The sequence below is a fragment of the Bufo gargarizans genome, chromosome 5 (genome assembly GCF_014858855.1).
Source record: "Bufo gargarizans isolate SCDJY-AF-19 chromosome 5, ASM1485885v1, whole genome shotgun sequence".
Taxonomy (NCBI): Eukaryota; Metazoa; Chordata; class Amphibia; order Anura; family Bufonidae; genus Bufo; species Bufo gargarizans.
The window spans coordinates 119,863,143-120,838,201 of record NC_058084.1 but is presented as its reverse complement, the minus strand read 5'-3'; the positions used below and the strand labels follow the sequence as shown (position 1 = coordinate 120,838,201).

The window sequence follows — 975,059 nt, the reverse complement described above, 5'->3', positions numbered from 1 at the left end:
GCAATAGAACTCACACCCCAGTCCCAGCAGTAAAGAGAGGTCACTTCACTGGCGGTTGCAATCTTCAAACGGTTGTTGAAGAGCTTTATATTGTGAGAATCACAAGACCCAGACCTACATGATGCATAGTATGTCTCTGAAATATAAAAAATTAAGGCACATTCGCAGTTTAGAAATTGCCCTTCAAATTTGAGGTAGCTAGAGTGGGGTTTCAATGAATGTCAATGGGTGGCGTGAGTTGCAAACAAATAGTCATATTGTGAAAACTATCAGGACTATGGCTTAGCCGTGGACATTTTTAGTGGCAGCAGGGATAGCTGAACGTTTTGATATACGATTTGTGTAGGTGGGCTTGGAAATGAGGGAGTGGTGGCAGTTTAGAAATCATGGCCTGATTTGTCAGCTCCCACTCTAGTTTTGAACATTCTGCCATACTTTCCAATGGGATCAATTTCGCCACAAAAACGCTGATATTTCGTGACCCACAAAGTTTCAGTTTATTACTATCTATGTAGTGTAAAAACTATGGGAGGAGTTAGGGTGGTAAATTTGGCCATGCAAGAACACTTAATTTTAAACCGTCCTAAAAAAATAAAATGACATTTGCTAAATAGTGCCAACATAAAGTAGACATATGGGGAAAGTTAAGTAATAAATATTTTATGAGGTATCACTTTCTGTTTTAAAAGCAGAGAAATTGAAATTGTAAAAATTGCGACTTTTTCTAAATTTTGGGTAAATTTGGGATTTTTTAATAAATAAAGGTGAAATATATTGACTTAAATTTATGACTGTCCTGATGTACAATGTGTCACAAGAAAACAATCTCAGAATGGCTTGGATAAATAAAAGTGTTCCAAAGCTATTACCACATAAAGTGACACATGTCAGATTTGCAAAAAATGGCCTGGGCAGAAGGGCGAAAACAGGCCCAGGGTAAAAGTGGTTAAATCACATTTTAATGTGAAGCATTTTTTTGTAGAATTTTTTTATTTATTTGCACTGGCCACTAGGCCTAAATATGTTAAGACTTCCTGTCTTTTGAGAGTTAGGCTGCATACATACTTCAGTCATTTGGGCAGTTTTTTCCATCAGTTATTGTGAGCCAAAACTAGTAGTTAACCCTACACAGACATAAGTATAAGGCCTCATGCACACGACCGTTGTGTGTTTTGCAGATCCGCAAAACACGGATGCCGTCTGTGTGCGTTCCGCAATTTGCGGAACGGCAGGGATAGCCATTGATATAACTGCCTATTCTTGTCCGAAAAACTGACAAAAATAGGACAGGTTATATTTTTTGCGGGGCCACGGAACGGAGCAACGGATGCAGACAGCACACGGAGTGATGTCCACATCTTTTGCGGCCCCATTGAAGTGAATGGGTCCACATCTGAGCCGCAAAAACAACGGCTCGGATGCGGACCAAAACAACGGTTGTGTACATGAGGCCTAACAGAAAGATCTGCACCTGTTCAATGCGAGTCAAAAGCACAGAAGTGGGAACTTGGCCTTACATGGGCTATAGAAACAATGGACAGGAGTGGACTTCTATGGCAGAGCTTTCTAGGCATGGCCTGTGACCTGTGCACAGGGCAGGAGTAGCATAAGGCGTGACCACCTATTGTAAATAGTGGATCCAGTGTTATCATATATAGAGGTGTTACTTGTCATTGTAATTCTGCCTCTGGTGATAATGGCTACTGAAAAGTTACCTGTACAGAGAAAGAAATCATGGGCTATTATTAGGCCTAATGGCCACTGTGACAATTTCAAGATTATATGCATTTTATTTTTTACAAATATAGATAGTGACAAGAAAAATATTAAAAAAAAAAAAAAAAAAAAATCCAGTAAAAATTTGTTGAACATGGGACTGGCATACTAGCTATGGGAACTGACAATTGATTTACCGCTGCTGCAGCTGCATGATCTCTATACACCTGCTAACTCTGCAAGGATATTCAGAAACATCCTTGCAGAGTTAAATGTGGACTGTCTGGACTTGCCATTGGCAGTGGAGTCTCTAGCCTTCAAATTTTGGGGGGGCATACTGTGGGCCAGAACAAAAGTAGGGGGGGGGGGCAGCTATAACAACGATACATTTACACAAGTACAGGGAGTGCAGAATTATTAGGCAAGTTGTATTTTTGAGGATTAATTTTATTATTGAACAACAACCATGTTCTCAATGAACCCAAAAAACTCATTAATATCAAAGCTGAATATTTTTGGAAGTAGTTTTTAGTTTGTTTTTAGTTGTAGCTATTTTAGGGGGATATCTGTGTGTGCAGGTGACTATTACTGTGCATAATTATTAGGCAACTTAACAAAAAACAAATATATACCCATTTCAATTATTTATTTTTACCAGTGAAACCAATATAACATCTCAACATTCACAAATATACATTTCTGACATTCAAAAACAAATCAGTGACCAATATAGCCACCTTTCTTTGCAAGGACACTCAAAAGCCTGCCATCCATGGATTCTGTCAGTGTTTTGATCTGTTCACCATCAACATTGCGTGCAGCAGCAACCACAGCCTCCCAGACACTGTTCAGAGAGGTGTACTGTTTTCCCTCCTTGTAAATCTCACATTTGATGATGGACCACAGGTTCTCAATGGGGTTCAGATCAGGTGAACCAGGAGGCCATGTCATTAGATTTTCTTCTTTTATACCCTTTCTTGCCAGCCACTCTGTGGAGTACTTGGACGCGTGTGATGGAGCATTGTCCTGCATGAAAATCATGTTTTTCTTGAAGGATGCAGACTTCTTCCTGTACCACTGCTTGAAGAAGGTGTCTTCCAGAAACTGGCAGTAGGACTGGGAGTTGAGCTTGACTCCATCCTCAACCCGAAAAGGCCCCACAAGCTCATCGTTGATGATACCAGCCCAAACCAGTACTCCACCTCCACCTTGCTGGCGTCTGAGTCAGGACTGGAGCTCTCTGCCCTTTACCAATCCAGCCACGGGCCCATCCATCTGGCCCATCAAGAATCACTCTCATTTCATCAGTCCATAAAACCTTAGAAAAATCAGTCTAGAGATATTTCTTGGTCCAGTCTTGACGTTTCAGCTTGTGTGTCTTGTTCAGTGGTGGTCATCTTTCAGCCTTTCTTACCTTGGCCATGTCTCTGAGTATTGCACACCTTGTGGTTTTGGGCACTCCAGTGATGTTGCAGCTCTGAAATATGGCCAAACTGGTGGCAAGTGGCATCTTGGCAGCTGCACGCTTGACTTTTCTCAGTTCATGGGCAGTTATTTTGCGCCTTGATTTTTCCACACGCTTCTTGCGACCCTGTTGACTATTTTGAATGAAACGCTTGATTGTTCGATGATCACGCTTCAGAAGCTTTGCAATTTTAAGAGTGCTGCATCCCTCTGCAAGATATCTCACTATTTTTGACTTTTCTGAGCCTGTCAAGTCCTTCTTTTGACCGATTTTGCCAAAGGAAAGGAAGTTGCCTAATAATTATACACACCTGATATAGGGTGTTGATGTCATTAGACCACACCCCTTCTCATTACAGAGATGCACATTACCTAATATGCTTAATTGGTAGTAGGCTTTCGAGCCTATACAGCTTGGAGTAAGACAACATGCATAAAGAGGATGATGTGGTCAAAATACTAATTTGCCTAATAATTCTGCACTCCCTGTATGCTTAGAAATGCTGCGATACTTTACCCAATACCTAAAACCACATCAGGGAAGAAAAGTCCTGCTGTCTGTGGTTTAAAAAAAAAAAATCACTCAGATTTCAACATGTCCTAGTTGCCTGTGAACGACACTGTTATAGGGAGGGGGATCTGTGGATGACACTGCTATGGAGGGGGATCTGTGGATGACACTGTTATGGAGGGGGATCTGTGGATGACACTGTTATAGGGAGGGGGATCTGTGGATGAATGACACTGTTATAGGGAGGGAATCTGTGGATGACACTGTCATGGGGTGGATCTGTGGATGACACATACCATATATAGCATCTTATTCTATATGTGTCATCCACAGATCCACCCCATGATAGTGTTATCCACAGATCCCTCTCCATAACAGTGTCATCCACAGATCTTCCTCCCTATAACAGTGTCATCCACAGATCTCCCTCCCCGCCCCTCACAGGAGTGTACATTTGACATTTCTAAACTGTAATCCATATCCTGCAGTAACTTTAACTTTAAATCAGGATTAAGCAGACGCTCATCTCTACTAGTACCTTAACCTTACACCACTCAGCTAGCTTCAGAAAATGGGCCAGGCTACAGCCTACAGGCACTGCCTGTTAGTTGTTACCGAGCACGCGCCGATTTCTGCAGGTCAGAGGATACGGATTACAGTTTAGAAGAAATGTACACTCCTGTGAGCGGTCCAGACCAATGGCGGATCCAGAGCCTGGTCTCGGGAGAGGCACTTCCAGATTATTTTCTGTCTGCCGCCACAAAACAATGGTGCTTATAGAACAGACTACACAGTGTAGAGGTATACTGTATATTGTGTGGCACAGTGTATGCTATGTGTGTATAACATAAACCTATTTCACATAAAAACTTACAATTACTTGGCTTGGCCCTTGGGGATCTCAGACACCACTTCAACACTTTGGCTGGTGGGGCTCGGTGGAGTGTTTTATCCTAATGTGAGAAAGATTTCATAATAAGGATTTGGAGAAGGGGCAGAGGGATAGCAGAACAGGGAGTGGCTGGTGCTGCTACTAGGGGGCTCATACCATGGGGGAGTAATAAAGCCCACCATAATGCCCCCCAGTAGAAATAATTCTCCTTATAATGTGACAATACCCTCTTGTAATGCCCCCAGTTGAGCTAATGTCCCCATAGTGCCCCCATAATGTGCCAGTATAAAATGCCCCTATATAGTGCCTCAGTAAATGCCCCATAGTGCTCCTCAACTCCCTTCCTCCTAGTGCCCCCATAATGTAACAGTATAAAATGCCCCATGTATAGTGCCCCAGTAGATGCCCTCAGTGTCCCCCATAATTTGCAAGTATAAAATACCCCTTCTTAGTGCCCCCATAGATGACCCCATAGTACTCATCTCCCCCCTTTCCCATAGTACCCACTATAATGTGTCCCAGTATAAAATGCTACTGTACAGAGCCCCCCATATAAAATGCTCCTTCTTTGTGGCCTCAGTAGATGCCCCTATAGTGCCCACCAATAATGTGCCAGTAATAAGTGCCCCGAATAATGTGCCAGTAACAAGAGCCCCCATCACGTGCCAGTAACAAGAGCCCCCCATCACGTGCCAGTAATAAGTGCCCCCCAATTATGTGCAAGTAATAAGAGCCCCCCAATATTGTACCAGTAATAAGAGCCCCATCACATGCCAGTAATAAGAGCCCCCCAACGTGCCAGTAATAAGAGCCCAGCCCCCCATCATGTGCCAGTAATAAGAGCCCCATCACGTTCCAGTAATATGAGCCCCCTATGTGCCATTAATTAGAGCCCCCCATCACGTGCCAGTAGTAAGAGCCCCCCAATGTGCCAGTAACAAGAGCCCTCCCATCATGTGCCAGTAATAAGCACCCATCACGTGCCAGTAATAAGAGCCCCCATCACATGCCAGTAATGTTATGTTATGTTATGTTACTAAGTCCTTGTATAGCGCTCTAGAGCAGGGATGGCCAACCTGTGGCTCTCCAGCTGTTGTAAAACTACAACTCCCACTATTCCCTGCTGCAGGCTGATAGCTGTAGGCAGACTGGGCATGCTGGGGGTTGTAGTTTTGCAACAGCTGGAGAGCCGCAGGTTGGCCAGCCCTGCTCTAGAGGAACTCAATCCGATCGAAGCGCTTGTCGACGGCTATATATTAAGAGCCTCCCCAATGTGCCAGTAACGAGCCCCCCATGTGCCCGTAATAAGCCCCCATCCTGTGCCAGTAATAAGCCCCCATCATGTGCCAGTAAAATAAGCCCCCCATCATGTGCCAGTAACAAGAGCCCCCCCATGTGCCAGTAATAAGCCCCCCATCATGTGCCAGTAATAAGAGCCCCCCCATGTGCCAGTAACAAGAGCCTCCCATCATGTGCCAGTAATAAGAGCCCCTATCATGTGCCAGTAACAAGAGCCCCTCATCATGTGCCAGTAACAAGAGCCCCCCCAATGTGCCAGTAACACGAGCCCCCCCAATGTGCAAGTAACAAGAGCCCCCCATGTGCCAGTAAGAGGCCTCCCCATCATGTGCCAGCCCAGTAACAAGAGCTTAGAGACCCCCCCAATGTGCCAGTGACAAGAGGTCCCCCCAATGTGCCTGTAAAACGCTTCTCCATAAAAAAACACTAATACTTACCTCCATGTCAGGGATGCGATGCAGGCCTCTTCCGGCCTGTGCCCCACACTGTATGGCTCAAGTGGCGCAATGACGTCATGGCGCCGCCTGCACCAGCTTCTGATAGGCTGCAGGCACTAGGCCGGCAGCCTATCAGAGGAAGGGGAAGGGACACACCTTCTCCCTCCCCGCCGCAGCACAGTCATCTGTATCGCTGTCCTGAGGACACCTCCCTGTGCCCTGCGGCCGCCGCCACCCCTCCGAGCTGTTCAGTTGGGGGGCATTTCAGATGGGGGGGGCACAGCATGATGTAGGGGGGCCGTGGCCCCCTCTGGCTCCCCCTTGGCAGGGCCACTGGTCTTTGGGTAGTCCACAACTAGTTAAGTACAGACCTGAATAATTTATGGACAGTCAGTGGAAAGCAAATAGCAATTGTAAAAATGTTTGTGTTAAAGGAAATGTGTCACCAAAATGTTTATCTTCCAGTTAAAACCAGATAGTAACACATATACTTTTTTTTTCCTAATCTGATTTTATTTTCTGATTGCAGATTTTTTAAATTCTTTTTCCTGAACTTGATTATCGGGCGGCCATCTTGTTTGGACTGTTCTTAACATTATTTACAAAGCATTAAACAAAAATTGCTGTAGGGGAGTGGAGCCTGACCGCTGATCCGGATGGAGGTCTGACACAGAGCTTCACTAACCCATGCCTCTATAAATTACCACGTTGGAACAACTCCAAAATGTTCAAGATTGGAAGGGAAAAATCCAGGGAATCCCCTGCTATTCCGACACAGAAAAGGAATTAAGCAGAGATGGACCGCTTCCTTAAAAAGAAGTTTGCAGTATCCCCTGCATGCATGGACAAGATGGCGCCGCAAGCATGTGCCCGAGGCTCGGATGAGGAAGACGAGGAAGAGACAAGCAGCGCGCCAGCCACAGCTGAATCTGAAGACAGCAGAGCAGTCACCAGAGCCTTCTATAAAGACACGCTGTCACAAACGCTTGCCCCACTGTCAAAAGAAGTCAGAGACCTCAGGCAGGACATGAGGGCATCGGGGCACAGAGTGGAATCGCTAGAGAGCAACCAGTGTATCATGTCCATTCATAGCTCCGCTGTAGTTCAAGCAATGGGGGCACAAATTAACTCCCTCAATACTGCTTACCTTCTCATAAAAGACTAAGAGAATCACAGCAGGAGAAAGAACATTAGAATTAAAGGTCTCCCTGAGTCGATTGCACCGCCAAACCTGCACTCTACCACCATGGAATTGTTCTCAGACCTCCTGGGGGAAGACAGAGCGCGCACTATCATTATTGAGAAAATCCACAGGTCCCTCCGGCCTCCACCCAAGCAAGGCGAACCCCCTAGAGACGTTTGTGGCCTCCTCAGTTAAAGAGACACAATTGCCATCTTGCAGGTGGTAAGAGAAAAAAAAGGTAATTACCATTAGCGGGACCCAAATCCTTTTGTATTAGGACCTTGCCCCATCTACACTATCTAAAAGAAGGGCTCTTAAGCCTCTCACTGATTATCTATGCAGTCAGAAAATACTATATAGGTGGCTGTTCCCCTTTGGGATTACATTCAGCAGGGAAGGAAAGCGTTTACATTCAGCCTGATCCATTCTAGATGTCGCCCCGCTACCCATCGACTCTTTGTTACCAGTGGACATATCCCTTTGCCTTAACATGATCCCTGGACAACATCCACCAAGCATAAGATTTCAAGAAACAAGTGATGCATAGAATGAATTTCTAACTTTCAATTGCACCTATGGCGGACCAGCATGAGACTGAGATTCAAAATCTGCACTTCACCCAGATAAGTACTTTTATTCGCAGTTTCAATACTTATGGGGCGCAGGCCACTGTTGATTACATGTTATGTGACCCTCTTTGACTGTACCACGCACCTACCAGTAGATGGCGACGGAATGTCAACTTTTCATCTTAAATATGGGGTCATAATCCACTTCATAATCCCAGTGCCTCTACATCGATTCCTTCCAGGTCCGCCAGGCCCACCAGGGGCACCCTCATCAGGAGTACTTTTATACCCCACTACAAAGCTGTTATTACACTAAGTTATCTGTGGGGGGTTTCAACATAGTGTTTCTACGTGAAAAATGTGAAAACTCTAAAACATGTGAAGAAAGGAGGAGACTTCACAGACATCTGTATAAGATTATGTGGCTTCTGTTTTATTAATTTTTGTTCTGTATTTTCAGGTTGGGTTTACATTGCTATATGTTATATCTCTTTGGAAGTACATACTCATGTAACAGAGGCATGGGGGTGTGTCGCCAGGTTGGGATGAGATCTTTACTCCACCCCCAACCTTCACATTCCCTCTCATACACGGATGGGATCTTCCTTCTTCTACAGCTGAGGATCTTCCTTCTTCTACAGCTGTACCCCATCTTAACTTCTTTTCTACAGGTTATCGTTTTCTCACCTGCACTTATTTTTCTTTTAGAGCCAGAATTTTCTGTTGTTTTGATCCTTGCCACGTCTGGGTTGACTCTTAAAGCAAGTATATTGATAAGAACACCTTTCTCATTATGGCATCTTTAAATATTACCACATTTAATGTTAGGGGTCTTAATACCCCTCACAAAATGTCACAGGTTCTCACTCTCTTAAAAAAAAAAGCACAAAACTGACATCTGCTTTCTACAGGAAACCCACATAAAGAATGGCAGGATTCCTTCTTTTCCCACCATCTATTTCTCTCACTGGTTCCATTCTACTTTCAGTTCAGCTGCAAGGGGGGTCAGCATAGCCATTTCGAAGAATGTCCCTTTCCTGTTGAATGTGGTACAAAATGATCCTAATGGTTGCTACCTCTTCCTGAAAGGTAAAGTAGGTCCCACAATAGTGTCTATGTCCAACCTATACGCTCCCAACTCCCACCAACACAAATGGCTCAAAACCACACTTACAAAATTCCACAAATTCGCTGAAGGTCTTCAGGGGACTTCAAAGTTGCCCTAAAGGGATTCTGTCACTAGGATTTCACTTACTGAGCTGTTAACATGACCATATCATGGAGACTGATGTGGTCGTGTTAACAGCTCAGTAAGTGCAATCCTGGTGACAGAATCCCTTTAAACCCCTTACTAGAAACATCATCTGGTAATTCGGCCCAATCACAGAAATCATTAGGGGGCATACAAAAGTTACTAAGAGACTTCCACTTAGTCGACTCTTGGCGTTCATTGAATGCTGATGTCAAAGATTACACCTTTTTCTCACCAGTCCACAGGTCCTTTTAAAGACATTTTCATATCTGAGGGACACTTAGACGCTCTCCGTACTTCTTCCATTGGTCAAGTCACCATCTTTGACCATGCACCAGTATGCTCGAAACTGGTCTTAAAAGATCTTTTGGCTGGGGCTTGGCAATGGCACTTGAATGAGACTTTGCTGGACTCTGAGAAAGACCTCGCTGATATAACACAAAAGTTATCCCTATATTTTCAGGATAACCAACCATCAGATACTTCCCACTCAATTGTTTGGGAGCCACATCAAGGCATTCACAAGAGGCGAGTTAATATAGCCTTAGGGTCTAGGTTAAAAAGAAATAGACAAAATTTTTTGAATTCGTTACTATTTCAAATAGCCTCTTTAAAATCACAACAAAAAAGAACTAGAGTGGAAACCGGCTTAAAAGAACTTATTTCCCTTAGAAGGCAATTAAAGGAACACCTGAATGCTAAGTGTGCCAAGGCTTACCAATACACCAAATTCAAATATTATGGAGACAAAGGTAATAAATTAATGATGCATCTCCTGAAGAAGTGTAAAGATTCACAATACATTCGCCAGATCAAAAATTCTGAGGGCAAATTACTCTTTTCCACAGAAAAAATAGCCGAGTTTTGCGAATACTATGCAAATTATATAATCTGGCCCCAGATCATACCTCGCCACAGGGCTCTCTTCCCCCATCTCAAAATCAAACTAAGATAGACAACTTTCTTACTACTTTAAAATTGCCCACCCTGACAAAAGAAGATGCTTCCACCCTTCTTTCCCCAATTACACAAGACGTAGAAAATGTAATCAAATCCATGCCACTGGGTAAGGCCCCAGGACCAGATGGACTCCCAATTGGCTATTAAAAAAAAAATTCTCCCAATACTCTCCCCACATTTGACCAGCTGGTGCCAGGCACTTGCTAGTGGAGAAACAATCCTGCCCAAAAAAGGTAAGGATGAACGGGAGTGCGGAAACTATAGGCCAATGTCACTCCTCAATATAGATATTAAAGTATGGGCCAAATTACTAGCAGGTACAGTTGCAAGAAAAAGTATGTGAACACTTTGAAACAGGGGCGTAACTAGAAGTGACTGGGCCCCACAGCAAGTTTTTGTAAGGGCCCCTCCAGCGCGCTTCGCACCCCCCTCCTCCTGTGTAAACCCCACTCCTTTGGCAGGTCACGATCTAGACCAGACCAGGCTGCCACGCCATCCTTTTCCTACATAATTTGTATATATATATATATAGCCTCACACACACACTGTCTGTCATGTAGTGTCATTGTATAATACTGTTGTGAGGCCCCTGTCAAAGTCTTAACCCTCCTCCCAAGTAGCCCCCCCACTCCTGTGACTAGTCAAGATCACCTCCCATCCCTCCCCCCTCACACATCCCTTATAGCCCCCATACATGTGAAAGGTAAAAAAAGATTCAAAGACTGAAATACTTATAACTAATACTAAAAACTCTTTAGTTTGAAGAGAAAGCAGCGCATACAAGCACTGCCTTCTCCTCATTGTTTGCCTGCTTGCCCTCGTAACTGCATTCACTTCAATGGGGCAGCTCCTTCCTGTCCAAGTGAGTTTTAGGGTAATGTCCCATAGAAGTGAATGGGGATGCCATAGTAGCAATTACACTGCTCTTCACTGCAGTTGGTAAGCAGGTGAACAATGAGGAGAAGGCAGCGCTTGTATGGATAGGTCATGAATAGAAAAAAAACAGACAAAGCCTTTAAGGAGATTCTCTTAGTAGCCTGCTGCTGCCCTCTTCCAACACCCTGCACATTCCAAGTCCAAATCCCATATAGCTTGGCGGCCAGTGCCGGATGCCACGGAAGTCCATCCTTCTCCTCCTCTAATTTTACTAAGATGTAGAGGCTGAGAAGGAGACACTCGGGTCCACAGCTCTGAAGCCAGCCTTACTCACCCTTGTTGGGATCTTTCTCACTGGACTGCAGTCTTCACTGACGTGCTCTTCTCCTCTTCAAATTCTGGCGACGCACTGCTCCAAGCAATGAAATCTAGAAGGTAGAAAAAAATATTTTGTAATATACTATATAGAAGAAAACAAAGAAAAACTATACATATGTGGTATCCGCCAGATTCATACTGACCTGGAGAATCAAGATCACAAGTGAAAAAAAAAAAAATATAGAACTGTGGTAAAATTTTATTTTTTTCCACTTCCCACTACATTTTATGCAATATTAAATGGTTGCGTTGGAAAGTACAACTCGTCCTGCTAAAAACAAGCCCTCATACAGCTATGTTAATGAAAAAAAAAAAAAAAAGTTAAGGCTCTGGGAAGGCAGAGAGCACAAAACGAAAATGGAAAATGAAAAAAAGCCTCTGGGGTAGAAGGGGTTAAAATAAAAACCTTTCAGAAAAATACTTTTTTCTTTGCATCACCATTTTCTGATATCCATAAGTTTTTCATATTTCTGTTTACAGAGCTTTATGAGGGAATTTATGTGGGTGAACTGTAGTTTTTATTGGTACCATTTTTGGGGTGTGTGCAATTTTTTGATCATTGTTAGGGCCCATGCACACAACAGTATGCCCTCCGAGACATACAGTCCATGAGCGAGCATCGAGCCATATGTCCCAGAGCAGCAATGATTGTGTGCACTGGAGCGCACAGCATCATAAGTTAATTGCGCGTTGGGCTGCGCGCGAGACTACTGTCCCATAATCATACGTTTTAGTAATCTACGAAGCTGTGCGCTCCTGTGCACACGATCAATGCATCTCAAGGACCGAATGTTTCAGAGGGCGTATGGTCGTCTGCATGGGCCCTTATAAAAAAATTTTTGCTTGGTGTGTGTGTTGGGGAGGAGGGGGGGGGGGGGGGTTATGGTCACCAAAACCATGTTTTTATTATTTTTTATCTTTTAATAGTGAAGACTTTTTTTTGTTTTGTTTATTTATCTTTATATAAAATGTCTATAGCTTGCAGTACATGGCAGCCTCCCCTTTCTGCCCGCAGTTCTGCCATGTACTAGTGGTTATTATGGCACATATAAGCGCACACCCTCTGCATATATAAGAGCAATAAAATAAGCAGTAGTAGATGGCAGAACAGCAAGCAGGGTGCACAGGTCAGGATGGCACAGACAAGGGCCGGGGGGAATGGGGCACAGACAAGGGCCTGGGGCACAGCCCACAGGCCAGGGCCAAGGAGGCGCAGATAATGGCCAGGGAGGTGCACACAGGGGGCCAGGGGCGCAGACAAAGGCAGGGGGGCACAGATAAGGGCCAGGGCCCAGGGGTTCAGACAGTGGCCAGGGAGGCGCAGACAGTGGCTAGAAATGTATGGGCCCCAGCCAGAGCAAATTTATGAATGCCCAGACGCCTAGTCGCCTACACTCACCACACAACGTCCCACTCACTCAGTAGGCATTCCCCTTAGTACCCCTAAACAGTAGTTATTATGCTCCATTATTTCCCCTTCACAGTAGTTGTGCTCCCAGCCTCCCTTATTGCCCCCACACAGTAAAATGTTTTTATTATTATTCCCCATTCCATTAGTGTCCACAACTCCACAGTCCACACACTATGCCAAGCAATGTCCCTTTATTGCCCCAGGCCCAGCCCCCACAGTAGCCATATTCCATTAGTACCTCTGTCACAATTTCTCACAGTAGTTACAAGTCTACCACACTCACACACTGGCTCTGTGCTGGGCGCTGGACCTGACGTGGTGCTGCTCTCCCTCTCTCAGTGCTCTGCCGTCTTCTTCTCTACTGCTGCCGTCTGCAGCTCCTGTCCTCCTGCTCCCGGCTGTTTTGTCCCGCCTCCTGTGACCTGTCATGTACTGCTGCTGCCTGCCGCTCCCTGCTCTGAATCATTCATCAGTATGTGGGCGTGCTTAATACAGCCTGCGCGCTGCGCAAACTTCAGGACAGGAGACAGTAAGATTAGATAGATCCGATCCGATCATCACATTAGCGGGGAAGGGGGCCCGCCGCTGCGCCGCGCCGCCGCCTGCTGTGAATCCAGGGGCCCTTGATCATTTTAATTAACTATTTAAGTTGAAAATAAACTGTCACACAAGCTGGGCGCCGGGCCCCTTGGCAGCCCGGGCCCCGAAGCAGCCGCTTCCCCTGCTTCCCCAGTAGTTACGCCACTGCTTTGAAATGATATGGATTTCTGCACAAATTGGTCATAAAATGTGATCTGATCTTCATCTAAGTCACAACAATACACAATCACAGTCTGCTTAAACTAATAACAGACAAAGAATTAAATGTTACCATGTTTTTATTGAACACACCATGTAAACATTCACAGCGCAGGTGGAAAAAGTATGTGAACCCCTAGACTAATTACATTTCCAAGAGCTAACTGGAGTGAGGTGCCAACTGGAGTCCAATCAATGTGTCAGGAATCATCCTGCTACGCCTGTTTAGTTCAGATTGTCTTGCCCTCAAGTTCTCCCTCAGTTAAGATGGTAGATTGTGTCTCAGCTGCGTGCCATCTTACTTCCTGTTTCACATTTAAACCTCTCAAGCCTGTTACTAATTGCTTGAGTATTGTGTTTAGCTTCTGCTCGTGCAGTCCTCTTGCTTGGAACTAGCTCTCTGGTTTGTTCCTCCTACTTGCGGTTTACCCTGCTACTTTGTGAAGATCCTGCTACCTCTTGTTGCCGACCCGGATTGTTTGACTACGTTCCTGTGCCACCTGCCCTGACCCATTGCTCGTCTGACCTCGGCTCTGCTACATCCTTTAGTCCTGCACCATTGCTACCGGTTATGGCTACGCCTGTCTGGCTCTGCTGCATCTTTCAGTCCTGCACCATTGCAACCGGTAACGGCTCCACTTGCTTGGCTCTGCTGCATCCTTCAGTCTTGCACCGTTGCTACCAGTTACGGCTCAGCTTGCTTGGCTCTGCTACATCCTTCAGTCCAGCAACCTCCTATTCAAGACTCCTTGTCCCTGCCATTGGATTCCAGCAGTATTCCACTAGTATCGTGACACAATTAGATGAGATTGGAGGTGTTGGTTACAGCTGCCCTGCCCTATAAAAAACGCACACCAGTTCTGGGTTTGCTTTTCACAAGAAGCATAGCCTGATATGAATGATGCCTCGCACAAAAGAGCTCGTAGAAGACCTGCGATTAAGAATTGTTGACTTGCATAAAGCTGGAAAGGGTTATAAAAGTATCTCCAAAAGCCTTGCTGTTCATCAGTCCACAGTAAGACAAATTGTCTATAAATGGAGAAAGTTCAGCACTGCTGCTACTCTTCCTAGGAGTGGCCGTCCTGTAAAGATAACTGCAAGAGCACAGCGCAGACTGCTCAATGAGGTGAAGAAGAATCCTAGAGTGTCAGCTAAAGACTTACAAAAGTCTCTGGCATATGCTGACATCCCTGTTAGCGAATCTACGATACGTAAAGAACTAAGCATGAATGGATTTCATGGGAGGATACCACAGAGGAAGCCACTGCTGTCCAAAAAAAACCATTACTGCACGTTTACAGTTTGCACAAGAGCACCTGGATGTTCCACAGCAGTACTGGCAACAAAATATTTAGTGTACAGATGAAACCAAACTTGAGTTGTTTGGAAGAAATACACAACACTATGGCACAGCACATCAGCATCAAAACTTCATCCCAACTGTGAAGTATGGTGGTGGGGACACCATGGTTTGGGGCTGCTTTGTTGCGTCAGGGCTTGGACAGATTGCTATCATCAAAGGAAAAATGAATTCCTAAGTTTATCAAGACATTTTGCAGGAGAAATTAAGGCCATCTGTCCACCAGCTGAAGCTCAACAGAAGATGGGTGTTGCAACAGGACAATGACCCAAAGCATAGAAGTAAATCAACAACAGAATGGCCTAAACAGAAGAAAATACGCCTTCTGGATTGGCCCAGTCAGAGTCCTGACCTCAACCCGATTGAGATGCTGTGGCATGACCTCAAGAAAGCGATTCACACCAGACATCCCAAGAATATTGCTGAACTGAAACAGTTCTGTAAAGAGGAATGGTTAAGAATTACCCCTGACCGTTGTGCACGTCTGATCTGCAACTACAGGAAACGTTTGGCTGAAGTTATTGCTGCCAAAGGAGCTTCAACTAGTTATTAAATCCAAGGGTTCACATACTTTTTCCACCTGCACTGTGAATGTTTACATGGTGTGTTCAATAAAAACATGGTAACATTTAATTATTTGTGTGTTATTAGTTTAAGCAGACTGTCATTGTTATGACCAATTTGTGCAGAAATCCATATCATTCCAAAGGTTTCAGATACTTTTTCTTGCAACTGTAGGTTAAATTCTCTCAACCCAAAACTTTTGCATTTGGAGCAAGCAGGCTTTGTGAGAGGCAGAGAAGGTAACTTCCATTCATGCAGAATACTGAACGCAATTAAGTATGCTATACAGAAAAATTCGCCCCTGATCCTATTTGGCACGGAGGCACAAAAGATCTTTGATAGGGTCAACTGGTTGTTCATGGAATGCACACTATTTAGATTTGGGACCCCGAACTCTTTTATCAAATCTATCATGTCACTCTACACCCTTCCCAGTGCTAGGGTACGGGTAAACGGTACTGTCTCCAAGCCATTCAATATTAGTAATGGAACCCGTCAGGGTTGTCCCCTATCTCCCACTTTATTTATTCTAGACCCGGAAACATTGTTACAAACCTTTAGAGACACCCATGATATTCAAGGTATTAAAGAGGACCTTTCATCTGTTTAATCCTAGTCTAGTTAGGATCTTACCTTATAGGGCAGCCCCCAGTGATGTCATCACACTTTAAATTTTTTCATCCGCTGTTGTCCCCCATTGATTTCGGTGCCTTATATTCTAATTAGCCGACTTGGTTATACTAGGCGGAGACTGGAGCGGTTCTCTTCTCCCTGGCTGTGAGCGCATCCAATCAGAGCGCACCGCTCATAGCCAGGGAGGCCAAAATAGGTATTTAACCCCAGTCCTGTTTTCACCTTCCCGCCGAGGCCATTTTTTTGCAAATCTGACATGTGTCACTTTATGTGGTAATAGCTTTGGAACACTTTTACTTATCCAAGCCATTCTGAGATTGTTTTCTCGTGACACATTGTACTTCATGAAGTCATAAACTTGAGTCAATATATTTAACTTTTATTTGTGGAAAAATTTAAATTTCTCTACTTTTATAATAGATAGTGATACCTCATATAATAGTTATTACTTTACATTTCCCATATGTCTACTTCATGTTTGGATAATTTTGAAAATTACATTTTATATTTTGGGGACGTTAGAAGGCTTAGAAGTTTGGAAGCAAATCTTGAAATTTTTTGGAAAATTTCCAAAACCCACTTTTTAACCACTTCCCATCTGGGCCATTTGCCCCCTTCCTGACCAGGCCTAATTTTGCAAAACTGACATATCTCACTTTATGTGGTAATAACTTTGGAACGCCTTTATATATCCAAGTCATTCAGAGATAGAATTTTCTAAATTTCAATTTCTCTGCTTTTAAAACAGAAAGTGATACCTCATAAAATATTTATTACTTAATATTCCTCATATGTCTACTTTATGTTGGCATCATTTTGGAAATGTCATTTTATTTTTTTAGGACGTTAGAAGGCTTAGAAGTTTAGAAGCAATTCTTCAAATTTTTAAGAAAATTGCCAAAACCCACTTTATAAGGACCAGTTCAGGTCTGAAGTAACTTTGTGGGGCCTACATAGTGGATACCCCCATAAATGACCCCATTGTAGAAACTACACCCCTCACGGTATTCAAAACCGATTTTACAAACTTTGTTAACCCTTTATGCGTTCCACAAGAATTAAAGGAAAATGGAGATCAAATTTTTAAATTTCACTTTGTTGTCAGATTTTCCATTTTAATCCAATTTTTTCATTAACACATCGATGGTTAACAGCCAAACAAAACTCAATATTTATTACCCAGATTCTGCGGTTTACAGAAACACCCCACATGTGGTCATAAACTGCTGTATGGGCACACGGCAGGGCGCAGAAGAAAAGGAACTCCACATGGTTTTTAGATGCCATGTCCCATTTGAAGCCCCCTGATGCACCCTTACAGTAGAAACTCCCAAGAAGTGACCCCATTTTGGAAACTAGGGGATAAGGTGCCAGTTTTATTAGTACTATTTTTGGGTACATATGATTTTTTGATCATTCATTATAACACTTTATGGGGCAAGGTGACCAAAAAATTGATTGTTTTAGCACAGTTTCTATTTATTTATTATTACAGCGTTCACTTGAGGGGTTCAGTCAAGTGACATTTTTATAGAGCAGATTGTTACGGACGTGGCGATACCTAATATGTATACTTTTTTTATACTAGAATTTTTGAAACAAAAAAATTATGTTTTAATGTGTCCATGTTCTGAGAGCTATAGTTTTTTTATTTTTTGAGAGATTTTCTTATGTAGGGGCTCATTTTTTGCGGGATGAGGTGACGGTTTTATTGGTACCATTTTGTGGGACATACGGGTTTTTGATCACTTGGTGCTGCACCTTTTGTGATGCAAGGTGACAAAAATTGCTTGTTTTGACACAGTTTTTTTTTTTTTTACGGTGTTCATCTGAGGGGTTAGCTCATGTGATATTTTTATAAAGCTGGTTTTTACAGGACGCGGGAATACCTAATATGTATACTTTTTTTATTTGTTTCACTTTAACACAATAATAGCATTTTTGAAACCAAAAAAATGATGTTTTAGTGTCTCCATGTTCTAAGAGCTATAGTGTTTTTATTTTTTGAGAGATTTTCTTATGTAGGGGCTCATTTTTTGCGGGATGAGGTGACGGTTTTATTGGTACCATTTTGTGAGACATACGCATTTTTGATCACTTGGTGTTGCACCTTTTGTGATGCAAGGTGACAAAAATTGCTTGTTTTGACACCGTTTTTTTATTATTTTTTTACGGTGTTCACCCGAGGGGTTAGGTCATGTGATATTTTTATAGAGCTGGTTTTTACGGACGCGCCAATACCAAATATGTCTATTTTATTTTATTTTTTCTATTTAAAAAAAAAAATGTATTCCTTACTTGGGGACTTTTTTTTTTTACATGTGAAACTTTTTATTATTTTATTTTTTCAACCCTTTATTTTTTTTTTACACTTTTCGTCCCCCATAAGGTCATACAAGACCTCTGGGGGACATTTGCTTCACTTTTTCTTTTTTTTTTCACTGTTGATTTCTCCTGTAACTGGGGCTGACATAGTAGCCCCAGTTACAGAAGAAATGCACCCCCCCCCCCCCCCCCCCCCCAGAGAGGCTGTACAGCATGATTCTGCACTGTACAGCCTCAGAGCAGGGCTGATCGAGGTCTCTGTAAGACTTCACACAGCTCCTGCACTCTCCGGTCCCGGCCGTCACATGAACGCCGGGCCGGAACAGGAAGCGCACAGCCTCGGTGAGCGCTGTGTCTGCAGCGATCCGGAAGGCAGGGACACCTGGGAACTGTCCCTGCCTTATCTCTGGGTTGCCCTGCTGTCACTGACAGCGGGCAACCCGATCAGCAGCTGCACGATTAGTGTGCAGCTGCTATTTCTGAAAGGACGTTTTAAAACGTGCTTTCAGAAATAGAGGTCCACCCATAGTTTATATCCTATGGGCGGACGTAAAGTGGTTAAGGACCAGTTCAGGTCTGAAGTCACTTTGTGAGGCTAACATAATAGAAACCACCCAAAAATTACCCCATTTTAGAAACTACACAAAACTGATTATATAAAGTTTATTAACCCTTTAGGTGTTCCACAAGAATTCATGGAAAATAGAGATAACATTTCAGAATTTCACTTTTTGGGCAGATTTTACATTTTAATCCATTTTTTCCAGTAGCAAAGCAAGGGTTAACAGCCAAATAAAACTCAATATTTATTACCCTGATTCTGCGGTTTACAGAAACACCCCACATGTGACCGTAAACTTCTGTAAAGGCACACGGCAGGGCGCAGTAGGAAAGGAACACCATATGTTTTTTGGAAGGCAGATTTAGCTAAACTTGTTTTTAGATGCCATGTCCCATTTGAAGCCCCCGTGATGTACCCCTAGAGTAGAAACTCAAAAAAGTTATCACATTTTGGAAACTACGGGATAAGGTGCCAGTTTTGCTGGTACTATTTTGGGGTACATATGATTTTTGATTATATTATATGATTATATTACGGTTTTTTTTTTTAGGCAAGGTAACCGTTTTTATTTTTTATTTTTAATAACATTCATCTGACAGGTTAGATCATGCACTATTTTAGAGCAGGTTGTTACAGACGCAATGAAATCAAATATGTCTACTTTCTATGATGTTTCTTTCAGTTTTACATAATAAAGCATTTTTTAAAACAAAAATTAGGTTTTTGTATCTCCATTTTCTGAACGCCCTTTTTAATTTTTCTGCCGATCGTCTTGTGCAGGGGCTCGTTTTTTTTCAGGAAGAGTTGAAGTTTTTATTAGTGCCATTTTTGAGTACAAATGATTTTCTGATCATTCATTATTACACTTTATGGGGCAAGGTGACCAAAAAATTGGTTGTTTTGGCGCAGTTTTTTTTTTTTTTTACAGCGTTTACCTGAGGGATTAGGTCATGTGACTTTTTATAGAGCAGATCGTTACGGACGTGGCAATACGTAATATGTCTACCTTTTCTTATTTATTTAAGTTTTACACAATAATAGCATTTTTGAAACCGAAATAATGATATTTTAGTGTATCCATAGTCTGAGAGCCATAGCTTTTTTATTTTTTGACCGATTCTCTTAGGTAGGGTCTAATTATTTTGCATTATGAGGTGACGGTCTGATTGGTACTATTTTGGGGGGCATGTGCCTTTTTGATCACTTGCTGTTGCAATTTTTGTGATGTAATGTGACAAAAACATTTTATTTTATTTTTTTACGGTGTTCACCTGAGGGGTTGTTATGGACGTGGCGATACCTAATATGTATATTTTTTTAAAATGTATTTTACTTTAGCACAATAATAGCAGTTTTGAAACAAAAAAATAATGTTTTAGTGTCTCCATGTTCTGAGAGCTATAATTTTTTTTATTTTTTGGGCGATTGTCTTAGGTAGGGGCTCATTTTTTGCGGGATGAGGTGACGGTTTTATTGATACAATTTTGTGGGACATATGCCTTTTTGATCGCTTGGTGTTGCACCTTTTGTGATGTAAGGGGACAAAAAAGGCTTTTTTTACACCGTTTTTATTTTTATTTTTTTATGCTGTTTAGCGGACAGGGTGGATAATGTGATATATTTTTAGAGCCGTCATTACGGATGCGGCGATACCTAATATGTGTGGTTTTTTTCTTCAGGTTTTTTTTTTTAAAAATAAGGGGAAAGGGGCATTTTTATTTCTTTTTTTACGTTATTTATTAATTTTAACAAAAATACTTTTTTTTTCCTTTTTTTTCTTTACTTTATTTCTGATGTTCACTTTTGGGGGTCTGATCCCCTCTGTTCACTTTTGGGGGTCTGATCCCCTCTGCAATGCATTGCAATACATCTGTATTGTAATGCATTGCCTGTTCGTGTACTACAGTGTGTAGTACACAAACAGGTTGCCTAGGAGACCCAGCCTGAGGCTGGATCTCCTCGGCACCCGCAGAAGGCAGTTCCCAATGCCGTGCAAGGCATTGGGCAGCCTCTGCACGGCATCGGGCTGTCTTGTCACGCATCAAGTCCCCGCCACAGCAGCGCAGGGACTCGATGCGCTCACTCACCCAACACAAACCCCTTCTATGTCGCGGTTAATGCGGACCGCAGCACAAAAGGGGTTAATCCGCCGGCATTGCTGTAACAGCAGGGGCCTGGCTACCAGGGACTGCCGGGCCCCTGCAGTGATTTCGCGCGCACTGCTTCAGTGCCTGCCCGATCACCATGACGTACTATTACATCAAATTGCGGGAACACAGTGGTTTCCATAACGTAATAGTATGTCATGGGTCGGGAAGGGGTTAAAACTGTTATATAATGTTCCTGTTGTTACTATTGTGATTAGAACTGTATACTGAACCAGTTATATGTGTGTTTACTTACAGTTCCACGAATTGCAAAGTACAAATACAAATTGCAAGCTACAGTTGCAAACTGTGAACTACTACAAATACCATACGAACATATTGCAATCCAAATTGCATACAATCATACCAGATCATACTCAATCAATCTGCAAATAGTTACTGCTAACTGCATACTGCCATTTTGTGATATCTTTTCAACACGGGTTTTGTACATGGACTATGTGCTGCAGAGATAGTTATATATGAAGAAAAGTTGCCGTTAATAAAGAAGTGATTTGAAGCTGTTTCCATAGAACGGCTCTAGAGGAATTACAGAGTAAGGCCTCATGCACACGACCGTTGTGTGCATCCGTGGCCGTTGTGCCGTTTTCCGTTTTTTTTCACGGACCCATTGACTTTCAATGGGTCCGTGGAAAAATCGGAAGATGCACCGTTTGGCAGTCGCATCCGTGATCCGTGTTTCCTGGCCGTGAAAAAAATATGACCTGTCCTATTTTTTTCACGGCCAACGGTTCACGGACCCATTCAAGTCAATGGGTCCGTGAAAAATCACGGATGCACACAAGATTGTCATCCATGTCCGTGATTCGTGTCCGTTTTTTCCTATCATTTCAATGGCAAACTTGGCTTAGATTCTTTTTTTCATTTTTCATGTCTGTGGATCCTACAAAAAACAAGGAAGACCCACAGACGAAAAAACGGTCACGGATCACGGACCTACGGACCCCGTTTTTGAGGACCTTAAAAAAAAAACGGTCGTGTGCATGAGGCCTAACAGACAGTCTGGTTAAAAGTCAGAGATATCAAAATTCTTCTAATGCCACAGCGCAAAAGGCACTTCATAGTGCTGCACCTGCCACAGGTGGTCTTTGAAAAAAAAAAAGTGGGAGGACATCAGTGGGGGCCGCCCTATAAGGTAAGACCCTAATTAGACTAGGACTAAACAGATGAAAGGTCTTCTTTAAAGTAGGTGCAGTGGAGCATAAATGTGCTGCATTTGTAGACGACATACTTACCTACCAACCCTCTCCAGGACTTTCCCTCATATCATGTCCCTCTTTGAAAGATTCGGCTCTTTGTCCAACTTTAAAATCAACTATACCAAGTCTGAAGCCCTAAATATTAATCACCCAGACAAAGTGATAAAGCAGCTAAAAATTCCTTTCCCTTCAAATTGCGTGTAAATAACCTACCTTACTTAGGCATACACTTTACTAACGACCCCAATAAATTATACACGGCAACTACTCCCCTCTTATAAAACAAGTAAAACAATTGCTGAATTCATGGTCACTGCCCTACGTATCTTGGATGGGGTGCAAAAATCTCCTGCAAACATACATTTCACCGAAATTCCTATCTATTGCAAATGGTTCCTATCCATTTACCACGTTACTTTTTTAATCAGCCTAGAACACTTTTTACTGCCTTTCTATGGAGGGGTAAAAGACCCAGGATTGCATACACGCGCCTAATTAGAAACTGTTCCAATGGAGGCTTTGGTCTGCCTGATTTGCTCACCTACTATAAGGCTAGTAAACTAAAGAGATGCCTCCTATTATGTATTTCAGCATACAAAACTCTGGAGCCTGAAATCGAGCTGGCTGTGCTGACTGATAAACAAATGGCTAGTTTATGGGGCATTCAAAATTCACTGAACCCACACCATATCCCAGAAGGGTTGACCAAAGGGATCTCTCTCAACATTTGCTCCATTCAAACTAATGTCCACCTTTTTTCTGCACTGCCTCACTCCATGCCTGACTCGATTCCATATTTACTAGACCCTACAATGCACGACACGCCTTCATTTTGGTCTCTTCTCAGAAACACCCCACGCCCAGCTCTTTAAGGATGTATCTGCTGTTTCTAATCTGGGATTAGTCTTTGCTCACCTGATTGAAAGGGGCAATTTCCTAGACGAACGAGAATTCATACATTCTTTCTTTTTGTCTTTGCTTCCTAAACATCAAACAAGAACAGATATCACATGGTTCGAGAAACTCTCTTTGGAGGACAGCCTGCCATGTCATGCAATCTCTCTTCTATATAAGTTCCTTTCCTCCTGCCCATCTACAGAAGTCCCTGCTTATACAGTCCTGATCAAAAGTTTAAGACCACTTGAAAAATGGCAAAAAATCTTATTTAGCATGGCTGGATCTTAACAAGGTTCCAAGTAGAGCTTCAACATGCAACAAGAAGAAATGGGAGTGAGACAAAACATTTTTTGAGCATTCAATTTAATGAAAACAACAAATAAACTAAAACAGGCTGTTTTTCAGCTGATAAAAAGTTTAGGACCACACCTCCCAAAAAAAACTAAACCCCGCCAAAACAGAAATTCCAACTTTCAAACATGAACTCAGTAATGAGTAGCTCTGCCGTTATTGTTTATCACTTAAAAAATTTGTTTCTGTATGCTTGATGCAAGCATTTCCATGAGGTGAGTGGGAACATTTCTCCAAGTGGTGAAGACGGCCGCACGGAGGCCATCTACTGTCTGGAACTGTTGTCCATTTTTGTAAACTTCCCTTGCCATCCATCCCCAAAGGTTCTCAATTGGATTTAGATCAGGGGAACATGCAGGATGGGCCAAAAGAGTGATGTTATTCTCCTGGAAGAAGTCCCTTGTCCTGCGGGCATTGTGTACTGTAGTGTTGTCCTGTTGAAAAACCCAGTCGTTACCACACAGACGAGGGCCCTCAGTCATGAGGAATGCTCTCTGCAACATCTGGACATAGCCAGCGGCCGTTTGACGCCCCTGCACTTCCTTAAGTTCCATTGTTCCACTGAAGGAACAAGCACCCCAGACCATTATGGCACCCCCTCCACTGTGGCGCGTAGAAAACATCTCAGGTGGGATCTGCTTGTCATGCCAGTAACGTTGGAAACCATCAGGACCATCAAGGTTAAATTTTTTCTCATCAGAGAATAAAACTTTCTTCCACCTTTGAATGTCCCATGTTTGGTGCTCTCTTGCAAAGTCCAAACGAGCAATGGCGTTCAAGGAGACGAGGTCTTTGAAGAAGTTTTTTGTTTTTGAAGCCTTTCAGTCTCAGATGCCGCCTGATGGTTATGGGGCTGCAGTCAGCACCAGTAAGGGCCTTAATTTGGGTCGAGGATCGTCCAGTATCTTGACGGACAGCCAATTGGATTCTCCGGCTCAGTGCTGATGAATTTTTTTTGGGTCTTCCACTTGACTTTTTTGTTCCATAACCCTCAGGATCATTTAAGAAATTCCAAATGACTGTCTTACCGCGTCCCACCTCAGCAGCGATGGCGTGCTGTGAGAGACCCTCCTTATGCAGTTCAAAAACAACCCGACCACGTTCAAAAAGGGAGAGTTTTTTTGCCTTTGCCATCACAACGTGTGACTACCTGACAGAAAATGACAATTAATCCACATCTTTGCACAGATTTGGCCTTTTAAAAGCAGATGGACCTAAAATTTGGATCAGCTGAAAAACAGCTTGTTTCAGTTTAATCGTTATTTTCAATTAATTGAATGCTCAAAAAATGTTTTGTCTCGCTCTCATTTCTTCTTGTTGCATGTTGAAGCTCTACTTGGAATTTTGTTAAGATCCAACAATGTAAAATATGATTTTTTGCCATTTTTCAAACTTAAACTTTTGATCAGGACTGTATTACAATTTGGGAAAAAGAATTACAGACAACCTTTTCTGAACCTGATATAGCCCAGATTCACCTTAGATCACACGGATTCTCCAGGTGCATAAAGACTCAAGAGCACTCATACAAAACTATGACCAGATGGTATAATGATCCAAGTAAACTACACCAGATGAGACTGATGGACTCTAATAAATGTTGGAGGTGTTCTCAGCCGGGAGGGAATCTTATTTTGGTTTTGCCCAATAATACAACCTTACTGGTCACAGGTAGAGAGCATTATTAATTAAAGTGTGCAGTTGAAGCTGTCTCTACCCTCAGTTTTGCTTTGGCTTCCAACGGGTCTCTGGCATCCGGCTGCGAATGATCTCCCCACACTGTTGGTCCAGGCTGCCAGACATTTAATTCCAGTAAACGCGTAGCAAAACTGCCCCTAGTGTTGCCCATTGGCAAGAAAAAGTAGACCAAATTTACTTGCTAGAAGAGCTGGCAAGTTGGGCTGCTTGTAAAACTATGGGCTCCTTGGAAGACTTCCTGAAAAATACTCAATTTAAGAGAGAACCTATTCGAAACCTCCACTTATCTTTAGCTTTACACGATTTACTGATTAATAGCTAAGTTTCTACAGGCTTGTATTTTCAAGCTTTCTTGCTTCACTAACTTCTTTAGCATACACTCTAAAAGATGTGGCAGCCAAGACGTGGCGTGGACAGGATCTTATGTTTCATTTTACCTTATTCTCTTGTTTTCTTTTTTATATTATTTGTTCTAGTTACCTTACATGCTTCCGTATTATGGCATTGAACGTCTCTCTTTATGTTTTCAGCCTTTTCCTGGCTCCTTAATCAGAGCTGGAACAGGCCCTCATCAATTTGCTATGTCAGTTTTTGATAATAGGGAATGTAGTAATTTTACATATTTTCTCCCCTTTAACATCCCTCATTTCCCCCCTCCTCCCTTCCTTTCTTCTCTTCCCATCCCATCCTTCTTCCCTTACCTCATGTATTCTCCCCAAATGTCATACCTTTGACTGATATACTGGGGTTTTGTATCATCTAATTATTGCATAATATATGTGGTGAATAACCTATGTGTACAGCTTTATTCCTGTAACAATTGTTAATTTCTTGAAAAATAATAAAAAGAGATTTGTTAAAAAAAAAAAAAAAATTGCTGTACGGCAGCCTTATCATCCAGAGACAAAATGGACAGGATCTGTGACCTGTGTAGAGGTCATTGTACAAGGAAAGAATAGATAAGGTCTTACAATCACCCATTGTGAATGGTGGATACTGACTTATATATGCACAGAGGTGATATTATTACAGGCAGGTTTAGATAATATATAACTGCAGTATAGTGATCTGTAGAGACCAAGAAGTGGCGTCTATAATTAGGCATAGTGGCCACTGCCAGAACTGCAGGGATTAATGTTTTTTGTTTAAAGATAGTTCTTGGCATGGCAAATTAAAAATAGCATCAAAACATCTTTAAAAATATGTTACACAAAAAATGTGATTTAAACAATAGGACACTTTCTGATGACACATTCCCTTTAAGTCTTCTCAACACTTATAATTACTTGAATTGGTGTTTTAATATAGACAGTGGTCCATCCAGGGCAAGCTTAGACTTTATGCTGCCTGAGGTAAGAGACTGAAATGGTGCCTCACTTCTGAAAATTACATATGGGATAGTGCAAAATTGTATATTTTCTAAAACATGCCTACAGCCAAGGATGGGTGCCACCTGAGGCAAAGTCCTTACATTGTCTCATAGATGGTCTCAGAGCAATGAGAGTCACTGAAAAGATAAACAGACCACCATTACACCTCTTATAAAGGCTAGGTCATGGGTTACTGCCAGTAAAACTGTTCTCCAGGGTGTTGGCTGTGTCCTTTTACCAAAAGAACTTGCATCTTGTGTTTAATGCATGATTGTTTTTGATCAGATTCATATGGAATCTGACAGAAAAAAAAAACTTCTGTTTGCCCTTGCTTGAGATCATACAGGTCCTTCTAAAAAAATTAGCATATTGTGATAAAGTTCATTATTTTCTGTAATGTACTGATAAACATAAGACTTTCATATATTTTAGATTCATTACACACAACTGAAGTAGTTCAAGCCTTTTATTGTTTTAATATTGATGATTTTGACATACAGCTCATGAAAACCCAAAATTCCTATCTAAAAAAATTAGCATATCATGAAAAGGTTCTCTAAACGAGCTATTAACCTAATCATCTGAATCAACCAATTAACTCTAAACACCTGCAAAAGATTCCTGAGGCTTTTAAAAACTCCCAGCCTGGTTCATTACTCAAAACCGCAATCATGGGTAAGACTGCCGACCTGACTGCTGTCCAGAAGGCCATCATTGACACCCTCAAGCAAGAGGGTAAGACACAGAAAGAAATTTCTGAACAAATAGGCTGTTCCCAGAGTGCTGTATCAAGGCACCTCAGTGGGAAGTCTGTGGGAAGGAAAAAGTGTGGCAGAAAACGCTGCACAACGAGAAGAGGTGACCGGACCCTGAGGAAGATTGTGGAGAAGGACCAATTCCAGACCTTGGGGGACCTGCGGAAGCAGTGGACTGAGTCTGGAGTAGAAACATCCAGAGCCACCGTGTACAGGCGTGTGCAGGAAATGGGCTACAGGTGCCGCATTCCCCAGGTCAAGCCACTTTTGAACCAGAAACAGCGGCAGAAGCGCCTGACCTGGGCTACAGAGAAGCAGCACTGGACTGTTGCTCAGTGGTCCAAAGTACTTTTTCGGATGAAAGCAAATTTTGCATGTCATTCGGAAATCAAGGTGCCAGAGTCTGGAGGAAGACTGGAGAGAGGGAAATGCCAAAATGCCTGAAGTCCAGTGTCAAGTACCCACAGTCAGTGATGGTCTGGGGTGCCATGTCAGCTGCTGGTGTTGGTCCACTCTGTATTATCAAGGGCAGGGTCAATGCAGCTAGCTATCAGGAGATTTTGGAGCACTTCATGCTTCCATCTGCTGAAAAGCTTTATGGAGATGAAGATTTCATTTTTCAGCACGACCTGGCACCTGCTCACAGTGCCAAAACCACTGGTAAATAGTTTACTGACCATGGTATTACTGTGCTTAATTGGCCTGCCAACTCTCCTGACCTGAACCCCATAGAGAAAGTTGAGAGACGCAAGACCCAACACTCTGGATGAGCTTAAGGCCGCTATCGAAGCATCCTGGGCCTCCATAACACCTCAGCAGTGCCACAGGCTGATTGCCTCCATGCCACGCCGCATTGAAGCAGTCATTTCTGCAAAAGGATTCCCGACCAAGTATTGAGTGCATAACTGAACATAATTATTTGAAGGTTGACTTTTTTTGTATTAAAAACACTTTTCTTTTATTGGTCGGATGAAATATGCAAATTTTTTTAGATAGGAATTTTGGGTTTTCATGAGCTGTATGCCAAAATCATCAATATTAAAACAATAAAAGGTTTGAACTACTTCAGTTGTGTGTAATGAATCTAAAATATATGAAAGTCTAATGTTTATCAGTACATTACAGAAAATAATGAACTTGCATTCATACAATACATGGGTATTACTGCTCTATACTACTCAGAGGTATAAATATATGGTTATGTGCACAACCTCTTATAACAGTGTTGTTTTCAGGGACAGCGTGGATGTGGTATCAGAAGACTAGATCATGAAAACATATTTTCCCAGGATGATTGAGGTAGGAGTTAATATTGGCGGAGACCTTTGCATATCGAAGTATAAAAATAAAGAAGCATATAAATTTCTTATCTGAACATACAAATAAGGAAGCATATAAATTCCTCATCTCTGCCTCACCCTCTGTGGTAAAATGTAAGAAACACCCAGAGATCCCTTTTTCATTGTCCTTGACTCACTCAGGCAGAACTTTCTTAGTGGCAATACTTCTTTCTTTATAAGAGATGGCATCCGCTGAACTGAATGATGTGATCTGCTGCATCTGTCTAAACATTCTTACAGAAGGGGGAAAGAGAGGATTAATATCTCAGGTATATACTCTTTTGCTAGACAAGTGTTTAGCTGGGTTCCTGCTGACGCGGATGATGAAATGGGAAGGCGATTTAGGCACCATTTCCAGAGATCAGTGGGAGGATATATTAGAGGCGGTTCCTAAAGTGTCCCTAAGTGAGCAGGGTAAATTGTCACAACTCTTTATCATCCACAGAGTATACAAAACGTCAGTATTTTTGCGGATGGTTGGTGTTAGGTCTGACGACAACTGTTCGAAATGTTCGGAGGAGGGAGCGGACCTGTTGCATATGCTTTGGTCTTGTCCAGTGATAGGGAGATATTGCGATGAGGTGCTGAACCTGATTAACAACAATTTGGTTGCACAAGGACCCCAAGGTATGCGTGTTGGGCTATGTATCAGAAATTGGTGGGAATGAGTTTGTTAAGGTGGCGGTGGGGAGACTGCTATATGTAGCCAGGAAGTTGGTGGCTCAGCGTTGCATCCAGGGGAGTCCGCCGACGGGGCGAATTTGTGCGGAAAGTGCATGACATGTTGACTATGGAGAGAAGTGTGTTTGTGAAGAGAGGCTGTCCTCAGAAATTTGAGAAATTGTGGAATGGTTGTTGCATACTCATATAGTGATATAAGATAGTTTTGAGGTGTTTGCGCGTCTGTTTATAGTGGGGGGAGGGGTCTGGGAGGGGAGGGGTGGGGTGGGGGGGTTTTCAGACCTATGTTTTCTGTCTGCACCATGTATTGTTTGCTCTTGGTCGTGTACACTGGTATTTTGATGGATCGCTCTGTCATTGGATGATTCTGACTTCTGACAGTTCATTTTACTGTATCAAGTCTGATTACTGAAGAGACAATGTACTTTCAGATATGTTTATTATAATTGTTTAATAAAAAAACGATTTGATAAAAAAAACAAAAAACATTCCTACAGATTCTGTGACCCTAAAATGTGGACACGTCTTCTGCTGGGTCTGTATTAACCATTTGCTGAATTCACAGGAGAAATATGGGTTCTACACCTGTCCTGAGTGCACAGAAGAATTTCAGGAGCGCCCTGTACCGCAAAGGAAACTGCAGATATCTCCTGAAAGCAAGCAGGAGGAGACTGTGATTGGCTGTACGTACTGTATTCACTCTACAGCGAGTGCTGTTAAATATTGTCCATTGTGTGAAGCTTTCCTATGTAATGAACCTCTGACAGTCCACACTAAGTCAGCAGAACATGTTTTATCAGAACCAAGCACTTCCCAGGAAAACAGGAGATGCTCGGTCCACAAAAAGGTTTCGGAATATGACTCTATTGGAGACAATGTCAACATCTGTGAAGTCTGCAAAACTATAGAGCACAGAGGACACCAGCTAGAAGCCTTGTCCAATGCGAAGGAAAAGGAAAAAAATAAAAAGGCTTTGGAGAATCTAATGATCATGAATGCAGAGACTGATGCAAGAATTCAGAGTTTGCAAGAACACGTGAAAAATGTACAAGAGAGAGAAATTAATTTAACAGAAAAGGTAACAAGTATGTTATTATACACTAGAACCCTGCTGGATGACCTAGAGAAGAGGATCCTGGGAGAGATCACCAGCCAGAGAGAGACGGTGTCACACTCCGTCTTTGGCTTAATCCAGAAGCTAGAATTAGAAAAGAAAGAACTATTAAAAAAGATATGTCACATTGAGGAGCGTTATAACATGGATGATCCAGTACCATTTCAAGACAACAGTTGCAAGTCTGTGGAGGTAGATAAACTGCTTAATGGTACAGGGGACCTTGATGAAGTTCTGATCACGCTTATTTTAAATTTGGGGTTACATAATATAATCACAGCAGTGATAACAAGGACTGATATGCAGGAACCAGCAGATCTTTTACTGGATATTAACACAGCAGCTCCTTCTGTGCATGTGTCAGAAGACCGTAAAACTGCATCTCGGTCACAGGTTAGGCTGGAGCGTCCACAAACACCTGAGAGATTTCAGAATTCCCAGGTATTGAGCACCACAAGTTTCTCTTCAGGACGTCATTACTGGGAAATGGAAACAAGCAGATGGACCTGGATGATTGGAGTGTGCTACCCAAGCATGGACAGGAATGGGGCATCTATTGGATATAACAAGAAATCGTGGTCTTTGATTAGGTGGTATAATACCAATAAATACAGAGCAACACATGATAGTAAATACACTGAAATAGCTCTCAGTACATCCTGTCATAGATTTGGAATATATTTAGATTATGATGCTGGAAAGTTGTCCTTTTACGCCTTGTGTGACCCAGTCAGACACTTACACACCTTCAATGTTACCTTCACTGAGCCTCTTCATGCTGTATTCTGGGTGTGGGGATATAGTATGTTATATAAAGATATCTGGGTGAGAATTGCACGGTATCAAAAATTGTGATGCAAAGAATTTATTAAATGGGGAAAGTAAAACAACTAGTTTATTCTGTGTTGGTAATGATGTTAATGTCAGGGAAGTTTAGATCTCTGCAGTTTGCAGGCTGTTGGTGGCTTTTATGCATTGTACGCCTCAGCACTTGGCAAACCCTCTCTGTAACTTTACGTGGTCTCTTTCATCGCTAATCTACAGTGGTTCCTAAATGCTTCCACTTTGCAATAATACCACTCACTGTTGATGGTGGACTACCTAAGAGGTAAAAAAAAAACTCACAAACTTACTGTTACAACAGTGGCATCCTATTACAGTACCACGCTGGAATTCAGTGAGCTCTTTAGAACGATCCATATTTTCCCAAATGTTTAGACAATACAAGAGTGTAGAGTAATTGTGGTGCACAGTTTTTCGATACTTCTTGGCGCAATGACACGACCTCAGATAGTTGTAGATAGTTCCTTTATTGTTTATATATAGAAGTGACAAAGTGTTTCGGAGTTGAAAACACTCCTTTTTCAAGACTAAAAAGTAGTCAAGTTCCATAAAATTAATAACTAAAAAATGGGGATATGTAGTATTAATAACATCAAGGATTGTATATATTAATATATGATATATCATTTAAAAAAAATATTGTTGATGGTATTATAAAATTCATGTTGATATATATATGTATATAGCAGGATTTTTTTGTAAGGTCTTTTAAGAGTAACAATTAAAAATGAATGAATTATAAATAAAAATGTGTCAAAAATAAAATCATGTTTGCGAACATTATCTTTAGTCAATATTGTCATCTTATTGTAATTCATTGTAGTGGATTTATTAATTATATTAAAAATGCATAAAAAAAATTAGGTCAAATACAGGACCAGAATTTAAGTGCCGGTCTGGGTTTTGGCAGCACCTGGCTGTCCTTAAATAGGCAGCTGGGCTCAGAAGCCAGGTCTCTGTGTTGGGATCTGGGAGCCTTGTGTCTGGATGAAGGCTTGCTACCTGTTTGGCGTGAAAACAGGTTGGTGCCGCATGGTGTGAATTACCACCAACACTGCAAGGGGACTTTTTGTTTGATTACGACTGCTTGTTTTGTCATTTGCCTAAAGTGTGAAAAAAACACTGAACTGTTTGATCCAAAGAACTTGTTGTTGCCTCTATACTGCGTCCGCTAATCCTGTCTACCAGAGCGAAACCCCCACAGTATGTATATAGAGGAAGCAACATTTGGGTAAGCAGATGTAGTTATAGGTATAGGAGGGCAAACATTGTTAAATGTACTTGTGAGGTGTATATGTGTATGTAGAATGAACTACATCTGCAAGATTCAGCATAGTAGGCAGACGATATGGAGTGTAATAGGCAGGTGATCATTGCGTCCAAATGCCGGTATCAAAATATGAATAGGAGTGCCTATGCTTGCACAACACAAAAAGGTGAGCACAACTAATCTTTCTTGATAACTATTTACCTAAAAAAAACTATTACCCTATGAGCGCCTCTCCCTTTTCTGCAACAATTGCTTTCCCAAATGTTTGTAAAGGCAGACTGCATGGCTAGGTTCTGGATTTTATACACCTGCGGCAATGAGACTGAACCAAATTAATTGATTTCAATGTTTTTAAGAGGTGTGCGCTAATGCTTTTGTCTATATAGTGTATCTTTGTAACGTGACACATATAATAGCATAGATAAGCACTTACATGAACAAATTCAGTACATTTATATTTTTATTATTTAAAAGAACAAATACAAAAAAGAAATGAAATACATTAATAAAACATTTCAAACTGTATAAAGTGATGTAAACTATAACCGAGTTATATACATAACGTAAGCCCTGTCTCTTCTCATTCACCAATGTTCATTACGATGATGTCTGCACATGGTAGACAGCTGTTATATAAAACTAGGTATTCAGAGACTTTCGATCTTCAGGCTTCATATTTCTTCAAGGTAGGCATTTAAATGGTGAAAGTTTTTGTCAGATGATTTCCCTAAAAGATAGATTCAAATAATGAATGTTCATGATAATGGTAAGCTAGGAGACAGTGTCAATTAGTGATGAGCCAAGCAAGCTTTAGATGCTACATCCGAAGACGCTTTGTTCAAAACTTCGGATTAATACTATACAGAGATCGATCTCTGTACAGTATTAAAATGTAGGGGCTACGATGAGCCAAAGTTAGTTATTTGCAAAGTTGCGTGTGACTACCAGTCGGAACCAGGCGGTATAAGTTGGAACCGAAGCTGAGTTTGGTTCCAAGTTTCGGTTCCACTTTAAAAATCAAGTACCGAAGTTATTCAATGTAGTCACATTATAAACTGCTGGTTGCCATGATTACTACCACCCTGCAATCCAGCAGAGGTGGCCATGCTTGCACATTATGTGAAAAAGCACCAGCTTACGCACGCTCCCGCGGTTTCAGCTACCTTCGAGGCCTGCACTTTTTCCTATAGTGTGTAGGCATGGCCACCGCTGATGGTTTGCAGGGTGGTCGTAACCATTGAAACCTGCAGTGTATAATGTGATGGAAAAATGAATCCAGCCAGCAAAGGAGGCAATATGGACAATAACATTGCATTAGTAAGTGCCTTGTATTAACTTTCTCTACGTAATAAATGCAACTTGCTGAAGTGACACAACCTCTTTAACTGTAGAAACCAGTGTCAGGACCTGCTGCCAAGGCCAATAAGATTATGGGGTGCATCAAAAAGGCCGCACATGACAAAAACATACAGTATCTCACAAAAGTGAGTACACCCCTCACATTTTTGTAAATATTTTATTATATCTTTTCATGGGACAACACTGAACATCTGACACTTTTATATGATGTAAAGTAGTCAGTGTACAGCTTGTATAACCGTGTATATTTGGCGTGCTCTCAAAATAACTCAACACATAGCCATTAATGTCTAAACCGCTGGCAACAAAAGTGAGTACACCCCTAAGTGAAAATGGCCAAATTGTGCCCAAAGTGTCAATATTTTGTTTGGCCACCATTATTTTCCAGCACCACCTTAACTCTTTTGGTCATGGAATCCTCTTCCACTCCTCCATGACGACATCACTGAGCTGGTGGATTTTAGAGACCTTGTGCTCCTCCACTTTCCCTTTGAGGATGCCCCACAGATGCTCAATAGAGTTTACGTCTGGATACATGCTTGGACAGTCCAGCACCTTTACCCTCAGTTTCTTTAGCAAGGCAGTGATCATCTTGGAGGTGTGTTTTGGGTCGGTATCATGTTGGAATACGACCCTGCGGCCACGTTTCCAACGAGAGGGGATCACGCTCTGCTTCAGTATGTCACAGTTCATGTTGGCATTCATGGTTCCCTCAATGAACTGTAGCTTCTCACAGCTAGCAGCACTAAACCATGACACTCCCACCATCACGCTTGACTGTAGGCAAGACACATTTATCTTTGCACTCCTCACCTGGTTGCCTCCACACAGGCTTGACACCATCTGAATCAAATACGTTTATCTTGGTTTCATCAGACCACAGGACATGGTTTCAGTAATCCATGTCCTTGGTCTGCTTGTCTTCAGCAAACTGTTTGTGGGCTTTCTTGTGCATCATCTTTAGAAGAGGCCTCTTTCTGGGACGACAGCCATGTAGACCAATTTGATGCAATTTGATGCTGTGTGATGTCTGAGCCCTGACAGGCTGACCCCACCACTGCTGTAACCGCTGCAGCAATGCTGGCATTACTCAAACATCTTTTAAAAAAAAAAATTAAATATAACCTCTGGATATGACGCTGAGCACGTGCACTCAACTTCTTTGGCCAACCATGTTGAGACCTGTTCTGAGTGGAACCTGTCTTATTAAACCACTGTGTGGTCTTGGCCACCGTGCTGCAGTTCAGCTTCAGGGTGTTCTTATCTTCTTATAGCCTAGGCCATCTTTATGTAGAGCAACAATTATTTTTTTCAGATCCTCAGAGGGTTCTTTGCCATGAGGTGCCATGTTGAACTTCCAGTGACCAGTATAAGAGAGTGTGAGAGCGATAACACCAAACACACCTGTTCCCCATTCACACCTGAGACCTTGTAATTCTAACGAGTCACATGACACCGGGGAGGAAAAATGGCTAATTGGTGTGGGGATTCGCTCTGGCAGTTATGATTAGAGGGTGCAGCACAGAGGCAAAGTTCTTGGTTCAAAACATCTGTGTTTATTCACACATGAAAGCAAAAACAAAAACACAAGTTGCTTGGTGATCGTTCACGCACATGAAAAGTTCATATACAAAACAGTCACCTTTTCTCCTGGGTGTTATTTCACACCCTGTTGGAAGTTCTGCTTTGTCAAGTCCACAGGCAGGCGTTAGGCGGCCTGTTCACCCTCACAGGGGTCTGAGCCCTCCAGCTGGCTTGATCTGCGGATCCCAACACATCATTCAGATCACAGCACACAGACCTCCTGAGCTCCACTGTCAGACAGAGGTAATCCTCTCCATCTGGCAGTGCTGGCTGGTTTTTATGCCTGCCAAAACCCAGCCTGGAACATGGGGAGTAGTCACCCACCCAGCACTTTGAGTACTCCCAGTAGGAGCCGTCCCGGATCAGCTACTACAGCCATACTAGTATTATTACAGCCAAGTATTAAGGTGTCAAACGGCAACTGCTCCTGACCTACTCTTACTCCACCGAGGCCAGGATCCTCGGTGACACATATCTATCATTCACGATGATTCCTTGGGTACAATTTGGACCATTTCACTTAGCGGTGTACTCACTTTTGTTGCCAGAGATTTAGATATTAATGGCTGTGTGTTGAGTTATTTTAAGGGCACACCAAATTTCCACTGTTAGGCCCCTTTCACACGGGCGAGTTTTCCGTGCGGGTGCGATGCGTGCGGTGAACGCATTGCACCCGCACTGAATCCTGACCCATTCATTTCTATGAGACTGTGCACACGAGCGGTGATTTTCACGCATCACTTGTGCGTTGCGTGAAAATCGCAGCATGCTCCTCTTTGTGCGTTTTTCACGTAACGCAGGCCCTATAGAAATGAATGGGGTTGCGTGAAAATCGCATGCATCCGCAAGCAAGTGCGGATGCGGTGCGATTTTCACGCATGGGTTCTAGGTGACAGTCTATTCACTGTATTATTTTCCCTTATAACATGGTTATAAGGGAAAATAATAGCATTCTGAATACAGAATGCTTTGTATAATAGTGCTGGAGGGGTTAAAAATAATAAAAAAGTTAACTCACCTTCTCCTCTTGTTAGCGCAGATGCCGGTCTGTTCTTTATCTGTGGGCTAAAGGACCTTTGATGACGTCAGATCACATGCTCCATCACCATGGTGATGGACCATGTGATTGGAGCATGTGATCTGACGTCACCTCAGGTCATTCAGTCCACAGCTAAAGAACAGAGTGGCATCTGCGCGAACAAGAGGAGAAGGTGAGTTAACTTTTTTATTATTTTTAACCCTTCCAGCACTATTATACAAAGCATTCTGTAGTCAGAATGCTATTATTTTCCCTTATAACCATGTTATAAGGGAAAATAATACAATCTTCAGAACATCAATCCCAAGCCCGAACTTCTGTGAAGAAGTTCAGGTCTGGGTACCAAACATGCGCGATTTTTCTCACGCGAGTGCAAAACGCATGACAATGTTTTGCACTCGCGCAGAAAAATCGCGCATTTTCCCGCAACGCACCCGCCTCTTATCCGGGCAAAAAACATGACGCCCGTGTGAAAGAGGCCTTAGTCCCTTTTCACACAAGCTAGTTTTCCGCACGGGTGCAATGCGTGATGTAAATGCATAGCGCTCGTACTGAATCCTGACCCATTCATTTCAATGGGTCTGTGTACATGAGCGTTTTTTTTCACGCATCAGTTCTGCGTTGTGTGAAAAATGCAGCATGTTCTATATTCAGCGTTTTTCAAGCAGCGCTGGCCCATAGAAGTGAAAAATGCATTGCATCAGGAAGCAAGCCCAGATGCAATGCGTTTTTCACTGATGATTGCTAGGAGATGTTTGTAAACCTTCCGTTTTTTATCACAAGCGTGAAAAAAGCATTAAAACGCATTGTACTCGTGCAGAAAAAAATTGAACTACTGATTGCAATTGCAGACAAAATTGACTGAACTTCCTTGTAAAATGGTGCAAGTTTCACTGAACGCACCCTGAACGCATCATGACCAAATCCGTCACGCTCGTGTGAAAAAGGCCTTATACAAGCTGCACACTGACTACTGTATATTGTATCCAAGTCAGATGTTCAGTCTTGTCCCGTGAAAAGATATAATAAAATATTTCCAAAAATGTGAGGGGTGTACTCACTTTTGTGAGATACTGTAGTCCTGCCACTTAACAAATCAATAGACAGGCCGCACATGGAGTACTGTGGACAGTTCTGGGCTCCTGTGAACAAGGCAGACATAGCAGAGCTGGAGAGAGTTCAGAGGAGGGCAACTAAAGTAATAACTGGAATGGGCGGACTACAGTACCCTGAAAAATTATGAAAATTAGGGTTATTTATTTTAGAAAAAAGACTGATGGGAGATGTAATAACTATGTATAAATATATCAGGGGTCAGTACAGAGGTCTCTCCCATGGTCCATTTATACCCAGGACTGTGACGAGGGGACATCCTATGCGTCTGGAAGAAAGAAGGTTTCTACACATACATAGAAACCGATTCTTTACAGTAAGAGCAGTGAGACTTATAACTTATAGTTAATAGATTTCTGTAAAAGGGTGCATGCACCAAAGTTATGTAGAGGCCGGCGCCTCTTCAGCGGATCCATTGCCAGATATAGGGGTTATTACGACTGTCGTATAAAACGCCGGTCTTAATAAATAACCCTCTATGTCAGGAATGCCCAACCGGCGGTCCCCCAGCTGTTGCAAAACTACAACTCACAGCATGCATGGATAGCCTATAGCTATTAGGGCAAGCTGGGAGTTGTAGTTTTGCAACAGCTAGAGGGCCACAAGTTGAGCATCCCTGTCCTATGTTAATACAGCACCACCTTCTGGTACAGCAAACATACTGCCTGTTAAATAAAAGTATCATATTGGGTGAAAAGATGTGCTGAAAAAAAAGAAATTCTGACATATCTTAATTTAAAAGAAAAAATAGTTTTTTATGGAATATTTGTCAGATAAAATAAGTTTATGGGTGTTGTGTGCTGTTGTCAGACATGAGCAGTAAGTAGTAACGTTTAAGTTAAATGAGAATTATAGAAACACAGAGGAGGGCAACTGCAAACAGTTGAATAGGCCGTTCGCTGGTGACAGATTCCCTTGAAAGAAAGCCTCATTCACACATCAGTGTTTTAGTCACTGATTTCCATCAGTAAGGCCTCTTTCACACGGGTGTTGCAGGAAAATGTGCGGGAGCGTTGCGGGAACACGCACGATTTTTCAGTGCGAGTGCAAAACATTGTAATGCTCTTTGCACTCGCGTGAGAAAAATCGTGCATGTTTGGTACCCAAACCCAAACTTCTTCACAAAAGTTCGGGCTTGGGATCGGTGTTCTGTAGATTGTATTATATTCCCTTATCACATGATCTTTTACCATGGATCATGTGATGACCGGAGTGACGTCACCACAGGTCCTGTTCCTCCACATAGCACAGAAGACAGACAGAAGGAGATGCCGGGCTGCGCAAGCAAGTGGATTAAGGTGAGTTAAATTTTTTTTATTTTTTTTTAACCCCTCCAGCGCTATTTTACTATGCATTCTGTATTAGGAATGCAATTTTTTTCTCTTATAACCATGTTATAAGGGAAAATAAAATGATCGGGTCTCCATCCCGATCGTCTCCTAGCAACCGTGCGTGAAAATCGCACCGCATCCGCACTTGCTTGCGGATGCTTGCGATTTTCACGCAACCCCATTCATTTCTATGGGGCCTGCGTTACGTGAAAAACGCACAAAATAGAGCATGCTGTGATTTTCACGCAACGCATAAGTGATGCGTGAAAATCACTGCTCATGTGAACAGCCCCATAGAAATGAATGGGTCAGGATTCAGTGCGGGTGCAATGCGTTCAACTCACGCATCGCATCCGCGCAGAATACTCGCCCGTGTGAAAGGGGCCTAAGGCCTCTTTCACACGACCGTATGGCTTTTTCAGTGTTTTGCGGGCCTTTTTTCTGGATCCGTTGTTCCGTTTTTCATTTCAGTTGTGTTTCCGTTTCGGTTCCATTTTTCCGTATGGCCTATATACAGTATACAGTAATTACATAGAAAAAATTGGGCTGGGCATAACATTTTCAATAGATGGTTCCACAAAAAACAGAACGGATACGGATGCATTTCCGTATGTGTTCCTTTTTTTTTGCAGACCCATTGACTTGAATGGAGCCACGGACCGTGATTTGCGGACAAGAATAGGACAAGACTCAAAATCTAGCGTAACGGAATTGCGGACATACGGAAACGGAATGCTCACGGAGTACATTCCGTTTTTTTTTTCGGACCCATTGAAATGAATGGTTCCGTATACGGAACGCAATAAACGGCCCGTATACGGAACGCAAAAAACGTTCGTGTGAACGAGCCCTTATGAGCCAAAATCAGGATTGGAGCCTCCACAGACATAAGGGAAAGATCTGCACCTGGTTTTGGCTCACAATTACTGATGGAAATCACTGATCGAACACTGATGTGTGAATGAGGTTTAACTCGCATCACAAAACCATAGCAACTTGTGAAATAACCGTGCACAGTTCTCAGCTGCACTACACAAGCCGATATGTATATGGGAACCCTTTTAACAAATGTGACCAAATTCAGAACCTCCACAACAATTTTTGTTTTTTCCTCTCTGCCTTCCAATAGTCATAACTTTTTTACTTTTCCATTCACATTGACATATGATGGTTTAATTTTGGCAGGGCAAGTTATATTTTGTAAAGGCACTATTTTGTTTATCATATCTCATACTGGAAAATGGGAAAACCATTCATTTTTTATGAATTCTGCATTCAAGTTGAGATTCAGATTATTTTGCATGTGCGCCTGCTGGACTTGGAAATGAATGGGTGCTAGATAAGCGGACTTTAACCCTGGTTTCACACCTAAGCGTTTCGCAAACGCGCGTTTCTATGCGCGTTTTTTGTAATAGTAAACGCGCGTTTGACGCGCGTTTGGGTGATTGACAGCAGTGTTGTCCAAAGAGTCTATGGCCCAAACGCGCGTCAAACGCGCCAAAAAAAGCTCCTGTACTTGTTTGAGCGTCGGGCGTTTTACAGCGCGTTCAAACGCGCTGTAAAACGCGAAAATGTGAACCAGCCCCATAGGGAAGCATTGGTCTTCATGTGTTGCGCGTTTTACAGCGCGTAGGAACGCGCTGTAAAACACGCAAGTGTGAACTTAGGGTTACTGTAAAACCCATGCCCTTCTGTGGAACAGGGGAGAGAGCAATGTAATTTCTTGTTACACAGTTGCATTCATCAGGTTTTCCAGCGAAAAATGAAGTTGGAACAGTCAAATTAATAAAAAGTCGTTTTTTTTTTTCAATATAGTATAAATTATAGATTTTACATTGATACATTCTATCCTTTATACACTACACAAGAAAGAAACATGGCAGGCAGTGTGAGATACAACACCAGCATACACATGACTATTATGCGTCATCATAACTTTTTTAACTGTACTGGAACTGTGCTTTCCAATTCAATTGTGTCCAATAAGAAAAGTTATATAACACAGCATATGTTTTTATAACAATAGGAGTTAACGGCAGAGGTATGCAGCTATATACCATTCAGTTTCATATCTAGTCAGGAGACTTTAAAGAATAACTAAACTGTAGTAATAATTTTTAATATGTTGTCCCTAATCCCCTAAATAAAATTTTTCGAATATTCTTTATTAATTAATTTTCTATACTTTTACATCCCTAAAGCGCACCATTCAGTGTGCGCTTAAAACTCAGATCTCCGTACACCGCTGACAGCTCAGCAGTGTACATAATACAAATTTTATGAATGGGCAGCAGCAGCGCAGGGAGTACGGGCAGGAGCGCACATTGCTGCTCCTGCCCGAACTCCCCGGACAATTACTAACTGCTGGCATAGCACATGGGTACCCTGTACCCATGTACTATGCCAGGATTATCTGAGTGGAGCGGGCTCCTGCTTCTGCCTGCTCCGCTAAGCTAAGAGAACTGCATGACAGCTCAGTTTTAAGCGCACACTGAATGGTGCGCTTTAGGGATGTAAAAGTATAGTAAAAATAGAAAATTTATAAAGTATATTAGAAACATTTTATTTAGGGGATTAGGGACAACAGATTAAAAATTATTATAAAAGTTTAGTTACTCTTTAAAGGTACCTGCACTAGGTGCAAATTTATGTGCAGGAAATCTGCACCCAAAAAAAAAAGCATTTTTGATGCATATTTTTAATGCAAATTTTGGTGCAGATTTGATGCAGATTTGATGCAGATTTCCCCCTTCCATTGATAAGGGTGAAATCTGCACAAGAAAAACGCAAACATTTGACATGCTGCAGATTTAACAATCCACACAACAAGTCAATTTCTGCACCTACGAAAAATAAAAAATTACATAAGATTGGTCTAATCTCATCCACTTTGCTCTTACTGGATTACGCTGCATTATTTGCTTATTTGCACCCAAACTGAACTTAGTGTGAACATAGCCTTATTAGAGCTCATGCACACGACCGTTGTTTGGGTCTGCATCCGAGCCGCATTTCTGTCCATTGCTCTGTTCCACAACCCCACCAAAAAAAATGGAACATGTCTATTTTGCAGACAATAATAGGCATTTGTATTGTGGGCAACCCGTTCTGTTACGCAAATTGTGGAACGCACACGGCCGGCGTCTGTGTTTTGCGGATCTGTAACTTTTGGACTTAAAAACATGGCACGGTAGTGTGCATGAGGCTTTACAGAGACAGCCTGTGAAGGAGGTAAGAAGTTAGGCCTCTTTCACACAAGCGAGTTTTCCGCGCATGAACGCACCCACACTGGATCCTGACCCATTCATTTCAAAGGGTCTGTGTACATGAGTGTTTTTTTCACGCATCAGTTCTGCGTTGCGTGAAGAACACAGCATGTTGTATATTGTGTGTTTTTCACGCAACTCTGGCCCCATAGAAGTGAATGGGGCTTCAGTGAAAAAAGCATTGCATCCAGAAGCAAGTGCGGATGCAATGCGTTTTTCACTGATGGTTGCTAAGAGATGTTGTTCTTAAACCTTCCGTTTTTTATCATACGTGTGAAAAATGCATCAAACCGCATTGCACCTGCGTGGAAAAAACTGAACGACTGAACGCAATCGCAGACAAAACTGACTGAACTTGCTTGCAAAATGGTGCGAGTTTCCCTGAACGCACCCTGAACACATTCGGACCTAATCCGTCACGCTTGTGTGAAAGAGGCCTAAGTATTAGTGTCTTTTCCTATCACATATTATATTGAAGAAGATAAAAAACAAAGAAATAAAGAACACATGAACATGAAAATATATATCACTTGCCTATAGAAACAACTCATAATAGAACTGTTGATTTTTTGTGTACGTTGGAAAATAAAAGAGTGACACATCTGCATTTGTTCTGCACTGGAATGTATAACTATCCCTCAATGTCTTTTCTTTACATCTTGTTCTAGTGTTAAAAGCTGCACAAGAGAAAAAATCTCTGTCCTTTCAACAAGTTTATAAAACAATTTTTGGAGCTCATTCTAGATGTCTCCAGAATAAACTAATATTAATATTTACAGCATGTTGCTTACAGTACTAATAAAAAGGTAAAACCTGTGGATTTACATGTCAGACACTCAATCTGCATACCGCTTCTTTAGAGAGAATACGTAAATATGGAAATGTCTGCTCAGCTGCTTCCCCTAAGAGAAAAAAATAAAAAAAATACAAGATTAGTATTTACACATTCAGTACCATGGTCACATTTACTAATGTCAGTGCACCTAGATTTGTGGCCCAAAGTGAGGCAAAAAGTGGTGCACATCTAGGTTAAGAGAAAATTGGCCTAATAGGCACAATTCTGGTGTAAAATTCTGTCTCAAACTAAGCCAACTAATAGATGGTATAGAGTCAGAGAAAAGCATCTATCCTTGTACCAGATTTGCCATCCAGCCTGAGCCACTGTCATAGACTTGGTGCATGCCCAGAAAGCCAGTCTAAGTTTACACCATCTATAGGCTTATTAAATCTGCCCCTATGTGCTCATGACTATGCTGTAAGAATCCACGATGAAGAACATTTCTCTAACAGAACACTGTATTTGTAGCTCTGTCTACAGGTGGGTGTATCTGATTTGCCTGATAAAACAAATCCAGTTTCAAAGCTCTTTAAAGAGGGCCTGACACCTGAGTAAAGTTTTAAGTCTACATTCCTCCAACAGCTGTTGGCCGTTGCCCCTTCCCCGATTCCTCCATGACTTTTATTTTCTTTGTAACCCCTGAGTTATTGGGTCTATTATGCTAAGGAGTCTGTGGTCAGCCAAGGGTCGGCCACCAGTACTCATTTCCCAAGGGGGAGTGATCTTCACTGATCTGATGCTGTCTAATCAGCATCAGAGCATGCCCCTCAGCTAACCACTGCCTCCTTAGCATATCAGGCACCTGAGCTAACAACTCTGGAACGGGGGGCTACAAGCAATGGGGGACTACCAGTAATAGGGAACAGCACCAATTGATGAAGGTACAAGTATATGGATTTAAAAGTTTACACAGGTGACAGGTCCTTTTTAAAGGGTCAAACATTGACATACATGGGATTCCCCTATAGGTGGCACTAGAGAAACCATTTTCTTCCAGTGAATAGCAGTTTTTATAATAACCTGACATTAAAAAAGCAATCCAATTTACAGGTAGCATATTATAGAGCAGGAGGATCTGAGCAGATCGATATGCAGATTCAGGTAAAAAGATATTTAGGTATTTAAGGTTTCTATAGACAGCCATGTATTACAAATAGCACTTACCACACAAACTCCATAATGAATGTGAGCTGCAGTAGCAAAAGCTGTCATGGCAAAGAAAGTAGGCTCTTCCAGCATCCCAAGATATTCAGACACGGCTAGACCGACCACTAGAGTCAATGGCCAAAGGAGCCAATGGAAGACTTCAGATTTGGTGTTACTCATCTGGCATATAATAACTCTGCACTGTCAAATAAATGTACAGAAGTTGACTGAAATCAAGAAATTTGGTTAAAAAAATTATCATAATGTAAAATATGGTATACTCGTTGAACATAGATGGCAATTGTGGCATGAACTGGGTCCAAGGTCTCCTTCACATGGTCAGTATTTTACATTAATAATTGTAAGGGTACTTTCACACTTGCAACAGAGGATTCCGGCAATCCTGATGCAAACGGATGGCATTTGTCAGATGGATCCAGAAGCGGATCCGTCTGACAAATTCATTGAAATACCGGATCCGTCTCTCCGGTGTCACCCAGAAAAACATATCCGGTATTTATTTTTTGTTTGCATTTTTAAAGGTCTGCGCATGCACAGACCGGAAAACCTGATCCTTTTGGAAATTGATGCCGGATCCGGTTTTCCGGTAAGTGTTCAGGATTTTTGGCTGGAGAGAATACTGCAGAATGCTGCAGTATTTTCTCCGGGCCAAAAATGTAAGAGGGACTGAACTAAAGACATCCTAATGCATCCTGAATGAATGTTCTCCATTCAGAATGCATTAGGATAAAACTGATCAGTTTTTTTTCCGGTATTGAGCTCCTGTGATGGATCTTAACACTGGAAAATAAAAACGCTAGTGTGAAAGTACCCTAAGGCAAAACCAGCAGTAGATCATGCAGACAAAAATTTTAATGGAAAGATTTGTTCTTCTTCTGTGTTTCCAACACACTTTTTGCTTTGGTTCTCAAATACTGATGTAAAATACTGACCATGTGAAAGTGGCCTAAGCCTTACGTTGGCCTTCAGTGCATTAAAAAGACAAGCTCTTTGGTTAATTGGGCCCATAAGACATTCACACCTGTCACATTCCTGGCCTTAGATATAAAAAGGGGTTTGATAGCCTCTCCTAGGATTATCAGTAAATTGGGTATCCACGGGTCCTTTATAATGGCAATTTAAATATGGGGCACATTTATATAATAAAGCCATAAACTGGTGGTGGATCCGACGAAGTTATGAAGAGGTGCCGGCCTCCCCCAATTCCAAATATAAGACAGTTTCCCAGCTGTCTTACATTTTAGAGACTTTTTTCTATGCCTGAAATAGGTGTAGAAAATGGTAAATGAGACAGGCCTGCCGGCCCACACCCACAATTTTAGACCTGGCATGAGCGGGGCGTATTTCAGAATAATAAATGACCCCTGTATTCCCATCCCATCCACTGGCTTATTTAAAACTTCCAGTTGCAGTGCCCCACTCAATATTGAAAAATAGTACCAGGCCGAGCTGTCCTTTGTCCGCTTAGTTTTTTTCACTGGCTAGGGATCGGTCATGTCAAACTAATTTAATAAGTTTCTATGAAGAGGTAAGTTCTAGACTTGACCGCGGCGAATCAATGGATGTCGTGTATCTGGACTTCTCCAAAGCATTTGACACTGTACCACATAAAAGGTTAGTATATAAAATGAGAATGCTTGGACTGGGAGAAAACGTCTGTATGTGGGTAAGTAACTGGCTCAGTGATAGAAAACAGAGGGTGGTTATTAACGGTACACACTCAGATTGGGTCACTGTCACTAGTGGGGTACCTCAGGGGTCAGTATTGGGGCCTATTCTCTTCAATATATTTATTAATGATCTTGTAGAAGGCTTGCACAGTAAAGTATCAATTTTTGCAAATGACACTGAACTGTGTAAGGTAATTAACACGGAAGAGGACAGTATACTACTACAGAGGGATCTGGATTGATTGGAGGTTTGGATATAGAAGTAGCAGATGAGGTTTAACACTGACAAATGTAAGGTTATACACATGGGAAGGAATAATGCAAGTCACCAGTACATACTACAGATGTACCATGGTTAGCACTCCCACTGTTAACTCAAATTTCTTAACTTATTTCATCATCTTGAGACAAAAGCCATTGAAAAGCAATTGAAGGTGTTTGCTTAGATTAGATAACCAAACTCAGAAATCTCAGAAAAAAGAAGTGCTAAATGGTAAAACACTGGGTAAGGCTACATGCACACGACCGTTGTGTGTTTTGCGGTCCGCAAATTGCGGATCAGCAAAACACTGATGGCGTCCGTGTGTGTTCCGCAATTTGCGGAACGGCACGGACAGCCATTGATTCAACTGCCTATTCTTGTCTGTTTTGTGGACAAGAATAGGACAGGTTATATTTTTTTGCGGACCATGGAACAGAGCACTGGATGCGGACAGCACACGGAGTGCTGTCCGCATCTTTTGCAGCCCCATTAAAGTGAATGGGTCCGCATCCAAGCCGCAAAAACTGCGGCTCAGATGCGGACCAAAACAACGGTCATGTGCATGAGGCCTAACACTAATTTGGAAAAGGACCTAGGAATTTTAGTGAATAGCAAACTAAGCTGTAGAAACCAGTGTCAGGCAGCTGCTGCCAAGGCCGATAAGATAATGGGTTGCATCAAAAGGAGCATACCTGCCCGTGATGAGAACATAGTCCTACCACTTTACAAATCCCTAGTCAGACCACACATAGAGTACTGTGTACAGTTCTGGGTTTGTTTGGCTTTTGTTTCTAACCTTGTCAAGTACTACAGGACAGCATGTTCAGCTCAGTAATGGTAATGCATGAAGTTGGGAGTGGGACCTAGAGAGATAATCCCTTTAATTCCTTGCCTTTCTATTGCCACTTTAAGCTGTCATTTGCATGGGCTACATCAGAAAATGCAGTAAAGAAAATGAACACTGCTCAAAGTAACCACCAGAATCCTGTTCTTTTCAAATAGAATTTGTAAAATGGAAGAAAAGATTTGTGCTTTGATTGGTTGCTTTGGCCAGCTATCAGAGTTTTCACATCACATGCAGTAAATTACATAACTTATCACATATATTGAATTTCCTATATATGTCATGGCCCACATTTATTCATGTAAGTGCACCTACATTTTGGTGTAAATTGCCATTGGTGCATCTAGATTTAGAACAGTTATCTGCCCCTGCCCTAAAAGATTCAAGGGCTTTGCAGAAAATGAGTGTGGCTTCTATGGAAAAAGGCTTGGCCTAATATGCAACATCTTGTATATTTGGCATAAAATTAGACAAAGGTGTCTATGCACCAAATTTATCATCAAGCCTGAGACTCTGTTATAAATCTGGTGCAGGTCTAGACTGCCCATCTAGTTTACGCCATCCATAGGACTAGTAAATCTGTCCCAGTGTGCAGGGAACAAATGTTTGCTTTCTTGTTATACAAAGAACTTCTCCAACTCATACTTACAGTCACATTTGAAAAGAGTACACCAACCATCCATAAAAATAGTCTTGGCTGTCTGTCCAGGATTTTACATGGAGAAAAAACTGTCCATATAGTAAGCAAAATAAATAAAATCGAAGGAGAAAATAATGGTAAAAGTCCTTCATAAACAGAGTCCTTCAGCAGGGTTTTCTGGCGATAAGCTCTGCAGGCATAAGAAGAGGTAGAAGATGTTGTTCTCAAATTAATAGGTAGAAGATGTTGTTCTCAAATTAATTCTACTATTGATCCTACTCAAAAGTCATTGGGGAGAATTTATTACGCCCTACATTCTAGAGTTCTGTATTCATAAAGTCGCAAATTAGGGTTTTCGCAACTTCTTTAGGTCACAAGTTTTGGCAACTTTTTGTACTTTTACACTCACTTTAGTTTTGAAAAGCAGGTGGAAAATGGTTACCTATGTTAATTAGTTTCACTCCAGATTTATTACTGAGGCTTTTTTAAAAGTTGCAAAAAAAGGTCCCAAAGCAGAGTAGGATTTCTAGACAAAAGCATTAGGATTAAAGATGGGCCACATTTAACAATGTGTGCCTTTTGATGAATTTCTCCCCCATGTTCCTGACTTAACAGTATATCTCTACAAATTCCATTTCCTTTGAGTATAATATTTTCTTTAATGTATGTTCTTTTTTTAACATCTCTTAAGGACGCACGCTTAGGCTACATTCACACAAAAGTATTTTGTTTCCGTTCCATTATTTTTTTGGCAGATTGGATGAGGACCCATTCATTTCAATGGGTCCGCAAAAAATGCAGACAGCTCATCGTGTGCTGTCCGTATCTGTATGTCCGTTCCGTAGCCCCACAAAAAAATATAGAGCATGTCCTCTTCTTGTCTGTTTTGCAGACAAGGATTGGCATTGTTAAATGGATGCGCAAAAAAAACGGATGCAACACGGATGTCACACGGACGTCATCCATATTTTTTGCAGATCCGCATTTTGCGGACTTCAAAATACATACAGTCATGTGAATGTAGCCTAACCTGAAGCAAAGCAGACATAAGCCAATGGCATTGTTCTAGGCTGAGTTTCACTGGTTACAGGTATGAGCACATAGATCGACATTCAAAACAGAACAAAAACATGAAATACCACCCACAGTTTAGAAAAAATATAATATTAGGAGGCACTTATATGTAAATAGTTGTCCACAAGAATACATAGTAGCTAGTAGCCTTATAGGCAGACCGCACCTAAGATTTTACCAGTTATATCAAGTTTATAGCATGGGTCTCAGGAGGTCCAGCTGAGCTATTTTTGTGCAATAGCAGGATATACTAATTACGTATATGGAGGCAGTATACAGTACATTAAAGTGACCCGCTGATTTTGAGAAAATTTCGACTTGGCAAAGAGATGTGTTTCTGTCTTTAATAGGGGTAGTCTATAACATTGCACATGCACAGATCATAGGAACCAAGAGGCCCCAGTGGTTTTTCAAGTGTCATACCCCTTCATTATTCCACTTGGAGATCTCAGAAGATCTGAGTTAGGGCTCGTTCACACAAACGTATTTTGCGTTCCGTATACGGGCCGTTTTCTGCAATCTGCATACGGTCCGTATACAGAACCATTCATTTCAATGGGTCCGCAAAAGATGCGGACAGCACTCTGTGTGCTGTCCGCATCCGTTGCTCTGTTCCGTGACCCCGCAAAAATTATGAGTCCTGTCCTATTCTTGTCCGTTTTGCGGACAAGAATAGACATTTCTATAATGGGCCTCCTGTTCCGTTCCGCAAATTGTGGAAGGCACACGGGCGGCATCCGTTTTTTGCGGATCCGCAATCTGCGGACCCCAAATAATGGCACGGTCGTGTGAACAAGCCCTTAAATGTTGATGGTTTTCAAATAGACTTGGAGTGCCGACAACATGTATCTAGCAACTGCTATGTGAAAAGTATATATAGAAAAGTAACCATTTAAAGAGCATCTGTCAGCAGATTTGTACCTATGACACTGGCTGACCTGTTACATGTGCACTTGGCAGCTGAAGGCATCTGTGTTGGTACCATGTTCATATGTGTCCGCATTGCTGAGAAAAATGATGCTTTAATATGTCCAAATGAACCTCTAGGAGCAATGGGGTGTTGCTGTTACACCTAGAGGCTTAGCTTTCTATGCAACTAACGCACCCTCTGCACATTAATTAACAGGGCCAGGTGTGATAATGTTTTTGCTGTCTGTTCCTGTCAATCAAAGTGAAGAGGGCGCTGCAGTTGCAGAGAGAGCTGAGCCTCTAGGTGTAACATCAACTCCTCCCGTTGCTCCTAGAGGCTCATTTGCATATATTAAAACTCATTTTTAATTTTACTCATCAATGCGGGCACATCTGAACATGGGACCAATACAGATGACTTCAGCTGCCAAGCGCACATGTAACGGATCAGCCAGTTTCATAGATACAAATCTGCTGACAGATGCCCTTTAAGCTATACATTTAGCATAGAGTGAAGTACAACAATTCTTCAAATTTACCTCTTCAACATACATGTTAAATGCCAACTTACATAACAATATTATACAATGTCTGGGGAAGGGCGATTAGTAAACTGCATCCTAAAAAATAAGGAACAAATATTTGTTAAAAGGTGTTTAGATTTCTAAAATTGATAAGAATAGATTTGAAGTATTCTAGTTAACTATAATTATGATTGGACCTCAAAGTGCCCCTGCACATAGAACTGCTGCAGTGTAGGGATAGTGCAACTGCGGGATATTTTGTAGAGTTACATATGAAATTAATTAGAAAATCTACTTATGTAGGATTGAAGCAATTTAAAGGGGTTGTCCAGTCAGATTGGCGATAATCTGACTCCCAGCACTCTCACCGATCCTGCAAGCGCTGCATTCTCTTCACTGTTAACCTGTTTGCCGTTGACATTGCAGCGGTGAGCAGGTGTCATTACAGCTCCTTTGTCAACGGAGTATAACTACAACTGCTCCTTCCCATTCAAATGACGGAGGATCTGCAATTATAACTGGTTACCACTCTCGATGTCGAGCAAGTAAAGTAAGCAAGAGCGATGCATTCTCTTCAAACAGCTGATCGGCAAGAGTTAGACCATCGTCAATCTGATATTGATGACCTATCCTGAAGATAGGTCATCAATATCTGAAACCGGACCACCCCTTTAAGACATGACAGTACAGAGCTAGTAAACTTGCAGTGATTCATCTTGTGATTCCAAGCAACATTGGTACAGCACTGAGATCATGACTCTACACCCAAATAGGATCCATATCTCTATAGGGATCTATAAGGGCCGCTTCACACACATCAGATTTTGTTGCATAAAATTTCCCTTCATCTAAATATGGTGTTTTGGTGGGATGCACAAGGATCTCGGCAATCCCCATTCAGATGAATGCAACTGACTTTCTGAAATTTTCTGCAACTAAATCTGCCAGGTGTGAAGGCACCCTAAATGGAGCTGATATGTTCTCATTGTAGTTAGATTGGTTTTACCAGTACTTTCTTATATATTTAAAAAAAACTTAAGTTAAAGGGTATGTTTAGTTAAAAAAAAAAAAAAAAAATTATCCCACTAAAAGGATCGAGCAGATATGCCCTGCTGAGTACTGTGTCCTTTCATTTCTGAGCAGGTCTGCTCTCCTTTATTGGCACATAGGGGTAATGCATCACGCCCTGCACTCCAGAATTCTGTCTTCAAAAAGTTGACAATGGGGCTTTTGTGACTTTTGGGGGGATGGAAAGTTGGTATGGTGAGCTACGGTAATAAGCTTTACTCCAGATTTATCACTGTGACTTTTAAAATGTTGCAAAGAAAAAGTCCAAAAGTTACTCCACTGCAAGGAAGTGTAGAAAAGTGGAGTAGCATTTCTAAACAAAGGTTTTAGGTTTAAAGAGGACCTTTTTACTGGTCCTGACATTACCATATAAATACCTGGCTGTGTATGGCATATTGATGACATGTGATATCACACATTTTTTTTTTGTGGGCTTCTCTGTCCCCTCGCTGTTCCCCCCGTTCTGGTTTCTCGCCGTGTATGTTAACCCATACCATCGTTACAGGGAGGAGGAGGAGACAGCCGTGTTTCTCAAGAGGGGTTTCCTTCTCCCTGGCTTTGAGCAGTCTAATCGCCAGCAAAGGGTGTCACAGCCAGGGAGAAAAAAAGCTTGCCCCTTGAGAAACACAGCCGTCTCCTCCTCCATGTAGTAATAGTATGGATTTACATGCAGGGCGGCAAACCAGAAAAAAAAATTGTCATCAATATGCCCTACACAGCCAGGTATTTATATGGTAATGTCGGGACCGGTGAAAGGCAATGTTTGATAAATTTGGCACAAAGTACACCAGCGCAAACTGAAGCAAAACTGTCTGCAAATATTACCCTCATGATAAATTCCCCCTATAGACTTGTTACAAGTTCATACACCGCACACTCCACTCTCCGAGGAGAGCTAGACGAGGCGATCTCAAAGACATGGATGCAGTTGAGCACTTCTTCCCCTTCATTTTAGTGGTCACAGTAACCATCCATTAAATCTTTTGAAATGTCCCTATAATATGTCCATTTTTTTTTTTTTTTTTATGACAGACAGAAAAAAGTTAAACATTTTTGCACGTGCCATTTTTGCACGAAAATTTGCATAGTTTTGTGATTTTACAGTGCTCTCGCCACTTTGGAAAAATGGAGGTGGTTGGTTATGTTAATTAGGTGTTTTTCTTATATTTATCAACTGCCCAACCTTTTATCCACTAGGGGTTGGCGTAAGAAGGCTGAATCCAATTTATCAATGTGGAATATTTGAAAAACTTAGCACAGTATAAAACTGACTTTGAATTCCTAACTATTTTTAAGATAACTGTTTGCTGTAAGTGAAAGAGGATATCGCTGTTTACCTGCAAAAACTGAAAGCTTGATGGTCCCATTCTTATGGAGGGTTAACACTGCCTGATTGTTGGGCAGATTATCAGGAATGAACAGTACTCCTAACACTCGTTCCCGGTAATCTGCCTGTGTAGAGGTGGCGCAGATCAACCAATGAATGATCAAAACGCTTGTTCTTTAGGTGAATTCATCTTTTATGAGGACTCCTCAATCACCGTTTCTGGACAGCAGATCGTGCTGTGTAAACAGGGATTTGCTGCCCAGAAACAGTGACTCTGTGTGAGAACAAGCAATGGCCGTAGTCATCGCTCTTCCCCAAACATTGGAGGTGATCCCTCTGTGTAAATCCAGCTCTTACCTCTGTTGACGATCAGGCAATTATAAGGAAATAAAAGTCGCTTCCTGATAATTTATGACTATCGGGCCCTCTAAATCCACTTTAACCTCCTAACAGGTTAAATTAGAATCCTCCCAAAAATGACAATTTTATTGTAGATTTTTAAATATATATATATATATATATATATATATATATGAAGTAAATATAGTTGGCGCACAACTTGTGGGGGACACAATTGCATTTTTAACCCCTTGGTAACATAACTTATTTTAGCCTTAATGACCAGTAACATTTCCCTCTCTGTGTTCCAGCAGTCATAACTTTTTTTAATTTATTTTTTATTTTGCAGGATGAGTTGTTTTTTTTACTAATCGTTTTGGGCGTACATATAGTGTATTAAATAACTGTTATTCATTTATTATTAGGGAGAAAGATTAAAAATCTTCAATTTTAACATTATTTTGTGGAAGTTATTTACCGTGTTGCTACTAGTGTCTAAATAGTGGGGGAAAACGCTTCCGTTTTGTCCTCATTTATTGTCAATGGAGATAAAACTGAACTGAACGAAACGGAATGCACCAGAATGCATTCTGTTCCGTTTGGTTGCATCCCCATCGTGGACAGAATAACGTTGCAAGCAGCGTTTTTCTGTCCGCGATGTGGTGCGGAGCAAGATGGATCCATCCTGACACACAATGTAAGTCACTGGTGACGGATCAATTTTCTCTGACACAATAGAAAACAGATCTGTCCCCCATTGACTTTCAATAGAGTTCATGACGGATCCATCCTGGTTATGTTACAGATAATACAAACGGATCCGTTCATAACAGATACAGTATTATCAGAACGGAAGCCTGATGGATCCAGCAAAAATGCTGGTGTGAAAGTAGTCTACCATGATACCAGTAACTTTATTCTGTCGGTTAGTGTCATGGAACCATGAACCAGACGTACAACAAGAGATAAGTGGAAAATAAGAAGGTTTTATTGAAGAGCAAGCCGTAAGCAAAGTCCGAACGGATGGCTAAACCGAAGCCGGGTCTTGCGGAGACAGGGGTCAGGAACCAGAAGGGTAGTCAGACGAAGCCAGGAACAGGAACCAACGGGGTAGTCAGACGAAGCCGGAATCAGGAACCAACGGGGTAGTCAGACGAAGCCGGAATCAGGAACCAACGGGGTAGTCAGACGAGGCCAGGATCAGGAACCAGAAGCAGCAGCAGTCTTGGAAGCATGTGAACACAGGCGGACCAAGCAAGGAACTGAAGCCACAGACCTCCTATATATATGAGCTGGGCATCCAGCTCCTCCCAGTGGGAAGGAGGAGCCGCAGGGTGGGAGGCTACAAGAAAACCCAGAAACCAAGATGGCCGCCAGCACATGTCAAACGAAGGGAACAGCAAGGAGGTAAGACCATGACAGTACCTCCCCCTCAAGGGCCCCTCCTCCGCAGAGTAAGGAACGGTTTCTGAGGGAAGCGTGCGTGGAAGGCTCGGAGCAAAGCAGGAGCATGGACATCTGCGGAGGGAACCCAGGAACGCTCCTCTGGACCATAACCACGCCAATGGACCAAAAACTGCACCCGGCCGCGGACCAGGCGTGAGTCCAGGATATTGCTCACCTCATACTCCTCACAATTGCCCACTTGGACCGGACGAGGCCGAGGAATCGAGGAAGTGAAACGATTACACACCAGTGGCTTCAACAGGGAGACATGAAACACGTTGGAGATCCGCATGCCAGGAGGAAGCGCAAGGGCATAGGCTACCGGGTTTACCCTGCGAAGCACTCGGAAGGGACCAACAAAGCGAGGCGCCAGCTTGGGAGTGGGCACTCGAAGGTTGAGGTTGCGGGTGGACAACCATACGCGGTCTCCGACCTGGTAGGAAGGAGCGGGCGCTCGTCTGCGATCAGCCTGGAGTTTCTGGCGCTGCGCAGAGACCTCAAGGGACCTCTGGATCTGTACCCAAGAAGCACGTAGGACGGAAAGGTGATCCTCCACAGCCGGAATATCCTGGGGAGAGAATACCTCTGGTAACACGGCAGGTTGGAACCCATAATTGGCCATGAAGGGAGACGTCCCAGAGGAAGAGTTCACCGCCGTGTTCCTGGCAAACTCAGCCCAAGGCAGGAGGTCAACCCAATTGTCTTGGTGATCGGAGACATAGCAACGAAGGAATTGCTCCAAGGCCTGATTGGATCGTTCTGCGGCCCCATTGGACTGAGGGTGGTAGGCCGAGGAGAAAGAGAGATGAATCCCCAACTGGGAGCAAAAGGCGCGCCAGAACCTGGACACAAACTGACTCCCCCGATCCGACACAATCTCCTTGGGCAAACCGTGCAACCGGAAGACCTCCCTGGCAAAAATCGAGGCCAACTCTTGTGCAGAGGGTAACTTCTTGAGAGGAACACAGTGGCACATTTTGGAAAACCGATCCACAATCATGAGAATGACCGTATGGCCTCGGGATGCAGGGAGGTCCACAATGAAATCCATCCCCAGGTGTGACCATGGACGCTCCCCGGTGGCTATGGGTTGCAAAAGGCCCAACGGAAGGTGCCGAGGGGACTTACTCTGGGCACAAACGGAGCATGCCGCTACATATGCGGCGATGTCGGAACGTAGAGAAGGCCACCAGAACAGACGTGAAACCGCCCAGGACAGCTGATTCTTTCCAGGGTGCCCCGCGGCCTTGGAGTTATGGTAGGTTCGCAACAACCGAGTGCGCAACTCCTCAGGCACAAAACATCTGCCGTTGGGTCTCCCAGAGGGAGCACCAGATTGAGCCGCCAAAATCTGCTCACCCAGAGGAGAAGTCAGGCTGGTGCGAATAGCGGCCAGGATCTGATTCGGGGGTATGACCGTAGTCGGAATCGACTCCTCCCCGGACAGCTCGGAGTACTGCCGTGATAAGGCATCCGCTCTGATGTTCTTGGAGCCGGGTAGGTAGGAGACCACGTAATTAAAACGTGACAAGAACAGAGCCCATCTGGCCTGACGTGGTGTCAATCTCTTGGCCTCAGAGAGGTAGGTCAGATTCTTGTGGTCCGTCAGGATGAGAACCGGAACCACCGAGCCCTCGAGCAAGTGCCTCCATTCTTTAAGGGCCTGCACGATGGCCAATAACTCCCTGTCACCAATCTGATAGTTGCACTCCGCGGAAGACAGTTTCCGGGAGTAAAACCCACAAGGAAGCAGAGGACCCTCTGGTGTTCTACGCTGAGACAGGAGGGCGCCTACTCCCGTCTCAGACGCGTCCACCTCGAGGACAAAAGGCAACCCAGGGTTGGGATGCGACAGAATCGGAGCCGACACAAAGGCGGACTTTAGAGCCTCAAAAGCTCGGATGGCCTCGAGCAGCCAGACCTGAGGATTACTGCCCTTCCTGGTCAGATCCGTGAGAGGCTTGGCTAGCATGGAAAAGTCCCTGATGAACTTCCGATAATAATTGGCGAAGCCCAAAAAGCGCTGCAGGGCACGAAGCCCACTGGGCTGGGGCCACTGTAAGACAGCCGAAACCTTCTCAGGATCCATGGAGAACCCCTCAGCGGAAATGATGTAACCTAAGAAGGTTACCTGGGATCGGTGAAATTCGCATTTCTCAAGCTTACCGAACAGCTTGTTCTCTCGTAAGCGTTGCAACACTCGTCTGACATCCAGAATGTGGGCCTCCATGGATGCAGAATATACCAAGATGTCATCCAAATAGACCACCACACACTGCTGCAACAGGTCACGGAAAACATCGTTGATGAATTCCTGGAAGACTGCGGGCGCATTGCACAACCCAAAGGGCATAACCAAGGATTCATAATGACCGGTCCTGGTGTTAAACGCGGTCTTCCACTCATCGCCCGCCTTGATCCTTACCAGGTTATATGCCGCCCTCAGGTCGAGTTTGGTAAAGACCGTGGCCCCTTTGAGGCGATCGAACAGCTCGGAAATCAAGGGTATCGGGTAAGCGTTCTTGATCGTGATGCGATTGAGACCCCTGTAATCGATGCAAGGCCTCAACTCGCCGCCCTTCTTTTTCACAAAGAAAAATCCAGCCCCTGCCGGGGACGAGGATTTGCGAATGTGTCCGCGTGAAAGCGCCTCCCTCACGTACTCCTCCATGGCCTCATTCTCCGCTACCGACAGTGGATAGACTTTGCCACGAGGAGGAACGGCACCGGATTGTAACTCTATGGCACAATCGTATGGGCGGTGCGGAGGTAGGGCAACCGCGCGCACCTTATCGAATACATCCCGGTACTCTTCGTATTCAGGAGGCAACAGAGAGTCCGAGGAAGTACACAGCAACTTGACAGGCCCATGGATGCAACTAGCCCCACACTGCGGTGACCACGAGAGGATCTCGACCGATCTCCAATCGAAAGTCGGATTATGCTTCTGGAGCCAGGGGTACCCCAAGACCACCGAGTAGTGTGGAGACGAAATAACCTGGAGACAGACCGACTCTCTGTGAACGGCACCAATGGCTATCCCCACTGGAAGGGTCTCATGAGTCACGTGTGGCGGCAGAAGGGGTCTGCCGTCTATCGCCTCAAGAGCCAGTGGGGAACCTCGAGGCTGCAGAGGAATGGAATTGGCGGCAACGAACACTCTATCAATGAACAAACCACCAGCACCAGAGTCCACCAACGCCTGGGTCGTCACCGAGCCCCCGACCCAGGAGAGGACAACAGTGATCAGTGGTTTGTCAACACGGGAAACCGGGGACGAGGAGACTCCACCCAAGATCTGCCCCCGACAGGACCTCAGGTGCGAGCGTTCTCCCATACGGTTCGGACATGCCAACCGAAAATGCCCACCGAGACCACAGTACATGCATCGGCCCTCGCGTCTCCGGAGTACCCTCTCCCCCTCAGACAGGCGAGCAAACCCCCGCTGCATGGGTTCACCCCCAGACAAGTCATCCCCAGGAGGCGTGGGAGGAGAGGGAGGCACGGGTGGGACAGCAAACGTAGGCGCCAATCTGTTAGGAGACCTCCGCAGGCTCTCCTTAAAGGAAGGTCTCTCCCTGAGTCTGGTGTCAATCAAAATCAGGAAAGAAATAAGAGACTCGAGCTCCACTGGTAGGTCCTTAGCTGCAACCTCATCCTTCAAGGCATCCGAGAGACCATGAGAGAAAGCAGCGACCAGAGCCTCATTATTCCAGCCCACCTCTGCTGCCAGGGTACGAAACTCAATGGCGTATTCAGCTACGGATCGTGAACCCTGTCTGATGGACATAAGGAGCTTCGCAGCAGAGGCAGCACGAGCCGGCACATCGAATACCTTCCGAAGAGAAGCAACAAAACCGGAAAACTTGGCAACCACCGGATTGTTGTTCTCCCATAAAGGGCTGGCCCAGGCCAAGGCCTTGTCCGAGAGCAGCGAGATCAAGAAGCCCACCCTTGATCTCTCAGTAGGAAAGGCATGTGGCAGCAACTCGAAGTAAATGCCCACCTGGTTAAGGAAACCTCGGCACTGAGTTGGCTCTCCCCCAAAGCGCTGTGGAAGGGGGGCAGAACCGGTCATACCCTGAAACACCACAGGCGCAGCAACAGGTGTCAGGGTAGACTCTGGCGCAACAACCGGAGCGGCAGTAGGAGCGGGCCCAGGAGCGACAACCGACCCATCGGCAACGGAAGCTAAATGAGCCGTGCGTTCAAGCAGGGTTTGCAACGCCACAGCGAACCGACCCAACAGGTGATCCTGCTGATCAAGTCTGGCAACCAGCGTAGGTAGCGAGGGTGGCCCTGTACCGTCAGAATTCATGGCTTGGTCCTAATGTCATGGAACCATGAACCAGACGTACAACAAGAGATAAGTGGAAAATAAGAAGGTTTTATTGAAGAGCAAGCCGTAAGCAAAGTCCGAACGGATGGCTAAACCGAAGCCGGGTCTTGCGGAGACAGGGGTCAGGAACCAGAAGGGTAGTCAGACGAAGCCAGGAACAGGAACCAACGGGGTAGTCAGACGAAGCCGGAATCAGGAACCAACGGGGTAGTCAGACGAAGCCGGAATCAGGAACCAACGGGGTAGTCAGACGAGGCCAGGATCAGGAACCAGAAGCAGCAGCAGTCTTGGAAGCATGTGAACACAGGCGGACCAAGCAAGGAACTGAAGCCACAGACCTCCTATATATATGAGCTGGGCATCCAGCTCCTCCCAGTGGGAAGGAGGAGCCGCAGGGTGGGAGGCTACAAGAAAACCCAGAAACCAAGATGGCCGCCAGCACATGTCAAACGAAGGGAACAGCAAGGAGGTAAGACCATGACAGTTAGTATAATGATTATGCTATATATATATATATATATTTTTTTATTTTATTTATTTTTTTATTTATTATTATTTTTATTTTGCTCATGCAAGCAGTCAGCTCCCCAACTGCCTCGCCCCAGGGGTTCTGCTTTAGCTCCTCATATATTTAGATTGGTAGCAGCTAGAGAAATGGGTTTGGTTTTGTTTGAAAGCTTTCAAACAAGACCAGAATCACTGCAATAGCTTGACTACATCAGAAGCTGTTAGAAATCTGGATGGCTGTGGATGCAGCCGAAAGTGAAAGTAAAAGCGAGTTTCACATCTTTCACTCCTGACTTGATTTCTAACAGCTATATCTCCCAATGTAGTGGTTCTGATCTTGTTTGAAAGCTTGGAATGACAGATTTTAAACGAGACCAGGCCCACATCTCTAGCTGCTACTATTCCCAAGCTATGAGCAGCTCCTGCTGCCCAAGTTCTGCTAGTGCTGAACTATTAAGTTCATTTCTCAAGGCCCAGCAGAGCTTGGGCAAAATTGTTATGTGGTTAAACTGCAAAGTGGATCCAATTATATCAAGTCTAGATGATACTATGTGAGCTAAATACATTAGCAGCAGCAGAGCAAATCTCTCTTTGCTAGTTTGACTTAATGTCTCTACAGTCTAGGTTGTTTCACTCACATAGCTTTGTTTCGACTTGACACAATTGTATTCCCTTCTCAGATGAGAGCAGCAGTAGATATGTAGGGATTTCCAACCTCTGCTGTAAACAAATATCCACAAACATTCATTTATAGCAAAGACATATCTTAAAAATAGCAAGGAACTGAAACATTAAGAATAGCAAAAATCTTCACCTGTATGGTGATCTAAGGGGTTGTCCCAGCTCAGCCATTGGTGTCATATTGCTAGAATATGCCACCAATGTCAGATAGGTATTGGTCTCAAAGGTGGCATCTGCACCTATCTCTAGAATTGTAGTGGCATAGCATGGGGGGCCATGGGGGCCGTCGCCCCAGGCGCAAAATTTTAGGGAGCGCCAGCAGGGCCGCACCGCCAATTAGGCAAAGTGAGGCGATCGCCCCAGGCGGCGCGGCCCTGCTCACAAGCGCTCATACCCATAGTCATCTGTATCGCCGTCCTCAGGACAGCTCATTATCTGTGTGGTACTAGTATTATCAGGGGGTTTATCTGTTTCTGCAGTATAACATTGGGGAGCACAGCGGCACAGTATTGTGGGTGGTAGGATGATTTGTCCAGAAGTTGTGAGAATGATGGAAAAGTAGTAAACTAAGAAGGCTGAAAAATGGTGGTCTGGTCTGAAGGTCTGAAAGGAGAAGATGAGGAAAGAGAACATCTACATCAAAGAGACGTCACTGGATGTAAGAGGTATGGGGCGCTGTATTACCCTGTCTGTTCTGTAGTGATGGGAGGGTGGATAGAGAATTTAGCCCACACTGCCGCATCCTGGCCCCAGACTTCAGGTCACACTGTGTGTGTTCTGAATTCTGGGGGCTCACACCATCTACTACATTATCTGTACTCAGAGCGTTATCACTGTGTTGTCTGTGGTGTTACATAGGACTGCAGGTGATATCTACTACATTACCTGTACTCAGAGAGTTATCACTGTGTTGTCTGTGGTGTTACATAGGACTGCAGGTGATATCTACTACATTACCTGTACTCAGAGAGTTATCACTGTGTTGTCTGTGGTGTTACATAGGACTGCAGGTGATATCTACTACATTACCTGTACTCAGAGAGTTATCACTGTGTTATCTATGGTGTTATGTATGACTGCAAGTGGTATCTACTACATTATCTGTAAAAAAGGGCGTGTTGACAGGTTGGGGGGGGGGGGCGCAATACTTGGCTTGACCCAGGTGCTGGCAACCCACGCTACGCCACTGCTAGAATGTGACCCCTGTTAATTTCTATGGGAGTTCCAAAAATAGCGTATTTCCAGCAGTCCCATAGAGGTGAATGGGGCGGTGGGCACACTTGTGCGATGCGCTCTACATAAATTTTTATGGGCCTTCCAAAAATAGCTGAACATGCTCATTCAGCTATTTTTGGAACTCCCTTAGAAAGTGAATGGAGAGAATGCGCGGTGTGACCTCATTCACTATGTGGGTCTCATTTTGATATAATTAAGAGTTCCAAAGGTGGGACCCTCACCTATCTGATAGCGATATGCCACCAATGTCTGAGGTGACACTACTCCTTTAAGCTTAGTTAACATAAAACCAGAAAACCTGCCAGTATATGTTCAGGTTTTGTTCAGGTTTTTTGATGCAGCTTTGAAGCCACAACCAGGTATGGATCATAAGGGAAATACATGTAGAAAAAAATCCACTTCTCCTGATCTTTTAATCCATTCATGGTTTTGAATTCCAAAACTACATAAAAAACCTGATCATAAATTTTCAAGTTCAGCCATTGTTACAACAAATCAGCAATGCAAGTTGTTATACATATATTTCCATTAATTAGGCACACATACCTACAAGGAATGTAATTAAAAAATCAGTCATGTATACATGTGGGAGCACTGGTTTATGGAAAGTCTCTACTCCAACTATTGCAGTGAGGATGTAAACCAAAGTCATTGACTGAAAAAAAAACAAGACTGGTGTAAAAGTCAGGGATAACAAAGTGCAAAGAAACTCTACAATCTGTAGTTTATGCAAGAGATGTGGTTGGCTTGTTGATAATTATAGCTAGTATCTATCTGTCTACTGTACTCAGACCATAGAGCTGTGGACCAGGGAATACTCATCCAGCTTCTGCTACCAGCTACACTGTTCCCTCAACACCCATTTACTTCTATGGAAGGAGCAAAAGAGCATGGCTGTTTCTGTAACATCAGCAGCCCCTGTGGCTAAAATGGGAATATCCCATTAAAGGGACACTTCCACCAGAACAGGGTATTTTTTCTAAACTCAATATTCATAGACAACAATTGAAATGACAGCATGAGAGCTCTATTGTTCTCTTGGTAGGCCCTTAATATCTATAATTCATGCAAGTGTCCCCTCCAAGAAAGGGGGAAAGAGGCTTCCAAAAACCTGTGGTACTGATCATCTCCCTCGAAGAACAATTTCACAACTATATAAGCAGCATATACCCTCTGCCACATGGTTCCCATGCAATTGGAAGCCCTATCAGCAGGGCCTCTTTCCTTCTGTACCAGGCTGTTACACAGTAGGCTCATGCTTGTTTTATACATTTTTTTATAGCTTATATATTTAATGATCCTCTCTATGTATGTGGAAGCTAATGGTGCTGTAAAATAAATAAGTGCCTCCAGAGGCTTGTCCCCATGGAAATATTTTTTCAATGCATCCTCATACTGAAAATTTTCTTTTAATCAGACTTTTGTGTAATTCTGGAAAGTCTCAAAAGAAAGTAGAAATAAGACAAAAATAACAGCTCACCAACTGGCTGATATCATATGCCCATGGAAGAAAGAGAATTCCAGTGTTATATTTTTCCCAATGTGACAGCATAAAGGTGAATAGTACAACACTAGTCACTAAATACATCTTCATTGGTGATAATCCAGCTTCTCCTGAATCACATCCAAATATTGAGAACAAAGACAGTGGAAATATAGATGCTGTCCAGCTGTCAAGCCCATGGTCAAATAACTCTCCCAAAGGGCTGCTGGACTGAGTCCTTCTGGCATGTTTCCCATCAATTGAATCTGCAAACAAAAAACAAGTAAACTCTAAATGGTCCATGAAACATGAACATAATTCATACAATGCTTAATATGTAATGCAACTGTAAGCATTTGTATGTCACTGTATTTTGTCCTAGAAGCAAACCAGCATATGGAGGTACAGTCCTGATCAAAAGTTTAAGACCACTTGAAAAATAGCAAAAAATCATATTTAGCATGGCTGGATCTTAACAGGGTTCCAAGTAGAGATTCAACATGCAACAAGAAGAAATGGGAGTGAGACAAAATATTTTTTGAGCATTCAATTTAATGAAAACAACGAATAAACTGAAACAGGCTGTTTTTCAGCTGATCAAAAGTTTAGGACCACACCTCCAAAAAAAAAATAAACCCCGCCAAAACAGAAATCCAACTTCCAAACATGAACTCAGTAATGAGTAGCTCCGCCGTTATTGTTTATCAAATTTGTTTCGGCATGCTTGATGCAAGCGTTTCCATGAGGTGAGTGGGAACATTTCTCCAAGTGGTGAAGACGGCCGCATGAAGGCCATCTACTGTCTGGAACTGTTGACCATTTTTGTAAACTTCCCTTGCCATCCATCCCCAAAGGTTCTCAATTGGATTTAGATCAGGGGAACACGCAGGATGGGCCAAAAGAGTGATGTTATTCTCCTGGAAGAAGTCCCTTGTCCTGTGGGCATTGTGTACTGTAGCCTTTTCCTGTTGAAAAACCCAGTCGTTACCACACAGACAAGGGCCCTCAGTCATGAGGAATGCTCTCTGCAACATCTGGACATAGCCAGCGGCCTTTGACGTCCCTGCACTTCCTGAAGCTCCATTGTTCCACTGAAGGAAAGAGCACATCAGACCATTATGGCGCCCCCTCCACTGTGGCGCGTAGAAAACATCTCAGGTGGGATCTGCTTGTCATGCCAGTAACGGGACCATCAAGGTTACATTTTTTTCTCATCAGAGAATAAAACTTTCTTCCACCTTTGAATGTCCCATGTTTGGTGCTCTCTTGCAAAGTCCAAACGAGCAGTTCTGTGGCGTTCAAGGAGACGAGGTCTTTGAAGACGTTTTTTTGTTTTTGAAGCTCTTCAGTCTCAGATGCCGTCTGATGGTTATGGGGCTGCAGTCAGCACGAGTAAGGGCCTTAATTTGGGTTGAGGATCGTTCAGTGTTTTGGCGGACAGCCAATTGGATCCTCCGGCTTAGTGCTGATGAAATCTTTTTGGGTCTTACACTTGACTTTTTTGTTCCATAACCCTCAGGATCATTTAAGAATTACTGCGTCCCACCTCAGCAACGATGGCGCGCTGTGAGAGACCCTGCTTATGCAGTTCAACAACCCGACCAAGTTCAAAAAGGGAGAGTTTTTTTGCCTTTGCCATCACAACGTGTGACTACCTGACAGAAAATGACACATTTTTGCACAGATTTGGCCTTTTAAAGGCATGTGGTCCTAAACTTTTGATCAGCTGAAAACCAGCCTGTTTCAGTTTATTCGTTGTTTTGATTAAATTGAATGCTCCAAATTTTTTTTGTCTCACTCTCATTTCTTCTTGTTGCATGTTGAAGCTCTACTTGGAACCTTGTTAAGATCCAGCCATGCTAAATATGATTTTTTGCCATTTTTTAAGTGGTCTTAAACTTTTGATGGGGACTGTATTTTCCAGCCTTGAGAAAATATCTTCTGTATAAGGCCTCATTCACATGTTGTTTTGGTCTGCATCCATGCCGCATTTTTTCTGGCATGGATGCGGACCCATTCACTTCAATGGGGCCGCAAAAGATGCATCTGTGTGCTGTCTGTATCCATTTCTCCGTTCCATGTCTCCGCAAAAAATAAATAAATAGAACATGTCCTTTCTTGGCCGTTTTGTGGACAAGAATAGTAGTTTCTATAATGGGTGGCCCATTCTGTAAATTGCGGAACATAGACAGCCTGCATCCGTGTTTAGCAGACGCACATTTTTCAGACTGCAAGACACGACACAGCTGTGTGCATATAGCCTAAAATAGAGGTAAGAAAGGTACAGTATGTTTCATTTACTTAACTGGCTACGCTCCCACTATGAGTCTGGCTGAGCTATTACTGCACTGCCGGTGTTGCCCTACTGTTGTGACAACCAGCCCTGCTGACAGTACAGTCCGTTGGCCTATTAGGAAGCAAGGACACCGGTGACAACACTGATAGGCCATGTGCTTACTAATGGCGGGATATTTAACTGTTGGTCACAGTTGCCTCTGATTTGGTCTTCTTGCCTCACATGCTTAGTGTGTGTTTCCACTATCAAATTTGTAACAAATCTTATTAAACGATCACATCATATTTCATAACTTGACTCTTATTCTTTTATCACAGTTATTCCTCAGAAATACACATCCTTCATTCCACACTATCCCCAATGTTTCTTTCATTCTAATGTACTTCAATTATTTTCATACACAGGTATTCATTAGGTGACTCATTTAGCTTTATGTGTACTACCCCACGTAATATAAAATGGCTGAACCATATAGGATAATGGCTGGACCATTGTAAAAAAACAAGTATTTATTACTCTTATGTCAACCTTATATAGATTGTAAGCTGAAGGGCATGGCGCTCTTCCTTCTTGTTTGAATTATTAATTTTTGCTCTGCAATGTATGACTTTCTTTATACATGTATCCTCTGAAATGTAAAGCGCTGCAGAATATGCTAGCTATATATATATATATATATATATATATATACAGTAAAGTCCAAAAGTTTGGACACACCTTCTCATTCAAAGAGTTTTCTTTATTTTCATGACTATGAAAATTGTAGATTCACACTGAAGGCATCAAAACTATGAATTAACACATGTGGAATTATATACATAACAAAAAAGTGTTAAACAACTGAAAATATGTCATATTCTAGGTTCGTCAAAGTAGCCACCTTTTGCTTTGATTACTGCTTTGCACACTCTTGGAATTCTCTTGATGAGCTTCAAGAGGTAGTCACCTGAAATGGTCTTCCAACAGTCTTGAAGGAGTTCCGAGAGATGCTTAGCACTTGTTGGCCCTTTTGCCTTCACTCTGCGGTCCAGCTCACCCCAAACCATCTCGATTGGGTTCAGGTCCAGTGACTGTGGAGGTCAGGTCATCTGGCGCAGCACCCCATCACTCTCCTTCATGGTCAAATAGCCCTTACACAGCCTGGAGGTGTGTTTGGGGTCATTGTCCTGTTGAAAAATAAATGATGGTCCAACTAAACGCAAACCGGATGGAATAGGATGCCGCTGCAAGATGCTGTGGTAGCCATGCTGGTTCAGTATGCCTTCAATTTTGAATAAATCCCCAACAGTGTCACCAGCAAAGCACCCCCACACCATCACACCTCCTCCTCCATGCTTCACGGTGGGAACCAGGCATGTAGAGTCCATCCGTTCACCTTTTCTGCATCGCACAAAGACACGGTGGTTGGAACCAAAGATCTCAAATTTGGACTCATCAGACCAAAGCACAGATTTCCACTGGTCTAATGTCCATTCCTTGTGTTCTTTAGCCCAAACAAGTCTCTTCTGCTTGTTGCCTGTCCTTAGCAGTGGTTTCCTAGCAGATATTCTACCATGAAGGCCTGATTCACACAGTCTCCTCTTAACAGTTGTTCTAGGGATGTGTCTGCTGCTAGAACTCTGTGTGTCATTGACCTGGTCTCTAATCTGAGCTGCTGTTAACCTGTGATTTCTGAGGCTGGTGACTCGGATGAACTTATCCTCCGCAGCAGAGGTGACTCTTGGTCTTCCTTTCCTGGGGCGGTCTGCATGTGAGCCAGTTTCTTTGTAGCGCTTGATGGTTTTTGTGACTGCACTTGGGGACACTTTCAAAGTTTTCCCAATTTTTCGGACTGATTGACCTTAATTTCTTAAGGTAATGATGGCCACTCGTTTTTCTTTACTTAGCTGCTTTTTTCTTGCCATAATACAAATTCTAACAGTCTATTCAGTAGGACTATCAGCTGTGTATCCACCAGACTTCTCCACAACGCAACTGATGGTCCCAACCCCATTTATAAGGCAAAATATCCCACTTATTAAACCTGACAGGGAACACCTGTGAAGTGAAAACCCTTTCAGGTGACTACCTCTTAAAGCTCATCAAGAGAATGCCAAGAGTGTGCAAAGCAGTAATCAAAGCAAAAGGTGGCTACTTTGAAGAACCTAGAATATGACATATTTTCAGTTGTTTCACACTTTTTGGTTATGTATATAATTCCACATGTGTTAATTCATAGTTTTGATGCCTTCAGTGTGAATCTACAATTTTCATAGTCATGAAAATAAAGGAAACTCTTTGAATGAGAAGGTGTGTCCCAAATTTTGGTCTGTACTGTATATATATATATGTTGTGGGGATTCGCTCTGGTAGACAGGGTATGCGGTACAGAGGCAAATTACCAGTTCTTAAATCAAACTTCCGTGTTTATTCACACATAAGGCAAAAAGAAAACGTCACTTTGCAGTCTTGGTGTTAGTTCACACACAATGGAAAGTCCACATAGCAAAAATCACCTTGTTGGCAGTTCTATCTCCAGCAGTCCATAGCAGGCTTTTAGGGGGCCTGTTTCCCCTAAACACGGGTGTCAGCCCTCCAGCACGGCACAAGCCTCAGATTCCAGCACACACACACTTTGCTGCTGAGCCCAGCTGTCTTTTAAGGACAGCTAGGTGCTGTCAAAACCCGGAGGCATTTAAAATCCAGTCTGGTGTTTGAACCCACCTGGCTGCAAATCTGCAAAAAATACCTGTTTTACCAGACCATACCCTTCACTGTGTCACATACCCCCCTTTGTTCAACCCTGAGGGGGTGAACACTCGCCAGACAATGTAGTTGGGACAGGGCATCTGTGTTTCCAAGTAACCGGCTTGCCCTGTGCTCCACTGTAAATTTAAAGTTCTGTAGGGAAAGGAACTATCGGATGACTTGGGCATTTCTGTCTATGGCCTGGCTCATCCACTTGAGAGGAGAGTGGTCAGTCACCAAGCGGAATTTTCTCCCCAACAAATAATAACGGAGAGACTCGAGTGCCCACTTGATAGCCAGGTACTCTCTCTCCCCTATACTGTACCTGGTCTCAGCGGGTTGAGCTTACAGCTGAGGAAGACAACAGGATTCTCCTCCCCGTTGACTTCCTGGGACAGTACAGCACCGAGGCCTACTTCGGAGGCATCTGTCTGTATTATACATTCCCGCTTGAAATCAGTTGTCACCAAAACCAGGGACCCACACAGGGCCGACTTCAAAGCAGAGAACGTCTCTTCCACCCGATCATACCAGTGAACCATCACAAACGTATGTCCCTTCAAGAGCCCTGTCAATGGCACGGCTATCGTAAGCAAAGTGGGGGGACAAACCTCATGTAATAGCCCACCATCCCCAGGAATTACTTTACTTGCCTAGAGGTGACAGATCGGGGACAATTCCGTATCCCCTGTATTTTGTTTACTTGGGGTTTAATGACTCGGCGCCCAATGACATACCCCAGGTACTTAGTCTCTTCTAACCCCATCGCACATTTCTTTGGGTTAGCTGTTAGTCCAGCCTTCCCTAGGGAGTCCACTACAGCCTGTACTTTAGGCAGGTGACTTTCCCAGTCAGTACTTTGAATGACAATATCATCCAGGTAAGCAGAGGCGTACTGCCGATGTGAATGAAGCACGATGTCCATTAGACATTGAAAAGTGGCGGGGGTGGACAAAGGGTAACACCTTATACTGATACAGTCCCTCAGTGTCATGGTCTTACCTTCTTACTGTTCTCCTTCGTTTGACATGTGCTGGCGGCCATCTTGGTTTCTGGGTTTCTTGTAGCCTCCCACCCTGCGGCTTCTCCTTCCCACTGGGAGGAGCTGGATGCCTAGCTCATATATATAGGAGGTCTGTGGCTTCAGTTCCTTGCTTGGTCCTCCTGTGTTCACATGCTTCTAAGACTGCTGCTGCTTCTGGTTCCTGATCCTGGCCTCGTCTGACTACCCCGTTGGTTCCTGATCCTGGCTTCGTCTGACTACCCCGTTGGTTCCTGATCCTGGCTTCGTCTGACTCCCCTGCTGGTTCCTGATCCAGGCTTCGTCTGACTACCCTTCTGGTTCCTGACCTCTGTCTACGCAAGACCCTGCTTCGGTTTAGCCATCCGTTTGGACTTTTGCTTACGGCTTGCTTTTCAATAAAGCCTTCTTATTTTCCACTTATCTCTTGTTGTACGTCTGGTTCATGGTTCCATGACATTAGGACCAAGCCATGAATTCTGACGGTACAGGGCCATCCTCGCTACCTACGCTGGTTGCCAGACTTGATCAGCAGGATCACCTGTTGGGTCGGTTCGCTGTGGCGTTGCAAACCCTGCTTGAACGCACGGCTCATTTCGCTTCCGTTGCCGATGGGTCGGTTGTCGCTCCTGGGCCCGTTCCTACTGCCGCTCCGGTTGTTGCGCCAGAGTCTACCCCGACACCTGTTGCTGCGCCTGCGGTGTCTCGGGGTATGACCGGTTCTGCTCCCCTTCCACAGCGCTTTGGGGGAGAGCCAACTCAGTGCCGAGGTTTCCTTAACCAGGTGGGCATTTATTTCGAGTTGCTGCCACATGCCTTTCCTACTGAGAGATCAAAGGTGGGCTTCTTGATCTCGCTGCTCTCGGACAAGGCCTTGGCCTGGGCCAGCCCTTTATGGGAGAACAACAATCCGGTGGTTGCCGAGTTTTCCGGTTTTGTTGCTTCTCTTCGGAAGGTATTCGATGTGCCGGCTCGTGCTGCCTCTGCTGCGAAGCTCCTTATGTCCATCAGACAGGGTTCACGATCCGTAGCTGAATACGCCATTGAGTTTCGTACCCTGGCAGCAGAGGTGGGCTGGAATAATGAGGCTCTGGTCGCTGCTTTCTCTCATGGTCTTTCGGATGCCTTGAAGGATGAGGTGGCAGCTAAGGACCTACCAGTGGAGCTCGAGTCTCTTATTTCTTTCCTGATTTTGATTGACACCAGACTCAGGGAGAGACCTTCCTTTAAGGAGAGCCTGCGGAGGTCTTCTAACAGATTGGCGCCTACGTTTGCTGTCCCACCCGTGCCTCCCTCTCCTCCCACGCCTCCTGGGGATGACTTGTCTGGGGGTGAACCCATGCAGCTGGGGTTTGCTCGCCTGTCCGAGGGGGAGAGGGTACTCCGGAGACGCGAGGGCCGATGCATGTACTGTGGTCTCGGTGGGCATTTTCGGTTGGCATGTCCGAACCGTCCGGGAAACGCTCGCACCTGAGATCCTGTCGGGGGCAGATCTTGGGTGGAGTCTCCTCGTCCCCGGTTTCCCGTGTTGACAAACCACTGATCACTGTTGTCCTCTCCTGGGTCGGGGGCTCGGTGACGACCCAGGCGTTGGTGGACTCTGGTGCTGGTGGTTTGTTCATTGATAGTGTGTTCGCTGCCGCCAATTCCATTCCTCTGCAGCCTCGAGGTTCCCCACTGGCTCTTGAGGCGATAGACGGCAGACCCCTTCTGCCGCCACACGTGACTCATGAGACCCTTCCAGTGGGGATAGCCATTGGTGCCGTTCACAGAGAGTCGGTCTGTTTCCAGGTGATTTCGTCTCCACACTACTCGGTGGTCTTGGGGTACCCCTGGCTCCAGAAGCATAATCCGACTTTCGATTGGAGATCGGCCGAGATCCTCTCGTGGTCACCGCAGTGTGGGGCTAGTTGCATCCATGGGCCTGTCAAGTTGCTGTGTACTTCCTCGGACTCTCTGTTGCCTCCTGAATACGAAGAGTACCGGGATGTATTCGATAAGGTGCGCGCGGTTGCCCTACCTCCGCACCGCCCATACGATTGTGCCATAGAGTTACAATCTGGTGCCGTTCCTCCTCGTGGCAAAGTCTATCCACTGTCGGTAGCGGAGAATGAGGCAATGGAGGAGTACGTGAGGGAGGCGCTTTCACGCGGACACATTCGCAAATCCTCGTCCCCGGCAGGGGCTGGATTTTTCTTTGTGAAAAAGAAGGGCGGTGAGTTGAGGCCTTGCATCGATTACAGGGATCTCCAACGTGTTTCATGTCTCCCTGTTGAAGCCATTGGTGTGTAATCGTTTCACTTCCTCAGTTCCTCGGCCCCGTCCGGTCCAAGTGGGCAATCGTGAGGAATATGAGGTGAGCAATATCCTGGACTCACGCCTGGTCCGCGGTCGGTTGCAGTTTTTGGTCCATTGGCGTGGTTATGGTCCAGAGGAGCGTTCCTGGGTTCCCTCCGCAGATGTCCATGCTCCTGCTTTGCTCCGAGCCTTCCACGCACGCTTCCCTCAGAAACCGTTCCTTACTCCGCGGAGGAGGGGCCCTTGAGGGGGAGGTACTGTCATGGTCTTACCTTCTTACTGTTCTCCTTCGTTTGACATGTGCTGGTGGCCATCTTGGTTTCTGGGTTTCTTGTAGCCTCCCACCCTGCGGCTTCTCCTTCCCACTGGGAGGAGCTGGATGCCTAGCTCATATATATAGGAGGTCTGTGGCTTCAGTTCCTTGCTTGGTCCTCCTGTGTTCACATGCTTCTAAGACTGCTGCTGCTTCTGGTTCCTGATCCTGGCCTCGTCTGACTACCCCGTTGGTTCCTGATCCTGGCTTCGTCTGACTACCCCGTTGGTTCCTGATCCTGGCTTCGTCTGACTCCCCTGCTGGTTCCTGATCCAGGCTTCGTCTGACTACCCTTCTGGTTCCTGACCTCTGTCTACGCAAGACCCTGCTTCGGTTTAGCCATCCGTTTGGACTTTTGCTTACGGCTTGCTTTTCAATAAAGCCTTCTTATTTTCCACTTATCTCTTGTTGTACGTCTGGTTCATGGTTCCATGACACTCAGTCCCTCAGGCTTGATGAAGGCAATTTTCTCTTTGGCAGCCTCCCTTAAGGGCACCTGCCAGTACCCTTTTGTGAAGTACAAAACAGAAAAATACTGTGCTTGTCCTAACTTCTCGATTAGCTCACCCACCCGGGGCATGGGATATGCATCAAATTTAGATATCTCGTTCAGCTTACGAAAATCGTTACAAATTCGTAACGTAACGTCCCGTCTGGCTTGGGTATTAAGACTATAGGACTGGCCCACTCACTTTTAGACTCCTTGATGACTTTGAACTGCAGCATTAGCTGCACTTCCTCCAAGATGTCGCCGAGCCTCGTGTACCTCGCATGGCTTTAACCGGACTTTTGCCTGAGGCTCAGTGACAATGTCATGCTGGATTGCGGAAGTGCGTCCAGGGAGGTCCGAGAACACATCCGTGTTCCAACTAACAAACTCCCTGGCCTCCAGAGCCTGTTTAGAGGAGAGGCTGTCAGCAATTTTTACTGTGGCAACCACTTCCCTTGCATCAGACAGAGGGGCCAGAACCTCTTCCACTAGAAAACCATAAGGCAAAAAGAAAATGTCACTTTGCAGTCTTGGTGTTCACACACAATGGAAAGTCCACATAGCAAAAATCACCTTGTTGGCAGTTCTATCTCCAGCGGACCATAGCAGGCTTTTAGGGGGCCTATTTCCCCTAAACACGGGTCTCAGCCCTCCAGCACGGCAGACACCTCAGATTCCAGCACACACACACTTTGCTGCTGAGCCCAGCTGTCTTTTAAGGACAGCTCGGTGCTGTCAAAACCTGGATTGGCACTTAAAATCCAGTCCAGTGTTTGACCCCACCTGGCTGCAAATCAGCCCAGCAGCACACACTGGGAGGATAATACCTGTTTTCCCAAACCATACCCTTCACTGTGTCACAATATATACATGTTTCATCCGAAGTCGATTCGCTCATCTCTAGTTGCAACCAAATTCTGTTCCTTTCTGTGGCCAGCTCCTCCCTTGCCGCATTGATTGAGAGGAAAGGGGCTGGCAACAGATAAGAGTTGAGCTTAGGTGCAACTAGAGCAATGATGATGCCCTCGTTGCACCAAATGCCTAATTTGCATATTTGGAAAAAGTATCATAACTCACGAATGGAGGCTCGGATTAACATAAGAAAAACAGCATTTTAATAAGGTGAACTTCAGCTATGTGTCTATGCAAGCAGATGGATAGGGAAGTCACTGTTGATAGAATCATAAAGTTCAAAATACTTTAATGGCATTATGATTACTGATTTTCATTAATATCTTTTTTATGTGTCCAATAAACCTATAATTAGGATCCTTAGCACAAGTAGATATGAATAGATACATAATCATACCTAATGCATACGCCAAAAAGTTTCCCAAAGCAGCAGAGATCCAAATCCAGTTAGGAATGTGCTGATTGCCAATACCTGAAATTATGAGAAAGTTTAATATTAGCACAATAGACAATTATCAGCATGGGCCAGATTTCACCAACATGGAAGAGTGAATGTATTAGGAAAACCATACCAATGAAAACATTTAAAATCAGAAAAAGGGAGTACAAAGAAAAAAAAGGGTGGCAGCATTCAATCTTCCAAATTTTATTATTCCAATATTGCTTGTGAAACAATGAACTAAGGGCTCATTCAGACGGCCGCATGCTATCCGCAAAAATGCGGATCCGTTTTTTTGCGGATTAAATGCTGACCTATTCACTTCTATGGGGCCCTTTTCTATTCCAAGGATCCGCAAAATAAATGAAACATGTCCTATACTTGTCCGTGAAAATCAGGACATGGCCCTATTGAAGTCTATGGGTCAGCAAAAATACTGAATGCTATCCGTTTTTTTGCGGATCAGTTTTTTTGCGGATCCGCAAAAAAACGGATAGCATTCAGTATTTTTGTTGACCCATAGACTTCAATAGGGCCATGTCCTGATTTTCACGGACAAGTATAGGACATGTTTCATTTATTTTGCGGAACCTTGGAATAGAAAAGGGCCCCATAGAAGTGAATAGGTCAGCATCTAATCCGCAAAAAAACGGATCCGCATTTTTGCGGATAGCATACGGCCGTCTGAATGAGCCCAAGGGAGAATTCACATGTCAAGGAAATGCTACAGATTTTTCATGTGTATTTGTGCTGGAAAATCAACAGCTGAAAACAGTACAAGGCAAGGGGATGAGATTACTCATCCTGTGGAAATTGACCTGTACCGTAGATTTTCAAATCTATTGCATATGAATTACTATTACATATTGCTAAAAAATTGGTTGCAGATTTTACCCAATGACTTTAATAGGGATGTAAAAATCTACAATAAAATTAACAAGCAGTATATTGCTGAAACATTTGCTTTGGCTTACGCATGGACCCACAGTAAAGACCACAAGTGCCCATTTCAAAAACATTGATTTTATTTCTCCAAATTTGTTTTTTCTCAAAAGATTTTTTTTAAGATTTGCTCGCATTTGCTGAGGAAACTGTGTACAGTGGTATTCACATGAGCCCGTTTTGTCACTTTTAAAAAAATGATTGCAAAATATTTTTTTCCCTTTGTTTAAAAAAAAATATACCTCATGAAAAACACAACATAAACTGTGTTAAAACCACAGTCAACACAGCACAAGTGCATACTGCGCAAAACACACTCTGTAAAAGCATGTCACTAATTAATCAAAGGGAACCTGTCACCGTGAAAATGCAAATTAATCTACAGGCAGAATGTTATAGAGCAGGAAATGCTGAGCAGATTGAATTGCCTTCTCAGACGAGGCCCAGAAGCAGCTTTGTCCGTATCCTACAGTGTCACTGTAGATAATGTCATTGTATAATACTGTTGAGGGGGCTCTGACAATAAAATCTTTTAATCATCCTCCCGGGCGGGCCCCTTCTGAGTTCGGGCCAGTAAGCAACCATTTCCCCTATAGTTACGCCCCTGTTTGTAATTAATGACAGCCTTCTCTCTATGACTGTGTATACAGATAGCTGTCAATCACTGATAGTACCACCTCCTTGACTTCAAAAACCAGAATGAGCAGGAAAATAAATGGAAAAATTAAACATTTTACTGAATCTTTTACCATAAAATGATGTATCAATCTGCTCAGCTCATCCTGCTCTATAACATGCTGTCTCATTTGCCCTGAAAGTTCATATAACTCTTACCTTAATAGAAGGTAGTCACTTGAAGTGTTTTTATTTTATAAATGAACAAGAAAAGGGATGGTTATGGTGGCTTTCTCTTGCAGCTTCCTCCCACACTATATACATCTCAGAGCCTTCCCTCAACTTGGCGCACCCACACAGGCTGCACACCCCATTGTAGCTGACCATCAGAAGCCACTTATCCACTGACTTGGCAGGAAATCTGGCTCACTAACTTTTACCTAATTGTGCATAAATCAATAGTACAGGCAAATATAAGAAACGTTGTAATATATCTTATCAGAAAAAAATACATTGTTCTCCATTTATCATCTGTGAGACAATGACAGGCTACCTGCTCACTGAAGAATCAAATTACATCATCCAGAGAGAAACAGGTATAATTCAGCAGCTGATAGTGTTATATTTTGACCCAAGTGTACTCATACATGCCTAATATTTTCACTACTTCACACCTCTGACATCTAGAGGCCTTGTCTCAGGGCTGAGGGACAAACTGTGTTCACCTCTATACTGCTTAGTACTTCTCTGAGTCAGATTTAGGGAGCAGAGTCTCTTGTTTTTATGTTTGGTCTATAGGCAGTTTCCACTTACTAACTGTATACACATGGCCACTTATCTGAAAGTGCAGGTATGTTTAAGTAACCCCCTGGACTCCTCTTAGGTGGGACATGTGACCTCCTCACATGGCCACAGTGGCAAGCCAAAAGGGTGTTCCTCCCCTGCTCTACCATGACATCATGACTTCCTGTAACCCATGATTCTTTGATGAGAAGCATGTGCTCTAGCACCTTACAATCCCCCATGGACACTTCTGCTGCCAACATAAACAGTTCTCCCAACACCACTGCCGGCCACTTACCCAGTACGGACTCCCAAAGGCAGTTTTTGCCCTTCTCGGCATCAAATACAATCAGTTAAATACAATGAATATCACAGTTCAATGGTTACACATCTGTAAGTATGGTTGGTCATGCAATGAAATGGCATGACCTTCTAGACAAACCGGGTAAATAGACCTCCCACTCATTATATGTTCACACGCAACAGATGTGCAGCAAACACATGGATTCCTGCAAGCCCCATTCAGATAAATATGACAGCCACAGTCATTCCTACAACAAGACTGCAGTTAGTAACTATACCCTTATTCTATTAGAGCTGGAACCCTAAAAGATGTCCATTCCTATGATCTCCAGTACTATTATCTCTGCAACAAAACACATATATGACCACCTTATCGCTCACTACCATACATGTGATAGTATATTCCTTCAGATTCGTAACACATTATACATATTATTTCAGAACCTGAAAAATTAACCTGATGTATACAGTTGCAAGAAAAAGTTTGTGAGCCCTTTGGAATTATATGGATTTCTGCACAAATTGGTCATAAAATGTGATCTGATCTTCATCTAAATCACAACAATAGACAATCACAGTCTGCTTAAACTAATAACACACAGATAATTAAATGTTACCATGTTTTTATTGAACACACCATGTAAACATTTACAGTGCTGGTGGAAAAAGTATGTGAACCCCTAGACTAATGACATCTCCAAGAGCTAATTGGAGTGAGGTGTCAGCCAACTGGAGTCCAATCAATGACATGAGATTGGAGGAGTTGGTTACAGCTGCCCTGCCCTATAAAAAACACACACCAGTTCTGGGTTTGCTTTTCACAAGAAGCATTGCCTGATGTGAATTATGCTTCGCACAAAAGAGCTCTCAGAAGACCTACGATTAAGAATTGTTGACTTGCATAAAACTAGAAAGGGTTATAAAAGTATCTCCAAAAACCTTGCTGTTCATCAGTCCATGGTAAGACAAATTGTCTATAAATGGAGAAATTTCAGCACTGCTGCTACTCTCCCTAGGAGTGGTCGTCCTGTGAAGATGACTGCAAGAGCACAGTGCAGACTGCTCAATTAGGTGAAGAAGAATCCTAGAGTGTCAGCTAAAGACTTACAAAAGTATCTGGCATATGCTAACATCCCTGTTAGCGAATCTACGATGCGTAAAACACTAAACAAGAATAGATTTCATGGGAGGATACCACAGAGGAAGCCACTGCTGTCCAAAAAAAACATTGCTGCACATTTACAGTTTGCACAAGAGCATCTGGATGTTCCACAGCAGTACTGGCAAAATATTCTGTGGACAGATGAAACCAAAGTTGAGTTGTTTGGAAGAAACACACAACACTATGTGTGGAGAAAAAGAGGCACAGCACACCAACATCAAAACCTCATCCCAACTGTGAAGTATGGTGGTGGGGGCATCATGGTTTGGGGCTGCTTTGCTGCATCAGGGCCTGGACGGATTGCTATCATTGAAGGAAAAATGAATTCCCAAGTTTATCTAGACATTTTGCAGGAGAACTTGAGGCCATCTGTCCACCAACTGAAGCTCAACAGAAGATGGGTGTTGCAACAGGACAACGACCCAAAGCATAGAAGTAAATCAACAACAGAATGGCTTAAACAGAAGAAAATATGCCTTCTAGAGTGGCCCAGTCAGAGTCCTGACCTCAACCCGATTGAGATGCTGTGGCATGACCTCAAGAAAGCGATTCACACCAGACATCCCAAGAATATTGCTGAACTGAAACAGTTACGTAAAGAGGAATGGTCAAGAATTACTCCTGACCGTTGTGCACGTCTGATCTGAAACTACAGGAAACGCTTGGTTGAAGTTATTGCTGCCAAAGGAGGTTCAACCAGTTATTAAATCCAAGGGTTCACATACTTTTTCTACCTGCACTGTGAATGTTTACAGGGTGTGTTCAATAAAAACATGGTGACATTTAATTCTTTGTGTGTTATTAGTTTAAGCAGACTGTGATTGCCTATTGTTGTGATTTAGATGAAGATCAGATCACATTTTTATGTCCAATTTGTGCAGAAATCCATATCATTCAAAAGGGTTCACATACTTTTTCTTGCAACTGTATATTGTTTGTCTTACCTGATGCTGTGTAGTCCCAATCATAATAGAACAAGAAGATATAATTTGCTAAAATCATCAGAAATCCAGAGAAAGTTAACATGTTAGGAGCAATCCAAAGCGGCACTACCTGACACAAAAACAGAAAACGTAATGAGAATATTAATATAGGAACTGAGAGCAGCCTATTCATGTGCTTGAAATGCTGATTTTGATAGCAGTGGATTACTAAAATCAGATGCCAGCTTCTCAGTAGCAATCTTCTGCCACAGTTTACCATCATTACTACACCTAAGTACAGTACAGACATAAATCCATAAGAGAAAGGCATGACAAATGGTCCCATAACACAATAGGATCCGGTCTCCGCAGTGGCCAGTGATTGGCTGTGGATGTCAAGCCAGATGTTTAAACCAAGCGAGCCAAGTGGAGCATCGCAGGCCTGGAAGAGAAGGAGCGGGGAGTCTGGGCACATGACACACACACAGTCTGGGCCCATGACACACACACAGTCTGGGCACATGACACACACACAGTCTGAGCACATGACACATTAACACATAATCAAAAGCATTAACGAACAGACTAAATAATTCTTACCTGTACAACTTTGTTCCATACATGCTGCATAACATATACAGATAATGGATTTGTGTCCACTGCACTGTACTGAAAGAAAAATGTCAATTTCAATATGTCAGAAAATGCTAAACCTTTTTTTTTTTTTTTTTTAATACTGTACGTAATTGCAAAGTTATTCCATGGAACTGATAGCAGGCACCAGACAATTACAATGAATGGCAAAAACAAACTCACGTATCAATTTTTAAATGATAGTTTATCAAGTGATATGTGTGGATTTGGTACACAAAACAAGAGGATTACAAAACTATTATATTACAAAAACATTATAATATAATAAGTTTGTATGCTTAATATTGACTGCAAGAGACAATAAATGGCATTACGTAGATAGGTTTTGCACCCAATGGTTTTATTTCATTTTCTTTTTTCTTTTGATGCATGGTAGCAATGGAAAAATGTATTAAAAATGTCTACAGACATTTGCATAAACTTCACACATTAAAGAATTTTTAGTATCGATCAACTATGTTTCCATTAACCATGGAACCATTTCTGTACTTACAGCTTTTACAACTTGTTAATATTTTGCTTAAATCAAGGAAATTAAAATCCTCTTAATATTCATAGTGTATTTTTGTATGATAGATGGAAAATATGGACCCTGGACTCATAATCTCTCCATAGGCAGACCACATATACATTTTACAACTTCTCAGACATATTTTTAGAATAAGAAAAAAAAAATATTGAACTTTCAGAGAAAGGGGGAAAAGGTGTGAATTAGTCTACTTAAAGAAGGGGTCTTTTTACCCCGAAACGCGTATGGTATTGACAGTGAGGGACCACCAAGAAAGAAGCGCTTGTTACTGCATGCTCCTATTTTGGACTTAAAGCAACATTGGAGCAAATCACCTGCACCTAAGGTAATTTGAAATCCCTGCCTGGAAGGATAAATCACATGACCGCCTAGTGCACCACGTGGGACGCCACACAGGTCCTGGCAGGTCAGAGCGGTGGGATAAAGCTATACCGCTACAACGCACACTTAAGAGCCTAGGAAATTCTACGTGCAGGTCTTTGCAGCATTGGATTACAGCGTGTACAAGCGATCCCACGATCATAGAAGACGCAGGAGTGGTAAAGTACCCTGATATATGCTTGAGCACCGTTACGTATATTACAAATATTTGACTTTTGCTGTTAGCCCATTGTGTCATACATTTGTAAGAGATTCCACCTCTCTGGGCCACAAATTTGGAAGGAACTTAAGGTCACGGTGATACAGCCTTATAGTGACATACATTGTATGAGACTTTTTTCCTTTGAGTCACAAACTTTGAAATTCATTTGGCATAATTGATTCAGTGTTACTCATCTATTTTTAATCCTGATTTTTTAAAATTGCTGTTTTTAAAGTATATAGTTTTATGCAACATGTTGTTTGTATTATATGTGTGATATATATATATAAAATTATTCTGATACAATCCACCTGGACATATGTTTGCCTGATATTTGAGTGACGCCCAACCCAATCACTTTCTTTTTCACTACATGAGCAATAGGGAGTGCTGCAGGGCAGTGCACCTCTCCAAAAGTGGAACAGTGAGTGAGCCACCATTTTTTCTATAATGCAAAGAAAACATTCCTAACTTTCCCAACGTTTTTATCATTATTTTTTTCAGTCCTAAAATAGAAGAAAAACTACACAAATGTTGTTTTTCTGTAATCGTACTGACCAGGAAAACAAAGGCTTCCCACTACATTGTATAAAATATTACGTGGTGCTATTAGAAAGTTCTACTTGTCCCACAAAAAACATGCCCTCATATGGCTATGTGAATGGGAAAACAAATAAGTTATGGCTCTGGGAACACCGGAAGTGAAAAACAGAAAAGCAAAAATGGAAAATGGACCAGGGCTAAAGGGGTTAATGTATAACTATATGTGGCGAAAATAACCTCGCCACTGGGTTTTGGAGGGGCCTGTTTGCCAGCCTCTTGCCTCAGGATTATGGCCTATACTAACTTTGAAGGAGAAGACAGACTTCCATGGAATTCAGGAACTTCTCCTTGGATCTGGGTGATTTTTGGATATGTTGTTCACCCAGATCAGAGCTATCCATGGATGTATACATTATGGGGATATGTGGGGTTTTGAGGTGTTTTCTGTGTTTTGGGAGAATTTGTGTGGTTTCTGTCTGTGAGTGATTAAGTTAGCCCATTATGTTGGTAATTGTATTTTGTTGATTGCGTCAAAGACAATGCCAGTGTGTTTGTTAATTGTGTCACAGACAATGCCATTGTGTTTGTTGAATAGGGTTAGTTTTGTGTTTAAACTGTACAGGATTGGCTGCTATGTCATGTCCTCAGTATGTCATGTGTATATAAGTCAATGCTGTGTGTTCAATAAAGAGTTCCTGTTTTACATTCAACAAAGAGCCTCGTCTCATGTGTATGGGGATTGCTATACGCTGTATACTCCCCTGGCTAGAACTACTAGCTCTTGTAAGAGCTGTTCCTGCTCTCTGGATTTAGGAGAGGTTCACCCACTGGAGCCTGGAGCATTGTCATAGGTCCAGGGTGGGTAGGATACGTCAACCAAGCTTCAGCGGTTCGTGGGATCTGCAATGCTTACAGTGTCAAGTGAAGTGCTTGGAGTCCTCGGGAAGCACTAGGAGCAACTATCGACGGAGGTACCCGGTCGGGGTGCCAGGAGATCCGTTACACTATAATTTCAGGCAATTTTTCAGCATAGGCTGCCATGTGGGATAACAATATTTCTGCCCATTATATCACCTGTATTAGGCTATCTTAAATCTGTTTATCCCCCTGTAATAGGTCTGTAATTCTTATTTTTTTTCTGAGCAAGTAGGCAGAGATTAGCTGGTTTCATATCTGCCCAGACACAGGACCTGGAAAAACAGAAAAATCTGTGCCGTAACTCTATGCAGAATACCCTCAGCAGCAGCAGAAGTAATGGAGGGTATTACACAGCAGAATTAAGTGTGTCAGATATGTACCCAGCAGTTAAAGGGGTTATCCAGGGTAAGATAATGATAACGTATCCTAAGGATATCAGCTGTTACAGGAGGCCACCGCGCTCACTGGAGCTCTGGTCAGCAGCCAGCTACCGGCAGTTTTACAAGCACAGTACATTGTATAGCAGCTGTGCTTGGTATTGCAGCTCACCCTCATTCACTTTAATGGGGCCGAGTTGCAGCTAGGCCATGTGACTGATTTACGGTGACGTCACATGGCCTAGGAAGAGACCACAGTGCTCACAGAATGCTGGCCTCTTCAAACAGCTGATCAGTGGGCCCCCGATATCATATGATATCGGTGACCTATCCAGAGGATAGGTCATCAATATCAATTACCGGATAAGCCTTTAAATGTCAGTTAATCACTTGTAACCTGGCATCTACTCCTCCTCCCCTCTTTATAGACTTCTATGTAATCTGATATTCAGCCAGCAGGTAGCCCACCTTTACTAAAGTGAGAAAAGCTTGTGACCCAAGGATCATAGGTAGTGCTGAGCGAAGCGAGCTTCAGATGCTTCATCCGAAGTCGCTTCGTTCAAAACTTCGGAATAATACTGTACGGAGATTCATCTCTGTACAGTATTAGAATGTATGGGCTCTGATGGGCTGAAGTAAGTTATTCGCAATGTCGCATGTGACGTCGTTGAATAACTTCAGTTGTTGATTTTTAAAGTGGAAAACCACTTTAAAACTTGAAACCGAACTCGGCTTCGGTTCTAACTTGTAACTCAACATCGCGAATAACTTACTTCAGCACATCAGAGCCCATATATTCTAATACCGTACAGAGACGAATCTCCATACAGTATTATTCCGAAGTTTTGAACAAAGCGACTTCGGATGAACTATCTGAATCTCGCTGCGCTTAACACTGATCACAGGCTGCAGTTTCTGGACCTCGTAGGCGCAGGTATGATGCATGGAATACTCAAAGAATTTTAAGCTATAAAAAGTGTAATGGTTAGGATTTTCGAGTCCTATAGGATCCCTCTCTCAAGTTAGAAAACAGCAAACTTCTTATTATATCCCAGCAAGTTTAGATTTTTCGTGGTATTTTGTTAGAAATTGTTGGACATTTACCACCTTTTTAGTATTAGAGTCCAAATGAAAAATCTAAAAATGATCTATAGTTCCCTTTAATATATTCCTGTTGGTACATAGAACCTTATACTGTACATTTATGCATTACACATTGATATATTCGGGCACTGTGTAAGGCTTCATGTTCTTTCCCTTAAAGGGAATGTTTAAGTAACCCAAGTTTATAGCTACAGGTGGGAACTACAGTGTGTCCATGGGTTGCACCCTAGGTGGTGTATAGCAGTCTTCATGTCATGCCACAGGTTCTCTTAAATTCTCTTAAATTCTAGGATTTAACTAGGCCTGTCCAAGACATTTATGTTTTCCCTTGTGTTTCCATCCTGTATGTAGCACTTCTTGTTTCCAATCAAACCCATGATGCACTTCTCCTTTGTCTGCCATAGCTTCAGCACCGCCCCTAACAACACCCATCTAGTTTATAGCTCCTCCCACCCAGCTAGTTACATGGACACTCCCCTATCACTGCCTTTGTTTCTGCTTTAACATGCTCATGGACAACACTCACCAACGTATATTTGTTACAATTGAGGTTATAAATAAACTACAGATCACGGTGAATGAGAAATAACCCCCCTTTAAAACATAGCCTTTATGAAATATATCCTAAAATAATTTGCAACCAAATCCCCATAGATAATAATCAATGAATACATTTCTATAGCCTTGAAACAGGAGGTATAGGGAACAAAAATATATCCTAAATGTTGGAACCAATTTACATATGGTCCATCTGTACTCATGACAGGTAGTCAATGATCACATCACCACAGGTGGGGTGCCGTCCAGATAGTCCTTCCAATTGGAAAATGTTGATTCTGGTTATTCAAAGATCCACACACGGGACACATAGCTATCCCCATACTGCCCCTCACACTATCTCTACCTACAGGCAAAGCACCCGCCCCGAATGTACCCTAATACCTCCCTGAACGTCTTCTTTCAGTGTCCCAACACGTTTCCCCAACAGTTGAGCCGGTTCTTCAGGGGACCAAAGGCTAAATGGTATAAGATAGTATAAAAATGGTCACTTCAGTGCATAATTGCACCCATGATGTTGATGCTGCAAGTCATGTAGGAGTGCTCATGGACATAACATCACAGGAAATAAAGAGCTCCATGGACATGGTCATGTGTCCACATACCAGGACAGAAGACAGGAGCAATGATGGTACATTACAAAATTACAGCTACCTTCATAAATTATTGTTTTAAAGGATGTTGATGCAAACAGGAAAACTGTTTAAACCACTTAGCAGTATGTTTAGGGTCATCATCCTGCAGATTATAACAGGTTTTCTTCAAGTATTGCCCTGTATTAACTAACGTCCATCTTTCCTTCAATCCTGACCAGTATTACAGTCCCTAATGATAAAAAGCACCCCCCAGTATGAAGCTGCACCCATCATGCTTCACTGTGGAACTGCTGGTCTTGGGTTTGCACCACACATAGCATTTCCAATAATATCGAAAGAGTTTAATTTTAGTCTTATCTGAGCAGAGAAGCATATGTCTGGGGATTCTGCCACTTGATGTTTGGTGAACTCCTAATGTGTTTTCTTATGTTTCTCTTTAAAGGGGGTATTTGGTAATTAATATTGATGACCTATCTTGCTTGTCTCGTTCCTCAGGATAGGTCACCAGTATCAGATTGATGGGGGTCCGATCAGCTGTTAGAAAAGGCTGTTGCTCTGTGAGCACTGTGGCCTCTTCCTAGGCCATTTGTTGCCATCGTAAATCGGTCACATGGCCTAGTTGCAGCTGAGTCCTATTGATATGTATGGGGCTGAGCTGCAGTACCAAGCACAGCCGCTATACAATGTGCGGTACTGTGCTTGGAAAGCTGCGTGGAGTAGGCTGCGCTCACTAGAGCTCCGGTGAACCAGTTGATCAGCAGGGGTGTCGGAACTCAGACCCCTGCCAATGTGATAATGATGACCTATGTCATCATTATCCATTCCTGGATAACCCCTTTAAGTAATGGCGCTTTTTTTCCCACTCTTCCATAAAGCCCCTCTCTCTGGAGTGTATGGCTTCTAGTGGTACGCTGTGAATCTTTGGAGCTTATTCAGTATTATTGTTTTGTTTAATATCTGATTAATGCTATCTTTGACCAGTCTGTGAATTTTGGTGGATGGCCTTCTCTTGTCAGGTTTGTAGTTTAGCCATATTCTTTCCATTTCATTATAATGGATTTAATGGGGCTCCATCAAACAAAACAAAAAACACAGCGCAACATAGCTCAAATATGTTAAGGATAGTGGTCAAGGTATTGAGTAACTCCACAGTGGAGGCTCACCTTCATAGGCACAACTCTATTGTAGACTTTGAGAAAGTATATGTCCAGTCGCCAGGTATGCTGCCGCAGGTAGAGTGCCTTTGGTAGAGAGGCCAAATCTTCCAAAGGATTGTAATAGGTAAGAGAAGGTGACTGCTTGGAGCAGCCCTAACTTGAAGAAGGGGACTAGAGCATCCCCGAAATGCATTGTTTTGGCTATACTGCACTTTTTCCATTAAAGAAGATTTAACCAACATCTGACCCGGTTGATGCCAGTCCTTCTTTGCGCCAAGCAGTTACCTTCTCTTACCTATTACTGGGGCTCCATGGGATGGTAAAAGTTTGAGATGTTTTTTATACCCAATCTTGACCTATACTTCTTTACAACTTTGTCTCTCTTGCTTGCTTAGTATTCCAAATATAAGGTCCTTTCAGAACAGATGTATTTACATGTGACAGATCATGTGACATTCTGAGCGTACACAGGGAGAAACGTATTCAACTAATTATGTGATTTTAGAAAAATTTCACCAAAAGAGGTGACTACACATACACTAACAACTCTTCACTTTTTATTTAATTTTTAACTCTTACACGCACGCCAATGTAACTGTATGTCGCTGGTGCTGTGTATATGTATGGAGCGTACTCATATACTGAGACCGCGCCATACATGTTGAGTGCCAGTTGTGTAACCGGGATCGGATATAACACCCATCCTGGTCATTTAACCCCTCAGATGCCACAGTCAATAGCATTGGTGACATCTGAGGTTAAAGAGCAGAGCCAGTGTGGCAAAAAAGCCGGGTTCTGAGCAGTTGCCATGACAGTCTGGGGCCTTTGAAAACTCCAAGCGCTGTCACAATAAGCTGCCTACAGGGCCATGCCCAAGGCATGAGCTTAAAGGCTGCCTGTAACAATACCATAGACTGCAATATGCTATTACAGTCTATGGTACAAGCAATCAGAATAAAAAATTCTTGAATGCAAAAACCCCACAAAAATATTTATATTTATATCACCCCATTTTCCAATTTTGCATATAAAAATAAATAGTAGAAAAAATAAATATAATAGGTATCGATGCATCTGAAAAAGTCCAAACTATTAAAGTGAACGCCATAGCAGAAATAAATAAAAATGTCCCCATGCCCCCCCCCCCAAAAAAGGTGATCAAAAAGTCATATGCACCCCAAAACGGTACCAATAAAAACTACAGCTCTCCCTGCAAAAACCAAAAACAAGCCCTTACAGACAGAAAGACAAACAAGTTAGAATATTAGACAAACAAGTTAGAATATGGAGATGCAAAGAAAAAAATTATTTTCAAAGATTTTTATTTTTTTTAAAGTGGCAAACTATAGTAAAAACTATTTGGTATAGCTATAATTCTATGGACCTGCAGAATAAGATTGTGGTGTCCTTTTTAGCACACAGTGAACACCTTAAAAACAAAACCCCAAAAAAACTTGGCAGAATTGCCATTTTTTCCCAATTGCACCCCACAAAGATTTGTTTTCCTGTTTTCTACAAGCTATGGTAACATACAACATACAGCTTGTCCCACACAAAAAAATAAGTCCTCATATAACTATGTGAACAGAAAACAAAAAAAAGATTATGGCTCTTGAGGGGCAGGGAAGAAGAATAAAAAACTAAAAACAGGCCATGTCCTGAAAGGGCTAAATAAGGGAGATTTTTAGTTTTTCATCCCACTGTACAATTTAGACTGTGTTGTCAACATTATATAAAATCTAAATTTCAATTTATCTTAATTCCAGGTTGAAATGCAACAAAACAGAAAAAACTAAGAGGTGAATACTTTTGAAAGGAATTATATGCAGTGGCTCTGAGATAAAGTACTAAAACAGTACAATGCATATAAGTAGTAGACTGTATAGAGAGAGTAATAAAAAATAATGTCTACCGTCTAGATTTGATCGTTAAAGGGGTTCTGCAGTTTGTCTAAACTGATGATCTATCCTCTGAATAGATCATCAGCATCTGTTTTAAAACTCTTTTTATTTTTTTTGTCAGCCAATAAAAATATACATATTGACACTTGGATATAAATGATACAAGACTGAGACACAGATACAAGATGTTATAATGCATATCAGAAGTAACTGACATTTTCCATAGTCTGGTAACATATCCAAGTACGTGAAGTAGGTCATCACATATATTCAGAATACTCAGTGAACATCCACATACAAAACGAGTAGTAGTGGACAAACACAGGTAGGCGGGGTAAGGTAAGATAAAGGGAAAAGTAGCAGGGGGGGGGGGTAAAACAAGTAGTTGGTGCATAAGGTATTCCCATTGACCTTGGAACCTCGTCATGTTGAGGACAGTCAGATGCTATACTCCTGTTACTTGTAAGTCTCATCCATATGATCTCAGAATTGCTCACCCTCATGCAAGGGCCGACATTCAAGTATATTTAGTAATATCCTATCCAAAGCAATCAATTTAGAGTAAATCGTCTATAAGATCTCCAGGGGTTCCAAATAGCCTCAAATTTAAGTGGGGATCCAGAGTCCCAATGTACTTTCTGCTCAAGTCTACATATCTGATCACATTTGACAAACCATTTCTGGATTGGAGGTATTTCCTGCTGTTTCCAGCATGTCGCAATGAGAAGTCTAGCAGAGGCCAGCAAAGCCGCACACAAAATTCTTATGTTCTTTGGACCCTTTATATCATTATACAAACCAAACAGGCAAAGTTTTGGGGTCACAGGGACGTGCATCCCACTCACTTTTGATAAAACTCCACATACTGCTTCCCAAAAGGGTGCTACTTGGTCACAAGACCACCAAATGTGTGCATGAGTACCCATTTCTTTGTTACACCTCCAACACAAGGGGCTTGTAGTGGCAGGAAACATACGGTGGAGTCTTTGGGGTGTAAAATACCACCTAGTTAGGACTTTATAACTGTTTTCGTGTACCTTGACACACCTTGACACCCTAGTCGGGGAGAGCAAAGCGAGTTTCTTCTCAACTGGTGAAAATTTGATTTGTAAGTCTAATTCCCATTGTTGAAGAAAGGTTGGACTGTCTATTTTAGATGCGGACATTAAAATCTCATACAGTTTGGAGACTTTCCCTCTGGGGTCTTTAATCTGTGTAACTAACTTTTCAAATGAGGAGTGGACTACCACTGTAGGTAGACGTGTTAGGTACTGCTTTAAATATCTGATGCAATAGTTGATATGGAACGGGGAGCAGTCTTTCATCAGCGGGTGTTTATATAGATCTAATGCTGAAGGGATATCATTATCCGGGCAAATAGCCAATAACGGAGATACACTTTGTTTCACACTGTCCGGAAGAGTTTGTAGAAAATCAGTGGATGCTTGAAAAAAGACATCCCTAATTTGCATTAATATCAGGTAATTAGGTGTCAAAGTAGATCTACAGTTAGACTTCACCCACACATTCAGTACGTATTTAGTAATTGAACTCTGGGTTCTGATATTTTTGGAAGCTTGGGGGCCATCCATAAATAAGAATGCTCTCAATGGGACGATTGACATGGCTTGTTCTACCATCAGATCTAACCGATCTGAATGAGGCCTTAGCCACTCTAAACACCTAAGGCATGATAGTGATGCACATCTGGAATACCCAAACCACCATGGATAGGGTGCCGTGTAATCTGTTTAAAAGGTAAGCGTGCCCTTCTTCCACCCCAGAGGAATCTCAACATAATATCTTGTATTTTTTTTAAAAATGATTTGGGGATAGGTATCGGGAGAGTCTGAATGTAATACAGGATGGTAGGCAAAAGAATAGTTTTGATTAGAGTTCTGCGCCCGAACCAGGAAACATATGGGATATCCCATGAGCTAATAATATCTTCTAGACGTTTCGGGAGGGGTACAAAGTTTTCGTGATATAATCGGGAGAAATCTGGCGTGAGTTTTATCCCTAAAAAAGTAATATGAGTTGTCGTCCATACAAATGGTGTAGTCGACTTAAGAACCTCCAAATCTCTGGGCGCCACAGACATATATAGCACAACTGACTTGGCCAGATTTACTGAAAAGTTTTACAAGTCAGAAAAAATCTTAAGCGTCGACATGATGGCTGGAAAGGCAATTATAGGGTTGGACACCAACAGCAGTACGTCATCAGCAAAGGCCGCAGTCTGATGGACCGATGATCCCACTGATAGCCCAGCTATCTCCTCATGTTGTCGAAAAGATTGCAAAAGAGTTTCAATAACCAGCACAAACAACAATGGAGAGAGAGGGCAACCTTGTCTCGTACCATTGGATATTCTAAACATAGGAGATAGCGTACCATTAACCAGGATCCTCGCGGTGGGCGAGTTATACATTGCCATGACAGCTGCGATAAAGGAATCCGGTATGCCAAATTTCGTCAAGGCTCTAGTCATAAATAACCAGTCCACCCTATCGAATGCCTTTTCCGCGTCCATACTAAGAATCGCTAAGGGGATGTTTTGCGTTTTCGCCCATTGCATAAGGTGAATAATCCGAATAACATTACTCCTCCCTTCTCTAGTGGGTATGAATCCTACCTGTTCGGGGGATATAAGTTCTGGTAAATACTTTTTAAGCCTATTAGCTAGTAGTTTAGCGTACAATTTTAAATCATTATTGAGTAAAGAGATTGGCCTATAACTGGCACATAACGAGTGGTCTTTCTCAGGTTTGGGTATAATAGTCACCTGGGCTGATAACATATCTCTCGTAAAGTCAGCCCCATCTCTCACAGCGTTGCAGACTCTCAATAGATATGGTAGCAGAGTATCCCTAAAATTTACATAATAGCCCACTGGTAAGCCATCCGGTCCGGGGCTTTTATGGAGGGGGGAATCTTTTAGTGCTTTTTGTAATTCTTCCAGAAAAACTAGCATTCAAGCCAGCGGCTTGCTCTACACTGAGGGACGGTAGTTGTATGTTATTTAACCAATCGTCTATCAGACGACTTCTGTCCGAACGTTGTGCAGGGGATTGATCCTCCCGTAGATTGTAAAGTTGACTATAAAACGTACAAAATTGTTCAGCAATCAGGTCAGTTTTACTGACCGTCTGTGCAGTCGTAGTCTTGATATGAGATATGAAAGACTTCACTTTCTTTTTCTTCACTTGGGACAGTAGTAATTTTGACGCTTTGTTGCCATGGGCGTAGTATTTACATTGAGTGGATAGAAATAATTTGGCCGTTTTGGTATTTAGTATATTTTTTAATTCCGAACGCAAGGTGTCCAGGTGTGCCAAGACGTCCTCTTTTAATTGTGATTTATGTTGTTTTTCCAGTTTGGCAATCTCTGCTGTGAGTTCTTCAATCTTAACTTGTTTCTGCTTTTTGACATAAGAGCCCAAGGCTATTAGCTGTCCCCGTATCACTGATTTGTGGGCATCCCAAAGGAGTACTGGGGATATATCCTCCTTGTCATTCAACTGAAAGTATTCTTCCAACTTCTCCACCATTTTGGGAATAGTAGCACTATTCAACAGCGTTTCATTCAATCTCCATCTAAACTCTCCTTTAGGAAGGTTCGTCATTTTGTAAGTAAGGAAAACAGGTGCATGATCAGATAAAAGAATACTTCCAATTGTGGACGCGACACAATACTGCAATGATCTTATATCGAGGAATATATAATCCAAACGCTGGTAAGATTTATGAGCAGCTGAATAATAGGTGTAATCTTTCTCGGCAGCGTGCATCATTCTCCAGGAATCTGCCAATCCTAGTGAGGAAATCGCTGATTTAATCCTGTTCAGAGACGACCTAGTAAGCGCAGACAGACCAGAGGAGGAGTCTAAGGTAGGAGTTAATGCAACATTAAAGTCGCCTCCCAGAAAAACAGTACCATCTGCATATTTGCCAAATTTTGCAATAGTCTCCACCAACCAGTCCGCCTGGGCTGAGTTAGGAGCGTAGACATTCCCAAACGTAAATACTTGGGACCCAATCAAACCCTTTATAAAGATGTATCTACCATCGTCATCTTCTAAAGAATCCTGACAAATAAAAGGTATGCTTTTATGTATTGCTATGCTGACCCCTCTAGACGCCGATGACATAGAGGGACCATGGAACCACTGGTTAAACAGCACATGTGATAATCTCGGCACATGCTGTTTACGAAAATGTGTCTCTTGCAATAGTGCTATATGTACTTTCAACTTGTGCAGATAGATCATCAGCATCTGATCGGTGGGGGTCCGACACCAGGGACCAGCCGATCAGCTGTTTGAGAAGACACTGGCACTCCAGGAGCGCCGCGGCCTTCTAACTGTTTACCGCAGGCCCAGTGACGTCACGACGAGTATCAACTGGCCTGGGGGCGTCTAAGCTCTGCTCATTTGAATGGCCCAGGCCAGTTAATACTAGTCGTGACATCACTGGGCCTGCGGTAAACAGTGAGAAGGCTGCGGCACTACTGGAGTGCCTCTGCCTTCTCAAACAGCTGATTGGCGGGGGTCCCGGGTGCCAGACCCCCGCTGATCAGATGCTGATGATCTATCCAGAGGATAGATCATTAGTTTAAACAAACTGCAGAACCCCTTTAACTCTCAATATGTTCTCCGGATGTAAATACTCTTATGTCTAATGCATTTCTACATTAGTGTGGTTATTAAGGGTTAATACTTAGGTCGCACCATCTGCTATCAATACTAGAGATATGAAACAATAGTGATTTATCTGTTGAAAGGTTATTGAATGTTTGCCATGTGAGGCACTGACTGGGTAGTTTACTATTAACTGACAACGTACCAGGAGGTGCTGTCAGACTTTCTGTGATAAAGAGCAATAAATGCAGGAGTGCTTGTCACTGGCCAAATGTGTCCACCCACGGAATTCCTAAAGATGGATTTTCTATTGATTCATACAGGTAATGAAAAAATAAAAGAAGCTGTGCATAAAATGGATGAAATGTTTTAGAGACAGCATTGAAATCGAGTTAAAGGGGTTTTCGGACTCACTGAACCTGATCAGTGTCTGATCGGTGGGGGTCCAACACGTGGGACCCCCATCAATCAGCTGTTTGACAGGTTATCAGTTAAAAAGTGTCAGAAAACCCCTTTAAACTATCTGCACCTAAGGCCTCATGCACATGGCCGTTACCGGCCGTGGCCCGTATTACAGCCTGCAAACAACGGGTCCGCAATATGCGGGCACCGGCCATGTGCTCACCACATCATGGATGCGGACCCATTCAATTGAATGGGTCCGCAATCCGAAAGGTGCTGTGCGGAAGCACTACGGAGGAACGGAACCCCACTGGAGCACTACGGAGTGCTTCTGTGGGTTTCTCTCCGTGCCTCCGCACCGCAAAAAACTAGAACTTGTTTTATTTTTTTGCGATGTGGCTGGATCACGGACCCATTCAAGTTGCATGGGTCTTGATCCGTCGTGGCAGCCGCACGGAGAGTACCAGTGCATTGGGGACTGCAAACGGCCGTGTGCAAGAGGTCTAAATCTGCATTATGAACCCCATGAAATCTTCTTTTGACATATCTAGATGATCACCCAAGTTTCACCATTACAATGTGCTATGCAGTGCTCCTGCCTGTGCCCTCTCCACTAAGGCACTACTTTTACACTGGCGTTTATTTCTCGCAGCAGGCTGTTCCAGTAGGGGTACAGCCTGCCCGATCCGTACTACAGTGTACGCACGTGCGCTGCCGGAAGTCCGCCCAGCCCCATTTACTATAATAGGGAGCAGCGTAGATCCTGCCACATCACGGCAAATATGCCCGAGAGTCAGCCAGTATTCACATGGGTAAGCAGGCATATCACCACTGCAGCCCAGTAAATAACTGGTGGCACTGGAATGACAATACATGAATTATGGTAGTCTGTATTCTGTACACCTACTGGGCAAAGAAGTTCTATAAGGCGATCAGCGACACAATATCCTGACTGCTGATTCCATTGAGGAAATGCAGGCTGTGTAAAAGGTGAATTTGTGATTTTGTATGAATTAAAGAAATGGACTGAGGCTGGGAAAGCACAAACCTGCTGTCTTAAGCCTCATGGAGACGTCCGTGGAACACGGTCCGTGAGATACCGGACTGGCATTGTCAGAGTGCACGGCATCATTAGTTGCTATGACTCCGTGCGCTCCTGCAATGCCAGTCCAGTATCTCACGGACCGTGTTCCACGGACATCTGCATGAGGCTTAATACAATAAGTAAAGCGTATCAATAGTCACATTATTATATGGGCTGACATATCACTTATGACTTGACACTTCCTGGGAATATGCTGAAGGCAGCTAAAATTTCCATAGATAAAAACTAGATTACTATAGCATATTTATGCAGGAAGACAACTGATAAGACGCATAGAAGCACGGATATTCCGACAAGCAAATGTTAATGCACATGGTGTAATGCAGAAATACCTATGCTGAGCTATTTTATATAGTACCATCTGTCATGTGGCATCTGTCTTTGGTTTTTGCCAATATGAGTTTTGATGTGCATGTAATTAGATTAATTGTAAAAGTATATTCAGATGTGGCAGATTTGTTGCAGAATTTTCTGTGACTATTCCAGTTTGTAAAAATGGGTTCCTTTAATGGTCAGATTATCTGATGGTGAATGAGTGTCGACCGCAGATATAGCATGTTGACTGGCATTTGTTTAAATTTAAATGTACCAATCATCTTTCTGTATGGGGATGGATGATCGTTAGTACAATCATTTGTCCCCCTTCAGTTTGGATTTGTTGGTAGCACATCCAGTTAACATGGAGAGATATATGCTGCAGACAAATGAGCATTTGTTTCATTCTCAGCTGATCAGTAGAGATGTCGCGAACATAAAATTTTCAGTTCGCGAACGGCGAACACAAATTTCCTCAAATGTTCGCGAACGGGCGAACCGCCATAGACTTCAATAGGCAGGCGAATTTTAAAACCCACAGGGACTCTTTCTAGCCACAGTAGTGATGGAAAAGTTGTTTCAAGGGGACTAACACCTGGACTGAGTTGGGTTTTAATCCATAAAGGGCATAAATCACCTAACAATCCTAAATTTTTTTGAACAACGTGGTTTAAAACATCCAGTGTGTGTATACGATCAGGTATCATGTTGTATCGATCAGGTAGTGTAAGGGTTACGCCCGCTTCACAGACATTGACAGACCAAACTCCCCTTTTAATGCACCGCAAATAACCGCAAACAGTCCATTTGCCCAACCGCAAACTCCCCATTTGCACAAGGTTGGATACCAAGCAAGCCATGTCCCGTTGATGTCATTGAAGGTTTCTTCCTCCACCCAGCCACGTACAACACCAAGGGTCCCCAAAAGGTGAATTGAATTGATTTTTCGAACGGGGAGATGGTTTAAAAAACGCTGGCTCCCTTTCCTTGTTTTAATCCACGGTCACTGCGTCTGCGCCGTGCAATTTACTGTCACACCCGATATGAGTGGTATTTTCTGTAGTTCTCTTCTCATCAGTTTAATCCCTGTTACGTCCCCAATCTGGGGTCCATTTATTGAATAGATTTTTCGAACGGGGAGATGGTTAAAAAAACGGCACCAAAAGCAGCACCAGGGGACATAAAAATTAGGCATGTACACATGCCTGAAAAATAGCGGTATTGTTGCAGCCGCTGTTGTAGCAGTGGCCGGAAAAATGGATGTTTTCCAGGCAGAAAGGTGACTAAAACATTGCGGCTTGAACCCTAGTTGGTGGCGGAGAATTCACGAAAGTCATCCGGTATGCAGACATTAAATACAGCAGCATGGGAACCATTTTGAGGCATGTCATCAGGCCTTTTGTTAGTCAAACGTATCCCCCACTGTCAGTCCCTTCGGGATCCATGCCTCATTCATCTTAATGAAGGTGAGGTAATCAACACTTTTTTGACCGAGGCGACTTCTCTTGTCAGTGACAATGCCTCCTGCTGCACTGAAGGTCCTTTCTGACAGGACACTTGAAGCGGGGCAGGCCAGAAGTTCTATCGCAAACTGGGATAGCTCAGGCCACAGGTCAAGCCTGCACACCCAGTAGTCAAGGGGTTCATCGCTCCTCAGAGTGTCGATATCTGCAGTTAAGGCGAGGTAGTCTGCTACCTGTCGGTCGAGTCATTCTCTAAGGCTGGATCCCGAAGGGCTGTGGCGATGTGTAGGACTGAAAAAGCTCTGCATGTCCTCCATCGACAACACATCTGTAAAGCGTCCTGTCCCTGCCACCGTGGTCGTGGTAGGAGGAGGATTACTTTCACTTCTTCCCCAGTTAGATTCCCGTTGTGCTGTGACATCCCCCTTATAAGCTGTGTAAAGCATATTTTTTTGTTTGGTTTTGAACTGCTGCAACCTTTCCGACTTTCGGTAATTTGGTAACATTTCCGCCACTTTCTGCTTATACCGGGGGGTCTAGTAGTGTGGCCACCCAGTACAGGTCGTTCTCCTTCATCCTTTTTATACGAGGGTCCCTCAACAGACATGACAGCATGAAAGACCCCATTTGCAAAAGGTTGGATGCCGAGCTACTCATTTCCCGTTCCTCGTCCTCATTGATGTCATTGACAGTCTGTTCTTCCCCCCAGCCTCGTACAACACCACGGGTCCCAGATAGGTGACAACAACGAGCACCTGGGATGCCTGCTGTGGTTGGTTTTCCTCCTCCTCAAAGCCACATTCTCCTCTGACTCAACTTCCTCATACTCCTCTTCCAGCGTTGCCGCAGGTCCGGCAAGCGATGATGACAAGGCTATTTCTGGTGGTGATGGTGACCACAACTCTTCCTCTTCCTCTTCACACTCATCTACAGCCTGATCCAGCACTCTTCGCAGGGCACGCTCCAGGAAGAAAACAAATGGGATGAGGTCGCTGATGGTGCCTTGGGTGCGACTGACTAGGTTTGTCACGTCCTCAAAAGGACACATGAGCCTACAGGCATTGCGCATGAGCGTCCAGTAACGTGGCAAAAAAATTCCCAGCTCCGCAGAGGCTGTCCTAGCACCCCAGTCATACAAATACTCGTTGACGGCTTTTTCTTGTTGGAGCAGGCGGTCGAACATTAGGAGTGTTGAATTCCAACTTGTCGGGCTGTCGCAAATCAAGCGCCTCACTGGCATGTTGTTTTGCCGCTGAATATCGGAAAAGTGCGCCATGGCCGTGTAGGAACGCCTTAAATGGCCACACACCTTCCTGGCCTGCTTAAGGACGTCCTGTAAGCCTGGGTACTTAGACACAAAGCGCTGTACGATGAGATTCAACACATGTGTCATGCACGGCACATGTGTCAACTTGCCAAAATTCAATGCCGCCAACAAATTGCTTCCATTGTCACGCACCACTTTGCCGATCTCCAGTTGGTGCGGGGTCAGCCACTGATCCACCTGTGCGTTCAGGGCGGACAGGAGTGCTGGTCCGGTGTGGCTCTCTGCTTTCAGGCAAGTCAACCCCAAGACAGTGTGACACTGTCGTATCCGGGATGTGGAATAGCCCCTGGGGAGCTGGGGGATTCAGTTGATGTGCAGCTAGACGCCGCAGCAGAAGAGGACTCAGCCGAGGAGGTTATCAAAGAGGATGGAGTAGGAGGAGTAGAGGAGGTGGCAGTAGGCCTGCCTGCAAGTCGTGGTGGTGTCACCAACTCCGCTGCGGAGCCACGCATTCCATGCTTGGCAGCCGTCAGCAGGTTGACCCAATGCGCAGTGTACGTGATATACCTGCCCTGACCGTGCTTTGCAGACCAGGTATCAGTGGTCAGATGGACCCTTGTCCCAACACTGTATGCCAGAGATGCCATGACTTCCTTTTCAATAACAGAGTAGAGGTTTGGGACTGCCTTTTTGGAAATAAAAATTTGGCCGGGTACCTTCCACTGTGGTGTCCCAATAGCAACAAATTTTTTGAAGGCCTCAGACTCCACCAGCTGGTATGGTAAAAGCTGGTGGGCTAAGAGTTCCGTCAAGCCAGCTGTCAGACGCCGGGCAAGGGGGTGACTTTGTGACATTGGCTTCTTACGCTCAAACATTTCCTTGACAGACACCTGACTGTGGGCAGATGAGATGGAACTGCTGAAGGTGAGAGGCGGAGTGGCGGGTGGTTGAGAGGGGGCATGGAGGACAGCAGTGGTTGACATGGCTGAAGATGCTGGACCAGGAGGAGGATGGTGGCTTTGAGTTTGTGTGCTGCTTGTACTCATGTGTTGATCCCATTGGCGTTTGTGATGTGAGATCATGTGCCTTCGCAAAGCAGTTGTACCGAGGTGGGTGTTGGACTTCCCACGACTCAGTTTCTTTTGGCACAGGATGCAAATGGCATTGCTGTTATTAGAGGCAGACACACAAAAAAATGCCACACTGCTGAGCTTTGCAATGACTGCATTCTGGTGGTGGCAACAGCATGCGTTGATTGGCGTGCGGTCTGGATGACCCCGGGTGCCGATACATGCTGTCTGACTGTGCCACTAGCTCCTTGCGACGACCTCCCCCTGCTTCCAACTCGTCTCCTCCTTCTCTCTGTCTCCCCTTCTGAACTTTCCCCCTCTTCTTCTTCTCTTCGAGCAGGCATCCACGTGGCATCCACGGACACATCGTCATCATCAACCACTTCACTTGTATCTGACACCTCAGCAAAGGAAGCAGCAGCGCGTACAACATCATCATCATCATCACACTGTACATCCATATGTGTAATCCTGTCTGACTGAGACATATCCCTGTTATATACATCCTCTGGCAATAATGGTTGCGCATTACTAATTTCATCCAACTGATGTGTAAATAACTCCTCTGACGGATCAAGTGAAGCTGCTGCGGTGGTAGTGGTGGTGGTGGCGGCAGGCGGGAGAGTGGTAACTTGAGAGCAGGTGACCGAAGCTGAGCTGGAGGAGTATGGTGCGTCAAGGTTCTTAGCGGAAGCTCTTGAAGTTTGGGTGTCCTGTGTAAGCCAGTCAACTATGTCCTCAGGATTTTTTGGGTTCAGGGTACGTGGCCTCTGAACACTGGGCATTATTCCAGGGCCAGTGGAAATCACAGCACCACGACCACGACGGCCCCTGCGGGGTGGCCTGCCTCTGCCTGTCATTTTTTTTTAGATAAGTAGTACTATGCGTGCAAGGTACTGTGCCACCCTATATAAGTGGTGGGCAGTGGGCACAGTACAGTCTGTGTGGGCCTGACACACACTGGCTTGCAACTGCGATTATATCACAGAGAAAAAATAAATGGACTTTTTTTATCTGCAAGGTATTGTGACACCCTGTATGAATGGTGTGCACACAGTACAATCTGTGGGCCAGACACTCACTGGCTTGCAACTGCGATTATATCACAGAGAAAAAATTAATTGACTTTTTTTTATCTGCAAGGTATTGTGACACCCTGTATGAATGGTGTGCACACAATACAGTCTGTGGGCCAGACACTCACTGGCTTGCAACTGTGATTATATCACAGAGAAAAAATAAATTGACTTTTTTTATCTGCAAGGTATTGTGACACCCTGTAACGGTATGAGTGGTGGCCTGGCCAGTGGCCACAGTACAGTCTGTGGGGCAGACACTCACTGGCTTGCAACTGCGATTATATCACAGAGAAAAAAATTAATTGACTTTTTTTTTATCTGCAAGGTATTGTGACACCCTGTATGAATGGTGTGCACACAGTACAGTCTGTGGGCCAGACACTCACTGGCTTGCAACTGCGATTATATCACAGAGAAAAAATTAATTGACTTTTTTTTATCTGCAAGGTATTGTGACACCCTGTATGAATGGTGTGCACACAATACAGTCTGTGGGCCAGACACTCACTGGCTTGCAACTGCGATTATATCACAGAGAAAAAATAAATTGACTTTTTTTATCTGCAAGGTATTGTGACACCCTGTAACGGTATGAGTTGTGGCCTGACCAGTGGCCACAGTACAGTCTGTGGGGCAGACACTCACTGGCTTGCAACTGCGATTATATCACAGAGAAAAAATTAATTGACTTTTTTTTATCTGCAAGGTATTGTGACACCCTGTAACGGTATGAGTGGTGGCCTGGCCAGTGGCCACAGTACAGTCTGTGGGCCAGACACTCACTGGCTTGCAACTGCGATTATATCACAGAGAAAAAATAAATTGACTTTTTTTATCTGCAAGGTATTGTGACACCCTGTATGAATGGTGTGCACACAGTACAGTCTGTGGGCCAAACACTCACTGGCTTGCAACTGCGATTATATCACAGAGAAAAAATAAATTGACATTTTTTTATCTGCAAGGTATTGTGACACCCTGTAACGGTATGAGTGGTGGCCTGGCCAGTGGCCACAGTACAGTCTGTGGACCAGACACTCACTGGCTTGCAACTGCGATTATATCACAGAGAAAAAATAAATTGACTTTTTTTATCTGCAAGGTATTGTGACACCCTTTATGAATGGTGTGCACACAGTACAGTCTGTGGGCCAGACACTTACTGGCTTGCAACTGCGATTATATCACAGAGAAAAAATTAATTGACTTTTATTTTTCTGCAAGGTATTGTAACACCCTGTATGAATGGTGTGCACACAGTACAGTCTGTGGGCCTGCAGCCTCTCACACACAGGGAGGCAACTGCAATATATATATATATATATATAAAAAGCAGACTGATGTACCAGCCCTAAAAAGGGCTTTTTGGGGTGCTGTCAGGACACTGTCCTTACAGCAGATGAGTCTGTGGACACATAACACTGCCCTAGCTATCGATTTCCCTATTAAATCAGCAGCAGCTACACTGTTCTCCTCTCACTAAGAATGCAGCTTCCAAATGAATCTAAAATGGATGCTGTCCAGGAGGTGGGAGTGTCTGGGAGAGAGGGTCTGCTGCTGATTGGCTGGAATGTGTCTGCTGACTGTGAGGTACAGGGTCAAAGTTTGCTCAATGATTGTTCGCCGGCGAATAGTTCGGGACATCACTACTGATCAGCAGCATATGTACAAGAGGCAATGATTAAAAAATCACGGAAAATAAAGCCCTAACACAATAGATGCAAACATTATATATGGACTAAGCCCTCACTCTGATATGATAAAATCTGAGACTCTCAGCCAATAAATTTTGATCAAAAATATCTGTGGCCTCCTACCCGTGTAATGATTGCTAACAAATGTTGGTTTGCTAGGTCATCAGCCTGTATAAAAATGCTTTAAAGAGGTTGTCTCATCTAGCGGTTAGTAAGGCAAGATGAGACCAAGTCCTGACCACCTTGTGGCCGGGAAACAGCAGAGAGCGCTGGCACGCCGCTGTTTCAGTAACTCCTATTAAAGGGGTTCTCCTGGAATTAGGAAAATGAAAATACTTAAATATTACTTTATTATAAATATATTCCCAAATACCTTTCATTAGTTGTAATGGTTTGTTTTGTCTGTGAAGCAATCATTCGGAGAAATAAAATGTCCGCTGTCCTATTAGTGCACACAAAACCTGTCCTAATCACACAGAAGAACAAGTTACTTCACAGCACTGAGCTAAGGAGCTGCCTCATCTTCTTCTGTGATACTGAATACTGTTTAATATGATCTTCAGCTAAATCTCTGTAGAAATGGAGTTCATGGGGAGACATGAAGCTCAGAGAGGAGGGTGGGGGTGACGTGGATAATGTGCAGCAGCATGTGTATGCAATTTCCATTACCACAGTCTGTCCTGTCCGTCCTCTCTGTCCTTCATGTCTCTTCATGAACTCCATTCTCACAGAGATTCAGTTAAAGTTCTTATAGTCTGTAGTCAGGATCATAACCCCTGACAAGTAGGAGAGGAGGATGAGGCAGCTCTTTACCTCAGTGCTCAGAAGTAACTTGTCCTCCTGTATGATTAGGACAGGTTTAATGTGTACTAATGGGATGGCAGCTATTTGTTTCTCCCAATGATTGCTCCCTAAACAAAATGAGCCATTATAAATAATGAAAGGTATATGGGAATACATTTACAATAAAGTAATATTTAAGTATTTTCATTTTCTAAATTCCCAGGGAACCCCTTTAAAGTGCATGGGAGCCATGGAAACAGAGTAGGACAGCAAGGTATGACGTTTCTAAGTTAAGCCTCATTCACACGTCTGTGTTCCACGGACGTGTGCTGTACACATTCTCCATGGACAGCACACGTCCCCATTCATTTTAATGTGTGTATTCACACATCAGTGTTTTAGCATGGTCTGTGGGTCCATGCTCTAATTTGTTCGTGTTCACGGATCCATCACGCCCATTATAGTCTATGGATCCGTGAAAACCACGGATGCAACACGGATCATTAGGAAGAGATGCTTTGAAAATTACTTTTCAGCTGTTCAACAGTTTAGTGTCAGTGAAACACGAATGACACACGGACAGCCAAAAACAGACACATGGACCAGACACGGACATCTTCCCGGAGGCATCACTTACCAACTTTTCATGGATGTAGGCACGGACACTGATGTGTGAATGAGGCTTTAGGGAAACTGTATACCTTGCTGTGCTATGCTGATTTACAGCTCCCATGCACTGCAATCATGCAGCTGCTCTAGCTGAAAGCCCACTTCAGTGACAGCAGGGTGCCCCACAGAGAAGGCAGGGATGGTTTTTTTTCCCCATAGATCTGTACACAGTGCTCAATGAGCGCTGTGTATAGAGATCAGGAAAGAGCAATGCCACCTCGTGCTCCTGTCCAAGCAGTCATGTGATCCCTGGGGGCTGAGAGTCTGTGAGTGCTGCTGGGTTTTATCAGACCCAGATCAGCTCTGCAGTGAAGTTGTACAGTGATGTACAACCTCTCTGGGATCGGTATTCCCCCGTATCTCGGGCTACAATGTTAGCCCTGAATACAAGAGAAATCAGCGATATAAAAAAAAAGTGTAACGTTAAATGTCCTCCAAAGTATAAAATAAAGAAAATAAAGACGGCATAAAAAAAAAATAAAAAAAAATATTATTTTTAAATTCCACTGCACGGCAAACTACAGCTTATAGCCCTGCCCTCAATGAGCAACACCCATGCATACCATATATCAAAAAGACTATTTATACAGTATATACAGTACATGATGGGAAAAAATTGTCCTGTCGACCAGACAATGACGGAATCAAACTGAACCATTATTTGTCCCATAGACATGGATTAGGACGGGGCAAAACGGAATGCCTCTTATAACCGTTTTGCATTCTGTCCTAAAATTCAGTTATATTCTATTGTAACCCTATAACGAAATTCCATGACGCAAATGAAAACCCACTATTATGGAAAAGATGCATGTTGTGCTATTAACAAAAAAAATACATTTACAATTGTGAAAATCAGACTATTTTCCATTTTTTTACACTTGCACATGTCCAACTGTTCAATTTTTCAGTACTTTTTGCACAACTTGCTGTTCTCTAACAAGGAGCTTAATGGCAAAATTCACCACAGGTGTTTGATCCATGAATCGACCAATACATTTCCTGGTTCAATTAGAATTGGTATTTAAACAGTCCTCCTCATCATGCTGTTCACATTTTGACATCATGAGACCAAGACAACACCTAACAATTGATCATCAGTACCTCGCCATTGCGAGACTTCAAGCAGGATGTTCTCAGATGGAAGTGGCCACTGAGCTTAGTGTCACACAGCATAGAAGTGGACGTCCTTTGGCCACATACCACACTGATGCCCTGCAGTACTGGATGATGAATGGCACACAGCTCCAAGCACATTTAAGGAAGGTGAGAGTCATCCAAGTGTCATGTCAGACCTTTCAAAACCGTTTAGATCAGCAAGGTCTGCATACTAGTCGACCTGTAAGGGTACCTGTGGTCATTGTCTTACATGGGCCAGGGAGCATCTATGCTGGACAAGGAACCAGTGGGCCTCAGTGCTGTTCACTGATGAAAGTCAATTCACGCTGAGCAGAAATGATGGCTGCCAACGATGTTTGAGACGTCAAGGAGGACGCTATGCATCAGCCACTGTTGTCACCAATAGAGTGTTTGGCGGTGGTGGTGGTGTTACAGTGTGGGCAGGTGTGCCTAGTCAATACAAAACTACCTTACACTTTGTGAATGGCGCAGTGACAAGACCATACTACTTGAATAACATCATTAATCCTGTCATTGTACCTCTGCATGAACAACACAGGCCTAATTTCATCTTTATGGACAATGCGCCAGCTCATCGAGGTCGCATGATTTGGGAGCGGCTGCTGGAGACTGGGGTACCTCAAAAGGAGTGGCCTGCACTTTCTCCAGACCTGAATCCCATTAAAAATCTATGGGATCAGCTGAGTCGCCGTGTAGAGACTTGTAACTCTGTATCCTAGAACCTCAATGACTTGAGGGCTGCCCTTCAAGAAGAGGTGGATGCCATGCCTCAGCAGACAATAAGTCAACTTGTGAAGAGCATGAGACATTGTTGTCAAGCTGTAATTGATGCTTAAGGCCACATGACAAGATATTGAGACATTGACATTTTTGTGGGTTATACCCACCACTGTTGTTGGCTTTTTTGTCAATAAATTGTTTGAGATGAGGTGCAGCATCCCACTACGTGTGTGTGGGCACTGCTTAAAAGCACTTTTTACTTTATTAAAAGCACTAGGTTATAATGTATGATTTTGTATTTATGTATCTGAAAAATCCCTGCTAACAGGCCTATTAGGTGTAATTTATACATCCCGCCACTCGATGGGGATAAAGTTCAGGTCCTATATATATCCTAGGCCAGGCCTAGTTAGTCAGTTGTGGAGATGAGAGGAGAGTAGGCAGTTGAAAATATAGTCAGAAGAGAGCAGATCTGAGGTAGTCAGATCAAATTAGTGGGAGGAAGGATAGAGTGAAGACTTTGCAACGCAGATTATTGAGTGGAGCCAACTTCGCTAGGAGGTGATACTCAGATGTTAGGCGCAGAAGACCGTTTTCCTTCTGTGGCCGGACTATAGACTTGCATCCCTGACCAGTAAGAGAAGAGTTTGCCTCCCTGGAAAAGAAACAAGCATTCCTAGGAATTCATCGGTGATAAGAGCCATTATTGAGGGCCAGAGACACCTTTGCATGGTGGAGGTTTTATAGCTTCAGGCAGCCACACCAACCTTCTAAGAGACAGTTGAGTTTTCCTGTCTAAAAATATTCAGCTTGTAGGGAAAGTCAAGGAATAGGATCCAACACATCTAAAGGAACCAGGTACACCTAACACACTACTCCAAAACCACAAAACCTAAACAGCCTAAAACAGTGGATTTGCAGAATTAACTCTGTACCATCTAGAGACTGCATGTTTGTATTGCTGCAACCAAAGACATCTAAAGTAAAAGTTGTGAGTTGCATTTCACCACTGTCTACCTCATTATTACTACTTATGGTTGTACCACCATTAACGGTACTGGCGTCACGACAAAAACCATCAAGGGACTCAGCCGCAACAAGCACCCTAAGCACCCCTAACATCAAGGGCACCTCAACCACCATTTTGGCTGATGCTTTCTACCACAGAGCGTGCCCCGGAACTTTTTGTGAGTAGTGTATTTGCTTGTGTATAGGATAACAAAACATTGTAGACTACTGATTAAATGGAAATTCTTAATATTATTTCAATGCAAACTTTCTAATCTGCAAAAATTATTTCAATTTTCCCAAAAAGTAATTTTAAATCATCAATTTTCTTTTTGTGTGGAATTCATTATGACAGACAAATACATAGTTAGCCAGACTGAAATAAACAAAGTTCATTACATATGATTTGGCTTTACCTTTAGGATATGGCTACATGTGTCGAATATTGGCAAGGATGTCATAGGAATTAATAGGGCTGCAGCGTGACACACGAATCGAAAAAAATGCAGCAGTCCGCAACGGCTGCTAAGCCCATGTTGTACCCAAGTGTTCCAGTGATGATGGCTGCCATAGGAATGAATGGGGTCACAGTGCGACTTGCATGTTTGCTGCGACTGCAAAACGAGAATGGCAAAAAATCCAATGCTGGATTTTTTTCCATTCTCGTTTCACAGTCGCAGCAAACATGCAAGTTGCACTGTGACCCCATTCATTCCTATGGCAGCCATCTACACTGGAACACTTGGGTACAACATTGGCTTAGCAGCATGTCGCGCTAACAACCGTCGTGTAGCCTTAGGCTAGGTCTACACGAAGACATTTGTTGCGCAACATTTTGTTGCATCAATGTCGCACGACAATTTTTATAATGGCAGTCTATGGTGTCGCACTGCAACATGCAACATGCTGCGACTGCGACGCAACAATTGCAGTGTAGTTGCAAATGTTGCAGTGTAGTTGTGCCCTATCTGTCGCGCAACTTATTGTCGCGCGACAAATGTCGTCGTGTAGACCTAGCCTAAATGTCAACTTGCAACAGAATCCAGTCTGTAAGGGCAGAAGTAGGCCACAAGAAGAAATAAGATCTAATTTTGGTTAATTAATCATCAGCCCTTTTCACTTAGATGGCTAATACACCAGACAATAGTCAGGTGCTAAACTAAATTCCCTTATGAAAAGCATGGAGAGATGTAGAGCTATACTGATAATACACTATGGGGACATTTATCAAAGACAGTTTTCTTGCTTACAAATGCTGCAATTTTTGGCACAAACAGCATTTTCATAAAAAACAATTCTGACTTTTTATGTTGGACACAAGCTGGCAGAAATCACAGCACAAATCTACACCAGTTCATAGCTGCAGAGGTGCACCTAGCTTTCCTGCTGCCTGAGACAAAAACTGACCCCCCCCCCCTTCCCAATGCCAATTTCCTAACCTAACCCCTTCCCTTCAGCCCATGGCTCTTTGGCTGCCCCCCTCTTGCCCATGACTGGTGCTGTCTGGCCCCCTTGGTGGTGCACCCCTGCAGACTTGCTTTTCAGACAGAAGATGCATCTCCTTAATAAATTTGGCAAATCCTACCCGACTGATCCTTTATATGCCAGTCTTAATTAGAAAAATGCATTCTTAGGGCTCGTTCACACTGCCATTGGTGTCCTGTGCCCGTGCTGTGAGCCGCAAATTGAAGCCCGCAATGCAATGGCACCTTCCGTTGGGCAGGCGCATTGGGATCGCAGACGCGTTCATTAGAAGGGGTCAGCGATCCCTCCGTTCCGCAAAAAGATAGAGCATGTTCTATCTTTTTGCGGTGCGGAGGCACGGAACAGAACCCCAGAAACCACTCCGCAGTGCTTCCGTAGTGTTCCGTTCCGTGCTTCCGTTCCGCATCTCTGGATTTGCGGACCCATTAAAATTAATAAATCCGCAACGGAATCACAACGAAAAGGTGCACGTGTATTCCGGATCTGCAAATGCTGTCCGCAATACGGGAATGGGACACCAACGGTCGCGTGAACGAGCCCTTAGGCAGACTTCACCTCTGCGCTGAGCTTTCCGTTCTTCTGATCTGTCCGAACAGAAAAGTAAAAAAGATAAATAAGAAATCAGTTATTTTATGCATCAGTTGTCCTCAGTTTTCATCAGTTTTTGCCAATTCCGTAACACATCAGTTATTTTTGACAGGAGATAATGTCCTGCACGTAACAGCAAACCTGTAATCACAGTGCCGCCGGATTTGGAAAATAATAAAATAAAAAAGGTCCCTAAACACTACAGAGGACATTTATCAAGACTGGCATTTCCAACGCCAGTCTTGATCTACTTTAAAGGGATTCTGTCATCAGATTTGAGGCCTATAACCTAAACATATGGCCAGGTCCCTACTAATACCCTGAATCCTAAAGTGACCTTATCAAATGCGCCTGTGGCTCTATTATCATATAAAACAGGTTTATATAACTTGCCACTCACGTCCCAAACGTGTCCAAGGGGACGTCTCATCATGCAGGGTGCCCGGCTGCAGCCATCTCCTTTGGTGCACTAATGTCGCGCAACAATTTTTATAATGGCAGTCTATGGTGTCGCACTGCAACATGCGACATGCTGCGACTGCGACGCGACAGTCGCAGAAAATCCATTCGAGATGGATTTTTCTGCGACTGTCGCGTCGCAGTCGCAGCATGTCGCATGTTGCAGTGCGACACCATAGACTGCCATTATAAAAATTGACGCGCGACATTAGTGCAACAAAATGTCGCGCGACAAATGTTGCGCCCTATCTGTCGCGCAACTTTTTGTCGCGCAACAAATGTCGTCGTGTAGACCTAGCCTTAACCCCTTAAGGACTCAGCCCTATTTCACCTTAAGGACTTGGCCATTTTTTGCAAATCTGACCAGTGTCACTTTAAGTGCTGATAACTTTAAAACGCTTTGACTTACCCAGGCCGTTCTGAGATTGTTTTTTTGTCACATATTGTACTTCATGACACTGCTAAAATTGGGTCAAAAAAGTGAATTTTTTTGCATAAAAAAATACCATATTTACCAAAAATTTTGAAAAATTTGCAAATTTCAAAGTTTCAGTTTCTCTACTTCTGTAATACATAGTAATACCCCCAAAAATTGTGATGACTTTACATTCCCCATATGTCTACTTCATGTTTGTAGCATTTTGGGAATGATATTTTATTTTCTGGGGATGTTACAAGGCTTAGAAGTTTAGAAGCAAATCTTGAAATTTTTCTGAAATTTACAAAAACCCAATTTTTAGGGACCACTACAGCTCTGAAGTCACTTTGCGAGGCTTATATAATAGAAACCGCCCAAAAATGACCCCATTCTATAAACTACACCCCTCAAGGTATTCAAAACTGATTTTACAAACTTTGTTAACCCTTTAGGTGTTGCACAAGAGTTATTGGCAAATGGGGATGAAATTTGAGAATTTCATTTTTTTGCCTAATTTTCCATTTTAACCCATTTTTTCCACTAACAAAGCAAGGGTTAACAGCCAAACAAGACTGTATCTTTATTACCCTGACTCTGCCGTTTACAGAAACACCCCATATGTGGCCGTAAACTACTGTACGGCCACACAGCGGGGCGTAGAGTGAAAGGTGCGCCGTATGGTTTTTGGAAGGCAGATTTTGCTGGACTGTTTTTTTGACACCATGTCCCATTTGAAGCCCCCTGATGCACCCCTAGAGTAGAAACTCCATAAAAGTGACCGCATCTAAGAAACTACACCCCTCAAGGTATTCAAAAATGATTTTAGAAACTTTGTTAACCCTTTAGATGTTGCACAAGATTTAATGGAAAATAGAGATACAATTTCAAAATTTCACTTTTTTGGCCGATTTTCCATTTTAATATTTTTTTTACAGTTACAAAGCAAGGGTTAACAGCCAAACAAAACTCATTATTTATGGCCCGGATTCTGTAGTTTACAGAAACACCCCATATGTGGCCGTAAACTGCTGTACGGCCACACAGCGGGGCGTAGAATGAAAGGTGCGCTGTTTGGTTTTTGGAAGTCAGATTTTGCTGGACTGGTTTTTTGACACCATGTCCCATTTGAAGCCCCCCTGATGCACCCCTAGAGTAGAAACTCCATAAAAGTGACCCCATCTAAGAAACTACACCCCTCAAGGTATTCAAAACTGATTTTACAAACTTTGTTAACCCTTTAGGTGTTGCACAAGATTTAATGGAAAATAGAGATACAATTTCAAAATTTCACTTTTTTGGAAGATTTTCCATTTTAATATTTTTTTTTCAATTACAAAGCAAGGGTTAACAGCCAAACAAAACTCATTATTTATGGCGCTGATTCTGTAGTTTACAGAAACACCCCATATGTGTTTGTAAACCGCTGTACGGGCACACAGCAGGGCGCAGAAGGAAAGGAATGCCCTACGGTTTTTGGAAGGCAGATTTTGCTGGACTGTTTTTTTTGACACCATGTCCCATTTGAAGCCCCCCTGATGCACCCCCAGAGTATAAACTCCAAAAAAGTGACCCCATTTTAGAAACTAGGGGATAGGGTGGCAGTTTTGTTGGTACTAGTTTAGGGTACATATGATTTTTGGTTGCTCTATATTACACTTTTTTTGTGTGGCAAGGTAACAAGAAATAGCTTTTTTGGCACGTTTTTTTTTTGTTATTTACAACATTCATCTGACAGGTTAGATCATGTGGTAATTTTATAGAGCAGGTTGTCACGGACGCGGCGATACCTAATATGTATACAATTTTTTTTATTTATGTAAGTTTTACACAATGATTTCATTTTTAAAACAAAAAAAATGTTTTAGTGTCTCCATAGTCTAAGAACCATAGTTTTTTCAGTTTTTGGGCGATTATTTTAAGTAGGGTCTCATTTTTTGCGGGATGAGATGACGGTTTGATTGGCCCTATTTTGGGGTGCACATGACTTTTTAATCGCTTGCTATTACACTTTATTGTGACGTAAGATGACAAAATGGCTTTTTTTACACAGTTTTTATTTTTATTTTTTTACGGTGGTCACCTGAGGGGTTAGGTCATGTCATATTTTTATAGAGCCGGTCGATACGGACGCGGCGATACCTAATATGTATACTTTGTTTTATTTATTTAAGTTTTACACAATGATTTTATTTTTGAAACAAAATAAATCATGTTTTAGTGTTTCCATAGTCTAAGAGCCATAGTTTTTTCAGTTTTTTGGCAATTATTTTGGGTAGGGTATGATTTTTGCGGGATGAGATGACGGTTTGATTGGTACTATTTTGGCGTACATGCGACTTTTTTGATCACTTTTATTACCTTTTTTGGGAACTAAGGTGGGCAAAATTTCAATTTCCTAATAGTTTTTTTTTTTTTTTTTATGGCGTTCACCGTGCGGGGAAAGTAACATGACCGTTTTATAGATCAGGTCATTACGGACGCGGCGATACCAAACATGTGTAGGAAATTTTATTTTTTTCATTTTTATTCAGTGATAAATGTGTTTTATTGATTTTTACTTTTTTTTCCACTTTTTTTTGACCCAGACCCACTTGGTTCTTGAAGATCCAGTGGGTCTGATGTCTGTATAATACAGTACAGTACAATATATATTGTACAGTACTGTATTTTACTTACACTTTGTCTGAACAGATCTCTGCCTTCAGCACAGATCTGTTCAGCACCATGGACAGCAGGATGCCTGAGACGGCGTCCTGTTGCCATGGGAACCTTCCCCGTCTGCTCAGTAGTGGTCAGAACTGCGCAGACGGGGAAGGGTAAGGACGGGGCTCTGGGGGGGCTGTCTGGGAGCTCCCTCCCTCTCCATTCGGGGGGCTGCAAAGGCACTGCAGCCCCCCGATGGGAGAGGGAGGGAGCTACTTCTTGTGTGGCAAGGTAACAAGAAATAGCTTTTTTGGCACGTTTTTTTTTTGTTATTTACAACATTCATCTGACAGGTTAGATCATGTGGTAATTTTATAGAGCAGGTTGTCACGGACGCGGCGATACCTAATATGTATACAATTTTTTTTATTTATGTAAGTTTTACACAATGATTTCATTTTTAAAACAAAAAAAATGTTTTAGTGTCTCCATAGTCTAAGAACCATAGTTTTTTCAGTTTTTGGGCGATTATTTTAAGTAGGGTCTCATTTTTTGCGGGATGAGATGACGGTTTGATTGGCCCTATTTTGGGGTGCACATGACTTTTTAATCGCTTGCTATTACACTTTATTGTGACGTAAGATGACAAAATGGCTTTTTTTTTTTACTTTTTTTTCCACTTTTTTTTGACCCAGACCCACTTGGATCCAGTGGGTCTGATGTCTGTATAATACAGTACAGTACAATATATATTGTACAGTACTGTATTTTACTTACACTTTGTCTGAACAGATCTCTGCCTTCAGCACAGATCTGTTCAGCACCATGGACAGCAGGATGCCTGAGACGGCGTCCTGTTGCCATGGGAACCTTCCCCGTCTGCTCAGTAGTGGTCAGAACTGCGCAGACGGGGAAGGGTAAGGACGGGGCTCTGGGGGGGCTGTCTGGGAGCTCCCTCCCTCTCCATTCGGGGGGCTGCAAAGGCACTGCAGCCCCCCGATGGGAGAGGGAGGGAGCTACTTCTTACTGTTAACTTTTTTCATACAGCGGTCCGTACGGACCGCTGTATGGAAAGGGTTAAACGGCTGACATCGCATCACCGATGTCAGCCGTTTATACCAGGGTGCCAGCAATGTGATGGCACCCTGGTATACCCACTCTACACCAACGAATTTTCAAGGGGAGGCGGGCGGGGGACCGCGGGGATCAGAAACTGCAAAAAGCGCAGCAAACCGCAGGTCTGAATTGACCTGTGGTTTGCGGCGATCGCCGATAGGGGGGGGTCACATGACCCCCCCTGGCATTGTCACAGGATGCCGGCTGAATGATTTCAGCCGGCATCCCGTTTCCATTAACCCCCGCGGCGCCGGAATCTGCATTTAAAGTTAGGACGTACCGGTACGCCCTGAATCCTTAAGGACTCGGGAAATAGGGCGTACCGATACGCCCTGCGTCCTTAAGGGGTTAAGCTATGTGCTTACTTCTCCATACAGATGAGACATAGAAATACTGTCACACAGTCACAACCTAAAGCTTTTATCTGTCCATAGTAAAGCCTCATTCACACGTCAGTGTTTCACAGACGTGTGCTGTACGTGTTTTCCATGGACAGCACACATCCCCATTCATTTTAATATGTAAATTCAGACATCAGTGTTTTAGCACGATCCGTGGGTCAGTATTTTGTCCATGTTCACGGATCCATCACGTCCATTATAGTCTATGGGTCTGTGAAAACCACGGATGCAACATAGATGCCATCCATGTTGCATCCGTGTTTCACGGATCATTAAGAAGAGATGCTTTGAAAATTATTTTTCAGCTGTTCAGTGTCAGTGAAACACAGATGCAACATGGACAACAAAAAAAGGACACACGGACCCAACACGGTTTCTTCAAAGACAGCTTCACGGATACATCACTGACCACCTGCTCACGGATTTGAGCACGGACGTGTGAATATGGCTTAACTTGACGCTCCTACTGGATAAAATATTTTTGTCTTCTATTCTAAGGGCTCATGCACACAAACGCATTTAATTTCCGTGCCCGTTTTTTTGTGTGGCCCATATGCGGAACAATTTACTTCAATGGGGCTGCAAAAAAAAGAAACTAAAATGACTCAGTTCCGCAGAAAAATAGAACATGTCCTATTATTGTCCGCATTACAGACAAGGATAGGACTGTTCTATTAGGGGCCAGCTGTTTAGTTCTGCAAAATACGGAATGCACATGGACGTCATCCATATTTTTTGCGAATCCGTGTTTTGTGGACTGCAAAATACTTATGGTCGTGTGCATGAGCCCTAAGGGTGCGGTCACATGGTCAGTTTTAGAAGCAAAAACTCGGAATGAATTTAAAAAACAGAAGTCATATCTGTCCCTTAGGGCTCATAAACATCAGCGACATCAGTGTTGCATCAGTTTTTTGGTGGATCCATTGTAACAATGCCTGTCCTTGTCCGCAAAACGGACAAGAATAGGACATGTTCTATTTTTTTGTGCAACGGACATGGAATGCATATTGAGTTATTTATGTTTTTTGCGGCCCCAATAAAATGAATGGTTCTGTATGCGTGCCAAAGTAAAAAACGGAACGGACATGGACAAAAATTACGTTTGTGTCCATGAACCCTTATACTTTCTCTTTCTATATGATCCACTCCTGATTTTGGCTTCCAAAACTGCATCAGGAAACCAACGGCATGGAAAAACAGATGTGGAGAGCACACGGTGTGCTTTCCGCATCTTTTGCAGCCCCATTGAAATTGTGGAACGGATGCGGACCCATTCATACGGTCGTGTGAATGACCCCTTAGGGTTACTCTGGCCTCTAAAACAATACAATTGCAGCTGCTTATGGGATAACATAATGCAACAAGACTCACCTGTTCAATCCTGGACTGGTCCAGTGGTCCCCTGCCTGTCTGTGTTACATTGGTGAAGCTGTGACATGCCACACAGCAGCGCGTGACAATCACAATTTAGCACTATCAATTATTTCACGTCAGGCTTATACGCTTGTGTGAATTAAAAGTAGTTTTTTTCTTACCTTGTATTTGTCAAAACCCGTCAGTTGATCGGAGGTGATATACTGGTAACTAAACATGGTTCTAATTTACGGAGCCGCTTTTCTTCCCTACAATATCAGGTCTGTAACCGTTCTCCCCCAGGCAGCAGGATGCAGGTCCTGTAGTTAAGCAGCCGGCTCAGAAAGAACAGTTCGCATACGTGCGCTTGTCAGTCTATGCCCTGCTATCTTATCTGTGGAGAACACAGTTCTTGATGTCACAAACCAGGAAGGCAGGTATTTAAGAAGTAAAGGTATCACCTTGCTTGCAGGGCTGCCAAGTCCTCACTTTTTTTTTTTTAAACAGAAAAGGAGAAACTAACCAAGACAGTCAGCCGACGGCAGAGTACGACTTATATTTGCTGGGGAATGTTTTGTTTGTTATTTTAAGGGAAGATATTATTTAAAGGAGTTGTGCAAGAATGGGGGGGGGGGGGGGATTGGCGCCCCCTTCACACTTTGTCAGACTTGATTTGCTTCCTGTCGCTCACTCCCCGCTCCTGCGATATCCCGCTGGGCTTCCTCTCTGTAAGGCCTCATGCACACGACAGTATTTTTTCACGGTCCGCAAAAACGGGGTCCGTAGGTCCGTGATCCGTGACCATTTTTTTGTCCGTGGGTCTTCCCTGTTTTTTGGAGGATCCACGGACATGAAAAATGAAAAAAAAATCTAAGTCAAGTTTGCCATTGAAATGATAGGAAAAAACGGACACGGATCACGGACGCGGATGATAATTTTGTGTGCATCCGTGATTTTTCACGGACCCATTGACTTGAATGGGTCCGTGAACCGTTGGCCGTGAAAAAAATAGGACAGGTCTTATTTTTTTCACGGCCAGGAATCACGGATGCGGCTGCCAAACGGTGCATTTTCAGATTTTTCCACGGACCCATTGAAAGTCAACAGAAAACGGCACAACGGCCACGGATGCACACAACGGTCGTGTGCATGAGGCCTTAACCTCTGGTTTGACATTGCCTACAGCCAATCACTTGGTCACGTGGAGACTAGATCCCCTTGCGCTTGTTGCTATCAAGGGAACCCAGCAGAGCATCGTAGACCTAGAGATGGAGCGGGGAGCCATCGCTGATAAGCAGGTAAATAATTGTTCCTTTACAGGTAGGGCCAAGTGGGAGGGGGGAAGCGGTGCCAAGAACGCCACCATTCTTGCACACCCCCTTAAGACTTTGTTCACATCTGCGGTGGAGGCTCCATTAGGTACTACTATTGTAATATAGCAAATTCCGTTGGAAATCCTGGACAAAATGCTGTGCTATTCTGGGGTCAATAGGGTCCATTGGGTATTGTTTGTATCCTTTATGCTAGGGATCTGGTGCTTCCAGACTCGGACTGGCCCACAGGGAATCAGATGAATCCTCTGGTGGGCCCCTGAATCAGGTGGGTCAGTAATCCCCCCCAGCCCCTACACAAGTTGCACATGGCACAGTACACAGTACACTGACTGCATTACATAGAGACATTGGGGGACATTTATCAAAAGTGGTGTAAAGTAGAACTGGCTTAGTTGCCGATAGCAACCAATCAGATTCCAACTTTCATTTTTCAGAACTCCTTTGGAAAATGAAAAGTGGAATCTGATTGGTTGCTATGGGCAGCTAAGCCAGTTTTTCTTTACACCATTGAAAGTCAATGGGGACGGATCAGTTTTCTATTGTGTCAGGATGGATCCGTCTTGCTCCGCACCACATCGCGGACAGAAAAACGCTGCTTGCAGTGTTATTCTGTCCGCGAAGGGAGCACAACCAAATGGAATGGAACGCATTCTGGTGCACTCCGTTTAGTTTAGTTCAGTTTTGTACCCATTGACAATGAATGGGAACAAAACGGAAGCGTTTTCCCTCGCTATTGAGATCCTATGACGGATCTCAATAGCGGAAAGGGAAAACGCTAGTGTGAAAGTAGCCTAAGACTGAACTGACAGCAGGCTACTACTGAAAATAAATGTTGGTGCCGTTTTAGGCATTTGTGAAGGGGGTAAGGTAATTGTGACGTGTACTTGTAGAATTCATCTGCTTTCATAAGGGCACAAAACACTAATGTGAGCAAAGCCTATCACATTCATATATACATTCCCATTTGATTATAAATCAATAAATGATCGTACAAAACAAATAAAAAAAATCAACAGCAACTGTGACATCTGAGTTAGGGTCCATACACACGTCCACAAAATGGGTCCACATCCATTCCGCAATTTTGCGGAACAGGCGCGGACCCATTTATTTTTAATGGGGACGGAATGTGCTGTCCGCATCCACATCCATTCTGCAAAAAAATAGAACATGTCCTATTCTTGTCTGCAATTTCGGACAAGAAAAGGCATTTTCTGTGAGAGTGCCGGTGATGTGCAGTCCGCGAAATGCAGAATGCACATTGCCGGTGTCCGTGTTTTGCGGATCCGCAAATTGCAAATAGATGTGTGAATGGACCCTGAGACAGAGGGAGAGCACTTTATCTTTTAATCAGCACCCCCTCAACATAATTTCAGGGTGTTGATAAATTGCTATGGGAGCCAATGGCCTTCTGAAGGCCTCCAGACCTGCCAAGTTACTGCTGCCATTACCTCTGGCAGAGTGCAATAGAAAGCTGATAAAATAGCTATTTAAACCAATATAGAAGTATAGCCCAATAGCACAAGCAATCAAACAACTGCAGGTTCAAGTCCCATAAGGGGACTAAAAGTCAGGTGAACTACTTTTTAAAAAATAAAAATTTTAAATATAAAAAACTTTTCCATACAGAAAAAATTTACACAATTCGTATGCTGGCATCTGAAAACGTCTATAATATCAAATTATTTAACATGTGTGGAGAAGAAAAGAACAAACAAAGCCCTCCAAATGCATGACACCATTTACTTTTTAACTTTTGTATAAATGTCCTATCCGTGTCCGCAAAACAGACAAGAATTGTTCTATTTATTTTGAAGGGCCATGCGGGTCAACCGTGTGCTGTGCGCATCTTCTGCGACCCCACTGAAATAAATGGGTCGGATGCAAACCAAACATACGGTCATGTGCATAAGTCCTAAGGCTGAGTTCACACTTCAGTTATTTTGTCACTTATTTCCATCAGTTATTGTGAGCCAAAGGCCGAATGCACACGGCCGTGTTCCGCGGCCGAGAGCGGTCCGTGGTATGCAAGGCTGGATTCCTGTTCAGAGCAGGAGCGCACGGCGTCATTGGTTGCTATGACGCCGTGCGCTTCCTGCTGCCGCCGCAGTACAGTTCTGCACTGGTATAAACTATACCAGTGTATTAATGTACTGCGGCGGCAGCAGGAAGAGCACGTCGTCATAGCAACCAATGAAGCCGTGCGCTCCTGCTCTGAACAGGAATCCAGCACGGCATACCACGGACCGCTCTCGGCCGCGGAACACGGTCGTGTGCATTCGGCCAAAACCAAGTGCGGGTCTAAACACAGAATAGGTGCAGATCTTTCCATTAGTGTTGAGCAAATCGAGCTTTGGATCACACACCTGAAGTTGATTCATTCAAACACTTCGGTTTTAAAGATGTCTCCACGTACAGGATTAGGCCTCCTGCACACGACCGTATGGCTTTTTCAGTGTTTTGCAGTCCGTTTTTCACGTATCCGTTGTACCATTTTTTGTTTCCGTAGGTGATTCAGTTTTTCCGTTCTGTTTTTCCGTATGGCATATACAGTATACAGTAATTACATCGAAAAAATTGGGCTGGGTATAACATTTTCAATAGATGGTTCCGTAAAAAACGGAATGGAAACGGAAGACATACGGATGCATTTCCGTATGTGTTCAGGTTTTTTGCTGACCCATTGACTTGAATGGAGCCATGGAACGTGATTTACGGGCAATAATAGGACATGTTCTATCTTTAAACAGAATGGAAAAACTGAAATACGGAACATGGTTATAAGGGAAAATAATAGCATTCTGAATACAGAATGCATAGTAAAATAGCGCTGGAGGGGTTAAAAAATAATCATTTAACTCACCTTAATCCACTTGATCGCGCAACCGGCATCTCCTTCTGTCTTCATCTTAGCTGTGTGCAGTAACAGGACCTGTGGTGACGTCACTCCGGTCATCACATGGTCCATCACATGATCCATCACCATTGTAAAAGATCATGTGATGGATCATGTGATGACCGGAGTGACGTTCATCACCACAGGTTCTGTTACTGCACACAGCTAAGATGAAGACAGAAGGAGATGCCGGCTGCACGATCAAGTGGATTAAAGTGAGTTAAAAAGAATATATATTTTTTTAACCCCTCCAGCGCTATTTTACTATGCATTCTGTATTCAGAATGCTATTATTTTCCCTTATAACCATGTTATAAGGGAAAATAATACAATCTACAGAACACCGATCCCAAGCCCGAACTTCTGTGAAGAAGTTCGGGTTTGGGTACCAAACATGCACGATTTTTTCTCACGTGAGTGCAAAACGCATTACAATGTTTTGCACTCGCTCTGAAAAATCGTGAGTGTTCCCGTAACGCACCCGCACATTTTCCTGCAACGCCTGTGTGAAAGAGGCCTAATACCTTATCTCTCTGTAGGTTTCACTACTGGTTTTGGCTCCCAATTACTGGTGGAAATAATGGACCGAATAACTGCAGTGTAAACTCAGCCTTAGGTGGTCACATTAAAAAGCACAACTGGTCCCACAAAAAAAACACAACCACTCACAGGACTATGTGACAGAAAAAATAAATAAAAAGCTATGACTCTTTGAAGGGGGAGGGGGGATGAAAATGTCACTCCCAGTATTTAAATCTCTCTTCTGAATAACACAATGGGCCGATTTATCAGTGACTGACAGCTATCTCTGTATACACACACAGACCGATGCTGTTACTGAGAAGACGGCCCACTTAGCTACTGAACTCAGAAAGAGCAGAGATTTAAAGGAATAATTTAAAAGTTATGATGAATCTTTTCCCCAAAATATATATATCAATCTGCTCAGCTCCTCCTGCTCTATAACATGCTGCCTGCAGACTGCACTGTATACTGTGGTGACAGGTCCTCATTAAGGGGTTAAAAGGACATTTGTGAAAGTGCTATTCATTTAGGTGTCCCTTAGGCCCCTTTCACACAGGCGAGATTTCCGCGCGGGTGCAATGCGTGAGGTGAATCATTGCACCCGCACTGAATCCGGACCCATTCATTTCTATGGGGCTGTGCACATGAGAGGTGATTTTCACGCATCACTTGTGCGTTGCGTGAATATCGCAGCATGCTCCTCTTTGTGCGTTTTTCACGTAACGCAGGCCCCATAGACATGAATGGGGTTGCGTGAAAATCGCAAGCATCCGCAAGCAAGTGCGGATGCAGTGCGATTTTCACGCACGGTTGCTAGGAGACGATCGGGATGGGGACCCGATCATTATTATTTTCCATTATAACATGGTTATAAGGGAAAATAATAGCATTCTTAATACAGAATGCATAGTACAATCGGGCTGGAGGGGTTTAAAAAATATATATTTTTTTAACTCACTTTAATCCACTTGTTTACACAGCCGGCATCTCTTCTGTCTTCTTTTGTGAGGAATAAGACCTTTGATGAGGTCATACGTGATGGATCATGTGACGGACCATGTGATGAGCGTAGTGAAGTAATCAAAGGTTCTATTCCTCACAGAACAAGACAGAAAAGAGATGCCGGCTGCGCGAACAAGTGGATTAAGGCGAGTTAAATTATTTATTTATTTTTTCAACCCCTCCAGCCCTATTGTACTATGCATTCTGTATTCAGAATGCTATTATTTTCCCTTATAACCATGTTATAAGGAGAAATAATACAATCTACACTACAACTAACCCAAACATGAACTTCTGTGAAAAAGTTCGGGTCTGGGTACCACATTCAGATTTTTATCACGCGCGTGCAAAACACATTGCACCCGCGCGATAAAAACTGAATATCGGAACGCAATCGCAGTCAAAACTGACTGCAATTGTGTTCCTACTTGCGCGGGTTTGCCGCAACGCACCGAGACGCATCCGGACACGCTCGTTTGCAAGGGGCCTTAGACTTACTAGTGCAGGGTTGGCAGGCAATACCCAAATTAGTTTACACAGCTGCCTAGAAACAGGAAAATTCAACCACCATATTGGATTTATAAGCATGGTCATCTTCTATTCTGGTAAAAACTGTAGCGTCACAAGCACTTCTGGTTCTGTGCAGCTGCAAACACTGTAGAGGGGATAAAGTGGCAGGGTAGACAGTGAGGGGCATTTACTAAAGTGTTTCCCCACTACTGTGGCGTAAAAAGTCACAAATTATGGTGCATGCCATATTTGAGAGGAGCTTAGTGCAAGGGGGCAGGCGTTCATGTGGCTGTCACCACCAGACATCTGAGAAGCTCTGACAGACGTCCTTCAGAACCTCCTCCTTGAGGTTCCTTTTGTTTTGCTTTCGTTTTCTCATCTCATTAGCCTCTCTCAGCTGTCATGTAGTTGCACTGATTGCATCCCTTTAAATCCCTTCCCATACTGCATCACTTTGCGGTTTATACAACTCCCTGGAGTGTGCATGCTGGATGCTACTACTGAGTCTTCTACAGATAAGTTTTGTTCATTCATTTGTATCTTCCTGTTTGCTGGATCCCAGGTGACCCTGACTCCCTCCGTATCAAGTGTAGGGAGCCGGTGGTCGTGTCCCCTCACTATTATAGGGTGTTCAGGTGTTATACAGTCGAGGTACGAGGATATGCGATCATCTACCATTGAGATTTTTGCATAGGCTGAGCAGTTAGGGAGAGAGCCAGGTCTGTTGCAGGGCTCTCCCTTTGGTTCCTTAGTTTTGGATCCAGTCAGTCGGATCTTCATTTTGTGTCTTCTAGTTTTCTGTACACCTTCCATGACAGTGGCCCGCTGGATTTACTGCAACTAACGCCAGAAAACTGGCATAAGTTATAGCTGATGTCTACGCCAGCTCCTGTCTGGAGTAGACTTGCGTTTCTGGCTCACAGAGTGTCAGAGATGCGACTGCCCCTTAATAAATTAGGCGCGTCTCACTCCGGCACAGGGATCAAAACGAGCAAAAAAAGAAATAACAAATGCTACAAAATTGATTTTATTTTTCAGCATAATGTCCCTTTAAGAATCATTGTTTAAAAGAGCGTAACCTATGGACTTCAGCCCTTGGAAGACAAAACTGTTGAAGCACTGTTATCTCTCAATGCACAGCACATGACTCCACCTTTAACCCTTCCTTGCCAAGAATGTAAGAGTTTTTTTTTTTTACAATATCTGTAAAGCACAATCTGGCCATTGTTGTAACGAGCCGGGTTCACCCATGGATCCATGAAATTTGTGGTGCAGCATAGAAACACGGAACATTGCTACAGACAGAAAACTACCTGTGTGGTTCTACCTCACATACATCTTGTTTTTTTAGCAACCTGGTATTACATTGTGGACAGTTTCAAGCAAGTGTATTACAGGCATATTTTTGCGCCTCTATTACGGACAAGTGTCCGGTCTACTGATCCGAACTTACAACATCATAGGGTTAACAGGCGCATTTTAATGTTCTCATGTGAAACTGTCCTATTGAAATAAGTGGGAAAGAATTATCATAGAACTGTAGAACATGTGTGCTGTCACAAAAAAAAAAAAAGAGCATATTCCTTCCTTCATTTCAATGGGTCCACAAAAAAAAAAAAAAAAAACGGAAGTTACTCTGTGTGCATTCCATTCCGCAATTACTGTCCGCATTACAGACAAGGATACGACTGTTCTATTAGGGGCCAGCTGTTCTGTTCCGCAAAATATGGACAGAGACGTTAGCCGTAATATTTGTGGACCAAAAAATACATACAGTTGTGAGCATTAGCCCTTACTCTTGTTCAACGACGCCCAATGTATCCATAATTATTCTGTATTTACACAGTCATATCTTATGTGTTCTGAAATATTCTGAGGGAAAATCAATAAAAAGGTTTAACCTTTTATTCAGAAACATGCTAACGTCAGTTTTGTTCAGCTGCCACCCTAAGGTCTCACGCACCTGGCGTTTTACTGATCTATGTTGTACCTATTATTTTAAAAAATATTATTTTCTCACAGATTCATATGAAACCACTGAATCTGTGTATAAGGCCTCATGCACACGACAGTGTTTTTTCACTGTCAGTGATTTGGCTTCAGTGGTCCGTGTCCGATTTTGCTTCAGTTGTGTTTCCTTGTGTTTTCCTTTTTTTTTGTCTGACAGGGAAAAAAAAAAGGAAGGTTAATGAAAAGTGTAATTTTATTGCACCAAGGTCTTCTAGAAAAAAAAAACAGACACGGACGCGGATACAGATGACCTACCAGTTGTGCATCCGTTTTTTTGGACTGACCCATTGACTTCAATGGGTCTGTCCTCCGTTTTCCACTGACAAGAATAGGACAGGTTATATTTTTTTGACGGACTGGAATCACGGATCACAGCTCCACGAATCACAGCTCCATAGAAATTAATGGGAACTCCGCTAAACTATGAAAAATGACGGAATCGACGCGGATGCACACAACGGTCATGTGCATGAGGCCTAAGGCCTCATGCACACGACCGTGTTTTGTTTCCATGTCCGTTCCGTTTTTTTTACGGATAGGATGCGGACCCATTCATTTCAATGGGTCCCCAAAAATGCGGACAGCACACCGTGTTTCTAGTTTGCGGACAAGGATAGGCATTATTACAATGGATCCGCAAAAAAAAACGGAACGGCATCCATCAAAAAGGGGTGCGGCTTACTGGGAAAGGACATGACTTCACACGAATGGAACATTGCTTAAGATGAACCGTTTGGGGCCAGTTCTGGTGTCAAATTCTGAGTAAGTCAACCAGTAGTTGTTATAAAGCTAGACAAAAGTGTCTAACCTTGTACCAGATTTATCATCCAGCCTGAGCCAAAGATCTAAATCTGGTGCAGGTCTAGACAGCATAGGTTTATGCCATCTCAGGCTTACTAAATCTGTCACATTGTGCCTGGTTTAAAGGTGGGTTCACATATGGCGGCTATGCTGCGGATTTGTCATTGAGGGTTTTACAGTATCCACAAAGCTAATCTCATCCACACACTGAGAAAAATCTGTAGTGGAGATGAGCAAATTGATTTGTAAGCAGAGGCGGATTGGTTATAGACCTTACAGGACAATTTCCCAGTGGGCCGATGTCCAGGCCCCCATCTCTGCCGCTGGACAGATACATAATGAGCTCTCAGCGGTAATTAAAGCTGTGAGAATCAGGTACTCCTGCACCCAGTGAGCCACCTCACATGCCCTCCTGAATTCACCTGCTGTGGCCTCATGCTCCATATTTTAAACAAAGAAAACTTGTAGGAGGACAGAAAATGGCACCTATTGATGGCCACCACAGCGGGACAACTTCAAGGGCAGTATATTCTGCTTCAGTGTGGTATATCGTTGTTATGGGACACTATTTTGCAGTATGGTATTGCTGACAGGGGTGTTGCTACGTTAAAACATCAGGGCCGCTGGGCCGCTGATGTTTTGTCCCAGGCTCCGAATGTCCTGCCTGCCAGATAGATACAACTGTATTGCCACCCTCAGGATGGCAATACAATTGAATCTAATGCACTGGAAGAGCTGAAGGACCTGTGGTGACATCACAGGTCATGTGACCAACAAAACAGGCAGTGGTTGGGATTTTTAATACACAGTGAGATTCATATGTTAAGATAGGAAAGGAACCTGGCAACTGCCAAAAACAATGGTCACCGGAGACACAATGTAGAGCATGCCCTGAGTTTCTTGGCGGGGTGACTTGGACCACAGTCTTACTTCTATGGGTCAGTGTGCTGTCTGTATGCAGTCCATTTGCACGCAAACGAAAGATACGGCTGCCTGAATTGGGCCTAAGTGTAGTGTCACACGCAACTTATTGTGGCAGTTTTATTAACCAAAGCCAGAAATGAGTTGGAAGGGAATGGGAAATATAAAAAAAAAACTGCTACCTCTCCTTCATGATGAATCCACTTCTGGCTTTGGCTCAGAAAACTGTCACCAAAAGCTGTGTGAGGCCACCCTAAGGCTACTTTCACATTTGCGCTTTCCCTTTCTGTTATTGAGATCCATCATAGGACGTAAATCAATGGGAACAGATCTGTTTTCTCTGACACAATAGAAAATGGATTTGTCCCTCATTGACTTTCAGTGGAGTTCATGACTGATTTGTCTTGGCTATGTTAAAGGTAATACAACCAGATCCATTCATAACAGATGCAGACAGTTGTATTATCATGACGGAAGCCCCTTTTACACAAGCGACTTTTCCGCGCGGGTGCGATGCGTGAGTTGAACGCATTGCACCCGCACTGAATCCGGACCCATTCATTTCTATGGGGCTGTGCACATGAGCGGTGATTTTCACGCATCACTTGTGCGTTGCGTGAAAATCGCAGCATGCTCTATTTTGTGAGTTTTTCACGCAACGCGGGCCCCATAGAAGTGAATAGGGCTGCGTGAAAATCGCAAGCAAGTGTGGATGTGGTGCGATTTTCACGCACGGTTGCTAGGAGACGATCGGGATGGGGACCCGATCTTTATTATTTTCCCTTATAACATGGTTATAAGGGAAAATAATAGCATTCTGAATACAGAATGCATAGTACAATAGGGCTAGAGGGGTTAAAAAAAGAATAATAATAATTTAGCTCACCTTAATCCACTTGTTCGCGCAGCCGGCATCTCTTCTGTCTTGTTCTGTGAGGAATAGGACCTTTGATGACGTCACTACGTTCATCACATGGTCCGTCACATGATCCATCACCATGTGATGAGCGCAGTGACGTAATCAAAGGTCTTATTCCTCACAGAACAAGACGGAAAAGATGCCGGCTGCGCGAAAAAGTGGATTAAGGTGAGTTAAATTTTTTTTTATTTTTTTTTTAACCCCTCCAGCCCTATTGTACTATGCATTCTGCATTCAGAATGCTATTATTTCCCCTTATAACCATGTAATAAGGGAAAATAATACAACCTACACAACCTTGAACCCAAACCTGAACTTCTGTGAAGAAGTTCGGGTCTGGGTACCACATTCAGTTGCACCGTGCAATAAAAACTGAACAACGGAACGCAATCGCAGTCAAAACTGACTGCAATTGGGTACCTACTCGCACGGGTTTGCCGCAATGCATCCGGATCTTATCCGGACACGCTGGTGTGAAAGAGGCCTAAGGCTGGTTTCACACATGCTTTTTTATTTATTTTTTAGTTTTTGAAGCCAATTAATTAAAATATACATAGAAGTAGAATATGTCCTACATAGTTCCCCAACCATTACCATCCACTCCATGTGTTGGCTTAAAAAATGCATCAGAACAATATGTGTGAAACGATCCAAGTGATAGGGCTGGTCAGGGCATGGTGAAGATGCAGCAGTGATGCAGTTGAAAACTGTGCGACCATACAAGCTGTTTGGTATCAGTTAAAAATTGATTGTTGCCTGCTTGTTGTTAATGGCCATGCGGTTTCCACAAATCAGTGCGGCTATTAAAGGGGTTGTCTGCTTCTTTTATATTGATGACCTATCCTCAGGTTAGGTTGTCAATATCAGATCGGCAGGGGTCTGACTCCCAGCAGCCCCGCCAATCAGCTGTTTGAAGAGACTGCAGCACTTGTATAAGCGCTGCCCTCTCTTCACTGTTTAATTACTTGAAAAGGAAGGAGCCATCTTATTGAAGTGAATGGGACGGCTGAGATGTAATTACACTTGCTCACCACTGCAGTTGCGACAAGTTTTTTTCCCACAACTCAATATGCCCAGTCCTACTTCATTTTTTTTTTACTCTGCCCAACGTGTTCTTCAGGATATCTAGAAGATCCCCTGGTCAGCTACATCACAAGATCTCTCCCGCATAAAAAATGGGATTGGACGACAAGATCCCCCATGCGTAGCAGCCAACAACCACCTTGGCTGAACTACGGGTCCAAGTTGAAAGAGTCTGGAATGACCTACCACAGGAGGATATCCAGCATTTGCATGACTGTTACCATGCCAGGGTTGCATCCTGTATCACAGTAAGGGGAAATGTCATCCAATATTAATGTGACCCTGGTTAATATACTGTATACCTGCTGTAGAACAAAAAAACAAAACAAAAAAAGCGTGATCATTGACCAAATTTAAGTAGCAGCTTATACTTTGTCCCCGTGACAAATATAACTCGCTACATTTATATCAGTGAGGTTCTTAGCGCACATTTTAATGAGATTGTGCGAGCCCATCTGCCACGTCACGGCGACCTCATTAACCACCTCAGATCCCTTAGCTTAAACACCCTTAATGACCAGATCACTTTTTACAATTCTGCCCTACACTACTCTTACCGTTTATTGCTCAGTCATGCAACTTACCACCCAAATGAATTTTACCTACTTTTCTTCTCACTAATAGAGCTTTCATTTGGTGGTATTTCATTGCTGCTGACATTTTTACTTTTTTTGTTATTAATCGAAATGTACCGAAATTTAGTTGCAAAATTTTTCAAAAGAAACGATATCTATATATACATTTTTCTCTAAATTTATTGTTCTACATGTCTTTGATTAAAAAAAAATGTTTGGGTAAAAAAAAAAAACGGTTTGGGTAAAAGTTATACCATTTACAAACTATGGTACAAAAATGTGAATTTCCGCTTTTTGAAGCAGTTCTGACTTTCTGAGCACCTGTCATGTTTCCTGAGGTTCTACAATGCCCAGACAGTAGAAAAACTCCACAAATGACCCCATTTCGGAAAGTAGACACCCTAATGTTTTCGCTGATGGCATAGTGAGTTCATAGAACTTTTTATTTTTTGTCACAAGTTAGCGGAAAATGATGATGATTTTATATTTTTTTCCTTACAAAGTCTCATATTCCACTAACTTGTGACAACAAATAAAAACTTCCATGAACTCACTATGCCCATCACGAAATACCTTGGGGTGTCTTCTTTCCAAAATGGGGACACTTGTGTGGTAGTTATACTGCCCTGGCATTTTAGGGGCCCTAATGCATGAGAAGTAGTTTGAAATCAAAATGTGTAAAAAATGCCCTGTGAAGTCCTAAAGGTGCTCTTTGGAATGTGGGCCCCTTTGCCCACCTAGGCTGCAAAAAAGTGTCACACATGTGGTATCGCCGTACTCAGGAGAAGTTGGGCAATGTGTTTTGGGGTGTCATTTTACATATACCCATGCTGGGTGAGATAAATATCTCGGTCAAATGCCAACTTTGTATAAGAAAATGGGAAAAGTTGTCTGTTGCCGAGATATTTCTCTCACCCAGCATGGGTAAATGTAAAATGACACCCCAAAACACATTGCCCAACTTCTCCTGAGCACGGCGATACCACATGTGTGACACTTTTTTGCAGCCTAGGTGGGCAAAGGGGCCCACATTTCAAAGAGCACCTTTAGGATTTCACAGGGCATTTTTTACACATTTTGATTTCAAACTACTTCTCACGCATTAGGGCCCCTAAAATGCCAGGGCAGTATAACTACCCCACAAGTGACCCCATTTTGGAAAGAAGACACCCCAAGGTATTTCGTGATGGGCATAGTGAGTTCATGAAAGGTTTTATTTTTTTGTCACAAGTTAGTGGAATATGAGACTTTGTAAGAAAAAAAAATCATCATTTTCCGCTAACTTGTGACAAAAAATAAAAAATTCTAGGAACTCGTAATGCCCTTCACGGAATACCTTGGGGTGTCTTCTTTCCAAAATGGGGTCACTTGTGGGGTAGTTATACTGCCCTGACATTTTAGGGGCCCATATGCGTGAGAAGTAGTTTGAAATTAAAATGTGCAAAAAATGCCCTGTGAAATCTTAAAGGTGCTCTTTAGAATGTGGGCCCCTTTGCCCACCTAGGCTGCAAAAAAGTGTCACACATGTGGTATTGCCGTACTCAGAAGAAGTAGGGCAATGTGTTTTGGGGTGTCTTTTTACATATACCCATGCTAGGTGAGAGAAATATCTCGGCAAAAGACAACTTTTCCCATTTTTTTATACAAAGTTTGCATTTGACCAAGATATTTTTCTCACCCAGCATGGGTATATGTAAAATGACACCCCAAAACACATTCCCCAACTTCTCCTGAGTACGACGATACCACATATGTGACCCTTTTTTGCAGCCTAGATGCGCAAAGGGGCCCAAATTTCTTTTAGGAGGGCATTTTTAGACATTTGGATCCCAGACTTCTTCTCACGCTTTAGGGCCCCTAAAATGCCAGGGCAGTATAAATACCCCACATGTGACTCCATTTTGGAAAGAAGACACCTCAAGGTATTCAATGAGGGGCATGGCGAGTTCATAGAAAAAAAATTTGGGGCACAAGTTAGCGGAAATAGATTTTTTTTTTTTTTTCTCACAAAGTCTCCCTTTCCGCTAACTTGGGACAAAAATTTCAATCTTTCATGGACTCAATATGGCCCTCAGCGAATACCTTGGGGTGTCTTCTTTCCAAATTGGGGTCATTTGTGGGGTGTTTGTACTGCTCTGGCATTTGAGGGTCTCCGCAATCATTACATGTATGGCCAGCATGAGTTTCTGCTATTCTCCTTATATTGAGCATACAGGTAATGAGATTATTTTTTTTCGTTCAGCCTCTGGGCTGAAAGAAAAAATGAACGGCACAGATTTCTTCATTCGCATCGATCAATGTGGATGAAAAAATCTCTGACAAAAATAAATAAAGGAGGGAAAAGGCGTCTGCCAGGACATAGGAGCTCCGCCCAACATCCATACCCACTTAGCTCGTATGCCCTGGCAAACCCGATTTCTCCATTCACATCATTCGATGTGGATGAATAAATCATTGCCGGGATTTTTTTAGTTTATTTTTATACAAAGTGTTTGCCAAAGCATATGAACACTGCCGCCCCCTCAGCTCATACGCCTCGGCAAACGTATCTTTTACTGCAGAGGAGAAATCTCGTCTTGCAGCGCCGCATACACCGACTTTTGTGTAATCTGACAGCAGCGCAATGCTTCTGTCAGAATGCACATCAGTGCTGCAGCTAGTCAATCGGTTGGTCCACCTGGAAGGTTAAAAAAACAAAACAAAAAAGAAAAAAAAACAGGCCGCAACGCAATAAATTTATTAACTTTATAATAACATTTGAACGGAACATATTAACTTTATTTAACTTTTTGAACAGAACGTTAACTTTTTTGCTTACCAGTGATTTTTTTTACCTTTATAGGACAAACCTCTCCTTCCCCATGGGACAATGTGCAAAGCGCAAATCGCCCAGAGATGTGGCGAAGTACATTATGCACTTTGTCCCAGGTGAAAAGAGAGGTTTGCAGCAGCTCTGTGTGAATGGGCCCTAATAGCCCTGTGTGCCTGTCCTGTGAGATGCAATCCCTATGCTAAGTGTACCTGTGTGTGGTACTTCCGGAAACACTCCCCAAAGCATAGGGCAGGGTGGTCAGGGCAGTCAGGACAGAAATAGCGGGTGTCAAGCCATATTCCACTCCTGCTACAGACACATCTTTTTCGGGGTGACGGTTGGGTTGAGGTACCAGCAACGACATTGGGGAAATGTCGCTCGTGTAGACGGCTCACTACACTGGTGGTTGGGGCCACGGAACCTCCTGGATACAGGAGGTTCTCGGTGATCTCTTCCTGAAATTTGAGGAAGGATCCTGTTCTCCCAGCCTTACTGTAGAGAACAAAACTATTGTACATAGCCAACTGAATCAAATATACACCTTCTTATACCAGCGTCTGGTTTGTCGGGAAACTAAATAAGGAGCCAACATCTGGTCATTGAAGTCCTCCCATGAGCGAATTATAGTTGTGGACACAGAGGGGCTTTTTAATGACACTGGTTGCTCGTTCAATTTGTATTGTCGTGTCTGCGTGAATGGAGGAGAGCATGTAAACGTCACGCTTGTCTCTCCATTTCACCGCGAGCAGTTCTTCATTACACAAGGCAGCCCTCTCCCCCCTTGCAAGACGGGTGGTAACGAGCCGTTGGGGGAAGCCCCAGCAACTAGGTCGCGCGGTGCCACAGCAGCCATCTGTTCTAGGAACAAATGCCTGAAGAGGGGCACACTTGTGTAGAAATTGATCACATAAAGATGGTACCCCTTGCCAAATAAGGGTGACACCAGTCCCAGACTGTCTTCTCACTGCTCCCCAGGTAGTCAGAGCAACCGACCGGCTCCAGGGTCTGATCTTTACCCTCATAGATCCGAAATTTGTGGGTATAGCCTGTGGCCCTTTCACAGAGCTTATGCAATTTGACCCCATACCGGGCGCGCTTGCTTGGGATGTATTGTTTGAAGCCAAAGCGCCCTGTAAAATGTATAAGGGACTCGTCTACGCAGATGTTTTGCTCAGGGGTATACAAATCTGCAAATTTGTTGTTGAAGTGGTCTATGAGGAGCCGAATTTTGTGGAGCCGGTCAAAAGCTGGGTGGCCTCTGGGACGGGAGGTGGTGTTGTCGCTAAAGTGCAGGAAACGCAGGATGGCCTCAAATCGTGCCCTGGACATGGCAGCAGAGAACATGGGTATGAGATGAATTGGGTTCGTGGACCAATATGACCGCAATTCATGCTTTTTGGTTAGACCCATGTTGAGGAGAAGGCACAGAAAATGTTTTAATTCGGAAACTTGGACGGGTTTCCACCGGAAAGGCTGGGCATAATAGCTTCCCGGGTTGGCGGCTATAAATTGAGTGGCATACCGATTTGTTTCTGCCACGACTATGTCCAAGAGCTCCGCAGTCAAGAATAGCTCAAAAAATCCCAGTGCCGAACCGATCTAAACTATCTCAACCCGAACTCAAGACTGAGCGGTGAAAGGGGAAACTAATGCTGCGGCTGAAGTTGGGGATTGCCAATCAGGGTTTGCCAGCACCTCAGGGATTCTAGGGGCTCTATGGGCCTGTCTGTGCGGTGGCTGCGACGGGGTAACTATTGCACGTGCCACCGTACCAGCTTCAACTGCCCTTCTGGTGCTCGCCACTTCACCATGTTGTACGGCATTGCTGGTACTAAGTCCAGGGTGGGCTGCGCTGCTGGTGTATGCCTCACCACGTAATCCGACAGCGCCAGCCCCACTCTGCTGCCCTTGAAGCGGATCCTGCGCAACCTGTGGTGTAGCAACACGGGGCCGGGTACGCCTGGTGGTATCAGGGACCTCAACCTCCTGGTCCGAACTTTGGGTCAGACTGCCACTGCTTTCTACAGGTTCATATTCTGACCCGCTGGATTCGTCAGATGAGGGTTCCCATTCCTCATCCGACTGGGTCAGAAGCCTGTAGACCTCTTCAAAAGAATACCCCTTGTTTGACATTTGGACTACTAAATTTAGGGGGTATTCCCTGAGACTACCGAAGAAAAAAAGCAAGCCTGTAACAAATGGGAGGCTAGCGAAGTACCGGAGGCCGCTGCGATTGATAAAAAATATCAAAACTGAATTTTTTATCGCCGCAGCGCTTGTAAAGTGATTGTGCAGTGATCAAAAAATAAAAAAAAATTGTCACTGCGGCGGGATGGGCGTGGGTCAACGCACGTGTGGTCGACCGATCAGGCCTGATCGGGCAAACACTGCGTTTTGGGTGGAGGGCAAACTAAGGTGACACTAATACTATTATAGATCTGACTGTGATCAGTTTTGATCACTTACAGATACTATAAAAGTACAAATGCTGATTAGCGATACGCTAATCAGCGAATCAGTGACTGCGGTGCGGTGGGCTGGGCGCTTAATGAACGCTAACTACCTAACCAAGGGGCCTAAACTATCCTAAAACCTAACAGTCAATACCAGTGAAAAATAAAAGTGACAGTTTACACTGATCACTTTTTTCCCTTTCACTAGGTGATTGACAGGGGCGATCAAGGGGTTAATTGGGGTGATGGGGGGTGATCTGGGGGCTAAGTGTGCTGTTTGGTGTACTCACTGTGATGTCTGCTCCTCTGCTGGAACCAACCAACCAAAAGGACCAGCAGAGGAGCAGAGAAGCCATTTAACACCTTATATTTATTAATATAAGGTGTTATATGGCTTGTGATTCGTTTTTTTGAAAATCATCAGCCTGCCAGCGATGATCATTGGCTGGCAGGCTGATGATGTAATACCCCTCTAACTTTTGCCGCCCCGCGATGCGCATGCGTGGGCCGGCTTTGAGCTTCATCTCGCGTCTTGCGAGATGACGCATAGATGCGTGACTCTGCCTAAGACAGCCGCCTCCGGACCGCGATCCTGCGTTAGGCGGTCCAGAAGCTGTTAAGATGGGTCCCTACCCTAAGATTTTATTTGTTTAAGAGGATAAAATTTTATATTTTATGTGTCCCTTTTATATGCGGCATCCTCTATCAGAGCACAGAATCACATTGTCCTAATCCAGAGCAAAGTGATCCCACTCCACTGACGTATGGAGGAAGCATTATCACCATGTCCATATGATACAGCGCATTCTAATAACTAAATTGGTCTTGGGTTATGATAGCACACATCATATGTTATACTGTCATGAGTTATAACTGCACCTCTACATTGTATAAATCATTACAGTACGAACCTTGCTGTATGCTGCGTTCTATAAAAACACCTATAGACCAGTGGATTATGCTATGGTGCAGGTAATAGTCCTGAGAGTGATCATACAAAGAAAAGTGCAAAACTATACTGCAAGTTTAAAGGGTTCTCCAGGAATAAATAAAATGCATGTAAAGATCACTAGACTTGGGCTAGGGCTGCAAGGTGACATGTGTCGCAGTATATTGCACATAATATATGTCAATGGCAAAGCATTAAGACATGTGACATGCTTCAACTGCGACGTGACAGTTGCAAAAAATACAGATTTTATGGATTTTATGTTGCAGGTCGCACGTGCCTTGTACTCCACTGTCTCTAATGTAAGTGGCGCACAACACGTGACTTCCTTGAGACTTGGCTGTGTTTTAACAGCCAAATCAATGGTCTAAAGTAGTGACAGGACAGCAATTCACTTTTTTATTGTGCGACATTTTCTTGCTTTTGCACAACACATGTTGCCATGTAGCCCTAGCCTTGCTCTAACCTGCTATGTATACTTATCTATGTCTGCCCCCCACCTACAGAAGGTCCAAGAGATCAGGGACTGTAGGCAGCAGCGAAGATATCAGGGTGTTTGAGTTCATCTAGTAATCGCTTATATAACTGCTATATACATGATGTTTGATATATTCTCAGAGAATCCCCGTAAAGCCGACCAATTACACTGCAGATCTCCTCTTCTACTAATGAAGTGTTAGTGTAGGAACCCATCTGAATAAAGACACTGATGGGATAAAGAATGTGCTTTAAATGTGTGCTACCCCTATTTTATTGTGGGACAGTAGTGAGTGTAATTGGAAAGCTTTAGTCATAGTACTTTGATTTTGTTCTGTATGTTCACAGCTCAGTGATACCTGTTTAGTCATTACATCATTTTTAACATATTAAAAACTCTCCTGTACATACTATATGGAAAAGTCTCTTCCAACTTTGAATATTATTTCATTTCTAAAGTTCAATATTCAGTGCTCTTTATTTTTATACCACATCTTCATTGATGCTCAGCCACTAGGCGGAGCTTGGGAGCGAATTAAAAACAAATGCAGAAGGCTTTGAGTTCAATAAGGCCTATTTTCTGTATGCTCCCCCTAGTGGCAGCTGATGGATTTTATCTAGAATTTTATCATTTCATTATTTGGCCAACATTTATCATAACAGTATGCCAGTTTTGCATCCTGATTGACACTTTTCCAAAAGGTGGGGAGGGGGGTGGGTAGTATGGGACCTACCTGATCTGGCACATTCATTATTTTTTAGAGGGAATTATGAACAGTTCCAAATACCAGTCAATATTGGCACAAAACCTTCAGGCTTCTGCTAGAAAGCTGAACATGAAGAGAAACTTCATCTTTCAGCATGACAACGACCCAAAGCATACATCCAAATCAACAAAGGAATAGCTTCACCAGGAGAAGATTAAAGTTTTGGAATGGCCCAGCCAGAGCCCAGACCTGAATGCGATTGAAAATCTGTGGGGTGATCTAAAGAGGACTGTGCACAGGAGATGCCCTCGCAATCTGACAGATTTGGAGTGTTTTTGCAAAGAAGAGTGGGCACATTTTGTCCAAATGTGCCATGCTGATAGACTCATACCCAAAAAGACTGAGTGCTGTAATAAAATCAAAAGGTGCTTTAAACAAAGTATTAGTTTACAGGTGTGCACACTTATGCAACCATATTATTCCATTTTTATATTGTTTCTTCCCTCTACCTAAAAGAATTCAGTTTGTTTTTCAATTGAGTTGTTCAGTTTATAGGTCACATTAAAAGGTAGAAAAAGTTCTGAAATGATTTATCTTTGTCTCACTTTTTTTTACATCAGAGAAACCTGATGATTTAACACGGGTGTGTAGACTTTTTATATCCACTGTATATTACATATGGGGACAATACATACTGTACATATATTACCTATGGGGACAATACATACCTATAAATATTTTACCTATGGGGACAATATGTACCTATAAATATATTACATATGGGGACAATACATACCTATAAATATTTTACCTATGGGGACAATATGTACCTATAAATATATTACATATGTGGACAATACATACCTATAAATATATTACATATGGGGACAATACATGCCTATAAATATATTACATATGGGGGCAATAGATACTGTACATATACATATATTACCTATGGGGACAATACATACCTATAAATATTTTACCTATGGGGACAATATGTACCTATAAATATATTACCTATGGGGACAAAATGTACCTATAAATATATTACATTTGGGGACAATACAAACCTATAAATATATTACATATACATACCTATAAATATATTACATATGGGGACAGTACGTACCTATAAATATATTACATATGGGGACAATATATACCTATAAACATATTACATCTGAGGACAATGCATACATATAAATATATTACATATGGGGACAGTACATACATATAAATATATTATATATAGGGACAGTACATACATATAAGAATATTACATATGGGGACAGTACATACCTATAAATATATTACATATGGGCACAGTACGTACATATAAATATATTACATATGGGGACAATACATACATATACATATATTACATATGGGGACAATACATACATATACATATATTACTTATGGGGACAATACATACATATACATATATTACCTATGGGGAAAATACATACCTATGCATATATTATATATGGGAACAATACATACCTATAAATAAATTACATATGGTAACAATACATACCTATAAATATTTTACATATGGGGACAATGCATACTGTAGGAAGGTCCAATGGTCCGTCATTAACGGAAGTTACATGTCACCGAGGTTCCTGGCCTTGGTGAGATAAGAACCGGTAATTTTGTGAGTCAGTGGCAGCTAGTGCTCGCTGACACGGTTTTACATAGTGTGGCTGTAAAGCCAATCCAGGATGGTTCTTATTGAGAGCAGCCAAAGAGCAGGGTGGGTGGCTGTTCCCTACATCTAGGCCAGGTTTTGGGCCGGGGTTTAAAAACCCAGCCAGCAGCTCAGCTGGGTGTGGTATTGTAGTGTCCCACTAGGTAAAGGTGGGCACTACACAATTGGGCCACGTTGTCCTCCAACTCCTAAGGGATAGTGGCAGTATATTTAACCGTCCATTTTAATGTATTTCCTATATGCTTTTATATGTATTGTTCCCCTGTGATATGTATAGCAGGCCTATTGGGGTGTAGTGTAGCATCCTAGACACTAGAGGGAGATAGAGAGCCCCTAGTATAAATGTTCAGGCCCAGACAGGGAGGGGTTAGTCTGTAGTCAGGAGTCTGTGGAGACAGAAGTGAGAAGGCACCAGCCAGAGACAAGCTGAGGGCCTCCCCCGGACATGCAGCTAGACAGTCCAGGCTTCTAGTTGCTACCAGGAGGCTAGTGGAAGGATCCTAGCCTGCCTGAGGATAAAGAGCCAGAGTTAGCTCAGAAGAGTCACCCCATGAGAAGAGTATGCCTCTTGGGAGAAACCTGCAGTTCCCACAAGCCAAGCAAAGCCAGAGTTCCAGCTAAACTCAAGTAAGCTGAAGGGCAGAAGAGTCATAAATATAGAGCAAGGATAAATACGGGAGGAAGATTATTTGCCAAGGATAAAGGCCAGCATCTGGGCGTCCGGGCCTTGGGATAGTAACCAGACAGGAGTTCTAAGGAACAGTGTACACTATATCTGAGGAGAAGGTACAGCCTGATCTGAGTGTGTGTGATTATTACCCTCCAAGTATCTTGCAAGGAATATACCTGCCATTGTTGATGCTTGTGAAGGGAACTTGATTTGAGGGACGGTATTAACATCCAACTGTACAAAGTTGAACTGTTGTTACAAGTAAAGAAAAGTTTGGTTCACCGCAACCTGTGTTCCTCACTTATTGGTGTGCCACCGTTACAGGCACTGGCGTCACGTTTCTTAAAGGGACCCTGCCCCAGGCACATAAAACACCTGCAACATCCAGGGCACCTCATCCACCATCAGGCCTGGTCCCTATATACAGAGTGTGCCCCAGAGGACCCCTGTGCCAGCCTCTCCTTCACTGCCGTATGCCTGCCCAGGGTTTTCCTCCAAAACTGTGAGTAACCCTCACTTGCCCATAAACCGTGACCTCACTATCGCAATACCCTGCGGGTCTGGCGTGCTGCAGTATGATCCTCCCAGTGATAGTGGAGATGTGAAAGCTCTGTGTTTTTGGCAGCTGAAGAGATCCGCCATACTGCAAGGCTGAGAGCTGCATGAGAGCCGCCTGCTGGGAGTCAGGCGCCCTAAAGCCTGCTGTGGTCTGCCAGGTGATTTATGCTATTTTGCTGTGTGAACTAACACCAGGACCCTGTAAAGCATTGTTTTTCTTTTCTAACTTCTCTGCTTGAATAAACATTGGACTTTTGTTTTTTCAACCGCGGTTTTGCCTCTGTATTGCTTCCGGTTAGCCTACCTACCAGAGCAAATCGCTAAAATTGGTGGCTTGGAGCAGCAAGCGCAGTGAGGCTGGCGTGATCGCCGAAATATTTTTGGGTGTATGTCGTTTATCAAACCTGCTAGATTTAAACTTGTGTCACGTGACAAAATGGAGGATGTTTTGAAGGCCCTCATGGAGGCTAATCTGCAGCAGCGAGAGACCAACCTGCAGCAACGTGAGGCTTATAAGCAGCAGCAAGAGACCAACCAGTTGCTGCTACAACACGTGATGGCTTTGCAAACAGCAGGAGCAACCCCAAGCATCCACGATGCCCAGAAAGCAGTCCATGCAGCGATCCCTAAGATGACACCCACAGATGACATCGAAACCTACCTGCCGATGTATGAAAAAGTGGCCACCAGGGAAAGGCTGCTTTCAGAACAGTCTGCTGAGGTCATTGCTCCTTTCCTGGCATCAGAGTCTCAGCGCATGTATTTCGATTTGCCGGACGATCAAGCGGCCGACTATACAAAGGTAAAGGGGGAGATTTTGGCAAGACTGGGGGTGAATGTGCTGGTCCGGGCCCAGCGGGTGCATCAGTGGGAGTTCAACCTGTCTCAGCCGGTGAGACCCCAGTATTATAACCTGCTCAACCTGTTGCAAAAGTGGCTACAACCTCTCTTAGGTGACATTCTACAAGAAGGTGCATTCCCAGACCGGACCACTCTGCAGTTAGCTGTCAGAGGATCCATAATAGATGACATCACATACAACCATATATATTTAAACTTTAAAAAGCTGATCAAAATGGGAGCTATCACTAGAGAATTAACATGGCTAGAGAAACTAGCGGCGTCTCACCCATGGTTATGGAGAGTTGTGACGAAAGTCAATGCAGGCCTGCGCTCAGACACCACAGGAGATTATGTACTGCCATAGATTTCAGCGTGGGAGAAAGAACTATCTCTCGATCTCACAGAGGCAGATATCAAACAGATATACAGATTCTGCAAGGGACCATCTAATTGCGTTCTGTTACAAGAATCCCCATACAAACTAGTAAGTAGGCTGTACAGGACTCCAGTGGCGCTGAATCGCATGAACCCCACAATCCCAGCCAATTGCTGGAGATGCACTAAAAATGCCGGGACATACATCCACCTATGGTGGGAATGTCATGCACTCAAATACTTCTGGACTGGTGTTAAGGAAGTTATTTTCAAAACATGTCCGAGCGCCCCTCCTCTGACCCCCGAGGTAGTATTTTTCAACCTCATTCCACCCTCAACGCAAAATTATAATAGAACACTATGGTCCCAACTGGAACTAATAGCTAAAGCCATGGTCCCACACAGTGTGTCATGAGGAAGGGCTGGAATTGTCTCTGGTAGCCCGAAACGCGAAGACAAGACTGCTATTTTTGTAACTGATGGATGACATTTTACCGCAAGCAAAATACATTTATATTCCTTTATCAAAGTGGAGCTGGATTTCCTTCAACCCCTTTTTTGCATACCAATAGATATATTACATATGGGGACAGCACTTACCTATACATATATCACCAATAGGGACAATACATACCAATAAATATATTACATATGTAGCAATACATACCTATAAATATATTACCTATGCGGACAATACATACCTATAAATATATTAAATATGGGGGACAGTACATACATATAAATATATTTTATATGGGGACAATACATACATACATATACATATATTACATATGGGTACAATACATACCTATAAATATATTACCTATGCGGACAATACATACCTATAAATATATTAAATATGGGGGACAGTACATACATATAAATATATTCTATATGGGGACAATACATACATACATATACATATATTACATATGGGTACAATAGATACCTATAAATATATTACCTATGGGGACAATACAAACATATAAATATATTATATATAGGAACAATACATACCTCTAAATATATTACCTATGGGGACAATACAAACATATAAATATATTATATATAGGAACAATACATACCTCTAAATATATTACATATGGGGACAATACATACCTATAAATATATTACCTATTAGGACAATACATAGCTATAAATATATTAAATATGGGGATAATACATACCTATAAATATATTACCTGTGGGGACAATACATACTTCTAAATATATGACACATGGGTGCAATACATACCTATAAATATATTACTTATGGGGACAATACATACCTATAAATATATTACCTATGGGGACAATACATAGCTATAAATGTATTACCTATGGGGAGAATACAGATCTATAAATATATAACATGTGGGGACAGTATGTACCGATAAATATATTACCTATGGGGACAATACATACCTAGAGATATATTACATATGGGGACAGTACTTACCTATAAATATGTCACCTATAGGGACAAGACATACCTATAAATACATTTCCTATGGGGATAATACAAACCTATAAACAGGCCTTATGTACCGATAAATATATTACCTATGGGGACAATACATACCTAGAGATATATTACATATGGGGACAAAACATACCTATAAATATATTACATACAGGGATAATACATACCTATAAATATATTACCTATGCGGACAATACATACCTATAAATATATTAAATATGGGGGACAGTACATACATATAAATATATTCTATATGGGGACAATACATACATACATATACATATATTACATATGGGTACAATAGATACCTACAAATATATTACCTATGGGGACAATACAAACATATAAATATATTATATATAGGGACAATACATACCTCTAAATATATTACATATGGGGACAATACATACCTATAAATATATTACCTATTAGGACAATACATAGCTATAAATATATTAAATATGGGGATAATTCATACCTATAAATATATTACCTGTGGGGACAATACATACTTCTAAATATATGACACATGGGTGCAATACATACCTATAAATATATTACTTATGGGGACAATACATACCTATAAATATATTACCTATGGGGACAATACATAGCTATAAATGTATTACCTATGGGGAGAATACAGATCTATAAATATATAACATGTGGGGACAGTATGTACCGATAAATATATTACCTATGGGGACAATACATACCTAGAGATATATTACATATGGGGACAGTACTTACCTATAAATATGTCACCTATAGGGACAAGACATACCTATAAATACATTTCCTATGGGGATAATACAAACCTATAAACAGGCCTTATGTACCGATAAATATATTACCTATGGGGACAATACATACCTAGAGATATATTACATATGGGGACAATACATACCTATAAATATATTACATACGGGGATAATACATACCTATAAATATATTACCTATACGGACAATACATAGCTATAAACAGGCCTTTTTTTCTAGCGGAACGCCCCAGAAAGGCGTTCCGCCACCTATTTTCTCCGACTCACCCTGCCCCCCTCATGGGCGTCCGCCCGCCACCGCAAACTAACCCAGTGCTAAGTTAAGATATGTGAACAAGAGAAATCCTCTGCGATCCTCTCCGTACTCACAAACTCAGTAGCAGGCAGGCTGGGCGGCAGCGTAACTCACTGACGTCACGCTCCTGCTCCACCTGCTTCATTCATAAAGTCGAAGGAGCAGGCGCGTAACGTCAGTGAGTTGCGCTGCAGTCCGGCCTGTCTGCTACGGGAGTTTGTGAGTACAGAGAGGGAGAGGATCGCAGAGGATTTCTCTTGTTTAAAATGCCTATTGCCTACATTAATGCCTCAATATTGCAGTGAGCGGGGCCCGGTATAATAGAATATGGTGACTGCAACGGGCCCCGTTGCCATTACAACACCAGATGCCGGCCCCCAGACCCTGTATTGGGGATCATTACCTCACAGGGACACTGTTATAAGGGGATCTGTGGATGACACATATATAGCATAAGGTGCTATATATGTGTCACCCACAGATCCCCCACCACAACAGTGTCATCCACAGATCCCCACAACAGTGCCATCCACAGAGCCCCCATAACTGTGCCATCCACAGAGCCCCCATAACTGTGCCATCCACAGAGCCCCCATAACAGGGTCATCCAGAGACCACCATTAGATCAAAACCCACCAAAAGCACACCTTTTGGTTCAAAATATTTTTTAATTTGGCTATTCCCCACCCCTCTTGTAATTGTTCCGCAACTTGTGGGCTGCGCAGGCATGAGTTCAGTCACTTCGGTGTGCAATGCCGTCCTGCAGTGCGTGACCCCGCAAATTTTACTTGCATCCCTGTTCTCTAAAGGGGCGGTTTTAGAGGGCGGTCCTAGGGGTGGGTAGGGGCGTGGCCAGGGGAGGGGGGGTGAGTTCCACCACCTTTTCTCTGAGAAAAAAAGCCCTAGCTATAAATATATTACCTATGGGGATAATACATATCTATAAATATATTACATATGGGGACAGTATGTACCTATAAATATATTACATATGGGGACAATACAAATATATAAATATATTACCTATAGGGACAATACATACCTCAAAATATATTACATATGGGAACAATACATACCTATAAATATATTATCTATGGGGACAATACATACCAATAAACATATTACATATGGGGCAATAGATACCTATAACTATATTACCTATGCGGACAATACATACCTATAAATATATTACCTATGGGGATAATACATATATATAAATATATTACCTATGGGGACAATACATACCTATAAATATATTACCTATGGGGAGAATACATATCTATAAATATATTACATATGGGGACAGTATGTACCTATAAATATATTACATATGGTGACAATACCTACCTATAAATATATTACCTATGAGGACAATACATACCTATAAATATAGTACATATGGGGACAATACATGCTTCTAAATATATTACATATAGGTACAATACATACCTATAAATATATTAACTATGGGGACAATACATACCTATGGATATATTACAAATGGGGACAGTACTTACCTATAAATATTTCAACTATAGGGACAATACATACCTATAAATACATTACATATGGGGATAATACATACCTATAAATATATTACCTATGGGGACAACACATATCTATAAATATATTACCTATAGGGACAAAACATAGCTATAAATATTACCTATGGGGAGAATACATATCTATAAATATATTACATATGGGGACAATACAAACGTATAAATACATTACATATGGTGTAAATAACTACCTATACATATATTACCCATGGGGACAATACATACCTATAAATATATTACATATGGGGACAGTACTTACCTATAAATATATCACCTATAGGGACAATACATTACAATAATTATATTACCTATGGGGACAATACATACCTATAAATATATCACATATGGGGCAATACCTACCTATAAATACATTACCTATATGGACAATACATACCTATACATACATTACATATGGGGATAATACATACCTATAAATATATTACCTATGGGGACAATACATATCTATAAATATATTACCTATATGGACAATACATAGTTATAAATATATTACATATGGGGGACAGTACATACATATAAATATATTCTATATGGGGACAATACATATATATACATATATTACATGTGGGGCAGTACATACCTATAAAAAAATTACTTATGGGGATAATACATACCTATAAATATATTACAAATGGGGAAAATACATAACAATAAACATATTACATATTGGGACATAGATATTGATAAGTATATTACATATGCGGACAACACATACCTATAAATATATTACATATGGGGACAGTACATACATATACAAATATTACATATGGGGACAATACATACAGTACTTCTAATTATATTACATATGGGTACAATATATACCTATAAATATATTACCCTTGGGGACAATACATACCAATAAATATAAATATATTACATATGGGGAAAATTAACATACATATAAATATATTCTATATGGGGACAATACATACTTATACATATATTACATATGGGTACAATACATACCTATAAATATATTACCTATGGGGACAATACATACCTATAGATATATTACATATGGGGACAGTATATACATATAAAAATATTACATATGGGGACAATACATACTTTTAAATACATTACATATGGGTACAATACCTACCTATAAATATATTACCTATGGGGACAATACATACCTATAAATACATTACATATTAGGGTAATACTTACCTATAAATATATTACCTATTGGGACAATACGTACCTAAAAATATATTACATATGGGGACAATACATACCTATAAATATATTACGTATGAAGACAATACATACCTATAAATATATTACATATAGGGGACAATACATACCTGTAGATATATTACAAATGGGGACAGTATGTACCTATATATATTACATATGGGGACAATGCAAAGATATAAATATATTACATATGGGACAATACATACCTATACAAATATTACATATAGGGACAATACATACTTTTAAATATATTACATATGGGTACAATACATACCTATACATATATTACCTATGGGGACAATTAAAACCTATAGATATATTAAATATGGGGACAATACTTACCAATATATATATCACCTATAGGAACAATACATACCTATAAATACATTACATATAGGGATAACACATACCTATAAATATATTATATATGGGGAAAATACATCCATAGAAATATATTACATATGGGGACAGTACATGCATATACATATATAACATATAGGGAGAATACATATCTCTAAATATATTACAGATGTGGACAATACATACCTCAACATATATAACATATGAGGACAATACATACCTATAAATATATTACATATGGGTGAAAGTACATACATATAAATATATTCTATATGGGGAAAATACAAATAGATAAATATAAATATATATATATATACAGACGTGGACAAAATTGTTGGTACCCTTTGGTCAATGAAAGAAAAAGTCACAATGGTCACAGAAATAACTTTAATCTGACAAAAGTAATAATAAATTAAAATTCTATAAATGTTAACCAATGAAAGTCAGACATTGTTTTTCAACCATGCTTCAACAGAATTATGTAAAAAAATAAACTCATGAAACAGGCATGGACAAAAATGATGGTACCCCTAGAAAACACAGAACATAATGTGACCAAAGGGACATGTTAATTCAAGGTGTGTCCACTAATTAGCATCACAGGTGTCTACAACCTTGTAATCAGCCATTGGGCCTATATATATGGCTCCAGGTAATCACTGTGTTGTTTGGTGATATGGTGTGTACCACACTCGACATGGACCAGAGGAAGCAAAGGAAAGAGCTGTCTCAAGAGATCAGAAAGAAAATTATAGACAAGCATGTTAAAGGTAAAGGCTATAAGACCATCTCCAAGCAACTAGATGTTCCTGTGAGTACAGTTGCACATATTATTCATAAGTTTAAGATCCATGGGACTGTAGCCAACCTCCCTGGACGTGGCCGCAGGAGGAAAATTGATGACAAATCTAAGAGACGGATAATCCGAATGGTAACAAAAGAGCCTAGAAAGACTTCTAAAGAGATTCAAGGTGAACTTCATGCTCAAGGAACATCAGTGTCAGATCGCACCATCCGTCGTTGTTTGAGCCAAAGTGGACTACATGGGAGACGACCAAGGAGGACACCATTGTTGAAAACGAATCATAAAAAAGCAAGACTGGAATATGCCAAACTACATGTTGACAAGCCACAAAGCTTCTGGGAGAATGTCCTGTGGACAGATGAGACAAAAATCGAAGTTTTTGCCAAGGCACATCAGCTGTATGTTCACAGACGAAAAAATGAAGCATATCAAGAAAAGAACACTGTCCCTACTGTGAAACATGGAGGAGGCTCTGTTATGTTCTGGGGCTGCTTTGCTGCGTCTGGCACAGGGTGTCTTGAATCTGTGCAGGGTACAATGAAATCTCAAGACTATCAAGGAATTCTAGAGAGAAATGTACTAGCCAGTGTCAGAAAGCTTGGTCTCAGTCGCAGGTCATGGGTCTTGCAACAGGACAATGACCCAAAACACACCGCTAAAAACACCCAAGAATGGCTAAGAGGAAAAAATTGGACTATTCTAAAGTGGCCTTCTATGAGCCCTGACCTCAATCCTATTGAGCATCTTTGGAAGGAGCTGAAACATGCAGTCTGGAAAAGGCACCCTTCAAACCGGACACAACTGGAGCAGTTTGCTCATGAGGAGTGGGCCAAAATACCTGCTGAGAGGTGCAGATGTCTCATTGACAGTTACAGGAAGCGTTTGATTGCAGTGATTGCCTCAAAAGGTTGCGCAACAAAATATTAAGTTAGGGGTACCATCATTTTTGTCCATGCCTGTTTCATGAGTTTATTTTTTTACATAATTCTGTTGAAGCATGGTTGAAAAACAATGTCTGACTTTCATTGGTTAACATTTATAGAATTTTAATTTATTATTACTTTTGTCAGATTAAAGTTATTTCTGTGACCATTGTGACTTTTTCTTTCATTGACCAAAGGGTACCAACAATTTTGTCCACGTCTGTATATATATATATATATATATTACTTCTGGGTACAATACATACCTATAAATATATTACCAATGTGGACAATACATACCTATAGATATATTACATATGGGGACAGTACATACATATAAATATATTACATATGGGAACAATACATAACTATAGATATATTACATATGGGGATAGTTTGTATCTATAAATATATTACATATGGTGACACTACATACCTCATAATATATTACCTATGGGCACAATACATACCTATAAATATATTACATATGGGGACAATACATACCTATAAATATATTACCCATGGGGACAATACATACCAAGAAATATATTGCATATCACAGGGAACGGCGGGATGACGTGAACACAGCACGTCTCGCTCTCCCGCGCCGGCCTCCTCCCCTCAGGCTCCTGGCTTACCCGATCAGCTGACCAGCCGATGCTGCGCAGCTGACGCTGAAGCATTGATGCGCTGAGCGGCGTCTCTGTGCTGGACGTGGCTCCTGGATCCTGGATTACCTTACCTGCCGATCATCGGTGCTTGGCTGCTGGACGCGCTGTACGGGACCCTCCGCTGCTCTTCTCTTGCTGTCGGTTCTCCCTCCTGCTTGTGCTTGACTTCGGCTGCTTCACTGCTCCAGGGACATCCTTTCTCCTTTCCTAGTCGGCTGGCCCTTGTCTTCTCCCTGCTTTGGATCCGGTGACCTCGCTGTTCTGCCTGCGGCTTCTCCTCTGCTGTCTCCCTGCAACTTGGACTGCTGGCCATTCCTGGACACGTGAGAACACAGCCTTGGTTGACCTTGTCTTTGTATAGTGCTGGTTTCTGTGTTGCTGAGTTGCTGGGAGGACGTATATTTTGTGCCTTGCCTCTTTCCGCTTTCCTTTTGCGGTGTCAGGTAGGGGGGGAGGAAGCGGTTAAAAGGGGGAGAATAAGGCGAGAGAGAAGCTATAAGGAGGTTTAAAGGAGAGCATAAGCTGGGAAAAAGAAAGAAGCAGCGAGGTGTGAAATCAACAGGGATAAAAGGAAGGAAGAAAAAAAGAGAGAAAAAAAAAAAAGAAAAAAAAAAAGAAAAAAAGGGGGGGGATATAAAGAAACTGGAAAATTAATAAAAAAAGGGAGAGAACCAGCCGGAAAAAAAAAAAGGGAAGAGAATGGCCCCAAAGCGACGATCAGTGGACTCCTCGGCAACCAAATTCGGGTCTAAAACACCAGAAAACAAGATTGATAAGTTTTTGAAATCACCCTTCCCTATTGAAAAAAATCCACCTAAAACTAAACCCTCTGCTAACGTGAAGAAAAATGCTAAAACGCCCCAGTTTGAGGAACCCTCTGAGGACGGATCAATGGAGGCAGATCAGGAGACGGTAGAGGAGGGCTTCCCTGTACAAACGCGAACAGAATATGATCCATCGGTATTAGATAAGATCCTTTCTGCCGTGGAAAACAACGGCTCCCTGGTGCAGGGGATGTCCACTCAATTGGGCTCAGTGCAGAGCGATATCACCCTAATCAGGGAAGATTTAGTAAAGATCCGTGACCGAGTTCTCAATGTGGAAAAAACTGTTGTTTCACTGCAAACCGATATAGCCACATTGAAATCTCAAACTTTGCTTCTCGCCTCAGAAAACCAAGTGCTACAACACAACACAGGTTTCCCAGAAGGGGCTGAGGGCCGGCAGCTAGAGGAGCAACTCAAAGATGTCGTCACACACAACCTAGGCAGCGAGAATTTTTCTTCTATGTTTCAAATAGAAAGAGCTCATCGAATACCAGGAGGAAAACCTATCCCAGGGAGGCCGCCGCGCACAATTTTAATGAAACTTTTACTGTCCGCTGATAGGGATATGATATTAAGAAGAGCTAGAGAATGTACTCCCATTGAATATCAGGGCTCTAGGTTGCTCTTTTTTCCTGACTTTGCTCGTCAGACTCAGGAAAAGAGACGCAATTTTATAGAGATAAAGAAGCGCTTGGCGCTAAAGGATATTAAATATTCTTTACAGTATCCAGCGAAATTAAGAGTGATCTACAATGGGACTTCCTTGTTTTTTGAGACACCACAACAAGCGTCAGACTGGATCGATCAAACAGGCATTTGAAATCGCGTAATATTATGTTTGAAGGGATGCTGGGGGGTGGGGCTTGGCTGGGGGAGAGTGGCCGGGGGTTAGAGGTTCGCTGAGTAGTTCGGGCGGATCAATGGAGAGGGGGTTGGGAGGGTGGGGGGGGCTGGGAACACACCTTGCAGGCTGGGTTTTTTTTTTTTTTCTTTTTTTGATTGATGTCTATCAGAATTGTATCTTGGAATGTTAGAGGGCTTGGGGAAAGGGTTAAAAGGCAAGCTATTATGGATGCAGTAAAAAGATACCTTCCAGCAATTATATGTATAGTAGAAACTCACCTTACTAAAGAAACCCTGCGCCGTCTGACAACGGGATGGCACTCCCAGTCTTATCACTCCACTTTTAGTGGATCCTCCAGGGGCGTTTCAGTCCTGATTCATAATTCTGTAGACTTCATCCTTATAAAATCCTATATAGATGATCAGGGTAGATTCATTTTCCTACACGGCAAGCTGTATGGCCACAGTTACATTCTGGCTTTCTTTTATATACCCCCTCCATTCTCAATGTACCCCCTGACTCAGCTATTGCTTTTTGCTGAAAATAGACCAGAATGCCGGCTAATCCTGATGGGGGACTTCAATGCGGTTATGGACCCCAACAAGGATAGATTTACTTTAGATGCAGATCGGGGGAGGAACCCCTGTAACTCCTTGTTGCCCCAGTTCTGTTTAGAGGTAGGAGTGGTAGATATATGGGAACATCTCGGCGGAGGAAAGAGAGTATACTCCTGCGTTAGCAGGGGGGGGGGAGCAATGTCTCGGATTGATCTAGCACTCACTAATGAGAGCAATTTGAGTAATATCAGCAAGATTCGATACGGAGTACGAACCGTTTCGGACCACTCACCCGTACTAATTGAGGTTCGCACTGGGGAGAATAAGGCCATAAGGGGGCTAGGATTCAAGTTGAACCCATATTGGCTTGCCGTTATGGAGAATCCTCAGTCTATTACATTATTGATATCCTCCTTTTGGGAGGTAAACTTTCCCTCTGCTAATATCAATGTAGTATGGGATGCCTTGAAAGCGTATCTAAGAGGGGTCTTTATCAGTGAGATCGCTGCAGCAAGGAGAACATTTAGGGGTAAAGAGGAGGAACTGGTTAAGATCGCTGTCTCTACCAATGAGTGTTTTACCAGTCAACCCACGGAACACAACAGGGAAGAGATGCAGAAGGCTAGCTGTTGCTTGGAAAAGTATTTAGTAGAGAAAGCAAATCATAGAGTATTCTTTAAGGGGTCTAAATATTTTTCGGAGTCCGGACGTCCTGGTAAGCTCCTAGCAAGAATAATTACTCAACAAGATAGGAAAAATCAATCCATCACTTTAATTCGTAATTTAGAGGGGGAAACCATAACAAATCTAGAGGGGATTAGGGATACCTTCTTACAATATTTTGCTCAGATATATAGACCCCCTCCCGATACGACACCCGAACTGGCGATGCGATTTTTGGAGAGGATTCCACTTTCTACCTTGAATGAAGCTCAGGTGGAATTTTTGGAGGAGGAGCTGTCCCTTTCTGAGTTGAAGGAGGCTCTGGGGTCTATCTCGGGGAGCTCATCGCCAGGATTGGATGGCCTCCCATATGAAGTTTACCGTAGGTATGGTGAGACGCTCCTCCCCCAGTTACTTGAGGTGTTTTCCCAAGCGATCCAGGGAGGGGGCTTACCATGCTCTATGATGGAGGCTCTTATTGTTTTAATTCCGAAAAAGGATAAAGACCCGGCAGAATTGAGCTCCTATAGACCAATTTCCTTATTAAATACTGATGTTAAGCTACTATCAAAAATTTTGGCTAGGAGGCTCTCGCGGGTTATATCCACTATTATCCATCCAGATCAAAATGGTTTTATGCCAAGAAGGGGCACCCATCATAACTTGCATAGGCTATTTATGAATATCCAGTCCCCGGGGAGCGGTGCCCGCTCCATCCTGTCGTTGGATGCTATTAAAGCCTTCGACAGGGTGGAGTGGACCTTTCTCTGGGAGGTGATGAAAAAAATGGGCTTTGGCCCAAGATTCTTGGCGATGGTACAGCTCCTATATAACTCCCCAGTTGCTAGGATAAGGATCAATGATATGATAACAGAGAGTTTTATATTAGGAAGAGGTACCCGTCAGGGCTGCCCTCTCTCCCCCCTGTTATTTAATATTTACATTGAACCCTTAGCGGCTAGTATTAGGCAGGATCCGAGGGTGGCTCGATGGGGAATCATGATCGAGTATCACTTTATGCAGACGATATCTTGATTTTTATACATCAGACAGACACTACTCTTCCTCGCATAATGGACCTGGTTGGTCTCTTCTCCGGTCCTTCCGGTCTCGAGATCAACTGGGAGAAGACCGTTCTCCTCCCTATAGATGAACTGCGGGGCGAACGGTACAACCAGCTAACGATCTCAGATTCAATAAAGTACCTGGGGATAACAGTTTCTGCCAAACCACAGGAATATCTACAACTTAATTTGCTCCCTCTGTTGATAAAGCTGAGGGTTAAAATAAAGATATGGCAAAAAATCCTGTCGGCGAGAGCCGACAGAATTTCATTAATAAAAATGGTGGTGCTGCCCCAGGTTCTATATATCTTGCGCAACTCGCCTGTATGGATTGTAGATAAGTACTTTAGATTGATAGAGCGGATGCTTAATGATTTAATATGGGGGAGGAAGCGTGTGAGATTGAAGGTACTCTATTTTTCTATGCCCTATAGTCGGGGAGGCCTTAACCTCCCCTATTTTAGGGGGTACTTTGTGGCCTCTCAACTCTGCTTGTTTAATGAATGGGAAAATAGCCAGTTCTGCAGCAGGGTGGTGAAAGATTCAGGTTTCGCAGATTTTTTTACAGTACTTGAGTCTGACTATTTATTAAATGCATTAAATGGGTAGACACTCTTCTGCAGAATGGCTATAAAGTCTTGGCGAAATATAAGGAACTGGTGTGGAGCTGGGGCATCACTTATTTGTACTCCACTGTGGCATAACCCAAAGCTCTTGAATTTAAATGACCTGAGTTGCAGCCAGTATTGGAGGACCAAGTGTCACGGTGGTGAGTGGGGAAAACCCCCCACCGTGCAATAGCTGCTGCTGCAACGCCAGATAGCAGGGAACAGGGAGCTGGTCACCTCCTCACGTAACCCTAAACGCTCTCCCTGGACTCCTAGCGTATGAGCCGCCTCATAAGGTAAGGGGGCTCATACTCTCCAACCTAGGACCCTGCTATCCCTGCTACACCCTAGGCCTGATGACAGGGCAGAGAATGCCTGTGCATCCTCGACACGGATGACTGGCGTCTCCAGAGGCCCAGTAGCTGACAGGATGCAAGGCAATGGGGGAAACCGTACGGCAGGTAAGACACAAAGCACAATAACAATGTTATCTACTCTTACCTGCCGCAGCCAAGATGGAAAGAGGCTCCGGGCTGGGAAACCCACGGTCTTGCCTTCGCTTAACCCCTCCGGGTAAGCACGCCCCTTTCGGAGCCATCACACACCATAATCAAACCTCTCAGACAAAACCCACACCACAACTACATACATCAGGTGGGGAGAGGAATGACAAACACACCGGAGGGGACAACAGAACAGCAAGGGAAACAGAATAATAAATAAGGGTGGCTCACACAGACAGGATTACAAACAGCCCAGGAGCAGAGCTCCACACCAAGCTGAGCCAAATCCCAACTGAACCCTCAGACTCCAACACACCAACCTTATAAGGAGGCCTGAGGTCACACCCACACAGACACACCCAATGTTCACAACACACAGAAGGGGATTAACCCTTCCAACACCAGTGGAAGGGAAGACAGCAACTAAAAGGGGAAGTGCATACAACTCAAACCCTGTGGACACCAAACAGGGAATGTGCACACATATAAAACACGTTGCCAAGGGCAACCGCACGCATGACTGTTGTCCGCGACAACCGCACCTGAGGCAACCACTAAGTGCCCCCAGCTGCGGTTGACGAACTCCAAAACGCGGGCAACCGCATGCGGCTCACAAGGAGTCACGACCAAGACCGAGGGTCGTGACACCAAGAATATTCAGTACCTGCATCAAGTGGTCAGTGGTGGATACATTTTGCCCCTTGCGGATTTAAAGCAAGGGGCAAATTTAGGTGAGGTGGCTTGGTATGCATATTTTCAATTAAGGTCAGCACTTTCTAGCACCGCGAATCGCTATCTTCTTATTATAGAAACTCCTGAATTTTTACATGATTTAATTTCTAAGAAAATTGTCACGAGAATTAAAGTATCTCACTGTTATAGACACTTAATGAAAAAGTTTTTTTCTGATGTTCTTTCACCAGGACAGAGAGCCTGGTCATCTTCGCTTTCAGCGACGGGCTCTCCAAACTGGGAGAATATAGGGGAAAGTTTAAAATTGGTCTCGCATAATTTTAATCACATTGTGGTACAATTTAATATTTTGCACAAAATATATGTGACACCTACATGGTTATATAGGAGAGGACTTAGAACCTCCTCTGACTGCCCACGCTGTGGTAAATCCGAGGCAGATCATTTACATCTGTTCTGGGACTGCCCAATGGTGAGCAGGTACTGGAGATCGGTTCAAACCAACCTGGCTCGTAAACTCAACATTGCTGTTCACTCCCAGGATATGGGTTCTGGGAGACTTATCGGAGGTCAATTACCAACCCGCAAATGGTCGATTGTTGATTAAGGTGATGTTTCTGGCTAGGCTTCTCATTTCTAGAGTATGGTTTTGCTCCTCCGCTCCAGATTGTAATAATTGGCTGGGTTTGGTTGAGAAGGTGAAAGGCTACGAGAAGATCTTGTATAAACAACGAGGATCATACTTAAAGTGGGATAAATTGTGGAAAGACTGGGATACGACCAACTAATTTAAAAATTTTTTTTTTTTTTTTTTGTCTGCAAGGTGGGGGGTGGGGGGGGTAAGGTGAGGGATTTTTTGGGGAAGATCCAATTTGTCCGGCTTCTTTTTGTATGTAATGTATTAATGCAGAATGTGAAGCCATAATAGAGCATTGGAGCATCTTTAGAAATGCCGGGGGCTGGCAGGACTCACCGGCATTAGATATTGGTTAATTTTTGATTAATCTAAAATATTGACTAATATTCTGGTGAGGGTTCGGGGCTCGGGATCTTGGGGGGTCCGGGCATCGGGTGCGACCCGGGATGCGGCTTTTCCTCTTGGACGTGAGTTTTTACTACGGGCAGTGATTTGACACGGGTGTGGTCTGGGTCCCGTCATTTGTCCCTTCTTAATGAACTGGAGTTGATGCCGGGCTCTGCTCTCTTAATGAGACAGTGCTGGCTGGCTATTTTTTTTTCTCTCCCCAAGTGCTGGAGATTGCTGAGTGACACTTTGATTTGTGTCCCCTCTCCATGAGACACCGCGGTGAACCCATGCGAGGTATGTTTAAACAAGCCATTAACATTTAATCCAACTATACGGGGATGAGGCAGGAAATCCTGGGAGTGGGTTTTATACCACTGGGATAGAAGACTGCTGGACCCCCCTCCCCTCTCCTTCGGTTCTACGGAAGGGTGCGATCAAAGATCGCTGTGAGCTTGCCCCATACGGGATAGGTGAGCACCAGAGATTCGCCCCACGGGTGTTGGCCCTGTCCGTGGTGCTTACTTGCGTCTGAGGGAGGCCGTGGGGGGTGCGTGTTCGCCGCTCGGTGGACCGCCCGGGCCTCGGGCCTATGCTCCCTCCCAGTATGGAGATAATAATATTAAATAAGATCTCGTTTTCTATCTGTAATGCTAAACCCTTGGATGCCGGGTTGGTCCTGCTTCCCCCCCAGGCAGTGAGACCTCTATTTGATTTTAGTTAATATCTATATAATTATGGGTATTTGCATGAAATCATATTTAATTATGCTTTAAGGACTAGAACTGACGGACTTTTGGATTTTATAGCATTGTAAATGGTATATTGTTATGTATCTTTTTGTATGATAACTAAAAAATAAAAGTTTATAAAGGAAAAAAAAAAAAAGAAATATATTGCATATGGGGCAATAGATATCTATAAGTATATTACCTATGCGTACAATACATACTTCTAAATATATTACATATAGGTAGAATACATACCTAAAAATATATTAAATATGGGGACAATACATACATATAGATATATTACATATGGGGACAATACATACCTATAAATATATTACATATGGGGACAACACATACCTAAAAATATATTACCTATGGGGACAATACATACCTATAAATATATAAAATATGGGAACAATACATACCTATAGATAAATTACATATGGGGACAGTGCTTACCTATAAATATATCACCTATAGGGACAATACATACTTATAAATACATTACATATGGGGATAATGCATACCTATAAAAATATTACCTATGGGGACAATACATTCCTATAAAAATATTACCTAGGGGGACAGTATGTACCTTTAAATATATTACATATGTGGACAATACAAACATATAAATATATTACCTATGGGGACAGTATGTACCTATAAATATATTACATATGGGGATAATACATACCGATAAATATATTCCATATGTGGACAATACAAACATATAAATATATTACATATGGGGATAATACATACCTATAAATATATTAAATATGGGGACAATACATACCTATAAATATATTACCTATAAAGACAATACATACCTAGAAATATATTACATATAGGGGACAATATATACCTGTAGATATATTACAAATGGGGACAGTATGTACCTATATATATAACATATGGGGCAATACATACCTATACAAATATTACATATAGGGACAATACATACTTTTAAATATATTACTTATGGGTACAATACATACCTATAAATATATTAGCTATGGGGACACTTAAAACCTATAGATATATTACATATGGAGACAATACTTACCTATATATATATACATATATATATATATATATCACCTATATGGACAATACATACCTATAAATACATTACATATAGGAATAATACATACCTATAAATATATTGTATAGGGGAAAAAACATCCTTAGAAATATATTACATATGGGGACAGTACATGCATATAAATATGTAACATATGGGGAGAATACATATCTCTAAATATATTACATATGTGGACAATACATACCTCAAAATAGATAACATATGAGGACAATACATACCTATAAATATATTACATATAGGTGAAATTACATATATATAAATATATTTCATATGGGAACAATACATACCTATAGATATATTACATATGGGGACAATACAAACATATAAATTTATTACATATGGTAACAATACATAAATCAAAATATATTACATATGGGGACAATACATAGCTATAAATAGATTACCCAAGGGGACAATACATACCAAGAAATATATTACATATGGGGCAATAGATATCTATAAGTAAATTACCTATGCTTACAATACATACTTCCAAATATATTACATATTGGTAGAATACATACCTAAAAATATATTAAATATGGGTCAATACATAACTATAGATATATTACATATGGGGACAGTACTTACCTATAAATATATTACTTATGGGGAAAATACATACCTATAAATACATTACATATGGGGACAACACATAACTATAAATATATTACCTATGGGGACAATACGTACCTATAAATATATAACAAATGGGGACAATACATACCTATATATATATATATATGTATATTACATATGGGGACAGTACTTACCTATACATATATCACCTATACGGACAATACATACCTATAAATACATTACATATGGGGATAATACATACCTATAAAAATATTACCTATGGGGACATACATTCCTATAAATATATTACCCATGGGAACAGTATATAACTTTAAATATATTACATATGTGGACAATACAAACATATAAATAAATTACCTATGGGGACAATACATATCTATAAATATATTATATACGGGGACAGTATGCACCTATAGATATATTACATATGGGGATAATACATATCTATAAATATATCACATATGGAGACAATACATACATATAAATATATTACATATGGGGACAATACATAACAATAAACATATTACATATTGGGACATAGATATTGATAAGTATATTACATATGCGAACAACACATACCTATAAATATATTACATATGGGGACAGTACATACATATACAAATATTACATATGGGGACAATACATATAGTACTTCTAATTATATCACATATGGGTACAATATATACCTATAAATATATTACCTTTGGGGACAATACATACCAATAAATATAAATATATTACATATGGGGAAAATGAACATACATATTAATATATTCTATATGGGGACAATACATACTTTTAAATACATTACATATGGATACAATACCTAGCTATAAATATATTACCTATGGGGACAATACATACCTATAGATATATTACATATGGGGACAGTACTTACCTATAAATATATCACCTATAGGGACAATACATACCTATAAATACATTACATATTAGGGTAATACTTACCTATAAATATATTACCTATTGGGACAATACGTACCTATAAATATATTACATATGGGGACAATACATACCTATAAATATATTACCTATGAAGACAATACATACCTATAAATATATTACATATAGGGGACAATACATACCTGTAGATATATTACAAATGGGGACAGTATGTACCTATACAAATATTACATATGGGGACAATGCAAAGATATAAATATATTACATATGGGTACAATACATACCTATAAATATATTACCTAAGGGGACAATTAAAACATATAGATATATTACATATGGGGACAATACTTACCAATATATATATATATATATATCACCTATAGGGACAATACATACCTATAAATACATTACATATAGGGATAATACATACCTATAAATATATTGTATATGGGGAAAATACATCTTTAGAAATATATTACATATGGGGACAGTACATGCATATAAATATATAACATATAGGGAGAATACATATCTCTAAATATATTACAGATGAGGACAATACATACCTATAAATATATTACATATGGGTGAAAGTACATACATATAAATATATTCTATATGGGGAAAATACAAATAGATAAATATATATATATATATATATATATGTATATATTCTGGGTACAATACATACCTATAAATATATTACCAATGTGGACAATACATACCTATAGATATATTACATATGTGGACAATACAAACATATAAATATATTACCTATGGGGTCAATACATACCAATAAATATATTACATATGGGGACAATAAATACCTATAAATATATTACCCATGGGGACAATACATACCAAGAAATATATTACCTATGCGTACAATACATACTTCTAAATATATTACATATGGGTAGAATACATACCTAAAAATATATTAAATATGGGGACAATACATAAATATAGATATATTACATATGGGGACAATACATACCTATAAATATATTACATATGGGGACACCACATACCTATAAATATATTATCTATGGGGACAATACGTAACTATAAATATATAACATATGGGGACGATACATACCTATAGATAAATGACATATGGGGACAGTACTTACCTATAAATATATCACCTATAGGGACAATACATATCTATAAATATATTACATATGGGGACAGTATGTACCTATAAATATATTACATATGGGGAGAATACATACCGATACATATATTACATATGTGGACAATACAAACATATAAATAAATTACATATGGGGATAATACATACCTATAAATATGTTATCTATGGGGACAATATATAACTATAAATATATTACATATGGGGACAATACATACCTCAAAATATATTACATATGGGGACAATGCATACCTATAAATATATTACATATGGGGAAAGTACATACATATAAACATATTCTATATGGGGACAATACAAATACATATATTAAATATGGGTACAATACATACCAATAAATATATTACCTATGGGGACAATACATACCTATAAATATATTACCTATGGGGACAATACATACCTATAAATACATTACATATGGGTACAATACATATCTATAAATATATTACATATAGGGACAGTACTTAATTAGGGTCCATTCACACGTCCTGTTTTTTTTCATCCTGAAAAACGGTCCGTTTTTTGCGGATCCGTTGTTCCTGAAAATGTTTCCGTATGTCATCCGTTTTTTGCGGATCCGCAAAAAACGGAAACATGTATACATTTCAATAATCAAATAAAGTTGTTTGGATTTCTTTGAAAAAAAAATGAAAAAAATAAAAATAAAAAAAAATTTGCTATGTGTTTCCAGGAACGGATTCCGCAAAAAACGGAAGACATACGGAATGACATCCGAATGTCTTCCGTTTTTTGCGGAACCATTGACTTTGCATTGTACCAGGATCCGATTTTTCAGGAACATAATAGGACATGTTTTATATTTAAACGGACATGCGGAACGGAACAACGGAAACGGACAGCACACATTGTGCTGTCCGATTTTTTCCAGGACCCATTGAAAATGAATGGGTCCTGATCTGGTCCTGATCTGTTCCGCAAAAAACGGAACAGATCAGGAAAGAAAAAACGGACGTGTGAATGGACCCTTATAAATATATTACCTATAGGGACAATACATACCTATAAATACATTACATATGGGGACAATACATACCTATAAATATATTACATATGGGGACAGTACTTACCTATAAATATATCACCTATAGGGACAATACATACCTATAAATACATTACATATGGGGATAATACATACCTATTAATATATTAACTATGGGGACAATCCAAACATATAAATATATTACATATTGTGCCAATACATTCCTCAAAACATATTACATATAGGGACGATACATACATATAAATATATTAGATATGCGGTAGAGTACATACATATAAACATATTCTATATGGGGACAATACATATACATATATTAAATATGGGTACAATACATACCTATAAATATATTACCTATGGGGACAATACATACCTATAAATACATTACATATGGGTACAATACATACCTATAAATATATTACATATAGGGACAGTACTTAATTATAAATATATTACCTATAGGGACAACACATACCTATAAATACATTACATATGGGGACAATACATACCTAGAAATATATTACATATGGGGACAGTACTTACCTATAAATATATCACCTATAGGGACAATACATACCTATAAATACATTACATATTACGGCAATACTTACCTATGAATATATTACCTATGGGGACAATACGTACCTATAAATATATTAAATATGGGGACAATACATTCCTATAAATATATTACCTATGAAGACAATACATACCTAGAAATATATTACATATAGGGGACAATACATACCTGTAGATATATTACAAATGGGGACAGTATGTACCTATATATATATATGTATATATTACATATGGGGACGATGCAAACATAAATATATTACATATGGGGCAATACATACCTACCGTATATAAATATTACATATAGGGACAATACATACTTTTAAATATATTACATATGGGTACAATACATACCTATAAATATATTACCTATGGGGACAATAAAACCTATAGATATATTACATATGGAGACAATACTTACCAATATATATATATATATATATATATATATATATATATCACCTTTAGGGACAATACATACCTATAAATACATTACATATAGGAATAATACATACCTATAAATATATTGTATATGGGGAAAATACATCCTTAGAAATATATTACATATGGGGACAGTACATGCATAAAAATATGTAACATATGGGGAGAATACATATCTCTAAATATATTACATATGTGGACAATACATACCTCAAAATATATAACATATTTGGACAATACATACCTATAAATATATTACATATGGGGTAGAGTACATACATATAAAAATATTCTATATGGGGACAATGCATGCATATACATATATTAGCTATGGGGACAATACATACCTATAGATATATTACATATGGGGACAGTACTTACTTATAAATATATCAACTATAGGATCAATGCATACTTATAAATATATCACATATGGGGCAATACCTACCTAGAAAAACATTACCTATATGGACAATACATACCTATAAATACATTACATGTAGGGATAATACATACCTATTAATATATTACCTATGGGGACAATACATACCTATAAATATATTACCTATGTGGACAGTACATACATATACATATATTCTATATGGGGACATAACATACGTATACATATATTACATGTGGGGCAATATATACCTAGACATATATTACCTATGGGGACAATACATACCTATAGATATATTACATATGGGGACAGTACTTAACTATAAATATATCACCTTTAGTGACAATACATACCTATATATATATATATTACATATGGGGCAATACAAACCTATAAATATAGTACCTATAGGGACAATACATACCTATTAATATATTACATATGGGGACAATACATACCTATAAATATATTACATATGGGCACAATACATACCTATAAATATATTACCTTTGGGACAAAACATAGCTATAAGTATATTACATAAGGGGACAGTAAATACATATAAATATATTACATATGGGGACAATACATACATATAAATATATTACATATGGGGACAATACATACCTCTAAATATATTAACCACTTCAACCCCGCTAGCTAAAACCCCCTTAATGACCAGGCCACTTTTTACACTTCTGCACTACACTACTTTCACCGTTTATCGCTCGGTCATGCAACTTACCACCCAAATGAATTTTACCTCCTTTTCTTCTCACTAATAGAGCTTTCATTTGGTGGTATTTCATTGCTGCTGACATTTTTACTTTTTTTTTGTTATTAATCAAAATGTAACGATTTTTTTGCAAAAAAATGTCATTTTTCACTTTTAGCTGTAAAATTTTGCAAAACAAACGACATCCATATATAAATTTTTCGCTAAATTTATTGTTCTACATGTCTTTGATAAAAAAAACAAATGTTTGGGCAAAAAAAAAAAAATAATGGTTTGGGTAAAAGTTATAGCGTTTACAAACTATGGTACAAAAATGTGAATTTCCACTTTTTGAAGCAGCTCTGACTTTCTGAGCACCTGTCATGTTTCCTGAGGTTCTACAATGCCCAAACAGTAGAAAAACCCCACAGATGACCACATTTCGGAAAGTAGACACCCTAAGGTATTCGCTGATGGGCATAGTGAGTTCATAGAACTTTTTATTTTTTGTCACAAGTTAGCGGAAAATGATGATTTTTTTTTTTCTTACAAAGTCTCATATTCCACTAACTTGCGACAAAAAATAAAAAATTCTAGGTACCCGCCATGCCTCTCACGGAATACCTTGGGGTGTCTTCTTTCCAAAATGGGGTCACTTGTGGCGTAGTTATACTGCCCTGGAATTCTAGGGGCCCATATGTGTGAGAAGTAGTTTGCAATCAAAATCTGTAAAAAATGACCGGTGAAATCCGAAAGGTGCACTTTGGAATGTGGGTCCCTTTGCCCACCTAGGCTGCAAAAAAGTGTCACACGTCTGGTATCGCCGTACTCAGGAGAAGTTGGGGAATGTGTTTTGGGGTGTCATTTTACATATAACCATGCTGGGTGAGAGAAATATCTTGGCAAAAGACAACTTTTCCAATTTTTTTATACAAAGTTGGCATTTGACCAAGATATTTATCTCACCCAGCATGGGTATATGTAAAATGACACCCCAAAACACATTCCCCAACTTCTCCTGAGTACGGCGATACCAAATGTGTGACACTTTTTTGCAGCCAAGGTGGGCAAAGGGGCACATATTCCAAAGTGCACCTTTCGGATTTTGCAGGCCATTTTTTACACATTTTGATTGCAAAGTACTTCTCACACATTTGGGCCCCTAAATTGCCAGGGCAGTATAACTACGCCACAAGTGACCCCATTTTGGAAAGAAGACACCCCAAGGTATTCCGTGAGGGGCACGGCGAGTTCCTAGAATTTTTTATTTTTTGTCACAAGTTAGCGGAAAATTATGATTTTTTTTTTTCTTTTTTCCTTACAAAGTCTCATATTCCACTAACTTGCGACAAAAAATAAAAAATTCTAGGAACTCGCCATGCCCCTCACGGAATACCTTGGGGTGTCTTCTTTCCAAAATGGGGTCTCTTGTGGTGTAGTTATACTGCCCTGGCAATTTAGGGGCCCAAATGTGTGAGAAGTACTTTGCAATCAAAATCTGTAAAAAATGACTGGTGAAATCCGAAACGTGCACTTTGGAATGTGGGTCCCTTTGCCCACCTAGGCTGCAAAAAAGTGTCACACATCTGGTATCGCCGTACTCAGGAGAAGTTGGGGAATGTGTTTTGGGGTGTCATTTTACATATAACCATGCTGGGTGAGAGAAATATCTTGGCAAAAGACAACTTTTCCAATTTTTTTATACAAAGTTGGCATTTGACCAAGATATTTATCTCACCCAGCATGGGTATATGTAAAATGACACCCCAAAACACATTCCCCAGCTTCTCCTGAGTACGGCGATACCACATGTGTGACACTTTTTTGCAGCCTAGATGCGCAAAGGTGCCCAAATTCCTTTTAGGAGGGCATTTTTAGACATTTGGATCCCAGACTTCTTCTCACGCTTTAGGGCCCCTAAAAAGCCAGGGCAGTATAAATACCCCACATGTGACCCCACTTTGGAAAGAAGACACCCCAAGGTATTCAATGAGGGGCCTGGCGAGTTCATAGAATTTTTTTTTTTGGCATAAGTTAGCGGAAATTGATTTTTTTTTTTTCTCACAAAGTCTCACTTTCCGCTAACTTGGGACAAAAATGTAAATCTTTCATGGACTCCAATATGCTCCTCAGCGAATACCTTGGGGTGTCTTCTTTCCAAAATGGGGTCAGTTGTGGGACCCCATAGTTTCTGCTATTCTCCTTATATTGAGCATACAGGTAATGAGATTTTTTTTTTCCGTTCAGCCTCTGGGCTGAAAGAAAAAAATGAACGGCACAGATTTCTTCATTCGCATCGATCAATGTGGATGAAAAAATCTCTGCCAAAAAAAAAAAAAGGAGGGGAAAGGTGTCTGCCAGGACATAGGAGCTCCGCCCAACATCCATACCCACTTAGCTCGTATGCCCTGGCAAATCAGATTTCTCCATTCACATCAATCGATGTGGATGAATAAATCATTGCCGGGAATTTTTTATTATTTTTTTTATATACAAAGTGTTTGCCAAAGCATAGGAACGCCGCCTCCTCCTCAGCTCGTATGCCTTGGCAAACGTATCTGTTACTGCAGAGTAGAAATCTCGTCTTGCAGCGCCGCATACACCGACTTGCGTGTAATCTGACAGCAGCGCAATGCTTCTGTCAGAATGCACATCAGTGCTGCAGCTAGTAGATCGGTTGGTCCACCTGGAAGGTAAAAAATAAATAAAAATAAAAAACCAGGCCGCAACGCAATAATTTTATTAACTTTGGAACAGAACATATAAACTTTAACTTTTTGAACTAAACATTAACCTTTTTGCTTACTGGTGTTTTTTTTTTTTTACCTTTATAGAACAAACCTCTCCTTCCCCATGGGTGAATGTGCAAAGCGCAAATCGCCCAAAGATGTGGCGAAGTGCGTTATGCACTTTGTCCCAGGTGAAAGGAGACGTTTGCAGCAGCTGTGTGAGTGAATGGGCCCTAATAGCCCTGTGTGCCTGTCCTGGTGAGATGATCCCTATGCTAATAGTGTACCTGTGTGTGGTACTTCCGGAAACACTCCCCTAAGCATAAGGCAGGGTGGTCAGGACAGTCAGGACAGAAATAGCGGGTGTCACGCCTTATTCCACTCCTGCTACAGACACGACATCTTTTTCGGTGTGACGGTTGGGTTGAGGTACCAGCAACGACATTGGGGAAATGTCACTCGTGTAGACGGCTAACTACACTGGTGGATGGGGCCATGGAACCTCCTGGGTACAGGAGGCTCTCGATGATCTCTTCCTGAAATTTGAGGAAGGATCGTGTTCTCCCAGCCTTACCGTAGAGAACAAAACTATTATACAGAGCCAATTGAATCAAATATACAGACACCTTCTTATACCAGCGTCTGGTTCTGCGGGAAACTAAATACAGAGACAACATCTGGTCATTGAAGTCCACCCCTCCCATGTGAAGGTTATAGTCGTGGACTGAGAGGGGCTTTTCAATGACACGGGTTGCTCGCTCAATTTGTATTGTCGTGTCTGCGTGAATGGAGGAGAGCATGTAAACGTCACGCTTGTCTCTCCATTTCACCGCGAGCAGTTCTTCGTTACACAGTGCGGCCCTCTGCCCCCTTGCAAGACGGGTGCTAACGAGCCGTTGGGGGAAGCCCGCGCGACTAGTTCGCGCGGTGCCACAGGCGCCAATCCGTTATAGAAACAAATGCCTAAAGAGGGCCACACTTGTGTAGAAATTGTCCATATAAAGATGGTACCCCTTGCCGAATAAGGGTGACACCAAGTCCCAGACTATCTTCCCACTGCTCCCCAGGTAGTCAGGGCAACCGACCGGCTCCAGGGTCTGATCTTTTCCCTCATAGACACGAAATTTGTGGGTATAGCCTGTGGCCCTTTCACAGAGCTTATACAATTTGACCCCATACCGGGCGCGCTTGCTTGGGATGTATTGTTTGAAGCCAAGGCGCCCGGTAAAATGTATCAGGGACTCGTCTACGCAGATGTTTTGCTCTGGGGTATACAAATCTGCAAATTTCTGGTTGAAATGGTCTATGAGGGGCCGAATTTTGTAAAGCCGGTCAAAAGCTGGGTGGCCTCTGGGACGGGAGGCGGTGTTGTCGCTAAAGTGCAGGAAACGCAGGATGGCCTCAAGTCGTGTCCTGGACATAGCAGCAGAGAACATGGGCATGTGATGAATTGGGTTCGTGGACCAATATGACCGCAATTCATGCTTTTTAGTTAGACCCATGTTGAGGAGAAGGCCCAAAAAAAAAAACATTTCGGAAACTTGGACTGGTTTCCACCGGAAAGGCTGGGCATAAAAGCTTCCCGGGTTAACGGTTATAAATTGTGTGGCATACCGATTTGTTTCTGCCACAACTAAGTCTAAGAGCTCCGCAGTCAAGAACAGCTCAAAAAATCCCAGGGCCGAACCGATCTGAGCTGTCTCAACCCGAACTCCAGACTGGGCGGTGAAAGGGGGAACTACAGGTGCGGCTGAAGTTGGGATCTGCCAATCAGGGTTTGCCAGCACCTCAGGGATTCTAGGGGCTCTACGGGCACGTCTTTGCGGTGGCTGCGACGGGGTTACTACTGCACATGCCACCGTACCAGCTTCAACTGCCCTTCTGGTGCTCGCTACTTCACCATGTTCTACGGCAGTGCTGGTACTAGGTCCAGGAAGGGCTGCGCTGCTGGTGTATGCCTCACCACGTAATCCGACAGCACCAGCCCCACTCTGCTGCTCTTGAAGCGGATCCTGCGCAACCTGCGGTCTAGCGACACGGGGCCGGGTACGCCTGGTGGTATCAGGGACCTCAGCCTCCTCGTCCGAACTTTGGGTCAGAGAGCCACTGCTTTCTACAGGTTCATATTCTGACCCGCTTGATTCATCAGATGAGGGTTCCCATTCCTCATCCGACTGGGTCAGAAGCCTGTAGGCCTCTTCAGAAGAATACCCCCTGTTTGACATTTGGGCAACTAAATTTAGGGGTATTTCCTGAGACTACCCAAGAAAAAAAGCAAGCCTGTCTTACAAATGGGAGGCTAGCGAAGTACCGGAGGCCGCTGCGGTTGATAAAAAATATCAAAACTGATTTTTTTATCGCCGCAGCGCGTGTAAACTTAATGTGCAGTGATCAAAAATATATATTTTTTGGCACTGCGGTGGGGCGGGTGTGGGTGAACGCACGTGTGGGCGACCGATCAGGCCTGATCGGGCAAACACTGCGTTTTGGGAGGAGGGCGAACTAAAGTGACACTAATACAATAATAGATCTGACCGTGATCAATTTTGATCACTTCCAGATACTATAAAAGTACAAATGCTGATTAGCGAAACGCTAATCGGCGAATAAGGGACTGCAGTGCGGTGGGCTGGGCGCTAACTGATCCCTAAACATATATATTACATATGGGGACAATGCATACCTATAAATATATTACATATGGGGAAAGTACATACATATAAACATATTCTATATGGGGACAATACAAATACATATATTAAATATGGGTACAATACATACCTATAAATATATTACCTATGGGGACCATACATACCTATAAATACAATACATATGGGGACAATACATACCTATAAATATAATACATATGGGGACAGTACTTAACTATAAATATATTACCTATAGGGACAATACATACCTATAAATACATTACATATGGGGATAATACATACCTATAAATATATTACCTATGGGGACAATACAAACATATAAATATATTACATATTGTGACAATACATTCCTCAAAACATATTACATATGGGGACGATACATACATATAAATATATTACATATGGGGTAGAGTACATACATATAAACATATTCTATATGGGGACAATACATATACATATATTAAATATGGGTACAATACATACCTATAAATATATTACCTAATGGGGACAATACATACCTATAAATACATTAAATATGGGGACAATACATACCTATAAATATATTACATATAGGGATAGTACTTAATTATAAATATATTACCTATAGGGACAATACATACCTATAAATACATTACATATGGGGAGAATACATACCTATAAATATATTACATATGGGGACAGTACTTAACTATAAATATATTACCTATAGGGACAATACATACCTATAAATATATTACCTATGAAGACAATACATACCTAGAAATATATTACATATAGGGGACAATACATACCTGTAGATATATTACAAATGGGGACAGTAGGTACCTATATATATATATATTACATATGGGGACGATGCAAACATAAATATATTACATGTGGGGCAATACATACCTATATAAATATTACATATAGGGACAATACATACTTTTAAATATATTACATATGGGTACAATACATACCTATAAATATATTACCTATGGGGACAATTAAAACCTATAGATATATTACATATGGAGACAATACTTACCAATATATATATCACCTAAAGGGACAATACATACCTATAAATACATTACATATAGGAATAATACATACCTATAAATATATTGTATATGGGGAAAATACATCCTTAGAAATATATTACATATGGGGACAATACATGCATATAAATATGTAACATATGGGGAGAATACATATCTCTAAATATATTACATATCTGGACAATACATACCTCAAAATATATAACATATGTGGACAATACATACCTATAAACATATTACATATGGGGTAGAGTACATACATATAAAAATATTCTATATGGGGACAATACATACATATACATATATTAAATAAGGGTACAATGCATAAATATAAATATATTAGCTATGGGAACAATACATACCTATATTTATATTACATATGGGGACAGTACTTACTTATAAATATATCACCTATAGGATCAATGCATACCTATAAATATATCACATATGGGCAATACCTACCTATAAAAACATTACCTATATGGACAATACATACCTATAAATACATTACATGTAGGGATAATACATACCTATTAATATATTACTTATGGGGACAATACATACCTATAAATATATTACCTATGTGGACAGTACATACATATAAATATATTCTATATGGGGACATAACATACGTATACATATATTACATGTGGGGCAATATATACCTAGACATATATTACCTATGGGGACAATACATACCTATAGATATATTACATATGCGGACAGTACTTAACTATAAATATATCACCTTTAGTGACAATACATACCTATATATATATTACATATGGGGCAATACAAACCTATAAATATAGTACCTATAGGGACAATACATACCTATAAATATATTACATATGGGGACAATACATACCTATAAATATAATACCTATGGGGACAATACATACCTATAGATATATTATTTATGGGGACAATACATAATTCTAAATATATTACATATGGGCACAATACATACTTATAAATATATTACCTTTGGGGACAAAACATAGCTATAAGTATATTACATAAGGGGACAGTAAATACATATAAATATATATCACATATGGGGACAATACATACATATTAATATATTACATATGGGGACAATACATACTTCTAAATATATTAAATATGGGGGTAATACATACCTATAAATATATTACCTATTGGGAAAATACATACCTATAAATATATTACATATGGGGCAATACAAAACTATAAATATATTACATATGAGTTAATACATACCTATAAATGTACTACCTATGGGGACAATACATACCGATAAATATATTACATAAGGGGACAGTACATACATATAAATATATTACATATGGGGATATTACATAGTTCTAAACATATTGCATATGGGGCAATACATACCTATAAATATATTACTTATAGGAAGAATACATATCTATAAATAGATTACATATGGGGACAATATATACATATAAATATATTACATATGGGGACAATACATAGCTCTTAATATATTACACATGGAGCAATACATACCTATAAATATATTTCCTATTGGGAGAATACATATCTATAAATATATTACATATGGGGACAGTACGTACATCAAAATTTGTTATATAAGGGGACAGTACAAACATATAAATATATTACATATGGGGACAATAGATACATATAAATATATTACATATGGGGACAATACATACATATACATATATTACATATGGGGACAATACATACCTATAAATATATTATCTATGTGGATAATACATACCTATAAATATTTTACCTATGGGGACAATACATACCTGTAAATATATTACATATGGGGACAATACATAGCTCTAAATATATTACATATGGGGCAATACATACCTATAAATGTATTACCTATGGGGAGAATACATATCTAAAAATATATTACATATGGGGACAGTACGTACCTATAAATATATTACATATGGGGACAATACATACATATAAATATATTACATTTGAGGACAATACATAACAAAACATATTACATATGGGGACTATATATATATATATATATATAAATATATTACATAAGAAGACAGTAAATACATATAAATATATTACATATGGGGACAATACATACCTCTAAATATATTACATATGGGGGTAATACATACCTAGAAATATATTACCTATGGGGACAATACATACCTATAAGTATATTACATATAGGGTAATACATAACTATAAATATATTACATATGGGGTAATACATAGCTATAAACATACTACCTATGGGGACAATACATACGTATAAGTATATTATATAAGGGGACAGTACGTACATATAAATATATTACATAAGGGGACAGTAAATACATATAAATATATTACATATGAGGACAATACATACCTCTAAATATATTACATATGGGGCAATACATACCTATAAATATATTACCTATGGGAAGAATACAGATCTATAAATATATTACATATGGGGACAGTATATACATATAAATATATTACATATCGGGACAATACATAGCTCTTAACATATTACACATGGCGCAATACATACCTATAAATATATTTCCTATGGGGAAAATACATATCTATAAATATATTACATATGGGGACAGTACGTACCTATAAATATATTACATAAGGGGACAATATGAACATATAAATATATTGCATATGGGGACAATACATAACAAAATATATTACATATGGGGACAATAAATACCTATAAATATATTACCTATGTAAACAATACAAACCTATAAATATTTAACATATGGGGACAGTACGTACATCTAAATTTGGGGACAATATGCACATATAAATATATTGCATATGGGGACAATACATAACAAAATATATTACATATGGGGACAATAAATACCTATAAATATATTAAATATGGAAACAATACAAACCTATAAATATTTTACATATGGGGACAGTACGTACATCTAAAATTTATTACATATGGGGACAATATATACATATAAATATATTACACATGGGGACAATACATAGCTCTAAATATATTACATATGGGGCAATACATACCTATAAATGTATTACCTATGGTGAGAATACATATCTATAAATATATTACATATGGGGACAGTACGTACCTGAAAATATATTACATATGGGGACAATACATAACAAAAAAAAAATCATATATTACATATGGGGACAATACATACATATAAATATATTACATATGGGGCAATACATAACTATAAATATATTACATATGGGGCAATACATACCTATAAACATACTACCTATGGGGACAATACATACCAATAAATATATTACATAAGGGGACAGTACATACATATAAATATATTACATATGGGGATATTACATAGTTCTAAATATATTACATATGGGGCAATACATACCTATAAATATATTACCTATAGGAAGACTACATATCTATAAATATATTACATATGGGGACAATATATACATATAAATATATTACATATGGGGACAATACATACATATACATATATTACATATGGGGACAATACATACCTATAAATATATTATCTATGTGGATAATACATACCTATAAATATTTTACCTATGGGGACAATACATACCTGTAAATATATTACATATGGGGACAATACATAGCTCTAAATATATTACATATGGGGCAATACATACCTATAAATGTATTACCTATGGGGAGAATACATATCTAAAAATATATTACATATGGGGACAGTACGTACCTATAAATATATTACATATGGGGACAATACATACATATAAATATATTACATTTGAGGACAATACATAACAAAACATATTACATATGGGGACTATATATATATATATATATATATATATAAATATATTACATAAGAAGACAGTAAATACATATAAATATATTACATATGGGGACAATACATACCTCTAAATATATTACATATGGGGGTAATACATACCTAGAAATATATTACCTATGGGGACAATACATACCTATAAGTATATTACATATAGGGTAATACATAACTATAAATATATTACATATGGGGTAATACATAGCTATAAACATACTACCTATGGGGACAATACATACGTATAAGTATATTATATAAGGGGACAGTACGTACATATAAATATATTACATAAGGGGACAGTAAATACATATAAATATATTACATATGAGGACAATACATACCTCTAAATATATTACATATGGGGCAATACATACCTATAAATATATTACCTATGGGAAGAATACAGATCTATAAATATATTACATATGGGGACAGTATATACATATAAATATATTACATATCGGGACAATACATAGCTCTTAACATATTACACATGGCGCAATACATACCTATAAATATATTTCCTATGGGGAAAATACATATCTATAAATATATTACATATGGGGACAGTACGTACCTATAAATATATTACATAAGGGGACAATATGAACATATAAATATATTGCATATGGGGACAATACATAACAAAATATATTACATATGGGGACAATAAATACCTATAAATATATTACCTATGTAAACAATACAAACCTATAAATATTTAACATATGGGGACAGTACGTACATCTAAATTTGGGGACAATATGCACATATAAATATATTGCATATGGGGACAATACATAACAAAATATATTACATATGGGGACAATAAATACCTATAAATATATTAAATATGGAAACAATACAAACCTATAAATATTTTACATATGGGGACAGTACGTACATCTAAAATTTATTACATATGGGGACAATATATACATATAAATATATTACACATGGGGACAATACATAGCTCTAAATATATTACATATGGGGCAATACATACCTATAAATGTATTACCTATGGTGAGAATACATATCTATAAATATATTACATATGGGGACAGTACGTACCTGAAAATATATTACATATGGGGACAATACATAACAAAAAAAAAATCATATATTACATATGGGGACAATACATACATATAAATATATTACATATGGGGCAATACATAACTATAAATATATTACATATGGGGCAATACATACCTATAAACATACTACCTATGGGGACAATACATACCAATAAATATATTACATAAGGGGACAGTACATACATATAAATATATTACATATGGGGATATTACATAGTTCTAAATATATTACATATGGGGCAATACATACCTATAAATATATTACCTATAGGAAGACTACATATCTATAAATATATTACATATGGGGACAATATATACATATAAATATATTACATATGGGGACAATACATACATATACATATATTACATATGGGGACAATACATACCTATAAATATATTATCTATGTGGATAATACATACCTATAAATATTTTACCTATGGGGACAATACATACCTGTAAATATATTACATATGGGGACAATACATAGCTCTAAATATATTACATATGGGGCAATACATACCTATAAATGTATTACCTATGGGGAGAATACATATCTAAAAATATATTACATATGGGGACAGTACGTACCTATAAATATATTACATATGGGGACAATACATACATATAAATATATTACATTTGAGGACAATACATAACAAAACATATTACATATGGGGACTATATATATATATATATATATATAAATATATTACATAAGAAGACAGTAAATACATATAAATATATTACATATGGGGACAATACATACCTCTAAATATATTACATATGGGGGTAATACATACCTAGAAATATATTACCTATGGGGACAATACATACCTATAAGTATATTACATATAGGGTAATACATAACTATAAATATATTACATATGGGGTAATACATAGCTATAAACATACTACCTATGGGGACAATACATACGTATAAGTATATTATATAAGGGGACAGTACGTACATATAAATATATTACATAAGGGGACAGTAAATACATATAAATATATTACATATGAGGACAATACATACCTCTAAATATATTACATATGGGGCAATACATACCTATAAATATATTACCTATGGGAAGAATACAGATCTATAAATATATTACATATGGGGACAGTATATACATATAAATATATTACATATCGGGACAATACATAGCTCTTAACATATTACACATGGCGCAATACATACCTATAAATATATTTCCTATGGGGAAAATACATATCTATAAATATATTACATATGGGGACAGTACGTACCTATAAATATATTACATAAGGGGACAATATGAACATATAAATATATTGCATATGGGGACAATACATAACAAAATATATTACATATGGGGACAATAAATACCTATAAATATATTACCTATGTAAACAATACAAACCTATAAATATTTAACATATGGGGACAGTACGTACATCTAAATTTGGGGACAATATGCACATATAAATATATTGCATATGGGGACAATACATAACAAAATATATTACATATGGGGACAATAAATACCTATAAATATATTAAGTATGGAAACAATACAAACCTATAAATATTTTACATATGGGGACAGTACGTACATCTAAAATTTATTACATATGGGGACAATATATACATATAAATATATTACACATGGGGACAATACATAGCTCTAAATATATTACATATGGGGCAATACATACCTATAAATGTATTACCTATGGTGAGAATACATATCTATAAATATATTACATATGGGGACAGTACGTACCTGAAAATATATTACATATGGGGACAATACATAACAAAAAAAAATCATATATTACATATGGGGACAATACATACATATAAATATATTACATATGGGGCAATACATAACTATAAATATATTACATATGGGGCAATACATACCTATAAACATACTACCTATGGGGACAATACATACCAATAAATATATTACATAAGGGGACAGTACATACATATAAATATATTACATATGGGGATATTACATAGTTCTAAATATATTACATATGGGGCAATACATACCTATAAATATATTACCTATAGGAAGACTACATATCTATAAATATATTACATATGGGGACAATATATACATATAAATATATTACATATGGGGACAATACATTCCTTTAAATATATTACCTATGGGGACAATACTTACCTATAAATATATTACACATGGGGACAGTACATATATATAAATATATTACATAAGAAGACAGTAAATACATATAAATATATTACATATGGGGACAATACATACCTCTAAATATATTACATATAGGGGTAATACATACCTAGAAATATATTACCTATGGGGACAATACATACCTATAAATATATTACATATAGGGCAATACATAACTATAAATATATTACATATGGGGTAATACATAGCTATAAACATACTACCTATGGGGACAATACATACCTATAAGTATATTATATAAGGGGACAGTACGTACATATAAATATATTACATAAGGGGACAGTAAATACATAGAAATATATTACATATGGGGACAATACATACCTCTAAATATATTACATATGGGGCAATACATACCTATAAATATATTACCTATGGGAAGAATACAGATCTATAAATATATTACATACGGGGACAGTATATACATATAAATATATTACATATGGGGACAATACATAGCTCTTAATATATTACACATGGCGCAATACATACCTATAAATATATTTCCTATGGGGAGAATACATATCTATAAATATATTACATATGGGGACAGTACGTACCTATAAATATATTACATATGGGGACAATATGCACATATAAATATATTGCATATGGGGACAATACATAACAAAATATATTACATATGGGGACAATAAATACCTATAAATATATTACCTATGGAAACAATACAAACCTATAAATATTTTACATATGGGGACAGTACGTACATCTAAATTTGGGGACAATATGCACATATAAATATATTAAATTTGGGGACAATACATAACAAAATATATTACATATGGGGACAATACATACCTTTAAATATATTACCTATGGGGACAATACATACCAATGAATATATTACATATGGGGACAGTACGTATATATAAATATATTACATGAGAAGACAGTAAATACCTCTAAATATATTATATGGGGACAATACATACCTCTAAATATATTACCTATGGGGGTAATACATACCTATAAATATATTACCTATGGGGACAATACATACCTATAAATATATTACATATGGGGACAATACATACCTATAAATATATTAACCAATGGAAACAATACAAACTATAAATATTTTACATATGGGGACAGTACTTACATCAAAATGTATTACATAAGGGGACAGTACATACATATAAATATATTACATATGGGGACAATACATAACAAAATATATTACATATGGGGACAATACATACCTGTAAATATATTACCTATAGAAACAATACAAACCTATAAATATTTTACATATGGGGACAGTACGTACATCAAAATTTATTACATAAGGGGACAGTACATACATATAAATATATTACATATAGGGACAATATATACATATACATATATTACATATGGGGACAATACATAGCTCTAAATATATTACATATGAGGGACAGTACATACATATAAATATATTACATATGGGAACAATACATACAAATACATATTAGGGATGTCCCGATACCGATACCAGTATCGGTATCGGTATCGATACCGGACATTTGCACGAGTACTTGTACTTGTGCAAATGTCCCAGATACCACTGCCGATACCTGTGCGCCGCTTCTAAATGTGACCGTCCGTGGCCTGCCCCTGCATCTCGCACTGTCGCACAGCAAAAACAGCTTCTTCTTGCTCCCAGTCTCCGCCCCTCGCCCTTATTACCAGCGGCCTCCGCTGTTCCCGGCTCCTCCCATGTTTAAGAATCCACCCACAGCCATCCGACGTGACCAGTTCTGCATGTGGTGGATGTTGTCTGGAAAGAGACTTTTCCCGCGGCTGCTCTGATTCACACTTTCCGCAGCGGCCGCCACCGTCCCCGGCTCCTCCCCCCACAGACATCTGATCTCCGAAATCCGAATCGGAGCACAGGAGCAAGCCAGCCGCGGGAAAAGCCTCTCCAGAGTCCAGACACCCTCTGGCCTCCTCAAACAGAGTTCGCCTGCCAGTAGTTTTAAAAGTTATAGGAACCGACCCTAGTAAGTGTATAAAGCTTAGTTAGAAGATTGTTGTGTCTGTCTTCTATGGCCCTGGTCCTTCCCTTCCTGCCTGCAAGCTGTACATTGATCTCTAAAAGCAGGAATTAGGACAAGAAGAAATATACATTATTGTATGATGTCCACAAGACTATTATACTGAGGAGGGAGGGGCTTCAAAAATTGTTGTCCTGACTCCTTACAGTATGTCTCCTTGTGGCTGCCCCCATACAGTGTAATGTCTCCTTGTGGCCCCCATACAGTCTCCTTGTGGCTGCCCCCATACAGTGTAACGTCTCCTTGTGGCTGCCCCCATACAGTATAACGTCTCTTTGTGGCTGCCCCCATACAGTATAACGTCTCCTTGTGGCCCCCATACAGTATAACGTCTCCTTGTGGCCCCCATACAGTATAACGTCTCCTTGTGGCTGCCCCTATACAGTATAACGTCTACTTGTGGCTGCCCCTATACAGTATAACGTCTACTTGTGGCTGCCCCCATACAGTATAATGTCTCCTAACTCTCCTTGGAACCTCAAGTGTTTTTTTTTATTCATGTTGCCCATGACTTTGCCCACAGACATCTGATCTCCGAATCGGAGCACAGGAGCAAGCCAGCCACGGGAAAAGCCTCTTCAGAGTCCAGACACCCTCCTCACACAGAATTTGCCTGCCAGGAGTTTTCAAAGGTAGAGGAACCGACCCTAGTAAATATTAATAAAGCTTAGGAGAAATTCAGTACAAAAAGAATATAAAATAAGGTGGAGGGGGGAGGAAATGGGCATATAACAGTGTTTCCCAAACAGTGTGCCTCCAGCAGTTGCAAAACTACACCTCCCAGCATGCAAATGCTTTCCAGGCACATTGGTTGTGAAACACTGTTATATGCCCATTTCTTAATTTATTAACCCTTGTACAAAGGGAAATTAAACATTGCTATCAGCAACTGCGCCGCTTAAAAAAAAAAACTTCCACTTATATTACATAAATAGTTGATTGATACACTGCCTCTTGTACTTAAACAATGTTATAGCTGTTTTTGGGCCTTTTGGTTGGTTAGTGGTCACAAAATACATGTGTGTGTATTTTATTGTTAAAATTGGTATCGGTAATGAGTACTTAAATAAAAGTATCGGTACTCATACTCAGTCTTAAATAAATGGTATCGGGACATCCCTAATACATATATTACATATGCGGACAATACATACCTATAAATATATTATCTATGGGGATAATACATACCTATAAATATTTTTCCTATGGGGACAATACATAGCTCTAAATATATTACATATGGGGCAATATATACTTATAAATATATTACCTATGGGGAGAATACATATCTATAAATATATTACATATGGGGACAGTACATACCTATAAATATATTACATATGGGGACAATACATAGTTCTTAATATATTACACATGGCACAATACATACCTATAAATATATTTCCTATAGGGAGAATACATATCTATAAATACATTACATATGGGGACAGAACGTACCTATAAATATATTACATGTGGGGACAATACGCACATATTAATATATTACATATAGGGACAATACATAACAAAATATATTACCTATGGGGACAATACATACCTATAAATATATTACCTATGGAAACAATACAAACCTATAGATATTACATCTAAATTTATTACATAAGGGGACAGTACATACATATAAATATATTACATATGGGGACAATATATACATATAAATATATTACATATGGGAACAATACATAGCTCTATATATATTACATATGGGGGACAGTACATACATATAAATATATTACATATGGGGACAATACATACATATACATATATTACAAATGGGGACAATACATACCTATAAATATTTTACCTATGGGGACAATACATACCTATAAATATATTACACATGGGGACAATACATAGCTCTAAATATATCACATATAGGGCAATACATACCTATAAATGTATTACCTATGGGGAGAATACATATCTATAAATACGGTATATTACAAATGGGGACAGTACGTACCTATAAATATATTACATTTGGGGACAATACATAACAAAATATATTACCTATGGGGACAATACATACCTTTAAATATATTACCTATGGGGACAATACATACCTCTAAATATATTACAAATGGGGATAATACATACCTATATATATTATAACAATGGGGACAATACATACCTATAAATATATTACATATGGGGCAATTCATAACTATAAATATATTACATATGGTGTAATACATACCTATAAACATACTACCTATGGGGACAATACATACCTATAAGTATATTACATAAGGGGACAGTACGTACATATAAATATTACATAAGGGGACAGTAAATACATATAAATAAATTACATATGGGGACAATACACACAAATAAATATATTACATATGGGGACAAGACATACCTCTAAATATTTTACATATGGGGGTAATACATACCTATAAATATATTACCTATGGGGCTAATACATACCTATAAATATATTACATATGGGGCGATACATAACTATAAATATATTACATATGGGTTAATACATACCTATAAACATACTACCTATAGGGACATTACATACCGATAAATATATTACATAAGGGGACAGTACATACATATAAATATATTACATATAGGGATATTACATAGTTATAAATATATTACATATGGGGCAATACATACCTATAAATATATTACTTATAGGAAGAATACATATCTATAAATATATCACATATGGAGACAATACATACATATAAATAGATTACATATGGGGACAATACATACCTATAAAAATATTACATATGGGGACAGTACGTACATATAAATATATTACATAAGGGGACAGTAAATACATATAAATATATTACATATGGGGACAATAAATACATATAAAAATATTACATATGGGGACAATACATACCTATAAATATATTACATATGGGGGTAATACATACCTATAAATATATTACCTATGGGGATAATACATACCTATAAATACATTACATAGGGGGCAATACATAACTTTAAATATAATACATATGGGTTAATACATACCTATAAACATACTACCTATGGGGACAATACATACCTATAAATATATTACATAAGGGGACAGTACATACATATAAATTTATTACATATGGGGATATTACATAGTTCTAAATATATTACATATGGGACAATACATACCTATAAATATATTACCTATGGGAAGAATACATATCTATAAATAGATTACATATGGGGAAAATATATATTACACATGGCGCAATACATACCTATAAATATATTTCCTATGGGGAGAATACATATCTATAAATATATTACATATGGGGACAATACGCACATATAAATATATTACATATGGGGACAATACATAACAAAATATATTACATATAGGGACAATACATACCTATAAATATATTACCTATGGAAACAATACAAACTATGAATATTTTACATATGGGGACAGTACGTACATCTAAATTTATTACATAAGGGGACAGTACATACATATAAATATATTACATATGGGGACAATATATACATATAAATATATTACATATGTGGACAATACATAGCTCTTAATATATTACACATGGTGCAATACATACCTATAAATATTTTTCCTATGGGGAGAATACATATCTATAAATATATTACATATGGGGACAGTACATACCTATAAATATATTACATAGTCGGACAATATGCACATATAAATATATTACATATGGGAACAATACATAACACAATTTATATTACATATGGGGACAATACAAACCTATAAATATTTTACCTATGGGGACAATACATACCTATAAATATATTACATATGGGGACAATACATAGCTCTAAATATATTACATATGGGGCAATACAAACCTATAAATTTATTACCTATGGGGAGAATACATATCTATAAATATATTACATATAGGGACAGTACATACCTATAAATATATTACATTTGGGGACAATACATAACAAAATATATTACATATGGGGACAATACATACCTTTAAATATATTACCTATGGGGACAATACATACCTATAAATATATTACATATGGGGACAGTACGTATATATAAATATATTACATAAGAGGACAGTAAATGCATATAAATATATTACATTTGGGGACAATACATACCTATAAATATATTACCTATGGGGACAATACATACCTATAAATATATTTCCTATGGGGACAATACATACCTTTAAATATATTACATATGGGGCAATACATAACTATAAATATATTACATATGTGGTAATACATACCTATAAACATACTACCTATGGGTACAATACATACCTATAAGTATATTACATAAGGGGACAGTACGTACATATAAATATATTACATAAGGGGACAGTAAATACATATAAATATATTACATATGGGGACAATACATACATATAAATATATTACATATGGGGACAATACCTACCTCTAAATATATTACATATGGGGGTAATACATACCTATAAACATACTACCTATGGGGACAATGCATACCTATAAATATATTACATAGGGGGACAGTACATACATATAAATTTATTACATATGGGGACAATACATAGCTCTTAATATATTACACATGGGGCAATACATACCTATAAATATATTTCCTATGGGGAGAATACATATCTATAAATATATTACATATGGGGACATTACGTACCTATAAATATATTACATATGGGGACAATATGCACAAATAAATATATTACATATGGGGACAATACATAACAAAATATATTACATATGGGGACAATACATACCTATAAATATATTACCTATGGAAACAATAGAAACCTATAAATATTTTACATATTGGGACAGTACGTATATCTAAATTTATTACATAAGGGGACAGTACATACATATAAATATATTACATATGGGGACAATATATACATATAAATATATTACCTATGGGGACAATACATACCTAAAAATATATTATCTATGGGGATAATACATACCTATAAATATTTTACCTATGGGGACAATACATACCTATAAATATATTACATATGGGGACAGTACATACATATAAATGTATTACATATGGGGACAATACATACCTATAAATAAAATAGAAAACTTCAGCACTATGCGTTTGTGTCAAATAATTTTTCATTTATTGGAAAATGCGGCGTCGTGATGTGACGTTTCGGCCACTTTGGCCTTTATCAAACTGTGTGGCAAAACAATACAAAAGGGAGGGTGATGATTACAATCATATCGGGTATCCAACACATGGTGTACAGAATGTCTATAGTAGATACAGGATAATTGGGAACACATACGTCCCACAAATCGATTCAACATATTGCAATCCGGAACATGTTACTTCGAAAAATAGTGCGAGAAAGAGAGAAGAGCACATCAAAGGGAGAAACAAAAAGAAAAAAGTGTAAACAAAATTCAAGTCGGTATTCCCAGTGATCAGGGTCTACATGGGTCTAGAGTCAAGGAAGCCTGGAAGGACGATCATGATGTATAACAGTTAAGGACAGCTAATTGCATATAGAAATCCAATAATATCTACTTGCTATATCGCCTTTAGAGACAGTGGTAAAAAGCAGTTAACAACATACATAAAGCAGGAGGTGGTGTGTTGTAACGGTACTCATGGAGCTATGGGCCATGGTGGACAAAAGTATTGGCACTATTTCAATAAATCGCAATCTAATAGGCAAAAGCGCTCTAGCTGCATCTGTCTATCTGGAGAAGGAGCTTACCTACTGCCGCAGTCGGGAAGTATGTCGGTTGTAATAGCGCTATATGGAGCCGATGGGGTGTATCCACACACTAAGACGGAGGTGCGCTGTGCTGACAATACATACCTATAAATATATTACATATGGCAACAGTATGTACATATAAATATATTACATATCGGGACAATACATAGCTCTAAATATATTACATATGTGGCAATACATACCTATAAATATATTACCTATGGGGAGAATACATATCTTTAAATATATTACATATGGGGACAGTATGTACCTATAAATATATTACATATAGGGACAATACATACCTATAAATATATCACATATGGGGACAATACATACATATAAATATATTACATATGGGGACAATACATACCTATAAATATATTACCTATGGGGACAATATATACCTATAAATATATTACATATGGGGACAGTACATATATATATATATATACATATTACATATGGGGACAATACATACCTATAAATATATTACCTATGGGGACAATACATACCTCTAAATATACTACATATGGGGACAATACATACATATAAATATATTACATATGGGGACAATACATCTGTACTGTAATGCATTGTCTGTTAATGTATTACACTAAGTAATACACTAACAGGTTGCCTAGGAGATCAAGCCTGAGGCTGGATCTCCTGGGCACCCATAGAAGGCAGGTCCCAATGCCGTGCAAGGCATTGCTCAGCCTCTGCACAGCATCGGGCTACCTTCTCAACCATCTGGTCCCCTCCACAGCAGCGCGGGTACTCTATGGGCTCCCTCACCCGCCGCAAATCCTCTCTATGCTGCCACCGACAGCACTGATCGTGGCATAGAAGGGGTTAATCCGCCGGCATCGCTGTACAAGGTACAGCAGGGGCCCGGCTACCAGGGATACAGCAGGGGCCCGGCTACCAGGGACTGCCAGGCCCCTACAGTGATTGGGCGGGAACCGGAGCAGTGCCTGCCAGATCACCATGACGTAATAGTAGGTCAAAATGCGGGAACACACCTGCCGTCATGATTTACTATTACGTCATATGTCGAGAATGGGTTAAACAATTCTGGACTGTCCATATGATGATATCATGTGTTTGGAAGCTTCTCTTAGGCTAGTTGGCAACATCTGAGTTAATTAGACACAGACCTGTGGATGTATTTAAATGCACACCTGAAACACGTTGCTTCTTTGTGTAGCATTATGGGAAAATCTAAAGAAATCAGCCAAGGTTTCTGGAAGAGAATTGTAGACTTGCACAAGTCTGGCTCAACCTTGGGTGCAATTTCAAGATACCTGAAGGTCCCTCATCCATCTGTACAAACAATTATACGCAAGTGCAAACAAGATGGGAATGTCCAGCCATCATACAGCTCAGGAAGGAGACGGGTTCTGTGTCCCAGAGCTTTGGTCAAACATGTGCATATCAACCCAAGTACCAAAGCAAAAGACCTTGTGAAGATGATGGCGGAAGCTGGTGAGATAGTGTCTATATCCACAGTTAAATGAGTACTGTATCAAAATGGGCTGAAATGCCACTCTGCCAGGAAGAAGCCATTACTCAAAAATAAACATAAGAAGACAGATTAATGTTTGCAAATGCACACAGGAACAAAAACCTACATCTTTGAAGACATGTCCTGTGGTGTGATGAAATTAAAATAGAACTTTTTGGCCATAATGACTATCGTTACGTTTGGAGGAAAAAGGGAGAAGCTTGGAAGCCTAAGAACACCATGCCAACTGTGAAACACGGGGGTGGCAGCATCTATTGTGAGAAGCTTGTGGAAGGATAAAAATTACAGAAAAAAGATAATAATGCACTTAATAATATAGATGCAAGCATTATATTTGGACCAAGCCCTCACTCTGATGTAATAAAATCTGATACACTTAGGCCTCATGCACACGACCGTTGTTTGGGTCCGCATCCGAGCCGCCGTTTTGGCGGCTAGGATGCGGACCCATTCACTTCAATGGGGCCGCAAAAGATGCGGACAGCACTCTGTGTGCTGTCCGCATCTGTGACTCCGTTAAAAAAATATAACATGTCCTATTCTTGTCCGCGCTTTTTTCACATTTGCGGACAAGGATAGGCATTTATTACATGGGATCTGTGAAAAAAATGGATCCTCCCCAAAAAACGGATGCCGCATCCGTTTTTTTTTTTAGCGGACGCACAACTTGCGGACGCAAAAAACAACTGTCGTGTGCACGAGGCCTAAAACAAAGGAATAACTAAAAAGGAAAGGAAAAATCTCCCCAAATAAACACCCTCAAAGAATCTAAATCTGCATACACCACTCAGTGACCAATATTGGCGCGCGCACTGGTCCGCTGTAGCGCTATTAGACCCAGCTGCGCAGTCACCGTGGTGCAGATTGAGTCATAAAAAATTGGTGGGTTCAGTGCACCCAAGGTAGGTACCTACCTTGGGTGCAAGTGTGAATGCGCTCCTATTTTATCTTGGGAGTAGCATTCCTTTGCACTTTTGCCCTCTGCCAACTGTGTGACCAGAGAAGTGTTCCTGGGGCCAGATGGAGCTATAATCTGGCCCCAGGAACACATCTCTGGTCACAAAGTTGGCAGAATGAGAGTTTGTATTAATTCTACTTGCACCTCAAGTGGCTTGGTATGTATGATCCCACTTAGTATCTAATGGAAACAACACAGGACGCAGTGATGCAGGCAATATCAGCCCATGCATTGTGTCACAGTATGACTGGTAAGAAATTGTTATTATGGTCTCATTGATTGGTTTGTTTATAACCCCTCTGTTTCAATCTCAGCATTTCATGACTATATGCTGCATGTAATATTAGTCCCTGCACTGTTGCATAGTATGAATGCTAAGGGACTGTGACTTATGTTGTTTCTATCTGTTGGTTACAACTCTGCCTCTTAGGAGTACGTGTGTGTACCACTGGTTCCATTTTTGTGCGTTTTTGCCCCTATTACAATGCGCTGTTAGTCCATTAAGAGGCCGCACACTTTTTCTGTATTGACCCATTTAGGTATTGTCCCCTGATGAACCCTCTGTTGCATTAAAAGGGGGAAACGCGTTGGGACCTGTGAAATTGGAATGCATCTTCTAATAGGGTCTTTTCAAGGACAGTTCAGTCCTAGGTACGCGGGCAGAGTACACCTACCATAAAGGTGTATCTCTGGGCTGAGCAGCTGTGGAGGGAAAGTTTAGGGATAGTTATCCCCTGTATCCCAGTTTCTCAGCCTTTTACCGCCCTTTGTTTACCGTTGATAGCTTTCTACGCACCACATAGGATGCTTTATCCAAGTTGTAATTTTATTTTATTGTGATTATAAATAAAAGTTACGTTTTAGGTCCTTGCCCTCCGTGATACATTATATACATTAGCAAGGATCATTTGCCAATATACCTTCAGTGATTACTTTAATAAAGGTTAGTTTTAATCACAGCATCCCTTCAGTGAATGGTGGTGATAGTGGGAAGCAATTACGTTTCTATTCAGTGAAATCTGAATTACAGGTATATACAAACTAGTGAGGTCATTTATCAAGCTGGTGTAAAGTAGAACTAGCTTAGGTGCCCATAGCAACCAATCATATTTCACCCTTCATTTTCCAAAGGAGCTGTGAAAAATGAAAGGTAAAATCTGATTGGTTGCTCTTGGCAACTAAGCTAGTTCTACTTTACACCAGTTTGATAAATTACCCCCATAATGGTGCAAAATTACATGTACCCTATTTACCTTGCCGTTAACCCTTTCCCATCTTACAGTTCCAGTCTCCACGCTATGGCGGTCCTCTGCATCTTTGGCTCCTCTCTCGTCCTCAGAACGTACATTCAGTTATCTGCTGGGAAATCTGCAGACAAGAAGACGTCAGAAGAAAGTTTAGTGATTCTTCTCCTTATTCCTGTCCGCCCTCTATTTGCAGTATATGAGGTTTCTTACAATCCCTGTGAGACGTCCATCAGAATCAGTGCCATGTGATTATTAAACCCGGGTATATCAGGCTCTGCTCACATTCCTGTCATGGCCTCTGTATGTGTATGACAGCCGTGCTGGATGAACCCATCCTGACATCCCTCAGCGTTCTGTAGAGACGCTGCACATTGCTCCATTGCTGGTGACAGAAACCTAAAACCCCAGTGGTGACGGCTTGTCTAACTGGCTAAAGGTAAAACTCTCTTTGTTGCCCATAGCAACCAATCACAGCACAGCTTTCATTCCATATTGTACAGTAAGAACATGAAAGCAGTGCTGTGATTGGTTGCTGTGGGCAACTAAGACAGTTTTTCTTTTAGCCACTTTAATAAATCTGCGCCAATGAAGCAAATGTACTAATCCTGTCCAGTATGTACACAGTATGAACGTAGACAAGATGCATCACATTTCTCACAGTCGCTCAAGCTGGATGACGTTTGGTGCATTGTTAGTCACTTATATTTAACTTTACTCCACCTATTGGTTGACATACTTTGAGCCAATATTTGGCCCAATTTTTGCATCCACAAGAATCCACACACCTTCCATTAGGACATGGACCCTTTTCCCTAGGCCTCACCGAAGTCCAAAAAGTGTCATTTAATAAATGTGGCACATGCCATGTACATCAGTATGTTTTGTGTTCAGTCTCAATACTGTTGCATTCAGCAAAGGAAATCTCCGCAATGTGAGCACAGCCGTACCTTACTGAGCAGAGCTGAGCGTGTAGCATCCTCTTCTCTCCTCACTGATCAATAACTGACTGAAGCCAACTGACTTTTTTCAAATCCAAATCCAGCAATCCTATGTTGGTTAATGACTGCAGTTACCATGGTGACAAATGCAGCTCAGGATTTAAAGAGACATGACTCTTTTTTTAAATGAGAAAATGTTTTCTATATTATTGCTTAAAACTTACAGGGGTGTCTGGTTTTAAAAAAAAAAAAAATTATAAAAAATTGCAGTTCATAAGTCAGTAGTTTACAAATTGCAGTTCAGTGCTAAGATAGTAATGTAAACCATGATCCATGGACACTGGTAAAGTTAGAAAACCACAAACACTGCGAGGACTGTCACACCATGTTAAATCAAGGAAATCATGTCACATTTCTTATACATAAGCTGAAATCATACCGTAATCTTAAAGGGGTTGTTCACACCTGGGAGCACTGCAGTCAGACTCCCTATGTGGCCGGATCTGAGGACAGAAGCATACTTACCTGCTCCGCACCACTGGTTTCCGGCTCCCCCACCGATACTCTCCCCATGTTAACATATGGTTTTTTCACATGGCCGCAGCAGCCAATGACTGGCCTGAGCATGTTGTGTTCCCCCAAGTGTCCCAGTGAAATGATGCACAGGGTACATGTCACTGCTGCCTCCAGACTGCCTGCAGTAGACATGTGACCCGTGTTAAACCGGATATTTAAAGGGGGAGAGTTGGGGCAGAGAAAGTAAAGGAGCTGGAACCCAGAAGTGGGGAGCAGGTAAGCATGCTGCTGACCGCAGGTCCGGCCATGTACAGGGGTAGGCCCAAAAGGCCCTCAGGGGTGAACAACCCCGTAAAAAAAAAAATTGGGATCTTGATGCAACCTGACTAGTACTGAAAAAGGGTGTAGAAGACTCGTTCAGGATGCATCAGGATGTCTTCAGTTCCGGACCGGATCGTTTTTTGGCGGGAGAAAATACCGCAGCATGCTGCGCTTTTTGCTCTGGCCAAAAATCCTGAACACTTGCCGCAAGGCCGGATCCGGAATTAATGCCCATTGAAAGGCATTACCGGATCCGACGTTTAGCTTTTTCTGAATGGTTACTATGGCTGCCAGGACGCTAAAGTCCTATTTGCATGGTAAAGTGTAGTGGGGAGTGGGGGAGCAGTATACTTACCGTCCGTGCGGCTCTCGGGGCGCTTCAGAGTGAAGTCAGGGTGCCCCACGCGCATGGATGACGTGATCGCATGGACACGTCATCCATGCGCATGGGGCGCTCTGACGTCATTCTGGAGCGCCCCGGGAGCCGCACGGACGGTGAGTATACTGCTCCCCCGCTCCCCACTACTACTATGGCAACCAGGACTTTAATAGCGTCCTGGCTGCCATAGTAACACTGAACGCAATTTGAAGACTGATCCGTCTTCAAATGCTTTCAGTTCACTTGTGTTTTTCCGGATCTGGCGTGTAATTCCGGAAAATGGAGTACACGACGGATCCGGACAACGCAAGTGTGAAAGAGCCCTTAGTTTCCCCCTTGTGCTGCCCTAAGATTTGTCTAATTTACAACGAAGCATGCGCCTCGTCATAAATTAGGCACGTCTATGGCATTCCTGGCTGGCGTGTTTTTTTTGCCAACATTTACGCCTATTTCCAGAAGTAATTGTTAGTAAATTTCCCGGCCCGGCACATCCCTCATCCTGCCTAACTGGCGAACATGGCATAAAACGAGCTGTGCAACTAAATACTGTCGAAAGGCTGGTTAAAAAGGGGACTTGCAACTATTTTTCAACTAAAATAGTCGCAAGTCCCTTAAAGGGGTTCTCTGGGTTCAGGGCTGAACCTGGATATAAGTTTTTCTTTTTTTTATTCCCTGACTGCATACGAATGGAGCATCAGAACATTTCCTTGCTCCGATGCCCCCCTTGCTGCACAAAGCTCTGTTTGTTGTGTGCCGGTGACGTATTGGGCTTCGCATTACTATGCTAAGCAGAGACTTAGGCCTAGTCACCGGCACAGACGGGTGGATTATAGCACTGCCGGAGGCTGTTTTGGAGGTGGGTACTAGCATAGTACTCGCCTCCAAAACACACATCACTGGGCTCACTGCTAGGCGGAAATCACCCATCATTATTATTATTTATTTAAAGCGCAATTAATTCAATGGGTCTGTACATCCAGACGGGGTTACAGAAATATAAAAGTACAATAAACAAACTATTAACAGACTGGTACAGAGGGGGAGAAGACCCTACCCGCAAGAGCTTACAGTCTACAAGCGAAGGGAAGAACACAGTAGATGAGGGTATAGGCTGCTCATGTGGCTGTGTCACCATGCTCATTGCAGGTGGTAGGCTTTTCTGAAGAGGTGGGTTTTTAGTTTACTATTGAAGGTTTGGATGTTGGAAGTGAGTCTGATGTACTGGGGCAGCGAGTTCCAGAGTAGGGGAGAGGCACGTCGATTGTGTGATGAACAGATGACAGGAGAACTGAGGAGAAGGTCCTGTGAGGATCAGAGATTACGTGTGGGGATGGATGAGAAAGCTGAATTTGATGGGCAATGGGGAGAGAGTGAAGAGATTGGCAGAGGGGGAGGCAGAGGAGAAACGAGGGGGGAGGTGGATTAACCAGGCAGCGGAGTTGAGAATAGATGGTTTTTTATTGAGTTGAGAATAGATTGGAGGGGAGCGAGAGTGCTGGATGGGAGTCCACAAAAATGGATGTTGCAGTAGTCCAGGTGGGAGATGACGAAAGCATAAATTCCCCCCACTGACTTTGTGAAAGCGACCTTAGATAGTCAGCGATTTGCCATCAGTGATTGTAAGCCAAAACCAGGTGTGGGCCAAAAATACAGAAATACAGAACAGGAGCAAACTTATCCAAGAATCTTTGGCTTGGGCACTGTTATAGAGCTATGTGTAGGGTAATCTGTGGACAGGGATGGACTTGCCATAGACCCTACTGGGAAAATTCCCAATGGGCCACCTGAGCCCTCCTCATGACTGCTGGCTGGCTACATAACATTCTGACATTCCCAGCTTTAAGCAACAGGTATTTATGTACCCAGCTGGTGGCCACAGATGCCTTCCTGGGGTCAACTACAATGGTTCAACTACACTGCTTTTCAGCTTTACAGGCCTCAGGCTACTGGGCCGGAAGCCTTTGAGGTGTAGAATGATGCAGGCGGTCTCAAAGAGATTATATCATCGCAAACCCCTGGGTCTCAGGTGGTAAATGACACTGTGACTGCCTGTGCCAGTGCACAGGCGCCTCAATGTCGTCATTGCAACCTCCTGCGCAAGGACGTTAAAGACCCGCAGACTTCTCTGCAGATAGCACTGTAGAACTGGCCCTGTGTGAGTATTAGATTTTTTTTTTTACCTGGCCTCTTGTGCTTTAGAGGGGGCATTATGGGAAAATATCTAATACTAGGGGCAGTATGGGGATATGTTTAATATGGGGGGCATTAAAGGGGGCATTACTGGCAGCACTGGGGGTCATGTTTAATACTGCTGGCACTATTATAACTGGAGAAACAAGGGAGAGAATCTATAGGATTCTCAGCAGGAATCCTATAGATCATACCAGTGTATTACTGTACTGCGGCGGCAGCAGGGAGCGCACGGCGTCATAGCAACCAATAGCAACTAAATATGCAGGAAATAATGTTCCCAACAATTTTTCCTCTAAAATCGATTTTATCTTCGGTTTGGTGCGTATTATTGTCAGTCTGTAAAAGTGGCATTCTACTCGGACATCATTCCCTACAGCGACCTGGGATTCCAAGATACATTCAGACATCCTCCACATGCTGTTCCCGAACCATTTCGGTGGTGTTTCCATCAATTTCTGACCTTTTACTTTGAACCAGACACCTTCCCCTCTTCAGAGCAGGGGGTGCCTGGTTTAATGCTCCGGTTCTCCCATTGACTTCCATTGTGCTCGGTAGAGCATCCGAGCATCCCGAGGCGTTCGACCCAAACTCTTTGGTGCTCGATCAACACTAACACGGACCCATTCATTTTTATGGGTCCATAAAAATGCTGACAGCACACAGATGTCATCCATGCAGCGTTCAGAAAATTAAGAAAATGTGGCATGCACATGGCTGGTATCCGTATTTTGTGAATCTGTTTGCGAACTGTGCATGTAGCCTATTACAGAGGCATTATTATTACTGGGGCATTTTAGTGGGCACTATAAGGTTTTGTGTTTACATAATGAGTTTGGTATGGCACCGTATCCATGCTACTGCACCTAATATAAACCATTCCCCCATCGCGTAACATTTCAAAACAGCAATCCGAAGTCAGGTTTGATACCAAGGTAGTAGCTGGTAACAATCCCGACTTTGTATTGCTAATTTTAAATGCTTTTAAAGATGCAGCAATGGATCCAAAATTCATTCACCAATGTCTTGCATGACTTTAGGTGAAGCGAATTTTGCCTCCACGGCGGCAATACATTTTAAATTAAGGGCACTTTCACACTAGTGTTTTTCTTTTCCGGCACTGAGTTCCGTCCTAGGGGCTCAATAGCGGAAAAGAACTGATCAGTTCCATCCCCATGCATTCTGAATAAAGAGAAATCCTTTCAGGATGCATCAGGATGTCTTCAGTTCAGTCACTGAACAGCGTTTTGGATGGAGGAAATGCATCAGCATGCTGCGGTATTATCTCCGTCCAAAATTCCCGATCAGTTGCCGGATCCGTCATTCATTTACATTGAAATGTATTATTGCCCGATCCGTCCTTCCAGTCTGCGAATGCGCAGACCGGTAAAAATATGAAAAAAAAAAAATTGAAACGGATCCGTTTGTCTGTATGACAAACGGAGAGACGGATCCGTTCTTGCAACGCATTTGTGAGACGGATCCGCATCCGGATCTGTCTACAAATGCTGTCTGTTTGCAGATTGCCGGATCCTGACGTTCTGGCGATGGAACTGCTTGTCGGATCACTCTTCCACAAGTGTGAAAGCAGCCTAACACTGTACGAAGACAGGTCTCCGGGCAGCATTAAAATGACATGTTTGAACAAATCGACTTTGGATCTATGATTTAAAGCTTGATTCGCTGAAGCCAATGGCTTCCATAGTAAAAAAAAAACTAAAAAACAAACTGAAATAACATAGCACCCAAAACTGCTAAAACAAGATTAATAAAATAATAATAATAATAATAATAATAATAATAATAATCGTAATACATATAAATACAACAAGTACTTTGGGAAAGGAAGCGACAGTCTCAATGTTGTTATGACAACAGCTCCAGTTCGCGCAGCCGCATAGCCAATTACATTTCTCCATTCCTATTGGCGAGTCTCCCAGCAGACGGGAACCAATCAGAAGTGAATACTGGACATGGGCGCCAGAGATCAAGAGCGGCGGCGCTGCGGCTGACCCGGGACGACGGGAGGAAGGAAGGGTCATATTGGTGTCATTATTTCAGCGCTGTTCATGTGGTGGCGATGCCTCAGGGGAAGGTAACGCTTTTGTAGTTACTTCCGCAGTCGTGTCCCGGCCTCTGCACTCGCCGTGTGAGCAGTGCAGCTGTCTGAGGTCTTCCCTCAGGATATCGCCGTGATGTGTACTGTATAGCCGTGCATACATGACTGGCCGGCTCTCGTAGTGTAAGTTCTTTACAAGGCCCGATGACAGGAATGGTTTTAGGGCTGGAAAGAAGTGCCCACGTTTCCTTAACATGGCTTGACGTCCTGAAGTCTTGTAGTCGATAAAGGGGCCCTCCAGAAATAAAGAAATGTCTGAAGTATGTGTGCGCTGGACTTCTCTGTACCCTAAGTATTTGGACGGCATTACATGTTCTGTCCTTGGGGGACCTGTATCATTAGGCTCAGGCTACACAATGGGGGTAACTTATTCCAGCCTTTGTCAGTTTTCTGGTGTAGAAATGGTGCAGATTTAGGGCTCATGCACATGACCGCGTGCGCTCCGTTGCCATATTGCGAATCCGCAATACACAGGCACTATTCCGTGTGCATTCCGCATCACGGATGTGGACCCATTTGCTTCAATGGGTCCACAAATCCGGAGATGCGGAACGGAACCCTACTATGGAGTGCTTCCGTGGGGTTTTATCCTGTACTTCCGTTCCGCAAAAAGATAGAACATGTCCTATCTTTTTGCGGAATGGCCGGATCGTGGACCCATTAAAGTGAATGGGTCCGCGATCCGCTGTGGCTGCACCACGGACGGTGTTTGTGCATTGCGGCATGCATTTTGCGGGGGCCGCAGCACGACCACGGGGTGCACATATTTGTGTGCAGGAGTCCTTAGGGCTCATGCACACGATTGTATATATTTTGTGGTCCGCAAAAAACGGATCCGCATTAAATATGGATGACATCCGTGTACATTCCGTATTTTGCAGAACGGAACAGCTGGCACCTAATAGAATAGTCCTATCCTTGTCCGTAATGCGGACAATAATAGAACATGTTCTATTTTTTTGGAATGCATCGGGAGTAACTTCTGTTTTTTTTTGCGGACCCATTGAAGTGAATGGTTCTGCAAAAAAATGGAATGGGCACGTAAAGAAAATACGTTTGTGTGCATGAGCCCTTAGGCCTCTTTCACACTTGCGTTGTCCGGTTCCGGCGTGTACTCCACTTGCCGGAGGTACACGCCGGATCCGGAAAAACACAAGTGTACTGAAAGCATTTGAAGACGGATCCGTCTTCAAAATGCTTTCAGTGTTACTATGGCATCCAGGACGCTATTAAAGTCCTGGTTGCCATAGTAGGAGCGGGGGAGCGGTATACTTACAGTCCGCGCGGCTCCCGGGGCGCTCCAGAGTGACGTCAGAGCGCCCCATGCGCATGGATGACGTGCCATGCGATCACGTCATCCATGCGCCTGGGGCGCCCTGACGTCACTCTGAAGTGCCCCGGGAGCCGCACGGACATTAAGTACACTGCTCCCCCGCTCCCCACTACACTTTACCATGGCTGCCAGGACTTTAGCGTCCCGGCAGCCATGGTAACCATTCAGAAAAAGCTAAACGCCGGATCCGGTAATGCGCCGAAACGACGTTTAGCTTAAGCCCGGATCCGGATCAATGCCTTTCTATGGGCATTAATTCCGGATCCGGCCTTGCGGCAAGTGTTCAGAATTTTTGGCTGGAGCAAAAAGCGCAGCATGCTGCGGTATTTTCTCCGGCCAAAAAACGTTCCGTTCCGGAACTGAAGACATCCTGATGCACCCTGAACGGATTTCACTCCATTCAGAATGCATGGGAATAATCATGATCAGGATTCTTCCGGCATAGAGCCCCGACGACGGAACTCTATGCCGGAAGACAAGAACGCAAGTGTGAAAGAGCCCTTTTGGCGCCACCTTTTGTGCAAAAGTGTGACTTTGGCAATAAATAAATAAAAGTGGGAGGGGTTTGGCCGATGTTGATTGACAGGTTGTCCTGCAATTTTTACCAGCAACCTCCCCCTGTGGAGGAAAAGATTCTTACCTTCTGCTGGCTTCCGATTCCTTCGATTTGCACGCTCCAGTCCCTGCATGTTCACTTGTGGATTAGGTGGGGGGTGACATGTGCCACTGCAGCCACTAACTGGACACTGTGGTGAAGGGGCTCTTGGGGGACATGTCACTGGTACAACCAGTCATTGGCAGCAGCCTCCCCGGGGCTTCTGGGATCCATGCCTCCGCACCGCAAAAGATAGAACATGTCCTATTATTCGCTGCATCTTGTGGCTTGCGGACCTATTAAAGTCAATGGGTCCGAACTGCGATGTGGAGTGGCCACGGCAATCTTATGGTCATGTGTATGAGGCCTTAATGAGAATGATGAGCCCTACAAGGGTGTATGCCTGCCTTAATAGGGTTGATCATGCTGACAGAGACTCTTTAGTAACCAGGGAGGCAGAACCCAGTGGTGGGGAACATGTGAGTATCCTTTCCTCCACAGGTACGACAAGGAGGAAGGGTAAGGGGAAGATTGTTTGTTTTAAAGCAGGACAACTCCTTTAAGATAACTTACACAGGCATCTACACCAGTACGCAGCTGGAGGTCTCATCTAATGACCACAAGCCTCCCGCAATGTGCTAAGCTAATAATTTTGTCACTTATGTCAACTGATTTTCTAATAAAGGGGTTTTGCAAGATTCTGATATTGACCTATCCTCAGGATAGGTCATCCATATCAGATCAAAAGAGGTCTCGCCGATCAGAGCGCTGTGGCCTACATGCAGTTTACAAAGAAGAGCGCTGTCCATTAGATGGCGGCCGTGCTTGGTATTACAGATCTCTGACATTCAGTTGAGTGGGATTGAGCTGTGACCAATGAACTGGACCGCCTCAGTGAGGCTGCCTTTAGTCGGACCCCCACAGATCAGATACTAGTGACTTAGGGCTCTTTCACACGAGCGTGTCCCTTGCGGCAATCACTTATATGGGGGAGAAAAAAGAACTGGGTCGCACATCCACAGTGCTTGGCTTTGACCTAAAAAGTGTACAGCCCCCCGTATTGCATGCTGTACAAGAGGCATTAGTGTACATTTTGATCAAAAGGCATAAGCCCACTCACCACGTCAAGGAAGCCTCTATTGAGTGGGACCTACTCTGACAAAAGGGCGCAGCACGGTGCGATGACAAAGCGGTGATGTCCTGGTAGGCGGCGGGACCCAGGAGTCAAAACAGCAACCATGCTGTCTGACAATGCCACCCATGGCACTGGGTCCCACCAACCCACCAGAACAGCACCACAAAAACAAAGGCCACCGCACAGTACTGCACCATGTGAACAGCTGTCTAACACAGCATGTCCATTACTATCAGGAGCTACAGGTCAATGACCACTATATGCAATCCTGTGTGATTAAAACCACCTGTGCCGAATGGGAGGAGTGCTGACGCCAGTAATAAAGAAGAAAGATTCAAATAACAATTATATGGGGGAGAAAAAAGAACTGGGTCGCACATCCACAGTGCTTGGCTTTGACCTAAAAAGTGTACAGCCCCCCGTATTGCATGCTGTACAAGAGGCATTAGTGTACATTTTGATCAAAAGGCATAAGCCCACTCACCACGTCAAGGAAGCCTCTATTGAGTGGGACCTACTCTGACAAAAGGGCGCAGCACGGTGCGATGACAAAGCGGTGATGTCCTGGTAGGCGGCGGGACCCAGGAGTCAAAACAGCAACCATGCTGTCTGACAATGCCACCCATGGCACTGGGTCCCACCAACCCACCAGAACAGCACCACAAAAACAAAGGCCACCGCACAGTACTGCACCATGTGGACAGCTGTCTAACACAGCATGTCCATTACTATCAGGAGCTACAGGTCAATGACCACTATATGCAATCCTGTGTGATAAGGTCCCTTGCGGCAATCACACTGTGTGTGAGAGAGGGATCCTGCAGTCTGGACTACAGAAGCGCACAGTATTATCATGATTGATAATGCCGTGTTACTTTTCTGTAACGGAATCATACTGACAGCTTTATGTCAGTATGATTCTGTAGAAGTAAGGTCAAGCAGAGGCACACAGCATTATAAATAATTATAATACCATTTGCTTCTGAAGTCCAGACCGTAGGATCCCTCTCTCACACGGAGTATAATTCCCTTAAGGGACCTTATCGTGAAGATCGATCATCAGTTTTAACTCGGACACCCCTTTAAGATCAACATATGAAACGCCATGACTGGTCCTGTGACATGATCGCAGTGTTGCTTTGTGACATCACGAGTAATGATTGTGGAGGCGGTCTTATTGTCACTCTTGAGATGCAAAAAAACCCTTTTGGACTTTTTGTTGCAAGTGATTTACAACTTGCCAGCATGGACCTCAATGTGTGGCCTCAGGACACGACGATTCCCAAATTACGGATACCGTCTGTGTGCGTCCCGCAATTTTCTCTTCACTAGAACTGGCTATTCTCATCCGGAAAACGGTCCTGTGCATGAGGCCTGAGTCTTGTGGGATTCCTTGTGACGTGTCTGATTTTGCTTACAGTGTTGGGGTGTTGCAAATTCAAAATCGTATGTGACTTGCAGTTGTCTGACCAAGCGTGCTGTGTGTCTCTAAGGGTCCATTCACACGTCCGCATGAATTGCAATTTTGCTGAATGGGTGCGGACCCATTCATTTTCAATGAGGCCAGAAAAGATGTGAACAGCACACTATGTGCTCTCCACATCGCAATTTGCTGACCGCAAAACACTTGTGGACGTGTGAATGTAGCCTAACCATGATGGTGTGTGTAAAAGTGGCGTCAGTCTCTCCCCCAGTAAGTGGCGTCAGTCTCTCCCCCAGTGCGGCATGAGCCAGAAACATCGAGGGCATGTCCTGTTGCTAAATCTGCCAGGTCTGACCTGATGTTTTCCAACACTGTTTGAAGTGTATATGCTCCAGAAAGGTGATGTGAGTGCATTCAGAAATCTGCTTCTATGAATTTCTCGCTACAATCGGGTTCCAGCAAAGAAAGTTTGAAAAACAATGGGAGTATCTAATTACAGTGTCCCTGTGCTCCTGCAGTGCTTTGAGAAAGTATGTCCCTCTGTGGTTCCTGTTTTGTTGCGTTACAGTCTAGAATTAAAATGGATTTTTTTGGTGCGGAAGGGGGGGTAGATGTACCATTTCATTTACAACATACTGTATTTTTTGCTTTATAACACACACCTGCCTATAAAGCAAGTTTTTAGAGGAGGAAAATAAGAAAAAAATATGTTTCATCAGGCTTCAGACCAGACCCCCATCAGAAATAAATAAATGAATTTACCTCTCCTGCTCCACCGCTACTCTGCAGGTCTGGTGGCCTTTCTGCTCTCTTTTCTTCTCTGGGTCTGTGCTGCACTGTCACCTGACGGCATACAGCATAAGCTCATAGGGGGTCATTTATTAATTTATTTAAGCGTATCTCAGGCGCAGGCATCATCTGCTACATTTCCCCGGTAGGCCTGTCTCATTCAGCATTTCCTATGCCTGTTTTAGGCCCGGAAGCTGTCTTACATTTAGACCGGCGCTGGATACGCCGAAGTTATGTAGAGACCTGGACCTCTTCATAACTTAAGCGGATCCACCGCCAGCTATAAAACGCCGGTCTTAAAGGGGTTCTCCAACAGCCCCCCAATGTGCCGGACCCCTCACAGGTAATATAATATGCTGCTTCTTCCTGTACATGGATGAAAACATCGGGGGGCGGGGGAGCAGCCAATGGCAGGTGGGAACGGGGACGAGCCTCCCTAGCATTGTTGGTGGCGGGGCCCGGCACATGTGGGGGCTGTTGGAGAACTTAGATAACCCCTTTAATAAATGTGCCCATAGTACGTGCATTACATCCTGACTGTCACTGTCCCTCCCATGCCAGAGGCGAGAAGATCTGAGAGACTGGCGGCACGTGAGGGTATCTGACAGTCTCTGTTTTTATCTTGCAGTGTTGTTTGGTAATGAGCACACCTCTTGTCAGGTGCAGCTTGTGGTCATTACTGAGGCTCTATTTAGTTCTGACTCGCACTGCTTACCATGTGGTTGATATTTCCCGCTGGAGTTGGTTTAGCTGGTGTGTTGTTCCTTTGGATCTCCTGCTCCTCCATTCTTCTTTAAGCTAAGTGCATTTTGTTTTGCATTTTGTTGTTCGCTTGTGTGTGTGTTGTTGTCTAGGCCTCAGGGAGACGCTGGTTCCTTTATCTGGGGAGGAACCAGTAGTCTCATTCCCTGCCACCACTCCTAGGGCCTTCCTGGATCTCCAGGGCTAAGCTACCAGTGTATGAGTATTTCCACCTTCAGGGTCTACTCATACTGGCAGGAGTCAGGGAGAGGTCTAGGGATTCCTAGGAGTTCACCATCCCTCTCCCTTAGCTTTGAGGCCTAGACTCCGGTCAATTATTTTTGTTTGTTATCTGGTGTGATCCCCTACCCATTACCCGTGACACTGACGCTGCACATAGTCAGGACAGTGCAGGACGCCCCCGGCGGTCACTGCATTTCCCGCACCTCATGCATACTAGTGAGTGCTTCACTAGTATTCGCTTTATAAGACATACTGCCATTTTTCTCCACTTTTGGTAGGGGAATTAAGCGAAAAATACAGTACCTATTTTTTACTCTAACACAAACAATAATTGAGCCACAAAAAAAAAAAAATTACATTTAGTATGGTACCCCCTGAAAGTCAGTACTTTGTGGAGCCACCTTTTGCTGCAATTACTAATGCAAGTTTCTTTAGTTTTGTCTCTTTTAGGCTAGTTTCACACTAGCACTAAAATAGTCTGGCCGGCTGTTCCTGCAGAGGAATGGTGTGCTGTCCACATCTTTTGTGGCCCCATTAAAATGAATGGGTCCACCTAAAAAAATGCAGATCGGATGTGGATCGAAAATACGGACATGTGAATGCCCCCTAAAGATAAGTTTATGTATCATGTATTTGTTCCAGAATGTCACTTGTGGGAATCTGCACTGAAATTCTGCAACAAAGTACAATGCAGTATATTTATCAAACCCCATTCAATCACAGGATAAAATATCTACTGTGAGTGCACGGCATGCTGGGGATTTTCAGATCCTTAGGGCCCGTTCACAAGGCGGATTTTGACGCTGAAGAGGTTTGTTCTGCAGTTCACTTCAGATGCCGTGGACCCTTTTGCAGCAGACACCACTGGGCCAAAATTCAGGGGCAAAATCTGCCACGTGAACGGCTCCTTAGCATGCACTTTTGCAGAAATAACATGGATTTGTCACTGAAAAGCACAAAATTTTGCACTGAAATCCATACTGAAATCCACATGAAGCACAAGCTGATTTTTTAAAATGTGGAATTATCTTCAAAAAATGACTTGATGTGTGAACTTACCCTAAGACATGAATGACAGGTTTGCGAGAGCTGCTGTTTCTCCTCTCTGACTAGGGTTTGGGCTACACGGCAACGTTTCATGTAATGTATTTTTATGATGTCACAATGTAACATGCTTCGACTGGAACACGACAGTTGCAAAAACTCCATTCAAGTCGGATTGTTTTTTTTGCTACTGTGACATCGCAGTAGCAGCATGTTACATTGTGACATCATTGCAATACATTACATGAAATGTCACTGTGTAGCCGTAGCCTCATAGAAGGAAGGTTTTGGTTGTGAGATCATCCCCCCTTTCTATAATGTCCGTATGGCCTAATAGAGTATAAAATAAAATAAAAGTTCTAATATATTCCAGTATATTAAGGTAGCCTTTAGTGGCATGCTGATGATGGGGTTCTCTGACACACGTTTATCACCCCTTTGTGATCATACCATTAACTAGGAACAGCCTAGTTCCCTTTACTTATCCAGACGTGTCTGTCTTCATATGTGTGTGGCATGGGGCATACCCAGTGCCTAAGGGGGGCTCTCTGCCACATAACGTTTATATAAATATATATACTTTGCAATTTGCAGACCGCAAAAACGGCTACGGCTGTGTGCATGAGACTTAGGGTCCATTCACAAGTCCGTAATTTGGGTACTCATTTGTTCCCGCAATAGGGATCGACCGATATTGATTTTTTTTTTTAGGGCCGATACCGATAATTAGTGAACTTTCAGGCCGATAGCCGATAATTTATACCGATATTCTGTGAATTATCATTTTTGAAAAAAAATAAAAAATCCTACACATCTGCTGAAAATGAATATGTTTATTGTTAATGTGTAGGTATTTTTTATTTTTTGTTAATCTTTCTTTTTCATTTATACTTTAATATATATATATATATATATATATATATATATATATATATATATATATATATAATACAACAGATGATGCAGCAGCACAGTCAGACGTTGTGCGCTGGGTGCAATATTCCTCAGAGAGGCTGGCTTGTCCTCCAACATGTATATTCACCAAATGAAGAGGCAGCACTTCCAGTCATGGGTGATAGGGTGACGACCCCAAACTTTATTCCCAGCAACGTTTCGGCCTTCTCTCTGAGGCCTTTGTCAAGCTACAACAATGCTAAAATGTGGGCTCTATATACCCACAATTCATTACAAAATCAGTGCAATTAATGAAAACCAGTGTAGACAATTAAGTCACATGACCATCCAACACTATATTGTCACATGACTATACAAGTGCAAATCTTATTTATATCACATAATAAAACCATCGTACAGCGTATTTCACATAATAATCAAAGTGGGTCATACATCATATGTGTCGCATATCATAAATGCGATGTACAGACATCAATACTCAAAATATTACATCCAGTGTTCACTATCTCCTAGGTGGTCACAAGTGTACTAACCATAAAGAGTTAAAATCATTATACAGCTGTATCTTATTATTAAAATCGGTGAGACCAACCGTCATGGCGTAGCCCAGTGTGCCTGCTTCAGCGTCTCCCCGTCTGTCAGGCGCATGCGCCGCGACGAGCGTCATGCGTCACCCTCCCCATATGGCCGCGTCATCACGCACGCTCCCTGGAACGCAACATCGCCCAGTGGAACGCATCGCTGACGGAGCGGCCACAGGGGGCAGGGCAAAGGCAGACACCCATCCGGATCGCATTACCAGGCGTCTGGGGGGCGTGTTAGTAACCTAGGTGACGACATAGACAACTATCCCAGAAGGGGACCAGACATAGTCACTCAGCACAATCAAGGGACCGACATAGGATGGAAAAGCAACGATGAGTACAATAGGGGTCATCACCATATTAACGGCAAATATAGCCGAAGTGGTGCCTTCCCCCTTGTCAACATCATTGCTGCCATCTTTAGCTAGTATGCAGATATAGAGGGAGGAATCCTTCCCATCTCCCTGCCTAATACTATAGTATAGATAAAGAGGCCGTCTGGCTTACAGATTCCCGGCCAGAAATTGCCTCTCAGTTCCTCTGGAAAAATTGCCGGTCGGATAATCTTGACGTGCAGTTTGTGACTTGTCATGGTAGCCCCTCCCGAACAGCAATCTATGGTCACCATCAAGCTTGCACACTGGGGTAGTCCATATACGGTCCGGTCCAACTGTAAGACAAAGGTTCTTCTATTTTCCTCAAATCTCTATCTATAAATATAGAGAGAAAAAGGTGTAAGTAGATTCCTACAACATTCTATAAAAATAGCATTGTTGTATATCATCCCCATCAAGCAGGACTAATAGTGTCACCCCCACGCCTGGTGAGCAAGTAGCACATTACCTATCCACATAATTCCCATCTGCACTCAGCATTAAGACCTGCGGGCCTAAGAGTACCTAACTTGTGTATCCACATAATCTCGCGCTGTTTCAACTTTTTCTCCCTGTCACCTCCCCTTTTAAGTGGGGGGATATGGTCAATCACCCTGAACTTAAGGTCCTTTTCCCTGTGTCCAGCCTCAACAAAATGTTTAGGTACTGGGAGGTCCCTTCGTTTTTGGCGGATAGAATACCTGTGATAGTTCATTCTCGTCTTAACATCACATGTAGTCTCCCCAACGTATAGGAGACTACATGGACATAACAACAAGTATACGACGAATGAACTGTCACAGGTCAAATAGTGTCGGATCCCAAATACCTTGTGCGTAACTGGATGCGTAAACGTATCTCCCTTTAGCATATAGCTGCAATTTACACAATTCAGACATGGATAGCTTCCGCATTTCTTACGGCCTATATATGTCTGGACTGTGGTTTTCTCACCCGCTACCTCTGCTTTAACCAATTTATCTCGTAAATTCTCAGTTCTCCTATAGGACATTAGAGGGGGCATTGCAAATTCATTAACATGACCAAGATTACTATGTAATATAGGCCAATGCTTCCTGATGGCCTTGGCCACCTGATCACTGCCCTCTGTATAGGTGGAAATGAATGGTATTCTGGCTTGATTGATCACTTTCTCAGGTCTCCTCTGATCTAAATCGTCCAAATGTTTTTGGACTAATTTTCTTGGGTATCCCCTATGCAGAAACTTGTCGGCCATCTCAGCTAATCTTTTATTTTTCAATGGTGAATCCTTCACTATGCGTTGAATACGAAGAAATTGACTCCGTGGCAAAGACCTTACCATCGGCCGTGGGTGGCAGCTTTCAAACTTTAAAAGTTTGTTACAATCAGTCGGCTTAATGTAAAGGTCTGTTACCAACCTATTGTCCTGTTTCATCACCATGGTGTCCAAAAATTGAACCTGCTCGGTGGAGTGCGTCAGAGTAAACTGGATTTCTGGATCCATATTATTCAGGAATAGGTGGAATTGAGCCAATTCATCTTCATTGCCCCCCCAGATGACGAACACGTCATCAATGTATCTCCACCACCCCAGCACATGGCTGAAGTGGTGGGACACATAGACGTGTTCAGTCTCCAGGCCGGCCATGAAGATATTGGCGTACGTGGGCGCCATGTTAGACCCCATAGCGGTTCCACGCTGTTGGAGATAGTAGCCATTTTGGAAAGCAAAGTAGTTGTATCTGAGCACCACACCGAGCAGGTCAATTATGAACTCCTTACATACATCAGTATATTGTGTTGCAACCAGACACTTTCTGACAGCCTCTACACCCCTATCATGATTGATAGAGGTGTAGAGGCTGACCACATCAAATGACGCCAGTATAGTCATTGGTGAAATGACCACCTCAGCAATCTTGTCAAGAAAGTGACCAGTGTCCCGAATGTAGGACTCGGCTGAAATTGCAAATTGTCGAAGGATTTTATCCAAAAAAATCGCCAAATTGGAAAATACAGATTCCCTCCCGGAGACTATCGGTCTCCCCGGTGGGTTACACATGCTCTTATGAATTTTTGGTAACACGTATATCAATGGTGTCTTAGGGTGTGTGATCAATAGAAAATTGTATAGAGACTCATCAATCAGGCCCCCTGTTTTAGCATCATCCAGTAATCTGGTGATAATTTTGATCACCTCAAATTTTGGGTCGTGATTGAGACGTCTATACACAAGGGTATCCCCCAATTGTCTCTGTATCTCTGAGATATACCAGGTGGTGTCCATTACAACAACGGCTCCCCCCTTGTCTGCGGGTTTCACAGTGAGGGACCCGTTGTTGCATAGTTCATCCAACGCCTGTATCTCAGCAGATGTCATGTTGGGGTGCTTCAGAAAACCACTTTGTGAGGTCTTCTTCAGCTCCTCAATCTCAACTCTTACAGCATTGATATACGTGTCAATAGCTGGACATTTAATCTGTGGCGTGAAATTGCCCTTCACGTGCAGACCAACACCATGAAGTGAAAGTTCACAACCCCTTACATCATTCACATCGGCCATATGTCTATCAGCAAACCAAACTTTCAACTTAATATTCCTAAAAAAATTTTGTAGATCGACTTCAAGCTGAAACCAGTCTATACCCACTGAGGGGCAATATGATAGACCTTTAGATAAAAGATCAGTCTCTGCAACTGTCAAGACATGGGAGGATATATTTACCACCACTGATTTTTCTTCCTCGTGGGCCTGTTCTTTACTACACGTTGTTCTTTTTCTCCATCGGTATTGCCTTTGTCCCCCACGTCTGGTCCTTTTGGATCTGGAGCGGGGCCTAAAAAACGATCATCATGTCGTTGTTCCATCTGCGTGGGTCCCATTTCTGTGGTAGATGTTATCCTCTGGTTGGAATAGTTGCTGTTTCTTTTATTATTAGGAGCATTACCATGAGATAGTGGTCGTCTCTGATTTCTCTGTTCTTGCCATGTATACACATTACCCCGTTTGTAGTCTTCCTCATCTCGCAACCATTTGCGTCTTTTGATCATTTCTTGCTCTCTCTTATATTTCTCTAAGTAGGCAGAGCAATTAGTGAGGTAGGTATCATAGTCCTGCATGGGGAGAACACTTTTCAATTTGACATCAGCTTTCTCAAGCTGTTCACGTGTCGCTCCTAATTCGAATTGTAGGAACTCAAGATTTAACAATATCACATCCAAGGCATACTTGTTGGAAATTTGTGTGAATTTATGAGCAAATGTGCTATCAGCTGGGAACAAACTCGGCTTGAGTTGGGAGCGCATACCCCTTGGGATTCTGTGGGACCTGTAGTATTCAGCTAGGGTCGCCAAATGCAGCTCCATTGATGCCAATCGTTTCCCATCAGCTTCATAGCCCTTCTTAAGCTCAGTGACAGACGGTGTGGATAGGAATGTGCAGTCACTCACCAGGTCATGGAGGATCCTCTCCTCATCCTGCTTAGTGTAGGAAAATATATCGGGGGGGTCCCGTTCAGTTGTATCAGGCATGTTCATTCAATACAGTGCTGAGCTGCTAATATATATATATTTTTTTTTTTTTTTTTTTTTAACTAACTTTTAGCCCCCTTAGGGACTAGAACCCTTGTCCTATTCACCCTGATAGATCTCTATCAGGGTGAATAGGAGCTCACACTGTCCCTGCTGCTCTGTGCTTTGTGCGCACAGCAGCATGGAGCTTACCATGGCATCCAGGGCTTCAATAGCGTCCTGGCTGCCATGGTAACCGATCGGAGCCCCAGGATTACACTGCTGGGGCTCCGATCAGAGGAGGAGGGGAGAGGGGACCCTGTGGCCACTGCGACCAATGATTAATACTGGGGGGGGCTTAAGTGGGGTGGCACACTGTGCCACCAATGTGTTTAATACTGGGGTGGGAGTGGGGAGCTCACTTCCCAACCAATGTTTTTAATGTGGGGGTGGGGGGCGCACTGCGCCACCAATGAAGATAAATCTCTCATTTATTCATATGCAGGAGGCGGGAGCTGGCTGCAGAATCACATAGCTGGCTCCCGACCTCTATAAGTGGTAGCTGCGATCTGCGGCACCTGAGGAGTTAACTACCGCGGATCGCAGCTACAGCTCATAGAGGTCGGGAGCCGGCTATGTGATTCTGCAGCCAGCTCCCGCCTCCTGTTCAATTTGAATGAATGAGTTAGTTAACATCATTGGTGGCGCGGTGGCCACAGCCCCTCCCCTTCTCTTCTTATCTGTCTCTTCATTGGCAGCGGCAGCAGCAGCACAGGTGGAGGGAGACACTGCTTCCTTCTCCCCTGTGCTGCTGAGGGAACACTGAGAGCGCTGAGAGCAGCGCTATCTGTGTTCCCCATATGTTATCGGAATATCGGCAAAATAGATGACGATAGCGGTCAAAATCCTGAATATCGGCCGATAATCGGTCGATCCCTATTCCGCAATTTGCGGATCCATTCACGTTCAATGGGGCTGGAATTGATGCAAATCCTCATTTTCGGGATCCGCATCCGTTTTTTTGGGATCCGCAATGCTGTTCCTGAAAAAAATAGAACATGTCCTATTCTTGTCTGCAATTGCGGACCAGAAAAGGCATTTTCTATTATAGTGACTGTGATGTGCGGTCCGCAACTTGCGGATCGCACATTGCAGGTGTCTGTTTTTGCGGATCGGCAAAACATTTACAGATGTGTAAATGGACCCTTATGCTGTGAGTTTGGGCAGAGGAGTGGTGTTTGGTTGGCAAAATGTGTCCAGCAATCAGAAATTCAAAGATGAAGTGAGCAGCACTGCAGTGATGTGATAGCGGTTAATTAAATTAGGCGCATCTCTGGCAGTCCATGCGCCTGGAAAAGGTGTAAAAGATAAGGGTACATTTGTCAGGGCCAAAGTCCTGGCCTGGCCCCCGTCGTCCCCGAGTGTTGATTGCGGCGCAAAACCACCCATGTGACAATATAAAAAAAAAAATATATATATATATATATATATATATATATATATATATATATATATATATATATAAAAGGTGAAATAACGAGGCAGCACTTCCAGCTTTAGGTGTACGGATGACGACCCCAAAATTTTAATCCAAGCGACGTTACGGCCTACTCAATGAGGCCTTTATCAACTTGATAAAGGCCTCATTGAGTAGGCCGTAACGTCGCTTGGATTAAAATTTTGGGGTCGTCATCCGTACACCTAAAGCTGGAAGTGCTGCCTCGTTATTTCACCTTTTGTATATCGTGGAGGAGTGGCCTAACTCTGTTATATATATATATATATATATATATATATATATATATACAGTACAGACCAAAAGTTTGGACACACCTTCTCATTCAAAGAGTTTTCTTTTTTTTCCATGACTGTGAAAATTGTAGATTCACACTGAAGGCATCAAAACTATGAATTAACACATGTGGAATTATATACATAACACAAAAGTGTGAAACAACTGAAAATATGTCATATCTAGGTTCTTCAAAGTAGCCACCTTTTGCTTTGATTACTGCTTTGCACACTCTTGGCATTCCCTTGATGAGCTTCAAGAGGTAGTCACCTGAAATGGTCTTCCAACAGTCTTGAAGGAGTTCCCAGAGATGCTTAGCACTTGTTTGCCCTTTTGCCTTCACTCTGCGGTCCAGCTCACCCCAAACCATCTCGATTGGGTTCAGGTCCGGTGACTGTGGAGGCCAGGTCATCTGGCGCAGCACCCCATCACTCTCCTTCATGGTCAAATAGCCCTTACACAGCCTGGAGGTGTGTTTGGGGTCATTGTCCTGTTGAAAAATAAATGATGGTCCAACTAAACGCAAACCGGATGGAATAGCATGCTGCTGCAAGATGCTGTGGTAGCCATGCTGGTTCAGTATGCCTTCAATTTTGAATAAATCCCCAACAGTGTCACCAGCAAAGCACCATCACACCTCCTCCTCCATGCTTCACGGTGGGAACCAGGAATGTAGAGTCCATCCGTTCACCTTTTCTGCGTCGCACAAAGACGCGGTGGTTGGAACCAAAGATCTCAAATTTGGACTTATCAGACCAAAGCACAGATTTCCACTGGTCTAATGTCCATTCCTTGTGTTCTTTAGCCCAAACAAGTCTCTTCTTCTTGTTGCCTGTCCTTAGCAGTGGTTTCCTAGCAGATATTCTACCATGAAGGCCTGATTCACACAGTCTCCTCTTAACAGTTGTTCTAGAGATGTGTCTGCTGCTAGAACGCTGTGTGGCATTGACCTGGTCTCTAATCTGAGCTGCTGTTAACCTGCGATTTCTGAGGCTGGTGACTCGGATGAACTTATCCTCCGCAGCAGAGGTGACTCTTGGTCTTCCTTTCCTGGGGCGGTCTGCATGTGAGCCAGTTTCTTTGTAGCGCTTGATGGTTTTTGTGACTGCACTTGGGGACACTTTCAAAGTTTCCCCAATTTTTCGGACTGACTGACCTTCATTTCTTAAAGTAATAATGGCCACTCGTTTTTCTTTACTTAACTGCTTTTTTCTTGCCATAATACAAATTCTTACAGTCTATTCAGTAGGACTATCAGCTGTGTATCCACCTGACTTTTCCACAACGCAACTGATGGTCCCAACCCCATTTATAAGGCAAGAAATCCCACTTATTAAACCTGACAGGGCACACCTGTGAAGTGAAAACCATTTCAGGTGACTACCTCTTGAAGCTCATCAAGAGAATGCCAAGAGTGTGCAAAACAGTAATCAAAGCAAAAGGTGGCTACTTTGAAGAACCTAGAATATGACATATTTTCAGTTGTTTCACACTTTTTTGTTAGGCATATAATTCCACATGTGTTAATTCATAGTTTTGATGCCTTCAGTGTGAATCTACAATTTTCATAGTCATGAAAATAAAAAAAAATCTTTGAATGAGAAGGTGTGTCCAAACTTTTGGTCTGTACTCTATATATATATATATATATATATATATATATATAAAATTTCCATTCCATCCACCATGACAGCCACAATGAGAGATAACCCTTGACTTCTGAAGAGGCAGGAATACACAGAGTTTACATTTCCCCTACCCCTCCTCCCCGTCGGTGTTTTTCCTCTGGGTTAGGCCTCATGCACACGACCGCTGTGTGCATCTGTGGCCGTTGTGCCGTTTTCAGTTTTTTTTCGCGGACCCATTGACTTTCAATGGGTCCGTGGAAAAATCGGAAAATGCACCGTTTGGCAGCCGCATCCGTGATCCGTTTTTCCTGGCCGTGAAAAAAATAGGACCTGTCCTATTTTTTTCCCGGCCAACGGTTCACGGACCCATTCAAGTCAATGGGTCCGTGAGAAAACACGGATGCACAAAAGATTGTCATCCGCGTCCGTGATCCATGTCCGTTTCCGTTTTTTCCTATAATTTCAATGGCAAACTTGACTTAGATTTTTTTTTTTCATTTTTCATGTCCGTGGATCCTCCAAAAATCGAGGAAGACCCATGGACAGAAAAACGGTCACGGATCACGGACCTACGGACCCCATTTTTGCGGACCTTAAAAAAAAACGGTCGTGTGCATGAGGGCTTAGGTCGCAGAGAGAGTCCTCCCGGTAGGGAGGTGAAGATTAGCAAGTATTTACCTTCATCCCTTGCTGCCTTCCCGCGGCAGGAGCTAAGGCTGGGGAGCAGTGGGCAACGTGGACACTCGCCCCAGCTTAAGCTGGGACCTGTGCTCCTTTCTGTTTCACGGTCTCACTTTCTCTTTGTGTCGGAAGCAGACCGCTGATGCTCGATCCATGTGGGGGAGGCGGAGCCTGGGCGCATAGCTGATGATGCGCAAAGATGACATCATAAACCAGGAAGTGTTTAAAAAGTAGCGCTCATGCAGCATGGAGCTGTGCATCTCCGCCACTATGTTCACTCCTGAGACTCCAGCATCCCGTCAGGAAGATTCGGACCCCTCTCCGGCTGCTCCTACTGTGAGTTCCTCTAATGGGAGTATGGTTATTCTTATTTTTACATATGTTATAAATATGCTGATATTTGGTTGCAGTCCTTTACTCATTAGGGAACAAGATATACTAAATTTAAGTCTAAATCCCTAAAGTGCGCAATCTGTGCCAGGAGTCTTCCTGATAACTATAAAAATAAGTGCAATGTCTTAAAAGAGGAGCAACCATCTATCCTGTCTGAGATTAAATCGTTTATCCAGGATGAGATTAAATCTTCCCTAGCATCTCTGACTACTTCTAGTACGCCTATCCAGCCTGCCAAAAAACCTAGATTGTCCATTCAATCCTCCTCTGAGGCCGAGGACATTGATTAGGATACCTAGACGAGTACTTGAGGAAGAACTTTTCTCAGAGGGTGAAATTATAGAGGATGATAAAAAATTAAATGTTTTCCTTGCGTGAAATGGAAGATTTACTGAAAGCAGTTAGGTCTATCATGGGCATAGACGATATTCCCAAACCTCGTATGGTACAGGACGAGATGTTCGGGGGTTTACGTAAAAAAAGAACAAAAATATTTCCCATTAATGAAAATTTCAAAGAAATGATATTGGATGAGTGGATTAATCCTGAAAAAAGACTAGGGGTGTCCAAAGAATTCAGGGACAGACTACAATTCGATCAAGGTGAATGTAAGATCTTTGAGGAAATACCTAAAATTGATATTCAGGTGGCAAAGGTAGTCAAAAAGACATCCTTACCATTCGAAGATGTATCACAACTTAGATTCGTTACTAAGGAAGGCTTGGAAAGGCATCTATGTTTGGGGTAAAAACCAACATTGCTGCTACATCCGTGGCAAGGGTCATGTACTTCTGGTTATCAGAATTAGACGATCACCTAAAGAACAAAACCCCCAAGGAAGATATCATAAATTCCTTACCATTGTTAAAATAAGCAACGGCTTTTTTATCAGATGCCTCAGCTGAATCGGTACGCTTTGCCGCAAGAGATGCAGCCCTTTCCAATGCAGCTAGTAGAGCTTTATGGATGAAGGCATGGTCAGGGGATAAAACGTCCAAGTCTAAACTATGCTCTATTCCCTTCTCAGGGGAATTTGTTTTTGGGCCAGTGTTAGATAAAATGCTGGAAAAAGCGGCTGATAAAAAGAAGGGGTTTCCGGAGGAAAAATAAATAAAGAAAATAACCTTTCGTCAATTCCCTTTGCAATCCAGGCCTTACAGGGGTTAAGGTAAAACGGGTTGCTGGAGCTACCCAAAAGGTGGAAGAGGTAGAGGATTATCCCCAAAACAAACAGAACAATAAACAATGACGCCAAAATGGGAGGCAGGTTGAAGAGTTTTTTTTAACCCAGTGGAATCAGGTTATGTCAAATCCATGGGCACTAAATATCATAGCTCAGGGATACAGAATAGAATTCTCTTTAACACTTCCAGAAAAATTCTCCATTGCCACCCAAAAGTGAAAAAATTTGGCAAGGTACTCAGGACCTACTCAGATCAGGAGTAGTCATAGAAGTGCCAGACTCCGCAAAGGGAAATGGATTCTTCTCAGGTCTCTTTCAGGTCAAAAAACCCGACGACACATTCCGCACAATAATTAATTTAAAGCCCTTAAACAGATCCATAATATACAGAAGATTCAAGATGGAGTCAATCGCATCTACGATTCCACTGATTCCAAAGGGTGCCTTTATGACCTCAGTAGATCTAAAAGACGCCTACTATCACATACCGATTCATCAGGCCTCCCAGAAATATCTAAGATTTGCAATAAGAGATCCTGGGGGACTCTTCCATCATTTTCAGTACGTAGCCCTCCCCTTTGGTATCTCATCATCTCTCAGAACATTTACCAAACTGGTGGTGGAACTGATTGCTTTTCTGCGCAGGAAGGGAACCAATATCCCCTACCTAGACAATTTCCTAATAATTGACAATTCAAAAGAAGAAACCTTCAGGATTACAGAAGAAGTTATAAGTATCCTTTCAGATTTAGGATGGTTGATAAATCGAAAAAAAAAAAATCAATACTCGCCCCATCTACAAAAATAAGGTTCCTGGGCGTAGAGTTAGATTCTGTATCCCAAACAACCTATCCACCCCAGGACAAAGTAAGATCTCTCAAAAACAAAATAAGTCGCTTTCAAAAATCCCACAGGTGTTCCATTCATGGGGCAATGAACCTTTTAGAAAATATAACCGCATGCATAAACTCGGTTCCATGGAGTCAGGCCCATACAAGAATCATGCAGTCATGGATCTTGAAAGACTGGGACAGGAAGCAGACGTCCTTAGACAGGATGATACAGGTACCATCAACAGTCAAAATAGATCTGGACTGATGCTTCAAGGCATAAAATGGCTCAAGATCCCAGAGGCTCAGGTCTTAATAGATGCCAGCTCTTCACGCTGGGGTGAAAGTATAGGCAACCTTTTTCTCCAGGGAGACTGGCCAAACAGCCTAAGGCCTATTGCACACGACCGTATGGCTTTTTCAGTGTTTTGCGGTCCGTTTTTCATGGATCCGTTGTTCCGTTTTTTGTTTCCGTTGTGTTTCCGTTTCTGTTCCGTTTTTCCGTTCCGTTTTTCCGTATGGCATATACAGTATACAGTAATTACATAGATAAAATTGGGCTGGGCATAACATTTTCAATAGATGGTTCAGGAAAAAACGGAACGGAAACGGAAGACATACGGATGCATTTCCGTATGTGTTCCGTTTTTTTTGCGGATCCATTGACTTGAATGGAGCCACGGACTGTGATTTGCGGGCAATAATAGGACATGTTCTATGTTAAAACGGAACGGAAAAACGGAAATACGGAAACGGAATGCATACGGAGTACATTCCGTTTTTTTTGCGGAACCATTGAAATGAATGGTTCCGTATACGGACCGTATACGGAACGCAAAAAACGGCCAGTAAACGGAAAAAAAAAACGGCCGTGTGCAATAGGCCTAAAAGGAAGATCCTCAAACTTCAGAGACCTGAATGCAGTCCTTATGACACTCACAGAATCAGTAGACCTATTAAAGGACAGGCATCTTAAGGTCCTCTCGGACAACATCACTACAGTGGCGTACCTGAAACACCAAGGGGGCACAAGGTCTGATTCACTGGGGGGAATAGCAAAAAGAATATTTTCCTGCGCGGAAACAAATATTCTCTCCTTAACAGCAGTCCATCTAAAAGGGTCAGAGAACCTAGAGGCGGACTTCCTAAGTCGGGAAAAAAATAGATCCAGGAGAATGGACATTAAACAACGACATATTTCACAAGATCACTGCCAAAGATAGACCTGTTTGCCTCTAGGGAAAATGCCCAGATCCGACACTTCTGTTCAATAAATCCAAGAGACAGACCATGGGCAATAGATGCTTTATCAATAAGATGGGAGTGGGACCTAGTTTCCATCCTTTCCGCTGATTCCTTGCTTACTGCAGAAATTACAGAAAGAAACAACAACGATGATCTTGCTAGCTCCCCACTGGCCAAAAAGAAGCTGGTTCTCAATCCTGAGACAGTAAACATTAGAAGAACCATGGAAAATACCCTACAGGGAAAACATGCTCTATCAGGGCCCGATAAACCACCCAAACCCCCAGATCTACAATTTGGTGGTCTGGATCCTGAGAGTGAATCACTAAGAAGACAAGGGCTTTCAGACAAAGTGATCCTTGCCCTTAAAGCTAGTAGGAAGAAAATTACATCAGCCATTTATCTATCTCAAAGTCTGGAAAAGATTTTGCAGTTGGCTAGGGGAGGAGCACCCGAACACGTCTTCTCCGCCAATTAATAAAATACTAAACTTTCTGCAAAATGGGCTAGAAATAGGCCTGAGGCCAAGTACCCTTAAAGCCCAAATATCGGCCTTAAGCACCTTTTATGATACTAGTTTCGCAGAGCACAGATGGATAAGGAGATTTATTAGAGCAGATTCTAGGTTAAGGCCAACCTTAAGATCTAGGATTCCTCAGTGGGACCTTAATACAGTATTAAAGGGGCTAACTAACCCTCATTTCTCTCCCTTATATGAAATCTCTATAAAACATCTGTCGCTCAAAACGGCTTTCCTGATAGCCATCACTTCTGCAAGACGTCTAAGTGAGATACAAGCACTCTCCTGTAAAGAACCATATCTTAGAATTTACGAGGATCAAATGGTGCTAAGACTAGATCCAGGTTTTCTCCCCAAGGTGGTTTAAAATTTTCATCGTGAACAAGAGATAGTATTACCATCTGTCACCAGCCACTCGGGGAGGAGATAGAAGAGAAGATGCAACTCCTGGATGTCAGAAACGCCATAATACTGTACCATGCCGCAACAAAAAATTTCAGAATAGATGATAATCTCCTAATCCAGTTTGGTGGCCGAAATAAGGGGAAAATACTTTACAAAGCTTCGATAGCTAGGTGGATCAGATCCACTATAGAATGTAGCTACTTTCTTCAGAACAAACCTTGTCCGGAAGGTATAAAAGCCCATTCTACCTGGGCTACTGTCTCTTCTTGGGCAGAAAGAGCTGGTGTTTCACTAGACTAGATTTGCAAAGTGGCTACCTGGTCAAGTCTAAACACCTTTGTAAAAAATTATCGCCTTTAATCTCACCGCCCCTGCAGATTTAGTTTTTGGTCGAAAGATTCTGTAGGCGGCTTCCCACCCTATTTAAAGTATTTGTTAGTTCTCATTGGGGCCGTCATGGTGGATGGAATGAAAAACCATAATTAGACTTACCAGTATTTCTGTTTCCTTGAATCCACCATGACAGCCCATATATCTCCCCCCCCAATTTTTTTTTTTTTGTTGCATATATATTATCCAATATAAGTCTCTATTTTGGTATGAAGTAATACTCAAAGGGGACACACATAATATTGCTCACCTACAGGGTAATTTGTAATAGCACTGAGGGGGAGAAGGGGTGGGGGCAATTTAAGCTCTCTCTGTGTATTCCTGCCCCTACAGAGGTCAAGGGTTATCTCTGATTCTGACCGTCATTTTGGATTCAAGGAAACAGAATTACCGGTAAGTCTAATTACGTTTTTTTTGTTTTGTTTTTTACCCCAAAACGGATGTGGCACGCTTCTTAAATGACCCCCCACTGACTTTTTATAACAGAGAAAGGATTTTATACCCTCAAGAAAGTCTCGGTACTGGGTATTATGGTGATCACATAATAGGGACATAATACAGTCAAGTCTTGAGATGTCGCCAAGACCAGAGGCTGCTAGTAACAACCCACGTGTTCACATTGCTGTGCGGTGCCAGATCACTACAAGACGAACGTACAGAAATACAAGCTGGTGCTGCACAATGCCAGCAAACGCGAGTAACCCTGAAGTGGTAATTAGCAGTGTGCCACCTGCTGGATTGTTTTGCAGGAGACACTTTTTGTAGCGATGTGGACCTTATATCGGCCATTGAAAAAAAAAAAAAAAGGGAGATGCAGTGAACATTTCCTCTGTGGTTTCTGCATTATTTGTGATGTGCGTGCTGTAATATCCCAGCCCACTGGGATAGTGGTTACTGTTTTGCTCCATGTAGAGCACATGTGATTCACACATTTCCCAGAACGGACCAGAGGAGATTTGACTTGGCAGAGTTTATTGGAGGGCAGCCAACAATTTCTGTGATGTAACATCTCCTGACTTTCTAGTGTTTTCCTGGATGGTGCTGAAACTCCATATTTTTTTTTAGATTTATGTACATTGCATGGATAGGTAGGTAATGCATTGCTGATTTCCCTGAAGATCAGAAGTCGAAGGAATAGTGCTTGTGTGTATTTTTACACAATGAAATGCCTCAACAGAGACGTATTTGCCAGCTTTTTCAATTCTGATGTGATACTAATGTTTATCCTCTCATATGCTCCTATATTTTATAAGAAGCTCATCATATAAGCTTTTTCTCTTATGTTTTCTATTATTCTGTAGACATGGTTCCCCACGTTTAAGCTTAAAGGGGTTCTGCACTTTGTTTTAACTGATCTATCCTCTGGATAGATCATCAGCATCTGATCGGTGGGGGTCCGACCCCCAGGACCCCCGCCAATCAGCTATTTGAGAAGGCAGCGGCACTTCTCACTGTTTACCGCTGGCCCAGTGACGTCACGACTAGTATCAACTAGCGTGGGTGGGGCTAGGCTCTGTTCACTTGAATGCCATATATATCCTGCTGGAAAATTTACAATGTTATTAAATTAGAATAACAGGTATGGACCTAAGGCCTCTTGCACACAAAAGTGTGCGCCCCGTGGCTGTGCTGCGGGCCGCAATGCACGAACACCCACCATGGGGCAGCCGCAGCGGATCACGGACCCATTCACTTTAATGGGTCAGCGATCCGGCCGTTCCGCAAAAAGATAGGACATGTTCTATCTTTTTGCAGAACAGAAGTACGGGACGAAAGTGAATGGGTCCAGATCTGTGATGCGCAATACACACGGAACGGTGCCCGTGTATTGCGGATCCGAAAATGCGGTCCACAATCGTGTGCAATAAGCCTAAACCGACTGTGTGGTCAGGAGCTCAAAGATGATGTGCAAGTCACTACCTACATGAAATACCGTAATTATCTGCTACTATTGTTCTTGCTGCATTTTATTATTATTATTATTATTATTATTATTCATCCCTATACAAAGATTGTGACTGACACCAGTACCTTTCCCAATGGAGTTCACAATCTCAATTTTAGATAAACCTACCTGCATGTTTTTGGAGTGTGGGGGGATACTAGAATACCTAGAGGAAAGGCACATATATAAGGTGACCATGGAAACTCCATACACATGTTGCCTTTGCACTGTAAGCCACCAGGACTAAACTAGGGAGATCTATGATATGTGACTACTGTGTGGCTACAGTTGTTTTAGTAGGTGTGAGCTAGTTTTAGGTGCACCTTCTGTTTCATCATTGGTCCATAATGGACGGAGCTGTGTAGTTCCAGCTCCAGAGCTTCTGCAGTGCAACTGATCGACAAGGGGTGGCATGGGTTGGACCACCGTCGATCTGCTTTTGATAGGAATGAGCAAACCTGGACCTCACTGTTTGGGTTCATACCTAACATTACTGTGTCTGGGTACCCGAACATGGACCTTGGCTTGAAATTTTGTGTTCGTTGTTCAAAGTTAAAATAAAGCTTTTTGAAAGGCTGCAGCACAGCCAATCAACAAGTGTTTTTAGGCTGTGGGCACTTGGAAGCCATCACATTCATGCCTAGTATTGGCATGGCTGTGATTGGCCAGTGCACCATGTGAACCTGCCTGCATAAATGCCGGATCACGTGGTGCACCACCATTCTACTCTGAGTAGTGTAGGGACAGGATGCTGCTGCAGGCAGGGAGAGGCTTTTTTAGGCATTTTTTTTAAATAAGTCTGTGGGTGACCTGTAGGCATTTATGTGGGTACAATGCAAAACTTTTGCACCAGTGACACAGAAATACAATACTTAATTGTGCTGTTAATTCTGTGGTTGACCTAAAGTTATTATTGGTGTTCAAAACTCCACATTTTCATCTGTGTTACTGTTATAACACACTATCGGGAGGGAACTCCGGCAGGCTGTTCCGGCGGGTGAACAGCCTGTTGGATCCGTCCTACCACTAGTTCACGTGTGCCCTCGGACTGCCGCTCCGTCCCTATTGACTATAATGGGGCGTAGGCGGAGTTCCGGCAGCGGCATGGGGAGAGGCAGCCGGAATAAAAGTACTGCATGTCTTTGAAATGCTGCCATTCCGTCTGGTGGAGACGGAGAGTTTAAAAAAATTTCTGACGGCGGCTATCCCACGGTATGTGGTTCCCAGCTGCCACTACTTTTCCAGGCAGGCTGTCCCTGCCCTGCACGAACAAGTAGCAGAACATATCAGGTGTGGCAAGGTCCAGCTAGTAAACACGAGCAGGGACGTTAGATCTCCCTAACTGCCCACTGGGAAAAATGTATTGGCGGCTAGGCCTGAGGCAGAAAGTGGTTTGGCACACATCCTACCGCACCACTAACTTCAGCACAGCCAGGGGGAAATGACAGAAGGCTGTTCTGAATTTTACATGTTTGGGGGAAAAACCCCACTGCGCAGGAGCTGTGGACGAGCATGGAAGAACAGACCGATGAGTGGTTGGTTGGTGCTGCTGAGCCTCAAGCCTGGCCTGGTGGTGTGCCACATTGGGCCAAATCTCGTAGCAGCTCTGGGCCTAGCCGGTTTGAAGCACATCCCTTACCCCAAAATGTCAGAGCTGCTGCAGAAAGTTCGGGCCGTCTGAGCGCGCTTTTGACGTTCTCACCCTGCTGCTGCTCGCCTGTATAACTTCTGCCTTTCCGCTCACTGCCTCATATGCGATGTACCCATAAGGTGGAACTCCACCTTGCACATGATGGAGAGACTGTGTGAGTAGCAGCAGGCGATAGCGGAATTTCAGCTTCAGCACGCACGGGTGAGTTGCTCTGCGGAACAGCATCCACTTCACCACCAGTGAGTGGGCGTCCATGCGGGACGTGTGTAATGTGTTGCGCTGTTTTGAGTACTCCACCAACATGGCCAGCGCCGATGACGCTGTTCTCGGCGTTACTATCACACTTCTACGTCTCCTTGAAAAAACACTTTGGTCGATGATGGAAGAGGAGAAGGAACAGGGATAATTTCCACGGTTATCATCCACAGCTGGCTTAGAGGGTGGGTTCCTGCACCAACAGCGGCCAGGTACACAACTGTCCAGCCAGGGCACAGTTTTGGAGGAGGATCCCCGCTCACAGCAGGGTGGCATCCAAATCAGCTCACGGGTATCACTGGAGCTGGGGGTATACAGAGGACACAGACTATACAGCTCCTGAGGACAGCTTGTCGTTGCTTCTGGGCAGTCTGGCACACATGAGTGACTACATGCTGTAGTGCCTGCGCAATGACCGTCGAGTTGTCCTGATTCTTACGAGTGCTGATTATTGGGTGGCTCACCCTGCTGGATCCCTGCTTCAAGGACAACGTGCCGTCCTTCTGTCACTGGAGCGTGATTGGAAGATGTGCGAGTACAAGTGCACGCTGCTAGTGGCGCTACTGATGGCATTCCCATCTGACAGCGGGGGCTCAGTGGAATCACGAGACTGAGGAGGAGGTGGTCAACAATGCAGCTGTGGATCCGCCAGCACCTCAAAAAGAAGGGTTAGCATAGGCCAAAATGCGTAAAAGCTTTGTCAGCACGCCACAACATCCAGCACCACCATCTGATACGGACCATCTTAGCAGGAGGCATTGTTTCAGCAACATGGTGCAACAGTACGTGTGAACACATCTTCACCTACTGACTAATGGGTCTGCTCCATTTAACTTCTGGTTCTCCACATTGGGCACATGGCCTGAGCTTGCCCTTTACTCCTTGGAGGTGCTGGCCTGCCCTGCAGCAAGTGTATTGTCCGAACGTGTTTTTAGCACGGCAGTGGGTGTGATCACAGACAGGGGCATCTGCCTGTCCACAGCCAACGTGGACAAGCTCACGTTCATTAAAATGAACTAGGCATGGATCCCACAGGACTTGTCCGTATCTTTGCCAGAGTAGAGAGGTATACAAGCCGCACCTAGCCATTGTTATATCCAGTGCGTTCTATTAGCTATTTCCCAATGTTTTGAGGCCTTCACAAACGAAAAAAATAAAACAAAATAAAATAATAAAATAATTCTTGGCTACCTCCTCTGCCTACACTGCTACGTCCGCCTCCTCCTCCACTTGGACCTTCACCTCCTGGCTCAAGATTATTATGTCTTATATTGGCAAAATAGAGAAGTATACTGGCTGCACCCACACATTTAAAAAATAACAGTGTCAGCTTACTCCCCCAACTCGTCCACCTGCACCGCCACATCCACCTCCTCTACTCGGACCTCCACCTCTTGGTTCAAGATTATTATTTGTTATATTGGCAGAGTAGTGAAGTATACCGACCGCACCCCCAAAAATGTTTATAGGTCACACAGAATTAACAGACAAGATACAAACAAACAACAAAAACATTGTTGGCTTCCTCCTCCACCTACACAGCCATATCTACAGCCTCCTCAACTTCTTACTCCACTGGGACCTGCGTCTCCTGGTTCAGGATTATAATTTTTTATTTTTATGTATTTCATGTTAAGTCCTTTCCCTATCCACATTTGTTTGCAGGGCAATTGTACTGCTCTTAACCCCATTTTGGATCCTTTTGCAGTCCTCTATCACTTTTCTATGATTTTTTTTTATTTTTATTTTTTTGCAGCCATTTTTTGTTCGGGGTCAAGTTTGGAACCCAAACCGAACTTTGAAACAAAGTAGGTGCAAAAACTAAACATTATGGGTATCACTGTCTGTACTATTAAAAAATAAAAATATTTATCTCATATGGCAAACAGCGCAACAGAAAAAGTCAAAATGGCTGATTTGCCGTATTTGGTTGCTTCAGCTCCCGCCAAAATTTGAATAAAAAGTAATCAAAAACTCATACACACTCCAATGAAAATAACAGATTGCCCCGTAAAAAATAAGCCCTCACACAGCTCCGTACATATAAAATTAAAAAGTTATAGGGGGGGGTAAGAATTAGGATTGTTACGATACCAACATTTTAATTCGATTTCGATACCATAAAAAAGTATTGTGATATTCGATATCACGCGAAAAAAATAAAACACCAAAAAAGCTGTCTGGATTTTATGGAATGTCCGGCCCATAATTTAACAGTCTGATCCTAGTTTTTGGGGGAACAGGGTGACTTACAAAATGTCGAATCATGGTGTTTATATTTTTTTTTGGGGGTTACGGCGTTCACCGCATAGGAGATATTTTTTTATATTTTAATAGTTTGCACTTTTTGGGTCGAGGCGATATGTAATATGTTGTTATTGTTTATTTATGTTTATTATATTTTTTTTTGCTTTTTATTTAATAACTATTTTCCCCCTTAGGAGCTAGAACCTGGGATCTTTTTATCCCTTGTCCTATTCACCCTAATAGAGCTCTGTTGGGGTGAATAGAACTTTACACTGTCCCTGCTGCCATGGTAACCGATCTGCACCACCAATGAATGAAGAGTAGGGTAGCACCACCAAGGAAGATAAGTAACCTTTTAATACAAATACAGGAGGTGGGTGCCGGCAATCTGCACCTGACCGGTTAACTGCCATTGATCGCACCTCGCTGTCAGGGGCCGGGTGCCGGGGCTATGTGATTCTGCAGCCGACACCCGCCTTATCGTTATTGGTGGTGCAGTGGCCACAGCCCTCCTCCTCTCTCTCTTCTGGCAGTAGCGGCACGGGGGGGAGGGGAGGAGATGACTTCTCCCCTGTGCACTGAGAGTAGCTTGCTCCATGTTCTCTGATACTAGGCTGTACAGTAGCGCAGCCTAGTATCGGTAAATGTAAACTCCCGGTATCGAAACTATACCGGTAACCAGCGGTGGTAAACAGCGATGCCGGTGGATACAGCAGAGGCCCGGCTACCAGTGACTGCCGGATCCCTGCAGTGATTGAGCGCGCACCGCTCCAGTGCCCGCCCGATCATTCCTCCGTGCATGTACGGCGGAATGCATTCTGGCAATGCATCCCCTGCTGTACATATACACTCAGAGTTCTGCGTTTAAGGGTTTAAAGGCATTCTGTTATGCATTCAGTCACAGAATTCTGTTATGGCCAATTCATTTATATTCCTGCTCATTCTAGGCTTTAAAGACAAGAAGGCGGTCTTATCAGTGACTGACAGCTATCTGTGTACACAGCATTATGTCCATTTAATTCAATAGATTCCAGGCCTCACAGAGACACACAGCCTTATAAATGATTGTAATGATGTGCGTTTCTGTCAGAGGATGAGAGGTCAGAACGGGACCTCACACTGCCACATGCATCAAGTTTCTTGCATTTAATTTGCTAATGTGTAAAATTACTGATTCTTAATGTGCAATCAACTATAAAATGCAACTCTGTTAAAACCTTTTTTTTGTTCTTACAGGGGAAACGAACATCGGATAAGATACATGCAGTTTTTCCAGATGACTTAGATCATGGTGGCAAAAAATCCTCAACAAAGCAAAACTTGATGCCCCAGTCCCTCAGTAAAGCATGGATGCGATGTGCTGAGGGATTTGATGGATGTCAGGCAGAAAAGGTAGGAGCTTCCAAATTTTTCTTCTTTTTTTTTTTTTTTTTTTTTTTTTTAATATTTTGTTTTATGTATATATGGTCATGTCTACTGTAATGCCTGTACCAAGATCTGCCTGTATATTTCTATAAACATTTTTATTTGGTATAATTCTGACTTGAAGGGCATCTGTCTGCAGATTTCTACCTATGAAACTGACTGACCTGTTACATGTGCCCTTGGCAGCTGAAGGCATCTGTGTTGGTCCTATGTTCCACAAAATGCAGAACATGGTTGTGGCCTTGTGCATGAGCCCTTAGGGTGGATGTTGATTCTCTAGGATCTTATGCAATACAATTTATCCACAGCTGAAATACTTGCAGATGTTTATTCAAATCTACATTTTCATGTTTTTTATCCTTTATTTGATAGTCCTCCAGATCATCTGAAAGAAAATCCCGAAGTGTTCAGCTCGTAGCCCACTCAGTTGTGTTTGATGAAGGTAAATGAGAAGTTTTATGAAGTGACTTTCCTAAAGAGGACCTGTCACCACCCCTGATTTGTCTTAATAAATCGTATTACACATGAATCAACAATTTTACTGTTAGATATTTATGAATTAATTGGCAACTGAGTGTTACAGATTAGATGTGTCTCTGCACCGTCTGACACTGTCCAATCAGCGCTGCCAGTGTAAGACTATGCAGGGGCGCACTCCCAACTGGTAACACCCACACCCAGTTGTCCATTTATACATTTCTAGTAGAATTAGTCCGACTAGTACCACAGAACCGAAGCAGAGTTCCGTTTTAAGTTTTAAAGTGGTTTTCCACTTTAAAAATCAGCTACTGTATTTATTCAACAAAATCACTTGCTACTTCGTGAACAACTAACTTTGGCTTATCAGGGCCCATACATTCTAATACTGTACGGAGACGAATCTCTGTACAGTATTATTCCGAAGTTTTGAACAAAGCGACTCCAGATTAAGCATTCGAAGCTCTCTTCGCTCATCACAAAATGGGACCTAAATGGAATGCTACTTGCTGGCCATTCAAATGAAGGGAATCACTCCCTCTGTGACATCCTTATGGCCCTCATAGGGCATATTGAGAGTTGTTTTAGTTAGAGATTTGGAAATTCCCAGGGGGGTCTGCTAATGACAGGATATGCAGATAACAAATAAGACACTGGTAATTGATCAGATTGTAGAGAGCCAATGTAGCTTAAGATGGATTTACACCACTCAATTGTCGGACAAACGTTCTTATAAAAATGCCGCAGATCACCTGATGAATGAGCGAGATGCTTGTTGATCGAGTGAGACATTTTTTCATGTTGACACTAGGGATGAGTGAATCGACTTCGGATGAAACATCCGAAGTCGATTCGCATAAAACTTTGTTTCAAGTGATCCGTACAGTATTAGAATGTATTGGCTCCGATGAGCCAAAGTTATTACTTCGCAAAGTCTCGCTAGACTTCGCATAATAACTTCATAAATTGATTTATACTGTAAAAAAAAACATTTTCTGAACTCGGGTTCTGGAACTTTAAATGCATAAAGGGAATCAAAAAGGTAAAAGAGGAGAGAATATTTAAAAGAAAAACTGCTACAAGAGGACATAGTTTTAAATTAGAGGGGCAAAGGGTTAAAAGTAATATCAGGAAGTATTACTTTACTGAGAGAGTAGTGGATGCATGGAATAGCCTTCCTGCAGAAGTGGTAGCTGCAAATACAGTGAAGGAGTTTAAGCATGCATGGGATAGGCATAAGGCCATCCTTCATATAAGATAGGGCCAGGGGCTATCCATAGTATTCAGTATATTGGGCAGACTAGATGGGCCAAATGGTTCTTATCTGCCGACACATTCTATGTTTCTATGTCTTGCGAGACTTTGCAAAGTAATAACTTCAGCTCATTGGAGCTAATACATTCTAATACTGCACGGAGCTTTATGCGAATCGACTTCGGATGTTTTATTCGCTCATCCCTAGTTGACACCTAAATCATAGTTTCTGGGCAGCAGATTGTCCTGTCTTGCAACGCAAGATTAGTTACTAGAGTACTTTCAGATTATAATGAATTATTTCTAAAATGTCTGCGTATCTGGTTGTAGGATACATATTAGAACCTCATATTGATTACTTTTTTAAACAGTTTTTTTTTTAATAACAATTATATTTAATGGGAATGTTATAGCTACATTTTTAGGGGGATATGATAGTCTTTGGGTAGCCAGTTCTCAGTTAGTTAGGTTTAAACTCCGGTACATAGGAAGAACTGCTTGAAGTATCAGTATTCATAAGCCTAATCTAGAAGTGGAACCTACAGAAAATAATGAAATGGAAAGATTTATTACTCTTCTAGGTTTCGGACCCAATCTTGGTTTTGAATGACAAATACTGATGAAAAGTATTGTGCGTGAGAAAGTGGCCTACACTGCAGTGATCATAGAAGGAATGCTTCAAAAGTTTACTTTGTGTTATTACAGAAACTTCAGCAGATGAAAGTCTGAAAGATCCTGCTGATATAGTGTGGAGTTCCAGTGATAATGAATGGTCAGATGATGGCAGCAATAAGACTTCACAGCCTGATATTGCAGATGTATCCCCGCACAGTGCGAGCAAATCACAAGATATAGAGGTGTCTTTATCCAATGACCGATCAAGCAGTGGTAAGTATCTATACTAAAATATACCTCTGTGCTTCCACGTTACATCCAACTCCAGTTTATTCTCTGAAAACATGATAATGGGTAATCGACTGTTCAATATTTTTATATGCAGCCTATGCAAGATAAAGAGTCCTGTATTATTATTAAACCTGAACGTCCCCTTTAATAATAATTTTCTGAACAGTTTATACCAGATGTATGATTTGCGCAACACCCAATAAGATTAAAGGGCTTGTCTGATGATGTCTGTATGCTCTTCTAGGGCATTTTAAAGAGGTTCTCTATTCGTAGGTCATCAATATCAGCTCAGCGGGGGTCCGACACTGCGCACCCCTGCCGATCAGCTGTTCGGGAGTAGCTATGGCACTGGAACTACAGTCGTGGCCAAAAGTTTTGAGAATTACATAAATATTGGAAATTGGAAAGGTTGCTGCTTAAGTTTTTATAATAACAATTTGTATATACGCCAGAATGTTATGAAGAGTGATCAGATAAATTGCATAGTCCTTCTTTGCCATGAAAATTAACTTAATCCCAAAAAAAACTTTCCACTGCATTTCATTGCTGTCATTAAAGGACCTGCTGAGATCATTTCAGTAATCGTCTTGTTAACTCAGGTGAGAATGTTGACGAGCACAAGGCTGGAGATCATTATGTCAGGCTGATTGTGTTAAAATGGCAGACTTGACCTGTTAAAAGGAGGGTGATGCTTGAAATCATTGTTCTTCCATTGTTAACCATGGTGACCTGCAAAGAAACGCGTGCAGCCATCATTGCGTTGCATAAAAATGGCTTCACAGGCAAGGATATTGTGGCTACTAAGATTGCACCTCAATCAACAATTTATAGGATCATCAAGAACTTCAAGGAAAGAGGTTCAATTCTTGTTAAGAAGGCTTCAGGGCGTCCAAGAAAGTCCAGCAAGCGCCAGGATCGTCTCCTAAAGAGGATTCAGCTGCGGGATCGGAGTGCCACCAGTGCAGAGCTTGCTCAGGAATGGCAGCAGGCAGGTGTGAGCGCATCTGCACGCACAGTGAGGCGAAGACTTTTGGAAGATGGCCTGGTGTCAAGAAGGGCAGCAAAGAAGCCACTTCTCTCCAAAAAAAACATCAGGGACAGATTGATCTGCAGAAAATATGGTGAATGGACTGCTGAGGACTGGGGCAAAGTCATATTCTCCGATGAAGCCTCTTTCCGATTGTTTGGGGCATCAGGAAAAAGGCTTGTCTGGAGAAGAAAAGGTGAGCGCTACCATCAGTCCTGTGTCATGCCAACAGTAAAGCCTCCTTAGACCATTCATGTGTGGGGTTGCTTCTCTTCCAAGGGAGTGGGCTCACTCACAATTTTGCCCCAAAACACATCCATGAATAAAGAATGGTACCAAAACACCCTCCAACGGCAACTTCTTCCAACAATCCAACAACAGTTTGGTGAAGAACAATGCATTTTCAAGCACGATGGAGCACCATACTATAAGGCAAAAGTGGTAAGTGGCTCGGGGACCAAAACGTTGACATGTTGGGTCCATGGCCTGGAAAATCCCCAGATCTTAATCCCATTGAGAACTTATGGTCAATCCTCAAGAGGCGGGTGGACAAACAAAAACCCACTAATTCTGACAAACTCCAAGAAGTGATTATGAAAGAATGGGTTGCTATCAGTCAGGAATTGGCCCAGAAGTTAATTGAGAGCATGCCCAGTCGAATTGCAGAGGTCCTGAAAAAGAAGGGCCAACACTGCAAATACTGACTCTTTGCATAAATGTCATGTAATTGTCGATAAAAGCCTTTGAAACGTGTAATTATAGTGCGTGTAATTATATTTCACTACATCACAGAAACAACTGAAACAAAAATCTAAAAGCAGTTTAGCAGCAAACTTTGTGAAAACTAATATTTGTGTCATTCTCAAAACTTTTGGCCACGACTGTACATCAACAGCTGATTTGTATGCATCCGCATTGTTCGGATATTCATGACCTGTCAGAAGGATTACTTTTAGAAACCGGGTACTTTCACACTTGCGTTTTTCTTTTCCGGCAGAGAGTTCCATCACAGGGGCTCTATACCAGAAAAGAACTGATCAGTTTTATCCCCATGCATTCTGAATGGAGAGTAATCCGTTCAGGATGCATCAGGATGTCTTCAGTTCAGTCGTTTTGACTGATCAGGCAAAAGAGAAAACCGCAGCATGCTACGGTTTTCTCTCCGGCAAAAAAAAAAACGAAGACTTGCCTGAATGCCGGATCCGGCATTTTTTCCCATAGGAATGTATTAGCACCAGATCCGGCATCCAGAATACCGGAATGCCGGATCCATCCTTCCGGCCTGCGCATGCGCAGACTGGTAAAAATGTGAAAAAATTTACAAGACGGATCCGTCTGTCCGCATGACAAGCGGAGAGACGGATCTGCCCTTGCAATGCATTTGTGAGACTGATCCGGATCCGTCTCACAAATGCTTTCAGTCAGCGGCAGATCGGCGGATCCGGTGGCCAGTTCCGACTACTGAACTGCCCACCGGATCACACTGCCGCAAGTGTGAAAGTAGCCTAAATTGATCAAATATTTTTTGTGTTGAAGTCATCATCATTGACAAGTTTTGTGTCAGATGCTTGCCTCCATCTTTAGAAGTAAATGAAAGAAAGTGGCTATTTTTTTTTTTTTGTAGCTTACTAAGGCTTCTTGGCTTCCACCGAGGTGTCCGAAGGTTTCATGAGAAAACTCTGAAGTTTGCAATGGAAGTGCTTTATAATCAAATTGCTAAACGATTTTTATTAGTTTTGTTTGATATATTTTAACTAGGTGACGTCCCTCATATTACTGACTGGCAAGAAGACAGTGACGCGGAGTGTGGTCAGGAAGAGGGCAATGTGTCTGAAGCAGCTGAGAGTGAGGTGGAGATTTCTGACTCTGAGTCAGTGTCCAGTGACCAGAGACAGAGTGACGTAGAAGCTTTGAAAGTAAGTTCTGCTTTTTTTCACTGTTTGTGAAAATCCTGGAGCTTCTGGTTTCTTACACAATCATCATTAACACGTAAGTCTTTTCTTCAGATCATCTTCGTCACATTAATGGTCTTTGGAATGAGATATTATGGCTAGATATTTCTGTTACACTCCAAAAATTCCACCATGCAGGACCAACATTGATCTGGATTATAATAAAGATATCGTTTTATTATTAACATTAATAATAAAACGATATCTTTATTATAATCCAGATAAAATCAAATGTGCATAAATAAACATAAAAGTAAAAAAAATCCACATAAAACCAGCACTCCCTCTCCACTCTAGACGAAACTTTATTGCAAAATGCATTGGGTGCGTTGGGTCTTCTGTGGGGCAGTACCCAGCCTCCACTGCTGCTCTGTTTACTCTTTTAGGTGTGATTATACTCTCCTGATCGCTTCTTTCAGGTGGCCCTTAAGTACATATAGGGGGTCATTTATCATTCTGAATTACGCCTAAATTAGGTATATTTCAGGAGCAGATAGCAGCCCAACTAGCTGCGACCTCGCCCTGCTCACACCAGGTCTAAATAAGTGGGCGTGGTGTGCTCGGTGAAGGGGACGATCCGGCAGGCCCATCTCATTCATCATTTTCTACACCTGTTTTAGGCCTAGAAAAAGGTCTAAATGTAACATGGCTCGGAAGTTGTCTTAAATTTAGAACTGGCAGAACCACTGCCTGCTTAGCGCTTTATTAAGATCGGCATCTAAAACGCCCGTCTTAATAAATGTGCCCCGCAGTATGTATATTGCTCTTATTTTGCTGTAGTTGATTGTTGGTTGCCATTAAGATTTTTGTCCACCAGGTGTCCCCCTTGTTCCATAGGTTCTATTTTTAAGCTGCAATTTATTTTATTCTGTATTATAGTAAAGATATATTTTATTATTAACATTTGTCCTGCATGGCACTATTTTGGTGTAAATTTGAATACCGTATTTTTCGCCCTATAAGACGCACCTGCCAATAAGACGCACCTGGGTTTTTGAGGAGGAAAATAAGAAAAAAAAAATTTTGAACCAAAAGGTGTGCTTTTGGTGGATTTTGAACTACCGTAATGGTGGTCTGTGGATGACACTGTTATGGGGGCATATGTGGATGGCACTGTTATGGGGGCATCTGTGGATGACACATATATTGCATCTTATGTGTCATCCACAGTTCCCCAATAACAGTGTCCCTGTGTAGTGAATGGGGGCCGGCATCTGTTTCTGTAATGGCAACGGGGCCTGGTGCAGTCACTGTATTCTACTACACCGGGCCCTGCTTTCTGTAGTATACGGTAATCATATCTAACTTGTCACTATTGTTTAAAGTATTCCAATCATCTTAAATCTAGCGCTGTACTACTTACAACTATCTTCTTGGCAGTCAGGAGGGCGGGTGCTCGTAGCGTAGCTCACTAAGCTCACTGCTCCTGCGCCGCCTGCTTCATTCATAAAGTGGCGGCGCAGTGAGCGTAGTGAGCTATGCTACGAGCGCCCACCCGGCCTCCTGACTGCCAAGAAGTTAGTTGGAAGTAGTACAGCGCTAGATTTAAGATGATTGGAATACTTTAAACAATAGTGACAAGTTAGATATAATTGCCGTATACTACAGAGAGAGGGGCCCGGTGTAGTAGAAAACAGTGACTGCACCGGGCCCCACTGCCATTACAGAAACAGATGCCGGCCCCCAGCCCCTCCTCCCTCTCAGCATATTCACCGGACGGTCGCAGCATTCGCCCCCATAAGGCGCACTGCGTTTTATAGAGCTAATTATACGGTACACGTTTTGCAATATTACATTGGGTAGATATTTATGTTGTGGCCACGCTGCAGTAGAGACTGCACTGGCATATAGATCGGCACTGCTTTCAAACTGTTTGCAGCTAAAGCCTTTCAAATAATAGTAGCTTGGTTTCGAACGCAATGTGTGAACCCCACTCTTACTGCTAGATGGAAATTATCTATGGTACGTCTGCAAGAGATATATTTACATGATTTCTGACTGCTAATTCTTGCTTGTTTGCTTCGGGGCTGACTGTTTTCAATTTGTGGATGTAGCTTAATTTGTAGCAAAGATATTGCATGTTTCTAAACCATGAACAGTGTTTTCTACCCCACAAAACTGGCAACCATCCAATGGCAGTTTTTGCCAGGCCTGTTTCTAAGGCTACTTTCACACTTGCGGCAGAGTGATCCGGCAAGCAGTTCCAGCAAAACGTATGCCAACTGATGCCATTTGTAAGACTGATCAGGATGCTGATCAGTCTAAAAAATGTCTGATCAGTCAGAAAAATGCATTGAAGTGCCGGATCCGTCTTTCCGGTGTCATCCGGCAAAACGGATCCGTCTTTTTTTTTTTTTTTTTTTTTTTTTTTTTTTTTTACCGGATCTGGCATTCTGGTATTTTGAATGCCGGATCCAGCACTAATACATTCCTATGGAAAAAAATGCCTGATCCGGCATTCAGGCAAGTCTTCAGTTTTTTGGGGGGGCCGGAGATAAAACCATAGCATGCTGCGGTTTTATCTTTTGCCTGATCAGTCAAAATAACTGAACTGAAGACATCCTCATGCATCCTGAACAGACAAAAAAAAAAACGCTAGTGTGAACGTACCCTAAAGATGCAACATTTCACTTTGGCAGCATTTTTGTAATATTTCTGTAATAGTGCCCCAAATACATATACATGTTGTATTTTACTTTGACAGAGCTGTACAAATTAAGTGGGGAATTTACCATTCCCCTTACACCAGTTTTCTGGCATAGAGAAGCTTCTTGTTTGCAACCTTTTAAATGTCTTTGTACCTAAATCTAGGAGCAAATGGCATTTCTACACCACCCTCTCCACCTTCTGAGGGACAGTAATATTCTTTTTTGCCAGTTTTAAGGCGTAAAAGAAGACTTACATCTACGGCAGTTCTGAGCCGAATAGATTTCCAGAAGATGCTCCTAAGGCTACTTTCACACTAGCGTTCGATCGGATCCGTTCTGAACGGATCCGATCATATTAATGCAGATGGAGGCTCCGTTCAGAACGGATCCGTCTGCATTAAAATGGCAAAAAAAAAGCTAAGTGTGGAAATAGCCTCGGACGGATCCGTCCAGACTTTCAATGTAAAGTCAATGGGGGACGGATCCGCTTGAAGATTGAGCCATATTGTGGCATCTTCAAACGGATCCGTCCCCATTGACTTACATTGTAAGTCTGGACGGATCCGCACGCCTCCGCACGGCCAGGCGGACACCCGAACGCTGCAAGCAGCGTTCAGCTGTCCGCCTGTCCGTGCGGAGGCGAGCGGAGCGGAGGCTGAACGCCGCCAGACTGATGCAGTCTGAGCGGATCCGCCTCCATTCAGACTGCATCAGGGCTGGACGGCTGCGTTCGGGTCCGCTCGTGAGCCCCTTCAAACGGAGCTCACGAGCGGACCAACGAACGCTAGTGTGAAAGCAGCCTAAGATGACTCGCCATAATTCAGGCATAAGAGCAGGAGTTATCATAGACAGCTGTAAAATGGTGGTCTATGATAAATTCCTGTACCTGTCACACTGACTAGAACATGTAATTAATTAGTTTAATATTAAACCTTTATGTTCTATTTCCACGCACCTATTGAAGTATATGGGAGTCTTAGAAAGAGCTGAGTGCTACTTGTGATTGGGGGGGGGGGGGGGGGGGGTGTTATACTGAGAAATACTCTTACTTTTGATATTCTACACAACACTTCTTCCAAAGTTGAGTTTTGCTGAAATCAGGACAGAAGTGACCGAGTAAGGAAGATTTTGTTGTCCTGGTCACTTATTAATTGGATGGTTGGTAGAGATGAAAATCTTCTATATTAAGTGAAAATATTGCTGTGTAAAATGATATTGTTCCCCACTTGAAATAGAGAAGCAGGGGCATCTAAGACTATTTCGAGGAAAGACCACAGTAGTCCTATGTAGGTGCAAAAGATTGTAACAAGCTTTATTCATTCTCTGAAATAATACATGCCATTACATGTATACTTCATCCAAAATGTATATTTCTGATAACATGAATGCAGACTCAAGAGTCACGTGACATTTCAGTCCAAACAGGACCTTTGTGAAGTTGTATGTGTAAATAGGAAGAGGGATGTGTGCAGGTGCATGCTGCGCTCGATAATACTTTGTCTTTATTTTTACTCCTGTGAATTGGGATAGGAGCTCTGAGACTTTTTAAACACATTTTTTTTGTTTTAGGTCAACATTTTTCACCCTTCTGTGTTAATTAACAAAGTGAATATAATGAAATGTGTAAATGTACCAGCAGAGGGCAGCAGTGCTCCATTGCTCATTAAAGAGGTTGTGCAGGGGGTTTATATTGGTGACCTACCCTCAGGATAGGACATCAGTATCAGATTGGCGTGGTCTGACTTCTGGACACCGTACCAATCAGCTGTTTGGAGAGGAATCGGCACTGATGCGAGCACTGCATCCTCTTCAAGATTGCACTGCATGTCGTCTCGCTTTCAGAGGTGGTGCAGAGTAATTACAAGTGCTGGTCCCAGTCTGGTCCCAGTCACCAGTCTCCCAGTCTACGGCTGGGTTCACAAGCAAAACAAGCAAAAACCAATGCTTCCCTATCGGCATGGTTCTCACCTGAGTGTTTTACAGCGCGTACGATCGCGCTGCAAAACGCCCAACGCCCCAAGAAGTACAGGAGCTTCTTTGGGGTGCATTGTCGCGTGTTCCCGCACATAGACCTAGCAGGAACGACAATGGGTGTTTGCTCGTTTCCTCGGCACGTATGTAAATGACTGATAAGCCCGCTTGTAAACGGCGCTTATCGGGTACGCTTATGTGTGAACCCTGCCTACATGTTAATGGGGAGTCTGCTGAAGGTGTATGACCAGCATAAGGGTATGGCCACGTGGTCAGGTTTCCTGATGCAGTTTTGGGAGCCGAACTCAGAAGTGGATCGTGGAGAGTGGAGAGTGGCTATACCGCAATCTGACCGCAGGGCCTTACCCTAACATAATTAGATTGAAAGCCAACACTGCATCTTGTCACGTTTCAGATTGTGTATACATAGAAAAAAAAGTTAAATATATTTTTTTCTGTATTTTACCTATTCATCAATTTCAGGTAAGTAGTATTGGTTGTCTGTCTGGGTATGTCTGATCTCAGCACTTCTGGTTTCCTTTTGCCTTTAAAGAGCTTCTCCAGGATCTACATAATGATGACGCATCCTCAGATTAGGTCATCGGTATGAGGTCAGCAGGGGTCAGACTCCCAGAACCCCCGCCTATCACCTGTACAGAGAGTTTGCGGGGCCGAGCGCTTAGGCCTCTTCTTAGGCAATATGGGGTCACGTTCATTGGTCACATGGCCTACGCGCAGCAGCTCAGCAGAGCTGTAATACCAAGCACTGCTTCTATGCAATGTAAGCTGCGAGAAGGCCATCACACTCACAGGAGAGCTGCAGCTGATCGACTGGGGTGCCGGGAGTTGGACCCCCCCAATCTCATATTGATGACCTATATTGAGGATAGGCCATCAATATGTAAATCCTGGAGAACCTCTTTAATTTTAGCTATCAAGATTTGTTCATTAGGTAAGAAAATCACTGTGCTGCTGGACTTTATCATTGAGATATGTTTTAGTCACATGGACAGTGCATCAACTTTAACCTACTTTTACTTTTTACTGTATGTCATAATTTAGTTAATCATTGGTAGAATTTCCGGCATTTATTCTTAATACTCTTATCAGGTGAAGCTGGTAATACCTTTATGTTCCCACAGAGGGAGCCACAATCCAACAAATTCCCCACGTGTGTCTGTTGACACTGCAAAACAATAATGTAAAAAATATTGTTTGTATATAGGGGTGTGTGTATTTACTGAGAAAGCTTTCCATTGTGTTCTTATGATATCACTTTGTGTAATTTTGTATTCAGTGTTTACAATATATATTTTTTTTTCTACTGTTTTTAGACAAGTTCATATAATTTCTCTCAGCTGTCCTTCTGGGGGAATTATCTTCTTGTAAAGTTGTGACATTTTGCTAGGATATGATATAACATTATAATTGCGGAGATCTGACCCCTGGGGACCCCCCCCGCTGATGCTGTGAACCAAGGGGCACTGTCCCTGTTCCATTCCTTCGGCACAGTGGAGCTGCCGTCCACCTACTGTGTAGAGAACTTCAGCAAAGCTCCAGTCAAATGAGCGACGGCTGGGAGCGTTGCTGGGAGGGGGCAGCAGCGATTAAATGGTCACTGTCCATTAAACAAACTTCTCAGAAATCAATAGAATATAAGAGACCTTGTAATACAGAGTGAGGCAAAAGTCTGGACACACCCTTTTAACTGGTGTTTTTGTAGAAAGTTGACCTACAGTGTGTGAAAGTGTTAATTAGGAGGCTCTATTTTGAAATCTGCTATATTGAATTGAGCTCAGATTTCTCTAGTGGGAAATGGGCCATGTAATATGAGTCTTGGCTAGAATTTACGCAGAAAAACATTGAAGGTGTCCGTTTAGGAGTTAAACAGGTTGTCTCATCTCAGACAATGGCGGCATATCACTAGGGTATGCCCCCATTGTCTGATAGGTGCTTGTCCCACCGCTGGGACCTGCACCTATATCGAGAACGGAGCCTCAAAAGTGGTGGACTGCACATGCGAAGCCGCCCTCCATTCATTTTCTATGGGGCCGCAGAAAATAGGCGAGCTCGGGCTCGGCTATTTCCGTTGGGCCCATAGAAGTGAATGGGAGCAGTGGCCGGTCATGCGTGGTGCACTCCTATTCACTTCTATGGGGAGAGCTCTTGCTGGTGGCCGGACCGGAGTCCTACAGCCACCACTTTGTGGGGCTCCGTTCCAACACCTATAAGACAATGTGGGCGTATCCTAGCAATATGCCCCCATTTTTTGAGATGAGACAACCCCTTTAGGCTACTTTCACACTTGTGTTCAGAGCAGATCCGTCTCATATAATGCAGACGGTGGCTCTGTTCAGAACGGATCCGTCTGCATTATATTGTTAAAAAAAAAATTCTAAGTGTGAAAGTAGCCTGAACGGATCCATCCAGACTTTACATTGAAAGTCAATGGGGGACGGATCCGTTTGAAGATTGTGCCATATTGTGTCATCTTCAAACGGATCCGTCCCCATTGACTTACATTGTAAGTCTGGACGGATCCGCACGGCCAGGCGGACACCCGAACGCTGCAAGCACGCTGAACGCTGCCAGACTGATGCATTCTAAGCGGATCCACGTCCACTCAGAATGCATTAGTGCTGGACGGATGCGTTTGGGGCCGCTTGTGAGCCCCTTCAAACGGAGCTCACAAGCGGACACCCGAACGCTAGTGTGAAAGTAGCCTAAGCTAGGTCAGTGTTTTCTATAGTGCTTTACATGAAGTGTTCTATATGTCCACCATTCTGCCAGATGCACATGATTTTATTTTTAATCCAGTCTTGGTAAACACGCTGAAGAACCGCAGGTGATACTTCTTCACGGCACTGAAGGAGTCACCATTTCAGGTGGGACACATTGCGCTTCCTGGCATGGGTTTCCATGGCCATGCAGCTGCAGACAAGCCATATAAAACTAGGTAAAATGCAAAGCATTGGAAAAGTGTTCTGTGGAGAGACAAATCACACTTTGCTATATGCCAGTTTGATTGACGAGTCTTGATTTGTGCACTGCCAGGAGAACGTTACCTTACTGACTACATTGTGCCAATTGTAAAGTTTGGTGGAGGAGGGATAATGCTATTGGGTTGTTTTGAGGGCTTGGTCTAGGTCCCATAGTTCAAGTGAAGGGAAATCTTAAAAGGGGTTTTCCCATCTCAGACAATGGGGGCATATCGCTAGGAAATGCCCCCATTGTCCGATAGGTACAGGTCCCACCGCTGGGACCCGCACCTATAATGAGAATCAAGCCGGGAAATGAAAGGAGGGTGCACTGTGCATGCGCAGCCACCGAATATAGCCGAGCGCTGCCTTGGCTATTGCTGTCTGCCCCATAGAAATGAATGGGAGCATGGGCCGCGCATGCGCGGTGCGCTACCATTCACGTCTATGGGAGCAGCGCTTGGTGGTGGATGGACCCCGGCCACAGCACTCCCCGCTTCGTTCTTGTTGTAGGTGTGGGTCCCACCGCTGGGATCCATACCTATCAGACAATGAGGGCATATCCTAGCGATATGCCCCCATTGTCTGAGATTGGAATACCCCTTTAATGCTTCAGCACGCAAGGACATTTTGGACAATTGTTTGTAGGAACAGTTTGGAGAAGACTCTTTTTTTGTTTCAGCACGACTACCCCATTACACAAAGCAAGGTCCTTAAAGGCATGATTAAGTGAGTCTGGAAGTGTTGGTGTGTGAGTTACTCTTGCCTCCTTAATATTAATAATTAACATGACAGTGAGAGCGGTTGGGTTTGGTATATCTTGGACCTCTTTCACATGAGCAGTACAGAATGTGTCAGCGTCTGTTCAGTTTAATCCGTTTTGTCTATGATTGTGTTCATGGTCTCCTTCTGTCAGGATTGCATCCATTCTAGGCCTCATGCACACAACTGTATTTTGGTCTGCATCTGATATGTTCATTCTACGGCTACCCCAAAAAAATTGAACGTATCCTATTCTTGTCCGTTTTTGCATAGGGATTTGTAACATAGTATGGGAGCTGTGGAGGGTGAAAATGTGGAATGCACTTGGCCGGTATCCATATTTTGCGGATCTGTGATTCGCGGACTGCAAAAACTGATTCGTTCATGTGCATGAGGCCTTATTTCCATTCTTCACATGTGTGAAAAACAGAAGAATAAAACACAGCATATCCTTGCAACCATCAGTTAAAAACTGACTGCATCTGAATTTTTATTTTTTTTTTTTTCCATTGACTTGAATGGACCAGTCCTGCTTGACTGCTGCTTGACTAACGGATGAAGATAGGACATGCTGCAATTTTTCCTACACAGGCAGATGGTCAGTGAAAAACAACACTTGTGCACATACCCATTCAAATAAATGGGTCAGTTTTCAGTCTGGATGCCATCCATTGTCAGAATGTACTGCATCCAGATGGAATCTCTTGTGAAAAAAGCCTAACTTGCCGGCTCTTTACACCCTGTGTTCCCATCTTCAGGAGATTTGAAAGCTGGAATGGTTTTGTACAGACACCAAAATATAAAACTGACAGGGTTCAGTCAGACAATGACATGACTAAAAAAAAAATCCAAAAAATAAAAAAGTTGTACTTTGATTTAATGTCAATACTAATACATTTGCTTAAAGTGACCCTCTGGTTCAAGAAGAAAAAACACATTAGGCTATTTTCACACTGGCGTTTTGGCTTTCTGTTTGTGAGATCCGTTCAGGACTCTCACAAGTGGTCCAAAACGGATCAGTTTTGCATTAATGCATTCAGAATGGAAAAGGATCCGCTCAAAGTGCATCAGTTTGCATCAGGGAGGCGCTGTTTGCAGCGTTTTTGGTGTCCGTCTGACGAAACTGAGCCAAACGGATCCGTTCTAACACACAATGCAAGTCAATGGGGACGGATCCGTTTTCTACGACACAATCTGGCACAATAGAAAACGGATCCGTCCTCCATTGACTTTCAATGGTGCTCAAGACGGATCCGTCTTGGCTATGTTACAGATAATGCAAACGGATTCGTTCTGAACGGATGCAGACGTTTGTATTATCTGAACGGATCAGTCTGTGCAGATCCATGACTGATCCACACCAAGCATGAGTGTAAAAGTAGCCTTACATAGTTAGGGTCCATTCACACATCCGTAAGTGTTTTGCGGATCCACAAATTGCGGATCCGCAAAACACTGACACCTGCAATGTGCGGACCGCACATCACAGACACTATAATAGAAAATGCCTTTTCTGGTCCGCAATTGCGGACAAGAATAGGACATGTTCTATTTTTTTCAGGAACAAAATTGCGGATCCCCAAAAAACGGATCCCGAAAAACGGATGCGGATCCCGGAAATGTGGATTTGCATCCGTTCCAGCCCCATTGAAAGTGAATGGGTCCGCAAATTGCGGAACGAATGCGGACCCAAATTACGGACGTGTGAATGGACCCTTACATAGTATGGTTGAAAGACATAAGTCTATTGAGTTCAACCAAGGGATGAGTGGGGATGTGAACTTTGGGAAAGGGGAGTGAAACCCAGATTAACCATATCAACATAAGCATTAATCTTATTTAGTTCTAAGAAGTTATCTGAGCTTTTTTTTTTTTTAATCTGTCAACTGTTCCTGCTGTGACCATGTCCTGAGAGTATTCCACAGACTTATGGTCGACCAGATCATCTCTAAGGGCCTGTTCACGCGACCGTATGGCTTTTTCAGTGTTTTGCGGGCCGTTTTTAACTGATCAGTTTTTTTGTTTCAGTACTGTTTCCGCTTCTATTCCGTTTTTCCGTATGGCATATGCAGTATACAGTAATCACATAGAAAAAATTGGGCTGGGCATAACATTTTCAATAGATGGTTCTATGAGAGAAAACGGAACGGATATGGAAGACATTTCGTATGTGTTTCGTTTTATTTTTCCGGACCCGTTAACTTGAATGGAGCCACATAACGTTATTTGCGGGCAATAATAGGACATGTTCTATCTTTGAACGAAACGGAAATATGCAAACAGAATGCATAATTTTTTTTTTTTGTGGAACTATTGAAATGAATGGTTCCGTATACGGACCGTATTCGGAACGCAAAAAACTATCGTTTGAATGCGCTCTAACAAGCATTTGTAGGAATGCTCATTAGCGATGATCTGCTTGTGTAAAAGTGCCACTGATTACCCGATGAACAGGGAAACGCTTGTTCATTGGGCAATTGCAGTTTTTAAGTAGGCTAAAAATTCATCAGTTGCCATCAGCGGAGTGTGCTGCTCTGCTGCTGGCAAATTATTATTTTGTATGTTGATGAACGATGGCATTAGTGATCGCTCCTCCCCATACTGTGGAGGAGATTGCTGCATGTAATAGCAGTGGTCTCTTCCACTGACGAGCACTTCACAATAATTGTCAGCCTCATCTGCTGGTCTAATGTTCCCATCTTCAGGAGATTTTAAAGGGAACCTGTCACCGGGATTTTGGGTATAGAGCTGAGGACATGGGTTGCTATATGGCCGCTAGCACATCCGCAATACCCATTCCCCATAGCTCTGTGTGCTTTTATTGTGTAAAAAACAAAACAATTTGATACATATGCAAATTAACCTGAGATGAGTCCTGTATGTGAGATGAGTCAGGGACAGGATTCATCTAAGGTTAATTTGCAATTGTATCAAATCGGTTTTTTTTTTTTTACACAATAAAAGCACACAGCTATGGGCACTGGGTATTGCGGATGTGCTAGCGGCCATGTTGTAACCCATGTCCTCAGCTCTATACACAAAATCCCGGTGACAGGTTCCCTTTAACACCTTAAGGACCAAGCTCATTTTCACCTTAAGGACCAGGCCATTTTTTGCAAATCTGACCAGTGTCACTTTGTGTGGTGATAACTTTAAAGGGAACCTGTCACCGGGATTTTGTGTAAAGAGCTGAGGACATGGGCTGCTAGATGGCCACTAACACATACGCAATACCCAGTCCCCATAGCTCTGTGTGCTTTAATTGTGTATAAAAACCGATTTGATACATATGCAAATTAACCTGAGATGAGTCCTGTCCCTGACTCATCTCAGGGACAGGACTCATATCAGGTTAATTTGCATCTGTATCAAATCGTTATTTTTACACAATAAAAGCACACAGAGCTATGGGGACTGGGTATTGTGGATGTGCTAGCGGCCATCTAGCAACCCATGTACTCAGCTCTATACACAAAATCCCGGTGACAGGTTCCCTTTAAAACGCTTTAACTTATCCAGGCCATTCTGAGATTGGTTTTTTTGGCACATATTGTACTTCATGACACTGGTAAAATGAAGTAAAAAAAATAAATTTTTATTTATAAAAAATGCCAAATTTACCAAAGATTTGTAAAAAATTGCAAATTTCCAAGTTTCAATTTCTCTACTTCTATAATACATAGTAATACCTCTAAGCATATTTATTACTTTACATTCCCCATATGTCTACTTCATGTTTGCATAATTTTGGGAATGATATTTTAAATTTTGGGGATGTTACAAGGCTTCGAAGTTTGGAAGCAAATCTTGAAATTGTTCTGAACTTTTCAAAAACCCAATTTTTAGGGACCAGTTCAGGTCTGAAGTCACTTTGTGAGGCTTATATAATAGAAACCACCCAAAAAATGACACCATTCTAGAAACTACACCCCTCAAGGTATTCAAAACTGATTTTACAAACTTTGTTAACCCTTTAGGTGTTCCACAAGAATTAATGGAAAATACAGATACAATTTCAAAATTTCACTTTTTTGGCATATTTTCCATTTTAATCATTTTTTTCCAGTTACAAAGCAAGGGTTAACAGCCAAACAAGACTCAATATTTATGGCTCTGATTCTGTAGTTTACAGAAACACCCCATATGTGGTCATAAACCACTGTACGGGCACACGGCAGGGCGCAGAAGGAAAGGAATGCCATACGTTTTTGAAAGGCAGATTTTGCTAGACAGTTTTTTTTGTTTTGTTTTTTGACACCATTTCCCATTTGAAGCCCCCCTGATGCACCCCTAGAGTAGAAACTCCATAAAAGTGACTCCATCTAAGAAACTACACCCTTCAAGGTATTCAAAACTGATTTTTACAAACGTCGTTAATCCTTTAGGTGTTGCACAAGAGTTATTGGCAAATAGAGATGACATTTCAGAATTTAAATTTTTGGGCAAATTTTCCATTTTACAATTTTTTTTTCCAGTTACAAAGCAAGGTTAACAGCCAAACAAAACTCATTATTTATGGCCCTGATTCTGTAGTTTACAGAAACACCGCATATGTGGTCGTAAACTGCTGTACGGGCACACGGCAGGGCGCAGAAGGAAAGGAATGCCATACGGTTTTTGGAAGGCAGATTTTGCTAGACAGTATTTTTTGGACACCATGTCCCATTTGAAGCCCCCCTGATGCACCCCTAGAAAAGAAACTCCAAAAAAGTGACCCCATTTTAGAAACTACGGGATAGGGTAGAGGTTTTGTTGGTACTAGTTTAGGGTATGATTTTTGGTTGCTCTATATTACACTTTTTGTGAGGCAAGGTAACAAGAAATAGCTTTTTTGGCACCGTTTTTTTTTTTTATTTACAACATTCATCTGACAGGTTAGATCATGTGGTATTTTTATAGAGCAGGTTGTCACGGATGCGGCGATACCTAATATGTATACCATTTTTTTTATTTATGTAAGTTTTACGCAATGATTTCATTTTTGAAACAAAAAAAATATGTTTTAGTGTCTCCATAGTCTGAGAGCCATAGTTTTTTCAGTTTTTGGGGGATTATCTAAAGTAGGGTCTCATTTTTTGTGGGATGAGATGACTGTTTTATTGGCACTATTTTGGGGTGCATATGACTTTTTGATCGCTTGCTATTACACTTTTTGTGACATAAGATGACAAAAAATGGCTTTTTTTACACCGTTTTTATTTTTATTTTTTTACGGTGTTCACCTGAGGGGTTAGGTCATGTGGCATTTTTATAGAGCCGGTCGATACGGACGCGGCGATACCTAATATGTATACTTTTTTTTATTTATGTAAGTTTTACACAATGATTTCATTTTTGAAACAAAAAAAAATCATGTTTTAGTGTTTCCATAGTCTAAGGCCCCTTTCACACGGGCGAGTTTTCCGTGCGGGTGCGATCCGTGCGGCGAACGTATGGCACCCGCACTGAATCCTGACCCATTCATTTCTATGGGGCTGTGCACATGAGCGATGTTTTTAACGCATCACTTGTGCGTTCAGTTGAAATCGCAGCATGCTCTATATTTTCCGATTTTGACGTGACGCAGGCCCCATAGAAGTGAATGGGGTGTGTGAAAATCGGATGGCATCCGCAAGCAAGTACGGATGCCGTGCGATTTGCACGCATGGTTGCTAGGAGACCATCGGGATGGAGACCCGATCATTATTATTTTCCCTTATAACATGGTTATAAGGGAAAATAATAGCATTCTGAATACAGAATGCATAGTAAACCAGCGCTAGAGGGGTTAAAAAAAAAAAAAAAAAAATTTAACTCACCTTAGTCCACTTGCTCGCGAAGCTGGCATCTCCTTGTGTCTCCGCTGCTGATGAACAGGACCTGGGGTGAGCTACTCCATTAAATAGAGCTTAAGGACCTTCGATGACGTCACTCCGGTCATCACATGATCTTTTACCATGGTGAATCACCATGGTAAAAGATCATGTGACGTACCATGTGATGACCGGAGTGACGTCATCGAAGGTCCTTAACCTGTATTTAATGGAGCAGCTCACCCCAGGTCCTGTTCATCAGCAGCGGAGACACAAGGAGATGCCGGGCTTCGCGAGCAAGTGGACTAAGGTGAGTTAAATTATTTTTTATTTTTTTTTAACCCCTCTAGCGCTGGTTTACTATGCATTCTGTATTCAGAATGCTATTATTTTCCCTTATAACCATGTTATAAGGGAAAATAATACAGTCTTCAGAACATCAATCCCAAGCCCGAACTTCTATGAAGAAGTTCGGGTTTGGGTACCAAACATGCGCGATTTTTCTCACGCGAGTGCAACGCATGACAATGTTTTGCACTTGCGCAGAAAAAATCGCGCATTTTCCCGCAACGCACCCGGCTCTTATCCGGGCAAAAAAAATGACGCCCGTGTGAAAGAGGCCTAAGAGCCATAGTTTTTTCAGTTTTTGGGCAATTATCTTGGGTAGGGTATGATTTTGCGGGATGAGATGACTGTTTGATTGGCGCTATTTTGGGGTGCATATGAATTTTCGATCGCTTGCTATTACACTTTTTGTGATGTAAGGTGACGAAAAATTGTTTATTTAGCAAGTTTTTTTTTACGGTGTTCATCTGAGGGGTTAGCTCATGGGATATTATTATATAACTGGTCGATACGGATGCGGCGATACCTAATATGTATACTTTTTTTATTTATGTAAGTTTTAAACACTAATATAATTTTTGAAACAAAAATAAATCATGTTATAGTGTCCCCATAGTTTTTTTTATTTTTTGGGCCATTGTCTCATGTAGGGGCTCATTTTTTGCGGGATGAGGTGACGGTTTGATTGGTACTATTTCGGCGTACATGCGACTCTTTTGATCACTTTTATTACCTTTTTTTGGAAGTAAGGTGGGCAAAATTTCAATTTCCTGTTTTTATTTTTATGGCGTTCTCCGTGCGGGATAAGTAACATGACCATTTTATAGATCAGGTCGTTACGGACGCGGCGATACCTAATATGTGTAGTGTATTTTATTTTTTCAATTTTTATTCAGTGATAAATGTGTTTTTATTATCTTTACTTTTTTTCCACTTTTTTATTCTTGAAGATCCAGTGGGTCTGATGTCTGTATAAAACAGTACAGTACCTTTATAGGGTACTGTACTGTATTTTACTTACACTGAACAGATCTATGCTTTTAGCATAGATCTGTTCAGCACCATGGACAGCAGAACACCTGAGAAGGCGTCCTGTTGCCATGGGAACCTTCCCCGTCTGCCACAACTGAGCAGACGGGGAAGGTGGGGAGCTCCCTCCCTCTGTCCCCCCATCCATCTGGGGGCTGCAAAGGCACAGCAGCCCCCCGATGGTAGAGGGTGGGAGCTCCCTGACTTAACCCTTTCCATACCACGGTCCGTACGGACCGCTGTCTGGAAAGGGTGAAATGGCTAAACGGCTGACATCGCAGCGATGTCAGCCGTTTATACCAGAGTGTCCAGCAATGTGCTGACACTCTGGTACCACTGACCACCAATGAATATTCAGCGGGAGGCGGGCAGGGGATCGCGATCCCGCCTCCCGCAGCGCCCGCCTCCTGCAACTGTCAGAAACTACATAAAGCTCTGCAAACCCCAGGTTTGAATTGACCTGCGGTTTGAAGCGATCATGAATATTCAGCGGGAGGCGGGCGGGGGTTCGCGATCCCGCCTCCCGCAGCGCCCGCCTCCTGCAACTGTCAGAAAGTACATAAAGCTCTGCAAACCCCAGGTTTGAATTGACCTGCGGTTTGAAGCAATCGCCGATATGGGGGGGGGGGGTCACAGGACCCCCCTCAGCATTGACCCTGGGTGCCTGGCTGTGTGTAACAGCCGGCACTCAGCGCTGTCACAATGTCTGCAGACATGGTGACCGTTTAATGCCAGGACGAGCATACTCGTCCTGGTGCGCTAAGTACCGTTGCTCCAGGATGAGTATACTCATCCAAGGTCCTGAAGTGGTTAAAGCTGGAAGGCTTTTGTGCAGACCCCATGTTACAACCATTTATAATGCTCTCCTAAATAAATAAAGATGTTTTTATGGACAGAAGTGTGGGATTTGCATGAATTACACCTTCTCCAGTCCCTCTCCCCGGCTGTCATTACTCACCTTACTACAATATATAACCGCTCTCTCTCTTGGTATCTTTCTGTCCTCTTTCAAACATTCTGTTATAAGCCCACTACAAAAATAATAAAAAATTACTTGTGCTGCTAACTACCGACCTGTTTCTAACCTCTCCTTCATCTGTAAACTCCTGGAATGTCTTGTCTGCTCTCGTTTAATAAGCTATCTTTCTGAAAACTCTCTTCTTGACCCCTTACAATCTGCGCCCTCTCCACTCTACAAAAACTGCCCTTACTAAAGTGTCTGACCTCCTGACAGCAAAAAGGAATGGTGACTTCTCTACTGATTCTGCTGGATCTCTCTGCATTGTTTGATGCGGTAGACCACAAACTCCTCCTCACCATGCTCCACTCAATTGGCCTTAAGGACACTGCTCTCTCCTGGTTCTCTTGTTATCTCTCTGGCCACTCCTTTAGTGTATCATTTGCTATCTCTACTACTTCTCCTCTTCCTCTTGATGTTGGGGTTCCTCAGTGTTCAGTACTAGGTCCTCTACTCCTCTCTCCCTACACAGCCCGCATCGGACAGACTATTAGTAAATTTGGCCTTCAGTATCTCTTTGCTAATGACACCCAACTATACGCTTCATCCCCTGAAATTACCCCTGCTTTACTCCAAAACACCAGTGATTTCTGGCAGCAGTCTCTTACATCATGTCCTCTCTGTATCTAAAACCGAATCTCTAAAAAACTGGTCTTCTTGTCTTTCCCCCATCTACTAACCCACCTAAACTTGATATTTCAATTTCAGTCTGCAGCTCTATCATAACTCCTGAGCAGCATGCCCGCTGTATGGGGGTTATGTTTGACTCGGATCTTTACTTTGTTTTCCATACCCAATCACTTACACGCTCTTGTTGTCTTCACGTCAAGAATATCCCCAGAATCCGCCCTTTTCTCACGGTGGAAACTGCCAAAACTCTTGTTGCCTTGATTCATTCTCGTCTTCACAACTTTAATTCATTACTAATCGGTCTCCCTCTCACTACACCCTCCCTCCTTCAGTCTGTCCTAAATGCTGCAGCCAGGCTCATCTATGTATCCACCCGCTATACCGATGCTACTAGCCTGTGGCAGTCACTTCACTGGTTGGCCATCCACCACAGAATACAGTTTAAACGTCTTACCCTCACCCACAAAGCTCTGCACAGTGCTGCACCTCCATACATCTCCTCCCTCATTTCCGTCTATCATTCTCCTCATGTTCTTCCTTCTGCCAGTGATCTAAGATTAACATCCTCCATAATTCGTACCTCTCACTTCTGTCTTCAAGACTTTTCTCGAGCTGCACCTACTCTCTGGAATGCTCTGCCCTGTAATATCAGGTCAGTTTCCTTACCTTCAAATGTGCCTTAAAACACAAAACCTCTTTTCAGGCAGGCTTATCATGCTTCCTAAACTGACTGTTCTCCCAGTAACCCCCTAACCCCCCCCCCCCCCCAACTCTTCAGACCTGAACTTGATCTTCTGACAGCCCTATACCCAAAGCACTAGCACATACAGATCAACCTACACCTCTCCTTTCAGTACAAAGATGGCTGGAACACTTCATATAACAATCAACTACCTTTTATGTCACCCCCACTTCCTCATAGGTTGTAAGCTCTTGCGAGCAGGGTCCTCACTACTGGTGTTTCAGTTGTATATTAGGAAGTAACTTTGTGATGTATTTTGTTTTGTACATAAACCCTCTGACTTGTAAAGCGCCGTGGAATATGGTGGTGCTATATAAATAAACATTATTATTAGAATTTTATCAAGACCCTTCCTTCTTGTCCAGCCCTTCTCATGGATTGCCAAAGGCAGCAGGAAGTGTCTTTGAGCTACCAAATGTACAGTATGCATTAGACAGTCCGAGAATTGGTGCGGCCATATTCGATGGCAGAAGAGGAGCCTGGGAACTGCCAGATCTGCAGAAGAAAAGGAGTGCACTATGTAAGTGTTCTGTTTGTCCCCCAGTTAGGGTGCATTCACACATCCGTGTGTGTTTTGCGGATCTGCAAAATACGGACACTGGCAATGTGCGTTCTGCATTATGCGGGCCGCACATCGCCGTCACTTAATAGAAAATGCCCATTCTTGTCCGCAATAGCGGACAAGAATAGGACATGTTCTATTTTTTTGAGGATTGGAGTTGTGACCCGGAAGTGCAGGTCCGCATTTCTGGATCCGGGCAGTTCATTGTGTGGCCCCATAGAAATGAATGGGTCCGCAATTCCGTTCCACAAAATGCGGAACGGAATGGCGGACGTGTAAATGGAGCTTTAAAGGTATGTCCAGACTTTTTTAAGTGATTGTTTATCCTCAGGATAGGCCATCACTAGCTAATCGTCAGTGGTCTGACTCTCATACCTGTCAACTGTTCTGTGTAGCAACTTTTTTTTACTTGTTTTATAGAAGTTTAACAAATAAGGCATGTGACAAAGAATCATAGCAAGGTTACAACCCGTGCAGGGGGTACCCATCCATTATGCTAAATCCCAGAGAATCTTACAAGGGGTATATAAAACCTATTCTTAAGCACATAGGATTGAGAAACCGATAAAATAAAGCTAAGACCCAGATCATGAGAGGTTTCACATTATTATGCAACTGACAGATTATCATTATCAGACACAGAGTGCATATATGCACTATGCAATGTTAGGGAAGATGAGCACAAGTCTTCCCAAACCTTATAGAATTTTTGTGGGCATTTTCTGTGCATAAGGACAATTTTTTTCCACGGTCGCAGCATGGTTAACTAGTGATTTCCACACAAATTTTAGGGCACAGTGGAACTGCAGAGGGAACCATAGTTGATAAAACTTCTACCACCTCCCTCCAGTAGTTTTTTAAGTAAATGCAATCCCAAATCAGATGCCAGAAGTCATCATTTTCCTCCAGGCATCTATGACATCTGTTGTGTGTCAGCCTACCCATTTTGTATAACCTAGTGGGCGTGAGGTAGCTTCTGTGCAATATAAACAGCTGAATCAATCTATTGTTAATTGATGGAGAGCCTTCAGCGGGGCTATTAAAGTCCCATTCCAGTTAGCAGCCGTCAGAGACTGTATTGAAATTTTCCATTTACTCTATAGCGAGAGGGTTCAATGTCGTGCGATTACTGAGCAGAGGCGTATAAAGCACAGAGATGATGCCCCTCGCACCCTGCGACTTTAGTTTGCCTATTAAAGGATATTTGGAAATACCTCGCCCTCTCTCCCCAATCTGGGCCCTTAACGCATGTCTCAGTTTCAAATATCTAAAGAATAGGTTGCGGGGTAGCCCAAACTTCTCCTGCATTTGTGAAAAAGAGCACAAGATCCCTCTGGTGTAATGGTCTCGCAGAATGAGTATGCCATGGCGCTTCTACACAGATGATCCCTCCAGCTCTTTTAAATGAGCGAACATAGGGTTATCCCAGATTGGAATTGCATCTGGGAGGTCCTTAAATGATTGCATCTTGGCAGCATTCCACACTTGGTGAGCCAACTTATGTAGAGGAAAAAGACGTGTGGAGGCACACCGCGCCCCCTCCAATAAAGGCCACAGAGTGGGCATGTGCAGGTATTCCTGAAGGTATACTACATTTGACAATTCTAGCTCTGAAACCCAAAGAATAAAAATTTAAATCGCTCTAGGAAGAGTAGACTCGGGCTTGTCCATAAAGAGAAGAAGGTCATCTTTACTGCTGACACTAGTAAAGATCTGATCCTGTCTTATCCTAAGGGCGAGATGTTCTATCGCCACCGCAAATAGTAGCGGCGACAGGGGGCATCCCTGCCTTGTGCCTCTGTGAAGTCTAACTGAGTCCCATTCACTAATATGTTAACCTTGGGTAGTTGATATAGTATCTCGATCCATTTGATAAATTTAGGGCCAAAACCAAAGTTCTGCAACACCGCCAGTAGGAACATCCACTCCACGGAGTCAAAAGCCTTGGCTGTGTCCAGCGATGCCAAGGCCCAATGCTTAACCTCCGCTACCCCTACCTGCGCTATGGCTTGCGCTCTCCTAATATTATCAGACGTCGATCTGCCCGGGATAAATCCCGACTGATCCCCATGTACTATGGTGGCAATTACCTTATTTAATCTAGTAGTTAAAAGTCTTGTTAGTATTTTGTAATCTAACTTCAGTAGCGAGATTGGTCGATACAAACCGCACGCCAGCGGGTTTTTATCGGGTTTCAGGATCACCACTATAGTAACATCATAAAAGGGATTCTGGCAGCTGGTGTCGCTTCTGGGTGGCCCTATAACATCAACATATTTAGAGTACACCTCTACCGGGATACCGTCTGGACCGGGCGCTTTCCCAGCAGGCAACTCCCTGATTGCCATTTAATAGATTCAAATAGATTCTTTTCCTCTTCACTAAGCTGGGTATGCGATACCTCCATCAGATAATCACATAATTCTTGCGATGTATATTGAACTGCGGATTCATACAGATCTTGATAAAATCTCTTGACGCATTGCAAGATACCCTCCACTGTTTCCTTCCACCATCAAACCCTCAGCATTCTTCATTCGGATGACCAGGGGGGACATGGTGTTATTTCGTACAATATGAGCAAGCAATTTGCCAGCCTGATTACCCGTCTTAAAGGATTGCTGTTTTAAGAAGAGCGGTTTGCGTTCGCTTTTCACCTTAAGATGCATCATGTATAACCTGCCTCTAAACATTCACTCCCTTCTATTTGCCTCAGAGGGATCAGACTTAAATGAGCTCTCTGCTTCTTTACAACTTGTGTGTAATTCTGGTTCTTTACGCACTGAATCTTTCTTGATAAAGGAGATAGATGATTTGAGACACCCCCTCAAGTAGGCTTTCATCGTCTCCCAGAGCAACAACTCATCCGTCATCTCATCATGTACCTCCAGATACATCTGGAGCTGATCAGGGATTCTGTCATTCGTGGCCATGAGGGATAACTAGAATGGGTGAATACGCATTTTATTGCTCTGTTTGACAACATCAGATATCCTCAGTTTCGCAAAAACCGGGGCGTGATCCGATGGTCCCTGTGATCCATAACCTATATCTGCAAGACTAGTGTATACTGTGGCGTTGCCGAGGAGGTAATCAATCCTGGACAAGGTAGGTCCCGATATGAATAACAATCCTGGTCAAGGCACTTCTGGCAGGAGTAAAACATGAATATTCCCTCTGGAGCGGATACTTAAGTCTCCACATATCAAGCCATCACAGCTCTGCAACCACTCTAGAAAGGGTGGTGTCAGGGGGGAAGGCCAACTATCCCTTCTTCCTATCGGGTTAAATCTGTCCATATCATCATGCATTACCAAATTAAAGTCTCCCATACAAAGCAATTTAGCATTGGGATACCTCGCAACAAAGCCCATCGCGGCCTGCAGCATACAAGGGGTTACCCCCCCCCCCCCCCCCCCACCTACCTCACTCACATTCCAATATGATAAAACATCTGCTTTTCTTGCAATTAATCAGAATTTTTTATTTATTTTTTTAACATATAAGCTATATGTCCTCAGCTTTATACACAAAATCCCGGTGACAGGTTCCCTTTAAGGGCAATAATGTCAATGAGGCCTTGGACAACCTGGTGTTCAGGAGATCCATTCCTCTGCCTCTTTTGGATCGACGAAGAAGACTTTGTGGCAACCAGTGGAATATCGTAGATTTAAATCCCGCAGTCGTCTCTTGATGGAGATGAAGGTGGCCCTCTTCTTTTGCAGTTCAGCAGAGAAATCGGGGAAATAGCAATATATTCACATTATCGTGCTTGATGTCACGCTTGTTTCTTGCTTGCAGTGGAAAATGGCGCTTCAGGAAATTGCGCCTTAAACCAAAGTTCCAGAAAAGTGGCCAGATCTGAGCCTTCCGCTTTCTCTGGCAGTCCCGGGATCCTGACATTATTGCATCTGGCTCTGTTCTCAAGGGCGTCACACTTTTGCTGCCATAGGCCCACAGACCTCTCCACATCTTGTATTTTCACTACTAGTGGTCTAGTGAGATCTTCTAGAGCTGAAACCCTGTCTTCAGTGTGACGCACCTGCTCTATGATCTGTTGCACATCCTGCCTTAGCAGACTTAAAAATAATGACGGTGCCCGTCACGACTTTTGTGGTTTGGCGAGCTGGTGGACACGAGGTGCAAATCACAACCGGATTTGGAAAGTACAGGTTTGAGAGACGACGCGTTTCGGAGTGTACATGACCCCTTTATCAAGTCGGGTGTGCTGCAGCTGCTGGTGCAGCTGGATATTTGCTGTTCGATTAATGCTCCTCGGTCACTTTCACTGACAATGTGGTAGAATGCTTTGCCAGAGATGAGTTAGATATGGCTGAAGCGCTGTGTTTTTGCTATTGTACTTGGTCAGGCGATGCTGTCACGGTGGTGAGACTGATGTGGCTGGAGTTTTCTGGCCCGGCTACTGCACGTGGTGCATGCTGTAAAGACCCCGAAACGCGTTGTCTCTCAATAAACCTGTACATTCCAAATCTGGTTGTGATTTGCTCCTCACGTCCACCAGCTCGCCAGACCACAAAAGTCATGACGGGCACCGTCATTATTTCTAGTATTCAACCAAGTGGCGACTTGGCCCTTGCACTAGCTTCTTTTGGACACGGCAGCTTCAACCTGATGCCTAGTTCATCCAGCGGACCTTCATCACGGTTGCACCCAATTCGGTGCACCCTGAACAGGGGAGCATCACATATTCACCTTAATTTGAAGGACGCTGTTTCATCTTTACTTATTTACTCTATGAGCACCTCTCTCATCCTGTGGCCACATATTAGCAGACCCAGGTCCACCTTCACCTCTTCAATTTTGCAGGTGAGTCTGACATGCTGAGATCGCTGTTAAGAGCTGATCAGAGATGGTTTTTAGAGTAATCTCAGGCTCCCCTGTACCGTCAGCCTCTGACTGTAGTGCTGTTTGACCTCGCGTGACTGCTGCCCGCGGTGTGGCGGGAGCGCCGGCGCCTTTTTGAGCCTCCTGCCTCACATATTCTTTTAGCTTTTCAGCCGCTGATTGTGCTTTTCTGGGACCCATTTCCAGACCTTCTCTTCCCTCTATGCACTCTCCACTCGATGTTTGGAGCGGCCAGTATGCCAGGATACTGCAGGATTCTATGCGGGGAACTGAGCAACTCTCAAGTGCGTGTGCTCATGCCGGCAGTTGGCCACGTCCCCCCCCCCCAGGGTTACACATTACCAGCAACATCCTTAGTATAAGTCATCACTTAAAAAAGCCTAGACAACCCCTGAATTTTATTTTTATCAACCAGAGAAAAATCTAATCAAATTCAAGATCATCCCCAGATTGCGGTTGTCTGTTTGGTTTTCTGCATGACATCACCTGCTGAAGCTGCCTGACTGCACAGGCACAGCCGGCCCAATTGAAGGGCGGGTTAGTCTTGTACGTGCACTACTGTTCTAGTGAAAGATTAATTCTCACGCATGTGCAGTGGTGATGGAGCGCAGGTGGTAGACCATTTGTTGTGGGTTGTAACTAGGGTATGATCACGTGCACAATGTATGGCACATGATCCAGGAAGCATCGGGAGCAAAACGCTGGCCTCGTAGGCACGCATGCACTAACCTGCCGGAGTTCCTTGCCGCTAGTGTGAAAGTACCCTAACTGGTTGTCATGTATAACAGTGGCTAACCATTTAAACATGTCCTAAAGCTGCATTTGTAAACATCACTGTGTATTCGGAGAAAAGCCGTGGCCAAAAATTAATCTCCAGAACATGTTTGTGCCATTTATAAGATAATAGAATAAGTCTTCTTGGAGTCTGTGAAGCCCTGTACAAGCACTAAGGCTGAACTAGTTTCAGATGTCTAATTGATGCATCGCATGACAGTTTGCTGAGCCCAACATGAGGACTTGAGTCAAGCCCCATTTTGTTCAGGGCTGCTGGTCCTTAGCTTTGAATCGTCAGCATCTAATAGATTTTTTTTTTTATTGTTTTTCTCTTGCATTGCCATTGACTCTGTAACCTTTGTCTCATCCAGCTTCACCTTTTGTGTGCTTAACAAATGTGTATATTTGCACCAAATCATATGGATTTCAGTGTGAAAATGCAGTAGATTTGTTTAAGATTTCACCTTTTACATTAAGACTACATGCACACGCAAATCGCGGATCCGCCACACACTGGCGTCCGTTGCGGAACGGCACGGACAGCCTTTAATATAACTGCCTATTCTTGTCCCCAAAGCGTGGACAAGAATAGGACAGTTTTTTTTTTTTTTTTTTTTTTTGCGGACCATGGAACGGAGCAACGGATGCTGACAGCACACTGAGTGCTGTCTGCATCTTTTGCGGCCCCATTGAAGCGAATGGGCCGTATCTGAGCCGCCAACACTGCAGCTCAGATGCAAACCAAAACAACGGCCGTGTGCATGAGGCCTAGCAGTAAATAAAACATATAAAAGGATACTGCAGCGGAGGGAAACACTGACAGTTATCACTATCAACTGGTCTTAAAGGGAATGTATCATGAAAATTGTTTTCCTGCCAGTTAACACCAGATAGTGGCACATATGCTTTTTTATAATGTATTTTCATTTTCTGATTGCAGATTTGTTATTCTAAATCTTGAACATTATTATGGGGGCTGCCATCTCGCCTGAGCTGTTCTTAACAGCATTTAGAGATATGCTTTACAGCAGCCACCATGGACCACAGGCACAGTGAACAGGAGAACTTACAGACTATTATGCTCAGACCCCAACGTTATAAGAACCCGGTAACACCTCAGCTCAGACCCTAGAGTGAATGACCCCCAATCAAACCTCAAATCAGAGCCCCAATGTGAATGACCCTCAGATCAGAGCCCCGATATGAAACCCCCCCCATTCAGACCCTAATGTAAATGACCCCCAGACCTCAGCTAACAACCCCATTATGAATAACCCCCTTCTCCATTCAGACTTCCTAATGTGAATGACCATCAGACCTCACTACAGATCCCCTTGCGTCTCCTGCTCCGGACACCGCCTCCGCTGTGCTAACAACGCAGCCAACGGCAGACGACCAGGAAGCGGTGAGTACAGAGCCCAGGGAGCACTGCGTTCACCACTTTCCGGTCCTAATGAGCCTTTCCATAATATGAGTGCTCATTAGTATTCACCCAATAAGATACACTGGGATTTTACCCACATTTTTGGGGGAAAAAGTGCATCTTACGTGGTGAAAAATATGGTGTATGTGTGTAAAAATGGCATCACCAAAAATTATTTAAAAATGTTTTTAACTGCTTACATGTAGGGTGGATGATGTTTCTGTAAAGATGGTGCCCGCTCCAGAGCTCAGTGAGTGCTCTAGCCGCCTGGATTCCTGCTTTTTCACACAGTAGACACCTGAGGCTAATGTCTATAATTGGCAATAACGCTGATACAGACATTTAACTCCACAAATGCTGCAGTCAGATGTGACCAAGGCTTCTCTGCACTAAAAACCTGGGAGTCCTGCACTCCTAGAGCTGGAATGGCTTCCAGTAGTGGCGATCAGGGGAGCCGTTCATTCCCTGTGGGAATCTCTGCCCCTCTCTGTGGCAGGGCTCCATAAAAGAAAAAATATATTTTGTAAACCTATAAAGAAAAAAAAATATTAGAAATTTGAAATCACCCCCCTTTTCCCACAAAAATAAAGAATCAAAAATAAGCATAATAGGCATTGCTGTGTCACAAAATTCTCGTACTATTAAAATATAAAGATATGTTTTCCAAACGGTAAAAAAATAAATCTAAATGGCTGATTCACCATTTGTTCATCCCTTCAGCCTCCCCCCAAAAAATTGAGTGATTAAGTCATACACACTGTCTGCAATCCGGACGCAAACGGATGCATTTGTGAGACGGATCTTGATGCGATCCGTCTCACAAATGCATTGCAATACCAGATCCGCCTTTCCGGTTGTCATCCACAAAATCCGTTTTGCCGAAACACTTGGAGCTGGATCCGGCATTCCAGCAAGTGTTCAGGATTTTTGGCTGCTGCGGTATTTTCTCTGGCCAAAAACGTAAGAGGTACTGACCTAATGCATACTGAACGGAATGCTCTCCATTCAGAATCCTTTAGCTTAAAACTGATAAAAAAAAATTTCCGGCATTGAGCCACTAGGACGGAACTCAATACCGGAAAACAAAAACTTCTAGTGTGATAGTACCCTTAAATGGTATCAATGAAAGTTGCAGATTGCCCCGCAAAAATAGGACCCCACACAGATCTATAGAACTAAAAATAAAAAAAGTCATGGGGGTCAGAATATGGAGATGAAAAGAAAAAAAAATTTCAATATTATTATTTTTTTTAAATAAGCAAAACACAAGAAAAACTATACATGGCTCCAGGAAGTCTCGGAGTAACAAATGGCAACAGTGAAATATCGGCTTGTCCTCAAAGGGTTAACATAAAACCATGGTCTAAACCATGGATGTCAAACTCATGGCCCTCCAGATGTTGCAAAACTACAACTCCCATCATTCCCTGATAGCTGTAGTATGCCCAGGCATGATGGGAGTTGTAGTTTTGCAACAGCTGGAGGGCCACGAGTTTGACATCCCTGGTCTAAACCATAGGTGATTTTCTGACGACAAGTTCCCTTTAAAAGGGTTTTCTGGTCATGTTTGGTATCTGATTGGTGGGGGTCCGGCAGCCCACATAACCCACTGATCAGCTGTTCTGCAGTAGCTTCGGTGCTAGAACTACATTGCTCAATCCATTATGTGTAGTTGCTGGAGCCGATAACTGCCCTGCTCCTATACACTTCACTATCCTGAGGATAGGCCATCAAAATAATAGGACAGGAAAATCCCATTAAAGCAAGTTCTCTTTTTAAATGAAAACAGTGCCGAATAACATAAGTGCTTCATACAGCACGTGATGCACTCCATTTACACCCAAATTAAAGGTTAAGATCGTGGTTTAAAGGCTATGGCTTTACAGTCGTGGCCAAAAGTTTTGAGATTGACACAAATATTAGTTTTCATAAAGTTTGCTGCTAAACTGCTTTTAGATCTTTTGTTTCAGTTGTTTCTGTGATGTAGTGAAATATAATTACACGCACTTCATACGTTTCAAAGGCTTTTATCGACAATTACATGACATTTATGCAAAGAGTCAGTATTTGCAGTGTTGGTCCTTCTTTTTCAGGACCTCTGCAATTCGACTGGGCATGCTCTCAATCAACTTCTGGGCCAATTCCTGACTGATAGCAACCCATTCTTTCATAATCACTTCTTGGAGTTTGTCAGAATTAGTGGGTTTTTGTTTGTCCACCCGCCTCTTGAGGATTGACCACAAGTTCTCAATGGGATTAAGATCTGGGGAGTATCCAGGCCATGGACCTAAAATGTCAACGTTTTGGTCCCCGAGCCACTTAGTTGTCACTTTTGCCTTATGGCACGGTGCTCCATCGTGCTGGAAAATGCATTGTTCTTCACCAAACTGTTGTTGGAAGAAGTTGCTGTTGGAGGGTGTTTTGGTACCATTCTTTATTCATGGCTGTGTTTTTGGGCAAAATTGTGAGTGAGCCCACTCCCTTGGATGAGAAGCAACCCCGCACATGAATGGTCTCAGGATGCTTTACTGTTGGCATGACACAGGACTGATGGTTTTTTGGAGAGAAGTGGCGGCTTTGCTGCCCTTCTTGACACCAGGCCATCTTTCAAAAGTCTTCGCCTCACTGTGCGTGCAGATGCGCTCACACCTGCCTGCTGCCATTCCTGAGCAAGCTCTGCACTGGTGGCACTCCGATCCCGCAGCTGAATCCTCTTTAGGAGACGATCCTGGAGCTTGCTGGACTTTCTTGGACGCCCTGAAGCCTTCTTAACAAGAATTGAACCTTTTTCCTTGAAGTTCTTGATGATCCTATAAATTGTTGATTGAGATGCAATCTTAGTAGCCACAATATCCTTGCCTGTGAAGCCATTTTTATGCAACGCAATGATGGCTGCACGCGTTTCTTTGCAGGTCACCATGGTTAACAATGGAAGAACAATGATTTCAAGCATCACCCTCCTTTTAGCAGGTCAAGTCTGCCATTTTAACCCAATCAGCCTGACATAATGATCTCCAGCCTTGTGCTCGTCAACATTCTCACCTGAGTTAAGATGATTACTGAAATGATCTCAGCAGGTCCTTTAATGACAGCAATGAAATGCAGTGGAAAGGTTTTTTTTGTGGTTAAGTTAATTTTCATGGCAAAGAAAGGACTATGCAATTCGTCTGATCACTCTTCATAACATTCTGGAGTATATGCAAATTGCTATTATAAAAACTTAAGCAGCAACTTTTCCAATTTCCAATATTTATGTAATTCTCAAAACTTTTGGCCACGACTGTACACTAGGGATCAGATTGATGCACATCGCCCAAACTATTTTAAAGTCATGTCATCCACAGTGGGGGCTTAACTCAGCCCTTAGTAATCTGGGAAGGAAAACACACACACGCAAATATATATGCATATGGGGCTGGGCAATTTTGCAAAAAAAATAAAAAATTTCAACTTAAGGACAATTATTGATTTTTCATTATTATTATTTTTTATTTTTTTTGCAATAACTTTTGTTTGTGTTGCTATATCAAACAGTAGATGTATTTGGGACTTAACAAGTCACATACACCAGTATAGATTTGTGCACTAGAACTAGGTCAGACTTGGACAATTGGGGGAGTTACAGAACACTCATATACGTGTTATATATAGGGGTGGATGTATATGGGATATAGTAAGACACATACACCAGTGTAGATCTGTACATTAGAATAGTCCACACCAACAGGCACACCGCTCCTGACACCTCGGCCTTCCCTCTGCAGCAGACAGGGGGCCTTGCCTGACATCTCACACACTTCGTTCATCAGTGACTATGGCCCTGAGGTAATATATAACCAAAGAGGCACTCTGCACAAGACAGGTAACGGGACGAGGAGTATCCGGTGTGGCAATACTCACCACATGCACATCACCAAGTCTGGGAGCCACAGCTGCCACCACACAACACCTTCACCTACTCCAGATCCACATTTTGGGAATAGACATCCTTCCGCCCATTGACTGTAAATGGAAGCTTAATGAGCTCAACAGAGTGACCTGCTGCCCTGAATAAGCGGAAGCTGCACTCATACAGCGCTCTAGAAAAAATGTATAGGACAATTTAAAAATAAAACAACAAACCGAGTCTGACCCCAAAATGACGAATTAATCAAATTAATTCACTTAAATCGCCGAGCCCTATATGCATCCTCTGAAATGGTACTTGACATAAAATTCAACATTGCCTCAACAACATTACAGTAGTAATAACAGTGAGTAACACTAACACATTTACGTGGATAAGCCTGGGGCACACCCCTCAGTACTCCAGGGTATAAGTAGCGCAGAGTTTGTGCCTCTGTTATATCAGTCCGAGACATTAGAATGTCCTGTACATTTGTAATATTATGTGACAGCATAAATATGGGAGTAAAATGTGTCCCAGCCACATTATTCATACTTGAGCCCCCTTTCGTGCTGCTGCCTACCTCCTGGATCTACCAAAGCGTGAATTAAGGTATCACCCATATCTGAATATTCCCCTTTTATCTCCAGTTTACTGCCCTTTGAAGCTATGCGAGTTGTTCTCTCCTGTCTGTGAGCCTCACTTGAAGAATGGACCCATGTAGTTTCAAACACTGATTGGTCACATTAAATGTAAGAAAGTGCTTTCCCGAGGTCACTGATGAGGACATCTGCATGACATGTGTAAAGCATTTCTTCTGTGTAAGGGATAAAGTTCTTTAAAGTTTTCTATTCCCGTGGAAACAGCAGCAGCAAAAAAAAAACAAAAAAAACTATTTCTGAATTTATTTTCTGTTTCCTGCAATTGCTATCTGTGCTTAGGTATTCATGTGTCCTTAGGTGCTTTAGAGCTTAGGAAAGTGTTTACAAGCTCCCATCACCTACTCACATTCTGTGCATTCTGCTGGGTGCTCTGCCATTAATTATATTTGTTATATAAGCATGTTCGGACCTGTACTGTGACACACATAGGACAAACATGGCTCTCAAAATCGAAACCTGTATGTTTGACATGATTGACTGCCAGAAGTATGCACATCATAAGATCCATTATAGCCCAATAGTTAAAGGGGTTATCTGGTAATTTATATTGATGACCTATCCTTGAGTCATCAGTATCAGATCAGATCGACGGGGTCTGACACCTGGGATCCCCGCTGAGCAGCAGTTAAGAGGCAGGTGCGTCATGAGTAGGGCTGCAACTATCGATTATTTTTGTAATAGAGTACTCGATTCATCGGTAGAATACTCTAATAGCAAAAAACTAATAAAAAAAAGTTTTCTTTATAAAAACTCATCAGCACCCCCAGTGCTACACTACACCCCTCCCCAGTGGCATCAAGTTCCCCTCTCTGCCATCAGGCTGCCCCCTCCACTGCCATCAGGCTGCCCCCCCACCATCAACTGCCACCCACTACCATCTGCTTTTCCCTCCCCAGTGCCATCAGCTGCCCACCTCCAGTGCCATCAGCTGCCCCCCTCCAGTGTCATCAGGTTTCCCCCAGTGCCACCATCTCCCTCTCCTAGCCATGTCCCCAGCACCGGTGAAATAAAATACTTAACTTTCCTGTAACGGAGCTGCTGACACTCCAGAAATCTTCCATCATAATCTTCTTCACGTTTCACTGGGACCTGAAGTCACACAGCGTCGGGTCATAGTGCGTGCTTATGTGCACTATATCCTTATGATGTGTGTATGTCAGCTTCTAGTGCGGTGCGGGCCAGCGGGGGACCACGAAGCATGAGTAACCGCAAGCGATTCACTCACGCTCCGTGGTCACATGACACAAGTGAATCCTCGATGCAAAAAATTAGCATCAAGGATTTTTTTGTGTCGAGTTACTCGATTCAATCGAGTAATCGTTTCAGCCCTAGCCGTGAGTGCCACGGCTTAGTTGCAGCTAAGCTCCATTGAAGTGAATGGGGCTGATCCTCAATACCAAACACAGCCACTGTACAATGTATGACAATATGCTTGGAAAGCTGCCGGGAGCCAATTGTGCTCATTAGAGTTCAGGTCCATTCACACGTCCGTAGTGCATTGCGGATCCGCAATACACCCGGCCGGCACCCCCATAGAACTGCCTATTCTTGTCCTGAGGATTGGTCATTATTATCATTACCTGAATAACCACTTTAAGTCCATGTATATTTTATAATACAATGTGTGAAATACACTCATTGACAAAAAAATATGATGCACCCCGGTAGAAATGCTGGATTGCAAAACTTGGCATGCAGTTATTTCTCAGGCAGATATTTAAATGGTTACAGGTGTGGTTGTGCCACAAAAGGGCAAAAAAGTTCTTCCCTAGCTGCCCTAAAAAACAAACAAAAAAAAAAACCTCTCAGAGGCTACTTTTGTGTAGTGTACCTCTTGGTGAGATTCAAGAAAAATATAAAGTATAATAGCTCTTATGGGTGTCTGTCCTGAGCGCAGCAGGTTTAAATGATGATGTAGGTCCCTTCTCACACAGTCTCATTTAAAAAGTAAACCACACAGCTCACCACTAGACAAGCTAGGTTAGACAAGTGTACACATGTGCACATTTCCTCCACGTATCAGCAGTACGTGAGTGAGATCTTCTCGATGTGCAGTTGACTGCCTCTAATAATCTCTCCCAGACAATTTCCCTGCTCAGTCTTCCATTTGGCTTCTCTCTCCAAGAAGAATTCAAACAGAAAGCAAGCACATAGTGAAGTCGTGCTAGGTCAGGCAAATGCGCACACATTTTTCATATCATCACTATGACGGCATCACAAGGAGATTGACGTAGGGGCAGGAACAGAGCAGAGGTTAAATTGCCCCCTCCCACGACCACTCCCCAGTGTTTCCTGTCCCTACTGAAGCCAGGTGCAGAGAAGAGTCTCCCTGTATTTTATCTCAGGAGGATCCGTAGGAATGGTCTCCTGTTTTACCTTAGGCTCATTGCGTGAGCTCCCCAGTCCGCTGGCGGCCTCGTGCTAATGCTTGGCTGGGGGTGTCAGGAGGACTCTCTCTGGTGTATCAGGAGCCTGCTCCCGGGCTGCAAGTACCTCCTCTCCCCTGGTGGGGCGGGCTGATAGCACAGCCGATGTGCACGCACGCAGAAGACGTATGACGTTACTTCCGGGTTGCGTGGTGCTCTGGATGGAAAGCAGAGGCAGCAGATAGAACAGCGGAAAGCCACGGATGGTTGCGGATCTGATCTAAGGTCTGAGTAAGTAATACCGTTCGGTTGTCTATTTCAGCATGTCGATGGAGCTTGATGCCCCAGCACTGCCTCCCATAAGTTCCCCTTGTGGGAGTTCCAGATCTAGCACACATGCAGTACAGACCAAAAGTTTGGACACACCTTCTCATTCAAAGAGTTTTCTTTATTTTCATGACTATGAAAATTGTAGATTCACACTGAAGGCATCAAAACTATGAATTAACACATTTGGAATTACATACATAACAAAAATGTGTTAAACAACTGAAAATATGTCATATTCTAGGTTCTTCAAAGTAGACACCTTTTGCTTGATTACTGCTTTGCACACTCTTGCCATTCTCTTGATGAGCTTCAAGAGGTAGTCACCTGAAATGGTCTTCCAACAGTCTTGAAGGAGTCCCCAGAGATGCTTAGCACTTGTTGGCCCTTTTGCCTTCACTCTGCTGTCCAGCTCACCCCAAACCATCTCGATTGGGTTCAGGTCCGGTGACTGTGGAGGCCAGGTCATCTGGCGCAGTACCCCATCACTCTCCTTCATGGTCAAATAGCCCTTACACATCCTGCAGTTGTGTTTGGGGTCATTGTCCTGTTGAAAAATAAATGATGGTCCAACTAAACGCAAACCGGATAGAATAGCATGCTGCTGCAAGATGCTGTGGTAGCCATGCTGGTTCAGTATGCCTTCAATTTTGAATAAATCCCCAACATTGTCACCAGCAAAGCACCCCCACACCATCACATCTCCTCCTCCATGCTTCACGGTGGGAAACAGGCATGTAGAGTCCATCCGTTCACCTTTTCTGCGTCGCACAAAGACACGGTGGTTGGAACCAAAGATCTCAAATTTGGACTTATCAGACCAAAGCACAGATTTCCACTGGTCTAATGTCCATTCCTTGTGTTCTTTAGCCCAAACAAGTCTCTTCTGCTTGTTGCCTGTCCTTAGCAGTGGTTTCCTAGCAGATATTCTACCATGAAGGCCTGATTCACACAGTCTCCTCTTAACAGTTGTTCTAGAGATGTGTCTGCTGCTAGAACTCTGTGTGGCATTGACCTGGTCTCTAATCTGAGCTGCTGTTAACCTGCAATTTCTGAGGCTGGTGACTCGGATGAACTGTTCCTCCGCAGCAGAGGTGTCTCTTGGTCTTCCTTTCCTGGGGCGGTCTGCATGTGAGCCAGTTTCTTTGTAGCGCTTGGTGGTTTTTGTGACTGCACTTGGGGACACTATCAAAGTTTTCCCAATTTTTCGGACTGACTGACCTTCATTTCTTAAAGTGCTCAATGGAGCATGTGAAGAATACCACCCCTTGTGCCCGCTTGACGTCAACTACGTTGAGCTCACAAGACGTGGTATGGTTACTGGTTACCAAGACGTGATGTTACTCCCTCCCGGAGGAGCATGTAAGGTCAGCTTGGTACAGTTTACATAGACTCCTCCTGTCCACACGGGCACAGAGAGGCAACAAGCTGAGGGAGCCTGGTCACTGCCCGAGTGAAACAGCGCTTCCTCAGCCCGGGAAATTTGCCATTAGCTTCTCGTTTGATATAAGCCCGGTCCGCTAACGGGATAATATAGGGTGAGAAACCAACCCGCGGTAGATTATAACTAGGCCGAAACACGGACATGGGGATTCGTGATCGATATATAAGACAGCACAAGATTAAATTATATATTTAATCATCTTAAGGGCACACTAGATAACACAATATACACAAGGAATATATACAGTGGTCTGAGGTTACAAATACAGGTAATATGGTACCAACAGGATTACACAGAATGCAAGTCAGTTACTGGGTAGACGAATGTTCCTTTGGGTTATGATGGTGGAATAGTCCTTGGCTGCGGTCATGTCGGGGCAGTGATGTCAGCAGTTTCCAGGTCTCTCCAAACACATGGTACGATGTGACCCACTTTCAGAAAGACACGCCCGCTTGCTGGCACGAACCTTTTAAACTGCAGCCGTCCCCTCCTCTTCCCGCCTCTGGTCCCCCCCTCCCTGCTGATCCTAGCAGTTCAACAACCCAAAAAACCCTTTAGGGTTCATAGAAGGTCACAGGGAGATGGTTCTGGGACCAACAGACCCGCCTGGGTTTCGGCTGCAAGTAGATTACAAATCTGGTACCGTCGTGTGGTTTCTGTGGGGAGATATGTACATCTCCCTTCCCTGGCATCCCACTGCCAGACTATGACCACGGGCCTGTTTATCGTGGCCATGGGGACACAAATATGCGTCCGGTTTGTGCCTGTGATGGCCGGGCGATTTCATAATTCCTTATAAATCGCTGGTTCCATGCTATCTGCTAGATTTGATTGAACTGGGGAATGGACTAGACAGCCCGCAGAGAGGTCTTTCCTGTTTCATTAGCTGGGGATCCTGGCTGGCTGAATGAAAGTGTGAAAAGTTGTAAACACTGGTGGACTGCTAGAGGTCCTTTTCCATCTGCTAGCTTTGAAGCAGAGCCCTCCTGTGGAGTTCACTACCTCTGCTATCTGACAGCTGATGGCTGGTGTAGGAACATGGCAGACAGTAAATATTAATCCATATTCCTCACAGAGCGTAAAGCAGATGCCCTTTTGAGAAAGTCATGGGAGGCATCCAGGGGGTAGCTAACTGCACAGGGGCCCTGGTGCAAGAGTTGAGCTTGGGCCCCCCTTCCCTCAGTGCGTTGTGTGTCTTCTTATGTGGCACAAGGGTCTTTGGGCCCCCTCAGGCTCCTGGGCCCGGTAGCGACTGCTACCTCTGCACCCCCTATAGCTACGCCCATGGAGGCATCCATGCTCAGACTAAAAACAAATATAGCGGCCACTTTGCATCGCTAGATCCATGTACCTGTGGCTGAATGAGTTGGAGAACCACATCGGAAATAAAATCTCTCGTGAAGAGATATTAGAATCTATACCGCTATTAAAGTCCGCTACAGCCTTTCTGGCAGCTGCCTCGGCAGAATCTATTCGATTCTGTGCCGGAGATGCGAGCCTTTCTAACGCTTTCCACAGAGTTCTCTGTATGAAATCCTGGTCGGGGGATAAAGTTTCAAAAATGAAGCTTTGTTCAATCCCCTTCTCTGGAGAATACATTTTTGGACCAGTTATAGATAGGATTTTGGAGAAAGCGGCTGACAGGAAAAAGGGTTTTCCGGAAGATAGACGCTACAGAAGGAAATTGTCCTTTCGCCCCTATTCTAGTCAGAACAAATCCTTCAGGAGCAAAGGAAATTCAGGCCGCTGGAGAAACCCCAAAGGGGGCAAAGGGAAGGGGTTTCCTGCTTAACCCCCCAACTAAGTCAGACGACAAGCAATTTTTCTGCTTGCCTGGGAAAATAAAACACAAAATCCTTGGGCCCTAGAGATTATTCGATCAGGGTACTAAATCGAATTCATATCAATCCCTCTAAAAAAGTTCTTAATTACAAGCTTAAGTACTAAAAATGCTCGAGAAAATATGTTACAAGGTGTTCTAAATTTAGTAAAAATAGGAGTAGTAGTTCCAGTTCCCATCTCTCAAAGAAAGCAAAGATTTTATTCAACACTCTTCCTTGTAAAGAAAAAAGGAGCTTTTCGTACAATAATAAATCTAAAAGTCCTAAACAAATTTATTTTTTACAGAAAATTCAGAATGGAGTCAATTATTCAGCTGATAAATGCGGGGGCGGTCATTTGTAGGTTGATCTAAGTTCCTAAGATTCGCAATCAGAAATACAGACTGTCAGATCCTTCATTTCCAATTCACAGCGCTACCCTTTGGATTACCTCTGCTTCAAGGCTATTCACGAAATTGGTGGTAGAGATTGTGGCACATCTGAGGCAAGAAGGTCTCAACATTGTACCATACCTAGATGACTTTCTGCTCATCGGCAACTCAGTGGATCTCCTATCCTCCAACTTAGAAATATTTTTGTCCCGTCTGTCAGAACTAGGTTGGGTAGTGAACCCAGGAAAATCATGCCTACAACCAACCCTTTACAAAAATAAAATTCCTGTGAGTAATTTTGGACTCACAGAAGCAGATAACCTTGCTTCCCCAGGACAAAATACATGCCCTCAGACAGAGTTTCAGATGTTTTCAAAGAAAAAGAAGTTGCTCGATAAGAGAAGCAATGAGCCTTCTGGGGCTTCTAACCTCCTGTATTCCCTCTGTAGCATGGTCTCAATCCCATTATCGTACCATGCAGATCTGGATCTCACGTCAATGGGACAAGAAGATAGGGTCACTAGACCGCAAGCTACTAATACCGAGTTTTGTAAAGGCATCTCTATCCTGGTGGACAGTTGTGCAAAATATTTCTGAGGGGGTTACATGGAACAAATCTCCTTCAATAACAATTCTCACAGACGCCAGCAAAATAGGTTGGGGTGCAAACATCGAGGACAGATGCTACCAAAGCTCCTGGGGAAAAGCAGTATCCAGCCAATCATCAAACTTCAGAGAGCTGAAAGACGTCTGGGAGACACTAAAATCAGCCACAGAATCTCTCCGGTATCACCATGTTAAAATACTATTGGACAACATGATGACAGTCGCATACCTCAGACACCAGGGAGGTACGCGATCAGAAAAACTTTGGGATATCTTGAGGAAGTTATTTTCCTGGGCCGAGAGAGAGGTTATGTCAATCTAAGCAGTTCACCTGAGGGGCTCTTAAAACCAAGAAGCATATTACCTCAGCAGGCAGAAGGTAAACCAGACAGAATGGTCATTTAAATCAACAGATATTCAAAATGATAACAGAGAAATGCTGTACTCCCATGATAGATCTGTTTGCCTCAAGAAGAAATGCAAAACTAAAAATATTCTGCTCACTGAACCCAAGAGACTACCCCTGGAGAGTCGACGCTCTTTCTTTAACTTTGGTATGGGATTTAGCATACGCGTTCCTTCCTCTTTCACTGATTCCGACGGTAATCCAAAAGATCCTCCAAGGGAAGGTGACTGTTTTATTAATCACACTTTACTGGCCAAAGAGGAGCTGGTTTTCCCTTCTACAGAAGTTATCAATTGTGGATCCTTGGAGACTGCCACTCGGAAAGGACATTTTACATCAGGATCCAGGTCTGCAGCCACATCCAGAAATACTCAAACTAACTGCCTGGATCCTGAGGTCTCTGTGTTAAAGTGCCAAGGTCTTTCTGATAGAGTTATATGAAATGCTGCAGGAAAAAAGTAACTTCTGAAATTTATTTGGAGATATGGAAACAATGTTGCTCTTAGTCGGGAGAAACAAATCTGAAATTTAAAAAACCTAGTATCCAAAGGATTCAAGATTTTCTGCAAAGAGGTCTAGATTTGGGCCTTACTCCTTCCACCTTAAAAGTTCAAATTTCTGCTTTAAGTGCCTTTTTTGATACTGACCTTCGCTAATTAAAGGTAGATCAAACGATTCATTAGGGCAGTCTCCAGATTTAGATCCTCTCTGAAATCTTGCATCCCAAATTGGGACCTAAACCTGGTCCTTAATGTACTTATGTATGCCCCTTTTGAACCCCTGGAAAATTGTTCACATAAACTTCTTTCCTTTAAAACAGCCTTCCTCATTGCTAAAACTTCAGCTAGAAACTTAGGTGAGATACAAGCGTTCTCCATCAGAGAACCCTATCTTAGTATTTCTGACGATAGAATTGTCCTAAAACTGGACCTGGGGTTCCTTCCTAAAGTAGTTTCTAGCTTTCACAGAACCCAATAAATCATTCTCCCCTCTTTCTGTAACAAGCCGAATAATCAGAAAGAAAGCAAATCCCATACTCTAGATGTACGTCGTATTGTACTAAGATATTTGGAGGTCACAAGGGACTTTAGGAAATCTGACAACCTCCTTGTTCAGTTTGCGGGGAAAAATAAGGGCATAAAAACTTTTTTAAAAAAAACTCCATCGCTTGATGGATCAAGGATACCATTTCCCTTTGTTACAAACTCCAGAGTCTAGATCCTCCTAGGAATATTAGAACACATTCCACTAGAGCAGTTTCGTCTTCCTTTGCTGAGAAGGCAGGTGCTTCATTAGATGACATGTGTAGGGCCTCTACCTGGTCTAGTGTGCACACATTTATCAAACATTACCGACCTAGATTTGTCTAGGTTCTCCGACCTGTCTTATGGACGCAAGGTCCTTCAGGCAGTTGTTTCCCCCCTAAATTTAAATAATTTTTTTAGTTCTCCTTGTGATGCCGTCATGGTGATGATATGGAAAATCGGAATTAGTCTTACCTGTAATTCTGTTTTCATGAAATCACCATGACTGCACATAATTTCCTCCCTTATAAATCTCTTTTCTTGTTGGTATGATATAATACCATATATTGCACTAAACGTTGGCTCTCTAGTAATTTTTTTAAACACTGGGAGGGGGCAATTTAACCTCTTCTCTGTTCCTGCCCCTACAGAGGTCATTGGTCAATCTCCTTGTGATGCTGTCATGGTGATTTTATGGAAACAGAATTACCGGTAAGACTAATTCCGATTTTATTATACTCAAGATAAAAGATACCAATCCACAATTCAGGTGAAACTCGAAAAATTTGAATATTGTGCAAAGTTCATTTATTTCAGTAATGCAACTTAAAAGGTGAAACTAATATATTAGATAAACTCATTACATGCAAAGTGAGATATTTCAAGCCTTTGTTATAATTTGGATGATTATGGTTTACAGCTAATGAAAACTCCAAAGTCACAATCTCAGGTACCCTTTTATCAGGGGATATGGATTCATTAGCTGACTAGAGTGTGACACTTTGAGCCCAGAATATTGAACCTTTTCACAATATTCTAATTTTAAGTTGCATTAATGCAACTCCTTTTAAGTTGCATTACTGAAATTGATGAACTTTTGCATGATATTCTAATTTTTCGAGTTTCACCTGTATAACAAAATCCTGACTGGGAGCGGCCCAACTCAAGTTTCTTTTGATACTTTTTCAGGGGTACAAACTAACCAGAATGCATCACATATTACAAACTTGATCCTTTTATGAGAAAGTAGGTGGGCGGGTATTTAAATTGTGATGCATTCTGATTAATATGTGGTCCTTAAGAAGCATTATGGGAAACTAGAATTGGGATTGACCTGATTGTTATATGATATTCAAATTCATGTATTTTACGCTACTTTCACATATGCAATTTCCTTTCGGTTTTTAGATCCGGCAGAGGATCTCAAAACCGTAGGGAAACACTTCAGTTTGATTTAATACAACCGGCTGCATCCGTTCCGTTCGGTTGCGGTTGTATTAAATCAAAAGTGAGCAAAGTTTCCGGCACTAACACTATTGTAAGTCAATGAGCGCCTGATCCGTTTTTTTTTCCTGTCTGAAAAAAAAGGGGATCTGGCACCATTGACTTAGATTTGTTTTACTTCTGGATTCGGCTTGTTTGCAGTCTTGCAAACCCCACAGTTTGCAACGGTTTTGTGTCCGGTCACAGAACGCAACAAACTGGAACGAAATGCATTCTGATGCATTCTGTTTCGGTTTGTTCAGTTTTGTCCCCATTGACAATAATTGAGGACAAAACTGAAGCGTTTTCCTCCGGGTTTGAGATCATCTACTGGATCTCAAAACCGGAAAGAAAATTGCATATGTAAAAGTAGCCTTTTCTTATGAGTATTACAAAATCTGTGTATTTGTCTGACCTAGCATGACTTCACTATGCGCTCACCTTCTTGAATTCTTCTCGAAGGCTAGTGGTCTGGAAAGATCTCACTCTGCTGATACAGTACATGGAGGAAATGTTGCACATGTAAACGCTTACCTAACCTTGCTGGTCTAGTGGTGAGCTGCGCAGTTCATGTTTTAAATTTTACCTCTTATTTTGAGCTCATTGACTGCTAGGCGTGTTTTTAGGATGCACTCAGAAACATTCTGCCCAGTTGACAGACTTTAGGAGGTGGGGCATCCTTGGATGAGAACAGCAGCATGGTCACTTTAATCGAATTACCCACCATCTGGGCCATTCAGACTTAGCTGTTAGGTTACATGAGGGCACGTACACAAAGCATACAGGCTCCAGAGAGCCCAGACAGACCACCAGTAGAGAGGATCGTTTGATCTATTGATGAGAACGAGTAACTCCCACATTTCCAGGCACCTAGCAGAAGGACATTTGGTGTCACAGTGCCCATGATGTGTCCTGCCATTGACAGCCAATCACCATTGCCTTCCTCTGCCCAAATTACAGGTATGATGATTTGGGGAGAGAACGCATATGACAGTCACCCTTAGTAGTGATAATAGGGACACTAACAGCTCAGCAATATGTGCAGGATATCCTGCCGCCACATGTTTTTCCTCTCATGGCAGAGCCTCCAGCTGGAAATGCTTGCCGACCTAGAGCAAGGTTTTACAAGGAATGTCTCCGCCAGATTGCAACATTTTTTTTGTTTGCCTGGTTTCGTTATCGCCAATAGAGCTTTCATGGGACGCCAACTTAGAAAAGTTATGTGTGCAGAATCTACACTCCAGTTGCAACATTTGTGGTCAAATGTGACACAGGATACAATATGGAACCTGTATGTCTCTATGCCCAACTGCATGTCTTTTTGTATCCAGGCTAGAGGCAGCCCAAAAGGGTACTAAAGCCTCCTTTCAATTGTACAGTTTTCCCCAATAAAAATATCGTTCCACTATTGTAGTCACTTGCATATATCATCAATACAGTCACACATGGAAAGTTTCAGTCGATTCTAAGGCCCCTATCACACGGGCGTTGTGGATTGGGTTATAAGGGATATGTGGATTGGGTTATAACATGGTTATAAGGGAAAATAATAGCATTCTTAATACAGAATGCATAGTACAATAGGGCTGGAGGGGTTAAAAATAAAGAAAAAATAATTTAACTCTCCTTAATCCACTTGATCTCACAGCCCGGCTTCTCTTCTGTCGTCTTCTTTGAGGAATAGGACCTTTGACTACGTCATTGTGCTCATCACATGGTCCATCACATGATCTTTACCATGGTGTATGGTCATGTATAGTCGGTTCAAAAATCTGAAAGCTTTGCATTTAAAGGGAGTCTGTCACCTACATAACCTGTTTTAAACTGACGATATAGCTCTGTGGGAAGCAGATCCATAACACTGATGGTACCCATGTTTAGTTTTTCAGAGCCTCCAAAGTGCCTAAAATGAAGTTTTACAAATATGCAAATTATCTATTGCAAGTGCCAAGAGGCGGAGAGTGTGCTGCAAGTGCCCGGACTTGGGCTATGTACTGCCCACAGTGGGCAATGTACTGCACATGCCCGGACCCGGCGGTGAAGTGAACAGGCACTAGATTATGAATGGAGATGAGAATGATGCCGCATGGATGCAGAGCTGGCTGGAGGATACAGAGGGGAGGAGTCAGGAGCAAGTAAGGCGGGGAGCACTAGGCACTTGCAGCACACTCTCCGCCCCTGAGCACTTGCGATAGATAATTAGCATATTTTTAAAACATTATTTTAGTTACTTTTGGATGCTCTGAAAAACTAAACATGGGTACCATCAGTGTTATGGATCTGCCTCCCACAGAGCTATATAATCAGTTAAAAACATGTTATGTAGGTGACAGACTCCCTTTAACCTTTGTGCTGCCTCTGTATTGACAGCTACTTTAGTTATAGGTGCATCTCAATAATTAGAATATCATTGAAAAGTTAATTTATTTCAGTAATTCATTTTAAAAAGTGAAACTCCTACTATATTGATTGATTACACACAGAGTGATCTAACTTAAGCATTTATTTATTTATTTTTAATGTTGATTATTTTGGATTAACCCCTTAACGACTCGTCCCTGTTTCACCTTACGGACTTGGCCATTTTTTGCAAATCTGACCAGTGTCACTTTAAGTGCTGATAACTTTAAAACGCTTTGACTTATCCAGGCCATTCTGAGATTGTTTTTTCTTCACAAAAAAAAAAAAATCATTTTTATTTATAAAAAAAATACCAAATTTTCCAATTCTTTTTTAAAATTGCAAATTTCCAAGTTTCAATTTCTCTACTTCTATAATACATAGTAATACCTCCAAAAATTATTACTTTACATTCCCCATGTTACAAGTTTAGAGGCAAATCTTGAAATTTTTCTGAAATTTTCAAAAACCCAATTTTTAGGGACCAGTTCAGGTCTGAAGTCACTTTGCGAGGCTTACATAATTGAAACCACCCAAAAATGACCCCATTCTAGAAACTACACCCCTCACGGTATTCAAAACTGATTTTACAAACTTTGTTAACCCTTTAGGTGTTCCACAAGAATTAATGGAAAATAGAGATACAATTTACAAATTTCAAATTTTTGGCAGATTTTCCATTTTAATAATTTTTTTCCAGTTACAAAGCAAGGGCCAAACCAAACTCAATATTTATGGCCCTGATTTTGTAGTTTACAGAAACACCCCATATGTGGTCGTAAACTACTGTACGGGCATACGGCAGGGCGCAGAAGGAAAGGAATGCCATACGTTTTTTGGAATGCAGATTTTGCTGGACTGTTTTTTTTTTTTACACCATGTCCCATTTGAAGCCCCCCTGATGCACCCCTAGAGTAGAAACTCCAAAAAAGTGGCCCCATTTTATAAACTACGGGATAGGGTGGGAGTATTGTTGGTACTAGATTAGGGTACATATGATTTTTGGTTGCTCTATATTACACTTTTTGTGAGGCACAGTAACAAGAAATAGCTGTTTTGGCACTGTTTTTATTTTTTGTTATTTACAACATTCATCTGACAGGTTAGATTATGTGATATTTTTATAGACCATGTTGTCACGGATGCGGCGATACCTAATATGTATACTTTTTTTTTATTTATGTAAGTTTTACACAATGATTTCTATTTTGAAGCAAATAAAATCATGTTTTAGTGTTTCCATAGTCTAAGAGCCATAATTTTTTCAGTTTTTGGGAGATTACCTTGGGTAGGGTATGATTTTTGCGGGATGAGATCCTGTGACAATTAACCTCCGCCGCGCCGCAATATTTTTTTAAACTTAAAATGTACCGGTACGTCCTGAGTCCTTAAGGACTCGGGAAACAGGGCGTACCGGTACGTCCTACGTCCTTAGGGGGTTAAAGCTAATAAACTCAAAAGGCAGTATCTCAGAAAATTAGAATATTAAGAAAAAGTTCAATATTTTAGACTGTGTCTCACTCTAATCAGCTAATCAATACAAAACACCTGCAAAGGTTTCATAAGCCTTTAAATGGCCCCTCAGCCTGGTTCAGTAGACTACAAAGTCATGGGGAAGACTGCTGACTTGACAGTTGTCTAGAAGAAAACATTGATATTGACTGATTGACAGCACTTATGCACGACAGTTCGGCTGGCTTTGCCGAACAGTCGGCTGTCAGTCACAGCGAAGAGGCAGGGAAGCGGGCGTGGTTACCATGACTTGACGCAAGGAGGCCGCTGCCTCCGTGACTTCAAGCCTGACTAGGGAAGCGCACTGGAAAGTGGATTAAAGAATGTTTTTACAGCTTCTGCTTCTCTGCCTGCAGGAAGAAAATGATCGTTACAAACATGCTGCTGGCTACTCTAAGGTACTGCTCCCGGCTTGGGATGTTTGTTGGAGGTGGCAGGTTCCCTTTAATTTTTTGATATACTGACTTATGGGTTTTTATCTCGCTGTAAGCCATAATCATCAACAGTAAAATAAATAAATCCTTGAAATAGACCACTCTGTGTAATGAATCTATATAATATGAGTTTCACATTTTAAATTGAATTGCTGAAATAAATTAACTTTTCGATGATATTCTAATTTATTGAGATGCGCCTGTATATACCTGTATAAGAAATAAGTCACTAGTTGTACTCCATAGTGTCTGCAGATCATATTGTAAAAAAAAGTGTTAAATGATAAATGTGAAAGGTTTTTGTGCTAGTGGTTCCATGTTAAAAGAAAAAAGAGGAACAATTCTCACACCAGGTTCAGAACCCACAGATTGCCCAATAGAAGAGTACAGATGCTTCCTGTAAGGATGGAAAGCAATCTTTCAGTATCACCAAGCCACAGATTTCACCTGATTGGAACACCAGCAATGCTAATCATTGAATTATGTTGCAACTCTAGATGTCTCTTGTTTATACTTTGAAAACCATAGAAAACAGGAGATCACCACACCGTGTATTGTTAGCCAGGGAGGATTTCATCTTAGGTTGTCTAGACACAATGTGTACTGTATGTATGGTGGTATCGGAGGAGATGGCTGTTGGCTAAATCTTCCTTCAGCTGACCATTATCTCATGTCCATGGCCGACAATAAAGGGGTTGTCACACTTCAGCAAATAGCATTTATTATGTAGCTGAAGTTAATACAAGCCACTTAACAATGTATTGCGATTGTCCATATCGCTTCATTTGCTGACTGCAACAATTTTCCCATTACATGATACACTGATTGTTTCCATGGTTTTAACCACCCAGCAATCCATCACTGGTGGCCGTGCTTGCACACTATTTTCACTATTTCACAACTTTTTTCCTATAGTGTGCAAGCATGACCATAACTAATGGATTGTAGGGTGATCGTAACCATGGAAATGGGCAGTGTACAATGTGGTGGGAAAATGAATACAGCCAGTGAAGGAAGCAATATGGATAATAACAATACATTAGTAAGTAGCTTCTATTAACTCCCTTTACATAATAAATGCTATTTGCTAAAGTGAGACAACCCATTTAAGATACTTTAAGAGACACAAACAGATATTTCTTTGGCAACATTGGGTTGATGAGCAATCTCCATGAAATAATGGACAATCATATAGCCGAGAGATCAGCAACCTCCGTCACTCCAGCTATTCTGAAACTACAACTCCCAGAATCCTCCTTTCACTTGTGTGAGAGTTACAAGAGCAGCCAAGTATGTGTGCATGCTGGGGGTTGTAATTTCACAGCAGCTGGAGTGCCGAAGGTTGCTGATCCCAGATATAGCACATGGTTAAACTGTATTCTTAAAAACATGTATTTTTTTTCCCAGTGGGCCTCTGTTCTGGCTAACAACATATTTTATTTTCTGAGTAGGTGACTGTAAGTTCCTATGACCTAATAAGCATGCGTAAAGAAAATTCCCCAGATGGGGACAACACTTTTAACTGTATGACTTTTTTTTTTTTTGTATCAATAAAGTGGGAATCCTTTGAAATAATAAATTAACAATATACTGTATAGTGAAAGGATTTTACAGGTGTTTAATATTGAGGCTCATGCACACGCATATGGCGGTCCTTGAATGGGTCCGCAATCCGGCAGATGCGGAACGGAGGCACGGATAAAAACCACTGCGGAGTGCTTCCGTGGGTTTACTGTACATGCCCCCGCACCACAAAAAAGTAGTGCATGCACTACTTTTTTGCGGTGTGGACCATCGGCTGTGGATCGCTGACCTCATTCAAGTGAATGGGTCTGCGATCCGCATGCTGCTCTCCCACGGTCGATGCCCGTGCATTTCGGACAGCAATTTACTGTCGGCAGCACAGGCTCTGACAGCTTATGGCCATGTGCATGAGCCATTCAGCAATCAATTCCTGATCGGTGAGGGTCTGACACCTGGCACACCTGCTTATCAACTGTTTGAAGAGCCTAAGGAACTCTGCAGCTTATCAAGCACAGCACCGTCAATTGGATAGTGGCTGTGCTTGGTATTGCAGCTCAGGCCCATCCACTTCAATGGGACTGAGCTGCGCCTGATGTTTGAGTGTATGTGTACATCTTTGTTTTGTAACTGCTCTGATTATATTTTACATACGGTAATCAAAACCTTTTAAAATGAATTCTAACTTCAAGACTGTGATTTAAGACAAAATAAAAATTTAAAGTGACTATTATTCTTCATAAAGCCAGATGTAGCAGAGATCTGAATTGCTATTTTCATTTATGCATCATGTGAAGCCAGCCTTTTACAGTACATAAGTGAGGGCCAGAATGCTGACGATCATACAAATGATACAGCCATCAACCCACCAGACTAACCAGCAAATCAGGTAGGAACTATTAAAAAAACAAAAAAACAAAACTCCATAGCAAAGTGGGCAACTGATTGACCGTTACAAATGATCTTTTGCATATACTTTCTAAACAATCGTTAGCCCAAATTATTCAAATTGACAGTTTAGCTTAGAGGGGTTAATCAGCAAATGATCCCGAGAATGAGGGAGGGTTCCTCTCATCCTCTCTGAATTGAGCTGTAGTGTGCCTGTCGGTCCACCTCTCCAATCATTTCTAGGGAAACTGACATAGGGCGCTGTAGAGGTTAATAGAATGGTGGACTGACATGTGCACTATCACTCCTATTGTTGGGATCACAGGGGTCCCAGTAGTTGGACCCCCCCCCCCCCCCCATGATCTGATATTTATTACCTATGTTGTGAACAGGTGATAACTAATTTTTGTGGGGTAACCTTTTTAAGATACTTTTCTGCAGTAATGTGTAATCCAGGACTTTGACATCTGCTTAAACTGTACCTAACCTTTTGAATAATTTTAGTTAAAACTATTCTATATGCTGTATAATTCATTTTTGTAATGTACTTTTTTTTTTTTTTTTACCCTTTTACTTACAAAGTAAGCACCTGAAGTTCAGGTGTCTATAGCGCTATGGGATCCGTACACATGTCAGTGGTGTACTGATTCCACTGTACTGCAGGCATAGAGGTCGCAGTGAGTGCTGTGCTGGCAGGAGCACACTTCTGCTTGTGCCAGCTGTGGTAAAGTCTACTGTAGAACATTGCAGGAGACCCTGTACCGATGTGCTGTGCATGGCTTAAGCAGAGTGGAGTAAGCTCAGACAGGAGCTCTGCATAGCACATCGGATGTGCTGTGCCAGGCTTTAGCAGATAAGAGCTGACATCGGCAAATGCAGTGATGTATGCTCCTGCAAGTACAGTTCTCTTTACGGCCCCGTGCCTGCAGTACAGTGGAATCCATACACCCATACACTGGTGTTCGGTGGTGCCTATTTTTAAGTAAAAAGGTAAAAAATATATATATATTTATTGCAAAAAATTATTGTATGGCATTTAGAATAGTTTTAATTCAGTTTTTCAAAAGGTTAGGTACACTGTAACTGATGGCATTGCTCCTTACCATGTGTCATTATTACACTGTAAAAGAACTGTGTCTGTGGTGTAAATATAAGGTGAAGAAAACCGTATAATTACATTCGATAATCATTAGGCTCTGTTCACATTTGCATTGGAGACATGACATCCATCATATTTGATGTGCAGGGAAGCGCTCTTTTTCCCCCTCAAAATACTGACACCATGACGGAACCTGATGGACCCTGGTATAAGTCAATATATCATATAGTCAAGGGGTTTGTTGAAAGTTTCTAGTATCCATTGTATGACAGATCTGGCACTAAGGCTGTATTCACACGTCCGCAATGTGTTTTGCGGATACACGGAGACACGGATCCGCAAAACACGGAAAGCGGCAATGTGCTTTCCGCATTTTGCGGACCGCACATTGCCGACATAATAGAATATGCCTGTTCTTGTCTGCAATTGCGGACAAGAATAGGACAAGTTCTATTTTTTTGCGGAAACGGAAGCACGGATGCGGAAGTGCGGATCCGCAAATGTGGATGCGGACAGTACATTCCATCCCCATAGAGAATGAATGGGTCTGCACCCTTTCCGCAAAATTGCGGAAAGGATGCGGACCCATTTTGCAGACGTGTGAATGGAGCCTTAGATATGCTTTCCATTATAAACTGAAACCATGACACAAGTGTGAATATAGCCTTAGACAGCTATTACACTGTAAGCAAACCAGTTAGATTTGTTTGGTGTGTAGGTCTCTTTGCTGGCCTACCTTTTGGCAGGTCCTTGTCAGTATGACACATTGCTTCCAAATTGTCCATGATCACCGTGGTTGGGAGATACTAGATGAGGTTAGTCACTGAGGTTATGGCTTTCAGATCTATTGTAAATTCATGTGACCTACATTTGTATAAGAGATTTGATGTCATTAGACTTTTTGTTGAAACGATGTGTTGGTCAGCTGTATTAACCTAGATTTTTCCTATAATTGCCTGTTAATTGCTTCCTGGAACAAACAGCTATTCAGCTGACATAATAGCTTTCCTATGTGTTTGTGTCAGTTACATAATTATAAAGTTCCTCTCTGGTGTATGTAAAACTACAATTTGATAGACTCGGTCATTACAGATCTCCACAAAGTGACATTAAATTTATGGCGATAGATTGAGGCTCAGAAAAGATCATGGAAGATGTAATTCAAGCCCATTATTTACTTTCAATTTTTAAATATCTTTACAGTTCTTGCTTTAGGCACATATAAAGCAAACCTGTCATGTTGAGCTAACTGCCCTTCCTGCAGAAAACTCTGAGGACACTGATGTATAGCTACTTAACAAAATAATCATTTTACCTTGGAATATATTGATCTCAGCCCTAGGCTGATGAGTCCAGTAGGTTGTCACATTCACCAGCTGACAGTTATCTACATGCGTGCTCCCATGGGAAGGCTGGCATTCACTTGGTGGGAGTCATTTACTAAAAGCTGATGGTTCACATACCAGTATTGGTAAAAAGGCCGCCAAAGGTCGAGTAAGATGCAGCCAGTTTATTAAGAGGGGCATGCCTTTTAATAAATTTGTTGCATCTTTGGTGTCTGTACGTAAAAAAAAGACTAATATCCATTCCAGCTAAGAGTTAGAGTATAATATAATTTGCACCAATTTTCAGTTTTAAAGCCAGAGCTGAGGTTGATTCCTCAGTTTCGGCTCTAAAACAGAAAATTGCCACATATTATATTATACTGTACCTCTTAGCTGAAACAGAAAATTGGCGCAAATTATATTATACTCTACCTCTTAGTCGTGGAGTCAGAGTAGAAGCTAGTTTTTGATGGTGTCAGTAGAAATTTTGACTCCAGCTTAATTTTTTTTAATTAAAATTGTGAAATTCATTTATTCACTTCAATATGAACTTAGGAAAGTTTAGAAAAGTTACTTATAAATAGATTTCATGCTCTATCAATCTAAGGCCCTTTTTTATCAAAAAGGTAACAAGCGGGGTGTTCTAGTGGTGATAGATAATCAGTTCTCACCTCTCCTGTGTTCTTTTGTCCTTCTACTATAATCAGAGATAAGCAGGGTGGTCTAGTGGTGATAGATAATCAGTTCTCACCTCTCCTGTGTTCTCTTCTGTCCTTCTACTATAATCATAAATAAGCAGGGTGGTCTAGTGGTGATAATCAGTTCTCATCTCTTCTGTGTTCTCCTCTGTCCTTATACTGTAAAAGGTGATAATCAGGGTGTTGTAGTAGTGATAGATAAACAGTTCACGTCTCTCCTGTGTTCTCTCCTGTCATACTATAAAAAGTGATAGGCAGGGTGTTGTATTGGTTCTAGTTAATCAGTTCTCACCTGTCCTGTGTTCTCCTCTTTTCTTATACTATAAACAGTGATATACATGGTGTTCTAGTGGTGATAGATAATCAGTTCTCACCTCTCCTGTGTTCTCTCCTGTTCTTATACTATAAACAATGATAAGCAGGGTGTTGTAGTGGTTATAGAAAATCACAACAGGAAGACAGCATTAAAGGGGTTGCCCGGAAATAAGTATCTTTTCACAGGAGCCCGCAGCCTGCCTCTGCTATGGAAAGAATCATATCTACCTGCTCCCTCACGCTCTGGTCCTACTTGTTGGCTCCCATGTGTGTCCATCTTCCAGTCTACGGTTTGTTTAATTCATCCCTGGCATGGCCATGATCATCTGCTCCGCTGCAATCAATAACTGGCTTCAGAATTGATGTGTCTCTTGTAGAGTCATTGGCTGCAGCAGAGCAGATGATCATGCCCAAGCCAGAAAAAAAGTAAACAAGCCATGGACTGAAAGATACACACATGGGAGCCAGTGTGCAGGACCGAAGATGCCGGTGGCAGGTAAGTATGAATCTTTACATGGCTGAGGCAGGCTGCGTGTTCCTGTGAAAAGCTTTTTATTCCCAGACAACCCTTTCATGGCATGCACTAAATATAACAGCTACACTTTTTATCTGTTTCTTTTATTCCCTATTAGATTTGCACATTATTCTCAGCATTTCCACAACATGCATACATAGCTTTTCTTACTTTTGCATGCTAGTAAGAAAAAATCCCGGTGTTACCACTAAGTTATTGTGTTTATATGTATGTGTGTGTGTATGTGTGTGTGTGTGTATATATATATATATATATATATATATATATATATACACTCATACAGTGGTTCCTCAAGTTTAAATATTAATTGGTTCCAGGAAGACCATTGTATGTTGAAACCATTGTAAGTTGAGTAATTGGTTCCAAAGTCCCAAAATGTCATCCAAGATAAGAGAAAAAGAAAATTTAAGAAAAATAAGCAGATAACTAAGACAGATAAAACAAGTCCTTGCATATAACAGTCAGGGACAACTGCTAACTAGAAATTAATAAAGCTATTTTACCAGCGATGTGGCCTTGATTGTTTGGATCTGATTCTGAGGCATTGTATGTTGAGTCTAGTTTCAACTTACGATGGGTCAGAAAATACCATTGTATGTTGAAAATATTGTATCTTGAGGGATCACTGTAAGTATTTCTATATTAAAACCCAGAAGTCGAGTCTGAACTTTGGTTTACCAACTCCACAGCCCTGCTTAAAGCTCTGCCCACTAATCCAACATTTTTGCATATATCGTTTGTGACAAATTTTGCAACTTTTTCATGCCAAAACCTGTAAATTAAACTGTAAATAGTCCCCAGTGAGTCCAGATGGGGTATTAATTTGAATCAATATAATCTGAGATATACTGAATCTTTTGCCAAAAAACTATATTCCAATGTGCTCATTTTATTCTGCTCTATTACATGCTGCAGAGCAAGTAGGGTAACTAAACCTTTTGTGAAGAAACAATGGGGCAACAGCATTGCTCAGAGCACTCTGCCGCTTAAGCTTTCGTTGGCTGTGTTTGGCTTTTGGAGTGTGCGGAGTACAGATCCATAGAAAGCATGGGATCCATACGCTCCACACTTTTAAAGAAAATCTGAGAAAAGCAGTTGAAGGGGCAGAGCTGGATCACATTGGTTCAAGGGAAGCAGAAAAGAGGCTGCAGGTCTGCTGAAGCTGGTGTTGGGCGTGTACATGCCAGTGTGGATATGTATGACCAGTTTAGAGGGTGGGAAAGATTAGAGGATGACCATTTAGTAATCCAGTTTTAACAAACAATGGCACTAGTTATTATGTAATCAGTGTTTGTTAGTAAAATGAATACTGGCTAAATATTGTTCTAAATGCTTGTATGCGCTACACGCTTTCTCCAAAGTACCGTAGATTGTTTTATTGTATGATAAATAGACCAAAAAAAAAATAGCTACACACGGTTCCTTTCACAGATAAATTTAGAGATAAAGATAAATTAGGGGAAAAAAAAAGTGCTGATTAATTGAGCAAGGTTCAGGCTGGGTTTCTTTTTTTCAGGAACACTTTATAAACGGAAGACACATATAATGGAGAGGCTGAGTCTTCGCCTCGTTTTGAACCACTCCTGGCTTTGCAGCCAATCACTGTCCTCAGTGGTCTACCGCACGTCAACGACACAGTGACATGGAGATATAAAGGATGTGACTGCTACAGCCAGTCACTGTCCATAGCGGCAAGTTATTCTTTGTCTATTTTAAATGTAATTCAGAGGCTGAAATTTGCAGCACATCCTCAGTTACGACACTGAAATCTGCAGCAAAATCCACACTATCTGGTGCAGATTTTGCAGCTGCGGATTTTTCCCAGATCTATTGCAGATTTTCGGCTATGGAAAATCCCCAGCGACTTGCCACGTGTGGCACTAACCTAAGACAGCAACATGTAATACAAATGAAAATGACTTTCAAAGTAAAGTTAGTTTGAAGTTGTGCAAGTCCAGTCCAGGACAAGGCTAGCTTTTAGATCTGAAGCAGAAACTAGCTACGCAACTCTCATTGTGTTTAGTGATTTGTTAAACCGTTATGCAATCATTTTTACATGAGCTGTGCCATGTTGGCAAGATCTGTGCAACACAGTGCATACCTATGGGTGCAATAAGTGCCTGTGTTCAGGGGGGAGGCCTGAAGTCAGCGGAGTCTATTTTAGACCTTAATTAAGGCTCCTTTTCACAGGCCAATGCATAGAAAATTTTCGGGAATGAACTGAAATTTCCTGATAATTGCCTATTTGTGAGCGGAGATGGAAGCTGCATTTACACTCAGCAATCAGTTACTACTGCAGTCGCTCATCCCGATACAGTTTCTGTGCAGTAGATCCCCATTTACACAAACCAATCTGCATTCTGAGTGGAGAGCAATCTGTTCAGGATGTCTTCAGTTCAGTCTCTCTTAGGCTACTTTCACACTAGCGTTCGGCTGTCCCGATTGAAGGGGCTCACAAGCGGACCCGAACGCTTCCGTCCAGCCCCAATGCATTCTGAGTGGACGCGGATCCGCTCAGAATGCATCAGTCTGGCGGCGTTCAGCCTCCACTCCGCTCAGCAGGCGGACACCTGAACACTGCTTGCAGCTTTTGGGTGTCCGCCTGGCCGTGCGGATCCGTCCAGACTTGCAATGTAAGTCAATGGGGGCGGATCCGTTTGAAGATGACACACTATGGCTCAATCTTCAAACGGATCCGTCCCCCATTGACTTTCAATGTAAAAGTCTTGACGGATCCGTTCAGGCTAATTTCACACTTAGACATTTTTTGACAATATAATGCAGACGGATCCGTTCTGAACGGAGCCACCGTCTGCATTAATATGAGCGGATCCGCTCGAACGCTAGTGTGAAAGTAGCCTTACGTTTTTTGGCCGGAGAAAATACTGCAGCATGCTTGCCTGATCCGGCAATAATTTCCATTGAAATGTTTCAGTGCCCGATCCGGCATTAAGTGTTCTGGCAAAACTGATCCAGTTTTCCGGTGTGCGCATACCTTTAAAAATGCAAAAAATAAAACACCGGATCAGTTTTTTCCGGATGACATCGGAGAGACGGATCCGGTATTTCAATGCATTTGTCAGACAGATTCGGATCCTTCTGACAAATGCCATCCGTTTGCGTCAGGATTGCTGGATCCGGCAAGCAGTTCCGGCGACAGAACTGGCTACCGGAATCCTCTGCTGCAAGTGTGAAAGTACCCTTGCAAATGGTAACGCTTGATAATGACTCCTGTTATCTGATCATTTCTTAGAGTGGTATTTTTGTTGCCCGTTTTATGAACATAAAGCCGTACTTTATTTTTAGCAGGATTTTCTTGCTGAATTTATAACCGTCTTCTTGCTGTAACAGAGATTTCTTACCTCCACCTTCTGATTTTTATCAGAAGAGTAACTGCAGATATGTGATCCAAATCAGCATGTGGGTCAATAATAAGAGGTTATTGTGCCTGGGGAAGTTAGCGTGACAGCCGTGTTCTCTGCATATTCCTTGGCTACAACTTCTGGGCCCGGAAGTGAGTCAGTGCTTTGTTTCTGGCGGCAGATAGCTCTGTGTATCTGCAAGGTGTGCTGGAATTTTCCAGGTTTAACGTAGGAGTATCAGGGAATGGGTGTGTGTTTGTTAGAGAAGGAGGGGGTGTCTCGTAACTTCAAAATGCAGATTAACTCCTTCCGCACTGCTGAAAGGGTAACATGTACTTTTATTCCGATGATATTCCTTTTTTTTGTGTTTTCTTTTGTTGTTTTTCTTAATTTACTGATATGCAGATGTATACAAACATTCACTCTGGTTGAGATTTGAACACATATTTGCAGAAGGGCCAAGAACACTATGTTCTGTTAAGTCATCTGTGACGTTGGTTCATGGACAATTGCCAGGCGCGGTCAGGTTCATTCCAATAAGTTTCTGTGCTGGCTCCACAGCAGAGGAATGTCAGTCTTGTTTTCACATGATAGCAGGCTTCTCTCTTGTTCCTAAGAAAAGAGGTCTATTTGCTGGTCCTCTTATTTTTCTTATTTTTTACTTCTTAGTGAAATATTTTTTTACACATCTATGAACAATTTTGTTATATATTATAATGTATTATATTATATATATTATCCAGGAAGAAAATTGTTAACCCTCAAGGAAATCTGCTGCCAGTCTAATAGAGGTGACCCTGAGTAAAACACTGAATGACTCACTTGAATTGAACCAGCCATTTTGCTAAAATTTGTATTGAGCGGGCCCATCACTGGATTCTGCACCATACACTGCACAAGCTCATAACTCTTCATATTCATGCACTGCCCCCCCCCCCCCCCCACCACCTCCTTTGTAGTGATGCTGAACCTTTTAGAGACTGAGTGCCAAAACTGCAGCCCAAAACCCACTTATCGCATTCAGTGTGCTGTTCATAGTGTGCCCTGTGCTGATGAACGGCAGGAAAAGTCTAAGGCATATTGGTACACCATAGACTTTTTCCAGTGTGCAGATGCCCACAGAGAGGGCTCTGAGTGCCATCTCTGGCACCTGTGCCATAGGTTCGCCACCACTGCTTTATAGCAATCAGCAGCGGAGTGGGAGGGAGCGACCTAGCATAAAAACTCAGATTCCCTTTAAGCTGCCCATACAGTTTAGGTGGACAAGATCGGCCGACTATCTAATGTGTGTAATGGCCTGCCAACTCTTCCCTGACAGCTGACATTGGGGGTTGATAAAGATCAGGTATTTTGGATTACAGCTGTCTAATCCTTTTGTTCTCAGGCAGACAAACTGTTGGTAGAGATGTATGACATTGGCTTTCACCCCTATTCATATGTACACTCGGCACGTGTGTGTGTGTGTGTGTGTGTGTGTGTGTGTATGTGTATATATATATATATATATATATATATATATATATATATACACACACACACACATACAGTGGATATAAAAAGTCTACACACCCCTGTTAAAATGTCAGATTTCTGTGATGTAAGAAAATGAGACAAAGATAAATCATTTCAGAACTTTTTCCACCTTTAATGTGACCTATAAACTGTACAACAATTGAAAAACAAGCTGAAATCTTTTAGGTGGAGGGAAGAAAAAATATAAAAATAAAATAATATGGTTTCCTAAGTGTGCACACCCTCAAACTAATACTTTGTTGAAGCACCTTTTGATTTTATTACAGAAGTCTTTTTGGGTATGAGTCGATCATAATGGCACATTTTGACTTGCCAAGATTTGACCACTCTTCTTTGCAAAAACACTCCAAATCTGTCAGATTGCAAGGGCATCTCCTGTGCACAGCCCTCTTCAGATCACCCCACAGATTTTCAGGATTCAGGTCTGGGCTCTGGCTGGGCCATTCCAAAACTTTAATCTTCTTCTGGTGAAGCCAGTCCATGGTTGATTTGGATGTATGCTTTGGGTCGTTGTCATGCTGAAAGAGGAAGTTCCTCTTCATGTTCAGTTTTCCAACAGAGGCCTGAAGGTTTTGTGCCAATATTGACTGGTATTTGGAACTGTTCATAATTCCCTCTAGCTTAACTAAGGCCCCAGTTCCAGCTGAATTAAAACCGGCCCAAAGCATGATGCTGCCACTGTGTGTATGGTGTTCTTTTGGTGATGTGCAGTGTTGTTTTTGCGCCAAACATATCTTTTGGAATTATGGCCAAATAGTTCAACCTTGGTTTCATCAGACCATAACACCTTTTCCCACATGCTTTTGGGAGACTTCAGATGTGTTTTTGCAAAATGTAGCCTGGCTTGGATGGTTTTCTTTGTAAGAAAAGACTTTCGGCTACCCCATAGCCCTGACATATGAAGAACATGGGAGATTGTTGTCACATGTACCACACAGCCAGTACTTGCCAGATATTCCTGCAGCTCCTTTAATGTTGCTGTAGGCCTCTTGGTAGCCTCCCAGACCAGTTTTCTTCTCGCCTTTTCATCAATTTTGGAGGGACGTCCAGTTCTTGGTAATGTCACTGTTGTGCCATATTTTCTCCACTTGATGATGACTTTCTTCACTGTGTTCCATGGTATATCTAATGCCTTGGAAATTCTTTTGTACCCTTCTCCTGACTGATGCCTTTTAACAATGAGATCCCTCTGATGCTTTGGAGGCTCTCTGTGGACCATGGCTTTTGCTGTGCGAAGAAAATTTCAGGAAAGACCAACTAGAGCAGCTGAACTTTATTTGGGGTTAATCAGAGGCACTTTAAATGCTGGCAGATGTATGCTGACTCCTATTTAACATGATTTTGAATGTGATTGCTTAATTCTGAACACAGCTACATCCCCAGTTAGGGGGTGCACACTTATGCAACCACATTATTTTATTTTTGTTTTCTTCCCTCCACCTAAAAGATTTAATTTTGTTTTTCAATTGAGTTGTACAGTTTATAGGTCACATTAAAGGTGGAAAAAGTTCTGAAATTATTTCTTTGTCTCATTTTTTTACATCACAGAAACCTGACACATAGAAAGAATGAGAAAAAAAAAAAGTAAAGAAACATTTATATTAGGCCTCATGCACACAGCCGTGTTCCACGGCCGAGAGCGGACCGTGGAAACCCGGCCGGAATTTCTGCTGACAGCATGAGCGCACAGCGTCATTGTATTACTGTACAGCAGCAGCTGCATGAAGCGCACGGCGTCATAGCAACCAATGACGCCGTGCGCTCATGCTGTCAGCAGGAATCCTGGCCGGGTTTCCACGGTCCGCTCTCGGCCGCGGAACACGGCCGTGTGCATGAGGCCTTACATTTATATTACATTGATAGCAGGCCTTAGGGCCCATGCAGAATCAGATGCTGACCACCTGTGTTCCACATTTTGCGGAACGAAATGTCCTGCCCTCTCTAACTGTCCTATATCCTTGTCTGTAAAATGGAAAGAATAATAAAAAATACTCTTACCATTTTTCAGGAGGAAGTTGCAGTAATTCAAATACATAATACATAGCCCTACATAATGTTAAGGGCTTGTTCACATCTGCGTTGAAGGCTCTGTTCAGGGCCTCTGTTGCAGATTCTGTAAAAAAAAAAAAAAAAAATGGACAAAAAAGACTTACATGCAGAACTTTTTTGTCTGGTAAAAATACAGGATCCCAAAGGAAACTGAACTGACTCCATTATAGTCAGTAGAGTCTGTTCAGCTCCGTTCCTATCAGTTATGTGCCGGATCCAGCACTTCCTTAGTTTTGCTGTTCTGCTCCTCTAACTGAGCAGAACAGAAATAAATTGCGGTGGTGTGAGCGTACCTTAAGAGCTAGCTATTTAAGCAGGGAAACCATTACTAGTCTAAATAACATATCTCCACTCCATGCAGCCCCCTACATCATAAAGCCCTATGTAAATGACCACCCCCTTCCTCTAGCCCCTCCTACATACAGTCCCATGTAAATAACATCAGCCCCTCCCTCCATGATAGGTTTAAGAAGTCCATGGGAGGGTTCTGGAGTGAAAGCACAGCAGGCTATTATAGTCAAGTAATAAAGTACAGTCCAGTATAGTGGATCTTCCCTGTACTTTATTACATGCTGTGCATTCACTCCAGACCCCCCCACCCCCCGGGCTTAGAAACCCCTTACAGGCCCCCTGTCCAACACCAAAAAGTGACTGCACTTTTTTTTTTTACTTTTTATATCACATAGGGACATATCAATGTATTGATCAGCGCTTAGGCCCCCACTGATCTCTATAAGTAGGAGTCAGAAGCGCTGCTAGAACTAGGAGTCTTAGCGCTACTTGGCGCGATACTGAAGACTGTCGCAAAATAAGTATTTGAGACTACCGCGCTCAATAAGAAGGAGAAGCACTGCTCGGATAAGCACTTCTGACTCCTTGTTTTAGAGATCAGTAGGGGTCTCAGCGCTGGGACCCCTGCCGATCAACACTTTTGATATGTTCCTATGACATATCAAAACTTTCAAAACCTAAGGCACAATGCAAACCAGGAGGCTACTTACCCCACCAGACACCACCCCGTGAACACCGTGCGCCGCTGTACGAGCCTCCCTCCTCAGCTTTAGAGCGGTGTGCAGAATGGTCTGGCTTTCGGGGGGTACTTAGACCTCTCACCCAATTAGGCGAATACACTCTGCTCTGCACTGATGAGGGGCAATCACCTGAAACAGCTGTCTGCAGATGAGGTTCTGGCTTATTTATTATCCAAGTCATGTCTTAAGGCCTATTTCAAGGGTTGAACCTTGACTTGACTTGCCTTACATCTGCTGGCCCTGTTCACATGACTGTATTTTTGGTCCGCATCCGATCCGCATTTTGTGCGGGTTGGATGTGAACCATTCACTTCAGTAGGGCTGCAAAAGATGCAGACAGCACATTGTGGGCTGTCTGCATCCGTATGTCCGTTCAGTGGCATTCACAAAAAAATAGAACTTCCCATTCTTGCCTGTTTTACGGACAAGGATACGACTGTATTATAGAGACGAGGGCCTTCCATTCTGCAAAATATGGAGCACAGAGCTGGTATGTATGTTTTGCAAATAGCAAAACAGGCTACGGTCGTGTGCGTAAGCCTTGATCTTTTTCTTCCTTTTCAGCAACATTTTATAGTCACTTCTCTGCTATGAAACCACAATTCCTCCGTCTTCATGTTATCTCTTTAGTAATAGAAGTGGATACTTTAGATAATAGTCAATGTGCAAATTTTCCACTACGTGAAGATGGTCATACAGTATTCATTTTCAGAAGTCTTAAGAAAAAAAAAACTGTAGTTCAGTCACCTGTTAAATTCTTTATTCCATGTGGATTCTGCACTGACATCATACAATACATGTGGATAGTGTTCCGAACAATAAGTATTCAAATTTGTGCGGCCATTGGCTGTTGTGGGTTGGCAGGGTTGCAACAGTTACTTGGAGGCCCGGACTATAGAGAATCAGTCTCTATGACAGACCTATTAAAATATGGATGTCAGTATGATGCTCTAAGGTACCTGTAAAAGGTAGTGTCCGAAGTGGAAATAGTGTGCTTGAGATCCAGGCAAAGCGTCGTCAGGCGAATAGTTCAGAATCAAAATCCGGAGAAGAGTCAGGCAGGCTAAGGTCATTCACGATCTGGCGGCAAGGTACAAAATCAGCAGGCTGTAGAATAGTCGGGATATCAGGCAGGAGTTCAATACAAGGAAGATCACTGAAGTCAAAACACCCAGGGAAGAAATCCAAATAAACGGGCACTGAGTGATGACCTCACTTCCTATTTAAAGGCTGTCCAGATTGAGAATTGTCCACAGCTGGCAGCAGGTGGAGCTAGAGAGTATGATGTAGTGTTGAACACAGTAAGGACATTCCCAAAGTCTAGATCTCTTCTGTAGCACAACAGGTAAGGCTATGGTTTAAAAGACCAGGAAGATCCCGGTTCGAATACAACCCGGGTCATGACAGGGCCCCCTCCCCAATGGACCCCTCCGGGGGCCTAGCGGGGCTTAGTAGGAAACGAGGTATGGAAGTCTCGTATAAGAGAAGGTGCATGCAGATCTTTGGCTGGAACCCAGGAGCGGTCTGTGACAGGATACCCCTTCCAATGAACCAGATACCGAAGGCCACGGCCCTGTCTTCTGGAATCAAGAATCTTGGAGACTTCAAACTCATTTTGTCCATCAACAAGAACAGGAGGAGGTAGTTGTTGTGATCTGGAGTAGCGGTTGAAAATAGCTTTTTTGAGGAGTGAAACGTGGAAGACGGGATGTATCCGGAGAGAAGAAGGTAATCTTAAGCGATAGGAAACTGGTCCAACTCGAGCAATGATCCTGTAACGACCGATGAATCGAGGGCCCAATTTGGTAGAAGGTTGTTTCAGTCTCACATACTTGGTTGATAGCCAAACTCTGTCCCCCACCACATATGGAGGTATATGGCGTCTTCGTCTGTTGGAAAAAAACCTGTACTTGCCTGCTGACTTCCGTAGTAATAAACGAATCTTCTTCCAATGTAGTAGAATATTTTTCACCCGCTGATCTGCTGCTGGTACACCAGAAGAAGGCTGGAGTAGGGGAAAAGTCTGAGGGTGATAGCCTAGGGCTGCGTAGAATGGTGTGGTATGAAGAGCACTGTGCCAACGGGAATTTAGGGCGAACTCAGCTAAAGGCAAATACTCAGACCAGTTGGAGTGTAAGGCATTGACATAATGTCGAAGGTAGGTTTCTAGGGTCTGGTTCATGCGTTCGGTTTGACCATCAGTTTGAGGGTGATGTGAGGTAGAGAGTGAGAGCGTTACTCCCAGTTTCTTGCAGAACGCTCTCCAGAATCGGGAAACGAACTGGGATCCGCGGTCTGAGATGATATTGGTAGGTATGCCATGATGTCTTACAATATGGGAAAGGAAAAGAGTGGACAGTGCTTTCGCTGTAGGTAATCCCGGAATCGGCACAAAATGAGACATTTTGGAAAAGCGATCCACTGTGACCCATATAGCAGTCATGCCCTCGGACTTGGGTAAGTCTACAATGAAGTCCAAGGTCAAATGGGTCCAAGGCTGGCGAGGTGCCGGAAGTGGATGTAACAGTCCAGCAGGTAATGTGCGGGGTACTTTATTAGCAGCACAAGTTGGGCAGGCAGCCACATAGTCAGTAACATCCTTTTTCATACGAGGCCACCAGACATGACGCTGCAAGGTCTTAAGAGTGATGGTGACACCAGGATGACCGGATAACATGCCATCATGTGCCCAGAGGAGTATAGGTTTTCTGAGACTAGGGGCTACGTACAGGCGACCTGGTGGTATCTTCAAGCCCTGGGGAACACGATTCTGGGTTTCTTGTAGTTGTTGGGAAAGGGCCGTAGAGATCTGTGCGACAATTTTGTGAGGTGGGATTATATACTGCTCGGCTGGTTGATCTTCTTCAGAGGAAGCGAACTGTCTGGAAAGAGCATCAGCTTTTTTGTTTCTATGTCCTGGAACGTAAGAAAGGACAAAATTAAAACGGGAGAAAAACAGAGCCCATCGAGCCTGACGTGAGTTCAGACGTCTAGCAGTCTGAAGATACAGTAGGTTTTTATGGTCAGTGAGGATAGTAAAAGGTTTGGAAGCCCCTTCCAGAAGATGTCGCCATTCAGACAATGCCAATTTGATGGCCAGTAGTTCTCGATTCCCAACATCATAATTCATCTCTGCCGGAGAAAACTTTCTAGAGAAAAAAGCTACTGGATGGATTCTACCAGACTTTGGCTGTCTCTGGGAGAGTATGGCACCTGCTCCAACCTCAGAGGCATCAACCTCAACAGTGTACTGGAGGTCAGGATTTGGATGCAGAAGAATTGGAGCTTTACTGAACATGTCCTTTAATCGCTGGAAAGCTGATTTTGCTTCTGAAGACCACGCCTTGCCATTTGTACCCTTCTTAGTCATGGCAGTAAGGGGTGCCGCAATGGAGGCAAAACTCTTAATGAAGCGTCTGTAGTAATTTGCAAATCCTAAAAAGCTTTGGAGTCCTCTTAAAGTGGTCGGTTGGGGCCATTGCAAGACAGCGGAAAGTTTTTGAGGGTCCATTTGGAAACCGTCAGCACTTATGATGTACCCAAGGAAAGGAATACAGCTTTGATGGAAACTGCACTTCTCGATTTTTGCATAAAGATGGTTTTCTCTAAGCCGTTGTAATACCTGTTTCACATGCGAGATGTGCTCTAGAAGAGTCTTGGAAAAGATTAAAATGTCGTCCAAGTAGATGATCACAAAACGGTTGCTGAAATCATGAAAAATTTCATGAAACGTTGAAAGACAGCAGGTGCGTTACACAAGCCAAATGGCATGACCAAATATTCAAAGTGTCCATTACAAGTGTTGAATGCTGTCTTCCACTGTCCCCCTCATTAATTCGAATCAGGTTATAAGCCCCTCGTAGGTCTAGCTGGGAGAATATAACAGCCCCCTTAAGTAGATCAAATAGTTCAAGAATGAGTGGCAAAGGGTAGGAGTCTTTTACGGTGATTTGATTTAACCCCCGATAGTCTATGCATGGTCGAAGGCCCCCATCTTTCTTTTCAACGAAGAAGAAACCTGCTCCTACTGGAGAAGAAGAGGGTCGGATAAAACCTCTTTCCAAGTTGTCTCTTACGTATTCCTCCATAGAGTTTTGTTCGGGCAGAGACAGGGGGTAGGTCTTTCCTTTGGGAAGAGGTGCTCCGGGAATCAATTTAATTGTACAGTCAAAAGGACGATGTGGGGGTAACACCTCTGCCTTTTGTTTGCAAAATACGTCTGCAAAGTCATGGTATTCACGAGGCAAGGTAGGTGGGATAGTCACAGGAGCCAACATGCAAGCAGAAAGTCTTTTGGGTTGAGACAAACAGCGAAGGCGACAGGACGATCCCCAGGAGGTTAGTTCTCCATTTTCCCAATCAAAAGAGGGGTTGTGAAGTTGTAACCATGGGTAACCAAGGATGATAGGCAGAAGCGGAGAATCAATAAGAGACAAGACAACTTCCTCTTTGTGGAGGAGGCCTACCTGCAGGGTGATTGTCGTAGTCTCGAATTTCACAATACCATCTCCCAAGGGCTGTCCATTCAGGGTGGTAATGTTCAGGGGTCTAGACTTAGGAACAAACGGGATGTTGTTCTTTCTTGCAAAAGTGTAGTCCAAGAATATACCCGCCGCTCCGGAATCCACAAAAGCCTCACAGAAAACAAGCTTAGAAGATAAATGGATAGTAGCCGGAACAGTAATCTTGGTCTTGGAGGATTTACCTGTAAGGTCTAAGCCAGCTCCTCCAACACTGGTTAGACCCTGCCTTTTACTGGACGGGAGGGGCAGACAGATACTAAATGTCCTTTAAGTCCGCAGTACAGGCACAGGCCCAATGAACGCCTCCTTTGTTTCTCTGACTCAGGTGGAGACGGCTCACCTCCATGGGTTCCACAGGTGTCTGGGGTTCAACAGGGGTTTCAGGTTCTGGCTGAGGTGGTGCTTGGAAGTTAGGGGCCAAACGGTAAGCTGGCCTAGGAAACTTGCGGGTTCTAAGTCTCTCTTGGCACCTTTCATGGTACCGGACATCCAGACGAACACACAGCTCTATGAATTTCTCAAGGTCTTCTGGGAGATCCTTATAGACTAATTCGTCCTTGATGCGATCCGTAAGACCTTTTCGGAAGGCTGCACGTAATGCCCTTGAGTCCCAATTTGTTTCAGCAGCAAGGGTACGGAACTCAATAGCATACTGTGCCACAGATCTGGTGTCTTGTTGTATGTCCAAGAGGGAGTACTCAGCTGCAGAAACTCTACCTGGCTTGTCAAATACAATCTGGAGAGAGGCCAGAAATTTTTCAGCATCTTGGAGTACAGGATCGTTGCGTTCCAAATAAGGAGAGACCCAGGCCAGGGCCTTCCCCTTTAACAAGGAAATTACAAAAGTCACTTTGGCAGACGAAGTGCTAAAAGTTGCAGGGTTGTTGTGGAAATGCAAACGACAAACATTTAAAAAGCCTCTGCAGTCCTCAGTATCACCACCAAACTTGTCAGGCAAGGGAAGTTTTGGTGGTACAGAAGAGGCGGGTTGGACCGTAGTAGGAGTAGGATCCGGAGTCTGAACCGTTGCAGAGGAACCAGGCAAACAAGATTTGAGCATGGTGCAAAGTTCATCTAACTTGGCGTCCAGGGAAGCAAGATGCTGTTCATGAGCTCCGATCAATTGTCCCTGACGTGTAATCGCCTTAACAATCTCAGCAGGGTCCACTGCTATTGTGGCCCGTTTATTATGTAAGGTACCTGTAAAAGGTAGTGTCTGAAGTGGAAATAGTGTGCTTGAGATCCAGGCAAAGCGTCGTCAGGCGAATAGTTCAGAATCAAAATCCGGAGAAGAGTCAGGCAGGCTAAGGTCATTCACGATCTGGCGGCAAGGTACAAAATCAGCAGGCTGTAGAATAGTCGGGATATCAGGCAGGAGTTCAATACAAGGAAGATCACTGAAGTCAAAACACCCAGGGAAGAAATCCAAATAAACGGGCACTGAGTGATGACCTCACTTCCTATTTAAAGGCTGTCCAGATTGAGAATTGTCCACAGCTGGCAGCAGGTGGAGCTAGAGAGTATGATGTAGTGTTGAACACAGTAAGGACATTCCCAAAGTCTAGATCTCTTCTGTAGCACAACAGGTAAGGCTATGGTTTAAGAGACCAGGAAGATCCCGGTTCGAATACAACCCGGGTCATGACAGATGCACTAATAGAGTTATGCTAGTGGGTACAACTACACTTACTAAACCATGCCCCCCCCCCTTAAAGTAACCTGCTGGGTTCTGTGGAGTCTTATAGTGTATGGATTGATTCCTTTACATGGGGGTAGGGTGTTCTATTCAGTTAGAATACAGATGTATGATCCGTATAGAAGCAGGTCTCCTTCAATCTGTACAATAATAAAGTCAAGGATTTGCGCTGCCTAAATGGTCCAGGATAGTACAGGTGTATCTCATAGGAGAAAACAGCGCTGTTTACACCAAGTATTCGCTAGGCTGTGTTTAATTTGAAAATATGTAAGTATATTAAACATTAATTCTTAATTGTGTCTTGCGGTACTTCACTATATGGCCCCGTATTCTCTTTGTAGAAGGGGCTTGTAATAAGTTCTGCACCCGGGATCAGTAAATACAACCTAGTGAATCACTGTTTTCTCCTATGTGATACACCTGTACTATCCTGGACCATTTAGGCAGCGCGGATCCTTGACTTTATTATTATAGATGACAGGTATTAGGTATTTGTTTCTTGTATTCCTTTGGATGTGATTCTCTGCTTTTGCGGTTTTTTAAGGTGTTTATAAAAATCAAAAACATTTATTAAAAAATATATATAATCTAGAATAGTGACCTTTTATACAATGATATAATAATGTCTTTAAAGAAAAACTATTAGCTGTCCGCTATAAAACAAAGAAAAAACCCTCTAAACTTAAGCAAGGACTCTATTAAAAAGGACAATAGATACTATGTTCAGTTTGCCAGTCAAAGTTTAGGATACAATTTTGTGTTTTCTTTTATTTGTACTAGGGATGAGCGAATCGACTTAAACATCCAAAGTCGATTAGCATAAAACTTCGTTCTAATACTGTATGGAGCAGGAGCTCTGTACAGTATTAGAATGTATTGACTCCGATGAGCCAAAGTTATTACTTTCGTGAAGATGCTCTTCACTGCCAGTTTACTCATTTAAGTAAGATGTCAAAGGAAGACTTAAAATTCACTGGAGCTCTGCTGATAGGATACCATAAAAACCATTTGTAAAGGCATATTGGACAAGTCGAATCGCATAAAACTTTGTTTCAATACAGTACGGAGCGTTTGCGCCGTACAGTATTAGAATGTATTGCCTCCAATGAGCCGAAGTTATTACTTTGCGAAGTCTCGCAAGACCTCACATAAAAACTTCAGAAATGTATTAATACTGTAAAAAAACATTTCCCGAACTCTTGGTTCGGTTACAAGTGGTACCTTGGAACCGAACCGGAGTTCAGGAAATGATTTTTTACAGTATAAATCGGTTTCTGAAGTTATTATATGAAGTCTCGCGAAACTTCGCTCATCCCTAATTTGTACGTTGTTCAATATGCCTTTTCAATTGGTTTTTATGGTATCCTATCAGCAGAGTTCCAGTGAATTTGATGTCTTCCTTTGACATCTTACCTAAATGAGTAAACTGGCAGTGAGGAGTATCTTCATACAGTTCCCATGGATTCACACCCCCTGCTTTGCATTATCTGAAGCAGCCCAGACTTGTCGTTGGCTGTAAACTTGACTGCGTAGGAGACTGATGATTGATAGTCTTGAGCCCTGTGTCACCTGTGGAATGTTAGGGAATGTTTGGAAGTCTTAGAATAATTATTTTTCATAAACTGCATATACTTGATGATAGTGTATAGAAATAGAGCACAATGGCCGCACAGCAGGCCAAATATAAATATGGAGGTGCGGGCCTATGGATATGATAACAAATCCTGGACAATATAAGAACTTTTACAAAAAATGAGTGGAAAGAAAATTGGTTTATTCACCCATGTGGTCGCAACATTTCAGCTCATCCATAGAGCCTTTCTCAAGCAAGTGTAAAGTTCACAGTGTACAAATTTATAGGCAGAGTCACATGAACATGATTACAACCAATAAAACAATAATCACATCAATTTATGATAATGGTACAAAAATAGAGCTAATGTAGTTTAAAATCCATTTTAAAGTGATCAAATTGGACCATATATGCATCCATAAGTAAATTCATTTAGTGTAGGTCATACATCACATTGCAGCATTCCCAGTGTCTATCATATAGTGTCCATATTTCTTCATAATAGCAAGTAATTATTAAAATGGACAACACCAGATATCCCAGGTGGACGCAATATACATACATGTGTTTAGAGTATGTCTCAGACTTAATCACAGCACAAAACTCACCTTCCCATACCGCAAATACAAAAAAGCACAATGAGCATGTCAGGAAGCCAAGTCAGAGCCTTGCAAGTCACATGACTAGCTGCATGTCACAGACGTGTACTACAGAGTTGACATGGTATTGGCCACTTTACTGTAGGGCACATCTACTGGAAATGTGTAAAATCCATAGTATTCACACTATAAGACTTCAAGAAATGTAAAAGAACATAATAACAATAGACGTATAGATGTAAACCTAGCCATCATATCGATAAAAGGTATCTTACATAAGGACATCAAACCTGGACCACACTGTTATAACTTCATAAAATAGCAAATCGGTGATGGCACTCAGACTCCAATATGGATATGCAAAGGAGAAAAAGTTCCCTTTTAATCTAACATCATATGTCAGATGCATGAAAAGGTTTGGTGAGTTATGTTCTAGTTAAATATCAGCTGCCAAGTGCTAGTTTTACAGTGCTACTATAATATTTGAACAATTCTGTTCTTGGCATTGTTTCAGAGATACCAGACTGTTTTGTCTACCTTACTTATATAGACAAGTCTCCCGAAAAAGAGAACCATCTGACCAGTGCGACCTATTGAAAGTGGCTCCCTATTAGTCAAGATCCGACTTCCAAACAAGTCAGAAATCTGGCTTGGCTATATTCCCTTGTCAAATCCCAAGGCTTGTCGGAAATTTGTTTCCATTGGAGCTTTGCCAGTTAGTCTCCATACCCTGGAGTACTTCCAGTAAGTCTCCTTACAGGACTGGTCTCTTTTGGGTAGGGTGCTGATTCTCCTTAACTTTCTCATATAGAAAAAGATTAATCAAAGATTAATTAAAAGAAGATAACTTATGTCGCAGATTCATTCTAATCACTTTCTATGTAGCCATACCAAAAGGAGTTTATAAAGTGTACCTAAACTTTCAGATGCTTGAGAAAGGAGGGCTTACATGCCGAAATGTCACTAAGCTTGTGGATGCTCCTTTGAAATAAAACGGCAAGTGGATTTTTTTGTTTTTTAAATCTACTGTACAGTCGTGGCCAAAAGTTTTGAGAATTACATAAATATTGGAAATTGGAAAAGTTGCTGCTTATGATTTTATAATAGCAATTTGCATATACTCCAGAATGTTATGAAGAGTGATCAGATGAATTGCATAGTCCTTCTTTTCCATGAAAATTAACTTAATCCCCAAAAAAACTTTCCACTGCATTTCATTGCTGTCATTAAAGGACCTGCTGAGATAATTTCAGTAATCGTCTTGTTAACTCAGGTGAGAATGTTGACGAGCACAAGGCTGGAGATCATTGTCAGGCTGGGTTAAAATGGCAGACTTGACCTGTTAAAAGGAGGGTGATGCTTGAAATCATTGTTCTTCCATTGTTAACCATGGTGACCTGCAAAGAAACGCGTGCAGCCATCATTGCGTTGCATAAAAACGGCTTCACAGGCAAGGATATTGTGGCTACTAAGATTGCACCTCAATCAGCAATTTATAGGATCATCAAGAACTTCAAGGAAAGAGGTTTAATTCTTGTTAAGAAGGCTTCAGGGCGTCTAAGAAAGTCCAGCAAGCGCCAGGATCGTCTCCTAAAGAGGATTCAGCTGCGGGATCCGAGTGCCACCAGTGCAGAGCTTGCTCAGGAATGGCAGCAGGCAAGTGTGAGCGCATCTGCACGCACAGTGAGGCAAAGACTTTTGGAAGATGGCCTGGTGTCAAGAAGGGCAGCAAAGAAGCCACTTCTCTAAAAAGAAAAAACATCAGGGACAGATTGATCTTCTGCAGAAAATATGGTGAATGGACTGCTGAGGACTTGGGCAAAGTCATATTCTCCGATAAAGCCTCTTTCCGATTGTTTGGGGCATCAGGAAAAAGGCTTCTCCGGAGAAGAAAAGGTGAGCGCTACCATCAGTCCAGTGTCATGCCAACAGTAAAGCATCCTGAGACTATTCATGTGTGGGGTTGCTTCTCATCCAAGCGAGTGGGCTCACTCACAATTTTGCCCAAAAACACAGCCATGAATAAAGAATGGTACCAAAACACCCTCCAACAGCAACTTCTTCCAACAATCCAACAACAGTTTGGTGAGGAACAATGCATTTTCCAGCACGATGGAGCACCGTGCCATAAGGCAAAAGTGATAACTAAGTGGCTCGGGGACCAAAACGTTGACATTTTGGGTCCATGGCCTGGAAACTCCCCAGATCTTAATCCCATTGAGAACTTGTGGTCAATCCTCAAGAGGCGGGTGGACAAACAAAAACCCACTAATTCTGTCAAACTCCAAGAAGTGATTATGAAAGAATGGGTTGCTATCAGTCAGGAATTGGCCCAGAAGTTGATTGAGAGCATGCCCAGTCAAATTGCAGAGGTCCTGAAAAAGAAGGGCCAACACTGCAAACTGACTCTTTGCATAAATGTCATGTAATTGTCGATAAAAGCTTTTGAAACGTATGTTGCGTGTAATTATATTTCACTACATCACAGAAACAACTGAAACACAGATCTAAAAGCAGTTTAGCAGCAAACTTTGTGAAAACTAATATTTGTGTCATTCTCAAAACTTTTGGCCACGACTGTACATACATGCTTTAGCCATGTGGGCAAGTGTCCAAGGTGCAGGCAACACAAGCCATGTGCATATATTCTTATTGTTCTGTATTGTCAATACTATTTTCTTTAGTAATTGTAAGGTACAGTTGTCCTTCTCAAAAATATGTCCTTTCTCCTTATTTTGTACAAAGTATTCTGTATTAAAGAGGACCTTTCACCGATCCTGACATTGTGAACTAAGTATACAGACATGGAGAGCGGCGCCCGAGGACCTCACTGCACTTACTATTTTTCCTGGGCGCCGCTCCGTTCTCCCGCTATGCCCTCCGGTATTTTCGGTCACTAAGTTATGGTAGGCGGTCACTAAGTTATGGTAGGCGGAGTCTGCCCTTGTTCTGCTGTAGCGCTGGCCAATCGCAGCGCAGAGCTCACAGCCGGGGAGGTTCTTTTCTCCCAGGCTGTGAGCTCTGCACTGCGATTGGCCAGCGATACAGCAGAACAAGGGCAGACTCCGCCTACCATAACTTAGTGACCGCCTACCATAACTTAGTGACCGCCTACCATAACTTAGTGACCGAAAATACCGGAGGGCATAGCGGGAGAACGGAGCGGCGCCCAGGGATAATAGTAAGTGCAGTGAGGTCCTCGGGCGCCGCTCTCCATGTCTGTATACTTAGTTCACAATGTCAGGAACGGTGAAAGGTCCTCTTTAAGTATTCTTTTGTATTAATTAGGCAATTTCCTAACTGATGTGTTGTATGTTGCCTGTTTAGGTGCATACACATTACTGTAGATGGAAGTCAGATAAAAGCACTGATTTCGGCTGATCCAGCAGACGAACGTGCATAGGGTGTCCTTCTCCACATGTTGGGAGGAAAGAAGAATCAAGACATGTTCGAGTTTAACATGCTCAATTCTTTGTTCTCCCAGTAAATATGCAGCCGCTAAAGGTGTCTGGCAGTTACTTATTCCCCTGTCCAGGGCCAGTTTTAGACAAAATGTGGCCCTGGGCAAAATCAAAAGTGGACCCCCCCAAATCTTGTAATAATGTGCTTAAAAACACAGTCTGATGTCCAACACCTGACACCCCCGCCGATCAGCTGTTTGAGCAGATGATGCGTGCTGTCCACTGCTGCTGTCCCATAGACATACAGCAGTGAGCAGGAAGAGAGAAAAGAGATGGCACGTGCGCACAGCATCTCCTCAAACAGCTGATCGGCAGGGGTGTCAAGGGCGGCCCCTACAATACCCTAGTAGTAATAATATAACCATAATGCTCCCAGTGGCTCTAATGTCCCCCTGTAGTGCTCTCCACTAGTTCCAATATATAATGCTCCCCCATAGTGCCAGTGTGTGTGCTTGTGTGTGTATGTATATATGTGTATGTATATATATATATTATGTAATGCTCCTCCATTCCTCCCCAGTAGTGCAAGGTATATATAATGATCTCCTTCCCCCCTTCCCTGGTGCCCGCAGCAGTGCGGACATTTAGTTTAGAAAAAAAAAAACGCCTCCCATTTTCCCCGCCGCTGTTTGAGATGCAGACCACAGTGTTATCTGTGGCTTGTGTTGCTGCATCCTGATGCATGTGGCCCCAATGACATCACCGCTCCTGCTTCGGTTCTCAAGTGATCATGTCATCAGGCTAAACCCAGTGCAGGAGGTCGCATTGCTGTAATTGCGGTTTCTTGCGCTGTTCTAATGCCTCACTGGCTTGAGACCTAACGGCCTGAGGCTTGTGAAGTTGAACTGCCATGAGTGCGCCCCCCTTTATAAGTAGCGAAGTGGCGCCCTAGGTAGATGACTACCCTCCCCTATCCATTGTCCCAGCCCTAATTCAGAGCACATTACCGCAGGAGGTATACCAGGAGAGGACTAAAACTCCCAGCATGTCTAAGCCATTATTATTTAATATCAGAGCACATTACAGGGGGACATATAAGAGGATGGGACTACAACTCTCAGCATGTCCAAGCCATTATTATGTAACATCAGAGTACATTATAAAATAAGGTATAAGAGGAGAGGACTACAACTCCCAACATATCCATGGTGTTGTAATGTACCCTGATATTGCATAATAATGGCCTGGACATGTTGAGAGTTGTAGTCATCTCCTGTTTTACCTCCTCTTGTAATGTACTCTGATATTACATAACAAGCTGGACTTGCTGGGAGTTTTAGTCCTCTCCTCATACCTCATCTTGTAATGTACTCTGATATTACATAACAGGAGGTATAAGAGGAGAGGACTACAACTCCCAGCACTTCCCTGGCACTTACATTGAATCCTTCATTTCTTCCCATGCATCACTGGTCGTCTTCTTCATTACTTTACTGCACTGCTTAGCTCCACCTCCTGTTCTGGTCACATGATGGTGAGGTCATCGCAGGTCCTTCATCCCTCTATGCTCTGCTGAGCTCCGCCTCCTACAGGTGATATCACGGCAGGTCCTACAGCTCCAGTAGAAGAGTGCTGCTGGTGTCTGGAGCTGTCAGTTTGCAGAACAACACTGTGGTAATGACTTGCATTATGTGTACAGGGAGGGAGCCTTACACTGCATTGTAAAGTGCAGCTTTTCAGCTGTCTGCCCATCCGCTTCCAGGGACGTTCAGCTGAACAGCAGCACTGAAGCAGGGGGCCCCTTAGAGGATGGGGGCCCTGGGCAATTGCCCATCCCCCCCCCCCTTCCAATGCTGGCTCTGCCCCTCTCCCAATTGAAACCTCCAAGGGTGCATGTGTTTGGTGGAGTTAGGAGGTATACCTGACAGAGCATTTAGCCGATAGCTATTGTATGTATATGGACTGCTTTACTTTTCTTGTGTACATTTTCCTTTTTTATTAGCCATTTTCAGACATCTTTGTTTTTTTATACAAATAAACTGTCACTTTTTTATTTTTATTCATTGGATTAGTAGTTCTCTTTCTATGCTTAGGAGTCCAGTGGGCACTTTTCCTGAGTAGAACTGCCCACTGGACACACACATAGAAAGAACAGAGATTTTAATCAATACGTTGCACATTTTACTGATTTTCTTCCTTTATAAAACAAGATATATGTCTGCTCTATAGATAGGATTATATTTTCATGGTGACAGGTTACCTTTAATGATAGGTATCACATGGGAACAGCTGTATGTTGTTCAACTTTTTGTGCTGATACTACAGTGTTCTATGAATTATTGTTACACTAAAGCCTCATCACTAAGACATCAGATATGTAGATCTCAATGTGTTAGAAATGTAAAATCTGTGTTTTGATACATTAATCTAGACCACGGCCTCTTTCACACGAGTGATAAGGAATGGATCAGTGAAAAATTAATAATTTTCCATGCAAGTTGGAGCGGATTTTTTTGTGATTGTGTTTCCGTTTTTCCCTCCGGATTCCATCAGTTTGTCATCTGTTTTTCATGTATGTGAAAGAAATGGATTGGTCCTGCAATGAAAAGCTGATGAAGATAGAACAAGCTGCATTTTTTCCTGAAAGACTAGTGAAAAACAATGCTCTTGCGCATATACCCATTGAAATTAGTGGGTCAGTGTTCAGTCCAGATTCTTTTGTTTGTTTTAAGTCTCGCAATCAAAATGGGAGAGCTTGATGCCTTGGTACTGGAGAAGCATATGATGATGTAGTTGGTGTTGCTGAGACAGGGCTGGACTCTTCTCATGATTGGGCTGTAAATCTTCAAAGTTTTACACTGTTTAGAAACAATAGGGCTAAACGCAAAGGTGGTGGTGTACGTCTGTATGCTAGGAGTGATATGAAACAGTAAGCGTGAAAGAAACAGTTGTAGATGAAGGATGTTGAAACCTTGTGGGTGGAATTACAGAGGGAAGAAAATAATGAAAAAATAATTCTTGTTGTGATCTAAAGACCCCCAATATCACTGAGGAGATAGAAGATCAACTGTATGCGCAAATGGAGATAGCAGTGCAGGCTGACACAGTGGTGATAATGGGAGATTTTAACTATTCAAACATAGTTTGGGAACATGGTTCTGCCTCTGCTTCAAAAGCGAGAAAATTCCTCAACTTTTTGCAGGGCACTTTTATGGGCTAGTTTGTAGAAGATCCTACAATAGGCGATGCTCTGCTGGATCTAGTCCACAAAAAGAATGCCCTGGAGTTAGAGAGAGTGCAAAGGAGAGCTACTAAACTCATTAAGGGCCTGGAAGATCTTAGCTATGAGCAAAGATTAAAAAGACATCTTTTTACAAGGCTAACCATACTCAGTTTAAGAGGGGACATGATAAACTTGTACAAATATATAAACGGACCATACAAAAAATATCGAGGGAAGCTATTCTGTATTAAACCCCCTCAAAAAACAAGGGGCCACTCCCTATGCATGGAGAAAAAAAAGATTCAGTCATAAGAGGCGACAAGCATTCTTTACTGTAAGGGCTGTGAATCTCTGGAATAGCCTGCCACAGGAGCTGGCCACAGCAAATACAGGAGATGGCTTCAGAAACAGTTTAGATTACTTTTTACATCAAAATAACGTTTAGGTTTATGAAAATTTATAGAATTCTTGTTCTACTCATCCTTTCCCTTTGGCGCAACCCCTTTTTAAAAGGAAGATTTACATTGATCCAGGTATCAGACCTTAAAATAAATAAATTTGCTTGCTTCTCCTGCCCTAACGTACCTCTGCAGTCTTCCCTGCATTCTTCGCTGATTTTCTCTGGGTCTGTGCTGCACTGTCAGGTCATAGTATGAGCACAATGTACGCTGTACGCATCAACATTGTCTCATTAGGAACAGAAGATGTTTTGATGATTTTTGCCAGGGTCAGCTATGCGTTTCCTCAAGAAGGGAATAATCCTCTGTATATCATTATCCGATTGGTGGGTGTCCAACACCCGGGACTCCTGCCGATCAGCTGAATGTAGGCAGCCCTGTAGAATATACAATGTGCAACGCTGTGCTTGTTAAGCGGTGAGAAGACCACGACCCACACAGGAGCTTCGGTGCCTTCTCACACAGCTGATTGGCAGGGGTCCCAAGTGTTGGAACCCACCGATCAGATACTGATGACCTATCCTGAGGAAATACGTGCGTGTTGGAAAACCCTTTTAAGCTTATTTGTAAATTTCATCCAATATTTTAAGGACACAATACATCCGGGTGTAAATAGTGCAAACACTACCGTAAGTGAAATGATAGTAATGTATTTTTCAGCCCCAGTGGACCTTTCTTATCAGTGAGTCTTTATGGCTTGTAAGGGGTGCCTGGTGGCCCGCCGAAGCCACTACGAGGAAAATCTAGTATTACATCGCAGCCATTCAGAGGAGTCTGCTTGGCGGTGGCTCTCTGCTCTGACTTATACAGGGGAGGTTTTGTGGGGACCACTTCTATGATATCCATATGGTTCAGTAGGGAACATGAACAGGGATGGACCAGATGCTGCTTTATGTATAATATAATTACTGTGTTTTATGTGGATTTCTAATAAAGTACTGAATTATACAATATTTACTTGCGTGGTAGCTTTTTCTAGCATTATAGGTGGTGTACGGATGATTCCATGTGAGATACTTATGGTATGAATTTTTGGGTGTTTTGTGCTATCATATAAGCTAAATCATAAAGATGGTTATGTAAAGAGAACAATGTAGTAATTAACATTAAAACCAAACAATATCAGGAATAATTATTTCCTTTAATATTTTCCTACTGCAACCTACTGTTTTTATGTATTGTTTTTGCTTGGAGTGTCCAGTAGCATTAGGTTTGTATTTCATTTTCTTGCTTCTTGTAGAATTAATCATTTGTGCATTCCCAAGTCTCTCTGTCAACTGTCAGTTTTTGGCCTCTTGCACGCGACAGTTTTTGGCCATATGTCCTAGAGCGGCATTGATCGTGCGCACGGGAGTACACAGCATCATAGATTACAATGATGCTGTGCATGTCGGGCTGCCTGCGGGGCTATTGTCCCGCACTTATATGATAGCCCTGCGTGCGGCCCGACGTGCACAGCTTCATTGTAATCTATGATGCTGTGTACTCCCATGCGCACAGTCAGTGCCGCTCCGGGACAAATGGTCCGCTCACGGACCGTATGTCTCTAAAGGCCATACAGTCATGTGCAAGAGGCCTTTAAGCCCATCTTTCTGACAAGCAGTGTAAGGTAAGAAGTGGCTGAAACTGAAGAATGGGTGCCTGTTTTCTAAACAGTTTATATAATTATAATATATGCTGAATGAATAACACATGATACAAAAAATATAATGACAGAAGCATAATCAGTAGAGCTTTTTTCCTTTTTCTCACATACGGTATATTTTTCTCAGAGGAAAGCTGGAACACTGAATCTTCTAAGAGAGAATCAAAGCCGCAGTGATACTTTTGGCAATACTGTCCAGGAACCTAATGAGTGGCACTCTCCCAAAAGGGATAAAACTAATTTTGAGGTGTTTCAGTTTTTGATGAGTTTTGAATATGATCACATTTATTTGTTGCCCAATATTTTCCATAAAGTATGGCCAACAAAGAGCAAGTCAAACTGGAAAAAACTTTAGTAGCAAATATGAGCAATTATTTGATATGCGAGTTGAGCTTTTTTAGTGTATTCAGTTACTTGGCTTTTTATCATATTATCTGGACTTGTGGTGTGAGATATTGCAGTGTTTTCTAAAATTGCCATCTGTTTTTAGATGGTCTCACGTGTCACCAAAATTTGTTGAAAATGCAGTAAGGTAGCAGTACAGGTATTTTAGTTACCTGATGGGGACACCTGATGCAACTAATAAGGCCCTTGATTAGGGGCATCATCCTGTGCGCTTGAGAGAAAACGCATCAAATACCACTGGCTAGGGGTTTAATGACTGTGATATTTGACTGCATGCTAGAAATATGGCCAAGTCAAAAGTGGTTTAAAAAAGTTAGAGGATCTTTCATGGGTTTTTGTATCACAAACTGATATGTAGGGATTGACCAATATAAATTGTTTAAAGCTGATACCAATACCGATTATCTGTGAACTTTCAGGCCGATAATTTATACCGATATTCTGTGCATTTTCATATAAAACATATCTACACAAATCTGCTGAAAATTAACATGTTTATTGTTAACGTGTAGCTATTTTTTTTTTTAATCTTTATTATTCATTTATATATACATAAACACCAAAATATTAACTAACTTTTAGCCCCCTTAGGGGCTAGAACCCTTGTCCTATTCACCCTGATAGATCTCTATCAGGGTAATAGGACAAGGGTTCTAGCCCCTAAGGGGGCTAAAAGTTAGTTAATATTTTGGTGTTTATGTATATATAAATGAATAATAAAGATTAAAAAAAAAAAAAAAGCTACACGTTAACAATAAACATGTTAATAATAGGACTTTACACTCTCCCTGCTGCTCTGTGCTTTGTGCACACAGCAGCATGGAGCTTACCATGGCAGTCAGGGCTTCAGTAGCGTCCTGGCTGCCATGGTAACTGATCGGAGCCCCGGGCTTACACTGCTGGGGCTCTGATCAGAAGCTGCCACTGCACCACCAATTAGGAGGGGAGAGGGGACCCTGTGGCCACTGCCACCAATGATTAATACTGGGGGGTGCACTGCTCCATCAATGTCTAATACTGGGGTTGAAGGGGGTTGCACTGCTCCACCAGTGAAGATAACTCACCCTTTAAATCATATACAGGAGGCGGGTGCTGGCTGCAGAATCATATAGCTGCACCCGACCTTTATGAGCGGTAGCCGCGATCTGAGGCAGTTAACCCCTCAGGTAAAAATTTTGAAGGAAAAATGTTTACAATTTTGACTGCTGGAACACAGAGGGGGAAAATGTTATTGCTCCTTAAGGCTAAAATTAGTTATGTCACTAAGGGGTTAAAAATGCACTTGTGTCCTGAGTTGTGTGCCAACAATATTTACTCCAAACATATATTATAAATCTACAATAAAAAAGTGACTCATCCTTACCATAGCCAAAAAAAGGCAGCACATCCATTAACCCCCTTCCCAACATCAGGTCTTTAAAGATGGCGCCCGTTTTGGAGTGGAGCGGGAACCATTGCAGCCAGGTGGCTGCTGTTTCACACAGCAGACACCCGTAGCTAATGTTCAAGATCGTTGGTAATGCTGATTGCTGACATTTAACTCCTTAGATGCCGTTGTCAAATGTGACCACATCCTCAGAGAGGCCTAAAATGCGGAAATACGGGCTTCCCTGGCAGGAACCTCCTGGGTGGAGATCAGGGAAGGCGTTCCATGTAAGTAATGAGCCAGAGCTTGTTACTAGACTTCTTACTTGTATATTACAATTGAGGCCAGCAGGTAGCATTGCCAAATTGTAATATAGTAATTTCTGTATAGGGTAATGGAGAAAATTCCATTACTCTATTCAAATTGCTATCTGCCGATTGCATTTTGGGATCCACTTGGGGACCTAAAAAAAAAAAATCGCCCCCCTTTCATTAAAATGAAGATAAAAGTAAACAAATTAACAAGTGCAAAAATTAACATAATGGGCATCACCACGTGCAAAAAAGCCCATACTATTAAAATATTTTAAAAAAACTTATTCCATATCGTGACTGATGTAACGGCCTGAAGAAGAGAGGTGTCGCACGGTCAGAGTCAGGAGGACTGCTGGAGCATATTCCCCAAAGGTGTTTCACTGCTTCCACCAGGAGGACTGTTGGATTGCAGTGGTCACAGCTAGGAGGCTGTCTGACCGAAGCCAAATACCGCAGTATGAACACTGACCCAAAGGTGAGTTAGGCTGAGTTCACACGGGCGAGATTTGCGCGCGGGTGCAATGCGTGAGGTGAACGCATTGCACCCGCACTGAATCCGGACCCGTTCACTTCTATGGGGCTGTGCAGATGAGCGGCGATTTTAAGCCATCACTTGTGCGTTGCATGAAAATCGCAGCATGCTCTATATTGTGCGTTTATCACGCAACGCAGGCCCCATAGAATTGAATGGTGCGGATGCGGTGCGATTTCCGCGCATACAGTGACAGTCTATCCACTGTATTATTTTCCCTTATAACATGGTTATAAGGGAAAATAAAAGCATTCTTTAATACAGAATGCTTAGTAGAAGGTCAATTGAGGGTTAAAAAATTAAACTCGCCTTCTCCTCTTGATCGCGTAGTTGCTGATCTCTTCTTACTTCTTACTTCATTCTTTAATCATGAGCTACCGGCTAAAGGACCTGTGGTGATGTCACATCACATGGTCCAATCACATGGTTCGTGGTAATGGACCATGTAATTGGACCATGTGATGAGCTCAGTGACGTCACCACAGGTCCTTTGACAGGTCCTGAAGAAAGAACAGGAGACTGGCAGCTACGCGATCAATTGGAGGAGGTGAGTTAATTATATATTTTTTTTAACCCTCAATTGACCTTGTACTAAGCATTCTGTATTAAAGAATGCTATTATTTTCGCTTATAACCATGTTATAAAGGGAAATAATTACATCTACACAACCTTGAACCCAAACCTGAACTTCAGTGAAGAAGTTTGGGTCTGGGTACCACATTCAGTTTTTTATCACGCGCGTGCAAAACGCATTGCACCCGCGCGATAAAAACTAAACAACTGAACGCAATCGCAGTCAAAACTGACTGCAATTGCGTACCTACTCGTGCGTGTTTGCTGCAATGCACCCGGGACGCATCCTGAACAAATCAGTCATGCCCGTGTGAACTCAGCCTTAGGGAGACCTCTGATCTGTTATTGATGACCTCTCCTAAGGATGGGTCATCAATATTAAAGTCCTGGAAACTTTAATGAGCAGAAATGAAGATTTTCTCTGTTCCGATACATATGTTATTTAGCAGGTAAAGACATCTCTGCATGACTTGTGAACTGCAGCATTTTTCTGACAAGCAATACGTTTGTTTTTTTCAACGTGTCATCGATCATTAAAAGCAGGAAATGTAGATAAACATTTTATGGTGAACGAGTCATATGTTATGACACCTTTATGTTGGTGTTCTGTGAGTCATGAGCTTGTCTCGTAATTGTTTATTCTGTTAATGGAGTGGGTGTGCAAATTGTACTTTTATAGCCTTAAATCAGTTGTGTAATATCATTCAGGTGTTGTAGTTCTCTTTGTGACCATCGTTCAACTTTGTAAATTTTAGTCCCTTCCCATTCATTTTATAAAGTTACAGGTATTTTCCAGGCTGTTGTTGATGATTTAGCCTCAGGGTCCAGCACTCCACAACCATACAGCATCTGGCGCTAGAACCAGCAATTTGAACGTGTAGTGGCCATACTGTGTTACTACAGCTCGAGTACCACTGAAGTGAATGGGAGCTGAGCTGTGCTTCCTGCTCTGTCCCAAGTGCTAGTTCCACCGCCAGTGGCTGCAGGAAACAGCTGATTGGTAGGGGAGCGGGCTATTAGACCCTCACCAATCATATATTAAAGACCTATCCTGAGGATGTCATCGATATCAGGAGCCTGGAAAACCCCTTTAAGAGTGGGTAATATTTGCACCACACAATCTGAGCCAATGCACGGTATGGTGCAGATCATAAAATTTTAAATTAGATTGCACACAAATATCTAAAGATGTGCCAAATTTACCAAAGTGGCTCATGCTGGATGATACATTTTGGTTGGCTTGCTTTAGGACCCAATTTTTCACCAGTATTTTTGGTTACAGTATTGCATCTTAAGCCACGCACCTGTTCCTTAGTCATGCCCCCTCTGTAAAGCAATATGCAGAATGTATCTAACACACATAATAAATGTGCTGCACACCATGTATGCCAGAGTACTGGTGCGTTTAGCTTTGTAACCCCAAACCCAAAAAATGCTATAAATCTTTGTCAACTTAACACCTTAAGGACCAGGCCATTTTTCGCTAATCTGACATGTCACTTCATGTGGTGATAACTTTAAAATGCTTTTACTTATCCAAGCCATTCTGAGAATGTTTTCTCGTCACATATTGTACTTCAAGACCGTGGTAAATTTGAGTCAAAATATTTCATTTTTATTTATAAAAAAAAATACAAAATTGACCCAAAATTTCAAAAATTCACAATTTTCAAATTTTTTATTTCTTTGCTATTAAAACAGATAGTGATACCTCCTAAAATAGTTATTACTTTACATTCCCCATATGTATAATTCATGTATGGATCATTTTGTATATTACATTTTCTTTTTTGGGACGTTAAAAGGCTTAGAAGTTTAGAAGCAAATCTTAAAATTTTTCAGAAAATTTCCCAAACCCACTTAAGGACGAGTTCAGGTCTGAAGTCACTTTGTGAGGCTTACATAATAGAAACCATGTATAACTGTCCCCATTTTAGAAACTACACCCCCAAGGTATTCAAAACTGATTTTACAAACTTTGTTAACCCTTTAGGTATTCCACAAGAATTAAAGGAAAATGTAGATGACATTTCTGAATTTCCCTTTTTTGGCAGATTTTCAATTTTCCCCAGTAACAAAGCAAGGGTTAACAGCCAAACATAACTCAATATTTATTGCCCTGATTCTGTAGTTTACAGAAACACCCCATATGTGGTCGGAAACTGCTGTACAGGCACACGGCAGGGCGCAGAAGGAAAGGAACGCCATATGGTTTTTGGAGGGCAGATTTCACTGAGATAATTTTAAGTTGCCATGTCACATTTGAAGACCCCCTGATGCACCCCTAGAGTAGAAACTCCCCAAAAGTGACCCCATTTTGAAAACTACAGAATAAGTTGGCAGTTTTATTGGTACTATTTTAGGGTACATATGATTTTTGGTTGCTCTATATTACACTTTTTGTTAGGCGAGGTAACAAAAAACAGCTGTTTTGGCATCGTTTTTATTTTTTGTTATTTACAGTGTTCATCTGACACTAACTCATCAGGTTAGATCAGGGATCAGCAACCTCCGGCACTCCAGCTGTTTTCAAACTACGACTCCCAGCATGCTAGTTTCACCACAGCTGGAGTGCCGAAGGCTGCTGTTCCCTGGGTTAGATCATGTGGTATTTTTATAGAGCAGGTTGTACAGACGTGACTATACCAAATATGACTACTTTTCTTAGTAGTTTGTTTCAGTTTTACATAATAAAGCATTTTTGTGTCTCCATATTCTGAAAGACATGCTTTTTTAATTTTTGGGGTAACTGTCTTTATGTAGGGTCTAATTTTTTTCAATATGAGATGACAGTTTGCTATGATTTTGGGATGCGTATGACTTTTTGAATGCTTGGTATTACACTTTTTGTGATGTAAGGTGACCCCTTTTTTGACCCCCTTTTTTTTTTTTTTTTTTTTAACGGTGTTCACCTGAGGGGTTAGGTCATGTGATATTTATCATGTGATATTTTTATAGAGCAGGTCGTTATGGACGTGGCGATTCCTAATATGACACCGGAATAAATTGGACCCTATCTGGGAAAGGATTTAACAATACACAATCACATAGCTACATGCTAATTTCCTTTCTTGTACCAGGTAATAAAATGTAACTTTTAATGATTCGCTTAAAATGAAGTCTGCACATCTATTAACTAGAATAAGTGAGCTCTAAACATTGTGGGTTAAAACTAGCTGATGCTCATGCTTAGACGGTGGCTGGTGCACTTCCCTACACCACCACTCTAATTGAAGTGTGCACTGGCACACACTGATCGCTTATAGCATAGCACGTATCTGTGTATTAATCAAACATTTGAAGGCATATGAACATGAGAGGTCAGCAAACTAAAACCTAAGACAGCCCCCGATGTGCTGACTTCATTTTAAGCAAATCATTAAAAGTTACATTTTATTGTCTACTTTATTATTATTATTTTTTACATTTAACGCAATAAAAGCAATTTTTAAACAAAAAAAAATTATCATTTTAGTAGTCTGAGAGCCATATTTTTTTTATATGAGAGGTTACGTCATGTGATATTTTTATAGAGCCAGTCGATACGGATGTGGCGATACCTAATGTCTATTTTTTTTTTTTTTAACTTTTTTAAAAAACTTTATTTTTTGTCTCACTCTGGGACTTCAACTTTTTGGGTCTGATTCCCTGTACAATGCATTACAATACATTTGTATTGTAATGCATTGGCTGTAAATGTATTACATACTGTAATACACTTACAGCTTCCTGCCTGTAAGATCCAGGGGGCTGGATCTCACAGACTGTCACGGAAGGCAGCCACGATGCCTAAGGAAGGCATTGGGCTGCCTTCCCTGCCATTGGGTCCCTGTCACAGCAGCTCGTGGACCCAATGGCCACCCCACTCCTGGCAGGATACCGCACGGGCTGCGGTCAGCGCTGACCGCGGCAGTGCAAGGATTAATGCGCCGGCATACAGCTATCAGTGACTGTCAGACTCCTGCCGCCGATCTGGCAGGCGCAGCACTTGCACCCACCCAATCAGCCTGCCGTAATTGTACAGCGCTGGTCCTTAAGTAACGTCCACCAGCGCTGTACATGTACGGCGCAGGCCCTTAACCCAAAGGATACTAGCGCATGTATGGCGCTGAAAAGTGGGTCAGAAATACTAGCGCCATACATGTACGGAGCTGTGTACACCCGGTCCCTGAGCGAAATCGCTAGGTGACCCGGGGTACGACGGCTGCTTTGCACAGCAGGCAGCCATCTTTCCTATGGGCACAGGGAGGTTTTTTTTCCGCCCCCCTGCAGCCCCGATCATTCATGGAACTGCAGGGGGGTGGTACAGGGGTTGTACAGGAGTGACTGGTGCTGAACTAGTCAGCACCAGTTTCTTCCGACGTCAGGCAGGGGACACCAGTGTTTGGTGTCCCCTGCCAGCCATGCGATTGGCTGGAACAACCCTCCAGCACAGGAAAGGACTGAACCTGTCTGCAGGCAGCTATTCTAGCTGGTGACTGTGTGCAGAGAGGTTCTGTCATTTTCTGTGCTGCTGTTGGCTTGCTGGGACTTGTGGTGCACCACCACTTTGATTTAACCCTTTCGTGCTGAAAGAAGAAGAAAATAACAACATCTGGAATTGCTGCTCTGAATTATTTTTTTCCATTTGCAGCAGTTCCATATCCCTAAACCACCCTCCGTCCCTTACCTGTCCTTTGGACCCCAGTAAATGCAGCAGAAATGATTACCTTTTTGGGGCTCTTGCTGCATATGGGCGTTATTAAAAAAAACAATGGTTAATCAGTATTGGAGTGCGGATGTCTTGTACCATTCTCAAATTTACAGTAATACCACGGCCCGTAATCGATTCCATTCAATACTTAAGTTTTTGCATTACAACTATAATGCACAGTGCCCACCCCAGAATGACACCGCATTTGACAGTCTGTTCAAAATTAGGCCTGCCCTTGACTACTTCAATGCAAAGTTTTCAGAAGTGTACACCCTAGGACAAAATTACTTTTCAAAGGGAGTGTAAGATTCTGCCAGTACCTGCCCCCCCCCGGGCAAGGTATGGCATAAAACTGTATAAAATCTATGCGAGTAGCTCTGGGTACACTCACAAGTTCCAGAATTTATGAAGGGAGGGACGCTCGAATTGAACCCCCAGAATTCCCCCCCCTCCCCCCCCCCCCATCCTAGGAGTTAGTGGGAAGATAGTGTGGTACTTACTGCACCCACTGATGGATAAGGGTTACCATCTATACGTGGATAATTACTACATGAGTCTACCACTGTTCCGGTCACTAAGTTCCAGATGTACTATAGCGTGCGGCACAGTAAGCAAAAATACAGAGGCCTCCATAGATCCCTGGTAGGGCAACCACTAAGAAAAGGAGACAGCCGTGCTCTCCTCAATGAGAACATGGTGGTGGTTAAGTACAAGGACAAGAGGGACGTCATTTTGCTGACCACCATTCACAGTAACACCAGCTTCCCTGCCCCTGTACGTGGTACCACTACCACTGTCCCCAAACCAGACTGCATTCTGGACTACAACAGGCATATGGGTGCGGTTGATCTTTTAGTTCAAGTTCTGAAGCCTTACAGTGCCACACGAAAAAACAAGTGTGGTACAAAAAGCTGACTGTGCACCTAGTACAGATGGTGCTGTACAATGTGTATGTGCTATTTAGATCTAGAGGCTAGACGAGAACATTCCTACAATTTCAAGAGGTGGTGATAAAGGCCCTCATTCTTCCAAACCAAGCAATGGAGGCCCCCAATACTTGTGCAAGTTACATTGCCCGAGTTGTACCAGGGCAAAATTTCCCTGGTTAAGTCCCCCAAACAGCGAAGAAGGGAAGGACCCAAAAAAGATGCAGCGTGTGTTCCAAAAGTGGGATAAGGAAAGACATTTAAGATTGTGAAACCTGCCTCTGATTTAGTCCTCATAGCTTACTTATCTACTTTTCACCAACCACTACATATTGATTTCTGTGAAACACCTGTTAGGTCAAAAGTGCCCTTTCCGTCCCTTAAGATGTTCATACGGGGTTTGCTCTTTCCAAAATGCGGTCACTTCTTGGGGTTTTTAATTTCTGGGGACCTCAGTAATTTTTTTAAATGCGACATAGCACCTAAAATCCATGTCTGTTTATTCAAGCCTGCAAAAAAACATATTTTGCACTTTGCCTCTAGAGCCCTGTTGTGCGCCCATACATCAAGCTACACACACATGTGGGGGTGTTGCCGTATTCAGCTACACACACATGTGGGGGTGTTGCCGTATTTACTGATACCCCTTGTGAAAGTAAAAAATGTGGGTGTAAATCAACTTTTTCTGGAAAAAAAATTGTAATTTGATGGGTCAAAGTGCTCACTACACACCTTGAAATACTCCTTGAGGGGTCTAGTTTCCGGAATGGGGTCACTTTTTGGGTGTTTCCACTGTAGTGTCTTCATATGCGCCATAGCTCCCAAAAGCTAATCCCGCAAAATCTGTCCTCCAAAAGCCCTATGGCGCCACATCCCTTTTAAACCCTGCCATGCGCTCATACGATGTTTTTTAGCACAATCTTTTGGGGGGGGGGGGGTGTAAACTGAAGAATCAGGGTAATAAATGACAAGGTTTCATTTTCTTTTAACCCTTGCTATGTTACAGCGAAAATGGAAAATCTGAAAGAAGAAATGTTACCTCAATTTCCCGTTAATTCTTGTGGAACACCTCAAGGGTTAACAAAGTTCGTAACATCAGTTTTGTATAATTTGAGGGGTGTAGTTTCTAAAATGAAGTCATTTATGGGTGGTTTCCATTACATAAGCCCCTGTAAATCACTTTATAACTGAATTGGTGCTTAAAAAAAGTGGTTTGGGAAATTTAGTGGAAAATTAAAAAAAATTCTTATAAACTTTTAAAATGTTGCTAAAAAAATTAAATGACATTTACAAAATTATGCCAACATAAAGCAAACATATGGGGAATGTTGATTGATAACCATTTTATGAGGTATTACTATCTGTCTTAAAGGCCTCATGCACACGACCATTGTTGTGTTCCGTTCTGCAAAATGCGGTTCCGTGATCCGGTTTTGTTTCCGTGTGTCTTCCTTTATTTTTGGAGGACTACCAGCCAATAAAGGAAGGTAAAAAAAAAGTCTAGGACAGGTTTGCTATGCAAATGATAGGAATAAAATGGACGCGGACGACAATCTTGTGTGCCTTCCGCGGTTTTTAGCGGTCCCATTGACTTGAATGGGTCCGCAAACCGTTTTTCACGGACAAGAATAGGACAGCTTATATTTTTTTGACCGACTGGAACCACGGATCACGGACTGCAAACGGTGCACTATCCGCATTTTCAACTAATTATTTTATAATTAAAAGGTGAAATATATTGACTCAAATTTACCACTGTCATGAAGTACAATGTGTCATGAGAAATGAATCCCAGAATGGCTTGGATAAGTAAGAGTTCCAAAGTTATTACCACATAAAGTGACATATGTCAGATTAGCAAAAAATCGGCCTGGGATTTAAGGTGAAAAGTGGCTCGGTAGTAAAGTTAATGTTACTAAATAGTTGACGGTAAAGAGAAAAACTTTGAGTAAATCCTCACTTTCATTGTTCTTCATGTGCCTAAAGACAGAAGATTACTTACGCCAGCATCTTCCTTGTCCAACACACAAGGAAGTGGCTACTGCAATTTCCTGCTTGGAGATGGTTGACCGGAGTTCATCTGATGTGTCATTGTGTATATTATGTGGAGCTTAACACGTTGCATCACTACAATGTCACCACCTTCTAAATTGAGGAACTGTCCGGAGAAATTGTGGTTTAACTTACAGAAATGAGTGAGACGGGCATAAACAATAGGTACAGCTTGCGATTCTCCGCCATGCATGAAATAAGTCATCTGAATCATTACTGTACTGTCTTTCACAAGAGCTTGCATGGTAAATAGCCACTGTGTTGTACCATTTGCTATTCTAAAGATCATGGGGTCATTTAGTCCTTATATTCTCCGCCCTATACAAGTATCCACCAAATATTTGTCCTAATGTATATTTTATGTTGCTGCATGGAGCTGTTGCTCCATTTCCCTATATACAGGTCCTTCTAAAAAAATTAGCATATTGTGATAAAGTTCATTATTTTCTGTAATGTACTGATAAACATTAGACTTTCATATATTTTAGATTCATTACACACCAACTGAAGTAGTTCAAGCCTTTTATTGTTTTAATATTGATGATTTTGGCATACAGCTCATGAAAACCCAAAATTCCTATCTAAAAAAATTAGCATATCATGAAAAGGTTCTCTAAACGAGCTATTAACCTAATCATCTGAATCAACTAATTAACTCTAAACACCTGCAAAAGATTCCTGAGGCTTTTAAAAACTCCCAGCCTGGTTCATTACTCAAAACCGCAATCATGGGTAAGACTGCCGACCTGACTGCTGTCCGGAAGGCCATCATTGACACCCTCAAGCAAGAGGGTAAGACACAGAAAGAAATTTCTGAACGAATAGGCTGTTCCCAGAGTGCTGTATCAAGGCACCTCAGTGGGAAGTCTGTGGGAAGGAAAAAGTGTGGCAGAAAACGCTGCACAACGAGAAGAGGTGACCGGACCCTGAGGAAGATTGTGGAGAAGGACCGATTCCAGACCTTGGGGGACCTGCGGAAGCAGTGGACTGAGTCTGGAGTAGAAACATCCAGAGCCACCGTGTACAGGCGTGTGCAGGAAATGGGCTACAGGTGCCGCATTCCCCAGGTCAAGCCACTTTTGAACCAGAAACAGCGGCAGAAGCGCCTGACCTGGGCTACAGAGAAGCAGCACTGGACTGTTGCTCAGTGGTCCAAAGTACTTTTTTCGGATGAAAGCAAATTTTGCATGTCATTCGGAAATCAAGGTGCCAGAGTCTGGAGGAAGACTGGGGAGAGGGAAATGCCAAAATGCCTGAAGTCCAGTGTCAAGTACCCACAGTCAGTGATGGTCTGGGGTGCCATTTCAGCTGCTGGTGTTGGTCCACTGTGTTTTATCAAGGGCAGGGTCAATGCAGCTAGCTATGGAGATGAAGATTTCATTTTTCAGCACGACCTGGCACCTGCTCACAGTGCCAAAACCACTGGTAAATGGTTTACTGACCATGGTATTACTGTGCTCAATTGGCCTGCCAACTCTCCTGACCTGAACCCCATAGAGAATCTGTGAGATATTGGGAAGAGAGAGTTGAGAGACGCAAGACCCAACACTCTGGATGAGCTTAAGGCCGCTATCGAAGCATCCTGGGCCTCCATAACACCTCAGCAGTGCCACAGGCTGATTGCCTCCATGCCACGCCGCATTGAAGCAGTCATTTCTGCAAAAGGATTCCCGACCAAGTATTGAGTGCATAACTGAACATAATTATTTGAAGGTTGACTTTTTTTGTATTAAAAACACTTTTCTTTTATTGGTCGGATGAAATATGCTAATTTTTTGAGATAGGAAATTTGGGTTTTCATGAGCTGTATGCCAGAATAATCAATATTAAAACAATAAAAGGCTTGAACTACTTCAGTTGTGTGTAATGAATCTAAAATATATGAAAGTCTAATGTTTATCAGTACATTACAGAAAATAATGAACTTTATCACAATATGCTAATTCTTTGAGAAGGACCTGTATGTGCATGTTTGCTCGTTGTTCTTATTCGGTGCATAGACATTGGCCTTTTTCTGTGTGATTTATTGTCTCAGTACAAACTGTTTTTGTGTGTAGAAGATTTGCATGTTTCTATCCAGAAATAAAAAGTGCAAACTACATTGTGCTGGGATAGGCTGGCGCATTGTACAGAACTAGCACTTTTACCACAGTATCCTCATTTCTTCATAGATTGCAAGCTCTTTCAAGTAGGGCCTGCATTCCTCTTATTTCTACTATTAGTTTGCTAGTCTGTGATGTCGGACTTTATTTCTATATTTACCCTCTGAAATGAAAGCGTTGGTAGATATATTGGTGCTATACAAAAAGGATTATTAATTTTATCACGCTCCCCAATATATCATCCTTGAACTAAGTGTAATACTAAACAAAGAGAACATTGATATTGTAATACTAAACAAAGAGAACATTGATATTATATATAAAAAAAATAATACATTGTTGGAACTCTTTGACGTCTATTATTGATGTGAAATTTGATCCCAGTCAATGAATAAAGGGAACCTGTCACCATGAAAATGTGAAATAATCTGCAGGCAGCAGTTTATAGAGCAGGAAGAGCTGAGCAGATTGATATATAGTTATATGGGAAAAGAATCAGTATAGCCTGTATTTTATTCATTAAAATTTCTGCTCATTCCGAGCTTTCAAGTCAAGAACACGGTCCTATCAGTGATTGACAGCTATTTCTGTATACACAGAGGGAAGGCTATCAATCACTGATAGGACTGTCTCCTTGACATCAAAGCCCAGAAAGAGCATGGATTTAAATGAAACAAAGCGCGCACTTCCCAGGCAGGAAAGCCTTTCCCTCGCTGAGATCATGGAAGAAGTTCCATAGTAGTAATAGGCCAGAAACTATGCAAGGCTTCTAGGCCTATTACTGGTATATTCCAAAGCAGGCCTGCAGGTGGCAGAAATGCATTGGAGTATACTGATTCTCATAATCTGAAATGCATAAAATGTCATTACTTAAAGGGAACCTGTCACCGGGATTTTGTGTATAGAGCTGAGGACATGGGTTGCTAGATGGCCGCTAGCACATCCGCAATGCCCAGTCCCCATAGCTCTGTGTGCTTTTATTGTGTAAAAAACCTGATTTGATACATATGCAAATTAACCTGAGATGAGTCCTGTATGTGAGATGAGTCAGGGACAGGACTCATCTCAGGTTAATTTGCATATGTATCAAATCTGTTTTTTTACACAATAAAAGCACACAGAGCTATGGGGACTGGGCATTGCAGATGTGCTAGCGGCCATCTAGCAACCCATGTCCTCAGCTCTATACACAAAATCCCGGTGACAGGTTCCCTTTAATACCAGGGGCGGATTGAGAACTTAAAGTGGCCCTGGAAAAAATAACTTAACGTGGCCCCATATTGTAGGTTGGTCCAAACTGACAGAAGTAGGCGGTATCAGTTATACTGTACTGCTGAACAAAATACTGTTCCAACAGCACCAAATACCACAGTGCAGCACAAAATACTGCCGCCCGCGCCACAGTATGAAACTGTATCATCATCCCGAGGAAGGCGATAAAGTTGAATTCAGGAGGGCACCTATGACTGCTGGCCAGCATAAGTGCCTGATGCTCCTACATTAATTAATGCTGAAAGTATAATATCTTTATTACCTGGCTGGCGAATATGAGGAGGGCTTGGGCGGCCCTGGGCATGGGTCCGTCTTCAAATTTCCCTGTAGGGTCTATGGCCAATCTGCCCCTGCTTAATCATAGGTATCGCCACATCCAAAAACACACATGCTTTTAAAATAATTTTTTTTTTTATCCGATATGACGAACAGCATAGTGAAAAAAAATAAAGCCAATTTCGCAGTTTTTTCCATCATCCTCAAAATATTTTATAAAAAGTGATCAAGAATTCACAGTATCAAAAACTACAGATCGTCCCACATAATTTGAACCCTCACACAGCTCCAATGACTTAGGGCTCTTTCACACTTGCGTTGTCCGGATCCGGCGTGTACTCCATTTGCCGGAATTACACGCCGGATCCGGAAAAACGCAAGTGAACTGAAAGCATTTGAAGACGGATCCATCTTCAAAATGCGTTCAGTGTTACTATGGCAGCCAGGATGCTATTAAAGTCCTGGTTGCCGTAATAGTGGGGAGCAGGGGAGCAGTATGCTTACAGTCCGTGCGGCTCCCGGTGCCCTCCAGAATGACGTCAGAGCGCCCCATGCGCATGGATGACGTGCCATGTGATCACCTCATCCATGCGAGTGGGGCGCCCTGACGTCACTCTGGAGCCCCCCGGGAGCCGCACGGACGGTAAGTATGCTGCTCCCCCGCTCCCCACTACTACTATGGCAACCAGGACTTTAGCGTCCCGGCAGCCATGGTAACCATTCAGAAAAAGCTAAACGTCGGATCCGGCAATGCGCCGAAACGACGTTTAGCTTAAGGCCGGATCCGGATCAATGCCTTTCAATGGGCATTAATTCCGGATCCGGCCTTGCGGCAAGTGTTCAGGATTTTTGGCCGGAGCAAAAAGCGCAGCATGCTGCAGTATTTTCTCCGGCCAAAAAACGTTCCGTTATGGAACTGAAGACATCCTGATGCATCCTGAATGGATTTCTCTCCATTCAGAATGCATTAGGATAAAACTGATCAGGATTCTTCCGGCATAGAGCCCCGACGACTGAACTCTATGCCGGAAGAAAAGAACGCAGGTGTGAAAGAGCCCTTAACTATAAAAAAAAAATGTTACGGGGGTCAGAATATGGTGATGACAAGAAAAAAAAAATATATTTTCAAAAGTTTTTTTTTCAGTATTAAAATACAAGAAAATCGATATATAAATGTGGTATCATTGCAGTTGTGCTGACCCGGATAATGAAGGGCATTGGTCAGTTTTACCGCATAGTGAATGCTGTAAAAACAAAACCCATAAAACCATGGTGGAATTGTATTTTTTTCCAATTACACCCAGTTTAGAAAAAAATTTGCAGCAACCCAATACACCTTAATGCAATATTAAATGGCACCATTTTCCTTCAAAAAACAAGCCATACATCTATGTGAATGAAAAAAAAAAATGACAGTTATGGTTCCAAGAAGGCAAGGAATAAAAAATGAAAACACAGGAACAGAAAATCGCCATGTCAGGAAGGGGTTAAAGAGTAACTGAACTTTTAATTAACTTTTTGGAAAAATGTCCCTAATGTCATAATAATCCTTTTTTGTAATGTACTTTATTAATGCATTTTGAATTTTTAATAAAGATACCCCCCCCCCCCTATAAAGAGCACCTTTCCCTGTGCGCTTAAAATCCACTTTTCTGTACACTGCTGACTGCTCAGCGGTTTACGTAGTACGGGCTCAGCGGTTTACGTACCCATGTGCTATGCCAACATTTAGTAAACCTCTGTGGGGCACAAGCAGCAATGTGTGCTCCTGCCTGCCCCATTCATAAACTGTACTGCCCGTAGTCCATACACCGCTGAGATGTGAGCGGTGTACAGAAAAGTGGATTTTAAGCACACAGGGAAAGGTACACTTTAGGGGAGATATCTTTTATTTAAAATTCAAAATGCTTTAATACAATACAAAACACAAAGTATTATTATGACATTAGGGACATGCTTGCAAAAAGCTAATTGATAGTTTAGTTACTCTTTTGCAGTTCAATTTATGCAGATTAATAAAGATCATGTAAGGACATTAGAAAATAGACCTGTGGGAAATGTATATCTCTCATTTAAACAATGCCATGGACAATGGCTTTGCCCCACCTTGGAATTTAATATTTGCTAGCTGCAGTCAATGCAGTGTTTTTGCACATAAGGAAATGTATGGTTGATGACACAGTTCACTGTGAAGTCTGCAGTGCATTGCACAGTAAGCCAAGGAGTGGTTGGTACTTGGGGTAAAACTGAGGATACTTCTTTTTGTTTCTTGTACTTAGTAAATGATAAATAAGCTCTTTAGCAGGTGAGTTGTTCTAGATATTTGAAGAAACTTGATAACCTGGGAATTTCCAAGCCAGAACAATAAGTTGCCAAACATGTACATTACTGAAGGGTCACAACCTCACTGAGAGCTGGACTAACAGCTATGAAGCATGAGCTATTTGTATCCACCATTAAAGAGGACCAGTCACCACAAAATGCAATGAAACCTGCAGGCAGCATGTTATAGAGCAGGAGGAGATGAGCAGATTTATATCGAGTTTTGTTGGTAACAATTCAGTAAAACTTTTATTTTTTACATATATCTTTGTATTTTCTAACTTTAGACCACCTCTCTTAACATCTCCTGGGGCACTTGGGAGGTGTTATCTGTCATTGACCGCATCCTCTGTGTAAGGCCTTATGCACACAGCCATACCATGCTTTGCGGTCCGCAAATCGCAGATACCGGCCTTGTGCGTTCTCCCTTTTGCGGAACGGAAGGTCTGGCCCTCATTAGAGCTGTCCTATCCTTGTTCGGGATACAGTGCTGTCCGCATCCTTTGCAGCCCCATTGAAGTGAATGGGTCTACATCCGAGCTTCCAAAAATGCCACTTGGATGCGGACCCAAACAACATTCATGTGCATGAGGGCTAAGTGTGTATACAGAGAAAGCTGTTAATCCCAGATAGCTGTTCATCAGGACGGTCTTAAGTTGAGATAAAGCAGATATAAATTTATAAACAAGCTTTGCTGAATCATTTCCCACAAATCTATATCACTATCTATCTATACATACACAATGTTTTAGGCAGGTGTGGGGAAATAAAAGTAAGAATGCTTACAAAAATAGAAGTGTTAGGCTACTTTCACACTTGCGGCAGAGTGATCCAGCATGCCGGATCCGGCAAAACGTATGCCAACTGATGGCATTTGTAAGACTGATCAGGATCCTGATCAGTCTTAAAAATGCCTGATCAGTCAGAAAAATGCATTGAAATGTCAGATCCGTCTTTCCGGGGTCATCCGGCAAAACGGATCCGGCATTTATTTTTTTCGGTCTGCGCATGTGCAGACTGGAATGCCGGATGCGGCATTCCGGTATTTTGAATGCCGGATCCAGCACGAATACATTCCTATGGAAAAAAAAATGGCGGATCCGGCATTCAGGTAAGTCTTCAGTTTTTTTTCCGTTGGAGATAAAACCGTAGCATGCTTCGGTTTTCTCTTTTGCCTGATCAGTCAAAATGACTGAACTGAAGACATCCTGATGCAAACTGAACGGATTACTCTCCATTCAGAATGCATGGGGATATGCCTAATCAGTTCTTTTCCGGCATTGAGCCCTTTTGACGGAACTCCTGGCTGGAAAAGAAAAACGCTAGTGTGAAAGTACCCTTAATAGTTTATTTTTCAGCAAAAAGTCACTTATTATTCACTTATTGTGTTAGACTATTTATTCCTGTATCCCAAAATCCACTGTCAAACAATATTCGCTTTTATGTCCACACCAGCCTTTGATCTCCTTAGCATCAAAGACCTTTGTTTGACCATGACCCTGTCTCTGGTTGTCCTTCCCTGGACTACTTTTGGTAGGTAGTAACCACTACTTGCCAGGAACACCCCACGAGACCTGCTGTTTGGGAAATGATCGGACCCAGTTGTACAGCCATCCAACACATTAAGGGCTCATTTACACGGCCGTTGTTTTTGTGTGCATCTACATTTTTTGCGGGTTGGATGCGGACTTATTCACTTCATTGACGCTGCAAAAGATGTGGACAGCACACCATGTGCTTTCCGCATCCTTATGTCTGTTCCATGGCACCCACAAAAAAATAGAACATGTCTTATTCTTGTCTGTATTACAGGCAAGGATAAGACTGTTCTATAGAGGCTGGACATTCCTTTCTGCAAAATGCGGACTCCACATGCCTGGTATAACTGTTTGGCAGATCCGCAATTTGCGGTCTGCAAATGCAGCAATGGCCGTGCGCATTTGCCCTAACTTTAAAAACTGTTAACTTGCAGCCTAAGGGCTTATGCACACGGCTGTAACCAATTTTGTGGTTCGCTAAATATGGATAACAGCCATGTGCGTTCCGCATTTTATGGAACATCTGGCCCATAATAGAATGGTCCTCTTCTTGTCCGTAATAAGGGCAAGAATAGGACATATACTATTTTTTTGCAGTTGCCATGGAACGGACATACTGATGCGGACAGCACACGGTCTGCTGTCTGGATTTTTTGCGGCCCCATTAAAGTGAATAGGTCCACATCTGACCTGCAAAACAATTTGGTTCTGATGCGGACAAAAGATACATTTGTGTGTATGAGCTCTAAAACTGTATATCCCACTTTGTTGAAAGAAAATGGTGATATGCAGAGGTGAACATAGTAATCGTTTTGCATTGCAATTTATCTGTGTCTTCTTTTGGTATCACAGAAAATGGCTAATAGTGGAGCAGTTACTTTGATTTACACCTGGAATGCACATAATTTATGGCCGAGGGCCTGCAATGCCATTCCGTGGCCTCCTATCATCTGGACACTGAATTGCTTGTCTTTGTGCGGTTGCCCACATGTAGCCAAAAAGGTGAGGAGTGGCACACAGCTCAGGAGCAGGGTGGAGTGCTATGATGCGCAGTGTAGTCCTCAATGGGTCTCCCATAAATCAGGAGAATGGGGTCCCATGACCCCTGTTTCACACTCAAGAAAAGAATTTATGAATTATCGGTCGCTGTCTGTATATGTGACTTCTTCCATTGTATTTTTTGTGCCAAGATGTCACCCCATCTCCATAATCTACAATGGAGAGTCTCAAATGTATGCATGGTCCCCCCTCTATAGAGTGTTGATTGGGGAAAAATCAGTCCCCATTTTCCCCATAGAGGGGAGCCCTGAAGTGAAGCCCGCACCTCAGATTTATAGCATGAATGTTGCATAAAATGTGGAAGACAAGTGTTGATTTCCATTGTTATCCATTAAATATATTGGCCTAGATGTAAATTTTGCATTCTCTGGATTGTACTTGAGAGTTAAGGGAAAATTCCATAACAAATAAAAAAAATCATTGATTACAAGGGTTAATGTTATCATGCATTGCACACTCCATAGTTCCAGACATTCGCCCTTCTGAGATTTTTATCCAGGTTATTTACTTATTGTGGGTGTGCACGCAGCATGGGCTGTTGTTCATCCCGTTTGGCTTCTGTGTCTATTCTTGCTGGTGTGTGTTCCAGCGGTCATGTGACTCACATGGCCGTGAGTCACTTTTGCCAAAACGCGGTACAGAGTGAGAGGGACAGATCCTGGGGATGTCTGCATGACACTATCACAAATCTGGAGGTAGCTATTCTTCTATATGATTGGTGACTTACTGGGATGACGCAGCCCCCAGACAAAGGTGTTTCCAAATCACAGGTGGGGGTTGCGGTGTTCCCGGAGTAATCCACACATTGAGGATGGGTCTGTGCCTTTGATTTATGGCTTAGTTTCTCTCTGTAGGCCCGTCATTTTTTCACTAGTTATTGCATCATACTTTATAGGTTGTTATAATACATTGTTGATGGTCCCATGCTATGATTGTAGAAGACGGTGTATTACAGTTTAGGAGAACACATTTGTGCAACTTCAAAGTTGATTTAAATCCTCATTACGTTTTAGCTGTGTGGGCTCCTGGGTTGCTCCTTTGTTTTTAGTGGGACTCATTTATATGATTGTCTATATTTTTTTAAAATATTTATGGGGATCAATAAATCATTTATTATTTTTAGTTTTTTTTTGGGCTGGAATGACTCTTCCTATTTGATAATTATGTCCTTATAGAGTCTTTCCATTTAGTAGAGCAGTACTAGGTGCTGGCACATTGCATAAACACTTGTTTACACCCCTTTTATCTGTGTACTCTACAGTTTTTTGTATGTACGACACATTTCGGTTCTTTAAAGGGCATCTGTCAGCAGATTTGTACCTATGAAACTGTTTGACCTGTTACATGTGCACTTGGAAGCTGAGGGACCTGTGTTGGTCCCATGTTCATATGTGCCCACACTGCTGCAAAAATGTTTGTTTTAATGAATGCAAATTAGCCTCTAAGAGCGACGAGGGCGTTGCTGTTCCTTCTAGATGCTCAGCTCTTTCTGTAACTGCAGCGCCCTCTCCACTTTGATTAACAGGGCCAGGCAAGCGTAATCACATTTATATTGCCTGGCCCGGTCAATCAAAAGTGCAGAGGGAGCAACAGTTGCAGAGAGAGTAGAACCCTTGTTGCTCCTAGAGGCTCATTTGCATATATTAAAACATAATTTTTCTCATCTGTGCGGGCACATATGAACATGGGACCAACACAGATGCCTTCAGCTGCCAAGCGCTTAAACCCTTAAAGATGGCGTCAGCTCAGAAGCTGAGTGGGTGCCATAGAACACAAGTGCCTGCTGTTTTACACAACAGACACATGGAGATGAAGTCTGTGATCAGTGATAACAGCATCTTGGAGGTCTTTCCCGGATAGTGATGTGCACTTGGATCTCGAATGACTCCCCTGTGCTGAGATCAGAGGAGCTGTCCGTTTGTTGTGGCAGCCTCATGCCTTCTACAGACTCCTGCCACAGCAATGTTCCTAGGAACATAGTGAGTCTCCAGTAGTAGACTGCAGTTCATTGCAGTCTATGGCAGAAGTGATCTCATGTTCAAGTCCCCTAGGGGGGACTTAAAAAAAGGTTTTTAAAAACATAAAAAATATGTAAAGATTAAATCACTCCTTTTCACCTTGGCGCGGTGCTCGGGCTCAGACATGTCCTCCACAGTAGGATATGTTGGCTAATCTCTCAATTTTAACATCAGTTTGAGGGTTTAGTAAGACCGCAGAGTGCACCTGTCTTTGCAAATGTTATTATATTGGTTATCACATCCACATAATTGCTATCTTGTGTAGGATGTCTATTGTGGTCCGCTGCAGGCATCCTTCACTGTATGCATTGTTGCTGTCGATCGCCATTAGCAACAGGCTACAAGTGCAGGATTTGCTCCCCTGTATACACATGCACAACTGCATATGGGTTTGAGCACTTCCTGCCTGTTTAACACCACACCATTTTTTCTGTCGGTTTAAAAAAGTAAAAAAAATTAAAAAAATATTCAAAGTTTAAATCGCCTCCCTTTCCAGTTTTACATATTGTGGGGAGGGGGGTTGCACTGGTAGACACTTGGTAGCTGTGCAGGAAGCAGACAGTTCAATTTAAGTGTTTTTATTTCACACTTAGATATTCCAACAAAAGCATAGCCTTAAGGGCTCATGCACACAAAAGTTTTTTGCGTTCAGTATACTGGTCATTTTATTAAGTTCAGTATGTGTTACTTATACTGAACCATTCATTTCAATGGGTCAGCAAAAAAAAAAGAAAAAACTGAAGTGTCTCCGTGTGCATGCTGTTTCCGTTTTAAGATAGAACATGTCCTATTATTGCCCGCAAATCACGTTCCGTGGCTCCATTAAAGTCAATGGGTCTGCAAAAAAAAACAAAAAAAAAAAACACATACGGAATGTACTCCGTATGTCTTCCGTATCCTTTCCATTTTTGCGGAACCATGTATTGGAAATTTTATGCCCAGCCAAATTTTTTCTATGTAATTACTGTATATGCCATACGGAAAAAACAGAATGGAATCGGAAACACTACTGAAACAAAATAATGGAAAAACCGCCTGCAAAACACTGAAAAAGACATACGGTCATGTGCATGAACCCTAAAAAATAGGCATAAACAAACAAAACCCTTCTCGGCTGAGCCAGTACCTAATACAACACGACAGTCCCTTACTATATGTGGGACCAGCTGCTCGGCCCACAGGTACAAATGGTAAGTATTGTGTGGCATATACAATACCGTCTGTAGTTCAGCAGTCAGCTTCTCCAGGTATGGCCACACTGCTCAGCTCTACACTGAGCTTTAGATTAGGCCCTAATGACCCATGTGACTCTCAGCTGTGGGCTACGAAAGCCCAGGACCGAAGCCCGGGTGGAGTGAGCGTCCTACTGCCAACCTCACTCACTCCAGTATAAGCAGGTCCCAGTACATATTTTACAATCTGTCGATGTTAGCTATGGCACACCCAAGGCTTACCACATACAGTTTAACCATTTTAAAGGCAGATATCGGTTCTCCAAAACCATGCCCTTCTCACAATATAAAAATATATAAAAATAAAAAATAGACAAAACCGGTATCGCCACATCGGAATATGTCTCAACTTTTAAAATATAAGAATATTTTTCCTGCGCAGTGTACACCATAACTGAAATATAAAAAAAATAAACACAGGGTTTGCTATTTTGGTCACCTTATCCCCCCCCTTCCCCCCAAGAAAAATAATAATAATTGAATAACAGTGATCAAAAGTTGTATGCACCTCAAAAATGGTACCAACAAAAACAGCATTTCATCCCACACAAAAAACAAGCCCTCATACAGCTCTGTAGACAGAAATATAAATTTATAGATTTAGTCGGTTACCGGTAAATGGTTTTCCAGGAGTCCGACATGACAGCACCCACTGGAGGAAGTCCTATTGGATCTCTGTATTGATAGGAAGCGTGAGAGGTTAAAACTGCCTGAAGGACCTTATGACCAAACGCCAGATCCTGGTTGGCAAGAGAATCTAGTCTATGATGTTTAACAAAGGTAGAAAAACTGGACCATGTAGCGGCCCTGCATATTTGTTCAACTGAAGCCTCCACTTTTTCTACCCACGAAGTCGCCACAGCTCTGGTGGAGTGGGCTTTTATGGATAAAGGGCAAGTAAGTTCTTTCAGCACGTAAGACTCGCGAACCGTGTCTCTGATCCAACAGGCTAAAATCTGTTTTGAGGCCTTGTTGCCACTGTTCTTTCCTCCAAACACGATAAAGAGGTTCTGCAATCTTCTCCAAGAAGCTGTTCTCTATAAGTAGGCCAGCATAGCTCTTCTTACATCTAAACAGTGAAATTTTTCTTCCTGTGCATTTTTGGGGGAGGCACAAAAGGAGGGAAGAATTATTTCCTGATTTTTTTATTTTTATTTTTTATTTTTTTTTATGGAATGGGGATACCATTTTTGGTAAAAAGGATGGGTCTAATTTTAATATGACTCGATCATCCAAAATCTTTAAGAATGGTTCCCTGATGGAGAGGGCCTGAATTTCTCCTATTCTGTGTGCTGTGGTTATCGCTAGAAGAAAGATTGTTTTAAGAGAAAGCAACTTGTCTGATAACTGCTCAATTGGTTCAAAGGGGGAATTACATAGACCTTCTAAGACTATATTTAGGTCCCAAGGTGGTACTGTCTGCCTAATAGTGGGTCTCATTCTGGAAATAGATTGAATAAATCTCCTAATCCACCTGTGGTCTGCTAAAGAGGTGTCTAAAAAACAACTCAAGGCTGAAGTTTGGACCTTAAGAGTACTGGGTTTTAGGCCCAAATCGAACCCCGTCTGTAAAAAGTCCAGAATGCAGCCTATAGATGGGACTGAGACCCCTGGATGTGAATCTGACAGCCATGTGGTAAATTTCTTCCATATTTTTAAATATATGGCTGAGGTTACGGGCTTGCGGCTTTGTTGTAAGGTTGAAATTACCTTATCTGACAGGCCCTTTCTTTTTAGGATCTGCCTTTCAGGATCCAAGCTGTTAACCTCAGCTTCTCGAGGTTCGGATGTTCCAGGGGCCCCTGCAAGAGAAGGTCCTTCCTTCCCGGAAGAGTTATTGGATCCCTTATAAGCAATTCCTTCAACAGAGGGAACCAGGCTCTCTTCGGCCAGGCAGGAGCTATAAGAATAAGGGTCATTGAGCATGTTCTTAGCTTTTTCAGGACCAATGGGATCAGGGGAAATGGAGGAAAGGCGTACGCCAGGTCCATGTCCCAGTCCTGGGACAAGGCGTCTACCCCTAGCGGTTTGTCTCTCGGATTTAGAGAGAGAAAAATAATTCAACTGGGTGTTCTTTCTTGACGCAAATATGTCTACTTTTGGGAACCCCCACTGGTGGCAGATCTGTAGAAAGACTTCCCGGTTTAGGGACCATTCACCTGAGTCGTGACTGTGTATGCTCAGGAAGTCTGCAGTGGAGTTTTCTGCTCCTCTTAGGTGAACTGCAGATACTGAGAGAACTTCCTTCTCTGCCCAGCAAAATATTTGGTTTGTCAAAGCCTGTAGATGAGGGTTCCTGGTTCCCCCCCTGAAGTTTTAGGTAACAAACCGTTTTCACATTGTCTGACAGGATTCTGATATGGTGGTTGGAGAGAATGTGCTCTGCCTTCTTCAGAGTCTCCCATACCACCTTCAGTTCTCTGAAGTTTGAGGATCTGCGACTGTCCAGGTTGGACCATTTGCCCGGAAAGTAATGATCTTTCAGATGGGCTCCCCAACCCCACTGGCTCGCGTCCGTGGTAAGGACTATGGCCGGTGAAGGATTCCAGGCGACTCCTTTCCTTAAATTTTCTGGGTTGGTCCACCGGGATAGAGAAACAAGACTTTGCCTTGATAGCACTATCTTTGAATTCAAGGAATGATGATCCCTGTCCCATATCGCCAGGATTGCGTTCTGTAAGATCCTGGAATGGAACTGAGCCCACGGAACTACCAAGATAAACAATGTCATTAGGCCCAGGACCTGCATAGCCTCCCTCAGTGTATGGACCCTTATTTTTTGAAAGGTTTCTATCTTTTCCCGCTTTGTCCTTGGAAGAAAGGAATATTGTTTCTCTGAGTCTAAGAGAACCCCCAGGAACTGTTTCCTGATACTTGGTACTAGGTCCGATTTGGCGTAATTTATTATCCAGCCCAGATCTTTGAAAAGGGCTGTGGTCTGTTGGACACTGCTTTCTAGACTCTGCCTCGTCTCTGCAATAAGAAGGAAATCGTCCAGGTACGGAATAATTCTTATTTGCTGCTGCCTTAGGTATGCCACCACTTCTGTGATTACCTTTGTGAAAATGCGAGGTGCAGAGGATATCCCAAAGGGAAGACACTTAAACTGGTAGTGAAGAATTGTTCCCTTCTGGTTGATCACAAACCTGAGATATTGTTGGTATAGTGTATGAATTGGGATGTGATAGTAGGCTTCCTTTAAGTCCATGGTACATAAGAGATCCCCTACCGAAATTAGTGGGATTGATGACTTTATGGATTCCATCTTGAATCTGTGGTATGCCAACGACTTGTTCAGGGATTTCAGGTTGATAATCGTCCTGAAGGTTCCATCCGGTTTATTTTTTAGAAAAAGCCTTAAATAATGGCCCAAGCATCTCTGATCCTCTGGGACCTGAACTATAGCATTTCGTTTTATTAACTTCTGTAAGTCCAGACACAATTGATTTTGTTGATCTGCTGATTGGAATTTTGTAATGAGAAATTCTATTTTCACTCCTTCCCGGATGGTGTTGAGGATCCACTGATTCTGGGTGATCCGGGTCCAGGATTCCCAGAATAAGCGGAGTCTGCCCCCAACTGGCCTGATATCATTGTTTGCTTGAGCTAGAGTTTGGGTTGAAGAGGAAACCGCTACCTCTTCCTCCTTTGGGGTAACTCCATCTACCTGTCTTACCTTTCCCCCTCTCTGAGGTTGTAAACTGTTTTAAGGGCTTACGAAAGGGCTGCGATTTCTTTACTTTCTCCTCTGGGAATCCCTTCTTTTTATCCGCCGCACTTTCTAGAATGTAGTCGAGGACTTGTCCAAAGAGATACGCTCCAGTAAAGGGGATTGCACAGAGTTTATTCTTAGAGGCAATGTCCCCTGTCCAGGATTTGAGCCAGAGGGCTCGTCTTGCCGTATTTGTGAGTGCGTCATTCTATGCTGCGAACCGTATTGATTCTGCACAGGCATCTGCCATAAATGATGCTGCCAACTTCAATAAAGGTAAGGATTCCAAAATTTCCTCCCTAAATGTCTTCATCTTAAGATTATTTTCTATCTGATCTAGCCATAGACACATGGCGCGGGACACTGAGGTGGCTGCAATATTTGTATTTATGGTGACTGCAGAAGATTCCCAGGCCTTCTTCAGAAGCCCATCCTTTTTCCGATCCATGGGATCTTTTAACTTGAGGAATCTTCAAACAGTATGGACGTCTTCTTCACCACCTTGGCCACCTGAATGTCGGTATCTCGTCCCAAAGTTTTGTCTCTTCTGGGTTAAAGATCAGCCTGCTCTTAAATTCCCTAGGCACATAAAGCTTCTTGTCACCCTCTTCCCATTCATCCTTGATTAGATCTCGCAGGTTAGAATTCACAGGAAAGAGTTTCCTCTTCCTGGCTCTTAAACCGCCGAACATCTCGTCCTGCACCGTACGCGTCTGTTCTTCTTCTTCTACCGCCATGGTTTGTCTAACCGTTGTTAGCAGTGAATCCAAATGCTCTGTAGAGAACAGATATCTTCTTGGTTCTTCCACCAAGGAAGGGGGATGGTCTTCCTCCAATTCGTCCGAAAGGTACCCCGGGTTCTTCCTCGGAATCCGAGTCTAACTGTACTCTGGCTCGTTTGGAAGGTGGGGAAGAGGGGACCGGAAGGGAAGGGGGCTGACTCATTCCTGCCGCCTGTACTTCTTCCCTCACTATGGCTCTTAGTTCCGCCAAAAAGGAAGGTTGTTCCTCCTTTAGGATTTTCGCTAAACAATCTGTGCATAAGGGTTTCTTATATGACTCTGCCAGCTTCCTAGTGCAGGTTCCGCACTTTTTCGTTTTTTTCTTGGAGTCACCATGCGGTCTGTGTCCCGTCTCCTTTTCCACCTTAAAGACAAGGGGGAGATGGAGATATATAACAGGGCAAGCAGGAGCTAATCCTAGGGGGAGGACACTACTTTCAATACCCTGGACGAGGGGGTCAGCAGAAGCATCTTGCTTACTCGACACCCGGGCCTCCATGATGCAACCAGCCTGCAGCTTAAACATCATCTTTTTAAAAGGACTTACCACCTTGTCCCTGCCCTCGTCGCCGCTCGGATCCGCCTCCTCTTCCGGGGGACTCATTCAAAGAAGAGTCGACTCCTCATGCGAGGCCTCCAGTAATTTTATAGTAGACACAAAGAAAAATATTTTTCCCCCACCAGGAGCAAAACAGTAACAATGCAGTTAAATGACAAGAATTTGCTCGTCAGTGTAATTATAATTGCTAATGTATTAGTTTTGGTACATTATTTTAGTGTATTTTCTCCGGAGCTGATTCATGGAAAAATTTGAACACGTAAGACATCACTTCATACTCATATGTATTGTGTTTTTCTCTTTACCAAAAAAGGGGAAAGTCTAGGAATAAGCTATACATTTATGATCCTAACATCTGTGCAGCAGTAGTTTTCTGTCATGCATGAATGCATTAAATGAGTCTTGAATACAGAGGCTTTACTTTTTTTATCCTGGAATTTCAGTGGAGTTGGAGCTGGAAATTCCTTTAAACTGAGGTTCAAGTATTTACGAAAGGTAATATTTAGAATATATTGCAACAGAAGATTAAATTAGGTTTTAGATAAATAGTTTTAAAATAAGTCAATAAAAAAGGTACAGTGGGTTTGTTTTCCAGGAATAAAATAGTCCGGAATGTGCTGATGTAAAAATGTATTATTTTTTTTTTTTCATTTAATGCTGTGGATGAGTTTTTCAGTATTAGATTGGTGGGTGTCCGACTCCTGGCACCCCCACATTCAGCCAGTGCCAAAAACAGTATAGACAGAGCATGAAGCATGATGCTCCGTCCACTGTAGTGACCATGCCAACAATCTGCGGCTTAGCTCGCATTCCCAACGTGATATTGATGACCTATCTGGAGGATAAATCGTCAATATCTTAAAGAGTAGAATCCCTTTTTACTTTAGAATATAACTTTTACTATATTCTAATCTAGTTAGCGGCAACTGAAAGTCGCAGTAAGGATACTCTGTTTTGTCTATGTTGCGTGGCCATTAAAAGTGCAGCCCAACTAAACAATGCAGTCCTAATTGGATAATTTGAGCCTGCTATGACCACAATGCTCGTGGCACAGGTGCCCCATGTGGTCGTACCCTAGTAATGGAACTTTATTGGTCATTAGCTGATTCTGTTCTATGCGATCTCTTTGTGACTTTAACATCATTTTTGTTATTCACATATCGTGCTATTATATTATTATTATATACAAAGAATTTATTTATAAGGAATGCACTATTTTAGTCATTGCTCAAATAGTCTAATTTCCTTACAAATTTACTGTAGTACAGTAAAATGTCAATTATTTTGCTGTACATCCAAGTATACAATAAACCAAACTGAAATATTATAAAAATAAGAAGTGTTAAGTAATACTGTACATGATTCTTTTATAGATAGATTCCACTCGCATGCAATATAAGGCTACTTTCACACTGGCGTTTTGGTTTCCGTTTGTGAGATCCGTTTCAGGGCTCTCACAAGCGGTAAAAAACAGATCAGTTTTGCCCTAATGCTTTCTGAATGGATAAGCATTTGTTCAGAATGCATCAGTTTGCCTCCATTCCGCTCTGGAGGCGGACAACAAAATGCTGCTTGCAGCTTTTTGGTGTCCGTCTGACGATGCGGAGGCAAACTGATCCATCCTGACACGCAATGTAAGTCAATGGGGACGGATCCGTTTTCACTAACACAATATGGCACAACAGAAAACGGATCCGTCCTCTATGGACTTTCAATGGTTTTCAAGATGGATCTGTTTTAGCAATGTTACAGATAATACAAACTGATCTGTTCTGAACGGATGCATGCGGTTGTATTATCTGAACGGAAGCGTTTGTGCAGATCCATGACGGAGCCGTACCAAATGCAAGTGTGAAAGTAGCCTAAAATATCCTATGTATTGTGAGGATTTGCTCTGGTAGGCAGGGTAAGCGGACGCAGTACAGAGGCAAAACGTTCGTAAATCAAAATGTCAGTGTTTAGTCACAAAAGGTAAAAGAAAAACAACTCATAACAGTCTTGGTGTTAATTCACACAACGAAAAGTCCATATAACAGACACGTCACCTTGCTAGCCGTTTTATCCCCGGCAGTCCACAGCAGGCTTTAGGGGACTGTTTCCCAGCATACAGCCTTCATGCGGCTCTGAACCTTCCAGCACAGCACCATGCTTCAGATCCCAAGACAGAGACCCAGATTCTGAGCCCAGCTGCCTATTTAAAGGACAGCCAGGTGCTGCCAAAACCAAGACCGGCACTTAAATGCCGGTCCGGTACTTGATCTAACCTGGTTGGAAATCAGCCCAGCCACCCATGTTGGGAGGAAAATACCTGCCTGCCCAAACAAAATCCCTTGCTATGTCACAGTATAGATTAAAAAAAGGGTTCTGGCCCTTGTATAGACTTAGTTTTGACAACTACGCATGGGAACTGGTATGGTTGTACAGTGGTCATCCAGCATACAATATTATTTGGTTCCAAGACAACCACTGTATGTTGGAGACATAACTCTAATGTAAAACTAGCAACTGGTTCTGAAGCGCCCAAAATGTTAATCCAAAAAAAGGATGATTGAAGAAAAACAAATGCAGAAATAATGCAGATAAACTGTATCCCGACACTGTACCTTAGACTTTGCCAGTGTGTGTGTTTTTTTTTGTTTGTTTTTTTATAAAAAAGACCCACTAATCCCTGTGGACTACGAGCTGGTGAATGAGCTAGGCTGTAGCTGCTGTATGACCTGTGACCTTGTGGGGCAGTGCTGAGGGTGTACACTGAATAATGTACTGGGGCCTAAGAGATATGAGAGCTGCTGATACTGTATGTACAGTTGCAAGAAAAAGTATGTGAACAGTTTGAAATGATATGGATTTCTGCACAAATTGGTCACAGTCTGCTTAAACTAATAACACACAAAGAATTAAATGTTACCATGTTTTTATTGAACGCACCATGTAAACATTCACAGTGCAGGTGGAAAAAGTATGTGAACCCCTAGACTAATGACCTCTCCAAGAGCTAATTGGAGTGGGGTGTCAGCCAACTGGAGTCCAATCAATGAGATGAGATTGGAGGTGTTGGTTACAGCTGCCCTGCCCTATAAAAAACACACACCAGTTCTGGGTTTGCTTTTCACAAGAAGCATTGCATGATGTGAATGATGCCTCGCACAAAAGAGCTCTCAGAAGACCTACGATTAAGAATTGTTGACTTGCATAAAGCTGGAAAGGGTTATAAAATTGTCTCCAAAAGCCTTGCTGTTCATCAGTCCACGGTAAGACAAATTGTCTATAAATGGAGAAAGTTCAGCACGGCTGCTACTTTCCCTAGGAGTGGCCGTCCTGTAAAGATGACTGCAAGAGCACAGCACAGACTGCTCAATGAGGTGAAGAAAAATCCTAGAGTGTCAGCTAAAGACTTACAAAAGTCTCTGGCATATGCTAACATCCCTGTTAGTGAATCTACGATACGTAAAACACTAAACAAGAATGGATTTCATGGGAAGATACCACAGAGGAAGCCACTGCTGTCCAAAAAAACATTGCTGCATGTTTACAGTTTGCACAAGAGCTCCTGGATGTTCCACAGCAGTGCTGGCAAAATATTCTGTGGACAGATGAAACCAAAGTTGAGTTGTTTGGAAGAAACACACTATGTGTGGAGAAAGAGGCACAGCACACCAACATCAAAACCTCATCCCAACTGTGAAGTATGGTGGCGGGGGCATCATGGTTTGGGGCTGTTTTGCTGTGTCAGGGCCTGGACAGATTGCTATCATCGAAGGAAAAATAAATTCCCAAGTATATGAAGACATTTTGCAGGAGAACTTAAGGCCATCTGTCCACCAGCTGAAGCTCAACAGAAGATGGGTGTTGCAACAGAGCAATGACCCAAAGCATAGAAATAAATCAACAGCAGAATGGCTTAAACAGAACAAAATACGCCTTCTGGAGTGGCCCAGTCAGAGTCCTGACCTCAACCCGATTGGGATGCTGTGGCATGACCTCAAGAAAGCAATTCACACCAGACATCCCAAGAATATTGCTAAACTGAAACAGTTCTGTAAAGAGGAATGGTCAAGAATTACTCCTGACCGTTGTGCACGTCTGATCTGCAACTACAGGAAACATTTGGTTGCAGTTATTGAGGTTCAACCAGTTATTAAATCCAAGGGTTCACATACTTTTTCCACCTGCACTGTGAATGTTTACATGGTGTGTTCAATAAAAACATGGTAACATTTAATTCTTTGTGTGTTATTAGTTTAAGCAGACTGTGATTGCCTATTGTTGTGACTATGACCAATTTGTGCAGATATCCATATCATTCCAAAGGGTTCACATACTTTTTCTTGCAACTGTACATTGCTAACAGTTTTCATACTTGCCACCCTTGGTGTTTTACACTTGCCATTATTGTAGCCCTCAGTGTCTCACACTTGCACTACTGTAAAGCTTGATGTTACAGTAGCAGGTATATTGGTGGTAGAAGAACCCAGATGTAAGCACTGATTGGCTCTTGTGACAAAGTAGATCAGGCGTATACTGTCTGTGCATGGCATATGCCAACTGGACCAATTGCAGGGTTATTCAAAATGTCTTTTAATTGATTATTGTTATAGATTTTTTTTATAACCAGTGTATTGACTAAATCAGGTCTTTTTCTTATATTTCTGCACTTTATTTTGGTAAATGTAAAGTTTTAGATTTCAGTGTCTCTACTAACACTTTAATCCAGATTTACTAAGGCTAGTTTTTTTTAACTAAAATGTGTCAGCAGGCAGTGACGGTAGAAGAACAGCCTGCTGGTGTTCATCGTATCTGGCAAAGTTGGATACTACCCTTCCCCGCTGGAGCCCTTTGACTATAATCACACCTGGTGGGAATTCAGCTTGTTCCAGTCATTAGTGCCGGGGAGCAGTGAGTACAAGCGGTGTTAGCAACGCTGTACTCGCCTCTCCCCCAACTTCTGCATATTAGTGAGCACTTTTATAATGAAAGTGCTTACTAGTATTCACTTTAAAAGATGCACTGCCTTTTCTCCCTCACTTTTGAGGTAAAAAAGTTAATCTTATAAGGCGAAGGATACAGTAACTTTGGTTGATACAATTACCTTATTTTAGCTTTCCATACGTTGACATTCTTTATTTTTATTTTTTAGGCTGTGGATATTATTGAATATTCTTCTGATGATCCTCCTGATGAACCTACTATTCCAGTTACCAGGGCAGAGGATAGTAGGCCAGTAGGTGATGAAAATGGCATGCACTCTTGTGGGAAATCAGCAAGTGATTGGTTGAAAACTGCACAGGTTCTGCTCCAAACACCAGAAAAGAAAGCAGATGTGAACTTTAAGACTCCAGAGGACTCTGCCAAGAAGAAAAAACGTTTTCTTAGGTACACTGAGTTTTTCTTTTAGAAATCTCTCATTTTCAATTATTTTACTATATGAGAAATATTAATGACTTAGATAAAAATGTTATACTACCCTTTAATACCTTGAGCTGTTCAGAAATGTTCAACATTATAATTTATCTTTTCTTTTTATCATAGCTTGTTGTTAAATACTAGGTTCTCATTTATATGCATCTTTAGGCCTAGTTCGCACTTTAGTGACTTGGTCAGTGACTTCAGTGATTGTGAGCCAAAACTGGGTTCGGGTCAGAAACACAAAACAAGTGCAAATCATTCCATTGCACTTTATATCTATGTAGTCTTCACTCCTGGTTTTGGCTCACAATCATTGATGAAAATCACTGATCAAGCACTGACCAAATTACTGAAGTGTGATCATGCCTCTGATAAAAAACTTTCCATGCATCAGTAGTAGAAGTGAAGATAAGAAACTTTGTAATATATCTTATTAGAATACTTAGACTAATTCCACCTGCTGAATGGTTTACGTATTCAAATTCGCTGCTAAAATCTGTCTCCAAAGAAAAGGCTTTAGGTCGTGTTTGCTCTCTTCTTCCTTCTTTTATATCTTGAATAATTTTAGAAGTACACTTTAAAATATCTAAAATATCAAGGGTTCTAACAGCAGCAGTCGTACATCTTTGACCTTGCTTTATCTGCATAATGGACGTTGGCGTGTGAGGCGCGAAACATCAGAGAATAAAAACCCTGCAACCAACACAAAATGTTGGTGGCAGCGTTATGGTCTGGGGAATGTTTTGGTGGCATTCTCTGTGTCTAGTCATCCTTGTGGAATGCACTCTCAACCGATTTGGTTATAAATCCATCCTTGTAGATCATGTACACCCATATACAGTATACTGATTGTCTTCTCTGGGGCAGATGGGATCTCCAGTAGGACAGTGCAACATGTCACATGGCTAGAGATGTCCGACATTGGTTGGAAGAGCATGACTAAGACTTTCAAGTACTATCCTGGCTCCCTAATTCCCCAGACATGAACTCATTTATTTGTCTGTGGGACCACCCCGATCGACGTGTTCGCTCGATGGATTCTCCCCACGCACCCTCCAGCAGCTGTGGGATACACTGTAGTCACCATGCAGGGGTGCACCACCAATGGGGCGAGGTGAGGCGATTGCCTCAGGCGGCGCCAGGTTGGGGCAAATGGGGGACAGCAGAAGGGCCATGAGTGCATCCATTGTGGAAATACTCATCTCTGCATATTCAACTGCATTGCTGTTCTCAGGACAGCGATACAGTTGAATGCTGTGGCAGGGCACCGGAGCGATGTCTCCTGCCCACCATTCCCTCTAATAGACTTTAGTTCTAATTCATATCCAGAGGCCGGTGTCATTATCATACTGCCTGAGCCGGGCTGCATACAGCTCAGGGCACCTTTTTCAGTTTTCGCCTCAGGCAGCACAAAGGCTAGGTGCACCCCTGTCACCATGGCACCAGATACCTGTGACAAACTACCAGGACCTTATTGAACCTCAACCCTTCTAGCCGCTGTCCATGCTGCACACTGCAGTTATTCTGGATATGAGATGGTGGTCATAATAATGGATTAATAAAAAATCTAAAATTTCACATGGACTTAGAGTAACAAAATGTTTTAATACATTTTTGTTACCAACCATCACTGCAGCATTTCCCTAATTTAAGCATTGTGGCAGAGTGGCCAGAAAGAAGCCTCTTCTCAGTAAAAGGCACATGAAAGTTTGCAGAAAAGAACCCACAGAGTCTCAGACTGTGAGAAACAAGATTCTCTGGTCTCTTGAAGCCAAGATTCTTAGTGTTTTGTTTGGAGGAAACCAAGCACTGCCAAATAAATTTGCTACAGTGAAGCATGGTGGTGGCAGCATCATGCTGTGGGGTGTTTTTCAGCAGCTGGGACAGGGACTCGGGTCAGAGCTGAGGGAAAGCTGAATGAAACAAAGTATAAAGATATTAATATTTATAATGATAGTAATAAAGAAATTAATGAATACCTGATCCAGTGTGCTCTGGACCTTAGAATGGGCTGAAGATTTACCTTTCAACAAGACATTGACCCTAAGTACACAGCCAAGACAACTGAGGAATGGCTTAGAAAATCTCTGGAGAGACCTGAAAATGGCTGTCCAACGACTGTCCTCTTCCAACTGGACAAAGCTTGAGAAGATCTGCAGAAAATAATGGCACAAAATCCAGGTGTGCAAACCTTGTGGCATCATACCCAAGAAGACTGGAGGCTGTAATCGCTGCCAAAGGTGCTCAACTAAAGGGTCTGAATACTTATGTCAGTGCAATGCAATTCAATGCAATATTTTAGTTTTTCCTTTTCAACAAATTATCAAAGATTTTGAGCATTGCTTTTTATTTTAAGACAAGGCCGCAAAATGTGAAAAGAGGTGAAAGGGTCTGAAGACTGTCTTTTATATGTCATATTTCACCATAAGATGCACTTTTTCACCCCGAAAAGTAGAGGGAAAAATGGTAATGCGTCTTATGAAGCGAATACTTAGCACTTCCATTATGAAAGTGTTCACTAGTACATAGTAGGCTTCACGTAGTGCCTTGAAGCATAGGTGTCTCCAGTAATTGTCATTTGTGGCATGAATTCTAGTAATAAAACGCCTTCTGTATCCAAAATATTATTGCCATGATCATTCCAGCTGACTGCTGCTCACACTATTTTTTGGGGAGTTGGTGACCCCTTGTGCTCCCACTGCATTAACTCTTGTTTGATCTCAGGATCATGGTGGTGGGCCCATGTTTCATCATTTGAAATAATTTGAGAAAAGAAGCCTCTTGGATTTTCTGTAAGCATTTCTAAATTCTCTTGGCTAAGTTGCTGGGGACATGTTTTTTGCTCAGGTGCCCACATTTTTGGCACTCACTGGGAACTGACCTTTGACGTCATCAAAACATCATGAATGATGCTGGAAGCTGTAACACTGTTTAATTTTTGAGCTATAACACTGACTTTTGAAAATGCTTTGACAGGTCTCCCTGAACGGTGGTCATCTTCACTTTTCCCTACCAATTTAAACTGCTTGACCTAAAACTTGGTAGTAGGAAGGTGCATCATCACATATACAGCAATCACCCTTTCATGGATTTCTTTACCCTTCTTTTCTTCCTTTGTATGTAATAAAATCACAGAATGAGTGTCACGGCTGGCGGTGGGGGAAACCCCCAGCCGTGCGGTGCCAGGAGATGGTAGGGTTACCCCTTGGCCGGGACCACAGAGTTAGGGAGCAGGTCACCTCCTATTGCGTCCCTAACGCTGACCCTGTCTTCTATCTGTATGAGCCGACCTTGGTGGTAGGAGGACTCATACGCCGGAACCTTAAAGTCCCTACGAGCCCTCAAGTCGGCCCTGTACTAGGGGACAGAGTGAGACGACCTGCTCCTCCTAGGCACGGGGGAGCAGGAGTCTCCACGGCCAAGCAACACAGGGGAATACAATAACAGACTTATGGCAGTGACAGGCAAATGGGACCAACACATCACTCACCTGCCACAGACAACAAACCCTGGATCCCATGTGCAGGTGCTGCAGTTCAGACACCAACGAACACAGCACACACCAGACATCCCACAGGAACCCAGGACCACAAGCTGCACTAACATAAAACCCCACACACACCTAAATAACACCGTGAAACATAGAAATTCCCGACAGAGGTTTATGACCAGAAGGATGGTCCCCACCAGGCAGATGGAGGAGACAGGAGGCTGCTCCAGCCAGCATGGCTGAGAGCAACCTACTGAACCCAACCAGGGACTGAGGCTTTATAGGCCAAGTGGCCACACCCCACGGTCAGACACACCCAGTGACTCTCAGACACACTGGGAAGGGAATTAACCCTTCCAACACCACAGAAGGGAAGGGAAGACAGCAACTTAAAGGAACAGTGTCCACACACAACAAACACACTGTGCCTACCAATAAAAGGCACACCTAAAGGAGAGGTTGCCAGGTGCAACCGCATGCCTACCGCAGCAAGCTGCCTAACACCACTCAGGCAGCACTGCTGCCACATATCCAATGTTGCCAGCGGCAACCACAACTAGACCGCAGGCAACTGCATGGGGCCACAAGAAGTCACGACCAAGGGTCGTGACAATGAGACTCCAAATCCCTCACTTTCTTTGTAGACCCGCACTGTACTGCACTTGCCATTCTGTCCCTTCAAGTGCTTTCATCAGACTGCTACTGTGTGTGTTGCATGTCCAGATATTTGATTCTGATCATAGGGAGCAGGTAGAGATCCTGCCTTCCTGGCTGCCGCCATCAGCGCTTCTTTGGTATGAAAGAAATGTACACACGCCAGTACATCTCTTGGAGAAGTGTCTGGAAGGTGTTTCGGGCATTGAACTTTGTGCGCTCTGTCTAGAATGAGGTCATGGAATGAAAGGCCTGGCAATCAATTAGCTTATTGTGAGAAGTGGCGAAGTCACCCATTTTAGATTCCACATGACTGACTCTTTTATCAATATCCTCTACTGCGGACTGGAGTGGGAGGATGAGAGAGGACATGTCTTTTTGCAAAGATTTACTAAATAGGACTAGCATGTCCTTTAACAGGTTTCCAGATGCAGGCTGATCGTTGGTAGGGAGCGCTTGTATGGTGAGTATGGTGTGATTGCTCACCTCAGTGGCTACCAAGGACTGCGACCTCACGCTTGGTAGGTGCTTCTCATAAGCAGAGGAGGGAGATGGCGCGTCCGTAATGTTGCGTTCTCCTGGGCTCGGTAGCAGGAAGTCAGGATCGCGTTGAGAACCGCTCAGTGGTGTGGACAGGTCTGATCTCTCCGAGGTGGGGAAACTCTCTGCTTGTCTCCCGTGGTAGAGGAGTGCAAGGAGTCTGGAAGGCTAGGGCCTGCTGAGCGGGGCAGAGGCGGCGGTAAGGGTCTTAATTTGGGTCGAGGATCGTCCAGTGTCTTGACGGACTACCAATTAGATCCTCCGGCTCAGTGCTGATGAAATTTTTTGGGATCTTCCACTTTACTTTTTTAATCGCATTCCAGAGGAGATGGGCGGGCTGGAGGGACGCGCTGGGCGGCATTTTGTGTGAGTAGACCGAGCCTCTAGGTGCTGAAAAGACGCCCCCATAGCACAGTTTTTTAGGCAAACGGCTGCACACAAAGGTATTATAATAGCATTGTTTGGTAGAGCAGACACTAGCGGATCGCTAGTGTCTGATAGCTAACTAGTCATGTGATAGAAACCCTTTAAACTTCTGATCAGGACTGTACTTCCAGTCTTATAGAGACAGCACTCCATGTTCAGCCAACTGCAATTTTTTTTCAATCTCAGATAGCCCCCTAGATTATGTATCTGACCTACTGAAACTGCTATAAATAGCAATTTTTTTAATATTTAGTGAATGTTTTTGTTTGTTTTGTAACCTGGTTTGGTATTTTTGTTCTTTTGGAGATCAGTTACATTCCTTTGCTATTTCTCTAGACTTTTGGCAGTCTGTAGACTTTGAATCATTTGTCAAATTTTCTGAACTAATTTTTTACTTCTCTTTTCCCGGGAAAATCACAAACTCTTCATATTCCAGCATGGGAAAATGACCAATTTTGTTTTTAGCTGTTGATTAGTTCGTGAACTGAGACTGAGTTGTTGGCCTATATTCTGTTAAGATTATTGAGACTTCTGGTTTTTGTAACTTCTTGAATACAAAATGTGTTTGGAAAAAAACTCTTCCACTTGCATAAGAGTGGGACATTAGGGTTTTTGCTCCTTATTCATGAATGTTCTATAAAGAGTTTGATATATCGCAAAAATAGTGTTCTATCATTTTAGTCACAAAAATCTATGTGATGTTAAATGCGTTAGTTTTACAAAGCTGTTTTAGCAGTGATGCCTTTTTGGCTAAACAGACAAAAAGCATCCTAAAGTTTTTTCAAATATAAAAAGTAGAGGTACTGTAATTATGTTTAGCATGTAGTAAGTGTATTATGTAGTTTGAAAAGGACCCCAGCTCAACTCCTTCCATGTTTATTTGCGTATTTGTATCCCCTATACAACAATTCTGGAGCAGAATTGGGGATCTTCTATTTCAAGGTACATTTGTGTTGGAGGCTCTGTTAGAAACTTCTATCTCAGATTCTGTAAAAATTACAGGAAGTAACAATGCAGGTGTGAACTTACCCTTGACTGAAATGTTGCATGTTATAATTTATCATGGCGCATATAAGGCTGGAATAAATTCACTTAAAGCTGTTCTCCGGGAATTAAGAAAATGAAAATACAGTGGTCCCTCAGGTTACAATATTAATTGGTTCCATGGCGACCATTATATGTTGAAGCCATTGTAAGTTAAGTAATTGGTTTTAAAGCCCCAAAATGTCATCAAAGATAAGATAAAGATAAAACGATAACTAAGACAAATAAAACAGGTCCTTACATATAGCAGTCAGGAATAGCTGCTAACTAGCAACTAATCCAGCTATTTACTAGACAAGTGGCCTTGATTGGTTGGATCTGATTCTGAGGCATTGTATGTTGAGTCTAGTTTCAACTTACGGTGTGTTAGAAAAGACCATTGTATGTCCAAAGTATTGTATCCTGAGGCCATTGTATCTTGAGGGATAACTTGTACTTAAATAGTAGTTTATTATAAATATATTGCCAAATACATTTCATTAGTTATATGGGCTCATTTTGTTTACGGAGCAATTATCAGGAAAAATGGCTGTTGTCCGATTAGTACACAAAACCTGTCCTAGTCACATAGCAGGACAAGTTACTTCAGAGCTTCCTCATTCTCCTCTATGCTCTGCCTGTTAGGGATTATTATTTTGTGTTCAGTTGATAGGATCTTTAGCTGAATCTCTGTAGGAATGGAATTCATGAGGAAACATGAAGTATAGAGAGGATAGACAGGACAGTGTGTTAATGGAGACTGCATACAAGTGCTGCTGCTCATTATCTACATCCTCTCTGTATTTCATGTCTCTTCATGCACTCCATTCCTACAGACATTCAGCTGAAGATCTTATCTACTGTATTCAGGATCATAATCCCTGATAAGTAGAGCAGAGAGGAGGATGAGATGGCTCTCTGTTGTGAAGTAACTTGTCCTCTTGTGTAGTTAGGACAGGTTTTGTGTGTACTGATAGGACAGCGACCATTTTATTTCCCCTGATGATTTCTCCCTTAACAAATCGAGCCACTGTAACTAGTGAAAGGTATTTGGGAATATATTTATAAGTTAAGTAATATTAAAGTATGTTCAGTAATTAAAGGGGTCCCAGAGAACCCTTTTAAGTGTCTGCAATTAAAGGGTTTTATCTGGGACATATCATATCGGCCTGAACTTCCGCTAATCAGCTGTTTGAAGAAGCAGCTCTATGAGTGCTTAGGCCTCTTCCTAGGCCAGTGATGTCCCCCATTTATCTTCTGAATGGCCAATCCGACTGCCCCACTTCCCCCCCCTTCCCCCTCAATTAATCTTTTGGATATCCGAGCCCCCCCTTCCCAGTTGTGGTCAGCTGACACTTTACTTGAAATGGCTGACATCGGTGCTGGTACCAATGTCGGGCGTTTAACCTCTTCCGTGCATAAATAGTGAAATTGCAGTTTAATGCAGACTGGTTGCTAAGGGCTGAATCTTATTAAATATGGGGTAAGTCAGTCTAATAGTAACTGATTCTGGAATATCATGTTATTAGTAACTACATATATGAAAATTGAAATTAGGGTCTAAATGTGACAGTTCTCCTTTAATAAGTTACAGACAAAATGGCACAGACTATTCATAATAAATGAGAGGACCAGGCTGTATGCCCAAAAGTAGAAAGAGTGTGTTTTATCCAGAAAATTCAGCTAAATGAAAAGAAAGCTGCCAAAACATTTTGAGGTTAGGACTTAATCACACCTCATTATTATAAAGTTCTGACAACAGAGAGCAAAATACTCAGAGATTGGACACAGTAGAAAGTGGATTATTTACGAAGGGCTCCAGAAATCAGCAGGGTGGATCATCAAAACACACACGCCTACAATAGAGGTGGTCCCCCTAACTCATAAATGGAGGAATATGGCGGTACTGAGCGCTAACAAATACAAACAATAAAACTAAGCAATCATTAGAAATGCTGGGTTTAACTCCTTGACTTTCTTGCCGTTGTTAGGAATCTTACACTAGGTTGACATCAGCAATAAAGAATCACCGACAGGCTGTTTGGGTGGAGGAACAGCCTTCCAGAATTCACCGTACCCGGAATAATGCCATGAACGTCCGGATCCCCATTGTCTATAATGGGATCAGACTGGTTTCTGGCAGAAATGCAGGCTTTCAGTCATATAAAAAGTTGTGCACTCATATTCAATGTGGATCTTGCGGCTTACAGCATTATCTGGCTATGGTGTACTCCGGCAGGCTACCACTCTGCCAGAACAGCCTGCTGGATTTCTTAACATTGATGTGAACCTACCCTTAGAGTAACAACAATTATACACAAAATAAATAAATGTACCACATTCACTGAAAATGTACCAACATTGTCACCTCTCAAGCCCTTATCCATATCGCTTCCTTTGCTGACTTGATGAATTTTTCCATTACATTATTTACTGCTCGCATCCAGCTGTTACAGCCATTCTGCAATCTAGAAGTGGTGGCCATGCTTGCACACAATGGGAAAGAGTGTTGGCCACTCTAGTGGCTGGGACCGGGGCAGCAGCTCCTGTCTTGGCCACCTCGTATCTGCACTGCAACAGTGGCTGGAACCTCTTGAAATGATCAGTTTATAATATGATGGGAAAATTAATGCAGCCAGCAAAGGAAGCAATATGGACAATCACAAAACATTAGTAAATGCCTTGTATTAACTTTCTCTACATAATAAATGCCGTTTGCTGAAGTGAGACAACCCCTTTGACCCATGGTTGCCAGATCTTCTTAAAACTGGCAAGATGGTAAAAACCTTTTTTTCGTTACGTGGAACATATATTGACAGATCTAGGGTCCCCAGAAATATCTGAGCTATTAGGGTCTAGAGGGAGTTGCTGAGATTAAATGTATACCATTATCCAGAACTGTGGCTGGCTGTATAATGGGGGCACTGTGACTGAAATTGTAATTGTGATTGACACTGTTATATGAGCACTTTTGTGCGCAGCGGTATTTGCCTGGCCGCCCCTCTGCAAATTTGCCAGGTTGCGGCTGGATCTCCGCCGGTCCCCATTTTAGTAAATGGGACCGGACAGAATTCCAGCAGCACATGGCAGTGACGGTTTCTGACAGGTTCTTCCTGGCCAGAACAATCTGACGATTCTGCTTACCACAGATGTGAAACAAGCCTAACTTGACAAAATTCCAAATACGCCTAAAACCATACAGTGGAAAAAATTATTCACCTCACACGTAGGAAGATCTGTCTTTAATTCTATGCACATGCCCAGACAAAGGCCTGTTCTTATCTTAGGAGCACTGGTGTGAATAAATACGCTCTATGGTGAAAATATGCTGCTGTTCGTGGTACTGACAGAGTGCACAGTCTTGGACAAATCACCTGCCCTCCTTTGCATAAATCTTAGGACTTAGGAGCAGCAAAAACACGAAAGTGACAAATCACACTGGACCACAAGGCAGTCGCATAATATAAGGCACATTTAACAATGCAGTTACACCAGTTTTCATGTAGGCTGATTTTCTTTATTCATTAATTTAAGATAATCATTGTAATTAGGGATGAGCGAATCGACTTTGGATGAAGCATCCGAAGTTGATTCGCATAAAAATTTGTTTCAATACTGTACGAAGCGAGCGCTCTCTACAGTATTAGAATGTATTGGCTCCGATGCGCCGAAGTTATTACTTTGCGAAGTCTTGCGAGACATCGCATAATGACTTCAGAAAGTGATTTATGGTATACTATGAAAAACCATTTCCCGAACTTGGGTTCAGTTCCAAAGCATTGAAACAAAGTTTTATGCGAATAGACTTCAGATGTTTCAGCCGAAGTCGATTCACTTATTCCTAATTGTAATCACTGCTACAGCTTGAGCAACTCTATCATATTCAATAGAGGCATACAGGCTGGATATACCACATGGAACCAAAATGGCTCACTCAATGAGAGGAATTTATCAAGCCCTGCACTCCAGAATTCTGGCTTCAAAAACTCACAAAATATGGCTTTGCAACGTTTTGATCGGTTGTAGCAGAGTAGCTTTGGAGCTACACATCTCTCCACCATTGTAGAGTGGAGGAAGCTGGTTACTGCAGCACTGCTCCCAGTCACTTTATTAGACAGAGTTGTGTACTTCTGGCATCAGAGCTATTGTAGAAAAGCTGATCGGCTGGGTTGGGAGGTGTCAGTCCCATGCCAAATAGATATTGGTGGTGGTGGATCTGCCAAAGTTATGAAGAGGCGCCGGCCTCTACATAACTTCAGTGCATCCACCGCTGGTCTCAATGTAAGCCAGCTTCTTTGCTGGCTTAAATGTAGACCATTTTCTATTGCTAAAACAGACGATGAAAATAATAAATGAGATGGGCCTACCAGCCCCTTCCCCGCCCACGTCACGCATCCCCCCCCTGGCATGAGCAGGGAGAAGTTGCAGTTTGCGGTGCAAAGGTTATACGCAACAGATATACGCCAGAAAACTTAGAGATGCACCAAATTTATCAAACCTTGTTTGACATTTGCTAGATGTGGAGCAGATATTGGAAATGCTGACTCTTGCAAAGCTGACTATAAAAATCTCCCTAAGGCTTCGTTCACATCACCGTTCAGCCTTTCCGTTCTCCTGCTCTGTTTAGGGGCAGGAGAACGGAAAGGACGGATAAGCACATAACTGACACCAAACGGAACCCTTAGGACCCCATAGACTATAATGGGGTCTGTTATGTTTCCGCTCAGAAGATGATTTTTAAGCGGAGACAAAAGTCCTGCATGCACAACTTTTGTCTCTGCTTAAAAATCCTCTTCTGATAGGAAACATTACGGACCCCATTATAGTCTATTGGGTCCTCAGGCTTTGGTGTCAGTTATGTGCTTATCCGTCCTTTCTGTTCTCCTGCCCCTAAACAGAGCAGGAGAACGGAAAGGCTGAACGGTGATGTGAACGTAGCCTAACTATAAATCTCCTTCACTGAAACTTCCAACTGAAAAAAAAAAGGCATGATGTTTTGATTCTCAAAATGCAGATTGTACACGGCCGGAATACATGTTTTGCGGATCCGTGTGAATGGAGGCCTTGGGGTCTGCCATGTACGGAAGCCTGAGGCCTAGCCCCCAGGCTGGGTCTCCTAAGGCAACTGTGTAGAACATTGGCAGTCAATGTAGTACAATATGTATGGGAAAAAAGTTAAGAAAAAAGTGTTTTATAAAAATAAGTGTTGTGTAAAAAAAAAGGGCTACTTACCCTTAAGCAACAGAATTTTTTTTTGTCACCTTGCCCCCAAAAAGTGTAATATTGAACGATCAAAAAAATCTTAGGTCCATATATATTTTCGACAGACATAACGCTTTTCTTATTTTTGTTCTGTACATTACCACAATAGATTTTGAACAAAACAATTCAGATGCAGTTCAAGTTCAGACTTTCAGCTTTAATTCAGTGGGTTGAACAAAATGATTGCATAAAAATTTGAAAAACTAAATCATTTTTTAAACACAATCCCTTCATTTCAGAGGCTCAAAAGTAACTGGACAAATTTCAATAATTATAAACAAAATGTTTTTTTTTTAATCAAATCTTTTTTATTGTAACAAATAATGTACAGTTTGAAACAATAATCACGTGCCATTGTCTTTTTCCAAGATCTTACAGTTACATCGCAGCGTAAAAAAAATATTCCTATTACATACATATATATTATTTTCCATAGAGTATAGAAAGGCAAGTAGGAAAACTCCCCCCCCCCCCCCCATCCCAACCCACCCAAACATATATTTAACTGGAATGCCTTGTTATTGCTTATTCAAGTTTCTCAAAAATTACATAACTATTGGGCTATGTGCCAGCCAATCGCTCCAAATTTTATTGAACTTTTGAGGGCAGCTTCTCTTAGTAAAAACTCTTTTCTCGGCCATCAACATATCATGAACCTTGTTAAAAAGATACTGGGCACTCTCTTAATATAGGAACCTCATAGTTTATTAATGTTACCACACATAAACAATTCATACATTACTACTACGAAATGGCAATACAGCTAATGTTGCAGTGATCTGTTGATGCGGCGTCCCGCTATTACTCACTGTTTCGCTGTACACTTGTGCTCCACCGCTATGTCCGTACTGTAAACTCAGGGATGTCTTGTGATAGTCGCAATCCCTTAACTGTCTACCCGGCGCAGCTCCGTAGGTCTAAGAGCCGGCACTTGGGTGAATTTACAGACTCCTTGTACCGCGCTGGGCTTGCTGTATAGGTCAGAGGTGCGCGTCGGATCTGCAGTTTAAGGCCTCTTTCACACGGGCGTAATTTTTTTGGCCCGGCTAAGAGCCGGGTGCGTTGCGGGAGAATGCGCGATTTTTTTCTGCGCAAGTGCAAAACATTGTCATGCTTTGCACTCGCGTGAGAAAAATCGCGCATGTTTGGTACCCAAACCCGAACTTCTTCATAGAAGTTCGGGCTTGGGATTGATGTTCTGAAGATTGTATTATTTTCCCTTATAACATGGTTATAAGGGAAAATAATAGCATTCTGAATACAGAATGCATAGTAAACCAGCGCTAGAGGGGTTAAAATAAAATAAAAAATAATTTAACTCACCTTAGTCCACTTGCTCGCGAAGCCGGCATCTCCTTGTGTCTCCGCTGCTGATGAACAGGACCTGGGATGAGCTGCTCCATTAAATACCGGTTAAGGACCTTCGATGACGTCACTCCGGTCATCACATGGTACGTCACATGATCTTTTACCATGGTGATTCACCATGGTAAAAGATCATGTGATGACCGGAGTGACGTCATCGAAGGTCCTTAACCGGTATTTAATGGAGTAGCTCATCCCAGGTCCTGTTCATCAGCAGCGGAGACACAAGGAGATGCCGGCTTCGCGAGCAAGTGGACTAAGGTGAGTTAAATTATTTTTTATTTTATTTTAACCCCTCTAGCGCTGGTTTACTATGCATTCTGTATTCAGAATGCTATTATTTTCCCTTATAACCATGTTATAAGGGAAAATAATAATGATCGGGTCTCCATCCCGATGGTCTCCTAGCAACCATGCGTGCAAATCGCACGGCATCCGTACTTGCTTGCGGATGCCATCCGATTTTCACACACCCCATTCACTTCTATGGGGCCTGCGTCACGTCAAAATCGGAAAATATAGAGCATGCTGCGATTTCAACTGAACGCACAAGTGATGTGTTAAAAACATCGCTCATGTGCGCAGCCCCATAGAAATGAATGGGTCAGGATTTAGTGCGGGTGCCATACGTTCGCCGCACGGATCGCACCCGCACGGAAAACTCGCCCGTGTGAAAGGGGCCTAAGACAGGAGTGGTTTTGATGCAGGCGGTGTATTAGCACAAAGAGTCCAAGTCCATCAAGGGGTCCTAGCACCAAACGCGTTTCGGGGTCTAATGTTACCCCTTCCTCAGTTTGACCACTGAGGTCAACCTGCGGTTTGCTGCGTTTCCAGGTTATTCGGGTTTCTGGGGACCCGATGACCCGGAAGAGGATGGTGATCGGTGGTGTGATATTACACCACCAATCTCCATCCTTAGATCCTGAGTGGTGATGGTGACATCACCTCTCACGATCGCTCTCGTTGGTCGGCTGCAGGGGCGGGAAGTTCAAATTACCGCAGCTCTCCTCTCCTCCTCCTTTTGTGTCCGGGAGCCGCTGCACGGATCATCAGAGCCAGCACCCCAACAACTCCATTTGTGCCCCAGCACCCAGGTAATTAGGGAAAGGCTAGGGACAAGTTAGATTAGGCAGGGATATTTTATGGAAAGTTAGTGAGAGAAAGAAAAAAAAAAAAAAAACAGTTACTGATTACATCACCCTAAATCAGGTGTCTGGGGTCCCTAGGGGTGCTGCAGCTTTTTTTTTGGGCGCAAGCATTTTTATTTTTTATTTTTTGTGTGTGTGTACGCTAACTGTGGCCGGCACTCTTAGCGTCCGGCCACTGTTAGCGCATCGCACACCCCACCGCTGATCAACTTCGGACGGTTGATCAGTGATTTAGAATTTATTTTTATTTTTTTCACCTTTTTTGACCTTTTTTTTAGTTAGGGTGAGTTTGCGAACACCCGTGCCCCCACAACCAAATAAAGATTTAAACGCATGCACATACTCACGCAGACACACACTCCCCTATGGACCGCCAGACGTTCTTGGCTGAGGAGGCATACGCCTTGCTTGCCTCCGACTCCGAGTGTCCCAGTGAGGACGAGGATGACCCCACTTTCCTTTTGTCATCCGCGTCCGCCTCATCATCTAGCGATGATGATGAGCCCCCAAGGTGGCAGAGACGCGGCCAGGCGGAGCAAGGGGACCGCCATGCTAGGGACCCTGTGGCCCACCCTAGTACGAGCAGCTCTGGCGCTCGTACTAGTTTTCCGGCCCACCAGTTAAATCCACCAGAGCCCCCTGACGGTGAACTTGTCTGGTATACCCCAGAGCGTTATGAGCCAGTGATTCCTGATTTTGTAGGCCAACCAAGAATCCAGATTTCCACAGTGGGCTTTTTTACGACTACGACTTTTTTATTCTTTTTTTCAGTGACCACTTTGTAAATCTGATGGTGGAGCAGACGAACCTGTACGCCCAACAGTTCGTTGCTCAACACCCGGGCTCCTTTTTGGCTAGGCCCGGTGGCTGGACCCCGGTCAGTGCAGCCGAGATGAGGACGTTTTGAGGCCTCGTGCTGCACAGGGGCCTAGTCAAAAAACCTAGTATCAGGCATTACTGGAGTGGGGACGCCCTCCACCAGACCCCACTTTACAGTACGGCCATGACACGCTCCCGGTTTGAAGCCATCCTGAAATGCCTGCATTTTTCAGATAATGCAGCATGTGCCCCCCCCCCCCCCAAGGTGATCCTGCCTAGGACCGCCTGTACAAAATCAGGCCGGTCATCGATCACTTTGGGGCCAAATTTGTACAGGCCTATGTACCTGGAGGTCGCGGTTGATGAATTTCTCATTGCGTTCAAGGGGAGACTCCTTTTCCTCCAGTATGTTCCCTTTAAGCGGGTGAGGTATGGCGTGAAGCTGTACAAACTTTGTGAGAGTACCTCAGGGTACACTTACAAGTTTTGTGTGTACGAGGACCGAGATTCCCGTATTCAACCCCCAGAATGTCCCCCCACTCCGGGTGTTAGCAGGAAACTTGTGTGGGACCTTATGCACCCACTGCTAGATAAGGGTTCCCACGTGTATGTGGATAACTTTTATACTAAAACGCGGCTCCCTACCCACCTCCTCCAGGTACCTATCCCCAGGGGTGAGACCCGTGCCCTTTCCAGTGGAAACCTGTTGCTGGTCAGATATAAGGACAAGAGGGATGTCCTTGTACTGTCCACAATTCATGGTAACGGCATCACTCCTGTTCCTGTGTGAGGTACCGTGGCAACGGTCCTCAAGCCCGATTGTATCGTCGACTGCAATCGGTATATGGGAGGATATGATGTATCTGATCAAGTCCTTAAGCCATATAACGCCATGCACAAAACCCGGGCATGGTACAAAAAAGTTGCGGTCCACTTGGTGCAGGTTGCCTTGTACAACTCTTTTGTGCTCTGGCAACACAGGGACATTCCTTCAGTTCTATGAGGCAGTCCTCAAGGACCTGATCTTTTATGACCGGGAAAGAGCAGTGCCTCGGGACCTGGAGACACCCGGATCGTCGCTGGCCAACACTTTCTAGGTGTGGTCCCCCATACTGGAAAGAAGGGACGGACCCCCAAAAATTGTAGAGTGTGTCACAGGAGGGGGATACGGAAGGATACCACTACTCAGTGTGACACATGCCCCGATCATCCGGAGCTCTGCATTATTGGTTGCTTCAGGGAGTACCACAATTCCATGGAGTACTAAATTTATATCTCAATTTAGCCACTGACAATTGGATAAAAAACTGGTTCCCAGACTTGAGACACTAAAACTAAAAAAAATATATATTTTTAAAATTATTTATTATTATTATTTTGTAAAACTAAAATAAAAAAAGTTGGGGGAGAAATGCCCCTGCGTCTTATACGGCGAATGCAGTCAGTTTTACATCGCTGGATGCGATGCAAAGCGAGCGGGGACTCGGGGAGGGACTGGGAGGAGGAGCTGGGGCCGGCAATAGCGGCGGGGCGGTGCAGTCACTGTACTAAAGGCCCGCCCCGCCGCTCCGGTGTACTAATAAAATGTCATATTCAATTAATGGTTACTAAATATGCCCCTTTATGCCTAATGGTACCTTAAATCCTAAGCGCATCCGTACAATGCAGGCCGGGCGGGCGGCAGCGTAACTCCCTGATGTCACGTGCCTGCGCCGCCTACTTTATGAATGAAGCAGGCGGCGCAGGCAAGTGACGTCAGTGAGTGACGCGCCGCGCCGGCCGCCCGGCCTGCCGGCATTGTACTTAAGCGCTTAGGATTTAAGGTACTTTTAGGAATAAAGAGGCATATTTAATAACTATTAACTGAATAAGACATATTATATTAGTATACTGGAGCGGCGGGGGATATGTGGATGGCACAGTTATGGGCTGGGAGGGTCTGTGGATGACACATGTATAACAGTGCCATCCACAGATCCCCCCCCCTGTAACAGTGCCAGCCACAGATCCCCCATAACAGTGTCTGTCATCCACAGTTCCCTCATAACAGTGTCCGTCATCCACAGTTCCCCCCTAACAGTGTCCGTCATCCACAGTTCCCTCATAACAGTGTCCGTCATCCACAGTTCCCCCCATAACAGTGTCCGTCATCCACAGATCCCCCCCCATAAGTGTCCGTCATCTACAGATCCCCCCATAACAGTGTCAGTCATCCACAGATCCCCCCCATAACAGTGTCCGTCATCCACAGATCCCCCCATAACAGTGTCCGTCATCCACAGATCCCCCCATAACAGTGTCCGTCATCCACAGATCCCCAGTAATAGTGCCATCCACAGACCACCTAGTTCCAAACCCACAGCACACCTTTTGGTTAAAAATATTTTTTTTCTTATTTTCCTCCCCAAAAACCTAGGTGCGTCTTATACGCCGGTGCGTCTTATACGGCAAAAAATACGGTAGGTATCGCCGCGTCTGTAAGAATCTGCTCTATAAAAATAACCCCCTAACCCCACGGTAAAAAAATTAAATAAAAATGCTACAAAAAAATGTTTTTTTTTTGTCACCTTACATCACAAAAATTGTAATGGCAAGCGATCAAAAAGTCATATGCCCCCCAAAATAGTTCCAATAAAACCGTCCTCTCATCCCGCAGAAAATGAGCCCCTACCTAAGATAATCGGCTAAAAAAAAAAAAAAATTACTCTTGGACTATGGAGATACTAAAATGTTTTTTGTTTTGTTTTTTATAAAAAGATAGTATAGTGTAAAACATAAATACATTTAGAAAATAGACATATTACATATCGCCGCGTCCGTAAGAATCTGCTCTATAAAAATACCCCGGGATAGGGACGGTCAGGAGTGTCATAGCGACACATGATTTGCATCTTGACCACATCATTCATTATTTTTCTTGCACTATATGTTAATGAGTGGTTCAATTACCACCTCACTGGGGGCTGATTTTTTGCATATTGTTTGTTATTTTTTTTATATACATAGACCAGGTCTCACATTAAAAATTGCTTCTGCCTGTTATATCTGTCACCACCTATAGGGCACTCCAGGGATTAACAGGAGGTACAAAACACGGGATCGCCCCTATCGGGGCGGCTATTCTGTTTACAGGCAGGGCTACCAAAAAATAGGTTGAGTATTATGGACATTGCCCCTATGGCCTATTAAACTATATACGGCTGCCCATCCTGCAAAAAGAAGAGGCCAGTGGATTACCTTCTTTCCACACTTAGGTTCTTTGATTCTTTTGTATTTATTATTTATTTCTGTATATAAAGGGTCCAATTTTTTTAACTATGAATAATTAAAAGTTACGTCTTAGAATTAATGGTTACTCTGTAAAGCTGTCTATAAAAATACCCCCCAACCCCTCAGATTAACAGTATAAAAAAAAAAACGCTGCCCAAAAAGCTATATTTTTGGCAAAATTTCCATTTTAATCAGTTTTTTTCCAATAACAAAGCAAGGGTTAACAGACAAACAAAACTTAATATTTATTACCCTCATACTGCAGTTTACAGAAACACCCCATATGTGGTCGTAAACTGCTGTATGACCAAACGACAGGGCGCAGAAGGAAAGGAACGCCGTATGGTTTCTGGAAGGCAGATTTTGATGGCCTTTTTTTTTTTTTTTTTTTGACACCATGTCCCATTTAAAGCCCCCTGATGCACCTCTAGAGTAAAAAATCCATAAAAGCGACCCCATCTAAGAAACTACACCCCTCAAGGTATCCAAAACAGATTTTACAAACATTGTTAACCCTTTAGGTGTTCCACAAGAGTTATTGCCAGTCCAGCAAAATCTGCCTTCCAACCATACGGCACACCTTTCCCTCTACGCCATACTGTGTGCCCGTACAGTAGTTTACGGCCACATATGGGGTGTTTGTGCAAACTACAGAATCGGGGCAATAAATATAGCATTTTGTTTGGCTGTTACCCCTTGCTTTGTTACTGGAAAAAATTGATTAAAATGGAAAATTTGCCCAAAAATCTAAATTCAGAAATGTTATATCCATTTGCCATTAACTCTTGCGGAACACCTAAAGGGTTAACGATGTTTGTAAAATCAGTTTTGAATACCTTGAGGGTGTAGTTTATTCTTCATTTTTGGTTTGTCTCTATTATGTAAGCCTCACAAAGTGACTTCAGACCTGAGCTGGTCCCTAAAAATTGGGTTTTTGAAAATTTCTGAAAAGTTCAAGATTTGCTTCTAAACTTCTAAGGGTACTTTCACACTTGCGTTGCTTGATTCCGGCAGGCAGTTCCGTTGCCTGAACTGACTGCCTGATCAGGCAAACTGTATGCAAACGGATGTCATTTTTTCTGACTGATCAGGCATTTTTCTGACTGATCAGGATCCTGATCAGTCAGAAAAATGCCTGATCAGTCAGAAAAATGCCTGATCAGTCATAAAAATGCATTGCAATACCGGATCCGTTTTTCCGGTGTCATCAGGCAAAACGGATCCGTTTTTTTTTTTCATTTTTAAAGGTCTGCGCATGCGCAGACCGGAAGGACGGATCCGGTATTTTGAATGCCGGATCCGGCACTAATACATTCCTATGGAAAAAAATGCCGGATCCAGTTTTTTTCGCCGGAGATAAAACCGTAGCATGCTACGGTTTTCTCTTTTGCCTGATCAGTCAAAACGACTGAACTGAAGACATCCTGATGCAAACTGAACGGATTACTCTCCATTCAGAATGCATGGGGATATGCCTGATCAGTTATTTTCCGGTATAGAGCCCCTGTGACGGAACTCTATGCCGGAAAAGAAAAACGCAAGTGTGAAAGTACGCTAAGCCTTATAACATCCTCAAAAAATAAAATGTAATTCCCAAACTGATCCAAACATGAAGTAGACATTTGGGGAATGTAAAATAATAACTATTTTTGGAGGTATTGCTATGTATTATAGAAGTAGAGAAATTGAAACTTGGGAATTTGCAATTTGTTCAAAATATTTGGTAGATTTGGTATTATTTTAAAAATAATTTTTTTATCAGTATCATGAAGTACAATATGTGACAACTAACAATCTCAGAATGGCCTGGATAAGTCAAAGCGTTTTAAAGTTATCACCACTTAAAGTGACACTGGTCCTGTGTCACATCATCAAAAAAATAATAATAGGGACCCAGTGCCACTGGCAGCCATGCATGCCCAAGCCATCACACTGCCTCCGCCATGTTTTACAGATGATGTGGTATGCTTTGGATCATGAGCTGTACCATGCCTTCACCATACTTTTTTCTTTCCATCATTCTGGTAGAGGTTGATTTTTTTTAAGATGTTTCTTCTTCACAGTCTAATCTAGCCTTCTTATTCTTGAGGCTTATGAGTGGCTTGCACTGTGCAGTGAACCCTCTGTATTTACTTTCATGCAGTCTTCTCTTTATGGTAGATTTGGATATTGATACGCCTATATCCTGGAGAGTGTTGTTCACTTGGTTGGCTGTTGTGAAGGGAATCTAAATCCAACTGAGAACCTTTGAGGATGGATGGCAAGGGAAGTTTACAAAAATGGACAACAGTTCCAGACAGTAGATGGCCTTCATGCCTTTTTGAAGTGATCAATAATAACGGCGGAGCTACTCATTACTGAATTCATGTTTGGAAGTTGGATTTCTGTTTTGGGGGGGGGGTTTAGTTTTTTTTTGAGGTGTGGTCCTAAACTTTTGATCAGCTGAAAAGCAGCCTGTTTCAGTTTATTTGTTGTTTTCATTAAATTGAATGCTCAAAAAATGTTTTGTCTCACTCCCATGTCTTCTTGTTGCATGTTGAAGCTCTACTTGGAACCTTGTTAAAATCCAGCCGTGCTAAATATGATTTTTTGCCATTTTTCAAGTGGTCTTAAACTTTTGATCAGGACTGTATTTGTTTAAAGGGGTATTCCCATCACAGACAATGGTGGGCATATCGCCAGAATATGCCCCCATTGTCTGATAGGTGCGGGTCCCACCTCTGGGATCCGCACCTACAACAAGAACGAACCAGTGTGAGCTGTGGCTGAAGGCCCCCGGGTTTCCCGGGGTCCGTCCACCACCAAGTACTGCTCCCATAGAAGTGAATGGGAGCGCACCGTGCACACGCAGCCCGTGCTCCCATTAATTTCTACGGGGCAGACGGAAATAGCCGAGCCAGCTATAATTTGTGTCTATGCGTTAGGAACGGTATCTGCAACCTTCAGCACTCCATGTGTGGTGAAACTACAACTCCCAGCATGCACACTTGCTTGTCTGTTCTCAGAACTCCCATAGAAGTGACTCCGGCATGCTTGGAGTTGTAGTTTCACAACTGCTGAAGTTCCGGAGGTTGATTACCCCTGCATTAGTACTTACCACAGGTATTTATTCTGCAGGATATTTTCAAATCATGATCGCAGGTGGTGGTCCCTGAGGACTGGAGTTGAGGAACACTGCTCTATAATATCTGCACAGTACACATATAGCAGACTTTTTGTAATGGGCAAAGAATTTACATGTTTATAATTTAAAAAGATGCCAATTTCCACACAGGTTTCTTCCCCACTAAATGTAGATGAGTTTTTATGTCATAAAATGTTTTTGAGTTTGTGTGGAATCTGCACTGAATATCTGTGCCACGTGAATTTGCTGTATAACCACTTTTTTATATTTGAATTTTCTTTACATATATAGGGGGAGATTTATAAAAACTGGTGTAAATGGGCAAACTGGCTTTGTTGCCCATAGCAACCAATCACATTCCACCTCTCAATTTTCAGCGCTCATTTCGAAAATGAAATATGGAAGCTGATTGGTTGCTATGGGCAACTAAGCCAGTTCTATTTTATACCAGCAGTTTTAATAAATCTCCCGCATTGTGTGCACAAGAAATTTTACCAGGATTGATTATTTGATAAAGGAGATACTACAATATTGAAAAAATACCTGCAATATCTACTACATTTATGCTTCCATTTTCATTTTTCTGGAATATTTAGTGTCCATTTTAGTCCCTTTTTATTGTTAAAGCAGTAACCAGAAACTCATGAAGTTTAGACTAGCCTACTTGGCACATAAATGATCTTCTTTGTAAAACAAATTGCACATTTTTATTAGGTCTAAAGATCTCCTTAACTGTGATAAACCATCTCAGCAGCTCTGCAGAGAGCAATTTTTCTAATGTTTCTTTCAGTAGAATAGATAGTAAATAGTCCCATCTGTATGTTTTATTTTGTCCTTTGGCAAAAATTAACGCTAGCTCTTGGCCATGTGGCACATTCTTGAATTCTCTGTAGGGGAGGCCTAGCTGAAAGGCTGAATCGCCTGCATAACAGAGAGAGGTCTGCCATTACTTTTTGGAGGCATCAGCGAGAGTCTGATTGCAAAATACCTTTAGGTAAGGCTTAATGTGCTGCATTCTGTATTGATTATTGTACTTGTCATCAACCTTAATGTTTTGACCCCCAAAAAATAATAATCTGGTTTACATTGGAGTTTTCTTATTTTGGAGTAAGGTAACATTTAGTAATATAAGACTTATGTTCTGATGGTGCTCAGGTTTACGTTCGATCTATAAACGTTCTGTAGTTTTGCGTAGCATTCTCAAATTGCAGAAATGCTGATAAGCCTGGCCTTAAACTATCATACACAATTTCCATATCACCTTTGAAACATTCCATTCGCTTTACTAGTTCTCTACTTGAGCTTTCACCATCAGTTTATTTTAAATACCATGTACTGTACCATGTATTGTAGGTCACACAAAGTTGAGCTCGGGTCACATTTACGAAAGTATTGGAACAAAATGTCAATTATTTAGTTACTGTTGTCACCTAATTCTATGATGACATTAAACCAGGGGTGTCAGGAATAAACTTGGAAGAATCTATGCCCTTGACTAGCGAAATTCAGGGAACCCATGCAAGCTATACATGGGCAATTGGCAAAAAGATGTGATTTTTTTTCAAACAGGTTCCAAACCTGTAAAATAACAACAGAGTTGGGCCTCACGCACACGTCTGTTGCCCGGACCGCAGGCAGCGGGTTCGCAATACATGAGCACCGGCCGTATGCACCCCACGTCACGGATGCGGACCCATTCACTTGAATGTCAGTGCAGAACAGAGGCACTGAACCCCATGGAAGCACAACGGTGGGGTTTCTGTTCGTGCCTCCGAAGCGCAAAAAAGTAGTACATGCTTTACTTTTTTGCGGTGCAGACCCCATTCAAGGAGATGGGTCTGCATGTGGTGGCCCTACGGTCGATGCTGTGCATTGTGTCCGCGGCACACGTTTGTGTGCATGAGGCCTTAATGTTCACCTTGTCAATCCCACTGGTCTGTTTTAATGTGTCTCCAGCGATGACATATCAACATAACTCCTGACTGACATAGCTAATAAGTGGCCAAATTAGTGACCTCAGTGGTGGTGACATGTCATTGCCGTGGCTAGTGAGGTAGATATGAGCTTCAGTCTTTAGGCACTGTTTGTGTCTGTCATTTGCCAGATCTTCATCTTTGCCAGAGTTTTTTTATTTATTTTTTTATTTATAAATTTTTTGGACTGACAGTAAAAGAGAGCAGATAAATGCTCTGTTCCTATGTGATTTACTGTAACTGCTGCAAAACATTTACACAGATTTGATGGTGAAATTTCTGCAAATAACAATAGGTTCTATATACCGTATTTTCCACCCCATAAGACGCATCTTTTCCCCCCCAAAAGTGTGTGGGGGGGATGCCCCTGCGTCTTATGGGGCGAATGCTTCCATTTTACATCGCAGTCTGTGATGCTGCAGCATTACAGACTGCGATGTATGAGCAGGGAGCGAGGAGGGTCTGGAGTCCGAAACTAGGGGCGTGGCCCGGTGCAGTCACTGTACTCTTACTTCGGGCCCCGCCGCTCACCGCAGTATTTATAAACATTAATCCTTATCCTGTTAATAAGTTTAACTAAAGCTGCGCTCTCCCCGTTCCCCTGTATCCGTACAGCACTTACAAACAAGCGTTCCATAGCAGGCAGAGCGGACGGCAGCAGTAACGTCACTCCCTGACGTCGAGCGCCTGCTCCTTTCACTTTATGAATGAAGCAGGCGGAGCAGGCGCGCGATGTCAGTGAGTGACGTTACTGCTGCCGCCCGCTCTGCGTGCTATGGAAGCTGTACTGATACAGGGGAACGGGGAGAGCGCAGCTTTAGTTAAACTTATTAACAGGATAAGAATTCATGTTTATAAATACTTCGGTGAGCAGAGGACCGGTGTATTGGGGGACACTGTTATGGGGGTATCTGTGGATGACATATAGCAGTGTCATCCACAGATCCCCCACCCCATAACAATGCCATCCACAGATCCCCCACGCCATAACAATGCCATCCACAGATCCCCCATGCCATAACAATGCCATCCACAGATCCCCCACGCCATAACAATGCCATCCACAGATCCCCCATGCCATAACAATGCCATCCACAGATCCCCCATGCCATAACAATGCCATCCACAGATCCCCCATGCCATAACAATGCCATCCACAGATCCCCCACGCCATAACAATGCCATCCACAGATCCCCAACCCTATAGCAGTACCATCCACAGATGCCCTATAACAGTGCCATCCACAGATCTCCCATAAACAGTGCCATCCACAGATCTCCCATAAACAGTGCCATCCACAGCTTTCCCATAAACAGTGCCATCCACAGGTCCCTCATAACAGTGCCATCCACAGATCCCCCACATGACAGTGTGTCATCCACAGATCCCCCATAATAGTATCATGCACAGACCACCATTAATTCAAAACCCACCAAAAGAACACCTTTTGGTTAAACATTTTTTCTTTTCTTATTCTCCTACTCAAAAACCTAGGTGCGTCTTATAGGCCGGTGCTTCTTATAGGGCGAAAAATACGGTATGTGAATATGATGTTCCTGCAGCATGGCTAAGAGGTTTGCCTGCCAGTTTTGAAAATGCTTTGATCACAGAACCCCTGCTTCCATTTTCTACTCCTCTGCACATGAACTTTGCACAATATAAAAAAATTTCGAGTTTCACCTGTATAACCTTAAACACTACCAATAAAAACACATAGGCAAATTTGACAGAAAAATGGCCTTATGAATATAGCATCATAACAGTGTGAAAAAAAATTATTATGAAAATGTGTGAAATGTGAAAAGTTGTAAATGCCATTTTTTAAGCTCTTCACTTTGATTCCATTTGCTCAACTCAAATGAAGTTCGAAGGTTTGTCACATGCATGGTCTAGTTAAATTTTGTGTTAATTTATAAAAATTTTGTAAATAGAAGTCAACTGCCAAATTTTGTCATCAGTTCAGTTAAGTGGTTTCTTAGTTATATCTCTTTCATCCCTTTGCTTGTATTCTAGAGGTAACAACCATTTAAAGGAAATTTGTTATCAATAACATTGTTTAAATCAAGGTTTTATGTTAAACATATTTTAAAAGAATTTTTGGTGAAGTTATTTTTATTTTTCCATGTCAATCTATATTTAAATAACATAAAATCTTGCAGTTTTCACACTGGCCACAAAGGCTACCTTCACATCTGTGGCAGAAGTGTTCTGGCAGCCTGCTCCGGCAGGCAAGCGGAGGATCATGCAGACACAAACCACAGCATGCAGCGATTTGTGCCTGACTGGTTCTCCGCATCTCTTATACTTAATGGGGCCTGCGGACATTCCATTCAAATCGGACAGCGCCAGATCCGGTTCATTCTAGCAGTCTGTTCTCTGACGGAACAGCCTGGCAAGATTGCAGGAAGATAGATAGGTGACATCACAGCTTATTTACTCTTTCCTGACCTCTGCATAGGTCACAAAGCATGCCAATAAAACCCTCCCATCGAAGTCCATTAGGTCTCCTCCTGTCCATTGTGTCTGTGGCCCGTGGCTGCTCCCGATAAGGCATATCTCTTATATTGTTAAAGGCTATGTACACCTTTAGAGGCAATTTTTGTTTATTATTGCATTTTACTCATTTTTGGCTAAAAATTATATTTTCAATTGGCCTTTATTAAAAATATTGAGCCGTTCTGTCACAAAGGGTTTGTCTAGCTGTGTACATCCTACTTTGACTTTGTGCGGGTCATCTAATAACCCCTATCTCTAAATTACTAAGAGGTCATAAACACTTATTTATGCCACATTCTTATTAGTAAGATAAGGACTGAGCTTTAATGTGTTTATAATGTCAGAGATCAGAGATAAGGAGTCTGTCTGCTCCCCAGATGACGGAAAAGACAGAAAATCCAGATGCTGCTTCTAAAGCATATCAGCTCTGTACAGTAAAAAGGATCCCATACCTTTAATAATGAACAACTGAAAAAAAGATTTTTAGCTTAAAATTTGTGCAGAATAATAATAATAATAATAAAAATGCCCCCAAAGGTGTACATAGCCCTTAAAGGGTTTCTGTCAACCCCAATAGTCATATATATTTTTAGGCTAATTAAAATCCTTATACTGCGATTTTTCAATATATAGTGCGCTTACCCTTTTCTGTTGGCTAGTTTCTTTAAAAATGGCACTTTTATAATATGTAAATTACCTCTCTACCAGCAAGTAGGGCGTCTACTTGCTGGTAGCCGCCGCATCCACCTTTCAAAAAAAACACCCCCTCCTCCTGCTGATTGACAGGGCCAGTGAGTGCTCTCCAGCTGGCCCTGTCTGCAATTCAAATCCCGCGCCTGCACCTCATTCGGCGCAGGCGCTCTGAGAGAAGGACAATTCTGGCAAGATGGCAGATTTAATATACAGGAATCAGAATAAAAAAATCTTCAATAAAAAATAAAAACAGATTATAAAAAAACAGGATACGTGTCGCTGACACATTCCCTTTAATACAACCCCTGTTCCTATATGGTTACATAAAAGATGCCTAATGTACCCTTGTTTATTTTCAGGTGATAAATCGGGTACACTCATTTTAAAGATATTGGAGGTTCATGAGGAGTGCTCCATGCAGGTTGCTCTTTGTGAACAATTGACAGACATTCAGGATGATGGTAACAGTTCCTCTAAATATACCACAAAGCTAAAAGCTCTGTTCACTAAGCATACGGCTGCACAGCTCAGACTGGGACCAAACGTTATCATTCACATGTATCCACCTTGGTAAGTGCAGCCTGTTTAGATTGCTTGTACACGTGCCTCAAATTCTTCTGAATGGGTTTTGAAATGGGCTTTATTGCTTTTGACGAATTTATAAACTCTATAGAGATGAATGTGTGTATTGTGCTGATTTATTTTACAATAAACTGTAGTTCTATAATTTGTTAAACTTTTTGTGGATGTAGTCTGCGCAATAATCATTACAGTCACCGGGGAATCTAAAGAACTGTAATATATGGGCTCTAAGCTGCTGTGAAGCAGGGGGACAAAAAATGATTTATTATAAGGCCTTTTGTTGTACATTATAATGTATAGTGACAGTGCTGCAGACTAAAAAAAAAATACTTACTAGCCATTGGCTCCTAAATTGAAAAATTTAGGCGCCAAATTTAATTTTTAGTTGTCAAATTTTAAATACATATAATTATAATAATAATAGAAACAAACAACTTGTCTTACCATGTGCAGTTAGCCACATGTCTCTCCTTTGGATTCATTCTTCTTATAGCTGACAAAAATTATACTTCATTACACCCCCTCACTGTTCCTCCATTACATCCCCCACCCTTACCCACATGGCTACCAGTGGCAGATTAACATAGGGGCATTCAGGTCGGCAGCCCCGGGCCCGGCATCGTAGGGGGGCCCAACGCTGACCTGAACGACCACATACTGTGGAGGGGCATGGGAGCGCATAGTTACCTGCCCCACTGCCGATCACTGCCATAGGCTTCAGGCCTAGTAGTCATGAGGCCTATGTGGTAGTATAATCCTGGAGTAGGCGTGTATGATGACATCATCGCGTGCCTGCGCCGGGATGCAGGACCATGAAGATTGTGCGCCTGCTGCCTGCCTCACCATCCCGGACACAGGTAAGTATTAGCTTTTATTTTTATTTTATTTTTTATTTTTTCTGTGTGTGCTAACTTTGGGGGACAGAGGAGGACATGGGGGCAGTGTGGGGGAAGATTATTACATGGGGCAAATCACTTCATTCAGGGCTGATTATTACATGGGCAAATTACTTCATAGGGGCAATGTGGGGGCAAATTATTTCATGGGAGGGCAGTGTGGGGGCAAATTACTTAATGGGGCAGTGTGGAGGAAATTACTATAGGGGGCAGTGTGGTGAAAATTACTATATGGAGGCAGTGTGGGGGAAATTACTATATGGGGGCAGTGTGGGGCAAATTATTATGTGAAGCAGTATGGGGGGGAATTACAATATGGGGTAGTGTGGGGGCATTGCTATTAGGGAACGTTATTTTGGGGGGACACTATACAGACATTATTACCTGGAGCACAATATAGGGTGTTATTATTACTGGGGGTACTCTAGGGGACATTATAACTGCTGTAGACACTATAGGGACCTTTGGGATAATTTATCAAACTGGTGTAAAGTAGAACTGCCTTAGTCGCCCATAGCAACAGATTTCACCTTTCACTTTTCACAGCTCCTTTGGAAAATAAAAGGTGGAATCTGATTGGTTGCTATGGGCAACGAAGTCAGTTCTACTTTACACCAGTTTGATAAATTACCCCAATTATGAGAAATCTAATCTGTCTGTGTAACAATCTCTGTAGAGACAAGATGCGGCTGAAATAATTTGTCATAGCGGTCTGGGTCAAACGTAGAAGAAGAGGTAAGAGGAGATCTAAATGAAAGGAAGTAAGAGGTATGTGGTGCTGTATTCCCCTATATGTAGAGCTGGCTCACTACTGTGACCTGCATATCATCTTCTCCTCCAAGTCTTTTTTATTATAATCATATGTATTTTAAATTTGGCAACTAAAATGTTGTCACCTGCAGTCCTATGTAACAGCCCAGATAACAGTGATAACTTTCTGTGTGCAGATGATGTAGTAGATGTTCTATGCAGTCCTATGTTACACCCCACATAACACAATAGTTCACTGTGTTATGTGGGGTGTTCCACAGGACTGCAGCTAATATCTATGACATCTGTACTCAGAGAGTTATGAGATGGTGGGGGTCCGACTCCTGGCACCCCCGCCAATCAGCTGTTTGAGGAGAACGTGATGTTCCAGTGAGCACTGTGGCCTCTTTTCTCCTTACCAAGCACAGCACTGTCCTTTTGATAGCACTGTGCTTGATGTTACAGCTCAGACCCAATCACTCGGATGGAACTGAGCTGCATCTAGGCAATGTGAGCGATGAATGTGATGTCATATGGACTAGGAAGAGACTCTGGCACTCACGAAGCAGCGCAGCCTCTTCATATAGAAAAAAACTTAAACTAAAAAATGGAGGGAGGGTCCCGAGTTGGGTAGACAGCCCCGGGCCCATCGTGCACTTAATCCTCTCCTGATGGCTACTGTTCCTCCTCCATTTCAGCCCACCTCACTAGCATAGCTACTGTCCCTCCAGCATTAGCCCCCCCCATTCCAGGGGTCACCATTAGTCCCCTCGCCACATTTCCATTTTGGTCTTGTGTACTTTTACTGAGCCTGCGATGCAGAGCTTTTGAGGAGCGGTCAGAACTCTCCTCTTGCGCTTCCCTATACCGGGCAGTTTGAGGGACGGGTCTTGACCTATCAGACGTCTAGCGTCTGCTGCGTCTGTGTGTTAGGTGAAGGCAGGTGTCTTCGCAAATGGTGACAAAACTAAAAATTCTTTTCGCCATTTGCAATTCTAAGTTGCACTGGCAAACATTTTGGTCGCCATCTGGAGCACTAAGTGATATATTATTGAACAAAAAAGTAATTGTCCGCCTTTGAACACCATGTCATTTTTAGGTCCAAAATTCTGTGCTGATTAGGCCTTCCCAGAAAAAAAAGCTTTTCGCCTCTGTTTCTAAATGTGGCAGCATATACATTGATTGTTAAAAAAACCTAACTTTGTAATTCATTGATGTAATGCCTTACTTTGGGCAGTTAGATCATGGCACACTCCCTTCCTGATGAAGCTATGTGGATCCCACAGTGTCTGTGGACCAAAAGTAAGTTTCTCTATTTCTAAGAGAGCCTTGATGTCAGTCTCATAGGAGTGAAGAGAGAAATTGACTTCCATGTCACGTCATATAACAGCCGAAAATAATGCCGACTGAAATGACATCAGTTAATCGCAAAGTACGTTTTTTTAAAAAGAATCTTTCATTTAAACATACACATTTACAAGAAAGACATTTTCTGGGAGCACTTCTATAAAGAGAACCTGTCACCATGAAATGTAATGCAATCATATAGCAGATTGATAGTTTTATAGGAAAAACTTTTAATTTATACATTCAAATCGCTGCTGTTTAGTATAACGGGCAAGTTATAAAGCATTCATACATTTTTTTCATACATTGAAGAAAGTGCCTTGCGACAGTATTCACTCCCATCCATGTTTTTCCAGTATTATTGAACCTGGGCCTGGAATTAAAATGGACTTTTTGGGGCTCTCTACCATTTGATTTATATAACATTCCTGCTACTTTGAAGGTGAAAAATATTTACTGTGACACAGTGCCATCCATGTTTACGTCAATCTTGACCAGTTTTCCAGTCCCTGACAATAAAAAGTATCCCCACACCATGAAGCTGCCAACATCATGCTTCACTGTGGGATTGGTGTTGTTGGATGGAGAGGTAGCAGAAACATAATAGGAAGAGTATTCATGAGCATGGGTATGTAAGGGTACTTTCACACTAGCGGCAGGAGGGATCCGACAGGTTGTTCACCCTGTCGGATCCGTCCTGCCGCTATTTCGCCGTGCCGCCGAACTGCCGCTCCGTCTCCATTGACTATAATGGGGACGGGAGCGGAGCTCCAGCGCAGCACGGCAGTGCACGACGAAAGACTAAAAGTACTGCATGTCTGACTTTTTAGTCCGGCAGCCTCTCACCGCGCACTACCGTGCTGTGCCGGAGCTCCGCTCCCGTCCCCATTATAGTCAATGGAGACAGAGTGGCAGTCCGGCGACATGCCGAAATAGCGGCAGGACGGATCCAACAGCCTGTCAGATCCGTCCTGCCACTAGTGTGAAAGAATTTTATATTTTTGTATGTACAGTTTACTAAAATATGTGATACACGATTTTGTAGGTCTCTCAATACTGTAGATTCTTTCCTTTTTACCCTACCTATACACCTTCAATACCTGTTGGCAAACAACTGTTCTTGCCGGATGTTGACGTGTTTTCAATGGGAAATGTTGAATAAGCTGCCGGACACCATAGGCATCAGCTTATCTCCTGTGGGAACAAATGATCAGGCCTGTAAAATGCAACCTTCCAAATTCTTCTTTGTCCCAGCATCTACTGTGGGGGGAGAGTCAGGTTTCTCTCATACATATAGGATGGTCATCCGATCCTGGCCAAATCGGCTGGTTTGGCTGACTTTTTGTAAAGTGTACAAGTACCTTTAGCCCCACTTGGATTGGTGGCTCATGTGGAACAAATCTTTGTGCAGTAATGTGGAATGTGTTGGTGCTATAAATCAGAAGTAATGAACAGCTGCAGAGAATCTCAGCACAACACATCTTATATGATGAGCTTATAGTCTCTGCACATTTCAATCTGTAAAAGTATCTGCTTCATTCCTGGACTTATATTCTAATTGGTGTTTGCCTAAAAAAAAAATTCACAGGAGACTCACACATTTGTACATTGTATAGATTTTCTTATAATTATTATAAAGGAATAGACACAGCTATCCATGCAGAAAAATATAATTATTCTAACTGCAGGTTTTATTTGATGACTTTGTTTGTCCTGGCATGAATTTAATGCGATCCTTTTGCTCTGGCGCTCAAACAATAGCAATTAAGTATGTCCCTTAAATGTCAAGCACAAAATACGGATTTGGCTTCGGCATCAGAAGACAATGAAGGGGATGCATTGGTGAGAGGAAAGAGACAAGACATTTAGCATCTGCTAGAACTATTTTGTTCATTTCAACAAATTTAAGTGCTGCATTAATCTGTGCCTGGTGTTGTGCATATTCTGATATTTTGCTTTGCCTTTTGGTAGCATATTCATTATGGTGCCCTATTTTCTACCAGTTTCATGCTGTTGACTAGGGTGCAAAGTTTTTTTTTTTTTTTCAAAGTTTTATGTCACTGGCAACTGGCAAACTGTAGTCAGCGAGAGATGGGAGCCCATGCCAGTTTTAAATTCCTGCAGCTAGCCGCAGGGAGGTGGAGAGGATGGCAGTAGTTGTACTCCTTCCCCCGGGCCGTGCAGTGCACACCTTTTCCTTTCGGGGTCACACCCTGTTTTTGGGACTCCTGTCTGATATTAGGTGGGGTGCCCTTCAGATTAGTTTTGTGCTGCAAAATCAGCCTATGGGACAGACAGGTTAGTTAGGAGTGCATGACCAATGGAGTCAGCCACACTTCCAATGCAGACTGCGAAGAAAGAAATGGGGATTAGTTAGCACATCCTAATGCGCAGGTGCAAGTCACCATGGCTGAAAGCGCAAAAGCAAAAACCTCTGCTGGTGTCATACTAGAAAATAATGTTTTCTAATCATCAAAGACAGGATTTCTATTTTGCGGAACACACACGACCAGTCCTATGAAAAGAATGCCTAATCTTGTCTGCAGTTGTGGACAAGAATAGGAAATGCTTTATCCGGAAGCAAGTATGGATGCGGATGTCCCACTGTGTGCTGTCTTCATCTTTTGCAGCTCCATTGAAGTGAATGGGTCTGCAAGGGATGCAGTCATGTAAATGTAACCCTTAGGCCTCTTTCACACTTGCCGGAATTACACGCCGGATCCGGAAAAACGCAAGTGTACTGAAAGCATTTGAAGACGGATCCGTATTCAAAATGCTTTCAGTGTTACTATGGCAGCCAGGACGCTATTAAAGTCCTGGTTGCCATAGTAGTAGTGGGGAGCGGTATACTTAGTCTGTGCGGCTCCCGGGGTGCTCCAGAATGACGTCAGAGCGCCCCATGCGCATGGATGACGTGCCATGCGATCACGTCATCCATGCGCGTGGGGCGCCCTGACGTCACTCTGGAGCGCCCCGGGAGCCGCACAGACGGTAAGTATGCTGCTCCCCGCTCCCCATTACACTTTACCATGGCTGCCAGGACTTTAGCGTCCCGGCAGCCATGGTAACCATTCAGAAAAAGCTAAAGGTCGGATCCGGCAATGCGCCGAAACGACGTTTAGCTTAAGGCCGGATCCGGATCAATGCCTTTCAATGGGCATTATTTCCGGATCCGGCCTTGCTGCAAGTCTTCAGGATTTTTGGCCGGAGCAAAAAGCGCAGCATGCTGCAGTATTTTCTCCGGCCAAAAAACGTTACGTTCCGGAACTGAAGACATCCTGATGCATCCTGAACGGATTTCTCTCCATTCAGAATGCATTAGGATAAAACTGATCAGGATTCTTCTGGAATAGAGCCCCGACGACTGAACTCTATGCCGGAAGAAAAGAACGCAGGTGTGAAAGAGCCCTTAGTCAGCACATCCTAGAAAATGAAGTAAATGCACAGGTGTGTGTCACTGTAGCTGAAAATAAAAAAAAAGTTTAACCATTTACAATGCAACAGCACTCTTACTAATTTTACTAAAGCTATATTTACTATATAAATGAGGAAATGTATTTTGATAAAAATCATTTGTGCCAATCCACCATGGAAAGGTGCTCTCTTTTAGATGGGACCCTACTCTATAATAAATCCTCTCCTGCCAACAGGCCTTACTGTAAGGGTCCATTCACACGTCGGTATTTTTACCTTTCCAGATAAACGTTCCTGTTTTTTGCGGATCCGAAAATCTGGATGACATGAGGATGCTTTTAGCATGTCTTCCGCATTTTTAACGGAAACATTGACTAGAATGGCATGACGGAATGCAAAATCGGACAAATAGTAGGACAGGGTATATTTTTTTTCCTGGATCCGAATAAACGTAACCCACGGAACGGAATCACGGAATCGGAGAGCACCATGTGTGCAGTTTGATTATTTGCTGATTCCATTGAAAGTGAATGGATCCGCATAACATTCCGTTTTTAATCGGAACGGATGCGGAACACCAAAACGGACGTGTGAATGGACCCTTAGAGCATTGAGACTATTGAACTCACTGCCACAGGATTTTGGCATGATTCTAGACTTGTACGGATGCCTTTCTTGAAAAATATAGTATTACAAGTTATGGGTACCAGATGGCTGGAGATGGGACATCGATTCAGTGGTTTATTTTGGCACTTGGAGACATCAAATATTTTTTTCCCCCAAATATAGGTTAATGTAACTACTTTAAAGGTTTTAGTCTTCCCCTGCCCCAATACTATAGGCATATAAGCTGAACTTGATCAACTGTAAAGGATTTCCCTTTTTATTATACATTTATGTAATGTTTTGGCTTTTTAGTTTGTAGCATTTCTTTGGTCAGTGGGATCACTTGTGTTCATATAAACTTTTAAGTTGAATGTGTAGTGGATAGCCTGGACAAATACCCTTTTATAATTCTTTTTATCAGTAGTAAATTTAGTTAAGTTTATTAATATCTAAGCTTTTTAGTGAGTAATTTCTATTTCAGTGATAGAAATGCAGTTTGCAGTACTGATATGTCTCTATCCATAAACAATGTGAAGATGACTGGCCTCTCCTTGAAACCCTCCAGCACCCTTAAATGAGGAAATTCCATACATTTTCAATTGACAGATAGTACTGACAAGTAGTTGTCTACTGACGTCAAATGTGGAGGAAGGAGAGCAGCATTCTTGACTGCTCCTAAAACCTGGAGCACGCTCCAAGAATTCTGACACATCCCAGCTTGACTCTGGCCCGAGCTGCAGTCTGACAGCTCACACGGTGGCCTGAAATTCAGAGGCAAGAGAATGAAGATAGAGCTTTTTATATGAAATTAGAGTTTATAAGGCGAAGAACAGAGGTAAAATGAACAGAACCTGCAGGCAGTATTACCCTTAGGGGGCAATAACATGATCGTAAGTGTTTTGAAGTCCATAAGCTGCAGATCTGCAAAACGCAGATTCCGGCTGTGTGGATGCCGGCTCCATCACGGTGCGGACTACTTGAAGTCAGTGGTCAATCATGGTCTACATATTGCAGTATAGAACATGTCCTATCTTTTGTGGAGCTGCCTTGCCATCCGCTCCCATTCATCGGTCTGTGCTCTCCCCCCACAGGCAGACGCAATGCAGTGACACCCTTATTCCATCTGAGCTGATGTGCTCCATTCATTGTTAGAACAGGGGTAGGAGAGTGTTGCTTTTTTATATTAGAAAATCTACAGGGGTATCACTAGTGTGAAGGTGCCACTAAGGGGCTATTCTTACTGTGGGGCAATAAGGGGTATAATTTCCTTGATGGGCACTAAGGAGGGGTTGTTTCTATGAGGGGGCATTAATGGATCATACAGTAACTACTGTGTTGGGTAACAAAGGGGATGTTCTTCTTTTTGGTGAAGCACTAAGATGTATTACTTACTGTGATGGAGCACTAAAAGTGTATCATTACTATGAGAGGAAACAAAGGAGGCCTAATCGCTGTGTGGAGACACGATTACAGTGTTTCAGACAAAGAGGGCATGTTGTGTGGGGCCCAAAGGGGCACTGTTACTAAGTGGGGGCACAAATGGGATTAAGCAGGATTGGGCATGGTATGGATGATAACAGGGCAGGGTTAGGGGTATGGCTTAACATAAAAACATTTGCTATGGCACACTGCAAGCTTTTTCCCACTTTATTTTCTTTGAAAGCTGGGAGGTGTGCAGTTAGCACGGAGATCCTTCTCCGTACAGCATTTGTATGTACTGCCTCCGATGAGACGAAGTCACACTTGACTGCTTTGAATAACTTCTGTAATTGATTGTTACAGTGAAAAACCTAGGAACCAAAGTCTGCTTTGGTTCCAAGGTACCACTCGGAACCGAAGCAGAGTTTAGTTCCAAGTTTTGAAGTGTTTTTTCCCCCAGTAATAATCAATTTCTGAAGTTATTCAACAAAGTCTTGCGCAACTTCGTGAATAACTTACTTCGGCTAATCAGAGCGCAAACATTCTAATACTGTACGGAGACGAATCTCCGTACAGTATGATAACAAATTTTTTTGTGCAGCAGCTTCGGATGTAGCACCATCAGCTCACTTCCCTCACCTCTAGTTAGCACCCATTTCCTTTATGCTGAGAAATGATCAGTTGTGTTTCACTACAAGAGAAACACAAATTTATTGTCAAAATCTTAATAGTGGAGCCTTAGGGTCTGTAACTTTAATTGCTCATATCTCTTTTTAGGCTATGGCCATATAGTCAGGTTTTTTTATGCAGTTTTAGAAACCAAAATCAGGAGTAACCTCAAATAAGTTGTCTTTGTCTCCTTTTATGATCCATTCCTGATTTTGGCTTTCAAAACCGCATCAAGAAACCTGACCTTTTGGCTGAACCCTTTGTGGGTTTTTTTTGTCTGCAGTATGCAGCAAATCGCGGTGTCGCTGAACTCAGTGTATTTCTGTGTACTGACCTACACAAGCCAGCATATTAGGCAGCCGGGTCCACATTAACAAATAGGCAGTCATTCACTGTACCTCCATCCTACTGTCAGACATGTGGACAGCTGAGCTATGTGTAGCTTTTATCTGCGATTCCACAATGCACTTAGAAATCAGCAGAATTCTTAAAAGGAACTTGTCACCATGAAAATGCAGGCAGCATGTTATAGAGCAGGAGGAGCTGAGCAGATTGATATATAGCTTTGTGGGAAAAGATTCAATTAACTTTTCATTTATCTATTTAAAAGGGTTTTCCAGGATTTTACTACTGATGACTTATCCTCTAGATAGGTGATTAGTATCTGATCGGTGGGGGTCTGACACCCGGGATCCCCAACGAACAGCTTTTATTTATTTTTCAGACTCTGTCTCTGTGCTCACAAAGCACAGCGCCAAACCACGGTACCACTTGGAACCGAACCTGAGTTCGGGAAATGCTTTTTTACAGTACAAATTTGTTTATAAAGTTATTACGTGAAGTCTCACGAGACTTCGCGAAGCATTAACTTCGGCTCATCGGAGCCAATACATTCTAATACTATACGGAGCTCCTGCTCCGTACACTATTAGAACAAAGTTTTATGAAAATTGACTTTGGAGGTTTCATCCGAAGTCGATTCGCTCTTCCCTACTGATGACCTATCCAGAGGATAGGTTATCAATATATAAATCCTAGAAAACCCCTTTACATTCCTGCTCATTCTGAGATTTGAAGTCCAGGAGGCGGTCCTATCAGTGATTGACAGCTATCTCTGAATACACAGTCATAGAGGGAAGGCTATAAATCACTGATAGGACCGTCTCCTTGACAATTGAAAGTTTTATTTATTGGCCTCCTTAACTACTAATTTGTGGGCCTGCACTTCCTCATTTTGTATACCTTTTTATGCAGATCATAACCAGTAATCTTGCTTATGTAATTTTAATTTGTAGTCATTGGGTTTTCCCCCTTGTTTAAATCATGTCCTCCTAGGACTGGTTCTGTAGCTAACAATCATATCTGCAGTATAACTGAAGGCAGAGAAGTCTATAAACTATATTTATAGATATTTAAACGGCATACACAATGAGACTGTCTGACAACTTCACTTAGTTTTCTTGTCTATAGGTCTGCTGTGTTTTTTTGCAGAATTTATTCAAGCATTAGGGCTTAGTTAAATCTGTGATGTACACCCTATATTGTTCACTGGTCTACAGTCATAAGATGCACATTAAGCATTAGGCACAGAGCTCCCACCTTACAGCCCTCCCCAAACTGAGGTTTAGGTGTTCTGTACATGTTTGCTGTCCTTCTAAAAGCACAATAAAAGACAATGTATTGGGAAGAAAATTCTGTCAGTCTGGGGTTTTCCTCTCAACTGCTTAATTGGAAGTGCTCTGATCCACGATGATTTAATTAATGATTTACTTAGGTGTTCCTGTGCATCCTAAAGTATTAGGCAACACTGTTTTTCTGAGCACTTTAGGAAGCTAATTCAGGACCACATACAGTAGGAAGCTAATGCAGGACCACATACAGTAGGAAGCTAATTCAGGACCACATACAGTAGGAAGCTAATGCAGGACCACATACAGTAGGAAGCTAATGCAGGGCCACATACAGTAGGAAGCTAATGCAGGACCACATACAGTAGGAAGCTAATGCAGGACCACATACAGTAGGAAGCTAATGCAGGACCACATACAGTAGGAAGCTAATGCAGGACCACATACAGTAGGAAGCTAATGCAGGACCACATACAGCTGCTCTCCCTTGCTTACTGTTGTGGCATACCAACAATAGTAATGCTGTTTGTATTCTGCTGTTGTCTTTGAGAGATCCTTCAGTCCTCTAAATCAGTGGTTCTTCAACCTTTTCACACCAAGTACCCCCTAGTGACAATAAGTTTGAACAGAGAACCCCGAAGAAAGTGAACAATGATAAATGTTAACAAAATAGGGGTATTCTCACACTGCTGTCATATGCTCCATTCCAATACTGCAGCCTTCAGCGCTAAACTTCCTGTCAAAATGACAGACACCACGTTAGGATCCATGATGGATGACTATAACTTTTTAAACTACATTCCTTGCTACCCAACATACAGGAGAATACAGTACTACATACCTTTTACATCCAGTGACATCTTCTCTGATGTTTCCTCATCTTCTCCATTCGGATCAGACCACTGTGATACCTTCATTCAGCCATGTCTCGTCTCTGCAGAGATGGTGACACAGACATCCTAGTTTCATACTTTTCCATTATCCTCTCTACCTTCTCAACACCTCATTCTGCCACTCCCAATACTGTCTACTGTGCTCCCTAATATTGTGCTCCCCAATACTATACTGCAGAAATTGTTAGTTCTCCTGAAAATACTAGTACCACACAGATGCCTCCTTCAATAATTATCACCACACGGTTCCCTCAAAAATAATTGCTCCCAGCCAATCGTTCCCCTGACAGCAATAGTGCTGTAAAGTGTTCCCCAAAAATAATTGTGCTAAGCTGAAACTGTGCAAAGGTGCCCCCATAGTAACAGTGCTCCCAAAAGTCCCAACTATAGTAATAATTCTCTCCCAGAATGCCCTTAATAGTGATACTGTCCCTACAGTGCCCCCAATGGTAATTATGTCCCCCATTGTATCCCAGAAGTAATAATGCTACTGGCCATGCTACTAATTATGTTTCCCCATAGTTGTTCCCCCCCCCCCCCCCGTAGTAATAAAGCTCACCATAATCCCCCAATAGTAATTATTCCCCCTATAGTTCCCCTAGTAGAAGTAGAGCCCACCATAATGTCCCCAATAGAATTAAAGTCCCACAATGTGCCCAGCAGTAAATATGCCCCCTTATAGTGCCCCCAGTAAATCTAATGCCCCCTATAGTGACCCAGTACTAATAAAGCCCATGACAGTGCCCCCAGTAGTATTAAAGCCTATACATTGTCCCCAGTTTTAAAAATGCTGCCCTATAATACCCCAGTAGTCGTAAAGCCTACCATAGTTCCCCCATAGTAATAAAGCCCACTATAGTGCCCCTGTAGTAATAAAACCCCAAGTAATATTAATGCCCACAGTAATATTAAATAGTGCTACTGACATAAATAACAAACACAAATACCTCCTTGCCGCTGTCAGCATTGCGGTGCAGGACACAGAGCTCTTCTGGCCTGTGCTGTGCCAGCATCTGGGGGTAAAAAAGATTTCATCTATTTTCTGACAGTTACTAATGATGTCTATGTGTGGGACGCCAGGCCCTACACAATAAGGGTCAATTCACACGTCCGTAGTGAATTGCGGATCCGCAATACACCCGGCCGGCACCCCAATAGAACTGCCTATTCTTGTCTGCATTTGTTGACAAGAATAGGACCTGTTTTATTTTTTTCCGGAGCCGCGGACCCGAAAATCAGGGGGGCGCTCCAGAAATGCGGATGTGGACAACAATAGGACATGTTCTATTTTTTTTGCAAAACGGACATACGGAAATGGAATGCGCATGGAGTAGCTTCAGTTTTTTTTTTTTTTGTTTTTTTTTTGCAGACCCATTAAAATGAATGTTTCTGCATACGGTCCACAAAAAACTGAATGGACACAGAAAGAAAATACGTTTGTGTGCATAAGCCTTTAGTGTCTGTAGCCTATCAGAGTGATTGGCAGGGCAGGGACACATCAGCTCCTGTGCTTCTCTGCAGCATGTAACTGTATGGCCATCATAAGGGTGGCCATACAGTTGAATACCAAGGGGCCCTAACAATCAGCAATAAAATATTGCTGGCTTCCTAGGGCAGTCCTGTGTACCCCTTCATCCTACGGCGTGTACCCCTTGGGGTACGTGTACTGCAGTTTGAGAACCACTGCTGTAGATGACACATGGCTACTTCCATAGTCATTTGTCTCTCTTTATATTTAGGACCCCTCATTCTTCTTAACTGCCACCAGGCAACAAATTATAAACCTCCTTCCTGAGATGTTTTCGACAAGTAATTTGGCAAATGTAATTAAGACATGTTCACACTTTGGAGTAGGCTGCTTTTACTGAGAATATGTTTAAGTGATCAATAGTGAAACATTTCTCCAGGATTTTAGTACTGATGGCTTATCCTTGTATTTAATTGTCGGTCCGCCTCCCGGCACCTTGCCAGGCAGCTGTATGAAGTAGCTGCAGTGATGTTATGTTGTTCGTCACATGTCCTAGGCACCAATCAGTCCCATTCAAGTGACTGGGGCTTAGCTGTGATACCAAGCACAGCCACTTTCCAGTGTATGGCGCTGTGCTTGGTAAGCTGCGAGGAGGCTGTGGTGGTCACTGGAATTCAAACAGCTGATTGGCAGTGTGCCGAGAGTCAGAACCCCGCCAATCTCCTATTGATGACCTATCTGAGAGTTGGCGAATATCCCAGAAAACCCCTTTTAAATGGAAATGCTCATGATTTGCACTGATTGTTTTGGTATGGTAGGTGCACTGATTATTGCTGCAGTTGCATCCTCTAAGGCTTTGTTCACATCTGCGCTTTTAACTCCGGCAATCTGTTCCGGCACTGTTCAGACTGTCGGAGTTTATTGTATCCGGAACGGTCAGATATCACTGTGCACCGCCAGATCCCCATTCACGTTTTTTCGGCATATATGGTGGTTTTCTGCCGGGCAAAAATACTGCGTATAGTATTTTCTGTCCGTTCGAAACCCCGTATATACGTTGGATTCTATGAATTTCGGCAGTCTTTTTCTCCGCCGGAACACACTGACAGAATTAAAAGCTCAGATAGGACCCCAGGCTAAATTAGCAAAAAAAATATCAGTACGTCCATGGCCATTTGTAATAAAGTGTGAGAAGGGTCCCACATTTTATACTACTGATGTTTCCCGATTTCTGATGCAAGTCTGGATTGATTTTCTTTTAAATTTTTTCCACAATAGTCACAGTATAGTGCATAATATTCTTGGAACTAGTCAACTTCTAATAGCACATTCCCCATAGAAAACCTAAAGAGGAAAATGAAAAGTCTGATTTGAGGTGACTGGCGGTCAGATTTCACATTATCCCCTCTATTTTGGCAGCAAGGGAAGAAATAAGTATCCCTGCAGGCACACTGCTGTTATATCACAAGGGTTTAGTCCGGCTGGAGCCTGGAATTTCCACAGGGCTCTGACTGGTGGGAGGGAGGAATTGTGTCCTGACGTCAGCAGCTGCTCCTGGGATTGTTTTGCATTTCTCTTCCTGGCAATGCTCAGGCCGCTTCCAGCAAGAATCAGAAACGCGTTGCTTATGAGGGGGAGAGGGGAAAAACAGTGAGAGGCTAAAAGAACAGTTTATTAAAGAAAGGAAAAGAAAGTTTTGTGGGGGAGGTACCTCCATTAAAACGTCAGACTGTAAATCCATACCAGATGTCAGTACATTCTGAGGCCGCACGAATGTTAAATTAATGTGTTTGAACACAGGCCATCTTAGCTTTAATCTTCTTACTCTGTATGTAAAACCAGATTTAGCAGGAGAGCTCTTTTTAAATGTCACTCTTTTCCTGTTATAAAATGGAAACTTTAGTATTCTTCCTAACGTTTAGTATTTAATTCTTTGCACAGCATGACTAATGCTTCCCTCACTGGTTTGCCAGTTACTGACTTGTCATACCCCCTTTTAATTTATTATCGCTGATTGATTTTTGACAGTAATCAGCTGTTTGTGTTGAAAGTCCATTGCACTTATTAGGGATTGACATTACAAGAGGAAATCTGCCGTAAAATGCCATTAAGTAATTCCATTACAGAGAGAGAGCGTTTGTGTCATTAGTTGATTGGGCTTAATTGATTGGCATACACTAGATGAATGGATTTTCTAGCTGTTGGTGAAGGTAAACTATCATGGGGGTCATACAGTGTTGAGTTAGCCGGTTAGCATATATGTTCATTATGTGGCACTACCATGGTAAGTTTTAGAAGTAATATTAATATGGATATATACAGTATTATTGTATGGGCGCTTTACAAGTAAAGGGTAGAATTTATATTATATTTCACCCACCTTCCTCCTATATTATCAGTCTTGTCGTATTTACATTTCACAAAATGGATTCTGTCCAACTGATGTTTTTATACTTAAATAAACACTCGGGGCAAAACTGACACTGTGTTGTGCCTAGTGTAGGCTAGGAGGGGGCCGCGTGAAACCTCTACTGAGTGCTTTTTCAGTCAAGCTTTCACCCACTCAGACCCTGTCCTGGGCATAATACAGTGAGGCAGAGTGACTAATACTGTCCAATAGTAAGATAGTGTAACCTTAGGGCCCTATTAGACTACATGATTTTTGGGCCAAACATTGGGACAAAAAGCCATCTTAGGAATACTTATTCCGGATAAGTGGCCCGTATAATTGATCAGCTGATCAGCGAGCATACGCTCATTTGTCGGGTAATGGGCATCTTTCATCAGGATGAAAGATGCCTGATTATTGGCACCACATCTCCCTGTGTAATCAGGGTCAGAGTCAGGAGTAGTCCAACAGGTAACAGATGACCTATCCCAAGGGTGAGGTAGGAGCAATAGCCAAGAACAAGTTTGAGATATAGAATGAGGAGCAATAGCACAAGGAACAAGGGCCAGGAAAGGGTATGAACCTCAGTCAGCAGGAAAAGCATGGACAACACTGTCTACTGTGTAGTTCTGACGCCAACTTCAGGGGATGGAGGTACACAGAACAGCTGAACAGGGTTGCTAGTCATCAGCTAGTGATGGCCTATCCTGAGGCTAGGCCATCACTTAAAAAAGCTGGACAACCCCTCTAAACAAAGTATTATGATACCACATGACTTTGATCTTCCTCATGCATTTTCTAGTTCTATTCATTATAGGTACTATTCTTTTTAGAATACAAGGGCCTTTCTACTTTTAATGTACTAGCTCAGAATATGAAACTTTAGTTAAAAGGCTTTCCAGTAGCCACATAACATACCTGTAGAAGAAAGTCTGTAATATTTATACCCATCCAAAGTTGCATGGATCGGCCTGTCATGAATCTGGTCACATGATGCTTCTTTTATGAAAATCCAGCTTCCGCCGCCATCAAGTCATTGCCAGGTTTCCGGCCTGGGCTATGGATGGGACATCACTTTCACTGTGAATGGAGCCAGAGCTATTCCTCTCCCTGATGCAGGTGCAGATGAGGTGGATGCAGGAGTTTTTACATGCACAAAGGAGAGGAATAGTTCTGGCCCTGTTCACAACAGAAATAACGTCCCATCCATAGCCTATTACAACCTGGTATTCCGACGGCAGAAGCTAAAGCCATACTGCTTCGGTATAGTAAGTATATTACAAAATTTCTCCTACAAGCATGTTATGTGTAATTCAGGTAAATTTGAGGGACCTACTGGGTCCTGGAAAAAAAAACTTTTAATAGGGAAGCAGAGATATATATTAGGCCATGTTGCGCATTTTTGGTCCAGAATACGCAACAGAAATTATAATACAAGTGAATCAATTTTCAAAACCCTTTCCACATTTATTGCTAAAAAATTCATATAGTTTTTGATGCTGAATTCATCCTTTGCATTGCAGTGGTTGAAATTTGGTGCAAATCCCGCATCTAATAAATGAAGATTGTTTCCCCACTTTTTGACAAAATAAATAATTTATGGATATAATAGCTACTGAAGAGGAAAAGAGTATACTAAACCTTTTTCCTGTAATGATCGATCAGGTTGGTTAAAATTTCTTTAAAGAGTAACTAAACTTATACTAACTTTTAATATGTTGTCCCTAACCCCCTAAAATATCTTTCTAATATATTTTTATTAATTTTCTCATTTTACCATACTTTTTCATCCCTAAAGCGCACCATTCAGTGGTGCACTAAAACTCAGTTCTCCGTACACCGCTGAGCTGTCATGCAGTTCTCTTAGCTGAGCGGGGCAGGCGGAAGCAGGAGCCTGCTCCGCTCAGCTAATTCTGGTATAGTACATGGGTACAGGGTACCCATGTGCTATGCCAGCAGTTAGTAATAGTCCAGGGAGCACGGGCAGGAGCAGCAATATGCACTCCTGCCCATGCTCACAGCTCTACTGCTGCCCATTCATAAAATGAGTTCTCCGTACACCGCTGACAGCTCAGCGGTGTACGGCGAACTGAGTTTTAGTGCACCACTGAATGGTGTGCTTTAGGGGTTAAAACGTATGGTAAAAGTAGAAAATTAATAAATAAAGTATATTAGAAAAATATTTTTTAGGGGGTTAGGCACAACATATTAAAAGTGAGTATAAAAGTTTAGTTATTTAAGTGTGTGTTAGGTATATTAAGTGCGTCATATCAGTCTAATGATGTGTTCCTACAACCATATAAATAAATGGTTTAAAAATTAGAAATGGAGTCTTTTTCATGTTACTATAATCTTTAGAATTGTTAATTCATATCAATAAGTGCTATGATATATTTAGAGTTGCCATTACAATTAACAATATCATTTCCCAACTGCTTCTCCTATTGAGACTAAAAAGTACATTGCCTTTTTTGCCTTTTTAATAAAGAAAAAAAAAAAGACAGCGTGTTAGATTCCAGGAATGGCTTTAGAAACACACAAAAATTCCCAAGCTCTTGGCTTTCTTCCAGGAATGACATCCGATGGACCCGATGACCTCCGAAGTTCAAACCGTTTGCTAGGAATAATCCCATTTTGCACTATGGAGGCAAATGCTGCTAATTTAGGGAAAATTTCCATGAGGTTTGGGATTTGCTGATTCATTGCAGATCTGCAAGGGCAGCAGCCAGAGCACAGTTTATTGGGAGGTCTGCGAGTTCTTGGCTAAAGTTTCTGAAAAAAAATGTTGCCGTAATGTACTAATTTATTTTTAGCCTAGCCAGAGGAATCATACTTATAACATGAGATTACAGCACCTCTTCAATTTCTTTTGTGCTTTGTATTCCTTTTTCTTTTTCTAATTTTAGTGCTTGTGTTCTTAGGTGTGGTATTTGTGACATGATTTTTTATTTATTTATTTATTTAAGTTAAAAGTTTTAGAAACTGAATTTTTGTATGAATGTACTTGTATAGAGTTCTTGTGTCTATATTTTTTCAAGTTGTTTTTCGTTAACTTTAATTTTTGTAACAGGAACATGTTTAGAACAAGACTAGACAGTAGAAGTCAAATCATGAGTCATACAGTAGGGACATGAGCAAGACATAACAGTGTAGGCTAATTATACAGTATACGGTTGTCATCGGTCTTCCCAGGACAGACTTAGGCTCAACATTTTGTAATCTCACAGCGCCCATGCCCTCAAAAGTCAAGTTACAGCATACACTTTATGGCCAAATATATAAAGACACCTAACCTCCACACCTGTATAAGCTTGTCCCATTTCGAAACCATGGCCGTTAATAATGGCGTTTGGCCTTTTGCTGCAATAACAACCTCCACTCTTCTGTAAGAATTTGTGCCCATTTAGAAAAAAAAAAAAACATTTGTGAGGACACACTTTGATATTGTACATAACTTTGTGGCTCACATGGCTAGTGGTCCAGTTAATCCCAAAAGTGTTTGATGGGGTTGAGATCAGGGCTCTGTGCAAGCCACTCAAGTTTCTCCACACCAATCTTTCAAACTATTCTCCCTCCTCCAGCAAATGTTATAGTCTGTACTATGTATTCTGGTAGGTACTGCTGGAAATCTGCTAAATCTTGACTGTCAAATAATGACGTCTGGCATTAACCTTAGAACAAAAATTGTGCATCGGGAACTTTGTGGCATGGGTTTCCATGACTGAGTAGCTGCATGCAAGCCTTACATCAACATGCACAATGCCAAGAGTCAAATTAAGTGTTGTGAAACAGTGTTCCTCAAATCCAGTCCCCAGGGGCCACTTGCTGGTCATGTTTTAAGGATTTCCTTAGTATTGAGCAGGTGATATAATTAGTGTCAATGCATCAGGACTTACCACAGGAATTCATTCTGTGGTATATTCCCAAATCATGACCAACAGGTGGGCCCTGAGGATTGTAGTTCTACAGTTCTGTGGAGTGACACATCATGCTTCCCTATCTGGTGGTCTGATGGACAAGTCTGGATTTTAAAATTGCCACTAAAACTCTAATTGCATTGTGCCAAAGGTTTATTGCTGTTTTTTTCAGGAGTTAACCTAGGCCTCTTCATTCTTCAGCATACCAAGACTTTTTATGCTTCCAACTTTGTGGGCACATTTTGGAGAAGGCCCTTTTCTGTTCCATCATGACTGTGCCCCAATGTACAAAGAAAGGTTTATAAAGGCATGGTTGGGTGAGTTTGGTGTAGAAGAACTGGACTGTCCCTTGAAAAGCACCAAAGGCCACAAAGTGATTGTGAGCCAAAAATAGATGCAGGTCAAAAACACAGAACAGGTGTAAATCTCTCAAGTTTTTATCAACTTCAAGAACTGGCTGTTCACTTGGTACTTCATACTGTATATGCTACCCTTTGTCAGGTGCCATTGTCATGACAATATATATAATTCTAAATAATGTACCTCATTTGGCATTATAAAACATTTGAGAATAATTAATGGCCATAGAACTATGAGCTCTGCTGTAACACTGTAGACCTAAGCCTTAGGGTTACAGTAATACATTAGACTGTAGTGCAGCCATCAATATTTCTATTGAGAAATCAGTTTGATGTTGCTGGGATAGTCACAATGGGTTTTTATTCACTTTTGTTGGAGTAGTAAATCGAACTTTTTAGTGTCCTATAATAAAAGTGATGTTTTGTATTAGTACATGGTGGAAACAAATTAGGAATTATTTAGGGTCCACACTAACAATGTTTTAGTTTCATATTTAGATATTTAATATTTTGTACCATGTTTTGTCTTAGAGGTAATATGCGAGAAGCTTTACAATAGATTTACATTTCTGTAAAAGTGATTCTGTAATACAAAGCCACAGCTCTGCATCAGTAAAAAAAAACTAAAAAAAACAGGACATTTGTTCTTACATAAAAGGAGATAGTTTATAGAAATAAAATTAATATAAAAGCCCATAGTTTAAACAACATTCATAATGTATATATGTCTGATTCTTAGTTTTTTTTTAAATGGATTTTTCCCTTGTTTTTTACCACTGAACTGGAAAAAAAGAAGTTATCTTTTTATCTTTTTTAAGATAAGAGTATTTGTATAGCAAATTTCCATGGGTCCAAGGTCTGTCTGTTGAGGTTAAGTATCTACATCAATAGACCTTGATACTTCTGAGATACATTCTCAAGGTGAAAAGCTGTTCATTGGGTGCTTTTCAGATTCGTTACAGTGACCTCTAATGTGTTAATCTGTTTATCTACTTTCTTTGGGTTTATCATTACTCTTCTTCAACAGTTGTTTTTAACAAATAAAAAAACCACATACAGATTTTGCTCCATTTACAGTTAGGGAAGAACTTTTAGGCCAGTTTAATACAGTGCAAATTGGTACATTGCATTTTTGATACTGTATGGGAATTTGATCCCCTGGCAGGAGATATGTACATATTGGTCTATGTCTCTGTGTGTTTCACATTTTGGTTTCAGACATTTGAAAGTCTCAACAACTATTATTCTCTTCCTATTTTATGATTTGTTTCAGATCATACATTTTAATTACCGTTTGTTGTTTGGTTACGTAATAAGTGCTTTTTACATCCATGATATACACTATTCTGTGTTAGCAGGGATAGCATCCAATAGAAAGAGACTGAGTTTGATTTCTGATTTCTATTCTATACAGGATAGGATTAGATACAGATGTGATTGGATATGCTTGCTGATTCCAGCTGTTTATCACACTCTGGAGATAGTGAGGGAAGATCCTGTGGACTGTCAGTGATGGGATTAGATACACCGCTCAGCAGGCTGTATCACACAGGATAGGATTAGGTACACATGTGAAGGCAGAGACTGTGGTCAGTAATGGGATTTAGGCACTGGGTGAGAAGTAGATTCATGTCTGGGTGTAGAAAGATAGACACAGGAGTTGTAGATGGAGTAGCTGCTGCAGACAGAGCAGAGTGGGGGCGTGTCCAGCCTGTGACTCATCACTGTGCAGTGCGGCCAGGCTTGTGTATCAATAAAGTTATGTATTCAACAAAACAAGAAGGGGAGAAAGTAAACAGATCTGCCAGGATAGTCTGATGTCTTCCAGGGGGGAAGGAAAACTCAGACATGAAAAACAGGTATTGGGGGCATATGTATGCATGGTGAGGGGTGTTAGGAGCACATGAAAAAAATTTGATTTTGGGACCGGACAAACTCTTTAATTATAACAAACAAAGTATGGAAAATTTGGAAAAAAAGCAATTTTGAATTTCTCGGCTTTTTAAAGTGCTGTCTCACTTCAGCAAATGGCATTCATTATGCAGAGAAACTTTATACAAGCCACTTACTAATGTACTGTGATTATCTATATTGCTTTCTTTGCTGGCTTGATATATAGTGTGCAAGCATGGTCACCACTTGAAATGAGCAGTGTATAATGTGATTGCCTCCTTTGCTGGCTTGATTCATTTTTCAATGTGGACAATCACAGTACATTAGTAAGTGCCTTGTATTAACTTTGTCTGCATGATAAATGTCATTTGCATGAGAGAACCCCTTTAAGATGGAGAGTAGAGATGAGCGAATTTCATATTTTGAAATTCGTTCACACTTGGTTTGGTGATAAAAGGTGAATTGCGTTATGGATTCCGTTACCACGGACCATAACGCAATTCTATGACGGAATGCATAATGGAATGTCTTTAGAGGCATTCCGTTATTCATTCTGTCATAATAAGTCTATGGGCTGCAAAACGGATCCGTCCCGTTTCGTTATGCAGGGGAGTCCTGAATTCAGAAACTTTATTAAATCTTTACGTGTTCACCTGGAATTAAAGCAAGATGGAGCTGCAATAAAATATTATTATTTTTTTTTGCAGAATTTCCATTTCCATCATTTTTTTATTTTTTTTCTTGTAACACAGCAAGGATTAACAGCAAAACAAACCTCAATATTACCAGGATTTTGTAGTTTACAGATATATACTATATGTGGCCATAGACAGCTGTATGGACACAATGCAGGGCTCAGAATGGAAGGAGTTCCATTTGCTTTCGGAGGGCAGCTTTTTCTGGAATGGTTTTCAGGTGCCATGTCCCATTTGAAGAAACCGTACAGTGGAAACACCCCAAGAAGTGACTTCATTTTGGAAACTACCCCTCTCGAGGAGTTTTTCAAGGGGTGTAGTGAGGACTATGACCCAACAGACATTCTGTAAAAATGTCTTACAATAACATGTTGCTTTAGCTCCACATTTTTTTTTTTCACAAGGAGTAACAAGAGAAAAAGCAGCCCACACTTTGTTCTGCATTTTTTATGAATATGGCAGCATCCCATATGTGGTCATGAACTGCTGTATGTGCACACGTCAGGACTCAGCAGAGAAGGAGCGCAATTTGGCTTTTGGAAATATTATTTTGCTGGATTGGTGTATGGGCACTCTGTGATATTTGAAGAGACCCTGAGGTACATCTAAAGGTTGGGGTGATGGAGAAGCGTTTCTCAGATCACACTGACAGGGTGCAGGAGTTGTTGCTATGGGTGTGATCACCTCGCAGCCTTGGAAAACACAGGAGTATCGTTTGACAGTGGGGGAGGTCGGGAGAGATTAGGGACTGATTAGGGGACAGGTTTCATTCTAACCTCAATGGCACAGCTTCTGAGCTCACACTCTACTCGCCTCACAGAGAAATAAAGTGGTTACAAAAGTGATTGAATAACCAATAGCCGGGATCGCTGTGATTGGTCCCCCAGCAGTTAGGTGGGGTGATGGTCTGCTGTTTGCTGACAGCAGCCATCACTAGACTGTCATTTGTCACTGTTAACAGTTTACAACCAATTACTACTCATGACTTTTGAAGCAATCCAAATGAAAGTTCAGTGTGAAAGTTTCCAACTGGCAGCAATATTGTGCTGGTGCAGAGTTCACACCTGTGGGGCTGTGTACTCTCAGGTGTGACGCTGCCTTTTACACAGCAAGCTCTGATGCACTGTGTGTTCCAACACCAGTTCATGTTGTCCTTCCTTGGACCACAATTGGTAGGTGCTAACCACTGTATACTGGGAACAGCACATAAGACCTGCCATTTTGAGGATGCTCTGACCCATTCATCTAGTAATGACATGTATTCGCTTGTCACTCAGACCATTTCGCATGGCCATTTTTCATGCTTCCCACACATTAACTTCAAAAACTGACTATTCTCTTGCTGTCAAATATTATCTCAATTGTCATGTGCAAAGGGAATGCAACACATCTCAGAGAGAGAGAGAAGTTTAATTAGAATTCATTGTATAGCCTGCAGTGAGTGCAATGAGTGAGGTGAACACATTGCACCCGCAATGAATTTGGACCCATTCACTTCTGGGGCTGTTCAGATGAGAGCTGATTTTCACGCATCACTTGTGCATCGCGTGAAAATCGATGCATGTTCTATATTTTGTGTTTTTCACGCAACGCAGGCCCCATAGAAATGAATGGGGATGCGTGAAAATTGCAAGCATCCGCAAGCAAGTGCAGATGTAATGCGATTTTCATGCATGGTTGCTAAGAAGACGAGGGATCAGTTACCCGGGACCCCATTTACTTTATTATTTTCCATTATAACATGGTTATAATGGAAAATAATAGCATTCTTTCATTCAGAACGCGAAGTAAAATGTCCATTGTGGGGTTATAAAAAAAGATGTAACTCGCCTCATCCACTTGATCGCACAGCCGGGCTAGTCTTCTTCTTCTTCTTGCAGGACCTGACTGGAAAAGGACCTTTGATGATGTAATCGCGCTAACCACGTGGTGAGCGTGGCAACGTCAGCACAGGTCCTGCTGAATGAAAATTACTATCTTCATTCAGCAGGCCGTGCGCTGACTTCAGCTGAGCGCAATGACTTCACTGAAGGTCCTTTTCCAGCCAGGTCCTGCAAGAAGAAGAAGAAAGAAGACAAGCTCAGCTGCATGATCAAGTGGATGAGGTGAGTTACATTTATTTTTGTATTTTTAACAAATGGACCTTTTACTTAGAAGGCTATTATTTTCCTTTTATAGCCATGTTGTAATGGAAAATAATAAAATATACAGAACACCAAACCCAAACTTCACTGGAGAAGTCCGGGTTCGGGTCTGTGTACCACAGTCAGTTTTTTATCACGCACGTACAAAACGGTTTGCACCCGCGCAATAAAACTGAACATCGGAACGCAATCGCAGTCAAAACTGGCACTCGCACGATTTTCCCCGATCGCAGACGCAACGCATCCGGACCTAATCCGGACACGCTCGTCTGCAGCCTGTGTTTTGTTCAATGCGTCTGCCTTTGGGTGCATGCACACAGGGTCATAACTGTGCGTCAGAAAGCCACACCATAACTGCACCACAAAAAATATGAATACTTTTTCAGCAATTTCAGTTGTACAACCTGTATGATAACTGCAGTAGCAAATGTTGCAAGATTGGCAGGCGAGTGCAGCCTTTCTTCCACCCATTGTCTTTCTTATTGATATATTTGTGTGACAGTTGAACATTTTAACTCGACATATTCTTTTAAACTGCAAATCTTACTCTGTGCATAGTCCCCAGACTGAAAGAAAAAGTTCTAGACAAGTTTTCTCAGAAATATGTCCATGTAAGATAGATTGTGTTAACACATGTAAAAATAAAATTGTGCTATGCCAATGCTAGGATCTTTCAGATGGAATTCAATAGGAGGAACAGCTTCTTAGAGCATACCTCCAGTGGTACTTTTGAATAACTTGGGTTATTGCATGTGCAGTCAAGCCATCGTACCCTCATGTGGTTTACTGCTAAATGCCAAGATGCACCATGGCTTGCCATCGTTACAAGTACAAGTGCAGTGTGGAGATTAGCAGCACACACGGCTTGGCCTCAAGCATATAATAGCATCCTCAGTCTATAAATTCTGATTTCTAATGTAGAAACACATTAAATGAATTAGGAAGCTGGAAAGGCCTTTGGTACAAAGAGCTGAGCTTTGAGACAATAGACTAGTAATGCAATTTACATAATAAGAACATTGTGATAACTTTTTTTTAACTACAGAATTACTTTTACTACATGACTTTTTTTTTTATAGTAATGCTCCACTTTAGTAATGTGTATTCTTAGATGCGACCACCCACTCATTTTTGAAAGTGAATATAAATAACTAAAAAATTGAAATTGACATGAGAAATCTTAAAGCACTTGAATCAGCAAGTGGTCATTTGGGAATTTACAGTCTAAAATGATACCAGTTCCCTAATATTTTTCTCAGAATTACACTGCTCTCCAGGGACCTAAACTGTTTGCAATCATAGAATTTTCAATTTCTCTTTAGGTTATTGGTAGAGCACTTTGTCATGTCTTCCTGATAAAAAGGAACATGTCTGCTGATGTGCTTGAAACAATATGTGGCTGTGTTGTTTTCATACAATTTGTTTTCATGAAATAATTAAGATCATTTTATTATGTCTTCTAAAGATATCCCTGTCAGCTTCTGTAATATGCTTATATTTTTTCACGGTGGCTGCCTCCAATAAGATTGCTTTAAAGTACTTCAAGAGGATTAAATTTTTTCTAATAATTCCTTTTAGATTATGTATGTTCTCCCATGTTTCTATGTATTCCATCTAGGGGTGGGCGATATGCAATATAAATTTGTGCCACGATATGGATTTTGAGCATATCGCCTATATCGCCGGACCGCGATATGATCGCGCTCTCTGCACGCACCATATTCTCCTGAGCCGGCACAGAGTGGAGAAGGAGGGAGTCCCTCCCCACTGTGCGCGGCTGCCGCTGACCACCAATGACAAAAGAGGAGGAGGGGAGGGACCGACAGTAAATCATTGAGTTTTCACGATCTCAGTGAGAGCGTGAAAACTCAAATCCGATGGTATATTCTAACCCCCAGGCGTTCCCATGGTGACAGGGACGCTTGCCTGGGGGTTAGAATATACAGGGCCATGCCGCTCACAGGAGAACATTTATAAACTAAACAGTAACTTTAACTTTAATCAGAGACTCTTTACTTGTATACCTTACTCTGTCTTAGCTCCGGTAACAGCAGGCAGTGCGGGCGGGCGGCGCTCACTCACTGACGTCACGCACCTGCTCCTCCCACTAGGCGGCGCAGGCGCGTGACGTCAGTGAGTGAGCGCCGCCCACCCGCACTGCCTGCTGTTACCAGAGCTAAGACAGAGTAAGGTATACAAATAAAGAGTCGCTGATTAAAATTAAACTTACTGTTTAGTTTATAAATGTGCTCCTGTGAGCGTCGGAGAGGGGGATCTGTGGGTGTCACTGTTTAGGGGAGGGGGATCTGTGGATGGCACTGATTAGAGGAGGGGGATCTGAGGATGGCACTGATTAGGGGAGGGAGATTTGTGGATGGCACTGATTAGGGGAGGGGGATCTGTGGATGGCACTATTTAGGGGAGGGGGATTTGTGGATGGCACTGATTAGGGGAGGGGGATCTGTGGATGGCACTGATTAGGGGAGGGGGATCTGTGGGTGGCACTGATTAGGGGAGGGGGATCTGTGGGTGGCACTGTTTAGGGGAGGGGACTCAGCTCCCTGCTGTTGTGTGCACTATGCACAGGGCAGCAGGGAGAGTGTAAAGTCCTGTTCACCCTAATAGAGCTCTATTAGGGTGAATATGACAAGGGTTCTAGCCCTTAAGGAGGCTAATAAATAAAAAGTTAAAAAAAAGTTTAACCCCCCCCCCCCATATAAAAAATCAATATATCGCAATATATATCGCATATTGCACGTGCTTAAAATTATATCGCAATATAGATTTTAGGCCATATCACCCACCCTTAATTCCATCCATATCGCCCACCCTTAATTCCATCTAAGGTGCCTGTTAGATGGCCGATACCAAGCACCAATTGACGATAAAACAAGGTGATCAGTGTTAATTTAAACAGCCTTTACACAGGCCGATCAAAACTGTATTAAGGGCAAAAGATCATTACTACAATCTCCCATACACTTTGTTACGTTGCACCACATCCCCTGATGTGCTGCCGACCAGTGAGCATTTGTACATAAAATTAATTATGCATGAGTCTTACAGTGTGTTGTAAAATATTTTTGTATGTATTTTTGTAGAGTGTAATCCCTTCTGAATGCTAAACACGCGTAATTCACCCTCATATATGACCTAAAATTTCCAGCTGTGTGTGCTGAAGCAGTATCTGAAATATTGATTATTCTAGATATTCTAGAATGTTTGACTTTTACTGTTCATTGTTGCTGTCCTTTTTCAGCCCTTTTGTAAAATCTGCTTTCCTCATGTCTGATTTTACAGGCAATCAGATGGCCTTAAGTAGCTTTGCTTAACAAATAAGGCTACTTTCACACTAGCGTTTTTACTGGATCCGGCAGGGTTCAACAAAACTCTTCCATTACTGATAATACAACCATCTGCATCCGTGATGAACAGATCCGGTTGTATTATCTTTAACATGATGAGAAGAGAGAAAGTAAAAGAGTTGTGGCACTCACCGGAGTAATAGTTGCTACTTTATTCGGGCTTCCTTAGAAGACAGCACATGAAGGATCCAGGGGCGGGCACAATGTTGCAAGCAGCATATTTTGGTTTCCAAATTTTTAGTGTTGATAGCATACACATAGTCCTGCTGATCACATATTGCAAAAAATGTGTCCGCCCCTTCTCGACCCTGGGTAAGGCCACATACGGTTTCAGATACAATTTCTGGTGCGGCTTCACTCTTCTCATCATGAACCACAGTCTGAACCTCTGTGTTGCTGAGCACCACACAGCGGAGCACATTACCACATTCACGGTTATCCTACTACTGAAGGCCATATCAGTGGAAGCAGTGCCGCCGTGTTTCCCTCTTTTCATATATGTTATAGTATTTTGATTATCATCATGGCAGAGCACGCCGATGTCACTGAAGCCGCCATTTCTGCACCAGAAATTGTATCTGAAACCGTATGTGGCCTTACCCAGGGTCGAGAAGGGGCGGACACATTTTTTGCAATATGTGATCAGCAGGACTTTGTGTATGCTATCAGCACAAAAAATTTGGAAACCAAAATATGCCGCTTGCAACATTGTGTCCGCCCCTGGATCCTTCATCTGCTGTCTTCTAAGGAAGCCCGAATAAAGTAGCAACTATTACTCCGGTGAGTGCCGCAACTCTTTTACTTTCTCTCTTCTCATCGTGAACCACAGTCTGAACCTCTGTGTTGCTGAGCACCACACAGCGGAGCATATTACCACATTCACGGTTATCCTACTACTGAAGGCCATATCAGTGGAAGCAGTGCCGCCGTGTTTCCCTCTTTTCGTATATATTATCTTTAACATACCCAAGACGGATCCATCATGAACACAATTGAAAGTCAATGGTGAATGGATCCGTTTTCTATTGTGGCAGAGAAAACGGATCCGTCCCCATTGACTTGCATTGGGGATCATGCCGGATCCGTCTTGCTCCGCATACCAGGACGGAAAGCAAACTACAACGGAGCCTTCCGTTCTGTTCAGTTCAGTTTTGTCCCCATTGACAATGAATGGGGACAAAACTGAATTATTTTTTTTTCGGTATTGAGCCCCTATGACGGATCTCCGTATCAGAAAACTAAAACGCTAGTGGGAAAGTAGCCTAAGCTAGTTGCATGTAATCTGATTTGTCCATTAAAAGCATAATGAACACATGTTTGGAGTGTGCAGACGTTTCAATTACCAATTGTTTTGCCTGTTTGTTAACCCACTACCAGCACCTCCCTGATTTACGAAGTGCCATGATTTTCCTCTTCTTCACAGTGAACACCCTGACAATGTAAATCTGTAACCACAGAACAAAATATATACAATGTGTCAGCACACTTATCACTTTCTTCATGCAGGACTCAGCTTCTGCTTTTTTTATTTTCCGTAAGAATCAGCTGTCATGGCTTCCTGTTTGAGTACTTGGTTCATTATGTTAAAGTAAGTCTTTCACCTAAAATCATCATTATAGAACACTAACATCAGGATCTCCATTACATTCCCCGTATTAGAATGCTATCTTCCATATTATTGTCCATCGCCGATTTTCTCAGCAAAACGCTTTTATTCAATATGATAATTAGCTTCTATATGTGCCCAGGAGTGGCGTTCATGCGGCCGGTGCCCATGCCCCTTGGCGCTTTTCATAGCAAACCCCTCCCCTTTCACCCCTCTGGCCCGCCCTAGGTTCTTCTGATTACCTCCTCCCTTCAGTGAGAAATCCTGCGCCTGCACCGTTCAACACATTCTCTGCGCCTGCGCACAGCATTACCCATTATGGGCAAAAGCACCAGACCGTTTAAAGGGTTTCTACCACTTGAATATCACATATTTGGTGTTCAGACACTAGCGATCCGCTAGTGTCTGTTCTTGCCTACAAGCTAATTATCACATTAATCCGGCCTGCCGATACCTCAAAAAAAGCACTTTTATCTTTATGCAAATGAGCCTCTAGGTGCTATGCAGGCGTTTTTCATAGCACCTAGAGGCTCCGTCTACCTTGCAGTTTGCCGCCCTGCGCCTCGCTCCAGCACGCCCATCTCTGCCTGTAATCGATCCTCCCCCTGCTTCAGCCTTCCGAAATCTCGCGCCTGCGCCGTCCGTCGCGGCATTCGGAGGCATTCGGCGCAGGCGCAGTCAATGTCTGACCGCTCCGTGCTCAGACATTTCCACTGCGCCTGCGCCGATGACATCGGCGCAGGCGCAGTGGAAATGTCTGAGCACGGAGCGATCAGACATGGACTGCGCCTGCGCCGAATGCCTCCGAATGCCGCGACGGACGGCGCAGGCGCGAGATTTCGGAAGGCTGAAGCAGGGGGAGGATCGATTACAGGCAGAGATGGGCGTGCTGGAGCGAGGCGCAGGGCGGCAAACTGCAAGGTAGACGGAGCCTCTAGGTGCTATGAAAAACGCCTGCATAGCACCTAGAGGCTCATTTGCATAAAGATAAAAGTGCTTTTTTTGAGATATCGGCAGGCCGGATTAATGTGATAATTAGCTTGTAGGCAAGAACAGACACTAGCAGATCGCTAGTGTCTGAACACCAAATATGTGATATTCAAGTGGTAGAAACCCTTTAATGCGCATGCGCCGGCCTGTGCATCCCAATTTAGCCGGCGGAAGTAAACAGCCGCATCAGAGGGCTGTACTGAATCCGGAGAAGGGGTGGGTCGGCGCAGCATCATCTCTCCTCCTTTGCCATCCCTTAGTTCTGACACTGCTAAGTAGGTGTCCCCTCATTTTTTTTATGTCAAACACAGCTCTTAGTAATCATCCTCACATATACACAATGTGATTTGAGCCCCCTGCCAAAATAACTAAGCAGTTAAAGGGTTAATATAGTACACTGCCTGTGACCAATGTGCAGGCGTGGGATTTCTCACTGAAGGGTGGAGGTAATTAGAAGAACCTAGGGTGGGCCAGAGGGGTGAAAGGGGAGAGGTTTGGTATGAAAATCACCGAGGGGCATGGGCACCAGCCGCATGAACGCAGCCCCTGGGCACCTATAGAAGCTAATTATCATATTGAATAAAAGCGGTTTTCTGAGAAAATCGGCAATGGACAATAATATGGAAGGTAGCATTCTAATATGGGGAATGTAATGGAGATCCTGATGTACTCTATAATGGTGACTTTAGGTGAAAGACTCCCTTTAATATCTAGAGCTTTGAGGATAAATAGTACTTGCATAGTAAAGGAGAGAAATGACAAAATGTGTAGAAGCCAAGGTTGTGCATTTCATAAAGGCAACCCATGTGTGTGCTATGGGGTTAATGAAAATGGAGGACCCCACTGAGACTTCTAGACTCACATTTGGAGGCTCTGTTGCAAATTCTATAAGAACAACACTGTTTGCAGTGCTATTTTTCTGATCAAAATGTTGCCAACCCAATAGACCTCTTTGGGAGCCTGTGGGGGACCAGTGGTATCTGCCATACATCACTTCTCTCACATTGTTTTGGTGTCAGGGGTTCCTTTCTGGAAGTGTAAACAGAGCAGTAGCGGATGCTCCACCAGGAATCACGTGGAAATATCGATTTGAGAGCTTATGCTTTTTTTTCTTTGTGCATAAGAATTCATTTCTTAGACCACGTTAGGCCTCTATGAGCCTTATTATCCTTCAAGAAAATTGTGCTCAGTGTTCAGACGTGTTGTGAAACACTGATGAAGCTGTAAAAAATTCAACTTAATTAAAAGCAATAACGAGTGGATCAGATCTTGTTCTGGTATAATGTTAGATGCCATATAGATGCCATTTTTTTTAATGGTTGTACTCACTTATCAGAAATAGAAGGGTTGTCTGAGGCAATCACTTTGGGCAATAAAGACAAGTGAATCAGCGGTAAAGAACTCTTAAATAGTCTTTTTGAAGTGTGCTTGTAAAAGAGGGTTCTCGAGATGTCTGGTGTCCTGTAGTTTCCTTCACCATTTAAAAAAAAATTCCCCTAATTAAACCACTTCCATCTCTGCTTGCCAAACAGACTTGCATTGGGAAGTGATGTCCAGCCATCTTTGAAGAACTATTACATTTTAAGGCTGCCTGCACACAGCCCTATAATGTGGGGGATTGCACATAAAGCATTCATTTTTGTGCATTTCTGCAACATATCTGCACCAAAATCTGCAATTTCTAATTGCAGATTTTGGTGCTGATTAGATACGGTTTTGCAGCAGATCTCACTCTTCATTGCAAACATAATTCATACTGCAGCGCAATTTCTACATGGAAACAATCCACAAAGTGTACATGAGATTTGCGTAACCTAATACACTTTGCTCATACTGTACTATGCTGCGTTTTTCCCCGCACAGAAATCCACACTGAAAAATTGTGCGTATTCCACAATGTGTGCAGGTGGCCTACTACTGTTCAATATCAGGAAGCCCAAGGCCATCTTTAACTTTTTTTTTCTGTGAAAGTATTCTGTAGCGACATGTTCACATCTGTGTTAGAGGTGCCGTTTCGGGCTTCCTTCGCAGATTCTGCCAACCTAACAGACCCTGTTATAATCACTGGGGTCTTTTCAGCTCCGTTCGTGTCACTTATGTGCCAGATCCAGCACTTCCATTATGGCCTCATGCACACGGCGGCTCGGATGCGGACCCATTCATGTCAATGGGGCCGCTAAAGATGAGGACAGCACTCCGCGTTGCGGACAAGAATAGGCATTTATATTGCCTGCGTCCGTTCCGTTACGCAAATTGCGGAAGGCAACATGGGCGCATTCCGTTTTTTGCGGATCTGCGGACCGCAAAAAACGGCACGGTTATGCGCATGAGGCCTATTTTTGTTGCTTTGATCCTCTAATGGAACAGAACAACAAAAACAACTAGTGGTGATGTGAACGTGGCCTTGGACAGATGTAGTTTTATCTGCTTCTATAAAAAATAGAACATTTTTTTTTAATTCACAAAGAAGCTTTCTGGAAGGCGGACTTTTTCCACTAGTTTGTATATTAACTAAATGCCTCTTTTTGTTTGAGGTATCATCTTATTTTGTGAATGAAAGTTTACAGACGGTAAAAGAAGCTAGACAAGTGGCAATTAGTGATACTGAAGAATGGATTTTTTCTGAACTTTATTGTGTGTGGTGTTATGTCGGGATACTTGTCATAATCTCTTTACAGTCACAAGGATCTTCAGCGGAAGTGTTTGTATTCATAGAGCTTAATTGATGTGCAGGTGTAAAGGCCCAGTTCTTATAAGGCTAAGGTAACACACCCTTGGTCAGGATCACATTTCCTACATGAAGTCATTGCTGACGACATTATTAGTGAAGGGGCGGGAGAATGTCCCTCCGGCATGTTTGCTCGGTGAGAAAAAAATGTAAGCTCTGTAATTATGCTTGTGATTTGGTCTCAGGCCAAGAGTGAAAAGTACACAGACACTTAGGATGCCGCCCTTTAAATACCTCAGTACAGTTCATCCCTTCGACAGCACAGGGAAAGAGAAGGGGAAAACCCAGGAGGTGAATGAGTACTTACACCTCTGTCAGAGGTCATAAGACGTTTAGTCATCAGTTCCTGCACCCAAGATCTATTGTGCTTACTGCGTTACCCTCTCATTCTATTATGTCTGAATCTGACAAAAGGAAATTCTAACTGATGAATGTATTTATTTAATTTCTTTTTGTGATTAAGTTGATAAAAAGTAGCGCTAAATAATGTAAAATAATTTCTTGCAAATCCAGCATGTGTACAAAATGATTGCATTTTTTACTGTTGAAAGGATGACATTTGGTAATCCAGTCTGAGGTACCTAGTTTACTTATGTGGTTAAAAGTAAAAAAGAATATCCCACCAAAAGAAAAATGAAATGTAAATTCCAGTGTTTCTCCTTGTGTGTAGTCTTTTACCCTTATCTACCATAGCTAGTGAAATGTAGCTGAAAGTCACAAATTCCTGCACCTACCATTACATATACAACTATGGTAATAATAATAAAATCCAGTAAAAACATTAAGTGCACAGCAGAATAATAATGTTTTGATAACTGCTTAAGCAAAAACACGTTTTGTGGACAGTACAAGGACATCCCTCTTGTCCTTATATCTGACCAGCAACACGTTTCCAATGGTAAGGGCACGGGTCTCACCCCTGGGGATAGGTACCTGGAGGGGGGTGTGTAGGGAGGCTGTGTTAATTTTTCCATATGGTCCCGCAAGAGGATGTGGATCTGGCGGCAAGGGACTGGAACAAGTGTTTACTAGTTTAAAAGTTATCCACGTACAGGTGTTAACCCTTATCTAGCAGTGGGGGCATAAGGTCCCACACAAGTTTCCCGCTAACACCCAGAGTGTGGGGACATTCTGGGGGTTCAATACGGGAATCTCGCCCCTCGTACACACTAAACTTGTAAGTGTACCCTGAGGTACTCTCACAAAGTTTGTACAGCTTCACGCCATACTTCGCCCTCATAGAGGGAACATACTGGCGGAAAATGAGTCTCCCCTTGAAAGCAATGAGAGACTCATCAACAGCGACCTCCCTTCCAGGTACATAGGCCTCCAAAAATTTGGCCCCAAAGTGATCGATGACCGGCCTAATTTTGTACAGGCGGCCATAGGCAGGATCACCTCCGGGGGGACATGCTGCATTATCTGCATAATGCAGGCATTTCCGAATGGCCTCAGTACGGGAACGTGTCATAGCCATACAGTAGAGTGGGGTCTGGTAGAGGACGTCCCCACTCCAGTACTGCCTTACACTATTTTTTATTTTTTTTGACTAGGCCCATGTGCAGCACGAGGCCCCAAAACGTCCTCATCTCGGTTGCACTGACCAGAGTCCAGCCACCGGACCTAGCCAAAAAAAGACCCCAGACACCTGATTCAGGGTGAAGCCCAAAATAAAAACTAAAACTATCCCTCAGTCTCCCTGCCTAATCTAACCTTTCCCTAAACCTATCCCTGCGAACTTTTGAGTGCCAGATGCCACTATGGTGGCTCATATGGGGGTGCTGGGCTCAGAGGTGGATGGACGCTTCTCTCTACTGGCTCCACGGAACCAGTGTGGCAGAGGAGAGCAGAGCTGGGGGAAGTTGACCCCCGCCCGTCCAGCCAATGGGATGCGATCCTGAGAGGTGATGTTACCACCACCTCTCAGGATCTAAGGATGGTGATTGGTGGTGTATTATCACACCACTGATCACCATCTTATTCCAGATTATCGGGTCACCAGAGACCCAAATGGCCAGGAAACGCAGCAAACCGCAGGTCTGAATTGACCTGCGGTTTGCTGCAATCGCTGATACGTGGGGGTCACAAGACCCCCCTCTGAATTGTGTCAGAGTACCTGCTGAATAATTTCAGCAGGCACTCTGTTTTGATCACCACCCACCACGTGGCGGTGATTGGAAATGCACAAGGAGTAACTGTATCGCCCTGTGTCCTTAAGGACTCAGACATCAGCCCTGTGTCCTTAAAAGGTTAAGAAGACACTTCCAAAAACATTGAAATATCATAAAAAAAATTGTGAATCCAGCCTAACAAGTACTTTCAAGGTAAACTTTTCTCTTGATTTCTCAGGAAATATATATATGTGTGTGTGTGTGTGTGTGTGTATGTGTATATATATATATATATATATATATATATATATATATATATTCTCATCAGCGTACTTCTGTCAGGCTTGTTCTGCTGGCACATGACTATAGGACTGTGTCCAAAATCACTCTGCTCTGTGACATCAGTAACTGTGTCACTTCCCAGCAAAAGTCTGTTCTTTGTTTGACAAAGTCAAACGCGAGCAGGACGGTCTACTATGCGTCACGCTTGTCTTTGGCATTGATATTGTTTTTAAGTAAATATAGACATTAATGGTACAGTACATGTGTGTGCACCTAGAAGGATATTCATTCAGTGTGTGACAGTTAATACATAAACCATAAAAGGCACAGCTTTTACTGTTTAATCGGAGTCAGAATGTAAAATGAGCGTGCACGTTATAGATTTATTTTCTTTTAAGGGCATGTTCACATGGTGAAAATACGCATTACAAAAACCTGTTGTGCAGTTTTGATGCAGAACAAGTGACAGAAATTCAGAGCTAAGCTTTCTGCTGCAGTTTAGGCTCCTTTCACACTAGCGTTCGCTGGTCCGCTCGTGAGCTCCGTTTGAAGGAGCTCACGAGCGGACCCGAACGCCTCCGTCCAGCCCTGATGCAGTCTGAATGGAGCGGATCCGCTCAGACTGCATCAGTCTGGCGGCGTTCAGCCTCCGCTCCGCTCGCCTCCGCACGGACAGGCGGACAGCTGAACGCTGCTTGCAGCGTTCGGGTGTCCGCCTGGCCGTGCGGAGGCGAGCGGATCCGTTCAGACTTACAATGTAAGTCAATGGGAACGGATCCGCTTGAAGATGTCACCCTGTGGCTCAATCTTCAAGCGGATCCGTCCCCCATTGACTTTACATTGAAAGTCTGAACGGATCCGCTCAGGCTGCTTTCACACTTAGAATTTTTTCTAAGTTATTAATGCAGACGGATCCGTACTGAACGGAGCCTCCGTCTGCATTAATATGATCGGATCCGTTCAGAACGGATCCGATCAAACGCTAGTGTGAAAGTAGCCTTAGTTTGCACTAGCGTGGATTTCGTGGGTGGGTTTAGTGAAGGGACATGGCTTAAACAGACTAACATATACAGCAGAAAGTGGCACAAATCTGCTCACCTCTTTATAAATGTGGAACAATTTACTCCAACATAGTTTGGATTTAGACCCGCCTGTGAAACACTGGTCTAAATTTCCCCTCTATGTGTGCGCAGAGCTTAATATAGTTGTTTATTAAGGAAAACTTTGTATATGACCAATTTCACATAAGTCTATATTAAAGCCGCAAGTCTGACCCAACTGATTGTATCTATCTCTGCCGCAGTCATATGGCAGTGGGCTCCACATTATTACACCAGGAGGTGGCATGGCACAGGAATGATATTAAATTTAGCTTTTTGGAACATTATTTTAGGGGTGGAAAACCTGTTATAGCAGCGTGCTCCATTCATTTCCATGGAGTTCTGAGAACAGCCAAGCAAGTTTACATCTTGGGAGTCGTTGTTTTACCACAGCTGGAGTGCCTGAGGTTCGTGATCACAGCCTTAGGGCTCATGGGCACGAACGTATTTTCTTTCCGTGCCCATTCATTTTTTTTTTTAGGCGGACCGTATGCGGAACCATTAATTTCAATGTGTCCGCAAAAAAAGGAGGTTACTCCGTGTGCATTCCGTTTCCATATTTCCGTTCCACAAAAAAAAATAGTAGAACATGTCCTATTATTGTCCGGATTACGGACAAGGATAGGACTGTTCTATTAGGGGCCAGCTGTTCCGTTCGGCAAAATATAGAATGCGGACCGCAAAATACATACGTCATGTGCATGAGCCCTTATAGTGTAGGGCCTGGTATCCCACACATAGACATCATTAGTAATTGTCAGAAAATAGGTGACAATTTACCCCATGTCTTTTTTATCCCCCCTGTTGGCTACCACAACAATAAATCTGTGTCTAGCCTTGTGCAGTTAATAAAAAGTATACCGTGTGGTATATGTTTTTTTTAAACATTTGAGCCTATGGAATAAGTATGCAACCGTGTGCCTATACAGTGCCACAGTTCAGGGTATATGTTGGAAATTCCCCCAACCAGTCCATCTAACAGAAAGGATCAAAACACTGATTATTTTTGCTGTGATGTTCTTACCAACGTGTAGAATACTTGAATGGAATGAGCATTTGTAATTATACTGCATCGTTTCCACAAGCGAGACAAAGCGCAGGGCTAGCTACTTTCACACCAGCATCCGGCAGGGATCACCAAAAATCGCTTCCATCATCATAATACAACCGTCTGCATCCGTTATGAATGGATACGGTTGTATTATCTTTAAAATAGCCATGACAGATCATGAACACCATTAAAGGTAAATAGGGGACAGATCCATTTTCTATTGTGTCCGAGAAACCAGATCCGTCCCCATTGACTTAGGCCTCTTTCACACGGGCGAAATTTCCACGCGGGTGCAAGGTGTGAGGTGAACGCATTGCACCTGCACTGAATCCTGACCCATTCATTTCTATGGGGCTGTGCAGATGAGCGGTGATTTCCACGCATCACTTGTGTGTTGCGTGAAAATCGCAGCATACTCTATTTGGTGCGTTTTTCATGCAACGCAGGCCCCATAGAAGTGAATAGGGCTGCGTGAAAATCGCAAGCAAGTGCGGATGCGGAGCGATTTTTACGCATGGTTACTAGGTGACGATCAGGATGGGGATCTTTATTATTTTTCCTTTAACCATGGTTATAAGGGAAAATAATAGCATTCTCAGTACAGAATGCTAAGTAAAATGTGGATTGAGGGATTAAAAATGTAAAAAAATTAACTCACCTCCTCCGATCTCTTCTTACTACTTTAATGGTCCATCACTCTGGTGTTATAACGGATCTGTCTTGCTCCGGACCACATCGCGGACAGAGAACCGCTGCTTGCAGCATTATTCTGTCAGCGGTAGGGACGCAACCAAACGGAACGAAAAGTGTTCTGGTGCACTCTGTTTCATTCAGTTCAGTTTTGTCACCATTAATAATGAATGGGGACAAAATGGAAGCGTTGTCTCACGCTATTGAGATCCTATGACGGATCTCAAAAGCGGAAAGGAAAAGCGCAGATGTGACAGTAGCCTGACTTTGAAGCTGAAGCAGCACTCACATGAGCATCGCTGTCTCTTTAGAAAGAGCTGATTAGCGGGGCGCCAGGTTATTAGACCTCCGACAGTCTGATATTGATGACCGATCCAAAGTATCTTTGCACTGCAAAAGCCTTAATTGTATAATGGAGTACTTTCTGGTATTGATTCAATTATTCTTTAAAGGGGTTCTGCACTTTCATTTAACTGATGATCTATCCTCTGGATAGATCATCAGCTTCTGATCGGCGGGGGTCCGACACCCGGGCCCCCCGCCAATCAGCTGTTTGAATAGGTAGCGGCGCTCCAGCAGTGCCGCGGCCTTCTCACTGTTTACCACCCACCCACTGATGTCACGACTAGTATTAACTAGCGTGGGGGGGGCTAAGCTCTGTTCACTTGAATGGAGTTTAGCCCCGCCCTTGCTAGTTGATACTAGTCGTGACGTCGGTGGGCCGGCGGCCCAGCGGTAAACAGTGAGAAGGCCGCGGCGCTGCTGGAGCGCCGCTGCCTTCTCAGACAACTGATTGGCGGGGGTCCCGGCTGTCGGACCCCCGCCGATCATCAGTTAAATGAAAGTGCAGAACCCCTTTAAGCTAACCTGCATTTATGGTTTAATCATAATGTATGCAGCATCCTGATATACTGTGTGGTTTTATTTCTGCCATTTTCAGGAGCAATTTCCTAATATACTTTGTGGGTTATTTTCTTACTGTTTTCAATATATCGACTGTCGGTGAATGGAAAAAAATAAATGTATTCTATAGCCCAAAACATTCTGTTCATGTCCTGACATGGCCATTTAGTCTTTGGCTACATGGAGATTTTTGTTATTTTTTTTATAAAACATCAGTCCACAAAATTGACTCAACATATTTTTGGGGACTGCAGCTGTAGATTGATTGTTAAAGGGCATATGTCGGCATGATCAACCCTATTAAACCAGACATACGGCCTTGTAGGGTTGATCATGCTGATAAAAACGATACTCTGATTATAACTGTCCATTGCCCCATTGCTGAGATTTGAGCTTTGTATTGATGTACAAATGACATTACTGGAGCATCGAAGGGCTGGCCAGAGCCCTTGGAGTACCAGCTTGTTGTACCCCTTCAGCGTTATTCCCTCCAGGGGCAGATTGTCCATAGACCTTACAGGGAAATTTACCGGTGGGCCGATGCCCATGGAGCCGGCCAGTGGAAGTTTTTGGGGATATATTTTGTGCTGATGGCAGTATTTTGTGATGGACTGTGGCATTTGACTCTGTTGGGGTGGTAGAATGTGACACAACATGGTATTGCTGGCTCTGCCTTTCATCAATTTGGACCCAACTACAAAACTTTAAGTTCCCAGTCCGTCCCTGATTCCCTCCCCTCTTCGCCTGGATTGAATAATGATAAAATGCAATAGTTTTTTCCAGACAGAAAGCCGGCATTCTTGCTAGAAACCTAATGGATCCCATTATAGTGAATAGAGATCTGGCGGGAGGTGGTGGTGTCTGGCTAGACTGGATGCAGTAATTCCAAAGTCTGCTCCTCATCCAGCACATACTACCGGAATCCAGTGCTGCAAATGTGAACCTACCCTAAAGGCAGGTTTACACGGCCCAAGAAGCAAACAATTGATGGTAGGAAGCGTTCCAGTTGGCTGCTCGTTCAGTGAAGGAGAAGCTGCATTTACATTTAGTGATCACCTCCACAGTATAAGAAATTGCTATTGCAATCGCTCTGCCAGCTGCATTGTTTCTGGACAGCAGATTGCACAATCTGCTGCCCAAAATTGATATTGGTGTGCCTGAATGACAGTATCACCTGATTAACAAGTGTTTTGCTCAATTATCCTGTGATCGGCTGCACATTTAGATGGGCAGATTGTCGAGAACGAGCGTTTACGGATACATTTGTTCCTGGTAATCTGCCCAAGTATCGGGCCGTGTAAATCCACCTTTAGTCTAAAAAACTCTTAATACTTGTTAGAACTTGGGCACCTGTGAGAGCACTAGATATTTAGGACAGGTTTATGCTTTTAAATTAATGTTTCTATTCACTGACAACAGGTACAGATCTTGCATACGAGAGGGAAAGCACCTGTAGAGATTTTTATTTCTCATATTGGTGAAGCAGTATAGAATTTTGATGCCAACTTTGAATGTACGTGTATCATCCAACAAGGTCCTGCGAGATTTCGGTTACTGAATTGTAACAGGATATATATTTGTAAGAAAGTCTTGAGTAATGTAGCTACTGCCAAGTAATATTCCGCTTACTGGCAGAGGGCAGAAAAGTATGACTTTGTGTTGGATATAGATGTAATAGGAGGAAACACATTGGTGCCTGGACTTCACAGAGCATCAGACTTGCAGAAATACAACCACAATTTTGAGGAATGGAAACTGACACTTTATTCTAAAAATCCTTTGCTGCCTTGCATCTGTTATAAAATAATAGATGTAACTACTACTTATAATGTCTTGTGCATCAAAACTAAGGTACACATTTATTAAAACCGGCAGTTTAGATACCATGCTTAATAAAGTCCCATCGCTGGTGGAGTATACGCCAATGTTATGAGTATACGCCAATGTTCCATTTTTGATTTAGAGTAGAGACTAGTTGCTCAGGATGGTTGGGCAGTGTACAAGACTGTGCCTCGAAATTTAAACTTTATGATGTGCAGAAAATACTTTTCTGAACACTTGGGACAGACATGCCATCCTGGCAAGTCAATGTGTGTGGACAACTTGGTACTACCAAATGGTATTGTCTTTTAGGAAGTCTTATAAAATGCCTCAGCAAAGCTATGCACCAAACGTGGCTCACACAAGCAGGCAGCTGCCAAATAGACTTTTCGAAATGTTGTAATTTACTTCACAATGTGAGTTTTGTGAATTAATAGTTAAAGGTGTTGTCACACGAAAAATATTCTGCAGTTTTCAAACCAGCACCTGCATCTGAATACTTTTATAATTGCATGTAATGAAAAATTTAGCAAAGCTACTGATTTATTCAATAAAATGTATCTGTATAGCGCCACCTGTAGTTAGTTTTTTCCTATTTCTTTGACCTTCTCACTGAGATGGCCGCACATGCTCAGTTTCATCCTTGAACTGCCTCCTGAGCTGTGATAGGGAGAGCATGGACACGCCTCCTGAGCTGCAGCAGTAAAGACACTCCCCTTGAGCTGCCAGCTTGATATAAATCTAGCAGAGCAATGAATGGGGAGATCTCTGGATCCATGTGAGGTACAGGGCTGGTTCTAGCTTTGTTAGAAAGAGGTTGCCATTTACTAGATGATGTCCGATTTACATTAGTCATGGGATAACCCCTTTAATAGATTTTAGGCTGTCATGTTGCTTTGTGATTACATTGAGGCAAAATTGAGCACTGACTGGAATATTCATATCTGGTTAGCTCTACCTGGACTTGCTATACTAAGTGGGCTTGTGAATAAGTGGAGTTTAACCACTTCACATCTGTTCATAAGATATAAACGTCCTATGGGTGGATGTTTATCTCTGAATGGACGTTCCAGAGCTAATCATGCAGCTGCCTAGCGGGGGGCCCACTGTCAGTGACAGCAGGCCACACCAGAGAGAAGGCAGGGACAGTTCCCAGGTGTCCCTGCCTTCTAAATCTGCTACATACACAGCGCTCAGCGTTATGCGCTTCCTGTCTTCTACAGACCTCGATGAGCCCTGCACTGAGGCTGTACAGCGTTGTATTCTGCTGTACAGCACCTTTGGGGGCTGTATTTCCCCTGCAACTGGGGCTACTATGTCAGCCCTGTACCTGAACACTGTCAAAATAAATAAATAAAAACTGTGCTAAAACAACCATTTTTTTGGGGTCACCTTGCCCCATAAAGTGTAATAATGAATGATCAAAAAAATCATATGTACCCTTAAATGGTACCAATGAAAAAGTCAATTCTTCCTGCAAAAAACGAGCCCCTGCACCAGACGATCGGCAGAAAAATAATAAAAGATGGCGTTCAGAAAATGGAGACACATAGACGTTATATTTTTTTTTATGCTTTATTATGTAAAACTGAAACAAAGAAAGTAGACATATTTGATATCATTGCGTCCGTAACTACTTGTTCTATAAAAATAGCACATGATCTACCCTGTCAGAAAAATGTTGTAAAAAATAAAAACAGTGCCAAAAGAGCAATTTTTTTTGTTACGTTGCCTCATGGGGTCATTTATGGGGGTTTTCCATTATGTAAGCCCCACAAAGTGACTTCAGACCTGAACTGGTCCTTAAAAGGTGGGTTTTGGAAATTTGCTTAAATTTACAGAATTGCTTCTACAATTCTAAGGCCCCTTTCACACAGGCGAGAATTCCGCACGTGTGAAATGCGTGAGGTGAACGCATTGCACCCGCACTGAATCCGGACCCATTCACTTCAATGGGGCTGTGCAGAGAAGCGGTGATTTTCATGCATCACATGTGCGTTGCATGAAAATCGCAGCATGTTCTATATTTGGCGTTTTTCATGCAACGCAGGCCCCTTAGAAATGAACGGGGCTGCGTGAAAATCGCAAACATCCGCAAGCAAGTGAGAATGTGGTGCGATTTTTAACGCATGGTTGCTAGGAGATGAATGGGATGAGCAACCCCGGACCCCATTAAAGTCTATTCACTGTATTATTTTCCCTTATAACATTGTTATAAGGGAAAATAATAGCATTCTTAATACAGAATGCATAATAAAATGTGCCTTGAAGGGTTAAAAAATAAAACAAATGAACTCGCCTCATCCACTTGATCGCGCAGCCGCCATCGTCTTCTTTCTTCTTCTTTCTTGCGATTACGTCATCAAAGGTCCTTTTGCAGGTCCTGAAAGAAGAAGAAAGAAGATGATGCCGACTGCGTGATCAAGTGGATGAGGTGAGCGGTGTTTTTATTATTTTTTAACCCTCAATTGACATTATAACTAGCATTCTGTATTAAAGAGTGCTATTATTTTCCATTATAACCATCTTATAATGGAAAATAATAAAATATACAGAACACCGAACCCGAACTTCAATGAAGAAGTTCGGGTCTGGGTACCACATTCAGTTTTTTCTCACACGCCTGCAAAACGCATTGCACTCGTGTAGAAAAAAAACAACATTGGAATGCAATTGCAGACAAAACTGCAATTGCATGCCTACTCGTGCGGTTTTCCCGCAATGCACCCTGAACACGTCTGGCCCTCACCCGCGACGCCTGTGTGAAAGAGGCCTAAGCCTTCTAACATCCTAAAAAAATAAAATAACATTTCCAAAATGATGCCAACATAAAGTAGACATATGGGGAATGTTAAGTAATAAATATGTTATGAGGTATCACTTTCTGTTTTAAAAGCAGAGAAATTGAAATTTAGAAAATTGCTAATTTTTCAAAAAATTTTGTACAGTTTGGATTATTTTATAAATAAAGGTGAAATATATTAACTCAAATATACCACTGTCATGAAGTACAATGTGTCACGAGAAAATCTCAGAATGGCCTGGAGAAGTAAAAGAGTTCTAAAGCTATTACCACATAACGTGACACATGTCAGATTTGCAAAATTAGCCTCTGTCAGGAAGGGGGAAATGGCCCGGATGTGAAGTGGTTAAAGAACCGGAGTGCTGGTGCTGAGTGTGATTTTGTGGGAGTGATTGCAAATAGCGGCATATAGTGGCATATAGTTTATAGCAAAGGTCCTTGTGAGTTACAGTGCTGCCCATAATTATTCATACCCCTGGCAAATTTTTACTTTATTCAAAGTTACTTTTATTCAACCAGCAAGCAATTTTTTTTACGGGAAATGACATAGGTGTCTCCCAAAAGATAATAAGACTATGTACAAGAAGCATTATTGTGGGGGAGGGAAAAAAACATTTCTCAGGTTTTATTTTCATTTGAGCAAAAAATGCAGGATGTTTTGCACTGTGGAAAACCTTAGAGGACGTGGTCGGAAGCCAAAAGTGACACCTGTGCTGGCCAGGAGGATAGTTAGAGAGGTGAAAAAAAAATCCAAGGATCACCACCAAGGCCATCCTGATGAAACTGGGCTCTGCTGGTGGCAATGTCTCAAGGCAGTCAATCCAACGGACACTGCACACTGCTGGGTTCCACTGATGCAGACCAGGCACACAAAAGCTCGCTTGGCCTTTGCAAAAGCTCATCTGGACAAAGAAGAAGACTTATGGTCTTATGTGTTATGGTCAGATGAAACAAAAATTTTATTGTTTGGTCACAATGATATTTCCTTCATTTGGCGTAAAAAAAAGGAGAAGCCTTCAACCCAAAGAACACCATCCCCACTGTCAAACATGGTGGTGGGAACCTAATGCTTTGGGGGTGTTTTTCAGCCAATGAACCAGCGAACCAAATCACAGTAAACGGCACCATCAAAAAAGAGTAATACATGAGGATTCTCAACAACATCAGGCAGTCTGCAGAGAAACTTGGCCTTGGGCACCAGTGGACATTTCAGCATGACAATGACCCAAAACACACAGCAAAAGTGGTGAAGAAATGGTTAGCAGACAACAACATTAACGTTATGGAGTGGCCCAGCCAGAGTCCAGACTTGAATCCAATTGAGAATCTGTGGAGGGAGCTAAAGATCAGGGTGATGGCAAGAAGACCCTCCAACCTGAAAGATTTGGAGCTCATTGCTAAAGATGAATGGGCAAAAATACCTGTGGAGACATGCAAAAAGCTGGTCTGCAATTATAGGAAGCGTTTGATTGCTGTAATAGCCAATAAAGGCTTTTCTATTGATTATTGAGAAGGGTATGAATAATTTTGGACTGGACACTTTTTTCTCAAATGTAAATAAAAGCTTCCCCAAATTTTTGTTTTCCACATTAATGCCGCTTGTACATTGTCTTATTATCTTTTGGGAGACACCTATGTCATTTCCCATCCAAAAATTACTTGCTGGTTGAATAAAACTATAAGTGCTCGCATTTTGGTACTGACATTTAACCCCTTAAGGACCCTGCCATATTTCACCTTAAGGACCAGGCCATTTTTGGGCAAATCTGACATGTCACTTTTTGTAAAACTAAATTTTTTTTTTTACACTTTCTTTTTTGTCCCACTCTAGGACTTTTGGGGGTCTGATCCCCTTTACAATGCATCACAATACTTCTGTATGGGGCTGGATCTCACAGGCTGTGACGGATGGCAGCCACGATGCCTTAGGACGGCATCAGGCCGCCTTTCCTGCCATCAGGTCCCCGTCAAACCAGCGTGTGGACCCGATGGCTGCTCTCTCCCTCCACACATCGAACATGCCGCGGTCAGCTCTGACCGCAGCGCATAAAGGGGTAATGCGCCAGCATCTGTGAGTTCCAGACTGCCGGACCCCTGCCACTGATCGGGCAGGTGCATCTCCTGCACCCGCCCGATCACAGCGCCATACATGTATGGCGCTAGTCCTTAAGTCACGGGCATCTGCGCCGGTGGGTTATAGGAGGGAACAGTGTGGATTTAGTGGGGGCTGGAGATAGTGAGGAAAGTAGGGAAAAGGCTGGGCAGAACTATACACCGATGAAAAATAGAACTGCTGGTAACAAGAACCTGTTACATACAAACATCAACCAAGGTAACCCAAAAATCGCAGCTATTCAGTTTACAGGTAATAGTAATTTAAAATGTATTTTCCCAAACACGAGAAGTCTAGCTAGAAAAATGGGGGCGCTGGAGGCTATGGTACTAGAAAAACACATACACTGCCTGTCCCAAGAAAAATTGCCACCCAAAAAAAAAAGGTCACACACTCGTTGGACCGCCTTTATCTTTGATTACGACACGCATTCGCTGTGACATTAGTACATAAGGCCGAAAAAAGACATTTGTCCATCCAGTACAGCCTGTCATCCTGCAAGTTGATCCAGAGGAAGGCAAAAAAAAAAAGAAAATTGTGAGGTAGAAGCAAATTTTCCCCACTTTAGGGGAATAAAAAAAAATCCTTCCCGACTCCAATCAGGCAATCAGAATAACTCCCTGGATCAACGACCCCTCTCTAGTAGCTATAGCCTATAATTATTAAACAAAACAAAAAAGGGGGGGGGGGTCAGCACATCCCAATGCGTAGGTGCACGTAGCCATGGCTGAAAATACATATAGAACAACATATAGCGCAAGAGCACTCTACAAACCAAATAAAGTACAAAGGTGGCAGACTGGCTCAAATAATTATATTATATTGCAAATGCTATGCTAATAAATTATAGATGCTTAGCAAATACATTTTGTACAAAATTATTTGAGCCCGTCTGCCGCACGCCAAGGCGATCTCTATAAGACGAGTCCCAACACTAAACTCGCCTGTTATGTGCCATGACAGCGACCATGAAATTCAGGAAGCGTCGGTCCCACATGCATGCTGGGCCCCTTTTGGTTTATATCTCTGTGGTGCCAAAATGGCCTCCATTGAATCCAGGGACTACAAATACCAGCATGCATGCTGAGCAAACTATTTATTCATGCTAATTAAAATCAGCCTGCGAGGCCAAACAGGCTACAGGAGTGCACGACCAAATAGGAGTCAGCCAGAACTACCATATAAACTACAAAACAAAAATAAAGGGGGGGGGGGGGTTGGTCAGCACATCCCAATGTGTAGGTGCCTGTCGCCATTGCTGAAAATACATATAGAACAACACATAGTGCAACAGCACTCTACAAACCAAATAAAGTACAAAGGTGGCAGACTGGCTCAAATAATGTTGTACAAAATGTATTTGCTAAGCACTATAGTTGCCCTATTCCAGTTATTACTTTAGTTGCCCCATTCCAGTTATTATTTAGTTGCCCTCCTCTGGACCCTCTCCAGCTCTGCTATGTCTGCCTTGTTCACAGAAGCCCAGAACTGTTCACAGTACTTCATGTGTGGTCTGACTAGCGATTTGTAAAAGTGGTAGGACTATGTTCTTATCACGGGCATCTATGCCCCTTTTAATGCAACCCATTATCTTATTGGCCTTGGCAGCAGCTGCCTGACACTGGTTTTTGCAGTTTGCTGTTTATTAAAATTCCTAGATCCTTTTCCATGTCAGTGTTACCGAGTGTTTTACCATTTAGTATATACAGGTGACTTGCATTATTTCTTCCCTTGTGCATAACTTTACCTTTGTCAGTGTTAAACCTCATCTTCCACTTCTCTGCCCAAGCCTCCAATCTATCCAGATCCCTCTGTAGTACTATACTGTCCTCTTCAGTGTTAATTACTTTACACAGTTTAGTGTCATCTGCGAAAATTTATATTTTACTATGCAAGCCTTCTACAAGATCATTAATAAATATATTGAAGAGAATAGGGCCCAATACTGACCCCTGAGGTACCCCACTAGTGACAGTGACTCAATCTGAGTGTGTACCATTAATAACCACCCTCTGTTTTCTATCACTCAGCCAGTTACTTGCCCACATACAGACATTTTCTCCCAATCCGAGCATTCTCATTTTATATACTAACCTTTTATGTGGTACAGTGTCAAATGCTTTGGAGAAGTCAACATATACGACATCCATTGATTCGCCGCTGTCAAGTCTAGAACTTACCTCCTCACAGAAACTGATTAAATTATTGTATGCCATCCGGTCCTGGCGATTTTGTCTATTTTCATCTTTTTAAGTCGCTGTTGTACTTCATCCTGGGTCAGACAGGACACTTTTAACATTGTTTCGATAAGCTCCTGCAATGTCACAAGATTTATTTCCATCCATCCAGTATTGCATACATTTTTCACCAAGATCTTGCATTGATGATGGTAGAGTCTGAGTGCTGCACAAAGACTTCTCCAGCACATCCCAAAGATTCTCAATGGGGTTAAGGTCTGGACCCTGTAGTGGCCAATCCATGTGTGAAAATGATGTCTCATGCTCCCTGAACCACTCTTTCACAATTTGAGCCCAATGAATCTTGGCATTGTCATCTTGGAATATACCCGTGCCATCAGGGAAGAAATAAAATCCATTGATGGAATAACCTGGTCATCCAGTATGTTCAGGTAGTCAGCTGACCCCATTCTGGAGCACATACTGTTGCTGAACCTAGACCTGACCAACTGCAGCAACACCAGATCACAGCACTGCCCCACAGGCTTGTACAGTAGGCACTAGGCATGATGGGTACATCACTTCATCTGCCTCTCTTCTTACCCTTGTGCGCCCATCACTCTGGAACAGGGCAAATCTGGACTCATCAGACCACATGACCTTCTTCCATTCCAATCTTTAAGCTCCCTATGAAATTGAAGCCTTTTTTCTGGTTTGCCTCACTGATTAGTTGTTTTCTTACGGCTACACAGCTGTTCAGTCCCAATCCCTTGAGTTCCCTTCTCATTGTGCGTGTGGAAATGCTTTTACTTTCACTGTTAAACATAGCCCTGAGCTCTACTGTTGTTTTTCTTCGTTTTGATTTCACCAAACATTTAAGTGATCAACGATCATGATCAGTCAGGATTTTGTTTCTCGCCACATTTCTTCCTCGAATACAATGGGTCCCCACTATCCTTCCAGTTTTTAATAATGTGTTGGACAGTTCTTGGACAACCCAATTTTAGTAGTTTCTGCAATCTCCTAAGATGTTTTCTCTGCTTGATGCATGCCAATGATTTGACCTTTCTCAAACAGACTAACATCTTTTTCACGACCACGAGCTGTGTCTTTCGACATTGCACCAGTTGGGGTTTAATAACTTTTTGCTAGCTGAAAGATAATCACCCATGCAATAATTATCAAATAGGAGGCTCATAACTATTTGCTTAGTTAAATACAGGTGGCGACTTTTTTTTTTGGACAGGCAGTGTAAATGTAGTTGGTGTGGCTTAGACATGGTTGGATTCTTCGCATGACTGTGCTGTAAATATTGAGGGTTTTACACTATTTAGGAAAGACAGGGTCAATAAAAAAGGTGGTGGCGTGTGCCTGTATGTGAGGAGTGATCTGAAGACAAGTGTGAAAGAGGCAATTGTGGGTGTGGATGTAGAAACCTTATGTGTGGATGTTCAAATGGATATAAACACTGAAAAAAATACTTGGTGTAATCTATAGACCCCCTAACATCACAGAGGAGATTGAAACGCAACTGAGTAAGGGTACTTTCACACTTGCGTTAAAGTTTTCCGGTATTGAGTTCCGTCCTCGGGGCTCAATACCAGAAAAAATTAATCAGTTTTGTCCTGATGCATTCTAAATAGAGAGCATTCTATTCAGTATGCCTCAGTTCAGTCCCTCTTACATTTTTTGGCCGGAGAAAATACCACAGCATGCATCAGTTTAATCTCCTGCCAAAAATCCTGAACACTTGCCGGAATGCCGGATCCTGCATTAATTCCTATTGAAATGCATGAATTCCGGATCCGGCCCCATGTGTTCCTGCAAAATGGAATCGGTTTTGCAGTCTGTGCATGCGCAAACCTTTAAAAATGTGAAAAAAAAAATACCGGATATGTTTTTCCGAATGACAACCGGAAAGGCGGATCCGGTATTGCAATGCATTTGTGAGACAGATCCACATCCGGATCTGTCTCACAAATGCATCTTCTTGTGTCCGGATTGCCGGATCCGGCAGGCAGTTCCGGCGACGGAACTGCCTGCTGGAATCCTCTGCCGCAAGTGTGAAAGTACCCTAACCAAATAGAGCGGACTGCACAGGCTGGTACATTGGTCATAATGGGAGATTTTAACTTCCCAGACATCGACTGGGGTCATGATTCAGCCTCAACTGCAAAAGGGAGAAAATTCCTCAACTTGCTGCAGGACCACTTTATGGGCCAGTTTGTAGAAGCTCCCACTAGGACCAGGGGCGATGCTCTGTTGGATCTGGTAATTTCTAATGATGCAGAGCTTGTTGGAAATGTTACTGTTCGAGACCACAATATAATTATATTCCCCTAAACTATAAGAAGCAAACTCTGTCAGGCAGAGAAAAGACACAGAATTTTAAAAAGGCTAATTTCCCTGGGTTGAGGGCAGCATTTCAGGGCATAGACTGGGAGCAGCGACTGTCACATAATAATACTGAGGATAAATGGAAGATTAAATCCACATTGAGTAAATACACTAAAAAATGTATTCCTTTAGGTAACAAGTATAAACGGCTAAAATTAAACCCCCCATGGCTTACAGCTACTGTAAAAAAGGCAATAAAACATTTAAAAAATAAAAATTTTAGGGGTCATCTGTAGCGTTTGAAGTAGGGCTGAAACGATTACTCGATTGAATCGAGTAATTTGACACACAGAAATCCTCAATGCAAATATTTGGCTTCGATGATTTGTTTGTGTCATGTAACCACGGAGCGGGAGTGAAGTGCTTGCTTCTACTTACCGCTCCATGGTCACCCGCCGGGCTGCGCTTTACACTGTATCCTGACACATCACAAGGACATAGTGCACGTATGCGTTCACTATGAACCGATGCTATGTGACGTCACGACGGCAGTGCAGCGCATGGAGAGGAAGACGGAGGAGCTGTTGAGCGGCGCTCCTACAGGAAAGGTAAGTACTGACCACGCCATGTCCACAGCCTCACTGCAAGAAACAGCAAAGTAGGAGTGAGGATGCTACCATGAGCACACTGCAGAGATCTGGGGTGACATGGTGCGGGCAAGGAGGATCTGGGCGGTTGGGGACTACAGGCGATGTGCACTTGCGAGCTTCATTACTGCTGAGCTCAGGGCTTCCAGACCCCAGACAGACAATCTATGAAAAGCATCCTGACTGGGCGGCGAGATTGCAAGCGAGCGGCACTAACACTCCACAGTCAATGGGAAGATTGGCAAGAAGCTGAAGATGACGGAGAAGGGCACAATCAATGTAATAAACACCGGAGTGTTCGCTGCAGGCTCAGCAATAATAGGAATGGAAACTACTATAGGGAGCCCCCCATAAATTAGTGCTCAGGGGTGAAGTCCTCATCACAGGCGGATGAAAGAGAGTGCCTTCATGAACAGAATGTCAGAACCACAGTAAAGACTGACACATGTCGAGGGGGGCGGGGGGGTCACAGCTTCTTCTCTGTAATATGCCACCGAGACATGCTCCATGGCTGGAGTACTCGATTAATCGTAAAAATAATCTGTAAGATGCTCGATTACTAAAATAATTGTTTACTGCAGCCCTAATTTGAAGATTACAAAGAGCTTGATAAAATCTATAAAACGGAGATAAAATTAGCAAAAATACAAAACGAACAGCAGGTAGCAAAAAAATATTTAAATATATAAATGCTAAAAAACCAAGGTCCGAGCAGGTAGGTTCCCTAAATAATGGTAAAGGGGTGGGGGGTAGTCACTGAAGATAAGAAAAGGCAGAGTTACTAAATGGATTTTTTAGCTCTGTATATACAAAAGATGAAAAAGGAACTGATATCTGTGGTGCTGGGGCTGTTAATACATCCAGTAATATACTAAATTGGCTAACTGTAGATATGGTCCAAGATAAGTTAAATAAAGTAAATGTAAACAAGGCTCCGGGTTCAGATGGATTACACCCAAGATTGCTTAAAGAGCTCAGTTCAGTCATTGTTGTGCCCCTGTTTATAATTTTTAAAGATCTCTAGGTACTGGTACAGTGTCAAGTGATTGGTGCAAGGCAAATGTGGTGCCTATATTCAAAAAAGGATCTAGGTCCTGTACAGGTAATTATAGACAGTTTAACTTCTATCGTGGGAAAAATGTTTGAAGGACTCTAAGGCTCCATTCACACGACCGCAAAATGGGTCCGCATCCTTTCCGCAATTTTGCGGAAAGGGTGCGGACCCATTCATTCTCTATGGGGACGGAATGTGCCATCCGCATCCACATTTGCGGATCCGCACTTCCGCATCCGTGCTTCCGTTTCCGCAAAAAAATAGAACATGTCCTATTCTTGTCCGCAATTGCGGACAAGAATAGGCATATTCTATTATGTCGGCAATGTGTGGTGCGCAAAATGCGGAACGCACATTGCTGCTTTCCGTGTTTTGCGGATCCGTGTCTCCGTGTATCCGCAAAACACATTGCGGACGTGTGAATGGAGCCTTAAGGGACTATATACAGGAGTGTGTGACTGTAAATAATATTATAAGTGATAACCAGCATGGGTTTACCAAAAACAGAAGTTGTCAGATTAACCTGATTTGTTTTTATGAGGAGGTGAGTAGTGGCCTGGACAGAGAGGCGGCTGTGGATGTAGTGTTTCTGGATTTTGCAAAGGCTTTTGATACTGACCCTCATAGATGTTTAATAGGTAAAGTAAGGTCTATAGGCTTGGAAAGTAAAGGTTGTGATTGGATTGAAAAATGGCTGAAGGACCGTGTCCAGAGAGTTGTGGTCAATGATTCCTATTCAGAATGGTCCCGGGTTATAAGTGGTGTACCCCAAGGTTCAGTGCTGGCCTTCTATTATTTAATTTATTTATTAATGATATTGAGGGCAGGATTAATAGCACCATTTCTATTTTTGCAGATGACACCAAGCTATGTAGTACTGTACAGTCTATGGAAGATGTCCATGTGTGAGTGATTGGGCATCAACTTTGCAAATGAGATTCAATGTGGATAAATGTAAAGTTATGCATTTTGGTAGTAATAATCTCCATGCTTTATATGTCCTAGGTGATGTAACACTGGGGGAGTCACTTATAGAGAAGGATTTGGGTGTCCTTGTAGATGGTAGATTAAATAACAGCATACAATGTCAATCAGCTGCTTCTAAGGCCACCAGTATATTGGCATGCATTAAATGAGGCATGGACTCGCGGAGCAGGTATGTAATATTACCTTTACAAAGCGTTAGTTCGGCCTCATCTGCAATATGCAGTTCAGTTCTGGGCACCAGTCCATAGAAAGGACGCACTGCAGCTGGAAAAAGTACAAGGGAGAGCGACTAAACTGATAAGGGGCATGGAGGGTCTTAGTTATGATGAAAGATTAAAATAATTTAATTTATTTAGTCTTGAGAAGAATCGTCTAAGGGGGGGGGGGGACATGATTAATCTATACAAATATATAAATGGGCCATACAAAAAAATACGGTGAAAAACTGTCCTCAAAAGACAAGGGGGCACTGCCTCCGACTGGCGAAGAAAAAGTTCAGTCTCAGGAAGCGTCAAAGCTTCTTCACTGTAAGAACTGTGAATCTGTGGAATAGACTTCCTCAGGACTTGGTCACAGCAGGAACAGTGGACAGTTTTAAAAAGGGTTTAGATGAATTCTTAAAAGTAAACAACATTAATGCTTATGGAAACGTGTAGAAATCTTAGTATCAATTCCTTCTGGGATTCGTGTCCCCACCTATCCCTTGGTTTAACTTGATGGACTTATGTCTTTCTTTCAACTGTATCAACTATGTAATGCTAAAAGTAAACCAGAAATATAGTTGCCCTCACAGTTTGTCAGTCTACAGCACTTCTGTATGATCCTGACACAGTACTGTAGAAATCCTGCAGAGAACAATGGGGTTATTCTACTTCTGATCTGCTCCTTCTTCAGCTGGAGACCCTCTGAGGGGTCAGGAGTAAGTTAAGGAGGTAGAGCTTAACCTGTTGCGGACACATGATGTACCGGTATGGCATGATGTCCCGGTACTTAGGGGGGAGTCCTACAGAAGTATTGGAATGCATTGTAAAGGGGATTAGATCCCCAAAAGTTGAAGTCCCAAAGTGGGTCGAAAAATAAAGTTTTCCCCCCCAAAAAATTAAGTTTCAAGTAAAAATAAACAAAAACATAATTTTCTTCCAAAAAAGGTAAAATATTAGGGGAACAAAAAAGTAGACATATTAGGTATCACCGAATCCGTATCGACTGGCTCTATAAACAAATCGTATCGCATGACCTAACCCCTCAGATGAACACCATAGAAAATAAAAAATAAAAACTGCTAAATAAACCATTTTTTTGTCACCTTACATCACAAAAAGTACAACAGCAAGCGATCAAAAAGGCGTATGCCCACCAAAATAGTACCAATCTGACCATTACCTCATCCCGCAAAAAATGAGCCTCTACCTAAGACTATCGCCCAATATAAAAAACTTAAAATACTATGGCTCAGAATATGGAGACACTAAAACATATTTTTTTTGTTTTAAAAAAGCTGTAATTGTAAATAAAAAAAGCATACATATTAGGTATCGCCGCGTCCGTAATAACCTGCTGTATGAAAATATCACATGACCTAACCCCTCAGGTGAATACCTTAAAAAAAAATAAAGGTGTAAAAAAAAAGCTATTTTTTTTGTCACCTTACATCACAAAAAGTGTAATAGCAAGCGATCAAAAAGTCATACGCACCCCAAAATAGTGCCAATCAAACCGTCATGTCATCCTGCAAAAATCGTACCCTACCCAAGATAATCGCCCAAAAACTGAAAAAACTATGGCTCTCAGACTATGGAGACACTAAAACATGATTTTTTTTTTGTTTCAAAAATGAAATCATTGTGTAATAGATAAGTAAAAAAAATAGTATACATATTCAGTATCGCCGCATCCATGACAAACTGGTCTATAAAAATACCACATGATCTAACCTGTCAGATGAATGTTGTAAATAACAAAAAGTAATAACCCTGCCAAAACAGCTATTTGTTACCTTGCCTCACAAAAAGTGTAATATAGAGCAACCTAAAATCATATGTACCCTAAACTAGTACCAACAAAACTGCCACCTTATCCCGTAGTTTCTAAAATGGGGTCACGTTTTTGGAGTCTCTACTCTAGGGGTGCATAGGGGGGGGGGGGGATCTTCAAATGGGACATGGTGTCAAAAAAACAGTACAGCAACATCTGCCTTCCAAAAACCGTATGGCACTCCTTTCCTTTTGTGCCCGTACAGCAGTTTGCGACCACATATGGGGTGTTTCTGTAAACTACAGAATCAGGGACATAAATATTGAGTTTTGTTTGGCTGTAACTGTAAAAAAATTATTAAAATAGAAAATCTGCCACAAAATTTAAATTTTGAAATTGTATCTCTATTTTCCATTAATTCTTGTGGAATACCTAAAGGGTTAACAAAGTTAGTAAAATCAGTTTTGAATACCTTGAGGGGTATAGTTTCTAGAATGGGGTCATTTTTGGGTGGTTTCTATTATGTTAGCCTCACAAAGTGACTTCAGACCTGAACTGGTCCTTTAAAAAGTTGGTTTTTGTAAATTTCTGAGAAATTTTAAGATTTGCTTCTAAACTTCTAAAATGTCATTCCCAGAATGATCCTAACATGAAGTAGACATATGGGGAATGTAAAGTAATAACTAATTTTGTTGGTATTACTATGTATTATAGAAGTAAAGAAATTGAAACTTGGAAATTTGCTAATTTCTCCAAATTCTTGGCAAATTTGGTATTTTTTTTATAAATAAAAAAGAAATTTTTTTTGACTCCGAATGGCCTGGATAAGTCAAAGCATTTTAAAGTTATCACCACATAAAGGGACACTGGTCAGATTTGCAAAAAAATAGCCTGGTCCTTAAGGTTAAAATGATCCTGGTCCCTAAGGGGTTTATGAAGTTCTGCATACAGGGCACAGCAGGGAGCCTCCTGCTCCAGCCACTTGCCACAAGACTGTGAGGAGAATGGGGGACATGGATGACTTCCTGGGACACAGAGAGAGGATAATTTTTTATGAAAAACTCGAGTTGGGTCATCCTTTTGCATTTAAAATATGTTGACCGGTAGCTTACATACAGAAGGAGAGGGACAGCAAAGTTTAAAGTCTACCGGTTATAATGGATTTTTCTGTCCACTACACAGTTATCCAATATTATTTCCCCTTCTATACTGTTAATTGGATCAGTTCCACACCACTTATTTGCAAACGTATTTCTCGAGAGGGGAGTCCTGCAATTGTAAGTATGTGGAAAACTGACCATCAGACTTAGGCCTCTTTCACACGACCGCACGGCTTTTTCTGTGTTTTGCTGTCCGTTTTTTGTTTCCGTTGTGTTTACATTTCTGTTCCGTTTTTCCGTATATAAAGTAATTACATAGAAAAAGTTGGGCTGGGTATAACATTTTCAATAGATTCAGGTTTTTTTTGCGGACCCATTGACTTGAATTAAGCCACTGAACGTGATTTGCGGGCAATAATAGGACATGTTCTATCTTTCAATGGAACAGAAATATGGAAACAGAATGCATACGGAGTACATTCCTTTTTTTTTTTTTTTTTTTTTGCGGAACCATTGAAATGAATGGTACAGTATACGGAACGCAAAAAACGACCCCTAAACGAAAAAAAAAAAAAAAAAGGTTGTGTAAAAGAGGCCTTAGGGTACTTTCACACTAGCGTTGTTAGTATCCGGCAGGCAATCCATATACAAACGGAAAGCTTTTTCTTCCTGATCCGTTAGATGGATCTGGTGAAATACCGGATCCGTATGATCTGGAATAACGCATCCGGTATTTAAATTTTTTTCAAAGATCAAAAGAGAAACCTGCTTCTCCTATATCGCGGGACCTGCGCAGACCGGAAAACCCGATCTGGCGATGCGGAAATTTCCAGAACACTTAGTACCAGATCTAGGATTAATACATCTTTATGGAAAATGCGGTATTGTTGATTTACGCCGGGAAAAAATACTGCAGCATGCTGCGGTATTTTGTCCGATCAAGTACTGTACAAGGTGCGGTACGGAAGACATCCTGATGCATACTGAACGGATTGCTTTCCTTATATGACCTTGCTGAACATTCTGTCAATACGTTAGGCGTCCCCTGGTCACTACCTCATTCTTCCCTCTGGACATTACATTATTCTGCCCTCTTCCGAAAGGCAAAAGCAAAACGTATTAATATTTTCTATTTCTTTTAACAGTACTGTTCCAGTTCCATTTCACTCTCATAGGTTTTGACGCATTATCCGAGTTTTGTTTTCTTAAAAACATAATTTTTGCTAAAGTATGATATCAATCAGACCATTATTATAGAGCTATTATAATCAAATAACCTGACTTATTTCATTTAAATAAACATGGGGTGTAATTATTTTAATAATGTGCGCAGGTCCAGGGCTCTAATTTCTCTTTCATTAGAACTGCAGTTTACATGGGACATAATGACTGCCTTTTCTCATACCACAGACTCATTATGATGTTACATTAGCAGAAAAATTAAAAATAAATGGAAAAATGTAACTCTGATCTAAATCCTTATTCTGATGACGGTGAATTACGGACGTGTCTTTTTCGTGTTCTCCACAAGACTGCACAAGTACTCTGTTTATTCAGACATGTCAGATTTTTTTAAATTATCTGTGGAAAAATCATGGAGACATGATACAGACGAAACAAGCCCATTGAAGTTTATGGGTCCATGAAAACCACTGACAGAACATGGATGGCATCCGTGTTCTGTCAGTGGTTTTCACGGAACATTAATAGGAGACACTCTGGAAATCAATTTTTAGCCTAATAATGTCTTTGGAATATGGATGACACACAGATTCTTCAAGGATAAACCACAGATCATCTCGTCATGGATATCATCATGGACAGACGTGTGACTAAGGCCTAAAGCATAACTTTGGTGCTCTGTACTGGTTGCTTTGTGGCAAAGATGCAAAGAATTGTTCCAAAGAGTGCCATGTTTACATTATGCTACATTACACAACTTTTCCAAGCAATTCTAGAGTTCACAATTTTAAAAGGGTTGACTCATAGAGACATTCCCTGTCCATAAGGTTTATTAGGGGATATGGCTGTCCTCACTCGAGTCCCTCTCAATGAGTCAGAACAGAGACACACTCCTTTTCTGCTGGACTAGGGCCAATCTAATATCTCATTAGCAACAGCTACGCAACAAGATCATATCTTTACCGGGGGGGGGGGCCATATATAGCATAAAGTATTAAAGGCCGCTCTCTTCATAGCAATTGTAATGATGATTGCCCATATGTTCAAGACTATCAATAATAAAAGTATTGAATATTCATGATTATAAAGAAATCATTCTGGCTCAGAGGGTCCCGGCTATCTGCACTGGGATTCTCGTTCCCTCCTTCACCTTCCTCACAAACAAAGTCATGTGCTGCCTGCAACCAGTAAGTGACCTCAGTGATGATGTGTATCTTAGGTGACACTTGGGGACATCACTGGGGACATCACTGCTGAGGCTAGTCATTGACTGCAGCTGCGCATATGACCCTATTCGTGCAGACGTAGACAATGGGGGAGTGCAGACAGCCCTGGAGCAGTGGAGAGTAGGTAAGGGTAGATCTCCCCCTTTTTTTTTTGATAAATAAAACCTGGACACCCTCTTTAAGGGAGATTTTGGTTAAAAGCTAGTATTACTATTGAAGGTTGCATAGGCATTGCACTAGTAGTGAGAGATGGACTGCTGAGACGTGTTTTTTTTTACTATTTGGATTTTGTAATGCCATTGGGCAGTATATAATTCTCTAGAGGGGTGATGAATGAAGTAATTCTGGAATTGTTATTATCTTTATTAAGATTTTTGTAGTTACATAATACGGTAGTTCTAACTGGGACAAAAATTTAAGTGACCATATGCTATTTTGATGGCGTTAGATCTCTTTCACACCAGCAAGATACGTATTGTGTCGGTATATGTTCAGGACAAAACACTGATGGTTTTGCATGTATTGCATTCAGTGTGTCCACTTTTTCCATATGGATTGCATGTGTTAAGAAAAACTGATAAGAAAGAGATGCAAATGAGCTCTTAAGCTCTGCCTTATAATGCCACCAGATGTAAGGTAGCTATCCATTGCTCTCTGCACTGATGAGGGGCAATCACCCCGAAACAGCTGTCTGCAGATAAGATGCTGGCTTATTTAATATCAGAGACAGAGGTGAAACTCGAAAAATTAGAATATTGTGCAAAGTTCATTTATTTCAGTAATGCAACTTAAAAGGTGAAACTAATATATGAGATAGACTCATTACACGCAAAGCGAGATATTTCAAGCCTTTATTTGTTATAATTTGGATGATTATGGCTTAGCGCTTATTAAACCCCAAAGTCTAATTTTTGAGGTACCCTTTGCTCAGGGGGTATGCATTAATTAGCTGACTAGAGTGTCACACTTTGAGCCTAAAATATAGAACCTTTAAACAAAATTCTAATTTTAAGCTGCATTATTGCAATTCCTTTTAATTTGCATTACTGAAATAAATGGACTTTTGCACGATAGTCTAATTTTTCGAGTTTCACCTGTATGTCTCAAGGCTTATTTAAAGGGTTGAACATTGACTTATAGGATAGCTACCTTACATCTGGTGGTATTAGAGGCAGAGCTTGTTAAGAGCTCATTTGCATCCATTTCTTCCCAGAATTCCAGTGGAGCATGTATGGCCTATAAGTATTTCTCACACCAATTAAGGTGCTCTTTTCCCAAGGAGAAATAGTAGCCCCCAAATCCTGACTAAGACCTCTCATCCAGTTAAGCCAGTACTCTCTGCTCTGCACTGATGAGGGGCAATCACTCCGAAACAGCTGTCTGCAGATGAGATGCTGTCTTATTTAATATCTGAGTCATGTCTAAAGCCCTTTTTAAAGGGTCGAACATTGACTTATAGGATAGCTGCCTTATATCTGATGGAATTAGAGCCAGAGCTTGTTAAGAGCTAATTTGTATCCCTTTCGTATCCCTTTCTTTCCCAAATTTTTTTATAGGAGCTTCTATGCTCTAAGTACAGGCTCGGACTGGCTCACCGGGGAGTCGGCAGAAATCTTCGGTGGGCCCCTGCCTAGTTGAAGCCCCGTCCCTCTCCCGAGAAGTCACGCCCCTCACGGACATCTCTCTCACCAGGAGCAGCTCCAGAGACTGGACTAAAAACTACTTTGTGGTTACAGGACCTGTGGTGATATCACAGTCATATGATCAGCCATGTGTGTGGGAGGAGTTAGGGGAACACAGGCTGTGCTGGTGGAGAATGCAGAGGCACTTTATGTATGGAATGTGTGTATAAAGCAGGGCTATGTCAGTTTAACCAGTCTATTGTACAGTTTTCTATAGCAGTGTCAGGTGAGCGCAGTGTATGGCAGCGTCAGGTGGGCCCTGTGAATGGCAGCGTCAGGTGGGCGCTGTGAATGGCAGCATCAGGCGGGTGCTGTGTATAGCAGCGTAAGATGAGCCCTCTGTATGTCAGCGTCAGGTCAGCTCTTTGTATGTCAGCGTCAGGTGGGCCCTGTGTATGGCAGCGTCAGGTGGGCCCTGTGTATGGCAGCGTCAGGTGGGCCCTGTGTATGGCAGCGTCAGGTGGGCCTTGTGTATGGCAGCGTCAGGTGGGCCCTGTGTATGGCAGCGTCAGGTGGGCCCTGTGTATGGCAGCGTCAGGTGGGCACTGTGTATGGCAGCAGTGGTCTCATGTTTACTGTATGATGTTGGATAAGTGTAAAATTGTCTACATTTATTTTTGCATGAGACACTAGCAATGGATTCCTGCAGAAATATCAGCCTTATAACGTTATGTGGGCCTCTGCATTATACATGCGAATTACCGCAAATTTTGTACTCCTCCTTGGCTAAAAATACTCCTCAAAATCGTTAAGAGGAGTATTTTTACTCTTTTGGAAAAAATGTAGTGCGACCTCTGGTCCACATATTAATCAGCAGTGGCAGGCAGCCCCAGCTTTCTGCTGGCAAGCGCCGCTTCAATAGGAAGAGCAGAGCTACACAGACATACAGAAGGTGGTGAGATGATCTTGATCATCTCGCCACTTAACTTGCCCTGCAGTGATGCTGGCGGCTGGTGCTGCCAACTTTCATTGGGTGGCAGGACCCGCCTCTTGATACATGTGGTACCTATGCTTCCTTCTCACTTCCTGCACTGCAAGCACGCTGCGTCCTCACAGAGCCCCGCCACCTGCCAGAGTCTGCAGAGCACTGCGGCAGGCTTTTACTGCTGGTGGCGCTGCTGTGTCCCCCATGAAACAGAAGCTGCCTGTGACTCAATTGTGGACATCACAGGCTGCCGCTAGTCCCCCAAGACAGTATGAAATATAGGTAAATCTATAGTTTAATTCCCCTCTGGAGATTACAACTCCTAGCATGCCCTTTGGGGAGGTGTAATTTTCCTGCAACATGCTGTAGTTTAATATCACAATTATGATTGCATGCTATAAAAATATGATTAAACATTGCTAAAACTCATACACACTCCAACATACGATATCAATATAGTACAGATCGGCCCCTCCAAAAATGAGTCCTCACACAGTTCCGTAGACGTAAATGTAAAAAGATACAGTGTATTCTTTTCATTTTGTGCTTTAGTTGTTTTTTTTATAGTATTAACCTGTAGGATACCTAGGTTTCAAGTGAAAAAACCCCCCAGCTTTTCCTTAATAAAGTCATATAAAATTATAAATAACAGAAAAAGAAAACAGACACACATTAGGTATTTGCTGCGTCTGTAACGACCTGCTCTATAAAAATATCACACGATCTATTCCCTCAGGTGATTGCCATAAAAAAACTAAATAAAAACCGTGCCAAAACAAAGTCTAATGCCAAGCAATCTAAAAATCGTATGTACTCTGAAATGGAACCAATCAACCAAACTGTCACCTAATCATGCAAAAAACAAGACAATCGCCCCAAAAATTTAAAAAAATATAGCTTTCAGAAAACGATAACACAAAAATATATTTTTAACTGTGTAAAACTTAAAGGGATTGTCTTATCTCAGACAATGGGCACATATGGCTTGTCTTATAGATGTGGGTCCCACCTATATCTGTAACAGAGCCCTGCAAGGTGGTGACTGGAGGACTCCGGTCTGGCCACCACCAAGCGCTCTCCCCATAGAAGTGAATGGGTGCGCAATGCTCATGTCCAGCCACTGCTCCCATTCACTTCTTTGGGCCCAACGGAAATAGATGAGCCAGAGCACGGCTAAATGGAGTGTGGCTGCGTATGCGCAGAGCACCCTCCACCACTTTCAGGGCTCAGTTCTCAATATAGGTGTGGGTCCCAGCATAGGTATGACCCGCACCTATAAGACAATGGGGGCATATCCTAGCAATATGCTTCTATTATCTGAGATGAGACAATCCCTTTAATAAAAAAAAATTGACATATTAGGGATCGCTGCGTCTGTAACGACCTGCTCTATAAACATGACATGACCTATCCCCTCAGGTGAATGCCCTAAAAAAAAATGCTATTTTTTTGGTCCCCTTGCCCCAAAAAAGATGAATATTGAACAATCAAAAAATGCAACAATAAATATGTCGACTGTTCCTGGATAAAAAGGAGCCCCTACACAAAATCATTGGCAGAAAAATAATAAATATATGGCTTTCAGAAATGGATACAGAATGCCGTGTAGGCTGATTACCTGATGAAGGAACGAATTCATCGGGTACCGTAATTCGATCGTTTGTGCGCACATAAAAATGATTATTTACTGGAAGTAGATTGTGCTGAGTGATCACAAAAAACTAGTCAGTATGGGGAAGAACATTGACAGTAGTGATCACTGCTCCCAATACAATGGAGATCACTGCATGTAAATATAGCGTTCTCCTCTGTTAAAGAGCAGACAATTGTCAAATGCATCCTTCCCCCAACAATCGCCTGCTCTGTTGCCCTGTGTAAGGGACCTTAACAGATCAGATAATCAACTACAATGAGCTGCTTAATGAGAAACATTTTGATATAGAGCAGTGCACAATACCATTCTGTTTTGCACACTGTATTGTGTGCTAAACTGCAAATATCAATGTGCATGAGCCCGAAAGATGAGCAAGTAATATTTATTTTTGGTAGATGTAGGGTGGGCCCCTAGAATAATTTCTACTGGTGGGTCATTAGCGCCCTATTCCGACACTGTTTAAGTATCCTCATGCCGATTAAGGCTCTCTCTCCCCAAAAAAGAAAAACTGATAATCTACATCTACTAGCCACCATCAGTGAAAAATGCCTTGCATCCAGATTGAAGATCTTTCATGCGAGCCCAATTGACTTCCATGGAGCCCGAGCTGCATGAAAAACGCACAATATTAAAGAGGCTATGATTTTTCCTGAACACAGAAATGATGCTTAACCCATTAAGGACCCTGCCATATTTCACCTTAGGGACCAGACCATTTTTTTGTAAATATGACATGTGTAACTTTGTGGTGATAACTTTAAAACGCTTTTACTTATCAAGGCCAAGGTTGCATGTTCACGTACCTAGACTGAATGACACCTGCAAACCCTATAATAGTGAGGGGACACGACCTCCAGCTCCCTGCACTTAATACGGAGGGAATCAGGGTCACCTAGAACCAAGCCAACAGGAAAACAACAAATACAGAAAATAGACTTATCTGAAAACCCAGCTGTAGCAACTTCTAGCAGAGAACACAATCCAGGATGTAATATAAACCGCAAGGAGAGGCAGTATGGGGAGGAGATATATAGGAGGCAATCACTGCTAATAGATGACAGCTGGGAGAGGGAGGAGAGATGTCAAAACGAAAGCAAAACAAAAGATCATGCAGGAGGTACTGAAGAACGTCTATCAGAACTTCTCAAAGATCTGGTGGTGACAGTACTACATGACAGTGGTAAAATTGAGTCAAAAATTATTATTTTTTATTTATAAAAAAAAATACAAAATTTACCAAAACTTTGGAAACATTTGCACATTTTAATTTCTCTACATTTATAATAGATAGTAATACATCCAAAAATAGTTATTACTTTACATTCCCCATATGTCTACTACATGTTTGGATCATTTTGTGACTTAGAAGTTCAAGCAAATCTTGAAATTTTTCAGAAAATTTCCAAAACCCACTTTTTAAGGACCAGTTCAGGTCTGAAGTCACTTTGTGAGGCTTACATAATAGAAACCACCCAAAAATGACCAGATTTTAGAAACTACGCCCTCAAGGTATACAAAGCTGATTTTACAAACTTTGTTAACTCTTTAGGTGTTCCACAAGAATTAATGGAAAATAGAGATGACATTTCAGAATTTCACTTTTTTGACAGATTCTCTATTTCAATCAATTTTTTCCAGTTGCAAAGCAAAGGTTAACAGCCAAACAAAACTCAATATTTATTGCCCCGATTCTGTAGTTTACAGAAACACCCCATATGTGGTTGTAAACTGCTCTACGGGCACACGGCAAGGCGCAGAAGGAAAGGAACGCCATATAGTTTTTGGAAGGCAGATTTTTCTGGACAGTTTTTTTACACTAAAGAGTAGAAACGCCCAAAAAATTGACCCCATTTTTGAAACTAGCAGGTTGTTACGGACGCGACAATACCAAATATACTTTTTTTTAGTTGTTTTAGTTTTACATAAAGCATTTTTGAAAAAATAACATAAAATTTGTGTCTCCACATTCTGAAAACCGTAGTTTTTATTTTTATTTTTGGGGCGACTGTCTTTTGTAGGGACTCACTTCGGGATGAGATGACGTTTGATTGGTACTATTATAGAGTGCATAACTTTTTGATCTCTTGCTATTACACTTTTTGTGATGTAAGGTGACCTTTTTTTTTTTATACGGTGTTCACCTGAGGGGCTAGATCATGTGATATTTTTATAGAGCAGGTTCTTATGGACGCAGCGATACCTAATATGTCTACTCATTTTTATTTATGTGAGTTTTACAGAATATCCGTTTTTTAAACAAAAAAAATAATTTTTGGGCGATTGTCTTAGGTAGGAGCGTATTTTTTGCGGGATGAGGTGACTGTTAGATTAGTACTATTTTGGGGGCCATATGCCTTTTTGATCGCTGTAAGGAGACAAAAAAAGTTGCTTTTTTTTGTGTTTTTTTAGCACTATTTTTATTAAAAAATGTTTACGGTGTTGACCTGAGGGGTTAGTTCATGTGCTATTTTTATAGAGCCGGTCGTAACTGACGTGGCAATACCGAATATGTATACTTTTTTTTATTTATTTAACTTTTACAAAATAATAATTTTGAAACCAAAAAAACAAATCATGTTTTAGTGTCTCCATATTCTGAGAGGCATGTTTTTTTTTTTGTTTTTTTTTTGTTTTTTTTTTCAATTTTTGGGAATTTGTCTTGGGTATCATTTTTGCGGGATGAGATGACTGTTTGATTGGCACTATTTTGGGGTGCATATGACTTTTTGATTGCTTGCTATTACACTTTTTGTGATCTAAGGTGACACGCTTTTGACAGCGTTTTTTTTTATTTATTTATTTTTCACGGTGGTCACCTGAGGGGTTAGGTCATGTGGTATTTTTATAGAGCCGGTTGTTACGAACGTGGAAATACCTAATATGTCTCCTCTTTTTTGTTTACTTAAAGAGGACCTTTCACCTGGATATCTATAATCTAATTATTATACTACCTTATAGTGCATCCCTCAGTGATGTCTTGTCAATTTTTTTTTCTTCTAAACAACTCCCCTTCATACTCTGTGGTCCCTGTATCTTTTAGTGCATCATATGCTTCTCCTGGGCGCGGTTATGGTCTCCCTGGCTGCGAGCGCATCCAATCAGAGTGCCCCGCTCTTAGCCAGGGAGAAGGAGCTCAAGTTCTCGCGAGAAATCTCTGATTGGATGCACTCGCTTCCAATGAGAAGATAACCGCGCCCAAAATCATGTTAAATAGGAGTCAGTATACACCTGCCATCATTTAAAGTGCCTCTGATTAACCCCAAATAAAGTTCAGCTGCTCTAGTTGGTCTTTCCTGAAATTTTCTTAGTCGCATCCCACAACAAAAGCCATGGTCCACAGAGAGCTTCCAAAGCATCAGAGGGATCTGAATTTCCAAGGCATTATATATACCATGGAACACAGTGAAGACAGTCATCATCAAGTGGAGAAAACGGTGACATTACCAAGAAATGGACGTCCCTCCAAAATTGATGAAAAGATTAGAAGAAAACTGGTCTGGGAGGCTACCAAGAGGCCTACAGCAACATTAAAGGAGCTGCAGGAATATCTGGCAAGTACTGGCTGTGTGGTACATGTAACAACAATCTCCCGCATTCTTCATATGTCTGGCCTATGGGGTAGAGTGGCAAGACGAAAGCCTTTTCTTACAAAGAAATACATCCAAGCCAGGCTACATTTAGCAAAAACACATCTGAAGTTCCCAAAAGTATGTGGGAATAGGTGTTATGGTCTGATGAAACCAAGGTTGAACTTTTTGGCCATAATTCCAAAAGATATGTTTGGTGCAAAAACAACACTGCACATCACCAAAAGAACACCATACCCACAGTAAAGCATGGTGGTGGCAGCATCATGCTTTGGGGCTGTTTTTCTTCAGCTGTAACTGGGGCCTTAGTTAAGCTAGAGGGAATTATGAACAGTTCCAAATACCAGTCAATATTGGCACAAAACCTTCAGGCTTCTGCTAGAAAGCTGAACATGAAGAGGAACTTCATCTTTCAGTATGACAACGACCCAAAGCATACATCCAAATCAGCAAAGGAATGGCTTCACCAGGAGAAGATTAAAGTTTTAGAATGGCCCAGCCAGAGCCTAGACCTGAGTCAGATTGAAAATCTGTGGGGTGATCTGAAGAGGGCTTTGCACAGGAGATGAAAAAATATATGTATAGCACGCAAGAAAGAGAATTGACCCCGTGTAAAGGGATCTAACCTTGCAAAGCGAGGTACCTGGGATAGATCAAAAATTTATATATGGTAACCCTTTAAAACATAACGTTTATTCAATCAATCAATAAAATAAGCCCCACCACTGTGAATGGTGAATATGAATATCAGTAGCATACAAGGTGCATATACACTGGTAATTAGAGACCAAGGGAGGAAAAATGTTAACAACACTGAGCCGTCAAGGACTACACTAAACAATGAACAAGTTAAGTTTGTTTTTCAATTGAGTTGTACAGTTTCTAGGTCACATTAAAGGTAGAAAAAGTTCTGAAATGATTTATCTTTGTCTCATTTTTTTTACATCACAGAAGCCTGACTTTTTAACAGGGGTGTGTAGACTTTTTATATCCACTGTACATGTACAGGAAAAAATGCAATAGGAGCCGCACAGCGAAAAGCGTACGGATGGAGTGCCAGCGGCTGTGAAGGCGGTCCCCCTTCAAGGCATACAGTAGAAAGAAACTCCACGGTACTTCCAAGGCGTAAAAATAAAAACGATTTTTATTCACCAGACAGCAACATTTCGATCCTTCTCTTTGGGATCTTTCTCAAGCAGTGACAAACATACTAGTGTTGAGTGCTTTTTATACAGCTTAACATAGTTAATCAATTAAGTTATCTCAATTAAAGTATATATGTGACATAATCAAAATGCATAACCAAAAGAGTGAGTATATAGTCTATATCAATCATGTACCTTATATGTAATGTCAGTATGTTAAATATACATTTTACACCGAAAAAAATACCAATTTGTGATAAATCAAAACAAAATCGACATGATTAGTGATTACATCCATATGATCATGATTTAACAATAATACATGTGCAGGTGTACCTGTTAAAAACAATCATAATCCAGGAAGGTCCTAAGGCAAGAGTGGAGAGCAAACCGCATGGAATTCAGCGTACCTCTATTGTATCTGCGCATGTCATAGGACCTTAAAGGACCATCGCGTCATGTGATCAACATTCAGATCACATGATCGCTCTTGCCGTAATGTCTTATCTCCGCCCCTTGTTAAAGTAGCGTCATGCGTTCCAGAGTGGAACGCAGAGCGTCAACATACGTGAAACGAATCTCCTAAGAGAACAACCTGCGCTCCAACAATCAAGTGAAGCGCAAGCGTCTCCATGGAGACCAGCACCCGCATATAGGGGCCGATCAGTCACAGTCCATACTATCAAACATAGGTCAGATCGCAGCATATCACAGAACCAGCGTTGCACATCATGTATCCTTAATAAGTTAAAAAACAACGCTTATGTGCACAGACCCATTGAAAAAAATGCTTCAGGATTCAGTCTGGATGGTATGTGTTCACAGCATGCATCGCATCCATACAGAAAACTTGCTTGTGTAAAACAGGGTTTAGTCTATGGTTTGGTCCTTATCCTGATGACAGGAAATGGGTAATAACTATGATGTTAATGTTTATAATGAAGCTTTGACATCAGTGGAAACATTTATGATGTGAGCAGCTTTTCAGAATTATTATTAAACTAAATAATATTTGTCCCCGAAGTTCACTAAGTGGAAATAATAGGGCAGAAGAGATAACAGCAAGAAAGATATTTGAGTTGTTGATCCTTACTTAGTATCAAAACAACCCCCTGCTTGCGTGTGCTTTAGTGAACTGTGTGTGCTTGTGGTTAGATTGTAGCTAAGCTTACAAACATGAAGCAGAATTGTAAACCACAGTTGACATCAATCGCTTTCTGTTTACTATTGATGTGTGCCTGAAGTAGCCTGTAAGACATCATACTCCTTTGTTTAACGGAATCTGTCACGTCCGGCAAGCCTTGAATAGTGCTGAGGCAGGGCTTAATATGAACTTTTCATAGGCAGCCCTGGAAGCCCCAGGCCATATAAAACTGAACGGCTCACACAACCTCATTGTGGATGGCGGTGTTTGCTCATTACTTGCGACCAGGGTCGCAAATGACCACGACATTTGAAGTGGTTACTTGTGATTGGACTTGCTCCCAATCACACTGCCAGTGGATGTCTGAATCTATGGTGCCCACTCTGCTCCAGAGCTGGTGCCATATTTACAGATCCAGTATCCAGTTTTTTGGCTCCCCCAAAAATAGGGGAGGGAATGTAACATACAGCAAGCATCTCTCTCCCGTTAACGCCTAAGTGCCCACCCATACGCCTTTTTACGGTGGTCACTAAAGGGCCTTAAGTTCGGCCATCGTGATAAGGTCCCCCGTGCAGCGGAGAGCGGGGGCACGGCTATCTCATGATAGCCACATTCCTGCTTTAACAGCCCAGACCAGAGCAGGAGTGCCTATCAAGGCTGTTTAACCCCTTACAATGGTGCCTGCCACATGTAAGCAGTGACAGAGGGAGTGACAGAGGGAGCTGGCTGGGACCTGATGTGTTAATGGGCTGGCTGGGACCTGATATAGGCCCCAAGCCTGCCTTGAGTGTTCCCTAGCAGGCTGCACCAGAGAGTCATTGTCAGTATGGCACTGGCATTAAAATGCAAAGCACTATAGGGATTGCCTGTTGTAGTTCCCTTCCCTTTTTCCACGCTGTTCAGTGAAAAAAATGGTAAAAATAAAATCTCCCCCACTTATTTGGTATCGCCACATCCATAATGGTCCATCTCTACACAAATATCATGTAAATTATTCCCTGTGATGAATGCTATAAAAAAACAAGAAACAATGCCAGAATTGCTCATTTATTCTTAAGGTACTTTCACACTAGCGTTTTTCTTTTCCGGTACTGAGTTCCTTCCTAGGGGCAAAATACCGGAAAAGAACTGGTCAGTTTTATCCCCATGCATTCTGAATGGAGACAAATCCGTTCAGGATGTCTTCAGTTCAGGCTTTTTGACTTTTCAGGACGCATGCTGCGGTTTTCTCTCCTTCCGAAATTCTGTAACACATGCCGGATCCGGCATTAATTTACATTGAAATGTATTCGTTTAATGCCGGATCCACCCTTCCGGTCTGCACATGCACAGACCTTTAAAAATGCAGAAAAAAATTGAAACGGATCCATTTGTCCGTATGACAAACGGGTCCGTTCTTGCAATGCATTTGTGAGACAGATCCGCCTTAAAATGCTGTCCGGTTGCATGCAGATTGCCGGTTCCGGCAGGCAGTTCTGGTGACGGAACTGCCTGCCTGATCACTCTGCCGCAAGTGTGAAAGTAGCCTAAGGCTACGTCTACACAATGAGATTTGTCGCGTGACAGATAGGGCACAACTGCACTGCAACATTTGTAGCGCAACATTTTGTTGCACCAATGTCACTCGACAATTTTTATAATGGCAGTCTATGGTGTCGCACTGCAACATGCAACATTCTGCGACTGCGACGCAACAGTCACAGAAAAATTCATCTTAAATGGATTTTCTGAGACTTTTGCGTCGCAGTCGCAGCATGTTGCAGTGCAACAAAATGTCGCGCGACAAATGTCTTCGTGTAGACGTAGCCTTAGTCATTGCTGAAAAAACTTAGCGATCTAAAAATTTTATTTACCCAAAAATGATACCAATGAAAACTACATGTCATCAAGGCCTCACACAACTCCATGGAAAGTAAATAAAGTTATGGGTCTTGGCATGTGAAGATGCAAAAAGATTTTCTTCTTTTTTAAAAATGGGTTTTAGTGCACAAAAGTAGTAAAACCTAAAAAAATAAAATACATTTGTGTACCCCAAAATTGTGCCATTAAGAACTACAACTTATTCCACAAAAAACAAGCCCTCAAACTGCTACATAGACGGAAAAATATAAAAAGTTATTGCTCTTGGATGATGAAAAAAGGAAGAAAATTGCTTGTCAGTAAGGCCCAAAACAGGCTGGTCAATAAGAGTTGAAGGAAATCTGTCAGCATCAATCACCCCCGAAACTAGAGTAAGAGGTGTATAGTGCAAGTGCTGAATTTCTATCTTCATACTCACTTGCATTCTGATACTGTGTTACAAAAAAATCTGCAAACAAAAATACATTGAAAGGACTCCTGAGCTCACACACATAATGGAGAGGACTCAAAGTCCTTCCATTACATTTTACTGCTGGTTTGTGGGAGCATGGCATTGGAATGCGAGGGAATATGAAGATAAAAATGTCATAATTGGATGCAGCACCACATATAATGTACACCTCTTACTCTAGTTTGGGAGGTGTTTCGGACCCGACAGATTCCCTTTAAGAGGCGATCATATGGGGCAGGAAAGACAGTGGGGAAGGGGCTTCCAAAGAAATGGACAAAGATATTTGCATACATGCTTCTAATGAAAAAAGTTGCTTTTGAAGTTCATCCTGAATGCCTACATTTCATGAAAACATCACAGCATTCAGGCCCAGAGACTGATTTTGCATTAGGGTCCCCAAGCATCAAGATATCTCTCTGGTCAGTGAGTAGAGTAGTGAATTTTATAGAATTGTGAATTTGATGGAGAATTTTCTTAAGATCAGTTGTGATTACCAAGTAAAAAACTTTTATCACACAAAAAGTTTAAATTGTCTTCCTCTAAAAACTCTTTTCAGCTGTTACCTCTGTTTTAGGAAAATGTAGATATCAATTTATATTACCACCATTGCAACTGTAGTGGCAGTTTTGTACCCAGAGTTTTCATACCTACTAACCAAGAGGAACTGTGTTGTTTGGGTATTATTTCCCCAATTATATAGCACTATAAAATATGTAGCTGCTATATTAATAAACTTAAAAAATATAGTGATGCTTGTGAACACTTCAGAATTTTCTATATTTATTCATACAATAAAAAAGGAAAATGTCAGTCCTGTGTCCCACAACACGGACACTTATCTGCGCTGCTGATTCCGGTGTAGTGTGGTGGGTATTCACACTGAAAGTCAGGTAGTTAAAGGGGTTGTCCAAGTAATATTTATTGATGACCTATCCTCAGGATAGGTCATCAATATCAGATCGGCGGGGGTCCGACACCCGGCACCCCCCTCCGATCAGCTGTTTGAAGAGAAGGTGCGCGCGGTGTCAGCGCTGCCTCCTCTTCACTGTTTACCTTCTAGCCGTTGCATCTGCAGTGGTGAGCAGGTGTAATTACACCCAAGCCTTCCTATTGAAATGAATGGGACGGCTTGGGTGTAATTACACCTGCTCACCACTGCAGATGCAACGGCTAGAAGGTAAACAGTGAAGAGGAGGCAGCGCTGACACCGCGCACGCCTTCTCTTCAAACAGCTGATCGGAGGGGGTGCCGGGTGTCGGACCCCCGCCGATCTGATATTGATGACCTATCCTGAGGATAGGTCATCAATAAATATTACTTGGACAACCCCTTTAAAGGTTTGAAACCGCGCTGCTAATGGTTCAGTCAGACGCTGCACAAGTGACGGAAAAAGGGTATTAGCCTTCGTCCTCCTCTCTCAAGGATTCGATCTTCCTCAGACCGCCTCCTCTGTAGGATTAAATGACCAGCATATAGTGAAGTACCCTCTTAGTTGTTAATAAAAAGGTTTTATTCTACTCACAGACAATGGTAGATCATAGGCATATCACATATAGTAAAAACAACTCGATCTCCTGCCCGACCCGGGTTTCGCTCTCTGGCTTCCTCAGGGGCGACAACTGCGCATGTCCACAGCTGGGCCCTTTAAATAGCCCAGTCTCCCATTATCAGACCATGGGAATCACCTCCAATCAAAATGTCTTAAATACATGATAAAATACAATACTCATAACATATCCTTAATAGGAACCTTCATCTTACTATAAAACAGTATCAGCCATACACCAAACTGTATCAACAATCAATTAGAGGATATTTTAAATATACAGTATATTCTTCTCACGTAGCTATGCCGCAGCTTTATCATATATGCAACCTTATCACCAATTTAACTTATCCCCTTACTCAACCGCATTTATATATTAGCATGCTTCCTTTTTCCACATTTTTATGTCCGCATCTCTTTAAAACTTTTAATTCACAGTATTCTTACTTCTCTTATGCACTTCACCACATGCTCACCTGATTACATCTCCACACACTGTTGGTCACGTTACTCCAAATGGTGTTACCCCGCCCCTTCTCATTCATAAACCTCAGATCACATGATTCAGCTACCCAATCCCTAGTTACTCCTCATGATGTCTCCTGAAAGGTCCTCAACACAAGGTAAAAGTTCTTACTATTTAATATCTTATGAACACTTCTTTATATCAAACGTGGCTTTAGATCAAACTCTATGTTTAAACCACTCGGCTGCAAGGTGCCCAGTTGGTAGATCCATTGGACTTCTTTTCGATTAATTTGTGCCAAATAATCGCCTCCACACCAATGTGGTTTAACCACTTCAACCCCAGCAAACTTCAAGCCCCGCGGATTCTTGCCATGCATCAGCTTGAAGTGAGCTGATACACTATGGCTCATCAATCCTCTCTTAATATTTCCAATGTGCTCCTGGATCCTCACCTTTAATTTTCTCACTGTTCTACCCACGTATTGGAGTCCACAAGGGCACTCCAATACGTAGATAATACCTTCATTTTCACAGGAACATTTTCCCTTTATTTTAAATTCTCCTCCATTCTTTTTAGATACAATGCAATCAAGTGCTCTCATTCTCTCTTTTGTGTTCCGATTCCTACACCTAATACAGAACCCACACCATGTAAACTTCCCTCCCTCCCTACCCCGTTTTTTATCTACTGGGGGAATGGCACTATGTACCAGCTTAGTTCTAATACTTGGAGCCTTTTTAAAGGTAAACATCGGGTTCTCAGGAATAGCCTTTCCTAGTATGGGGTCATTTTTAAGTGTTCCCCAATTTTTTCTAACAGCCTTTTTAACAATGTCGGACATGGAGCTATATCCTGTAACAAAGGAAAATCTATAGTCTTTCTCATCTTTTTTTATTTTCACTTTCCCCTTTTTTCTCTTCTTCTACAGTCTGGATATGTTCTTCCAGGCTCCCTTCTTCATATCCTCGTTCCAGGAATCGATCTTTCAACACTTTACATTGTGATCTATAATCCTCCACTGTAGTGCAGTTCCGGGCCATTCTTTTGAATTGCCCTTTTGGTATTCCTCTAAGCCATGGTTGGTAGTGGCAGCTTTTCATGTCAATATATGAATTGACATCTGTCTCTTTAAAAAAGGAGCTGGTTTTATAGCTGCCATCCTCAATTTTTATGCACAAGTCCAGAAAATTAATTGCAACATTACTAATCTCCCCCACAAACCGCAAATTCCATGTGTTATTGTTGAGCTGATGGATGAAGGTCTCAAGTCCCTCCCTCTCTCCTTCCCACACTAGGAGACAGTCATCGATGTATCTCCTCCAGAGGGTTAGCCTGCCTCTGGAGGTGTCCGCTCCTAGTGTGGGAAGGATGGTGGCCTCCTCCCATGCCCCCATAAAAATATTGGCGAAACTGGGGGCGAATTTCGCCCCCATCGCCGTACCGACACGCTGTACATAATGGGAATCCCGAAACCAAAAATAATTGTGTTCAAGACAATAATCCAGACACTTCAAAATAAAATCCCCCTGTAGGTCACCAATTTTCGGATCTTTTTTAATTCTGTTTTCTACAGCTTTTATCCCAAGATCTTTCAGGATTTTATTCATAAATGTGACCTAAAACTACATCAGTTTGTCACACAATTCCAAAAAGTCGATAAAGATACCCAAACGAGTCAAAGCTATTAGACTTGATCATTTTGTTATTGAGGAAATTATTAAAGTATGAAAACTATCTAGTGTGACCCCCTTGTGCAACAATAACTGCAACTGAACATTTCCGATAAAAACAGACTCAAACCACAATATTAACACCACCGTGTTTCATAGATGACATGAGGTTTTATGCTGGAATATTGTGTTTTCCTTTCTCCAAATATAACACTTCTCATTCAAACCAAAAGTTCTGTATTGCTCTTATCCATGCACAAAACATATTTCCAGTAGGCTTTTGGTTTATCCGGATGATCTTTAGCAAACTGCAGACGGGCAGCAATATTCTTTTTGGAGAGCAGCGGCATTCTTCTTGCAATCCTGTCATTCACACAATTGCAGTGTCCTCGTGATGGTGGACATATTAACATTAGCTAATGTGAGAAAGGTCTTTAGATGTTTAGAGGTTACTTAGGGTTCCATTATTACCTTGCGGACTATTATATCCCTTGCTCTTGGCATGATCTTCGTTAGTTGACCACTCCTGGGGAGGGTAATAATGGTCTTCAATTCCCTCCTTTTGTACACAAGCTCTCTGACTGTGGATTGGTGGAGTCCAAACTCTTTAGTGATCATTTTTTAACTTTTTCCAACCTGATGAGCATTTTCAGAAGAAAAAGTATGTGAACCCTTTGAAATTATATGGATTTCTGTACAAATTGGTCATAAAATGTGATCTGATCTTCATCTAAGTCAGAACAATAGACAATCACAGTCTGCTTAAACTAATAACACACAAAGAATTAAATGTTACCATGTTTTTATTGAACACACCATGTAAACATTCACAGTGCCAGTGGAAAAAGTATGTGAACCCTTGGATTTAATAACTAGTTGAACCTCCTTTGGCAGCAATAACTTCAACCAAACATTTCCTGTAGTTGCAGATCAGACGTGCACAACGGTCAGGAGTAATTCTTGACCATTCCTCTTTACAGAACTTTCAGTTCAGCAATATTCTTAGGATGTCTGGTGTGAATCGCTTTCTTGAGGTCATGCCACAGCATCTCAATCGACTCTGACTGGGCCACTCCAGGAGGCTTATTTTCTTCTGTTTAAGCCATTCTGTTGTTGATTTACTTCTATGCTTTGGATCGTTGTCCTGATGCAACACCCATCTTCTGTTGAGCTTCAGCTGGTGGACCGATGGCCTTACGTTCTCTGGCAAAATGTCTTGATAAACTTGGGAATTAATTTTTCCTTCAATGATAGCAATTCGTCCAGGCCTTGACGCAGCAAAGCAGCCCCAAACCATGATGCCTCCACCACCATACTTCATATTTGGGATAAGGTTTCGATGTTGGTGTGCTGTGCCTCTTTTTCTCCACACATAGTGTTGTGTGTTTCTTCCAAACAACTTAACTTTTGGTTTCATCTGTTCACAGAATATTTTGCCAGTACTGCTGTGGAATATCCAGGTGCTCTTGTGCAAACTGTAAACATGCAGCAATGGTTTTTTTTGGACAGCAGTGGCTTCCTTTGTGGTATACTCCCATGAAATCCATTCTTGTTTAGTGTTTTATGTATCGTAGATTCGCTAACAGGGATGTTAGCAGATGCCAGAGACTTTTGTAAGTCTTTAGCTGACACTCTAGGATTCTTCTTCACCTCATTGAGCAGTCTGCGCTGTGCTCTTGTAGTCATCTTTACAGGATGGCCACTCCTAGGGAGAGTAGCAGCAGTGCTGAACTTTCTCAATTTATAGACAATTTGTCTTACCGTGGACTGATGAACAGCAAGGCTTTTGGAGATACTTTTATAACGCTTTATGCAAGTCAACAATTCCTAATCGTAGGTCTTCTGAGAGCTCTTTTGTGCAAGGCATCATTCACGTCAGGCAATGCTTCTTGTGAAAAGCAAACCCAGAACTGGTGTGTGTTTTTTATAGGGCAGGGCAGCTGTAACCAACACCTCCAATCTCATCTCATGGATTGGATTCCAGTTGGCTGAAACCTAGTTCTTGGAGATTTCATTAGTCTAGGGGTTCACGTACTCTTTCCACCTGCTCTGTGAATGTTTACATGGTGTGTTCAATAAAAACATGGTAACATTTAATTATTTGTGTGTTATTAGTTTAATCAGACTGTGATTGTCTATTGTTGTGACTTAGATGAAGATCAGATCACTTTTTATGACCAATTTGTGCAGAAATCCATATCATTCAAGAGTTCACATACTTTTTCTTGCAACTGTATGTGTTGTGAAGATCAGACATTGATAGATCTTCATTGTCATCCCACATTGATTGAAAACACTTTACTCTAATTTTACATTTAAAGTATCTGGTAATCCTAGAGGTTCATGTACTTTTACCACTAGCAGATGTTATATGCAATTACTGTATTTTCATTGATAAATGACCGTGCCTAATATTTTTCATTCATTTGTTAGATTTATCTTTATCTACATTTAGTGCTTGTGTGAAAACCTGATGAAGTTTTAGGTTAAATTTATGCAGGAAAAAAAATTCTAAAGGGTTCGCAAACTTTGCACCTCGGTAGCATCTAACTAGAAAGGGTACATGTAGAATCGTTTTTAAACAGGCATATATATCTGTTGCCATCATTTATGGGAGGAGACAGGGCAGATGTAGGGTAGTCGGGTGGGTCACTGAGGGAGAACTCGCAGAGACTTCAGCTATGTTGATTAAGGCCCCAATACACATTAGGTGTAAGTTCAGCTGACAGTCTAATGTGCATGGGGACCCCATTCCGACTCTCCTCCTGACAGATGACCCAAAAATACGGTAGATACATTTATTTGAATAATTCAGTGGTTATACTGAGTCTTTAACTACATTCAATTACAAGTGTAAAGTATTCAAATTCAGGTGCTGGTTTGAAAAATACAGAATATTTTCCAAGGGACAACCCCTTTAAGTTTTCATAGCATTATGCAATTTATCTTTTTCACGTCTATGTCAGACGCTCTGATTTAGCGCTACTACTTGTGACAGCAAGAATAGTGCCGCATGCAGTTATTTTTGGTGCAAAAATGACACAGTATTTGCATTAGGCTACTTTCACACTAGCGTTTCTTTTTTCCTGTATTGAGATCTGTCATAATGGAGAAAAACTCTTTTGTTTTGATCCCATTCATTGTCAATGGGGACAAAACGTAACTGAACAGAACGGAATGCTCCAAAAAGCATCCCGTTCCATTTGGTTGCTTTCCCGTACCAGATCTTTCCATCGTGGTATGCGGAGCAAGAAGGATCAGTCATGACCTACGTTGGAAGTCAATGGGGACTGATCCATTTAACTCTTGACACAATAGAAAATGGATCTATCCCCTATCGACTTGCAATGGAGTTCATGGCGGATCCGTCATTGCTATTTTAAAGATAATACAACCGGATCCGTTCATAATGGATGTACATGGTTGTATTATTAGTAATGGAAGCGATTTTGCTGACCCTGCCGGATCCAGCAAAAATGCTGGTGTGAATGTAGCCTTAGTCAATGTGGGATCCACTGTTTACCTGATCTTACACTGCAGGCGTCTTCAGTATCATATTAAATAAGACTTATATTAGACCTTTATTTGTAGTGACAGCAGAAACGTTATGCTTTATTCAAGGGCTCATTATTTGTAAGATACAAACGATCATTTAAACCAATCTGTTACTGTAATTATGGCAATGAAATAGTTTTATATCAACTTGCATATGGCAGTGATCAGAACACTTCCATTGTAAACATGTGTATAATTACTTTTTGGCAGCCTGATTGTATCTACTGTCTGTCTCTGCTTTTTTTGGACAAAAAGCAAAAAAAATTACGTACTTATTTCATAGTATTATTATCTAATTTCACCCTTAATTTTTTAATTTTCATAATATCTTTTCTGCTGTTAGGATATTAGTTCTCTTTAATATATAATGGAATGCAGTTGTTTTCTTAACTGCTGAAAAGCTGCAGCGTTTCAGCTTGGGTGAAACCTGCAGTATAAATTGACATGCTGCAGATTTAAAGGGCATCTGTCGGCATATTTTTACCTATAAAACTGGCTGATCTGTTGTATGCGCGCTTGGCTGCTGAAGGCATCTGTGTTGGTCCCATGATCATGTGTTCCCACATTGCTGAGTAAAATGATATGCAAATGAGCCTCTAGGAGCAATGGAGGCGTTGCCATTACTCCTAGAGGCACAGTTGTTTGTGCAACTGCCACACCCTCTGCACTTTGATTGACAGGACCAGGTAAGGGCAGTCACATTTTCACTGCCTGGCCCTGTGGAGAGAACCTGAAAGTTGCATAAAGCGCTGACCTCTCCTAGTAAGGCCCCTTTCAAGCGAGCAAGTTTTCCGCGACGTGAATGCATAGTACCCACACTGAATCCAGACCCATTCATTTCAATGGGTCTGTGTACATGAGCGTTTTTTTTTTCATGCATCAATTCTGCGTTGCGTGAAAAACGCAGCATGTTCTATATTCTGCGTTTTTCACGCAGCCCTGGCCCATAGAAGTGAATGGGGCTTCAGTGAAAACGCATTGCACCCGGAAGCAAGTGCAGGTGCGATGCTTTTTATACTGATGGTTGCTAAGAGAGGTTGTTTGTAAATCTTCAGTTTTTTATCACGCGCATTAAAAAACGCATCAAAACGCATTGCACCCGCGTGGAAAAAACTGAACAACTGAAAGCAATCACAGACAAAACTGACGGAACTTGCTTGCAAAATGGTGCGAGTTTCACTGAACGCATCCGGACCTAATCCGTCACGCTCGTGTGGAAGAGGCCTAACAGTAACGCCGCCGTTGCTCCTAGAGGCTCATTGACATATGTTACAATTTTAATTTTCTGAGCAATGCGAACACATTTGAACATGGGACCAACATAGATGCCTTCAGCTGCCAAGCACACATGTAACAGGTCAGCCAGTTTCATAAGTACAAATCTGCTGACAGATGCCCTTTAAAATCCACACCATAGGTCGATTTCCGCTGTAGATTTTTTTGGCAGCACACAACGATTGAGAATTGTTAAAACCTCATTTACTTTGCTGGTACTTAACAACACATGAAAATTTGCAATGGCAAATCTGCAGCCTTTCAGTCACATGTGTTCATGTCTTTAAGATATGAAAACAATTCCAGTTTGTTAGAAATCAATGCTTTAATGTAAATGTAAGAAAACAATATATGCCATAGCTGCAGTTTTGTTTTTGATGACTAGCTGTTTAAATATCATAGAAATCAGGCAGAAGCAGGAGACAGCGGGATTGCTCTGTGCTCAGTAACATTCCTTTCTTGCATTTAATAGCTGCAAGCAAAATAAACAGGATAATGGCTTCCAACTGTTTGCATTGTTTACTATATTTTTATTGTAAGACAAGGAAAACATCCAGCTGCCTGTTCAAGTCATCTTCAATTTTGCTGTATGGATTGTAAACTCATGCAATTTTTTGGCCAGTTTGATTACAAAGGTCATTCATTCAGCTAATTGGTGGTGCCCCCGCTATCGTTTGAGTCAAATGCCAGTTTGTGCACTGCAAACAGTTATGCAATTGTGTTTTGGTTCGGGGAGGTTGGATCTCGATGAATGATTCCCAACCTGTGGCCCTCCAGCTGTTGCAAAACTACAATTCCCAGTATGCATGCACAGCCTACAGCTGGAGGGCTGCAGGTTGAGCATCCCTGCCATAGGGTAACACTTTAATTCATTTCTATGGGAGTTCTGGAGATAGCCAAGCAGAATACACCTTTAACTTTTTTTTTTATATTTAAATCATACGTTGGAGCAGGAACAGACAGCAGGTTCTTCTCCTGGGCATCTATATTTTCCAAGTGGTTCTATTAAGGAATGACTTTTATATGTAAATTATTTCCAGAAGCATTTTTAAAGGAAATTTGTCACCAGGTTTCGGCTTATCTGAGGGCAGTATAGAGTAGTGTCAAACACCCTGATTTTAGCGGCGTGTCACTTTTTATTATGTAGTAGTTTCCATAAAATCACAGATTAGGAGCAATTCGAGCTGAGCACCATGTGCGCCTGGAGGCCTATTCATGATCATCAGGCTCCCACGCCATCATCAGATCATCCCACCCTCCCATGCGTGATTGATAGCATTCTCCATACTACTGTGCATAGGGAGAAGGCTGCCTATCAGTTGTGGGTGAGGGAAATGGACAGCTCTTGAATAATGGTGAGTCTTGGCTTGGCTGATGCTGACCCTAATAAACTGTACATTTATGGAAACTACTACAAGAAATTGAGTGACAGCACTATATTTGGTTATCTGTCACTACTTCCCTCAGTTAGAGCATCATAGACCTGGTGACAGATTCCCTTTAAAAGAGTTGTCTGATTTAAATATAAACTGGGACAGCAGCAGTAAATTTCATAAATTAACAAAAAGAGCCTATCAAAAAGAACCATATTCAACACTTTTCTTCCGTGGCACTTTGATCTTCCCCACCCATATTTGTTTTAATGTCTGCAGCAGTAACATCCCATACACACCATGTTACCATTGCAGCCATTCACTGGCCTCAGCAGTCATATCCCTGACGCCTGCTCGTCAGTGAAGGAGACCACTGCATTTACATGCAGCGATCTCCTCCACAGTATGGGGAGGAGCGATAGCTAAGGCCATAGCTAGAGCAATGATCTTTAAAGTATAACTGTCATCTTTTTTTTTGTTTGGAGTATTGGATTGTGGTGATTAATATCACCTTGGTGGCCCTATTTCAACTTTTCACTGTGTATTCAATTACCCCTTAATTCCACAGTTTTGTTCCCTCTACTGCCTCTTTTTACATGTGCTTAAAATCAGGTTGCTAGGCATGTTCCGTCCTCTGTGTTGAAGGAGCGTGCAAGGTCAGATTACTGACAGCCAGGGACTGTAAGTAAATGATTAAAGCCAGGTCCTCCCCGGCAGCTGATAACAGTGCCTGGGCTGTGTGCACTTCTCCCTGTCCCTGCGCTTGGCAGACGCTCCCTCACTCCCAGCAGACTGGGACAATGCAGAGCCAAAGCAGCGCAGACCAGGGAAGGGAGATCTGCCGTCTGCTCAGTGTATAAATGAAAGCAACATGTGGTAAGAGAACCCCTTTGTGCTGCAGGAGATTAACCCTTTAGGGGGGGAGGGCTCTGTTACTGACACTTCTGGGGGGCTATTGTTACTGGCTAGTGAGGGCAGGCGGTATTAGCCTCAGGGTGAGGGCAGTGGCGGCCATCTTAACTGAATAGTGAAATTGCAGTTTTATGCAGACTGGTTGCTAAGGGCTGAATCTTATTAAATATGGGGTAAGTCAGTCTAATAGTAACTGATTCTGGAGATTATGTTATTAGTAACTACATATATGAAAATTGAAATTAGGGTCTAAGTGTGACCGTTATCCTTTAACCTTATTACCATAGAGGAATCCCTGGAAATTATCGCTTGCAATGAACCTTTACCGCCATTCCTTTCTGAAAGAAGCTTGATATAGATATACATAGAGTTAAAGGGCTTCTGTCACCCCACTAAAGTGTTTTTTTTTTTTTGGGCTGGTGAAATTAGTTATATTGCGATATATCACAATATAATTCTGTCACTTACTTTGATCCAGCAGTTTCTTCCAAAAACGAAGTTTTATCATATGTAAATTAGGTCTCTAACAGCAAGTAGGGCGGCTACTTGCTGCTAGCTGCTGCAGAAATCCGCCCCCTCGCCGTGTTGATTGACAGGGCCAGCCGGGATCTCCTCCTCCGGCCAGCCCTGTCGGCATTTCAAAAATCGCGCGCCTCGGTGGGTTCGGCGCAGGCGCTCTGAGATGAGGAGGCTCGTCTCCTCAGCACTCCCTCAGTGCGCCTGCGCCGATGACATCACCGAAATAGAAGACGTCATCGGCGCAGGCGCACTGAGGGAGTGCTGAGGAGACGAGCCTCCTCATCTCACAGCGCCTGCGCCGAACCCACAGAGGCGCGCGATTTTTGAAATGCCGACAGGGCTGGCCGGAGGAGGAGATCCCGGCTGGCCCTGTCAATCAACACGGCGAGGGGGCGGATTTCTGCAGCAGCTAGCAGCAAGTAGCCGCCCTACTTGCTGTTAGAGACCTAATTTACATATGATAAAACTTCGTTTTTGGAAGAAACTGCTGGATCAAAGTAAGTGACAGAATTATATTGTGATATATCGCAATATAACTAATTTCACCAGCCCAAAAAAAAAAAATCACTTTAGTGGGGTGACAGAAGCCCTTTAAAGCTTCAGCTGGCTGCCAATAAAGGAAGTTGTCTCACCTCTGCATGTGACATCTATTATGTGTAAAATGGTAATATAAGTAATTTACCAAATTACTTTAGTTTTTAAGGAATGTCTCCTGTCCTCGCTTAATTGACTTTTGCGTCTCTTTATACACTGCTTGTCTCTAGGGGTTACAGCCACCGCTGCAATGCAGCAGCAGTGGCCGTGCTTCCTCACTAACATAAAAAAAAGCTGGTCTTTCTGGTGGCTGGGATTGCAGGAGCTTGTGCACATAGACTCATGCATATTTACAATAGCTCCCATCCCCAGTCACTTCCTTTCTCCTCTCACAGTGGCTTCCCTTCCCAGCCACCTCGTATGCTGCTCCTGTTCAGACCAAGACTACTATTGAATCATTAGCAGCCTTTGGAGCATGTTCAAGGGGCGGATTACAGCATCCTAATTGCCTGTGCTGCTAGTAGGGCTGCAACGATTAATCGACGTCATCGATAATATTCGATAACGGGATTCGTTGTGAGAGAATCCCGTTATCGAATAATCGGCCGATTCGTTGCTATGTGGGCGGTCAGGCGCTATGCCTGCGGGTCCTTGAACTTTAGATCACCGCATCTTTATTACCTTACAATGAAGCTCCAGTAACAGACAGAGCGGGCGGCGTCATAATGTCACTTACTCACGTGACGAGCATGCTCCGCCTGCTTCATTCATAAAGTAGGTGGAGCATGCGCGTCACGTGAGTAAGTGACGTTACGCCGCCGCCTGTTACTGGAGCTTCATTGTAAGGTAAAAGAAGATGCAGTAATTTAAAGTAAAAGTTACTGCCGGTTAAGGAATACTGCTGTGAGCGGCGGGGCCAGGGCTGTTATGGGGAGGGGGCTCTGTGTATGGCACTGTTATGGGGAGGGGGATCTGTGGATGGCACTGTTATGGGGAGAGGGATCTGTGGATGGCACTGTTATGGAGGGGATCTGTGTATGGCACTGTTGTGGGGAGGGGGATCTGTGGATGACACATATAACATAATATACTATATAGTGTCATACATAGATCCACCATAGCATAGTCATCCACAGATCCCCCTCCCCATAACAGTGCCATCCACAGATCCCCCTCCCCATAACAGTGCCATCCACAGATCCCCCTCCCCATAACAGTGCCATCCACAGATCCCCCTCCCCATTACAGTGCCATCCACAGATCCCTCGCCACATAACAGTGCACAGATCTCCCTCCCCATAACAGTGCCATCCACAGATCCCCCCCATAATAGTGCCATCCACAGATCCCCCATAATAGTGCCATCCACAGAACCCCTCCATAACAGTGCCATCCACAGATCCCCCCATAATAGTGCCATCCACAGATCCCCCATAATAGTGCCATCCACAGAACCCCTCCATAACAGTGCCATCCACAGAACCCCTCTATAACAGTGCCATTCACAATTTGTTTTAATATGGCCTTTTAACATAATTTTTCAAGTAAAATCATATAAACCCCCTTTTTTTGTAATTTTGGTGTTTTTTCCCGATTAATCGATGAAATTATCGACAACTAATCGATTATTCGAATAGTCGTTAGCTGCAGCCCTAGCTGCTAGTCACGCTAGCAGGCACCACAGTCCCCTTGAGCACCAGTCGACAAGCAAGCTAGCACTCATTTGCCATCTGATTTTAACATCTACGCAGCAGAGCATGTCACCCTATGTAAACAGGGATGTGCTTTTAATTAAGTAATGAAACTGTATTGGGGTGAACAATCATATTAATGGTCATTCATCTCTATACAGCAGTGATCATTGCCACATGAAAATGGAGTTTCTATGAACGTTCATTCCTTCTCACTGCACACTATTGGCCGGTGTAAAAGGACCCTACTAAGGCCTCTTTCACACTACAGTATGTTGAATTCAGTGTTTTGCGTTCCGTTTTTCACGGATCCGTTGTTCCGTTTTTTGCTTCCGTTGTGGTTCCGTTTCCGTTCCGTTCCGTTTTTCCGTATGGCAAATACAGTATACAGTAATTTCATATTAAAAATTGGGCTGGGCATAACATTTTCAATAGATGGTTCCGCAAAAAACGGAACGGAAACGGAAGACATACGGATGCATTTCCGTATGTGTTCCGTTTTTTTTGCGGACCCATTGACTTGAATGGAGCCACGGACTGTGATTTGCGGCCAAATATAGGACATGTTCTATCTTTTCAACGGAACGGAAAAACGGAAATACGGAAACGGAATGCATACGGAACACATTCCGTTTTTTTGCGGAACCATTGAAATGAATGGTTCCGTATACGGACCGTATACGGAACGCAAAAAACGGACCGTATACGGAACGCAAAAAACTGTAGTGTGAAAGAGGCCTAAGACTGTGTAGCAAAAAAGCTCAAAAGCTATGCCAAGATCTCAAGTGTTTAATATCCAGTGCTGTCTACCATACTCTTTCTTGAAAAAAATGTATCCACAGGCTTTGTTTCTGCTGTTTAAGGCTACTTTCACACTTGCATTCAGAATGGATCCGTCTGCATTATTTTGTAGAAAAAATTCTAAGTGTGAAAGTAGCTTCAGACGGATCCGTCCAGACTTTACATTGAAAGTCAATGGGGGACGGTTCAGTTGAAAATTGAGCCATATAGTGTCAAATTCAAACGCATCCATCCCCATTGACTTACATTGTAAGTCTGGACGGATCCGTTTGCCTCCGCACGGCCAGGCGGACACCCGAACGCTGCAAGCAGCGTTCAGGTGTCCGCTTGCTGAGCGGAGCGGAGGCCAAACGCTGCCAGACTGATGCATTCTGAGCGGATCTGCGTCCACTCAGAATGCATTAGGGCTGGACGGATGCGTTCAGGGCTGCTTGTGCACAGTTGGTTGGTCTGCAGCCACGGACGAAGGTCTTCCTATCGGAGATGCCTGGAGTCTCCAAGGAGATGCAAAATTACTTGAACAGTAGATTTCCGACGGCACAATATACCAACCACGATCCAAAGAGTTAAAGTTTTGAGATCTTTATTGCAGGTAGACTCTTTCTTGAAGCATTACATTATAAATATATATATATATATATATATATATATATATATATATATAATTAAAGTGGGACATTTAAAGAATACAATAGACCTGTTCATGTGATCTGTTTTGCAATTGGAAATGGAAAAGGATATAACAATTTTTATAATATATGAATGCAGTTTTTGGAAAAACCTCATGATACTCAACAGGCAATGCTGTAAAATTAACATCTGCCTTTGGGGCTTCTGTTGTAGATTCCATGAAAAAGTCCTGCATGCAGGACTTTTTTTTTTGTTTGTTTGAAATACTTTTATATATATATATTTTTTTTTAACTAAAACTGAACAGACTCCATTAAAGTCAATTTATGTGCTCTGTCCGGCACGTCTGTTATTTCCGTTGTTCTGCTCCTGTAACGGAGCCTAATAACGGAAAAAAAATTGTGATATGAATCCAGCCTAAGGGTCATATTACTGCCTTTATTAACCTCTCGATCACCCTCTATCTTTCAGGCAAAAGCTTAATCCCCAGGGCCAGAATACATCAGTCGTTATAAACACATGTTTCAGTCAAAGGATTATAACAAACCCAGTGGAGGGCATGGAAAGTAAAGCACACTGTTCAAGTATGATGGCTGTGAAAAAACAACTGGTACCTTTATCTTTAACTTTGAGAATGGATTTTGGCAAACTTGGTGTCTGTTTTGACAAACAGCAGGTATGTTTCACTCAGACTTGTGTATTACATAAAACAGACTAATAAATTGGTATGTTGCAAGAATTAAAGGGGTTTTCTGTTGATGTGCCAAAATTTGGCGGCTCTATGCCAATTTAATATCGATGCCCTATTCCTTTAGCACACAGGTTGTCCGGCCAAATTGGGAACCAATGACCAACATGACTGTGTTTAAAAAAAGAATTAATTTTTTTTTTACCCACTAATGGGGACCCGTTCTTGTTCACCAGACCACTGCAACCAGTTGAAGGCCTCAGTGGTCATTTGTGCAAGAACGGCACGTCACAGGTATTTCTCGTCTAACAAGGATTGCCAGGAGCCATGCTGCTGGAATGGATGGTGCTTAAAAAGGAGTTTTAATAAAATATATATATAATTTTTTTTTTTTTTAACACAGTCCTGCTGGCCATTAGCTTTTTTTATTACAGCAGACAACCCCTTAATCCCTTTAAGCTGTTCAAGACCATTTACCCCCTTCCTGACCAGGTGCATTTTTCGTTTTTTTAGTTCATGGGTCTTTGAAAGGGGTTTGCCAATATTTTAATATTGATGACCTATCCAATCATCAGTATATGATCAGTGGGGGTCCGACAACAGGGACCCCCACTGATCAGCTGTTTGAGAAGGTATCCAAGCTCACGGTAGCGCCGCAGCCTTCTCTCAGATTTTACTAGGCCAGTGACAACATGTTCATCGATCATGTGGCCTAGGTGCAGCTCAGCCCCATTGAAGTGAATAGGGCTGAGCGCGATACCAAGCATAACTGCTATCAAATGTATGGTGCTGTGCTTGTTCAAGTGAGGAAGGCTGTGGCGCTCAGACAGCTGATTGACGGGTGTCTGACCCCCACTGATTAGATACTGATGACCTATCCTGAAGATAGTCATCAGTATTAAAATCTCAGAAAAATCATTTTTGTGCCTTTTTTTTGGTGATACATGGGGTTTTATTTTTATGTACTTTTTATTTTAGCAGACTCCCAGCCACTCGTGATGACATAACTGCTGGGATCGGAGCAGGAGGTGGTATTACTGCTTTCTGATCTCTATACACAGCGCTTGTTCAGCACTGTGCATAGCACAATGGGGAAGGCAGGGAGGGTGAAATAGATCCTGTAAAAAAAAAAAAAAACTGATCCTGAAAATAAACGGATCCTTTTAAAAAATATATAAAATCCTGTAAAAAAAATTTTTTAAAAAAAGATCCTCTTGCCATTTCTGTCTGAGAGTAATTTTTTTTTTCTAGACAGAAATCTAAAATCCGTCTAAAATAACCGATCTTTGACAGAAATGGCTCAAACAGAAGCCAAATGTGCAACAGGATCCGTTTCATTGTTATTATAATTATTACATTTTTTTACAGGATCCATTTTTTTTTTCTGTTCTTCTGATGGATCCAAAGAACGGAAAATGAAACTGAGATGTGAACTCTCTCACAGCCCAAAGTATTTGTATCATTTACACTGGCGTAAACTGTAGCCAAATGAGCTAGCATTAATTTGCTTTTGTGATGCATGAATTGCGAGGACATATGGCAAATGTTTTAATATGTAATAATAATATTATATTTGTCATTGCTTACCCCAGAGCATTTCTTGATGGAGACGAGTGTACAAAATACCAGTCTTAATAAATTCCCCACAAACGTCATAAGAAATAGCCTAACGCAACACATAGATAACTATGTAGCATAAAACATTTCATGGCAACATTGTTAGTGTTGCTGATGTCATAGCGCTATATCAACCACCAAAGGTTTTGATCGGTGCGATGGATGTCTAAGTTCTAAGACCCCGCCAATCTCTAGAATGAGGAGAAAGAAGCCTCACATAGCGCGCTGTCTCTCCTTGCTGCCAGAGACGGAATTGAGACAGGCCCATAGACTCCGTCTTCTGCAGCTAGCAGAGTGCGCTATGTGAGCGCTAGTCTCTCCTCATTCTAGTGATCAGCGGGGGGTCTCAGTACTTAGACCTCCACGATTACTGATATGTCTCTAACATATTAAAAGTTTTTTTGAAAGTTCAGTAACACATTAAATCTCCCTTTTTTTTTTTGTTCTCTTGTTGCTTTAGAGAATATAAAGATATATATATATAAGTTTAAATCCTTTGCTAGGAAACTATTTTTAAAGCTCTAGTAGCTATATCAATTGGGGCAGTGACCCATGAAATCCATACATGTAATTGGATATTTGAAAATATCAGTGTAATTTGGTCAAGCTCTGTTCACATTTTTGTCAAAGGTTCTGTTAGTCACATTTGTCTTATTTGATGAGGAAAAACAGCATGGCATGCTGCATTATTCTTCCTGTTGAAATGACAGACAGCATGGGCGGAACAACTCTTGTACTGGCTGCTACAGGGCCCGCATTGGCAGGGGTGTCCGGGCCTGCTAGTACACAATCACAAAAAATTCTAGTTACTGTGTATGTGCACTGATAGGTGAGGCCTAGGCCATAACGGATGTCTGTCATTCATTACGGCCCAAGCCTCATTCCCTGGCCTGTGCTCTCCCGAGCAGGCTCGATGCAGTGACATTATCTAGCCTGCTGGGCTATGTTAAAAAGTGCATGGGCTAAGGATCATTCCCCAGCCTGTCCTCAGCCTGTGTGCTCCTCCGCTCAGCAGGCATGATGATCTCACTGTGTTGCAGGAAGAGCAGGATGTGCTCCATTTATTAGGGGAACAGGACTAGGTGACTATTACAGTTTTTTTTATTTTATTTTTTATTTACACCAGATGGGCTTCACTAATGTAAGGGGGGCACTAAGAGGGAGCACTACTGTGAGGGGTACTAAGGAGGCATAACTACTGTGTGGGGGCACTAAAGGGGCATAACTATTGTGTGGGGGCACTAAGGGGCCATAACTATTGTGTTGGGAGCATTAAAGAGGCATAACTAGTGTGTGATGGGGTTAATGGCATTCTTCTATCTTTGGGCACTAAGGGGCATTCTACTGTGTGGGACACTAAGGGGGCATTCTACTGTGTGGGGACACTAAGGGGGCATTCTACTCTGTGAGGACACTAAGGGGGCATTCTACTGTGTGGGGACACTAAGGGGGCATTCTACTGTGTGGGGACACTAAGGGGGCATTCTACTGTGTGGGGACACTAAGAGGGCATTCTACTGTGTGGGGGACTAATGGGAAATTCGACTGGGCGACACTAAGGAGGCATAAAAACTAAGTGTATGGGGACTTGTATGGTGAGTGTGGGCAGTCTTGATGCGCCGTGAGAGGGGGGTTGCTGGAAGTTGATTGGGTGGGCGGTGCCCCATTCAGAATCTTGCTTTGGGGCCCAGGCTTTTCTAGCTATGTCCCTGACAGACAGCATGACAGAAACCAGATGGGTCCATCATAAGGGTCCATTCACACGTCCGTTTTTTGCGGACCAGATCAGGACCCATTCATTTTCAATGGGTCCTGGAAAAAATCGGACAGCACAATGTGTGCTGTCCGTTTCCGTTGTTCCGTTCCGCATGTCCGTTTAAATATAAAACATGTCCTATTATGTTCCTGGTACAATGCAAAGTCAATGGTTCCGCAAAAAACGGAAGACATTCGGATGTCATTCCGTATGTCTTCCGTTTTTTGCGGAATCCGTTCCTGGAAACACATAGCAAATATTTATTTTATTTTTATTTTTAATTTTTTTTCAAAGAAATCCAAACAACTTTATTTGATTATTGAAATGTATACATGTTTCCGTTTTTTGCGGATCCGCAAAAAACGGATGACATACGGAAACATTTTCAGGAACAACGGATCCGCAAAAAACGGACCGAAATTCGGATTATAGAAAAATACTGACGTGTGAATGTAGCCTAAGGCCTCGTTCACACTTCAGTGTTTAGTCAGTGATTTCCATCAGTGATTTGTGAGCCAAAACCAGGTGCAACTCTAAACACAGAACAGGAGCAGATCTTTCTCTTCTACCTCATGTCTGTGGAGGCTCCACTTCTGGTTTTGGCTCACAAATCACTGATGGAAATCACTGACCAAACACTGAAGTGTGAACGAGGCCTAAGTCAGTAGGGTCATTGGGCGCTATTGGTGTCTGTCATAACATGGGTCCAGTGTTTTTAATTTTTTTTGCTCCTGTGGGTCTTACCTCTTGTTCGAAGCATTTTTGGATTAAAGTACTGCATGCTCAGCCAAGAGTTTATTCCTTTTCAACGGGGAGAAGTGAGTAAAGGTAGTTTTATAATGGACTACTCTGCAGCCAATTGTTGGGCCAATCAAGCCAAAATCACCAGATTTGGCTGACACTATTCAAATGTGTATAACAAGCCTTAGGATGCGGCACATGTTTTTAGTGCAGAAAAAAAATAAATTTCAGCAAAGGAAAAACACACTGCTTTTATGTAACTTTATTTTCTGTAAGGAAATGCACCATAAACGCAGTTATGCTGTTTTTTTCTTTTTTTTTTCTTGGATACCAGTGAATCCCAATAAACCCTATTGACTCCAATGGAGTCTGTCAGGGTTCCTTTTTTGGTGCTTTTTGGTAATAGGAATCTAGAATTAGTATTAATTGCAGTAATATTATATGGTAAAAATGTCAGAAAGGCTGGCAATCTCTGATCATAAGTGTGAACTGAGCCATAGTGCACAAAGTGAGATACTGAATACAGAATTTAAGTATAAAGTTGACTAGACCTGTCGGATGAATACTTACAGGCTGAACAATCCCACCCATGCACACGTTACTGGTTCATCTAATGTGCATGGGTACATGAAGCCACAACTAAATTGAGTAGTTTGTCTGTAATAAAGTTTCCCTACAAATCTAACCAATCTGAAACAGAAAATATATCCGCAGAGGATGACCTGTTCTCTGCCAGTGAGAAGAGCAGCAGTATTTTCTTGACAATGAACCTCATCAAGCAAGGACCAAAGCATACAGTGTCGTATGTCCCTATGTGATGAATTTTTCACCTTTGGTTTGCCAAACACAACACATCAGTGAAGTCCACAATTTTGCACCTAGTCTAAACTCAGATCATATCATGGACAAAAAGAAGGATCAATGGCAAGGAAATCAGGGATTGCTTTAATACTCAGTGCTGATGAGTATGCCACCTCAGTTCTGCTACTCATTTCCCGCATTATAAGTAATCTCCTATCATAATAGCAATATCTCTATCATGAGTTTAAAGGGAGTCTGTCACCAACCTGACCAGTTTTAAACCAATTGCATCGTTTAGTGGGACACAAAGACATGACACAGATGTTACCTGTGTTTAGTTTTTCAGATGTTAGAAATGCCCAAAAAAGTAGTTTTACAATATGCTAATGAGCCATCACAAATGCCCAAGGGCGGAGTGTTTGCTGCAAGTGCCCGGGCCCCCCTGCTTTGCTTGCGCCTACCTCCTCCCCTCAGTGCTCTCCAGCCAGCCCTGTGTCTGTGTGATATCATTTTTCCCTGTAGCCAAAATTCCACACTTTCACACATCACCGCCGTGCCCAGAGATATGCAAGGCACTGTGAAATCATTCTGACGGAAATGCCACAGCACGAGCAGACAGCAGTAACCAGCGCATGCGCACTGCATATCTGTGCCTATCCCCACAGAGGGGAGAGCACTGTGCATGCCCGGCCCTGGCATTGATTCGCGAAGACATGGGATTTGGGCTACAGGGAAAATGATGTCACACAGAAGCAGGGCTCGCCGGAGAACACTGAGGGCAGGAGTTAGGCGCTAGTAAGGTAGGGAGGCCCGGGCACTTGCAGCAAACACTCCGCCCCTGGGCACTTGCGGTGGCTCATTAGCATATTATAAAAACAATTTTTTGGGATCTTTTGGGGCGATTTGTAGGATCTGAAAAACTAAACACAGGTAACATCTGTGTCATGTCTTTGTGTCCCACTAAACGATGCGATTTGGTTCAAAACCAGTCAGATTGGTGACAGACTCCCTTTAAGTGGGTGATGATTTGGCTTTAAAGGGGGTGTGCCAAGTATGAAAGGTTACCCCTTATCCCCAGGATAGGGGATAACTAACTGGTAGTGATCTGACCACTGGCACCCCCAATGATCCCGAGAACGGGGGTCCCATGCTCCCATCCTCATAAGCAGCATGCCGAGCATGGGCCCTGCTGCTCCATTCATTCCCTATTAGACTGCCAGAAATACACGGGCGCTGTGCTTGGCTATCTTCTGAGGACAGGGGATTTTTCATACTTGGCACAACCCCTTTAAGCTGTTTGTAAAATATTGAAGCTTTTATCAATAATTATTTTCTGTCAAGTCTGCTAATCCCATAAATGATCTACTTGGAATTGATTTGCCAGGTTTCGGGTATCAGCAGCCGTATTCAAAGTCCTGTCAGTATTCAAGACAAGGAATTCACATCAAACATCACTGTAAATGATTCTCTTCTGGATCTAGTGGAGACCCAGGGGGCCGCTGGTTGGAAAGATGCCTACATACATGTGGTTGTTCAGCGTGTATATCATCTTACATCAAAGGATGCGCCATGCTCTCTTTTACAGACGAAAAACATTAAAACCAGCGCTGATACTTCTGCAAACTCACAAAGGCCAGATTGCAGGTCAGTTTAAAAGTAAACAACATGAAGGATGAGTTTTACTTTTTTCTCCAAAACTTTATCAGCCTATAAACCTTGTGATCATGTTGCACTGTTGAAACGTTTGCTGTATTGATTTTGGTGTTGACCTGTAGGTAAAGGTGCATTTACACAACCATATCTTTGGTCTGCATCCATTCCTAATTTTTTTATGGATCGCATCCAAACCCATTTATTTCTATGGGGCCACAAAAAATGCAGACAACACACAGATGTCATCTGTGTGCTGTCCGCATCCGTGCGTCCAAGCTGCATTATAGAACATGTCCTATTCTTTTCTGTTTTGCAGACAAGAATAGTCATATTTTCAATGGGGCCCGCGAAAAGTGTCTTAACCGCTCCCACTTTAAGCCCCCATACACATTAGAGCATTGTCGGCCAAACCTACTGTTTTCGATGTGGCCAGCCATCAATCTAAAGTGTATGGGGAACATCTGTTGGGGAAGAGAAGATTCAGGTGCATTATATTTCAGTACCCTATCTTTTTGTATTTCAAAGCCATGAGCTGCTACCAAAGGTGTCAGTGGCTCTCTCCTCTCTTCCCATTGAAAAGCATACACGCATGGCTGAGCATGTATGTGGGAGTTGTTCGTCTGACAGCTATTGAAGGTGTATGGACACTTTTAGTATTATCTTCATTGTGTTTACATGCTTATATAACTGTTTTACCACAATACCTTGTAATAGTATTGGTATACCCAATCAAATATAAGCAAAACATAAAATAAGGCACATTGATGGGTCCTGCCGCTTCATTAGGATTCACACTGAAGTTTAGGTGTGCAAAATATTTTTATGGGACCCCTTCCCCCAGTGTTATTAATTTCATGTCATTACACCAAATTGTTAAAGGGGGTTTCTGAGATCTGAGTATTTTTTTTTTTTAAAGCAGTGACACTCGCATTAAAGCAACCCCCTCCTTGCACCGCACCATACATTGTATAGCAGCTGTGCTTGGTATTGCCGTTCAGCCCCATTCACTTAACTCGGGCTGAGCTGCGCCTAGGTCACGTGACCGAAGAATGAGACATCACATGACCTAGGAAAAGCTGGAGAAGGCCGTGGCACTACTGCGAGTGCCGCTCCCTTCTCAAACAGTGGATTGGCTGCGATCCCAGATGTCTGACCACCACCCATCAGATACTGTTGAAATAGGATAGATCATCATTCCAAAACTTTTGGAAAACACCTTTAAAATTTGACTGTTATTTGCAATCGGGCTTGGTTTATTAGAGAGGAGAAAAGACCCCAGGGGTGCGAAAAGTGAGAGGGGGCAGTGCCCACCCAATGTGTCCACGAATAGCACCCCCGAGAGATAACTCGGCACAAGCTCCCAAGTACAATGGCAGAACAACAAAAGAAAAAGGAGCTCAAAGTGCCAAAAGGTAAATGATGTAAATATAGAATTTTATTATAATGTAACAAAACACAATTAAAATTGCAATTACATGCATGTGATGCCGGAGGGAAGGAAAAAACTGCGCCACCCTGGGAGGAACACACCGGTCAAAGATTCGTGAATGCATAGGATCAGCAGGGATGTATATGGTATAATAACCTACCCTCGGATCACACACACACATATATATATATATATATATATATATATATATATAAATAAATGGTGAGTCACTAGTAAACTGCAGAGAACTAAATACAAACATAAACAAAAATATATAGGACAAGAAGCTGCAAGTTGGAAACAAAAAAAGCAGCAAGCCACATTGGGTGTAAAACTGAAGGGTCAGTAAACATCCAGGTAATAGAAATGAAGGAGGGTTAACATGCAGAGGAGACTCAGCCTAAAAAGGACCGGGATGGCGCTACGCTACCCCAACGCGCGTTTCGGCGTGCCTTCGTTAGAGGCATTCTGCAAGTAGCATATAGAGCTGGAGGAGCTGAGCAGAACAACTTTAAATTATAAGTTCAGAAAGAGCAGATGTTTAATGTTTCAATTACAAGTTTTGCTAAATATTTTCCCTCAAAGCTCTTTTCTGCTCAGCTTCTTCTGCTCTATAACATGCTGCCTGCAGATTGCCCTGCACTTCATGGTAACAGGTTCCCTTTCAAAGTGTTTCCAGCTTGCATATTTCTACTTGCTTGAAGGAAGATTATACAATTATGACCTCCCATATATATACATGTTTAACCTAGTGTGCACGTGTATTACTAATGTATTATATGCACCATAAATCTTCAGCAAATAACTTTTTTGAGAACATAAAAATGATGATAATGTGCCTATGTAAACTGGAAAACATTCCTTGCTGCCCTTGCTTTGTTTCTTTTTTCTGGCAAGTTGCCTCATTTTCCTATTGATATATTAGCATAAATTAATATTGCTTACAGCGGCCATTGAGTTCAGGGAAATATCACATTAAGGGCTCACGCGCACAAATGTATTTTTTGTCTACATCCAATCCAATGGGGCCACGAAAGTAGCGGACATCAGACAGTGTGCTGTCCACATCCATATGTCCATTCCGTAGCCACATGTCCTGTCCTCTTCTTGTCCGCAGTACAGGCACACGGCCAGTATGTGCATTTTGTGGATCTGCAATTTGCGGTCTGCCAGACAGGCAATGCATGATCCCTAACTCGGAAACAAACACACTTTCCAGGTGCCCTTCTTTCATTCATTCAGCTGCAGATCTTCTGTCATCCAAGATGGCTACACAATGCTGGTAAATCCAAGAGCAAGGCTGGACAAGCAGGAAGTGGCTAACGATGCACAGTGTACATTATTTAGTCGGAGACCTTCTTGTGTGACAGCGTAAGAGCCCAGGGATTGATTTTTTTCCCCCCCGTCCCAGAGGATTGCATTAACTTGGGTGATATTCCAGATAACAAGAGAGATTTTTTAAATAGGCAAATTTAGACATTTGTTAGCCAATTGCTGGTGCATATTCTTTGCATTAACAAGTGTGACCAATGCCAACTAAAGCCAGATATTTGTAAGATGACTGTAGAATCCTGAGAGTGACCATCTTAAGACTTCTATGAAAAATAGTCAAAAAATGTGCTGTACAGATTATATATACACACACTTCTTAACACTGAAATTGCAACATCCAGAAGGACAAGCCATAATGTTATGTAGATTGTGGGAGTAGCAGGTGTTTATCACTCCGGCAGGTCACTGCGCACCTAGGCCAAGATGTCAGCTCTGTCCCAGTGGGTTGGGAGAACAACAATGAACTGAAATGACAGAGGTGTGAGAGGTGCAAACCTTTGCATGCTCTGTCCTCTTAAGTGATGAGTCCTGCTTTTGTCCCCGACCTAATGATAGCCGGAGATTGGTCTGGGGACCACGTGGACTTTGCCATAAGGAGGCCTTTACCAAGGGAACATCACATCGGTCTTACTTCTATATAGATAGTGTAGGGTAGCATAATGTACGGTAGCCAGACACCTGCAGTCTTCATTTCAGATACATTAACAGCTCGGCGTTACATTGATTTGGTTGTGGAACCAGTAAGGCTACTTTCACACTAACGTTCAGAGTGGATCAAATTCTAAGTGTCAAAGTAGCCTCAGACGGATCCGTCCAGACTTTACATTGAAAGTCAATGGGGGACGGATCCGTTTGAAAATTGAGCCATAGTGTGTCATATTCAAACGGATCCGTCCCCATTGACTTACATTGTAAGTCTGGACGGATCCGCTTGCCTCCGCACGGCCAGGCGGACACCCGAACGCTGCAAGCAGCATTCAGGTGTCCGCTTGCTGAGCGGAGGCCAAACGCTGCCAGACTGATGCATTCTGAGCGGATCCACGTCCACTCAGAATGCATTAGGGCTGGACGGATGCGTTCGGGCCACTTGTGAGCCCCTTCAAACGGAGCTCACAAGCGGACACCCGAACGCTAGTGTGAAAGTAGCCTAATCCGGCCATTTCTCCAAAGAGTCCCAGGAGCCATTTTTCAACAGGGCAATGTCAGACCGCATGTTGCTTATGCTACTTTGAGTAGCCTAAATAGCCTAAACATTCTACCATGGCCGGAAGTGTCTCCATGCTTATGTATTTTCATATCTGATTGTATTGTACTCATGCCCACTATGTAATTTTTATTGTATATATAAAAAAGAAATTTTTAACAAAAAAGTAGGTAAACTGTCAAGAGAGAGGACAGATTTTAATACCGATAATGTCAAGTTCTGGCTCAAAGAACATGTAGTCCCTGACCTCTAACCCAATAACCCATCCAGATCTGCCGAGCACCCACATATCACATCAACATATCACATCCACTTCCACTAATATTCTGACGGCCAAAAACATTTCCTCAGCATCCAGCCTCCCCAGACCCCAACACAGGGTCACTTTCACACACAGCAGCAGACAAGGCCCACACAAGACCCACCATTCATCTGGTCGCAATCATAAAGTCCCCCCAGACAAGTACAAGGCTACATCACGCCACTCTATTCCAAAAATTCCAAATGTATATCACCAGCCCACTACACCTGAGGCCATGTTTTGCACTCCTACGCCTGAAACTCCGCCCACTACTGTGGAATATACCTCAGCCATCTCTGTGTCTGAATATGCAAATTTAGACATTTAAATGTAAGGTGACAATATATAATAACAATAAAATAACATAAAATAGAAATATCTTAAAATGATCACTGTCCCTCCTTTGTAATGAGCTGCGGAGCTCTCGCAGCTCACAATTTAATATGGTGATTGCAATACTTTATAACCTTGGTTATATTGGTGAGATTCTGGTGCTCTATTCTGGTGAGCGTCCCATAACTTATTTGTGTTATATACTAAATTTAGACATTTGTTAACCAATTGTTGGTGCATATTCTTTGCAATAACAAGTGTGACCAATGCCAAACAAAGCCAGATCTTTGTAAGATAACTGTAGAATCCTGAGAGTGACCATCTTAAGACTTAATTCACCGATTCGGATATCCACCCATCCTCATCTGCCGCCTACTATAACTCTAGACCTCTTTGGCCATGAAGTCCTGTCTAACTGTGCTCCTCTTAATCTACCGCCAACATCCTTTTCGCCACCGGCTGTCATGGGTGAGGTTGCAGATAGCTGGAACTTATAAATAAATGACCGACTGGCTTGATCCCAAACTAAGGAGCATATAGGTGAGCCCTTTAAAACCCTAAGAGCTCTCCCTTACTGCTATGCACATGCAAGGGTCTCAATGGTAGATGATTGCTTGCCCACGTACCTAAGACTGTGTGACACCTGAAAACCCTATAATAGTGAGGGGACACGACCACCGGCTCCCTGCACTTAATATGGAAGGAGCCAGGGTCACCTAGAATCAAGCCAGCAAGGAAACACAATAAAGGAAAAGACTTATCTGAGCAAACATCAGCAGCAGCCTCCAGCAGTGAACACTTCATCCAGGAAGTAATATAAACCGCAAGGCAGTATGGGAGGGAATATAAAGGAAGACGATTAGTCTAAATAAGTGACACCTGGCAGAAGGAAAGGAGAGGACAAAGTGAAACCAAAACAAAGAACGTCATACAAGAGGTAGAGAAGAACGTCTGTCAGACCTTCTCACAGAACTGGCGGTGACACCGGCTGTTTATCTATCTGATCTTGGAACACGAACCACCACTCCCCAATCTTCTTCCACATCTGTTGATCTCGAACTTGACTAGCTCATTACTCTTCATGCGACTTCCCCCACCCAGTGAATGATTAGTTCCCCAGTTATCACTCTCTCGCCCCAAACGAAACCTAGTTCTATTACACCACCAGACCTCGGGATAACCGATTTATCCAATGCCACACGACACATCACTAATAGTCCGTCCTCTTCTTTTTTTTTTTTACCCCTACCTCCCATTCTAACATTGGTTTCAGCATATTCAATACTAAAAAGCCCCAATACAGTCACCGTAACCAATTATTTTCATCCATTGAAAACCAGACCCACAAAAAGAAAAAATGTCGAAAAGGATGTGGGGGGGGCAGGCCAAAACAAAAAACCTAAAGCCACACAAAATGCAAGAAAATGAAATAAAAATCTTCAATCTTTTAAAATATCAATTGAATCAATATTAAATTGCTGTCTTATCCAAGGATCTCTCCTTCTGTCCCACATTCAAGGTTAAAGGGTTCGACCTCTTTCTGGACTTACATAATTTCATCAAGATACTGACCCTGAAGAGACATTTCAACCTAGTAGCAAATAGTGATAAAGGGGCTGATATATCCCCCGAAGACATCAGACCTCCCCACGAGGCACAATATATCAACACCAAACTGTGACCACGTTCTAACTTCTATCCCCTACACCATAGGACCAACTTTATTGAAACCTTCTATGACCTAGTTATGTAAGACTTCAGGACTATCCAGCAAAAAAAAAAAATAGGCTTGTGCTACAAGACAGGAACGATTACGTCAAGGAAGCTCTACGTATACTATCCAATTCTAAATACTATCAACCATTGGAAAACAATCCCCTGACAGAGCATCAACTAGCCTTCAAAACTCTTACCAACTCTGCATCTCATATTCTCACTAAGAAAGAATTCTAATACATACACATTACAAATCCAGTCATCGCCATCTTTTACCATTTACCCAAGGTCCATAAGAACACTGCTAACCCACCAGGTCGGCCTATAATATCAGACATTTTCTCGCTTACTTGTAACTTGTCTCACTACCTGGACATTTTTTTTTACAAAAATACGTAGGCCAGTTACCATCATATCTCAAAGATTCCACCACTTTGATACAGTTGTTGCAAAATGTTAATTTGGAAAAAACATCCTTATACTCAAACATCCAACATGATTTAGGACCAGGACCTACACTTTAGCAGCGACCAGCCGTATTTGTGTTCTGTTGCTGGGCTATGGCGGTCACGTGCCCGCCTCTCGGATCATGTGACTGCTCCTTCGAGTCGCATGATCGCGCTGAACCCGGCGATCACTCCGGCGGATTCCGGGCATTTATCCTTGTAAACTGTCATTTTTAATTCAACACCACTCCACCAACGCCCATCATCCCCCTCCTTGTAAAAAATATTAATATACTATTATTTTAATGAAAACCACTAGTTGTATTCCTTCCATTGACACCCCCCAGTGGTTTTGGCGGTTTTTAGGGTGTATATATATATATATATATATATATGTGTAATTTTGTGTATAAGCAGGCTGTACCTGATAAGGGGATCATGTCCCTGAAACGCTTTGTACCACCTGCTAAATAAATTTCTGAAATCTAAACCTTACCATCGGATGGTCTTTTGCACCGCGGGATACCCTTTCGCTGATCTACTTACCTTCTGGGGGACTCCAGGCATTCCTCACTAGAAGTACCTGCATCCCTGGCTGCACACCTTCCACTGCAAGGGGCATCCAGTACCCCTCGATGAGTCTACACTAGAGTTATGCTTACGTTTAGCACAACTCCACAAGGTCCATTTCTTTATTACAACTATACGTTATTACCCTATGGTGCACCCATTTTGTGTTTCCTAGTCAAACACTGCCTGCATAATCAAATGTCTCCATACTTGTCATCCATCGAGCCCATCTTGGATGTCATTGGCCGGCAATTGTAAAGGGAGCTGTCAGCAGTAGATCTTGATTGTTTTCGTGCCTCAGTGCAATTTCTCAGAGAACCATTAGTAACCTCATTAATAGCATGCTATGGTGTATAAGTGCATGTGGTGCTCATCCTTGCTACTGCTTAAATCACAATGTTTTGAATGTTTTGTTTCCATATTTTATACCTATTGATCCTGTGATTTCCCTGATTCCATGACTTTTCCTTCTTGGTGTTGCATTTTCAATGTTGAGGAGTGTATACATATTTGCATCCTCTGTGTTTTTTAAAGCGTCTCCTTGCCTTGTTCATTGTGATGACTGCTTGCGCAGTGTGTTACTAGGACACGGAAATGGGATGTATCCTTTTTAATAAATGTGTTCCTGTTACAGATAACAGGTGTATTGTAATACATTTATAAAGGTAGTCTTGAGTTCATGTAAATGCACAATAAGAGGGTACTTTCCAGCTGGATATTATTTCCTGCCCTTCTGCTTGTTGTGCCAAGATATTCAGAAGAATATTCTTAATAATGCTGCTCTTTAATGGAGCGAACGCCAGCACTGAGCGGTGAGTGTCTTGCCTGACATGTGAAAATGGTGAAATCAAAAGGTCTAACAGAAAACTAATTTTTTATATAAGTTATGTGCATTAACATTTTTAATTACATTTAGAAGGAGCATAGATAAATTGATGTGCATTATTGTAACAGCATTATGGGTAATTACCTGTTAGCAATTGCGCTTCCACAGTCAGGCTATGCGCAGGCGGAGCACAGACAGTGCTTAGCCAGACGACTGGAGCCTCTGAGCATTCATCACATGGCCAATACCCCCAGTGTCACTGAGGGAAAGAGACTGTGGATAGGGGATAACTTGATATAACTGGAATACCCCTTTAAGGCTAATTTCAAAAGTGTATTTGGTCTGGGAAACATACTTTGGGTGATGCATTTCCTGGACTGAACACTGCCCCTCTGACACAAATTCATAGCATCGTAATGACTTATAATGCTGTGAGTTCCTGACCAATCGCAGGTCTACTGTACTGTAAATGGGCACTTCTCTTGTCTCTCTAGGTGTGCTGCCACACTGTCAGGTTTTCTAATGCAGTTTTTGAAGCCAAAATCAGTTTTGGATAATAAGGAGAGAGAGAAAGTATTAAGAGCAGATATCACTTATCCCCTTAACTGAATACATTCCTAGTTATGGCTTAAAAAAATCTCAACGTATGATAACGCACTAAGGGCTCTTTCACACTGGTGAGTTCTCCGTCCGGATGTGATGTGTGTAGTGAACGTATAGCATCCTAACCGAATCCTGAGCCATTAGTTTCAGTGGGTCTGTGCACTCATCATCTCTGCGTTCAGGGAACATCTCAGCATCTTCTATAGTGTGCGTTTTTCACGCAGCCCTGGCTCCATAGAACTGAATGGAGCCTGCGTGAAGAACAGAAGGCATCCGGAAGCAATGCATTTTTCATTGATGGTTGGTAGGCAATGGTGAGCGCTATTTTTTATTTATTTTTTTCATGCACGTGGAAAACGCATGTGATCCGGGTATAATCCAGACGGAAAAAATGCAAATACTGGATTGAACGTGACAAAACTGATTGAACTTGCGTTCAAAACCATAATTTTTTTCCTGAACGGATCTTGTCCCAATCTGTATCGTTCACGTGAAAGAGGTCTAAGACTTTGCTAGAGGCATGAATCCATCCCATTAATTTATGTACCATTTACTGATATACTATTATTATTATTTAATTTAATATTAATGTCATCATTTTAATATACTGTCCATTGTATCTCTGGATGATGCATTGATGGAACTTACATCTTCAAGTACTGTTTCTGGTATGATTAAAGGGTTTTTCTGGGACCTATTCTTAAGGTAAGTTATCAATATCACATCAGTTAGGGTCTATCTCCTGGCACCACCACTGATCAGCTCTTTGAAAGGGCAGTATGGGTGCTATGCCTGCTCACCACTTCCCAAGCATAGCACTTTACATTGTATAGCGGATGTGCTTGGTATTGCAGCCCAGACCCAGTTGCTTGAATGGGACTGAGCTGCCCCTAGGCCATTTGATCAATAGACTTGATGTCACTGGCCTAGGAAGTGGAACATCACAGCCTCTTCAAACAGCTGATCAGTTTAGGTGCCCGAAGTCGGATACCCAGCGATTAGATATTTGACTGATCCTGAGGAAGGTCATCAATATCTTACTTCCGGAAAACCCATTTATTTTTATTTTTTTACTGTGTCGTAAACTCTGTTACAACTGATTCCGTACAGCCTGCACTGTAATGCTCTTGCTGTTACGCGTTCCACATGTTTGTTGTGTAGAATAGATATTTCTGAAGTACATTTATTACATTCACACCAGTGACTCAAGGGTGCTTATCTGTATGAGCTGGATTACCTTGGACATTGCCCTCGCTTCCGTTCTATGTACTTTGGCTTTCTTTGACCTCCTTCTCTGTACTGTTTGATTTTGTGTGGGTGATGTAGATTGTATTCGTTCTGATAATCCTTACTCTGAAGTCATTTATGTGTGTATGTATGTGTTCCAAAAGACAAATATTCCACTTGAAAATGTTTACTTAGTGGGTAGTATGTAAACATTTACGAGAAGAATATTTTCGTTATGTTTTATCCCAGTTATCTAAATTGTGACTAAGGCTACTTTCACACTAGCATTTTTGCTGGATCTGGAAGGGTTTGGCAAAAACGCTTCCTTTACTGATAATACAACCATCTGCATCCGTTATGGACTGGTTTTATTATCTTTAACATACCCAAGACGGATCCGTCATGAACTCCATTAAAAGTTAATGGGGGTCGGATCCATTTTCTAATGTGTCTAATGTGACTTGCATTGTGGGTCATGACGGATCGGTCTTGCTCCGCATCTCAGGACGGAAACCAAACCGCAGCATGCTGCAGTTTGCTCTCTGGTATGAGAATGGAACGGAATACATTTTGGAGCCTTCCGTTCTGTTCGGTTACGTTTTGTCCCCATTGACAATGAATGGGGACAAAACGTAGGCGTTTTTTCCCCGGTATTGAGACCCTATGACAGATCTCAATAACTGAAAATATTAACGCTAGTGTGAAAGTCGCCTAAGATTGATGTTCCCTGTGAAATCCAGTACATTCATGTCAATACACACTTCACGTTGAAACCATAGAAAGCCTATGTCTGAGTAAAAAACTGTATAGGTTAGTTTCACACTAGAGTTCATGATATTCAGCATGGCCGGAAAGGGCCGGAGCACGGCTAGACCCCATTGCCTATGATAGGTCCAGCGGGGATCCATCCTGTTTCCATTATTAGTGCCGGGATTTGGCTAGACAAAAAACGCCAGTTGTTTTTGTCCGACTGAATCCCTGCAATGATGCACTAGAGTCAATGGGCTCCGGCAGTATTTATTTATTTAGTTTACTCACTTATATAGCGCTGACGTATTCCGCAGCGCTTTACAGACATTAGCATGAAGCTGTCCCCAATGGTGCTCACAATCTAAGGCTACTTTCACACTAGCGTTTCTATTTTCTGGTATTGAGATCTGTCATAGGATCTCAATACCTAAAAAAAAATGCTTCTCATTGTCAATGCGGACAAAACGTAACTGAATGGAATGCTCCAAAAAGCATCCCGTTCTGTTTGGTTGTGTTCCCATACCGGAGAGCAAACCTCAGCAAGCTGCAGCTTTCTTTCCGTCATGGGATGCGAAGCAAAACAGATCCGGCATGACCCACAATGCACGGATCCGTTTAACTCTGACACAATAGAAAACAGAGCTGTCCCCATTGATTTTCATGACGGATCCGTCTTGGCTATGTTAAAGTTAATACAATTGGATCCGTTCATTCTCTGCTCCACCTGTCCAGTCCTCCTGGTCCTGCTTGTTTAGAGATTGTATTGTTGACCCAAAATATAGGTGTAGCATACTGCAACTGTGCTCATCCATTGTATAGTTTAGAAGGGTTCCCCAAGCTTTGCAGAAAAACCTGCAGTGTTCTGACCCTTAGGACGTAAGATACATTTGTCAGTACTTACCTCTTCGTCAGGTCACAAATTCTGCCATCTCTGTGTTTATAACAATTGTGGGCTCTTCTACTCAGGTCCCGACCTGATGTGTTCTTGAGTCTTCCTGTTCAGCTGCCTGTACAGTATATGCTGCTGAACAAGAATCTCTGCAGCACTGGCGGCCCAATGGAGGGTAAGTACTGACAAAACTATCTTTCCTTCGCAGGGTCAGAACACTCCAGGTTTTTCTGCAAACACAGGAAAATTGCCCTTTGCAAATACTTATCCCCCGTTCACAAGATAAGGTAGTGTCTGGCAGGGATACAACCACATTGGCCACGGCTGATCACGAAAACGATAGAGCTGCAGTCACGTGTGCTGCCACTCTCTTTAACTCTATGGGACAGTGATAGCAGAGCGTTTGTACTCGGCTATCTCCAGCAGTCCCATAAAGTTCAATGGAGTGGTAGTGGCCATGTGTGGCCTCCAATCAAATGAGGAAACCAAGGCCCCTGGTTTTGTGATACTGCGGATCGGGGATAAATGTTTTTGAATAATCATTTTTATTAAGTTTCACAGAGGTGTTCAGTTAACAATACAGTGTATCATTCGGTACTAAGAAAGTATATGCAGCATACTTGTACACAAGTTAGGTAAAAATACCACAAGTACTTGGATATACCTATGAGTTATATCTGACAAAAAAAATTGAGGGGATAAATGTTTTTAATGGGACAACCCCGTTTAAAAGAATGACAGTGTCTTTTTGATGTCATCTTCTGTTAGATATTTAAACAATATACATGTTTCCCAATATAGAGATAATCTCATATTATTTTTTGCAGACCCATTAACTGCAATGGATCCATGGTCATTTTGCAGGCCAGAATAGGACATGTTCTATAAGTTGCAGAAGGGCATACGAATGCACACAGCACATTGATGTCATTCGGATGTCATCTGTGTGCTGTTCACATCCATATGTCCATTCCCCAGATTATAGAACATGTCCTCTTCTAGTCTGCAAAACGCAGTCCTATTGAAGTCAATAAGTCCACAAAAAATTGCAGACAGCACACTGACAGTATCTATATTTTGCAGACCTGCAATTTGCGGAATGCAAAATTAGATACGGTCGTGTGCATGAGGCCTCAAGGCACATCAATGAAAACAAACAAAAAATTTTTTTATTATCTTTGCAGTTGAATCATTATATTTATCTTCAAGTATGTTTTCACCCATTTAGTAGATCATTCCAAATTGGTTGACTTGGAATGTAGACAAGGTTCTGTTGATGGTCTGTATGAACAGCTTGCCCTATAGTTCTTGAGTCTTTAGTTAATATTGTGGCTTGGAATAATTTGGTGATGATTAGAATCTGCACTGTTGCCTCACATTAATTGCTTTTCACTTGCTTACCACTTCCTTTACAAAGGCTGCTTATCATATGTAATGAAGACAGGGGTCCCAGAGCTTTCATTCTGATGCCTTGTTTATTGCGCTTTTAATCTGGTTGAAATGATGTTCTGGTTTCAGCAAGTACAGCTTTATTTTTTTTATAAAGACAAATTTGACAACTTTTCCATACAAATTGGGTCACTAGAATTTGTATTTTTGCCGGCATTTTATTTTGTTCACTTCTTGGGAGCGCTGTGAAAGCTCTACTCAATACTCCCAAACAAGTAAATGAAGCGATGGTCATGCATTTGCCCTACTGTTTCATTCTCACAGAACACTAATGGACCTGCATTCTCATGATCACATGGGGTTGCAGCAGCTGGACCACCAGCAATCAGATACTTACATGGCAGAAATGTTGTTGTTTTGGCAGAATGCAATACATTTTTTTATCAGCAATGGAGTTTCTCCATTCACTGCTATGGGACTTCCAAAAATAGCCAAGTGCTTACTTGGGTATTTTTAGAAGTCCCATAGCAGTGAATAGAGAGGACAGCACCCATGCCCAGCATGCACTTCATTCACATTGGGTCCTGTTCTTGAGAGAGGAGTGGGTCACAGAGATGAGACCCTCAACTATTGGCCATTTATGCCATATTCTATCAATATGTCATGAATTTCCAGCAACCCCTTTAAAGTATCTTCACAGTTGGCAAATTGGTTGAAGAAATATCCTGACAGAGTTGTCTACAAGATTTCTCGTGTGCATTTCCAATACAGTGGGACAAAAAAGTATTTAGTCAGCCACCAATTGTGCAAGTTCTCCCACTTAAAAAGATGAGAGGCCTGTCATTTTCATCATAGGTATACCTCAACTATGAGAGACATAATGAGAAAAAAATAATCCAGAAAATCACATTGATTTTATTTTTTTTAAGAATTTATTTGCAAATTATGGTGGAAAATAAGTATTTGGTCAATAATAAAAGTTAATCTCAATACTTTGTTATATACCCTTTGTTGGCAATGACAGAGGTCAAACGTTTTCTGTAAGCCTTCACAAGGTTTTTACACACTATTGCTGGTATTTTGGCCTGTTCCTCCATGCAGATCTCCTTGTGATGTTTTGGGGCTGTCGCTGGGCAACACGGACTTTCAACTCTCTTCAATGGTTTTCTATGGGGTTGAGATCTGGAGACTGGCCAGGCCACTCCAGTACCTTGAAATGCTTCTTACGAAGCCACTCCTTTGTTGCCCGGACGGTGTTTGGGATCATTGTCATGCTGAAAAACCCAGCCACGTTTCATCTTCAATGCCCTTGCTGATGGAAGGAGGTTTTCACTCAAAATCTCACGATACATGACTCTATTCATTCTTTCCTTTCCACGGATCAGTCGTCCTGGTCCCTTTGCAGAAAAACAGCCCCAAAGCATGATGTTTCCACCCCATGCTTCACAGTAGGTATCGTGTTCTTTGGATGCAACTCAGCATTCTTTCTCCTCCAAACACGTCGAGTTAAGTTTTTACCAAAAAGTTCTACTTTGGCTTCATCTGACCAGATGATGTTCTCTCAATCCTCTTCTGGATCATCCAAATGCTCTCTAGCAAACTTCAGACGGGCCTGGACATGTACTGGCTTAAGCAGGGGGACACGTCTGGCACTGCAGGATTTCAGTCCCTGGCGGCGCAGTGTGTTATTGATGGGATCCTTTGTAATTTTGGTCCCAGCTCTCTGCAGGTCATTCAACGTTCTAGTGATCATTTTGACCCCACGGGGTAAGATCTTGCGTGGAGCCCGAGATCGAGTGAGATTATCAGTGGTCTTGTATGTCTTCCATTTTCTAATAATTGCTCCCACAGTTGTTTTCTTCACACCTAGCTGCTTGTCTATTGCAGATTCAGTCTTCCCGGCCTGGTGCAGGTCTACAATTTTCTTTATGGTGTCCTTCGACAGTTCTTTGGTCTTGGCCATAGTGAAGTTTGGAGTGTGACTGTTTGAGGTTGTGGACAGGTGTCTTTTATACTGATAACAAGTTCCAACAGGTGTTATTAATACAGGTAACGAGTGGAGGACAGGGGAGCCTCTTAAAGGAGAAGTTACAGGTCTGTGAGAGACAGAAATCTTGCTTGTTTGTAGGTGACCAAATACTTATTTTACCGAGGAATTTACCAATTAATTCATTACAAATCCTACAATGTGATTTCATGTATTCTTTCCCCCATTCTGTCTTTCATAGTTGAAGTGTACCTATGATGACAATTACAGGCCTCTCTCATCACTTTTAAGTGGGAGAACTTGCACAATTGGTGGCTGACTAAATAATTCTTTGCCCCACTGTATTCTGGAGCACACTACCCCAGCAAATGCGACTCTTCCCCACCATCCAAATTTCAAAAGCAATCTGAAATCTCACTTTTTCAGGAAAGCTACAACCAGTGGAATAACTTTTCTATGTACAGCACTTTGGACTCTTTGGCCGTAATAATTAATTATAAAAAATTTATCTGCGAACTACCTCTAGCATCCCTAATGTCCCGAGGAAATAGTAGGAAGATTTGAAAGTAAAAATGTATCCTATCCAATACTTGTATCTAATTACAGGCCCCAAAAAAATCAAACTTCCATTCACCGTAGTGTCTAATTTTCACCTTCTGTCAAGATACAATATTAATTGGCTCTGGGAGGACCATTGTAAGTTGAAACCATTGCAACTTGAGTTATCTCTATGGAAAACTTGGTTCCAACGTCCCAAACGTCATTGCATGATCAGACAAAATAACTTAGCAGATAACTAAGACAGATGAAGCAAGTCCAGGAATGGCTACTGGAGCTGTAATTCACTTCCTATGATAAGGATCAGGAACTATGATAGGAACTTCTTCAGGGTCCTTTACAGTATAAATGTGTCAGAAAAATAACATGGAACCCACATGGAACATGGAACAGGACCCTCCCCTCACCCCGGTACATAGGAGCAGCTCATCTGGTAAAGAGCAGTACAGGACATATAGTACTGCACTGTCCTGTAGAGAGGCGCTACTAGGCAACCAATACAGGTGTTTTTTTTAGAGAAATGGCCAGCCCAGAGAACCCCTTTAACAGTGTTATTTTTGCAGTGTTTGAAATTCAAAGAATTCTGACTCCGATAGACCCTATAGTTTTACTGATGCTGTGGCATCCCAACATATCTTGTCCAACGGATGACAAATCGGCACCCTTTTGTTATATGATTGCCATTACAGTGTATGCACAACATATTCTTTGTGTATCAGCATGTTAATTAGGAGCTTTTCCAGGTGTTAGTGCACTTCAGGTATGAATCAAGCCTTGATTTTATTTAATGTAATTTTTTGTAAATTTAAGTTTATTGAGTTTTTCTGAAAATAAATTTACATCATTGATGTAAAACAAGGGTATAGAGAAACAGGTTCTGAATACAAAACATCTTCTCATATTCACATATCAAAATTAGGAAATTTTCCTTAATTAGAGACAATATAAAACAACTACCCTCTTAAAATGCAGTATCAACAAAACCTGGTTTCAACAGGCAATTTTTAATTATAAAAATAGTAAATTCTCATAACTCATATTTAATGTAATCTCTGTCTCAAATTTCTGCAACAAATCTGTCAAGCGTGAAGATACCTCATGATAGCTTCAGTGTGAAGATTCGTCAAGATAGCTTTATTGTTGATGAACATTTTTATTTTGTGTGTAACTGTATGAACAGACTTTGTGTGTAGTTTGTTTCAAGATTGCATTGTTTCATATGTATTTGATTAGGGGGAGAAATTCATTGTTCCCTCTATGCCTGTTTTTGGAATAGGAAAGTCACAAATCCACTGAATTTGTGACTTTTCAATGCATTTGCAAACTACATTTTATGCCACCCTAGAGATGTCTATGAAAAGGGTGCTTGGTGAGGGCATCAACCATCACCAGCCTTGATAAATCAAGGCCTAAATGTCAGAGAACTTTACTTATGTCTACATAAAAGTGTGTTAAATAGTTGGTAGTGCTAGATCGGTGAATATATTGTTATTACTTCCATGTGTGGAAGATAATTGGTCTAAATTGTCTAGCTTGCCGATGCCAAAAATTGGTAGTTGGACTGCAGACTATGGCTGATATTTCTGTTGTATGTGGCCCAGAGAAGAACATGACAGCTTGTACACACTTTGTTCTCTTCAGTATCCTAATGACTTTAAAATCCAGTATTTATGGAACATTTGAGACTCTATCTTAGACCGTGAAGAGTCTTGATGTTTTTTTTATTTTTTTATTTCCAGCATCCTTTCTTCGCTCTTGTCTTAGAAGTTTTCTGATTCTGTTTACAACATACCATTCATATTTTCAGCACAACATGTAGACACGCTCTTAGCAACACAGATGACATTAGATTGTATGCTGGCTGCTCTCTGCCCTATTAGCTTAAAAATAAACAGGAAATAGATAACTAGTCAGCCCTCGGCTACCCCTCTCATACTGAAATCTTAAGTGTGATCTGTTGATTCAGCATTTTTTTTTTTTGTGTCAACTAATTTTAGCTCATTATATACGGTTCAGACATGAACCATACTGTCATGTGAGTGTTCTCAAATTGCTTTTAGCAAAGAATAGCCATTTTCGGGGCTAGTGCAACAAGCATTTATGTTAACAATTAGAATGGTTCCAGGACAGAACATGCTGGTTTCTGAGGGGATTTTAATGGATCTCAAAATGCCTAAATGTGTTAAATGTTTTATTACAATGATAATTCATACTAAAAGGTTTTTTACACCAAAGCTTTTTATGGACTGTTGAGCAGATGTGGCTAAAACTAAAAAATATGCCCACTGAGATTGTGCTGATCCTGAGAACAGTGCCCAATCACTCTTCCTAGCAGAGAAGTACCCTGGCACTCATGGTCACTCACCATTAACCCCTTAAGGATCAAGCTTAGTTTGATACTTAAAGGGAACCTGTCATCAACTTTGTGCTACCCATACTAACGACGGCATAAAGTAGAGACAGGCGAGTTGATTTCAGCGGTCTGTCATTAGAAAGTTAAAGGTAAGTGGTTGCCGAGAACCAACATCACAATCATTGCAGACTGGGCCTGAAAAAGTGTCCCGGCCACCTTATTCATAAATTCCTGCTCTCCCTGCTGATGACTGACAGTAACCTAGTTTTCTCCCTTTCTCTCTAGGAGAGAACTGACAATCATCAGGAGATGGACGGGGAGAGCAGGAGATTATGAATAACTATGACTCTTCTCAGGTAGATTTGACTCTTTTTAAGGCCTGGGCTGCAATGATTATGATGCTGGTTCTCAGCAACCACTGACTTTTAGCTCATGAGTGACACACCGCCAAAATCAGCATTTTTGTCACTATTTTATGCTGCCCTTAGTGAGGTCAGCATAAAGTTGATGACTGGTTCCCTTTAAGGTTAACTATAGTTTTTATTGATACCATTGTGACATACATGGGGCCTTTTGATCATATTTTTAATTCCATTTTTAATTTATTTAATATTCAATATTGAGTAAAATTATTCAATTTATATATGTATAGATAAGAAATTTGACTTTTTTTTTGCATTTTTTTATATTTTAATAAACTTTTTATTAAACTTTAATAATCTTTTGACCTTTTTACACTTTTCTGAACCCCTTAGGGGACTTGCACAATGAATTTTTTTGTTCGCTTGTTATATAGTGCATAGTCAGTTTGACAGGCTACTAGAGGAAGGATGTATTAGCAGTTGGTACAGGTAAGCCTGGGACCCTTCCGTATGCTTCTGGCTGCAATGCCAAATACTCAGGACCCCATGATTGCATTCATGGATCGTTGATCAGAGGGCAGAGGGAGATACCTCTTTCTGTCTAGCAGCTCAGATGCTGTGGTTGCTATTTACCGCAGCATCTGAGGGGTTGAACTGCCAGGATGTGTCATCAAAAAATGACCTACTGTTTAAACTTTTATGTTAAATACAGGGTAGCTAGTCTCCACCGATGGTATGCCAAAAGGAACAAGCAAGTGGATTGTTTTTTATTTTTATTTTTTTTATTGCCCACAAGGCACAAAAGATGCTGAGAGAGGTCCCCGTTCACATCTATGCATCTTTGGGCTCGTCAGATTATGTTGGCTGATACTGCTTCAGCTCTTCATCAGTGATGCTGCAGAAGAAAAAATTTCCTGCTTTTTCCAACAAGATGGAGCAACATGCCACTTCTCACATGAACTAACTGGCACGGGTTCATGAACTGTTTATGGAGTAGTGAACTGTGAGCAAAGGGTTATGACCACCACGTTCCCCAGACTTCTTGACATGCCATTTTTATCTGTGGGGAAATTTAAAACACAAAGTGTCCGCTAACAATCCACATCCCCTGGATGAACTGAGAGAAAACGTCACAAACACTATCCGCTGCATGAGAAGCAGTATCCACCAACATAATCCGACGTGCCCAAAGAGACATAGATCTGAATGGGGACCACTTTCAGCATCTTTTGTGGTTTGGGGATAATTAAGAAGAACATTCCACATGCTCGTTCACCTTGTCATACTATCACTGGAGGCGGGGTACTTTTTTGTCGGCGACCCTATAGTTAACTATATCTCTAGAGAGAGATATATAGTGTATATACAGTGTGTGTATGTATGTATATATATTTTTTTGTTTGAGAAAGGCTGTATGGATGAGCCGAAACATCGCTACTGAACGGTTCCACATGGGTAAATAAACTTCATATTTGTATAGCTTTTGGAGTGCTGTCCAATTTTCTTTATTATTCTCTTGGGTAATTAGCCTATACCCTAGGACATGGCACCCATATTTTTTACATATAGCTGGTACTGCTAATATATATATATATATATATATATATATATATATATACATTTTTATTTTTATTTTTTCTCATTTCACTATCTGTACTTGATGGTTCTAGTATTGCACTTACAGAAAATGGACCAGATGGTTTTTATCGTCTGTCAGTTTTCTATTTTCTGTTCTGAATGTTTCCAAATGGTGATATAGCTAAGTGGTGACATTTCCTGTTTGTGAAAATGCGTATTACTTATTTCTTAAAGCAAAGCGGTAGTGGAAAGTGGTGCTGAACTGAATTGAAAACTGAGTCCACATAAAACATATTTCAATGTGTCTAATAAAACATCATTCAAACATATGCTCATATAATATAAAGTTCTAAAAATTTTCCTTTCAATACTTTTGAAGAATTTGGGCCATGGTGACAGTCTTGTACATTAGGACTTTTACTAGATAATGTAATAGAAATAATCTAATGGGTACTAATGCACCCACACAAGTCCCCCCAAATTATTTGCGGAAGTGTTTAGGAACATGTGATCGGAAGCATTTTACAAATAAGAGTAGTGGTGTGGACTGCGAATGTCACTTACAAATGAATTCTTTCTTAACTTCTGTGTCATTTTCTATATTAAATAGGTTTTCTGAGATTTCTTAAGTGATGACCCATCATCGGCGCTGTTATTGGTGAGCTGAGAGACGGCGCCGGCACTACTACGAGCACCAATGCCTTCTCAAAGGCTAATCCATGGGGGTCTTGCATGTCAGACCTCCACCGATCAAATACCGATGACCTATCAAGAGGATGTGTCATCAGTAGAAAAGTGTTAGAAAACCCATAGAGGATGAATCAAGAAACATAGAAACATAGAAACATAGAATGTGTCGGCAGATAAGAACCATTTGGCCCATCTAGTCTGCCCAATATATCTGAATCCCATGAATAGTCCCTGGCCCTATCTTATATGAAGGATAGCCTTATGCCTATCCCATGCATGCTTAAAGAGGGTTTCTAAAAAGAAGTTGCCAATGAGAAAACAACGCAGGACCACAATGCACTGGAAAGTATACTTATCAATTCTTCAAGTATACTTATCAATTTATCATATAAAAAAATATATATATTATAAAACACAGATGTGGAGAAATATGAAGACAGTAAGTGGGTGACCTGATATCAATACATAAGGCTACTTTCACACGCGTTCGGAGCGGATCCGTCTGGTATCTGCACAGACGGATCCGCACCTATAATGCAAACGCTTAGATGTGTTCAAAACGGATCCGTTTGCATTACCATGAACAAAAAAAAAAAATTTTTTTTTTTTGTTCATGATAGTGCAAACGGATCCGTTTTGACTTTACATTGAAAGTCAATGGGGGACGGATCAGTTTGAAAATTGAGCCATACTGTGTCAACTTCAAACGGATCCGTCCCCATTGACTTACATTGCAAGTCTGGACGGATCCGTTTGCCTCCGCACGGCCAGGTGGACATCCGAACGCTGCAAGCAGCATTCAGGTGTCCGCCTGCTGAGCGGAGCGGAGGACAAACGGTACCAGACTGATGCATTCTGAGCGGATCCGCATCTACTCAGAATGCATTAGGGCTGGACGGATGCGTTCGGGGCCGCTTGTGAGAGCCTTCAAACGGAGCTCACAAGCGGAGCCCCGAACGCAAGTGTGAAAGTAGCCTAAGTAAGCATACACAGTATAATGAACATCAACCACAAAGGCACGCAAAACATAGTCTGCACAACTGCACTGTTGCCCTTAGGGCCAGTTCACACTGAGTTTTTGGCATGTTTTCTGTGTTGAATCAGCACAAAAAAAGGCCTCTAGACAGCCTCACATTCATTTCAATGCAAGGCAAAAGGAAGCAGCATGCCCTATCTTGGTGCGCAATCCGCGCTGAATCTCCCATTGAAATGAATGGTAAAAAATGCTCCATACGTGTGGTCTGGTGGAAATCTGCACAAAAAAACCTGAGAAGCAAAAAATTTTGTTTTATAAAAAAAAGGCGTCAAAAAGCTTTTAAAGTTAGCGTGGATTCCGTGATGACTTTAAAAGTGTGTTTTCAAAATCTCTCCTGAAAACATACTGTGTATTGTAAATATTGCAATATTCCTGTTGCTTGTCTGAGTGGTCGATGTTGATCATTATGTGCTTATTTACCTATGTATGAATACCAGGTCATCCCCATTTTGTCTTTTTATTCCCCTCCATCTCTGTGATTTATATGGGTATTTTAATACTGTGAATGAATTCATATTATTTTTTTTTGTGGATTTTTGGCCTGCGTTGTTTCCTCATTGGCCATTGTTTTCAGTGTTGCAGAAGTCACGTCCCCCAGTTTGGCCAGTCTTCTGGACGGCTGCAGATGGAGGAGCATGTGAAGGGACACGTGTTTCGGCCTCCTCCATAGTGACACATTTTGCACATGGGAAGCTGGCGCAGTGCAGAACGCGGAATGACGTGTTTCATCACTTACCTCTCCATCTGCATCCATCTTATGAATGGAAGTGCAGTTCGGCTAGGACAGAAGGCTGGCTGAGCGAGGGGGCGTGACTTCACTAGTATAGAAAACAGGACACATCTTAAAAAAAAAAAACAACAACAAAAAAAACTGTTATTGGTCTGATAATTATTAACATTCATTGGTTTACCTCACCGATAAAACTGGGCAATCACTTTACTCGATGTAAAAGCAATTTCCTAAAAATAAATCAGTATTGGGACTACACTGTGCATATCATCTCTCCAAAAATTTTTTTTTTTACATAATGCCATAAGATTTTTATATACAATATAAGAATTGAACTACTCTATGTCCCCAAATATGGTTCATCTACATAATGTCGTTACTAAACATGAAGATAAAACAAGCATGACAAGTATCAGCCATTAGATGCTACACTGTATACCTAGCACAAACTTTTCCAGCACCTGCTGCCTGTCAATGTAGACACTAAAAAAACTTTCCGGGAGTATTCAGACTGTGCTCCCATCTATGCTCACAATGTTTCCCTGAAACAGATAGTATAGCTAGGTTAAAAATAAGAAAAACAACCTGGTTTGACCTTTGCAAAGCATGTCTACCTCAAACTACCTGTAGCTCTTCTCCCAGATGACAATCTTGTCTAAGCCCTTAGCTACAACAAGCCTTGCTCATATCGGGGCATGTTTGTTGAGAGAGCACAGGTGCATGACATGATCAGGGTGTAGGGTTCCAAAAGAAATTAGGTGCAGATTAATATATAGGTGCAGGATAATACTGCCGGACTACAAGCATTCATTAGATTCTTCATGGGTGGGCAAATTAGCATAGACTTTAGGAGCCAGTGAGACCACTACTCTCGATTTGTCCATCTCTAATATACCTTCCAGTCAATTTCTCCAAAATTACTTATAGGTTAGATTTGTTTGTGCCATATCTCCATATTATGAGCTGTAGTTGTATACAGCATGTAGATTTGCGAGAAATGATTTATATATATTTTGTGATATACTGTATGTGTGTGTGTGTGTGTATATATATATATATATATATATATATATGTAAGATCTCCTTCCCAATATATTGCCATTGAGGTGTAACCTGATGCCAGTACAAGCATGAGTAAATATACCCACCATAATGGATACTTTTTTAATAGATAGTTGGTCAGTGCTTTAGCCCCTAAGGTTGCATTAATATGTGTGGTACAGGTACCCGACAGGCTGCGCCGGCAAAGGAACAGCCTTCCGGAGTTCACTGTATCCGGCATAGCTGGATAGGGCTGTGAACCGGCCGAGCCCATTGACTATAACGGGATCCGGCGGGGATTCGACCAGGTTTCGGCTTGACAAAAATCTTTGCCTGGCCAAAACTCAGTGCTCATGCCGGTAACTGGCTCGATACCATTATATTCAATGGTCTCCGGCAGTGAAAGGCAGTATTCGGCTAGGTTGAATACAATGAACTCCAGCAAGCTGTTTCTCTGCCAGAATAACCTGTTGGATACCTTTTACTGCACTAGCTACTTTTTTCACACTTGCGCTAGCAGGGTCCGGCAGGCAGGCTGTTCCGGCACGAGAACAGCCTGCCGGATCCATACTAATGTTAGCCCATGTGTGCCGCCGGAAGTCCACTCCGACCCCTATCACCATAATGGGGACCGGCGGAGATCTGGCTGCCACCAGATACCGATGCGCCTGTCAGGGACGGTTCCGACAGGCTGTTCCCTGCCGGATCTGTTTACTGCAAATGTGAAACAGGCCTTATAATCATGTTCAGGAAAGAGAATAAAAAATCTACAATCAGAAAACAAAACCAGATTAGAAAAAAGTATATACAGTATGTTACTATTTGCTTTTAACTAGCAGAAAAAAAAGTGATAGATGACAAATTCTTTAAGTTCACTCGTATTTTCCTTTCACTAGCTACAGTAGTTAGAACGCCACAAAGTCACCCTAAGTAAATATGGCCTATTGATGACAGTATGTTTATTGTTCCCATAACATGCCCCAGGTCTGCTTTTTATTCAAATATAATTGTTTAAAATCATAAAAATAACTTTTCTTTTTTTTTTTATTGCAAATCCTTTGCCAGAATGGCAAGTTGACGCTTGATTTTCTAATAGAGCTATACTGCAAATGTTATTTCTTTATTTTGGTATGGTACATTGAGTCCTTGATTTGTAATTATGCTAAAGGGTAAATACATAAGCAACATCTGATATGGTTATGTCTCTGTGTTTGAGACGCGTCTGCAGTGTCACCCATGGAGCAGACGCTGAGTAGAGAAGTCCTGTCACTGCTGGAGATATGGGAGCAAAATCAGCTGATTGACAAATGCTGACATCAGCATAAATTAGTAAATGAATATTCAGAACAGGGAATTATCTGGTGACAATTTTGTACAACACTTTGGAGTATGTTGGTGTAGTGCAAGCAACAGAAGTAAAAAAAATAGAGCAAGGGTCCTATTTTCAAGTGGCAGGTGACGATTTAGGGTACTTTTCCACATGCGCCAAAACTAACTGGCAGGTTGCTCTAACGGGGGTACAGCCTGATGAAGTTCAACATTTCTCTGCCAATACATCCTGCAGGATATAAACAGGAGAAAACAGTTCCAGCACTATTGAAGATTCTGTTGCTTTGTCTTTATTTTTGGTAACAAATTACATCATGTGGACACCATCTCGCACCCCCGCACATTGACTCGCTTCGATCTATACCGTTCTTAGTTGTAACTGTACGGTTCTTAGACTGCAGGATGGCGTATGTGTAAACGAGCTTTGGCCAGTCGTTTGCATTCAAAAGACTTGCAATTGCACAAAAAAATAAATGCTAAATAATTTTCACTATTTGCTCGTTATTGCGATTTTTCACATTCGCTCCTATAGCATTTACACTGCCACTGGCTGGTTAATTAACACTGGGAGAGTCAGGTACCAATGTACCTTTTCAGTGACCACAGGTGCTCTCCTAAGGATGGCAATACAGTTGAATATTGCGGCAGGAAATAGGAGCTGATGGCTCCCTGCCCTGCCATTCACCCTCATAGGCCTGAAGTCTATGTGACAATAGAATGGCTTAGGCGGTCATGAAGCTATGACACCATCACAACCACCTGTGCTGGGACGCAGACCAGAAGAGGATTGCTGTCTGCACTGCAGAAGGCGGTGTGTAATGGGACAGGTAAGTATTTATTTATTTTTTACCTGGTGACCATAAATTGCATTACTGGCAGCATATTCTGAGGCAATATATTATGCTACTCTTTGGTATTTGGTTCTGCTGAGACAGTATATTGATTTTTCTGGGGCAGTATTTTGTCCTGCACTTTGGTATTTGGTTCTGCACTACTGCCCCTCTATGGTAGTGCTGGCCCCGCCAACTTCAGTTGACCCTGCCTACTCATGTTGACCCTGCCTACTCATCTTCACCCTAACTTCTGACAATTTGTGCCGATCTACAACATAGGGCCACTTATATTTATATTTTCTTTCCCAGTCTGGCCCTGCATGTGACTATCTTTATTCTAGACCTGTGATGGTTAACTCCCGGCACTCCATCGGTGGTAAAACTACAACTCCCAAGATTCACACTTGCTTGGCTGTTCTCAGAACTCTAAAGAAATGAACAGGGCATGCTGGGAGTCGTAGTTTCACCACAGCTGGAGTGCCGGAGGTTAGCCATCACTGTTCTAGACTGTTCATCTGTTGGCCATCCAGTTCAATGAAGTGAGAGGGGGTTTGTGCTTGTGGCCGACTCTGAGTTACGACATCAGTGTCGGACTGGGCTGCCTAGGGTTCACCAGTTAAATTTATTTTGGTGTTCCTCCATACGGATACATTCAAATATTTCCTGCTGACCCAGCAGCAGACAGCAGCAAGACACTATAAGATGATTGAATGGGGGTCGCTGGGAAAAGAGGGTACCGTCTAACTTGCCCTTGTACCTGTTAGACTTCTCAGCCACCAAATACATCTATAGTAATAAAGTGGGGAGTTTCTTAAATCTACCCAGTTTTTTATATGAACATAGACTGGTTGAGGTGCGTACACGGCTTATCTATAGGTAGTGCAGTAAGTCGACTGTGTTATGTTCTACGTGTGCAGGGGGTGGTAGACTAGTGCCCCACCTTGTTCACCTGTATCTCTGTGGGGCAGTCGCTGGTGCTGGAGACTCCAAGAGTCCAGCGCTGGGATGTGAACGGGCATGACAGAGAACAGAAAAATGGAGGGCTCAAAATGCATTTAAAAAAATCAGCAGCACATACAGTAATTTGATGTATTAAAACGAGTTTTCTGGTTACAAAATCCCCCCAAAACAACAGCACTCAACCTTACCACACTTTAGACAGTAGGGTTCAGTGGTGTTTTTTTTTTGTTTTTGTTTTTTGTAACCTGAAAACACTTTTACTACATCAGCTTACTGTACACTGGTACTGATATAGAGAAAATGGCTATCACATTTACACCTAGATTTTGGGGTAAAGTGTGCCAGAAAGTGGTGCAGCTTGGCACATCTAGGTTTAAAGAAACTTTCTATGCAGGGATGTGGCTTAATTGGAAAGGGTGCAGCCTAAGATGAGCTGTTTTGCACCTAAATGTTTTCACAATTCTGCCTTAAAATTATGTCTCAAACTACACCATCCAATAGTTGGTATAGAGTTAGACAAAGGCTCTGATATATCATAGACCGGAAGCTTATGCCGTTCTATGATATCTGCATGCTCTGCTAGAGGCTGCCCCTTTGGCAGTCTGTAGACCTGAACAGAACAGTCTGCCAGACCCTGGCTGGTGTAGATTTCAGTAGTCTTCTATGCCAGAAAACTGGCATAACTGCCTCTCCCTCACCATGCCCCCTTTATTCATGCTCTTTTATGCTAGAAAACTGGTGTACACAATGACAAATGAGACCCATAGGTCTTTATAAATGACCCCCATAGTGTCTACCCATGCACCACATGTACCATGCAGCAGGAGCCAATGTGATAAATTTGGATCATACCTAGGCAGCCTAAGTGTATGCCATCTATAGATTGGTAAATCTGCCCCACTGCTTCCCAGAATGCAGAACACCAGAGCAAATTCTGTGTAGTCCTAAAGGTGTCTACACACTATAATCTTTAGGTTAATTTTGGTCAAATTCATTGATTTCCATTGGACTGGCTGACCGTCTAGTAGTGTTTGTGAGGAGGAATCAAGCTGATGGATTTCAGTACGCTCATTCCGTTACTTCTCAGGGAAGACAAGCCATAGCCAGAGGAATCTGGTGGCGGCTTACTACCCTCTCACTATTTTGAACACATAATGGAGAGGGGAAGTTGAAAGTATCAACTGTTGGTGAACAAATGTATACACCAACTTTAGGCTAGCAAGGAATGCTGGGTGATTTTAGCTGTCAAGACTGCAGAATTCAGAATGTAACTTATTTATGTTAAAGGGGTTTTCTCACTTCAGCAAACAGTATTTATCATGTAGACAAAGTTATTACAAGGCACCTACTAATGTATTCTGATTGTCCATATTGCTTCCTTTGCTGGCTTGTTATTTTTATTTTGCTTTATACTGTACATTGCTCATTTCCAGGGGTTTTGGTGGGGTGGGAGCTGCTCCACATGTGTCCCTTTGTATGGTCCCGGCCTCCAGAGTGGATGCCATTTTTTCCTATACTGTGCAAGCACGGCCACCGCTAATGGATTGCAGGATGGTCGTAACCAGGACAGTAACAGGACAAAAATTAATCCAGCCAGCAAAGGAGGCAATATGGACAATCACTATACATTAGTAAGTGTCTTGTATTAACTTTGTCTACATGATCAACGCCATTTTGTTGACATGAGACAAATCCTTTAGTTATGCATATAATATGCATGTTGTTTAAAGGTGAAAGTTTTCAAGAGTATTCCATAATGTGGCGTGTACTCTGTCAGGGTTTTGCAACTCAAAAGCAAACGGGGAAAATGCACCATAATTGTTAGGGAGATATCTGTATTGCAATATCTGTTAGGAATAAAGATAAATGTCGTCATCTTTCAGACTGCGAGTCAGGATAAAGTTGCTTCTGTTTTATGCATTACTACTGAGATGACTTCTAATGATGATATTTTAAACCTGTTAATACTTTTACTACAGTATTTGCGCACTTTGCTACAGGAACTTTATTTTGGCAGTCTGAACGCAGGCATCTGTAATAGCTATTTAGCATAACGAAAGCTCACAACTTACATTCAGTGCAGGAACAGACAGACAGTTAGAGCCCTTGCTGAAAAGTGCTGCGGAGACCACCTCAGGGGGTAATCCTAAAAATGTTCAGTAGAAGGGATTAGATTTAACAGTTATAGCAGCAATGTTGACATGACACTGTTCTTTTAACAATTTTGCACAGTTAGGGGTACTCTTTGATGTACGGGACAGCCCCATATTCAATTATAGGTACAGACCCTTAAAGCCACATGTTCTAGTGTGCCAATAAATGGCGTAATGCTACTCTGTAACAGATGGTTTGCATTTTTGTAATAGTTATATGCTTGACATTTCTGTTATTGTATTTCATTTCTTTATTACATCGATGCATTGACAGCCTATAGACATTAAATATTAATATGAAGATATTGCATGAAAAAAGGGATGTTTTAGTTTCAACTTTACACTTGTAAGTTTGGTATTGTAAATATAATGCTCTCTTAGGCAAGTGTATTCAGAAGTATACCTGTATATTTATGCATATTATACAAATTTTATATAAGTTCAAAGAAAGTCTGTTAATGTTTATTGCGGAATGTGTTCAGCATGTGTGTGGGCAAGTGATTCTGCTAATTGGATATACATAATGATGTCATCCGTGTGGGGACGTCCTCACCCTGAGTGCAACAGGGATGACCATTGGCTTTTAACTGGCATCTTGTATTTTACTCATCAGGTATATCAGTTTCCTGTTGTTCCTTTATTCTTTGATTGATACACCTCTATTTAAACAGTAACTGTTGTTTGATTATTATTTTTTTCCCCTGAATGAACAGACAAATATAAGAAACGTTGATATATATGTTATCAGAGTTGTTTCCTTCTCCTCTTAACAGACCCCTTTTCTGCTCCCCTTCCTCTTCACTAACACTCAAATCACTTCTCAAAAACATCTTCAGTGAAGATGGTCTGCCTGCTTACTGAAGGATCAGATCAGTGAGAAAGTAGGGAATACTGCAGACAGGAAGAGAAAAAGAGACTGATACAGTGACTGCTGATAGTTTGTAAGTGATTTGCTCTCTTAATTAACTAGTGGATTTACATTTAAACTGCTGAGGATGTTCTTCAGAGATTTAGGTAGCAGATTATCCTGTTCATTCATCTCCTGTGTCTGGGCAGACATGAACCAGCTAGTCTTCCCCTACCAGGTCAGGAAAAGAATTAGGCCTGTTTCGCACTGCTAAGTAGAACAGCCTGCCGGAGCTCTCTGAATCCAGCACCGCTAGTCAGGAATGCCCACCGGCCTCACTGACTATAATGGTGACCGGCTGAAATCTGGCAAATATGCCTGGATGCGACCGTTCAAAACCCACTACACACTGTGGTATCCTTGCATATTTGCCAGGTAGCAGCTGGATATCTGCTGGACCCAATTATTTCGAATTAGCCGGTGTGCAGGCAACATCTGCCAAAGCCGGATCCAGAAAGCTTCGGCAGGCTGTTCTCTGCCAGATCTACTTAACAGCGGTATGAAACAGACCAAACAGACATATTGCAGGCAAAAACTGCTACAAATTCAGGATATAATGGCATAAAACGGTCAATTCCTCACATAGAACCATATGGCTGCTTATTATCATTTATTTATTTATTTTTACCGCAAAGGACAGTTACACTTTAAATTTCAAGAAAGCAGCATTGTACCTATCCCTAGAAGAATCCATATGTGAAAAGCACATTGGGGCACTGGGATCAATCTGGTCACTATTTATATGCTATTCATGTACCCTCATGCTGTGCTTTACTAATGTTGGATCAGCTGTTGTGTTGATCCTGGCGGCAACCAATTGTTCAGTTCACCTACAGCGCCACCACAGGGGAAATGAATAACTGCATGATTGTCACTGTATTCAATGATTTTCCCTCTGACTAACAGATGGATAAGCCTTTGTGTTGTGCTTCTTCTAAGTACAGTGGAGGCTGGTGTGCGGTGCATGTCTGACACGTCCAAGCATTGCAGGGGAAATGCCTTTGATGACTAAGTATCATAAACTGGGTTATTCTGACCACTTGCAGTACATGTTTTGACGTAATATCTACACATCAGAATTCCAGATTGCCTTATGGGGTCTGTTACATAATTCCTTGACAGTGGAGTGTTTTTGTCTTCCTCTTTTGTGTTTGGTTGCCATTCTATACGTGTTTCAGTGTGTGTGGTTTTTTATGTTTTAAGTTAACTTTTATTAATACTGTTACATTAAAGGGGTTGTTCAAGTAAAAAAAAAAAAAAAAAACTATGCCCAAAGGTAGAGACTGTAATGGCATAACAAAAGACTTAATTCTCACCCATTGGATCCCCACTGATTCTAGGGCCAGCGCTCCTCTGCGTCCCGTAGGTCTTTGTTAACATGGCTAAGCTGTGTGGTGCCCGCATATTCTTCACTGCTGTAGCCAGTCACTGGTATCAGTGGTATATGGCACAAGACCACTGAGGCCAGTGATTGGCTGCAGCAGTTACTTTGTGTATAAGGGCTCGCCAACGCTGCAGCCAGATAAGCAGAGAAATAAGAAAGGCAAAGGAGCATTGTCACTGAGATCACTGAGGCTCCAACAGATGAGTATTAGCTCTCTAGTTAAATTATTACAGTTTCTGCCTTTAGCCACATTATTTTTCTATAACTCGAACAACCCTTTTAAAGTGTGAGTTTATTGAATGCACTCACAAAGCAACCTTTCCCATGATATAAATAATGATGAGCCTATTGTCTCTATTTAAAAGGAAAGAGCAATCAATGAATTGCATTCACTGTATTCAAATCCACAGGATTTTTTATTTATTTTTCCCATACAATATTTTTATTTTTCATTTACTAGTTTACTCACAAGATGCTTAGCAATGGAAATCTCTATTCCACCTTTACACCGGACAGTTATTGCGACAGAGCATTTGTATGAATGTCCTTCCCTTATTGTCCTGCTCATTGGCCCATGTAGAAAGGGGTGCAATCAACAGTTCAAACAGTAGAGCGGGGGCTCTGCATGTGAGAGTTTATAATCTATGAGGAAACAGGGGAGATACTAAACAATGTTCAGCCATCATTTGTAAAAAAATAAGGTAGTACAAATAAAGCTGAGTAAGGGTACGTTCACACAGTCAGCAGGCTGTTCCAGCAGAGAGAAGCATGCCGGATTTCGTCAGAATTTACAGTTCACTGCCGGATCCCCATTGATTATATTGGGTCTGGTGGTGATCTTGCTGCTTTCCAGCATAAATGCTGGGCTTCGGACTGACAGATACCACTGCATGCGTATCTGTCAGTCCACACGTGCCCGTAGTCACGCACAGTCTGGCCGGCATGTGCAAGGTCTTTTAACAATTTTGCACAGTTAGGGGATTACTGCTGGATAAAGGCATTGGGTTCTAAGCAGTAATGTAATAGAGAATAACTGGGTTTGAATCTGACCAAAGGAGGGATCTGCATGAAGTAGGTATTCTCCAGATATTCCGGTTTCCTCCTACACTCATACTTTAAAGTTAATTTGGAATCTAGATTATGAGCCTCAGTGGGAACAGATACTGATGACAATCTGTGGAATATGTTATGGCAGAGATCAGCCACCGCCCGCACTTCAACTGCTCTGAAACTACAACCCCCAGAATCCTCCTTTCACTTTTGTGGGAGTTACAAGAGCAGCCGAGTAACTGTGCATGCTGGGAGTTGTAGTTTCACAGCAGGTGAAGTACCGAAGGTTGCTGATCCCTGTGTTAGGGCTATATAACTGAATACAATTAGAGTTTGATTAGTGAATATGATAGGCCAGCCTAAATTGATATGTCGTTAGGGCACACTTAAAACTGTGGATATTGAGAATTAACCTGATTGCCTGGGGTAGCACATTCCAGAGAACTTGTGCAGCTGAAGGGAAGTCTGGGAGTGGACGCTTCAGATTATGGAGGGCCAAGCATATTTCAGTCCAGTTATTTTGTGTCTTTAATTTCAAAATTTTCAAGGCTTTAAAATCTTCAATTAAAGGGGTTGTGCAGGCCATTTATATTATTGATGTATCGTCAGGATAGGTTATCAATATCTGATCTGTGGTGGTCCGACACACATCACCCCCCGCTGATCACCTGTTTGAAGAGGAGATGGTGGCCCATGAGAGCGCTGCTTCCTCTTCACTACACTATACGTCGTCTCCTGTGGAGTGGTGGTGTAGTGTTATTACAAGTACTTGCTCTATTCACTTGAATACTTGTCATTAAACTGCACCCCCGTAACCTCTGACTTGACGTGTAGTGTAATGACTAGAAAGGAACGCTCGCATGGAGCAACTCCTCTTCAAACAGCAGATCGGTAGGGGTGCTGGGAGTCGAACCCCAGCTGATATTGATGATTTATCCTGAAGACAGCCCCATTTCATGTGACCTATAAGGGCACTGGAACATCATATAAGTGGGTGCCCTGCTCAGGACTCTCCTCTATTAGCCAGCACAGAGAACCAGTCTGTATGAGCTGCTCCTATTCGGGCAGACTCAAGCTTTCCTTGTATCACCATGTAATACTATATTCAACCTGCTTCAGGAGTAATGCTTGGCTGACTGAGGTTTTCTGAGCAAAATTAGCTGCTAGGAGTGAGACATTTTGAAAATTTTTTTTTTTTTCTGATGAGACAACCTCTTTTAAGAAGTTTGTCTGCTTTAGAAAACCAATTTCAAATATCTTACTAGTAGAGTTGTTATGATACCAAAATTTTTATTCCATTTCGATACCATAAAAAAGCTCAACGATTCACCGCATAGAAGATATTTTTTTATATTTTAATAGTTTGGACTTTTAGGACATGGCGAAATGTAATATGGTTATTGTTTATATATTTTATGTATAAGAGTGGGAAAGGAGGTGATATATACTTAATATTTTGGTGTTTTTTTTTTAAACTTGTTATTTTTAATCTTTTTATTTAATAACCATTTCCCCCCTTAGGGGCTAGAATCTGGGATCTATTAATCCCTTGTCCTATTCACCCTAATAGAGATATATTAGGATGAATAGGATCTTACACTCTCCCTGCTGCCCTGTGCATAGTGCACACAGCAGCAGGGATATTACCATGGCAGCCAGGGCTTTAGAAGCGTCCTGGCTGCCATGGTAACTGATCAGAGCCCCAGGAATACACTGCTCGGGCTACGATCACAACTACCACTGCAATGAAGAGGGGACCCTGTGGCCACTGCCACCAATGATTTAATACTGGGGTGGTTGGGTGGCACAATGCGCCACCAATGATTTAATACTGGGGGGATTGGTGGGGAGCAGCGGCAGTTAACCCCTCAGGTGCTACTCCTGAGGGGTTAACTGCCACTGATAGCAGTTCCCTGTCATAGAGATCGGGGGCCAGCTATGTGATTCTGCCCCTGGCACCCGCCTCCTGTATTTGTATTATTGGATTTCTTATCTTCATTGGTGGCGCAGTGGCCACAGCCCCTCCCCTCCTCCGCCCCTGTCTCTCCACATTAGTGACAGCGGCAGCACAGTTGGGAGGGAGATACTGCTTTCTTCTTCCTTGTGATGATGAGGGAACATGGAGCGCGCTGAGAGTAGTAGCGCAGCCTAGTATCAGAAAATGGCAAATCCCGGTATCGAATCGATACCAATATAAAAGTATCGATTGGGTATTTCAATACCCGGTGCTACCCTACTTACTAGGTAATCATTGAGGACCCTCAACTATTTGCTGGAATGAAGAGCTTATACAAAGATATTCTATCTAATTACTACTGATGCACAGAATAGGGGATAACTGTTGGTAGGATCTGTAGGACCCACACCAATCCCGAAAACAGGTACTTCCCAAATGAACAGATTGGCAGGCTGAGCATGTGCACTGCTGCTCCTTTCACTACATTTATCTCTATGGGAGTTCTGGAAATAACCAAGTACAGTGCCCGGCTATTTCTGGATCCCCCATAGAGATGAATGGGGCGGCAGAGTTCATGCTTCAACTGCCACTCTATTCTTTTTAGGGGCCTGTTTTCATGAACAGTGAAGGTCCCAGCTGTAAGATCCCCACCAATCTAACAGTTATCCTCTTTCTGGTGGCTAGGGGATAACTTGCTACAACCGGATTACCCCTTTATGACCTCATGAACACGACCATGGTTTGGTCTGCATCTGATCCCCATTTTTTTGTGGATTGGGTGCGGACCCATTCATTTCAGTGCAGCCACAAATGATGCACACGTGCTGTCCGCATCTGTATTTCGATTCTGTGGCCCCGGAAAAAAAATACTGTAGAACATGTCCTATTCTTTAACGTTTTGCGTACAGGAATAGATTTTTGTAACATAGTACAGGGCCTGCGGAAGAGCAAATGCGGGATGCACACGGCCGGTGTCTGGGTTTTGTGGATCTGCGATTTGAGGACTGCAAAAACGGATACTGTGCTGATGCTGGAAGGTACTTGAACTCTAGTTGTCAGATGTCCCCACAGGTAAAGATGACTGCTGGCCATCCTAGAAGCAGTGCGCCGCTAACCCTTGGGAAGCCTTATAAGAAAAGGTGCTTGTCCAGAGCAAAATAAAAAAAGTTTATTTCTGAAATACACGATTTCCCAGACAATCTTAGTTACTTATTTTGCTTGGATCACCCGTATATGAGCTGTAAAGAAGTGTGGCATTTCACTGTTAGCTTACACTCAGTCACCATTTCGATTTCCGGTGACATGGGCATGATACACTTTGTGCGTCCATTAGACAGTCTTCTCTATGATGCAGTGGCCCTGGGTTCTAGATTTTGAGTTAAGAGTTAAATCAGTATTTTACTTGAGTGTCTGTCATCATGATTAAACTTTTTTTCTTACGGTAAGTCAGCGGTTTCCTGATTTACAGGCTTTCCATTTCCTATTTGCTCTGTGCTAGGGTTACATTCAGCCTGTCAGGAATGTTGGCTGCAGGATCCAGGACGTCATGTGATTTCGCCTCCTTTCTCCCCCCCTAGTCTCCCTTGTCATGCTGGCTCCCCCACCTCTAGTATGTGCCTCAGCACACGCTGTTCAGTAAACAGACTTCAGAGAACCAGAGAGAGCTGGTTTTGATCAGGCAATTAATTCACACCAAGGTAGCCCAGTGCACAGCCTGGACGTGGAGGCTAGGGGGCACTGGAGCCGCTGTTTGTACTTTCATTAGGGCTTTATATAGCTGTGAATAGGCAGCTGGAACTAGTTAAAATGTGTACCAAAAGGCAGATCTGCTGATGGAAAGAGCGGCGTTAGTCATGGTGTCACTGCATGTCTTAATATTATTCACATTTGAACTTTGTACCGTACATGCAATCAGGCAGTAAATGGAAGTGCAGTGAATGAGAGGGTAAGGTGTAAAGGTGCTAGCATGCCTCTAGTTCAAATTAGGGATGTTATATGGGTGAAAGGTTGCTTATGTGTTCCATTACTTTACAAGGGCAAACACTCATTTCATTAGGGTTTGGAAACAGTTAAAGGGGTTGTCCAGACAAGGTGCCAACAATAATCCTAACCTGTGCACCAGTAAAAGAATAATTACATTTAAAAAAGCAGTAGTGACGTGCCGTTCAAGCACAAGTGACCACTACGTCCTGTGATTGGTCACGGGACCAAGCCACTTCCTGGTTTTGTGGGGACTGGAAGCGGCCGGGAAGGAGGTTGTGGCTGATTTTATGGAGCATCAGTTAGGACCAGCTCCTAGGCTGGACAACCCCTCCAGCCCCGGGCGGCCAATGGCGACACAAATTTCCACATTGACAATGGTAGTATCTTCAACATCATGCGGCCATTGGCTGCCACAAGTGGACGTAGTTCCATCTTTGACATGGAAGCCCAGCCTGAAGGTGGATTACCACAGGTTTTAAGTCACATTTTTTTGCACATGTTTTTGTGCAGTTTTTGCTGAAATAATGCCACCTCCAGATGTTAGCTAAAAGTCCACGGGAAATATATTTTCAGCCGTACAAATTGTCACTATATGTAATGTTTATGGTGAGAACAACCATAATGGTGCTCGTGAGTTTGACCATTAAGAATTTACTCTCTAGGTTATGGTGTATTATGGGGTAAACGGCCAAGGTTCAGCATGGTGAACTTTTTTAAACTTTTCAAAATGTGATGGCTTTTTTAAGCACTGCATAAATGAAGCGTTGTTTTATGGCTGAATCCACACTTTGATTTTGAAAAAAGCCACAAAGAAAACCTGCGTGGTATGGAAAAAAAAAACTGAAGCCATTTCTGTAATTTTTGTGATTTGTGTGTGATGGAAACTTTAAGGATATTTCTGGCTATAATACATGGGGGGATTTCTCAGTACCTTTACACCATAAAACTTGCAAAAGTCGCATTTTGGTGCAATTCTTATAATAAAAAAGTATGTTTGTAATTTGGACTAAAACCAGCGTATGAAATGACTGGCTTAGGAAATTTCCCCCATAGAGGGATGCAATCACTATCCGACTTTGACTAAATGCAGCAATACATGATAAAAAAGATTTATCTTATTTGTTATTATAGTCATTCTGTTTATTGAAATTGGTAGGGGATATAAAACTATATATAGCACTTCTGGAATGTATCTCCTTTCTATAAATCGGAGAAAAAGAAATTAAAGGGATTTTTCTCTGAGCAATAAAAGGGATTGGCTCATTACAAATACTTATCCCCTATCCAAAGGATAAGGAGTGTGTCTGACCAGCAGTGGTCTGACTGCTGGGGCCCTCCACAATGAGAATGGCAGCCCTGAGTTCCCTCTTAGAAGTGGAACAGCGGTCACTCTATGGGACTGCCGTGTGGGTGATAGAAGAGTACAAGTGCTTGGCAATCTCTGGCAGTCGCCTAGACTTGAATGGAGCACTAGTGCACATGCATGACCACTACCCAATTCAAATGGGAGAACACAGAGCCCCAGCAGTCAGGAACTTCCGCATTGACAATGGTAGTATCTTCAACATCATGCGGCCATTGGCTGCCACAAGTGGACGTAGTTCCATCTTTGACATGGAAGCCCAGCCTGAAGGTGGATTACCACAGGTTTTAAGTCACATTTTTTTGCACATGTTTTTGTGCAGTTTTTGCTGAAATAATGCCACCTCCAGATGTTAGCTAAAAGTCCACGGGAAATATATTTTCAGCCGTACAAATTGTCACTATATGTAATGTTTATGGTGAGAACAACCATAATGGTGCTCGTGAGTTTGACCATTAAGAATTTACTCTCTAGGTTAAGAAATTAAAGGGATTTTTCTCTGAGCAATAAAAGGGATTGGCTCATTACAAATACTTATCCCCTATCCAAAGGATAAGGAGTGTGTCTGACCAGCAGTGGTCTGACTGCTGGGGCCCTCCACAATGAGAATGGCAGCCCTGAGTTCCCTCTTAGAAGTGGAACAGCGGTCACTCTATGGGACTGCCGTGTGGGTGATAGAAGAGTACAAGTGCTTGGCAATCTCTGGCAGTCGCCTAGACTTGAATGGAGCACTAGTGCACATGCATGACCACTACCCAATTCAAATGGGGGAACACAGAGCCCCAGCAGTCAGGAACTTCTCTCCTATAATGTGGATAGGGGATAATTGTTTGTAAAATGACAACTTAATTAAAAGAATATATACCGCTGGCTCCCGTTCCTGTTTACAGAAGGAGGTTCCCCAGCAGGACAGGTGACCACAGACGACTGCAGACTTGTGTTTCATCACAGTTACTATGAGGAGCAAAGATAATCAGATTCATAAGAGTTCTGTTTATAGTGGTGGTCAGTTGGCATACCATAGACATCCATCATTCTGGAACCAGTGATCTAAGTATGAGCATTGTAGAGGTTGCAGTTGCATTTTGATCTACCGTTGAAACTTGTACTTCTACATTGAAATGTACCTTTGGAAAAAAAGGAAACCTTCCAGTGTTCCTAGATCCTCATGTGCAGTATACAATGAACTGGTAAACTGTGACACCACAGTGTAAAAGATCGTGGAAGGCTATATTGAAGTTACATTGTCTGAAGAAAGGTACAGATCACAAGTCCTGGAACTTCCCCACTCATGTGCAATGAAGAGAAAAACTGCAGGAACCAAGCATAGCACTTTTATTTACTTTAGCTTTATCAGTTTATAGAAACTTTTAGTCTTTACACTGGCTGACTGCTCTGGCAGTTATCAGGAAGGAACAGTTTGTTCCTGATAATTGATTGCATGTCAGAGGTGCATTTATATACAGCAATCAACTCCTCTGTATGTGGAGGAGCGATCGCTCCACCCCATAGAGAATTATTGGGTCAGATTTACCAATGCCCATGAACAATGATTTTGTATGAGGATGAACGATTGCAGCAGCGATCACTTGTCCTCATACTGTTGAGGTGATCCCAGCATGTAAATTCAGCCCTTCACCAGATTGTTGGGAAGGAACGCCTGCGCCTCACATCATCTAAATGCAGCTTTAGGCCTCATGCACACGGCCGTTGCCGGCCGTGGTCCATATTGCAACCCGCAAACAGCAGTTCCGTAATATGCGGGCACTGGCCGTGTGCTCCCTGCATCACGGATGCGGATCCATTCACTTAAATGGGTTTGAAATCCGGAGCTGCAGTGCGGAACAGAGGCACTGAAGCTTCCGCACCGCAAAAAAATAGAACTTGTTCTTTTTTTTTATGGTGCAGACGGATCACAGACCCGTTCAAGTTGAATGGGTCTGGATCCATCATGGCACCCGCACGCAGTTCCCAATGCACGGAATCCAGCCGTGTGCAAGAGGCCTAGGACAGGCTATCTAGACCTGCACCAGTGGCTCAGGCTGGATGGTAAATGTGGTGCAGAGATGGACACTTTTGTCTGACTTTGTACCAACTATTGGTCGGCGTACTTTGAGACAATTATACACCAGATTTGTGGTGCAATTTTGGCACAACATTTTGCTTCTTAAGTTGCTCTATTTTGCAGTGAACCGCCAACCCTTATCGCTAAGTCCCACCCCTTTTCTGGCAAGTAAAAAAGTTTAGAAGTCCTTCTTGCACAAAACGTTGCACTAATTTGCAACACTTTTTAGACAGATTCTATTGTAGTAAATCTTGGCCTGAACATTTGACTTTGTTTCCCCTACATATAGATTTATTGAAGGTTTAGGGCCAGGCTGCAAGATCCGTAATCAAGCATTCCTGCTATCTGTGATTATAAAGTCAGGAGTCATTTGTGGTAAAGCACCTAGATAATATCTAGATATATTCTATATGCAAGTTATGTCATAGATAAAATGGGGTTAACTGTAGCATTTATCAGGTGACATTTGAGTCATATGTTTCCATATCTGGAATACTCATGGATAAGAAAGAGATAACCAGTGGCAAACCTTTGTAGTCATGAACCTGCTACATTTGTTTGCACTTGTAGTATTACTAGTAGTAAGTATTTGCAAATGAAAGTATTGGTGAATGTTACACAATGCAGCATCATGGCAGCGCTGATATCCAGGAGTTTCCTCTCTGTAGGGTGGTCAGCTTCGCACTCGACTCCAATAAATTTGAACAGTATTCACAAGATCTGGCTTTTTTCACCCCAGCAATGTTTCAACTCCACAATGGAGTTATTTTCAGTCTTGAAATAACCTATTGTGGAGTAAGTACCATGGGTCAATACAGCCAGATTATCACTTGAATTTGTTGGAGTGGAGGTTCCCCTCTTTATTTATATTGGAGAATTTTACACAGTTTTGTGGCACAGGCCTCGTCATAAATTAGGCGCATCCTCCACTTTTTTGGCTTTAAAAAAAAAAAAGATACAAAACTGAAATGTATGGTTTCCAAGTTTACACCTTATGCATCTTAAAACATAAGACAAGATACAACTTTTTTTGCATATAGACTTGTGTGCTTTTATATTCTAATTTCAAGGTGCCATAGCTACCAGGGACATGCATCCATATTTGTCTTTTCATAGAATGTACATACTTCTATAAGTAGACGTTATACACTTAGGTCGCTGTCACGCGGTGAGTATTTGGTCAGTATTTTTTATCCGTATCCGTAAGCCAAAATCAGGAGTGGACTCTATAAGAATAATGGAAAGATCTGTGTATCTATGCATGCGCTGGTCGCGTCCATTTACCATTCAGCACCTGTACAGAACAGAATGTAACCAGGAACAGCCATGGGAAGCATTTGCTGCCATCTTGCAGTCTGTGGATGCGGAAGATGACAAATGAATGCGTATACTTACACTGACACCAGGGCAGCCAGGGGGCCTTCATTAGGACAGTAATGGGGACAGTATACAGTCATATGTGGGTAGCACAATGGCTCAGTGGTGCCTTGCAGCACCTAGGTTTAAATCCAACCAAGGACAGCATCTGCATGGAGTTTGTATGTTCTCCCCATGTTTGCATGGGCTTCCTCTGGGTACTCCGGTTTCCTCCTACACTCCAAGGACATATGGGACAGATAGGGAACATTGTGAGCTCCACTGACAGCAAGTGATGACAATGTCTGTAAAGTGCTACTGAATATGTCAGCGCCATATAAGCGAGTAAAATAAATAAATCTGCAAGTGTATGCTTGCATGGAACATGCATGACTGCCGTTGCCATTTTGATAAATTGTATAAGATTTTGGCCAACCCCTTTATTCTGACGTCCAGATGTCAAGTTGAATATGTACGGGCTGCTGTTTTCTAATGCTATTTTTCATGGAATTTTTATTTATTTTTTTAGGAAAAAGCACTCGCCTCTCTGGTGGCTGGGACCGCAGTAGTGTGTATAGGTCAGCGCTTTTTCCAATAATGTACAAGTACGGCCACCACTGCTGGATTACATGGTGGTTGTAACCATGGAAAACGAGCAGTATACAGTGAGTGCAGAATTATTAGGCAAGTTGTATTTTTGAGGATTAATTTTATTATTGAACAACAACCATGTTCTCAATGAACCCAAAAAACTCATTAATATCAAAGCTGAATATTTTTGGAAGTAGTTTTTAGTTTGTTTTTAGTATTAGCTTTTTTAGGGGGATATCTGTGTGTGCAGGTGACTATTACTGTGCATAATTATTAGGCAACTTAACAAAAAACAAATATATACCCATTTCAATTATTTATTTTTACCAGTGAAACCAATATAACATCTCAACATTCACAAATATACATTTCTGACATTCAAAAACAAAACAAAAACAAATCAGTGACCAATATAGCCACCTTTCTTTGCAAGGACACTCAAAAGCCTGCCATCCATGGATTCTGTCAGTGTTTTGATCTGTTCACCATCAACATTGCGTGCAGCAGCAACCACAGCCTCCCAGACACTGTTCAGAGAGGTGTACTGTTTTCCCTCCTTGTAAATCTCACATTTGATGATGGACCACAGGTTCTCAATGGGGTTCAGATCAGGTGAACAAGGAGGCCATGTCATTAGATTTTCTTCTTTTATACCCTTTCTTGCAAGCCACGCTGTGGAGTACTTGGACGCGTGTGATGGAGCATTGTCCTGCATGAAAATCATGTTTTTCTTGAAGGATGCAGACTTCTTCCTGTACCACTGCTTGAAGAAGGTGTCTTCCAGAAACTGGCAGTAGGACTGGGAGTTGAGCTTGACTCCATCCTCAACCCGAAAAGGCCCCACAAGCTCATCTTTGATGATACCAGCCCAAACCAGTACTCCACCTCCACCTTGCTGGCGTCTGAGTCGGACTGGAGCTCTTTACCAATCCAGCCACGGGCCCATCCATCTGGCCCATCAAGACTCACTCTCATTTCATCAGTCCATAAAACCTTAGAAAAATCAGTCTTGAGATATTTCTTGGCCCAGTCTTGACGTTTCAGCTTGTGTGTCTTGTTCAGTGGTGGTCGTCTTTCAGCCTTTCTTACCTTGGCCATGTCTCTGAGTATTGCACACCTTGTACTTTTGGGCACTCCAGTGATGTTGCAGCTCTGAAATATGGCCAAACTGGTGGCAAGTGGCATCCTGGCAGCTGCACGCTTGACTTTTCTCAGTTCATGGGCAGTTATTTTGCGCCTTGGTTTTTCCACACGCTTCTTGCGACCCTGTTGACTATTTTGAATGAAACACTTGATTGTTCGATGATCACGCTTCAGAAGCTTTGCAATTTTAAGAGTGCTGCATCCCACTGCAAGATATCTCACTATTTTTGACTTTTCTGAGCCTGTCAAGTCCTTCTTTTGACCCATTTTGCCAAAGGAAAGGAAGTTGCCTAATAATTATGCACACCTGATATAGGGTGTTGATGTCATTAGACCACACCCCTTCTCATTACAGAGATGCACATCACCTAATATGCTTAATTGGTAGTAGTCTTTCGAGCCTATACAGCTTGGAGTAAGACAACATGCATAAAGAGGATGATGTGATCAAAATACTCATTTGCCTAATAATTCTGCACTCCCTGTATAATGTGATGGAAAATTGAATCAAGCCAGCAAAGGAAGCAATATGGGCAAACACAATACATTAGTAAATGCCTTCTATTAACTTTCACTACATGATAAATACCATTTGCTGACATGACACAACCCCTTTAAGTCTAGGGCAGGGATAGGCAACCTCTGGCACTCCAGCTCTTATGAAACTACAACTCCCAGCATGCATACTTGCTCTGCTCTTCTAAGAACTCACATAGAAATTGTAGATTCACAACAGCTGGGAGTGCCAAAGGCTGATGATCTCTGGTCTAGAGTAATACACTTTTTTCATAGAGAATCAGTTGAAAGATTTATTTTTTTCAAAGAAAAATCTGTGGATGTTTCTGTGACATCCATGATTTCAATATAATTATTCTGGACATCAAAATCATTAGTGGCACCTTCTACCTTAGTAAAACACCAAAAAGAGTTACTTTCATAAAAATCTTGCATGGAGTTATTCGTATTGCACCTAAAAATGCTCAGAAAAGCTTTCACACAAAGTTATTATAATCAATACGTTCCTTTATTAGACATCCATCAACGGTATATCATTAAAAACATACAGAACAGCAGTGATCATAGAGAGACGATAGTGTTACAAATGATTGTATAAAAACAGAGAGAGCTCCAGACCCAAAAACAGGGACTAGTATCCCCCCTACAGTTATAACAGTTTCAGTTGAGTGGGGCTCATGTAATCAGGTGCACCCAGTGCATATGTAACAAACCACGATAGCCTGTACGGCAATGTGAGCCTGCGTGTCACCCCACACAACAGAGACTGCAAGGGGAGAGAAAAAAAGGTTAAAGTGCATAAAGTCCAGCAAAATACATTCCTTACTGACCCTGGTCTGGAGCAGCCGCCGACGATCGTTTCGCTTCACGCTTCCTCTTGGGGCATACTCCACTCTTCCATATTACCCTCCTATATACTCCTGCAGTTTAGTCTCAGTCAATAGCTACACTCCTACACAGCCGCCCACAACCATGCAAATCGGTCACTCATGGTAACCAGGGGGTAGTGCGTATCTTGCAATCCAATCAGATCACGTTCTTACCAATGTCGCGTCACCCCTCACGTGACCCGTCCAGTGTCATCAGCTGGAAAAAATCCCACATCAGTGGCATGCGGCAGCATAGGCTGCCTTTGCATACTGCCGCACCGCCCATCCTGTGACGGACGAGTCACGTGACACGCCACGCGGCCGGTATGATTATACCCATCAATGCATCATTTATATTCTTTATTTTTTATTTACATATGGGTCTCCAAATGCCGGCCTTTAAGTTCCGAGCGGGGGGACTGGATCTTATTAAAAGAGACAGTCCTCTACCGCTAGTGTGGTTGACATGTGATCCGCATCATGCTCCGCCCCCGGAGGCGAACAGATGGTGTCGTACATCCACGCCACATCAAAACAGCGCGATTCGTCTCCCGGAAACCAGGTCACGAGACGGGTCACATGGCAAGTCACTACAGCACCAGGTATTCCCATATTACTTCATGTGCAGGGCCTGAGTATTCCATTCTAATCCATCTGTATTATATATAATCCAAAGAAGTCAATATAAATCACCTATTAAGTGTTAAAACATACTATAATAGTGCAGTGTGCATATACAATATAGTTCATATTGAGAGAAGCATATGTTTCAGTGTAAAATTCAATAACTATAATAAAATAAAATAATAAAACACTCCTGAAGCAATCCATAATGTGCCAACTCCATAATGAAGTGCAAAAAATACACATGTACAGGTGCAAAAGTTATTTGGCAATATTGTATATATTCTCTCCATAGATTATGACACATATGTAGGTACATATACACTCACCTAAAGAATTATTAGGAACACCATACTAATAAAGTGTTGGACCCCCTTTTGCCTTCAGAACTGCCTTAATTCTACGTGGCATTGATTCAACAAGGTGCTGATAGCATTCTTTAGAAATGTTGGCCCATATTGATAGGATAGCATCTTGCAGTTGATGGAGATTTGAGAGATGCACATCCAGGGCACAAAGCTCCCGTTCCACCACATCCCAAAGATGCTCTATTGGGTTGAGATCTGGTGACTGTGGGGGCCATTTTAGTACAGTGAACTCATTGTCATGTTCAAGAAACCAATTTGAAATGATTCGAGCTTTGTGACATGGTGCATTATCCTGCTGGAAGTAGCCATCAGAGGATGGGTACATGGTGGTCATGAAGGGATGGACAGGGTCAGAAACAATGCTCAGGTAGCCCGTGGCATTTAAACGATGGCCAATTGGCACTAAGGGGCCTAAAGTGTGCCCAGAAAACATTCCCCACATCATTACACCACCACCACCAGCCTGCACAGTGGTAACAAGGCAATGATGGATACATGTTCTCATTCTGTTTACGCCAAATTCGGACTCTACCATTTGAATGTCTCAACAGAAATCGAGACTCATCAGACCAGGCAACATTTTTCCGAATTTTCCAAACAGTTTTTGGTGAGCTCGTGCAAATTGTAGCCTCTTTTTCCAATTTGTAGTGGAGATGAGTGGTACCCGGTGGGCTGTTGTAGCCCATCTGCCCTTAGGTTATTTCAGTCAACATTGCTCTTCTATCAGCTTGAATCAGTCGGCCCATTCTCCTCTGACCTCTAGCATCAACAAGGCATTTTTCGCCCACAGGACTGCCGCATACTGGATGTTTTTCCCTTTTCACACCATTCTTTGTAAACCCTAGAATTGTTGTGCGTGAAAATCCCAGTAACTGAGCAGATTGTGAAATACTCAGACCGGCCCGTCTGACACCAACAACCGTGCCACGCTCAAAATTGCTTAAATCACCTTTCTTTCCCATTCTGACATTCAGTTTGGAGTTCAGGAGATTGTCTTGACCAGGACCACAACCCTAAATGCATTGAAGCAACTGCCATGTGATTGGTTGACTAGATAATCTCATTAATGAGAAATAGAACAGGTGTTCCTAATAATTCTTTAGGTGAGTGTATATATCCTATTAAAAATTTATTGTGCATAAAAAGCTATGCCATTGCCAACTGTGCCCACAAAACGCATCCTGTTGGACTGAACATAGCCATGCCCAAAATTTAATACCGACATCATCATGTCAAAGTGCCAGTGCATGTGTTAGTAAAGAAGAAAAGAAATAGAAGACAGGAGTGATGAAGTTCTGGGTGCAAGTGCTCAGTGAAAAGAGATGATGATATCGGAACCCAATTATACCGTTACTGATTCATCTATTTGCGTGCCACCAATATATTAACAAAGAACCTCAATCATTCCTCTGACCCATCCAGCACAGGATCATCAGTATATAGTACATCTAGAGTCCAAGGTTTCCATGAGTGCGAGATGACAACAACATCCGTCCTCCCCACTCCTCTACCGATTCCTGATGCTGTGTGTGCATGATGCCACGAGATCTAATACACATCTAATCCTTGGCCAAACGATCCATCTTCTGAGATAAATGCTATTATGATGTAAAAAGCAAACTGCAAGACAAGGAGGGATATATATGGTAATCAATAGTTATGAAAAATAGAACCACCATGTGGCTAACCAATATGGGAGAGCCACATGGGTGGGGGGTAAAAGGGGAAAAAAGAAAACTGTTAAAAAAGAAGGACACAATATACCGTATTTTTCGCCGTATAAGACGCACCGGCGTATAAGACGCACCTAGGTTTTTGGGGAGGAAAATAAGAAAAAAAATATTTTTAACCAAAAGGTGTGCTGTGGGTTTGGTGGGTTTGGAACTAGGTGGTCTGTGGATGGCACTATTACTGGGGATCTGTGGATGACGGACACTGTTATGGGGGGATCTGTGGATGACGGACACTGTTATGGGGGGATCTGTGGATGACGGACACTGTTATGGGGGGATCTGTAGATGACGGACACTGTTATGGGGGGATCTGTGGATGACTGACACTGTTATGGGGGGATCTGTGGATGACGGACACTTATGGGGGGGATCTGTGGATGACGGACACTGTTATGGGGGGAACTGTGGATGACGGACACTGTTAGGGGGGAACTGTGGATGACAGACACTGTTATGGGGGGATCTGTGGCTTTCACTGTTACAGGGGGATCTGTGGCTGGCACTGTTACAGGGGGGGTTCTGTGGATGGAACTGTTATACATGTGTCATCCACAGACCCTCCCAGCCCATAACTGTGCCATCCACAGATCCCCCGCCGCTCCTGTATACTAATATAATATGTCTTATTCAATTAATAGTTATTAAATATGCCTCTTTATTCCTAAAAGTACCTTAAATCCTAAGCGCTTCAGTACAATGCCGGCAGGCCGGGCAGCCGGCGCGGCGCGTCACTCACTGACGTCACTTGCCTGCGCCGCCTGCTTCATTCATAAAGTAGGCGGCGCAGGCACGTGACATCAGGGAGTTACGCTGCCGCCCGCCCGGCCTGCATTGTACGGATGAGCTTAGGATTTAAGGTACTATTAGGCATAAAGGGGCATATTTAATAACCATTCATTGAATATGACATATTTTATTAGTATACAGGAGCGGCGGGGCGGGCCTTTAGTACAGTGACTGCACCGCCCCGCCGCTATTGCCGGCCCCAGCTCCTCCTCCCAGTCCCTCCCCGAGTCCTCGCTCTCTTTACATCGCTGCCAGCGATGTAAAACTGACTGCATTCGCCGTATAAGACGCAGGGGCATTTCTCCCCCATTTTGGGGGAAGAAAAAGTGCGTCTTATACGGCGAAAAATACGGTAAGTCAACAAACTATCAGACCTGGTGGTTCTGTGATGGTCCTGGTTCGAAGCAAAAATGGGTGATAATCTATAGAAATAGAGCATAGCTGTTATAGTCATTCAATCCCGCAGGGGCCATAGTTTTCAAAGTATATATCCAGCGTGTCTCTCGTTGGGCCAGCAGTTTTTTCCAGTTACCACCTCTTTGGGAGATCATTACATGATCGATCCCTCTGAAGCGTAAAGATGATCCATCACAAGCATGCTCTGCTTTGAAGTGCCTTGGTATTGTTGTTAATAGTTGTACATCCGTTACCTCACTGGCAGCTTCAATAGATAATATGTGCTCACGGATCCGTTTTTTAAACTGACGGGTGGTCATCCCCACATAAATTTTGTCGCAGGGGCATATAGCCCAGTAGATCACCCCTATCGTTGTGCACTCGATAGGGTGAGTGATTTTATATTCTTTCTGATGGGTCACGTCCCAGAAGATATCATTTCTGTCCATATTCGCACAAGCGACGCATCTCCCACATGGTTTGTTTCCCCCACTGTGGACCTCTTGATCCAAACAGGTTTGGGGGGCGTACTACATAATGGCTTTTCACTAGATGGTCTCTTAAGTTTTACCTCTTCTGAAAGTGATACTCTGGTGTTCTTTTAATTTGTCTTTCAAGCATGGGTCAAGCTTTAGAATCTCCCAGTGTCTCGCTAGTATGTTGGTAATCTCCTTACTCTTATTATTGAATGTGGTTATAAATCTGACCTCCTCCGCAGTCTCCCTCACTTTTTCATCTTGTAGCAAATTTGAGCGTCTGGATAGACTTGCCCGTCTATACGCCCTTTCCACTGATCTTTCCGTAGAATCAGTTGAAAGATGTATTTTTTCCAAAGAAAAATCTGTGGATGTTTCTGTTACATCCATGATTGCAATATGATTATTCTGGACATCAAAATCATTAGTGGCACCTTCTACCTTAGGCACATCTGCACCTGCTGGCGGGCTGACAGATCCTTTCGAGACAAAAACCTCATATGCAAGAATTTGCGCGGAACTGCTTATTGTCTAGGGTCAGGTGTAAACTAAATGTACTGGCATTTTGTCACATTACACACTTAAGCCAGCCTCCAGATGTCAAATATGTTCTGGCTGCTGAGCTTAACTGTTAGCTCGGTGGAGAGCAGAGTGAGGGTTGTTGCCAACCGGTATGAAAGTGTAGAACACAAGTCTCTAAACATATTTGCCAAAAGTGTTATATAATCCAGCTACTTCAACTTCATTGACCCTGCAGAAATAAAGAAAGCTGGACTAAATGTCTGATGCAAGTACATGTATGTGGGGGAACATTCAACATCTGGTGAGAAAGAAAATAAATTAATGTAGAAGTATTGAAATTGTTGAACATGACTGTTTAAGTTGCTCTTGCACAGTGAGTAACTAGCAAAGTTAATGTCTTATAGTGGGACATTTTCGTTTGCTCTCTATTTATGAGCATGAATATTTAGATAATGTTATTCTCATAACAGAAAGCTATAGGAGCCTACAGTACAACTGTAATTGCTTCCATTAAATTATTGTCACTCAATAGTTGTCATATTGTTTGAGTTTCTACTATATGCTCATGGAACAGGAGATATGAGACGTGATCAGGGATGACTTCACCAAATCATCTGCAGAATGCTCATGCCGTGTTTTTTTCTTGTGGGAGATCCTTCAATGAAAATGGCCATTATTGCTTCTTTGTTATCTATAGGCATAACTAACTGGGACAAAGTCATCAAAAGGTACATACCTTATGGGAATATAAGGTTAAGGAACAAGAAAAAAACTATGTGGATAAATAGAACTGTAAAGAAAGCAATAAATGACAAAAAGAAAGCATTTAAATCACTAAAACAGGAGGGTAGCGAGGAAGCACTGAAAGACTATAAGGAAAAAAATTGAATATGTAAAAAACTATTAAAAGCAGCTAAACTAGAAACCAAGAGATTAATTGCCAAAGAGAGTTATAATAGCCCAAAAATGTTCTTTAATTATATAAATGGTAAAAAGTATAAATCTGAAGGTGTTGGCCCTTTACAAGGTAATGAGGGGGGAGTTGCAGAGAGCGATGAGGAGAAAGCAAAGCTATTAAAAAAAAATTTTCTCCGCTGTATTCACTGAAGAAAATTAACTGTCAAATGAAATGCAGAATGTAAAAGTAAATTCCCCATTAAAAGTGCCCTGTCTGACCCAAGAAGAAGCTTAAAATTGACAAATCGCCAGGACCAGATGGCATACACCCCCCCTGTATCCTAAGAGAATTAAGTAATGTCATAGCCAGACCCTTATTTCTGATATTTACGGACTCTATATACTGACAGGGAGTGTTCCACAGGATTGGCGCATAGCAAATGTGGTGCCAATATTTAAAAAGGGTAAAAAAAACTGAGCCCGGAAACTATAGGCCGGTAAGTTTAACATCTGTCATGGAAAAACTGTTTGAAGGTTTTCTAAGAGATGTTATCTTGGAGTACCTCAATGAAAATAAGCAAATAATGCCATATCAGCATGGCTTCATAAGAGGCCTGTCAAATTAATTTAATCCGTTTCTATGAGGAGGTAAGTTCGAGATTTGACAGCAGTGAATCAGTGGATGTTGTATATCTAGACTTCTCCAAAGCATTTGACAATGTACCGCATAAAAGGTTAGTGTATAAAATTAGAATGCTTGGACTGGGAAAAAATACCCGTATGTGGGTAACTGGCTCAGTGATAGAAAACAGAGGATGGTTATTAGTGGTACACTCTCAGATTGGGTCACTGTCACTAGTGGGGTACTTCAGGGGTCAGTATTGGGCCCTATTCTGTTCAATATATTTATTAATGATCTTGTAGAAGGCTTGCACAGTAAAATATAATTTTTTGCAGATGACACTAAACTGTGTAAAGTAATTGACACTGATTAATTAAAAGGACAATATACAGCTACAAATGGATCTGGATAGATTGGAGGCTTAGGCAGATGAGGTTTAACACTGGCAAATGTAAAGTTATGCACATGGGAAAGAATAATGAAAGTCACCAGTACATACAGTACTAAATGGTAAAACACTCGGTAACACTGACATGGAAAAGGACCTATAAATTTTAGTGAACAGCAAACTAAGCTGTAGAAACCAGTGTCAGGCAGTTGCTGCCAAGGCCACTAAGATAATGGGTTGCATCAAAAGGAGCATAGATGCCCGTGATGAGAACATAGTCCTGCCACTTTACAAATCACTAGTCAGACCACACATGGAGTACTGTGTACAGTTCTGGGCTCCTGTGAACAAGGTAGACATAGCAGAGCTGGAGAGGGTACAGAGGAGGGCAACTAAAGTAATAACTGGAATGGGGCAACTACAGTACCCTGAAAGATTATCAAAATTAGGGTTATTCACTTTAGAAAAAAGACGACTGAGGGGAGATCTAATTACTGTGTATAAATATATCAGGGGTCAGTACAGAGATCTCTCCCATCATCTATTTATTCCCAGGACTGTGACGAGGGGACATCCTCTGCGTCTGGAGGAAAGAAGTTTTGTACACAAACATAGAAGAGGATTCTTTACGGTAAGAGCAGTGATACTATAGAACTCTTTGCCTGATGAGGTGGTGATGGCGAGTACGATAAAAGAGTTCAAGAGGGGCCTGGATGTATTTCTGGAGCGTAATAATATTACAGGCTATAGCTACTAGAGAGAGATCGTTGATCCAGGTAGTTATTCTGATTGACTGATTGGAGGAATTTTTTATCCCCTTAAGTGGGGAAAATTGGTTTCTACCTCTGCCTTCCTTTGGATCAACTTGCAGGATGCCAGGCCGAACTAGATGGACACATGTCTTTTTTTCGGCCTTTTAAACTATGTTACTATGTATGTTACCTCTTAGATATTTCTGTCTGTGGGAATAGCTGAAAACTCTGCTCTCTTATGCTTGTTTCATTTCTCTCCATCTCACTTGACCTTCCTTTTCGTCCATACATTTTGTTCCCACTGAAGTCAGCAGACCATTTGTCATTTGTTTCTTCCTTTCATCTGTGCCTCCTCCACCATTAAGTTAGTAGACTACAGCAGTGAGGGTACGACCACACGACACGGTTGTGATGCGGTCATGCTGTGGTTAGGAAGCACAGCATCTCTTTTCCATACTAGCAGTCCATAGGGAAATAGGTTTCTGAGACAGACCTGGTACTTTGTGATGACTGCATCTGCTTTGCATGCGATTGCCCGCCTGTAAAACATATCCACCTGCTTGCAGCTGCTGACCGCATTGGCCATACAGTTGATCAGACACTTGCAGTATATGTGTAATATGTTTTACTACATGAATGACTATTTGGAGTTAATCAGATAAAACAGGAGCAAGGAAGAAGGAATCCAGAGGCGGCGAATCTGTTCACAGAGAATTGCCTCTGACTGTACAGCCGCGCCGCTTCTGGATTCCTCCTTCCATGCTTCTACTTGTTACTTGTTACCTTGGCAGGTTCCGGGCCTATGGAGGATTGTGTACAGCAGCTCCTGACCAGTTGTCTTTGATATACAAGGTATTGTGCCTGTGAAGATTCACAACAGTGCAAACAGCAGTCCATAAATGATCGCAGACTAGAAACGCACCCTAAAAGTATGATAATATATGCGGTAGTCACTTGCGTTCCCTAGCCGCAGCATGGACCGCTGCATGACCTTGTCATGTGGTTGTACTCTAAGATGTCTCTTCTGCAGATGTCTTCGGTCAGGAGAGGCCAGTATGGTTAATTAAGACACTTTTTAATATGTCCATGTGAAATTCGGAGAAAACTAAAGCACAAATGAGATGTAGCAAGCATGATTCTGCACCAGTCAGTATTAGATGTGAGAGCCAGTGGAATGTGTCATTTGCAATAACAAAACCCTGGTAAAAATCAGCTTGACAAAGTCACAAGGATGGCCGTATTATTTGCCAGCTGGCATGCTAATCTTAATATTTGGCAATGGTTATATGAAAAGATGATCCCTTTCTGACAGAGTTTACAATGTTTATGGTAAAAGAAATGCCTTTTCTTCAATTCAGTGAAACTTTCCTGAAAAGAACGAAAAGAATGCCAAGTATCAGCAATTCACCTTTATTTACAGATGGTCTTTTCCTCAGAAAGCATTACTGTGTAATTGCCACCATTAATCACAGTTCTACACAAGGATAAGAATGTGAGACATATTACTTTGCTACAGCTAACCACAAAATATGCCAGCCGTTCTTGAGAAGATGCAGGTTTTTTTTTAACTAGTAATAGATCATCCATAACTGTCATGACACTCATTTGCTTCTAATGACATTAATATTGTGAATCTTCTGTGCCATCTTGATTCAGAACAGTTTGTGCTGCCAGCCAGGGCCCTGTGGTCCATGCCTATAAAAAGCTGACCAATTGACATTTGGACCCGAGACAGGCATGCATGCTTGTTCCCTACATGCTGCTACAGAATGCTAATAGGAAAATGATCCTCGAGTTGTTAGCACTGACACACATCTGAAACGTCTTGCAGGTCAAACACATGGTAAAATCAAAGGAGCTGTCCTACAAAAAATAAATAAAATAACAGTCATCACCTATTGACAGATAATTGATAAATTTATGATCGCTGGGGGCTCCACCGATCACTAGGAGGTCTTGCCTCCTAGTATTCCTCCCTACTATTGTCATGCAGCTAGGAGGAATGTTAAACAAGACCCTTATTCTAGTGGTGAGTTTCAACGGATTGGTGGTCACGGATGTGCCCTTCCATTCAAATTTAGGCATGATGGTGTATTGACCGCAAACCCATAGGCTCATAGTGCTCAGTACCACTATTCACTGTTTTAACAGGACTCCTTGTTTTTGTGGCTTTTTGGGTATGCCCATTCTGATCTTTGGGTCATTTTTGATCAACCATAATCAACCCTATTATTATGTAACGTAACTTGCCTCATCGTTGCATCATGGGAAGCTCCCAATCCACAACACAATTTTACCGTACATATTCTTCAGGAAATATTATTCTTGAAGCCCTCTTCATTTTCAGTATAATTAGTTTCAGCCATAGTAACTTTTATGTGAAAAAACATGTCTAGGACACTTTGGAGAAGGTCCAAAATAAACAGAATGGCGGCATTGTGGCTTAGTGGTTAGCACTGTTGCTATGTAGCTCCGGGGTCCCTTGTTTGAATCTGGCCATGAGATAGAATCAGATAGAGTTTATATTTGTTGCTTGCACTTATTGAGCTGCCTCTCTGTACTCCAGATTCATTCTACACTCAACCAGTTGCACAGATAGCAGGATTTAATTTCTGGTATAGAACAAGGCCATGTAAGGCATATATACCCATCCTTTTATACATCATGAGCCACATTTAAATTAGAGTAATGGTTGGCAGCCAAATTCAAGTAAAAAAATGTTACCAAAGTTAAGGGTTTGGCCAATTTCTAAAAATGCTTTGCAATAGCTTAATCTGTTATGTGGCATCATATCTATAGCACCCGCCGCGCAGCAGAAGGTCCCGCCATCTGTACTCTTCGGCCACTGCATCTATAGAGCGCATGAGTCACTCACGTGACCGCTATCTGTGCTGTGCCTGGACGGATACTGTTAAATAAACATGTTCAGCACAAGAGGATACATTCATGGACAGCCTAAAGAATGGCGACGTGGGTGTTTGTGTAGCACACAAATGCGGACCCAGATGCCTTCTGCTTTGTTGTGGGGGTAAGATATGATGTGGCATACAGATGTATGGCACACAACAAATACATTAGGAACTACTGCCAAATACTTTTAGAAATTTGCCAATGCCTTTAAACATGGAGAAACACAACATGAAATTTCAATTTCAAGGCAAATATTTCAGGTTGAAATATGTGTCACCCAAATTGGCACTGCCCTAGAAATATGGTTTGTCTTTAGTATTGTTAGCGGATGTGATATTGTAGCAAGTGCATATGGTATTATGAGATCCTATGACAGGTAGTTGTGAGCTACTGCTTGGCGCCTACTGATGTAAGGCAAAACTGCGTGTATTGTAGAATTTAGAAAATATATCAATTAACTGTAAAAACTGAGGCTTGATTGTTTAGTAATTCATTTCATACTCCGCTATATACAGATAAGGCTACTTTCACACTCACGTTCTGTGTGGATCCGCCTTGTATCTGCACAGACGGATTTGCACTGATAATGCAAACGCTTGTATCTGTTAATAATGGATCCGTTTGCATTATTCATTCAAAAAAAGTCTAAGTCAAAACGGATCCGTCCTGACTTACATTGAAAGTCAATGGGGGAAGGATCCGTTTTCCATTGCACCATATTGTGTCAGTGAAAAACAGATCCGTCCCCATTGACTTGCATTGTAAGTCTAGACGGATCTGTTAGTCTCCGCATAGTCAGACGGTCACAAAAACGCTGCAAGCTGAGTTTTAGTGACTGTCTAAAAAACACAACGGAGACCAAACGCAGCCAAATTGATGCATTCTGAACGGATCCTTATCCATTCAGTATGCATTGGGGCTTAACTGATCCGTTTTGGACCGCTTGTGAGAGCCCTGAAACGGATCTCACAAGCGGACCCAGAAATGCCAGTGTGAAAGTAGCCTAAATTGCATTCAGCTATTGAGATAAAAAGTGTTCCTTATTGCACTGGCCAGATGATACATTTTTGTGAATGGTATATTAGGACATCTGCTTCAAAATAAGGGCTAATACACACAGCCATAGCCCTTTTTGCGGTCTGCAAATTGTGGATATGCAAAGCATGGATACCGGCCGCGTGTGTTCCGCATTTTTCTGAACAGAACGTCAGTCCCTTTATAGACCAATCCTGCCATTGTCCATTAAAGAAACAAGAATAGGATATGTTCTATTTTTTTTACAGTTGGCACGGAATGGACATTCTGATGCAGACAGTGTGCTGTCCCCGCATCTTCTGTGGCCCCATTGAAATGAATGGGTCCTCATCCAAGCTGCAAAAAATGCGGATTGCATGAGCCCTAAGACTCAGATCTGTGAAATGTCTAGGGTAAGAAGAGAATTATTAATTGTTACCCTGTGATCTGTCCATAGTGTTTTTTTCCATTAAATTAAATTAATTTAATTGTATCAAAAAACATCAAGAGAAATGGCTGTCTTGCACACAGCACTGGATTGTACACTTCCAGAATAAGTTCTAGGAACAATTTCTAGGTCTATTTAATTTTTGTTTCTCATGAACGCAAACATTTACAAGGACATTCACATTTTAAGAGGGACATTTATTTACTGATATGCGCTACAATAGTGGCGTATTAAAGTAGAGTTAAGTCTGTGGCACAGCCTGCCGGCGGATGCACCAAATATTCCCTGACAAGTAGAACAGAGAGGAGCATGAGGCAGCTCTTTAGCTCAGTGTTGTGAAGTAATTTGTTCTGCTGAGTTATTAGACAGGTTTTGTGTGTACTAATAGGACGGCGGCCTCCAAATGATTGCTCCCCAGACAAAACGAGCCATTATAACTAATAAAAGGTATTTGGGAATATATTTATAATAAAGTAATATTTCAATATTTCCATTTTCCTAATTCCCGGAGAACCCCTTTAAGTGTATGTGCTATGAAGAAACACAGTCCCCATTGACTTGATGTATTCCAAAAGAGTGTAGAGGGTTTGTGCTGTTGTACCTGTTTTTGATGCAACTCTTCTTTTCAGCATAGCGGCATCCTGCAATGCTATGTATACAATTGTATATATGGTTGTATATATCAGTGCTTTATGTTTGACCTGTTCGGTGGCAGATCTCCTGTGTACAACGTAAAGCTCAAATGCTTTGAGCATAGCCTAAAGTATGCATCAGAAATTGGCATTCAGTTTCTGATTATATCATATACCATTGCTGTATATGTTTGAACTATATTAATACCTAGTTATTCTTCCTCTTGTACGGAAGAATCAGGAATCATTCTGTAGTTCACTATCCAACACTAACAGCTGTGAAGTATTTCTGCCAGACTTGCTGCTCGAGCTGGCTGGCACAATTGGGCAGAGAAAGTTTAAGTACACACTGTTGCTGCTTTTCCTGCATGAACTCGACTGACACATGTAAGGAGCCTGGAAGAGAGCACAGCTGTGATCACAGACATATAAATACCTTAGCAGTGGAAAAGTCACCTGGAGCTTCTAGCTCTCTTTAATGTTGGCGCCAAGTCACATTAGCACACATCCAGCTCAATTTTCATTCTGGTGTCTGCATGACTTGATTATGATTCCAGATCTGTTTTCACAAACCTGCTAATATGATTGAGGTAATCTGCTTTATATTATGAGAACTATGTATATTTCTAAGAGTTCCACCCTCATCTGACAGCCTTTTGCATCAATCATGTAACTTGAAGAGGAAGCCTATATCTTAAATAGACCAAATTAACACAGGATAAAATTAGGAAAATTACTGTCCTCCTTTTACCTTCACATTTATGATTAATGTTTCCCCTCTTTTAACCTCTGTTATTATCAAATATGGACTGTTAAAGGGGTTCTCCCATCTCACTGTTTATGGCATATCACCACTAATGTCAGACAGTTGTTGGTCCCATCTGTGGAACTCACTTCTATCTCCAGAAGGGGTCCCGAATGATGAAGGTGAGCACACTGAACTTGTCGTATAAATATACTGATATGGGACCACCTGTAATAGCCAAGCCAGTGCACTTGTCTATTTTTGGAGGTCCCATAGCAGTGAGTGGAGAGCAGGCCACACAGATAGGGCCACATCTTCAATCACCGCTATTTTCACAAACCTGCTAATATGATTGAGGTAATCTGCTTTATATTATGAGAACTATGTATATTTCTAAGAGTTCCACCCTCATCTGACAGCCTTTTGCATCAATCATGTAACTTGAAGAGGAAGCCTATATCTTAAATAGACCAAATTAACACAGGATAAAATTAGGAAAATTACTGTCCTCCTTTTACCTTCACATTTATGATTAACGTTTCCCCTCTTTTAACCTCTGTTATTATCAAATATGGACTGTTAAAGGGGTTCTCCCATCTCACTGTTTATGGCATATCACCACTAATGTCAGACAGTTGTTGGTCCCATCTGTGGAACTCACTTCTATCTCCAGAAGGGGTCCCGAATGATGAAGGTGAGCACACTGAACTTGTCGTATAAATATACTGATATGGGACCACCTGTAATAGCCAAGCCAGTGCACTTGTCTATTTTTGGAGGTCCCATAGCAGTGAGTGGAGAGCAGGCCACACAGATAGGGCCACATCTTCAATCACCGCTATGGGTCTCCCGTCAATAGCTGAGCCGGTGTTCATCTATTTCTGAAACTCTTATAGCGGTGAATGGAGGGTGGTCGTGCATGCTTTACTCCCTTCATTTCTTTAGACCGAGAGGGTGGACCCACACCTGAGATTTAGGGCATATCCTAGCAATAAAAATGCATCTGTCAGCAGATTTGTCCCTATGAAACTGGCTGACCAATTGCATGTGCTCTTGGCAGCTGAAGGCATCTGTGTTGGTCCCATGTACATATGTGCCCGCATTGCTGAGGAAAATCATATTTTATTATAAGCAAAGGAGCAAATGGGGAGTTGCCATTACACCTAGGGTCTCAGCTCGCTCTAAAACTGCTGCACTCTCTGCACTTTGATTGACAGGGCCAGGCGTGATCTCATTTACACTGCCTGACCCTATCAATCAAATTGCATAGGGCACGGCAGTTGCAGAGAAAGCTCAGCATCTAGGAGTAATAGGAACACCCCAGTTGCTCCTAGAGGCTTATTAGCATACAGTAAAACGTCATTTTTCTCGGCAATGTACAAATCTGCTAACAGAGGCCCATTAAGGGGTTTTCCCGAGATCAGTATAAATTGGCTAAAGGTGGGAGATGCCAAAAGTAACAAAAGAACCACTGTTCATCTGCAAAATGCATTGTCGCTCTCTGTTCTTTGCTTCCTGCAGCGATGACATGTCTGTCTACCGATGTGATCGATGCAATTAATCACTAACCTCTACTTTCTTGTGTCATACACTTCTGTAGCCAATGATTAGCTGAAAGTGATCATGTGTATAGATGGTCATGTTATCACTGCAGCAATGGACAAGGACATGCCGCACTGGTGCAGATGGAGGAAAGGTCTCATTTTTTTTTATATCTTATGGCGTTTTCCAGTTTTAGCGATTTTTTTTTTTCCTGATCTCAAAGAATGCCATTAAAGGGGTTATGCCATGAATAATGTAAAAAAAAAAGCAGACTTCATATAATACATGATTATCTCTTTCTAACAAGGCTAGAACCAGCCCTGTACCTCACATGGATCCAGAGAGCTCCCCATTAATTGTTCTGCTAGATTTATATCAAGCTGACAGCTCAAGGGGAGTGTCTTTTCTGCTGCAGCTCAGGGGGCGTGTCCATGCTCTCCCTATCACAGCTCAGGAAGCAGGTGAAGGATGAAACTGAGCATGTGCGTCCTCAGTGAGCAGAAATAAGAAACAAACACCTCCGTCGATGGGTGCTCCTAGTGCTTCCCGAGGAGTCCAAGCACTCCACTCTACACCAAAACCACCACAGGAACAGCTCTTACAAGAGCTAGTAGTTATAGCCAGGAGAGTATAGCAAATATTCAGCGTATAGCAATCCCCAGTGTCGATCAGTTACCCAAACACCAGCCTCAACATGATGAAGGGTAAAACAGGAACTTTATTGAAGATCAACTCTGTATATTTACAGTTCAAGAAGTCTAACAACATAACGCAATCAACCATGAACAACATGCAACAGACATTTTCACCCCCTCCATAATGAATTAATAGGGATGGAGGAGACACATGTGATGTGATTATCTCCTGAATGTATCATATGGTGATCTACTCATCCAGGAGTCGGCTGCTCCTATAATCAGCTACTTAATCCCATCACTAACACAATCAGTTGGAGTCTCAGTGCAGAGTTAACCCTTTTTGTGTTGCTGAATCCACACCCTGCAAATTAATGGGCAATAGGAAATATGTTGCATATAAATTCCACACATAAATCAGGGTTCATAGTTCCTTGTAACCCCAAAAGGTCTGCGGGGGTCTCCATAGTTCTGGGTCCGTAGGCAGGAGGCTGGCCCTCGGGCTTTTCCAGCAGCCCCAGTGACTGTTCAGTCTGTCACATTTCTCCCCTCCCAACAGTAGACTAACCAGGTACCTGACCTCCTGTTGGTCGGTGCCTGAGTTCATTGAGTAGCCCACCCATAAACAAACACTGGTCCTGTTGAACTCTGGGGCCTGGCTCTGTTCTGTATGTCCCCAGCTGTTGAGTGGGCATCTGCTACTCCTTGCTTAATTGTTGTTCTCTAGCTTGGAGCTGTAGGTACTTGGTGGGCAGAGGCCGACTGCGCTCTGCCCAGATGCCAGCTCTTCCACTGGGGTAGCCAGTGGGAAGTCACGCTCTAGACAAGAGGATAGGGGAGGGCAGAGGGCGACTGACTTCTGCCCAGATGCCATCTCTTCCGCTGGGGTAGCCTGTGGGGAGTCAGGCTCTGGAGAAGAGGATAGGGGAGGGCAGAGGCCAACTGCGCTCTGCCCAGATGCCAGCTCTTCCGCTGGGGTAGCCCGTGGGGAGTCAGCCTTTGGACAAGAGGATAGGGGAGGGCAGAGGCCGACTGCGCTCTGCCCAGATGCTAGATCTTCCGCTGGGATGGGGTCAGGCAATCCTACCCCCAGGACCTGGCTGTGGAAAGAAGAGATTGCTTAAATCCTCCTCCTGGCATTCCTGCAGGCTGGTGGGGGATCTGCACCGGCCGTCCAGCATCCCTGTAGGTCTGGTGCAGAGACCGCGGTCCCATCTGCACCATCGGAGCCGGAGTGCTGTCCCCCTGTGGCCGGGGAGAGAGACCGACTGTCTCCTCTCCCTTCAAGGTAAACTGCCGCCGGGGAGCAGGACCGACTGTCCCTACTCCCTGAAACTCCGGCTGCCGTTGGGGATCTGGGCCGACCGCCCAGCATCCCTGTAGGGCCAGTGGAGAGATCTCTGTCCCATCTCCACCTGCCATATGGGGTTCCCCCCAGGACCAGTCCATGAGGTCCCCTATGTCCGTAGCTGGCACTGAAGCAGGGGATACTTCAGTTGGGTCTTTCCAGCTGTAGGGCTGTAGGTGTGGGACTGCCACCCAGCTCTCCGGCAGTGTATATTGGGGCCGAATTGAGCTGAGGAAGTATTGGTAATCCTGCTCCAGCTCCCACTCCGTTGTCACTAGAGATGCCAGGTCTTGTCTTACCTCTCTCGCTGTAGCCCAATCATGCATAGCCTCCCTGTAGTCAGAGATTTTCCAGAACCGGGACTCTCCGGCATCTCCAAACTCTGGTTCGGCGAAGGACTCAAAGAACAGGCCAGGGCCATCATAATCCTCCCCCTCGGGTCTGACGTGCTTAGCCATCCAGGGGGAGTGCCGAATCACATACCACCAGAGTGCCTGGTAGGCGTCGTCTAGCCAAAGCTCCTTCCATACCAGGCTCTCGAGTTCTGTCACCCACTCATCCAGGGGCTGCTCTCCCAGAAGAGGCATTCGCAGATCCACTAACATCTGCAATCGCTGCTCCTCACTGGGAAGACTCTCACCCCGCCGACGCTGTACATCTTCCAGGGCCTCATACCAAACGCCTTTCTGGACTGCATCCCTCCAGTCCATGTAATCCTCCTCATCGTAGTGTAACGCTGTCCGCAGACTAGCCGATTCCATCCTGCTGTAACCAGGGGCTGTACGGATACTAGCGTTGCCCTCAATATGCTCCACGAATGGTGTCTCCAAGCTGCTTTTCCTCACACTAGGACGCGATCCCACTGCTGCCACCACTGTAACGGATCTCCTGACACCCCGACCGGGTACCTCCGTCGATGGATGCTCCTAATGCTTCCCGAGGACTCCAAGCACTCCACTCCACACCAAAACCACCACAGGAACCAGGAACAGCTCTTACAAGAGCTAGTAGTTATAGCCAGGGGAGTATAGCAAATCTTCAGCGTATAGAAATCCCCAGTGTCGATCAGTTACCCAAACACCAGCCTCAACATGATGAAGGGTAAAACAGGAACTCCCTTTATTTATTTTTTAATCAGATTGTTTTTATTGAGATTTTTTAAAAACATTAAAGAGAACAAACATTATCCCCGCCCCCCCTTCCCCAGGAACTCCCTTTATTGATCAACTCTGTATATTTACAGTTCAAGAAGTCTAACAACATAACGCAATCAAGCATGAATAACATGCAACAGACATCTTCACCCCCTCCATAATGAATGAATAGGGATGGAGGTGACACATGTGATGGGATTATCTCCTGAATGTATCATATGGTGATCTACTCATCTAGGAGTCGGCTGCTCCTATAATCTGCTATCTTAATCCCATCAGTAACACAATCAGTGGGAGTCTTAGTGCAGAGTTAACCCTTTTGGTGGTGCTGAATCCACACCCTGCAAATTAATGGGCAATAGGAAATATGTTGCATATAAATTCCACACATAAATCAGGGTTCATAGTTCCTTGTAACCCCAAAAGGTCTGAGGGGGTTTCCATAGTTCTGGGTCTCCCCAGTGACGGTTCAGTCTGTCACAGGGTGGCACTATACAGATACATTTTATTGAATAACTAAATTTTTTTTATGGGACAACGCCTTTAAGTTAATGTTGATATCGGTTCTGTGCTGGGATAAATAGCTGATTTCCCATAGGTCAAAATTCATGTCAGAGCATTTGGCTTTTTCTTTAGCTGTCTCATGCATGGCTAATACATTGTAAAATATAATACATTTTTGACCTAGTTTCATTAATAAGTGGCAGTATTAGGTATTATTAGTACTAGATATTATGTAATTAGGATGATGCCAACTACTAATCTCTGACTGCATTCTCCATCTTGGGTTTTGCATTTTTTATACTAGTTGCATTTCTTTTTAAGGGCTCGGCTACATGACGACATTTGTTGTAATGATAGTGAATGGTGTCACACTGCAACATGCTGCCGCTCCAATGCAATGGTTGTAAAAAAATCCACCTATAGCAGTCGCAGCATGTCGCAGGGCGACACCATTAACTACCATTCCAAAAAATGTTGCACAACAAATGTAGTTGTGTAGCCGAGCCAACTAGTACAAAAATTAAAAAAAAACAATAATGTAGCTGTATCCTTTTTGTCCTGCAAATTGCTGTCACATGGCAAATATCGCCATGTTAGCCAGACCCTAAGGGTGTGGTTACACAGCGACATGTCTACTAAGAAATGTGTGTAACTTGTCTGCAACTTGCTGAAAACACAGCCAAGTCGCAGGCAAATTGTTTGCCACTCACAACTTACATTAACATTAGTGGGGAAAAAGTTGTGTTCGACTTGCAACACAAAATCCAGCATGTCTAGGTTTTTTATGACTGTCACATTGTGACACCATTGAAAATCATTACGTGAAATGTTGCCATGTAGCCATACCCTAGGGCAGTGGTGGCGAACCTATGGCACGGGTGCCAGAGGCGGCGCTCGGAGCAGTCTCTGTGGGCACCCACGCCCTGGAAACAGTCTATGGTGTACCAATATGTGTTAGACTATTCCTGCCCTTCATCAGTGCAGGGCACACCATGAACAACACAAGAGCACTGAATGTAGGCAGGCTATGATAGCTAAATGATAAAGTACATGGGAGATATACTATATTGGACTGTAGTATTCAGGTTACATTGCCGCGTTGGCACTTTGCAATAAATATGTGGGTTTTGGGTTGCAGTTTGGGCACTCAGCCTCTCAAAGGTTCGCCATCACTGCCCTAGGGCCCCTTTCAGACGAGTGAGTGTCAAGCTCAGAACTCAGTGCAGCACCCGTCCTGAACTTCCAGCACTGTTGGGGTCGCATAGTATTATATTGATTTATGATGCTATGTAACACTTAGAGGTCTGGAATGTATTGGATAACACTTATATAATGCTGTCAGTGTTATGCAATATATTCCAGAACTGTAAGGGTTACATAGCATCATAAATCAATATAATGCTATGCGACCTCGGCAGTGCTGGAAGTTAAGGACTGGTGCTGCGCTGCAAGTCCGCAGTATGACTCTCACTAGTCTGAAAGGGGCCTAACAGTGAGAAGAGACCTCTCTTGTTCCCTTTGTTCCTATCTATGAATTTAACAATATTGTTTTTCCCATTTCTTGGATGGGATAAAATAGCTTCCACGGCATTACTGAGAATGAGATTTCCTGTGGATGGCTAGTAGTAATTGTAGATTTCTCTGTTGGATTGTTTGCATGTATTTTATGTATTTTTGTTTCTAAAACATTTTGTATGTACTGTATTAAAGGGAATATGTCATCAGAAACTGACCTTGTGTTTAAATCAAGTTTTTCTGTTAACCATATTTTTTTTATAATTTTTGGTGATTTATTTATTTATTTTAATTTCCATGTCGATTTAATTTTATTACACCTCAGGTGAGACTACCAATCAGACCCCCCATTGTTAATCAGACCTCAGCTGACAGCCGCAATCAGACCCCTAATGTTAATAAGACCCCCAATCAGACCTCAGCTCAGACCCCAATGTAAATGACCCCCAATCAGACCTCTGATAAGAGCCCCATGCCTCTCATCAGCCCCCATATCAGCCATTATGCCTCTCAGCCCCCATTATCAGCCATTACACCTCAACCCCCATTATGCCTCTCAGCCCCATTATCAGCTATTATGCCTCTCAGCCCCCATTATCAGCCATTATGCCTCAGCCCCCATTATCAGCCATTATTCCTCAGCCCCCATTATCAGCCATTATGCCTCAGACCCCATTATCAGCCATTATGCTTCTCAGCCCCCAGCAGTCTCATGTTTTATAAAATTATAAAACACTTACCTCTCCTGCTCCTGTTCGCCGCCACTCCTCACCTACATTGCAATCCTCTACCTCCTGCTGCGCTGTGAGCAGCCTTCACAGCTGAGGATCAGAAAGCGGTGAGTACAGAGCCTTCACTGCTTCCTGGTCCTCCGGTACTAATGAGCGCATCCATAATTAGTATTCTTAAAATATGTTAAGATTTGCTGTCTTTTGAGAGCAGCCCCATGGGCCATAGACAAAATGGATAAGAAGGGACCTCATTGATTTTTATGGGAGAATTTTCTAGGCATACTCTGTGACCTGTGCAGAAGTCAGGAGGGAGTAGATAAGCTGTGAATGCTGGGTCCTGTGTTATCTATATAGAGGCGTTACGTGTCATTGTAGTTCTGCCTGTGGTGATAATGATAATAGCTACTGAAACTTTACCTGTACAGAAGAGGATATCATCACCGTTTATCTGGGCTAGTGTCCGATGTGAAAATGACAGGATTATATACATTTGTTAAATATGACATGGAAAATTAAAAAAACTAATGTGAGTTAAACAATAGGTCATTGTCTGATCACATTCCCTTTAAGTATATATTACTACAAATATATTAATACACATTACACCTAAGTAAGCCAGACTGCAGAGTCGTTGCAAACAATTGAGTTTGCTCTGTAGCACTGAAAACAAGTACACCTAAAACATAGCTTTTATTGTAATCTTAAAAGGGTTATTCCATGACTAATATAAAAAATGAAAATCAGATATCATAAAGTACATGATAACCTCTTAGTAACAAAGCTGCAACCAGCCCTGTACCTAACATGGATCCAGAGATCTCCACATTCATTCCTCCAATTGTTCTGCTAGATTTATTGCAAGCTGTCAGCTTAGGGTGTGTCCTTTCTGCTGCAGCTGGTGGCAGTTGAAGGATGGAATGAGCATGTGCTTCCATCACAGTAAGGGTCCATTCACACATCTGTATGTGTTTTGCGGATCCGCAAAACACAGACACCGGCAATGTGTGTTCCGCATTTTGCGGACTGCACATCACCAGCACTATAATAGAAAATGCCTAATCTTGTCCGCAATTGTGGACAAGAATAGAACATGTTTTATTTTTTGGGGGAGCTGCGGATGTGTGAATGGAGTCTAAGCAGGACAGAAAAATTTGAAAAAGGGCAAACGGAAAGTGGTGCTATTCAGATAGATTTAATTGAATAACTCAGTAGTTATGCAATTATAAAAGTATTCAGAGCCAGGTGCCAGTTTTAAAACTGTTTATTATTTTTTGTGGGACAACCCCTTTAAATAAAATCATTAGAGGGGAGGGTCACAGCCCCATTATTATGCTAATCAGTCCTGGAGGTTAGACCCCACAGTCAAACATCAATGGCGTCCCAAAAAACCCAATAGACCACACACATCACATTAGTCCTTCTGATATTTATTAATTGTCATCCATCATCAGTGATACCATTATATGTGGATGTTTAATTGATCACCTGTCTGCTTGTGGCGAAATGTATGGTGAACACTGCTGGTTGCACATCACTAGGCTCATTGACATTACAGACAGTCTTTGTCCAATGCTGCTCTGATGAAACCATATAGATTATTACAGAAACACAGGCACATTTGAGGGCTGGTAGGGGAAACCTCTGCAGTAAGGCTGCCCTTCTACATGTGTAACAGGGGCAGAAGATAAGTACAAAGTATGATCATTCATTGTCTACTACTCTATATCTAATGATAGATTCATTTGAACCTCCATATGTATTGGTTTTTCCTGTTGTGTGTCAGTAGCCATGCCTTGTCACTGCACCAATGCTCCCATTTTAGCTGGTAGCAGCGCCGCAGTAAATAGACCCGGTCACTACATCGTATACGGAGCTGTGCTGGGTTCCAGGACATTGCAGCTCCTTCAAACAGTTGATCGATAGAGGTGCTAGACGTTGGGACCCATGATTTGACACCGATGACCTATTCTAAGGACCATTATTAAAGTCCCAGAAAACTCTGTTATCTCAAAATGTTTTCTCAGCAAAGATCATTTCTACTAAATTTCCTGATTAAAATATCTGTATTCACAAGAGAATTCTACAGAATTTCTATGTTTCTTTTTAACATGTTTCTATGCAAGATGGTGTTGGGATAGTGTTGTCGTAAAAGGTGTTCCTGAGAAGTGTGGAACCTGTTAGGTAACGTTGTGTGAATGTTGCAGTATTTTCTTTGTTTCTAAAGAGAAAATCTATTTTAGTTAGACTTTCCATTTAATGTTACAATATAGTCTTCATTGTCAGATTAACTGCATGGGTTCAAGGGAAACTTGATGCTTGTATATAAGATTTACGATATATACCGTATTTTTCGCCCTATGACGCCCCGGCCGATAAGACGCACCTAGGTTTTAGAGGGTTAAATAGGAAAAAAAAAATTGACAAAAGGTGTGTCAAAACGTGTAATAAAATAACAGACCAATATTTTAACACTGTAAACATTAACAATAGTAACCAGCAGCATTAATAACCATCATTATTGACCTAAATGTCCAGGTACACTACTCCTCTATTCATTAGGGAACCCCAAAAACTCCTTATCACTACTGTCCAGGTTAATCGCACTATGTAGCTCAGTATCACTAGTATCGCTGCCTTCACATTCGTCGTACAGCATATTGTGCTCAGTGCCATACAAGGCATTGCTAATGCCACACTTTTTAAAGGATCTGGCAATGATTTCATCGTTGACTGCCTGCCAGCCATGATGTTTTCACCCACTCACAGACTTGGGTGATGGTGGGCCTCTTCATCCGTCCAGTGGGAGTCAGGTCATAGTTCCCAGCTGCCATCCACTTGTTCCATTTCTCCCTCATGAACACTTTAAACAGCTTATTAATGGAAATGTCTAGAGGTTGTAGCTGGCTGGTAAGCCCCCCAGGAATTACCGCTAGATGGGTGTTCACTTTCTTAAATCTTGTTTTTGTGGTTTAGCTGATATGTTTCTTAAACTGGTCAAGCACTAGTAGGGCAGGTTTCTTCAGAAGTCCTCCAGTGCGTTTGGCTTCATAGATGATCATTTTTGTGGATACTGAGAAGCCGTTGTTCCTGTGACATGTGATCCACTCTTTCATGTCCACGTCTAGCTGTGGCCACTTTGCAGCACACCCACGAAAAGTGTGTTTTCTGATCTCCGCTTGTTTCCTCCATGCACAAATCATCTTGTCAGGAGGCGGCCCAAAATGTCTCTCCGCTGCCCTTTTTCCATGTTCTGGCGTATTTTAAAAGGAATTTTTTTAGAAAGCTTTTTCTGCTTTGACATCGTTCAGAAATGTACAGTATGCAGTAGGAGACTACGGTAATTTTCTGCAATAGAATACAGTAATGGAAGAACTATTGGCACTACAATTATGGGGTTACTGTAGCTAAGAACATCAGTGGATGACAATGTTATGGGGGGGGGGGATCTGCTGCTGACACAAGTTTATGGGGGGGGGGGGGGGGATATGCTGCTGACATACGGTACTTATTGGGAAAGGGGGCATCCAGTGACACTTTAAGGCGTCATACAGATATCCATGGAGCATGGTCCGGGAAATCCCGTCCTGCAGAGTGCACGAAGGGCACGGCGTCATACCAACCAAGGACGCCATGCGTTTTGTGCACTCAACAGGGTGGCAGGCTGGGATATCACGGACAGTGCTCCACGGATGTCAGCATGACGCCTTAATAAGGGGGGCACTTTATATGGGAGGGTCACTTAATTAGGAGTGGGGTCACTTTATTAGGAGTGGGGGCTGTCAAGATTGGTGTTTAGCACATTTCCTTCCCCCCACTTCACATTTAAATTGCTACTGGCTGCATGCAGAGCTGTGCCCTGCGAGAAAGACATCCCTAAGGACCCCACTGTTAATAAAGTGACCTCCCCCCCTCCTAAAAAAAGTGCCCACAGCCTCTGAATGTTCATTCACTGACATTGAACATGGCATACAGTACCTCTATGAGCGCAGGCAGTGTGATGACAAGGGGCGGAGCAGACTTCCCTGTCAGACATGCCTGCTCCGCCCCTAGTCTTCCTGCTCCTGCGCTCCAACTTTCCTCCTCCACCCCCCTCCATAACAACGCTTCGGGCTGGCCGGTCCCTACCACCCAGCACTTGCTGAGGCCGGCCGGCCCATACCACGAACAGCCCTCAGAGCCGACCAGCACCCGGAATCTCCATCTGCAGCAGCCCCCGATAACAGCCACGTACGCCTGCATCTCTCCTGCAACACAAGCGCCGCCGGACATGTGAGCGCTGCAGGTAGAGTGACCTCAGAGGCCACAAGCGCCGGACATGCTTTTTTTTACCCTATGTTTACACCTATATTCACCCCATAAGACACACTTACTCCCCCCCCCCCCCCCATTGTGGTGTGTCTTATAGGGTGAAAAATACGGTATATATATATTATATTATATTGTGGGGATTCGCTCTGGTAGTGAGGACTATTGGATGCAGTATAGAGGCAAATTACACAGTTCTTGAATCAAACAGTGGTGTTTATTCACACATTGCAGACAAGGCAGGCGGCTTGGCGTTTGTTCACACACAAGGAAAGTCCATAAAATAATAAGTCACCTTTTCTCCTGGGTGTTAATTCACACCCTGTTAGCAGTTCAGCCTCATCAGGTCCATAGGCCTATTCGCCTTTAGAGGGGCCCCGAGTCCTCCAGCCCCGCTCAAACCTCAAATCCCATCACAGCCCTCAGTCTCCTGAGCTCCACCGTCAGAGGGAGGTAAATCCACACACCTGGCAGTGCTGGCTGTTTTTTATGCCTGGCAAAACCCAGCCTGGAACATGGGGAGTAGTCACCCACCCAGCACTTTGAATACTCCCAGTAAGAGCCTTCCCGATCAGCTATGACATCTATGCTAAATCTCTAGATGTCAATTAGCAATAGCTGCTGCTGACACACAAAATACCGGCTCTTACTTCACCGAGGCCAGGAACCTCTATGACACATACCTTCCATCCACGCTGATTCCAGGTACTTTCTTTATATATATATATATATATATATATATATAATAATATATACACATACACACATACATATATATACATACGCACACACACACACAGTGGATATAAAAAGTCTACACACCCTTGTTAAAATGTCAGGTTTCTGTGATGTAAAAAAAATATAATCAGAACTTTTTCCACCTTTACTGTGACCTATAAACTGTACTACTTAATTGAAAAACAAACTGAATCTTTTAGGTGGAGGGAAGAAAACTAAAACTAAAATAAAAAATAATAATGTGGTTGCATAAGTGTGCACACACTCTTATAACTGGGGATGTAGCTGTGTTCAGAATTAAGCAATCACATTCAAAATCGTGTTAAATAGGAGTCAGCATACACCTGCCATCATTTAAAGTGCCTCTGATTAACCCCAAATAAAGTTCAGCTGCTCTGGTTGGTCTTTCCTGAAATTTTCTTAGTCGCATCCCACAGCAAAAGCCATGGTCCACAGAGAGCTTCCAAATCATCAGAGGGATCTCATTGTTAAAAGGTATCAGTCAGGAGAAGGGTACAAAAGAATTTCCAAGGCATTAGATATACCATGGAACACAGTGAAGACAGTCATCATCAAGTGGAGAAAATATGGCACAACAGTGGCATTACCAAGAACTGGACCTCCCTCCAAAATTCATGAAAAGACGAGAAGAAAACTGGTCTGGGAGGCTACCAAGAGGCCTACAGCAACATTAAAGGAGCTGCAGGAATATCTGGCAAGTACTGGCTGTGTGGTACATGTGACAACAATCTCCCGTATTCTTCATATGCCTAGGCTATGGAGTAGCGTGGCAAGACGAAAGCCTTTTCCTACGAAGAAAAACATCCAAGCCAGGTTACATTTTGCAAAAACACATCTGAAGTCTCTGAAAAGCATGTGGGAAAAGGGGTTATGGTCTGATGAAACCAAGGTTGAACTTTTTGGCTATAATTCCATAAGATATGTTTGGCGCAAAAACAACACTGCACATCACCAAAAGAACACCATACCCACAGTGGTGGCAGCATCATGCTTTGGGGCTTTGTCTTCAGCTGGACTGGGGCCTTAGTTAAGCTAGAGGGAATTATAAACAGTTCCAGTTACCAGTCAATATTGGCACAAAACCTTCAGGCTTCTGCTAGAAAGAAACTTCATCTTTCAGCATGACAACGACCCAAAGCATACATCCAAATCAACAAAGAAATGGCTTCACCAGAAGAAGATTAAAGTTTTAGAATGGCCCAGCCAGAGCCCAGACCTGAATCCGATTGAAAATCTGTGGGGTGATCTGAAGAGGGCTGTGCACAGGAGATGCCCTCGCAATCTGACAGATTTGGAGTGTTTTTGCAAAGTAGAGTAGGGCAAATCTTGCCAAGTCAAAATGTGCCATGCTGATAGACTCATGCCCAAAAAGACTGAGTGCTGTAATAAAATCAAAAGGTGCTTCAACAAAGTATTAGTTTAACGGTGTGCACACTTATGCAACCATTAGTGTTGAGCGAACTTTCATCTAAAGTTCGGGTTATCAAAGAATCGCGTTATGGATTCCGCTAGCACGGATCATAATGGAATTTAGAATCCATAACTCGATTCTTCGATAACCCGAACTTTAGACGCCGAACTTAAAACACAACTTCGCCCAACACTAGCAACCATATTATTTTATGTTCATATATTTTCTTCCCTCTACCTGAGGCTACTTTCACGCTAGCGTTCGGGCGGATCCGTTCTGAACGGATCCGCTCATAATAATGCAGACGGAGGCTCCGTTCAGAACGGATCCGTCTGCATTATTTTAGCATATAAAAGCTAAGTGTGAAAATAGCCTCGTACGGATCCGTCCAGACTTTCAATGTAAAGTCAATGGGGGACGGATCCGCCTGAAGATTGAGCCACAGGGTGACATCTTCAAACGGATCCGTCCCCATTGACTTACATTGTAAGTCTGGACGGATCCGCACGCCTCCGCACGGCCAGGCGGACACCCGAACGCTGCAAGCAGCGTTCAGCTGTCCGCCTGTCCGTGCGGAGGCGAGCTGGAGCGGAGGCTGAACGCCGCCAGACTGATGCAGTCTGAGCGGATCCGCTCCATTCAGACTGCATCAGGGCTGGACGGCTGCGTTCGGGTCCGCTCGTGAGCCCCTTCAAACGGAGCTCACGATCGGACCAGCGAACGCTAGTGTGAAAGTAGCCTAAAAGATTTCAGTTTGTATTTTAATTGAGTTGTACAGTTTATAAGTCACATTAAAGTTGGAAAAAGTTCTGAAATGATTTATCTTTGTTTCATTTTTTTAATGTCACAGAAACCTGAAATTTTAACAGGGTTGTGTAGACTTTAATATCCACTGTATATACTCCTGCCCAGATCCACTGAAACAGATAAAAAAAAGCAACAGCCAACATATTTTGCTTCCTAGATCCCATAATGAAGAGGTTGCAGATTTTTTTTTGCGTTAACCAATGTTTTTTTTTTTGTCATAAAAAAGTTAAAAAAACAACAACACATTAGATAAAAAAGAAAGACAATTCCCTTTCAGACAATTATTTCGTACTAAGTGTGATTATCTGGATTATTTGCTAAAATGTTATTCTGCCATTTGTGGGTGATAAATGAATGGTTAATCGGTATACAAACACAGTTTATATTTTTTAATTACCTACTACTAACGTTTATCTGTAATGTTGGTGATAAAATTGGCCTGTAGTACAGAAGGTCAATAGACAGGTTATCCATCTGTCTGCTGATTGTTATCTTATGTGTATGGGGACCTATAGCTTGCTAGTTTAAAGGAGTTGTCTCACTTCAGCATTTATCATGTAGACAAAGTTAATACAAGGCATTTACTAATGTATTGTATAATATGTTGTCCATATTGCCTCCTTTGCTTGCTTGCTTAATTTTTCTATCCATTATACACTGCTAGTTTCCAAGGGTTATGACCACCCTGTAATCCAGCAGCAGTGGTCGTGCTTGCAACTGCAAAAGTGACAGCCACTCTAGTGCTTGGGACCACAGGAGTGCACATAGGCTGATGCAAGCACGGTCACTACTGATGGATTACAGGGTGATCATAACCGTGGATATGAGCAATGTATAATGTGATGGAAAAATGCATCAAGCAAGCAAAGGAGGCAATAGGGATCATAAGAATACATCAGTAAGTGCCTTGCATTAAATGGGGTTTTCCAGACCTTTAATATTGATGACCTATCCTCAGGATAGGTCATCAATTGTTGTGGGTCCGACACCCGGAACCCCGCCGATCAGCTGTTTGTCTCCACCTCTGTATGTTCATGAGGAGACATGAAGTACATGGAGGAGGTGGGGGATGTGGCTGATGAACAGCAGCTCTTGTATACAGTCTCCATTACCACAGTCTATCCTGTCCGTCTTCTCTGTACCTCATGTCTCCTCATGAACTCCATTCCTACAGAGATTCAGCTGAAGATCATATTAAACTGTGACAAGCAGAGCAGAGAGGAAGTTGAGGCAGCTCTTTACCTCACTGCTCTTAAGTAATTTATTCTCCTGTGTGATTAGGACTGGTTCTGTGTTCACTAATAAGACAGCGGCCATTTTATTTCTCCTAATGATTGCTCCCTAGAGAAAACGAGCCATTATAACTAATGAAACGTATTTGAGAATTTATTTATAATAAAGTAATATTTACGTTTATTTTCCTTAATTCCTGGAGAACCCCTTTAACATTTCATATCCAGTGCAATTGAATTGAGTATTTTATACCACATTCACATTTTTCTCCCAGATTTCACATGGAAAGGCTGTGGATTATTCCCATTGAATGGGTCTGGTCATCCTATGGGTCCTGCTACATGTCCACTGCACATGTGCTGTGGAAATTCAAGTGTCAGCTTAGAATTTTTGTTGCAGATCTTGCCACAGATTTGCCTTTGATAAATACGTCAGAATTATTGCAAATCTAACACGTGTGAACATACCATTAAATGGTTCTGTGTTGCGTTACATACTGTAGCCTAACATGTTGCAAATAGCAGATAACATCTTTTATGTTTGTGAATTATAGCCTTTTTAAAAAGATTCCTGAAGAAACTAAAATGACTACTAGTTGAAATGATTCCACATGCCAATAACAGTACCTTTTAATAAAAATAAAAAAAATGACACTGGCAACTTATTACATACTTGAGTGGATTTGTAGAAAGCCACCCTATTGTTGGCTAAGGCTACTTTCACACTTGGAGCAGTGTGATTCGGGGGGCAGTTCCGTCGTCGGAACTGCCTGCCGGATCCGCCGATCTGGGTGTGACTGAAAGCATTTGTGAGACTGATCCGGATGTGGATCAGTCTCACAAATGCATTGCCAGAACGGATCCGTCTCTCCGCTTGTCATGCGAACAGACGGATCCGTCTTATATGTTTTGTTTTTTTTTTTTTCAAATTTTTACTGCTCTGCGCATGCGCAGGCCGGAAGGACGGATCCGGCATTCCGGTATTTTGAATGCCGGATCTGGCACTAATACATTCCTATGGGGGAAAAAGGCATTCAGGCAAGTCTTCATTTTTTTTCGCCGGTGATAAAACCGTAGCATGCTACGGTTTTATCTTTTGCCTGATCAGTCAAAACGACTGAACTGAAGACATCCTGATGCAAACTGAACGGATTACTCTCCATTCAGAATGCATGGGGATATGCCTGATCAGTTCTTTTCCGGTATAGAGCCCCTGTGACGGAACGCTATGCCGGAAAAGAAAAACGCAAGTGTGAAAGTACCCTTATCTTTTCTAGATGTTTTTTGTATTCTGAGTTGTTGAGGCTCTTTTTAACAGCAATATTTTTTATGCTGAATCGTTCTGTTCCTTCTACACGACAGAGATTCAGGAAGAAAAGAGAGACCCAAATCCAGATGCGAAAGTAGCAAAAATGTCAATCCGTAGCAGAAGTGGCTTGCATGATATATAACTGTTTTTTGCGATAGCACCAAGTCTGAAAAATAGAGAAAGATTCTAATTTTTTCCAGCCGCTCATATATACTGGCATAGAGCGACAAGCTTGTAGATTCATGGTTTTGCTATTATGGAAGTTTCCAACGGTAGAAACAAACATTTAAGCCGAGAATACAGATGTTGTAAATTATACCTAGATCACTGGAACAAAAGTGCAAAAACTAAAACTGGGTCAATGTCCCCACAAATCACAATGACATTTTGTTTCTTACCGCAGTAAACCTCTCCCTTAAACGTGTCAAGGAAGACTCTAGAATAATTAGTTTAAAGCTTCTGCTGATGAGAAAAATAAAGATTAGTGGAAAAACAGAATGTTAGATTATTCTTTTTACCATACAGGATGTAGTAGCAAAACCTACGGACCAGTTAAATGTGTATAGTAAAGCTAAAAGTCGCAAGATTACACATTTTTCTATCATGGATATGTCTTTTATTTGCTTACTGCTGCATACAGTGGCATGCAAACGTTTGGGCAACCCTGGTCAGAATTATTGTTACAGGTGAAATGTTCTCCAAAAGGCCTAAAGTTAAAGATGAAACACACTTTTCAACATTTTAACCCCTTCATGACATTTTCCACTCGGACACCTTTTTATAATACTTTTGTATAATACTTTTTTATCAATATATATTTTGATTCTGGGGACTTTTAAGAGTATAGAAGTATTACAAAAAGGTGTCCGAGTCGTTTGCCGCAAAAAACGCATCAAAACCGCATGGAAATCGCATGGTGTCAGATGCGTTTTTGTTGCATTAGAATCACCAGGCTTCGGTCTATATGGGGATGAAAGGGTTTTTGCATATTCAGCTGCAAAGCCAAATTAGAGCACATTTTAGATTGTGATTAAGATTTTAAATGTAGTATGTTGAAACTTATTTTAACTTTTCATTTAGCATATATGTGTATTTATATATTAAAGGTAATTGGATTTTATACAATGTTGTAAAGATTTAGAGAAAGGAAAATAGAAGCAATGATATAGAGTGGACCAAACAATTAATCCACTCCAGGTTTTTGGAATACTTGATCCTGGTTTTGGGAATAGCCTATTCACTATATAAGAAAGGACTTTTTGGGGGGATTGATAGCTACTGAGGAAGGGGTAATGTGATACCCCGAAACACGTCCAGCCTAGATAGGACCCCAGAAACTTGGACCACTTGGGAATCTGGAGAATTGACTGGATATCCGTTAAGAAGGAATCGTCTGTCACACGAATGGCTCACTTGGAATACAACCTGTAAGGCCTGAGTCCATGTGGAAGGCCTGAATACATGTGCCAAACAATTGCCAGTGTGTAAATCTATTGACGAACTATCGGTCTACAGACTCAGAGAACCACTTTATTACCTTTGTTGAACTATCAAGGGAGATGGTAAGACCGTTTGATTTTATCCAGCGATTTTATCCAGCACCTTTATTCATATGACTTTTAGTCCAGTGGGACGCTGCTGGTGGATGTGATAAGGCTACTTTCACACTAGCGTTCGATCGGATCCGTTCTGAACGGATCCGATCATATTAATGCAGACGGAGGCTCCGTTCAGAACGGATCCGTCTGCATTAAAATGGCAAAAAAAAGCTAAGTGTGAAAATAGCCTCGGACGGATCCGTCCAGACTTTCAATGTAAAGTCAATGGGGGACGGATCCGCTTGAAGATTGAGCCATATTGTGGCATCTTCAAACGGATCCGTCCCCATTGACTTACATTGTAAGTCTGGACGGATCCGTACGCCTCCGCACGGCCAGGCGGACACCCGAACGCTGCAAGCAGCGTTCAGCTGTCCGCCTGTCCGTGCGGAGGCGAGCGGAGCGGAGGCTGAACGCCGCCAGACTGATGCAGTCTGAGCGGATCCGCTCCATTCAGACTGCATCAGGGCTGGACGGCTGCGTTCGGGTCCGCTCGTGAGCCCCTTCAAACGGAGCTCACGAGCGGACACCCGAACGCTAGTGTGAAAGCAGCCTTAGCGGGGCGCCGCTTAAAGTTGGTTCAGTGGACCACGTATTGGGACTGTAGTTTTGGATACCCCTGTGATCAAATCGAATAGGACAATATTAGAGGACACCGTTTATTGCTACCAGTATCTGAGGTGACTTTTCCATACAAATATTCGGCTGAATATTTATACGAACATTTTACTATCGAGTATTCCAATTTTATTCCTCGAATTTTATTACATTTTTAGATCTCTATTTTCCAGTTGTTTTATATGATATTACTGCATGTTGTGTGTTTTTATATATATTGATATTTAGTGTTTACTATTACCGCCAATATATACTGTTGCTCAGTGCTATTGTTATATATGCTAATACATTTCAATTGGTCTAGATATCCTGAGAGTGCCCAGTTAATTTTATTCAAAACTCAATATTTATTGCCCTGATTCTGTTGTTTACAGAAACACCCCATATGTGGTCTTAAACTGCTGTACGGGCACACGGCAGGGTGCAAAAGGAATGGAACGCCATATGCTTTTTGAAAGGGCAGATTTCACTGGGATAATTTTAAGTTGCCATGTCACATTTGAAGACCCCCTGATGCACCCCTAGAGTAGAAACTCCAAAAAAGACCCCATTTTGGAAACTACGGGATAAGGTGGCAGTTTTGTTGGTACTATTTTAGGGTTCATATGATTTTTGGTTGCTCTATATTACACTTTTTGTGAGGCAAGGTAACAAAAAATAGCTGTTTTGGCACTGTTTTTAGTTTTTGTTATTTACAATGTTCACCTGACAGGTTAGATCATGTGGTACCGTATTTTTCGCCCTATAAGGCGCTGAAAACGTAACTCACTATGTCACGCGCCGGCTCCGCCCACTTTATGAATGAAGAAGGGAGAGCCGGCGCGTGACATAGTGAGTTACGTTTTCAGCGCCCGCCCACCAGCTCAGCCTCCTGCCTGCTGCGCTGCCTGCCGGAAAGTTAGTATCGTAAGTACAGGCTGCATAAAAGACTACTGTTAGCATTGCCTGCAGTTAGGATTCCTACAGTGAGCGGGCCCGGTGTAGCAGAATACAGTGACTGCACCGGGCCCGCTGTAATTACAGAGCTAGATGCCGGCCCCTCCTCCCTATTGGGGGTCATTCTATGGATAGCACTGTTATGGGGATTTGTTGATTGCACTGTTATGGGGGTCTGTGGATGACACATAGCGTAAAATGCTATTTATGTGTCATCAACAGATCCCCCATAACAGTGCCATCCACAGTCCCCAATAACAGTGCCATCCACAGTGCCCCCCATAACAGTGCCATCCACAGTCCCCAATAACAGTGCCATCCACAGATCCCCATAACCGTGCCATCCACAGATCCCATAACCGTGCCATCCACAGATCCCATAACCGTGCCATCCACAGATCCCCATAACCGTGCCATCCACAGATCCCCATAACCGTGCCATCCACAGATCCCCATAACCGTGCCATCCACAGACCCCCATAACCGTGCCATCCACAGAGCCCCCATAACAGTGCCATCCACAGATCCCCATAACAGTGCCATCCACAGATCCCCATAACAGTGCCATCCACAGATCCCCATAACAGTGCCATCCACAGATCCCCATAACAGTGCCATCCACAGATCCCCCATAACAGTGCCATCCACAGATCCCCCATAACAGTGCCATCCACAGATCCCCCATAACAGTGCCATCCACAGACCCCCATAACAGTGCCATCCACAGACCCCCCATAACAGTGCCATCCACAGATCCCCATAACAGTGCCATCCACAGATCCCCATAACCGTGCCATCCACAGATCCCCATAACCGTGCCATCCACAGATCCCCATAACAATGCCATCCACCGACCCCCCCATAACAGTGCCATCCCCAGATCCCACATAACACCATTAGGCACACCTTTTGGTTCAAATTTTTTTTTTTTTTTTTTTCCTCCTTAAAAACCTAGGTGTGTCTTCTGGGCCGGTGCGTCTTATAGGGCGAAAAATAAGGTATTTTTATAGAGCAGGTTGTTACGGACTCGACCATACCAAATATGACAAAATTTTTTGTTTGTTTCAGTTTTACACAATAAAGCATTTTGTGTCTCCATATTCTGAAAGCCATATATTTTTTTTTTGTTTTTTTGGGGGCGACTGTCTTGGTATTACACTTTTTGTAAAAAAAAAAATTGCTTTTTTATAGTTTAAATTTTTTATTTTTTACACTGTTCCCCTGAGGGGTTAGGTCATGTGATATTTTAGGCGATATCTAATATGTATACTTTTTTAATTTAAGTTTTACACAATAAAAAATTTTGAAACTAAAAAAATCATGTTTGTGTCTCCATATTTTATTTTATTTTATTGGGCGATTGTCATAAATAGGGGCTCATTTTTTACGGCATGAGGTGACTGTTTGATTGGTACCATTTTGTGGTACATATGACTCTTTTGATCACTTTTAATAAATTTTTTTGGGTAGTGAGGTGGGCAAAATTTCTATTCCATCATAGTTTTTAATTATTTTTATTTTTTATGGCGTCCACCGTGCGGGGAAAGTAACTTGACCCTTTCATAGATCAGGTCGTTACGGATGCGGTGATATCAAACATGTGTAGTGTATTTTATTTTTCAAATTTTTAATCGATAATAAATGTGCAGCTGTAAGAAGAAATTCGATTTACTTTAATTTTTACCCAGACCCACTTGGTTCTTGAAGATCCAGTGGGTCTGATGCCTCTATAATACACTGCAGTACACTATATAGGGGGGGGGGGGGGGTTTATACACACACACACACACACACACACACACATTTATATACATTTTAGATTGGCTAGTCTCTACAGACTTATATAGCCTGTTAGGGTTAAGGCTTGTTCACAATCATCATTAGGAAAGGCCAGGTGATGCAAATTTTAAAGCTCTATAAATTCCTGGACTCCTGTAACCTTGTCCCAAAAAACAGCAGCCATGGGTTCTTCTAAGCAGGTGCCTAAAACTCAGAAAATTGTTGAGGCCTACAAAGTAAGAGAAGGCTATAAGAAGATGGCAAAGTGTTTTCAGTTTGCCATTTTTTCGGTTTGAAATGTAATTAAGAATTGGCAGTTAACAGGAACAGTGGAGGTCAAGAGAAGGCCTGGAAGACCAAGAAAAAAGCTAGAAAGACAAACCGGAACCCTCTTTTGACCTCAAAAGATCTTCAGGAAGATTTTGCACACTCTGGAGCTGTGGTACATTGTTCTACTGCACAAATATGGCCTTCATGGAAGAATAATCATAAGAGAACCTCTACTGCATCCTCACCACAAAAATCTGCGTCAGAAGTTTGCAAAAGAACATCTAAACAAGCTTGATGTATTTTGGAAACAAGTCCAGTGGACCAATGAGGTTAAAATAGAACTCTTTGGCGACAATGAGCAAAGGTATGTTTGGGAAAAAAAAGGGCACAGAATTTCATGAAAAAAACACCTCTCCAACCATTAAGCATGGGGGTGGAACAATTATGCTTTGGTGTTGCACTGCAGTAAATGGCACAGGGAACATCTCACAGGTAGATGGAAGAATGGATTCAATGAAATTCCAGCAAATTCTGAAAGCAAATATAACACTAATGGTAAAAAAGCTGAAGCTAAAAAAAGCATGGCTTCTACAAATGGATAATGATCTTAAATTTGCCTCAAAATCCACAATAGACTACCTCAAAAAGTACAGGCTGAAGGTTTTACCATGGCCCTTTACAGTCCTCTGGTCAGAACATAATTGAAAATCTGTGGATAGACCTAAAAAGAGCAGTGCATGCAAGACGGTTCAGGAATATTACAGTGTATGCAAGACTTTTGCCAGGAAGAATGGATGAAAATACCTCAAACAAGAATTGAAATACTCTTGGCAAGCTACAAAAAGCACTTACAAGCTGTGATACTTGCTAAAGGGGGTGCTTCTGGGTACTAGCTATGCAAAGTTTTGCTTCAGGCCCTTTTCCTTTTTTGTTTTTTTTGAAAATGTAAAAGATGAAAATAAAACAATTTTGTCAGGAATGTCAACCAATCCTGACAAAATATGTCCTGGTTAAGTGTGGAAGCCTGACTCCATTCAAAATATAACAAATCAGTCATAGCTGCATTCAACCCTCTAGGAAGCTTCATTATAAAGAGCTGTTTGACAACAATTTACTGTAATATTTTAATTTCCTAGGCTAATAAAATAACAGTTCTTTTGGAGAGAGAGGGTATCGGCTTCTTACAAAATAATGAAAGGGAAAAAGAAATGTTCATTCGTTCATTCTGCCATTATAATATCCATAGGTCATCATAAATATGTGATTGATCTTCATATTCGTTATATGGGGATAAATTAAGTTGGTAATTATGATGTTTAATTTGTGGTTCACATCAGATGTCTCCACGAAGACTATTTATTCTGTACCTCTTAGTGCTATATAAAGGATGTCCCATTACTGTATTTTAAAGTTTTAAAATAAATGTCCACCCTTGAATGCCATTTTTTATAGTGACAAATTGCAGAATACTGGACTAAGTTAGATAAGCAATATGAGGGTTTTTTGCAACCAAATTGGATTGTGCAGGAACTACAACCAGTTTCATACACGGACCTCCAAAAACTGGACAATTGAAGGCCCAACTTTTCCTTGTCCAGATGTGTGGCATTTGTTTCTGGACCATTTGCTGTTATCGGGAATTTTTAGGACTAAAATACAAAAAGATGAACATGATGAGGTGGGTGACCTCAGCATCAATAGTAGGGGTGCAGTGAAGGAGTGTTACTGTAAGTACCGGTATATTGTAAGAAATGTGTTCTTTATTTGTTCTTTTCATTTATTTGGCAATATTTTTTTTTACCCCTGGAAATTCCCTATGACTCTCAATATGATGCCCATAAAAAAATCAAAATAGACCAATTAGGGAAATAGCATAAACATTACTGTGGCCAAATCATCTCTTTAGTACATTCCTAAAAAATGCACTGGTGAGCTCCAGAGGCCCAGAAGACCTTGGAAAGCAACTGTGATGAATGACTTATTTAGCTGGCAAAAAAATAAATAAATCACAATAGTTGACCAGATGAAGACCACCCTCCAGAAACTGGACATTTGTTTTTCGAGTCAGCAATAAAGAAAACAATTTAACAGAGTAAATACAAGAGGGTTCACCACAAGATATAAACCACTGGTAAGCCTCAAAAACAGGAAGACCAATATAGAGGTTAAAATATAATCTAAAATAAGGTTCCACAGATCTGGGGCAACATGTTATGGACAGATAAGACAAAGATCATCTTGTACTGTGAGTGATTGGAAGAGATGAGTATGGAGAAGAGATGGAGCGGTTCTAGAGCAGAAATCGGCAAACTTCGGCACTCCAGGTGTTGTGAAACTACAACTCCCAGTATGCAAATATGCTCAACTGTTCTAACTCCCATAGAAGTGATTGAAGCATTCTGGAAGTTGTAGTTTCTGAACAACTATAGTGTCGGAGGTTTTTAATCCATGTTCTAGAGCAGGCATGCTCAACCTGCGGCCCTCCAGCTGTTGCAAAACTACAACTTCCAGCATGCCTGAACAGCCTACAGCTATCAGCCTACAGCAGGGCATTGTGGGAGTTGTAGTTTTACAACAGCTGGAGGGCCCCAGGTTGAGCATGCCTGGTCTAGAGTATCACTGTATCATCCTGTCAATGTCAGGAATCCAACACTTCTGTAATTTTCGTTGTTCTCCCAAAGCAAAGCAGAAACAATGCAGAGGTGAACAAATCCTTATCTGGCTATTGCATATGGCTATACTATATTTCTAAAAAGCAAAATTTGTGTAATAAGAAATATAAAAAAGACAAGATGTTTTTTTTATTACACTAAAAAAAACTAAGAGTTTCAATTTTGTTTAAATTCTTGAGTATTATTCTTGGGTCTGGCCCTTGTAAACACTCTAACAGCTGGATAGGTAAATTTAATTTTTTTCCAGGGGCCTGATACTGATTACCTATGAGGATAGGTTAGTGATCAGCAACCTCCGGCACTCCAGGTGTTGTGAAACTACATCTCCCATCATGCACACTTGCTTGGCTGTTGTCTGAACTCCCACAGAATTGAAAGGAGCATGCTGGGAAATGTAGTTTCACAACAGCTGGAGTGCCGAAGGTTGCTGATCCCTGAGATAGGTCATTAATATCCAATCGGTGAGGCTCAGATACACCACACCCCTACTGATCAGTTTTTCCTGCAGTCTCCGACATGGGGTCTTGCACTGTGAGTGAAACAAGGTGAACAGCTTTGTTCAAATTTTAGTGGTTGTACCAGGTTACGGCAGCTCAGCTTCCATTTATGTAGTGTAAGGACTCATGCACATGGACGTTGCCGTTTTTTTGCGGTTCGCAAATCGCGGATCCGCAAAACACAGATACCTGGCGAGAACCTTCCACCAGGTCTGCAAAATGGACAAGAATAAGATGTGTTCTGTTTTTTTTTTGCAGGGTAGCAAAATGGACTCACGGAGAAGGACAGCACATGGGTGTGTTGTCCGCATGATTTCCGGCCCCATTGAGATGAATGGGTCTGCATCTGATCCACAAAGAAATGCAGATTGGATGCAGACCAAAACCATGGTCGCGTGCATGAGCCCTAAAGAGGAGTTACTTTAATATATATATATATTCATTTATTTATATATATATATATATATATATATATATATAACAAAAATTGGACTGCACTCCAAAGGACTCTTCAAGCGAGAAAGGCTCATGTATGAGCCGAAACATCGCTCTTTGCCACCTGATGGGTGAATAAAACACTTTGACTTTTTGAAGAGTCCTTTGGAGTGCAGTCCGATTTTTGTTTTATACAAGTGGGTAAGCACCTATTGCCATACTCAGACATTGCACCCTCCTTCTTTCCTTTTTGGATGGTGCTGCCGGTGTTATTTTTCTAATATATATGTATATATATACTGTACGTCCCCCAAAAAATATTTAATTGGACCGCCTTTAGCTTTTGATTACAGCATGCGTTCGCTGTGGCATTATTTCGATAAGCTTCTGCAATGTCACAAGATTTATTTCCATCCAGTGTTGCATTAATTTTTCACTAAGATCTTGGATTGATGATGGTAGAGTCTGACTGCTGCGCAAAGCCTTCTCAAGCACATCCCAAAGATTCTCAATGAGGTTAAGGTCTGGACTCTGTGGTGGCCAATCCATGTGTGAAAGTGATGTCTCATGCTCCCTGAACCACTCTTTCACAATTTGAGCCCGATGTATCCTGGCATTGTCATCTTTGAATATGCCCGTGCCATCAGGGAAGAACAAATTTATTGATGGAATAACCTGGTCATTCAGTATGTTCAGGTAGTCAGCTGACCTCATTCTTGGAGCACATACTGTTTCTGAACCTAGACCTGACCAACTGCAGCAACCCCAGATCATAGCACTGCCCCCACAGGCTTGTACAGAAGGCACTAGGCATGATGCGTGCATCACTTCATCTGCCTCTCTTCTTACCCTGATGCGCCCATCACTCTGGAACAGGGTAAATCTGGACTCATCAGACCACATGACCTTCTTCCATTGCTCCAGAGTCCAATCTTTATGCTCCCTAGCAAATTGAAGCCTTTTTTTCTGCTTTGCCTCACTGATTAGTGGTTTTCTTACAGCTTCCCAGCTGTTCAGTCCCAATCCCTTGAGTTCTCTTCCCATTGTACATGTGGAAATGCTCTTATTTTCACTATTAAACATAGCCCTGAGTTCTACAGTTGTTTTTCTTCGATTTGATTTCACCAAACGTTTAAGTGATCACCGATCACGATCATTCAGGATTTTTCCCCCGCCACATTTCTTCCTCAAATAGGATGGGTCCCCACTATCCTTCCAGTTTTTAATAATGCGTTGGACAGTTCTAAACCCAATTTTAGTAGTTTCTGCAATCTCCTTAGATGTTTTCTCTGCTTGATGCATGCCAATGATTTGACCCTTCTCAAACAGACTAACATCTTTTCCACGACCACGAGATGTGTCTTTTGGCATGGTTGTTTAAGAAATGAGAGGCAACTCATTGCACCAGTTGGGGTTAAATAACTTGTTGCCAGCTGAAAGATAATCGCCCATGCTGTAATTATCCAATAGGAGGCTCATAACTATTTGCTTAGTTAAATCCAGGTGGCGACTTACTTTTTTTTTGGGACAGGCAGTGTACATTATATCCAAGGAATGCAGGTACCAACATGCATGCTTAGCCTGCTCTCCCTCATTCACTGGAAGCCATTTGGCACCAGGAGAGGTATAGTGTGGACTCTCGTTGCATTCTTTGGTGGCCATTTGGCACGAGGAGAGGTGTGGAGTAGGCCCGTCATGCATGTTGGTACCTGCATTCCTTGGATATAATTGAGGCCAATTTGGCACCATAGATTACAGAAATTAAAGCAGGCCCAGCATGCATGTGGGACATACACTCCCTGAATTGTATTTTAGCCGTCATGGCACATAAAGGGTAGTATTTTGTGTTAGGTCCTGTCTTACAGAGATTGCCTTGACGTGAGGCAGACGGACTCAAATAGTTTTGTACAAAATGTATTTGCCAAGCATCTCTAATTTATAAGTATAGCATTAGCAATTATGCATTTTTGTACTTTATTTGGTTTGCAGAGAGCTGTTGCATTGCATGTTTTGTTTTACAGTGTTGTTTTCAGCCATAGCAACGTGCCCCTGCGCATTGGGATGTGCTGACTGACCCCCTTTTTCTTTGCAATATATATATACTGTACTACTATACCCAATGCAAGTGTTTTACCAGAGAAATTGCCTTGTTGAGCGGTTAAATGTGAGTCTAGCATTGTATGTTGAGTCTAGTCTTAACTTACCCTGGCCCAGGAAAGACCTTGTAAGTTGAAAATATTGTATCCTGAGGCCATTGCATCTTCAGGGACCATGTGAATTTACAAAGATTATAGACACGTTACAAGTGAAGGCAGGCCTTTTTTCATGGTCCCTTTACACAGGAGGACGTTCTAGCAGATTGTTCCAGCTCCTCCAGAGTATACTGTCGCTCTTCCCCATACTGTCTCGTTGTTTCCCGGCAGCAGATCGTTTTAACACAGCACGACCTGCCACTGTGAAACGATGATCTTTTGTGCTGCAAAAAATATACAATTACCGATGAACAAGCATTTTGCGCGGACATTGGATAATAGTCGGTGCATTTACACAGCCAGATCATCGCTTCAATCGTCAGCCCCTGTAAAGGGCCCTTATGGCTGGCTGTACAGAGTTTGTGATTTCAGATACATCTAATCCAAAAGGCTCGTCGGTGAGAAGTCTATTATTCTAATATAGATAAATTAGAGTATTACCCATGATTTTGTAGACCAGCCATATTTGGTAAAAGGTATATAACTCCTCAAGTGCCACATTGCAGCATGATGAGATGAAGATGTTATTGGGATATGCTGTGCCTTTATATAGATCTTCCTGCAGTGCACAAACACATACTGTTCTACATAAACACTATAAAAAAAAGTATTTCGCAAGCTTATGTCCGCGGGAATGTATAACAGGAGATGTATGGATGGAAGGAAGATCTGGTCGTGTCCTCAGAGCCCGAATGTTTCTGTTGATGGAAAGAGTTTTTGGTATGATGACATTTCAATTAAAATAACATTGTTGATCCCAAAGGGTAGGCTTAGAAAAGTAGTTCTCTGTGCTGCATACATTCTTGGTTTTACAGCTTATATTACAGTATGTGTCAGTAATGTATGTGCGTGCAGACGCTTGCATGCTGACTTTCACTTCTCCTCAAATAGCCTCATGTACTGTCCTAAATTGATGTCTAAGAGAGTTTATTTGCTTGATTGCCAGAGTTTCCTGTCCTTTATGTTTGTGCTGACTGGCTTAGCCCTGTGTGAACTGTAATTACCAGCCTGTCACAAGATAGGGCTGATGTATATATATATATATGTACTGTAAGATACAGTACGGCTCATTGTACCGCACATGTTGTTATGCTGAAATCACAGTGAAATATAGCCTTGACATATACCCGTTGTTTGCATAGAAATCAACATTAACTGTAAAGCAGAACATGTTATTTTTTTGCATTTTACATAATCACTGCTTAGTGGTTATATTTCAGTATAAAGTAAAACTTGCCAGATGTTTTCATTTTATCCTTTTGAAAGTTAAAATCTGAATATTTTCCTGCTTTCAGTCCCTAGACCCACACTTCTTTTTAATATCATTAGTCCCAACACCCAACCATCCGTTTTTCTTTGGTGTGACATCTTTGCTTGACTGGTTTTTGCATGACACTCGTACAGTCATACAGCCTAGGTAAGTGTACCAACCAACGTGTACCAACCTAATGACTCTCTACGATCAAAGTCAGATCGAGTAAGAGATTTTTCTTATTCGGGGGACACTTTAAGGGGTCCTTTTTTCAATATTCCTTTGATAAGTGACCATCATCTTGTCATTCATCCCATTTCATTTATTCGGCCTATTATTTCTTGTTTGTCTTGATATAACAACTTTATTTCTTTATTTTCTCTGTTCTAAGATCCCAACCAGCATTTTGTGTTTTCAAGTTGCACAAATACAGATACCAATGTGTGTCTAAACCTACCATTATTACATAACTGATAAATGTCAGATGAAATATACTGTGGAAAATACTGTTAAAGTATAAACCCTAGTATGTGAATTAACTAGCAGACAGTACATCTCTGCCCTCCTAAGTTAGAAGAGCCCCTCTCTCCAAGATAATGGAATCAATAGCTGCAGCGCACCGCTGATTTTTTTTTTTTTAGACAAACCATACCTCTAACACTGCACATTGGGCATGTATAGATAAGCAATCTCGCCTAGTCCCCTCAGTTCTGCCACATAGTAATAGTAGTAGTAGTTATGCCCACTTTGGACCCCCTAAGTATAGTTGTTCCCCCTTTGTGCTCTTGCACAGTAGTTATGCTCCTTTTGTGTCCCCACACAGCAGTTATACCCCCTTTGTGCTCCAACACAGTAGGTATGCCCCCTTACTACCCCCACACTGCAGAATGCTCTTAGTTCCCCCTTAAAAGTAGTTATACCTCCTTAGTGCCCCCACAGAGTAGAATGTCCACGTAGTCACCCCTCCTAGTAAGAATGCCCTGTTAGTGCCCTGTCACAGTAATATTGCCTCTTCAAAGTAGAATGCTCCCACACGGAAAATTCAATGCACTGCTATGTGAATACTATATAACAGGGATGCCCAACCTGCGGCCCTTCAGCTTTTGCGATAAAAATCTAAAAAATTGTAGCAGCACTTACATAGAAAGTTATATAACTGATATGTGGTGGTGCCAGCGGTGATGGGTACCAGTTTGTAGTTCCCCTGTTGCAAGTGTACAATTCCCAGCATGCCTGCACAGCCTACAGCTATTAGGGCATTCTGGGAGTTGTAGTTTGCAACAGCTGGAGGGCCGCTGTTTAAACATTCCTGCTATATAATAGCCCTTACAAAATAACTGCCTGAGAGCACCCCTAAAAAGTTATGAGGCCCCTTAGTGTCACCTTAAAAAGTAATAATGCTCTTAAGTGCCTCTTCAAAGAGTTGCAGTACCCTTTAAATGTTTCCTTAATAAATAATAATGCCCTCTAAGGGCCCCTTTAAGTAATAAAGCCCCTATAAATGGAATAAGTCACAAAATGTTTAAAGGGGTTTTCCATGATTTTTTTTTTTACTGATGGTCATCGCCGGAACTGCCTTCCGGATCAGGCAAAATGTATGCTAACTGATGGCATTAGTAAGACTGATCAGGATCCTTATCAGTCTTAAAAATGCCTGATCAGTCGAAAAAATGCCGGATCCGTCTTTCCAGTGTCATCCGGCAAAACGGATCCGGAAGGACGGATCCGGCATTCAGGCAAGTCTTCAGTTTTGCTGGAGATAAAACCGTAGCATGCTGCGGTTTTCTCTTTTCCCTGATCAGTTAAAACGACTGAACTGATGACATCCTGATGCAAACTGAACGGATTACTCTCCATTCAGAATGCATGGGGATATACCTGATCAGTTATTTTCCGGCATTGAGCCCCTGTGCCGGAACTCTCTGCCGGAAAAGAAAAACGCAAGTGTGAAAGTACCCTTACCTGAGATGAGTCAGAGCTTGAAAATATGACTCTTCTCTGGTCACACAAGTAAGATATGACTCTTATGTTAATTTGCATATGTATCAATTTTTTTTAAAACAATAACCGCACACAGAGCTATGGGGACTGGGTATTGCGGATGTGCTAGCGGCCATCTAGCAGCCCATGTCCTCAGCTCTATACCCAAAATCCCAGTGACAGGTTCTCTTTAACAACTAATGATGCTCTCTAAGTATCCCACATACTATTTCTGGCTTTCTGCTGCCCCGCCTCACCGCCCATGAGCCACTCTCAAGCTTGACATACAAGTCCCTGAACAGTTACCGTCCTGGGGCAGTCACCTCCTGCATTGGGACATTTATATCCTCAGAATACTGTAGGCCACAGGACTAATGCGGTTTGCAGCCTACGGGACAGAAAATGGTGGGGCAGGGAGCGTATTGCACAGATGTCAACTGTGGCAGCTTCCTTTGAACGGCGATATAGTTGGAATTAATGCTCACCCGGGGATCACCAATCCTCTGCTGGGGGCCCCCCCCCCCCATGTAAGTGAGCCCAGGGCCGCGACTTACACTCTTGCTATCTTGGTTGCAATATCCGAGAGTGCCTAGTGCATTTGTTTTCTATATTGTAATTCCGCTGAATAGATTGGGTGAATCTATTCTACTGAGAGCACCTCATTTGATCTTGGGTGGTCCAGTGCGTCGCACTACATATATACTACCTCTTGCTATCTTTACCTCTGGTTCTTGCTTATTTTCTTTCTATTTTGACCTTTTCTCTTTTTTTTTAAAATCTGTATCTCTGATGAAGATTTCAGTAAAATATTAACTTAGAGGACTTTTCACCAGTTTATAAATATTTTACCCCAGTCCCTTGAATATTCCAGTGTTTTTTACGAGATATGGCTCCCATTGATTCTGGTGCCCTATTATCAAACAGTCTACATTTCTTTTTGGCAGCCCACTTCATTTTGGCATGGCACAACATTTATCTTTTATCATAGATACATTAGTAACTAATACCATGCTTTTTTTTGTTATATGCCCCAGAGGAAAATTAATGACCACATGGAAATGACATCACAGTATAAGATCATTTTGGTTCACTAAAAATGAGAATTGCAGATTCCGGTGCCTCAGTGCTTATGTAACTCGCTGTTTTAAATTATAACATTTATCCACCACAGCTGGTAAAATCCATCATTTCTCTCAATTAGGAGAGGCTTTATCTAACTCCCCAGGTTATCGAGAAGAAACATTCGACACTGGATTTTGGACAAATGTGGTTAATTATTAGGACACTATTTTGCGATCTTTTTAAAGTAATTTTAAAAAAGATGATTAAAAAAATGTATAAATGGTGAATTGCTCACCATTTAGTCTCAAGCAGTCTTCAAGTAGTAGCTTTCAAAGAACATATCTGAGGTACCCAGGCTACATATCATCTGAAGGCCAAGTTCACACTTGGCGATAAGAGACAAAGACAAACTGATACAATTCTGCCAAAATGCATATTAATAATTGTGGTTTAAATCTTATATTGGCCTAATTCTATAAAGGAGTTATCTATTCACAACAGACTATGTCATTATGGTCCAATAATGATTACTGCTGAATGAGATGACTAAGGCCTCTTTCACACTTGCGTTGTCCGGATCCGGCGTGTACTCCACTTGCCGGAATTACACGCCGGATCCGGAAAAACGCAAGTGTACTGAAAGCATTTGAAGATGGATCCGTCTTCAAAATGCTTTCAGTGTTACTATGGCACCCAGGATGCTATTAACGTCCTGGTTGCCATAGTAGTAGTGAGGAGCAGGGGAGCAGCATACTTACCATCCGTGCGGCTCCTGGGGCGCTCCAGAATGACGTCAGAGCGCCCCATGCGCATGGATGACGTGTCCATGCGATCACGTGATCCATGCGCTTGGGGCGCCCTGACGTCACTCTGGAGCGCCCCGGGAGCCGCACGGATGGTAAGTATGCTGCTCCCCGCTCCCCACTGCACTTTACCATGGCTGCCAGGACTTTAGCGTCCCGGCAGCCATGGTAACCATTGAGAAAAAGCTAAACGTCGCATCCGGCAATGCGCCGAAACGACGTTTAGCTTAAGGCCGGATCCGGATCAATGCCTTTCAATGGGCATTCATTCGGGATCCGGCCTTGCGGCAAGTGTTCCGGATTTTTGGCCGGAGCAAAAAGCGCAGCATGCTGCGCTATTTGCTGCGGCCAAAAAACGTTCCGTTCCGGAACGGAAGACATCTTGATGCATCCTGAAGGACGGACTGTCCATTCAGAATGCATTAGGAAAATCCTGATCAGTATTCTTCCGGCATAGAGCCCCGACGACGGAACTCTATGCCGGAAGACTATAACGCAGATGTGAAAGAGCCCTAAGGCTACTTCCACATCAGCGTTTTCTTTTTCACTATTGAGATCCGTCATAGGATCTCAATATTGGAGGAAAACGCTTCAGTTTTATCCCCATTCATTGTCAATGGGGACAAAACTGAACTGGATGGAACGGAGTGCACCAGATCGCATTCCGGTCCGTTTGGTTCTGTACCCATTGCGGACAAAAAAAACACTGTAAGCAGCATTTTTGAGTGCGTCATGGGATGCAGAGCAAGATGGATCCGGCATGAAACACAATGTAAGTCAACGATGCCGGATCAGTTTTCTCTGACATAAAAGAAAACGGATCCAGCGCCTATTGATGTACAATGGTTTTAGAGATGGATACGTCATGCCTATTTTAGACATAATACTTCCGGATCCATTCATAATGGATGCAGCCGGTTGTATTATCATAACGGAAGTGTTTTTGCTCATCCCAGACTGATCCAGCAAAAACATAGATGTGAAAGTAGACTATGGGTACTTTCACACTAGCGTTTTTGTTTTCCGGTATTGAGTTCCGTCACAGGAGCTTAATACCAGAAAAAAACTGATCAGTTTTATCCTAATGCATTCTGAATGTAGAGCATTCTGTTCAGGATGCATCAGTTCAGTCTCTTTTGCGTTTTTTGGACTGAGAAAATACCGCAGTATGCTGCAGTTTTCTCTCTGGCCAAAAATCCTGAACACTTGCTGGAATGCCGGATCTGGCATTAATTAGAATTAAAGTGTATTAGTGCTTCTCTCCGGCAAAACGGACTCGGCTTTTCGGTCTATGCCTTTGCAGACCTTTAAAAATGCAAAAAAAAATTATCCCGGATCCGTTTTTCCAGATGACAACGGAGAGACGGATCTGGTATTTCAATGCATTTATCAGACGGATCAGGATGTGTCTGACAAATGCCATCAGTTTGCATCCGAATTGCTGGATCCGGCAGGCAGTTCTGGCGACGGAACTGCCTGCTGGAATCATCTGCCGCAAGTGAGAAAGTGCCCTAAATGAGAAAAAAAAAAAAATCAGTTATCTCTACTAAACAAACGATTAGCATGGCTATATAAAAATAATAATAACTTTGCAGTTTCCACACTGGCAAATGAGCGCTTGCAAAAGTTTATAGCACATCTTGGTTTGTATAGAAGACTTAAAGTAAAGGTAGGATTACAATACACCTTTTATAAACCTGGAGTCATATATCACATAATTACATGATTGACAGTAGGTGATGGGACAGCTAAACTTTCCCCCTTGACACACCACAGAGTATGGCCACAACATTCTTCTACATCTTTAGGCCTACAGTAAAGAAAATCCCTAGAACTGTTGTTAAGTGTTCAGGGTAGCAACTTAGGCAAGATGGGTTATTCCATAGTAATAATAAATTAAGGAAAATACAGACGTGGACAAAATTGTTGGTACCCTTTGGTCAATGAAAGAAAAAGTCACAATGGTCACAGAAATAACTTTAATCTGACAAAAGTAATAATAAATTAAAATTCTATAAATGTTAACCAATGAAAGTCAGACATTGTTTTTCAACCATGCTTCAACAGAATTATGTAAAAAAATAAACTCATGAAACAGGCATGGACAAAAATGATGGTACCCCTAACTTAATATTTTGTTGCGCAACCTTTTGAGGCAATCACTGCAATCAAACGCTTCCTGTAACTGTCAATGAGACATCTGCACCTCTCAGCAGGTATTTTGGCCCACTCCTCATGAGCAAACTGCTCCAGTTGTGTCCGGTTTGAAGGGTGCCTTTTCCAGACTGCATGTTTCAGCTCCTTCCAAAGATGCTCAATAGGATTGAGGTCAGGGCTCATAGAAGGCCACTTTAGAATAGTCCAATTTTTTCCTCTTAGCCATTCTTGGGTGTTTTTAGCGGTGTGTTTTGGGTCATTGTCCTGTTGCAAGACCCATGACCTGCGACTGAGACCAAGCTTTCTGACACTGGCTAGTACATTTCTCTCTAGAATTCCTTGATAGTCTTGAGATTTCATTGTACCCTGCACAGATTCAAGACACCCTGTGCCAGACGCAGCAAAGCAGCCCCAGAACATAACAGAGCCTCCTCCATGTTTCACAGTAGGGACAGTGTTCTTTTCTTGATATGCTTCATTTTTTCGTCTGTGAACATACAGCTGATGTGCCTTGGCAAAAACTTCGATTTTTGTCTCATCTGTCCACAGGACATTCTCCCAGAAGCTTTGTGGCTTGTCAACATGTAGTTTGGCATATTCCAGTCTTGCTTTTTTATGATTCGTTTTCAACAATGGTGTCCTCCTTGGTCGTCTCCCATGTAGTCCACTTTGGCTCAAACAACGACGGATGGTGCGATCTGACACTGATGTTCCTTGAGCATGAAGTTCACCTTGAATCTCTTTAGAAGTCTTTCTAGGCTCTTTTGTTACCATTCGGATTATCCGTCTCTTAGATTTGTCATCAATTTTCCTCCTGCGGCCACGTCCAGGGAGGTTGGCTACAGTCCCATGGATCTTAAACTTATGAATAATATGTGCAACTGTACTCACAGGAACATCTAGTTGCTTGGAGATGGTCTTATAGCCTTTACCTTTAACATGCTTGTCTATAATTTTCTTTCTGATCTCTTGAGACAGCTCTTTCCTTTGCTTCCTCTGGTCCATGTCGAGTGTGGTACACACCATATCACCAAACAACACAGTGATTACCTGGAGCCATATATATAGGCCCAATGGCTGATTACAAGGTTGTAGACACCTGTGATGCTAATTAGTGGACACACCTTGAATTAACATGTCCCTTTGGTCACATTATGTTCTGTGTTTTCTAGGGGTACCATCATTTTTGTCCATGCCTGTTTCATGAGTTTATTTTTTTACATAATTCTGTTGAAGCATGGTTGAAAAACAATGTCTGACTTTCATTGGTTAACATTTATAGAATTTTAATTTATTATTACTTTTGTCAGATTAAAGTTATTTCTGTGACCATTGTGACTTTTTCTTTCATTGACCAAAGGGTACCAACAATTTTGTCCACGTCTGTATGTTTAGTTTTATAGTTTAGTTAGTAAGGGTAGATTCACACGTCTATTTAACTGATCCTGCTGCCGGAACAGCCTGCCAGAGTTCACCGAATACAGTCATTCACTGCTGAACCCCATTGACTGTGATGGGATCTGGCAGGGAAAAATTGCAGCATGTTATATGGTCTATATTTCTCGCAGCATAGAAATTAATGTGGCTGCGTGAAAAATTTAACCAAACAGAACCCGACACATTTCATGTTGTTCATGTAAAAGAGGCCTTAGACAAAAGTGCCTAGCCCTGCACCAGATTTATTATCCAACCTAAGCCACTGTGATAAATTTGGTGTATGTATTAGACAGCTTGTCTAAGTTTGTCATCTATAGGATTAGTAAATCCAGGCCTCTGAAAAATGCCACAAAAAAAGCAGGTGACCAGAAAAAAAAGCATGCCGTTATGCTGGAGCTTTTACAGTCTCACCCCCACCCCAAAAAAAAAAAGCCATTTCAAATATTTGATTCATAGAAACATGCCTATCTATTGCAAATTGTCTATAAGGAAATGCAGCTACATTAAGGCTACTTTTGTGGTGTGATTTCTCGTTATGGATACTGCTCCTTTCATAGGACCACATGACAGCATAATAATTTATAATGCTGAGTGTCTCTGCCTGTCCTTTACATCTACTGAATTGTACTGACAAACTGCCATCAGTATAATTCAGTAGATCCAAGGCCAGGCAGTGACAGACAGTATAATAATTCATTACAATACCATATGGTCCTCTTAAAGGAGTACACACAGAGCGTTTTTACCGCTGTTTAGGCTAACTTTAGATGAACGTGTAAAGCAGGGATGTCCAACGTTTGGCCCTTTAGCTGTTACAAAAGTACAACTTCCAGCATGCTTGGACAGCCTACAGCTATTAGGGCATGCTGGGAGTTGTAGTTTTGCAACAGCTGGAGAGCTGCAGGTTGAGCATCCCTAGCCTAAAGGCTCTGAAAGCAAGAACTGCTTGCCAGATACCTTATGGGTTGGTTTTCCATGATTGAGCAGCTGTACACAATTCAAAAAATATCCTGCACTCTGCCAGGCTCTGCTTGGAGTGTTTTAAAGCAACATTCTGCCATTTAACTCTGGATTAGGGGAAACTCATTATTTTGAATAGTGATTAATAGGCAATGCTGTCTGGGAAAATGTATGAAAATTAGTACATCTCCAGAAAATCTCTCTGATACAGCTATATATTGTGGGGTTCTTTGCTTTACAATCTTGTTTTTGCCTCTGTACTGCGTCCGCTCTGGTAGGCAGGGTGAGCGGACGCAGTACAGAGGCAAAAACAAGATTGTAAAGCAAAGAAACAAGCCAAAAGTAACTGAGTTTTGGTGCCTGTTCACACCACACAAAGTCCACAGTGCAAAAAACCTTCACCTGGTTAGTAGTTTTCCACCCGCAGTCCACAGCAGGCTTTAGAGGCCTGTTTCCCCAGCATGCAGCTCTCAAGACACAGACTCTACAGCTTCTCTGTCATGGAGGATAATCCACACCAGCTGAACGTGCTGGCTGGGTTTTTATATCCCAGCCAAAACCTGGCCTGGAATCGTAGGGAACAGCCACCCACCCTGCTCTTTTGCTGCTCCCAATAAGAACCAACCTGAATCGGCTTTACAGCCATACTAACAGCTGAAGTGTCAGACTGCAACTGCAAAACTGACGCTAAAGGGAAAAACCTGGTTCTTACCTCACCGAGGCCAGGAACCTCGGTGACACATATCTTTCGTCAATGACGGCCCCTTGTTCTTTCTTACATACCTCCTCCCTTTTTTCAACCCTGAGAGGGTGAACACTTGCCAGACAGTGGACCCGGGACAGGGCATCCGCGTTTCCCTATAACCTGCCTGCCCTCTGTTCCACGGAAAACGTAAAGTTTTGCAAAGATAAGAACCATCTGGTGACCCGAGAATTTCTCTCTTTGGCCTGGCTCATCCACTTGAGAGGGGAGTGGTCAGTCACCAGATGGAACTTTCTACCCAAAAGATAGTAGCTGAGAGACTCGAGTGCTCACTTGATGGCCAGGCACTCTCTCTTCACTATACTGTACCTAGTCTTGGCTGGGGTGAGCTTCCGGCTGAGGAAGACAACGGGATGCTCCTCCCCGTTAACATCTTGAGACAGTACAGCACCGAGACCTACCTCGGAGTCATCGGTCTGCACTATAAACTCACTTTTGAAGTCGGGCATCATCAAAACCGGGGACCCACACAGGGCCGACTTCAAAGCGGAGAAAGCCTTTTCTGCCTGCTCATTCCAGTGGACCGACACTGACTTGCTTCCCTTAAAAAGGCCTGTCAATGGTGCGGCGACTGTAGCAGAATTGGGGACAAACCTCATATAGTACTCCATAATACCCAGGAACGACTTTACTTGCCGAGTATTGACAGGTCAGGGCCAATTCATAATTGCCTCAATTTTGCCTCATTCCACGCCCAAATACATACCCCAGGTACTTTGTCTCTTATAACCTTATTGCACAATTTTTTAGGATAACGGTTGAGCCAGCTTTCGTAAGTGAGTCCACTACAGCCTGTACTTTAGGTAGGTGACTTTTCCAGTCAGTGCTATGAACAACAATATCGTCCAGGTACGCTGAAGCGTATCGACGATGTGGACGGAGTACAATATCCATTAGCCTTTAAAACGTGGTGGGAGCGCCATGTAGACCAAAGAGTAATGCCTTGTACTGATACAGCCCCTCTGGCGTGATGAAAGCCGTTTTTTCTTTGGCAGCTTCCGTCAAGGGTACCGGCCAGTACCCTTTGGTGAGGTCCAACAAAGAAAAATACCGGGCTTGGCCCAACTTTTCAATAAGCTCATCCACTCGGGGCATGGGATACGCGTCAAACTTGAGCACCTCATTAAGTTGGCGGAAGTCATTACAGAACTGCAATGTCCCGTCTGGCTTGGATATTAATACTATCGGACTGGCCCACTCACTTTTTCACTCCTCGATGACACCCAGCTGGAGCATTAGCTGCACTTCCTCTGTGATGATGGCTTGTCGCCGAGCCTCGGGTACACGGTACGGTTTTAGCTGGACTTTTGCCTGAGGCTCAGTGATAATGTCATGTCGGATTACGGACGTGCGTCCAGGGAGCACTGAGAACACATCCGTGTTCCGACTAATGAACTCCCTGGCTTCCTGAGCCTGTTTAGAGGAGAGGCTGTCAGCAATTTTCACTGTGGCAGCCGCTTCCTCTGCTTCAGACCGAGGGGCCGAAACTGCTTCCCCTAGGAACCCTGGTCGTGGACTGTCTTCCGTACAGGTTTCCCTTTCCTTCCATGACTTGAGCAGATTCATATGGTACACCTGCTGCAGCTTTCGCCTCCCTGGCTGGTGTACTTTGTAATCTACCTCTTCAATGTTTTCAAGTACCTCATAGGGCCCCTGCCACCCAGCCAGGAACTTACTGTCTACAGTTGGTACCGGAACCAACACCTGATCACCCGGGTTAAATTTTCGGACCCGAGGCTGCCAATTATAGACCCTACTCTGGACTCTCTGCGCTGTCTCCATATGCTCCCTAACCAGAGGTAACACTGTTTCCATCCGTCCCTGCATCTGGGTGACGTACTCCACAACACTTTTGTGCCGTCTGGGTTGTTGTTGCCACACCTCTTTGGCGACGTCCAACAAACCGCGAGGGTGTCTGCCATATAGCAGTTCGAAAGGGCAAGTTCTCTCATGACCTTGGACATAAACAGGGTCACTTGGTCAGTTAGAACTTCCTTAGGTAGACCCACTCGAGAAAACATCTCCATTAACTCCATAGCTATGAGTTTAGCTGACGTATGACGCAGTGGCACCGCCTCCGGGTACTGTGTGGCGTAGTCGAGGATGACCAGGATGTGCTGATGCCCTCTAGATGACTTTGGTACTGGGCCTATGAGATCCATAGCGATCCGCTCGAATGGAACCTCAATAATCGGGAGAGGGCCAGGGGACTATTTATTGTCCATAGTCTCGGAGGTTCCTGTGGCACACAACTTTCTGGCATATCATGAGTGGCGGTAGCCATAGTTGGTGTTTATGGGTTCCCCCCGATGGGGACAGTTGGCCCTTATGTGTCCACTCTCCTGACAACGCCAGCAGACCACCGTGGTTGGGTCTGCAGGGGGTACGTCCCGGACGGGTCTAGCTGGCACCGGCCACCGGCTCTGGGGTGGAGTTTTCCGGGGTTTGACTGGCCCCCTCGCAAAAGAACCCCCCTGTAGATTTCTGGTGGACTCGTAGCGCTCGACCATCGCCAAGGCATTACCCAGAGACACCTGGCCGATCCAGTGCTGGAGAGGGTACGGCAAAGCCCTCCAGAACACATCAGCCAGCAGACGGTCCAGCATAGCAGTGGGAGTCAAAACGTCAGGCTGCAGCCATTTTTGCAACTGGTGTAACAGTTCATAGTACTGTGGTCTGGCAGGTTCAGCCGGGTTAAATTCCCACTGATGCACCCGCTGGGCCCGTACCAACACATTCACCCGCAGTCTCGCCAGGATCTCGCCTTTTACGGTCAGGTAGTCGGCCGCTTGATTATCGGGGAGATCCAAAACAAACTTGCTGGGCCAGGAACGGAGCGACGACCTCAGCCCAGGAACCTCAGTGACACGTATCTTCCGTCAATTACTGCCCCTTGTTCCTTCTGAGTGTATACATATATATATATATATATATATATATATATTTGAATAGAGAATCATTTATAACTAGATAAATTTCCTGCAGGAATTCATAGTGCCACATATAAATTTTGGTGGAGGAGGAAAATGTAGAGCAGTTATTTTCCTGATTTGGGCTAAACACCTTAGTTCCAGTGCAGGAAGTTTTTTCAGACATAGTGCAGAATTATTTTATGAAGACCTAATTCTGGTGGACATATTATACCATGTTTAAAAGTCTGAATTCTGCATGTAACACCAAAAGTTTGTCATTTGGCAAACTCTAATCTGGCCTTCCTGTTTATGATGCTCACCAATGGTTTACATCTTGTAATGAACCCTCTGTATTCACTCTGGTGAAGTCTTCTCTTGATTGTTGACCTTGACACACATATACCTACCTCCTGGAGAGTGTTCTTGATCTGGCCAACTGTTGTGAAGGGTGTTTTCTTCACCAGGGAAATAATTCTTCGGTCATCCACCACAGTTGTTTTCCATGGTCTTCCGGGTCTTTTGGTGTTGCTGAGCTCACCGGTGCGTTCCTTCTTTTTAAGAATGTTCCAAACAGTTGTTTTAGCCACACCTCTCTGATGGGTTTGTTTTGTTTTTTAAGCCTAATGATGGCTTGCTTCACTGATAGTGACAGGTCTTTGGATCTCATCTTGAGAGTTGACAGCAACAGATTCCAAATGCAAATAGCACACTTGAAATTAACTCTGGACCTTTTATCTGCTCATTGTAATTGGGATAATGAGGGAATAACACACACCTGGCCATGAAACAGCTGAGAAGCCAATTGTCCCATTACTTTTTTCAATTACAAGCCTGTAATTGAATGTGCCTACGTCCGATCTCTCCTCCAAGGCACTAGTATTCAGCGCTTCAGAGCGCTGATGTTATCAGAAATCCAGATGGTTAATGCGGCTGCGCCGGCCAAGAAACTCTTCTCTCGGGTGACAGGATCGGGGAATGTAAGAGCCGCCCAGCGTAGTGAATAATAATGAGCTGGGCGGCGCTAGGAATCGACAGTTGAGGCGCGGCTGGGCACAAAGGTATGAGAAAAAACGCCCCTTGGGCATAAAGAAATGTGAAAACAAGACCCTTGGGCATAAAGAAATGTGATTGACAGATGAATATAAAGTTGTTTTTATATGGTTTACAATGTGGACAGGGGGTACTCTTATATCATTGGAATACACGTTAATAGATCTATGACTGCATAGGAATAACTAAATATGTTTATAGGGCCTGTCAGTGTCCCTTTAATGATTCACTATGTGAATCCAACAATCTCATGTCGGAACTATCCTATGAGAGCGAACCAACTTATTCAGAATCCTTCCAAATCCTTAAAAAAAAGTGTGCTTTTCCCAAAAGAAAGTTAAAAAAAATTGTAAAAAATAGGGAAAAAAAAGATAAATAGACATATTAAGTATCACTGCGTCCGTATCGACCGGCTCTATAAAAGTATCACATGACCTAACCCCTCAGATGAATACAGTCAAAAAAATGAAATAAAAACTGTGCATAAAAAAACTAAACATTTTTTTGTCACCTTACATTACTAAAAGTGCAACACCAAGCGATCAAAAAGGCGTATGCACCCCAAAAAAGTACTAATCTAACCGTCACCTTATCCTGCAAAAAATGAGCCCCTACCTAAGACAATCGCCCAAAAAAATAAAAAAAAACTAGACATATTAGGTATCGCTGCGTCCGTAACAACCTGTTCTATAAAAATACCACATGACCTAACCCCTCAGGTGAACACTGTAAAAAGAGTATAATACCAAGCAATCAAAAAGTCATATGCACCCCAAAATAGTATCAATCATCCTGCAAAACATAAGATCCTACTTAAGACAATCGCCCAAAAACTAGGGCTCTCAGAATATGTAGACACTGAAACATGATTTTTTTTAAATAAAAAAATGCTGTTATTGTGTAAAACATAAATAAATTATATACATATTAGGTATCACCGTAAAGAAGCTACTGTATACAAATATCACATGACCTTACCCCTCAAGTGAACACCATAAAAAAGGGTAAAAAAAAGCAATTTTTTGTCACCTTACATCACAAAAAGTGTAATAGCAAGTGATCAAAAAGTCAAACGCACCCTAAAATCATACCAATCAAACAGTCATCTCATCCCGCATGAAATGAGATCCTATCTAAGACAATCACATAAAATAAAAAAAAATAGGGCTTTTAGAATATGAAAACACCAAAACATGATTTTTTTTTTTATAGAAAAATGCTGTTATTGTGTAAACCTTAAATAAATAAAAAAGTATACATATTAAGTATTGCCACATCCGTGAGAACCCTTTAGGTGAACACCGTAAAAAAAATATATATATAAAAAGTGTCAAAAAAGCACCATTTTTTGTCACCTTACATTACAAAACGTGTACCAAACGATCAAAAAGTCACACGCACCCTAAAATAGTACCAATCAAACTGTCATCTCATACAAAAAAAAATTAGACCGCACATAAGACAGTCGCCCAAAAAATAAAAAACAAACTTTGGCTTTCAGAATATGGAGAATTTTTTTCAAAAATGCTTTATTATGTAAAACTAAAAAACTTTAAAAAATGTCATATTTGGTATTGTCACTTCCATAACAACCTGCTCTATAAAAATAGCACATGATTTAACCTGAACATTGTAAATAACAAAAAATAACGGTGCCAAAACAGCTTTTTTGTTACCTTGCCTGTAATATAGAGCAACCAAAAATGCCACCTTATCCCGTAGTTTCCAAAATGTGGTCTTTTTTTGGAGTTTCTACCTTAGGGGTGCATCAGGGGGTCTTCAAATGTGATATGGCAGCTTAAAATTATACCAATGAGATCTGCTTTCCAAAAACCATATGGCGTTCCTTTACTTCTGCGCAATGCCGTGTGCCCGTACAGCAGTTTACGACCACATATGGGGTGTTTCTGTAAACTACAGAATCGGGGCAATACATATTGAGTTTTGTTTGGCTGTTAACCCTTGCTTTGTTAGTGGGAAAAAAAAATGATTAAAATGGAAAATCTGCCAAAAAAGTAAAATTCTAAAGTTTTATTTCTCTCTTCCATTAATTCTTGTGGAACATTTAAAGGCTAAACAAAGTTTGTAAAATTAGTTTTAAATATCTTGAGGGGTGTAGTTTCTAAAATTGGGTCATTTTGGGGTGTTTTCTATTATGTAAGCCTCACAAAGTGACTTCAGACCTCAACTGGTCCTTAAAAAGTGGGTTCTGGAAAATTTAAAGATATGCCTCAAAATTTCTAAGCCTTCTAACGTGCCCAAAAAATAAAATGGCATTCCCAAAATTATCCAAACATATGGGGAATGTAAAGTAATAACTATTTTTGGAGTTATTACTATCTATTATAAAAGTAGAAAAATTGGCCTGGATAAGTAAAAGCGTTTTAAAGTTATCACCACATAAGAATAATTTCACACTAGCGTTTTTCTTGTCTGGCGCTGAGTTCCGTCCTAGGGGCTCAAATCCGGAAAAGAACTGATCAGTTTTATCCTAATGCATTCTGAATGGAGAATAATCCGTTCAGGATGCATCAGGATGTCTTCAGTTCAGTCTTTTTGACTGATCAGGCTTTTCAGAAAACCGTAGCATGTTGTATTTTTACCTCCGCCCAAAATTCCTGAACACTTTGACTGAACACCGGATCAGGCCTTTTTCCCATTGGCTTGCATTAACGCCGGATCCGGCGCTGTGTGTTCAGTCAAACCGGATCCGGCTTTTGCATGTTAAACACGAAAAATGTGAAAAAAAGTTAAAGTCCATAAATGGCGGATCTGTTTTTTCCAATGTATTTTTTCATTGTGATCAAAATCCTGATCAGGATTCAAATGTAATCCGTTTTCACACGTTTTTCCGGATCCGGCGGGCAGTTCCGGTGTCGGAATTGACCGCTGGTTTTAAACAACGCTAGTGTGAAAGTAGCCTAAAGTGACACATGTCAGATTTGCTAAAAATGGCAGGGTCCTTAAGGTCCTTAAATGCTATTGACAACGGCTTGGGCAAGATGGCCGCCCCATAATTATGTTCACCAAATAGAATAAAAAATCTACCGCCAGAAAATAAAAACAGATTAGAAAAAAAGGCTGTCATTTTCTGGTTTTAAAACAGGAAGAAACCAACGTATTTCAGTGAAGCCACAAAAGACGCAGACAGCACATTGTGTGCTGAAATGGACATCCTACGGCACTCAATATATAGAATATTCAGAAGATAACGTTATTAATGCACATCAGTTAATTTAAAGGCTATGTACACCTTTTGGGCGCAATTTTTTGGATTGTTGCATTGTACTTATTTTGTGCTAAAAATACTTTTTTCAATAGTTTTTTTATTAAAAATATGGAATACTTTTTTGTGTACATACCCGTATTTTTCGCCCTATAAGACGCACCGGCCCATAAGACGCACCTAGGTTTTTGAGGAGGAAAATAAGAAAAAATAAATTTGAACCAATAGGTGTGCTTTTGGTCGGTTTTGAACTAATTGTGGTCTGTGGATGGCGCACTGTCATGGGGGATCTGTGGGTGACGCACTGTCATGGGGGATCTGTGGGTGACGCACTGTTATGGGGGATCTGTGGGTGACACTTATGGGGGATCTGTGGGTGACACTTATGGGGGGGATCTGTGGGTGACACTTATGGGGGGATCTGTGGGTGACACTTATGGGGGGATCTGTGGGTGACACTTATGAGGGGATCTGTGGGTGACACTTATGGGGGGATCTGTGGGTGACACTTATAGGGGGATCTGTGGGTGACACTTATGGGAGGTCTCTGGATGGCACTGTTATGGGGATCTGTGTATGACACACATATATAGCATCTTATGCTATGTGTCATCCACAGATCCCCTCCATAACAGTGTCCCTGTAGTGAATGATCCTCAATACAAGGGGTGGGGGTCGCATCTGCTTTTATAATGACAGCGGGGCCAGTGCAGTGACTGTATTCTCCTACACGGGCCCCGCTCACTGTATAATCGTATCTGTATTCTGTAATAGTTAATTATGTATATACCGGTAATCGCATAATCAGTGCTACTTACAACTACAAGCGCTCGGTAGGTAGCAGAGAGGAGGCAGGCCGGGAGGACGGGCGCTGGCAGCGTGAGTCACTACGTCATGCGCCCACGCCGATTATGCAGTGAGCGGGGCCCGTGTAGTAGAATACAGTCACGGGCCCCGCTGTCATTATAAATGCAGATGCCGGCCCCCAGCCCCTCCTCCCTCACAGCTGATACACCCGCCGCGCGGCATCGCGGTGGGTGTATCATTGAAAATACGGCAGAATCGCCAGCATTCGCCCCATAAGACGCTCTGCTGTTTTTCCCCCACTTTTGGGGGAAGAAAAGTGCGTCTTATAGGGCGAAAAATACGATACTGTAGCTGGCATGCTTTAGTAGCATCCTGTGGATTTTCTGTTTCCGTCATCTGGGGAGCAGACGGACTCTTTATCTCTGCTCTCTGACTCTGATTACTGTCTATAATTGTAAGCCAATCCAGTTTACAATGGTATTCTTGCTTTGGAATAGAAAATGGCATCTTGGGCTTGAAAAATTGTAAGAAGAAACAAATGTCACAAAATGCACATGACCGTATTTTTGGTCTGCATCCGATCCGAATATTTTGCGGATTGGATGCGGACCCGTTAATTTCAGTGGGGTAGAAAAAAATGTGGACAGCACACTGTCCATTCAGCGGCCCCACAAAAAAGATAGAACATGTCCGATTCTTGTCCATTTTGCGGAAAATAAATTACATTGTTACAACGGGTCCACAAAAAAAAAACTGATGTAACTTGGATTTCACACAGGCACCATCCATATTTTTGCGGACCGCAAAATACATACAGTCATGTGAATGCTCCCTAAGTTGAATACATAATGCTATAAACTGTGCTGAATCCATTCCGAGTTATTCTTATATGCAGTCCACTGGTTAGTAAATGGAATGTTTTATGAGCAGCTTGGATAAAAGTCTTCCATGGTCGTTCCAGTTTTGACATGAACTATAAACATAGATCAGAATCAGGGCTTATAAAAAAATTCTACTGTGTCCTCTCCAGCAAGAACATGGTGAAGCCTGTTATATGTACCGTATACTTTGTTGTTGTATACCAAGCATGCTCAACCTGCGGCCCTCCAACTGTTGTAAAACTACAACTACCACCATCTGTAGGCTGTCCGGGAATGATGGGAGTTGTAGTTTTGCAACAGCTGGAGGGCCGCAGGTTGAGCATGCCTGTTGTATACCATGTGTTATATGTTTGGTTTATGATAGGAACCATTGGGTGATGGATTGAACTCTATGCCCATACAGTGGCATCTGTGGAACATATATGTCAGACGTATACATCGGACAAACCTCCAACAGATATAGCAAAATTGCAGTGTAAAGGTACCTGTTAACGGGGTTGTCTCTCTTCAGAAAATGCAATTTTTCATGTAGACAAAGTTAATACGAGGCAATGACTAATGTATTGTGATTGTCTATGTTGTTTCCTTTGTTGGATTGATTCATTTTTCCATCTCATTATACACTGCTCATTACCAGGGATTACGGCCGCTGCTGCAGCACAAATATGAGGCTGACTGGAGCTGCTGCGCATGCTTGCCTATGCGCACTCCAACGGTTCCAACCACCAGAGGCTGGCGCTTTTTCCTGTAGTGTGCAAACATGACCACCGCTGCTGGATTGCAGGTTGGTCATAGCCCCAGGATACGAGCAGTGTATAAAGCGATGGGAAAATTAATCAAGCCAGCAAAGGAGGCAATATGGACAATCACAATGCATTAGTAAGTGCCTTGTGTTAACTTTGTCTACATAATGAATGCCATTTGCTGAAGTGAGACAATCCCTTTAGGTAAGCACAATGGAAGTCAATTGTGTTGCTAAATCAAACTCAAAATTTCTGTGCAGTATATGTTCATTTCTGTCAAACCTAACTCCCCAGTGGTGCTTCACAGTCTGTGAAGCACTGACATAGATAAACCCTTGAGAATTTCTGGAGTGCAGAGTAGATTCATCCCTCGCAGGACTTGAACAATGGTTCAGTACCACAATCACAGTTCCTGGTATTCCATGTAGTATTGATGTCACTTTGAATTCATGATATGGTAAATGAAATAAAATATTCTGTTCTTTCTAATGTTTCTTTCAATTACTTTCTGCTTCAGAGATACAGGGAAGATATAAACTTTTGTGAACAATACTAGAAACTGTTTAACTTTTGTTTCATATGATTATTACTATGTGGTTCTCGTGTTAAAATTGTCTGATTCGTTTCGGCTGCTGATAATTTTCTTGACATGTTTATGGTGCTTCCGTCTTGTCTGAGCTGCTAATAGTATTCAGAGGTCTGCTTTACAGAACCACTGAAAGCTGTGGCTCATTGACTTCTAGAAGAGAGTGTTGTGAGCATGCTCTGTGACCTGTGCAGAGGTCATTGTGCAGGAAGGGGAGGAGGTAAGTTCTGACCATCACCTAAAGTGAATGGTGTATCCTGTGTTAGCTAAATACAGGTGTTACGCTCTCTATACACATTAGATATTTGTAGGCCGAACCCGCTGATTCCAATAGTTATGGTGGCATATCTAGTCTCCCCGATGGTAGATATTAGTATAGATTGTTCTTGGGTACATAAGCAGCTGCCAGAGGTGTCTCAGAGCACCTTTCTTCCTTCTCCCAGTCACATCAAATGCATGTGTATCGTCGGGGGGTCGGTATAGATAGCTGTCAGCTGAACAAGTGTTCAGCCAATTGTTATCTCACGTGTATTGCTGGCCTACCTTTTATTGTAATCTTGTCTCTGATGAAAATGAGAGGACTGCTACAGAGTAACTTGTAATTGTGTAATATTTCTAAAAGATTTGTATTATTTGCACATCTCCCAGTCCCTATCCATTCCATTTACACAGAAAAGATTAAAAAAGAGAATTAATATCACATTCAGGCAATTAAAACATTTGCTATATTCACACCCATCGCATCTTATTGTGCTTGGATTTTGGCATCCAGCCTAGGAGTAGTCAGGCAGATAGTCATTAACATGCAAGCCCTCCTACAGACGTTTAGGTGAACCCAGTTTAATGAAATTTGCTTCTCTGCTTGTACTGTATTTGTATACCGATGTTTGTGAATATAAACGCACATTTTTCAAAAATTTCAAGCAGATGTTACCTCTTGGTTATTATTTCATAAGCTACATTACTGTCCGGTAGGCCACTTAGGCAGTATTTTGGTCAGTATTTTGCATTAGTATTTGTAAGCCAAAAGCAACATTGGAACATATATAGAGGAAAAACAATTGCTCTGCCTTAATTTGGACCCACTTCTGACTTTAGTTTATAATGACTGATGCAAAATACTGACTAAAATGCACCCATATGGACTCCCTTTTAAATCCAGAGGGGAGAGCCACTCTTTAAGAACAGCTCCGGACTTGAGCTGTCCATGTTTAGCTGGCTGCATCCAATTTTACAGGGGTAGGTGGGGAGCAAGGAAACAGACCCTGTTGCTACAATATTAAAGGCCAAGTTCAGCCGTCCGTCTTTGGTCAGGGATTTCTGTCAGTCACTCTGTTAGGAGTGGAGCTTACACAGAAATAAGGTGTATGGAAATCACCGATCAAAAGAGTACAACCATTAACAATGCAGACCGACAAAACGGTGCGGTTCTAATTAGTTTACTGCAGCCCGTTGTAGCGGTGTGTTCATACCGAAACACTGACATGTCCGCTAGTCCTCACTGGGTTGTCTGTGATGAGACAAGCTTTTTACTTTGTCAAAGAATGAGAGGCGTTGATGGTGATTTCCCCCAAAAAAGGGCTCTGCTTAGAGATCTCCGTTGTGCTGTGTTGGGTTCAGAATCTTCAGTATTGTGATCAACTAAATGGCTGTCAGATCTTATGCCAGTTTCCGGCATGAGCGCCGGGTTTCGGCCAGACAAGAGTGTACCAGTTTTTGTCTGGCCGATACCCAGGCCGGCGCTCATGCCCTAAGCAGCCTGATTCCTCCCGGATCCCATTATAGTCAATGGGGTCTCCCAGTGAATGTCAGTATCAGGGCTAGGCTGGATATGGTGAACTCCGGCAGGCTGTTCCTCTGCCAGATAGCTTTACTGAAGGTGTGGAACTAGCCAAGTAACTGGAGCATAATGAAGAAACTCCCTGCCTGAGGAGGTGGTGATGGTGAGTACAATAAAGGAATTCAAGAGGGGCCTGGATGTATTTCTGGAGTGTAATAATATTACAGGCTATAGCTACTAGAGAGGGGTCGTTGATCCAGGGAGTTATTCTGACTGCCTGATTGGAGTCAGGAAGGAATTTTTTCCCCCTAAAGTGAGGAAAATTGGCTTCTACCTTAGGGTCCATTCACACGTCGGTAGAATGGGTCCGGATCTGTTCTGCAACGAATCTGGACCCATTCATTCTCTATGGGGCCGGAAGAGATGCGGACAGCGGAAAAAATTGAACATGTTCTTTTCTTGTCCGCAATTGTGGACAAGAATAGGCAGATCTATGGGGGTGCCGGCCGGGTGTATTGCAGATCCGCAATACACTACGGACGTGTGAATGGACCCTTATAACAGTTTTATTTATTTTTTGCCTTCCTCTGGATCAACTTGCAGGATGACAGGCCAAACTAGATGGACAGATGTCTTTTGTTTCAGCCTTATAAACTATGTTACTATGTTCTAACTTACTAAATAAAAAACTGAACTGGTTAAATGACCAGGGATTTTAGGTTCTGATGCAGAGGAATGTAACTATTTTTGAAAAAATCTCATTGCCAAATAATATCATTATCACATAAATAATATTGACTTTGTCCAAGTTGTGACACTATAGTTACATCGAGATGTGACACAGGGTGCCTGCGGTGCAAGGGTTAATTCTGTTGTCTCATTAACATAAGAGACCGATTGCTGTAGGACTGATATGGAGCTAGTTTCCTATCAATGGCAGCAGAAGAGACCGATAAACAGCAGGATTAACTGTTTACTTGGAGCTGGGAGCAGTCTAGTTGTTTTTCAGGCAAAGAAGAACAAAATGTCCTGTTGTATCTGGTTTCAAGAGCCTGCTGTTTATCACCGTCCCTGCGCTGTGGTTGGCAGGCTGCGGCTCCCCACCCTCCCTCAGTCTTGTCAGCTCTCCCACAGAGACTTCCCCTCAATAGGACAGTGAGTTAATGAGAGAGAGATCTGCCCTCTGTGATCCTGTCAAGAGCTGACATATTGACCCACAGGGAAAAAAAGGGAGAGGTAGAGGGGTGGGGAAGAGAAAAAGTGATCTCGATTCCTGGAATTGTGCTAGAGCGGCTACCACACTGCTTGTAAACACTGCCCATGTGCTCTGTGTCATACACCCCTGCCCTGCTCAGCCAATGACTGGGGAAGCAGCACATAAACACGAGGGAGGAGATAGGAATGGGAACATGCCTGATCCCTGAGTGCTAGTCTCAGTCACGCTGCTATACTCAGACTTTATTTGCTGGTTTGTTTATACTTTTTTCCTAGCCTGTTGTTTTCACAGTTTCCGCTGTCAGGTGACAACCTGATCTTTTAGAACACCCCTGTTTTCCTTGCACGCTGGCAATGTTCCTCGCAGATAATGAATGGGTCCCCACAGTGTTTTCTGCTGCGGTGCGCACACGTGAGCACAGTGTTTATGCGAATGAAAATGTCTCTGCAGTATTTTATTACTGGCACAATCTTTGGTTTCCATAAAGTTTGCTGCTTCTTAGACGCGGGACCTGCCTTTGATGGCATCGATGTCCCAGATGGGCCAACCTCTTTAACTCCTAGCTTTAAAAGAATGCTCCTGTGTAACACACATTAAATCAAGCATTTAACCCGATCCAACGCCCAATTTAGGCTGCTTTCACACTGACGTTTCTGGGTCCGCTTGTGAGATCCGTTTCAGGGCTCTCTCAAGCGGCACAAAACGGATCAGTTTAGCCCCAATGCATTCTAAATGGGTAAGGATCCGTTCAGAAGGCATCAGTTTGCCTCCGTTCAGCCTCCATTCCGCTCTGGAGGCGGACACCAAAATGCTGCTTACAATGTAAGTCAATGGGGACGGATCCGTTTTTACTGACACAATATGGTGCAATTGAAAACGGATCCACCTCCCATTGACTTTCAGAGTAAGTCAAAACGGATCCGTTTATCATGAAAAAAAAAAAAATAGTTCATGGTAATGCAAACGGATCCGTTCTGAATGGATAAAAGCGTTTGCATTATAGGTGCGGATCCGTCTGTGCAGATACCAGACGGATCCACACCTGAGGCTACTTTCACACTGCCGTTTCTGGGTCCGCCCGTGAGATCCGTTTCGAGGCTCTCACAAGCGTCCCCAAACGGATCAGTTTAGCCCCAATGCATTCTGAATGGATAAGGATCAGTTCAGAATGCATCAGTTTGGCTCCGTTCCACCTCCATTCCGCTCTGGAGGCGGACACCAAAACGCTGCTTGCAAATGGATCCGTCCTGACTTACAATGTAAGTCAATGGGGACGGATCCGTTTACATTGACAAAATATGGTTCAATTGTAAACGGATCCGTCCTCCATTGACTTTCAATGCAAGTCAGGACGGATCCGTTCGACTTAGACTTAGATTTTTTTTTTTTGACAGAATAATGCAGACGGATCCGTTCTGAACCGATACCAGCGTTTGCATTTATAGGTATGGATCCGTCTGTGCAGATACCAGACGGATCTGCACCTAACGCAGCATTGGGATTACACCTATGTTTTGTCCCTGTGGTTAGCACTTTTGCTCTGCGGCATTGGAATTACTGGTTCAAATCTGACCAAAGAGAACACTCTCATAAAATGTATGTGTTATTCTTGTGATTGGGATCAATTGTAACCCCATGTGGCAAAATGCAGTGATTTGAATGGCAACGATATCTGTGCAGCACTACAGAATATGCTGGATCTGTAACGTTTTCACTATTGTCGGAGGACTGCCTTTAGGGTACCTGCAGATAACGTACAATTTTTCTGTACGGATTTTGTGCGGGAAAAAACGCAATATAATGCAGTACCAGCAAAGTGTATCAGATTTGCCAAATCTCATGTACGCTTTACTTTTTTTTTATGTATGGAAATTCACATAGACTTCAATGGGGTTGTTTACATAAACAGAAAATCTGCAATAAAAACCACACAAAAATGCCCCCAAACCACGACTAATAGTGCAGGTTTATGTGTAGTTTCTTTTGTGTGGTTTTGGTGCGGATTTCTTGCAGACTCTGCACTGTGTGCAGGCTCCCGTAGGGCAGGTCTCCTTTCATAGTAGGCTTGAATGTGGATTTGTCAGATTCTGAATTGGAAACTGTCTGAAGCTTGTCAATTCTGCCTACCATAACAGCACACGACTGTCCCCTATAGTCCCATATTAAGTTGCTTGCCCGTCACTCCATTCACTTGGTGGAGTTAGGGATGCCCATTTCCATGATACGTGACTGTCCTAGGCCCCTATTAGACTGCATGATTTTCAGGCCAGTTATCGTGAACGCTCATTGCTGATAATTGTCCCACATAATCAAGCAGCCAATGAATGAACGTTGAGGGGCGACATCACATTTCGCCATGTAATCAGGGAGGTGCTGCCAATAATCAATAGAACTTAATATGGGAGGAATGGCTGCGGTGGCAATTGTTCCTCCCATATCCAGTTTGCACCTGTCTGTGTAATCTGGGCGTTGTGCTATCGGGCAGTCTAATACCTATCGGGCAGTCTAATACAGCCTTATTCCCTGCCAACCAAATTCTTATCACCTGTCCCTTGGGTAAGATGTGATGGTGAGACAACCCCTCTAATTTCAGTAATGTAGGCATAACAACTCTACTTGACAAATTCATATGACACTCCTATTAGCTTTATTGCCATTCCGCACGCTTTTTATTAGTTACAAGTGGCATTTTCATTTTACTATTTGTTCCGTCTGCTATGTATACATGGCAATATGTGTTGTTTCTCTCCTGTCATTCTAATTCCCATACAATCCCGGTATCCTCTTCACTCCCACTAGTGACCGGTAAAGTAGATTAGGCAATATCCCCGCTTTCAAAATCTTAACTAAGATGTAAATATTTATCAATTAACGCTAACACGAGACAGGCTGGATTGAAGACTTGAGACGAAAACATATCCTGTTGATCCTTCCACAAGCATATGTCACTGGCTGCACGGATTACGTTCTAAGTCTTTTTTTTTTTTTTATGTTTTGGAGTCTTCTGCGTTTTGTGGTTTGTGACGCAGCTTTTCCTTACAGAGGGATGAGGACATTCCACTGCTGAAATGATTAGATCAGGGACGCTGTGCTTGTGTCTGTTAAGTTGACAGTAGACATCTTACACAAGCAAGATGGAGGAAAGAATTGGCTGTAAGCAGGAATGCTTTCCTCTTGAAGTTCACCTATTCCAGTCCTGCTGGTAAGAGGAATGATGATGGGTTAAAGCTGCACCTTAAAACTTGACCTAACATGTTGAACTGGTGTGTGCACTGACTGAGACGGGAGTGTCAGCTGTGCGTGAGTCTGTGTGCCCTGGGTGCTCTGGAGGAGTACACCTAAGAACAAGATAAGAGAAACCCCCTGAGGGTCAGAGAGTATCAGTACAACCCCAGTGAACCTTGCCTGTCTCTGATAAAAGCTTAGACAAGCATTATGGGGACATGTGGGCCAATTGCAGCCTAACAGCATGTGTAAACCAGAAGTTTTAAACTTCTTACACGCACAGGAACTTATGATCCCAAAAGACTTGATGTCTGTACACATTTCTGTATTCTGCTTAATGTAGAAGTGTTACAACGTCCCCTTGGTAGACCATGTGTGCTACAAACCCACCATATGGATGTGTACACCAAGGATGATCTTTCTGATTGCCAACATCTTCCAGCTGCAAAATATATACAAAATATGCGCACTTGATGTTTTATTGGAAACCCAACATGATGAATTGAGCGCTGTGTCCTTGCTGCACACTTGGGGATGGTTGCCAAACAATCCATACATTCATCCAGCAGACAACAAGTGCAAGATCAAAGTACAGCATATACCTAAACACGTAGCAAACCTTTGGCTTGGAGACGTCTTGCCGGATTCGTTTGTAAATTGCATTATCTGTAAGGCTACTTTCACACTTGCGTTTGATCGGATCCGTTCTGAACGGATCCGATCATATTAATGCAGACGGAGGCTCCGTTCAGTACGGATCCGTCTGCATTAATAACTTAGAAAAATTTATAAGTCTGAAAGTAGCCTGAGCGGATCCGTTCAGACTTTCAATGTAAAGTCAATGGGGGACAGATCCGCTTGAAGATTGAGCCATATGGTGTCATCTTCAAGCGGATCCGTTCCCATTGACTTACATTGTAAGTCTGGACGGATCCGCACGGCCAGGCGGACAGCTGAACGCTGCAAGCAGCGTTCAGCTGTCCGCCTGGCCGTGCGGAGGCGAGCGGAGCGGAGGCTGAACGCCGCCAGACTGATGCAGTCTGAGTGGATCTGCATCCATTCAGACTGCATCAGGGCTGGACGGAAGCGTTCTGCTCCGCTCGTGAGCTCCTTCAAACGGAGCTCACGAGCGGACAGCAGAACGCTAGTGTGAAAGTAGCCTAATTCTTGAACATACTTTCAGTAGCAGATTCACTCCTGCATGCTGCTACAGGGACAGCCATTGAAAAAGGAACATAACTAGAATTTAAAGGGCCCAATAACAAAAGCTCCCCCTATGATTTTCATTCACTGAAACTGCAACATCTACTTTTATATCATAGGATGGACAATAGTCCAATAGTGAGAAAAGGAGAATCCACTTAATAATGCTCTTAGTGGGCCCCTTTAGCTTCCGGCCCCCCCATAGCAGGTGCTGTAGCTATAGGTATTCGCATACATGTGAAGTCAGACTGTCTTAGTTGCCCATAGCAACAAGATTCCGCCTTTCATTTTTCAGAGCTCTTTTGCAAAATGAAAGATGAAATCTGAATGCTTACTATGGGCAACTAAGTCAGTTTTCCTTTACATTAGTTTTGATAAATCTACCCCATAGTTTAAGGTATTGACTTGGCCTCAAAACTCCCCAGATCTCAATCTGATCAACACCAGTTTTGATAAATCTCCCCCTCTATATCTTTTCCTTCAATAGTAGGGTAGGGCGGGGGGTATGCTGCAATCCTCGTGCAACACGCCAGACCTGCAGGGTATAGACGAAGTGAGGTCACGGTTATGGGCAATCGAGGGTACTCACTGTATTGAACCCTGGGCAGGCGCGTGGCAGTGAAGGAGAGGTAGACACGGTTCCTCTGGGGCACACTCTGTATATAGGGACCAGGCCTGATGGTGGATTGAGGTGCCCTGGATGTTATGGGTATTTTGAGTGCCTGGGGCAAGGTCCCTGTTGTATTCGTGACGCCAGTGCCTTTGGACGGTGGCACGCCGGTTGGTAGTTGGAATGATGGAGGTACACAGGTAGAATAGTGAACCAAACGTATTTTTACTGAACAATTCAACTTTGTACAGCAGGTAGCAGTACAGTCTTTCAATCACAGTTCCACAAGTAGGCTTATTCACAAAATGGCAGGCAATATTTATGCAAGATACGCAGAGGGTAAATTCACAAGCACTCAGCAGCAGGTTGTACCTTTCCTCAGAATCAATGTACAGTGTCCTTTCTAGAACTCCTGCTCTGGCTTTATATCTTAAGGCCCGGATGCCTAAAGGGTGGCTTAAATCCTTGGTTACTATCTTCCTCAGGTATTAGATTCTTGCTGCACTTTCTAGTTTCATCTGCCCATCAGGGTCACTTAGCTTACCCTGGATCGCCCTGTTGTGCTTTTTCATAAGTGGATGACTGTGGGTTTCTCCCAGGAGGTTGGGTCCTGCAACTGGGGTGACTTTAGAGCTAACTAAGGCTCTCTTGTTCTCAGGCAGGCTGGAGCTTCTCACTAGCCTCCTGGACATCACTAGCAGCCAGGGCTATCCAGCTGCATGTCAGGAGCAGGCTTTTTAACCTCTGTCTTCTCAGACTCCTGACTCTGCACTAACACTCCCTGTCTGGGCCTGGACATTTATACTAGGGGCTCCCTATCTCCCTCTAGTGTCTGGGATGTCTAACTACACCCAACTAGGCCTGCTATTGCATCATACAGGGGTACATTGCATGTAAAAACACATTAGAGCATACATAAAATGCACAATTAAACATGACATTTCTGTTCCTTGTGAGTAGGATTAACGCGCACACCAATTGACCCTTGTGTAGTGCCCACCCCTACCTAGTGGGACACTACACTCGTTTCCACTGACAGCATCTGGGGTTGACCGTAATTTGTCTGTGTGTCAACCTAAAGGGTTTTTCCAGAATTCTCAATTTCTGCATCAGGGCCAGATACAATAAACCAGAATCATAGATATGTTTTTCTTCACTGTTGGCAAACATTTTGTTCACCGCCCCAGTGACCTATCTAAGGCCCCTTTCACACGGGCGAGTTTTCCTCGCGGGTGCAATGCGTGAGGTAGACGCACGCATTGCACCCGCACTGAATCCAGACCCATTCACTTCAATGGGGCTATTTAGATGAGCAGTGATTTTCACGCATCACTTGTGTGTTGCGTGAAAATTGCAGCTTGTTTTATATTCAGCGTTTTTCACGCAACGCAGGCCCCATAAAAATTAATGGGCCTGTGTGAAAATCGCAAGCAAGTGCGGATGCAGTGTGATTTCCACGCATGGTTGCTAGGAGATGATAGGGATGAAAGCAACCCTGGACCCCATTAAAGTCTATTCACTGTATTATTTTCCCTTATAACATGGTTATAAAGGAAAATAATAGCATTCTTAATACAGATTGCTTACTAAAAGGTGGATTGAGGGGTTAAAAAAATACTCACCTTATCTAATTAGGACCTGCAAAAGGACCTTTGATGTAATTGCGCTCACCACGTGGTGAACGTGGTGACGTCAGCGCAGGTCCTGCTGAATGAAGATAGATTATGTCATCAAAGGTCCTTTTGCAGGTCCTGAAAGAAGAAGCAAGAAGATGATGCCAGCTGCGCGATCAATTGGATGATGCGAGTATAGAATATTTTTTAACCCCTCAATCTACATTTTACTAAGCATTCTGTATTAAGAATGCTATTATTTTCCTATATAACCATGTTATAAGGGAAAATAATAAAATGAATAGAACACCTAACCAAAACCCGAACTTCAGTGAAGAAGTTCGGGTCTGGGTACCACATTCCGTTTTTTCTCACACGCATGCAAAATGCATTGAGCATCAGAACGCAATCGCAGTCAAAACTGACTGCAATTGCATGCCTACTCACGCTGTTTTCCTGCAATGCACACGCGACGCATCCGGAGCAAATCCGGGACTCTCGTGTGAGAGAGGCCATAATTCCATGGCATCCACTACTGTAATATCATCACAGTAAAACACAGAACTGCCTAGTTTACTTTGTGCACACTGGCGCAGACTTATTAATGTGTCTGTGCCAAATCTATCTAAGTGTCGTCATTTGATGCATCTAGAGCAAGGATGCTCAACCTGCGGCCCTCTAGCTGTTGCAACTTCCAGCATGCCCTAATAGCTGTAGGCTGCCCAGGTATACTAGGAGTTGTAGTTTTGCAACAGCTGGAGGGCCGTAAGTTGGGCATCCCTGATCTAGAGTTTTTACACTTTTTTCTGACATGCCTGACAAGGGAGTGGGGTTAGCGAAAAGGGGATATAACCTACAGTTCGTACCAAAAGTGCACCACAATTCTAGTGTAAACATCTGCCTGATAGTAAGCCAACCAACAGTATAGAGTCAGAGAAAAGTGTCTATCCCTGCACCAGCCCGTCTAATCTTACACCATCTGTACTAGATCTGGGCCAGTGTGTTCAAGGCTTTCGTTGTAGCTGTACAACGGGTCTGATGTATGCCACTATATAGCCATAAAATGCATATTTCCTCAATTGATCACAGTGTTAAAATTTCTAAATACTTGAATTCTGGTCACAAATAGTCTCATAAGAAGTATTTATGTAGATAAATGAAGCACAGTAAGGCTACTTTCACATTAGCGTTCGGGTTCCGCTTGTGAGTTCCGTTTAAAGGCTATGACAAGCGGCCCCGAACGCATCCGTCCAGCCCTAATGCATTCTGAGTGGATGCGGATCCGCTCAGAATGCATCAGTCTGGAAGCGTTTGGCCTCCGCTCCGCTCAGCAGGCGGACACCTGAACACTGCTTGCAGCGTTCGGGTGTCCGCCTGGCCGTGCGGAGGCAAACGGATTCGTCCAGACTTACAATGTAAGTCAATGGGGACGGATCCGTTTGAATTTGACACTATATGGCTCAATTTTCAAACGGATCCGTCCCCCATTGACTTTCAATGTAAAGTCTGGACGGATCCGTCTGAAGCTACTTTCACACTTAGAATTTTTTCTACAATATAATGCAGACGGATCCGTTCTGAACGGATCCCATCGTCTGCATTATATGAGCGGGTCCGTCTGGGCAGACCCCAGACGGATCCGCTCTGAACGCAAGTGTGAAAGTAGCCTAAGCTGATCATGTCTAAAGAATTGCCGTATGTAGACTACAGCTTCCTTTCATGTTGCATAATTGTACTAAAAGATGTATTAGGCCTCTTTCACACGGACGTGAGTTTTTTTGCCCGGATAAGAGCCGGGTGCGTTGCGGGAAAATGTGCGATTTTTTTCTGCGCAAGTGCAAAACATTGTCATGCGTTGCACTCGCGTGAGAAAAATCGCGCATGTTTGGTACCCAAACCCGAACTTCTTCATAGAAGTTCGGGCTTGGGATTGATGTTCTGAAGATTGTATTATTTTCCCTTATAACATGGTTATAAGGGAAAATAATAGCATTCTGAATACAGAATGCATAGTAAACCAGCGCTAGAGGGGTTAAAAAAAAATAAAAAAAAATTTAACTCACCTTAGTCCACTTGCTCGCGAAGCTGGCATCTCCTTGTGTCTCCGCTGCTGATGAACAGGACCTGGGGTGAGCTGCTCCATTAAATACAGGTTAAGGACCTTCGATGATGTCACTCCGGTCATCACATGGTACGTCACATGATCTTTTACCATGGTGATTCACCATGGTAAAAGATCATGTGATGACCGGAGTGACGTCATCGAAGGTCCTTAAGCTCTATTTAATGGAGTAGCTCAACCCAGGTCCTGTTCATCAGCAGCGGAGACACAAGGAGATGCCAGCTTCGCGAGCAAGTGGACTAAGGTGAGTTAAATTATTTTTTATTTTTTTTTAACCCCTCTAGCGCTGGTTTACTATGCATTCTGTATTCAGAATGCTATTATTTTCCCTTATAACCATGTTATAAGGGAAAATAATAATGATCGGGTCTCCATCCCGATGGTCTCCTAGCAACCATGCGTGCAAATCGCACGGCATCCGTACTTGCTTGCGGATGCCATCCGATTTTCACACACCCCATTCACTTCTATGGGGCCTGCGTCACGTCAAAATCGGAAAATATAGAGCATGCTGCGATTTCAACTGAACGCACAAGTGATGCGTTAAAAACATCGCTCATGTGCACAGCCCCATAGAAATGAATGGGTCAGGATTTAGTGCGGGTGCCATACGTTCGCCGCACGGATCGCACCCGCATGGAAAACTCGCCCGTGTGAAAGGGGCCTTAGACTTCCAGATTTTCTGGCAGATGATCGCTAACGAGCAATTCTATGAACACTCGCTCAATAATCTGGCAGTCTAAGGCCTCTTGCACATGAACGATATGGACTGGCTCCGGATGCGTTCAGGAAAACTCGCACCATTTTGAAAACAAGTTCAGTCAGTTTTGTCGCGCTTTGATGCGTTTTTAATGCACGTGATAAAAAACTGAAGGTTTAAAAACAACATCTCTTACTAACCATCAGTCAAAAACGCATCGCATCCGTTTTTTTCGCGCTTTGATGCGTTTTTAATGCACGTGATAAAAAACTGAAGGTTTAAAAACAACATCTCTTACCAACCATCAGTCAAAAACGCATCGCATCCGCACTTCACTTCTATGGGGCCAGGGCTGCGTGAAAAACGCAGAATATAGAACATGCTTCGATTTTCACACAACGCACAAGTGATGCATGAAAAACAACGCTCATCTACACAGACCCATTGAAATGAACGTGTCCGGATTCACTGTGGGCATAATGTGTTCACCTCACGCATTGCGCCTGTGCGGAAAACTCGCTCGTGCGAAAGGGGCCTAATACTGCCTCTAAATGCCCAATGAATGAGCAAACTCGCTCGTTCATAGGGCAACTTTTATTTTTAAGCATGCTAAAAAAAATCACAGTGGTGCCAGCAGCAGATCCGCGCTCTGTAAGGGTCCATTCACATGTCCGTGGTGTTTTGCGTACCCGCAAATTAAGTATCCGCAATACACCCTGCCGGCACCCCCTATAGAAATGCCTATTCTTGTCCGCAGCTGCGGTCAAGAATAGGACATGTTCTCTCTTTTGCAGAGCTGCGGACCGGAAGATCGGGGCTGCGCTCCGCAAATGCAGATGCGGACAGCACACTGTTGACCCATAGAGAATGAATGGGTCCGCACCTGTTCCGCAAAATTGCGGAACGGATGCAGACCCATTTGCAGACGTGTGAATGGAGCCTAAAGGCGATCTGCCACCAACACACTGCTGCCCTGCACACCACTGCATAGCGATCGCTCCCCCCTATGAAACAGGGGACATTGTTGCATGTAATAGCAGCTGTGTCCTTCGCTAGCTATGTGACGATTGCCGGGAGGGAACGCTTCCCTCCTGACAATCGTCTGCGGCATTGGGGTGTCTAATACACCCTTAAGTTTTTACTGTGTGTCTTCACAAATATCTTTACTAGTTAATATTAATTGGCATTTATAGTACTATTAGGCCTCATGCACACGACAGTACGGTATTTTTCATCTGGAAGCTATCAGCATTTTTTGTGGATAGTGACCGACTCACTTGTTCGTATTGCAGACTGGAATAGCCATTTCTATTGATGGGAGTAGAAAAATGAGCAATATACACAGAAAGTATCTGGTTTTGGCGGATCGCTTTTTTGTGGACCAAAATGCGGACATGGGTAGCTTAGTTTCTTATAGTGTTGCATAATTTGAAGGCTGCATTGCATAATTATGCTATTTTTTTAAAGTTTACCTGTTGTTTCGGTTTACTTTCTAATGCCTCTTGTACCGCATGCAGTATGGAGGGCTGTACACTTTAATATGGCGCTGAGAAGCGAGCTAGATCTAAGCCTAGCATTGTGGATGTGCGATCCAGTTCTGTTTTTCTCCCCTTGATATATGCAAATATATTTTATACTGGATTGTAAATTTGCCATGGTTTTGCATCATTCTTAGTAAATGCCCCCTTGATCTCTTCAGATACAAAATTAAAGACATGACATAAAACCACTGCAATGAATGGGATAAAGTCAGTTTAAACATTCTGCTCAAACATTCACTTGCGTTTAAATGTACACAAGCAGCATATTGTCACACATCTGATGGAAATTTTGCATGCATGTTTTGAGCAGAGCCATGACATTAGAGTCTAGAGGATAAGGCTTTATGGAAGGAAACATCTGCTTATTTTTATAACATTCTTCTGTCTGGTGCTGTATACATTATGTGCAGTCTACAGTTTGCTTGTAGTGGGCTTATTAAAGGGGTTGGCCCATCTCAGACATTGATGGCCAGGAGCGTAGCTATGGGCTCATGGGCCCTGGTGCTAGAGTTCAGCTTTGGGCCCCCCTTCCCTCAGTGCTTTGTGGCCAGGGGCAGGGAAGCACATAGCCTTCGTGCTGCCTGAGGCAAAAACCTCACCCTTACCCCTGACATGCCAAATTCTTGACCTAACCTCTTCCCTCCAGCCAGAGGGGTAACTTGACCAGCATGCACTTTCTATAATGCCAGTGTCTTTTTATGTGGCATAAAGGTCTTTGGGCCCCTTCAGGCTCCTGGGCCCGGTAGCGACTGCTACCTCTGCACCCCCTATAGCTACACCCCTGTTGATGGCATATCACTAGGACATCTCCAGAATGAGGGCCTCTGAAGTGAAGGAGAGCATACCGTGTATGGGTGACGTGCTCTCCAGTAAACACTATGGGATATTTGCAATTAGCCGAGTGAACGTAATTGGCTGTTTTTCGGAAGTCCCATTGTGATGAACAGAGGGTGGCCACGCATGCATGGCTGCTGTCTGTTCACTCCGGTGGCCCATTCTGAAGACTGAGACAAGTCCCAGAGGTGGGACCTGCAGCTATCTGTCATTGATGGCGCATCCTTGCGATATGCTATCAATGTCTGAGATGGACCAATCCCTTTAATACTTCTGTGTGGCGCCTCAAAATTGCACACAGATAATGCCTCATTCACAGTCAGTGTTTTGGTCAGTGATTTCCATCAGTGATTTTGAGCCCAAAACCAGGTGCCGCTCTAAACACAGAACTGGGGCAGATCTTTTCCTTACACCTTATGCCTGTGGAGGCGCCAATCCTGGTTTGGGCTCACAGTCACTGATGGAAATCACTGACCAAGCACTGACGTGTGATTGAGGCTTAAAGGGAACCTGTCACTGGGATTCTGTGTATAGTGCCGAGGACATGGGTTGCTAGATGGCCGCTAGCACATCTGCAATATCCAGTCCCCATAGCTCTGTGTGCTTTTATTGTGTCAAAAAACTGATTTGATACATATGCAAATTAACCTGATATGATTCCTGTCCCTGAGATAAGTCAGGGACAGGACTCCTCTCAGGTTCATTTGCATATGTAACAAATCGGTTTTTTGACACAATAAAAGCACACAGAGTTATAGGGACTGGGTATAGCGGTTGTGCTAGCGGCCATCTAGCAACCCATGTCCTCAGCTCTATGCACAAAATCCCGGTGACAGGTTCCCTTTAAGGGCCCTTTCACACTTGCGTTGGCCGGTTCCAGCATAGAGTTCCGTCGTCGGGGCTCTATGCCGGAGCAATCCTGATCAGGATTATCCTAATGCATTCTGAATGGAGAGAAATCCGTTCAGGATGCATCAGGATGTCTTCCGTTCCGGAACGGAACGTCTTTTGGCCGGGGAAAATACCGCAGCATGCAGTACTTTTTGCTCCGGCCAAAAATCCTGAACACTTGCCGCAAGGCCGGATCCGGAATGAATGCCCATTGAAAGGCATTGATCCGGATCCGGCCTTAAGCTAAACGTCGTTTCGGCGCATTGCCGGATGCGACGTTTAGCTTTTTCTCAATGGTTACCATGGCTGCCGGGACGCTAAAGTCCTGGCAGCCATGGTAAAGTGTAGCGGGGAGCGGGGGAGCATCATACTTACAGTCTGTGCGGCTCCCGGGGCGCTCCAGAGTGACGTCAGGGTGCCCCAGGCGCATGGATGACGTGATCGCATGTACACGTCATCCATGCGCCTGGGGCGCTCTGACGTCATTCTGGAGCGCCCCGGGAGCCGCACGGACTGTAAGTATGCCGCTCCCCCGCTCCCGGCTCCTACTATGGCAACCAGGACTTTTATAGCATCCTGGCTGCCATAGTAACACTGAAAGCATTTTGAAGACGGATCCGTCTTCAAATGCTTTCCGTACACTTGCGTTTTTCCGGATCCGGCGTGTACCTCCGGCAAGTGGAGTACACGCCGGATCCGGACAACGCAAGTGTGAAAGGGCCCTAAGGAGTGAAATAAGTTGACTGCTGAGCTGAATACGTTCAACTACTGTCCACTCTTCTTACGGCCCTGTTCCTTTAGTACAGGGGTCAGCAACCTTCAGCACACCAGCTGTTGTGAAACTACAATTCCCAGCATGCTCTATTCATTTCTATGAGAGTCCCTAGAAATGTAAGTAGATAAAGTATGCCTGCTGGTAGTTGTAGTTTCAAAACAGCAGACGTGCCGGAGGTTGCTGTCCCCTGCTGTAGTATATCTCAGATGGAAGCCTCTGACAGATGTCACTGTATATGCATACAGTTTGTCACTCATTGACTCCCATTGTAGTCTGCACCTGTACAGGTAAGTGAAGCATACTGCTCTTTCCTATACAGTGTGAAAAAAGATATGCTGAAGGATTATGAACTCTAAACTCTATTATACTAACATATAGCGACAGACTGGGCTTCCTTGGGCCCACCAGAAAAATATATTTTCAGGGTCTAAACCCCATATCATTAAAGTCTAATAGATTTTGATTCAAAGAAATAGACCTTAGTGGCAATTGATTGTCTCCAAATACAGCTTCAAATGTTTTTTTTTTTTTTTTTTTTTATTATTATTATTTTTTTATCTGCACCTTTATCAGGTCCAGGTTTCACTAGAAAATCCTCTTCTACTCTGACGAGCCAGTCCAACACTAGAAGTTTTTATTGTTCAGAGTCACAAACTAAACTAGCCTTTCCTATTGAATGTAAAGGTTTTCTGTTGGTTATCTTGTGCTCCTGTTTGGCTTGCATACTAACAATTCTGGAGCATCTATTCATATGACTCTGTGATGTTCCTTTATTATTCCTGCTATAAGTTATGAATTAATTACCAGTTGGTTGCAATGAAGATCCTGGTGGGTGTTAGCAGTTGGCGTGTGTCCCTATACAGTTTGTCACTGTCCAGCCAGTAATGCCAGTTTCATACTGTGCAGGGACACCCTTCTGGACCTTCATTATAAACCACTAGTAATTCATAACTTCTACCAGGAATAAAAAGGAGTGATAGAACAGAGTCATAAGAATAGATGCTCCAGAAGGGTTATTACATGGAGAATGCAAGTAGTTACTAAAACAAAGATGTCTGTAAAAGTTACAGATACTCTTTAACACATTCAGGACCCTGACATTTTTCACCTTAAGGACCAGGCCATTTTTTGCAAATCTGACATGTGTCACTTTAGGCTACTTTCACACTAGCTACTTTAGGCTACTTTCACACTATAACTTTAAAACGCTTTTACTTATGCAAGCCATTCTGAGATTGTTTTCTCGTCACATATTGTACTTCATGACAGTGGTAAATTTGAGTCAAAATATTTCATTTTTATTATTAGAAAAATACAAAATTTACCCAAAATTTTGAAACCTTTGCAATTGTCTAAATTTCAATTTCTCTGCTTTTAAAACAGATAGTGATACCTCCTAAAATAGTTATTACTTTACATTTCCCATATGTCTACTTCATGTTTGGATCATTTTGTAAATTACATTTTCTTTTTTTTTTGGGGCGTTAGAAAAATTTCCAAAACCCACTTTTTAAAGGACCGGTTAAAAAACTGATTTTACAAACTTTGTTAACCATTTAGGTGTTCCACAAGAATTAAAGGAAAATTACATTTCCGAATTTCACTGTTTTGGCAGATTTTCCATTTTCATCCATTTCTTTCCGCTAGCAAAGCAAGGGTAATCAGCCAAACAAAACTCAATATTTATTGCCCTGATTCTGTAGTTTATAGAAACACCCCATATGTAGCCGTAAACTACTGTACGGACACACAGCAGGGCGCAGAAGGAAAGGAACGCCATATGGTTTTTGGAGGGCAGATTTCACTGGGATAATTTAAAGTTGCCAAGTCACATTTGAAGACCCTCTGATGCACCCCTAGAGTAGAAACTCCACAAAAGTGACCCCATTTTGGAAACTACATCCCTCAAGTTATTCAAAACTGATTTTACAAACTTTGTTAACCCTTTAGTTGTTCTACAAGAATTAAAGGAAAATGTAGATGAAATTTCAGAATTTCACTTTTTGGCCGATTTTTCATTTTAATAAATTTTTTCTGTAACAAAGCAAGGGTTAACAGCCAAACAAAACTCAATATTTATTGCCCTGATTCTGTAATTTACAGAAACACCCCATATGTAGCGGTAAACTACTGTACGAGCACATGGCAGGGCGCAGAAGGAAAGGAACTCCATATGGTTTTTGGAGGGCAGATCTCACTGGGATAATTTAAAGTTGCAAAGACCCCCTGATGCACTCCTAGAGTAGAAACTCCAAAAAAAAGTTTTTTCGGTATGAGATGACGGTTTGATTGGTACTATTTTAGGGTACATATGTTTTTTTGTTGCTCTATATTACACTTTTTGTGAGATAAGGTAACAAAAAATAGCAGTTTTGTCACCGTTTTTATTTTTTGTTATGTACAATGGTCATCTGACAGGTTAGATCATGTGTTATTTTTATAGCGCAGGTTGTATAATATCATAATAATATCAAATATGACTACTTTTTTGGGTTTGTTTCAGTTTTACATAATAAAGCATTTTTGAAAAAAATAATAATATATTTTTGTGTCTCCATAGTCTGAAAGCCATATTTTTTTTGCGACTTATGTAAGGGCTCATTTTTTTCGGTATGAGATGACGGTTTGATTGGTACTATTTTAGGGTACATATGATTTTTTGTTGCTCTATATTACACTTTTTGTGAGATAAGGTAACAAAAAATAGCAGTTTTGTCATCGTTTTTATTTTTTGTTATGTACAATGGTCATCTGACAGGTTAGATCATGTGTTATTTTTATAGCGCAGGTTGTATAATATCATAATAATATCAAATATGACTACTTTTTTGGGTTTGTTTCAGTTTTACATAATAAAGCATTTTTGAAAAAAATAATAATAATATATTATTGTGTCTCCATAGTCTGAAAGCCATATTTTTTTTTGCGACTTATGTAAGGGCTCATTTTTTTCGGTATGAGATGACGGTTTGATTGGTACTATTTTAGGGTGCATATGACTTTTAGATTGCTAGTTATTACACTTTTTGTGATGTAAGGTGACACAAAATGGCTTTATTGACACACTTTTTATTTTTATTTTTTTACGGTGTTTACTTGAGGGTTTAGGTCATGTGATATTTTTATACAGCAGGTTCTTACAAACGTGGAAATACCTAATATGTATACTTAAGTTTTGCACAATAACAGCATTTCTGAAGAAAAGAAAATCATGTTTTAGTGTCTCCTTATTCTGAGAGCCATAGTTTTTTATTTTTGGATGATTGTCCTAGCTAGGGTCTCATTTTTTTGCGGTATGAGATGACTGTCTGATTGGTACGATTTTGGGGGGTGTGTGACTTTTTGATCACTTGGTATTACACTTTTTGTAATGTAAGGTGACAAAAAAATTGCTTTTTTTTTTACACAGTTTTTTTTTTTTACGGTGTCCACTTGAGGGGTTAGTTCATGTGATATTTTTATAGAGCAGGTTCTTACGGATGCGGTGATACCTAATATGTATTTTTTTATTTATTTAAGTTTTACACAATAACAGCATTTTTGAAACAAAAAAAACATGTTTTAGTGTCTCCATATTCTGAGAGCCATATTTATTATTTTATTTTTGGGTGATTGTCCTAGGGTAGGGTCTAATTTTTTGCGGTATGAGATGATGTGTGATTGGTATGATTTTAGGGTGCGCATGACTTTTTGATTGCTTGGTATTACACTTTTTCTGATGTAAGGTGACCCAAAAATTTTTTTTTTTTTTTTTTTTTTTTTTACTGTGTTCACCTGAGGGGTTAGGTCATGTAATATTTTTATAAAGCAGGTCGTTACAGATGTGGCAATACCTAATATGTATACTTTTTTTATTTATTTTATTTTTACACAATAATATCATTTTTGAAACAAAAAAAAAAAAATCATATTTTAGTGTCTCCATAGTCTGAGAGCCATCGTTTTTTTTTTTTTTTTTTTTTCCTTGGGCGATTGTCTTAGGTAGGATATCACTTTTGCTTGATGAGATGACTGTTTGATTGGCACTACTTTGCTTTGGGGTGCATATGACTTTTTGTTAGCTTGCTATTACACTTTTTGTGATGTAAGGTAACAAAAAATGGCTTTTTTTGACACCGTTTTTATTTTATCTTTTTTACAGTGTTCACCTGAGGGGTTAGGTCATGTGGCATTTTTATATAGCAGGTTGTTACAGACACGGCAATACCTAATAAGTCTACTTTAATTTTTTTTCCTCTTTTACAATTTTTTTATTTTGCTTTATTTTGGGAATAGGAGGTTTTTTAGTTTTTTGTTTTACTTGAAACTTTTAATTTTTAATAAACTTTAAATTTTTTTTGCCTTTTTTTAACTTATTTTTTTTGTCCCACTCTGAGACTTCAACTTTTGGGGGTCTGATCCTCTTATAATGCATCACATTACTTCTGTATTGTAATGCATTGGCTGTAATTGTATTACTCAATGTAATACACTTACAGCCTGTTTTACTGTGAGATCCATGGGGCCGGATCTCACAGGCTGTCACAGAAGGCAGCCACGATGCCTAGATGCCTAAGGAAGGCATCGGGCTGCCTCCCCTGCCATCGGGTCCCCGTCACAGCGGCGCGGGGACTCGATGGCCACCCAGCACGATCCTGCACGTGCCGCGATCAGCACTGACCGTGGTAGTGTGAGTGTGAAAACTTCAATGCCCCTGCATACAGCAGGGGTCTGGCTATCTGTGACTGACAGACTCCATCCACCAGAGCTGTAGATGTACAGTGCAGGTTTTTATGGGGTTAAGCTTTGCAATGATGCCCTAAGACTGCAGAAGAAAAATAATATGCTGCATGTATATTTACATGTCCACTTAGTAGACTGTTTGTTCTATAATGTACATCATGTTGTAGAGTGATTGGCTATCTGCCCTAGTGGTGGAGGCAGTATGGTACTTCTGTTTGCCTGTAAAAGTCTAAAAATCTTCCTCATAGCTTTAATATCTAATATATATCCATGGGATGCTGGAGCCCAATTTGCTCGAATTTACAAATAAAGGCTGCAAAAGTCTTGAGGCTGGGCAGCAGGACAATGACCCTAAACATACATTCAGAGCTACAATGGAATAGTTTAGAGCAGGCATGCTCAATCTGCGGCCCTCCAGCTGTTGCAGAACTACAACTCCCAGCATGCCCGAACAGCCTACAGCTATCAGCCTACAGCTTGGGCATTGTGGGAGTTGAAGTTTTACAACAGCTGGAGGGCCGCAGGTTGAGCATGCCTGGTTTAGAGCAAAGCATATTCATTAGAATGGCATAGTCAAAGTCCAGACCTAAATCCCATGATAATCTTTGGCAAGACTTGAAAATTGCTGTTCACAGACGTTCTCCATCCAATTTGACTGAACCTGAGCTTTTTTTTGAAAAGAATAGGCAAAAAGTTTAACCTCTAGATGTGCAAAGCGGGTAGAAACATACCCCAAAAGACTTGAAGCTGTGATACTTTGGTCCTACAAAGTATTGACTCAGGGGTGCTAAATACAAATGCACGCCACACTTTTTAGATTTTTATTTATTAAAAATGTTGAAAACCATGTATCATTTTCTTTTCACTTCACACTTTGTGTTGGTCTATCACATAAAATACAAAAAAATACATTTATATTCATGGGTGTAACGCAAACAATTTAGAAAGTTCAAGTGGTATGAATTCTTTTTCATTGCACTGTAAATGTGATGTATCTTGAACTTTTAACAGGCAAGAGATACCATCCTATGCCGTCTATGAGTAGGTGTAGATTTGGGCCATGAATTTGCACCATTTCCCCTTACTCCGCTTGATAAGTTTGACCTACCATAAATTGTGTATTGTAGGGAACCACACTCAAAACGGGTGTGGGCCATTGTGGTAGCAGACCCTCTTTCTTGCTTTTGGTCCATTTTGCTTTTGGCATATTATTCACCACTTGCCTTGTTTTGCAGAATGGGACTTCTCATTCAAGACGCTTATGGAATTTTCAGTGAGCTCCAAATTCAGTTTGTAAACACAGCTCTTGAAGACATGAAGGAATACTGCCAAAAACTGGAAGGCAAGGCATGCCGTCTCTTGGGAATAAAGGTCTTGCAAAGAGTCACTCGTGGAAGGTCAGAATGCATTTATTACCACATTTTTTTGTAAAAGACAGATTTTCCATTCATGTAAAATGTGAACTGTAAATTGAATTGATTTTATTGAGATGAGGAAGAAACATGTAAATTAGAGATCCGGTGGTCATGATGGAGAGCCATTCCACTATCGGATGCCATAGAGTATATTTGGAAAGATGACAATAGCTGTTGGCCAACAGCAATCTCTCCTGACTCCAACACACATATGTATGTGTTTTCAATAGTTGTGAACTTCTGGTGGTGGCTTATCTCCCAGCAGGACAAGAGGATTGGACATTAAAATTTGAATGTCCTTATCTCCCTGAACATCATCTGGTGGAGAGTCAGCTGCTCCCCATACATACTAGAGTACTAAATATTGTAAAATAAGCATATGGGTGTACTGAAGTCTAAAAAAAGCACAAAAACATAATTTGATCAATAAAACATGCTTTATTATGGGTAAAAAAAAAATATCATTTTCATATCATATTTCATATCACCATGTCTGTAACAGCCTATACTATGAAACCAACACTTTATTTATCCTGCACAGTGAAAGCTTAAAAAACTGCCAGTTGCTACTGTAGAGTGCTCAAAAAGTAATATGTAGCAAATTAAATCATCAGGTTATCCTACAAAAAAAAAAAAAACTTTTTGGTTTATATGGCTCTCACAATATGGAAAAACATTTTTTTTCTTTATAAAAGGTGATTTTATTGTAGTGATTGTATTTTAAGTAGGCAAAAACTGAAAAAAATAATTGGATAAAATATATCATTTTATATCCTGTCAGGATACATTTATATCCCACAGAATAAAAGGAACTTTAAAACAACAATTAATAGGTGTGCGTTAAAATGCCTTCCACTACTTTCATTTATTTGTTCGGAAATTGAGCTCTTAAAGGGGTTGTCTGCTGTTTTTTTATATTGATGACCTATCCTCAGGATAGGTCATCAATATCAGACAGGCGGAGGTCCGACTCCCGGCACCCCAACCTGTCAGCTGTTTGAAGAGAAAGCTTGTTTTCGTTTCACTGTTTATCTGCTCACCGTCACATCTGCAGCAGTGAGCAAGTGTAATTTCAACTCTGCTGTCCTGTTCACTTCATTGGGACTGCTCAATTGAATAGGACGGAGATGTTCCATTGAAGTGAATGGGATGGCTTAGGTGTAGTTACACTTGCTCTCCTCTGCAGTTGGGGCTGTAAGCAGGTAAACAATAAAGAGAAGGTAGTGTTCGTACGAGCACTGTTTTCTCTTCAAACAGCCGATCGGCGTCGGTGCCGGGAGGTGGCCAGCCGCCGTTCTGATATTATTGACCTATCCTGAGCATAGGTCATCAATATTGAAAAAGTGGACAACTCCTTTAATACACTGACTTCCCAGGCATGTGTGGATCTTGTTGTTAGAGTCAACATTGGAGCAGAATAGGTAGTAAGTAGTATTGCCTATTTTGTCCCTAAAATTGGACTTGTATGGCAAAGGATAAGAGGGAACATCTAGAGCTAGCCTGGCTAGTAAAACCTCAGCAAAGACAAGTTTTCACACAACTCCACTGACAGAAAAGTTAAAAACGTATGGCTCTTAGAGTATGGAGACACAAACACTTTTAGGCTCTTTTCACACCTTTGTTGCGGCTTCTGTTCAGATCACCAGTGCTCGACAAATCCCATTCACTTACATTGGAGTCTCTCTGGTTTCATCATGCTGTCCATCCATGTGTATGCGCCCTGCCACTCTGTTCATTCTCTATGGGACTGCTGGAAATTGCCAAGTGCTATACTCGGATATCACTGGTATTCGCATAGAAAATGCTCGATCTGCTGATCCATCATGACTAGAACAAGCCGATCCCCATTCTTGGGGTTGGTTGGAAATCCAGAACTTGGACCCCCAACAATCATTTAGTTATTCCCTATCCTGTGGATAAGGGATAACTTTGATATTTCGCACAGCCCCTTTAAGGGCACATCTACATGGGATGTATAGAACTGTGGTCAGAAGATTAGCAGCAAAGTACCAGCAAAGTGGATGATCCATGCTCTGCACGAAAAATCTATGTGCAATCTACATAGAAATTTACATGTAGTTCAGAATTGTAATACACAGCATGTCAGTCTACAGTTGCAAGAAAAAGTATGTGAACCCTTTGGAATGATAAGGATTTCTGCACAAATTGGTCATAAAATGGGTAGAAATACATGGAGCTAAAAACAATAATAAATTACTAATAGGAGTTTACTATAAACCACCTAATATACCAGAGTCCACAGAAAATCTACTACTAAACGAGATAGACCAGGCGGCAAATCATAATGAGGTGGTTATTATGGGGGACTTCAACTACCCAGATATAGACTGGGAAACTGAAACTTGTATATCTCATAAAGGAAACAGGTTCTTGGCAATAACCAAAGATAATTACCTCTCCCAGCTAGTTCAGGACCCGACTAGAGGGACGGCCATCCTGGACTTAGTATTAACCAATAGGCCTGACAGACGTGCAGGTTGGGGGACACCTGGGAAATAGTGACCATAATGTAAAATGTATTAACCTTCCAATTATCATTCAAAAGAGAGTTTCTACAGGGAGGAACAAAAATACCAAACTTCATAAAAGCTAAATTTAGCCAACTAAGAGAGGCCATAGGCCTAACTAACTGGGACAAAGTCCTCAAAAATAAAAATACAGCACCTGGATGTTCCACAGTAGTACTGGCAAAATATTCTGTGGACAGATGAAACCAAAGTTGAGTTGTTTGGAAGAAACACACAACACTATCTGTGGAGAAAAAGAGGCACAGCACACCAACATCAAAACCTCATCCCAACTGTGAAGTATGGTGGTGGGGGCATCATGGTTTGGGGCTGCTTTGCTGCGTCAGGGCCTGGACGGATCATCAAAGTAAAAATGAATTCCCAAGTTTATCAAGACATTTTGCAGGAGAACTAAAGGCAATCTGTAGCTCAACAGAAAATGGGTGTTGCAACAGGACAACAACCCAAAGCATAGAAGTAAATCAACAACAGAATGGCTTAAACAGAAGAAAATGCGCCTTCTGGAGTGGTCCAGTCAGAGTCCTGACCTCAACTCGATTGAGATGCTGTGGCATGACCTCAAGAAAACGATTCACACCAGACATCCCAAGAATATTGCTGAATTGAAACTGTTCTGTAAACTGTTCTGGAATGGTCAAGAATTACTCCTGACCGTTGTGCACGTCTGATCTGCAACTACAGGAAACGTTTGGTTGAAGTTATTGCTGCCAAAGGAGGTTCAACTAGTTATTAAATCCAAGGGTTCACATACTTTTCCCACCTGCACTGTGAATGTTTACATGGTGTGTTATGTTAATGGTGTGTTACATGGTGTGTTATGTTATGTTAATAAAAACATGGTAACATTTAATTGTGTGTTATTAGTTTATGCAGACTGTGATTGTCTATTGTTGTGACTTAGATGAAGATCAGATCACATTTTATGACCATTTTGTGCAGAAATCCATATCATTCCAAAGGGTTCACATACTTTTTCTTGCAACTGTATGTCTGCATTCATTTATATGGGACTGCCAGAATTCCTATAGAAATGAATGAAGGGTGGCGGAGCACTCCTTCACTTTCGGGGTTCCATTCTGGAAATAGGAGTAGGCCCACTGGTGGCTTATCCTAGCAATATGCTGCCAATGTCTGAGATGATAAAAACCCCTTTAACACAAGACAAATGTTTTCTACTAGTATTATATGTGAGCTGATGTTCAGGGCCAGGTTTTACTGACAGTTTATCATTCCTTTCAATACAAAGAGATCCTCTAAAATGTTTTCTGGCTTCATTCCAAAATGTGGCTTCGTAATTAACATTAGATTATCCTGATACACGCTATGCTTAAAAACAAACATTAATTCATATGATGGCGAACTCTAAAGGAGGGTAAGTTTATTTCTGAAATGTTTCCATGGTGCAATGAAAGACACGGCTGACCCATATGTACCCCCTAGGATCTATGAGCACAGAGTCACCCCCTAGTAGATTTCAGTATAGGTACAGTTTGGGGGAAAACTTTTTTTTTTAAATAGGGCAATTTTTATAAGATGTATTTACATATAAACTACTCCTCAAACCAAATATGTTCCTATACTTTACCCAATTAAATTGTTTTTATTCTTTTTTTTCCCACCTTCTTGGGTATAAGTGATAATGTTAGGCCAATAAGATACAATAAACACAGTGATATTATACATTTTTACTTATATACATATTTAAAGTGCTGCTGTCAACTGGTGCTGGAGGTTGTCTTAGTTTATAGCGAATAAGGCTCTGTTCATGTATTTATAAGAAGTGAACCATTCACACAGCCTTGCTGCAATGAATAGAGGGTGAGAAATCGACTGCCCTGCAGGCTTATTATCCAGGCATCCATATCCATAGGGAAAGTTTTCATTTTAAGGCTAGCACTACACACAGACTGCTTGTAGCAAAATGTTGGCATTCTAATAAGTGACAGTGACAGTCCGCAGAAGTGCACTATGTTATATGCAATTACTGGGGGGAATTTATCAAGCCCTGCCCTCCAGAATTCTGGTTTTAAAAAGTTGCAAAATAGACATTTTGGGCTATTTTGCACAAAAAATATTTCCCCAACATTTTGCATTTGTATACCACTCAGTTTTAAAAAATGGTTTGGAAAGCATGATGCGGTTTTATCTCCGTCCAAAATTCCGGAACACTTGCTGGAATTTGAGGATGCCTGCTATAGACTGATATAATAGTCTGGAGTTTAAAGGATAACTGTCATATTTTCACTCAGAATTAAATTTTCATATATGTTGTTGCTGTGGTGGGATAATCCATAATCACTAATTATTGTGTTCACATACCACTTGTTTAGGCGTCATGCACACGACCGTATTTTGTTTCCGTGTCCAATCCTTTTTTTTGCGCCGCAAAAAAAATAGTGCATGTCCTATTTTTTTCTAGTTTGTGGACAAGGATAGGCATTATTACAATAGATCCTCCCAAAAAAACTGATCTGCAAAAAAAACAAAAAACGGATGCCATACGGAACATCATCCGTTTTTTTGCGGACCGCAAAACACATACGGTCGTGTGCATGTAGCCTTAATAAGATTCTGTCCATAGCAACCGCTCCTCACAAGATTTCTATCTGATAATCTTCTAAAGATGGCCGCTGATGCCCTTACCAGCCTCACCCCAACCAATCGGCTTTCTCCAGACTTAAACTCGCCCTCTTCCTCCTGAGTAGTTTTTATTGTGAATATCGGCACTATCCCTGTCCGCGATGAGCGTGCATGCAGAGTTCTGGACTGCCCACTACTATGTCCTCCGTCTTCTGTATTTAGAAGATAGGAGACGGGGGACACCTAGAAACACTGTTTTAGCCTCACCACTGAAATACTGGGGGAGGAAAGAACATGCTGCAGTTACTAGGTGATTCAATACCTATACAAAAGTATTAACTAGGGAACTAAGGTACACTTGGTCAGGCCAATCCAATTACATAAAATAAAAAATTTCACAGCCTTTAAGGTATTTTCCAGGAATTTTATATTGATGGTCTACCATCAGGATAGGTGATCAATATCAGATTGGCGGGGGTCCAACACCCCACCTCTACCAATTATCTGTTAGAGGGAGTAGCTCTAGCGCCAGGACTTCATAGCTCCATCCATTATGTATTGGACAGAGCTCGGTAAAGCAGTGTTGCAATAACCAGTTCTGCCCGATACACAATGGATGGAGCCGTGTAGTTCTGGCACCTATTTACGGTACCGGAGCCACTTCCAAACTGTTGATTGGTGGGGGTACGGTGTTGGACCCCCGCCACTCAGATATTGATGGACTATCCAGTCGATAAGCCATCATTATACTTTTTTTTTTTTTTTTTCATTTTGAATTCCAGACGAGGAAGGCGAGACCTGTTACATTGCCCAAGGTTTCATTATCCCTTTTCTAAACATTGAGACAAAATGTTGCTCCAAAGTGAAGCTAAATTATATATTGAGATGTGTGGAGGTGAATGGGACTAGGTTTGGATTTTCCTCAATGCACCCCATTCTCTGTAGTAACCACAGCCGGGGTCAGAGCTCCCCTCTTTGAGAGACGTAAGGAAAGCCTCTGGTGCTGGATGTCTCAGAAGCTGGAGCACCTTGCACATGGCTAATTTACATATTGTGTCACAGGATGAGGAAACCTCAGCACATGCTGGAGTGATAACGCAATGTTCTGGCCTGCAGGACGGCTTAACACTTTCCATTCCAGCCTGGAAACCTGCACGCCTTCCCATTAGAGGAAATTACAATAGGCTTATTGTCAGTCTGGACTGATGCCTCCTAATGTTTCAGAGCAGGAAGTAAGAACAATTTTTAGTTTTTTGCCCCAATCCTTCCACTCAATGTGACCGCACTCGTGCTTAGAAATCAGAGGGGGGGGGGGGGGGGGTTACTTTATCGCATAGTGAGAGCAGCTTCGTTCTTACCATTGTGTTGACATGGACACATACTCATACTTGATTTGGAAGGCAGCCTAAGGGCTTTTCTTAGGCTTGAAGATGAGTGTTGCTTCCCGACAATTGCCAGCTCGTCAGTGGAGGAGACTGCTGTTATTACATACAGTGATCTCCTCCACAGTATGGGAACAAGTGATGCCTAACGCCATCGCTCATCCCCATACTGAATCATTATTTGCCGGCAGCAGACCATGATTAGACAGCACAATCTGTCGCTGGCAAATGAGGATTTTTTTTGCCTGCATGAAAGATGTGATTGCCCGATGCTCGTTCATCGGGTAATTGGCGGCACTTTTACACAGGCAGATCACTTGTGGGCGTTCTTACAAACGCTTCTTAGCGATGGTCTGGCCGTCCCTCGACCAGTGTAATACAGCCCTAAAGTAGTGATAGGGCCCATATACATTGTTTGCTAATTCAGCTGCATTCACATCAGCAGTAATCCCCTCTGTATGGGGAGGAATGATCGTTATGATGATCGTTCATCCACAAACAGATTTATTATTTGTTGGCAGCACATCCTTGCTTACACAGGGCAATCTGGTGCTGAGAAACAGTGATTTTAGGTGCTACGAGAAATGCAATCACCCGACAAACTTTCATCTCGGATAATTGTCCCGGTCCTCGACTCATGTAATGGGATCCCCGTAGACACATTGGGAGAGATTTATCAAACTGGTGTAAAATAGAACTGGCTAAGTTGCCCATAGTAACCAGTCCGATTCCACCTTTCGTTTTCCAAAAGAGCTGTGAAAAATGAAAGTAGGAATCTGATTGGTTGCTATGGGCAACTAAGCCAGTTCTACTTTACACCAGTTGAATAAATGCCCCCCGCCATTGATTTCAGCATTGTGTCTGATGTGCGAGCCTTTGGTGTTCTCTCCCTGAAATGTAAGGTTTATTAGTTGGAGATGGAAGTTTTTTGTTTTTTTTATATTAGTAAAGCTGTGGGTCTATCCCACCCATCAGCTGTTGAATAATTTCAGGAAAATACACCAAAGGAACCCATGTCAGACTCAGGGAATGCAGCAGAAAGGTGTTGATGGATTTATTTTTAATGCTATATTAACAAATGCATATCTAATAATCTGAGTTGTATGATCAATATGGTTAATGCTTAATTTCTGTAATCATTTGCAGGGCTCCAGGGCTATTCAGTCTTATTGATAGTTTATGGCCCCCTTTGGCACCAATAAAAATCCATGGTCAAAGTCAAGATCAAACACAGGTAAGAGAAAGCAACACTTGCCGACCGAATATTATCATCTAATTAGCCACACTGCATGTAATTGTTAAAAAAAATCTTTCAAGGGAACTTGTCGCATTGTACATGCAGTGCAATCTGCAGGCAGCAAGTTATAGAGCAGGAGGAGCTGAGCAGATTGATATGTCATTTTATGGGAAAGATTCAGTATAACCTATAATTTATTTATTGAAAACCCTGCTCTTTCTAGGCTTAGTGTGCACAGAAAGAGCTGACAATAGCTGAATAGTGTCCCTTTGAAGATATTTTAAAGGGACACTATTGAATGAGAAATATCATATATATATATATATGTACACACACCATATTTTGTACCCTATAAGACACACCTGCCCATAAGACGCACAAGTCTTAGAGGAGGACAACAAGAAAAAATGTTTTTTTTCAATAGACCTCAGATCAGACCCCCAGTGTTATTAAGACCCCCCAATCAGACCTCGGCTCTGACCCTAAATCAGACCACAGATCAGACCCCTTATGTAAATATGACCCCCAATCAGAACCCCAATGTCCATAACAGCTCAGATCAGACCTCCGATGTCAAAAAGGCTCCCATTCAGACTTCAGATCAGACCCCAATGTGAATATGCCCCCCATTCAGACCTCAGTTCAATCCCCTATGTTAAACAGATTTCAGAGTAAACAAAAAAAGTCAACTCAGCTCTCCTGCTCCAGACGGCACCACCGCTCTTGAGATCCAGCTGTCTTTCTGTCGCACTGTGACCCGATGTCGCACAGAGCGCGCCAACGTCCTCACCGCTCCCTGTTTCCTTCTGTACTAATGAGTAGTTCCACAATGGAAGCGTTCATTAGTATTCACCCCATAAGTGTGTTTATAGTGCGAAAAATACGGTGTGTATATATACACACTCTCACAAACAAGACTGTGTCATATGCCAATAGATGCTGTTCATATTACCATAAAGAAGCGCCAGTAGGAATGAGGAAAACATTTCACATATGGGCCCAGATTTACTATGTGTTAGACATTGTAGACATCTAGAGTCTCTACATGCTACAGAATTATCACAGTGGTTCAGGTTGTATGATAATGGCACATCGGTGGGCTGCCTGTCTAACTTTTAGTTGTCTTATTTGCGTTAAGATTTTTAAGACAGAACTTTTGGAATAAAAAGTCACTTTCAACCCCTTTTTCTGCTTGAATTTTTTCCCTTTTGAAGAAAGAGGGCATCTGTCAGCAGATTTGTACCTATGACACTGGCTGATCTGTTGCAGGTGCACTTGGCATCTGAAGACATCTGTGTTGGTTCCATGTTTATATGTGTCCGCATTGCTGAGAAAAAAAATATGTTTTAATATATGCAAATGAACCTCTAGGAGCCACGGGGGCGTTGACATCACTCCTAGAGGCTCAGATCTCTGCTGCTGCTGTGCCTTCTGCACTTTGATTGACAGGGCCAGGCAGTGTAAATGTGATCACACCTGGCCCTGACTTCCCTTAAGCCTCGTGCTGCGCCACGTGCTTCAGTATCTGATGCAGGCAGAGTCCAGGAAAGAGGCTTGCTGTGCCAGATACTGAAAAGCGAGGGTTAGGGGAAGTCCAAGCCAGGTGTGATCATGTTTACACTGCCTGGCCCTTTCAATCAAAGTGGGGAGGGTGCAGCAGTTGCAGAGAGAGCTGTGCCTCTAGGTGTAATGGCAACACCCCCATTGCTCCTAGAGGCTAAGGCTACTTTCACATTAGCGTTCGGGGCTCCGCTTGTGAGTTCCGTTTGAAGGCTCTCACAAGCGGCCCTGAACGCATCCGTACTGCCCTAATGCATTCTGAGTGGATGCGGATCCACTCAGAATGCATCAGTCTGGCGGCGTTCAGCCTCCGCTCCTGGCCGTGCGGAGGCAAACGGATCCGTCCAGACTTACAATGTAAGTCAATGGGGACGGATCCGTTTGAAGTTGACACAATATGGCTCAATTTTCAAACGGATCCGTCCCCCATTGACTTTCAATGTAAAGTCTGGACGGATCCGTTTGAGCTACTTTCACACTTAGAATTTTTTCTAAAATATAATGCAGACAGATCCGTTCTGAATGGATCCCATCGTCTGCATTATATGAGCGGATCCGCTCTGAACGCAAGTGTGAAAGTAGCCTTATTTGCATATATTAAAACTTTATTTTTCTCAGCAATGCGGGCACATACAGTATTAACATGGGACCAACACAGATGCCTTCAGCTGCCAAGCGCACATAAAACAGGTCAGCCAGAGTCATAGGTACAAATCTGCTGACAGATGCCCTTTAAGAGGACCAACGCCTTTTAATATTTGTGCAGATTTAAAACACCTTCTGCATAACACTTGAGGGAATATACAGTAACAAAATCATTATGACTCTTTGTGCAGTAAATTTGATCTACCTAGGAGCTCATTTCATAGATTTCTTCAGATACGTCATGCCTTGCAGACACATTTTGGTGCGCCTCAAGCTCAGATAACCAAATTTCCCATGATCGGGGTAATTCGATCCCAAGGCCCCAAAGGGTTCATCTCAGGATTGTACACCCATCTCCTGAATGCCAAATGTAAACTAGCTCCGTTAAAGGTTTTGTCAAAATGGCGAACATTAATACCAGATCTAACCGATGAAGATATGGAAGATTTACTAGAATCTCCAGTTTTGGTATCCCCGGCCATAAACAATAGGTTTATACAATTATGTATAATTCATCAGGGGTATTTATCTCCTTGGCGGTTATATAAAATAGGTGTACGCACACATTCTTGTTGCCACAGATGTTCCATGGAGGGTGCTGACTTTTGGCATCTGGTATGGATATGCTCACATATTCAGAGGTTTTGGACAAAAGTTACTGATTTTCTAAGTATTCTTATGGGGCGCTCAGTACCAATGGATCCCAAAGTATGTATATTTGGTATTTTAGATGAAGAGTTATGGGATCATTATGAGAGAATATTTTTGAGGGAAACCTTATTTTTGGCAAGGAAGGCAATAGCAATTAGGTGGATGGGTGAGAGAGGGCCCACTTTGACTCAATGGAAAAATCTAGTAAATATTGTCATCCCATATGAGAATATTGTGTACAAGAATAGGGGATGTACCTCGAAGTCCAATAAAATATGGGAAAGATGGTGCTCTTCACCGCAGTCGATGTATACTAGGCATGATCTTTCAAACTCTTTAGCGGAAGTATTGAGATAAATGTGTACTTATAGGCTGCATTTAATACACTATAAGCTGTCATAACAGTATATGGAAATGTTTATCAAGCAACGTGATTGACCAACATGACATGTACGGATTGTATCTGTATCTGTGATTTTGTACGGTACATGCCGTTGTATGTACTCTGTATAACTTATATATTTTTTATGCTCAATAAAAAGAATAAAAAAAATAAATAAAAAAAAATCATTATATTTCCTCCATTAAAGACCCCTGATTGTTTTGTGAGAAAACAAATGCCATGTAAATGGGCCCAGATTAATGACTGATTAATGCCTCACAGCTTCTTAATGTGGTAACTATTAGCAGAACAGAAACAATTTATTAACCTTCCCTTCTGTGGGGCTATTTCCAGTGCATAGTATCACCTATTTACCATAATGCATCCAAGTTTTATGACACATGTGACGGTTGATTGTGATCCAAGGAAAAACTGTTATAATGTTATTCATAATTTGAGACTGTAAAGGTAATTGGGCTTGTAGGAAAAATATGAGGCATGGGCAGGCATGTAATTCATCAGTCTGCGCAGCTGGTTAGAGGGTGTTAGCAGGGCTTGACACATTTCCTTGGACTCTAGGAGCCAGCTGAAAGAAGTTAGAAGCCAGACGGAGCCGCGTCATAAATCCCCCAGTAGATGCCCCATAGTGCTCCCCCCCCCCACTTCTCCATATAGACCCCCCCAATAATGTATGCCAGTACAATGCCAGTACATTACACAATGGAGGCGCTCATCTCTACTCCTGCTGCCTCCGGACAGAACGGGCCCCCCTCTGGCACTCCGCATCCGTCGCCCATGCACCTTTGAAAACAGGCTGACAAATACCCAAGCGCCAGGACCAAATTCCTGGCGCCTGGGATTTGTCGAGCCCTGTGTTAGGGGATGCATGACCACCTTAAAGTTAGCTATCAGCTTCCAATTGTCTATTAGATTGCATTAAACCAGGAATGAATGATATAACAGATCGGGAGATCATTTTTCTCCTCTGTTTCTCAATCTGCAGGAGGTTCTCAGTGTCCCAGAAACAGTCTTGGAGGGATCTAGCAGAGAATACAGGGGTTAATTTCCTGCTGTCCTGTTCCATTTTCAACTGGGAAGTAGTGAGGTGTGGCTGAGGGGAGACTGCTTAATTTTTTGCTCCTATTGTCTTGTTTTAGAGGGGAGGCTCCTGCTGCAGCCAGTTGCATTACAGTCAGATATAGGACACAGTGGAGGATGAGGGGACATGACTGAGCTCCTTGGACACAGAAATAAAGATTTGTGCATTTTCTGTGCCTTACAGACTAAACTAGGGAATGTCACACTTATAACTATTGTTGTATTGTTAGATAGACATGATTGAGGGTTTTTTAATGACCCGATGGAGAGCAAAGGGACATAAACTGTTCTTGCATAAGGTACCTCAGATGTCTGCCCATGAAATCTTCTCCAGGGTCTCATGAATAACCTCTTACCGACATCTGCAGCACATGTACAGCAGATTTTGTTTGGCTTTTTAAAGGTGGTGCCTGCTCAGGAGCTGAGTGGGCGCCTTAGGCACTGCGTTTTAGACACGTGGAGGCAAAGTCCATGATCGGTGATAATGCTGATCATTGATTCTTAAACCTTCAAATGCCTCGCTCAATTGCCACCATGGCATCTGAGCAGTCTTTTCCCTGGAGCACTGCGCTCCCAGGGCCCAAATGGCTTCCCCACACCGAGCTTTAGGGAATTGTTTGGTTGCTATGGCAGCCTTGGGCTTTTTTTAAGGATCTGAGGTCTGCCACAGCAGTACTTGTATGGAGCCCTGCCTGCCTATGAAATGTGAGAAGTGATCAGATGGTGGCATGTTCAACTTTTGAAAAATATATATAAAAAAAATCTAATCACAACCCTTTCTCTATATTACAACTAAACAAAAAATAAAGATCATCGGCATCACTGTGTCTTAAAATGCCCATACTCTTAAAATATAAATATATCTAGCCCGTATATTGAATGCTATAACAGAGGAAAAAAATTATTTGTTATCTCTTCACCTCCCCAAAACAATTTTTTAAAAGTTGTTCAAAAAGTCATACACACCCCAAAATGATATGGTATGGACAAAAGCAACAAATTGCTTTGCATAAATGAGCCCCCACACTACACAGTAGATGTAAATGTGAAAAAGTTATGTGGGTCAAAATATGGCAATGCAAAGAGAAAATGATGCCTTAAAGGGCTTCTGTCACCCCCCAAAAGTAATTTTTTTTTAGGCTAATTAAAATCCTTCTACTGCGATTCTTCAATATATAGTGCTCTTACCCTTTTCTGTTGGCTAGTTTCTTTAAAAATGGCACTTTTATCATATGTAAATTACCTCTCTACCATCACGTAGGGAGTCTACTTGCTGGTAGCCGCCGCATCCTCCTTTAAAAAAAACGCCCCCTCCTCCTCCGGCTGGCCCTGTCTGCAATTCAAATCCCGCGCCTGCACCTCATTCGGCGCAGGCGCTCTGAGAGAAGGACGCTCGCTTCCTCAGCACTTCCTCAGTGCGCCTGCGCCGATGACGTCTTCTCTTTCAGGTGACGAAAATTGAAAAATCGCAGTATTGGGATTTTAATTAGCCTAAAAAAAAAATATGACTTTTGGGGGGTGACAGAAGCCCTTTAAAAACAAAACCTGTTAAACTGTGGCGAAATTGTGTTGTTTTTTTCCCATTCCATTGCGTGCAATCTGAAATGGTGCCATTAGAAAGTACAACTTGTCCAACCAAAAACAAGCCCTCATACAATAGAATTTATTGACTACAGTAAATGTTTTTCAATGCCTTGTGTCTTGTTCCTTAAAGGGTTTCTACCACCAGAAATACCGTTATGTAGCTGACTGACATTAGCGTTTCTAACAGTAGTTCCTGCAGCCGTTTTTGTTAAAAACGTACTTTTATAGATATGCTAATGAGCCTCTAGGTGCTATGTGGGCGTCATTAGCACCTAGAGGGCTCCGTCCACTAACCATTTCAGCCGCCCATCGCGTCCCTCCATCCCACCCCGCTCCTGTTGATTGACGTGAAACTTCTCAGTATCGAATACCAATTCCCGCGGCTGCGCCGTGCGCTTCTGTATTCTCCTGGCGCCAGCTTCCTCACTGCGCCTGCGCCAACTACGTTACAATGAGGAAGCCGGCACCAGGAGCGCGGCATTCACTCACTGCGCCTGCGCCGAATACAGAAGCGCAGGCGCAGGAATTGGTACTCGATACTGACAAGTTTCACGTCAATCAACTGGAGCGGGGCGGGCTGGAGGGACGCGATGGGCGGCTGAAATGGTTAGTGGACGGAGCGCTCTAGGTGCTAATGAGGCCCACATAGCACCTAGAGGCTCATTAGCATATCTATAAAAGTACGTTTTTAACAAAACAAAAAACGGCTGCAGGAACTACTGTTAGAAACATACTGTTATGTAGTTCTGACATTAGCGCATCGCTAATGTCAGTCAGCTACATAACAGTATTTCTGGTGGTAGAAACCCTTTAACCTAGTATATCCCATCTAGAATAAATATTACATTGTTGCATCCGCTTAGGTCTCAAAACTGTTTATAGAAATGTATAACTTTTGAAGTGATTTGAAATAGTTTGATCATACTAGGCCTGTGGATATGGAGACTGCACTGATCTGTTTGTTAGCAGTTTTTTATGTCTATAGTTAAATAAAAACATCCATATTATAATGCATACATCTACTAATACCATTGCTTTACAAGCACAACTCCTACACACAGTTTTGGTCGTCAACAAGAAAGTTTATTCATACTTTCCATAAACAGGAATGAATGGATTGCTCAATCATGGAGACAGAAGGAGAGCTCGGTCTACGAAAGTTGTGAGGAGAGACAAAATTAAGCAAAGAGATTAAAAACCCCAGTACATCAAATGGCCATTTTCTTTAGTATCACTCAGCCAGAGGTATCAGGGTATGGCCACACGTGGTGTGAAGGCTGTTCATTCTCTGTGGTGGAAGTGAGTGGAGCAGGTTCACAGCCTTTACAGGAGCAGCAAAATGGATGAGACTTTCAGAAATCTCCTCCACACACTATGGCAGCGATGGCTAACCTCCGGCACCTCAGCTGTGGTAAAACCACAACTCCCAGCATGCTCCATACATTTCTGTGGAGTTCTGAGAACAGCCAAGCAAGTGTGCATCTTGGGAGTTGTAGTTTTACCACATCTGGAGTGACGGAGGTGAGCCATTATAGCACTATGTGAAAAACGCAGTGTAAACTGACTTGCACTGCGGGTTTTTATTCTGCAGCGTGTCCATTTATACTGCAGGTTTTACCTATGGTTTTGAACCTTTGCACTGCAATTCCTGGAGCAGTGCATAGAGAAACACTCTGCTGATTTCCAGTGACCAATATTTCGCACTAGAGTCGTCCCTTGTGGACATACAATTAACACAGGCAGGTAGTGGAACAACTAATTTTTTTCTGATGCGTATATTGGCCATGCAGTTTTAACAAAAATGTATTTCACCTGTAAAAACCTTATGGTCAAATAACTGTGGTTATTTGCTGAAAAATGCATGTAGGTTTTTTGCATGCATTTTTAATGTGGCAAATTACCTGCCTATCTGAATACACCCTACGGCTTCTGTTACACACACTTTTTGGGCAGTCTTTTTGGGCTTGCAAAAAAAAAAAAAAAAAAAAAAAAACATATGAAATTCATGGATTTTTTCATTGAAGTTTTATGTAAAACTTTTTTACATGACTTATATTTTGGCTTTTTTCCCCTGTAAAGAAGTCTTTGGAAAAATGAGTATAAAAAACACCATACCTAGAGCATGCTGCTATGTTCCATGAGTGAGACTATTTGTATTTCCGAACTGCTTTAAAGCAGTCATCTGGCTGCAGCGTTTTGTGCTCAAATAAAAAAAAGATACATTTTTTTCTACAAATGCGATGTGTGTATATCACGTGCCCACAAGTGGCTAGTCACCACTGGAGGGTGTCATTGGCTGAAGCGGAGCATGTGACTATGCCCATGCTGTGACGGAAGAAAACAAGCCGAGGACCTGGAAGATGGACGCAACGGGAAACAGGTAAGTATCAATCTTGCACTTACTGAGTCAGGCTACCAGCAGTCCCTTTTCCTGGACAACCCTTTTTAAGGGCTTGTCTGGGAGGGAGATGGTATTTTTTCAAATCATGGTAAAAAATAACAAAAACAATACTTACATCATCAATCCCCAACCACTGCTATTCCAACGCTTACCCGGTATCTGCTGGTCTCCACTGTGGTCCTGGCTCAACACACAGGAAATGGCAGGAGATGCCCAGCCTTACCCAGAGACGAGCAGGCATTTTTTGCATGCCGGACTGGGATTGGAGAACAGCAGAAACCAGGTAAGCAGTGAAACGGCAGTGGCAGGGGATCAGGGAAAGTGCTGCTTTAATAAAAAATGGTACACTATTCTGCCCCTTATCTAAAGAAAAACATTTTTGGTCTTTGGATTCCTTATGTGCTGCTTGTGAGGTCAAGTAAATCACTGATGAATATCTATTAGGTGTCTGCCTGAAGCTGGACATACACTTAATAGTTGTCTATTCCTCCTGAACGTGCATGCTAGACTCATCTGGCAGCAGCTTAAGGGCTGTATTACACCAACAAATTATCTGGCCAATTTCTGTCCAATCAGACCAATAGTTGGTGTGTATAACAAAAGATCTGTATGTAAACGGCCATGTGACCAATGATCGGTCTGAAAATCTGTTAGATAATCTGCTAGTGTAATATCGGCCTTATTCCCTTAAGAACAAAAGGATTGCGCATACTGAAATCCAACAACCTATACCTGATCTCTGTTGGGGGAAGCCAGGACACCAACATGCACATTAGGCGCATCTGGGGGTTCAGCCAACATTTATCACTTCAACTCTATCAAACTGCATTTCTTCGAGATGAATTTTCATAAATTTATTAAAGTTTTTAGGTTGTAAATATTCATTTTGGCAAACAATTGTGATCACTAATAATAGTCAAAATTCTCTATATCTAATTCTTACTTACGTGACCAGACCAAAGTATTTTACTGAAACAGTAGTAGATGCTTTGAACAGACTTCCGCAGATGTGGATGGAAATTGAGCAGTAAGGGCCCATTAACATGGGGTTCTCACACAGTAAATCATCAGGAACAAACCATTCCTTCCCAACCATCATTATCGATCAGTCATTAAGCTGTAGTAGTGCTGCGTTTACATGCAACAATCCTCCTGTCTTTAGGGCAATGAACAATCGTTACTGTGATCATTCATTCCCATACAGAGTCATTGTTTGTGGGCAGAGCATCCTTGTTTAGACAGGGTAATATGCTGCCAACAAATGAAGATTTCAGATGTCACATGAAAGATGTGATCCATCGAGCAAGTCTTTGCTCATCAAGTGTTCAGCGGCACCTTTACACGGGGGAGTTAATGCGTTTGTACGAACACTTTACCTGAATTTACACATGCCTGGGATAAATGTACGTATCCTAAGACAACAAGTAAAAGGCAATAATATAAGGGCAGACTTGATGGATCTTCTGGTCTTTTTTTTTTTAAATCAGTCTTGTTCCTAAATGATAATAATCAACAATGTTGATTAATAAATGATAAAAATTTGTAAATGCTGGCAATTTCATTAATGATTAATTTATCAAGAGTTTCCCATTGTTATAAAGAAACACCCTGTCCGTATGCCTGGTAAGGCTGGTGCCCCATCCGCTACGTGACAACAAATTGCTGTGTGGCAGTGCAGCCATTGAACTGAATGAGGTCGCAGTATGACCGGCGGGTTGCTGCGACCATGATCCCAGGATTGCAAAAAAATCGGTGAAGCCACACATACCCATAATAGCCAATGGCCATACTGTTTTGCAGTGAAATCGTGCAGCCATAGGTCACTGCTTCGACCACCTGCATCTTCAGATCATGTGGGCTTACTCCAGGTATACCTGAAGAAATGATAATGGTGGATCGTCCAGACACAAACCTCAACATACAGAAGTTTGTGTCCAGCGGGTTCTCCGCTTGTCAGTCGGATGCAAACAGAATGTCTGACGGACTCCATTATACTTGATCCAGTTAGCTCTGCAGATGTGAAGCTAGCCTAACTATTCATTCATCCCCACAGTAAACTCCAACTAGAGCACATTTGAAGGGATGACTAGGTCAAACTGTATACGGTATCTAGACAAAATTTTGTTTTGTTATTTTAAGGCAAGGGCTAAATGGCGACACCTGTCGCAGCCAGGATTGCTGAGTAGCGGTGATTCCATAGAAATGAATGGGATCACCTGCGCAGTCGCAAGAAATCCAACACAGCTGGATTACTTGTGACTGCTGGGGCGATCCCATTCAATTTTATGGAATCATCGCTACTCAGTGATCCTGGCTGCGACAGGTGTCGCACGACCAGTGTCGCTGTGTAGCCCTTGCCTAGAGGAAGTCTGCCACCTACAAAACCTATTTCAAAGGAAGCATACTGTAAAATAGTGTAAGTACCCTAAAGCATAACCATACCTTTCTCGTGAAAATCTAGCCCTTTGATACTGAGAATGCTTCTTTCATTTTTACACAAATAAGGTTTTCGGTACAGCGGGACCCAGCACCTCCCCCTCTTGTTTGATTGACAGACCCTGAGGTTTCTGATCCAGTAGTGATGACATAGGGGAAGCCAGGTGCAGTAAATGGGGAGGCTCCATCCACTTAAAAACTTACTTGCATAAAAATTGAAGGAAGCATTTCTCAAGATTAGAAGAGAATTTTCTCATGGTAGTATACTTGCTTTTAAACAAGACTCCAACAAGCCCTAATAGTACAGTAAAACAGGTATAGAACACCTGCGCTGACTCCAGATCAGTATTTTGTATGTCACTGCGCATCCCCATTCCCTGCTGTGTGTCTGCAACCCAGCCATGGAATGCATGGAGAGGACTCCTGTGCACGCGCAAATAATGGAGAGGACCCCAGGAGAAATCCTCTCTATGCATTTCATGACTGGTTTGTGGGCATATAGAAGGGGGGGGGGGGGTATCGATATACAAATGACTGATCTGGAGTCAGCAGCAGATGTCCTATGCATGTATTTCTGTACTTAAAGGGACTGATTTGTACTTAAAGGGACTGATTTCTGTACTTAAAGGGACTGATTTGTACCTATGACACTGGCTGACCTGTTCTATGTGCTCTTGGCAGCTGAAGACATCTATGTTGTATCCCATGTTCATATGTGCCCGCATTGCTGAGAAAAATTATGTTTTAATATATGCAAATGAGCCTCTAGGAGCAATGGGGGTGGTGCTATTACACATAGAAGCTCAGATCTCTCTGCAACTGCTGCACCCTTCCCAATTTGATTGACAGGGCCAGGCATGATCATATTTACACTGCCTGGTCCTGCCAAGCAAAGTGCAGGGAGCGTGGCAGTTGCAAAGAGCTGAGCTTCTAGGTGTAATGGCAACACCCCCATTGCTCCTAGGGGCTAATTTGCATATGCTAAAACTTTTTGTCATCAATGCGGTCACATATGAACATGGGACCAACACAGATGTCTTCAGCTGCCAAGTGCAGATGTAACAGGTCAGCCTGTTTCATAGATACAAATCTACTGACAGATGCCCTTTTTTTAAAATATTTATGCAATTTTTAATATTTATGAAAAAATTGAAATCCTTCGTACTGGCAGAATCATGCACATACAAAGGTTTATTAAAAAAATATGGCTATGTGTGACTATGACAAGTTGTATTTGTAAGTCATAGCTGATTTTACTATACCATACCGGTTAGAAGCTTTCATCTTTAGTGATAAGGGCAATATGTTTCTTTCTAATCTAAATGGCATGCTGATCACATGAAGCGGAATCATAGATATCCTTTGGTATGTGATCATTTTGGCAACAACTTTGTTTTGCAGCCTGCTGAATAGAATTACGACTGTATAGGACTGTATTCTCTAGTTACTTGTTATTCTCCTTCTAAATCTTGCTAAGGCACTCAAACATTTTGAGGAGGAACATATTTTTGTGCTTAAAGAATTCCTCATGCAAAGAACAAAATATTATTGGCCAAGCAGCTGTTTCTATTAATCCTGAGCAACTGAATGTACCAGACTTTAATTAACTCCCAGTTGTTTGTACCCAGTATAGGGGTTCATGTGAAGATTGAAGCCATTCCAAGCATATCCCAAAAATTGGTGTGTTAGTAATTAAGGCCTGTATTACAGATTATCTGACAGATTTTCTGACCAATTATTGGTCACATGGCCGTTTACACAGAGATCTTTTGTTATACACACGAACTATTGGTCTGATTGGACAGAAATTGGCCAGATAATCTGGTGGTGTAATACAGGCCTAAATCCCAGGAACATAAGGAGGTGAAAATGTCATGATTTATAGCATCTTCTATTGCTTTTTTTCTTGAAAATATATGTATATTTTTCCAATGCACTGATTATCAGTGTTAATTTGTTGAAAACCTTGTACTTTTGAGCTCCACTGATTGTAAGATAAGACTGGGTAATCTCACTGAGCTGATTGGCATCGATGTAAATCCAAAGTACACACATCTTTATGAACTGAAGGGGAAATGTATTATCCCCTGTGTGCCAATAGACTAGCGGCAGTAAGGCTACTTTCACACTGGCGTTTTGAATTCCATTTGTGAGATCCGTTTCAGGGATCTCACAAACGGTTCCAAACGGATCAGTTCAGCCCCAATGCATTCTGAATGGATAAGGATCCGTTCAGAATGCATCAGTTTGGCTCCGTTCCGCCTCCATAGCGTTTTGGTGTTTGCCTGGCGATGCGGAGCCAAACGGATCCGTCCTGACTTACAATGTAAGTCAATGGGGACAGATCCGTTTTCACTGACACAATATGGTGCAATTGAAAACCGATCCATCCCCCATTGACTTTCAATGGACTTTCAGGACAGATCCGTTTTGACTTCGACTTTTTTTTGACAGAATAATGCAAACGGATACCAGCGTTTGCATTATAGGTGCGGATCCGTCTGTGCAGATACAAGACGGATCCGCATCTAACGCAGGTGTGAAAGTAGCTTGTCGCAAGGTTTGCCTCACATCATGGTTGAGTAACATTTTTCAACATTTTTGGCGGTTTTGAGCCCCCTGTCCACTCTTCCAAAAAGTGTGCAGAACGGAGCCGGCAAACTGGCATAGATTATAGCGAGATCCACACCAGCTCCCTTGCACACAGATCTGCACTCATGTGCGTCGTAATAATTGTGGCACATCTGATGCCAGTGGGATATAATTTAAAGAGTACCTCTCCCCTCTCCTGACATGCCTGTTGTTATCTGTGAAAAGGCAGTGGCTGAAATGCACATCAAGGTGGGCATTCTTCCTGGCAGTGCGACACTACTCTCTCAGGATGTCTCAGGGTATATGTTCAAAACATGAATTGCTTTCCAGGATTTTTCATTTATATATGGTATCACACTAATTATGTTAGCAGAGTTTATCATTAGAGGTTTTTTGTATTCGGCTACAAGGTGTTGGTTTATATTTGGTTACTATTATGTGACATGAGACCGTTTGTCATATTAACTATTTGAATTCAATTACATTTATATATACTTTATATTATTTAGAATTTTGCAAGCACTTATATGTGCATTTTTACAGATACTCTGAGACACTGAGTGTCTTGTTTCCCTCTAGTATTCTTCAGCAATACTTATTTTTATATATTTGTATTTTGTGTTATCATAGATCAATACGTTATGCTATATACTTTTATATCTTTAGTTTTTTGTTGTTGTTGACACTCCATAATGTAAAACCTGATCACATGATCAAGACTTGTGGATCATTACAAATTCATCCTAATTACACTATTTATCTTTTTCTTAATTAACTAATTAACTTAAGCTTTTGTTATGTCTTCCTAATCTATCCCTTCAGGGGGCATCTAAATCCAATCACCGCCTATCTGTAGATCAGTTAAGTGGATCTTCACATTTTGTAGGATTTTCCTTGCTTAAAGGCGGCCATACACATTAAATAGCTGTTGGTTAAAGATTGTTCATCCCACAGCTATCTCTCCTGACTCCCTCGTACACATGCTGCTTCAGCTCAGCCGAACATGTATATGTATTTACCGGGGAGAGGGGAGAAAGCCCGACATTATCTGTCAGGGGAGAGTCGGGAGCTCCTCAAACACTTTAAACTGTTGGCCAAGCCAACCATGCATGTCTGAAAAATAGTGACAAAATAATAAACCATAGGCAGACAAATCTGGGAGCGCTTATCTCCCAAGGGAACAAAGGATTTTTTAGGTCCAACATGTCCAGTCCTTTTGTTGGGAGATAGTTAGAATTAACTCGTCGAATGTGTGTGCGACCGCTGTTACACATAATATAACCAAGACTACTAATGTTCACGACAATCTCTCCAGGTACCAGAAAACCTTCCGGCTCCCAGCTTCTGTTATATTCTTGCTATGCGTCATGAAAAGGGCGGTGACAATATAAAGCTGGAAAATGCCACCACAGATCTGTACCTGCCACCTGTGGTTCACAGTCTGGAAGAAATCCTGCAGGTAATTCTCTAAATGGCGTCACAGCAGTCACAAATATTTTGGCTTCCAGTATAACAAGGATTAAGAGCAGAAACAAAATATAGTGATACCATGTCTTACTGGGGTATATATTTTGAGCAATAAATAAAATGTTAAAGGGCATCTGTCAGCAGATTTTTACCCATGAAACTGGCTGACCTGGCAGCGGAAGGCATCTGTGTTGGTCCCATGTTCATATGTACCACATTGCTGAGAAAAATTATATTTTATTATATGCAAATGAGCCTCTCAGAGCAATGGAACTGTAGCCATTACTCCTAGAGGCTCAGCTCTCACTGCTACTGCCATGCCCTTTGCACTTTAATTGACAGGGCCAGGCAGTAAAAAAGTCATCACTTAAAGCAGAGAGGGTGCAGCAGTTGCAGAGAGAACTGAGCCTCTTGGAGTAAATGCAAGGCCCCTGTTGCACCTAGAAGCTCATTTGCATATATTAAAACATTATTTTTCTCAGCAATTCGGGCACATATAAACATGGGACCAACACAGATGCCTTCAATGTGATTTTGATGTAGTAATGTTGGTGGAAACGTTAGAAAAGTAGAAATAAAGGTTTCATATATTAGGTGAAGAGTGAAACTGCAACGTTTTATTTAAGGGTCCTTGAATTTTCTGAAAACTTTTCATATGTTAAAGTTTTGATAAGTGGGGGTCTGAGTGCTGAGACTCCCACTGAGCGCTTCTCTTTCCGTGTTCTAGCGATTTGTGGGGGTCTCAGACCCCCACCATTCTAAACTTTTGATATGTCAAAAGGTTTCTAAAAACTCAGAGACCACCAGTGCCACCTCACATATATACACATGCCATAGTGCTGATGCATGCTATACTTTATAGTGCTACTTTTATGTCCATTAGTTGTATCATTCGATTTCCCTGATTGCAGTTTACTATTATATCTCTCCCCCTTCATTTAATTATATTTCTCCCCCTTCATTTAATTATATCTCTCCCCCTTCATTTCTAGATGGAGGCTTTGAGCCAGCGATGCAGCTTTTGGGCAACAGTGATATATGTGAAGCCAGAGGTAAGGTTTCATATTTTTGCTCCAGAGAGATGATTGCTTACATCCTAAGCCTCACTCCTCTATGTACAAATGAAGGAAACCACAAGCGTTCATCAGGGAACTGTCATTTATCATGTACTGCCATAATTAACACCACTAAGTACAGTGCGCATGGGCTCATTTCACAGGTCTCATGGGGAGAGTTTGAATGTGTAAATGTAATGTCAGCAGGAGAGATTAAACCATCTGTGCACCTATTGAGCAGGACATGCAGTTTACATAACAGGAATTCCCAGATACCTTGTACAAGTAAAGGGAATTGGATCTGATTCCTGAATATTACTTAAATGATTTAATTTACTGCTGCTTATATGGCAACATATGTCGACATAGTCATCGTTCAGTCCCTATCATCGGGTGAAAAAAATAAAAAATCACTGCAAAAAATGCACCAAATGATACGCAACTGACAATACTAGTTAATTCCTCAGGCCGATGTTGAAAGCTGAGAACTTTGCCAATATCTTCCAGTCCGGAACATATCGGAGCCCCTCATGCACCACGTCACGGTGTCTCAGCACGCATGGGGTCCTACCCCTCACCTGCCCGTGGTGTCTGAACAGGGTCTGGACAGTGCTAGAAACCAACTCACAGCCAGACTCTCACATGCCTCCATAGTGGTATCGCCAATGCACTGTGAGGTAGGATAAAGCTGTGAGCCGCACCCACAACAGACCATGTGACACAGAAGCTACCAGGTGGAAAAGAACGTTACCACCAAAATGAAGCGACACATTCCATACACATAAAGACAAAAACGCACTGAAAAAAGTGGCCTAAACTGGTGAAAATGCTCCAAACCCAGACACTGTAGCGTGTCTATAACCGGGGAAGCAATTCCTCTGCATGCGATCCGCAGACAACGGCAATCCCCAGCAAAAAATGCGTACAATGGAGGATGCCGGGGCGGACCGCATGCACCACAAGAACATCTTACACAAAATGATACATTGTGCATTGTGGGTTTGGAGCGTTTTCACCCGTTTAGGCCACTTTTTTCAGTGAGTTCCTATCATCGGGTGCTCACAAACTACACTGAGCAAAAATATAAATGCAACACTTGCGGTTTTGCTCCCATTTTGCATGAGCTGAACTCAAAGATCTGAAACATTTTCTACATGCACAAAAGACCCATTACTCTCAAATATTGTTCACAAAACTGTCTAAATCTGTGTTAGTGAGCACTTCTCTTTTGCCAAGATAATCCATCCCACCTCACAGGTGTGGCATATCAAGGTGCTGATTAGACAGCATGAATATTGCACAGGTGTGCCTTAGACTGCCCACAATAAAAGAACACTCTGAAATGTGCAGTTTGCTCACACAGCGCAATGCGTTTCACAGAATTTGGCAGTACATCCAACTGGCCTCACAACCGCAGACCACGTGTAACCACACCAGCTCAGGACCTCCACATCCAGCATGTTCACCTCCATGATCGTCTGAGACCAGCCCCCCATACAGCTGCAGTAACAATCGGTTTTCCAACCAAAGAATTTATGCACAAACTGTCAGAAACCGCCTCAAGGAAACTCATCTGCATTCTCGTCGTCCTCATCGGGGTCTGGATCTGACTGCAGTTCATCGTCATAACCAACTTGAGTGGGCAAATGCTCACATTCGATGGCGTCTGGCAAGTTGGAGAGGCGTTATGTTCACGGTTAAGTCCCGGTTTTCAATGTTAAGGGCAGATGGCAGACAGCATGTGTGTGAGCGGTTTGCTGACGTCAACGTTGTGGATCGAGTGGCCCATGGTGGCGGTTGGGTTATGGTATGGGCAGACGTATGTTTTAGACAACGAACACAGGTGCATTTTATTGATGGCATTTTGAATGCACAGATATACCGTGACAAGATCCTGAAGCCCATTGTTGTGGCATTCATCTACGACCATCACCTCATGTTGCAGCATGATAATGCACGGCCCCAAATAAAGTTTCAAGTAAAAACAGAAAAAGTGCCCCTTTTCCCCTGGATTTATAATAAAAAATTTAAACATTTTAAAAAAAACATACATAGTAGGTATCACCGAGGCGGTGATACCTACTATGTATGTTTTTTTTTTTAAAAACGACCGACTCTATAAATATATCGCATGATCCACCCCGTCCGATAAACACCATAAAAAAGTGCAACACCAAGCGATCAAAAAGGCGTATGTCCCATAAAATGATACCAATAAAACTGTCACCTCATCCCGCAAACAATGAGCCCCTACATAAGAAAATCGCACAAAAAATAAAAAAACTATAGCTCTCAGAACATGAGCTATTAAAACATCATTTTTTTTGTTCCAAATATGCTATTATTCTGTTAAAGTGAAATAAATAAAAAACCTATACATATCAGGTATCGCTGCATCCGTAACAACCATCTCTATAAAAATATTACATGACCTAACCCCTCAGGTGAACACCGTAAAAAAATACAAATAAAAACTGTATAAAAAGAAGCCTTTTTAGCCACCTTGCATCACAACAATTGCAACACCAAGAGATTAAAAAGTCTATGCCCCCCAAAATAGTATCAATCAAACCGTCACCTCATCCCGCAAAAAATGAGACCCCTTCCTAAGACAATGGGTCAAAAAATAAAAAAGCTATCACTCTCAGACTATGGAGACACTAAAACATCATTATTTATTTTTGTTTAAAAAATGCTATTATTGTGTAAAACTTTAATAAATAAGAAAAATACATATTAGGTATTGCTACGTCCGTAACTATCTGCTCTATAAAAATATCACATCACCTAACCACTCAGGTGAATGCTGGAAAAATAAATAAATAAAAACTATGCCAAAATTACAAATTTTTTGGTCACCTTGCCCCATAAAGTGTGATAATGAATGATCAAAATATCATATGTACCCAAAAATGGTACCAATAAAAACGTCAACTCTTCCTGCAAAAAACGAGCCCCTGCACAACATGATCGGCAGAAAAAAAAATAAAATAAGGCGTTCAGAAAATTGAGACACAAATCCCCCCTCTTGAAAATTGAGCCATATTGTGTCAACTTCAAACGGATCCGTCCCCATTGACTTACATTGTAAGTCTGGACGGATCCATTTGCCGCTGCAAGCAGCGTTCTGTTGTCCGCCTGCTGAGCGGAGCGGAGGCCAAACGCTGCCAGAATGATGCATTCTGAGCGGATTCGCATCTACTCAGAATGCATTAGGGCTGGACGGATGCGTTCGGGGCCGCTTGTGAGAGCCTTCAAACGGAACTCACAAGCGGAGCCCCGAACGCTAGTGTGAAAGTAGCCTAAGCCCCACAAAGTGACTTCAGACCTGAACTGGTCGTAAAAAAATGGGTTTTGGAAATTTTATTAAAAATTTTAAGAATTTCTTCTAAAATTCTAAGACTTCTAACGTCCTAAAAAAACTAACATTTACAAAATTATACCAACATAAAGTAGATATATGGGGAATGTTAATAAATATTTTATACGGTATCACTTTCTGTTTTAAAAGCAGAGAAAGGGAAATTTAGAAAATTGCTAATTTTTCAAACTTTTGGGTAAATATGGGATTTTTTTCATAAATAAAGGTGAACTATATTGACTCAAATTTATGACTATCATGAAGTACATTGTGTCACGAGAAAACAATCTCAGAATGGCTTGGATAAATAAGTGTTCCAAAGCTGTTACCACATAAAGTGACACGTCGGATTTGCAAAAAATGGCCTGGGCAGGAAGGTGAAAGCTGGTTAAGACACCTGTAAGTCATGTCTTTCACAAGGACAATGGCAGGTAAGTTGTATCTGGTGTGATATGTGTATGAATGTGAGAAGACAAATTGGTCTTAGGCTGCAAGCACACGACAGTGAAAAAAAAAGTATTTTACAAACGGACACACTGTCAGTTTTTCATGGCCATTTTGCATCAGTGTGTGCATCCATTTTCTGGCCGTGTGTCCGTTTTGCATCAGTTTTTCATGTCCGTTAAAAACGGACATGAAAAATGGATTAATTTGATTGGCAGTTATTTCTAGATTCACCCTTCTGAGAACACCCACAGGATGGTAGGCCCCCAGCTAAAATAATGTCCCCCTTAGTGTAGGAATTTTTTTATTTTATTTTTTTGCTGCCCCCAGCTTTAACAACCTCCCCATGTAGGCCCCTTGTAAAATAATGTCTCCCATAGTGTAGGAATTCTTTTTTGCCGCCCTTAGCTTTAATAATGCCCCCATCTTAAATAATGCCCCCCATAGTGTAGGATTTGTTTTTTATTGCCCCAAGCTTTAATAATGCCCCCAGTGTAGGGTCCTATCCTAAATAAGTTTCCCCATGGTTGAAATAATGCCCCGATAGCAGCCCACTGCATATTTTTTTGTTGTTGTTGATTTTACTAAAAAACTAAAAACTAATCCTTATCATCTTGCTTGTGCTGCAGCAGTCTCTTCTCTCTTCAGAGAGAGACCGTCACACGGCCATTATTCACTGTCATGTACATGAGGCCTGGTGTGGTGAGAAATGTTACAGAATATCTTACAGGCACAACTTATACAGTTTGAAGGGTTGCCCACCTTCAGGGTGCCTTTCAGCCAGAACCCCCATGTTGCCGGAACTGGAGTGGAAAGCATAATTATCTGCTCCTGGCATCAGGTTCCAGTTCTTTCAGTCCCCTGTTGGCACTCTTTGGTCCCGCTCGTCAACATCCAGTTTGACAGGGGTCTTGTGTGTCACAGCAGCCAATGACTGGCTGCAGTGGGTGACATGTTCCCCATGGGCCTGGTGACCCATTGCGGTAATGCATAGGGGGACACATAAATCTGCTGACCTTCGCCCACTTTATATAACATCGAATTAAATAACGTTTGTTAATTGTATGGGTGTATTCACACAAGGCTGCTTGGTCCAAATATAGGGATGAGTCTATTTCCCACTTTCAATATAAAAACATTCAGCATGGACTTTCCTTATGGGGTGGACACCCTCCACAGACGCCGAGATCCTCCTCAAATGACCTCCACTAGGTTTCTTCACGCTGCCAACTCTTTATCATTCAGTTGAAAGTGGCTTGTACCTATGAATGGCCATAACCTCTGTGCACCTTATTCTCAAAAGAATAGAGATATAGCACAGATCTACAAAACAGAGGCTTCACATGAAGACACTTTAATAACTTAAACCACTTGAGCAACACGTGTAACATTAAGATCACTTGACCCGGCGTTCACGTCGCTTCTTCAGGGGCGTCACATAAGTTATGGGCCGTGGTAGCAGAATCCATAACTGAATTCTTAGATAACCCAAATCTTGTAATCCGAACTTGAAAACACAAGTTTGCTCATCCCTATTTTTAGTTGTCCCCTATGTACAGGATACGGAATAACTGTTAGATCGGTGGTGCTCCTACCACAGCGAGTATTAATACCATCTCCCTCATTGTCCAGTGGGAGATTGTATTAATACCGTCATTGTCCAGTATTCAAAAGCTTTGGTTTAGGAACTGGGCAGAGGCACGGGGACATGCCATCAATTTATGCGCTAAGCTGCGTATAACGCTATTCACAATGATGTTGTGCTCTGTTCCTCTGGTTTCTGTGTTTTTTATGCCAATATTCACGTAGATATTCCTTTTAAAAACAGGTCCTGTTAGAAGCCAGTGGTTTCATCAGGATTCGTTTGGATCTGTGTGAAAATGGACCTGTCATACCAGTTGTGGGGCTGTTAAGGCAGTGGTCCCTAACCTTTTTTTTGTGCCATGGACCAGTTTAACGGAAAACAATTTTCCCACTGACCGGTTAGGGAGCGGGGGATGTGTCGCTAATATATTACGCACACAACAAAAAAAAAATGTATTATCCTTTTTAGGCCCCCTCTCGCCACAGTGACTTACAGATGATGTCTCCTCGGACAGGAGTCGTTCTCTTTCCTTTTTTGGCAGCCTTGCACAGATTGATCTGATGACGTCTCCAGACCACAACTTATATCTGTATAATTGTACATGCCTATTCAGTATTAATGCCTGCTTGTATGCCCCTCCTCAGAAATAATGCCTGTTTAGTGCCCTATGTACATATAACGCCCCCCCCCCCCAGTAGTGCCCTGTTCACATTTAACTCCTCCTTTACATATAATGTCCCCCAGTAGTGTCCTTTTTACCTATATTGCCCCCCAGTAGTGCCTCTTTACCTATAGTGCCCCCCAGTAGTGCCTCTTTACATATTGTGCCCCCAGTAGTGCCTCTTTACATATATTCCTGCCCCACTACCAGTAGTGTCTCTTTACATACAGTGCTAATAACCCCAGATTAAACTATACATCCAGCCCGTCTTCCTTGGTGCCCCCAGTAGTCTTCACAACTGAAAAAAAATAAAATAAATACTCACCTCCGTCCGGCTGTCTGATGCTAGGCATTTACAGCCTGCTGCTTCGGCTCCCTGCGCTATAGTACAGGCACTCGCGAACATCATTGCGACCTCCTGCTCCGGATCTCTGGTGACATGATGACGTCATCACGCCGCCTCTTACCCGGCACAGGAGGTTGCGATGATGTCGCGACCATCCTGCACCTTAGCACTACCTCATAGGCTGAAAGCCACTAGGCATGAAGCCTATGAGGCTAAACGGCGTGGCACAGGAGCCAATAGTTCCTGTCCCCGCACACCTGTACCAGATGATCCACGGCCTGGTACTGGTCCATGGCCATGTGGTTGGGGACCGCTGTGTTAAGGGATATGAATTTACATAATTCATTAAGTTGTTTTTGGACAATGAAGAACCCTAAAAGGCTGCAATCACATTCCACTCATAGTCAATAAAGGCAATTCTTTCTTGCTCTTATCAGTTGCTGACATGGTACAACACCAAACTGCTACTGTTCTTAGGACACAAAGGAAGACGCTGACATCTGATGTCCTGCCACTGCGTCCATGCCTTATCTGTCCTTGTGGCCAGTCTGCGCTCACGTCAGCCTTCCTGTCTGTGTAGCTGGAGCCCTTGAGTGAGAAGGATGAATCTTACTGATTAGTCCCAGTCTAGCTCATCCTGGCATGTGGTACCGCAGTGTCCCACTGATGAAAGACTCTCACAGGTTATTTGTTGCCAGCTGATAGAGAATATTTAGGGGGGGGCGGGGGGTTGGCAGTGGATATGGTGTCTTGCTTTTCTTGCTCTATGATTCATAATATACATTGTGGCGACATACAGAATTAATTAATGGGATTAGACATTCTGCTGCATTGGGTTGCATTTTGTCTAGTATCTCTACTGTCAAAAGTCAGAAGCATAGCAATGTTTGATCCTTCCAGGGACCGTACAGAGAACAAGATGCAAATGTTAAAAAGCTGCACACACAGACTGAACTGATTTTGGCTTTCTCTCCCACTGCGTATTATAACACATGGCTCACATATTTCTCAAGCAGTGCTACCCTCCACTAACAATTAAAAGACTGCATTAAAAAGACATTAATGTATAATTAATTGTTTTACAGCAGGCCTGATCCCACACTCTGACAGCTATGATTTCCCACAAAAGAGAAAGGTAACAGCTTCTTCAGCTCGTGTAGGACTGCAAGAACCAAGCCGCCCTTCAGCACTGTGCAGTACCTCATTAAAGGGCAGACTGGCACCCAGCATGTCACCTTTATGGTTGAGAACTATATGCCAGTGTTTGTACATATGGAGATTTTATTGGGACTTCAGTTCTTGGAAAAGTTTCTAGAACTATTTCAATGGAACACTTTGTATGTAGTACTGCATGCAAGTTGTCCATGTTGTTTTCTTCATTGCATTTACTTAAAGGGGTTGTGTCATTTCAGCAAGTGCCATTTATTATGTAGAGAAAGTTAATACAAGGCAGTTACTAATGTATTGCGATTGTCCATATTGCTTCCTTTGCTGGCTGGATTAATTTGTCCATCACATTATGCACTGCTTGTTTCTATGGTTACGACCACCCTGTAATCCATCAGTGGTGCTCATGCTTACACACTATAGGAAAAAGCACTGGCCTCTATGGTGGCCTGGGCTGTGGGAGCACTCATAGGCTGGTGCTTTTTCCTATAGTGTGCAAGCACGGACACCGCTGATGGATTGCAGGGTGGTCTGTAACCATGGAAAAAACTGTGTATAATGTGATAGAAAAATGAATCCAGCAAGCAAAGGAAGCAATATATAGATAATAACAATACATTACTAAGTGCCTTGTACTAACTTCCTCTACATAACAAATGCTATTTGCTGAAGCTAGACAGCCCCTTTAAGGCTGCGTTCACATCTGCAGCAAGCTGATCTAGCAAAAGTCCCGGTTGTTGGCTGAAACAAAAATCTTTGCATGCAACTGTTTTTGTCCTGCCGAAACCCAGCATTTATGCTGAAAAGGGGCCGGATCACCGCCATACCTCATTACAGTCAAAGGGGATCCGGCAGTGAACTATAGAATCTGACAATGCCAGATCCATCGAAATTCAGCAGGCGGCTCTCTGCCTAGAACAGCCTGCCAAATCTGCTGCCGCAGATGTAAACATGGCCTAATCAAAGTCAGGGGACAATGCTATAAAATTGCCACAGGTGTAGCATGTCATTTATAGAAGGCCTCAACTTGGTTTGAAGCAATGCACATGAGATTGCTGTCAACCATATAACTCTGCCATACACATCATTTTTTTTAACTTTAGGTTCACACTAGTGTTAGGCGATCTGGCACGCTGTTCTTGCATAAATGCCTGCTATTGGCCGGACAAAAACCACTGCATGCAGTGGTATTTGGCCAAAACCCGTCATGTACTGTATGCTGGAAAGAGATCGGATCCCATTATAGAGAATAGCAGTATCCGGCAATGCCAGATATGTTGAAATCTGGCAGGTTGTCCCCTTCCAGGTTTAATAAGGCAGATGTGAGCATACCCTTTTAGACACCCCATGCAGAAGACACACTCCATGTTACAAGATTATTTTGCTCTAGAAGGGCAGCCTATGGGAGAGAATAGTTCCACAATATGGCAGCTGTTGCTGTATGCCATTATTTCCTGATGGATTTTTAGTACTGCAAGAAAATTTAGACTAGAACCTTCAGAATCACAGGTCCATATCCATGAAGCAAACATAATCACAAAAAACAAAATGGCTGCACACCGTTAAATATACAAAAAATAGAGCTAAGAAATGGTGGTCATTCTAGATAAGTGGTACAATACCAACTATAAATGAGTAATGGAAGCTCTTAGCGCACATACGTGTCGGGCCCATCTACCAGGCGTCAATGTGGTTCTGCAGATGGGTCCCTATCACTAAAGATACTGCCTCTCTTTGGACTTACTTAAGCCTACAATATTCAGGGCTGTGTAGGAACCAGCTACAAACATACTCTGCTCAGAAGTCCCAGGTAGATGGGTGTGTCCAGTCTAAAAGAGGTGCTGTCATAGAGTGGGTGTGAAGATAGCCTTACAGGTAGGCGCACTGTGCATTCTGATAGAGCTACAATCACTTGTATGTTGAGAAGTCAGATAGAAAGATTTTTAGAACTACATGTCTCAAACGTCTATGGCAGAACACAGAAACCTACAGGTCATGTTACTGATCCATCTTTTGGAGATATTCAATAGATTTGATTGTCTATGCAAAGTATACACATATTAATCAGCCCAATCTGCTGTCAGAAATACTCAGGGAAAAGGTTAGGCTAATCACCGCAGGGGGGAGATGCTTGAAGTGCATTTTTTGCCTCCACTAAAGTCTTCAGGGATCACAGCTTGAGATCGCCTGCCTAAAAGATAAGCCCTGTGTCTTTTTGCTTATCCAGTATTATTTTACAAAACACATATTGCAGCAGGTAAGGAAGACGGGGCAAAACCGTTATTCTGGCTTTTAGGTCCAGCAGGAAACACCAGCTGAAACACATTTGACTTCTCCTGGTTATGTGCTAATTGTAGATAAAAGTGTCCCAATGTCCCATCTTTTGTGGATCCGGTTACAGTAATGAAGTGCACCACTGTTTCTCCTGTCTGCGCACAGTCTGTCTGTCTATTTAGCCTTGTTGGTGTCCTTTAATTGTCTTGCGCTTCTAACATAAGACACACTGGACTGTTTTAACTTAGACAGGCTCCAGTAATAAAATGTCTGCTATTCTCTAGGTCAGAGACAGCGGTGTACTTCATGACTTGACAGGAAAAACAGCAGTGTGCTTACATCGTCTTCATTATATGCAGATCAAAGCCCTAATGTTTTATTGCATGGTCATATTTGTGCATTTCTTGGGCCAATAGGAAAAAAAATAACACATATTGTTACGTGCTTTAAATGGTTTGGTGTTTTTTGTTTGTTTTTTCCCCTGGGGATACACTTCATCTTATGATGCACCTCATTTACATGTGACAGCTCATATCACCTCAGCTAATGTCCGCTTTTGTTGTGTCAATTAGGGTGGTTTGCACTTGCTATAAGCAGTTTTAGGTGATGCTGGAAAATTAGAAAGGGTGGAAAAATAGGGAGGGTGGTTCTCTCCGGGTAAAGGTGCCCATACACCTTCACTAGCTCAACGGCTATATTTTCAGACTTCACATACATGTGTGTTTTCAATGAGGGATTTGACAGTGGCTTATTTTATGCAGAAACTAAATGAAATCAAATTAAAATTAAACATGCCCGCCCCTTAGTCCCCTCTACCATCTGCCTTCAGCAGGTCAGGACACCCACTAAACACATTAGATGGTGTATTTACACATAGTACTTTTGGAGTGTGTTTGTTGATGATTGGAAAATCTTGTAACATAAAAAGAAAATCCAATTAAAAACCCCAAAACCTCTTTATTTTTTTGCTTACAAACATGTTTATTTGTGCAAAAGTAAAAAAAAATTAAAAAAAATATACATATTGATAATGCTGCATCTATAACCCACCACCTGTATAGTATGATTACTTATCCGTTATGGTGAACATTATAAAAAGTACCAAAATGTTAGTTTTTTTTGTTAACTCCACCTCCTAGAAACAACCCTATGAAAAGGGATCATAAGTCGTATATTAGGACTTCAAATAATAAGGATTCCTTGAGATCATGGAACCTGTTGTGTTATTTCTCAATGAGCTCAATTTTGGTGCATTTCTTTAAACGTTCTAATGAAGGTTGACGGGAGTCCTGACACTGGAACAATATGATCTATGGCTAGGCTTCCTTTTGTGCTGAATGAAACAACAACCAAGAGAGTATATATAATCCTTGCAAATAAAATATATATTTATCGATAATTTAAAAGAGTGTACAGAGTGGAGGAAGGTCACAGAGGTTATTGCATGAACTATATGTATGCCAAAAATGATTGTATGTCAGCTAAACTAGAGCTAGGGTGTGGTTTAAGTGGGTATGGATTCTTGTTGGAGATACTATATGTGTATGTATGCGATTGATGAGTGGTGATGATTGCTAGTGAGGTTTAAGGTTCCGACACCCCAGAGGAGGAGTTAAAGAGGTTGGAACTTGCCAAGGAAGGAGGGCTTTGTGCTATCCTTAGTTGGCTTTCCTATTTATTGCAAAAGGAATATTGATGGGATTACCTTAACTATGTCCTGCTCTTGTAGGGATAGGGGAGGGGAGGGGGGAGGTTACTTGTTAATAGGAGGTTTTATTGACCATTCTAAAAGTGTTTACATTATAAGATTGTATACTTGGATGTATCACTTAGTTATGTATACATAAGTTTTGTACTACATCTATTGTATGTCTTTGACATTGAATATACTTTTTGTCTACAAACATGATATAATGATGTTAAAAAGACGAAAAACAATAATAAGATAGTTACGCACATTATGTTCCCTCTATATATTGATTCATGACCCATGTGTATTGATTGTACAAGTAATTGGACGCTATAGATGCAGTACCTAAACTTTGGAAACTCGTACTATTTAGGCTACTTTCACACTAGCGTTCGGGGCTCCGCTTGTGAGCTCCGTTTGAAGGCTCTCACAAGCGGCCCCGAACGCATCCGTCCAGCCCTAATGCATTCTGAGTGGATGCGGATCCGCTCAGAATGCATCAGTCTGGCAGCGTTCAGCCTCCGCTCCGCAGGCGGACACCCGAACGCTGCTTGCAGCGTTCGGGTGTCCGCCTGGCCGTGCGGAGGCAAGCGGATCCGTCCAGACTTACAATGTAAGTCAATGGGGACGGATCCGTTTGAAGATGACACAATATGGCTCAATCTTCAAACGGATCCGTCCCCCATTGACTTTCAATGTAAAGTCTGGACGGATCCGTTCAGGCTACTTTCACACTTAGAATTTTTTTTAACAATATAATGCAGACGGATCCGTCCTGAACGGAGCCACCGTCTGCATTATATGAGCGGATCCGCTCTGAACGCAAGTCTGAAAGTAGCCTTATCATGACAGTGTTTTGTACACTCTTTTAAATTATCAGTAAATATATATTTTATTTGCAAGGAATTATATATACTCTCTTGGTTGTTGTTTCATTGAATTAATGAGTATTCCAGTCACGTAGGACCATATAAGCTGCAGACCTTGTTGTGTAGTAATTTCCTTTTGTGCTGCTCAAGTTTGTCCATATTTTCAAGAACCCAACACCGGCCTTTTTCATGACAAATGCTTTTTGGCTTACAGCATCTGTTTTGCATGTTTTATTGCTCATGTAGATGCAGAGCTGTTTGCACAGAACATGTATGGCAGTGCAGCGGACTGTATAGCTTCTAAGGCTACTTTCACACTAGCGTTCGGCTGTCCGCTTGTGAGCTCCGTTTGAAGGGGCTCACAAGCGGACCCGAACGCTTCCGTCCAGCCCTAATGCAGTCTGAGTGGAAGCGGATCCGCTCAGAATGCATCAGTCTGGCGGCGTTCAGCCTCCGCTCCGTTCAGCAGGTGGACACCTGAACGCTGCTTGCAGCGTTCGGGTGTCCGCGTGGCCGTGCGGAGGCAAGCGGATCCGTCCAGACTTACAATGTAAGTCAATGGGGACGGATCCGTTTGAAGATGACACAATATGGCTCAATCTTCAAACGGATCCGTCCCCCATTGACTTTCAATGTAAAAGTCTGGACGGATCCGTTCAGGCTAATTTCACACTTAGACATTTTTTGACAATATAATGCAGACGGATCCGTTCTGAACGGAGCCACCGTCTGCATTATATGAGCGGATCCGTTCAGAACGCTAGTGTGAAAGTAGCCTTAGCCTGGAGCCGTTCAGACTCCATGCGCTGTTGTACAGGCTCTGTTGAGTAATGTACCATATGTATGGAGAAATTCTATGGAAGAATACCTACAAATTGGAACCGTTATACAGCTGTGTGCACCAGTTTTATTCTGTCCAATCTGATGAAAACTTGGGTCACGTACTTTCTTAAAATCTCTATTGAGCAGATCCAGCACGAGCCAAGCGCTGACGTCTGCTCCATACACTGCATGTGCTCAGAAGTCCTGATAGTTGCGTTCCCAGCTCCTCCACCATGACCACCACTGGTTGGCAGCCTTATTCCTATACACAGTATAGGAGAGCTGTCACTTATCCATAGGAGGATGAGGACTGCCAAACTCATGCAGTGTATTGATTGGACTCCAGAGCTCTAGAGATTTAAGAAAATGACTAGGTCAATTGAAGTAAGTGACCCAACATTTTCATCAGAAAAGTTTATACCAACTTCAGATTGGGCAGCAAAGAGCTGGTGACAGATTCCATTTAAAAGGAATTTGTCACCAGCGACCTTCCTATCCAACTGTTCCATAGACATATAGCTGTGGTTTTGCCTGATTAAAATACTGTTGTTTTTTGTTTGTTTTTTACTTGATCCAAGGCTCCATTCTTGAGTTACGATGCTTTTTCTTTATATGCAATTTAGGCCTTTGGTGCAATAAGGTCGTCACCATTGCTTTTGTTGCACCCAAGCTCCACTCTTTTCAGTGGCCAGCCCCTCACTTGCTGCTTTGCCACTGCCTGTCCCTGTCAATCAAAGCAGCTGGGAGGGGCTGACCACAGAAATTAGTACAATTTGGCTGCAACAAGAGCAATGGTAATGCCCTCAAAAGCCAAATTTGCATATTAAGAAATAGTAACATAACTTGGGAACGGAGCTGCGGATTTTAAAAAAACAACCTGCGTTTTACTCAGATGAACCACAGCTATGTGTCTTTGCAAACAGCGTGATAGGGAGATCGCTGGTGACAGATTCCATTTAATAATAAATCTACTTGTCTGGGCCAGAGATATTGGGCGTGATTCAACAATTTTCAGTAAAATATTCAACTGAAGAAGGTATACAATATATCCCTGTAAACAATATTATATTACTATTCAGTTATGTAGTTTAGTCATTGCAATCAGAATATTTGTCATTGATCGTCAATACTGTAGTAGGAATAGCTGCATAGTAAAGTGTACGTGGCTCTCACATATTGGCCCTTTACTATGAATGCGCTAACAGAAAAGGTATAGTCTAATAGTGACAATGTGAAATAAATCTAATCAATAAATATTATACACAGGAACCTGTCCTTCATAGCTATAAACTGCAAGATTAAAGAGCAGAGTCCTTCGTCCTGATCTACTGATTTCCATATGTTTCCTCTCTGAATGTGTTTCTTTATCTAGCCGCCCCCTGAATTTTTTCAGGACGGTTCACGTTCTAGTAGATAAACAGTAAATGATGGACATCACTTCCGGTCTCATATCATAAAGAGCAGTATGGAGGCAGGTGATGAAACTCACCTTGACAGTCTGATCTCAGAGAGTGGGCGAGTTCACTGGTAAACCGCCTGTAAAGAATGTAAGTGGGAGAGGCTATGGTTCACAGATTACCGCATTCATCATGTCAGTTTACCTTACAGTACAGTTGAGGGTTCATTATTTTGTTAACCTGCTGGTTTCCAGACAAAAAAAAAAGGAAAATGTAAAATGTAACATAATCTGGAAATCACTGTAATCTGTAAACTAGAAGATCCTCATATATGCCTGTGCGATGTACTCTGTAGGAAGAAAATGTTGCTGCTTGTTACTGCATCAAGTGGCTCTGGCATTTACGTATTACAATAATTACTAGACAAGTAATATTTGTATATCTTGCTATGTATGAGATTACATACACATCTCTGAATGACTGGCCTATGTGTAGTCCATATCGTTATTTCCATGAATGGAAGTGAGGTCACATCATAAGGCAGAATAGTTATTATTGAATTTTTACAGAACAAGAAATTCTTATGAAACTGTTAATATAGAGGTTAGAATGCAGCCAAAGTGTCTTAAAAGGGATATCCACCTGTAAAACCCCTTTTCAGCAGCCTCTCGGTTCTGGCTCCTTCAGTCCGCCATGCTCCTGTTTCCTGGCTGTCAACTTATGGAGTGGATGGGAGCCAGATGTGCTGCTGCGTATAATGACTGGCCTCAGTGATGACACATCTCCCAGGCGGTACGTGACTCAGTGACAACCCCTTTAAAGCTGTAGTCCTATCTTCTAAAGTTATGGCCTGTTCCTAGGATGACTGCAGGAAGACTACAATGTACAGCATGTTTGGAATGTCTTAAGACTCTTTTCTTTGCATTTTTGTCTTGTGGCACCTTGCTAAAATAAAAATAAAAAATGTTTCCCCCATAATTCTGCACTCAATACTCCATAATGAGAAAGTTAAAGCAGAATTGTAGATTGTTTTGTGAGTTTATTGAAAAGGAAAAGCTAAAGCTTTGCATGGATATAAGTATTCAGACCCTTTACTATGACACTTGAAATGTAGCTGTGGGGCCCCCCAATTCTCTTGATCATCTCTGGGATTTTTCTACACCTTGATTTGAGTCCACCTGTGGTAAATTCAGTTGATTGGACATGATTTGGAAAGACACATCACTGTCTATATGAGGTCTCACAGCTGACAATGCATATCAGGGCAAAAACCAAACCGCAAGGAATAAAGAACTGCCTGTAGAGCTCAGAGACAGGATTGTGGGGAGACACAGACCTGAAGAAGTGAAACATATTTATGATGCACTGAAAGGTCCCAAGAGCACAATGGCCTCCATAATTCTTAAATGGAAATAGTTTGAAACAACCAGGATTCTCCCTAGAGCTTGCTGTCCCAAGAAATGAAGTAATCGGGGTATAAAAGCCTTGGTAAGAGAGGTGACCAAGAACCAAATGGTCACTCTAGCTGAGCTCCAAAGATCTTGTGTACAGATGGAAGAAACTTCCATAAGGTCAACCATCACTGCAGCACACCACCAATCTGGGCTTTATAGCAAAGTGGCCATAAAGAAGTCTCTTCTCAGTAAAAATACACATACCCCCCTCCCTTGGTGTTTCCAAAAAAGCACCTGAATGACTTTCAAACTGTGAGAAATAAGATTGTCTGGTCTGATAAAACCAAAATGGAACTTTTTGGCCTCAATTCTAAGCGTCATGTCTGGAGGAAACCAGGCACTGCTTATGACCTGCCCAATACCATCCCTACAGTGAAGCATGGTCGTGGCAGCATCATGCTGTGGGGGTGTTTTTCAGCGGCTGGAAAGGGAGACTGGTCCAGGTTGCGGGAAAGCAAAGTACAGAAATATTCTTAATGAAAACCTGATCCAGTGTGCTCTGGACCTCAGAGTGGACGACCTAAAAAAAATGGCATTAGGCTACATGCACACGACAATGAAAGACGGACATGTGATGTACATTTTTTTTAACGGCCATCACACGTCTGTTTTAAGACCAATGGTAGTCTATGGGGTTATTCACACCACAGTTTTTTGGACTGTGAGTGAAATACGCACGTCAAAAAATAGAACATGTTCTATCGGGTTTTCACTGACAGACTGCCCCCAAATAATTCAATGGGTCCATTTTTAACGTCCGTGTCTCAAAAAGGCATCAGTGAAATAGAAGTTTGTTAAAAATGTCGTGTGCATGTAGCCTTAGATTCCCAAAGAACACTGGAGGCTGTAATCACTCCCAGAAGTGCTCCATCTAAGTAATAAGTAAAGGGTCTGATTACTTATGCCTGCTGCTGACATTGTCAAAGACTCTCTCCTGTTCAAAAACTTCTCCCTCAGCATCATAGACCTAGCCGTCTCCTGGATCTTCTCATACCTCACCAACAGAACCACCAGCGTTTTCTATTCATACACCACCTCCTCACGCCCCCTCTCTGTTGGTGTACCTTAAGGCTCTGTCCCTGTTCCCCTTCTTTTCTCCATTTATACATTCGACCTGGCATAGCTCATAGAGTCCCATGGCTTGCAATACGACCTTTATGCTGATGACACTTAAATCTACCTCTCTGGCCCAGATGTCACTTCCCTGCTATCCAGTATCCCAGCATGTCTGTCGGCTTTATCTTCATTCTTCTCCTCCCGCTTCCTAATTCTCGACATGGAGAAAACTGAATTTATCATCTTTACACCATGTCACTCAGCCCCCCTACCTGACCAGTCCATTACAGTTATTAGCACAATGCTTTTTCCAGTCTCTCAGGTCCGCTGCCTGGGGGTAACATTTAATTGTGCCCTGTCATTTATGACACACATCCAAATCCTCACCTCGACCTGCCGCTTTCAACTCAAGAATATCTCTCATATTCTCTCCTTGTTTACCCCCTAAGTCAACTAAAATGCTAATGCATGCCCTCGTCCTCTCCTGCCTGGACTACTGCAACATTCTCCTCTGTGGCCTCCCATCTAGCCCTCTCGCTTCCCTCCAATCTATTCTCAACTGTGCTGCTGCGTTTAATTCACCTTTCTCCTCATTTGTCCTCTACCGCTCCCCTATGCCAATCCCATTTATTGGTTCTCCATTGCCAGCAAATTCAGTTTAATATACTACCAAATACATATAAGGCTGTCCACAACCTGTTCCTTGCTTGCATCTCTGACCTGCTCTCCTGATACATCGCTACACGTAATCTCCGATCCTCACAGGACCTACTTCTCAGTTCTCCTGTCATCTGTTCATAACACAATATACTACAAGATTTATCACGTGCCTCTCCCCTACTCTGGAAATCGCTGCCCCAGTACATCAGACTCTCTCCCAACATTCAAACCTTCAAAAGTAACCTGAAAACCCACCTCTTCAGGAAAACCTACCACCTGCGATAAGCATGCAGCCTCCACACAGCCAGATAAGTAGCCTCACCTACTGTGTTCTTCCCACTTTAAGCTCTTGCAGTCAGGGTCCTTCTTGTTTATTCTATTTTTATATTATATTTGTGTAACCCACTCTTGATGTACAGCTCCATGGAATTAATGGCACTTTCAAATCAATAGTAAAAATAATAAATAATAATTTCACATTATATGATCTGGATTTTTTTTTGAATGTATAGCCTCCCTGGTTACACCTGTTGATTTTTCGGCAGATGATCACTAACAAGCTTTCGTAGTAATGCTCATTAGCATTCATCTGGCAGTCTAATACTGCCCAATGAATGAGCAAATGCTCGTTCATCAGGCAATCCAAATCTTTTGACAGGCTAAAAAAAAAATCATCTCTTGCAGCCGGTAGTTTGTGGTGTCTAATCACGATCTGCTGCCGGTGTTCTGTCATTCTGGTGGAACTTATCGATATGTGATTCTCCTCTAATCCACCAATCAACAGCCTCACACACAGTCACACACCCCTGCAAATCCTCCAATCGCTATCCTGCGGGTGCAAATGTAGGCGGATCCTGGTGGAGGAGGTCGCTAGTGCCTTTAAAGGACGTGTTGAGCTGCATGCAGTCCTCCTCCGCCAGGACCCGCCTACATTTCCACCCGCTGGATAGTGATTGGAGGATTTGAAGCGGTGTTTGACTTTGTGTGAGGCTGCTGATTGGTGGATTAGAGGAGACTCACATCTCTATAAGGTCCACCAGAATGACAGAACACCGGCAAATAATGATTCAGTATAGGGACGAGCCATGATATAACGATCTCTCCTCCCTATACTGAGGAGGAGATTGCTGTATGTAATAGCGGTTGTCTCTTCCGCTAGCAGGCAGACGATTACCGGGAAGAAATGCTTCCTTTTACGATAATCACTGGCAGAATCGGGCTGTCTAATACAGCCTTAAGGTTCAGGGAAGCCAGACCTGCTGCAGTCACCAGGACAGATTCCAGTTGTCTTCATGAGACAACCCCTTTAATCAGATCAATGTATGTACCTTAGTATTGTATCGATTTTGGATGTATAATGTAAGAACTAGTGTTGTTATTCCACATATTGAATCTTGTATTGTAAATAGAAATATTTATTCTTCTTCCTAATGTACACAAAATACACTTTTTTACATTTTCAATATTACGTGTCATGTAATGACCTGTCCAGTACCTGTACTGTGCTAAAATGTTTGTTTCCTATATACAATAGCAATGCTGTATTTGTTTTACTTGAAATTCTAGATACAAAGTAGCATTCCACTGCAGAAAGAGTTACGGCTGTATGTGACAGACACTACTCTCCAAGTGCCATCTGAGACCTCTATAAATCCTAGAATCCTGACAGTTTGTGTTTTGCCATCTTGTGCACTGGACAACACACTGTATGACAATTTTTCAAAGAAGTTAATTTGCATAGTATTTTTCAAGGATGCAGTGAAAGAAAACGGTAAGTCGCATATGTATATTTTTCCCGATGAGTTTGAATTGTTGATATTAGAATATATTTGGCTGAGTTCACAGCACTGCTAATTCATTATCATTGTTCTGCTCCGTTGGAGCAATAGCAGAACAATGAAAAATACAAAAAATGACGGATTCGGCACATAACTTGCCTGAATGGAGCCAAACAAATCCCATTGACTATAATGGGGTCTTATCGGTTTTCCTTCAGGAGTTCACCTTATTAGCAGAGGACTCTTTTCTCCGCTGTTTTTGACGGAATCTGCGACAGAAGCCCCAAACACAGCCTTCAGCGCAGAAGTGGACAAGTCTTTAAGCATTTATAGAATATAATAATTATATAGATGTTAAGACATCACCTAATTTTGTCATATAAAAAAAAAATGTAACCAATTGCTGTATTCTGTGCATAATGCAAGTAAATAATGTTTTTCGTGTCAAAAACAGGGCAAGTTGACCTTCATAAAAATGGATCTCAGAACAAATATAGTTTATTCTATGGAACACGTACTTTAGCAAATCTTTCCCATTGTCTATATATTTTGTCCTGTCATTCAGTAGTCATTTTGGATGGCTGTAGTGTACACAGCACAATTTGAAATGTTTTTATTGGCAGGCGGGATAATTTGTGTTGAATGCACAGTTCTCTCATTACAAAAGCCCCTTTTATCCGGCACTTCTGCCATTAGCGAGCTGACTGGCCCTGTCAGACTAGATGAACTGGATTCTTCAACTGAGGCTAATGCACTCTGCACCGTGAAAGGTTGGTACAAGAGCAAAATAACAAGCACATGTCATCTTACCCTTTTCACTTTCATATTATCAGATAACGTGTTATATAGTTAGATGTAATGCCCAAATAATTGTATGCACTATCTAAAGCATGGCGGCTCTTCATGTGTCTCAACTTTCTTTCCACTGTGATTAAGATATGGCATACTTTACTCCATCGAGCATAACTAGATATTTGTGTTTCATTGTGAGGTAACCACTCTTTTCAAGATAGTAAAAGAAGAACTCCTGCCCTTACTCTCTGACTGCACCTAAGTACCAATGACTAGAAGCAGGGTTCTACCACGTCTGCTGTCCTCTAAGTTAGAAGTAGTATCTATATGTGACACCGTCACGCCTACCTATACTTCTAGAGGAGCGTGATGTCACTGGCGCTCCGATCTGGAAACGTGCTGCCGGCACGTTTTCCAACTACACTGCCTGACTGCTTCCACTGGACTGGAGGATCGGGACAACTATCAAGTATTCACCACTACGCATCAACATTGCGGGATCTCCTCTAGAAGTACAGGAAGGTATGACGGCGATACTACTTATAACAGAGCACAGCAGACATGGTAGAACCCCTCTTCTAGTCATTAGTACTTAGGTGCAGTCGGAGAGTAAGTGCAGGAATCCTTCTTTTACTTCTTTCCTTTTTCATTGCGGCGCTGACCGTCCTTGCAGCATACATTTTTAAGTAAGAGCGCCAGTAAACTTGTTTTATTTCTTTTCGAGATAGGATGCCCATGGGAATATTTTCTCAATGATGCAGGAGTGGTGTGAGATGCCTTGCAGAATTATGGACAATAGATAATATTCACATTTAGTGATTTTCTAGAAAAATCTGGATTATGGGCACAGTCACCATTTTCCTTTTTTTTCAAACCTCTAGCTATGTAATAAGGGTCAAATGTTTAAAAACCATGGACCTCACTGAAGACCTAGTGTGGCTGGTGGAGTGGCAAGTTTATACCAATAACATGTCATGGTATTCAGGCAACCAAGGAGGTCTCTGCAGCAGAGAAAGGACATTTCTCCACACGGGGTTCTGTAACACCCGGAACAGGGCCTGGATTGCTAGAATTGGGGAAAGAGATGGGACGGCTCCCACTCCACTAGTATTATAGAGCTGTTGTAATGAAGCTCATTATGCTTTACCCGGGAAAGCTCAATGAGAGTAGTTTGAGCCTCTCAAGCAGGGCTCCTACACTGCCTATACGTATTCAATAACTATCTCTCCCAACATCATCCAATACCTATCTTTCCCAACTCCATCCCTGCTTCCACATACCCATTCAGATCAGCTGAACATGTAAGTGTATTTTATGGGGGGAGCAGATAGAGCTGCCAGGCACTTCTGGTTGTGGCTTGTCTCCTGGGAGAACAAAAAGATTAGGCAAAAATATTCATTTTGCCCGATCCTTGTCTCCCCCGACTGATGATGAGTCGGGAACTTCCCACACCGTTCTCGGGGGTTCGGCTGACAAAAGACTTAATAGTATGGCCAGTTCTAGTCTGGGAAGGAGAGGCATTGTGAAACCAGCGAGAACTACCAAGATGATGGTATGAACTATGTATGTTTTGAGGTGTTAATTATTAGGTCCAGGCCTGGACAGTTAGGGACAGTAAACTGTATGGAGTTCTATGGTGATATAGGTTTTGGTCAAAAGAACTACAGAGTTTCATGTCTGTCTTAGATGTGGCTGAACTACAGCTGTCTGAAAATCATATAAGTACAACCAGAATAATTTCAGCTATAAATGACAGTATGTTGGATTTGTAGCCCAAGCTGTAGAGGAGAACAGCTTGCAGTTGAGGAGACATCACATCATTACATGTTCCATTAATTACATCCACTGGCATTCCGTGACATTACATGTCTCTCCACTTTAAACCATTGTAGAGCCTTGCATCATCAAGTGTTTGATTTCTAAGAGAACCTAGAGTAGGATAAAGATTAAGGTGGTCAGCCCTTTCCAAGGCCGTCTATTACCTATAGCAACCAAGCCAAACAAAATGAGTCATTTCTCAGCTTGATATTACCTCGGGTTCTGAGCCAAAACATATAAAGGCTGCAAAAGGTTAGCCTACCCTATGTATGCTTATACTGTATATGTGTCATATATTTGAGAGTGCTAGATAGCCTTAAAAAAAGAAAAACATAAATACGTAAAATATAGGAGTCCTGTTTGTGGGGGTTCATTAATCTGCTCAATTTCCTGAAACTTTTGACGATGATTACGAATGCAGGATAATTTTCCTTACTTGTTGGCGTCTGTGTTTAATGTTGTTTCAGACCTGCAATTATAACTGGTTAGATAAATGGTGTTAGGGCAGAGCTTCCAGTGTGGTGCCAATTTGTAGGGCTAATTACCACAAATACTTAGCGTTGTTTACAGCAAAATCTTTTCCACTTTGCTTCATACGTTAAGAATCGGAGAAAACTGTTTCCGATGTTTTCTCTCATATAATGTATACAACTGAGACATATATGTGGCACCAGTAATCATTGATGTCACTGTGTGTCTGCTTGTCTTCAGGGTATATACACCGGGCAGCTTACGGCCACTTATTGACAACAGAGAGGTCCTGCTTGAGTATATAGATTGATCAGCCATAATATTAAAACTTGTGAAGGAAGTGATATTGATGATATTGACATTGATCACTGGCCCATGTCAAGTAAACAGTCCTTGAAGTTAATATGTTGAAAGCAGGCAAAATTGTCAAGCCTAAGAATTTGAGCAACTTTGACATGGGACAAAATATGATAGCTAGGTGATTCGATCAGAACATCTCCAAAAGACAGGTTTCGTGGGACGTTTCTGGTATGTTGTAGTTAATACCTACCAGAATTGGTTCCTGGAAGGACACCGGGCAAATGGATCAGGGTGCCAGTGGTTCATTGATGTACATGGAGAAATAAGGCTAGCCCCTCTGGTCCGATGCAGCTTGCTGGTCAGAGAGCCAATGCTTACTCCTGACAGTGCCCACAATGAGCACTTAACATTAGAACTATACCATGGAACATGTAGATAGCTGAGTAGGTGTGTGTCGCTTACCTGGGGAATGGATGGCAGCAGGATGCACTTTTGGAAGAAAGCATGTCAGCAGAAGCAATGTGATGGGCAGGGGCGGATTGGCCAAAGACCCTACAGGGAAATTTCCTGGTGGGCTGATGCCCTGGGGGCCGCCCAAGTCTGCCTTGCAACCGCTGGCCAGGTACATGATGATATGATGCACAGCAGCATCAAGTACATATTCACCTGCCCTGCCTACTTGTATTGAACCGTCTTCTGTCATTTTGGACTCTCCTAAAACATGTGGCCACTTTGAGGTTTATTTTCCAGGGCTTCTTTAAGTTCCCAGTCTGCCCCTGGTGATAGCAATGATATGCTGGGAAACATTAGATCCTGGTATTCAAGTAGATCTTAGTTTGATACCAACCATCTACAGCATCATGGAGCTAGAGTAGAATTCTATCTTTTATGCCAGGAAGCTGGTGTGAATGATGATAAATCTGCTGCCCCAGCCTACATCATGTCCGTGTCACACCCCCTTTTTGGAAAATGGCGAGGGCAGCAGCGAAACACCATTGGGCAAAGTTTTTTCACTACACAGTGTATGGTGTCCACTTTCCAGCGCCATGGCAGCCCAAAACAGCAGACCAGTGGGGGTCTGACAGCACCTCCACTGATCTGATATTGTTAACCCTTCCGGAGGATAGGTGACAATATCTGTAGCTGGGAGAACCCCTTTAACTCTACAAGGATGTTTCTGAATGTTCTTGCAGAGTTGGGAACTGACTGTCAGTGATGACAGTGCTGTGTGTAGTAACAGTGCTCCTGTCCTGGCAATCATGTGAATATTGGGGGCCAAGTACCTACACGAGCTGCTGGGTCTTAGCAGTTAAAATACCCCCCTGAGACACAAAGTGTAAAATAAAAAATGTATATATATAAGAGAAAAAAAAGTTGCCACCTCCAACGAACACCGCTGCTTATGTCCCTGCCCCCTGCAACTGTAAATTGTATATCCCTTTATATCAAAACAACAGTAATGAAAAGGGGACATAATTTAAAAAAATAATTGAGTTATTTAAAAAAATTAAAAATGTGAAATCCCGATTTTTTTTTTTTTTTTTTTTTTTATTCCCAGTAAAAAAAAAAAATTATAAAAATATTCTCATGCATCTTTGAAAAAAAATGTTACATTATTTAAATAAATGAACAAAAAAAAACTTGTGACTTTTGAAGATGCATGTAATAAAAAATGCGTCTGATCAGGAAAGGAGGTAAATGGCCTAGTTAAAATATCTTACTTGTGTATACAGCTCCTGTGCAGACCTATGTTCTCCATGGTTACACACTACAGACAATCCCCATGTGTAGTCTGATCCAGCAGTCATATGTTGCTCTGCTCTTTTTTCTCCTCTGACAAACCTGTAACATACATTTTGCTATATCTCTCTTATCTAGACTGATTATTTGATGTAGTTGTATTATATACACACACACAGTGTAAAGGATTTGTGTCTTATCGTGTGATGTCCATATGAGTAACAGATATAAAATTTTTCTTTTTTCTCTATAGGGATAATTATTGGAGTGAATGAGAGAGAATCTTACTCTTGGCCTGTGTGTAACCTATGTGGAAGCAATAAACTGCGACCATTGACCCAAAAAAGGTAACATTTCTTTGGCTGCAGAAGTATTGCACTTATTTTCTGCTTGTGTGCAATATCAGTCTGTTTTTTTTATTTTTAAATGCACCTCATTTATTTTCTGTGTCTCGCAACCAAGGTAATATTTTATTATGTCCATTTTTTGGGCTATCATAATTGCATGTCAGCTACATTTGTGAACATATGCTGTTCTCTCCAAAGCCGGGCGCAGAGATTGTTCTTAATTTTGTCAGCTAAGGCTACTTTCACATTCGCGTTTGGTGCGGATCCGTCACGGATCTGCATAGACTGATCCATTCATATACTACAAACGTCTGCATCCGTTCGGAACGGATCCATTTCTATTATCTTTAACATAGCCTTGCACACCATTGAAAGTCAATGGAGGACGGATCCGGTTTCTATTGTGCCATATTGTGTCATAGAAAACAGATCCGTCCCCATTGACTTACATTGTGTGTCAGAATGGATCTGTTTTGCCCAGTTTCGTCAGATGGACAACTAAACACTGCAGGCAGCGTTTTGGTGTCCGTCTCCAAAGCGGAATGGAAACTGAACGGAGGCAAACTGAGGCATTCTGAGCGGATCCTTTTCCATTCAGACTGCATTAGGGCCAAACTGATCCGTTTTGGACCGCTTGTGAGAGCCCTGACTGGATCTCACAAACCGAAAGCCGAAACGCCAGTGTGAAAGTAGCCTAACAATATAATGTCAATGAGACTGATCCCCCAATGTCTCTGTCCTGCAATAAACATAACATCATAAAGCATCAAAGATACAGACTGTCCGGACGGTTTTCTGGTCTTGTTCAGTTGTTTGTTCCATCCCAAAAATCAATCCGTGTTGTTGGTCTTGGTGAATTATTTATAACAGGTTCAACATTCACTTAACAATCAATAATTATGTTCACAGATAAATTGTGCTGCACTATCACTGAGTAGTGGAATTTGAGCCTTCCTTAATGCTTTTCCAAGGCAAACTAGGATTGTTGTTCAATACATCTGGTGCCTACAGGAATGTCTCTTGTAGAAGATCAAAGTTGGTGATATGTTCAATGCTTTGTAGGGGAATATGAGACACTGATGTTCCCTATTATGTCAGAGCCATCAGAGCTGCATGGCTTCAACCCTTCTACCATATATATAGTGAGGGCATGAAAAATGTCTGTCTTTACTGTACGTCTCACAGACTGTTCACAGCAGGAGATCATCCTGGGTGTATTTACTTGGTCCAGGGCTACACAAAGTTGACCAGCAGCTGCAGCCTATTGTGTAATGTAGGCAGAACACAATTCAGTGACTGTAACATTCAAAATATTTACTTGTGTATTATAATTGTGATAATTGGGTGTGCAGCAACCCAGAGGGAAGTGCGGAGAGGAGAGTTGGAGTGGTAGTTGGCATAGCAGTCTCAGGACTGACAGTGATGAAGGGTCAGTAGGTGTTTCCCCCGTGGCATACTCTGGTTGGAGTCTCCTGGCTGATGGAAGGCAGGGTGCCCTTGGGTTGTGGTACAGGTAAAACACAGGAGACTAGTGTAAGTGCAGTGCGGTTGAACAAGCTACTAGAGAATTCTCCTGGTATACACAGCTACAAACACTTTCACACACAATGGAGGCACAAATATTACAACGGTTTCAACAAAGTCTGGCTGACCCAGAATTATCTCCAAGGTCCCTCTCGGATGCAGATCCTTACATGACATTTCCAAGAGGTGGCTGCTCGCATATACAATTTTTTTTTCTATAATTTCTAACAGCAAGGTGCAAACTCTAAAAGCAAAGTAACGAAAGCTGCCAACTTGTAAGAAAAAGCTGGCGGAAACCAGAGACCCTGACTAGAGCTATTAGGTCTATTAGCCGTAGATGCGCGTTACCCTCACAGATAAAAAATCTTGCACTCCCTATTCAGCTGGTCACAGTGTCAGAGGTTCATACTAGAGTCCTTAGGGCAGGCATGTCCAAAGTGCGGCCCTCCAGCTGTCGCAAAACTATAACTCCCAGCATGCCCTAATCCAGGCATGCTGGGAGTTGTAGTTTTGCAACAGCTGGAGGGCCTCACTTTGGACATGCCTGCCTTAGGGCATCAAAATGGTTGGCAGGACTTGAAGTAGCACCATCAGCAGCCTTGGTTCAACACACACCTCCCACTGAACTCAATGAGACCAGGAAGGCCAAGCCTAAGGACTTAGGCCTTATTTACAGGTCTGTGATGAAATCTGTGATAAGATGGTCAATGATTTATCCATTAAGATTTTCATGACGGAAACGTGTTTGGTTCGTGTGTCAGTTTTTTACTGTCCATGTGTCATCCGTGTTCCACGGACACAGCACAGCTGAAAATAAATTTTCAGAGCACCTCCTATAAATGGCCCATGAAACACAGAAGACATCCATGGGTCTGTGTTCTTCATAGATCTATAGACTATAATGGGGGTTATGGATCCGTAAACACAGAGAAAAATAGGGCATGTTTCTGTGCTAAAACCATAGACCCACAGACTATGCTAAAACACGGATGTGTGAGTACACGACCGTATGGCTTTTTCAGTATTTTGCGATCCACAAATACGGAACGGAACAGCTGGCCCCTGATAGAACAGTACTATCCTTGTCTATTATGTGGACAATATTAGGACATGTTCTATCTTTGAACGGAACGGAAATACGGAAACGGAAGGCATACGGAGTACCTTCCGTTTTGTTTTGTTTTTTGCGGATCCATTGAAAGGAATGGTTCCGTATACGGAATGCAAAAAAACAGAACGGAAACTGAAAAAAAAAAAAATGTTTGTGTGCAAGAGGCTTAAAAGAAATGGGTGCATGTGCTGTCCATGGAGGACATAGATAGCACAGGTCTGTGAATCTGTGACATGTGAATAAGGCCTTAAGCGCTACCTTCCTTCTAGAAAGCATCTCAGGAGCTGGATCAACCTGCAACTTACAGTCTATATTTAGAGGCATAACACAGTATTTTCTATGCAGATGCGATAAACCAGTACAGGACATCAGGAGTATATCACATCACATAAATTGCTATAGAATATCCCTGCTTTCACCACGAGCAGTGGCCTAGGCAGAGGGAATTGCCCTTTCTATGTTTTCTATATGTAAAACAGGGTTGATATAAGCAACTCCTCAGAATTTAGGAACAAATTGGTGAAATGTAATTACTGGAAATTGTTTATCTGGTAACTATGATCCCAGTTGTCATCATTCATTCTTAAAATAAGCAAATCAAATAAGTTGTCCAAAATAAATAGAAACTCGGGCAGCAGCTGTTAATGGCCTAAAATAACAAAAGAAGCAATACTTATCACTTTTTTCCTCTGTGTCGTCCTGTGCTCTGGTCTTCCCTGCCAGTGTTTCCTTTCTTGGCTGCAGTGGTGACGTTTGGTGCACACTACTTCACCACTACAGCCAATCGCTGACCTCAACGTTTTTTGCCATCCAGGATTTCTGAGAAGATCATAATGAGTGTACCTAATTTTATGTGAAGATTATGGATCTGTTATATTCTTTAAAGGGAACAGGTCACTGGGATTTTGTGTATAGAGCTGAGGACATGGGTTGCTAGATGGCCACTAGCACATCTGCAATATCCAGTCCCCATAGCTCTGTGTGATTTTATTGTGTAAAAAAAATGATTTGATACATATGCAAATTATCCTGAGATGAGTCCTGTCCCTGACTCATCTCACGTTACAGGACTCATCTCAGGTTAATTTGCATATGTATCAAATCGGTTTTTTTTACACAATAAAAGCACACAGAGCTATGGGGACTGGGTATTGCAGATGTGCTAGTGGCCATCTAGCAACCCTTATCCTCAGCTCTATGGCCAAAATCCCAGTGACAGGTTCCCTTTAAATATTGCTTCCAATCATGCAAAGTCATGACTTAACCATTGGTCTTTGTTGTTTCTTCTAGATGCCCATTTTACTGTTGTCAGTGCAGTTCAGATGTAAGCTCTCCAGTTATTAGGATGCAATTGGAAGTATTTGTTCAATGTCAAGCAAGGCCACAATGTAAAGTGAGATTAAAGGTAACATTTTTAACTTACTGTATTTTTGACCCTATAAGACGCACCTGTCCATAAGACGCACCTAAGTTTTAGAGGAAGAAAATAAGAAAAAAATATTTTTCATTAGAGCTCAGATCAGACCCCCAATGTTAGTCAGAACTCGGCGCAGACCCCAATTTTAATCAGACCTCAGCTCAGACAAAAAAAAAATCAACTTACCCCTCCTGTTTTGGACACTGCCGCTCCTACAATCCAGCGGTTTTCCTGCTCTTCCCGCTGTGAAGACCAGGGAGCGGTGCCTACAGAGCCAGCACAGGGAACGCTGTATTCATCCCTTTCCAGTCCTGTTGTACTAATAAGCTATTCCATAATGGAAGCGCCCATTAGTATCCACCCTGTAACACGTACTGACATTTCTCCATCACTTTTGGGGGGGGGGGGGGTATTGTGCCTTTATAGGATGAAAAAAACGGTACATACAGTGGTAGATACTATGCGGATCATAACTGGACTAAGGCATCATCCACTGAGACATATTAAATCTCCTTCCTAGCTCCACATTGCACAGAACCATAAGTAATACATATCTCATCTGTGGGGTCATACTGTACCTCCATATGCCTCTGATTTTCTTCAGCCTTATTCTTTTTTTTTTCCTTTGGATTCCATATGAATCAGACATGGTGCCGCCGGTGCACCACCAGACAGGCTCCATTGACATAGCTTTGTGGACGAGGAGCCTTAGGCTGAGTTTATATTTTTAATTTTATGAAGATCCAACTTCCGATTATTATGTTGATTGTTAACAGTTGTATCAAAAGTGATTATTATTTTTTTTCAATCGTATGTGAGCAATTCCCTTATAACAGATCACAGTCTTGCATTAGGAGGCCAGTCACTGCTATGTTTATGACTGAAAGAAATTCCTGTTTCCATGCTGCAGTCATCACAGCCTGGCTTGATAAAATGATCATTTTTAACCTGATTAATTTCAGTTATGGTTTTCATTATCGTCAAATGGAAATGATTGCTTTCTTTACACACAGCTTTTTTCGCTACGTGCACATTTAAATCATAGCATAGAAATCTAAAAAAGCTATCAAGATAAACAGAGACACAAACCAAAATTCTGTTCTGTATTTGACTAGGTGGGGGCTTAACTTGGGTTAACACACATATTCCAGACCAATAAGATTGATCTTACAGATTATGAAATTAGTTTCTATTCATCTATTCTATAATTCCTAAAATAAAGCTTTTCTATTCAATATAATGGAGCTATCTTTTAGAAATCTTTCAAATGCTGTTTAGTTGGGAAATCACTGCGATTGGCAATCAGTTTATATGCAAGTCAGATCAGTTATCCTGACAGATGAGACAGATATCAATTAATATTGCTGATTGGAGAGAAATTGGTCAGATATCTATATGTTTAAAGGCCTCTTTGCTTGGGCCAGAAGTCTGAGTATTTATCCGGAAGAAGCGTTCCTATAATATTTTATATTATATCCATATTACAGTCGGCAGAACTTCTCCTGTTTACATAGGGTGATGTTTTGACGATAAATGATCATTTCATGATGGTTTGCCAGCTGATCGGGGTGCGGTAACACGTGGCAATGACTGGGCAAACAAACATTAGTTTCCGATCCTTTAGCCACACAGCGGTCCTGATGCTGCCATAGGACACCTCCAAATGGTGCTGATTGGAAAATATGTAAAAAAAAATATATATTTAAAAACAGTTTCATTTGTTTACATTTTCTCTACAGCTACGTGAAGAGACCATTTCTTCTATTTTGGGTTCTTTCTCCAGTAAGGATGGGGTATGTCTTATAAGGTTAATTTGAGAATGCTTTGGTTAGTTTGTTGCTTATCTCTAGATCAGTGCGCTGGTTAAATATTATCTGACTAAAGAGGGGAATGTTCTCCTACCTTTGCAGCATGATACTCCTAAAATGATGTAACAATTTAATAGAGAGTTAGACCAGCACCACCAAACTCTGTATAAAGGGAGTTCAGGCGCACGCTACCATGGCTGCAGTGCAAAAGCAAATAAGGACTGCAAGTAGCAGCATACTGCTTTATGCACAGACACATGCAAATATGGAAAACATGAATAAATGTGCTAAAAGGCCAAGAGAGGCAAGACTGTAGGTCCTGTCACTGGTAGATGGGCCCGACATATTATTTCTTGATCATAAATATGCGCAAAGAGCTTCTAATTTTTTATGTAGCAAGTATAGCCGTTATGCAGTTTACATTAAGGGTCCGTTCACACGTCCGTAGTTCTAGGTCTGCATCCATTACGCAATTTTGCGGAACGGGTGCGGACTCATTCATTTCAATGAAGCTGCTAAAGATGTGGATAGCACACAGTGTGCTGTTCGCATCCGTAGTTCCATTCCGTGGCTCCGCAAAAAAGATAGAGCATGTCCTATTCTTGCCCACAATCACGGACAAGAATAGGCATTTCTATCATAGGGCGGAACTCACACGGGTCGGTATCTGTGTTTTGCGGATCTGCAATTTGTGGACCACAAAACACTTACAGATGTCTGAATGGACCCTTATTCATGTTTTCAAGGTTTGGATGTGTCTTGGGCACGAAGCAGTATGATGTAACCGTTTCTCACAATGTCATAATGCTGTCCAATACAATAAAAAAAAAAAAAATCTTACACGTGAACGGCAACACAGCATGTAGTGAGATGTGATGCAATTGTGCACTATGTGATAAGTTAACTCTTTGTTAGCAGAAATGTTAGATATTGCTGGTCATTATATTTAACAGAGTACATGGAAAAGCTGCCAGGTTAGGGCTCATGCACACGACCGTGTGCTGGCCTGGCCCATGCTGCGGACTGCAATGTACGGGCAGCGACCGTGGGGCCGCCGCATGCGGATCACGGGCACATTCACTTGAATGGGGTCCAAGATCCGCATCTGGTCCGCACCACAAAAAAGTAGTGCATGCACTACTTTTTTGCGGTGCGGAGGCATGGACAGAAGACCCACGGAAGCACGGATATGGCCTAAGTGAATGGGTCCACATCCGTGATGGGACCGCAATACGGTAACGGCCGTGTGCTTGAGCCCTAAATGTGATAATATTAACTCCTTCCCAGATCTGCACATAACTTTACGTGCAAGGGGTGGGTGGGGGTGTTTGGAGTGGGCTCACGATCGTGCTTCCTACATGGCGGGTGACGGCAGTGTAATACAGCATACACATGACTGAGATCGGAGATCACAGGGTTATGATCGGTTGCTATGGAAGCCTGGAGCCTTGTGAAGTCTCCCAGGCCTGCTATAGGAAACTATCTGTTAAGCCTTTCCTGCTCCGTACAGTATTAGAATGAAAATTTATGCAAATCGATTTCGGATGTTTCATCCAAAGTCGATTCGCTCATCCCTAGTTATAATTGTTTCATTGTAATCTTAATGACCCATAGAATAAAGTCATTTTTAGCAAACTGAACACTATAAAAGAAAAAAAAAAAGGTGGAACTGCTTCCGACCCCCCCCCCCTCCCCCTCCATTTCCATTTTTTGCAAACTCCCTTTTTACCTGTTTTTTTTTTAGGTTTGTGTATGTAATCATAACCATAGGAGGGAAGAAATGCAAATGAGCTCTTAACAAGCTTTGCCTCTAATGCCACCAGATGTAAGGCAGCTATCCTATAAGTCAATATTCAGCTCTTAAAATAAGCCTTGAGACATGACTTGGATATTAAATAAGTCAGCAACTCATCTGCAGACAGCTGTTTTGGGGTGATTGCCCTCATCAGTGCAGAGCAGAGTGTATTGGCTTAACTGGGTAGGAGGTCTGTGTCCGAGCAAGGTCTCCTCACACTGATTAAGGTGCTCTCTCCCTAAAGAGAGTTAGTTTCCCCCTTGCTCGGACACATGCCTTCTACCCAGTTAAGCCAGTACTCTCTGCTCTGCACTGATGAGGGGCAATCACCCCAAAACAGCTGTCTGCAGATGAGGTGCTGGCTTATTTAATATCATAACCATAGGCACAAATCATTGTTTGGCCTAAAAGGAATAATGCAATCATTAAAAAATTGAATATTTTTCATTGGCTTTTTTTTTAAATCCCATCCCCTGCAGTATACATAATGTCCCCCATCATTGTACATATATGTTGTGGCCCCCAGCATTATTGATGTCCACCATAGTGGCCCCCAGCATTAATGATGTCCCCAGAGTTACCCCCAGCATTAATGATGCCTCCCAGAGTGGCACCCAGCATTAATGATGTCCCCCCATAGTGGCACCCAGCATGAATGATGCCTCCCAGAGTGGCCCCCAGCATTAATGATGCCCAGCATTATTGGTCCCCCATAATGGTGCCCAGCATTAATGATGTCCCCCAGAGTTACCCCCAGCATTAATGATGCCCCCCAGAGTTACCCCCAGCATTAATGATGCCCCCCAGAGTGGCCCCCAGCATTAATGATGCCCCCAATAGTGGCGCCCAGCATTAATGATGTCCACCATAGTGGCACCCAGCATTAATGATGCCTCCCAGAGTGGCCCCCAACATTAATGATGTCCCACAGAGTTACCCACAGCATTAATGATGCCTCCCAGAGTGGCCCCCAACATTAATGATGTCCCCCAGCATTAATAATGTGCAGCATTTTTTTCTGCCGATTTTTTTTTTTTAAATTACTCACCTCATCTATTTGCAAGCGCAGGGACAGTCGTTCTTCACTTGATGTAGAATGACCTGTGCTCCCAGTGTGGTGATGTCACCATGCGCTCCTAACTATCATGCTGGAAGCACATAGTGACATCCTTACGCTGGGAGTGCAGGTCCTTCTGCATCAAGAGAGGAGCAACTGTCTCTGCATGTGCAAGTGGATGAGTTTGTCTTTATTTTAACCCCTACAAATCCAATTTTTGCTAGTGTATCCGTTTTTAACAGCTGTTAGATGGGTTCAATTCTGTCTACGCGGCTGTTAAAAACCGTTACATTGTTTTCAATGGGGTCCGTCTGAATGTGGTAACAGCCCAAAACAGGACTTGTCCTATTTTTTGACGCCCGCTATTCACTTGTCGTTAAAAAAAAAATTGCCATGTTAATAGCCCCATTGACTTCAGCTGGTTCTAAAAACACAGCCATTTTCGAATGTGAATGTAGCCCTAGGCTACTTTTACATATGGGTATTGGCATTCCGGTTTTGAGATCCGGCAGAGGGTCTCAAAACCAGGCCAAAACGGTTCTGTTTTGTCCCCATGCATTCTGAATGGAAAGAAACCCGTTTAAGATGCATCAGGATGTCTTCTGTTCCGTCAGCATTCCGTTTTGTGACCGAACACAAAACCACTGCAAGCTGCGGTTTTGTGTCTGGTCATCGAAACAGAACAAACCGGATCCGTCACTAAAAACAATGTAAATCAATAGTGACTGATCCAGTTTTTTAGGATCCTAAAAAAACGGATGATCCATCACCCATTGACTTTCAATGTCTTTAGTGACTGATCCAGTTTATGTCCTGTTGCGATTTCACACAACCGCATCCTAACGGAACGGATGCATCCTGATGTGTAATGCAAACTGAACCATTTTGGTCAGGTTTTGAGATCCTCTGCCGGATCTCAAAACCTGAAACCAAAACTCACATGTGAAAGTAGCCTTAATGAGTCATGTACAGTTAGGCTGGGTTCACATCTGCCCGATCCGGCACAGCTGGATACCACTGCGCAACACCAGATCCCTATTCACTGTAATAGGATCCGACGGCGATCCGGCCACTTACCAGCGTATGTGCTGGCTTTCAGCTGGACAGAAAGTGCTGCATGTAGCATTTCTTGTCCATCCGAGGCCCGGCATGGATACAGTCTGTTCCCCTGATGGAGCAGACTGCCGGAATTAAGGACGCAGACGTGAACCCCTTTGCTAGCAGTGATGATCATTCACCGATAAGCAGCAGTGGGGCCATGTGGAAAGGCATCTCATTGGCTTATCAGCAGCAGACATTGTATAACAATCCAGCAGGTTCTTGGCTCACCTGCACTCAACTGTCTGGGCTGTAAAAGCCTCATAAACTGGGAGAGGCCTTTGCTGTTGATTTTTTATCTTAGTTATGTACTGCTTTGAACAGAATGTACAGTGCTGTTTGCTGAGCACACATGCCTTTATCTGCAGCGCTACGAGGTGAATACTGTCCTGGGGAAGGAGCTGGGTCCAGTCCACTGCCACGTCCACTGTGTGGCCAGCATTGTGAGCCTAGAGGAGATCAGTCTTCTGCAAGCTGCATCCAGTGGAGATCAATGACCAGTGGACCTTGCCATGTGGTTACCTGCGCCTGGACTGAGGAAGAGTCTCTGATTTTATGTACATGTAAATTAAAGCCATTTTCCTGTCATTCATTTGTGTTTGTTTTCCTCCTTTCTGATATTCTGGTTCTGTAACAATTTCCTCTTTCCACAGGATAGGGGATAACTATTAGATCGATGAGGGTCTTACCACTAGGAGGTAGCCGAGCGCTGTTCTTGGCTACCTCCAGAACTCCCTTGGAAATGAATGGAGCAGCCGCGCACATGCCTGACCAGCTGCTCTGTTCATTTAGGGGTGGGGGCTCCACAAGGTAGGAGGTCAATGTTCCCAGCCGTAGGACCCCCACCGATCAAATAGTTATCACCTATCCTGTGGATAGGGGATAACTTTACATAACCAGAATACCCCTCAAAAGGGTTTTCCTATAATCAACACTTACCCAGGGGTGTCCCTTCTAAATGGAGCCACAGTCCCGTCGAGCTATTCCAGCTCTACGGGACTGGCAGACCTAGCCAAATACAGCACTGGGCTATCTCCACCAGTCCCATAGACTTTGTGACCACTGCTCCATTCAAACATGTAGCCCCCATCCTTGTGACCAGTGGTTGGACCCCCAGCGATCAGTTATTACCTATCCTGTGATGATCAGGGCTGATAATGGAAAGAGACCATTGCTTCACTACAATGCCTTTACCCCTGTCCTAGTGACAAAATCTGGGTGACAACCTTTGTGGGAGTGGTGGTAACGGCAGTAACCATGTTTATTGTCACCCAGCTTTCCCAGAAAGTACTGAAATCCAGAAACGGCTAAAGACTAAGCGCTATGTGTGCTGTGTATGTACGGCGTCATTATGACCTGCTTAACACTAGGCGCAGGTAGTTTCTGTTCAATGGACTTTTACCAGTCATTAAAAGGGCACTGAAGGACAGGCTGATAACATATTTATACCGTACAACCTTTGACACTTCAGCTGTTATGGAACTACAACTCCCAGCATGCACACTTGCTCAGAACATCCACATAAATGTTGGTAATTGTAGTTGCTGACCCCCTGCCATACAGTTATGTACAGGTTCCTGGGTTGTCACGTGACAACTTTTATCATTACAGACTCCTAAAGCCTGTCACGGTCAATGTACGGAACAGGAGCTTCACCGTGTAGATCAGTGCATGACATAAGCATTCCTACCTACCTGTCCCAGAATGTGCCACAGCCAAGTAGATTAGCTTCTAATGGCCTGACACAGCCCTTACAGTTATTGATTAACCTGAGTAGCGGTGCTGTGTGTGTAATCTGCCGCTCGTCCAGATGTAGCAGATCTGAGTTTGTCATGTGGAACGATCTGGAGAAATGCTGTGGCTGCATGATACTCCTGCAGAAGAGTACAGACCAGTGACAGCTCTGCTACATCTGAACTGTCCTGATACCAGTTATTCCATCTCCCCCCCAATAAACCATAGACACAAGTATTGGTGCATTTTACGGTTTTATTCTTAAAAATGCTGTAAAAATGATCATATAAAAAGTTGAGCATGCTCATTTTCTGTCCCTAATATCTACAATACAAAGTCTCTTTGTCTCCAATGTACCATAGCTGCATCAATACAGGGTATAGAAAACCAAAATTACAAAAATAATTTAAGGAAGGGAAATGTCTTAGCTTTGTTTTATAGAGAGGAAAAATACATATTATATATAAAATATATTTATAGTTCTATATTTCCAGGGTAGCACGGTTATTGGCTACACATTCATTAGAGAAACTGAAGACCAGCACAATTTCTATTTGGCACTGCCCAAAACGTTCCTTCCCCATACAGTACTTCCAGCGACAGGCGGCTTGGACCAGGCAAGGCACTAACAGAACCTGTCCAATGCTTCTGCTACTGGGATGGCTCCACATGGGTTCTAGCAGGACAAGGCACTAGACAAGCGGGCACTGAGGAGAGGGTTCCATGGCAAACAACAGTCCATGCCAAGGCTCACAGTCCGTACCTCCCAGCATGTGTGCCAGGCTGAGACCTGCCTCACCATCCATCAGGAGGCTGGCAACCCTGCACCTTTAGTTACAATACTTGATAGGAAGCCAGCTCTTTGGCACTTGATTGCCTGGCACACATGGGGCATTAGAGCCCACACTCCCAGTCCCTTCTGCAAGGTATTGGCAACACAGCTTTATTGCACTATTAGAGTATGAGAACAGTCTGCTGTCGGCTCAGTCTTAAAAGTCCCAGCATGGGGGGCGGGCAGCCCTCCCTGCTCACTGGAGCCCTCTGCTGGGCTGAGGTATTCAGAGTTGGTCACACAGTCCTGGTGCTGGGGGCAGGTTACCGGCAGTCTAAGCCCCCCAGGCTGGAGAGGAAGGTGCCGGCGGTGGCTGTGGGGGGCAGCTGCTTGAAGAAGTGCCTGAGGTTGGTTAAGTCCCTGGTCAGCATGTCGATCCTCTTGTGCAGCTTGTCGTTCTCGGAGGAGAGCTCCAGCAGCTTCTGCTGCATGTCTATGTTGCGCTTCTTCGCCTTGTCCCGGCTCTTCCTCACGGCGATGTTGTTGCGCTCCCGCCGCTGCCGGTACTCGGGGCTGAAGCGGTCGAGGTTCTTCTTGCCCGCCCGGTCCTTGCTGGGGGCAGTGGACGAGGCAGGGGAAGGGCAGGCAGAGCTGGCGGCACTGGAGGGCTCCGGGGAGGTGGGCGGGGTGGGCTGCAGGCTCATGCTGGTCTGGGCACAGGTGGCAATCTGACAGGGCAGGGAGGAGGAGAGGTCGCTGTCACTCCACTCGGGCTCCCGCTTCAGCTGAGGCACGTGCGCCTTCTGCTGCGGGGCCAGGAGCCCGCTCAGGTAGTCGGCCCCGCACTCTCCCCGCTCGCCGCCGCCGCTCTTGTGGTTGCTGTTGAACAAGTCCAGGAACAGCTCGTCGTTGCACAGCTCCAGGTTGGGCACAGACGACATGGAGTCAATGTAGGAGCTGAAGTCTATGGCGCTCTCATCGTCGTAGATGGCGGAGGCAGCGCTCAGCTCTGCCAGGCTGCTGCTGCTCACCGGAGGCTCCGTTTCCTCGCACATGGCCCGAGGCTTGCAGAGAGCAGGGGAGCCGCTCACTCTCTGCTCGTAGAAGTTAGTGGGCTCCATGCACCAGCCGGCATAGGGAGACACACAGCGAGGCTCCAGGCTCATGGACAGGGCGCTCATGTGAGTAGCTGGTGGCACAGGAGATGGCACTAGGAGCGCTCAGGATCAGCTGTCACAGGACCGTACGGTGCGCTCTGTGGCCGCTAGATGGCGCTGCTTGTAGTCGTTGTAAGCGTGCTGCTGTCAGTGAGAGCCGAGAGCGCTACAGCTGGATATATAGTTCCCGGCTCCCGCCCGCCCTGACGTCCTGGGAGGGAGGGGGAGGTGCCGGCCCGGGGCCTTAACCCCTTCGGTGTGCAGTCTCTCAGAACCTCTGCTGTCTTTGAGGAGCTGCTCGCCCATGGTAGTTGCTTCAGTGACTTTTTTGACACATGGGGGGTGATTTATTAATGCAGTGATGCCAGAAAAAATTGTGTATAAAAATAGAACATTTACCAGCACAGGAGGCAATGGTGCATGTCGCATCACATTTTTCTGTCAGTTTTCTGAAGAAGAAAAAAAGAATGTCAGGTAAACCGGGGCGGTGTGTGCCATGATGGAGGCGATGTCACGTGCCGATAAACAATAGACCAGTGTTCATACAGATGCCCCCTGAAATTTCCTTCTCAGTGCCTGGCACATCTTAGTTCTTGCCTCTATGCATGTGGTGCCATTTCACTTATAGAGCCCATATAGAAGCTGTTATAGGGAATATCATGAGGGACCGGGCAGTCCTAGACGTGGACTGTGAGGACTCTGGAAGGCTGGTTGGGCATGTGGGAGTTCCACAGACTGCTCAGCCATATTCAGAAGTCCCATAGGGATGTGTGCATGCTGGACCTGCCGCTCTGTTCATTTTGGGGGGCTCCGAGGGGTACGGTATCCCTGTTCTAGGCCCCCACCGATCTAATAGTTTTTGGGGATAACTTCTCATAACCGGAAATACCCCTTTAAGCCGCTGTTTCCCTTTTCACCTGCCTACTGAATAAACATGCATGCTTGGCCGATATAGGCTTAGGTATGGCAGATTCGAAGGAGATCGTTCACATCAGATGTCTGGCAGATGTGGCCGATATCGCTTGGATCAATAGGTCATAAATAGAGATGAGCGCATTTCATGTTATGAAATTCATTCACGCTTCGTTTGGTGGTAAAAGCAGAATTCCGTTATGGATTCCGTTACCATGGACCATAACGCAGTTCTATGACGGAATGCCTTTAGAGGCATTCCGTTATTCATTCCGTCATAATAGAAGTCTATGGCCTGCATAAGGTATCCTTCCCATTTCCGTTATGCAGGAGGACGGAATCCATAACGCGATTCTACTTTTACCGCCAAATGAAGCGTGACTGAATGTCAAAATATGAAACTGATAATTGTCGTTTATATTGGTTAAAACTCTATAGATGTAAATGCACCCTGAAGTACAGCTGCTATAGTACAAAGGGGCACCCTCCAGAAATGTGCAGTCACCTGCAGTGTATGATCACGTGGTAGACACATAATGCCATTTGAATAGTGAAATTCTATATGATTTATTGCTGTGAGACATTCTGACCTTTATTTTACCTGAAGGGGTGTGTGTATAGTAAAGCACAGCATGTTCTGCTCTAAAGAAGGTGGCACAGGCAGAATATAGCAATAACGTGAACGTTTAACCCTTTCTGGGGCTGGCTCTCCATCAAGAGACTGTGCATGTAGACTTAGTGGCAATGCTCTATGGGAAACAAATATGCAAAGCAGTATCTTGCAGGGAAAGAGAACCATTTCGCTAGCGCCACCTTCTGGAAGGGCCTCCCTGTGAGTCAAAGTCCAATTTTTTTAACAAGCCTTGGACCTTGAGAAGGCAGCCAAGCCAAGTATCTATCTGTACACAACTGTTTTAAGTGCTTGCCTCTCATCAGTATGGAGTAGGATTCTGGCTGGCTGAGTGCGAAGCCTTAGGCAGGTGGTGGCACTCCTGAAAGAGGTCTTCTGTGTATGGATACTTATTGGGATAAAATATGCAAATAGATTTCTCCCTGGGAAAGAGAACCACCTATTAGAAGTGGCTTCCTATGGGTCAAAGTCCAACTTGATAACAAGCCTTGGAGCTCTTAGGCAGCCACTTACAGAAGATGGCGCCAGCAAGATGGTTCTCTTTCCCTTGGAGATACCTTTTTGCATTCTTCTAATGATAGAATAGTTATGTATGTTTCAGATTTCACCTTTAAAAAAGTGAAGGACAACGGTGAACATGACCATCATATCTGTTTAGAAAACACAAGACCTGACACTTTTATGCCATATTTATTACATTAAGAAAGCTAAAAAAAAGACCTTGACCACCAATACTAAACTAGTCCTGGTCCCTGTTTTGGTAGTTGAGTGTGAATTCACATGTTTGAGATTGGTAGCAGACACTTCTTTAACTGTTTTATTCTTCTGAATGAGGCTTGCAAAAAAAAAACCTGAATCATTCCACGTGCTTCTCCACTCAACAACAACATTTCTGCAACAGATCAGCCATGTGTGAATTCATCCTTATAAAGCTGCAGACACTCCAGGTGCATGTCGTGTACCAACTTCCTATGGCATGATTTTACTGAATAGTTATATGGTTGTGCTGATGCCCAAGAGGCTATTTTGTAAGTCCAAGTGATAAAGCAGGGAACCACATGTTGTGTTGGATTATGCCCAGTGTTTTCTTTGCTCGGTCCCTCCTAATAATCCTTAATACAATCTAAGGGGAAGTGTCTGGAGCCGTACTGTGTGAAGGATGGACAGAAGGCCTGTCGGTACGGGGGACACGTGGAAACGAGTGTGGAGGAAGCAAAGCCGGACTTTGCTGTCCTCGGGCCAGCTGGAGTGGTGAGCAGGTTATCGGCTGATACACAGCTTTTTTTTAGAAGGACGTTTATATGGATTTGTTATCAATGTGGGGTTAGGGTTTATCGGAAAGCATACTGTATGTATAATCCTTGTACAGTGTATTCTCTTCTAGACGCAATCTAATACCTCAATAAAAGTGGAGGCATATCGAGTGGCGTTTTGTAATAGAAGTTGCCAGCTCCGATCGGATGCAACCTGGCACGGAGTGGTTGAAAATCAGGATTGGCAAAAAGACGAAGATTCCAGTCAGAGAAATTAAATCAAAGTCGAATCTTTTTTGGACTGTCTTATAAAATTCCATATGGAGTGGCAGTATGGGCTCTACAGTTTCCCATGGCTTTCGTATTACTGATCCACAATCGGTCATAATGTGAGTGAGGACTAAAGCTGGCCATACACATTAGTCTTCTGTTGGCCGAACTGCTGAGAATAGTGGCTTCAGCCGAGTGTGTGTGTGTGGTGAGCTCTTGACTCTCCCAACTGCTGATGTCAGGGGAGAGAAGAATTGGGTGAAATGAACATTTTCTCAGGAGATAAACCACCGCTAGAAGTGTCCAGCACCGGCTTATCCTCTCAAGATTGAATACACATATACGTTTGTCCTTGCCGAATGTGTATGGGGAAGCTGAGAGGGAGTCGGGAGAGATGGCGGTTATTTGGTCGACAGTCATTGAATGTGTATGGGCAGCTTTAGAGTCTACTCCACCTGTAATCGTCCTGGTATAAATGGTTGATATAATCTGCTGGAGCGGAGACTTCCTGACAGAGAGCAAGGAAGCTGTTAACTGGGCACCGCTCCCATAAATCTCTCCGGGGTAATTCAATGCAGAGGCCTCTATGTGCATGGATTCTTTGCAGGGAGCAAACTACTTCCAGCTTTGTTGGTGCCAGCAGAAGAGCCCATTTCAAGCTTCATGTTTATAGTCACTTTTCTTAACCATCTTGCTCTTCATTTCAAAGTAAAAGATTTCTGCTCTGAGACAACAAAATGTTAACTAAATCACCTTTTCCTCTGTTTCCATCAGCACCAATCAAATGTTTGTCATTATTGGTATCATATCCACAATAATCGTAACCCCCCCTCCCAAATAAAAAAATATCTCAAGACACATTTCATGACTGTACAGCTTCACCTACTGACCAGAGAGGACTACCAAGGGCACACTACACCTGTTATACAATCTAGACATGATTGTATTATCTGGGTTTCCGGTCACATGTAGAAGGCAAAAGAAAAACATATGCATGGCCTACCGGGGATCATAATCCACGACTTATACGTTCTATATTCCGTATCCTCCCAAGTATAGGTATAAACACAAACATGTAAATTGTTGGGATTTTTATAGCCCAGTGATGCCTTCATTTACAGGGCATCTTCTTTGTTTTTCTTGCATCAGGGCAGACAGTTTCTCCCCAGGACCACTAGTTTATATGGCAGACAGCTCCCCCCTGCTGAGTCCTAATCCCTGCAAAGAGCCAGGAAGAGCTTCTCTCTCCAGGGATGTCTGTCCTCTTCTTTATCAGGTTGGTATCTTGTTGCCACTGTTTATGAACATGTCTGGTTCAAAGTATCTATCATTCACACATTATTCAAGACCTTCTACTGTAAACCAGTGTGGACATAGATATCTGAGGTCATTATCCAGTGCACAGCTGAATATGTGGGATATTACTGCTTCAATGCCTTTTTACTAGACATGTATTAGATTATTGAGGTCATTGAGCTATGCCAACCTCCACAATGTACTCCCATCTGACTGATGAAAGAGGTGATGCATATTACAGCAGCTTTATGATAAGGCTACTTTCACACTCATGTTTGGTGCGAATCCGTAATGGATCTGCACAGACGGATTCTTCCAGATACTACAAACGTCTGCATCCGTTTGTATTACCTTTAACATAGCCAAGACGGATCCGTCTTGAACACCATTGAAAGTCAATGGAGGACGGATCAGTTTTCTATTGTGTCAGTGAAAACATTGTGTGTCAGAACGGCTCAGTTTCGTCAGACAGACACCAATACGCTGCAAGCAGAGTTTTGGTGTCCACCTCCAAAGCGGAATGGAGACTGATCGGAGGCAAACTGATGCATTCTGAGCGGATCCATTTTGGACCACTTGTGAGATCCCTGAACAGATCTCACAAGCGGAAACCCAAAACGCCAGTGTGAAAGTAGACTAAGTTTTCTTCAGTCTTTCCTTGATTCCATGAAGTAATACATCATCACACACGGATTGTGCATGTGTCCTCAATGTGGAGTGGGGAGTAGGTTGGTGCTGGACACCTCTACTGGTGGCTTACCTTGCCTGGGAGCAAAAGGATTAGACGTTGATACACAATACGCTATTATGTTTTGGGCTAAATTTGGGAGGTTTGGCTGACATTAAATTGCTTATCTGGGAATTTCATATTGATGACCTATCCCTAGCATGGGCCATTGGTGGGGGGGTCCGACTCCCACACCCCTGCCGATCAGCTCTGGTGAGGTCTCTTCACAGCTTTCCAAGCACAGCACCGTACATTGTATAGTGGCAGTGCGTTATATTGAATTCAGTTGAATGGAACTGAGCTGCGGCTAGGCCATGTGACCAATGTACGGTAACATCATTGGATAGCTCATCAATACTGTATATATACTTAGTATACTTTATATACTGTAGGCATAATGTTAAACTAGAGATACGACTTGTTGCTGAATCCCGTTTACAACATCTCAGGGAGCGCCTGACTATACTTAGGAGATTTATCATCTCCCCTGCGCCACTTATTTGGCATAAAAAAGTCACAAACACTGTATTTAGACTTTGCAGCAAATTATGTTAAAAGTGTCATTTGCCCACCACCCTCACCACTTTTCTGAAAAGGGGGTGTGGTGTAGGGGTGGCGTGCCCAGCATATTTCATGTGTCTAGCATTTATATGTAGTTTATGGGTTAATGCAGTGACATGTCTCTACCTGTGTAACTTCCCAGAAGGGTCATTATTTTTATCCTAATTAATCCTGGGAGTTGAGACTCTTATTAGGGAAATTCCCGCAGTAGTAAAGTCCGGCTATTCTGGTCTTTTCATGGTTGTATTTGGCACATTCCTGTGAATGAAAGCAGTGATGTCAGTGCCATCTAGTGGTCACAGAGAGCCAGCTGGAATGTAAATAGGAATTTGTGTGCTGGTAAATTTAGAAAGTTCTAGTTCCAGTACAGGATGTGGCATGGCACTAATGCAAATTAGTATATACTGGGAAAAGCCACACCAAGTCATTTACCTACGTACTGGCATCTGGCTAGTGTAGGAACAAATATGTACACAAGAATATTGATAAAAAGTCAAATGGACGGGATCACATGAAGCATTACAGTGGTCAAACATTTAATGAATGGGGAAACGATCTTGTTTTTACACACTTGATGTGAATATAGTTTTCTATAAAGCAAAACCCCCAAAAATGTTTCCAAGGGCTGTTTCTTTAAATTAACCAGAAGTGCAGCTCTCAACTCTTCCTCTGTATTCTTGGCTTCACTAGATTTAATGCTGGCTTATTGTAATTTTATGTAGTTATTCATCTCAGTAGAAACGATTAACCCCAGGTTAAGATTAGGGCACATTCTATGTTTTTTGCGAGGTCACAGAACGGAAGTACAGATACGGTGTGCTGTCCGTATATTTTGCGGCCCCATTGAAATGAGGGGTCCGCATCCATTCCGAAATTATGCGGACTCAAATTTTTGGTTGAGTGAATGGGCCCTCCTTATTCATACTTTCTATTATCCAGCCAGTATCTGAATCATCCCGAACACATCACACCTCAGTTTATAGTTGCACCATCTGATGACTAGAACTGTGGATTAGAAACAGTGTACTATAACTCTTTTACAGTATGTGCAGGTATATATTTCTAAAGGCTCATTCACATTTCATGTCTGTAGTTTATTTATAAAAAAAACAACTGTTGGATCCTGGGGGCAGGAACATGGCCAGGGATGCAGTTGGTTACATTTGGATAACCCCTTTAAAGGTGTTGTCTCACTTCAGCATTTATCATGTAGACAAAGTTAATATCATATTGCCTCCTTTGCTGACTTGATTCATTTTTATGTACTGCTCATTTCCAGGGGTTACGACCACCCTGCAATCCCGCAGCAATAATTGTGTTGGGCACTATAGGAAGAGGAGCCGTCCTCTCCGGTGGCTGGGACCGTGCATACAGTAGGCACGCATGCGCAGAAGCTCCAGTCCACCTAATATCAGCATTGCAGTGGTGGTCGTAACCCCTGGAAACGAGCAGTGTATAATGTGATGGCAAAATGATACCAGAGAGCGCTGCTCCTTTTCAATGCATGAGTGGTGCTGTTGACTATAAATATGACAAGATGGTGACCAAGTTATGTGAATAGCTCAGGGCCTATGGTCCATGTAATCCACCACTGCCTAGATTATTGATGGTTTCCCTATGTTTGTGAGTGTCCTAGTTGAGGAAATTTGATTGAAAGCCCCGGAGGAAACAATAACTGATTATTATTATGGCAATTTCTGTGAAGTGATAAGTGTGGCCACTTTTCTTCTCTGTGTTCACTTCCATTCCAGTTTTTGAATATAAATTAACTTACAAGCAATCCTATGCAGTCTTTTTTTTCCAGATTTGTAGGAAGTGATAATCTGGATGCATTTTGACGTGTGTATTACAGATGCAAATCCTGGCCTGAACGCAGATCTTATGTTTGGCTTTTTCCGTGGACAGAATAGCACAATCTACCATGCTATGCTGTCTGGCGGAAAAGCTTGAAACAAATCAAATCATATACCGTTATATACCCATCACAGTATATGATTGAATACAATTTTCAGGTAATCGTCTGTATAGCCCTGACAGGACTAAGGGCTGTATTACACTGGCAGCTTGTCTGCCAGATGATCGCTAACGAGCGTTTGTAGTATCTGGCAGTCTAATACTGCTGCCGATTACCCGATGAACAAGCAAACGGGATGCTTAAAGGGGTTCTCAGGGAATTAGGAAAATAAAAATCCTTAAATATTATTTTATTATAAATATATTTCCAAATACCTTTCATTAGTTATAATGGCTCGTTTTGTCATCCAGGGAAATAAAATGGCCGCTGTCCTATTAGTACACATGGAACCTGTCCTAATTACACAGGAGGACAAGTTACTTCAGGACACTGAGGTAAAGAGCTGCCTCATTCTCTTCCCTGCTCTGCTTGTCAGGGATTATGATCCTGAATACAGCTGATTAGATCTTCAGCTGAATCTCTGTAGGAATCAAGTTCATGATGAAACATGAAGTACAGAGAGGAGGTGGGGATGAGGCTGATGAGCAGCAACACTGGTATACAGTCTCTATTACTACAATCTGTCCTCTTTGTACTTCATGTCTCCAAATGAACTCCACTCCTGCAGAGACTGAGCTGAAGATCTTATCAACTGTATTCAGGATCATAATTCCTGACAAGCAGAGCAGAGAGGAGGATGAGGCAGCTCTTTAGCTCAGTGTTCTGAAGTAACTTGTCCTGCTGTGTGATTAGGACAGGTTGTGTGTGTACTAATAGGACGGCAGCAATTTAATTTCTTCTAATGATTGATCTCTAGAGAAAACAAGCCATTATATCTAATGGAAGATATTGGGGAATATTTTTAGAATAAAGAAATATTTAAGTATTTTCAGTAATTTTATTTTCTTAATTCCTGGAGAACCCCTTTAGATCATGATCTGTTGCTGGCAAACAACAGCATGGGGACGAGTGATGGCATATAATAGCAGCGGTCTCCTACACTAGCGAGCAGGCAGTTGCTGGGAAGGAATGCATCCCTCCCGCCAATCGCCTGTAGTATCGCTTAATGTAGTACAGGCATAAAACGTGATGCCACATTACTTTGTCAGTTATAAAATGGATCTGCCTAGATAAATTAAGCCACAAGGCAATGGGATAGATTTATTACCACTGTCTTAAAGAGAAGCTCTCACCATGAACATGGAAGGAGGCAATTTAAGAAAAAAAAAACTGAGCTGACTAGTTGGTACTGCTGGCTCACATGCCACTTGGAAAAATGTCAGCGCTAACCCTGTCCATGTGGAATTTGACAGAGCCATGGAAACAGTATTGAGTAATGGGGAGCAGGGATTTTTCTACAGGTACAGCAACTTGGGATAAAAAAAAGAAAATAAAATCTGGCCAACCCCTTTAAGGAAAAGCTGTTATAGCTCTGTCACAACTGGAACCTGACCCCATTTTAGGGCAAAATATACAGTGTCCACACTGAGCTATAATATGAAGGTGTAAATATACACTTTAGTATTTTCTTTATGATGTTTTAAACTTTGCCTGGGCTCAGACTCTTAGCTTTAGGGCTCATGCACACTACTGTATGCCCTCTGAGACATACGGTCCGTGAGCGGGCCATATGTCCCGAAGCGGTATACATCGTGCGCACAGGAGCGCACAGCATCATGGGTTACTATGATACTGTGCGCATCGGGCCTCCCGCGGGACTATTGTCCTGCAGTCATATGAGTGCAGGACAATAGTGCCGCGGGCGTCCCAATGCGCACAGTGTCATAGTAACATATGATGCTGAGTGCTCCCGTGCGCGCGATGAATGCCGGTCCGGGACATATGGCCCGCTCACGGACCGTATGTCTCAGAGGGCATACGGTCGTCTGCATGAGCCCTTAGGTTACATTTAAATTTGAACTGTAATAGCTTTCTAAATTCTGTGCTGTGGTTGAACTTGAACTGTTGTATTGGAAATGCACCAATATGAATAACCTCATATTTAAACTTTAATTGTACAAGAACCTTTTCTTTTTTTTGTAGCAGTCAGAAACAGAACAGATCTTTGACAGCATCTTGTTTATTTATTGGGAGTTATAAACCAGCGACATGATGCTTATGAAGGCATCCATCTCCTGACTAGTGCTAAACTGTTAGGCAAAGAGCTCCCTCTGCTGTACAATATGGGCACAGCAAGGTGAGAAAACATGCCTCCTCCAAACTATAACCCACTGTTACCTTTTTTTCCATAGCTGTTTTCTTGTAACGGAAATAACATTTTACTTCAAATAAAGTTTTCTCTTAACCCCCATCCTGAAATGGGCATTTTCCGTTGTTGGGTTTATTATTTTTTTACACTTTGCCTTCCCAGAACCATAACATTTTTATTTTTCCATTCACATTTATGAGGGCTTGTTTTTTGTGGGACAAATTGTACTTTCTAATGTCATATTGCATCTGATGTAGTGGGAAGCTGGAAATAAATTCCAAATGGGGTGGAATTGGGAAAATCTGAATTAGGCTTACCGGTAATTCCTTTTCCATGAATCCACCATTATGGCATAATATAGGAGATTGACCCCCTCAACCTCTGTAGGGGCAGGAAAACAGAGAAAGATTAAATTTCCCCTGCCCACCACCAACCTTAGTGTTTATCAGATTATTATAGTGCCAGTGGATTTTTTTTTTGTATTTCTTCATACTAATGTAATTTAGAAAATATAACTCAAGCAGTATATAAGTATATGGTTCTATATATATATATATATATATATGTGTGTGTGTGTGTGTGTATATATATATATATACAGTACAGACCAAAAGTTTGGACCCACCTTCTCATTCAAAGAGTTTTCTTTATTTTCATGACTATGAAAATTGTAGATTCACACTGAAGGCATCAAAACTATGAATTAACACATGTGGAAAAAAGTGTGAAATAAATAATGGGCCAACTAAACGCAAACCAGATGGAATAGCATGCCGCTGCAAGATGCTGTGGTAGCCATGCTGGTTCAGTATGCCTTCAATTTTGAATAAATACCCAACATTGTCACCAGCAAAGCACCCCCACACCATCACACCTCCTCCATGCTTCACGGTGGGAACCAGGCATGTAGAGTCCATCCGTTCACCTTTTCTGTGTCGCACAAAGACACAGTGGTTGGAACCAAAGATCTCAAATTTGGACTCATCAGACCAAAGCACAGATTTCCACTGGTCTAATGTCCATTCCTTGTGTTCTTTAGCCCAAACAAGTCTTATCTGCTTGTTGCCTGTCCTTAGCAGTGGTTTCCTAGCAGATATTCTACCATGAAGGCCTGATTCACACAGTCTCCTCTTTACAGTTGTTCTAGAGATGTGTCTGCTGCTAGAACTCTGTGTGGCATTGACCTGGTCTCTAATCTGAGCTGCTGTTAACCTGCGATTTCTGAGGCTGGTGACTCGGATGAACTTATCCTCCGCAGCAGAGGGGACTCTTTCCTGGGGCGGTCCGCATGTGAGCCAGTTTCTTTGTAGCGCTTGATGGTTTTTTTGACTGCACTTGTGGACACTTTCAAAGTTTTCCCAATTTTTCGGACTGACTGGCCTTCATTTCTTAAAGTAATGATGGCCACTCGTTTTTCTTTACTTAGCTGCTTTTTATCTTGCCATAATACAAATTCTAACAGTCTATTCAGTAGGACTATCAGCTGTGTATCCACCTGACTTCTCCACAACGCAACTGATGGTCCCAACCCCATTTATAAGGCAAGAACTCCCACTTATTAAACCTGACAGGGTACACCTGTGAAGTGAAAACCATTTCAGGTGACTACCTCTTGAAGCTCATCAAGAGAATGCCAAGAGTGTGCAAAGCAGTAATCAAAGCAAAAGGTAGCTACTTTGAAGAACCTAGAATATGACATGTTTTCAGTTGTTTCACACTTTTTTGTTATATATATAATTCCACGTGTGTTAATTCATAGTTTTGATGCCTTCAGTGTGAATCTACAATTTTCATAGTCATGAAAATAAAGAAAACTATTTGAATGAGAAGGTGTGTCCAAACCTTTGGTCTGTACTGTATATATAAATATAATCGTGGGAATTCTGTGCCGTCAGGAAAAAGAATTACCGGTAAGCCTAGTTCAGATTTTCCCATTTCACCACCATGACGGCATAATATAGGAGACCTACCAGATCACCAATTAAGGGGGGCTATGGCTTGGAGGACCTTCCTACCAAAGGATAGATCGGAACATCCTGACAAGACGAGCCTATAATGCTTAATGAAGGTATGGCATTGGACCAGGTTGCAGCTTTGCAGATCTGCTCCAAAGATGCACCCGCTTTTTCTGCATAAGATGAGGAGACTGCCCTGGTGGAATGCGCCTTAATTTTAACGGGGCATGGAAGATTCTGAACACAGTAACAATCACAGAACGTCTGTTTTATCCATATAGCAATGGAGGCCTTAGAGGCAGCTTTCCCTCATTTTTTTCTCCTAAGCTGGACTAGAAGATTGTCAACCTTTCTAAGGGCTCTTTCACACTTGCGTTACTTTGTTCCGGGAAATAGAGTTCCGTCGTCGGTGCTCTATGCCGGAAGAATCCTGATCAGGATTTTCCCCATGCATTCTGAATGGAGAGAAATCCGTTCAGGATGCATCAGGAGGTCTTCAGTTCCGGACCGGAACGTTTTTTGGCTGGAGAAAATACCGCAGCATGCTGCGCTTTTTGCTCCGGCCAAAAATCCTGAACACTTGCCGCAAGGGCGGATCCGGAATTAATGCCCATTGAAAGGCATTAATCCGGATCCGGCCTTAAGCTAAACATCGTTTCGGCGCATTACCGGATCCGAAGTTTAGCTTTTTCTGAATGGTTACCATGGCTGCCGAGACGCTAAAGTCCTGGCAGCCATGGTAAAGTGTAGTGGGAAGCGGGGGAGCAGTATACTTACCGTCCGTGCGGCTCCCGGGGTGCTTCAGAGTGACGTCAGGGCGCCCCACGCGCATGGATCACGTCATCCATGCGCATGGGGCGCTCTGACGTCATTCTGGAGCGCCCCGGGAGCCACACGGACTGTAAGTATACTGCTCCCCACTACTACTATGGCAACCAGGACTTTAATAGCGTCCTGGCTGCCATAATAACACTGAACGCATTTTGAAGACTGATTAGTCTTCAAATGCTTTCAGTTCACTTGTGTTTTTCCGGATCCGGCGTGTAATTCCGGCAAATGGAGTACACGACGGATCCGGACAACGCAAGTGTTAAAGAGCCCTAAGACTTTTGGAAACTTCAAGGTATCTTAGTATCACATGCTTGACATCTAAGGAATGGAATTCCTCCTCTTTGGCATTTTTGAGGTTATTACAGAAAGAAGGAAGCACTATATCCTGGTTTCTATGGAGGTTGGATAATACTTTTGGAAAGAAACCTCGGGGGGGGGGGGGGGGTTTGGGGGGTCAGCCCGCACAACCTTGTATGCAGGTGCTCATTGCTATGGCGAAATACAGATACAAACGCAAAAACACAAATGCAATCGCACTCTGCAAACCAGCACTCTGCCCTGCCTGTATGCTGGATGTTGAATAAGGCATTGGTGTACATTTTGGCCAAAGCGTAATAAGCCACTCACCATGTCAAGGTCGCCTTCATGAGTGGTCCCTAACACTAGTTCCTACCTGTTTGTGTGGCTGTCGTGGCCCATAACAGGTAGGAACTAGTGTTAGGGACCACTCATGAAGGCGACCTTGACGTGGTGAGTGGCTTATTATGCTTTGGCCAAAATGTACACCAATGCCTTATTCAACATCCAGCATAAAGGCAGGGCAGAGTGCGATTGCATTTGTGTTTTTGCGTTTGTATCTGTCTGATAGATAAGGCCTGAATTTCAACTAGTCTCCTAGCAGAAGAAATTGCTATAAGGAAAGTTGTCTTAAGGGCTTGTTCACACGACCGTGCCGTTTTTTGCAGATCTGCAAAACATGGATGGCGCCCGTGTGCCTTCCGCAATTTGTGGAAAGGAACAGGAGGCCCATTATAGAGATGCCTATTCTTGAATAGGACATGTCTCATAATTTTTGTGAGGTCACGGAACGCAGCAACAGCTTTTGCAGACCCATTGAAATTAATGGTTCCGTATACGGAACGCAAAAAACGTTCGTGTGAATGAGCCCTAAGGGAGAGAATTTTAACTCAAGCCTTCCCCAGAGGCTAAAAGGGGCTCCCTGTTAGACCTTGTAGGACTATGTTTAAGTCCCACGTCGGAATTCTAGGTCTAATAAAGAGTTTCAAACGGTAAGCTGCCCTGCAGAATCTTTTGATCCATCTGTGTTCGGACAAATTTTAGTAAAAAAAAAAAAGCTTAGGGCTGCAGTCTGCACCTTTTAGGGTTGATGGACAGAGACCCATGTCTAACCTCTGTTGGATGATATCTAAGATTTTCTGTATGTTTGGAACTGACTGGTTGGGATCTGTTTCTCTCCACCAGGAGCAGAATTTCTTCCAGATCCTTGAGTAGATTGCGGATGTGACCTTCTTCCTACAAGATTTAAGTGTGGAGATCACTTTGTCTGACAGACTTTGTCGTCTCAGGATCTCAGGATTTTCGACTCAGGATCCAGGCTGTTAGCCTGAAGAACTCTGGATGCGGGTGTATCAACGGACCCTGTGTTAGAATGTCCTTTCTGATAAGAAGGATCCAAAGATCCAGTATAGACAGTTTTTTGAGAATCGAAAATCAGCTTCTTTTTGGCCAAAACGGTGTTATTAAGATAACATTTGGTCTTTCCTAAATGATCTTCTGACTCACTTTTAGGATCAATTGAAATGGAGGGAACGCGTAAGCCAAGGTCAAATTCCAAGTTTGAGAGAGAGCATCTATTGCCCAAGGGTTGTCTCTTGGATTTAGGGAGCAGAATCTTTGAACTTTTGCGTTTACTTTTTAGGCAAACAAATCTATAGCTGGAGAGCCCCACCTCTTTTCTATCAGGCTGAATGTTTCTTGATTTAGAGACCATTTGCCTTGGTCCAGGCTTTTCCTGCTCAGAAAATCCGCTACTTGATTCTGGGAGCCTTTTAGGTGACTTGTCGATATGGATTTCACAGTTTTTTCGGCCTATAAGAATATTATCTCTGACAGCTTTATCATTATACCTTGGTGTCTCAGATAAGATACTGTTGTTACGTTGTCGGATAGTATTTTTATATGATGACCTTATATAAAATCTGATGCAGCTTTTAGCGTCTCCCATACAGCTCTTAGTTCTCTGTAATTTGATGATTGTTCTGATAAGGTCTTTGGTCAAAGACCCTGGAAAAAAAAAGTCCTTTTATGTTTGCTCCCCAGCATGATTTGCTCATGTCGGTCTGAATTTGGATAAATGGAGTCTTCTGCCAAACCACACCTTTGTCGAGATTTGAGGACAGGGTCATGTGATGACTTTACCTGCTTTGGATTCAGAACTTTCCGGTCCAAGGACACCTGTCTTCTGTCCCAACTCCTCAGTAGCTATAATTGAAAGGTTCTGAAGTGGATTTGGGACCAAGGGACTGATGCTATGCATGACGTTAGCACTCCCAATAAGCTCATTGGCTCTCTGATTTTTGCACCCTTTGTCATAGGCCGGTTTCTTTTCCCTTGAAGGAATGAAGACTGTACCTCTGAGTCTAGGAGAATTCCCAAAAACCTTATACTTGTCTGGGGAGGAAGACAGGATTTCTTTAAGTTTACTATCCATCCTAATTATTCTAGGAGGACTAGAAAAGAGTATAGGTCGTTTTCCATCTGCTTTTTGAAATCTGCCAAAAAAATCATCTAAATAAGTTATTATTAGACCTTGTTTTCTTAGATAAGTTACCATTTCTACTACGATCTTGGTAAAAACTCTGGGGGCCGAAGAAATGCCGAATTGGAGGGCTGTAAACTGGAAGGGACATATTTTAGAGCGAATCTCAAGAACTTCTCAGACTCTCTTGAATCGGAATGTGATAATACGCGTCCTTCAAATCGATTGTGCACATTAGCGCACTCTTTTTTTTATTAGAGAGATTGTAGATAACAGTGACTCCATCTTGAATTTCCTGTATATTGTGTAGTTGTTTTAGATTCATTATTGTTCAAAATGATCAGTCCGGTTTGGTCCCTAAGAAAATAGTCGAGTAGAACCCCTCCTTTTCTTGAGCTGGGGGAACCTGCGTAATTGCACCCAGTTTTAACATATCTAGAACACACTTCCAGAGTCTGTCTCTCAACTGTTTTGACTATTTTTATTTTTTTTCTCTGGGAAACCTTTTTTCTTATCCATCCCTTTTTCCATAATTTTGTCCAAAACTGGACCGAAGACATACTCCCCCAAAAAAGCAATGGAACACAGCTTTATTTTTGAGGCTGTCATCCGACAATGACTTCATCCATAAAGCCCTCCTAGCGGTAATAGAGAGGGGCTACATCCTTGGCAGAGAATCTTACTGTTTCCGCTGAAGCATCAGCCAGGAAAGCGGTGGCTGAACTGAGAAGGGGTAACAAATCTATTATCTCTGTTTTGTTTTTTAAATGGCTTTCAAGTTCATTGAGCTACAAATACATTGATCTCGCCACAGATGTTGCAGCTATGTTCGTTTTTACACTATACATGGCAGTTTCCCATGATTTGCGCAGGAGACTATCTTCATTTCTGTTGGATCTCGCAACTGGGAAGAGTCTTCAAATGGAAGTTATTATTTATTTATTTACCTTTTCTACCTTTACATGAATTTTAGGTACCGTATATAGTCAAACATTTGAAATTCAGAAGGATCAAATAAAAGTCAATTTTGAAAACTCTCTTGATATGCCAATACGTTTTTCTGGATCAGACCACTCATCAAGGACTAGCTCTTTAATATTTTCGTTTATAGGAAACACTTTGGAACGTTTAGTTCTTAAACCTCCAAACATTTCCTCCTGTATAGAGTGAGGTTTCTGGACCTCCTCAATGCCCATAGTGGCTCTAACCACTTTAAGAGATCCCCCATTTCTTCAGTGGAAAAAAATATATTTTTTTTGCATCCTAAATAATCTCTCCTTCCGAAAGTAGATCATCATCTTCCCATTGCTTAGAAGGCGCTGCCTCATCCATTATGTCCTCAGAAGAGGAAAGGGTCGCCTTTTTTTGCCTTTTAAGGGGAATAGGACCCGAGCTGGTTTCTTTCAATGAAGCCAGAGAAGATTTAACTTAGTCATGTATTATGGTCCTTAATTCCTCCATCATAGACTGTTGTTCTTCTCTCACAATACTTGAAATGCATAATATTTTTGTATATTGCTCAGCAAGTTTCTTAAAACATGAGATGCATTTGAAACACTTTTTTGGCCTTTTCTAAGCCTCCTTAGAAACCTATTGGTAAGAAAGAAACAATAATGTAAATTTTTGGCTCTATACACCACCACAATGGATTTAAAATGAAACAAATAAGATGCGCTTTAACTGCAAACTGTGTATTTACATTCAAATCAGGTGAACGGTGTAGGAATTACAACAGTTTGTATATGTGCCTCCCACTTATTAAGGAACCAAAAGTAATGGGACAGAATAATCATCATAAATCAAACTTTCACTTTTTAATACTTGGTTGCAAATCCTTTGCAGTCAATTACAGCCTGAAGTCTGGAATGCATAGACATCACCAGATGCTGGGTTTCATCCTGGTGATGCTCTGCCAGGCCTCTACTGCAACTGTCTTCAGTTCCTGCTTGTTGGGGCATTTTCCCTTCATTTTTGTCTTCAGCAAGTGAAATGCATGCTTAATCGGATTCAGGTCAGGTGATTGACTTGGCCATTGCATAACATTCCACTTCTTTCCTTTAAAAAAAACTCTTTGGTTGCTTTTGCAGTATGCTTTGGGTCATTGTCCATCTGCACTGTGAAGCGCCGTACAATGAGTTCTGAAGCATTTGGCTGAATAGGAGCAGATAGTATTGCCTGAAACACTTCAGAATTCATCCTGCTGCTTTTGTCAGCATTCACATCATCAATAAATACAAGATATCCAGTTCCATTGGCAGCCATACATGCCCACGCCATGACACTACCACAACCATGCTTCACTGATGATGTGGCGTTTCAAAAGTCAGCTATATACAATCACGCACCTGTGTAGAGAAACCTCTATGCTCATGGGAGTGACTTGTTGAATTTGACTTTCTCCACTTACAGCTTACGCATTAGACACTTAGGCATTAATCAAGTACAATATGTTGCGGGGTAATCCAGATGGTAAAATAATTATGCCAACAATAAACTCCTAGCTCAGAAGATGAATGCTGCTACTCAGAAAGCTGAGGAACTACAAGAAAGGCATCACTGGGAAAACAGGGAGTGGCTAGGCTAAACTAACTAGAAGCCTGAAAACGGGGGGGGGGGGGGGGGGGGGGGAGGAGCATACAAATACACAATGCAAGATACTGGAATAGCTTGCAGATGCAAATAATGTCCATCTACCTGAAAATGAAACATGCAATGAACATTATTCAATCAAAAAAGGATAATTCTTAAGTTCGGACCATAGAGCTGGTACTGGAAACAGTCTTAGAAGATGTAGAGCATCTTTGGTAGAAAGGATCTCAACATGGAAGTTCTGCAGCTATGAGTAACACAACTTCTGTAACAGGGCGGAAGGAGGTCTTGATTACTCCACCTCTCGCGGTTCTAACTTCCACCTTATGAACCTTCCCATCCGAACTGGAAACGACTTTAGTAATAAGTCCAGTAGGCCAGTCGAGACGATAAACTTGTTTGTCTCTTAACAGAACAAAATCTCCTTCCTTTAAATCAGGCCTTGGTTCTTGCCACCTTCTGCATTCTTGCAAGAGGCAGAGGTACTCTCTTCTCCACCTTTTCCAGAACTGACTGGCTAGATGTTGTACCTGCTTCCACCAAAATGTATAAAGGTTGTGCTCTTTTATACGCTCGCTCTTCCCGGGAATTTGGATTTAGATCTTTGTTTAGTTTTTTTAAAAGACTTGTCAACATTGTACTGTGCAACAATGTCTCCTCCTTCATTTACATCTGGAGATGGAGGATCCGAGTCAGAAAAACATTTAGCTTCCACCATTATCTTAGACATTCTATTCCTTTTAGAAAAGGCTGTATGGCCTTCACCCGGACTATTGGTCCTACTTCTTTTGGTCGCCTTGTCAGTTTTCTCCTTGTCAGCCTGGCGGAGTAGTTCACCATTGGGTATTTGTGGGACCTGCATCCAGGAGCCGGGACTGTGGGAATTTACTCCAGATACAGTCTCTTCCGTCCGTCATGTCCTGCAGGGTCTAAGGTATATTTGCAGGGCTTTGATGGCTGCTTCGGGGGAGGGGGGGGGGGCTCCTGGATTTCGGAAGGGCAGAGGTGCTACCCAACTTTTGGTATTATCCTTGAAGAACTCTGTCCAAGAGGTTAACGAATTCTTTATTACATTAGCTAATGGAGCTAATGTAATATCCTTAGCAGTAACGTTAAAAACCATTTCCCCTATTCTGTTATTTAATTCTTCCTGCCTAAAGAAGGGGTCTGTCTCTCTGGATGTCTTGGTTTTCAGCTTGGGGCTCTCTTGCACATAGTAGTGGTTGGGACATTTCCTGAAGTAAGAAGTTTGTCCCCCTGCCTAAAGAAGGGGTCTGTCTCTCTGGATGTCTTGGTTTTCAGCTTGGGGCTCTCTTGCACATAGTAGTGGTTGGGACATTTCCTGAAGTAAGAAGTTTGTTCCCCTCTTAATACGTTGGTTCTGAAGGAGTGTACTTGGCAGGGTCTGTGGGTTCTGTCCAGACATACATCCCCCACGATGACCCAACCCACTGTAAGTTTCTGGGCATATGGAGCATTGAAAGGGCAATTGTGAAGTTCAAGGACCTTATGAACTTCAAGAATGTCTATCTAGCAGGAGTAAGATCTCGGCATGGTTATCAAAGGGAGGAATCTCTCTGGCTATGTTCCTGAGATAAGGGTGATGCTGTGCAGCTTCAGGTGTGGGAATCTCATCCCTTGCGTCCGCCAATTTGTCACACTCAATAAGGGTTGGAAGAGAGAGTTTATCTCCTTTGATGGGCTTCAAGGTGAAACCATTAACTCTTCATCCTGAGCTTGTCACAAGACCAGAGCATGTTCCTGGGGTGTAGGGTGTAGTTTCTCCCCTTATCCTGAACAGATCAAAGAACTTAGGGCTAGCTAGGGAACGATTACTTTGGTCATGTAGAATAGCGTACGTTCTTATGGTCTTCTCTGGTTGTGCAGTAGGAAACACATCCACGAGGCAAATCTAGGAACAAGACTTACCGCACACACTCTCTCTCTGGGACTGAAAGTCTCATGTCTCTGTTTAGTAGAGCCAAAGATCTTCGTCCCCAAGGTGTTGAAGCTCGGATTGTTTTTGGCTCTAGCCAAGTCCTTGAACTTGCAGAAGAATGAAAATGGTGGAAAGGGAACGCCATGTTGCTCCTTGTATTTTGAACCTGCTGTTGCCCATTGATCTTTAACATTGAGGGGTAATTTCTCCATGATCAGGCCCACACCATGGGAGGTATGAAGAAAGCTGAGACCTGCTAGCTGCGGGTCTCCCTTGACGATTTCAAACTCAAGAAGAAGGTCACTTAATTCCTGGAACCCTCGGCGGTCTGTATTGGATAATTCAGGAAAGTCGTATAGTCGTTTAAATAAGGCACGTTCAACTACTTCCGAGCCGCCGTATGTCTGCTCTAATCTTTCCCATGCGAGACTAAGGCCTTTGACTGGTTCGTAGATATGAACGGTTTTGAGTCTCTTAACACAGTTTGACGTCCATGGACCTAGCCATCTAATTAGTAAGTCAAGTTCTTGCATAGGCGGAACAACAAGGGTTTGAACTGTTGTCTTGAAGGTGGCCTTCCAACTTCTATAATTCTCTGGGCGATCAAAGTTTGTAAGGCTAGTACTGATGAGGTCCCTGAAGGTGAGGTACTTAGAGATTTGATGAGTCATTTCTTTCCTGCATCATGGCGACGGGAACTTCTCCCTCGCTGGTGTTATTGGCAGTGATACTCAATGTTTGGGGGTTGGAAGATGGAATAGAGTGGCAGCTGGGTTGAGCGTAAGTGAAGGCTTCAAATCTGGTAATCTTGTCGCCAGTGTCTTGGTCGCTATGCGACTAGTCTCAGGAGGGTTTAATGTGATTTGATGAGCTTGAAGTGGCTTGGTCTTAAATGGCACCTGAAATAATGTGTAAGGTGCCAGAGGTTTGAAAGAAAGCGAAATATCCACTGGACTGGGGTCAACTGTATAGTTATCGGCTGCCTCTTTTTCTACTCGCATGAGTTCAGCAGGCTGGTGTGCAGAGGTCGAATCTTCTTGTGCACATGCATTGACTTTGCTTTGGGACGAATTGCAGGGTACGCCTTTCTGAGTCATTAGATATCTTGAACATAGGATGATAAGCAGCTTATTCTAGACCTCCAACTCAGCTTCTGCCTTGGTCGCTTGCGCTTGTATAGCTGCTTGAGATTAGGCTTGTGTCTTTGCGACTTATGCCTTAATGGCTGCTTCCTTTCTAATGCAGTGAGCTTGTACCTTCGCTGCTTCTGCGCGTGCTAACACCAGTGAGTTACGCAGCGAAGAATGCTGTGAGTGAGACGTTAGCGATAAGGACTGAGCAATAGATTTCGAGGAAGAGGATGAATCCTTGGAGTGCCTTGAAAGGTTAGAATGGGGGGACGCAGTTTCATATTGTTGTGATATCTTGTCCCCTAGCATTGACTTGATTGCCACAAATCTGCTATATCTTTCATCGTTAAGTGCAGTGTGGGTCTTTAATTCTAGGATGAATTCCTAGAGACTTGATAACAAAGGAGAATATTTTTCAGTCTCTTATAACTTTCATAGATTTGTACACATGATCTTTAATTGATCTTCATTATAGCCTGAGCCATGTGCTGCATCCATACATTGTTTTGTCTTTTCCTACAAACTGGATAAGTTATTACATATCTCAATGTTGTTAGTTAGGAGGGCCACTTTCATTTCCATTTGTTACACAGCAGCTACCTCTAGTGGTTAGTTCAGTCTTTCAGTAGCTTACAATGTTGGCCGGGTCCCAGAAAGGCAGTCACATGACCTCCTACTGCAGGTGTTTTGAATTAAGCCTTGCAATGTATCAATATGATGGGCTCTGCCCTGTAGCTTGATAGGCAGATGATATTTGCCTCAGAAAAACAGGGCTGAATGCAGTTCCTTGCCTGTATAAAAACTGCAATTGCTAGAAGCTTCTACGAGCCTTAGTGATTGCAGTACAGAGCAGGATATGATAAAAAAAAAAGTCTTACACAAGCGGTGCAATTACCCTCCACTGCAGCAAGCAGGAGACTAATGATGTCTTATTACTTGCAGGAGGGGAATATTCTATCCTTAGCAAGAGAAGGAGAGTACTAAGGTAATTATTTTACTGTGGCGTTTCAAAAGTCAGCTATATACAATCACGCATCTGTGTAGAGCAACCTCTATGCACATGGGAGTGACTTGTTGACTTTCTCCACTTACAGCTTAGGCATTAGACACCCAGGCGTTAATCAAGTAGCCTTTTAATCCAGAAATTGTAACAAGATGTTGCAGGGTAATCCAGATGGTAAAATAATTATGCCAACAATAAACTCCTAGCTCAGAAGATGGATGCTGCTACTCAGAAAGCTGAGCAAGTACGAGCAAGGCATCACTGGGAAAACAGGGAGTGGCTAGGCTAAACTAACTAGAAGCGGGGGGGGGGGGGGGGGATAAGGTGGTATGCTTAGGATCATGAGCAGTTCCTTTCCTTCTCCATACTCTTCTCTTTCCATCACTCTGGTACAAGTTGATCTTGGTCTCATCTGTCCATAGGATGTTGTTCCAGAAGTGTCATGTAGATTGTAAGCCCTCACGGGCAGGGCCCTCTCTCCTTCTGTACCAGTTTGTAACTCATCTTGTTTATGATTAGTACAATTGTCTGTGTTATGTATGTGCACCGCTTATCATATGTACAGCGCTATGGAATGAATGGCGCTTAAATAATAAATAATAATAATAAAGTGTGAAGGCTTTTTTTTAGATGTTGTTTGGCAAACTCTAATCCGGCCTTCCTGTTTTTGAGGCTCACTAATGGTTTACATCTTGTGGTGAACCCTCTGTATTCACTCTGGTGAAGTCTTCTCTTGATTGTTAACTGTGACACACATACACCTACCTCCTGGAGAGTGTTCTTGATCTGGCCAACTGTTGTGAAGGGTGTTTTCTTCACCAGGGAAAGAATTCTTCGGTCATCCACCACAGTTGTTTTCCGTGGTCTTCTGGTGTTGCTGAGTTCATCGATGCGTTCCTTCTTTTGTTTTTTTTCAGCCTAATGATGGCTTGCTTCACTGATAGTGATAGCTCTTTGGATCTCATCTTGAGAGTTGACAGCAACAGATTACAAATGCAAATAGCACAATTGAAATTAACTCTGGACCTTTTATCTGCTCATTTTAATTGGGATAATGACTGAATAACACACACCTGGCCATGAAACAGATGAGAAGCCAATTGTCCCATTACTTTTGGTTCCTTAACAAGTGAGAGGCACATATGCAAACTGTTGTATTCCTTACATACCTGATATGTATGTAAATTAAAGCTGACAGTCTGCAGTTAAAGCACATCTTGTTAGTTTCATTCCAAATCCATTGTGGTGGTGCATAGAGCCAAAATTGTTACAATTGTGTCGATGTCCCAATATTTATGGACCTGTGTGTGTGTGTATATATATATATATATATATTTATACACACACACACCCCTATGTGTAGTAATTTGTCTATAATACTCCCAAAAGTGCAACTCAGAAGAGGGTTCCCCGTGTGGGGGACTTATGATCACTGGCGCCAGAGCATCAAGCTCTCTAGGCTTTTCAGGGGCCGACATGTTCAGACCTCAGATCAGGACCCTCTGTGGCTTCCATGCTGCCTTTATACTGTCAAACACCCCAGCGAATCTACTTCCGGGGACGCCACCGCGTTACCACGCCACTAGAAGTGATGTCAGACGTCCGCATGATTCACGTGGGATTTCTGGCCTACACTTGCTTATCCCACCATGGGAAAGGAAGGTGCGCATTACTTGTGCATCTCCAGGACAGGCATCTGCTCTACAGATGCGAGGCCCGCGCATTCCCCATACTCAGCTTTGGTAAGCAACCGCCGACGAGCAGGGGAACCGATACAGTGGATTTATAAACCCAAGGAAGGCCCGCAGCCCCCGATAAGTTACGCTGCAGGGGAAAATAAAATCATATGTAGATACATCTTCACCTCCTGACCAGCAGATAGGTCTTTCTCTGTCCTGGCCCCTATAGGGACAGGAAAACCACTGATCTCTGTAGGGGCAGAAAAACAATCTCCTATATTATGCCATCATGGTGGTGAAATGGGAAAAAAAAAATATTCTGAGACAGTTTTATAGGTTTTGTTTTCACTGTGTTCACTATGTGTTAAAATTGACCAGTTAACTTCATTCTCTGGATCAATACGATTACAGTGACATTACACTTTTCTTGTGTTTTAATACTGAAAAAATTTTAACATTTGGGGAATTTTTTTTCTTCTTTTCAATCTCCATCTTCTGACTACTATAACTTTTTGTAGTTACATCTATGGAGCTGTGTAAGCTTATTTTTTGCATGACGATCTGTAGTTTTTATTGATAATTTTTAAATTTAATTTTTGAAGCAAGAAAAAAGGGCAAATCAGCCATATTGATATTTTTTTCTGTTACCCCATTCACAGTGTGGTACAAATTGGTTTATATTTTAATAGTATGGGCATTTTCATATGGGGTGGTAAATAGAATTTTTATATTTCTAAAAACTAAATTATTTTTTTTTAGGCCCCCAATATGTAATAATTAGATTGCAATTCGTATAACATAATGGAATTTTATGCAGAAGGAGATAGAGAAAAGCACGGCGGCACTGCTTACCACTGAGAATGCCGTCAATAATGAAATAGCTGTGTATGCGATGTACTCCGTTTCACTGTGTGGTGCTCAGCAAGGCAAGATGCAGAGTGTGGGTCACAAGGTAGAGAGGAAAAGTAACAAAGTTGCGGCACTCACCGGGGTACTAAGTATCTTCTTTATTGAAACTTCCTTAGAAGGTAACGTGCAGGATCCAGGGGTGGACATAGTGTTGCAAGCGGCGACGGCCGTTTCGCGCTTCCTCAGGCCACTGAATAAGTCATCGCGCACTAGGTGTGCTTTATGCAGGCGGACAGAGGGACGGCCGACGCCGTCAGCCACTATCGCGCGCCCGTGGATTCATGACATAGATAAAAACATGCAAGCAACAGGTGCAGTTATAAATGCTAAAAACAGGTCAGTCTAATAGGTTACAAATCCGGATACTGGAGGCAGGGGGAGTGTCAGAAGGCGCAGTACAATCAGATGAGATAAATACACTAGGTTTCAAACAGAAATATTCAGGCTGTTAAAGCAGCGTGATAACAGTATGAAAAATCACAGGTACAGAGCAGCACGTCAATACACAAAATCGCGACTGCGAAAAGGTCGCAAGTGCGAAAAATCGCATCATGCGAACAATCACCCTCTATTCTGAGCGCATGCGATTTATAAAAACACTGACATATCATTTTTGTCATTCATACCCGCCGCGCCCATCGTGCCAGTTTGCATGATCCACCTTGCCTCCCTCTGTAGGAGCAGGCGATGTCGGTCACCACCTCTAGGGATGGGACAGACATGCTCCACCCCCGCAAAGGAGAGGCAACGCGGGTGGGCGTCGTGGGCAGTGCGGATATGGTCGATTAGGCGTGGACTGCCTCTACCAGACCGTATCGAACCGACGTGCTCGAATAGAGGGCGAATTGTTTTGCCTATATAAAAGCGTTTACAGGAACAGAAAACTACATATACCACATAAGATGTACTGCAGTTTATAAAATCCCGTACAATATGTTGTATCCCCCCCTATCTGCAGATGTTTACCACACATATTTAGTGCACAGAAAGAGCAGTGGCCACATTTGAAATTACCTATGGGCTTTTTAAGCAAAGTCTCGCCCCTGTGTGAGGGGAGTACACTCCTGACTAGTTTGTCTTTAAGTGTGGGGCACCTCCTAAATGTGACCAACGGTTTTTCACTGGTGAAACTGCTAAGGGTAGAATCCCCCTTGAGTAGGTCCCAATTTTGATTGATTACCTGTCTGACAACGTCAGCAGCAGGACTATATTGAAAGGAGAAAGCAAAGAGTGAGGGTTCGGCATTTATTCCTCGCTCCATAAGTAAAGCGTTACGGTCCAAATGGGCCGGTTTTTGAAGAGCTACAGAGACACTTCTCGGCGGATAACCCCCATCTACAAGCCTGCCCCCAAGTTCTCCAGCCTGTCGGAAGAAACTTTCATCGGAATCATTTAACCTGCGCAGTCAGACAAATTGTCCATACGGGACTGCACGTTTGACCGACAGCGGATGGAAACTGGTCTGGTGAGGAGGGAGTTGGTCGCCGTGGGCTTACGATAGCCACTGGTGTGTACGGTGCCATCCTTGACAGTGACATGCACGTCTAGAAAAATCCAGAGCTTCACCACCGAAGTTGATCGTGAACTTCATATTCATTTGGTTACGTGTGTTCAGGTGGTCGACCAATGCACGGCACAACCCCTCGCTCCCCGACCAGACCAGAAAGATGTCATCCACATATCGTAAGAGTAAGTGGATGTGGAAGGGGTTATCCGCCGAGAAGATGTAGGTCTCCTCAAATACCGCCAGGTACAGGTTAGCGAATGTGCACGAAACAGGAGTGCCCATCGCAGTATCTAGTACCTGGCGGTACCACTGTCCATCAAATTAAAAGACATTGTTGCTAAGGACTAAGTCCAATGCTTTGTGGACGAAGTCATTAAATGCCGGACTCTTATTGCTTTTGCTCAAGACTGTACTGACTGCCTGCAGTCCTAGATTATGGGGGATACGGGTATATAGACTTTCGACGTCTAAAGACACGAGATTGAAATCATCCTGCCACTCAAGACCTCTGAGTGCCCGGAGGAAATCTCCCGTGTCCTTTAAGTACGTCGGAGTACTCTTAAGCAAAGGTCTCAGGGGCCAATCGATGTAGCCAGACAAGGGCCCTGTCACTGAACCGATCCCCGCAATAATCGGACGACCCGGAGGTCGGGTCAGTGATTTGTGGATTTTAGGTACGAAATACCAAGTAGGAATTTTGGGGAAGGCAGGGATGAGTCGATCTAGCATGGTTTTGGGTAGGAATCCATTAAACACGTATTGATTGATAAAGCTATACAGCCTGGAGGATATATCAAGTAGAGGGTCTTCCCTAAGCTTTAAATATACCGTGCTATCTCCTAGTTGCCTAGATGCCTCCTCCATATAGTATGGAATTCTATCCATTACGGAATACAAAGATCGGTATATCCCAATGCAGTGCTACCACCTGCAGACCTCAATTTGAATTAACCAGTAATAAGGCTAGTACAGGCTCTGGTCTATTAAGTGTTCCTGTCCGGAAAGCGCACGCTTTTGAGGGGTTAAATGTCTGCAATTGGCATTACCGCTGATTGCAGGCATTAGCCCTAGGTGTCCGCTGTGTGAAACAACAGGCACTTGGTAGCTTTAAAGGCCCAACATCCGCCATACATGTATGGCGGATGTTGGAAAGGAGTTAACCCTGCTGTTCTGTTCGGCTCTATTTGACCTAAAATAAAGTTTGTGAAGCTTCAGATTAATCGTAGTGAGGTGAATTTGTTTATGGGTAGGTGTTATTATGAGTAGTTTATTTTAATAGTAATTTTATTATGTGAAATAATGATTAGTACATATGTACCATCTGGGTCAATATGACCCGACGGTGTTTTATACACATCTCCCATTATACTTTCAGTCACACAAACAATTTATAATATCATTGTGGATTTTTTGTCTTTTCCGTCATCTGGGGAACAGACTGACTCCTTATCTCTGCTCTTTGACATTATTAAACACTCATCAAAGCTTAATCCTTATCTTACTGATAAGAATGTGGCTTAAATAAGTGCAGGGATGTGGAAATCATATAGCCCAACGCCCGGGACATGCGGTTCCGGGCGTTGGGCAGATAGTTTGTTCAGTAGCTTAGCCCTGCTGCGGGCAAGTAGCAGGGCTCAGATGGCTTTGTTTACCGGAGCAGTGGATCGGCGACTAGCTGGGCGTGGAGAGATGTTCCCATGGTGATGGGACGCTTGAAGTTAAAATATACCATCGGATTGGAGAAATCTTCGATCTGATGGTATATTCTAAAACCCAAGCTGTTCCCATTGTGATGGGGACGCACCTCTGACAGGGCACTGCCATTCGCGGCACCTGAGGGGTTAATTGCGCAGATGGCAGCTCCCTGTCAGAGGTCGGGTGCCATCCGTGCAATTAACCCCTCAGGTGCCGCGGATGGCAGCGCCCTGTCAGAAGTGCGTCCCCATCACCATGGAAACACCTCGAGTTTAGAATATACCATCAGATCTGAGTTTTCTTCAATCTGGTTTATTTTAACTTCAAGCATCCCCATCACCATGGGAACACCTCTGTTAGAATATACCATTGGATCAGAGTTTTCACGATCCTGAAAACTCAGATCTGAAAAAGCTAATAGTATTATTTTCCGTTATAACCATGTTATAACTAAAAATAATAAAGTGAAGTTCAGGTACCCATTGAGTTTAACAGGGTCCAGGGTCAAGTTCAGGTCCCAGATTCGCTCAACACTAGCGGTGACCGAGCAGTGACGCAGCTGCGGTAACAGAGCGGGGGCGTGGTGTAGTGACAGACCTGGAGGGATGGAGCAATGAAAGGTTCTGTCACAGCTCCGGCTCGGGGGGAGGAGCAGTGACAGAGGCAGGGGTATTGATAGAACTCTCAACTCTGCCAGCATCCCTCAGAGCAACCCCTTTCTGCAGGTGTTGTCAAACTGGGAAGGTGAGGGGGATCCTTTCCATGCCACATCAGCAGCTAATTTGCCTAAACCACCTAGAGGTACGGGTAGTAATGTGCTAAGAGCAAGAGTGTGCACTAAACTAATTGCTGTGATCACATTAAGGCCTCGTTCACACCAGGCAGTGCGTTCCGGCCTGATTCTGTCCAGAATGCACTGCATCGCATTGCGGCCGGCTAACTATATTGTGGGGCAGGTGGGGCGTAGTGGTCTGTTGAAGTGATTGGCACCATAACCATGCCCAACGGCTGCAATGCGATCGGCTGCACACGAGCGCAAGGCACGTTATGCCTGCGGTCTAGTCCAAACAGCATTTTGACCGGACCTCAGGCATAATTGTGCCTTGCGATTCCGTGCATCAGATCGCCTGTGGCTATGGTGTCATTCACTTCAATGGATTGTCACGCCCCCTCCTGCCCCACAACATAGTGAGCCGGCCACAATGTAGTGCATTCTGGACAGAATCATCTGGTGTGAACGAGGACTAAACTTGGGAGTCATTGCACACCACAAAGACTGGAACGCAAGCCAGCCACCTCCCTGCATAAGCAAGCGTTATGGTTTTGATTTAAAAAAATATAATGTATCAGGACAAGTAGATTGAGCCCTCGCTTTAGTACTTCAACAAGTAGTTTTTATGACCTCTTAGTTTAGAGATAAGTGTTTTTAGATAACCGGCACAAAGTGAAAGTACCAGTCACACAGAACAAACAGTTTGCCCTTTGTGACAGAATGGCTCAATATTTTTAATAAAGGCCAATTGAAAAAATTATTTTTAGCCACAAATTTGTAAAATGCAATAGTAAACAATAAGTGCCTCTAAAGGTGTACATAGCCATTAAATAATGCAATTGGTAATCAAATAATACGCTTGGAATAGCTAAAAAGGGATGCGCAAACTTGTGTTTTACGTTTTAAGTTCAGCCCCACGTGACTCGCTTCCTGGAGGACGTATTCAGTCTCCTGGGTCATACTCTCCCTCCGTCTCTGCTCTCATTTAGTTACAGATGTCTTTAGGGATGTAGTATAGACATTCCATAAAGCATTTATATTTCCTTAATGAAAGTCCAGAATGGCACCTAACGCGTTTCAGGGTCTACACCCCTTCATCCGTGGCTATGGAGCTGGACTAATTATGAGTGGCTACTGAGTCACGTGGGATGCTACGTTAGACTCGGACATCTCGCGGGACACCGCGATAGCTAACAGCAACCTTGCAAGGCTGTGTTGGACGGGCTGACATAGGAGATAGCCGGAGACTCCAGGATCGGTAACGTACACGAGAGTACAATTAACACCGTGCAATGCAGGATAGTATATTTGCTCCAAATTAGACTTCTCCTACTACTTACCAGTTACATTGTTTTCCCATATATCCAGAGTCTTTGGGATATAACAGGGGTCTGGAACGCAGGATAGACACTGTATTAAGTGTGGACTCATTAGCTACACAACAGGCTTTGGAAAATAGGAGAGACATTGTATCAAGTGTGGACTCATTAGCTTCATACTAGTAATATTGCAACATTGCGCATTGAAGCCCACTTGTACTATAACTATCCTGTCTGTTGTCGATCTACCTACAACTTGGAGTTTTTTTTCCGAAGCAACAGGCCTGTGCAATCTATGAGGGACACCCATAAGTGTGAACCTACGGACTATATATCAGATGTGGATATATGGTTATCATTTAGTTAGCAGGTTGGCCATCTAGGTATTTTATGTGGTTTTATTTCTGCTATTTTAATTGTATTATTGTGTGATATTGGTGCTGATATCCGTATAATAAATTCCATATATTCCCATATAGCGAGTGCCCTTCTCCAATTCACTCTTTATTCATTTCCAATGTCTTATAATCTACTACATTGTTAAATTGAAATAGTCCCTCATCAAACCATTGCCTGGAGAGGTCCAAGATTAGACTGATTAGGGAAAAAAAAAAAAAAGTGTTGGAGTTTTTTTTTTTTTTTTTTTTGATTTTTGACATCCTCAGCACACATGCTGCAAGTTTATTGCATGGGTAAGCTAGGCAGAGGCCTCTGCCTAGCAGTGAGCCTGGTGACATCACCGGCACTAATGGGCATGCTTAAGCGCTGCCCTAGCCCAGGGGTAGGCAACCTCCGGCTCTCCAGCTGTTGTGAAACTACAACTCCCAGTATGCATACTTGCTCTGCTCTTCTAAGAACTCTCATAGAAATGAATGGAGCATGCTGGGAATTGTAGTTTCACAACAGCTGGAGAGCCGCAGGTTGCGGATCCCTGCCCTAGCCTGTAAAACAGGCTTGGGCAGCACTAAAGCCCGCCCATTAGTGCTGGTGGCCTCACCGGCAACACTGCTAGGTGGAAGCCTCCACCTAGCAGTGTAAAAAATTTCAACAAGCAGCCGTTGCCCTGCGCAATATATGAAATCCTCCGATGCTCATATCAGAGGGGCAGCCTGAGTGAAAAAGGAGATATGTCTGGGTTCAGCTCTGAATCCGGACAAACCCTTTAAATGCCCGTGATTGGCATTATCGCCAATCACAGAAAATGCCTCTGGGTGTCTGATGTGTTTTTTTTAAATAAAAAACAAACAAAACAAAGCATATCACTCTGCCCTTTGTGGCAGTGATGTTACAGGTGATGTTGCCTGCCAGTAGTGCTGTTTAGATGTCATGCTGCTGCCAGGTCTGTACCTCCAGCAGACCTTGTGGAGTTTCCCTGTACACCGAAAGCAGCTCCCAGAAGGACAATATGCATCAAGGTCTTGAGTGCCCAAGGGCCATTGATCCGCATAGTAAGCAAAGGCTAGTCTGTCTGATCCCACAGAACAGCTATAGTATATCATAACAAGCTAAAGAAATTCATGCTAGCAACTACAGGAACGTGTCACAATGGTGTATCCGCAGACTGATCAGAGTGCCTATGCTAAACTCTGTCCACTACCAAAAGCACCTAAAATGAGTCCATAAGTACAGATGAGCAAAGTTTTCAAAAATTCTATTTGGACGCTTGGACAACTTTTCTCAAGAAATTCGCCTTGTTCAGAATTAATTTATTTGTTATGAAGCGGGTTAATTCAGCTATATCTATATCTCGGCCTGCAGGGAGAGTGTATCTTAATGTACGTCACTGTACAATGCAGCAACATGCAAAGCTAGGCCTTTCTGGTAGTGAAACAGTTAATATGACAGGCAGGTGGACATACCAGTAGAATTAGACAGCTTATTCACCCAATTTGAGAATCAAGGCCAAAAAGAATTGCCTGTCTATTAAACAAGGAGGACGCTGTTCAATTAGATAGCTCTGTGCCCTACACAGGGATTAATACGCTCTCCCTACACTGACCATGCACTCTCCCTATCCAATATTCCACACTTAAAAGCTTTAAGCAACACGGTCCCTAGCACTTGTCACATCTCTCCCTATGCTTAGCTTACAGTAAAATGCAGGAAGAGACTTTTAAAGGGCTGTGATATCACAGGGACTGGCTAGCTGCTGATTGTCTCTGCATGGCATTATGGGTTTGCGTGCTCCCGGGCTTCTAACTTTTACTTTGTAACACATGTAGCCACACTTTTAGGAAAGAAACTATTTGTTACCACGAAGCACAAGGAAATTCGGATCCGTTGCTAATCGAACTTTTCCTAAACTCTGGATCGAATTCCACTTAAGATGCTTTGATTCACTCAACACTACTCATAAGCATCAAAATTGGACCAAAGAGTATAAAATAGTATAAAATAGTATAAAAATCATGTTTTCTTTTACATCTTGAGGACAGCTGGGTTTTCAGGATGCACTGAGGGAAAAATGCAAACCATCTGATCCAGTGTGACACTGGGCAATGTTTTGTTTGGTTACCTTGGGTCTTGGCATCCATGTGGATGTTACTTTAACATGTACCACCTACCTAAATATTGTTGCAGACTGAGTACAACCCTCCATGGCAACAGTATTGTTTGATGGCAGTGGTCCCTTTCAGCAGGATAATGAGCCCTGCCACATTGTTAAAATTGTTCAGGAATGGTATACCTCATTTGCAGTTTTCTCTTACACCCAATCTTGAATCCTATTTCCTGGTTTGCCATCTGTCTGCTGTCTAATCATCCCATATGGCAATGAGATGTGCCTTGACATTAGCAGATCATGTGACAGTAACCACGCCTCTTGTTCTTACCAATGACACATCCTACATTACAAAGCTCCAATACAGTATGTAACAAAACAGCAACTGAATATCTAAGCAGATTTGCCACTGGGTGCAATGGTAGGCTAATAACTTCGGAATTAGGCTACTTTCACACTAGCGTTCGAGCGGATCCGTTCAGAACGGATCCGCTCATTAATGCAGACGGTGGCTCCGTTCAGAACGGATCCGTCTGCATTATAACTTAGAAAAATTTTCTAAGTGTGAAAGTAGGCTGAGCGGATCCGTTCAGACTTTACATTGAAAGTCAATGGTGGACGGATCCGCTTGAAGATTGAGCCATATGGTGTCATCTTCAAGCGGATCCGTCCCCATTGACTTCCATTATAAGTCGGAACGGATCCGCTCGCCTCCGCACGGCCAGGCGGACACCCGAACGCTGCTTGCAGCGTTCAGGTGTCCGCTCACTGAGCGCTGGCAGGCGGATGCATTCTCAGTGGATCCGCCTCCACTGAGAATGCATTAGGGCCAGACGGCTGCGTTCAGGGCCGCTTGTGAGCCCCTTCAAACGGAGCTCACGAGCGGACACCTGAACGCAGGTGTGAAAGTAGCCTAAGGCAGTTTTGATAGATTGTGGTATTTGGGAAAAGTGATATAAATGCAATATCAGTTGGGCGGGATACATAATTATTAGTGGCACAACCTCTTTAAGATACAGAAAGCCCTATCTTAGGCTCCCCAATATTTGAAATTATAATATATATGATGTACAGTATGATATTTTTGTAACTTGCAATATTGGTGTACTTTAAGTTTATTAATTATGACTAAGCAAATACTGTCACTGCCTGATGAATATACAGTATATGGGATGACAATCTGAATTATCAGATTATTTTTTTTACGTAAAAAAAAATACAACAGAAACAGTTTTACAAAATCACTTTTGTTTTTCTGTAATGATCTAAAAACGTAATTGAATTTCATTTTAGTAAACCACTATGGAAGAGTGCAAAATGAAGGCTTTGCTGTTGCGTGTTCTGTGAGGCAGGAACAATATAAGACACTAAGATTTCTACACCACACATTTATCCAGGGAAGACTCAATAATAAATCGCTATTTCATTCCCATCAGTAATTCCATTATTGAACTGTCAAATCTAGGACAGACTGGGATTTCTGAAGCTGCATCTTCACATCCAAGGTTCCCATCCTATCCAGACTCTGCCAAGGATATTAGGGTCTGTAGCCTGATCGATAAGACATTTTACTTGAATCTCCTCAGAAAGTTCATCATCAGGTACTCCAGCTCGTATATTATACTCCTTATCTCCTTTTGCAACTTCACAGAAATGTTTAAACGCCTTAGACACAGCATGTCCCAATCGCAGTTCTTCACTGAAATAAATCATGTTAACATTTAATTCATGCACTAGTGAAGCTATACACCTAAGATTTGTCTCTACCAGTATCTGATCGATAGGGGCAGGGCTCCAGATGGGACCAAGAATTGCTAAATGGCGACAAGACTTTGTAGTCTTGTCGCCATTTGCGCCTAGACCCTCCGCTGCTCTGCCGCTTTCACAAACTGACATGGCAGGCGTTGCTCTCAGCGTGTGCTATGTTCTTCTCAACACAGCACAGGGGAGAAGGAGGCAGTCCCCCCTTTCCCCCGTGCCGCTGCCACCAATGGGCTGATAGCAGGGAGGAGGAGGGGAGGGGCTGTGGCCACTGCGCCACCAATGAATATCGTTTATGCTTAATACAAACACAGGCTGCGCTGCCGGACATATCCCATACCCGGCACCCAGCCTCTATGACTGCGCGCTGCGATCCGCCGCTATTAACCCCTCAGGAGCCTGGATTTGTATTAAGCATAAACTATATTCAGTATTATAAATCATAATCATTGGTGGCGCAGTGCGCCGCCACCCGCCCATTCATTTTCAAGGGGTCCTGAAAAAAAAATCAGACATTGTTCTGTCCGATTTTTTACAGGACCCATTGAAAATGAATGGGTCCAGATCTGTTCCGCAAAAAAACTGAACAGATCAGGAAAGAAACAACGGACGTTTGAATGGACCCTAAGGCTCCATTCACACGTCCGCAACGTGTTTTGCGGATACACGGAGCCACGGATCCGCAAAACACGGAAAGCGGCAATGTGCATTTTGCGGACCGCACATTGCCGGCACTAATAGAATATGCCTGTTCTTGTCCGCAATTGCGGACAAGAATAGGACATGTTCTATTTTTTTGCGGAAACGGAAACACGGATGCGGAAGTGCGGATCCGCAAATGTGGATGCGGACAGCACATTCCGGCCCCATTGAAAATGAATGGGTCTGCACCTGTTCCGCAAAATTGCGGAACGGATGCGGATCCATTTTGCGGACGTGTGAATGGACCCTTAAGACTGTTCTATTATGGTCCAGACGTTCCATAAAATGTGGAATGTACGCAGATTTTTTGGCGTTTTTTTTTTTTTTTTTTCAACGTGGTATTGAGTATCGCAATACTTTTTTATGGTATCGAAATTGAGTCAAGATTTTTGTATTGCAACAACCCTAGGTAAGACATGCGTTTTTAAAATTTTTATTATACCATAATTATATGTATTTTAAATTTGGCGACTAAAAATTTTTATTTGGCTCCAAATTTGTCAGGTTAGGAGTAGAGATGAGCGAACTTCTGTTTTAAGTTCGGCGTCTAAAGTTCGGCTTCCGGTTAGCGGAGAATCCCGATCTGGAACCGGATATGGATTCCGACTTCCGTTGTGGTCCGTGGTAGCGGAATCAATAATGGCCGATTATTGATTCCGCTACCACGGACCACAACGGAAGTCGGAATCCATATCCGGTTCCAGATCGGGATTCTCCGCTAACCGGAAGCCGAACTTTAGACGCCGAACTTAAAACAGAAGTTCGCTCATCTCTAGTTAGGAGTCAATGGCTCCTTGATTTTTTTTTTTTTTTTAGTCTGGAGCCCTGAGAGGAGCAGAATAATGGAATTACATAGCTGCACCCCTTCTGGCTATAATGGGATCCTTCAGGTTTCCAGCATAAATGCTGGGCAAATACTGCTGAATGCATCAGTATCTGTCTGGCAGAAAGTCAGCATTGCATTACAGCCAATGGGGATATGGCGGTGCAGATATGGTAATTCCAGTAGTCTGTTGGAACAGACTACCGGAATGTCTAAACAGCAATGTGAACAGAGGTAGAGGATACACCCTGCGTTAACACTTACCATGTGATTATTGCAGGATTTACACCAGATAACTTCCGTTTTGCACATGCTACTTTCTGCATAGGATACCAGTCCTGTGAGGTAGTGTTTACGTCTTTTACCCAGTCTCCTCTCTTTTTCAATTGCTTTGCTTCAAAATTCTGCATAACAATTTATTTTAGTACATAAATGGCAAGAATGAATTTACATTTTTATACTATCAAAATAACCCCAGAAATATGGAGGGTGAAAAAAGGTCTAAAAAATCTATGCCATAGGTGCGACAGACAAACAGCTAGTTCCAAACTCTGGTCCAGATTTACTAATACTGTTGTACTTTGATTCATATCCTTATATAGTGCAGAATTGTAATGTTGGACAAATTTACTATTCTATATAGTAACCAAATAACTAAGCGACCTGCGCAGGACCACTAGGCAGCTCCAACTGATGTCACACAGGTGCTGGCACATTTAGCGAGCAAGGTTCTCTTTGTACCTGGGTGACGTATTTAGGAGCGCCCGGCGGTCACGCACTAGCATTTCAAGAGAAAGAGTGTTGCACTACCTGCGACCCATCCATGCACCCTCTTCTCAAGCAATTTGGATTGCAAGTCTCAAGACAGTGGAGATAGGAGCCAAAATAAAGTTCGTTGCAAGTATTCTTGGTCTATGACATGTAACAGCCTTATACTACCTGTAATACCACAGTGGTTATTCTGCTGGTGTATTTGTTTTACGCTGTTGGAAAAGTATTATATACTGCACCGTGCGGTATTTGTATGGGGCTATTGGTGGTGTATTTTTCACTGTGGCATTCATTTGGCACTGCTGGGGAGGTATTTTGTGCTGCATTGTCAAGGAATTTGGAAGTGTAATACAGGAGCTGTGTGACATTATACAGCATGGTGATCAAGTGAAGCAGCTGCTATTACAGGCGGATTGGACATATACCCTGGGGCCACCTGAGCCCTCTTCACAGATGCCTGGTACAATAACGATCTGATGCTCACAGCATTAATTAATGCTAGGAGCACCAGGTACATGTGCACTTGGCCAGCAGCCGCAGGTCCCTCCTGAATTCAACTGTACCACCATCCTGATGGTCATAGGGCAGTATTTTATGCTTTGGTATTTGGTTTTGCTGGGGTGGTATTTTGTGCTGTGGTATTGCTGGTCCCACCTACTTCTTTTGTCCTGCCTGCTTGTGTTGACCCTGCCTATTTTTGTTTCCCTACCTTCTGTCAGTTCAGACTCGCCTACAACTTTGGGCCACTTTTAGTTTTTTTCCAGGGCCACTTCAAGTTCCCAGTTGGCTGCTATAATCTGACATCTATTGTATGTCTATGGCTAGTGACCACAGTGAGCTTCCAAGAACTTATTTAATTTCCCATTAACCAAAGCCACACTGGTAAAGTCAATCCAAATCTAGGTTTTACCTTCCAGTCTAGTGAAGGCTCCTTTACAAACACATCCATTGTACTAATGAGGAGGTCCGGGTTAGTTCGATAGGCTCGTAAGGCATGCACCATCACAGAATCAAATAATCCAGTTTCTTTCAGGGGCAACATCAGATTTATTATCTGACGTGTCAGTCGGAACGGCATTAGTTCTGGCACAGGTAAAAACTTAAAAAGAGAACAAGATTTAGAGAATGTATCACAAGCATAAAAAAAAAAAAAAAATCTCAATCCCTGATGTGTGCCGTAGGAATGTCTGAGTAACAACGCAAATAACATACTTGGTTCAGTAATAAATCACATATTATAGGTTTAAAACTAACAGTAAATTATTATATATATCAGCGCACATTTACATAAAAAGTAGACTCTAAATTTTTTGCATATTGTCCCCCGTTCCTCAGAATGAGGCACTCTGCATAGCATACAATTAACAAAAATACTCAAGGCTGATGTATATTTTCCCCAGTATTTTAAAGAGGACCTTTCACTGCTCCTGACGTGCCTGTTTTAATAGTTTCATGCATTCCCTATTGAATAACAATTCTGGAGTCTTATGGCTCCATGTTGTACCATTCCTTTATTATTTCTACTAGAAGTTATGAATGAATTGCTATTAGCCTTCAGTAAGGGTACAGAGGGGAGGTAACCAGTTTGACTGACTCCAATCACTGCTGTCATTGTCAGTCTGTACAGGTACACCCCCCCCCCCAACTTGTTACCTCCCCTCTGTACCCTTACTGAAGGCTAAAAGCAATTCATTCATAACTTCTAAAAGAAATAATAAAGGATGGCACAACATAGTTCTGGAGAATCTATTATTATGGCTATATTACATGGGGAATGCATGAAGCTATTAACACAGGCATGTTATGAGTGGTGAAAGGTCCTCTTTAAGGGAAAAACCGCATGGAACAATAATAAATGTGCATAATCATCATATGGTGTTTAGCTATGGCTATTAAAGTGTCCTTCGATTGCATACAGAACACAATGTAATATGGCAGATCTCTAATTCACGCATGAAATGTCTCCAGTACTCACCATCACCACTATTCACACCATGTAGAAAAACAGATATATGCAGATCCGTATAGCAAACAATGATCCCAGACATGGCTTGGGAGTCTGATGAAAGCACGTGTTGTGCTGAAACGCGTCACTATATGCTTATAATATGTGACTGAATAAACGCAACATTCATCATCATCGCGAGTGGCGGTCTTTTTTCCTTCTATCCCAGACATGGCTTGTGATGAAATTGTGCAACAGATGGATGGATCTAATGACCCATAACACGCTGCCTTCTCTGCCGGAGAGCACACTGCATGGAGCAGGAGAAACTGTGTAGACTGCCTTCCAAAGGGTGTGGTTTATTATACTTACATTTAGGAGTAAAACATACAATACACATTAAGATTCATCTGTCCACCCGACCGAAGTCGTCGTCCCCGTCACTACCTCAAAAGAAGCCGAGAACAGGGCAAAATCTAGTGGCAATTTTATTGTGTAGGATATGCATTTGTTTTTACTACTAAGGGTCCATTTCACATGTCTGCAAAATGGGTCCGCATCCGTTCCGCAATTTTGTAGAAACGGGTGCAGACCCATTCAGTTTCAATGGGGCCAGAATGCGCTGTCCGCATACGCATTTGCGGATCCGCACTTCCATTTCCGCAAAAAATAAATAAATAGAAAATGCCTAATCTTGTCCGCACTTGCGGTCAAGAATAGGACATGTTCTATTATAGTGCCAGCGATGTGTGGTCCGCAAATTGCGGAATACACATTGCCGGTGTCCGTGTTTTGCGGGTCCGCAAAACACTTATGGACGTGTGAATGGACCCTAAATAGGAGTATAAATAAACCACTTTTTGCCCATTGGAAGGCAGTCTACACCAGTGTTTCCCAACCAGCGTGCCTACAGCTGTTGCAAAACTACAACTCCCAGCATACCCATCATGATATCAATAAAAGCTCTACTAAATTACAAACTCGGCTCTACTACATGTGTATTTACATTTAGAGCAATGAACTCCTAGTTGGAACTTGCTCAAATACAACTGAAAGTCTCATAATGAAGTTACCTGGGTTGCAGTGCCAAAAGCATGACCAAAGTCGATACCAATCATTCCTCCAGTCTCCATATTGACCATGAAGTTGCTCAGGTGACGATCTCCAATGCCAAGGATCCAATGACTTATACACAGCAAAGCATGAGTCCGGACAAAATGGGAGCGCAGAGCCAGAAATGCTTCAGGGGTTGCGCTCATCTTAACAAAGGCCCTCCTAGAATGTATGTGACAAATTTAATGTGTACACAATCCAGTCAGTGGTAGGAAACCATAGGTGTATAGCAATGATTACTGGGAAACACCAATAACTAAAATACATCCGCTCTATACTTCTCAAGAGGTCACTGCGAGAACTGCAACAAGTGTCAGAGTTATGGAAACATACAGTAAGTATTCCTTAGCACATGCCCAGGGTGCCCAGACTTGTAGAGGGTGATGCCTGCGCCTGTGAGACATCTGCACCCGAGGCTGCCTGACTGCGCAGACGCAACTCGCAAACATTACGGCACCGCACATCCCAGAAGTGCCTGCAACAGAATTAGACTGGGGAGCACAGCGCTCACCTGGTAAGGGAAGATCATAAGTCTGGGCACTGTGGGCAAGCTGAGATTAAAAAAGGATAACCCATTTAAATGTGAAGAATCAGAAAAATCTAGAACATTACCAATACTCCATGTTACCATCACTAAATATCAGATGTGTGACATGTGAATATATACTTAAAGGGCTTCTGTCACCCCACTAAAGTGATTTTTGGGCTAGTGAAATTAGTTATATTGCGATATATGACAATATAATTGTGTTACTTACTTTGATCCAGCAGTTTCTGCAAAAAACGAAGTTTTAATATATGTAAATTCGGTCTCTACCAGCAAGTAGGGCGGCTACTTGCTGGTAGCTGCTGCAGAAATCCGCCCCCTCGTCGTGTTGATTGACAGGGCCAGCCGGGATCTCCTCCTCCGGCCAGCCCTGTCGGCATTTCAAAAATCGCGCGCCTGTGTGGATTCGGCGCAGGCGCTCTGAGATGAGGAGGCTCGTCTCCTCAGCACTCCCTCAGTGCGCCTGCGCCGATGACGTCTTCTATTTCGGTGATGTCATCGGCGCAGGCGCACTGAGGGAGTTCTGAGGAGACGAGCCTCCTCATCTCAGAGCGCCTGCGCCGAATCCACACAGGCGCGCGATTTTTGAAATGCCGACAGGACTGGCCGGAGGAGATCCCGGCTGGCCCTGTCAATCAACACGACGAGGGGGCGGATTTCTGCAGCAGCTACCAGCAAGTAGCTGCCCTACTTGCTGGTAGAGACCGAATTTACATATATTAAAACTTTGTTTTTTGCAGAAACTGCTGGATCAAAGTAAGTAACACAATTATATTGTCATATATCGCAATATAACTAATTTCACTAGCCCAAAAAAAAAAAAAAATCCCTTTAGTGGGGTGACAGAAGCCCTTTAAGTCATTTTAAGCAGTAGTATATAGTATACAGGCAGTGCTTGGTATAAATGGTCCACATTATGACACCAAGTCACCAGGTGGTGGCAGCACACAGACACCAATATGGATGTAAAAGAAATTCATTTAGATTCATAAAATGTTTTCCTCACATCCATATTATTGCTTGTGCACGCTCGCCACCTGCTTCTTTGTCAATTTAAGCAGCAGTCATCTGCATCACCAGGTTGTAAGATACTGCTTAACTGACAAAGAATTAAAATGTTGGATTATCGAACCTTTGGTGCTGGAGCAGAGGTTAGATGTGGTATATACAGTACCTTGCAAAAGTATTCACCCTTGACTTTTTTCGTATTTAGTTTTACATTACAGCATTAAGTTCAATGTTTTGTTAATCTGAATTATATGTGATGCATCAGAACACAATAGTCTAAGTTGGTGAAGTGAAATGAGAAAAATATATAAATAAAACTATTGTTTAGAAATAGAAAACAGAAATTGGCATGTGCGCCTTTGTTAGGAAGCCCATAAAAATCTCTGGTGCAACCAATTACCTTCAGAAGTCACATAATTAGTGAAATGATGTCCACCTGTGTGCAATTTAAGTGTCACATGATCTGTCATTACATATAGACACCTTTTTTTGAAAGGCCCCAGAGGCTGCAACACCTAAGCAAGAGGCATCACTAACCAAACCCTGCCATGAAGACCAAGGAACTCTCCAAACAAGTAAGGGACAATGTTGTTGAGAAGTATAAGTCAGGGATGGGTTATAAAAAGATATCCAAATCTTTGATGATCCCCAGGAGCACCATCAAATCTATCATAACCAAATGGAAAGAACATGGCACAACAGCAAACCTGCCAAAAGACGGCCGCCCACCAAAACTCATGGACCGGGCAAGGAGGGCATTAATCAGAGAGGCAGCACAGAGACCTAAGGTAACCCTGGAGGAGGTGAAGAGTTCCCCAGCAGAGACTGGAGTATCTGTACATAGGACGATAATAAGCCGTACACTCCATAGAGTTGGGCTTTATGGCAGAGTGGCCAGAAGAAAGCCATTACTTTCAGCTAAAAACAAAAAGGCACGTTGCAAGTTTGCGAAAAGGCATGTGGGAGACTCCCAGAATTTATGGAGGAAGGTGCTCTGGTCTGATGAGACTAAAATTTAACTTTTCGGCCATCAAAGAAAACGCTATGTCTGGCGCAAACCCAACACATCACCCAAAGAACACCATGCCCACAGTGAAACATGGTGGTGGCAGCATCGTGCTGTGGGGATGTTTTTCAGCAGCCGGACTGGGAAACTGGTCAGAGCTGAGGGAAAGATGTATGGTGCTAAATACAGGGATATTCTTTAGCAAAACCTGTACCACTCTGTACGTGATTTGAGGCTAGGACGGAGGTTCACCTTCCAGCAGGAAAATGACCCCAAACACACTGCTAAAGCAACACTTGACTGGTTTAAGGGGAAACATGTAAACGTGTTGGCATGGCCTAGTAACAGCCCAGATCTCAATCCAACAGAAAATCTGTGGTCAGACTTAAAGATTGCTGTTCACAAGCGCAAACCCTCCAACTTGAAGGACCTGGAGCAGTTTTGCAAGGAGGAATGGGAAAAAATTCCAGTGGTAAGAAGTGGCAAGCTCAAAGAGACTTATCCAAAGCGACTTGCAGCTGTGATCTGTGCAGGCGCCACCCGACCTGTGCAGCATCTCCATGTCCACAGTGCCCCTCCATCTGTGCCCCATCTAGTGTCCTCCAGTGCCCCCTCCTGCTGGCCGTGACAATTTCCAGCCCCCCCCCCCCCCTCCAGCGCTGCCTCCATTCCTGAACCGCCGCCATCATCAGAGTGTCAGCTCTATGCTGACACTCTGCTGTAACCCCAGAGATGCAGCGGCATCTATGGGGTTAATGGAGGGAGGGGGCTCCCTCTCTCCACCATCGGGGCTGCTGCGCTGCGATGGCAGTCCCGATGGTTGCCCTACAGGGCATCTGAATGTATTACACTTTGCAATGCAAGAGCATTGCAAAGTATAGTACAGCCATCAGCCCCACTGGATCTTCATGATCCAAGAGGGACTTGATAAAAAAAATTTAATGTGAAAAAAAATAAAAGTTAAAAAAATAAAATAAAAAATGTAAAATAAAAAAAATGCAATTTTTTCCTAAAAAACAACATAAAAATAAAAAAACAACACATATTAGGTATCACCGCGTCCGTAACGACCGTCTCTATAAAGATATCACATGATAGACCCCGTCCGATAAACACCATAAAAAAATAAAATAAAAACTGTAAAAAAAAGCAATTTGTCACCTTACATCACAAAAAGTGCAACAGCAAGCGACCAAAAAGGCGTATGACCCCCAAAATAGTACCAATCAAACCGTAACCGCGTCCCGCAAAAATTAATATCCTATTTAAGACAATCGCCCAAAAAATAAAAAAGCTATGGTTCTCAGACTATAGAGACAATGCTATTATTGTGTAAAACTAAAATAAATAAGAAAAAGTATACATATTAGGTATTGCCACGTCTGTAACGATCTTCTCTATAAAACTATCACATGACCTAACTCCTCAGATGAACGCTGTAAAAATAAATAAATGAAAACTGTTCCAAAACAGCCAATTTTTGCATCACCTTGCCCCATAAAGTGTAATAATGAATGATCAAAAAATCCTATGTACCCAAAAATGGTACCAATATAAACCTCAACACTTTCTGCAAAAAACGAGCCCCTGCACAAGACGATCGGCAGAAAAATAAAAAACATATGGCGTTCAGAAAACCAATCCAGCACAATCTGCCTTCCAAAAACCGTATGGCATTCCTTTCCTTCTGCGCCCTGCCGTGCGCCCGTACAGCAGTTTACGACCACATGTGGGGTGTTTATGTAAACCGCGGAATCAGGGTAATAAATATTGAGTTTTGTTTGGCTGTTAACCCTCAATGTGTTAAAGATTTTTTTTTATAAAATGGAAAATCTGCCAAAAATGTGAAATTTAGAAATTTCATCTCCATTTTCCTTTAATTCTTGTGGAACGCCTAAAGGGTTAACAAAGTTTGTAAAATCAGTTTTGAGTAACTTGAGGGGTGTAGTTTCTACAATGGGGTCATTTATGGGGGTTTCCACTATGTAAGCCCCACAAAGTGACTTCAGACCTGAACTGGTCCTTAAAAAGTGGGTTTTGGAAATTTTCTTAAAAATTGTAAGAATTGCTTCTAAACTTCTAAGCCTTCTAACGTCCTAAAAAAATAAAATGACATTTCCAAAATAATGCCAACATAAAGTAGACATATGGGGAATGTTAAGTAATAAATATTTTATTAGGTATAACTTTCTGTTTTAGAAGCAGAGAAATTGAAATTTGGAAAATTGTGAATTTTTCCACATTTTTGGTAAATTTGGGATTTTTTTCATAAATAAAGGTGAAATATATTGATTCAAATATATGATTATCATGAAGTACAATGTGTCACGAGAAAACAATCTCAGAATGGCGTGGATAAGTAAAAGTGTTCCAAAGCTATTACCACATAAAGTGACGCATGTCAGATTTGTAAATTTTGACCTGGACATTGGGGCATCAATGACCCTTGGTCATGAAAGGGTTAACACAACACTAGGCACAATTTAGAATCAAGAGTCAGAAGTTTCTGGGCTTCAATCAAGACATTGGCAAATACATTCTGATTGGCTGCTACAGGCAACATTTATTTATTTATTTTTTAAACTTGCCTCAACAGGTCTCCAGGAACAAGTGCTTCTCTTTCTCTGAAGGAGCTGATAGTTGAATCACGGCCCACTTTACTGTAGAAGAAAAATGTATCACAATTTACGGTCTTAGAAGGCAAACTCACCATGTGCACCTTTAGAATATGTAAAATGATATTTTCTTAAGGCCTCATGCACACAACCGTTTTTCGGGTGCGGACCCATTCACTTCAATGGGTCCGCAAAAGATGCGGCCCGCACTCCATGTGCTGTCGGCATCGGTTGCTCCGTTCTGAGGCCCCACAAAAAACATATAGCAGGTCCTATTCTTGTCAGTTTTGCGGACAATAGGCATGTCTAAAATGGGCTTCCGTTTTTATGCGGACCGCAAAAAACAGCACGGTCGTGTGTATGTAGCCTAAAGGGGATTTTAGAATTTAACTTTTTTTCATGCCAAAATACAGGGAGTTTGTTAAAATAATTTAAAAAAGGGAACCCACCTTCCTGAACCCCCTCTGATCCAGCACTGGAGCGGAAACGTCCTGCATACCTGTGCAGCCAACCACTGGCCTTAGCAGTATACGGCACTAGACCACTGAGGCCATTGATTGGCTGCAGTAGTCACATGCAGTATACAGGTAAGTCAAAGCTGCAACCAAAATATTACATCACGACTGCAGCTCAGTGGAGAAGTCAGAGCGGCACCACTGGATTAGAAGGGATACGGGAAGGTGAGTTTTAAGTTTTTGTATTATTTTAACAACCTCTATGCAGTTTGCTACATGAAAAAAATGGAACTCACACACCCCTTTTAAGTTACTGTCCGAAAGACTAAAGTGGTCGCACTGGCAGCTTTTCTGTGTGTTTTCATGATTCTGACAACATACAAAGTACTAATTTGCTGAATGGTAAACAATTTGAATTGTTTTTGCACCAACATAAATGTTATATAACAGCCATATCTGCATAATAAAAAATAAAGCACTTTTACAATGAAAGTGGCTTGTGGATTAAAAGAGAAAACAGTGTATAATCACCAAATTTTCAGCCACTCACCTATACGCATCGATATGTTGTTGAGGATTTCCAATCTGGTCTTTCTTGTCCAGCCAGGCTTTGTAATGCTTGTCTGGACTATGTTTTCTACAAATTGAAATATAATGACACAGCTTTAACAACTGCTGTCTCATCACCATACATGGAGACATTGTGGAAGCACTCATCTCTCTATATTCAACAGTATTGCCACTGCACCCCCCTGCCCAATGCCAATTTTTTTTCACCTAACCCTTTTGCCAAAATGAAAGCGCTCATTGTCCATGGCCCTTCTTCTGCCCACCCTCTCTCCCCTACCTGGTGCTGCCTGAGGCGATCGCCTCACCTGGCCTCATTAGTGGTGCACCTGGGTGCAGGCAACTTGGTAACATCATCATCGCACCACCTGAGCTGGGCTTCTACTGGGAGCACTATATAGAGACATTACATACTGGCACTCATTATGGGTAGCACTATGGGGAAGGGGGGAGAGGAGCACTCTATGGGCATACAGTTATATTGAGGGCATTATATGCTGTACACATTATGGGGGGCACTATGGGAAAAGGGGGAGAGGAGCACTCTAGGGGCATATACTGAAGGCATTACATACTGTAAAAATTATGGGGGCACTATGGGAAAAGGAGCACTCTGGGGCAGTATATAATGATATTTGAAACTGGCAAACATTAAGGTGGCACTATGGGGGGCACTAAGAGGGCATTTTTTGTACTGGCACACATGGGGGCATTTTTTCTACATCAAAGGAGACGTCACTGAATGTAAGAGGTATGTGATTCTGTATTACCTTTTATGTTTTGTAATTCTGTATGTAAAAGTTAGGAGGGAAGAGGTTAGGTTGAGAATTTAGCATGGGGGGGGGGGGCATCTTTTCAAATTTTGCCTTAGGCCTATTGCACATGACCGTATGGTTTTGCGGTTCATTTTAAACAAATCAGTTTTTTATGTTTCAATAGTGTTTCCGTTCCGCTTCCGTTTTGCCATTCTGTTTGTCATCCGTTTTTTGCGGATCGAAAACTGAAGTATACAATAATGTTTAAACAGTAAGTACATAAAAAAAATTGGGCAGGGCATAAAATTTTAATTTCATCAATAGATGGTTCCGCAAAAACGGAATAGATACGGAAGACATACGGATGCATTTTTTTTTTTTTTTTTGCAGAACCATGGAGTTAAATGGAGCCACGGAACATGATTTGCGTGCAATAATAGGGCATGTTCTATCTATGAACGGAACGGAAATAGAAGATACTCCGTATGCATTTAGTAGTTTTTGCGGACCCAAAGTGAATGGTTCCGCATGGGGACCACAAACAGAATGCAAAAAAAACGGAACGGGAATGGAAGAGGCCTTAGGCAGCAGAAAGGCTAGGTGCACCTCTGAGTAAAGCAGGTGATAGACAATTAATTTCGACTGGCAATGCATACATTTTCTGAAATTGTTTAGATAGTCTAACAATACGTGACTGTCACTGAAACAAAATAAGTACCACTAAAACACAGACTCCACTACCAATGGTGTACTAAAATAAAATATTGTCAAAAGTCAACTATACTGCAGTTAAAATGTGGGCACATGAATACCTCACTTTTAAATTAATTTTCTAGTCAGAGGCTCAAAAATTATATATAAGTTATTACCTACAAGGTATGACTGTCTGCCATTTACTTATTTTCTTCAGACCTTGCCATTTGACTGCTTCTTAGCTCAGCTTCACTAGGGCAGAGGTGTGATATGTAACTACATTTTATGTACATCACTTAAAGGGAGTCTTAGGTATCAGAGATATGCTACCTGTCTCATCATTGGTCCAGGCTGCTGATTGTCATGCTTCAGTGTGGGAGGGAAACCCACACTGAATGTAGGAGGGAAAGGGGTGAGTGGAAAAGGGCCTATAAACTAGGGAAAGGAGCAGGTCACCTCCTAGAGAAACCCTAATCAAAAGTCCTGACTGACTGCAAGTATGAACTGACCTCAGAGGTTAATTAAGTGAGTTCATACACAGGAACCTAAAGTCCTAACTGATCCTGTAGGGCCCTGGTACTAATGTTAGGACAAGAGACAACCTGTTCCTCCAAAAGGTAGGACGAACAGGAGTCTCCCTCAGGCCTAAACACGAATGACAGGGAAAAGAGCACAACAAGGAAACCCAAACAATAAACAAAAGGGAAGAGGACACAACTTCAAATGGCAATGGAAGAACCAGGAACTCAGCAGAGATGCACACACCAGCAATCCAAAGATACAAACAGAAGCTATAAACCTCACAGCATGGTGGGAGAAGCCACAATAAATAGGGGAAGGATAAATTACCACATAAGCAACACCTGAGGTAAGGGGTGTGGCCATTACCAGAAACAACACAGGCACAAATTGATCCATAAGGAACCAGCCTCACTGATCTCCTAGCACCTGTCACAGGAACGTCTGACACTGGTGTCTTACTCTCTCTCTGCAACTCTGCCAGCTTTGTAGAAACACAAGTCTATCACGGGCTTATCAGGAAGCTTTTTTATTAGCGCAAAGGCAGAAGATTGCAAAATACAAGCAACTAAACCATCAGTGAGACACAAAAGATAATTTTAAGGTAATTTTCACACATATCAGGAGGCAAACAAGGCTTAAGTCTGCTATACACAAAAGAATGACTGGCTATATGAAGGATCCCACCAGCAAATGTTAAACTAAACTGGACAACCATGGAGTCAGTTTAAAAAAATAAAATAAAATAAAGCTGGTTCACTGCCCACAATGACAGTCTGAATTCAGATGATCATGCCATACACGTGTACCATATTTTTCGCTCCATAAGATGCACCAAGGTTTTAGAGGAGGAACATCAGAATTTTTTTTTTTAATCTGACCTCAGATCAGACACCCAATCTTCATCCGACCACAGATTAGACCCCACCCTCCCCCCAATCTTCATCAGACCTTGTGGGGGAAAAAAAGTGTCTTATAAAGTGAAAAACACCGCCACAGAGTTTTCCAACCTGGCAAATCACATTTTCATCAGACAGAAGTTTCCAGTTGGCCAGCACAAACTTGAATGTGAACAGAACTGAAGTTTAATTAGAGTGGATGTTTAGTTTCTTTTATTTATGTTTTTACTAAAACGTTTTGAACTCTTATTTCTTTTACTGATTGCTCTTGATTTTCACGATTTCATTTCCAACACTTCATTAGACCCTACTAAGTGGATGAAAGATGTAAACTAAACTGTACTTGTGTATCAGTTATTATGAACTGCAATACCCATTGAAATCTTTTCTTTCACTTTCAGTAAGAGTACTTGAAATAAATTCCTTTAAGGTGCATGTGTTCTCCAGCCATTCGATCATCCCTATGCTGAAAAAGACAAGGGACATGATCATGTAAACTTAGTAAAGAACTAGAATTATAGCATTTTCACATAAAGGCCAGGTCAGCAGTAAGCACAAGCTAGTAAATGCACATAGAGAGATTTTCATACCGTGTTGTCATGGGAATCACTTGATAAGTCTTTACTTGCATATATCTCTGCTTACAAGCAGCATCCTGGGAAAGGATTATATTCATGATGTCAAAAAGCTGCTCAATGCGCTGGTCTTGGCGCAAATCCTCACCACCTTTGACAAGAAATGGGTAGTCTCTCTCATCATTTCCTCGAATTATAATCTTCTTGGGTTTTCTTATGGAGGACATAACTTTTACCTTTTATAAATATATGCATAATTATAAAAAATTCACTTCACAAAGCATGCATTAAGTATGTAGTAGATCTCCTCAAGAGAGCTATCGTAATGCACAAATAACACTGCTTCAGTCAAAGGGGTTGTTCCACAAAACATATTATACAGTTTTCAAACCAGCACCTGGATCTGAATACTTTTATCATTGAATGTAATAAAAAAAAATTGCATAGCTACTGAATTATTCACTTTATCTATCTGTATAGCACCACCTGCTGTTTGTTTTCTTAATTCTTTGTCCAGCTCATTGAGATGGCCGCACATGCTCAGTTTCATCCTTCACCTACCTCCTGAGCGGTGATAGGGAGAGCTGAGACACGCCCCCTGAGCTGAAGCAGAAAAGACACTCCCCTTGAGCTGCCAGCTTGATAAAAATCTAGCAGGGCAATGAATGGGGAGATCTCTGGATCCATGTGAGCTCCAGGGCTGGTTCTAGTCTAATTTTCATTTTTTACATTAGTCATGAGATAACCTTTTTTAAATCATAGATTTATTTCTGCTACATCCATACACTTAAAACAAGCGTTTATACATATTTATTTTATAACACAAGAAAATCTTTTGCAATAAATTAATTTTACTGGAACCCACTGAATACATACCCGTTCATCAAACCCACAGATCTTTACGTGATATTCTGGCATAGGCTTGCCTTTACCATCATACTGACCTAGAATAAAATTTGAACGCGTTTATATATTTTCTGAAGATAACTTATGACTAAAAATATATATATCAAACACTGACCTGGTATTTCAAGATCATCTCTAGAAAACTCTGGCTTGAAATTGCTCATCCAGGGAGAATATTCCTTTAAATTTCCAGGCTCTGTACCCTGCTCACTTCTTATTTTACCCACTAGTGTTCCAAAGTTTTTAGCAAACACCTCAGCTTTCATTTCCCTAAGAAGAGAGCCATCTTTTCCACATACTTTGTCAAATTCCTTTGAATATTTCTGAAATACAGCGTGTAACAATTAATGTCTCGTGACAACCTTGAAAACATAAGAAACATGACAACTTGGGTGTTTGTGGTCTACTTACACCCATAACTGCTGGCCAGAAAACAAATAATCAAGAAAACCAATTACAATAACGCCTCCAATCTTCATCAGACCTTAGACCAGACTCCCCAAGTAATCCCCAATCTTTATTAGGCTTATATTACACTGGCTGATTTTCGGCCAGATTATCGCTAACAACCTTTCGTAGGAATACTCATTAGCCATGATCTGGTGATGATACTGCTGCCAATTACTCAATGAACGAGCAAACGCTTGTTCATTGAGTAATTAGAATAGTTCAGTGTGCTTAAAAATCATCTCTTGCTGGTGGCAGAACGTGCCATCAAATCACGATCTGTTGCTGGCAAACAGTGGCATAGCGATCGCTCCTCCCCATACTGTGGAGGAAATCACTGCATGTAATAGCAGCGGTCTCCACCGCTTACGAGCAGGCGACAGCTGGGAACGAACGCTTACCTCCCGACAATCGTCTGACTAATCTGCTAGTGTAATACTAGCCTAAGACCTCAGACCTCCAAACTTTATCAGACCTTGGGAAGTGCAGTAAAAACAGCATGCTGCCTTCTAATGTAATTAGAACTGAATTACTGTCTAATGAATTTCTGAATTATATAGTATGAAGATTAAAATGCCACTATTGTTTCAGAAACACAGGCTGTTGGTTGTTCTCAGTTATCTGAGGAGAGCTGAGCCAATCACAGCGCTCATTTTAGCGCTTCTGACCCTTATTTCCGCAATTAGTGGGAGTCTCAAAAGCTGGACCCCCATTGATCAAGATTTTTCAAGTCATTATGCTAAACATTTGCTGAAATTATAGGCAACCTTATAAAAGGTTGTCCGGTCCCAAAATCTAAATTCTTTTTATGTGCTCCTAACACCCCTCCACCATGCGAACATACATAAGCCCCCAATACTTGTTTTTCATGTCTGTGCTTTCTTTCCCCCTGTCTGAGCATCAGACTATCCTGGCTGGGTGCACTGCAGTATTCAGTCTGCAGGAGCTACTCCCACTACTTGTGGCCATGTTACTACACTAATGTATGAATCCTGCCAGTCTATTTCTCACTCAGTGTCTAAATCCCATCACTGACAGATCACAGGCTCTTCCCTCACCATCTCCAGAGTGCAGTAAACAACTTGACTCAGCAAGAACATTAGATCACATGTGTATGTAATCCTATCATGTACGATACAGCCTGCTGTGCCTGATGCATAGCCTGTTGTGTGTGATACTGCCTGCTGAGCTGTGTATCTAATCCCATTTTGTACTATACTGCCTTCTGAGCTGTGAATCTAATCCTATCTTGTATTATACTGCCTGCTGAGCTATGTATCTAATCCCATTTTGTACTATACTACCTGTTGAGCTGTGTATCTAATACCATTTTGTACTGTACTGCCTGCTGAGCTGTGAATCGAATCCAATCTTGTATTATACTGCCTGCTGAGCTGTGTATCTAATCCTATCTTGTATGCTCCTGCCTGCTGAGCGGTGTATTTAATCTTATCTTGTATGATACTGCCTGCTGAAGTGTGTATATAGATCCTCATGTACACAACCGTATCCGTTTTGAGCTCTGCAAGTTGCGGATCCTATAAATAAGGATACTATTCAGTTCTGCAAACATAGAACATGTCATATTCTGGTCCTCAAAATGCAAACTTCGAACCCATAGGAGTCAATGGTTCAGCAAAAAAGTCAGATCACACATGAACAGTATCCTTATTTAGCAGATGCGAAACTTGCAGACCGCAAAACTGATAGTGTCGTGTGTATGAGGCCTATCATGTTTGAAAATCAAAATCCAGCCTTGTTGGATATGAATCTATATAGTGGGTTAAAGCTACAACGTAACCCTTACAAAAAGATAAACTTTAATATTACTCATACAACAAACAATTTGTCCAGTGGTGTCCATGCGCATAACCGTCCACCAAGATACTAATTAGAATTGGGGGGGGGGGGGGGGGGGGGGGAATGACCCTAATTACATTTCCTAAGACTAGGCCCTCTGCCCAGGGGCGACTCCTAATGGTGGAGACCCCCCCGTCCTCGAACCTAACTGGCAGCATCTAGTTTGCCCTATTATGTATGGGCTGATGATCATTGATCTAGTGGTGGACTGGTATAAGCACGGACAGAGAGTATCAAATACAACACAACAAAATGCATAATGTATACAGCCCTGATGGTATAGAATACCAAGAGGTACACGGTGCAGCCGACTACAAATATAAAAGACACCTTGAAAAGATAACTATTGATAACACAGAAAAAATTCTGTGATCAACCCCAACGCGTTTCCCCCACGGTGTGGGATCATCAGGGGTAAATGGATTTAGATATTTTGATAGATAACTAGATTGGAAATTGTCGAGCGGAGGGAGGCACAAATAATTGTGGGGCATCCGTTCAACTAAAAATGGTGTCAAATGACGGTCAATAGTAGAATTAAAAGATTGGACCAGATGACATTCTAGGGAGGAAAGGAGGGAGGGACACACACCAACAGTCTTGATGTATAGGACACGTATATTTCACGTGGGACAACCAGAGTGGGTATCTGTAGAAGAGAGAGGGGAGAATATACATATGTATATATGCATAAATTTACACCCAAACACCAAAATAGATTGCGTGAGGGACCACCACCAGCAAAAGCCTTATTCAAGGGAGTCACTCACTGTGTCCAGGGGAAATTCAGTACACATATATAGCCACGGTCGGTCTCTCAATCAAGGCCATGGTTAGCCTTAAGGATTATGGTGTTCACAGAGACCAGTATTCATAAATATAAATGGCAACGATAAGCTGAAACATAATATAGTAGCCAGTCAATAGAGAGTCATGCTATATGAGACCCCCACAGTATAGCCTGGATAAAGAGCATAGGCATACCTTAAGATACGCTCTGAATCAGATGAGACAGCCGCTTAGGGTAAAGAGCCTATTCATTATGAGTCCCCTACATGACAAAAGTGTGTGATAAAGCGCGTTTTGTTCAAAGGTAAAATGGAGTCCGATTTCATTTTTATTGAGGTCGGATACAAACCGTTTGAGCTCCGTCGAGTCTCTTTTCCAGACAACGAACACGTTGTCGATATAGAGGGTCCAGAATTGAATGTTCCTGGACCACCAGACGTCATGATCGGTAAAGACATGTGTATCTTCCCACCAGCCCAGGAAGAAATTGGCGTAAGTGGGGGCACATGGGCTCCCCATCGCCGTCCCCATCGCCGTCCCCCTGATCTGGTGGTAGAATCTTGAGTTGAATAAAAAAAAGTTATGGGTAAGGGTATAGTCGAGTAGCCTGATGATAAAGCTATTGTGCGAGTCATATTGTATACCCCTAGCGCATAAAAAATACTCTATGGCTCTAAGGCCATGCTGATGTGGGATCGAGCTGTATAATGACTCAACGTCAATAATACATAAGATACAGTCAGGGTCAAGAATGAGAGCATCAATTTTGTTGAGGAAGTCCATTGTGTCCCTCGTATAGGCTGGGAGGGCCACAACGAACTCCCTCAACACCTTGTCCAAGTATACCCCGCAGTTCTGAGTAAGTGAATTGACTCCCGATACTACAGGTCGACCCTTTGTGAATCTTGGGGAGCTATCAGGGGTTTGGTGGGTAGAAGGAACTCAAATTCGGGTGCACCGATCACTTTATTCTCCAGGCCAGACAACAGAATCTGTTTAAGATCGGCCAAAAATGACTGAGTAGGATTCGAGGGTAATATTCTATAGCCCCCCCTTATCCTTCAGAAGGTCTAGGCACATATGTATATAGGCATCATTCTCAAGAACAACCAAATTCCCGCCTTTATCTGAAGGTTTTATTACAATAGTGCGGTCTTTTTCGAGAGCTTGTAATGCCTGCATCTCTGTACGGGAGAGATTGAAGGATTTTGGGCCTAACCGATCGAGTTGTTCAAGGTCATTTGTGACCATCTGTAGGAAAATGTCTACATGCTCGTAGTTTGCAGGGGGTGGGGGGGGGCATTTTCTTGCTCTTTAGTTTCAATGTCGTGAACGGGCCTGATCCAATGACACGAGTATGATCTCTATTTAGATCGGTGAGGGTCTGAAGGTCATCAAAATCCCCTTCGTCCAGGCCCAACCTCCTACATGTATCTCTATTTGAGGCTCTGAAAAATTTATGCCACTTGAGTCTCCTGCAGAAGAGGTGAAGGTCCTTGGTCCATGAAAATAAACTAAAGTTAGTGGTGGGCACAAATGACAGGCCTCTCTTAAGGACCTCCACCGGAGTGAGACCCCAGGTTGACAGATTCACAATTTGGAGATCTGTTACTGTCCCCTGTCCAGTCGACCCCGGTCGCGTAACTGATAAGGCATAACACTCTTCACTCTTCTCTAAAAAAGATGAAGGTTGTGGTTTAGTTTGGATATTGGAATAACCAGAGGGAGGCGAGGAGGAGGAGGTATTTGGGTACCCTGATGTAAGTAAGGCATGCAAATTTTTGAATACAGCTAAAATCATCACAGGATCAGCATCGGGTCAGACCTTCCAGATATACGTGATTTTATTAATTGCAGATCTAAGGGTCTAGTGTATTTATGTCAGTGCACTTGTCCTCTGGATTATGTCGGGAAGACAGTCAGAGAATTCAGAAGGAGAATTCTCGAACACGTCAATGATGTCAAGAATAAGGAGGCTACTCCGATTGCGACACATGTGAATGAGGTTCATGGAGGTGATCCCAGGTCCCTTTGCTTTACTGTTCTTGAAATGGTACATCCATCTCCACGCAGGGGTGATTGGGACAGGAGGATCCTACAAAAGGAAAGTGAATAGATCCATAGACTCCGGTCCCAATCCCCCTGTGGCCTTAATGAAAGACTCACCTTTTCATGCTTTTTGTGACCTGTTTTGTTCTTTGGCCTCTCGACCTGTTCCTGATATATTCTATCCCCCACCCCCTACCCCTTACCCCAATTTTCCCCTGCAACTCATGGGCTCTTTGGAAGCCCTCTGTTCACCTACCCCCCATAGAGATTTTTTTATATCTTCTGTGCATCTAGTGTGATTATATTTTAAAATTTATATGATCACTGCCCCCCTGCAGCGATTTATTATCTATTGATAGGGGCTATATTTAGGCAGGAGTATTGTTTTAACTGTCCCTCCCCGTCGTGGTTAATTTGTGCCTTAACTATATAACTTCGTCCGATTTATCCATCGCAACTTCCGGCTGCTTTGGCCAACTGCGCTCCACAGTGGAACGCAAGTCCTCTGGTGATGACGCCATAACTGGACGCCAACGCCTATTAGCCTAGGGCTGAGATGCGCTCCACTCTGGAGCACACAGCCCATGACGTCACATCCGGGCGCCACAACCGGAAGTCTACTATGCGGCGTGCGTTCCACAGTGGAACGCACGCTTTTTACACCATGGCGAAAACGCCACTACCTGGCACCCTTACCGGATTAATGAGGGTGTTGAGCCTATATCTTTGCCCAGACACAGATGTCATCAATTATCGCATAATAGGAGGTGTTCACTATAAGAGGGGGCTGTTTAGAGAGGCCCACTATTGGACCCTGGGAGGAGTGACGACTTCTTGTTTGGGGGGATGTGTCGCTCATAGGCACCAACAGTAAGTAACCCTGGTTTACCATATTGATACATGAGTTGGATGTAACTGTGTTGTTAATGTGACACACGCTTTATCACACGCTTTTGTCATGTAGGGGACCCATAATGAATAGGCTCTTTACCCTAAGCGGCTGTCTCATCTGATTCAGAGCGTATCTTAAGGTATGCCTATGCTCTTTATCCAGGCTATACTGTGGGGGTCTCATATAGCATGACCCTCTATTGACTGGCTACTATATCATGTTTCAGCTTATCGTTGCCATTTATATTTATGAATACTGGTCTCTGTGAACACTATTAACACCATTGGTCTCTGTGAACACCATAATCCTTAAGGCTAATCATGGCCTTGATTGAGAGACTGACCGTGGCTATATATGTGTACTGATATTCCCCTGGACACAGTGAGTGACTCCCTTGAATAAGGCTTTTGCTGGTGGTGGTCCCTCACGCAATCTATTTTGGTGTAAATGTATGCATATATACATATGTATATTCTCCTCTCTCTTCTACAGATACCCACTCTGGTTGTCCCACGTGAAATATACGTGTCCTATACATCAAGACTGCTGGTGTGTGTCCCTCTCTCCTTTCCTCCCTAGAATGTCATCTGGTCCAATCTTTTAATTCTACTATTGACCGTCATTTGACACCATTTTTAGTTGAACGGCTGCATCACGGATGCCCCAATATTATTTGTGCCTCCCTCCGCTCGACAATTTCCAATCTAGTTATCTATCAAAATATCTAAATCCATTTACCCCCCTGATGATCCCACACCGTGGGGAAAACGCTTTGGGGTTGATCACAGAATTTTTTCTGTGTTATCAATAGTTATCTTTTCAAGGTGTCTTTTATATTTGTAGTCGGCTGCACAGTGTACCTCTTGGTATTCTATACCATCAGGGCTGTATACATTGTGCATTTTGTTGTGTTGTATTTGATACTCTCTGTCCGTGCTTATACCAGTCCACCACTAGATGAATGATCATCAGCCCATACCTATCATGTTTGATACACATGTGATGTGACCATGATCAGCCCGGGAAACATGGTCCATATGCAGGACGCATCTGCTAGGCTGACCTCACTCTCCTAACTGTTTAACAGTAATTTATGATACAGTCAGTCTCTTATCTGATTTGTACACATGATGAGGTGAGTACACGACAAATGCCCCACGGTCCGAAATAGACTGGTTGTATTTAGAGATGAGCGACTTTTTGAAAAGTTTGATTCGGCTGATTCGCCAAATTTTACAAAAAAAATGCTCTTCGCGACGAAGCTGCGATAGCGCCGCCCCCCCGTTATTGTACCCCTCAGATGCCGCGTTCATACATGATTGCGTCATCTGAGTGTAAAAACAGTGTGAAATGAACATTAAAAAAAAAATTTCAAGCAAACTTAACGCCTCCATTTACTCGCGACAGGCCGACCGCCGCCATCTAGCTTGAAGACCTGGAGAGAAATCTTGCACAGTGCGAGGTTACATCATCACGCCATCACCACGTACAGGATTTCAGCCGAGATCTTCAATCAAGATGGAGGCTGGCGGCCCATCGCGAGCAAATGGAGGAGGTAAGTATGAATTATTTTTTTTTACACTATTTCAATCGACTCGGTAACACGAAGCACAAGGAAATTCGGCTTTGAGGCGAATCAAATTTATCCTGACATTCGGATCGAATTCCACTTCGTGGGATTCGATTCGCTCATCTCTAGTTGTATTATACATTACTATCATACAGTCAGTGTGGGTCAGGGAAGCTGTGGGCAGCTCAAAAAATGTGGCTGACACATGGACCGCGATTCCTGGGCCGATCACAATTATTTGCATAGGCCCTATAGCTCATACTGAGACCCCATAACAGTATCATCCACAGTGCCCCCAAATGCCATTCACACTGTCCCCAGTGCCCCCCCCAAGAGCCATCCAGCACCCCCATGTGCTTCTGTGGCTGATCGCTATGCTGTTACTCATGCACAGCGCTCACAAGCCTGTACACTGAAAAGACGGCCGGTGGTCCCTGCATGTGCAGTAGTGTACAAGAATCGGGACCAAGGAAGGCTGGCAGGAGACAGTGTTATCAGTTATTTGGAAGGAGAGATTTCAATTAGGGGCTGGAGAACCCCTTTTTAAAAAACAAACAAAAAAAAACAAAGTTGCTTAGTGCAACTGTTCTACTTCCCTTTCATTAGTTTTTTTTGTTAAATTGTTTTACTATATCAAGAAATATACATATATGCTAATACTATTGTAATAGAATATGAACAAGAAAATATATTTTTCCATTTTTAGCCTCAATTTATTGCCATCCCTCATGTACCATTAGTAAGAGTTAACATCTAGAATGCAAAATTTCCACACACTTTCATTTTCACATACAGTACTGAGAAAATCGATGTTTTTTATTTTTTAAATGTCTGTAGACGGGTATAAATACGAAAGTGTCCAAAAATAATTTTCCAAAAGGAAAAAAAAACAATAAAAAAATATGATCTCCGTATCAGAAAGAGGATGGTAGGGTGAACTTATCCCGTTTTACCCTAAATATTTCTCAGTCCAGGGTCACCCCCTGATGGCGGAGGTTCCCTGTCCTCGTTCCTAGAACCTGGAAATTTCCTATCTGGACCCTACCATATTATATCCAGTAGTCATAGAACATACATGTACAATGAGCTAATTATAGTCTCTTATTTGATATAAGAAAATAACTGGATTTACGCCAAGCTACCACTAGGAGGCGACACTAAATAAACAGAAAAGTTGGCTCTGCCCAGGTGGGCTATACCCTCTGCTCAGCCCCTAGGCTATTCAGTTTGTACCAATAGCAGTAGGAGAAAGAAACAAAAGTGAAGAACCAACATGTCCTAAACGGGGAATGAAATGAGAACAGCAACCCAGTGACAGAAAGAGACAAGAAAACAAAGGGTGGGATCTGTGTCCCCCAATGCATCCTACGAGAAAAGGATTTTACGGTGAGTACAAAAATTCTGTTTTCTCGTGAATGGTATTGGGGGACACAGCACCATGGGACGTCCCAAAGCAGTTCCCGATGGTGGGATTGAAAAGTCATGCAAAAATTTGGGTGCATAGGTGCAGGAGAACCATGTGACCCAACAGGACCAGGAAAGACCCAGCATGAAATGGTCCCAAGGAAAAAATGGGAGACCGTATCCCAAGGGCACGCGCCCGGGAAAAAGGCCTGCCAGAAGGAACAAGGAAAACACCCAGCTCCACCTAAGGTGAGAGAAATAAAGCGCTAGAGGACATGAAGCAGGGCAGATGTCCTGCACGGGAACCAGGGGGTAAACAAGACTGCACTAGAGAGCCTGTTTTAGGATCTGGAAGAACCAGGGCTCCACTGAGGTAACAGGGGAGTAGTACTGCCACTTGTGTTCGTAACAACCTAGCTCTCTGCCTAGAGAAGGATGCTGCAAGATGAGAATCCATAAGAGAATAAATTAAATGAATCCACCAAAGGAGAATAAACATCGCCCATGGTTGACTAACCAGCCCAAGTGTAGTAACTAGCAACTGTATAACACTGTCCCGGAAGGGGCAAGAAAAGCAGCCTGGATCCTGCTACGGAAAAGCTAGACATCGGTACATTAGAAGGGATGCAGAAGACGCCTGAGAAAACCGGGCGGGACTACACAGACATGTAGAAACCAGCTTCCAACCAGCACACTGAAGCCACCAGGGAAGAGAAAGGAAACCGACAGGTGCAGACTATCGCATGGCCCAAAGGAACTGCCCTTGTGTCCCGTAGCACAACTAATCAGAGAACATAAGGGGGTACAACACCTGGACCATGAGTGTACTACGGGGCCATGTCCTATACTCGAGCAAGCAGTTAAAAAAATTCCACCCACCAGCAGGTGAGTGGCGCTCAGTAGCCCTGTCACAGCCATATCAGAGAGGACGTCCCACAAGTTGTCCTTGACCAGCGATGACCCGAAAACTGCTGTCGACAGTACTTCGTACCCCTGCAGGATAGAAGATCCAGTGGCGATTACTGTAAACTACCAGGAATAGGCCACTCCGTGGAAAGAAAGCAGAGAGACAATAATAACAACACGAGTACTCCATATCATGGGGAAACACGGCTGTGCAGCATACAGTAGTACTTTACAGGGTTGACAAGGAGCAAACCTAGCACAAAACCAACAACCACCTGCCCATGATGAAGGGAGTGTGGTTGGTTGTGAACCACCCTGGTCGGATCTGAAAAAGCCAGCCATACACTGGATCTAACAGTCGCAACACTAGTCCGACCAAGAAGGGGGAAAACTGGACCACCCCTGTGAGACATGGTTACCAGGCACATGCAGAAACCAGGGTGGTAAGTTGTAGACAGTGCCTTGAAAAGGTACGAGTAGCCCCTTGAGCACGACAGTAACGGGGTGCTAGATGCGTGTTATAACTAGAAAAGAGGAATGAATACAGCGACTAGGGATGGAAACATCATTCCGTAGGACAGATAGGAGCCCGGGGGAAGGAAGCACCCAGTAATACAGAAACTGTAGGGCTTGTAAAACAGGTGTCCCTTGCGCTTGAGCAGGGGAGTGAGGCTGCCCTGGTCCAGCTTATTTTCTTGGGGGAGGCAGGGGGGTGGGACAACCGACACCGGCCAGCCTCCCCGGGTAAAAAGAGAGGCAATGCAACTCTGTTCCCCATCCAGAAGTGTAAATGGAGAAAAAAAAAAAAAAATCAAAGGAAGCCAGAGGTCTGCCTCCTAAGACACTAAGCTAAAAACTGATATAGCTGGCAGAGAAGGCGCTAACAGTTTTCCGCCTAGTGTCGCCTCCTAGTGGCAGCAAACAGCTATACCCACGGTCCTGTGTCTCCCATATGATACGAGCGAGAAATTATTTTTGGACACTTTATTAAATATTATAAAACTAGATTTTTGTGAACGCACCTGGAAAATCTCTTTCTCGCGTGGTTCATTGGGGGACACAGGACCGTGGGTATAGCTTGCTGCTGCCACTAGGAGAAGACACTAGGCTGAAAAAAGACATAGCTCCTCCCCTACAGGCTATACCCCCTCCAGCCGGGAGAGAGCATGTCAGTTTGTGCTCAAGCATTAGGAGCAGTAGAAACATGTGCAAAGTAAAATAAAACGCAGCAAACGCCGGTGTAAGTGAACCCGCTAAACACCCGACCGGCAACCAAACACCACCACTAACAATAATAAATACTGGGTGGGTGATGTGTCCCCCAATGAACTACGCGAGAGAGATTTTACAGGTGAGTTCGCAAAAATCTAGTTCTCACTGGTATCATTGGGGGACACAGGACCGTGGGACGTCCTAAAGCAGTCCATGAGGAGGGAAAAAAATCCACGCCCATGGAAATAGCACCCTCGAGAATGCGTAATACACTGCGGCCCGGAGCAGCACTGGTAATGCCTAGGAAGCACCTGGCAAAACTTGGTGAATGTGCGCCAGGAAGACCAAGACGCTGCCTTATACCACTGCAAAGCTGATGCATGGTGAAAACGAACCCAAGAAGAGCTGATCGCTGGTCAGGAGTACCGAAACTCTGCTGGGCTGTGCCTTGCCCGGGAGCGGAATACCTAAGGAACTGCCAACGGATCCATCAGGAAAAGCCCCTTGGAGGCCATCGAGCCCTTCCAAGGACCTCTAGGAATGACTAGGTAAGAATCTTAACGGTGGAAAGAGCTAGTCATGGACAAGCAAACCTCCAAGCCTGAATCCATTATGATTGAGAGCTCACTCTCTCGAGTGCGAGGGAGAAGGAAAAAGAAGGGAAAACAATGTCTGTGAAGACGTGGAAGGCGGCAACTACCTTCAGCAATAAAGAAGGCATTGGGCGGAGCACTGCCTTATGTGGGTACCTGACAAGAAAAACGTACGTACAAGAAAGGCGCTCCCAGCACCCAAATTCGCTGGGTGGAAAAGCCGGCCACCAGGAATACCACCTTCCCAGAAAGAAAAGGGGGAAGACGTTGTAGAGAGGGGTCATGTACCTCACTGAAATGCCACCAAACGACCCACCAGTCGTATGGACGAAAACAGGTACCTGGCGCAAAACCTTGAAGCAGAACCAAAATCCCAGGCCACAGGATCCACCTCTGCAAAGAGAGACGCTCCACGGAAGCAGTAAATTGGCAGAACGACACCCCCAGAGCCGTAGAGGCTTGTGGGGAGACTGAGAAGCTGGTTGCCAAACCATAGAGAAAAAACGCCTGAATCGGGCACGCCCAACCACAGGCCAAAGAACCAATACATTTGAGATAGGTAGAAGTAAAACCGTTGTGAGAATCACCGGCAGTGAGGAGCGTCCAACGCCCCACCCGTACCTGAGAAGACAAGGTCACATAGGAAAAAAATTGTGATGGGATTCCAGAGCAGTGCCAAGCATGGCTACTGGCCAGGTAGACAGAAGGGAGAGACCAGCAAAATTCAGCTCGAGGAGTAAGAAGAAATCGAAAAGGTGTTCCGTTCAGGAACGAAACGTCTATCAGCAGTGGTAAGGAGTGACAGCACCCCCGCTCTGCCTGGCGAGTCTCGTAGTCTACCCACAGAATGGGCAGTGAAAAAGTATGACCACCATCGGATTGGCATGACCGTCATTGCTCATGTCGTAAGAGAGTTAATTGTAGATACAGTTAGCACACCCAGGACCAATGGGAAGGATTCACCTGTAGAAAGAGGGATGTGGTAGGCGTCGCAGCCCACCAGCCGGAACCAATACCCCGCGCCAATGCAGATGAGGGGAAAATAGTAACGTAGGAGCCACCAAGGCTTGCGGGGTGGCCTTGAACCCTTAGTCGGAGAAGGAAAAGAATGGAAGGAGAAAAAAAGGTCAGGGCCAAAACCCATTCCCCATCTGAGACTGGCACTATACAGAAGCAGCCACAGGATGATAGTGGCGTTGCCAAACTTCACCTAAGGAGGAAAGCATGCAAGGGGAGCCACAAGTCTATGGCTAGCACCATATTACAGCTGAGGAGGGGGCCACACGGCAGAGGCCACCGAATGCGGCACTAGAAGAATCCGCCATCGATAAGGGGCTGTGGAGGAGGGACCATAGTATGTCGTGACAACGCAAAGCCCCCCTTGTACCGTAGTAGCCACAGCATGCCCCGTCAGCGCTAAACTGAGGGGGAGGCCTGAGGACTTGCAGTAGAAGTCATGGAACCATACTGCCCCAGTTAAGTAGAGCTAACCTAAAACACTCCACCAGGAAAGGGCGCCGAACAAGAGCAACCGCCAAGCTAGCGTCAGGGAAGAACCCCTACCTGAGGGGGGACGCCCCACTGCAAGAACTACAACCCCTAGCACCAGCATAAAAGCTGCACCTGCGGAGGAGAATACACTGCAGTAGCTAAACCAGAGTGTCAGCATAACTACTTTCCCAGATAAGGGGGAGTGGAGCTAGAGGATACAGAGTCAGTACAACCCTTGAGTCGCCGGAGCGGAATCACAATATTATGTGCAATGGTGTACGCACTCCATATTGTTGAGGACAAATACCATGACCGACTGGAACGGTGGAGGCCCATGGAGATGTGGGTCTCTAGGACAGAGAGAGGACAGAGGGTGACATATTCATGCCCCAACCAGCACCGGCAAGAAAAGAGGATACAACAGGGAATAGCCACGGTATCCACTGGCGACACCCATATACCACTAGGTGAAGAGTACAGGGCACCAAAGAAGCTAAGGCATCTGAAATGGCGTAGTTGAATTGCAGCATCCCAAGAAGCTTAGTTATCCCCCAGTTAGCGATCACTAACAAAAGGGTAATGTAACAGTAAGCATGGAGATGTCAAAGTGACTGAAGAAATAACCTCCAGTGGTAGTGCAATACTCCGCTTAAGGAAGGGCGACAGTCAGAACCGTATCCAACCACCAATAGAGTTTGACAATGCCTACTTTGAGCACCGCCTCAGTGGTAGTGCAACCACTCCACCACAAAGGGGAAAAAACGCATACGGCAGGAACGGTATCCCGCGGAACTGCAAGCATACCACCTAAGGAAAGGGGTGATGCATATGGGTAGGAACTAAGTCCAATGGCAGAGAAATTACACCGCTTATGGATGGGGATAATGCCTATGGCGAGTCCTGTACCCGGTGAGTGCGCAATTACTCCACCTAATAGAGAGGTAATGCATACGGTAAACCAGTGATAATGACTTATGCCACCTATGGAAGAAGCTAATGCATACAGTAGGTATTGTACCCCGCGGGAAGGCAAGTCCACCACCTATGTAAGGGGGAATGCCTGCGGCCAGCACTGAAGCCAGCGCTAGTGCAGTTAGTCCACTTAAGGAAGGAGATATAATGCCTTAGGCAAGTACTCCGCCTAAGGAAGGGTGTACTGCATACGACAAGCACTGCTGTCTACAGTGAACACAATCTTGGAAGATTGCGCCGGGTTCAAGACTGAATCTGTGAACTACCCCCCACAACCCCCCCCCCCCTTTAAGACCGAACCTCTCCAGGGAGGAAGGGTGCGTATGAGCGTGACCCTGGCGATGAAGGGTGGAGGTGACCGAGGAGAAAAATATCCTGCTCTGGGCCGCTTGTGCGCTGTTCAACCTCTCAGAATCTCGCCGGTGGCAATTGCAGGCTGCGTCGGCGGAACTATCAGCCAAACTACCAGGGGATGGAATGGGAATTCTAGAGGTCACTCACCAGATCGAGCAGGAGGTGCTTATCAACCAAGCGACCCCGGAGGGTGAATTGGGAAGGTCTGGAGATGATCCACTAGAGTGAGCAGGTGGTGTCTATCAACCAAACGACCCCGGAGGGTGATTGGGAAGTATGAGAGGTCCTACTCTAACTGGGATTCCCAGCCTTAAGTGGACAGTAGTCAGGAAGGTGTTAAATTCTTCAGATTAGAGCACCTGCACTGCATACATAAATGACAGATAATCCTGTGTCAGCACCAAGAGGTGACTGGCCAGGAAGTGGTTAAAGCTGACTAAGGACCGTGGGCGGGGCTCAGCGGGCTCCTGGAGGAGGGGGACGATAGGCAGGAAGAATTCGCTCCAGTACTGCCCCCGCCGTCAAAGTTGCGGCCTACAAGGCCGCGAAGCCGGGGCCTAATGTTTTGTTGTACGGCCGACTGGGGAGTACTGCCGATTGGTCGAAACAGAGAGATCGGAGCAGTGGGCCAGAACGAAGCCGGAGAAACAAGTAGGCCCAATAGAAGACGGGGCCTAAAATATCATGCACCCGGCTACCGCGCGTGCATAAACGTTCCGGAGCAGCGCGCATAGCTCTCGGAAAGGGCGAATCAGGGGAGTGGGAAGCCTCCTGCTCTCCCCTCCCTGCCTGTCCGATAAGAGCAGACGCTAGGTCCACAGCTGAGTGCTCAGCCGCCCCACTGTGATAAACAGCGCCCACCAGAGGATATACAGCATTAACCCCCTATGTGCCCAAGTAAACAGGAGGAGAGGGAAGGTCTATAGAGGTCATAGGCTACCAAAAATGGAGCCCGGTGCCTGTGAACCCTATAAAAACCAAGAACTATTGCCGCCGGGGGGGGAGGTACACATACTTACCTAGTCCCGTGTACTCACCTATCTTTCTCCTCTTCTCTTCACCCTCCCTAAGAGGACCCGCAAGGTCACCTTTTCCAGCAGGGTCACCTCCTCAGCAGCTGGCACTGGAGTGGCAGGAGTCTGGCATGGCGGGAGGGTCTTCTATGGTGGACCTAGGTGACCCCTTGGCTGGCGGGAAGCAGGGGAGCTGGACTGCCCTGGTCCATATTTTGCTTCTGTGGGGAGGTGAGCGGTGGATTCCCTCACCGGTCTTGCTCCCCGGGACAACGGAGAGGCTGGGCGACTGTTTCCCCAAATTAAAAGGAAAAAATAAAAATAAAAAATCCATTAAGGAAGCCGACCTGCATAAGGCAGGGAGGTCTGCCTCCTACGGCACTAAGCTAAAAACTGACATGCTCTCTCCAGGCTGGAGGGGGTATAGCCTGAAGGGAGGAGTTAAGTCTTTTTTCAGCCTAGTGTCGCCTCCTAGTGGCAGCAGCAAGCTATACCCACAGTCCCTGTGTCCCCCAATGATACCAGCGAGCAAGTTATTTTTTTTAAATTGTCACATTAGCCTTGAAATAATCAACTTAATTTTTCACGTGATTGATAATTTATTTGTTGGAACATCTAATTTTTGTTCATTATTTTTTTTTACAGAAGTTGGATGTGAATATTTTTTTCCCATGTTAACTTCTAAAGGAGTGTACCTCTTAAGAGGCATGACTTTTTAGCTTTTCTGTTTAATGTAGCTTAGTTGCATGAGGGACAATGTAACTTGGGTCCATAACTCTATGGAAAACAAATTATTGGTTCCAAAGCCCCAAATGTCATCCCAAGATAAAAGAAAATGAATATTTAAGAAAAATAATGAGATAACTAAGATGGATAAAGCAAGTACTTACAGTATGTATAAGAGGAATAGATGCTGGAAGCTGTAAATCACTTTATATGATGAAGACTGGAACAATTTCTGGGTCATATATAGCACACAATGTACCAGAAAAATAAAATTTAGATAGCCTCACCTGACATCCAAAGGAGGCAGACATCCTGGCACAGGCAGAGGGCAGTAGAGGACATGTATTACCACTCATTAAAGGAGGGGCTACTAGACAACCAGTACAGATGTTTTACTGGAGAAATGGCCATGTCGATTGGTTGGATCTGAGTTTGAGGCATTGTAAGACAATCTCCTGAACTCCAAACTTAATGTCAGAATGGGAAAGAAAGGTTGGTGCCAGACGGGCCGGTCTGAGTATTTCACAATCTGCTCAGTTACTGGGATTTCTCACGCACAACCACTTCTAAGGTTTACAAAGAATGGTGTGAAAAGGGAAAAACATCCAGTATGCAGTCCTGTGGGCGAAAATGCCTTGTTGATGCGAGGAGGTCAGAGGAGAATGGGCCGACTGATTCAAGCTGATAGAAGAGCAACGTTGACTGAAACAACCGAGGTATGCAGCAAAGCATTTGTGAAGCCACAACACGCACAACCTTGAGGCGGATGGGCTACAACAGCAGAAGACCCCACCGGGTACCACTCATCTTCACTACAAATAGGAAAAAGAGGCTACAATTTGTACAAGCTCACCAAAATTGGACTGTTGAAAACTGGAAAAATGTTGCCTGGTCTGATGAGTCTCCATTTCTGTTGAGACATTCAAATAGTAGAGTCCGAATTTGGCCATCCCTCATGACCATCATGTACCTATCCTCTGATGGCTACTTCCAGCAGGATAATGCACCATGTCACAAAGCTCGAATCATTTCAAATTGGTTTCTTGAACATGACAATGAGTTCACTGTACTAAAATGTCCCCCACAGCCACCAGATCTCAACCCAATAGAGCATCTTTGGGATGTGGTGGAACGGGAGCTTCGTGCCCTGGATGTGCATCTCTCAAATCTCCATCAACTGCAAGATGCTATCCTATCAATATGGGCCAACATTTCTAAAGAATGCTATCAGCACCTTGTTGAATCAATGCCACGTAGAATTAAGGGAGTTCTGAAGGCAAAAGGGGGTCCAACACCGTATTAGTATGGTGTTCCTAATAATTATTTAGGTGAGTGTATATATACACTAACTTTATTTTTAGTTCCCCTAGGGGACTTGGAAAAACAATCATTAGACCACAACTACCATAGACTGCAGTGGCTTAACATTGCAATGTATAGTAAATTGCTGTATTACTAATCGGATGGCAGTCATATGTGCGCCCATACACTTTAATGGGGCTGCAAAAGATGCGGACAGCGCACCGTATGCTGTCTGCATCCATATGTCCTTTCTGTGGCATCTGCAAAAATATAGAACATATCCTATTCTTGTCCGCATTACAGACAAGGACAGGACTGTTCTATTATAGGCTGGATGTTCCATTCGGCAAAATGCAGAATGCACACGGCCGGTATCTGTGATTTGCGGAATCGCAAAAACAGCAACAGCCATGTGCATGAGCCTTCCGGAAACCATTCCCCCTCCTTAGGTCATATTACACACAGTAAAGATATCAAGGAGATGGTCCCCTCTTAGAACCCCCAAATATGAGCCAGAACAGTCATTGAGGCCTGCACTGCTGTGAAGAAGTATAATGTGCAGTTCTTCAATGTTTGTACAAACACTGGATAAAACATTAACCCATTTGCGACCTCTGCCTTATATGTACGGCATTCCAGCATACTTTAAAGATGGTGCCAGCTTACGCATGCAGCGGGAGCCATAGCCACTGGGTTTCTGCTGTTTCAAATAACAGAGACCTGAGGCGAATCTATGCGATCAGCCATAGGGTTGATCACATACATTTAAACCCTCAAATGCTATGGTCAAATATGACCATGGCATCTAAGTAGTGCAGACAAGGGAATCGCACGCACCCGTGCCTGTAACAGCATTCCCCAGCTGAGATTGGGTAACCTGTTATGTGCCTGTGATAGGTAGGAGCCTCAGGCAGGCTGCGATACCCATTACTGGTATATTCCACTACAGGCCAGCAGGTGGCAGCACTGTATTGGTATTGGATTGGGTTTGGATTGCTGTAACTGAACCAGATTCTTTTATCAAAACTACATTAAAACTATGGGCTCTATCCTACTGTAAAATGTATGGCCTCCGCTGAGGTCTTTCTGAAGTTTCAACAAATATTGCAAGACTTATTTTGTTTCACCTCTATCACTTCAGTTTATTTTCATAAATTACTGTATAAATAAGTTTAGTTTTTTTTTTCCAGTAAGAAAAACCGTGTGGTATCATTGTAATTAACCACTCATTAAGGCGACCTTGACGTGGTGAGTGGCTTATTACGCTTTGGCCAAAATGTACACTAATGCCTTATTGAACATCCAGCATAAAGGCAGGGCAGAGTGCTGGTTGCATTTTGTGTTTTTGCGTTTGTATCTGTATTTCGCCATAGCAATCTGCACCTGCTAGGGGTTGTGCGGGCATCATTGTAATTGTACTGACCTGTAAAATGAAGGTAACAGGTCAATTTTACCACAAAGGGAACGCTGTTTAAAAAAAAATAATAAAAAAAATATTAACCCCTTAGTGACCAGCCTGTTTTGGGCCTTACTGACCAAGCGTTTTTCTTCCTTTTTTCCGTCTAAATAGCTTTATGAGGGCTTGTTTTTTGTGGGGCAAGTTGTAGTTTTTAATTGCGCCATTTTGGGGTACACATAACTTTCTTATTAACTCTTTCTGGGAGGGAGATGGGAAAAACAGCAATACTGCCACTGCATTTTTATGTTATAAATTTTACGGCGTTCATTTTTAGGTATAAATATTTTTTTATTTTTTTTAAAGAAATAATGTTTTTGCATTGCCGCTTCCCAAGACCCATAACTTTTTTAGTTTTCTTTCTATGGAGTTGTGAGAGGGTTTGATTTTTGTGGGACAACTTCTATTTTTCATTGGTATCATTTTAAAGTAAATTGCGCTTTTTGATTGCTTGTTATTTATTTTTTTTCTTTACAACATTCACTGTAGGGGATAATTTATGTGATATTTATGTAGTCCTGTTCGTTACGGATGCGGCAATACCAAACATATGGGGCAGATTTTTTTTTTTGCAATTTTTTTCCATTGAAAAGCATATTTTCAATGGAAAAAAAAGCAAATTTTTTTAATGGGTTTTTTAAAATGTAATAAATGTTTTTTGTTTTTTTTATAGTCCCACAATGGGACTATAACATACAGTATTTTGATTGCTTTTAAAATGCAATGCATTATCCCTATAGTGCATTGCATTTTAATGTCCATGCTATTGTAACATTGACCAACAGGCAGTGCCAGAGAGGCGCAGCCTGCTGGAAATTACTGAAGGCTGGTCTGGGGCCTTCATAGACCCCAGCCAGCCTTCACACACATCGGCACAGTCGCGTTTGCGGGGTGCCGATGGGAGACAAAGGGAGTCCGCTCCCTGTGTCAGCACTTAACATGCGGTGGGCGCCATTAAAGTGTTAAACAGCCCGGATCATCATGTGAGAGCTGGGTCCCCGCTGCACGGGGGACCTGTGCAGCGCTTCGACTGGGACGCTGTATAAAAGCGGCAGCCTAAGGCCCCTTAGTGACACCCGTAAAAAGGAATACGGGTGGTCACTAACGGGTTAAGCTGTGGCAGAATTGCATTTTTTTCCCAATTCCACACTACATCATATGCAATATTAATTAGCTCCATTAGAAAGTCCTACTTGTCCTGCAAAAAAAAAAAACAAGCCCTCATATTATGTGAATGGAAACATAATTAAAGTTATGGCTCCTGGAAGGCGGGAGGAAAAAAACAAGAATGGAAAATTGCAAGGTCCTCTAAGGGCTAAACCATGTGCATCCAGCAGAGTGGTGGACACCTCCACTCTAAATTATGGCCAAGATTGACATCACATGACCTCCTTCCTGAGCCAAATTCAACACTATGGATTTCAAAATGATGGACAAAAACGTTTCCACCACCAAATTAAGCAGCCTTCCTCCCAATTAATACTTTCACACTTTGGAAGTCAATTTTCTACAAATTACTCCAGTTAAAAGCGTGTCTAGACTTTTGCCTTCCACTGTATTACCAATAACTGTACAGGAATACAAGGTGTATTTGTTCGACAGGATACCTGTTGGAAACATTGCTCTTATAACTTTAATTATCATTACATCCTCCTCAATAGCTAAAAACTATTGCAAATTTAAAACCAACAATTACACGATATAAGGAAAGTAAAAACAATTTGCCCCCCAAAAAACTAGCATCCATGTTTTGCATTCTATATCAATTGTTTTGGACATTTTATGTTTTATGCCTCGTCTGACAAAAAAATAAGTGAAAGGGATGTAAACTTAGACTACACAGAGTAAAAGATGCACCAGGTTTATTATCCAGCATAAAGTCACTGTGATAAATCTGTTAAAGTTTAAAGAGGACCTTTCAAGGGTCCAGACATTATGAAATAAGTAGCAGGTTATGTAGGGCACAGGGATCTAAGAGCACTTACTATTGTTTGCCAGCTGTTCCCCTGTTGAATTCTCCCGCCTGGTTTGATAATAATTAGCATTGGTACAGGGAAGAGGAGACTGTTTCTAAATGGGCGTCTCCCCCTCCCTGGCTGTAGCGAGGTCCAATCACAGTGGAGAGCGTCACAGCCAGGAAGAAGGTGAAGTTTTTTTTCTCCCTGGCTGTGACTCTCTCCTTTGTGATTGGACAGCGGTACAGCCAGGGAGAAGGAGACGCCCATTGAGAAACAGGGCAGTCTCCTCCCTGTACCGATGCTAACCATTATCAAACCAGGCGGGAGAATTCTACAGGAGCACAGCGGGCAAACGGAGCGGCGCCCAGAAACAGTAAGCACTATTACATCCATGGACTATGTCCTACATAACCTGCTTCTTATTTCATAATGTCTGGACCCATGGAAGGTCCTCTTTAAGACAGTTTTACACTGTCCAGGGCTCCAGATGGCGACCAAAACAGTTGCCAATGCGCCTTAAAATTTGCAGAAGGCGACAAGACCGCAGCCTAGTATCAGTTAAAGAACATGGCTCGCACCACGTTCTCTTCACTAGCACAGTGGAGAAGGAGGGAGTCCCTCCCTCCCCACTGGGACGCGGCTGCCACTGCCACCAATGGGGAGATAGCAGGGAGGAGAAGGGGAGGAGCTGTGGCCACTGCACCACCAATGAATGTAAAACATAATAATACAAGTATAGGCAGCGGTATCACAGACCCAGCCTCAATAACAGGGCGTGCGATCCGCGGCAATTAACCCCTCAGGTGCCGGGTCTGTGATACCGCTGTTGACACTTGTATAAATGAGTTAAAGAGGACCTTTCATGGGTCCAAAGAATATGAACTAAGTATCAGGCTACATAGAGCGGCGCCCAGGGATCTAAGTGCGCTTACTATTATTCCTGGGAGCCGCTCTGTTTACCCGCTGTGGCCCTCGGTATTTTCAACATTCAGAGCAAGAAGGAGAACACGCCAGTGTCTCTCCTTCTCCCTGACAGCAGCGATGTCCAATCATAGCGCAGAGCTCAGAGCCAGGGAGAAAAAAAAAATGCGATTGGGCAGCGCTGGTGAAGGCCGTAACAGAAAAAAAAATCAAAAGCGCGCAATTCACCATTTTTAGTCACATTGTCCCCCAAAATATGTAACTGGATGTGAGAGGTATATGGTGCTGTATTCTCCTATATGTAGTGCTGGCTCACTACTGTGACCTGCGTCTCATCTTCTCAGTCTTATATATATATGCATTTTAAATTTGGCGACTAAAATTTTTTATTTGGCTCCTACATTTTTTAGTTTAGGAACGAATGGCTCCTGGTTATTTTTTTTATATATTTATTTTAGTATGGAGCACTGCTGTGTTACTCTTGGACAGTATAAGTAAATCAGCTCCACTTTTCCTCCTTTAATTCATTTCTAGTAAAGTATACTGGAATTCAACATAAATTGATTTCAGCATAGAAATAAGAAATCGGCTTTCACTCAGAACAGTAAATTACATACCTCTGCAAACCTCCTTCTGAATGCCCCAAAAGTAGGATCTTTTGAATTCCCAAGCTTTGCATACATCTCTCTGTACATCATCTTAATTTTATTTCTATCGGGTTTTGCTCTAGCTAATTCTTTATCGAAGTCCTCTTTCCAATCCTAATAACGAAAAAATACACAAAATTGTACAATTAAAAAAGATGACACAAAAGTTATGTTTCTTACAAAAAATGTATACATAGCAGAGGACAAAGAGGTCTGCAAAAAAAACTCAAAATTTATTAGCAATCTTAAATGGGTTGTGCAGTGTAAAAACATTAATGACCTATCCTCAGGATTGGTCATCAATATCCTATCAGCAGGGTCGCACAGGTAATTTGGAAGCTGAATCAGCATTCACTCGAACACCGCTACCTCTTCAAACAGTGGATCACTGGTGGTGCCAGAAGTCTGATCCCCACCAATTTATGAGGACAACCCCTTTAAACACCTTTGCAGTGATGGGGGTACTTATGCCTATTATTAACTATTTAGAGCAGATATAATAGAATTACCCTTACTATATGTGAATAACTGATTATACATTTAGGCCACCTGCACACAGTCTTGATTACACACGTTTTTCCAGATCAGATTCTCATGCGGGAAAACCACAGCGTAATCCAGTACCAGCAATGTGTATGTGATTAGACAAATCTCATGTACGTATTGCTTTTTTTTTTTTACTTCCATGCTAAAATTGACCTGCTGTGCTGCTTTTGAAGGCCGTAGCATGTTAATTGTTTGTGTAGATTTCTCCCTTTGCAATGCAAGGGTGAGATCTGTGGCAACAACTCATCAAACCCACAACAAAAACTACAAGTAAGACATGCAGTTTTTTGTGCGGAAAAGCACTGAAAACCACACAAAACTTTGTGCGGAGTCTCTGTTAGTAAACCTACATCCGTGTGCAGGTACATTAGTATTTGTAGGTATTCTAGCACAAATATCCTGGCTGCACCAGACCATTTATCTCACCTGCAGTATCAAAGCAGGATTAGACAGCTGCTCCAAAGCGAGAATAAAATCTTTAATTAATCCATTCTTTTCCAGCTTGCTCTGAATTCTAAAATTGAAGAATACATGCGTTCAATTTAAACATATGATATGGTTGATTATAAATAATAGAAGTACAAGCAATCCCTTGTACTTGAGTTATACTCAATATAATTTATTGTTTTGGCTGCTGAATGCTGCCTTCCCATTGATTCTTAGGAAAGATGTGGGGAAAAATAAGTACGGAAGCAAAATGTGACAGACAAGTGACTCTGGCGCCACTCAGTGGTGAAAGCTCGCCAAAGGGCATGGGACTGTCACGTGTGCCACTTAACATGTGGAGTGTACTATTCAAAAGCTGAGGGCTAAAGCCAAATATGAAAGCAGACCCATGTATCAATATTGGCCTGTGCACGTCAGCTTTCTAGCGATACAAGGCCTTTGACATGTGTTATGGTAGAGCCGTGTTCTGCGGCCGTGAGATGCCGGCCTGGATTCCTGCTGACAGCAGGAGCGCTCGGCGTCATTGATTGCTATGACGCCGTGCACTTCATGCCACCGCTGCACTACAGTAATACACTCGTATGATCTATACGAGTGTATTACTGTAGTGCAGCAGCGGCATGAAGCGCACGGCGTCAAAGCAACCAATGACGCCATGCACTCCTGCTAGCAGCAGGAATCCAGGCCGGCATACCACGGACCGCTCACGACCATGTGCATTCGGCGTTAAAACAGATACTGTCAGTTTTTTTTTCCCACTGATGCCGTTCTGAGAAATGGACGTCCGAAACGATTTTCGCCCAGCTGATTCTATGCCGAAACAGCCTGCAGGAGAGCACAGCCGCAAATGTGAAAGTAGCCTTACAATATTCAAAGATGTTGATATCAAGCAATTAAAGAGGGCCTGTTGCCACTCCTGACATGCCTGTTTTAATAGCTACATGCATGAGTGACAAGTCTTCTTTAAAGGCAATGTATACTTTTGAGTGATTTTTTGTTTATGATTGCCTTTTACTCATTTCTGGCTAAAAATAATTTTCAATTGACCTTAATTAAAATATTGAGCCATTCTGTCACAAAAGGTTAACAGTTTGTTCCAGCTGTGTGAATCTACTTTCACTGTGTGCTGGTCATCTAATAACCCTAACCTCTAAACTACTGAGAGGTCATAAAGACTTATTTAAGCCACATTATTATCAGTATGACAAGGATTGAGCTTTGATTAGTGTTTATAAGGTCAGAGAGCAGACAAAGAGTCCTCTGCTCCCCAAATGATGGAAAAGACCAAAAAATCCACACGCAGCTAGTAGAGCATCTCAGCTCTGTACAGAAAAAAGGATTCCATATTTGTAATAAAATTGAAAAAATTATTTCTCACTCAAAATAAGTACAATGCAATAATAAAAAAAGGTATACATAGCCTTTAACTATGAAAAAGTATCATATTGTCCATTTCCTTACTTTTCCACAAACAATTTATTCCTGTGTCCATCAACTGTGTCTTCAAAGTTATAGTTTTCTCCACTGATCATGAATGGGTATACAAGAGATTGAGGGTAGTAGTCTGCAATTTGTTCTATGATGAACTGTACCGCTAGGGATTCCTTTTTATCAAGCATTGCCATCATTTGACTTATCCAGCCAATAAAGAGCCAGCATGGAACAGAACTCACCTGAAAAGCAATAAAAAGGTGTGAATTTATCATGTTTGGTATTTTTCAGTTTTGCTGGATGCAACATTTACATTACTTTCAACAAATGTATCAAAGTGTTGCCACCCTGGGAGAGCAGCAAAGCCATTGCCACTTTCACAAACTGACATGCATGACACAAATGGCTTTAATTTCTAAAACACAAATGTGTTCCACAGTAGATAATTTGGGGTACATTTTCTACTTCACCCGATCTAAAAAAAAACTGCCCTGTATTATTATCAGTGATTATTCCATTAAAAACAATAACTGATCCTCTTAATAGTTATTGATAATACAGATTATAGTTTAACATTAAATTCCATGTAAAACTGAACAAATGATCCCAATACACGTGCAATCAAGCCACAATCTGCTGCACTTTAGGGAAATTTCACATGAATGTATTCAGTGCGGAAAAACGGCTCCATGCCCAGCCGCACCTGTACTCTCTAATTTCAGGTTAAGATTAACCCCTTCCTGACCGCCCTACGTAAATTTATGGTGGCAGTCAGGAATAAAAAAAATGGCTCCCACTTGCGAGCAGAGCTGCACCATAGCTGTAGAGTAAAAAGTGATAAAAAAAAAAAAGAGCCCTTACACAGCTCCACACACATAAAAAAGTTATGGGGGTCAGAATATGGCAATGCAAAGGGAAAATATATATTTTTTCCAAAGTTCTAAAAAATTTTCAGTATTAAAACTATACATATGTGGCATTGTTGTAATCGGAGCCGGAGAATAAAAGTAACAGTTCAGTTTTACTGCATAGAAAACTGTGTAAACAAAAAAAACATAAAACTGGCGAAATGGTGATTTTTTTTTTATTCCACCCCATTTTTATGCAACCGTAATTGGTGCCTTTAGAAAGTACATCTTTTCCCGCAAAAAACAAGCCCTCATACAGCTATGTGAATGAAAAAAAATAACAAAAATTATGGCTTATGTTCCTGGGCGTAAAACATTAAAAAAAATAATAATAATATATAAAAATCACCCAGTCTTATAGGGTAATTTTACACAAGCTTGTGGCACCTACTGTGATATAAAGCAAATGTTGTGGGCTGTGTATAACAAGCATTGCTACCATACTTATTTATTAGCAGTCTTGGATCTGGTGGCCCCTTAAAAGGCGCCACTCAAATAATAATGCTTAAAGATGAAGAGTTATCAAATTACCGTATTTTTCGCCGTATAAGACGCACTTTTTTCCCCCCAAAAGTGGGGGGAAAATAGCAGTGCGTCTTATACGGCGAATGCAGCTTATTTTGCGATTTGCGAATTTTCATGCGAATTTTCGCGCAAATTTTTGCGCGAATTTCCGCGCGAATTTTTTGCGCAAATTATTTTGCGATTTTCAATGATACACATGCCGCGATGCCGCGCGGTGGGTGTATCAGCTGTGAGGGAGAAGGGGCTGGGGGCCGGCGTCTGCTTTTATAATGACAGCGGGGCCCGTGCAGTGACTATTCTACTACACGGGCCCCGCTCACTGTATAATCGTATGTCTAATAGTAAATAGTTATGTACATAATCGCATAATGAGCGGAGTACTTACAACTACAAACGCTCGCCAAGAGGAGGGAGGAGGCAGGCTGGGAGGACGGGCGCTGGCAGTGTGTGAGTCATACGTCACGCGCCTGCGCCGCCCACTTTATGAATAAAGCAGGCGGCGTGGGCGCATGACGTATGACTCACGCTGCCAGCGCCCGTCCTCCCGGCCTGCCTCCTCCCTCCTCTCGGCGAGCGCTTGTAGTTGTAAGTACTCCGCTCATTATGCGATTATGTACATAACTATTTACTATTAGACATACGATTATACAGTGAGCGGGGCTCGTGTAGTAGAATAGTCACTGCACGGGCCCCGCTGTCATTATAAAGCCAGATGCCGGCCCTGTATTGAGGGTCATTCACTACAGGGACACTTATAGAGGGGATCTGTGGATGACACATAGCATAAGATGCTATATATGTGTCATCCACAGATCCCCCCCCCATAACTGTCATACACAGAGACCCCAATAAGAGCCATCCACAGATCCCCCATAAGTGTCACCCACAGATCCCCCATAAGTGTCACCCACAGATCCCCCATAAGTGTCACCCACAGATCCCCCATAAGTGTCACCCACAGATCCCCCATAAGTGTCACCCACAGATCCCCCATAAGTGTCACCCACAGATCCCCCATAAGTGTCACCCACAGATCCCCCATAAGTGTCACCCACAGATCCCCCATAAGTGTCACCCACAGATCCCCCATAAGTGTCACCCACAGATCCCCCATAAGTGTCACCCACAGATCCCCCATAAGTGTCACCCACAGATCCCCCATAAGTGTCACCCACAGATCCCCCATAAGTGTCACCCACAGATCCCCCATAACAGTGCGTCATCCACAGATCCCCCATAACAGTGCGTCATCCACAGATCCCCCATAACAGTGCATCACCCACAGATCCCCCATAACAGTGCGTCATCCACAGATCCCCCATAACAATGCGTCATCCACAGATCCCCCCCATAACAGTGTGTCACCCACAGATCCCCCCATAACAGTGTGTCACCCACAGATCCCCCATAACAGTGCGTCACCCACAGACCACAATTAGTTCAAAACCCACCAAAAGCACACCTTTTGGTTCAAAATATTTTTTTTCTTATTTTCCTCCTCAAAAACCTAGGTGCGTCTTATAGGCCGGTGCGTCTTATACGGCGAAAAATACGGTATTCAGTTGAGAATAATGATGGAGTTCCCTGCATTTGGCTCTTAGGTTACAGGATCTTTTTGTACTAGATACTGAAATACAAATCAAACTGCATTACATGTTACGGCTCACCTCTCTGGTCATCAAGTCCAATGTTTCATTAGGATATAGCTCAATAATCTGGAGTAGTCTAGGAAACTTTAGCCGTGCTTCTTTAGACCCCAGCTTTAATGCTTTTATCATTTTATCCACTATGATTTCAGGGAATGGTTTCCAGTCTTTAACATCCAATACTATTAGTGAAAGTAGTGCAGAAAATGATTTTATTTGCAAGGTTTGTATGTTTATAACATACTGATGTATATTACATAGTACCACGAAAAATACCATAAAGGGGTTGTCCAGCCATTAATATTGATGACCTATCGTCAGGATAGGTCATGAATATCTAATCATCGAGGGTCAGACACCCGGCACCCCTGCCGATCAGTTGCTTGAAAAGAAGGCAGTGCTCCATGCGAGCGCTGCTTCCTCTTCATTACACTGCACATTGTTTCTGAAGTGCAGTATAATGACAAGTACTCCCTCCATTCAAGTACGGAGTACTTGTAATTACATTATGCCATCACTTCACATTTGATGACGCATAGTGTAACGATGAGGAAGCGGCGCTAGCATGGAGCGCCACCTCCTCGTCTCACAGCTGACCGCCGGGGTGTCGGACCCCAGCGATCAGATACTGATGACCTATCCTGAGGATAGATAATCAATATTAATAGCTGGACAACCCCTTTAAAGCCTATGTGTGGTAAATCAGCCATTTACATGGCTCATACCAAAACTTACTGCAAGTACAGGAGTAATTACAATACAAGTAAAGTAATTATAAAAAAAAAAATAAAAAAAAAAGAAGAGAAACATTTCATACAGCACTGCCTTCATTCTTTAAGTGGAGGGCTATTTTTTTTTTCTATTGCACTAACCAGTCAGTTATGGTTCGTGGGTTAAAATAAACACTGGGGTGATTTATTCATTCTGTCCTAAATTTAGTGAGGATAAAACTACAGGGTGGGCCATTTATATGGATACACCTTAATCAAATGGGAATGGTTGGTGATATTAACTTCCTGTTTGTGGCACATTAGTATATGTGAGGGGGGGGGGGGGGGACTTTTCAAGATGGGTGGTGACCATGGTGGCCATTTTGAATCCAAATTTTGTTTTTTCAATAGGAAGAGGGTCATGTGACACAAACTTATTGGGAATTTCACAAGAAAGACAATGGTGTGCTTTGTTTTAACGTAACTTTATTCTTTTCATGAGTTATTTACAAGTTTCTGACCACTTATAAAATGTGTTCAATGTTCTGCCCATTGTGTTGGATTGTCAATGCAACCCTCTTCTCCCACTCTTCACACACTAATAGCAACACCGCAGGAGAAATGCTAGCACAGGCTTCCAGTATCCGTAGTTTCAGGTGCTGCACATCTCGTTTCTTCACAGCATAGACAATTGCCTTCAGATACGAGATGTGCAGCACCTGAAACTACGGACACTGGAAGCCTGTGCTAGCTATCAGTGTGTGAAGAGTGGGAGAAGAGGGTTGCATTGACAATCCAGCACAATGGGCAGCACATTGAACACATTTTATAAGTGGTCAGAAACTTGTAAATAACTCATGAAAGAATAAGGTTATGTTAAAACCAAGCACACCATTGTTTTTCTTGTGAAATTCCCAATAAGTCTGATGTGTCACATGACCCTCTTCCTATTAAAAAAACATAAAAAGTTGGATTCAAAATAGCCGACTTCAAAATAGCCGCCATGGTCACCACCCATCTTGAAAAGTTTCCCCCCCACATATACTAATGTGTCACAAACAGTAAGTTAATATCACCAACCATTCCCATTTTATTAAGGTGTACCCATATAAATGGCCCACTCTGTACATCACACAGTAAGATATTGCACCACATTTATCACTGTGGTGTATGTGTTAGATAATACATTTAGTGCCTATTGCTAGACATAGGAGATACTTTTCTTTCTCATGCCATTATTGGCCGGCTGATTTTAAACCAGCTTTTCTGCACTAAAAAGATTGGTACACTTTACGAATGCTATTTCTCATATTTCTATAGACAGTTCCTAAACTGTCCATTCTTTAGCACAATCTGTACCAAAATTGTCATTGTATTTAGGAAATCTCCCACAGTCTCTGTTTCTACAGATAACATATTTTATTATTATTGAATTGTACTCATTTTGAGCTATATATCATGTTTTTAATTGGCTTTTATAAAAAATTCTGAACCACTGTCTTTGTGCAGCCTTGAGTTTCTCTAGTAGCAGTATCTGACTTTTGACTCTGGTTCTGTCAGACAGCTTGCATGACCACTACTTATCTCTGACCTGAACACTCATTGTAGCTCATTTCTTATCTTACTGATAATAACGTGGCTTAAATAACTGTTTATATAAGGGTTATTAGATGACCGCCACAAAGTAAAAGTACAATTCACACAGCTAGAAAAACAGTTAACCCTTTTTGACAGAAAGGCTCAGTATTTGTAATAAAGACCAATTGATTTTTTTATTTATTTTTAGCTCAAAATGAGTAAAATGCAATCATAAAACAAATTGCTCCCAAAAGTGTACATGGCCTTTAAGGAGACCAGAAAGAAACATCTAAGGAGTAAGGAAAAAGACTCACTTTACCTTAAAGTGGAAAGTATATATTATTTACTACAGAAAACAATTACATATCCAAAAATGTCAGTACCTGATGAGTTGTCCTCTAGTTTCCTAAGATGTGCATCACAAAAATCCACCAGGGTCATGTAAGCTTTGATGGCTCCTTTGTTATCAGTCCTCTCCTCTGAATGAGACTGTGTTTCTTCTTCAGCTCTCCTGACAGCAGATTTTAAGTAATGGAGACACTTTCTGTACAGTCCAGCAGCAATCTACAATCAAATTGTAAGAATAAAAATAAAATAAAAATACAACGAACTAGGGTTGTCACGCTACCAAAATTTTGATTTGATTTCGATACCATAAAAAAGTATTGCGATACACAATACCATTCGTTACCACGCAAAAAAAAAAACAAAAAAAAAAAACCCCCACCACAAAAGCCGTGTGCATTCAGCAATATATGGAACGTCTGACCCATAATAGAACAGTCCTATCCTATTTTTGGGGAGACAAAAAATAATAATTGGCAAAACAACGCTTTTTATTTTTTTAATTTTTTCAACGGCGTTTACCGCATAAGAGATATTTTAATAGTTTGGACTTTTCGGGCGTGGCAATATGTAATAATATGTTGATTTATTGTTTATATATTTTAAATCAAAAATTCTGAAAGGGGGTGATTTTTATTTATTTTTTTAACTTTAGGGGCTAGAACCTGGGATCTTTTAATCCCTTGTCCTATTCACCCTAATAGAGATCTATTACCGTGAATAGGACTTCGCACTGTCCCAGCTGCCCTGTGCACACAGCAGCAGGGAGCTTACCATGGCAGCCTGGGCTTCAGTAGCGTCCTGGCTGCCATAGTAACCGATCAGAGCCCCAGAATTACACTGCTAGGACTCCGATCAGATGCTATCACTGCCACCAATGAAAAGGGTCTCTCCAGAATGCAGTAGCACAGCCTAGCATCGGTAAAAGACAAATACCAGCATCGAATTGATCCAGGTACAAAAGTATCGATTGGGTAGAACAGCTTAGTATTTTTAATGGTACTGAGCTGATCTAATATCTGAACTAAATGTACAGCGCTATGAATGGGTAAAAAGGGTGTAGGGCATTCAAGTAGAGGTGTTGGCGGCTAAATCCCCACTGATCAGACAGACCTATAACAGCCTGCTCTAATTTAAATAAATTACATGGAGCATTGAGTTGTAATTTGGATACTTTTGCACTCACCAGATCAGCAAAAAACTGTGCCCTATTAAGCTAGAATGAAGTAGCAATCAAAGATAGTCAGGTCCATAAATATTGGGACACAGACACAATTCTAACATTTTTGGCTTTATACATCACCACAGTGGATTTGAAATGAAACTAACAAGATGTGCTTTAACTGCAGAGTGTCAGCTTTAATTTGAGGGTATTTACATCCAAATCAGGCGGTGTAGGAATTACAACAGTTTGCATATGTGCCTCCCACTTGTTAAGGGACCAAAAGTAATGGGACAATTGGCTTCTCAGCTGTTCCATGGCCAGGTGTGTTTTATGCCCTCATTATCCCAATAAAAATGAGCAGATAAAAGGTCCAGAGTTCATTTCAAGTGTGCTATTTGCATTTGGAATCTGTTGCTGTCAACTCTCAAGATGAGATCCAAAGAGCTGTCACTATCAGTGAAGCAAGCCATCATTAGGCAGAAAAAACAAACAAAAGAAGGAACGCATCGATGAGCTCAGCAACACTAAAAGACCCAGAAGACCACGGAAAACAACTGTGGTGGATGACCGAAGAATTCTTTCCCTGGTGAAGAAAACACCCTTCACAACAGTTGGCCAGATAAAGAACACTCTCCAGGAGGTAGGTGTATGTGTGTCAAAGTCAACAATCAAGAGAAGACTTCACCAGAGTGAATACAGAGGGTTCACCACAAGATGTAAACCATTGGTGAGCCTCAAAAACAAGAAGGCCAGATTAGAGTTTGCCAAACGACATCTAAAAAAGCCTCCACAGTTCTGGAACAACATCCTATGGACAGATGAGACCAAGATCAACTTGTACCAGAGTGATGGGAAGAGAAGAGTATGGAGAAGGAAAGGAACTACTCATGATCCTAAGCATACCACCTCATCAGTGTAGCATGGTGGTGGTAGTGTCATGGCGTGGGCATGTATGGCTGCCAATGGAACTGGTTCTCTTGTATTTATTGATGATGTGACTGCTGACAAAAGCAGCAGGATGAATTCTGAAGTGTTTCAGGCAATATTGTCTGCTTATATTAAGCCAAATGCTTCAGAACTCATTGAACGGTGCTTCATAGTGCAGATTGACAATTACCCAAAGAGCACCGCAATTTCACTGCTGGGGTTCCGATCCGAATTGCCACTACCACCAATGAAGAGAGTGGGAGGGGACCTTGTGGCCACTGCCACCAATGACTTTAATACTGTGTGTGGGGAAAGAAGGGTCAAGTTCTGTCATGCCAGGATGCACTACTGAGGTAAAAGGCAAATCCTGGCATCAAATCTATCCAGGTACAAAAGTATTGATTGGGTATTGATAATTTGATACCCAGTGCAATCCTACAGACCATCATCATCTGAATAGAAGTCATCTGTGTTTAATACTTTCATCCGATAGTCGGACAAAAAAAAAAAAATCTTTAATTCAAAGAACGATTGTGGACGAAAGATCTTTCTTTGAAAGAAAGTTCCTAGAAAGATCTTGTGAACAATCTTTTCACAGACACGCTCATACATGTTGCAGTCCATAATGGCCTCTACAGTCATACATATTGCATGAAATTGGATAATAGAGGAAAGATCTTTCTAGGAACTTTCTTTCAAAGAAATCGCAGGGGCCTGATGAGATACACCCAAAAGTTATTAAAAGAGCTTAGCGGTGAACTAGCAAAACCATTGACAGATTTATTTAACCATTCACTGGTAACAGGAGTCGTCCCAGAAGATTGGAAATTAGCAAATGCAAATGTTGTGCCCATTCACAAGAAAGGTAGTAGGGAGGAATCGGGCAACTATAGGCCAGTAAGCCTGACATCAATAGTGGGGAAATTAATGGAAACCATACTTAAGGAGAGGATTGTGGAACATCTAAAATCCCATGGATTTAAAGATGAAAAACAGCATGGCTTTACTTCAGGGAGATCATGTCAAACTAATCATAGACTTTTTTAATTGGGTGACGAAAATAATAGATGGCAGAGGTGCAGTAGACATTGCTTATCTAGAATTTAGTAAGGCTTTTGATACTGTCCCACATAGAAGGCTAATCAATAAATTAGAGTCTTTGGGCTTGGACTCCCATATTGTTGAATGGATTAGGCAGTGGCTGAGGGACAGACAGCAGAGGGTTGTAGTCAATGGAGTATATTCAGACCATGGTCTTGTTACCAGTGGGGTACCTCAGGAATCTGTTCTGGGACCCATATTGTTTAATATCTTTATCAGCGAAATTGCAGAAGGCCTTGATGGTAAGGTGTGTCTTTTTACTGATGACACAAAGATTTGTAACAGGGTTGATGTTCCTGGAGGAATACACCAAATGGAAAAGGATTTAGGAAAACTACAGGAATGGTCAAAAATCTGGCAACTAAAATGTTGATAAGTGCAAGATAATGCACCTGGGGCGTAAAAACCCAAGAGCAGAATATAAAATCAGTGATACAGTATCTGAGGAAAGGGATTTAGGGGTCATTATTTCAGAAGATTTAAAGGTAGGCAGACAATGTCATAGAGCAGCAGGAAATGCTAGTAGAATGCTTGGGTGTATAGGGAGAGGCATAACCAGTAGAAAGAGGGAGGTGCTCATGCCGCTATACAGAGCACTAGTGAGACCTCATTTGGAGTATTGTGCTCAGTACTGGAGACCATATCTCCAGAAGGATATTGATACTTTGGAGAGAGTTCAGAGAAGAGCTACTAAACTAGTACATGGATTGCAGGATAAAACTTACCAGGAAAGATTAAAGGACCTTAACATGTATAGCTTGGAAGAAAGATGACACAGAGAAGATATGATAGAAACTTTGAAATACAAAGGGAATCAACAAGGTAAAAGAGGAAAGAATATTTAAACGAAGAAAAACTGCTACAAGAGGACATAGTTTTAAATTAGAGGGGCAAAGGTTTAAAAGTACCCCCAAGCCATAACTTTTATTTTATTTTATTCACATAGCCATATGAGGGCTTGTTTTTGCGGGACACGTTTTGCTAATCTATCAAAGAAAGAAATTTCGACCATGAACAATTTGTCTGAACAAATGATATTTGGTTCATCAATCGGACGAAGATTTCAAACATGGCCAACTTCTTTTAGCAGGATAATTGTCTTTTATCGAACTGCTTAACAGATTGTTAAATTACACCCGATGAATGATTGTTTTGGTTAAAATCATCTGTTTTGACAATTGGGGATTAAAGTATGAAAACATATGGCCACACAAACCTTTTTACTGTGTCTATACAACTTATAAAACAAGATTTTTGTATAACTTACCAGTAAAATCTCTTTCTCGCTCTTCCTTGGGGGACACAGGAGACCTTGGGTATAGCTTAACTCCCTAGCAGGCGTGACACTAAGTGAAAGCTGTTAAGCCCCTCCTCCACAGCTATACCCTCAGCCTGGAGAGAGAGACTGCCAGTTGCGTGTCCAAGTAGTGAGAAAAGGCAACGCCCAACAAGTGGAACTAACAAGCCAACTACCCAACGGGGTAAACCAAACCTGGAAACCGTGAAGATAAAACAATGAATAAAACAATGAATGGGTGGGTGCTGTGTCCCCCAAGGAAGAGCGAGAAAGAGATTTTACTGGTAAGTTATACAAAAATCTCGTTTTCTCGCCCATTTTCCTTGGGGGACACAGGAGACCTTGGGACATTCAAAAGCAGTCCAAGAGGGGAGGGACCACAGCTCCAAGGCGAAACACCCGAAGGCATCCAGGAACCGCCGCCTGCAAACCCAGGCGGCCCAAGGCAGCATCACCCGAAGCCCGAGTATGCACCCTGTAGAACTTGGTAAGGCGTGCAAGGAAGACCGGTGGCCGCCCTGCACAATTGCATGGCCGAAGCCAAATGCCTCCGGCAGCAGGAAGCACTGACCGCTCTGGTGAAACGAATGGTGACACCAAGGCAGAACCCTGCCCTTAGTGTGATAATCTCAGTAATAGCCATTCTGATGAAACGGAGGAAAAACCACCCTGGGAGGCAGTCAAACCGTTGCACGGACCTCCTGGCAACACAAGAGACAGAGCGTCGACCAGAGTCGGAGACCTCCAAGTAAAACTGCGAAGCCCAAACAACGTCCAATCGGTGAATCGTCCGTTCCCGGAGTTGGGGAGGGGAGGACGACAGCCTCGTTGAGATGAAGGCAGATACCACCTTCAGAAGGAAGGAAGCGACGGAATTGAGAACAGCCCTGTCCTGGGGAAGGACAGAAGGCTCGGAACAAGAAGCACCGCCATTCAGACACCCGTCAGAGACACGATGGCAACAGAAAACACCACTGTACAGGACGGAAGGAGTAGGGAGAACATAAGGAACGGCTCCAAGGGAAAGATTGGAGTGCCGAGAGCACAGAATGTAGTTCCCAGGGCGGAGAAAAGAAGAGTGGGGGAGAGGGACTTGGCGTGCAGGCGACCCTTGCGCAGGCGGGATGCAGGGGAGCTGGGCTGCCCTGGTCCACCTTGCCTTCTGTGGGGGAGGCAGCAGTGCGGGTGCCCGGCACTGGCGCAGCTCAACCCCGGGAGAAACAGAGAGGTCTAGTGCGTCTGTTCTCCCTGATGGTCTGAAAGAAAAAGAAAAAGTAAAAATCAAAAAACTAAAAACAAGGAGAAAACAGTCTTGTCTCCTTGGACACCAAGCAAAAACTGGCAGTCTCTCTGTCCTGGCTGAAGGTATAGCTGTGGAGGAGGGGCTTAACAGCTTTCACTTAGTGTCACGCCTGCTAGGGAGTTGAGCTATACCCAAGGTCTCCTGTGTCCCCAAGGAAAATGGGCGAGAAATACCATTTTATAATGCTTTGTACTGTTATTGTGCCGTTTGCATAGCAATGCTGGGTCACGTGCTACTCATAACTGTGGAGGTTATCAGACGAGTACCAAAAGACCAGTTAGGAATGGGTCAGCAATAGTTTTCCCACAAGTATTCTAGGCGGGGGGGGGGGGGGGGGGGGGGGGTGGATTAAAAAAATAATAATAGCCGCGCATCCCCTTTAATACTAATATAAAGCTGTGATCTGTGTTCACACTTACCTCCTCTGCTGACCCTGCAAGCTCGGTTACTTTTCTAGCCTTTGATTCTTCAATTTTATTCAGGCAGTCTGGTTGTTTGCTGAGTGCATCACCCATGATTTTATAAGTGCCACCCAGTAACATATTGTGATATCTGTATGACTGAGGAAATCTGTTTAAGTATTCAGGGCTGCTCTCCTCTGTAAAATTAGAAAGCACAAAATACAGACATTCAATAAATGAGAATGAAGCAGTCTTCTGACTGAATATAATATTTATGCAACAACCTCACGCAAAAGTTCACCAGAGCAGCATACTGGTGCCATATGTTTTTTGCATTGTTCAAATAAGAAAACAATACCAGTGAAGTGGGATTCTCCAGTGGCATCTACTGCACAATAAAAATTCAATTAAGACAAAACATTTAAAAAGATTTGAATCTAATTTTTGATGTGCTCCTTAAACCCCTCACAATGCATATTTATGACCCAATACCTGTTTTTCATGTGTTTTCTTTTATCCCCTCTGTCTGGGCATCAGAGCAGCTTAGTGTACTTTCACACTAGCGTTAAAGTTTTCCGGTATTGAGTTCCGTCCTAGGGGCTCAATATCGGGAAAAAATAAAAATAAAAGTTTTGTCCTAATGCATTCTGAATAGACAGCACTCCGTTCAGTATGCATCAGGATGTCTTCAGTTCAGTCACTTTTACGGTATTTGGCCGGAAGAAAATACTGCAGCATGCTGCAGTATTTTCTCCGGTTAAAATTCCGGAACACTTGCTGGAATGCCAAGATTATTTTCCATTGAAATGTATTAATGCCGGATCCGGTACTAAGTGTTCAGGAAAAACAGATCCGGTTTTCCGATCTGCGCATGCGCAGACCTTTAAAAATGTGAAAAAAATGTTTTATACCGGATCCGTTTTTCCGGATGACACAGGAGAGACTGATCCAGTATTTCAATGCATTTGTCAAACGGATCCGCATCCAGATCTGGAAACAAATAGTATCCGTTTGCACACGGATATCCGCATCTGGCAGGCAGTCCCGGCAACGGAACTGCCTGCAGGATTCCTCTGACGCAAGTGTGAAAGTACCCTTAGCAAGAATATTTACATCCAGCACTTCCTGTTTGCTTCACCACCTAGCTTTATTTCTAAACAAACTAGCTTGTTCTGTGGTGTGATGAGACACACGGCTGGCCCTTTCTGCCACACTGTTCAGTCTGCAATAGCTACGCCCAATACACTCCAGTGGACATGTTAGAACACCCATAAATGAATCCTGCCAGTGTATTTCTTATTCAGTTTCTAAGTAACATCACTAACAGTCCAGAGACACCTCACTATGTCCAGAGTGCAATAAACAGCTTTAGGCCGAATGCACACGGCCGTTGTTCATGGCCGTGAGCGGTCTGTGGAACCGCGGCCTGGGTTCCTGCTGAGTGCAGGAGCGAACGGCGTTATGGGTTGCTATGATGCCGTGCGCTCCCTGCTGCCGTAGTACAGTAATACACTGGTATAGATCATACCAGTGTATTACTGTACTGTGGCGGCAGCAGGGAGCGCACGGCGTCATAGCAACCCATGACGCCGTGCGCTCCTGCACTCAGCAGGAATCCAGGCCGCAGTTCCACGGACCGCTCACGGCTGTGAACAACGGCCGTGTGCATTCGGCCTTAATCGGCAAACACATCTGTATCTAATCCAATAAGTTGTGATACAGTCTCTTGGGCTTGTTACACACCGAGTCATGTACTGTATAAGTGACGTGTGATACTGTCTGATGAGGTGTGCATCTAACAGTACATTCCCATTTGCGTTCAGAAGTCCATCAGGAATTATATACATCACACATGCGCTAGAACCACAAAGATGCTGTTTAAAGAATAATCCTTACCTAGTAATGGGACAGTTTTTAGTACAGTCAATATTCTCTCTGGATTACTTTGACTTTGGATTCGGCTGTGACTGTAACGACAATAACTGTGAACCCATTTTACCAGCCAGTCTTCGTTGGTTTTAGACTCTCGATGAAGCTCTTTCAAAAGTTTCATGGCAACAGAAAAGTTGTTCTACAGAAGATAAAAGTACTTACTTTGTATTCGGAAGCAAGACAATGTAAGGCTTCATGCACATGAACATATTTTCTTTCCGTGTCCGTTCTGGGTTTTTTTGCGGACCGTATACGGAACCATTAATTTCAATGGGTACGCAAAAAAAAAAAAAAACACACAGAAGTTACTCAGTGTGCATTCCGTTTCCGTATGTCCGTTCCGCAAAAAAATAGAACATGTCCTATTATTGTCCGCATTACGGACAAAAGATAGTACTGTTCTATTAGGGGGCCAGCTGTTCCGTTCCGCAAAATACGGAATGTACACAGATGTCATCCGTATTTTTTGAGGATCGCAAAATACATATAGTCGTGTGCATGAGGCCTAAGGGCATGTTCACATCTGTGCTGGAGGCTTTATTAGGGGCCTCCTCAGATTCTGGCAAAAGAGCGGTATGTAGGACTTTTTTCTGCTAAAAAAAATAATGTACACCTGGGTCAGTTGGTTTCAGTTATGTGCCGAATGTGGCACTTCCATTATATTTGTTGCTCTGTTACTCTAATAGAGCAGAACAGAAGAAATAACTAGCACAGATGTGACCGTGCCCTATTTTTAATCAGCTAAACAGACATAAGCAAAGCAAAACTCCCCAAGGCTGGTTTCACACACAGCATTTTGCTGAAAAGGCAAAAAATGTTTGTGTAATTTTTTTGGAGCCACAATGCTGTGGCCAAATGTTATATTACATATATTATACATGAAGCATTTTTGGTTGTGATTTGTTTTGGTACTTTTTCATTTTGAAAAGTGGCATGCTCTGGTTGTGGCATTTTTTTTTTTCTAGCATGTTTCTGAGAAGGAACCCTACATGTGTATTATAATTGGACAATCATCAATAGAGCTTATTGCACCAAACATGAGTACATGTAAAGGCAACACCTCCCTTGCACAGTATGAGAATTTGGTTACCTGTTTGCGGGCGCTGTCAATCATCTTCATTTTCATAACAAACTTGCACTTTCTGATGAGAAAGTTCACATCTTCTTGCTTGTTGGCATGCACTTCCTCACTATCTTCAGTCGTACCGTCTATTTCCATACTTTCATCCACCAGCTGACAAGATAGCTTTTCTTTGATTTTATCCAGGAAGAAGCACCTAACCACAATGAGAATTACAGCATTTTAGATAATACAGGAAAAATCACAATACAGCTTTTTGATTTAACCTGACTATAAACATTTATACCTGTTGCTAATCACATCGTCCCAGATGTGCATGGGATCCATTTTGTCATCTGGATATCGACTCATCCAGAGATGAAACAGCCTTCTCAGGGAGGGCAGGGATGATAAATTACCTAAAAGAAATAATCAGCACTTAAAATACAGTAAAGTATATACAGCAGTTGACACAGTATGTAATGGTATAAGATATGCCTACAACTTTTGACATCTTTAGAGTGTTAAGATCCAGACAAGTCGGAAATAATATTGCAAAGTGTAACTCCCAAAGGGGTAATGCATGTCCCCACTGAAGACAGTAATTGGTTGCAGCAATCACATAACCATGTATGGGACGCCATCACTTCTGGTCCGCCAGGGACCGGAAACAGCAGGGATTGGAGCCTTGTGGCAGAACACAGGGTTTCAAATGGTGTTTTTCTTCTTTTAGCTTCAAGACTGTCACTAATTATTTTTGGAGATCGATCATCCCCCCTTAACCTATTGGATGTATAACATACAAACATATTTTAAAAGTGCAGAATGCACTGATTTAGGCCATTTTGTGGAAGGAAAATACTCACTGGTCTATGGAGAGTAACTAAAATATAGATGCATTTATTTCTGTCCTGTATGTCATGAGTGTTTCTTCTGGCTACTTATGGATTACCATTTCCTGCCTAGAAGACAGTCCACCAGTATTACGGATCAGTAAAACTGATGCAATATTGAAGATATGCTGATGCAAGATACAAAATATACATTACTATATATTCCTTCATGAGTGCCATTTATGCTAAAAGAGTCTACCTGTCCACCTATATACCGTATATATGTACTAGGGTAGTTATGTGTTCAACTAGAGCTTGCTGATTTGTCTTCATTATTTTATAAAGTACTTCAGATGCATTATTGATGCAGTACGCAAAATAAAATACCAGGAACATGGATAAAGTTGATAAAATCCTGAGTCTCCGTTAAAGCTTGAACAGTCTGCAGTTCGGTTAATCTGCTATGGTATAGTAGCGAGTCGACACTAGAATAGTTCTAAAAAATAAAAATAAATATTCTGTCACTCATTTTGTTAAACATACAGGTCCACATGTATTAATAATGGCATATTATGGGCAAGCGTATTTGGATAGGAAATATGTTAACAGTCACGCCTAATATACTAAAAAGCACATTATTAAAAGGGTACAGTAAGTTGTCCCCTATCTACATGATGCGGGATAACTAATTTTCTGTCACTGTTTATCTACAATACTGGAGTATTGTGTGTTAAAGAGCTTTTTAGGTTTATTTGCTCTGTATCCCTGCACCACTGGTTTCTTGAAATTGTGAAGCCAAAATAATTTAATTTACCGTAGGTGTTTCAGCCATACCCATTGCAAACAGATACATAAAATCCAGCACAAAGCCATGCAATCTCCATAGACAATCATGGGTAGTACTGAGGTGCACTGATCTACTAGATCTGCCTTGCACAACTATAAATGCTATTGTAAAGAGAAAGCATCAAGGATAGAGTAATACAATAGAGAAAGGGTAGCTAAAACTTGTCCATCCTCTGTTTATCCAGAGATCCTTTCCTCTGGAAATGACATAAGCAGAAGAACTTCAGTATCTTCTTGAAAACTAGTTTTACACACAAATCTAAGATCACAATGCACAGCGACAAAAATTAGGAATGGTTCAAAGCATGCAATCACTGGACTCCAAAATGGTGGAAACATCTAGAAGTGTGAAGGATGAATCTGTGTTTGGCAGATGCCTGAAGAATGCTACCTACTGTAAATGTTTGTAGATAATGGTATAGAGCAGTTGCGATTTTGGCTAGGCTCTTACTTCAAATGAATAGTAACAACATGTAAGGACACTGTAGACAATTGTATGCTCCCAACTTTCAGGCTACAGTTTAGGGAAGGCCATTTTTTTTGCAGCATGATTGTGCACAAGACAGGTCCATAAAGGCAATGGTCTGATGTGCGTGGGGTGAAGAGACTTGTGTGGTCTGCCCTACACGGAGTCCTAAACACAACCCTAACAACTTTGGGATGAAATTGAATGCTGACTGGGAGCCAGACCTTCTCATCAGACATCACGGTCTTAAAATGCTTGTTTGACTGAATAGACACAAATTGCGTATGAGTCTGTTTAAACAGAATTAATTACAGACACAAAAAGGGGCCCAAATCCATACAAAGGGAAAAAGTTACAAAGTGATGGCTGTGTTGCAAGTTCAATGTGCCTTTAAAGTGTCCCTGTAATTTCTTAAAACTATTGATATGCAGTAGTGAAATACAGCATCAATGGTTTTGACTGGTGTGGAGTCAGTTCTGGGACCTCCACCGATCACCAGAATGGTGGAGAGAAGAGCTCGTACAGATCACTCTCACCTCACTGCAGAAGATGGACTTAAAGACTTTCTATATTGAGTATGAGAAAGCTTTCTCCTTGTTCTAGCGAACAGTGGGGGTCTCAGCATTCAGACCTCCACCAATCAAACCCAGCCAACCAGAACCTCTGATACTCTGCTCTATCATATGAAAATTTTTGGGATCGTACAGGGACACTTTAAAAAGTTGAGGCATAAACGTAAGCTTTCAATTTAATTCATCAATTTAAAGCGGCATTTGGTAATACAGAATCATCTTAAGTGTTTTCAAAAGTGAAAATTAAAATGTGAAGACATTTTGAAAAAGATGTATATACATATTTGATTAAATATTCATAGATAATACCTGGATGAACATATCTATTCCATTTTTAATGTAATATCTTGCTCGGTCAAAATCATCTTGTAAAATGTACAGAAGACTCAATTCCAGACTGTAGAAGTTTTCTATTAACACTTTCCGCTGCTCAATCTTCATTGCGTCATCAATGAATGTTAATAAAGACTGGTCAGCCTTTCCATTCAGAAGAAGTTTCACTTTACTGCGAATCATGTAAGGAAGATAGGTTTCCTGTTTTGAAAAAGATTTTGTCAGATATATTTAGATTCTTTTAAAGGGGTTATCCGAGACTAAAAAATGTCCTCTATAAGGCTGGGGCCCTCACACTGAATCTACCTACCTGGCTCCCCAGTGTTACCCGTCACCCGCGATGCATGGGAGGCTCGTCCCCATCCCTGCCTGCCATTAGCTGTCCCCCCCAACACCGGATGCTTTCATCCAAGCATGGGGAGAAGCAGCAGCGGTGGTGCGGGGACCAGGAGAGGCGCGGGGAGCCAGGCATATGGGGGACATATGGGGGTCTCGGATAACCCCTTTAAGTATGACACTCCAGTCACATGGTAGGGGTGGGCGATATGGCCTAAAATCTATATAGCGATATAATTTAAAGCATGTGCGATATATATTGCGATATATTGTCCCTCAGAGCCAGTGTCATCAGCCCCAAGCCCCATGGCATTTGCCATCATCTGCCATGAGACATGTCCCTCAGAGCCAGTGCCATCAGCCCTATGGCATTTGCCATCATCTATCAGACTGCCTGATGATGGCAAAATGCCATGGGGCGCTGATCTGATGGCACTGGCTCACTGCTGGGGGGACACATGTCTGATAATAGCACATGCCATGGGGCGCTGATCTGATGACACTGGCTCACTGCTGGGGGGGACACATGTCTGATGATGGCACATGCTATGGGGCGCTGATCTGATGGCACTGGCTCACTGGGGGACACATGTCTGAATAAGACATGTGTCCCCCAGTGAGCCAGTGCCAACAGATCAGCGCCCCATGGTATTTGCCATCATCAGACATGTGTCCCCCAGCAGTGAGCCAGTGCCATCAGATCAGCCCCATGTGGCATTTGCCATCATCAGACTCTATGTGTTCCCCCTGCTATATATTAAGACAGAGCAGCCGGTCTCAGTGCCATCAGAAGATGATCAGGTTCTGGCTATCCTTTGTAAAAAGATCCTTTCCTTATCCACCCCCCCCTCCCAACCCTGATCCTCCAGCAAGAGTCCCCGTCCCCCCACAAGAGTCGCTGTTATTATACTTACCTTTCCTGCAGAGTGCTCGTCTTCTTCGAGCACTAGGCGGGACCTACATACAACGTCAGCAAAGCGGGGTGACGCTGTGTGAACGCCGGCCCTGGCCAGTACAGCGCGGTGCCAGTACAGAGCGGTGAGCCAGAAGCTTCTGCGCAATTATTCACTACCGCTCCATGGCCATATCGCGGGGCGGTGATATAGGCGATATACACAAAATCCATATCGTGGCACATATCATATTGCCAATATCGCCCACCCGTATTACATGGCATACAAAATATGATTAATATATCAGGTTACCTCATAAAAAGGGTCGCTCCACATTTTCTTGAGGTCTGGTGGCTTTTGACTGTCAATGTTCACTGTCGAGCAGTATTCCAGTGGTTCCCATTCAGTTAGATGATTGTAACAATCCATAGAAGCAATCTCCCAAAAATCCTTCTCAGCATCAGAAGGTTCTCCATCTGGAAACGTCTCCTGCAAAGCCTAGCACCAGAAAGACATACAGTTGTAAAGACCCTTTTACATGGATTGGAATCAGTAAACTTAACAAATACAGCGTAGCGTGCAACTACAACACATGCATGCTCAATTTTTTTTTTTAAATAGATCACATAGAGAAATCAATGCTATCAAAAGCTGTTAATGGTGTTACTTTCCTATTTGCTTCCAGAGAATAGATTTTTCCAATTTAGAAAACATAAAAATGTTATACAACTATACATGCCCTTTTCAACTCTTAGGACACAAGACATTTACTTTTTGCAGGACAAGTTATTTCTAATGTCACCATTTAATATGGGATACAATGCAGTGGAAAGCGGAAAACAAAAATTCCAAAGGGGTGGAATTGGAAAAAAAGCGATTCCTCCATCGTTTTACAGATTTTGTTCCAACGGCGTTCCTTTTGCGGCAAAACTGACCCTGTGCCCTTCATTCTCTGGGGCAGTACGACTGCGATGATACCACATATGTATACTTTTTTTTATGTCTAAATAGTGTAAAACTAAATTTCAACTTTGAGAAAAATAATTTATTTTTACATCACCATATTCTGACCCCCATAACTTTTTATATCTCCTGAGCTCTGGGGGGTTCATTTTTTGCAGGACAATCTGTAGTTTTTATTGATACCATTTTTGAGTGTGTGTGACTTTTTGATCACATTTTATTACATTTTGTGGGTAGGAGAAGCGATGAAAAAATGTCAAATTGGCCATTTTGACCCTTTTTTCAATTATGCAATTCACTGTATTGGAAAAATATTTTTATATTTTAATAGTATGGGCATTTTCAGATGCCCATGAGGTTTATGATTTTTATTATGTGTATTTTTTTATTCTACAGAAAGGGTAGTGATTTAAACTTTTATATTTTTCAATTTATATATATATATATATATATATATATATACACACACACACATATATATATATATACACACACATATATATATATATATATATATATATATATATAAATATTTTACTTTTCTCTTGATTTTAAAGCTTTAATTTGAGCCTACAAAATCCATTTTTTTTACATTTTATTCTGAACAATCATAAGTCTTTTACACCCATGATTTGTCATGAATAAGGACCCGACCAGAGAGGTCCGAAACACGTAGACACTGTTTTGCATTATGGATTTTATCTGCACGCATTATATTTGAATAAATAACTTCACTTTTGGAGAAACTTGTTATATATATTTTTTTTCAGTATATTGTTACGGAGTGTTTGTTTGAAAATCAAGTCCGTGCTTTCCAGAGTACTATACTATCAGGAGAGCACAGCCAAAACGGTTTTGTTTTGTTATATAAACCTACACTAAGTGCTAATGCTAATAGTCGAACAGAATAACATAACATACTGGTGAAAAACCGGGTCAAGATGGAATAGCCCCACATTACTGCAGCAAAATAGAAAGTATGCCAATTAGACTAAGGACCATATATACAGTATTTAATGCCTATATTGGTATATCATCAGTAAAGTGCCATTAATATGAAAGGTAATGCAACATTGTACAAACTGTGTATATAAAAAAGTGTCACAATTGATCCCTGCTGCACAAAAAAGATAATAGATATAATGCTCGTACTGCCGTCCTTGAGAACCACAACAATGTAAAGAAAACTAGATTTTTGTATAACTTACCAGTAAAATCTCTTTCTCGCTCTTCCTTGGGGGAAACAGGAGACCTTGGGTATAGCTCAGCTCCCTAGGAGGCATGACACTAAGTGAAAACTGTTAAGCCCCTCCTCCAACAGCAATACCCTCAGCCTGGAGAGAGAGACTGCCAGTTGCGTGTCCAGTTAGTGGGAAAAGGCAATGTCCAACAAGTGGACCCAACAAGCCAACTACCCAAGGGGGTAAACCAAATCCAGAAACCGTGTAGAAAAAAAATAAATGGGTGGGTGCTGTGTCCCCCAAGGAAGAGCGAGAAAGAGATTTTACTGTAAGTTATACAAAAATCTTGTTTTCCCACCCATTTTCCTTGGGACGTTCGAGAGCAGTCCAAGGGGGACGGGGGACGACTACAGCTCCAAGGCGAAGCACCCGAAGACATCCAGGAACTGCCACCTGCAAAAACAGACGACCCAAGGCAGCATCTGCCGAAGCCCGAGTATGCACCCTGTAGAACTTGGTAAGGCGTGCAAGGAAGACCGGTGGCCGCCTTGCACAATTTAGTGGCCGAAGCCCAATGTCTCCGGCCCAGGAGACACCGACCGCTCTGGTGGAATGAACAGCGACACAGAAGGCGGAACCCTGCCCTTGGTGCGGTAACCTCAGCAATAGCCATTCTGATGGAACCACAAGAAACCGAGCGCCAACAAGAGCCGGCGATCTCCAAGTAAAACTGCAAGGCCCGAACAACGTCCAATCGGTGAAGTGTCCGTTCCCGGAGGTGGGAAGGGGAGGACGATGGCCTTGTTGAGATGAAAGGCAGATACCACCTTCAGAAGACAAGGGACGGGATGGAGAACAGCCTTGTCCTGGGGAAAGACAGAAGGCTCGGAACAAGAAGGGCTGCCATGCAGACACCCGTCTGAGAGGCACGACGGTTAAGAGAAACAACCGTACCGGACAGAAGAAGTAGAGAGAACTTCTGTAACGGCTCCAAGAGAAAGCCTGGAGCGCGGAGAGCGCAGTATATATCTCCCAGGGCGGTGCCGGGGGACGGTACAGAGGGACCAATGAGCCACATCGTCAGCCGTCTTCACCCTCGGTCCGTTCCAGCAGGGTCGCCCCTTCAGCTACTGGCACCGTAGCGGCAGGACGCTGGAAGAGGGACTTAGCGCGCCGGCGACCCTTGCGCTGGTGGGATGCAGGGGAGCTAGGCTGCCCTGGTCCTCCTTGCCTTCTGTGGGGGAGGCAGCAGTGCGGGTGACCCCAGGAAAAACAGAGAGGTCTAGTGTGTCTCTGATGGTCTGGAAGAAAAAGAAAAAAATCTAAATAAAAAACTAAACAACAAGGAGAAAACAGCCCTGAGTGTCTTGCCTCCTTGGACACCAAGCAAAAACTGTCAGTCTCTCCCTCCAGGCTGAGGGTATAGCTGCTGGAGGAGGGGCTTAACAGTTTTCACTTAGTGTCACACCTCCTAGGGAGCTGAGCTATACCCAAGGTCTCCTGTGTCCCCCAAGGAAAATGGGCGAGAAATAAAATAGAGTCCAGATGCTCCTAGAAGCTGAATAAATAATACAAATATAAAATAAGTAAATAGGTCTTAGAAGCCAGCTTGGTGGCAAAACATGCATCAAGGGTTCTTTTTCCTGTACCAATTGGACTGGACCTTCTCCCCTATGGGTAGATTTGGATTATTATGGCTTATGTTTGTTTGATTAGGTTTTGATTTCTGCTGCACTTTTCGCTATTTACTATTGGTTATACACTTGACGGGTTGCAGCTGTGTTCTCTGGACAATTTTATACCATCATTAGCATATGGGTCTTGTTCAGACCTTGCTGGTTTGTGACATCTTGCATTATTAAGCTGCTTTGAGGTCCAATAAGCTGGGATGGACTCAAGTCAATGATGACAGTACTAGCATTATTTATCTAGTAGCTTTTTTGTGCAGGAGGGATTAATTGTGTTTATTTACTCACTAAAGCTCAATTTCAAAATATTAACAAAATGATTAGAAACAACTAAACCAACAGCAGTGCAACTAAACACTACACTATGGGAGGTCACCTGTCCTCCAATTTCTGGGGAAGTATAAGTCATGTAGAAGTCAACATGCTTAATCCTTTGTTTCCCCCTGAAATGAGAACTGCCAAAGGTATATGGCAGTGACCAAGCACCCTTGCTCTACTGAAATAAACACAGACTTGGCCAAACTTGCCCGCTTATGTGAAGTAGTTGTCCTTACCAATGTTCATAGTATGGTTTTCTTATCTGTATGACCAGCCTAAAGGTGGCCATACACATTAGTTTAAAGTTGATCAAAACAAATGATTTCAAACAAAATGAACGTTCGTCGATTGAAATTTAACAAAGAACGATCGTTTTAGCCTACTAATGACCGAGCATTAACGTTGAAAAAGAAGTTGTCTGTGTTTAATATTTTTGTCCGATTCCTATAAAAGATCTTTCGTCCATCGCCCGATCTCACTGAACATGTATGGGCAATTTAAACAACTTAGGCTACTTTCACACTAGCGTTCGGGTGTCCGCTTGTGAACTCCGTTTGAAGGGGCTCACAAGCGGACCCGAACGCTTCCGTCCAGCACTAATGCATTCTGAGTGGACGCGGATCCGCTCAGAATGCATCAGTCTGGCAGCGTTCAGCCTCCGCTCCGCTCAGCAGGCAGACACTTGAACGCTGCTTGCAGCGTTCGGGTGTCCGCCTGGCCGTGCGGATCCGTCCAGACTTACAATGTAAGTCAATGGGGACGGATCCGTTTGAAGATGACACACTATGGCTCAATCTTCAAACGGATCCGTCCCCCATTGACTTTACATTGAAAGTCTGGACGGATCCGTCTGAGGCTATTTTCACACTTAGAAATATTTTAACAATATAATGCAGACGGATCCGTACTGAACGGAGCCACCGTCTGCATTATATGAGCGGATCCGTCTCAGACGGATCCGCTCTGAACGCAAGTGTGAAAGTAGCCTTAGGGTACTTTCACACTAGCGTTATTCTTTTCCGGCATTGAGTTTTGTCCTAGGGGCTCAATACCGGAAAAGAACTGATCAATTTTATCCTAATGCATTCTGAATGGAGAGAAATCCGTTCAGTATGCATCAGGATGTCTTCAGTTCAGTCTTTTTGACTTTTCAGGATGGAGATAATACCGCAACATGCTGCGGTTTTATCTCCATCCAAAATTCCAGAATTTTTTCCCACTGAATTGCATTAATGCCGGATCCGGCCCCGAGTGTATCGGCAAAACTGATGCGGCATTGCGGTCTGCACATGCTCAGACCGGGGAAAAAAAATTTGGACGGCATTTCAATGCATTTGTCATACGGATTAGGATCCTGATCCATCTGACAAATGCCATCAGTTTGCGTCCGTATTGCCGGGTCCGGCATCCTCTGCCGCAAGTGGAAAGTTCACTAAAACAGCTAATGAGGACTAAAATGTGTGTGGCGGTGGCGGTGTCTGTGAAAGAAACGTTCACCAGACGTTTGTTTATTCAACTGCTGTTCAACCATCTTGTATCTAATGTGTATAGCCATGTTAAGGCCTAATTCAGATGCTAGTAATTTCCATCTGTGTGCTATCTGGACCACATAGACCCACTAAAGTAAAGGCTACAATACACATGGTAAATGATAGAACTTGCAGCATGCACCATTCTTGTCAGTTTCCATCTGGGACTCATTCACTCAAATGAACGGGTCCGGGCAGAAATAGACACATTCGGACACCATACAGATAGAAACGGGAACGGTTGCCTGAATTAGGTCTAAGTAGTGAGAGATATTGAAAAACAAAGACACCCAGAAACGGAACAAATCATAATTCTTCACAAACATGAAATGTATTCATGATTTTAAAAATGATAAAAATTTGAATATGGCTGTATATCAATGACTGAATGGCAATGAACAATTATCGGACACAATCTATAATGGTAAACAGAAATTGCCTTTTTCCTAATAAACTTTCTATAATGTACATACCTTGTCATATAGTTTAGCAGCTTCTCCGTAATCAGACTTGGCTTCAGCATTTAAAGCAAGTTGTGTAATACTTTTTGTTCCAATCTTATTACTAAAAATTCCTCGAAGAACATCATAGTCACCAATAGAGCGATACAGCCTTTAAAAAAACATATCAGTCAGTTTATAGCTCATATCTATGTTTATTACTATAAGAAAACTGAGTTTCACTCACTGAGCAAGCTGTATCCATCTCTGAACATCCAGAGGAGGCTTTGCTCTTCCACGCATCTTTTTTGCTGGAGGATCCTCAGGTGGTGAAATGTACTGTAATGCTTTCTCAAGTAGTAGAATACCTATTGACTGCTGCAAACTTTCTATGCTACTTGTGCTTACACTTGCTGGGTTCAGATGAAGAAGCTCAACATGGTGGTAACACATATCCTAAATAAAAAAATATCCTAAATGAATATATACATATATTCTATCCACACCAAAAAAAAAAAATTTCCCTTCTGTGTCTTTGTTATCTGCTCTTGTTTTGTCAGATATCACAAATGAAACATGAAAAATAAACTAGAAAAGCTGTACAATGTTCTCTCAGGCTGCAACCATGTCTACTTCACCTTCCTCTCATGCTAGTGCACGTAAACCAGGAAGTTTTGGAGGAAGGGGCTGGGTTTCGTGTGCATAACTTGTCTACACAACAAGTGTGGCTGTTTTGTTAGAAGGAATCTCCTAGTTAGTAATAGAACAAATAGATTTGGCTACAACAATGTGGAGCGATAATAGACTGCAGAATACTACCAAGATAAATCCCACTCCCCATCCCTAAATAGTGCCACAGCAAGGCTGATCTGCCTTTCAGGATCCTGGGAAAGCTGGGTTACCACCGTTTGGAGCTGTAATAAGACTACAGAATACAAAATCTAGCAATATAAATTCCCCCTCCCCACTCAAATATATATATATATATATATATAAATATAACCCAGACAGTGAGGGGGAAAAAATGCCTGTTCTGATGGAAACCTTCGCCATCTGTCAGAAATCAGATCTTCCTCTCTAATGATAGTCATTATTAATCAAGCATGTAAGGCAGCGCACCGTGTGCTGTCCGCATCTGCAGTTCCGTTCGATGGCCACGCAAAAATATAGAGCATGTCCTATTCTTGTCAGAGGACAAAAATAGGCAGTCTTTTTTTTTTTAAATCAGATAATTTTTTATTTGCAATTTTTCAATACAATACAATAGGTGCCATCACACCCAAACCCCCCCCTCCCTTCCCACCCCACCAACATTCCCCTTCAAGGCAAGAGCAATATAACAAAGTTCCATTATTATGAAAAGCTCAGTTCGGAGTGTATATTAGTCCATGACATAAAGCTCGAAACAGGGTAATACGTCTTTGTAGATGTGCATAAACACCTGGGCAATTATGAACCCAACCATGCATAGAGTTTTACACATATTTGGCACCTTGTAAATATGAATCTCAAACACTTCCTAGAATAGCGTCTTATCCATGCCTTCCCAGACCCGTTCCCCATTCCCTACTTAACCCCCCACTTCCAAGCCCACTCATACGTTCACACCATCTCTCACACTTGAATATTATAATGTTGAATCCAGAGTGACCAAATTTTTTAAGACTATTCCTTTTATGGTAAACGAATTGTTCAAGGCGTATCAGTAAATGTACCTTGCTCTCCAATTCTGTCACTGATGGCAATAGTCTATCCAACCAGTGAAATGCTATCACCTTCCTTGCCTGATACAGCACTCTAAGGATAGCCAGTCTTTTTTCCGCCATCCCCTCTGATAATTTCACACACCCCAGAATACAGGACAGAACTGTCATATCTAGACTGACTTTGAATACATTATTTATTATCTCCTCAGCCTGGGACAATTCCACATTAGGTGTACAAGATAGGCATTGTCTTTAAAGTGCCAGCTTTGTGCGGTCTGCAAAATGCAGGAGGCATGCGTTCGGTACACATGTTTTGTGGATCTCCAATTTGTGGACCACAAAACACTTAGGGCTGTTTCACACGAGCGGATCCCGCGCATGTCATCCGCAGCGTGAATGAGAGCCAAGCCTCTATCTGGACAACAGAGACACAGAGCATTAACATGATTGATAATGCTCCGTGCCTCTCTGAGCTCTTTTTACTACAAAATCACAGTGACAACTTTATCTCATGGTGATTTTATAGTATAAAGATCACAGAGAGGCACGGAGCATTATCAATCATGTTAATGCTCTGTGGTCCAGAGTGAGGCTTGGCTCTCATTCACGCTGCGGATGACATGCTCGAGATCCGCTCGTGTGAAACAACCCTTAGGTTGTGTGAATGCACCCTAATACTACTAGCGCTGTTACTCCCCCCACCTACCCCTTCCTTTCTGTAAGCCTCTCCCTTGTAAAATCATAAATACACTATTTAGTATAAATATAGCACACCAATCAGGTAACATGTTGATGCAAGTACCTGTATACAGCCAATGAATGGTGGGAAATAGTACATAGTGCTGTTCAAGTACTGATTGAACTTATCAACCAGTTTAGCAGCAATGCTGTTCTTTTCGGTGGAGCTGCCGATTCTTTCCAAAATCCCAGAAAATAAAGCGCTGAATAGCTGTTTTGCCAGAGTTGAGTCTTTCTGAAATAGAAAAAAAAAAAAAAAAAAAAAAAAAAAAAGTGTTTCTTTAAGGTGTTTTACAGCCCCATAAAAATTGAATAATAGTTAAAATAACAAAGAAGTTCACCTGTAATCACTTTCCCCTCCCAGTTGTTTATGATGGTCATCTTTTCTCCCATAGGCTCACTAAGTCAACACTTCTTAATTTGTAATGTTTAAAAAAGGTGTGCAGACTAAACCAGATGAGCACAACCTGCGGCCCTGAGGCCACATACAGCCCACAGTGCCATCCTGTGCAGCCCCAATTGTCTGGACCCAGAAATCTGCATATGCATGCACACATGTTTCGTAGTTTCCATGCCAGGAAGGAATGCCACACATATCAAGAGTAGAGGTGGGAAAGTAGTAATGGTAAACCATATATCAGGATAATAGCATCCCTTGACCCCTATGTGGCACTCCAGAAAGGACAGTTTATGGGAGTTGTGAGAATTGTTAGTCTTTTGCCACAGTTTACTAAGGAAAGAGGCAAATGCAAGCATGGTCTTCCTCTATAACATTGATGTTAGAAGGTGACCCCTATACTCTTGATAGGTGGGAGTGAAACCTGCACCTACCAGACATTTATGGCACATACCTTGGATACACTATTGTGTGTGTGTGTGTGCTAGGTGTGTGTACCTGCACAGAATGATAATGGCAGAACTGATTGGAGTCAGTCTGTGAAGGTACACACCCCGAACTGGTTACCTCCCCTCTGTACCCTTACTGAAGGCTAATAGCAATCCATGCATAATTTCTAGTAGAAATAATAAAGGCATGGCACAACATAGAGCCATAACAATAGATGCTCCAGAATTGTTATTAAATGGGGGATGCATGAAGCTATCAAAGCAGACATGTCAGGAGAGGTGACAGGTCCTCCTAAAAAAACAAACAAAAAAAACCTTGTTTGCAGTTAGTCAAGTAGTAATGTGAACACAATAATGTGGCATATGAAAGCCATGTGAAACTGGTCCTAGACTTCCAATAAGGGATATATAGGCACTCTATATATGTCTCAATCATTAATATGAAAAGCAGCATGTAACTGACCTGTGCAAGTGCCTGCAGTGGTGCAATAAGTGCACTGTGTGCAATCTGGATATCAGGCAAATCTCCATGTCGATAACTTCTATAAAGAATTACTTGAGCATCTTTCTTCATCTTTTGCTCAACTTTTATTTCCTTAAAAATAAATGGATGCATTCATTATATGTCTGCAATGGACATTGTCAGTTGAGAAAAAACACACATTTCAGGAAGCCAATGACTAAATTGTAAATTTTTTGCATGTCATGACTAAAGAGATAAAAGTGGCAGTATCTGAATACAGAAGAAAACAAAGGAGTCAAAATAAGTGTCAATCTATAGTATCCTCTAAGAAAATTATAAAAATATATAAGGTACAGATACAGTTGTAGAAAATAATTTCAGGGCAACTTATCAGGTATTTAGTGCTGCCATCTCAGAGCAGAACTCCGCACTGACAGCATGCTGACTTGGGCAGTGCGCCTGTTGCCTAGTAATATTGTGTGGTTTGCATAAACTCACTGTCTATCGTTTCAGAGAGTGGCCAGTGCTGTGCAGGAAGAGTCTAATATGTCACGATATGAAGGCTCCCCCCACTGATGACAGCTTTCTCCCTACGCACAGTAATAGGGTGAAAGCTGTCAAACAGAATTAAGGCTGTAATAAACCTGCTGATGGTCGGCCACATCATCACTAACGAACATTAGTAGAGACTCTAAGGCCCCTTTCACACAGGCAAGAATTCCGGGCGGATGCAATGCGTGAGGTGAACACATTGCAACCGCACTGAATCCGGACCCATTCACTTCAATGGGGCTGTTCAGATGAGCGGTGATTTTCACGCATCACTTGTACGTTGCTTGAAAATTGCAGAATGTTCTATATTCTGTGTTTTTCACATAACGCAGGCCCCATAGAAATGAATGGGGCTGCATGAAAATCGCAAGCATCCGCAAGCAAGTGCGGATGCGGTGCGATTTTCACGCATGGTTGCTAGGAGATGATGTTAGTAAATTGATAAAAGTCAATTTACTTATTATTTTTCCTTATAACATGTTTATACAGGAAAATAATAGCATTCTTAATACAGAATGCTTAGTAAAATGTGGTTTGAGGGGTTAAAAAAATAATAATTAACTCACCTTATCCTGTTGTTCGCGCAGCCGGCATCGTCTTCTTTCATGACCTGCGATGATGTCACCGCACTCACCACGTGGTGAGCGCGATGACGTCAAAGGTCCTTTTGTAGGTCCTGGAAGAAGAATTAAGAAGACTATGCCGTCTGCGCGAACAAGAGGATGAGGGGAGTTAATTTTTATTTAAGTTTTTTAACCCCTCAAGCCCAATTTTAGTAAACATTCTGTTTTAAGAATGCTATTAATTTCCCTTATAACCATGTTATAAAGGTAAAATAATAAAAAGAATAGAACACCTAACCAAAACCCGAACTTCAGTGAAGTAGTCCGGGTACCACATTCAGTTTTTTATCACGCGCGTGCAAAACGCATTGCACTCGCGCGGAAAAAACTTAACATCGGAACACAATCGCAGTCAAAACTCACTGCAATTGCGTGCCTACTCGCAATGCACACGTGACGCATCTGGAGCAAATCCGGGACGCCCATGTGAAAGAGGCCTAAAAGTGCTGCCAGTTACCCGATGCTCGTTCATTGGGTAATCGCAATCTTTCAGCAGGTATAAAAATCAATGTTTGCCAGCGGCAGATCTTTCTGTGTAATCACTGCCTGCTGCCAGAAAATAATGATTCTGTATGGGCGCGAGCAATGACATTAGTCATCGCTCCTGCCCATACTGCGAAAGAGAGCGCTGCATGCAATAACAGTGGTCTACTGAGGAACAGGGCATTGCCAAGAAGGCCCGTTTCCTTCCTGACAATCGCATTCAAAATCTGCAGGTCTAATACAGCCTTAAGGAGCTGCAAGCATTAAACACATTAAATATTGAGGCAGAAACCAAAAAACAAAAAAATATAGTGGCAATTCTGGAGGAGCTGCTCAGCCCCTGACACAGTGGCGTGTCTTTAATTAGGGGGAGCAGCCCGACCGCATGTGGACCGCAGTAATCGACTGACCCCAGCAAAATATGCATACAATGGAGGATGTCGGCGCGGTCCACATGCACCACAAGAGCAAACTACACGGAATGTAGCAATCATATGAAACACAGAGAAAGAATGCACCAAACAGATGTAACACTGACTAAGTTAGAGCAGCGGTTAGGACCCCTTGCCATGCTGAGAACCGTGACGTGGTGCATGATGGGCTCCGATATCTCCATTACTGGAACATATTGGCAAAAGTCTCAGCTTTTAATACCTTTATTTGTGTCTTGCCAGCATAGTCAGTGTTACATCTGTTTGGTGCATTCTTTCTCTGTGTTACATTAAATATTGAGTTTATGCAAACTATACGATAATAATATGTAAAAGGCACACTGATCAACTCAGCAAGCCTATCCCTATGCATGCTGCTCTTAGAGAGGGCAATAATAAAAGCAAATAGTCACCAGTTTTATGGTGCCCTAACTAAGGGCAGCATAAACTGTTGACAGATCCCCTTAATAACACTGGGTCACTTATTTTAAAGGGTTGTGCAGTGTGATGATATTGATGACCTATCCTTACAACAGGTCATCAATAACAGATCAGCACCTCACTAATGACCTGCTTAAGGAGGCCATGGAGCTCGTGCGAATATTGCATTCTCTTCAAAGCTTATCGTTGGCGGTGCCGAGAGTGAGACCTGAGGACAGGTCATCAATATCCCACTGCACAACCCCTTTAATTGCCCCAGTTGATTTGCTAAAATCTTATATTGAACAGCTCCAGTGCCTGCCTAGGAGTCCTGATATTCACGAGCTCCTGACTCTCTCCATTCACCGGCTGCTGACTGCAATATGGAAAAAATGTCAATCAGTGGCAGGGGGCAGAGAAAGCCAGGAGCTCATGAATATTAGGACTCATCGGCATGTGTTGGAGCTGTTCGGACTTAGCAGTTAAGGCAGCATAAAATAAATGTCACCAGAAATTACTATTCTTGTCTGCAATACGGACAAGAATAGAAAATGCTCAATAATTTGCAGATTTGACACACCGATGATTCACGTGCTGTCTGTTTTTTTTTGCAGACCCATAGAAACCACGAGAGTACAAGTGATATCCACAGAAAATGTGGCTCAAACGTGGATTCAAAATACAGTCTTGCATGAAGAATAGCTGTCACAGCTTCTTACCGTAAATAAGGCTGGTGGCCGTTGAAGGATGTAACTGATTACTATACAGATTAACCCCTTGAAAGTCTCCACTTTAAAGATGGTGCTCGCCTATGCGTGCAGTGGGCGCCATAGCCACCAGGTTTCTGCTGTTTCTAACAGTCTGATCGCATACATTTAAAGACAACCTTTCATAGATTTTTTTTATTTTTTGTTTAATTAAAGGTGTTCTGCACTTTGTTTAAAGTGATGATCTATCCTCTAGATAGATCATCAGCATTTGATCGGCGGGGGTCCGACAACCGGGACCCCAGCCGATCAGCTGTTTGAGAAGGCAGCGGCACTCCAGCAGCTCCGCGGCCTTCTCACTGTTTACCATTGGCCCAGTGTTGTCACAACTAGTATCAATGGCCTGGGCGTGGCTAAGCTCTGTTCACCTGAGTGGAGCTTAGCCCCACCCAGGCCAGTGATACTAGTCGTGACATCACTGGGCCTGCAGTAAACAGTGAGGCCGCGGCGCTGCTGGAGCGCCGCTGCCTTCTCAAACAGCTGATCGCGGGGGTCCCAGGGGTCAGAGCCCCGCCAATCAGAAACTAATATTCTAGCCAGAGGATAGACCATCACTTTAAACAAAGTGCAGAACCCCTTTAAATATCTTTCCTTGCCAGGTACCCCTGCCCCGCTGATGCTGACACCTTGCCTGTTTTTTTTTTCTTTTCAAATATCGCTTGTACGCCCCGCTGTTTTCCCTTCCAGTATATTAATACTGATCATCGGTACAGGGAGGAGAGGCCAGGGTTTCTCAATGGACGTCTCTTTCTACCTGGTCGTGCCACGATCCAATCACAGCAGAGAGCGTCAGTCAGGTAGAAAAAAAAGCTCACCTTCTCCCTGGCTGTGACGCTCTCTGCTATGTTTGGATTACGCTAAAGCCAGGGAGAAGGAGACGCCCATTGAGAAACCCTGGCCTCACCTCATCCCTGTACTGATGCTCAGTATTAACATACTGGGAGGGAAACCAGCAGGGGGCACAGCAAGGCATACAAGCGATATTTAAATAAAAAATAAATAAAAAAAAGGCAGGGTGGTAGCATCAGCAAGGAAAGGTATTTAATTAAACTAAAAAAAAAATCCATGAAAGGTCCTCCTTAACCCCTCAGATGCCATAGTCAAATGTAACCATGGCATCTGATTGGTCTGGAAGTGAGAGCTGCGCGCTCACTCACCCGTAAATGGTGGCCCTTTTATGGTATAGCAGGCTTCGGAAGCTATTACTAAAATATACTAATAGAGGCCAGGAGATGGCAGTGCTGTATTTGTATATTGTAAATGGTATTTAGCCATCACAGAACACAATGGGCAATCTAATGATTGCAGTTATAGTTACCCAGGGTGACAAAAAAAAAATGTTTTTAAAAAACGAGATTTTTGTATTACTTACCAGTAAAATCTCTTTCTCGCTCTTTCCTTGGGGGACACAGAAGACCTTGGGTATAGCTCATCTCCATAGGAGGCGTGACACTAAGTGAAAACTGTTAAGCCCCTCCTCCACAGCTATACCCTCAGCCTGGAGAGAGAGACTGCCAGTTGCGTGTCCAAGCAGTGAGAAAAGGCAAAGTCCAAAAGTGGAACCAACAAGCCAACTACCCAACGGGTAAAACAAACTCTGAAACCGTGCAAAGAAAAAACAAGAATGGGTGGGTGCTGTGTCCCCCAAGGAAAGAGCGAGAAAGAGATTTTACTGGTAAGTAATACAAAAATCTCGTTTTCTCGCCCAGTTTCCTTGGGGGACACAGAAGACCTTGGGACGTTCAATAGCAGTCCAAGAGGGGAGGGACCACAGCACCAAGGCGAAGCACCCGAAGGCATCAAGAAAACACCGCCTGCAGACCAGGCGGCCCAAGGCAGCATACGCCGAAGCCCGAGTATGCCCCCAGTAGAACTCGGTAAGGTGTGCAAGGAAGAAGTGACCGCCCTGCACAAATGAATGGCCGAAACCTAACACCCCCGCCCCAGGAGGCACCGACTGCTCTGATGAAATGAACGGTGACACCGAAAGCAGAACCCTGCCATTGGTGCGATAACCACAGCAAAAAGCCACACTGAGAAAGCGGAGGAGGCCACCCTGGAGGCCATCAACCTTTGCACTGACCTCCTGGAAACACAAGAGACCGAACGCCGACCGGAGTCGGAGATCTCCAAGTAAACAACCGCAAGGTCCAACAACCTCCCAACGGCAAAGCGTCCGTACCCGGGGATGGGTGGAAAAGGACGAAAGCCTCGTTGATAAGAAGGCAGATAACACCTTCAGAAGGAAGGAAGGAAGAAAGGAACAGGACGGAGAACAGCCCTGTCCTGGAAAAGGACAGAAGGCACAGAACACGAAGGGCCATCAATCAGGCACCCGTCAGACATGATGGCAACAGAAACACAACCGTACAAGACAGAAGGAGTAGGAAGAACTCCTGCAACGGCTCCAAGGGAAAGACCGGAGCGCAGAGAGCTCAGTATGTAGTTCCCAGGGCGGAACCAGGAAACGATAAAGAGGAACCACAGAGCCACTCTGTGGCAGAAGGACATGACAAGGCCCAAGAGGGCCAGGAAACGCTGGAAGGGGAAGGACAGCGCAGACACTTGACACTTCAAGTAACAGAAGTCCCAGGGTCAGGCCGGACTAGCGAAAGACAGAACCAAGGGCGAGAAGGCAGAGTGGGGGAATGCCCCGCTTCCCACAAAACCCCAGGTAAGAACCCTAAGCCCGACAACCAAACCTGTACTAAACAGTCGGGAGCGAACACTAGCGTGCTCGCAGGAATCACCCAGTAAGCGGAAGAAAACCCAATGGGATCAGGCGCAGACCAGTAACACGGCCGAAGGATCGGAAACCACGGTCCTGTCGGCCCCCGAACAACATAGCCCCGTATCCGACCGGAGTGGGGGAGCAGAAGGACAGACGGAAGAAACCCGAAGGGTCTGCCCAGCATCCGACAGATGCCCAAACCAGACAGGCCAAGTCCAAGTCGATGTAGCCACCAAAGAAAGGAGTTCCACAGCCCCGTGTGGGAGATCCAAGGACAATCCTGACCAAAGGGCAGTCCTCCCAAGGCACTGAGAAAGTAAGTCCCACAGGACCATACACCCAGAACGGAAAGGCAACCTGCACCCAGTGGGAGGACAAAACGCGGTAGGCCCGGCAAACCGCTAGCACCGCCAGCGAGAACGAGGGAGATGGTACGAGACCGCAAGTAACACCGGAACCATCCAAGCGAACAACCATGCTCACCCCAGAGGAGGGGGGGGGGGGGGCAACGACGGAACAGCCACTGAGGCCTGGCCGGGGCAGCAGCCACATTGGAACGACAAACCCAGAGCAGAAGCCAAAAAAAACCGAGCCGGCGAGGAAAGGAAGAGCCGAATCCCCTCTACTCTGTGAGACTACCTGCACACCGTCGCAGCAGGCGAATACCCTGAAGAAACCAAGGTGGAGGTCCCCAGGACCTGGACAATCAAGCACCCAAGAAGAGTTGGGCGACCTACCCGAGAGGAGCAGTCTGAACCTGGCAGCAACAGACTGGAGCGCAAAGGGCGCCAATAGGAAGGACCCACACCACACTGCATCCGAGAAGAGGAAATGGTAGTAGGCGAGGGAACCGTAGTCCCGCCAGAGCCAACGTAGAGGTCGAGCGGCACTGTAGACAACACTCTCGACCCCGACCGGTTGCGTAGGGAAACAATGCCACTAAATGACGAATGGGTACGCATCAAGGAACCCCGAACACTCCCCAGGTGGAAAGGCCAACGAACATGGTGGGTGCCGACAACAACGGGACCCCACCGGAGAATGGGTACCACTCAGCTCAGTGCAGTAGCGAGCCAGCAGAGCCCGTCTACGTACATACAAGATATACAGCTGTGAATACATTGAGCATCCATTGTCGCGTGTCGGACAACAACACCTTAGGCTCACAAGTGGACAGAACGATCTCCTCAGAGAAAGTGCAAGCTTGCGACAAGCAAACACACCCCAGAGAGAAAAAAAAAAGTATGTCGCAGGAAGAAGGGAGGCATACGTACTAGCAACCCTGCAGGTAGCGAGAAGGCCAACCCACCCAAGGGAGGAGAAGGCATACACGGCCCAAAACAACGCACAGAGCGCACAGCCACAGCGTCCCACAGTATCCACAGAAGTGTAAAGTGCAGCCCGAAAGGGAGTTATGCACAAGACCAGTACCGGCATGCGAAGGAACGCAAGTAGTCCGCCCGGAAAAAAAGGGGGGGAAGGTACCTGGCAACTCTGCCGATGGCAAGAGTGGAAAGGCCCTGAAAAGGGGGGGCATGCACCGGAAATCCTAGCAATAAAAGATTGTGCAATAATCTACCCAACACCGAATTTCGCGAGAGTGCAACTACTCCGCCCATGAAAGGGGTACGTCCAGTACAGCATACACACGGACAGCCGTGAATCTCGTGAGCGTACAAATTTCCGCCCATGGAATGAAGCACAAGGCCAGCACCATTCCCAAAGGGGGTGCAAGCAGCGCACCCCTGCTAGAGCCATGCTCACGGCCCGCAACGCATTTGGTGAAAATGCAGTGACCCAAACAAAAAGGGGGGAGGGGGGGGTGCACAAGGCTACCATCGCATCCCAGGAGAGCGCGAGCATCCGCCATGGATGGGGGTCATGCACCTGGCCGGCAACGTGCTGGCACAATGACACCCAGTCAGTAAAAAAGGTGCATGAATGTCGCCTGAGGAGAGGAGGCATGGCCACGCCGGCAGCAATCCAGCGCGAGTGCGGAACACCGCCCACGGAAGGGGGCCATGCATATAGCCGGCAGCGGATCTGGTGAGAGTGCAAGCACTCAGGCACGTGGCCAGCAACCTACCGCGAGAAATGCAAACCAATAAGAGTGCAGCCGTCCGCTTACGAAAGGAAGTCATGCACATGGCCGGCAGTAAATCCAGTAAGAGAGCAGTGTTCCGCTTATGGAAGGGGGACGTGCACATGGCCAGCACCGCATCTGGCGAGAATTCGGAATTCCTCCTATAGAAGGGTTTCATACACATGGCCGACAGCGAACACAGCGGGAGTGCAGCGTTCCGCCGAAGGGGGTTACATACATGGCCGGCAGGGAATCCAGTGAGAGTGCCGCGTTCCCCTAAGGAGGGGGGGGGGGGGTCGTACCCATGGCCAACACTGAATCCGGTGAGTGCAATTATTCCGCCCCAGAAGGGGGACATGCACCTGTCCAGCATTACAACCAGTGAGTGCAGCGTTCCCCTAAGGAAGGGGGGTGTCGTGCCATGGTCAGCACCGATCCGGTGAATGTAGTATTCCACCTATAGAAGGGGGTTATGCACATGGCTAGCCTGCGGCCAGAGAGCGCAGAATTCCACTCAGGAAGGGGTTCATGCCCATGGCCAGCACCATAACTGGAAAGGTGATGTCCTGCCATAGAACGGGCGGAAGAGGGGGCGCCTACACTTGGCTAGTGCCGTATCCCGGTAGATGGCAAGGGTCCGCCTAAAGAGGAGACTTGCAGCCGGTCAGCACCGCAGCCGGGGAGCGCGACATGCCGCCTACGGAAGGGAAGCATAGCATGCAGCCAGCACCACTGTATCATGCTGCAGCGTCCTGCGCAGCCATTCCGTTATTTAATAACTCCGCCATGGAAGCCCTTTTTTTTTTTTTTTTTTTTAAAACATAGCCACACTGAGGCAAGAAAGGGCCACCATACAGTCCTCCCAAGGCACTGAGAGACATAGCCTCGTATAGGCTTATTAGGAAGCCCACCAGGACATAGAGGGGGTCCTCCAGAAGGGAGCCGGCCCTTGGAGATAGCCGGCACCCAACAGGTTAACAAAGATCCGGCCTGGGGGGCGGCGCTGCGATCCTCTGGGGGGGCGGAGGACGTGCGGGCGGGAAGAATTCGCGCCGCGAGACGTTCCCGCCCCCTCCAACAGAGGCCGGGATGTTGCGGCCTAGTAGGACCCGAAGCCGGGGCCTAGATTTTTGCGGCGCCCGGCCGGCCAAGAGGCAACGACGGTGAGCCGGGACCTGGAGGGAGCCGGCTGTCGCATGTACCAAACGGCCGCGGGTGCCCAACCCGCGGGCCGGCAGAGACAGAGGTCCGGAGCAGCAGGCCAAAGCCTGGGTCAAAGTCTGCGGCACCCGGCCGATCGGAAGCATCAGCAGTCGGCCGGGGCCTGTTGGAGCATCGTGCAGGCCGCGAGGCCCTGCGTCTGGCAGCGCCTGGAGCGGCCCTTTGGCTCTAGCACACCGGTAAGGAGGGAGACCCCGGAAGCCAGCACTGCACCCCCTGCCCTAATGGACATCTGTAGTTCCCCTAAGGAGGGAGAGAGAGACAGGGGCAGCTAGCGTGGGCCCCCTACTGAACTGCGACCGGCAAGGGGGATGGACGGCATAACCCCTGTGTTAGGGGCAGCTAGGAGCAGGTCTCTGGCCCTATATTCCTCCACAGCAATGCCATGCTCACCCCTGTGCAATCCCCTATGGAGGGGCATTGTATTGTCGCCCTGCGGCCACCAGTATGGTGGTGGTGTGGGGCTATATAATTATTGGGCAACAGCTAGCCCAGGAGCCAGCGTAGGTCCGCCGGGACCAGCATGGGAGTCCAGCACGCAGGATGGCCAGGGAGGGGGACGTAGGGCTGGAGAAGCCTCTCTCTTACCACAGCCGTCTTCACCCTCGGTCCGTTCCAGCAGGGTCGCCCCTTCAGCTACTGGCACCGTAGTGGCAGGACGCTGGCGAGGGACTTGGCGTGCGGGCGACCCTTGCGCTGGCGGGATGCAGGGGAGCTGGGCTGCCCTGGTCCACCTTGCCTTCTGTGGGGGAGGCAGCAGTGCGGGAGCCCGGCACTGGCGCAGCTCAACCCCGGGAGAACAGAGAGGTCTAGTGCGACTCTGTTGTCCCTGATGATCTGGAACAAAAAGAAATAAAAAAGTAAAAATCAAAAAATTAAACAAAGGAGAAAACAGCCCTGCAGTAGCAGGGAGTGTCTTGCCTCCTTGGACACTAAGCAAAAACTGGCAGTCTCTCTCTCCAGGCTGAGGGTATAGCTGTGGAGGAGGGGCTTAACAGTTTTCACTTAGTGTCACGCCTCCTATGGAGATGAGCTATACCCAAGGTCTTCTGTGTCCCCCAAGGAAACTGGGCGAGAAATATAAAACTTCAAATCACCCCCCTTTCCCCAAAATAAAAATACTGAACCAATAATTTAAAAAAAATACACAACATGGGCATTGCCGTGTGCAAAAACACACATACTATTAAAATATAACAATATTTATCCCATACAGGACTAAAAGCATTTAGTGGCGATGACTAAAACTTCCTCATCAGCATGTCATGTACCTGATGAAAACCATTCCTAGACTTCAGGATAAAGAAAGGAGAAGGAAACCAACCTTTTCCTTTTTCTGCTCCGCTACTCCTTTTTTAGCATAGATGATACTGAGCTTTTCCTTATCTTTTAAGAAACGGCGTCGCAATCTTAAAATTTCCGATCTTTCGTCAATTCCTGAGTCATAATGCAACAACATTTTTACATTGGTACTTCAAAAGTTCACACAATAAAACAACATTTATTTTAAATTATGAATACTAAAAAATAAAAATCTCCACACCTTATCATGCTTTCTTCAGTACAGATAAAATAAATTACATCTGGTAACATTAAAATCTGAATATACATAAATTATCTTTCGTCATTCACATCTCTGTTAGGAGATCCGGCAGGTTGTAGCGGCAGAGAACAGCCTACCGGATCTTCTAATTCCCTGCCAGATCCCCATTGATTGCAATGAGGTCCGGCAGTGATCCGTTCGATTCCTAGCAGTAATGCCAGGTTTCAGACAGATAAAAACCATTTTTGCATTTTTTCATCCGTCCGACAGCCGGCATTTGTGCCAAATCAGGCAACCAGATCTCTGAAACGGAGACGTGAACACAGCCTAAGCCATCCTGATATGCCCTGAATATGTGTATCCCCCAAGGAATAACATTGATAGAGCTATATGCCTTGTATTCTGATCCTATATGTAAAATGGGGAAAAAAAGTGTAGGAAACTTGTGTGAAATTGCACCAGTTTAAATTTTTTAACAAATTATAAGCACAGACACATTAGTAAATATGTATCAGCGTGCTATAAGCAGGAGGAGACTGGAAAATTGATACATAGTTTTGGGGAGAAGCTTCTGTATTGCTTAAGTTTACACAGGGAAGACATATATATTATGGTGACAGATTCACTTTAAATACAAAAGCACACACAGTTTTAAACCTTACCTAACATACTGTAGCTCTTTTTAGACTAAAGTATTTATTTGTGAAAGTACACAACAGAACAAAACCATGATGCCAGTACAACAGAGCTTAAAATTATAATTCTTCTTAGATCTATATACAAATTAAAAACGGGAGGAATTCCAATAATGTAGTAACTTTTATTAAATGGACATTAGTTAAACTTTCTATAAAATCATAGCATATAAGAAACTATGCATCCAATATTCAAATAAATTAAAGATGTGTAATCTGAATAGGAATATTGTCCATAGCCAGCTCCCCTCCATGCTCCAAGGATCCCTGCTGTGCGGAGTCCACGTGCAAACGAACCACACTATACAAAAAGAAGTATCCAGCATATTGAGGATTCTAAAATTGCCCTTTTATTCAGACACAAATCCATAACTATACAAGTAGCCAAACACAGTCCAAACAATGGCTATGGGCTTCAGACACATACATTGTGTCTTTAATCATATTAACTGCTATGAATAAGGGCACGGTGTGTGTCTGAAATGCATACTGTCTTTTGGCTACTTGTATAGTTATGGATTTATGCCTAAATAAAGCCCCAATTTTAGAATCCTCAAGACACTGGACATTTCCTTTAGTACAGTGTAATCTGTATACTTTGTATTGAAATATTAAATAACAAATGGATTTCTAAATTTTTGTAACACTGGACAAAATCCTTCAAGGAGCATGCGTAAACAAATGTTAAACACAAAACTTAAAACCTAATGATTCTTTCAGAAAATGGCAAAAACATCAAGAGATGAGACAAGATCAGTATGCTGATCATGCGGACCATTAAATTTAGCATCTGCATTGCTACTGGAAGACTGGATAGAAGCCGCCAAAAATATTTAAAGAGTTTACCCACATGGACTTCATGGAAGGGGGACCTATTAGCCAGTCCCCATAGCAAGTCTCACTCTGGAAAACCTCCGAAAACATGTAATTACAATGAATCCCATATGATATTATATTTCATCTAGATGCAAGGAACCATCAGACAAGTTTATTCTCTTAAATATCTCACCTTTAGTTTTGCTGTCAGTTTCATCACCTGGAAGTCCTAGTCTGCGTTTTCCAAAATTAGGTCCCAAAGGTTTAAATGATCCCCTCTGAGCTTTTTCACTCCTTCTACTTGTAAACAGCAATGCTGTAGAGAGGGACTCTGAAGAATCAGCAGAGTAACTGCCCAAGGTATCCAAAGTATTTCCAGTTAGCCAGTTAAATGAACTCCTGCCACCTGCAGGCCAATCCAAAGCGAAAAAAAAAAAGCAGTCATCAACTAATATTAGGACAAAAGTACTACTGCATACAAGGCGTTTCATACGACAAAAAAAAAAAAAAAAAAAAAAGAAAGACACAAACGTACCAATATTTTGTGTAGGTGTGAACTGAAAGTGCTGCTGTGTTGCTCTTACTTGGCCTCCCTCTGGCTCCTGCCCTTCCTGAAAACTTTGTGTCCTAGACCTGTAAATACTTTGAGAAGCTTGAGTCTCCACAAACATGGGAGTGAGGATAGTGCTGCGGTTGCGCCAATTGGAATCAACAGTATAATCCTAAAGAAAAGCAAGAGAACCATGATAAAACAAAAATAACAGCTGTACCCATGAAATAAATGGAACTGCTTCACATAATAGTAAAAAATGAATATTTCACCTGAAACATGCATTCAGAAAGTGGATGCTCAAACATTTGCCTGATGTAATCTGGGCTTCGACTTGTCATTTCAAGAAGCAGGTTTGTGGCCAGACTTAGAAAGTGCTTTTTAATTTTGGTGGAACACAAAGAGCACAGTATAGCAACCAATCGATCCATTGTGCCAGTTGGCAACCGTGGTTCGGTGCTCCAAAAATTTCTGACAATAAGTCTATAATTAAACGCAGAGATATTAATTTAAAAGCAATATTATTGTTACTGGCAAGAAATCATAATTAACATATTTTTTTTACCTGATGGAAAAATTGAAAGAAAAGGTACTATGCAAATAACACACAGCAACAACAAGAAAAGCTGAATCAGACCTTTGCTGTATTAGGCTAGGGCTACACAACGAGATTTGTTGCGCAACATTTTTTTATAATGGCAGTCTATGGTGTCACACTGCAACATGTGACACAATGTCGTATTACAACTGTCATTATAGATGTTGCACGACATTACTGCAACATAAATGTGGCAGTGTAGTTCGACAAATGTCGTCGTGTAGCCAATTAAAGGGAAAGAAACGGGCCGCCCCTTTCAAAAGGTTGTCCAACTTTAAAAGTGTTTTAAATAACCCCCCACCCAGCAGAACCTGTTAATGGAAGAATACTTACCTGCTTCTCGACACTCTGTTCCAGCTCTGTGGATGCAACACTTTCTTCACTTCACTTTGGTCACTGCATATAAAAACTTTCAGCATGTATAGAGTCACATGCGCTGTTGCAACCAATGACCGGCCCTGACATGTTCTCCGAATAGCCCATAACTGGTAATGTTCCACTTGGGGGACAGATCACCACTGCGACCAAACATTGGCTGTAGCAATGTACATGATCCCCATCCTTGCTGGAAGTATACAAATGGTGTATGTGGCGACCGAAGCACATTGAAGGCAACGGTGAATCCATGGAGCCAGCATCGGGCAGTAGGTAAGTATGCTTCCCTCGACGGGTTCTACTGGGTGGGGTGGGGGTTTATTTAAAACACTATTAGAAGTTGTACAAACCCTTTTAGTACACAACTTACCTGATAAAACTAAGCCCCTAAGTGTCTGTTATTTAAATGCACTGTAAGGCTACATGACCGTAATGTTTTTCGGATCTGCAAAACACTGATACCAGCCTGTGTGTGCTCCAGAATTTGCGGCCACCACCAAAGAAAATGCCTATTCTTGACCGCAATTGCTGACAAGGATAGGACATATGCTATCTTTTTTGAGGGGCCGCAGAAGGGAACTAGGGATGTCGACAGCACGCCGTGTGCTGTCCGCATATTTTGCGGCACCATTGAAATGAATAAGCCCACACCCGTTCCACAGAATTGCAGAAATTAATATTTGTGTTTCTGGTCTACATAAACCTCAGGCATTATATTCAACAGAGCTGGCTGACCAAAGCCTGTAGAGAGAGACATATGCTCTGTACTATGGAACCACAAGCACTCTGCACAATGCCATATGGTGTCTGCATTCTAGGAGAGAACACCTTTGTGGTTCTCTATACGACAGTTTGTTCCTTTTTTTTTGCAGTCACATTCATACTTTACTACTCTGAGGTTGTACAAAGCCCTCAAAGTCATGTGCATAAGCCCTTAACTCATACTTCTCCCCTTTAAGGCTTTGTTAACATCTGGGTCAGACACAGTGTTATGAGCCTCTGCCGCAGAATCCATGAAAATGGCAGGACAAAAATACTGCAGCCCAAAAAAAGGCTAGGCCTCTAGTACCACCTGTAGGAAGACAGGTATCCTAATGAGACACACAATCTAAATTAGGGCTGCAGCTATCGATTATTTTAGTAATCAAGTATTCTACTGATTAATCGAGTACTCTAATAAGAAAAAGCTAATTAAAAACTAGATTTTTGTACTTACCGTAAAATCTGTTTCTCTTCCGTTCATTGGGGGACACAGGCTTGACCATGGGTATAGCTGTTGTCGCTAGGAGGCGGACACTAAGCACAAAAGGTGTGAGCTCCTCCCTTGAGCTATACCCGTCCTACAGGGACCAAACTAAATCAGTTAGTGCAAAAGCAGTAGGAGAAGCAAGACAAAAACAGGAAAAGCAAACTATGTACAGACGCAGAAAAGGCCCATAAATAAGAGAAAGGGTGGGAGCTGTGTCCCCCAATGAACGGAAGAGAAACAGATTTTAAGGTAAATACAAAAATCTAGTTTTCTCATCTGTATCATTGGGGGACACACACTTGACCATGGGACGTTACAGAGCAGTCCCAAGGGTGGGAATAACAAGAAACCCTACTGCCAATTAGAGAACCGCTGTCTGCAAAACTCTACACCTCAGAGAAGCAGCTAAATCAAGAGAGGATGAGACGGGTGTTAGATGGAATGCTGACACAACCTTCGGAAGGAAGGACTGGAAAGAAAGCAGACTTATAAAGGTTGAAGTTGTAGATATACTACACGTACAAAGTTTAAGTTTTAAAGAATATAGAATTTAACGTGCTTAAATTTAAAACGATACCTTTATTATTCAACTGGGTTATAGAGCAAAAAGAGGTTTGCTCCAAGTGATATCCCGACTATGATACATACATTGGGACAAAGACTCCTCTTATAGAGAGGGAATAGATTCTGACATACGGTCAATAAAGTGCCGACTTGGTAAAAAAAGAGAGAATGGGGGTGGTGGGTAGATGGATGGGAAAATATTCTTTCCCTAGATGACCCTCAAGATCTAAGATCCTGTGCCCAGGGTTGTCCCCTGATGGTGGAGACACCCTGTCCCCGTACCTAAGTCTCTTTATTGCCCTAAAGAGGCCCTACTGGAAGACCTGGATTGAAAGCAAATAGATCCAGGGAAAAACAAAAAAACACACATATATAGATGAAATCATGTGTAGACAATAAAAATAACCCCAACGCGTTTCAGCTGCAGATAGCAGCTCATCAGGGGGTGATGTGAACGTAGGGAACAGCAAAAAAAAACTGATAACGTAAAATGATACTTAGCTCCTATGTAGTATATATAACCTGTTAGGTTCTAATAGTGATGATGAGCAACCTCTGTCAAGGGAGACATTACCTGTGGGTAAAGACACAATAAATCAGATATAGGTTACATGGTGGAGGACCAATAAATACCTCTCACCATGTCAGAGAAAAAAATAATGCTCACCGATCAGAGGGGGGCCCTTGGAGAAGATGCATCCAGGGTATAGGAGGCTAGAGGGCTCAGGTGGGGCTGGCTGTATCCAGAATTAAAGCGCCGGCATGTGGCGACACTTCCGGACGCCGAGATATATACAGGTTATATATACTACATAGGAGCTAAGTATCATTTTACGTTATCGGTTTTTTTTGCTGTTCCCTACGTTCACATCACCCCCTGATGAGCTGCTATCTGCAGCTGAAACGCGTTGGGGTTATTTTTATTGTCTACACATGATTTCATCTATATATGTGTGTTTTTTTGTTTTTCCCTGGATCTATTTGCTTTCAATCCAGGTCTTCCAGTAGGGCCTCTTTAGGGCAATAAAGAGACTTAGGTACGGGGACAGGGTGTCTCCACCATCAGGGGACAACCCTGGGCACAGGATCTTAGATCTTGAGGGTCATCTAGGGAAAGAATATTTTCCCATACATCTACCCACCATTCTCTCTTTTTTTACCAAGTCGGCACTTTATTGACCGTATGTCAGAATCTATTCCCTCTCTATAAGAGGAGTCTTTGTCCCAATGTATGTATCATAGTCGGGATATCACTTGGAGCAAACCTCTTTTTGCTCTATAACCCAGTTGAATAATAAAGGTATAGTTTTAAATTTAAGCACGTTAAATTCTATATTCCTGAAGGACTGGAAAGGGCTAAAGACTACTTTGGCCTGATGGAGGATCAGGAAAGGCGACTGACATGAAAGAGCCGCGAGTTCCGACACGCCATGGATGGAAGGGATTGACACCAAAAAGGCGACCTTGTAGGACAGGAAGCAAAGAGACACCTGCTGCAAAGGCTCAAACGGTGAAGACTGGAGAGCGTTGAGAATTAGATTAAGATCCCAAGGATTAAACGGAGGACGGAAAGGGGCGCAGCATGCGCAACTCCCTGCAGAAAAGTCTGAACCGCAGAAAGCAAAGCCAAGTTTCGCTGAAAAAGAATGGAGAGAGACGAAACTTGCCCTTTGAGGGAGCTGAGAGCCAGCCCCAAGTCCATGCCCGACTGCACGAAAGACAAGAGTCGCGGCAACGAGAAACCAACTGGAGACAGCTGATGACGCTCGCACCAACTAAAGTAGGATTTCCAGGTCCAGTGGTAGATTCGGAAAGACAACGGCTTTCTGGCACGAATCATGGTCTGGACAACAGCATCCAAGAAACCCTGAGCCCTTAGTACTGCGGCTTCAACAGCGACCCTAAATTCAGATGGAAGATCGGTCCCTGCGACAAGAGGTCCTCCCGAAGAGGAAGACGCCAGGGTTCGTTGGCAAGGAGGGTAACTGATAACTGGTAAGAGATGCGTGCCACACTCGGTGAGGCCACGAGAATGACTGGCAGACCTTCGGACCTGATCTTCTGGAGGAGAAGTGGAATGAGAGGAAGAGGAGGGAACACATAAAGAAACGTGAACTGACTCCACTGAATCACTAGAGCGTTGCACGCCAGGGCCATGGGATCCCTGGACCGCGCAACAAAGTCCTCAACCTTGTGGTTGAAGTGGGAGGCCATGAGATACACTTCCGGCCGACCCCATCCCTCGCAGACGGCTAGAAAAACCTGCGGGTGAAGAGCCCATTCGACAGGATCGAGACTCTTCCAGCTGAAGAAGTTGGCGATCCAGTTGTTGACGCAGGGGGTGTGGACTGCCAACAGCGCCAGAACATGGTTCTCCACCCAGCTGAAGATCAGAGCTGTTTCTGCCATGGCTGCCGGCCTGGTCATTGAGGTACGCCACAGCCGTGGAGTTTTTGGACTGAACTCAAACCGGACGTCCCAGGAAATGGTCGGTCCAATGCCGCAGAGAGAGACTAATCGCTCTCAATTCCAGAATGTTGATTGGGAGCGCTCCTCGTGTGACCACACATGCCTTGAACGGATAGATTTCCCAACACCCCCCCCCCCCCCCCCCCTCGGAGGCTTGCGTCCACTGTCAACACCGTCCAACGGAGAGGAAGGAACGAGCGGCCTGACGTCAGCATCAGGGAAACCGTCCACCAATTGAGGGCCCGGCGGGTCAAGGCAGAGAGACATAAGGGCCATCTAGAGAGGCTGGGGAACGGTCCCAATTGGTCAGAAGAAGAGTCCTGGTATGGAACTGAGCATAGGGAATAGTTTCGAAGGCAGAGACCATGTGACCCAGAGCCCGAATGCAGTGACAAACGGGAAGAGGACAGGGCCGCAAGAAGGGGAGAATCTGAAGACAGAGGGTGGATAGCTACGCAACAATCTCAGGGACTCCATCCGGAAGCGGCGGATCCAAAGGAAGCGGTTGAGTGCCTTGAGGTCAAGAACAGGACAAAACGTGCCCTCCTTTTTGGGGACCACAAAGATATTGGAGTAGAACCAGCGAAAACGGTCTTGCACAGGAACCAGGACAATCACTTCCTGCCGCAGAAGTGTGTGAATAGCCTGAAACAATGAATTTGTGGCAGGGGGAGAGGTCGGAGAAGATGAGCGAAAAAAAAAAAAACGGGACAGAGGGGCGGACCTGAACTCCAGCTTGTAACCCTCTGCGATGACCTCTCACCCCCAAGCATCCGAGACGTGATCCAGCCAAACATGCTGAAACAGATTAAGGCGGCCGCCCACCCGATCGGAGGGTGCCTGAAGCTGCACGTAATGCAGAGGAAGTCTTGGGCTTATAGGACTTGGAGCCCTGTTGACGGGGATGCCAGGAGGGTCGAGGCTTGAAGGAAGGCCACCAACTGCTCCCAGTGCCATCAGTTCCCCCACTCCCCCTACTAGCCATCACTGCCCAGCCACAGTGGCAGTGAACTAAAATACTTACCTTTCCTGTAGGGGCACTGACGACAATCCAGAGATATCCATCCTCTTCTTCACGTGCTGCACTGGGACCTGACGTCACAGAGCATAAGGTCATACTGCATGCACTGTATCCAGACGATGTGTGTACGTCAGGATCCAGTGCAGCACTGTGTGGGCAGGCGTGGGGCCATGGAGCATGAGTAATAGCAAGCTCTTCCCTCTTACTCCATGGTCACATTGCACAAACGAATCATTGATGCAAAAAATTTGCATCGATTATTTTTTAGTGTCGAGTTAATTGATTCATGTGAGTAATCGTTTCAGCCCTAATCTAAATTCCTCATCTCAAATACAGCACGAAGTAACCTGTGATTATTATTAGTAACTCAGTGGAGTGTGAAAAAAAAAAAACTGGGGTGTCTGGTGAATACCCACACTAAGAAGTGGAGAATACACAAACTTCTCACCCTCAAAGCTCAGCACATTGCCGCACCTCCATATATCTCCTCCCTCATCTCCATCTACCACCTTACTCGTGCTCTCCTTTCTGTTAGCGACCTAAGATTAATATCCTCCATAATTCGTACCTCTCACTACCATATTCAAGACTTTTCTCGAGCTGCACCTATTCTCTGGAATACTCTGCCCCGGAATACTAGGTCAATCTACAACTTCTCCACCGTCAAACGTGCCTTGAAAACACATCTTTTCAGGCAGGCTTATCAAGCTACCTAAAATGATTTTTCCCAGACTAAACCTTCCCCCACCAACTCCTCTGGCCTGAACTCGATCCTCTAACAATCCCAAACCCGAAGCAGATCGTCCGGCACCACTCCTGTCTGTTCAATAATGGCTCAAATCCTACTTATCACAATCAACTACCTTATGTGTCACCCCCAATTCCTCATACATTGTAAGCTCTTGCGAGCAGGGCCCTGACTCCTAGTGTTTCAGTTGCATATTATCCAGTTATTTTTATTTTGTTTATGAAACCTATGAACTTGTAAAGCGCTGCGGAATATGGTGGCGCTATATAATTTTTTTTTATTATTATTATACAAACTCCATACCTCATTGCTGTAAAGTAACAGTGCTACATACGGAGCCTGGATATACTCTTTATTAAATGTTTACCATCAAGTTTTATTACCTTGTACTGATGCTGCATTAGAATTCACAATATAGTCAACAATGCACTTGCGTTTCAGAGATTTTAGCTCTGAAATCAGTCAACATTTGTAAAGTTCCTTAAAGGGTTTGCCCAGGCTACAGATACTGATGACCCATCCCATGGTAGTCACCAGGCACTCTCCCCGATCAGCTGTTTGTGGCAGCCACTGGCATGGGAAACATAATTGTAGACTGAGCTGGAAACATTAGGCTCCATATACCGGGCAGTGGCTGTGCTGGAGTACTGCTGCCCGGCTATCATTCATGTGAATGGTACCAGAGCTATAGAATGCAGGTACGGCCCCTACACAGTGGACAAAATGCGGTACGGCCCATTCTGGCTGTCCACGGTTTAGTTTCCAGTGCCAGTTGCTGCTGGTAACAGATGATCGGTAGGTGGGCCAGGTGTCAGACCCCCACTGCTTTGATATTGATGACCAGTCCTGAGGATAGGTCATCATTATCTGTAGCCCAGACAACCTCTTTAACCTTGTTTGACAGGTTATCTGTTGAATTAATTTATATACAGTGCTCAAGACTAAAATAAGATTTAGTAAAGGAGAATACAATAGTTTACACTTACTGAAGCTCTGCATTTTCATCTACCAGTCCTTCAAGTAATGCCTCCTTGGCCATATTAAAGACCTCCTGCGAATCACTATCCGATTGGCTCTCTAGATCTCTGGAACATAAGGTTTAATACACACATGATTAGATACAGAAACTCTGGCAGGACCTGATAGGGCAGAGCATTGCACAAGTATTTTCTAAAGCATCTCTGGCCCTGCTTGCCACAAGTATTCATTTAAGGCTGCTTTAACACTCGCGCTTGGTGCGGATCAGTCATGGATCTGCACAGACGGATCCAATCAGATAATACAACCGTCTGCATCCGTTCAGAACGGATCCGTTTCTATTATCTTTAACATAGCCAAGATGGATCTGTCTTAGCCACCATTGAAAGTCAATAGTGGACGGATCCGTTTTTTTTATTGTGCCAGATTGTGTCATAGAAAACGGATCCGTCCCCATTGACTTACATTTTGTGTCAGAACGGATCAGTTTGGCTCAGTTTCGTCAGATGGACACCAAAACGCTGCTTTCCGCCTCCAAAGCGGAATGGAGATGGAACGGAGGCAAACCAATGCATTCTGAGCGGACCCCGATCCGTTTTAGACAGCTTGTGAGAGCCCTGAATGGATCTCACAAACGGAAAGCCAAAACGCCAGTGTGAAAGTAGCCTAAAGCAGGGGTACACAGCCTGGTGGCCACATGTGGCCTTGGATGGCATTCTGTGTGGCCCCCAACCAACTGGACACAGAAATGCTCGTTTGTGTCTGGTCACTGCTCACATGCATTTTCCATGTCAATAAGAAGTAGTAGCATCTAGTGCGGTAGCAGGGACAGGTAAGTATTAATGGTGCACTGTGAGGCCATCTCTGAAACCCACATATATTGGCAGAATGGGGGTCTTCTGATCCCTGTGTTGCACTCCAGTACGGGGCAGACGAAGTGCAGGGGTGGCCATTCATGAATACGGCTATCTTTATTGTAGTTTATGGCATTAGGAATATGGCAGTAGGAAAACATTCGGCTGTTTCTGCAATTGACATAAAAATGCTAAGGTAAGACACACACTTACTGGTGTGTGAACTGTGCAGAGGAGGACCCCATTCTCCCAAAAGGTGGGAGTCCTGGAGGTAAAACCATTAAAGGTATTACCATGCCATTAATGTCTCAGACAGTAATACCCATTTAACCTTTACTGCGGCCTTTCAGAATGGTTCAATCTGACAATGTGGCCCTCAGACAAGGTGTGTGCATCCCTGATAAAGGAATAACTAATAATTTAGTCTTTAAAGGGGACCTTTGGAAATCCTATAGATTAATAGGAGACTAAAATATATAACCTCTATCAAATCTATGCTCCCTCTTGGTTTTCTTCCTATTTCTCTGGCTCCTTCAGTGTGTCATTCGCTGGTTCTACTTCTCCTCTTTCCCTTGCTGTCAGGGTTCCCCAGGGCTCAGTCCTGGGTCCTCTCTTTTCTCTCTAAACAGACGCTATATGACAGACTATCTGTAGATTTGGTTTTTAGTACCATCTCTATGCTGACAACACCAAACTATACACTTCATCCTGTGACATCACCCCCTATGCTGTCTCTGACAATGTCCTCTGTCTATCTGCAACTGAATCTTTCAAAAACGGAACCTCTTCTGTTTTCACCATCTACTAATGTACCGAAACCTGACACTTCCCTTTCAGCCTGTGGCACTACCATAACTCCTAGGAAGCACGTCGGCTGTCTCAGTGTTTTGAGCTGGAAAACATGACTGTGAGGGGGAGTCTGCCTATGCAGTAGGTAAAGATCTCTGCTCCTATCTACTATTATTTCGTACTGGATTTTTCCGATTTAGCAGCAAAGTCAGATGATTCTCCTATGTGATATAGAACAGCTGGAGGAGATGGTCGATTGCACTGAAGTAAAAAATGAAAGTATAAACTGTATCCTTGTAATACAGAGGATAATTCTCTATTTTGTTAGTGACATTCATTTCAAAGATTTCTTACAATTTAATCTACTGACACAGCGTGCCCTCCATTACCTCTCCTCTTGGCTCATAATATCCTGAAATGAGTGGCACTAAATGACCAGCTTTGGGGGAAAAAAAGCTAACCTTTTGCGTTATTTTGTAAGGTGCTGTAACGCAAAGGTTTTTGTTTCAAAGCTGGTTATCGCATGCCGCACGCCATATCCCGATTGAAGAGGAACAGGGACGACATCTGTAATGTCACTTTTCTTCTTTTTCTTAGAACTGATAGGCCAAGTTAAAACTTTTTTGGGCTTTCAAATTGACCAAGGCATGTCGGGCATTGAGCAAAGGGTTAAACATAATAGATGATAAAATAAATATAAAACATTTTTTCAATGCGCCTGTAAACATGATAACGAGCAGATGAAAGTAGGGCTTATTACCTGTAATTGTCATAGATCCACATGAGAATATCATACATGCGTTCCCGACAAACAGGAAATTTGTGACAACTAAATGCAATTACAGATGGCAATAGTTCACGAAGCTCAGATGGTTTCAGCTTGGCTAACAACTTATATACTATATCAAGGCACACTCTCTGTCTTTCATCATCTCTGAAAGGAAATGAGAAGTATGAAAACATTAGCAAATACAATTTTGGAAATAAAAGTACTAGATATCAGTGGTACTGTATGGAAGACAGGAGTCATCAGCCTTGAAGTTAGATTAGGCAAGAATGAGGTTCTGACTGCCTATTACGCTCAATACTGCTCCTCTATAAGACACTACTCAGTGGCCTAACTTGAAGCTACAGGGCCCCATTGCAATACTGTAGAAGGGCCCGCTCCACACTGCACCATTTTTATAATACTGGTGCATTCTGATAAGGCAGTTGGACTTTTTGGGCCTCCCGTATGCTTATGGGCAAAGGTGCTGCTACCTCTGCATCCCTGTTACAGGGCTGAGATTCAGTCCTGTTATGATATTTAAATTAAACTAGACACATGGTTGAGAGAGTAACTTCATTCTGCCATGTCCATAGTCATGACCCAATCTTTTCCTGTGCTGACAATCACAGGTACAACAGATTCTGGGTAGGCAGGTGTTAATAGCAATAATCCTAGAAACAGGAGCAGTACTCACCCAGACCAGCTTCCTGTGAAGTCTTACAGGACCATCTTACATTCTAAGGGCTCATTCAGATGACCTCCGTGTTTAGTTGTCCGCAAATTGCAGATCCGCAAAACACGGATACCGGACTGTGCGCTTTCCACAATTTGCGGACGGCACATAGCTGCCACTATTATAGAAATGCCTATTTTTGTCCACAATTGTGGACAAGAATAGGACATGCTCTATCTTTTTTTTTGCGGGGCTGCAGAATGGAACTACGGATTGCGTCCCATTTAATGGAATAGGTAAGCACCCGTTCCAAAATTTTGCAATACCATCCAAACGGTGGTCTGAATGAGCCCTTAGGCTAAGTATCTGCTGTCTATATTGTTAGACTATAGGCCAGTTACATGGTGTACGTATATGGATATGACCATGATATTAAAAATATTTGTATATGTTGTACTACACTGTAGTTAAAGGGTTTGTCTAAGTTATGTTTTTGTTATTTGTATGTTTCTAACTAGGCAAATGTAATTATGCACTTACTGCATCTCCAGTTGCTGTTTTGTCAGAGGGTCACATAACCTGTGATGTCAGCTACTCTCCCTGCTCTGATGATGTTTCGTGCACAAGCCTGAGAGAGCAGGTATGTGCCTGTACACCTCACTGTGCTGGCGACGCCCCCTGCACTGCCAGCTGCTGCTTATTGCGGTCTCCCTGGATTCTTGAGGAAAAACATTAACCCCTTCAACAGCAGAGACTCAGGCTGAAGGCTTTACTGAGTAGCTGCAGGCAGTGAGGAGACAAATGCTGGGCACAGTAGCTGACAGAGGAGTTCTGCAGAGCATTGCACAAGAACAGGTATGGGGAAGATCCTGTGTGTATCAGCAGTGTCATTGTACAGCTAGGATTTGTAGTCCTACAAATACAACATGCTGCTGAGTATCCCAGCAGGCAGACATGTCACTGGGCAGCACTGTATTTTTTTTGCCTAAAACTTTCTTCTCTTAGTTATATATTGCTGCCCATCAGATTTATAGTGCTATTTTTTTTTCATAACTCGGACAACCCCTTTAACTAAGGTGTCTTCTATTACATCTGCAATATTTGTGCGTTATTCCTAGTGATACCAAGCCAACATATTGTAGCTGAGGTATAAACTGAGAACAATACAACAAGCTAGGGGGAAAGGGTGAGAAACGGAATGGTCTCCTCCAATTGTATGGGGGCTGTTGGTCCGTGAAAATTGATAATATAGAACATGTTGCATATTTTGATGTCCATTTTTCAATGCCCATCAAAAAAAAATCTACGTGAATAACCCCATAGACTACCACTGTTCTTGAAATGAAAGCCATAAAAAAAAAAACTTCATCACATGTCCTTTTCTCGCTCGTATCATTGGGGGACACAGAAGACCATGGGGTATAGACACTAAGCAAAAAAAAAAGTGTTCGCTCCACCTCTCAGCTATACCCCTCCTGCAGACACTGAGCTAATCAGTTTTTTAGCTTAGTGTCCGTAGGAGGCAGATATTTTTTCTGCAGGTCTGCCAAAGTTTTTTCCTTTTTATTTTATTTTTCAGGTTCGGGCTGCAGGTGGGTTCTGACCACCTGTTTTTCCCCACACTTGAGCGGGGAGACCAGCGGGTCCTCAATCCTGCTGCTCGTTCCCCACCTCTGGAAGACCAGGAGGAACAGTGGATCTTAAATCAGCTGTTACACGCCAGCTACAGTGTCACCTTGGCTACTACTTCTGGAAGTCCCCCCTGTTACCGGTGTAGCCCCCCCCCCCCCCCCCTCCCCAAGGGGCAGCACACTGAGGAAGGTGACACTGCTAAAATCAGGGTGGGCAGAAACCGTCTGGGTAAGTATATTACCTACCAACTCTTCTTCCCCCTGTGCCTGAGCCCCCCTTCTCCTGTGTTAGCTAAGTGAACAGAGGAATATATGTCGTTTCTCCTAGACCTTGGCCCCTGTATGTGGTGACTCACCGCCTCAGTCCCACCTCCGGTCCCCGGCCCCATCCGCGTCCTGCAAGCCAGTCCCGGCGGTCGCATGTCTCCTTGGGCGGGCTGCCGCCGCTTTTCTACTCTGTAAGGCCGCTCCCTCCATAAATCACCGCCCCAATTGGAAAGTTCTTCAGGTCGGCCCCGTCTGTACTCGAGGCACCGGCTCTACGGCCTACTAGGCCACATCTCCCAGCGTGTTCCGGGGGCGGGATCTGTTTTTTCGCCCCACCAGCTGCCAAATAAGCTCCGCCCCTGTCTTCTGCTTAACCCCTTCCTTGCCTCGGTACTACTGTGCTGAGAAAAGTGCTTACTGGGCTCTCTGCTGAGGCTTACAGTGAACAGACTGATGTGGGTTCAGTTCCTCTAGCTCTGTTTTGTTAGATGCGAACTGTATGTAAAAAAAAATAAAAAAAAAATAAAAAAAAAAATATATATATATATATATATATATATATATATATATATATATATTTTTTTTTTTATTTTTTTTTATTAACCCTTGGAGCTATATGGTCCTTCTGAACCTAGTTCCCAAGCCATTATGTAAGCAGAATTAATTTCTGTACCCTACTGCTGGATACATACGTCCTATAGCGCAAGCAGAATCCTGGCACTTACGCTGGGTACCGCACTCCCTGTAGCTTACCTTCCTTCTATAGGCAGAGTAGTTACACTACCACTGAATTCTGTGAGTCCTGTACATTCCCTTCCCTCCTTAGGTGGAATGTGTGCGCTCACCACTGCACCCTGGACATACTGTAGAATTAGGGTACTTTCACATTAGCGGCAGGGAACTCCGGCAGGCTGTTCCGGCGGGTGAACAGTGTGTCGGATACGTCCTGCCGCTAGTTCATGTGTGCCCCCGGACTGCCCCTCTGTCCTCATTGGCTATAATGGGGGCGGAGTTCCGGCGGGGGCAGGGCAGCGCACGGCGAGAGGCAGCCGGACTAAAAGTACTGTATGCAGTAATGTATGCCAGAGTCCCCTGCCGCTAGTGTGAAACTAGCCTTAGCCTCCGCCTCTTTTGATAGGCGGAGTAATTGCCCATGCACTGGATTCCATACAGCCTGTAGCATTTCCCTCCTTCCATAGGCGGAGTACTTGCACTACCACTGGCTGATGTACAGCCTGTAGCATAGACTGAGTAATTACCCTTACACTGGATACCGTACAGCCTGTAGAATTATCCTTCTTCCATAGGCGGAGTAATTGCCCTTGCACTGGATACAATACAGCCTGTAGCATTACCCTCCTTTCATAGGCAGAGTAATTGCCCTTGCACTGGATACCGTACAGCTTGTAGCATTACCCTCCTTCCATAGGCCGAGTAATTGCCTTTGCACTGGATACCGTACAGCTTGTAGCATTACCTTCCTTCCATAGGCGGCGTAATTGCCCTTGCACTGGATACCATACAGTCTGTAGCATTACCCTCCTTCCATAGGCCGAGTAATTGCCTTTGCACTGGATACCGTACAGCTTGTAGCATTACCTTCCTTCCATAGGCGGAGTAATTGCCCTTGCACTGGATACCATACAGTCTGTAGCATTACCCTCCTTCCATACGCAGAGTAATTGCCTTTGCACTGGATACCGTACAGCTTGTAGCATTACCCTCCTTCCATAGGCGGAGTAATTGCCCTTGCACTGGATACCGTACAGCCTGTAGCATTACCCTCCTTCCATAGGCGGAGTAATTGCCCTTGCACTAGATACCGTATAGCTTGTAGCATTACCCTCCTTCCATAGGCGGAGTAATTGTCCTTGCAGTGGATACCGTACAGCCTGTAGCATTACCCTCCTTCCATAAGCAGAGTAATTGTCCTTGCACTGGATGCCGTACAGCCTGTAGCGCTACCCTCCTTCCTAGGCGGTGTACTTGCTCTACCATGGTATACTGTACAGCCCATTGCATTATCCTCCTTCCATAGGCGGTGTAATAGGACAACCACTGGATACTGTACAGCCTGTGCCATTACCCTCCTTCCGTAGGCGGAGTAATTGCACTTCCACTGGGAACTGTACAGCCCGTAGCATTATCCTCTTTCCATGGGCAGAGTAATCCTCTATCAGCGGAGTGTTTCCATCCCGTTGGTTCCTATACGTCCGGTAGCATGGTCCTCTTTCCATGGGCGGAATATTTATACTACCACTGGATACCGTACATCTGGTAGAGTTACCCTCCTTCCAGAGGCAGCGTAGTTGCACTACCACTGGATCCTATTCTTCCGGTAGCATTACCCTGCTTCTGTAGTGGGAGTATTTGAACTTACTCTGGATCCTGTACAGACTATCGCATTACCCTTCTTCCTTAGACGGAGTTACTGCACTTCCACCAAATACTATATGTCCATGTTGCATTGCTCCCTACACAGGCAGAGTGATTGCACTAATGCTGGATATCATCTGTCCTGACGGTTTTCCCCTTATCTAGGTGGTTTACTTGCACCGCAGTCGCATACTGTAGATCCTGTAGCATTATCCTGCTTCTATAGCGTAATTGCACTATCACTGGATCCTGGATAGACTGTCACATTACCCCCCTTCCTTAGGCGGAGTATTGCACTTCCACCGGATACCATAAGTCCTGTCGCATTAACCCCTCCGCAGGCGGAGCAATTACTCTCATACTGGATATCATCTGTCCTGTCTGCTTTCCCTCTTCTATTGGGGGATTAGTTGCACCACAATTGTGTGCTAGAGATCCTGTAGCATTACCCTCCCCCCATTGACTAGTTGCACAACCAGTAGTGCTTGTACTACCAGTGGACCCTATACATCTTTTCGGTTCTCCTCTTTCTGTCAGCGGAGTAATTCCACTACCACTGGAAACTCTTCCTCCTATTACATTATCCGTCTTTCTTGGGTAGAGTAATTGCTTCAACATTGTCTACCGTGACTACTCTCATTTGTTCCTTGTTGCATGGCATCCCGTTCCATGGGTGGCCTATTGGCTGGACACGGTACCTACAATAGCCTTATCCCCCCTGTCATAGATGGTATTTTGGCACTCCTGCTGGATACTGTGACTGCTTCACGCTACCCTCTTCCTCAGGTAGTCTTAGTTTGGATTGGTGTCTGGTGCCTACGTGGCAGCCTCTGTCTTTCAAGTCGGCCTATAGCTCTAACAGGTCGTTGGTATAGCTCATACCTTTAGTCCCTGGGAGGGGCAATCCTATTTGGTTGATTGTCATTGGCACCACCTACCGATTTCTATATATATGTACACACACACACACACACACACACACACATAAAAAGACGCACACATCCCCCACCATACTTGTTCTAGTAACCTGTGCTGAACTGATGAAGACAGTAAAGACACATTTACACAGCCTAATGTTTCCCACAAACACTCGTTCCAGATAATCAGACTGTGTAAAGTTGCCGCATATCACCCTAGGAACGAGTGAAATGCTCATTGATAGGGTGAAATGATCTGAGGTGTGGACACCTCAATTATCGTTCCCAGGCAGATCATACTGTATAAACAGCACTGCCCAGGAACAATAATTTTGTATGGGGACAACCAATAGCAGCAGCCATCGCTCTTATTCATACTGTGGAGGCGATACTATATGTAAATGCAGCGCTTCACCTCCACTTAATGAGCAACGACTGTTGGAACGTTTCCTTCTCGACAGTCAGCTGTTCCGTGCAGCAAAACGCAGCTTAATTCACTGCAGTGGTCACATGCTGCATCGGGAAGTAGAGGGCGTTGGGAGAATTGTGCAGCTTCAGAACAGGAGTAGAGGGGGATTCCTGAAGTATATATATATATATACAGACGTGGACAAAATTGTTGGTACCCTTTGGTCAATGAAAGAAAAAGTCACAATGGTCACAGAAATAACTTTAATCTGACAAAAGTAATAATAAATTAAAATTCTATAAATGTTAACCAATGAAAGTCAGACATTGTTTTTCAACCATGCTTCAACAGAATTATGTAAAAAAATAAACTCATGAAACAGGCATGGACAAAAATGATGGTACCCCTAACTTAATATTTTGTTGCGCAACCTTTTGAGGCAATCACTGCAATCAAACGCTTCCTGTAACTGTCAATGAGACATCTGCACCTCTCAGCAGGTATTTTGGCCCACTCCTCATGAGCAAACTGCTCCAGTTGTGTCCGGTTTGAAGGGTGCCTTTTCCAGACTGCATGTTTCAGCTCCTTCCAAAGATGCTCAATAGGATTGAGGTCAGGGCTCATAGAAGGCCACTTTAGAATAGTCCAATTTTTTCCTCTTAGCCATTCTTGGGTGTTTTTAGCGGTGTGTTTTGGGTCATTGTCCTGTTGCAAGACCCATGACCTGCGACTGAGACCAAGCTTTCTGACACTGGCTAGTACATTTCTCTCTAGAATTCCTTGATAGTCTTGAGATTTCATTGTACCCTGCACAGATTCAAGACACCCTGTGCCAGACGCAGCAAAGCAGCCCCAGAACATAACAGAGCCTCCTCCATGTTTCACAGTAGGGACAGTGTTCTTTTCTTGATATGCTTCATTTTTTCGTCTGTGAACATACAGCTGATGTGCCTTGGCAAAAACTTCGATTTTTGTCTCATCTGTCCACAGGACATTCTCCCAGAAGCTTTGTGGCTTGTCAACATGTAGTTTGGCATATTCCAGTCTTGCTTTTTTATGATTCGTTTTCAACAATGGTGTCCTCCTTGGTCGTCTCCCATGTAGTCCACTTTGGCTCAAACAACGACGGATGGTGCGATCTGACACTGATGTTCCTTGAGCATGAAGTTCACCTTGAATCTCTTTAGAAGTCTTTCTAGGCTCTTTTGTTACCATTCGGATTATCCGTCTCTTAGATTTGTCATCAATTTTCCTCCTGCGGCCACGTCCAGGGAGGTTGGCTACAGTCCCATGGATCTTAAACTTATGAATAATATGTGCAACTGTACTCACAGGAACATCTAGTTGCTTGGAGATGGTCTTATAGCCTTTACCTTTAACATGCTTGTCTATAATTTTCTTTCTGATCTCTTGAGACAGCTCTTTCCTTTGCTTCCTCTGGTCCATGTCGAGTGTGGTACACACCATATCACCAAACAACACAGTGATTACCTGGAGCCATATATAGGCCCAATGGCTGATTACAAGGTTGTAGACACCTGTGATGCTAATTAGTGGACACACCTTGAATTAACATGTCCCTTTGGTCACATTATGTTCTGTGTTTTCTAGGGGTACCATCATTTTTGTCCATGCCTGTTTCATGAGTTTATTTTTTTACATAATTCTGTTGAAGCATGGTTGAAAAACAATGTCTGACTTTCATTGGTTAACATTTATAGAATTTTAATTTATTATTACTTTTGTCAGATTAAAGTTATTTCTGTGACCATTGTGACTTTTTCTTTCATTGACCAAAGGGTACCAACAATTTTGTCCACGTCTGTATATATATATATATATATATTTTTTTTTTTTTCCTCTTGATTATTTCAAGGGGTTTTCCATGCCATAAAATCTATTTAAGTAATCAAGGAAAAAAAGAAAGCTTTGATCTTGCTTACCGATTGCTCATAATTTGTTTGAAATTCCGATTTTTTAGCTCAAGAAAAAGATCTGGTATTTCTTCAGACCTGGACATAATTATTTCAAGGCATTGGGTCTTGAGAACTCCATGAAGCTTTGGAAGCTGATAGAGAACAATATTCATAAACCTGTAAATAAGAAAGAAATAGAATTCGAGACTATGTACACAGTAATGTAACTACCAAATATCTATGATTTATTTTGCCTTACCTGTCCGCAAACAGTGGACAATTTTTCACTATTTTATTCAAGCACACAATGAACTTGTCTTCATTGTTACTAGTGTGAAGTGATTTTAAATTTTTCTCTACATAATTGAACACAGGTCCTTCAACGTTCTTAGGGTAAAGAAAAGAAATTGGAAAGGATGTAAGTAGTAGAATCAATTTGAGTAACATGAACAGACATAGGGGAATTTATCATAAGGTGAATATTTGAAGTCCGTTTTGCTCAAGTCTGAATTGGCGTACTTTATGCCACATTTAACAAATGTTATTGTCTGATAAATGTGTCTTATCCTTAAACATTAAGCTGAATTTACACGGCCCAATTTTCGGCAGATTATCAGAAACGCTTATTCCTGATAACTGGCACATCTAAAAGGCGCGCTAGATCACCAAATGAAAGGCGAAATACTCGTTCGTGGGTGAAATGATCTGAGGTGTGGGCCCAATCTGGGTAGATGATAGTGTGGTCTAAAAAGCACTGTGATGCCCAAGAGCAATAATTTTGTTAGGGGACAAGCGATAGCCAGAAGCAGCTGCCATCGATCATCCTCATACTGTGGAGCTGATCGCTGCATGTAAATGCAGTGCTTCACATACACTAAACAAGCAGCTGATAGCTGAGAAGGAACGCCTACTTCCTAGACTTCTCTAGAAAGTATAATCCAGTTTTACTACTCCATTATCCTATTGGAGTGAGATTGCAACTTTAAAAAAAGGCTCAGTGAGAAATCTGGGGTGAAACTTGTTAACCTAGCTAACCACACCCAGCCATCGATTACAAAGTGGTTCATGAGCCCCTAAACTATTCTATACTATGTGCAGCACACTGAAGATACTGCAGTTACAGTTGCTTTTTGGTAAAACTAGGATTTGATCCAGAACAACATTATAAAGCTTTGCATGACACTTTTGTTTGGTTTAATAATGCAGAGTCTGGTGTCAAATATTAAAAGACGAACAACTCTCAATACTGAACTAAACAAAAAATAGTATTTAACAAGATTGCTATTTTACCCAAGTCTACCGGGGCACCAATGTTTGTTTCAGTGAATGAATGCCAATTTCAAATACCGGGCCCATGTAAATATGATCATGTTCATGATCCTTATCTTTTGGCCAGAATGAAGAAAGTGTTAACAAGGAGCCTCTCTCGCTCTGCTGATTAGATGATCTGCAGTAGCTCAAGCACCACAACTACACAGCTCGATCAGTTGGGAAATGGACCAAGTGGAGTGGTTTTGGCACTGGAGCTAATGCAGAACAGTTATCAGCAGACTGGCACGAGGATAGGTCATCACTTATAAGGGAGAAGACAACACCTTTAAAAAATTTTCTATAGAGGAGTTACTTGATTTCTAGAAATCACTATCTACCTCTATATGTATTATTCATTGTCATCTGAGAGTAAACAATTGATTGCAGTTGATGGAAACTATATTGGTCAATATATGAAATACTCTAATAAACAGCAATATAAAACACAAACTTAACATACTTTCTCTTTATCTGCAATATATCGAAGAACAAGTCCCAGGACTTCAGCAGCTGCGGCATAAACCTCCTTAAATCTTGTGAATGTAACATTATTGGCAAGAGCCTGAAAGTACCTAAGTAGGAGAGTGTCAAATATTATATTTAATAATTAGTACTGTTGCCCGATAATAAAACATTTCTGAAATCGATTACCATTTCCAAAACTGAAAGTCAGTGACCAGTGTAGTCAGAGAGATGATCAGAGGGGTTGCCTGGCCTAGGAGCAGAGAATCCCAATGCTGGGCCCAAATGAAAAACTCACTTTGCCACAGTCCCACAACACTGCCCAATTGCCAGGCTCTTCCAGTCCCCACCGTACTGGAAGTGGCTTGGTCCCATCACTGCTGCAGCCAGCCACTGGCCTCAACAGTCACTTGTGCTAGAATGGCACATCATTGCTACAGCTGAGCTGTAGATTATCATCCTGCAGCGGGGAGAGCTTAGAGTACAACCTCACAGTCAGGTTTCTGCATGCAGTTTTGGAAGCCAATATCAGGAGCAGAAAGGAGAGAAAGGACACAAGATAGATACAACCTATCCTCTTTTCATGAATTCACTCCTGGCTTTGACTTCCAAAACTGCATGCAGAAACCTGACCGTGTGAATGTAAGAGTCTCTCAGTCAGGTGAGATCAGTGGGGGAAATTTATCACAACTGGTGCTAGGGGAAAGTGGCTTAGTTGGCCCTAGCAAACAATCAGACTGATCCTTTAATTTCCCAAAGAAGCTCTGAAAAATAAAAGGAGCAATCTGGTTGCAATGGGCAACTATGACAGTTTCCCTTTGCATCAGTTTTCATAAATCTCCCCCACTGAGCGCCACCGTGTAGGGGAACAACAGTGAAGGGGATACTTCACTAAACCACCACCTATCGTGTCATTACTTTATACAATGGGAATACTCCTTAAACAAACTTTGCTCAAACTTTTGATTCCCTTATAGTCGTATTCACAAAAAAAAAAAAAAAAAAAAAAGGCAACTCACCGGTTCATGTCTATTTCACATTTTGGGTCATATGGAGAGAAGTTATTAGCAACTACCAAACCTAGTAGCTGAATTCCCACAGAGTTGTCTTTTTTATCAGGGTCTGTGCCAGAAAAGTCATCAAATATTAACCTTAAAATAAAAATTATTTGTTAATGTTAAAACGCAGACTGCTTAATAACAATGATATTACAAGCAGGGGCGTAGCTATAGGAGGTGCAGAGGTAGCAGTCGCTACCGGGCCCAGGAGCCTGAGGTGGGCCAAAGACCCCTGTGCCACATAAGAAGACACCAATATTATAGAAAGTGCATGCTGTTAAAGTTACACCTCTGGCTGGAGAGAAGGGGTTAGGTCAAAAATTTTGCATGAGGTGGTTGTGGTTTCAATTTTCGCTTCAGGCAGCATGAAGGCAATGTGCTCCCCTGCCCCTAAAGCACTGAGTGAAGGGGGGGCCCAAGCTGAACACTTGCATCAGAGCCCATGAGCCTTCAGCTACACCCCTGATTACAAGCACAGATATATGATACATGAATACCATAATATATACAAAAATAAAATCACGCTATTCATAAAAATATGCTGAACTCCAATTCACATCCTCGCCCAATCAACTTTTAAAATCTCCTTAAAGTCCTGCAGACATCGTTTAAGAATAATACTTTCAAAAATGAGTAATACATAGTTTGTCGTCAACGGTCTTAGAAAAGCATCCAGTAAGGCTCCAGGTTATATATATATATATATATATATATATATATATATATATATATATATATATGATGAAAAAAGTCCAGCGGGAGCACCATAAAAAAATGGTCAGTTAAATATATCATATAGGAGACACACACAGTGATATTTGAGAAGTGAAATGAAGTTTATTGGATTCTCTCTAAGTCACACCACAGATTTTCAATTATATTCAGGTCTGGGGACTGAGATAGCCATTCCAGAACGTTGTACTTGTTCCTCTGCATAAATGCCTTAGTGGATTTTGAGCAGTGTTTAGGGTCATTGTCTTGTTGAAAGATCCAGCCCTGGCGCAGATTTAGCTTTGTCACCGATTCCTGGACATTGGTCTCCAGAATCTGCTGATACTGAGTGGAATCCGTGCGTCCCTCAACTTTGACAAGATTCCCAGTCCCTGCACTGGCCACACAGCCCCACAGCATGATGGAACCACCACCATATTTTACTGTAGGTAGCAGGTGTTTTTCTTGGAATGCGGTGTTCTTTTTCCTCCATGCATAACGCCCCTTGTTATAGCGAAATAACTCAATTTTAGTTTCACCAGTCCACAGCACCTTATTCCAAAATGAAGCTGGCTTGTCCAAATGTGCTTTAGCCCACCTCAAGCGGCACTTTTTGTGCTGTGGGCAGAGAAAAGGCTTCCTCTGCATCACTCTCGCACACAGCATCTCCTTGTGTAAAGTGTGCCGAATGGTTGAAAGATACACAGTGACTCCATCTGCAGCAAGATGATGCTGAAGGTCTTTGGTGCTGGTCTGTGGGTTGACTCTGACTGTTCTCACCATTCGTCGCTTCTGTCTATCTGATATTTTTCTTGGTCTGCCACTTCGAGCCTTAACTTGAACTGAGCCTGTGGTCTTCCATTTCCTCAATATGTTCCTAACAGACAGCTGAAATCTCTGAGACAGCTTTCTCTATCCTTCCCCTAAACCATGATGGTGAACAATCTTTGTCTTCAGGTCATTGTTTTGAGACCCCCATGTTGCTACTCTTCAGAGAAAATTAAAAGAGGAGGGAAACTTACAATTGACCCCCTTAAATACTCTTTCTCCTAATTGGATTCACCTGTGTATGTAGGTCAGGGGTCACTGAGCATACCAAGCCAATTTGAGTTCCAATAATTAGTTCTAAAGGATTTGGAATCAATAAAATGACAACAGTGCCCAAATTTATGCACCTGCCTAATTTTGTTTAAACAATTATAGCACACTTTCTGTAAATCCAATAAACTTCATTTCACTTCTCAAATATCACTGTGTGTGTCTCCTATATGACATATTTAACTGACATTTTTTATCGTAACCGCCAACGATTTATACAGGAAAATCATGACGATTAACAAGGTTGCCCAAACTTTCGCATCCCACTGTATATATATATATATATATATATATATAAAGACACACCTTCTCATTTAAAGAGTTTTCTTTATTTGCATGACTATGAAAATTGTAGATTCACACTGAAGGCATCAAAACTATGAATTAACACATGTGGAATTATATACATAAAAAAGTGTGAAACTGAAAATATGTCATTCTAGGTTCTTCAAAGTAGCCACCTTTTGCTTTGATTACTGCTTTGCACACTCTTGGCATTCTCTTGATGAGCTTCAAGAGGTAGTCACCTGAAATGGTCTTCCAACAGTCTTGAAGGAGTTCCCAGAGATGCTTAGCACTTGTTGGCCTTTTGCCTTCACTCTGCGGTCCAGCTCACCCCAAACCATCTCGATTGGGTTCAGGTCCGGTGACTGTGGAGGCCAGGTCATCTGGCGCAGCACCCCATCACTCTCCTTGATGGTCAAATAGCCCTTACACAGCCTGGAGGTGTGTTTGGGGTCATTGTCCTGTTGAAAAATAAATGATGGTCCAACTAAACGCAAACCGGATGGAATAGCATGCCGCTGAAAGATGCTGTGGTAGCCATGCTGGTTCAGTATGCCTTCAATTTTGAATAAAACCCCAACAGTGTCACCAGCAAAGCACCCCCACACCATCACACCTCCTCCTCCATGCTTCACGGTGGGAACCAGGCATGTAGAGTCCATCCGTTCACCTTTTCTGAGTCGCACAATGACACAGTGGTTGGAACCAAAGATCTCAAATTTGGACTCATCAGACCAAAGCACAGATTTCCACTGGTCTAATGTCCATTCCTTGTGTTCTTTAGCCCAAACAAGTCTCTTCTGCTTGTTGCCTGTCCTTAGCAGTGGTTTCCTAACATACAGGTCCTTCTAAAAAAATTAGCATATTGTGATAAAGTTTATTATTTTCTGTAATGATAAACATTAGATTTTCATATATTTTAGATTAATTACACACCAACTGATGTAGTTCAAGCCTTTTATTGTTTTAATATTGATGATTTTGGCATACAGCTCATGAAAACCCAAATTTCCTATCTAAAAAAATTAGCATATTTCATACGACCAATAAAAGAAAAGTGTTTTTAATACAAAAAAAGTCAACCTTCAAATAATTATGTTCAGTTATGCACTCAATACTTGGTCGGGAATCCTTTTGCAGAAATGACTGCTTCAATGCGGCGTGGCATGGAGGCAATCAGGCTGTGGCACTGCTGAGGTGTTATGGAGGCACAGGATGCTTCGATAGCGGCCTTAAGGTCATCCAGAGTGTTGGGTCTTGCGTCTCTCAACTTTCTCTTCCCAATATCCCACAGATTCTCTATGGGGTTCAGGTCAGGAGAGTTGGCAGGCCAATTGAGCACAGTAATACCATGGTCAGTAACCATTTACCAGTGGTTTTGGCACTGTGAGCAGGTGCCAGGTCGTGCTGAAAAATGAAATCTTCATCTCCATAAAGCTTTTCAGCAGATGGAAGCATGAAGTGCTCCAAAATCTCCTGATAGCTAGCTGCATTGACCCTGCCCTTGATAAAACACAGTGGACCAACACCAGCAGCTGACATGGCACCCCAGACCATCACTGACTGTGGCTACTTGACACTGGACTTCAGGCATTTTGGCATTTCCCTCTCCCCAGTCTTCCTCCAGACTCTGGCACCTTGATTTCCGAATGACATGCAACAGTCCAGTGCTGCTTCTCTGTAGCCCAGGTCAGGCGCTTCTGCCGCTGTTTCTGGTTCAAAAGTGGCTTGACCTGGGGAATGCGGCACCGGTAGCCCATTTCCTGCACACGCCTGTACACGGTGGCTCTGGATGTTTCTACTCCAGACTCAGTCCACTGCTTCTGCAGGTCCCCCAAGGTCTGGAATCGGTCCTTCTCCACAATCTTCCTCAGGGTCCGGTCACCTCTTCTCGTTGTGCAGCGTTTTCTGCCACACTTTTTCCTTCCCACAGACTTCCCACTGAGGTGCCTTGATACAGCACTCTGGGAACAGCCTATTCGTTCAGAAATTTATTTCTGTGTCTTACCCTCTTGCTTGAGGGTGTCAATGATGGCCTTCTGGACAGCAGTCAGATCGGCAGTCTTACCCATGATTGCGGTTTTGAGTAATGAACCAGGCTGGGAGTTTTTAAAAGCCTCAGGAATCTTTTGCAGGTGTTTAGAGTTAATTAGTTGACTCAGATGATTAGGTTAATAGCTTGTTTAGAGAACCTTTTTATGATGTGCTAATTTTTTGAGATAGGAATCTTGGGTTTTCATGAGCTGTATGCCAAAATCATCAATATTAAAACAATAAAAGGCTTGAACTACTTCAGTTGGTGTGTAATGAATCTAAAATATATGAAAGTATAATGTTTATCAGTACATTACAGAAAATAATGAACTTTATCACAATATGCTAATTTTTTTAGAAGGACCTGTATATTCTACCATGAAGGCCTGATTCACACAGTCTCCTCTTAACAGTTGTTCTAGAGATGTGTCTGCTGCTAGAACTCTGTGTGGCATTGACCTGGTCTCTAATCTGAGCTGCTGTTAACCTGCGATTTCTGAGGCTGGTGACTCGGATGAACTTATCCTCCGCAGCAGAGGTGACTCTTGGTCTTCCTTTCCTGGGGCGGTCCGCATGTGAGCCAGTTTCTTTGTAGCGCTTGATGGTTTGTGTGACTGCACTTGGGGACACTTTCAAAGTTTTCCCAATTTTTCGGACTGACTGACCTTCATTTCTTAAAGTAATGATGGCCACTCGTTTTTCTTTACTTAGCTGCTTTTTTCTTGCCATAATACAAATTCTAACAGTCTATTCAGTAGGACTATCAGCTGTGTATCCACCTGACTTCTCCACAACGCAACTGATGGTCCAACTCCATTTATAAGGCAAGAAATCCCACTTATTAACCCTGACAGGGCACCCCTGTGAAGTGAAAACCATTTCAGGCGACTACCTCTTGAAGCTCATCAAGAGATTGCCAAGAGTGTGCAAAGCAGCAATCAAAGCAAAAGGTGGCTACTTTGAAGAACCTAGAATATGACATTTTCAGTTGTTTCACACTTTTTTGTTCTGTATACAATTCCACATGTGTTAATTCAGAATGAGAAGGTGTTTCCAAAGTTTTGGTCTGTACTATATATATATATATATATATATATATATATATATATATATATATATGGTAAAAAAAAACTTTGAAGTCTAAAAATTTAGGAGCAAAATGTTATTTTTGGTGGCCAGATAAAAAATCAACATGACATGTACAGAGATGATTTACATAAAACTGCAGACTTGCTGACTACAGCATCTATTTGATGTGCCTTCCGGCTACCTGCAGCCTCCACTAGAGGGAGCACAGCTGTTACACATCGTACTCAGTAATAACACAATATGCAGTAAGCATTCATGCTTAGTCTATTGGCAGCTGCAGAAAGGCGGGAAAGAATCTTCAGCTCTACTCTAAAGAAAAAAAATAATACAAAAAAAATTATACCAAAACCAGTATACATACTTGTATGGAATACAAAGACAATCCTTCCAGCACTCTAACAGGGTTTTGATGATCTCAAGATTATGCCTATATACTGCTCTCTTTTCATGAAATGAATTCTTCATCATAAATTCAAGCAGTCTGTTAGCCAGAATTTCATCCTTTGCAAGCCCCTTAGACACAAACATAGTGACATTTAACAAGTATGGTAATTATATAAGTATGGTAATACATGCTTCTTATTGTACCTTTAGAATTTTTTTTTTTTTTTACACTAGGCCTCAACTGCTACTTACATTTGGTGTAGCAACACTCGACCAAGAAAGAAGTGTCACAACAGTCTCGACAACCAAGTAGTGAATGCCCGTTCCCCCATTATTTCCAGAGACAATCAGCTGCAATAATGGGCCAATCCAAAACTTTGCATAGGGACGGAAAACCTAAAATACAACAGCGGGCTTTCTCAAAGTGAAGTGTCTAGTTCAATGTTTGTTCACATATATACGTTTTACATGTGAAAATATAAACATATATTGACCCTGATACAGAATACATTTTAAAACAAAAAGTGTCAATGATGTCCAGCTATACATTTGACAAAACCTAAAGTTGCACACACTGCATTGAAATACATCAAATATAAAATCTAGAAAAATCTTTGCTCATAGGCTGTCACATTATTCTAATGCTAAATTTCTGAAGACCATTATATTTTGAAGGTTTTCAGTTGCTGTTATTTGGGTGTGAATACTAGTGATACTTTAGTCTTATATTGCACAGCCCTGCATTTTCCAAGATGGGTGTATAATGGATTTAGGTGTAATGTCGAACTGGCCCACCAGCATACTAGAGCATCTGGTGGGCCAGGCTCTGATACCATAGTGGCCCCAAAAGAAAAAACATTTTGGAGCTGCTCTTGGAGCTAATAACCTGCCATTAGGTTCTATTTCTTTGAATCATAACTTATTAGACTTTATTGATGATATGGGGTGTGACGAACACCACCCCTCGTGCCCGCTTGACGTCAACTACGTTGAGCTCACGAGGTACGCTATGGTCACTGGTTACCAAGGCGTGACGTTACTCCCTCCTGGAGGAGCAGGTAAGGTCAGTCTTGGTACAGTTTTCACAGATTCCTCCTGTCCACACGGGTACAGAGAGGCAACAAGCTGAGGGAGCCTTTTTACTGCCCCAGTGAAACAGCGCGTTCTCAGCCCGGAAAGACGGCCACCAGTTTCTTGTTTGATATAGGCCCGATCCGGTAACAGGATTATATGGGTAAGAAACCAACCTGAGGTAGCGTATTACTAGGCCTAAACACGGACGTGGGGATTCGTGATCGAGATACCAGACAGCACAAGCTTAAATTAGTATATTTAATTGCCTTAAGGGCACAGTAGATAACACAATATACACACAAAATATATACAGTGGTCTGAGGTTACAAATACAGGTGGTATGGTACAAACCGGGTTAAGCAGAACAAAAGTCAGTTTACCAGATGGATGAATCCTTTTGGGTGGTGATGAGTTGTTAGCTGAGTCACATGGAGGGCAGTGATGTCAGCAGGTTGCAGGTCCCTCTAAACACATGGCACCGCCCGCTTGCTGGCACAAGCTTTTTAAACTGTAGCCGACACCTCCTCTTCCCATCTCTGGGAAGGGTTTCCCCCTCCCTACTGATCCTGGCAGCTCAATGACCCACAAAACCTTTCAGGGTTTATAGCTCCAGACCAGAAGGTCACAGGGAGATGGTTCTGGGACCAATAGACCCGCCTGGATTACGGCTACAATTAGAGTCCAAGCATGGTAGGTACCAGGGGCGTACATAGAAATCACTAGGCCCCATAGCAAGCATCTGAATTGGGCCCCCCTAACCCCGCCCACAACCCACCCCTGGCCCGTCCCACCTCCTGTCCTGGCTCCTCCCGTGCCACACCCCCAATAAAGAATCCCTAATGCCCCCCAAAATGCCCGGGGGGAAGGAGTAGGAGAGCACACTGTCCACTATGAGCCCTCCAAACCCTTAATGCCCCCCAAAATACTCCTCTCCCCCCTGGGCATTTTGGGGTAATGGGGGCATAAGGGAGGCTCATAGAGGATTCGGAGGGGGGGGGTTCATACAGGACAGAGTAGGAGGAAAGCAGACTGTCCTCTATGAGCCCCCTAAACCGCTCAGGACAGTGTGCTTTGCTTCTACTCCTCTCCCCCCTGGCATTTTGGGGGGCATTAGGGGCTCAGAGGACAGTGTGCTTTCCTCCTACTCCTCCCCCCCTGGACATTTTGGGGCAATGGGGGCATATAGATGATTCGGGGGGGGGGGGGGCTCATACAGGACAGAGTAGGAGGAAAGGAGACTGTCCTCTATTGACTTATGTCTGGGATGGACGGGCGATTCATAATTCCTTATGAACCGCCGGTTCCATGGTGTCTGGGGGGGAAATGATAGACTTGGGCAAGGGCTGAGACCTCCCTACAGGTTTTCCTGTAGGATTAGCTGGCCTCCATACTGGGTGGTTGAGGTGTGAATTCGTACGCATGTGGCCTCCTTGAAGCCAGAACCCCTGCGGAGTTGACTACCTCTGCTATCTGACAAGCAAATGGTTGGAGTGAACTTATTTGGCAGGTACACTGACAAAGGTGAATCAGATAAATATCATGGCTGCCATTAAATAATGATCCATATTTCTTACATGGGGTATGGTCACTGAGAATAATTTCCTATAATGGACCCTATAAATGCCGTCCCTGGTTTTATATTTGTTTTGGATATTCACATGAATAGAGTTTGTAGAATAAGCCTTTGATATATTTGTATGTGCAGCATTTTGTTTCTGCTATTCCATTGTCAAATATATTCAGAGAACTTCTTGCTTGATAAATTGCCCAGCCCACGACCTCACCGTTATAACTGAGTTGCCGACCACACTTTCCCAAATGTTTCCCAACGAAGTAGCTTCCATATTTCCATTGCACTTTCATTTGCAATTGGCTGTTATGGGCAAAACTGAAACATTTAGGGCTCATGGACACGGGCATTGTTCGGCCGTTCCTTCAGTTGGGACCACAATTTGCGATCCCCATTGCACAGGCAACAACCGTGAAGATTCCGCACACGGATCTAGACATGTCCTATTTTTTTGCGGTGCCTCTGTTCCGCACTAAACCTTCCATCCGTGATGCGGTGAACACACGGCCGGTGCCTACATATTGCATGAGCCCTTAATGAAAAGCAGAGCTAACAACTGCAATGCAGTGCTATTGTATGTCTGACAACCGGGATAGCAGATGAGACACAACAAAATATAGAAAAGGAAATGTCTCCATTGCTTACCTCTTCAGAGTTGACTACTAGTTTGGAAATGAAAAGACGTATATTCAATGGCGTGGAGGTATTTCCTAGTTTAGAATGTAGAAAGGTCATCCATGGTGGCAGATCTTGTGGAACTTTACCCTAAACACAAGTGTAAAAGAGAAGGTTTAAATAATATAAATGCAGCTCATACAATCCGCCTCATGGGCCTCAGCAAAAAATAAAATAAAAAATGAAACAAATCCTGACTAGTTGCTAACAGCAATACCGCCATTTTTTTCCTATACGATAGCTTTTAAATACAAGGCCTAATGCATCCGAAATGAGCATACCTCCTCTACTTTGGGTGTTATGCCATTTTGACTCATGCGTTTGATCAGTCCAGTCATAGGTGCCATGCACTCATGCTGGTTTAGTTCATCCATTTCAAACTCCATAACATCTTCTGCGGTCTGCTGGACTTCAGAGCTGCGATCCTGTAATACCAGTGCTGAATGTTAAGACCGGTTTCATATGAAAATGAATTACACAACATTGACAGTGTTGATATGTTAAGTTTTAAAACTTATTCTATTGGAGAAGACCGAGCCTGTGTGCCTATTTCCTAATCCAAGTCATATTGCAGAGGCCATATACTAATATTTCAATGTGTCGTCGTCTCTGAATTTGATTCTCTCAGTCTATGGCTGATATGCACTAGTTTTGTCCTGTTTAAAATCAAAGTTTAAATGAAAATGTGCTGCAGCTAAGCACAATAGGGAGGGTGGCCAGCTATGAAATCATACACACCGAAAGTTTCTCCTGGATGATATAAATTAAGCTGGACTTTAACCCCTTAATGACAAACCTTATTTATGGTGTTATTGATCAAGCAGTTTTATTTTATTTTTTTCACTGTAGCATTCCAAATGTCATGGCTTTTTTCCCCTAATTTTATAGATTTTTGTGGAACAGGTTGAAGATTTCATTGGTACCAATTTGGGGAACATACAGCTTTTTGACTACTTCTAATTTAATTTTTTTTTTAAAGAAGGATAAACAAAAAATAAACAAAAACAAAAGTTTTTATGGCATTCACAAAGTGTCATAAATATTGCATTAATTTTATATCTTTGGTGATCACAGATGAGACAGTGACAATTATGTATTTTTTTTAGTTTCTCCACTGCCATGAAAAACCATTAGTACCCTGCTATCACGTTGTAGAGGTGCTGATGAGTTAACAGAGGGCGCCCCATCTCTGTAAGCTACTTAGGTGCCACAGTCAGCTGTAGCAGAACAGATCTTTTGTGGGCAATGTAAAAAGATGTACAAGCAATATTTTTGGTGTTAAATGTCCTTTCCTTGCAAGCAAATAAGAAAAAGAAAAAAGATTTTGAATAATTAATTTAAAAAATATAGTGCTATAGGTATGGAAACATTAAAGGGGCTGTGCAAACTGTATACATTGATGACCTAGCCTCAGGATAGGTCATCAGTATCTGATCGGTTGGGTTCCATTACCCGGCACCCCCACCAATCAGCTGTTTGAGGAGGAGGAGGCGCTCCATGCGAGTACTGCTTCCTCTGCATTACACCACACGTCGTGTCCCTTGGAGCGGTGTCAATTGACTTGAGTGAGTACTCGTAATTATCCTGCACTTCCGAGATGATGGGCAGTGTAATGAAGAGGAAGCAGAGCTTGCATGGAGAGCCGCCTCCTCTTCAAACAGCTAATCGTGGGGGTGATGGGTGCAGTTCACTGATTGCACTGCTACACAATGCGTCACCCCATTAACTCCTATATATACACTAGACACCACACAAAATAAACAATAAACTTTATTGAGGAACAGACATCGAAACAATTATATAAATAATAAAAACATATGCTGAAGAAATGCAAGAATGTGAAGAAAAGATCCCTCCAACCATGGAAATTAGTACAAATCAATGGTCTAGCTCAGCAGCTTTAGTGGTATAATATCACACACCCATAGTATTGAAAATAAACTGTACCAGCAGGCATCCATGAAGGGCCCTTGACAAAGCGGGACGTCCCAGGTATGTACTATACATTTACATCATAGCTCTCAGCCATATTTGTGGAACTCTGCAGCTCCTAGGAGTTACTGCAGTTGTTCCTAGTGACATGTAGTTCATGGATGCCTGCTGGTACTGTTTATTTTCAATACTATGGGTGTGTGGTATTATACCACTAAAGCTGCTGAGTTAGACCATTGATTTGTACTCATTTCCGTGGTTGGAGGGATCTTTTCCTCACATTCTTACACTTCTTCAGCATATGTTTTTATTATTTATATAATTGTTTTGATGTCTGTTCCTCAATAAAGTTTTGTGTTTATTATTTCGTGTGGTGTCTAGTATATTTATAGGAGTCCATGGGGTGGCACATTGTGTAGCAGTGCAATCGGTGAACTGCAAATTGCCACGACCACAACCTAACAATCAGAATTCTGGAGTAGCAGCAACCCAGCTTTACTGGAAGTCCTTTCAGTTTCATGGCTGCACTGCTACACAGCGATATTTCGATGCACAAGTCTCATGGCCAAAACTGACGGGTATCCCCAGTCTTAGCAGTCATGTCAGGCTGGAGAAAAGCAGATTGCAGGGTGAAAGCATTAAATAAGATGTCATTACCCTCACTCTTCTGCTTCTTTGAGACCTTACTGGGTCCTGTGAACTATAAGAAAAACTCTGGATACCAGTTGAGAAGTCGAACTGACTCATTTCTTCACTCAGACTGCTATCTGCCATGTAAGACTGAGACGACAAATACTGGGGCTCATCTTTAATGGGAAGCAAAACAAGGAGAAAAGTCACAATACAAATTATTATAGATACATATAAATTAACATGTAATAACACAACATCCAGAATTCTGTTTAAAATAGTCTATATAAGAAAGTAAAAATACATTTTCAACGTAAAATGACTACAGACATCTGAACCTCATTGGACACTAAGGTCACTAGTGCAAGTGAGATCCAAAAAATAAAGCTGTTGTGGAGAAGTGATCTAGTCTACAATAGCTGCAGTACTGAACACTACCGCAGGTTTTGAAGTGAAAAGGTATGACTGCCATTCCCAAACAATTGAATAGGTGTCGCCGATAATATAAACCTTTAGATTTTTTCATTAACCTCAGTGCTTACAAAGGGAAAGCAGGAGGGGAACTTGCAGAGGATGTAAGCCCTATCAGCCATAGTTTCTCCTTAAGAAACCAAAGATAAACTGAATAAAGTGGCTCAACAGTAAAATAAAAATTTGCACAAAAAAAATCACAATACCCGAATCCTCATTTGCCGCTTCTCTTGCTTCCTTGCGTATAGCAAGATATTTTTTCTTTCGTTCCATTGGAACCTATAGATCAGAACAGAAAGAAATACAAATGTAAAATTATTTATTTTAACTAAATAAAAATGTTTTAATTATTTTTAAAAGCATAAATTCATACTCAAATATCAGCTGTTTGAATAGGCAAGGGCAATCTCAAGTTCTCAGCAGCTCATGGATCAAGCTCAGCAGTTACATCAAGGTGCCAGCTGTATGTCACAGATGACAACCATTGTGGAAGGTGCGGAGTCTGCGCCATCCACCAACTGTACGTCAGATTGCGGTAACTCACTAGCAATCAAGATGTACAGGTATGTCGTTTAGGTGATGTACCATTTATTAGTTGTCTTCCATCTTGATTCCTTCCCTCATATATGATTACGCTAATGCAGTCTATGTTTCCCATTATGCCTCTGGCTTTGCAGATTCAGAAAGGGGTGAATGTCATCACACTAAGGGCACAAGTAACCGAACAGTGACAAAGAATCGCTGTCAACTCACAGCAGAATCCTGTGTATTCCAATGTGATGCCTGGTTCCACTGCCCCCTGCGTGGGATAGTTTTTTCCGTCAGCTCTTACAAGCAGAAGGGAAAGCAGATTAAAGCTGCATAACATAAGAGGTGGTGCACATCTCTAGATGGTAGACATTAGACAGGGTCAATCCACCGCCTTACTGAGTTTACTTAAATATCTGTATACTGCTAACATGTATGTGCCTCTAGCGCTAACTTACCTCAACTTCTATGGGAAAGGAATAGTGGCGCTTAAGATCTATTATGTTTTCAAGTATGAAGGTACTCTAAATGTAGAAAAGAAGAAAAGTAGGTTAGAGGAACAAGAAGTCATGGTTTGTATTAGGTAGCAATGACACTACAAACAAGCAGAGAAGACTTATTTCTATCTTTTAATTCTCAAAAGTGTTTTCCACTGTAACTGGAGGGAAGCCAACCTGGGTCTATATCAATCTAGCTGTTTGACCTAGGACCAGCATCACAAAATCTAGACTTCTGACATGATCAATCATCAGAGAACCCATTATGGGTGCCTTCACATGTGGTAGGTTTTGTTGCAGAAACTTTCTGTGACTGAAAATCAGTTCTATTCATCTGAATGGGGCCAGCAGAAATCGATGTGCTTCCTGACAAAACAACCCAAATCAGATGAAGGGAACGGATTTTCAGTCACAGAAATTTTCTGCAAAAAAATCTGCCATGTGTGAAGGCACCCTCCGGACAATATAGGGTGGGATATTATCCCATATTAGATGGAAATGGCTGTAAAAGAAGAAAACACTCATTTTGAATACAGAACAAAAAAATACATCACAAAGAAGTGAAGGAATATCAACTTAATAAACAAGCGGGAGTAGAGATCTGAATTATGTTGCCTAATAAAACCTGATAAAGTTTTCTGTGCGCACTGCACAATTCAATATTACTTCTTTTTTAGGCTATTCGGCATGCTTTTTCTTGTCAAAAACTTTGTGCCGATCTGCGTCTAATAGTTCAGATGCATCCAGCTACCAGTGTTTAAAAGAAGGATAAAAACTAAGCGAGTTACATGTGCGAGTTACATATCCTGGTCAAATCAGTTTCTGATCTAAAGCTACATTTACACTGTAGGGGGGCGATAAGTGGGTACGAACAAAATTAATGTGCAAAATGAGGGTTAAATCATTGTTTATGCTGTTTATACACCTAAATCGCCATTTACGGGCAGCAGACTGTGCTGTATGAACAGAGATCTGCTGCCCAGAAACAATAAATCTATGTGAGGATGAGAGACGGCAGCGACATGTAAACCCAGCGCTTACCTCCATTGACGAGCAGTTATAGGGAAGGAATTCGATAATTGCCTGTTCAGTTAGCGCTTGCAAATGCACATTAGGCCTCATGCACACAACATTTTTTTTTTTTTTTTTTGCAGTCCGCAAAAAAGGGTCCCGCAGTTCCGTGATCCGTGGCCGTTTTTTTCTTCCGTGGGTCTTCCTTGATTTTTGGAGGATCCACGGACATGAAGGATCCACGCCTGGCCGTGCGGACCCAAACGGATCCGTCCTGACTTACAATGCAAGTCAATGGGGACGGATCAGTTTGACGTTGACACAGTGCAATTGCAAACGGATCCGTCCCCCATTGAATTTCATGTTAAAGTCAGGAGTCCCTATTATACCATTGGATCTGAGTTTTCTCCAATCCGATGGTATATTTTAACTTGAAGTGTCCTCATCACCATGGGAACGCCTATATGTTAGAATATACCATCGGATTTGAGTTAGATCGTGAAACTCAGATCCAACAGTATATTCTAACACAGAGGCTTTCCCATAGTGATGGGGACGCTTCAAGTTAGAATATCCTACGAACTGTGTACATGACTGCCCCCTGCTGCCTGGCAGCACCCGATCTCTCACAGGGGGCTGTGTTCCGCACAATTAAACCCTCAGGTGCCGCACCTGAGGGGTTAATTGTGCGTATCATAGCCCCCTGTAAGAGATCAGGTGCTGCCAGGCAGGAGGGGGCAGACCCCCCTCCGTCCCCTGCATTACATTCATTGGTGGCCAGTGCGGCCCCCCTCCCTCCCCAATATTATATTCATTAGTGGCCAGTGCGGCCTCCCCTCCCTCCCCAATATTATATTCATTAGTGGCCAGTGCAGCCCCCCTCCCTCCCCAATATTATAATCATTAGTGGCCAGTGCGGCCTCCCCTCTCCTAATTAAAATGACGTTCCCCCATCATTGGTGGCCAGTGCGGCCTCTCCCCCCTAATTAACCCCTTAAGGACTCAGGGCGTACCGGTACGTCCTAAGTTTAAACAGTGATTCTGGCGCCCCAGGGGTTAATCTGAACAGGATACCGGCTGAAATCATTCAGCCGGCAACCTGACAAAAAAATAGGGCTCTTAGACTATGGAGACACTAAAACATTCTTTTTGTTTTAAAAATGAAGTTACTGTATAAAACTTACATAAATAAAAAAAATTGTATACATATTAGGTATCGCCGCGTCCGTGACAACCTGCTTTATAAAATTACCACATGATCTAACCTGTCAGATGAATGTTGTAAATAACAACAAAAAAAGTGCCAAAAAAGCTATTTCTTGCTACCTTGCCGCACAAAAAGTGTAATATAGAGCAACCAAAAATCATATGTACCCTAAACTAGTACCAACAATACTGCCACCCTATTCCGTACTTTCTAAAATGGGGTCACTCTGGAGTTTCTACTCTAGGGGTGCAACAGGGGGGCTTCAAATGGGACATGGTGTAAAAAAAAACAGTCCAGCAAAATCTGCCTTCCAAAAACCGTATGGCATTCCTTTCCTTCTGCGCCGTGTTCTGTGCCCGTACAGCGGTTTACGACCACATATGGGGTGTTTCTGTAAACTACAGAATCAGGGCCATAAATAATGAGTTTTGTTTGGCTGTTAACCCTTGCTTTGTAACCGTAAATAAAATATTAAAATGGAAAATCTGCCAAAAGAGTGAAATTTTGAAATTGTATCTCTATTTTCCATTAAATCTTTTGCAACACCTAAACGGTTAACAAAGTTTGTAAAATCAGTTTTGAATACCTTGAGAGGTGTAGTTTCTTAGATGGGGTCACTTTTATGGAGTTTCTATTCTAGGGGTGCATCAGGGGGGCTTCAAATGGGACATGGTGTCAAAAAAACAGTCCAGCAAAATCTGGCTTCCAAAAACCATATAGCGCACCTTTCACTCTACGCCCCGCTGTGTGGCCGTACAGTATAGTTTACGGCCACATATTGGGTGTTTCTGTAAACGGCAGAGTCAGGGCAATAAAGATACAGTCTTGTTTGGCTGTTAACCCTTGCTTTGTTAGTGGAAAAAATGGGTTAAAATAGAAAATTAGGCAAAAATAAAAATGAAATTCTCAAATTTCATCCCCATTTGCCAATAACTCTTGGGCAACACCTAAAGGGTTAACGAAGTTTGTAAAATCAGTTTTGAATACCTTGAGGGGTGTAGTTTATAGAATGGGGTCATTTTTGGGCGGTTTCTATTATGTAAGCCTCACAAAGTGACTTCAGACCTGTAGTGGTCCCTAAAAATTGGGTTTTTGTAAATTTCTGAAAAATTTCAAGATTTGCTTCTAAACGTCTAAGCCTTGTAACATCCCCTAAAAATAAAATATCATTCCCAAAATAATTCAAACATGAAGTAGACATATGGGGAATGTTAAGTCATCACAATTTTTGGGGGTATTACTATGTATTACAGAAGTAGAGAAAATGAAACGTTGAAATTTGCAAATTTTTCCAGATTATTGGTAAATTAGGTATTTTATTATGTTAAAAAATTATTATTTTTTTTACTTCATTTTACCAGTGTAATGAAGTACAATATGTGACGAAAAAACTATCTCAGAATGGCCTGGATAAGTCAAAGTGATTAAAGTTATCAGCACTTAAAGTGACACTGGTCAGATTTGCAAAAAATGGGCAAGTCCTTAAGGGGTTAAAATCATGTTCACTCATCATTGGTGGCCAGTGCGGGCTCACCTCTTTCCCTCTCCCCTCTTTCCCTCTCCCCCCCAGTTAAGCGGAGAGTTCCGATCGGAGTCCCAGTTTAACCCCTGGGGCTCCGATCGGTAACCATGGCAACCAGGGCGCTACTGCAGTGGGGGGGAGGTGAGGCAGCACTGGCCACCAATGATGTGGGAACGTGATTTTTACTGGGGGGGGGGGGGGATCCGCAGAAGGTCAATGGGTCTGCAGAAAATCACGAAACATGGCCATGGATGCACACAACGTCGTGTGCATGAGGCCTTAAACATACAAACTTCCATAAAACCTGACATTCAATGAACAGATAACAGACATTTGAACGCACAGTAAATCTGAGCAATTTCTGCTTTGTCACAAAACTTCATCTCTATGCAAAACCAGAAGCACATCCATCCCTAAACACTTAGACCTCTATGCACTACTACTGTCTGGTGAGAGGAGATGGTTTATTGCAAGGCTGTCCCTGACCACAATACGGCAGTTTGTCTGGCAGTGTGATAGGATACTGTGGCTCTTGTACATTACTGTATCCGTGCAATACCAAATAAATATTTGCCATAGGAAATGAGCAGTCAAAATTGTTTACTAATCATGCCTATCATTATTGGTGCACTTTGTGGTCCAGTGCCTCAAAATCCAAAAATGGTATAACAGTAATTTAACCACTTCAGCCCCGCTAGGTGAAACCCCCTTCATGACCAGAGCACTTTTTACACTTCGGCACTACACTATTTTCACCGTTTATCGCTCGGTCATGCAACTTACCACCCAAATGAATTTTACCTCCTTTTCTTCTCACTAATGGAGCTTTCATTTGGTGGTATTTCATTGCTGCTGGCATTTTTACTTTTTTTGTTATTAATCAAAATGTAACGATTTTTTTGCAAAAAAATGACATTTTTCACTTTCAGCTGTAAAATTTTGCAAAAAAAACGACATCCATATATAAATTTTTCGCCAAATTTATTGTTCTACATGTCTTTGATAAAAAAAAAATGTTTGGGCAAAAAAAAATGGTTTGGGTAAAAGTTATAGCATTTACAAACTATGGTACAAAAATGTGAATTTCCGCTTTTTGAAACAGCTCTGACTTTCTGAGCACCTGTCATGTTTCCTGAGGTTCTACAATGCCCAGACAGTAGAAAAACCCCACAAATGACCCCATTTCGGAAAGTAGACACCCTAAGGTATTCGCTGATGGGCATAGTGAGTTCATAGAACTTTTTATTTTTTGTCACAAGTTAGCGGAAAATGATGATGATTTTATTATTTTTATTTTTTCTTACAAAGTCTCATATTCCACTAACTTGCGACAAAAAATAAAAAATTCTAGGAACTCACCATGCCCCTCACAGAATACCTTGGGGTGTCTTCTTTCCAAAATGGGGTCACTTGAGGCGTAGTTATAGTGCCCTGGCAATTTAGGGGCCCATATGTGTGAGAAGTACTTTGCAATCAAAATCTGTAAAAAATGACCGGTGAAATACGAAAGGTGCACTTTGGAATATGCGCCCCTTTGCCCACCTTGGCATCAAAAAAGTGTCACACATCTGGTATCGCCGTACTCAGGAGAAGTTGGGGAATGTGATTTGGGGTGTCATTTTACATATACCCATGCTGGGTGAGAGAAATATCTTGGCAAAAGACAACTTTTCCCATTTTTTTATACAAAGTTGGCATTTGACCAAGATATTTTTCTCACCCAGCATGGGTATATGTAAAATGACACCCCAAAACACATTGCCCAACTTCTCCTGAGTACGGCGATACCAGATGTGTCACACTTTTTTGCTGCCAAGGTGGGCAAAGGGGCACATATTCCAAAGTGCACCTTTCGGATTTTGCAGGGCATTTTTTACACATTTTGATTGCAAAGTTCTTCTCACACATTTGGGCCCCTAAATTGCCAGGGCAGTATAACTACCCCACAAGTGACCCCATTTTGGAAAGAAGACACCCCAAGGTATTCCGTGAGGGGCATGGCGAGTTCCTAGAATTTTTTATTTTTTGCCGCAAGTTAGTGGAATATGAGACTTTGTAAGGAAAAAAGAAAAAAAAAGAAAAATCATCATTTTCCGCTAAATTGTGACAAAAAATAAAAAATTCTAGGAACTCGCCGTGCCCCCCACGGAATACCTTGGGGTGTCTTCTTTCCAAAATGGGGTCACTTGTGGGGTAGTTATACTGCCCTGGCAATTTAGGGGCCCAAATGTGTAAGAAGTACCTTGCAATCAAAATGTGTAAAAAATGGCCTGCGAAATCCGAAAGGTGCCCCTTTGCCCACCTTGGCTGCAAAAAAGTGTCACACATGTGGTATCGCCGTACTCAGGAGAAGTTGGGCAATGTGTTTTGGGGGGTCATTTTACATATACCCATGCTGGGTGAGAGAAATATCTTGGCAAAAGACAACTTTTCCCATTTTTTTATACAAAGTTGGCATTTGACCAAGATATTTTTCTCACCCAGCATGGGTATATGTAAAATGACACCCCAAAACACATTCCCCAACTTCTCCTGAGTACGGCGATACCACATGTGTGACACTTTTTTGCAGCCTAGATGCGCAAAGGGGCCCAAATTCCTTTTAGGAGGGCATTTTTAGACATTTGGATCCCAGACTTCTTCTCACACTTTCGGGCCCCTAAAAAGCCAGGGCAGTATAAATACCCCACATGTGACCCCACTTTGGAAAGAAGACACCCCAAGGTATTCAATGAGGGGCCTGGCGAGTTCCTAGAATTTTTTTTTTTTTGCATACGTTAGCGGATATTGATTTTTTTTTTGTTTTTTTCTCACAAAGTCTCACTTTCCGCTAACTTAGGACAAAAATTTCAATCTTTCATAGACTCAATATGCCCCTTACGGAATACCTTGGGGTGTCTTCTTTCCGAAATGGGGTCACATGTGGGGTATTTATACTGCCCTGGCTTTTAGGGGCCCTAAAGCGTGAGAAGAAGTCTGGAATATAAATGTCTAAAAATGTTTACGCATTTGGATTCCGTGAGGGGTATGGTGCGTCCATGTGAGATTTTATTTTTTGACACAAGTTAGTAGAATATGAGACTTTGTAAGAAAAAACAAAAACAAAAACAAACAAAAAATTTCCGCCAAAAAAAATGTCTGAATGGAGCCTTACCAGGGGGGGGGGGGGGGGGGTGATCAATGACAGGGGGGTGATCAATGACAGGGGGGTGATCACCCATATAGACTCCCTGATCACCCCCCTGTCATTGATCACCCCCCCTGTAAGGCTCCATTCAGACGTCCGCATGATTTTTTACGGATCCATGGATCGGATCCACAGAACGCATGCGGACGTCTGAATGGAGCCTTACAGGGGGGTTATCAATGACAGGGGGTGATCAGGGTGATCACCCCCCTGTCACTGATCACCCCCCCTGTAAGGCTCCATTCAGACATCCGCATGATTTTTTACGGATCCATGGATACATGGATCGGATCCACAAAACGCATGCGGACGTCTGAATGGAGCCTTACAGGGGGGTTATCAATGACAGGGGGTGATCAGGGTAATCAGGGTGATCACCCCCCTGTCACTGATCACCCCCCCTGTAAGGCTCCATTCAGACATCCGCATGATTTTTTACGGATCCATGGATACATGGATCGGATCCACAGAACGCATGCGGACGTCTGAATGGAGCCTTACAGGGGGGTTATCAATGACAGGGGGTGATCAGGGTAATCAGGGTGATCACCCCCCTGTCACTGATCACCCCCCCTGTAAGGCTCCATTCAGACATCCGCATGATTTTTTACGGATCCATGGATACATGTATCGGATCCACAGAACGCATGCGGACGTCTGAATGGAGCCTTACAGGGGGGTTATCAATGACAGGGGGTGATCAGGGTAATCAGGGTGATCACCCCCCTGTCACTGATCACCCCCCCTGTAAGGCTCCATTCAGACGTCCGCATGATTTTTTACGGATCCATGGATACATGTATCGGATCCACAGAACGCATGCGGACGTCTGAATGGAGCCTTACAGGGGGGTTATCAATGACAGGGGGTGATCAGGGTAATCAGGGTGATCACCCCCCTGTCACTGATAACCCCCCTGTAAGGCTCCATTCAGACATCCGCATGATTTTTTACGGATCCATGGATACATGGATCGGATCCACAAAACGCATGCGGACGTCTGAATGGAGCCTTACAGGGGGGTTATCAATGACAGGGGGGTGATCAGGGAGTGTATATGGGTGATCACCCGCCCACCCGCCTGTCATTGATCACCCCCTGTAAGGCTCCATTCAGACGTCCGCATGTGTTTTGCGGATCCGATCCATGTATCCATGGATCCGTAAAAATCATGCGGACGTCTGAATGGAGCCTTACAGGGGAGTGATCAATGACAGGGGGGTGATCAATGACAGGGGGTGATCAGGGAGTGTATATGGGTGATCACCCGCCTGTCATTGATCACCCCCCTGTAAGGCTCCATTCAGACGTCCGTATGCTTTTTGCGGATCCGATCCATGTATCCGTGGATCCGTAAAAATCATACGGACGTCTGAACGGAGCCTGACAGGGGGGTGATCAATGACAGGGCGGTGATCAATGACAGGGGGGTGATCAGGGAGTTTATATGGGGTGATCATGGGTGATCAGGGGTTTATAAGGGGTTAATAAGTGACGGGGGGGGGGGGGGGGTGTAGTGTAGTGTAGTGTAGTGTTTGGTGCGACTGTACTGACCTACCTGAGTCCTCTGGTGGTCGATCCTAACAAAAGGGACCACCAGAGGACCAGGTAGGAGGTATATTAGACGCTGTTATGAAAACAGCGTCTAATATACCTGTTAGGGGTTAAAAAATTCGGATCTCCAGCCTGCCAGCGAGCGATCGCCGCTGGCAGGCTGGAGATCCACTCGCTTACCTTCCGTTCCTGTGAGCGCGCGCGCCTGTGTGCGCGCGTTCACAGGAAATCTCGCGTCTCGCGAGATGACGCATATATGCGTGACTGTGTGCCAGCCTGCCACCTCCGGAACGCACATGTGCGTTAGGCGGTCCGGAGGTGGTTAATATGTAACCTTGCTACAGCTACAAAACTATGATACATCATTCTATGGGATCTGAATATGACAAAGGTGTTATCGTAATAGATGTATAAAGTTTGTGAATTTTTTTTCTGACAGTCACCAGTCTTCATGTAGAATCACAGGGTTTGTACAACCACAAGGAGGGTTTTTATCTCACTGTATTTATCCACAAACGCTATATTTTAATTCACAAATCAGCACTATGTTTTGCCCTCAAGCATTCAGTGTATTTATTATATTTACCAGAAATTACCTTTTCTTTCTTTTCGGAGAAAAGAAATGCTTGGTAGAATTTACTTTCAGTGAAAGTACATGAGCCAACGGCAATAGCGCAGTTATATGCGGCACAATGATAGAGTCTCCTCTTCTCCAGTAGTTGTGTTTCTCCAGACATGTTCTCTGTATATGCATCATGACATGATCTGTATAGAAAAACATAGAAATCAAAACTTAAAAGGAACCTGTCACCAGTTTTATGGTGTCCTAACTAAGGGCAACATAAATAAGTGACTGATTCAATTAGCAAAATGCTGGCTCACTTTCATTAATTGACCCAGTCAATCTGCCAACATCTTGTATTGAAAAGCTCCAGCTGATAATGATGAGTCCTGAATATTCATGAGCTCCTGACTCTCCCCGCCTACCTGCTGCTGAATGACAGTTTTTTTTCCATATGAATCAGCAGCAGGTGGGCAGGGGAGTGGCTATAGCTCTGAATTAAATAAACGCTGGACTCACTGACATCACGCTGGACTCAAATCAGCTCATTAGCATGCGGCATCTTTGTGTGTATACTATGAGGTAACCATCTGTCACACCAGTAAGTGAATACATCTAAGGCACTTTTTAGTAGTTAATGATTATAATCTAACTAATTATATACAATCAAATATCCACACGACAAGTTCTCTTTAAGAAACACTATGGATAAGCGTTTACTTCCTTAAAAGGGGTTGCCCAGGGTTATCTAAACTTCCAGCAAGGACCAGAGTCAGGTGTGCATCTGCAGCCAATGACTGGACTCAGTGGTGATTGTCCTCAAGGGGCATGTCATTGCTGAGGCCACGCATTGGCTGTAGTAGTGCACATAATCCCTGTCCGTGCTGGAAGTTCACATATGGAGACTGAAACGCAGTGAAGGACCATTAAAGCCAGAACTAAGCTGTGGGGAGCAGGTAAGTATGCTTCCTGTCACAGCTCCGGAGGGCAGTAGGTGAATTTAAAAAAAAACATATTAATCCCAGACAACCTCTTTAAGTCTTTATTTGAACAGTATACACCTACAGATATAGTAGAGTTAAGACACATGCTTTATGAGATGTGTTATCTAAACTAAATGCGTTAAGCAAACACCTTCAATGTATAAGTATTGTGGCAATACAACATCCAAGCAACACATATATGCTATGCCCACTTAATATAGAAACCCAAATTCAGAAACAAATATGAGAACGCCAGTAAATTAATCCACCTTAAAACATGTCTAACGTGATTATGCATACAAAAAAACCCATCAAATGATAAAGTAACAACAAGCCGATACCCCGCGCGTATTTGAAAAGTAGATGCAGTTTTAGAATTGACTTTATTGCATACCAGCTTTTCTTGTTTTGGTTTTTAAGTTTTGGTCTCCTGGGCTCCTAATATTGATGACCTATCCTCAGGATAGGTTATCAATGTCTGACCTGTGGGGATACAACACCCATCGCCCCCAGAATCAGCTGTTCCTATAGCCGCAGGGACTAGCACTTGATGCACTAGCACAGCTCTATTTAAAGTGTAGCCTCCCATATCTGGTGTAGCATCCCATATCTGGATGCACTAGCTCAGCTCCTACTCAATTCGATTTAATCATTTATTTTTTTTAAATTAACAAAACATTTACAAATTTGACTCTCTGCTCCTAACACAGACAGTTGTAATTCACAACAAAGTTAATATTTATCATATGTCCACTTTATTTTGGCATTGTATCTTTATTTTTTGGGGACGTTATATATATATATAAGTTTAGCAGCACATATTTTATTTTTTTTCCACATTTCCTAAACCTATATTTTAGGGACCAATTCAGGTCTGAAGTGGCTTTCCAGCATCTATATATTATACTCATACTGCAACCCTTTAGGTGATTCACAGAAATTAAGGCGAAATGGAGATGAAATTTCATTTTGTTTTTGCAGATTTTTACTTTTAATCCAGCAGTTGTTAACAAAAGTAAAACGCCATAAAAACTCTCCAAGCAGCACAGATTCCAACTGAGCAAGCCCCGACACCGACAAGCAGCAAGCCCAAAAACACGGGGCGAGGCAAGATGTCTAGCCCCATCAATGCAGGGGAGGGACTAAAGATACAAGGGCATTACTAACTGGTGCTCCATGGGCTCTGGCCAGCCCCATGTTACCCCTGCTCATTTACGTAGTTACATAGTTAATACGGTTGAAAAAAAGACATTAGTTCATCAAGGTTAACCAAGGGATAGGTGGGGACACGAATGCCAGAAGGAATATCAATAGAAATTAGCTTTTCTCTGAAATGAGACAACAGAAATACATAACCAGGGTATCGTTTTTGTCAGCATGAACAATCCTGCCAGACTATATGCCTGGTTTAAAAGGGTTGATCATGCTAACAGCTGCCCATTAAGACATAACATGTTTAAATACAAGTATTAATAATCGCTGTAGAATATAAATACTTCACACTAGTAAGACTTCTTCCAGAGTGCACTGTTGAGACTGCGAATAGAAAGAATTGAGAAAAAAAAAAAAAAGACAAAAAAATGAGCCTCAGTTTAACAAACAGCAAAGCAACATCAACTTACTTTATCAGTGTCCTAGTAAGTTGTTTTCCTTCAACATTCACTGATCCTTCAAATGCATGATTTATTCTGGATTCCTTGGAATGAATTTCATCTTTAGAAAGACGTGAGAAAAGAACTTCCAGCATCTTGTAGTAACCCATTTTTTTTGTAAGCTGAGTGTCAAAGACTGCTTCGGATGTCTACAAAAATATACACCTATTAACTGGAGACTGATGGTATAACATTATAAAAAAAATGTGGTTTCAGTTTTGACAGCAATTGCACACTACCTCCAAACAAAAAGATGTACATGGCACCATGGAACATCACAACGTGATGCTAATTAGTACAGGAGGACCGGAAAGCGGTTAATGCAGCACTCCTCGGGCTCTGTACTCACTGCTTCCTGGTCCTCGGCCGCTTGCTGTGCTGTGAATGCGCACCGCGCGGCAGGAAGAAAAAAGGCACTTGATGTGAGGAACGATGGAGGTATCCAGAGCAGGAGAGGTAACTTGATTTTATTTATCTGATCTGAACATGGAAGTCTGATTGGGGGTCATTCATATGGAGGTCTGATTGGGGGTCATTCACACAGAGGTCCGATTGGGGGACTTATTGAAGTTTGATCTGAGGTCTGATTAGGGGACTTATTGAAGTTTGATCTGAGGTCTGATGAAAAATATTTTTTCTTATTTTCCTTCTCTAAAACCTAGGTGTGTCTTACAGGGTGCAAAAATACGGTAATCATCATGTGCATTGCCTGGTCCAAAAACGCCCATACTATTACATTTAAAAATATTATTCCCATATGGCGAAAGGTACAAGAGGATAAAAAAAAATGAAAATGGCTCTGGCCATATTTTTGTCACTTCACTTCCCCCAAAAATTGAATAAAAAGTGATAAAAAAAAAAGTCATACACACTCCAAAATTGTATAAAAATAAATTACAAAAATTCCCTAAAAAAAAAAACTGTCCCATAGACACTATTTTTCGCACCATAAGATGCATTTTTCCCCCCCAAAAGTGGGGCGAATACTAATAAAGCACTTCCATTATGGAAGTGCTCATTAGTACAGGAAGACCCGGAAGCGGTGAAGTCTCTGTACTTACCGCTTCCCGGTCCTCGGCTGTCTGCTGTGCAGGGCCGCGCACAGCGTGAGGGCGCACTGTGCGCGCCTGTTCACAGCACAGCCGCGGCAGGAAGAAGACAGCGCACTGGGGGTGAGGAGCGGCAGCGTCCAGGAGAAGGAGAGGTAAGTGTTTTTTTATTTTATTTTTTGTTTGCGCTGATGGCTGGGGCTGGCATGAGGCTGGGGGCTACATTAGGCTGATGGTTGACATTAAGCTGGGGGCAACATGAGGCTGATATAAAGCTGGAGGCTGGTAGATGGCTAGGGGCTGATCTGGGGCATTGGGGGTCTGATCTGAGTTCTGATTGAGGATCTTATTAACATTGGGGTCTGATTGGGGCTGTAAGCTGAGGTCTGATTGCTGGTCTGACCTGAGGTCAGTGAAAAGTAATGAAAAATATTTTTTTATTATTGTCCCCCTCTAAAAATCTAAGTGTCTTATAGGGGCGAAAATACGGTAACTATAAAAAAGTTTTGGGAGTCAGAATATTGAGATGCAAAGAGAAAACTTTTTTTTGTAAAGTTTTTATTTTCTTTCAGTATTAAAATACAAAAGAAAAAAGGACATAATGTAGTTTTGTTGTAATCGTACTGACCCAGAGAATGAAGGGCACAGATCAGTTCTACCACATAGAGAATGCCGTAAAAACAAAACAAAACTGTGTTTTTCCAATTCCACCCAGTTTTGATTTTTTTTATTGCATGCAATAGTAAATGATGCCATTAAAAAGTACAACTTGTACCGCAAAAAAATGCCTTCACACAGCAATGTAAACAAAAAATTTAAGTTATGGCTTCAGGAAGGCATAGAGTAAAAAGTTAAATGCATAATCTCAATGTCCTGAAAGGGGTAACTTAGTTATGTTCATACATGCTGGATATATGTGTCCAGAATACTGTTGTCTCCCCCCCTGCAAACTGCTTTTGAATGCTTTTCTGGTTAACTGCAGTCTGTGTGAGCTGCCCTCTGTGAGGAATGTAGAGTTATGATTTAATTCCTATCGTTTGCTCCAGGAGTGGGCAGAGGAAATCAAACTCTGCTTCAAAGTGCAGTCACAGACCACTCAGCCACACTGGCAACTCAACTTCTCTGGCAGGATGAATGCCAGTTGGGGTGAGGGGGGGGACGCAGAGTTGGTCAACAGAACAAAATAATCCATCAGACATCATGGAACAGGCAGTTCATAAGGTATTATGAATTGCCCGTCCATCACAGGACGTTACATATCTGCAACCCTGGGACCAAGGCAGACGTGACCCTGGTCGTCGTTTGAGGGTCGGGTGCCAGGAAGGGAAGATACAAAGATCTCCTAGTAGGAACCTAATAACAGCACATGTTTGGTCTCCACTTGTAGCCAGAAGCCAGCCGGATACATTGCTGCCACAACGATCTCCCTGTGATCTTCTGGTGAGGAGCTATGCTGCCCTGAGTGAGATCAGCATAAAGTTGATGACAGATTCCCTTTAAGTGCATATTGTCCCCCATACTGTACAATAGGTTTTTAGCTTTAAACTTCTTTTTTGGTGTTTTTTTTATTACTCTTCTTCCCCTTTTTCTGGCTCATGCTTCTACCTAGTGCTTATTAGAGTAGAGTCTGTTAAAGGGAATCTTTAACCCTGGACTAGGTTACATATAGTTAGATTTACTGACAGATTCCCTTTAAAGGGAGTTTTTAACCTAAAATGACCATTATAGAAAACTAACCCCATGATCTGTATTATAGTCCTCATATTTGAATGGTACTTACCGTATAGCTGTCAGTCGCATATTTTCGCAAAAAAAAAAAAAAAAAAAAAAAACAACAACACTTTTATTCAATATGTAAATCAGGTTCTGAAGGTGCCCAGGGGTGGCGTGCAAGCCGCCGTTGCCCAGGCCCCTCGTCGCTTTTCATATGAAACCCCTTCCTCTTTCACCCCTCTGGCCCGCCCTAGGTTCTTCAGAAATCCAGCGCCAGCGCCGTTCACAAGATTCACCTCGCCTGCGCACTTCATTCCCCATTATGGGCAGAGGCACAAGGCTTGCTAGCTGTACGGGCCGGACCATGCGCATTAAATGCTCTTGTGCCTCTGCCCATAATGGGGAATGAAGTTGGCAGACGCAGCGAATCTTGTGAACGGCGCTGGATTTCTGAAGAACCTAGGCCGGGCCAGAGGGTTGAAAGGGGAGGGGTTTCATATGAAAAGCGATGAAGGGCCTGGGCACCGGCCGCTTGCACACTGTCCCTGGGCACCTTCAGAACCTAATAAACGACAGACAGCTATACGGTAAGTACCATTCAAATATGGGGACTATAATGCAGATCATGGTGTTAGTGTTCTATAATGGTAATTTTAGGTGAAAGACTCCCTTTATGCTCCAGGGCTATACTAGGGGCATTTAGGATAGACTAGAGGGCTGGGAGCTCTGATTAGATAGATTGGCAATAGGGCACATCAGAGTGTATCTTCCACATTTAGGCATTTAATACATCAATTACAGAAACAAGATAAACATCAGTCATTCGTCAGTTGTGACATATGAAGGTAATATATCGTAGCGTCATAACTTGACAGTGCATCCAGAAGTCAAAATCCAGAATATGAAAACATCTTGTCTTCGTATTCAAGGTACCTTTCAGTCCCTAGCCCTCATCTCTATAATGAGATTGTCACATATAACCCTCACAATGTAATCGCCACCATTCCCATTTTAGAAAATGTAAGTTTTAACTAGACAGTAATTTGTACAGAAGCAGCATATTCTGCGAGTCATGAGTAGTAGATGCAGGAGCTCCCATCTCTGCACCCCACAGAAAGAAATTTATGATTGCAAAGTTGAAAATAATCATTAATGAGTTCACTGTTTAAATAAACCTGAATGCGGAGTACCAGAAATAGCAAGATATTTAAAACATGTTAATACCTTTGTGAACCTGCTCTTGAGAAAATCCATTGAAAAATTAATGATTTTGCTGAAAAAATCTTTCAGTGCTTCAGAACTGCAGTTCCACAAGAGAGTCAGTAGACAGTGATCAACTAAAGAATGGCGAGTTGTATTTGAAAGGAGATCTTCACTCTTGAACATGTTATGTAGTGTATCCAGCAAGATCACTTGCTTATCACAGCTACTCCTAAAAAATAGGGAGAGAAACATCAAGAAAGTTTTCAATTAAGAAACAAAATAAATGGTACATTTTGCATCCGTTTTAGCAGTCTATTTGTTCCCAGTCTAAAAAAACATATCTCTGGTGAAAATGGCTAAAATGGATGCACAGGATCAGGTTTTTTTTTCTGTTCTTCTGACGGATCAGAAGAGCGGAAAATTAAACGGTGATGTAAATCCAGCCTTAAAGGGGTTATCCAAGTTAATTACAAATTTGTCCAATGTCATTTAGTACTTTCAAATAAAAAAAGTAATTATATACTCACATCTTTTTCCCCTGCTGGTCCTGTTCTCCTCTCACTGTCAGTATACAAGGCTGCAGCGGTGGGGTTCAGGCGAACCGGCACTTGACTAAACTGCAGAGCCACCCCAATATATGGCATGATACCGGTGGGGACAGTGATTGGCTACAGCGGTCACATGTCCTATACTTCTACACTAAAGCCTTGTATACATGAAACGGTAGGAGGACTGGAGGCAAAGAAAAGTTCACGGGAAATTTGTAGACAATACAAGTGGAAAGATTTTATTTACCTTTTAACAACTTTCTTGAAAGTGTTCTGAAATAAATCTTCCATAAAATGCTTGTTGTCCCTACAAAGAATTTCAGCCATCAGCTGCAGCAGCACTGGGCTCTGGGACAATTCCAACGCATCTAAAAACTAAAACAAACACACGGTTTTTCTTACCACTTTTTATTATATTCAAGTCATACATTATGGGGCACAAATGAATTCAAGCTCAATGATGCCAGATTTACATGTTAAGTTTTTTTGTGATGGTATAAACCACCAAAAAAAACAAAATAACCATGACTGACAGTTTTAATATGTTGTTGCTTACACATTTTGCTTGTAAAAGCCACAGGTAAAACACGTTAAATGCATGTGGTTTTTATAATCTTGTTTTTGTTGTGGCTTTTTACGGCAAAAAACTGCAACATCAAAATCCAGCCTGACACTGTATATCCTTATGCAATAGTCTCTTATTTCTCTCATGTATAGTCACTTTTTATTTCTGTACCATTATCTCATCTAGAGATGGGTGAATCAAAGCTGACCAAGGGGAATTCGTTCCGAATTTCAGGAAAAATTCTATTCGCACCGAAGCCGAATATTCTCGCGCTTCGTGGTAACAAATCGCATTTTCCTAAAATGGCTGCTGCACGTGTGAGGACATGGAGAAAGGAACTCTGGGAAGGCGGGGTCACCCATAATGCCATGCATGCAGCCAATCAGTAGCCAGCCAGCCCTGTGATGTCACTGCCCTATAAATAGCGTCAGCCCTCTTAGACTCTGCTATTTACCAGTGTACGTCGTGCAGGGAGAGACGTCAGCAGGCGCTAGGGACAGTGCTAGAAAAAACGTCATTGTGCTAAAAAAACAACAACTTACAAGTGCAGGGAAAGATTATTCAAGGTGTAGGGAAAGGATAGGGAGGAATCATTCCACAGCATTTATGTTGAACAGGGTTCAGTTGGTGAAGTTACAGTCTGGGTAATAGGAACAATAGTATTACACCTTGCAGCACTGACTGGGGACCAAAATTGCCATTATACAGCTCTGTAATTCCAGCAAACCGTTCTTATTAGGGTTCAAATGCTGTTTCATACGTCTTATTTGCCATTGTGCGGTGCAGTTATATGTTCTAAAGCATTTTTTGGCGTGTATTAGTGGGAAAAAGGGCTTATTAGCCGTTGTGTGGTGACGTACTAAAATTACAGCCCTTTTGTCGTTTATTAGTGGCAAAAGTAAAAAATATTTGCCTTTCAGCGGTGCAGTTATATGTTCCAAAGCCATTTTTGTCGTGTATTAGTTGAAAAAGAAAAACTATATTTGCTGGTCAGCGGTGCAGTTACCTGTTCAAAAACCTTTTGTGGCGTCTACTAGTGCAAAAAGAAAAAATAAAGATTTTTGTGGACTCACCTGTAAAATCTCTTTCTCGTTTAGTTCATTGGGGGACACAGGACTGTGGGTATAGCTGAAGCTGACACTATGAGGCGACACTAGGCTGAAAAGTGTTAGCTCCTCCTCTACCGGCTATACCCCCTCAAGCCTGGAGAGAGCATATCAGTTTGTGCCCAAGCAGTAGGAGTAGGAGAAAAACCATACATAATAGGACCCATAACCTAACCAATGTCAGTAGGACCGAACCAGAACTGAGGGCCTAGAGAAAATCTGCCGTCCACTGTTCCACTCCCGGAATGTAGACCGCAGATAGAGCTGGTACATGATCCTCCTCCCACTGCAGGATTTTGTTGACTCCTCCATCACAGCCTGTCCACGGGTTCCCCCTTGGTGGTTGAGGTAAGCCACCGCCGTGGCGTTGTCTGAATGAATGGATCCGAATAGGCCGGCCCCTCAAGAAAGGGGTCCAATGGAGAAGCGAAAGATGAATGGCCCGGAGCTCCAGGATGTTGATGGGCAGTTTGGATTCCAACGGAGACCGTACACCTTGGACTGTCTGGGGCGGGAAGACTCCGCCCCAACCCTGAAGACTGGCATCGGTGGTAAAGACCGTCCAGGAGACTGGGAGAAAGGACTTCCCTGCCTCCAAGGTTGGGGCCGAGAGCCACCACCTAAGTGCAGATCGCACCCTTGGGGGAAGGAGGATGAGATGGTCCAAGGACTCCGGTGACTTGTCCCAAGAAGATAAAATTGCTTGTTGAAGGGAACGGGTGTGAAATTGTGCAAATGAAACTGCTTCGAAGGAAGCGATCATTGCACCCAAGACCTGCATGCAAAATCTGATTGATGGGAACCTGCGCCAGGGAGAAAAAGGAACAACCGCAGAAGGACTAGCCGCTTGTTCAGAGGGAGGCGAACTAACGCCGCTTCCATGTCGAGGACCATACCAAGGAAGGTGATCTGCCTGGTGGGACGTAAGTTTACCAGCCAGCCAAAGCGTGTCAGGGTATCGAGAGTGATGATACATAGACTTTCCTCGTTCTCACAGAAGGTCACCGCTTTGACCAAGATGTCGTCCAGATAGGGAATCAGGGTGATACCGCTTGTACAAAAAAGGGCTAGGAGAGGAGCGAGCACTTTTGTGAAGACTCTCTGTGCCGTTGCTAAGCCAAAGGGAAGAGCGACGAACTGGTAGTGATGGGACCCTACCGCAAACTGGAGGAAGCGCTGGTGCGCCAGAGCAATGGGGACGCGTAAGTACACATCCCGGATGTCTATAGAAGAGAGGAACTCTCCCTGCTCCAGTGAAGCAACCACAGAGCGAAGGGACTCCAATATAAAGTGTTGAACCCGGTGTGTAATCTTTTCAGCAACTTGAGGTTCAGAACCGGTCGAACGGATCCTTCTTTCTTGGGGACGACAAATAGGTTTGAATAAAACCCTGTGAATTGTTCCTCCAAGGGAACCGGGGAGACCACGCTGTGGGCGAGGAGGGACCGAATTGCCTGAAAAATGGTGACGGCCCGATCAGAATCTCTTTGTGGCTGGGACAGAAAAAATCGTTCTGGAGGAGGAGAGACAAACTCTATCTTGTAACCCGAGGTTACAACTTCGAGCGTCCACGCGTCTGAAATGTGGGCCCGCCAAATGTCCTGAAACCGGAGGAGCCAACCCTCCACCCACAAGGGTGGGGGGCGCTCCTTCATGCGGAGGCCTGCTTGTTGGCCGAGGGATGAGCGGGCTGTGCTCGCAGGCGCCAGGCTGGTTGAGACCGAAAGAAAAGGCTTCTTCCGCTGGTCTTGCGTGGAGGACTTGTAACTCCAACAGCCGGACATGTAACCGAAAAGCGGCGAAAGGAGTGAGCCCAGGCATTTGAGGGCTTCGTGTGAAACGTGCGCTTGGATCTGCACTGAGGGAGGTGGGTACTTTTAACACCTGTGGCCTCTGAGATAATTTCATCCAATCGGGCTCTGAATAATTGGGAGCCGGAAAAAGGGTGGCCTGCCAGGGAACGCTTTGACTATGAATCCGCTGCCAAAACCTTAAGCCACAGTTCGCGCCGTAAGGCTACAATCAGAGCCGATGAGCGGGCAACTAGAGCACCAGCGTCCAAGGAAGCCTCACAGAGATACTTCACCGCCAAGTCCTGATTTAACCGTAGTGCCCATCCATAGACCACCTTAGCCACCCAGGCGGAAACAAAAATGGGCCGAAGTGCTGAGCCAGTTGCTGCAAAATTTTGCAAAAGACGCTAAACGCAATCTACGGGGTCCTGGAAGGATGAGCCATCGGCCACAGGAATAGCGGTATGTTTAGCAAGACGTGCAACCGGAGGATCCACCTTAGGAGGAGAGGACCACTTAGCTACACAATCCGCCGGAAAAAGGATACAGCAGATAGAGTCACTTGGATGTGGTAAATCTCCCCATCCGAAAGTACTTCCCCTGGGAGGGAGGATGCGTCCGAGCGTGACCCAGGTGGGGGTGGAGATGCTGAGGTGTCAGAGGAGGAATGATGTCCTGCTCTGGGCCGCTTATGCGAAGGTCTGCCCCGAAGCTGTTCACCCGAGAAGGGTGCGGACTACGCAGGTGGGGATTTATCAACCAAACGACCCATGAGAGAGAGGGTGGAATGGGATATTTGATAGGTCCTCCACTGCCCGGGCCCAGTCCAGTTCCACACGGTCAGGGTGGTCATGCGGTTGCGTAGGTTCGGGGAGGCAGAACCTGTCCGGGCGCACAGCATGCGGAATCTGGCTGGCCGCGAGGGAACTTAATTTTGCATTTAGTGCATGCATAATAAGTCGTGGCATGCGAGGGTCACTAGTGGGTTCGGACATGGTTGCTAACCAACTCCTACACTGGTCTCAAGGATGGAGAGGAGTAAAACCGTCCTACCAGTTTTCAGGGGATTTCAGGTCCTGTGTCCCAGTAGAAGCGTTGAGACAGCCTGAACCAGTGCGGGAAAGCGAATTGGTGGGCGACGAATTGAGGCCTACATTTCCCTGGAAGCCACTGCCTAAATTAACCACCCGCGGCCGACCGCAATGCACTTCCAGTCGGCCAGGGAACTAAGGGACCAGGAGCGGTGCGGCGGCCAGCAACTTGACGAGAACGGCTGCGGAGACCCCCCGGCGGCCCGAGGAACACGCCTGGAAAGGGCGCGACCTGAATCGCGGTTAGGCCCGAAAGGATGCAGGGGCCTTAGAGTGAGGAGGCCGGCCTGACTAACAGTGGCGCCAGGGGACAAACGGGGGTCATTTAACCACCTCAGCTCCACTAGCTTAAACACCCTTAATGACCAGACCACTTTTTACGATTCTGCACTACACTACTTTCACGGTTTATTGCTCGGTCATGCAACTTACAACCAAAATGAATTTTACCTCCTTTTCTTCTTACTAATAGAGCTTTCATTTGGTGGTATTTCATTGCTGCTGACATTTTAACTTTTTTTGTTATTAATCAAAATTTACCAACATTTTTGCAAACAAAATATGACATTTTTTACTTTCAGTTGTAAAATTTTTCAAATAAAACTACATTTCTATATAAATTTTTCTCAAAATTTATTTTTCTACATGTCTAAAAAAATAAATAAATAAGTGTATATTTATTGGTTTGGGTAAAAGTTATAGCGTTTACAAACTATGGTACAAAAATTTTAATTTCCGCTTTTTGAAGCAGCTCTGACTTTCTGAGCACCTGTCATGTTTCCTGAGGTTCTACAATTCCCAGACAGTAGAAAAACCCCACAAATGACCCCATTTCGGAAAGTATACACCCTAAGGTATTCGCTGATTGGCATAGTGAGTTCATAGAACTTTTTATTTTTTGTCACAAGTTAGCGGAAAATGATGATTTTTTTTTTCCTTACAAAGTCTCATATTCCACTAACTTGTGACAAAAAAATAAAAACTTCCATGAACTCACTATGCCCATCACGAAATACCTTGGGGTGTCTTCTTTCCAAAACGGGGTCACTTGTGGGGTATTTATACTGCCCTGGCATTTTAGGGGCCCTAATGCATGAGAAGAAGTTTGAAATCAAAATGTGTAAAAAATGCCCTGTGAAATCCTAAAGGTGCTCTTTGGAATGTGGGCCCCTTTGCCCACCTAGGCTGCAAAAAAGTGTCACACATGTGGTATCGCCGTACTCAGGAGAAGTTGGGCAATGTGTTTTGGGGTGTCTTTTTACATATACCCATGCTGGGTGAGAGAAATATCTCTCTAAAAGACATCTTTTCCCATTTTTTTATACAAAGTTGTGTAGTGTGGTGCTTGGTGCTACATATTACAGAGCTGCCTGTGTCCTCTGGTGGTCGATCCAAGCAAAAGGGACCACCAGAGGACCAGGTATCAGGTATATTAGATGCTGTTATCAAAACAGCGTCTAATATACCTGTTAGGGGTTAAAAAAAAAAAAAAATCGCATCTACAGCCTGCCAGCGAACGATCGCCGCTGGCAGGCTGCAGATCCACTCGCTTACCTGCAGATCCCGTGAACGCGCGCGCATTCACAGAAAATCTCGTTTTTTGCAAGATGATGCGTAGATGCGTGACTGTGCCTGAGTGAGCCGCCTCCGGAACGCGATCCTGCGTTAGGCGGTTCGGAGGCGGTTAAAGTGCTTCCCCGAGGCTACAGGAACACAGAAAAGGTATGTGTTCCCAGGAAAGCTGGGTGATACCTGAGAAGGGGAGTATGTGGTGGTGGGGAAGAAGCACTCCTCTGTTGTCCAGAAGAGTGGATGAGACACGGAGCGAGAAAGGTGGGGGGGGTGGGGTAAAATACTCACCTATTCCAGAGTACTCACCTCATCTTCATAGTCTTCTCTTCACGTCTTAGTGGACCAGCAGGGTTACCTCTTCAGCAGCTGGCACCCGAACTGGCAGGAGTCTGGTATGGTCACCTGGTTCCATTAAGACCCTCCCTTAATGGAACCAGGTGACCCTTTGGCTGGCGGGAAACAGGGGAGCGAGGCTATTTGCCGTTCAGCGTTGCAGTTATATGTCCTAAAGCCTTTTGTGGCGTGTATTATTGCAAAAAGAAAAAATATATTTGCAGTTCAGCAGTGCAATTATATGTTGTAAAAATATTTTTAATTAGATGTTTCTGGCGCAGGTCGCAGAAGAATAAGGAGTTGTGGCAGCAGGGGTTGTAGCGAGAGGCCTGAGCTCCCGGTGTCATCTAGCAGTCGTGTCTTGACCAGCAACCCAGCAGTTCTTGAAAGGTTCACTCAGTCATCTGTTTTGGATTAACTCCTGTTTTTTTTTTTTTAGCAATACTGATGGATTACTGAACAAATGCTGACCGAGTGAAATCGGATGCTCAACAGACACTATCCGTTTTTTGTGGGTTATTATTCTGACGGATCAGAGGAAGGGTAAAATAATCAGTGACGTCAACACAGACTTACTGCTGAAACTGTCTCCACTCTGTCGGGGGGGCTCTACTTGTATAAGCGTTTAATAGAACAGGTTCTGTAGACATCTATGTGGAATCAGCTGACAACGGTGTAATAGGAGTGCGCTTCCTCTTGGCGCTAACATCGACCTGTAAGGCCGAGTTCATACGCGAGTTATTTGGTCAGTTTTGTCCCCGTAACTACCCAAATAAGTGTGCAGTGATTCTTAAAGCGACGCCTGTCATCTGCATGTCGTACAGACTCACAGTATTATTTCACTACCCCAGCAGACTCCCTATGCGAGTTACTGCAAGACACAGTGTTCTACACCACTATAAATGCTCTCTGCAGCCAGGAAATAGTTTTTTAACGTGATTCGCCGCAAATAAATTCGGATCGAACAGAATTTTTTTTAAAAAAAAAAACAAGATTTTTGTAAAACTTACCAGTAAAATCTCTTTCTCGCTTTTCATTGGGGGACACAGAAACCGTGGGTATAGCTATGTCCTCTAGGAGGTGTTGACACTAGGCAGAAGATGTTAGCCCCTCCCATTGCAGTTATACCCCCTCCAGCCTGGAGAAAGAGCTTCAGTGCCACAGTGCCAAAGGACCCAACAGGGTTCTAACCAGCAACTGTCGCAACTGTGGCCGAACAACACCACTGGGTGGGTGCTGTGTCCCCCAATGAAGAGCGAGAAAGAGATTTTACTGGTAAGTTTTACAAAAATCGTGTTTTCTCGCCTATATTCATTGGGGGACACAGAAACTGTAGGACGTCCAAAAGCAGTCCACAGGGAGGGAAAAACCACAGACCCATGGAACCAAGCGTCCCTGCAGTCATCTAAGAAACCAAGCGTCCCTGCAGTCATCTAAGAAACTGCCCAAGGCAGCGTCCGCCGATGCATAAGTATGTACCTGGTAGAATTTTGTGAATGTGTAAAAGGAGGACCAGGTAGCCACCTTGCACAACTGTGCGGCCGAAGAGCAATTTCTCAGAGCCCAACACGTAATAGCGGAACCCTACCCCCGGGCGCAGTATGCTTCAGCAATTGCAGACTGAATCCAACGTGCAATTGCCACCTTGGAGGCCGCCAATCCCTTGTGAGGCCCCTCCGGGATGACAAAAAGGGAGTCCGTACGCCGGAAGGAACTGGACGCTGCCAAATAAATCTTCAGAGCCCTGACAATGTCCAAATGGTGTAAGTCCCTTTCCCTAGGGTGTGAGGGAGAGGGACACAGTAAAGGAAGGACAATTTTTTCATTGATATGGAAGTCAGAGACCACCTTCGGGAGAAAGGAAGGAACGGGCCGAAGAACCGCTTTATCCTTATGAAGAACCAGGATGGGTTCTCTTAAAGAGAGTGCAGCCAACTCAGACACCCGTCTGATGGATGTGATAGCCACAAGAAAAACTTCCAGGACAGGAATCACAGTTAAATCTCCCACAAGGGCTCAAAGGGTGAAGTCTGGAGTGCTGAGAGGACTAAATTCAGATCTCAAGGCTGTAAAGGAGGAAGGTATGGAGGAACCTTATGTGCCACTACGGTTTTTATGGGCCCCAGGGGGGCCAGAAGGTGCTGGAAAAAGATAGAAAGCTCTGACACCTGACCATTCAAGGAACTAAGGGCTAAACCAAGGTCCAACCCTGATTGTAAAAAGAATAGGAACGTGGGGAGCGAAAAATGAAGTGGGGGGCTGTTCCGGCTTTCACAGAAGCCCAGGAAGGACCTCCAGGTTCTGTAATAGAACCTGGACGATGCAGGCTTCCTGGCCTGAATCCTAGTGCGGATGACGTCCACCAAAAACCCTCTTTGCGTCACAATAGCCAAAGAAGGTAGTCTGCAAAAGAAGGTAGTCTCTGAGTGGCAGTCACCAAGGGACGTCTCCTAGAAGGCAAACGAGGTCGGCGTACCACGCGCGGCAAGGATCGTCAGAATGCCCTCCATCCTGATCTTCTGTAGAACCATGGGTAGGAGGGGGAAGGGGGGAAAACACGTAAGGGAGGGAGAACTCCTGCCAAGGGAGATCCAAACTCCGCCGCATGCTTCTGGATCTCTTGCTCGGGAGAGAAAGGTGGAAAGCTTTCGATTGAGTCCCGAGGCCATCAAGTCCACGTCCAGGCGACCCCAACACAGACAGATCGCCTCGAACACCTCCGGGTGCAGGGACCACTCGCCCGGATCTACGGTCGTCCTGCTGAGGAAGTCCGCAGTCCAGTTCTCCACACCAGGGATGTAGATTGCTGAAAATGCCGGTACGCGGGCCTCCTTTCACCGCAAGATCTTGGCAGATTCCTTAATCACCGCAGAGCTGCGCGTACCCCCCCTGGTGGTTGATGTACACCACCACCGTAGCGTTGTCCGACTGAACTCTGACCGGTGGGATAGAAGAATCGCCCTGAGCTCCAGGACATTGATCGGAAGCTTGGACTCCGACCGAGACCATGTGCCTTGGACTTTCCTGGGAGGGAAAACATCTCCCCAACCTTGCAGACTGGCATCGGTGGTAACAACCGTCCAGGACAGCCACCAACAGAGGGACGACCTCACCTGAGGAGAGAGGCGGATGGGACAGTCCAGACTCTCGGACGATTTGTCCCAGGAGGACAGGATCGCTCTCTGGAACATGAGAGAGTGGAACTGGGCAAAGAGACTCGCCTCGAAACAGGCGAGCATCCTCCCTAACACCTTAATGTTAAGAGGCGGATGGATGGGAGCCTGCAGTTGAGAAGAAATCTCACGGAGCAGTGAAAAGCCAGGTGATTGTCCGGGGTAGGTGAACCTGTGCCGCTTCCGTGTCCAGAAGCATGCCCAGAAACACAAGTTGTCTGGAAGGAGTCAGATGATTTCTGAAGATTGACCAGCCACCCGAAGCCATGCTGCTCGGCCCTTATGCGAAAGAGGAAGCCTTGATGAGGATGACGTCCAGATAAGGCATAAGGAAGATGCCTCTGGAACGGAGCAGGGTGAGAAGGGGGGCCAGTATCTTTGTGAAGACCCGAGGCACAGTTGCCAGTCCAAAAGGAAGGACGACAATTTGATAATGACAGTCTCCAATTGAAAACGTCCAGGAAGCGCTGATGGCTCGATCGTGTACCCTGAAGATACAATTTCAAGTGCCCAAGCATCGGAGATGTGGGGGCACCAGACATCCTAAAAGAGGAGGAGGCGACTCCCCACCCTGTTAGGTGGGGTCGCACCTTCAAGCTGAGGATTGCTTAGCCGTGAAAGGTCGAGCGGCCTGAGCTCTGGAACGCCAGGATGGTTGTGCACGAAAGGACAGCTTTTTGTGCTGATCCTGGGAGGTAACCCTCACAGCGCTGCCTGTCACTGTTCTCCACCGGAGGGCCGAGCGCTCTCCCCCGTACTGTTCTCTACCTCCCCTGGTAAATAGGGGGACCGGAAGGGACCGTGTCGCCCAGAGACCCTGCCATACAGAAGTGGACGTCGCAGGCGCGAGATTTCGTCAACGATGCTGCAACCGTGACATCAATCAAGAGGAGCGGGGCTGGCAGAACGGAGGACCTTGGCGGAATAAAGAGTGAGTAGACAGAGCCTCTAGATGCTGCATCTACGCCCACATAGCACCTAGAAGCTCATTAGCATATTATAAAAGTAATAATATGAAAGGGATAGACCAGGCACTCTATATATGTTACTATAATGAGATATTTATTCAGTGATAAAAAGATATAACATTCTAGTCCATGTGGACAATAATAATTGTGTAACAATGTACAATATATACTAAGGCAGCAACAATATGACAATTATAGCAGCACTAATACATGCAACAGTGTAGCACAAATGGCAAAAGATAAAAGTGATAAATCGCAATCGATATTTGAGATAAACCGCATGTGTGACTATAGAATCGGGTTGATCGCTGTTCCACCTTGTCCAGCTGAAGTGATCCACAGATAATTTACTGATATTATAAAAGTGTGCATTTGATCAGAACGGCTGCAGGGAGAAATGTTAAAAACATACTGTTATGTAATGCTGACATTAGCACATCGCTAATGTCAGTCAGCTACATAACAGTAATTCTGATGGTAGAGACCCTTTAACTAATCAAATCAACCCTTTTCCACAACAGAACGTCTTTCCTTGCTTACCACTAGATTGCCAACTGTTTGTTTTTTCTTTTGAAGCAGGAGTTTCAAAAAAGATGTTAAAGAAACAGGAAATTCTCTGTTGAGCTAACTTCTGTTTTCAAGTTCGGCGTACAAGGTTCGGGTTATCTAAGAATTCTCTTACGGATTTCTCTACCACGCACAATAACTTGTAGTCTGTGGTAGCGGAATCCATAACAGAATTCTTAGATAACCTGAACCTTGTACGTCAAACTTGAAAACATACGTTCGCTCATGCCTACTCAGGACCCCTCTTTACTAAACAAGTGAAGAGATCTGCTGCAAATAGTGGATCACATTCTGGAGATGTTGGTATGTCTATATATTACAGAGCCATTAATGGGCACCCGAGTAGTACTACATTTTGCTGCAGCGGAAAAAAATGGCCACCTTTAGCTTCCCACAATGACCACAGCTGATTGCAGATGTGGCTGAATTCTGGAAAGAGGTCATCCTCCATGGGAAAACCCCTATAAAGCAAGTCTTGATGTAATAACTATATTTTACTGAACACTACTGAATATGGCCACTTTCACATGGTCAGTATTTTGCATCGGCATATGATCAATATTTGTAAGAACAAAAACAAGGGTGTGTCCAAAACACAGAAGAGATACAAATATTTCCATTATATTTTATTTTGGCTTCCAAATACTGATGCAAAATACAGACCAAATACTGACCATGTGAAAGTGGCCTAACAGATGTAATGGCACAGTTTTTATGCATGAAGTTAATTGTCTTTTTGAACAGAACACATTTCAATAAAAAGTTAACAGGGGAATAATTATTTGAAGATGAATGATGTCATAGATGGAAATGATATCTGGAAAGAACATTGCTTACCTTTTTTACACAGTCCACATAATTATTGAACTTTAAAGTGCCTTTAGGAAATTCATCAGATTTCATTGGAAAGTTAAAGGCAACAAACTGATCAAGGGTATGCTTTAACTCTGTCAATCGTTCTTCTTTTAGGTTGGTGAAGAAAGGAAGTATGATAATAGTCTGACTCTATGAAATAAATGCAGCAATATAAGCATTCTGCACCAAATAACCCAAGCATAGGTTATAACACAGTGGTTCGAAAACACAATCGAAAGGCTTTTACACTGGGATTATCGGACCATAGAATTTACATCAGAGTCTGCAGAACGCACAAATTTTGGCAGAATCATCTGAAGATCACAAATACGAGTGGACATACTGTATTCCAACATGCCTGATCCTTGATTGATGTAGAATACAAGCTGTCTACCCAAGTAGTGCTACAGTCTACCCAACTGAATAAGCATGCATCTTCAGTCAAGAATGAAGTAGCATAATTATGAAAGGGTCCAATAAGCTGGGGAAGCCTGTAGTCCCCCTGCAACAAATCCTTTGTAAGAGTTATGCCTTATTCACAAGTCAGTGTTTTGGTCAATGATTCTAAGCCAAAACCAGGCACGGCTCTAAACACAGAACAGGCACAGATCTTTCCCTTATACAATATGTCTGTGGAGGCGCCAATCCTGATTATGGCTCAAAATCACTGATGGAAAACGCTCACCAAAACACTGACGAATGAATGAGGCTTTAAGCTGGATTTACACGGGCCGAGAAGCCATGATCGGTGGTGCCTGTAAAAACGACAGGATCACCCCATGAACAAGTTTTTTGTTTGTCCATCGGTGGAACATTTACAAGGCCGGGTTGTTTGTAACGACCGTTTGCAGGAACAGTTGTTCCTGATAATCTGCACGATTCTCGGGCCGTGTAAATGCACCTTTACTCTACTAGCCTGGACCCAAGCATTTGCCATTAAACAAAACATTAACAGCATTATGACTGTCCCAGAGGACCAATCGAGGGGAAAGTGTTAATTCGCAGATCTGCTTGTCAGTGAGTGACAGCAGCACCACTAATCAGCATTTTCCTGTCACAAACAAAGAATCTCCATTAGGATCCATACTGAAGACCCGGCTTGCACAGAGAGAAGGGGAGCAGAACAAACTGATTCTGTACTGGCCAAATGGTGACTATGGCTGCCCTAAAATGAGAATTGCTGAAATAAAAAAGTGGGTAATATGTTGTAATGTGTTATACCATCAGCTGACAGATTATGTAAAGCAGAGGGTATGTAATGTACTGCACTATACACCAGATCTATAATATTATTATGGATGTGACACAAGTAGATGGAGAAAGGAAATGTAACATTTTGATTGTTCCATGTGCATGAATTTTCATGGGTGGACTCTTCAGCTTTTGTGTTAATGTACGGTATATGCTTCATCAGGATGGGGACATAGGACCCTCACAAATCAGTCAGTTATCCTCTATCCTATCTTTTAAACTTGGCACAAACCCTTTAACAGAGCCTAAGAAAATGTATATGCATTCTGATAAACATACTTTCAAATTCAGCCCAAGCTTCTGATCCAAGAGAATGCTCAGATAGGTACTAAAAATGTCATTAAAAGCCGGGTGGTTTGTATCACAGGACACAGTAGATTCAATCTGAAAATACAAAAGTACAGAATCACACAGGATGAAACACAAGATTGATATTTCATTTTACTGCCCAATTCCTTTGCCATTCTTAGTACTGTCAGCACACAGATTTAAAGAGGACCTTTCACTAGAATAAAAAATCTAAACTAACTATACAGACATGGAGAGCGGTGCCCAGGGATCTCCCTGCACTTACTGTTATACCTGGGCGCCGCTCGGTTCTCCCGGTATAGCCTCCGGTATCTTCATAGTTAGGCTCCACCCAGTGGAACCTGCCGACATCTCCTTCTCCCATGCTGTAGCGCTGGCCAATCCCAGCTTTCAGCTCATAGCCTGAGAGGCTTTTTTCTCTCTCAGGCTATGAGCCGAGCGCTGTGATTGGCCAGCACTACAGCATGGGAGAATGAGACGCTGGCAGGTTCAACTGGGTGGAGCCTAACTATGAAGATACCGTAGGCTATACTGGGAGAACGGAGCGGCGCCCAGGTATAACAGTAAGTACAGGGAGATCCCTGGGCGCCACTCTCCATGTCTGTATAGTTAGTTTAGATTTTTTATTCTAGTGAAAGGTCCTCTTTAAAGACAGTATAGGACAAATGCAGGGAACATTATATACAAATAGATGGAAATTAATGTGAACTTAATCTGTAAAAATAGAGTCTAACTGTAAGAAAATTATACAATTGACATAAAAATACAGGGAGCAAAGCAGATGCATTTACTAATTACATACAAAGTACAAAAAAAGGAGAGTCGAAATCCCATAGCTCTGTATGGAACTGCAAACAAACATCAGGTGAAAACTAAAAATGTCATAGGTGCATAGTCTTAACCAGGGATGCCCAACCTGCGCCCCTCCAGCTTTTGTAAAACTACAACTTGCACAGTGCCCTGTTATAGACCAATAACTGTAGGCTGTCCAGACATGCTGGGAATTGTAGTTTTGCAACAGCTGGAGGACCGCAGGTTGGGCATCACTGGTCTAAACCATATGATTCTAAAAAATAAATACAAATCAAGAAGGACTGATTGATTGTCTTGTGTTATCAATACCTGTAGCACTTTCGCAAGTAATGTTAGAACTGCCATTTTGCTTTCTGGTGAAGAGTCTGTGGCCCACCAGCTCTCCAGTTTCATCCAATTTTTAAGAACAGAATTCACCAACTGTGTGCCCTGCTGCTTCTGGACTGAACGCTGTCTAAAGCTTTGGTCTAACATTCCATTCAAGACTGAGCTTACCTTCATGGAAAAAAAAAAAATACATACAGATTTTTATATATCCAGGGGACGGACATTAAAAAGCATTAGCATTCTGATGCATTTTATTAGTAAATCTGCCCTAAGTGTTTGCAGGCTCATTTAGCATTGATCCACCAAACAGGAGGAACTTCTATACTACATCAATGATGATAATATTAGTAAGGCAAATTAGCCTTACTAATATTATCACACTGGCGTTTTGGTTTCCGTTTGCAAGATTCGTTCAGGGCTCTCACAAGCGGTCCAAAATGGATCAGCTTTGCCCTTAATACATTCTGAATGGCTAAGAATCCGCTCAGAATGCATCAGTTTAGATCCGTTCGGCCTCCATTCCGCTTCGGTAACAGACACCAAAACGCTGCCTGCAGATAATATAAACTGATCCGTTCTGAACGGATGCATGCGGTTGTATTATCTGAACGGATGCGTTTGTGCAGATCCATGACGGATCCGCACCAAACAAGAGTCTGAAAGTAGCCCAATACAAATTATTAATCTTGCACCATGATCAGTGAGAATAACAGTTTTTTCCTCAATATCATTTGATGGCTGCAACCTAATATTGAGAAACAGGTGGAACCATACTCAGTTACAAGTGAGAGGTGCCACTAGAAGCATTTTTCAATCTTATAATGATCTGTTGATGCTTTATTTAATACATTCAATTCTACTTGTGTGCTCATGAACTGAATATAGTAAAAGGGTTCTCTGGACTTTTAATATTGATGAGCAGGCACCCCCACCGAAGAGTCCACCCCACCGATCAGCTGTATGAGGAGACGGCGAGCGCAGCGTGCCGTCTCCCTTCTCTCTTCCTGTGGCTAGGTCTATGGAATAGCAGCAGTGGACAGGAATAGAGAAGGGAGACGGCACGTGCGCACTGTGCATGCCGTCTCTTCAAACAGCTGATCGGTGGGGTGCCGGGTGTTGGACCCCCGCCAATCTGATATTGATGACCTATCCTGAGGATATCTGTAAATAATAAATCAAGGCAACAGGACGTACTGTATTTCTTTAAAACGTTTCACTTGTTCTTCCAACGAGCTTTCTCAATTCTGAGTGACTGTACAAGAATTCTCTGGGAATAAATATGTAACTGAATTAACATCTGGTAATTATACCCAGCATGGGGTCAGAGGTCATTATACCCAGCATGGGGTCAAAGGTGTAGATTCCATTATCCTAATTGGAGTCAGTAGGTGATAAAGAGGATAGGTCATCAATTTTAAAAGCCTGGAGAACCCCTTTAAATACAACAAATCATTCTGAGTGTGCCCTGAATTTCTGAATGCAACCAAACAATAACCCATATCTGGTTACCATTTTAGGATTTTCTGTAGATGAATTGAGTAGATGAGGTACTACTGTGTCCAGGTTCTTCAACAGTTCCCTGTTAATAGTTTCAGAAAACAAACTGTAGAAATACTCTCCATGAGAAAAATTGATGAAGTTTCTCTGAGAACTTCCAGACAACGGCACTGTTAAAACTACTGTGTTCAGCAATAGGCTTACGAGTTCTTCACACTGAAAAGGAGCACAAATTTAATGGAAGAAAGCAAGCAACCACAGAATATGTATGAATCCATTAAACTAAAATATATTCATCTTGCTGTTTAGAATCCTAAAAGCGACTGTCTCATACAACACCACTGTTTCATATTAAGTCAATCTAGTGTCTCAACTACTTGAAAAAAGTTGTTTTTGCCACAGAAGGGTTTTCTCAACTGTTTCACATTTTCACTGCACTCGCCGAAACATTACTTAGATAAATGGGTGACCATATACCGTAATACATGAACAGTTAAAGTCATATCAAGATTTGTACACAGGCTGCAAGGTAGAATCAGTACATACAACATAGTGTTAAACTGCAGTTTTTTTTTACTTATCTGCTCTTTTGTCAAGAAAAAAAAAGAAAGACCTGTGTAAAACTTCAATCACATTTACTGCTGTAATCTCTGGTTCATTATCAAATTTCTAACTATTTTACCGCCAAAAGGTAAGATCAGCTACTAAAAGTTAAAGGGAAGATATTGTCAGAAAATGACCTATTGTCAAGTTCTTACAATAAACATATGTTTACTGTTTGGTAAGGTTTTTCTAATTTTCCTCAGAAGGATTTGTTTCAGATCTGTGTTGGAGGATCGAGTGTGAACTGATCCAGAGTTTCCATTATTTTTGTTTTTCTACTCCTATAACAGAGCAGAACAAAATAAATCCTAGCACAAAATAGATGATAAAATAAATCTCACACTGGTCACTAAGCCTCCCAGCAGGCTGTCACTTCCTATTCATCTATCACTTAAACTATCACTATAAGCGATCATTTCTCAGCAGTCTTCTCATTATCTTCATAGGCAGGACTGCAATGACAAGTAACACCTCTGTAAAGATAATACAGAATCTACCCCTGACTGTAGATGATTAATGCAACTCACCCACCCATTGCACAATGATCTCTTCACAGGCCATAGAGTGTCCACAAGGCCACTCTCTCACAGAAATCAATCAAATCATCTCCAGACACCAGGCTCCTATGCTCATGCAGCTGCTGCAAAGCATATCTCTGATCTGCTGTTAACAGCTCAAAGTAGCAGCTCAAGCAAGGTGTGAGCCCCCATAATCATGTACAAAAAGAGAACAGACATATACAGTCAGAAAACAGAATAGGGAAAATAAAAATGCTTTAGTGCCTGGTTTTAGTAAATTATAAAATTCAGGTGATATATTCCCTTTAAAATAATTTTAAGTACACTGCTTCATAGATAATTGGTTGAAAAATAAATTACCTGTCCACCGAAATTAAAAGCAAGCTGTAAAATTCCTTCAGCAAGACGTTTACTGCTGATGTCTAGAGATGGTAAGGACTTTCTATCATTACTGGCAGCAATGCCTTTATAAACCACTGAAAGGAGTTTGGAACCAACAGTAAATCCAAGACCAGTAACCTAAACACAAGATATACAGGTTAATAGTGCAAAAATGTGTAAACTGCAAGAATTCTAGTTTAGTGCTCTCATTAAGAGAAACAAAATAAGAGTATTGTAGGTTTGATACCTTTTAATGGCTAACAATGGCTTTTATGACACACTGCAAGATCTAAAGAGTCTTCTATAGACAGAGTCGGGGAACCAGGTCTCTGAGATAACATCAATTTAGAGACCATAAAACTTTCACATCCCTTATCTGTAAGATAATTAAGGACTCATTCTCAAGATTCTTTAATATGTTGTTCTGCGGGTTTTTTTTATTTTTTTTATTTTTTCCAAATGTCCATTCATTCCCCCATGTCTGTGTTCTTATTGTATAGATATTGCTATTTCTTCATATATTCTTGTAGTACGCCTGATGAAGAGACCGGTGATGTCTCGAAAGCTCGCTATGTAACATCATTACTTCTATTTTTGTTAGCCATTAAAAGGTATCAAACCTGCAATACTCTTATTGTGTTTCTCTTAATGAGAGCACTAAACTAGTTTTCTATTGGCTAACACGGTACCAGACTTTTTCCTTTTTCTTTCAACTGCAAGAATAAAACTGCAACTAGAAGCCACCATGTTTGATTCAAGGCATCAAAAGTAGATACATAAATCATAGCCATACTATTGACTTTAGAAATAAGGTTACAATATTTTTATTTGACAATAGTAATTATTGCACAGATTTTACATCCGCAGGCAGAAAATCCACAGTGCATTACACTAGCAGAAAAGTGGCTGACAAATCTCATCCACGAGCTATAGAAAAACATTCGGCATAAACTGATATGAGCAGAGGACTGTAAAAACACAACATGTCAATTATTTCTGTAAATGTTTACTGCGGATTACATCTATTGCAACGCATAGTATAAAATTGTGTAAAAATAAAATGCCAAAGCTGCAGTAGATTTTACCTGTCCTATGTGGATGTCGCCTTAGGCTACTTTCACACTTGCGGCAGAGTGATCCGGCAAGCAGTTCCGTCGATGCAACTGCCTGCCGGATCCTGCAATCTGCATGCAAATGGACAGCATTTGTAGACTGATCCGGATACGTTTCACAAATGCATTGCATGCGCAGACCGGAAAAACGAATTCGGCATTGCAGTATTACATTCCTATGGAAAAAACGCCGGATCCAGCATTCAGGCAAGTGTTCAGTTTTTTGGGCCGGAGAGAAAACTGCAGCATGCTGCGGTATTTTCTCCGTCCTAAACGTCAAAAAGACTGAACTGAAGACATCATGATGCATCCTGAATGGATTGCTCTCCATTCAGAATGCATGGGGAAAAAACTGATCAGTTCTTTAGCGGTATAGAGCCCCTACGACGGAACGCTATGCCGGAAAAAGGAGATTTTTGTATAACATACCAGTAAAATCTCTTTCTCGCTCTTCATTGGGGGACACCGGAACCATGGTATAGCTATGTCCTCTAGGAGGCGTTGACACTAGATAAAGCTGCTAGCTCCTCCCTGGCAGCTATACCCCCTCCAGCCTGGAGAAAGAGCTTCAGTTTGTGCACAAGCAGTAGGAGAAGCAAGCCAACCAAGAAAAAACATGGAACACCAACCATGCCGAAAGACCCAACGGGGTTCAAACCAGCAACTGCCACAACTCTGGTCGAACAACAACAATATTGGGTGGGTGCTGTGTCTCCCAATGAAGAGCGAGAAAGATTTTACTGGTAAGTTATACAAAAATCTCCTTTTCTCGCCTATATTCACTGGGGTACACAGGAACCGTGGGCCGTCCAAAAGCAGTCCACAGGGAGGGAAAAACCACCCATGGAAGCAAGCGCCCCTGCAGGCATCTAAGAAACTGCCACCTGCAAGACCATGCAGCCCAAGGCAGCGTCCGCCGATGCATAAGTATGCACCTGGAAAAATTTAGTGAATGTGTGTAAGGTGGACAAAGTAGCCGCCTAACACAACTGTGCAGCCGAAGCACGATTCCTCAGAGCCCAAGAAGCGCCCACCACACTGTTGGAGTGAGCCGTGACACCTAAGGGCGGAACCCTGCTCCGGAGGCAGTATGGTTCAGCACTTGCAGACCGAATCCATCGTGCAATTGCCACCTTGGAGGCCTCCAAACCCTTGCGTGGACACTCCGGATGACAAAAAGGGGTTCCGTACGCCAGAAGGGACTGGAAGCTGCTAACAATGATAAGAGCCCTGACAACGTCCAATGATGTAACTCCCTTCCCTAGGGTGTGAAGGAGAGGGACAGTGCAGCAAGGACAATTTCTTCATTGATATGGAAGTCAGAGACCACCTTCGGGAGAAAGAAGGAATGGGCCGGAGAACCGCCTTATCCTTGTGAAGACCCGGGAAGGGTTCTCTGCAAGAGAGCACCCCCAACACGGACACTCGTCTGATGGATGTGACAGTCACAAGAAAAACTACCTAGTACCTAGGAGTCAGAGTGAGATCTCCTGCAATAGCTCAAAAGGGACAAGACTGGAGCGCTGAGAGAACTATTTTCAGATCCCAAGGCGGTAGAGGACGGTACGGAAGAACCATACGTGCCACTCCCTGAAGGAAGGGTTTCATGGGCACTAGGGGAGCCAGAGGACGCTGGAAAAGCTGTGTCCCCCAGGACAGAAGCGCCAACACCTGACCCATCAAGGAACTAAGGGCTAAACCAAGGGCCAAGGAGAGGACTGTGGGGAGAGAAAAAAGTGAGGGGATCCCCCGGCCTTTACAGAAGCCCAGGAAGGACCTCCAGGTCCTATAATAGATCCTGGGTGATGCAGGCTTCCTGGCCCGAATCATAGTGCGGATGACGTCTGCCGAAAAACCCTCTCCACGTTAGAATGGCGGTTTCAATAGCCACACCGCTAAACCAAAAGACCCTAATGCCGATGTAAGACCGGACCCTGTGAAGGAATGTCGTCTCTGAGTGGCAGTGACCAAGGGACATCTCCTAGAAGGAGAACGAGGTCGGCGTACCATGCGTGACGGCCAATCCAGAGTGACTAGAAGTTGTCGGAATGCCCTCCATCTTGATCTTACGTGGAAGCCTGGGTAGGAGGGGGAAGGGGGAAAACACGTAAAGGAGGGAGAACTCCCGTCAAGGAGATATCAGGGAATCCACGCTGCATGCTTCCGGATCTCTTGCCCGGGAGAGAAGGTGGCAGCTGTGGTGTGGACACAGTTAGCACACCCGGGAACATGAAAGGATTCCCTGTAGAAGGAGGGATGTGGTGGGCGCCACAGCCCACCGGTCTGGACCAAAGCGTGTCTGGAAATGGAAGCCACAAAACGAATATCACCGTGCAAATGCAGATGAGGTACGGTAGTAACGTAGGCGCTACCAAGGCTTGCGGGGTAGCTATGAACCATGAGCCAGAAGGTGAAAAAGATAGAAGATCAGGCTAGGTCTAAGCCCATTCCCCGTCTGAGACCGGCGATATACAGAAGTAGCCAGGAATTAAGTGACTGTTTTGAAAAACTCTGTCTGGGAGTCACACTGTATTGCTAGCCTAATACCCCGGCAGAGGAGGGGGCCACCCGCAAAGGCCACCGAATTCAGTGCAAGAAGAGTCCACCACCTGACGAAAGAGCTGTGCAGCAAGAACCAATACCGCTCCCACAGTAGTAGCCAGCGCTTGCCCCATCAGCACAAAACTGAGGGGGGGGGGGGGGGCCTGAGACTATCTGTGGAAGCCACGTACCATACTGCTCCAGATAAGTAGAGCTAACAATAAAAACTCTACCTGGAAGGGCACTGAACAGGAGCAACTGCCAAGCCAGCGCCAGTGTAGGACCCCTACCTGAGGGGATGTCCCACTGCAGCGACCTCAAACTCGAGCATTAGCGAAAAACTGCACCTGTGGAGGAGAACACACTGTAGTAGCTAAACCAGAGTGCCAACATAACCACTTTCCCAGAGAAGGAGGAGTGGTGGATAGAGAATACGGAGTCAGTGAAACACTCGACTCGCTGGAACATACTCACCATATATGTGCAATGGTGTACACACTACGTATTGATGCGGACAATATCATGACGAACAATGGAGGCTTATGGAGATGGGGGTGTCTAGGATACATAAGTGATGCTAGGAAAGCCCCTGAGAAGACAGAGGATGTCATAATCATGCCCAACCAGCACCAAAGGAAAAGAAGGATACAATGAGGAATAGCTACTGTGTCCACTGGTGGTACACATATAGCACTAGAGTAAGAGTACTGGGCACCCGCGAGTACCGACTGTTGCTACACCTCCTTGTGAAATAAGCAAAAGCACCTAGATCCGTGGCGCCGCAGAATTGCAGCATCTGAAGATGTTTAGTTATTGCCCCGCTAGTGGATCACTTGTGGAAGGGGGTAATGAAACAAAGCACGGTGATGTGCAACACTCCGCCTATGGAAGGATAGTGCGACAGTCGGAGCCGTATTCAATGGTAGTGCAATTACCCTACCTATGGAAGGTGGAATGAATGCATACGGCAAGTACTTAAAGGATAACTGTCACATTTAAACCCTAATTTCAATTTTCATACATGTAGTTAACATGATATTCCAGAATCAGTTACTATTAGACTAACTTACCCCATATTTAATAAGATTCAGCCCTTAGCAACCAGTCTGCAAAAAACTGCAATTTCACTATTCAGTTAAGATGGCCGACACTGCCCTCACCCTGAGGCTAATCCCGTCTGCCCTCACTAGCCAGTAACAATAGCCCCCCCCCCAAAAGTGTCAGTAAGGGAGCGTCTGCCAAGCGCAGGGACAGGGAGAAGTGCACACAGCCCAGGCACTGTTACCAGCTGCTGGGGAGGACCTGGCTTTAATAATTTACTTACAGTCCCTGGCTGTCAGTAATCTGACCTTGCACGCTGCCTGCTTCTATGTGCTCTGTCCTTCAACACATAGACAGACCATGCCTAGCAACCCTATTTTAAGCACCGGTAAAAGTAGGCAGTACAGGGAACAAAACTGTGGAATTAAGGGGAAATTGAGTACACAGTGAAAAGTTGAAATAGGGCCACCAAGGTGATATTAATCACCACAATCCAATAAAAAAAAAAAATATATATATATATATATATATATATATATATCTAACAGTTATACTTTAAGCCAGTGGTAGGGAGAATACTCCATCTATGAAGGGGGGCGAATGCCCACGGCAAGAACTAGTGCATATGGCGAGTCCTTTACCCCGTGGGAGTGCAAGTATTGCACCTAAGTATGGGGGTAATGCATACAGCAAACAATGTAACCAGTGATAACGTCATCGCGCCACCAATGGAAGGGGCTAATGCATATGGCAGGTACCGAACCCCATGTTATTGTACTTCGTCCACCTATGGGACAATGTAGAAGGCAAGTACTGTATCCCGAAGTAGTGTAGTTACTCCGCCTAAGGAAGGGGTAATGCATACGACAAGTACTGCTGGCCACCGTAGATGCAATCTCAGGATATTGCTTCAGACTCATGTCAGGGTCTGAACCCGTGATTCTCCCCCCAACCCTTCGGACGGACTCTCCCCTGAAAGGGATGGTGTGTCTGAGCGTGACTCAGGGAGGAAGGGTGGGGGTGCGGAGATATTCGAGGAGAAAAGATGTCCTGCTGTGGTTCGCTTGCGCGTAGGGCTACCCCTCAGAATCTCGCCCCTGGCAGTTGTGGACTGCGCAGCTGGGGATGCATCAACCAAACTACCCAGGGGTGGAATGGAAACTTCTAGAGGTCTCTCCACTGGATTGCGAAGGCAGTGCATTATCAACCAAACAACCCCGGAGGGTGGCTGGGAGGTTCCAGAGGGCCCCCACTGGATTGTGCAGGTGGAGAATTATCAACCAAACGACCATGGAGGGTGGATTGGGAATGTCAGAGGTCCTTAGTGAATTGCGCCGGGAGAGAGTTATCAACCAACAAACCAACCAACCCTGGAGGTGGATTGGGAAGTTCCAGCGGTCCCCCACTGGATTGCGCAGGTGGAGAATTATCAACCAAACGACCCAGGAGGGTGGATTGGGAATGTCAAAGGTCCTTTATTGAATTGTGCAGGTGGAGAAATATCAACCAAACGACCCAGGAGGATGGATTTGGAATTCCAGAGGTTCTCCACTGTATTGCGCAAGTGGAGAATTATCAACCAGACGGCCCCGAAGGGTGGATTGGTAATACTACAGCTGTCCCCCACTGGATTTGTGAAGGCGAAGAATAATCAACCAAGCGGCCCCGGGGGGCGGATTGGAAACTATGAAAGGTCCTCCTTATCCGAGATAGAACACGGGCTCAGTCTGGGACCACACAGACAGGGTGGTCCTGCGGTGATGAGGGCTGAGAAAGGGGACCCATATGGATGCACATTCTTTATTTTATTTTTTCATGAAAACTAGGAAGCCGGCCTCAATGACAAAAGGCAGGAAGAGGATAAATTCCTCCACATTATGGCACACTGTACTAGAGGTATAACCCCAGATAATCCGATGCCGGCCTAAAGAGGTGGCTGGCCAGGAACGGTTAAGGCTGTCTTGAGGACCGGTGGGCGGAGCTCAGCAGGTGTCTGGAAGAGGGGGAAGTAGGGCGTTCCCCCAGGGGACGAAGGCTGCGGCCCAGGAGGCCGCTAAGCGGCAATCCAAAGAGAGTGCGCCCCCCCCCCCCCCCCCACGCATGAGCCCTAATTGTTCTGACACATGTATTGCAAGTAAGGCAGCTCTGGTAAAATTAAGACGGAGCCAAGAAACTCCAGATACTTAGTACCCAATCATTAGTTCTAAGCTGGAGGAAGAAAATCCTTGATCGATAGATAGGTTGCAGAAATTTACATACATTTACATTTGTGTGTTCTGCTTAGTTTTCTCACCTTTGCATGCAGAACAGAAGTCAACAACTGTGCCTTGTACAACTGGTTACAAGCAGATAGCGTGGCACCCAACTTAACACTCTGATGTCTGATATCTGGATCACACAAATTAACAGTACACAGATCTTCAATCCTGTTCATGGTTAAAATAAAATACAATGAGAGGTTAAAAACAGTCAATGAGTTTCACCATTTCAGTAAAGTTTCACTCTGCATACCAACAGATGGCGCGAATAAGCTTTCAAATGTAAACCCCAGAATAAATTTTATAATTGTGAAAGGCGTTTACCGTTCCATTGTCATTTTTTTCTGTAAACACGTTTCCAAGATCCTCTTATACGGGGATTTTGCTACTGCTTTCAGCAACTGTACACACACATCTGGAAGGTTCTTCATGACTTGAACATCTGCCGTATTGAATCCTATACTTAATGGATCACATATAGTAACCACTGCTAATTCCCACATGGAGTTATTCAGAAGCTCATCCTCAAGATTCTACAAGAAATAATACACAGGGTAATAAGAAGACAACAATGCTCCTGTACTAATTACAAGTAAAATAAAATAACTTCCCATTCTATAATTATATTAAAGGGGTTCTCTAGGATTTTCATAGTGAAGGCCTATCATCAGGTAGGTCATTAATATGAGACCAGTGGGGGTCTGTTTCCCAGAACCCCTGTGGATCAACTGTTTGAGAAAGCTACATTGCTCACTCTGGTGAGCACAGTGGCCTCCTCACAGCTTACCATGCAAAGCGCCATCCACTGGATAGCAGCTGTGCTTGGTATTGCAGTTCAGCTCAATTTACTTGAATGGGAATGAGCTGCGCCTAGGCCATGTGACCCATGAATATGACGCCACTGGCCTAGGAGGACGCCTAAGCGCTCATGGAGCGTTGCAGCATCTTCATACCGATGATCGTGGGGTGCTGGGAGTCTGAACCCTGCCAATCTAATCTTGATGACATATCCTGAGAATAGGCCATCAATATCAAAATCTAGGAGAACCCCTTTAATATCATTACAGAAAAGTAACATGAAACATATACAGAAGACTCACATGGATCCATCACTGCCAGATTGTGAATCACTTCACAGTGAATCAGGGTGAAAAAGGAGATTTTTGTATAACTTATCAGTAAAATCCCGCTCTTCATTGGGGTACACAGGAATCGTGGGTATAGCTATGTCCTCTAAGAGGCGTTGACACTAGATAAAGCTGTTAGCTGCTCCCCTGGCAGCTATACCCCCTCCAGCCTGGAGAGAGAGCTTCAGTTTGTGTACAAGCAGTAGGAGAAGCAAGCCAATCAAAGAAAAAACATGGAACATCAACCATGCCAAGGACCCAACGGGGTTCAAACCAGCAACTGCCACAACTGTAGCCGAACAACAATACTGGGTGGGTGCTGTGTCCCCCAGTGAAGAGCGAGAAAGAGATTTTACTGGTAAGTTATACAAAAATCTCCCTTTTCTCGCCCATATTCATTGGGGGACACAGGAACCGTGGGACGTCCAAAAGCAGTCCACAGGGAGGGAAAAAACCCACAGACCCATGGAAGCAATAGTCCCTGCAGGCATCTAAGAAACTGCCGCCTGCAAGACCATGCGGCCTAAGGCAGCGTCTGCCGATGCAAGTATGCACTTGGTAAAATTTTGTGAATGTGTGTAAGGAGGGCCAAGTAGCCGCCTTACACAACTGTGCAGCCGAAGCGCGATTCCTCTGAGCCAAAGATGCGCCCACCGCTCTGGTGGAAGGAGCCGTGACACCGAAGGGTGGAACCCAGCCTCGGGCGCGGTATGCTTCAGCAATTGTAGACCGAATTTAGCGTGCGATTGCCACCTTGGTAGCCGCCAATCCATTTTGAGGACCCTCCGAAATGACAAAGAAGGGATCTGTACGGGACTGGAGGCTGCTAAATAAATCTTCGGAGCTCTGACAACATCCAAATGGTGTAATTCCTTTTCCTTAGGGCGTGAAGGAGATGGGCACAGTGAGGTAAGGACAATTTCCTTGTTAATATGGAAGTCAGAGACCACCTTCGGAAGAACAAAGGGACAGGCCAGCGAACCACCCTGTCACTTTGAATAACCAGGAAGGATTCTCTGCAAAAGAGCACCGGCAACTCAGACACCCGTCTGATGTAAGTGATAGCGACCAGAAAAACTACCTTCCAGGACAGGAGTCTGAGAGAAATCTCCCGCAAGGGCTCCAGGGGGGAGCCTGGAGCGCTGAGAGGACTAAATTCAGATCCCAATGCGGTAAATGAGGACGGTACAGAGGAACCATATGTGCCAATCCCTGAAAAAAAAAAAAAGTCCTTACAGGCCCCAAGGGGGCCAGAGGGAGCTGGAAAAGAAAAGAAGCGCCGACACCTGACCCTTCAAAGAACCAAGGGCCAGACCAGGTCCAACCCTGATTAAAGGACAGGAACGTGGGGAGAGAAAAAACGAAGTGGTGGAATATTTCGGATTTTACAGAACCCAGAAAGGACCTCCAGGGTCCTGAAATAGATCCTGGACGACGCAGGCTTCCTGGCCTGAATCATAGTGCGGATGACATCCGCCGAAAACCCTCTGCTCGATAGAATGGCGGTTTTAATGGCCACGCCGTCAAACAAATGCTGATGGAAGAGCGGACCCTGCGAAAGAAGGGAGTCTCTGAGTGGCAGTGACCGAGGGACATCTCCTAAAAGGAGAACGCGGGAGGGGCGTAGGCCTGACCGGCGAAGTAGGAAGTCGCACACCGCTGAGCTCCTGACTGCTCCCGGCCTAATCCTCCATCAACCTGTGGCTGGCTGCCTCATTTCCATAACGGATCGCTGCCACAACATCTGCGGTGCCTCATCGCCCTATGGATCCCTCCATGATCCTGACGACGTCCGGTAAGAAGGACCGGGAGTTGGCGGGGCCTACACAAGGAAAACAAAATGACGACGCGGCGCCTGACAAAGCGGCTGAGATCGCGGCGCGGCTGGTACAATACGCCCGTTCCTGCTCTTATGCGGGAGGTGCAGAGGATGCTGGCCCCCATAATCCCAAAACGGTCCCTAAAATGAAGGTGTCTGATGCCCCTGATGAAAAGGCCCAAAGTGCCCAAGATGGCGGACAGCATGAGGGCCAGAAGGGATCCGTCCCAGAAACCTGCCTCGCGGCTGCAGACCAGGCCCACTCGGCACAAGCATGGCCCTTAATCCTCCCCCTGTCACAGATTACGGACCCTACTAGCAAAGATATATAAGCTGCAGTACAACAATGCAGCTCTGCTTTGCTTACTTTGAATACATCAGTGGGATCACTGCAGGAGAATATGTCATTTATCCGACAAGATATGCAGAAGATAACGGAAAGAGTTACAGAAATTGAAGATCGGGTGGGTCGCTTGGAGGATCAAGTTCAGCCGGTAAAGCGCGACTTAGCCAAGGACATTCATAATATAACGCTTCTGATAAATAAAGCGGACGAACTGGAAAATAGGTCACGCCGTAACAATCTCCGCTTAATAGGAATTCCAGAGAGAGCTGAGGGACAATATCCTGTCGGATTTTTTAAAGATTGGATCAAAAATACGGTTGCCCGTATTTTTGGACTCCCTATCTCCTTTCTTTGCTATCGAAAGAGCGCACAGGGTGCCATATCCTCCTCCGCCACCGGGGGGCCCTCCCAGACCAGTCTTGATGAAGCTCCTATATTTCCAGGACAGGGATGCTATTCTTCGTAAGGCCCGGGATCATCCAGATCTCTCCATCAGTGGATATAAAGTCTCTATCTTCCCGGACTTTTCGGCAGAACTGCAGCGTTTTAGAGCCCGTTTCCTGGATGTAAAACGCACTATGAGGTCCCATGGAATTCAATATTCTATGCTCTACCCGTCTAAACTACGTGTGCAATTTCAGGGCAAAACCCACTTTTGAGGGTTTTGCCCTGAAAAGTCGCCGGAGGAAGCATATAGGTGGACTGAACAATCGGGTTGCCTTTCTGCTATCCCGGGAGAAGATTCGTTGTCGCAGAACTGAAGATGTTCTTCTGCAGCTATGATGGACATTTGCCTTCATACCAGGGCGGATGAGTATTCTGCTCTCTATTTGCACTAACCTTACTTTTTTTCTGCAGGACAATATCCGTTGTTGCTAACGATTTTTTGCCCTTTCCTGATGCCGGTTAATATATATGCTTTATCAGGGATGCTGCTTGCTTCTGTGATGGTTCTTTTGATACCACATAGGACTAATCAGCCGCTTATTATGTTTGCGTATTATTGGCCGGGTTGATGTTTGGGAGTTCTGATAACTATTTTTATATCTACTTTTTATGTGGGCTTGTTATTGCTTCCTATGTTGTGGGTTATAGGAAAACCTTTTGTGCCTCACACTCTCCGTTGGGACTATCGAGAGAGTCCCATCTTGTAGAATTTGTTCTCATGTTTTCTTTTTTGGGGGGAATTTTCTAAGCAGAGAGACAACTTTCCTTATTGAAATACGTCTGGGTGATGAGATCAGATATAGTGGATCTTTTGTTATCCTTCAGATGTATGTACCGTTGAGTGATGGCGGGTACAACCAATATTATAGCTTGGAATGTGAGAGGCTTGGGCAGTCCAATCAAGTGCCAGGCGGTATTTACTGCTGTTCAACCTTATCAAGCAGCCATTTTATGTCTTACTGAGACCCATCTGACACGCCAACATCAGATTGCTGGCTAAGCCTTGGATTTCACAAGCCTTTCATTCTACCTTCTCCTCGCAAGCTAGAGGGGTCAGTATTCTGGTTCACAGAGCCATCCCGTTTGAATGTCATTCAAGTAAACTAGACACAGAGGGGCGATATGTTTGCTTACACTGCACTATTTTTTAGGGTACAGTTCCTGTTGATAGCTGTCTATGTCCTACCCCCGTATTCCACTGTGGCAATCAAGGAGATTTTGGAATGGATCTCTTACAAACCGCAGATTCCAATTTTGATGGTAGATTTTAATAATTGTCTTGATCCTGATTTGGGCAGGTTTTCATCGTCCCAGGCTGCGACATCTTCTGGAGAGACCTCATTGGCAAGACTATTAAGAGAGGTAGATTTATATGACCTCTGGAGGATTAGATTTTCAACGGAAAGACAATTTTCTTGCTTTTCAGCTTCGCACTCCTCTCTGTCCAGGATAGATTTGCCTATTGGGTCACTGGAAGCCTCTTCTTATGTTTCGGTGGTGGAATACTTACCCCGCCGCCTCTCTGACAACTCCCCCATTCACCTTAAATTCATGCTTGAGGAATCCGGGAGTCGTCGGGGTATGTCACTATGGAAACTTAATTCTTTCTGGATGCAATTATTGGATGAGGAAGAACCACTGACCAGACTCATTATAGAGTTCATTGATAACAATGTAGGATCTGCATATCCTAACTCGGTTTGGGATGCTATAAAGGCATATGTACGGGGCCCTCTTTATTCAGAGAATCCAGAGGCGCAAATCTAAGTCTAGAGCACTTACTAAGGCCATGCAACTGGAGGTGCAGACATGGGAACACAGGTTCATAGGCGCTCCGTCCCCACACGTAGAGGCCAAGAGGAAGGAGGCGCAAGCTAGACTCGATGAGCATCTAATACATGTAGCTCATAACAAGCATTTTTTTCTACAACAAAAATACTTTGAGGCGGTGAGAGTACGGGCAGCTTATTAGCGAGGGTAATCCGATCACAAGTCCTTCTAGAATTGCAGCAATCCGGACTCCTGACTGAGACCTTTCAGTTGAGGATGATGTTATATTAAAGGTATTCCATGGCTTTTATAGGGAGTTGTACTCCTCGAAGATAGCAGTAAATAAGGAGGATATTCAACAGTATCTTGCTCATATATCGCTTACTAGGATATCCCCGGAATCTGCTGCTCTCCTGGAAGAACCCATAGCACAAGAAGAACTAATTAGAGATGGCCTTGAGCTCCTCTCCTAATGAGAAATCCCCAGGATTAGATGGACTCCCGGCGGAATTCTTTAAGCGATATAGGGAGTGTCTCCTTCCGCACCTATTGAATACACTCAATGAAGCCCTAAAGCAGGCATGTCCAAACTGCGGCCCTCGAGCTGTTGCAAAACTACAACTCCCAGCATGCCCTAATAGCTGTAAGTTATCCAGGCATGCTGGGAGTTGTAGTTTTGCAACAGCTGGAGGGCCGCAGTTTGCACATGCCTGCCCTGAAGGTTGGTATCCTGCCCGCTTCTATGCGTGAAGCTATAGTGGTATTGATCCCAAAGCCAAACAAGGACTTAACCCAACCCAAATCTTATAGGCCCATCTCCCTGTTACCACATGATGTCAAACTATTAGCTAGCTACCAGGTTAAATAAGGTCATTTCTCCGATAATACATAAGGATCAATCTGGGTTTATGCCAGATAGAAGTACAGCCGTTAATTTAGGGAGACTGTTTCTCAATATACAAAGACCGGTACACACAGGGGGCTGTCGGACTGTAGTATCATTGGACGCTGCTAAGGACTTCGACAGTAAGAATGGAGCTAATTATGGGAGGTCCTAACAGCTATGGGTTTTGGTAAAGGTTTTATCGCCTGGGTACAATTATTATATCACTCTCCAGTTTAAAGAATTAGGGCAAATGGGTTGGTATCCGGATATTTCCCTTTACATAGGGGTACTCGGCAGGGATGTCCCTCATCACCTTTATTATTCGCAATTGCCATTGAACCCCTTGCTGGTCTGTTGCGTACATCGACACACTGGCCGGGTTTTCAACTGGACCATCGGGAAGAGAGAGTCTCATTATACGCGTAAGACCTTTTACTATATGTAGCCCCCCTGCAGTATTCCATAGATTCTGTAATGCAGGAAATAGCTGGATTTGGGACTTAGGGTACTTTCACACTAGCGTTTTTCTTTTCCGGCATAGAGTTCCGACCTAGGGGTTCTATACCGGAAATAAACTGATCAGGCATATCCCTATGCATTCTGAATAGAGAGCAATCCGTTCAGGATGCATCAGGATGTTTTCAGTTCAGTCATTTTGACTGATCAGGCAAAAGAGAAAACCGTAGCATGCTAAGGTTTTATCTCCGGCAAAAAAAACTGAAGACTTGCCTGAATGCCGGATCGGGCATTTTTCCCCGTAGGAATGGGGTGTTATTGTGTTATTATATGCAATATTACATTACAAAAAAAAAAAAAAAAAAAAAAACAGCGAAATCCTTGATGATGTTTATTTCAATAAAAAATAAACTGATTTAAAAAAAAAAGAAAAAAAAAAAAAAGAAAAAGAAAAAGGAGAATGAGGCAGCGTACCATGCATGATGGGGCCAATGCGGATCGAATAGGATAGTCAGAATGCCCTCCATCCTGATCTTTCGTAGAAGATCACGCCGCATGCTTCCGGATCTCTTGCTCGGGACAGAGAGATGGGAATCTGTCGTGTAGATATCGTTAGCACACCCAGGAGCAATGGAAGGATTCCCTGGAGAAGGAGGGATGCGGTGGGCGCAACAGCCCACCAGTCGGGACCGGAGTGCCAAAAAACTAATACTCCGTGGAAAGCAGATGAGAGAAGGTAGTAACATAAGACTAGCGGGGTGGCTATGAACCATGAGGCAGAGGAAAAGACAGGAGAGGAATAGGCTAGGACTGAAGCCCATTTCCCCATCTGAGACCGGCGCTATACAGAAGTAGCCAAGGAATAAGTGGCTGCGCAAAAACACTCCGCCTAAGGAGAAAGCCAGGCGAGAGGAGTCACACTGTATTGCTAGCCCCATACCGCAGCAGAGGAGGGGGCCACCCGCAGAGGCCACCGAATTCAGTGCTAGAAGAGCCCAACACCTGACAAATGAGCTGTGCAGTAAAAACAAAAGAATGTAGTGGTAACGCAAATACCACTTCCACAGTAGGAGTCAGCGCTTACCCCGTCAGCACAAAGTGAGGGGCCTGAGACTATCCGTAAAAACCACGTACTATACTGCCCCAATGAAGTAGAGCTACCGTAAAAACTCTACCTGGAAGGGCACTGAACAGAAGTAACTGTCAAGCTAGCGCCAGGGTAAGACCTATCTGAGGGGGATGTCCCACTGCAGCGACTACGAACTCAAGCATTAGCGAAAAAGTTGCACCTGTGTGGGGGGACACGCTGTAGTAGCTAAACCAGAGTGGCAGCAGAACCTCTTCCTCAGAGAAGGAGGAGTGGTGAATAGAGAATACAGATTGAGTGAACACTCGACTTGCTGGAACGTACTCACCATAGATGTGCAATGGTGTACGCACTACTCATTGATGCAGACAATATTATGACCGACTGGAACGGTGGAGGCCCATGGAAATGGGGGGGGTCTTCTAGGACACACGTGATGCTAGGCAACCCCCTGAGAAGACAGAGGATGTTATAAGCATGTCCAAAACCAGCGCCAAAAGAAAAGAAAGAATAGCCATATACCACTAGAGTAAGAGTACCGGGCACCCGCGGGTACCTACTGTTGCCACACCCCCTTGTGAAATAAGCGAAGGCACACAGAGCCGTGGCGTAGTTGAATTACAGCATCCCGAGGTGTTTAGGTATTCCCAGCTAGTGGATCTCTTGTGGAAGGGGAAAATGTAGCTGGAAGGACGGTGAAGTGCGGTGAGGAGCAACACTCCGCCTATGGAGAGGGATATCGCGACAGTCAGGACCATGTGCAATTACCCTACCTATGGAAGGTGGAATGCATACGGCAAGTACTGAAGCCAGTGGTAGGGAAATACTCCACAATAAAGGGGGGTTAATGCCCACGGCGAGAACTAGTGCATATGACGAGTCCTGTACCCTGTGGGAGTGCAATTATTGAACCTAAGTAAGGGGGTAATGCATACTGCACACATTGTAACCAGTGATAATGTCATCCCGCCACCTATGGAAGGGGCTAATGCGTACGGGGGGAATGTATACGCCCGGCACTGAAAACAATGTTCTTGTACTTAGTCCACCTATGGCAGCGGACAATGTATAAAGCAAGTACTGTATTGCAATTACTCCGCCTATGCAAGGGGACAATGCATACAACAAGGACTGCTGGCCACCGTGGACGTAATCTTGGAAGATTGCTTCGGATTCAGGTCAGGTTCTGAATCAGTGATTTTCCGCCGATCTGGATGTGACTGAAAGAATTTGTGAGACGCATCCAGATGCGGATCCGTCTCACAAATGCATTGCAAGAACGGATCAGTCTCTCCGCTTGTCATGCGGACAGACCTCTGTAGCGGATCGCGAATTGCCCCCACCGGCCATAGGTGCCCACCCCCGAAGGAAAAAAAAACAAAACACTGCCGCTGGAGCCAGAGTCGGGCAGAAGGTAGCCAGCCTGCAGTCGGAGTCCCCCATGCTATAAAAATGCACCGCGGCAATATCATTGGTGGCGGCATTAACCCTTTCGGAGCGGCACGCTTGGCGCCCCCGCTCCCAAAAGGGGCGGAATATGGTTGTGAATAGCGGAGAGCGGAAGTCGACTGCGCACCTCTCTTTTCGTTGGGAGAAGTTTTCATTAACCCCCTATGAGCCGGAATACCCGTCGGCCTAGAGGGGGAGTGAGAGGGGACGCCCGCAAATCGTTGGTGGCGCTTCGCGCCCGCCGGATTAACCCCTTCTGATGTCAGAGGTCATCCTCCTTAGGGGTCTTGTTTAAAGATAAGTAAAGTCTCCTGGCCGCCTGCCTGTTAACTCTTGATATGACAAAGAGGGAGGGGGGAGAGGCTTCATACTTACCTAGTAAGTACCTGGCGAGGCGACCACTGTTTCCCACCTGAAAAGAAGGAAAACTAAAATAAAAAATCTTCAGGAGCTACCCTCTGTGCAGAGCAGGGAGGTATTGCCTCCTAGTGACACTAGAAAAAAACTTAAGCTCTCTATCCAGGCTGGAGGGGGTATAGCTGCTAGGGGAGGAGCTAACAGCTTTATCTAGTGTCAACGCCTCCTAGAGGACATAGCTATACCCACGGTTCCTGTGTCCCCCAATGAATATGGGCGATAAATCATGGAGCACCAACTTTTTTTTTTTTTCTCATCTACATTGTCCATATTACGTTTTTTTTTTTTTTTTTTTTTTTTTATGTAATCTTTAAAGGGACACCTGACAGGCCTTCTGAGGATAATTACGGTAGCTATTTATATGCCCCCCTAGGTCTTATAATAAGTTCCTAATTCATATAAGTATTATCCCTGTGCGCATTGTTAAACGTGAAAAATCATCTTTATAATCACCTCTCCTTTCTGCCCAAGGGGCGTTCTTTGTGCCCAGCCCGCGCCCCAACTGCCGGATCCTTAGACACGCCCATCTCATTAGTATTAACTTCGCTGGGCGGTATTTTCCTGTCCCCCGACATTCGGAGATCCTGCGCATGATCTCCGAATGTCGGGGGACAGGAAAATAGTGAATACTAATGAGATGGGCGTGTCTAAGGATCCGGCAGTTGGGGCGCGGGCTGGGCACAAAGAACGCCCCTTGGGCAGAAAGGAGAGGTGATTATAAAGATGATTTTTCACGTTTAACAATGCGCACAGGGATAATACTTATATGAATTAGGAACTTATTATAAGACCTAGGGGGGCATATAAAGAGCTAATTATCCTCAGAAGGCCTGTCAGTGTCCCTTTAAGCATTTACTCTCATGGGTTAGGATGGTTGTCTCTCCACAAGAAAAGTGGAAAGGGGGTGGAGGGGTATTATTGTTATATGTGATACATTTTTATTGAGTTCCTTCTGGAACATATGAGTTTGTAATAATGACAAGATAGGAATTATTTTAACTGTAACACTACTTTATTTGAATAGGAAGCTGTCATATGAAACACTGTACAAGATATGTCTGCAATTTCTTTGCTTTTTATTTCCAATAAAAATTATACCCTATTAAAAATGCATGTACTCCCACCATCTGGATACAATGGGGTAAATGTTAGGTATACCTCAAAATCTAGGATTTCGTATTTGTATGATAAAAGATAACATTCCTAATTTTACAATCTTTATCATGCTGGAATTATATGCAGATTTTACGGCAGTTTACAGCCGAAAACAAGAGTGAATGCAAAAGAGTCTGCAGTAGCATTTTCTTAATGCTTACCCTTCCTTTTGAATCCACTTCTGAGTGCATATATATGGCAATGGTCTAATGAGACCTTGAATCCCTGTAGGGGTCCCTAACTGATATTAAAACTTATATCTTTAATGGTTATTAATTAAAAATTTGAAACGAAAAAGAAAAAACACGCTCAGAAGAACAGTTATTTAAAATTATCAGTGTCTGATATTGGCTAGGGTTAATTCGGAGTGGTGTGGTCGCGTTCCCTTTAAATCAACGGGATGTTTTGATGGATGTGAATACGTCCCACCTAGTGTTGTGGGATAATATTGGAACCAGCAATTGGATTGAGGGTGATTTGCTTTATTCAGAGTGATTCATAGTCACATTTCATGTACTGGCTGAAGTGTCACTCCTACTATAAGTTCACTGTGACCTTTAGTAACACTCTGCTAACAATGTTGCAGTTTCCACTCCTGCAGATGTAGTAGTCAGCTTCTCACACATCGCTATCGCTACATCACCATTCATCCTCTATCTGTGCTGGCTCCCTGTCATCTCCCTCTGCTTTTGCTCTAGCGTGTCCTCTATTATCATTCATAGAGGCACGCTATAACACTATCTGTCCCTGTTAGGGCTCGCTCTCACACTCTCTCCTATGTTTGCAATGCTGTCTCCTATGTTTGCAATGCTGCTGATTGCAGCGTACTAAATACTTCGTTTCCCTGCCGGAAACGAAGTATTTAGTACGCTGCAATCAGCAGCATTGCAAACATAGGAGACAGCATTGCAAACATAGGAGAGAGTGTGAGAGCGAGCCCTAACAGGGACAGATAGTGTTATAGCGTGCCTCTATGAATGATAATAGAGGACACGCTAGAGCAAAAGCAGAGGGAGATGACAGGGAGCCAGCACAGATAGAGGATGAATGGTGATGTAGCGATAGCGATGTGTGAGAAGCTGACTACTACATCTGCAGGAGTGGAAACGGCAACATTGTTAGCAGAGTGTTACTAAAGGTCACAGTGAACTTATAGTAGGAGTGACACTTCAGCCAGCACATGATAGCAGCGATAGCTGCCTGTGAGAAGCTGACTGCTACATCTGCAGGAGTGGAAACGGCAACATTGTTAGCAGAGTGTTACTAAAGGTCACAGTGAACTTATAGTAGGAGTGACACTTCAGCCAGTACATGAAATGTGACTATGAATCACTCTGAATAAAGCAAATCACCCTCAATCCAATTGCTGGTTCCAATATTATCCCACAACACTAGGTGGGACGTATTCACATCCATCAAAACATCCCGTTGATTTAAAGGGAACGCGACCACACCACTCCGAATTAACCCTAGCCAATATCAGACACTGATAATTTTAAATAACTGTTCTTCTGAGCGTGTTTTTTCTTTTTCGTTTCAAATTTTTAATTAATAACCATTAAAGATATAAGTTTTAATATCAGTTAGGGACCCCTACAGGGATTCAAGGTCTCATTAGACCATTGCCATATATATATATAAATATCCCGAGGGTCTCTAAAAGGGACTTTTGTTTATGAAACACTTCTGAGTGCGGCTCAAAAGCTGCATAACTAAGCCACCAAAACTGCATGTGTAACAATTATTTTCTCATAACTCTTTACTGTGCCATTCCTCTGTTATTTCCACTAGAAATGTATTTTAAAAAAATTGACAGACGACAATGGTTACCAGTTGGGGGCTAGTATCACATTGTGTAGGGACACACCCCTATGACAACGGAGATGGTAACAAAAGTAATTATATATTTCCAGGAAAAATAACAGAATTGTTATTTCATAAGGAATGCAAGTGTTTGCTAAAAAGCTGCTAGGAGAGCTGACAACTCCTCTTGAGACGACAGAAGTCGGTGCTTACCTTCCAGAAATCCTGCTGGCAATTATCCAGGATCACGGTTACAAATTCGATGATTCTTACTATAATTGTGCACTTGTTATAGTTGTATTCCTCTTTTTCTTGGGGACTAAATAAACTGGCTTTGAAGCAAGTGCCTGCTGCCATAACGTCATTCATGGAAAGATGACTGATAAAAAAATGTAGTGCTCTGAGAAAAGATGACTTCTGAGAAGGATCTAAAATGAAATTTAAAAGCACAAAGAATTAAATTTACACATGTAATAAAAGTATTAGTTTCTGCAAGATTTAAACCCCTAGAGTCCCAGCATGGTACATGTACTTAAATTATGCGTCTGCTCAAGAGAACAGCGGGTGCCATCATTTTAAAGAGCAGAGGCCCAATCGCAGACATTTCACCCTTTAGATACCATGGTCAGCCGTGACCATGACATCTAAATGCTGAAAACCTGAAAGCATTGCGCTTCCGGGCCAGGAATGGCAATTCCATGAGGCGATCGGGGAAGCTGTTCCTTCACTCTGATGTGTTGGGTCTCTCTGAAGAGAACCAACATATCAGAGCTGTAGTTCCTATGGAGGCTTGCAGGGGGCAGGGCTCCATAGAATAACAGCAAACCAGGCTTACAATGTAGTGTTTGTGAACTACAATGTTAGGTAAATTGATGTCGGGATGAAAAGAGAAAAAATTTGTCTTTAAATAAAAAGATTTGATTTAAAAAAAAAAAAAATGTTGGGTAAAAGCAATCTGAAGATCACATTGTAGCCCACCAGGGGGCAGGGGAAGAAAAAAAAAAAATGTTTTAAATATAAAACTAATTCAAATCACCCCCTTTCTCCAGAATTAAAATTAAAATTAAAATAAAACAATAAAAACCAAAGACCATAGACATCACCACATACCAAAATGCCTGAATTATTAAAATATAAAAATATTTATCTCCCAAGGTGAATGGTGTAACAGAAAAGAAAACCAAAATGGCTGATGCGATCAAAAAGACATACACAAATCAGTAAAAACTACAAATTATACTGCAAAAAAACGAGCCCCCACACAGCTATGTAGAGAAAATAAAAAAATATTAAAAAGTTATCGGGGTCAGAATATGGCAATAAAAAAAAAGTTTGAATTTTTTTTTTTTATCTTTTTTTATTCAGTATTAAAAACACAAGAAAACTATATAGTATTGTTGTAATCGTACTGACCCAGAGAATGAAGGTAACAGGTCAGCTGTGGCTCTAACATGTTTGCTCTTGCTCCATTCATTCCCTATGAGACTGCTGGAGAATGGTGAACTCAGCTACTTCCAGCATCCCCATGAAAAATTTATGGAACAGCAACGCACATAGAAAGGGAATAACTTTCAAACTTGGCATAACTCCCTTTAAACTCTTCTGAATGGAATACTTGCAACTTTGTACAAATTGCCTTCATTAAAAAAATAGTCTACTGATTTGTATCTACTACTCCATTATAGTCTCCATGGTAAAAGGCTGGAAATACTGTGTGTTTACATCATGATAACATACAGTCTAAGGCTACTTTCACACTAGCGTTCGTCGGTCCGCTCGTGAGCTCCGTTTGAAGGAGCTCACGAGCGGACCCGAACGCAGCCGTCCAACCCTGATGCAGTCTGAATGGAGCGGATCCGCTCAGACTGCATCAGTCTGGCGGCGTTCAGCCTCCGCTCCGCTCGCCTCCGCACGGACAGGCGGACAGCTGAACGCTGCTTGCAGCGTTCGGGTGTCCGCCTGGCCGTGCGGAGGCGTGCGGATCCGTTCAGACTTACAATGTAAGTCAATGGGAACGGATCCGCTTGAAGATGTCACCAATTGACTCAATCTTCAAGCGGATCCGTCCCCCATTGACTTTACATTGAAAGTCTGAACGGATCCGCGCAGGCTACTTGCGCACTTGCGAATTTTTTTAAAGTTATTAATGCAGACGGATCCGTACTGAACGGAGCCTCCGTCTGCATTAATATGAGCGGATCCGTTCAGAACGGATCCGCCCGAACGCTAGTGTGAAAGTAGCCTTAAAGTGGCGGTGCACATGAGGTAGAAGGTGGTTGAAGTTTGAACAGCAGTTGAACAATCATCTGGTGAACAATTGTTTCACAGACACCGTCATACACCATGCAGACAAAATGAGTGTTTATAGTTGTTCAAACAGCCCATAAATGTCTAGTGAAACCGGGTGATGGACAAAAAAGATCTTTCTGGGAACGTTCTTTCAGAGAAAGATTACACACAAATAATCTTTGTTTAAAGGAAAGATAATTCATCAAACTACAAGATGAAAATTACCAAAAAATAGTAGTCTGTCATTGGTCGTTTAAAAATATATTTCTTTGTTAAATTTCAGCTAATGAATGTTCGTTTTAGTATAAATCATCCAGTTTGATAAACTTTAGACTAAAAGGTGGCCGTACACATAACTCTAGGTTCACATCATTATTTTTCAGTTCTGATCCATAAGAACAGAAAAATAAAGAACAAATGGATCCTGCATTTTACGCATTCTTTATGCTCAGCTACGCACATTCGGCATCCGTTTTAGCAATTTCCGTCTGAGAGACGTTCTTTTAGACAGAAAAAAAATAAAAATACTGTGTGTAGGAATAACGGATCTCAGACGGAAATGGGGAAAACGGATGCAAAATGTGCATAACGGCTGAGCACACAGCTGAAATGAAATCTGCCACAGAATCCACTGCAGTAATCCGAGGTGCCATGCCATGAATAGGGCTTTATAAATGAACTATTATTGCAATATACATGCCAATAAAATCATTTTTTAAGAACATTTTCCTCTTTGGCAGTGCCCCCTGATGTTTATCCGTCTGGTCCACCTTCTCCTGCATTCAATGGTGGACCAGAGGCTCAGAAGCTTCACTGCTCCCTTTCATCTCTAAGTATTGATGTAGTAATTTCATAGCAAAACAGATTACATTTTCCAGATACCCTTTGTTCATTCATTCATACTTTAAAGTTTATAGAAATACATATCTATATCTCTCTAGACGTCGGGTGAACAGCCAGTCGCATCCGTCCTGCCGCAAGTGACCGTGTGCCCCTGGACTATAATGGGGGTGTGGCGGAGTTGCGGCGGAGGCACGGCAGCGCACGGCGAGAGGCTGCCAGAATAAATGTCAGACATGTCGTAGTTTTATTCCGGCAGCCTCTCGCCATGCGCTGCCGTGCCTCTGCCGGAACTCCGCCCCCATTATAGTCAATGGGGACGGAGCGGCAGTCCGGGTGCACACGTTCACTAGCGGCAGGACGGATCCGACAGGCTGTTCACCAGACGGAACAGCCTGCCGGAGGTCTGTGCAGCTAGTGTGAAAGTAGCCTAACCAGTAATTAATAATTTAAGTACACACGGGCAAACTCTACCTCCTAATATATACTACATATTTACTTTTGTCCTGTCGAACTATGAGATGTATCCTGCACCTACTTTTTACAAGTGTTCTACATGGATACAAAGACTGTAAATATACAAAGGGAATTAAGGGAAAAACCATGCTCTTTCGCAAAAAAATGAAAACATGACAGAAAAGATTAGATCGTTTACTCACCAAGCAAAGTCTGTGGTTTCACTACCCGCATACCCAAAAATGTATTATAACAATCCAGAGCCGCAAGCAACATGTCCATCCACTGAATCACAGCTCGTAAGGAAGTCTTGTTCAGATCCTGAAGAGTGGTAATGTAAAATATGCCACAATGGTTTCCATCCACACTGCCAGCACTTTCAAATCTCTGAATCAAAAAAGAGACGCTTTCTTTCTTGATAATTTCCTCCACCCAGGCTGATGGAGATTTTTTCTCTGAAAAACACAAAGGACCACATTTATAAATGCACTGCATCTTAACTTCAGAGAAGACATTTATTAAGCGTATGCGCCAGAAATTCAAGCCATTTGCGTCAGTTTGTAAAAGTAAAGTGTGGTCGAGGCAGAGCTGCTTGGCCAGGATTCACACACATTTATGAATGTGTGTTTAGGAGAGTGGAGTAAAAACAAAATACTTATTTAAAAACATAACACATTTACCAACACAGTTCCACATATTGATAAATTTGTCCCAAACCACAGCACTGTTGCCTCCAACAAACTGTACTTAAAAAAAAACTACAGCACGGACTGTAAGTATACCGCTCCCCGCTCCTACTATGGCAACCAGGACTTTAATAGCGTCCTGACTGCCATAGTAACACTGAAAGCATTTTGAAGACGGATCCGTCTTCAAATGCTTTCAGTACACTTGCGTTTTTCCAGATCCGGCGTGTAATTCCGGCAAGTGGAGTACACGCCGGATCCGGACAACGCAAGTGTGAAAGAGGCCTTACCCAACATAAAAGTGTATATACCAAGATTACAGGGAATAGATCATTTATATATATATACACACACACACACACACACACACACAAGTAGATAGAACGACATTGCTGCTTAAATGTAAAGCTCTACTTTCCAGAAAGTAAAACTGTTAAAATTAAAGCATATTTACCAGGCAAAACAGGTACAAGTTCAAAGAAGAGTTCCATTGCCTTGTGTCTGCAGTCAGTCTGAGGGAGGCCACATTGTTGTAAAAGCCAAAGCACAATATCCAGGAGACAAATTGTCTGACTTTGAGGAAAACCCCTAAATTCAGGTAAAAACAAGAGGTGTAAAACTGCTAATAATCCTGAGAACCTCTTAAAAGATGAAGCAAATTTCTTAGTTTTTTTTTATCATCACACTCGAAGAGCAGTGTGAGTAAGGCCTCTTTCACACTTGCGTTGTCCGGATCCGGCGTGTACTCCACTTGTCGGAATTACACGCCGGATCCAGAAAAACGCAAGTGAACTGAAAGCATTTGAAGACGGATCCGTCTTCAAAATGCGTTTAGTGTTACTATGGCAGCCAGGACGCTATTAAAGTCCTGGTTGCCATAGTAGTAGTGGGGAGCGGTATACTTACAGTCCGTGCGGCTCCCGGGGCGCTCCAGATTGACGTCAGAGCGCCCCATGCGCATGGATGACGTGCCATGCGATCACGTGATCCATGCGCTTGGGGCGCCCTGACGTCACTCTGGAGTGCCCCGGGAGCCGCACGGACGGTAAGTATGCTGCTCCCCACTACACTTTACCATGGCTGCCAGGACTTTAGCGTCCCGGCAGCCATGGTAACCATTCAGAAAAAGCTAAACGTCGGATCCGGCAATGCGCCGAAACGACGTTTCGCTTAAGGCCGGATCTGGATCAATGCCTTTCAATGGGCATTCATTCCGGATCCGGCCTTGCGGCAAGTCTTCAGGATTTTTGGCCGGAGCAAAAAGCGCAGCATGCTGCGGTATTTTCTCCGGCCCAAAAACTTTCCGGTCCTGAACTGAAGACATCCTGATGAATCCTGAACGGATTTCTCTCCATTCAGAATGCATTAGGATAAGGCCCCATGCACACGGCCGTATTTCACGGCCGTGTGCGGGCCGTGGAACCGCGGCCTGGATCCCTCCTGAGAGCAGGAGCGCACGGCGTCACTGGTTGCTATGACGCCGTGCGCTCCCTGCTGCCGCCGCAATACAGTAATACACTGGTATGATCTATACCAGTGTATTACTGTACTGTGTCGGCAGCAGGGAGCGCACGGCGTCATAGCAACCAGTGACGCCGTGTGCTCCTGCTCTCAGGAGGGATCCAGGCCGCGGTTCCACGGCCCGCACACGGCCGTGTGCATGGGGCCTAAAACTGATCAGGATTCTTCCGGCATAGAGCCCCGACGACGGAACTCTATGCCGGAAGAAAAGAACGCAGGTGTGAAAGAGCCCTTAGGGTTCATTCACAGATGCTTGTTCCAGCATAAATTCTGGCTGGTCAGACGGACAAAAAAATGCTGCGTTCAACTGCATTTTTCCGTCTGAAACCCAGCATGTATGCCGGAAAGTGTCAGGATCATCGCTGGATCCCATTATAGTCAATGGGGATCTGGTGGTGAATGGTAGAATCTGGCAATGCCAGATTCGGTAAACTCCGGCAAGCTGCTCCCTAACGGAACAGCCTGCCGGATCTTCCAGCTGCATGTGTGAATGTACCCTTAAAACGAAAAATATTCAACCAATGTCAAAACAGCACATGGGTCTACATATTTTTATCATTGCATTTATTTAGAAATGTAGTCTAACTGTGTAATAAAATCTCTGTATAGTGGCATCTCTAGTTTGTTATTTTAATTTTGTTTGCTATCCACCTCGCAAAGGTGGATGCACATGTTGAGTTCAGTCCTTTACCTGCCACCAGCCCTATCTACTGTTAGAAACTGTGACAGGTACAGGGAGAGAGCTACAGCAGAAAAGACTCACATCCTGATGAAAAACTCTCCCCTTGAGTCGCCAGCTTGTTAAACCTAGCAGATTAATCAGAGCAATGATTGGGGAGATCGCTGGATGCATGTGAGGAACTATAATTTTCTGCCTGTTTGTACTACGTGTATGTTCTGACTCTCCAGTGTAGTTCTATGTGATGTAGCTTCACAGTGATCTAACTGCCTCCGGCCGGTGACGGGGTGAGAGCAAACAGGTTCAAGCTGCAGCGAATAGGAAAACTTGGAGACCCTGCCGTGTAAGGGTCCATTCACGCGTCCATAAGTGTTTTGCGGATCCGCAAAACACGGACACTAGCAATGTGTCTTCCGCAATTTGCGGACCACACATCGCCGACACTATAATATTCGGCAAACTAACTACCGGGTGCCGACACTATAATAGAAAATGCCTAATCTTGTCCATAATTGCAGACAAGAATAGGACATGTTCCATTTGCGGAAATGGAAGCACGGATGCGGAAGTGTGGATCCGCAAATGCAGATGTGGACAGCACACTCCGGCCGCATAGAAAATGAATGGGTCTGCACCCATTGCGCAAAATTGCGAAATGGATGCGGACCCATTTTGCGGACGTGTGAATGGACCCTAAGGGAACAGAAGCTATGTTAACTAATTTGTCATGGCTGCCCTTACACAGCAATGATGCATTAGGAAAACCATATCTGAGGGGAAGAAGAGATCAAGATGGCAGACAATCACACAAATGGTACATCAAATTAATCAGGTATCCTGCACTATACAGCCCCCCCCCCCCCCCCCCAAATCTTAGAGTGCTTCTTTAACCGTTAAAGCCACTCTAGGACCCTAAGGGTAATATAGGAATAACCTTAACTTAACCTTTCCATGTAAGAAAAATGTGATGTAATAGATGCAGGAAACTGGCAGAATGCATATAATTAGGGGAAGAGGAGAAAGGAAAGGAGATTTTTTTGTGAAACTCATCTGTAAAATCTTTTTCTCGTCTTTTCCATTGGGGGACACAGACCATGGGTATAGCTTAGAGGTATTACTAGGAGGGACACAATGCAAAAAAAGAAGCTCCTCCTCCTCGGGCTATACCACCAGGAGGACTTCAGTCATTGCAAAAGCAGTAGAAGGAGAATGGAAAAACACAATGGAAACCATCACACAGCACACCACGAGGCGTAAACAAAAAAAGCGGCGGGAGCTGTGTCCCTCAATGGAAAAGACGAGAAAAAGATTTTACAGGTGAGTTTCACAAAAAATCTCCTTTCCTCGTACATTCCATTGGGGGACACAGACCATGGGACGTCCAAAAGCAGTCCATGGGGTGGGGGGGTGAAAACCTGACACCGCCAGGAGAAGAAACGTCCAGCAGTCAAACAGGAACCACAGCCTGCAATACCCTGCGCCGAAGGACAGCATCAGCCGAGGCCAGCGAGTGCAACTGATAGAACTTTGTGAAAGTATGTAAGGACAACCAAGTGGCCGCCTTACACAACTGGGACGCGGAGGCGCGATTGCGTCTAGCCCAGGAAGCTCCCACCGCCCTCGTGGAGTGAGCAGTAATCAGAGACGGGGGAACCTGTCCACGAGTACGATAGGCCGCAGCAATAGCGGAACGGATCCACCGCGCCACAGTGACTCTGGAAGCCGCCAGACCCTTACGAGGACCCTCGGGAATCACAAAGAGGCAGTCTGAACGACGGAAAGAGGCGGTAGCCCCCAGATACACCTTCAGGGCCCTGACGACGTCTAGGGAGTGGAGAGCGCGTTCCTTGGGGTTTGCCAGAGAAGGACAAAAAGAGGGCAGGACAAGTTCCTCGTTAAGGTGGAAGGGAGAAACCACCTTGGGCAAAAATGAAGGAACCACTATCCTGGTGAAAAAACAGAAAAGGCTCCTGGCAGGAAAGTGCGGCTAGCTCCGAAACCCGCCTGATGGAGGTTATGGCCACCAGAAAAACTACCTTCCAGGCAAGTAAGGTCAGCGAGACCTCCCTCAGAGGCTCAAAAGGCGCCGCCTGAGGGGCGCGCAGGACCAAGTTGAGATCCCAGGGGGGCAAGGGAGGAACATACGGAGGAACCGAATGCGCCACCCCTTGCAGGAAGGTTCTCACAGGACCCAAAAAAGCAATGGACCTTTGAAAAAAGGACAGCCAGGGCCACAACTTGACCCTTCAGAGAACTGAGCGACAGCCCCACCTCGAGGCTGGACTGGAGAAAGGACAGCACCACTGGGACAGAGAAACGAAGGAGCGGAAAACCCGAGTTCTCACAAAAGGTCAAATAGACCCTCCAGGTGCGATAATAGATCCGTGAAGAAGCCGGTTTACGAGCCCTTATGGTTCTCACTACCGCATCAGAGAACCCCCTCTTCCTCAGGATGGAGGTCTCTATAGCCACGCCGTTAAACGCAGCGGCCGTGAATTCTGGTGGAAGAGAGCTCCCCGAGACAGGAGATCCCCTCTGTCGGGAAGAGGCCATGGAACGTCCACAAGCATTCGAGCAACGTTGGAGAACCAGGCGCGGCGAAGCCAATCCGGGGCGATGAGAATGGTTGGTATCCCCTCCGCCTCGATCTTGCGCAGCACCTTTGGCAGCAGAGGAAGTGGAGGGAAGACATAGAGGAGGCTGAATTGCTGCCACGGAGACACCTGCGGGTCCACCCCATACGCCTGCGACCCGCGGGCCAGGAACACCGGCACCTTGTTGTTGAGCCGGGACGCCATCAAATCCACGTCCGGACGGCCCCATCGGTGGCAGATGTCTTCGAAAACCTCCGGATGTAGAGACCACTCTCCCGGATCCACTTTGGTGCGACTCAAAAAATCCGCCGTCCAGTTGTCGACTCCTGGACTGTACACCGCCGACAACACTGGAACATGAAACTCCGCCCAGAGGAGGATCCTCTCCACATCCTGCATCACTGCCCGACTGCGGGTTCCGCCCTGATGATTTATGTAAGCCACAGCCGTGGCATTGTCTGACTGAAAACGCACCGGACAAGTTGCAAGGAGAGGAGTCCAGTGGGAGAGGGAGTGGAAAATCGCCCTCCGTTCCCCAAATTTTTTTCGGGAGACGGGATTCCTCCGTCGACCAGACCCCCTTAACTGTGAGGTTCCGGAGAACGCCTCCCCAACCGATGAGGCTGGCATCAGTGGTGACTATCGTCCATGAGAATAGAAGGAAGGACCTTCCCAATGATAGGTTCAGAGGGGACTGCCACCAAGGAAGAGACGCCTGAACTTGCCGGGACAGGCAGACGGGAGCGTCCAGTCCCCGAGAGGTCTTGTCACATTGGGCAAGGATCACCTGTTGTAGCGGTCGAGTGTGGAATTGGGCATACGGTATCGCCTCGAATGAGGCGACCATAAGGCCAAGAACCCGCAGGCACTCCCAAATGGTGGAACGCGGGGATCGTACAAGGAGCGACACTGCCAGCTGAATCTGGGAGGACTTGGAATCCGGAAGAAACACCCGAGAAAGCGAGGTGTCCAAGAACATCCCCAGGAAAGAGTCTCTGGGAGGGGCGCAGAGAGGACTTGGGGAGGTTGATGAGCCAACCGAACCGTTCCAGAGACTGAACAGTGATTCGGACGCTGTCCTCGGCCTGTGGAAGAGACGGGGCTTTTATCAAAATGTCGTCCAAGTAGGGCAACAAAGAGATGCCCCTGGTGCGAAGAAGCGCCATGAGAGGCGCCAGAACCTTGGTAAAAACTCGAGGGGCGGTCGCTAACCGGAAAGGAAGGGCGACGAACTGGTAATGACGACCCCTGACGGCAAAACGCAGAAACCGATGGTGAGACTCTGCAATAGGGACGTGCAAGTAAGAGTCCTGAATGTCCACAGACACGAGAAATTCTCCTGGAAGCAGAGAAACAATAACGGAGCGGAGGTACCGATTGCGAAACTTCCGTACCTGTAGAAACTTGTTGAGAAGTTTCAGATCCAGGATCAGACGCACCGATCCCTCCTTTGGAACAACGAACAGGTTGGAGTAGAAACCTGTGCCTTGTTCTTCCAGGCGAATGGGGGAAATGACCCCACGGTTCAGAAGGGAGGGGACCGCCAAAAAGATGGTCCGAGACCCTGGCCGGACGCCCCGGAACGCGAGAAGGGAAAAAACGCTCCGGTGGTCTGGACGCGAACTCCAACTTGTAACCGGACGTCACAATTTCCAGAGCCCAGGCGTCCTGAACGTGAGCCCTCCAAACCTGTTGAAAGGAGAGCAGGCAGCCCCCCACCGCGAGGGGTGGGGGCACCCCTTCATGCGGAAGGCTGCTTGGGAGCAGGAGGACGGGCTGACTGCACCCGTGGTCGCCAAGAGGGCTGGGGCTTGAAGAAGGGCTTTTTGCGGGAGTCCTGGGATCCCCCGGTTGAAGAAGACATCGAGGTTCTGGCAGTGGAGAAGCGTGACGAAAGGACTGGACCCGGAAACCTGAAGCCCGAGATCGAAAAGGGCGCTTGGTCCTAGGTTGAGGCAGATGAGTACTACTGTACGGGCACACGGCAGGGCGCAGAAGGAAAGGAATGCCATACGGTGTTTGGAAGGCAGATTTTGCTGGACTGTTTGTTTTTTACACCATGTCCCATTTGAAGACCCCTGATGCACCCCTAGAGTAGAAACTCCATAAAAGTGACCCCATCTAAGAAAATACACCCCTCAAGGTATTCAAAACTGATTTTACAAACGTCATTAACATTTTAGGTGTTCCACAAGAATTAATGGACACTAGAGATACAATTTCAAAATTTCACTTTTTTGGCAGATTTTCCATTTTTATATTTTTTTTCCAGTTACAAAGCAAGGATTAACAGCCAAACCAAACTCAATATTTATGGCCCTGATTCTGAAGTTTACAGAAACACTCCAAATGTGGTCGTAAACTACTGTACAGGCACACGGCAGGGCGCAGAAGGAAAGAAATGCCATACGGCTTTTGGAAGGCAGATTTTGCTGGACAGTTTTTTTTGAAACCATGTCCCATTTGAAGCCCCCCTGATGCACCCCTAGAGTAGAAACTCAAAAAAAGTGGCCCCATTTTAGAAACTACGGGATAGGGGTGCAGTATTGTTGGTACTAGTTTAGGGTACATATGATTTTTGGTTGCTCTATATTACACTTTCTGTGAGGCAAGATAACAAGAAATAGCTGTTTTGGCATTGTTTTTATTTTTTGTTATTTACAACATTCACCTGACAGGTTAGCTCATGTGATATTTTTATAGACCAGGTTGTCACAGATGCGGCGATACCTAATATGTATACTTTCTTTTTATTTATGTAAGTTTTACACAATGATTTCATTTATGAAGCAAAAAAAAAAAAAAACATGTTTTAGTGTTTCCATAGTCTGAGAGCTATATTTTTTTCAGTTTTTGGGCGATTACCTTGGGTAGGGTATGATTTTTGCGGAATGAGATGACGGTTTTATTGGCACTATTTTGGGGTGCGTGTGACTTTTTTATTGCTTGCTATTACACTTTTTGTGATGTAAGGTGACAAAAAATGGTTAATTTACACAGTTTTTATTAAAAAATTTTTTACGGTGTTCATCTGAGGGGTTAGGTCATGTAAGATTTTTACAGAGCCGGTCGATACGGACGCAGCAATACCTAATATGTATACTTTTTTTTTATTATCTAAGTTTTACACAATAACAGCATTTTAAAAACCAAAAAAATGATGTTTTAGTGTCTTCATATTCTTAGCCATATTTATTTTTTATTTTTAGGGCGATTGTCTCAGGTAGGGGGCTCATTTTTTGCGGGATGAGGTGACTGTTAGATTAGTACTATTTTGGTGGGCAAACGCCTTTTTGATCGCTTGCTGTTGTTTATTTAGCACAGTTTTTATTTCTTTACAGTGTTCATCTGAGGGATTAGGTCACGTGATATGTTTATAGAGCCAGTCGATATGGACGCGGCGATACCTAATATGTATACACTCCCCCCCCCCACCCCCCCCCCCTATTTTTTTTTACAATTTTTATTTACTTTATTTGGGGAAAATTACGTTTTTGTTTATTTTTACTTGAAACTTAATTTTTTTTGGGGGGGGGGGGGACTTTATTTTTTCAACTTTTTCTTCACTTTATTTTTTGTCCCACTTTGGGACTTGAACTTTTGGGGGTCTAATCCTTTACAATGCATTCCAATACTTCTGTATTGGAATGCATTGGCTGTATGAGTAATACTGTGTGTATTACTCATACAGCTTCCGGCCTGTGAGATCCAGGGGGCTGGATCTCACAGGCTCGTCACCGGAAGGCAGCTAGATGCCTTCCTTAGACATCGCGCTGCCTTCCATGCCATCGGGTCCCCCCTACAGCCACATGGGGACCTGATGGCACCGCCACACGCGCCGCCGCAAACCACAGGTCTGAATTGACCAGCGGTTTGCGGCGATCGCCGACACGTGGGGGTCAGAAGGCTGGGCACAGGAGTCTTAGGAGTTAAAATTACATTTATATTACCCCTTTCTAGGAAATCTAATGCTCCGTTACATTCACTGACCTGCGATCCCTGTGCACAGTGCTTCTACTTCCGGCGGCTGCTTCATGAATTATTATCACAGGGATCGCAGGTCAGTGAATGTAACGGAGCATTAGATTGCATAGAAAGGGGGGATATAAATGTAATTTTATCTCCTAAGACTCCTGTGCCCAGCCTTCTGTCTCCCAGGGAAGCACGGGAGACACTATTGCAAAATTGTTACCCATCACTTGCCCTACACTTTACCCCAATTTTTTTTTAATATGACAGTTATCCTTTAAACTGATGTTTCAGGAGCGTCTCTCCCCAACTCCTGGCCATTGGGTCTTTGCCAGCCGTTTTTTGCACGCTGTGGAGTGTGTTATATTGAAGTGCTCTCAGGTCTCCAGTTGGTTTCTTGCGCATACTTTGTGGCAAATGGCAGACACCAGTAGACGTGGATCATTCATAATTGAGGAATTGTGCGCTATATTATAGAAACTTGACTGCACTTATGATAACTGATGATTCGCTCTGCTCTACAGCCAAACGCGGTTCAGAGCAAACGTGCTCTCACCTTGGCAGCATGAACTATGAAGTATGGGCAAAAACATTGTTGGAAATCCCTCTTAAAAATCCTGCATATGATCTCAGAGTCTGTGTAATGCTCAGCGTCCGCTAAACATAATGGAAGATGGATGCAATGGCATCCCAGCTGTTTTCTCTCTCTGTCTTACCCATCTACCATATATTATTTACAAATTTCAAAAACAGAGACAAAGAAAAAAGAATTACCGAAGATATATTGCTTCTCTTTGTAATTAGTCGTTGGGTAATCTGTAAGTTTTCCTAATACTTCTTTGCTGTTCTATTTCCTAAGCAGTGACCTGAATACAGTGTATTCATGGAACTGCGAAGTAAAAGAATACTGAAGCTGGCTGTACACATTCAATCATTTGGCCACCAGCTATGTCTCCGGTCACTCTCCCGACTTCCCCATACACACGTTTAAACTTGGTACAGCCGAAAGTGTAGAATGCCGCCTTCAGACAGTGCTGGCGTTGGATTATCTCCCAGGAGAACAAAAGGAACAGGCGAATATTTTCATCATCATCTATCAGGGAAGAGTCAGGAGCTACACACACACACACACACACACACACACATTAGTGTGTCAACCAAAAACCCAACATTCTCGGCAGGTTCGCCTGACCAAAGTGTGATGTGTATGGCCGAGTTAAGACAATACTGAATCACAACACTTATGGACATCCAGTGTTATCACTCACACTAGCAGGACAGCACCTAATAATATTTCATACATTTAATAAAAAGCCTGCAGACTACGGCTGCAACTATCGATTATTTTAGTAATCAAGTATTCTATTGATTAATCCAACGATTAATCAAATAAGAAATAACTAATTAAAAGAATGTTTTCCTTTATAAAAGGTCATCAGCTCCCCCCATGCCATCAGTCGTCTATGCCATCAGCTCCCCCCATGCCATCAGTCGTCTATGCCATCAGCTCCCCCCTGCCCCCGTGCCATCAGTCCTCTCTGCCATCAGCTCCCCCCCCGTGCCATCAGTCCTCTATGCCATCAGCTCCCCCCCAGTGCCATCAGTCACCCCCCAGTGCCATCAGTCCTCTGTGCCAGTCCTCTGTGCTACCAGCTCTCCCCCAGTGCCATCAGCAAATTTGCATCTAGAACCCCAGACAAATCACGCTTCTTCTCAGAGGGTTCCTCGGATGTTTGCTGGAGGTGCCAGGGCAACAGAGGAACGTTTTTCCATATCTGGTGGGATTGCCCCAAAATAAATAAATGGTGGGGTGACATATTTGAAATCTGCCTCACAGATACACAGGCTTCTCCTAGTAAAGCCTTGCTAGCTTGTTTTGACGAAGATGTGCTTAACACTCCCCCTTACATATTTTAACAACCATTAATCACAGCAAGGCTTCTTATACCAACATTTTGGTTGCAAACCTCTCTCCCCTCAATAATGCAATGGAAGCAAAAAATAGACCAACTACACTGATTTGAGGAATTGTCTGCTTGGGAAACTAGAACTCACCCACAGTTTATGAAAAAAATGGCACCTGTGGCTTGTCCATAGGTTCTCACCTTCCTCAACCGGTTGAGTTTGTGACTTCCTGCTTTGGATACCCCTCCTGTAAACCCTCACTCTGCCGCAACCTCGTCATTCTCTCAACCTAGCACAACAGGCTTCACATACATCATCACAATGCTTCCCGAGCAGCCGATATAACACAAGAAGATTCCTCCTTCTCACTGTTTCGCTTCTCCCCTGCCAAGACTCTCCTACTATACTATTGATTAAGGAAAGGGTTACTTTGGTATATGTCAATGTCATTTCGATATGTACTTGTCTAATTGTTGCCATATTCTGTACCACCTATTGGACATGGTCATCCTGCTGGATCTGATTCTTATTGTCCTATCCTGTACTGTGTTACACGGTTCTTGTTATTACACAAAATTAATAATAATAAATAAACATTTGCATCGAGGATTTTTGTGTGTCGAATTACTCAATTCAATCGAGCAATCGTTGCATCCCTACTGCAGACATTACATTGCAAGTACCTTGGTATGCGTCTTTTAGATGATTTGTTTAGGTTGCCGACTTTCTGAATGATGATGCGTTTCAGATGATCAATGGCATCACTGCACTGCTGAATGGTGCCTGTAAATAAAAGCAATAATTAGAAGTAATTTGAAAAAACAAACAACTCTGAACTTTTTCAAAGCTTTCTAAAGAAAAGAAAAAATTATATAAAAAGAGCCTTTAAAAATGACTTCTCTAAGGCCTCATGCACACAGATCCGCAAAATACATTGACATGCCTACCACAGGTATATTCCTCTGGAAGCCTGTAAACGGCAATGCTCCATAAGCATGTATTTATTCTCCCATAGACTGCCTTCTTAAATAAATACAGTCTATGGGAGAAGTTCTCTAATGAACAGGTTAAGAGCGAATATTCAACCCTTATAATGCCCCCCCAAAACAACCCTCATACTGTTCATACTTACCCTGCTCCCTGACACCCACCATTGCATCTCCTCGCCGCGTGGATCAAAACATCCGGGAACGGGGGTGGGGGGTGGGGGCAGCCAATAGCATGCCACAACGGGAACGAGCCTCCGTAGCTCCCCAGGGCATGATGAGGGGCCCGGGCATTTTGGGGGGCATTATAGGGATTGGATAACCCCTTTAAAGAGAACCTGTCAAACTTTATGCTGACCTCACTGAGGGCAGAATAAATTAGTAACAGAAATGCAGATTTCAGCGGTGTGTCACCCATGAGCTAAAAGTAAGTGGTTTCCAAGAACCAGCATCATAACCGCCTGCACTCTCACCCATCTGCTGATGATTGGCAGTTCTCTCTTTGAGAGAAAGGGAGAAAACTAGGTATTAAACTGTCAGTCATCAGCAGGTGGGCAGGAGAGCAGGAATTCATGAATAACCAGGACTCTTCTCAGGTGGCCTGGACTCTTTTCCAGGCCCAGTCTGCAATGATTGTGATGTTGGTTCTCGGCAACCACTTACTTTTAACTTATAAATGACAGAGCGCTGAAATCTACTCACCTGACAGGTTCCTTTCAAAGTAATTTGCACTGCCTTGTCCCATAACGCCCGCACCATTAAAATATAAATGTATTTATCCAGATCCAAAAGTCAAACACACTCCAAAATGGAATCAATAAAAAGTAAATATCACCCTGCAAAAAAAATAACCCCTCACACAGCTCCATAGACATAACTCTAAAAAATAAAAAAAATAAAAAATAAAATAAAAACACAATTAAAAAAAAAGTTATGGGGTCAGAATATGGCGATGCAAAGATATAAAAGTTTTTTTTTATTTTATTTTTTTATTAAAGGGGTATTCCCATCTCAGACACTGTGGGCATTTCGCTAGGATAGCGAGGGTGATCAAGACGGCCTCCTGGGTGCTTACCAAGCACGGCGCTAAACGTCATATAGCGGCTTGTGCTTGGTATTGCAGCTCAGCCCTATTGATTTGAATAGACTGATCTCAGGGAGTGCCCAGCCTCTTCTAGCAGGTAATCGGAGGGTGTCTGACATCCGGGACCTGAGGATAGGTCATCAATATTTAATTAATTAACAATAATTAATAGATCAAGTTGCAGTGATGCCACACCAAGCCCACTACATAAATGCAGCACCAGAACCAAGCTCATTAAATAAATACTGTGCCAGAACCAAGAACAGTACATAAACATAGCACTTGAACTAAGCCCAGTACATAAATACAGCACCAGAACCAAGCTCATAATATGAATACAGCACAAGAGCTACGATCTATGAACAGAAAAATAAAAAAGTTATGGCTCCAGGAAAGCAGGGTATGAAAAATGAAAACGCAAGATGAAAATTGCTCAGGGCTGAAAGAATTAAGCATTACATTATACTCATTCAAATCAATGAGTTGCCAGTGTAACGCAGAACAGGTCCTCTATCGCAAGACGCTAAATGCTTTCTATGTCAAGCATAGCCGTAAAGGTCCTTGTACACAGATTATTATAAATCAACGATCATATGAAGTTTGGTTGCCAAGAATCAGCCTGTATACAGGTGTCATCGATCATCTGATGAACAAGCACTTGTTCACTGGGTAAAAGCATCATTGATACAGACCTCTAAATCATCATTCCAGGGAAACTGTGCCGTGTAAACATGTATCTGCCGTGTAAACATGTATCATCACTTTTCCCCATACAGGAGTTTATTGCTAAATGTAAACTCTCTCTATTAAAGGGGTTGTCCGGGTTCAGAGCTGAATTACTTGAGCTCTGAAGCATTGGAGCAGTTCATGCTCCGATGCTCTTCTTTGCGCTGCGCTAAATCGTGCAGGTCAAAGGCTCTTTTGTTTACAATAACACACTGCCCGGCGGAGGCTTTCGCCGGGCAGTGTGTTCTGTGACATCACCGGCTCTGATGGGAGGGCTTTAGCGCTGCCCTAGCCGTTTTACTGGCTAGAGCAGCGCTAAAGCACGCCCATCAGTGTCGGTGACGTGACCAGGCACACTGAGCAGCCAGAAGAGGAGACTTCAGCGCTCCTGCAAGGGACCCGGTACGTCACGAACCTAAGAAAAGTTCATTTCTGGCGAAGAATTTCCAAAAAAAAAAGGGGGGGGGGGGCTTCAGAAACATGTGGAAAAGGTAGGACATGGATGTATGTTATATGTATGTCTGTCTTGTACTAATGTAACAAAGATGAAAATACTTATGCATTACTTTATAATAAATATATTCCCAAATTGACTTAGAAATAACTCTTTCTTCAGAAGAGCGGTTGAGATTATACACGTGCATTCACAAAACATCTATGGCCAGCAATGTTCAGGAGGCGGGTTTCAAACTCATGTCACGTTGGTACAGGGTCCCAACTAGACTCAACTCCATTTTCCAATCTACCTCGCCCATGTGCTGGCGTTGTGGCTCTGAGAGGGGTACATTATTAGGCTACTTTCACACTAGCGTTCGGGCGGATCCGTTCTGAACGGATCCACTCATATTAATGCAGACGGTGGCTCCGTTCAGAACGGATCCGTCTGCATTAAAATGGCAAAAAAAAGCTAAGTGTGAAAATAGCCTCGGACGGATCCGTCCAGACTTTCAATGTAAAGTCAATGGGGGACGGATCCGCTTGAAGATTGAGCCATATTGTGGCATCTTCAAACGGATCCGTCCCCATTGACTTACATTGTAAGTCTGGACGGATCCGCACGCCTCCGCACGGCCAGGCGGACACCCGAACGCTGCAAGCAGCGTTCAGCTGTCCGCCTGTCCGAGCGGAGCGGAGGCTGAACGCCGCCAGACTGATGCAGTCTGAGCGGATCCGCTCCATTCAGACTGCATCAGGGCTGGACGGCTGCGTTCGGGTCCGCTCGTGAGCCCCTTCAAACGGAGCTCACGAGCGGACACCCGAACGCTAGTGTGAAAGCAGCCTTACATGTATTCTGGTCTTGTCCCCTTCTCTCGGCTTTCTGGGATTCTGTGTGGGGGATCACATCGAAGTTTACTACATACACCCTCCCGAAGACGCTGGCCTTTTTCCTGCTCCATCAGTGCGAGATTCCTCTGGCATCCTACAACAAATCTGTGGTAAGACATTTGGTAAACGCGGAAAGAGCTTGCATCCCATGCCTATGGAGGCAGTCTTCTGCTCCCTCCATATCAATGTGGATCAGTAGAGTCCAGGAGATTATGAGAATGGAGGATCTCACTTCTTCACTGAGACACACTGAGAAAAGATTCTCCAAAACGTGGAGTCACTGGTTGATCTTTTATGATTCGGCTGATTGTAAGGCGCTACTGGCACCTGAGTGAGAGTAGAGGTTTGCGAATGCTGTCCCCCCTTTCCTTTACCCTTCCTCCCTTTTCCCTCCCCTGTCTCCCCCTCTCCGTGTCTACATTATATTTGTATTCAGTTTGCATATTACTGTTCCACAGTCGGTTGTGATTTTCCCGAGTAGGGTTCTATAATTGTACGACCCGTCGATTGTCATTTATTTTACCTATGCTTTGGTACTGAGATGTATTCAACATCAGTCTCATTGCTTGTCATGCTTTGATGTCATTTATTTTGCCTGTGCTTTGAAACTGAGATGTATTCTACATCAGTCTCGTTGCTTGTCATGCTTTGATCTATTGAAAATTGAAAAATTTAAATAAAGAATTTACAAAAAAAATATATTCCCAAATAACTTTCGTTATTTATAATGGCTCATGTTGTCTAGGGAGCAATCATAGGGGGAAACAAAATGGCCACTATCCTGTTAGTACATACAAAATCTGTCCTAATCACACAGCAGGACAAGTTACTTCACATCACTGAGCTAAAGAGCTGCCCCATCTCTGGTCTACTTGTCAGGGGTTATAGTAACATAATATACAAGTCCGAAAAAAGACATTTGTCCATCCAGTTCGGCATGTTATCCTGCAAGTTGATCCAGAGGAAGGCAAAAAAAAAAAAAAAAAAAAAACGATATGGTAAAAGCCAATTTTCCCCACTAAAAGGGGAAAAAAATAACTTCCCGACTCCAATCAGGCAATCAGAATAACTCCCTGGATCAACGACCCATCTCTAGTAGCTATAGCCTATAATATTATTACACTCCAGAAATATATCCAGGCCCCTTTTGAACTCTTTTAGTGAACTCACCATCACCACCTCCTCAGGCAGAGAGTTCCATAGTCTCAGTGCTCTTACCATAAAGAATCCTCTTCTATGTTTGTGTACAAACCTTCTTCCCTCCAGACACAGAGGATGTCCCCTTATCACAGTAAAATGTAGAGATACAAAAAGAGGATTACGGTACAATTTTAACTCCCTGGTCTAAAAGTGGACCAGCAGTCGCAAAATAGGTACCTAGAGTAGAGGCTATCAGAGGCGCCAGGGGGCGGAGAAGAGTTCTATAGAGAACAATATAGGAGTTATGCTCATCTGCAATTATGGAACAAGATAGGCAGCTCAAGTGTTTCAGTGGATCAAGGATTACCCTTGCCCACTTATGAAAAGATATAGGCGGTGTAGAGAGGACAAAGGAAGAGAAGCCCTTCACACCAGTGGAAAACAGTTTGAAACACGTACCAGGCGCCAGATCACTCAGTCATTAGTCGTGATGAAGATACAGACTGATTCTTATTTGTGTATAAGATATAGAGAAGACCTTCACCGGGGTCTGTTTGAAGAGCTAGGAGTTTAGAAAAAACTCCTCAGCTCTATATTGGTGATGTTAGAGATCATAAAATAATGATAGTAATAAAATTAAGGATAATAGTAAAATCAAATCCACTCACTTCACAGGGGGGGGCAGTCACCAGGATAAGCTCAAGACACCTGGGACTATTTCCCCCCCCAGCCAGGATCGCATGTAGAGATGTAAATAATTGAACGCCGCCTACACACGTGGCTTCTGGTCATTCATTTTATTAGTATAAGACTCAACGCGTTTCGAGGGTCTGAGGCCCTCTTCTTCAGGAGTGCTTTAACATATTCTGAGACCAGTCAGGAGTCCTGGGGATAAAAACAAGATTTTTGTGAACTCACCTGTAAAATCTCTTTCTCGCTCATATCATTAGGAGGACACAGGACCGTGGGTATAGCTTGCTGCTGCCACTGGGAGGCGACACTAGGCTGAAAGCTGTTAGCTCCTCCCATGCAGGCTATACCCCCTCCAGCCTGGAGAGAGCATATCAGCCTGGAGAAGCAGAATTAAAACTAAAAACCAACAAGAACTGCACACTGCCGTAAGACCGAACCACAACAAGGTCCCAACCAGCAAAACTTGGACCCCACTTGCCGTATAAAGAACATTGGGTGGGTGGGTGCCACCAAACCTCTACGAGGACCTTCCGAGATTGCGAACAGAGCGCCCGTGCGCCTAAAGGGGGCCACGACGGACAGGTAGATCTTCAAGGCCCGCACCACGTCCAGACGACGGAGAAAAAACCTCCCATGGATGAAAAGGCTTAGGGCAAAACGAGGGCAGAACAATGTCCTCGTTAATGTGAAATGCGGATGCTACCTTTAGTAGAAAAGACACCACCTTATCTTGATGGAACACCAAGCAGGGCTCCCTGCAGGAAAGAGCCGCCAGTTCCGAAACCCTTCGAATAGATGCAACAGCCACCTAAAACGCCACTTTCCAGGAAAGCAAACAAAGGGAAACATCTCTCAGAGGTTCGAATGGAGCGGCCTGGAGCGAAACCAGAACTAGGTTCAGGTCCCAAGAGTGCAAAGGCGGCCAATAGGGAGGCATGGTGTGAGCCACCCCTTGTATGAAGGTATTGATCAGACCTAAGACGGCCAGTGTACGCTGGAAAAAAGTAGATGGGGCTGAGAACTGCCCCTTTAGGGAACTAAGAGCCAGACCCAGTTCTAATCCGGACTAAAGAAACGTCAGCACCATAAGAAGTGAGAACCTCCAGGGAGAAAGACGCATTCCTCACAGAAGCGTTAGGAAGGACTTCCAAGTCAGATAGTAAATCTAGGTAGAGGAGGGTTTCCTAGCCCTAATCATAGTCCAAATGACTGCATCAGAAAAACCCCTTCTGTTTCAACAAGAAGGTTTCAACAGCCATGCCGTTAAACGTAGCGTATCTTTTTTTTTTTTTTTGAGTATCAAAATACTTTATTGTTGTAATACAAAACTTTATATCCATACTACTTTGCAATATTATAAAATTCATAAGCCCGTCAGTTCTATTGAGTGACATTAATTTCACTTCACCAACCCCCCACCCAACCCCACTTTGCAGGAAGGAAAAAAAAAAAAGAAGATCCTTCATAAAGCCTAGGGGGGAAAAAGGTTCTGATTAATTAACCCTATTCCAATCTTTCCAGAGTTTTTTCCACTTCAAGTAAGATCCTCTTTGTTTGTACAGAATCTTTTCATAGGTTTTCACTTTCTTGACCAGGCCCAACCAGTTGTTACACTCTGGAGCGGAATGGGAAAACCATAATCTAGTGATCAGGAGCCTAGCCAAAAACATAACCTTGATCAGCAGTTGGCGTTTTATAGGCTGGCAATTAAGCTCCGATAAGTCCCCCAGGACCCATATCCTGGGTGACAAAGGGACAGAGATGTTAAGTTTATGAGCCAGATTGTTTTGGACCAGGCTCCAGTATCTGCTCACCGTTGGGCAGTCCCAGAACAGGTGTAAATGATCTGCCCCGGGATCGCTGCAGCGTGGGCAATCGGAAGAGGCCCTGAGGCCTCTTTTGTATAACCATGTGGGTGTCACATAAATTTTGTGCAGAATATTAAATTGTACAACAATGTGATTAAAATTGTGTGAAACCAACTTTAAGCTATCCCCCATGTTCTCCCAATTTGGAGAACCCACCTCTGAAAGTAGAGAAGACCAGGCTCTCTGTCCTGGAGAGAGAACATCCGAAAAAAAGTTATTCATTAAGTGCTTATAGCAATGTGATATTTTAATTCTCGTGACAGTTTTCTTACAAATTAAATCGTGTAGAAATAAAGGGGTATCAATAAAAAATTGGCTATCCGACGTGCAAGATAGTGCTGACCTCAGTTGGAAATATGGAAACCAAACCACCTCACCTAAATTTGCCCTTTGCTTTAGTTCCATGAGGGGCAATATTTGTCCCTCACTGACCACTTGGTGTAGATACTGAACATTTTTGTTCCTCCAATACTGGCAGCAGTTTAAGTCATTTAAATTAAGGAGCTTAGAGTTGTGCCACAATGGGGTACAAATAAGTGACGCCTTAACTCCACACCATCTCCTTATGGCCAACCAAGTCCTCATAGCCATTTTGCAGATAAGTGTGTACCCACTCAGTGTGTTTACTAGATAATCAGACTCCAATACAGTGAAGAAATCCGAGAATCCTGAGTCTTTCACCACTCTACTGCAGAAAGGGCTATTTTCCCAGTCATTAAAAAGACATAATTGGGAGGCCATAAAGTAACCCCTAAAATAGGGGAGGTTGAGACCTCCCCGCTCATAGGGCATAGAAAAATAGAGTGCCTTTAGTCTCACGCGCTTCCTCCCCCATATTAAATCATTGAGCATCCGGTCTATCAATCTAAAGTAGTTATCTGCAATCCATACAGGCGAGTTGCGCAAAATATAAAGAACCTGGGGCAGTACTACCATTTTTATTAATGAGATTCTGTCCGCTCTAGAAAGCAGGATTTTTTGCCATACCTTAATTTTAGCCCTCACCTTCATCAACAGCGGAATCAGATTTAATTGTAGATATTCATGCGGTTTGGCAGAAACTGTTATCCCCAGGTATTTTATTGACTCAGAGATCGTCAACTGATTATCCCATTCGCCACGCAACTCGTCTATAGGAAGGAGGACGGTCTTATCCCAGTGGATCTCCAGACCGGATGGATCAGAGAAGAGACCAATCAGCTCCATTATACGAGGGAGAGTAGTGTCTGTTTGATGCATAAAAACCAGGATGTCATCTGCATAGAGTGAAACACGATCATACTCCCCATTTATGCCGAAGCCGGCCACCTTTAAGTCCTGCCTTATACTAGTTGCTAAAGGTTCGATGTAAATATTGAATAGCAGGGGGGAGAGGGGACAGCCTTGACGGGTACCTCTTCCCAGGATGAAACTCTCTGTCACTGTCCCATTAATCCTGATCCTAGCCACTGGGGAATTATATAACAGCTGAATCATTGCCATAAATTTTGGTCCAAAACGCATTTTCTTCATTACCTCCCAGAGAAAAGTCCACTCCACCCTGTCGAAGGCTTTGGTAGCGTCCAACGACAGGATGGAGCGGGCACCACCTCCCGGGGACTGAATATTCGTGAATAATCTATGCAAGTTGTGCTGAGTACCCCTTTTTGGCATAAAGCCATTTTGATCTGGGTGGATAATGGTGGATATGACCCGCGACAGCCTTCTAGCCAGAGCTTTGGATAGTATCTTAGCATCCGTGTTTAATAAGGAGATTGGTCTATAAGAGCTCAATTCTGCCGGGTCTTTATCCTTTTTTAAGATTAAAACAATGAGAGCCTCCATCATGGAGTTTGGTAGTCCCCCTCCCTGTGTTGCTTGGGAAAAAACCTCGAGCAGCTGAGGAAGAATCACATCACTATACTTACGGTAAACCTCGTATGGCAGGCCATCCAAGCCTGGCGATGAGTTCCCCGAAAAATCGTTTCAGAAATATATATATATATATTTGGGACTTTTAGCACATTAACTATCACTATTTTTGACACTTCTTTTGGTGTGTTTTTGCGATTAATCTATTCTTTTTCTGATATTTTCTTATGCCCTATATTTTCAGAGCAATACTTGTCTTTTATTCTTTATTTCAATTCTGGGTCTTTTTTTGATTCTGATTCATTGCTTTGTATAAATTATGTGCCAAGTCTGGTGCAAAAGGCCTGCTTCTGTTCTCTTTCTTTCTCCGTTTACATCTGCAGTTCCCCTCGTCGCCGCCACATGCCGGGATCTATGTCACTTCCGACTATTGACACGCAGTGGGAACCATGCGGGCCGGCGCGTGCTGCTACTTCCGGTCTTTGGAACGCAGCGCGGGCCGGTCTGGATGGGCGCATGCGCGAACGGCACATCCGGACGCCGTTCGCTTCCCACAGCATGTCCATACTTGCATCCTGGGAGACTTCCCCCATCCGCCTCTATGTCGCTCCACGTCAATAAGGTAGTTACCGCCCCTTTGTTACATCTGGTATCCCTGCACAGGTATAGGTTATCACTTGATTATTTGATACATATATATATCTGATGATTGTCATTGGGAACCAGGCACTCCTGAGGAAGCCAGCAAGCCTGGCGATACGCGTGGGGCTTTCTCTCTGATCGCCACAGACACCCCCCATCATGCCAATACCATGATAAGTATTTATTAACTCTTATTCATTGTTGATGGATCTCATGCACTTTATATTTTGATATGTTGATGGATGTGGGGGTTCATATATGAAATTGTGGTGATTCAGATGGGCATGCGCCGATACACGGCTTACATGGCCCGGATTTGTTGTATACAACGATTTTAAACTTTTTTATGCTGTGTCTGTTTCCTAAATAAACTTGTACATTTTGTAGATGTGCGGCTCCTGTTTCGGTATTCTTTCTTCTCCTTTGCTACAGAGTTCCCCGAAATAGACCCAAGGGCCTCCTGCAGCTCTGAGAGAGACAATTCCTCTTCCAGATATTTTATTTGAGCTTCATTTAAGGTGCAGAGTGGAATTTTCTCCAAGAACCGCATCGCCAGTTCAGATGTCAAGCCAGAGGAGGGTTTATATATCTGAGCAAAGTAATACAGAAAAGTATTCCTGATTCCTTCTGAATCTATTATAATTTCCCCCTCTGTATTCCGGATCAAGGTAATAGATTGATTTTTCTTATCTTGTTGTGAGATTATTCTAGCTAGAAGCTTACCCGGTCGTCCAGACTCGGAAAAATAATTTAACCCCTTAAAGAATACCCTATGGTTTGCCTTCTCTGTTACACAACTCTCCAGGAGACAGCTGGCCTTCTGCATCTCTTCCCTGTTGTGCTCAGTGGGTTGCCTGATGAATCGCTCAGTTGTAGATGCCGCAGTCTTAGCCAATTCCTCCTCCTTCCTTTTAAATGTTCTCTTTAGTGCAGCAATCTCACTTATAAAGGTCCCCCTCAAGTATGCTTTCAAGGCATCCCATACCATATTGATGTTTGCAGAGGGTAGATTCACCTCCCAAAAGGAAGAAATCAGCAGTTTAATAACCTGATTATCCATAATAGTGAGCCAATATGGATTCAGCTTAAATCCCAGCCCCCGAATATCCTTGTTCTCCCCAGTGCAAACCTCAATCAAAACGGGCGAATGGTCTGAAATTGTTCTTACTCCATATCGCATCTTGCGGATATTACTCAAGTTACACTCATTAGTAAGTGCTAAATCGATCCTAGACATTGCTCTACCGCCCCTGCTGACACAGGAATACACTCTCTTTCCTCCGCCAAGATGTTCCCATATATCCACCAGCCCTACTTCCAAACAAAACTGGGACAGCGGGGAGTTAGAAGAATTCCTCCGCCTTTCTGTATCTGATGAAAATCTATCTCTGTTAGGGTCCATGACCGCGTTAAAATCTCCCATCAAGATCAACCGAGATTCTGGTCTCCTTTCAGAAAAGAGCATCAACTGGGTCAGTGGATACATTGAAAATGGCGGGGGTATATAAAAAAAAGCGAGGATATAGCTGCATCCAGACAGCTCGCCATGAAGGAAGATGAATCTACCCTGATCATCTATATGGGATTTTATAAGGGTGAAATCTATAGAATTATGGATAAGAACTGAAACCCCCCAGGCAGAGCTGCTGAAAGTAGAATGATAAGATTGGGAATACCATCCCGTTGTCAGGCGGGACACGGTTTCTTTAGTTAGATGGGTTTCTACTATGCAGATGATTGCTGGGAGATATCTTTTTACTGCATCCATAATAGCCTGTCTTTTTACCTTTTCCCCCAACCCTCTGACATTCCAGGATACCATTCTAATAGACATCAATTACAACCAAAAAAAAAGAAAACCCCCTGCCTGCAAAGTGGGTAATCATCCCCCCTCCCTCCCCCCCCCCCCCCCTCCGTTGATTTGCCCGGTCTATTCAGCGAACCTCTAACCTCCGGCCATTCTCCCCCATTCTAGCCCCGCCCCCCTCCCAACCCTCCGGTAATGAAAGTACACAATGTCAGATGCCCTTTTGATCCATCCACTCTAGCACTTGTTGCGGTGTCTCAAAGAAAAGGGGAGTCCCATTGTGAATCACTCTCAGTTTCGCTGGGTACTGTAGAGAATATTTAATCTCCTTGGATGCCAGGCGTTTCTTTATCTCTGTGAAATTTCTTCTTTTTTCCTGAGTTTGCCGAGCAAAATCAGGAAAGAAGAGCAGCCTAGTGCCCTGATATTCAATGGGTGTCAATTCTCTTGCTCTTCTCAGTATCATATCTCTGTCAGAGGACAATAATAATTTCATTAAAATTGCACGCGGGGGCCTCCCTGGAATAGGTTTCCCTCCTGGGATTCGATGAGCTCTTTCAATTTGAAATCCCGATGAGAAGTTATCGCTACCTAGGTTATGCAGAACCGCGTCTTTAAGTTGTTCCTCTAAGTGTCGACCTTCCACTCCTTCTGGGAAGCCAATTATTCGGACATTATTTCGCCTTGACCTATTTTCAAGGTCCTCTAACTTATTTTGAAGTGCTTGATTTTCTGAGGCGAGAAGCATAGTTTTAGATTTTAGCATGTCCGTGTCAGTTTGCAGAGAGGCAACTGTTTTTTCCATATGCAGAACTCGATCACGGATCTTTGCTAGGTCATCTCTTATTAAGGATATGTCGATCTGCATTGACCCCAATTGAGCGGACATCCCTTGCACTAAGCTGCCGTTGTTTTCCACGGCGCCAAGGATTTTGTCCAAGAGAGATGGATCGTATTCAGTTTGTGTTTGTACAAGGAGGCCTTCCTCCCCCGTCTCCTGGTCTGCGTCCTCTAATCCGTCCTCAGACTGATCAACTTTTTGGGGAATTTTAGCGAATTTTCTCAAATTAGCAGAGGGATTAGTTTTTACCGAGTTCTTTTCGAATGGGAGAGGTGATTTCAGAAATTTATCAATTCTGTTTTCTGGAGTCTTAGACCCCACCTTGATTACAGAGGAATCGACTGAACGTCGCTTTGGGGCCATTCTTTCATAAGAAAAAAAATGTATTCTCTTTTTTTTTTTTTTTTCTTTTTTTTCTTTTTTTTCCCCCTCTCTTTCTTCCCCCTTTATCCTTGTCCTCTTTTTCTTTTTTTCTTATTCCTTTTCTTTATTGCCTCTCCCCCTTTTCTTTCGCCTTCTTAACCTCTTCGGCCTTTTCTCTATCTTCTCTTTCTTATCTTTTCTTATCCTTTTATTTATTTATTTATTTCCCCCCCCCCCCTTTTTTGTCTTTCACCCCTACCTCTTCCTTCCCTTATTCCTTTCCTCTCCCCCTTACGCTCCCCCCCCCCCCCCCGCCCTCACCGGGGACGAAAAAAGGAAGGAGAGAGTGGGGAAAAAAAAGAAAACAGTTCCAATCAGAGAGAAGGGGACTATCTCCTCCGTGTGGCAATCTGAGGGGAAAAAAAAACCTGCACACCAGGGATGGAAAAGCTCAGAAAAACTTAGAAGAGTCAAAAGTAGGCTATATATATATATATTTTTTTTTTTCTTTTTTCTCACGTGTCCGGAGGAGGAAGTCCTACTCGTGGGGCACTCCACAGCTGTGTCCAAATATCGAGGGCAGACGAGAGGGATGGCAACAGTTCAAAGTAGAAGGCACCAACAAAATGGGGATCAAGGTGGCAGACAGTCCGCAGCAAGCAAAGCAGCAGGTGGAGAGACGACCCAGCAGCACACAATCCGGACGATCAACCAGCTGAAGCCCGCCTCCGGAGCAGAGCCAGACGGTGAAAGCCGATGACAATGCAGAGCAGAGCAAGCAGCAGGGAAAGGAGCGGAGGATCCCACCGCACATCGGCTGACAAGCGATGAAAAGCGACACACCAGGCGGCCGGACCCAGAGGACAGGAGGTAAAAACCTACAGCGGAGAGAGGAGATAGCGCCGGGTCGCAGCACTATCCATCAGCTGTTCAGCATCAGCTGTTCGGATAGACGCGAGAGCCTGGGAGCGGGAGGCCGGTGGAGGGGGAGAACGAGACGCGACGTATTCACGTCATCACGCCGTCACGAATTGAAACGTAGCGTATCTAAATTCTGATGGAAGACTGGGCCCTGGGAGAGCAGGTCGGCCCTGAGTGGAAGAGACCACGGTGCATCCCCCAGAAGAAGAATGAGCTCTGAGTACCAAGCTCGTCAAGGTCAGTCTGGGGCGATCAGGATTGCCTGGATGCCCTCCATCCTGATTCTGCACAGGACCTTAAGCAGGAGTGGTAAGGGTGGGAACACGTAAAGGAACAATAAGATGTCCCATGATGCCATGAGAGCGTTCACGTTGTATACCACTGGGTCTCTTGCGCAAGAAAAAAAGCACGGGAGCTTGTGATTGAGTCTGGACTCCATCAAGTCTACTTCCGGACGTCCCTACCGGAGACAGAAAGCCTCGAACACCTCCTGATAAAGAGACCACCTCCCCCTGGTCCACCGTCGTCCGGCTGAGAAAGTCTGCCGTCCAATTGTCCACTCCCGGAATGTAGACTGCCGAAGTCACCGGAACACGGGCTTCCGCCCACTGTAGAATATTCGCAGACTCCTGCATCACCGCACGGCTGCGACTCCCTCCTTGGTGGTTGATATAGGCCACCGCCGTAGCATTGTCCGACTGTACTCTGACTGGACGATCCTGCAAGAGGGGAGTCCAATGATGAAGGGAGAGGTAGATGGCCCGGAGTTCCAGGATGTTGATGGGCAGTTTGGACTCCGACTGAGACCAAACGCCCTAGACAGTCCGGGTGGCAAAGACCCCGCCCCAGGTCTTGGAGGCTGGCGTTGGTTGTAATTACAGTCCATGTCACTGGGAAAAGGATTTCCCCAAAGACAGGTGTGCAGTCATGATCCACCAACTGAGTGCCGAGAGTCCAGGGATTTGTCCCAGGATGACAAAATGGCCCGCAGAAAGTACCTGGTGTGGAATTGGGCGAAAGGGATTGCCTCAAAAGGCTACCATCAGGCCCAGCACTCGCATACAACAGCGGATTGACGTACTGCAGCATTGGAGTAGCAGATGCACCGACCTCTGAATGTCCAGTGTCTTCTCCAGTGGCAGGCGTACCACGGCTGCACCTGAATCTAACGTCATGCCCAGGAACCTGACCTGTGTGGCGGGAAACAGGAAGGACTTCCGAAGATTGACTATCCAACCGAAGCGGGATAGAGTGCTCAAAGTGACCTGAAGACTTTACTCGCATTGAGACGCTGTAGGAGCCTTGATAAAGATGTCGTCTAAATAAGGGAGTAGATTAATGCCACTGGATCGCAGAAGGCCCAGAAGGGGAGCAAGTACCTTTGTGAATACTTGCGGAGCTGACGCCAGGCCGAATGGTAGGGCGACAAATTGGTAATGGCACGAATGAATGGCAAACCGAAGAAAGCGTTGGTGAACGGTTGCGATGGGAACGTGTAGGTAGGCATCCTGGATGTCTATGGACGTCATAAATTCCCCTTGTACCAATGAACCACGGAATGAAAGGACTCCATCCTGAATCGCTGAATACAGAGGAAGCAGTTCACTATCTTGAGGTCCAGTACTGAGCGAACATCCCCTCTTTTTTGGGGACCACGAACAGGTTGGAATAAAAACCCGTAAACCTTTCCTCTAAGGGCACCGGAGTTATCACCCCCTGTGAGAGAAAAGATTGAACTGCATGAAAGAATGCCGCAACTCAAACTGGATCCCTGGGAGGCTGAGAGAGGAAAAAACGGTTGGGCAGGATAGGCTTGGACTCTATCTTGTAACCCGAGGTGACGACCTCAAGTGCCCATGCGTCCGAAATATGGGTCCACCAAATCTCCTGAAAAAAGAGGAGACGCCACCCCCACCCGTGAGGGCGGATACACAACTTCATGCTGAAGGCTGTTTTCCGGGAGCAGGATGAGGTTGCTGAGCCCGTGGACCCCAGGCCTGCTGGGGCTTAAAGGGCTTGTCCGGGTTCAGAGCTGAACCCGGAAATACACTTATTTTCACCCAGACAGCCCCCCTGAGGCTAGCATCGGAGCATCTCATGCTCCGATTTGCTCCCCTGCCCTGCGCTAAATCGTGCAGGGCACGTGCTTTTTTGTTTTCAATAACACACTGCCGGGCGGTAACTTCCGCCCGGCAGTGTGTTCGGTGACGTCACCGGCTCTGAGGGGCGGGCTTTAGCTCTGCCCTAGCTGTTTTACTGGCTAGGGCAGAGCTAAACCCCGCCCATCAGTGCCGGTGACATCACCGGGGTTCCTGTCAGCCCCATGGAGAGCCCCGGTACGTCTCCGGAACTCCTAAAAATGCCTTTGCCTTGCGCAATTTAGCGCAGGGCAAAGAAGAGCATCAGAGCATAAACTGCTCCGATGCTCATGTCAGGGGGGCTGCCGGGGTGAAAATGGAGGGATGTCCGGTTTCAGCTCTGAACCCGGACAACTCCTTTAAAGGACCATTTCGTCGGTCCTGAGTGGACAGTCCCACCGCTGAGGTGGGCGCTCGATGGGATCCCAAGAACCTGCGAAAGGACGGGTAACAGGAGGAGGAAACTCTAGGACGAAAGGAACGATTCGCCTTAGGTTGGGGCAGATGGGTGCTTTTCTCACCCGTTGCTTCCGAAATAATCTCATCCAGCCGGGCACCAAAGAGTCAAGGCCCAGCAAAGGAAAGTCTCAAAAGCGAGTGTTTATAGGATAAATCTGCTGCCCAAACCTTAAGCCATAACTCTTGGCGGATAGATATCGCGAGAGCCAAGCAACCATCCTCCCAGCGTCCACAGCCACTTCGCAGAGATATTTCCCTGCCTGAGAAATTTGGAGTGGTAAGGACTGGAGCTCAGCAGGGAGCGGATGCTAGATCTTGGTTCAAACAGAGGGCCCACTCTGAGACCGCCTTGGCTACCCATGCAGAGGCGAAAATTAGTCGTAAGGCCGAACCACTAGCCGCCAAGATAGACTTGGAGAGCGATTCTATGCAAAGGTCAACCGGGTCCTGGAGAGATGAGCCATCCGCCACTGGGATAGTCGTGTTCTTAGCCAGGCGAGCGAGTGGTGTGTCCACTTTCGGAGAAGACCATTTTTCCACGCAATCGCCTGGAAAAGGATAAAGTAGTTCCAATCGCTTAGGAACAATGAAGCGTAGACCTGGGTGGTCCCAAGCTTTTGCGACAACTACAGAAAAGTAAAGGTGTAATGGGAAAGACTTAGGTGTCTGCCTTGAATGCAGAAATGATACCCCCTGGTGGCTGGTGTAGGGGGATTCCTCCTGAACCTGGAAGATATCAGGCTATCCACCATGAATGCAATCTGAGAAGAGTGCTCCGGGTCCATTTCCGTATCTGAATCCCTAATCTCACCCTCCGACAGCGCGTCACCTAAGAGGGAGGATGCCTGTGATCGGGGGCCGGGAGGGGGAGGGGATGTTTATGCGTCAGAGGAGGAACGGTGGCCTGCTCTGGGACGTCTGCCTCTGGTTTGTACGCCTTGTGACTGTGTGGATTGCCCTGGTGGCGATTTAATCAACCAAACGACCCAGCAAGGAAAGGGTAGAATTGGAGATTTTAGAGAGGTCGTCCACTCTCCCAGACAGGGACCTTGCCCAGTCGGGTTCCCTACAGCCAGGATGGTCCTGCACTACTGTGCGCTGCTGTACAATAGAGGGATGGGCTCTGTGCAGGCACATGACATCCAGAGCATAGTGATAGTGACTGGCCACGAGGGAACTTCACTGAGCAAGTTCTACCTTCAAGTACTACATTAAGTACAGTGAAGAGATATTGCAGGAGACTGAAGATACTGCAAGAGATTGGCTTGGAGTTTGCAACTGCTCATCTGTGTGTTCTTTTGCTAACCATTGCTTGAGAAGAGCTGCAAGTTCTACCTTCAAGTACTACATTAAGTACAGTGAAGAGATATTGCAGGAGATAGTCAGGAGGTAGGCTGGAAGGTGGAAACAATACAAAAAAAAAGGTAAGATTTGTTTGATTTAAATTGACAAATTTTTATTCTTTTTTCATTTTTTTCTCCTCTTTAAAATGGCAGACTTGGTTCAGTGCAGGAATTGTTGTGCATTTATTCCATGTTCCACTCTTTGGAGATTCGGATGCTGTCAGATCTGTAGACAGTTCTCCTTACTGCAGCAGAAAATTGCATTTTTAAAATCTGAGATATTTAAATTATCTGTTAGACAAACTCCAGCTAGGACTGCTGCAATGCCACTGCCACAGAGGACCCCCAGAAATGGCAGATGGGTTACTGTAGGTTCTGGAAGACTTAGAGTGGTGGATAGAAGACATGTCCCACAGTCGGTGATTCTCCAAAATTCATTTGCAGCACTCTCAGAATGTAAGGACAACATGGTTATGGACTCAAGCGTAGAGGGTGAGAAACCATCGACTCCCATGACTAATGTAGGCAAGACTGCAGCCAAGGACAAAAAAGATAAAGTGAAGTCTCAAAGGAAGCAGCTGTTGCTGGGTGATTCAATCATAAGAAGTGTGGAGCTTAAAGAAAATGGTTTTGTGAGATGTCTCCCTGGGGCTACTGCTAGAAGAGATAGAGGACGTATTATTAATATTGTTAAGCAAGCAAAGCAGGAAGGGGACGTGGATGTTCTTGTCCATCTAGGGACAAATGACCTGGCTTGCAATGAAGTGTCAGAGGTGAAAAAATCTTTTATCACACTTGGTAATGACGTACAGGATTTTGCATCCACCATTTCATTTTCTGAAGTTCTGCCTGTACATAATGTTCAGAATGATAGGCAGAGGCGCATAAAGGAGTTTAACATATGGCTTGGTAAATGGTGTCAAGAGCAAGGATTTGGCTTTGTTTCTCATAATAGCTCTACTTGGAATAGAAAGGAACTGTACAAAAAAGATGGTTTGCATCTTTCTCTCAAAGGAACAAATGTACTTAGTGAACAACTCCAAGAATTTGCGAAAGAGTATTTAAACTAGGAAGGGGGGGGGCAAAAGAGTGAAAATAAAAGAGTCCAATTGCCCCCCGAAACAAGGCCAGAACAGGTCAGATGCACAGAGGTTAAGAAATAATAAGCTCAGAGTCCTCTCTACAAATGCTCGCAGTTTAGGTAAAAAAAATCAATGAACTTGGGTCAATAATGGCATCTGAGAATGTAGATTTAGTGGCTGTTACGGAGACATGGTTTAATGTAAGAAATGACTGGGACATAACCATACCAGGGTACTCTTTATACAGAAGAGACAGAGAAGGCAAGAAAGGAGGAGGAGTGGCCCTGTATGTGAAAGATAGCATTAAATCTAACCTAATACAAGTTGGTGAGGCCAACATAGAGTCAGTTTGGGTTACGTTGCAGTTTGCTAATCATGCAGTAACTCGTGTAGGTGTGATATATAGACCACCTGATCAAGTTAAAGAACTAGATGATCTACTAGTCGAAGAAATAGCTAAAATGACAATGAAAGGAGAAGTTATCATTATGGGAGATTTCAATCTTCCAGATATAAACTGGAAAACCAAAATAGCAAGTTCTACCAGGAGTACAGATATTCTAAATTCCCTACTGGGGTTATCCCTACAACAAATGGTTGAGGAGCCAACCCGGAGGGAGGCCATTTTGGATTTGATATTCACAAATGGGGATTCGGTATATGATGTCATTGTAGGCGAAACCTTGGGATCTAGTGATCACCAGTCAGTGTGGTTTAATATAAGAACTGTGAAAGAGTCCCACCACACAAAAACAAAAGTTTTAGATTTTAGAAAAACAGACTTTTCAAAAATGAAATTAGTCATAAATGAGTCCTTATCAGACTGGAACGGATTACATGGAGTCCAGGAGAAATGGGACTACTTAAAAGGTGCATTATTGAAGGCAACAGAAAATTGCATTAGACTTGTCAGTAAAAGCAAAAAAAGGAAGAGACCACTGTGGTACTCGGCAGAAGTGGCCCAAATCATTAAAAATAAAAAGCTAGCATTTTGTAATTATAAAAAAAACCCAGAGCAATGAAGATAAGGAAATCTACAAGATTAGGCAGAAAGAGGCCAAGCAAGTTATAAGAACTTCTAAAGCGCAGGCAGAAGAAAAACTAGCTCAGTCTATGAAAAAAGGGGATAAGACATTCTTCAGATATATAAATGAAAAAAGGAAATTAAAACAAGGAATAACTAAATTAAAAATAAAGGACGGAAGGTATGTAGAAGAGAATAAAGGGCTAGCCGACTGCCTTAATGAATACTTCTGTTCAGTTTTTACAAAAGAAAAAGAAGGAGAAGGACCTCCACTAGAAAGGATGACTATTAAATCGTTTGATGCATGTGTCTTTACAGAGGAAGATGTTCTAAGTTTGCTGTCTAAAGTGAAGACAAATAAGTCACAGGGGCCTGATGAGATACACCCAAAATTATTAAAAGAGCTTAGTGGTGAGCTGGCAAAACCGTTATCAGATTTATTTAACCAATCATTAGTAACAGGAGTCGTCCCGGAAGATTGGAAATTGGCAAATGTCGTGCCCATTCACAAGAAAGGTAGTAGGGAGGAATCGAGCAACTATAGACCAGTGAGTCTGACATCAATAGTAGGCAAATTAATGGAAACCCTATTAAAGGATAGGATTGTGGAACATCTAAAATCCCATGGATTGCAAGATGAAAAACAGCATGGGTTTACTTCAGGGAGATCATGTCAAACAAATCTTATAGATTTTTGACTTATCAATAAACTGCAGTCATTGAGCATGGACTCCCATATTGTTGAGTGGATTAGGCAGTGGCTGAGTGAAAGACAACAGAGGGTTGTAGTCAATGGAGAACATTCAAAACAAGGTCATGTTACCAGTGGGATTCCACAGGGATCTGTACTGGGACCAATTTTGTTTAATATCTTCATAAGTGATATTGCAAAAGGCCTCGATGGTAAGGTTTGTCTTTTTGCTGATGACACAAAGATATGTAACAGGGTTGATGTTCCTGGAGGGAAACGCCAAATGGAAAAGGACTTAGGAAAACTAGAAGAATGGTCAGAACTCTGGCAACTGAAATTTAATGTGGATAAGTGCAAGATAATGCACCTGGGGCGTAAAAACCCAAGGGCAGAATATAGAATATTCGACACAGTCCTGACCTCAGTATCTGAGGAAAGGGATTTAGGAGTAATTATTTCAGAAGACTTAAAGGTGGGAAGACAATGTAATAAAGCAGCACGAAATGCAAGCAGAATGCTTGGATGTATAGGGAGAGGTATAAGCAGTAGAAAGAGTGAAGTGCTTATGCCGCTGTACAGATCACTAGTGAGACCTCACTTGGAGTATTGTGCGCAGTACTGGAGGCCATATCTCCAGAAGGATATAGATACTCTAGAGAGAGTTCAGAGAAGAGCTACTAAACTAGTACATGGATTGCAGGATAAAACTTACCAGGAAAGGTTAAAAGACCTTAATATGTATAGCTTGGAAGAAAGAAGAGACCGAGGGGATATGATAGAAACTTTTAAATACATAAAGGGAATCAACTCGGTAAAGGAGGAGAGCATATTTAAAAGAAGAAAAACTACCACAAGAGGACACAGTTTTAAATTAGAGGGGCAAAGGTTTAAAAGTAATATAAGAAAGTATTACTTTACTGAGAGGGTAGTGGATGCATGGAATAGCCTTCCTGCAGAAGTGGTAGCTGCAAATACAGTGAAGGAGTTTAAGCATGCATGGGATAGGCATAAGGCCATCCTTCATATAAGATAGGGCCGGGGCTATTCATAGGATTCAGATATATTGGGCAGACTAGATGGGCCAAATGGTTCTTATCTGCCGACACATTCTATGTTTCTATGAAGTGCAGGCATAGTAGATGGTCCTGCAGGGTGCCTTAGGGGGAGTATTGGCCGAATCTGACATTGTGGCACAGGTCTCTATGCTGGAGGAGGTAGCGATCTCCTACCAGAAAAATTGTGGTCCCAGGTCCTGTGTCTGAACACACTCAGCCGACAGGAAGGAGGAAGAAGCATTGCTGCGGCAAGAGAATAAGCTCCGCCCCTCCAACTCTGAGAAGGACGGCAGAGCGGGCCGATGTAGAGGAAGCCACATGCCCGCTTTCACTGTGCGGCGCATGGAGCTGTCATTAGCTGGGGATGTATGTAAATGAATGGCGGCCGAATGTGGGAAGTGGCCACTGCGGCTATATGCGCCAGCACTGGAAGAGTGCCGTATGCGGCGATATGTGCCCGCAGTGAAAGAATGCTGCATGCGGCGATATGAGAGGGTTTATACTCATCTATAGTCTTCATCTATAGTCTTCATCTATAGTCTTCATCTATAGTCTTCATCTATAGTCTTCATCTATAGTCTTCATCTATAGTCTTCATCTATAGTCTTCATCTATAGTCTTCATCTATAGTCTTCATCTATAGTCTTCATCTATAGTCTTCATCTATAGTCTTCATCTATAGTCTTCATCTATAGTCTTCATCTATAGTCTTCATCTATAGTCTTCATCTATAGTCTTCATCTATAGTCTTCATCTATAGTCTTCGCCCTTTAATCCTGTACCAGCAGGGCCACAACCACGACCGCTGGCACAAGGCAGCAGGGGTTCAGGCAGAGAAGTGCTGGAGAGTGGGTAGGCCTCTTGCAGGCAGGAAGCAGGGGAGCGAGGCTGCCCTGGTCCGCTTTGTCTTATTGGGGGAGGCAGGGCGGTGGAACAAGTGACACCGGCCAGCCTCCAAGGGAGACAGAAACGCCACGCGAATCTGTGCCCCCATCCAGGAAACCTATAAAAATATAGAAAAAGAAATAAATCAAAAAGAGCCACCCTGCTAAGCAGGGAGGTCTGCCTCCTACGACACTAAGCTAAAAACTGATATGCTCTATCCAGGCTGGAGGGGGTATAGCCTGCAGGGGAGGAGCTAACCGCTTTCAGCCTAGTGTCTCCTCCTAGTGGCAGCAGCAAGCTATACCCACGGTCCTGTGTCCCCCTAATGATATGAGCGAGAAAAAGATGATTGGAGAGATCTCTGTAGTGGTCCCTGATATATTTATACATAGTAATTAGATCTCCCCTCAGTCGTCCTTTTTCTCAAGTGAATAACCCTAATGTTGATAATCTTTCAGGGTACTGTAGTCCCTCCATTCCACTTATTACTTTAGTTGCACTCCTCTGAACCCTCTCCAGCTCTGCTATGTCTGCCTTGTTCACAGGAGCCCAGAACTGTACACAGTACTCCATGTGTGATCTGACTAGTGATTTGTAAAGTGGCAGGACTATGTTCTCATCATGGGCATCTATGCCCCTTTTGATGCAACCCAGTATCTTATTGACCTTGGCAGCAGCTGCCTGACACTGGTTTCTACAGCTTAGTTATTCAAAAAAAATCCTAGGTCCTTTTCCATGTCAGTGTTACCCAGTGTTTTACCATTTAGTATATACTAGCAACATAGATTTTTCTGTCCCATGTGCATAACCTTACATTTTTCAATGTTAAATCTCCACTTCTCTGCCTCCAATCTATCCAGATCCCTCTAGTAGTATACTGTCCTCTTCCGTATCAAATACTTTACACAATTTAGTGTCATCTGCAAAATTTTCTATTTTAACTATGCAAGCCTTCTACAAGATCATTAATAAATATATTGAAGAGAATAGGGCCCAATACTGACCCCTGAGGTACTCCACTAGTGACAGTGACCCAATCTGAGTGTGTACCATTAATAACCACCCACTGTTTTCTATCACTGAGCGAATTACTTACCCACATACAGACATTTTCTCCCAGTCCAAGCATTCTCATTTTATATACTAACCTTTTATGCGGTACAGTGTCAAATGCTTTAGAGAAGTTCAGATATACGACATCCACCGATATGACGCGGTCAAGTCTAGAACTTACCTCCTCACAGAAACTGATTAAATTAGTTTGACATGACCGATCCCCTCATGAAGCCATGCTGATATGGCGTTATTTGCTTATTTCCATTAACGTACTGCAAGATAGCATCTCTTAGAAAAGCTTCAGTTTACCCACGAGAGATGTTAAACTTACCGGGCTCTGTTTTTGGACCCTTTTTAGAATATTGGCACCACATTTGCTATGCACCAATCCTGTAGAACACTCCCTGTCAGTATAGAGTCCTTAAATATCAGAAATAAGGGTCTGGCTATGATATTAATTCTCTTAGGATACGGGGGTATATGCATCTGGTCCTGGCAATTTGTCTATTTAAATCTTTTTTGTTTCAATCTTTTTTATTGGTGTTTTCAAAGTAATCCACAATACAATAAAATTGCATTACAATAAGCTTTCCATCAGTCGAGTCATTGAAACAACTAACTGTATAAACATAACAGTTGTCAGAAAATAAAGCAATAGTACTTTAGACAGCGTCCACGATTGGTGTCAATAATCTCCAATTAGTAATTGGTACATTCACAAAAGCCTTATACAATTGTGTCCACATCTCTATTTATGGAGCAACCACCTCCTCCAATTACTGTGTTCAAACTACCTGCTCATTAACTAATGGTAATGGCAATGATACTTTAAAATTCCTTTGCTGGAGAAGAAACCAGGTGTATTAGTGATCCTATGTGCATCTGTGTAACTACCACTTGTTAAGGTGACATCGCCCCTCCTGTACAGCTAGTACAGACCCCCACTCTCAATTCTTGACACAATAACCAGAAGCGATCCACAACTCCCATTGTTTCAAAAACTTTTGAAAGAATCCATTACCTAAGGCTATGATTCTTTCATAAGCAAATGTAGTGTTGATAGTTGATACCAAATCTGTCAACCTAGGCAATTCCTGGGACTTCCATTTTTGCAATATCATTAGTTTCGCTAAAACACATATTACTGCTACCAATTTCCTGTTCACCCCTGGGAGATCTGACACCCCAACTAAAAGCAGGGCGAGTTGTGGTGTCCACGTTAGCTGTCCTTGGAGCAGCTTATTCAGCAGTTCTTCACATTCTTTCCAGTATTTTGAAATCAAAGGGTACTCCCAAAGAATGTGAAGAAGTGTGCCCTTTCTTCCGCATCCCCTCCAACACTCATCCGACACTCCCACATACATATGCCGTAATCTTTCAGGGGTGTAGTACCAGTGTAGTATAGTTTTTAGAGCCGATTCTACATGGCTAGAACAGTGCAAGTGTGAGTGGATCAATTTGATCGTTCTCTGCCACTCAATATCCGCTATAGTGATGTTCAGCGAGCTCTCCCATTTACGCATAGGATGAGACTTCCTAAACTGTGTTGGCTGGAGTAATGATTCATACAACATTTTGAGTCCTTTGGAGTTCCCCGAAAGGTATAGCATCCCAACCTGCTTACATCTCACATTCGACGGGGTCAATGATTGTATCAAGTGCCGGATTTGTAAATACTTAAAGAAATCCGACTTGGGTATCAGCATTTGGTCCTGCAAGGCTTGGAAAGACTTCATCGTCCCACTTTCGAATAGCCATTCGATATTGCTCCCGGACTCTATATTCCATTCTGACATATCGGCATGTGGAAGCAATGCTCTTATAAGAGAGAATGGAATTGAGGAGATCTTTGTCTTGTATCCCTCTTCGTTGGCGCTATTGAACTGTCTCCAAGCCGTCACTGAGGCTAGAATGACTGGGTTTAGGTTTTTAGGAACCTGGATATCCCAGAAAGGTAGATGCACTAAATCTGACAGGGTAAAGGGTGCTGCTTGTGCTTGTTCTACTTGAACCCAGGGAATTTCGATTTTCCCTCTGTGCCAGCTCCTAAGCATGGACACCAACGTGGCAATATAATAACGTTCCATATCTGGGACCGCCAGACCTCCCATTGCTCGGGGTCTCTGAATTATGCTACTCGCTATCCTCGGCTTCCTATTGTTCCAGATATATTTGGAGAGTACTTGTTGCACTTTTCTAAAGAACTTTTTGGGCAGCAAAATTGGGATCGTGCGGTATAGATACAAGAAGCGGGGAAGTATGAACATTTTAAATGCTGCAATCCTCCCTAACCACGAGGTTTCAGGCTTATGGAACTCTACCAGATCCTTGCCTACCTTTGCCAATAGTGATTCATAGTTAAGATCATATAATTTCGACATTGATGCAGACATGCTAGTACCCAGATATTGGATACTATCTGTGCACCAATCAAAATCCCACTGTTCCTTGAAGGATTGAGTCAGAGAGTCCCGGACGTGTATCGGCATAGCTTGTGTTTTAGAGGAATTGAGGTGGTAATACGAAAGATTGCCATATACTTCTATTTGGTTCATAACCGCTGCTAGTGATTTCTCTGGGCTTGATAGTGACAGCAATACATCATCAGCGTAAAGCGAAATTACATGCTCTTGCCCTCCAATTTTTACCCCTGAGATTAATGGGTCTAGTCTAATTGCCTGAGCCAGTGGTTCCATAGCTATAATGAAAATTAGAGGGGATAATGGACAGCCCTGTCTAGTACCATTTGTCAGCTCGAACATTTTTGACAGGGCTCCATTGACATATACACTAGCTGTGGGGTCACTATAGAGGGCCATAATTGCTGACATGATAGGGCCACTAAACCCCATAACCGATAGCACCGAGAAGGCAAAAGACCATCTAATTCGGTCAAATGCCTTCTCGGCATCCAATGCCAGCACCAACAGAGGGGTTTTCTGTTGTTTGACTTGATGGAGTATACCCAGCATCCTCCTGGTGTTAAAGTAGGACTGGCGAGTCGGAACAAAACCCGTCTGGTCCTTATGAACTATAGATGGGAGTATGTTAGCTATCCTAAGGGCCAGGAGCTTGGCATAAATTTTAACGTCTTGGTTTAATAAAGATATAGGTCTGAAATTTTGCGGTCTATCCGCAGTTTTACCTGGCTTAGGTAAAGTAATGATAATTGCTTGTAAATTTTCCCTAGGGAAGTTCCCCGAGGATAGGGCGTGTTGACAAAAATCTTTCAAGAAGGGGCTCAGTATATGCACAAACTTTTTGTAATAATGGCTTGCAAAGCCATCTGGGCCAGGAGCCTTATCTTGGGGCAAGGACGTAACAACTTTCACAATCTCCTCCTCCGTTATTGGGGCATTCAGGACATGGAGTTGAGTATCAGTTAAGGTGGGTAGATTTAGGGAATTAAGATATCTGCTCACCATATCTTCCAAATTTGGAGAGACAGGTATGGAGTTTTTCAGGTTGTACAGATCATGGTAGTACGATTGAAAGCCTTCTGCTATGTCCTGTGGAGAGTATAATTTGGCTTGTGTTTTGGGATGTAGAAGGTAATGTATCCTGCTTTTTGTTCTCCTTGCCTTCAGGCTAGCTGCCAGAAGTTTCCCCGCCTTATTCCCCTGAGAATAGTATCGTGCCTTAGTTTTCCTAAGACCCTTCTCATAGGAGTCTAACATATGGTTTCGTAAATCTTGTCTGACTTGTTTTAGTGCCTCTGCATTGAGGGGGTGACGGGTCATTTTTGTTCCTATCCTCCAATATTTTCAATTTTGCGAGCAATTGTGACATTTTCTCCTCTAATTTCCGTTTTCTCACTGCTCCTTGTTGTATGAATGACCCTCTAATACACGCCTTGTGAGCGTTCCACAACACCACCGGGTCAGTGGTATCCAGCTTGTTAAGAAGGAAGAATTCTTTCAAGTCTGATTCAATGCGCTGACCATGCTGTGGACAAGACAATAGAATAGGATTGCTCCTCCAAAGATATTTTGGGAAGTAGTTGTCCTCCTCTGATAACTTCAGTGTGATGGCAGCATGGTCAGACCATTTAATCTGTCCTATCTCCGCCTCCCTAACTTTAGATAGTGTCATCCTATCCACCCAAAACATATCTATACGAGAATACACATTATGTACCCCTGAATGGAACGTAAACTCTTTATCTGTCGGATGCTTAATACGCCAAACATCAAACAACTCCGCCTTCCAAATAGCACCGCTCAAAGTTTGAACCGATCTGTGAGAAGAGGATGTCGAATCCATTTCAGGGTCTATAGTCAGATTGAAGTCTCCAAATATCAGTAATTGTCCCTTTCTTTTCTTGTTGACTATGTTCAACACCTTTCTCACAAATCTAGTCTGGCCCTTGTTAGGTGCATATATCGATACCAGAGTGAAGGGGGAGTTGTTCAAGGTACATATCAGCATTACATATCGTCCTGCTGGGTCACTTATCTGTTCTAGCAACGTGAATGCCACAGTGTTTTTAATAGCTATCAGCACTCCCCTCGCTTTAGAGTTAGCATGTGCTTGGAAGATATGGGGAAATTGGACATTCTGTAATCTGTGGGCGTCTTTCTCTATCAAGTGGGTTTCTTGCAATCCTAATACATCACAATTAAGGGATCTGACTTCCCTCCACAGATGCGATCTGCGCATTGGGCTATTCAGACCATTAACATTAATACTTGCAAAGGATATTACCATAATAAAGCAGCTTAAAACGTAAGGTATGAAAGTCGCACAGTAAAATGTAAAGAAGGTGCAAGACGCCTCCCAGCCAGCGCGCCTGCAACCATAGCACGAAGAAGGTGGAGCATATTAAAGGCATAGGTTTACCATCAATCATGGACGTATCTTCCCTTAGCATTGCTGAAAAAAAAGAATAATAATAACATATAACCAGTAACATAACCTATAGGTGCATCCGTGAGAACCAACAGGCTCCCCTTGAACCTAAATAAACTCGGGGTATCAAAGTCCCGTCTGAAGCCTCGGTATTAGCCTGTACGGCGAATCACCACTCCGGTCAGTAGCACTGAAGGTTAAAACACCCTCCGGTGAATCTCTTTCAACTGACAGTGTCCCAATCTTTCCGGATTCTTTCGGGATTTCTCCGGCGTTGTTCTGCCTGTAGATCAATAGGAACGTCCCAGCACTGCAGAACTTTCTTCCCTTCCTCCACCGTCTTGATAACAAATAGTTCTCCCATATGCAAGATTAGAAGGCGCACTGGGAACCCCCATCTGTACTGGATCTTGGCTTTTTGTAAGGCAGACGTAATGGGTATCAGGGCCCTTCTTTGCCTAAGCGTGGTGGCCGATAGATCAGCATATAGAGAGATTTTGTGATACGGTGCAGGTAGACCACCATTTTTCCTGGCGGAAGACATCAGCTGCTCCTTCACTGTGTAAAAATGGACTCTGGCTAGAACATCCCTTGGCACAGATTCATCCATATGTCTGGGACGCGGGACTCTGTGCGCCCGATCAATCTCTAAATCCCCATCCTTACAGTGAGGCAGAACGCATTTGATCAGCTCTTTAACATATAGAGGAATATCTTTAGCCACCACGCTCTCTGGGATGCCCCTCAGCTTAATGTTATTGCGCCTGCTACGATCCTCCAGATCCGCCATTTTGTTTCTTAAAACTTCCACCTCAGCCTCCAAGGCATAATGAGCTTCTATAAGATAGTTATGGGAGCCTGCAAACTCCCCAAATTTGCGTTCCAGATGATCCGTCCTGGCCCCGAGCTCCTCCACCTCTTTCCTCATAGGAGCCACTATCAAACGCATGTCATGCAGCAAGGAACGTCTCTGTATCAGAAGCATATCCCTCATGGCAGTATCTGTCAGGGCTACGTTAGCGACTGGCAGCGCTAAGAATTCTGCCTCTCCCGCAGCCTGTAAGTCCCCACCACATCCCAAAGTACCTGCGTTGTCAGTTCCTGTATCAGGAGAGCCTTTCAGAGGGGTGGTGTGTGGGGAATCCGCTGCCTCCGTTGTCGCGTCATCTCTATGCGATCGGCTTACTGCTGCTGTGCCACAGGCCCCTTCTTGCCCGGTGTGTGGATCCCGGATTCCGGGTGCAGGTCTCTGGGACTGCGATGTAGGCAGGTCCTCCACAGATTCTGGGTGGTTAACCGATTGAGCGTCTTCCTCTCTGTCGCTGTCCGCGGCGCTCTCTTCTCCGGCGCCATCTTGGAACCTTCCCGCCTCCCGGGTGAAGTAAAACTTCGTCAGTTGCGGGTGTTTCTGCGCTTTCTTCCGTCTCCCGGTCATGCTCAGGGACTGATCGGTACCTTGCCTGTTCGGTTTTGGTGTGTTCACCATGGGTATCGTCGCTATTCTAGTCGCTTAATGCAATGCTAGCTCCGGAGCTACAGCACACTACATCCGCGCGCCTCGGCAGCCAGACCACGCCCCGTCTATTTAAATCTTAAGACGCCGCTGTACTTCTTCCTGGGTCAGACAGGGCACTTTTAATGGGGGAATTTACTTTTACATTCTGCATTTCATCTGATAGTTTATTCTCTTCAGTGAATACAGTGGAGAAAAAAATATTTAATAGCTTTGCTTTCTCCTCATTGCTCTCTGCAACTCCCCCCTCATTACTCTGTAGAGGGCCAACTCCTTATGATCCTGAATACAGATGATAAGATCTTCAGCTAAATCTCTGTAGGAATGGAGTTCATGAGACATGAAGTACAGACAGGACCGACTATGGTAAAGATGACTGAATACAAATGCTGCTGCTCATTATCGCCTCCCCACCTCCTCTCTACTTCATGTCTCCTCATGAACTCCATTCCTACAGAGTCAGCTGAAGATCCCATTAAACTGTATTCATAATCCCTGACAAGTAGAGAACAGAGGAAGATGAGGCAGATCTTTAGCTCAGTGTTGTGAAGTAACTTGTCCTCCTGTGTGATTAGGACAGGTTTTGTGTGTACTAATAGGACGGCATTATTTCTCCTAATGATTGCTCCCCAGACAAAACAAGACATTATTAGTAATGGAAAGTATTTGGGAATATATTTATAATAATGTATAAGTATTTTCATTTTTTTAATTCCTGGAGAACCCTTTAAGTCAAGAAACAATGCAGTCACGCTTATCTGGCAACACTACTGGTATTTGCCACTTACAATATCACACACAAAAAATAGAAAAAAACAAGAGTAAGAAAAAGGGAACATTTTAAACAGTAAACCAAATAATAAATCAGACTGTAAATCTCACCTAAGGATTTTTCATCTCCATGACATAATGCCAGGCTTTGCATGTACACAACCAAGATCTCAAACACAAACTTTTCCACCAAAGCATCCTCTTCTCTAAAGATAAAATAAAATGAATTTAAAATGGATAATCTCAGAATGCCAATCATAAAAAGACATACTGGACAGTTTACCAATATAAAATGATAAGGTCTGCAAATCACACAATGCTCACCTGAATTCTTTGTATACATTGTTGAATGCAAGAGCTGCTCCCAACCTCTTAAATGCATTAGGATGCAGAGCAAGGCTGTAGAGCCTTTTAAATAGTGACTGTGTGTTTACAGGGCTTTGTTCTTGTTGTCTTGGTGTGGTCTGCTTGATTGACCATTTCAGAAATTCTTGAATACACCGCCCTGAAAAGTCTCGCAAAGTACTATTACCAGGATCCACAATTCCATCCTTAAAAGAACAGACATACACTTCAATAATATTTTATTAAACAAAAACATGAGTGAAAAAGGCAAACACAAATATTAAACTTACCGTATTTTTTGCTTTATAAGACGCAATCCCTCACCCCCTTCCCCTCCAAAAGTGGGGGGAAAATGGTCAAGAGTCTTATAAAGCAAATACTAGTGAGTAATTAGGTGCCGGGAGTTAGGAGCAAAGCGCCGCAAGCGCTTGTAGTACTAACCCTCCCCGGTCCTCCTTGCTGGGGATGGAGCTTCACAGTCCTGACTGTGTACAGCGTCATGACGTACGGTAGTTCACGCACTACGACCTGACGCTGCACGCAGTCAGGTGACAGAGCAGCGCAGACTGGGAAGACAGGGGACTGCAACTTCTGCCGGAGGTGAAGAGGAGGCGCGGCGCAGGATAGGTAAGGGGCGGGTTTTATTTTAATCTGATCTGAGGTCTGATGGGGTCTAACATTGAGGGTTCATCTGATGTCTGATGGGGGTCTGACAATGTGGGCGGATCTGAGGTCTGATGGGGGTCTGACATTGTGGGCTGATCTGAGGTCTGAAGGGGTTCTGACATAGAGGGCTGATGTGATGTCCTGATATGGGGGCCTGATCTGATATCCTGATATTTATGGGGGCCTGATCTGATATCCTGATATTTATAGGGGCCTGATCCGATGTAGTGATATTTATGGGGGCCTGATCTGATGTAGAATATGATCTGAGGTCTGATGAAAAATATTTTTCCTCCTCTTAAACCTTATACAGTATATAAAAAAATATACTTAGAGTCCTAAAATCCACTGCCCAACTATGTGTCCTATTGAACACACAAGACTCAAGTTTGTTTATTTTGTCTGCTGGCATACAGGTCGTATGACATAATTGTTGCAGACTTCCGAAAACTTTGTACCGATTGCATATATCCAGCACTGAATTAGTGGCAGATTGTTTTCAGGCGATACAGAATAAAAAGCTACACATGGATACGGAGAGAAAAAGGCTAACAAAATAGACCTGAAAAACAATCCATGCAAACTTACCAAAATAGAGTCCAGTAAAGCCACAGTGTCACGACTTTCAAATTTTTTGTTATTTGTGAACCAGTGGATGATGCCCATAACAAGAGGTTCATACAACTGTCTGGTTACCTAAAATGATAATAGGTTACACGCTAAATGCAAGGCATATCCATTATATCTGTGATTATATCTGTATTCTCATCTGAGACAATAGGAGCATATCACTAGGAACGCCAGGACCCAAACTTCTATCGAGAACGGAGCGGGCAAAGAGGTTGCTAGAGGACCGGCCACCACCAAACGCTCTCCCCATAGAAGTGAATGGGAGCACACCGCGCATGACCGGCCACCGCTCCCATTAACTTCTATGGGCCCTACGGAAATAGCCGAACATGTGCAATGTGCCCTTCACCGCTTTCAGGGCTCCATATAGAAGTGGTGGGACCTGCACCCATCAGACAATGGTTGCATATCCTAGCGATATGCCCTCATTGTCTTAGATGAGACAACACCTTTCATGTAGATAACACATAAAATTGTGGTGTTAAGCCAAGCATTTAGTTTCAGAGAAAAGCCATCACACAAAAATCAGTAGCAGGGTAAAAGAATTGCATGAATTCCAAGAGGAAAATATGAATAAATATATACTTAGCACAATGGGTGTCATGTACTATCCAGAAATACTTCTATATCAGGCATATTTCAGGAGCAGATTGAGGTGCAATGGTTATTTTCCACACTCACACCAAGTCTAAAAAAAAGTGGGCGTGGGTGGGGACGGGCTGGCAGACCTATCTCATTCATCATTTTCTACTCCTGTTTCCACGCCTCTTTAAAACACCGGTCTTAGGGGTTATTAAGACAGGCATCAAAAACAAGGGCAAACTTGAGTTTAAAATTGACAACAGGTGAAATACGTTCCAACACTAAGATGCAAATTTATGTTTAGGGTGAAGAGTTCTTCATAGACCAAGCCATGAATGTACGAGTGCAAAGGATCGTGCGTTGTGTTAACTGCAATGTTTGAGAGAGCTCCAATCCCAGCCATTTCACTCCTTATATGTTGCATTCAATAGTGACTGCAGCCTCTGAATGGTTTGGCAGACAGGGGCTCCCTTGGTCAGTTAGTAAAAATTTGATTTTTTGCACTCATCGTAAAATCCTTTTCTCGTAGTAGGCATAAGGGGACACAGCACCATGGGTATATGCCCAGCTGCCACTAGGAGGCTGACACTAGAAACAAACAAAAAAAAAAAAGTGTTGGCTCCACCCAGGTGGGCTATACCCCTCTGCAAGAGCCAAGAGAGATCAGTCGGTACAAAAGCAGTAGGAACACCACACCTGAACCAAAAAACTGAAAGCCAACAAGTCTTAAACCGGGAGGACACGACAACCAAACAAGGCCAAAGCCGGGACCTCGAACAAGAAGAAACTCAAGAAGGGAGGGATCTGTGTCCCCCAATGCCTACTACGAGAAAAGGATTTAACGGCGAGTACAAAAAATCTAATTTTCTCATGCATGGCATTGGGGGACACAGCACCATGGGAAGTCCCAAAGCAGTCCCCGATGGAGGGAAAAAAAAAATGCCACGCCATTAATCTAAAAGCACAGCTGCTTGCAGAACCTTGCGCCCCAAACTGGCATCAGCAGAAGCCAAGGAATGAATATGGTAGAACTTAGAAAAAGTGTGAACTAACGCCCAGGTGGAGGCCCGGCAGACCTGGGAAGCTGATGCCTGATGACGCACCGCCCAGGAAGCCCCAACCACCCTAGTCGAATGTGCGGCTAACCTGGAAGGGGGAGTCCGGCCCTTCGCGACAAAGGCCTCCTTGACGGCCGACCGAACCCAGCAAAAAATGGTGGCCTTGGATGCAGGCAAACCCTTTACGAGGTCCCGTCGGGACCACAAAAAGTGAGTCCGAACGACGGAAGGGTTCCGTGAGGCGAAGATACAGGCGAAGGGCCCGAACCACATCCAGACAATGGATGGATTTCTCCCTAGAGTGAGAAGGATTGGGGCAGAAGGAAGGAAGGACGATCTCCTCATTAATATGAAACAAGGAAACCACCTTCGGGAGAAAGGAAGGAACAGGATGCAAAACCACCTTGTCCTGATGGACCACCTGGAAAGGCGAACTGCAAGAAAGCGCCGCAAGTTCGGAAACCCGGCAGATGGAGGTGACTGCCACGAGGAAGGCCACCTTAAACGAGACAAACGACAGAGGGATCTTTGTCAAGGGCTCGAAAGGCGATGACTGAAGGGCGTCGAGGACGAGATTCAGGTCCCATGGCTCCACCGGAAAGCAAAAGGGAGGGGCTCGGCGAGCAACACCCTGGAGAAAAGTCTAACCTGAGTCCGCAAGGCCATAGGACGCTGGAAGAGGACAGAGAGGGCCGAAATCTGCCACCTGAGAGAAGCCAGGCAGAGACCTTTATCAAAACCGGCCTCAAGGAAGGCCAGAATGTTAGGGATGGAGAAACGGAGAGGGCGAAAACGACCAGATTCGCACCAGGCAAAATACGCTCTCCAGGTCCAATAGTAAATGCGGGCCGACTGGGGTTTGCGAGCATGAAGCATCGTCCGGATGACAGAGTCCGAGAGACCACGGGACTTCAGAACCGCGGTCTCCACAGCCACGCCGTCAAACGAAGCGGAGGTAAATTCGGATTTAACAGAGGGCCCTGGGAAAGGAAATCGTGGCGCTGAGGAAGTCGCCACGGAACGTCGGCGAGCAGAAGCTGAGGAAGTCGCCACGGAACGTCGGCGAGCAGAAACACCAGATCTGCGTACCACGCCCTGCGGGGCCAATCTGGAGCCACCAGGATTGCAGAAACTCGCGCCGCCTTGAGACGCTTGAGCAGAATGGGGGGAAAAAGATACAGAAGGTCGAACTGAGACCAAGGCAGAACTAGGGCGTCGACCGCGAGAGCCTGAGGATGCCTGGACCGCACAACATAGCAGGGGAGCCTGCGGTTGAGGTGCGACGCGAAGAGATCCACGTCCGGAGTTCCCCAACGGTGACAAAGTTGGAGGAACACATCTGGGTGGAGAAACCATTTGCCCGGGTCGACGAGCTGACGACTGAAAAAGTCCGCCGCCCAATTGTCGACCCTGGGAATGTGTACGGCGGAGAGGACCGGAACGTGCTTCTCCGCCCACCGGAGGCTTCCTGTAGGGCCATCACACTACTGGTGCCCCCTTGGTGGTTCAGATAGGCACGGCGGTGGAATTGTCCGTCTGAACCCGGATCGGGAGACCGCGGAGACGGGGAGTCCAGTGAGACAGGGCCAGGAAAATTGCCCTGAGTTCGAGAACGTTGATCTGCAGGGAGGACTGCTGAACAGACCAAAGACCCTGGACAATGAGGGACTCGAAGACCGCCCTGAGCCCGAGAGGCTGGCATCTGTGGTGATCACCTGCCAACTGGGGGGAGGAAGGATCGGCACAGGGACACCGTCCGAGGATTCAGCCACCAGTAGAGATCCTGGCAAAGTTCGGGAGGGAGACGGGTCTGGCGATCGAGGCCTGCCGGTGACTTGTCCCACCTGGATAGGATGAACAACTGAAGGTCCCGGGAGTGGAATTGGGAATAGGGAATGGCCTCGAAGGAGACCACCATCCTGCCCAGGACTCGCATACACATCCTGATGGTCAAGGGGGACGGGTCGCGGAGGCGAGTCACCCCCGCATGAAAAGAGGCAATCTTCTCTGGGGGAAGAAACACCCGCCCAAGGAGAGTGTCGAAAATCATGCCCCCCCCCCCCCCCCCCCCCCATTCCTCAGAAAAAGGATAAGGGACATCAGAGGCCTTGATAAGGTGAAGGCGCCGATCAGGGTGACGCCACTCCTTAGCCAGAAGTGCGTCAAGAGCTGCGTGATTTGGGAAAACTACAGCGGAACGTCTAGAAAGGCAGAAGGACACCGACTCCTAGGAGGAGGAAGAGGGATCATCCTGCACATGGAGCGCGTCCCGGATGGCTTTAATGAAATCCTGTATGGCCACAGACATCGCCGAGTACCGTTCTGATTCAGAATCAGAGGCAGAGGAGTCCCCAGGAGCGGCGGAAGCGGCTGAAGAAGAAATTTCGCCCGTCTCAGACTTATCCGGGGAATGATCCGAGGAAGCTGAGGAAGAGTGGGACCCGGCCGAGACCCTACAAGGTCGCTTGCGGGATTGCGTGCCAGAGCGAGAACTGACATCCCCAGCGGGGGAGTCCCTGCTAGAGGCTGCTGCAATCTGAGCAGGCAGACCGTCCAGAGACTGCCCCAGGGATTGGGGGAGGCTGGCAAGGTTCCCTATGGCTCGGGACAGGGTAGCAGCGCATTCCGGAAGGACCGGCCCGGAGGAGACCGCACAGAGAGAATTAGACTGGCCGCATGGGAAATTTTTACTACATAGGGAACAGGCATAATGAGTAGAAATCCCAGCAGGGGGAGTGGGGTCCCAACCAGAAGAAGACATGAGTGCTTAGGATGGAGCCTGCAATGAAAAAAAAAAGTCCAGACCCAAGTGGAGCTGTGAGATGGTGCTGTGTCCCATATGGAGAAAACCGATCGCAGGAGAGGAGCTGTAAGATGGTGACCGGGTGCAGACACTGCAGGAGAGGAAGGAGCCAGCAGAGAGAAGGACCGCTCTCCGAGAACGGCATAAAGCCTGCGCAGAAACACAATTGGAGGAAAAACAAGCGCCTCCCAGGGCTCCACCCATGAAGGGGAGGGTGAGAGAGAGAGAGCCCGAGAAGCCAGGAGTGGGCTTCTCGGGCTCTCTCTCTCTCGCCCGAAAAAGCCGGGGCCTAAATTGGAATCATGCGGCCGGGAACGGACGCCAGCGATCGCGGAGGTGTCCGGATGCAGCCGCGGGGAGGGAGGGACACAGCGCCAAGGGGAAGAGACGTTCTGCCAGAAGAGGCAACCAAAATGACCCCCGTTCTAAGGTAACGCCCAGCGCTGTATCCCAAAGACATGGGCCTCCTTGCAGGCACCCTGGCCCCAAAATGACCCCCTGGAGGAGAGGGAGACCGAAACACAAGTGCCTCAGGCACAAAGATCCCATGGGGAGGATGAGGATGGAGGGGAAGGGGGACAACAGGGCCTCCACAATGGATCCAGACTGTGTGGCTGCCAGGTACCTCAGTATGCGCCTGCAGGGGGGGGGGGCAACTAAAGTGGAACACAATGGAGCCACCCCTGCAGCAGGCCGAAACCTGTAGAGAAAAAAAAAAAAAAAAAAGAGTAAAATAAAAAAATAAATAAAAAATTAGCAGGATGACCTGCGAAAAAAAAGATAGCAGGTCATGTCTGTCTCCTACGGACACTAGAACTAGACTGATCTCTCTCGGCTCTTGCAGAGGGGTATAGCCCACCTGGGTGGAGCCAACACTTTTTTTTTTTTTTTTGTTTCTAGTGTCAGCCTCCTAGTGGCAGCTGGGCATATATCCATGGTGCTGTGTCCCCCAATGCCATGCACGAGAAATATTTATTTATATATATATATATATATATATATATATATATATATATATATACATACAGACACACACTTAGAGAATACACCTACTATGTCATTTAGCAACAACTCATTCATCTATGTTAAAGTAAAAACTTTAAAAAAAAAATATAAAAACATACCTGATCGACATCACAGGCCAAGCAGAGCAACACAGGAAATGTGTGCTTATATAGTCTGTACATTGGTGGAGGCCCTTCACGAGCATCAGGTATCTGAGATGCTTTTCCCAGCATATATGTAACCATGCTATGCAAAAGTTCACAGGCAGCAACCTAATGGAAATAAGAACATGCTGTATTATGGAAAATGAGCTGAATGGGAACATGATAAAATTTTTAAAGACACATCTAGTGTTATGTTTAAAACATATGTATAATATAATGACAAACAATATGCTGCACCAGTAATACAAGGCTCACACCACATGCAGTTACGGCTGGGTTCACATCACTTTTTTGCCATTTGTTTAAAATATACGTCACTCTATGATGACAAATGCCACCATATAACATCTGTCTGAGGCATACTTTAGCATATATGTTTTTGGTATACATTAAACGGATGGCAAAAAAGTCATGTGAACCCAGCCTAACAGTACAGCTCTGTTTCCTACAGTAGAAAAAATACAAAATTGGGCACACCTTTTTAATTGCTGTAACTTGTATAAAACGGACTTCCAATGTGTGAAACTGTTAATTGGGAGGTAGGCTGCATATAGTAAGGCAGGAATTACACCAGCTATTACATGCAGTGATCTCCTCCACAGTATGGGGAGCAGCGATTGCTAATGCCATCGCTTGTCCCCATACAGAATCATTATTTTGGAGCACAAGATAAGACAACACGATCTGCCATTGCAAATGATTAAAAAAAAATTGTGATCTGCTCGATGAATGAGCCTTTGCTCATTCATCGGGTAATCGGCAGCGGTATTACACAGGCAGATCGTTGCTAACAAGCGTTTTTACGAATGCTCGTTAGTGATGATCTTCCTCAACTATCTGCAGGTGTAATACAGGCCTAAGCCTTCAGCTGGAAACGTTTTGTCAGAAGTGTTTATTGCACTCTTGAAATAGACACTAAAGGTTGGGTTTCCTCTAACTTAGTTTAGAGAGTCTTTGATAAGTTTCTTTTCTGGGCTGCAACATTTATGCATGGTGGAAAACTTGTTACTTGGGCATAAAAGTCTGCAACAAGTGAAGACTGGTTAAATCAGGGATGTCAAACTCGTGGCCCTCCAGCTGTTGCAAAACTACAACTCCCATCATGCCTGGTCATACTACAGCTATCAGGGAATGATGGGAGTTGTAGTTTTGCAACATCTGGAGGGCCATGAGTTTGACATCCATGGGTTAGATAGTCAAGAAAGCCACATAAGCCTGGTGTGGGAATGTCTGACTTGCTGTATGTTATAGATTTGTTTATAGGTAAGGAAACCTGCACACATCTAGGCAAAGTGCTTATTGATTTATTACATGTATTATATCATGACATATCGATTAAATGAAGGAAAGTATGGACTTTCAAAAGCCTGTGAATTCTTCGCCTATGACCCCAACGCGGCCTGCCAGATCCGTAACTACCAAGTACAGCGGTAGGCTGCCTGAAGTCCACCCAGCCCCATTCATTATAACGGTGACCGGCGGAGAACGGGCCGCAGCACGGCAAATATGCCTAGAGGTGGCCCGGACAAATACCGCTGCACGTACACTGCTGTATAAACTATATATCTGTGCACACTGCATCTATTATACCTCTAACTATCTTACCGCCGGTAACATGTTACCTGTGACATTACAACTTCCTTTACCCACTCCATTCTACCTTCTACCTGAAGGCTCTCTCCGTCTAACTCCATCCTGACTGCTCCTGTCCTGCAAGTCCCAAACAGAGGTGAGATATTTAAATGGGGACAATGCTGCTGCCAGTAGTGGAGGGGTTGTCAGCGGACAATAATATTGGGCATTTTGTACTTGGTGGTAACTTTTTAGCATTGTTGGGGAGATATTTTGTGCTGCTATGTTGCATTAATATGGTGAAGTTGGGAAAGTCATTTGGCAATACAGGCTGGTATCAGACACTGCTGTGAAAGTATTTTGAGCTTTAACATATGTCACGTATGTCCCTTACCATGTGATTAGGCATTTTCGTGTTACACTTTTATTTCTTTTTTGTATTGATGATTTACAGAGGGCCATGACCAGGTAAAGCAAAATTGAGCTCTGTAGTGTGGATTGCGCACTATTATTTTTAGGCAATATCATATGTGGGCTGCTGGGGCTTATGTGCCAGTTTTTTTTTGCAATCCCAGTCTGGCCCTGATGGCACACTATATAACAAGCAGCAGTAAGCACAGTTCATTGAGCAAAGGGCGGGGATAGACATGGGTAGTGGAAGGGGCTATGGATGAGGCATGAGGGCCCAATTTAGATTCTTGCTATGGGGCCCAATGATTTCTATGTATGCCCCATGGATACTGTCAACTGTATCCAGTGGCGTACATAGAGAAGTAAGGGCCCCATAGCAAGGATCAAACTAGGCCCCCTCCCCCACAGGACAGAGGGGTTTCCGCCTAAACCCTTTTCAATGGCGCTTGGGCAATTTTTTCACTGCCTTTTTTGCTAAAAGTTGTTCCTTTAGAGCAGGCATCCTCAAACTGCGGCCCTCCAGCTGTTGTAAAACTACAACTCCCACAATGCCCTGCTGTAGGCTGATACCTGTAGGATGTTCGGGCATGCTGGGAGTTATAGTTTTGCAACAGCTGGAGGGCCGCAGTTTGAGGATGCCTGCTTTAGAGGGTAGAGTCCTGACCAACTTTTCACCTCCAGTAGAAGAGGAGATGATCCCAACTATGACTGGGCCCCCTCTTGCCCTGGGCCCCATAGCAGTCACCTGGTAGTTACGCTCCTGACTGTATGGTTAAACATTGGATGAACTTTGCCTAAGTTGTATAAATCTATTAAAACATTACTTATGTTAAAGACATTTATCACAAGTCTGTGAAATAAAGAAATGAATAAATATAAAAGGTACTTTTGTCTGTCTGTCACTGGCAGAAAGTGCTAAATCTGTGACACGTGGCAGAAAAGTGTCCAAGTAGATCACAGGCTTCATATCAGCAAACGGTACAGCAAAACTCAGTCTTTTTTCCGTGTCCCATGATACATGCTTCTTTATCATTTCTTCAGTAGATGTAGCTTTCCAAGAAAAATACACGACAATCAAATAAGTAAAAATAAATTACACAAATACCCTGCAATACATAACATAGGATTCAAACCGTTTGATTACAATTCTGTTTTTGGCCCATACAGTATAAAGATTTTCTCTACCTAAATTCTATTTGCTTATTTGTTGTCCAAAATGCAATTTCTTTTATTTTGAAAAAACAAAAAGCAGGCATGCTTAATAGGGGCTGTAAAGGCTGTATATATGAAATACCTATTCAATCATCTGTTTGAGGATGAGATGACGCTCAATGCGAGTGCTGCTTTCTCTTTACGACATTACACTGCCCGTAGTCTTGGATGTGCAGTATAATTACAAGTACTCGTACTTGTAATTACACTGTGTAGCCACTGCAAGGGAGACGACAGTCAGTGTAATGAAGAGGTAGCAGCGCTCGCATGGAGCACGGCATCCTCTTTTAACAGCTGAGGGTAGGTCATTAATATATACAGTCTACACAACCCCTTTAACACCTTAAGGACCCGGCTCATTTTCACCTTAAGGACGAGGCCATTTTTTGCAACTCTGACCAATGTCACTTTATGTGGTGATAACTTTAAAACTCTTTAACTTATCAAGGCCATCCTGAGATAGTTTTTTCGGCACATATTGTACTTCATGACACTGGTAAAATGAAGTAAAATAAATAAATTTTTATTTATAAAAAAATACCAAATTTACCCAAAATTTGTAAAACAAATTGCAAATTTCCAAGTTTCAATTTCTCTACTTCTATAATACATAGTATTACCTCCAAACATATTTATTACTTTACATTCCCCATATGTCTACTTCATGTTTGCATCATTTTGGGAATGATATTTTATATTTTGGGGATGTTACAAGGCTTAGAAGTTTGGAAGCAAATCTTGAAATTGTTCTGAACTTTTCAAAAACCCAATTTTTAGGGACCAGTTCAGGTCTGAAGTCAATTTGTGAGGCTTATATAATAGAAACCACCCACAAATGACACCATTCTAGAAACTACACCCCTCAAGGTATTCAAAACTGATTTTACAAACTTTGTTAACCCTTTAGGTGTTCCACAAGAATTAAATGGAAAATACAGATACAATTTCAAAATTTAACTTTTTGGGCATATTTTCCATTTTAGGCCTCGTTCACATCAGCGTTCAGCCTTTCCGTTCTCCTGCTCCGTTATAGGAGCAGGAGAACGGAAAGGACGGATTGGGCACATAACTGAGACGAGCGGAGCCTACGGACCCCATAGACTATAATGGGGTCCGTTAGGTTTACGCTCAGAAAATGATTTTGGAGCGGAGACAAAAGTCCTGCATACACAATGATTTCATTTTTGAAACAAAAAAAAAATATGTTTTAGTGTCTCCATAGTCTGAGAGCCATAGTTTTTTCAGTTTTTGGCCGATCTAAAGTAGGGTCTCATTTTTTGTGGGATGAGATGACTGTTTTATTGGCACTATTTTGTGGTGCATATGACTTTTTGATCGCTTGCTATTACACTTTTTGTGACATAAGATGACAAAAAATAGCTTTTTTTACACCGTTTTTATTTTTATTTTTTTACGGTGTTCACCTGAGGGGTTAGGTCATGTGATATTTTTATAGAGCCGGTCGATACGGATGCAGCGATACCTGTAATATGTAAACTTATTTTATTTATGTAAGTTTTACACAATGATTTCATTTCTTAAAAAAAAAATAAAAAAAATAATCATGTTTTAGTGTTTCCATAGTCTAAGAGCCATAGTTTTTTCAGTTTTTGGGCGATTATCTTGGGTAGGGTATGATTTTTGCGGGATGAGATGACGGTTTGATTGGCGCTATTTTGGGGTGCATATGACTTTTTGATCGCTTGCTATTACACTTTTTGTGATGTAAGGTGACAAAAAATTGTTTATTTAGCACAGTTTTTATTTTTTATGGTGTTCATCTGAGGGGTTAGCTCATGTGATATTATTATAGAGCTGGTGGATACGGACGCGGTGATACCTAATATGTATACTTTTTTTTATTTATGTAAGTTTTACAATAATATCATTTTTGAAAAAAAAAAATCATGTTATAGTGTCCCCATATTATTATTTTTTTTGGGCCATTGTCTCATGTAGGGGCTCATTTTTTGCGGGATGAGGTGACGGTTTGATTGGTACTATTTCGGCGTACATGCGACTCTTTTGATCACTTTTATTACCTTTTTTGGGAAGTAAGGTGGGCAAAATTTCTATTTCCTGATAGTTTTTATTTTTATGGCGTTCTCCGTGCGGGGGAAGTAACATGACCGTTTTATAGATCAGGTCGTTACGGACGCGGCTATACCTAATATGTGCAGTGTATTTTATTTTTTTAATTTTTATTCAGTGATAAATGTGTTTTTATTATCTTTATTCACTTTTTTTTTACATTTTTTGGACCCAGACCCACTTGGTTCTTGAAGATCTAGTGGGTCTGATGTCTGTATAATACAGTACAGTACAATATATTGTACTGTACTGTATTTTACTTACACTGAACAGATCTATGCTTTTAGCATAGATCTGTTCAGCACCATGGACAGCAGGACGCCTGAGAAGGCGTCCTGTTGCCATGGGAACCTTTCCCGTCTGCCACAACTGAGCAGACGGGGAAGGGGAAGAAGGGGAGCTCCCTCCCTCTGTCCCCCCCATCCATCTGGGGGCTGCAAAGGCCCGCAGGGATCAGAAACTACATAAAGCGCTGCAAACCGCAGGTCTCGTCCAAGGTCCTGAAGGTGTTTAACTAATAAAAAGAACTATCATACTTATGAGCCTCCTCCATTTCACTGCCACCGCTCCATCTTCCTCTCTGTTGTTCTGACTGCAGTACTGAAATGTCCATATACCACACATGACTATTGGAGCAAATCACTGGAAGTCTGGTGCCGCAAACGACTGAGGTCAATGATTTACTGGGTCACACGCTGAATACAGATCATCATCGCTGTAGCCAAAACATTATGTCACAGCTACAGCGGCAGAAAAGGAGACGACTTAGGACAGTAAATATATATAAATTATTATTTAGCTATGTTCCAGCTAAATATATATATTTTTTTATATTCTACCTAGGACAACCTCTTTAGCAAAGAGATGATAAAAAATATGCAGTCTCCTAGTCACATATGGCTCATCGCCGTCAAAATAATTTGTGTGCATTGAACTTAGATCGCTGGGAATATATGGGGGCATTTGGCCATTAAAAAAATTGTGAGATTTTCACATCCTTAATGTTTTACTATGCGAAAGCCATAGGTTGACTCTGCAATAAAGTTGGATGTTGCAAGGTCCCCACAATCTTGTCACTCACTTGAAAGCAGTTGCAGTGATGGGACTCCAGGAACTGTACAACAAATTGTACACAAATATTGTATTTTCATGCTTAAAAAACTGGTATCAAATTTCAAAAATCTTAAACTACAACTGGAGCTATTACAGAAATAAATGTAGAGTAAAAAAACTAAATTAGCAAACTTCATGTACAATAAGTTACCTGTCACCAGGCTGCGATTAATTTGTCCCCCCAGAGATCCAAGTAATCGTACAACTCTGTTCCTTACTGCTACCAAAGAGGACTCATCTTTCTATTAAACAAGCAGAAATAAATATGATCCTAGGTATGGAAACCATGTAGGACACATCAAGGACAACTGCTGAGAAAGAAGAAAAAAAAAAAAAAAAAAAAAACCTTTCTACAGGATGCAAAAATGTGGTGTTAGCTTAGGCTACTTTCACACTAGCGTTCGGGGCTCTGCTTGTGAGTTCCGTTTGAAGGCTCTCACAAGCGGCCCCGAACGGATCGGTACAGCCCCAATGCATTCTGAGTGGATGCGGATCCGCTCAGAATGCATCAGTATGGCTCCGCTTGGCCTCCGTTCCGCTCAGCAGGCGGACACCCAAACGCAGCTTGCAGCGTTTTCGTGTCCACCTGGCCGTGCGGAGCCAAACTGATCCGTCCAGACTTACAATGGAAGTCAATGGGGACAGATCCGTTTGACGTTGACACAATATCGTGCAATTTCAAATGGATCTGTCCCCCATTGACTTTCAATGTAAAGTCTGGACGGATCCGTCTGACTACAAATTGGACTTAGACTTTTTTCTGAAATATAATGCAGACGGATCCGTTCTGAACGGATACCAGACGGATCCGCTACGAACGCAAGTGTGAAAGTAGCCTTAGCTTAGTAGGATTCTAGCATTTCCACATAGAATAAGGCTAGCAGCTAAATTATTTAAACCATAAAAACTGTCTTCGTTTACCAAAACTGTTCTGGTTATCCATAGCAGACAATGTGTTTTTTATTTTTATTTTTAAATGCTATAGAAAAAGCCATATATTGTCCAATTTTAGCAAAATAGGTGCCTGACGTTCAGGTGCCTATTGCGCTTTAGAATCCATAATCCATATTCTGCTGTGTATGGGAGTACGGATTTACTGTGACCACTCTGAGCGCTACCTGTTCCAGCTCTACTACTAGCCTGTACCGATGTGGTATGCAGAGCGAGCTCAAGGCTGGAGCGCCATATCACATTGCTCGTCTGCCTGTGCCAGCTCTGCTAATCATAAAACATATTACAAAAATTGATTTAGTCACCTTTAGATAGGTTTAAATAAAGTTAATTTGTAAGTTTTGGTACATTTTAAACATTTCTAATAAATGAGGCCCATTATGTATAATTGATGCCTATCACTAACAGTATGAGTCAAGTTTTAAAGGGGTATTCCCATCTCAGACAATAGAGGCATATCGCAAGGATGTGCCCCTATTGAATGATAGGTGTGGGACTAGCACATATCTCGTAAACGAAGCCGGAAAGGGAAGGAGGGAGCACCGCATATGCACGGCCACCCTCCATTCATTTCTACGGGGCCGCCGTAAATAGCTGAGAGCTGGCTCAGCTATTTCCATCAGCCCCACAGAAACAAATGGGAGTGCACCAGGCTTGCGAGCCCACCGGTTCCATTTACTTCAATGGGGCCAACAGAAATAGCGTTCGGCTATTTTCTGTGGACCCATGGAAATGCATGGTGCGCCCTCCTACTAGATAGTTACTAGCAATAAGGAAGGAAACTACGAAAAACCTCCCTGGCTGTGACGCTCTCCGATGTGATTGGAACGCGGCACAGCCAGGGAGCAGGAGACACCCATTGAGAAACCCTGGCATCTCCTCCTCCCTGTACAGATGCTCAGTATTTACATACTGAGCGCGAAAAACTTCAGGATAGCGCAGCGGGGCGTGGAAGCGATGTTTTAAAAAACTAAACAAAAAACTAAACAAACGGGTGGCAGCATCAGCGGGGGGGTACTCCGCAAGTACAAATATTTAGCTCCTATAAGTAAAACAGATGAAATGTCCTCTTTAAATGAACAAATTCAGAACATAATGTGAAAAAAATATTTAATTGTTTTCTATTTTCTGCCCACTTTTCCTAAAGAAACCTTAAATGTTGTCCCTCAAACAAAAGACATGAAATATTTGGGTAGACCAAGAAGTATTTTATATAAACATATTATCGTGCTATCAATACAGGCAAAATAATGATTAACAAGAACATGCCGATACAGACAGTACTGATTATCAAAGAGTATAAAAATATTTAAAAAGTTACATATAATAATACATACATAACACATGTACGTACTTTCATAAATAATGCTCTATTTTGAAATGGCTTACCACAGAGAGTGATTTTGTTCTCTGTATCTGCTTTATAAGATATTTATTAAAACCTTTTTGTGATGCACGAGACAGGCGATCAACGTCAAGAGCACTCAGAGACTCTTCTGAAATAGATCACGTGGAAACATTATAGGACATTACATATAGCGCAACACTATAGATCACATTTTGTGTCCCTCATTTTCCCAAACTGAAATACCTTATATGCTATTTCATGACAGCTGGGGATAGAAGAGTTGAAGACCATAACTAACAAGACGACTATTTTTAATGACCAAGTCAAAGTAGTACCAGTATGTCTTATTTTAGTAAATTATAACATACACTGTATATATCCCTCTCCATAACCATCACTATATACTGTATGGATACATACATGTACAGTATGTAAATGGTTAATTGGTCAAAAGAAAAGCCGATGCTGCATAATACAGCCTCCAAACTACTAAACTGCTAAGTCAAAGTATGTGCCGTGCAAATTAAAGTGCCTGCTAACCGGAGTAGCTTAGAAGCACCGTAAGGTTTTATCCTCTTTGTGGCAGTAAAGCACTGGTCTATTTAGGACTACTCCTACTTGTTAGAGGATGCTGTTTGTGTGACACATGACAGACCCTCCAGAACGTGAGGCACTCTTTTTAACCGTTCTTGACAATCAGGCTAGAGGCAATTTAATTTGCATTCTGTACACTTTGAACTGGCACCAATAATGGAATTTTGGAAGCATCATTCTGTGTGTGCAGCAGCATCTGCCGACGCCATTTTGAAAGGTCTTCAAGCAACTTCTAAAATAATGACAAATGCACTTCACGTCACTGCAATATATCATATCACTATGAAAAGAATTCACAGCCATCCGCCAACTTTGCTGTGGATATGGTCAGTACTGCACAGAGTTTTCCTTGGGTCACAGGAGGAAATTAATCTGAGGGCCTATCAAAATTACCTAAATGAGAAAACTTATTGTTGTTTTATTTTGCAGTAAGTGGCAATATATATATACACACACACACACACACACACACACACACTGAAAAGTCTGGGCATTGGTGCATCTTTTCAACAATGTTTAACACTATGAACCAGACAATGCAGACGAGTAACCAATATTGGGGTGTGTTCCTAGTTGAGGACAGCTCCTAAGGAAGCTTAATGAAAACAACAATAATACCTGAAGATGATGAGTCTGTCAAGTAGCTATCTAGGGACGGCAGAATGTCCTTATAGAATTTCTCAATATCTGAAGGAATTTGAGATGACCAATCATCAAGTGCGTCAAGGCCAGCGTCTGCAAGTGGTGGAAAGCTCAAGCCTAATTTAAAGGCCATCTATAAACAACAACAACAACTTAAAATATATTTTACGTATTATAGTTAAGTTTAGTAAGTTGTACGACTATGCAGTGTACGTAAAACACTAACAAAAAACTAAAACTAGAAAATAACTTTTTGTATGCCTAAATGTTAGCAAGCATTAAGCTGGAGAGGACTTTTCTATTTCATACTCAGTGGCAGACTAAATGCAGCAGCACTCAGCAAACATCAACTATATGGATTATGCATTGCATTCCTGATATATTTGGTACACATAAATACCCACCTGCCCTAGCAAAGCAAATATCATAAAGGGAGTACTACACTAAACAGAGTACAATGTAGCTGAATCCCATTTTCCCATTTTTGAAGACCTAGTCCTAAAGAAAGGCGACTCTGCATATTGTTGGGTCACAGCTACTCATCTTGCCATGATTTCTTTGTCCAGGATTTTTATACTCACGAGATGGAGATTAAAATGCACATCAATAAAACATCCATTAAAATCACCCACCTAGATTTCACTTTTGCTTCTTCAGTGGCTTTGAAACTATCACTCCCCCCTTCCGTTTATCTACACCCAACCTCTACTTTTTACTTTTCCAAAGTAGCAAGAAAAGGGGGGTAGTGTGCAGGGACAGACTGGGAACTTAAAGTTGCCCTGGAAAAAAGTGGTCCCATGTTGTAGGAGGGCTTAAATTGACAGAAGGTGGGGCAGCACAAGTAATTAGGGCTAACAGAAGTATGCTGGGACAACAGAAGTATGTGGGCCAATAATACGGTAGTGCAGCACAAAATCCCTCCCCCAGCAGAACCAAATACCACAGTGCAGCCCCTTACCACAGTATTCAACTGTATGACCGTCATGTGAAAGGTGACACGGTTGAATTCAGAAGGGAACCTATGGCTGTTGGTCAGGTGCATATGTACCTGATGCTCCTACATTAATTAATGCTTGGAGTATCAGATCACCAATATGTACCCTCAGCAGCCATGAGGAGGGCTCAGTCAACCCTCTGGGTGTTAGTCCACCGGGAAATTTCCCTGTAGGGTATATGGCCAGTCCGCCTCTTGTGGTATGGGTAGGGAAAGGGGCAGGACAGTAGCCCAATTGATTTATCATTATCCACTGGTGTTTGGTGTGGACAATGGTTTAAATCTACACCAGCAAGGGAGCTGGAGTATTATTAAGTCTATCGCAAGCCCTGCCGGAGAAAGCGCTAAACTTATGTAAAGACCTGCACCTCTACATAACATAAGCACTTCCTCCAGCAGCACAGAGGCATTAAAAGGGGTTGTCAGCTCTGAACACGGACATAAGCTCCCCTTCACACATTTAGCCTTTATCAATGGAACATCAGAGCATTTCTTGCTCCAATGCTCCCCCTTGCCCTGCGCTGCTTAACACAGGGCAAGGGCTGTTTGTTTACTGCAGGTGACATAACCAGCTTTTTCACAGTATGCTACGCGGAGGCTTCGGCCTAGCAGTGATCCTTCGGCCTAGGCTGTGAGCTGTGCGCTGCAGCCTAGGAGAAGGAGACACCCACAGGACAAGGGAAGACCCGCCTACTATAACTTAAGGAGCAAAGGTACCGGAGCCTATAACAGGAGAACGGAGCAGCGCCCGGGGATAATAGTAAGTGCAGTGATATCCCCAGGCGCCGCTCTATATGGCAGCATACTCAGTTCACATAGTTTATACAAGTGAAAGGTCCTCTTTAAAATTCCCAGTGAAATCTGCCTTCCAAAAACCACATGGCATTCCTTTCCTTCTTCTCCCTGCCGTGTGCCCGTACAGCAGTTTACGACCACATATGGGGTGTTTCTGTAAACTACAGAATCAGGGTAATAAATATTGAGTTTTGTTTGACTGTTAACCCTTGCTTTGTTACTGGAAAAAATTTATTAAAAGGGAAAATCTGCCAAAAAAGAGAGATTCTGAAATTTCATCTCTATTTTCAGCGCTGACCGTGGCTGTGCAGAGATAATGCGCCAGCATCAGTGATTTCACTGATGCAGGCGCATGCAGCAAGGGTCCGACTATCATGACGTACATGTACTTCTCTGGTCCTTAAGTCAAGGCCAGAGATGACGTACATGTACGTCATGGGTCAGTGAACAGGTTAAAGAAGACTAACAAAAACAATAACAACACTATTTTGAATTATATTAACAACTTCATGACATAGCCATTTTTCACCTTAAGGACCAGGCCAAATTTTAGAAATCTGACATGTCACTTTATGTGGTAATAACTTTGGAACGCTTTTACTTATCCAAGCCATTCTGAGATTGTTTTCTCGTCGCATATTGTACTTCATGACAGTGGTAAATTTGAGTTAAAATATTTCATTTTTATTTATGGGGAAAAAAACTGTACCAAAATCTTTAAAAAATTAGCAAATTTCAATTTCCCTAGTTTCAAAATAGATCGTAATACCTCCAAAAATAGTTATTTTACATTCCCCATATGTCTACTTCATGTTTGGATCATTTTGAAAATTACATTTTCCTTTTTTTGGGACAATAGAAGGCTTAGAAGTTTAGAAGCAAATCTTGAAATTTTTCATAAAATTTCCAAACCCACTTTTTCAGAACCAGTTCAGGTCTGAAGTCACTTTGTAAGGCTTACATAATAGAAATCACACAAAAATTACCCGATTTTAGCAACTATACCCCTCAAGGTATTCAAAACTGATTTTACAAACTTTGTTAAGCCTTTAGGTGTTCAACAAAAATTAAAGAAAAATTTAGATGAAATTTCAGAATTTCACTTTTTTGGGCAGATTTTTACATTTTAATCAATTTTTTCCAGTAACAAAGCAAGGGTTAACAGCCAAACAAAACTCAATATTTATTACCCCGATTCTGTAGTTTACAGAAACACCCCATATGCGGTCGTAAAATGCTGTTCGGGCACATGGCAGGGTGTAGAAGGAAAGGAATGCCATATGGTTTTTGGAAGGCAGATTTCACTGGGATAATTTTAAGCTGCCATGTCACATTTGAAGACCCCCTAAAGTAGAAACTCCAAGAAAATAACCCCATTTTGGAAACCACGGGATAAGGTGGCTGTTTTGTTGGTACTATTTTAGGGTACATATGATTTTTGGTTTCTCTATATTACACTTTTGGTAAGGTAACAAAAAATTGCTGTTTTGGCACAGTTTTTTGTTTCTGTTATGTACAGTGTTCATTTGACAAGTTAGATCATGTGGTTATCATTTTTATAGAGCAGGTTGTTACGGATGTGACAATACCAAATACCACAACTTTTTTGGTTGGTTGTTTCAGTTTTACATAATAAGGCATTTTTGAAAAAAATGATTTTTTTTTTTAGTGTCCCCATATTATGAAAGACATTTTTTTTTGGGCGATTGTTTTAGTTAGGGTCAAATTTTTTGGGTATGAGAGGACGGTTTGATTGGTACTATTTTGGGGTGCATATGACTTTTTGATCACTTGAAATTACACTTTTTGTAATGTAAGGTGACACGGCGTTCACCTTAGGGGTTAGGTTACGTGATATTTTTATAGAGCTGGTTGTTACGGACGTGGCGATACCCGATATGTATACTTTTTTTTATTCTTTCACTTTAAACACAATAACAGCATTTTAGGAAGAAAAAAAAGTTACAGAGCTCCATGACGAGTATACACGTCAAATAGTGCTAAGGGGTTAAATCATGTGATTTTAAACATTCACCAGGAACTTAATCCCCTATCCTCCACTGAAGAATTTTGAATTTGAGGAGAGAATGAGCCAGAGTTCAGTTTTTGGATTGACAGCACTAGTTGCTATCATGGTCCATGGCTTGTATTTTTCGGACTATAAGACAAACTTTTTTTTCCCAACAAAAGTGAGGGAAAATGGCAGTACATCCAACAGTCCAAATGCTAATGACCGCTTCCATTATGGAAGCAGTCATTAGTATGCAGGAAGCACATAGCATTGAGGGAAGCTCTGCTCCGGCTGTAGTCACCCTTCCTGGACGTTTTCCGGGCCCTGATCTGCACTTAGTGAAGCCCAGGCTGGAAGAAGACCAAGAAGTAGCGAGTCCAGGTTTCTGGATCTGTAGAGTGGAAGCACTGTCCAAAGCAAGTGAGGCAAGTTTGTTTTTTGTTTTGTTTTTTTAAGGTCTGACCTGAGGCTAATGGGAGTCTGACCTGAGGTTGATGGAGGCGGCTTGCGGGTCTGATCTGAGGTCTGATGAAGAATGGGGGGAACTGATGAGTATCGGGGCTCTGATCTGAGGTCTAATAAAAATATTATTTCCAAAAAAGCCTGATATTAAAAGAGTGACTTTCAGAAAAACAATACGATATAAAAGAACTGGAAGAGATAATTTGGTGAGAAAACTTTGAGAAAGAAAAAAATTCAAATAGGGAAGACAATTTTAAGTTCTCATTTACAGCTCACTATAACTCTAATGTGTTGCAAATAAGGAAAATCATTCAGAAAAATTGGACTAAAAAAATTATTCTATTTTAGTTGATATACTGCCAGCAAATCCCATTTTCATATACTGTAGAGCGCCAAATATTAAAGGGATTTTCTGAGATTTTAATACTGATAAAAGTACATTAAAAATTTCACTTGTGAAATTATGTGTGTGGTATACATGCTGGAATGCCCATGTGGTTAAAATTGGTTTCGACATACATAGCATCGCGGGACATTAAAAAAAAAATATCATGGATGTTTCCCAAAAGGATTGAAACTTCAGGGTTTGAAATTAGTGAATAGGATGGAGGTTGGTTGGAATTATTCCCTTGGCAAACTCGAGGTCCGAATGTGGATTTTGACCTTAAAACATATAAATTCTAAGTGGACATTTACTAGTGAAAGATGAAGGAATTTCCTGGCCGTAAGGTTTTAAAGTAACAAGATGTCAGAAGAGGATAGAGGATTCCATTCCTAATAAGTCTATAAAATCATGTGAAAATAGTTTAACTTTTTAAGTTTTTTTTTTTTTTTAAGATCATATGTATTATGCATAGTAACAAAATGTACTGTGTGTGAAATATAGCGTTTTGGAAAATATGTGTAATATGTGATAGAGACTGTTTTATTTCTGTGTTTTAATCACCTAGTGATGTCAATCCAAAAACTAAACTCTTGTCTGGCTCATTCCCTCCACAAAATTTCCTAAGAGGAGGATAGGGGATTACTATCCTGATGGGTGTATAAAAATCTAATGATTTAATATAAGTAAAAACGAGATTTTTGTATAACTTACCAGTAAAATCTCTTTCTCGCTCTTTCCTTGGGGGACACAGAAGACCTTGGGTATAGCTCATCTCCATAGGAGGCGTGACACTAAGTGAAAACTGTTAAGCCCCTCCTCCACAGCTATACCCTCAGCCTGGAGAGAGAGACTGCCAGTTGCGTGTCCAAGCAGTGAGAAAAGGCAAAGTCCAACAAGGAACCAACAAGCCAACAACCCAACGGGTAACAAAAACTCGGAAACTGTACAGAGAAAAACAATGAATGGGTGGGTGCTGTGTCCCCCAAGGAAAGAGCGAGAAAGAGATTTTACTGGTAAGTTATACAAAAATCTCGTTTTCTCGCCCAGTTTCCTTGGGGGACACAGAAGACCTTGGGACGTTCAAAAGCAGTCCAAAAGGGGGAGGGACCACAGCACCAAGGTGAAGCACCCGAAAGGCATCAATGAACCGCCGCCCGCAAACCCAGGCGGGGCAGGCAGCATCTGCCAAAGTCAGAGTATGCACCCTGTAGAACTTGTCAAGGCGTGCAAGGTAGACCTGTGGCCGCCTTGCCCAAATGCATGGCCGAAGCCCAATGCCTCCGGCCCAGGAGGCACCGACCGCTCTGGTGAAATGAACGGTGACACTAAGACAGAATCCTGCCCTTGGTGCGGAAACCTCAGCAATAGCCAATCTGAGCAAGCGGAGGACAACCACCCTGGAGTCCGTCAACCCTATGCACAGACCTCCTGGAAACCCAAGAGGCCGAACATCTACAAGAGTCGGAGATCTCCAAGTAAAAAAACGGCAAGGCCCAAACAACGTCCAAATAGGTGAGGTGTTGAAGCGAAAGGCAAACACCACCTTCAGAAGGAAGGAAGGAACGAAGAAAAACGGGATGTAGAACAGCCCTGTCCTGGAAAAGACAGAAGGCTCGTAACAAAAAAAAGGGCCATTCCGGCACCCGTCAGAGACACGACTGATACAGAACACAACCGTACCGGACAGAAGGGGTAGAGAGAACCTCTGTAACGGCCCCAAGGACAAGATTGGAGCGCCGAGAGCACAGTATATAGTCCCAGGGCGGTACCGAAGGACAGTACAGAGGAACCAAAGAGCCACTCCGAGGAAGAAGGCCTTGGCAGGCCCAGAGGGCCGGGAACGCTGGAAGAGGAAGAACAGCGCCGACACTTGACACCCCAAGTAAAAGACAGAACCATGGGGAGAGAAATTCAGAGTGGGGAATGCACAGCTTCCCACAGAACCCCATACAAAAAACCCTAAGCCTTACGACAGATCCTGGACGAAACACAGCCAGGAGTGGACAGTAGCAAACCCGCTGGAGTCGCCTGGCAAGCGGGCGAAAACCCAATGTGATCAGGCGCAGACCAGTAACACGGGCAGAAGGGTCGACAAAACTAGCCCCGTCGGCCCTCGAACAACGTTGTCCCGTATCCACCCGAGTGGGGGAGCAGAGGACAGATGGAAAGAACCCAAAGGATCCACCAGATACCAGGAGAAGACAGGCAAAAGTCCATGCTGATGTAACCACGTTGTACAGCCCCGGTGTGGGAGATCAAAGGACAATCTGGATCGAAAAAGGTAGTCCCCCCAAGTTATCAAGAAGGCAAGTCTACAGCAGGACCATGCAATCTGCACTCAGCGGGAGGACAGCACGCGGTAGACTCGGTAAATAGGCACACAGCTAATACAGCCAGTGTGAACCAGGGAGACAGCACGAGGCCAAAAGGAACACCGGAACCATCCACATGAACAACCATGCTCCCCCCAGAGGGGAGGACAGTGAAAGAACAGCCTCTGAAGTCCGGCGGGAAGCCACATCGGAGTGATCCGTACCGAGCGGGAGCCAAACAAAGCCGGCGAGATAAGGCAGTGGAGACAGAGGCCGGCATAACACCCTCCAACCGAAAGGAGGAGGAGTGGGCAACAGGGAAGCCATAGGCCAGCTGAAAAGCAGAACCCGCTACACTGAGAGACGCCCGGTCCACCGCCTCGCAGAAGGCGAATACCTTGGAGAACCCAAGGCGGAGGTCCTCCGGACCTGGGTAATCGAGCACCCAAGAGAAGTTGGGTGACCTTCCAGAGAATAGCAGCCCGAACCTGGCAGCAGATCAGACAGAAGCGCAGAGGCGCCAAGAGGAAGGACTCATACCACACTGCATCCGAAGAGGAGGAAATTGCAGCAGGCAAGGGAATCGCAGTCCTGCACGAGCCAACGAAGAATTCGAGAGGCGCTGCAGACAACAGCACTCTCGAGCATGTGACCACTAGCGCAGGGGAACAATGCCGCGGGAGGACGAATGGGTACGTATCTAGGGACCACGAACACACCCCGGGCGGAAGGGCCACGAAAGGAATGAGTACCACCCAGCTAGGTGCAGTAGCGAACAAGTAGAGCCCGTCTACTTATAAAAAAGGTATATACCTTTGAATACATTGGGCATTCATCTGCTGTTTGTTGGACACCACCTCAGGCCCACACAGTTGGACCGAATGAGCTCTTTAGAGAATAGTGCAAGGCTTGCTGGAAGCACCATATCCCAAGAGAAAAAAGTACATCTCAGGATAAAGGGGGGCATACGGACGAGTAGCCCCGTAAGCAGTGAGAAGGCCAACCCACCTATGGGAGGAGAAGGCATACACGGCCCAAACAACGGATAGAGCGCACAAGAAAGTCCGCCCACTGCAAAAAATAGTCACTCAGCGAAGAATCAGCCAGAGTCCAACCGTAACAATGGAAGTGCAAAGTGCAACCCGAAAGGTAGTCATGCACAAGACTAGTACGGCATGCGATGGAACGCAAACAGTCCGCCCAGAAAAGGGGGAAAATGTACCTGGCAACCACTGCAGAGGCCTGCCCAAAAAAAGGGGAGGATGCCGAGGCCAGTACCTACTCCGGAAAGGTAGGACATACCATACTCCGCCCAGAAGGGGGCCATGCCCATGGCCGCACATATCCAGCAGAACGCAGGAAGGTCCACTTTAGTGAAAGGGGGCATGCACAGGTTATTCTATCATTAAGTGATTGTGCAAAAATCCACCCAACACCGAATGTCGTGAGAGTGCACCACTCCGCCAATGAAGGGGGACGTGTACCAGTCCAGCACAGCATAAACAAGGACAGCCGTGGATCGTGTGAGCGTGCAAAATGCCGCCCATGGAATAATGGGGGGCCATGCACAAGACCAGCACCGTATCCAATGGAAGTGCCAGCATTCCACCCAAGTTAGAGGGCATGCTCATGACCGGCAACGCATCCAGTGAGTGCAGTATTCCGCCCAGAAATGGGGGTCATGCACATGGCCAGCCACGCATCCAGTGAGAGCGCCGCCATGGATGAGAGTGCACGTATGTCGCCTGAGGAAAGGAGACATGTCCATGGCCGGCAGCGAATCCAGTGAGAGTGCGGCACACCGCCCACGGAAGGGGGGGGGGGTCATGCAGATGGCCTGCAACGGATCCAATGAGAGTGCAGTGTACCTATGAAAGGGGTTCACGCACACGGCCGGCACCGTATCCGGTGAGAGTGCAGTATTCCGCCTATGGAAGGTTTCATGCACATGGCCGGCAGAGAATCCAGTGTTCCGCCTATGGAAGGGGTACGTGCACATGGCCGGCACCGTAACCGGGGAAAGTGCAGTATACCTCCTTATCCGGGGAGAGTGCAGTATACCTCTCATGGAAGGGGTTCATGCACATGGCCAGCACCGTATCCGGTAAGAGTGCAATATTCCACCTATGGAAGGGTTCATGCACATAGCCGGCAGCGAATCCAGTGAGTGCAGCGTCCCGCCTGTGGAAGGGGGTCGTGCATATGGCCAACACAGCATCCGGCGAGAGTGCAGCAGTCCGCCTAGAAAAGGGGGATCATGCACGAGGCCAGGCCGCAGCCAGGGAGAGTGCAGTATTCCGCCTAGGAAGGAGGGTCATGCACCTGCAGCCACCAGAACTGGAGTGGGTGACTAAGTCTGGTCAGAAAAAAAATAAAATAAATCTGCATGCACTTGGCAGCGCTGAATCCCGGGAGAGGGCAAGAAAAAAACGCCTGGGAGGCGCCGCGGCCGGGGAACACGACACACCGCCTAAGAGAGGGGGGCATGCATACAGACAGCAGTACTGAATGATGAGGCTGCCGCGTCCTGCGCAGCCCACAAGTCCAGTTATTTAAAACAAAATAATTGTATTTTTTTTTTTTTTTTTTTTTTTATTATTATTTTTATTATCATTATTATTTATTTATTAATATTACAGCCTCCCTGAGGCAGAAAGGGGGCCACCATACAGGGGCACAGGCCGTACAGGCCCTCAGGAGCCGGCCAGTACCCAAAGGGTTAACAGGCAACTGGCCTGGGGGCGGCGCAGCGAACCCCTGGGGGTGGGGGAACCTCCAGGCGGGAAGAATCTGCGCCTGGAGAGTTCCCGCCCCCCCCCCCCCCCCCAAGAGGCCAGAATGTTGCGGCCTAGTAGGCCGTGAAGCCGGGGCCTGAATTTTAGCGTCGCCCGGCTGACCGGGGCCGCAAGTATTTAAAGTATCGGCCGGGCCTAAGCCGGCCGCGGGAGCCCCCGTACCGGTCGCGGGTGCCCAACCCGAGCGCCGGAAGTGCGCAGCAGGCCGCGAAGCCTGAACAAACTATGCACCGACGGCCGGCCGGGACCTGTTGGAACACAGCGCTATCCAATGCCGGCTGCGGGAGCCCACCCGGCAGCCGGGAGAATCAGGGACCCGAGAGGAGCGTGGAGGTGCGGCCCAGTAGGCCGCGATGTCTGGGCCCAAATTTGCGGCGTCCGGCCAACCGGACGGATGGTCGGCCGGCCTAGTTAGAGCATAGTGCGCACATGCAATGCAGACCGCGGGTGCCCACCCCGCGGCCCGGAAGAGTCAGGGGCCCGAGGAAGGAGCACCAGACGGTGCGGGCCAGCAGGCCGCGAAGCTTGGACTAAATTTCGGCGGCGCCCAGGATTACCCATGCCGTCAGGAGCGGCAGCAGGTCCTGAGCAGCGCACCGGTAAGCTCCCCCTCTTTGCGCGCGTCCTGCACCAGGGGTATGATCTATGGCGGGGAAGAGAGGGAGCAGATTGCCGCCTTGCGGCACCCCAGGGACCACCCTAGGTCCAGCAGGGCCACCCTATAGCCACTCTGCTCGGATAGGCTACCAGTATGGGGGTCAGTCACGCAGGAGACCGGGGAGGGAGGGGACGTAGGGCTGGAGAAGCCACTCTCTCACCACAGATGTCTTCACCCTCGGTCCGTTCCAGCAGGGTCGCCCCTTCAGCTACTGGCACCGTAGTGGCAGGACGCTGGAAGAGGGGCTTGGCGTGCGGGCGACCCTTGCGCTGGCGGGATGCAGGGGAGCTGGGCTGCCCTGGTCCACCTTGCCTTCTGTGGGGGAGGCAGCAGTGCGGATGACCGGCACTGGCGCAGCTCAACCCCGGGAGAAACAGAGAGGTCTAGTGCGTCTCTGTTGTCCCGTATTCTGGAACAAAAAGAAAAGAAAAAGTAAAAATCAAAAATTTTAAAACAACAAATGAGAAAACAGCCCTGCAGAGCAGGGAGTGTCTTGCCTCCTTGGACACTAAGCAAAAACTGGCAGTCTCTCTCTCCAGGCTGAGGGTATAGCTGTGGAGGAGGGGCTTAACAGTTTTCACTTAGTGTCACGCCTCCTATGGAGATGAGCTATACCCAAGGTCTTCTGTGTCCCCCAAGGAAACTGGGCGAGAAATAGTATTTATTTTAAATTAGACTATACGGATTATGGGGGACAGTTATTTAAGAAAATCTGCGTGGATAATTATAAATGAGTCGGGCAGCCCCTTTCCCTGCCCACACCACAGGATGGGTGCAAATAAAAGGAAGAGAAGGAGTGATAGTTTCGGAGACCCTGAAGAAGCCAAAGTGAAACCTAGGTGGGCGATTTTAATGGATGTTTTATTGATGTGCATTTTAATCCTCATATTGCGAGTATACAAAATCCTGGACAAAGAGGCTGTGGCTGGCCATACTCCACTTTTGTACTCTCTCTGCAATTGTGGAAGTGACTGGGGAAACAACTGGGTAATGTCGTGAAAGAGGAAGATGCCTCCATCAACGAAAAGTGTGGTGATTGACTGCAGCCATTGCAACAGGCTGTGGCGTTTAAAGGGTTATTACCATCTCAGACATCGCTAGGATATGCCTCCAGTGTCCGATAGGTGTGGGTCCCACCTTTGGGACCCACACCTTTGTTTAGGACGGAGCCCACAAAGTCCCAGAGAGTGCACCGGATATGTGCTGCCATCCTCCATACATTCATATGGGAACACCGAAAATAGCCGAGCTCTGGTTCGACTATTTCTGTCAGCCCCCATAGAAGTGAATGGAGTGGTGGGCGCACTTGCGTGGTGCACCTCCCATTCACTTCAATAGGACTTCCAAAAATAGCCAAGCATGCCACTTGGCAATTTTTGGCACTCCCATAGGAATGAATGGAGAGTGGCCGTGAATGTGTGGTGCAGGCTCCGCTCTAAGTACAGGTGCGGGTCAGACATACCCTAGTAATATGCCCCCAATGTCTGATATGGGAATAACCATTTAAGTAGAGAAGTCTAGTAACAATGAATGTCGATTTGCCTGATTTGTACCATATCATCGGGTTTAGAGCAGCACAAAATCCATATTTATAACACTGTGCGTTGAAGAGGACCGACTTCAGTTGGTTACAGCAGGGCTCACATCCTGAACTCAAAAGTTTTACTTGTGAGTATAATTGCCACTAGTAATCACTAGTCTTCCAATATGATATACCCTTTAGTCTGTTATACAAAGCTGTCATAACTTACTTGTAAAGAAGGGATGTACGCTTTCATATCATGCTTGATGATGTCAGGAGGCAGAGAAAGGATGAAAGTTAAGCAAGATGCCAAAAGCTCATCCTTAAATTGCTTCATTTTAGAAGATACCTATTAGTAATAAGTACATCGTTATAAAAACAGAAGTGTATCCACAAGTAAAATGTAAAATAAATAAACTAAATAAAAATAAAAAAGTTCAAGAAGATTTACATCCAAAACATAAAAATGGCCATAAACCAGCAAACACCAGAAACAGATTGTCTAATACAATCACAAAAGGGATAAGAAATATGGCTGGCCATGTGACCCATATAGGCGCGCTCCCATATCTAGGAACACGTTTAGAATACAGTGCTTCGGGGGAGAGGAGCTCTGTCCTATGTACGGAATGCAGACTCCACGTGAAAGGCTCTGTAAGCCACTGTATTTTTGTTTTTGTGGCACACATGGTCCTAATGAAATGCAGTATCACTATATGCAGGATGCATGTGATATCAGAGAAATTAGGTTTAACAAATATATTTTAAGTTTGGTTTGGAAACATAAACACCTTACCTCTTTGCCAAATTTCAGAAACAGAGCAAAGCAAGACATTTTTTCTGGATTTTGAGGACATTTGCCAGAACTGTTCAGACTGACACCCTACAAGTACAAAATGCATTCAAGTTCAAAGATTCAATTTCAACATTGAAGAAAGTAGCACTGAAACAACTTGAAATTAACATTCATTTGTGGGTAGAAATTCAGTATTCTGAAGGTAGCTATATGCATAATGGATGTATAATTTCAACCAAAGTGACTGTCAAGCCCTCCCATTGAAGTGAATAGGGTGGCGGAGTTGTAACTACACCTGCTCACTGCTGCAATGTAAATGGCGAGCAGGTAAACAGAGAAGAAAATACGAGCGCTGCGTTGTCTTCAAATAGCTGATCAACGCGGGTGCTGGCAGTCGGGCCCCCGCCGATCTGATATTAATGACCTATTCTGAGGACAGGTCATTAATATAGCAAAAGCGGGAAACCTCTTTAATCCATATATACGTGAGTAAAAGCACTTGATTAGAGATGTTTGTTGGCCCCCTTGCTGGTATTCTGACACTTCCTGGGTCCTCCTCTTGTCTGTACTTCGTAGTCATTTTCAACACAAAGGATATAACTGCTCAGCCAATAATTGTCAAGAGAACTGACTGGCCTAATCCAGTGATTGGCTGAGATGAGCAGTCATTTCCTCTGTGTCCACAGGAACCAGGGAGTGGAGACCAATAGTGGACCAGGGAAGCATCAGAATAGCAGCAAAGGAGGATCAGTAACGTGACTACTACCCATTTTTTATTTTATTTTTTACCTAGTTAAGACATGTGCATTCCGCATTTGTGGAACGGAACATCCTGACATCTATAGAACTGTCCTATCCTTGTCCGAAAAACGTACAAGAATAGGACATGTGCTATATTTTGGCAGATGCCACAGGACGGACATATGGATGTAGACAGCACACAGGCTGCTGTAGCCCCACTGAAGTGAATGGGTCCGCATCCAGCTAGCAAAAAATGCGGATCAGATGCGGACCAAAAATACATTAGTGTGCATGAGCACATTATATATATATATATATATATATATATATATATATATATATATATATATATATATATACACACACACACACACAGTACAGACCAAAAGTTTGGACACACCTTCTCATTCAAAGAGTTTTCTTTATTTTCATGACTATGAAAATTGTAGATTCACACTGAAGGCATCAAAACTATGAATTAACACATGTGGAATTATATATATAACAAAATAGTGTGAAACAACTGAAAATATGTCATATTCTAGGTTCTTCAAAGTAGCCACCTTTTGCTTTGATTACTGCTTTGCACACTCTTGGCATTCTCTTGATGAGCTTCAAGAGGTAGTCACCTGAAATGGTCTTGAAGGAGTTCCCAGAGATGCTTAGCACTTGTTGGCCCTTTTGCCTTCACTCTGCGGTCCAGCTCACCCCAAAACATCTCGATTGGGTTCAGGTCCGGTGACTGTGGAGGCCAGGTCATCTGGCGCAGCACCCCATCACTCTCCTTCATGGTCAAATAGCCCTAACACAGCCTGGAGGTGTGTTTGGGGTCATTGTCCTGTTGAAAAATAAATGATGGTCCAACTAAATGCAAACTGGATGGAATAGTATGCCGCTGCAAGATGCTGTGGTAGCCATGCTGGTTCAGTATGCCTTCAATTTTGAATAAATCCCCAACAGTGTCACCAGCAAAGCACCCCCACACCATCACACCTCTTCCTCCATGCTTCACGGTGGGAACCAGGCATGTAGAGTCCATCCGTTCACCTTTTCTGCGTCGCACAATGACACGGTGGTTGGAACCAAAGATCTCAAATTTGGACTCATCAGACCAAAGCACAGATTTCCACTGGTCTAATGTCCATTCCTTGTGTTCTTTAGCCCAAACAAGTCTCTTCTGCTTGTTGCCTGTCCTTAGCAGTGGTTTCCTAGCAGATATTCTACCATGAAGGCCTGATTCACACAGTCTCCTCTTAACAGTTGTTCTAGAGATGTGTCTGCTGCTAGAACTCTGTGTGGCATTGACCTGGTCTCTAATCTGAGCTGCTGTTAACCTGCGATTTCTGAGGCTGCTGACTCGGATGAACTTATCCTCCGCAGCAGAGGTGACTCTTGGTCTTCCTTTCCTGGGGCGGTCCGCATGTGAGACAGTTTCTTTGTAGCGCTTGATGGTTTTTGTGACTGCACTTGGGGACACTTTCAAAGTTTTCCCAATTTTTCGGACTGACTGACCTTCATTTCTTAAAGTAATGATGGCCACTCGTTTTTCTTTACTTAGCTGCTTTTTTCTTGCCATAATACAAATTTTAACAGTCCCTTCAGTAGGACTATCAGCTGTGTATCCACCTGACTTCTCCACAACGCAACTGATGGTCCCAACCCCATTTATAAGGCAAGAAATCCCACTTATTAAACCTGACAGGGCACACCTGTGAAGTGAAAACCATTTCAGGTGACTACCTCTTGAAGCTCATCAAGAGAATGCCCAGAGTGTGCAAAGCAGTAATCAAAGCAAAAGGTGGCTACTTTGAAGAACCTATAATATGACATATATTCAGTTGTTTCACACTTTTTTGTTATGTATATAATTCCACATGTGCTAATTCTCAGTTTTGATGCCTTCAGTGTGAATCTACAATTTTCATAGTCATGAAAATAAAGAAAACTCTTTGAATGAGGTGTGTCCAAACTTTTGGTCTGTACTGTATATATATATATATATATATATATATATATATATTATTTATATAATATTAATTCCTACCTCAAAATACTTTAATTTCTTTGCATTTTTCATTACAACAGAGAGCAGTCTGTAAAAGCCACTGATAAGGGGTAGACGCGTAGACTTTAAAACTATCTCATAGCCAAACACACAAACCCAAGGCTCAAAGAATTCCACGTGCTTGTTTGGTATTATTTCACTTCAAAGAAAAGAAAAAAAATATATATATTACACATAACCCAAAATATAACAATTTTAAATTCTAATTTAATTTTATATTATTTTATTTACAACTTTCTGCATAAAAAAAAACATAATCCAACCAAAGCAAACTTTTTAGCTCTTTTCAAAACCAAAACTTCTCCTACCCACCCTCAATGGGGCGCATACTTAACGACTCCCTACCGCTTGATTGGGATCAAAGTGAAATAAATACAGCAATGGACTGAAGGAGCGAGAACCAAGCAGCAGGGAGCAGGTAATTATGCTTCCCTACACTGCCTAGTGGAGCCTAGATAGGCAAAGAAATCTGAGCACTTACTTTGCATATATTTTAAACAAATAAGTAGATAAATAGCTTTAAATGGGTATTCCTGTCTGAGACATTGATGGCATATTGCTTAAAGGGGATGGCCACTTTCTGGTTACTGTTATAGGATGACTATATGTCATATGGCCATAAAATGCCTGCTGATGGAGAGTCATGTGACCAGGCAAATTGCCTCCATGTGATGTGTCCTCTATTCAAACACACTGCATCTGTCAAGTGCACTTTTTCTGTTGGCAGCTAAGTGCGGGTACTGTGTCTGAATGGAGGGGACATCACATGGAGGCGATATGTCTGGTCCCATAACCCTCCATCAGCAGCCATTTTATGCACAAGGCCTCCGTGTGGACAGCAGAAAAAGTGTTTGGAAACAGGGGGGCATACCTTATGAAATATAGAAAATGGTGCTGAATTTCAACAAAGGCAATATTAGTAAGTGACATGTAATCATCTAACACACACATTGATCAACAGTAACAAGAAGGTGGCCAACCCCTTTAAGAAATGTCATCAACATCAGTCCCATGTCTGCACAGTGCACTCTCCATTGTCCGCTGTATTGTTAAGGGTATTTTGAAGAACTGATATTTTCTGTGCCTTTTAATTCTGTCTCTTTTATATTGATTTTAATATTCTGTGTAATAAAGTCCTACTTGTAATGTAGTGAGATAGAGATTATTAGTATCTATACCCCATTGTGCCGATAAGACCACATTCCTGAGTGGTCTCAGAGACATGCATGCTGCACACTGGAGGAGGGGCTCAAAAGGTATAACTCTGGTTTGCACCTTGCAACAATGGGGCACTCCTCTGAATACTTGATTCTAGGTAGGATGTAAGTATTGATTTGCCCCATCTCTTGTACACCCTGGGGTGTCCGCCATGTGCAGTAACATGGCCGACTCAGAGCCCCCCACCCCACCACCTGGCCTGGTTATTTACTTTTTATTATTCTGTATGTGAATTGTGTTATTCATTCTCAAATCTTTTGGATTCATGTTATAAAACATCTGCTATGGGACTTCGGAAAATAATTGACTGTGCATGCTCAGCTAGAAAGTAGCGGAACCCACACATATCGGACTTTAATAGCGATATGCCATCAATGTCCCAGAAGGGCCAATCCCTTTAGGCTACTTACACACGAGTGTGGGTTTCAAAACAGATTTTCTCTGCATTTCAGCACCAAATCCGCATGTGTTACTTGCAGATGTTGTTACGGATTTTGATATGTTTTTGGTCTCACACTTTGGATTGACTGAAGACTGAAATCCGCACAAAAGTTTCACACAAACAATTGACATGCTGCAGATTTCAAAGTCTGAACGGCAGGTCAGTTTCCGTGCAGAATTAATATAAATATATATATATATATATATATATATATATATATATATATATTACATAAGATGGATAAATATCATTCACTTTGCGGGTCCTGTATTACACTATGGTTTTTCTGCACGAAAATCTGTGCAAAACAAAAAGGCATATAATCCGCAACCTGTGCAGGTAGCTTTAACTGACAAAGATCAACCAGAGAAAATGTATTCCATCTCTTCTATTTGTACTCAAACCTACTGATGAAGTGTGGAGGGCCAATAGAGGTGACCGTACAGCTGCTAAATCCTTTAAATGCCGTGGTTGCTGTAGACTGACTTCTTAAGGGTTCACGGTGGTAATCACTAGGATTAGATCTATAGATCTATTAGGACATGAATAGACAGCGAAGAGAAGGGAAGTGGTTAAAGAACCTGTCTTTCCATACAGAAATGGGGACTAAATGGAGTAACAACTTACTGGGAGGGGGGTATTTTTATTTTTACTTTTTTGTTATTTACATGTCAACACTTCATATATAATCTTCCCTGTCCCATCAGATAATGAAATATCAGGGAACAGTGGACTTCCTTGGGGTAGTTGGGCCTTGCACCTGCACCTAGAGGCTCCGTTTGCCCACCTATTTTCCCACCCTTCTTCTATCGATTGACAGAGCCAGGGCAGCGCTGCTTTTCTCCCGCCAGCCGTGTCTACTGCGAAAATCCCACGCCTGCGCCATCCCGTTTAGTATTCTGTGCAGGCGCAGTGAGGGAAGGACGCTCGGCGGCTGCTGGCTTCCTCACTGCTCCTGCGCTGAATATGTCAGAGTGCTCCCGGAAGAGAAGACAGCAGGCATCGCCAAGAAGGAGGAGATTCGAGCGACGTCGCTGGATCCTTCTATGTGGCAAGTATATTCCCTGTTGCTTTTAACCTCGCTGAGGATATACATATTTATGGTTGTGAATTCATGCATTATGGAAAAACCGCATCACAGTAAGCATGAATAAAATGTAACTTTTATTATTAATTTTGAAATAAATAATCAATGATCCACCCATTTAGGACAAACTACGATACGAACAAACATGCATAAAGAATGGTGGGAGAGGACAAACGCGAGGGACCCCACTAACCCTATGGGAACCCTCACTATCACCTCAACCCACAGGAATACCCTGATGGTGGATGGCCTGTGGTCCCGTACCTACCCTGACTCTCCCTAGAAAGACCCTAAGACCTCCCAATGCGTTCCCCTTAGAAAAAGTTCATCAGGGGAGAGATAATGGGTGAAGAAACATATAAAACATACACAATAAACATATAAGTCATAGATGATAATTCGATAAATCACCCAATGCCGGGTACACAAATTATTCTTGATCACAGGTTATTAAATTAGATAATTGATCGCCTATGGCACCAGATTATATAGTTATAACAGATATACAATGATACAATAACTCCAAGGGTCCCCCCTACCTGAAGGGACTAAATACAAAGACGTTACATTTGATAATCGCTCAGAGGCCAGTTCCCCAAAGTCACATGTATAAGAATAACGATGTCATATACTGTGAACCGTACTCAAATGCAGATACCACCAATCACCATACATAGGACTAAGAATGCAGATCCGATTATCACCATTAATTCTGCCACAGATTATGCCTCAGATATATACTGCTCCTATTAACAACCCAAGGAATACATATCAATATGTTAGATAGTTAAAGCAGAGGTAGCAAACATGGTCCAAAGGACCTTTTACTTATCCTTGGGTAAGGAAGGTGACAGATCTCCTGTATGGCCGCCACTGGTGAGGGGAGCCTGGTGTAGAGCCTGACATCCTGGGAGCAGAATCGCTATTAGAGCAGTAACCTAGACTCCTTTTTATAGGGCTTGATTAATTGCATCATTGTGTCCACATCCGGTTAGTGGAATGCACGCCGACTTCACCTGCGTGCGTCCACTGCCGGCCCTTCCCCTCTGTGAAGCATTCGCTTCACTTCCGGTAATTGGAACGCATCTTGCATTCCACCTGCCTCCGACTTCCTCAATGGAACGTGCCGTGCGCTCCACAGCGATGCCGGTGCTATAGTGAGTCAGGGAAGGGGAAAATCTAATTATTAAGGTATTTCTGGACATATTGGCCCTGCGTTCTTTGAACCTTCAGTATCTATCCCTAGTAATATATAATAAGGTGCTAAGATCTCAATTTTGAGCATAACTCCGGCTGTTATATGGTGGACCACCTAAATTGGGCAAGGATGCATCATTATACAATTGGCAGCTATAAGATTCAAATAACGCCGCCACTCAGATTATATATTAAATATGAATATACATATAAAGACACTTGCCGTGTCGATTCAATGGCCAGATATAATCCCCCCCAAAAAAACCTTATTAGAGAGTTAAAGAGCAGAAAAAGGTTCATTATATAAACAAAACCATGCCCTCATCGTCGCTACACCAGGGAGACAGGGTCTCACAAGAAACATGAGAATGTCAGTCTCTCATTGAGGCCCTTGGGGGACTGGGACCGTAGACGATAGATCCATTCAGACTCCCTTTGGAGAATCAGTCGGTCCTAGTCCCCCCTCCTCTCTGACTCATGTATGACCTCCAACGTCGAGAACCTGAGGGCTTCCAGACAACCACCGTGCATTTCCAGCATATGGTTAGCGATCGGACCATCTTTTCTTTTTTCTATGTCATTAATATGCTCACATATCCGACGGCGCAGTTCTTTAAATGTCTTGCCTACATAGTCCATCGGACATGTGCATTGGCATAGATACACTACACCCTTGGTTCTACAATTCACTAAATCTCTGATATAATATTCCTTTCCCGTGACAGATCAGATATTGGATTTCGCATTTTAGATATATCTACAAGCTTTACATCTGCCACATTTGAACATTCCCAGGGGTTTGCGATCCAACCAGGTGCCCTCTTTCTTGGTGGCAGAAAAATGGCTGTGCACGACACAGTCACGTAGGCTCCTCCCTTTACGAAAAAGTAATGCTGGGACGTGGAGGGACTACTTCCATCAGGTCCGGATCCATCCTCAGAATGGGCCAGAATTCATTTAGAATATTCCTCATTCCCTTGTTGGCTGTATCGAACATGGATATAATCCGAATCATACTAACATCCTTCTCTTGCTTATTGTTTTTTGGGATGATGAGAGTTTCGATTCTGGTCTCTTGCATTCTGAAAAGCCTCCCTCAGCACTGGGTCTGCATACCCCCTTTCTCTAAACCTATTACGGAGTTTGGATGCCACCTGATAGTATCCCTCCACGTCCAAGCAATTCCTTCTAATTCGCAAAAATTGGCCCTTAGGTATACCTTTCTTAAGGGCATACGGATGGTAACTGGACATATCTAACAAACTGTTTGTGGCCGTTGGTTTCCTGAATACGTTAGTGGATAGTTTATCCATACACTTAGTCACCTCCACATCCAAGAAGAGCCTGTCATAGTGGTGTTCATGGGTGAAGGAGAGACTGATACAGTTATCATTAAGGTGCCCGATTAAAGATTTAAGCTCATCAAGGCTCCCCTTCCACACCATAAACACATTGTCGATGTATCGGGTCCAAAACACAATTTTTTCCAACCACCAGGCAGGATTCCCTGGGAACACTATGACATCGTCCCACCAGCCCAGGAGGAGATTAGCATACGATCGCGCACAAGGGCTCCCCATAGCAGTCCCCCTGAGCTGGTGGTAGAAGTGAAATAGAAACATAGAATGTGTCGGCAGATAAGAACCATTTGGCCCATCTAGTCTGCCCAATATACTGAATACTATGGATAGCCCCTGGCCCTATCTTATATGAAGGATGGCCTTATGCCTATCCCATGCATGCTTAAACGCCTTCACTGTATTTGCAGCTACCACTTCTGCAGGAAGGCTATTCCATGCATCCACTACTCTCTCAGTAAAGTAATACTTCCTGATATTAGTTTTAAATTAGAGGGGCAAAGGTTTAAAAGTATGTCCTCTTGTAGCAGTTTTTTTTCTTATAAATATTCTCTCCTCTTTTACCTTGTTGATTCCCTTTATGTATTTAAACGTTTCTATCATATCCCCTCTGTCTCGTCTTTCTTCCAAGCTATACATGTTAAGGTCCTTTAATCTTTCCTGGTAAGTTTTATCCTGCAATCCATGTACCAGTTTAGTAGCTCTTCTCTGAAATCTCTCCAAAGTATCAATATCCTTCGGGAGATATGGTCTCCAGTACTGCGCACAATACTCCAAATGAGGTCTCACTAGTGCTCTGTAGAGCGGCATGAGCACCTCCCTCTTTCTACTTGTAATTCCTCTCCCTATACACCCAAGCATTCTGCTAGCATTTCCTGCTGCTCTATGACATTGTCTGCCTACCTTTAAGTCTTCTGAAATAATGATCCCTAAATCCCTTTCCTCAGATACTGAGGTTAGGACTGTATCACTTATTTTATATTCTGTTCTTGGGTTTTTACACCCCAGGTGCATTATCTTGCACTTATCAACATTAAATTTTAGTTGCCAGATTTTTGACCATTCCTCTAGTTTTCCTAAATCCTTTTCCATTTGGTGTATCCCTCCAGCAACATGAACCCTGCTACAAATCTTTGCGTCATCAGCAAAAAGACACACCTTACCATCGAGGCCTTCTGCAATTTTGCTGATAAAGATATTAAACAATATGGGTCCCAGAACAGATCCCTGAGGTACCCCACTGGTAACAAGACCTTGGTCTGAATATACTCCATTGACTTACAACCCTATGTTGCCTGTCCCTCAGCCACTGCCTAATCCATTCAACAATATGGGAGTTCAAGACCAAAGACTACAATTTATTGATAAGCCTTCTATGTGGGACAGTATCAAAAGCCTTACTAAAGTCTAGATAAGCGATGTCTACTGCACCTCCTCCATCTATTATTTTCGTCACCCAATCAAAAAAATCAATAACATTAGTCTGACATGATCTCCCTGAAGTAAACCCATGCTGTTTTTCATCTTTCAATCCATGGTATTTTAGATGTTCCACAATACTCTCCTTAAGTATGGTTTCTATTAATTTCCCCACTATTGATGCTAGGCTTACTGGCCTATTGTTGCCCGATTCCTCCCTACTACCTTTCTTGTGAATGGGCACAACATTTGCTAATTTCAAATCTTCTGGGACGACTCCTGTTGCCAGTGATTGGTTTTGCTAGTTCACCGCTGAGCTCTTAATAGCTTTGGGTGTATCCCATCAGGCCTCTGTGACTTATTTGTATTAATTTTAGACAGTTGACTTAGAACCTCTTCCTCTCTAAAGACACATGCATCAAAAGATTCATTAGTCTTCTTTCCTAACTGAGGTCCTTTTCCTTCATTTTCCTTTGTAAAAACTGAACATTAGTATTCATTGAGGCAGTCAGCTAGTTCTTTATCTTCTTCCATATACCTTCCTTCTTTTGTTTTTAATTTGGTAATTCCTTGTTTTAGTTTCCTTTTTTCATTTATGTATCTGAAGAATGCTTTACCGCCTTTTTTCCCTGACTGAGCTAATTTCTCTTCTGCCTGTGTTTTAGAAGCTCTTAGAACTTGTTTGGCCTCTCTCTGCCTAAGGGCTCTTTCACACTTGCGTTGTTCTGTTCCGGCATAGAGTTCCGTCGTTGGGGCTCTATGCCGGAAGAATTCTGATCAGGATTATCCCCATGCATTCTGAATGGAGAGGAATCCGTTCAGGATGCATCAGGATGTCTTCAGTTCCGGACCGGAAAGTTTTTTGGCCGGAGAAAATACCGCAGCATGCTGCGCTTTTTGCTCCGGCCAAAAATCCTGAACACTTGCCGCAAGGCCGGATCCGGAATTAATGCCCATTGAAAGGCATTAATCCGGATCCGGCCTTTAGCTAAACGTCGTTTCGGCGCATTACCGGATTCGACGTTTAGCTTTTTCTGAATGGTTACCATGGCTGCCAGGAAGCTAAAGTCCTGTTTGCCATGGTAAAGTGTAGTGGGGAGCGGGGGAGCAGTATACTTACCGTCCGTGCGGCTCCCGGGGTGCTTCAGAGTGTCGTCAGGGCGTCCCACGCGCATGGATGACGTGATCGCATGGATCACGTCATCCATGCGCATGGGACGCTCTGACGTCATTCTGGAGCGCCCCGGGAGCCGCACGGACGGTAAGTATACTCTACTACTATGGCAACCAGGACTTTAATAGCGTCCTGGCTGCCAACGCATTTTGAAGACTGATCCGTCTTCAAATGCTTTCAGTTCACTTGCGTTTTTCAGTTTTTCTAAAATCTAAAACTTTTGTTTTTGTGTGGTGTGACTCACACTGACTGGTGATCACTAGATCCCAAGCTTTCCCCTACAGTAATATCATATACCAAATTCCCTTTGTGAATACTAAATCTAAAATGGCCCCCTTCCGGGTTGGCTCCTCAACTACTTGCTGTAGAGATAATTCCAGTAGGGAATTTAGAATATCTGTACTCCTGGCAGAACTAGCCATTTTGGTTTTCCATGAAGTCTCCCATAATGATAACTTCCCCCTTCAATGTCATTTTAGCTATTTCCTCAACAAGTAGATCATCTAATTCTATGACTTGGCTAGGTGGTCTATATATCACACCTACACGAGTTACCTTATGATTATAAAGCTGCAAGGTAACCCAAACTGACTCTAAATTGTATCAAATTAGATTTTATGCTATCTTTCACATACGGGGCCACATCCCCCTTTCTTGCCTTCTCAGTCTTTCCTGTATAGAGAGAAACCTGGTATTGTTATATCCCAGTCATTACTCCCCTTAAACCACGTCTCAGTAAAAGCCACTACATCTATATTCTCAGATGCTATTCTAGCCTCAAGTTCATTGATCTTATTCCCTAAACTGCGAGCATTTTTAGATAAGAATCTGAGCTTGTCATTTCTTAACCTTTATGCTACTGGCATCTTCTTGCATTGTTCCGGGGGGCAGTTGGACTGCTGGATTATCAATCTTTAGCCCCCCTTTCCTAGTTTAAATGCTCCTTAGCAAATACTTGGAACTGTTCACCGAGGACATTCGTTCACTTGAGAGAAAGATGCAAACCATCTTTCTTGTACAGTTCTTTTCCATTCCAACAAAAGCTAACATGAGACACAAAGCCAAACCCTTGATTCAGACACCATTCACCAAGCCATACAATGAATTCCTTAATGCGCATCTTCCTGTTAGGCTGAAGGTTATGCACAGGCAAAACTGCAGAGAATGAAACAGTTGATGCAACCTCCCGTATATCCTTTCCAAGTGTGTGAAAAGCTTCTTTCACCTTTGAAACCTCATTGCAAGCCAGATCGTTTGACCCAAGATGGACAATAACATCCACTTCCCTTTCCTGCTTTGCTTGCCTAACAATATTAAGGATCCGTCGTCTATCCCTGCTAACGGTAGCACCAGGGAGACATCTCACAATACCATTCTCCTCAAACTTAAACACCTCTTATGATGGAATCGCCCACCAACAGCTGCTTACTATCAATCCTCACCTTCTCCTTTTTGTCTTTGGCTGCAGTCTTGCATACTTTAGGCATGGGAGATGATTGTTTCTTACCCACTGTGCTTGAGCCATCCTCCATGTTGCTCTTGCACTCAAAGTGCTGCAAATGAATTATGCAGAGCCACAGACTGTGGGACATGTCTTCTATCAACAACTCTCAGTCTACCAGAACCTACAGTAATCCAGCTTCCATTTCTAGGGGGCATCTGTGGCAGTGACATTGCAATGTTCTCAGCCTGAGTTTGCTAAAATAAAATAAAAATAAATTGTGTGCTAACACATTCTAACAAATCGATGATAAACTGATTGTGAGCTTGAAAGTGTATTCCCTTGGTCTTCAGGAAACACATGGCCGCCCTCAGGCCCTCGGCATGGTTGATAGAGCTATACAGAGATTCAACGTCAATACTGACCAGAATACAATCAGAGTCAAAACTGAGAGTCTCCATCTTCCTCCAAAAATCCATAGTGTCCCTGGTGTAGGACGGCAATGCAGAGACAAATTGACTCAGGATTTTATCAATGTATATGCCACAGTTGCGTGTCAAGGAGTTTACGCCAGAGACTACAGGTCTGCCCTTCAAGGGACTGACCCGTTTATGGATCTTGGGCAGCCCATAGAATGTAGCTATGCAAGGCTTCACTGGAAGCATAAACTGATATTCGGTATCTCCAATTAATTTTGATCTCAGGGCATGATTGAGAATGTTTTTAGGACTTTATATGTATATTCATATTTAATATATAATCTAATTTGAGTGGCAGCGTTATTTGAATCATATAGCTGCCAATTGTAAAATGATGCATCCTTGCCCAAATTAGGTGGTCCACCATATAGCAGCCGGAGTTATGCTCAAAATTTAGATCTTAGCACCTTATTATATATTACTAGGGATAGATCGCCCCCTATACTGAAGGTTCAAAGAACGCAGGGCCAATATGTCCAGAAATACATTAATAATTCGATTTTCCCCTTCCCTGACGCACTATACCATCGGCATCGCTGTGGAACGCACGGCGCGTTCCATTGACAGGAAGTCGGAGGCAGGTGGAATGCAAGATGCGTTCCCATTACCGGAAGTGAAGCGAATGCTTTACAGAGGGGAAGAGCCGGCAGTGGACTCACGCAGGTGAAGTCAGCGTGAGTTCCACTGACCGGATGTGGACACAATGATACAATTAATCAAGCCCTATAAAAAGGAGTCTAGGTTACTGCCCTAATAGCGATTCTGCTCCCAGGATGTCAGGCTCTACACCAGGTTCCCCTCACCAGCGGCAGCCATAGAGAAGATCTGTCACCTTCCTAACCCAAGGATAATAAAATAGGCCCTTTGGACAGTGTTCGCTACCTCTGCTTTAACTATCTAACATATTGATATGTATTCCTTGGGTTGTTAATAGGAGCAGTATATATCTGAGGCATAATCTGTGGCAGAATTAATGGTGATAATCAGATCTGCATTCTTAGTCCTATGTATGGTGATTGGTGGTATCTGCATTTGAGTACGGTTCACAGTATATGACATCGTTATTCTTATACATGTGACTTTGGGGAACTGGCATGTGAGCGATTATCAATTGTGACGTCCCTTCAGGTAGGGGGGACCCCTGGAGTTATTGTATCATTGTATATCTGTTATAACTATATAATCTGGTGCCACAGGCGATCAATTATCTAATTTAATAGCCTGTGATCAAGAATAATTTGTGTACCCGGCATTGGGTGATTTATCGAATTATCATCTATGACTTATATGTTTATTGTGTGTGTTTTATATGTTTCTTCACCCATTATCTCTCCCCTGATGAACTTTTTCTAAGAGGAACGCATTGGGAGGTCTTAGGGTCTTTCTAGGAAGAGTCAGGGTAGGTACGGGACCACAGGCCATCCACCATCAGGGTGTTCCTGTGGGTTGAGGTGATAGTGAGGGTTCCCATAGGGTTAGTGGGGTCCCTCGCGTTTGTCCTCTCCCACCATTCTTTATGCATGTTTGTTCGTATTGTCGTTTGTCCTAAATGGGTGGATCATAGATTATTTATTTAAAAATTAATAATAAAAGTTACGTTTTATTCATTTTTACGGTGATCCGGTATATTCCATGTTGCCCAGCGCTTTATACCCACTTATACCACCAATGATCAAGGAGGAAAAAAATTTACTATATTTTAGAAAAAAAAACATTTTTATAATAATATATTTTTAAACAATATATCACCAACGAACCAAATTAATATGGCCACCAGATTATTTATATATATATATATATATATATATATATATATATATATATATTAAAATTTATATATGTGGAAATATATATGGATTTAAAAAACAGACAAAGATAAATCATTTCAGAACTTTTTCCACCTTTAATGTGACATATAAACTGTACAACTCAATTCAAAAACAAACTGAAATCTTTTAGGTGGAGGGAAGAAAAAATAAATATAATAATAATAATAATAATAATAATAATAATAATAATAATAATGTGGTTGCATAAGTGTGCACATCCTTTTATAACTGGGGATGTAGCTGTGTTCAGAATTAAGCAATCACATTCAAAATCATGTTAAATAGGAGTCAGCATACACCTGCCATCATTTGCCTCTGATTAACCCCAAAAAAAGTTCAGCTGCTCTAGTTGTTCTTTCCTGAAATTTTCTTAGTCGCATCCCACAGCAAAAGCCATGGTCCACAGAGAGTTTCCAAAGCATCAGAGGGATCTCATTGTTAAAAGGTATCAGTCAGGAGAAGGGTACAAAAGAACTTCCAAGGCATTAGATATACAATGGAACACAGTGAAGACAGTCATCATCAAGTGGAGAAAATATGGCACAACAGTGAAATTACCAAGAACTGGACGTCCCCCCAAAATTGATGAAAAGATGAGAAGAAAACTGGTCTGGGAGGCGACCAAGAGGTCTACAGCAACATTAAAGGAGCTGCAGGAATATCTGGCAAGTACTGGCTGTGTGGTACATGTGACAACAATCTCCCGTATTCTTCATATGTCTGGGCTATGAGGTAGAGTGGCAAGACGAAAGCCTTTTCTTACAAAGAAAAACATCCAAGCCAGGCTACATTTTGCAAAAACACATCTGATGTCTCCCAAAAGCATGTGGGAAAAGGTGTTATGGTCTGATGAAACCAAGGTCGAACTTTTTGGCCATAATTCCAAAAGATATGTTTGCCTCAAAAACAACACTGCACATCACCAAAAGAACACCATACCCACAGTGAAGCATGGTGGTGGCAGCATCATTCTTTGGGGCTGTTTTTCTTCAGCTGGAACTGGGGCCTTAGATAAGCTAGAGGGAATTATGAACAGTTCCAAATACCAGTCAATATTGGCACAAAACCTTCAAGCTTTTGCTAGAAAGCTCAACGTGAAGAGGAAATTCATCTTTCAGCATAACGACCCAAAGCATACATCCAAATCAGCAAAGAAATGGCTTCCCCAGAAGAAGATTCAAGACCTGAATCGGATCTGTGGGGTGATCTGAAGGGGGCTGTGCACAGGAGATGCCCTCGCAATCTGACAGATTTAGAGTGTTTTTGCAAAGAAGAGTGGGCAAATGTTGCAAAGTCAGAATGTGCCATACTCATAGACTCATACCCAAAAAGACTGAGTGCTGTAATAAAATCAAAAGGTGCATATATGCATCAACATATATATTTAAATAGATATAATCTGGTGGCCAAATTAATTAGATTCGTTGGTGATATAGTGTTTATAAATATATTACATTATATAAATTGTATTACAGCGCCGGCAGTATACAAGCTGTGGTTTCAAGAGTGCCTGATGAAGGGCGTATGCTAGCCCGAAACGTTGCACACAATTGATATACCACTGTTTCCGGCTGAAATAAATCACTATTTATCATGCACCGTGCACCGACCCCTGCCATTGTTTGAAATGAGTGTTGTGGCCTATTGATTTGAAAGTTTATAAATAAATTAATCATTAGTTTTTTATTTTTTTCTATTTTGTTTTTCTAAAAATATAGTTTATTATTTTCCTCCTTAATCATTGGTGGTATAAGCGTCCTTCCCTTACTGCGCCTGTACCGAATACTGAACGGGATGGCGCGGGATTTTTGCAGTAGACACGGCCGGCAGGAGGAGGGCTCTGGCCCCGTCAATCAATAAAAGAAGGGCGGGAAAATAGATGGGCAAACTGAGCCACTAGGAGCAGGTGACATCGGGTCCCCATGCGGCTGTAAGGGGGACCAGATGGCACGGAAAGCAGTGCAATGCCTTCCTTAGGCATCGGAGCTGCTTTCCAGTGACGAGCCTGTGAGATCCAGCCCCCTGGATCTCACAGGCAGGAAGCTGTATGAGTAATACACAATGCAATACTCATACAGCCAATGCATTCCAATACAGAAGTATTGTAATGCATTGTAAAGGGGATTAGACCCCCAAAAGTTGAAGTCCCAAAGTGGGACAAAAAAATAAAGTGAAAAGAAGTTGGAAAAAAAACAACGTTTTCCCACAAAAAATTTTTAAGTTTCAAGTAAACGATAAACAAAAACTTAATTTTCCCCAAATAAAGTTAAAATAAAATTGGTAAAAATTAAGAAAAGAAAAATGTAGACATTAGGTATTGCAGCGTCCGTATTGACCGGCTCTATAAACATATCACATGACCTAACCCCTCAGATTAACACCGTAAAAAATAAAAACTGTGCTAAATAAACCATTTTTTTGTCACCTCACAAAAAGTACAAAATCAAGTGATAAAAAAGGCGTATGCCCACCAAAATAGTACCGATCTAACCGTCACCTCATCCCGCAAAAAAGTGAGCCCCCACCTAAGACAATCGCCCCCCAAAAAAAATAAAAAAAATAAACTGGCTCCGAATATGGAGACGCTAAAACATCTATTTTTGTTTTAGAAAAGCTGTTATGGTGTAAAACTTACATAAATAAAAAGTATACATATTACATCGCCGCGTCCGTAATCTGCTCGATAAAAATATCACATGACCTAACCCGTCAGGTAAATACCATAAAAATAAATAAAAGGTATAAAAAAAATGCAATTTTTTTTGTCACCTTACATCACAAAAAGTGTAATAGCAAGCGATCAAAAAGTCATACGCACCCCAAAATAAAGCCAATCAAACAGTCATCTCGCCCTGCAAAAATTATACCCTACCCAATATAATCGCCCAAAAACTGAGAAAACTATGGCTCTCAGACTATGGAGACACTAAAACATGATTTTTTGTTTCAAAAATGAAATCCTTGTGTAAAACTTACATAAATAAAAAAAAAATTATACATATTAGGTATCGCCACGTCCGTGACAACCTGGTCTATAAAAATACCACATGATCTAACCTGTCAGATAAATGTTATCAATAAATAATAGTATAGGCTGGCTCACAGTATTTTTGCATATAAAATTTATTAATTTACTAAATAAAACAAAGCTAACTTAGTGTCAACATATCAGCATCAATACATAAAATGTGTAAGGGCTCTTTCACATCTGCGTTATTGTCTTCCGGCATAGAGTTCCGTCGTCGGGGCTCTATGCCGGAAGAATACTGATCAGGATTATCCTAATGCATTCTGAATGGACAGTCCGTCCTTCAGGATGCATCAGGATGTCTTCCGTTCCGTTACGTTTTTTGGCCGCAGCAAATAGCGCAGCATGCTGCGCTTTTTGCTCCGGCCAAAAATCCGGAACACTTGCCGCAAGGCCGGATCCGGAATGAATGCCCATTGAAAGGCATTGATCCGGATCCGGCCTTAAGCTAAACGTCGTTTCGGCGCATTGCCGGATGCAACGTTTAGCTTTTTCTCAATGGTTACCATGGCTGCCGGGACGCTAAAGTCCTGGCAGCCATGGTAAAGTGTAGTGGGGAGCGGGGAGCAGCATACTTGCCATCCGTGCGGCTCCCGGGGCGCTCCAGAGTGACGTCAGGGCGCCCCAGGCGCATGGATGACGTGATCGCATGGATCACATGATCCATGCGCATGGGGCGCTCTGACGTCACTCTGGAGGGCACCGGGAGCCGCGCGGACTGCAAGTATGCCGCTCCCCCGCTCCCCACTACTACTATGGCAACCAGGACTTTAATAGCGTCCTGGGTGCCATAGTAACACTGAAAGCATTTTGAAGACGGATCCGTCTTCAAATGCTTTCAGTACACTTGCGTTTTTCCGGATCCGGCGTGCAATTCCGGCAAGTGGAGTACACGCTGGATCCGGACAACGCAAGTGTGAAAGAGGCCTAAGATAGGTATATAAAGTGCGGAGCTCACGCACAAACCTAAATAGCTGGAGTACTTCAAAATAAATAAGACCTTATGGCTAAAGTGTGGCAGACCACTCGAATGTCCGTAAGATTATATGCTGATTTACCAGTTTGTTAGACAGTGCAGCCAGCATAGTCCACAATCCGATCTACATTTTATATCAAACCCAAATGGGTATTTAAAGACATGACTTATGTCCTCATTCAGCATTCTACATTCATCTACTAAGGAAGGAACTTGGTTCCGAAACGCGTCTAGTGTGTACTAAGACCTGGCTATTGGTGCGGTTTTTATAAATGCGCAAGAGGAGAACTCTTTTCAATTTTTTTCAACTCTCTTCAATTATTGGAAGATGTCTTATACCACTTCAGAAGACTCCATCTGCTAATTATCGACAAGGTGGACTAAACTTATGTTGATATATTCAACTTTGCTGAATATTACCAAGCAAACTCTGCTGCATCTACTCCGTTGATCTAACAGGCTCAAGCAACCACAAACTCAGCTGTATTAACTCCCGTTAACTCGACGGCTCCAAGCGCCTACGTCATTAACCAGCAAACTAACATCCAGCCGGTCACGTGGGACGCTGTGAGAACGGGTCGGAAGTTTGCTGCGCAGGAAAAGTAAGTGGAGCACCACTGATCGGAAGCGGTGCAATTACTATTGCCAAACGACATCTGAGCACAGAGTTTTCTTTGTAGGAGACTGCAGCAAGGACACTGTCTAACAAACTGGTAAATCAGCACATAATCTTACGGACATTCGAGTGGTCTGCCACACTTTAGCCACAAGGTCTTATTTATTTTGGAGTATTCCAGCTATTTAGGTTTTTGCGTGAGCTCCGCACTTTATATACCTATCTTACACATTTATGTATTGATGCTGATACGTTGACACTAAGTTAGCTTTGTTTTATTTAGTGAATTAATACATTTTATATGCAAAAATACTGTGAGCCAGCCTATACCATTATTGATTTATTCCCTTTTTTTCAGCCGGTAACCGAGAGGCTGAGCTCCAGTAGCTTGCTGGTGGAGCCTTTCTAAATATTTAGGAATGTTATAAATAAACAAAAAAAACAGAGCCAAAACAGCTATTTCTTGTTACCTTGCCTCACAAAAAGTGTAATATAGAGCAACCAAAAAGTACCAACAAAACTGCCACCCTATCCCGTAGTTTCTAAAATAGGGTCACTTTTTTGGAGTTGGTCTTCTAGGGGTGCATCAGGGGGGCTTTAAATGGGACATGGTGTCAAAAAAAAAACAGTCCAGCAAATTCTGCCTTCCAAAAACCGTATGGCATTCCTTTCCTTCTGCGCCCTGCCATGTGCCCGTACAGCGGTTTACGACCACATATGGGGTGTTTCTGTAAACTACAGAATCAGGGCCATAGATATTGAGTTTTGTTTGGCTGTTAACCCTTGCTTTGTAACTGGAAAAAAATATAATAAAATGGAAAATCTGCCAAAAAAGTGAAATTTTGAAATGTATCTCTATTTTCCATTAATTCTGTGGAACACCTAAAGGGTTAACAAAGTTTGCAAAATCTATTTTGAATACCTTGAGGGTGTAGTTTCTAGTATGGGGTCATTTGTGGGTGGTTTCTATTATGTAAGCCTCACAAAGTGACTTCAGACCTGAACTAGTCCTTAAAAAGTGGGTTTTTTAAAATTTCTGAAAAATTTCAAGATTTGCTTCTAAACTGCTAAGCCTTGTAACATCCCCAAAAAACAAAATGTAATTCCCAAAATGATCCTAACATGAAGTAGACATATGGGGAATGTAAAGTAATAACTATTTTTGTAGGTATTACTACGTATTATAGAAGTAGAAAAATTGAAAGTGGGAAATTTGAAAATGTTTCAAAATTTTGGGCAAATTTGGTATTTTTTTATAAATAAAAATGAATTATTTTTTTTTACTCCATTTTACCAGTGTCATGAAGTACAACATGTGATGAAAAAAACAATCTCAGAATGGCCTGGATAAGTCGAAGAGTTTTAAAGTTATCACCACACAGTGACACTGGTCAGATTTGCAAAAAAACGGCCTGGTCCTTAAGGTTAAAATGAGCCCGGTCCCTAAGGAGTTGTCGACATATCTAGATGTTCCATACAGCCCCTTGTCTGACAGAAACCCTTTAACACAGCAAGAACACTGCAATCATTAGACGAACAGGGCCACTCTGCAGACTGGCACACTGCTAGCTTCCATATATTTACATTTTTTTATCTGGAAAGGGCACTTGTGGCCTACTTTATATTAGGTGATGTAACTTGTCAGTTATCCTCAGGATAGTAAAGTTCAATTAGCCACTAGATTCCCGTTTCTGGTCATTTAAAACATAGCATTTATTTATTTTTATTAAAATTAATATAAGTCGGGAAGAGAAAAAGGAGATTTTTGTATAACTTACCAGTTAAATCTCTTTCTCGCTCTTCCTTGGGGGACACAGACCTTGGGTATAGCTCAGCTCCCTAGGAGGCGTGACACTAAGTAAAACTGTTAAGCCCCTCCTCCATCAGCTATACCCTCAGCCTGGAGATAGAGGCTACCAGTTGCGTGTCCAAGTAGTGAAAGGATAACAACCAACAATGGAAACAACCAGCCAGCAACCCAACGGGGCGCCAGACCATAACCCCGTAACCAAACACAGAAGGGTGGGTGCTGTGTCCCCCAAGGAAGAGCGAGAAAGAGATTTAACTGGTAAGTTATACAAAAATCTCCTTTTCTCGCCCATTTTCCTTGGGGGACACAGACCTTGGGACGTTCAAGAGCAGTCCAAGAAGGGAGGGACCACAAACCCAAGGCGGACCACCACCGGAGCATCAGGAAACCGCTGCCTGCAAAACCAGGCGGCCCAAAGCAGCATCCGCTGATGCATGCGTATGCACTCTATAGAACCTTGTGAAAGTGTGCAGAGAGGACCAAGTGGCTGCTTTGCACAACTGTTCAGCCGAGGCCCGATGCCTCTGCGCCCAGGAAGCCCCGACTGCTCTGGTGGAATGAGCAGTGACGCTGAAAGGCGGAGCTCTACCCTTGGCTCGATAAGCCTCAGACACCGCCAGTTTAATGAAACGGGCAATAGCCACCTTGGAGACCGCCAAACCCTTGCGCGAACCCTCCGGAACCACAAACAGGGAGTCCGTGCGCCGAAAGGATCCGGTGACCTCCAGGTAAATCTTCAACGCCCTGACCACATCCAGACGGTGCAGTTCCCGTTCTCTGGGGTGGGAAGGAGAGGGACAGAGCGACGGAAGGACGATGTCCTCATTGATGTGAAAGGCGGAGACCACCTTTGGCAGGAAGGACGGGACAGGCCGAAGCACAACCTTATCCTGGTGGAAGATCAGGAAAGGTTCGGAGCAAGAAAGAGCCGCTAACTCCGACACCCGTCGGAGAGATGTGATGGCCACAAGAAAGATGACCTTGCAGGACAGAAGGCGAGGGGAGACCTCCCGTAAAGGCTCGAAGGGGGCTGATTGGAGCGCCGAGAGCACCACATTCAGGTCCCAGGATGGAACTGGAGGGCGGTACGGCGGTACAGAGTGAGCCACCCCTTGTAAGAAGGTCTTAATTGGCCCCAGAGGGGCCAGGGGACGCTGGAGAAGAATAGACAGCGCCGAAATCTGACCCTTCAGAGAACTGAGGCTCAGCCCCAGGTCCAGACCCGACTGGAGGAAGGACAGGATCGTGGGAAGAGAAAACCGGAGAGGTGGGATGCTCCGGGACTCACAGAACCCCAGATAGGACCTCCAAACCCGATAGTAGATCCTAGAGGACACGGGCTTACGAGCACGGATCATGGTGCGGACTACGTCCGCGGAGAAACCCCGTCGCGTTAAGACGGCGGTCTCAATAGCCACGCCGTCAAACGTAGCGAGCCTAAATGCTCGTGGAAGATCGGTCCCTGAGAGAGAAGGTCTTCCCTGGAGGGCAGTGGCCACGGTGCGTCTGCCAACAGCAACATTAGGTCGGCGTACCAAGACCGGCGGGGCCAATCCGGGGCGATCAGAATCGCGGGAACGCCCTCTGCCGCGATCCTCCGAAGAACCCGTGGCAGGAGGGGGAAAGGAGGAAAGACGTACAGAAGGGAGAATTCGCGCCACGGAAGGACGAGCGCGTCGGCGCCGTACGCCTTCGGGTCCCGTGCCCTGGCCAGGTATCGGGGGACCTTGTGGTTGAATTTGGAAGCCATGAGGTCCACGTCGGGGCGACCCCAGCGAAGACAAAGGGCTTCGAACACCTCTGGGTGCAGGGACCATTCTCCCGGGTCGATGGTGGACCGGCTCAGGAAATCCGCCGCCCAGTTGTCCACCCCCGGGATGTAAATCGCGGATAAGGCCGGCACGTGCGCCTCCGCCCAGAGGAGAATGAGGGCCACCTCTTGCATCGCAGCAGCGCTGCGAGTGCCTCCCTGATGGTTTATGTATGCCACAGCCGTGGCATTGTCCGATTGGATCCGAACAGGGTGGCCCCTCAGTAGATGGGTCCAGTGTCTGAGGGACAGAAGAATCGCCCTCAGTTCCAGAATATTGATTGGAAGTCTGGACTCCGATAGAGACCAAACGCCCTGGACGGACCGGGGAGGGAAAACCCCCCCCCCACCCCCGTAAGCTGGCATCGGTGGTAATCACCAGCCAGTTCAGTGGGAGGAAGGACCTCCCCCGTAGAGGGATATGCAACCACCAGCTGAGGGAAGCCCGAGCCAGGGGAGGCAGAAGAAAGGTCCTGTCCAGACTCCTCGGTGATTTGTCCCAGGCCGACAGAATTGCCCTCTGAAAGGTGCGGGATCGGAATTGTGCGAACGGCACCGCTTCGAAACAGGCAACCATCTTCCCCAACAACCGCATGCTGGATCTGAGGGAAGGGCGGTGATGACGGAGGAGACTGCGAACAGACCCGCAAAGGGCCAGACGCTTGTCCGACGGGAGGCGGACCTCCGCCAACTCCGTATCCAGGAGCATCCCCAGGAAGATCAGCCGTCTGGAGGGGGTAAGGGAAGACTTGGGGTGGTTGATGATCCAACCGAACCGCGTCAGGGTCTCCAGAGTGAGTCCCACACTGCCAGATGCCTGAGAGAAGGAGGGTGCCTTGACCAAGATGTCGTCCAAGTAAGGGAGAAGAAAAACACTTCTTGAACGCAGAAGGGCCAAGACAGGGGCCAGGACCTTGGTGAATACTCGAGGAGCCGTCGCCAGACCAAAGGGAAGGGCGACGAATTGGAAGTGATCGTCCCCCACTGCGAAGCGCAGGAAGCGGTGATGACATGGAGCAACCGGAACGTGGAGATATGCATCTTGAACGTCGATTGAGGCCATGAAATCCCCTCTTTCCAGGGAGGCCACCGCGGACCTGAGAGACTCCATCCGGAATCTCTGCAGTCGGAGAAAACGGTTCAGGCGCTTTAGGTCCAAGATCGGTCGCACTGAGCCTTCCTTCTTGGGAACCACAAAGAGGTTCGAGTAGAACCCCCTGAACCTTTCCGTCGGAGGCACGGGGGCGACGACACCCTTGTCCGTTAGAGAGCGAATGGCCGTGAAGAAGGCGGCCGCTCGTACAGGATCCCGCGGAGGACGGGACCGGAAGAAACGGTCTGGCGGAATGGACGCAAATTCGATCTTGTATCCGCAAGATACAACCTCGAGCGCCCATGCGTCTGAGATGTGGGCCCGCCATACGTTCCTGAACAGTAGAAGGCGGCCCCCCACCCGGGTGGGTGGGGGCGCACCTTCAGGCAGAGGGCTGCTGGCCTGTGGGAGCCCGTGTGGGCTGGGGCTTGCGCCAGGTAGATTGCGTCCGAAAAAACGGCTTCTTGCGTCTATCCTGGGCTGGGCCAGAGGAAGAAGAACCGGCCGCGGGTCTAGACCCGGTGGGCTTGCGAAAGGACCGAAAACGGGACGAACCAGCGCGACCACGGGGGGCGCCCCTCGGCCTGGACTGGGGGAGGTGAGTACTCTTCCCACCCGTGGCCTCAGATATAAGTTCGTCCAGACGGGTTCCGAACAAGCGGGAACCCGTGAATGGTAGGCCAGCCAAAGAGCGTTTGGAAGCGGCGTCCGCCGCCCAAACCTTCAGCCAGAGTTCCCTCCTGACAGAAACTGCCAGGGCAGAGGAACGGGCAATGAGGGCACCCGCATCAAGAGAGGCCTCACAGACAAATTTTCCGGCCTGGACAATTAGTTGGGCTAAGGAACGGAGGTCCTGTAGAGGGACGTCCGACCCTAACTCCCGTTCCAGTTGCAAACCCCATTCAGAGACCGCTTTACCAGCCCAGGCGGAGGCAAAGACCGGTCTAAGGGCCGAACCAGAGGCAGTAAATATGGCCTTGGAGAGGGATTCCGTACGACGGTCCTCAGCAGACTGGAGGGAAGATCCGTCTTGTACAGGAATAGTAGTGCTTTTGGACAGGCGAGCCACGGGAGGATCAACCTTAGGCGGGGACGTCCACGTGGTCACAGAATCCGCTGGAAAGGGATAACAAATGTCCAGCTTTTTGGGTGTAACAAAGCGGACGTTAGGCCGGGTCCAAGCCTTGGACACCACAGAAGAAAAATCAGCGTGGATGGGAAAGACCTTGGAGGCCTGTCTGGGGCGAAGAAAGGACACGCCGGCCTGTTCAGAGCTGGGGGGGTCATCGTGTATGTGAAAGGTATCACGGATGCTAGTGATAAGATGCCCCACCGCGGACGCCAATTTGGACGGAAGCTCTGAGTCCATGTCCACGTCCGAATCCGCCAGTTCTCCCTCAGAAGGCGTATCCCTTTGAGAGGATAGACTTGACTGAGCTCGCACGCATGGCGGAGAGAGCGAAGCATCTGGAGAAGATGTGCGCTCAACCCTTGAACGTTTCTGAATATGCCGGGCCCTGGAAGATTCGCTGGGAGGCAGGGAATCAGTGGGGGCGGCAGAAACGGTAGTCCCAGCGGGTGCGACAGGGATTGTGGCAGCCTGCGGGAGAGGCGGTCTATCCACGAGACGGCCCACTACGTGTGTAAGGCTTTCCACCGCCTGAGACAGAGACCTAGCCCAGTCAGGGGGTTCAGAGGCACCGGGGGGCGCAGCGGAAAGCGGGCCCTGCACCGGGGCCTGACATGCAAGGCAATGCGGCTCAGATTGCCCACGCGGAAAAAGTTCCTTGCAGGCGGTACAGGCATGGTACCAGGGTTTGGGGGCACCCGTGGGATCTGACATGTTGAAAAAGTGGTCGTACCCTGATACAGAGACCACAAGGGGTTGCAGCAGCTATGACCAGGAGGGTTAGGAGAGGGTTAACTGTCCTACCAGTGTCAGAAGAACGTCAGGAGTGAAGTCCAGATCAACAGCTGCAGAAAGGCAGCAACAGCAGAGAGCGTGCGTCCCAGAAACGCAATCTATGCACCAGGAGTCTCCCACGTGGCTCAGCTTCCAGAACGGAGTGAGGAAGCGCGGCAAAAACCTCAGCAGAGGCGCGGGAAGAAGCTCCGCCCCCTACACGTTTGAATGTCTCCTGTGAAGGAGAACGTAACTCCGCCCCCAATGACGCGCGCGCGCGCGAAAAAAGAACACGCCCCCTGCTGCCGTGACTCTCAGGTTTATGCAGGAGCGTGAGAAACGAAAACCTTTGTCCGTAGAACAAGGCCCGCAGGCCCAAGTGCGCGGCGATATGCAGGTGGGTGACCTCACCGAGCCTCCTCTGCCACAATGTCCCCCGCCGAGCCCGAACCGCCGATGTCGGGCCTAAGCCCCGCCCCCCGATCACGCACGGAGCGGCGGCGGCGGGGAGGGAGAAGGATGTCAGGAGAGTAATCCGGGCCCTATAAACAGCGTGGGGAATCAGCCATTGGGGAGCGGAAGCAGCCGCAGATGGGGAGATCTACAGAGCGCTCAAATGACGACCACGGGTGCCCCCCCAAACCCAGTGCAAATAGGGACAGGGTATGGGCTGGAAAAGCCATCTTACCTGTCTTCACCCTCAGTTCCTTCCAGCAGGGTCGCCCCTTCAGCTACTGGCACCGCAGTGGCAGGAAGCTGGGAGAGGGGCTTTGCGTGCGGGCGACCCCCTAGCTGGCGGGATGTAGGGGAGCCATTGCTGCCCAGATCCCCTATTGCTTCTGTGGGGGAGGCAGCAGTGCAGATAGTTGGCACTGGCGCAGCTCACCCCGGGAGAGCAGAGAGGCCCAATGCGTCTCTGGTATCCCTAGGAAAAAACAAAAATAAAATAACAAATTAGAGAAAAAATTACAACAAGGAGAAAACAGCCCTGCAGTAGCAGGGAGTGTCTTGCCTCCTTGGACACTAAGCTAAAACTGGTAGCCTCTATCTCCAGGCTGAGGGTATAGCTGATGGAGGAGGGGCTTAACAGTTTTACTTAGTGTCACGCCTCCTAGGGAGCTGAGCTATACCCAAGGTCTGTGTCCCCCAAGGAAAATGGGCGAGAAAGAAAACTTTAAAATTATAGGTGCTGGTGAACTAAGGCAGGTAGAATTATAGGTTACTTCGCCTATATATTCTGCCTTAAGGTGCGTCTATCCTTCTATTTGATATTTCTAGCAGATTTTTATGTGTTTCCACTTTACAGCTCCTGGGTCTCTTGGCCGTATTTTTATATTTATATAGAACACATTATACGGGCCATATACTTAGTCGCTTAATTTCTCAATCTCTAGCTGTGCTTCTATTGTATTTGATTTTTCTCACTCGAGGTGCACCTGCAGTCACACCACGTTCGGACACATAGTTACACCTGCACCCAAACTAAAAATTTGATTGCAGCTCCCCAAACATGTTTCGCCACAGATGTGGCGTCTTCAGGGGGAAATGGAGCTACTGTCAACACGAGCGCCAGGTAAGTCAGTGTTCTTAACCACTATGGGTGGATACTTCCTTGTTGTGCATCCAATCACTACTAGGCACCTGTGTGACGGTAAAACAATCCAGCCACTTACCACCGTCGATATTGATTTGTGATATTTTCGCGTCACGAAATCGTATTAGGCTAATGCGCATGCGCAAGAACTTTTAATTGTGTTTCCAATTGCAAGTTCGTTCTGCGCATGTCCCAGGGATGTCCTGCTCATGCGCGGGGACTTTGATTTTATTTGTAATCATGAGTTCATTATGCAGTTATCCCGGGAATTTAAGGCTCTTTGCTCCAAGTCCCTGCGCGAAATCGTGTTGTTAATAACCACTGATTCCATCTGCGCATGCGTTGGGAGTCGAATATATTTTTTTCTCTAAGTCCCTGAGCCTGCGCAGAATCTTATTGTTGGTAGTTGCAAATTCCATCTGCGCGTGTGCATGGGGATCAGGTCTGTTTTCTTCTAAGTCCGCATGCTTGCGTGAGATCTTTGTGTTTTTTTTTATCGTATTCCGATCTACGTTTATCTTACGAATCTGGATTAATTTCTTCTAAGTCCATGCGCATGCGTACGGTCTTTATGCTCATCTCTCGTGGTGGTATTCTTTCTGTACTAACATTATGATTCATGTATATTTTCCTCTAAGCCTCCCTTATATTTTTACATCTAAGTGGATTAGCTTGCGATAGATCTTGGTAAGACAGTTTCTCCGGTTTCTTCCTCAGGCATAGATTTACATTATATCTGCAATTATATTTATATAGATAGATGTACATGTTGGGGGAGCTGCAATCCAATTTTTTGTTTAGGTGCAGGTGTAACTATGTGTCCGAACGTGGTGTGACTGCAGGTGCACCTTGAGTGAGACACACTAATGGCAGAGAGTCGCAAAAAATCGAATACAATAGAAGCACAGCTAGAGATTGAGAAATTAAGCGACTAAGTATATGGCCCGTATAATGCGTTATAAAGATATAAATATAAGAATACAGCCAAGAGACCCAAGAGCTGCAAAGTGGAAACACATAAAAATCAGCTAGAAATATCAAATAGGAGAAGGATAGGTGAAGCAACCTATAATTCTACCTGCCTTAGTTCACCAGCACCTATAATTTTAAAGTTTTGTTTTCTCCTCCCTACTTATATTAATTTTAATAAAAATAAATAAATGCTATGTTTTAAATGACCAGAAACGGGAATCTAGTAGCCTAGTGGCTAATTGAACTTTATTATTTATTATCCCGGGTCCAAAAGGTCCTTGAAGGAAATCCTCAGGATAGGTCATCAATATCAGATCTTCTGGGGTCCAACACCCAGCCGCCACCGATCAGCTGTTTGAAGAGGAAGTGGAGCGCCATGCTAGTGCTACTTCTGGAGCGACTACTTGTACTTACACTATGCCACTGCTACAAGGGAGACGACGGACAGTGTAATGAAGAAGAAGCAGTGCTCGCATGGCACGCCTCCTCCTGTTAAAACAGCTGATCGGTGGGGGTCCCAGGTGTCGGACCCAATCCGATCCGATATTATTGATCTATCCTAAGAATAGGTTACCAATATAAAACCTCTGCACATCCTCTTTGATCCTCCAGACTTATAAAATGCAAATTAAGTACTATACAATCTACAGTGCTACAAAACAGGTTAGAAATGTATACATAATGCATACAGAATTTTATCCTTTGATTCTGCAGCCCACTGTCCAGAATGATTCATCAAGTCAGAAGTTACATTCTATGTATGTATACTGTTTGTCAACTGCTCAGAGAGCAGGAGATTTAAATTATTAAAATCCTATTTTATTGTTCTATAGACATATATGTTAGGTTTGACGATTACAAATATACATAAAATATACATAAAAACCCTCAATAAAAGATAATAAGTAATATATAAAACTTTAAAACTTCTATGACACACTGTTGGTATACTCCTATAACATACAATTAATAAAGATCCTATGATACACTGTTAGTGAGAGTTGATGGTATATTTTTCTTATGACCAACTATTGGTAGAAGTTGCTAGTGTATTATGTTTTGTTGGACACTAGATGGCGCTTGTGTTCAACTTTCAGTTTGAGCTGCAATGTATTTATCGGCTGCAATGTATTTCTTATCAGCCAGATGGCGCCAGTCCTTGAAGTAATAGGTAATTGCTTGCAAAGTTCAGCTGTGTACAAATCCTACTCATAGATGATTGCTTGCAGTTTGGCTGGAAATTTTGTATGCATATCAAGTGTTGCTCAAGATTATTCAAAAGTCAGAATGTTGATTTATCCTCTATGGAGAGGTGCACATGTGCATTTTATATGGATCTGTCCATTGAGGTAAATAAATTTAAGTGCACAGTCTTAATATGCTATATAACTTTTTAACTGTCGTGGCGTCCCATGTGTGAATATAATATTAAATACCTCTTATTGCCCTTGATGGCTTTGTGTTGATACCAGGTGTATTACTTCTCATTCCCAATAGGTCTGCTTGGCAGTAGGTCTCTATTGTTCAAGGCCTTCCTGTATGTAGGATTTCATCATGCCTCCATGTGGGTTCAATGTGAAGTAAATCAGAGGGATTCCTGGATATCCTGACTTCACGCCAATGTTTGATACAGGCCAATGTAGAGGTGAGTGAGCAGGTCGTCTCCCCAAACACGTTTTCAAGTAACTTTTTCCTCAGTGAGGAAACTCTGCAAGTAATCATCTACGAGTAGGATCTGTACACAGCTGAACTTTGCAGCAATTACCTATTACTACCTATTGTCTTTTTGCTGATGACACAAAGATTTGTAACAGGGTTGATGTTGCTGGAGGGATACACCAAATGGAAAAGGACTTAGGAAAACTAGAGGAATGGTCAAAAATCTGGCAACTAAAATTTAATGTTGATAAGTGCAAGATAATGCACCTGGGGCATAAAAACCCAAGAGCAGAATATAAAATCAGTGATACAGTCCTAACCTCAGTATCTGAGGAAAGGGATTTAGGGATCATTATTTCAGAAGACTTAAAAGGTAGGCAGACAATGTCATAGAGCAGCAGGTAATGCTAGCAGAATGCTTGGGTGTATAGCGAGAGGAATTACCAGTAGAAAGAGGGAGGTGCTCATGCCGCTCTACAGAGGACTAGTGAGACCTCATTGGGAGTATTGTGCTCAGTACTGGAGGCCATATCTCCAGAAGGATATTGATACTCTGGAGAGAGTTCAGAGAAGAGCTACTAAACTGGTACATGGATTGCAGGATAAAACTTACCAGGAAAGATTAAAGGACCTTAACATGTATAGCTTGGAAGAAAGACGAGACAGAGGGGATATGATAGAAACTTTTAAATACATAAAGGGAATCAACAAGGTAAAAGAGGAGATAATATTTAAAAGAAGAAAAACTGCTACAAGAGGACATAGTTTTAAATTTATGGGGCAAAGGTTTAAAAGAAATATCAGGAAGTATTACTTTACTGAGAGAGTAGTGGATGCATGGAATAGCCTTCCTGCAGAAGTGGTAGCTGCAAATACAGTGGAGGAGTTTAAGCATGCATGGGATAGGCATAAGGCCATCCTTCATATAAGATAGGGCCAGGGCTATTCATAGTATTCAGTATATTGGGCAGACTAGATGGGCCAAATGGTTCTTATCTGCCGACACATTCTATGTTCAAGGACTAGCGCCATCTGGCTGATAAAAAATACACTGCAGCCGATAAATACATTGCAGCTTAAAGGGGTTGTCCGGGTTCAGAGCTGAACCCGGACATACCCTTATTTTCACCCCGGCAGCCCTCCTGAGCCTGGCATCGGAGCATCTCATGCTCCGATGCGCTCCCGTGCCCTGCGCTAGATCGCGCAGGGCACAGGCTCTTGTGTTTACAATAACACACTGCCGGGCGGTAACTTCCGCCCAGCAGTGTGTTCGGTGACGTCACCGGCTCTGAGGGGCGGGCTTTAGCTCTGCCCTAGCCGTTTTACTGGCTAGGGCAGAGCCAAATCCCGCCCATCAGTGCCGGTGACGTCACCGGGCTGCCTGTCAGCCCCATAGAAAGCCCGGTACGTCACCGGAACTCAGAAAAATGCCTTTGCCCTGCGCGATTTAGCGCAGGGCAAAGGAGAGCATCGGAGCATGAACTGCTCCGATGCTCATGTCAGGGGGGCTGCCGGGGTGAAAATGGAGGGATGTCCAGGTTCAGCTCTGAACCTGGACAACCCCTTTAAACTGAAAGTTGAACACAAGCTCCATCTAGTGTCCAAAAAACATAATACACTAGCAACTTTTACCAATAGTTTGTCGGTCGTAAGAAAAATATACCACCAACTCTCACTAACAGTGCATCATAGGATCTTTATTAATTGTATGTTATAAGAGTATACCAACAGTGTGTCAGTATTACTTATTATCTTTTATTGAGTTTTTATGTATATTTGTAATCGTCAAACCTAACATATATGTCTATAGAACAATAAAATAGGATTTTAATTATTTAATTCTCCTGCTCTGAGTGAAACATTGTTGCGAGTGCCCAACAAACACTATATATGCAAATTTGTTTCTTTTTTCTCTGACACGGTGAGTCAGTCTTGTCAAAGGCACCCACCCTACCCTCACTAACGGGTGAGCCTCTTCAAACAAAATTAATGACATTCTATGCATGTTTAAAAATCAGAGTGCGAGGTAATTTTATGACTTTCTGAAGAAAGTTTATTTACTACTTACCTGCAGAAGTCGACCAGATTAACAAATGCTGTAAAATCTTTTGGTTTGGTAGGATAAAGGTTAGCTGCTGGGTCTGATGTTGCAATGACTAAATAGCCTAGGTGATCCTCATCAACCTAGAATGCGTGCAATAAAAAAGGAGATTTTTGTATAACTTACCAGTAAAATCTCTTTCTCGCTCTTCATTGGGGGACACAGAGACCTTGGGTATAGCTATGTCCTCTAGGAGGCGTTGACACTAGTAAAAGCTGTTGGCTCCTCCCCTGGCAGCTATACCCCCTCCAGCCTGGAGAGAGCTTCAGTTTGTGAGAAGCAGTAGGAGAAGCAAGCTAAGAAAAAACACGGAACACCAACCATGGCAAGGGACCCAACGGGCTCAAACCATTAACTGCCACAACTGTGACCAAACAACAATACTGGGTGGGTGCTGTGTCCCCCAATGAAGAGCGAGAAAGAGATTTTACTGGTAAGTTATACAAAAATCTCCTTTTCTCGCCCATATTCATTGGGGGACACAGAGACCTTGGGACGTCCAAGAGCAGTCCACAAGGGGGGGGGAAAGAAACACAGACCCATGGCGCCAGCGCCCCTGCAGGCAACAGAAAACTGCTGTCTGCAAGACCAAGCTTCCAGAGGCGGTGCCCGCCGATGCATAAGTATGCACCTGGCAAATATTTGTGAATGAGCGGAGGAGGGCAGTAGCCGCCCCGCCCAACTGCGGCTGAACCTTGAACCATCCGAGCCCAAGAGCGCTAACCCCTCTGGTGAAAGGAGCCGCAACACTGAAGGGTGGAACCCTGCCCCGGGGACAGAAGTTCAAACAAATGCAGACGTGCAATTGACACCCTGGAGGCCGCCAATGTTATGCGAGGACCCTCCGGAAAGACAAAACCAAAGCGAGCACGGACGCCGGAAGGAACTGGAGGCTGACAAATAAACAGTCAGAGCCCTGATAACGGCCAAATGACCCAACTCCTTTTCCTTAGGGTGTGAAGGGGAGGTACGCAGTGATGGAAGGCCAGATTCTTCATTGAGATGAAAATCAGAGATCACCGTCGGGAGAAAGGAAGAACGGCCCCAGGGAAGCTCCTACCCCTGGCAGAACCAGGACAGGTTCAAGGGGAGAATTCCGGAGTGCTAAAAAGACCAAGGTCTGATCCCAAGGCGGCAAAAGGAGGACGGCATGGAGGAACCGTACGGCTATTCCCTGTAGGAAGGAAGTGAGGACCCCGGGTGGGTCAGAGGACGCTGGAAGGCCACAGTGCCGAACCTACCCAGCCAAGAACCAAAGCCCAAGCAAAAAACCCCGGATCCACCCCTGCTAAGGGGAAGCACTCCACGGAAACGGAAATGGTCCACCAATGTCCCCCCGAGCCGACCAGGTGTGACGGGAGACTGAGAAGCTGCCTGAATGAGGCATGTCCAACCGCAAGCCAGGAATCAACACATTGGATAGTCAAAGGTAGTGACGATATGAGAACCATTGACGGAAGAACTCCGTTAGCGACCGTGCATCGACGGTGTAGCAAAACCGCTTGACGAAAGCAAACAACCAAACCAAGATTAGAGAGAAAAACTTCTGCCTCAAGGAGGAAGAAGAGAAGGGGTGTCCCGTTCCAGGAACAAAACTCCATCAACAGACGCGACAGCACCCCCGCACATCCTGGCGTGGGGAGTCTCATAGTCTAGTCACGGAATGCGTAGCGAAAAGGCATGACTACAGCGGACAGACATGCCGACACCAGTCAAGTATCGAGAGGTAGTGGTACACACCAGTAGCGCGCCCAGGACCAACGGTAGGAGTCACCTGTAGAAGGAGGAATACAGGAACGTCACAGGCCAACAGTCGGTCCGGAACGAGACCGAAAGAAAAAGAAAAAACCACAGAACCAAAAACCCTGCATCACAGAGATGAGGGGGAGTAGCAACAGAGGAACCACCAAGGTTTGCGGAATGGCCGTGAACCCCGAGCCAGAGAAGGAAGAACGGAAAGAGAAAGGGGGAAGGACGAAGCCCGTTCCCCATCCGAGACCAGCAGCATACAGAAGTAACCACCGGATGAAAGCAGGGATGCCATACTCCGCCAAAGGAGGAGCCTATGCAGCGTACGCCACCGAATACGGAGACAGAAAAATCCGTCAACTGACGAAGGAGCCGTACAGGAGGAGCCAGATTACGCAATGGCTACTACAGGACCCCCATACCGTAGAGGAATCCGGTAGAAGCCACGGTACCATACCGCCCCAGGGAAGGAGAGCTAACTTTAAACGCTCCACCCAGGAAGGGCGCTGAACAGGAACAACTGCCCAGCAAGCGTCAGGGTAGAACCCCTACCTGATAGAATGCCCCACTGTAGCGACTGCGAACGCTAGTACCCGCACAGGCTGAACAGGCTGCAAAGCTAAACCAGAGTGCCAACTCAAACACTTCCCACATCAGGAATGGTGGAAGAGAGTAAGGAGTCAGTGTAACACCTGGCCCGTTGGCACGTAAACCATATATGTGCAATGGTGTACGCACCACTACTGATGCGGGCAATACCGTTACCGACTGGGACAATGGAAACCCTTAGAGATGGGAGCCTCTAGGACACAAGTGGTTTTGGGCAGGAGTTATAATCCTGCCCAAAACCAGCTCCAAAGGAACACAATGAGGAATAGCCACCGTATGCACTGGCGGAACTCAGATAGTACTAGAGTAAGCGTACCGAGCACCGTCAAGTACCGACTGTCACCATGCCCCCAATGAAATAAGCGCAGGCACCTAGAGCCGTGGCGCCGTTGAATTGCAGAATCTGAAGATGTACAGATACTCCCCCGCTAGTGATCACTAGCGAAAGAGGGTAAGGCAAGTAGTAAGAACAATGACGCGCAACACTCCGCCTAAGGAAGGATAGTGCGACAGTCGGACCGTATCCAAACTGGTGCCACAGGCAGACACCCCACCAAGAAGGGGGGTCAATACCCACGGTGAAAACTAGTGCATACGGCAATCCTGTACCCTATGGGAGAGCAATTAGCACCCGAGAAAGGAGGTAATGGATATAGTACCCCTTGTAACCAGTGAGAATGGAATCGCTCCACCAATGGAAGGAGCTAATGAATACGGCAGGTACAGAACCCAGTGGAGGTACAATTCCGCCACCTACAGAAGGGGGAATGCACTGAAAATAGTGTTATTGTACCTAGTCCACCCATGGCAGGGGACAAAGTATAAAGGAGAAAACCGTATCATAGTAGTGCAACTATACCGCCTAAGGAAGGGGGTAATGCCCCCGACGAGTGCTACTGGCCACCGTAGACGCAACCTAAGGAGATTGATTCGGATTCACGTCAAGGCCCGAATCAGTGATTCTCCTCACCCCCCCCCCCCCCCCCCCCTCCCTTGGGCGGACCCACTCCCGTGAGAGAGGGTGCACCTGAGCGTGACCCTGGGAGGAAGGGAGGGGGTGTGGAGATATCGAGGAGAAGACGACCTGCTGTGGTCCGCTTGCGCGCAGGTATACGCATTAGAAAATCGCCCCTAGCAGTCGCGGACTGCGCAGTTGGGGCTTATCAACCAAACTACCTGGGGGTGGATTGGGTACAGAGGTCCTGTATACAAAAGGAACCCGCGGAGAATTATCAACCCAACAACCCTAGAGGGTGGATTGGGAATTTCCAGTTTTTTTCCCCCCACTGGAATCGCGCAGGTGGGGAATTATCAACCAAACGACCCCATGGGGTGGATTGGGAATTCCAGAGGTTCTCCACAGTATGGCTCAGGTAGAGAATATCGACCAAACGGCACCGGAGGACGGATTGGGATCCCGCAGAGATCCTTAACTGAATTGCGCAGGTGGAGATATATCAACCAAACGACCCCGGAGGGTGGAATGGGAATTCCAGAGGTTCTCCGCTGTATTGAGCAGGCGGAGAATTATCAACCAAACAACCCCGGAGGGTGGATTGGGAATTGCGGAGGCTCTCCGCTGTATTGAACAGGTGGAGAACTACCAACCAAACGACCCCGGAGGGTGGAATGGGAATTCCAGAGGTTCTCCGCTGTATTGAGCCGGTGGAGAATTATCAACCAAACGACCCCGGAGGGTGAATTGGGAATTGCGGAGGCTCTCCACTGTATTGAACAGGTGGAGAATTATCAACCAAACGACCCCGGAGGGTGGAATGGGAGTTCCAGAGGCTCTCCGCTGTATTGAACAGGTGGAGAATTATGACCAATGACCCCGGAGGGTGGATTGGTAATTGCAGCGGTCCTCAACTGTATTGCACCGGTGGAAAAGAATCAACCAAGCTTCCCCTGAGGGTGGGTTGGGAACTGTCAGAGGTCCTCCACTGGTCTACGCAGGTGGAGGATTATCAACCAAACGGCCCAGAGGGCGGAGTGGGAAACTACGGTAAGAGAGGTCGTCACATGTCCGGGGCAGGACACGGGCCCATTTTTGTGCCGCACAGTCAGAGTGGACATGACTGAGGGGAGTAGGGCCTGAATGGAGGTAGACATTTATTTCCAGCTTCATTTAATTTTTTTCTTTTTTTTTTTTTTAAACTGGTCTGCCTAGCCTCAAGGATAAGAGGCAGGAAGGGGTTAACAGTGCAATAAGCAAGTTTATTTTTCCAGGCCATCCAACCCCTGATAATCCGGAGCTGGCCCAACAGAAGTGGCTGGCCGGAAAGGGTTAACCAATAACGACATTAGGTCCAGGGGCGGTGCTGATGGGGGCGGGGCAGCGGCAGCTAGGCGGGAAGAATTCGCGCCAGCCCGCCACCCTCCCCCTCTGAGTCGCGGCCTAGCAGGTCGCGAAACCAGGGCCTAAAGTACCGATGCACAGCCACCCCGGACCCTCCCCCTCTGTACTGAAGTCAGCCGGAGGGTGGAGGGACCCGGAGCGGAGCGCGACACACATCCCGCCTGAGAAGCCGCACCGCGGCCGGGATGACAACAGGGGAAGGAAGCCTATAGGCCCCAAGAGAAGCCGGGGCCTAAATTTGCAGCGGCGCCCGGAGGACCGGGATGTTCACCCCGCGGCCGGAATCGTGACAGCCGGAGGTCCATGTTAAGTAAGTGCCCCGCGGCGCGAGACTACCGCAAGGGGTCAGATGTCCGCGAACGGCCAGGGGCATTAACCCTTTCGGAGCTGCGTGCTTGACGCCTGCTCCCGAAAGAGTAAAATGAAGGATACTGCAGCCAGAGGTCCTCCACTGGTCTGGAGACGGACTGCGCTCCAGTCTTTCGCCGGAGGTGCCCGGGGAGAAGATACATTAACCCTCTAAGAGCCGGAAGCAGTCGGCCTAGAGGGCAAGTGAGAGGGGGACCACGTGTCGCATGGCGCCCGCCGGATTAACCCCTTCTCTCTTTTAGGGGTCTTGTCATAGTTGAGTAAAGCCCCCTGGCCGTTAACCATAGGGCGACCCAGACTTTCAAAGATGGAGGGAGGGGGAAGAGGTCTTCATACTCACCTAGTCCCATGTACTCACCTCTCTCATCCTCTTCTCTTCACCCTCCCGAAGTGGACCCTCAAGGTCACCTTTTCCAGCAGGGTCACCTCCTCAGCAGCTGGCACCGGAGTGGCAGGCGTCTGGTATGGCGGGAGGGTCTTCTCTTTGGCGGACCTAGGTGACCCCTTGGCTGGCGGGATGCAGGGGAGCGAGGCTGCCCTGGTCCACTTTGTCTTCTGTGGGGGAGGCAGCAGTGCGGAATCGGCACTGGCGCAACTCGACCCCGGGAGAACAGGGAGGCGAGGCGACCACTGTTGTCCCATCTGAAAAGGAAGGAAAAAAATAAAATCTTCAGGAGATCCCTGCAGAGCAGGGAGGTCTTGCCTCCTATTGACACTAGAAAAAACTGAAGCTCTCTCTCCAGGCTGGAGGGGGTATAGCTGCCAGGGGAGGAGCCAACAGCTTTTACTAGTGTCAACGCCTCCTAGAGGACATAGCTATACCCAAGGTCTCTGTGTCCCCCAATGAATATGGGCGAGAAATTGTATTTATGAGACAATTAGAATGAATGACGCATTTGTTTTTCAGCATAAACAATAGATTCAAGTTTTTTTGGGGTGGGGGTTGTTTACACATAGAAGAGATTTAAACATTTTACAGTGAAAAGTAGCACTTTAAAGACCTACATGCATTATTTGACAGCATGTATTTTTTACCTAGCTCATTGTGGAACTAAAATAAGAGTATAATAAAGAGAATTTGTCAGTGTTATGCTGCCGTCATAAAAACCAGATACTCTGAGAAAAATGATGGGTCACTTTCCTTAAATGACAGAGCTGTATGCCAAAACCTGTACTGAGTAGCACAAACTGAGTGCTAGACTCAATACCCTGCACATGACATGGAGTCGTCATACTCGTGAGCTTGTGGTTCTCCCCGCCCCCTGTCTCTGACTGACAACTCTCTTCCGACAGCAATCAGCGGTGGGTCGTGGGGACGAGTAAAGCCTGAAGCTCACTGATAATGACTCCCTGTCGCATGGAGAGGTTTAGCAAAATGACTGGGTCAATTCAAGCAAGTGACCCAACAATTTGCTCAGAGTACCCGTCACCAGTTTATCCTGACTTCAAAAAACAGATCTACTAAATATGTGGAAGCTTTATAGCAATATACAGTGCATTTGGGAAGTCTTCAGATCCTTTCACTTTTTTGTTGCAGCCTTGTGCTAAAATAAAAAATAAAATATTTTCCCCATCATTCTGTACTCAATCTCCCGTAATGAGAAAGTGAAAACAGAATATTTGAAATCTTTGCTAACTAAATGAAAAAGTAAAAATGAAAATCTTGCATTGACAAACTCTTTACTCAGGACTCAGGTGAAACAGCAGTGATTACAGCGTCGAATCTTCTTGGGCATGATGGTACAAGGTTTGCACAACTGGGTTTAGGGTTCTTCTGTGTTTTTGGGGGTCTAATTGATATTTGGGATCTGATATGAGGTCTGATGAAAAATATTTTTTTTCTTATTTTCCTCCTCTTAAACCTAGGTGCGTCTTATCGGGAGAAAAATATGAAACTTACCAGTTGCCCAGATTCTTGCTTTTGCAATGACAGATCCAATTTCTCAATAATTTTGAGAATGGATTTTATGAGTTCATCATACAATAGTCTACTCAGTGACTGCAGTGGGGAGTTTACAGCTGGGAAAACTTCATCAGAAAATATGGATTCCTAGAAGATTAAAACAAGGAAAGAAAGTATATTAGGGTAAATCAGTTTACTCTGACACAACACTATTTTCTTAGCTTAACATTATGCGCTTCTGTAAAACACTAATAATATTGCAACAATTTAAACATGATAAACATCTATCATTCATTGTACACATAAAAGGAATAAAAGCATTTGGACACTTCCTTTCAATACATTTGTTTTGCTACCAAATTTTGTGATAAATTATTTGGTCGGCACAACAGACCCAAGTTGAACCACAATCTGGATAAGGAGATTTTTGTATAACTTACCAGTAAAATCTCTTTCTTGCCATTCATTGGGGGACACAGGAACCGTGGGTATAGCTATGTCCTCTAGGAGGCGCTGACACTAGTAAAAGCTGTTAACTCCTCCCCTGGCAGCTATACCCCCTCCAGCCTGGAGAGAGCTTCAGTTTGTGTACAAGCTGTAGGAGAAGCAAGTTAACCAAGAAAAAACATAGATCAACAACCATGCCGAAAACCTAACGGAGTTCTAACCAGCAACAGCCACAACTGTGGTGGTCGGTGGGTGCTGTGTCCCGCAATGAAGAGCGAGAAAGAGATTTTACTGGTAAGTTATACAAAAATCTCCTTTTCTCGCCCATATTCATTGGGGGACACAGGAACCGTGGGACGTCCAAAAGCAGTCCACAGGGAGCGAAAAACCACAGACCCATGGAAGCAAGCGTCCCTGCAGGCATCCAAGAAACTGCCGCCTGCAAGACCATGCAGCCTAAGGCAGCGTCCGCTCATGCATAAGTATGCACCTGGTAAAATTTTGGGAATGTATGTAAGGTGAACAAGTAGCCGCCTTACACAACTGTGCAGCCGAAACGTGATTCCTCAGAGACCAAGATGCGCCTACCAGGTGGAGTGAGCCGTGACACCTAAGGGCGTAACCCTGTCACGGGGCGCGGTATGCCTCAGCAATTGTAGCCCGAATCCAACGTGCGATTGCCACCTTGGAGGCCCCCCAATCCCTTGCGAGGACCCTCCGTAATGGCAAAAAGGGAGTCCGTATGGCGGAAGGGAGCGGAGGCTGCTAAATAGATCTTCAGAGCTCTGACAACATCCAAATGGTGCAACTCCTTATCCTTAGGGTGTGAAGGAGAGAGACACAGTGAGGGAAGGTCAATTTCCTCGTTGATATGGAAATAGGTGACCACCTTCGGAAGAAAGGAAGGAACAGGCCAGAGAACTGCCTTATCCTTATGAAGAACCAGGAAGGGTTCTCTGCAAGAGAGCGCCGCCAATTCGGACACCCGTCTGAAGAAAGTGATCGCTACAAGGAAAACCACCTTCCAGAACAGGAGTCTGAGAGAAATCTCCCGCAGAGGCTCAAAGGGGGAAGCCTGGAGCGCTAAGAGGACTAAATTCAGATCCCAAGGCAGTAAAGGAGGACGGTACGGGGGAACCAAATGTGCCACTCCCTGTAGAAAAGTCCTTACAGGCCCAAGGGGGGCCAGAGGGCACTAGAAAAAAAAATGGAAAGCGCCGACACTTGACCCTTCAAAGAGCTAAGGGCCAAACCAAGGTCCAACCCTGATTGAAGAAAGGACAGGACCGTGGGGAGAGAAAAACGAAGAGGAGGAATGTTTCGGTTTTTGGTCCTGTAATAGATCCTGGACGAAGCAGGCTTCCTAGCCTGAATCTTAGTGCGGATAACATCGACCGAAAAACCTCTTCACTTTAGAATGGCGGTTTCAATGGCCACGCCGTCAAACGAAGAGACATTAAATGCTGATGGAAGACAGTTCCCTGCGAAAGCAGGTCATCTCCGAGTGGCAGTGACCAAGGAACACCTCCCAGAAGGAGAACAAGGTCGGCGTACGACGGGCGACGAAGATTGTCGGAATGCCCTCCATCCTGATTTTCCGCAGAACCCTGGGCAGGAGGGGGCGGGGGGGAAACACAAAGAAGGGAGAACCCCTGCCAAGAGGCAATCAGGCCGTCCACGCCGCAAGCTTCCGGACCCTTTGCACGGGAGAGGAAGGTGGGAGGCTTCCGATTGAGCCTTGAGGCAATCAAGTCCACGTCTGAGCGACCCCAACGGAGACAGATCGCCTCGAATACCTCCGGGTGGAGAGACCACTCGCCCGGATCTATCGAGGTCCTGCTGAGGAAGTCCGCAGTGCAGTTCTCCACACCCAGGATGTAGATCGCTGAAATTGCCGGAACATGGGCCTCCACCCACCGTAAGATCGCGGCAGATTCCTGCATCACCGCGAGGCTGCGTGTTCCCCCCTGGTGGTTGATGTATGCCACCGCCGTGGCGTTGTCCGACAGGACTCTGACAGGGCGACCCCTCAGGTGGTGGGTCCAGTGCCAGAGGGACAGAAGAATCGCCCTGAGCTCCAGTACATTGATCGGGAGCTTGGACTCCGACCGAGACCATGTGTCTTGGACTGTCCTGGGAGGAAACACCCCTCCCCAACACAGTAGACTGGCATCGGTGGTAACAACCGTCCAGGCGATCGGAAAGAAGGACCTTCCCAGAACTGGAACTGACAGCCACCAACAAAGGGACGACCTCACCTGAGGAGAGAGGCGGATAAGATAGCCCAGGCTCTCTGAAGATTTGTCCCAGAAGGACAGGATCGCTCTGGAACATGAGAGAGTGGAACTGGGCAAAGGGAATCGCCTCGAAACAGGCGACCATCTTATGCAGAGTCGAATGGACGGACGTCTGCAGTCGAGAAGAACCCTCAAGGAACGGTGTAAAGCCAGTCGCTTGTCCAGAGGAAGGCGAATCCGTGCCGTGTCCGTGTCTAGAAGCGTACTCCGAAAGACCAATTGTCTGGAGGGTGTCAGAGAAACTTCTGCAGGTTGACCAACCACCCGAAGCGTGCAAGGGCTTCCAGCGTGATCTGTACACTGTTCGATGCCTGAGCAAAGGAGGGGGCCTTGATGAGTATATCGGCCAGATAAGGCATAAGGAAGATGCCTCTGGAACGGTGCAGGGCGATAAGAGGTGCCAGGATCTTTGTGAAGACCCGAAGTGCGGACTTTTCCATTGGGGGACACAGACCATGGGTATAGCTTAGAGGTATTAGTAGGAGGGACACTATGCAAATACAAAAGAGCTCCTCCTCCTCCTCGGGCTATACCCCCTGACTCCACCAGGAGAAGCTCAGGCGTTGCAAAGCAGTAGGAGAAGGAGACAAGAAAAAAATAACGGAAGCCATCGGACCAAGTCTAAAAGGCCCAACCACAAATAAACTGAAAAACCCCTCCTGCAACAGGCAGAATGGGTGGGAGCTGTGTCCCCCAATGGAAAAGTCGAGAAAAAGATTTTACAGGTGAGTTTCACAAAAATCTCCTTTTCTCATACTTTTTTCCATTGGGGGACACAGACCATGGGACGTCCTAAAGCAGTCCATGGGGTGGGGGAAAAAAAAACATCAGCACCGCCAGGAGGAACGTCCAACGGTCAAACAGGAACCACAGCCTGTAAGACCCTGCGGCAAAAGACAGCATCAGCCGAAGCCAGGGATGCAGCAGATAAAACTTTGTCAAGGACCGTAAGGACGACCAGGTGGCCGCCTTACGCAGCTGACTCGCAGAGGCACGATTGCGCCCTGCCCAGGAAGCCTCCACCACCCTAGTGGCGTGAGCGGCAATTCGAGCCGGGGGAACCCTACCACGAGTGCGATAACAGCCGAGCGGATCCATCGTGCCACAGTGACCTTGGAGGCTGCCAGACCCCACGAGGTCCCTCGGGAACCACAAGGAGGAATCAGAACTGCGAACGTAAGCGGTAGCCATTAGATACACTTCCAAGGCCCGGACGACAGCCAGGGAGCGTAGAGCGCGTTCCTTGGAGTTTGCCAGAGAAGGGTAGTAGAATCAGAGAGTGTTAACCTCCTTCACCAGACACTAAGCAAAGACTGGGCTTCTCCTGGTGGAGTCAGGGGGTATAGCCCGAGGAGGAGGAGGAGCTCTTTTGTATTTGCATAGTGTCCCTCCTACTAATACCTCTAAGCTATACCCATGGTCTGTGCCCCCCAATGGAAAAAAGTACGAGAAAAGGAATTCCCCCTGCTCCAGAGAAACAATTATGGAACGAAGGGATTCCATCCGAAACCGCTGGAGACGGAGGAACTGGTTTAGGAACTTGAGGTCCAGGATGGGGTGCACAGAGCCCTCCTTTTTGGGGAACACAAAAATATTGGAATAGAACCCCTTGAACCTTTCTGATGGGGAAACAGGAGAGATGACTCCCCAATCCAGAAGAGACTGAATGGCCTGGGAGAAGGCAGCCGCCCGCTCGGGGTCACGTGGAAGACAGGATTGAAAAAAATCTGTCTGGGGAAAGAGCCAGAAACTCGATCACATATCCCGAGGATACAATCTTGACGTCCTGGAAGAGGAGGAGGCGGCCCCTCCACCCTGTTGGGCGGGGGCGCACCTTAAGGCTGAGCACTGCTTAGCCGCAGGAGGTCGAGCGGCCTGAGGTCTGGGACGCCAAGAGGGCTGTGCCCGAAAGGACGGTTTCTTACGTCGATCTTGAGAAGTAAACCCGCCTCCCCGGCGGAAGAACCCGTCGCGGGGCGGGAACCAGCGAATCGACGAAAGGGTCTGCCACGTGAGGAACCCCTACCGTGAGTGGCCCTCTTGACTCTTGGCTGTGGAAGATGGGTGCTCTTGCCTCTGTGGCCTCAGAAATCATTTCATCCAGCCGAGAACCAAAAAGACGAGCGCCGGCAAAGGGAAGTCCGACTAGAGAACGCGTCCGCTGCCCACACCTTCAGCCAAAGCTCGCGGCGTAAAGTGACTGCAAGCGCCGAGGAGCGCACGATGAGGGCGTCAGCGTTCAGGGACGCCTCGCAGAGGAACGTCCCTGTCTGGATGATCAGCTGCGCCAAGCGGAGATCCTGAGCAGGGACCTCGGATACCAAGTCCAGGTCCAGCTGGTTACCCCATTCAGAGATCGCCTTCGCCACCCACGCGGACGCGAACACGGGCCTAAATGCTGAACCTGTAGCAGCAAAGAGGGACTTTGTCAAGGATTCCATCCGACGATCTTCAACTGACTGAAGGGAGGATCCATCGGCTATGGGAATAATAATTTTGGCGAGCCACGCCACTGGTGGATCCACCTTAGGAGGGGATGCCCAAGCTGAAACACAGCCCGTTGGAAAGGATATAGGATGTCCAGTTTTTGGGGGGCGGAAAACACGTCTGGGTGATCCGAAGCCTTGGAAACCACCGACGAAAAATCATTATGGCGAGGAAACACCTTTAATGCCTGTTTTGGACGGAAGAAGGATACCCCCTGTTGGTCGGGGAGGTCGTCCTGCACCCAGAAGGTGTGGTGGATGGCAACAATGAGGCTATCCACAGTGGAGGCCAACTTAGAAGGCTGCTCCGTATTCATATCCAAATCCGAATTCTCAACCTCACCTTCGGACAGCACGTCCCCAGGAGAAGAAAAACCTGAGTGAGACCGTACACGCGGTGGAGGAGAGGGAGATGCGTCAGAGGAAGAAACATGGTCTACTCTGGGACGCTTTTATGAATGCCGTGCGCTGATGGAATCACCGGGGGAAGTGACCTGGGGGGGGGGGGGGGGGGGGGGGGGACGACCCACAAGCAAGAAGCTCTGAAGGGTGCATCTGAAGGAGGTGCAGCCTGCGCCGGATTCTCAACCAAGCGACCCACTATAGATAGGGTAAATTGGGAGATTTGGGCAAGGTTTTCTGGCCCAATCGGGTAACTCAGATGCCAGAGGGGGAGCAGCGGTATGGGCTGAAGGGGGGGGGGGGGGGGGGGGGCGTCTGGCAAGGAGTGCAGGCAGAATCCTGTTGCCCGCAAGCAGGGTGGATTTGATTTAAATCAAACTGATCAAAATCACTAGTCAGTAAGGCCTGATTTAAATCATAGTTTTCTACATAAAGACTAATTCTTGCTGCTATAACTTATAATATGCATGTAGATGAAGATTTTTAAAATAACTTTTCATATTAGTTTGATTAGGTTGATTCTGTATTCATAGGTTTGTAGAAGTTAGGATTAAGGTCTTTTTCTCAACTCTGTTCATGTTATAACATTTTTGCTGTGAAGAGGAGGCATGTGATGTCTGCCGAGTCAAATTCAGTTTTGAGAACTGCAAAAGTAAACCAAGCATCTGTGATAATATCTTGTAGGCAGAGAAACTGCCCAATAATCTTACAAAAACCTCTGGAAGAGCATGACATTGTGAATGGATTAATGGAATTTATTTACCAAAAAAATTATACATATACAGCCTTATTCTAAATAATTAAAAAACGAATCTTTATTTCATAATGGAATAGCCTTTTGATGGTAAAATGTTTTCCTCAAAAAGCATTTTATAAAAAAAAATATAAAAAAAAAAATAAAAATAAAAAATAATCAATTTTTATCCACCCTACCCGCAAGGGAATTTTACCTGACATAGTGTAGGCATAATGGACAGCTATTGGCCGCGAAAGAACCCCAGAGGGATCAGACATGGTGAAACCAGGAGATATCTGAGGCTGGAGGGATACAGTGACCTGAGGAGAAGAGCACAGGACCAGGAGACGTCGTTCGAGAAGTCCGGAGAAAACTGGCTGAGCGCTCAGACGGGAAGAGAAGGCCCAGCCCTCTCAGGTCCTGCATGCCTCCAGAGAGCTGCTGCGATGAGCGTGCATGCGTCCATTAACCCGCGCATTGCCGGAATCGCCCCTTCGCTGTGTCCCCCTGTGCCAGGGCAGCACCATAGAGCAGGCAGCCGCCGATCGTATCATGGAAGCAGAATCGCAGCCAGCCCTAGCCTTGGAGTTGCGCTTGTAAGAGCTGCCGTCTGAGCTGCTAGGCTCCGCACACTCCCAACCCGATGAGGCCCATGTCTGTGCCCCAGCACTGTTGAGGAAGCACAGCTGCCGCCGCTGAATAATGCAGACACCTCCCCTGGTCTTAATGGGTCCCTTCAGAGTGGATGCTAAGGTGCCCTTCCATGGGAGGGAGGTAGATAGTGCAGCCAGAGGGGGAGATCGGCGGGCGGGCCGGGGGGCCTGGAGCAGGCATCTACTCATCTGTCCAGCCGCCATCCTCACCCTTCCTCTTCTTCAGCAGGGTCACCCCTTCAGCTACTGGCACTGTAGTGGCAGGACGCTGGAAGAGGGACTTGGATGGGTGACCCTTCTGCTGGCGGAATGCAGGGGAGCAAGGCTGCCTTGGTCCACCTTGTCTTCTTGTAGGGGAGGAGGCAGCGTGGCGGGCCAATGCTGGCGTGCTCCCCGGGGAGAACAGGGAGGCTAGGCGACCACTGTTTCCACCTGAAAAGAAAGGGGGGGGGGGGGGGGGAATCTTCAGGAGCTACTCCTATTGACACTAGAAAAAACTGAAACTCTCTCTCTCTCCAGGCTGGAGGGGGTATAGCTGCCAGGGGAGGAGCTAACAGCTTTTATCTAGTGTCAACACCTCCTAGAGGACATAGCTATACCCACGGTTCCTGTCTCCCCCAATGAATATGGGCGAGAAATTATATTAATGACCTTTTCTCTGGATATGTCATCAATATCAGATCAACAAGGATCTGACACTGGCGACCTCCGCCGATCAGATCTTAGACCAGGCTTGCACTACATGAGCACCGTAGACTCTTCCTAGTCCATGTGATGTCACTGTACATCGGTTACAAGGCTTAGTTGAGCTCAGCCCCATTCAAGTCAATGGGGCTGAGCTGCTGTACAATGTACACACCTGTGCTTGGAAAGCTGCTGGGAGACAGCTACGGTCACCACACCTCCAGAGAGCATGGTGGCCCCCTGTAACAGGTGATCTGCAGGAGTGCCTCGACTCTGAACCTTGCCAATGTTATAATGATCACCTGACCTGAGGAAAGGTCATTATTATATTTACCTGGATAAACCCTTTAACAATTTGATCAGTGATATCAGTACAATACTGTGGAAATTATAATCTTCTCTTTTGTCATAAAAAAAATTGTGTAGGGGTACAGAGTGTAGGGGTACACATTTAATTTAATGCATAAGGGTGTCAAAACCTATACTGTAGCACTCCTAAAATTATAACCACATTTTTTTTGCAGATAGCACCCTAGGCCATTCATTTTTATGGGGCCATGTTTTTTGCAAATCCATTTTTCTGTTCTGCAAATTAGATGTCCTATTCTGGCCCCAGAGGCTGCAACACCTAAGCAAGAGGCATCACTAATCAAACACTGCCATGAAGACCAAGGAACTCTCCAAACAAGTAAGGGACAATGTTGTTGAGAAGTACAAATCAGGGAGCATCATCAAATCTATCATAACTAAATGGACAAGAAGAGCCCTTTCTATAGATGAGAGTAAGAAAAAAATGTTTTGCAGATCTGTTGTTTGTAAACCGAAATACAGGCACAGTCGTCGTGTGCCTGAGACCTGAGGCAGTGCTATTTGGCAGGTCAGAGTTCTTTCTACAGCAGTACAAGATGTGTAGAAAAGCAAACCTGTACAACAAAAGCAAATGTTCTGGTAGTTACAATTGTAGAAGCGTTTCAACCATTTCTCTCACACTTTATAAAAATGTCATAACAGTCAATGTTGTCCAAAAAACTGAAGAAAAAGCAGTAATATGTACCTTTATCTGATCACAGTTCAGAAGACTATGGAAGAGATCAAGATAGTCTTTGAAACTAGGAACTTTCCATTTTCCAGCACGGACCTCACCAGAAGCTGATGGTTCCTCAGAACTGACTGCCCCATATCCATCCTAAAGCAACGACAACAGTCAGTGATAAAGCAGCACCTGAACCAAGTAAAATGTCTCCACTGAACATATTAAAAAA

At 43.0% G+C, this 975,059-nt stretch overlaps 4 protein-coding genes across 8 annotated transcripts in view; 1 reads left to right on the top strand and 3 right to left on the bottom strand.

Annotated features, from left to right (window-relative positions):
• Positions 1 to 33,467: 33,467 nt before the first annotated feature.
• LOC122939333 (ethanolaminephosphotransferase 1-like) lies at positions 33,468 to 113,123 on the bottom strand. Its single transcript, XM_044295401.1, has 12 exons — positions 113,067 to 113,123; positions 90,213 to 91,154; positions 78,747 to 78,815; positions 78,168 to 78,276; positions 73,377 to 73,451; positions 62,920 to 63,188; positions 61,986 to 62,094; positions 50,544 to 50,592; positions 47,999 to 48,179; positions 44,571 to 44,753; positions 43,418 to 43,470; positions 33,468 to 33,603 (listed from the first exon to the last, which is right to left on the bottom strand). Exons 1-12 carry the CDS (start codon positions 113,121 to 113,123, stop codon positions 33,591 to 33,593), a joined length of 2,109 nt encoding a protein of 702 aa, XP_044151336.1. The 3' UTR covers positions 33,468 to 33,590.
• Positions 113,124 to 191,005: 77,882 nt separating this feature from the next.
• Positions 191,006 to 642,978, top strand: SPIDR (scaffold protein involved in DNA repair). 4 transcript variants are annotated; one of them, XM_044294546.1, is made up of 21 exons: positions 191,006 to 191,139; positions 220,233 to 220,388; positions 220,794 to 220,863; positions 222,858 to 223,040; positions 225,844 to 226,001; positions 270,262 to 270,303; positions 334,685 to 334,920; positions 356,968 to 357,068; positions 361,597 to 361,807; positions 448,448 to 448,652; positions 454,964 to 455,223; positions 583,750 to 583,911; positions 591,587 to 591,674; positions 606,342 to 606,485; positions 607,486 to 607,545; positions 626,901 to 627,105; positions 627,736 to 627,882; positions 632,487 to 632,580; positions 636,506 to 636,620; positions 638,372 to 638,425; positions 642,759 to 642,978. In XM_044294546.1, the coding sequence occupies exons 1-21, from the start codon at positions 191,125 to 191,127 to the stop codon at positions 642,885 to 642,887; spliced, it is 2,835 nt and encodes a 944-aa protein (XP_044150481.1). In that variant the 5' UTR covers positions 191,006 to 191,124; the 3' UTR covers positions 642,888 to 642,978. The 4 variants fall into 4 exon arrangements, with proteins under 4 accessions (XP_044150481.1, XP_044150483.1, XP_044150484.1 ...); XM_044294548.1 differs by lacking the exon at positions 270,262 to 270,303; XM_044294549.1 differs by lacking the exon at positions 627,736 to 627,882.
• Positions 642,979 to 644,365: 1,387 nt separating this feature from the next.
• Positions 644,366 to 646,220, bottom strand: CEBPD (CCAAT enhancer binding protein delta). Its single transcript, XM_044294403.1, has one exon. It carries the CDS (start codon positions 646,075 to 646,077, stop codon positions 645,220 to 645,222), a length of 858 nt encoding a protein of 285 aa, XP_044150338.1. The 5' UTR covers positions 646,078 to 646,220; the 3' UTR covers positions 644,366 to 645,219.
• Positions 646,221 to 679,704: 33,484 nt separating this feature from the next.
• Positions 679,705 to 975,059, bottom strand: part of PRKDC (protein kinase, DNA-activated, catalytic subunit) — a 408,896-nt gene continuing 113,541 nt past the window's right edge. The window contains exons 15-86 of one of the 2 annotated variants that reach the window (XM_044294047.1): positions 974,852 to 974,983; positions 966,090 to 966,239; positions 959,071 to 959,186; positions 929,877 to 930,036; positions 927,092 to 927,178; positions 926,525 to 926,644; positions 914,338 to 914,494; positions 913,167 to 913,273; positions 910,978 to 911,068; positions 907,297 to 907,460; positions 904,383 to 904,535; positions 898,774 to 898,881; positions 897,499 to 897,725; positions 897,286 to 897,380; positions 866,745 to 866,844; positions 855,848 to 855,981; positions 854,911 to 855,162; positions 851,336 to 851,550; positions 838,685 to 838,893; positions 838,396 to 838,528; positions 831,388 to 831,546; positions 829,919 to 830,122; positions 828,392 to 828,577; positions 827,240 to 827,344; positions 825,692 to 825,859; positions 813,934 to 814,061; positions 813,160 to 813,367; positions 809,144 to 809,322; positions 806,573 to 806,741; positions 797,457 to 797,522; positions 796,677 to 796,749; positions 796,027 to 796,175; positions 793,719 to 793,862; positions 793,408 to 793,527; positions 790,371 to 790,514; positions 790,096 to 790,247; positions 784,479 to 784,610; positions 783,458 to 783,569; positions 781,946 to 782,073; positions 781,714 to 781,863; positions 773,489 to 773,662; positions 771,094 to 771,192; positions 763,356 to 763,566; positions 763,069 to 763,255; positions 762,727 to 762,939; positions 760,804 to 760,916; positions 750,169 to 750,300; positions 748,924 to 749,094; positions 746,663 to 746,871; positions 746,449 to 746,587; positions 740,609 to 740,794; positions 739,044 to 739,268; positions 737,238 to 737,346; positions 736,325 to 736,436; positions 736,048 to 736,234; positions 734,922 to 735,096; positions 733,044 to 733,222; positions 726,870 to 727,050; positions 724,220 to 724,380; positions 721,150 to 721,361; positions 719,668 to 719,755; positions 718,666 to 718,809; positions 696,249 to 696,456; positions 696,104 to 696,171; positions 695,243 to 695,463; positions 695,026 to 695,118; positions 691,770 to 691,856; positions 690,738 to 690,809; positions 685,549 to 685,750; positions 683,441 to 683,629; positions 682,024 to 682,163; positions 679,705 to 680,172 (exon numbers count right to left, since the gene is read on the bottom strand). In XM_044294047.1, the coding sequence (XP_044149982.1) occupies positions 679,968 to 680,172; positions 682,024 to 682,163; positions 683,441 to 683,629; positions 685,549 to 685,750; positions 690,738 to 690,809; positions 691,770 to 691,856; positions 695,026 to 695,118; positions 695,243 to 695,463; positions 696,104 to 696,171; positions 696,249 to 696,456; positions 718,666 to 718,809; positions 719,668 to 719,755; positions 721,150 to 721,361; positions 724,220 to 724,380; positions 726,870 to 727,050; positions 733,044 to 733,222; positions 734,922 to 735,096; positions 736,048 to 736,234; positions 736,325 to 736,436; positions 737,238 to 737,346; positions 739,044 to 739,268; positions 740,609 to 740,794; positions 746,449 to 746,587; positions 746,663 to 746,871; positions 748,924 to 749,094; positions 750,169 to 750,300; positions 760,804 to 760,916; positions 762,727 to 762,939; positions 763,069 to 763,255; positions 763,356 to 763,566; positions 771,094 to 771,192; positions 773,489 to 773,662; positions 781,714 to 781,863; positions 781,946 to 782,073; positions 783,458 to 783,569; positions 784,479 to 784,610; positions 790,096 to 790,247; positions 790,371 to 790,514; positions 793,408 to 793,527; positions 793,719 to 793,862; positions 796,027 to 796,175; positions 796,677 to 796,749; positions 797,457 to 797,522; positions 806,573 to 806,741; positions 809,144 to 809,322; positions 813,160 to 813,367; positions 813,934 to 814,061; positions 825,692 to 825,859; positions 827,240 to 827,344; positions 828,392 to 828,577; positions 829,919 to 830,122; positions 831,388 to 831,546; positions 838,396 to 838,528; positions 838,685 to 838,893; positions 851,336 to 851,550; positions 854,911 to 855,162; positions 855,848 to 855,981; positions 866,745 to 866,844; positions 897,286 to 897,380; positions 897,499 to 897,725; positions 898,774 to 898,881; positions 904,383 to 904,535; positions 907,297 to 907,460; positions 910,978 to 911,068; positions 913,167 to 913,273; positions 914,338 to 914,494; positions 926,525 to 926,644; positions 927,092 to 927,178; positions 929,877 to 930,036; positions 959,071 to 959,186; positions 966,090 to 966,239; positions 974,852 to 974,983 (10,878 nt within the window). In that variant the 3' untranslated portion in view covers positions 679,705 to 679,967. The remainder of the gene's footprint in view (positions 680,173 to 682,023; positions 682,164 to 683,440; positions 683,630 to 685,548; positions 685,751 to 690,737; positions 690,810 to 691,769; positions 691,857 to 695,025; positions 695,119 to 695,242; positions 695,464 to 696,103; positions 696,172 to 696,248; positions 696,457 to 718,665; positions 718,810 to 719,667; positions 719,756 to 721,149; positions 721,362 to 724,219; positions 724,381 to 726,869; positions 727,051 to 733,043; positions 733,223 to 734,921; positions 735,097 to 736,047; positions 736,235 to 736,324; positions 736,437 to 737,237; positions 737,347 to 739,043; positions 739,269 to 740,608; positions 740,795 to 746,448; positions 746,588 to 746,662; positions 746,872 to 748,923; positions 749,095 to 750,168; positions 750,301 to 760,803; positions 760,917 to 762,726; positions 762,940 to 763,068; positions 763,256 to 763,355; positions 763,567 to 771,093; positions 771,193 to 773,488; positions 773,663 to 781,713; positions 781,864 to 781,945; positions 782,074 to 783,457; positions 783,570 to 784,478; positions 784,611 to 790,095; positions 790,248 to 790,370; positions 790,515 to 793,407; positions 793,528 to 793,718; positions 793,863 to 796,026; positions 796,176 to 796,676; positions 796,750 to 797,456; positions 797,523 to 806,572; positions 806,742 to 809,143; positions 809,323 to 813,159; positions 813,368 to 813,933; positions 814,062 to 825,691; positions 825,860 to 827,239; positions 827,345 to 828,391; positions 828,578 to 829,918; positions 830,123 to 831,387; positions 831,547 to 838,395; positions 838,529 to 838,684; positions 838,894 to 851,335; positions 851,551 to 854,910; positions 855,163 to 855,847; positions 855,982 to 866,744; positions 866,845 to 897,285; positions 897,381 to 897,498; positions 897,726 to 898,773; positions 898,882 to 904,382; positions 904,536 to 907,296; positions 907,461 to 910,977; positions 911,069 to 913,166; positions 913,274 to 914,337; positions 914,495 to 926,524; positions 926,645 to 927,091; positions 927,179 to 929,876; positions 930,037 to 959,070; positions 959,187 to 966,089; positions 966,240 to 974,851; positions 974,984 to 975,059) is intronic. The other variant, XM_044294048.1, reaches the window with a different exon arrangement.

What these genes read in the sequence shown, in the direction of transcription:
- LOC122939333 (XM_044295401.1), bottom strand. Translation starts at nt 113,123, where the DNA reads ATGTTTAGTTACCAGTATATCACCTCCGATCAACTGACGGGTTTTGAC. An exon ending in AGACTACGACTGCACAGACG is followed by an intron (nt 78,816 to 90,212) that starts GTCAGTAAAACT and finishes TTTTTCTTTCAG; the next exon opens with TACAGTGCAGTGGACACAAA. An exon ending in ACATTGTATAATATTGTTAT is followed by an intron (nt 48,180 to 50,543) that starts GTAAGTTGGCAT and finishes TTATGCCTGCAG; the next exon opens with AGCTTATCGCCAGAAAACCC.
- SPIDR (XM_044294546.1), top strand. An exon ending in CTCAGTTGTGTTTGATGAAG is followed by an intron (nt 220,864 to 222,857) that starts GTAAATGAGAAG and finishes GTGTTATTACAG; the next exon opens with AAACTTCAGCAGATGAAAGT. An exon ending in CGACCATTGACCCAAAAAAG is followed by an intron (nt 632,581 to 636,505) that starts GTAACATTTCTT and finishes TGTTTCTTCTAG; the next exon opens with ATGCCCATTTTACTGTTGTC.
- CEBPD (XM_044294403.1), bottom strand. Translation starts at nt 646,077, where the DNA reads ATGAGCGCCCTGTCCATGAGCCTGGAGCCTCGCTGTGTGTCTCCCTAT.